This window comes from Chiroxiphia lanceolata, chromosome 2, assembly GCF_009829145.1.
Source record: "Chiroxiphia lanceolata isolate bChiLan1 chromosome 2, bChiLan1.pri, whole genome shotgun sequence".
In the NCBI taxonomy this organism is placed as follows: domain Eukaryota; kingdom Metazoa; phylum Chordata; class Aves; order Passeriformes; family Pipridae; genus Chiroxiphia; species Chiroxiphia lanceolata.
Genome location: NC_045638.1, coordinates 111,693,734 through 112,847,166, shown reverse-complemented (window position 1 = coordinate 112,847,166; position 1,153,433 = coordinate 111,693,734). Strand labels below are relative to the sequence as shown.

Here is a 1,153,433-nt window from a genome sequence, read left to right as displayed (position 1 = left end):
CACCACGTTTCTGTGATAGCGACTACATCATAGCTTTCCTGCTGCACGATGGCTTCCAACTCCTCTTGTTTGTTACCCATGCTGCGTGCATTGGTGTACATGCACTTCAGCTGGGCTGCTGATTTGACTCTTAACTTGGGCTGTCCACCCTTGGGCTCCTTACTGGAGAGCCTGGTTTCAACCCCTTCCCCCTTCAAACCTAGCTTAAAGCCCTCCTTATCAGCCCTGCCAACTTATGGGCTAGAGTCCTTTTGCCCTTGCTAGATAGATGAAGCCCATCTGGTTTAAAGAGACTAGATATGATGGAATTTGCCCCATGGTCAAAAAACCCAAAGTTCCACCGGCGGCACCAATCCCTTAGCCACCTGTTGATAAGATGGGTTTTCCTACTCCTCTCCTCATTCATCCCTTCTACTGCAGGAACTGAGGTGAACACCACCTGTGCTCCTGTCTCATGATCTAATCGACCCAGCACCTTGAAGTCCTTTTTAACTGCCTTGGTACTTCGTCCATTAATGTCATCACTGCCAGCCTGGACTACCAACAGTGGAAAATAATCTGAGGGCTGAATTAGCTGAGGGAGTCTCCTACTAATATCCCTCACCTGGGCCCCAGGAAGGCAGCAGACCTCCCTGTGGGATGAGTCCGGTTGCTATATAGGGCCCTCAGTTCCCCTCAGAAGGGAGTCACCAACTACAACTACCCTTCTTTTTTCTTTGTAGCTGTAGCTGTAATCCGTCTGGTAGACGGGGTGCGAACAGGAGACCTTTCAGACAGATCTTCCTCTGGTCTGTCCTCTGCCTGATTCTCTGAGTCCAGGGCCTCATATCTGTTCTCTAAGGGCAGCTGGGAGGATGGTGGGGGTTGGGAGGGGATTCTTTTACCTCTCCGGTGAGGGACCTGTTTCCATTCCCCCCCATCCACCTGGTTTGCTCCAACTGCCTGATGGCAGCAGGGGCAGGGCTTCTCCATCTCCTTCTGAACTTTTTTTGGGGTCGAAAGGGTGTGACTCCACCATCAATTTCCCTTTCACTGTCCCTAATACTTCTTAGTCTCTCTACCTCTTCCTTGAGCTCTACCACCAGGCATAGCAAGTCATTCACCTGCTCGCATTGCACACAGACCGCACTCATGCTGTCCTCTGGTGCTAACACCAGGCTCAGACAGTCTGCACAGCCAGAGGCCTGAATAGCTGCATCCGTCTTGGTGTCCCTCTTAAGGGGTTCTGTCTGTGTGGACACACCCTTCGTCTTAACAGCAACAGCTTTTGCTTTTTTGGAAACCATTGCTGGCTTAAGCTGAGTTATGACAAAAAAAAAAAAAAAAAAAAAAAAAAAAAAAAAAAAAAAGGCTCCTCCAAGAGAGCTGGGAGGTGGCTGTGCCCCTCCTGTTTGCCCTGCCTGTGCAAACTGCCATGCCACATTCCTGTTTGCCGTGCTCCAGGTCTCTGGCACTCCCAGCAGCCGTTTAAATCCCTCCTGGCCATGCTGGGTTCTGCCCCCTAATCAGCTGATTGGCCTCACCTGAGACCACCAGCAAAAAGACATGTTTCTTTGTATGACATGGAGTTAATGGCTCTCTGAAAAAGGGCTGCAAGGGGCTGTCTGCTTTCAACCAGCAGTTCTTAAGATGGCAAAATATTAAAGCTTTTCACAAAACTAGAAGTTAAGAATACCATAAAGTAAAGGAATAATGAATATTCAAGTATTTCTAAGGTCACACCAGGTAAATGGTATAGAATATTATAAGAAAATTAACATTGATGCCAGCCTGTTCCTCAATCTGCTAATGAAACCTGTAGGTAAGCTCAGACTTATGAAACAGGAGAAAGCCATTTTGCAAGGCCAGCGAAGCTCTTATAGAAGAAGAATATAAATCTTTGTGAATAAAGGAATCAGAATTTTCTGCTCCCATCCCTCAGTTTTAGAGGCATTCCTCTTTCACGGCTTTGATTTCATCTCCTCTGGCTTCCTTCAGACAGTGGCAAGAAGAAAAAGAAATAAACTTAAAGGCCCTCATAGAGCACAGAAACTACTCTTGAGATGGCAGGGAAATGGGAGATAAATACAAGCTGGGATTGACTATAGGAATGGAAGTGTTTGGAAATCCAGAAGAAAGAAGTAGAGGACTGATTTTTGCTCATAACGCTTCATTTGGTATTACATTGGCAGATTTTTGTGGAGGACAAAGGCTTGTTAAATAAATCAGATATATCTAGATGTAGATTCCAAACTACAAACAAGTGCAGAAACAGCAGATCCAGAATTTTGTATCTCAAAGACTCATTTAGTAACATTGCCAAGTGCTGTCTTTGAGGATCAGCACTTGTTACACAGGATTCCTCTGCCAAGAGGTGGTTTTTGGAGCTGAATGGAAAGCAGATTCTTCCAGGCGCCCAGAAAACTATCCCTACCACTGCTCCCCATTTTTTTTTTCTTAAGAAGACATGTGTCCAAATACAGAGGAAACAATAATTTAGCATGCAGTATTCCTCTTTTGGGAAGCAGAGAGAATCACAATAGTGTTTTTTCAACACTTGTGCAACTTTCACAGAATATTCTGAGCTTGAAGGGACCCATAAAGATCATCAAGTCTAGCTCTTAAACGAATGGCCCATACCAGGATCGAACCTAACGTGGATTAGGCGTGAACTGGAGAGTGTATGTTATGGAGGCAGGCTCAGAAAGTTCCTTTTTATAACTCTTGTAGTCAGTAGGCAAATTTATTTCGAGCTTTGCTATAGATATTACAGCTCTTTAAAGTGCAATATTTTTGCAGTGGCGTTTATTCATGAAACTGTATCTTGTAGACCAAACAGTTATGACTAATTTGAAAAACTTTTCTGTGTGCACTTGAAATGTATGAGTTCACCCACTGTCAGCACTTGTCAAATTCCAGGGTGTACTTATCATGTAATGAAGTCTGGCTTTATTAGAAAAATCAGGTTGATGACGTGAACAGGGAAAAAAATTATTGGTACAGAAATCTTCACGGTGGCTAATTTGATACTACAGGGGACCCCAAAAGGTGTTTCCCCTTTACAGTTTCTACCTCTCCCCATTTCTGATGTCCAGAGTATCCACGGGAGGTTCTCATGTCTTCACAGCCTCTATAAATCATTTTTAATTACTTGCACATATGCAGAAACAGCAGTTTGAGTCTCATGAAATCTAATCTGTTGCACCACGTTTAGCTAGTTTGTTGCAATGTTGATATTCCTAATTTATACATGGGTGAGCTCTGAAACAAACACATTTTTTTTGTAGAAAAGGAGATTTTGCAAATAGGAAGAAATTTAGTTCACTACAGTAGTATTTGATGACAATTTGAAAAAGAATGGGTTTGGGTTTTGATTACCATTTATATGTGCATTAATTTGAAATAGTTCAAGAGACACTACTGTCATCAATTGGTATTTTTAAATTTTCATGGCAAAGATCTACACATGAAGTGAAAAAATGTGAGCAAGTCAGGCCTTTAGGTCTCAGAAAAGCACTAAGCTGCAGTATGCATGTATCTAATGTAAGTCTGTTTTAATAATGCTTTAATTACATGTTAATTATTTATTGATTAAATTGTTTATCCTCATATTTCATCAAAAGTCTCAGGTGTCCCTGTCTAGGAGCTGCAGTTCTTTCAGTGGCTGACAAAACTTCTGGCAGTATATGATTACATTTAAGCCAAAGTTGATGAGATAACACTTTTAGGTACAGGAGGAGGTCTTTGGAATTTCCCAGCATCCAAATTTGTCAATTTTAAAATTTCTTTGACACTGTAACTGTAAAGCCAGTACATCTCTAAGCATTAAGTACTGAATTGTAAATATAACACTGCAGTTGTCTTCATCACATCATAGTTAATTTTGAAGTATTCAAAAAAAAGAATGTCTCTCAGAGATATCTCCTCCCCACCCATGGAAGAGTCCTCCTGTTGAATGAACTGGCAGTTTTTCCTGAGTTTTTTTCCTTAATGTATGCAGAGTAAGCTCATCCTCAAAGTTCTCTGGAGTGTTAGAAACAGTGCTGTGCCTCAGCACTGTTAATCAATGGGTTTTGTTCTGAGATTTGGTGAACACCTGAACGTGTGAGGAGTGAGTGGGTTTTATATCATTGACCAAATCAAGCTCTGTTCATTCAGTTGCATTTTCTTTTCCTCTTTCCTGCATTGCTTTCTCTTAAAATTATAATATGCGAAAGATGAGGTGTCACTGTCATTGTAGCTTGCCCTGTTTTTCTGTACAGTCAGCACCTAAACCAGAATATTTCGTAATATCACTAATTCTCAGAGTTTAATACTGTATAATGATTTTACCACTTTTATGGTTAACATACAATATTCAAGCCTTCAGGCTGCCTTTTTTTTATGCAGGTTATTAAGAAAGAAAGACAATAAATGTTGGATACTTTATTCCAAAAGCTACTCTTTTAGAGTTTTCCTCCATTATTACTTATGTTTATTCTCTACCATATCAGGTTCATACAAATCAGAATTGTCACAAAATCTTATACAGCATAAAATAACAAGAAGGCACTTTAGATTATAATCAGGAGTTGAAACTCTTGAAAAGAGTTTTTTGATTCCAGATTTTCAGGGTGGGAAATCCCTGGCAATAAAACCTATTTATTCTGTTGATCAATAGGCAAACAAGCCTTTTCATGAACATGGTGAGAAAATTCCCAGGCATAAGACTGAGAGGTCTTTACACAGCCTGTAAAGAAGCACCTGTGTCTTGCAGAGATCTGGTGGGTCCACAGTAAAACTGTTCATTTATTCTCTACTGGGCCCTCTTACAGATTTAACATTTCCACTGTACCACAGCTACCATTTACTTCCCTTCTCCTTCCGGAAGAGGCCTGAGAGTGATTTTTTTCCATGTTATTAAGCAGACAAATCTTTAAGATGTAGAGATCAGTGCCAGTGAGATTCTGTCCATGTGGGTGTGACTTGTGCTCTGATCCACAGTTTCAGGGACAATTCTGAGCCCCAGGTAAACCGAGCCATCTCTTCTGCATCCTTCCTTGCCAAGATTTGTTTGCAGGCATTCTCCTCATCTCCATTTTAAGATGGACAGATGGATGTTTATGGAAGTTTTCAGATCTGCACAGTTTCTTCTACCTCAAGTTTTATGAGTATCTGCTTAATTGCTTGACAAGCAGGATGTTGTAAACAGCACATATTTTATGCATGTATGAAATGTAATCATGAGTTTTATGATTCTATTGATTGATGGCCTTCAAAACTTGAGCAGAGAGGGTTGGAGGATTTGAGACTTAGCAAGAATGGATGGCTGCTTTGTGATACTTGGTATTTGTGCATTATGCTTTATGTCTCCACCGTGATTTCTGAAAATAAAGGGGTTCTGCTCCTCAATAACCCCTAAGTTGCCAGTGAACATATAAGCAGACTCAACTTTCCAAGATGGGCCTCCTAAGAGAGGTATCAAACAGAGCAAGTTTTCAGCCCCTTTTGCCACGTTTTATCATATGATTATTGTTCTCTATGCTTTTCTTCAGAAGGCTACATACCTACCAAAATTTCATTGACTGCTATGGACTTGACCAGAAGAGTTTTTCCATATCATAGAGGATGGCAAAAATTCAGTCCCAAAAAACACAGTTCCCCAAAGGATCAGATGCAAGTTAATTTTTGCAATGGCCTGCACTGTTTATAAATCACAGGATGGAAGTTCACTTTTTGTATAGATAATTCACAGGCTCTGTATCTGAAAAATCTGATAATTGAGGCTGGTCATATAAACAACTTCATGGAGGCTTAGGATGAGACCTGGTTCGAAATACTTGAAAATTCCATTTATTTTACCCTTTAAAGAGCAAGGTAAAAAAATTACTACCTGTTTTTATACTATGATCAGTTTTGGCAAGTATAGATGGAAGAGGGAGTAAATAGTGTCTTTTCATCTGCTGTTGAGCAAAACCATGCACAGCTCCCTGTTCTTTCTCCCTCCCTCTCTCTCCCTGTCTCCCAGTTAAGTCCTTCCACCTGAGGGAGCCTATAAGAAAGACTGAGAGGGACTATTTACAAGAGCATGTAGTGATGGGACAATGGATTCAAACTAAGAGAAAGTTTAGATTAGATATTAGGAGGATGTTCTTTACTCTGAGGGTGGAGAGGCCCTGGCACAGGTTGCCCAGAGAAGCTGTGGCTGCCCCATCCAAGGCAGTGTCCAAGGCCAGGTTGGAGCAACCTGGTCTAGTGGAAGGTGTCCCTGCCTGCAGGGGGTTGGAACTACATGATCTTTAATGTCTCTTCTAAACCAAACCATTCTATGATTCTATGTTTCTGTGATCCTCTTTTTAATTTCCATGGAGAGGCACATTTGCTTGTGCTGAAAACTGAGGGCCAAGTCCATCTGAAGTTTACCCCAGGGCCTGGTTACTCTGGAAGTATCTTAAATTCCCAAGTGGGCTTTCTGAGGTTGGGTTGTCAGATGGACTGAAATGCAAGAAGTCTGATGGAATCTTTTTGGAAACCTCTCTCAAATGTTCTGACATTTGAGTGGGGGTGTGTATGGGGTGGTTTTGTATTTTTTTTTGTTTGTTTTGTTTTGTTGGATTTTTTTGTTTTTTAACCAGTCCTGTGTAGAACTATTTAATGTTGAATGCAGTTCGTTTTGTGAACTCTATTTTATAAACTGTAGTGAGAGTGCCTACAGGCACTGTGGTTATGCTCCTCTCTTGTAAATAGTGTTGTTCAACTGTTCAAGTGACTCTTCATATTTATATAAATGTATTTCAATAGAGAGGGAAGGAGTGCTGAATTCACTCACCTCAGGGCAACTAAAGAGATGCATTTAGGGTGGCAGAGTGGGTACTACTAATATAGTAGTTGAATCAACATCACATTCTCCTCTCAGCTGAAGTATAACAAGCTGACATTTTTTCCTGGCTAATTACTTTCCTACATTACCTCAACATGTAACCAGAGCAATCATTCTTTTTCAGAGTTTCTAGTTTTGCAGTGGACACGCTTTTTAAAGTGCTTTTACTGGGGGTGGGGCAGAAAGAAAGTTCAAGCTGGCCTATGAGTAAAACTGCTTCCTCAAAAAACGCTTTTATTCTATGGCAAAGCCTATTTTATTGTGAGAGAACTTTACTAACTTCAAAGAGATTTGTGGGGAACTGCAGGTGTTCTTTTTTCACTTTGTCATATATAGAAGGATTCTCATTGCAAAGGAGGCTTATTTATTATTAAGTTGCTTTAGTATTTTCCTATTTAGTACACTTGAAAATAAATAGGAGTGCAAGTGTACCTTCAAGATTAGATGAACAAAAGCAGTGAAAACGGTCTTTAACTGAGTACCTATTTGGCTACTTTGGAATGTAAATGATAGCAGATTAAAAACATTGAGTGCCCTTTTCATTCCATTAAGAACTAATGTGTATAATTATGAAAGGAAATGTGCAGAAGGCAGTCGTGTAAATACCAATACAGGTTTCTTAGTAGCAAAGCTGATTTCATGTAAATAACTCATCTTAATCTGTTTTAATTAAAAAACAAGTCTAATTACAGAGAGCAGCTTATATTGATCAGCATGTTCAAATGAATGCTGGTATAGGTCAGCCAGAAATAAATAAAGGAAATAATCTATATAATGAAATTGAAAAGATAGTGTCAGATAAGAAGAATTGGTTTAGAATGCTGTCACTGAATACATATTTCTGGATTTACCCCAGCTGATTAGAAAGTGATGGATAGTTGAAAATTCTTCAATTAAAAAAAAACCAAATAACAAAACCAAACACAAAACTCCTCCCAAAAATCCCAAAAGGCCTCCCTCCCTCTCTTTCTCCATTCCCTCCCCAAAAGTATCTATCATGTGTTCACATACCTCTTGCCACCGAGAACATTAAGCAAAGGCATAGTCTGGGTAACACAGATTTCCAGATATTTAAAAAAAAATAACAGTGATAAAGTGGTAAATAGTGATTTGATAATTATCTAGAAAAATAATGGAAAAACCTGCATTTTCCTCTTACTCAGACAATAAAAATAAAGTTTCAAAAGAATTGTTACAGTAGAATGGATAAATACAATTTAAGTGAATTTTCTAATTTCTACTCTTATTATAATAATTCAAATATTTTAAAAATATTTTGAAAATCAAAGATTAGCAGAACCATCAACAATAAGGAAAACCAATACAGAATTAATAGATCAAACTAGGTTTTTTTTCTCAGAACATGAACTGAAGTTCACTTAAAACAGATAAGAATTGGGTTTTAAATTTTAAATGGCATGATTTTCCTGCTGTCCTTTGACAATAAGATTTATGTGATCACATTGTTCATCCCCTACTCCAATAAACTTTTGACCTTTCATGTGATTTTAAGTGAAATTCAACAAAGGATTAGAGAACTCAAAGCCTCTATAATATTCTTTAAAAAATTATCAAATAAGGATGGCAAGGAAGAAGGGAGAAGATGATGGTGAGCTATGAATTTGATGCCATTGTTAAACATGAGAAAGAGTCTGATGTGACTATTGACCTTTTTTAACTATACATACTGTAAAGGGAAGAAGAAATAAAAGAGTCTATTCCAAAAAAACACTAAAGCACATATATTTATGGTGTAACTCTATCACAAAACTTTCAAGAAAGTCCATTTAAGAAGGTTTTGGTGCAGCAATTTTTCATATTAGTTTATTCCTATAAAGAAGGAACAACTTCAGCAAATCTAATGAGCTGAAAGCTTCTCAGTGCACTTCTAACTCTCTCAGAGGTGAAAAGGTATAGAATTTTCATGTTCAAATTCCAGCTTTATTTTTGTTTAAATTAGGAATTTTTCCATCATTTCCTAGCTGTCTAGGGTGTCTCATTAGCACCAATGAGCATTTAATTTTCATTGAGGGTAGAATAGTTTGAACGGTAAAGCACAAAACTTCCTCTGTAGCTCCATGAATAGCACATTACAGGGAAGATGTAAATGGAATTGCTGACATAATATCACCAAAGAAAATTGGGCTTTAGCCCAACTTCCTGTGGAAGTTTAGCATTCCACAGGAGAAAGAAATAATTTCCTAAAAACCTGGCAATTCAAAATTCAGCTGTGTGTCAAGACCTACAATCTCTACCAAACCTCAGAGAAGAAAAACAATTGTTGATTTGCACGGTCCAGCAAGAAGTTTTGTTAATGAGTTTTATTTCTCATTAACCTACTCTGATTTGATTGGTAAGAAATTAAATTAATTAATTTATTGTAACCCAAGTTGAGCCTGTTTTGCCCGTGACTGTAACTGGTGAGTGATCTCTCCTTTTTCTTATCTCGACCTATAAGCCTTTTTTTATATTTTCTCTCACCTGTCCAACTGAGGAGGGGAGTGATGGAGTGGCTTTAGTGGGCACCTGGTGTCCAGACAGGGTCACCCCACCACTTCTAGAAGGCCATAACAGAAACTGTGTTGTTCAAATTATTGTCAGTTAGACAGGAAACGAGAAAAAAAAGCTTTCAGTCAAGGCCACTCTTTTAGTGATGGAAGATGAAACAGTTTGCTGTTTTATATCTTTTCCCCAGATATTATTATCTGAAGCCATACATCATTCTGCTATATTTCCACAAAAGGCAATTGATTTAAACATGACTTGGGAGGTAGAGGGATGTTCAGCAGTCATTGCTCTTGTAGAACTGTAGGAGCTGTGGGAAAACATACAACTTGTTAAACATATTATAGATTTAGTCTCTTATGTGCATATGTCACTAGCAGTGACAACTGTGACTTCTGAGTTCAGACATTATTTTCTCTCAAAGATTTCTTCTCCTACCCAAATAGATTCTGATGCATTGGGATTTGTATCTGTGATCAAGTGCATGTGTACCCACAATACTTCCATCCACATGAAAAAAAAAGGTAAGCTTTCTTGTAGTCCCTCTGATTCTGAGAGACAGTTCAGTGGGAGAGATTGAGGGTTAAACTCCACTGCGTGATGTGATCAATTGGTTTTCTTTTTGAAAATGAAGTCATACAAAAGCACAGCAGGGTAGTCCTTCTATACTTCATATTTTGCTTTACTTTCAGCAGAATACTATTTACAGCAAGCAATGGATTGAAAAGATTATCTAGCTGAGATCAGTACTTTCAGTGCTTACTAGCAGACTGGCCTCCTGGCTGATGAATAGAGTACAAGTTTTCCTTAGAGGTTCAATAAGGAGGGCTGAAATTGATGTGGTACCTGCTGGGATGTTCAGCTGAAAAAATACAATATGGCTCCCTATTCTAGAAAGCATACAAACTATACACAGCTGCCACAGCCTTCAGTAGCAGCATTTTATTTATGCAGCTGGAAAGGTTACCAATGTCTTTAAGTGCATCATCTGGAAGAGTAACCACAAATATTTGGAAAACACTGGGAGTTTGCTGAAGAGTTAGACCTAAAATGGTTGGAAGCAATGCTACCCTAAAATTCAGGGTTTATCAGGCTTTTGCTTTTGGAGAGAGGTATAGCTCAAGGAGAGAGAGAGGATGATAGGATAATATTTTATCTCGTTGGCAGAATTGTCCCATCAGCTTTGACCAGAATTCTTCGCAAGAAATGTTGTGTCTTTCTAGAAGTCTTGAGTTAGCAAGTCAGTGTATTGTGGGTCTCAGTGAAATGAGACTTTTGAATAAGGGTGTTAGCTCTTACTTAAAATAGCATCACTGTCATTCCATTGAAGGAGGAAAATAACAACTGAGTCTCAAGAAAAAAGCGAGCCATCAGCAGGTTCTGCAAACGGAGATGAGAAATGTTCATTATAATAACTATAAACATCCTGTGCATATATAGGGTTCCAATACCAGCAAAACAGTGCAAATCTGGTACAGATGAAAAATCTGGTACAGATGAAAAAATCAATCTCAGTTTTCCCCCATGAGGATATTGCTGCACTTAGTGTTGTCTCTGGGCACATATCACCTTTCAGAACTGCTTTGTGTGGGGAATGGCAGATGAGGCACATGCTTTGCCAGTAAGCAGCACATTATGGGTATTTAACGTGCCAAGGATGGGATTTAGCTCATTCATCTGTGGGTAAAAAAGCAATTCTATGTTTATGTTTCACAAATGGGACATTGTAAGAGCTGATAACCACTCGCCCGCCTAAAAAAAACTTTTGGCATTCAGTTTGTTCTCAAAAGTACACAAAAAACAAACTCTTTATGAACAAAACATAGAGAAAAGTATGTTTAAGAGAACATACTTCTGAAAAGTATCACTCTGCTCCAATCCCTGGCACTTTATTATACCATATACACCTGTAAATACATGAGATATACGTAATGATGCAGGACTTTACTGTTTGTGCAAAAAACAATATTTCAGCAACTAGCTGAAACTGAGCAAAAGATATCGATACACCTCTGAGACAAACATATCTCTACCCAAAGGGCTTTTTATGGACCCCAGACACTAGAACATGACCAAGCAGTAAAGGGCTGTGAGTCCCGTACCAACAACTCAAAGTTTTGCCCATATTGAACAAATTTTAAATAAAATCAGATTTAGTCTCCAGTTCTCCCTTTTTAGAAGGTCTATGTACATCTCTTTCCTTTGGAGCTGATCACAGGCTTTATCTGTCTCCTCCTTGATTGATTGAAACTGTCTCTTATCCTGTTGAACTACTAGAGAAATTGATCTTTATTTAAAATCCTGTTCCCTATTTGTTTGCTCTTGCTTTTATATCTATGTATTTGTGCTGGTTTAAAAGTTAACCAGCAGGGGAAATGAACTCAACTCAAAAGAGAGATTATAAGTCAGAATAACAATTTAATAAAATAATACGGTAAGTACGATTATACAGACAAACAATTGGTCTTAACCCGCAAAACCCAAATGTATAACCCAGCACCCTGGGGCATGAACAAAGTGGTGTTCCTTGGGCCCCCCCTGAGTCCAAAGTAAAGGGAGAGGAGAAAAACCTGCTGGTGGGAGAGCTGTTGCAGTCTGGTCAAAAGTAGTGATTGCAGTCCAGTTGAGGGTGGTGGTCTCAGTCTGGTTGAGAGTGGTGAGCTGCAGTCTTCCTCTGGATCCCACGAGTGGTAAAAAGGTTCCGAAACTCCAAGTTTATATATTCTCCAGTTCAGGTAGGAATGCTCAGTCCTTCCCTCAGAGCGGGGAATTCCATAAAAGGGTATGAGGATGCTCAGTCCTTCCCTCAGAGTGGGGAATTCCATAAAAGGGTACAAGGATGCTCAGTCCTTCCCTTAGAGTGGGGAATTCCATAAAAGGGTATGAGGACAGGAACATCCCCCCACCTCGCAGGCCTCTACTGACAACAGTTTCTGGGAAATGGCATGGAAGGCTATAGAATACACAGTTCTGGGCTACACCTATACAGTGATGAATCAGTCCCAGCTGTTATAACTAGGACAGTATTAGAAGGCAGAGGCTTCCCCAAACTCAGACCGGATCTTTTAGACAACCTAAAATTGTGGGAAGCCTATTGTACCGTCAGACATGAAAGTACACCTGTCATCCATTTTTCCAGCACAGAGCAGCACTGCTTTTCCTCTATTCAGAAGAATGTGTTCATTTGAAATTTTAGGGACAAACAGAATGAGAAAAATAAACTTGCCATTGTTCCACAGATGACTTCCAAATATACTGGGTGCTTTATCAGCAAAAATTATGTGTTGACCTTGATTGCCTATGAAGGAAGACTCTTTCAAAAACATAATCCTATGAAAAAAAGAGTTTTCTTGAATTTCCATTCAAACCAGAAAATGGCACTTACTGAATCACCTCTGTCCCACAACTCATTACTCATTGCTATGTTTGATAGTGTTCATTCCTAATTTTAACTCTGGCTTGCAGTTTTCTATCTGCTGTTTGTGAACTTCTATGGTTACAGTCAGGATCATTCTAACAATGTTCCCCAATTTAGGAATAAAAAGAAAGGAATATTTTCCAGAAAATATTATATTGTCATTTGAAGTACAAGGTGACTTCAACTTCAGTTCTGGGTTGTTTTTTTTTCTTCAATAAGATAAAAAAAAAACAACAACAACAACAACAAAAAAACAACCACCAAAAAACTCAACCCGAAGCCCATGTCCTAAGTGCTCTTTCTCAAATTTAGAGAAAAAATGTTTCTAGACTAATGCCTTAGCTATTCTTTTAAATAGGATGTGTAAAACAATAATTTTAAAATAAGGTATATCAAATATAGGGAAGAAATTATGTTTTTTATTAAACCACTGAAGGTGAGTTCAGCTACAGTGTGTGTGTATATACACACATATATATATATATACATACATATATATATATATATATATAAAACTGGCCTGTTTCCTGTAAATTTCCTCTACAATGAATATACAGAAACAAACACTTCCAGAATGTGATGTTTCTGATAATTTTTTGCTTCAAGATAAGATGAATCATGTGTTATAAGCACTGATTTCTCCCCAGTGAGAAAGGGGTATATATATTCTCCGTATAACAAAATAAGGATGAAATATTCAAATACAGATGTCTTCATAGAGCTAAATAGAATACTATTCCCACATGCTTCAAAACCTGAAAAAATATATTTTCCTGTAGCCACGATTGCAAATTTTTAGTATCCACAAGTGTTGCTAGGTTTCAGCACAAGTACAAGCTAAATTTGAGTGTCAAAGTCACATATTTTATAGACTGAATGGGAATGACATGCTCCTCAAAATCTCTGCAGATGCTGAGCCCATCAGAAAACTTAATTGAACTGATACATCTGACAGGTCTGAGAGAAATGTGACTCTTCCACAACACAAAGAACAACTTTAAAGGAACAGCTGTGCTTGTGAAGTGCTGTGCTTGCTCTTGATTATAAATGGACTGATGAGATGAGAATGAATGTCTTGGCTGAGCTCAACAATAAAAGTCTCTGTGTTAACTTGGATGGACAAGTTCTGGCAAGGTTCACTGTCTTGGTTCATTTTAAAAACTTCAGGGGGTTTTCAGCCATGTCCTCAATTGATCATTGTTACGCTATTGAAATCAATGACTTGTCACCAGTTGCTCTGTGGTGATAGATTACTTTTCCTCCATCTCAGTAAAAAAGTATGATTTCTTCTTGTTCAAAATCACTTCAAAAAGGCAATATAATTTATCTGGTTTTATTGCTTAAGCATTTTTTACTCATTTTTTTTTTGGAAAAGCCATGCTGGAAAAAATTCTCTCCTCTCAAAGTGATCCTTCACATTAATCTATGAATGTGTTCCAGTCTTAAGATATGTTTTATATGGGGTCCCTTTTTTAACTGAAGCATGCATCACACAGTAGAATAAAAATCCAAGAGCATGGGGGAAGCAATGAATAAAACCATAAAGGGCTCGTAACCAAGCTGACACAGAAAGGTGGGAATACCAGGATGGTGGGGATCTGAATTTGAAAGTCAATGACTGCTTGAGATTGCTCATTCTTAACCTTTAACATTTATATCTATTTTTCTTCCTGTTCTTGAAAAAGTTCTGCAGCACAACATATCAAAAAGGCATTTTACATTACTTGTGTTATAGATTTAGTCCAGACCTCTCTTTTTCTTCAGGATGTCTGCACTTCATAAAGTGAAACAAATGAAGCATTGACCAGCACCAATCAAATTCTGGTTTGATCTTCTTCTCAATTATTATTAAAATGATGTTAGTTATTAGAAAACAGCATGTAGTATTTACACTTTTCTTTCTGCTTTTACAGACTTTTCCAATCTCTGTTGAAGATTAAGGATATGCATATATCAAAATGTCCTATCAGAAATGCTTTCCATCAAATTTATTTATATAGATCTATCTGACCGGTCATTTTTTTTCTCTAATCTCACCCAGACCTTCCCACAGTTAGAATAATTGTTTTAAAATAGTTATGTGAATCTGAATAGAGGCATCTTCACCACTCCACCTAGATCAGCCTGTGAATGTCTTTTTCAGATGTTTTAGCTGTTAAACTCAGTAATATCAGGTTCTTATTTCTCTCTGAGTTGCTGTGTTTCTTCCAGGCAATCCTGGTTTCACTGGCTTATTCTTGCTACCTTTTGATAGCAACCAAAATGTTGTCCTACAACCCTAAAGAAAACATATCTAAGGAAGAAAACTGTAATTTTTTTTTAGTCTACATTTATTAAATACTGAAAATCCTAACTCTTCATAAAAAGAATAACTATGTGCTAGTAAGACTCCAAGGTGCCAGAGGCCTCTGTTGAAATAAGTGAGGAAATTTCTCTAAATCATCCCTACTGCTAATATTTCACTTATTTCTGGTTGCTACAGTAAATACATGTGGCTTCAGTCCCACTATTTCTACCTGATTTAAATATTTCCAATTCCAATAAAGTGAAAAATGTTGAAAGAATATTTTTCCCAATAAATGTTTATACTTATTTCATGAAACCTTTTGCATCTTTCTCTAAAAGGCAGAGAACTTTACCTTTCTTTTAACGGTTTAATGAACAACTCCAGAATAAAAATTTAGGCTTAATATCTATGGTATTCCTTCTGGTTCATTTAAAGATGCTGTTATGTGAGTGAGATCAGTGAAAGTCTCTCCTTACACTTTGTCAGGAGTAAATCAGCAAGGGCACACATCTGATTTCAAGATGGATTTGCAGAATACCCCAGTGAAGACATTGTCTGCATTCCCAGAAACTCTTTATTTAAAAGCTTAAAGAGGGATGACTGGAATACTCTGTGAACACTTTTGAATAAGACAAAATATATTATATAATTTATCAACATTCTTTGAACTTCTAATGGCTTAAAACAATGTTATACTCAAGTTTTGCAAAAGACTTGTTTCCCCATTCCGAGAGAAAGTCAGAAGTATGTGCCTTATGATCTGTTTTCATAAAGATGTCGTTGTCTTAAGAGAGCGTGGAGAAAAAAACTCCAGGCCAATTTAGTGGATAAGATATGATAAAGAGAGGAGGTCCTTTAATCTCAGGCCTGAGATCCAGGGAATACACATGATATGCACCTCTAGACAGGGGTTCTATGATTTTATAACAGAGTCCATCCAATCCCAGGTCTGTCCATCCCCAGGTTCTGCCCAGTTCTGCCCCCCAACATGCCCCCTTTGCGAATTGGGTTTAGGGTCTTTGGGACCCCTTCTGCCTCATCTTCATCTTCTTTGCAGCACGTATAGTTCTTGGAGCTCCTCCAAAGTTCTGGGCTTGAAGGTTGCTGTGTCTGTGTGATATCTTCTGGTCTAGGCTTTTCTACAATTCTACCTTGAAAAGAAGACTAAACACGCTAATGGAATTTAGAGGGATTGATATGGAATGGGATAATAGAGTTCGGTATGTCTAAACATTATGCTACAGGGTAAGGGATATAATACAGCTACATTAAAATCTACATTCACTACACAACTACTTATAAAATCTACAAAAGTTAAAAAATCCAAAAAGCTCTGAGGCATCAATGTTTCAAAGATCTTTTATAGAGAAGAGTTACTATCTTAATCTGTATTTGGCTAATTAAAAATACCTCAAAATATGTCAGAGAGTTAGTCACAATCTAGCCAAATATAAATATTTAAAATCATTGGTCTGAGTTAGGAGCTCTATGAGATTTGTAAAGATATTCCACTGTACAGTCACACTTTTGCTAAATATTTCACGTGTTTTGTGTGCAGATATGATTGCTTTGGTATCAAGTTAGAGACTGTATTCCCACTCACTGTTTTCTTAGGTATTCCTAACAGTAATGTTTGTTTGTTTCTAATTTATTGTTATTTATTTTAATGCTGCGAAGTGATCAACACTGACTCTGCTATCAAAAGATTTCACTTGTATATGAATGTCTTACTTTTCTTTCTTAAGTTTGATTTATGACTTGCCTTTGAACCTGTTCATTTTATCTTGTACTAAGTGTGGATTTGAGATAGAACTGTACTAAATTGTTATGTTTTGCTACTTGAAGTTTTCTCCTCCATGCTTCCCCTTCATTCATTGGGAAATGTAGATCCTGCAAAGACTCTACCAGCTAATGACACCTAATGGCATCTAATGAATAGATATGTGTGCAAATAAAACTCTTCATCATACCAGATTAAAGCTTACAGGGAATACTGAAATGGGAAGAAATATAAAGACACTTTTAGCAAGTCATGTGCTTACTGGAAACACCATTTGCCAACTTTGTGTGACTGGAAAGACACTCAACACATCTCAGAAGGATTGTGAGAACAAATTCACTCTAAAATCTGTGACTGATTGTTTTTCTTTTATTATTTTTAATGTAAAAATTTATTAGAACTGTTTGAATAGAGTTAAAAATTTGGCCACCCTAAAGCCTTTTCCTGCCATTCACTCAAGAGTTGGACTCGATGATTATTATGGGTTCCTTCCAACGCAGAATATTCTATGTTAATTGGGAAAATCAGCTACTAAGAAATAATTAATACAAAACCACCTGTTTGTCATAGCCCTTTTTATTATATCATAATGTAAATGTAGTCAAAAGTAGATTATTAGTAATTAGTTCAATTAAACAGAAATCTGAGTCTCTAGGCTATGATGTAAAATATTGTTTATATCCTTATGATGTGTTGTAGAGACAGTTACCTTTCTAAACCAAATTTCTTTCAAGAATGTGTTCCAGCCTCTGTCTTCAGCCATTTTAAGCAAGTTTATTGCATTATTTACTTTTTGATTACTTATTTGGTTAGGTTTTCTGTGAGGTTTGTTACTTGGCTAATGAAGATATGAAGTTTAGTCATAGCCAAACGTGAGAACTGGACTGCAAGATTTACCAGGTTCGTATTACCTTCAATTCGTTTAATTCAGCAAGATTTTGCAGAAGTGGGTTTGGAACAATGCATCTTTTATCATCAATTAAATTAAATTTTAAAAAAAAGCTCATTGACATGACCTTATCTTGCCCTAGAAAAGATGTTTGCTCAGGTGTTGGCTTCAGAAGCTGTATTACAGTTTGTTCTGCGGACCTAAATAATCTTTATATATATCCTGGAGAGTGAATGTAGTAAAGGATTGCCAAGAAATAGATGAGCAATGAAAAATAAAAGTGGTCAGAGAGGGATATGAAGGGAAGTAGAAAGTGAGAAATTTTCTAGGATAGAAGGCAGGAGGAAAAAGATTAAAAGACCAAAAATTAGCTGTCAAATCTTTGAAAGCTTTTGTGGAATAAAAAATTAAATGTAACTGAAAGATATTGAAAGCGCTTTTTTTAATTAGGGTACTCTCCTGGTTTTATCTGGGATAGAGTTAATTTTCTTCTTAGTAGATGGTATATGGGCAATTCCATTACTCTGAAACAAATCTTTTGAAATGGACTCTGAACAGAAAATAAGAATTGTTTCATTCATTTAAAAATGAGATATAATTATCAATATTTTATAACTTTGTACTCTGCTATAAAACATTTTCTAGAAATAGAAGTCCTTGAGAAAGCTTTGCATTATAAGCAGATAAGCAATTAAGGGAAAAGAGTTTGTTACCGTAACAGCTTCTTATTGACCCTCTTATTGAACATAAGAATCTCAGAAATACTGTATATTTTAATGATATTTTACGGAGTTATCAAGTGGACGGAGGAAATGCTACATAAAACCGCTTTACATATTTATCTGGGGATACTACACATTTAGTTTCTGAAAAATAGTTTTCATTTTTGCTATATTTAAGGTCTTCTTTACCTCTTTTGAACGCCAGTAAATATTAAAAGAAAATAAAATTAAAGGATATTTATTTACAGCTTCCTGACTGTGTTCCAGATTCCTTCTGGGCTGTATGAAGACAATAAGATGTTCCTGCTGCTGCTGGTCAAAAACCATATTGTGGGCTTTTGGTGAATTCTTCTTGTGTGCTTTCTGTACTTGAAAAGCATGGAGCTCTCTGGTTCTGACTCAGTAACCACATGCTGTTGTCCATCCACTGCTGAAGAACAAACATTTAAAAAAACTCTCAACAAATGATCTTTCAATACTGAATTGTTCAGCACTTCATGGCAGCCTTCTCTGAAGCCTGACAAGGGTGTGCTTTTGGTGCCAGGCACCCCAAGGCAAGAAAGCTGTTTAATTGGGATGGGTTTTGTCCGGGTCTAACACAGACATGCTCGCCATGTGTTTAGCTGAAATAACTGTATTAGGTTATTCAGTTGCACCAGTGAAGCCTTCATGGAGCACAAAGGCATGTGTTTGTTTAGACACAAATTTCCACAAGGTAAGGGAACAAGGCTGATGGGATCTGACAGTGCCTGGTGGGAACAGGGTCAATTCACAAACAGAAGTGGAATTTGAAGTTTAGTCACAGCGTAAGCAAAGACTCTGTCTTAAATCATCTATCTATCACTGTGACAGTTCCCTGGGGATGCTTCCCTTCACCTTTGCTAATTACATGCAAAGGATCAGAGTTAGACAAGCAGATAACCAATCGTTGTTGGCCACAAAATAATGCCTTCAAGGTCTGTGCTGCGGTTGCTTCTCCTGCAAATCTGTTAAGCTTATTATCAGATTCCCTTTATTGGCATGTAGTTCATTGCTGCTATTTGTTGGATTATCCTTTTTTTTTTTTTTCCAATTAAAGCAATCATTAACGCTCTATGTTGGGTTTGAAGGGCATTAGGATATTTTTGCAGCCTGCAAAACATCTGGACAATACTAATTGTGAATGGCTTGGGTGCAGATGAGGATTTCTTTTTTCCTGTTTTAGATTTATCCTCTTTTAATTAATGTCATGTATCTTACACGTCTTGTAAATATGATAGGAAGGCTTCCTATCTGTGCCAGTACTACTGCATCAGGACCACAGTAAAGGAGAGTTTAATGGTGACAGTAACAAGGAAAAGAGATTCTGACCCTTCTCAAAATGTTAGCTGATCTCTCCCTGGTCCTGACAGCCAGTCTGCCCAGAGTAGATTGCAGAGTTGTCTGAGAAAGACACGAGAACCTGATCCTGTTCCACCATTGCCCAAACCTTTACTCTCTTGTGAATAAAACAAGGAGATAGGTTGAATAATATCTAATTCAGGAGAGAGGAAAGGCTGTAACAAAACTAGCATAGGAAAAATGCAAGAAGGACTTTTTACTGAAATCCTCTATCCTGTGATATTTGCCTCCTTAGTGTCTACACATAACACTTGGTTCTGCTGAGGAGTCAAGCATGGGCTGGTTTACCCTTCATGAACACATATTGGGATGCTGGAGGCACATGTATGTGTACAAGGACGCTATAAGAATATTAGCTTAGTATATGAAAGAATATGAATTCTGACAACAGTCTGACAACACAGAGCAAACTTTGTGCTGGATCTTTACTTTTTCTCTATTGAACCAATTCCCTTTTCCTGCACTCTTCCTTCTTGATAGCAGTGCCAAAAATTATGCTGAGCTTCTACTTCCTTTAACTAAGAGGTGACAAACAGGGTATCTCCAAGGAAGACTCAATTTAAAGACCTCATTAGTGTAGAGTCTTTGGCTCCCCCTCTAGCAGGGGTGCTGAGAGAGCAGGAGGGAGGACATGAGGCTGTGCTGAAAAAGCTTTGGGAAGAGGGATGGATGTTTGTACTTGGTGTGCAGATTGGAAGGATCTACACAAGGCCTGTACTAGCGTTGTTCCAGCTTTGGTTCAGCAGATTCATATATTTTGGTGTTCTGTCACTATGGAGAGAGCTCTTATCATCACTGACAAATCTTTAGTCATAACAGCAGTTCTCTCTCCTTAACTATTATTTCAGAAGATGACTTAAGAAAGCACTTAGTAGCCTTAATGAGGACAATAAATGATCCCAATAGAACTGATATGCAAATATTTTTTTTTAGTACCCTGCTGAATCAAGTTTACAAGTCTTATTTCTAACCACAGTGGTAGAACCACACTATTCCTGCTGCTCACCACTTTTCCTCACCAAAGAGATCTCGTTTGGGAACAACTAATGCTTTCCCAATAACCTACAGGGTACTCCAGTTGAACATTTCTGTGTTTAGTAAATATGCTATTCAGTTGCTAAGAAGGGTAATGAATCCTTAAGTGTACATAGGAATGATTTATTGCATAATGTGAATTTACAGCCCATTATGGGAAATAATTACATTCCACTAATTACAAAATTTAATAGTCACTCCAGCTGAGCAAATAGCAGTATGAGCAAACACATCTGCAGCCATGCATTCAGAAGTGTGAACTACATGAGAAGCAGTTAGCTGAAAATAAGTTTACCATTTAACCCCAGCTCATTTCAGAGATCTAATTCATGACAAAGTTGTTTTTCCGTGGTCAGCTTGGAGGAAATGGGATCACTAAAGAGATTGACTAGAAGAATATTAAGAAACTTGCTTCATCAGTCTTCATATTCATCATATTTCTGATGGAGTCCCTCAGGAGGAAAACCTAGACTTTTGGCCATAACGTGGATTTTTTGCTCACACTGAGCAATTCTAGTTTGATAGAATAGCATCTAATAGGAAGTGGAGCACGTTAATTGAAATAGAGAATATGATCCAGCTTGTGTTATACATAGTAAACTGGATATACTGCAAAAAGGAAAAGCCACCCATTAAGTGAAGTGTTTTGTTTAACCTTCAGAGTGGCTCTTGTGGTTTTTAAGAACAACTGCTTGGCAGATGATTTGTTCTGTCTTGGACTCAGGAAAGTAAAACCATCTTTCACTGACCAAAAAAGTTCTGACTTAACAAGATTCAGATGGCAACAGCAAATTGTAAGCAAATCATCAGTCAGTGGGCATATAATGAAAGTGTGTGGCAAAATTGTTATTTTTGGATGCAGGCATGTTCCAGAAGAGATGTTAAATGATAATACTGTCCAAAGCCGATGAATTTTCTTGGAGAACAAGATAACTTCAAGAGCACAATCAGTTACACAAGGACTAATTTAAACACAACTACAACTTTTGCTTCCAGAATTTTACAAATTCACAGCATTGTGATACTGGAAAAGCCAGCAATGGATACCAGATACTCTTCTCATATTCATAGGGTTGAAAATTATGTTCTTGGTCTTATCAAGACATAGGAGAAGTATAGTATTTTTTATAAGTATAGAACATCCAATTATTTTTATGTACTTGGAGTCAGAAGCATTGTGTCAAAATATAAGCCCCTTGACTACTTTCATTGGTTTTGCAAACAAAATGATCTGGGATTAAGATTTTTTTCCTTTTCTTTTCAAATACACTGTAAATTTAAGATTTCACCAAATTTTTATTTGTTTTCCAACCTCAAACTGGAAAAGTAAACGAAATGTTATTCCAGAATGAAAACACATGTCATTAAATAATATAATAGATATAAAATATGTATAAAATACAAAATATGTATAAAAATATAATATGTATAAAAACATCATAGCTCTAGCTAAGCTGGTTGATCTAAATGACTTTCATGGAGGCATATCATCTGCCATCTCAAAGTCTGATAGGCTTCTCTTATTAAAATAAACATTGGCTTTTGGGAAAAAAAACCCAAATTATGCATCTATCATGGTGCAATATTGATTTGTGAATATAAATCTAATACTCTGGATTTACTTCATTTCCATTTGGAACTGTGTGATAAAGCAAGCCGAAGAAAGGTGGGGGTAGGATCACCTTGATTTGCTAAGGAAACAATCAACAGCAGTTCAAGGTTTTTTAAGTTGAGTTTGTTTTTCTGGTACTGCTTTTTTGAACCACACCATGTGGGCATCATTATCCTTTCTTTATGTATCAGAAGGTGCTGTCTTGCTCCTTGAGAAATAAAAAAAAGAGAGAATACCTTTCAAGAAAGTTAACCAAATCTATTTTGTGCAAGTCTATAAACTGCCTGGATGTACTGTAAGAGGATCTGTGAAAGACTGAAAGCAGCAGCAGGTCCACAGTATAAATGTGGGTTAAACTTCCCTCCACAGCCCAGATGTCTTCTGGGAGTCAGCATATTCTTTGATCTTGATTCATCTCTCTCTCTCTCATCTGGTGCTTTCTGAACTTGCTTACCACAAAACTATCTGTTAAGTAGGAATGCAAAAATTATCCACCTCTAATTCTCTGTTAATTAATCCAATTCCATCAGGTCCTAGGATGTACAGATCCTACATGCAAAATGCATTCATTTTGTTTTCTACCTGCTAATCCACATGCAGATAGAGGTAGCTGCACTTTTCTTTCTATGCAGTTTTGGTGTTGGCTAGTTATTTAAAAGACCCTTTAAAAATGAGCAAAGTAAAAAATGGTACATAGAAACCAAGAGGGTATTCAGTTATATGATGGCACTTGAACATCTGCTTTGTAAGTTAAAGTTATCTTTTCCAATACAAATACCTTCCTAGGATTACAAACACAAGGCTGAAGTTGTTTGCAAACTGACTGCCGCAAATTGCAATATGCTTGAATAAATATGTGCACTGTTATTCATTTAAATAAATACTTTCAAAACAAGAAGGTCACATCCTGAGTTTTCTTAAGTAATCAGAGTAAAAATGAGTCCTGGTGGTATGTTCAGCAGTTCAGGACTACTCAACACTTGATATTCACATCACTTGTAGTAACAAGCCTTGTTTCTGTGTCCTAAAGGTAGTCATCTCTTACATCAAGGTTTTTGGCATAAGTGGTTAAATTGGAAGATTGTTACAACATTAGGTAACCTTGCCACCAACTTTCTCTTAAAACTGAAAAATAGCTTTTACTCCAACTCTAGCACAAGCCGCTTACCTTATTGATTGATGCACACAGCCAAACAGTTGGGAAATGATACAGTGAAGGACCATTCAAATGATTCAGCTGATATATGAGCACTGGCCTGAAATTTATGGCTGACAGAAAAAGGACTGACCAGACTCTCAGACAGCTGGGATTTAAACTCATGGTTTGTCTGTACCTATCACTGCACAATGGTGGTAATGTCAGACAAGTCTTCCACTCATGTTCTGTAGCCTTGGTACTCGTGTTTTGGTTTATTTGGGCTTGTTCTTCTCCTATACCATCAGAACTACAGAAATCACATGCCCTAAATATGGTCTTACTTTATTATGTAGACACTATATCTTCTCAGCAAGAGACTTGTCCTTAGAGGCTTTAACTTAATATTCACTTTACCTTATTTTTTACAGATTAACAAATATGAAAACCCAAGGAAACCTCTGTGTGAGTTATAAAAAAAAATGTGTCCTGGAGTAAGCAAAGGGTGTCTTCATTCTTTAAGAAACTTAGTCAGGTTACTGCAACCTGTCTTGCTGACAGCACTGCATAAAGACTACAGAAGTAACCTTTATTTTGGCTTGTCAGACTTTTGAGTATTTCATATTAAACTCCTTGTATTCCTTTTAGTGCACTGTGTAATAAACTCTACTTTCTACACACCCAAATAGAGACACCCAGTATATGTGTACATGTATTTGGGGTTAGAGAGTTAGAGTAATTTGGGCCAGTGAGTTGGCTGGTATAGAGATTTCAGTTTTTAGTATTTATTAGAATACATAAAGGTTTAGCTGTGAAAGACATTAGTATAGTAATTTATTGTAAATCTGTAATAGATTTCAGATGGTCTCTCAACACTTTTAAAGGTAATGGCTCCTGAAAAAAAAAGAAAAATCGTCCTTACACAGCAAGCATCCACAAGTAACCAAGGTTAAAAAAGGAATGTTGGAGCATATGTAATTTACCAAGAAAGGGATTGTAGAGGGGCTTGGAGTTGAGCTCCCTTTCTATTGCTCATAAATTTGTTTGCCCCAAGAACCATCCTGTAACCTCTCCTTATTTATTAAACAATTATTTATTTGAAAATATGCTTTCTGCAAATCTCAGCAGATTTTCTTTTACCCAGTTCCTGAGGTCACAAACTCAATCAAACTGAACCTTCAGCAGACATGAGAAAGCTCATTCGTGGTGCTTCTTCACCCTTACTTTAGGAATGGATGTGAAATTATTAGCTACTTTCATATATATTGCCAGTGGGCAAAGCTTTTTAAAGTTTACTAATGCACATAGTAGCTAACTATGAATAATGATTTACTGGGCTAAATATTAATATGCTCATCACAACCTGATGAAATGCCTGATGAGGATTTACCAGCCAGGCAGTTGTCAGTCAAATAGTGATGTGCCATTATCCTTTGCTTCTGATCCTCTTGTGTTGCTGAATTAACATTTTCTGTGTTCTTGCTTTTTTTTTCTTATAGTTCTGTTTTCACATAAGTATTTTCCTCTTGAATTCTTGAGCTCTTCACTGCACTTGTCTCAAATATTAGATTACTTCTTCATGTTTTCACATGCTTTATCTTGTGTAGCCTCATCACATGTACTTCCTTACAGCTTAATAATAATATTCTCACTAAAAAAGGGCGAAGAATGTACAGCTCCCTTGCATAGCAGCAGATCTTGGATCACAGAGCCTGAACCACTGACTGATGATTTCCTTGCACTAAAGGAGGAGATCTGATGGAAAGCACCTGAAGATCAGTGTATTGCAGTCATTTTAAACCAATCTGTTTTGAAGCAGACAGCTATTTCTCTTGTAAATTGAAGCCCTTACTCTCCAGGATCCAGTATTTAACACAATTCCACACTCTTTATTCATTTAACACAATGTCCTTTACTCTGTTAAAGGAAAAGTGTTCATTTTACTCTGAGATTGAGAGAAATTTACTTATATTTGACACATGTCAACTTATGTGCTGTTAAAACTGCAACTGGATTATTACTTCATAACATTTTCAAATTCTTCCTCCTGTCAGCTGAATCATTCATGTGCCAGACTATTGTGTTTAGATGTCCTTTCCCAGATACCTTGCTCTTGCAGCCTGAAATGTATGTATCCAAGCTATTGATTGTCTCAAAAATCCATTATTACTGGGTAGATCTCAATAGCATTACAGCTGAAGTTGACAAGCAGATGATGGATTGTTCTCATTAAACATTGATTCTGATATTTTAAACAATGTCCCAAACTTTCAAGGATTGAAATTAGGATTCAGAGTTGAAAGAATGGAAGGCATGGCCCAGATAATGACTAAATCATGAATTCTTTACTAACGTTTTTGAAGACTTTGGGGCTCCTTGGTTTCGACTGCTCTAGTAAGGGAAATTCTCAGATGCCTTTATTGTTCTATGAAGTGTGTTTTTTACATATAGCAGCATAGAAGGAACTTATAGTCAGGTGAAAACTTGCAAGGGCAAGTTAACCAAATTCCCTCCTACTCTTGATTAAATTCTCTTACTAGTTGGGCATTTTAATGTTACATTGCAGTTTTATTGTAAATAGATTCCAAATTACCAACAGCAGTTTTTTACAGAAAAGGAAAAAATGGTTCTAACCCTGAATGTAGTTTTGAGGTGTAAACTGATATTTTCCAAAATTCTTCTCACAATGGAAAGTCAGTTATAAGTCATATCCTCATAAAGCTGCCCAGGCAGGAATAATGCTCTGGTAGCACTCTGGGAACTCATGGGAGACAAAATCTAGCTGGAGATCCCAGCTCCCTGGGGTGAGTTTCTTTGTGAAACCCTTCAAATAATACTTTGACTATGCATGACAGTGCCAGGAATTGGACCATAATAGTATCAAGTACCCTGGTTTTTACTGAAAATGTCAGTATTTCATCTGGCATCAAATATTTTTTTTTTTAACAGCTGATAACCTGAGGGCTTTGAAGGGGCTTAATAATTTTAATTTTTTCTTCTTCTGATACCACTTCCTTGCACTGTTTTGCTGCACTGTTCTTGAGGCATTTTTCCAAACTGCTGTAGCTGGACTGAAGACAGAGTAAGTTTTAATGAATGTTTATTTTAGACACAATGCCAAAAGAGGCGAAGAAAAAAGGCAATTTTCTCTCAGTCTTTGGAAAGAAATCCAGTAACTGGTATTTTTTTTTCCCTTTCTGGTTTACTGCTAAATTTAGACCTATGTAAGTCATTATAGGACAGTTCTATTTCAAAAAGCAGACACTCACTGCCGCTTGCCAGCCAGAGGGGCAAATAAGGCTTCTGATGTGGAACAAGAGAGTCTGTGCGCTCTGAGTGGCATGAGCTAAACACTTGCAATGACACATGCCATGGTCCTGAACAGAAAAAGGGTCTGTAAACCACCCAGTGCTGCCAAGGTGTTGATGTTTCAGTGGATGGAAGACCATCTGCACACAGTCTGTGCTTGGAGAACACCTGGGTCATTGTGGAGTGTAATCAACCTGCCCTCGCTGGCTTAAACTGCTCAAGGTTGTTCAGATTCAATCATTGAAGTTATCCCCAGCATGGGTATAAACATGTCCTGATATCCTGACTAATGGAGGGACTGACAGCTCTGTGTTTAGAATCCAGTAAAATCTCTCACTTTATCCTCCTGAACACACCTCGTGAAAGACTTTTCATCTCTGTGCCATTACCTGCCAGGCAAGAAACCATGACATCCCTCTTTTTCCCTTGAGGTTTGTTTTCCTCTTAGAAGGACATGAGGGAAGGGGTTTCAGAGATGTGCTTTAAATGCCACACTTCATAAAGGCATTATTCTTTGATAATCTTTTTTTCCCAGCACCTTTTTCAACTGAAATGGTGCATCAGGCTCCTGTCAGAAAACCTCTCTTCATCACAAGTCCCTCAGCAGGCAGTCCAGCCATGACAAAGAGGAAATAACATCTTGCCACCTATTCAGAGGGAGAGTCACCTTGGAGGATCTGTGCTACCTTTATTCTTCTCCCCTGAAAATACTATTAGTGTACATAAGCCTGTTCATTTAATCAGATTGCTGGATTAAGAGACAAAGTTTCACAAAATATACTAATTTATGACATCAGATAGTTGCTTCACTTTAAAAATTTTGTTTGTTAGAATAAAAAATGAAGTTTAGCAACACATCTTGGATGAACAAAGGAGGAAAAATTGTTTTCTGTCTTAGAGAAAAAGTACTGGTATTTTAATAGTTCTACATGTTACAGAATGGTGAATGTTCATATGCTAGCCTTTCTCTAATTGGTTTTTGCTCCTCTTACCTGCAAGCTGCTGGCCGGGACCCTCTGCGGCCGGGGGCCGTTCCTGCGGCGGCTTGGGCATGTCCCCGCGCCGCGCGGAGCGGAAGCCCCTGCTGGGAGAGGGCTCCCGAGCCTCTAACCTCCTGGCCGGGACCCTCTGCGGCCGGGGGCCGTTCCTGCGGCGGCTTGGGCATGTCCCCGCGCCGCGCGGAGCGGAAGCCCCTGCTGGGAGAGGGCTCCCGAGCCTCTAACCTCCTGGCCGGGACCCTCTGCGGCCGGGGGCCGTTCCTGCGGCGGCTTGGGCATGTCCCCGCGCCGCGCGGAGCGGAAGCCCCTGCTGGGAGAGGGCTCCCGAGCCTCTAACCTCCTGGCCGGGACCCTCTGCGGCCGGGGGCCGTTCCTGCGGCGGCTTGGGCATGTCCCCGCGCCGCGCGGAGCGGAAGCCCCTGCTGGGAGAGGGCTCCCGAGCCTCTAACCTCCTGGCCGGGACCCTCTGCGGCCGGGGGCCGTTCCTGCGGCGGCTTGGGCATGTCCCCGCGCCGCGCGGAGCGGAAGCCCCTGCTGGGAGAGGGCTCCCGAGCCTCTAACCTCCTGGCCGGGACCCTCTGCGGCCGGGGGCCGTTCCTGCGGCGGCTTGGGCATGTCCCCGCGCCGCGCGGAGCGGAAGCCCCTGCTGGGAGAGGGCTCCCGAGCCTCTAACCTCCTGGCCGGGACCCTCTGCGGCCGGGGGCCGTTCCTGCGGCGGCTTGGGCATGTCCCCGCGCCGCGCGGAGCGGAAGCCCCTGCTGGGAGAGGGCTCCCGAGCCTCTAACCTCCTGGCCGGGACCCTCTGCGGCCGGGGGCCGTTCCTGCGGCGGCTTGGGCATGTCCCCGCGCCGCGCGGAGCGGAAGCCCCTGCTGGGAGAGGGCTCCCGAGCCTCTAACCTCCTGGCCGGGACCCTCTGCGGCCGGGGGCCGTTCCTGCGGCGGCTTGGGCATGTCCCCGCGCCGCGCGGAGCGGAAGCCCCTGCTGGGAGAGGGCTCCCGAGCCTCTAACCTCCTGGCCGGGACCCTCTGCGGCCGGGGGCCGTTCCTGCGGCGGCTTGGGCATGTCCCCGCGCCGCGCGGAGCGGAAGCCCCTGCTGGGAGAGGGCTCCCGAGCCTCTAACCTCCTGGCCGGGACCCTCTGCGGCCGGGGGCCGTTCCTGCGGCGGCTTGGGCATGTCCCCGCGCCGCGCGGAGCGGAAGCCCCTGCTGGGAGAGGGCTCCCGAGCCTCTAACCTCCTGGCCGGGACCCTCTGCGGCCGGGGGCCGTTCCTGCGGCGGCTTGGGCATGTCCCCGCGCCGCGCGGAGCGGAAGCCCCTGCTGGGAGAGGGCTCCCGAGCCTCTAACCTCCTGGCCGGGACCCTCTGCGGCCGGGGGCCGTTCCTGCGGCGGCTTGGGCATGTCCCCGCGCCGCGCGGAGCGGAAGCCCCTGCTGGGAGAGGGCTCCCGAGCCTCTAACCTCCTGGCCGGGACCCTCTGCGGCCGGGGGCCGTTCCTGCGGCGGCTTGGGCATGTCCCCGCGCCGCGCGGAGCGGAAGCCCCTGCTGGGAGAGGGCTCCCGAGCCTCTAACCTCCTGGCCGGGACCCTCTGCGGCCGGGGGCCGTTCCTGCGGCGGCTTGGGCATGTCCCCGCGCCGCGCGCGCTACGCGCGCGCGGTTGAGCCCTTGGCCGCAACCTTTGCATGAGAGAGGAGAAACAGGGGGAGCCTTGCCGGCAGGTACTGCACCTCCATGAAAGAGGAGAAGGAAGATTCAGAGCACACAGAGGTTCGGCGTTCCAGGGTTGGGGGGGAGGGGTTGGGGGGGGGGGATTATCGTAGCGTGTCAAGCGGGCCATGGTGGTCCGCCGACTAGCAGGAGGGAGAGTGGCACAATCCCATATGCAATGTCGCAGGTGAGTAGTGTGCCTGAAGATATGTGGAAACACAGTGGGGGTTGGATAAGGTCAGGGTGGATAGTAGGTTCTTTTAGAATAATGGGGGGCCCCGCCAGGCTGGAGCCAATAAAAGGCACCCCTGCCTGGATGGGTACTGGGGTCAGAATGTTTGCTTTGTTTGTTCTGTCTGTCTGATTTTGGTTCTCCTGTGGCTACTGCCCAGGCTCGGCATGTTCTGGATATACTTGCTTTGCTCTGTTACATCCTGAAACGGTGGACAGGACAAAGGGTTGTCCCTGGGTACCTCCTCCAGTTTATTTATAGGTAGGTGATAATAAAGCAGGAAATGAAAGACTTGCTCAAGGTGTTCTAATAGGAACATAGTCTCCGTTCCCCTGTGTGGTTGCAAACTGTATGGTACATGCCTCCAGTAGGGTCGCCCATGCCAGACAGATCAAAACCGTAGGACCAGATTTAATACATTCTTGGGCAGGATGAGCTCTTTAGCCTCCTGGCAGTCATCCTAGGAGAAGGACAACTCCAATCCCAAACCCGGGCAGATGGAGCTCGCTTAGCCCTGTAAGGCCATCCATCTAAGAGAAGGTCACTCTAATCAAACCTACGTCCTGAGGACCTCACTGCCACCGTCCAAGCTCGCTCGGCCCTGGCAGATGAACCTCAGGATTAAAGGGTGGGTTCAGTTCCGCGCACACTGTGTCTCACCTAAAAAATCCACTGCGCAGGCTTGAAGGCTTTACCCACATGCAAAAAGTCCTGTAGCGACGGGCGAGGGTCGAAACGGCAGGTGAAAGGTGCACTGGGAGCCGCAGACCCAACCCTGCATGCAGGCGGTTCAGGATATTGGTCATTTGAGACTGACCGGAGATGACAGTCTCTTGGGGCAGCACCCTGAACGACCAAGCAGCCTTTTCAAGGACAGCACTGCTTGCTCCACTCGGAGAGGGGCCTAGAAAAGGTGGCCTAAACAAAGCTCATCTCCACTTTCACCCGGTTGGTTAACCGCAGACCAACGGGCATCTTCCCCCAATGCGGTTGCACAAAGAGCAAAAGACAAAGGCATGCACCTGCCTCCAAAGGTGTACCTAAATTAACTCTAGCATGTTGGAATATCAGAACCATGCTCGATCATGCGGGTAGCGGACGTCCTGAGCGTCGGTCTGCCCTAATTGCCCATGAGCTGGCTCGTCTCAACATCGACATCGCCGCTCTCAGCGAAGTTCGCCTTCATGAAGAAGGCAGCCTCAGAGAACATGGTACCGGTTACACACTCTTTTGGTCAGGCAAGCCCAGAACCGAAAAACACCTCTCAGGAGTCGGCTTCATGATCAAAAACTCCATTGTCCCTAAACTCGAAAATCTGCCGACAGGTCACTCTGACCGCATTATCTCCCTACGCCTTCCGCTAAACAACAAGCAATATGTTGTCATCTTTAGTATATATGCCCCAACTCTCCAAGCTGACCCTGCTGAAATAGATAAATTTTACACTGACCTGCGCCTCCTTACCCAAAAGGTTCCTGCAGACGATAAGATCATTATCCTTGGTGATTTCAACGCCAGAGTAGGCAAGAATTTTGAAGCCTGGAAAGGAGTATTAGGCAAGCATGGTGTTGGAAACTGCAACGACAGTGGTCGACTTCTGCTAGAATTCTGTGCAGAGCAACAACTCACCATCACTAATACTATCTTTCAGCAGAAAGATAGTCTGAAGACAACCTGGATGCACCCCCGTTCTAAGCATTGGCACCTCATTGATTATGTCTTAGTGCGACAGAGAGATGCCCGCGATGTCCTCCATACCCGCGTGATGCCCAGCGCAGAATGCCAAACAGACCATCGGCTTGTGCGCTGTAAACTCAATTTTAAGCTCAAATTCAAACCAAAGAGGGGCAGCATCCCAAGGAGAAGACTCCAAGTTAACAATCTCCAATCAGCCACAGTAAGAGACAGTTTCCAGGCAAACCTTCAAACTAGGCTCGAAAACATTCCCACAGATTCCTCTCCTGAAACAATCTGGCTTCATATTAAAAACAGCATCCTGCATTCCTCTGAACAATCCTTAGGGTTCTCCCTCAAGAAGAACAAGGACTGGTTTGACGAAAACAACCAAGAAATCCAAGACTTGTTGAGGAAGAAGAGAACCGCCCACCAAGCACACCTTGCACTGCCATCCTGTCACGCAAGAAAAACAGCCTTTCGTCTCGCATGCAGCAAGCTCCAGCAGAAACTCCGCGACATCCAGAACAACTGGTGGATCGATCTAGCTGAAAAAACTCAATTATGCGCAGATACAGGTGATCACAAAGGTTTCTATGAGGCCTTGAAAACAGCATACGGACCTACATACCAGGTCCAAAGCCCTCTACTCAGTGCTGATGGTCAAACCCTTCTAACAGATAAAACCTCCATTCTGAATCGATGGTCTGAACACTTTCAGACTCTTTTCAGTACCAGCCGTGTAGTCCAAGATTCAGCAATTCAGTCCATCACACAACAACCAGTAAAATATGAATTGGATACTGCCCCCACTTTAGAAGAAACCCTCAAGGCCATACAGCAGGTAAAAATCGGCAAGGCAGCTGGGGTTGATGGAATTCCACCTGAAGTCTGGAAACATGGGGGCCTTGCACTCCACACCAAATTTCACGAGTTTGTGGTGCGCTGCTGGGAGCTCGGTGAACTACCATCACACCTTCGTGATGCTGTCATCATCACTTTGTATAAGAAGAAAGGTACTAAATCAGATTGCTCAAACTATCGTGGTATTACTCTGCTCTCCATTGCTGGCAAAATCCTGGCAAGAATACTCTTGAACAGACTAATACCCACTATAGCAGAAGGAATTCTACCTGAAAGTCAATGTGGTTTCAGAACCAACAGGAGCACCACAGACATGGTATTTGTCCTCAGACAACTGCAAGAGAAGTGTAGGGAACAGAACAAAGGTCTCTATGTAACCTTTGTCGACCTCACCAAGGCTTTTGATACTGTGAGCAGAAAAGGTCTGTGGCAGATTTTGGAACGTTTAGGTTGTCCCCCCTAGTTCCTTAAAATGATCATCTCACTCCATGAGGATCAGCACGGCCAAGTCAGATATGGCAACACACTTTCTGAGCCCTTTTTAATTAAGAATGGTGTGAAACAAGGTTGCGTTCTCGCTCCTACCCTATTCACCGTCTTCTTTAGCATGATGCTCCAAAGGGCCACAGCAGACCTCGATGATCAGGACGGTATCTACATTCGATACCGTACTGATGGAAGTCTATTCAATCTAAGGCGACTGAAGGCCCACACCAAGACCTTAAACCATCTTGTCCGGGAGCTGCTTTATGCTGATGATGCTGCCCTTGTTGCCCACACAGAAGCAGCTCTGCAGCGTTTAACATCCTGCTTTGCAGATGCTGCTGAGCTCTTTGGGCTGGAAGTCAGCTTAAAGAAGACAGAGGTCCTCCATCAACCTGCACCTCAGGAAGTCTTCCATCATCCCCACATCACCATTGGCCAATCAGAGCTCAAATCAGTCCAACAGTTTAATTACCTTGGTAGCCTCATCTCCTCAGATGGTAAGATCGACGGAGAGATAGACAACAGGTTAGCTAAGGCATATAATGCTTTTGGAAAACTCCACAAGAGAGTATGGCGTAATAAACACTTAAAGAAAAGCACCAAGATCAGTGTTTACAAAGCCATAGTCTTGTCTACTCTCCTATACGGCTCCGAATCATGGGTCATCTACCGCCACCACCTGCGTCTCCTAGAACGCTTCCATCAGCGCTGCCTCCGTACAATCCTTAACATCCACTGGTCAGATTTTGTGACCAATACATCTGTACTAGAGCAAGCAGCTGTCACAAGTATTGAGGCCATGTTACTGAGAACGCAGCTGCGATGGGCAGGGCACGTCTCAAGGATGAAGGACCACCGCCTCCCTAAGATCCTGCTCTATGGTGAACTTGCCACTGGCTGCCGCATGAGAGGAGCCCCGAAGAAAAGATTCAAGGACTCCCTGAAACAACATCTCAGCCTTGGCCATATTGATCACCATAACTGGTCTACTCTGGCCTCCAATCGGGAGGCCTGGAGACACACCATCTACAACGCAGCTGTCTCCTTTGAGAACTCACGCAGGATCACTCTCGAGGAAAAAAGGCAATGCAGAAAGAACCGTGTCTTGCAAAATACACCATCTAAGGAGTCTTTCTGCTGCGCCTTTTGCAATCGGATATGTCTATCACGTATTGGCCTCATAAGCCACCAGCGTGCCTGCAGCAAATGTGGATAGTGCCTTCCCAAATCTTCGTTCGCGAAGCCTAGCCATGATGATGACATAAGCCTGTTATATTTTTTTTTCCTGAATGGCAGGCAAAGTACAATTTGGTTTTGCTTTACATTTCTGTAAAAAAATGGAAATACTTTGGATGCAAATCTTGACCTTAAATTGACTTGAAATGAGATGAAACAGTAAAAAGAGTATCAGCAAGCACAGAACCCCCCCCAAACAACTAGCCTCTTTTTTTCTTAAAGACTGTCCTATAGTTACATGTGATAATTTATTCATAGTAGTTATTTATATGTTAGTAAACACCATCTTCCATTTATTTAGTGAATTTTTCCATTCTACTTGTGATTTGTATCAAACTTTATCTGAAACTTTGACTTTAATCAGGAAAGCCTAAAAATAGAATTCCAAACTTGCAATTCAAGCTTACAATTTAACAAGGGTCTGTCTGACATTTTTTGTAGGTATAATATTGCTACAGAAAAAAAAAAAAAGTTTATTCTATAAAAAGGAAGTGTAATTTTTAATTAGTGTGTTATCTTTCCAGGGTCCAAATTACCTTGGAATATGGGACTCTTAGATCTTACTCCTCATTTACAGCCATACCATATAAGGAAAACAATTTCCTCAATTTTTCAATACCTCAAAAAATTCTCTCCTTTAAATTAATCTCTGAACTGGAATACTTTAATGAACTGACATAAGGGGAAAAAAAAAATCTGCCTTCAAAGCAAGTCTGTCTGCAAAGAGGATATGGCTGTAAAAAGCTGGTTTTAACTCTTTGGACAGTTTAAACTATGTACTTATATTGGAAACATCTGCTTCTAGTACTTTACTGGTTCAAAAATTTTTAAAGGTCAATGGATACCTCAATTATTTTATTTAAATTTAAATTATTTTATTTAAATTTTAGAAAATACAATGAGTAACGGGTAAGGGGGCAAAGGTTTTATTATTTTTTAAATTATGCTGATACATTTCTCTGAAGTAAAAGAAATTATTTTGTTTAAATTAAAAATCAATTAAAATATTAAATAAATATTTTCTATTAAAACTAAATGTTTCCTTAACAAAGCTTTCTTCAGAAATAGATCCCACATTGCACTTTTCAGATCAATATTGTGCCTTTACATGTTCTCTGTCTCCCAGAAGCTTCATTATTTTCAGCCCAGGGACATCCACTTATAGAGAATTTTGATTTTGAAGGATGATTGATCTTTCCCATGAGAAGAAATCAGTTTATTTAAAATAATAAAACCCCCAAAACTACTACTCTGAATTTAGTCTAAGGGGAGATCAAGGTACAAAAACATCATCTGAGAGTTGCTGAAACTTTTATTCTAAATTCAGATGAACATTAAAATAATAATAATAAAAGGATTAGCATTTCATAATTAAGTAGTAGCATTTTGCAGTGTAACAGTATCATGGCCTCTCTAGTGAATAATTGCTTGGAATGGTGTGTGCACTGGAAAGGTTATGACAATAAAATAAGGAGTCAGGAATTAGTGAGCTCTTCATTATTACCCTTCTAATGTCTCCCTGATGGGCAATGTGCACTAGCAAAAAACCCTCAAACACTCTAAAAAGTAGTTAATATGAACACACTGCTACCTTTCCCTGAAGGTTAATAATCCATCTCTATACACATGAAGTACCGGAAGGCCCTAATCTATGCTAAACTAAGCAATTTCACTTTATATCTTCTTTTCTTTTCAGAAAAACCTCTTGATAAAAACATACTAGCCAAACCCCAGGCTACATTCTTTTCTCACTTGACTCACTATGGTGAGACAAGGAGGAAGAAAAAATCCTAGAGGACTTCCTTGAAGGAGAAAAATATTTAAAGTGAAAATGACAGTCAGAGAAGCAAAGTTTAAAAAAAAAAAAGCCCCAAGGACCAACTTAATTTGTCATGACTGACCACACAACTTTGGCTGTTTGCAAGAACAGTTTAGGACCTTTCTGAGCTCTTCTGCAAGCTTAATTTAACAGCTTCTTTTGTAACTAAGGTGAAGAAAAAGAGGTCACGGATATGCTAAGAAAACTCCCTTGCATTAATTCTGCAGCTTTTGTCTGGTGACATCCCTCTCAGCATTTTAGCCTCATCATCCCTGAGGCCTGCAGGACGCAGGACCATGAGTAAGCTCAAAATAAATGGAATAATTCAATACCCTCAACCTTAAACATTCAAAGAACATGACTTGTCTCCCTCTCCCTGTGCTCTCTGCATAGTGCAAATTAATGATCTTTTTTTTTTAATTTTCTTTTTTTTAAATTTTTTTTAGTGCAGTGATATTTTTTCTGACTGAATACCTGAATCCCTGTGTTTGCTTTGACAGAAACGTGTTTCAAAAATATTCTCTGTGCATTGATCTGGAAACATTTTTTTTAATTAAAAAATACCAGCAGAAATTCTCACAAGCACGTGAGAATTTCGGGAGGCATAGAATAATCTAACTATGAGACACTTTGCCGCATCCTCCCTGGAGCAACTCCTATGTATCCCCTACAGCATCCTGAAACACCTAAGGGTTTGCCTTTATTTTATTTTTCTCTGGAAGTTGTGAGCATCAGGCCAAATGATTCTTGTGCTGAATTCTGAGTGCCTTTTCCCATCTATGGGAATGTGGAGGCTAATTTCTGTCCAGCCTTAGAAGGACTTTACAAGGAAGAAGCTACTTTTACCAGGAATTTTAAAAGCAGGATGAAGATTTAGCCAGCTAAGCTCAGAAGAACATGACAACAACAGAGCAGCTGGTGGTTATCAAAGGATTTATAACAAGATTCAGTAGTAGTACTAAAGGTGTTCAGCACAAATTCCTGTTCCTCCCTCATCTGTCGGGTTTCCCCAGCCCCAGTAACAAGTAGGCAAAAGGTAGAGAATTACATCCTTGCAAAGAAATCCCACAAACCAGGAAAAATATTTAGGATTAATCAGCAAAAAGCAATCTAATTATCTATCAAAAACATTACTTCTCCTGTAACGAATATTGCACACATTTTTATCAGGCCCTTACTTGGTATACTTTGTTATTACTAATGTCCATCATATCAGCAATGGAGCACTTTAAATTTTTTTTAAAGAATTTTGAATTTTAAAATTACCCAAATTTTTATTTAAAGCAATCAAAATGCAATAATTAATTTTCAAAGCTAAAGCAGCTGGGCAGTATATTCACACAGAACTCATGTTTCTTAGAGTTAAAGCATAGTAAGTCCACTAGTAAAACACACAGATAGTGGTAATCTGTTGTTGAGAATCAGGAGATGTGATTTGGAGTCTCCTAAAAATCATAAGAATGGATATTTCAACTTTGTTAGCACTGAAGTTGGAAATTATAGTAGCATGCAGCAACAGTACAATAAAATCCCACACAAGAAGTGACCTCTTTCAACCCCAATAACCAGAGTGATTCCACTTTCATAAGTAGATGTTGGAAACTCTATAAAATATAGATTTTGACCATACCTTTCGAGGAAGCAGTCAACATTTGCTGACATAATCATTCAAAATGTCTTTCTCAGAAACTTACGACAGTTACATTATCCAAACTACAAAAATTCCGAGATCAGAAATAACCCATAGAAACAGGAATAGTGTAAATGTCTCTTAAACTGTTTCTTCTTCAAAAACTCAGTTCTTATTTCTCAGAAGTGTACTGCAGTTTATAAGGTAATAAATTCAGTCTAAGGGACTGACTGATCCTTTCTCTTGCGATGGTTGAAGCCTAAAATGCAGCCATTTCTTTTCTAGTAAGGTGATATCGCTTCATACCACTCATCATAGCTGCACTCATTATGCAGTATAATCAGAAATACAGGTTGGAAATCAGGGTCAATCACATCTGTTCATGTCCTGTTACAAATTCAAAACTTAAGGAAATTTACACCCAGTAGAGCTGCAGCTGAGCGCTCCATAACCTCCTTTCACCTCTAAGGAAAGTTTATTGCTTGAAGGCTCCTGTTCCTTTCTCTCTGCTGGACTTTTCTGAAGAAGAATCCCTTTCTCCTTTCAGGGACTTTTCTATTACTGGTAAATCCTCTCCAAATGTTTCTGCTTTCCACAAATTCATCTCTGTTTTCACCCTTATTTTTTCATCGAGTGTTAGGAAAGGCAGAGGGTCGCAGTTCTTTAATTTTTAGATTGTGTAGAAATGAGATACTATTTTATACATCCTGAAAAGCACCAAATGCTTTTTAGCATTTGATTCACATTCTGTGAATGTTTCTTGAGAGACTGGAAGTACTAAGGAAAGAGGCAGCTATGCAACCTCCTGATGGAACTTGATGGAGGTCCATTCAGTTTCTTTTAAAATGTGTCTGTAGTAACTGGACTAATATTATCTTTTACTCACAAAGCTGTCTAATTTCAGTTTGAAAAACTCTTCTGCGTTTAGGCCTACCAAAAATAAATCTACTGCTTGACTCAGTGGGAGATATCAGGCAAAGACAAAGCTGTCTGCTGATATTTAAAGCTCAGTGGTGAAGAGGAAGGCTTTCTTCAGAGAGAAATAGAAGTTGTAAATAGAAAAATGGCACGTATTTAAAAAAGTATAATATTGAATACAGGAAAAGAACCATGACCATGAGATTTATTATGCTATGGAGCGGTCTCTCCTGGGGCAAGATGTGAAAGCCTCAGTCTTTTAGCACCATTTGAAGCATAGTGAACAGAAGAAGATATATGGAAAAGCCTGACTCTGGCAGGAAGATAAAATGAATGGACTGATAGATCTTTACAACTGCAAATCTATGATTCTCTGACTTGGAGGTCCCTGTTGCTTAATTAGTGCCATTAGTTTCAACTGAATTGTTATGATGTGGTAGTTATTGTGCAAAATAAAATCAATAGATGTACTGTGCTGCACAGTATGGAGGAGGAATTCACAGCAATGTAAAATTGTCATATTAAAAAAAAAGGGAAAATTTCTAAATTTTTAAAACTAGCAAAATATCTCTTGTATGGCAGGTTTATACCAGAGAACATAAACCCCTGCAGTTATGCTATTCAGCAGCACTAAGGCGTGGTATTACTCACTGCAGAGAAATTATAGTTGCAATAGTGGATATGGTAAATAGGACACCAATTGCTGACCACACTTTTCCAGGAAGGAAAATTAGGCAAGTGTATAAACAACTGGGGTTTTAATACAGAATAAACTACTATATAATGTTTCTAATATATATAAATTAATGTATAATGGTTGAGCAAGTTTATTAGTGTGGCAATTGTAGTACAGTAATCTAATGGCTCTGTTTTTAAAAAAGTTAAAGCACCATAGGATAGTAAATATTTATAGGTTTACTGTCAAATAAGAGCAGAATTTATTTACTGGAAAAAAAGACAGTGATATTTTCCTTAAGAAATACAGTATTTAGTCCTATAGTGTAGGAGCAGCTAAACAAGACAATACCAGTCATATGGATGATACAAGAAGAAAATACTAAAGCAAAAATATTGTGATCCTGAGTGAGCCAGATCTAACATTAGTATGTGTGTGAAAAGAATCACAAGGTCAAGCTGGAAAGCCACTTGAAGTGTGGCTGTTCTCTGTGGCTGAAGGCAGCCACGGCAGTGTCTGTGTGGAATGTGTGCAGGTAAGTAAAATCTGGCCTGGCTTGATAGCTCGGACCCTTATTCTGTATATAAATGGATTAATAAAGTTACAAGAGAGTTCTACCTGGACAAAGTCTCTCTCCTGTGAATTCATTCACCAGAAAGGGCATTGAATGAGGGACCTTCACCGCACTGTAGATCTGGAGATCTTGTTTAATATTCTAGACTACCTATTTCATTGCATATGCAATAGTTCTGTTCTTTATGAGCATTGACAGAACAGCTGCATTTTGCTACTTCCACAGAAAGTAAAAGATAGAGAAATCAGTGTTATCTCTATTTTAGCCAAGAGCTGGTTTCTAGTTGGTTTTGTTTTCATGGAACTCTTGGTCAGACTTTGCTTGGTCTTCTGGTAAAGTTAATTTAATGGCTTCTGTGGAGTGATGAGTTTCCCGGACTTTTTCTTGAAAACTACCTAGAATTCTTGCATTAAGAAAATTCAGAGAATTGTGTTATGTTGGTCAATATCGAGGCTTAGTCACCCACTTAGACCTCAGAGTATTTTATGAGGATACCTCAACTGAATTGCAGGTCATAAATTCTTACTCTGCCATGTAATTTGTTTATTGATGCTTGTGTTTAAAAAGGTGACTTAAATAAATAATCCAGTAAGTAACATGAAAAACAAGAAGCAAGCTTTCCTCAGATAACCAATTTTGGTGGTCTTTCTCTTAGGAAACATTTATTTCATTTGAGTCCAAAAAAAATTACTCAGATAAATAATCCAGTAAGTAACATGAAGAGCAAGAAAACTAGCTTTCCTCAGACTACCAATTTTGCTACTCCTTTTCTTGGGAAACATTTATTTTGTTTGCCCATTTGTAAATCAGGATAATAATTGAAAAGTACTTTCAAATTTTTAAAAGTGTCTGTTTAAAGCATGGATTTTCACCTGTGCATTCCTATTCCATTTAACCATTTTATGAATGCAAGTTGTTATTTCTTAATTGCACAGATGATTTTGATGTTTCAAGGCAATATTTGAGCAGCTGTGAAAAAAAATTTGCATGTCCACAGAGGGCAATATTGTATCCAGTACTGGCACCTGCAGAGAAAGCCAGCCCAGCTGAATGTACTTATAGCTCTTCTCAATTAAATAGTGTGTATCTATTCTGCACAAATATGCTATTCCACAAATAACTTTAACAACTTTCCAAGACGGAAGAGTATGGAAAGACATGACCTGTTTGCATATCTTTGGGTTTCATGCCAAAGAGATTTGAATATAGCAAACCATCTGATAACTTTTACAGTGCTTGTAAGAATGCCATCCAATTTGAGCAGTTGTTCGGAGAGAGGTGCCAAATTTTGTCTCAATGACATGAAATACCTTAGCATGGAGAAAGAGCGGCAATAAAACTGAAAGAGAAAGAGATAAACTGAGGCCCATATTCACAGAAAAAGGTGACATCTCTTTCTATGTAAATAAATAGGTGCTATGTTTGACAACACAAACTCTGGAAGATGTTTTTTTTAAGGTTATTTTTTTCTAACCTTAATTAGGTAAGTTCTGGATACATATATTTAATTTCATTAGTATGCCAGGCACAGGCCAGATGTTTTTAACAGGAGACAACATAGAAATATAAAATGAACCACAGCTTTACACTCTCAAGTCTGCTTCTAGCAGGCTGTCCTGCAAAATGAAGGTGCCCTTGATTGAACTGCTGAACAGTTTTAAGTATCAGTGGAGGCTTTTTGTCCAATTCCATTTATCTGAGGTCATGGACATGCATGCCCCACCAGTCACAGAAGGATTTGCTGACAAAGAAGCTGTCAGCCCTCTTTTAGTGAGGAGTTTCCCATTTCTTTCCTTTGTGGTCATCACCACAGCAGATCCAGCAGATTAGCAGTGAGTGCTCTCTATTTCAATTCATATAACCTGCATTAGTTTAAATGATTGACTGAGAAACTTCTGCTAATAATGGCTAATTTCCTATCATCAGCCTAGAAAGGAAGGGGAAGAAAAGGAGGAAGGAAATTCCCTCCTTTTTTCCAGAACTGTACATCCAGAGTAGGTTGCACTGATCCCCAGTGAGGAGCATTCCTAGAGCCACACTATAAATGGAAATATACTTGTGTATTCTAAATATTAAAGTATTAATAAATATTTAAATAATGCCTGCATGCAGCAGTCATCACTAGGTTTTCCTGGACTGTTCCCTTCTGTGCTGGTTCTTTTAGTAATGGCTGCAAATCTTTTGAGAATGGCAAACCCCTATTTTGTAGTTAAATAGTAGGAGAAAAAAAAGATAAAAGAGATGAAATAACCAAAGCGGCATAAGGAGATACAGGTAAATATAGATTTTAAAATTAAATTCCCAGAATCACATCTAAACAGCTCCGCTGTTTGTTGTCGCAGCATTTTTAAACATTCATATCTCTTCACTAGTCAACTTATATGGAGTAAACAAATGTCATTTCCACTGGCATCAAAAACAAGTGACTAGCCCAAGGAAACATAAATGACTTGACCAAAACCACACCCTGTGGCAGGGACAGAGTGACAGTAGGAAAGTACATATTTCACCCCTTTGCTTGTAACATTATTTTTGTTGACTTCAAATTTCATTAAACTTCTGGAAATTATTTCTCACGAACCCTGTTGAGACACAAGCAGTAATTATTTTCAACTACTAATTTTATTTTATTCTTTTAACCAAAAAGTCAGCTTACATTCACTTGCAATAGTTCCAGCTTTGCTCCATTTTTACTACTTCTGTTTTATACAGTTTGACTATGTTTTTTATAACAACAGAATGCCCCCAAATTTTTTGAAGTTAGTCTGGAGATGTATTTGTCTTTATTTTGTTTTAATATTAGAGTTTTGGATTCTGTTAGTTCCTTAATGTTAGTTCATTGTTGAAAGTATGAGGAAATATTTTGAAAACACTATTGAAACACTATTTGAAAACACAAATTCTTAATTGCTATTGTTCTTTCAGTACTTATTATGCAATAATATTTAATAATGGACACTGATTTTTATGATGGGAAACATTTTCCAGAAAGTGGCTTTTCTATTTATCCTTTTAATTTCTTGAGAAAGCAAACTGAAACCTACGTGAAATGGAGACCCAAATTTCAGTGTAAATTCCTTGTGGTCTTTTCCTTGCTAAGAAAGTGAATTACTTTTCTTTCAGAACATCATTTTGAAAAACAACTTTTAAATATTCAACTCATTAAAAATAGAGAATGAAAATAACCTTTACAATCACTGTTGTCTTTACACTTCCCTGTTATATCTCCAAAGATCCTTGGGTTCTTGTGCATTCATCATGTTCTAGACAGAGTATTATTCTGTGTATTTCAGTCTCATTCTGCTAAATAACTCCACCAGTGAAAAAAAAATTAAGATGGTGATTTTGCTACTCATTGGGGTAGTAAGTGTGCTGAAGAATAGAAGCTCTGCCGTTTGACTTTGAGTAAGAGTTCTGTTTGCAGAATGGTGACAACAAAGCCAGAAAGTAGAAATGACATAGCAAATAATGTTAATAAAAATGAATGAAAGTGTGTCCAAGTAAAATTTAGAACTATCATCTAAAGCTTCTTGAAAAAAAAAAAGGCATGCTACACTAATTACACTGGAAGTAGTAATAAAAATATTAATCCTGTGAAATATGACCTCTGAAAATTGTTTTTAGAATGCTGAGACAATACTGGCCACTATGTCAGCAAGTCATTTTATTGTGCAAAGCAGATTAATCAAGCAATTGATCAAGCTGGAAACATTCTGAATCATATTTACTTTCGTATGAAAAAAATTATCATGTATAAATCTGTGTGATACCATGTCCAAAATGCCTTCAATTTTTACCCAATCTTGTACATCTGTATTCTACACTTCAATTTAAAAGATAGATCATCCTTTTGACTCATCCAAACTGGGTTTGTTTATTATCCAGAACTTTGCAAGTTCCAGTTCTTTTTCCAAGACATTTCAGTGACACTACTATAAAGAAAAGAGGAAATAAAATATGTGCACTCATTAACTCTCAGCCTACAAACTAAATTTCTGTCATTTAGAGTTATGTGAAAAACAAAATAAAATTCAAGACTGTAGAGGAAATTAAGAACTTCATCTCCCCTTGACAAACACATTACTGCATGCTTATATGAATTTTTTCATTGTTAGATAGTGTAACAAAGGAACCATTGGAAAAGTTTGCTGTGCTAACAGTTTCAGACTACTTTTTTCTAACTTTAAAAGTTCCATAAAACTTGAGGTATAAATTATAAAGAGGTGGTAAATGATTCAAGGCAGTTAAGGTAATTATTGCTCATGTATCATAGAATAGTTAGTAACACACAACGTTAGTTTGAGTATTATCATGTATCATAATTGCCTAATCTCTTGTACTTTTTCTTTTCCTCCTTTACATAAACTACTTGTGTACTTCCTTGTAAACTCTATCAGCTGACAATTAACACACCATAGGAATATTGACCATATTTTGTGTTAAAGTTCCATTTCCATGAAATTTAATTTCTTATTTCTCATGAAGCAAGTATAACTGTCCACCACGTGGACAGTTATATATGAAATATATTTTTTTATTCCAACCAGCATGATACCTTTGATTACAGGAAGTCAAACACACAGGCTCTACGTCAAAAATTAATAGACCCTTCTCTTTCATTTTCTCAAGAAGTTATTTTGCCTTCAAGTGAATGGGAACTTTGCATATTTGCACAAAGTATAAGAAAGGAAGCAAAGAGAAAAAATAATTCTTTGTATTCAGGCAAAACTTTCATCCAGAAGAGTTGCTCAAATGCCTCTTCAGCATTTACCTTTAAGGAAAACAGATTGGAAATGCCAGCACTGAAGTAAACAGATGGTGTCAATAACGACTGATACCCATTGGAGTTGTATAAACACAGGCACACTCATCTCCTGTCAAGCAGCTCATACTGTAAAAAAATCAACTTGTGCGAGTTACCTGCTGGAATAAAAAGTGGGAAAAGGACCAAGCTGTTTTAGAGGTGGGGTACCTAAAACTGGTCACTTCATTGCACGCTCTTCTAATGTACCTTGTTCTACAGAAGTGAGAGGGACAAGTTGATAGGGATTGTTTTCAATGCTTGTAATAATCTTTTAACAGAAAGGAAGTGTACTAACTGGACATTCTCTGAATATTTGGAAGCCTTTGGAGACCACCCCTTCCAAAGCAGTCATGTGAAATTGATGGACTAGTGGATTAGAAGAAATTATGCATTAGTATTACTGCCTCATACTTAGTCAATATCATGCTTCCAATAAACAGGAGGGTGCTTAAAAAGCACTTGGTGTTGTTTGACCCATTCTCTTTACAGCTCGCTTGCCTCAGACTCCAAATGTCAGATTTTCATATAGAAATCAAGCAGTCTCTTTTAATTGAAACCTTTTAAGACCATGCAATGAGTGAAACTTGGAAAGCCATTCCAGATGATAGTAGTGGAGATAAGTTCATGCCTGTCACTGAAAAAGTGCTCTTTAATAAGGCAGTAGTTATTGAAATTGAAGTTATACAATGCAGTAATTTGAAAGTAGGTTCGGAAGGGCAACTACTGAGTGGAACTAACTTAAAAATTGATCCACTGAGGATGTTTTTAAATATATTATCTCATATCCCTCTGATATATTGACTGATGCAACAAGTTCTGATAGCTAGACAAGATCTCCTCCCCTGTCACAAGCTTGTAGAAAAGCTATATGCTATTTTGATACAATTAATGATTACATGAAAGCCGATTAAAAATAAAGTATGTGCACTGATTTCCATTGTTAACACAATTCTCTACAACTAACATATGCCTGGTTTCCCAGCACCGCAAGCAGTCTTGCTGCTGACTATTTCAGAAAAGTGACCTGTGTCAGCAGACAGACACACAGAGCAGCACAAGATTATGATATATCCTAAGGCAGGATATAGGACAGTGTGTATGTGCACATGCATCTGTTGAAGCTCTACTGCAATCAGGATGTAGCTGAGCTTGGATTTTCATGCAGAAGTAATACAGTGGGATATACCTTGGTAGCACAGTTGGAAGTGGAGACAGAATTTTCTTTGCTAATGGATAATTTCTTACTGTTGAGTGCCTTCTATTTAATAAATGCACAAGCCAGGAGCCTATGGACTAAATCCTTCAGTATTCCTGGCTTTGTGAAAGTCTGAGAAACTCTACAAAATGAAATACTACAAAATGAAACTCAACAGTTAAGTCCTAGTTCCCCTTTTTAAAAGCCATCAATGATTTCACAACAGACCAGACAACAGGATATTTCAGACATTCAGATCAATTTACTTCCACAGTGAATATACAAAGAAGAGTTGAATTTGACACTGTTTGCATTCATGTATTTAAATAAATATTACTTTATTTTGAGCAGGCTCAGTGATTGTATTTGCTGATTGCCAAAATAATCTGATTTATCTTAGAAAAAAAATTGACTAAAATATATTATTGTAAAAACTGTGCTCCTATCTTTTCTTTAACACTTCAGAAATAAAAAGTCTTACTGCTACTTGGTTATATAAACTTTATGCTATATGAATAACTTCATGTTATTTACTTTTATTTGACAGAACACAAGACAGTTCAAATACTATAAAAGTTTTCAAGCTATTTGAACAACATGCTACTCTGGAAAAAAGTTCATTCATTAATAACTGGAATACAAATATGGAGTTTGAAAATGATCAGACCCTTCCTTGTTTTCTTCTCTGCTTCCTGATAGTATGAATTAGGTTTTATATAGAAATTAATCTCCTTTATTTTTTATAGTAATGAAGAATTAAACAGGGAAAATATGCATGTCAATAAATAACAGGTATCCTCTCCCTTATCATTCCTACACATATTTAAACACTATGTTTCTTTGAGGATCTCAAATTCAAAAATTTTCAGAAGTTTTGCTTGTCCTTTTCTAGCATATTCCTCAGTCTTTTTGGGGGAAGGAAGGCAAGTTGGGGAAGGAGGCTTAGAGGCTTGGTTGTATTTATTCACTATTCTCTGCATTGGAATTTAAGCTCTACCCTAAGAACATAAATTCTCAATATTCAGTAAAAACTCCCTGCAGCTAATGAGTCAAGTGTCTGTCAGCTGGAATTTTTAATTCATAGATAATGTGAGTTTTGTCCTTCTGTTTGAACAGAACCTCGTGTCTGTCAGCTGGAATTTTTAATTCATAGATAATGTGAGTTTTGTCCTTCTGTTTGAACAGAACCTCGGGGATTTTATCCTAAGCTTATGACAGTTCGTTCTCAAGTAGCCATTACAGTGATGACTGAAGAACCCAGGTAGCAGAACAGGTGCTGATGAGCTGGGCAAATGTGGGATATGAAGCTGAACACAGGCTTGCAATAGAAATTGATCATTTAAATTTATTTTTCTTAAATTTGACTTTATATTTTTTCTTTATAATATAGTAAAAGGCAGACATTTTTCAGATCTGATGCATTTTCAGTATCAGTGGCACATTGGGTTCTACTTTGATTATCCACTGTACTTCCTTCTTTTTCTTCCAAGGCATAAACAAGAGAATTCAGAATGTATACAATTCCCACCTACGTGTCTAATGTTTTCATTGAATCACAGAATATTAAGTATTTACTGATATGTCATCAGATAGTACTAGATACTCAAAAATGTCATATGTATTCTGGTTTTCTACTCCAGCTAAATGAAATAAGAAAGGAAAAAACCTAAGTAAGTTCTCATGGATATCACTGGAGATTCGATATTTCCCAAAACATAAATTTGGTTTAGTAAACATTAGGAAACAAGGATTTATTTTGAGGATCTCATCAGTAATTGAATAGTCCTTGAGAAGGAAGTAGAATTATCAGTCTCCAATTAAAATAACACAATAGACCAATGCAGTAATAATCTAAAGGACCAAGAAAAATTATTTGGAGTTACTAAATGTATATATTAGTATACACAAAAACTGCAAATGTGACACAGTGATCCACAATACTCTAGAGGTTGACAAGGAATTTGAAAACTGACCCTGCTATCAGGTGTCAGTTAAGTTCAAATGACAGACCAGATATCATGTGAAATGGTGGTTCAGTTAGATAGTCTTAGTCATCTGCACAAAATGATTTGGGCTCAATGCAATCAATGAGGAATCAGAGAACTTGCACACTGAGGTGCTTGTTTCTACTTGTAGCAAGTGCTGCACAGATCACTGAGAATTATAAGCACAAGGTTCATACTTCCTTCAAAATAATTCAATATTAATTCAAGAGAAGTTTCATTACATTTGACATGTCTCTGGCTGGGATGGACCCATCCCGAGTGTTTCTCCTCTTCCCTTTGCTTTCAAGCAAAAGATTGACATTCATCCACTTGGTTAAGATCTTTCTACCCACTACTTTTCTTTCTACTTTTTTTGTCTATGAGACTACCAAAACCTGCCCTAGCAGAGACAGTGGGGCAGCAAGTATTAAATATGCGACACTCTTCTTGCTTTCAAGGTTTTTTCTGTTCCCTGTCACCTTTACCACTGTGAGTGATGACATAATTCATAGCTGTCCTCATGCACTGCCATTTCCTTCCTCCCATACCTTTCCTGATTAACATTTTGGTTTATATATGCCATTGGAAATTAGTGAACTGTGGTTATTAGACCACATTTAATTTGATGCACAGTAAGTGTTACAGCTTTCTTTGTTTTAATACTGGAGTTTGATTGCTTTTATTTTTTCCGTCCAAGCTTTTCACTGTGCACATACTGCACTCTCTTCAGTCCAGAATCTTGAAGAACAATACTTTCATGTTTCATAAGAATTTTCAGAATTTTATTTTGAACCTTGGTATTTGGATAGCTCTGTCAGCAATGACTGTAATAGGATGGTACTCAGGTGTCATGGTTTGAGATAGCCCAAAATCCAATTCTCTAGTTCTATTCCCCCTCCCACATCTCAACCCAATGTGAGATGGGTTCTTCCAGACAAAACACAACCAGACTCAAAGTGGGGGAAAGGAAATATATTACAGTGACTGTACAAATAAATACTACAATACATTATACACAACCTTAGCTATCACTACTATGACATAAGTATTTACAATGGATTAGATCTCTTCTCCCCTCCAGATAAAAGTCCAGGAGGGAAGAAGGAAGAGATCCTTTCAACTCTCAGAAGCAACAATGTCTCTAAGGCAGCAGGCTCTCTCTTCTTTTCTTGCAGCAGCTGATAGCTGGATCTCTGCCAGCACACACGAGGGGGAATCCAAGCCCCTCGCAGCCCCGTCGTCAACCAACCGAGGGGACTTTCGTGGGCTTCGTCACCCCAGACAAGGTCATATCATGACGTCATATCATGAGACACAGGGGGTCTTCGTGACGGTCTGGTATCTTCAGGAGATTCAAGCTCCTTGCAGGGCCTCTGTGCCCTGTCTCAGGCTTAGCCTCTGACAAATTATTACTTTATTTTGTTGCATGCATACACATGCAGAGCACCCCTTTCTTTCTAAAACACAGATGACTAGGTAATTATTAATTAATGTATAATCAAAATAAGATTTAAGCATATTTATAGTTCCTATCTCATGGCAGAAAAATAGTAACATTCCCCAGGTGGCTACAGGTGACCCAAATCCATCTGAAGATCTGAGTGACTTCAAATTAGCTGTATGGAACCAGCTCCTGCAAAAAGAACATCAGATCATATTACCATTATAATTTTCTGTATACTGAGCAGGTAATGCTTTTTTTAAAGTAACCTTTGAACGGGCTTGCAAGTGCCAGAGGACACTGGAAAGTTATTGCTTTGATCATGTTTGACTGGGGCTGTTTTTCTTTTTATCCTTTCTGGAAACTCTCACAGGCTTATTGTATAAAACTGCTTTCCTCTATAGCCTTCCAGGGGAAGCAGGGGTGTCTTCTGCCTATTGTCTTTTTGTCTCAATCCCTCTTCTTAAAGGTTTCTCTCAGTGAAAACCATATCAATAGATGTCTTATTATTTGTCTATCTAATTCAAATCTGACCTGTATTTATGAATCCATGCAAATAAATTGCAAAATCCCTGAGCTAGCAAAAGAGTCAGGAATGGAAAGGATGTGGGAAACAAACAAACAAACAAACAATGCAAACCAAAGTTTATTTGAGATAGCAGTGACCTTCTGTGGTAGTTTGGTCTAGGCCTTCCTTGGTGACCAGTTTGTAGCCAAGGAAGGGCCCAGATTTACCCAGTATTCCCTACGATTTTTACGTAAGCCAGACTATAAGAAGAAAGGAGGAAAGGCCTTTGGTCTCTTTCCCTCTGGCAGCTTGGAGGTGCAGGTTCCCTGTTGTTGAGTCTGCCGTGTTGGGGAGCGAGGCCTGGTAAGGCCTTGTCGACCTTGGGAGGCGGAGGTTGCCAGCAATCGTTCCAGAGCGACTCTTGGTTGTCCCAAGGAGAGTAGTGAGATATTTCTTTGCTAACTCTTTTAGTGGATAGATATTGGGTTACTAATTGGGATATATATATATATATATTTTTTTTTCTTTCGGTTTTGTTCCTTTTCCCTTCCTCCTTCCCTTTTCCCTTGTGAAATTGTATATATTTCAATTGTAACATAAGTGTAAATATATTTATATATATCACTTTAGCTGTCTCTCTCTCGTTTCGGGTTTTCTTAGTTGTTTTTCTCCCTCTTCTCCCTGAGGTTTGGGGGAGGGGAGGACTTCTTGTGGTAAGGTTTGGAGGCTTGGCAGGGAGCCAGCTTCAAACCATATCACCTTCATGTTAAAGAGAAGAAATAAAGTAAGCACTTTCAAAGTGTGTCAGGAATCAAAAGCTCCAGACTGTCATATGAATGAGCAGAAGAGCAGAAACCTGGAGGTTGTTGTGCTGAGGGAAGGGTGAATTCTGCTTCCACCTTCACTATCCCACGCTGTGTGCAAGGCACTGACCCTGTTTCTCTGCTGGCTGAATGCTCTAAAATGAGTAAGTGCAGAGGAGCAGCAGGACAAAATCAAGACTCCCAGACATGCTCCTTGGAAGCTCCTAGAGGACAAATTTGTCTAAAGCTTGTGCCCTGTGTAGGGTAGCACCGGACTGTACGATCTGCCACAACTGAGAGACCCACTTTGGAACAGTGACTTGAGGCAAGTCATCACAGTTTATCTTCAATCTGTAAACTAAGTTGGATAAAATGTCATTGTCTGCAAAACAGTCACAGTTTGGTGACTCCCATCCATTTCTAACAGTAAACACAAGATTAAGAGGCTAATATTTTGAAATTCAGAGGATGCTACATATTTTCTGCAGAGAGTGATGGATGTTAACACGATAACCTTCTGTTTTTTTTCAGCTTCCATGTTGACAAGTCTCTGAATACAAAATAAAGACACACTGTATATTTTTCCATACTTAACAAACACTTGTTTTAGCCCCTGGCTGTCTGTGTGCATGATCCCTATTTCACACAATCTCATTTTTCTTAGCTACTCCTTCATCTAGAACTTCAGGCCTGCTTTAACAGGCTAACCCCTACCTTCTGTGAAGACAGCATCTCCCAGAGGAATTTGAATTACAGGAAGAAGTAAATACTGCTACTTGGAAAACTCTACAGATAAGCAGAGTGATTTTTAAAATAATTACTATTGATATAAAGTGTTGAATAACTGCACTGTTTATCATCTAAATTACTTTTATCATATACTCCAGGTCATTCACGAAGTCTAAATCTAATACTGCTTTGCCTTTTATGTCTCAAACCTGTAACTTCAAGAATGTGGTACTTTAATGTCATTGATCTAACCTGTTCTACCTGTTGAAAGAAGTGGCTTTTATCATAGGAAGTGAGTTTCTTAAAAAGCAAACCAATATTTTGGTTCTTAGACAATTAGACCATTTTCAAACTCCAGTGTCATGATGCTGTGTGCTTGCAATTAGAAATTTTTAATCTGTCTAAACTCTGTGATTCTCAAAATTTCAAGTTTCAAGACATGACCTTCATCAAGTTCAATGTGAATGGAACAGTTTGCGCAATAGTCCTATCAAATATGCACAAGACTTCTGCTTGATAGAGATATGGTACCCCACACACATTTCTGTTCCAATGAAAGTCACTCAATCAGCTGTGCTTGGCAACATTTTCAATGAAAAGAAATCACTTTTTCAAACATAAGCTTTCTCCAATATATTTGCATTTTAAAATGATGAGTTCATCTGAGTTATTATATTTTTACTAATTAGGTTGGTTTATTTCTCCTTACCTTTTAAGAACAACCAGAAGAGAAATGTTCTACTTTTGCTTGTAGTGAGTGCCTCAATCAACAGTGTTATCCTATTCTCATGAAAGGCACCAATCAGGCATTTTTTCTGTGTTGAAGTTAGTTGCTAACAGAACTTTAGTATCTTTTTTCAAGATAGTGGCTTTAAACAGCAGAGAGAGAGTCTGCAAAACAGCAAAAGGCTGTCTTGCCATACAAAGTGACCTTCACGTGTAGGCTGTATGAGTAATTTGGCTGCAGTGTGTTGTGAAACTTTTCTGCTGTACTTGCAAAATCAGTGAATAGAAGGAGATGCAGAAAGTAGATAACCAAAATCTATTTTAAAAATCTTAGCTTAACACTGAAATACCTTTTTCAATTTCATACTAACATAACTAAGTGGGAGAGGAGAGAATGGAAAAAACCAAGATCACAGTGAAGCTGAGAGCATATTGCATGGTAGTTTAAAGCAGTTCCCTGAGCAAGACTAGTTAATAGATCTATTGCTAATAAGAATTTGTAATCAGATTTGATCTCAGAATGTCACATGTGGTGTTTTGTAGGCTCCTGGCTCTTAAAGGTGGACTATCAATAATTTTGTCTAATTAGAGAGTGAAATGACCAACACAGTGATTAAAAGTTTCTTTTCTGTAAACTAAGAATTGCAGTCACTGACTTGTATGCCAACTATGCATATTACTCTCTGTCATTTACCCAAACATATTTTTAAAATAATCTCCTTTTATAAGCATGCATGGTACACAAATTTTAACTCAAATTGCTGTAATTGCATCTAATCTAGCCAAATTCATTTTTATTAAAGTTCACACTGTGAGACTAATGACCCCAAAGTGCTGAAATCATTCTCATCACACACAGATCTGTTAGATCTGTTTACTGAATCTGTATTGTTTCAGGCAGGGGCCCCCTGGTGGTCTAGTGGTTAGGATGCGGCGCTTTCACCGCCACGGCCCGGGTTCGATTCCCAGTCAGGGTAGTCCTCCGGGCAGATGGAGCTCGTCAGCCCTGTAAGGCCATCCATCTAAGAGAAGGTCACTCTAAACAAACCTACGTCCTGAGGACCTCACTGCCACCGTCCAAGCTCGCTCAGCCCCGGCAGATGAACCTTAGTATTAAAGGGTGGGCTCAGCTCAGCGCACGCTGTGTCTCACCTAAAAAATCCACTGCGCAGGCTCGAAGGGTAAAGACCTTTCCCAAATCTTCGTTCGCGAAGGCTGGCCATACATACATTGTTTCAGGCCCAGAAGGTAAAAAAAAAAAAAAGAACAAAAACCCACACCACCAAGATGCAAAACACATCATCTCAATAATTTCCCCTACATGAAATAGTTTTAACTAACTGTGTTTTAACAGATAGGGGAATGTAGGCAATGTTTCCCTTACTGAGTTTTGATTTGAAAGAATGAATGACTGATGAAGAGTGGTTTAAAGGGTAATGAAAGTAGAAGGAGAAAAGTCAGCTGCTGGTGATGGACAGCTCAATGATATAGTTACAGAGCTGACATACTTACAAAACTGATATATCCAGAAGCTTAAGAAATGATACAGTCATTCTATCTGACAGAAAACTGTCCTTTCAGATTTTTTCCCTATCTTGTAGGTGGGAAATTATCTTCTGCATTCACAAGGTTGCTCTCACCCTGTTTGTCCAGTTCCTCCTTCAAAACATGTTCTTCCTCGGCACGTGCAAATAACTGGCCAATAAGAAATAAAAAAGTCTGAGTGAGATGCATATGTGGTAAGGAAAATGGGTGTGTTTTGATCTGTACTAGTCTTCACAACATAATGAACCTGTACTTTGAAGGAATGTCAGATATATTACTAAGTAAAGCAAAATAAAACCACACTTTTTTCCAACACATGAGTTTCATCGTGGTCTCTTTGCTCAAAAGCCCAAGTAAATAGATCTTCCTATGTGATCTTGAAGAAACATTTTGACATTCAGGCAACTGTTTTGCTTTCCACTCCAAAGAAAACAAAGACAGAGTAGACTGCAAAACTGTAAATCACTGTCAAAACACCACCCAATTCCCCAAGCAGGGGTTGCCTATTTACCCCACTTCAGTTCCAGAGTTCTCTCTTAAAAAGGGAGCACAGACAAGACTCAAAGTGCCAGAATTTCCAAATAAAAGCTCCTCCACAGGTAACAAAACATATTTTGACACAAAACCAACAAGAAGTGATTCCTTCATGTGCTAATGACATTTCTGCACCTGGTAAAGGAGGACCTCTTCTCACTCTGTCCTCTTGGTGCCTCCACTACAATATCAATTTTTTTCATGGCTTTAAACTTATGATAAGAGCTACAAAACAGGTTATCTCCTCACCTGCCTGAAGCAAATGGCTTTTATATATCACATTTAAAGTTGAGCAAAATACAGAACTACTTTTCCATCAACATTTTCATCTACTTTTTCTTGGTAGATTTTCAGTTGGTTTTGGCCACTGATTATGGACTATTCATTACATAATTATGGATTATCCAACACAAATTCATTGATAAAGTATTGCAGATGATTCCGTGGTAATGAGAATACAGAAATTCCCTGCTAAATAGTTTATGCAATCAGTTCACCACTTGGGGAATAAAAAACCCAAAAAACAAAGCAACACAAAAACCCCCAAAGCAACATTTGAGGTACTGCAATCTCTATGTTAATTCATTTAAAGTGGAATTTGTTAATGCTGGATGAGATCTTTGACTGCAGTAAATCAATAGAGCCTCCATGGCTCAATGGAATGACACTGAAACTGAAGCAGATGAAAGTCAGTCTGCAGCTTTTTGTAAATAAAGGTTCCTTTGTTATCATTGCAACCATTCTAAATTTACTTAAACACATTTTTTTCTAAAGAAAAGTTTACCTATGTTTGTTTTAAATGTTGAAATATTACACCTCTATTTACAGAATATGAAATAAGAAAGGTTTTGCATAAGCAGTTGTAATTTTTCAGTTTCTCCTTCCTATTTGGTAACAATGGATAAGATAATCATGGTTCTGCTAAACTGATCAGGGAATCCTCTGTTCTCCCAGACAGGGAGATGCTGGATTTCCTTCCCATGGAAACTATGGTGAAGAAGAGTCTTGTAGAGTCAAAAGACTGATTTCAGCTGAGAACACTTGAAGATTTTGCAGCTTATGTGCAACCTTTGTGCTGTGTCAGACCTTCCTACCCCTCTGCCAGTGACAGTACTCAGTGTCACTTGACTTTGTTGCTCTCTTAGTGGTCTCACTTTTGAGAAGTATGAGGCATTTTTTCAGCAGACTGCACATTTTATGTGTTACACACATTTCAGAGCTGCAAGTACAGGCAAGGATATGATTTTGTGAAGTCTCCAAACATGTCAAAACCATTAATCTAATATTCATGGGAGAAGAGTGAGAAAAATAGAACAATTTAGTGAAGACATTAATTTCTTATTTTTTGTAATTAAACCTGAGAGAGACATTGGACGGAAGAAAAGAGCCTGAAGTGTTGTTGCTCAGCTTTCTGCCTCTAACATTGCCATGTGCTAATAAACAACATGTAACTAGAACGTGTTTAGGTAAGAAAAAAGAGTGGTGAATATTTGATTTTAATATTTTTACAAATATTCTGGTTTCAAATACACTGTATCTCAAATTACATCACAGTATACATAGCATAAATAATTAATAACATCCTCCTTTCTTTTTTAGCCTTCTATGTTCTGAGGGCTACAAAACTGCCTTTTGTATGTGTGCTTTCAATTAAAACTTACGGTTTCCAGGTCCAGTGCTTTCTCTCCAAAAGTACAGAAGACAGCCTAAAGCAGGGAGGAATTCCTCCATGGAGTTGGACCTCTGTACTCTTTATGAGCTGGTTGGGAAGCACCTGCTATTCACCAGCTTAGAAAACAACTTGAAATTCAAATAAATCTCAGCAAGAACCTAACAGAGAACATCAGGAATCCAAGCAGCCATCCGATTTCATATGTCTCACCTCTCAAAGTTTTTTTGCACTGATGCTCTCCCCCAGCATCAATTTCTTTTTCTGCTTTTCTTTCTATATTTGAAGTGGAAGTACGTTACTGTTTAAATATCTCCTCTACATTTTCTAAAATGCCTCATAATCACAAAAATTATCTAGCAAAATATGACTTAGGAATAAAAGACCATGTGTCATGGTTTGAGAACCCCAAAATCCAATTTCCTAGTTCAAACCCCCTCCCACATCTCAACCCAGGGTGAAATGGTTTCCAGACACTACACGAGACTCAGAATGGGGGAAAGGGAATATATATTACAATGACTGTACAAAATACATACTACAATACATTATATACAATCTTAATTATCTCTACCATGACATAAGTATTTACAATGGATCAAATCTCTTCTCCCCTCCAAATAAAAGTCCAGGAGGGAAGAAGGAAAGATCCTTTTCTATTTTCAGAGCAGCAATGTCTCTAGGGCAGCAGTTTATCTTCTTCTCATGCAGCAGCTGTAGCTGGATCTCTGCCAGTACCCACGAGGGGGTAACCAAGCCCCCTTGGCCACTCGTCTTCAAGCGAGGGTCTTCTCTCCGTGGGTTGCATAGCAGGGACAAAACTCATGTCACCACGGTCATATCATGGGGTATAAGACCTCCATGAAGGTCCCTTCCTCAGGGGATTCACCCCTGAGTCAAAACATCTTGGGCAGCTTTCAGTTGAAGGCCTTTGCCTCAAGAGTTCTACCAGAGCTCCTGTGCTCTGTCTCAGGCTGCCAGCTTGGCAGCAGTGGCGGGGGGGGCCAAGGTCACCCCCTCTGCATTCCTTTAATCGTCCCGGTCCTGCTTTCCAGGACGCCTGAGCTTTTCAGTTCTTTTCTGCAGTGCTGCTGCAGTTTTAGGACTTCCATTCAGTAGGAGTCCATCCTTTCCACTTAGGAAAGGTCACAAAAGGAGTTTGGGGTTTTTGGTTCAGTTTCTTACCCCAACTCTGTCTGCAAAGCTTAGGTTTGCTCTCTCTACTGCTCTCTCTCTCTCTCGGCTCTCTCTCTCCTTCCAGGACTTCTCTCTGTGTGCTGCATGTCTGTTGTTGCTGCTTGGTCTTATCTCTCCTGGCTCTCTGCCACTGTTTCTTCAGTCAGTGCAGTTCTGCCACCACTTTTCAGTATCTCTTGCTGCGGCTCACAGTGGAGAAACATCCCCTGGCTCAGCTACAGACACTTAGTCCTGTCTTACACTGTTCCAAGTCTCTGCAGCCCCCCAGCTGGGGGCTGAGGGGCCAGAGCCCCCCAGGGGGCTCCTGCTCTCACTCCTCATGGCTTCACAACATGGCTGCTTCTTCTACAACAACTACAACAACATTCTCTTCCGTTCTGCTTGTGATATGTTTATATTTTGCAGAAACGCTCATTGGGTAAAACCTCAAAACTTCAAGGGTCACCACCCCCTAGAGTTTTACCATTTTATAACTGCAGGGGGAAAACTGTTTCACCCCCCCACACCATGTTAATATAGAAAGCCAAACCAGACTTTCTCTCAGAGGAGTAAACACATCAGTGTTAGTGAAAAATTTGTGTGGGTTAAATTAAGTTGAAAACCTGGCCCATGATATAAGAAATCTGAGCACATAATTTCCAGTTTTTCTCAGGTATTTATTGTAGTAACAATATGAATTAACTTCAGTTGTGCAGCAATTTGAGACATGCTTTATAATCATGGTGATCTATCCAGCATTTCTTACTTAGACAATTTTTTGGCCAGTTTACAATTTCTGTTTTCTAACAATAGTGCTCAAGAGAAAGATCAGGTAAATCTGATGAAAATTTATATTTTTTTTGCAATCTCAATTATGGATGTGTTAGAAGAAGGAGAGATGCCGTCTGAGTTCATGAATGTGGATGGAAACCACACTCCACACTGGTTTAGAAACAGTGTTGAGGCAGGCTCAGGTCAAGCATCCTAACAGCCCTGGGTATAAAAGGCAAATATTTTTTCAGGGTCATCTGAGATTTTCATCATTCCTATGGGTAACATGCACACAGTTTCAAACCTTGGGACCTGTCATCCCAAACTAAGTGATCTGATTTTCACTGACACATTTCTGTAGTCAGTGTTAGGTTTTCACACCTTTAAGTCTGGTTTCTTCTTTGGCTGCAAGCAGCACAGCTTGGATACTCTTGGGTTAGCGATGGTTTGAAATGTTTAATTTTTAAGTCAACTTGAAAGTTTACCTGTTACAGGGCTTTTTTTTGGCTCTGGGCTCATAAAAAATAGGAATCTATTCTTTTTCTCCACATCTTTTCATATAGTTGGTTTACGTAAAATTTCCACCTCCTCAGTGCTTTTGTACAGCCTCTACTTCTTGGCTTTCATCATCTTCTTCTACCACAGCAGAACTGAGCGCATGATTCTGTTCTGATGACATGCAGAAATCAAATTAAATGAGACCAGTAATCACAACTATGTGAATATCCATTCAGAAGGAGGTCTAAAGCAATATACTGAAAACACATAAAAGAAGAAAAATAAAATCTGATACTCTGAGTGTAGATTGAAAGGCAGTGGGAAGTTTTGACTTCATGATGTGTACTGATGTGGGAAATTAAATTGGTCAGGGTAGCTCCAGGGAGCAAACAATATTTTTCCTTAAGGGTATGTAAAATGTCATATTTTCATTCAAAAATGCTAATACTTTGCTACTCTCTTTGCATTTTGTATTTAGTATCAGCTTGCAATTCATTGCCGGGGAAAAAAGAAAAAGTGTTTATTTATTTTATTCCAAAAAAGTATACTGCACTCTTTAACACATGCAGAAAATTGAGACTTATGACTATATCTGAATAAACACAGGACTGAACCTCCTTATTGATTGAAATACTGGAGCTACTCCAAATAATCTGAAATTTTCAGACCCTACACTCCCTTCCTTGTTGTAAGGACAGCAGACAACAAGTACAACCACACAGTGGGTCTGCACAGCCACAGTAGGTGACTGTGTGTGATGCAGTTTCAGGACAAGACAAATGTAGGCACAAGCTAGAAAGCATTTTTTCTTAATCCTTTAAATTACAGTTTGTCACCTCAGGTTGTAGGGTTTACCTTAGTCTGACAGATTTGTACTGTGTTCATCCATACAAGACAAAAAACAACTACTGGATTTGAGGTTGGCAGAGAATTTCAACTCCTTATCAGTTTGGACATGCTGGTTATGTGATGTCCTAGTCTGCTTAGGGACATTCAGGGTAATTTCATTAATGTGCTTTCCCAGGAGCACAGAAGAATCATCCTTCCTCTTCTCCTGATGTGCATGACATTTGAAATTTTACTCTTTTGCTACACATTGATTGGGTATTTGGAAGTCTTCTGTGACTTGCAGTGTACCACTGTGCATGAAGTTACTCCTGAATTAGGTGTCTATATATAGCATATAACACATGGCCCCATGTGTTAACAGGCAACCAGAAGCTCCCTGTACTCCAAGTAAATCAGAGCTTTTTGATGTTTTGCATAGTTCTCAGAGCAATCTCAAGGAATGATGAAACAACTCCTACTGCTGTTTCTCAGGTTTTTCTGGTGCCACAGCAACTGCTTATGTTGAATATTTAACCACCTCACTATTACAGATCCCAATTTACTGATGTTCTGACAACTTTATCTCTCACCCTTTTATCGCTCAAGGTGTAAGACACACAAGAGAAAGTGTGGGAACAAAGTCAGTCAGCATGCATTATGAACCCACAGAAGTACAGAATGAAAGAAGAAGGAAAATATGCAAAGAAGCATGCTTGACTCCATGCTGCTGGCATGGAAGCCAGAGTGAAAACAGCCAGAAGTTCTCTAAACTGAATGAGAGAATATATGTGAGGACTGTGGCTGATCGACTGAAAGGGAGGCATTTAGTGAGGTCTTTAGCTAGTGTTACGACCCACTCCAGAAAGGGGGGGGGTAACCTAGGTTCTTACTAATAAGTTCCTTGGGGTGGATTAGAGTGAAACAACACTAATAAATTGATGTTTGAAAACATATATATGTAGGGTTTATTTTAGAACAATTTGTTTCAAAGGTGAACAGGTATGTTGCCATTTTGGGTGTTATCATCTATAAAGATAACCCTTAGGGAAAAATGCATAAGGGAGAGAAAGGAAAGACAGGATAAGGGTAAGGGAGAGGAAGGGAAAGCAAAGATGAGAGTGGAAAGATGTATATAGTCACCGCTCATGGGGTCCAGCGATGGAACTTGGTAGTTGCAGCTTCCATGTCTGTCAGTTGAAGTGGTGGCCTTGATCCATTGGGGGTGGGGGAGGGAAGCCCGCACACTGAAAGAAGTTATGAGTTATTATATCCATGGACAGTGTCCCGGGCCATTCTGAGAGCCTCCAATGTCTCCTGGGCCTGCACAGAGTTCCCGTGAAGGGCACCGGAAAAGGGCTTTTCTCGCCTTTCAGGATTGGGAGGGGAATGGGCTTTGATGGGCCAACAGCTGCCTCTTCCCAGCCTGCAAAAGTCCCCTGGTGACCCTAGAATGCGTAAATCATTAACTGTTTCAGTCTCTGACAGCTAGTTACCCTTATTTTGTGAAAACACCGGTGTATTTTTAAGACCTATTTTCAGTCCACCATTCTGACTGCATAATTGTGTTTTGAACAGATGAAGGAAAGTGCTATTAGAACATCTCTCCTTGAGCCTTACACTGGGACCTTTTCAAACCCCATCCTAGTTTTCTATCACTTCAAGAATTGATGTGGTATCTGCCTTCCTGTATGACCTATGCCTATAAAATCGACATACAATCTCTCAAATTCTTCCCTGTCCCTTTTTCTGCACAGGATCCAGAACCTCCTCCTATTCTTTTGGCCTCTTTGTACTTGTGATGCCTTCCCATCACTACAGTGGCTCAAACAATAGCTCAGAACGTTCTGCTGATGCTCCAGGAGTCAGATTTGCCTGATGAGTGGGAACACAGGGGACAGAAAAGTTATCATGCTCAAGTGAGTCCTTTGAAGCCTTCTCAGTTGAAGCCCCATGATCATGTTGTCTGATGACAGATACCCTGTTTGTCCCATAACTATTTCAAGATCAAATAAGAAGCCTGACACATCACTTGGGACTATAGATCTAAATCCTATTAAAAAACAACACTAAGAAATGCGTATGCCATATCTGCAAACACAATTGTATTTGCACAAAAAAAAACTTGGCTAAAGTTTTGAAATGGGTTTCAGCTGACATAAATTCTTTCCTGGATGTTTTTCCTATTCTTTTTGCTTAAAAAATTCTTTGCAGTTGGGTGAACAAGCCACACACTGGATTAAAAAATGTCACCTCCTTAAGATTCAAATTAGAAGAATTTTTGCAAAGAATTTTCATTTTTTCTTTTCTCACAAGAATAGGTGGAAAGTGGAAGCCCTAGGAAGGTGCTATGTCTTCTTACCTGGAGAATGTCCTTAATGTAAAAGACCTCCTGCCAAGTTTCGTTGAATCGGCAATTACACGGCTCAGTCTTGTTTACTGTGGCTGCAGTGATGACATACATTTCTAGTTTCCACATTCCTCTACCCATTTGACTCAGGACTGCCTGCTACAGCTTTTCATTGTCTAAAGCTTAAAAACAGAGTCACACTTTTTAAATTCACATAGAACACCGAATTAGAAAAACATCCATTTTAAAGAAGACTGAGATGGCTGTAGCACATAATTACTAAATTTAATGAAGTAATTACTTTTCAAATTGATTTCTAATTTCCTCCAAAAAAAAGGTAATCCCATGGTTATTAATGGAATAGGAATAATTAACTGCATCTACAAATTAAAACTACCCGTGCTATTTTGCATTCTTTGAGGTGTTGCATAAATTTGTTTGGTTCTTTGCATGGAAATAGACACTAGTTTGAATAAATCTCAAACTACTTATTCCTTTCTGTAGATTCTATCAGCCTACAACAGTTTATACTGTATTCTACCCTGTGCTTCAGTATTCCAGCTGCCACAACTCTGGAAAAAGAAAAAACCTCTGGGTTGCTGTGGAAAGCACACTGTAAACATCTCTTGACATGCACGGTGATGATTAAAGCATGGAAAATCTTCATTTCAGTAAGGTCAGAACAGATTGCTGGAAATATTCGAGGATCACAGATTGTATTAAGACCGTCAAAACTGTTATAATTCTCTGTGTCAATGCGCAGCCATCATATTGAGAATTGTTTTGTTGAAGTAAGAGTTGTCATATGTCTCAGGATGTGACCTGACTTCACCTATAAGTTTGCATCTAAAATTTGAAGTTTGAGGGAACAGCAATATCCTCACTTCATGCCATTAATAGAATTAGGACAATGAACAAGTTTGTGGGCACTCAAATCTCCTGCAGTGTCAGGTAAAAGTAGTTATGGGACTATGATTTTAGCCAGTTGTTCGAAGATTTTTTTTTCTTTACTATTTGTGCCTAAAGATAAATAATGGAACATAAGACTTAATGACTGCATTTCAGGCAGTTTCCCTTATCTTGTAAATTTTCAGAGTAGGGGAGTACAGGTGCATTTCAAAAGACTGAAAACCATCCAACCTTATTCAAAAAGCACCAATACAACTGCCAAAAACATTTTAAAAGTTAATATTACAATGCATTCTCCAGTTTTCGTTACCATAAACACTGTGCACCATTTTGAAATTAAAAAGAAATAAGCATTTAGACAGCTAAAAGGTGCCTGTTTTTTACATTGACATTGTGAAGAGAAAAGAATATGGCAAGGCAAATGTTTAACATGTAAAGCCATTCCTTCTCCTATTAAGGGTAGACCTCCTGTTTATGCTATTCCTTGAATCGCTTGCAGGCAAAATCATTGTGCATTTCTGATACTGCTGACTAAACTAGGGGGATTGATGTGTGATAGAAAATCCTACAAACTTTGTTTCGCTCCTGGTTTGATTGAGGAAGGACACTTGCGGTAGATTGACAGGATTCTAGCCTCCACTGTGTGAGTTGCATCTCCATCCAGGTACCTCCCTATGCTCAGATCTGTGTCCCATCAACCACAGGTCTTTTTCCTTGTTTCTGTTATGATATTTCATACCACAGGAAAGCCATTCAGGAGCAGTGTCAGACAGTTATTTGTCTGGTTGTGTTGCTGTGGAATAATCTGTGTTCTGTGCTGAAAGCACGTTTATTGGACTTAGAATCTGAAGTCCAGACAAAAAGTGTTTGTTTTTTGTTTTGTTTTGTTTGCTTTGCTTTACTTTGTTTCTTTTAAGCAGAATCCTATGTCAATGGCAAGTCAAGTGCTGTGCAGGACACAACGCTTTCTGTTTCTTCAGAAGGCATCTGAAGCATCTTTCCTGTCCTTGCAATTCCACAACTTTGTGCTACCTCCTTGGCTTCTGTCTGTGTGAAGACTCAACTTTTCCCACCAGCTGACTTTATCCCACTGTTCAGTCATTTGTATCTCAGTGTCATTTCATGCCAGCTGAATTACAGCTCTTTTGTGTCAAACAACAATATCAAACAGGCATAGGCTCCCCAGAAACCATATTCCTCTTCCCACAGTAGGACATTTTCCTCAATGATATAAGAAGCATCCCAATACCCACAACAACATGCTAATATCATGATCTCAGCTTTTATTTTAAAATTAGCTTTTCCTTTTATCTTCATTGACAAAATTTAAATTTAAACCCAGGGGCATCCTAAAGGCTTGGACATTAAAAATTAATTCGATACAATTACTATTTTAAAATGTCAAGAAGTTTTAAGATTAAGAACTTGATGTGCAAATGCTTAGGTTTGGCAATAGTGCAAAAAAAAAAAAGTGGGATTTTTGTGCACATCTTAATTAGAAAGAAACCCCTTTGAAGCCAAAATCTCCCTTCTATTATTTTTTTTTTCTCTGACAAAAAGAGTTACTGGGCCAGTTTCCTTCATTAGCTCAGAAGATGGTATATCATATAGTAACAAGTCATTAAACTAAATATGTTCAAATTAATCACTTCAGGGTTGCTTGATTGACCACACAGTCAATTCCTTGAATAAATCAATACAGGGTTAGAAAGTGTTTGGAGTTAAGCTTTTTGGGGACTATGGGTAGTAATTCAGAGAAAAGAAAGTCACTAGAAGCCACTGCACTAGAAAGAACTGCATTGAGCTTTGTCAGCAAATTAAATGCTTGATATTGCAGACACTTGATAACTCTTGACCTTTCCTATTTTAGGAGAAAAGCACTTGATCTTCAATAAGAAATACTGTTGTCAGCTGCAATGTTTTTCACCACAGCACCTCATTAACTGTAATCTATGAAAATAGGAAATCTCTCCTAAAATGACAGAGAGTTCTGCTGAAGCCTTGATAGCTTTGTGTGTGCAACAAGATCACAAGAGCTTACCCCAAAACCTTGACCCCAGCTCTGGGGACTAGTGAGATTGTAGGCCTGGCTCTTCAGCAACATGTTAACATGAACAATGGACTGACATCAGCCCTACAAGCAAGATCCTGGTGTGGGGCAGAAGCTCCCTCACCTTTATAGGGAAGCTTGGGGTTGTATCAAAGGAAGAAACCACAGTGATGAACTCTTGTTCAGCTTCTTTTATCTCCTGCTCTGAGATAAACTGCTGTAAACGAGTTCAGAGACTACCTCTAGTTTGTAAGGGAAAAATGTTATTTTTTATCATAGTACTTAGAGCTTCTAATCAAGGAGGAAAAGTAGCATATAATGAGGGGTATTTTCCCTCCTTTCAGCTTCACAGCAGCTTCTGAGACAAAGAAAAGTTACTAAAGTGGCAGAATTAAAGCATGCCACTTCATTTAAAGAAGTTTTTATGCAAGTAATCTTTATGAAATCAACATTAAAATCAGCCAGTATGGCTTTGGTGACTCCAAAGAGGTACTGACATGTACACAACTGTCTGGTACCACATTTCTAGCACTAAGAAGTGTTTATTATTTGAGTTGAGTGGGGAGAGTCACTGATGGCCAAAGCCATTCATTTACCTCCTAAAAAATGGTAGGCCATAGTCAAGGGAGTGGAGCATCCAGGGATGTGATCATATTCTGTTAATTCAAGAAAATTCACAGTTGGATTTACTCTTCTCCAAGGCATGGGGACATCATGACATATTGGTATTGCAGATTAAAGTAGCTGTAAGGGAGCCATACTATTGTTCTTCTGCATGAATGTATGTCTGCAGAGCTATGCAAGAAAGCATAACATTTTGACAATTATCAGTCTCTCAGATAAGAAAATAAATATTCGATCACTTTTCCTTCCTAACTGCACTTACTTTCTCTATTTATTTATTCAAGAATAACTCTGGAAGCTTGGTCTGGCCCCTTCGATAAACAAATGGGGCTCTCTTGCCATTTTTAGAAACAAATTATACATTTTGAAAAACCAGGAAGATGCATTTTAGGAGTAAACATACATAGGAGAGTAAAGAGAGCTCCATGAAAAGTCTGTACCTAAGAGTACTAATATTTGATTTGCATATTTGTAAAATCTATGAACAACAAAGAGTGACAAAACCATTTTGCCTTTCTGCCTTCCTGTGTTAGATTCTAGGTCTCAGCACCCTGTGGGGGTTCCTGACTTCCAAAGCATGGGACAAGACTCCTCCTTTCAATTTACTGTCATTGAAATAAAGTCCCTGTGCTTATTCCTTTGCTATCCTGGTATTGAGAACTGAACACTCCCAGGCATCACCAGTAATTTTCAGCTTTCTTGGTATCTTGATTGTTTCCCAAAGATGGATTGCATCTGTTCTTTTGAAAAGCAGAAGTACTTTGTGAAAATGTTTTCAGGAAAAATAATACAACTGAGAAAGAACATGGATTTTGTAAGAAAAACATAACTGGCTAGAAAGAATTCGGTAAGTGGTACTCATGAAGCAGGAGTTCATCTTCAAGATCTCTCTGAAGTCTATGTGATTGCCAGTGACGCAGTGTTAATTAATCTGAACTCCACTTATTTCCACTGCTTTTGCCCACTTAGAGGCCAGGCTGGAAGAGAAGTAGCTAAACATTCCTACAGGAGAGAGCCCATGGAAAGTCCACATCCAAGGTGGTGGAGGGGGGCATGCAAAGGAGAAGAGAAACAAACATTTTTTACATTAAAATGTTATAAAAGCTGCTGAAACTACGTAGGTTTTTCAAAGTGTGGATATAGAATGATTTAAACATTATCAGAATTCAAATAAATGCCTATTTACTATGAAATCCAAATATCTTTAAAAAACTCTAGACTCTACATTTAGGCCTCAACTACGTATGTATATACATGCATATGTACATGTATATGTACATATATGAATGTATATGCTTATTATATATTAGTATGGATGTACATTTACGTCACTAAAAGAAGAGCTTGTGTGTGTGTGTGTATTGTGGGTAATATCTGCAGTTGTCAGGGAACTGCCTGAATTACTCTAATTCAGCTACTTCAGGCACCTTGTATGAAAAAGATTTCTGCAGTTCCAAGATATTGGATAGACAGATCACCCTGTTTCTCAGCAAGAGAGGAAATCATTGTCCAAGGATCTCTGAATTTGTTGGTCGTCTGCCAGGTTACATGAATATCAGAGAAATGGCATTTGTAAGAGAAGCTTAAAGTAAGGGCTCTTCAATGATTAATTATTAGTGCAGATTGTTAGGCTGGATTTCTAATAACTGTAATTTGAAACCATCTGTCAGACATAGTTTGTCCTATCACTAAATTCTTTCTAAAAGTTGTGATGTTCTTCAAAAACCAGATAAAGTGGTAAGCCGATGGGATGGAAGGAAAGCAATGTGTAATGAATCACAGAATCACAGGACATGCCAAGTTGGAAGGGACCCCATGGATCATCCAGTCGAACCCTCAGGCCTGCACAGGACCATCCCCAAGTCACACCGTGTGCCCCAGAGGATCATCCAAATGCTCCTTGAGCTCTGTCAGCTTTGGTGCTGTGCCCACTGCCCTGGGGAGCCTGTTCAGTGCCCAACCACCCCCTGGGGGAAGAATCTTTATCTAATAGTCTACCTAAACCTCCACTGACACAGCTTCAGGCCATTCCCGGGGGTCCTGTCCTGGTCCCCACAGAGCAGAGCTCAGTCCCTGCCCCTCCTCTGCCCCTCCCCAGGAAGCTGGAACTGCAATGAGATCTCCCCTCAGTCTCCTCCAGCTGAACACACCAAATGCCCTCAGCCACTCCTCCCACGGCTTCCCCTCAAGGCCCTTCATCATCTTTGTTGCCTTGTCTGTCTTATGAGGAAAGGCTCAGAGAGCTGGGCCTGTTCAGCCTTGAGAGGATGACTGAGAGGGGATCTCATCAGTGTGTATAAATATCTAAAGGGAGAGTGCCAAGAAGATGGAGCCAGGCTCTTCTTGATGATGCCAGGCAGTAGGACAAGAGGCAAAGAGCAGAAACTGATGCACAGGAAGTTCCACCTGAACATAGAGAAGAACTTATATACTGTGAAGGTAACCACACACTGCAACAGGTTGCTCAGAGGGTGTGGATTCTCCTTCACTGGAGATATTCAAGAACTGTCTGGACACAGTCCTGTGCCATGTGCTCTGGGATGACCCTGTGTGGTGGTTTGAAAAAGGCTTTTTATCAGGAGGTATTGTTTCTTATATGGGACCAATCAAACAGTTTCGTACGCTCGTGCGGAAGTTACATGCTCACAGAAACGGAAGAGAAGGAAGTGGAGATGGTTAGAGGGGAGTCAGCCATGGTCTGAGACTACGAGGAGAGAGAGGGGCCAGGAGCCCTGCTGGGGGCCAAGGCCCCCCAGCTCCCCGGTTGGGGTTGCAGAAACTCGGAAACAGTGTTAAACTGGACCGAGTTCTGTGGCTAAAAAGCTGGGGGAGTTTTCTCCACTGTGAGGGGGTAGCAGAAGACAGAAAAGAGGCGGCAGAGGCAGCGCTGAGTGGAAAGCTATGGCTGAAAGCCAAGAAAATAACCCGCAACTAGCAACATGGCACATAGCCAGGCTGAGGAACACAGAGAGATGTCCTGCAAGGGGAGAGAGCTGGCAACAGAGCAGAGAAAACTCAACAGAGCTGTTTTGGGGTAAGACTGTATTACTTTCCCAAAACCCAGAGATCTCCTGAAGAGGAGGGGTGGACTTCCAAACCCTTAGGGAGTCCTGAAAGGCAGCAGCAGCTAGAGAGAGAGAGAGAAAGGAGCTGAGAAACTCAGAGTCATCCTGAGAGCTGGAACCGGACGGAATGCGGAGGAGGTGGCCTTACCCACCCCGCTTCTGCTGCCATGCTGGCGAGCTGAGACAGAGCAGAGGACCTCTGGTAGGACGCTTTGGGCAAAAACTGAACTGAGAGCTGCCCTAAATGTTCCAACTCAGGAAGAATGAAGGTCTTCAAGGAAATCCCCCGAAGGCTCAGGCTCAGGATTGGAATTTCCACAAAGTAAGACAGAAAATCCTGATTGCAATACTTAAATCTGAAGCCTTAAAAAGTGAAAGACACTAACTAATACCACAGAAACTGAAATGAAGGAACTGTGACCTGAGGAGTGACAGAAAGACTTTTCTCTTTTCTTCTTAGACTCTTGTTGAAGAAAAAGAGAAATTTAATCTGATGTAAATATATTATTTCATTGTAGAAGTAATAGCTAAGTTGCTATGTGTATATATATATATATGTATGTAAATAAACCTTGTATTTTCCCCTTCCCCCCAGTGCTGAGTAGTTGTGTTTTGTCTGAAAACCCTCTCACACTGGGGCAAATTGTGGGAGGGGGGCTTGAACTTAGAAATTGGATTTCTGAGGGTTTCAAACCGCCACACCCTGCTTGAGCAGGGATGTTGATCCAGACTGACCTACTGTGGTCTCTTCCAACCTCACCCGTTCTGTGATTGTGTGATTCTGTGACTGTGTGATTCTATGGCAATGAATTCTGCCTTCAGATATACTCAGTCCTAGGGCTGACTGGGTTATATGCACGCAATATTGAAGTTCTAACTAAACCCTACCTGCAAATCCACAAGCCATGTGTACAAAACTTCATTAATCACTGGTGCAGACTCCTTTTAAGAAAAGAGGAAGGCAATAGTCTTCAAAACAGCAAAGGACTGAAGAGCAGGTACAAAGAAAAATGCTGGGAATAAGAAAACTTATTGACAATTGACAGCTTTCATTGATGCTGAGACACTACTGAAGTAATACCTCAGAATGAAAATTATGAATAGGACAAGGAATAGTATAATAAAAATGTAGGAATTTATACAAACGTACACACAGAGGCTTAGGCACTCCTACACATACAAATAGTTTTGTACAATGTTTTTTAAACGCATCCCTCTTCATTTCAGCTCTTCTCAGTCTTGTGTTTTTTTTTTTTTCCTTGGGTAATCAAAGAATTCACATGTTCACCCTCACTCTTGAATATGCTATAGCAAAAAATACAGAATTGTTATGGCCTTTAGAAGAGTTTTACCTGCAATTAGAAAGCTCTCAAATATATAAGCAAGAGTACAGATATAATTCTGCACATGAAATCATGTCCTTTATACAACTGGAATCAGAAAATTGAAGATAATTTGTTGGTTAAACAACATTTTCCTACTATGTTTGTTGATACATATCACAAACAAAAGAAGTCAGAAATGATAAACTGAACTCAGAACAAGAAAAGCTCTTGTGATACAAATTCCAATAGGCCAGATCCACGTGGGACATGTTCAAGTCAGATGCGTTGAACAGGAGAGTGCTGGAAGCCCATCAGCACTAGTCTTCTAAATTATTTGTCCAACGAGAGTTATACAATCCAGAGAGCAATTTGAACTGAATTTAGGGATGACTCAAAAATCAACCCAAAATTTAGCAATCCAGATGCAAGCTGAATGGCATTTCTGTCCTAACTGAAGATCAAAATTAAAAAACCTGACTCTAAAGCCTGAACCCTGTCAATTGTCTAAACTGAAGTATTAAGGCATTTCACTTTCTCTGTAAGATTTTTCCCCATCAGAAGCAACTCCCTTAAGTGTTTTAAACCAGAACTAAAACATGCGTTTTAAGCATCTTCCAGTGAGTTGAAAAACATTGATTTCAGGGTTTTTTTTTCATGGGCTTTCTTTCCAGACTGCTACTTTCAAAGCAATGTGAGTAGGAGTCTAGTCCAGGCCAGCTGAACTCACAGCTGCATATTGTATACAATAGGCTTTAGTTTCACCTTATTTATGCCACAGAGTCTACTACTAGAAGTTGTTTGCATAATGATAGAGAGCAATATTTGTGGGAGCTCAAACCCAGCTTTCAGCAAAGGAAAACAAGGGCTGACAAAAAACTCGTGATCTGAAGGAGCTGGACCCTTCTCACAAGACCTGTTAAAGTTCTACCTTATGGATTAAGCCAGGTTCCAGCAGAAATCAGAAAGCACTCTTGAGATGATTGTATCAGACCATACCTAAACCCCTTAATCCCTTTCCCCCTATGTAATCTTGGTTGAAGGAAATATTTAACCCATTGGGCAACGGTAGTAAAAACTTGTGTAATTCCCTAATTAACATAGCTCATCCTCTTCATTAACATGTCCAGCCCCAGATGCCTTTAAAATAGTGTTCTCGTGTTCAATAAACTATTCCAGTTCCCCCATACTGGGATCGTGTCTAGCTTTTATTTTTCAGACTGCCACTAATATTAATCTTTGTAGTTATGAATGGTGTGCAGAGGTATTTTTGGATTTGTTTACATGTCTAAAAAGCTCTGTTTTTCACATGGTTAAAATGAAAATCACCTTTATCACTATGGACCCACAGACTAACTATAAAACCTTGCGCCATGGTCATATTAATAGTATATGTATGATCATTAGCTTCTCTCTGATCATGACCTCATGCAGAAGAAGAATTTTCACACTGAATTGATAACATAGTCTGAACCACACCATGCCACTCGCAGATCCCAGTTTCTTTCCTGTTCCGAGATGCTTTACTATGGGTAAGAGTAGAAAGACCAGGGAATTGCATTATCAATCCTCCTCCCAGCTGCACAGCCAGCTCACAGAGTCAACAGAAACTCCACACTGGAGGAAAAACAGCCACATAAAAATATACAGCTATAAATTAAAAAAACCCCCAAAACCAGCAACCCAAACACTCCCTGAAAGGACAACAGAGTAAAATGATGACCTGGACACAGCTGGATGGAGTTAATGCCAGGTGAGGATTTGAGCTACGGACCTCCATGGTTGTTTTGAGACCGTGACAACCTGCTAGAGCAAGGTCTGCATTATCTTCCAGATTTGTATGTAAATATCACTATCCTGGAACTCACTAGGAATGCTTTAAGAAGTTCTAGCCTGAACCACTGCTGTGTTGTGCTGCTGCCAGCACAGGCCGCTGCGCATTTCAATGCCTGTGTTTTTCATTCTTAATTGGTAAACTCCCTTGGGTGTCAAGTTTGCAAACCCTTTTCTCTCTATAAATCTAGCTTAAAAATGCTTCATAATTCCCTTCTCCTATATAATATAAAAGTTGGAGATGCTACTGGGTCCTGTTTTCCATTGCACTACACTCGGTGAATATGCCAGTTTTTGTTTTGCGACTTGTTGCATGGGTACTTTCTCCTGCTGCCTCTTGGAATCTTTCACTTTCTTTCTTTTTAAAGCTTTCCCACAAAAAAATTGCCTGATTGATACTAAAATATTTCAGACAGCCAACAATTTGGACTGCTGTGAACACAGGCTCCTCACCAACTCAGAGCACAGGAAGCTGCTCATCTTTTGCTCTTTACTTTGTGTTGCTTATTCAAAATGAAACCACAGAATGGCCTCTGGTTTTCCTTGTGGGCCTTGTTTGAGGGATGGATGACATAAAAGGTGTGCTGATATTGTGGGACAGTGTGCAAGGACCTTTTGTGGCAGATGAATAAGAAGAATTTCTCTGCCTCACTGGTTTTTAGTAGACTCACATATAATAAGTACAAGATCTCCCAAAAGGGAGATATTGTAGGATGTAGGAATCAATAGTTGAAGCACTGAAAATAGAGTGACAAAGAGTTATTTTGAACTCTTTGGGTTTTTTTCCTTTTTTATCAGGCAAAATGAATAGGGAATTAGATCTGACACTGCTGGGTTGTCTGAACATTACTATTTTCCCATAATGATGCATTTTATTTGGAAACACCTCCAAAAAAGAGTAATTTGTACACCCTGAGGCTACATGCTGTGTCTGGATTGAAGTTTTTCATTTTTCTCCTGTGTTTGGGATTTTATTAGAGTACCCTCCCACCAATTACTGTTTTCTCCTTTCAGAAAGTGTCATAATTGATACCTCAAAGACCTAGTCCTCATTTGTATTAAAGTCCCTTTGACACTTTTACTCTGTTTTGGTAATGATTGTGATTTGGACAATTATGTTTTTTTCACCAGTGGCAAATTATGGACAAGGCTGCAAAGATGACAAAATCCAATTTATAGAGCTCCCTTTCCAGGGCCCTTGAACCAATCCATTACATATACTTACGTAAATACAAATAACTTCCAATGCCATTGTCATCACACCACATTCACATTGTCTCATGGCAAATATTTTAACCCAGAAAGGTTGTTTGATAAGGTTAGGCCCTTAGATGTGCTTAATGATGCACACATGAGCTCAACATTTGCTTAGATGCATATATAAATATGTGCATAAAGTACTTGCAGGATTAGCGCCGAAAGCATACACACACTCAATGTAAATATTATGCATGTGTGCATATGTAAATTCATGTGAATATATACAAACATAATTAATATATGAATCACATGTAAATGAGTATGATTTTTCATAATAAATATTTTAAATAATGGTGATATTACTGTTAAGACAGTCTTCAATAATTAGTATTTATAATCTATATGTTCCTTACCTACACAAGACTGATTTAATTGGGCCAAATTTTATTCCATATATTTTTTTGAAACTATTTTATGCCTATGGAAACCCTTGTAGGAGAAAAACTTAAAAATAATTACAAAGTTTTCAGGGTTATGATATCTGGGGAAATGCAAGTGAAACAGTGCTAGCAGAAAAAGGATTTTTTTTTTTTAAATCAGATTATTGTCGTAGCCAAAACAGGACTTTGTGTTCCATCATGTTATTGAAGCTTGCTCTTTGTGGCTGCTGTTGAGGCACTTAGAAATATATGACAGAGATATTTATAAGTACTCAGAATGCCAAACAATAATTTCATTTAGGCCCTTTTTTTAACTTTCTTCTTACTATCTCGATGCTTCAGAGTTTGAAGCTGCTGTCTCTGCTCTCTCGTTTTCAAGATATCCTTCCTGCATTGCCTGAACAACGTGAAATGACTTATTTCCACATTAAGAACATAAAGTAACAGGACCGGCTTGGCATACGCAGAAAAGTTAAGTTACTCAAACTTTGGTGGAAACTGCCATGAGACATCCACCTTAGTAATATCTGAAATGTCTTTCAAGCCTCTGAGAGTTCAAGAAGCATTTGGACAATGCTTTCAGGCACATAATGTGACTCTTGGGGATGGTCCCGTGCAGGACCAGGAGCTGGACTCAATGATCCTTGTGGGTCCCTTCCAACTCAGCATATTCTGTGATTCTGTGATCCTTTAACTCCACACTACACCATCAGCAAACAAGGCAGAAATGCAACACAGCCAGACAGCTGGCAAGTATGAGCTCACACACATCATTGTGACAATGCAGCACTTAAACCCTGTGTTTTTAAGTCTCCCTTCAATTCATGCTGGAGAATAGTTTAATTGCAACAGAAAGTCTCCTGAAAGAAATTATTTTATTTGTAACAGAAAGTCTCCTAAAAGAAACTCTTCTGGCACTTTACACAGCACATTAGACTACTTATCTCTAAAAGCATTCCTTTTAGCATGGTATACAAATAAATCTTAAAAAAACATCAACAATAAGAATGTGTTTCAAGAGAAATTAAGTGATAAAGGCTTAGAAGGATACATAAAGACACTTCAGCAAGCCCCATTAAGAGAAAACTGTTTCATGAATTAGGAACTTGATGTATTAAAATTTTATTTCTGAGATTCAACTTGTGACACTTCAGGATGTTCCCCAAGGTATGTGTAATTCTATGATCAGTTTTTAAAATTGATGATTTCCACCTACTCTGACAAATAATTCAGCTCTTTTTTTGTATTGCCAATAATAGCTTTATATATACATTCTCCAGAATCCATCTCAAACAAGATCATTGTATCCTATGAGCCATGAAAAGTTGATATGGGAAAAAAGAGGCACAATAGAAGGTATTTTATTTTTTATATTGGCTTGGGATTTTTTTAATAAAGGGGATCACTTATTCACCAGTATATCAAAGATGAAAATGTGCTCACAGAAAGAAGAGATGATTTATAAGTAGGAACTCTTACTTTAGCTTTCAGTACTGCCATTTCATTTCAATGTAAAAATTTGCCTTACATTAGGCAAAGAAATAGAAAAAAAAAAGAAATCTGATTTTTATCTTGACAATTCTTTTGTCACACACTGTAGATTAATAAAGATTATAGTAATGGCAGGATTGCACAGCACCAGTAAAAAGAGATCTCATTCACTGTGCATTTCCATGGTTTCACTAGGGAGGATATCAATGTGGTATGTAAAAAAAAGCCATTTTAATAGTCTTTCTGTAATTTAAATGAGTTTACATTATAAATGCCTTTTAAATAATAATTACAACTTGTTCCTTTTATATACCATAATCTGCTATCCTAACTACCACATGCCAGAAATATTCCATGGGTTTGGTTTTCTTTTTAGATGAAATATTCTATGCATTCAGTTAAAACATATAAGTTTTGAGGATAGCTGGGCTGGGTTTTTTTCAGTTTAACAGGAGAAACCCCAAAGTTTACTGGCCATGACCACTAGCACTGTGTACACCATGTTTAAGAAACATGAGTAATTGTCCTGCCCCTCTCTCCAGGAGCTGTTTGGAGGTGCTTCTCTGAAATTTGGCTATCAGTGTTATCCAGTTCTTGTGCTCTTACAGACCAACAATTGCTGAACACAGGTACACTGGAAGTGGGTCTGGGGAAGGTGCTCAAATCATGGATGCACATTTATCCACATAAAAACTGGTTCGCTGTTTACTATATACAATCCAAAGTATTTATTCCTGTTTTGGGAGGTAACAAGAGACTGTAGGGCAGCTTTTCTGTTGTCACACTGTTAGGCTGGATCTGAAGGGCATCCATGTCGTGTGTTGGGATGTCAAATGCCAGATTGCATCCACTTTGCACATTAGGTGTCACTTGGCACGTAAAGTGGTGTGTCTTATGAGGTTTGGCAAAGCCTCCTAGCAAATCTGCATTAGCATTCTCCTGGCTCATGTTAAATTTCCATAGGGCACACCTATAGAATGGGACCATCTGTCCCTGCAAGTTTATGGGTATAGGTGTGAGTTGGCAACCCATGGGAGCACTGTGTAATGTGGATCTTCCAGATGTGCTCTGGAGACAGCCTAGAGGACATCCTGAAGACAGGGTGCTCCTGAAGTCCCAGAGTTCAAAGTCCCCAAAGGATTTCTAAAGGCTGGATAATTCAGGAAAAGGTTTTGGGCACTGACAGGCAGCACTGCAACAGGCTCCTGCAGTAAGTGGTGAAACTGCTCTACTGCCAGACCTGCCTCAGTGTAATTCCATGTTTTTATTTCCAAATTACTAATATGCAAGAGAGAGGGGAAAGAAATGCAGTCATGTTCAAATGTCAGCACAGCAATATATTGGTGACCTAGCACAGAGTATGACTAAATTTCATGCTTCTATGAATTGCAAATAATGTACAGAGCTATCAGGCCACTGGTTTAATTCTCCTATTAAATTGGCAGTTGTTTCACCCAGAAATTTGCTATTTAGCATGTGAAAAAAATCCCTTCATTACAGGATTTCATAGGTCTTTTTTTTTTTTTTTGCATTTATCCCAAACAATCACGTGATGCAAAAAGTTATAATTTATAATGTGCAATTAAACTTTTAAATGGAAAATTTTATTGCACTCATTATATCTGAAACTTTTTCATTACAAGACTCACATTGCACATTGTAAATGCATTCTATACATATGGAAATAGCATTCTAGTGATCTACTTTGGAATGGATTTAAATAAGCTTGTTTCCCTGTCTCCCCCTAAAAAAACTATGCCAAACCAAAAAAAACCCCAAACAAATCAAAACCAAAACCCCAAACCACCAACCAAAACCAACAAAAACCCTACAACAGAGTAAAAAAGCCAAAAAACCAAACTACAAAATCCCCAAAATACCAAACAAAAAAAAAAACCCACCCAAAAACCCCCAACCAACGAACTACAAAAATGAAAACCAAAAGATATAGGATAGTTCATGAAGAAAAACGCCATCTTACTACTATTGTAAACCCAATAGTCTGAGTTGGTTAGACCAACACTGCGATAAGTTTACAAAATGTAGTAATTTTTAAAAATTTTTTTAGCTTATATTTTGTTTTAATATAGATAAACACAGAGCTATATTTAATATATCAATCAAACACATAATGTTCCAAGAAACTGTGAGACTGTCCCCGGACCTTTCCTTCTGTATGGCAACATCAATAAAATTTAGGTCATCCTTGAGATGCGTGATGCTGTTTTCCTCCTAAATATCTCAAAGGATGGAGACTCCACAACCTCCCTAGAAAACCTACTTTGCTTTTTCACTGTTTTTTCCTTTGAGAGCATTTTTTTCTTTCTGAATGTCTTAATCTCCCTTACCTCCATTTACTTTTGTTCTGCCTCATGTGATTAGAAAGAACGTTCTTTTTTCTCCTTTTTAGTAGTATCTCTTACCAATATAAAACTGAAATGAATGATCTGGTTTTGCAGAAGAACAGGAAATGCCACACATTCATGCATCTTGTTAGAGTCAGGGGAATCTGAAAGTCCTGAAACACGTTAGTCTAGAAAGCCTACAGAGATACTTTTAAAAATTCCAGACAACGTGGGTGAAGAGATATTTAGTAGGTGGGATGGAATGTAGATAAGTTGCTTGGTGTATGTAAAGAAAAAAAAAGCATAACAATAGAGACAGATAAAGAATAAAATAATATAGACCAAATAAAGAATAAAATTACTAAAAGAATGTATTGAACTTAAGTCTCTTGTGGGAGAATTGCTTGAGGCTTCATGATTTGTGACTCATGTCACCGGATTTCAGTGCTGTGCTCAGGGCCTTTCTTCTGAGGAGGAATGACAGCAACAAGGTTCCCAGTTTTCCTTGCTGGATCAGACCAGGTAAGGTGGATTCTTTCAGTACCAAAGTCTTTGAAGTGCAGAAGAGAAACTGAAGACCTGCTATCATCTGCCCTCTGGAATTAGAACAGTAAATATTGCAGCCCTTTCTGGCTCCCCAGGCACTCAGTCAGGTTCTCAACCTGCACTCAGGTCCTCAAGAATGGAGAACACAGATGAGTAGTAGAATAGGGACTGAAAATGAATCTGTTCCCTTCAGGTTAATGGAAAAAAAAGTCAGCAAGCATTGCACTCTCTCACAGTTTTTGCCACCCCATAACCTGTTCTCTTTCAACATGGACATAATTCCCCATGGGTCTGTTTTTCCCAACACTTTGAGGCAAATGATCATTTTATTTAAGTAGTGTCTCCCTTCTGTACGCTGTGAATGCTCACATTTGCCAAGCATCAAGTAAACTTCTACTTGCTTTGAGTGATCTTTAAATCAAAAATGAGTAATATGATGAGTAGGTTTTATTTTTATCTTATTTTTCTTCATGTCAGGCTTGGATACAAATTCCCACTCCCAAGGGTGTCTCAGGAGGGGTTAGAGGAAGAAAACAAAATATCTACAGTATTTTACTGGCAATATCCAGAACAAACATGGTTAAGTGTGATAAGGCAGTAGTAGTAAAACATGTCACAAACATATATTAGAGGATTGGCCACTGCAGGAAGCACTATAAAGGTTAATATCTCTGTCACATTCGCCCTGGATGCACATTATCACCAGTGTCAATCTGATAATGTCATGTAGTACCTTGAAAGTCATTTGGAGCTGCAAATTCAATTAGAGAGATATTTTACAACAAGATTATATATTTTTTTTTTTTAGGCTGGAGCATTGTAAATTTTTATTCCACCATAAAACATTTTAAAATTAAGTAATCAATGCTCAGAACTCTAAAAGACATGCCTTCTGCATGTATTTAATTACATGTGATATAACACATATTAAAATTTAGGAGACAGAAGGGAATGATGCCTGCCAGCAACAATTACATGTGGAATAAAAGCAGTTCAATACTACTCAAATTTCACATCAATGACTTTGTATAAATTCATGGAAAACTGCTAGAGCAAGTAGTTATTACTGCTGCTACAGTACATGATTAAATAGTGGTCAAAGAAAAGAAGCTTTTGACATGGAACTAGCCTGTATAATATGGGGTGATAGGGTTTCATTCAGGTGTCTGTTCTTCATTATACAAAATAAGATGATATAATGAAATATATCAGAATTGGCTATAATTTCTTAGCAGGTGAATAACTACAAAAATATTAAAATTGAAATTAATAGTAGACTAAGTCAAATAGTGCATCCTCTTAGTGCTTCTAGTGGTTTGTCGTTCTGAACTGATGGTTGGTTGTGTTCTCTGCAGAAAGTAGATTAATGCATTTAAAGGATATAGAGGAATAGTGAATTAACTCCTAATTTGTGGGCTGACTTTACCTGCTAAGTTTGCAGACAGGCATGAAAGACTATTGATCACGCCACATTTCTCGGGCCAGGACTGCAAGGAGACTATTTCAAAAAAACTCAGGATGAATTCATAGCAAGAAGGACAGGTACAGAAGCTCCGATCAACACCAAAAAACTGGTAAATCTGCCAAAAAGATGTTTCAGCCTTCAGCTCTGACGTGACAAAAAATTTCCTTGTAGCATTCTCACTGCAAACTGTCCCACTGATTGGGCCAGAGTGAGCAAGTGTAAGTCTGTAATGAATTCAAGGACCCAGGAAGAATGACAGCGGACCTCCTCAGCTTCATGCCACCACAGTTTGATGGACTCAAGATAAAATAGACACTTCCATTATTAAACAGATGGATAAAATTTTGGATGCCTGCATTTGAGGAGTGAGGACCACAGCACAACTCATCTTACTGAATGTCTTTAAGCAGGAGGGTGGAAAGGATCAAGAGTAGGGTGGAAAGGATCAAGAGTAGGGGTTGTGTCTGGCAATGCTCTTAGGAAGGAGCTGTTGCATTTCCTGGATGTCCAGGGTGAGCCAGAGTCTGGGTGAGGAGATGCAGGTCTTCTTCATGCCGGGGAAGATAACTCCATCCTAGCAATACCAACACTATCACTTATCATACCTGCAATGCTTTGCTTTTTCACATTTGGCTCCCTTCTCTGCCCAGCAATTTTTATTGTCAGAGGTCTCATTCCAGGGTTGCCTTGTTTATAGCCAAAGTTCATGCTCCTACAGTACAGACACTCCATCACTGTTACCATTTCCTGGAAACACTGGCCTCACCTAACACAATATAATTGCACATTATAAACCCACAGCTGGGCATCTAGTAGAGTAATCTGAGAACAATTTACTGGTAACATGAGGATAATTCTTCAAGCTATATCTTGTGTTAATGCTTGCAGATCACAGTTGTATGGATCCTCTTTAATGGGTCAGCATTTTCCAACAACAGTATCTGGTTATTCAGAGCTCTCCAGAAAAAAAATTCCATAATTCTAGCAGTCTCTCTTCTTTGCTCCCTTTTGCCTACTTTTGTGATATGGTGTCTACAAGTGCCTTGAAGAAAGCAAAGAGGATGTAATTGCTGTAATCTTTTTTATGTTTCAATTTTTCCTTTGTTCATTTCTCTGTTATATAGAACATGTTTTTCAGGTGACACAGGAGGGTTTGTTAAGTGGGACTCCAACAGCAGATCACATTTTATGCACATTTTCCTGAAGCATGTAAGCATGTAAGGATGCAAGCTTTGCAAATGCCAACACTGAAAATGATACATCTATTTTGTGGTCACTTAAGTTACAGCTCTTTTCAAAAATGAAAAAAAAAAAAAGAAGGTAAAAGGATATCGGATTTGTAGTTAAGATACCAACCAAGGTCAATTTGAACTGGAGAGCTCCAAGTTTTAATCCCATGTATTCTCCAAGTCACTATTAAGTCATGAGGCAGAAACTTTTTGCTTGTAATAGGGGCAGGATTAAGTTGTAACTCAGTTGTGCAAAGGACTGGGCACTCCAAGATCCTCATTGCATTCTGCAGATTTGTATCGGGGCGAAGTTGGGATGTTATTTTTTGGTCTGTGTTTGGCCCTAGCCACCTGCGAAAAGTTTATGTTCTCTCCTGCCAAGTCTGCTGATAAAGCAGTGAATTTGGCCTTGGAGAGAGAGCTTCTGTGTAAACTATTTTAATTGGTCTGTTGTGATTGGCCCATTGCTCTTCAGGGGCAGTTGGAGGACAAAGTGATGATGATGGTGTTGAAGGCCATCCCCCAGACTCAATTGATAAGACCCCCCTCAATTCACTGTGCCTGTGTCAGGGGATTTCCAAGGTGCTCACGCATGTGCAGGAGGGGTGGACTTACATAACAGAAGGGGTGGGATTGAGAGCCCCTGACGGGGCGGTGCTGGCCACACCTCCCCAGGACAGGTGCTCTCAATAAACTTTATAAAGGCAGACTCCTGTCTGGAGAGGGTGTGGTTGGCTCTTCACGATGGATCAAGATGCTTTTAGCGGGGACGCCTGCTGGACGTGGGAGCCTGCCACCCCTCCGGACCACGCAGCTGCCGTAGAGAGACTTCATTACTGGTTAGGATGGGTAAGATTATCTTATAGGTGACACATGGGTGAGTATAGGGTGTTGAGTTATCTTACTGGGGTTTTTGTGCACTTTGTCCTCCTTGGCCCTAATTCTTTTCCCTCAGGCGCCTGTTTTTATTCACCTTTTCCCTGTTTGCCCCTTTTTTCTAATAAATAGCTATTGTTTGCCAACTAGCAACGGTGTTTGGTTTATTCATGTACCAGGATCCCTTCGAACCTGTTTTTCCCTTGGTTTTTCCATCCTTCCCTGTTACAAGATTAGAAGCCAGATTTTCCAAAATATGTCAACATGCTATTCACCTGGAAACCATTTAGGCTTAACCTGTAAATCAGTGATGATGTTTTCATACCTGCTTTGTTCTCAAGAACACATGAACATAAGCTGGCTCTAGTGTGACATGGTCACAAAATATAAACACAGCAAACATTTTTTTCCAAGCCCTCTCTGAATTTATGCTGTTTTCCAGCAACAAAATAAACACAGCTCCAGAGAAAAAATATAATAAAGTGTAAGAATGGCAGTATTTGTATCTGATATGGACTGAACCAAATTTGAGGTTAACAGATGAAAGAACTAATGGAAATGGAATATGACTACATTGGTTCTCCTTTATGCTTTATTTCCCTAGAGTTGAATTTGCATTCAAACTATGTTAGATATCTCCCTGAAAAGATTACACTGTGGAGGACAAATAACTAATTTAAGATAAATGAATCAGACTGTCAGGTATGTCTTTAAAGATTTCACTCTAACAAATAAATCTACTACAATCAGCTCTCTACTTAATATTTAATATATAGTAGGAAATCCATACTGGAATCAAATATTTGACTCAATTTTACTGCTGTCAAAAAACTTAATACACCTTCCCACAGACCATTCCAAAATAAAAATCAACAGTAAATGCAAGTTTACTGTATTTTTTCAATAATGTGAAGAAATAGTATGTGTTTCTTCATGGGAATCATGAAATGTGAATGTGTGAGCAATATTATTTGTACCGGGAGCTCTTGCCCTATATGCCTGCTAGTTTCTAAGTCATATATGACCAGAAAGGTACTTTCAAAAGCTGGGACCCTGTTTTAGCAGACAGGAGGTTCACATCAATGACAATTCTCATTCAGATATGACTTTGTGTTTCTTGCCATGTGCATTTAAGAATAGATATGCTTGATTTTTACATTAAGACAATTAATTGAAAGTGCGGACCCTATCAGCTGTTACTGTGTTATGCAACTACATAAATCCAATAATTAAATACACACAAAAGAGGGATTGGATACAGGATGCTGCTTCAAGATTTCTACAAGGGGATATTTGAGAAGGAGTATATATATCACTGTAAAATTTCCAAAATAAATGGGATGCTTTCAGTCATGTGGCACACCTTGACCAGCTGTGTCCAAGATCCAAATTCATACAAACCATCCATTTTTTAGTAAGACAGATAAGCTGTCTGATTGGTTAATTTTCGCCAGGACCCATCAACCAGGAGGTGGACCAGCATCTCTCAATCCCACTTCTTCAGAGCAGGATGGCTTGCACAATGCTCTAAATATGGTAGACAATTAATTTTTTTTTCCTTGACCTTTGAAGTATTGGAATTTATCACCTCTAAGGGTACCAACTTTTATCATTGCTCAGTATAAAGGAAGAGGGGTTATTTACCTGCAGAGGCAACACACCTTAATATCACAGGATGCTCAAAAAATATGAAAATCCTCCCTCCCTTAAAACGATGCTTGTGGTTGTTCAGAAATATGGATTTTGAAAGTGCCAGAAATGCAAAAATTCGATTACAAAATAGAAATAATGTGGATTATTCAGCACCCTGTAGCACATTACGCAAGTCTTTGTTCAAAAACCCAAAATCCTAGACAAATCTCAAGAAGAAATTTGATTGTAAAGATTTTGGCTGCCAGGAAAAGGTGAGTTGAGGAAACCTTGATAAAGCTCATCCTTTAGGACATGTGGATCATACTGGCTGCAATGAATCTGTGGGCAAATTTGCCTTCATAAAGCCAGTGAGGTCTTCTGAAAGTATAATTGGGACTTAAGAGATGCACTACTATTGTATGCAGGGACCAATTTCACTCGTACACAGTTTGATCGTGTGACCATGGAGAAGAACTCTTTTGTGTCTTAATATGAATCTCCCAGCAAATCTGAAACAGCAAAATGTTATTTTCTTTGTAATGGAAGACACTTCAAAGAAATGGCTTAGAAAACACACAAACCAGTCCACTCGAAGAAAGGCATCTCTCCTGGCTGCAGAGAGAGATCACAGGCAAACAAAATTGCAGGGAGTTTCTGTACCCTCTCACTGATCTCTAAAATGCAGCAGAAACCCTGAGACTTAAAAATAGATTCCAGCAGAAAGGGGGTTGCTCTGGTTTTTCCACCTTAAAAGGCACAAATGAACTAAAGGCTCTAGAATATGCCTTGATATGCTAGTTGAATTTAAATGTACTCAGGGAAGGGTACAGGATCACACAGAATTCTACACTCCTTTTTATGGGTATATTTCATTTGTTTGTTTGTTTATTTTCCACATTCTAGTATTCAGCATGTTGTGAAGTCTTCCTCCCTTTTTATAAGGGAGGTGAATGTAAATTATATATAGTCATGTAAATTATATATAGTCATGTAAATTATACATAGTCATATAAATTATCTTAGTACAAAAGCTATTTGGCCATTCCTTCTCTCTGTATTTAATTCACTCACAAAATGGTGGTATGGGAAAATGGAAAAAACCTCAACTTTCCTGGCCCCACTAGTGTCCAGAAGCTAATTTTACGACATCTTTAACAAATTCAGAAACTGGGGGCATGAGAAGGGAGGAAAGTTATGAGGAAGAAAAAGAAATCTCTCTTACATGGGAGCAGAAGCTACCAAAGCCCAGAACATCCCTGTGAACTATACAATTGTTAAAGGTCAAATCTCCTCAGTTCAGGTGGTTTGAATCAAAATCAGATCAAATGTTTTATTGATTTATTAACAGCACATAAATAACTGGCAATCTGTGACCTGTGTGTCCAGGATCAATACCAGCAATAGAAGAGATTCATCACAGCACTGGACACTTGCAAAATGTTAATTTGCACTCGCAGACGCCACCTCCAAGACACCGTTCCCATGGGCACATAAGCCCCCATTCCATCCTCAGATGCCCAGCCCCAAATAAGTTGCTTTTTCAAGTTGGCTCCCTCTTTGTCCAAAGTCTCTTTATAACCACCAGTTACTGTTTAATCATAAAGCCGATGGTCATATTCCTCAGTTATTCTACCAGTTTTTGGCATAAACCTTCTCAGGCAGATTTTGGGAGTTTAATTAGCAGGTTTATGCTCACATTTTTAGCTATGCAGCTGCTGTTGTCTAGGTCATCTAACCAAAATGAGGGATAGTGCAGGTCCCTGACGTTCACTCTGTCCTTGAGAACTCTGTCAAATTGAGTATCCTACCAGTTGCTGTTATCCAGGACATTTGACCAAGAAGAGGGGCATTTGGGCACCCCCAAGTGTAGCTTAACTCAGCTTTCCATCTGTGTCTGTCAAACTTGCATCTCTCTGAAACAGGCCAACCTTTTACATTTAGACTCATGAAACTATCTCAAAAGCCAGAGCAACATTGTGTAATTTGTTCCAGAATGCATTTTCTGTGCATCAGAATGAGTAGCAATCCTGAGAGTTTTAAATATATAACCTTATAGAAAGGCAGCCAAAACCATGTTTATCATTTGCACTGTGGTAACAAAAATATGAGCTACATTGGAGCTGTAATAAAAATAAATGAGTGCATGACACAAATTATTACTTTTACAATTAGATTTTGAATTTTCTGTTATGCACTATCACTTAAAGATTGTGTGTTTTTTAAGTTACTTTGGTGGGGAAAGAAATGTATGAAGTTCATTTATTAAAAGTTTTTTTAGCACAAGTCATTCCATACTGTAAGAGTCAAAACATGTTATCTAGCTGCATTTCTCACTAAGTATTGTATTTTGGCTAAAACATTTGGATTGTGTTGAAATTTATTATAAAATCTCTCACAATATTCATTGTTTATGTCTCAAAATAACAGTTGCCTTTCTAATGGTTTCCAAATTCAAGCTCATTGGGGCAAATTGTGGGTTGCTTTTTTAAGATTTAGTTGATTCTATAATTTTTTATAAATTTCAGGTTTCATTTTAAGAAAAATGATGTATCCCACTATAAATTTTAATGTAACTAAATGATAGATCTTACAAAATCCACATTAGAAATATAGATGCTGTGGGTTTTGGCCCTCATTCTTTTGAAGTTCTATGATCAGGTTCAATCAGACATTCACCATAATTACTGAATAAAGCAGAATAGCTGAAATGGGGTGTGGGAGCCCAAACCCAGCAAAGGAAAACAAGGGCTGACAAAAAACTCGTGATCTGAAGGAGCTGGACCCTTCTCACAAGACCTGTTAAAGTTCTACCTTATGGATCAAGCCTGGCTCCAGCAGATATCAGAGAAGACTTTTGAGATGATTGTATCAAACCATGTCTAAACCCCTTAATCCTTTCCCCCTATGTAATCTTAGTTGAAGGAAATGTTTAACCCATTGGGCAACGGTAGTAAAAACTTGTGTAATTCCATAATTAACATAGCTCGTCCCCTTCATTAACATGTCCAACCTCAGATACCTTTAAAATAGTGTTCTTGTGTTCAATAAACAATTCCAGTTTCCCCATACTGGGATCGTGTTTAGCTTTTATTTTTCAGACCGCCACTAATGTTGCCACAACCGTGGGGCTGAGAACCTTCTAACATTTAGAAGATTCCTCAGCCATCAGCTGGCTGGACCAAGGGAAGCAGCACTCCTTGTGTTTCGGTGGTGTGTGCGTAGTCAGAACTGAGAGAAAGCGGAAGACGTGCACGGAAACTTGTCCTCAGCAGGTGGGAACTGCTGAGCGAGCTGACTACGAACTCCAGATTGGGTAATTATTTTAAAGACTTTGTAACGATAAGTAGGGTACAATGGGGACTCAAATATCTTCTGAACAAAACCACATTTATTTAATCTTAAAACGCGAGCTTAAGCAGCACAGCGCGAAAATTGACAAACAGCCCTTGCAGAACCTGTTGCTGTGGGCCCAGCGTCACATGTCAGAACTGAAGGTTACCAACCTTCTTGATATGCGCTTGGGGGACTCGGCAACCGCCCGAAAAAACCTCAGCAGCTGCTGCCCGGGACGGGCCCCAGCCGCCGAGCTGAGCGCACAGGCACATTGCAGCCCGACACACGCTGCCCGGAGAGAGCCGTGTGAGACAGAACCATGGCCACCGCCGCTGCAGCCACCCCATGCAGGGTCAGGGTGCGAGCCAGCGCCAGCAAACTGCCGCATTGCCTTGGCAAGTCCCTGTGTCACCGCCCGCTACCGCTCTCAGCAGCAGCAGCCAAGCAGCGGCCATAGGCGCGAGGTCAACACCCCAGAGCAGGTCCCTGAAGAAGGGCCACCACCTCCGGCGCCCCAGCAAACAACGAGATCGAGACACCCGCGCCGGAGGAAGCAGCAGCGGGACCCGAGCGGGAACCACTCAGAAGGCCGGAGGAACCCGGAAACGACAGAGGCACCGGGAAAGACAAACACAAACAGCGCACGAGGTACGCAAAAACCGGGGCTATGGAGCGTGGGCGGCGGAGAGGATCCCACACAGTCCCTGAGAGGCTCCGGGAAAGGTCCGAGGGAGGAAACAGCCCGAGCGGGAGCGTCAGCGAAGGAGGGAGCGAGCGGAAGCCCGGGAGTAACAGCACGAGAGAAACCCAGGAACAGTGACCCCGGAGACAAACGAAGTGGAGCAGACACAAAGCTGCCGACTTCAGCAGTAATCAGAGCAGCAAAAACCCCCTTCCTTGATTTTTTTCCTTTTTCTTTGCAGCCTGAACTAAGAACTGGTCTTTTTTGCAAACACTTTTTGCTTATTAACCTGTTTCAGTTTCATAGTGTAAGGCGAACAAAACGCTACCAATAGATTGTCCCCCCACACCCCGCAAACAAACAAAAAAAAAAAGAAAAAAAATGGGTGGGGAAGGCGGGGAAAGCAAAGAACCCTTGCTGAATGAAGATACCCTTCCATAAGTAATAGCCAAAATAGTTTTTAAATGTATGCATAGCTGTATTTTTGAAATTTTTTAAGTCTTTGCAATAACAATTTTCCCTAAGTCCAAAAGCCAAATTAACACAGAAAGACATATATTTGCCTTAAAAAAAGAAGTATATAATTTATCCTTGAACTATAGGAATGTTTATATGTATTTGAAATTTAAATTGAACATGAAGTAAAATATGATTATGTTTTTACAGGTTATACTATCATCAAAACAGAAAACATAGTTATATTAGTAAGCTAAGGATGAGAAACAAAAAATGCGAATTTCTCAGTTCATAACCAAAAGACACTGTAAAATGAAACCCAAAGGTATGTTTGTATGATGTGTGTTCGATGGCCATCGAGTGTGAATGTGTGAATGTATGCATGCGTGTGAATACATAATAATTAATATGTTCTGATTTATACACAAATGTGCATTACCTCACATATGCACAAACACTCAGATAAAAAACAGAAAACATATCACCCTGAGTTGAATAAAATTTCATTTGCAGAGACATCTTAGGTTAAATAAAAGTTTTCAAAAACAAACACTAAAAAACACTTTCAGTAAAAGTCAGGAGCACACAAACCCTGAAGTCATCAAGTTATTAAGTTTGGTTCAAAATCAATTGCCTATAAGTCAATAGGATCTTTAGAAGATAGCTTAAATAAGATTTTATAAGAGTAATTTCTAATAAGAAATAATGGGAATAAGTTAAGTTGTTTAAACAAGTTTTATATTAATCCAGGGTTATTTAGTTTAGCATTGTTGGGAATTTTTCCTTCTTGCATTTTGTTCCTTGTTTATTTTTCTATATCCAAAAATGTCTGATAGTCTTTTTGATTAGTTAAATGTTCTTAATGCTAAGTTTAAAAAAATAATTTATGTAGCAATATGCAGAATGCCTTAAAACAGCTATGATTCCTTCACATGCCTTTATAGTGCCAAACCTTGTGGCCCAAACTATTCTGTGGCCTTTGCATAATCATACTTTCCATCTCAGGTATGTAAAAGACTGTACATTGCCTTGAAAAAGGAGCCTCCTTGCTAAAATTAATTTCACTTGTGGTATTAAAAGCAAGAATGCAATGTTTCTTGTTAGATCCATTTAAGAACACCTTTGCTTCTAAAATGCAGCTATAGAATTTGTTATTACCTCAGTCTGAACTGATACATCAAAGCATTGATAAGTTGCAGAAAAAATAGTAATCAAAGCTTAGATTTCCATGTTTAGTTAGCATGATAAGTTAAAAGAAAACATTTAAGGTAATATTTGTATTCCTTTGTATTTTTTCTTGCATTGGCAAATGTTTGATCAAAGTTTTTTCTGAGTTTTTTGGTTTTTAGAAAAATAAAAAAAGAAGGGGCAGATGTGGGAGCCCAAACCCAGCTTTCAGCAAAGGAAAACAAGGGCTGACAAAAACCTCGTGGTCTGAAGGAGCTGGACCCTTCTCACAAGACCTGTTAAAGTTCTACCTTATGGATCAAGCCTGGCTCCAGCAGATATCAGAGAAGACTTTTGAGATGATTGTATCAAACCATGTCTAAACCCCTTAATCCTTTCCCCCTATGTAATCTTAGTTGAAGGAAATGTTTAACCCATTGGGCAACGGTAGTAAAAACTTGTGTAATTCCATAATTAACATAGCTCGTCCCCTTCATTAACATGTCCAACCTCAGATACCTTTAAAATAGTGTTCTTGTGTTCAATAAACGATTCCAGTTTCCCCATACTGGGATCGTGTTTAGCTTTTATTTTTCAGACCGCCACTATGGGGCACTTTTTTTCTCACCTCATTTATGACAGACTATCAGTCATGCGACAAAACCAAAGTACCTGCTTTTCTGCCCATTTGGAAGTGGTTATGGCAACATGACCTAAATATTTTCAAAAACTCTATCAATTTAATTTACTTCCACTTCATTCTGACTCTTTTCAAGGTGTCATGGACTTATTTACTCTCACTGTAAAACCAACAAAACAAAGCATTTGCCAGTGGCTGCCCTTCCTTCATCCCCACTCAAATGTTTGAAGGCCTACTATGGTAACAGTGGCAATATCTTAAACAATCTCCACAAAAATGCATAATTTCTAAAATATCAAATGTAATAATAGTGTTCACCATATTGTTGGCATCAAATTTAGCAGAAAAGATAAAAAAAAACTTTTTCAGCAAACTCTTTAATTAGGCCTAAAATAGGAACTTCATGACTTGGGCCCAAGAGTGCTCACTGTTCTTTCTTGCTTAGATTACTCTGGATACTGCAATAGGTGTTTTTACAGGTGAAAATGCAACTTTATTTTAGTTTTTTTTAAGGAATGATTTCTTTTGGCAAATAACAGATAACTGATAGGCAATTATTTAGGAACCGGAGTGCTCCTTCACTATATTTATCTTTGCTCTGACTAATACTTATTAAAAGATTATTTTTCTCCTATAAAACATCCAGAGAGACTGAGTCATCTTTGGAATTCAGGGTTATACATTTAGTAAAAGGAGAAAAATTCTACACATAGGACCTTGTTTCTACCCACAATAATATTTATGCATGCACTTAATTTCCCTCACCTGAGTGCAATTAAGAACTTGCACACACCTTTGCAGAGCTGTGGCCAAAATAATCACAGTTTACACAGACTGTGACAGGGAAGTATTTCATTACCACAATTAATCACTTAGATCATTATGAAATGACCAATTTCTCAGAAAAAAACCAGAATATTTGTTACTAATCAAAGGTAATTTTATCTAATGGTAATAGATGACATTTAATACCATAGGAATACATAATATTTTACGGCTCCATAATCCATGATAATTTTTATTTCACTAATGTTTATTACAAATGGAAAGAAAAGACTGAGAAAGAATTCCCTTATGCTTTCAGAGACATTTGGATTACATTTTTACATTAGGTGGCACTAATTCCCTATTAATTGCTATTAATGTAATATTCAAGAACACTTCAATTTTATGGTGCTAATGTATAACTTTAGAGCTGTTACATTTGACAAAGCATATAGTACAGTACTAAATGCAGCTTGACTTATAACTACCTTACAGTACTTATAATAACCTTCAGATGTTCTTTAGCACCAAGCAAGTCCAATCACGTTTCGAGATGCTGTACAATTTCAGAACCCTGGACCAGTCTCAGATACCCAGTACGTGTCCCTGTCAACTGTCATCATAAGGAATTGGTATTAAATCAGATAATTAACCAATCTTCAGTGGGATAGAGAGTAGAAAAAAATTGCCAAGAGTACTGAGCATTCACATTTGATTATAAAGGAAGTTTTTTTACATACCAGAAGAGTTTCCTATGAATTAAAAATGTGAAACAGTGTGATCTACCACAGGGAGCGATGTGGCACACAAAACCAGCAGTTCAGATGTAAAATCTCAGCAGGCTTTACTGCTGACTGAGTTCACTGCTTTAGGGTAAGCACAGGCTCTGCCATGTCCAGTCACAGAGCTTGGTGAGCCACACTAAACCTGGTGATTTCAGAGAGGTCACACTGGGGTGAGAGGAAGGGGGAAGCAAGAGACAATTTTTTAAAGAAATGTACTTGCACAGCAGTGCAACACAAACTGAACCCTTGCAGGACCAGCTGTTGCATGGGGAGCATATAAAATGTCAAGTTAGTGCTGCCTGCCTTGTACCTGGAGCAGCTCAGCCAAACTCTCAGAGAAAAGCCCAGCCCGAGCACACTGTAAAACCAGGAAGCCTACTGGTTAAGTATGAAATGGAGCATCAGGCTCTAAGCAGTGGAGGTTTGAGTACAAACATCAGTTTATTGATGTAAGGAATTCTGTAAAATAACCATGATTTAAAAGACCTCTATTTGCATACGCTGATCCGCACAGTTTTAAGAAACCCAGTCACAGAGAATTGTGTATGGGCTGTTTGCTATTCCCTATTTAAAAATACACACACATATTACACACATACACAGGCATTGCTGCTTTTCCATGGTGCCCAGAACACAGGAAGGCAGGAGATGGAAGCTTTCTAAATCCATTACTTAAGCGTGTCATCTGCCAGGGGTTCAAAGGAGTCAGGTGTGCTAACCATTTTACAATTACATTTCCATTAGCTGCATTGTACAATCCATCATCTCACAGCTCTCAACTCCGTGGCATTTTGTTCCAGTGCACAGTGTTTGCTATTGATAACTGCCAGGTTAATTGCTCAGGAGAGCCACAAGTTCTACTTGCCAGCACGGACACTGGAAAATAATTGTCACAGCAGAGGGGGCGACTTTTCAAAGGAAAGCTTTTTTAATGGATTCATGAATCAGGAGTGAGAAATCTCAAGAAGGGAGCAGCAAATTAACAGTTGATAAAAATCGGAGAAAATGGGTTTTCTGGAAGGTGAAAGTGCATCTTGGAAAATGTGCAAAATTAATTAGGAGTTAGAAGAATTATTAAGGAAAGAATATGTGAAATTTTCTTTACAACAAAGTCCATGTGGTATAGCTCTTAAGAAAAATACAAATTTATCTTGATTTTTGTTTTCTTTCTTTTTGACATTTAAAAATATGTTGGGTTATTTACTGTTAACTAAAACAGTTTCACAAAGCAACGTATGGCCTCTAGCCAAAAGTAGGTCCCTGCTGGAGACAGTGGTTAGACAACACATGCACAGTACTTTCTAGGGTTTGACCTTGTTTTCTACAGGATCAATTTTTCATTTAAGACTTTAATAATTTTAGTGTCACTTACCTATGGTAGTTCAGAGGGTGTTTATTTTGATGATGGGTAGACATTTGACCAGATCTTCTTACAGTATATTGTAAACTCTTTAGGAGATAACCACACTTACAGAGTTATGAAGTTTTTTATATTTGTGGTGATTTCCATCTCAACTTTCCCATTACCAAAGAGATAATTACTTAGCATTATTTCCAAACAACTTCAGAAAAACCAAGCATGTTAAATTGTTTTCCAAGAATTTTCTGGGTGGTTTGCCAGATTTTTCTGGGACTTGATATAAACTTGGTTATAATATACTATGTAACCACAATAGTATTGAGAGGATCTCCTCCCAAAGAAGTTATTGAAGTGATTTCATGCGGCTGGCCTTAAGAAAAGGAAAATTTGGAAAAGGTTGGGAGAAGGCTACAACATGACATTGTATTCACAGCTCTGTGCAAATTAAGGTTAAAACTAAGCCAAAAGCCTAGATCTGAATTTTAGGATTTAAATTCCAGAGCTTTGAAGAATAACTGAAATTTCCTATATAAATCATCCTAAACTCCTCTTTTGGGTGTTACAGAATGCTGTTGATCTATTCAGGTGAGAGCTTACTAACTGTGAGAAACAAAGATAAATGGGAGGTGCCTGTGGCCACTGAGCCAAACATTTTATCAGGTGAATCATCACCTTTGGAAAGACTTGGGTATAGTTTCTGTAGCTTTCTGTAATGTTTAATCTGTAATAAAAGGAAGGAGGAACCATGATTCAGCTGAGCCTCTCTGTAGCCACAACATTAATAAACATTTAAAATAAAGTCTGCAGTGTTAAAAACTGGAAAATGTTCCAGAATAAAGGAAAAAAAGCAACAACATCCCCTTCAATTTACTTGGGCTTCATTTTTGCTGGAAATCAGAAAAGTAGATTATTGTAATGATTAAGACACTGACCCTCAACTCAATTCCCTGCTCCCCCACGCTTTTCTCACCATCTCAGCAGCACGAAAGGGCACAGAAGTGGATGATAATGTACCAGCAGAGTAACATGAAGGAAAATTAGATTTTTGTACAGTGGGAAAAACAAGTATGAAAGGAGGCTATGGAAACACTTGTAGTGACTGGCCACTTTGCACTCAGGGCTGGGGTGATGCCTGCCTGCTCTTCCAGGGTGGAGCAGAGCAAAGCCCCATACACAGAATCACTCAGCATTCCTACATCCACACTTCAGGATTAGTATCCACGTGAATGAGGATATTATGGAATAGGTTGTACATTATACATTTATGCCCTAAACCACAAATTCCTACATTACCATGTACTAAAATTTTCACTGCCAGGCCTTCAGAGTGCCTGGAAGAGCTGTCCTCAACAAGTGGATATTGGCTGTATATTGACTTCTGTTTTTTTTTTTTGTTTGTTTTGTTTTGTTTTGTTTTTTGTTTGTTTGGTTGATTATTTTGTTTTGGGGTTTTTTTTGTGTTTTTTTTTAATTTTATTTTTGGTTTTATTTGTTTGTTTGGGGGGGTTTAGTTTTTTTGTTAATTTGTGGGTTTTGTTTATTTTGTTTTGTTTTGCTTTAAACTGAAGTGGAGGAAGCAATGTTGAGAAATGTGAGAGGCAGCAAGAGAGAGACTATGACTGCAGTCTCACAGTCAGTCATTGGCAGAAGTCATTAACAACATTTCCATGGATATAAAGTGCATTAAGGAAATTAATCCTTTACATATAACATCCCCAAGACTTAGAGTCTGTAACTGCTCACATTAACACAGTTGACTGCTAACAGTGCAAGGCAACAGGAAAATCAGGAAAAAAAGGTCTGGCCATATTAAAATTCAGTATCCAGTTTATCTTTATATTTATATTCCCAGCAGTGCTAATCTCACAGCAACATCTAAACTGGCCTTACAAGCCAAACCTGAGCACATCAAAGTCCAAGAGCCCTCTCTCAATGCTCAGGTAAAAAGCACAGAACTAACATATCTCCATAGTGAGTGTGTTAAAATCTATGTGGGAAGAGCAATTCATTCCTCATCTTCTCCTGCTGTGGACTTCTCCTGTAGAAAACAGCAGACAAATATTGATTGTTTGCAATGGAACATCATTGAGAAGTACAACTTCACCTTATTACTGCTACAGTAAGTGCAGAAACTCTTGCCTTTTCTCAGGGTTAGCAGTGCCAAATCAATATTCCCCTGCTACAGATCTTGGTGATAGGCTGAGTTACAACATTTTCTTGATTATTTCTTCCTTTTAATCTCTCAGAGGGATGGAAATTACATACATGCAGCAACCTGGACAGTATGCCCTGAATCAAATCTTTCTGCTCTGTATTCTCATTTGATGTGTGAAGTTTTATTTTACTGTTTGGAATTTTTCTCCATGTTTCTGGATAGCTCTGGTGAACTAAGCTACAGGTTAAACTCATATTTGGAATAATAGCAAAGAACAGCTATAGGAATAGCTAAGAGCCGTGGCAGCTAAAAGATATGTTCTGTTCCAGAACAAACAAAATATTTAGGGTCTGCACCCTCTCCTGTTGCAGAGGTAGTCTCATGCCCTCCATGTACTGATTTAGGAGGTGACATGGAAAGCTCTGAACTGAAGGATGTTGGATCTTATATGCCCCCATAAACAGTGCAGTGCTTATGCATTTTCAAATGCATAAAAAATGCAGGCATATTTATTTTAAAAGTGTGGTGAAGGATGGTGTATCATGAATAGCAATTATATCACCAAGGAAACAGGCATATTCATCAGTTCCTATGGTGTCTGCAAGGGCTATACAAATGTTGGGAGGGTTGAAATTACTGTGGTTCAAATACAGATGTATATGGAGTGGATTCATGTATGAGCGCAAATACAGACTGCACACTGTATCAGGAAAATGTGCATTAACAGAAACAGAAGGAAAAAAATAACCTGTAAAGTAATTAAAGCTACAAAGGTAATGCAGGCTGGGAAAAATTAATTACCCAGTTTAGAATCTGAACAGGGCACCTCTGATTAATAAGACTCTCAAGTGAAACCTGCAGTGGGAAAGTTAATCAGAGTTAGGGGCCAGGGTCTGGTTGCTGTGTTACCCTCTGGCAGCCCAGAACACTTGAGCTGAATTTTAGGGATAAAGTGCAGCACTGGTTTGGGCTATGGAGGGGAAGGGAATGATAGCATCAATCACTTATCCAAAAATTCCACTTCCTACAAATGTAATGGGTGTCTCTTATGAGGTGTCCTATCAAATTACTGACAAGGTAAAGGCTGACTTAGCTTGGAAATCATGATGAGATCATAATTCAAGGAGATGTGACAGCAGATTGTCATTTTATGTGTTTTTCATATGGTTTCTGCTCCTTATTGAGTCTGTGCTCATCGTTGCCAACACAACTATATTAGCTGTTGAAAGAATGAGACAGAATCTCTTTATAAGATTGGCTACATTTTCATTACTCTCTGCTGAGAGTAGGAACCCCCTTGAAAAGGAGCTGTTTTGAAAGACAAGGAATCTCTCCAAGGCTGGATCTGAAATAGTAGTGCCATATCCTCCTGCTACAGCTCCACGAACTTGTGCAGCAAGAGCATCTAAAAAAAAAAAGCCATAAAGCCCAAAATATGAATAAAAAAACTTGATTTCATTTTCCATGAAGGACATGGGAACATACCTAGTGATGTCATGACAGAAAATTGCTAAAAATTGGGGGTAAATTGAGACTTTGGTAAGGAGGGCTGGGGAAGGATGAAAGGCAAGGGATCCAGCAGGGTGAATGGGTTGCTGTGGGGTCATAGGCTTTAGAGAGTGTTGGATTTAAAATAGTACCTCTCCTGTAGAAAATACAGCAAGATCACAGCCACAAGGACTTTTCAGTGGAAGCTGCTTCCTAGAGCATAAATTTTAACTTTTCTCTGCCTGAATTTCATCCCAGAGGAAGTACATGTGGCCTTGCCTAGGAGAACATCAGCTCTCTGCCTCAGGTATTTGCAGGAAAACATAGCAAAGCAGAGGGAAGCAGCTGTGTGGGCTGGAAGAAAAAAAATAGGCTTTGTAACCACCAAGATGAAGATCTCCTACCCTGACAAGGTAAGAGCTCATCCCTCCACCCATAGGTGAGGCAGTGGCTTCAAGGCTATGGGTGCAAAGGAGAGATGCCAGGGGAACCCTCAGCCTCAGAAGATAATTTGCTTTCTCAAGGTGTTTCCAGGGAAATATCATCCCTCTGACATGTGCACACAGGACATTTTTGTGTGGTAAGCACAAACTTTTCCAACTTTTCCCTGAAATCAAGTCAAATGTCTGTTTTCCATGCAGATTTTCTGTCCATCCATGAGGTCACCCTGCCAGATGCTCTCTGCCAGCGTATAATTATCACTGTAACTGGGCTGCTGACTTCACAAATATATATTATACATAAATATTTTTCATCTATATACAAGAGAGTTTATCTAATTTGCCCAGTAGAATTAATCCCTATGTATAAAAACATTAATGAAGAAATAAAATCAGAAGTATAGCCCTTTCAAATTCTGCAATCCAAACGTAAATGGCCTGTGTTCCACCAAGCTTGGAGTTTAAGTCTTTTATTCAGTATACCCAGTAATGTAAATATAATGAGAAATGCTATTTTTTTCTTTCCTGTATTATAGTTCACGTACATCTACAATTCCTGTAGTAAATTATAGCTGGAGGAAATGGAGTAAGAAATGACCTCTCAGTCTCTCTGACATTATAAAATGCATTCAGCAGGGAGAGTAGCACAGCAAAAAAAAAAACCCTCTAGACCCAAAAAAACCACCCAAAAGCTACCCACATAATTTTTTTCAAAAATAATATTAAGTTAGAAAAAAATCTGTCAGCAAGGAAATATTTAATTAATTGTCTATTCTGGAATGCAGGTTTGGTTCAAAACAAACAAACAAACAAAGGTAATCTGAAATTTGATATAAGAGCATTTCACAAATTTAGGTAAATTATTTGTGGCACTCATTCATAAACATATTCTAATAAGCTTGGAATCTTTTAGGAAAAGAAAAATACAAACTTTCTGAATGTTCTTTTTGGTGTTTTTTTTTGGTCACTTTAAGCTATCCATACTTTTCCATGCAGTATATTAAAAAACAAAATCACAAGTTGGATTGCCTAGGGAAACAGACTGTGAAAATAGACTGAAAAAACTGGAGTAGGTTATAACTTTTTGCATATATGCCTAACATATAGTGGTGTTAAAAATTGGAGTGTACTGGTAACTGAAGGCTATTCTGCAGTTAAGTAGAGCCAAGCATTGAAAACCCAGAGTAACACTGGTTTGTTTTTAATCTAGTAAAAAGCCCTTAAAATCTAAATTTGCTCCTTTTGGGAATGATGCACCATGTAGTCATCCAATTGCACTCCTTTTATGTACAGTAAATCACAATGCTTTAGTTAATGTGTAGTTCTGTCTGCTGTTTCAGATTAGGCAACCTTTATTTCATCATCCACTCCTGCCTTATGATATTGCTGTTTGTCTGCATTTTGGTGTTACCGAAATCCCAGTTCTTGGACAAACTGAGGTTGTTTTGGGAACTGACCCAGGAGATTCACCGGCGCACATATTATGAACCAATTGCAAATGGGTGTTCAGAACATGCAAGGTTGAATAAATAAAAGCAGAAAAAGCCTGAAATATGGCATCCTCACTGCCATTTCACTCTACAGCTGCATTCTTCTCAGTCTGTGCTACTAAAGAGCACAGCCATTGTGCCCATTTTGGAAATATTCACCACAGGATATGAGACTCAGTAACTGCTGGAAGCAAAACTCCTGTTGAGTTCCTACGGCAAAAATATCCAAACTTTCAAATTTACCACTTCTAGACCACAGGACAAAAGCTATTTCTGAAGGATAGAAGGAAGTAAAATAGTAAGGGATGTGTGAAGCTGTACCTATGTGTATTTGGAGGATTACAGAGTAGGGAGTCAGTGTCAGTGTCAAAACTACTTAACTCTGATGGCCATGGAGTCATGAATTTCAAAGCCAATTGTCCCCACCTGCCACCAGAGCTCTTGGGTGTATTGTCCAGCCAGCTTGAAATCTATGTTACTGCCACTTCACTGCCTGTGGTTTTTGCTTTTATGTAGTAACAGCCGACACATTGCAGAGAGGGTCAAGAGGGTGGTAGGGTGAATGACACAGAGGTACCTGCCTCGGTCCGCAGGGATAGGGGAAATTGGGACCAGGCACTGCGGTTAGGGTTCGGACACAGTTGAGGTCTCGTGATGCAATGCCAGTTTATTCAAGGGAAACAAGGGTTTAAAAAACCGCGGTTTGAGGGGTGGATGCTAAGCAAGAGATTGACAGCTTAGGGAAAGATGTGGTAGGGGGACAGGGGAGAGATGGGTGGAACTCTCGAATATCAGAGAGGGTTGACTAATTGTAGCTCTCTCTGCACTGTGATAGCTACAGCTTATCAGTAACAGAGGCATGGGAAGACAGGGGAGAAGAAGAGATAAGCAGCTTTCAAAAGGGAAGCCTGAGGGAGAAATAGGGACAATATGGAGGTACAGCAGGATCTATAAATTTTGACGATAAACTGGGGTGTACAAGGGTTCATAAGCACACAACAGCAAACTGGGGAAAAACTGCCAGTCTGCTGGGTGGATCATTCAGTGAGTAAAAAGTCCATTCAGACTCCATTAATGCTTTTCCAGGCCACATATCTCTCCCATTCTGTCTTTTCATCCATCGCAGGTACCTTTCTCTGTATTTTAATCTTTGTAATGCCAACGTGTCAGTGAGGCACATTTGTATACAGAGAATGCAAATTTGGTTTCACTTGCAAAAATCACCTTAATTTTAATTTTTAACTGACATTCTATGGAACAGCCCTGGGACCAATACAAACCTTGCTTGCCAGTGATCTTTTATATTTACACAGAGTGGAAAGAACCACTTAAACCAGCAGATGTTGTGATGCAGCTTCACCACGTGAATATTTGTTTTACCCAGTTTAACTGTGGGTGTGAAAGAATTCCTCATGTTGTGTACTCCAGTAAGGATAGACTGGGTTTTACATCAATGAGCTGGAAAGTATTTTCTGTGAAAACAAGGGTCCCCTTTTTCCCTTGCCTTGCAATTGAAGCACTACCTCTTTACACATCTATCCAGGACATAGCTGCAAAGAACATTTTCCTAGTGCAGTTCACTGTCTTTGGCACAGATTTTCCCTTCAACATGAATGAAAGTTTAGGAGTGGGTAGGATATACTACCTTTCCACTCGTGGGTGTAATCCAAGGGTATGATGCAGAGAATGTTCCCATATAAAAGTCAGCTGCTGTTTGAAAAACAAAGCAATATAAAATGTCAAACACTAACATAGCAGAAAAGTATTTAAATGCATTATACACTCTCTAGAGCAGATATGATGTTTGCCCCATGTCTCCTGCTCTGTGGGCCTACTCCTGCCTGCCCTTTGAACTGAACATATCAAGAATTAAAACTTAGGTCAGAGAAATTATCCATTTGGGAGATGCCTAATATATCCATTCAGGCAATAATATGTGGGTTTGAATGTTTTAAAAACTTTCCCATTGCTGCAGCCTTTGAGCCCCATCACTCAGGTGCAGTCCTTTGTACAGCCCAGATCCTGCAGGCAGCCCTGGGGCCTGAGGAGAAAAGTAGTTGGAAAGGTCACTGCAGGGAAATTTCAGCTGGAGCTGAAATTGCGGCTGCAATGACAGCAATGGACATTCATGTCTCAACTGGCAAGAAATTCCTGCTTTATTTTTAATAGTTTCAGTGAATGCTCTTGTTTCTTTAAGAAAATCGTCTCTCCACCAATCTGCTGTTTCTCCACTGTCTTGATCTTTGACAGCAGAAAAAGATGTCATGCCAAGCCACTTCCCTGGGATGAGAGCTCTTACATAATTAGAGCTGACACCATTGAGAGGTTAAGGAATAAATATAAATATAAGAATCACAGAGGTACCTGAATTTTTAATGGACATTAAAAGAATCAAAAATAGTACTGACAGACTGGGTAAATTCCATGATAATCAGTGGGCAGACACTGTCATCCTTTGAAGTCGGGGGAGTTTTGCAAACCTCAGCTTCTTCCTAAGAAGTTATGATTTTTTTACTTCTGAAAGAAATTTCTTTATTTTGATAATTTAATAAAATGTTTCATTTCAAAAGCAATTTTATTTACTACCATACTGAACTCTAATTAAAGATTTATGATTCTATTACAATCTGATCCTGTAGTTAATCCTTAATAATAAAATACATCATAAAAGCTCAGTGTTGCACACAACGCTGAGCAGTTGATGTATTCTGCAAAATATTTGCTGTATTTTCCAAGTGTCAGCAGAGTGCATTGCTACATGTATCCTTCAAATAATAATCTATACAACTGTGGAAGTAGCCTACCAATCTCTAGACATTGCTGTTCTTTCATGACCTATACATTTATGCTGATGTCTAAGGCACACGTTTTTCCACCTGGATTAACCCACAGATAATCCTACTTTATTTCATACAGCTTTTTTGGGATGGTAGTGGCAAAAGCAGGACTGGATTAATCTGGAGCATAGTACCGGTATTACTTATGCAGATTATCCCACAGTAACTCGTTTAATTGTGGAATGAGTGGAAATAGGAAAAAAACCGCCAACCACTATCTTCCAAAAATAAAATAGTGCAACTTTAGCAAATTTAAATGAGACAACTGAATTTATCACAAACGTTTTACTGAAAAACAATATGTGTTTGGTTGCCTTTCTGTTATCATATTTCACATGTCATTGAAATAATTAGAAATTCTGTGATTCAAGACAAATGGTGTCTGTGATTGAAATTTTTTGATTTTTTATACACTTTTTTAATGGAAAAAGCAAACCAGCTCTACGGGCCGTACAAGAATCCAAAGCACTTCTTTTATTTTTTGCTCATGCAAAGCTCTTCTTTGCCTTCAGTTGATGTAATGTTGGTTCAACTCAGCTTTAAAAACTTGTGTTGAAACTCAACAAAAAATGCAAGCAGTGTAGAAGCCAAAAATGTTCCATGTAAGTAGCTGATAGAAATATTGCAAATTATTTGTAACTGCAGCTGGTTATGCAAAATTGTTTTGATCATTATTCTAGATACAAGCCCTTAGGATACATAAAGGGAAACTGTTGCATTTTGTTCAACTCCAGGAAAAGTGGCAACCAAAGCCAATGTTAAATTGTCATAGAGTTACTGGCAACAAAATTGTTGAGTTTACTTGTAAAATCTTTCTTAAACTTTCACTGTGCTTCAAGACAACTCATGCACATCGAATACTTCATAAACCACTTCTCCCTCTTTGCATTTTTGCTGTATTATCAGCGTTCAGTGTGACTTTTCTGTCTGTCCTGTGTCCCATTGCTGGGTTTAGGGAGGTGTGTCCGGGGAATTCTTGCAGCAAAAGCACTGACAGGAACATGAAGAGCCTTTGCACTGTTTTCCTCCCCACTGCTCTCTGAGCTGAAAACCGAAAGCCATTCTCTGGATCCATCCCTTGAGGACTTTCTGCTACCTATTTTAGAATGAGAAAATAAAAGAAGTGTTACCACTGAACTGTGTTTCATCTCACTCAGCAGGACACGGGATCCAAGTGTCAGTGAAAAACAAATGGACACTGCTGCTGGCCCACTGTAGGTGCAATACAGATAAGGTACCTGCCCAGGAACTCAAATGTTTTCTTCCAGCTTACACTCATTATTTGCTATCTCTTCAGAGCAAATGTGAAGTAAAAGTGGTGTCTAAACAGCTGTTCAAAGGAAGCCACTTGAGCAGTGAGGAATGTCACTGTCAATCTCAGCGGGTTATTTTCTTTATGCTATGGAATATGATTTCCAAAGAGATGAAATACTGCTTTGAAGCAGGAAGAGGTACAGCATGTTGCTTTGTGTGAGAAGGGACTTTGCTTTGCTACCTCCTGTCCCAGTGGAGCTCTCCCGGTTGCCCTCTGATGGCTGGCACCTGTAGAAAAAGTAGGCATTGTACAGATGAGTCAACATCTAATTCAGTGTTACAAAGAGTACATATTATAAGGAAGAATTTGCAAATATTTTAGTCTTTTTCTCAGCAGCTGGATGTGTTTCCTTATCTGCAGTAATCTTTCAGCCGTTTTAGGTTTTCTTCCTCATTAACTGTGGAAAGCAGTATTTTTCTTCAGAGGTGTTCAAAGATTGCTTGATTATATTCCCAAGAAATATTTGGAAAGGCAAACCAGTTTTAACTAACATTTTAGCTTAAGATAATTGATCTACAACAAAGCCCCGGCATGATACTTGTCAGTTTAAAGATTATTAGGCCTTCTAAAGCTTCTTAAAAATAGCCCTCCACAAAAACTGAGTTACCAGTTGTGTCAAAATTGTCTCAGGATTCAGGTGGATACACAAATGGATGAAACAGTATGTAAAATATGACATCTGTACATAAGATTGGTATTTATACCTTGACCTGTAGCAAATAGGAACCTTTTCATAAAGCTACGCCAGAAGTGATACAGAGATTGACTTTATCTAGAACCATGTCTAAAATAAAGACTTGGAACATGTTTTCAAAGGGAAATACACAAAACTCTATTTCAAGCAGTTTTTTCATCTTGGGAAATTCTTCTGTCTTCATTTCCATAATGCAAAGGTGCCCACCTAATTCACTTTGAAGTGTTAAAATCTTAATCCACAGAGGTCAGTTTATAATCTCAACTTCCACATAGCTTCTGACAGAGTTTTACCAGGTAATTGTTTTTCATGTAAAAGAATAATTCCTTTTGCTAAATTTAAATTAATTGCTTTTAATTTAATTATATATGCTTATCTAGTATTTTTATAAAACTGAAGTAAAATGACATTTACTGTCATCCCTTTGCATTTTTTTCTCTTCTTTTAGTTTGTGGCTTGATTATATGTATTTTTATTGTTTTTCAATGTAAAATAAATATCAATATTTTGTATTGAAGACTAATTGTTTCTGTAATCCAAAACCCCCATATCCATTCTAAAGGAACAGGACCAGAATTGTACTGTGTACTGTAAGATCCACTGTACCATTTGAATATGATATACAAAGATACAAATATAGATCTCTCATATATTGATTATTCAATTATCCATTCAATTCTTTTGTGGAGTTTGTTGAAATCTTACTCAGTCTTTTCTTTTATGTAATTTTCAAATGTTGACAACCCAGTATTTGTTTCATTATCCACAGTCCTTAAATATTGTGACAATGCTGGGGGTCACTTTCTGAAGAGAAAACATTTGTAATGATGAAATGTTGGCAACTGATTGACTGACATTACTAGTCACCCAGAGCTACTGAACAAGTAATGTTTGAAATGCCCTCTCAAAATTCTGATGGTTCAAAGATTTGGGTAAAAGGATCAACCAAAACTTTAAATATTTACCCCAGAAATTAGAATTTTTTTTTCTGAATAAATCCTCTTTCTCTAATCTCAGCATCTAAAACACTTCAAAGTAAAATAAAAATGGAAAAGAAATTTGTTTCAACAGAGATTAGACTGTAATCAGTTTTGAGGACTACACTTGAATGAAAATTCCTTATATCTTAATTATATTAACACTAATATTAGTAAAAACTTGCTAAAGATAAAAATAAAGCAAATCAGTGACCTATTTAATTATAGGATTATCAATAGCATAGATAGATAGTATTAGCTTGTGATCCCACATCTCTGCTAATATTTAATATTAGTTAACACATGCTCAACTTCCCAGGACTGGGATTACGCAAATATTTTGAAATTTCACCAAATTTCTTCCTGGAGTTCTTGTAAATTCTGACCTCTTCTTGTCCTTTAGCATATCTATAATAAAAACAGATAAATTTTATATATGCAGGATTCACTGAAATAGAACTCACTGAAGTCTTTTAAATCTCTATGAAACAGAGCGCTGAGAACCTGTGTCCAGACATAAAAGACATGTATTTCCGGGTATGAATGTAATAGGAAAGAATCCTTATCTTCTAGATGTTGCCTACCACTTTTTAAAAGACAAATCTGAGTGGCAGATGGCAGAAAAATGTTTACTTTTGAACAAAAAAGTATTTTCCCTGAGTAGTCACTGTACAACATCACATTCTTAAGATATGAGTACAAAGCTTCCATTTAAATCAAGCATTTTTTAATTACAGAAAAAATATTGAAATGTATTAGTTAAAGGATATGGAATGGGGTTTTTAATTTGTTTTTAATTTGCAAATCAGAGCGAGGTCTAAGGCAATCTTGATTTAGTACTGCACACATTAAAAAACTTCACAGACTTGTTCTGTGAGGTATCAACCTCACACAGAGGATAAAGATTCTCAGTCCTCGGAGTAGCTTAAAAAAGTCTTATTATGGGTCATTTTTAGGAAAAAGAAGGCAAGAAAAAACCTGCACCAACTTCTATCTAAAATGAATAATCACTTTACAACTTGTCCTGAAACAAGACATTTTAAAGTTGACTCAGAATGTCATGTCATCATGTTTAATGTCCCTCCTCACTCCATTGATGAAGTGACAATATCCTTGACTGCACACATACATCACAGTTTGAGGTGTGCTGACAACCTGCGATCTCTATTGGAAATCATCATCAAGGGGGAAAGTTGAGGTGGAGTGTTTCCTTTACCACTGAGCCAGGGAGGCCACAAAACATCCCAAAATTCCACCTCAAAAATCATGAGACAGAGCAGTGACCCCACTGCTGTTTATGCCATGAGGGTATCCTCTATAAACAGTGGCTCATCTGCAGTCAGTGCTTCTAGTAACACTGCTGAAGCAACACAGTTGCACTATAAAAGGGATTTTGAATGCTCAGATTAACAAGAGATTAGATTCCTGATCTTCAATGACGACTTCCTGCGACCTGAATTGCTGCCTGATGCTCGACCTGGCACAGAGGCCTCAGAAAAGCCCCCAGAAAGGGAGACACATTTCCAAAACTGAAATATACTTGCTGTATCTAAGCAGATGATCTTTCCCTCTCTCAGATGCTTGTTCCCACAAGAACCTCCCTCCTGGATGGAAACACAGAGGGCAGCCTTTCATCTGGTTTGACATTTTCACACCGTTCCGCTGGATAAGAGTGGCAGGACAATTGGTATGCTGTCACCCAGGGCCTGATATTCCTTGAGATAAATGCACTACAATTTGGATTCCTCCATCACTGAACGGAAATGTCGTCTCTTGGAAAGACAAGAACCATTGCAGTGTTCTCCTGTTTCCAAATTACAGGATGGATTAAAAGATGGTTGTTAATATTTAATTGAAAGTAACTGGGCATCCAAAAGTGATAAAAGAGAATGAGATAGGAAGCAAGGTAGAATTAAAAATGTATATTAGGAAGTAAAATGAATTCCCTATATGGAAATAGAAGTTTGAAAATAAGGTCTATAACTCTTGTTCAATAATGTTAACAAAAATTATTAACCTTGATGAAAATTGCCATCGTGTCAAGCAGTTATGCCTGTATAATTATTTTTTTCTCCAACAAGATTCCTTGCCATTTTACCTCTAAGCTTTCAAACCTCCTGGCATGATAGAGCCATGCAGCTCAATTTCTGTCCAGCTTGTGAACTCTGTGTAGGTGTCACCACATTTCTGGGGTTATGGCACTTCATTTAGAAGCCGTTGAGACTTGATTCTTGTAGTTTTACTTCAAAATGGGTTAAACTAGAGGTGAAGAAAGTCTTTAGGGTTTTTTTAGCTTCAACGGTTCTTAACACTGACTAATGTTAAAAACTATATTTCCAAGGAGAATAACCCTGCTTTGTCGTAACACAGAAAGGGGGAACAAGAGTTTTGACCTGCGTTGGTCAGCTTTGTAGAGGAAGAGGAAAACTCTCTGTTAATTCCTACCATGTTACTTCAGTATTTTACGTATCAGCAAGCTACACATAAAATAAAAATGAATATAAAATGCTCAAATATCCCAACATCTTTTATTTAAAAAATAAATATATTATGAATTTAAACATCTCAGAATATAAAATGCAATTCTCCACTGCAGAGTTTATGAAACTGCATTCTCAATTTTCAAAAAAGAAAGAGACAATTTGCCAACACTGAGGGCAGTATACATGTAATAGTAATAAAAAGTGCTTTGTTTTCTGAGGATTGAATCTACTGGACTGAACAGAGATAATCAGATTTACCCCTGCTTTAGATAAATGTTAGTAGACAAACTGTGTTGGGCAAAATTAGAAGCTGAGGAAGTGCTAATGCCAGGGGAAGGCGACTCCTTTCAGCATTCTCCTTGTCCCCTCAGGGTCCCCAGTGCCCTTCGGGCTGTGCCTAATGAAAGTGAACAGCCACTGAGTGGTCCCAGGGGCAGCTTCAGCCCCCATGGTCCTCAGGAGATACCAGAGACAGGAGGGAAGTCCTTGGTGGCAGCCCTGAGATGGCATGAAAGTCTTTGAAGTGGGAGGATGAGAAAACTGTGGAGCCCCAGCCTGGCAAAATTGTGTCTTAAAGTTTCCTCCCCTTCTCCCCCTACATATGGGGTGATAAGCCTGCTTGTTTCTCCCTTTTCTAGGGCTTGCTGCACACATTTCTTCTCTCTTTACCTTTCCCCCCTCCCTCTCACTCCAGAGGTCTCAGATATTTCATAGCTTTTATTTTGTGCGTTTGATACCTGTGCCTAATTTCCAGTCTTGGATCTCAGAAAGATTGTACTTTCAAAATAAACACAGTGACAGCCAGCCACTGTAATCAAATGAATATTTTTCCTAGCAGGATACATTACAATTCAAGTCTAGAACATTTACTTCTTTTGAACTTGAGCATTGGTAGGAGTCGAATATATGAAACTGTTAAAAGTCCATTTAAATAAAACATTGGCAAGGGTCCCAAACCAAAGTCCAGGGATGTCAATGAGAGACATTTTCTTGGCTTTAGTGCTCTGCATGGCTGGCTTTAGAGAAACAGACTTTTTCCCAGTTATATGAAAGCAATTCAAGGGTCGTTACTTAGTTTTCAATAAAATCAGTCTTGCATGTCTGGTAGCTTAGTTAATACAAAGCTCACAGGTGAGAGCATGGCCCCCCATAGGTTGAAAGAGAAAACAAAGGCCACATGTCAGGCTACTAATGAGTAAAAGTAAAGTGTGCGTCACAATTCATTAAGATACATTACTTACAAAGCAAAAAAAAAAAAAAAGTAAAACAAGTCAACAGTAAAAAGAGAATGTGTCAGAAAATATTTCCAGAGTACACATTACATTAAATGTGGCAATTACAGAAGATGCTTATATGGACATATTGGAGAAATTACATATTTTCGATTTCCTTTCTTGAATTTGGGCAGCAGCACATTAGGAGATAATGTCAAAACAGACCTGTCTTGAACATTCCTCAGTTATTCCTGGTATTCTGTAAATTCAAATACTAGAACCATGGAATCATGGAATGGTTTGGATTGGCAGGGACCTTAAAGACCATTTAGTTCCAACCCCTTGCCATGGACAGGGACACCTTTACCAGATTGCTTAAAGCACCATCCAACCTGCCATTTGAACACTTTCAGAACCTCTCTAGGAAACGTGTTCCAGTGCCTTACTACCCTCTAATTAACAAATTTCTTCCTAATGTCTAATCTAAATCTCTCCTCTTTTAGTTTAAAACCATCCCCTCTTGTCCTGTCATTACCTGCCCACATAAAAAGTCACTGTGAGGTCTCCCTAGGCCTTCTTTTCTCCAGGCTGAGCCTCGCAGGAGCGGTTCTCCATCCCTCTGATTATCTCTGTGGCCCTCCTCTGGACATGCTCCAACATTTCCACATCTTTCTTAGGCTGAGGAATCCAGAGCTGGATGCAACATCCCAGGTGGAGTCACACAAGGGCAGAGTAGAGTGGGAGAATCACCTCCCTCAACCTGCTGCCCACTGTGCTTTGGATGCAGGACCCCCTCAGAAGTCATACTAACATTCTGGCTAAAAAAAAAAACCACACACAACCCAGGTTTGTGTTAAACCTGAGAATGAATCCTAATGTCCTGAAGGCTTTTGACTTACTTATGATGCAGAAAACAACCTTTTCTTGAGTGCAGGATTGTTAGAATTGCCATGAACAAATCACCTGGTACGGTCCTGTTGTGCTGACAGATTAACGCAACCCATGTTCATGTACTTCACAGCCTTTTGTGGGTATTTTGATTTGCAGAATAGACTCATTTGCTCAGGAAGATGAAAATCCTTCACTTTAGGTTACAGATTCCATCCATGCAGCCTCTGCACCCAGCAAGCTTCATAGAAAGGGTTGCCTATGACGGTCTGGAACAGTGTATGCACATGGGAGGGTGGCAAATAATGATGGTACTGTTATCATCTACCTTTATTCATGTGAAAAGAATAAAAGCAAAAGTTATTGTGTTACTGCTTTCAATACAGCCTGCATGTGCAGAAACAGGGTAAATGAAAACCCTTTGTTGGTTGTACTACAAGCCAAAGAATTTTGCATTCTTCCTCATTGTCTCCCGGTGAGAAGACTGTGATAAGAATGAAAATATAGCTGAAAAGGCTGCATTGCCTCAGTGTCAGTTTTTCTGACATGTGCGCAGTGTTTCAAACTTTTCAGACATGAAGGTGAAAACCTTTTCATTACAGCACCTAAAAAGCTTTGCAGGCAGATTTATCCTGCCCCATAATGCTTGACAAGTACTTGTAGCAGGTTATCTCTGTTACTGAGATAAGAACATCCCAAAGGGATGGGAAGTTTAGAAACATTTGGGCTGCTTAATAACTAATTTACAATATAATTTCACTCATGTGGTACATTTTACTGTGAAGGCACTTCCTATGTGTTGGGGACAAATGTTGAAAGCATTTTTCTAAGTATTTCATCTATGGCTTTTGGACAGGTGTTTTGCAGCTTTTACAGTTCCTTCTGAGAGATGAACACTGGTGACTCCTTCCTTGTCTTTCAAAAAGGAAAGTTCTAAAAAAATGGCTTGAAGTTCTCAGGTGCTCCTGGCTGGTTTGTTTTTAGAGCAAAGCAGCTTTGCAAAAGCTGTGTACAGAGTTGATAAACAGTTATAATGATTTACTTGCAATGAATCTTGACTTTATTGTTCCTGAGTATTGAATTCACCCCAAACTTACTATACAAAAATTTTTGCACCATAATACAAACTGTTTGTGAACTATTGACTTTCTAATCCCCAAGGTTTAGTCAGCCCAGGAGAGAGAACACGGCAGTTGTGTTATGCTACACACAATGAAACTGCAGATGCAGATTTGAACATAGATTTCAGTTCCAATATAAAGAGATTTCAGTTTGCCTCTTTAGTGCCCCTTGATGAGCTCTAAGAACAACAGAAGACCTCTTCTCCTTTCCCTTGGCTGATTGCCCAACAAATTTTGCTCACTCACAGCCCTGAAGGCAGTTCTTGATAGTGTTTTGATGTTTCTGCTGACCTATTACTGTATTGACTGTATGACAGCCAAAACACATATTTGTGTTCTCATTTTCCCCCTGCACTCCTTCCACTCAATCAAGCAGGCACACACACTTCCACCAAACAGAAGAATGCTTTTAAGCCATGATGGTGCTCCTGGGAGCAGTGTGGTAAGAAATCTCTTTTCTCTTCACAGAAACATACTCAGCTGACTGCCCAGACTTGCCTTTTTTGCTTTTCTATCCTCTTCCTTTTTTTGCTTATCCCCCACCTCATATTCACCTTGTCATGGAAATTATAACTGTAAAAAAAACATTTCCTCTGTGGCAGCTTCTTCTAACCTATGAAATATTGAGTGAGAATGATGTAAAGTACTAAATTTTTAATTTGGAGGAGGTTGCTGGGGGTGATTTTTTTCACAAGGTATAACTGTCCATTTGAGTTATCAACAGGTGACATTGTTTGTTGCAAAAAATGACAGATCCAAATATGTCTTCAAAGCATTTCTCACCCTGTGGGGCACATACAAAATTAGATCCAAGTTTATCCTGGGTCCCTTACACAGCATTACAATCCCACACTGTCTTACATTTTTAGCACCACAAGATTCCAGTTATGAAACTTGAATTCTTGAGAGATGCTAGGTATCAACAGAATTGCTTCCACTCTGTAAAGACAACTTCATTGTCTTGCCCATGCTTTAGCTCATTTTCCTCTCCATATTTAGAATCATTTGCAATATACCTCAAACTGTACCAAAAGCCCTTTCAGCACCTGCCTTTTCTTCTGTGGGACACATTAACAGCACGAGAGAGTACCTCTGGTGACATATCCATTTGGATAGAGGGACTGATGACATGGGCTGGAGCCCAGACATCTGTGTCAAACACTGGACATCTCAATTCAATTTTCAGCTCTGCTGGTGGTTTCCAGAGTGACCTTGACCAAAAGCACTTAGTCTTTTGGCTTCTCAGTTCTCTGTCTGGACAGCACAGATTAATCCTGTTTTCTGTTCCTGTATTATAATATCAATGTTTTGAGGCAGGTAGAATATGCTGAAAAAAATTCCCAGCTGGCAGGGTCTTTATTACTTGGGTCCTGCCAACTTTGCAAAATCCAATTTTCACTCTGACTTACTCCAATATTGGAAGCAGAACTGGAAGCATTGTCTCACTGAAACCATTATGGTCCTACAGTGTGTTCATCAGTTGGCATTTATGCACAGTTCATTACTGGAAATATTGTTAGACACATCTGCATACATAATGCTCCTAATAAGCATTTATTCCCAATGGCTCTTTATTGAGACAGACAGAGCTGTTTGTACACTTTCCCATGTGAGACATAGCTGGAGGCACAGGACATTGAAGCAGCTCAGCACCAACATCTACTACCACAGCACAAGCTGGCTGTCTGTTCACTGGGATATGATATAATATCAACCTTTTGAGACATCCTCCTAGAAAATGAAACCTGGAGAAGCTGATGGAGAAGCAGTGACATCACACTGCCATAAACCATAAATTGAACCAGAAGTGTATCTACCTTGAAAGGATTCCTAAGTGATGCTCTTCATTTAAAGCTAAGGGAGAACATGAGGACTTCCATATTTTGTCCTAAATCTTGGACCAGATCTGTCTTTTCATTTTAAAGATTTCCTTTTGCATGCCATTCAGGTCCCGACCTAGCATGTTTCAACATTTGTGTAGATCTCTCTTTGCAGGTGTAGATTCCACTGAGAAGAACATCACATAGCTGATCGATGTCGTATTTTGCAACTGAAGCTCCTCAGCGAAACACTCAGTGATAAAATAAGCGCGTCCTTGGTCCTGCTGCATCTACCAAGCTCAGTATAGAGTTCATTCAATTCCTGAAGGCTTCTTGAGAAATCCAGATTATTCTCTTTTCTGAAAGTGGGAAGACAGCTGCTTTATTTTAACTGGTTTTTTAGTTCTTGCTCTGTAGGTTGTCAGTGCTTGGGACAAGGCCTTGGTACAATATCTGGTATAACAAAGTCTCTATGAAAAGACTCTTTGCAGCTATTGCAGCACAAACACCAGCAACACTATAATCAGCACAGAATTAAGCTTTCTAGTTTTAAATTGACAACGTATTTGAGCTTTTTATCTACAAGATTAGCTCATTTTTCCTATACTTTATTACCTATTGGTTAAAATGGGAAGAAATATCTCTAAGATACGACTTTTGTCCATATCACATTTATTCAATTAAAAATAATTTACAAAATATTTTTCAAATATAATTTATTAGTTTGGAGAAAAAAATGCCCAGATGAGGAAGAAAGATGATCTTTTTTCTGCTTAGCAACTGCTAAGTACCTGAAAGCTAAAGTAAAAAATGCTTTAGAGTAGTTTTTCCAGGCTCTTTATCCAGGAAGGTAAATAACTTCTTTTACGTTTTATCAGATATCATGGATGCAGCCAACCTTTTCTCCCAACCTTTGAATTATACAAAACCTGTGACATGACCTATGCCATATCTGGTAAAAACCTTGTTAGAACTACTGAAATGGTCTCAAATCCTACTGATTGCCATTAAATTTTGGGTCCCAAGTAATGTAGTCAAAGTGAACATTGTGTTATAAAAAAAAAAGACCTAGAAAATTATTGTTAAAACAGGAAATTGTTGTTGAAAACACAAGGCTTTGGGAATCAGGATGTCCTCGAGTTAAGTTTGCCTGTGAGTCCCTCTCCGTTTGAATTATGGTGCAAATACTGAATGATGTAGCATCATTTTCCTGTAGACATTTTCACTATGGGCAGCTGGAAGTTTTGCCCTGTTGAAGTGATGGTTCCTGGGTGAGCCCAAACCCACACAAATCAGAGGATGAAATAGGCTACGTAAAGCCAAAATTCCAGGTAATTCAGGCTCCAAACCTGCAAATTGCTGCTGAGTGTGTTTCTCAGGGATATTAATCACAGTCAGATTTGCATGACAAGGCAATAGGTGACCTCCCAGTAATAGAAGAGTTCTAAATAAAAACTAAAGCACCAGATTCTCTTCAGCAAAGTAAGGGATTAATTTTCACTTGGTTACTTGATGCTAAAGAACATATGGTAGATCTTATTTAGAGGATACTTTTGACTTATACGCACACACACACAAACACACACACGTATATCTATGCCCTCACATTATATATCTTCATTAAATGCATTTTATTTGGATGTCCCTCAGACAACTGCACCTTAAAAAGAGGTTCTGCACTGCAGATTTCACTCCCAAGTGCTGAGATGTGCGAAAATTAAAGGCAACTAAAACTGCAGCTTGTGATAAGCATTAGATAGTAAAATAAACAACCAAAACTTACAACAGTAACTTGGCTGATAAGCTAAAGCAGCTTGAGTTTTAGTTATAGAGAGTTTGACTAAAGGTAGAGACATGGTACCTTGTATTACCACATATAGAAATAAGAGGTTTAAATCCTGATGATTAACCAGTTTCTCTCAGACTGATTTTCAAAAGAACTCAACAAGCTTAAAACATGACAAATGTCTACTTTCTTTTGAAATAATATTTTATGAATAGCTTTTTTTTAAAATTCAGTCCAATGCACTGTAACAGTAGCAACTGTAATTTTTAAGTAATAATTGCACTCACAAAAGCAAGATGAAAGAATGTAGGTGCCTGAGCTATTGAGTTGGGTATTATATAATAACTACTTTCCAATCTTTTGAGTTATGGAACAAAAGAACCCAAAACAAAGCAAATAATAAAATACTGTGTCCCTTTTTGACACTAATATTAGGAAGTCAATTTTCACACAAAGATACTTCAGCACAGGCTGACAGACTGATTTGACAGAAAACTTTGTGGCTGCAGAGAGAAATGGTTCTTTTAATGTTTAATATTTGTGACCCTGAATCAGAAAAGTGCTCCTAGGAGTTATAAAGCACAGGCTGATGTCCCCTTCAGGGTGCTCAGAGTCACCTCAGGGCTGGGGTGCATCTGGAACCCACAAAACTCCCCAGACAGGTCTGAGGATAATGCCATTTACAATGCCATCACATGCCATAAAAAGGGGGTCCAGGAAAATCTGTGTGCCCTGCTGAGGTCTCTGCGCTGAAACAGATTTGAAATACTGTAAATGTAAATGCAGTGCTAATATTATTACCTGAGAAATGGGCTCCTTGGCATGCACAAGGCCTAAGGAACCTCAGAAAATATTAGGGCATCATTATATAGCTGACAACCTTTTATTTTAACTTGCATTTGCCTCACAGAGCTGCAAAATTCTCTCCTTGTTACAGAACAGCCAGCTAAACTGGTATTAGTGCTTTGCAATACCCAGGTGACAAATAAAAAAGGAAGCCAAATAATTTTCATGCAATTAGAAGAGACTACAAAATTCAGGACAGCAAAATTATGTGTTTACAGCAAAAAAGAGTGCAGGTATCATTCTCTCTTGTGTCCCAAAGATTACAAGAAACAGTCCTGAGGCAGATAGCTCTAAAATGCTGCATCAACTGAAAAACAGAACCCCCCTCCTCAAACTTTAATTCTTTCAATTTCAGCTAAAAATCTTTAAAAAAAAAAAAAGGCAGCTTGAATTTTAAAACAGAATTAAAAAGAATTGATTTTTAAATTACAGATTGCAATTATCACCATCTAGAAAAATTATGCTAGAAATAAAGTGGTGTTGCTAACATAAAGATTTATGAAATCTCGGTATGACTCCTGTGATGTACTTTGAATGCATTTTCCAAAGAAACTTTCTATGCAATGTTCTTTGTGATGTTATTTCAATATTAAAAAAAATAGATTTAGCATGAGATAATGAAGTTCAAGATACCCAGAATAATTTGTAGCAGTAGTTCTTAATTGTGAACCTGCTGCAGAAATTGTAAAGACAAAGTTTGATCAGCAGCCAGCAACAGAGTCTCCTCCAAATGAGATACAGTATGCAGAAGGACTTGTTTTAATGCCAAATAATATTTTATTATAGGAAAATATATTTGTGAAACATAAATTTTCTGGAAGGAGTCCAAACTTAAGGCCTTCCTCTGCTGGCTCACAAGAAGAAAGTTAGATCGTACCAGAAACACACACCAAACCATGGTTTGACTTACTCTGCCCTCCCTTTTGAAGAAACAACCAAAGCATAAATATTTCAATCTGTTTTCTGAATGATTCTTTTGTGTGATATCCAGTCAGAAGCCATCCATACTCTCAAAACATACTGAGTGCTGAAAAAGAGCTACCAACGGCAGCTTCCTCCTGTCACCTCTCAGTAGCATGAGTCCTGACTGATCCTTAAAACCACAGAACAACTCCCCTCTGCCTTGTGTGCTCCCTCCCTAGGCACAGCTTTGAACTGCTCCAGCTACTGCTCACCAGCAGCTAAATTAGTAGTGGTTCTCCTTTAGAGAGGCTTTACAATTTGCCTTACCTTCTGTATTTCTTCTGACTACCCATTTGCAGTTATTACTTGTGTTCATTAGTTTTTCCTTCTGGCATTTCACCCATTTAAAGTGACTCATGCTGAAGGACTGTGTTATGCAAGGAGCTTAATCTCTCCTTTCCTTCTTATGCATGAGGAAGGTAATATTCTCAACTTCCACGTTAAAAGTAGCCCCACAGGGGTAATATCTCCTGCTGGAAACACACCCCAGTTAAAGCATTCTTAGAGAGATAATGCTCGTGAAAAAAACACGCTGTTATTATAGAAATTTGGTATAGTTTATCAACATTTATGAATGCTTTCTTTCTTGTGTGCAGACACAGTTCTTAAATCTTTCCCAGAAACAGAGTGGCACTGACGAAAAGCTTGAAAAAATTCTTATTCCTTTGGAAAGAGAGTCCTCCATTTTGCCATCTGTCTTCATCAGACTTCTCCTGGCCAGAAGCATTTAAAATAATTTATCTAATAAAGCCTCTTGGGGAAGCCCTGTCTTGGTGTGTGTTTGCCTTTGAAGCCAGTTTGTTGGTGGCATATAGTGAGCCAAAGTAGCAGATGACACCCTGAGGGAAATTCTGCTTGTTTCCTCAAAGGTCAGCTCAGTAAAGATAGTAACATCTTCGTTTGGGCACACAGCGAGTACTCAGAGGTGTCGCAGTGACAACTTCACTGTTGCCGTATGCTCCAACCATCTGGATTGATCCTTCCTGATGGATGTGGCACAGCACTTTTTTTCACTTAGGATTGCTAACTAGAACCATGCACCTTTTTTGTAAAGAAATTTTCATTACTGGAAAAATATATATTTACAATTACAACATAAACCTCATCATATTTATGACAAAAAGAGATATGAAAGACTTTGTGGTTGTTCATTGGGCATTCAGCAACTCAATAGGAATATTGTTAAATGCCCAAAGCAGAAGGTACGGAATGTACCTCTTAAAAGTTCAGCCATTTATAGGATGTGATTCTAGTTGACTTTGTTAGTTCATTAGTAAACTTTGCTTGCTGATGTAAGGATTTAAAATGTTGCCGTGGAACAGAAACAAAATAAAAAATTCAACCTGTCCAGCAGTATGGAAAAGGACACTGATAGTTCAGGTTGGGTCAGCAAACTCTGGGCTTATAGACTTTTGTGGAAGGCTAAGACAACCACCAATATATTGGCAGGTTACTACACAGACAGAAATAAAAAATGCAATAAAGTTTGGGTCTCATGCTAAAGACAGGGGACAAGGTCAGCTGGTTTGTCTTATATATTCATTTTAGTGTGTTTTATAGTTATAAAAAGCCTAATATTTTTAAAAGGATATGCTATCCACAGTTTTTGAGAACATCTGTTTCCTACAGATGACAGTTGGAGTTATGAGAGATTTCAGGTTTAATGAAATGATTGAGAAGGTCTTTTAAATACAACTTTGCCATACTTAGTTTAGGCTGTTTTTTTAAAATAAGCATTTGCATTCTTGACAGGCTATTGGTTTATCATTCCAATCTTGATACTACATATGTTGGAATCTATGAATCTCTCATGAGCATTTTTGGCTCCTCTGGGATTGACAAGGAAACAAGACACTACCCAAAGTATAAAGATAAGAAAAAATAGAATGCAATATATAGAAAGTTAACCACAAATATTGATGGAAATATGAGATTCATAAGACTTAGTTTCTCTATCTCCATAATTTATGCAATCATTCCTCAGTGAGATTTTAGAATCAGTTTTTAATACTTTGATGGGACAGTTTTAATACTTTGAACTTCAAAATGACATCTTCATATTTCACTGTCTTTTTTTTCCCCTCTCCATTTTCATCCATTTTTTTCAGGGATTTACTAATCTGATTTGTTCTATATCTTTAAGAAAATGTTTTGGTAATCTAACTGGAAAAGCTAGAAGAAAATGCACGAACAGAAAAGCCAGGATTTAGATCTTGGCGTCATTAATTTACCATTAATAAAGCATGCATGTATCAAGGCCACAGACAAAATGGAATGTGGTGACCTGGATGAATCACGTTCATCAACTAAAATGTTTTAAACATTATCAATTAATCTAATTTTTGTTTGAAAGTAATTAACAATGCATGCAAATCTATTATTTTCAGAGTTTCTGCAGTTGACATTTATAGGTTTGTAATGTCACCCAAACCAAAGAATGAATGTATGCATTGAAAGAGATCAAGCTCAACCACAGCTGTCACACAGATGGTTTGCATTTTCAAATTATTGCTTGAGGTCCATGCACTTGAGGTTCTGATGAGTAAGGAATAATTATTCCCTGTCTTTTACAATAAAACAACCAAGGAACTTCAAGAGATACTGGAGGATGACAGATTCAAACCAAACAAAAACAGTCTCTTTTTCATACTGTGCACAATCAAGCCATTGAATTCCTTGTCAGGGAATGTGCAGAGGCTGAAAGGCAACTGAGCAAGATGATGGAAAAAATAGAATCTATTGAAGGCTGTTGAATATAAAAGGATACTCCAGTGTTTTCAGAAGTGCCTGAAATTACTAATTATTGAGGCTTCAGAAAATATTTCTGAAAGGAAGTAAACTATTTCCAAGAAAGAGTAAACTAACACTCAGCCTAAGCTTCCACGGGCTCCTGCAACACCCAGAGTTAAAGGGAGGGCTTTAACCTGACCCTGTGCAGCTGCTCTTACAGGACATCTGTGTCCTGATGTTTTATTTCAATCACGTTGTGAGACAGTGCTTCGAAAGCAAGCTTATGCATCATAGACCCCTAGACTCAGGTTCATGAAAGCTGAGATGACTTTTACTAGATTCAAAGCTGCAAAGGTAAAGCCTGGTTTCACAGCCACCGATTTTAAGTGCCTTTATTTCTCAGTTTCTCAAATATAAAATCAACTGTCCCCCACACCCTGCTCCCCCAAGCCTGCTGTGAAGAACTGAAAGAAGAAAATAAATGGATGACTACATGAAATCTAAGAGAATATGAGCTCTCAGTAGACAGATAATAAAATGTAAACTACTCTTACATTTTCAGATCATCAGAAGCTACAGTTAACTAATTGTAGGTTGCTCTGGAGGATTGCTAGCAGTTGATTTAATATACATGAAGATCTTTGTTATTTCCACATTGACATCTCTCTGGAAGAACCACTAATACCATAAGCTGCAATCATTCTTTCCTGAAATAATATAAGTTGGCTTAATAAGGGGTAATAAAACTTCTAAATGAATCTTTGCATGCCAAATGAATGATTAACCCCAGGGGAAACAGAAAGGAAAACATTATACATTTGTTTAAAAACTTCTTTCTTATTAAAAGAACCAAATATATATTGCATGTTTTCTGAAGAAGGAAAAGAGATTTTCCCAAGTAAATAATTCCCTATAACTGTGCAATATTTGATCCTTTATGATTATTTATTTTCAAAATGTATCAGAAATAGTATTGTGCAATTTGTAAATGTCAAAGTAATGTCACATTAATGTCACAAGAGTCAATGTTCCAGTGGGACAAGTGTATATATATATATATAAAATCATAACTATGAAGCAGTTTTAAACACAGTGTTTCTCAGAATTATGCTTAATTATACTTAAATTTGATGACTCACAAAACCTCTATATTCATAGCTCTCATGATTCTCTTGTAAGGAATCTCTTTTGATTCCTTACAAGGGAAGTGCAGTGCAGTCTATCCTACTATGTCATTCAGTGAGCTGTGGAGTAAAGCAGAAGTCAGAGTATCAGGCTGATGAGCTTCTGACTGTTTCGTCTGGAACCCACAGAAATCCACAAAAACCTGAAAGCAGGCTATGCCAAAAAGGAGGCAGAATGCTAAAAGCACTGGAAAGTTAATAAAATCACATCAGTTTGCATATTGCAATTCCTTTGGCTAAAATGCCATGTCAAGTATTCAAGACGGGAAGGAGTTTGTACTTCATTGCCTCTGCCATCAGAAATATGTCATGGAACTTACCATTGCCTTTACAGACAAAAAATTAAGGATCTTACTGGAATTCGCACTATTATAGGCAACTGCACATGCACACAGGTATGATATTTATTAATTGTGCAATCAGCTCTGCCAGCCACAGATTTAAAAAGCCTCCAAGTGAAAGGCAGGTTCAGCTTTTAGACAAAAATTGTGTTCAGTCTACTTAAGAGGTGCATTTAATGTGATGCCCATCAACTTGCTCAGCTTTGAATTTCACTTCAAATATGAGTATATCCATCAAATGTGTAAACTCTCCCAGACTGCTTTGAGTTTGGGAGCCTAAGGGAAGCCTCTCACGATGCGGCAATGGCTCACCTCACCACTATACTGCTTTATTATTCAGTCTGATTTGCTGGAGTCATAAAAACTTTCATTGACCAAAATAACCAATTTATACAGATTGGGTAGCACCAGGGAAGAGAAAAGTCCATTTCATGAAAAATAAATCAGATATGAACATAATGACAGCTCAGTAGGGTTTACAAAGATTCATTTTAACCAGGTGGTTTAACAGAGTGAGTGGGAAATAGGTGGAGAAAGGTTAAAGAGATAAGAGAAAATAAGGGAAATAAAGTACTTGGCTGCCTAAATGGTAACAGGGAAGAAATACCAGCAGCTTCGGAAATAGGATAGGGGACACAAGCTTAATGAACACAGGCAATAGTGGGTATATCTTCCCTCAAAGAAGCTTTAAAGCTCTTTGGTGAAACAAACTCTTTTATAATCATGCCCTTCAGGAACCATTCCTGATGACATATTGCTCAGTGCTTGTTGTGCATGTAACAGATTTCCTTTGCTGCATAGTCTGTGCTCAGCTATCAGTATTCCATGCTTCATACAGTCACCTTGATATTTACCTTTTTTACCTCATGTGAAATGCAGCAACATGATTTCGTAGTTACTGAAATACATCACTGACTGCAATATAAGGAAAAATAGTAGAAGATATAAGGAAAAACAATGAAACCCAAGTGTTCATTTTGGCCTGGAAAGAATCCTGAGAACCTCTGTTTCATGGTCACTGACATAAGTGCCAAAGCACCATGAATTCTGCTGGACCCTGAGCCCTAAAATCTGCTTGATACTAAGCCCAACATTTTTTGTTCCATTTGTTCTGAACAAATGGCTTTTCCTGTCACCCAAAAGTAAAGATTGTCAGTAAGACTCATCTGTGTTCAGTTCCTGAAGTCCATCATCAATAACAATCATATTCATAACAGTTACCTCCCTTTTCTTCCACTGCTGGTCTATTCAAAAGGAAATATCTGAACCCTAAAACCCAGATATGGTGCTTCTGATAAGGAGCTGGAAGAATGGGAAGTTCACCTCAAATGTATTCACATTCTGTTTGAATAGTTGCTAGTTAATAGAAAAAGAATAATACTTTTCCATTTCAGTTCTTCAAACAGAAGAATGTATATCTTGAGTTTTAAAAGAAATCACTCACTTTTAATTTAGAGACCTATTTCAAGTTACTTCACTAATTTATTATCAACCTTAAAGAAAAACAATGAAATCATAATCCTGCAAATTCTAATACAAGTGCCAAAGCTTATGCCTATAGATAGTCCCGTCAGGATACATATATATATCACAAGAAGTGTTTGGAAAAAAAAAATGCTTGTGCAGTATTGACAACTGAGAGAAATATAGATCTTCATTTCTGGTTCTGAATTTGATGCATACAAGATGAGTGTGACTACAGATCAAGAGAAGAGTAGAGATGATATTGAACAGTAAAGCTTTCTTATTTCTCTTTCTAATCTGAATCCTAAACTTAGTATAGTCTCCCTCTTTCTTCCCTGACTCCTAGCCTTTCTCTTTGATTTCCTTCCTTTCCCCTCCTGTCCCCTGCCCTCCCTTCTCCCTGTATTTAATCTTTACTTGACTTTGCTTTCATCACATATACATTTTTGGACACATGAGCAAAAGCATACACCTGATTACTTAAAATCAGAGATTTTAATAGAGGAGAACAGTGCCTTTGGCATCAAAATAAATGAAAAATCAAATGGGAAAGGCATCCATACTGGTCTAGTCAGCAATATATTTCTTTGGCTGACTTTTATAGTCCTGATGAAGAGTGAGATGAGTGGTGGCCTGAAAAACAAAACTAAACACGATTCCAGCATGGGGAAAACTGGAATGCTTCATTGAATGTGAGAACACAATTTTAAAGGCATTGAGGGCTGGACATGTTAATGAAGGGGACAACTTAATTAGGGAGTTACACAAGTTTTTACTGCAATTTCCAAATAGTTAAGTTTTAACAATCATCTCAAAAAGTCCTTTCTTAATTTTGCTTGGAGTCAGGTTTATATCTCAGGGTTGCACATTAACAGGTCTTAGGACAAGGGTCCAAATTTCTTCAGATCATGAGATGTTTGTCAGCTCTCGTTTCCAGGTTTATGATTCAAATTTACCAGGCTTTCTTTTGCTGAGAGTTGTTTTTTGGCTCCTACAGAGATGAGCCTGCTTACATGATTTAAGCAAGCACCTAAGCAGACAACAGAATTCCAAGTCATGCTCATCTGTTTTTAGTACTTACATCTTTGAATATGATGCTATTTGATGTCAGACGAATAACTGGGCCACTCACCCTGGAGAAATCAGCAGCAGGTGGAAGGATTATTGATTTACTGCAGAAGCTTCAGGAGGAGGAATACTGAGGGCTGTAGAGCATTAATGTGTTCAACTCAAGAGCCTGAACCAGGACAATTGTCATTCAAATGGTCATTTGAAGCTCTCCATTTAAATATGTTACATGTACAGTTTTCCTTTTTTGCTGGTTTCCTTGGTTCTGTATTTACCTTTGCAAGGATAAAACCTCACACATCATGTTTTTATGGTTTTAACTGGGTGTGTGTTTTTGTACATGGCGAATCATTTATAAATATTGTCTGTAAATTATACATAAAACATCAATATTGAGGTAGCATGTAAAAAGTTAAAGATTCCCTCTGTTATCTTTGAAGCAGGGCAAGAATTATTGATATGAACAAGAGTATATTATTTAACAAAAGAGACACAAGAGGGGAAATGTAAAATACGTCATGCATTTAACAGAAGTCCGACATCACAGATAAGTTTATATCATGTTATAAAAGTCATGGATTCTGAAGTTTTGCAAACGTAATCCCAATCCATCTGAACTCTCTTCTCCTTGAGGACAAAAACTGTTATCTCTATTTTAAAGATAAACAAACCCAGAGAAAAAATCAAGGGACATAAGTGACTCATGCAAGGCCACAGAGGAATCTGTGTCAGAATACACCAATATCTAGACGGTGCCAAAACACTAAGTAGGTACTGCCAACTTAAAACTTTCCTCTTCCAGAGAGGAAAGAAAAACTGTCCATTGCAAAATGCATCCAGCTCACAGGCTCTAATTTAGTGCTAGTTTAAAGTGTTGGCTGCAGCATTATGATAGCTCTTATTATAAAAACACTGCTGTGCAGAAGGAATCCCAGATATGACATTTGATCAAAGCTGAATGTCACAATGAAGCTCTGTTCATTTTGCACAGCAGAAAGGCATTTGAAACAAGATTTTTTTTGATGGCCACCCAGAGGTTTAACCAAATCATTTCGTTTGAGTCTTCTGTCATGATTTTCACCCTCAGTATCTTAAATCACTTGAACCAGAAGAAATATGTAAACTAGATCAGTGGAATGCCACAGGATAAATTGAAAGGAAAGGTTACTGGAGAAACTTAGGTGCTCTAGTCCGCAGCAAGAGTCTGCTGACAAAAAATATTGTAATAAAAGTATAAGACTATTTACAGATATTCACAAAACAGGTGCAGAGGACAATTAACAATGTTATCTTTTAAAGGAGACTGTGTATTATAGCAAGAGAATAAATGAACAGAGCATTTAAATACTCGTAATTAACTCAGCCCCTAAACTACCACCAGCAAAAGAATTCAGGTTAGTGGAGTCAGCATCCTTGGAGGTGTTCAAGAAACAACTCTGTGCTATGGTCTAGTTGACAAGGTGATGACCAGCCAAAAGTTGGACGTCTTTCTCAATACAAATGATTCTCTGATTCTGTAATTAAAATGTTTATTATTGCACAAGACTACTTCCTGCTCTTTCAGAAAAGCCTAAAGCTATCAGACCATTTTTTACCAGAGCTATTCCTCCCAACTTCTAAGACTCCTCCATCAAAAATATTCCATTAATCTAAATCTGAGCTGGTAACATAACACCTCTATGTACCCATTCTGTGCACATAGTGACCATGCAACAAGAATGGAAGAACAAACAAACTTTTCACCTTCTATCTACTTCCTAGAAATGCAAGATGCAGAAGGGAGAAGAGAGGCTTAATGGATGATCCTGCATGTTTTGGCTAGCAAAGAAAATTGTATATTAAGTTTCTCACCATATGTATATATTACTATATACATCTAAAAATAGCATCAGTAGTTAGAATACATTGTTTTCAAACAGATTCAGGATGTCACTGCTCTTCCTGCTCTGGAGTTTTTGAAACTCAGTTATTCTGCATAATAAGAATTCATAAGCTGAAAAGAAACACTTCAGTGGGACAAATATTAGCCAAGATCTTAAGCCCAAAATGAGGCATTGAATCTAGTTTGACTGAATACCAATCCGGACTTATAAATTATGCACTGCACCATGTCAACAGTAGTGAGAAAATGTACCATGTTGTATGTAGGATACAAAGAGGAGTTTGTGAATGCTGGTCTTTCCTTGCGCTCCAGCCTGACATGGAGTGTTCTTAGTATCATATAGAAATGAAGTACTGCAGAGATAAATCAGGGATGGGCAAGTTATCCAGGTGCTTTACACAAAACATTCACGTTTAACCTTCTCCAGGACTTCCCAGTCCTCTTCTTCACTGAAGAAGCAGTGGGAAAAAATACAACAAATGCCTTTGAACCAGGCTGTGCCTCAGCACAAAACCTAAACAAGCATTTAGGATAACTAAAGGACATACACAAAACCAGGTTCTCATTATGGAGCAATGTGAGATACCTTTTTATACAGCAACATTTTTGTCTCCTATATATATATTTAATAATGTCAGCTGATTCATCTTTGCCCAGATGTCTAGACCTAATGGTTTATTTTCTACTTTCCCCAGCTAGAATGAGCAGCTCAAAGGCCATTCTGCATCCTCTGACCCAAAAGGGACAAAGGCTTTCAAAAGAAGATCATTTTAGCTTCAGGCTGCTGAGCGACATTTGGAAATGGAAGAGCCAAAATCTAACAGTGATAAGTGGAAAGGATGTGCTCCTGTTCTTGAGGCAGCATGGGGTATGCCAGTTTTTTCATTTTTGCTTTTTTGAAAGCTGCAGTAAGAGGTAAATGCTGTAAAAAACCTGTTCTATAAAAGGAAGACTTCCCACATTCAAGTGCAAATTAAACTTTGCTCTGCAGCGGCACTTTTTAGAAAAGGTATAAGGAATGCCCAACAAAATAGGCAATGGACTTTAAGCCCATCACCAAGGGCTTTAAATATGTTTCACAATCTCATATGGTGAGAAAAGCTCTCCTGGCAACGCAAGTGAGAGCCAGATGCTGAAAGAAACAGGTACAGATAGGATGTCTGATCCTGCAGCTCTCAATGGGGAAAACTCCCTTTGAAGTCCAAAGGAATAAGAGCAAGGACTGCAGCTTCTATCACTTTTCTGTCATCCTCTCTCATGCACCTAATTTTAAAGCACAAGTTCCATTTGAGAGGCTAATTCTCATCTTCTGTCCTCTCCTTATTCCATTTTCTCCTTTAGCAGCTATTTTCAGCCTAAATCAGCTGCCTACGTGATGTAGCCAGGTCATTCTGCACCTGTCACTCAACTATCAAAGGGGAATTTAAGCAGAGAGAAATGTTACAATTTAAAGACAGCATTTATACTTCAAAAGTTAAAAGACCCAGACTGACACTGATCTGAAGAACTGCTCTTGAAATCCTGGCAGCCTACACCCCAAAAGATGTGACAGCAAACAGTGCAGGTATCAGAGCTCTCATCTGGGTGCAGATGAGCTCAGATCATGTGGTGGGTCTACCTAAGGGGATGCCAATATGTTGCAGATACCAGCAGAGGACTCGAACCAGTAGAACACATTTTGGGCAAAGACTAGTCCAGTGGGCAGTTCTGAGGATCCCTATCTGATCAGCTCCTCTGATAAGACAGAAAAAGGGACATAACATTTATGGACCTCTACAAATTCAGTGATTAACTTGGTATTGAGCTTTCCAGACTCATCAGGATTTGTGAGAGTGTATTGTGTCACTATTTTTAGCATATCTGTCCAAAAGCAGATTTTCTGCTGTTTTAGAAACTGCAACATTAAATCCTGTAGATGGTTGTGCAGAGTCCAGAGTAGGTGGTAGCAAAGCAGAAATTTTGAACGTTATAAGTGGAAATTTAGGTACCTAATTCCTTTTGTGGATCTACTCTGTCATAAACTAGAGGTCTTCAGGAAACATTATGTTCATTCTACTCTAATTAGTTCATGGAATAAAGGCCAAGGTCCTCAAGCTTGATTATTTCTATCTGTCAGGGTAGAGTTCATGGGATATTTTTAATCCAAATGCTGATAGTGTGTTGATTACATTTAATCAAAGAACAAATAAAAGCACGCTCCTTATTGAATAAAAAAATGCATGTAAAAATATTTACGCCTGTGTGGAAAGCCATTCTTTCTCTACTGTCAATATCAAAAGCAATATTGAAAAGCAATACATACTTCTTAAGACTAAAATTTGAAAGGAAGCCCCCAGAATATCAGATCAGCATTTCTACCTTTCTTCTTCTACAAAACTACAGTGCAGGCTTGTAGAGGGGTGTTTTCCTTTTTTAGTTACTTTCGGCTTTATTATTATTATTGTGGTTGTTAATGTTACTATCACGGTTTGTTTATTTATGTCATGTTTTTAATTTGGCAAAAAATAAATAAAGTCCCTTTATTTTTTTGAGCAATGTTTACCCTTAAGCAACATCCCACTCTGTTGTTTGTAGCCCTCCCCTTGTGCTAAGGGGAAAGATGTTTAATCAACTTTGAAAGGAGAAAATGTGTGTGTATTGAGTATATTTGTAACTTTTTCTGCTCATACTTAAGATTTATTTCCCATAAAATTATCCAGATTTATGGGTGAAACAAAACAGGCAGCAAATGTATTTTGAGTCTCTAATGCTTGACAAAGTGGGGGCTTTTGACTGATATTTTTTTAATTCCCCTTCTAATATAGTTGTATTTTTGAGAAAGGACATAAAATGCTGGTTTTAGATCAAGAAATGTGATATGGTTTGAAGCTGGCTCCCTGCCAAGTCTCCAAACCTTACCACCAGAAGTCCCCCCCCCCGCCCAACCTCAGGGAGAAGAGGGAGAAAAAAAAACCCAACCAACTAAGAAAACCTGAAACGAGAGAAAGACAGCTAAAGTGATATGTATAAATATATTTACACTTATGTTACAATTGAAATATATATACAATTTAAAAATATATAGAATTTCACAAGGGAAGGGGAAGGGGGAAGGGAAAGGGAACAAAACCAAAATAAAATATATATATATATCCCAATCAGTAGCCCGAGATCTAGTAACTAAGAGTTAGCAAAGAAAATATCCCACCACTCTCCTTGGGACAACCGAGAGTCGCTCCGGGACGATCGCCGGCAACCTCCGCCTCCCAAGGTCAACAAGGCCCTACCAGGCCTCTCTCCCCAACACGGCAGACTCAACAGCAGGGAACCTGCACCTCCAAGCTGCCGGAAGGAAAGAGAGCGAAGGCCTCTCCTCCTTTCTTATAATCTGGCTTACGTAAAAATCGTAAGGAATACTGGGTAAATCTGGACCCTTCCTTGGTTACAAACTGGTCACCAAGGAAGGCCTAGCCCAAACCACCACAAAATGCCACTCCAAATAACCAGGTTGTCTGTTTTAGAAAAACACACTTAAAAGAATATGAGGTAAATTTAGCAATTCTGTTAAAATGCCAATCAAACTACTTTTGCCAGGTTATTGTCATACCATAGAAAATAAATATGAATCAGAATCAGCAGATTCCTACTCTAAAAAGAAAAAAATAGAGGATACCTTTACTCTTTGACTAACAGTTGGAATTAACTTCCTAAGGTTCAGAATGTGCTGGAAAATAAATTTGCTAATATTTAATACAATTTAAATAACATTTCAGTATAAAATACAAACAGCATGAGGTCTCAAAAAATCAGCGACCTTGTATTCAAAACCAATATAATTTCCTTTTTCAGTAAAAGCTGTGGTTTTTTTTGAGGGTATCATAGACTATAAAAATAATGCTGAGATCCATTTTCTAACCTTCTTGTTGAAGGTTTTATATTTGACTTATAAGGTGATCATTTAAAGGTTTTGAGAAAATTGCTAAATGTTTCAAACACATTAAATGTTGCCTGATTATTCAAAAATGAAAATTATTTTACTGCTAAAAATTTGACAAGAACCAGAAGCCTTAAGGTGCTGAAAGCTTATCCTATTTGAGCCTGTCATTCTCTACACTGTAATTTCATGTCCTCTTAGAAAAGTACCTTCATGTGACTCTATACTGGGATAAAAATTATAGAAGACCCTCGTTCAGCATTTTCTGCAAGATAAATGGGTCAGAGAGGTACCACATCTGCTGTGAGTAGATGATCCAGCCTGGTTTCTCTTTCCAATAATAATAAAGTATCTTGTCCTTCACAACACTTTTAGTTTAACTTGCAGGATGCTCTGTGTATGGTACATATTTTTCAGTAAAAACAAAAAAGAAGTACAACCAAACAGAAGCTTTCAACCTTCAGGGTTCCTACACAACTTTTAGTAAAATTAGGGAAGGTTCATCCTTACAGGAAACACAGTATGCACTTTGCCAGCTTTCTTCCAGAAGACATATGGCATTTGCAACATGCTGTCACAGTCAGTGAAACATTAAACTTTCCAGTAGTTCTTGTTAAGAGAAGTGGCACAGACAGATGTTATAACGATACTGGCTTAGGAAGAAAGCGTCAGTTTTAGAAGCAATGACTTTATTTTGGTTCATTAGATAGAATCAATGTGCATTGGATCAAAAAGGACCTGGGTCACAGCTAGGTTATAAGAACAGCAGAGTGGAATCTGTTGACTAATTAATACTGTTCAAAATTCATCTCCTCAGCTGGCAGAGAAAAAGTTATGCAGGTTCTGCTTCCACTTCAAACTTCAGAGCTGACTGGGTGAGATAGGAATGGACTGACATTTATTTAGTATAGAAGTCATGGAATAAGGACCCCAGAATAAATTGGAGAGTTGTTATTAAGTCCAAATGACACTTAAATTCAAAATCTTAAAAACCAGTTCCTTTAGGAGTTGGCAGGTCACCCTATTTGGAACCCTTACTCTTGGAATATCCTTACACCAGCCCAAAGCCAGAGCCCTGTAAGGCCCCCAGCCTGAACTGAATGACAATTCTTGACTTTAAAAAGTTAGAAACCATTTGGTCAAGCTTTTTTAATCCCAGTATCATCAAATGGTTTGGGTTGGAAGGGACCATAGAGGTCATCTGGGTCCAATCCCTCTGCCATAGGTAGGAACACCTTCCACTAGACCAGATTGATCCCCATCCAACCTGGCCTTGGACACTTCCAGGGCTGGGGCAGCCACAGCTTCTCTGGGAAACATCTTCCAGTGTCTCACCACTCTCACAGGGAAGAATTTCTTCCTATAATCTAATTTAAACCTAAAGTCTTTCAGTTTAAAGCCACGTACCCTTTACAACATGCCTGGAGTAAATAACTATATGTAAAACACTATCAAGAAGATGACACAAATTCATTCATCAGGTTTTCTATATTAATGACGGGGTCTGCACCTTGAACCTTATTTGATAAACGTGGTAGATACACAGGAGTAATGAAAAAAGCAAAGGATATATTTGTTACCTCACTAATAAAAGAGCTTTTTGTTAGTGTTTTTCTCTTAACAAACGTTTAGTGTTTCCTTGTGTTTTTACTTGTTACAGAAAACAAGAAACAGTGTAGAAAGTAATTGGAACACTCTTTTATGATCAATATTGTTGAACAGAGAATGAGTAACAATGGTATTTATTTCTTAAGTAAAATTAATATTTCCATGACTTTACATGTGTTCCCTCCACAGAGTCCACATCACTACTGAATCACAGCTAAAGGTATACTTTATGTGCAGGTGTTTAATTACATTATAAACTAGATAGAAGACTACACAGAACAGGTAACCTTCTGCAAATGAATCGGGAGATTTTGGGGGGGATTACATTGAGTGCTTCAAAGTTACGTGTGGTTCATCTTTCATGAACAAAACCTGAACATCACTCATAGAATAGTTTTAATTTCTGATTTTTTAATGGCAAAATCTCTGAAATAGTGTAAATGTGTAGCAGTCAAGGGAGTAAGGGAGACATGTATAAGGGAGATATTCCTGTTTTTTTTGTAAAAGTACAACAGACAGTTCAAAATCAGGTTTTGCTTTTCAAACATGTTTTTAACATTATGACCTATATCCATGTCAGAAATATGGACATAGGAAATATGGAAATAGGTTATATTTATGCTATGGATACAGATCTGATATGACCTATATACATATTTCAGGAATATGAACTGAATTGTCTAAAAAAATTATAGTAATTTATTGTGGCATATTGTAATATTAATAAAGGGCACATTGTACAGTTATGGTAATAAACTTAAATTCAAAAAAACTTGTGTCATTAAGGAGACTGTACTACATTATGTAATTGAGCCTTTCTCTGTTACAAAAATTATAAGATAACACAGGTTTATATTAAAGTGAAAGCTCCAATTTGATGAATGCTAAAGGCAAGTATTTATCTTTCATGTTCTATGAAGGGCTAATTTCTCAACAGTAAGCCAAAACTGATAAAGAATCTGCTTCAGCTTTGCTGTCAGAAGACTAGGGAAAGTCAGGGTTAATCTTTTTGATTGTGATTTCATTGTATTTTGAATTCATTTTTTGGTACTTGAATTTCATTTAAATTCATTGATTGTGATTTTGATTTCATTTTACAATCACTCTCACAGCAAAAAAAAAGCGTTTTTCCATCTGATCATTTCACATTGTCACCTGAGAGTCTCTGGGAAATTCCTGAAAGAATTCAAAGATGTTCTGCTTGTGCTGGTGAAGTGGTCCTTGATTTTCAGGAAGATGCAGTGCAAACTATAGTAGTCATGATGCTGTCTGTAACAAGGGATTTCAGAAAGAGCTTTTGTCTTTAAAATAAAGAAAAAATAATTACCAAATAAATCCGAAAACAGAATTTCTGAGCCTGAGTTGGATAAAGGTAAAAATACTTATTTGGATATTTCCAGAGTAAGAAAGAAAGCAGAGAGGTCAAAGTCAAATGTGCCTTTGGTATCTTTTCATAGGAATACAAGAGGGATACAGGACACTTGGGTGCTTCCTTTAGAAACAGCAACAAGGGGAAAAGCAAATTCCCCCTCACCTGTATGTACTGTACTGGGGATTTGCAAACACCATATTAGAAGCCATCTATATGTTACCCTGACCTGTAAAGCTGGAACTGACTCACACTAAAACTTCATCATTGTGGTGATCTGAATATTTTCAGACCAAAATATTCAGAAGATAAGAGCTTGAGTTATGTGTACTCATTGGGGGGTATATATATACACTCCCTTCCCAAATATATGTACATACATATTTATGTATAGACAAGTATAAACAGGTTCAGTAACTATTTCAGAGTTGATGACTGGCAGGAGGTTTGTTGAATCAGGGGATGTATGTGCATTCTTTAAAAACAAATTTTAACTAGTTTTCCATAGCAAGGAGTAGCTAAGTCCATGTGTAACGTTAGTGTTCGTTATTTTAATGAAAATAGTTCAACCTCAAACAAGAAAACAATGTGAATTAAGAGAACAGGTGTATTTTTCATCTGCTCACTAAGTATAAAGCTATCTCATCGAGAAAGTAAGTAGTAATAATAATAATAATAATTATAAAACTAATAAATTAAATGCAATGTGTATCAGTTGGCTGCTCATTTTTAAGGGAATAAAGCCAAGTCTGTACACTTTGTAAAAGACAACTGTAGAGACAGGCCTGTTGTGAAGGTGGTTGGTTCATTTATTCTGCTTAAGAGCCCTAATTTCTGATGAAGCCTGCAGCTATTTGGGGTTAATAGTCTTTTCCTCATTTTATTATGCTTTTGTGAACTGCAAAATTTTTCAAGGTAAGTAGGCTAAGAATTATCCACAGATGTTCTCAGCTGAAGAATATTTCCTCATCTCTTTCCTTGCCACTTTTCTGCAGTGAATAAAAAAAAGGTCTAGAACTGATCTCTGCAGTTTTCAGTTGTTTTCACACTGATCTTCTGACTGTCAAAGAAAATGTAATTGATATAAATTTTCCCATTGATTTAATACATAGATTAGAACAAACTAATTTTCAAGATTAATAGTAAAAATTTACATAAACTGTAAAGCCTGTGGTAATATTCTTATCTGATTTTATTTGTTGTTAGTATGCATTGCCAGCAGTTAATTCATCAATTTGAAAATTTATGTGCTTTTAAACCTATTTGATCCTTTTTGTAAACCATTTGATTTTTTTTATGCTACTTTTTTTTTTCTCCTTTGCAACAATGAAAAATTAAACACTTCTGTGTATCGGAAAAGCAAACTAAAAAGTAAATACAGTGAAGCAGGGAGAATCAAACAAAATTAATAAATTAGGTAGTTTCAACTTTTCTTAGCAGTCCATGTTCAACTTCCTTCTCTGAGGTAAAAATAGCAGCTGAATTTTAGATGTCTCGTTCAATTCTCTTCTTTTTTGGACCAAAATAATATGATATATTTTTGGCCAACTGAAAAAAAATCACTGTTTATTTTAGTAAATAAAGTATGAATAATTATATTTAAATTATTGATTTTTTGTTCTACGTAGGTACTACAGTGCCTCTTACTAAGCACTGTGTAAATGTGAACTGTTCTTTTGATCATGTAAAGAATTTTTTTTAATATTCTAAGGAAAGAATAAAGGACTATTCCTTCTCTGGGCATTTAGAAAATACTGTTGTCAAAAGCTCCATGCAAAATGGTGACTTTTTTTCCACTGGGTCAAGCTTTTTCAAAGCTTAGAGAGCCCTTTTGCCACGTGATTTTATTAGAATTTTAGCTTTACTTTAAAAAGCAATTTTCTAACCTCCAGATGCCAGAGACAAAACTAAGAACTTAAAACCTCAAGATCTTAAAAGATAAATAAAAACCCACTCTAAATTATTACTTTTATCTTCTCCCATGGGTCTGACTCATATTTGAAGACTGATACTACTGAGATGACTTGAAGGACAAAAGAAATAAAGACAATATCCGGTGTAGCTTTTGCAAGAAAAGAACTGTACAGTTCCACAATTCCACTGAGTAACTCCCAGCTATATCATGGCTCTAAAAGACTCAAATTCTTGTCTTGTATGTAGAAAGAAAAACCTTTTGGAGGTTTTTAAATTATTTTTATAAGTAAAAACCAAACAAATCCACCCTCTGGTGGCAAAGCTTTGCAGGAGTCATATTTGATGAGCATAACTGGCAAAACAAAAACCTGAACATCAGTTTTCAGGCTGGTGTGGGCCAGGGATGGACAGACACACATGAAGAGCTGAAATGGGTCTGAAGAAATACTCATTATAAAGCCCTATTAAAGATTCTTCTGGTTACAACTCATTGACCTTGAAGTAATCAGTATTAAATATCACTTAGGGATATTGCTAATCTGTGGTATCTGACACAGTGAAAGATTAAAAGAGGAATTCACTCTGACTCATGTAGCTTTGAACTTTCCTCTCTAAATATCACACAGCTTTCCAATCTAGTAGCAAGTAACCCAAGAGGTGGCCTCTAGCCTGCAGGATAATGGGATGACGAACTGGGCTCCTGCCTTCTTAGCAAATGGGCTTATAAAAAGCTGTCACTGTGCGTAATCATTTCTCTCATTCCAGTTTGGATGAATGGCACTGCTCTCCTACCCGGAATCCTGAGCAATTTAGGTTGCGGCTTCCGAGAATTCAAAAGCCCAAGACCATGTGCTCCAAACTGGCAGGTGGAGCAGCAATGGATGCTGAGGAAGCAGCCAGAAGAGGCTGACTTTGAGAAACAGGCACCATCTCCATCACTGGGCGCATTACAGCGTTCACACCCCTCACACCAAGTGATTTGTGTCATGTTACATGGACTCCAGGACAGCACAGAAGACCTCACCTCACCCGTTAAAGTCAGGACCTCAGATGTGACAAATGGGCATCAGAAAGCAAGCTTACAACCTTATATTTGTAGAAGTTATATGGTAAACACACATATTTTGGCTGACTTTGAATGAGCTAACAACTACTGAAATTAGTTCTGGAGTGATTTTTTCCCCACAGGTTGGTTTGTTTTCATGGTAGCAGCACTAGTGCTGTACCTCGCTCACAAATGACAATTTGCTGGATATGTAAGCTGTTGTGTAAGCTGTTGTGTTTGTTTCTAAAACACTAAAAACCCACTGTTGCCTCTGTGTAAGCATGGCAATACTTCTGCCTGGTGACACTTTTGTCAATATTGCATCACACAGGAAATTCCATTTTATCCTCGAATCACTGAAGTTAAAATCTACTAGAGTGCAATTCCTACATATTATCACAAATAGGTTTCAATAGGCTGCTTTACAGCCTCAGCACCAACAGAAACCAAAACCAGCTTATTCTTTTTTTTTGAGCCACAGGGTCCAACAAAAAAAGCATCTGGTCTATAAAACAGAAAATAACAGTAAAATAGACAGTTCTTTAGAATGTTAAAAAATTGATTTCTGCCACAAAAGGCTCACATGATTTACCACTACCTTGTGTGACTTTATACTCAGAGAACTTTTCAAAGCTTTTTTTGTTTTGGTTTGGGTTTTTTTTAATGTTTTCTTTTCAAGCCAGTTGCATTCCCATCCTTAGGGTGTCTCCTGTCTTGTTACTTTAGGTATTACTGACAAGCAAATGAACCTGTGCTTTACAACCCTACCTCTCCCTAACACCAACACCATTTAGTGGGAGGTGTTTTCCTTGCTGCCTGGCTGGAATCCATTCCTCAATTGGTGGCACTTTTTTTGAGCTCTGTATTCAAATTTTTTCTTGTTGAAAAAGTCTGAAAAGGAGAATATTTGCAGCTTTATTTGTACAAGGGTCTGCAATCAGGCTACTAAAATATATCTGTGGACACTACATCAATTTCTTGAAGGCAGAGCTTTATGGTGGCATTGTTGGGTGTGGTTTTTTGAGGTTTCTTACCTTATTTTAGTGGTATCACTGTAATTCCAAAGTATCTCTTCACAAGTCAATGAAATCATCTAACGAAAAAACACATACACACATGGAATAAAAGGCTCTGAGTCACTGGGATACATCTATGGCTGTTTGACCAAGCTTCAACTAACAAGTGGGCAATGAAAATATTCTTTGGTGTGAGATCAGATCTGTTACAGCTTTTCTTTCCCAAATCCCATATAACATGAATAGACAGCTTTTACCCTTCTGTGATACATTTTATTCTTCGCTCTGTTTGAATTTTTGGATGTTAGAACTTCTTCATAAAGTCTGAGGACAATTCAGACACAGAACTAGTCAAAGAGTTTTGTACTCTCAGTACAATAGATCTTTTGTTGTTACAGGAATGCTGGCTGGAGGTTTTCCTGAGATTACTTTTTGTGTGGGATACACTGATGTGTGTGTCTGTCTATATTTTAGTATTTGTAAGCTGCTCACCTCTATGATGATACTAAACAAAATTTGTTGTTTAATCACCTTCTTTTCATACACTGATTATTTTTTAGAAAAGTTTAGCTATTTTAGACTATTCTGCTACAATGTATCATAATCCACTGGTTAAAATAAAATAGTCAGGCCTAATGTATTTTTATTGGAAGACTGGACTCAGAAAGGAGGTTGCTGAAATTTACTTTTTACACCTATAGATGATGTTGTTTGGCTGTTTTGACATTTGCCATGTTGCAAATTACTTCCCCTACACTCCCTCCCCCAGCTGTGCTTGTCCTTTTACTTCTCATTTTTGCTCATTTATGCACTCATTTATGAGTGCATACCAGAGAAATATCATTTTTATAATACCCCCAAAACCTCAAGTGAGAGTTTCCACACATATTTTGAAAGGAGAAGTTTGCCAAGTTGCCCAGTCTGGCTCTTTTGACCAAAAAAGCCAGCCCTTTAAAATATCTAAATGTGATTCAACAAAGATCCAAAAATTACTCATTTTAGAAAAAGGAATGCCTTTGCTTCATAACCAGTTGAATGTGTGAATTTTCCCTATATTACTACCTTGCTTTCAAGTTTTCTTATGTATTTATTTCATTGTTACATGGTTTTTGTTTCATTTTTACATACCTTTTCCTATATTGTGTTTTCTGGAAGGAGAATTCAGTCTCTTTAATTTATCCCCACTGTGACTTAACGATGATCAGTTATCAGATTAAAAAACAGGAATTCAAAATGGACAGTTCATTTGGTTTAGACAAACAACAGATGGAATACGTCATGTAATTTTCTAGAGAAACAAACAAACAAACAAGCACTCCCGACTCTGAAGAAAGCTCTTCCCAACTCCCAGCTTTTGAAAATTTTACAGGTTAAATGTTGCCTAAACATACCATATGAAAAATACTCTATTTGAATAAATTATATTTGAAATACTTCTGTGAATGCTTTAAAATATTGAAACCATCAAATTTCAGTTTAGAAAGAGAAATATTTTTGTTGTTGGTTTTGTGTTGTGGTTTTTGTTTTGGGGTTTTTTTGTAGCTATATGAATCTTATTACAGCACTGGCTACACTTTGTTTTTCTCAAAAATATTGGCAAAATTTGTTTCTAGCCTCATTATGAAAGTCAATTGAGTTTCTGGTTAGGCTGAACTCTTCATTGCAGAATTTTGTCATGACTGGGGGAAACCCAGAGTAATCTGACAAAGTTTTCTGATTGGGTTTTGTTGTTTTTTCCTGATAAGAAAAACGAAGTGTTATAGCTCTCCTCTGGTCTTGTGGAACTGTGGAAGCTCTTCAGCCTATTTTAAAAGGACTTTCCAGCACTAAATTTTTCTGCTCTGGAATTACCTAGTGTTCCATTTCTTGCTATTGTCAGAAAAAAACACGTGCCCTTTCCATTCACATTTTTATGCTTATCTTGAGGCTACACACTACTCACTCTTTTTGGCCAGGCATAAAATTTACAGCCGGCCTTAATGAGACCTGTTTATATTCAAGAGAATCTGTCATGTTTCAGCCATACATCTTTTGAGTTCTGCAATTGGTTGACACATAATTTGCCAACATGTAATTTGTCCTGGGCTTGAGTGATGTTCTGGGAAAAATATGAGGACTGAAAAGTGTAATAGGCTGTGTCAAAATGTTGTTCTGTGCCCTCTTGCAGTGAAAATGCATTTCAGGTGCACAGCTCACCTGCTTTTGGCCACATGTTCACCTGTGCATGTGCAGAAATAGAGGTGTAAATTCCTGGGCCATCACAATGATGCCCTTCTGCTAATTCTGTATTTTTTGTCATTGTATTTATTAGGGTCTGTCTGATGGTGCATGAATGTGGGATTCCCAGCATATGAAAGGATGTAAGATTTCCTCACTACCATTTTTATTTACATCTTTTTGTTCTGTTTTATTAAAACAGTTATTTTATTATGCCATTTATTGTCAGGCCTTTCTTACTGAGATGTAGGAAGAACTCTGCACCTTCTGTCAACCTCTCCTTCCCCATCTCTCAGTGCAGAACAGAAACCAAATTTAAGGCTAAGTTTTGGGGAAAGGAGTTGGCTTTTTTTCCTCCTTTTCATTCTTTTCACCAGAGTAAGAAACCCACTGTTAGCTTTCAAATTGTTATGCTAAACGGTTTTACACTGAATGTAGCAAAACAGCTGCATGTGGACAATTGCTCTCATATCCTGTCTTCATCCACTATCTCAAACCTTTGGGGGGCTTCACTTTGGGAGTTTCTGTGCAATACTTTCAAACTGACTTTTTACCAAATAATTCTCTCTGTTCTCAATGAAAAGTCTGGGATTATTGGCAGCATAGAGCCTCCTACACACCACAGCATTGTGCTAATCAAGCTTTACAGCCTGGTCATCTAATCGACTTGAAGTCTATGACACAGTTGTTGCCTAAGTGCTTCATTTAAGTCCTCAAAAGGCTTTACAAAAGTTAGGTAAGCGCTAAATGATCCATTTTCATAATATTTTTCCAAGTAATTTAGAAACTGATTTACATCACAACTATGATCTCAACAAAATTACAATGTTGCAGGACCAAAATGATATAATTTTTAATATTGGGGAAGATTTGTGATAATGGCATTCCAAAATGTCTTAAATTATTGGTTACCTTGAACATCTGAATCACTGGTTACTTTGAACATCTGTATTTAAATGATTTAATTAAGCCTAATATAAAAAGAACCTGCCAAATTAATCTCTTTTTGGATGCCAAAATTGAATGTTTTAGAAATAATATTTTTAAATACAGATAATTATGCTTGAAACAAAGTAATTTCACAGTTCATTCATTGTAAAGACCTTTAAATCATTCCATTCTCGAATCTGATTTTAAACTTCCAAGCATTCCCTTCCAATTCAGAATATTCTGTGATTCTTTGATTTTTAAAGTGACTTGAAGTGTTTAATGCAATACCTATGGGATGGTAATGTTTATAACTTCCCTTGGGCTAAGCTGAAAACAAATGGGATTTTGCAATTTGTGCCCATAAGAACAGTACCTTCTCCTAATAACTGAGAATGAGACAAGCCTCAGAGGACTTTTTTTACTTTTATTAAAGCATTTCTGAAACTCATGAGCTTCTAAACGAAATCAGTCTCACTCTGATACCACATTTCTGTTTCAGTATTTATATGAAACACACTGACATTCTTTCAATGATCTTAAGAACTTCAAAGGAAATGGCATAAGCCAAAGAAGAATCAGCTAGACCAGCCTTTGAGAGGTTGCCTATGCACATCCATGTTCTCAAGGTTCAGGAAAACCTTATCAAAAACTATTCCACAGCCATAATATCACACTTTTTCAAGACAGCTGTTTATTTTCAGCTGTTAATTCATCTCTAATCCCTGTGATTAAAAGGGATGAGTATTTGAAAACAAGAAAATCTTCAGCCCTAAAACATTGCTAAGTTTAAGGCTGACAACCAACTGCACTAAGCTTTTGTTCATATTTCTGTTTTGAGATATCTTGTTCAGTGATCATAATGTGCAAATTTCACATACGTATATATTTTCACCCTCCAACCACTACTTAAAAGTATGTGTGATCACAGCTGTAAATGAAATAATAGACAATAACTGTCCGATCCACTGAACAATACTTGTAGCTATCTGATATTACTGACCATCACCCAGGTAGGATTTTCTAACAGAGCCAAGAAAGCTCTTGCTGTCACTGTACCACGGGCACCATCCTAAAACACCTGCTACAGTCCGCACCTTGCTATAGGAAGGAAGATGCACAGCAGCCCGGGTAGCACCTGTGACCACCTTTTCTTTTTATTCCATGCACTACATTCCTTGAGTAGATGTTTACTCATGCTATGGTTACAGAACAGGGTTGCTTGCCAAATTATTCCTTGCTCCAAGCAAGAAAGCAGGGAAAAGAGGCAGGAAAGAACTTGGACTAGGCAAGAAGAGATCTTACATTTGTCCTGTTCATCTCAAACTAGGCACATAAATGGCCATGGGGAGAGAAAACAGGCTGCCTGAGCACTACCACCTGTCCCAGCCTCGTTGTGGATCGGTGGAGGACACAGTTCTATGTCAAATCTCATTTCCTGTTCTACTTTTGCAGTCACCTGAACTACGCAAATACAGCAGATAATACAATGACAATATATCTATACCCCTTTTCAATAGGGCCTGTCTTTGGTAGTTCTTTGCAAAATAAAACAGCTCTCAAAATTCTCTCTCAGTCTGTCCCTGTATTGGAGTGTCACCAACGTGAGAATGAGGGAGCAACCTCCAGATTTTTAGCCTTTTTAACATTGAAATGGAAAGAACTAGGTTAATAAAAGAGCTTTAGACAAAACCTTCTAGTAGTGTTAACTTCCTTTCTTAATCTTTATTATATGCATCGCTCCTACCCTATTCACCGTCTTCTTTAGCATGATGCTCCAAAGGGCCACAGCAGACCTCGATGATCAGGATGGTATCTACATCCGATACCGTACTGATGGAAGTCTATTCAATCTAAGGTGACTGAAGGCCCACACCAAGACCTTAAACCATCTTGTCCGGGAGCTGCTTTATGCTGATGACGCCGCCCTTGTTGCCCACACAGAAGCAGCCCTGCAGCGTTTAACATCCTGCTTTGCAGATGCTGCTGAGCTCTTTGGGCTGGAAGTCAGCTTAAAGAAGACAGAGGTCCTCCATCAACCTGCACCTCAGGAAGTCTTCCATCATCCCCACATCACCATTGGCCAATCAGAGCTCAAATCAGTCCAACAGTTTAACTACCTTGGTAGCCTCATCTCCTCGGATGGTAAGATCGACGGAGAGATAGACAACAGGTTAGCTACGGCATATAGTGCCTTTGGAAAACTCCACAAAAGAGTATGGCGTAATAAACACTTGAAGAAAAGCACCAAGATCAGTGTTTACAAAGCCATAGTGTTGTCTACTCTCCTATATGGTTCTGAATCATGGGTCATCTACCACCACCACCTGCATCTCCTAGAACGCTTCCATCAACGCTGCCTCCGTACAATCCTTAACATCCGCTGGTCAGATTATGTGACCAATACATCTGTACTAGAGCAAGCAGCTGTCACAAGTATTGAGGCCATGTTGATGAGAACACAGCTGCGATGGGCAGGGCACGTCTCAAGGATGAAGGACCACCACCTCCCTAAGATCCTGCTCTATGGTGAACTTGCCACTGGCTGCCGCATGAGAGGAGCCCCGAAGAAAAGATACAAGGACTCCCTGAAACAACATCTCAGCCTTGGCCATATTGATCACCATAACTGGTCTACTCTGGCCTCAAATCGGGAGGCCTGGAGACACACCATCTATAATGCAGCTGTCTCCTTTGAGAACACACGCAGGATCACTCTCGAGGAAAAAAGGCAACGCAGAAAGAACCGTGTCTTGCAGATTACACCATCTAAGGAGTCTTTCTGCTGCGCCTTTTGCAATCGGATATGTCTGTCACGTATTGGCCTCATAAGCCACCAGCATGCCTGTAGCAAAAGTGGATAGTGCCTTCCCAAATCTTCGTTCGTGAAGCCTAGCCATGATGATTTTATATAATTAAATTAACAAAATATGTTTCCCCTTCCCCCACCCCCATCCCCAAATCATTATAAAGCACCTAGAATCTAAACATTTACCTGTAATCACAAAAATTACAGACTACACAGTGCTGTAAAATAAATTGCTTCTGATCTGGACCTAATATGTAACCTAGACCTATCTTCATTTTTGCCATATTTCCTGTGGACATGAATTATTCCTATTTCACTTGCAGCCTTCAATTTAATATAACAGTAACATCTAGAAGCAATCTCTAGTACTTATCTTACTGTGGGTTGTAGATAATCTCCTGCAACTGTATTAGAAGGTACAGTATTTTAATTTTTGAGAAAAACAATTTCTTCTTGCAGCTGAAAATTATTTTCTAATCTCTCTTCTCTCCAGCAGCATGCCAGATTTGGCTGGTGTTTAAAACTTAACACTTTTATTATTGTTTTTCTTTTATTACATCTTTCAAGAGGAATTTGAGTGAGGCCAAAGAATTATACAACTTCACTGGGAAAGTTATAGCTGAGAGGAAGCATTATGAAGCAAACCTGGTGGAGTGTAGTTTGCTGTTTAGTTTTGTGATTCCTACCGAGAAAAACCACTGCACTCCTGCTATAAGAGGATAAGATTCAGTCTCTGCTGCCTCATCGCTTCCCAACAACAAAGAGAGCCCAGGGGAGGCAGAGCTTAAGCAGGAGTCACGTTATAACTGTTTTAAGTGCTTGTGAGACCATTAGTATCAATGCTTTAGCTCTACTACACATTTTGCTTTCAGAGTTGAGAACTCTGTGATGTCTAAGGTTGGAAAGTGTATAAAAGTTCATGGTTTTCACCAAAAAGTAGGATTATGCTTGAGGACTTTCAGAGGACTAAGCCTCTGAGCACTGAGTCTACCTGATATGAATATTGTCTTGACAAAAGAATTATCTTCTGTCAAAGGCTCAAAGATTTATTTATTTTCCTCCCTCCTCTCCTCTCCCCCTTGTTTTTAGCTGTTCCTGGTCTTTGGAAGGTGTTCATTTGCTTCAACACTTCTTTTCTCTGGGCTGACCTCTATGTGACTGCCCATTGCTGGACTTCCGTGCAGGACATTGTTGAGTGAAGGTTCAGCCACTCTCTGTTGGGATTTAGCCCTTCTGCAACAAAAACTGGAACCTAGGCAGAAGACCTTCCCAGGACTCATCATCTCTTTTATACAGTTTGACCCTTAAACATGCCTCTCAAGGTTTTCTTTAATATCAATAATGTAATGTGTAAATGTCCAAAATATTAAGCACAGCTAACTCGGTAATCCAGATTTATTTATCATGACTGTAGTACTAACCTAGACAAATCTGCTTTCTCCTACTGGATTCTGTCTTGTTTTCACATTTCTTTACAGTTTCTTTTGGAAACATCACTCCTTACAAAGCTATTCAATGATGTTAGACCATACTTTTGTACCAAGTTTTCTGAAATATTTATCATTAGAAAGTTATTACTTAGTAATGGGACCTAAAGAGTTTGTTAACTTGCAATTTGAAAATGTAAAAAGTTACTTTTTTTTATTACAGACTTAAAATAACTGAATTACTTGTTAAGTTTTTCGCAGACTTTCAAGGCAATTCATTACTATTAATATATTACTAAAAGTGAATTGCTTCATTACAATGAAGTTAAAAAGAAATGTTTAGTCAAGTCCTCCCTACAGTGATGTGGCTTCCTACTATGTAGATCTATTACCTACGTTAATTCTGCAGAATCTGTTGCAGCAAACCCCTCTTTCCTGGCCTTGTGTATGTCTTAAACTCTGCAGAGAATGTTAATAATCTGTTTAACACAGCTCATGGAACCACAAGTTCTTCACCACAGAAATTAAGAATTTGTGTTTTGGAAAGCTGTGTGCTCTTAAGAAAATCCACTCTGATGAATGCTGGTGGAAAAATGGCTTTCTGTAAGTTTGCTCTGAGTGAGCCACAGCCTATATAAAGCGCTCTGGTTATAAATTATTAATGCAATAAACCAGAAGGCTTAAGAAGAAAAGCCCTGAGCTCCCCCTTCCAGGAGAAGGAAAGAGGCAGTGTGGAAAGGCTTCATTTACATAAATTATCCAGCACCAGTGCATTTTTCACTCAGCATTTTGCTGTGGCAAGTCTGTATTCTGAGCCTCAGTAAGTCTGTACACTGAGGAGTGCTGAGTGATGCTTATGAAGATGCAGAAGGCGGAAAAGACTGGGGAAGACACAGCCTGGGGAAAGTGGTTGCCTTGAGCAAACCCTTAGGTGGGGAAATCAAAGGCAATCAGCAGATCATCTGATGGGCTCCTTCCAGAGGTCCCGTTTTGTTCAGAGATGTCAAACACTCCACAAAGCTGATGCTGCAGGACGAGATGTGTAGTGGCACCTTTGAATGCAATCTGGTGGCAGAGACTTGTCTGAACGTGAGCAGGAGCAACAAGCAAAACCAACCCTGAGGGGATCTTGACTGCTTGAATTTGTGGAAGGGGATTTAAGAAAGTGGTGCTGAGAATCTCAGGAATGAGGAGCTGTGTTTCAGAAAGCCAAACAACTTGTAATTGGAGAAATGTAACATCAGCCATATCTCTGTCAAATTCTTTGAACTGTAGTTGTCTTCGTTCAAATAAAAATTAGACCTTTTTTCACTACCATGAAATCAGTTGCAACTACCCATTCACAAGAATTACTGAGAGACTGCCAGTTGTTAGGGAGAGGTCAGGACAGAGGAATCAAAACCTAAATTCAAAAAATGTATTAACTTTCCAACTGGAAATGGAGCTGCAGTTGCATCTTTATCTCACGCTTTATCTTCCTTGCTCTGCTTTTGAAAGCATACTCACATCAACATCTGGCAGCAGAAAAGATGTATGTTAACCTGCATTTATTCATGCAGTTCTAGATATATAATGAATGAGAAGACATTACTACAGTTCTAACCTAGTTTTCACTTGCTTTCAGTGTCCTGGAGTTTTTGGTGACATCTGGTTGTCAATGATTTCTTCTTTGCTAAGCCATTCCTGGGTGGTCCCAAAATTTGCTTTGTGTTTATTCCATATTTTATCAGGGTCAGAAATGAGACTTTCATCCTCTATATAAATCTGAGTCTTTCCCAATGCTCAAATGCAAGCATGGCATTGTCAGCTCTGTAGATTACATTACAGTTTTTTAGATTTTTTTTTAAGTCAACATTACTTTGCATGAAAAACAAGAGATTAATTTTTAAAATTTTCCAGTTGTTTCTGTTTCCAGTATGTAAATCTGAATATTTGCAGAATTCATTATACTTCCCTAAAGGTTCTGCAAATGTTAAACTAGCATTATTCAATTATGTAAAGCAGCAGGAAAGCTTTTCTTCTTTGTGTCTTGATATCCATAATAACATAAGTCAATATTCATGCTAATATTAATTGGAAAATGAATACCATTTCATTATTGTTATCACAAACAATAAATATAAAGCCCTGATTAAATAGATAGACAACACTCCGGTTTCTCCACTTCACAAGATTATTTTCAGTATTTGTTTAGACTGCAACTAGTCATGGGTCAAAACCAACTGTGCCAGGCCACCTGTATTTAAAGGCTGGGCTAACATTTGGTCTCCTCTTACCCCAAGATGAAAGTACAGTGGGTTCCTCTTCATGTGCAGAACTCCACTTGCATTTTAAAGAACCTGTCCTTCCCATGCCTCAGTGGCTTTTATGGTAGACATCCTAACTGCCATTAAAATATATAGACTGTATCCAAGATATTTCCTGGAGGCTTGAGGCTTTGTGCTTTCTGATAATTATATTTCAAATGAACACCCTTATATCACTCAGACTCTTGTCCAAATTAGATTTAGTCAAAAGGAATATAAATACAATCATAAATCTGAGAACACCAAGGGAACATCACAGACAAAATTTAGGCTCTTGAAGTCTAAGCTAACTAAGTTCTAACTCATTAAAATTAGTTTGAACTATGTAACTTTAGAGAAGTAGTAAATAATGAATAGACATATCCACAGCTCTCTCCATTCTGATTTTAAGCACAAACATGTTCTGTTTAATCCTCAAATTATAGCATGTAAGCTAGGGATTTCTGGCTCTCCACTAGGGAGAATTTCACTGACCTGCGTTATGTTCCTGATTTTCATTATTAAAAGCAGAACTCAAGACCAAGGAATGAGATGAAAGTTACACCTTGGAAAAGAGTGTTAAATGGTGACACCTTGCTTCTTGATATAGATCTTCATTTTCAGTCTTCCTTTTTTTTTTTTTTTAATAACAGAATTCATAAGGACTCTAAAAAACCATAAATGAGATAAAAGCAGATTTACTTCATATTGCTGCAATTTTGTGGTTACAACGAAGGATTATTCAGAAGGCAGTTCCCTCAAAACAAAACATCATGAAATACATCAGTGTGCATAAGTTCTTTTTCTCTTTCTTTCCTTTGATATTTGCTGCACACGTATAATGTTAATTTTGCCCAGTATCTTGGTGATTTCAAATTGCAGCATGACAGGTACACCTTTAATCTTTCTCATAAGAAGGTCCAAAATAGATGCGGGTGGAATATTTTACAGAAAATGTAGCTAGATATCATAAAAACTTTTGTGCTAAATAACTTAGTAACTGGTCACATAAAAGTTGTGTGTGACAAGTAATACAGACCTAATAAAGAATGGTAACAAAGAATGGTAATACAGAATAGGAAATACAGATCCAATACAGACCTAATAAGGAACGCCCATCACTGGGCATGGTGAGATTTGAGAAATTTTCCTTCCCTTAAGCTCCAATACTGAGGTGCTGTGTGCTCTTGGAAAGCTCTTTTCAGTACTGATGGTTTTGCTTTGTTTCCCACTTTCTGATCATTCTTTCTGTATAAAACACATTCTCTTGTTGGACCACCCCTTTGCATGCAATGGCAGAGCACTCGATACTGATGTCCAATCTCTCAGAACCATAAAATATTATTTTAGTATCAGGGGTTTGGATTTCTGTTTGAGAGATTTTTTGTTTCATTTTGTTTTTCTCCCTATTTATTGAACTGAAAACGACAAAAATCATTCAGGGTACTAGAAATTGGTATCCATTATTCCCATGTGCTATTACTTCCCCTCTGAAGGTCACCCACAGGATAAGCAGGATTTTGTAAGACACAGCATGATTAAGAAAGACATCTTTTATAAAGATTGAAATCCAGCAGGAGGCTCTGGCAGAAAAAAAATCCACTGAGAAGATGTCTGTCCAGAGTTTGTAAAGGTCTGCAATAATGCATTTCTATATTATTGTAAAGCTCTATGCTAAATAAATTAAGCATTATTCAAGACTCATCTTTGGATGCACTTGCCTAACTCCAGTTAAGCTCTAACAGCAAAAAATCACACAGGCCCTTTTAACTGAGATGCAAAGTTTACAATACATTTTAGTCCAAGGTAGCCAAGATTTTAATGTTTCACTACTGAGGTTGCAGAAGCTCCAGGAAGCTGTTATTAATGGGTATAAGGAAAGTTACCCTCTGTAATTAACAAGCCTCATCCAAGACTGTTTTCTTCATCACCATGGATTGTGACAGAACATTGCACAAAAGCAAATGTCAGCTCTTTGTGACTCAGAATCCATTAATATTTCCAAAGCCTTTAATAAATCACTGAGTTAAAACAGGAATCTTATCTTTCTTGTTGCTGCCTTAGAAGGAAAGTAAACGAAATAAGAAATCCACATGGCTTTATTAATTAATTAGTGAAAGAACTAAACCTTCTCTCCCTGCCTGTATCCTTTCACTGCAACATAACATGGCAGGGCCTAAATCCATGTCTCAGTGAAGTTAAGAAAAACAGCCCCATGTAGATTTCCTTAATGTCAATTTGTAGTCATCATAAAGAGTGAAATATGCAATTTTTTTCTGGGAATAGTTAAGAGGCTGAATGAGCAGCACCATTTTTAATGGGAAAGCAAAAGAAAACAAAATTCTAGGTAGTGTTCTACTGCCAGCAAGAACCCCACACACGGCCCCAGGTCCTGTTGTTAGGTATGCAATGTCTCTCCTACCAGACAAAAAAAGAATTTCTCTGTAAGAGTCTGATACAACCTTCACTTTATTTCACTGAAAAGCCACAGACCAAAGTATTTTAAGATACAAGGGCCTTGCACAAGTCCCAGAAAAGCTTGGGCTGCAGGAAGAACACAGCTGCATTCCACTGGGAAAGACTAGCTTTGAGCAATATGAATAAAAGCCACTGCACTATCTGACCTGGAGATAGGAGAAGAGTGGGTAGGGATGAGATATAAAAAGGTTTTTTTAATAAACTTTTTATTTTTATATAAATTTTTATATTTATTTTCTATATTTATTTTTTATGTATTATTACTTTTAAATATCTGCGGTTATTATTTATATAAACATACTCATTCTAGTGAGCAAATTTGTGGAGGAAGGTGAGCACTTTTTGGTTTGGAACTGCTTCTCACATGTCCCAGGGCAACAGGCAGTTGCTCTGAAATATTCATTTCTAAATCAGGGAGAACTTTCTGAAGTAAAACAATGCACTAAAAGAACCAAGAACTGCAAATATAAGGGATGTGTCAAGGGGAAAACTAATCCCTCACACACTTTTTTATTCAAAGGTACAATGAAATCTGACAGAAGCTTATGGGCAAGTTTAATGGCCTGCAGTTTCCAGAAGGGGTTAATAGAGTGTTAAAGAAGTATGTTCTGGTATGGAAAAGGGACCTTGGCTTCCCAGAAAAGCAAGGTCATAAGCATTTCAAAGAAATGTTTTCAGCTTGGTGCCTGAACTTCCAGAAGCAGAAAAAAAATGAAAACAGGTCAAAAGACAGCAAAAGGTGGAAGAACATAGTGAAGGTGGATAAACTTAGAAGTCAATATAGATAAGCAAGAAATTCTTCTGGGAAAAAAAGATGAGGTAACTTTGGAAATGCACACTTTAAACTGGATTAGTCTCCCTCTAGACTTTATCTTGAGTCAATCACTTACTACTGTGTGAGTCAAACCCCTATATATCAGTTAAAAATTTGATTAAGTGAAAGTAAGCCTTCTTAATGCTCATGCCAAGGGAATTACAGGGATAGGAGAAAAGCTAGAGAGGCTTCTGTAAAAGTCTATTATAATACATAAATTAAATAGGTCAAACCCCACTCACCTTCCTTCATTTCTTGCACATCTCATCCACTGAGTTAATATTTGTTTGCATTCATTTTCTCATGCTAAACTGAACACACTGGTGGGTGAGGGAGCCTGAGCCTGTGTACGTTGATCTCTGTTCTTCTCACACTGGCCTCAGGATTGCCAGAGACACTGAGAGACCTGCTGGGCTGAACAAAGCCCTTTCACATCAGAGAAGATGAAGTCAACTTCATTCTTGAAGAAGAGGGGTCAACTCAGTGGTTAGCAAGTTTAAAACCTATGGATTTCTTCTGCCTCATACAAAGAGGCATTTTGCATGTTTGCATTTTTGCATGTTTGCATTTTTTTGCTTTTTCAACAAGTTAAAAAAAGTTCAAGGAAGTGACACAGTTTATTGAAGGGCCTAATTGCAGGAATAGAGGGAACAAGAAGTCCCAAAAGTGTTTTAGTGAACAGGACTGAGGAGGGCCAAGAGACCTGTGGAAAAAGGAAGTTCCATGGTAAGGGATATATAAGAGGAAAGCTTGCATGTTTTTACAAGAGGAAACTACTGGATTAAGAAGAAAACTGAACACAGATGTGTGGAAACTAATGTTGGATTCAAAAAGAAAGAGAAACCAATAGTTTATTCGTAGATGTGCTTCCAAGGGTTGGGCAGACTTGAACAGTAATAAGAAAAAATGAGATAACTGACTGGAATTTATCAGCAACTTTGATAAGCCTGTCATTTTTCCTATTTTTATCTAATACCAGGCCTTCACATAAGGCAAGAACTGTCAAAATACAGCCCAGAAGATTAGTGAGACAACTCACTAAAGTGGGGTGGAGGGATAATAGGTTTAAACCAGAAATCTGGTTTTAGTTCTTGTCTCTACTGTGTGAAATCCAACAAAACTTTCTCTCAGGTTTTGTAAAACAGTATTTTTCCAGTGCTATTCCTGTGATCCTCTCTGCTGTCAGCCGAGAGCACTCAGTACAAACAGATGGCCTATTGGCTAAACCAACACCATCTTGTTCAGGAAGAATTCAGAACAGATTTCCTGCCAAAAATTCAGCTCAAAAACATCATCTGCATGTGCAGTTCAGCCTGAAAGCTGCTAGTAATGGTGAGAAAAAAAAGATGAGGAGATGAGGCCATTACAGGGAATGGGTATGCGATAACGTTTTCCAGAAAAAAATCCAGCCCTCAACTCTACATACGAGGAAAAAAACCAGCCTTCAGGTGGCACCACCCTTTCCCTGTACAATCCCAAGCCTCCTCTTGACCTGCTCCTCCTGTTTAACACAGCAGTAGTTACACACTGAGGCTGATTTTTCCTGTCATCATGAACCGGTCATTTGGGTAGACAAAGATGTCTGTTTGATGAGTGGAGAAGAAGGAAGATGAACTCTGGGGAAGGTTACACACCCTGGATTCAGGTGCTGTGTTACGTTCAACTGTTTTCAGGCAACATTTTCAAGAGGTTTGCTCCAGCAAACCCAGTGTCTCTGGGTGGCACGGATGAATTGTGAATTATTACCTCATCTTCTGGAATTAACCAGACCAAACTTCTGCATTTTTTCAATATTCATCCACTATTGCTTCAACCACGAACGACACTTTGTAATGGACATGTTAAATGGCAGGAAGCTGATTCTGATTTCAGTGCAGGGAATAATGTGCTCCCACTTCCACACAGACAAGGAAATTAACAATCGGAAATGAGACGACTTATAATATGTATTTCTCATGAATCACTGACAAAATATTTTATGATCTCCTGTAAGATAAGAGGCAAGACAAAGGGGATATTAGTAGATTTGTTAAAAAGGGGGATGGCTTTGGCAGAATATAATTTTCCCTGTTTCAGAAGTACCCATGGAGAAAGAGTTTCCCTAAGAAAGAGATGGTGCAATTCAGGCAAGACTCTTATGCAGTGTAAGGTCATTAATATACTCATTTAAGGCCCATGAATATAAATATGCTCCATAGAATGGTACTTTGGTATCAGATCAGGCCATTTTATTGCACTATTAAGATAGACGCTAATTCTGAATTTCTCCAAATTATTTCCTTATGTTTATGTATTTAGCTTTATGCTGCTTTGTACTAACAACAGCAGAATAGCAAACAGAAACAAAATGTTACTTTTATGTTGGAAAAAGGATTTATCAGGCTGGGGTGGGGAAGAGGGGCAAAGAAGGGAGATAAAAGCCAGCATAGTGTATATTTTTACTTTTCCAGATAAAAATTAATTTCAGCAAAAGCAGATTATTTTCATGAATGCCATTGATCATTCCGTTGTTACAGAATTCTGAAACTGAAGAAATTTTGTTTCATTTTGATTTCTGAAAATGAGGAAAGAATATTATCTTATTTTCCCCTCCCTCCTGAATTTTTCATGTTCATAATTAGATACAGAAAATACAGAAAGATTCTGCCTTCCCTTCCCAAACCTTCCCTTCCCAAACCTTCCCTTCCCAAACCACCCCAAACCTTCCCTTCCCAAACCACCCCAAACCTTCCCTTCCCAAACCACCCCAAACCTTCCCTTCCCAAACCACCCCAAACCTTCCCTTCCCAAACCACCCCAAACCTTCCCTTCCCAAACCACCCCAAACCTTCCCTTCCCAAACCACCCCAAACCTTCCCTTCCCAAACCACCCCAAACCTTCCCTTCCCAAACCACCCCAAACCTTCCCTTCCCAAACCACCCCAAACCTTCCCTTCCCAAACCACCCCAAACCTTCCCTTCCCAAACCACCCCAAACCTTCCCTTCCCAAACCATCCCAAACCTTCCCTTCCCAAACCATCCCAAACCTTCCCTTCCCAAACCTTCCATTCCCAAACCTTCCCTTCCCTTCCCAAACCTTCCCTTCCCTTCCCAAACCTTCCCTTCCCTTCCCAAACCTTCCCTTCCGTTCCCAAACCTGCCCTTCCCTTCCCAAACCTGCCCTTCCCTTCCCAAACCTGCCCTTCCCAAACCTTCCCAAACTTTCCCTTCCCAAACTTTTCCCTTCCCTTGCCTTGCCTTGCCTTGCCTTCCCTTGCCTTGCCTTTCCTTGCCTTGCCTTTCCTTGCCTTGCCTTCCCTTGCCTTGCCTTCCCTTCCCTTCCCAAACCTTCCCTTCCCAAACCTTCCCTTCCCAAACCTTCCCTTCCCAAACCTTCCCTTCCCAAACTGTTCCTTCCCAAATCTTGATCTCTTCCCCCCCGTGGTGTGGGGTGACCATTTCCATCTGAGGAACCATTTCTGACAGCTTAAGTGGATGGGGGGGGGGAGACTCCAGTGCCAGGGTTTTCTTCGGGTCCTGAGCCTGGAGGGGAGAGGTGCTCTCCCCTCTCTCCACCCACGTGGCCCCATGGCAGGCACAGAGACAGCACACAGGGTGCAGAGAAGAGGCAAGAGAGAGTTTATTGTTGGGGGGGTTACATTTATAGGCTTAGGAGGATTCACAGAGTAACCAATTACAGGTTGCAGGAAGGGGTTAACAGCCAATAGGAAGGGGTTAAAAGGGGCCAATGAGAACACCTTAGGACATCTTCCCAGGACATTCTTGTGTGGAAGACAAGTCCCTCACAGGGGGTGTCAGGAAGAAGGGACAATGACTTTGCAAAAAAGCAAAAGCCATTTTGAAACCTGTTTAAACCACATTAAAAACTTCAGTTTCTATAACATTTGAGCTGTCTTCTTTTTCTTCACTAGTCCATCTCTGACAGGACTTCTTCCATCCTACATATGGCAAATCCATTGCCACACCCTTCCCTTCCCAAACCTTCCCAAACCTTCCCTTCCCAAACCTTCCCAAACCTTCCCTTCCCAAACCTTCCCTTCCCAAACATTCCCAAACCTTCCCTTCCCAAACCTTCCCAAATCCTCCCTTCCCTTTGTTCTGAGATTTCACATTAGAAAAATGAAAATGGAAATTTTGGGAACTGGACAAAATGGTATTGACCATGAATTGACACGGATTGAAAATGGCATTGGCTTGGTTATGATTGGCTTTTTGTGCAAAGAGATAACCATCACTGATTATGATGGTGATGTTGATGAGAAGATAAAAACAAAGTTGACTTTTTAAAGCAAACTGATCCTCTGTTAAAAAAAAGTGTTTCACTTTTCAAAATGTTCAAAATGGAGAAAAATAAATCTCTCTTTTTCAAAATCAGCTTTAAACTTTAAAAGGAAAAAATATTGCAAGTATTGCATCTGGCACATGTGTTAGCTGCCTCACAGCACTTACACTGGGTAAAAAAATGGTTTGAGAATCCTGTTTAGATAACTTAATGTTTCTTTGTGCACTGAATATGTAACAAATTGTTAAAACCCTTAGGCTTTAGGAAAGAAACTTTTTTAGAAGTAGCAGCCAGAAAATGCCCATGTGACACCTATTCTACAGCTATGTCTTGTCTGAAACTGCAGAATTGTGCAGTGTCAAAAATTAAACCAAATGTGTAACGACAGGGCACTGCCCAGGCAAACACCCCAGCCTTCCCCATTTAATAATAGAGACTCAAAGCTGCATCAGGCATAAGTTTTCAAAATCTTCAAGAATTGGTTCTACATGAATTCTTATAGGTTTTGTAATAACCCACAAGGTACTCAAACATTTATCTCCCAGAAAAATCTAGACTCATTCATTTCCGAGCTGTGCTGTGCACTAACCACAACATTCTTCTGCAAAAAACAGATTCAAATTACAAGCAGAGTTCACAGTGTAGTTGAGCAATGTCTTCCTTCACAACCTGCTGGTGAATGGCCAGCTTTGTCGCATTTCAATGGTCAGTGGAATCTCTTTGGCTGATGCACCTACATTTTCTAAAAAGCTTTTATCTGTTATCCATCCTTTGTTCTGGTGTGACAGAACAGATCAATAAAATCCTCTGAAAAGATAGGAAAGAAGGACTGAAAGAAGGGGTCCTTCTTGTGGGGGATGAATGGACAAAAGCCATTTCCTGAGGTGAGAGTTGGACTGCTGCGGGGTAGGAGAGAGTTCTAAAAGTTGTCGTCATCCATAACTTCCCAAAATATCCTGTAATCTCAAAAAATTCACTGAGTTTAATCTTTCACACAGCCATAGTCTGATGCAGCTCTCACTGTTCTCTGCCATCTTTTTCCCATTTGCCCTCATACTCAAAACAGACTCTCACCTGTTCTGGTTTAACAGTTTTTGTTCAGCCCTGTGTTAATCTGCTCTGTGACAGCTCCCTGAAGTAACTGTCACCATACTTGGAGAAACTCAGCACAAAGCTGTACACAAAGCATTACACAAAGCTGTAGGGACATCTGACATGCCACCAGTATCTGGCTAACGCGGCAATGTGGGTTTTGCCGGAAGGAAAGCCATCTGTGACTCAGCCTCTATGCCAGATTATGGGGTTCATTGATAATATTAGCTGCATTCAGACCAGGGGAAGCAGAGCACTTTCCCCTCACAGCCCTGGCTCTCACTGCTTCCTGGCTCTGTCCTGGAGCATGAGTGATGACTCAGGAAAGCATCCTGGGCATGTGGTGTCATGAAGGACACCATGATGGATACAAGTCAGGCCCCTGGTGAACATCTCAAGGACAGCCACAGTGTGTTCCTGTTTCTCAGTCACCCAGCTGCTGTAACAACCACACAAATTCAGGGGTGGCTCACTAACCCAGCTTTGAAAACAAACCTGCCCCGGCTTCTACTGAGGAATACACCCCTAATATGTTTTTTGTGATCTGTGCTGATCTGAGCACACTCTATTGCTAATCATCTGCTGAAGTGGCCTCTGCCCAGCTACTGTTATAAGTGAAGAGTCCCATATTTATCTGCTACCCTATAACTATTTGGTAAGAGAAAACCAAAAAGAAGTCTGTTGGCATTTTTATTATAGAGGAGGCAGTCTAAGGAGAGAGAGATGGGCATAACAAAGGAGAAAAAGAGTTCTGACTGCAGTTGGGTGACTTTCCCTGGGGCTGAAGTGAGCTCACTCACATGGCTCTGCCTCCAGTTGCCAACACATCATAAGATCACCTCACATGTTCCACCAAACATCTAGTGGCTGCAGTTTCCCTCCATTATGTCATCACATCTGTGACTGTGTTAAGTGTAGTATGGTTCTACTACTTTCAGACAACAAACCACAGCAATACCAAACATTTAAAGGATCTCTTAAGGAGTTGTCATGGTTTGAGAGCCCCAAAATCCAATTCCCTAGTCCAAACCCCCTTCCCACATCTCAGCCCAGGGTGAGATGGGTTTTCCAGACACCACACGAGACTCAAAATGGGGGGAAGGGATTATATATTACAATGACTGTACAAAATAAATACTACAATACATTATATACAATCTTAACTATCTCTACCATGACATAAGTATTTACAATGGATCAAATCTCTTCTCCCCTCCAAATAAAAGTCCAGGAGGGAAGAAGGAAAAGATCCTTTCCACTCTCAGAGCAGCAATGTCTCTAAGGCAGCAGGCATCTCTTCTTCTCATGCAGCAGCTGTAGCTGGATCTCTGCCAGTACACACAAGGGGGGTATCCAAGCCCTCGTGGCCCTTCGTCTCCAAGCGAGGGTCTTCTCTTCTGTGGGCTGTGTTTACCCAGATGAGGTTGCCTCACCACGGTCATATCAACAAAGCTCAGGGGTCTTCGTGACAGTCTGTATCTTCAGGGGATTCAAGTTCCCTTTGCAGAGCTCTGTGCTCTGTCTCAAGGCAGCGGAGGGGGCAAGGTCACCCTCTCTGCATTCCTTCTCTGAGCTTTTCAGCTCTTTTCTGCAGTGTTGTAGCACTCCAAGACTCTTTCAAGTAAGAGTTCATCATCCTCCTCTCTCTAGGAGAGGTCTACAAGGAGTTTGGGGGTTTTGGTTTCAGTTCTTACCCCAAAACTCTGTCTCTGTAGAGCTTAGTTCTCTCTCTCTGCTGCTGTCTCTCTTTCTTTCAGACAGTTCTGTGTCTTCCTTGGCTGCATGCTGTTTGCTGCTCCTTATCACTTGTGGCTCTCTGCCACTGTTCCTCCGTCCGGTGTTGTTTTTGCTGCCGCTTCTGCTGCTCACGGTGGAGAAAAAAACCTTCCAGCTTCTCAGTCACAGAGCTCAGTCCAGTTTAACACTGTTTCCGAGATTCTATGACCCCAGCCAGGGGCTGGGGGGCCGTGGCCCCCCAGAGGGGCTCCTGCCCCTTCTCCTCGTGGCTCTACAACATGGCTACTTCTACAACAACTACAACTACCTTCTCTTCCGGTCTGCTTGTGATATGTTTATATTTTGCAGAAGCGCTCATTGGGTAAAACCTCAAGGGTCACCACCCCCTGGGGTTTTACCATTTTATAACTTCAGGGGGAAAACTGTTTCCCCCCACCACAGGAGTAAAAAAAAAATTGCTGCTAAACACAAGTTTTAACATATGAGCTGAAATTTACCTCCCTTTGCTGCTCTTTGATAGACACTTTCTAGGATACTGCAATGCTCCAGACAGCAAAGAAAATTTAGCTGTGTTATTAACTTCTTCTTCTGTCCAAACTCAATGGCACATCCATTTCCTCAAACATTTACCTTATCCTTAACAGATTTGCTGCTCTCCTTTTCAGCTGAACTGATGCTGAAGGGTGAAAACTTCCTTATAAGCATTTAGGAAAGTAGAGAAGGTTGTGATTATTGGGAAGTCTGCCCTGTGCATCTTTTGGTTTGCAGCACTACGAGATAAAACCAAGCATGAAGTAAAAGAGAGCTGAAACTTAACAAGTCCTGTTCCCATTAAAGAACAAAGCTCAAACTTTAGCTCTGAACGTTTTCTTTTCTGAAGAAACACCAGGCCAAATTTTGTCCAGAAAAAAAATATATCCAGAAATGCAACAGAAAAAGGGTTATTAAAACATGATTGTGCTTTCCAGAGTTACTTTGTAGGGAGAGTCAGACAGAGGATGTTAATGAACTCAGACTTACTTGACTTACCATCCAGGAACAGCAAACTTTGTTTATACTAATTAAGACTTTTCAACCATATGCTTTGTTTCTAGTATTAAAATGAACAAAACTTTAGTTTGAGGAGGAAGGCTGTCCAAACCCATGGCTACAGCTCTCAAAAAGAAAGCTGAAGATGAGCTGGCTCAGCCACTTGGTACCGCACTGCAACCCTCAGATATGTCTATTCCACTACCAAAAGTGCAATTGAAGTTCAAGTACACAGGTTAATTTTAAATCTAACTTTAAATTAGTCAGTGCAGTGCAAAGCTCAGCTGGGACACCTGCATATTCACAGAGCCCCTCAGAGAAAGACTGAGCAGCCTGCACTGACCATTGAAAGCTTCCATTTACAGTAGAATCACTAGCTGAACTCTTTTCTGAGCCTGACTCAGATGTATGCAGGCTGTATTCAAAGGACAGAAGAGACATCCTCTAGAGAATAACACCTAAATGAAGTCTTAGACTGAGTAAAGGAAAAAGGAAAACATCAACCTACAGAAACAGAGGAAAAAGCAGAGGGTGTAGTCAGTCCTGTAGCTGTTTCAAACCCTTTTTGGCTGACACATATATGAGAAAGGCTCTGCTTACCAAGTGAGTTCTCAGCCTCGCATACTTAAATACTGTGGACAAGAGTAGTATGAATCGTCTTTCTTTGATATCAGGAGATCAAAGTGTTCCTGCTTTGTCATATTGATATTAGGGGACAGCCAGCTTGTGCATGAAGCTGTGCATAATGAGACAATAAGCTTAAAGACTACCCCTGCATTTCTCTATTTGACCACATCCAGTTATTTTACTTTCCTGATGGTACAAAGCTGTGGCTGTCACAGGGGGCAGTTGGTTTGGGTATCTTGGCACTCTCATCCTTTCATCACATCATTACAATGGCATCGGGTGAAGCATGGCTCACAGGGGAAAAGTGTGGATAAAAGATTCCCTCTGTTCTGACTTCTTTCTTGCTGTATTATTGAGCCATCATCCTTTAAGCTGCTCACTATTTACGATGTGCACAAAATACATAATTAATTGTCCAATTCAAGACTAGCACTGTGGCCTCTGACAGACTTTCATTTATCTAAATGTGTTTTTTTCTTTCTCTGGATTTATGATGTTGCTTAAGAAAATTAATTTGGTTGAATTCCCCCGGAGGTTGAAGGGAGCAAACCACTCCTTCATTTCCACTGAAGTTATTGTTATTGGATTTGAAATTTTCCTTTTAAAAAAGAATTAATTTGCATACATTAGAAGCCAGTCAGTTCTAAAAATCAAGACGCTGGAAAAATACACTGAGACATATTCCAGTGTATTTCTACATTTCTCTGCTTTAGAAATGAGATACAGAGACCCATTCCCTACACTGTGATGGGATTCCCTCCCCTTTCCTGCAGCAATCCACAGAGGCTGGATGCTTTTACTTTACTAGAAGCAATATCCATGTGTAAAATGGAAGGAAGACTGTCTAAGAGTTTGGGCTGTGATTTCAGCTTTCCCAAAGACAAACTATGCAGAATGTACAGCTAATATATATGTGTATACATATCTGGTGAAGGTATATTATGTGTAACACCCTGACAGCATAAATGCTGCTGTCAGTTAAGCAAATTGGCCTGACATGATCTACATTACTTGCCAATTAGCTCAAAAAACCTGCCACTAGGAAGCAGGTTCTGACTGCAACTGCTGTAAGGATGAAAATATACCAAAACCAGAAATAATTTTTATACTTTTGGAGACAAGACAGATATATTTTGTTTCAGATATCATTTCCAAGTGACAGCAGACAGTGTCACAGGTTGTGGCACCACAAATAACAGTAAATAGGTATAGCCAGATATTAGTTATGTCTGCAGTAATACCTTAATTCCTTGTGTGTATTCACTTTCATTAAATAAAATAATGATTTCAGGCTTCTTTTTCCCTGACACTTCTATACTTTCTTTCCCTTGAGTAATTCAGTGATACGCACAAACATAGAACAAATTTTAATTTAAAAGTTTCATACTGGTATTACTCTCGTCAATTCCCTATGGTCTGCAAAGAATTCAAACGATCAACTGCAAAAACTAGATATTTAAAAAGTGGAAACATCTATAATCCACTGTGTACAGTTACCAAACAAAATAGAAATTAATCTCAATAATTTGCATTTGATTATTTTTCTAACAAAGGTTGAAATGTAGCAGTTCCATTACAAATTGGCAGTAGTCAAAATTAACTTTACATTAAACAAAGCCAAGTCTTGCCTTCTTAAATGTTGATAGAGTCTACTGTTTAAAAAAGAAAAGGAAATTTTTTGTAAAAGTAGCAAAAAAATTAGCCAAAATAAAATCTTAACAGTTTAGATAAACTTTTCCTGGAATAGTAACAGCCAGAACTAAGTCCTGCTCTTTATAAATTCAATGACAAACCCAAGTGAATTAAATGGGGACACTGGAACGTATCCCTCAATTTTCAGAGAGCTATTTGTACCGTCTGTATATTAATTCATACCCTCAGGACTTAGGCTACAGCTTGTGAGCAGCTTCAAACAACTGACATTTTATGGTGAAAAATCAACCTAGTAGAGGATATGATTTCTGTTATTCCCTCTAAAATCTGAGCCCAAGATTCTCTTGAACTTTTCACAAGTTACAGCTATTTTTTTGTGAAAAAAAAAAAAAGTGATACAACATGTCTATAAGTAGCACTTTCTGTGTTCTGTATGATTCTAGCCTGATTGAACTTTGCTTGAGATGTAATTAAAATGCAGCTGTAAAATACAGTATTAGTGATCTGCAGTTACAACACAGGATCATTCAGATCTGATCAACTTCATTTTTTATCAAGAAAAGGTGGCACCCAGAAAGCAAGTTATGAAGATGGTTTCCTCAGTGTTTTCAATATATTGGCACTACCAGTAAAAAAACCAGCAGCAGGGCACCTATACAGGTTTTATTTGCACCAGGACACTATAATAATGATGAATATAAGATGGCTACAATCCATTTATCATAGCCACTGTCTGGAGACTGGAGAAATGAGATAGGACTCAACCACTACCCATATAAAACATTACTCTGAAACACAGGGCACTTTGTTCCCATAATGATAGTGCTTGTCAGAAAACATTGATGAAGCTTTAACATTATTGTGCCCTGAAGTGCATTTCGTTGCAGCTACGAAGTTTGAGATGAACAAAGGTCTTGCCTTGCTTTTTAAAGGACCATGCTTGAAACACCAAACCTTTAGCAAATGATTGCTGTACCAAAGTTAGACTATGATATCTGGTCAGACTAGTAATTTTGTACCTTCTAAAATAGCAGCTCATATTCTGCATTTGTTAGGCTCAGGCTTGCCTACTCCTACCCTGCTGTCTACCCTCCGCACCAGCTGAATTAGACTGTTAGAAAAGGCAACAGATGAAGATGCAAACAGGACATCCTCCTTTATCTGTTCAGAGCAGAGCCAGAAATTTTACTAGTGCAACATGAAATCATGATAGAATGTGTGAGAGGAATGATTCCATGGCATGTGATCTCTGGGAGACCAGGAGAAATGTGCTGTGGAAGACTGTCTAGGAGCAATGGAAGGGAAATATAGAAATCTGCGAAGAAATTCTTGGAACACCAGAAGAATGCACCTTTTCTACCTTTGTTTAATGAGTTGGATTGTTAAAATACTTTATACTCATCATTGACGTTAATGTTGAATGTTTGGAATGTTATTGCCTTATAATATCCCTTTGATTGTTAGTTTACCACATGTCCCTCAGTGTTTGGTACCTCAATTCGCACCCTTGTTCCTGATTGGTTCAAAAATGCTGCATTGCAGTATCTAATTCATTAGTAATCCCTTGTTTGAATATCTCTGCCCTTATTCTCCCTCCATTGGTTTGTATTTGCATGCTCCTCCCAAATTCCTCCCCTTTTTCCAGTACCTTCCCTCCTAACCCTATTTAAGTCCAGTTCTCCCCTCAATAAAGGACCATTTTTTACCTCTACTCCGAAGTGGTTGAACCCTCTTTCCTAATTGGTCGTGTCAGTGATCTCTCCTGGGGTAGGGCAGGTTCAAATACTGGGCTTTTCAGGAGTACCCTCCACCAAAGTTATGATAAATGCTATGACTTAGAGGAAAAATTAGGAGAAAAGCAAGTAAGCAAACAATCAAAACTTGTAACACCAAGTTTTTTTATCTTCCTACTTCTGTAACACACTATACTTTAATGCCAATTTGGTGCATTTTGTTTTCTTTCACTACACCACCACTGAAAACTTCAGGGTATTTAGGTGTTCTAAAATCTCATAAAGGAACAAATACAAAGCTGACCACACAAATTTTAAAAATCCACTCCCAAACTCAGTATGTTTTGGATCAGACTCTGTGTAGGAAAAACTTTTTCTTCTCAACATTTAAACTAGCTACCCTTGAGCTTCCACCACATGTAGAATCATAAAGAAGTTCATTTTTCAATCACATCTGCAATACAGAATAACTGAGAATAACTGCCCATCTTTGTTGGTGCAAATGCACGTAATCAGAGCTGACTCTCACGTCCAGCTTCTATGGAAATGGTCAAGTTTTTGCAGTTTTAAGCCTCATTTGCATTATTCAGGAGTTTCTTGATATATTCATACATCACATTTGAATAGACCACAGCTATTTATTGACATAAACAAATAAATATTTGTGATGGATGAAAAGACAGAATGGGAGAGATATGTTGCCTGGAGAAGCATTAATGGAATCTGAATGGACTTTTTACTCACTGAATAATCCACCCAGCAGACTGGCAGTTTTTCCCCAGTTTACTGTTGTGTGCTTATGAATCCTTGTACACCCCGGTTTACTGTCAAAACTTATAGATCCTGCTATACCTCCATATTGTCCCCATTTCTCCCTCAAGCTTCCCCTTTGAAAGCTGTTTATCTCTTCTTCTCCCCTGTTTTCCCGTGCCTCTGTTACTGATTAGCTGTAGCTATCACAGTGCAGAGAGAGCTACCATTAACCAGCTCCCTCAGATACCTGGGAGTGCCACCCATCTTTCCCCTGTCCTCCTATCACATCTTTCCCTGAGCTGTCAATCTTTTGCGCCTCCCCGGCTTAGCATCCACCCCTCAAACCGCGGTTTTTTAAACCCTTGTTTCCCTTGAATAAATTGGCATTGCAGCACGAGACCTCAACTGCGTCCGAACCCTAATTGCAGTGCTCGGTCCAATTTCCCCTATCCCAGCGGACCGTGGCAAATATTTTCTTTAAAATGCAGTCATTCTCTTGATTTATTGTATTCATGAAATTCTATCTGCCTTACAGGGACAGCAGCAAAATCAACACACATCAGTAATATTTTTTAGGAGTGTGTGTTCGTGCATGTGTTGAATCTGACCACTGCTGATGAAGCTGAAGGTGAATAAGCTAATTCATGCTGATATATGATCTTATTTATGCTTTTGATGTTGTCTACCTGTCTAGATAGAAGAGGATGTTATATTAATTCATTTATTCTGACTAAAGTATAATATCTCATGAGGCTGCTCAAACTGCTTCACATAAAATAGGAGAGTAAAAATTTCTGTATTTTTTAACCTTGACTTGGCTGTATCTGATTAACTATACATGCAGTCTCAAAAACATGCCAAAGCCGCTTCCAGGTAGAACTAGTGCTTAACTTAAAAAATATTAAAGAAACGCACTGACATATGCAGGTTATCCTACTTTTTTTTACAGTAACTCGTACTCAGTATTCTCAACCACTGTGGCTGTTTGTTGATTCTATCTGAGTCTTATGGTTAAAGGAGAATTCATTATAGCATAGTAGGTTTACATACTGATAAGAAATCAGAGAGTTTCTGTCCTCAGAAAACATAAGTTTTGAAATAAAATTTAAGGTGAGTAATGAGAAATAAACCTTCACAAGTTACTGAATTTGTGCTGGTCTTGAACTGTTTTAAATGAGTGACAGATGATGAATCACTGTGATGAACTTTCCTCATTATTTTTCACTTATACACCAACAGCTGGATACATTTTTGGAAAACAGAATATGGGTAAAATTCAGAATTTCTTAGCATTTTCCATAAATTTTTAATTGTTACTTTTAGATGCAAAACTTAGCTGCAAAGCAAATACACATCTAGACAGAAAACTTGAGAATCTCTCTGTTTTTCACATGAATGGTTGTTCAGTGAAGCCAAGGTGCACACTTTTTGGTAGATCTGCTTTTGGCAGATTCTAGTCTGTTCAATGTCCACTAATTAATCCCAGTCTGTATTCCTGCTCCTCTCCTTTGCATGATAAATTGAGTTTCCTTTTTGCTGAAGGCACCTGGGTTTTGCTACTGCTCACATCCATGCTACCTGTGTTTTATATGGCCATATGCTTGTGATGACAGCAGAAACTCCTAGGATTGGCTTTACTGCTTTCTGTGGCACTTGCCCAAATCTCCTAAGGAATGAACCTGAAGGAATTCAGAGCCACAGAACTTGGGAGACTCCACAGGCTGGCTGCAGGTACCAGTAAAGTGCAGGGGAGAGCTCAGTGCCAACAAAAATGATGAGCAAAGGTCTTTGATGCGAAGAGAGGAGGCTTCAAGCTCAAAAAAGCTGCAGTCAAAATTCTAGCTAAATCAAATATCTCATATGCAGGAAAGAAACCTAAACACTGGGATATAATGGGAAAAAAGGGAAAGTGAAAGGGAAGACCATATCTGAGCTGATTCTTATCTTTACAGGAAAGAAAAATCCCTTAAGCTTGACATACAAATGGTCTATGTAGGGCAAAGTATAAATAAGACAGAATATTTCTTTGGAGTTTATTACATGTGCTTTTCATTTCTGAAGAAATTGTGTTAAAGCTTATTGGCATCTTTAATCACATCAATACTCATTTCCATCTCTTCATATAGTAACTCTAAAAGATTTTACATAAAAAAAAAAAAAAAAAGGCTCTTTAATAATGAAGTAAAACCCCAAAAGGACACTGGGGATTGAAAAAGGTAAAAGCCTGTCTCTAATCGATTGTGAACTGATGACAAAGTGAAAACTGGAAGATTTGTTTGAACCAGATGTTTGTTCTAGGGCCATTCAACCATCACAAAAAGAATGCCTCCTGAATATTTACCAAATGAGGATTGATGAAGGATCATTAAAGCTGTACCAAACCTTTTACCTCCTCTGCTAAATAAGAGTCCCAGAGCTTCCAGGACTGCCATAATTCATGTTTTGATCACAGGTGTGGGCGTACACATCGAGGAAGAGTAGTGTGTGATCTGGAAAAACCAGGCTTCACAGCTATCAGGCAATTCATGGTTTTCATAGGGCAAAGGTTTAGAAAGCAACTAAATTATAATTCAAGTAGTGTAACAAAAACTGTGCATCAGAAACACAATCCAAACAGTGATCTTCTAGGGCTGGCATTCAGGAAAGCATCAAATACCTCCATACTCTTATGAATGATATGCTCCTTTTAAGTGACTAAAAGCACCTGTCATCTCTGCAGGGAAAAGCTGTGCTTCAGTTTCACGAAAGCAAAGGTTTAGAGGGGTGAAATGCTCTCATTCTATGGTTATTGCAGAGAGAGATTTGGGGGATGTGTAAGATAGTCTTTGAAACAGAAAACAAAAGCAAACTGGGACATAACTTTTAAGAAATCCCCTGATAGGCCTGATTCAAAAGCCAGTTGCAACAAATAGACTATTCAGCATCAAACTTAGAAGCAGTTGTATGAAAACATAAGGTTGGAAGCACATACTAGTAACTAAAATAAACAGAAAAGTTCAAAGTATAACATTTCTGAGCCAATAAATTCTTAACTCTCCAATTTAATGCTGTTACAGGGTGCTGTTATGCATAACATATCAGTAATAGAAATATGAAGGTTATAAAACTTTCATTTTAAAACCCTGTTAACTCAATTTACCCTAAATCTATGCTGTTACACAGAAAAGTAAGGATACATTTCCTTTTTCAGAACAAATATCCCAATTGTATTAAAAGAAAAAAAAGAAAAGGAATCAAAATTATAAAATTATGATTCTGGATTGAGACCTAGTTGGCAGGATGAGGGAACACCATCAGTGACCACAAAGACCTCACCCCTTGCCTTCACACTGTTCTCATCAGCTCTGCTGGAAGGATAGCACCACTACTTGGTCCTGCACCATAATCTTTTCTGATAAATTCAGGCAACTCAAAAATCCACAGACTGGATTTTTTTAGTTAGAGAGACATAAAGAAATAATCTTAATAAATGTTTCATGACAGATGCTCAGTCTATTTATCTGCTGTTTTAATTATTAATGGAATAAGACAAACTGTGTCTTAGTGTCTAGTAATAGTTGGTGTTAAGCTTGAGAGAAAAAACAAACATTGCTGAGGAGGCCAAAAGTCTGGAAGTGTTATTACTTCCAATAAAAACCTAAACCAGTCTCTAGGATGAAATGATTTCCTGAAAATTGGCCAGGAATGGGTGACTACTGCTGAAATAAAGCCCATTCTTCCAGCTCCTGGACAGAATCTATGCCCACTTTCCAGTAACTTAAAACAAGGACAGTCTTCCCAGTAACTGCAATTCTGAGGGAACTGCAGAAGTGCATCACTGGACAGCAATGAAAGGCACAGTCCAGTCACTGCAGCAGTCAAGACAAGAGTCAAATTTCAGTGACTGTAGCCTTCCAAGTACACACAGATGTACATTACAATTCAGAACTTAGTCAGTGTAACCTAAATGGGTTTCGCTTTGAATGCAAATGCGCTTTGGAATGTAATCTTAAAATGGTGTCTTGGGTATACATTTGAAAGTCAAACACAGCCTAAGCACATTATTCATTAGCAATCAAAAATTCTTTTGCTTCACTGTCTTTTCTTTGTATTAAATTCTTTACCAAGTATAATGCATTACACTACAAACTTTAAATGGCAGTGGGATTCTCCTTCCTGAATGCTATACGTGACTGTTATTACCAGACACCATTTATTCATATAGCAGTTTCCAAAGTAATTATATAAGGAAGTAACCATAAGCATTTGATGTGCTGGTAAATGCAAGATGATAGAATTGAGTGTTATAAAGTCTGGGTGTATATTGAAAATATTTGTGATGCCAGACAGTATTTGTACATTTAGAATGAGGGGCTTATTTGCTCCAGTGAACATACAGGGCGTTATGCTTTACTGGCTAGGTCTAGGATTTTGTATTAATTTGTTCAGTAAAAGGCCACAATTCTGTAACACCTGCTGATGCATTTTTAAAGTTATATTTCAAATTTTCCTTATGATGAAGCATCCAAGAGGTTCCTTGCTGAGGTTCCTTCCATTCAAGGTGAAGAGGGTGGCAACCGTCCACCTTGCCTCAGTTTCTCACACTATTTGAAAACACAGCTTTTAAGCTAACTTGGTCCTTTCTCTGTTTAGACTGTGTCCAGCAAGCAGCAATTCACAGAAAAATGATCCAGACATCTCAGTTCTTTGCTCCTTGCCTGAATACAATCAGGTTATGTGTGGTTTGGGATTTTTTGGTGGTGGTTTTTTTTTTTCTTGCTTAGAAATAGCCAGATTTTCTTAAACCTGCATATTGCTTTTCTAAGCATATTTCAATTCTGACCAAAAAATACAGTTAAATATTCAGAATGCAATTTCTATAGGAATAGGATGAATTTTGAAAGCCTCCATTCCCTCCTAAATACATAGCTGAAATGGCTTTTTGACTAGGTGAGAGGCAAAATTTCTGATCTCCAACATACAAAAAGGTACTGCATCTGGGTTGGGGCAATCCTAGACTTGGGGGTTCTCAGAAATGGTCTGGACGCTATTTTTAGGATTACAGAAAATCTCACAACATCTTATAACAAGCCCTAAATGAGTTCACTCTGGAAATCAGGATTCTTTAATGAATATAACTCTAAGAGATGGATTGACTTATCCTATCACCTGAGTAATTTTGGTAACAGGGAACCAGCTGAAATTGTCTGCAGATCTGGAGTTGTGTATCATCAAAGTACATGCTTATATTGGGAGAGACAAGTCTACCTAAAGCAAGTTGAACACACAACAGCTCTCTAGGGTTTTGACATTTATCTCTGACTGAAAAATGTGAAAAATTACTGTCTTGGTTAATAGATTCAGTTTTGTCCACATTATGATAGTTTATTATAATTTCATGCATGTTATGTATTTCCCATTCTTCTTCTCAACATGATGCCCAGACCATTATGAATGATTTGTGTTGATTTGGTATTAATGTATATTGTATGTGATCACTCCACTCCCTCAGGGAATAAAGGTGTAAAGTGCTGGTTATCATTCCTTCAAACATTTTTCATTGCTTCTTTACTGTGCATAATCTTTACTGACCCCTGCACTAATTTCATTTTAGAAACTGCCTGAAGGGAATAGCTAGAGGTGTGAAATAGCTGGAGGAGGATAATGTGACACCTTATTATGAAGTAGGAGTTTGAAAGTTGTCAGCTTGGTCCTTGGTTTTAAAAAGAGTACAGCACTATACATTAGCTGCATTTTGAACAGATGGACCTAGTCATACATACAGCATGAAAGCAAGAGGTAACCCCAGATAGATTTAATACATATGATCTCTCTCTAGACCTATGCATATTATTATCCTTACCACTACCATTTTTATCCTGTTACCGTGGCAGACACAAATATTTGCAGCATAGATAAGCAAATACCAGTCCCAAACATAAACTAGATCTTAATCACACAGAACTGGTTACAAAACATTCGCAACCTGTGAAAGAGAGGAGAAAATAACAAGAGACAGCTACAGACAGACAAGTACAAAGAAACACAAAGAGGCTATTGATCAGTCTGACCAAACAGCTGGTGGTTGATGTACCCACAGCCTGAGTGTGTGCTCAATTCCCCCTGGACAACTAATAGACTGTTGTTAATCAATTGTAGCACAAAACCACATTACAAAGCAATTCTCTTTAGTGGCTGAATATTTCTGAATTAATACCTTGAACTTCCACTCTCAGCACCCAGGGTCTCCAGACCATCTAAATAAAGGATCTTTGCCATAGACATTTAGCATAGCCATGTTACTTTTTCATGTGAAGAAGCTGAATTCCACAAGTTACAAGTGAAAATTAGATGTCCCAAAATTTTGTCTTTAAGTCAGCAGAGTGGGCAGTTTGACTGAAAACTACCATTCCATCTCCTTCCTTTCCTTCCTCCTTCTGTCTCTTACAAGTTGTCCACCCCTGTTTTTTTCTCTCCTTCCACCCCCCCTTCATTCTCTGTTTTGTTATTGTTTCTCTGTGTAGCACACAAGCATTTTCAAGCTGTTTCCCTACTGAGTGCAGTCTACAGCCCTAAGAATGATCCACTTGAGGTTCACACTCTGAACTACAGAATCATGGAATCACTAAGGCTGGAAAAGACCTTTAAAATCATGGAGTTCAACCATTAACCCAGCACTGCCAAGTCCACCAAGAAGTTATGTCTCTAAGCACCACATCTACCATTTCAGCAGCCTCCTAATTTTCCTGTCCTAACCACTAATGTATGTCCAGTCTTCACAAATGAAGATTTGGGAAAGGTCTTTACCCTTCGAGCCTGCGCAGTGGATTTTTAGGTGAGACACAGTTTGCGCTGAGCTGAGCCCACCCTTTAATCCTAAGGTTCATCTGCCGGGGCCGAGCAAGCTTGGACAGTGGTAGTGAGGTCCTCAGGACGTAGGTTTGTTTAGAGTGACCTTCTCTTAGATAGATGGCCTTACAGGGCTGACGAGCTCCATCTGCCTGAGGGAGTTCCCTTGACCGGGAATCGAACTCGGGCCGCAGCGGTAACCACTAACAGTGTTTGAAAGAATTGTCTTTCACAACACAGCAGCTTAGAAATTTTATTCTTGCTTAACTTTACACTGATTTCCATAGTTAGAACAGGAACAAGATTAGCAAGAGATTAGCAAGGGAACGAGATGCACCTCTCACTCCACTCAGAGTATCATTCTGAGCTTTTCTTAACACTGGCTCTGAAAAGTTACAACAGAATTACAACCTCTATTCCTCAAAAGTGAACCCAACCCTCACCTTTTACTCCACCTTTTGGAGCAGAGATTCTGTTTTCCAATGGCTACACTCATCACTGCTGCATCACAGTACATTTGACACAGCAATTTGTATTTCTTTTTCAGAGAAATAACATTTGAGAAATCCTGAAAATTAAAGAATTAAACCCTTAACTAGAAAATATCATTGCAGTCTTGGGGGAAGTAAAAAAAAATAAAACCAACCAAACAAAACCCATGTAACACAAGCACAAATATGGAACAGTAAAAAGGCAATCTAGAGAGAAACTGATATATCTGATTAGGACTTCATGAAAACCAACACAGACAGTGAACTGAATAATAAAGTATTCATAAAGAAAGCGCTTAAGCAAATTATTTCTACTTATGGAAGCAGGGATGTGCTATGAGATACAAAGTCAGAAAAATCCTGGCATATATAGAGAAAACAATTAGATAGTGACAGATTTATTCTTGCCATTCTGAATACAATGGGTGAGTTACTTCTAAACCCAAGTCGTCTATGTAGCCTCTACTCTTTTCTGAATGATAGATGATACATAAATCGTTTTAAGTCATCCATCACTGTAGTATATGACTTCAATGGTAACAAATATCTCTCACTCTGAGGAAGAAAAAGTGAAGAATCAGTGAAATTTAACTAAACTCCTATAACTCTGGTGCACAGCTGATACAAAATAGATACCTATTGACTTCACTAGAGCTGCATCACAAGACGTGATCTGTTCCTGCCTAGAACTTTAGAGTAAGTTGACAGCAAAGAAATTACCATTTAACATGATCTAAGCTTGAGTTTCCTCTCCAATACACAAAAAGCCTAATGTCATGGTTTGAGATAGCCCAAAATCCAATTCTCTAGTTCTATTCCCCCTCCCACATCTCAACCCAATGTGAGATGGGTTCTTCCAGACAAAACACAACCAGACTCAAAGTGGGGGAAAGGGAATATATTACAGTGACTGTACAAATAAATACTACAATACATTATACACAACCTTAGCTATCTCTACTATGACATAAGTATTTACAATGGATCAGATCTCTTCTCCCCTCCAAATAAAACTCCAGGAGGGAAAGAAGGACAGATCCCTTCCAGTCTCTCAGGGCAGCAGCTTCTTCTAAGGCAGCAGGCTCTCTCATGCATGCAGCTGTTGCTGGATCTCTGCCAGCACACACGAGGGGGAATCCAAACTCTCTCTCGGCCCCGTCGCCAACGAGGGGTCTTTCGTGGGCTTCGTAACCCCAGACAAAGGTCGTTTCACCACGTCATATCACGAAGCACAGGGGGTCTTCGTGACGGTCTGGTATCTTCAGGAGATTCAAGCTCCTTGCAGGGCCTCTGTGCCCTGTCTCAGGCTGCGAGCTTCTTTGTAGCTTGCAGCAAGGGAGGGCCCTCAAGGCCAACCTCCCACACTCTGTCCTGGCTGAGCTCTCAGGACGACCGAGCTTCTTAGCTCCTTTACCCATTTAGGACTTCTAATCAGTAAGAGTCCACCCCCTCCATTTTTGGAGGGATCTCCAATGAGGTTTAGGGGAGTTTTGTAGTCCTTACCCCCAAGCTTTCTCTCTGTAGAACTTAGTTCTGTTCTCTGCTACCAGTTCTCTACCTCGGCTTGAGCAGCTCTGAGTCTTCCTTAGCTGCATGCTGTTTCTGCTGCTTCTCTGGTTTAGGTCTTATCAGTTGGCTTTTAGTCATAACCTCTGGACGCTGCCGCCGCTTCTGCTCTGTCTCTGCTCACTCACGATGGAAAACATCCCCCAGCTGACAGCTACAGACACATAGTCCAGCTTAACACTGTTCCAAGTCTCTGTAGCCCCCAGCTGGGGCTGAGGGGGGCAGAGGCCCCCCCCCCAGAGGGCTCCTGCCCTCTCCTCGTGGCTTTCACAACATGGCTACCTCTTCTAACCTAAAACTACAACTCTTCTCTTCCAGTGCTTGTGATATGTTTACATTTTTTGCAGGAGCGCTCATTGGACAGAATTTCAAAACTTCCAGGGATTTCCACCCCTTGGGGTCTACCACTTTTCTTATCCTCTGGGGGAAAACAAAGTCCAAACCACTACACCTGAACAGTGGGAAAGCAGATAGTGTTCCTTCATCTGCCTCATATTGCACTGGCTTTCTTCAGATATCTCACTGTTCTCAAAAAAAAAAACCCAAACTTTCACATTACTTGAACTATAAAGTATTTATTTCAAACACTGGGACAAAAGGAATATTTGAAACCGATGACGCATACACAATTTTAAAACTCATCGTGTTGAGTGGAAAAAGGTATTCATGTTGAATTCATTCATGAAGACATTTATAGAACTGTGGCTGAACATAAATTCTACTTTTTTTAATAAAATCCTCTCCTATTTCATGATTAAAATTTTGTGCAGGGATGTTTCAGAGATTGATTCATACTAATAACTAACTGTGATAACAAGGTAATGCTGAGGTAGCCACATACTTCTGCTACCTGAAAGATCTATGACTGGGAGACTGCCCAGAATCCCAAGAGCTGAACCAAAACAACCAAAGCATGCAAGCAGTGCAGAAAGATTCTGATGCCTTGTACTGGTTCCAGTATTACCCCTCAGCTGGGGAACAGGAGGTCTGCAGACTTCCCCAGAAGAAAACAGAAACACTGCCAAGTCATAGCTGCTTTAAGGTGGGCTGAGCAAGTATTACTGCAGCATCTTTCAAAACAAGCAACAAAAATACTTCTATTTTTACAAAAATAAATCTCTAATGTTGAGAGATTAAAAAAATCAATTAAGACTTTCCAGTAACAGCAAAAGAGTCCTTTAACTATTGGAAGGACACGGGAATGATTTATGCTTGTCACTTGGGCTGCAGAGCCTGCCCTTCTACTGCTGCGTTCCCACATCTCATAGAAGGCAAGACTCTGTGGAAATTTCAGTGACAGGACAGCCTCATAAACAAGAGGTTAAAAATCTAGTGTACAGTTCTCTAGATGGCACTAACCTGTGTGAGGGTAAGAAAGGGTCTTCTCTGCACCTCATTTCAGTCAAAGTGAGAAGGTCAGTGCCAATTTACCCATTGTTCACCTGCTTCATTTCTATAGACTGCAAGCACCTTGGAGTCATGATTTCATTTTAATTAGCACAGCAGGCTCTGATCTGAGGAGTGTGAACTACTGGAATATCAATTAGCTTTTAATGCTGCCATTCAGAAAGGCCTCTGTGCTGCAACTATAGAGCCTCCAGGTGGGGCTGGTCTGGGAAACCAGTGGCTCCAGATAGATGCTTTCAGGGCCTTGATAATTTTTAACACTGACCTGTCTCTTCCCTGTGCTGTCTTCCTCCTGTTGCCATGCTGCCAGCATTTCAGTCCCATAGCAGGGAGTGCATTTCACTTATTAAGATCTCTAAGGAAACAATATGTGCAAACCACTTCTTATAATTTAGCACATCCATCATCTGCTTGTATTTCAGCTCTTTCTTAACTTTACCTTGCAAACACAATCTAAACTACATACAGTATTCAGGAAGGTGAAGACAGGAGGTCATGCAAAACAGTCATCTGTGCTGCTTTAAGCACTACCATTTTCAAATGTTTTCAAAAAAGCAAACCCACCAGAATCACTAATTGGCTGAAAATCAAGAGGGATTTTTCTTGGTTGCTTTTTAAAGCAGTACCTCTGTATCTTATTTCAATTTCTTTGCTTTCAGCTGTGCTGAGGAAGAAAGGAGCTTGGTCCATTTGGAGGTTTTTTCAAAACACTATGTCTAACAGCAGAGATGATCCTATTAAAGCTGATGACTTGATATTAGGAAAATAAATAATAGTAAAGAAATATTCAAAATCAATACAAATACAGCAAATGTTGTACTATTAGAGTACAAATTATTTTGAAAGCATAAAATGTGGTACTGCTTAAAAACTACACCAAACTCATCCCCCCCAGGATCCATAATACACTTGTCTAAACAGCCAAGCAGCCTGAAGCAAGACTTTTTAGGTTTCTTTACTTTCTTCCAATTTCCTATCTTAGTTTAATCATGGCTGTTTTATACTATTTTTTAAGTTGTGCTCACATTTTTCTTTCAAATTAAATAGCTTTTCTTCATTTTATTTACTTTTTTGGGGTAAAAAAGCTTTCATCCCTTCACTATGCCATGTTAAACAAGCTGGATTTGGGTGTTTTTAGAATGCAAACTTCCTCCTTCCTCTAATCTCTTGTCATCTTCCTCTTTACCAGTAACAGCTTCTTACAGTTCAACGTTGGAGTAAATTCATACATGCAACTTATGAGCATCAGTAAAGTAATTCTGATTTCTGTCTGTACCCTACCTTCTATTAATTTCAGTGAACTCTTGGTCAGCCAGAAATCTTCTGGGTTTTAATTTTTTATAACTTATCCCAGTCTTCATTTATTTGCAAAACAGAAAAATATTTTGGCACTACTAACACAATATTTTTACTAGAAGTATTGAATACTTCTGTGACTTAAGCTTGATTAATGCCATTATTTGACAGCCGAAGGTAAGAAGGCTCCACAATACCCATCAGAAACAGAAAAATGTTATAACACCACAAATGATCTTTCAAATATACCAAATTTTAGGCTACCAGTAAATTTGTCACTAATATTTAGAAGACTGAGGAATGAGAATTCTCCCCAGTTGCAGGCACAGACATTCCAGGATAAATACTCAGATCAATGATTATGACAGAACTCATGGATGTCTCTGAGCAAGCCATTTTTTCTGTCTTTTTATCAAATAAAGCTGATTTTCTGCCATCTTTTGCCATTTTAATAACATGATAAGCCTTTAGAGATACTGATCTTCTGCCAGTAGGGATTATTGTAATACGCAATATTAAGGAGCATGTAAAAGGACAGTCACTCTAAAAGGTCCAGTTGGGCACTAAATATTTTCAGTAGGGAAAGATTTCACCAGTTATCAAAGCAGCATGGCACAGCTACAAACCTTCTGCGACAATTCTCTTAGCTCACTATCTTCTTTTAAAGCAAACCCAAACAGACACTTATATTTAAAAACTTCTAAAAGGGATTTTAATGGCATAAAAAGTTGTAAAAAACAAATTCACTGTAGACATGCTTTTGCATACTTGAAATCTAAAAAAGTAGTGGAAAGATACAAGTAAGGTATCAAAATAATTTCTCTTTCTTTCTTCCACCCCTCTATTATAGTTACTCTTTTTTCACTTAATCACTTATATATTTGTAAATCCTGGCATTCCACATGCCTAGACATTGATATACTTTGAATCATGAATCATGAAACAGGTTCCCTTCAAGCACCTGTGTTTCATTTTTCTGAGGCTCCTAACAGAATAGACACTTTTTCAACTGTTGCCACCTTTATCAGCTACCTTGGTAATGATATCTCAGACATCAAAAAATCAAAACCTTTATGTTATTAGAAAAACTGGCAGTGGTTTAAAACAGGATGGAAAACATCTAACCAGGAAGATGAAGTGATACTTGGCACAGCTGAGGAAAAAATATACTGAAAGCAGTGATGTATTAGAAAGAAAAATATACTGTGTTGGTTCTCTCCATCAGGTACAATGTCTCATGTGATACTAATGCCATAAATACCTTTGTACTATCTTCACTTGGCCAACAGACTTCCAAAAAGGCACATAAATTTAATTTGTGCTTCCAAACAACATTTTGGCATGATCAAACTGAATGGTCCTGTTAATCCCTCAGGTCTGTACAGATGTCTCCTTATTAGCTCACTCTTTGATGGAGGGAGATTAATAAAGCCTTTCTATTCTCACGCACTTTAAGACCAGCCAATTGACAGCTCTCTAGAGATTGTTTTTATTCCCAATGTCAAATTTACGTAAAGTAACTGTAGGATGTTATTTTTCTTAGCCAGATGCACAGTGTAACCAAGAATTAAAATTATGTTTATCTCACAAAGCCCATTTTCACAAAGCCACGTGAACTATCATGAGGTGAAAATATGCTGAAAGGGAATATTGCCATTCACTGACAATCAAATGGAGGCTGGAGAAGGAACTAAAATGCATTCAATAGTGATTGCCTACATATACAAATGCAAATGGATCAATTTGAAAAATGACTGCTATGGTATTCACATCTGAAGTCAGAACATGAATACACAAAAACTGACAGTTAGAAGTCCATAATGGCTGAGATTAATTAAACTCAGGACTTAATGTGTATCCCCTGACATATTAGAAGTTTTGTTGCAGATACTTGAAGAATGTGTGAGGATTCTTGTAGAGATTTTATGGATGGGTTTTACAGGGTCTTTGACACAATGGCTTGGTGAAGTAGACTGCATAGAGAATTAGCATAATCTGTTTTCATTTGAACAAAATCCCTTTCTCAGTGGAGAGCTGCATTTTCCGTGGGTTTTACAAAGAAGCATATGTATCGGGCTACTACATGATATTAACAATCACTTTTAAAACAATTTCAGAGGAGATCGTTCACTGAAAACATATCAATTAAAGCTTTTGAAGACATCCAGCACCACTTATTCTTCTTTGAGTCACTGAATTGCTATGCAATTTTCTTCAGTGGAGTTAGACTTCCAACACACCACAGAGAAAAGTCTGGTGCTGCTGGTGTAGTTTGCTGGTGTGGAGTATGGTCACAGAATCACAGAAGAATCACAGAATCAGCTAGGTTGGAAAAGACCTCTGAGATCATCGAGTCTAACCTTTGACTTACCACCCTGACACCCAGACCATGGCACTCTTCTCAAGTCTCTTCTTAAACACCTCCAGGGATGGTGACTCCACCACCTCCCTGGGCAGCCCATTCCAATGTCTGATCACTCTCTCTGTAAAGAACTTCTTCCTAATATTCAACCTAAACCTCCCCTGGAGAGCATAAGTCTGTGGCCTCTTGTCCTACTGCTGGTTGCCTGGGAGAAGAGACCGATGCCCACCTGGCTACACCCTCCTGTCAGGGAGTTCGAGAGAGTGAGGAGGTCTCCCCTGAGCCTCCTCTTCTCCAGGCTGAACAACCCCAGCTCCCTCAGCCTCTCCTCACACCACTTGTGCTCCAGACCCTTCACCAGTCTCCTTGCCCTTCTCTGGACCTGCTCCAGCCCCTCCATGTCCTTCCTGAACTGAGGGGCCCAGAGCTGGACACAGCACTCGAGGGGTGGCCTTGCCAGTGCCGAGTCCAGGGGCAGAATCACTTCCCTGGTCCTGCTGCCACACTGTTCCTGATCCAGGCCAGGATCCATTGGCCTTCTTGGCCACCTGGGCACACTCTGGCTCATGTTCAGCCTCCTGTCAATCCAAACTCCCAGGTCCCTTCCTGCCTGGCTGCTCTCCAGCCACTCTTTCCCCAGCCGGGAGCTGCAGGGGGTTGTTGAGGCCAAAGTGCAGGACTTTGTTGAACCTCATCCCGTTGGAATCAGATCATCTCTCCAGCCTGTCCAGGTCCCTCTGCAGAGCCCTCCTGCCTTCCAGCAGATCAACGCTCCCCCCCATCTTGGTGTCATCTGCAAATTTGCTGATGGTGGACTCAATCCCCTCATCTAAATCATCAATAAAGAGATTAAACAGAACTGGGCCCAACACTGATCCCTGGGGACACCACTGGTGACCGGATCACAACTGGATACAGCCCCGTTCCCCACCACTCTCTGGGTCCGACCATCAGCCAGTTCTTACTCCAGCAGAGTGCACTTGTCCAAGCCATGGGCTGCAGCTTTTCCAGGAGTATGCTCTGGTCTTTTGTGTGTAATATGAAAATTAAAACTGCTATGCTACTCCCCTGCCATGGCCATTCCCAACTTGGATGACAGATTCTAAATGCTAAATTTCAGTAGGTGGCCTCACAAGTGCATGAGTATTAACACTAATAAAGATAAAACAGCAAGGCACAAAGAATCAGTTTTGAGAAGAATTGCACAAATTTTAAATTACCTGTCATTCAGAAAAAAACCTGACTATGGAAATCTTCAAAGGGAAATCCCTCAGCTCCATTTGAACAATCTGTTGATTGTCATCAAATTCTAGATCATCCCATTAAATGTTTAGATTTTGACAAATCAGAAAATTTCAAGCCCAAAAAATACTTATTTGCATACATTTCTTTACTATTTAGGCATCTTCATAAGCTGCAATTTAGAAGCATTTTTTCTGTGCATTTTTTAAACAACTGGGTATCAAACAAAACTTTGAAAACAAGTAAGTGATGTGATTTTACACTGAGAGTAAGGCTTAAAAATTACATAGTAGAAATATGCAGAGATTTGCCTTTCAAGCTTAAAATTATGCCTTCTACCATTAAGTGTTTTAACACATATTAAAAAAGCAAAGTATGAAAATATATTTTTAAAACTTGAATTCTGAAAGTTTCATTATAGGCTATCTTTACTCAAGAATAACTTTAAACAACACTGAAAGCTACTATTGATTGTCAAGCCTTGAGGATGATTGTCACATTTATCAATACACTGCAAGCTACTTTTCACACTTCCTCAGAGCTGTGTTGGTTAACAGAAAATTCTTTCAAAGCATTCTGGACATAAGTATATATATGCATACAGGTATATGTATATATATGTAATGACATAATAAAAAATGCAGACTGTAGTCTTTTACTGTTAATATGAATCCAGTCCAAATTTAGCAGCTACACACAATATTCTACTAAAATTATCAGAATGGAATTGTATCCTTGTTATTGAAAACAGGTATGTCTCTCCTCCTTATTTCCTTTGTGGCTCAAATTCTTGTATCTCAGTCTTTAATGGGAAGAAGTTATTTATATAATTTAGAGAACCCTTTCATTCTTGTCAACGAATACAGATAAATATTTGGCCTAGATAGAAAATAACACACATTGGTATTAAGCTTACAACAGCATGGGGGTCAATTTTTACATTACACAAGTATGCATATGCAAGTATGCAAAATTCTAGTCTTGATTTAGGGCTGATTTAAGTGTTGATTTGGGGGAATTACAGCAAAAAGCATGCTCAGTCTTGCCCTGTTGAAATGAAGTGCAACACTATTTTCCATGATCCTTCTGTGAATGAGAGAAACAAAGCAGGAACTGAGAAAGGACTGAGAAGGGGGCTTAGCACAAGGGAAAAAAATAATTTACCAGATTTACAGTGTCAGTAACTTTTATACCACAATTGTAGACAAGTTTTTAACTTTTTCTATAAAAAAATACAGCATATTCTACTCATATGAATTTTGAGGTAATTTTATGAGGCATTATGTATCAGGGAGAGAGTATGAAATAAAACTCAACTTCTGGTGGAAAATGGACTTTAAAGCTGGCTGGGAATCTGGCTACCAGGCTCTCTTGCCCCTGTACGTAGTTATAAGCACCCTTTTCCGTCTTGTACCAACAAAGGGAATTTGCATTGCAAGGTCAGTTGGGCTTTGCTGCCATTGGGAAGAAATGATATGGCAACTTGTTAAAGAAGATACCTCTTTTAGGTTATTTATGAGTCCTATACTTTCATAAGATTAAAAATAAAAATAAAAAAAATTGTGTGATGGTACCAGTTATGCTCTAAATTGGAAAGCAGGGTGGAAGAAAAATCTCAAGGTGTGAAAGCAGTGGGGTAGAGATGAAAAGGCTTCTGATGTGAAGCAGATTTAAGCACTGCTTAATTGAGCAGTACTGTCTCATCCCTTTCTTCTGCTCCAGAAATGCATCAGAAACAGAGAATTTCAGTACACCCAGATCTAAAAAATTGAAAAGGAGAGGGGAAAGGAAACCGCCATATAAATTTTAGATCACTGGAAATGTCTACCAACATGTTTTAGTTTAAGATTACTGATGAAGGCTAAGTTTGAAATTGAAGGACACCAAAACATGAGAACCGACTATAGTTATACCAATAGTGATAATAAATAATTATTATTCAGTTACTATCAGGAAAAAGTAAGTCATTGGCTTCTGATGCTGGAAGGGCAAACAGTTTCCTGCCTGACTTTACAGTGTTCATTGGCAGCTGTACAAAGGCATCAAGGAGTTGACAAAGACAACAGTAGAGAACAAATCACAGAGCATACAGGTCAGTTTGGCAGACTCATGGCTTACTGCCACCAAAAGAGAAGATCTTTCTCTCCCTCCACCCCGTACAAGCCCTCTCCTTCCATGTCCTCCAGCCAGGAAGTTCTGCAGCTGCTTTCCCCCCTCAGTACTTTCTTCAGGCACTTTGAGATGAGCAGGTACTTTGAGAGCCTCTGGAAGTGGGAAGCATAAGGTAATGATATTTATTGGTAGACCTGCAGAGGATAACTAGGACACAACAAGCATTAATTACCCATCCTGACAAAACATTGGGATAGTCATGGCTGGTGAGGCAGGCATCAGTCAGGAAGGGAAAGGCTGATGTGTGATGCTCACTGGGAAAAACCTGTAAAACTGCTGAGCTGTCATCCCTCATCATCTCTGCACTGCCAACCACATTGACCACCTGGGCTTTCTTCCTGTAAGATTTTATACCTCTCCAGGTTGGAGATTTTGTTCCTGAATACCTGAATTCCTCAATAATCTTTTCTTTGTACAGCACAAGCTTCAGGGAGCAGGAGAAGATCATGGAGAAAGTTACAAATGGCTGTCCCTTGTCTTTGTTCCACATTTCTGAGGCTGATTTAACTCACTGATATGATAAAATGAATGCAAGGCTGCCTTGCTTTCTTAATTTGTCTTTTCTTTCTTCTTTCCTGCTCCCTCCCTGGGTTTCCTTTCACAGTAGTCTGTAGTCCCTGTAAAAATACTGGAGTATATCATGCAAGTGATTCATAAGCACCTTGAAGAAAACAAGACTGGCAGCAGCAAAAATCAGTTTGTCAAACCATATCAAATCACTTTAATTTCCTTCCCTGAAAGAGCTCATAGAGAACTATCAGATGTCTCTCATGTATCTTCTCTTTAGTGAGGTCTTCCTCACAGAACATTCTCACAATCTAAATGCCTGTTAGATAAAATCTACAGTAAGAGTAAAATCATGGTTAGAAATTGTCCTTCAATGCCAAATGAAAGAATGTGTTGTATAGTCATCTTCACCTAGTATTAGCCAGCACTTTTCTTAGGGGCTCACTGAAAGTATGCTTATTAAAGTCACACAAAACCCAACCAGTATAGACCATAAATGTGTTACATTCAGGAAGTGAGAAAATAGTCTTGAAAACCTGGAAAAGAAAGCTCTGCCAAATACCAAAATAAACATTAATTTCTACACTGGAGCAGAAAAAAATAAACTGTATATATTCTTAGTGAGTAATCACTGACTAGGTAGCTGTCAGCTGGTCTTGCTGGAAAGATCTGAAAGTTTTGAAGGATTGTTAACTAGACACAAATGAACACTGTTAGCTGTTGTGAAAAACTATAGCAGGAGGTATAAACACGGCCTACAAAATATGCAGCACAATACTTTCCACTGTATGAAAGATGTGGGTCAGCTGAACACCAGGGGAGAGCAAGAACAAGAGAAAATGTGATTTGACAGAGAGGTTTTGTCTGTGTTGAGAGGACAGTGCTACAGCTTTCAAGCGGTAGAAAGCTGCTGCAAAATTCTCCCTGTCCATGGCAATCAGATAAACAGCTTAAGCTGCATTAAAAGAGATTCAGGTGAGACATGATGATAAATTTGCTAGTGATGGGATAATGAAGCCCACTGGAATAGATTGCCTAGGGATGCATGGGATCTCTGGCATTAGATGCATTTCTATCAGGACTTGGACAGATATTGGGCAAGGGAAGACATTAGATGTCCCCTTGATGTCCTTTTATCCCTGCTCATGGTTGCACTAACAAATCTCATAAGGACCACATTAGGAGCTAAGTATAGTTGTAAACATATTAGGCTACTGTGGGTCTTAACTGTTCACTCCAAGACCACAATGCATTTTGATTTCTGATTAAGCAACCTTCAAATTTCTGACATTCAATAGGAGGAAGGGAGATTCAAGCCTTTGTACAGTATTTCATGTGTCAGTGAGAGGTAAATTCATCACAATGCAAATGGGAATTAAAGCACTGAGATTCTTCTTTAGCTAAAAACTCTTTGTTCAAGACCTATCACTGCACCAAAGCAGCTTTCCTATGTGTTTTCTCAAAGGAATGAATGCTCAGAAAAGTGAATCATGTTTGGAGCAAGGAAAAGGAGCACAACCAGAGAAGTCATTAAAAGCTCTTTTGCTAAAAATGAGTCATTAATGATATTTGTTCAGTGATTCATGATTTAACAATTAATGTTTAAAAAAATAGTCTACAGTGAGAAATACTTATGTGCCATTAACTCAGAGGCTGAAAACAGCAGTAAAAATAAATACTTTAAAATGTATTTTTTGCTTTGGGTATGAGAATTCTGTGACACCAAACCTGATGCTGTAAACTGTTACAATTTGTTCATTTTTGGACTAAAATAGATGCATTTCCCCTACACAAATGTGGGAGTTGTGTGTCACAATTTAAGATGAAACCAAAGATTTGAATGTGTTGGGCAAATCAAAAGCTTTAGAGTGTGTTTTTCCAGTAGAAAAGCACCACAGAAGTTAAGCTGTGTGGTTATTTGCCAATGTTTTTATTATTTAAACTCTACAGAGTTTGTCTAACTATGGTTCTACTTCTACAAAGGCACAGTACTGAATCTCTGACCACATACAGCAAATTACATGTGAATACTCTAAGTAGGCACACAGAGAAAATTACTAATGGGGAAGAAAGAGAAGTTAATGATTTTGAAATACATTTGCAGTTGTTATTAGCTATTTAATTTCTTTTTTTTAAGAATGTAATTATTTTAAAAGTATCACATGTTCATTGTATTTCAGATACCAAAACCCAATCATGCTTAGTGTTCCACCAGTTATCACTGCAATTAAATATAGCATTTAGTGTCACTAGAGAAAGAACAATCTCTCCTTGTAAACAAATGTGCTTCTGAATTTGACCTCTGACTATGTTTTGCAAAATGTTTCACTTCATGATCATCTGCAAACAATTTACTGAAGCTGAATATTTGAAATTCACTGTTTGAACCATTTGACTGGTTACCTAATCCACTGCTGTTTTTCTTGGTGAGTTTCTGTTCTGTAAAGATAAAATTTTTAAACAGAGCCCTCAATTTTCTCAGTAAGAATGAAGGACTGTTTCAGATGAAGCAGCCATAAGTTTCATTGTGATATGAGAAATTACTTCATGGATTTGATTTTGGCTAACATGTCTGCAAGCATTAGATTGGCAATGTGTCCCTCTGCCATTTCCCCAAACTTTCAGTGATTTTACTATCAGCTAGCTGGACTTGGTCTCTAAACCTCTATAAAACTTCTGGTCAACGTACCTGTTACCTGTTTGGGTAAATAAAAATGTCATATTCCAAGAGAAATACACACTTCTTTCAGCTTTCCTTTTGACTGATTCTCTCAAAACCATTCCACTCTCCTCAACCTTGTTGTGACTTTTTGTACCAGATTCAATAAAACATTTCATACTCAATAAGGTGCTTTCTGAGTGTAGCTGAAAATTACTGTGAGAGGAAACTTTACTGGGCAGGAATAGCCTTCTGCTCTTTTGGGCAAAGAGCCCAAAATATAAAGGTGTTTTATTAATAGCTGTAAAATAAATGTTTCAATTACAATAATTTATCACTGAACTTCATTAATTTCCTCATGTTCCTTTTCTGCCTCATGTGGGTTGGACACATGATGATATAACAACTTCCAGAAAGCATCTGTGCCAGGGATTTCAGTGGTGTAACACCTTTGCCACTTGCCAGGTGAGACACAGAGGAATAGTCTCATCTGCTTCCTGCCTTTGAGGCAGGGGAGATGAGAAACACATCTTTTAAAGGACACTCCAGCGGCATTTCCAAACAGAAGTATTTGGGATAATTAGCTTTTTTTTTTAATTAGTTATTAAGAAGGGGGAAGGGAGGGAGAGGAAAAGGGGAAAACAAGCAATCCAAACATTTTTTTCTGAAATCTTTAAATTAAGGCCTTTTTTGCTTTCATGCAAATGTCGATGTATTGTGTAAATACAGCAGGGAAAATAATATTCATTAAGGCCACATTTGAAAAGAAAAGGCACTTGCAGGTCAGGAAATGTTGAGCACACACTGGTTCAGAGAGAAATCTCTGAACTTGTGTCTCTAGTCCTACATGGCTTTGTAGCTTTTAACCCCCTAACTTTGTGGTGAAACTTGCAAATTAAACCCTGAATGTCTTGTAAGAATAAACATGGAAGAGCTTTTACATTCTAGTAGTCCGTAATATGAACTCCCCTAGTTGAAGGACAAAATATTTGTTTCTATTCTTTTGGTACCTGGTTTTGCAGGTAGAGGCACAACACGTAGGCTAAGATTATTCAGAAATAACACATTGAACACTTAGTTCAGAACAAAGAAGAATCAGAGATGATTATCATCTTACATTTGCTTTGGTTCTAGAGGCTAAATTTTAGATTTTGGAGAATTTTTATTAGATGTGACCAAGACAAGTATTTTGCAAAATAATTCTCTAGCTGCTCTTACTCTTTCTCTTCCAGTTTGCACTAAAACTAACAAAGAAAGCTTTTGAATACCCACCTCCAAGTCTGGAAAAATGGGAAAAAACACAAACCAGATTAGAATGAGTGGGAAAGTAGAAACAGTCCTGGAAAAAATTAAAGAAAAAGAAAGATATGCTACAGATACTTACACACTCTGTGTACTTTTTTAACCTCTGAGAAATGTGAAAGTTCACTCGCTTGCTGAGAAAAAACTAAGTTTACTTCAGTTTGTGTCTTACCGCAAGATAATAGCCTCCAAAACAACTATCATCAATTTTTAAAACTGCAAGTCAACTAGTTCTGAACTTTGAAGTCAGTAAGTATGTTTTAATGTGCTAATGAATTTGGATTATTAGTCTGGTAATGAAAAACCAAAACAAACAAAGGAGACTCATAATACCCTGCACATTTTAATGTCAAATGTAATACTGCAAATTTGAACAACTAGCCAAAACTGCTGACTCAGTAGATTTTCTTTTGCATAAAGTGTCTAAGTTCAGTGTAATTTAAAAATCTGTATCTGTAGCTTTAAATGCAAGCTGTGGTCTTGCAGCATAAATTAATTGGATGAGGTACTTAGGGTAGCTAATGCAGGAAGTCAGACTTAATTATCAGCGTGCTCCTGCCTGCCCTTAAAATCTATGAAATGCCAAATAAATACTTTATTAGGAGATCTACTCACAGGCAACATTCCCAGGAGAAGAATCTGGCCTGTGATTTTATGTGTCTATCAATATCTTAAAAAGAAAGGTTTTTCATATACGGTTCATGTCAAGCTAAAGCAAATCTCTGATGTATGGAACGTAAAGGTCAAATGACACAATAAAAATTTCAATACTGGAAAGTGAGGAAATTGATTTATAACTGGCTCCCTCCTATCCAAAAGAATAGGTGGATTTTATGTGCTAAGTGTTTGCCTTAGGAGTTTGATATACCACAAACCCTCCCTTTTACTGGGCTGGACACTCCAGTAAGGAAAACTCGTTAGACACAGAATGGTTTGTGTTCCACAATGAAAAAGATATTTATTTCCAATGTAGACAACCCTTAAGATTAAGCACAATTAACCACACTCTAGCATTTAATCAAGGAAGATCATTTGGATGGATATGTGTTGCCGTGGGATTTAGGTGCTGAAAAAATCTCCTGGAGCAATTAATTAGGAGTGAGATAAGAAAGGGTTTATTTGCCAAGGCAGAAGATGTTACAGGACGCGCGCCCCCGTGCCCGAGAGGTTACATTTTATAATACCATCCATCCAATCCCAGATGTGTCCACCCTGTGGCCTTTACTCTGGACCGCCCCGGGGTCCACCCCCTGAAATGGGTCTGGGGTGCATTTCGGGACCACCTACTTCATCACCTTCACCATCATCAGAGCACAAAGGGTACATAGTTACCTAATTCTTGACTTCATTCTGTGGTTTAGGCCCAGATATGCTGTTCTGTCAACTGTCTAATAGCAGTGGGGGTTTTATTAATATGAAAAAAAGAAAAATAAGCAAATAAAGTTTTTTCTTTCTGAGTATAGTTTTGTGAGAATGGCACGGATGCAGTGAAAGAAGGCCCACAAAATGCCCACATATCCATCCATGCCCAAGTTCTAATATAAACCTGTTGGTTGAGGACTAAACAAAAGAAAAACTTCCACCCACATTCTACTTTAGGCAAGATATTTAAAGAAAAAGGCCACAATATTATCATTTGCCTCACAGAGAAAAGATCTTTTTAAGTCAGATCTTTGTACCCAGCAAGGCTTAAAAATCTTTGAATTTTAAGTTATTGCAGAATTCCAAAAAGTAGTAGCTGTCTCTTGAAAGGAAACACTGCAAAATTGTTTTAAATAATATTTAGAACTATTGTTACTGCATATCTGCCTTGTACATGTTTCTTTCCTCCATTTATAAAAATACGGTTTGATAATCATTTGGCTCATGATTCCAAGCAGAGAAAATTAAATCTCAAGCACCAGAGAAGCTTAGTATATTTTTTTCTGGTTTCTGATGGTAACTTGAATCAGTGTTTCAGGTACCGAACTCTTTAAACCTTAACTAAACCCTGACAGAAGGAAGAGTCAGAACAGTAACTTGCACAAGAGGTAGAAAAGACAGCTGGAATATACTTCTCCTCTCTAAATGCAGTAAATCTCTACTGTGTAGGCACACAGTTGGCAGAACCTATTTACTTGAAAGATCAGTAATCAGAAAGAAAATGGAGCTTACAGGAATTCTCATCTTTTTGTCCATACAAGTTTCAAGGCAAGAGATATCCAGCATTGCAGCATATGCAGAATGAAGAAGTTTAGGGAAAAAAACAAACCTGCATTCCTTATAGAAGTTTGGTTTTGAATAACTGAAAAAAAATGCAAACCCTTTTTTTTCACCATGGTAATTAATTACCCTTCAAGTGGCTTTAGTCAATAGAGAAGCAGAAGAAAATAAGTGATAGATTTTCTGTACTGCCAACACCAGAATATGACAACCATGGTATCTACTTAAAAAATGCCAGCACCAGCTTTCTTGCTGGTGGGCTGATGTCACACTCACACTGTTGCCTACTTGGAGAATAACAGCATATGATCTGTGCTGATACATTTACACATATGCACCCACATCTTTGAAAAAATATAATCACATAATGAATTGCATGTTGAAAATGGTGAAGAGTGAATGTGATTATCAGAGTATCATTGCAGGCAATAACATTTTGTAAATTTTTGTTTGACTGCAAGCATGAAACAGTTACTCAAATGTTTCTGGAAAAATCTTAAAAGAAGAAAAGGAAGGAAAAAAATACTTTTTGAAGGCAAATTCAAAAGAGCAAAAGGTGCAAGAGGGGAGCCAATTAGGACTACTGCACATTTTGAAAACTCATTTTGAGATTAGGAACATCACCTGCAAGATAAAATAATCTCTAATGCCTATAGATATGTGAACAGATGACAGATAACATTTCTCAATTGAATTTTTATGTGAAAATGGAGTACTGAGTACAAAAGAAAGCCTCTGTTTAAACAATGGAACATTTTACAGCTTTCCAGCCTTTTAGTGCTGCCTCCTTCTTTTCCCATTCCTGCCCCTTTACCTAAAATGCAGGAGGTGGTTGCACCTCCTCAGGAACCCTCAGCAATGAACTCAGTACAGTTCAGACAACCTGTTCTCTTCCAGCACTTGTACTCACTTTAGATAAAGGAGCTGAACAGATTGAACAAACTCAAGAGATATTTAATGAAATCCTGTCCACTCCTTCCTTTCAAACCAAAGTTTCTACCTTTTTACTTGTTAGCAATTATATTACAAACATACTGAGGGAACACACTCATAACCCAAAATTCGACAAATGTTCAAGTACATCAGCCAGAAAAGCACCAGAGCACATTTGAAAATTCCAGTTTGGAGGCAGTTTCAGTACTATTAGAGCAGCCAAATATAGTTTCCAGTAATTCTGATACCTAGAATAAACATTACAGCACACCAGTCCTGGAAGAGAACAACTTCTCATTTCTCATACAGGTCTATAACTCTCAGTATTTCTCTTCCTCTGCTTTGCTCCAAGGCAGTGAGAGAAGTAAGCAGGAGCCCATCAGCCTCTACTTGTGAAGGGACTGTTCAATTCTGTGCATTTTACACCTATTTCTATATAGGTTTCTACACTTTTATATATTTCTATATAAGCAAACAGCCAGAGTTGGTGACCTTTCTATCAGCACCCCTAAAATGAGCAATTAACAATACCCACAATTCAGGCACTTTGCCATAATTTATGAAAGCGGAAGAAGCAGTTTGTTTCCAAATGTGACTTTGAGCTGGAAGAGCTGATTATTGGGAAGAAGGTGTTTCTACATTAATTTAATGTGGAATCAGGGATAGCAAATAACCAGTCAACAGGAAGATGATGTTTTTCAGCATGACTTCACTGAAGTTTTGCAAGACTGAGCTTCCCTTCATCATATCAAGACTGAAGCAGGTGAGATACACCAGTCCCTTCACTGAATAAAACAGAACAGAACAGATTGAACGTAGTAGCATATTGTCTACTTTCATCTAAGGGTTCTCAAAAAAGAAACGGATTTCATTGTATGCAGCAGTGTCTTTCAAACTAGACAAAGGCTATTCAGCTTAGTTTTAAGAGTACACACTCCAATTGTGTGTCCTGACAGGATCATTGCCCACACTATGGCTTTATCTCCATAGGCTGCAGTATCAAGTTCTTGCTCACTGTCTCAGAAACTAATAAAATAGAGTATTATTCTCTTTAAATCTTACAGGAAGATTTCATTTACTGTGTGATAAAACACTGGCAAACTTTCATCATCACTGATATAACAGTTTTACACAATCACCCTTTCTCTGGAAAATAAATGTTAAGCTACACATGTAACTTGAATAATGCTACACCTGCAAAACTTGAAATATCCTTTATGCCTAGAAAAAGAAGTTGTAAAATATGCATCCTGTTCTTTGATTAATTACAAAGATTATTTCACGTTCTTTCTGATGCAGTAAGTATTCTTACTTCATAAAGCCTTTGAGAACTTTCAAAAAGTGCTACCTTTGAATAAATAGAAAGAACTGTCTTTCTATTTCCTTACAAAGAAGAGGCCTGTGGCTCATGAGCAGTCTGGGTGCCACCATACCTGGAGCTGCATTTGCTCCTTTTTTTGGCCTAAATCAGCTCCACATTTGAACTGAGGGATCCCTGGGGAGCATGGCAAGTTTTCCAGGAACACTTTTCTCCCTGTGATGTGCCATCTCTGCGCCATATGCAGCTCATGACCACATGAAGAATGGGATGTAGCTTGTAAAATCAGGAATATTTTCCCACTTTGGCATTGCAGAGCAAGGATGCAGCACTCCAACCCAGAAAGCAAGCATGCAATCAGATGTAATTAAGACTTCAGGAGGTTGTCTTTTTCCCAGAGGAACCCCACTAGCTCCCCTCAGGAGGTAACACAATTAATACAGGCTATATTTAATGACACAATCAATGGTGAAATCTATTTTCTTGTGCCAGTGTGACAAATAATGTGAACTCATTCACAAGGACATGCATCTTTCATTGCCTTTTGTGCATAATATGGAATTAATCATGGAATGGATTTACTGAGGATGAAATGACATAAATTGGCACCATTATAATTACAAGGACAGTTATATACTCTTCCTGAATCTTCCTCAACCTTCATTTATGAATGATAGATTGTTTCTCAGATTCCATTTAAACTCATTTTAAAAATGCAGTTATTTGTATAATGCATGCCATTGAAACTCGGATATCTTCTCCCGCAAAATACCGACTGCGACAAGACTGACCTGAGTCTAGAGATCGAAATAGAGAGAGTCATTATTTTTTCTTATATTTGGCTGATAAGAATATTCAAGCTGATTGAAGAAGAGTCTTTGACAAAGCCAGCTAAAATTTTCTCCTCAGATGTTTCAAAAAAATGCAATTTCCTTTTACAGTAGTAGTCTATTTAGTTCTTGATTAATCCAACTTCACTGAGAATTTCATTGTGGCAAATCATCATTTCATGTTTCTAAATCAGTATATAAAGGCACTGACTTCAGGCATTCAAACAAGGAGACCATGATTACCAGGAATTGCTGAGACCAGCAAATTCCAAAGGGAGCCACTAACTCTCTGCAGCATTATCAGGCTGAGTTTGGTTTTATTTAGGACTTTAAATATTGATTTAATTGTTTAACTACCGGTGCCTAAATTGCAACCAATAAATAATTTTAAAATGCTGAACCTAGATGTGAAACAACAGACAATGAGTTCAATGTAGGTGTGTGCATTTTGAGGACAATCTGTAAAGATCCTAAACAAAGGACAAACCCAGCACTCTTTATATTCATATTTAACTGCCTTAGGCAGCTAGTTTTTGTTTCAAAACAGTTTTATATACCTCAAATTCTACTTGCATGATATAGCATTGTAAAATCTAGAAATCTGGTTAATTAATCCAGAAATCTGGTTAAATGTATAGGCACCAGTACAATTAACAAGCAATTATTTTGCAGAGAGATTTAGCAGTATTTAACAGATCTGTAAATAAAGCAGCATATAACTATTTAGAAACTGGTTTAGGACATTAGTATAGGGTGCAAAAATACTGCACAGTCTTGCATTTTATTTCAATAGTGCCATAGACACTCAGGATAATAAATTTCTTAATTTTAGCCATCAAACATTCATGCTACTGTACATTTAATGAATAAAAAAGTGCTGTCTACTTTATTAGCAGCATTGCTATCTGGCCATGTCTGACACTTCAGAGCTATATACAACCAACATTAAGAATACAATAAATTGTGAAATGCAGCCGTGATTTAACTTATATCCAGCCATCTTTATTCCTGTATTTTATGGCTTCATATTTGTTGTCTAGAAAATAAAAGCCACTGGGAGATAACCTGGTCATCACTGGGCTTTCCCTTTCATGGTCACAAGAAAAGCCAGCTCGGTGTTACCTGTGCTCTGATCAAAAGGGTTCATTGAGTGCTCAAATGGTACCTACAAGCCAAAGTGTGCTGATATTAATAAATTATTAAAATACTGACAAAAATAAATTATCAAATATTAATAAAGTGTGGAGAATTCAGAGAGGAATAGAGGGGCAGACACAAGAGGCAGAGAAGTGACTGTGCTGCATGTCCAGCATGAAGTAGGACATGGCAAAAGTCATGAAATGAAACCAGCCTAGGAAGAGCACTGAAACCAAGCTGAACAAAACCTAACCAAATTCTTTATGTGCAGGAGTATCCCACTGCACACAATTACATTCTCTCTTGCCAGGCATTTTTAAAAACAGTTCCCATTGGAAGTGGATGGTAAGACAAAGATAATGGCATATGGCCTTAATTACACAGCATATATTAGAGATAAATGGCACTTTTGTTTTCCAAAGAAAATAATCATAATCACTACAGAGCCTTCAGAACCTTTAATTGCCTTTGAGTAATTATCCATTTCTCCTTACACTATGTTCAATTTAATTTGTGCACCAATTAACAGAAATAAAATGCAAAAATAAAAATAGTCAGGGTTTCTCTTTAATTATTTATTTAAGATTGGGAAGATAAATCATCCCAGATTTTAAAAGCTGTTTTCCTCATACTAGTTATTATATTCCTGATATTTATTTGCATTTACTCTTGTTAGTACAGAATCACCTTGTGAGTTCACATATTAAGAAAGACAGCTATAACCATTTTATTGCTTTTATAAATTAGTAAGGTAATAAACACAAAATAAAAATATTCTACCTCAGTGTGTTCTTCATTAATTTTTATGCTGCTGACACCAGTTTAGTTTTTAATTATGATACTATTTTGTGATGCACTGGTACCATCACTGGAAAATATAATAATGAAATCTTCATAACATGAGATTTTACCATGGTGCTGCACAACAAAACACTCTCTGAGAAGCAAGACAGAAACTGTGTCTGACGGTGAAAAACTGTTTGTTTTAATGTAACGTGGATTAGCCACATTTTGGTGCGCATTTTTTGTTTTTTAAGAAATGGAGTACATTCAGCAGAGTACTAGAGTGCTCTACACAAAATCATCTAGAGCTTTGTGTCTCCATTTCTTTCTCCATAAACAAAACCCATTATAGATTTGGTTTTGTGGAAAGTCAGTTTTACGAACATGGTTTTGTACTGTCATAAAGTGGAAACTGTATTCAGCAGCAGGGGCAGAAACCTTTCAACAGTGTATTACAAAGACTTTTAAACAAAATCATGTTTGGGGTTTTTTTTTTCCCGCTTCTGGAGGTTCAAACAAGATTGAAATCCTTTCCAGTTACACCTCTTGTTCATTTTGCGTGTTTTCTCAAGTTATCATTGTCTCTTATCAATATTCTTTAGGCTCTGTGTGGTGATAGGTGTTTTAAATCAGGCAGATGCTGGTGCAGATCTAAGCAAACACAAGACTGTGACATTCTTGCTCACAAAAGTAGAGCAGAAGGAAGTCATGACAGCAAGCTGCACCCCCATTCCTGGACCACCAACAGATATTTTGTGAGGATAGAAGAGGCCCTTCTGAATATATTCACCTACTGGTATCTTGTTTTTTTTAACTGTTCTTTGAAAGCATCCAATACCAGAATGGAACTCCAAAACAAAATCCAAAAAGGTACAAATGATATTTGTAATAGATCATTTAATTACCTTCTAAATAGCACAGTGTATGGAACATAAAATGTCTATATAACAAAAAAAAAAAAAAAGGAAGTCAAGATTTTCTTTCTATGGAGGAAAGAAACAACCTCTCATCCCTTTACATTATTCAGTAAACTCATGCAAAATTTCTAGGTATTAATGACAACCCAGTGAAATGCTGAACTTTTTAATTAATACCAAGTGAAAATACATCCTAATGATACATCCTGTTAAAATGATTATTTAAGGAAGGTCACACACTGCACATTTGCCATGTCTTACAACAAGGAGGGCCATGACAGTGGCTCCTGGGAGGAACAGCAGTGGCAGGTGGAGCAGAGGTGGATGCCAACAAGAGGATGCATGCTGGTTTTTGATGCAGTGTAAGCTTTCATCTGACATGCTAAAGCAACTTCTCATAACCAAATATAGAAAAAATGTAGCAATTTTTAGTCTGATTCACAAGCTAATGTAGAAGACTATATCTAGCCCTCCTTGATTCTTTAGTAAAATCACATCATATAGCTGTAAAATTAATGTAGGCACCACAGAGATCAATTAGCAAAAACTGTCAGAAACCCTTATGGAAAGTGGCACAAATAAATATGAAAGTCAAGGAATCAAATTCTGAATTCTTATCTATCTTATCAAGCAAGAAGTCACAGATGGCCCACTGAGGAATCAATTATGGATGCAAGATTCATGATCCAAAAGCTCTGTGCCAGTGAGATGAATCTTAAAGGTGTGATAAATGATGATAATGTTGGGAGGGAGATGTAGCACAGGAGAAAAGATAAAGTGAAAATAGCCTATAGGATGGAGCCTCACCCATTTCTCACAGCTGCTACAGAAGACAAAAAAATTCCCTCCTTATCCCCCTCCCCATCACACCTCCCAGCTGCAGTCAGGTCCAGCTTCTACTACATCCTTAAACTCTGCCTCAAGTAGCTGTAATTTGAATATGCTGTTGGATAACATCCATCATGTATTTTTCAGGGAAATTTGGTCAGGCCCAAGCCTGGAACTAAATAAATGCTCTCTGACACAAAATTTCCCTGCATTTTAAAATAACCAGAATTGCAAAAATGTTTGGGTTTTTTTAAGTTATTGACAGCTTAAATTCTCTGTTTGACATGTGTTCTCTGCCACCTGAGCCTCTGTTTGAGTCACAAGTTAAATGCAAAAGCTCATCCAGACTGCAGAGAGTACTGAGAGTACAGGGCTATTACCAGCAAAATTCTATCTATCTTCCCATAGGTGGGACACAAATTTATTATTTACTTTATTATTTATTTAATTTAATTTTTACTTTATTATTTACTTTATTATGCCGGCAGTAATGCAGTATTATCCATCCAGTGAGTAACCAAATACTTGCTGTAGGGACAGCTGTGTCCCATCTCTGAATGCAAAATTTTTTTCTGTAAAGTTTATGGGTTCCTGTAACACAGACCATTATCCAGATATCATCAGAGAATGATGGCAACTTATGCAACAGTAACACTTATGTGGCAGCAAAGCCACAATTTTCTTTTTCTGTGATACAATTTTAAAATGCCAATATTAGTAAAATACACTTGGAAGTAAGTAGAGTCAGCAAGGATGAAACATTAGACGCCTGTCTTCTGCAAAATGGAGAAGAGGGACTGTTAAGAATGTTATTGTATTCTGATTCATCGTTTCCTTTGTGTATTCATAAACTTCTATCTAAATATAGTTACAAATTATCTTTTGAATCAACTTCACCTTTTCCCTTTATAAAACACTCATTCACGACAATCACGTATTTCCATAGACTGGAACAACAATTTCAGCTCTGCAATTTGAACTTTATTAAAAGGCCTCATTCCAAGCCTTTATTGCACTTAGTTTTAAACAGTATGATAAATAACAGAGAGTTGACTTTTATGACTAGAATGTGTCTGGGAACATTAACACTGCCTTTGACATAATGGATGTTTTTTTCCCTATTCAGTAATATCAGTTACCTGATAGTTTCTCCTACTTCAAAAAAAACATTTTGGAATCTTTTGGTGCAATGCCCCCCAATCAGTATTTGCACAAACACTGAGGGCATAGTCCAGGGTCACAGAGAAGACTTTCATTCAAATACCCCTTTCCAAGGCCATCACAAGGTTACGGGGGCTCAATACACACCTACATAGTCTATGCAGAAAGGAAAAGCATCATCAGGAATGAGGACAACTCTTAAAAGTTCTAACATGAACAGAAAGTAAAAAATGAGAAGCAAGACAATTCCAACACATAGTTGGAATTTAATAGTAATAGTTGGAATAGTAATTGCTGTTTCCTTGTTCATTAATTTATATAAACCTAAAGTATAATTTCTGTTTCCTTGTTCATTAATTTATATAAACCCAAAGTAAGATTTCAGAAATGCTGATAACATTGCTTATGAAGGATTCCAGCCAATTTCAGCATTTGCCAATTTTTTCAGGCCTTTTTTACACTGCAGAATGCGTAATTTTCATTCCACCCGAAATTTTAAGTAAATTTACTTTTTAGTAAATTTAGCCTGAGCTGATTATCAATTTTGGCAATTCTGAAATAGCATTTTTCAATAAATAAATTATTTGTTGATTTTTATTTTATTTATACTGCCCACTAAAAGGCACATAGCTCTACTGGTGATGGCTGTGACTGGGGAATAGTGTGGGAGCAGACAGGACTGGAAAATAACAGAAAATAGAATCTTTTTTATGGGAAGCATACTTTCTTATACAATGAAATCTGAGCAGGATTTTCTTCTGGAGAAATTGCCTGAATATCATATTGTTCGTTTTTATCCTCTCTGACAAAGGTAAGCGTGGATGTTTACGGCTCATGAATAGCAACAGCCCAACAGAAAATATTTCGAAGTCTCTGCCACTAATTTCCTTTCAACTAAGAACATGATGTATTGTAAAGCCCCAACATCAGCTGCCATTCAGCACAGGGCAGCAATAGATTATTTCTGCTGCTGCTCAGCAAGAAGAAAAATATGTCATTTCTGCAGCCTTGCAACTTGTTTCTTCTACCACAGAAATCCCACTTGTTCTGCAAAATTCTGAAAGTACTAAAATCTGAGAATACACAGACAGCACTGAACAGGGACCTTCTGTTATTTCTACAAGCCAGAAAACCTTTTAGTGAAAAAGTTTAGGAAACCTCAGGCTGGCAAAACAGGAAATAAGCCCCTGGAGCTTGTAGGAATCATGCAGGCTGATGGCTGCATTCAGCCACAGTTCCACCTCTTCTTTTGTGCAAAAATTAAAGTGAATGTCTCAGGTTCAGCAAGAGGGCTGCTGGAATTCAACTGGTGCTGAGATATTCAGTATAAATAGGAATTAAAAACACTCTGTGGGAAAGCCCTGAGAGAGGTTTAGTCTGCCCACAGCACCTATGCAGAGGGGGTGTAGAAAGGAAGATGGAAATCACAGGCTGCAAGGGAGCAGGCAATACATTCTCCATTTAAAATATCTTGTTGACTCACAGCTGCCTTTGAAGCACTAGTTCAGAGGACAAAAGCGGAACAACTCACTGTAACAGGTATTACAAGTAATGTGGAGATAGAAGCTCTTATACATAAGTTTCTGTCTTCTGAAGTACACGTTTTTGTCCCCGGTCACCCTACGAGAAAGAAAAAAAATCCTAAAATCATAGGACTCTGCTAAGCATCTTGAATTCAATTTATGGGAACATAGTATGAGGCGAGCCCACAGAACTATGGATGTCATATTTTAACCTAAATGTAAATAAACTTAAAAACCATCTAGACAGTTTCCAGTGTAAGAGTTTAACAATTTAATACAAAAAGTTTTACTCTAGGAGTCTGAATGTTAAAATTAAAATATTTAATGAATATTTGTATAGGATATAATAAGTGGTAGGGGGTTTCTTGCATTGAGTAACACCAGCTGTATTAGAAAAAAAGTTAAAAAACAACAACCCCAAGATACATTTGTGTTTTGATCTAGTTTTAGTTTCATAAGATATCTGATTTCATATTATTATGAAAAATGCCAAAAAAAAAAAAGACATATGGGCCAATTTTTTTAGCTGTTTTATTTTTGTGTGATTATTTCTATTCCTTTGGTATGTGTTTTATTGTAAACTTCATTAAAAGGAGTTTGCTATCTCTGGTTTTACTCTTCTTTACTCTCCACACCCCAAGTTCATTGAACATGGCTTTGTTCTTCTCAAGTTCTATCATTCCCTGGGAAAAAAAAGAAAAGCAAAAACATATGCTTCCAATCCTGGAGAGTAATAAGCCCAAAAATACTTAGGCTATCCTTGATGCTAATTCTGACTCAGAGTGACAAGACACATCAGGCCAAAAGAAATCTCAAGCCTAAAATTACATAAGTGAAGTCTGAGCAAGCAGGGAACCAGGAATAAACTGGGGACTGATGTTTTGGATAGTACAGATGCAGCCTTAAATCTATCATCTTCTCAATTCTGAATATATTCCTGTGGCTCTCCTTAATATTTATAAATAACAGAGTACCTGACTTTTTAGGAGTGTTGTGATATTTGCCTCCTCTCAGCAATGGGGAGCTGAGCATCTTAGAGAGGATCTCTTCCTTCCTTGCTCATTTCTAGAAAATTCCATTCAACATCATTCTCTCCTACAGCATCTCTCTCAGCCCTTCCAGTATCTTCTGAGTCTCATCTTAAAGGTGCCTCAGTCAGTGATCCTGCCTGAGCATCACTACCCAAAAAGCAGCAGTAACTGTCTCTCATAACCTATCATATAGTATGGGCAAGATATATTTTGTGCCTGGAAATTAAAGTCTTATAAATGTACTTGTTTCTTTAGGTTTTGTACCAGCCATATGGTCCTCTATGTTCAGTAATATTCTTTTAGAGTCATCTCATATTGTTACATCACCCTTGTGGCCTTATTTATCCTTCCTAGGTGCTTTACACATGCCACACTCTTTAATAGGTAAGTGTAGCCAGATTGGTGGCCATAAATCTTCGTAAGTAAGACTTGTAGCCTATACTGAAAATTATGACACAGACCAAATAGGGGAATGGCTCCATGAAGTAGCCGCATGAGCTATCAGGAAGCAAGCAAGGCTGTAATTTTACAGCATGTCAGCCGCTCTGCTAAAAGCAGTCTCTGTGTGTGCTCTTTCTCTGTGGCGTAGGAGGGTTTGCCCACCTTAATTTCATTTAACTACTTTGCATTTTCCCTGGGATAAAAGCACATACACAGAGTACTGTCAGGTATCTACATCTGTTTCTATATTATCTCAAGTATATATACGGAGTGAATCCCTGTCCTAACTGAACAAGTGTGCTGATCTCTGAACCAGCATTACCATCGAGTTGTTTGGAAGTGACTGAGAGAATATCCAAATTCCAAGAAATGGCGTATAAGGCAAGAATAAATGTATTCTCCGTGTACAGTGATAAGGGGATCATAAGTGCTTGGTATGTTCTTCTAGGCAAAACAACACTGTACCAATAGTGTTGAGAGGCAGACAACCAGGTCACATTTAACTTCAGATGGCAGGACAAATATATATGCCAGATATATTTGCTACCGTGACCTCTCTTCTGTAATGGTAAAATCAAGGTCTGTGTTTCTTGATATAGTTTTACCTTTTGAAGAACCAACCGAATCCAAGCATTTAATTAATATTTTTTTTCCTTCAGCACTTTTAACACCTTAGTAAGATTGAAATGTTCTTCCATTATTTAAGAGGCATTAAACCAACAACCTAAACTACTTTGTTGTCCATCTTCCAAAGTACTTCCAGGAAAACCTCCATGAACAACTGGGTAAGAACAACAGGAGTATTCATTCAGTAGGTTTTCATAAAGCAAAGTGGCACCAAACACTCTGATAAAATTATTTGAATTCCATGCAAAGTGCACTACAAAGAGTGCAGAGCAGGGACTCTGAGAACTCACCTACCAGCACCCAAGCACCCAGCACTTCTGCTGGTGTGAAGGCAGCACAGCCTGGGGCTCAACAAGGTACTTCAGGAGCCTGGCTTACCTGCAGGGCTGCTACATGATTATCATATGCTGCAGATAAGCTTTCTTATCAATGCCAGTGCAGTACCCAACAAAATCAGAAAATAATCTCTCAGTAAACTCCCTCCAGACAAACTATTCCATTTCAGAGCACACCTGTACAGATGCATTTCAAGTGAGATCAGGCCAGGGGACTACTTGGCCTTCTGTGCCTGAAAGAGAGCTGAAGATAGAAACTCTAACAAATTCTGCTTCGGAATTGAGAATAGAAACATTTCTTTTCTCACTGAATACTGCTGGCACGGTATCCTATTACTTTTATATATATATATATATATATAATATCATCGGCAAGAGCAGCTTTGAGTTACAATGCACAAAGCACTACACAAAAGAATAGACTGCCCCAATATTTTAAAGACTACATAAGTCATACAGACAGGAGATGGAACTGCCATGCAAAGGAATGCAGTGTCTTGACTCTGGCAGTCCAGAGTGACCATTATGTCATACCCTGGAGGAAACTGCATTGCCAGATATATTTCAATTACAGATTAAAATACATTGATTGTTTTTTAAACCATACTGAAGGAGTGAGATATCTAAAATTACCCAAGTGATTTTCATGGATTTATTTTTACCCATGGAAAATCAGCAACGTTTGTGTTCCTAATCACTTGTGGGTTTATAACGAACAACAAAGCAAATTCTTCATCCTTCTGCTCATTGACCATTTTTAAGCAGCAAGAAAGACAATACTCCCAGAAAGAAATTATGGGGAAAAAATTAACAATACTTATCCAAAATAATATACTTCTCATTAGCAGTTATCATAGTAGTATCACAATCCCCCTCTTTTTTCCTTTTCAGTTAAGAAACTGAGAAACAGAGAGATGATGTGTTTTTTAAAAAGCCATAAACTGATAAGCAATCTCAGGTCCATGCCTGATACCTATCCATAGAGACAAACCCCCACTGTTCCTTCCTGTAAAGGCTAGAAATGCTTCAGGAAAAGAAAATCAAATTAACACCCTATCTTGGATATCTTTTGCACTGGAAAGTGCACAAGATACTGAATAAAAATAACTTTTTTTTTTCTCCTGCAAACAAGTTTAAATGATTGCATTATTTATTACAACGATCCTGAGCATTTTATTAAAAACTTCATAAGTACTTAAATATTCATCTTTTTTTCCCTGGAAGACTTTTAATGAAAAAATATTGGCAAGAAAGTGGGTGCAGATAAAAGTGCATGAGTCACACTCCCATGACAGAAAAATACACTTTAAGGGACTTTTCTCATGTCTGCTTTTGAGTATATAACTGGCTCAGATGGAGCAATGAATTAACTTACTTTTCACCAGCTGAAGGAGAACCATGAGACTACTCAGTCTTCTGTTATGAGTAATAAGGGTTGAAACCAATAAATTAACATATAAAGTAGCTAATTCTCTTTTATAAACCACAAAAGCCACAGGTTTCTCTATAGCCATTTTTATATTTTACACTATACATTGCACATTTTAAGATTTGCATTAAAGGCTTTATGACATCACTGGGCAGCCAGAAAAACACACAGGAGGCTCATTTCAGGACTGAAATAAGAACTTTATGCCTCTTCTCAGGTAGAAGACTCTCAGAAAACAGGTTCTTTGTAGAGGAAACAGCAGTGTCCTCCTTTTCACCAGCTATAAGGCTCAGTGAAAGTGAACATTCACACCAACAGGGCAGGAGAGGAAAGTTGTTTGGAGATCTTCTAGAAAGGGGAGGAGACTCAATAAGCAGAAATATGGTTTAAACCCACACTGCATTCCCCAGCTTCATTCTTCCGCATTCAGGATTGCCCTGGAAGGGTGGAGGCTGCTCCAGCACATCCCAACAATGGAGAAGGAGATGAGAGGCCACCCATCCCTTGGGTGGCCTCTGGAACACCTTCCAAAGGAAAGAAATCAGGCTATTAATAAAGGTTTTAATGGGGATAGGATAAGGTTTGAAGTAAGACTTCGAAAAAAAGCTTTGAACTGTGGATTTTATGCATGTTGGAAAAGAGAAAATCCAAGTCTTGGCAAAGTCATTACAAGGCATCGATTTATCTCATTTTGGGTCCTCACTCATCCACGCCACCAGGAAAGGATACAATCACATGCATCTTGCACCTATTTTCAGTGTGAAAGCTACAGGTAAGAGAGAAGCATTTGATTTGTTTCTGCTCTCCAGGAGAGTTCTGATGGCAAATAAACTGACTTTGAAACTGCTCTTGGTAAGCCTTGAACAGTGACTTTCACTGCTTCCTCACTTTACTTAAATCTCTTTCGGGAACTAAAGATATTCTGGAAACAAGAAAATTGATGTTACTCACTGGCAATCCAAGGCATATGCCTTGGGTGTTGGGTATTCTGGCTGAATTTTGGCTCTTTCTATGCAGCCATTTGATATCAGATCTCTATGTGGAGATAAAAATAAAGAAATCAATCCATTCAATAGTCTCTTATAGCCCAAAGAAAAAGAAATAAGGTGTGGTATTTAGTCTTTCAAATGCCTGTTTGGGGAATTTCTCTCCATTTTTCTATGCACACAGAGGCAACATCTCTCCCGGTTGTACCATACTTAAAATTTTCAATATAATTATCCTCATAAGACTTAGTAGAGATGGAAAACACAGAAATACTAGTGACTGCTTGAAGTGCAGAAGTGCCATTAATCCAAATTTACCAGTCCTGGGCTAAGGTCAAGTGAGGTTAAATAATTTCCTTCAAAACATGCAGTAAATTGGTAAAATAGTCACTTCAACAAGTGATTTACAACAAGTGATTCAACAAGTGATTTACAACACTTCAAATTTTGCTTGAAAAAGCTATAAACTTGAAAACTAAATGTTCCAGTTCTCAATGAAAATTGTTTCACAGGACCTATGAAGATTATCAGCATTTGACAAAATTTGACATAAATAAATGGGCAGCCGTAATTTTGAATTTATTGGTACATGGTTTAAATTGTTCAAATTTGATATTGGTGAAAAAAAGTTATTTGCATACTTCTATAACCTCTTAAGCCTCTCTGGACACTTTCAATCCTGAAAGATGAACTGATCTTAAGACATACTGATCTCAAGACAATTGTTTCAAATAATAAGCTTCTTACCCTCTTTCAAAAGACTTTTTAACCCCTCCAAGATCTGATTTGTATTTTTTTCACTCTACTAAAGAGAAGAGTCCAAGGATGCCACATTTCCTTCCCAATCTCTGTTGCAAGGGTTGTCAGCAACTAGATGTAGAATTCTAATCCTCATTAGACAGAAGAGATTTGCACATATGTGTTTAAAAGCAAAAGAACTGTATTGGTCTCAGTTGCACATTGTATTAAATTAGCAACATGCTACTGAGAAGGCTTTTTTAATACAAGATTCTATTAGAGCTTGAAATAAAGCCCTCTGAAGTATATGTAGTAGAGAGTCTTTATGGCAATGAATTTTGGGGGAAATTTTAGGAATAACAAGATTTTTCAGATAATAATCTTTGTTAAATTTTTGAGTCCTAACCTTTTCTAAAATTCTGCTTTAACTTAAAAATACCAATTTTTTTCCTCACAGGATATTAAGACTTTGCAGGCAGCTGAGCCATGACACTTTCAAATCACTAAGATTAAGTGGCTCTCACGGCTGAGCTGGGAGCTGAAATTCCTCAAGTCATTGACTTGTTCAGCCTATTTCTATTGTGAAAGTCGGGTACTTGTTCTCCCATCTCTTACTTGCTGGTTGAACGAAGTAAACTTTAACTTATTTCTCACTTCTCAACAGCAACTATGTCCCAGGTACAGTTCAAGTCTGCCCAGGGACACATGACCAACAAAGCAAATGCTGCCTTATTGTGAGAGAATAAAGAAATACAAACAAGAATTAGAGTCATATTAAGCCTAGAAACATCCCCAGGTTCAATGCCAGTTTGTTTCATTAAGCTTATATTTATGGATTTTTTTCTCAACTTCCATTTCAAAGCCTGCTGCAGAACATAATTTCCCTGTATTGGCAATCCTGGTTTTATGTTCTATAGATTAATTTAAAGCTTTATCCTTTTCTCTGCTATTTAGGAAGGTTATTCTATTTTAGTGGAATAATATATTTGAGTGAGTCTGGCATGGCTCTCTTTGCATATTAGTCATTCTACAAGGAGGATAAAAGATAAATGTCAATAATAGAAGAGAAATTTAATGATCTCTGGAAATCTAAGTTGGCTTCAGGTATTGTTGCATTGCTCTTCAAAGGTTTTCTGAAAATACATTCTAGTAAAGTACAACATTGGTTATCTCACACCAGACTTGATCTCCTCTTCTTAAGGACATTATATTTCATTTCTTTCAGCAACACTAATATCTGTGTTAACCTTGTGCTCTACCCAAGCATTTGAATACTACAAAATACATATGTTATCCCTCTGCAAGAGTGCACAGAACTCTTGTTGGGTAGAAAAGACATCAATAATTTCTCACAGTTGGATATTCTGGGTTTCTTTGCCAGTTGTCATTACTATCCTGCCATTAAAACCAGCAAATTATACACATATTACATTTTTTATATAATAGATGCATGAAAGAGAGAAAGGGAGTGAAGAAGCATTGATTCAGTTTTAGTTCTGTAGCATTTTGTGGAGACTCAGAGGCACACAGGGATGCTGAACCATTCCCAAATCCCATGAATGTGAATGAGGATTATGAATGGTTAAACCTCAGAAAAAGCAAAGGATTTTTGGAAGGTGCCACAAACACTGAGGCATCTCCACAGTTCATGCTAATATCAAGGATGTCTTCAGATTCTGTGTCTGAAGATTTTTTTTCTCAATTCTGACTAAAACCTGACACAGCTCTGCTTAGAAATTTCTTTCTGTTAATCTAACTTCAGAAAGCACCCTTCTTATTATCACATTAATACTGGCAATAGACATCTAAATTGGACCTCCAAAATTTGGGACAATCAACATTTTTAGGAATGTCAGCAAAAAGATTTCTACAGTAACAGAAAACCCCCTAACTTTCTAGCTCTAAACAGTTGCACCCTGTAACTTGCATTCTCTAGACACTCTGGATGATTTTTTGGTAGCCCATTCCAAATAATAAGCAGATTATACAAACTTCAGAGCTCTCAGAAGTGACAGACTGAAAACTATGGAAAATAAAAGTTGGAAACATAATACTTTCATTTTAAAAATGCAGTGCTTAGGCTTTTCCATCACAGAGAAAACCATCAGGTTACCTCACCTGAAGGACATTAAATGCTAAATCAGACAAATCAATGCTATTAATATTAATTTAAAGCTGTTTGGATCCTTCTCTGGGTTTTCTCCTTGCTATGTACAGGACTTCATAGTGGCAGCAATTCAGAACAGAGAGGCAAAGCAGTTTCCTTGACAACAGAACTACAACTTGATGCATGAGATATAATTAAAAGGTCCAGAACATCTCCCTTGTAGCCCAGTTCTCTTCTCGTTATAACGCTTCACATCATAGATCACGTGGGTGACCAGGCACCTGGGCTCTCTATACTTGTAGCTTTCCCTAGTCATGTTGAAGAGCAGCAACTAGAAATTGTGTTCTCCTAATTAGGGAGTTCACTCACCTTTCAAATAGCAGCCAAGCTGCTGAGGCAGAATCTGTTGTTACTGAACTGCCTCTAAATAGGAAGGGTGAGAGAAAGCATTACAAGCCAGAGAGAAGCCATAATCAAATATTTCCTTAAGTGTCCTAGCTTTCTGGGAATACAGTCTTTGAAGTACTTTTCTTGATTCTAGAGGCTAAAAAAATACATTATTTTTTCCATCTGCCTCAGCTGCTTCTCATCTTTGCATGAAAAAAAGCCAAGCTGTGCAAGTTCTGCACAGCTGCAATGAGCAAGGTTTGATCAGTAACACATCCCTTTCGATTCCAAAGTTAAAGAATTTGGCTGGATCCTGATGCTCACAGTACAATCCACACAACGTCACCCTGCAAGGATGGCAGACTCTGCCACCCAATGGTTTTTTATGCTTTATGGAACATCTACTACTCTTTCTTAACTGCACAGACTTTTAAATTCATTAAAATTGCATCAATATTAAAAATTATTAAAAATATTAAAAATTACTAATTATTAAAGGCTAAATTCTCACTTCCATTCAACTTCTTCCCCAAGCAATGTAGCTCAAAATAAAAGAAGAAAAAAAAAAGAAAAAGAGGGAACATTACAAACTTCCATTTGGTGCAGCGGAACTTTTCAACTGAGTCAGCTGGAGGTTATCCACCATGTGACATTAAAGTGTGTCCAGAGGAGGGCAACTGATATGGAGAAAGGCCTCAAGGGCAAAACTTACGAGGAGCAGCTAAGTCCACTTGGATTGTTCAGCTTGGAGAGAAGTCTGAGGACTACACTCATCACATCCTACATCCCATTCCCTACAAGGGAAGGGATAGGGGAGGGGGAGGTGACAAAAGGAAATGCATCAGAGGAAGTTCAGATTTGACATCAAGAAAAAGTTCTTCACTGAAAGGGTGGTGAGTTTTATGAGGAGAAGCTGAGGGAATTGGGCTTGTTTAGCCTAGAGAAAAGGAGGTTTTGGGGGTAGACCTTATTGCCCTCTACAACTCCCTGAAAGGAGGGTGTAGCCAGATGGGTGTCAGGCTATTCTCCCACATAATAAGTGATAGGACAAGAGGAAACAGCCTCATGCTGTGCCAGAGGAGGTTTGCTTAAGTATCGAAAAGGTGGTCAAGCTTTGGAACAGGCTGCCGAGGGAAGTGGTAGAATCACCATTCCTGGAAGTGTTCAAAAGATGTGGAGATGGGGTCCTTAGGGACATGGTTTAGGCTCTAGTCACTGCTGCTTATTTTACATGGTTTCCTGGCTAAAATATTTGAGACCTTCTTGATACTGTCATTAAAGACAGTACTTTACTTTTAAAAACATAGACAGGAAGATAGACAAGCTTCATCACTAGACTTATACATTAGGTACACTGATGATGTATATATTTGTTTGGATTTTTTTCTTTGCTCGAGTTTTGCCAGATCCCAGAGCAGTATTCAGTAGCATCATTCTACAAACATGGCACAACACTGAAGGAAGTTATTTTTGCTGAATTAAAAAATAAAAACATTGGATTAACTAAAACAGGTCTCCTAAGGAAGGGCAATATGACCATATTGAAATCAACATATGAATACATAAGTAAACTCCATAAATTTGTTATTTCTTAGCATTCCAGTGCTTCACTTTCCAATCTAAACAATGCTTATGACCACAGCTCTTTACACATATGGGTGGTTTTTTTCTTCCAAAGTAGACTTAAAGGGTCTAAATACCTATTTTAGCACAGCTATACTACTGCTGTTGTTACTGAACTGATTTCAGGGAATGGCAAGGCAGGAGAGAGTGGGTGCTTTCCCTCCCTGCTGTTTTATGAGTCCAGCAGATGCAGCATCATCTGCTGCTTTGCAGAAGATAGCAGAAAATCTGCTCTTTCAAAGGTGTCTCCCAAACTGACTGGATTTCCTCTCTCTGATAGCAAAGGCTTTTTCCAAACACTGCACGGATTAATATTGTTCAAAGAAAAGGTCACACAAATCCTTTCTGATGGGAGAAGCATTAAGTGACTTGGCCGACCAAGCTGATAAACAGCAGCTCCCATAATATTAGTCAGCAGTGGCTGAGGCTTAGTTATTAACAGGACTAAAATATTCTGTGGTATTTTTACTGTGACTTCACCTAGTGCTAAGCAGGGATACCATGATTCCTTACCAGAGGCTGAGCACAGACCTTTACCCTTTCAAAACCTTACTTAGGCTTTAGGGTGGAAATAATGTGTGCTGGATCCTCGAACATCTCTTAGTGCCAGGTTAGTGGGAAGATGTCATGTTCAGTTTTTAAATAAAAATTTCCTGACTTTCCTACTCAAGCACACTGTAGCTCCAAGTTACATTTGTCTTCCTTTTCTATTCATTACAAAGTTTTTCGTTATATTCACTTCCTTAACATGAAGAGGACATATATTCCATTCCTGATTTATCCATATCACCCTGTTAACAGAGAAGCATGAAAGTAACCAAGGGCAAAATCTGGATTATTATGCAGTAAATGCCTTAACTTGTGTCTTGAAAATATGAAAACGTTATCGCAACTATCGTTCTATAGACCATCCTCTTTTGCCCTCACAGATAGCACAGCATATGCAACAGTGAGTTCTCATTAGTAAGATTTCATTACCTTGATAATAGATTACCAACATAGAATAAAATAATATTATAGTGTATATTATAAATAAAATATAAAGTATGTTAAAATTATAATTTTTGTAGTAAAGAAACACTGTGGTGCAGTTACTTTGAATTTTCTTTGTGTCTGTTCATTTATTTGTTAATTTACAAAATTCAATAAACTGCTGTAAGTGTCCAAGTGGGTTGTGAGACTTGGTAAGATTTTAATATACTACAGTGACAGCATTTTTCACTGTGTAATTAAGAAATAAATTAATCAAGCAGTACTTTAAATATATGGTTAAGACCACTTACCAGCTCACAGTTGTCTCAGATAGATTTTTCTTTCCATGTACAAACCATCCTGCATTAGTGCAATGTAAATCTGCTCCTTTAATATCATTTGTAATAATAATGATTTCCGTTTTTAATGTCAAGAGAAAAATCACTGGTTGTTTGCTCCAAAGAGCACTTAATGTCCATTATTGCACATGGCACAAATGACTTTGCAAATTTAAACGGATTTTCAGCAATAGTTATTATCTTCAGTCTATCTAGACAGTGCAGGTATGGTAAGAGCTATTTATTGTATTTTTATTCATAGGCATAAAAGCATTTTAAAGTCTTCAAGGTACCAAGAGTCTTTACATTTTAAAGATTGCAGGGCTATTTAAACATATAAAAAGTGAAAATCCCTTTTATGTACTCTACTTCAACGACCATAAGTTGTGTTGATTTTATATAATTGTCGCCTCCCAATTTAAGGTTGGGAAAAATATTTATATTTTCAGTAGGTTTCCTCTATAGTCTTTCTTCCCCAGAAGACTTTGTTATATTCTGCTTTCTCATTATTCCCATCAAATAATGAATTGAATTTAAATTTAACATTTTGGTGTCAATTTTACCTTCCCAAAGACCTTTCCACTTGATCATTACAGTATCCTTAGCAAAGCTGTGCTTCTTCCAACAGATGAACTTTGGTGTTGTTTTTTATAGCACTATTATGTCCTCCATGCATGAAACATTAAGATTATGACAGGTTGACAGTCTGGAGGCAACAGACTGGTTTAAATGCCTCAGGGGTGCCATGCCAATCAGTTCTCTTGTCTCATTCTTTCTGGTCATAGAAATACATATTAATGAAGGGTGAATAATTAAAGAGAGGGGATGAATTACAAGGGACAAGACAATGTCACAAAAATGGGAATTCAAAAGGAGTTAAAGACCCAGTCTGCTGAAACTAGGTCTCCAAAATGCAGTAACATTCACAGTGTGACACTTGGAACAGCCACATATTTCCTCCTCATCTGACTCATTTTGAAACTTCAAAGCACCTGCGTCTGAAGGTGTCAGGAGCTGATCTGAAGGGCTGCAGAGAGATGAAAACTATTTATCCACACAAGTCCTACAATATTCAGGAGTAATTCTATTTGCTGTTACTGACTTCGCAGCAGAGTAGTCCTCCTAGTTCTTTTAGAAGCATCATACAGGAAAGTACTGTGTGCTCTACAAATGCTGGACTCAAGTTTCTATAGAATGCACATTTCAAGGCTGTAAGAGGAGTACCTCCTTCACCAGTTCAAGTTGCTTTAAGCACACTCTTATCTCAAGGAATACTGGAGAGGAAGGAAATGTCAAAGAAATATTGTCAAGCAGTTTTGGCCTTCAGAAAAGACCAACATCTACCTACTCTCAACTCGGCTGGATTTGTGTTTTGAATGATGTGGCTGAACCTGGAGTATACATCTAGAAAGGATGATAATAATCATCTCTGAGGCAGTCAGCAACCTCAGCAAACCTCAATTTTAGTTATTATTCTTGGTATAGGAATAATAACTATACACCTCTTTCATTAGATATGCTTGATCTCCTTCCCTTTTTATTCTCAGAATCGCACAGTGAAAGGCAAAACAAATTCTGTGATGATTCTCTGCATTTATCCCCATGTTCAGCTCTGGGTTCCTACCTACCACTCTGTCAAGTAATCAAGAAAGCAAATCAACCAATTGTTAGAAGAAGTACTAAATTTTATTCTCTTTTTGAACATAGAAACACCTTTGGCAAAGTCCACAGAGGCTCAACCAGAACTATTGGAATGGTCAGCTTAACACCATCTTTAAGCACAACTCCTTTCCATATTCATGGAGTTGAATTAGGGTATGTCTTATACGTAGTTGCAAGGTAATGCTGTCTCCAAGAGTAAAGGCAATTATGAATAAAGTCAAGGACAATACAAAGTAAAATACAAGGCTAATACAATTACATATTAGGTTCAGATATCAAAACCAGCTTAATAAACCAAGTAGAAACAGCTTGCAGTCCAAACTAAGTCTATATAACTTCTGTACACAAAACCTGTGATGTTTATAACTAGTAATTGCACAGAGTGGAAGAAAAAAAAACTGAATTAGTGTGGAATACTGATTAAAGTAATAATAAAAATGTTTATCCAGTTGACAGCCAAATTATTTTTTTCCACCTACTATGAAAACACAGCATGATATTATAACAGAGAGTTTGAGAAAAAAGTATATTTCTCAGGGGTTTTTTTTGTGATCACATAGGTTGGGACTCTCTATGTATAATAAGTAAAATTCATGTTTATGCCCTGACACAGGACGTTTTATGAATATGGAATACAATGAATGGAGTAGATGAAGCACTTAACAATGGATGCCACTTGCTAGCTGATGACTGCATTGGTGGATAATGGGAAGTGGGATTCAAAAAAGGATAGAAAAAAATGAAAGTATTAAATGTGGTGATTTAAAGTAAGATTAGTTTAGAGCCCACAGAGCTAATATGCTAAGGTATTGTACTCTGGCAGAATGGAAAACAAACTTTACTCATTCTTGAACAAACTAGTTCTTATTTCCAAGAAGTTCCTGAATTAGAGGCCTTTCTTGTGCCATTTCACTTGCTAAAAGGCTAACAGTTTTCTCAACTACTATCCCAAGAGAGCAATATTATACAGAAAATCTTACTGTTTTCTGATGCAGATTTAAATATTCATCTTTAAACAGCAGTTAGTTGCAGGAATCTAAGATAATGGATTATTTCATACACAACCAGGTAGAAGCCAGTAGTCTTTAGTGGATGTTTATTTCCCTATAGATTGTTTTCCAGCATTTGTTTACAATTATATGGCACTGTTAGCAAAGAAGTTATAATTTCCACGGAAACTGAATTTCTCAATAACTGATGAGTTTTAGAGCACTCAAGGGCAGTCAGATTCTGAGTGAAATGCTGTTGAATAGTGAGCAAAATTCCTCCTTTGTGGTTAAAGTATAGCTCATCCAAAAAACTTCAGCCTCTGAAAATGACAGAGCAGTAATCTTACTTTGAACCTTAACATATAGCAACTTGGTTTTGCTTTTAATTTCACTGGCATTTGGAGCAGTGGCTCAGTGACATTTGTTAGATTACTTACCACACATTCCATTGCAATCCCAGAAGGAGAAGCAGCAACATCCTGAAGCTTGATTGCCAGCACTTTGAACATATAGTGAGCCTCTTCCTGAAGACTTTGCAACCATTTGTAAAGTGAAAGGTAGGTCCCAGATACTTTGTATTCCAAAGCACCGCATGCAAGAATATGCCCAAATTCTAAGTTAACAAAATATAATTAAGATCATTATAGTAACCTATAGATCATCCCCATTTTTCTACAAAGTTTTCTCCCTTTCCTCATGGCTTGTTTTGGAGAGTATGTAAGGCATAACACATTTTCTACAGCTGGCCACAGTCAGTAGAAATGCATAACGAAAAACTGAGCACAAAGACGAAAATCCTATTGTAACTACTACCAGCACTACTGTAAGCACTTCCTAGATTAAACCAGAATTACAGCAGAGTTCTGCAGGAATTACCATACCTGCAGAACAGGGCTGTAATCAGATTTAAAGGAACATTATTTTTACCTTCCCGTTTACCAGGCTTCAGACTACTCTGGAGATATGTGGTAATATTGCCTGAGCAAATACTGCTACTGGCTTTACCATCTGAATGCTGATGACCTTCAGCCCTTCCTCTATTCTCCACATATCTTGTTTTCCTTTGTGTTTCTGAATTTGAAAAACAAAACAACCCACAAAAACAAAGAGACAAAACAAAAAACCAACAAAACTCCTCCAAAAACCCCCAAACAAACAAACAAAAACCCCAGTACATTTGGTTATAATTACTTTCAGGCTACCCATTTTCTGTCTTCTGATTTTTCTAGTATCCCACTATTCATAAATACAAATATCTATATGTATATGTATATATCTTTTTTAACCCTCTCAATGCAATCTTGTACTAAACTATGAGTTTAACATTCCATTTGTATTGTTCTTGTCAATTTTACGCATATAACTAAGAATAATTCAAAAGTCTAACTAAGAATATCTGTTAAACTTTTTAATTATTTGCAGTAGATACAGACTATTGGTGTTCAGAGTCTAGTGTCATTTGTAATTCCTATGCATGCCTGCAGAAAAATAAATCAAAAGTTGACCTATTTGTAAAAGGTTATTATTGAACTGCTTTACTTAACATGGTGATCTAATTCAGTAAAGTTGAATCAGGGGGTAAATGTACTTGAAAAGGGTAGTTTTACTTCCTCAGAAGGGAAAAATGAAGGGTAGTGATGTGCTAACAGAAATGATGTTCTTATGTGCAGAAAAAATTGAGAGAAGCACTGTGCTTAAGAGTTTTCCGATTTTACCATTGGCTCTCAAATACAAAGGAAAAATGTAAAACCTTTCCAATGTAGCATAAAGGTAATCCCTGTAAGGAGGTAATGAAGCTGCTAATGTTTGGCTAAGTATCATCCTTAGCCGATACATTGCTGTGTAGGCAAAGGAGAGTAAATGACTTACCTCAGCATCTCACACAACTGGACGTTTATTACTGCAGCAAAGGCCAGTGAGAATATCAGTCAAATTACTCTGCTGAGGGTTGCCCTTACACAAGCCATAGCAGAGCAGAAAACATAAACACTGGTTCTAATTAACAGCAAAGACACTTACCCTACAACTGGTTTTCTGTCTGCTTGACCTTCTTAACTCTCCTCTTAGCCACTTAAAACCATTTTCCTTATTTAGGCTTGATTAGTCATCACCTCATGCCCAACCTTGGCAATGGAATCAATAAATGTATATATGTTTTGAGGAAGTTCCTTGACAAAACAAACTAGAACAAAAACAATGTGGACATCTCAGAGCAAAAATACACACATTGATTCTCTCTTGATTGCTATAAACAGTTACTGCACATTTTGTGGTGATTATTTTGCAGTATTACAAGACAGCAGGGGGCCACATAATGTCAGATATCAGGCAAATGAACTCAAAACGGGTTAGAAAAGGTGGTCACAAAAGAGGAGAGAGTAATACAATTTTTGAGGATAAAAGTGTGAGAGAATGGCAGCAGTAAGTTACATTTCAAAAATTAACGTTATCATAATACAAAGTGCCTAGAAAACCAACTTGGAAAGCTTTAAAGTCTGCTAATCATTTAAATTAAATACTAGAGCAAAACAAACTAAGAAATACTGTTGTGGATATATGATTAGATTAGGTGTGACAAGAAAAGGTTCCTGCGCAGGGAAGAAGGGCGTCTCATTCAGGCTTTTTTCGCAAGTTAGCCCCCTCCTTTTGGAAGTAAATACTTATTCATGTCACAGGTTGGTCCAAAACTACCCCCAGTTACAACTATTAATGAGAAATAACAACTATTTACAGAACCTGACAACTTTCTTAAGGTACTAAGGTAACTCTGAAGTTGGATGACCTGTAATCAATGAATACACTCCTGCAATTCCCCCCGTGATGTTGACACAGAGTCATAGAATGATTTGGGTTGGAAGGGACCTTAAAGATCATAATCATAATTACCATGGTTTCCACGAAGTTAGGTATTAGAACCCCTTTAATAATAATAATAACAATAACTATTAATTATAATAATGTATAATTAAAAATTAGAACCCACTCTGGATTAATAAAATGTCCTACAAAACCTGTTCACCTCTCAAGTGTGATTTGTTAGTGTAAATGAGGATTCTTAATGAAAAAAAGGATCCTCATGTTCAATTCTTCATCCTCTCTCACTGATTTAACAACAGCTTTTACAAACAGAGCAAGACTTGAAAAGAATTACTACACATTTCTTTACCTGCTTCTCAGAAAGTGATTTTTCAAGATGAAATCAGCAAAATACAAAATACCTAATACCCAGGATTATGTTGTCTATTCACTTATTTTAGAAAAAACGAGTAAGGATATGTAAAAAAAAATTAAAAAATTATGCACTTACTTGACAAATAACCTTGAATAAAAAACTTAAACACTGGCTAAAGAGAGAAAAAGAAATGCCAAAGCAAACAACAAAATATCTGTGGTTTTAATTATTTTTAATTAAAATTATATTATTTTTAATTAAAATAATTTACATTTAAACTAATTAAAATTTTAAATTATTTTTTAAAAAATAAATTATATTTTTAATAAAAAATTGCTGCACACTGTGGTGGATAAGTCTTTGAGCAGAGCTACAGGGAAAAAATACTTGTTGCCTTACATTAGAGCAATGTAAACCCTGTATTTCCTAAGTGATATGAGACATTGGAAGCAGTAATGAATAACTTATATCATTAAAGAAGAAGAATGATATAAGCAGAGATAAAAAGGTTCTACTCCTTTCTACTGCAATTGCAAAAGCATCTCTTCTGACCTTGAAAAAAGAAAGTGTTTGGTATGAAAATGTAATGGATTTAAAACATTTGTTTTCTTCATAACTATCTTAATAATTTTCTGCTTTATTTTGAAATTTAAAAGAGAATTATTACCATTTTATTTATTTTCCTGTAGGTGCAAAAATTGGGTACAAGTAACCATCTAAATGACAGCTAATACTATTTAACTAAAAGATTTTAAAAGTATTTCCATGTGATATGATGACTGTCATCATACTTCCGTCTATGGTCAACGTTTTCAACTTCTCAGTTTCAATAAAAAAGTACAACTGAGGTTCAACTTAGAAAGGTCTTTACTCTTTCACTGTATTTCTTAATGAAGTCTGAAGTGAAACAGAGAATTAGATAACAGATATGATAGTGAAATACAATGTTAAGAGTAGCAAGTAGGGACAGGAAACACCTTCCTTAGGAGTTAAAACAGCCTTCCAGGGTTAGAAAGCAAAAATGTAGCTGAGGGAATGTGATAGGCTGGGAAGCTCTGAAACAAAAACTGAAAAAGCCCTGATAAAACTGAAGCACAAAAACATTTGGTGTTGTAGAAAGAGATCAGTTAGTACTGTTTTGATCACCAAAGAGGAAATAGTACTATTTTAAATTTCCACTAGATTGTATGTTTTACATGTATTTAAGCTGATGAATGAAAAAAAACTGGTGTCAGAGGAATCTCATCTGACGGCACTGCATCAGCATCTGTAATTAAAGTAATGTCTGATGACTTTCCCTGTTCTCTGATACAGAAAAACCAACTTTTTTTATTATCATTCCCTGGAGGAGTCAATATGAACGAACTCAATGAATCTCTTTAACTTCTGTAGACTTGGGAAAGAAGAACCCAAGTGTAAATGCTTCACAAAGGATCTCCTGTTCTTCTGAGGAGTATCACACATTGTGTACACCACATCAACATTCATAAAAGCTTGGTGACTGTGATAATGCTTTCACATCTGAGAGCACAGTGTTTCAATACCAGCAAGGCACGTCAGCCCACAGTGGGCACTTATTTTTCCCAGTACACTCAAAGGTCACAGAGTAATTCTGCAGGAGTAAAATAGCCAGGATTGGAGAGAGGGACAAATAAAAGTGTTCCTTCTGCCACAACTACAAAACCAATCAATACAGGTTGGTCTGAATGATCCAGTGAGACAGTCGCTAAAGAACTGCAATGTTTTACCCCTCATTAGGCATATTTATATGAAGAATAAAATCAATAAAATAAGAAAACCCACATAAACACTACTTGTAGCATGGCAAATCTCTTGCCAAGAGGTTTCATTACTAAAACTTACATACAAGTGATTCAGATGAGAAGTACCATCTGGTCTGCATTTTGATGCAGGCATTGTTTTTCTACCACTGAAGACACATGAATGGACTTGTAAGATAATGGAAAGTTCAAATATCTGTCAAAAGTAGGTATGATGTCACACTACTGTGTTTCTTCCCGCTCTTGTCTTAGAATAATGTAGAATTAATTTTTAACCAAAATTTTCTCACTTTGCCAAGTAGCAAGACAACCTTTATTCAAAATAAACAGACAGAATTTTCCTTAACATTCATATTGCAAGATCTATGAGCCACATACAGACATTCCAACACAGGAAATTCCAGTGATATTAGGGGAAAAAAAAAATCACCATGAGGACACATAAACACTGAAACAGATTGTCCAGCAGAGTTTTCAAGTCTCCTTTTGTGTTGATTTTCAAATTTTAACTTGTCAAACAATCTGACCAAAGTTCAGAGTCACCCAGGCTTTCAGTGGGTGTTTGGCTGTTCAGAGTTTTTTTCCAACCACTATACAATTCTATGGAACTCTCAGAAACTATCAGTGTGACAATAAAAAATCTATCAGTGATCCTGTTCTCCTTGCGAAGCACAACTCCAGTTTCAAACGTGAAGTTGTTGAGAAGTCTTTTCTTCCTCTCCATGAGGAAAGAAGTGGTCAATAATGCCAAGGAAGGAAGATATTCCTGCCAGCCATGAGCATTAAAAATCAGTGCCTGCTTCCAACACTTTCTCCTAAATGTCTGAAACCCAGAAACTTTTTATTTCAAATAACAAGCTCCTGGCACCTTATTAAATACCCAGACTTTATCAGGAAGAAACAAAGTATTATCAAGATTGAGTGTACAGAAATTAAGAAAAAAAGATTTGAGACATTCACAAATTTTGGCTGCAAATAAGACAAATACCTAAGAGGATGCCACATAAATAATGTTTCTGGAATTAGAATTGATTTTAAACCTATCTATAGCAGGATATGGCCATTTTATCATGGTCTTCAGGTTCATATATCTGTAATGTTCCCAAAATATAGCATTTCACTCAAAGCTCCTTGAATATATTTAAAAAATCATTTGTAAACATGCTCTAAACAAAAAAAGAACTGCTGCAGGTGGTTATAATTCTTAATTTTGTAATAAATATCTGAATGTGTGTGCACTGCTGTTAGTATTCATATAGCACTTGAAAATCCAATCATCTCCTCAGAAGATGGCATAAGAGACACACTTTTTAATTACTAAAAGTGTTTCAGGCATCAAAAACAACACACAGGTTAGGTCCTTAAATGTAAAAGGTGCATCAAGAGAGCATGGGATGTAAAACTTCTGTTATGAGCCTGCAGTCTAAATGATTTTAATCCAATTAATTAAATGATAGCTAAAACACATTCTAAGTATCTAGAAAGCACTTAGACAACAGAGAGGCTAAAATTACAGAGCTGTTGCTTCTTTGTAAATGGCTCTGCCTTAACCATCATTACATTTCAAGTAATATTTAAGCAAGTGTGCTTACTGCTTAGGTTTTAGGGTGGTTGTTTTTTTAACAAGTATCCAAAATTTGAAAATCTACCCCACTTACTTGTTGAAAAACTTTGGAATTTTCAGATTTCTGAAATTTCCAAAGGGAAGAACTTGAGGCAGTTGAAGACAATTGCTTGGTACTTCCCCTTTGCTTGTCTTCACTGAGCAGTAATTTTTAGGGGTTTGGGTGGGAAACACAGGGTGTCAAGTGCTTTTGAAAATCTGTGTTTCATTTCAGGGCCTCCTCTTATTTAGCAACAATTCTGCTTTGGAATCTTAATCTTAACTTCAGGTACAAAATACAGTTGGATGAGTGGACTGGAATGGGGATAAACCAGAGCAGCAGTGGGGAGAGGTGAAAATATGGGCTTTGGGGGCCTGGCATCTTCAGCAAATTCCTGTTTCCCCTCAGGTATGAAACGACCGAAGAATTCTTCTCAGTTCTGAGGTATATGACCACAATCCCACCCTTCTTCCAGGCCACATATAAAGAGGTAACTTTAGACCTTCCCCTGAGATGTGATTAAATGGTAAATGATCGCTTCCTTCTTTTGTTACTTCTAAAATACACAAGTGCAGTAGGAATGCCATGATGATGCCAACAACTTATTTCAAGGTATTGGGTGTATGGTGTCACTGGCACTTCCTCTTTAATTCCAATTATGGACACCAGCAATGGCTTCCACTCCTGTTGTGCCATGTTGATAATTATTCTTCTCTGCACTGCTCCTACTCTTCAGCTTAGCTGAGCTGCATGACCTGGCAAGAAAAAGCCCTTGCTCTCCTAGCTGGAAAGAAGACTAACATATTTCAAGTGTCAAGATTCCATTTGTTAGTATTGCACCTCTAATGCAGAGGATTTATGCACTGAAATGTTGAAACTTTTAATCAAAGCAAGCAGAGCTTCTGAATATCAGTCTTGGATAGCAAAACTCATCTAATATAGCTACTTTCCTTAACAAAATCTGCTACTTCAATCTTGCATTTGCTAATAAAATTCGAAGGTACAGCAAACAAAAACAAAGCAAGTCAATCAAAGTGACACTGCATATCCAGACTGAAATTTGCACTCAATTGCCCTGTCCTGAATTCCAAGGTTTTGTTCTAAGATCTTGATACCAACTCCCAATAACAGAGCACGTTTGAATGCAGCTTCTTTTACATTATTGTGTCATTTAAGTTAAAACAAAGCATGTTCATTTGTTTGCTTGCCTGAATAAATAAAATAAATAAAACTACCATGAGTGGTAAATAACTTAGAAGGAAATTTAAGGTACATTAATTTTTAATGATTTTCCCACAGTTCATTTTAATTTGGCTCTATGCATCATTTGCCTTCTTAATTTTTCTCTTTAGTGAATTTATATCCAAACAAATCCTCTTTTACAGGGGAGAGATATTGAGTTAGTCCTTCCTTGCACGGAAATCATTGATCATTTATTTACAAGTAGTAGGTAGTGAAAGAGGATTAACACAGAATGCACCCTGTTACATGGAAATACATGATTATTTTTGTCTCTGACAACCTCTCCTTGTTGAAGGTAATTACTTTTCTGTCTACTTTATTAACCATAATTAACAGCTAATGTGTGGGAACATGCATTTTATTTGTAATTAAATGGTATTTACCAAGTCAAAACAAGTTAGTATTTGAAGGAAAAGTTTCCTATTAAATCTGTTATTTTAAGTTTTCAATATTAATCTAATATTGCATTGGCTTTCCAAACTGTTTCTTTTCACAAATTTATGCTAGAGTGAGAAGGTCTGCAGTGGCAGAATAAACAGTTTCGAGGATAAAAACCCTCATACAATAAATATGAAAATTCCTTAAATGTCCTTTTTCCTCTCTAGTGCAAAACAAATAAAAATCAAGCTATCAAGAGCATTTATCCAGTTGTACAAGCATGACTTACAGGAGAACTTCATTCTATTTGAGCCTATTCTTACAAAATTACATCTGGCACTCAGCTGTCAGAATTTCTATTTTGATATCTTGAAGGTACATAATATCCCATTGTTCTCAGTGTGAAAAAGCGTTTTCTAATCAGCAAATTTCACTGTTACACAATCCTGTCTGCACTTGCCAGCTCTTTGCAATCCTTTTAGCCCTTTTACTCTCAGACAGCTGTAGAATAACATTAAATGTTTTGGAGAGAATTAAATCTAAGGGTCTCCAAGAGCCAGAAATGTTGGTTTGGCTGCACATCAAATGATACCTGGGTGGTCCCTTTAGAGGGTTTTTGTCAATGTTATTTTTATTAAAAAGTTCCATCCCCCAAAACAAACCCCATATCCTTCATTCTTCTATCTTTTTTGATCCTGTTCCTAAGTTCCAAAGTGGAACAGATAACGAAAACAGAAAGATCGTTCAGAGCAGTGTTTTGATCTTGTAGCTGACATCTATCAAACTCCTTGAGAGTCCTGTGTCAGCCTGATTTCCCCTCTCTCACTCATGAGTCTCTGTGAAATAATTTCTTGAAGTGTGGTCTTGATAAAATGAGCCATGTACAACAGAGAATAGCAAAAACGTGACACGAGAACCAAAAACGAAACAAAATTCTGTGTCTAATAGGAAAACACTCAAATCTAAAATGTCTGCATTTTATTACACATTCGCTAATTTTTCTTTCACATTCATTAAATTCTGAGGAGGTAATTATTTCCTATTTATTTTAAGGCTGCTATAAGTAAGATGAGCAGTTTCTATACTTTTGGATACCTTTTCCTAAAGGGGGAACATTTGTTAAAGCTGACCTTTTCTTGAGAAAGGTTTTGATTTTGATGAATTGAGTTTACTTTTGGGTTTTTTTTGTTTTGTTTTGTTTTGGGTTTTTTTGTTTGTTTGTTTTTTGTTTGTTTGTTTTTTAACAGACAAATACCTTAAATAAATCTGAACAAGCTCAAAATTAAAGTCTGTCACTGGGAGCATCTCTCCTGTAGGAGCACACAAGCCCAATGCAGTTCTGTAACCCAGACAGAACATGCTCCTCCATGCAGGACACACAGTCACAGAGGATCTGCCCCCATCAAACTCCGTTATCACTGGTGAGAGCTGCACAGGAGTTCAGCTCCACTGAACATTTGGGGATTATTTCTAACCTGCAGATTGATTTGTCATGTTCTGCAACGGCACCTTTGAACTCTGAAGACTGAAAGGAAGGGTAGAATGTAATATTCTCATAAATCTTGAAGGTTACTCCTTTCTTAAAATTTTTCCACTGTGTACACGAAATTCTCTGAATCAAAATACTGAGGGAGCACAGCACTGAACTTTACTGCTCCAGTCTGCTCTGCATGAATAGTCACACAGCATTCATTAAAGTGATTTCTCTACAGTTTTCTTCGAGCATGCAGTTTGCGGCTTGGTTGTAAACTGAAGATTTCACCTAAGCTTGGCTTTCTGACATTTATCCAAATCCAAACTCTAAAAACCTTTAAGGATTTCTTATTTCATAATTTAAACTCTAAAAAATCCATCTTAAGTTATTTCCAAAACCAGATTTGCTATACAAGTTGGCAGAGCCATTGTCAATGTCACTAAACAAAGTATTTCTAAACTAGATTTTCAAGCCAACAAAAATAATTGTCTTCAGAACAACATAATAAAGACCAAATTCTTATGCCTCTAGAAGAAAGTGATATATTACTGAACCTTTTCTACAAGTCGTAGGAAGTACTGTACACTTAAAAATTAAGTGTATTTGAAACAATATTCATTAAAATGCAGCAGTTCAGAAAGATCAGCAAATTACTGATGCATTTTTATGTGGTTCTGCACATATATGTGTTTTACCCACATGTGTTTGTGTGAACATATGGACCTACACATTTATAAGCACGTGTACATGTGACAGATTATCCTGTAGAGCTTAATCAACTTCTCGTTCTTCCCACCTCAACCTCCTCATGCTCCAAGAAACATCTATTATTCCTACATCACACTGTCCAGTGATTTTCATAGAAACATAGAATTGTTAAACTTGGAAAAGACCTCCAAGATCATCAAGTCCAACTGTTGATGCAGTACTGCCAAGTCCACAATTAAACCAGGTCCCCAAGTGCTGCAGCCACACATTTTGGTTCCACCACTTCCTTGGACAGCCTGTTCTAATGCCTGACCACCCATTCAGTGAAGAAATATTTTCCTAATATAAAACTAAACCTCCTCTGGCACCACTTGAGGTCATTTTCTCTTGTCCTGTCACTTGTAACCTAGGAGAAGAGGGTTCACCTGGTACAGCCTCCTTTCAGGGAGTTGTAGAGAAAAACAAAGTCTCGCCTGAGCCTCCTTTTCTCCAGGTTAAACACCCCCAGCTTCCTCGGTCATCCCTTATAAGACTTGTGCTCCCTTAGAGCCCTGGAAGAAAAATATCTCTGGACAGTGTATTTCGATTGTTTTCATCTTCTCCAAAATTGTGTAGGCTTTGGGACCTAAGTGGAGAGCTAAGGTAAAATGCATTATTTCCAGAGCCATCATGTTCACAGCAGAAGATGCTCTTGATGTAGAGTCAATGGTTGGGCTATTAATGTCTGAAAATTAGGAAAACATTTTCTGGTAGCACATTTAAAACCTAAATTCACATTGAATCATACATTGAAAGACATTACAGTTTATAAATGGCTACAAAGTAGCTATTATAAAGTCTTCCATCATTGAGTTCCTAATTAATCTCTCAATTGCAAAGCACAAAATGTGTCAATTAGCTATCAAAGAAAAAAAAATCCCAGCATAATTCTCCCAACAAACTTGTGGGCTATTCAAACAGCTTTGTAATGTGACCCTGTAGGGTGTCAAGGCAGCCTGCTGAAAGTTACTGAGATGTAACAGAGTTATGAGCCCTGGTGCAACCTGATGTACTTTAGGGGATTTCTATGCTGGATTTAGTGCTGCAGACACTTTTATGACTTTACTTACTGATCTCTGTACTGCTGCTGAAATCAAAGATCCAAAAAAGAGGTAGGCGTCGCCCTCTGAACATCCAGCTTTCCAGAGCAGGGTATGCAAGATGTAATTAAGCACTCTCATGAATTTTTCTTCAGCTTGGATGCTTAAATTTGGCTCCTACATCTATACAAGTGACCTATTTTTTAAATATGCTGAGTGCCTGCAATAATCAGCAATTTATGCATTCAATCATCATTAAATTGTATGAAAATACTGATGAAACCCAACTTGCCCACAGGCATTTATTTCTTCTCTTTGTTACTATTAAAGCAAGTAGCATTTATTCTGAGAAACACTCCTGTGTTTAAGGAACAAAAGTGCATTTTTAAATTTTGAAAAGTTGCATACTATTGACTTTGTTTCAGGAGGGAGGAAATATTCTTGTGATACATGACTATAGTGTATCACTGAATAATTAAATGGATCATATCTCCAAAATTTAAAATGGAAAATATATAGGGGAAAATATATAGCAGATTCTTGAAATAAAGTATGACTGCCCTGCTTGGATCAAATTTGGAACAGCAAGACAGATTGTCCCTTATCTTTCTTAACAAACTACTATTACCTTCTCTTCCCAGCATCTTAAGCACACTAAATTTCCCTTCTCCCCTTGGTGAAAGCAACTAGAGAACAGATAGAAATGTGGATCATGGAAATGGCCCAGGTCTTCAGCTGATGGAGAGGAACTGCTTTATAGTAACTCTGTAACACTGCTTAGAATAGGGCCATATTCTGAAACATGACACATTTAAACAAGAGGTTTTGGCCTGAAAATGCGTCTTCTAAAAGGGTGAAGGATACACTCACTCCTATACAAAAGCAAACAGTGTTGCTTCTAAGTTTTCTAATTTTCATACTGTGCTGGTTTTGGTCAGGGTAGAGTTAATTTTCTTCCCAGTAGCTGGGATGGGAATATGTTCTGGATTTTCTGGAAACAGTGTGGATAAATGGGGGATGTTTTGATGAGCAGGGCTTGAACCGCACATCAAAGCCCTTTTCTGCTTCTCACTCCACTCCACCAGCCAGTGGGTTGGGAGGGGGCACAGGAAGCTGGGAGGGGACACAGCCAGGACAGGTGAGCCCAAGTGATCAAAGGGATATCCCACACCATATGGCATCATGCTGGGCATAGAAAACCAGAGGAAGAAGAGGGAAGAGGGGGACATTCAGAGTTTTGGCATTTGTCTTCCCAAGTTACCATTATGGGTGATGGACCCCTGCTGTCCTGGGGATGGCTGAACACCTGTCTGCCCATGGGAAGTGGGAAATTAATTCCTTGTTTTCCCTCACTTAGTACAGCTTTTACTTTGCCTATTAAACTTTAACTCAACCCATGAGCTTTCTCACTTTTACCCTTCTTTTTCTCTCCCCCTTCCCACTGGTGGAGCATGAGCAAACATGGGGCTTTCTTGCTGGTTGGGGTAAAACCATAAAACCCACAAAAACATTTCAATTAAGGAAACAGAAAATTGACACTGGACTTTTTCAGGTCCCTGAGATAGCAGTTCTTCAAAACATGGTATGAATATATTGTGATGTGTGGAGTTTTAGTTATAAGAGCATCCTAACTTTTTATAGACCTGATGAGAGCACATATCCTTGGTGAAGTGAAACACTGACATCCCTGAGACAGCCTGAGCAGCCAAGTGAACTAGGAGGGTTAATGAGAGGTTCAAATGCTCTCCATTCAGGTATCTGAATAGCAGCACATCTTGGTCCTTGTGGATATACTATGAATACAAAAACAAAGTTAATGACATTTATTTACACCTATGCTGACATTTCTCTGTATGCAGAGGAAAATCGTCAACATATTTTCTTAAAGGTCAAAAGCCTTTGCATAATATATTTCACTACATGGAATGGATACCCTCTGATAGAATTCAGTTGCTGTGTTTATCTTGTGTTACCCCTAAAGAAACGAGTCTTTACTCTTTTTAATATAATTGTGTATTTTCTGTATTTTATTTCCCATTTTGGAATTATATTCTTTATTATCTCAGCATATAGCATATGTTTACTGTTCAGTTTGAGTTGAAATATTTTAATTTTTGTGTTTTCCCTATCCAGTTTCTCTATCATCATTTATTACACTGTGATACATATATTTGTGCCTCATATGCCTTCAAAAACAGCAGTATCCTCCCTGCTTCTTCCTGTAAATTTCCTTATACTTTCATATTCTTAGATATTAAAGACACCACCATTTTTTCCTTCATCTGGAGGGAAACAGCACTGAGGTTTTTTTAATTCATACAGCATATTTCTTTAGGGATCCCACTTTTGTGGCTTTGTTTCTGAAAAAGCAGACTGCAGTGAAATGTTCTGTAGTAAGCAGACCATCAGAGGAAAAGATTTGCCTGGTGTATGAGTACAAGGATGGTATTAGATATTTTTATTCTAATCATTTATATTGTGTGGAATGATATTTCCAAATCTGCTCTAATATCTACTCTTCGACCTCTAAGTCTGTCATAATCAGGCCTTGCATACAAAACAATAGGGACAACCTTATTCCAGATGGCTCAGAGCCAAAATTTAGCTGAGGTCAGAATTTAACAGAGGGAGGAAGGGAAGAAAAATGTAGTTGAAATTACACCATTTACAGTATCTGTCACTCTCATCAATTTTAATTTAAAAACAGGACATCAGTTTACAAAAACTTCAAACTTCTTGTTTATCCTTTTTTATTATTAGCTTTTGTTCTTCAATTAATTTAGTTTTCAATTTTTTTTTCATTTAACATCCATTATGTCAGGGGGTTTTAAACATTTTGGTAAGATATGTAATGTAGTATTATTTCATAAGGAGTAAATATTTAATAAAGCTCTTCAGAGCCATTTTTCCAAAGCACACTGAGAACTTTATGGCATATACAGCCCTTTTCTCTTAAAACCTGAGTACAATCAAGCGACATTATTCACTAATTCCTTCCTTCCTCAGCATTTGTGTGACAGTTACGATGGTAATTGCTTGGTATTAAATGACACTGAAAGTAAATGCATTCAATTGATACTATTTATAAGAGCTTAAGTCACCTGGGCCCAGGTAGTGGTTAAACAGATGCTTATTATTGGGACAATATTTACAGAGACTTGAAAGAATGAATGCATTTAGTATGTTAAGTGATTTCTCATCTCACTTCTCATCTAATGGTGTTCCTTGATGAGGAACCACGTAAGAATCAAACTTTTGTCAGAGGGGGAGAGAAAAGATTTAAGGGTGCAATAAGACAGTTTTGTTCTGGAATGGATTTTAGAAACATGCAAACACTGTGTAATCTCCACCAAGCCTGAATAAGCAGAGGAAGAGCAAAGCATTTGAGTTCCTCCATGCCAAGGTGGAGTTAATCTGACAGACAGAGTAGCAGAGGGAATTTTATCAGAGGACTTGCATCTTCCCACTCACAGACACAAGTGACACTACACATTTCTGGAACTGAGTTAGGGTTAGGAGGCACATGAAAACAGGAACAGATCTTTCTCTTTCAAGCAGAAACAAAAGTAGATCTGGGCTTGAACCACCCTTCAGGTTTCTGGACAGTGGTTTGGGTCAACAGAGACCTTTATATAAAAAGAAGGATCATAGGGAGGCGTTACACTCAAAATCTTGCTGTGGCCTAAAAACACACCTCATAGTTAAGTCAAGAATTTGCTGGTACTACACCTGAAATGTTAATAGCTTAAAGAATGAACAATTTTTATTTCACGTCTAATTATTACAGAAACAGAAAATGAGAGAATATGAGGGAAAGTTTTTATTATTATTATTCCTTCATTGCTATTAAATTATCACTCTGATGTATGGGATGGGAGGTGTACAGTGACTCCTCAGTATTCTAAGTCCCCTTCTCTGGGAGGAGTCTGATGTTGATGATTTTTACCTCCTCCACACTCTGGGATGTGCTTGGGGTCATGTCTAGATATATGTTAACACATTTTTACACCTTGATCTTTCTTTGTTGGTGTGCAGGGTGACATTACATCCAAATGTACTATAAAAGGCATTCTTTACATATGTTGGATGGTCACCTTTGCTTTCTTTGTTGTCCTAAAACTCATTGTACTCAGTTCCATGTCTATAATTCTATAACTGACCATTAGTAACTACAGTACCATTACGTTTCCCTTTTCCTAACATCTCATGTCTGGACTCCTTTCAGCTGCATCCTATATACCTACTTGAAAGGAATTGGCTGTAATACCAGGACTGCATTCCTCCACACTACCTCTTTATGATACAATCATAAATATCTCAGTCTACACAGAATAACTACTTATTGCTATTATCTGTGTAAAAATCATGGCTATACCACACTAAGATAAAAAAAGGAAATTGCGAAGTCCTGCACCTTGGGAGGAAGAAGCTCAGCCTACAGAAAACAAGGCTCACTAGGGGATCTTATCAATGTACATAAATATCTAATGAGAAGAATAAAGAGTCAGAGGCAGGCTCTTCTCAGAGGTATCCAGTGAATGGACAAGAGACAATGGAAACCAAATGAAATACATGAAATTCCATTTCAATGTAACCAAAATTTGTTTTTACTGTAAGGGTGATGAAACATTGGAGCAGGTTGCCCACCCAGGATGTGAGGTTTCAGTCCTTGGAGATACTGAAAACTTGACTGGACATTGTCCTCAGCAACCTGCTCCAGCTGACCCTGCTTGAGCAGGGGGTTGGACTAGACAAACTCCACAGGCAGCTTCCAAACTTTATGAGCTCTGATTCTATGAGGAGTAAAACAGATTAGTCATATTCTCCTGTCTGGCAAGCCAAAACAACACCCCAGGGAGTTCAAGGCAAGTTAAGGCAGATTAAGCTTCACAAATTTCAGTTTGGAGGGTCTGCAACTTCAGTATATCTGTTTCTAGTACAGGCTATTGAGGTGTTCTTTTACTGTTTTTAAGAAAAAAAAAAAAGTGTAAGTGAATAATATATGAAACTATTCTATTCTATTGAATTTCCTGTGTATTTCTCTTCACTGTATCTGCAGGATGCTGCACAAAATAACTTTTGCTCCTTTTAATTAATTTTGTCCAATGTCACACGTTTATCCTGTAACTAATTCATTGATCATGAATTATCTGTTTGCATTGAATAAACTCTCCTTGGAACAGCATTAGAAGCATAAAGTATTTGGATATTAACATTTCAGGATTTTTTATTTATAGTTGTCATTTAACATTCAGGCACTGCACTGTTCTGAGGCCTTTTACCCACTTAGCCCAAATCAAACCAAGTTAGACTTCTGAATAAGGAAGAACATTTTGATAATGGAATGCGTCCTCCAAGATGAATTTTTTTCATTCTGTTTTACAGTAAATTACCTTAAAATTATTTAAAACATAAAATATTAACCCCATAGTGCTAAGTTTCACAGTCCTCAAGAATTTCACTCTGGTTTGCATTTCATTTCATTCTGGAAAGCCAGCAATTCTTTTAGTGAATTTAAACTCTGTTTCACTATATGTAAAAGCTTAATCCTACAACGCATTTTTTAATATCTGTCTTCTAAATAGGAAATGATCTAATTAATTCTTTACTCCCAAGTACCCACATTAAATAGCTTTATGAAATCTTCATGTATCCCTTAGAAACTTTAGGTAAACAATCCTGAGATGCATGTAGCAAGTTAACTACAAATTTCCCCTGTGATTAGATGCAAAACAATGTAAAGATGTAATGATATTCACCAGTTTGCTTCTTTTCTCCATCAGACTGAGATAAGGTGATGTGAACTCGTAGATAATGAAAACACCCCTTGCAATTTGTCATTGTTAATGGAACCAATATTCTAAACACACATTATTAAAATTTGTTATTCCTGTACCAACCTTAATTTCCCTTCTTATTATTTTTTCAGTTTTCAGTTTAACCTACGTATCCCCATTAACTGATGCACATACTGCCCATCTAAAAGGGGCTTTAGACTTCCCCCCCTGCCCAGTATTTAATTTACACACAGGGTAAAAAAATGCAAAAGTTAATAGATGTGCACCCACCAAATCTACCTGGGTAAATATGCTGACAGTTCTCTTATAACAATTTAAAATTTGTGTTTGCTTTTTGGTTTGTTTTCTCTTTTTCAGAAATACTGTATGCACCTGATAAGCAGTGTATCATAGAACCTCATACCTTTTATTCCACAAGGATGACACTGGGAGCATAACAGACTTCATGAAGTCCCTATTTCTGACTTAAGTACAGCAGTTCTAGAGGTCATTGAACATTTTTAAATGTGAACTTTTATCTTCTACAAGAGAATTCAGCATATCTAATATGCACCTTCTCTAAATATTCACAGTCACTTCCTAATTATTTTCAGGATATTTTCTGGCATGACAGATCATGCTAACAGCTTCATTAACTCTGCTGTGCACTACCACTGTATGGATAGTATGCACAGCCTAAGCTATTAAAGAAAAACTATGCAAATTCCTAACTTTAAAAGAATAACCATTATTGTCTCTCAGTGTGTTAATGACACTGGAAAACTGTTTCACTTGAAGCCATCAGAACAGTAATACAAACTGTACTGGTTCTCCATACAGTTATTTTTTAGCAGTTGTGTTTGTGCTGTTTCATTAAAGAAGACAGATAATTATGCCCTTGACAGGTTCCTTCATTTACAGATCCCACAATAACAGAGCTCGGTGATCTCTGTTGGTAACCATAAAAATTTCATTCAATTCAAGTTTAGCTGTGAAAGATCTAATTTTTTGAATAAAATTTCACCTAAACACTCACTGAAAGATGTAATAGGTGGCACAGATAAGACAAAAAAAAAAAAAAAGAAAAAAAAGAAATAAAAGAGGGCACATTATTTTCTTCTGGGAATCTCTGAAATCTCAAGTAAGATTCTCTGAAAGCTCATTCATGTAGTGACGCCTTTTCAAAGCTGGAATTTTGTAGCTATGGATTATCACACCAGTAATAGCTGCTGGAAGGAGGCACAGTTATTCTTATGTCTAAAAAAGCCTTATCAACTACTGGTAGAAGGTAATGGAAAGACTACTCCCTGTGATGAAAAGCAATGGATCCTGGACCACAGTCAAACAAAAGAGTTGGAAAATTTATAACAAAAGTTTATAACAGGCTTGCCAACAGCAATACAGAACAGCAATCCCAAACTCCAAATTCTCCCTACCCCTTTAGAGGCACAGGGAATTCTCAATTTCCTTTAGACCATCAGGGAAATTTGTACTGTGAATAAACACTGAGGATCTTCAGTAAAATCTTCAAAATGCATTTCCATTCTCTCAGTACATTAAAAATACTCAATATATACATGGGCTAGAAAAAATGGAAAAAACCCCCCAGATCCTGAGAAAACCAAAGAGATGAGCATTGATGACTCTTTGAGGGCACTCAGGTGTCCATGTTGAAATTCCATAGTCATGCAAAGCAAAGGCTTGGAACAACACATTTACTATTGCATCAGCTCCTTCACTCATCTTCCTGAACCATTACCCCTTCTAGTGAGTTTGTAGAGGACTCAAGATAAATGTGTTTCAGAGTTACTTTTATTTTTACCCATCTTTGAGTGTGGGAAGAAGTCACTGTAAAAGAGTGTACTCCACATCCCTCCAAACCAGTTTTGTGACCAAACACTAGATCCACTAAAAAACCTATAACAATTTCTTGTGAAGTAAAATTAAATGCAGAATTTGCCTCTATTTTTTAAAATGCCAAACACAGAAATTGTGCTTTTCACGTTTATAAACAAAATTCTCCACAGAAAAGCATTCCTGAACCACTAGTTCAGGATATATATCTTCTCTATATCAAAGTGGGATTTGGTACTCTGATTACAAGTTTGAAGAGTTTTCCTCTTTCCTATTTTCATCAGAGAAACTTGTAGCTTCATTTGAGTGTCTTAACTGTTCATGCAGATCTTCCCTTAGGGAATGGGGTGGGCAAGTCTGGCATAACAAATCTGCCCAGTACTGCTTTAATATCAGGAGGAGGAGGGAGAAGGAGGAGATATGGATTCGGAGGGTGACAGTAATGCCATAACAGCATCTTGATCCTTTCAGCTGAACTCAAGAATTGGCAGATTTGTGTCAAGGTGGAGAAATTTTTAAGAGTTGGCCATTGACATAGGCCAAAGTAATAATCCTCATAAATGTATACAAAATAACCCCTTGGCTATGCTAGTTTATTACCATAAACTCAGTATTTCACCTTTTCATGTATCAACACAGTCCAGCAGTCAATCCTGCATGAGCTATTACTCTTCCATTTAGACTGGCCAGAAGTCTAATCTATATTTTTGTATTATTTGTGGCTGCAAAACGAAGGGCATGCAAAATATCACTTGCAATAACAGGTTGATAAAACTTGAGTTTTCCTGAACACACCAGTGTCAGCCCATTTGACTTGTACAACAGACTGCCTGTCCTTCCCTTGCCTCCACTCTTTCCTTCAATACATGACCTAAATTAATTTGCTGGGAATTATTTTGTCTGCAAAATGCCAACAAATAGCAGCAATCTATGAATCTATGTTTCAGGCTTTACTATCATTAGTAGGTGTCCATTTGTATTTAAGTGTTTTAATCCCAGTGGTGAGTTGTAAATGCTCAATAAAATTAGGAATTTAACAAGATTTAAAAAACCCCAGAGACAAAGAATGTAGACATTGCTTTGATAACCTACTTAAAATACAAAATACTAGGGAAAGAGCAACACAAGACAAAGCTCCCCTTTCCTTGAAAAAACACGCATAACTGACCTCAAATATTTCATGCATAGGGTTTAAATTCCCACACCTTTTAAAAGTTGATATCTGAGTTGATCTCTTATCCAAGGCAGGTTTTTTTGATAACTGGTGGCAAAGTGCTGTGTCAGACTTGGTTATCTAGTAAAGTTTACACAACCTTGTCTTGACTTCATTTTGTGTGCGGTCTGTGCATTGATTCATTCCATAATCAAACTGGGACCTTTGTGGCAACCTCAAAGGGGAACCACCTCCTGGCCTAGCTTGAGAGAACTGTGTTCAACTGTCTCCGTCTGAAGTCACAAAGCCAAATTCAGCTGTGGCAGAAACCGGCTGCACTGAATCAATAAGATAATCAAAACCTTATAATTAGATTGATGCAAAAACCAGCAGCAAGCCCTGGCAAAAATCTGCAATGGGCCTAGGTCTAGATATATCCAGGGCTGAGTTTGTCCCAGGAATTTTTCATACCTTTGAAGAGCTGTACTGGGGCAGAAATCCAGAGCATATTTCACTGGTACCTGATACTTCAGCCTTCTCTGTTTGATGAGAAGTAGAGCAACCATGCAGCCCATTTCAAGCCTGAGGAACTCACTGAGTGCAGGATGTACTTTTATTCACAGAGGTAATAAGTACTCGGTAACAGTTTCTGAATTACAAGTTTTTGTGCAGAAATTCTGAAACCTTTTAAGAGGTTTCATAAGTTTTTTTACTTTAGTGATTGGAGGAGAAAGTAAATACTGACAGCACCTGTAGCCTTAGCCTCAGTTTTATTCCCTCAGGAAAAAAAAAATTAAAAAACTAAGAGGGTTTGATTTCAGAAAAGTCTCCACTAGAAAAAGTAGGAAATTGTATAAAGAATTGTACATTCTGCATATCCCATGTTCTCTTTCTGTCAGGAAACATTCTTTGAACTCAAAGGCATCTTCTGCAGAATCAGTCCCATCATGCTGGAACCTATGTATTGGCAGAAATTGCACTTTCCTTGATGTGCAGAACTATGTATGAGCATATTACCTTCCATGGTTATAAAATGACTCAGTGGCCTGTGAATGGATCTGAGATTCACCAGCTGTAACCAAATATGAGTGTCAGATGAAAATATCTCCTGTGCCACAGCACAGTAAGTAGCCTTGAGGGAGTCTATGCATTTGTCCTTAAAACAGAAAGCTTTTCTGTTTTCCAGGTGTGAAAATGTCAGTGCTATTAATGTACTTCTACTCTAATGCCAGGAAGAGACAAAACAGAAAATTAGTCACCTTGAGTAGAAACCTGAATGAGCTCCAGTTATATGATTTTGCTGAGGTACAGCAGAATTTGCAGCTTTCAAGCTATTGGTTTAAGAACTGTTGTGTAAAGGAAATTGAGACTAATGGGCTGCTCTGCCAATACCAGTAAGACAAAAGGAGGTTTTTATTAAACAAGAGTGTTCCACTTAGATCAGGCATTCAGTTAAAGCTGGTCATCTTAACCTACCCATCTAGGAAAAAGGCCACCCTGCTACTTTTCTCAGAAGTGTGGTGATTTGAGCTGTAGCAATTTCTGTACTACAAATGTTCTGAGCTGATTTGGGCCAGCTGCACTGCAACAGAGGCCAAAAGGCATTAACCATTTCACTGCTGCTTCACCAGCCTCTTACACTGTGCACAATTCATCCCAAGTGTGCCACCCCTTGTGACAACACACAGACCCCAGGTGTTAATGCTCCAGTGGAAAACTGGCCTAATCAGCTTTTATATACAAACATCAGTAAAAGCCATCAGAAGTAAAGGCTAATAAGCAGAAGGAAAAAAACACCCCCATGCATTATTCTTCCCCTTTAAACAGAAAAAAAAATATACTTGCAGCTTCTTCAAAGTGCTGAGTTACACACTGAGACATATCAAGCCAAGCCTTTTAGAAGCTTTTAATTTCGGGTGCCTAAGTAATGGTGCACGAGTCACAGTGAGTGACAGCAATTCAGTTCAGTGGGGCTTCTCATATGATTAAGAACTAATCAGTGCGCTCAGCTCTGATCCTTGTTGCATGTTACAGCCAAAGGGATCAAGAGGGCAAGAGGCCACTGTGGCATAATGTATTTGTGGAGCCAGATACTGCTCAGAGATCAGCATGACAGGTCGCCCACAGAGAGGATTATACTCCCGTGCATGAGGGGGCAACAACAGTAAGGCAAGGATAGAGAAAATGAGAAAGGAAGAAAGTTTCTTCCACAAAACGAAAGGCCAGTATGAGAAGCAAGGCTTTTTATTTAGTTGAATAACTTAATATTAAAGGGAGAGAGAGTTAAAGTTTTTAAGAAGGTCTGTATGCGCCCCATTCTTCAATGAGCAGTGAAATGTCTTCCTGCAATCCTACCCCACAAAGCTCTCTCTCTGCTGTCATTCCCAGGCATCATAACATCCCCCAAATACATCTGGAATATGAAGAGACTCGAATATTTTTGCCTTCTGACAAGATCTAAGCTCTTTCTTGAGTGTTATCAGTGGAAAAGGAAACAGGTCATGTGAAGACTGCCTGAGGAATCTAAAAACTTTTAAGAAGCAGCTGGCAAAGGTGTCAGCCAAGGGATTACAACAGATTAACCTCAAAAGATTTCATTCTTCTTAGGTATATCTCTTCATAGTTAGGTATCAGACTGTCTATTAATAGATGTACAGTAAAGCCAGAGAATAGAGCAGTAGTTTTTTTCAAGATATCTGGTTATCCTTAACCACCTAGCTGTGATGAGAATCAATCCCCTTTTTGTACAAACCTTCCTTTCCCGGGAAGATAAGCTTCCCTTTACCCTTTCTTCCCACAGTTAAAAAAAAAAAAAAAAAAAAGAAGAAGAAACACACAGCAAGAAGTCTTTTAGCATATCTGTACACACAAACACAAACCCACAGGCACACAGACACACATTCCCTTCATACTGGATTTCCACGGCATGCATGGAATTCTACTGCCGTAACTGCTACAGCAACCACTGACTATATAATTTAATTCACCCGTATTACTACCCCAAACTTTTGGGAGATTGTCCAGCAGAGCACATCAGCAGATCTGAAACAAAGCTTTTTTAATATTTTTTTTTTCATTAGCAGAAAGAACTTAGTCAGTTATTTCTACAAATGAACCATGGCTATACTTAGAGGTCACATGTAATTCATTTTTTTTTACATATTCAACATTTAAAACCAAACTTGCTTTGACAAGATGCAACATAAGAAGCTCCCGGAGACCTGAAATCCTCCCCCAAACCTGCAGATTAATATTCCTGAACATGGTGACCCTGATGTGCATTTTAACTCATAACCTTAAGTGTTCAGATCCGAATATTTTGCTGAGTGATGACAGAAAAGGAATGCCTTTATTCAAGGAGGTGTTTACGAAATGTGTTCTTGAAATTTTCAAAATATTTCCTTGCATTTGCCAGCTGCATGAATGTTCTTGCCAAAAAAGTCATTCAGTAGACTACTCACTTATAAAAGCTGCATAAATACCAAAGAGGTAAATGTAATTAGAATTTGAAGCAACTGTTTATTATGTTACCTTCAGTCTCTCTGTAATACACATCCTGCTCTTGCTAATATAACCATGAAAAACAATCATGGTAAAGGGAAATGAAACAGCCTTATTAAAGGCTCCAAACAGACCTTTTCAGACAGAGCAATGCCTGACCTCTCCCACACATGTTGCCAATTCTTATAGTGCATCTACAAAACTCTCTTGTACTTGTAGCCCCAGAATTTAACATTTTAAGTTCACTGATACCCTTGTTAAGTTTCACTAGCCAGCAGAATTAAAATCTAAGCCTTTCCTAACAACTGGCACAACATCAACATACGTTTTATTTTAACACACATATTGCATATGCTTGCAAGAAAAGGGGAAAAAGATAAAAATATTCTTCCTCCATTCCCCTCATAGCAGATTGGTTGCCAAAAGAATTTAAAACCCTGTTGAGAGGAATTTATGCATGCAAAAAATACCCCTGTTATGCGCAGTTTAATTAATCACCTACATAAAACTCAAAGGCCATCTGTTCAATATATGGTGAGGAAAAAAAGAGGAGATGAGCTTGCAGAAGGCAATTATTGTGAGAGTACTCAAGTATACTTACTGTGGCAATTGAAATACAAAGGTATTTGGCCAGTACTACTTTGCAGAGCATTTAAGAGAATATTCTCATACCTAAAAGAAAGCCTCACACAGAGCACAAACATTTTTAGGGGAACAAATTCCTAAAGCAATAGTAGGCTCTACTCAGCTGCAAATTTCTGTTTGAAATGCTGGCAAAACTTTGAGAAGGAATTTCAGCTCTACCAGTGATCACTCAACCACTGAACCTGTGCTTGCATTCCAGGACATGGAATGGGTGGGTTTTGCTAGAAACGGTCTTTTGAAACCTGCCTTTTCTTCCAGTTTGACAAATTCTTTGCAAGTATAAAAGCCAAGATGTTACCAGGTAATTCAATCCCACCTGAAGTATTATACTACATGCATTTCACAGAGAAGTAACATTTGGATTATGTAGTTGCTTCCATTTCTTAAGGCCACTGATACCAGCAGCAAGCACAGACATTATCTAACAGATTTTTATTTGTTTGAGGAAAAAAGCTACAGAAAACATAAGGAAACTGAAAATCCAGTCTTATCTTCACTACTTCCAAAATGGTTAATTCATGCCTTGAGTAATAATTGTCATAATAAACTAATTCATCCACCAAGGTTACATTTAGAGACTTTTTACCTAATACAGTTTCCCAAAAATAACTGTATATAGCCAAACTGCTACTCTCATTACACAATTTTATGTTGCAAAGCACACGCTAACCGTTTTTTTCTTTTTTAACACCCCACAAAAAATAGAGTGCTCTGCTACACTTTGCTAGCAAAATTGTGTATATTTTAATGTTATTAACATGTTGAATTGATACTAGCTCATAGATACAGCTCATAGCTGGCAGCTTGCCTAGTGAGGTTTGATTATTTTTCATATCACACAATGGCTTCTCAGAGAATGTTCTTTGTATGCACACTTTTGTTTTGGAAAAACTAACAGCTGGCAGGTTTTTGAAGTTTCCATGATAATTAACGACACTGATTTACATGTCTACAGTACACATGTCAGCCTATGAAGCTGCTGAGTACTTAAAAGCTGTGATTCCTCCATCATTAGTACTGGATTTGCACAGACCAGATAACAACAGCAAATATTTTTACCCAGCTCAGTGACAGAGGGAAGGCAGGCAACGTGACAGACTTTCTACCAAAATATCCTCTGCACATGGCAGGGAATCAGCCAACTTACTGCTTTGACATAATGCCACAAATGCTCTAAGTTTTCTTTTATTCCTTCCAGTTTTCTGAAGGTTTGTTTGTTTGTTTTCAAGTCCTTCCTTGTATCTGACCTTTATTCCTTTCTCCTTTCTAAACAAATGGAATAAACTTGAGACTTACCAAACCAGCCTGACAGACTTTTTTTGCCTTATGACAGTACTGTCCCATCTCACAGCAAATTCATCCCAGAATAGAGTAGCCGTAACCCTCTCTTTGGCTTACATCAGTAACACCTTTTACCTGAAAAGAAAATAGAATGAAAATATGAAAATAAGGCAGTCATCTTCAAGCTTCTATTTTAGAAACAGCTGTCAGAATTGTGTGGAGTTTGTGCTCTCTCCCTCTTCAGTAATGTTCATACATTTTTTATTGCCTAAGAAGTAGCTTAAGAAAAACAGTGTGTATTGGGTAAACCAACCCTGAAGACTTGCATTTCTTCCACACATCTATCCCTTTTAGGAATGCATTTTCTTATCTGCACTATTAACACTGTCTTACTTGGATTGCAAATGATACTGTGAATTATTCACTTTTTAAATATAAATAAATATTTTCAAAGAAATCTTAGGACAACCATGCACTTTAAACATTGCATTTCAAGCGAGAATTTTCCATTCTCACAAATAAAATTTCTCTAAAAGCATGCAAACTAAACCTGGTGGGTGAGTCAAAAAAAGCTTACAAAAGTGTGGTTTTACAGCTTTATAGTTGAGACCAAATTAAACTTGACAGTTGCCTTTAAATTATATTACTAAGTTCGAGATCACAGTATAAATAGTGTGTGATTAAAAATAGCTTTCTTGTTCCTTAGAAATGTTCAGAATTAGGGAAGAGATCTTACTCTTCAGCTGAATGACATAGATCAATGTATTTTCCCTACCTTGGTAAGAAAAGGGGAGCAAAGAAACCCTACTAAATCATCTCTAGTGTAGATCCAAGGACAAGAAGAAAATTACTGACACAGACTCACATAGCAGGATTTCTCACAATCTCCTCCTAAGTAAACACCTGCACAAACTCCTTGGTTAAAGCAAAATCAGTTGAGTTGTGCTTATCTCTCAAATTAATTGCCAATTAATGAGTTCTATGTATTTATAAGCTTCATTATTAGTATGATATTCTTCATCTCTTTCCTAATAATTGTTTGTGTCTGTCTCCAAGACTATTAAAAAGATATCCACAAGAGTAATTATAAGGACATGCCAGTCCCTTTTACCTCAGAAGAGATGAGAGATTTCCACAAAAGTGTCCTGAAGTTCACCATTTCAGAGCTCACAGACTTTGCATTAAAAAAAAATAGAAGTTTTAAGATTCTAAAAACTATAAAACAGGACAGAATAAGGTTCCTATGATGACAACAAATACTGGAAGAGACAACACTTTCAAAACTGAGTATCATGATGACAGGAAAGCTAAAATCAATGGTAAAATTTTTTTTGAGAATGGGATTTGGACTTGCTCCTCTTCAAAGACTGATTAATGTTGGAAGTGAGGGAGGAAATGAAACTATTTTCAACAATTCTCTCAGTTCTAAATCACTTGTCTGAAACCTGGAAAGTGTAATGTGTAATTTTGGTGCTGGAAGGTTCTTTTAATTATAAATTGAGGGGAGGATGGACAGCTCTGAGAGTGAGATGACTTGACTGATCCTTGCTGTCCTGCAATCCCTGAGGGATCTGTGGTACCAAAATCAGATTCTACTGGCTTCCTTCAGGAGATAAATTCTTTCTGCAAGGGGGCTGTTCACAGGATGCAGCTATGAGTGAGTGGTTCCAGTCAATCATCCCTTCCTGCTGGTCATTTGGGGGCATATTCTGTTCTCAGTCTTTTCAGTTAAACCATGGCCTGTCTTCTTGAAATTAGCATTGAAATGTACCCCCCAGAATATGTACTGATTTTTAAAAATATATCACTTTCAGTTTTGTTCCATCAAAAACAACTATACAAGTGACAGCATGAAAACTACATGAATCTGTATAAAAGAGTAATAATGAATATTAGACTAATAAGATACTAACATATCATAGTAAAACAGAGGTAAAAGAGTATCTCAATTACTAAAAGCTTTCCAACCTGTTCATTGACTATTGACCTTATATAATTACAGTGATGTGGTAAGATGTCACAAGGTTGAAAGATCAAATGCTTTAAATAACTGGTCTTCCCTCTATTAACAAATATTTAGAAAATAAAACTCAGGTTTTATATTCAAGAATATTTCTATTTGTACAAGTATTACTAAATAAAGAGACACATAACAAGACAATAAAAGCTATTGTCAGAACTAATTATATTTCTTACTGTAAATCAATTACTGAACCTATTCTATTACCTAGAGATTAGATAAAGAAACAAGTTAAAATTATAATCACATGGCCTGACTAAAGCATGCATGGCTGCCATACACAGGAGAGGTAAACCCATTCTGCCTGTCTGTATCACCTATACATGAGGGTCAAGATTACAACATGGAACAACCCTGTAGCATCTTTCTCCTTCACCTTTTAACTTCTTCCTACCAAATAATCTCATCAAAATATTTCTCTGAACAGTTATTCTCTGATCATTTCTGCTTTCATCCACAAAGAAAGAACAATATAAATAATGTAGAAAACTTCCTTTTTCCTAAAAAAAAAAAAAAAGAGGAAACAAAAAATGCATGTTATTCCTAAGTAAATATGTTCCCTGATTAAAAGCAGAGCAACTCCATCTATGCGTAGTTACAACATTCAGATAGAAGATGTAAAAAACCCATCAATGCTCAGTAAGAGTAGGAGGAATATGATATTATCACAATTTGGCTGAATTTTGTAATTAGGCATAAACAACTTAGTCTAATGACAATAGGAAAGAAAACATTATACTCTTATGAGGTAGTCTTTTTCAGAATGGAAGCACTCACAGCAGAAAGTACAGCTGAACAACAAGAAACTTTGAACTATGCAAACCAGAGCCTGTTCTTCTATTTCAGCAATTTTGTGTTAAAAAATGTGTCCTTATTAACTGAGGAGAAAAGAGGAACAGCTACTCAAGGTCAGCTAACCCAGGAGGACAGCGGGCAAGGACGGTGGAAAATATGATAACCAAACAAAAAGGTGAAATAAAGCAGTAAGAATTCCCACACTGAGTTACTTAATGGTGTCAAAAAATATGGTTTATTCCAGGTACAAAACACTTTATCTGTTTGAGCTGGAAGGAGGGAGATGCTCATGGTTACACCTTTCATCACCACAGGGAGCATGAAAAAAATATGTAACAATGAGATATTTGTCCTAGTGTTGTCTATTCTACATTACACATACAAAATTTCTACTGAAAATATAGGAGGGAAACAAAGAAGTTGGATGCAGCAGAAACCACTGCTTGGCATGTGAAAACAGAAATGCTTAATTCTTGAATGCATGATGTAAAATTCTCTACTGGTTGAATGGTTCCATGAAACCTTGTCTGCTCTGATTTTTTTTATGATCCACTAGGACGATTAACACTATAATTGATATAAACTTCTTGTTCTCAAGCCATCCTTATCAAAATGAGGCTTAAAATATCAAGTACTCTAATTTTAAATAGTTCTCAGTACCTAAAGGCCTCTCTTCCTTTATTTGTAAAAATATTTACAGAGCATTGTACTTGCCCAGTATTGTCACAATATGGTTTAATATGAACATCCTTCGTTCTATATTTCTTTTTTGATAGGGGATATCTTAAAATAGACAAACAGCCATATTAAACTGCACTAACCTCCATTACAGAAAGAAAGAAACCATACTGTTCGTCACCAGCCTTCAAGGACAAATCTTAAAGGCTTCTATCTTTCCTGCTTTGAGCCCTCAACTTATAACTCATAATGAACTTTTCTGCCAACAGGCACAACTGTCAACAGGTGACAAATCATTGTATCGAATGGCAATTTTTCACCTTTGCTGCTCCACTTTCCTTTCTGGCATCCTCTTATAGGATATGTATTTGCCACAGAAATGAATACATTATGTATTACCAGCCTTTCATTTCTCTAAATTCACTTTCCAAATGACAACAATGAACTTTAGATTTTGCTGTTACATGGGCAGATAGTAATAGGACAAGGGGGAATGGTTTTAAACTAAAAGAGAAGCAATTTAGATTAAATGTTGGGAAGAAAATCTTTACTCAGAGGGTAGTGAGGCACTGCAACCAGTTGCCCTATCCCTGGAGGTGTTCATGTGTCTGCTAGTCATTGTATGTTCCCAATCCATGTTAAATCTGTTGACACATTTCCACTTCAACAGAAAGCAGAGTTTCAGAGGGTTTGAGACTTCACAGATATTTTTACAGTTTAACCCTTGCAGTGAATTTCCCAGTACAATACGAGGCACACTGGGAGTACGACTGGTTCTGGGATATAGGAATGCAAAGGGACCAGGGTGCTATGTTGCAGGGGTCCTGGGGAAGAAACTAAGGGAAAAATTGAGTGGAAAGCAAGAAAGATGCACACAAGAATCACAGTTGATAAAAGGTCTAGCTACTTTTCTGTTCACAGAACATGTTTGAAGAGCACCAGTTTTAAGTAAAAAGTTCCACACTTTGTATGGTCTAAAAAAAGCCATACGAAAGCATTGGGAACCAAGCACTATCATGGCCAAGCACATATGCAATCATCCTTTTGTGTCAGGGATTTTCTGGGTGTGTGACCTGAGTGTCATTGTCTTTTGAATTATTTTAGCTGACATTGATCTTGAACAACTGTCATGAATCTTCCCATGTAGTTCCTCATTCTCTGAGTTCCATCAGTAGACCCAAGGGTGTCATAGTTCGAGAGTCCCAGAATCCAATTCCCTAGTCCAAGCCCCCTCCCACATCTCAACCCAATGTGAGAAATGTTTTTTTCCCGACACCACACTACACGCAAATTGGGGGAAAGGGAATATATTACAATGACTGTACAAATAAATACTACAATACATTATATACAATCTTAATTATCTCTACCATGACATAAGTATTTACAATGGATCAAATCTCTTCTCCCCTCCAAATAAAAGTCCAGGAGGGAAGAAGGAGATGATCTTTCCCACTTTCAGAGTAGCAATGTCTCTAAGGCAGCAGGTTCTCTTCCTCTCATGCAGCATCTGGATCTGGATCTCCGCCAATACCCACGAGGGGGTATCCAAGCCCCCTCGGCCACTCGTCTTCAAGCGAGGGTCTTCTCTTCCGTGGGCTGCATAGCAGGGACAAAACTCACGTCACCACGGTCATATCATGGGGTGTAAGAGCCCCATGAAGGTCCCTTCCTCAGGGGATTCACCCCTGAGTCAGAACATCTTGGGCAGCTTTCAGTTGAAAGCCTTTGCCTCAAGAGTTCTACCAGAGCTCCTGTGCTCTGTCTCAGGCTGCCAGCATAGCTTGGCAGCAGCAGCGAGGGGGAGGGAGGAGGCAAGGTCACCCCCCTCTGCATTCCTTCTCCATCCCGGTCCAGCTTTCCAGGACGCTTTGAGCTTCTCAGCTCCTCTCTGTCTGGTGCTACATGTTGCATTTTAGGACTTCCATCCAGAGTCCACCACCCCAACTTAAGAGGGTTCTCAAAAGGGTTTTGGGGGGTCGGGTTCAGTTCTTACCCCCAAACTTTCTCTGTAGAACCCAGTTCTCTCTCTCTGCTGCCGGCTCTCTATCTTGGCTCAAGCAACTCTGAGTCTTCCTTGGCTGCATGCTGTTTACTGTTCCTTCAGTTATCTCTTGACTCTTAGCCACAATCTCTGGACGCTGCTGCCGCTTCTCTTGCTCACGGTGGAGGGAAAAAAAAACTTCTAGCCTCTCAGTCACAGAGCTCAGTTCAGTTTAACACTGTTTCCAAGTTTCTATGACCCCAGTCGGGGGCTGGGGGACCATGGCCCCCCAGAGGGGCTCTTGCCCCTTCTGCTCGTGGCTTTCACAACATGGCTACACCTTCTAACACCAAAATACAACTACCTTCTCTTCCGTTCTGGTTGTGATATGTTTATATTTTGCAGAAGCACTCATTGGATAAAACTTCAAAACTTCAAGGGTCACCACCCCTTGGGGTTTTACCATTTTGTAACTGCAGGGGGAAAACTGTTTTCCCCCCACCACAAAGGGTTACTGGAGAGTCCCAGTGATTTATTCCTAAAGAGCTGTGTTTTATGTTGGGCAGTTGTGCTGTGATTATGGCAGCATTGTTTCAAAATAAATGTTTAAAGAAAAAACGTAAGGGTTTTTTTGGGATATTATCTGTGATCATCCTGGAAGCCAGACCCAGTGGTCCTTCTGTAAGGAACACCAGCATTACTCTTCTCCTGTCCAACCTCACAGTCTTCTCCAGGATTCATTCTTCTGAAGAAAACAACCCTGTGTCTTTTGTGAGCTCTTGAATTAGCTATTTGTCTGCCTGTATAACACATGCCCACTGTATTTGTCTGGTCTGGAAGAAACTGCTTATCTGAGTCTGGGGATAAAATGTAGTTAAGCAATAGAATCACAGAATGGTGTGGCTTGGAAGGGATCTTAAAGAGCATCTTGTTCCAACTCCCTTGCCGTGGGCAGGGTCACCTTCCACTAAACCAGGTTGCTCAAAGTGTCATCCAACCTGGCACATTCATACAGCAAACAAATATCTAAAATGCACATTTTGTCCCCAGAAAGGAACAAAGAAAAGTACACAAGTACCTTTTCATTATGTACCTGATTACAGTTTCCCTTTCCCTTAAACCCTAATTACAAAAACACAGTAACCTACCTGTTCTATCCAGTTCTCTTGCAATTTTTCCAACTTCCTGATACCCCCAACAGAATTTGAGGAAGAAAAACCAAATGGCACAAACATAATTGTAAGAGGTAGGACAAGGGATGCCATCAGCCCAGCATAAAGGTCACATCCAAAACTACTTGTCTGCAAAGATAATAGCATTTAGACAGACTATCTTACACTATCTTGAACGAACAAACCCAGAAGTTCTGGTTGTCTGTGCTTTATTTTTATGTCCTGACATTAATAGTGTTTTTAAGTGGGATTTCTTTGTTGTTGTAAAGATTAATAAATCAAGAAACACAGGTAAGCAGCCTTTAAACACACTGGGCTTGCAGAGAAGACAAATAGGCAAACTGTTTTGGCAGGATAAAACACTAAATTTTCCACACTGAAGGACTTGCTGTTGCCTTGCAATGAAAAGGAGTGAGAGAGCGATGGAGGAATGAATCAGAAGGGAATTCCACATATGATTTACTAACATATTCACAGAGCATTTACAGCCATTAAGGCAATCCTTCCTCCAGAGGCCCCCAAGAGATTTCTCTAATGCTTCCACTGGGATTGTCAAGAGTGAATCCTTGCAGCTTCATGACACTATTATGCTCAGACTGTTTGCATTGTCATCTCTCTCTTCTGCACATAAATGTAACTCTCATTGCAGCTAAAGGGGTGATGTGGAAGCAGCCAAAGGAGAGAAAAATTGCAGAGTGCTGGTCAGTAAAATTAGCTCCTTACTCCACACTAGGCAAAGCCTCATAATTTGCAGTTATTTAGTTACTCAGAAGGTCATATACACTTCAGAAATACCAGCTGTCACCACATGAAGCTGTTGTGCACATTTACTATTGAAAAAAAAAAAAAAAGAAAATTAAAAGGGGAACCACCAGCTGTGGTCCAACTCCACCACTGAGACAGGAAAGGAGAGTAAGGACTATCCCAAAGCCGTGGTGGCACCAGTCTGAGTGACAACAGTGGTACAAAACATTCCATAGGACCTCAGTTGTTTCTCCGTGTCCCTTAAATCACATCAGCCTTCATTACTAATGTAACAGTGTCTCTGTTATATTTCTGGATCCAGAAGTTTCTGACATAAATGCCTAATGCAATGGTAAATAAAGGCCTTTTTTTGTGAGTGCCTGTGTAAAGAAGGGCCTGGCTCACCCACTGATTTCCTGCCTATTTCTGTTACACTGCATACGGATAAACACTATAGTTCAAATAAGTATCTACCCAATTTTACAAACACATTTCATTTTCAAGCAGACTCTCACATTGATCAAATGAAGTACTAAGACACATTCTTACTCACAAGTAAGCCCTTTGAAACAGAGTAAAATGCAAGCTGATATTTAGGGCACATATTCCTCTAGACAGTAAAAAATGAAATGCAGGACTAATAAAGCAAAGCAAATTACTCATTTCTCCCAAGTCCTACTTAAAAACTGCATTTTCCAGGCAAGACAAAGGGTGCACATGGATCACAGATGAATTATTTCTACACACAGAAGTCAGGGGCGTTTTCTGCACACTGTTGTTGGATGGAAAACACATTTTTCAAAATAAAACAAAAAGATGATGTAAAAAAAAATTATAAAAGCAGGCAGAACTTACTTAGGGAAAGATTATAATTGGTCATGGTATGTAGCACTCATTTAGAGACTGTCTTGGGCTTGCTAAATTATATATAAGGCTAACAAGGGATGAAATATGTGAAAAACATAGGGTTTTTTTTTCTCAGAAGCTAAAAAAAAAGAACCTTTTTCACACTCGTCATAGGTTTACTTGTTCTAAAAAACCAAGCAGGAATTTTCCTTTCCCCTGCCCCACTATTAAAGAAAGATGCTGAATGAGGGAGGGCTGTTTGTTTTGGGTAATTGATCTACACAAACGAACTAACTTGCAGGACTGCATTCCAAGCTGATGGCCCCCCTAAGAATTGAGGGGAGGAGCGATGAGGTTTTTTTTTCTTCTCGGCAACGGGACACACTTCATTTTTGCCTTAACTCAGGCAATGTGTGTGTTGGAGAGGCTCCAAGGTAATTTTGTTCTCAGCCTGGTCATCTGGCTGTTTGCTGATTCCAGCTTGCCTTTGTTTCCTGCACCCTGTTCTGCCCCCAGCCCAGACCTGCTTGGACTCCACTGGAGAGGTTTGACCCACCTGCAGAGGAACCTTTTGGAGAGGAGGTCGCTTTTTCCCTCCTCTGCTCCCGTGTTTGGCAGCGGTTTTTGCATATCGACAAAGGGGGGAAAATCCCATCCCTGGCCAATTACAGACTGTGAGTTTTTGTGGGAAGAATTCATTTTTCCCCGTTCCCCTCCTGGGTGGGGTGAATCCCCATTTTCGGCCTCTCCCACACTGAGGCCCCACCGCCAGAGCCCAACAGCACCCCCTGCTGGCTGGGGTTAGAATTGCACCAAAAGGCAGAAAGTACCAAACTCTTTCCTTTTGGAGATTTTTGGGTACAGGATTATTGTTTGGTTGGGTTTTTGTGTTCTTTTGTTGTTCTGCCAATACACATATATTGTTTAATAAAGAGTTGCTATTTTTTTCTTTCTCCATACTTTCCCTCCAGTTCCTCAGCTTTTTAATGCAAAAACTACACATGGCTATACCTTAATCTACATGAGAGTCTACAATTGAAAAGAAGAAAAAAAAAAAAGAGAAAGAAGAATGATTCTGAGGACTTAAACACAAACATGACATACTTCAGTTGCAGAAATCAGTACAATCTGTATGAGACTTAGGGAGGAGACATTGCTAATATTTTGCTTAAACCCAGATCTTCCAGGCAGAGAGTTTTGATGCCATTAGCAGTACAAGATCTAGCACTGAGTGCCATTTGGGATAGACTCGTTCCTGTCCTCGTGGTGTACAGCAGGACAAATGCAATGCACTGGACCTGGCTGGTTAGAAACCATTTATACTTAAAATCCCTAAGAAAATTAAAAGTAGCTGCTGGAGATCAGCAAGAGCTTCGAGAATCTAATTCATCTTTTCTTAGTAGCTCCACTGGTGAACTTCACAAATACTGCAAAACTAGTCTCAGTCTGTGTAAGCTTCCAAAATTTTCTTATGGATTTTTTTCATTGCGTCTACTTTTTGAGGGCATTCCTTTTGAAGGAGCTTATATGATCTTCAGTAAAACATTAAGGAACCTGCAATGCAGTTAAACATTACATCTTATCCACAATGCAAAGCACATGGATCAGGATTTGTTTGGTTTCACTCTAAATAAGACTCTTCTACACACTCATATAAAAGAAAAAAGCAGAGCAATCGCTCCATCCCAGCAGCACCCAATATTGAATAGGAAAACTTCACCATTTAGTTGCCTATGCTAAATCTACTCCTTGTTTTGCTGTTTATTCAGAAACTCAAGCTCCTGGAAAGCTTTGTGCACAAAATGCTTGACATCAATCATTTTCTTCTCCTACCCTACATTTCAGAGATTAATTCCATGACTGAATTAGTATTCATCTCCAGAGCCCCAAACCACACCATTTATTAAAGTCCCTACCTGAAATATCTTGAAATATTTCAGCTCTGAAATATCTTGACTTTAAATTCTGCTTTTCAACAGGGAGGAATTCCTTGCAGTAAAAAGGAAAAAGATTCTAAAAATTCTTTTCCATTCAGAGAAAACACATTTCTCTTCAAGATATAAAAAGCAGTAAAATACATCTGATCAGATGTATTTAAGTTATATCAAAATGCTTAGCATGCTACTTTGTTATATATACCCTGATGTAATTTTATATTCTTTCTGCAAAGAGATTAAATTATTCTGCTGAATGTCTGAAATGTTTAAGAGTAGAATAAATTCCATCATGGCCTCCATTCACATGCCTTTTTTGTTTACTGGTGCCTGTCAGAGATTGCAACAACCTGAAGCAGCTGTTTTGGAAAAATATTTTCCAAAAGTTTGAAGAGATTCAGCTGTGGCTCATTAACTGCGTTTCATATTAACTGGGCTTGATGTGAAATATTTTTGTCACACAGGCACAGGGATCAAAGGTAAGGAAACATATGATTAATCTTTAGCATGTTTAGATTTCATTGCATTGTTTGCAAAGATCGGGGGACTGGTTATTGACCGAAAATTATTACACCGATAATGAAAATTTCATTCTTCTTGTATCAGTGGCAAACTATTTTTTAGCAACTCAACATTTATCAACTCAACATTTATGCATTTTTATCAGCACACAGTCTCCATCCTGAGCTAGCAGGTGCTTTAGTGTCTTCTTCTATAAACTTACACAAATGCAGAAGTTATGTACATTAGAATGTATTAATTCTAACATTAACATTTTTCAAAGTCTAAAGAAAACCCAGAAGGAAAGATTTTTTAAAACTACAATTTATTAGAGCTCCAGCAGTCTAAACATCATTTTAGAACAAAAACATTTCAAGAGCTCTAAACCTTTTGTTGCTGGTAGGAGACCAAATTATGCTTCTGGTTATGCTGCTGTAAACTTAAGAAGACACTGGATTAGATGTAGTTTAAGTAGGTGTTTGCGTCCATGAGAGCAAACCTTAGCATTCCGACTTGGAAAGAAACTAAAGTAATATTACATTTTATTTTTTAATACTAAATTTGATTTCTATGATTTCTCATGCAGGAAAATAGACTCACAAAATGCAGATGAAAGCATTTTACTGTGAAAAGTAATTTTACCTTGATATTAAAAATTACATCAAATAGTAAAATTACAGAAATCTTGTCATCAAAGATTTTCCACACAAGCAGTCAAATTTAGTACAGTACTAATTTCTGACTGCAGAAAAGGATTTCTATCTCAACCTGAAGCATGTATTACTTTCTTATAGCGCTTTTTTTCCCTGTTAATAAAGATGTCCTTACAAAGTGAGCCGAAAGTCCTGAAAAAACCATATGAGTATTTTAAGGCTCTGGAGAACCATAGCTGATCTGTGAGCACACTGTTAGCAGGAGTTGTAATTCAGTTTAGGGATCATGGTTCCTATCTAAAGCACTTCCTCAGGCAGTCAACCTTGAGGGGGTGAAAAACGGGAATAATCTCTTCTGGATAAAGCTGTAGAGCAACAGCAGTAATATAGTCTCAGCCCACTAAATCTCTTTCCCACACCTCCTTCCCTACCCAGGGGAAAAAAGGAAGAAACTCAGATCAAAGCAAATGAAGGACAGGAAAATAACAATTAATGACATCCTAACTGTTGTATTTTGTTTTTCTTATTTTATGAAGCAATTTCTAGAGACTGCCTATCAAAATATCTCCATGAAGTACCAGCAGTACCTTATTTTAATGAATACTTTCTAGGTAGCTCTTGGGAAGCAAGTTTCTTTATATGTACAGTTATGTTGCCCACAGAACTGTATCCATTTGCATAAACACAGCACTGTATCCAATCAAGAAAACAGGTATAAGTCTGATTTGCTTTGGAGGTACCGGATACTCTCTCATACAGCATCCTGACACACTTTTAATGTGCTTGTGTAGCACACAAACATGGTCAAAACTGTCACTGCTTTCATCCTCAAAATATTATTTCCTTGGGACCTTCACATTTAAGGCCACTGCAGAGGAATTCAGAAAATTCAGAGGATATCAGGCTCTCTCAACATGATCAATGTTGAGCTATCAGCTCACAACAATTTCAGATCATTTATTGCCAGCAGACAACATAATAAAAGACAATGGCATGAATAAATTGATTTATATAATTTTTATTCACCAGCCCATTTGTTTTCACCTGATTTTTTTTTAAGCCATATAAAATTTTTCCTCTTCTCTCCAAAAGTAATTTCAATAAAGCACTAGTTGTCCAGTCATTACTTCTACACTTCCACTTCCCCATTGTGTGGCTGAAAAATCAGTGGTCACTAAAAAAAACATGGCCTGTAGCAAACAATGTTAATTTTTTTCTAAGAGAACATGACTAATTCCTATCAAGTAGCTATGGAGTTTCTTTGTAAATATCTATAATGAGTCTGCTACACGTCTCTTGTATTTGAATGTCACATATCCTTGACTGCAATGACATTTTGAACAGAAAATACCCAAGTCCTCAGACTCAGCAGGGCTCTCATCTGGATCACAACTGCAACATCAACCTACTCACAAATATTTTGGCTGTGAGCACCTAAAGTGCAAATGAGGAGACTTCTGCCCTGCCCTGAGAAAACATCTGTGTCTCACAAAGGACAAGCACATCCTGAACCAGACTGTGAAACTGCACCTGCTCTGCACTGAATTCCATCCCAGCTCTGCATCGTGATATAATGCCAGAGGCAGATATTAACATTTTTATTTTAAGAATTAGTATTAGTCCAATTTCCAAACTGCCCCCTGATTGAAAAATTATGGCACACTGTGTACAGAAGGATGTCATCAAGCAAGCAATAATACACTGTGCAAGATCCATTAAAACAAAAGTATAGATATCTACCAGTTGCACATCAGAGCAAGAGCTGTTTCATACTAGATATCTTTCCAGTTTAAACATGAGGAAAAAAATACAGTGAAAAAAAGATGATATCCAGCAAAACATGTTAGTGTGCACACAGTAATAAACAAAGAGAAATAGTAGTGATTCTAAATGAAAGAACTCAATTTGGTAGTCTCTGACATTAAGGTTCAGACTTGCTCTGGACAAATGGTAGTAAACTTTCATAGTATGACTTCATAGGACACCTTAATTCCAACACTAAGTCTTATTTCTAAGTCTCCTGATTGTTAGAATCACATGTTCTTCCACAGATTGTTCCACTTTAGTCCAAAGGATCCAGTGCAAAAGCACAATCATTGAAACACATCCAGTTCTGCGTGCTCAGTATTAAACAACAGAACACCAGGCACAAGAAAATGCTGGTTGTATTAAACTGCCAATGGCAGTGACAATAGCAAGAAATTTTAGGAATAGTTCAAATCAAGGACAATGAATTGTCTCTGTGAAAATCAACATGTAAGTTTGCATCCAGGTGGGCCTCACTGAAGAAAGCACAAAACTAATTCTAAGAGAAACTAAGACCAGCAGGATAATAAAGCACACCACTTAATAAAGCAGCAGAAATGGGTCAGCAAGTATCCATTCTGTGTGGCTGAGCATTACAGGGGAACATTTTCTTGGTGAAAACAAAGTTGTAATGACAGCGCATTTTGTGCATAAGTCATTCTGTAATTCCTTCAGTGGGTGAATAATAGTTATTTCAACTTAGAACCCAGGGACTGACACAGACACCAGAGCAGTGACTATATTAAACAGACACTAGAAACTGCACTTCTTGCCCTTGAAAGTTATTTAGAACTATGACAAAGCATGAAGTAGGAAAGAAATAGGAGAGTTTTCCCCCGGCAGAAAGGACCAAACAGGAGGACACATCAGTATTTCTAAATAATGAATGATGTGGGCTCACTCTGCAAGGCATGTGTGAGACTGGCTCCATTTGTTTCAAGACATTCATCATAGCCACTTCCTTGCAAGTGGAAGAAGGGCATAAAAGCTAAGCAGATCTTCAAAAATAAATCAAGAAAATTCAAGGGATATTCATGCCTTCCTCCCCACCAAAAAAAAAAAAAAGAATAAAGGAAATACAAGGACCTAATTAGAAGGCATTAACAACTGGATAAAGGATAAGATATTGGCAGAAATTTCTTGCATGTTATTTTTCCGTCTCTCACATAACCTTGATACAGTTCTTTTTCCTCATTCTTCTTCTCTGACATAGAAGTTGTGACCGTGATCATCTACCCCCATATTAGACAGGGTGACTAAGAAAAAAGAAAACCTGACTTCAGCATATATACAGAGCCACACAGTTATTTTTAGAAGAAAGGTTCTGCACGTGGAACAGAAGGGGGAGCAGAAATTTAACCGACACCAAAGGAAATCCAGCATTATGTGGGCTGAATTCCAAACAAAGCAAAAAGAAAAATATCCAAAAATGGAAGAAACTTATACGGGGATATCAGACAATAAAACTACAACAAACAAGTTTAAAAAATACAAGAGTAGAAGACAAAAACTGGTTATCTTCAGAACCATTGAAGGCAGATGACTCAGAGACAGAGTCTGCTCTTGGTGCCAAGCAAGAGCATCACTCCATATCAACTGCTCTGTAAAATAGCTGTGTTCAAGGTGTAACAGTCTTCTTGGACATTAGGAAAAGATTCCTCACTGAGAGGGGTCAGTCACTGAGGCTTTCCAGGGTCATGGCACTAAGCCTGTCAGAATTTAAGGTACATCTAGACAATGACTAAATGCATCTACGATTCCTTCTCCAGGCTTTTTTTTTCCCCAAATGATCAACTCAGTCAATGGATGAGCAACAACTACTAATGTTTATCTCAAACCCATGCCTACCTTAAAGCCAAATTCAGGAAAACTGCTAATGCAGCTCTTAACAACATCCAGAACAGACAATTCAATTTACAATTGTTACTTTATTATTAAACATAAAAGGTCTCTCCCCTGTGTATCCAGCTCATTTGATGATACTAGATATTTTCCCAGTACACATTTCCAGAGGGATTGTGTCTTCCTCCTCGCTCTTCAGCTCAGGTTGCATTTACTGTGAAGAAAATTCCCAATAGGAACACCTGAGCTTTTATAAGTCAGCTCCTCCTGGGAGTAATGTAGTTAGAATTAATTTATCCTTAATTCTTTCCCTGCAAAAGTGTCTTGTTTCTAGGCCTAGATCTATACAGGCCTAAAAAGTCTAGGCCTAGAACAACTTTAACTGAAGTATTGTGGATATAAAAACATCAATTTGCTAATACATAAGTTGAAAATAATACTACATACTACTAATAATATAATAATAATACTACATAATGCGACTATATATAAAAATCCAATAATACTATATGTGATAATACTAAATATACTACTATATTTTATATATAATAATAACATATATATAAATACTATATATAATAATACAAAATAATACAATAATAAAAATAATAATAAATAGGTTGAAAATTTACATTCCTTGTCTGAATTACAGGTAAACTACTTTGTCACTCACTTTAACACTCTGATGTGCCAGTCTAACACACGAAGGTTGCAGTCCTGGTTTACCACCTTGCTGCTTCTCTCTGCTTCCCCACTTACCCCTTCCCTACACCTCAAACTCTCCTAACCCTCATTCTTGTTTCTGATACTCATATGGTCTTACTGATTCCAAGCAGTAACTGACAGATAACTACTCCTCAAAAAAAGAAAAAAAAAAGTCACTTCTGAGTGACAATGAGTTGGAATAGCTGATTTTCACATATTTAGGATATAGGATATATAGGATTTTTTCCTGTTGTTTGCTTGGTTGTTTCTTTAAGGCCATCAAAATCAGGTCTGTAGATCTTTTGTAAAAAAGGGAATCCAGTCCTTCTCAGCTTGGACAACTCAAAGCTTCTGACATCTTGTGCTGGACAAGGAATCTACTACACAGCTCCCAGCCAATAAAGAATATATTATTTTCTTCCTATCGAATACCTTTAAAACGAGAAGAGCCAAATAAAGCTTCCTGATAGGAGGAACCTGAAAGTTGATTAAGCCAGATGGCTTCAAAGACTCTTTCTGCAAACTTATTTCTTTGTAGGAAAGAAAGAAAGGGAAAAATCCTACATTAATTCTCCAAAGCTATTAAGGAAACGAAGCTAACATTCTTAAATACTCAGTGGCAATGAGTATCTCTCAAAACATCTCCAATTAAGCAGTTTAATTTTGTGGATCTAGCCATTAGCATCCCACACAAATTTTACTGCAGCTTTTAGAAAATAATCTTTTTTCCTTTTCTAATTAACAATATTATTATAAATTAAAAAGTATGTTGAGTTAAAGGTTAAAAATGTTATGGTCATGTACTGGTTCTGAAGTGCAAGGCAAAACTATTCTTTTCAGCCAACTACAGGCTTTTTATGATCTTCAGCAAGTTAATTAAAGAGCAAACAATAAGAACCTTTAAGTTTTTTCTTTTCACCTTTGTTTTTTTAATCCATATTAAGCTTTTGAGGTCAGAAATTGTTTCTTATTAATTCTACATTTCAAGCTTGATAGGGTAGTCATTCCATTCCCTCTCTTGTATACAATACCTCATTTTACCTCAATACCAACACAAATAGTAGTAATAGAAAAAAATCTCCTAAAAAATTGCCTGCAGGAGAGAACTAAGAGAGAAGAGGAGAGAACTAGGGATATTTAGACAAGTGAAAAAGAAGGATCTTTTAAAAGTTCACCTTGTATTTCATTTATCATATTAAACAATTTTAGTTCATTTAGTAACATTATAGTTCATTAAGTAACATTTTATTTCATTCATCCATGTGAAAGTAGCCTGTTTTAAGTAGAAAAAATCACTGTAAATACAAAGGCTAATGGTTTACTTACTGTGCAAAATTCAATATGTACCTCTGAACAGCCTTTCTTTGTTGAAGACATGGAAGGACATCAACCATCAACCACAAGCTTTTGACTTCAGATGCAAGGTAGGGCCAGGGAGCCACATTCTGCTCCATGAGTCCAGCCAGCAATATTTAACATGCAAAAACATTCCTCTTGGCTAGAATAAAGTGCAGATACGTTCTGCCTTTGTCTGTGGCCTCCTGTTTTCCCCTCCATTTAAGAACATTTGAGCACAACAAAAATGATTAATGAAGAGGGGTAATTCCAAAAGCCCAGAGGGGACTCACGAAGGAGTTGATCTCCACTTTGTTTCTCTCACCTGTAGATATTAGAACCACTCCTTGATGGGGCTGAGAGCATTTTTGCACATTATGGGCTTCTCTCAAGCAGAGGTGACTCTTCCCAGTGAGGTTATTATTCTTGTAGAATTGAAACAAAACATACCTTCTGCTTCCCATTGCATCAGGGAGAGATCAGTCCCAGCTTGCTGTCACTTCTCATTCTTGTTGGCTGCTTGTGCTAAAAATGTCTTCTCCTCACCCCCTTGACAGACCAGCACAGCTTCCACTCCAGTGAGATAAACAAAATAAGGTGCTTGTCTAACATGTGCAAGAATTTTGACATCTTCAGGACAAAATAATGTCTCAAAATGAAAAGCCTATTAACCAGTACTACAATAGGGACAAAACAGCCAAAATAACACTAGCAAAAAAAAAAAAAAAGTCACTGCAGAAAAGAAATATCTGGCAGATAACTCTGAACTTCTGCTAAGCAAACATATTTTGATGAAAGATTATTTGCTTGGCAGTAAAAATGTTCCAAAATAACAAAGAAAAGAAACCCACAACCAAAACCCTAGAAGAGTCACCACTGATATGCCCCTTGAATATACTCCATTAATTCTAGTCTTAGGTAAAAATATTTCCCTCTCACAATCATTTTGTGTTATATTAAATCCATGTATAATTTTAGTCAGAGGTGTAATGAGGAAAAATAACCCCATCACCTTAATCAAAGGCAGGTTATTTCCACAATCTAAAGCTAATCTGAAAGCAGATGGATGGCTCTAAGAAACGTTGCTTTTATCACACAACAGACAGATGTTTCTGAACTGTTTTCTTGGTAATTGCCAGATAACCTTGCACGTCTGGTGTGTGAGCTCTCTCTCAGCTTCCAGTGCTAACTGTTGCCATCCACACCTTGAAAAAAACGAAACTCATGGTTTGAAGATGGCAAAGGCTTTGCACTGAGGAAGCTTCTCTGCAGCCATGAGAAGGAAAAGCAGCTACAGGAAAGGGATATGTATTTATCTGAAGTCAACGTGGGAGTGCTGGAGCTGAAGGAACTGGCTGGATTCAGGTCCCACAAAGCAGCTCAGGCATTGCCCCAGTTCTTTAGGTGGCACACATTCATCCCTAACTAAGTTTTGAACTTTTCTGTTGGTTTTTTTTTTTTTTTTTTTTTTTTTTTGGTTTTTTTTTTCTGCTTGTAAGAGAGACAGAAATATTACTGCTGTAGTAGCAGTCTCAACTTGAGACTTTAAGTACAAACAGAAGATCAAAATTCCAAAGTTAAAAATAAAGTTAGATGCAGCAGACTCTTAGGAAAACAGAAATGTATGTGTACCTTACAGAAATGTGTGAAAACTGGCAGCACACATTCAGATGTCATAAATCTGTAAATGTGGCAAAAAGTAAAGGTAGAGGGAAAAAGCAGATCATTGGCTTAAGTACTGAAATGTAACAATTTACATCAAAAGATCATTCAAAATGCAAAAATTATGAGAAAAAACAGTAAGAAGAATTGAGATGATGGTTCATTTATAAAAATACTAGGTAGTTCCATCAACAATGAAATCAATTAAAAGAATGGAGACTTTTTCTTTAGATGAAGATTTTGAAAGAGTTCACTTAAGTCTAGTCACATGAGTTTTTGAAACATTCAATACTACCATGTATTATTTATTATTCTTCATAATGTGCTTTTAAATATTTGCTTAGTGCACCTCCTGCAGTAGTCTTTATTCTTTCTACATATTCACCATAATACTGTAAAATTATTTAGCTTACTGTACATAATACATATTTAGCAATTATTTCTCATGAAGCTGTGAATGTTAAAATTAGAGTTGCTTCTAGAAACTCACCATTTAATAACCATAAAAACTAATCTATCTGAGAGATTTCAGGGTTTTTTACGATGTAATGAAATCACATTGCCACTATGAATGCTGGCAAATACTAAAGGTAGTATGTATGATTGACTCATCCAGATACCTTCATGGTAAAATAGAAATCTGTATACTCTTACAAAAGAATAAGATCAACACAGTTTTTCCTGGTGAGAAAACAGATAGTGTCAGGTCTTTTTCAGTACTTGATGGAGGTCTCTGTCAGCTTAAATTGCCAAAAATTCAATCTACAGCCATATTCTGAACCACATCAACTCAGATTCCAGCCTGCTGACAACTTTCATAGACTTTATTTACAACCATATTTTTATTTCTTCTTTATGAAAGCTTCAAATTGAAGAGGACTCTGAACAACAACCAGGATACACACACATCCCAATACAGACATTTTTTCCTTATTTAAAAAGATGAAGTCACAGATGCTTAATGAAAATAGTAAAATAGATTTAAACTAACACTTACCTACCTTGCTAATGAAAACTACACACACATATACACATTTAAATGTATTATTTCCTTCAAACATATCTTCTCCTTAAAGACCTTAAAGGCTACAAATCCAACTCAATACCAGAATTATTTCTGAATTCCCAAGATCTATTCAGTTTTAAAACTGTAGCATGAATTAAATAAAGAAGCAATTTGAGACCCTGGTTTTTCTTCAATCCACCCTCCATTTTAAGGTTTAAATGCAGTCAGAAGACTGTTCTCTCTAAAGGGTTTTGGAAATTATGACGAAAAATGAGTCAGATTTATAATGAAAAGAACTCAGACACTGACATGATAATTTTGCTGGTCCTGTAATAGCAGAAGGAACACTGAACGGCCTCTGTCAGCAGCAGTTGTGCATCAATAAAGAGACACATATTGCTCTGAACCTCTTAGATTCTATTGAAATTAATTGTAGTAGTGTTAGACAGAGCAGGAGTTCTGGTTTCAGAACAGGTTTTGAAGTCTATATCATAATTAAGAGCTGCTGGCATGAACATACTGCTCCCTGGGTTTTATTCTTTTTATCCACTCGGTCCAATGGAGGTATTTATACTAAAGTTTGTGGATATTTGATCAGATCTGTGATTCACTTGGTGCAATGGCCAGGTAATTCACTATGTTTACAAGAAACAAAAATTATATGTGCAGAACTTAAAGTTTGTTTCTTTGTGTGTATGTATATTTCTCAATATTTCTTAGAATGGAAAGCTATTAGAAAAAAACAGACTCTCTCTGAACAATAAAGTAATAGTGATTTGGAGAACGCAGAAAACAAAGTAATTATTTCCTGTGAAGAGAAGTTCAATAAATAGATAGGAGTGCAGTAACTGAGATGAAATCAGGCATTTGAAAATTATATTGAGTAGCAAGTTCACAAAGCTCTTATGTGGAGAGTTCTTTCTAGGCTTGTCTACAGCAACAGCTCCAAGGGCCTTTGCTTGGTTTGGTTACCATTTCAAGCAGCAAGTTTTTTTCCTTCCTTAAAGAGTCAGAATTCTTAACTTTGTTTAAGGTTTGCAATGGCAACTAAAATGAAAATTATCAGTTCTCTGTGGTTGCATTACTCCATCTGCAAATGACCCACCTTTGAAATACTGTCGGGTAACACTTCTAATCACCTTGGATCTTCTAGAATCACTATTTTATCTAAGTTTCTCTGCCATCCATGGAGATTTGTCCTTGTGTGTAATGTAATGGAAAGTGGGCATGTATGAAATATATACTTTTCATAGACTTCTCACTAAAGTTGTAATTTTTAATTATTGATTTGAATTGCACCAAGTCAATGAAAACTAAGCCCTTAATTATCTGCTGGATGTTGGAAATTCCCTCTCAGAAAAGCACATCTTTACCTGTAAAAATAAATGTAATGCAGAAACGGGGTCAACAAATTCTTAAACCAAAATAATTCTACAGGTTTCCCATTTCTTTAATAAAATCACACAGATATGAAATTATGTACATTTAGATTAAGGCAGAGTGATAGGACAGAATATAGAAAAATATTTTAAATAACTAGGATGGATGAAAGCTTTAAAAGTAAGGTCTTTTTCCTCACAGGAATATTCATCCTTTAATTTTTTCTAAAATTATACCAGTCCCTACATCATTGTCCTTCTTAATCAAATACAGAAATTAAATCAGAGGCACTGATGAAGAAAATCTCAGCAGAAATGTACTTAAGCTTATCATATAATACTTTCTGATTAGAGACCCAACATCACTTCACAGATTGAGATACATGATTATATTTTCAATTTGGTATGACTGATATGTTTTATTTTCATTTCAATGAATGAAATTCCTGTCTAAAAGTCAGAATGTAAACCAGATCTGAACTGCCCTCCTAGGACTAAAGTTTTGCAGAAAATTATATTGGTACAGTGTTAAATTTTCATGTCTGTGTGTTTCCTATTCAAATATTTCAATTACTTTAAAGGTCTGAATAGATTTTGAGAATTCATGGAGAGAGGATAAAGATGCAGATTTTTCAGACAGTGCAAAATAGCTTTTGGGAAAAAGAACATCTTTGGAAATTACAGGGTCCACCATTTAGTCTTACTCATTATAAATAAAAGTCTCATTTTTAAACACAAAATAATATGCTACAGTGATTTATCTCAGATTGCATTTGATATCTTTCTATAGCTCTATTTGCATCTCATTTTTGAACACCCAAAGAGATCCTCCCAATGAAGGTAAGAGAAAAATGCTCCTATATTTGAAACGTTTATATTTAACTTTTCAAGAAATTGTCAATCATACAACAGACTCTGTTGCTGTGAAAATACAGTATCTTTGTAAGATACTGTTCTACCTTTACAGAGGAAAAATGAAAGGGAATTCCAGGTTAGTTGTGTGGAATATTCATGGCTAAGATTTGGGAAGGGCTCTACCCACACTTGTTACAAGCGCCCTGGAGGCTAAAAAGGCCAATATGAGACAAACAAGTCTGGTTGCAAAAGGCACAGCAGAAAGATGCCTTAGCTGGTATATTCTGCAAGGCACGATTCTTTCTGCATTGTCTTTTCTCCTCAAGGGTGATCCTGTGTGCTTTCTCAAAAGCATCAGCAGTGTTAAAGATAGTGTATCTCCAGACCTCCCCATTGGAGGCCAGAGTAGACCAGTTATGGTGATCAATATGGCCAAGGCTGAGATGTTGTTTCAGAGAGTCCTTGTATCTTCTCTTTGGGGCTCCTCTCTTGTGGCAGCCGGTGGCAAGTTCACCATAAAGCAAGATCTTAGGGAGGCGGTGGTTGGTCCTTCATCCTTGAGACATGCCCTGCCCAGCACAGCTGGATGTTTAGAATTGTTCAGAGGCAGCGTTGATGGAAGCGTTCTAGGAGTCGTAGGTGGTGGCGGTAGATGACCCATGATTCAGATCCATATAAGAGAGTATACAGCTCTGTAAACACTGATCTTGGTACTTTTCTTCAAGTGTTTATTTCGCCAAACTCTTTTATGGAGTTTTCCAAAAGCACTGTATGCCTTTGCTAACCTGTTGTCTTTCTCTCTGTCAATCTTACCATCCGAGGAGATGAGGCTCCCTAGGTAATTAAACTGCTGGACTGATTTGAGCTCTGATTCGCCAATGGTGATATGGGGATGATGGAAGAGTTCCTGAGGTGAAGGTTGATAGACTACTGCCCAGGTACTGCCCAGGTTTGTGTGGAATATATGCAAAAATAAATATATTGCTGGTATGAAGCATGACTTATAAATCCACAGTGTTATGACTGCCTTATTAATCAGTTATTCTAAGAAAGCACTTCTCCTCATTATATCACTGAATAGCTTTATCATAATATGAATACTGCAAAAGAAATCCTTTATGAAAATTAAGTGTTAAATGCTGAGTAGTTAATAGGTTAATTAAGCTTTCTAGTTGATTATCCATTTTATTTTCACGGTGTTTTACCACCAGATCAACCTACAGCATTTCATACCAAGAGAAAATGTATCTCAGAAGAGCCCTCACTATACTGGTTTGATCATTTATCCTCTAGTGAAATGATTTATCCTGCTCATAGGTGTTTCGGGTGCCAGGAAACAGGCTCCAGGTACAGCCATCTGCTGGTGCATTTGGTCCTTACTTGTTCTTTTTCTGGTTTTCAGTCCAGGTCTTGCCTGATGAGAAATATTTCTGACCCTCCCTTCCTCTGGAAGGCTTGGCGTCAGGCACAGAGAAGGAGCACACAGGAATTCATGCAGCTGCTGTCTGGATGGTACTTTATGGGTATCAGGCAAACAGCATGAGGACAGTCCATGAGCATAAAATTAAAATGATCTCTTTGTAGGAGGACTACCAACTAACTCCAGCTACCATTCCAGCTATGTATTCACAGTCTGGCTCCAGTGCTCCCCAACAACAACTCCTTCCCACAACTCCCACACCTCTCCACCACTTGTATGCACAGTGCCATAACTGGCACGTCCTCACCCCTTCCTTTGCCCAAGATTTTTCCTTCAAAGCCAAATCAGTGGGTGCTTATGTACAGGACAGGTTGTCCTCATGTCTGTTGTGACACAGAGCCAAATCTGCCTTTTTCACATCTTTCCAAGCAAGCAAATGAGAGTAGCAGCGAATCCATTGCCATTGCTTCCACTTAGTACAATTAGTTATGGTGACAAAAACACAAAGCATTGCCCAATTGCAAGGGACATTTTCTGTACCTGTGCATCAGATAGCTCCATGGGGAGCCCTGTGCAGCGCTCAGCACAGTACCAGAATTCTTATTTTTTCTCCCAGGTCAGAATTCCTGTATAAAACAGGATATAACAGCATGTATCCAACTTATGTTAAACTCTTAAATTACAAAAAAATGCCCCTCCAGGGCTGCTCCTCTCACTACTTCAAGCACAGCTCCCCCAGGTAAAATTATTTAAAATGGCTTCTTCATAAATTCCTGGGTACATTCTTGTAAAGAGACAATAATGGGACTGGAATAAATTACTTGCAGTCAGGCTAGGATGAAATCAGGCCTTGGCTGTGACTCTGCAAAGGATGACATGCATATGCCATTAAACACTACAGCTCAATTTCATACTGGGGGACCATTCAAAGATTGAAACTTTTGTGAGCTTAGGAATTAAACTGAATAGATAAAAATGGAAGGGACCTATTTGATGCCTCCCTAATAACAATAAATAAATTAAAAAACAGCTAAGCAAAAAACACTGTATGAGAAGGTAAAATTGTCCAGCACATTAAGCACTAAATTGTGCTTGAAGTGTTTTGAATGGTGAATCAAACACTACATGCAGCTCTGATTGTTACATTCTTTTTCATCAAAACAGCTGACCTTTGAAGGTGACCCTTAACATGGCAGGGAAACCTATTGATTCTAAAGCAGGACTACACACAGAGCCACAGAAAGCTGCAAGGTGACTGCTACCCTGCAACACTCAGCTACTTATAGAAGTGTCTGCACACGGAAACAAGCCCAAACCAGTTTTTGCACCCACTTTGCAGGCAAACAGCTTGGCTAGAAGACGAAACTCCTAACAAAAAAAATCTGACATTCCTGGGCGTCAGATTGTGAGTGTAAAATGAGTGACACACAATTATGATGCACTGAAACTGTTTGGGGGGGACTGCAAGGAAAGGGAGAAATGCTCACATGCACAATCCCATCAGTAGAGCTGTCACCTGGGATGCTCTGGGGGTGGATGTGATCCAAAGGACCTCCTGAGGCAAGACAGGGGGCTCAGAGGCACTTTTCCTATGCTGTGCTGCTGCAGCTTCTGCTCCAGAAGGACTTGTAGGATTTTGGAAGTTTTTTAAAAGGATTTTGAATTTTTACCTCAGTGTCATCCACATCAGCCCTCAGAGCCTTTAGATCTGGCCAGAAGGCAGTTGTAACTAGGAAGGATGTGATGGAAGAACACGAAGGCAAAGCTTAACTAACACCCTCACCTATGCACTCTACAGAACATGCATTTCATATTTTTGCTGTGCTTTGCCAGATCATTAAACTCCTCAAATGGTAGGACGGGGAGAGTCCAAGCCTGGAGAGCAGGATAAGTGGAGCCAGGGGGAACTGGAGCTGTGCCCAAGGAGAAACAGGCAACAGAATAAACAGGTCTCCCGGAGAGGCCAGAAATGCAGCAGTTACTCTGTGCACAGCATTTCCCGAACTATGTAAAGCAAAAGAATCACAGGGTCTTGCTGCAATTATTCCTGCTTACCTCCAGGGTGGAGGAATAGTGGAAGAAAGTAAGGAACATTTTCAAGGAGAGGACGACACAAAACATCTCCCAAATCCTCAATCAAATGGGGATACATCCAACAGTACATATGGGACTAGAGAGTACAGTACACAGTGTTTGCAGATCCATACCTTTGAAAATACCCAGTGGCAGCAATTCCAACTGAGGAGATACTGAAGATAACAATTCCCGTCCCATTTTCTTGGTTTTTTTTTTCTTTTGTAAAATATACATTTTCCTCTCATTATGCAAAAAGTATTATTTGAGGCATGTTGTGTATTCTTATTACCAGACTGCCACAGTTTAAAAGTCTTGCTCACCCTTCTGATATATCAGAAATTAAGGTTTTATGAAGATGTCTCTACAAAACAGCATTGCATTATTGGTCTAAATAATGCAAAAGTAGATTACTTTCTTTTTGCCCATTGAAGCTGTCTGTCTCATGCAATAAAGGTACTGTCAATACAGTGGTTAACAGCAATGACTAAAAGATAGCCAAGGATGTTTTCTGATGCTTGGATGGTACTTATTGCCTTCCTAATTCTCCCTGAAAGGAACTCATAAATGACTCTCTTCTGATTACAACCAAATAACAAAAAATCCCCTATGTTAATATGGGTATAATTTGGAAACCATTTTTTGTTTTAACATGGTTCAGTGATAATACCATTTTATACATTCTGCATTTTAAATCCTTTCCAAAGTGCTTACCTACTTTCTGCCTAAAGCATTAGAATACATGGTTCAATAAAAACAAACAAACAAAGCCCAGGGTGATAAACTTGAAAAAACAGGTAATACGCTATTACTAGAGCTGGATTCAGATTTTGTGATAGAATTTATTACTCTGAGGTTTAGATCAGGTATAAAGTACAAACCAGCCTTAATGTACAAAAAAGACAAGATTTTGACTGCATTTGATTTAGTCTGATCTGTATCAGGAAAAAAAACACCAAAAAAACAAAAAACCCCAAACAACTCACCCCAAAGTAGGGTATTGACAGGACAGATCAACAGCAAAAAAAGATTATAGTTACATCTGGAGCATCTGAGAAAAATTTAAGTCTGTGCTGGGAAAGATGCTTAAAAAATGATGTAAAGAACAGTTTTATAGTACAGTATACACTAGTAAGTAGATCAAGATGAAATTGTGATTCAGTTTTTGATGTTCTACAGTGTAAGATCAGACATAAAAGAAAATAAAGTCTCCTTTGCACAGAGCAGAAGGAACTGAGAGGCAGCAGGTTGGCTCTGTCCTGGAGTGACTGAAATGAAAATAAAAGGAAGAGTCCCATATACTGGGGGTGTGGACTCCTTTATGCCAGAAGAAATTGATGAGATTAACTGATGCAAGTGAGCAAAGTATCCCATAAAATAAGACAGGCCTGCAAACCTGACTCAGAAAAGTCTTTACTCAGCTTCCCCAACTCTTAACTGATCCCCTGGGTTACAGCATGCCCCATTTAAACTGGGACATTCAATCCAGACCATGCAACTATTTACTGTCTACCCTAAAATTTCAGTGCTGAGTCTCTTGGTTCCTTTAATATGTTTCATTCTCATTCGAGTTTTGTCTTCTTTCTTTTTAGAATTCCAGCAGAGGCAAGATTATCTGGGTAGTGGTAAGGAAAAGGGAGTACCTGGCAAGGAGCAGCAGTGGAGATCTGCAGGTTCTGCACAAAACAGAAAGGCAGTAAGAAAAGCCATCAGGACTGGGGAAGACACAAAGCCAGGAAATAGCAATATTTCTGCTAAAGTTTTGATAGTTTTCATTCTGAAGGACCATGTGAGACTTAAAAAAAAATAATCTGAAAACTCGCTTTTCTTCAAGGAAAAAAATCTGTTAATGAGTCAACTACCAGCTAAAGCAGAGACTGACTCTGTGACCTACCCCGTTAAATATGCCAGTGGCACACTCTGATGCTGGCATTTCTTAACTTGATTCTTGACTTAAATGCCCTTTTAACGTGCTCATTAGTGAAATTTTCTAATTAAAAAATGCAACAGCTAAAAAGACGCCCTCTCCTACACAAGTCACATGGAACCAACCTGAACACCTACATGGTTCATTAGCTGAACTGGCAATTTCAGATCCCAGAGCAGTTCTCTACCACTTCTGCTAATTGAAAAACTTCTAACAGAAGTAGGCTGTTATCTTTTTTATACACTTGTCACAAAAGGCAAAGCATAATTTATTCTATGGAAATAAAGTCTTTGCCTTCTTGAAAACCTCAGGAATCCAGAGGCTTAGAATAATTTGGCCGTTTTAAAGAATTGTGGAGAAAAGTACTGTTGTAGATTATCTGTCTGCCTCGTTCCAGATAAATTATACCTCCTCCTTTTTTCACCCTTCAACATTGCCATCTGCTGTGGTCCCCAGCACAGGTAGAGTGTCATTTTGCTTCATACCCTGTTCTATCTCACTTTTTTTGTGCCATGTTCTCACCACTCTTTATTTAAATCAGTCTCTTTCTCATCTGTGTCCTTCTCTTTCTGCTCAGGAACGTCAGGATCTTACAGACACCAACACCATTCCCACATGCAAGTTATTTACCTGATCCACAGGCATGATCTGCATTTAAATTCACTACATCTCCCCTCACCTGCTTCACATTTTATTTGTATATGTCCAATAATGTTATTATTCTGTTTGGGTTTTGGGGATTTTGTTGTTGTTGTTTTATTTCTAATTTTTTGTTTGTTCCTAAAGCACCATCGCATCTTTTTTAAGTGATCTGGTTCCAACAGGAGCTCCAATACTGCAGGACAAAACAGATACTGTAACAGCACTTTCTAACTTCTCCATATATTTCTCCATACCAGCAACTCCAGCTTCCTACCCCAGTCTTCTCCTGGCTGCAAAGAATGGAGTTGAATCATTTTACACATATAACTCTCATCTACAGTAAAAAAGCAGCTTCAAACTGCTGCCAGTGTCACAGGACAGCCTCACATCACAAAGCAGGAGCAAGCCATTGGCTCTTCTGGTGATGATGATGATAATAACAACAAATCCTAGTAAAAAACTGAGAAACAAAGTAAGTAGATGAATCAAGTTTAGTCAAAATTTGCATTCACCCTCTACTTGAGCTTGTACCATGGCAATGGGCCAGTGCTTGTGGACAGGCATCAAGTTTTCCCTCTTAATAGCTCCAGGAACCTATTCATATCACTCTTGCATATGTCTTGCATGTCACCCTGGGCTAGTTTTGAGCTAATTTTCTGTGTATTAGCTGGTATGGGGCTTTTTTCTCACCATCCAAATTTATTTTAACTGGCTATTTAAATTAAATCAATTTTTCTCAAGTCAGGTCTGTTTTATCTGTGACAGCAATTTGTCAGTGACCTCCCTGTCCTTACCTCCACCCATGAGCTTTTCCACTTTAATCTCTCAGTCTGTCCTGGCTGAGGAACAAGAATGCAGCTGAGGGGCTCTATTTACTATCCATTCAGCAAAGAGGACAGTATGATATTCAGCTATACATGTTTCAGTTCATGTACAAAATGGTTATTAAAAAAACCAAAACCCAAACCTCTGTATTTCTTGTGATTTAAAATTCAAAGCATTAATGATGCTTTTCTATTTTGAGATGAAGTTTCTCAGCCACTGGAGTTTTGAAAAAACTTCTCCCGCATACAATACAGTGTGGGGCCATTTTATCAGTGCCACTGATTGCTCGACATCTCTTTCTGCAGGTACAAGCCCCACATTTTAAAATAGATGTTGGCTTCCCTAGCCATACCAAGATGCATTTGCTGTGTGGCCTAATGACCGTATTAAGAATGCAAAACCTGATCATTCACCACTAGTAGCCATCTTCTTATTCAAGTTGTCTGATATATTTGAGTGTCAACATTCTTCTGCCCTCTGCCAAAAATAAAGCACTTATCAGATATATAAATGGGTATGTTCTCAAAAAGTTCTTCAAAGACCTTCACATTATCACATTATATCATGTCAAATCATAATATTATTAAATTATATCACATTATTTCTAATCCCACAAGTAACAGTGGCAATCTGTCCTGATAAAGAATTTTTAGTACCTACGGTGCTGACACTTGAACATCCAGAATTCAGGTGCAGAGCAGCCTAAAGCTTGTTAGCAGCAGTTCTTCTCTATGCCAGATATGAAGGGACTATTCAGTTCAAAAAGGTGTTCCTTGCAACTCCTGGCAGCTAAAGAGACCCTAAGCAAACATAGGGATACTCCCGAAATCCTGTCCTCATCTACGGCCTAAACACAGAAACAGGGCAGGGATACTCCTGAAATCCTGCCCTCATCCACAGCCTAAACACAGAGACAGGGCTTCAGGAGAGGCCCAAATTGAGCCATTTTGTCATCACAACCTGAAAAAAAGAAAGTAATCACCACTTAAATAATACCTCACGACAAAAAAACATTTGTCCAGGCACTAGAAGACTGATTCTAGTTTGTGACCAACGTCTTTCTCGGTCTGAAGGAGATTAAAAAAACATCTCCAAGCCTTCTACAAGCATATTTACTGTCAGGCAATGCACAAAGCTGGAAGAGCTACCTATGTTTCTCTCAGTGGAGCTGCAACATAGTGCTAAAAAGAACTGAAGCTGTGTGAAACAGGGAAGTCTGGGAATCTGGTCCCAAGGCTTTTTCTCCAGTTTGTATTTGAGGATAAAGCACAGAAAACCTCCTCTCTCCTCCTTCTGCAGCAATTTTATACAGAGTAACCAGGACTGCACAGTAATGCCTGCACACATTCAGCTCACTGCCAAGCCATCATACCCATAAGGACTCGTCAAGGATCCCTGCAGAGCAGCACATAGCTTCAGATTCCTGATTGGGCTTAAGTGGGATTTAGGTGTTGAGCGGATCAGATGGAAGTAATTACAGACACAAAAAACCTGTAAATGTAGCCGTTTTGAAAACTCTCCCATCAAAAAAAGGACTGCTAATGAACTGAGACTGACTTAAGAGTTCATCCAAAACTGATTGGAGGCTTTCACGAGCCAAAGCTTCAATTATGATTCCATTTTGTCAAATTACACAACCAGATCCTGAGCTAAATCCATGTGTGTCATGCAAAGAAACACAGCAGCAGTTGCTTATTCCCTGATGGCCACGTAACTCCACCAAGGATTAAAGCCATCCACGGGGATGAGTACTTGACTCCCAGTGTATCCTCACAACACTTCTATTTCTTTTAGTGAGATATGTTCAGAAAGCTACTGCAATAATTCCTGTATTCATCCTTGTCCTGCTGCTGTGAAATATAACTCCTCCATGACAGTGACTGTGTTTCTCTATTCTATATGTTAGAGACATTCTCCAGTAAATTAGAAGACATATTTCAAACACAAGAATAGAGCAAGGCTTAGATTAGATAGCAAGTAACTGTCCTTTAGATTATAGTGAGTCTTAGAAAGTTTATGTGATGTTCAATAGGCTATTCTTCAAAGCCCATTGGAAGAAATGGATGAAGGACTCTCCAATAATTGGAAGTACTTTGGGCTCGGCTGTATTTTTGTGCTATTCCCTGCATATACTTTAACTCAAAAACAAGATGTGTGGTTACATAATAAAGGGAAACCAGAATCAGTCTTGCAGGACCCTCTGCTATCATTTCCACCTCAAATCTGTCGAAAATACATGCCGCTTAGATCATCAGAAATGTGACCCTGTTCTTGGACATGATCAAGATAAATGAATATCCATCCAACTTTCAGCTGATAGTTCTATCAGCAAAACAGAAAAAATATTTTCTTCCTATTATTCAACATATTTGTCCTTAAATGAAAATATTAATATGAGAAATATATCTTCTTCTCTGACAATACCCTAGAGACTTCATGAATTAAGATGACCCTGAGTGCCACAGTCAGTAAAGGGTTTAACAGCAACAATACTTCTCACCACAGTTATAAAATTTGAATCACCTGAAAAAGGAAAAGAAACTTTGCTTTTAACCTACCTTCCTACACTTCATTTAGCTGCATTCTGAAAATGAATTCTATTCTCTAATGTGAATTTCCCCTGCCTGTCCAACATTTCAAATCTACATAACTTAATTTATACACTAATGGACTCATAATTTTCTGGGGTAGTCAACCACACAAGACACTAACATACATCATTAAAAGAAGTGGAAAATCTAAACAAAGACATAACAATTAATTCTGTGCAAGCAATAGCTCTACCACAAACCTATGAGAAGATATTTATAGCATTGTTTTTCCAAGCAGGATGTTATTCCAATAGCTAATTCTTCCACCAGTTTATTTTATGACTGTCACATCTTTAATGTTTTAAAGAAACAGTCTCTATATCTGAAAAAGAACAGGAAAGGAGCCTTGTCTGTGAAATCACCTGCACAACATGAATGGCATCAGCAACTCTGTTTTAATGGGATGGAATGAAGGAATACAGTTACAATCCTATGGGAATAAAACTGCTGTCATATCTAAGGCTCAGTGGAAAGCTGGGAGCTTAAAATCACTGTTAAATCATAGAGAATGAACCAGAAGAGTAGCAATACACATAAAATGTGATTTTACATGGAATGGGAAATGTATGTTTGATTAATTGTAACACTCTAAAATAGGCAGTACTAAAATGTCAGGAGTTTTCCACTTACCAGCTAAAATCCCAGAAACAAAAGCACTTCCACTTTAGTGTGGGGGTCTTTTGGGGTTTTTTGTTTGGTTGGTTTCTTTTGTTTTACACAAATATCTTGATTCATCATCTCTGGCTGCTTTGTAACATTCACATTGGCTGAAAAATACTGTATTATCTACTGGTAATCAAGGTTCTTTCTTTCTGATATGCAATTCTAGATAATTCATGAAATGTTAATCCCAGCAAAAGAATGAAATATTTTCTTTTTTTACATTTCTTTGAAGCTGTCATGGTTTAGAAAGTACCACTAGGGCATGTATATCACTTAGCACCAAAGAATCTGGACCGTTTTGTTTTCATTTCCCATAAGCTCAACGTATGTCCTGTATATTTACAGAGGTAAATAACATTCTTCAGGAAGAATAGCATCAATTTCATCAATACAAGACTTCCAGTAGAAGCAGATTGCTTCATGCAATGGTAAATTTGTAAGATAAAGTGTGTTGCCTCAAAAAAAAAAAAAAATCCGAAGTCCTTTTTTTCCCAAGGGAATATTTTCTTCAGTCATTCAAATAAATATATGTGCACATATATTTACACAATTGTTTTGTACGGCATTCCTATTTCTTACTGATGTTTTAATCAGTTTCTCTCATAATTACCTATATGGTCAAAATACATGAAATTAAATGCCAGAAAGTGAATTAGCCTTGTAGTTAAGCAACAGTTTTATTCAGAAATGATTTTTTTGTTGTTCAATGGGTGTAGTTCAGCAAAATATAACAGTAAAGCTGATGGCACTGCTGATTGCCTTCAAACACGTGTTTGTGTGTCTTTCAGCAGGTACCTCCTGGGCTCTACAAGTAAAGACAATTTTTCCACCAAAAAAAAAAAAAATTCACTGAAGCATATAATTGAGTCAGTAAGAAACAAGTGTCCAGGTCTTAAGTCAGTATTAATAGTGTATTCTTTCAGGATTTCACTAAAAATATGATTTCCAAACAGCACTGGGAAAAAGAAAGAATGGGCTGAAATGCAAAACAAAAGTGCTTTTTGTTCCCTTCGGAGTCCTTTCACTCATCTCCTTTGCTAGGGTCCTTTCAGTGCCTGTTAATTAATTGCTGTGATTGAGGTCAAGTTTGAAGATGATATGGGGTTAATTTTAGACTCTCTCGAGTGTAGACTAGGAAACTCATTACTGTTGCTGACGCCAGAATGTCAAGTTGCAAGACCTATAATATCTCAGGCTCTTGAGATATTGACCTTTCTGTAAGGAAGAACTGCCTTGCCCTGTGTCACAGAGGCCTGAGCTCCCAGTACTTTTTAAATTTCTTTGCTTCTGTTACCGGATTATAAATTACAAGTGAGAGCTCAGCTTCTAATTAGTCTGGTGCTCTCAAGGAGGCTGGTGAATATAATGTAGCAACACATGTAACTAACTACCACTCAAAGTGCTTTTAGCAGGAAACCAATTAAAAAGAAAATGAAGAGAGAAAAACTGCTCTGTGCTTACCCCCTGCTTGCTTTCAATTGGCTTACTAGGAATTACATGATTACTCTCTGATTGTGGGCCAGTAAGGACCTTACTGATAGAAGGCAAATTCATACTTGGTAAGGGAAGTGCATGTTTATAATCTGTGTTTGTATGAAGAACATTTCATAGCAAGTCTGAAATGATGACCCACCACATCCACCTTTTACAAAGTGATAGTAAGAACACAACCACGACTGACATCTTTTATACCAGAGTTAGAAAGCAAAGAGCAACAACACAAGTCAGTGACTAAAGCCTGTTGATTCCCTTGAAGATCATAGTCCATTCCTGCGCTGTATGTATTAAAGGAAACATTGGTCTTTATTTCCTCTAGTGGAAATAGAACAATGAGCTGAATTATAGCCATGGAGGGGAGAATGAAGTACCCAAGAAATAAAAATCACATACAGTTTGAAGGAATAGTCGTGGGTTAAGCTGATGTGTCTGAACTGCCTTTAAACCACTAGGCCTGGCTGGCAACAAAGATCTGCAGCTGCTGAGCTCTGCAGAAACCCCACAAGTGTGGAAAACTCAGCAGAGAAACACTAAACTAACTTTAAAACCAGAATTAGCCAGTTGAACCTATTAGGTCTTTTAGGCATTGTTTTGTTTTGGGCTAAAAGTGCTTCAGAAACACTGGGCCCTAGTCTTTCTTTTCTGTGGCCACATCTAGTGAGATATAAAGCACTATAAACAGCCAATTCTGAAAGAAAATAAATGGTGACAATGCAAACTGCAGTTTATACTCTGTTCATGACAGATACTTCAGTACAGTACATGTGCAGGTCAAGTCCTCTGTGGCTTATGTAAAGAAGACGTCTCTTATAATATGAATTTTCAGTGGGCAATCAAGCCACTAGTCCCTAAAATTGTCAGTGACACTCTCTTATTAACCTGAATTTTGGCAAAATTCATGGTTATAAAGGCACCTCCACTGTATTTTCCTAGAAAGTCATCTGAAACAGACAATCCCACTAAATTCCTGTAGGCAGGCTCAGCAAAACACCAAAAAACATGTGCTCAGCATGGAATGTTTTATTCTCACTGAAAAGACTTTTGACATTCCCAGCATAACAGAAATTAAGAAAATCCTTGAACACTTCATTTAATAGGAGTCCAATTTCCTCAGTAAATGTAGCCTCCAACCATAAACAATAAAGGCAAATAATTCAGATTATTCATTCTGAGATAATGAGTTTCTAAAACACTAGGCTATGCACAGAGAATAATTTTTAATCTGGTCAGAGTACAAACACTCAAGAGTAATACTAAGCTTGATTTCAGAAAGATTGATGGTAGAATTTAAAAATCAAATAATCCAAACTCCTCTAGATTTTTTTTTGCTTATTCTAAAGGAATCTAATTCACGAACTCCAATTTTTATTGAGGCTATTTTGGTAATTAATTAAATTAATGACTTCAACAGTGCTTATACACTTGACACTGCTTTCTTCCTCATATATGATGGTTTGGTTGGGCAAACTTGTCTAGTCCGAGTTGGAATATCCTGTCTTTACACATTTATGCCTACATTGGCAACACACAAGCAACTCAAATGTTTATAAAACATCAAAATGAAATGGAATTATTAAATATAATTATTAAATCCTGATCAGTGCTTGTGTTTTTTTTGCCTTAAATTAGAGGATTTCTTAAATAAGAGGATTTCTTAATTTTTCCTTTTCAAACGTGTATGTGTTGAAACAGAAAATACAAACAGGGAACATTTTAAACGGAGGAAGGGAGGAAGGTCATCCTAAAACTGAGTTTCATCATCACTAAGAAATTTATTTCACTGAATGAATTCACTGGATGAATAAATGGGATCCCAAACGCTAGTGACATTTTCTGGAGAAAGAGAGATTCTTGGAAAACAGCCCTTCTCACTATTTAGGATTTATTTCCAAAGGGATGAATTTGCTTGTTTTGCAGAACAAGGGAAGTCTTTTCTTTTTTTTTAGTATTGCCTTAAACTGGCTTCAAACATACCTCTTTGTATTAAAATCAATATATTTTTTCTTTATATTCATGTCCCTCAATGAGGACTCACATTAGAGGGGATTCAAATTGACCTCAGCAAGAGCCAGTGGTTACCTCTGAGTACAGTACATCTGAGGTTTAGGAAAAAATATAATATTACTGATAGTAAAAGAAGTAAACTGAAATTAAACTTGATTCTGGCAGTCTGATTCACACCAGTAACATATCATCCACAGGATAATGAGGCTCCTTTTTTAAAGAACTAACGTTTGGGTAATCAAATACAGAGAAATTATTTATAATTAATACGGTTGTGGTAATCCATTCAATTAAAGCTCCATCATTTCATTGCTGATACAATAGATACATACACTGCAGTGGAGACAGCAAGAGGTATTTGTCACTGGAAAATCAAAACACAGAAGATCCAATATTTATAAACCAAAATGATTTAAAGTCCCCCTACTCCAACATATGCTCTCTACCTCCCCAGAAAGTGCATCCAAAGCAAGCTGTCAATCTGAGATGCAATAAAACAAGGTAAAGATATTCTCTAACTTCATCTTGACTGAATTTACAAACTGTGACATCAGGGCATCATCATTCCTCAACCTGTCCATTTATTAATGCCACACAGGGGACGGGGCCTTCACTGTTGCAGTTGTGACAAAGAGGTTAATAGTTTTTACTTCTATTGTGTGGCAAACAGACAGTATTTCTTTCACAGTTAATCTAGTAGGACATTTCTTCTCTACTCCCAAGCCTGCTTTGCTTTTCTGCCCACTCAAGACCTGCTCTTCTGGCTGGTTTTGCATTTGTAATGTGGTTAAGAGCAGCTGTGTGGGGTTTAATTCCTTGACTTTACTAACCACATGTTCAAAGAATCATAGAATCAACTGGGTTGGAAAAAACCTTTGAGATCATCAAGTCCAACCTTGATCCAACACCACCGTGGTTCCCAGCCCATGGCACTGATGCCACATCCAGCCTCATCTTAAAACCTCCAGGGACGGAGAATCCACCACCTCCCTGGGCAGCCCATTCCAATGGCTGATTACTCTCTCTGGAAAGAATTTCTTCCCAATATCCAACCTAAACCTCCCCTGGCAGAGTGTTACGACCCGCCCCAGGAAAAGAGGGGGGAGAGGGTAACACAGGTTTTATCAATAATTCCTTTGGGGTGTATTAAAGCGAAACTACACTAAATAACTGGTGTCTGAAAACATATATTGACAAGATTTATTTTAACAATTCTGCATCAATAGGTATGTTAACATTTTGGGTGCTGTCATAACCTTTCTGGGGAGGAGAAAAATGCATAGGGGAGAGAAAGACAGGGTAAGAGTAAGGGAGAGCAAGAAAAAAAAGAAGATGAGATAATCACCGCCCACTGGATCCAGCGATGTCTTGATCTGCAGGTGGTGGGGGGAGAAGGAAAAGCAAAAACCCCAAAGTCACCAGTCAAAATCCATATCCTTTGCACCTCCCCTAGGGCGGGGAATTGTTTTCACAGGTTGGTGTCCCCCTTTTTGGCGCAGAGTTAACTCGGCTCTTCCCTCCTTTTCGGGGCTTGCTGCACTGGAGGAGGGGGGGGATGGGCCCAGTTGCCCATCAGAAAGTCAAAAGCCTGCAGAAGTCTCTTAGAATGCATAAATCATTAACTGTTTCAGTCTCTGACACAGAGCTTAGGATCACGCACTTTTGTCCTACTGCTGGTTCCTGGGAGAAGAGACCAACCCCCACCTGGCTCCCCCCTCCTGTCAGGGAGCTGTAGAGAGTGAGGAGGTCTCCTCTGAGCCTCCTCTTCTCCAGGCTGACCAACCCCAGCTCCCTCAGACTCTTCTCACACCACTTGTGCTCCAGACCCTTCCCCAGCCTCGTTGCCCTTCTCTGGACCTGCTCCAACACCTCCATGTCCTTCCTGAACTGAGGGCCCCAGAACTGGACACAGCACTCCAGGTGTGGCTTCACCAGTGCTGAGTACAGGGCAGAATCACTTCCCTGGTCCTGCTGCCACACTGTTCCTGATCCAGGCCAGGATGCCATTGGCCTTCTTGGCCACCTGAGCACACTGCTGGCTCCTGTTCAGCTTTCTGTCAATCCAAACTCCCAGGTCCCTTTCTGCCTGGCTGCTCTCCAGCCACTCTCTCCCCAGCCTGTAGCACTGTATGGGGTTGTTGTGGCCAAAGTGCAGGACCCAGCACTTGGCCTTGTTGAACCTCATCCTGTTGGAATCAGCCCAACCCTCCAACCTATCCAGGTCCCTCTGCAGAGCCCTCCTGCCTTCCAGCAGATCAACATTTTCCCCCCATCTTGGAGTCATCTGCAAATTTGCTGATGGTGGACTCAATCCCCTCATCTAAATCATCAATAAAGACATTAAACAGAACTGGGCCCAACACTGATCCCTGGGGGACACCACTGGTGACCACATTCCAACTGGATGCAGCACCATTCCCCACCACTCTCTGGGCCCGGCCATCAGCCAGTTCCTGACCCAGCACAGAGTGCCCCTGTCCAAGCCATGGGCTGCAGCTTTTGCAGGAGTATGCTGTGGGAGACGGTGTCCAAGGTCCAGATAGACACATCCACAGCCATCCACATCCCCTCCACCACCAGGTGGGTCACTCCTCATAAGAGGAGATCAGGTTGGTCAGACGGGACCTGCCCTTCCTAAACCCATTCTGCTGTTTCAGTTCTTCAGGTAGTTTAGGAGTGTGCCTACTCTCAAACCTGCTTTGACTCCAGAGTCCCATCTGGGGGATGTCTGATCGAGAGAATCAGAGAAAACTTGCTCTAAAATAAACTCTTTTAGGGGTTTTGGGGTTTTAGGGGTCTTCACACAAACCCTCTTAATGTGCCCTGAGACATTAAGGTACATGTAGACAAAATGTTTTAATACACATTTAGGGCATCATTACACAACCTCTATTTGAGAAAGTCACAGGGCGGTCACACAGATGATTTGCCTGGGTGAAGATTACTTTCAGGAGTTAAATTACTTGAGTTTACTATAACTAGCATTCATGAAGATTGCATTTTTATTTAATTACTTTTTAAAATGCTAATTAGCTCCAGCATACAAAGCCACCAGAGAATGGAAAAGTGTCATGCAAGCAGTTTGACAGTCAGAAGGATCAATTTGGATTCCATTGGTTTCAGTTTCAAAAGTAATTATTCTGCAACTTTATTGCAAAATTGCTACTACACAACAACAAAGCTGAACATATGCACTTCTTTTGAAGTGTAGTTGTGAAAACAGAACCGGAGGGGAACTTCACAGCTGCTCAGCTCTTTGTTTTGTTCACCATTTTGAGGGGCAGCGGAAAGTAAAGGATAGTGGATGTTGGAAAGCCCTGAGAAATGTAGCTCAACCTTCAGCCCTGCCACACCTGGCTAAGTGCCCAACTAGTGTGGCTTCTATAGACAAATTTCCATCATCAGACACCTCAACCATCTTCAGGAAGACTCAGACCATCTTATTTAACATATTGGTATTTACATGATGGCATTACAGGTTGCATCTTAGCAGGTATGCTTTCCAGATATTCCTTAGCTCCAGCCAACAGCAAAACACCCAATCTTTCCATATCAGACTGCTTCCCCACTCTAATAACCCAGCAGAGCAAGGAATGGCTTGTCCATCCCGTTTTCACAGGCTGCTACCCTTCCTGAGAAAGATTTATACACCTCTTCCTGACAACAAAATGTTATGTTCCCTGGATGTATTTGTATATTGAATGTAAACACATATATAAAACTGACTCTTCAGGATTCAGATGCAAGATCCCACCTGAAAAAAAAAAAAAACAACAAAAACCAGACAGACCCAGGAACATGAAGGTGGATCCTGTACACTGATAAATTCACTATTATGAGATGTTTCCAAGAGAATTTATATGTATTCAGGCTCTAAATCTACAGCTCACTGACAGCAGATGCACAGCACCCTCTGCTTTTTCAGCATTGCCTCCCATCCCAGAGATATTCCCATGCTGAACAAGTCAGATGATGGTCCAAAGTATGGTTTTAACCTGTTCTTCCTCTCCAACAGAAACACAACCCACCTTTCTTATTTTTTCCTGGAAAAAGTCAGGAAACTGCCTGCAGACTGATTACTTTTTCTTGTAAAAGGAGCTCATTCCCAGTCAATATCTTTACCTGGGATACCTTCCCTTTTGCTGGTAGTTGCTGAGTTTGAACTGATGCTGCTATAAAATGATTGATTTAGCCCTCAACCTGCTCTGAAAAAGGATGCAAACCAGAAGCACTGTCCTGCCATGGATCCCATAGGATGGACATCGCTGCCTGCGAGCAACTACTGCACTAAAGAAATTTGAAATGTGAACTTGAGAGGATCTGAATCTTACAAGACTCAACAAGAAAAAAGACTCTTTTGCAACATATCAAAATGGTCCTATAATCTGCTTCTGTTGCACTTCACATGGAAGTGACTTGATATTTTTGAGAACTATTTTGTAAATTGCCTTAGATATATTATGATTGATAATGCATCTACACAATGATATTTTTTTTAGAGAAGAAAAAATTAAGGCAAAGAAATCACTTCAAATAGAAAAGCCTATAAAACTAATTTTACATAATTTGGTAGAAACCCCAAAAGTTTATGCTCCAACTTAATGAAGGTCTAACTGGGGATGTGATGCACTGAGAATTGCAGCACAAATAGCTTTAATTTTGACATATACATACATGTAGATTACATACTATTACTCGGTTACAAATTACATTCACTGACTTTATAATTTCCAGCCTTCTTGGTAAACTTAATTTTTTCAGTTTGTTGAATTTTTAAACAGAATCTCAAGATGACAATACACCATAGGCAACAGGAACTAATATCACATCCTGTATTCGGAATTAAAACTGTGTAGAGAGTGGTGGTGAAAACTGAATTTAGAACAAAATCAGAAAGTTAGCACAATCACTGTTAATAGCTGCCCACTGTAATAATTTGCCTTCAGCAGAGGACAATCATTCTATTATCTATTATCACAGATAATAGTGTAAGATAATAGTTGCCCAACTATGATCTTAGTTTGTTGTCAGTTGACAAACAAAGGCTACAGAAAGCAGGTGTTCTCACAGAAAAAAAATAATTCATGAACAAGAATTAACTTCAACTGTACTGGAAAATATAGGTAATTTTGAACAATATTTTCTATCAGTGCTGTACAGTCTCATTCTGATTTTTGCATCCTGCAGGAAAACTAATCTTACTGATTTGAGAATGCTGCAGAATGGCTATCATGTCATGGTTTTATACTTAGCTTTCCAAAAGGAAAGGGCTCCTAATGAAAACTGTGAAAAGAAAAACCCATTTTTGTAAGCTGGGATATTTGGGAGATGTAGGGAATGTGATCAGCAATATATTCTTTTGAGTCGCTTCACTATGTTGCTTTTAAAAGTTTGTAAGTCCAGAAACGGCCTCTTTGATGTTAATGTAAACTAGAGGATAGAAAAAGATGTTTCTAATGCTGCTGTATTAAGGTGCTGTGATATACATTTTTCTTGGAATTGTTAAGTTTTGGTTACTTTCTCTCCTTTACATTCCTTTTAGGGTACAAAGGATTCACTGGTGGGTGACAAAAACGATTAGAGGCATGAGAAGGCTTCCCCCTTAAGAAATAAATGTGCTAAGATTTAGTTGTTTATAGATGAGACAAATAAGAGAGGACACACTAGAACTTCACAGAGTAATGAATGTTGTAAAAAAGACAAATGGAGTAAAGGTGCTCCTATTTGTCATGTCTCATAACAGAGGAAGAATGGTTACCTCAATGGCACTGAAATGCAAGAAAAAGACAGAGGAATATTTTCGTCCTTCTTAAACAACAGGTAGGACTCAGGAGGTTAAATTTTATTCTATTAAAATATTTGAAAGGTCAGATTTGAAGTTGAAAATTAAAAACATGAGCTTTCTGAAGTAATAGCTCAGAAAAATTAAATATCGAAAACCTGTTTTCTATTTCCATTTTAATGTAGTGGAAGAAACCCTAAAAGCAAAATTTTAAAACAGAACTTGTTTCTGAGCAAAATTTTACATATTTCACTCAGATGAAACTGCTAAATAACTTTTTAAACCGTTACATTTTCATATATAAAACTCAATGCAGCTGAGTTCTAGGAAAAGTAGTTGCCAACCATTTCCTCTTTGAGCTAGAAAAAACTATTTCCCCTACAGACTATTACGATCAAAAGACGAAATGTGAGAAAAGTGAGATAGTTTTTTGGATTAGTTATAAAAACAGTGGCTCTGGGCCAGAAAACAAGGAGGCTTCTTAAATCTTCTGCAACTGTGTCTGTTAATCAGACTAATTAGAACACTGACCTAAAACTGCAAACTGTTATTTTAGTTTATGCACTACTGAATTCACAGCTCCTACATGTTGTTATTTTCTTCCGCAGAGAATTAGAATTCATTTTATAGTATGGAAAAAGGTGCAGGAGGTAGTTTAAGAGACTACCTGGTGAGAAGAAAAATAAAATATCTTAAGGGTTATTAAAATTCAAGCTATATAACTCATTCACTAAATCTATTTCTTCCTACCTACCTTAAGTTTACCACCAAAATAAGAAAGTAACCTTAAAAACAGAAAATGCAAAATGAGCTATGGCATTATGCTGATTCCCAGTTTTGGATCACCTGAAAATTTTTTACTGTGAGAAATTCTGAACAAAATAATAAATAAAATCTACACTCTCATCTATTTCTCTCATTTAGTAGAAAAACCTAAACTTTTTTAAAGCTGTCCAAGCAAAATACCTTGCTTTTTTCAGTCTGAAAAGTTTACCAAGCTTTCACTGAAGATTATTTTTGAGTGGTCAATAAGAATCAGAATTGTTTTATTTTGTGTAAAAGGAAAACCACTGCCATGGCCAATAAATAATTTTTACCAACTGTTTCAACTGACAACCAAACACAGAAACAAGAACTATGTACCCACAATCTTACACAACAAATTTCTGATGTTCTCCAGCTTGTTTAATGGTGTCATTGACAATATGTTATGCCTGTAACTAAGTGTGGTTCCACTTTGTTTTGACTACCATGCCATTATTAATTCATTTCGAATCTGCTGTGGTAATACTGTCATAAGGAATTCATTTTATATTAATGTGCATGTCATACTCATTATCATGGGGATTCCCACTATAATTTTGCCTGGATGAGAACAAAACCAATTGCAAAAACAATTTGTTTGTTGTGCTAATGCATTAGAAGGGAGTAACCTGCCTTCATTTGTACACAGAGTGTGGGTCTTGCCCACAGCTTTTTCTTGTGCTTTCTAATGTTGCATCAGTGACCTCAATGAAAGAAGAAACAATTCCTTAAACACTCCTGAAATCTTGGCATGTGTTATGGAGAATGTAACCTTACACCTGGCAAACCCATGCTACCACATCTAAGCAAAGGGCAAACACCCACCTGATACCTCATGTATCCTCTCTTCTTCACAAAGAAACCTAGAAAGAGTTTGGTTAGGAGGGATATGTGGAGATCTCCAGACCAACAATATGCTCAAAACTAACTCCAAAGCCTGACCACATCACTCAGCATGTTGCACACTCTGAACTTCACCAAACATGGAGAATCCACATCCTCCCAGGGTTCCTGTTCCAGGGGCTTCACTGTTTGCATTATTCTGGCAAACAAGTCCTGTTCTTACAAACAGGATGGTCATTAGACTTTCATGTACTTTCAGTTTGTACCAAAATTCATCACAAAAACACAGAAAGGCCCATCTCTCTTCAGTCTCCAACTTGCCTTTTTTGGGTTTTGTTTTGCAAAAAGGAAACCTCAGCAGAAATGTTTCCTAAAGTTCAACCACCAGGCCACCATCTAACCTTGGTGGTGTGGAGTTCCACATCGATGCTTAAAACCTCTTTTAGCTAGTAATGGATAAGCTTGGTGTGGTCTAGATTTTCCCTGTCCAAAAACTGTGTGTCTTTCAGATGGTCAGTGCATCCTTCAGCTATTTATTGTAAAGGATTTCTCTGCAGTAACTAACCATGCTGTGAATGTGATTAAGGTCTCAGTACCAGTGGCTTCCCTGGAAAACCTCCCTGAGGAGTCCACAAGAACTGTACTTGGGAACACACAAGACTATCTTTTCAATTGAAAATGTGTTAAAAACTTGAGTCCTTGCAAAGATTCTGCATCTTAGGTTCACGAAAATGGACAATTTTAAACCACAGAGATAAAGAAGTGGTTAGACTTTTAAAAGAGAAGAGATGCACTACAATTTTCAGCCCTGCTTCCTTTAAAAAGGAACAAGGGACAGCTGTCCTCTGCAAGAGATTATTCTTGTGTCAGCTATTTTTGCAATCATTTAAAATGATTTGAAATGATTTGGATTACTGCAATTATTGATCCCCCACAGAGCTTCCATTAGGATGTGACCTCTTCTACATGGAGTTGTTACAACACATAAGCACTGGAAGGATGAATTTACAGATAAACAGAAGCCATTAACATTCAAAATTTTCCGTCAAGATAAAGGTTTCACATCTTGTAATAGAGATTTTCACCACTAGCCCATAGAGAATTAAACACATTGTAGGATCAAATCCCTGTCCAAATTCACTGGAAAAGTTGTAGAAGTTTCCTATCAAAAGTAATGTAAAAATTACAGCAGGGGTGGCCCAATGCGTATGAAAAACCAGATTCTGCTGTTCTGAACACATGGAAATGAGGAGTACACACTCTTTGAATCTAAGAGTTTTGAAGATCAATCAATGTTAATTTTATACAAAAAATAAATCACCAGAAATCAGAAGTGAACTTTAGCAGAGAAAAGGTGATAATGCATTTACAACTGAAATGTAAAAGAAAAGAATCAAGGGCTTTATGGCAGAAAACTGTGTCTTCTCTTTATCCATTGTGTTAGTTTGGGCACCTTTCTTTGTAGAATTTCACTTAGGATGAAAATCATCTCTGTCTCTTACTGCAAGCTTATACTTTTATGAAAGGCTGATTCTTATTTAACCTCTGGCTTAGAAGCCTATTTACTGTCAATGTAATCTCAAAAAAATAGAATTAAAATAATCAAGGAGATGAACAAGTCAGTACCTACTCCAAGCCATCTCCAACAACGCATTTCACACACTACCTAATATATTACTGACATGCTCTCAGCCTCCTTGGCTCTACAGAAAAGGAATTTTTAGTCCCAACATAAACCAGCCTGCACTGCATACAAGCAATTACTCACATTCAAGGGCCTGACCTCTCCTGTACCAGAGCATGCATCTTTCACTGCAATTTTCTTAACTAGTTTAGAACCACCTTAGTATTCAGGAAGCACAAACCGGGGTTGTGTGGAGAAAGACAATTCCACCTCATGGAAGGTTTTGGTGTTTGGTGGTGTTTTTTATGTAGGAAGATGGGCTCAGGTTTGGACAAAGGGCTGCCTTCACTCAGTCTCCTTGTTGAAAGCAGGCCAAAGGTTATAAGAAGAATTAAAAAAGTGTCATTCAAATTCCCTTTAACTCTTCTACAGGACAAGTTACAACCATCCTTAGTTTGGGCTATATCTTGACCTCTGGTGTCACTCAGAATCCTCTGGCTGAGACTTCCTACGTTGATCCTTTCCCAGTGCAAGTCAAGAGCAGCCCTGCAATGAGTTACAGTGATGAGGCTGTTTCTTCAACACAGCCGTTTGTCATTCTCTGATAATTTAATTATTCCCTCCCAGCTCTCAGCTTTTCCATAGCACACCCCACTGCCATTCCCACCAGAAAGGGCAGCTCACACCTACCCAAGAAGGCTGATGTGCCCAGCCTGGGGCTGTTAGTAGGTTTCAGAAGCCTCAAAAAGCTTTGGTAGCCATAAGATTATAAACCCAGGGTCAAGGTTGGGCACTCACCTAAATGCTTATTTCAAAATAATAAACTATGGAAATGAAAATATTTATTATTCCAGAATAAGGTTTCCTTCCATTTCAGAAAACAAGTAACCAAACCGACAAACAAAAAAACTTGAATATTTCAGCACAAAATCTGGGTATTTCAGAACACCAGAGAAGCTTTCTGGTTTCAGGTGGCCCTCACAGCATGGTTCTTCAGAGCTGCACACTCTGCAGCACTGCAATTGTTGGCTGAGGACCTACAAAGAGGACCAGAGGAAAATCAGTCAAGTTACGAAAAGGACTCATGCTGCTGGTGTTCTTCATCCAGGTCCATTTGTATGCTGATCAGACTGTGATAAACTGAGAGCCTTCCTGAGGATGACATTTCAGGGTCTAGACCAATTCAGGTTAAACAACTGCTTCTTTATGTTTTTCCTCCCAAAGGGAGCACCAGTGCTTTAAACCCAGAAGAGACCTCCAAGGCAAGACCCTAAAAGTTCACAGCAGCAAAATACAGTTTGATGCAGCTTGTCAAATATTATGCCTAATTAAAATGTTAGACTGGTTTATTAAAGTTAGTAAGTACCTGGATATCCAACACTTAATATTTGTATCCCACTGAGTTGTGCCACTCTTCTATTTTGTTTTTCAAAACAATGAATGGACGTGTTTTCAAAGGGTAAGTTGAAGTTTTTACTCACAAATAACTGACTCCAATAGAAAGGATGATTGCTCAATTCACAGAGTGACTTTATTTGACTTACATTATGCAGAAGGTCAGACCAAATCTTCAAAGAGGTTTCTTTTTCTCTACAAAAATCAATAATTCTATTGGCCTCCGAGGCAAACAATAAATGTGTCTGAGAAAGGCAAACACCTCTTTAACTTTTGAATGATTTATTTAAAAACATTCTATCTTCAGGTGAATGTCTTTGTGAAGCTTTTAATGTGCAGTTTCTGAAGATGTAGATTAGAAAGAGGAAAAGAAAAAAGAAGCGGTTGGGGAAAACAGCAATTTTGAGATCTTTCACAAGAAAATCCCTAAAATAATAATAATAAAGAAAAAGAACCCTGTGAAAGTGCTTGGATTTTTTTAAGGAGCTAAGAAATTGTTACTCCTCTAATCAACAGTCAAATTTTGATTTAACGCTCAGAGTTGATATCATACGATGCTGCAATACCAGTGTAAAGTCTGTGTTGTATTAATGCCTAGAAGCACAGGTCAAAGTCAGATTTACTGGATTAAGTATCAAAATCAACACAGGCCTACTTTTGTTGCATGTTTAAGGTACTTTTGTTTATGTAGGATACTCAAGGTCTTCTCTTCCTTTTTCCCTAAAAGAAAGGATTGCAGAATTTCCTTCAGCACTACAGAACTTACAATTCAATTTAGATCCAGCTTGTTAAGGAAGGCACAGAGGCATAATTACACCCTACTATTCACTATTGCTTACTGTGCTGTAACTGATGTTGCCTGGATAAATGCATGTCATACAACCTGCAGCAAACCCAATTAACATTCAAAAGAGAGAGCACGAATGTTTAGTCATCAAATACATTCAAAACCAGCCCAGTGCACTAGCTGTGTACTTTTAATGTTCAAATTCCTTTGTTGCCTTCTCTTGTTCTCCTCTCTTATCACTGCGTGTACCAAACCTGTAAGGAAAATGTGGGACAGTCTGATAAATTCTAAAGCTTAAAATATTAAAAATTACTTTTGTCAGCTATATTATAATTTTCAAGTCTTACATAGCAAAGAATGAACACAAGCCCCATAGGAATTCTTTCTGGTGACTGAGGCTGCAGAGATGAGCACACAGCACATCTCATACTCAACCATTCTTTCAGCAGTAGTAAGTGATACAACTGTGATCTGGTTTTTTTTCTGTGATATTCTGAAGTGAAAGTCCTACAGAAAGCTTGTCATGGATAGCATTCAGCAATTCCAGCACAATCCCAGGCTGATCCCAACCTGACATGACTCTCAAAGAGAGACCTCAAATCCCAAAGTTCTGGCCCTTTAGTGTATTCTCAAGAGAGAATTCAGTGAAACTGGTTTGAAATGTTGGGATCTCATTTATTCTTTTCTGAGTTCAAAACTCATTAAGAATGGCAAATCTAGATCAGTAAAAATACAATTTACATTGGCAGAATGACTGTGGGGTTTTTGTGTTTGTTTTTAAAACACACATAGTAACATATATGTCGATATATGGGAAGTTGCACTTTACTCCAGTCCAAGATTTGCATTTTGACTTTTATTTTTTTCAGCAAATCTATTTTTCTATCTGCAGTCAGCCTCCCCTAAATTCCGTGTTTTCCATGGTAGTTTATGATGTCTCCTAATGAAATCAAGAAAACAAACTGTAGTGAGCTTGAGCAGGGACGATATCTGAGCTCAGCCTCTGTTGACTTCAGAACGCTACTCTAATGCTCTCCAATTTCTGTTGTTATGACTGTATGTTCAAATTAATGCTCTCACTTGGCTGTGCTCTTTCTTGCCTCATATTGATCAAAGGAAAAAACAAAGAAAAATAAGAAAAGGGCTCCATCCCACTGAAAACCACAGTGGTGAACACCTCTAATGAAAACAAAGTTCTGTCAGCACTAGATTAGGGAATTTCTGCACTCAGCAGAAGGAGCTTAGCAATCAGTTCTGATAACATTAGGTATTGTAAAAACCGATTTAGAAAAGCAACTGGAAGCTGAGGAAACAGTTGAAGAGAAACAGGGAGGTGAAGGTAAAAGGCCAAGAATCAGGAAGCAGAAGTCATCAGAATTGCTTTAGCTCCATTGGGACAGCTGAAACATTCCACAGAGGAATCCCTGTTCCCCTGGACAATGAATGCTCATACAGATCTGGAGTTCTTGGTAGCACAACAGCAATGGCCAACAAGATGATGGCAGAGGAATTTTCCTTTTTGGAAATTAAACAATATGAAGAATCTTCTGTGTCACATAGGCTGATTTTTTGATTTACAGATTGTCAGAGACTGATTATTCACGTTTCACATCTAGCAAACTTTTAGAGGCTACTCTATAAATATCACTGTGTTAATGTACATTAAGGGTGTTAATAGAAAACAAACAGATTCTGAGTGGCTCAGTTTACAGAGAGGCAATGTATGGCCCTAAATACATGTACAATGAGTTCCTCTTTCAATCCAGCCCTGGGAGTTCATCTGAATCCAGGTAAATCCAGCTAAGCCTCAAGACCTGGGATGAGCAGGTATATGTATATCTCCTCAAAATCTTCAATAAGTAGCTTCTCCTCTTAAGATTTACAGCTCATAAAGGTCTGTCTTCTGGGTGTGATCTGAGTGAGATAAGAATCATTATGTATTATTTTCTATTTCCTTTAATGGAAAGTTTGTGCTAAAACTACTACCCAGTGACTAAGGAATTGAAATCACATACAAACAAAGTGAAACATTCTGTAACTTGTTCCCTTGACAAATAAATTTTCACTATTTTCCACTTCAGTCCACAAATGATTGCCTCGTTCATTCACATTGTACTACAGTTTGATTTTCTAGTGTCTTAAGAACACAGTTAACAGCAAAGTAAATTGAAATATCTTTTATACATTGGTGACTGAGATGTTCTAATGTGATGATGTGAATCCAACTATAAATAATAAGGTTAGGCTTAAGTGAATGACTGGGTCAAATAGCACACTTTATTTTCTATTTTTCCAATAATAATGGAATGGGTTGAGAAAACCTGAAAGAAAGAAATGAAAAAAAAAAAAAGAAGCACACCATGTTAATCATGAAAGCCTTACAGTAATCCCCAGTGCTGGTTAGCTTTCAGTCACTTTCCAAATCATTTGACTTCTTCTAATAAGATTAAGTCAAGCTTTTTTACTTCTCATCATCATTCCAAAGGTCATATTGACTATTCACCTCTCTAACACTATAATTCAACAGGGACTTTAAAAGGGTCACGGAAACAGCTTTAGATAAATCTTACCAACAACATCTGAACATGCACAAGCTGTGAATTATTGCGAACTACATGAGTGGTCACATTACTTGTTAGGACCGATTCTAATCTCTTAGCCATGTGAAATCACTACTCATCTAACTCATGACTGAACATTCATTCTCATGAATGAGAACTGTTATTTTAAATATGCAAAACCTAAAGATTGCTTTCCTCTCCCTTAACCTCATCATACCAAAATGACCAGTGCTTATTTCTGACCAACTCAAACCTTAGGTGTCAGTGACTAGAACTGAGATGGTTTGATAAGATGAAAATCATCCAGGATCTGTGGCTACTGGTTCCTATGACAAAGGTAACTCTGCTGAACATGAGCTTTTACAGACCAGTGACTAGCATTTCTATAAATGTCCCTCTAAATATTTGCAGGATGGTCACTTCACTGGATTGATGTTCATGTTCTTTTTGTTGTGAGATTTTTAGGTGTAGCATATACCTTTTTTCTTCTCTTAAAGTTGGTATGTACTTCTTAATAGCAATAACTAGACTGATACTCCCTAATCCTACCCAACTGGGGTCTTGGAAAGTGAGATATGACTCCCAAAACTAAAGTGATTAAGATTCACTGATAATGCTTCCAAATGAGGTAGTACCACAACCTCAATAAAGGCAAACCCTGAAGGGGAGCAATGGCATCTTGTCAAGGTCTCTAACATGGCAAACATCAGACTCTCCTAGTAAGAGGAGTTATGTGGGAATAGAAGGTGCATGTAGGACACAAACTGTGGCCTGTTTAACATAAAAGCTGTAATTTTTTCAGTAGCCATTGACTAGTAGTAGTTACTGTAGAGTTTTACCAAGAAGTGTATTGAAAATTGCCTTTTTCCATGCTAGTGTAAATTACAGTTACTAAAAAAAGCCAAAAAAACTCTCAAAACAAAACCAAAATTAATCTTCTTTTAGGGCTTTTATACAATCAAATCCCAACCCCCAAACCCATAAGTTTACCTAAAATGATTGAGCAGCAATTGAACGTGCTCAGCAAAAAAACCCCCACAATCCAACACCCCCAAAACTGAGCCCCCACAGGATATGACTCATTAATTGTGAAACATAATTAAAGCTTTCAGGACAGATGATGAACAGCTGTATCAAACAAACAGCTGGACTCCTGTATATCAGCAAAGAAGAATTTCATGTCTTTTAATCTTGCCAGCTATTGCTAGATAAGCACAGGGTGTTAGATTCACCTGTTACTATTTCTGTAATTCATGATGTTATCAAAATTGTTTTCTCCTAGGAAAACACCTGCATGAGGCAGTTTTATATCCCATTTCTGCAGGCTTTTTATTGTTTTATTTTATGTTTTGTCTTGAGCATCTGCTTAGGATATTCATTCACTCGCAAAATAGATATCTCCTCTGCTATTGCTTGGCGTTTCAACACCATTCTTAAGAACAGAAAAGTCAAATTATAGTCTCATTATATCCTACACTAATATTCTTAGTGTATGTCACACTGGGTGCAAAAGAGAAAGGAGAACATTTTGTTTATCACAAATCCATCCTTGAGAAAATAGCTTTGACCTAATGATATCCATTTGATAAGCTGCGAATGAAAAGTAACACAATACACATACAGGCAACAGTACTACCACCACCTGCTTTGCTGTGGTGGGCATCAACTGCCACCTATTTTGACAGCAACAATGACTAATCCTCCTCTCTCCAAGAAACACGCCCCCCCAAAAAAACCCCAAGCAAGCCCACCAAACAAACAACCAAACAAAAAATCAAACCCCCCAAAAAACCAAAAGAACCAAACCAAATGCATTTCTACAATGAGCAAAATGTTCAAAAATGAAGTATCACGGTCCTGTTGAGTACCCATCACTATTTTTAAAAATGCATCAGAATTTTTAAACTTGTGTGACTTCGATAAATATTTTGGCCCCATGTTGTGAAAGGTGCTATTTAATAATGCATTTAAAAAGACATTTTAGAATGTTAACAAGTGCAAAGCAACCACAGCCTTTATTTCTTTCTTGCTCCTGTGATAGGTGATCTAGAGCTGTACACACTGACCTCCAGGATGCCATCCAGACAGCCGCTCTCATCACCTCACGATTTTATTAGAAGAATAACAGATATTTTTAACAGAAGGCCATGGAGACACTGGCATCCACAGCAGATAAAATATATGTATTTTCACATATACATAACATGACCCCATATCGCTGTGGTTATTCTTTGAATGAGAATCTAATCAAAGATTTTCCATTTTAAGCCAGCAACAGAAAATCTGTAGCCACTCTGTAGGCAGCATTCTTTTACTTCACTTTGTAAGACATAAAAATGGTCTTTCACATTCTAATAGTGTTCTGAAGTTCTTATGCCCCCAATCCCAGTAGGGATGTATTCAACAATTATACCATGTATTTGAAAGTGCATCCATTTGTGTGCCTAAGAGTATCACTGCACTATTGTTAACCACAGCTGTGTAAAAATCTCGAGCCTTCTTTTGTTAGTCAAAAGCATTTACTTTATGGTATGCTGGGAATTACACCAGACAGCTTTTTTATTGCTCTTTTTTCACTATTTCTATGAGTGAAATTTCTTAAGTCTGTAGGCTTTGTAGCCTGTAAACTATAGCATGGAAAACCATCAATTAGTTATAAATAGAAATACAAAGTCATATTTAACAAAAGCATGGCAGCTTCTTCCTTTCCCAGTTCCCCCTACTTTCTCTCCCCTCCTTTCTAACCAAGCAGCAGTTTCCTGGCTTCCAGTTTACACCAGTCCTTCATAACCACAATGGGATGAAGCAGGGAACAGATTTTTGCAGAGTATTCTGGAAGGATGATGATAGAAATTGTGTGTCTCTCACACACACAGATGTAAATTAATGATTTAACATTATTACCAGCTGGAAAGTGTAGGTAAGTAGAACATAGCAACTGGAATTGCTGTAGTGTTTATTTTCATGGATACTACACAGTCTTCCCTGTACTTTACAGGAATATATAATACGCAACCACAATAAAATACTACTGCAATATTAGAGCTTCCCAAAGAAGGTCAAGCACAAATGCCTTCTACCCAATACAGAAGGTTTTAATTATTAATCCTTATTCTGTCTTTAATATTTTAAAAACTGTAGAGCTTGAGAAAAGTGTTATCGTATTGGTCTGTGTTCTGCGTTTGGTTTGTTGTTGTTTGGTTTTTTTTTTAATAGCAGAAAAGTAACAGAGCTTTAAAATAGCCATGAATGCTAACACATATGTTACTGCTTCTGGCAGAACATTGGGGGCTTTTGTGTTTGAGACAAAGATGTTGCAGTTTACAAAATTATGGTGGTTTAGCTGCATTTTCTGCCATTTCTTCTCGGTCCAGCGATGGTTTCCTGTCTTGAGCACTTGGCAGAGAGCTCAGTAGCAACCTCCTACCCAGGGGAAGACTTGTCACGCAAAGACTTCAAAAAAAGCTCTTCATTTCTCCTGAGACTGCATCCATTTCCTCAAATTCTGAATGCAAAATAAAGGTGTGATCAGGGCCCTACCAAACTGCCAAGGATGTTTTCAGCTGCATCTCAGGGTGCTGTTAGATAAATGGTCATTATCTGTGACTGAAGGCTTTTTGTAAGTCATGCTTCTGCAACACTGGGCTCTGCTAAAAGCACCTCACCACATCTCACCAAGGCTGCATGGAAAGTAGCACACACACAGTTATCCCACTGGGATTAGAAGTGAAACAACCCTTATCTTCTGTCAGCTAAATTTCACAATGCATCTCATATTTATGGCATCACCAGCAGGAGTAAAAGTTTTGGAGCACAGCCTCAGATTCAAAGCTTTCCTTCCCTGGGAGGTTTAACACCTCGGGAACACAGTTTAATACACCTGTGTTATACATAGCAAGACATCACAGTCTCTTGCTATGTATATAATTAAAATGTTAACAGTAGCCTATCCTACCCACTTTGACTAGTGTAACAAAGTTACAGAGACCCAAAAATCTTCCTCCTCTCTCCTTCATCTCCTCTGCCTCCAAAATGGAGAAGGAAAATGCCTTTTTTCTGCCAGGATGATGTGTGTCCCCACACTTGCTGCCCCCTCCTTTTGTCAGGATGCAGTAAAAATGATGGTCACAGCCTTGTCCTAAGCATATGTTGTACTATGAGGGAAATATAAAGCATTATTTTAACATGCAAATGAGAGAATATAAAGTTCTGCAAAATTAATCAGTGATGATGAAGGGGACAGAAAAGTCACTATGAAACTCAGCATTACACACAAAAGTACAGACAGCTGAAGAATATCACAATTGGAAACCATCACAATTGTTTCAGTACCTGCAGTGATAATTTGTCATGGTAAAGACAGACATTTCAAAGCTGTGTGTTCTCTCTGCTAAGGGGTTTTAAATGCAGAATCTTTACAGGACACAGAACAAATGCCATAGGAAGAGGAAACAGCTAAAAACTGTTTTTAAAAACTTGCTTGTTTTTAGCAAGATTCCATTGAAAACAGAGTCTTTATGACTTTTTTACTTTATTACGTTATTACTCGATGAAACTTGGGGCTCATTAGTTACATTCTGCCAATGTTGATGAAAATATCATCTAATCATTTATTTGGGAAATGAGGAGTAATCTACCAGACACCATCATACCTCTCAGTGAAAGCCTGAGAGAGGCAGGAAGAAAACAGTCCCTAAAAACCACAACTGCAGGTGACAGAGTTATCTCAAAGCCTAAATCTTGTCAGCAGTCAAGGAGATGCTGCAATTACTGCAAAGCAAACAACGACAACTTTTAAGCCATAGACGTTAACATGGCTATAAAAGTCAATATATTTACAAAGGGGAGAAGTAGAAAGAGACATAAAGGAAAGCCAGAGGGCGTATCAAACAAATTACACTTCAATTGTTATCCTGATGGTAATCAGTCACAGTAACACTAGGGTTATTTAAAGCTCTAAATATTGCTGTCACTTCAAATTGCCCTGACACACTCAGATTACATTCAATAAAATATTTTCCATGTCTGAATATTTCATTTTAAGCATGCTGCAACAATTGCAAGGTTAGAACAAGATGCTCTTTGGCTCCATATGCTTTATTTCACTGCAGATTTCTACTGTAGCTCTACATAACATTTTCCCAAACACACTGGCATTACATATTCCAAAAAAGGGACAGAATTAACATGAGAATTCTTTTGTTTCCACTGTGCTAGGGAGAAAAAAAAAAAAAAGGAATTGATGAAAGACTTGTTTATCTAACCCAGCATGACCAGAAAAATTCAACACAAGTAAGCCACCAGAAATTAGGGAAAAGAAATAAAGCTCAATATGAGCCAACCGCACTTTTTTTAAGAGCATTTTTGAAAGCATCCAGATGTCTGAAAAGTTGTAGACATACTTTGATTTAACTATTTTTTTAAATTTTGCTTAAAAACCAAAGCATTAGAAGCTATTTATTTTGAATAGATTAAAATACAGTAACACAAATTTTTATTCCTTTCTCATGGAGCTTTTAGCTTTGGAACTTACTGGCTTCATTAACATGCCTGTTTGATGGGAAAGGGATACCACTTGAGATATGGAAACAGAGCAGCATGGTTTTCAAAATTATCAAATAGTATAATTATAGAAAAGAGAGAGCGTTTAGCAGGTCTTTCTGTGCTTGTTCAGTTCATTCCTATGTGATTTTTGATATTACGATATAAATAACAATTAGACATTTCCCAGGATATGAAGTCTTACTCTTTCCCTCTTTCTTTCTTCTACTCTCTGAGATGTAGTGTTATTTGGTAGAAAATTCTAGAACTATTAAAAAACACACCTGAATGTGCTGATGAATTTCAGTGACATGAAGAAGGCTTATGAGGAGATAAAATATAATTTTCTTATTTGTGGAGGCATTTTCCTACTTCAGCTTTATTAACAACATGTGTGTTCATTTTATGCTTTAACTTCTTTATTTTTTACAACCATGTAAAGCTAAACTATTTGTGGAGCACTTTTTTTACTATTAATTGTGAGGGTTAAATAGAAACTTCTGTCCACATTGGTTGAATTTCATACTCCTTTTGGTTGCACAGGAAACTTTGCACATTGCCTGGGTAGGGAGAAAAACAAAAATCCCTTGTATTTGCTTATCCTTCTTTTGCTGCCTTTCTCCTGACTCATAAGCAGGCAGGGTTTTTTTGGTTTTGGTTTATTTTTTTTTTGGGGGGGGGGGTTGGTTTTGTATTTGGTTTGGTTTTGTTGGGGGTATGTGGCTGAACAAAGGTCTTGTTCTTTCCAACAATGGCCACTGTCTTCAGCATGTTTTGATCCAGCCAAAACCAAAGGTATTTTGCTGTGTTTTGTAAATGTCATAGTGTAGAAGTCTGAAACACCTCTTCTACTAATAATCTATTTCTAACTGAATTCTGCTGACCAGTCAATTGCAATTGTGGATGTCCTGTTAGAGAAAACAACTCTGCAACACCCCAATCCCAAGAAAAGCTGAAGTGCCTCTTCTCATTAGATACCACAGTATCCTCAGGAGAGCCAGACATGACAAATCCCAGCTGCAGAAATTCCTCAGGCAGCACTGAGACACCACAGCCCAACTGTGAGTCAGGAAACAGGATGATTTCCCTTATTTCACTGTGTGCATAAACCACTAGTCCATCAGTTATCTTTATATAGTCACATACATATAGATATAAAAATGAATACTGACTGTATGAATTTTACATATATTATATACTTTGGAGACGCTGACACACTCCTCATTATCTGCTACCTCAGGACATGCTTGTAGAAAAATGGATGCCATAAGATTATTTAGATTTCTGATGATAAGTTGCAGGTCATTTAATGTCTACTTTTGATTATTTTGTTCAAAGAATAACTGAGGAACTCCACGTATGTACATTCACTTTAGGGAAGACTGAGAATGTTTTTTGTTAGCGTTTCTAACAAAGCTGTAAACAGATACAGCTCCAAATTACATATCTGATCATACCAAGTGAGAATTTTCACTCCATAGGTGATAACACAAGCATGTTATTACTGTCTGCGACATGTACTTGTTGGTTAGACTTGTTGACTGTTCAGGGATGTTTTTAAAAAAATAAAGGCAACAGAAAACCATTCTTATCTTCTCTTACCCTCTAGCAGAGAAATTCATACTATTCATGCCTAAAATTGTTACCAGACACCAAAATATGTTGGTAATAAACTGTCAGTATGACTGAAATAATTTAGACAGTGTTACTCTGATAATTGCGATGCTAAATCTTTGTTTTGCACAGGAATGTTTTATCTGTTTTGTTGAAGCAGGAGATTCCAGGCAGCCAGATCTCATGCAGTAAAAGGCATTTACTTTGAACTACAGTTCAAAAGGTTAAGTACTTCAGAACTGAAGTTCATACAAATATACGGGTGACTACACCATAGGACTTTAAATATTTTTCAGGAGGAGGATTGTGTGGCTCTGTCATAGTGAACAATGTATTACTTTAGCAACTCTAATTAAATGTATATCAATCCATGTGTTTTCAAATTAGCTTCCTACCTACGTTATGGCTGAAAAATTAAAAAAACCGTTAGAGCTCATTGCAAGTGACAGCATCTTCTTTTAAAATAAAGATTTCATACTAAATGAGGAGTTATGCCAATTATCATACATGGTTTTGGGGTTGTTTGTTTGTTTTGTTTTTAATCTAGCTTGTCCCTTAACGACACCAACTGGAGATTTTAATTGATGGTTCCATCCTCTAATTATCTTACTTCAATAGAGTCCAGTCTGGACTCCTAATATCATTTCAGTATTTGCTTTTTAATTAGGACAATTATTGGCAATTGACCCCCACTTAACAGCTTCAAAATTAGACGTAGTTGTTGGCGTTGTCAGGCTTATTAGAGAAGAAGCTGCGAGGCTTTTGTTACCTCCTTCCTGCTCATCCCCGTGGCTGCTCAGGGCGGCTCTCCCTGCGCTGCCTCATCCTCCCCGCAGAGGCACAGCTGGAACATCCCCGGGAAAGGCTCCAGTACTTACTAGGGATCGTTTCCCTGTTAATTCTCCCAATCGATTTGTCCAGATCAGAGGGCCCTTTTTGTGAGAGCCCCTCAGAACTGCCCCTGACAGAGTTCGGCTGGGGTTAACTCAAAGACAATGAAAGGGGAAGGCTAAGGATTATCTGCCAGTCGAGAGTGAATGGAAATGCGTTCCACACAATCTTCTTTCAGATTTTTCTAACCCTAAACCCCCCCAACTACTCTCCCCATGACATTTAAATTAACAAAAAAGGTTTCAATTAATTAAATAAATAAAAGACAAATAAATGGGTTTCTAAACCATTTATATCTAGATAGGTGTAAAACTGGCAAGTAAAATCCCAGCAGCCTTCAACCAGCATAAGCTTAGGAAAGATTAAAGGCTATCAATCTCTGATCTGTCAACACTGAAATTTCAAACTCGCCCTTATCAAAATCTTGACAATTATATTTCTTCATGTTGCCAGCACTCTTTGAATGAATGTAGTCACTAACAGGAAATTATGAATTCAACAGACATACAGGAAAAAAGTATTTTATTAACTGGTTAAAGCACATGACCACAGGCATAAAATAAGGCTTTGCCTAACACTTGTATCGATAAAGTCATTCTATTAAATTTGTTGGATTCTGACTAAAGTTACATAAGAGCACAGAAGTCAAAGCATTACATTTTCCTGCAGGTTGGTGATGTGATGCTCTGTTAGTTTAAAAGACCCTAGCAAAATGTCTTTGGAAGATAAGTATTTTCCCCAAAATGTCCTTTTAAAGGAAGTTTCCTACAGAAAGGCAAGTTCTGGAAGCATTTGACCCACAATGTTGTATTGCTGAGTCCTTTCTGCTGTTTATTCTTGAGCTCCAGGCACAAACATCTGCCTTCCACAAAACAGCTGGTTTTGCTGGTTCCCCAACCTCACATTAAATGCTAATTTCTAATTTAGAAAAAGCTGGCAAAAAGGCCAGCTCCTGTACATCAGAGGAAAGTAAATGTCATGTCACAGAGAAGCAGAGGACTCCAGGAAGCTGCTGGCCGATGGGCTTGGATGATTTGGGAAGCACAAAAGGGCAACGTCTTGAAGAACTTTTCATAGCTGGGGGTTAAACAGAGGGAACTGCAAAACCATTTGTGATGGAGTGTAATTTGTTCTGCTGAGCTGAATATCTTCCCATGGTCAGCTGGCACTTTCTGGGAAACCCAGCCCACTGGTCTGGAACTAAAATGAGTTAAAAGCAGCACGACAGGCTGCAGGATTCACAGGCGGAACAGCTCTCCACAATCCACTCAGTGATATAAAGCAAAGAAAGCAGAAATCCAAGGACAGGAAGGAAAGAGAGGTCTTAACTTCTCAGGATGGAAGGTAAAATAGCTTAGAAAAATTATGTTGATAGTTTCTAATACAGATATCCCAACACACTTCAGACTCCACTGTGGTGTGAACTGCAAAATTCAGAAGAAGAAAATCTCCACATATATTGAGATTTTATAACTAAAGCAAACAAAGACAAAAGGCATAGGAAAAATCTCAGACTGTGAAATTCTGTTATTCTGCCATGTATACTATGACTATAACATACATAATAAACACATAAAAGGAAATATAAACATACTTTAAGCTAGCTACCTACTTCCTCATAAAAAAAAGAGACTTCCTAGTAATTCTGGTAGAGAGTAAAAAAATATATTTGATAAATCCTGATGCTGCTTATCATTTCCCCCCAACAATTGCCACTAGAACACAAAATAATAAACAGCCATCACAGTCATCAGTGATAAGAACATTTCCAACACTGTGCATGCTTCTGCAACACTGAGCATTTGCACAGAGGTCACAACTTCATTATATACTAACAGTTTCCTGTGAAGAATTTTTTTTAAAAAATCTGGTCTTTTGCACTGAATTATTGCTTTGCCTGATTTTTTTACACCATGAAAAAAGAAAACAAGAAAGGAAAAAAAAAAGAATAAAAAAATAAGGAGATATCATCTGGTACTGAAAATCATGAGAAAGCCATTTTGGCTCAGTTTCAGTTGACTGGAGCCTGCATAGCCTTTAGGCAGACAAATACATTTTAAAAGTTAATCCTCTATTACTTCTTCATGCTTCGTAATTGCAAAGATTTTGCTAACTGTATCTGCCAAAAACATCCACCTTATACAACAGGATGTAGGTGCACTTCAATATAATGCAGAATAGATAAAGTTATTGCAAGGTACTATTTTGACTGTAGAAATATTCAGAAAATTGAAGAGGGGGGTGTCTCTTTTTTATAAATTAAATTTTTACTAATTATTTCACCTGCTTCTAATTAAAAATTAGAACCAGACCTGATACTGATATTTTTCTTGGAAGCATTCTAACTCACAAAGAAATTTTGCCAGAGACTGAAAATGATAGGGCTCCTTTAAAAATCATAGGACCTAAAGTAAAACAGTTAATGCACCAAACTGTTTTTAACAGGAGGTAAATTTGTGCTTTTATACAGCAACATTCTCATTGGCAAAGTACTGAATATCCCTATTCAAAGAGAATAGTTAAAGGATGGATCTACAGGCAAGCATATGAGTAGTTTGTTTCTTTTTCACTCAAATATCACAAAAATATAACAATTAAATGCTTAAAATCTAGTGCATGCAAAATCAGGGTACTTCTGAAAAGAAAACATATCCATGACAAAATTTAAAAGCCATTTATTTCTTGAGCTGCTCACCTGTAAAACTAAGGATTTCACAATGACAGGATTTCCAACCCTACTAAGTTAATAACAAACCCAAATCCCAGTGCAAATGAAAAAAAGAAATAAAACTGACCTCAGCCATGCAAAGACTTAGAAAGTCCTGCTGAGATATGACTTTGACTTTTGTTATAAATGGGAACTCTAAGGAATCCATTTACAAACGTTTCTGGGATTACACTACAATACATTAGTCATTTCTATGTAGTGGTACTGCTACATAAAATCACAGTAGTCTTTTCTCCTTAGAATGAAATATATAATGTTTCTGTAGCTACTGAGAGAAACCAGAAAAGCCCTTCCAAATATCCTCATGCCTTTTTTCTTCCCTGAAAAACAAAGAAACAACCTCCTGAAAAAGGAGGAAGCAAATTCCCTTAGAAGCCCTATTGAATTTCTGAAAGAAACCTCCACTCTGAGATGCAGCAGAGTTTTCACTAGCAAGAATAAGTCATAAAAGTAGATTTCAATACTTGATGATCAGCAGCTGCTCAGCACAAAGGAGAGACATCCCCTCACACAACATGGGTATGTAAAGTACAGGCTTGGTGCAACAGCAGCCAGCATGTGACAGTGCAGTAATTTTTCTACACAAAACACTTAGATATGGGTGGTACAGCATGGAACTGGTGTCAAAAGGAATTTGCTAAGTGGAAAAATGAATATTTCAAGACTTGATTCAAGAATTAACATAAGCACATGCTTAGGACCCATTAACAAAGATTATCAGAGAAAGCAGCAGGGGCAAGATACTGAATGAGCAATGATGTAGATGTGTCACTAGGACACTTACCTTCATATTATCTTGTCCTAAATTGATTTTATAACACCATCACACCACTGTATGTATGTTCTTTTCCAGCATGTAGTAAACAATAAGTAAATTTGCCACAAGTAGTTTCATCTCTCCATCTCCACAGTAAGTGAAGTTCATCTTTTTAGATGGATGACCTTGGATCAACAACAATGGAGAACCAAATAATAAGTAGACTTGTTCTGAGCACACATTTCTTGTATAACCATGCTAAAAAACAAGAAAAGTAAATCAACACTTTAGTCCACTGGCTGAGAGAGGGAGAAAGGTAGAAAAATAAGTTCCCAGTTTCTGTTGACTTTTAATAGAGGTTTTGTGCCTATTTCTCCACATGCCTTTGAAAAATGTTTCCTTCCGAGAATTTACAAAGTCATATTCAATCAGTTCTGAAACTGTAAAGAAATGGCAACAAAAATTTCTCAAACATTTAATAATATAGCTAATCAATGACATTATAGGCATCTCTGCAGACATTGTACAACATAAAAATGGATACTCAACAACATTATTTTCAGGTCTGAATTCTTTTTAAAAAGTTGGTTCCTTTCCAGTGCACAGTTCAGATTAAATGCCAGGGAAAACTAAAGACCTCAAAGACCTTGTGAACATATGAACAGTTGGACCGCCAGGCATAATTGTTTTCTGATGCATAGCTGGCTGCCATTTAGCACATGCCCTGGTAGAAAAGGTCACTACAAGCAAAAAAATAAAAATAAATTCCTCACGTCTTCCATTAAAGCAAGCAGTCTGCACACTACTCATAGCAACACAGCAACACAGCTCAGTGTTCATGCATTATTTTCTAAAGCAAGCTGCCTTCAGCTTCGCTATGCACAGTTGTTCTTAAAATGTGAAGATATTAATTAACCAGATCATGAGTGACAAGAAAACCAACACCAGAATGAAACAGTTGTAAGTTATCCCTCAACATTAATCAACCACATACTTACTCAATTTCAATAATGGCTGATCAAGTAAAAATGTCAATTTACAAATCATAATGCCATTGTTTAACTTTGCCTCATTTTAAAGCACAGACTAATAGGTAAGAAATTATTTCACTTGGTAACTTTGAAAACTGATGAGTTGAAATTGATTGTGATTTATAAGACAAAATACCACATAAATTTCTCACAGGTTTGGGGAGAGGTTGTAGGTTGCTTATAAAGGAAAAAGTGAGCATCACATCAAGCCTGTTGTCACATAACTGTCCTGGACAAGTCAAGGCTCAGCAATAGCTACATACATAGTGGTTATACACTCCTATCGCAAAGCCTTCTAAGGTAGATACAGATACAAAATGTTAGGTTTATACAAAAAAAAAAAAAAAAAGAAATCTTTACTGAGGGATGGAAGGTTTTGACCTCATTGAAGCAAGAAGTTATTTACTAACCAGTTAAGTGAGAGAGAAAACTCCTAGTAAAATAAAGCAGGACTCACATACTTACAGAAGGGAAACAACCTGTACTTTAGGACAGAGAAAGTCACACTGTCTCGTCTCTGTAAGGACAGAACTTGAAGGACTCTGGTATGAAAAATTAATTTTGCTTCTGCCCAAGTCTGCCTGTAATTTTGTCAAGTACTTTGTTTTGTCTCAGTTAAGTTGAGATCACTGTTTATTGGAAAAACTTGGGATGCTGGAGTCGTCATTTAACAGCAGTAGGTTATTGTGTCTTTGTCGTTGCGGCGAAAGAATGCTCAGGCCACATGCACACTCCGCTGTCACGGAACTCTTTTCTTGATATTCCAGTAACCCTCCAGCTGGTGTCAAGACAACACAGTTTAGGAAGAAGTCAAATGCAAATATAGAGATACTAAAGTGTCTGATACACTTAGAAGCAGAGTAGACAATTTATTACACAAAGTGTGAAAAGCGACACTGATGGTAATCGGAAAAGGGAAACTGGAGGGGAATGTTGTGGTTGGCGCAGGAGTAACTATGCTGGCAAATTGAACAGCACTGGGAACTAGTAGGATAGGGAGGAGATGGTAAGAGAGATGAAGAGCCAGTACTAAAAGACACCATTAAAACCATCCTACCACAAAGTCTGGGCTAAGAAGCTGAGTCAAGATGAGAAAGAAGAGTTAGGTGTAAGAAGAAAGCATGAATAACTAAAAAATAGGGGTAAAAGATGCACAAAATTAAAAGCTGGGGTAGAAAAGATAACTAAGAAGTCTAGGACAAGAGAGTGAATTTTGTACTTGAGAAGTTTAAGAACCTATTTTTTTCACTAGTATTTGCCTACCAGAGCATACTATTTGCTACAACTCAGAGTTTAGCCCATATAACTGACTCTATCTGTCAACAGATAGCTGTTTATACGTTTAATGTGTCTCTTAAAGAATCCCAAACTCCAGTACAATCTCAGGGTCAAGGGCACATTATATGTTCTTTTTCTACACATGATATGCAATAAACTTTTGAGACCCTCCTAAAAAGCAAACATAAAAAATCTACTTATAAAAGCTGTTTAAGAAAGCTTTGAACTATTACAGTTCCACTTTTGTTTTTCTTCCACTTTCTTTTCCTTTCTGTGACCTTTTCTTCCTAAATTCATTCTCACTCCACACTTCTGACACCATGTGATATCCGTCACTTTCCTTAATGACCAAACAGAGATGAGAAGAATAACAATGTGCCTAATGTTCAGCAGGAATTTATAACTACACCATCAAGTCAGTCATGACCTTACAGATTTCCATCAGTAGCTCTCTGGGGCTGGCTCCAAACTATAATAGCAAAACAATTCATATTCAAATACATTGTCCATTAAGTTGTCTCCTTCAAATATTATTGCTACACTTGCTTGACTATTAGAGTTTACTGTTATTTAAGGAGTAAGTAAAAGACTGTGACATTCAATATTGACTCAAAAAGCAGAAGATAAAAATACTATATTTGTCATTTTTTGTGGATATAATTTAGTAGCACCACAACTTTCAAATACTACATCACAGTTGTATTATTCGGATATGGGATTTCTATACAATAGACACTCTCAGTTCCTTCATAACTGAATATGACAAAGGCCTTCTCCTTCCTTTATGTCTGAGCAGAAGAGCCTGGGACAAAGAAGAGCAACCCTGAGTTCAGCAAAATCAGGAGCCAGCCAAAGAACAGCTCATTTAATCCACAGTCACAGTATGGTGAGTGTTCCTTATTTCGCTTCCCATTTCGCCTGGACAGTTAATCTAAAACAAGGACTCAGATGTCACTTCCCAAACAGCAGCAATGCATTCATGGATCCCATTCCCCTTCCCTTTACAAATCCTATAAATATACTCCTCCAAACATCAGCCACCACATGTATGATGCCTGCCAGGTTTGCCAGGTTAGTGAATTAAATCAGCCCTGTCTCAGTTTAATGGCGCTGAAGGGTTGGGCTGAGGGGAGGAGTGGGGAGACCAACAGCGCCCCTGCTGGCCACTACGAGCACTGCAGGCTCTGCTCCTCCAGAACAGCGCCCCCTGCTGGCTGTGCTTAGAATTGCATCAAAAGGCAGAAAGTACCAAACTGGGTTTTTTGAGGGAACTTTGGGTACAGAATTATTCTTCAACTGTTTTTGTGTTCTTTTCTTGTTCTGCCAATACACATATATGCTTTAATAAAGGGCTGTTATCTTTTCTTTCTCCGTTCTTCCTCAATTGGAGCTTCTTAATTTCTTATTTACAACTGCTTGGTCTTCCTCATAACTCACCCTCTTAGCAAAACATTGCAGTCTCATTAAACTGAGACATAATTGGTGCCCAGTGTGGGGCCCAAAGAGAGGAAAGGTGAGAAAGGAATAACTGCACTTGTGTGATTTTCACGCATGTTGAACCTGTAGGCACAATGATGCTTGGGGTTGTTGCTTTCCTCTGGCACATAACCATGCCAAGATATCTGTCCCACCTGTCGATGTGTTTCAGCTCGGATATTAAGACCCTCATTGTGATAGGTACCTTCGAGTTTGTGCATTGGGTTTATGACACAGCAAATTTAGCACCTGTGATTTTCATCCAGAATATGTCCTCAAGGATGCACTGCTGCTCTAGCCTAAGCTGCTTCCTCTGGGGATTTAAGGGTGATGGCACCGATCCCTATGGAGAAAGGCAGGGGGGTATATTTGCCCAGCCCTTCATCCCTTTTCCCTTTGGATCCAATACAATTACCTCTGAGAAGTTTAAATTCTCCTTAGATGTCAGAGATGTTTTACTTTTTGGGCTTTTCGTGCAAGTTTGTGCCATTACAGTATACCTAATATACAAAGACAGGGGCAAGAATTATCGAGAACGTGTTCAGAAGCCTGCCCCAGGGGTGGGAAACCTCGAGTGGCAGGGGTTATGGGAGGATATGGGTAAATTCCTAGAAAGTTGTTCGGCTCCTACAACATGGAAGCTCACCCTTGGACAACTCCTGAACCCTACAAAAATAATGAAAGCCGTGAGGGAGAGAGGTCGTGACAGACCCACAGAGAGGCAGTTGGCAGCTGCACGTGGGGCTTTGGTCATTGTCTACCGGAAGCTGTTCGGTATGGTGCAGCACTTCCAGGGAAAAGGGAAAGACAAAACCAAGATGCCTGATATCACAGTGACTCAGGACAGGGCCAAATCAAAGGGATGGACTAAGCCAATGGTGGTTGCCCCTATCCAAAAGAGGAAATATAAGACCAAATCAGTTTGCTCAGTTGATGATAATGGGGAGGCAGGAGCCTGACAGACGGCTGGTCCAGAGCCAGAAATCATCACTGAGTCTTTATCATGTAACAACCTCTGGAGCTTATGGGCAGACATTATTTGTTGCTCGAATGAGACCATTCTGGCCTGGATGATTTATAGTTTGGGACTCTACAGGTGATGCCATAAACCTTGATGGTGGTGAAGTGAGGTTCTTGAGGTCTGTTGTCCAGGGTGTGGGTATTGAGGAGGCAATCAAAGCCCTTATCTCTCTGGGCATGGCTTTTGGATGGTATGAGGGAGAGGTTCATTTACAGAGATCACTTGCAGACAGACCATTATACAAAGGGCTGGAAGACCACAGAGGAGGGGATCCTACGCCTGAGGGAAATGGTACTGTTGGAGGTACTTTTTGGAAGGGATGGGCAACCCACCAATGATCCTGATAGGGTTAAGTGTACACCACAGATGTGGTGGAGTTTCACACGTATGGGGCCATCTGCACATACCTCTTACCTGACATCATTGCAGGCTGGGGAGAAGTGACAGCCAGTGATGTCTATAATAAATAAACTTCAGTTGTATGACAGTATGATTGAAGGACCACTACAGGCCCTCATCTCCACTGTAGAGGCATTGATTAAGTATGTTAAGACACTAACTACAGAGGTGAAAGATAATCAGGAGAAACTGAAACAGTTTCCATATGGCCCCAGCGAGAACCAGACACCCCCCAGCTAAAGAGAGAGGACAGACCTCACAAACCAAGTTGTGGTATTTCTTAGCTGACCATGGAGAAGGTATGAGATGGTGGGACAGGAAACCTACCTCTGCCCTAGCAACCCAAGCACAAGAGTTGAAAGAGAGAGAAAAAGGGAAGTTCGTGAAAGTGAGTGCCCTGTGGGCAGGGATCTGACCCTCTAGAAGGTACCTCCCATCTCTATTCACAGGAAAAAACCTGTGATTGGCAGAACGAAGACCAGTGTTAGAGGGGCCCTGCTTTTAGCCAGGTAGAGGCACGGGACAACTGTGTCTATTGGACTGTGTGGATCCGATGGCCCGGAACGTCAGATCCACAAGAATACCACGCTTTGGTTGATACTGGTGCTCAGTGTACATTAATGCCCTCAGGACATGTGGGACCAGAGACTATTTCCATTTCTGGGGTGACAGGAGGGTCTCAAGAGTTGACTGTGTTGGAAGCTTAGGTGAGCTTGACCGGGAAGGACTGGCAGAAACATCCCATTGTGATTGGCTCCATGTATTCTGCACATTAACTACCTCAGGAATGGGTATTTCAAAGACCCCAAGGGACATAGATGGGTTTTTGGAATAGCTGCTGTGGACACAGTGGTGGCTAAGCAGTTGGACTCGTTACCTGGTTTCTCGGAGAACCCTTCTGCTGTGGGACTGTTGAAGGCTGAGGAACAGCGAGTGACAATTGCCACCACAATAGTGCATCACCGGCAGTATCGGACGAACCGAGACTCTGTGATTCCCATCCATGAGATGATCCGTGAGCTGGAGAGCCAAGGGATGGTCAGCAAGATCCACCCACCCTTCAACAGCACCCCCTGCTGGCCAACACCGAGCACTGCAGGCTCTGCACCTCCAGAGATCCAACAGCGCCCCCTGCTGGCCATGCTTAGAATTGCGCCAAAAGGCGGAAAGTATTGAACTGGGTTTTTTTGAGGGATCTTTGGGTACAGAATTATTGTTCAGTTGGTTTTGTGTTCTTTTGTTCTTCGACCAATACACATATATCCTTTAATAAAGGGCTGTTATCTTTTCTTTCTCCATACTTCCTCAGTTGAAGCCTCTTAATTTCCGATTTGCCATTGCTTAGAGGGAGGAGCTTGGTCTACCTCATAACATCCTCCTTAGCAAAACACTTCAGTCTCATTAAACTGAGACAAGCTGCAAACAGCAAAGCTGTAATTTATGGACAAATAAATGTACTCCAAACAGCCTATTACTGTGATGAAAATGGAGCAAGTAATTCTACCAAACACAAGAAAACAAAAACCAACAAAATCATCCAAGCAAATAACCAAAAGCAAGGATCCACACACTAGGTCTCAGTTGAGCCTCTTCCTTTAAATCTCTTAGATAATTTCACCTGCCCAAAAGCAGAGCAGGCTGACCAGCAGTCCACCACTGTCATATTGCCCAATTGGTTTCTTTCCAGTAACTATCCTCCAGAGGAAAGCACCAGCTTATTTCAACCAATTTAACTGTCATGTTACGTGCTAGAGGGACTGAACACTTTCTGTCCTTTGCCCTGGGTGACCTTGTGCATATGGCTCAACTTGAAACTTTTTTCCTTCCAAAGATTTCATGGTTTTTCATTCATTAATTAATTCATTCATTAAAATGTGTTAGGACTCCATCCTCCGCAGGAGCAGATACCTTTATTTTGCTTCCTCTAATTCACAGAATCACCATGAGCAAAACTTCTGCTTTCTCCATCAGCAGCCATAGGTGTTTTCTCTCTCTGCATTAGCCCCTTTGCCTTCCCAAACTATGGATCAGTCCAGTGGGGCACTCAGGTGCTTGTGAGGCAAAGGCAAAGGGATGTCACAAATGTCCCCATGCCATGAGGCAGCTCAGTAGGTCTCGGGTGTTTCTACCTCTACACGTTGTACCTTCCAAGTATTTTATGGTATTTGCTCATGAAGAAATCCTGCTGTGAGTGATCTGCAATTAGGCATGGGTAGTTAAACAAAGCTCATTCCATATGAGTGCAGTGGAACTCCCCTGAGTCCATTCTGGCAGACTGGAGATTGTGAAATCAAAGACACGCTGCCACAGTAGCAGGTACACACCCTCATTTAAGGGCAGTGCACAACATGCAGTCACTGTCAGGAAAATATGTCACCAGGGAAGCTGCCACGCTCACTGCCATCTTTAGGTACCTGTAACAGCCTCTGCAAGGTCTGGCCTGGCCTTCACATGACGAGAGTTTGTTTCAGCTCTCCAGAGCTTCCTAAGTGAGGGCTGGTGAAATGCACCCCAGGGGCCTACCGGCGTCCTCTTGGACTTGAGACAACAGGACTCCTTGTGACTATCACTAGGCTTTCTTATTAGTAGGACTTATTAGCAACTTCTCTTTATTCTTTTAGGATGAAAAGTATGTATTTTTGCTAGCTGATACTGGTTCAAAATAATAAAGCACACTCCAAACCCCACACTGAATGATCCTCCAGAGTGGAGGCAAAGACAGCCCAGCTGACCCCAGTGTCCCACGTGGCCAGAAAAACCCAGAGGTGCAGCTCTTTCTTGCTCCTCCTGTTGGCAACCACATCCTCCAGTAAGAAAAGATCAAGGACCTCTCTGCTTCCAGGGAAGCTGCTGAAGACCAGCCCCAGCTCCTTCTCACAGGGCACCATTCTCACTTCAGGTATCTAAACAGTTTCCCTAGAAAGGACAGGATATGGAGGAGGGAGACTAATCCTTCCCTCAAGGGCTGCAAACCCCACCTCGTGACCTGGAACCAAGTTGGACACAAGAGTATGACTGCAAGGACACTGCAGATGGAGCAGAAGTTCTTCAGAGAAATTATCTGGTTTACTTTGAAACTTTCTTTACTTTTTATTCAGCTTCCTTCTCCACCCACTTCCCATTCCAGATACATTTTTTTTTTTTTTTTTTTAAACTTATCTTTTTTGAATTTAAAATATTTCTGATAAAAATCAGAATAGGGAGCTCATTATTGAAAGTTTAGGCTTTCTTAACTCCAACACCTGTCCAGGTCAAAGTCTGTTTCTCCTTAGATAGTTTTTAACTATGTGTACTATTAACACTCTTTTGAATCCTGTCTGTGAATTCAATATAGAAGTAAAAAAGACAATTCTAACAAGTGTCCTTTTTCATGACAGATACAATTTAAAGGGGGCCCTCTGGTGGTCTAGTGGTTAGGATGCGGCGCTTTCACCGCCGCGGCCCGGGTTCGATTCCCAGTCAGAGAAAAAGTCCCCCGGGTAGATGGAGCTCGTTAGCCCTGTAAGGCCATCCATCTAAGAGAAGGTCACTCTAAACAAACCTACGTCCTGAGGACCTCACTGCCACTGTCCAAGCTCGCTCGGCCCCGGCAGATGAACCTCAGGATTAAAGGGTGGGCTCAGCTCAGCGCACACTGTGTCTCACCTAAAAAATCCACTGCGCAGGCTCGAAGGGTAAAGACCCTTCCCAAATCTTCGTTCGCGAAGACTGGCCATACAACAATTTAAAATTGCTATCAAGAGACTTGATATTTCATTGATGGTCTTTAATTAGGGTTTTTAAACTGCAGTATCATAATATAAAAACATTTTATGGAAGATAATAAATATATTATCCCTTCCTTATTTCATCTTTACAGAAAAGTAGCTTGATGATTTTAGCAAATGGGTTTTGTTAGGAAAATTCTAGTGCCCACGAAGTTGTTGCTGAAGAAATTCCAAGCAGAAAAAAATTATTTTTACGTTGCATAGAACCAGAAATGAGATTCCTAGAGCAACTGTCCTATTGCTGTTCTAGGATATCCACTTGCAGGCATTATTTTTAAGTGTATGTCAACAGTTTAAAGATGGAGTTTCCTACTCACACTGTGTGACTTCCTTCCACTGAAGATTCACAAGAAGAGAGATGGGAGATCACAGAACAGCAGTCACACAATGCTTAGAAGACAGGTAAACATTTTTTTTCATTAGTGAGACACTCCATGGAATTTTTTCCCCAGCATTACGGCTCTCTAGGTATAAAGCAGCGCTGAAGAAACTAAAAAGGTCACACTACTTCAAAAGTTTCCTAGCAGTGCAAGTGCACTGAAGTTTCACAGTAACCACAGAGCAAATGTAAGTTTTAAAGCGGTTTAGTGATTTCACAGAATATTCTGAGTTGGAAGGGATCCACAAGGATCATTGAATCCAACTCTTAGGTGAATGGCCCATACAGGGATCAAACTCATAGCTTTGGTGTTACCAGCACAATGCTCTGACCAACTGAGCTAATGGGGTGCAGGGGGAAGGCTGAAGCTGAAAGGATGGCAGTGAAGTGGAAAATAGGGGTTTCCCAATCCCTCAATATTCCAAGTCTTTGCTGCTACCATGGACCACAGCAGCCATCCCCAGACCAGCTACATTCTCAAGGATCCAGTGCAGATACCTCCACTTCCTCCTCACACTCCAAATTCCCCTTGCCTGGTTATGGAAAAATACAGTTATAAAGCTGGCAAAAGTGATCACCTAACCAAGTTCTGACCCTATGAATGCTACCAACTTAATAGTATCAGCTATATCCAGCTAGATAATCTTAGTCAAAAACCTGAAAGAAAAAAGTGTCTAGGAGATTTTTGCATCAAAATAACACAGCATACAGTTTAGCTGACATTCAAAAGTAACAAAGACGTATCTGGAACATCGGCATTAAATTTTTTCCAGAAAGTTCTCTTTTGAAGCATCACATTTAACCTGTTTCCAGTGTGAGTGACAACATTTATACTAAACCATTACTTTTCCCCTGAGGTGCCAAAAAGGACTAATCTTTGATCTCACTTCACCTTAGCCACTCTGTAGAGTCAGTGGTGAAAAGACACCAGGATGGCAGACTGTGACTAAAAAAATCTTCTTTAGGTCCTGCCAAAATATTAGTGAGTATTCACTGATTCAAGCTCAGAAAGGCATAATTTTTAAACTCTCAGGACTTATTAAGTTCCACTGTTCCACATTAAAACATAGCTTTCTCCCCAGTTTTTGTTGTAGTTTTCATGTTATTAGCACTTTCCATCAATGAATATCATCTACCTTGCACATTTTAATTTACATTCAACACACTCTGAGGAGAGTGAGTTTTATTATTCTCACAGAACAAGCAGAAATACAACTAGTAACTTGGCCATTTCCTCCACAGTCTTGGAATCCCCGGCTGTGGCAAGTAGAATGACACACTGACTGCCAGGAATGTGGTTGGATTCTTTTACCTGTTGGCACTGGGAAATGTGTATCATTTTCAGAAAGAGCATAAAAATCCTGTTTCCACTTCTATCATTTCAGAAGTTTTTCTAACTCTTCCAAACCAGATCACAGAACTGCATTTAGGTATGAAACTCCTGAAGGGGAGGGAGAAAAAGAAAACCCAAGAAGTAGCATATTAAATTTTGTGGTTAAAGAAATTTGAATTTAGGCAAGCATGACTGAACCACCATGCACGTGTCACATTATCACCTTACTTCTTCCACAAAGTCTGTTTTTACAGTTATTTTTTAAACAACTGAGCTGCAGAGTTTTACAGTGCACTTGACTTCACGGCCCTTCAAACAAATTGAGTTTCAGCACCTTGAAAGTGAAGTGGTGTTGATCCAATGATGTATTACTAAAAATGTGCAGCCCTCTGAGGGAATCAACAGGGAACCTGTACTTTTTAGATTAGGGGTTTTTTCAGCTTATATAGATTGACAGTATTGACACCTTATCACTGGAGGTAGACTGGGTGTACTTTACTAATAAATTGAATGTTACCTTCAGAATCATTGCCATAGCGGCAGGCTGAGCCTGAGGCACTCAGTCACCTTCTCCTGTACCCTCCATTCACTCCCTCCTTTAATTAACTACAGAGATTTGGTAGCACCACAGATTTGTTTTTTGTTTTATGTATTTCCATCACTGCTATGCATTAACAAAATTACCCCTTAGGAAATAGACAGAAAGGAACCAATAAACAAATACAATACAAACCCAAATGCATTAAAATAGTCTGAATTTTTATAAGTAAGAAAACATTCAAGATTTCATTCAGTCCCTTCATGACCCTGAATAACGATTACTGACCCTCACTTAAATTTTTAATTTTCATTGTCAGAGCATATTAAATGAGTACTTATATATATATAAAATGCTTCAGAGCATATTCTAGTTGTTTCAAAAGGAATTTAGTTTTAGTTTTTCCTTGACCTTTTTTTCTCCCCTCTTTATCTCCCATGAAATGGTTGGGGTTTTTTGGACATAGATGGTTTATCTTGCTCTCACTCATAGACCAAATGAGTCATCACGTTAGAAGGCCATATCAGGATTTGTTCCCACGCTGCAATGTGTATAGATGGGGTGTTTTCCTGCTTTCCTCAGTAATCCAGAGTAAAGTGAACCTCCAGGTTTTATCTGGGCTTCCTCTTACTCCTTAGATCCCTAGTGGTGTATTGGTAGGTCTGCCAGACACTCAGGAGATTAATCTTCCAAAATCCAGAATATGTTGTTTGGATTTGTACACTGCATTTGTTAAAAAATTATAAATACACTGTTTGAAGTAATTAAAAGAACTACTGTATTTTGGGACCTAAATGTAAACAGAAATTACAGAAATGCCTCTCCCGCTCCTGTCACTGGAAACAAATCAGAGAGTTCTGTCCAGTAAGACATTCTGTGGTGAAATACAGCCTCATTCTGGTGAAACATAGATCTCCTTTTTTAAATGGAGTTGCAATGCCATTTAGGTGGGGAGGTGGGGGGCAATAATCAAAAAAGATGGATCTTAATTTAAATGTAAACAGTTGAAGTACATATATTATATATACACCTACTTACAGCAAGAATGAAAAGCTATTTGTAAAACCCAAATCCAGCTTGTCAGATCAAGACAGAGCAGCTCTTTCAACCACTCTGTCTCATAGACAGAATGACAGGGTGGCAGGAGGAAACAATTCTTGCAATATTACTACAGAAATAATGAACTGCTCCAAGTTGGGGGTTTTTTACATTATTTATACTCAATACACTATATTTGTAAGGACGATTAGTGCACCATCTGCCTGGGCTACAAACAGGCATAAAGCAGACAACCTCCTGATTAAAATCTCATTTCTTGTCAACAGAGAGTATGAAACCACTATTCTCTCTGGACATGCAGACCTCCAGTCTCCTAATTAATCTACATCAGTCATTAGATATAGATAGCCTGGCCAGACCTAAAGTTATTTAAATGCATCACTAAGATAAGATGTAACACAGCCAAGCCACAAATACTCAGTTCTGTATCCTCCACACGCTGCATGCAGGATACTGTGCCTCATTAGGTCAGAGCCTCAGAATTAATCATGAGCTCTGAAGCAAGTTTCTAATTTTTATCATCACAAGACTATGACTGATACTGGGATTCATCTGGATAAATGTGAATGTCTGCATGGGAGCCACCCCAGCTTCTTCTGCATTTCAGCAGAGATCTCTTCAGTAGGGAGTCAACAGCTCAGATGCAATTTGTCAAAATTTATTAATCTTAGTATCAATTAGGTATACAAATAAGTTGCTGCCTGAACAGGACTACTTGTCTCCAGAGAAAGCAAAAGAACTAGAAGTGATCCATTCAGAAATAAACACACATGCTTCTGATGCTGAATTAGATAAGATTAATTTCACAATCCTGGCTTACATCACAGTTGGAAAGGGTTGGGGTTACAGGAAATCTGCCATTTCTATTAAATCTATAATGAACGATGCTACTAAAAAAAAATCGAAGTTCATAAAATTAATTTTAATTCACAGTTTTTGATTATAATTACTAACCATGTCCATTCACTAATTTCTATCTTCATTTTGCTCTGCTCCAAAGTTTACAAGTGCTTGAATTAGAATCATCATGCAACAAGTGTCTGTCCAGCCCAGTAGCAGAGCATACGATGCAACAGCCATTAAAACACACACACGTGCTCATCACCATCTTTAGTTTTGCAGTACAAATTAAGGGTAATTTTTTGTTCAACAACTCACATGTGAACCCCTTTGAGGTCTTCTGTCCTGAAAAAACACACATTTATCATTACTGTGTTCATAAACTTGTAAAAATGCAACACCACATTATATATCCATACAATAAATTTAAACAGTCTTTAGGGGAAATGTAGAAATATATTTCCTTGGAGGATTCCAAAGCATTTTGCAAACATTAAATTTCAGAATCTCCCTGTGTGTAAGCCTTATTTGCAGAGTACTTTAAAAACTGATAATCCAAGGCATAAACTGAGGCAAATCTCTCAGCATTGAATTCAGAGTGTTTAATAATCCAGGTGCTGAGACTTGCCTACTATTGTAAACCTCCTTCAGCTGTCAACAAGAGAAAGCCTAATAAATTTACACACTCATAGACTAATTTATGTTGGAAGGACCTCTGGTTGCCACTTGGACCAATGCCCCGCTCAAAAGAGGCAAACTTAAATCAGGCTGCTCAGGGTCTCCTCTCTCACTAACAGGAAATCTGAGCTTTGGCTCTCCAAATTCAGTCTCTCCCTACTGGGGCATTGTCTCCAAACCAAGGGTTGAAATTCTGCAGTTCCCCCTGCTCACTTTACTCATTAGGCATAAATTGCTGTAGCGGAGGCTGTCAGCAGCCTTTGTATCCTGTATTTGGTATTTATGATTAGCAGGCACTACAGAGTTCCTCCAAGCTTCAGCTTGTGAATCACCTTCGTGAAGAAACAGTCCTCAGTCTCCTGAGGAGGATTTAAGCCCCTTCTCACCAGGATGACAAGTCTGTTGGCAGAGATGCTCTTGCCTCACTCTGTCAGATGGATCCCACCCCTGCAGCTGCCCTTCATCATTCAGGGGGTCCCCGAGTTCCAGAAGTCAAAGCTCTGACTGAAACAGCAGCTGCACAATCAGGTGTTCACCCACAGGATGGGCACATATCTACCTAAGCCTTTGCCCCTCCCAGGGACAACTGCAGAGAACACCATCCCACTCCTTCCACCCTCCCCCAGAGCCCTGAACGCACAGCCAGGACTTTGAACCTCCTCTTTGAGGGCATCACTGTAGAAGGAAAAATCTGAGGGCGAGACAACAGTGAGAGAGACATCACTATCTGAATGTAATATTTGGTACAAGATCCTGTGCTTTTAAACAAAAAATGAAGTAGAAACTCAAACATATATAGGTATATACATAAATACATATACACACACGTCTGTATGCATAAATTTAATTTTAAATTCTGAATTTTTACCTACACATCTTTTAGCATTTTTTTTAGAAATACCAGCTTCATTATTGTGTATTAATTAAATTATTACATTAATTAAATTATTACGTAATTTAATTAGATTATTTGGTGTGAAAAATTGCTATCCAGAGGTTTCTTAGTCTGCCCTGGCAGATTTGCTCCAGGAACATTATAGTCAAAGGTTTTAGTATTACTTGATTAAAAGCATATAGCGTGTTATCACTGTGCCTGCCTTAGTTATTCTAAGCTAAAATGCAATTCCTTTTGTGCTGTTACTGTCCATATCTCATTAGTCACCCATGCAACAAGTTCTTGACTACCATACTACAGGATAACACATTTAGTTGAAAGATCTTCAGGTTACTTTTACCTGGAGTTCAAGAGTTATGGAAGACTTAAGTGTGTTTCCTAAATCCAGCTACACAGATTCAAATGTCTGGTTGCCTCTGGATATCACTAAATTTCAAACACTCAAAATGTCAAGAGGATTTTGTATCAACTATACTAACATGCCTGTTCTGGGGCCCGACTTAATTATTAATTATGACTGATATTTTCCCCAACTCCCATTCTTCTTATCAGCTGCAGTATCTACTTACTGTTTGTTAAACTCTCGTTCCAGTAGAGCTCTAGAGGTTCTCAACACAAGTATTTCTTCACAGTGAACCTTGTTCTCCTCACAGAAATTACTTTGCTACAATAAAAATACCGTCTGGCACTGTGTTTTCATTATACACTTTCTTGCTGCTCACACATTAAGTTCTCATTAAGAGAATTTTAAACATTAATATTTTCTAGGAAAAATACACAATTGACATAATTGCAAATTATAACAGCTTTTAATGCTGGCACTCAAGAGAATTTCTGAAACCATCAGGGTAAATTACACAAAAACACAACATTTATAAAACAATAACATAAAAGCCTTCCTTTTCCTTCCCCCCCCCCCAAGTATTAGCACACATAGCTCTGGTTAACATGCACACTGGCACTCAGGAACTAAGGCAATGCAGGAGGAAGCAGGAACATGAATAAAGAAAGAGAAACTGGTTGCTTGGTGGGAGAAGAATTTCTATTCTTTGTTCTATTTTGAACTCAAAACAATAACCATTCTGATAAAAGAACCATACTTTGAACTTACAGTAGAACAAAACATAAAATGGTTTGAAGTGCTGTGCTGATTGTCTTTTTCTCTCCTGGAAATTCAGTGGTTTATTATGGCCAAAGCTGTGCAGCACAGGGTATCTCAAGGGCTGCTTAGTACATTATTAACTAGAGAAAGAACTGCCTATGGAATTGTACCTCACTTGGAATAATGATTTTAAAAAAGAAATCATGATTACAGCAACTTTAGTGCATTAAGTATCTTTCTGGTAGGCAAATGCAGGCACATTTGGCAAAGATTGGTGGTCTGATGTAGACAGAAATTGGTATCACAATTCAGAATATGTTTTATTTAATTGCTGACCTGCTGTAAAACCTTTGGCATACCAGTTAATATCTATGTATGTTCTCTTCCCATTCTTCGCCAGCTAAGAACAAAAAGAAGAAATGCCTTCTACAGAGGAAGGACCTAAAACAATGAAATGAACCTCTATCTTAACTCAAGTCTGCATGCTCTACTACAATAAAAATCAGCAATATAGTTATCACAACTATAGTTATCATTAGATATAGACAGAGAAACTCTAATAGAACTAGTCTAAAAGAAATACAATTTTCATTACATTTTCCATTTTCCACCCTTACTCTATTTTGTAATAAAAGTGAACTGTACTCAGCTTCAAACCCCCAAGTTTCAAAACAAACACTTTTTCTTATTTATAAATTTCCTCCTATATAATGGAAATGCTGTAAAAATAATTCTCCTCCATCCTTAAAAAAATACTGTAGAATTTGCCTTTATGAGGAGTATCTTGCAACTTTTGGTTTTCTAATTGAAATAAGTTAAGTTCTCAAAATCTTTTGAAAACTTATATAGAAGTTTCCATCTTTTATGCATTTTCCACCATTGGTTACGTGGCTGCATCTACAAAGTAACCTTTTCCTCATCCCACTTTTAAAAAATACTGTACCACCTTATACTACAGTCTATATAGTCCTTCTCAGGAAAGGAAGAAGTCAAATATTTTTGCAAATCAATAAGCTAATTCCATGTTTCATATCACACTGCATATGTAAACAAGATGAAGAAACCTAATCCTTAGTTTAAGTCAAGAATAATTCTATTACACTATCTAGATTCTTTTGAATGTGTACAAAAAATACCAGACCTGTAACTTATTTTTCCTGTTCACAAAGATACTTGTGTTAGGTTCTTTCTAGAAACAAGGATATTTCAAATATTTCCTCTTCCTGTCTCTGAATTATGATGATGTTGGGGAGAGATAATTACTGTTTAGAAAAGACAGTTTCTTCCAAATGACACCAATACATTTATGATATATTTACTTTTTATGTCAGAAAGAGAGAAAATAGTATTTACATAAGAAGTGCACCTCTCCCGTGAGGAAAGGCTGAGACAATTGGAATTGTTCGACCCGGAAAAAAGAAGGCTTTGAGGCGACCTAATTGCAGCCTTCTAGTACCGGGAGGGAGCCCACGAGAAAGCTGGAGAGGGGCTATTTACAAGAGCCTGGAGTGACAGGACAAGTGGGAAGGGATTCAAACTGAAAGAGAGCAAGTTTAGATTAGACATTATTAAAAAATGTTTTACTGTGAGGATGGTGAGACAGTGGCAGGGGTTGCCCAGAGAAGCTGTGGACGCCCCATCCCTGGAAGTGTTCAAGACCGGGTTGGATGGAGCTCTGAGCAACCTCCCTTCCAGCTCTAAACTTCCTATGATTCTATGAAATCAGACAAATTTGAGCCTTAGCCCTACCTACAGTAATGAGAATTTAAGCAGAGGGGAAAAAAACCCAGGCAATAAACAAATCAGAAAACCATTATTTGCATAATTGTGGAACAGCATCAAAGAACTTAAGAGAATTACACATGCACTCGGCATTGCATTTTACAATCTGCTACAACTGGAAATAAAAATCAAGATCCATTTGTCTTTAACTACTACTTTAATTGTAAGATTAAACTCTCTTACAAAACAGGAGTAGGGGAGAACAGAAAAGAAGAAAGAAAAAGATATTAACTCTTCTCTGCTGAAGACTGATGACTGTCTAATTTGTGTGTTAGCTGTGCGTCTAACATACAGAAAACATTTACCTGAATATCAGATTCTACACTCATCTGGATGGACTTGGACTTGTAATACTTAAATAAATGAGGTATTACTTAAATGTTCACTTACCCTTCCAAAACCATTAGATTTTCATACATAATGTGAGAAAAAACATCAAAAAACTTATTATTGCTTATTATTTTTCTTCTGCCATATTTTGATTTTTTTTTTTGTGCTATGTGAGCTATTAAACCCCAAGTATTAGATATATTTCAATGATTCCAATATAACAGTTTTCATAGCTGGGGGCTTCAAAGTTTAATGAATATTTCTAAAGCACTTTAAGTTGTTTTATGAATTACTACTGAAGTCAAATAAAATATAATCTCATTAATAAACTGTCTCTCCTGGACACAGATACACCAGCTCCCAGGAGAAAGAAAATCAGCAGTCACTAAGTAATAATAACAAAAGAAAAGTTTTGTGCCAAGCATAGAATTTTGTTTCATTTATCTGTTTCCAGTCCCACTTCCATATAGATTCTCTGCTCACATTGAGATGGTGCAACATTTGAGATGCTGGACAGCTTGTCCCTATTCTTATTTTAGCAGGCAAGGTTTATTTGCCACAGAAGAGGAGGATAAACCGTTTTTCCACTACATTTTTTTAAAAATAACTCCAATTTGACCTTCTAGAATATTACTTACATGCCATTGTTCTGTGGAAAAGAACCTTTGGCAAATCTTGGGCACAACCATCTTTCCATTTCATGTCCAGACTGACACACCAGTTCTGACTGGGACATCCCCTCATTATAGAAGAGCAAACAAGTTTTAACATAAGCATCATTCCAATGCTTTTTCTAAGAAAATATAATTTTCAAACAGAGCATTGATGGTAAAATTAGGCAGAAAATAATTTTTTACACTACTGTTAGCTAAAAATTCCATCACCCTTTCTCAGTAATAGGCTATTGTTAAATCAGAATAGAAGTGGTTTTAATCAGGTTATGGACACATAAATCTGGAAAGAAAATTAAGAAACCTCTGTATACTTCAGCTACTCTGAGAAGCTAAAAGGAGAAGGGAGAATGACACCAAGCTGAAACAATTCCTCCCAACCTCTCTTAACAAGAGAAATTTATTCTTCAACTGGTTTAATGAAAATGTCCTATCATTTCCCTGAAGAATTCTCTCTTGCTGCTTCAGCAGAATTTCCATTCTCCCTTTGCCCTTCAACACGATGTTGTCTCACAAGAGACCATGGCCACTTCTACACTTTATCATCATCAAAATCCCTGGAAGGTCTGTTTCTCAGATATTTGAAGGTTTTCCTGTCTGTTAAATTAGAAAATGATTCAGCACTGTAATGCTCAATATATTTTAAGCTCACAGGAAGCACAGACCTCAGATGAGTAGCCCTTTCTCCAGAGAAATAAGGACCTATTGAATTAAATAAAACTGAGCAGATAAGTAAGAATTTGCAGGATTGAGCCCTTAGTTTATTCAAGAAACTTCTGGAGTTTTAACAAATAGATAAATATTAACAAAATAGAAAGTCAACCTACTACATTTACGAAAAAAATCAATAACAGCATAAACATTAACATGACATACAAAGGCAGCAAATGGTTTCCATACGAGTGTAACTATTATAGTAAAGGGTAAGATTAAAGAAGTTTACACGAGCTCTGAAATTTTTATACAACATTACTATCTATTGATAAATATCTGTCATAAGTACCAAATTTGCAACTCATTTTCCTAATTATCCATGTGAAATGTAGTAAAAACTCAGAGTAAAACTAATATTTGGCCTATTTCATCTAACCAACACCTAGAGAATTCAGATTTATGTCATGTAATACAGGGCAGATAAAAAAAAGTTCTGAAGGAATTAAGTAACTTGTTTCATTTCTTAGTAATATTCAACCACGCACCCATTTTTAATGGTTTGTGTTCTTAGCTATACCATTTTTATGCAAATATCTTTGTATTAAATTTACAAATCTATTACAACTGCAGACAGTTTCTAAAATTCAGAAACACAGAATACAAATTCAAGACAACACAGAATTTAAAACTTATTTTCTGGGCCCTGAGGGTTTTAGTAACAGTAGAACATATGTATATTTTCAAGGGAATAGGTGTCAAAAATTACTTTTAAACTGTAGGGCAACTGCATATTATAAAATTGCATCTTAGACTTATCTCTAATGCTGTTAAAGATGTGGTCAGCTTTTAAAGCAAGGCCAGGAATTAGACAAGACATTACTTCCTTCACCTGCCTGGAAATCAGATGTGGTAGCCAAGGATGCACAGACAAGGAGTAGCGACGCCCTCAGTCAATCTGTATTCCAGGCTGAAATCCAGAGCCAGGTGGAATTCTAGCAGGCATCAAACTTCTACAGATCTGGCAGAACATTTCCAACAAAATTATCTGGCCCAAAACACAGTTTAAAATTGAAGAAAACTAAAGGTTTTTAACATAATGGTGAGGTTGAATAAATTTCATTATAAAATCTCAAAGTATTTCAAGAGAAAAACATGGCAAATGTTAACACTTTGTATTAAAGAGGTTTGTATCTCACTTTCTATCTTCTTCCTGAACTTTCTTTTCTTAATTCCTTGTGAATAGCAATAAACAAAAAATACCTGTATCAGCTATGGATTAATTTTTTAATTTTTTTTTTATTCAGTTGGGAAAATACCGGTAATGGTAAAACTCTACGGACAGGTCCAGTTCAAACAAATGACAGGAGTCTGCATATTCCCATCAAGAACAGAAGGATATCTTTAAATTCTTCCTGCTCCCAAAGAACCACACTGGGGCTATGAGAGGGCAAACAGACCCCACAACAGTCCCACCGAAAGAAAGTTCAATCTCTTTTCCTCAGACTCAATCTTTTGAAAGATTTTTTTCCTTCTTCCAAGACAAACATTTTCCTTCTTCAAGTCCTTCCACTAACAAATCAAACCCACTGGCTTCTTAAATGAAACCTCTGGATCACATATCACAGAGAGATCCAGCTCGGGAAAAGAAATGACAAGGCTTTTCCTGCTACTATATTTTGGTCAAAAATTGCAGAGAAGAATATTCCAATGCATGTAACTGGTTTAATAGCATCTCTAAGAATGCCTATTTTTCATACTGCTAATGCTCTAAAATACAGCAGGTACTTGAGGCTGCAGATGTTCCTCTCTAAAACGCCAAGGGTCCATAAAATCTGTTTGTACATAACAAGAAAGAAATGGACCATTAAGAATTGTATCAGTGTGGATACATGGATGGATGAGGAGGAAAGATTAGCAAGATTCTGACCCCTTGACTCCTTACACAGGGCCTCTTGCTATCAAGCAGAATTAATACTGAATTCTGACAGGGTTTTTTTGAGCATAGGCAGTCTGGACTGTAATTTTAGCTGTTTGAATTTTTTTAAAACACAAAGTACAGTGCAAAAACTCCAGTCTAATATATTTTCGTATCAGTATCTGACAGTACTACATTAAAGAATATTACAATATTTAGATGTTCAGTCTTTGCAGCTATTCAATAAAAGGTAATGGTAGGTATGCCAATTGTATCTTTTTTTTTACTGCAGCATTAATATTTACTGCCTTAGCACTAGGATCTTACATGAATATACTGTGTAAGAGTAAGAAGGATAAAAATTGTAGCAAGATATTAGAGCAGGATGTGGGGTCTTGTTGTCCTCCCCCACCCTCTGCATTCTACAAGAATACTGTGGCACTAGAGAAGTAAAAGAAGGCTCTTACTGGTGTGTTTGTTCATTTAAATATCAGGCAAATTCCACGGGATTAATACACAACTCAACGTGGATTATATACTCCATATTGGTTTCTTCACAGGAATTGTAAATTTATGTATATTAGAAGTATCTTAGAACTTGTATTCCTTATTCTGTCAGTTCTTTAGTTCATAAAATTCTGAAAAATACTATAATCATATGCCTTCTGCAGCTAATCAGGATCTGAAAAAGAAACACTCAAGGCAGCTGTAACAGTGATGCAGATTTAGGGAAATCACAGAAGATTCCTACATTTTTCCCTGTCCACCTGGAAATTAAACATTACCAGGTCACTACTTGCCATTAGAAGCTTCACACCTGGACAATTAACCACAAACACAATGGTGGAGAAACTTAAAATGCTTATAAATTTTATAAATGTTACAATTATATTGTAACATAATTCTAAATAATTTTAAACAAAGTCAAGATTATATTCTCTTCAGTTAAAAAATTAAGGCTGGTCCCTCAGACCTTTGAATACTTTTTTTCAGAGATTGTGTAATAAAAAAATCATGTCAAATACAAATTATTCCATACCATTCTAGTGTACAAAGGAATAATTTGCTGTATCCCTGAAATGAACACTTGAGACATTCCTTCTGCAGGTAGGCAGCAATTTTCCTTGCTGCCAAAGTGCATTTTTCTGTCAATGATTCTTGAAATGTGCACAGCTCTTTCAAGTACTTATCTAAATTGTCTTCACATAAGAGATAGGAAGGAGTAGCCTTGAGAAGGACTACAAGCAGAAAACTCCTAATAGTAAAAGTTTTGAAGGCAGCTGTTGATCAGAGGGAAAGGAAATGAGGAATCACATTATCTGATGCAAATATTTTGTCCTTTATTTAATTATTATCAAGTAACACCTCCAGCAGCTTTCACTGTTTCCTCAGATAAGACTGCTCTGGCAACTGGTGAGATGAGAAGCCTCAGGGTAAACAGTTCCTCTGCTTCTCCTGACTTCAATTCTTCATTTCTAACACAGAAACCTGTGCCAGGCTGGCATTTTTAGGGATAAGGTTGCTTTCAAGGATTGCTGTTCCTGCTTTCTAAAGACCTTGCATTTTCAAAGCCATAACTGATCATTTAACAGGAGTAATTACAGTACCCGATCACAGTCACAAACTTTACATGGAAATGATGACATTTATCCCTCTAATTAATGGTGGACATAGAGCAGCAATGAGCATTTGCAGAAGAACAACCATGTTCAAATAAATGGGCCAGATGATAGGCTACAAAAAAAATGAGCAGCAAAGACGACTCCAAAGACATAAAAATATACAAGTATTTGTACAGAGAGAGTGATTGTGAGTCACAACCACATCCATGATCCATGATTCCACCTACACTTTTAGTACTCCTGCACCTTGGCTGGATTATGTAATGGTTTCTTCCTTTGTTCTCAATCTTTTTTTTGATGCTTTATCACCAATTTTACTTTCTCAAGACCAAAAATGAATTCATTTTCCCTTGTAAAGCAGAATATTTCTGTTTCTTGCCCAGTCACTAGTATTTTCTTAGATCACTTGGGTTGATAACAATGCTGCCACTTTTGACTCTTCCTTCTTCTTTGCCCCTCTCATCCAACATTCCTCAAATCTTAATGATACACCCTCTCAAAGGGTGTATTTCCATTGCAAATATGAATGTCACTTGTGGTTGCAACAAGCCCCTCGAGCTTTAATTTAGTCAGGACTGGTAAGTGACCTCCAGTATCCTTGATATCTTCTTTGTTTACATAAAAATGCACACACGGAACCTGTGTAACCTGTGCAACCTAATATAACTACTGCAATAATTCACATCAGGACTCTACATATTCAAAATTTTTCACTGGTCATATCGTGTTGTGGTTGGAAAGAACATTCTGATAGAACAAGGGCAGGTTGTGCTAAATTTCCTTGCTCCTTCTTTGTTGATTATTTTCAAGTCCCAGATAGCCAGGTGACAATGAAAAATAAGCAATAAGATTTTTTTTTTTTTAAATGTGAAAAGGCAGTGAGGGAATTAGATTTGTACTGCATTAAACTGTGCCAAAACTGAGTAAATGTTATCTAATGCAGATGGTAAAGCATTTTCTTCTGGGTTACTATCCATTTCAGACAACATCAGATTGCCTGGAAGGTGGGGCAGGCATATTCCCAAAACTCAAGCAGTTTTCCTCATTTTTGTTCTAGTCTCTGGTAGTGGTAATTACTGAGTAGCCTCATCTCAAATCTGTGACATTAATGACAAAGATCTCACAAGCTCAACAGACCATGTGCCAAACAGATATCGAGATGGATTCCCACTCTCTGTACTTCACTCAGTGCATCTTTCCTAGCCTTGATATCACTGGGTGTTTTTAAACAAAAAAAAAGGCTCTTTCTTTTCAGCAAATGAGATTGTGTACATCAACATGTGCTGCACAAACACTACTGACTGTAATACTTCAGAGTTTCTCCTTTTGTCTTTATAAATAGCTGCAAAGAGAGGGGAATAAATTCTCTTCATGTCTTCCAAGAGCTTTTTTCGCCTGTGTACAACAGATGTTGTTTCCACAAATTAGTTTCTAATTTCTTTCATAACTCAGTCAGAACAACCCTTCAATTCATAGTCAGGGAATAGATTTAGTGCTGCACATAATTCTTGTAATTATGTAACAAAACTGCACTTTGCTAGGTGAAAAACCTTGGCTATCAATCATTCTGTTTAGTGTATGGGCAACTTAATCTTCTGTTACACCAGCTGTGCACAACCCAACCTCAACACACTCAGGATTTGTCGGATTTCCACAGTAGGAAGAATAAATGATTACTGGGAGAGGTAATAGAGAGGGAGACAGCAAGTGGGCCAGCTCCAGAGTGTTGAACTGCAATATATGAACTCATTAGGAATGCCAAGCACAACTCCCCCCACACCAATCTGCAAACTGAGCAGTATTGAAATGTTTTCCAGTCATCAAAATGCAGTTAGCAACAATAAAGCAAATAAAGTTCCTCCTCTTAAAAACAAAAAACCAAAAAATCTAAAACTTCACTGGTTCAAAACAGAAGATTAAATAAAACTGCTTGCCAGGCTCAGGTGAGCAGCTTGGACACCTGGTGGATCCCTAGCTTTGAAGTTTAGCACAGGAACTGCAAATGTCACACCATAAAATAAAAACTGGCAGAGAGAGCATGAGCAAAATGTCCACTTACACTGTCAAAAGAGACAGTTTGTACAGCTGTTGCACTAGGAATAAAATTATTTTAAATAGCTTGCCCTTTTTTTTTTTTAGAGTATGATTTTCTTGTTAAAATGAAAATCCATTTTCACCTTTATTTAAAAGCATTTACATTGCCAGTCACTAAAGCTGAAGTTGCTGACATATGAACAGATGCAGAATACGGAACACATGGAAATTTCTCCAGGAGGTCACACACAGGTACCCAAAGGCAAGTAAAACTCCAGGGGTTTCTGAAAGGGTTTTAAAGGAGCTGATTAGCCAGCTCTGCTTCCCCATGAAACAGGCTTATTGAATGCCTTTAGTAATCCAGCTGGAATCATTATGCAGGCTCAGGATACACTTAATATAACTTTCATACAAAAATGCTGCAGGGATAAAGGGATTAGAATTTCTGAGAGAACAAGGGGAAGTAATACAATAAAGTCATCATAAAATGCTAGGGTTGTCTCTGCCTTTCCTGTCTTCCCTTATTTTTACTTTTTTTTAATGGGGAATGGGGTGACAAAGTGGTTTGTTCAAGTTCTGAAACAGCTGGATTCTGACACATATCCTATTCATATGTATAAACAGCGGTGAGGGAATGAAGGAGAAGCCAGACTCACTTTAGTGGTGCCCAGTGGCAGGAAAAGAGGGAATAGGCACAAATTAAAACGCTGGAAGTTTCATCTGAATGCAAGAAAACATCTGAGGGTGGCCAAACACAAACAGGATGCCCAGTGTGGTTACTGACTTTCCATCTTTGGAGACTGGACACAATCCTGGACAACCTACTTGAGCAGGGGGCGGATTAGAGAATTCTGTGATTCTTCTTTGCTTTGAGAAAAAAAAGAAACAAGGAAAGGTGATGATCCTCCCACAGATTTTATCCTACACTCCCAGGAAAACAACCAAACAAGCACATCCTTTGGCCTCAAATATGATACCAAAATAACACAACTGAATAAAGCTCTTCTCCTTATACTCCCACTTGATACAACAGGAGGGAAGAAACCAGGAAAATGCTGTGTATTTTGGGTAACATCAAACTCCACACATGGCCCAGTCCTAAACTGCATCTTGACTATATGGATATAAGTTCTCTAAATTACTGAGCCAGCTGGCGAGCACTGAAACAGAATCTCCAAATAGAATCTAAATAATTAAAAACAATTAACATTTACCAGAGAAAAATGGGCACAAGTGCTAAGAATAATTTAATTGACAAAAAGCCCAAATGCTTGGTGAACATCCTTATATTTTCAGTATTGCAAGAAACAGGTTACAGTTAGCTTAGAATGACACAAAATTTGTAGAAGCAGGTTCTGATCCACTCCCTTGACCTTCCCCACATCAGAAAATTTATGTTTGAATATCGTCTAATAATTCTTACCTAATCTGTACATTAAAAAGACCAATATTCTGCTCCTTTGGCTATTTTTTCTTTCTACTGGTGAACTACCTTCTCTCCTCCTGTGAATACCATTGAAATCCAGGTGTAATTTGAATGCAGTATGTGGCTTAGAAACACCAGATTCAAAGAGCAATCTCAGAAAACCCAAATCTTTATTGAAAAGATGAAAAAAAAACCTCAAGGAAAGATCAGAGGTGACAACCCATTCTTACAAAGTTTACCATAGTCTTCCAGGTATCAGTACTTAAAACGTAAAAGACAAGATTTCAGTGATGGCAGTTCGGCTTATTTTTTTGGCCACTAAAAACTAAACACATGAAAAAAGATTTCATCAGGGACATTCCTGCTCCTGCTGCTGCTCAGGCATTCCAGAATTTTTCAACGTCCACACACAGGAAGGCAAGGTTTCCCTTTGCTTACATCTCAGACTTTGTTTTTTTTTTCTGTTGCCTTTTTTTTTCTTACATAAAAGTCTGTAATAAGGAGGAAGGTCAGGAATTAAGGAGGAGAAACATACACAGACAAGTTGTACATGAAAAAAACCCCATGTTGATGTGTGAACTTTGGTCAGACAGGTTTGACTTGTGTATTTTAAAAGCTGAAGGAACAAGTGTCTGAGTCCAGGAGCAAGAGGTGACTTTACACAGCAAAAGGTATTTCATTGCAGCCCCTGAATGAGGTGCTGAGCAGTCACTAATGTCTTCTCAGCTCCCTTCCCTCCATGACTTACCACTTAGAAAAAGAATCCTCCGTGAAATGTGTTTTATACTGAAGTCAGCCTGGTTTCAGTCAAGATGAAATTTAGCCCACTGTTTATGAACCTTCTGTTTTTACACTGTTTAATTAATGACTATTATCTACATTTATGGATTTCCAGAAGTCTAATTACATCATTGTTTAGAAAAAAGAACAACTTAAAAAATAAGGCACACTCTGAAAAATAAATCTTTGTGCTTTCAAAATAGCTCTCACAAGACCCAAAATATTCAGTGTCTGATAACATAATGAATAAAATCCATCTTTTTAATTATTGTTGACATACTAAAACTTTTTCAAGGAAAACTTTCATAAAACCTGTGATTTTATTGCCCTTATCCTTAATGTCCTCATTACTTAAGTTAAAAATTGAAATGCATTATACGGAATAACTACAGGTGGAATCATTACAATCCAGCTGAATCAACTTCAACAAAAGCACACAAAAAATGCGTCAAGAACCACTGTTTCAAAAGGGGAAACTCAGGTAAAGATAGAGAAACTAAAAAGGACTAAGAACTTCAGAGCACAGAGGAGACTCGAATTTCATTAACACAAAAGGTGCAACTCCTTCCTGGAATGGGTGTCTCAAGCAGGTAAAATGGAACACTAACAGAACACTTGGATATGCAGGGGGTTTCTAAAACAACAGAGGAATAACTTACCAAAGAATGTTATGTCTCAAAGATGAAGAAAATTACAAATAGAGCAAAAATTGCACATAGTCAGACTAAGTTAGACACTGCATTAAAAATGAAGCCAAAAAACTATTCAGCCATAAAAGATGCACAGTGGTGAAGCAGCAATAAGTAAAGATAATGTATGGAAACCAAACAATAAAGCACTGCGTACACAGATGATGTTGGACATGGAGGAAATGGGGAGGGGGGAGAAGTATAGAAATAAGTAATTCTAAAACTGATGGGCAAGGAAATATTTAAATCACAACACACTGACCAGATGATTCCAAACCCACAAATTTGGACAAAATAGCATATAACTGCCCAAAACTGCAGACCAATGGGTTTTAATAAATTCAGTGAAACATGGAATCGTCCTTAAATAAAACCAGCAATGCAAAAATGCAGGTAGGAACAGCAAAAGGAGTGCAGGTAAGGCTGGCTGATCTTAAGGAGACCCAAAATCTTTAAAATATAACTTTTGAAGAAGATAACCAGGGGGTGGGGATGAGGTAAAAATAGGACAACACATAAACAGCTTTAAGAACAAAACCTCCGAGAAAAGGTTCATCATTGAAACCAAGATTATATATATTACAACAAGATTTTTGAAGTGAAATTTCATCAAGGTAGAAATGATGACATGCTCCTTTGGAGACTCAAAATGCTGGATACCATCTAGTGAAGTTCCTGAAGTACTTTATGTTATTGAGTACATTCACAATCACCCAGCAACGTGGGACAAGAGCTGCAATGAAATTTCTTGGAAAACAAAGCTGGGAGGAACACTCAAAGGAAAGGACTGGAATTTTAAAAATGAAGGAAATTAAGACTGGAATAATAAAGAATTCTACCTTAAAAAACTAAAATCAAGCAAAGGTACATACAAGGTTACTTGGAGACTGAAAACATGCATTTCTGTTATAAAATCAAACATGAAGAAGAGTATTTGTTTTACTCTAGAGCAAGGTTACTCCATGGCATAAACACACCATGTCTGTGAAAAGGCCAGTGGCATCAATAATGCATAATTTAAATAACACCCAGAAGAGGTAAGGAAATTATTCCCACTGTAATATGTATTGATGTGAACAGTTTTCATACAAGCTCTCAATTTCAGTCATCTGTGCAGAAGGAGGATTTATTCAAGTGGGAAGAGATAAAATAAGATCTACCAGAACTGCAAGAATACAAGCCCCCTTTACAAGTCCACACAAGAAGAATACGTGTTTCCAAAATGAGATTGAGATATCATATTAAGGTATCATTGATAAATGAATTAAAATGAATTAAACCCCACTGGGGACTGCATCTGAAGCAACACAACACATCCACAGGAAAGCAAAAGAATTTTTTACATAGATGAAATCTGGTAATCCTGGGAAGTTAAGAGTTTTATTTTGAAGCATTTCAGTTAAACATGTTTTAAAAGTGTTTCATTCCCATATAAATTTACCTGGTTTAATTATTGATAAGGCAGAAGGACTTCTGAATTACTTTACATTTTTACCCTTAACAGTATCATGCAACACTAAGTTGATGCATTTGCTTATCACTATTAGCACTGAACCGAAAACACAGTTTCATATTTTTTGTTTTACATATTCTACAATGAAATCTAACCCAAATATGAAAGAGCTCTGATATACATTAAATTATGCGAAGTATTTCCCTCCTCTCCCCAGTTTTATTTTCCTCTCATTTTGCATTTCACATGCTCCAGCTTAACATGTATCTCCAGCCTTGGCCAAAACTAATGATCCAAACAATTGCTATAGAAGTACATCTTGAACTAAGAGACTCCAAAATATCAGAGCAGATATGGCATAAAACTCTTCTGATGATGTTTCAGTTGCCTACACCTCTTAAATAAAACCTTACGAGAAGTCTCCATAAAAACACTACTTCCATTTGCCTCATCAGAATGACTTTTCTCTTACAAATTACAACCACATCTCATCCCAGCCTTAATTTCCTTTTCATGCCAGTGCTCCAGAGCAGGAGGATTTGATATCACAACTTGCCACTTGATATAGGGAGCTGATTGAAACAGTTGAAAGGCAGCCCCAGGGAGGAATGGACAGTTGTTGCTTGGTGATCACCCTCGTAATCAATCATACCATGGATAATATTAATTTACTGACAAACACCACTGCTGTGGGTTTTGTGTCAATCATTAGACTCCTAAAGAGCATTCTACTAAAGAAGATGCAAACCCTCATTCTGACATAAAATGGTTGGATAATACTGGCACACCCATCAAGGCAGATACATTTAGACAAAATCATAAGCAAGTTAAGAACAGTAATAGAATAGCACTTCTTTTTAAAAAGTCCTGAATCAGTTCCTTTCGAGAGTGTGCCAGTTACTCACTGAGTGTTGAAAAGATAAAGATGCTTCGTTTGCCTTCCTGTCACAGTAATACTATTTGATTTACATATCATGTTTCTCAAAACAGTAGTAATTTTAATACTGTAGGACAGATACCCAAGTGAGCTTCAGCAGCTGAGTGAACTGACATGGATATGTGAAGCAGAACAGCAGATGGTTACCTTTGCTTCTCAGCAACGGGTTGTGTATTAGCATTTTATGATTGATTTTTTTGATTTTTTAAGTCATCCTCATCACCTCTGTGCCCATATATGTCTGATACTATTTCAGGGACAGGGTCACCAATGCATAACAAATGGAAGTATAATGATTTCTGTTAACAGCAACTTATAAATTATGTTCCACTACAGTTCTTGTGCATCTCAATGGAACTTTTGGTTTTGATTCCTCCCATCTACATTTTTGAATCGGCTTTTTTCCACCACAGGAGAAGGCAAGCATAGGATTTGCAACCTGACCAGGGACACTATTCCCCTGTGTGGAAAAGGGAGGGGAAAGGAGTGACAGACCAAACTTGTGCACAAATCACGATTCAGGCCTGAGGCAGCAGCTACAATTCCCATTAGGCACTAACATAGTATTTCTGTCTAAATATTTCAATTTTCAGCAAAAAAAAAGGCATCTTTCCCCATGGCAAAACAACAAAGAAAAATACCTTTGTAAGAGACTTAGAAAAACGTGTTTACAGTGGGCAAAATATTCAATCAAGTTTTATTTATTTGCTTTCAATACAAATTAGTTTCTTGAACAAACATTTTGACTGAAATGTCAGTAGTGGCATGCAGGTCCTTTTCCTGCATGGTTGAAATCTGTTTAGAACTAGAAATGAGCACAAATACTTGTTTCACTGTAGTAGCCATTAGTCTTGGATGTTGCTTAGTGTGTTGCTTCATATTCAATTACATCGCTTTTGCACACATCTGAGATTCCACAGTCTCCCCATCTCTATTTAAAAAAAAAAAAAAAAAAAGACACATCAAGATAAAGGTTAAACTACCTCACTGTTCCCTCTTTTGTCTGTGATAATCTGATCATGGAAATATCACAACTTTCAGTACACAAAAATTAAATTTTCGAGAGGGCAATGTAACTTTTCTTGCATTCTGAAATACAGGAGGTAACAAGACAAATCAGCTGTGTACCTCAAATTTGGCACTTTGAATATTCCCTGAAAGATGAAGAATTTCAGTCTGGTACTTATAAGCTTATGAACTCTTAAATTTATGAGTTGCCTGAATAGAAAGTTCAGTTCTTTAGTCATTTACAGAAAAAAAATATGTAAATATGATGGTGAAAACTTTTAATAGTTTACAATTTGGGAAATCATTTTAATTTAGAAAACAATCACACCGACTCCTGCAATTAGTAGTAAAAATCAACCCACATGATAAACTATTTTCTGGCAAGTTTTATTCAATCTGCTACAAATATGATGAGGTATGTAAATGACTAAGCATTTCACTGAGGTAAATGGACCTGTCAGCAAGAGTTAACTTTACCCAAATCAAGAATGAAACACTTTATTCAATGTAGCTTTATGAGAATTATATGAATTTTCACATTCAGCCTATTTTTGTTTAACACTTTGAACAATATTAGAAGATTACCACAGAGACAAAGTCTTATCTGCCTGCTCAGATTACACTGTACTTACAGCGAGCCATACAGCATACATGATTAGCCCTAAAAGGTCTCTTTGGTGGTTTTCACTTTTAATGAACTGGTTGGAATTCATTATACAATAATTGCAAGGAGGTCCCACAGATAAGCCTCTGTCTTTAGGGGGCATGGTACTGACACACAGCAATTTTTCTCAAAAAGGAAGAAAATCCACACGCCTTCTCTGCTAAATGAACTGTAGATAGTAATTGAAGCCCTCCATGAACACGGCAAGACACAAACAGCACAAAAGAAAGTACATGACAAGTAGAGAAATGGGCTTCATTCAGCTCCCAGCTTACACTGTTTGGGCCAGGTGAAACACCATCAGTTTTCAACACTGACAAAAATTGCATCCATCAAGATAAAACTTCTGCACTTTTATTTTTGCATTGCAACATTTGAAAATTATAAAACCCAAGTATTTACTATAGACAACAGGTAGTTCTGCAGTTCTGTACGTTTTCCTACTCCCTGGACAGGCACGAGGCTTGGAAAGAAATCAGGTGCTTGAATTCAACTTTGATGCAATAGAACTCAAACCATCATAAAGAAATATTGCAGAAATGAGGAGGTGCCTCAAGATGAAGCTGCTTATCAGACTCAGTGGGCACACAGATCATCAAAAATAAATTGAAACTGGTGCTGAAAAAGCCTAATCAAATTCTTCACATTTGCATTCACTACAGGAGAAGATGGGAGGTCCATGCTCTGAGTCAGTCATTGACAAACAATTAAACTGAGGCTCAATAGAAGTGATTTAAAAAAAAAAAAAACAAATAAAAATACCAAACTGAAACAGGTTTTCAGAAGCAGATGATAATTCAAGCAGGAATCGCAACCCAACTGCAACATCAAGGTGCTAGACTTATAATAGTCAGGTGTCCTATTTGTACCCTGCAAAAAAAGGAATAAGATAAAACTAACACAGTTCTAACCTTTAGGAAGGTTAATACACAAGGTGATTCACAGAACTACAGAGAAGCCTAATTTGTTTCAGGAAAACAGAGCCATTAGAGTAAGATAATCATTAAATATATTTGGAAACAAACATTACTTTTATTCAAACAAACTGCTTCATAAATGTATGTGGATTCTTTGAAAACGTGTACGAGGACAGATGAAAAGGTGTTCAGTTAATTTATTAGCATATTTGCACCTTCAATAAATAAATAACCCCCCAAACAAACAAAACACACAGAAGACACACATTTTCAGTGGTGTCCCTTGAAAGACATCAAGTCTTTCTAGGAAGAACCAGTCTCAGTACAGCAAAGAATAAGACAGCAAAGGTTCTATTAATTATTGCCTACCTAAATTGGAGTGTGCTTGTAAGTGAGATACATCAGGATCTTAGAGACTTGTGGTCTGGACAGGGTGATAACCTGTGTATTATACCAAGTATTGTACAATAATCAAACCTATAACTGACTACAAAGCACAGAAGCACCTCATATGTGATAAAATATCAAATGAAATTCAGCCTTAACAAATGAAAATGGGAAAAATAACAATACATGTAATGATGGATTTGAAATGTACTATTTACATTAGAAAAGAGGCACAGGAGTTGGTGGGGACAGTGGGTATTTAGCATGGGAAGGTGTTTTTTAACAGAAAGTGTCAAATAACAATCCACAGTGTACCTGTATTGTGAATACTTTACAATACTTTTCTCAAAGAGCAGAATTTCTAGGAAAAGGTACAAGTGAGGTGATCACAGTCATCTGTACGACCTCAATTTCTACCTGCTCAGACAGGATCAGAACAGGAAACATGGCTGTGGCCATAGTAAGGCCTACATCATCCTAGTGAGGGATTAGTTTCATAATTAAAGCTTATTAGCTTGGAGGACAGAGTTGTTTCATCCAGCAATATCCTTGTGAAGACTTCTAAACACATCAGGATTAGACTTCTTTAATGGTAGGTACTATATAACATTGAAAAGTAATTTGGGGAGAGGGGGTAAAAAGGTGTTATAATATTTAATGATTTACTTTTATATCAGGCTGTACTTAGATTTTTTTTCTATAAGTGCTCCAATTAACTATTACCCCAAATCCAGCCAAATTCTTAGTTCAAAGCAATGTAATTTTTCAAGACTCCATAATAAAGTTAAGCTACTTGTCCTAGTCATAGTGTAAAGAGCTGTGTATTTGCATGGGTTTTTTCTGGCTATCTATGTTAAGAATATCAATTATTTGGTAGGACTTTGAGGTGGAGAATGTAGCCTGGAGGTGTGAAAAAAACTTATTAGGATACTCATCTATGAGACAGGCTGTGCTTCTCAGAGGACAAAACCTCACTATTGATTTCCCCAGTTTTACACTTCTCCAGAGCTCCTTTTAGTGAACCACGGAAGTAATTCCACCTCACCCTTCTCATGGACAGCTGGCAATTCTTCAGCCTCAAGTTTTACTTTATTAGCCATCTATTCATGGAACTGACTTATTCAGGGGCTTAGATCTTTTATGCTTTTTTTTTTTTACTCTTGAACATCTGATAGTTCACAGACATCTTGATTCTGGGACACTCAACACATTTTGGAAAGATATGATACTAGGTTTCCATAGACCCACTAAATTGCAAACAATTCCTTCACTAACCTTTTTCTCTCTTCTGATAATTTCGTCCTCTTGTATTAGCTTTTAAACTGCAAGAAAGTAAAGTTACTGCATCAGGGCTAGTGTTTAACCAATGCATTCAGCAGGTAAGTCATCTCCAGGAGCCCAAATGCTTTCCATACAATAAAGTTAGATGAAGTTAAACAGAGAGGACAGTGATGTGTGAGCAGATATTTGCACCACACCACACTTACTAAATCAAGGCTTAAAATATATCCAGATATTTAATGATTTCATCTTTGAGACTATTCTGTGAGGATTCAACTCTTCTCTTCAGCCATAAGGAAAAAAAGTTTCTCTGTACTTTCAAGTATATGAAGAGTTGTTCAGTGCAAGCTGAAATCCACACACTTTTCTGGTAAGTGTATGGGTAACTAGAGTTCAATTTAATTTTTAGACTGAAGATACAACATCTTCATTAAGAAGTTCTAGTAAAATATGGTTTATTCATCTGTCAAAAAAGGTCCTCAAACCCCCTGCAGATTCTCCACATGCCAGTAAATATGGGAATATTTGCACTTGTCACATATGTTTAAAATTTTAATCAAAGTATGTCAATGCTTATGCAATGAGAGATTTTTTCCCTGTGGTGAAATGGTCATAATGAAGGTTTCAGAATTACCATATATGTTCAGATGAACTGAAAACTGCCTCTGTCTCTGAGCAGTCGGTCTCTTCTTCCAGACAACCAGCAGCAGGATAAGAGGGCGTGGTCTTAAGCTGTGCCAGGGAAGGTTTAGGTGGGACATTAGGAAGAAGTTCTTTACAGAGAGAGTAATGAGCCGTTGGAATGGGCTGCCCAGGGAGAGGGTGGAGTCTCCATCCCTGGAGCTGTTTAAGAAGAGACTGGATGTGGCATCAGTGCCATGATCTGGGAACCACAGCAGGGTTAGATCAAGGGTTGGACTTGATGATCTCGGAGGTAATTTCCAATCTGGCTGATTCTATGATTCTCTGATTCAGCATTCTCACCCTTGACTAACTGCTTTCCAAAACATGCAAACCAGTAAATTTCATCCTTGATAACTGCCATCACAGGCTACAAAATGCTTATCTATAACTACTGTTTTCATATTTTCAGTCATTTGGATCCCAACTTGCCAAGTCTGAGTCTGAACAAGCAGTGCTGGAACCAAACCCAGGATGAAGTTGGATCCAGAAGCTTGGGCCACCAGCTCACCTCCACCTTCTTACAAATTTCAGACCTCTCTGAAGAGTGACCTTTAGTATAGGGAGCTGCACCATGTCCACAGATCTCTAGGGGCCACAAATCTGAAGTTGTGGATGCCCCATTCCTGGAAGTGTTCAAGGTCAGACTGGATGGGACCCTGGCACCCCTGCCTGGAGCAATGGGTGGGAAGGTTCCTTCCAAGCCTTTCTAGGAGTCTATATTCTTAGAAGCTACATAAACATACGCTTAAGTCTTCCAAACAGTGAACTATTTTGGGAATAAAAGCAAGTTTTCCTCACATTCACTCCAAATTGCTCTTTTTTAGAAACATGACAACTCACATTGATTTAGAGAAGGCAAGTACAGTAGGAGAACATGGAAAGGGACAACATCATCGCCATCTGGATGCAAAGTAGATGACATGATGACATCCAGATACTGGGGAGTAGCCCTAATGACAGGCAATTATAGAAAGGAATAGTCCCAAAGGAAAAGAAATCCATCCTTTCTTTGCACAACCTCCCAGTTATGAGCTGTACGGTGAAAAAGGATGCAAGTACCTCAGGGGTTAAAGAGAATGCTATTTCTCTTTTTGCATTCACTTTTCACTGGATTTTCACATATTTCTTTTTTCTTGTTTATATATGGAATTAATTTGTGCCACATTTATGAATAAACTGTTCTCAAATAGTGAGAAAAATCTAGGACTTACAAACCAAATCTTTCAAAAGCTCCAATCAAATCACCAAATAACTGGGAAATAAAGATGACTTCAAAGAAACACAATAAACGGGAATTGCTATCTATTCTCCAATATTCAATTCACAGAAAGAGAAGTTAAACTGACTGTGATGCATTTGTTTGTACGGAAAATACCATTTTTGACCTAGCATTTATAGACAGGAAATAACATTTACTTTCTAATTATGACACCAATATGACTTTATGTATAAGACAAAGCATAAGAAAGATTTCCAAGAAGACTAATAACTGTAAAAGGGTCACCTATTGCACAGATGAGCATAAAACTTGAGCACTTTCCTTGTATCCCCCACCCTCAATACAACAGAATAGGCCTTTGGAGATGCTAAAAACAAATGCAGAAGTGAAGGCCCTGTTTCAGAATTAACACACTTCCTGCAGTCATGACAGACCTATTTAGGAATATTAAACCATGCCCTACTTTATCCTACTGCTTTTAAGCAATCAGCAAACTTTTAAAAAACTTGATGGGAAACCAACACCACATTTCACAGACAGACAGTTTATAGTTTAAGTGCTTCAGTAAAAACCTTCTCTTATCATTCTTTGTACACACTTGAGAGCCACTTAGTTGAAATAAATCTGTACAAGACAACAGCAAATGACCAGTAAAAAGCCTAATTATTCTGCTTTATATCTATGGTATGAAAGGGGGCTGGAAAAATAAATAAATCTATTGATAAAACCTGGTTTTAAACTAAGTAATGAAGGAGGGTTGGGGAAGAGGACATGATAACTGGGCATAATTCCAGGGCTTAAACAGTACTTCAGGCTTTATGTCCTTTAATACAAGTCAGGTTTTTAACAAAAATCCAAAGGATTTTTGTCCATCACGGAACACCCTTGCTTTTACATAGGTCTAGTTGAGAAACTGAGATGAGAAATCCTCATACAGTACAAGGTGATCAACATTTCAAGATACTGATCTGAAACACTGCCAACCCCCCCGAACTGGGGGCATTGAGTGCAATTCCAGCAACCTGTCTGAGGCTTTACTGACCCCAGAACATCAGGCACTCTCCTGCTGCCCTGTGCTCACTTGATTTCACCCTGAAACTGTGCAACTACATGTAGACAGGCAGGGGTGAATTTACACCCTACGACTGGATTCATTACTCTTCAGCTCTGACCCCTGCAGGAGGTATCTGTTTCTAGGTCAATTCACTTAAATGGAGGGTGTGAATCAGGACCCAGTAGCCTTTTTATTCTGAAGCAGAAGCAGCATTTTTCAAGTGAGAACAGCTGCCATAAGTTTAGTTTGATCATACCAAATAGAAATATCAGAGAGAAAAAGCAGGTGCTATAAACAGAACAACACTAGTAACAAATGAAGAGAGAATAAGTAGTTCACGGCATTTTCTTTCCGAGATGAACTTTAGTTTGTCTGTGAACATAAACATCTGTTTTAGAGTAGAAACTTTGACATTGAAAATTCTGAAAAAAAGTCATATACAATAAGCAATATGCAATATGTAAAAGAAACACAGGTGCTGATCTTGCCTGTTAAATTCATTATCCAGCAGTCCATGTTCTATCTGGTGTTGGCTGAATTTTGTGATAAGGTTTGCTATAGATAAAGTGCAGTCCAATATTTAACACATTTACAAATAAGATTAATAGATTAGCAACCAGACAGCTTTGTACACATCCCCAAGGACAATAAGGATTGTAAGAGAAGTCTAAATTAACATCTTTGGACCAGCCTAAACCTGCAGGAAGGGGGAGTCACTCAAGAAAGGATTGAGACAACGCTCATCACCTAAAATCAGTCTGACTTGCTTCAGGGCACTCCCTGGCCCCAGCTGCCCAGGTCTGAAGCATTTTCCCTTAAACAAGCATGTGATTTTATAGATCAGTGGTGCTCAAGCTCTCCTAAAACTGAAAAGATTTTACTTGCTCTATTACATTGGTTAAAACACTACCCTTACTGAGCTCTAAAAAAACCCAACCAAACAAATGGGACAAAGTCACGAGTGTGCTGTAAATTCACACTCTAGCTCCCTTTGCAGAGATGCTTCTGTATTATTCAGCTTTCCAGTAATGTCATTTATCTGGTGTTCAGAATATTTAAAAATTAAGAATGAAACCAAGCAAGTAAGTACAAGGTATGTTACAGTTTAAAATATTAAAACAACTAAGGACAGACTCTACCAGTTAGTGAAAACATTTAAAAAATAACCCACAGGTACAGCAAGAGGTTAAAAACCAAACAAAACAGAAAACCCACATAACACACACATAAACAGGTTTATACTGTGGACTCCTGTTTTTCCAGTGATCAAACTCTTTGAGAGAGATTTTTCTTTCAACAGCAGGGTACCTGAATTAGGGACTGGCAGTATCTGATCCTTTTTATGTACCTATCCATAAACAAAGCTTTGTTATAGCCACCATCAGTGCTGTCCAATGCCTCCTATGCAATTTACTTTGTGTATTTATTACAAAAAAACCTCATTATAACAAATTGAAACTATACAGCATGTCCCTGGAAGTATTCCCTACAGAATGCTACAAAGTCTTAGTTCTGCTTTAACTTCCCAGTTCCATTCTGGAATAAACATGGGCTACACGTACTAAGCCTCATATTCAGAAATACAATTTATAAGGAATGTCATCTGTCAGTTTGCCTTCAGTAGCCAACATCTCACACATTCTAAGCTACATTATGTTCAGTCACGTCGGACAAAAGAACATGTCTAACTCAAATACTTACACTTAATGGGTAATTGAGAACTGATCCACTAAATGAGCACTTCTAATTACACAGTCCTAGGTGGGGGAGGAAGGGTTTATTATCTCTATAGCTCTAATTTCCTGTATGCCACACATGTCTTTCATGAATTGAAGCAGTGAATGTACATAATTATAAAATTCTTTTTGCAAATTTATATAGTTAAGGCTGAAAATCCAGTAATCAGACCATAATAGTATCTGGCGATCTGGCATTAGACAGCATTTACAGCAGCTAAACTCACTGCGCTCAGGGTTTTTGGCAAGATAACTCTGAGCTGATACAAGAAATTATCAGATACAAGAGGACCAGGAGAGGAAGTGAGATCTTCCTTACTTTTCGTTACCTTTTTTTTTCCCCTGGAAATTAATGCAAATATATCTGCCCTACATTTGAAAGATGTTGAAGTTGAAATAAGGAAGTTTTATTTTGCATCAATGTGGCAACACGTGTTTTTAAATTACTTGCTGTTCTCACTTTTTATCAGGTATTTTGAAAAGTCACATCGTGTTGATTGGCAGAGCAGAGATCGTGCATATAAAAAGGTGGAAACCAGAATACACTGAATATAGAACTGAATTTGAACAATATCAATAACTTTGTTCTTTTTGTATTTTAAAGGGGAGAAAACTTTTTCCAGTACAGATGGCTGATGATCATCCAAAATTCTGCTCTTAGGTCAAAAGGAGGCAAGCCATTGCATCTCCTTTCCTCTGGTACTATTTGACTTTTAGAACTAGTCTGCTTATTTGGCACATAATCACATTTTTAATCTAAAACCACCTTATCTAGACCCCCAAGATTTTGTTTTGCATGCATTTTTCAGGGGACGCTGCTTTACTTCGTTGAGATAATACATTGTTCAATTATAAGCTCTATGCAGCTGTCACTCTTTGCCAAACATTCAGAAACATAAATGAACTCTGACAAGCCATTTATCTGGTAATTCAGTGTCGAAGAGTAATAATATCACTGGGCTTTGGGTATTATCAGTGTTAAAGCAGAACTGGACTTAAAATGCAAATTGAAAGCACCTTTTGTATGTCAGAATAAAAAGTACTATAGTTGGTGCCCATTCTGTTAATCTTTTAGATTCTCAACTAGGTAAGAATAAAAATGTGTGGATAAACCCAAATGTTACACTCATTAAACCAGGAATTAAATGCTTAGTGAATGTAGTGACACCTTTGGCTACTACACTGTCTCTGGGTGTTTAAGAAGCAATACCTACAATTTGTCACACTGCCTCAAATCCCCAGTGAGCTCACATTCCCATCACAGGAGCAGAGAGTGCAACAGAACAAAGTACAGTGTGCAGCAGAATGGAAATTCCAAGCACATCTACTAAACTTTCTAATTTACCAAGTAAAGGCCACCCTGCAATGGATGCCACAATCCTTTCCTCACTCAGTCCTTGCTCAGACACTTGGTCACAAAGCACCTTGTCAGATGTGGGAAAGCAGTGGCTTTTTCTCTGAATGTCCCTTCAGCCAAAGAGTTTGCTTCTTATTTTATCTATTTTTGCTATAAATAAACACCAAAACATGGTGGTTTGGGACATCAAAGTCCAACTCCTGGCCCTGCACAGGATCACCCCAAAAATCACACCATGTGCTTGAGTGTCCAAATGATTCTTGAGCTCTGTCAGCCTTGGGGCTGTGCCCACTGCCCTGGGGAGCCTGGTCAGTGCCCAACCACCCTCTGGGGGAAGAACCTTTTCCTAATATCCAACCTAACCCTGCGCTGACACAGCTTCAGGCCATGTCCCTGGTCCCCCCAGAGCAGAGCTCAGTCCCTGTCCCTCCTCTGCCCCTCCCCAGGAAGGTGGAACTGCAGTGAGCTCTCCCCTCAGTCTCCTCCTGCTGAACACACCAAGTGCCCTCAGTGTCCTCACACGACTTCCATTCCAGACTCTTCACCATCCTCGTGGCCTCCTTTGGACACTCTCTCTCATATCTTTACGTTCTTCATATATTCTGGCACTCAAAAGTATGCACAGTGCTAAAACTCAGCTGGAAAAGGGCCAGTACTGATTTTATTGGGGCTAAACTAGACAGGCTAAAACCTTAAACAAAAGAAAAACAAGAGGACAATAATATGATGCATTTTTCCTGTGATGAAGGGTTTTTTCATGTTAAGTACAAAGCTGAATGCAATCGGATATGTCTGTCACGTATTGGCCTCATAAGCCACCAGCATACCTGTAGCAAAAGTGGATAGTGCCTTCCCAAATCTTCATTCGTGAAGCCTAGCCATGACAAAGTTGAATGAGAGGTCATGTAACAGAATGAGAATCTTTCTCCAGGGAAGCATGAGATAGACAGGATCAAAAAATAAAAAAAAACCAAGCTTTGAGCTATTGGGTTTATATTCTACAGATCAGTCGCCCAGTTTGCAGACAAAGCAAAGTCTTTCCTTGACCCATCCTAATTCTTCTATTATGTATTAGGTATTAAAACAATCAAGCTTTATGCTTTTATTTTTTCTTTTTAACCAGAATCCTGCACAGATATTTTGCTTTGTAATCACTCAAAGAACTTCTGCATGTTAAATCTGGCAATCACTGCTAAGTTCAACAGCTGACACATGGATTATCCTGAGAAGGTGGAGAGAATCTTTTAAAAAGAGAGCATGGAAACAAAATTATTCATTTTAGAAGGGGGAGTTGTCAGAAGAGGATAGTAGTACATGAAATGACATGTAGAGGATGTAAATCAAAGGAGTATTTTTCTCTTCCTATCCTGACACCAAAAAAATGTGGTCTCCTGCGATGGATGAAAAGACAGAATGGGAGAGATATGTGGCCTGGAAAAGCATTAATGGAGTCTGAATGGACTTTTTACTTATGGAATAATCCACCCAGCAGACTGGCAGTTTTTCCCCAGTTTGCTGTTGTGTGCTTATGAACCCTTGTACACCCCAGTTTATTGTAAAAATTTATAGATCCTGCTGTATCCCCATATTGTCCCTATTTCTCCCTCAGGCTTCCCCTTTGAAAGCTGCTTATCTCTTCTTCTCCCCTGTCTTCCCATGCCTCTGTTACTGATAAGCTGTAGCTATCACAGTGCAGAGAGAGCTACAATTAGTCAACCCTCTCTGATATTCGAGAGTTCCACCCATCTCTCCCCTGTCCCCCTACCACATCTTTCCCTAAGCTGTCAATCTCTTGCTTAGCATCCACCCCTCAAACCGCGGTTTTTTAAACCCTTGTTTCCCTTGAATAAACGGGCATTGCATCACGAGACCTCAACTGTGTCCGAACCCTAACCGCAGTGCCTGGTCCCAATTTCCCCTATCCCTGCGGACCGAGGCAGTCTCCCTCCTGATGACACCCCAAAACCGAAGTAAGAAGCACAAGTCAAAAATGAAAGGTAATGCCTTGCTACCAAGTTCTTCCTGTATTTTATTTTCATTCCTTCCTACTTCAGAAACACTTTATAAGTCTATATGTCATCACAACCCCATTTTTTTGTAAAAAAGTCTTAATGGAAACATTAAGTAGAATTTCCTTCCTCTCCTATTCAAGTTTTTTAACAGAGCCCATTGACAACTTTCCTTTAGCTCATTCTTTACCATGCCCAACCAATATCAATCTGCAATTTCTCCAACTCAGATAATTACCATCTGTGCAGTACTTAGCTCCAGACAGTCTGAAATCCCTGAGATTTCCCATGTCTCAAAAAAAAGACGGCTTATCAAAGCCACTTTTTGGGGTCCTTCATAAAGATTTGTGTTCAATAAACTCAGGCAGCTTTTTATCCCTTTTCCATCCTCCTTCAAAAAAAGACACAAGCCTTTTTTGCAACAGTTGACTAATGGCTATAATCACCTGAGGCAATTTCCCAGATCCTTTAAAAAAAATAAAATAAAATAAAAAAACATAGCATCATGTGTTGCCACTTAATTTAGCTCAGAAGAAGAGACAAGTCTTAAGTAGGAAGCAAAACAATGATCCAAGCCTTCCCTTGGAAAGTTTCCATTCCCTGACACTTTCTCCTGCCCCGAGCCAGCAATAATTTCAGCAAGAAGCAAAGCAAAGCCTGGAATATGGTATTGATAAAGATACAAACATGTTTAAGGTCACTTGGAATTGTGAACAGTCATGTAAAATTCACACTAAAATCAGGTTGCTGGTGGCTTTAATTCCAAAAAGGCAGTCCTATCCAAAAACTAAAACTAAGTGCTGACAGTCACTCTTTTGGGAATCCATTATATCTTGATCTTGCTTTTTGTTAGGCCAAGTATCTTCTAATCACCTGGCATGATTTAAATATTTACTAAATGTCTTTATCACACCAAAATTCACATTACACTGGATGGATTTTCTGAACATGCCCATCTTTTCTGTCCTGATGAAACCGTCACCTAAAGCTGCTGTTTTAACTTCTCTATCTGTAGAGAAATCTCAAGACACTGGTGTATTAAAAGAGTTCACTAGAAAGTAAGGACTGTAAATGAAAAAAACCCACATTGGTAAAAATCTTGGAAAGGAAAACAATAACTTTTAAGGCCCCAGGACTCAGAATAAGAACTGTAGTGAAAACAGGCACTGCCAGTTAACTTGACACCAGTCCATCAACAATAACTAAGGGGGTTCTGGAATGGGGATGGCTAAATGACTCCCAAAAGACCACATTGTATTCAGTTTTTTTGTATCATTGAAACACAATAATGTATCAGCTGAAGAGAATTTTTTTGAACATAAGTGTGTGTTCCATTATTTAGGCACTAGAGAAAAGAACACACAGACTCTGCATTTAACTAGTAGTAAAGTAAACATAAGTATAGTAAGGGAAAGTCAGAACACTAGTAGAAAATATGTTCTCACCTTTTTTTTTTTTACCACTTCACACTCACTAGTGCAGAAACATATTTCTCTTGGATTTGTTACATTCCTCAAAACCATTCATAATGTGTCTTAATTGACTAGTCCAAAATTTCTACTCTCTGACTTTCTAATATGAATGAATATTGCAACACACAATTTTTTTAAAAGCTGACATCCTGGTTGCTTTTTGTCCATCATGACCACACATACTGTAGGTACCCAAATCATGACTGTATCTTATTTCAGACCATGAAGACATTTCCGTTTATAATAATCATATCACATAGCACATTTTCTCTCCTTTTAGATCTTAGTTGCATATTTTGAAAGCAAAAATTAAGAATCATGTTCATCAACAACCCCATTATTTCTAATGCACTGAATAATATACAGTGGAGATAATGATGTCTGTAAAGAACAAAGATTTAGAGCCAAAGATAACACACACGACTTCAGAATTTGAAAGTATTAAGTGCAGATCTTTTATTCTATAAGCAAATACCAGGTTTAGGAGTAGGACCAAAACTTTGCAGTTTCAAAAATGTTTATTTTTATTTATCTCCATATCAAACACAGCCATGGCACCTTTTACTAAAACAGCTATTCCCATCCAGCTGTCTCCCCTGTTCAGTACACAAATGGCTTTAGGCTTTAAGTTGTGACTATATTCCCTCAAAATTAAGGCTATTCAGGTATTATCAGTTTCCATTTCTCTGCCTTCCTGAGTCTTCATTGCTTTCTCAAGTTCTTCTCAGAATGAATTAAGAAAATTAATGGAAAGAGGTTTGTGGTTAAAACATTTATTTCCATCCAAGAAGTAGAACTGAGATAATGGAATCCCCATTAAAAAAAAAAATCTCAGGCAATGCATCCCTTTTCTTCTAAGCATGTATCTCCTTCCAGAAGGAGAGGGATGTGGGATGTGCCTTCAGTAACAACAAAGATATTGTAATATTCCAGTACACAAGAACGAATAGGGTTGATCATCTTTCCATAGTAAACAAACAAGGCAGGCAAGCTGAGGAAAACAGTACCACAGCTTTGTGGGGATGGTTGTTTGTAACAAAAAAGACAGAGGAACTTTAATAAATTCCTTCCTGGAATTTCTCCGCTAGCTCTAAGTTTGACTCTTTTAAAGGCCCATGATGACTTCCAAGGTCCCTTCCTCCACCCTCATATACTCCAGAGCAGTGTCCTCAAACTGATGATAAATCTGCTCTTGAAATAAACTTTTTCAAGACTCCTGTGGGACCCCATATCCTGTGAGATGCTGGTATTTTTCTAATTTATTATCACCTCAAATTATTTTATTCCTTCCTCCAGAGAGACAGCATTTTTCTGAACTTTCTTAAAAGGTATTATCCTCCTAGTTTGAAAATACTGCACTCCAGAGGAATAAAAAATATTCTTCAAGCAGTAGTATTACTGCTATTTTACCAAACTTACCATTCTGAACCTCTGCACACAACCAGCAAGAGAAGCACCCACGGGGATGTGTCCGAGGTGAAAACTGATACAAGTGATGTGCCTGACCTGCTCCAGAAACAGAAAGCCAGCGGGTAGAAAGTGACAAGGCATATTTATTTTTACTATAGTATATTAGAAGAATTTGTATTGCTGAAAAAAAAGATTAGAATTGTACAGTCATAGTGAGTTGAGTTCAGAAAACAAGTTCTGTGGAAACACTGTTGGTTGGATCAGATTGTGCAGGTGGATACCATTAAATGTTGGTTACCAATCACAGCGGAACGATCTTCAAACTGAACATAAATGTTTCCCTTTGATGGTAAATTCGTATTTTTTTTCTAAATACAAGGCAGAAAACTGTGTCACATGTACTTTAAGTTACAGCAGTGCACAGTCCCGAGGAACAAGTAAAATGTGGTCAAATAACTCATGGCAGCCACTGAAGAATGGGGTGTGTTTCAGGGCAAAGAAACCTGCAGCAGCAATACCCTGTCAAAACCACTGTTTAGGGGTTTTATACAGCACAAGAAGTCTGGCTTGAAGTGACAATGGGGTGACGGCAAAGTGAGACACAGATGGATTAAAAGATGAAATGCATGAGGTCCAAGGTGAGCATGTTCAGGTGCTCAGAAAGAAAAAAATCTTCAAGTTCACCATCAGGTGGCCTCTTCCAGTGACCCCTCAAAACCCCTGAGGTTTGCAGAAGATACTTGCCAGGGAGGGAGGACATGTTAAATACATCCCAGGCTGCACACGGCATTCTGAAGACACAAGGACACGTAGAAGGTAGGAAGAGACAAATCTCCATATGTTATCCCATGAAGTTTTTATTCAATCAGTTTGTGCAATTAATGTAACTTAAAAATTAGGGAAAGGAGGTGAGCATTCTGACTCTGTAGATGCAGGGGTAAAGATATGACCTGTCTTCAGGTAAGTCTACGTTTTGCTTTTAAAGCATGTTTAAAGCTTTAACAGGTATTCTGGGTGTCTCTTCAGCCAGATAACAAGTTTATTCACAACTCTGCAGAGCATAACACAATGAGAGTCAGCATAGTCCACAAGACCTTAAAGAAACTACCTGACATAAGCTCCAAGCTTCCTGTACCTCCCCTGATATTGATCTCTGAGGTAACAAGTTTAAATGAAATAGCAAGCAACCTTATTCACAATTTGCAAATTGTGTTGTTTCACAATGCGAACACCTCTCAAAACTTCAGTTCCAATCCCACAAGTGAATATTGTGAATTCTCTCTTTACTGATTAAAAGGACACCGCCACAATTAATTGCAGAATTTAAACCACCATTTTTTAAAAGATGCCATAAAGGTATGGGAAAAAGGATTAAAAGAGCAAGTTTGAGTTAAACCAAGCATTTAATGATTTAATTTCTCCAAGGGGTCTAGAATATATACACATTTTGCCTCCTGAATCACACTGGATCTTGATTATAACTTTTTCCTCCTTCCTGTCACTACATTTATTCTAGAAAATCATTTTTGCATGAGCTTGTGGTTTTCATTAATTAAAAAAAGGTAACAAAGGAGCCACACCAATTTTTCTGTCAAACACCCCCAAACTCTATCAGCAGATTCATATGAATAGATACAGTGAATTACCAAGTTTCCTGATTATTTACATGAAATAACCTGCACTACAGCTTCCTAATAAAGGTTCAAATTAGTGCATTTTGGAAATGAACCCACAATTTTAGAAGAGTAGCAACAAAAAAGATTTTTTTCTTTAAGTATTAACTGTAAATGTAATGTAATATATTAACACAATGTGACAAAAATACAGTACCGCACAGTACAACACATGCCTGGACAAATACTTGCAAGAAATGTGGAATAAACTGTATCTTGAATTTGACAAACTGAACTCTGTGTTGATGAAAGATAAGCCTGACAGGAAAGGGACTGAGAAAATCTTTCTAGCTCATTCCCTCCCCCTGTGACTTCCCTGAGGGAGAGCTTTGAACAAAGATACTGGTGAGAAAAGAGTTTGGAGTTCCTGTTTGATGGTGGCAGTGCTCAGGGATACTGTGAGGATTCTCTGTACCGTCTCCACTGGTGAGGCTTTGCCTTTCCAGAGGTTTTGCACTTCATATCTTCATTACAGAAAATGCCACGATGGCAACATTATCTTTTCCTAGTACACAATTATTTCTGCCTGCTATGTCAAAATGTGTAATGCTACAAAAGCTCTCCAGTACTCGTCAAAATAGAAAAGCCACTTCCATAAAGCACAGCATTTAAAAGCTGTGGTCTCCAAAATGCCACTTCAGAGAATATTTAACATATTTAATTCCTATTAGGAGTAATAGGAGCTAAGCATGCATCAAAAGATAATATATCTTCAAGTTTTAACATATATTTGCCATTATGGATGAAGTTACCCATAAGTACTACGTGAAATAACTGTCAGTTCCTAGATTTTTTCCAGAGTATAAATCTTTTCTATTAGTATGTATAAGGCATAGCTAAATGTGGCTGCTTTAACAGAAAAGAACAGGCCTAATCAGAGTGTGATGGTTTCTCATAAAATACAGGGGACAGCCTTTGTTTGGATTTTTCCTGTTATCTAAAACTCAAGATTTTTCTGAAACAGGCAAGATCCAAGCCTATTGTAGACATCACATGCAACTGCTATCTTGGTTTCTTTTCATTGATTTAAAATTTAAACAATAAGCTTTGTTTTTATCCTCACAGTACTTCTAAAAATAATAAGTCAGGATAAGAAAAACAAACAATTTTATCTCCTAAATATTGTTGTTACACAGAAAATAATATGACAATATCCTCTCAAACACTAACAAGGGTTAGGGAACATTAATATATTTTAAAAATTATTTTCAAAGCAGCACAGTGATTCTGAAACCCTCAGTTACCCGACACCAGTTTATTTCCCACATCCTTAATACTTTACTTTAGAGAATGGCATAGGAAACTACAGCAGAGCTTTCCCCCTCACAGGTCATATACGTGTTGCTGTGCCCTCATTATTCCTGTGTACACCTCCAGGAATAAGCATATCCCATGGCTTTTACTGTCTGAGACATTTTGGGATTATTTTTGCTCAGCAATTCAGGTTGTGGGAGAGAAAACTTGCCTTTCCAGGGAATTCACAGCAGCCCAGTGATGTGCCTGACAGGACACACAGAAGGGAGGAGTCTGCCAACAGATAGAGCCATTTTTGGATACCAAGGAGAAAGAAAAACAGGCTTAGATTTTGGCGCTGTCCCATTCTGCTTGTCTACATTTTTCTCAGGGTGTTAATTCCCAGTTTTTTTGGGTTTAATTTTCTTCAGTTTCTGTAACTTCTTCCTCAATCCGACCTGATGGCTCCGTGATACTTCCAGATCTGCTTAGGACATTTTTCACTTAATCAAGTGCTGAGATCTAAATTTCACATAATTTCTTTGAGAGTAAATTATTTTTTCTTTGTGTGTAGCCTCTTCAGCAGTAATTGATTGCTAGATGCAGCAATTTTAATCATCTAAAGACTGCAGTCTAAGTGGTCTCAATTGCACTATAAGAATTGAGGAGATGGGCTCAAAACCTCTATAAGCAAGTTAGTGCATAAATGCAGAAATAAGTGGACTTTATTTTGAAAGAAATGTTTCTATCTGGGGAAGCCTTTTAAAAATACATAAACTTATTACAGAGGAGGCATAGAGTCAGTGAACTGGGAATCAGTGTATTCCATTTCTCCCAATACAATAGTTAGGGAACATTTTATGAATGTCAAGAAGTTAAACCAGAGACTTTCAGTTTCTGTTTTGCTCCCACCTAATATAACACGAGTCCAACAATCCTTTTCTGCTTATATTATAATTAATCTACTGCCTTACAAGTAATCCATTAAAAACTTCCAGGAAACCACATGAGAAAGTAGACAGAATTTCTTTAAATAGAAAAATGTTAAAAACTTGAGCCACTGGAAAATTTTCCAAAAAATGGAAGGTAAAGTTATTAACATGATGACTTTTTACTTGTGTTCTGTTGTCTCAGGGAACATGTTCGCACTGTGCTTCAGCCTGATGTGATCTGAAATTGCTGTGAAATATAACCAAGTTGTATAATTAAAGCAGCAATTAACCTTGCTTTTGAACAGCTTGGGAACTACATTTTGATTTAGAGGCACACAGCAGAACTCTGCTTCCAGTATCTTTTCTTTGCATCAAGGAGATCTTGGAATTTTTGGTAACCTGGTCCTTTCTATTTGGAAGTATCTGCCTGCCTGCTCCTTTGGATCTTTTGGCACTGAACACAGCAGGAATAATGATAAATGTTTTAAGGATGATCAATTCTGAAAAAAGAAATCACAGTCACAAGCACCATTTGTGAGCAGATCATGAAGAGGAACGTGTAGAGGATTCACACTTTGAATGAAAGAAAAAACTAATATGAGGTCTATTCTCAAACCAATCCATGGATCTTTAAAATGAATAAAAAATATAAAAGGAACTAAGAGGAGAACAAGAGAACAGATCTCAGAAGACTTTCTAAACAAATGAAGTGACAAAACCAAGCGGGGAGCAACATTAGATTCCCATCTGCACTGTGATTCATTAAGAACTCGAAACATTATGCAATAAAATGAATTCTTGATTTTATTCCAAACTGAAATAAAATCTCTGCATGGTAAGGATTTGTTTTGGGGCACAGGACTGACTTGTTAATTAAGGGGGGCAGCTAAGCTCTGTGAAAGCTGTTCTGCCACTCTATGAAGGTTTTGCCCTGAAATGGCCTTATTTTGCTCTTCTATATCATGATTGCAGCAATTGCCTGGAAACTACACCCAAATCAGAACTGATGGTCAATAAAGAAGGCTCAGGGGACGGGAAAGACAATGGATTAGACACATCCACAGCCACGTGTTGAATAACTGCCAGTAACGATTCTGGTCACAGAGCTGGACCCACAGTGGAACTGATGGACACAGTGAGCAGATGACATGCACTCAAGCTGCTTTTGCTCCTTTTCCCATCAACCTCTTTCACTGGCATTTTCAGACAGAACCTTTTCACCTTCTCTTACACTACCCAGAACAAAGTTTCTTTTCCACTTAATCCAAAAGGATTACTATCTTGGCCACCTGAAAACACATACTAATAAGAATAACAAACCTCCGAACAGCTTTCAGTCACTGCAAGCTGTAGTGGTTTGGACTTTGTTTTCCCCCAGATGATAAGAAAAGTGGTAGACCCCAAGGGGTGGAAACCCCTGGAAGTTTTGAAATTCTGTCCAATGAGTGCTCCTGCAAAAATGTAAACATATCACAACCAGACCGGAAGAGAAGAGTGGTAGTTTTTAGGTTAGAAGAAGTAGCCATGTTGTGAAAGCCACGAGGAGAGGGCAGGAGCCCTGTGGGGGGGCCTCTGCCCCCCCCAGCCCCAGCTGGGGGCTACAGAGTCTTGGAACAGTGTTAAGCTGGACTATGTGTCTGTAGCTGTGAGCTGGGGGATGTTTTCCATCGTGAGTGAGCAGAGACAGAGCAGAAGCGGTGGCAGCATCCAGAGGTTATGGCTAAAAGCCAACTGATAAGACCTGAACCAGAGAAGCAGCAGAAACAGCATGCAGCCAAGGAAGACTCAGAGTTGCTCAAGCCGAGGTAGAGAACCGGCAGCAGAGAACAGAACTAAGTTTCTACAGAGAGAAAGCTTGGCGGTCAGAACTGCAAAACTCCCCTAAACTTCCTTGGAGATCCCTCCAAAAATGGAGGGGGGTGGACTCTTACTGATTAGAAGTCCTAAATGGGTAAAGGAGCTAAGAAGCTCGGTCGTCCTGAGAGCTCAGCCAGGACGGAGTGTGGGAGGTTGGCCTTGAGGGCCCTCCCTTGCTGCAAGCTACAAAGAAGCTCACAGCCTGAGACAGGGCACAGAGGCCCTGCAAGGAGCTTGAATCTCCTGAAGATACCAGACCGTCACGAAGACCCCCTGCGTCTTCGTGATATGACGTGGTGAAACGACCTTTGTCTGGGGTTACGAAGCCCACGGAAGACCCCTTTGCCTGCGTCAAGGGGCTGAGGAGCTTGGAGGCCTCCCTTGTGAGTGCTGGCAGAGATCCAGCCATCAGCTGCTGCATGAGAAAAGGACAGATGACTGCTGCCTTAGAGACATTGCTGCTCTGAAGAAGAGATCTGTCTCTTCTTTCCTCCTGGACTTTTATTTGGAGGAGAGGAGAGATCTGATCCATTGTAAATACTTACGTCATAGTAGAGATAGCTAATGTTGTATATAATGTATTGTAGTATTTATTTGTACAGTCATTGTAATATATTCCCTTTCCCCCATTCTGAGTCTAATTGTGTTTTGTCTGGAAAAACCCATCTCACATTGGGTTGAGATGTGGGAGGGGAATGGAGCTAGGGAATTGGATTTTGGAGTATCTCAAACCATGACACAAGCTTAAAACTTACTCCCCAAAACATTTGATTTTTGTACAGCACTGTGACAGAATTCAGTGGTCTGAGACTCACACGGTGGATAGCGTGCCAGTAACCAAAGTTAAGAGCTGATGGAGAAGAAAGCTTGTTCCACAGAATTCCTAAGAGCCTGAAAAGCCAAAGTGCAGCCTAAGGTTATCACAGAGGAACAGTGTGCTGCAAGGACGAACAGCTATAAATAACACACAAAGGAAACTGTTTTACATTTGTTTGGTTTTGAGCACACATACAAGAGATGGATTAGAGCTTTTTTCTTGTGCAACACATCAGATTAATTCAACAACCTCTTTGCCAAAGAGTGCTCTTAAGGGACTACATGTTCCTCCACTTCCAGGACTTCAATTTTCTTTGTTCAAACTAAGACTATTTAACAAAAGTTCAGCTTCTGAGATCACACCTCTTGTGTTTGACCCTTGGTAGGGTTCTAGCTGCTCTCTGCAGCATTGTTCTCTCTCTCAAATCAACCCAAACCTCTTTAGTCTTTCCTCCTCTCTACCCCCTGTAGGGCTTCACTCCACAATCCATCCCCTCTGGAGCACAGCACACAACAGATTCTATTCCTTTTATCTTTCTATGCCCTTTCCTTCTCATTTTTCAGCAGCTCCCTCCCCATGCTGTCCTTCATAAAGAACAGGCAATCTTATACCATCAATTGAATTTTAGCTCCACAGCACCAAGCACAACAGTTTCAAGAACAAACCTACAATTTCTGTAGGAAAGTGAAGCATTTAAAAACATCCCACTCAAATTGCAGCCCTGGCTGGAGGGCAAAGAAATGGGGACCAAAGAAATGGGGACCAAATCAGTGCCATTCTTCAGAGGGAACAAGAGCAGCAGCCTGTTTACTGACTGGACTGGACCTGCACCAGCCACCACTTCTGCAAAGTACCTGACCACCAGAAACCTAGGACACCAAGTCCCTGCAGTTTGCCCTCAGCAGAGCTCTATCCTTACACAAACCAGCTCTATGCTCCTGTCTACTTAAACAGTTCAAAACAAATCACATGCAAACAACTTTCTTCCTCCTTGCATATTATTAGTTCAACATTTTAATAGCCTCTGGCCTGTGAGATAAGAAACTAATTCTATTTCTCTTCCCTGGTGATCAGCACCTGTCTTATGGCAACATACCATTTTTAGTACATATTAGTTGGATAATAAAAGGTCATCCATGGCAAAAACTTCACAGAGAAAAAGAATGAGTAAAATCTCAGAATCCTGGCAGAAGAAACCAGCCTTTTTTTCCAGTAATAGCAAAGTTATTTTGCCTACAACACTGCCAAAAAGAAACACAAAAGCAAACAGTAAAGTCTACTCAGGTGTAACTTTGATGTTTTCTGTGGTGCAGCAAATGACAAGTCTAATTGCTAAACCATGATTAAAATTATCTGATCCATGGTATCACCAAAAGATTGAGTTAAAGTTTTTATTAAATTAGAATATACAGGCTGCATACTGTTGGCCATAGTAACTATATTCAAAATTTGTGCATAAGGCAAACTGTTAAGGCTGTTAGAAACTTGTGTTAAAAACACTACCAGGCTAAGTTCAAAACCATTTTAAAAAGTACTCACAATTTGTCCATGTTTTTGAGACAACAGCTATTACATTTGCAAATGTTACACTAGAATATGTTCCATCTCACAACCAGCAGCCTTATGACTGATAAAGGAAAAAAAAAACCCAAACCAACATTTCCATATGAATATATGTTATCTGGATATCTTGTTATCCCAGCTGAAAAGAGGAGCCAAAATCCTAACCAACTATCCATGTGGATATTGGGCATCCCGGGTGAGAAATGTGCGGAGTGCCAGCATTCCCAATATCCAAGGGGCTGCAGGATCTGCCCATATGCTCCCTTTAAACACAACAGATTGATACCAAAGCAAAGTAGTTCAAATGTTTTCGGTGCTCATCCATCAAGGCCAGCAATCTGCAAACACTTTGGAATCACTTTACTTAGTAAGACACTACAAGTGCCGGTTTTAGCTTGAAGCATAAGCTTCCCATTCAGAGGTGAAGAGGCTCCAAAGACCTGAAAATCTTCCCTGCTTTGAGGAAATCTGGGTTGGAATCTGGTTTTGAATTTTTCAGCAACATTTGAGGATGAAGGGTAAAAACCAGGCAGTAATATAGTTGTCTAAAAAAGCAAGTAAAACTGTTGATTGGCCTTTATTTAGGGAAGATATTAAATAAATATTATGTTGGTAATGATGGCAAAAAAAGATTCAACACATTCTGAAGATTAAAAAAATATACTGGTAACTGTTTGGTTTTTTTAAAAAAAAAACAGTACAGCATGACATCTTGAAACTCCAGTTGTTAGTGTATAAGCTGCAATCAAATACCAGACACTCAAAAAACCTGAAACTAAAAAAAAAATCAAAAATCAATGTACATAAGACTCAACTGCAGTAAAATTTTAAAAAGTGTAGTTGGAGAAGAAAAAGAGCTCAAAGACTTCAGATTTAATAAGTTGAGCAAACCTTTCTTTGTCAGAACACTACTAAAACATTTCTCAGGCTGAGGAAGACTTCTTTAATTCAAGCTACAGTCTTGGATTCAGAGCACCTCATCACAAGTTTCATCACAGCAAATATATCCCAAATATATCTCCAACAGGCTTGATCTTACATTGATTTTGGCAATTTTCTGCTCAGCATGGAAGCAACCACTGATCTTGATCTACTCTACTGCAGCTTGTCTGGGTTTGTACATTCATGAACAGACACAAACATTAAATTTCTACTCCAACTACAAAACCAAAGATTCCTGTAGGGACAGAAATATTGTTTGTATGGGTAACTCAGCATTACTCCCAACTCCCAGAATCAAGCCAGGGTGGGACTCAAACATCGAGTCTAAATTTTGGCAATTACATTTTATGTAAGAAAGTTATTTTGCTGTTTTAAAAAGTTATTTATTATTGATAATTTGACAAATGCTTCAGACTTCCCTAGTGCTACACTAGGTCACTTAATGGCCCATAACAGCTATAAAGAAAAAAGGAAGGGTAGTTGTAGTAGGAGAGTCTCTTTTGAGGGGAACTGAAGGCCCTGGACCCATCCTACAGGGAAGTCTACTGCCTTCCTGGGGCCTGGGTGAGGGATATTAGTAGGAGACTTCCTGAGCTAATCCGACCCTCTGATTATTATCCACTGCTTGTGGTCCAGGCTGGCAGTGATGACATTAATAAAAGAGGTACCAGGCTAATTAAAAAGTACTTCAAGGTGCTGGGTTGATTAGTTAATGGGACAGGAGCACAGGTGTTCGCCTCAGTTCCTGCAGTAGCAGGGATTAATGAGGAGAGGAGTAGGAAAACCCATCTTATCAATACATGGCTAAAGGATTGGTGCCACAGGCAGAATTTTGTTTTTTTCAACCATGGGGCAAAGTCTATGGTACCCAGCCTGCTAGAGTCAGATGGGCTTCATCTATCTAGCAAGGGCAAAAGGACTCTAGTCCGTAAGTAGTTGGGGTTGATCAGGAGGGCTCTAAACTAGGTTTGAAGGGGGAAGGGGTTGAAACCAGACTCCGTAGAGATGATGCTAAGAGTGGAAAGCCTGAGTTAGAAGTGATGGCAGCAGCCCAGCTGAAGTGCATGTATACCAATGCAAGTAGCATGGGTAACAAACAAGAGGAGTTGGAAGCCATCGTGCAGCAGGAAAGCTATGCTGTGGTCGCCATCCCGGATACATGGTGGGATAACTTGTGCATGACTGGAGTGCTGCCATGGGTGGCTACAGGCTCTTCAGAAGGGACAGGCAGGGTAAGAGAGGTGGAGAGGTAGCTCTATATGTTAGAGTCCCTTGACTCTGTAGAACTTGAAGTCAGTAACAATAAGGTTGAGTGCCTGTGGATCAAAATCAGGGGGAAGGCCAACAAGGCTGACATCCTGGTGGGAGTCTGTTACAGACCACCCAGCCAGGATGATGAAGGGGATGAATTATTCTACAAGCAGCTGGTAGATGTCTCAAAATGACCAGCCCCTGTTCTTGTGGGTGACTTTAACCTGCTGGGTGTCTGCTGGGAACTCCACAACTCCACACAGCAGAGAAGAGGCAGTCTAGGAGATTCCTAGAGTGTATGGAGGATAATTTCCTGCTCCAGTTGGTAAATGAGCCTACCAGGGATGGGGTCCCACTAGACCTCCTGTTCACAAATAGAGAGGGGCTTGTGGAAAATATGGTGGTTGGTGGACGTCTGGGACACAGTGATCATGAAATAATAGAGTTTTCAATACTCAGGGATGCAAGGAGGGCCATCAATAAGACTTCTACCCTGGACTTCCAGAGGGTAGATTTTGGCCTACTCAGAAGACTGGTTCAGAGGGTACCTTGGGAAACAGCCCTTGGAAACAAAGGGGTCCAGGAGGGATGGACATGCTTCAAGAAGGTAGTCTTGAAGGTACAGGAACAGGCTGTCCCGGTGTGCCGAAAGGCAAGCCGGTGGGGAAGATGACCGGTCTGGCTAAACAGGGAGATTTTGAAGAAAATTAGGGTAAAAAAGAGAGCTTACCAATTATGGGGAAAAGGTCTGGCTACTCATGAAGAGTTTAGGAATATAGTTAGGTCGTGTAGAAAGAAAATTAGAGAGACAATTTGAACTCAGTCTTGCCACTTCTGTCAGGGATAATAAGAAGTGCTTCTACAAATACATCAATAGCAAAAGGAGAGGCAAGGAAAACCTCCATTCTTTGTCAAACATGGGGGGGAACATAGCCACTAAAGATGAGGAAAAGGCTGAAGTACTTAACAACTTCTTTGCCTCAGTTTTCAACAGTAAGACAGGTTGTCCTCAGGACAAGTTGCCTCCAGAGCTGGTAGACAGAGACAGGAAGCTGAACAGCCCCTCTGTAATCCAGAAGGGAACAGTTACCGACCTGCTGAGCCACTTGGATCCTCACGGGTCTGTGGGATCCAGGGTGATGAGGGAGCTGGTGGAAGAGCTCTCCAAGCCGCTCTCCATCATTTACCAACAGTCCTGGCTCACTGGGGAGGTCCCAGATGATTGGAAGTTGGCAAATGTCACGCCCATCCACAAATAGGGCCGCAAGGAGGACCTGGGAACCTCCAGGCCCATCAGCCTGACCTCAATGCTTGGCAAGGTTATGGAGCAGATCATCCTAAGTGCAGTTCCACAGCACCTGCAGGATTGACAAGGGATCAGACCCAGCCAGCACCGGTTTAGGAGGGGCAGGTCCTGTCTGACCAACCTGATCTCCTTTTATGATCGGGTGACCCACCTGGTGGATGAGGGGAAGGCTGTGGATATGGTCTGTCTGGACCTTTGACATTGTCTCCCACAACATACTCTGGAAAAGCCCATGGCTTGGACAGGGGCACTCTGTGTTGGGTTTGGAACTGGCTGATGGCCAGGCCCAGAGAGTGGTGGGGAACGGGGCTGCATCCAGTTGGGATCCGGTCACTGGTGGTGTCCCCAGGGATCAGTGTTGGGCCCAGTTCTGTTTAATGTGTTTATTGATGATCTGGATGAGGGGATTGAGTCCACCATTAGCAAATCTGCAGATGATGTCAAGCTGGGGGAGAGTATCGATCAGCTGGAAGGCAGGAGGGCTCTGCAGAGGGACCTGGACAGACTGGAGAGATGATCTGATTCCAATGGGATGAGGTTCAACCAGGCCAAGTGCCGGGTCCTGCACTTTGGCCACAACAACCCCCTGCAGCTCCCAGCTGGGGACAGAGTGGCTGGAGAGCAGCCAGGCAGGAAGGGACCTGGGAGTTTGGATTGACAGGAGGCTGAACATGAGCCAGAGTGTGCCCAGGTGGCCAAGAAGGCCAATGGATCCTGGCCTGGATCAGGAACAGTGTGGCAGCAGGACCAGGGAAGTGATTCTGCCCCTGTACTCAGAGCTGGTGAGGCCACACCTCGAGTGCTGCGTCCAGTTCTGGGCCCCTCAGTTCAGGAAGGACATGGAGGTGTTGGAGCAGGTCCAGAGAAGAGCAACGAGGCTGGTGAAGGGACTGGAGCACAAGTCCTATGAGGAGAGGCTGAGGGAGCTGGGGTTATTGAGCCTGGAGAGGAGGAGGCTCAGGTGAGTCCTCCTCACTCTCTACAACTCCCTGCCAGGAGGCTGTAGCCAGGTGGGGGTCGGTCTCTTCTCCCAGGCAACCAGCAGTAAGACAAGAGGGCAGGGTCCTAAGCTCTGCCAGGGTAGGTTTAGGTTGGATATTAGGAAGAAATTTTTTGCAGAGGGTAATCAGGCATAGGAATGGGATGCCCAGGGAAGTGGTAGATTCTCCGTCCCTGGAGGTGTTGAAGGTGAGACTTCAACATCAGTGTGGCATCAGTGTGGCATCAGTGCCATGGTCTGGGAACCACAGCAAGGTTGGATCAAAGATTGGACTTGATGATCTTGGAAGTCTTTTCCAACCCAGATGATTTTTTGATTCTATGATTCTAAGATGGAATTACTTATATTTCCATGTATTACAGTAAAACAAATTTAATGAAAATTAACAAAATTGCAATGGTTTTATTTGTCCCCCAAATACAGTAAAGAAATATGTTACAGAACATTTTCCCACAGCTGTTCGGGCAACAACACTCATAAATCACAACCAGCAAGTATAACTGATTGCAGAAATGAATGTATTAACTTCTCCAGGATTTTTCCATACAAGTCTCTCTAGAAACTTTTTGCTTCAAGAGACACATTGTAATTAAAAATCAACAATGAAATCCCAAACAATATAAAGAATTATAGCACCAATTAATTACAGTGCTTTCAAGCTGAAAAAAAGCAATTTGCTAATGAAAATCACTATTGCTTAACAGCAGTGTTAACAACAAAAATTGTTACAATAAATCACCCTTCATAAACATGTATTTATATTTGAAGTCTTCCTACCATTATAAAGTTTCACACATTAAATCTGCAACACAAAAAAGCAGTTTTTTCCTCAGCTACACTATATAAAGCTGACAACAGTAATGGAATATAGGGATTTCTAATTCCAGAAAATGTCAGACCAGTCACCGAAAGCATCAACATTTATATATGATGGCTTGCGTCTTCTGGACATGAGATGTTAACTGGCCTAATATCCCACAGAACACAAGGCATACAAAGTAAATAAAACAACACAAAAAGCTTCAGTGGACAATTATATAGCTACATTTTACAAAATCTTGAATAAGAAAAAGCAATCACATGTTTAGATGCCAAAAATATATGCCAAAAAAAAAAAAAAAGGTATAACCCGTTGGTAATTGAAAGACACCTTTAAACAATTGTGAGGCACAATTCACTTTCCTTCACAAAGAAGAGTTTGTGGGTTTGTTTCTGCTTTTGGTTTCAGTGGGGACTGAGGCAGAGTGTGCTCTGTGGAAAGCAATATATATTTAACACAAAATACATTTTACACAATTCACTTACAAAATAAAGGTGCATAAATGGACTATGTAATAGGCCTCAACTGCAGAGCACTTCTGTAGTTCAATCCTGATCTTGACCTTTTTTAGTCATTTATCTCTTGTGTGTTTATTTTAATTTTGCACTATCTTTTGTCCTCTGTTTCAAAAACAAACATAAAATTTTCTGAAGGACTAACTCTTTCTGATACCAGGCCCATTTTGTGTTCATATCTTCATGTAGTATTTTTACATTCAAAGTTTCAGAAACCGGCTCAAATTCCCATTCTTCCAACTTTGTGAGACTTTACCCAATGATAAAGTAAAAATCATTATTAAGGACTGTTGCACTGTTTTCACTAGTCATGTGTTTGTTCTACATTAAAGAATTAATCTGATTGTCTTGAATGTTTATCAGGTTTATTCCCTCAAAAACTCATGCTACAGATCTCTGAGACAAAACTCATAATATAGATTAGAGCATATTGTTTACAGTCCATAAACACTTTTTATTATGGTTTCATAACGTAATTCCATTCTATGGAGTAAATTAACATATTTTCCAGGGCTCATTAATCCTCATTTAATCAGTCAGTGAACACGAACCAAACCCATTAAAATGAAAATCAAGACATGAACTCTAATTTAAGCCACTATTTTAGGAATTGCATTTATCTTTAGTAAATCCTAATAGATAGTCCTAAAACTAGTTTTCCCCTTCCTTATATTTAGTTTACAAAAAGGCCTTTGAATCTTAACCATCATCTAAAAGCCCTGTTCTCCCTGTTCTTTGATTGTTGTCAGTGCCAGTGGATTTGTACGAGTCAAAGCTGGATTGCTTTGTGTCCAAAAAGTTTATTTTCTCTTGAAACAGCCACAGTGCCTCTGAAAAAGGGTCTTTTTACATTCTCAAAGTATCCAAGTCATAAGCAGGGCTCCACTGTGTAAGTTTTTCATACTATTACGGGGAAATCCTAATAAGAACTTCCAGGAGGCAAAACGGACAACAGGCTCATGCAGACTGATGCACAGGAAACACCAGAAAGGGATATATTGGTGGAGTCACCAGAACATCAGGAATGTCATAACCACTGCCAATTATTTCATGCATCAAAAATAAGGAGGCTGAAGAAGAGCAGAGACAGAGACAGAAAGAGAAGGAATGGGAAGAGCAACTGAAAAGCCACCTGAAGCACAGCAGCTGAAGAGCTGAACTCTCAGGCATCAACATTTGCTCCTGAAGTTGAGCATTCCCCACTCTTGTTTTTCCTTGAGGCACTGGGACAAATTCACAACCATTTTGAAGTCAGCTGCCCCCAAAACCTGAGCAAATATAATGTCCTCTCTAATTTAAAGAGAAAACAGGGAAAGCTGAGCACACCACCTCACCAGAGGCTCACATACATGCTTTCACAAGCTCTGCCCAGCCTGCTTCTATCACAACTCCACTTAAAACCTTTTTCCAGACTTAAAGTTGAAATTTTACAAGAAACAGTAAAACAGAAAACAGGAAGTACAAGTAGTACTAGGAAACTTTTACTGAGTAATACAAAAGACATAGCAAATATTCAGGGACAGAGGACCAAATGCTTCCAGTATTTCCCAAGATACATAAACTATTCCTGTTGAGATCTGGAGGAGGAGAGCACAGGCAACCCAAGATTTCACTTGAATTGTAACCCCTTCCTTACATCCAGAAATCATAGGATGGAAATTGGAGAGATTCAGCAAGATCCCTTTGAGTTTTCCAGCTGCCTGAACAGAGGGCTCTGAGCTGTCCAATTCTGCATCAACTTAAAGACCAGTGATGATACTTCAGATGTCACAAAAATGTGTATAAAGAAACACAGAGTGTTTGCTGCCTGTTTTGGTAATTCTGCAACATCTCAAACACACCAAAGTTGCACAAGTATGTGACTGGTTTCATTTCAAAACAAAAAGGAATCATTAACATCCAGAAATTGGGGACCGTAGCTCTCAGTTAAGAAGGTGCATGTGTGAAGTATTTCAAGAGCTGTTAATTGTAAAATAATAATAATAATAAAAAAAGGGTAAATTCACAAACTGCTTCTGGACAGCAGAAAAGAAAGAGTAAATTAATTAGTTTTTCACATACACATAAAAAATATTTTAGTATTTAATGTTTCTGTACTGTTAAGAGACCGGTACACAAATGGAAAATGAGTGAATTAATTCACTCTCTTCTAGCCAAAGGTAAAAATAAATAACTACCAAATAATAAATTAAATGAGGTCTAAAATGGGATTTATAATTAATGACTTTTCTGCTGACCATTTAAGTGACAGTATCATTTTAAAAGCTATTCTCACAGAATGTCAGCCTCTCAGATAGGATACATTAAGTATGAGGTTAATTGCATGAGTGTATGAATCAACAAGCATTTCTTACCCACAGAAAGGAAGCACTGTACAAACAAAAATTACTAAAATGCCTTCCATATAATGTCAACGTTGTTCTTTCCCATGAGAGTAAGCAACCATTTGCAACCACTGTTTTATAAGTCCAGCGGATCTTTTTGTTTAGAAGGTACAGTTCTTTCTGACAGTATTTTCAAGCAACCCTGTGTCTGCTATCCATGGAAATTAAAGACCTACTAGTACTACCCGCACTCAGGTAAAATGCATTTCCCCACCTAGAGGAACGAGTTTAAAATGGAACACTGAATATACCAGACTACTAAACTCAAAACTGAAACATGAATCATTCAACACTTTCACTGAAAAAGTAACTGGTAAGTTCTTTGGGGAAGAGATCATCTCTGGGTTCAATGTTTATATAACTTTCAACACACTGAACTTCTGAACCCTGGCACTTTAGTTTAAACAATAACAGTCCTTTTAAAAATAGGGCAAAATGTGTTCTCAGCTTACTTATGATCAAAAAAAAAAAAAAATTTCCATCTGAGACTAATCTAAAACATTATTTTCTGGTCTTGGGACTTGACACAAACTGTATAATTTTGTTGTATTTGGTTTGAATATTATGTATCTCCAAAATAAAATAAAAATTAAGCAAAAGCAACAGTGGTTAAGAAAGAATTTCTATTCTTGCCACACTGATCTATTAAACTCAGAACAAATTTATAATATAGTTGCATTACCTGAAATTGCCTTTTGTTTTAATGAAGTTCACTTTGGCCAAATAGTTCTGCTCCACATTGTTAATTATGTATTTTCTGGACATGCTGAAAACCCTCCCAACATTTAGTTTGAGGTTTTGGGTTTGGGTTTTTTTTCTTTTTCCTTATATAGTTCTCAATTTTGGTCTCATCTGAACGTTATTTTTTCAAAATGGGAGTTTTTCAAAATGGGAGTCTTATGTTTGGTGCATCCGAAGTATCACTATGATGGATGAAGTGCACAATCAGAAACTACTTGATCAGTACATTAGAGAAGCATTTTCACTGATCCACATCAGGACTCCAAAGCAGCAGCTTCTACACCACTGTGAAAACAGGAATTCTGGCTAGGAAAGAGAAATTATGCTTCTTTCACTGGATTCAAACCTTTTTCTCTCAGCAGCTTTGAGAGCAGATACAGGAAATTATCTGCCGTGTGAAGTTGCAAAATAACGATTTGGATGGTTTTACTTTCTGCAGGTTGCTTTGCTGAGGTATTCTAAGTGAGCTTCCTCAGACAACTCCTTCTCTTTTAGTACACATTTTTGCATGGCCTGAAGGATCAGAGACAGACTTTATCCAGGGGAAGTAAAATTACTGAATTTCTCTCATGGTGACCCAAAGAAAGGAATGCAAGGAGAGGCCACTTGGCACCTCACAGGAGTTACTCAGCAGTTCACTGCACAACACCGTGTGAAGAAAAAATGATTCAGGATATCTCAGGAGAAAAAAAAACAGTAACATTGGGAAAGGGATCTTAAAAACAAAAAATATTTCAACAATGAAACAATAATAACATATATGAGGCTTCAGAGTGATCAAAATAGCATTTCTGTCCTGTGATGTGGTGCCATAACAGAGACAGAAAATGACTCTGCTCTCATCCTAAGGAGCAAAGGCACAGCAAGACCTATAGGATACAGCATTGGGACTTCTACTGTGTGCCCTGCTGCTTAAATTTGAGCAGTTACACATCACAAGTTAATCTATTCACAACAGCTGGCTTTGAGAAAAATATCAAAGCTGTTAGGACACACTCATCTGTCACTACCTCACCTAATGTCTCCTCAGCAACACAAACAAGCACCATCTACCCGTAAGTGTGAGGTGGAGCAGTAAGAACAAAAATCTGTGGATAATATATTGGTTACTAACGTGCAATGTCCTTGGAGCATAAAAGCTGAAATTAATACTTAATGTCATGAATTATGGATGCTGCTGAAAAGCTGTGCTGGAAGAGAGGCTGAGAAACCACTGTGGGGTTCCACTTTCAGCAGGCTGTGACAAAGCCTTGAAGGACAATGTTTTCTCTCTACACTTAAAAACTTCCTTTGCCGTTATATTCATCATTATTGTGCCTACTTATTTTCAACTAAGTAATTTCTTAAATAAAAGAAGGTTTCTTTTATCTGCTGAACCAGTGAGAAACCTACAGATTTGACAGTGAACAAACCTGTGAAAGTACGAACAAAGAATTTTACATCTCAAGGAAAAAATATCCTAAATAAAAATAAATGTTAAGTATTCTTATGCTTCAAAGACTATAACCAATGCACTGTAACTCCATTACCTATTATTTTTAGTTCACCTTCAGTACTGATTTTCATTTCTAACATTTTCTTCCAGTGTTTAGAGCCCCAATCTGCAATTTTGTCCTGTTATTCCAAGATTACCACTATAACAATTCCTCCAAAATATTAAGCAAAACTCTAATTATTTTTAGTTTATTATTTTTAGCTATTTTTAGTCATTTTTCATTTTACCTTACTCTATCTTTCACTCTCTTCACTCTCTGTGAAGAACCCAAAATAAAGGAACACAAACTCCACATCTTAAAAGTCAGTTAGACCAAGTTGTTTCAACTTTCTTTTCCTCAATTCAGCAAAAATTAAACCAGAACCGAGTCTTTTTCTTATTGTCCAAATTTCAGAGTCTCTGGAGAATGAATTATTCAAGAGGTTTAAATCTTTATATATTCCCTAGACATACACTCAAAGTTTGGATAGGAATTTCCAAAGTACAAAACATTTTAAAAAGCTGAATGTGTGTATGGGATAGCTGGAGGGAGGACCTTAGAGCACTGAATAACTAGGTAGCAAAAGGCAGATAAAATCTAATATAAAAAAAGAGAAGTAAATGCACTTCAGGAAAAAAAATAATCTTAGTTTTGCACAGAAATTAATGGGTTCTACCATACCATGCAGGTAGGGCCTTGGAGGCTTTATGATTATTCCCACTAAATGTCAGCTCAGTGCCCAGCAGTGGTCAAAAAGCAAATGTTAGAAACAACTAGAAAAGAAGTAGACCAAAACAATTATTAAGAAACAAGGTCAGTTGAACACCAAACTGCATTCAAGAGAACCTGATTAAATATTTTCTGGAGTTAAACGTACACATGTGCAGACTGGCAGATATCAGTTGCTACAGACCATGCCCAATAAAGCCAAAATCTCAGCTGTTGTCTGCTAGAATTTAGTGAAAATCTACTTATGAGCAAAACAATATTGATTTTTGAAGACAAAATGGTTCAGAAAAGGTCTATTTTCCCCCCATCCCTGGCACAAAGGACACTGACCCACCTGTACTGTTAAAACAATTGGCAAGTTATTCTTCAACACAGATGAACTCATGCAGTTGGCTTTCACTTGGTCTTGTACTGCTGCTGCAAATGAAAAAATACAGAGTCGGAAACTAATATAAATTACACATCCAACATTAAAATTTCACTTCATTGGTTAAAGCAGAGCGAAGTGATAAGGCACAAAAGGGACAGAGGCACCTCTTATCCTGAGAAACACCAAATAAATTTGCTGATATGTAGCATTACCTACATGTTCGTATATGCAGATGTGGTTTAAGAACATCAAGCCAAAGAGCATCAGAAATCTACTTGTGTATTCATTATGTCTCAATCCTTCCTTAAGCTGTTTTTCCTCAAACTATTTCTCAGATCTCACAAAGTTATGCTGCACATTTCCAGACTCAGGATATTACCCACAGCTCCATAACATTTTCCCAGATACCCACACAAGCATATTCTTTCTCCTAAAATATTCAACATCGGCACTTATCTCACACCACAGTGTGCATGAAAACAAAAGAATGCAGCTCTTTATTAATTCCTGCAGTAGCACTATATTCTCTTTTTGTTCTGTCCCTCTAACTTCTATTAGTGATAGATGAAAACTCCAAATTCTGCATGACTCCACTGGTTCCACTGAACATGTGACAGCTGCTGTCTCATTCTTTTCTAGTTCTCTAAAGTAACTATTTCATTTAAAAAGCAGAATGCTACTGCTTAGAGTGAGAAAAACAGCTATCACTTAACTAAAATTGAGGGTAGTCAATTCCTTGGAAATTTAAAATAGGAAATTAGTTCACCTTTTAAATTAAGAAATTACTTCATCATTTTCAAAGAACTTTGCCTGTTTGTATCAGTTGAAACTTTTGTCTGGAAACTCTGAATTGGAGATAAGATCAAAAGGAAAGAGAAAAAAACCCCAAAACAAATACACTGGCAAAATCAGAACAATGAAAGACATTATCAAAATAGATAAGATTACTTTCATATAAATGAGTCTCATTGTTTTCTGTCAAAATTCAGTATTCTGAAATCATTTTTTTCCTATTCTGAAAGTACAAAACCCAAGACATAATGACTTCTTTTCCCTGCCGTAAAAAGCCACAATACCTCCATAATTGCCACAATTTAATTTTTTTGTTCTGTTTTAGATTGCATATTGTGAAACAAATTTTAGAGTGAGTGAGAGAAGATGCCACTTGTATTTGAAACTTATTAGAACATCATTTCAAGAACAATGAAGCTGGAAAAGACTTTGAAAGCAGAATCTCTCAGCAGAGTCCCAACACATTTCTTGGATATTTTGCAAGAGAAAGCCAGTCTCTACCTCAACAGATTCAGGTTACAAACAACAACACACAGTTATTGCTCCAGCCCTGCCTGCTCCTCATGTTAGAATGAGTTGTGCACATCTTTCACCACCGTTCTGATAATTTCTGTCGGTGCATTCCTCCATCTCCTAAACAATTGACAGTGTCTTTCACCTTCTTTCAGCCACAGTGACACCTTACAGAAGTGACACAGAGCAAAACGATCACCTATTTCCCCCATCTCAAAAATAAATAAAAATCAAACTAGACAAGACAGCTGTAGTTACAAATTATCCTTCCCTTTACACATACATTTGGATTCACTGTTGCCCTCCATCCTGGTGAGCATCTCCCTTTGCTTCCCAAGCAATATTAAGGCTTCTTTCAATGCGTTGTATCAATTAGCAACAAGAACATGGCTATTCCACTGGCTCCTTCCTTTTGGATTAAGGTTTCCTGGACAAATTTACTCTTCACATTTACAGTTTCCTTCTTGTCCTTACTCCAGTTTTTTCCAGCTTTTGAAAAATCAGGGCACTAGTCCCAGCTAAGAAACCCCTCTGAAATCCTCTGCTAAAAGTTGCCTGGGGTTATTCCCAGTGTTCAGACAATCCTATATCCTGAATACATTCCTACCTATCCAGAAGGGATATAATGGTTCTTCATACTGAGCTGGCAGATTGCACTAAATACTCTGGAAAAATGTAAGTGTGCCACACAATCACTCCTACTAAACAGGGATTGCACGGCAGCAAGAAACACACACGTTTACCACATGATACACCCCAATTACATTTGTGTGCTGAAACCATTTTCTGTATGACACAAAATGAATGTTTCATATAGATGTGAGCAGAGTATTTTCAAAGGAATAATTCTGCATTAGCAACAATGACAGTATTTAACAGGGGGTCGAAGGAAACAGACATCTACAATTTGGGCAAGGGCAACTTGTACTGGTCACAGAGCTTGGAAAATTCACCTCACTGGTATTTTGATAGGAAATTTCTGTAGAACAATTTGACACCTTTAAATTAATATGAGTTCAGGTGGAACACCCCATTATTCTCTCCCTGTAGTGCATAAGTAAATGCTTTCAAATTTCATCTGACTTTTCAGTTCACTGATCATGCACCATCTTATCCGAATTCAGAACAGCAAATAAGTATGAACAAAAGACCCAGGAGCCCCAAACTTGACACACTGATTCTTTACTCCACCTAAGTAAACTTAAGTGTGCACTGAAAGTAAACTTGTGAATCAGAGCTTTAGATAGACACTTCAGCAGTTCTTGGGCAACTCTGACATCAACCTGAACACCACCCTTGTGGATACCATGTTCAAGGGTCAGCAGCACAGTTTGCTGTGCTGACTCTCTGCTTTGGCCATTCTCAGACCTGTTTCAGGCAGAGATAAATCTAGTCCCACAGTGTTCATTCTTTTCTGCTCCCCCTGTTTTCTACATCCAGTCAAGTCTAAAGAGAGGAAAAGGGAAGATGGCAAGGCTATCTTTTGGCAGTAGCCAAAAATCAGTCAAAGGGATTAATTGGAGAATCTGCTCCAAGTTTTTCAACAAGATACTACACAAATGTGCTGACAATTTAAATAGAGCAAATTTAAAGAGCGTAAGGAAAAAGAGATGAGTCATCTCTGAGAAGATGAGTCAGCCTGAAGGGAAGAACTGACCCCTAAAGCTCACTCAGTTTTCCCATGTAGAGATAGGCATTCACCGAATAATAAATATCTGTTAGCAAGCCCCCCACCTGAAGAAACAGAATGGCTCATTGCTTGTCACAACTGCCTTTACTGCTGGACAAAAATGACCAATAGAGGAATAAGCTCAATCTATTTTTTTAATGAATAACAGAGGAAAATTTTCAAGTCATGAAAACAATAAAATTATTTAATAGTAACATATTCAGCCTTGAGAATTTACTTTTCTTAAACTAACAACTTTTTAAAATTATAAAATATTTACAATTTCTACATAAAGGAAAAATGGAGGCTCAAATCTGATTTTCTCAAACACACACACACAATTTTATGATTTTTTTTTGAGTTCTAGTCCTAAATCCAACAGGAAAATTTCTTTCTTTGAGGTTCTGACTACATAGTCATGAGAAGTGAGAGCTGACAGAAAGTTGTTTTACCACAGCAAAATCTATGATACAAACTTACATTTTTAAAATTCACCTTAACCCTCCCTTCCTTTGGTGCATCTGAAGGTTTGCACAGGTACCAGTGATGCACAAAAGCAAAGCGTCCTTCTACAAAGGCTCACATAAAACTCTACAGAAAACACATGCACACTTACATCCTAGGGAGGGCGATTTTTAAATTTAAGACAGATTTCAATATCTTTTTCTCTGCAGTATGACACTCAATCCATTTCCATTTATTATTTAATTTGGCATGTATTAGCAACAAAGGACTTCTACTGATCTGAATAATATTTTGTACATTACTATGGTACATAATAGTTTTTCCTGTAATCTGATTTCATTCTTTGTGACTTGCAAATTTAAAAAGAAAAGCTGTCAGCATAGATCATAGTTGGCATGTCACTCTCCAAATACCATTTACGTTTTTCTCTTTACATACATCTTTAATAGTCAATTTCCTTTTTTCTATACATATTTTAGTGCAAAAATGTTTGCCATCAATATTAAAATATGAATTATCTGCATAGCCATGTACATAGCTTAGAGAATTACCTCAAATCCCATCCATTACTCTCATATTTAATAGCCAATATCCCTTTTGCTTTCATATTTTAATACTAAGTTCCTTGCTAAGCTGTGCAGAGAAAGAAATCTTTTTCAGTGCTTTTATATATATCCTAAAGCAGAAATGAAAAGAAGTCTTGGTAAGTTTTGAGGTGTTTAAGTATTGGTAAACTAAAAGTCAAACCCACAGTCTAAGCTGCGAATGTAGCATAGTTACAGTTGCCTGTATTCCAAAATGAAATGTCTTGGAAGGCATTTTAGAAATTCCCCTTAAGTCTATCCCAAATTCTAGAAAGCCACACTTGGAAGTGGCAAACAAACACTTTTGATTCACTATGTACAGATTTACAACTTCTCATTTCCACAGTGCAGCAGAAAATTCACACAAAAGAATGTGTGTTGACCCAAGTTAAAGTTGTTGGTTTTGATTCTGTGTTCTCATGGTTGAATTTGGAACAACAGGACTAACATAGGTGAAAAAAAATCAAGTCTGTCCTTGATGTCCAAGATGAACAAGCTGTCTGTGAGACAATTCCTTTAAGGAGTTAATAAACCACGTCTGTTCAGCCTTACTATCCTACCAGACCATGCACCAGAGCTCTCTTTTCTTCTAATTTTTTGTCACAATGAAATTATACTACATTTTCTATGCCAAGGACTAATGACACTTCACTCTTGTCTTCCCACATGCAGCCCAAGGTAGGAGTCATCACACCCGTGGCTGGGAACACGTGTCCCTACTCTGTCCCTACACATCCACTGCTCCCAGCAACCACTGTTCATGTCAGACCCAGATCTGACAAAGGAATTTAGAGGACAGAACGCTGCTCCAGTATGTGACATTTTAAGCTGAAAGCACTCTGCAGTAGGATTGTACCTAATTCACAGATCGAGCCAGGCACCTGATATGTACTTAAAGAAGGTCACTACACTTGTCAGAGTGGCCTGAGCCAACTTGTAGAAAAATATGAAAAAAGGTTTAAGTAGACTAATATTACACCTTAAATTACTAAGCCTTGAACACCCTGCATTTGAGACATACAGATTGGAGCTTGCCTTGAAGATGGGTGATCAAAAAAATGATTTGGTGAAATGGTGCTGATTGCGTTTTCAAGCTGAACCAGTCATAGTGCTGCTGCCCTTCCTTGTTGGGGTTTTTGTTTGTTGGTTTTTTATTTTGTTTTGGTGTGGGGGTTTTTTTGGTTTTGTTTTTTTTTTTAAATTTAGCAGCTCTCAGCCCAGAAAGTTTTATCCATTTTATAACCCAATGCATACCCAGGCCACTGACTACAACCATCCCCTGGATCAAAGTTTTGAAGCTTCCTGGCATTCAGACTTACGACCACTACATTTTCTTGTATGACCTCGTGGATTTTTTAAAAAATGTATTATGTCTCCAAGAAGAGAGACAGTGAGTGCCTCAGCATCAACCCAAGGTCATTAGTTGGTCCTACAACTGAGTTTACAACAAACCTCAAGCTTTTGTTAGTCAGGGAACCTACACTTTAAATGGTCAGTCTGATGCCTGTGTGGTTATGAGAGTATTTGTGAGGACTTTACACCATGGGATTTACACCAAAAGATTGGACAACAGGCATAAAATTCTTTGAATAAAATTGTTCGCTCTGCCAAGTAATGCAACCTTTTAACCATCATCACTAAAAATTTAAGAAAGGCCCAGTGGCAGACTTAAGGAGAGAAGGGACACATTGAAAGCAAAACTGAAGGAAACAAAAATGCAATGCACAGAAAAGAAGATGGGATAAGCTTAATAGCTATTTTACTCCAGGCAGTACGAAAAAACCTGTCTGCATCTTCATCTCCTTTGGCATTATTAGAACATGGCAAGATAGTACAGGACAGGATCACTTATGGTCATCAAGTCCAACCTCAAAAATACAAAATTACCTGTAACAGATGCCAAGGCCAATAAACTCAGCAGGAATACCACTGCTCTCTGCAGGATTAAACATTTTTCCCATCTACACAAGGCAAAACATTTTCCCCTAACTTTTTCAGGAAACTTAACATCAGTGAAAGAAGAGATCAAAACCCTCCAGAAGCCCTGCATAGGAACAATATGCACCCCTGGGAGAGAGCAGGATGAAACCAATAATACAACTGTTTATTGTGATAAAAGTGACATAATAATGAGTTATTTTTCATATTACTAAGTGATTCTCACTACATTTCATATTTTGATAAACTTGTTGAAGTTTTCTCCAGCTCAGGTGCTTTCTTCAGGCAATTTTAGCTCAACCCACTGCAGGACACAGAAGGCATCTGGTCCAAGTGTTTTTATGTGCCAGCTCATCCAGTGTATATTTAGCATGCACTGGAATTTGCCTAAGCAAACTAAGAAGGAAGGGCCAGAAGTTTAGAGAATTGTTGCTTATGAAGTCAGATTTCACTTCTTTTATTGTAAACAAAGAGTTGTTAAGCATCAGCCTTGATAAAGATTTTAAAGTGAAACTTTCAAAGCCTGAAAAAGAGGCGTAATCTTAAACCTGAGACTTACAATCTTAACTTTGTTCAAATGAATTTGAAAGGCCTAATTATCCACAAACAAACATGAATATCAATATATATGATTTAAAGACGCAAAGAAAGACAATACAGAAAACAGATCAGAAAGTACATTGAAGAAGTTGCAAGTAGAGACATTAGAGAAAACATACAGGAAGATGCAACAAGAATGGCAGGATGACACTGAAAAAATATTAGGGAAGATAAATAATAAGATATATAATATTCATCTTTCATGCCTTTTCAGTGTTTAAACATGTGATTGAAAATGTCTTACTAGATTGGAAAACCTCCAGCTTCTCTGATGGCATGGCCCTCATAACAGCAGGTGGTTTATGGTCCATTGAGTAGAATGAGGGGCAATGCCCTCCTCGATTTCCCTGTATTCAGACTCTGTTTCCTCATTACAAACACATCCAGTCTTGGAGTAGAAGAATTCCACATGCTCCATAAATCTTGAATTAGCTCTTGTACTGGAGGGGCTATTTTATTATCGTTAGAAAGCTCACCACAGAGCTGTCAACAATAGCAGGCCACCAAAATATTTCTTGTTATAAAAAAGACAAGAAAATCTAGAGGCATGACTGGCTGGTAATAATTCTAAGCTGGGGCTGTAAATTGCTCATTTCATTACTCGGAGTTGAAAATTGTACTGACTAGATGAGATCCCAAGAAGGCTCCCACGGAAAAATGGACCATGAAAATCTCATCAGTGACTACCCAGTAACTTCCAGTGCAGGGGGGCTTATATGTGTGTAGATATATATAGAAAAAAAAAAAGTGTAAACACAGGTATATGTGTGCATATTTTGTAATCTTAGGCTGCTGAGCTACCACAAGAATCTTGTTAAAGCAGAGATGGCTCTGCTGACTGCATTCAGATGTCAGATTCACAGCTAACAACCCAGCAGGTATAAATTAATTCAACACAATTCATGCCCTGTCATGTTGTATTTATTAATTATCACAGTACAGTAAGAAAGTCTACTGAAATGTGGGAGAACAATAATTTTTTCTTAATGAAATATGAATGGTCATTTCATATAAAATTTGCTTGTGAGCATTTCCAATGAACTCTACAGATATGCACACAAAAATCCTTTTGATGGACAACTGAGAACTGACAAACTGAGGGCAAAAAGGCTTTGCAGCATCAAACTCAGAACCCCTAAAGCAGCAGAAAACAAAACATTTAATCCACATAGAGAGCAGTAAAGAAGGAAAGCCAAAGATGGTGTCATGCTTATGCAGAAACAGAAAAGTCTGTTTCAAACTGGGAAAAGTCCAAAAAAGATAGGTGACCTCATTTGATAGATTCAAGCAAAGGTACAAATAATTTCATTCCTTATTGGTTTTGGGGCAACTTACCAGGAGCACCTTCAAATCCTCAGCACTGTGTTATTAAAAGAAAAAATAAAATAAAAGACTTCATGGTTCATGTGCACTGTGCAGTGTTCTGCTATAAAATTATAAAATAGCCTACTAATATCACAGGGTGCATAAATGGGAGAGTAGAGAAGAGACAGTGCTACAACAATCTGACTGGTTGTGAACAAGCACTGATGGGCCATGGGGAAGCACCCAGGACCCTGCAGTGCCAAATTCAACAAGAAAAAGATGCCAGGGCTCACAGAGTAGCTGCCAAATTAAGAGCCAAAAAATCCAAAGAAATTTAAGTGTAATAACTTGCTATGAAGAGCAGAAAGCTGAGAATGACAGGGAACCAACAAGTAATATCTGTAGTGTAGAATAAGACATAATCAGAGAGAATTCACTGTCCCAGTGTGCCAAATAAAAAGCAATGAGCCCAATACTTGGGAGATCCCTTCAATCCTGAAAGCAGTATAAGAGGACACAGCGAGCAGCCTGAGAAGCTTTTTTCAGCATTTTCTCTGTGCCCTGTTCAACAGAGGAAAAGGAAGGACAGCAATTTGGGATTTTGAACCTGAAACAAAATGCTAGAGTAGGAGGGGCGGCACAGTACTGCATCTTTGCTCATTATTCAAACATCCATGGCATACAGATTCTGGGAAGTTTGCACATAAAACACTTTATAATGTTTAAAGTAGTACAAGGAGTTAAATAATTTATAAATTTTAAGTCACAAAATGAAAAATGTAGGACAACGCTCTCTTTTGGTTGTCTTTCCCTTGACTTTATTTTTTTCCCAATGGCACAGCTCACTCAAAAGAGGTGGAACATAGAGAAATTCCTTCATTTTCTGCTGAAATTCCCTTTTACCCATTTTTTGCCTACAGAAAAAACATTTAAACTCAAATGTAAACAAGATTATTTATCAGTAAAGTCGCATTACCCATCACAAAGTGTTGAATGCTAATTAGCCTGGGAATCGTCCTAGAGGTTGTTTAGAAAGAGAAATCAAGACTTGAAACATTTTTAAGAATTTTCTGTGCCTGCCATAAATACAAAAAACGCAATAGTCAGGCAAAAAAGATGACAGTGTGTTCCCTCATACATGCAGGAAATCAGGTAAGAAGAACTTCACAACCACCTTCTCTCCCATTTTCAAGCAGTTCTAGAAGCAAAGGATTTGTATTTGAGTCACGAGGATCAGTGACTGCCAGAACTGTGGGGCCAGCTGAGCCCCTGACCAAAACAGCTTTGCATCTCAAAGGGCAAGGCAAGCTGCAGCTGCTGAAAAAGATAATTTTAACTTCCCGGGTGATCAGTGAGTGAGCTCCAGCAATCTCAGACTCAAAGGGCTCAGCAGGATGACATTATCTGGTCTGCTGAGTAATGCCTCTCAAAAATCCTGTAAGATTTTCACACATCATTTTACTAATAATTATGACTATCCCAAAGGAATAGTACATGATGAACTTCTTAGTTTTATTTGGGAGGTGCCTGCAAATATTAAAGTAGATTTGAGAAGACACACCATGATATTATCTAAAGACAGATTGCTTTCAGTTACCTCAAAGCATGGCAACCTGCATACAGCCAGATATTAAGAGTCCAGCTCCTTAGGAAGGAGAAGACTTTCCTCTGTCTTGTATATGTGATCTAAAATTAGGATTAAATTACTTGCCTAAATTCACTGAGACTGGGTCCCCTTAAAAAACTCTGCAACTTTAAACCACTGCAATGTCTTTAAATATAGAAATTATACATGCAAATCAGAAATTCCCTTCATACAATCTAAGGTGCAGTGTGGTCTGAATTTTCAAATCTACAGAACTATAAATTGACCATTACCCATTTTATAAAACACATCATCTTAAGCTCTCTGGTGCTCACATATACAACCCCCCACCCCAAACATTTCCATTTACACTTCACCGTCTGAACATGAGTGCCCTAAATGAAGGTCAGCATTCAAGATGACAATCTTAGTGTTCCACATTTATCCACAGAAATGAATTTAAAAAAAACCCAGCACTTGGGACTTAATTTACTGCAGCCCAACCATCTCCAATCATGTGCTGTTTACAGGCAAGTTCAGGCAACTGCCTTCATTCCATTTCCTGAATTACATTAAATTAGATATTATGTAACTACATTTCTCATCACAGGAATACAAGCTCCTCATTAACATTTCTGTGAGGTTTTTCCCCTCTTTTTTAAACACTTTACATACTTTCACAGAACTAAAATTAGGATCAGGAAAATTTGCCAACAAGTTCAGTGTGAAGATAAAACAGGAACTGCAGAAGTGGACTGGAAAATCATGTCACCTGTATGTGTTCAAATAAATAGTAAATGCTTCAGACACAAATTAATTCCCTATATAAGGAGTCTTTTGAGTCACTGTTCTCCAATTTGAGGTAACGTGGAATTGCAAACATAATTAAAACCACATAAGCAATAGCAGTTATGTCAGTTAATTTACACAGAACAGGAAAGAGGCCATAGAATCTGCAGTTTCATCACCTTATTCCATGAACAAAGCTTTTCTTTTTGGGAGTGACACATTCCTATTCTCTAGGCAGCTATTTTGTAAGTCTGTGAAATCAAAAAAGCAGAAATTATTTTGTTATTGTCTGGTACATTTTTTATGAAAAGAATTAGAATTAAAAAAAAAAAACAACCTAAACAAATAGAGTTTCTTTCCTCTGGAAATCATTGATTCAAATTGAACAATTAAAAAAGCTTTAGCAGAAACCATTATCAGTCTCACTCTGGCAGAAATGTGCTTACCATTGGTTTCAGTTATGCAGATAAATGATGGGCACTGGCTCTGGAATTGAAAAGCTTATGACAAAATGGCCTTGGATATAACAATAAAAAGGATGGTTACAAAGTTGTTAGAATAATCACTGTTGGATCTAAATAAATTTGATGATTGCTACCATCACCATGGCAGTGTGGAAACAACAAGTGTATACAGCACCAGACAACTGATACATCCTCACACCCTGTAAGGTATCAAAAAATACTCCCAACCCTTCTGGGACTTGGAGGTGTTCAGTTTTATATACACACAAACAATGTAAATAACCAATGTAAATAAACCAGAACTCTTACATTTAAATAGTGCTCCTTCTCCTTTATCAGACAATGCACATTCATTTAAATGAAAATTACGTATATTTAGTTCAGTGACATTTCAGCAAGAAACCAAATCCCAAAGGACTTCTATGCATTTACTCATCAACATGCAACAGAGATGATGCTTCAACCCAGTGATATCAGCTCAAAGGTCAGTAGTGTTCTTCCAGCAATAAAGTGGCAGAAGGAGCTTCCTTTACGGAGTTACTCCTGCAAATGTCATCCCTACCTGATCTTAAGAGCATATTTTTCCCCAAACACTTGCTTTTCATGGAAAACTACTATTAATTGGCATACACAAGAGACCCTACTGCCTAGGCCTGATGTTTTTGATACCCTTAACTGAAAATGCATCATTTCTGCTGCCAGGGAAACCTCCTCATCTGTCTAGGGGAGATTTGCATATGGAAATAACTGTTCTCTTTTTATTGAGCTCCTTGTTCATACCAACATGAATCCAAATTATTAACAAGTCTGAGACAGTAATAATGAAGTGACTCAAGATAAGAAAAATAAAACACTGGAAAATCATCTCCTCCAGGAATTTGAGGTTTTAGACTAACACTGGTATTCTCTGCAACGGAGAAAGCACTGACCACATTTTAATCATTACCTGCCAGTTCCTTACTCTCCATTACAATTCCTTGTTAGCTTAACATGAAATGGTGGTAGCTTAGTTATATTTGAACAGAAGACTGTCTAAAAATATCTAGAAGCAAAATAACCTACACTTGCACAGGTTTTCCCTGTATTCAGTTTTACACTGTACCAAAAGCAGCATGCAATATTTTTCCTTCTGTAAAAAAATGAATAAAATGTTCATGTCTCTGAAGATACACTGGTATTTCTTTTAAAATTTTGGTATTCTACAGTAAAATAACAGTAAAATAAGAATGGAAAGATGTGACAGAATGAGTCATCTGGATGTGTCCATGTACACAACCCCTGTGCATAAGAAGATATGTAAATATATGCACATATATATGTTTATGTATTATCTGCTCTTTTCCTACCACTGAATACAAGACAAAGTCTGTATGATCCTTTGCTGCAATTTTGCAATTTATGGAGGAGCCCAATGTAGCTCAACAGCCAAATCCAGCTGGTTCAGACATCAAAGATGTGCCAAATATATCTATTCCCCTTCCTGATGTCATGACCTAATTATATCTCATAATACTCATTTAATCATAACACCTTCTCCATACTCCATTCCTAAAAAAAAGGAATTTGAGAAAAAATAAATCAAAACTCTGAATATTTTGTATTCTAAAAAATTATGTAATTTCAAGCCTAAAAATATAACCAAGGAAACTGTAACATTACTTTTAAAGTTCTTTTACAGGATGTGCTACTAATCTAGCCATTCAAAAGAGCTGGATCAAACTCTTCTTCTGTGCTTAATTTCAAATCAAAAGTAAAACAGTCCACTAACATTTAGGGAAGGTACATAAAACATTTATCCTATCTTTGAGTGTATGTACAACATTCAAAGACTTTTAAAAACAATGAGGAAAAAATTAGTAAATTAGTAACAAAGTTTCCTTATAGGCACATGAGCACATTTGCCTGAGGTTTCATACAAGAAATCTGAACACAGTCCGACGTTCCTGATTACCTCCATTCTTGTTTCTCCCTTCTAAAATACAAAGAATCCCCCCCCAAAAAAAAATCAACAACAAAAAAACCCCAAAAAACCAAACAAAAACCCTTGCAAACACACACATACACACCAAGAAATATATCTGACAAACAGAAAGGATTAAGAGGAAGCAAAACTAAGTGTTTTCACAGACAGAGTCCTGTGAGGAAGCTTCAAATACAAGTCAAGAGTTTAGAAGTCAATTGACTGAAAATTCTTAATTATGGTATTTGTCTGCTTTGAGCAACAACATCCTAATTCTTCTAGGTAGGAAAGGCAGATGGAGGCACTTTCCCAGCTCAGGTTTTCTGCAGCTGTAACTTTGCATTCCAATTAGATCAATGGAGACTCTTAATCAAGATATAGTATAGATAATTTTAATAACATACCACCTCCTTATACAGAAAACTGGAGTTCAGTCAGTGGTTCTTATATGGTACTTCAAGAACATGAACATGTGAGTTGATTTATCAGGGGCTAAGATAAGAACATAATGCAGCAAAAGCAACCTATACCACATGCACACATGATGTTATTTTCTGCTTAGATCACACAAATATTTTCAGCTTTTTTATATAAATTGGTTTCTATTCCAATACACGCAGAGCAACACTTTTCCAAAAGCAATATTCCAATTTGAAGTTTAAAACCACAAGCATTCTCTGAGCATTGGACCTGAAGTAAGACCACTACTCCTGTAAAGGTATTTTTACAAAGTGCTTTCGCATACTGTGGTGGTTTGAAAAACCTTTTCTCTGAGGTAGTAATGGTTTGCCCCACTGATAATACTGGACCAATCAATAGTCCATGTGCGCCCTACAGAAATTACATACCCACAGAAACAGAAGAGAAGGTGGTGAAGATAGTTTTAGAAGGTAGGTAGCCATGATCTGAGCCACAAGGAGGCAGGGGGCCAGTGAGCCCCTCTGGGGGCCAAGGGCCCCCAGCCAAGGCTACAGGAGACCCAGTGTCAGTGCTGGACCGGGTCCCGTAATCAAGAGCTGGAAAAGTTTCCTTACTGTCAGCAGCAGCAGAAGACACTGAAAGTGGCAGCAGAGCAGTCCTGAACAGAGACAGCGATGGCTGAAAGCCAAAAGGTAGCCAGTAGCAACGAGATAACGTGAAGCCGGCTGAAAGACGCAGAGATGTTCCTGCAGGAGGGAGAGCTGGCAACAAAACAGAGGAAAACTCAACAGAGCTGGTTTGGGGTAAGACTGTATTACTTTCCGAAAACCCAGAGACTCTCTGAAGAGGAGGGATGGACTTCCAAACCCTTAGGGAGTCCCGAAATGCAGCAGCAGCTAGAGAGAGGGAGAAAGGAGCTGAAAACCCGGAGTTGTCCTGAGAGCTGAGCCAGGACAGAATATGAAGGAGGTGGCCGTGCCCTCTGCTGCTGCTGTTGCTGTTTCTATCAAGCTGTCGAGCTGAGACAGAGCAAAAGATCTTTGGTAAGACTGAACTGAAAGCTGCCTTCAATGTTCTAACCCAAGAGGAATGAAGATCCACAAGGAAATCCCCCGAAGGCTCGGGCTCAGGGTTGAAATTTCCACAAAGTAAGAATAAAAATCCTGACTGCTATACTTAAATCTGCTGCCTCAGGAAAATGAAGGACACTAACCAGTGCCACAAAAAACTGAAATGAAGGAACTGTGGCCTGAGAAGTGATAGACTTTTCTCTTTTCTTCTTAGACTTTTACTGAAGAAGAGGAGAAATTTAATTTAATGTAAATATATATGTGGGTGTAAATAAACCTTTGAAAATATTTTCCCCTTCCCCCAATAATGAATGGTTGTGTTTTATCTGAAAAATCTCCACATGGGGTGAAAAAGATATCAAGTCCATACCATCACTAAACCCTCTCACAGGGGCAAACTGGGGGGAGGGGGCTTGAACTTAAAAATTAGATTCTTGGGAGTTTCAAACCACCACACATACCTCCATTAAGTTGATAGTATTTCAGTACTGAATATATTAATCCCTCCAAAGAAAAAGTTTACTTGTAAAAATCTGAGGAATAGCCTTAAAATTAACAGCTCAAATGGTCCAACTACAGTGGAAAAACTTCAGTGCCTACTGGTTCTCAGGTTTGCAATGTGTTTGTTAGCAGAACCCTGAAATTCAAAGTAGCAGAGTCAGCATTAGCAGAAAAAAAGTCTGCCTACAAGTTTAATTTCATTTTGCTTTGCAGATTGCCAATTGACTGCAATGGGAAAATAGTAAAGTAAATACTGAGTACTTATAATAAAAAACTGTACTGAATGCCCAGAACCACCTGCAGTGATTATGGTCTGATTAATGAACTGTAAAACGCACAAAGAAAAGCCAACTAATTCCGAAAACTGAAAAAAAAAATAAAATATGAGTAAATATGTGTAACTGAGAAAAATACATATGTAATCAGCTAATTAATAAATTAAATTATTTAATCTAAAATTATTCAAGGCAATGCTCAAGGTATTAGTTGTTGTTTAGATGAATGATCTCCATTACAAAGAGATTACAGGCAGAGGTCAGACAGACTGAGATCAGAAAAGGAAAAACAAATTGGGATTAGTTCAAAAAAGTACAAGTTTCGTGCTTTCCTAAACAAAAGTTTTAGAAGAAAATTAAATGTATATGGAGTATGTGCCCTTCCACCAATTATAGAAAGTGAACCACACATCCAGCTACACACCAGAACTACCTGAGGCTGTACTTGAGACACAGAAAATCAGGTCATTCCACAGAGCCAAGATACTTTTGTGAAAATTTACAGTAGCCCTAATTCAAGACCAGATTTACATATGAAATCCAAGTCCAAAGAAGCCCCCGCATTTTTTGTTTTAAACTTGGTGCTTCCTTGGAAAATCACTTCTCAGTGACTTTCATTAAAACCATCAGTTGCATATTTGCAACATCAATTGTTATCATTTTTCAATACATTGCAGAGCTAAAGTGTGACATTCTTTGCAACCTGTGTAATGTTAATAGGTGCTGGTTATCACAAAGCAACAGGAAAAAAATTGCCAACAGAACCAAAAAAATGGTTTTTTTTACTTTGATTATTCTCATCAGGATGAGAAAGAGCTCTTTAAGGAGATAAATACATCATTAGGAATTTACAACTTCAACTTCTATAAATGGAGACATTTATAAACTGCTTGGGTGGGCTCCAGGAATGAGCAGACTCTCCTGTACTGGTTCAGTTCTTCAGAGTCTTATCTACCAAAAGTTTCCATGAAGTTATAGCAAAATCTAATTATTAGCTACTTACACAAGTTTTAGTTTTCAAGAGACAACTTCAGTAACCAAGTTCTGACTTCTGATTCATAAAGATCAGACTCATTTTTGGTGGTAAACCTCATTAAGCCCAGCTGCTTGAATCCAGAGCTTGCACTCTGCGTCCATGCAGGAATTCCGTAAATATCTTACACAAGGAGGCAGTTTTTCCAATTTGAAATAGACAGCAGCAATATCCACACAAATATTACTTTCTTGCTTTCTCTGGAGGGGTTACTTTCATCCCAGAGTTATAGTGACTGGTCCTTGATGTCAATCAGTTACAAACGCAAGAATAGCATTTTATCTTGGGGAAAAAAAAGAACTGCCAAAAAATGGGCAAATTAAACAAGAAAGAAGGTTAAATATTCAAGAGATCAGTCCAGAAGAGATTTTGAGAGAGTTATATGTATGATAGAATAATAGTAACAACAAAAAAATCTGTTGCTTTCTATTGAACAGAAGAGAAATATCACCATGCAAAAGCTACAACACCAATAACAGGGCATACAGAAAATCCAGGCAGTAAATTAGTTCTCTTAGATTTATGGGTTCCTAAAAGAATCTGTTAGAATACATTGATAAAGGGCAGATAGTATTACTCAATGGAGCTGGAATAAAATTAATAAGTGCTAACATTCCTTACTGAACATTTATTATATATATTTATATGTCCTTCTCACTAAAAATTCTCAACCTCTCTTAAGAAAAGACGTCAGAATTTTTGCAGAGAAAAAAAAGACCACCAAAACCCACAAAAGGACAAGCTCTCCTTCTTTTCTTAAACAATACTAACACAAGGTTGACAGTTAAAATGTACAATTTAGAAGGGAAGAACATAGATTTATAACCCATTCAAGTCTGGCTGCTCAGACAAACACTGAAGTAAAATTGGTATTTATTAAAACAGATGGACTATAAATACATTAACAAATGTTATCCTTAAGAAGAAATATCTTCAATTAATGTAGTAGAATATGGGGTGTTCACGAAATTGCAGCCAGCAAAATATTTGATATCCACAACATACGGCAGCAATTTCTCAACAACCTTTGAACAGCAGTTTTTTATCAGGACCCCTGCATGGAAGGACTGGAGCATTATCATTTACATTCTGCACCACTCAGGGAAGTTGCCATTGTATTTCCACAGCTGAAAAACTTTAGCAAGAAATGGGCAGTTAACTCAAATATTTTTCTATTGTCAGTTCCATTTTGTCAAGACAAACAATGGGTTGGAAAATGACAGCAGGCAGCAGTGTGGTAAAAAACTGCTCTGCAATTATCCATATTGTACATTTTGGTTATCTTTTAAGGCTGCTTTTGACATGAAATTACCATTGGATTTTTTTACGTTTGCTTTGCAAAAAGAGTAAATATTGCATATAAATGAACCTTGGGTTGCCTATCTTGCTTATACAGATGACTTAAAAAGCTCATGCTCTGGATGCAACTAAAAAAACAAAATCAAACCAAATAAACCTGAGTTACTCTGGGAGCTTGAAATTTGAGAAGAGAAGCCCAACACCAACAGGGTAAGGACTTCTTATTGTAGCTAGACTCAAAAATAAATTTAGTGGTGAGGACAATGAGAATGTTCAGATCTGTCATATATTCATTTACCAAAAATACAGAGTCATACATCCTTCTTTTGGGAGAGGAAGATCAGAAAATATCATTGGACAGATGAGATTAAGTTTCAGTGGATCAGGTGCTTACTGTCAATGAACCACAAAAATTATACATTATATAATAATTATATAATGTATAATAATAATTATATAATGTATACAGTTGGTATACCTTAAAAAACTCTAACATTTCTTTTTGCTTCAGGAAGATTTGAAGGCACATCTGATGAAAAAAATAAATAAATAAAACAGATGGTACTGAACAATTTGATAAATGTCTGTGTTAGAAGGAGAGAAGGTTTTTTAATGCTCAACTAAATAGTCATATTTCTAAAAACCTTGACAGAAAAGAAAAGATTCCTACAAAACACATGGCTACAATAGAAGTGGTCATGTAGTTTTTCCAATTTGCAAGAAAATTCTAGCAAGAAACCTCAGCCTTGGAGCTGACGTTATTCCTTTATATAAAAGCCATTTCAAATTATTCATATTACAAATCTGTGTAAGAGGGAGTGCTGAAACTGAGTTTATGTTTTAAATCTGCATATCTCATGTTACCCCCTTTTTTCTTTTCATGAACAGAAATGAAGGATAGAGACATGAAGAATAAAACTACTAATATTAACACAAACATCAGGTATAAAGTCAAGCCACAAGTACTTAACATTCTCTGTGCTAAAAGTCAACTACCAAGATGATTTCAATTAGTGCCCTGAATATTCAGGTGCAACACAAATCTAGCCACAAGTGTCTAATACTGTACAGCACATTCTATGATCAGATGGCAATATCTTGATTTTAACACTTAATTTAGTGGCAAAAACAACGCAGAACCCAATTCTTTAAAATTCCTCTCAAGTTTTTTAAAGCTGGAAATAATTTCATTTCATAATTTAAATCTGCACTTTGACGTGCTGGCCAGTATTTGCAAAACACAAGTGGCAATAGAAAAGGCATAAGCAGGTTCTTGTCTAAGAGGGGAGTTCTGCTCCAGCCTGAGAGAAAACTCAGTTTCATTCACGGATGTGGATATAATTTTGTCATGAGGAAATTGCAACATTCACCTGATTCCTTCTTCTGGAATTTCGTAACTATCTCTAAACCTGTAACATGAATACTTTTTCTTTTTCTAATGCTCTCTAGCACACACAAAGATGTCAACACACAGAGCCAAACTCACCCCAGCTTCAGCCATTCTGTGGGTTTCAAATGTTCGGTTTTGCCGCTACATGTGCTGCAGAAAAATGGGAAGGCTCAGGTTTAATTTACCAGGAAAGCAAGTTCAATCCTTCTGTCATGTTCCTCTCCCCGTCTTTGGCCTTTTAGTCTCATCCTCACACAGCAGAGGGCAAACAGTCTTATTTGGTCATCACAGCTTAGCTCAACTATGAACCCCAAGAAAAAGAGCTTCAGAAGCACCTGGTAGGGCAAAACCTCATTTTCCATTTTGTCCCTTCACTCCACAAAGAAAAAAAACAGGAGGAAAGAAAGTCTGATATTATAAGCAATTGAAAACAGAATTATTACATTAATAAGTGTTTTTAAAAAAAATCTTGACAGTAGGAAATATAATGTTTTATTCTTCTTATATGTATGTATCATATAAGATATCCTGTCATATCTGTCTAAAATCAGTCTTACAAGCTCACATATGCTTGATGGTTATAAAGCCATCAGATTAGTGGCAGCAGTAAAAGACAAAGTGAGAAATTTGAAAATGTGTACTGGAACAAATATAAGGTTACACATGCAGTGCCCATTTTATTCCTTCAGACATGCTTCTTTAATTACATGATTACATCCTTCATTCTTGCAGAATGCATTCAGTTTGCCACTTGAATGTCAGGTAGCGGAAAAAAATACAGGTAATTATCATTTTAATCATCACCCTTCAAGTGATTAACTTTTACTTAGTGAAAGTATTTTTGCAAATCTCTTCCAGACTCCCATTTCATTCCCTACACGTGATCTGCTGTGCCCACTGTGTTCAAATGATCCCTGTGTTATACAGGCATCCTTTCACATTAACATTTTTAACTCTGTACCTAATTTCAGCTAAAACCAAGGCATCTCCTTGCAGGAATGTTCAGGTGATTTGTCTTTATTCCAACTTCATCCACCTAACAAAAATACTGCTCTAAAATAGATTACTGAAATTACAACAGAATGTACCTGAGAAATCAATTTAGGGAACGAATCCATTTATTTTGAAGAAGAGCAACATCAGATAACAGGGTTCTGAGTTTTCTTTGGGATCCCACACATTGATAGGAACTCCAGTTCACTTCTATTAATTTTGCTAAGTGGACAAACCAACCTGAAGCACGAAAGTACCAAGGAATGTTTTCTCCTGACTTAACCAATGGCTGCTCTATTTACTTCTCCAAAGTCAAAACAAGTAATTGATAATAATCCCTACTCCTGATCTTAATCTGCTTTGGTACAGCCACCATCTGGCTTTTCAGAAAAGAACAAAAATGCAGCCACCAAATAAGATAAGCAACTGGTGCTCACTTTCCATAAGGCAGAGAGTTACCATGTATATGATTTAATATGGGAACAATGGCTAATGAAATGTCTCCAGTCCAAATTAAATTAAATCAAATTAATACTTCAATAACTAGCACTCACCCATTGGATTACCATAACCAACACTCTCCTATCAAATTACAATATGACAACAACAACTTTTAAGTTCAAAGCAATTTATTATATTAACCTGATAATTTCTTATGTAGGGAGGGAAAAATACATTAGTGTGTTCTGCTGGCCCCTAAGCAGCATTTCACAATGAAATTAAACTGTACATTTGCATGGTTTGGCAGATTGATTATTTTGACTGATACCTGTCCTGTAATGCTGACAGTTAATCTAGAATATCCCAGTCAGAAAATATTAATTCATAAAACTTGACTAAACATGCTTTCAAAGCAGCAGGATGAAGAAAGCTTTCTATAGTTAGCACTTTTATGTCTCTAAAATCATGAAGATAATCCAAAAAGATTCAATCTATCCAGGCAGCTGACAAGTGTTCTTTGCTTTTCTTTGAGTGGTTTATTTATGAAGTACCAGGAAAGCCAAGTATCCATCTTTACTCCTGAGAGACTGTCGCACAGCACATCCCTCCCAGGGCAGCTCCAGGTTTCATTTACACAGGTGTAAAAGTCCACTTAGGAAACCTCACTTCTGTTCTTTACTAACTTTAATAACAAAATAAAAGAAAGTTTATTATTACTAATAAAAATATAATTAATAAAGAATTACTAATAACATAGTAATAAATTATTACTAATTACAGAAGTACATATTTAAAAATGAAAAGCCAAATTAAAAAAAAACCACAACAACAACAACCGCAAAACAGCAAAAAACCCCAACAGCAACAAAGCCACGGAATCTAAAACTCTGTTTTTTAATTTCCACAAATAAGGTAGAAGTGGCATATCAAGTTTTATTCTTTATGTGCAAATTCTAAACATTCTTTTTACTGACAAAAGACACAATACCAAAAGTTCCACAACACAGAAACAAAAAAATTTCAGTAATGTACTATACATTTCAGTAGTGTACTATACATTTCAGTAGTGTACTATACATTTAACTCTAAGTCTTGACTCTCACCGAAGTTATTTTTTTTCATCTGAGAAAGGTTAAAATACCTTATGTCTACTGATATTATAACATGCATAAAATTCTCATCTCCTGTTTGTTTTTAGGACATTATATGCCTTATAGTATTACACATTTATTTATAAATTTATAGATATATTCCCGCAAATGTTATAGTGGATATTTTAGTTACTGATATAAATATTGACTCACTTTTTAATCTTCCCAAGCTCTTGGTCTATGTGATACCTTGTTGCAATGAGTTCCAAAGGTTATGTGCTACATAAAGATGTATTTGCAAGTGACAGATTTAAAGGTTTTGTTTGAAATTAATTTCAAGTGAACACTATGCGTGCCCTTTCCCCCACAATTAATAATAACTACTCTTATTAGACATCTGCTTTCTCTTTGGACTCAATTAAAACACCTCTGCTTCTTGAGGATTTCTCTATTATTTTCATATTCAATTAGCCTCAATTGGCTACAATAACTATAGAGTTAATTGGCTGCTACATCTAGTATTTCTGGTATTTCTGATCTAATATAAAGGCAAAAGCAATTATATGCAGTAAATAAATTAGAACTTTCAGATACGTTGACCAGTTTCTTAAATACTGAACTGATTTATGATTCTGTTCGATACTGAAAAGTAAAATTCTACGTGGGAAATTAAAAGAAAATTTGTGTAAAAGGGAAAAAAAATCCCTTCTTTAAAAGAAATTAAACAAACTGACCTCCATTTATTGTCATCAAGTAACTGCAGCCAGTAGATAAAAGTTTTGAATTGTAGGGTTCCAGAATTCTTAGGCTCTGTCTGATGTCAGCTGGAAGTTAGAAACCATCTCCTGAAGATGCTTTTCTGAAAACTGTTCTAAATATGTTTTCTTTTAATTCAAAACACTTCACTGACCCAAAGTCACAAAGCCTTTCAAGCATTTTTCTACGGACTAAGTGACTCTGTCCCTGTAAAAGCAAAAGGCATCACCCCCAATCTTTGTTTGCTAAACAAATGGTGTTATTCCCTTCTGGACCCGCAGTAGCTTCAACGCTAAAAAACTCATTTGAGCTTATGATCACTTTTCCTCTTCGTGATTAATCCTCTCATGCAATATGATTCAGTGCAACTGTTAGCTGGCCCCACCACTGATTAAATCATTCATTTGAAGCTCATTTAAAAAAATATTAAAGTAATTTATAACAATTTTTAGAGAGTTGTAAAATTACTTAGAGTCTCTGCTACAGCCTGAGACTGACAGTAAATGATGCTCAGTGATACTGTAAATATGAGCAGTGTTTAAGAGAGGTGTCTGCACTGGTGTTTACTGCTGCTCTTGAAGTATCTGACAAAGCAGTATATAGTGCTGATTAAATGCTGTCTTCAGCTACAGAAGTGAAAAATCAATCGGGCATTTGTAACTGGTAGCATTGTTTCAGAATCACATAGAGCAGATGTGATGATTTTCTTCTTCACACTAACTGCACGAAAACACCAAGCTGAATTCAGTGTGGTTTATTTTCTCGTAACAATAAATAAAATTTAGTGTCTTTCTCATCATGGCAGCTGACAGGCTGCAACTCAAGACTTTTACAAAGCTGGAATCAGAACCTTTATCCCACAGTCACAGTGAAACTTTCCATACTCAAGAGAAAGCTGCTTTGTGAGGACAGAATTTCCTCTTTGTGGTGGGGGGAAACAGTTTTCCCCCTGCAGTTATAAGATGGTAAAACTCTAGGGGGTGGTGACCCTTGAAGTTTCGAGGTTTTATCCAATGAGCGTTTCTGCAAAATATAAACATATCAGAAGTAGAATGGAAGAGAAGGTAGTTAGTTGTAGTTGTTGTAGGAGAAGTAGCCATGTCATAAAGCCACGAGGAGGAAGGGGTAGGAGCCCCTCTGGGGGCCTCTGGCCCCCAGGCCCGGCTGGGCGGCTGCAGGGACTTGGAACACCTGTGGCCGAAAGCTAAAGAAGTTTTCTCCACCGTGAGTGAGCAGAGACAGAGCAGCAGCAGCCTCTAGAGATTGTGGCTGAGAGCCAAGAGATAACTGAAGAAGCAGCAACAAACATGCAGCCAAAGAAGACACAGAGTTGTCTGAGAGAACCAAGAGAGAGCCAGCAGCAGAAAGAACTAAGCTCAAACAGAGACAGAGTTGGGGTAAGAAACTGAACCAAAAACCCCAAACTCCTTTTGTGACCTTTCCTAAGTGGAAAGGATGGACTCCTACTGAATGGAAGTCCTAAAACTGCAGCAGCACTGCAGAAAAGAGCTGAAAAGCTCAGGCGTCCTGGAAAGCGGGACTGGGACGATTAAAGCAATGCAGAGGGGGTGACCTTGGCCCCCCCCCGCCACTGCTGCCAAGCTGGCAGCCTGAGACAGAGCACAGGTAGAACTCTTGAGGCAAAGGCCTTCAACTGAAAGCTGCCCAAGATGTTCTGAGTCAGGGGTGAATCCTCTGAGGAAGGGACCTTCATGGGGGTCTTACACCCCATGATATGACCGTGGTGATGTGAATTTTGTCCCTGCTATGCAGCCCACGGAGAGAAGACCCTCGCTTGAAGACGAGTAGCCAAGGGGGCTTGGATACCCCCTCGTGGGTACTGGCAGAGATCCGGCTACAGCTGCTGCATGAGAAGAAGATAAACTGCTGCCCTAGAGACATTGCTGCTCTGAAAATAGAAAAGGATCTTTCCTTCTTCCCTCCTGGACTTTTATCTGGGGGGGAGAAGAGATTTGATCCATTGTAAATACTTATGTCATGGTAGAGATAATTAAGATTGTATATAACATATTGTAGTATTTATTTTGTACAGTCATTGTAACATATATTCCCTTTTCCCCCATTTTGAGTCTCGTGTAGTGTCTGGAAAAAAACGTCTCACACTGGGTTGAGATGTGGGAGGGGGCTTGGACTAGGGAATTGGATTCTGGGGCTCTCAAACCATGACACTCTTTCAAGGGAAGCTCATGACTGTGCAACAAAACCCAGCTACACCTGAACCTCACTGAAAATATCAGCATTTTGTTTCCTGTAGCATAACTCACTCTCATCCTACCTCTACATCCACAGAATATCAATGCACTAAAATCATGCAAAATCACACAAACTTTGCCCCCCTCGCCTTATGGGACACAGAGGGTGTGGTATCCTCATGGCACATCCCCTGGTGTACTCTGGGAATGGAAATCTCTCATAAATCGTTTCTGAACAAATCTCTGCTTAGGACCTGTGCCTGGAGCCCCATGGACTTAATTCTGCACTCACTCCACAAACTCCAGAGCAGATTTTGGGGGCAGAGGAAATGGCAAAGTAAATGAAACTCTTCCAAGCTCACACAGACTCTAAATAAAAACCTGAGATGATTGCATTTTTTTCGTATCGAATCTGGTGATTACTTTAATGTGATTTTCTGTGGTAACAGAGATTTCATAACAGCATCTGAGCAGTATTGAGAGCTCCTAAATACTCAGTTTACATAAAAAATTAACTCCAGCCTATTTACCAACTCCAGTGTCCATTGTGAAAGTGTGTGATGCTACATAGGCCTAGAAGTCAAGACCTACAGGGTGGTCTGTCTATCTATCTATCTATCTATTTGTCTATGTATCCATCTATCATCTATCTGTCTATCTATCTATCTATCTATCTATCTGTCTTAATTTTAATTCCTATCAGGCTTTTACTCTCATTACTTATCCCAAATTTACCCAAACCGAGGGTTTTTCAGTTACACTTTAAATTAAGTGATTCAGATAAGGAATTAATGGCAATATAATTAGATACTTATAGTCAGTTAAATACTAATTGAAGGCCTTACTTGAGACTAAATGCTACTGATTATTCTAATGAAAAGGCAAACAAAAGAAAAAAATATCAGGCTTGCCTGTTTTTTTAAGCAGCTACTTTTTCCATTGCTCTGTGATCTTCTTGCTGAAAAGAACATTTTATGGTATTTTCTCACGGAATATGTTTACCCAAACAGCACTGTGGACTTAAAGTCACAAAAATTGCCTCTAAGGAAAGTACTTGCCCTGAAGAACTTCATGGCAATTAAACAGTATTACAACTGTGAACGGAAAGAAGAAAAAAGTGCAGTCAAGTTCCTCCAATAAATGACTATATATTATGTAATTTTCTCAGTGGAGCCTTTTTGCTTTACTTTTGTAACCAAGCAGATCCAAAGAAGCATAAGTAGCATTTCAATGGTATTGCACATGCTACCAAAATAAGGACTGAAAATGAAACATTTCACTTGCCTCAGTTTTGCCTTTGTGCAAACCAACTTTTTATAAAATACTTATTCCCAAAATGCACTGTTGTGTGAGAAAGCAGAATCTGAGTCTAGAATGTTTAGTAATTTAAGAGTGCATATCTGTATCTTTTCTTGAAGGTTTCGATTCTTTGCTGGAGTCCCTCAGCTGTGGAGACAGACTGAGAGAGTCTCCTGTTTGGTTTTAAGACACTATATACTTGATATTATGATATATTTATTTATATTTATTTTTATATATATAAATATATAGATATAGATATTCCACCAAATGTTATATAGTGGATATTGTGGATATAGTGGATATTTCAGTTACCAATATAAATACTGAATCCTTTTTTGGGACTGCTCAGTCTGGAGAAGAGAAGGCTCCAGGGAGACCCTAGAGCAGCCTCCAAGAACCTAACGGGATCACAAGAGAGTCGGAGAGGGACTTTTCACCAGGGCATGGAGTGATAGGGCAAGGGAGAATGGCTTCAAACTGAGAGAGGGCAGGTTTGGATTGGATATTGGGAAGAAATTCTTTACTGTGAGGGTGGCCAGGCAACAGAATAGGCTGCCAAGAGAAGTTGTGGATGCATCCATACAGATCCAAGGTATTCTCAGAATTAATCAGCATATTATTCACTAATTTACTTAAACACATTTGAGCTAAAGGCCACTAGATTTATTGGTGTATTGTGCTCCCTAATCCAACAATATACTGACACTCATAAGTCCTTGTTATTTCTCTTGTCTATTTTTAAATTGAAAGCACTTATTCACATTAAGTTTGCAGAACACAGATCTGTATCACAGCAGCATCTCATCTGGGTCAAAGTAATAAAATTCATTGCACTGGTACAGAGTTAATTGGCTGCTGCATCTGGTATTTCTGATCTAATATAAAGGCAAAACCAACTCCTAGACCAGTAGCATGAATAACCAGTTTGTTTCTTTAAAGAAGTCTCCTTCAGTCTTTGATTTTGTGCACACTATTGAACAAAAGACTTATTCCTGCAGAAGGCACCTGGATTGGCTTTTCGGATTTCATAAGCAGGGAACTCCTCCCTGACCCGACATAAATCCATAAGCCTTCAACATTATTTTGTTCAACAAAATAATGTTGAAGGCTTATGGATTTATGTCGGGTCAGGGAGGAGTTCCCTGCTTATGAAATCCATGTACGTAAAATGGAGTAACAATCTGGAGGAGCAGGCATCTGCAGCTGTTAAATTTTTTGTCAAGAATACCTCTGCATCCCTTTCATTACCAGACCACAATGAAATTCTGAAGTTGCATTCTATTTCCCCACTCATAAAAGATACAGACATACCATTAGTCTCAAAAAAACCCACAACAAACAAAACACAAAACAAACAAACAAACAAAACAAACAAAAAGCCCCAAACAAATATTCTTCCTCCATATCAGCAATCTTCAAGTATTTAAAAAAAAATAAATTCCAATTGCAAGGTCACTACCTTGAAAATTTTCTTTCAGGTATGTCCAATATCAAATTAATACAATTTCTATTAGTATAAATTTCTGGTATCTTTTCCATCATAGAAAGACGAGACAGAAAGTGCAATGGAGCAAACATAATACAAAATCCTTCACAGAACACTGCCTTCCAAGAAGCAGTATTTGCATTACTTACATCTTTTAAAAAACAAAGAATAATAAAATTGCCTTTTGCCCTCTTCCCTCCCACAAAGCACTCCAGAAATAACCAAGAGAGACCCCTGAAAATTATATAAAGCCAAACAGAGAGAGAAAACAGCAAACACCTCCAAACACACATTAAAAATCTTCTTGTATTCTCAGAACTGCAGTTGTTGTGTGTCACCTGGATACACCTCCAGTGTCATTTAAAAATCAGTGCCAAGTAAGGAACTGGCAAAACCCACTGTGTTGACTCCTCCTTGCTCCTGACAAATGAACAAGGCAAACAAGGCATTGCCTGCAGGATCCTTTTGTTCCAGGTCACTACATCTGCACATAAACAGAGAAGCCCCAGCAGACTGGAAAACTTCATCAGGAAATCCCAGGGTCAGTCTCTGGTTTTACTCTGTTCTTGTTCAATCAACAGCCTCTAAGAGATAAAGTTTAGGTCTTTAGGATCTGGTTCTATTTGGACTTAAATTTAAATCCTGAAGTCACCCAGACCACAGGTACCTCAGGAACCATCAAAACTCTGCTTCCTTCATCTCTTGTCCCTGTAACTGGGGTTAGGGATCCTTGTAAAGGATTCAAAGCACACTCTACTCTTGTTTTTTACCCTGAACAGGTAACAAAACTATGAAAATCAATCTTAGCTTTCTTTTAAGTTGCCCTCTTACCTCCTTCCAAGGAGAAATTGGAGGAAAAAACTGCTTGTGTTATGACAAAACACTTCGTTCTGTGTTCTGTCAAAGCTCTTTGCAAATTCATGTGAATGTCTGCTTTCAAAATGGTGCAGGAGCCAGAACCAAAGCAGCAGACTATTGTTGGTAGTTTAAAACAGTGCCAAATGCTGCCAGCAATGTACAAACCAGCCTTAAAAACTCAGTTAATTAGTATTAGAATAATAGACCTTTTGCATTCTTGTAACTCGATAACATTTTGATTTTAATATTTATTAAGCATTTTCAAAGGAAGTTACAATGCGGATGTGTTCTCTAAACGATCCTCATCTGTTATGATTTATTGTAGCCTCTCCTTTACACATATGCTTAAAATAAGGCCCATTCCTGGAAAGGTAATAAAAGCAATGCTAAGAAACTTGCTCTCATTCCCTTGTGGTGTTTCTTCTCCCCAGACTACAACACAATGTCTTCAGAAAAACGCAGCCCACTGCTCATTTTGATGTGGTGACTTCTATCATAGTCCTTTTAATGCAATCATGTTATTTACCATCTGTTCTTTGTTTAGTCAAAATAGATTTTCAACCCAGTTCATTTGGACACTTGAGACAAATAAGCTATTTATTCCCATCAGTTTAATGTTTCAGCTACTAGAATTTTGAAAAAAAGAAAATCTTTGCCACAAGAAAATGTGCTCTCAGATATTCTCCAATGTAATATAATTTTGAATAATGGTACCTTGGCTTATTGCCACCTCTTAAAAAATAAATTACTTATGTTCTTTGCTCTTTGTTGAGAACATATACAAGAGTTTTAAAGATGTTTAGCACTGCAATTCAAAATGAATTCTGACAAACAACTTTTCCATATTAATGAGTTTCCTAGATTCACTTATTTGAGAAAAGAAACTGCCCTCACAACTAAGTATTAACCACAGTAAAGGAGAATCAGGGCCCACAATGTACCACCAAAGAAGCTGCAATAGAAAGGTTTTATGTAGTGTATTTGTGATATGTTTGTGGATAGAGCAGCATTTTGGATGAGGGACACCTGATTTAACATTTTCCAATTAAAAGAGATTCAAAACACTAAATCTATGCCTATGTAGTTGAGGCAGCAGCTACACAGCAGGAAGGGAGAAAGAAGGAACACAGCTATGAGGCTTGATAGGAGTATGGTCAGATATATCTGGGGGTTTTTGGTAAAAACTTCAGGACAAGCTTCTCTTAAAGTAGCAGCTAGAAGGGTGACCATTTCAAATAATAAATACAGGTAAAAATAGCAGCAATGGAAAGGACTGACCACAACTGAAAATATTTTTGCTGATTTATCCCTGGATATTTTCATCTCTGGCACTAGATAACTTTGTGTTAAAAGGATATTATTTTTCATCACCACTGATGAAAAAATGTTATACAAAACTGATTTATACATACATTTATCAAATGTATGTCATATTACAGATGTATCATTTCACAGCACACAAAGATGTTTATTAACATCATATATGGAATTCCAAGTATTGGACTAAGTGTAGAAACATCTCGAAAAAGCAATTTCCCTTTTACACATTTAGGTTTTGTCCCAGCCAAGCACGTGTGTTCAATGTGAGTCTTTCTGAAGCTCAGATTGCTGCAATTTTTATCCTGTAACATTCAATCACCTCACTTGTCTAAAGAAACAGATGATACAATGCCATTCATACATACAAAGAAGTTCATTATCACTCCTGTTAACTATTGCATATTAAAATGAGAATTAAAATGCAAGATATGATCAGTTTAAACCTGCATGGCTCAAGAAATATTGACAACACATTGACAGTGTCTCAAATTTATTTGGGTGCCTCCCAGTGTTGAGTAAACAAGAGGCCAGCGGACAACACACATGCATTTCTTTTTAATGACTGCAGTTTTTATAAACCCTGCAGTTTGTTCCCCGTTGTCATTGCCTAATAGTTTTATAACATTAGATAAATGTCAGAGCTTTTTTGCTTTCTGAATCAGAGGCACCCTGAATGGCAGAGGACAAATTCTGAGGCTGAATCTCTGAGAAAGTCTGCAGAGATCTGATACTTGGTCTTACACAAGTGATTCTATTTCACTACACTATTTTATTAATACTGGAAAAAGGCAGAGACTATATAAAATTTCTTGATTTGTGAATCTCTTACCCAATTATTAGAAGCAATATTCACTCAAGACTCATTTTTAGGCTCAGTCTATGGGTTTTGACTTATGGTTTCTTGTGAGTTTTGCTAGAGGTAGTGTTGGAATTATGCTGGATAGACACTCATTTTCCTTCAAAGCCATTTAAGTTGTATTATTAGAGCCATTAACGTAGATATTTAGAAATTACAGTATGAAAATTGTTCTGTTCATTACAGCAGAGAGGTGGTTGAGAAACCAAATTCCATTTCAGTTACACATTTCTTACTCAGTTTCTTAAGCAAATTCCACTAAACATTAAGTTTTTAATTGAACAGTTTACCCCAGATATACAACATTATGTTACTAAGCTAAATTCAGATGAAAAAGAAAATAATCGTCATAAGTTATCCTCATATCTCCTTTACACTTGCCTACTACAGAAAAAAGTCTATTGCCAGAATATACCATCTTTTGCTAATGAAAAACACCAAAACCTAATCAATAAATTATCAATTTTAGACTTGATGATGCAAACAAAAAAATTAAAATATCTCTATTTTCAATTAAATCAAGTGAGGGGTATTAAAGAGTCAGTGGTTTTGGAAATCTTTTTCCCCCTGAGCTGTTTCTCGAAATCTAAAACTTGAAGTTTGTACTAAATTAAATAACATGTCAAAGTTTCCTATTAACTTGAAAATCAGGCAGGTCATCTCAGTCTCTATTTACTCAGATAGACTGAAATCTGGAGTTTAAGGGGCAAAGATGACAGGAAGGGACAAATGCTACTGCCTCTTTCCCCTTCAGGTTTGATCTAAGGGATTGTGGGGGGGGTGGAAGAAACAGAAAAAAAAAAAACCAAAACCAAAAAACCCAGGACAATTAAGAAACCTGGTCTTCTTCAATTTCCTGCAACGACAATAAAGGATGGCTGAGTATGGAGAGAGAAAAAGAAAAGTAATATATATCTGTTATAACTGAGTTTTAGTTGAACTCAAAACCCTACCACAGTCAATGTTCTACCAGTGATCAAGCTGACCAAAAGGTAGATTAGTAAACCACATGTTTCATCACAGAATCCTTAAGGGACCAATATTAAGTTTTGTATCCATTAATTAGTTTATGGTAGAGGAAATTTAACTGATCCTCATAAGAAGACAGAATCTGGGGGGGTAGATGAAAAGGTTGTTTTCCTTGTATAATACTGTGGTAAGTTCATGTGATTTAAATTTCCTGTACTTTGCTAAAATCACAGATTTATCAAGCCCCAAACAGAATAAATGGTCCTTTCAGGCTTTCAAAGAGGAAAAACCTTAAAGTGAGGTGTCAACTTTGTGAGATCTCACAAAGATCAATCTAGTACCAGCTACTGAACTGTTTGTGCTTCTAGGAGAAATACATCCACCTCTACAAAAAGAAACTAAAATTCCCTGAAAATAAACAACTTTGAGGTGATGAGGAAAAAAATAAAAAGAAATGCAATACTTTTTTGAGTTCAGTGTGACTTTAGAAATTGGCAAACATTATGCTCTTGTTCTGTCCACCAAGACCATTTTAATATCTCAGTGACATTTGCCTACTGAAACGTTTTCTATAGCTGACATTTTCTCAAACACCATGAACCTTACCTTGGTGGAGACACAGTTTCTCAGGCATGATTGTAATAGGATGACACAGCTGTTGCCATTTACAGATATAAGTATTATCAACTGTTATAAGGGAGCGTGAGATCTCCAGAGCATGAAAAAAGAAAAGTTTTTAAAAAGAACAGTAATTCCTTTTCAGAGGAACTTTCAATTTCAAGCCTTTGTCACACTTCTACTTCAAATACACAGTGCAGAGTTAAGGCACAGTAAGAAAATAGCATTTAATCCTTCTATGGCTTACTCAGAAATGCAAATAGACTTAACGTGGGTTTTAGCAAACTAAGAAGAAATGTGATTAAAATATATTTCTCAGTTCATGAACTTCAGTTTAAAAACTGAAAAGCCAAATTGCTCACAAGTTAAAATACTGCACTCCCTTGAGGGTTTTCTTTTCCAAGATCTTTCTGCAGTCCTAGTGGTTTGCAGGCAGTTCTAAAACTCTCTGAAGTAGATCATAAGACAAGCCATATGCTTGTGCCTATTCCAAAATTTGGAGGCCATTTGCAATGAGAAATGTTTCAGTGCTGGGCACACAGACACAGCAGAAGACAACTTTCACTCCAAGGAGCTTGTGCTTTTAGCACAAATACAGAGAAAGCAGGTAAAGTAACCACCTAAAGGTAAGGGCTAGGGCATAAAGCTTGAAAGTCTTGAAGAAGGTTCCAGATTAAGCTTTTTAAATTGATCTCAGAGTCATGTAATTCCTTCCAATACCTGCCTCTTCTTACAGGCCAGATTGATTTGGGAATATAGAGTACCTCTCACTCCCCTCCAACATCAATTTTATTTAACTTTCTGCTCAGATTTAAGCAAAAACTTGTGTAGTTTCTCTGCGCAGCTACTGCAAAACCAGACTTGAGCTGGGCGGCAAACAAAGGAAAAATTAAAACAAAGAGCAAGAATTTTAGTTAACTTGAGAAATAATACACACTCACAGCAAAAAAAAAAAAAAAAGACCAACAGCATCAGAGCCTCTGTTACGAAAAGTGTTTCCAGCACATCATCCTTCCCTTCTGCTCCACACTGGTTAGGCCACCCCGGGATACTGGGTCGAGCTCTGAAGTCCCCAGTCCAAGGGAGATACGGGCTTACTGGAGCCCATCCAGTGCAGGACCACAAAGATGAAAGGACTGAAGCATTTTTCACATGAAGAAAAGCTGAAAATGCTGGCACTGTTCAGTCTAAAGAAAATAAAGCTTAAGGAAAATGTGGTGAGGGAAAGAAACTTAGAAGGAGAAGAGTCTTGCCCAATGGGAAGGACACAATGGATGCAAACCCAAACACATAAAGTCCATCTGAACACAAGAAAACACTTCTCTGTTCTGGATCCCTTTCCCCCCGTGGTGTGGGGCAGCCCAGTTCTAGTTCCATTTCCATCTGAGGAACCATTCCGACGTCTTGAAGGCTGGGGAAAGGGAACTCCAGCATCAGGGGTTTCTTCAGGCCCTGAGCCTGGAGGGGAGAGGTGCCCTCCCCTCTCTCCACCCACGTGGCTCCATGGCAGGCACAGAGACAGCACACCGGCGTGGAGAGGAGGCAAGAGAGCCTTTATTGTTGGGGATGTTACATTTATAGGGTTTAGGAGGATTCACAAAGTAACCAATTAGAAGTCTCAAGGGGCTTACAGGAACACCCAATCACAGGAAGGGGTCAAGAAGGTCCAATGAGAACACCTTAGGACATCTTCCCAAGACATTCATGGGAGATAACAGATGTCGCGGGGGGTGTTGGGAAAAAGAAACGTGTTTGCAAAGAGACCACAAAAAGCCATTTTAAGACATGTTTAAACAACACTTTTCCCATATAATGCAGGTTTAGTGCTACACTCTGTGAAGTTAGCCAAGTACTGGGACAGGTTGCCCTGAGGTGTTTGGAGTCTTCATCAAGGAGATATTCGTGGTGCTGAGTAAACAGTTCCAACTGGTGCTACTTGATTAGGAGTTTTAAACTAGATGTTTTCCAGTGGTTCCTTCTAACCTTAAAGACTCTGTGCTTTTATGCTATTAGTATACTGTGGTTATCACCCAACTCACAGATCCAGTCTATGTATTAAGGTCTTGGCAGATACATTTTGATTCACAACAGAACTGCCAGCTGTTTTGCAGTTAGTCATGGGTATGACCATTTTTGTTCTCTTTTAAAGTATTTCCAGCCATACTAATTTTTTTTAATAGCAAAACATAGCAAATGATCTTCCAAAATACTTAAACAATGTAACAAACCATTCTTCAGTGATGCACGGCACCACTCCTGCTTTCTCACAGTTTAACACCCAGAACCCGGTCCCAGTTGCAGCTTTAGATTAACCAAGCACTAAAAGTATATCTTGTGCTAAGAGCTTTGGAAGTTGTGTAATAATTTTTAATTCAACCAGAATTACTCATTTTTCCCTCCTGTTCTGCCTTTTGGTTTTTCATATTCTTTTCCAGTAGAGAAAAGACAGCTAAAAAGTAACTGAGCACACTGCAGTCTGGGGAAGAGAGACTCTCTTCACAGAAGATAACAATCACAGAAATTACATTTTTATACATCTGAAGAATATAGAGAGAAACAGTTACTTGCCCTCCAAAACCTGCACAGACTGTGCTCTTGAGGCCAGAAAGCTTAGATCTTTCCCTTTTTAAGTTTTAGAGCCATCTCTTACTCTCCATCAGGGAAAAGGAACCCAGGCATGTTCACAGAGTCCTTTAGATCCCACCCAACATTCATCTTCAGCTGCAGAAGACTGTTTTGTCTTGTCCCTTGATATTTATGCTTTTTTCGCCCTCTTTCTTAGTCTCTTTACTCATGTCAGAATTCCTACAGTTTCTCCAGCTTCATTTCTCGTTGCTTCTGAACAACGTTCCTACCCATTCTTCCATTTTCTGGATGATTAAGGAGATATGGCAGTTACAGGCAGAGGAGCAGGAAAAAAAATAAAAAGGAAAACCACAAGTATTTATTATTAGCCAGGGAGAAGGATATTAGTTACCTTCTTAATCCTTTCCAGGCTGCAGTAACCTGGGAATTGAAGACCCCCTACAATGACTGTAAGTTTCTAATTAGCAGAGCACATGACTTTTACCAGAACTGAACACAATTATGACCATGCTGAACATCAAAGTTCTACTTCTGAGTATTGAAACCTGCAAAAAATTGCAAAATGTCTATTTAATGTTTCTGAGGTATGAGACACAATGGTGATATAAAGAGAACATCAATGTATTTCAGCACTAGAGAGTGAGCATTAAAATCTGCTGTGTTAATGACAGGGTGCAGAGCACTGCATAAAAGCCACATTGCAAAGCCAAATGCTCATGAGTTAAGAAACATTTTAGTTTACAAGTTTCAATGCCTCTAACTTATTCCTCTGACATACAAGTATGCACCCACACACTACTTACATTTTTTTAACTGTAGGCCTTTTTTCATTCTCTGCATAGGATAGACCCACTTTGCAGATCATCTGGCACTGAGTAAGTTGGTAAATTAATTCTAGAAAACAGAAAATGGATGTGTATTTGCTTCTGAGCATTTCAAATTTATTCCTACCATTACCACAAAATGAAAAAATCAAAACAATGCACTGCCTCTGGTGCTTGTTTTATTAGTCGGCATACAGTACATTCACTCTAACTTTTTGAATTTCACATGTTATTCAGGAAATTAATATTTTAGAATGCTCAGTATTTGAAATCTAGCACATGAGTAGGTGCACACAACACAGAGGCTCTGGCACACAAAGTTCATCTGATCATTAGTCCCTGAAACTTTTTATGTCAAAGAATATATTGTCAGGCTGAAAAAAATTCAGGTACAAACAATGACTGGTTGAGCAGAAAGATGGTGAAAGACAAGAGTTATTTAAGGCAAATGAAAATTAAGGAACCTTCATAACAGGCAACTGTATCTTAAATTTTTAAAATTTGTTAAGTAACTCATTTGGAAACCACTGACCAATTCTGTTATGGGGTGTCATTCTATTTGATGCTGAAAACAGTTTATCTGATGACAATATAATATTAGAGATATCAGAGAAAAACACAAAGAACAAAGACAAAACATTAAGAAAGAAAAATTTTAAAATGTTCTATCACTCCTACCACTCAAATAACATCACTCGTAATTTGAAGAGGTAGATATCAAGTACCTCTGGCTTTCTTGCATTACAGAAGACAAAAAATTCTCACATTTTTGGCACATGTAGTGGAAAGAATATCTTAATATAAAGGTATCAAATAGAAACATTTTTTTTAAAAAATAATCCCCCCAAACTATCTTGCTCAATGCAATTCAGTATTTAGAACAGCATTTTTAGCAATTATTCACCAAGTCTACTGCTTATTCAGAGCAGATGCTTTCTCTTTCACTTTCTCACACCACACCTACAGTTATATAGAGCTTTTGTTCCCTGAAAGTTGCAGAAAAAGATGAAAGGTGATAATTAACTTGCTAAAATAAAGCACAAAGAGCTTCCCCTTCCCTGTGTGCACATATTCCAGAACAATGCCTACATCCACTGCATGCCAACCTTACATAAAACCTGTCCAGTGGAATGGGCTTTGGGCAAATCCCTCCCACCTCCAGAGCTGTTCCCACTCTGCCTCCTGAGGAGCTGTTGCTTCTTTTTGGTGCTGAATTCCACAAGGAATAACGTATGAAAGTATCCAAGAGTTGTACCAATGCTCACAGGGCAGCCCCTCTTCCACAGGCAGCTCTGCTTTGCAGAAGAGAATGAGAAAGAGGAGAACACATGGAATTAGCACAGAGAGACCGGAAAGAAAAATTCAGAAGATGACGAGCACATCTAAGTTGTTCTAAAAATATAGTGGAGCAACAACGATGCTTTAGATAAATCTTTCTCAATCCTTTCAACCAACACTTCATTTCTGTCACCTCTTCATAACCACTGTCTGTTGGGGTTCGAACTAATCCTTCACACTTCACTTGCTATTTATAGAGACTGCAACTGGAGCTTTCCATTTCAGTGAGCTGGCATCTCCATTGCAAACTTTTGTCATTTTTTTGGTTCAGCTAATTGTACAGGGGGGAAATCATTCCAGATGGAAACAAGAAACACATGCACCTAGTTATTCTTGCCAGTATTTGAAACATTTACGCGTGATTAATCTTTGCTCAGCAGTCCTGGTATTTTGTCACAGAATGTTGTTTGACAACAAATTATACCCAAATCTGGAGTTCCAAGTACCAAAAGAAAAACCCTCTTTATGTGGTACAAACCACATGCCTGTTCTAAGCTCAACTCTTGCTCCACACTCTTGTAACCACCACCCAGAAGTCACTTTTCCCCCTCCTAACTAATTTCTTTTCCTTAAGGATAATGGGTAGTTCTTTTATTCTCTGTAGTTCAGAACGGAAATTGGAACATAGCAAAATTTGAAGACAGATAAAAATGACAGCACTGGTGAGAAAATGAAGCTGCTAGTGAACAGGGCAAAAGACCAAGAGAAAGGTACAAAACCTTTTCCTCATGTTCCTGAATTTTATAAGTTTGCCATTGACTAAAGTAATGCCTCTCAGTCAGCAAATTGAGAAAATAGTTACCATTTATGCAATATGTATGTAATTTGTATGCATTAGTGGTTAAAACTGACAGAAAATAGTAAAAACTCTATCCTACAAATATAGCTCAGTGATTTCAAGATATAGAAGAAGTGTAACACCACTTCATTTGCATGAAATGTCTGAATCCTGGAAGTGTTAAGTGGATACTAAAGGAAAACATTCTGCATTTGTGAAATTCCAACTGTTGTCCTTCACCTACTCTGAGTTTTCTCAGTTTTATGTCACTTATCTACTCAATACCACCATTATTACACTCAGGTTTCTAAAAGGTCCGTATTCAAAACTCTAGCAGTGGTCTTATGTTTACTCTTGTATATAGTCCATTTTCACTTGATGAAAAGAAATATGCAGGAACACATAAAAATACACTTTAGAATTAAAAATGTGTTAGTAGTAAAAATCACCATTAGAACTTTTTAGCTTTGATATTAAGAATTTATCTGAATAGATATATATGTATGTTCACATTTCAAACTTTCAGAAGCTCCTAGGACAACAACACTGGTTATTTTGTTACCCCAATGATTTTCCAATATAGCTCTTACTGCACAACTGTCCAATTTTATCTCATATACAGAAAAAACCCACAGAAAATTGCACAAATTCAAAATAATGTACTAAAGATGCTTCTGTCCATTAGGAAGTGAAACCATCTATTAAATATATTATAATGTTACCCAAGTTTCATTATTAGACTGTTATAGCTCAAAAGTAGACACATATTTAGCCAACTTGAAAACAGTTTTAACAGACCTTCCAAATATAAAGAGGTTGATTTCATTCCTGGTAAATATTAGAGGCAACAAGCACAAAACTAAAGTCCTCAGCCTCTTGCAGAGATTATCAGAACTGCTGAAAAGGAATCCTGCAATCTCCAGTCACTGATAACTGATCATCTGGTACAAGAATCCCCTCAAACAAGGCAGTGGTTTGGGTGATTATGAGAATCCTTACCCAGATCCCACATTTTTGACTTGGCAGATGTCTGTAATCCAGCACCTCTTGAAACTAGAAAGATCATATCAGACATCAGGAACACAAGATATATATCATGCAACAGCTTTTCATCTTTTTTGGACACCTAAAAACTTTCAAATTATTCTGCTGTGACAAAGATGCCTTTGCTATGCTTGTTTCTACAGCAAAGACCTGACTTTATTTAGCCTAAGAATGTGTAAAGTCTCGTATCTTTGAGAATTATCCCATATCATGGGTTTTTAACACTGCATACCAGAATCCAGATATTGAATTGCCCTGCTTAGAAATTAAACATTTACCAGCCATAAATTTCAGTCATTTGCAAGAAAAATATCAAGAGAAAAAAAAGATTAACGAACAGGTAGTGCTGTCAGGCAGAAATTGCAGCATCAGAACAACAAAACAGCGAGGAGGAGATCATTTTATTTAATCAGGAGACCTCTTTGGCGTGACACAGGATAGGGAGTACTTGTACACTGGCAATAATTGTTTTTCCTTCATTTAGTGTCAGGGTGAAAAAATTGAAGTCATGGAGGATCCAACACTACATCAGATAATTTACTGACTTGATAAGGTTCTTGACAGCATCCAGTTCTTTCATATTTCATAGTGTTCTTACTGCTACACTTGCATTGAATGGATGTTAAAAAGCTCAATGTAGAAGAATGTGCAGAATTCACAGCAAAGCTCCACAAACATAAGAGAATGGAAGCAAAATTACCTTAAATAATCACTTTCTCAAGCATACCAGAAATTCTTAAAACTAAGCACCCCAAAAAAAAAGAGCAAATTATTGTAATAATGACATTTAAAGAGTGGTAGCTCAGAATTTAAAAACAAACAAACAAAACAACAAAAAACCTAACCAACAAACAAAACAAACAAAACCCCCACAATAAATAAATAATAAACACAGAAATAATCTTCCATGATATTTTAAGAATCTAATTTAAGTAGAATTAACATAATTTTAACCCCTTTTCAACTTACCTTTCATAGAAATCCGGTCTGGTAAGGGTGCTGAACGCTGTCAACTCTAAAGCCTGGGGGAGTCAAAACTATCTCTGCCTTCAGCTCAGGTCCTTCTTTTTGTTCCATGTGATTGACATTTGCTTTTCTTAAGGAGCTCAACCACCTCTTCCCATCCATTTGCCCAGTGACTTTATGCAAACGGCATTAGTTAATTTATTTATTTAGTTGCATATTTATTAAAACATCTGTAAATAGGAACAGTAGTTGAGGCTTCAGTTTCACTTAAAAACGAGCTTTGGGGCCCACCTACTAAATCACCAAAGAGCTTACAGAGTTTGTATAAATCACTCTCAAATAATGTCTTAAAATTTACAGTGCATGCAGGTACCTTTCTGTCCTGTGCCTCCTTCTTGTCTCGTGTCTCCTTTTTCTGTCCTTCTCAAACACCAAGATGGGGTAGTGGCAGTAGCAGTTCCTTACTGAACCCCTCCCTGTGCAGTGTCTACAAAGATTCCTAAAAGTATTTCTACAATTATCAAGGGTTTCTTAACAAAATTATGTGGAAAACAGTCTTTCCCTTTATGCCAAATGAGGTTCAACTGGTGTAGCCCAATAAAGGTATGAGATTCTTTGGAGAACACTTGGCTAATTAAACCAGAGAATCACTAAACATTCTATAAGCAGAAGAAAGAGGCTACACAAACTCTTTGCTCAAAACACAAAAGAATAAAAAGGTGGGGGGAGACAGGAGTAGAGGGAGAGAAGAAAAAAAAAAATCACAGAAAAGAAAATTAACTTATTTCCAGAACCAAAAATCATTCCCTACAATGTACTCCTGACATATTTTTAACCTTGACACTTTCATTAGTCTGTGACATATATTAACTAAGGATGAACAGCAGAACCTGACATGATTAAATACTAGCAATGCAGTATTAAACTCATTAGGTTATACCACTAATACCACCAATGCCACCTTCTGCAAGAACAAACTTGATGAAGATTCACAGATTTGTACATTTTTCTGAAATTCATCAGACCTGAGCTTTAACCCACATCTTAAATATCAACGGAGCAACACCACTTACCAGTTAAGGGCATCAGTGCAAGGCAATGTAGGTGTGCATTGTAAAACTAGGGATACATTAATCAAAAACCCATGTGAAAACAATCTGAATTCTCTATTACAAAGATTAGACCTTCCCATAATTAAAGGAGAACAGGAATGCTAATGGATTAATGGAACACTTGGCAGATGGGCATTGCTACCAGGGAACACCACCAAATGGTATTTACATGCCACTCCGAATGTTTTCAAGCCTTGATTCTTCCACTGTTTTCCATTGCACTGGGAGATATTAAATTCTGAAAGTCACAAAAAGGTGAAACATGACATTTTCTGCTATAACATCAAATCACCTATAACACACCTCAATCCCTCCCCTCTCTTATGAGCAGCCAGAAGAAACAGGAGGTAGAGAAGGAAATAGGTCTTTCCCATTTGCTGGTTCAACTCTGATCCAAACCTCTTTCTGTGCACAGCAAATGTAGGTACCACCAACCTTTTTTTAAAGGAAGTTACCTAGAGAAGAATTATATTTCTTTTCCTTATGTCAAATGGGGCGACAGTAAAACAGCCTGGTAGCAGTAAGAAATCTCCTTTACAGTCCAAAGAAAGCTGGAAGACTGAAGACTACAAAACATAACATATTTAGGAATATCTGTTATCTTTGTTTGTCAGCATCTTATATTTCATTTCACTTTTGTACCTATCCCGCTTCTTCTGGCCCTCATGTAAACAGTATCCAAAGAAGAACCACCTTTAAAAAATATGAAGAAAAATTAGCAGATTTTCTTTACTTTGGTGCTTCAAAAGCAACGCTCTGCTGGTTTCACCAGGGTTCTCTTTTATTCTTTTAAAATCCACAACCATCCTGTCACACATTACGGCTGTTGTTTCAGAATTAAACGTGACATTTGAGATCAGTAAAGTCATACTACCAGCTATCTTGGTCATAGTCATAAAAACTAAGTTTTGTTTCCTTATTTTAAGAGGTGTGTTAGAAGTGGAAAAAAAAGAAGAAAGGTTCTGGAGAAATTTTATTGAATAATAACAATTTATTTTTCAATCTATACTTCAGAAATTGAATTACAGAAGAGAACCAATTTATAATAACTGCAGGTTTTGACTCTGACTATATTCCTTCTTCTCCCTGCACATGATGTCTTTCTGAGAGATGCCAGTAAAATTTGATTCATTCTTCACCATAATATGCTTGCTTTATGTATGCCAGCTTCCTAATGAGCTGGCACATTAGTCAAATGCAATCATGGTAATAACCTAATTCAGGTTTAAAATATTATCAAGATGTTCTACAAATTAGCTCAGTATTTAGCTATTCAACATACATTTATAAAGCACCTTTCATGAGAGAATCACAAGGCATTGTACAGAGACGGGGGAAAAATAATAATCCAGCAACAGGAGAAGAGACTTCACAGTTCTGCCAAGGTGCCAGAAACACCTGACATGCTGGTTGTGTACTCATCTGGCTTTTCAACACATCCACAGAACTGATTTGATCTGCAAATCCAACACCCTGGGCAGAGAATTTCAAACCCTAGAGAACAGATGACATAGGCTCCAGCACCTGACATCCTCAATTTGCATTTGGAGATGATTAATAAATGACAATCTATTAAATATATGGCACAGGATGACGTGTGGAGGAAATGAAAGTTTAGCTCAGCAAGACTAAGATCATGAAAGATCTCAGAGTCCAGAAGTAAAACGGGAAGTGAAAACTTAAGCAGAAACCAATATATTTATGCAGTGACTGAAACATACTCCTCAAGAGGCATCTATTAATGTGTTAGGAGCACTGATACATTTGGTCCTCAAACTATTACAAAAACTACTGATTGCTAAGAGAAATCATTTATCATTTCATGTATACTGAATAAATCCCTTTAACCTAGGAAACAGCTGTTACCTAACTGCCTGTGAAATGAATTGTTGTTCCCCTTGACACTCACAGGGCAAAGTGCATGAAGTGCAGCAAAGATCTACTATGGAGATCATCAGCTGCCACTCTTGTTAATGACTGAAAGTGTATGAAGAGAAAACTCTCTTGCCATTAGAAATGGCCTGTGAGGTTCAATTTTAGGTCCATTAAAAAAAAACCAAAACAACAAACAGCCAAATAAAAAACAAAACAAAACCAAAACAAACAAATTAAAAACCAAACCAAACAAAAAACTCAAACAAAAACATATTTAAGAATCTGGAAATTACCACTCCTTGTAAAGCCAGATGAGTTACACAACTCCAGCCACTCTGATTCAGCTGCCTTTGACACTTCATTTCAAACAATGCCCTCAGGAGTGACGATAAATGTCACCCAAATACAACACTGGATGATGCTGAAAGGCACCCAAGTTTCACTGTGACACCAGGGTTGAGTAAATGTTAATATTATCCTCTGCAGCATTTTCATAGTGTGTTCTCTTTGTGTCAGAGTATAATTTTCCACTTTATTTCTAACTGCAGGATGTAATAGATACCAGACTGCAAAAAATCTATTAAAGGTCTCCATTAAATGACTTATCACATACTATGAGAAAGGTTATATTTGGTCAGGACACTAATGTTGTCCCATCTCTTAATCACAGAGACCATAAACACCTAGTTTAGAAACAAGATATTTAAGACAAGCAAACAACTTCAAAATTCCTGAAGATTGAATTTTATGTCTGTTAAGTAGCTTATTGAGCAGAAAACCAAATGTTGAATCATGCTGAGACAAATAATGTGTCTGCATGTACCACTGGCATGAAGAGAAACAAGTTATTCACTGCAATCACTGCAACCTCCAATGTCTCACTCACCTTTCTTTCCACCGTGTTCTTCCAGGGGATTTTTATAAACCTTTACAAAAATATAAGTCTTTAATGAAGTTACAGAAAATGGGTTTATCTTATGAGACCAAAACATAACTTCTACATATTTTTCCTGTTCATCTGCTTTTTACTCTGTTTCCTATTTTATATAAAATTATTATACACTATAACATTCACAAGTAAGGTAATAATTTAATTGGAAATATTAATGTCAAACTGTGAAGATTTGCAAAGATATATGGCTGTCATAAAACAACAATAAGTTATTCAGGGAATGGGTCAATATCCAATGAATCCAATCAATGACTTCAATTGATTCTCACCAGCTTTGAACCAGATTTTCTGACCTGGAACATTCCTGGCCTCACTTTTATTCTTCTCAATCTGTGTATTTAGTGCTGGCATTGCCTCTGGGGGAACTGCTCTTTGAAGATCTTCCAAATCATGAAGCACTTTGAAGCTTCAATGAAAATTATGGGTTTACAACAAAATAATTAGTCAGGATAACATGCAGAGAGGATTGGAAAAGCAGGAACCCCAAATTTAAAACTTAATTTTCAAGTCTTATCTCCAGAACTAAAATCTAGTATAATAAAACAAGTAATTCTCATAGCTTGGCAGTGGAAATGGATGTCAGATATTATGGGAATTTTCATAATAAATGTTTCAACTAACTTCCTTTCTTTTTGCTGTGTTTTTTTACCAGCAGACATTAGATATGTGAAGAGCCAGTAGCTGTAGTAAAGTAACAACTGAGCAGACAAACCTAGGTACAATACACTAACATGTGCTTTCAGAGACAAGAATGTGGGTCATTCAGCCTAAAAGTGTACTTTTAACTTCCCAAAATAAAGATTCTCTTCCCTTTGCACAAGCAGGCACCACCTTAAGAAATTAATCACCTTAAGCTTAAGAAATTCCATGATACCTTAATGATACCATAATGCAAATAAGCAGCATTTGTAGCATTCTAACACATGCTTGGCTAGTCAAAAATGCAGAATACACCTGTTTAGTAAAAATCAAACAGCACATTGGCCCATTCTGTTTCACTTTCCTGTTATCAACTCTACTGCTAGAAGGGAAAGTTTGAGCAAAATTAGGTTTGTACTTTTAAAGAACTACAAGTTTTGAAGAATTTTGCCCTTGTTCATTTTCAGATGTAATTTCTGTTTGATCTGGTTCTCTTCCCCTGATTTGTTTCTTCATATCCAGTTGTACTATAGAGGAAAATAAATCATGCTTGAATTTAATTTTTTTTTTGGGTTGGGGAGGGGAATAAGAGGATGTGGATTGGGCAGAGGGAAAATACCAAAAGATAGTTGCAAAGATCTTAAGCTATTCCTTAACAGTACACTAAGATATTCATATTCATATTAGTTTATTTACTTTCAAGACCCTTTACTAAATCTAGGCTCAACACTGAGTTGAACTTCGGGAAAACACTAAGCATTTCCATAAGAACATGGAAATATATTTGATAAAATTGAGAATCATGATCTCTTATAAAGCCATGAAAAGTTAAATTTCTCACAGAAGCAACAACAATAAACATTTAAATTTAACAGACCAAGATTCCTACAAGTGCCTAAATATTAGAAATTAACCTCAAAAGGATGATTTTGGAGGAATCTATTTCCTGAGGAAGATCTTGTATTCTTTTATTCCTGTTTTCATTGATGTACTGCATCTGAATGCCCCTTGAAGACATTGACTGAGTGTTGCTGAAGCCCTAAAAATAAAGTTTAAGTCACATACGGCCTTTGCACTGACCTTCCTTTTAGGACTTGATGTAATCTATAAAAGTCAGGCACCAGCTCAACAGTCCACTCAGTCCACTATGAAGTGCAATATTCCAGTTCAGCAACAGCCAAGTTCTCTACACAGAATGATTGAGCTGGTGATGTGGCTTAGAAAGCACTATAAAATAACCTGCTTTAAATCTTTAGCCACTCTCCAAGATGATGAGCATTATCGGACTCTTCAATTTGGATAAGGAACAAAGTCTGGCAGTTTTATAGGGCCCATAACCATATTACACAGCTCAAGACATCGTAAGCCCCAAGTAATGTGACATTTGCTGTGTGTACTATAAAATCCCCTTTTTTGTAAATAACAGTATTGTGAGTCTGGTAAGTAACTATAAAACTAAATTATCAGCTCATTGATAATTATCACTTGCTTGTTGTTCTGTTTGCAGTTAACCACATATGTTCCTTTTTCATTCCCTGTTCTTATATGAATAATGCAGAACTGCAGCACATAAATCCATGTGACAGACTATTTGTCATTGCAGTACCTGTTTTTTGTTTTTTATTTTCAGAGCCAGGGCTCATGACTATATATAAATAGGAAGAAAGCACCTACACAGAGGGATTCAACATTCAGGAATGTAATGCAACGTTGGTTTTCATTCCTTTTCACTTTGCATTGGCATTCATTCAATTCATGAAATGATACTTCAGTAAGAGCTGTAAAGCATTCTTATTTCCACACTATAAAAATATACTTTATATGTGGGGTTTTTTTAGTAAGCACGTTTTACTTAAACTATTTTTCTACACTGGATCTGCCAAAAAGAAACTCCTTTTCTTCCGTCATATGGCATCTTCTCCTCCATTTACCTACAGAATCCCGACTCTGATGAACTCTACCTGTACCAGTTTCTTGTGAAGTGGAGCAAAAAGAGGTAAAGCTTAACAATTTTGTTTCTTAAATACTGGGTAATCTTGTGGTCCATCAACAGACACTTGCTTATTACCTCTATTCTTAATAGCTCTGCTCCCATGAACTTACAGTCTGGCCAAAGACTCTCTCCTTCACCTTTCCCTTTGACAGAAGGTGGATCTGCTCTGGTGCCAAGGACCTGGTTCAGATACACCAGGTTTCACAAGAAACTCTGCTCCATTCAACCTTTTCAGGTTGTTTCTTCAATTGAGTGGCTGTTTAACCTGTTTTTGAGAATTATCCATCCCTGGCATGACAAAACCACAACTCCTGAGGAGTTCAGAGCTGAAATGCATCACTGTCTAAAACTCACCAACCCTAAAGTTACATTACAGTGTTTTCTACACTCCCAAACACAACAGGGCTGAGCCCACGACAAATGTGTGTCCAAGTTTAGCTTGGTGACAGAACAACTCAGGCAAACAGAGTTGGAAAGTCTCCAGGATCCATGAATTCTGATAGACATCACAGACCCAGTTTCAGTGGATTTTACAAATTTCAGAGGTCTGGCTCATTCATAAGAAAGCATCTCTTAACAGATCTTATCCTCTTGTCAAGAAATAATATGTCCTCAACTAGAAGCAACATATCAGGGCTATGCTATAGGGAAGGCCAACACTGAATTTTCTTCTAACAGGTTGGAGAACCTTGATCTCAAAACAGAAGATGAACAAGTGAAACCCAGTACAGGAGGTTGGTTTGCCCTCAGAAATAATGTGGGTTTTATAAAAAAACCCAAATCAAACCACACACACAAACACACACACACACACACACACACACACACACAGATATACACACACACAAACAAACCTGAAAATTCTGGGTTTTTTTCCAGCTGTGAATAAAGAGAAATAATAAAAAATGCATTTATTTTAATGTTTATTTTCCTGCTCCTGTTGAATGCTAAAGTAGAATTGCACTATTGTGTTATTAGTTCAATGTTTAAGTTGTAGCTATGGCTGCATTTCAATAATAATCAAACACTTTGTTCAAGATTAAGGAAAGTCTGTAAAAATGCAAGTATGTCTAAAATGCAGGTGACAAATGAGCAAACAAAAGCAGTACAAATGCCAACTCGATTTTCCATGTGCCTCCTTTTCACGTTGCTGTTAAAGGGGAGGTACAGAAATGGGTCTACAGAAATACAGGACAGACACCAATAATTTGAAGCAAGTGCAATTGAGGGCCAGTAAAATATGAAGGGAGTTGAAGCACTGACCAAGGATCAGTAACAAAGGGAACTGGGATTGTCTGGCCTGGACAAAAAAGTGCCTGAGGAGGGACATGACAGCAGCCTTTCCATCCGTGAGGGCAGGAAGGCATTGGAGCAGCTGCCCACAGAGGTTGTGTGCTCTCTCTCCATCCTTGGACAGTTTTGAGACCCAATGAACTGAGCTGTGATCAGCTCGGTCTGACCTGGAGGCTGGGATGGAAACCTTCCAAGAGAGCCTCCTTCTGCCTGAATTATCTTATACTGTCATTCAAAAAGTTCTAGGAAGTTGAAGGACACCCCAATCACTCATTTGAGGCTTTAGGTCCATTCAAGGTCACAGTTTCAGTGGATGGAATAGAACTTCAGAACAATGGTTTCTCACAAAATTAAGTATTAAACCAAATTATCAAACTTAAGGGCCAGAAGTCATAGTCTTAACTTATCCTCCTTTTTACACACATACTTTAGAGGGTAATATAATTTTTTTAAGTTGTAAAATATCTAGCAGTACATGCAGTTTTGATTCTAATTCCAAATTAGCATACCATCTGAACTTAGGTGAATTTTCAGAATTTCATCACATAAGTCATTCCTCACTAAAGGAAAAAAGGCACTATACCACCAAAACACAGAAAAACAAAACCCAAGACTAGCCCACAACAACAGCTTTACAAATATTTACCATGAGGCAGATTCAGTTTAGAATTAATTCTAAGGCCAAATTCACTTGCTATAAAACATTCTTATCTCGCCTTCCACCTATAAAAATACAAGAGGCAGAACTGGCAGCAGGGTGTTACAACTAACATTATCTTAGAAAACATTTGTCAAGGAAAAAAAGTTTGCTGGTATAATACCAGAAAGAAAAGAAGGACCAAAACAAACTTCTGGGTTTATAATGAAAGTCTTCATTGATTCCTTTTTGTGTTAGAATTAATAGATTAAAAATTCAGTATTTGAAAGACTAAGCCTCTGTCAGATCTTTTTGAGTTCAAAGCATTTCTTTATATTAATTTTTTTTGGCAAAATTGATCAAAAGGAGCGGCAAAATATGCAACTGTTTGATAATGCAAAGAAAATTCAAGGGAGGAGAAGAATATGTTAAGATTTTCTTGGGTATATAAGCATTTTTATTTTTACAGTACTTCTTAGTATTAATTTGTAAATAATTACGTACATATGAAAACACGTTTTTATTTTTCATCAGCAAGTCTTTCCAATTCTTAGTCTGTCAAACCAAAGGCTGATACCGGGGAGAAGAGTCTAAAGGAGACTGGAAGCATCCCCTGCTCTGCTCTCCAGTGTGTGTCACTGCCAGCTCTGCCAGCATCCAGACTCAAGCAACACAACACCAAAGGACAGGGGGCATCATTTCTCTACCCTACAATGTTTTTAAGAAATAAATTTCTACAAGTACTCTGAAGTTTTTGGTTTCACACACTGATCCTTTTTTTTCTCTCTTTTGATGCAAGCAGGGCATCACTTCAGGAATCAGACTCTCTGATTCAATTCTTTAAAAGTAAGCAAAGTAATCAAAGCCCTCCTTCTTGTAGACATATTCCCTCCCACTGAAGAAGATTTTGCACGTCGACTTTGTGATTAATAGCCTGCTACTCTCATTAAACTCATCCCTCCTCCTTAATAATTTTTCTCCGCTGTTTTCAACCCAAGCACAACTTCCTCAAACACCATTCCTGACTGCTTGTTGCTCCACAACCAGTCGTCAGCTGCAGTTGATGGCTGCAGTGATACATCACAGAGCAGAAGCACAGGAAATGAAATACCCCACCCAAACCAGACCAGTACTTTGAGCTACCCTTTCACTGGGATCAGAAATACTGAGGTGGGACTCCTCTTTGCTGAAATCCCCAGACCCACAAGGGTCATGACAGTCATAGCACATTCCATTATAGACTTTTCAGGGTCTTTCCACCTCAGTCCTTGCTGTTGTCAAACTGCAGGTGTATCATCTTGATATCTCTGTCATCTAAAATGCTAATTTTATTTTTTCTTGAGTTTAGTTGAGCTCAAATTTCCTAATGCTCAAATAGTTATGCAGTCACAAGGTAACCATCCACACCAATCCACAATTCATGTGCTCTTCTTTGCTGTTTTCATTACCATTTTACAGAAATTATTCATTACCTTCTATCATAAGTCAACATTTTTGACTTTCAAGTTTTATTCACCCTCACTTCTTTCTGTACAAAACAAGGAATACAAGATAAAATATAAACAGCAATAGTAGCAAGCCATTATTCAGACATCAAAGAAACCCCTCTATCCATTCAACAACTCATCCAACATAACAGGGACAGGCATCCAGCATGCCTGTGAACCAAAGATCACCACTGAGGTCTTAATGAGATGGAATTAACATCCTCAGGGATCCTTTGCCCAGAAAACTCTTCCTTCATGATGCTTTAAACGTATTTACCAAATTTGTAGGTAATATTCAGCCTGTGCTATTCAGAGTACACTGTGTCACTTGCATTTTCAAGTGGGAAAATAAACAACACCAAATGGTTTGTGCCTGCAGTAAGAGAGAATTTCCAACTTGAAAAAATGAATATTCACAGTATACAAAATACAGGAACAGAGTTAGGAGGCAAAAGTACTTAATTAACATTTTTGCATTTGGTTTATTGACAAGTCTGAGAAAGATAAAGCAAAACTCAGTATTAATTATATCTTGACAATCTCTGTCCATGTAATGACTGTGTTTCCAATTTGTAAATGTGTTATTAATTTACATATAAACTACATTGGAAAATCTCAAATATTATTTGCAACTGCCTAATTTTCTCATTCATCAAATAGTATCATCTCAGCCTTTAATTTTTTTTCTGGTATTTAATAATTTTATTGACATGCTTATTATAAAGAACAAGAATACTGTTATTTTCTAATTTACATTAACATAACTACCATTTTAATGGGTTTGAACTGCCTGAAGTAAATGGGATAGCAACACACAAGCTGCTACTTGTCTATCATGGAAATATGCAATGGTTTATTTCAAAATGAATTATCAAGTACGTTTGCAGAGCAGAACATAAAACTGTCCACAAATGGCCCTAATGCAAATATAAGAAAAACTGTAGTACCCAAAATAAATCAAACAGTTGAGGAGAAAAACAAAAATTGGTTTTCCCTTGTGTAACTATGTCCTAATCTTTACACTCTTAATAGCTGCAGAGAAATGAATCAGAATGTATTTCTTACCTTTCGTATTTTCTACGTGAAATTCATTTTGGTTGATAATCAAATCACAGAGAACTAAGAAACAAATTATCATTTGCCTACCTGACCTTTTAGAAGAGTAAAAGGAGTCTTTCACAGGAGCTGTAACACACTTGAATTCAGCCTAAGTTATTACTCACTAATAGTTATTAACATGTGCTGGTGGTCTGGTACCCAGGTAAAGTAACTCAGCAACCTCTGTTAAAATACTGTTTTACCACATATTAAAAAAAAAAAAAAACAAAACCAAACCCAAACAAAACCAAAAACAAACAAAAACCCCAAACAAACACAAAAACCCCCTCTCATTATACCCAGTCTTAGTAGAAATTTTAGGGTTTTTATTTCAAAAACACTAAAAATAGTGGTGAAAATTGAGAAGCCACTCATCTGGTGAACTGACATTTTGCTTCAGCCTCCATTCTGTTTCAAAGGTACGTATTTGGCTACTAACTGGAAAGCAGCTGATGAGCAAAACATTCTAGTCTGAGTATCCTTAAAAAAAATTGAACCCTCTGATTCTCCACCATCCTCAGTTGAAAACACCTATTTCCATTATGGTTTCATCATACAGTGAGTCAAGAGTATCGCACTTTTGACAACCCCCTGCAGATATCAAGCTGTACTGACAACTCCTGACATGATAGATATGGTCCTTTCTAAATATGAAATATTAGATAGATGGCCCTTTCGAAAACATGTGTTCCTAATAAAAACTTCTGTCTACATAGTCAAGCTGTCTAACCTAATTTAGCTAAATGTAGGGTGATTTCAAATTGGCTTCTTGGAGCATTTCTATGCTCATCGAGGAACTGGGTGTGGAGGGCTGTGGCAATTGCTCTAATTGTAAATGGATTACACCACCCTGAACAAAGGTTGTCTTCATTAGATATTTTGACTATGACAGAAGTAGAAATGTACAATTATTAGAAATCAAGTAGTTCAAATACAAAGTCATCCAAGTGCCACATGAAAGAAAGCAACTCAGCAGTAAGGCAAACATCTCTGAATTATCAGCAGTGTTTTCAGTACAAACCCAAAACACAGCTCCATACTGGCCACTGTGAGGAAGATTAGCTCTACCCCAGCCAACCCCAAAACTCAGAGGGACAGTTGAGCACAGATGGTTACTCCTTAATAATTATTTCTATGAATAAATTATCCCTGTGGTATCTCTCCTTTGTTATTTCTCATCACTAGAGGAATAGGACCTGGCAGATCGCTTCAGAAAAAATGAGAGTTGAGGGATTAGGAAAGAGATACTCCTATCAAAAACCTAAATAAAATAGGTGACTCGAATCGTCCTGCAGAGGAACACATTACTGCTCCAGTCACCTAAATTCATCTACAGATATCAAATTTTACATTGACTACCATGGATAACACCCTAATGACCACCTAGTTCTGTTGTATTTAAGGAAATAGCCCCCTTATATCTGCTTTTAGTATCTATATAGAGACAAACTAAGCCATAGGCTGTCCTTGATTTAACAATATTTGAGTAATGTAATTTCTGCTCTACTCCAAAACCAAAATGGAAGCATTCATCTTATACTCTACACTTTCTACACAGAAGTCCCAATACACTTTTAACTTCATTAGAAATCAGCTGCATTTATTATTAGACTGATGATCAAAGCTTTCAGAAACAGAAGAGGCTGTAGCATAATTATCCCCCCTGTAACTAGATGAATACAATTTTGATTTGGCATCCCCTCATGGCTTTAGAGCATGGATTGATTTCTCAGAACTACACCTGAGAAACAAATTACTTTCTCCCATCTCTCTTCCAACTCCTTCCCAGTCTGCCCAACTTGACTGGGAATACTCAAAGCTGATGGAAGTGGAGAGAGGGCAGAGGGGCGGGGAGGGAACAATTAAAAATAAATTGATTTTTATACCTGCTTTTTTGCAGTTTTGAGATTGCTCAGATTCAAGCATCCTGACTCAACAAAAATATTATGAAGCCCAAATTAAAAACAGAATCACTTTTTTGAAACAATTTGTAACAGTTTTCAATTTAGCAACTTGCTTTCTAAAGAGACTATTGTAAGTACTTGTGTTCCAATCTTTTGTTTTACATCTTGTGTGTCTCATTTATTTCTCCTATAAAATTATCTACTCACTAAGCAAAGGTAGTTTTTTCATCTCAAACTTGGGAAATTTAATTTAGTAACTTTTAAATAACATCATTCAGGTTCCTAAGGCTTCAGTCTGTAATTTAAGATTATCTGCCTGCTCAGAAAGCATTAACTACCATCACATTCAAAGTCATATACATCATACCTGATTGTAAATCTATCACACTACTCCTTTGTATATATAAGCTTAATTTTTGTTGACAGGGTTAAATTGGAATTTAACTTGTAGCAGGAGTGCATTTAAATGTAAATTTACTTTTTTCCAGCAACAGATTTTCCAAACTGTGCCTGAGAAACCCGAATTTAATCAAGATATTTGCACATACAATTTCCTGTGAAAAACAATCATGCAAGTACATTTAGCAAGCAAGTTATTTCCATTTGGTTGCAAGTGTCTGTGTACATACAATCTCACTGAGTAAAGCTTTGTACATGCACAAAATCCAAGCGAAAACTGCCTTGAAAACTGACCAAAAGATTAAATGTCAAGAGCTAAAACTGTTGGAAAGATTAGAATACTAAAGAAAATAGTGCTTTAGATCTCAATGTGTTTCTTAATTACCTGATCACACATTTGTATCAGCTTCCACATTAAAAAGCAAGAGCTACTGAGAAAGGAGAAGAGTGAAAAGGGACATAACCAGATTGTCTCCCTTTGTTAAAGATACTGTTGGAGTATTGTCAGTGTGGAAACAAACATCAAAACCAGAGAAAAAGTCACGGAAAAAGCAGCATTGTTTGATTCAAGGGGTCTGCAGAGACATTCCCCCTCTACCAGTTGAAGACTAAATGCTTCTGATTTCAGGTTAGAAACTGGGGTGCCAGTAAAGATTTAAAAGAATTCTAAGGTAAACAACTTCTTGGTAAAGTCTATTAGCAGATGAGATAAAAACCTGTGGAGATTGCTGCAATAACTGTGCTGTAGAAAAAAATGTAGTTGCCATGAAAGTTCTAATATTGGTGTAAACCAACGATCTACTTAGAGATTAAAATAAGGTTCTATTTCATATAGTGTTAATGCTGTAGTAAGAAAATAATTTGGATGGAAAACCAAAGTGGTTTATCTTTAAAATATCTAGAAATCTTTAGAAAGGGGAATTCACTCAATCTTATTGGTGGAACAAATGGATTTTTCAGGGAGTACAGTGTAGAAGTAGTGGTTTCAATAGACAACTGATTTGAGTTTTCTTAAATTTTGGGTGTTTTTTTTTTGTTTTTTTTTGGTTTTTTGTTTGTTTGTTTGTTTGTTTGTTTGTTTGTTTCTGTTTTGGTTTTTAATGTATTATTGTCAAGGAGGTCAGACCCAATTTCCAGAGGCCCTTGGCAGCCCACACCTCACTTCACATCAGCTTCCCAGAAACTGCTGCATGGGCCTTTCAGATACTTAGACACATCAACTATTTCTCTCATGATCTCCATAACAGTTGCTCATAATAAATGAAAAAAAAATAACAACTAAAGTAAAAATGAATTGCTAATGACATTAAGTTTGTTAACAGTTTTCCAGATTTAATTCCCAGGAAGATGATCTTTCTATGGAAAGATTCTGCCTGCCAAATCATTTGCATCCTTTCTTTGCTTTCACTTCTATATGAGGGGTATAAAGGAAGACTCCACTATAAATATTAAGATTTGGAAGACTCAGTGTCTCAGCTTTAACTGAAAATGTGGTTTTAAGGGGTATTATCATCACACCAGGGCCATAAATTATATGGTGGCCTTTCCACCTGGATCTGAGCCTGTAGTTCAGAACAAACAGGTAGGTATCAGCTTGCTACTAAAATAATGTGAGCACAAACCATTCCATACTATCAGATGTAATTAGGGTTTTTTAAGAACTTGGCTTACACTGTTTTGGGGGTGGGTGGGGAGGGGAGTTGTGTCATATTTTAGATATAAATTAAGATACCATGAATTCAAATTTATACTGCACAGCAGCTCATCTCCATATGTACAGATAGTGATCCTATAAATTTTTCCCAGCCTTCAGTGTATATCACTTTGTTTAATTATAATATATCACTTTGTTTAATTATAATATACTGCATATATTCTTTTCTTTTTTGATTTGGCTGCTGAGTTATGGAAAACCACTAAGTGTGAACTGTTATGAATTTTATTCCTTTATAGCCTTTCCTTAGCACCTTCCCTTTGGAGATTTTCTGGTCTAAAAACAAAAACAATGTCCTGGGTTAATAATCTCCTTCATTCCCAACAATAACCAGTGATGCCACTGATTTTACAGTAGAAGTAGACCAACAACATCTGAGACACTGTCATGCGAGTCTGAAGTTTTCATGTTACTCTTACAGCATAACACGTGCTACTTGCAAAAGAAGGAGGTTGAATGCTTTTTCTTTTGGTACAGAAAATAACAATCCCCACATTCCTGTTAGACTAAAAGCTTATGTGCCTGAAAACTTGACCAGTTTCTCCAACCTAAACAGAATGAGTAAGAAGACAGCAGAAGTTCAGATTCAAGGTGCTATGGAGGTCATTAACAACCACAGAGGCAGCAAAACTTTGAGACGGCTTAAGTGTTAGTCATTTGGTGCTGAGCATGCAGCACAAGTAAAATTTAAAAATCCTTCTAATTTTCATTCCTGTGCAGGATTGTTAGTAATACATAGTACAGATAATAATATTAGTACTAAAAAACCCCACTAATTAAGATAAAATTGAATGAACCTTGCTTAGCATGAGATACATATCACCGAGATGTGGCAGCACGTTGCTTGGGAGTGGAGTACCTGCTTCATCTGAACTTCCAAAGCAGGGATAATGCTGGCTGACAATTCCATAGTGAAAAATACAGGATAAATTGAGTCATGTGCAATTCTGTCAACAGAGTGGCCTGAAAAAGAACTGGTAGTAAATAATTTTACAAGGAGGAAAAATAAAATAGTGAATATATGTAGACAAGAGATGAAGATTTATTTTTTTAATCATGTTATTATCACAAAAATAGTCGTACATTTAAAGCAATAACATCATCCCTAAGTGAACAATAGTATTAGAGGCTTATTTATTACACTTTAACCAGTCAGTGTATGAGAGAGTTCAAGCCCTTGAGCACAACTGTTAAACACACTCCTTCAGCCACTACATACTCAAAAGAGAATTCAGAAGCAACCTGATGTTTAAGAACTAGAATATACACAAAGTGAATGAAGATAAATGTAGTATGACCCAATTAAATCTGCAAATTAGACAGCTACAGATCAATTACTCCTTGGAAGGAAGTGGGTAAAAATCAGGACAGCACAGGTTATCAGAAAACTGATCTCAAGGCCTGGAGCTACAATAATACAGCAGAATAAGGACAGATGAGTGCCTTCTGTCTAAATTTGAACTGAGAGTCTGAAATAAGAAATTTCAATGCTTCTGAGAACCAAGACACACAGAGGCAATAAAGGTCCAGTCCTGAATGATGCTGACAAACACAACTGCTACTCTGAGCAACCACCGTCAGTGAGAGTGGCGGTTAAATTTTTCTTCCTTGAAGGGAAGCAAGCCAAAACACTCCACAAAATTAAGTACTTAAAAGCTGTAAAAATTGGACAAACTTGTTAATACTGGCTATCACAGAGTTTGTACATCCCTAATTAGAACAAGTTAGGACAGTAATTGCACAAACTAAAACAAAATACATGTGATAACTGTATCTTACTGCACCTCAGGCTTGAAAATAACACTGTATATTTGGCAAATAAATGGTAACGTCTTGGAGGAATATTGTAATTCTGAATAGTGTTTATTTAGACCGCAGAATACTAGTTACTGAAAAGAAAAATATCCAATCACAGTACGAGAAATTAATTAGATAATGATCTTTTATTACAGTCTCTAAAAATTTAGCAGAAGGGTTATCCTTTGTCAAACACCTCACTTTAGAATAATGAAAATAATCTATTCACTGCAGGAGAGAGAAACACAGTAAATTAGCCACCTTATAAAAATACAATATAAAATTCTACCTTAACAACAGTTATAGGAATTACATCCTACTGATGTATTAGAATTGACTTTCACATAATTTCTCTCTCTGTATTTGCTTTCTCCTGAGTGTATATATCTCCTTAAATACTTTTTCAGCCTTTTTTCCCCCTACAGGCTGCTATTCTCATCGTCTATTTCAGCATTATATTCAATGCATATAAATCTTTACATTCTTGGAACAGGCACTGCTTATTCTACTAACTCTCAAATGGGCTGCTCTCTTTTCTAGGTCAGCATTACCTAAGGGATGACACTTAATTCCCAACAGTATTTACTGGGCAGATGTCCAGTGACAATGCAGGAACAGCATTAACTCAAACTCTATCAGTGTCAGAATAGATTAGGACACAAGTAGTGGTGGTGACCCATGAGGCCTCTTCACTTTGAGGAAGACCCTGAAGTTGTTTTTTCTTTCCTTACCTCACAAATAAGTCTTGAACCAAGATGCCAACTTCTACTGCTCCTCCCTTTCCCCCTTCTTGGTTTCCTGATCCTCACTGCCAGGAGCTGCTTACCCTCAGGCTTACTCCCTTCCACAGTTCTGGCAGCTGGACAAGTAGGCCCTTATGCTTGCTGTCTTACTACTATTTACCTGAAATTTTCTCTTCACTGTCAAAGTACAGATTAAGAGTGTAGGGACCTTTTTTATCGTCAGTAACCTCAGCTACTGACCATGGCAAAACAGCTGTCCATAAATCAGCAGCAATGACATCTCCTTCAGTCTGTGATGGGAGCTGACCTTCCTAGCCCACACATGCTGTGAGGTTCTGCAACGATGCTCCACCTCCAATATTTCTCTGGTCCTATCTTGATTCTAAGCCACTGTTCTTTAATATTACTTGATCTTTTGGTATTGATCATATTTTCCAGATCAGGTCACACTTTCTCTAATTCCAGGCACCTGGAAGCCTAGTGAACCTTTGGGTGTGTAAGCACATCTTGTCACCTGACTTATCTCCATTTCACCTTTTTGTTCCTAGGAGATTTCTTGGAGGCTGATAGCTGCAAGACTTTTACAGTCTGTATATTTATTTTTCCCCTTACCGACAGACCTCAAGTAAGACTTGAAAAGTGTTATAATGAAAATGGTGAGACCCAACAGAAAATATGTTCCCAGACAATATAACATTATCTATAAAACTGTTGCCTGTATGCTAAAATGTAACTCTTGGGTTGTTTAATATACAGGCAACTTTCTATTAGATCTTGCACTGATGGTCTGACAATAGAGTTCTGCTGGTTTAGTCCTAATCTATCCCTGCAGGAAAAACCAAAAGCAAGGGAACACTCAGAAGAGAAATCCCCAACACCCATAGGTAAATCTACACCCATAGGTAACATCCCCAGACAACAACAAAATTATTAGAGCTTAGTTACGAAGCTGTAAGAACAGCTGCTATTTCCACAGCAGATTTACAACCATTCAGATTTGCCCATCCAAAACAGATTTCAACTCAACAGAAAAATATAGAGATATATATATACACATACATACATACCCACTCAAACACATATGGATTGATAGGTATATGTTCCATTCAGGACAGCATTTGCTTTCTCAACCCAAAGAAAGCAGCCAAAGTGTTCATTGCATTTTTTTTCCTCCCTTAGCTGGCTTTTTTCTTCCTGCATTTTTCTCCCTGTCACAGAAAATACCTGAGACTTATACCTGGCAGGTAGGACTGAAGTATAAATGGCCACAGCCTGGACAAGATCCAAACAACTGAAAATAGACTTTTACTATGGCAGGTGCTGAATAGCTTTGTCTGTAGTCAATGACTGTAATGCCACCACCAATAACCATGAAGATGTATTAAGGTTTTAGAAACAAATGGATAAACATTTAGGTGCACTACTATAAAACAGCAGTAAAAATGGTAGGGTGCAAGATCTCTGTTTAAGTACCAGTAATCATGTAAGTAAATGAATGTCACAGCATTAAATTTGGTATTAGTAACATCAAATTTAAGAGTAGTTTTGAAAGAAAATTTTTTATAGTAAATATCTACCCTATAGAATATTGAGTTTATCATAACCAGTTATTTATAACATATACTTTAGCATTACAGAATAAAAATGTTTGAAGATTACACTTCAAAGAGTCTTTTTTCTCTGCAAATTATAGAGCCACATAATAATTTGGGTTGGAAGAGACCTTTGGAGATCATCTATCCAATCTCCCTGCCTTTGGCAGGGACATCTTTCAATAGACCATGTTGCTTAAAGTCCCATCAAACTGAGCTTGAACACTTCCAATGACGAAACATCAACAAATTCTCAGGGAAACCTTTGCCAGTATCCTACACCATCTTTACAGAATTTTTTTTTCCTTATTTGTAACCTAAATTTAACCTTTTTGAGTTATTCAACTATGTAAGGGTGTAATTTAGTTATATTTCTAGATAGCTCAGTGTACTGGAAGACACAAATTTAAATATCTGTATTTTTTGGATTTTTTTTTAAATGTTTTTGCTTATCCTGACCAAATCATGCAATATGTGAAGGGTTAATTTATACTCCTCACTGTACTTATACATAAGGTTTCACATTATTACATAACTTATTGTCATTACATAGTATATTATTATACACTGGTTTTATATATAGAGAGAAGATGTTTTTATGTAACATATTATTGCATCAAGCTAATTAAAATTTAAAGGTCCTCTTGATCTTTTAAGTACTGTGCCTTTCAGTCTAGTGGTAATAAGCCCTTACTGCACTGCTTTACTTCATACAGAAACTTGTTACCTCCACTATAATCAAGTTGATTGAAGTCAATATAACAACAATTATTCATTTTCTCTGTCCAAAGTATTGCTCACGTGATTCCATATCTGGACAACGGTCACCTAATGGATACATCTAATGCAAACCAAAGAGAACACACCAAAACAGGGTGAGTATATGTGATTTATGTGCAAATGAGGTATTTTGATAAAGTAGAATAAGATTAAATATTAATTCTTAGCAGTAGAAGTAGTATTTAGTCAATTCTGTAGTGTTCAAGAAATAAACCTTACAATGTGTCCAACCACAGAGAATTCAGAGCACACCCAGGGCCTGAGTTCCATTATCAACAGCTTTAAGTCAAGGATTAGCAATATTATTTTTCAGACAATATATTAGCAACATATGTGCAGACACACTGAGACTCTTCCCACCCCTTTCCTTTTTTACTGCGGTATTTCAGCTTAAACAACAGTCCCAGTTAAGCCTTTTCAGAAGGAGCTGAAGAAGGAGCACAGAAACCTCTGTGCCTACGGAGTAGACCCAACTTGACTAGTGAGCTGTCCTGAGAGAAGTGACCTCTGCCAAGCAACCAGAAAATCTTACATACTCCAAATTCTTCTGACTACTAAGCACCATCAGTCCATAGAAAATGATGTTCCTTCCTTGGGAAGAAATCACAGAGGTAGTTCTTGATCAAAAAATTCCCTGCTGAAGACCATAGTTCAAGTGTAGCACGATGACATCTCACACTGCTACATCGAAATCAGGGTCTGATTACTCCTGTGTTAATCCTTTCTCAGTATACATGGCGGTTTTTTTCACATTCAGGATCCCTACAAATCAGTTTATTTTTGACCCATTGTTAGATCTTAAAAGGTGCCCCTGCCTACCAAAAGGGTGCTTAGCCCTTTCCAAAAATTAAGCCATTTCAAGACATTTCATTCAGATTATGCAGTGGTGCACAAAAAAACCCCCAAAAACAATCACCAGCATTTGTCTGCTTTCAGGACTAAACATTACAACATTTTTTTTTCCTGAGAGAAGCTACATATAAAAAGTACACTTGATTACTAAGAGGACTGGACAAAGGGGGCAAGTTTTGCCATCCAGTAGAACTAAAAGTCTGTGCTGAAGTTTTTTGGGGTTTCCTGTTTGTTTGTTGATTTTTTTTCCTATTGGAGGCAAAAGGAAAAGGAAACTATTTGCAAGGTTATTCTGGAGACTGTACTTTTAACCCTTTGGGATGGGCACTCTGGCCACTGGGAAACAGAACACACGTGAGTTTGGAAAGATACACCTTTTAATTTTTTCCCCCAAAACCACAATTATCCAAAAATAAAGAACTGCAGGAAAAAGAGATTCACCAACTGGTTACTTCTTACTTAGTCCTTAATCAGAGGCTTCTACCAGTATGAAAAAGATCAGATACAGTTTAGAAAATTGCAGTTAAGAAATGAACATGCACAAACTCTAGTAGTATAGTCTTGATCCAAATCTTTTCTTTTTTTAAGTGTGACTAAACTTTTAGTAGATAGAAAAACATACTTGCATGTCTCAGGAGCATTCACAGAAAAAACCCTATCCATTAAGGACATCCTTAAAAGCTATTTGCAATTTTTTTTCAGTTTACAACATTTTAGTTGTGAATTGGTAAGAAGATACAGTGTTATATGACCAAGAAGAACAATCACACAGCACATAAACAAAGAGTAGCTGATGCCAATGATTTGTGTGGATGTCAAGTGGTCTTTATGCTATTTTAAATAATTAACAAAAACATTAAACTGTGACAACAGATAACATACAATCAGGGAGAGAAGAAAGTATGTTAAATACAGAGCTCACATAGTCTCACAGAAAATGAAGGGAATATCAAAATTATTCCTTCATACAGGAAGAATTCAGATCCCAGAAATTACTAAAGCTCCTTGGCAATCTCAAAGACAAAAGGGTGGAAGCAGGGACAAGTGGTCTGTAAGGAACACTGAGAGATTTTATGAGCAACTAAGGGTCAGGTTAGGAAAGCTAAAGCTAAAGCTTTAATGGAATTAAACTTGGTCAGGAGTGCCAAGGGCAACAACCAAAGCTTCTATAGGTGCACTGGGGATAAAAGGAAGACTAGGAAAAATGTGGGCCCTCTATGGAAAGAGACAGGACACCTGGTTACCCAGGAGGTGGAGAAGCCTGAGTTACTCAATGACTTTTCTGCCTCAGTCCTCACTGGCAAGTGCTGCAGCCACACTGTCTGAGTCACAGAAGGCAAAGGCAGGGACCAGGACAGTGAATAACCACCCTCTGTGAGATGATCAGGTTCAAGACCATTTGATGAACCTGAACGTGCACAAGTCCATGGGACCTGATGATAGGCAGACTGAGCTCTGAGCAACCTGGTCTAGTGGAAGGTGCCCCTGCCCATGGCAGGGAGGTTGGAACTCACTGATCTTTAAGGCCTTGTCCAACCCAAGCCTTCCTAGGATTCTATGATATACAGAGCATTCCTGAAGAAACAAGTTGTGGATGGGACACACAGGTCAAGGATGTGGGGTGATGGGAACAGAAGGGACACAGCAATCAACAGAACAGAGCTGCAGTTAAATCCCTTTGAGTGTGCACGTATAAAGAAGGAAGTGCCAACAGAAAAGCCTTGTGAGAAAAGCTCTAATCTCAGATTTGTACTGGTCCTAGTAAGTCTTTAGCCTCATTAGTCTGGAGGGCAGTAACTCCCAGCTTTAAGCAATACAATGCTAGAGTCAGAAGGCATAAGAAAGAGCAGTAAGAAATGAATGGATCCAGTTGTGAACACTGTTTGCTGATGTTCTTTTATGCTCAAGGAGTCTTGTGTCAAAGGTTATGACTAAAGCCACCTCCCTGGGCTAAACAACATCATAGCAGAGGGGAAAACTAAACAAATGGGAGATTCCATGGCAGCTGTATATTTCTTTTCGTTGTTCGGAAGCAATATACCTGAACAAAAAGGCATTGTATTGAACCTGCAACAGAAAAAAGAAAAACAACAACAGCAACAAAAATACAACAAAACAAAACAAACAAACAAAAGGAAAAAAAAAAAAGAATAAACCAGACAAAACCTGTAAAGATAGATACAGTGCATTGTCATAGTCTAGACAGTTTTGATCCAGCCAAGGCTGCTGAGTGATAATCCCTAAGAGGTATTTATTTAATATTCAAGACAAATAAGCAGGGTGACTAGAGAGTATTAAAAAAAAAAAAGCTTGAAAATGAGAATGCCTCCCTGGGGATAACTGTCAGATTTCATACATCTCTGAACATCTCTGAAATCTCTAAGCAGTAAAGAATAAAAGAAATCTTCCATAAACTTCTTATATGCAGGATGACACCTGTAGTTCATTTGGTTTTGTCTAATTAAAATATCAATTAGTCTTTGCAGTCCTATCAGCCTTCTGAAACACTTTAATCATAATACAAGCCCTGCTGTGATCCAAATTGCTGTTTTTTATAAGATACATATTCTTTGGGTTTTGTCTTTCTGTATCCATTTTTTTTTAGTATCCTGGCATTAATTCTACACACATAGCAGGTCCCAGTGTGCTCTACATTGAGAAAGAAGTGACCTTTGTGTGCTCTCAAAGAACTGTCCTTTAAAGCTGATCAGTTTGCTCCATCACTCACAGGACTGTCACCTGGAAACCCCATGAACTCAGGGTGGAGTGATCATGCCCTGGTCACCATCCTTGTTCATCAAAGATAACTTGATTTGCTCGTGACTGGAGATCAGCAAGAATAAAGGTATCAGGCAGCTGACAATGAAACAAGAAGATGGTTGAGTCTGAAATAAGAAAAGTAACTTATATCTCAAGTTGAGAGACAGCGACATCTTTGATTTGCTTTTCATTTGCTTCAGAGAAAAAAGAAATCCTATTTTCATAGCAAGGAACTGAATTAGCAGAAACATGCTTGTCTGAGGAATTCTTATGTTTCACACTCATCTCTCCAACATTAGTGGGAATTAATCTTCAGCTTCCTGTCATCTTTCTTGGCTGGCCCAAGCTTCACACAGAAGTTACAGAACACCTTCCTGAAATGGTGTTGCTGTAGCCCACAGAGCACATAACCCGTACCAGTTTGGTTGATCTTGGGGATGGTCCTGTGCAGGGCTGAGTTGGACTCCATGGTCCCTGTGGGTCCCTTCCAGCTCAGCATATTCTGCGATTCTGTGATCTGTTGTCCCTGCTCCATCCCTTCCTCAAGTCTTCCAGCCCAGCTCCAGCAATCACAGAATCATGGAATGGGTTGGGTTGGAAGGGACCTTAAAGATCATTTAGTTCCAACCCCACACCACCACTCCCCTCAGGGACGCCACCCATGAGATCAGGTTGCCCAGGGCCCCATCCAACCAGGCCTTAAACACTTTCAGGAATGGGGAACAGGGCATCCACAACTTCTCTGGGCAACCTGTTCCAGGGCCTCACTACCCTGAGTAAGGAATATACTCCTAACATCTAATTTAAGTCTCCCCTCTCTTAGCTTAAAATCATTCCCCCTTTTCCTATCTGTGCATGTAAAGTATCAATCTCTCTCTTTGTTATAAGCCCCAAGCTTTTCATCCACTAGAACCATTAAGTCCTTCTCCATAAGGCTGCTTCCAGCAAGTTCTTCTCCCAGTCTGTCTGGGATTGCCAGGACCCAGGTGCAGCATCTTACACTTGGACTTGCTGAACTGCATGAAGTTCACATGGGCATGAATTTCTCAGGCTTGTCCAGGTGCCCCTGGATGGCATCCCATTCTTCTGTTGTATCAACTCCACCATTCAGAATCCTCCTCACTCAGTTGTCTGTAAACTTGCTGAGGACACTCGCCCACTTCCATGTGCCTTAACATTGTTTCCAGAAATCTCCTCTGTGATCTTCCCATGCACGGAGGTGAGGCTCACCAGTCACCCTCAGCTCATCTTTTCTATCCATTTTAAAAGCAGGAGCTCCTACTGTCAGTATTGGGAGAGTGGACTCTGTTTTGCAGGGAATATTCCTATATTTGTTCAGACTCTGCATTTTAACAGCCTTATCTGACAGACTTCTAAGTGTTAAGAGAAAGGTGGAAAATAAACAAAACAAAAGCAACAATAAAAACAGCTTCACAGCCTGATCTGACAGCAAGAAGGAAAAAATAGTTTCCCAAATGGAACTGGTATCTTCCCTCAGAAGCCCAGCTCTACTCCAAAACAAGGTGCTGAAGAAGACAGAGTGCTCCCTTGCACCAAGTGTCACCCTGGTTAGGTAAAAAATTTATAAGTGCACCAAAAGTCTCAACAATAAACTACTGCAGCATTTCATAAGACTATAAAATGCAGTGCTTGGATATACCCAGTCACCATGGCTGACTCTACAAGGACAAAGGAGGGAAGAAGCTCAGATAGAGCTCCTTCTGCAACCCTCATAAATCTGCTGAGGAAACAGGATGAAGACAACCAAGCTGTTCATACAGGGGCTGTACTTTATTCCTCAGCAAGATACTTACGTCACACAGCCTCAATTAGCAGCTCTTCTGCTTTTCGTGTCTGCACTTGTTATCAGCACCTGTATGAGGAGTTATAGAAACACCAGGGTGTGTCCTTCTGCATCCTGTGTTCTGAAATATGCCCCCTTTGCCATAAGTTTTTCAGATATCATTTTATGGCACCCAGACATCCCTACAGATGGTTTAATAGTATTCCTAGAAGCAATGAATTCCAAAGGAAGTGGGAGGTTTCCAAGAGCCCCCATCAGCATACCTGTGCTTTACATATTGTATTCAAATGAGCCAAACTGAAAGAATAGGGAATATTTTTCAGGCAACAAATTATTACTGCATGGTGGGAGAAGTTTATATGTAGATGTTGATATGGGTACAGTTCAAGTCCACAGCCTTTTTCTGAGGTATTTCACTCCTTTTCTATTATGCCTTGTAAAGTATCAGTAGAAAATGTATTTTTGTTCAGAACAGCTGTACCACAACATCAAAGTTTTCAGTTAACCACTTCTTTATACACCTCTCTCCATTACAGCTGAAGTTTTCAACAAATAAAAGCTGTAGCCATTATCCAAATTTAATTTGAACATTCTTCTCAGCTCTGTACATAACAGAAGACCAACAGAATCTATTCAAGTGGGTACCTTATAAAAGAATGGGTTTGCTAAAAGATTTGGGCCAACAAGTCCCCCATTCTCTGTGAATTTTTATCTAAAGTGCACTACTACATAACCTCACATGTGTCCTGAACTCATTCTTAATGTCAGGATTAACTGTAGGCTGTGATGTTAACCAGGAGCAGCTTCTGTCATGTAAGTGAAGAAAGTGCTGAATGTTTAAGGATGAACCTATTCATTACTTTATCTCCCAAATTTTCACCTTCATGTCACTTCTACCACAGTAATGCCACACCACTGCAAACCAGCTACTCGTTTCACCTTAGCAAAGACCTCAAAGGCAAAAGAATGGAAGGATTGAGCTATGAAAGATATATCTTCAGAGTCACTTGTGGAATATTTTTAGCAAAGCTGTACTGCTCCATGTCTGTCTGCACTCAGAGGGCTAAAGATTCCATAAGCTTTTCCTTTTTATTCTTCTTAGTCACATGAACCAGCCGTAGGAAGCCGGGGAAAGGCTACTGCAGATTTTTCAGCTCTCTTATTTGAGTCCTGCTGTATAAAACATAATACAAGACTTAAACCAAAAAGACCTCACAAAACATTAAACTGCTGTTTATAATGCAATTTATGATTATCTTGTCTTCTTAGCAGCTTTCCATACTGGGAATCCAACAGAAGGTAGAACACAAATCAATAAGAAAACAAAGTGGCTTGTAGCCAATGAAATGTGATTTCTTTGTTTGCTAAATTGTCTATACTGGGTAAAGTTTTGAGAATTGGTGTGTTACCTTTGTGGATTTACTACCTAACTACCTTTGTGTAAATATGGAATAAACAAATCCCTCAGCTCCGTGTGTGAGGTTGGTTTCCTGCACACTGGATGGCGAATCCTTTTTTTAGGGACAACAATATGGGCTGAATAACCAAAAGCAAACTGGTGGGCTTTGCTTTAGCAAAAACTAAACTATGAACTGAGGTAGACTAAAAACCGACCACTACTGAAAGAAAAAGAAGTTCCCACCTTTCCACCATCTCTCTACCACCAACCACTTACCATCCTTTTACTTTCCCCTTCCTGACTCCAAATACCAAATGCCATATCCAATGGATATGATTTGGATAATTGCAGCTATGAAGGAAGAGGACTGTGTTTGCTTTATGATTCCCACTTTCCAAGTAAGAATTCCCTCTTTATCCCCCATTTTTTCCTCTCACTGACAGTATCCTAATAGTTGACTCATTTTCAGGATCATTAATTTACTTATTTTTTATTAATTCTGGTGTTCCACTTTGTCAACTGTTCAAGCTTCCACCTTTCCAAAACATCACTTTATCAACACTTTCAATAGTATTAACTGTGTACAACTTTTCAACACACTTTTTCTCTTCAAAATCCCCTAAGCCTTGGCTGTAAACCCAATGCTTTCTCTTGGAGTATCCTTGAAAATGCCGATGTTTTTACCATGTCAGGTTCCCCTCTCTTTTAAGATCAATGTGACCTGCATTTTCGTTCTCTCAAAAGAAGCTCCTTTGTACTGAAGAAGATCCAAGCACTGCAGGTGCACCAAGTAATACCGTGGGCTTTGGCAGTAGCCCAGGGCTTAAAAGACTCTGTCTCTCTCTGACCTACTTTTCACTCGACATGTAGTTTTCTGTGTCAGGAAGACCAAAAAGACTTACCTGGGTTGAAAGGGAAAGCCTGGTTAAGCCAGGTGAATTCGTGCTCTGGACAAAGCCAGGCACAACACCTATGCCCCAGGTAGAGTTGGTGCAAGGGAAAAAGAAAAGAAAAGAAAATAAAAGAAAAGAAAACAACCTGAACACACACAAAAACTACATGACTGACACGTGGCAATCCTGTGGCTGTCACAGGCCCATCCTGCATCCATCATGATTTCCTTTCCCCATCATAATAGTCCTATCCTGCTGCATTGCTTTTTACCTTTAAAATTAGCCAGTTCTGTGCTTTTCTTTAATAACTTTCAATCAGAAAATCAGATTTGACTGATTTCTGAGCTGTATAATGTTGATGAGTTCACATTACATGGACTATAACACATTTAGATTCCTACAGCTCTGAGAAGACACAATAGCGCCAGGTATAAATAGAACTATATCATCCTGAGTTTTCTTTTGCATTTTGCTCATTCTTTTGATATGAAAAGCTGTTATGATTCATTATCTTGGCAGAAGGCACACTCTGAGGATGAAACAAGTTGTGATTTGAGGCGAGCTAAATTGAGATGGAAATATTTTACTACAGGAAAGCTACAAGGAGTAAAAAAGAGTAATTCTGCTATTAAAAAGTTATTGCCAAAACCAATAACCTTTATGGAGTCATCATGCCTTTGATTTAGCAAAGCATAGAACTGAGGCTTAAGTGTGAGATACCTTTGCAATATTTAACAAAGATAAATGATGCTTTGGATGAGAAGAGGCGTTTCTTATTACTTCACACATCAGCAGCCTTAACTTTTTCCACTTACTTTGGTTTATTAATTTTAAAGATGATGACACTTAGGGGCAACAGTTCTCACAGGTCTAGTTTTGTTTGCTGAATTCTGTAGACCTGAAGGATTTAAAACAAAAGACTGTTAATTCTTATTTTTTGCATAAAAAACCCCACCCACACTGTTTTGAGAATGGCAGATGAATGGTGCCAGTGCTGTGCCCTTACGTTCTTCGTATAAAATGCAAACACAATCTTTTAATATTTGTAATACATACAGCTAAGTGAATTAGCATTGCAGTGTTAGATTATTTTTTCTTGAATACAGGAAAAGGTCAGAAGAATTCTTCTTATTGTACTACTTGATCTTTAATGAATAGATATTTTGTTCCTGTGAGGATCTAGCCCCAGGCTTTGACAAGAATGGAAACATGATGCACCATTTGTTGTCTGAGATAAATACTTAACATTTAATTGGTATTAATTGATACTATGCCAATAGTAAGAAAAAAGTCTCACTCTTCCTTCAGAGACCTGAGAATGCTTGGTGTGTTTTGAATTTGACCTCTATCTTTATAATTAGAAAAGGTTTATAACTGTGGCAACCAAAGTAGCATTTCTTTTGGCAACTCTAACATGCTGTTGGCTTGCCGTTGCTGTCGCGTTACACAGAAAGTCAGTTAAAAAGTTATTACATTACTTTTTCTATCATAATAGTCTTACCCCACCGCACTGCTTTTCACCTTTATTAATTTTGGGGTTTGAATTTGGTCTTGGGTGACATTTACTGCTTTCAGGGAGTTTTCTTTTTTGTATGCTGGATAGGTGCAACCTGAAGTTTCTGAACACCCCTTGTTCGGGATGCCAGTGCCTCAGTGAGCACTGGGCAGGACATCAGAGGAGCAGCAAGAGGAAGAAACACTTGTGATATGATGAATATCCCTTCTGTGATGGATTTTTACTCTGGAATGATGGACACCAGAAACAAAAAGTGACCTGGGTTTATTAATTTATTTTATTCTTGAAAACTACTGTGTCCTTCTCCAATCTTCATTGCCAAGAATGAAGCAGCAATTACTCAACGAGCGGTCACTCTCACAAAAAGGGCAACATGAAAGAATTCTCTTTTATAACTATTTTATAACTTCTCTATAACTATTTTCCCCAAATCTGTAGACCTCCAGGCATTACATACTTTAAAAGACTGTCTCACTTGAAAATCTGTGCTCTCCCTTGGGGGTTGGTGATATTTACAGGGTTACTACCTCGGAAAACAAGGTGAAAACTCCTTTCATTTTGGACAATGAGGAGAGATTCATCTACCATGTGCCAATCCTCATTTGCAAAGCAGCTGGCAGTGAAAAGAATGGCTAAAAGTGATTAATTGCTACCTGTCAGCAACATGCTCTGCCTCCACTGGCTGGAACTCCGTGTTCCTAAATATACCATACAAAGCCACCTTTGAACCACTGAGCTGTTATGCTCTCACTGCATCAACCACACAGATGGTAAACAGGATTTTGAGGTGGATTGCCAACAGACTGCTGAAAGTGCACAAACAGTGGTGGAGGAATCCTAATAACTCCACACAGATTGGCATGAGAAATGCACCAGGTAGACAGCTTTGCAGACTTAGTCCACCAAAGAGAGAGGGCAACAGCTGTGCCATCTTCTCCACACTGCCCCATCACTGCGCTTCACTGCTGACCTGGAGAGCCCACCACCAGAAGCAAAGAAACATTGGAGTTATTTTGGCATCTCTGACGAGGCTGCTAGCAAGGATGCCAATTAGTGCCAGGTTTCATCACATTTGTAAGGTTGAAATGTGTTTACTCAGAACTGGGCTGAGACTACCAAATTAATTTTACACCGACTGCTCAGCCACCGGGTGGTAACAACTTGCAGCTACTAATGATTTGGCTGGATTTGAATCCTAGAGGTAAAAAGTGAAAGGCTGTCTGTCCCACTGCTGGTCCCTTGACATACTCTGACCTCTTATAAAGTTTTATAATGAGGAAGGGAAGCTGTACAGCTGTTAGGCATACCTGCTCTCATGTTACTTCTCTCTTCAAACCCGCTTAGGACCATGTACCACACCACATTTGAGAGGACTGCTGGGAACACTTTACAGTCTTAGAGCTGAAGTAAAATCACTTGTTTGTATAGACCACAAAGACAGCCTTCTGCTAGTCAGTAAGTATTTTTAATGCTGTTCATGATGCACTTTACACTGTTTCACTATCAGGAAAATCTTCTGGAGTAATATTTCCTACCCCAGGCCGTGAGAGGTCCTTATGTTTTATTATACAAGACAAATATTCCAAATGTCTCCCATCACAAATGTGCAAATAGCACAGAAGCATACTCAAAAGAATATTTATTCATCTTAGAGTTGAGAGTTGTACCCAAATTTTATGGGAACTAACACCACTATAACCACTCTTTTCTGTAGTGCAAACATCATTAATTTGAAAAAAAAAATGAAGCATTCTAAAGTCTGTCAATTAAAACCAGCCAAACTCCTTATTAACCATTTTTTTATTTCAAGAAAACAGTCTAACTTCTCATAAATAACTTCAGCAATGCTGTATCTTGTAACCCTCTCAAACACCAGGCCACCAGAAATATATATGTGAGGCACTACAAAATTGCCTGGTGCTATATTTAACTGGGGATCCTTTCTGGCCAGGTTCTTGTTCACAGTGAGTCTTTTTGGGTGCTACTTTTTTTCCTCACAAGGATGTTCAAACTGCTTTTAAAATTACTAGGAACAAATATAAAGTACTTCAGCTCCCATTAGAAGAGAGGTTAGCAGAGCAATCTATTCAGCTGAAGTGTAATGAAGTGCATTTGGAATCTGAAACTTGTAGCCCTATTCTACATTAAAATACACGTTGTCAAGCTCCACAGGCAGATACCATCCTCCAATTTCCATAAGGTTAAGGTAAAAAGAAAGGTCCTGTGCTTCATTTCAGCTAACCACCCAGAAACCTTGCAAACACGTACTTTAGCTCAGCACATTGGGCCAGGGCTGGGACAGGTAAAGACAGGAGTCTGTGCTTTTTCCTTGGGGTAGAATATGCAACACTTAAAAAAAAAAAAAAAGATAGACATAATTCTCTATCTTTCAAAATTAGTTGGAGTTTGGAGAGAAGTTCAGGGTTTCTCCGTGTTCCCCTTAACCCTTTCCCCATGGAAGGGTTTTCTGGAGTCCAATACCATCCAGAGACTGCACTAAACTCTCCTCTCTTCTGGGCAGGATGTTAATGACAGCTTTACCTTCAGGAGGTCTTTTGGTGTCAAGCAAGTCGTGGGCTCACTCTGCAGCTCTTCCATCAGCTGTCAGTGATCCTCCATCACAACCCCTGGGGTCTAACTCAGAGACTTTTACGTCTCTGCGAGCCTGGGGTAAAGTTGTTTGCTCTGTTGGGCTGGTGTGGGCAGGAGAGACACAAAGCACACTAGAAATAGGCAATTGCCTCAACAACCACCTCGAAATCAAGCTCTCTGAAGAGTGACCTTCTTGTTTTCCTTTCTTAAAACACTGGCTGAATTGTGGAACTTTTTCACAAAGTACAAACCTTATAAATATCCAGTGCTGAAGGGGAGATGAATTTATTTGGTCCCCTGGGATAGGCTTATTTTTACTCACTTAATGCTGTCTTCTTTTAAAAACACTTTAGAAATGTTATCAACAACAACTCCACACTTAGCTAAAACAAAACTAGGGAAAAAGATTGGAATTATGTTACTTTACCTTCTGCAGCACTAATTTTTAAAAGGAGCTTAAAAATTGTGTCCTTTAGTGTAAAATTTCAATCATCCAGATTCCGAAAACTTAGCCTTTGCCTGCCATCATCTCCCCACCCCATTGTGTGAATGCCTACCCTTTATTTGACACATAATCCTATTTCTAGAGAAAGAACATAATCCCATTTATGGAGATTTGTTCATGCAAGGGCAATTCAAGACTCACAACAACCACTTTTTCAAACCACCAGCTCTCCATTTGCCACAGTGCTTTTATGTTCACACAACCACAGCAGCAAGTAACCAAACCCCAGTTACATCTCTCATCCTCTCCACTGAATTTAATGCTTTCTTATCAAGGGAGCATTAATTTTTGGTATTGCATTTGAATATCATGTGCCAGTTGTGGACACATGAAGAACTAGAGTGAGGCAAGTGGGAGTAATGCTCTCAGCAAGCTGCCCAGAGCACTGACCTCACAACCTCTTCATCACCTACAGACTAAATCTCCCAGTTGTCTAAAGACAGATTGGGGTTCCCCAAAACATCAGCAGTTGCAAAAGGGCAGGATTTGCAGGCAGGTCCACTTCTTTTGACAGAATTCACTGGGGCCCTTCAATGCTCATCAGGAGACTGACAGACTCAGACTACCACAGTCACCCAGAAACCTGTCCCTGAACTTTTGTGCAGCTCATACACACCATGAAAACCTGCAACTAGACCTCAATCATTAATGAGGGTCAGGCCCCAGGCCCAAAAGGATTTCTCTTACATCCTGCTACAACCGTGGGATGTGCCCAAGACCCAGCATTCACATATTTAAAAGTTCCAGGAAGACTCAGACCAAAGTTTTCCTTAACAAATAAACCTGCCTGGAAGTAAAAACGGCTTTCTTAGAGGGAGGCAGGAAAGAGATTTTCCAATTCCCATTTTTCCTCTCTATGTATCAGGTTATGTTTCCTTTATTGTCAGTAATGCTTTAGTTTTTCTTTCCTAGTTCATATTGACATTTTTCCTTCTGTTTGACTCTTACAGAGCTCCTTTGCCATAAAGTGATATTCTACAGTTTGGAGACAGAGCTTTGTAAAAAGTATTAATGCTCAACTTTATTTCCTGTTTTTCTAGTACAAAAGAAATATTTAAATGATTGCTAAAAGCTGACATTTGGCACAGCTTACGAAAATGCAACTAAATGCTTTCATTTATAATGACCAGAATAGACATCAAAGCAATGACAGATGAAGATATGCAGAATGAATCTAGAATGTTCCAATCTATTCTCAAATACATACACTAAGAAAGTGGCTTTTCTGTGGTAGTTACGTTAGATCTTCAAGAACTATTGGCTACAAACAGAACTTTGAAAGTTTCCCCTTCCAACTCCACTGACTGACCACAAAGGTTAAATTACTTAGAGAGATAAAAGAGAGCTACAAGTTCATGAATTTATTTTTTTTTTTGCAATAACTATTTAGCTCTTATAGATGTGCATGGCAACCCCTGTTATTTTAGCCAGAACTGTCCTCTATCTTGGAACGTCCTCTGCAGGTTTCTTTCAGTTTTCAACAATTTTATTCTCTTTTCTGATTCTTGGTCGCTCATGGTGTCTCTGTTGATGTTCTCCGAATTTGATGAAAGTGCTGATTAACTGCAAGAAGTGCAGCTTTAGACGGGACCTCGTAAATAAGTATCTCCAGGGAGGGGTGAGAGGATGGACCAGGCTCTGCCCAGCAATGGGACAAGAGGAATGGGCAGGAACTGATGCCCAGGAAGTTCCACCGGGACAGGAGGAAGAACTTTGCTGTGCAGTGACCGAGCACTGAACAGGTTGCCCAGAGAGGGTGTGGAGTCCCCCTCACTGGAGATGTTCCAAAGCCATCTGGACACAATCCTGTGCCATGTGCTCTGGGATGGCCCTGCCTGAGCAGGGAGATTGGAGCAAATGACCTACTATGGACCCTTCCAACCCAACCCATCCTGTGTGATTAAGACAGTGCTGAAAACACACCAGTGTTTTGGCTGCTGCCTCTCAGAAGCACTTGGACAGCATCAAGGTTTTGTCTTTTTCCTACACTGTCTCTCCCAGCAAGCAGGTCAGGGGTGAGCAAGAAGCTGTGATGGGACACAAACAAAACCGCTGACTCCAGCTGGCCAAATGGATAATTCTATGCCATATAATGTCATACTCAACAATCAAAACACGAAGCAGAAGCCAGCTTTGGGAGGTACCCATTGCTCAGAGACTGGCTGGATGCCCGTGTGCTCATGGGAGATGGGGATTGCCTTTGCATCACTTTGGGGCTTTTCTTATCTGCTTCTCTTTGTCTTTCCAAAATTTATTAACTATCTTTATCCTGACAATTTTCTCAATTTTGCCTTGTTTTCTCCCTCATATTGCTGAGAGGGGAAAGTGAGTGAGCAACTGGGTGATGGTGTCTTAGCTAATGCCTGGGCTCAACCAACAATCAACTCTAACAGAAAATATTCTTTAAAGCACTATCCAAAGTACCATTCCAGCTATTTCCCTCCAATGAGTAAGGTTAAGGAAGAAATAAGGAAGCTGACATAGCGCAGATAGTGCTGAATTTAGAGTCCAATTTTAATAAAATGCATTATTCAAATTAATGAGATTTAAGACAGTCATTTAAATTCAAGAACAGAAATTTAATAGCAGATGTTATATGAACTCTATTGTTGAAATGAACTTGTGTGAAACAGATTAGATGCACAAGAGGAAAAGTGGGAATGGTGTGGCACACAGGTAGCCTCCAACCTATTCTGGTCCCATATGCCTCTACCAAAATCCCAAAAAGGAGGGTGATCCTAATTATCTTTATATTTAACCCCAAATGCTACTAAAGCAACACCTTCCATAGCAATCCTTGTGCTACTTCCTTGTTTTCAGTAGGCTTGTCAATCATATTATTAAGAGTACTTCAATAACAAAAAAATTAATAACATCTGAGGGTGCTGGGACAGATTATCTTCCAACTAGTGATGATCATCTTCATTTCAAGAAAATACAGGTGTGTTGGGGGGAGGAGGGTAAACATGGAAACCCCACTGTTCTTAACATTGATTTTGCTTTATGTTGTACTCACTCAATGAACACTATTCAGGAAAAAAAAGAAAGATAAATCAGAGCTGACACTGTAAGGGGAAAGGTCAGCTTTTCTGTTTCCTCTTGCACTGCTCATCCACTCAACAGCCCAGCAGGTAGAACACAATCTTTCTTTCTGCCTTGTTACAGTTCTTATCTAAAAAAGAGTAGCTTCTTTCTTTACATATTTTAGAGAAAAAAGGCAAGCAAAAAAGCCACCATGTACTCTCAGGGGAGGGAAGCTTTACCTAAAAACAGCAATGCAAACCATGAAGATGCATTGGAAAGATGGAGATACTAAAATTTTTGACAAGAAGAAGGTCCAAAAAAACCAAACCAGCTAGGAAACCTTTGATTTCATCAAGAAACTAAGTCAAAAGCTACAAGGTAAAAGGAAACAACTGAGAAAAACAGAAAGGAGATCACCAAAGCCATTTAGGAGGAGAAGTGTTTTGCAAATTAGCAAAATTTCACACAGTCCTAACAAGGTCAATGTAACCACTCAGAAAGCTCCAAGTGAAGCACCTCATGGCACAGACACACCAACCAAGTTCCCAGAGAGGAGGAAAGACTACTCAACTCTCATAGATGTTTGCTTCTCTTTGTACCACAGGGAAAAACAAAGAGAGCAATGCCTTTCTAAAGTCTGCCACCAGCAAAATTAATGCACAGAGTAACTTGGCCTCTTTCAATAATCAAACTCATACCCCTGTAATTACTCAAGTTTAAATGAGCAATAATCTGTCTTGAAAGACACAAAAGTCTAAATTTTGTTTCATATATGTAATTTCCAACAATAGCACAAAATAGCAACCAGCACAATGTCAGATACCTACAGAGAGAAACTGAAAAATTGAATTGCAGTACACACAATCACTCTCCCTTTTTCTTCCCTAACTCTTGTTCTTCCTCCTGCCAGCTATACGGGTTTTTTAATCAATAACTTAATTGAAACTTCTATAATAATATTACCACATTCCATGCTAATTTTGCAAGGCCACAACTATATCAAGGGCTGTGTGTAGTTATCATTGGAGTTTATCCAGCCTATGGCATTAATAATAAAGATAAACTTAACCAAGACCCATAATTCCTTCATCCACTGCAATAAAGCAAATGGTGTGTTTACAGTTTGTCTGGAGCATTAATATAGTAAAAATGTCAAGCACAGAGTTTTCTTCCAATTAAACAGACAGAGGAAAGCCTTCTATTTTTAATAACTCTTTCATATCTCTGATTGAAAAGCAGAGCTGGAAATCAGTTCTGGAAACACTATCAGCCTAATAAAAAAAAAACTAAACACCCTTAACAGGCAGTGTCTTCATTCAGTCTCATCATATCCAAACCAGCTTCTCCACCATTTTTCACTCTTACTTTGAATAGCAAAATAGTCCACTGATGAAAGAGGATTTATCCAATTATTATGAGCAAAGTAGCTTTAACTTCCTTTAGATATCCACTAACAAGATGTAAAATGACCCTTCCCGGACACATCACCGGCACAATACGGTCTTTATTGATTTTCATATCATGTTCTTCAGCCTGAGATGACTCTCTCGAGGATTCTGCTTCCCAGTAGGAAAAAAATTGCCTTTTCTGTGTTTGAATTCAATCTATTAATGCATCTCTTGCTGGAGACAGTGTCTTTTTAGTTCTTTCCCTCTGTAGTTGATGTGTCTACATCTTGCTGGCTTGGGGTCCTAATGGATCCCAGGGTTAGAGGTCAAAGTACAAAAGTAAAAAATGAAATTGCTCAGCTTGGCAATCAATAAGAAAGAGACTCTTAATCTTTCTAAGGGTAAAATGTGCAACCAATGAGGCGTGATGAGTGTGCTCAACCTTGTGTCAAAGCTATAAATAGAGTATCAAATCCAAAAGAAGTCACACACCAAGACTAAAGATGAAGAAGCGTTAATACAATTGTTCAGCTTGCATTAGTGCCATCAAGAAACTCGCAGCTGGAGGAATAGATGTTACTCTTTTTATCTGTGATTGTGAAAGTTTCTCTAGTGCAATGCTGACATCATCTCTTTGCTGTACAATTTAAAAGGCTAAAAGACAATCTCAACAGTCAAATTACTTCTGAGAGGTAAGTTTCAGAGATCAGGATAAATTAACTTTGGTCACATGTCTGCATTTACCCATGATTATAAAATTCAATCTGGGAAAAAGAAACAGTGACACGAAGTCTTGGAACTGGCAGGAAGAAATTCCCACAGCCTTCACTTGAATTTGAAAAGTACAGCAGATTAACTGTGTATGTGCAGCCTCTGGCTTGCAGGAAAGCATGAATTTGAAGAAACACTTCAAGTTTACAATATAGAAATAACTATATAAAAATACAACACTTGATGTGTTGTAATGCCTGATATATACTAATATAGTACTTAACAGCCAACATTTACAGAGCTTGGATCACTGGAAGCTGGAAAAGGAAAAGTTAAAAGGCACAAAAATAATTTTATGGCTCGATTTTTACCAATCTATCTTTCTAAAAGACATAAAATACAACTGTGTTACAGTTCTGACAGGAGTTAACTCAGAAAATGAGGAAATCACTTGACAGCTAAAGAAGTACATTCTAATAACAGACACTACACATACTGAAAACAAAACTCTCAAACCTGAACGCTACTACGTTTACCCCTATACAAATCGACTCCTTTGGGCAAGGGTGTAGAAGAAGGTCAACATCTGGACCATGAGGGTTAACTAACCTTCATTTCCCATAAAAAGTGTCTTGCATTTTAAAGGCATGGTGTGCACACAATCTTCATCAGCCCATCTTTCTTGATCCTGGTCTCTAATTCTTCAGGCACATTGCAGCCCCAGGCCATGTACATGTCCCTCCCTGCCAACTGGGGGAAGCTGTAACATCCAAAATCATTTACTGGATCTGCTGCAGCATCCAGAATCATTCATTACAGAGGAGTATCACAGGCTTAACTCTGAGGGGTTAAAGGGAAGCTCACATCCACATGGACATCCAGTGACAGCTCGTATGAATTCACAGGAATGACTGACAGCTCTTTCAGTTCTCTCAGCATTTAATGAGACCAAAAGTCATACAACCAATGGGGAACTGTATGCCTTGTTGTTTGCCCAGTATGTTTTAAAACCAGTGACCAAAACATCAGTTCTTGTCTCCATCCCTGCATCCCTTCCCTGCATTTTTAGAAAGAAAGCAAAACTGGGAGGACTCAAGTGGCCTTGGGGTACAATAAGGAGCACAGTGAGAGGAGTGGACTGGTAATTGGAAGCAGTGTGGATACAATTCATCATTGAGCTGTGAGAATCCTGCACAGAACTCTTAAAACCAGCCTTGCAAAACAAAGACAGTTAAACATGGTCTTTGTGTCTGCACCGCTCTCAAGCAGTGGCCCCCAGCTCAGCATCTCCTCATGGTGTTGTCTTCCTTGCTTGCCTGCCTGTGACCACAAGCAGCCAATTTGGTAGACAGATCTCAACAATGTTTTGTGAACATTCCTGCCTTCCTGGCAAGATTATCAAAGCAGTTAACATACAAACCATCCAAGGAGAAAAATCAACCATTCCCTCATCTGCCTCTCTGACTTGAAGTAACACAGTCACCAAGATCAGCAATAAAAGAAATCTGTCTCAAGGCTTTATCATCCACTTTGTACCTTGACATACATACAGCTGTAGAGCTCTGCTCTCTGGTCCTCAAAAGTCAAGTGCAGCAGGTCATTAAAAAGGGAGTCCTGAACTCATTTATATGAGATTGATTTTGTATTTTCTTGGCAGACCGCGGGCATCTGGCAGATTTCTTTGGGAAACACCTGGTTCCTTAAATAAAATGTTTTCATCTTAAAGGGGCACTGCCTTCCTTATAAACATGTGAACATGGTGCACTGGTCTCTTTACACATAATTCAGTCTGTCTCTGGCCCTGGAGAGCTCCCTTTGACCTCCTCAAAGACCTCCTTAGAGAAATCCCATGCTCTAGGGCTTTAGAAGAGAAGGGGGTCCAAGAGAGCTTCGAAGCATCACTTCCTCCAAGCTCAAGACCACTGTACCCTCATGACCAAGACAACAAGCAAAGGGGGCAGAAGACTTGCATGGATTGACAGGGAGCTTCTAGAAAATCATAAACTGAAAAACTAAGTTTATAGGATGTGGAAAACAGGACAGGCACATGAGGAGGCTACAGGCACATCATCAGAGTTTGCAGGGATATGATGAGGAAGGCCAAGGCTTACTTGGAATTGAGTCTGGCAAGGGATATCAAGGACAACAAGAAGGGTCCCTCCAAGTACATCAACAGCAAAAGGAAGGTTAGGGAAAATATGGGCCTGCTGATGAATGAGATGGGTGTCCTGGGAACAGAACATACAGAGAAGGCAGAATTACTGAATTACTGAAGTCTTTGCCTCAGTCTTTACTGCTGGGGTCAGCCCTCAGGAATCCCAGACCTTGGAGGTAAGACAAGCAGGTTGGAGAAAGGAACACTTTCCCTTGCTCATAGAGAGTTGGGTTAGAGGTTGGTCAGGCAGACGTCAAACCCATAAATCCATGGGGCTCTGGTGGGATGCACCCATGGGTGCTGAGGGAGCTGGCAGATGTTGCTAAACCACCCTCCATCTCCCTAACAATTCTGTGATTCTCTGTAAGCCAGGGAACACTGGCAATCTTAGTAACATAGGCTTCCAATTTAATTATGAAGTGAATTCCTTAGACCAAAAGGAAAGTTTTGTAAGAATTCCCACATGCTCTACAGGGCACAGAACTCATATATATCCACCACCTATGTAACTCACACTGAAACACACAGTCAAGCCTCACAAACCCACATTTCCAGTAACTCACTTGAAGGTCTATTGTGTTATTAGCACCAAATGAGTAATTAATCCTATCCATACATTATATGCCATTAACACTTACTAGGACATCTATGACCTGCTCGAGGGGATATTTGCCATTCAGTTCTGCTGGCAGGAACACCTGCTGAGCAAAGACAATCCCAGTTTTGGCTGGGACGGTGTACAGAATGTGCTCACAGCAGGAACTCTGCAACAATGACTCGGCCAATTGATTAAATCTGAGCTATGACCAGCAGGTGTCCTTTCAGTGTGCTTTGAATGGCTTCCCGGGAAGACCAGTGCCTCACAGGAGCTGAATGCACATCGCTTTGGTCGTACACCAGCATGTCAGGATGTTTTAATGCAAGATGCAAGCATTGCTCACTGGAAGCTTTCAGAAGTAGCAGCTCCCCATATGCCTCAAATTTAGGCATCTCCTCTGGAGAGCTCTCTAAAATTAACAAAATAAAAGACAAGAGGAATGTACTCATTTGAGCCCACTTTGATGAAGCAAATGAAAACCAGTTCGATTTGTGGCTTTTCCTCCCCTTTCTTTCCTGTTTTCCAAGTAAAGGATCAGAGGAGTGCTGCCATACCAGCCAACTCTTAGCTGAAATCTGCCACTGAGCATCTGAAAAACAGACATTTGTTTCTGTTGTACCACTAGCTTTCAGAAAAAAATCAAACTACTAACGAGTACTTCTCTCACATTCTTCTAGTATACGTTTTGTGGGTTTGCTAAAAGGCTCAGGGTAAATACCTGCCCATGGAGAGGACCCATTGCATATCACCTCATATCTGGAGTTTACTGAAGTTCTTCTAGATCCCCATGATACAAACCCCCTATTCAAGTCCATGGAAGACCTTTCAGTAGCACATAAGAGGTACAGACACAGAAAATTTTCTTCATTGAAAGTCCAGGAAATTCAAAAGCACAGCCATTTGTTGTTTGTAGGAGTGCATTATAAAAAAGTAACTTTTAATGTAACATGATTTTAAAAATACCAGCAATATACACACCACCATCCCTATCAGAGTTTGGAATATCTGACTGAAATCACTGTGCATAGAGAGGAGTTATTTAGAATTGGCTTAAAACCAAAAAAAATTACACATCTTGATCTCTGCAACACTTGCTGTAAAAGGAGTCACAGTATTCTCAGTCTCTCCCCTCTTTTCTCAAATGAAGATGATACTCAGGTGTATTTCAGATCTAAATTTTATGCAGCTATTCAGTACTACTGAGGGGAAAAAAAAAAAAGCAACAAAAAAACCCCTAAGCTAGAATTCTTAACCTTGACAGGCATATCAAGGGCTTGTAATCTTCCAAGCAAGTGCTTCTGCTTCCATCTCAGGCAACAAGCACAAGCAGCACTGAACCACAGAGTCTAAAATGCCCATGCCTCAGAAAGCTGAGGGCTTCTGGCACACCTCTTCTTCATGTGATTGTCACCTTCAAGTCTGGCTCTAACTCCAGCTCCCAGTTTGAGATCTGGGCATTCTCACTACTCATTCAAAATAAGTCTGGCTTGCCATGAGTTACACCAAAAAAACACTGGAAAGCACTATCTGGAGTGTCGTTTTAAATACAGCCAGAAGTGTTTCCATCAACATGAAAGGCTGAAAATATCCTTGAGGTTACAGTTTCCATAACCAGCTGAATCACATCAGCAGACTTATTTATAAGTTCGGAAAGGATTTAGAAGTGCTTGACCTTCAGGAGTCTAAGAAAGACGGAGCTGTCCGCGTTACCTCTGAAACTTCACTGCCACTTGCTGAGGCAGATTTAATGCATTCTCCCAACTTATCAGCAGAAATGGTAAATAGTCCACATTAATCAGAACATAACCATCTCATCTCATTCTTTTGGAGATGAAGGTCCATTAGGGAATCCAAAGCAGATAAAGCAGAACTTCAATTACTTGAAGCTTCTACTCTGATTCTGCCTGAATTATCCTTGTGTTCATCATAGAAAAAGGGTGGAGGAAGTGATTTATTTTCTGAGATATTCCCTTTAAAAAACAAGAGCAGCACAATGCACTCCCACTTCCTTATCCAATTTTTTAAAGCACATAAGGGCAGGCAGATGTCAACAGGAGTGACAACTCAGTGTTTCCTGGATTTTCAGCAAGTAAACTCTTTACTCTGCATTTCTAAGATCAGAACAGGTGAAGGTGCTTTTAGGCAAGGTAAGCAAGAAGAGAAAAATATGACGATCACCAGCTTTTACTCTGTGTCTTTTTGAAATAATTTGACAACCACTGTAATTCTCAATTTTCAAAATTAGCTGAAGTTAACAACATAAGCAGCACAGACTGGGATGTACACAAGCCATTATCAAAGGTGTAGTGAGTTCCTCGCATAACAACAGGTTTGAATCTCAGTGACCTTGCTCTGAAGATCAGGGCAAACACTTACAATGCAAACACCTTGTGGTGGGGTTTTTCCCAATTATATGACTTTCAGCATAAATAAGAGTTCATCAACACACAGCTATACTGTTGCAGAAAATTTGGTGCAGGCACACAACACTGATTTAGACAGCCAGGAAACATCTGGAAAACCATGGACTTCAGTTCCTTGTATCACATTCGTTTTCATTTGCAGCAATGCAGTACAATCAGGACTTGCAGAGGACACCTTTTCTCATTAAAAAATCCTTTAATAGATACTTTGGCTTCTCTCCCTGCACCTGAGAACATTCTGCAACTCTTACTCATATTCCTGCCACCTTACTCAAGAAAAGTCCAGATAAGCTCAGCTGAAATCCTTCAGGCTAAGATACTTTTATGGTCCATAATGAACCAGCAAAAGATGGAAGAAAAGACTTAGAAATAAAAAAACTACCTGGATATTTCCTGTAGAACCATACTCTTCCTTTAACCACCACACACTGCTTCCCAGTACTAAGGAACCTGCAAGGAGCCAAATTCTAAAGTGATATTAAGTGACACCATGTAGCCACTCATCATTCAAAGGAGCTGTGTTTTAATTTCTTACATGCAATGAGATGCTCTGAATGCTTGCCATAAGTACTAGGATTTGTTTTTATTAAATCTAAAATAGTAAAGTTAATTTTGACAGCAACTCCTAACAACATATATCACAATCATTGCAATGTTTCTTGATAGGAACAAGATGAATTTTTGTCCCCTCTGTGAGGGGAGGAACAACTCCTGAAAAAAGTCACAGTGTAAGAAATTCTCAAAAAAGGCCTAACAAGCATGTAAGGCTGCTTAGCCAGCAGTTCAGATGCTCTTTCAAAAAGCTGAAATACACCACTTCTAAAATGCTCCTTTTTAACTGATGTTTCTGAACAGCAAGAACAGAGGCCTACTTCTAAAATAAACTAAAAAATAATAATAAATTGCTAGTTCTCTCAGATTGAATCCATTTAGAAGGTGCTGACTTCATGTAAATGTATCCAGAAGACACAGTAAAGTCACATCAAGTAGCACTGTGATCTGATAAAATACTGTGCACGAGTCCACACTGAGAAAGTGTTCCTTTACAAATTCCTTTTTCCTTACAGTGGGACACAACCATGCTCACATCTTGCAAAGTGTTCTGCTTCGCATGGAAAGCATTGATAGTAAAGAAAATGTGTGTATTGGATTGCAAGTTCTGTCATTTAAAAATCAGTTATTCCTGGGGGGGGGGGGGGGGAACCTATTTGAATCTCCAGCTTGTAATGTGTAATTTCAGTTTTCATAGCTAGGCTCTTTATTTAATGATAAGCCTCAAGACTGATCCCACCTGAGAGAGGACCTATCCAATATCGACAGCTTTACTCTACCACGGTGGATCCAGACACTGAGGGGAACTACTCAGGAACATAAGCCTGGGGAAGTAGCATTTCTGGTGCTGCATGCAAAAACAGATGGCACACTGGCAGGGAGCACTTAGAGTGTGACAAATTCAGCCATTTACATTCAGAAATTAAAACTGTCGTTCTTGGAAGAACGCTAAGTTGCTTTGAGCTTCCTTTGTGCATTTGCAGGGCTGTTCCTCAGGTTTTGTTTGCTTATGATTTGATGTTCCTAGACATGGTGCTTTGTACTCCTTATGAAGGTCTTTGCTTTAGAACCTTCATCACCAAGTCTCCTAAGAGATGACCAGGGCCAGGAAAAAAATTATTTATTGAAAGGTATTTCTCTGAAAAATATTGACATTTGCTTCAAACTCCTTTTGGCATTTCATTATTTGACCAGATCCAGACACTGCCCAAATCCAGCAAATAACACTTTCAACATTTTTTTCACAGCTCCCCAGCTCCTGTTTAGGAATAATGACTTTTATTATTTGACCAGCACACCTGTCAAGCAAGTATTTTTTCCCCACCTTCACTGTAGTAGTACTACCAAAGCAGAGGAAGGGGGTCACACAATGGCATTACTGCAGGAGATCCAGGAAGGGCTTTAAACACCAGAATTACTGATGTAGAAGGGTTCTAGTTAAAATGAAGACCACGGGATAAGTTTGATTAACCAAAACATCTCTGCCATCACTCACACAGAACAAAGGAACCGAGTCACTTTTCTCCACTCAAAGACAATGTGCTTGTGTTACAAACAGGGCAGCTTTTCAAAACAGTAAGAACAAACAACTGCAAAAGCAGCAGGTGAATAAAGCATTTGCACCACTATTTTTAACAGTGAGCTTTTCCTGATGTCACAAGGAAATACTATCAGGGTAAACAATAAATAAGCTTTCCACTACAGGTAGCCAAGATCGACTATTGTATACTGCAGAGAAAAAAATTAAAAGTCTAAATATAAAAACTGAAAGCAAACTTACTGGTTTGTATTGTTCTGTGCTTTCACCCCTCCACTACTACAACTCTAATGTAAAGAATAACTGGAAAGGTAGAGAGACACATTTTTCTCGATTGTTACTTCTCACCCCTCCTTGCAACGATGTCAGCAAACATACTGGTGTACCAGCTGCAAACTAAACCTCTCCTTCCTTATACTTTCAAGTTCAGCCCTTTTAGTCTGAGGAATTCTCTTGGCTCACGGGTTTGATGTCAGCCCTTGATTGTGTTTTGATGTTTCTGCAGATCTACGATCGAGTTCAATTCTCAGCAGCCCAAACAGACATTTGTCATCCTGTATGCATCAAATTTCCTGTGGCACGCTGCCCACTTAATCATGCAGGCAAGGGGAGCTCTGACAGAGCAAGGGGCTGCCTGCAAGCCACCCTGACCCAGCATGTGTGGAGTCACATGTAATTACCATTACTTAAAAGGATCACTCCAGGCTTCCTGGTGTTGCTGCACACCAGTTCAACTGCTCCAGAGTGTCTGAGTAAATATTTGCACGCAACGAGGAGCTGTTGAGAGGGTTTTGTCTACAGCCACGGCCCCCAGTGCATGAAATATTCAGCACATTAAATGTCTCCACTGATGCAGAGTGGTGGGTTTTCACTCTGATTTGATTAGCAATGATGATTCTTTCATGAGGTGTGACTGTCCTTATAGATTAGCATCAGCCCAGATTCCATGCAGCAGTCACGGAAAAAAAGGAGATGGGAAAAGGAGAGTCTGACACGTTACAAGGGTTACTGTGCAGGGTCTCTATCAGGTCTGAGATGTCTTCTTTAAAAGAAAATGCTGGAGCCTAAACCCTAATTCATAAAAAACATTACTACATAGAACTCTAAATTTGAACACAAATGCAAAACTCAGATGTCAAAACTAGTAATATTTACCTAGGAAGAAACCTAAAACAAAACAGGTTTAACCGAACGAATGTCTTAACATGCCACAAATGAGACATCAACTCTTTACCAATAAAAAGCATTTCACAGGAAGATGTGCTTCCATATTAAGCCTAATGATCATCTCTTAATAAGCACTGCAGAACTTATTATTTATACTGAATCAACATTTAGTTGCACTGCTTTTAAAAATTTTTCACCTAAATACATCTCATCACCATGCAAGCAACTGGTAATTTTCAATAATGATAATGTGACATTGGTGGCATACTTTTAATATCAACAATTTAAACTATTCCCTTATGGTAACATTCCCATATTATTTCCATACTGTAGCAGTGAAGTGAATGTAGTGGAAGCAAGCAAATTCTGCAGGAAAAGGCAGTTTATTAGACAGACAAAAAAAAGGGCTGCTTCTCACAAAAGCTATTTTTGTTTGCCAATCTGATCAGTTCCCTTTACCAGCGTTGGTTCAGACATAGTTCTGACTTAGACAAATAAGATTTTGAAAAGATTTGAAACTCTGTAGCAAACATGCTGCCTTAATAGGTAAGGCTGAATACATACCCGCTTAAAAAGCAAGGCACTAACCTCCCAAGTTAAGTCTTGGTGTTTATGTTAATACTGGCTGCACAAATGTAAAGTCTCTGCACAAATTCACAGCAAAAGAGAAATTCTGAGGGCTATCAGACAGAGAATTTTCTCAGGATATCAGCAGTTATTTAGCAGATGAAATTTCTGTAATTGTCACTGAGTGGGAGAACTCACAGTATTCAATAGCTCCTGTTCTCTGGTTCCTCTGTGTGGGCTTGTTTTAAAAAAAAAAATTAACCAGAGAAGTGTATCAGTTTTTGAAGCCTTGGTGCCTTCCACGTGAAACAAGTTTACTAACAGGATGTCTCACAATCTACTCCAAACCACTAAAAAAGCTTTTAAACAATTAAAAGCTAGTTTTGAATGTGGAAGACTTCCCTCTCCCTGGGCAAGTTCATCAGCATGGTGCTATAAAAGCAGAAACCAGGAGAGCAATGAGTAGGGCAGAGAGGACCCCACCATGCTACTAAAGGAACTCCTTTTCACCACGCCGCAGTTCCCAGACATGATTCCAGCTTTACTTTTAGCTCCCATTTAAACCTGGGTGACAGGATGATGGGAAACACCCATGAGAGATACTGCAACTGCTTAGTAGTCCAACTAGCAATTTTATTTTCCTAATTAGACCAGCAATGGCAATGGGGAAAATTGAACTACACAGGGCTAAATTAAGAGAATAATGATAGCAGACATCCAGTACTCTGCTTAAAAGCAGTTTAAAACACTATTATTGTCACCAGTGCTAATTGCTGTGCAGTAAACTTCAAGAAAAAGGAGCTGTAGTGTTTCCTGTACTTCCCTAAGTTCCAGTATTACGGTTTATACTCACTGCTGTGCATTCAGTAAGGTTACCTACATACAGACAACTGATGAGAATCCTGTTATGCCACCAAAAGAGAGAATACAGCTACATGCAGATTTTACCACACTCCATATATAAAGTATCATTTACTTCTCTCTGTATTTCCAGCCAATTCTTGCAGGATAGATAAAGCACCAGGAGCCACTATCTACCCTTTCCTCAGACTTCAAAATGATGGAAATTTGGATCAGTGTTTCGATTACACCAAATGAGGTTTCCTTGCCACAAAGGCAGAGCTCATGGAAACATGAAACCTCCTGTGCCAGAACAGAATCTTGACCCTTAATTACCCAAGGCCTGATTTGAAGGTTTACTATAGTAAGTGTTCTATTCTATTCATCAAGGTAAGAGGTGTTATAATTGTAAATCAAATGTTTCTGCCAAGATGAAACCTATGTGTTTAAGCCCACTTTTCTCTAAAGTAGCACCTGTAATCTGTGTTGGTCTGCAGAGCAAGTAAACTGAGTGAATCACCCAGGAAAAAATTCCCAAAGATTTCATGGACTTAAACACACCAGTCACCATAAAAGACTGTGTGAACATTATTGACTTTTTGATAAAAATGTTATCAATATTTATAGGATTTTTGTAAACAATTTCTACCAAACTTGTTCAGTTTTTTAGCTTGGCTAGGAAATACAAAGTACCTGCAGAAACTTCTGAATCCTCATTGCTTAGAGTGCTTTGAAAATTAATTTCTAACTGATAGGCTGAATTTCCAATTTCTGTTGAGGCACATACTGTACCTTGAACAGCTCTTTAATCAAAGTGCAACACTCCAATGATCCTAAATGCTACTAAATCACCTGCATTCCAGCATTAAGTAAACTTCCACGCAGGTTTACATTTTATACACTGAATAGGGTGAGAATATAGATTACAGAAATCTAAGACTCAATATACCAGCAAGTTGATTCTGGCTTTCTTCCCACGCCCTTCACAAAAGCAGAGGTGCAAGTGAACTCAACAGCATTAAAAGCCACAACAGAGAAAATAGCATTTCCTGGAAAGCAACATCTAGATGCTGAAGTACTTAGAAAAAACAACAAAACACCAAAATGAACTACAGCTGGAAAAGACCAAATGCTGTGCTGATTTTGACCAAGTTGCTTTTGTTGTTACTATTTTACCTCAAGTCAAAAATCCAAACTAAATCAAGCAAATAGGTTTATGATCAAATTCACAGATAACACATGTCCCTGAATACAAGGCAAGTGTCATATAATCCTCCTCTGCCATAAAATGTTCTTGAATTTAAAAAAAAATACACACCAAACCACACACACAAAACAAATAATCTCAATGTAAACAATCTTAATGCTCTGGATTTTCAGGCTTGGTGTTTCAAACAACAAAGACAAACAAGCTCATCTCTACTCTCAGCCTCTCTGCCAAGTTTAAAAACCTGACAACCTCTTTTGCCTCTGTGAAATTTCTAATATAAAAATTAATTATCTTGGTATCACGTGAAAATGTTATTAACAGCTTTAAAAATAACTTAAAAACCCCCTAAAATATTTCAAATTAAGTATTTTAAAACAGCATCACTGCTTATATAATACATATAATACAAATACATAACCAAGTGTTTCCAGTGGCATAAGTCCAAATTCAAAGATCCAAGATAGAAAAGGTGATTTTGCCTCGACTCTGTCAAAGCAAAGGGTTTTTTCCGTGTGTGTTCACAAATACTCTGTGTATTTGTTCACAAATACTCTCTGATAACAAGCAATGTGGTTCATCCTTCATCACTAAAGTTATTCTGCAGATTATGCAGACTATAAAATAACCCCTGGAAAAAAACTGTGCATACCCTTTAGCAAATGAGTATTTAGAAAGAGAACAATAAATTAAAATTATTGTTATTAAAAATTGTTATTAAAAATAACGAGGAAAATACAAATATGTTGATCATATTGGTATGCGGGAGCTTCTCTAAGATTCTGTCTGTGTATTACCCCAATAGGATCTTAACTCACTCACAAACTTGTAAATTAAATTATTGGCCAAGGCTGACAACTGTTGAGTCAGGAAAAGTGCAGGGAAAAGGGACTTTGGAAAAGAGGAAGAGTGTGTACTGAGCAACTGCAAAGAACAGCAAGCAAACTGATGCAGTCACTGCAGTCAGCCTGGAAAACTTCGGTTGATCTCTGACAGCAGAGATGAATCATAATTTTCCTTTCTTATGCTGAAATACCTCAATCACTGTAAATCTGTTTTAATTGAAAATACTGAAAAACACAAAAGAAGTGAAGGTTAAGAAGTTGAGTAGAAATTCCAGCATGAGGGATGAAAGAACTGAAAGTCAAAAAATATGACTGAAAACTGAGAGGAACAAAATAAAAAAGAAAACAAAACGAAACAAAAAAACCCTCCAAGTAGTCAACCAAAACTTTGCTGCTACTACTGCAGGAACCTCTCTGTTGGGCCAGCCTAACTCCTGAAGTTTTCTAAACCTTCACAATTAATACAGGCCTAAGAAAGAATGTTACTGTATTTTGCATTGAGCCTTCTCTGGGAATCTTAGCAAATAGAGAAGTACGAAAGCAGTTAAAAGAGAGCATTTCAGCTTAAACCATGTCAAAAATAGTGGTTGAAAACTCAGATAATTCTTGGAACCCTCTGAACATGAAGGGTTTGATGTTTGCAAGATACCAGACACCACAGGGCAGGCCTATTTCCCCAGCAATTTACAGCAAATTTAACCTTATCAGTATTCAGAACCAACTGTAGTATGGAGAAGAAAAATGTCATAGAAATACAAGAAGGGGAGATAAAAGGAGAGCAGCGAGGAAGAAAACATATCATGTCTTAATTGAGCTGAGGATAAGATAGGGAAGGGTGATATGGCCTGCAGCTGTGGGGAAAACACTTCTGATGATCCAGTGTGCCTGCCAAGCAAGGAGGGAGACTCCCCAGTCCCTGTCATTTTTAGAGGACAGGTTTAGGAGCATGCAAAGCACAGGAAGCTGCTGTGTGCTTGTTAAAGCTGAATGAATAATTTTCCACAAACAATACATTTGACAAACTTAGCCTCTCTCTTTCATCATGTTCCTACAATACTGTGAATGGAATTGTGTTATTCAAATGTATCCAGATCTCTCTGGATCATTTCCCTGGGTGGAGTTCATCTGCCAGTACTCAGAGGGTTGCTGAGCTGTATTCAAAAGAGATAATCTGGTATTTTTCCATTTCCTGAATGGATGAACAAACGTAACCTACTTCTGAGAACAGACATGCACAAGTATTTAAAAATTGATTTTCCATGTGTAACTGGCTATGTGAACATTCAATGAGGAAAAAAATGAGATATAGTAAATATAAGTAGGAGTCCCTGCACACCAATAGTTAAAAGTTTACTATACAAATTTAACTACACCAAAGCCAAGACACATTACCATATGCTGAAGGCATATCTTCCTAGTAAAAATCACATTTCCTGGTTGTTCATTATATGCAAAAATTAATAAAAGTTTAAGCAATTAAATTTAAATATTTGAGTTAACAGTTGAGGCTGCTTACATTCATTTCATTGTACAACTCTAATCCAGATCCCACTTGCCTTCCTGAGATTAAGTCTTAAATTGTGTTATCTTCCTTGCTACAACACTAAGTCAGTATACCTACCTAGAAAAAAAAAAAAAAAGCTTCCCTCTCCTTGTCCCCAGGATCTGTTTCTCACATGGTACGGCAACGAGAGCACAATTACTGAATGAAGATCTTGGCAGCCCTCCAGGTGTCAGTAAGAATACAACGGTGTTACTCATCAGTCCTTGTGTCTGTTCTGGGATGGAATCTGTGAGTTCTGAAAGATCTCGGCAGTGCTTGTTCCCTCTTTCTAATGCCAGAGTCTTTTGTAAAATGTTGTAGTCTTAGATTAGCAGAAATGTTATTGATTTTTTTAATTCCCTGTTGGTATTTATTTTCCCCATTCTCTGATGTGTCCCTTTGGGGTGGCCTGCCCCACCACAGAGCCTGGAATACAGCACGTGCATGAGATGAGTACCCAGAATCACTGCCACCTTGAATTAAGCTGAGTGCAACCAGGGCCTGAGAGCCTATCTTTGGCATTTCTTGACCTGTGGGTAATGTGGCGCCTTTTAAAAACCAACCTCTGAGCAATAATTTCAGAAAAACTAAACACGTCCCTTTGGATGGTCCCTTGACTGTAGGTATCAGTTTTGCACTCCCCAAGCTTAGAACAGCGAGGTAAAACCCGGAAGGGCTTTAGAGAAGCTGCCAGACACCAGCTACAGGTGAGTCAGTCAGAAAAAGGCAAATGGAATAAGCATTCTGGTTTTAATTTTATGTGCCTGGTTACTCAAAGGAAGTTCCTTTTCAGTTCCTGAACATGGGGTCATTCCCAAAAGAAACACTTCTATTCCTTTGTAGGTTCTCTTCTATTATGGACATGCTTGGTCACCTACCTTCAACATTCCCAATTCCAAAGTTAAAAACCAACTTAAGTTTCCAAAGCAGAACAAGACTAGCTGATCCACAGCAAGAAAAATCCTCATTTAACAAATGCTTAGGGCACCATAAATACCATCTATATGCATATGGGCCTTACTGTTACCACTGGATACTAGTCATCTGCATTTCTTTTTCTCCTGCGTTCTGACTGGTGAGAACATGGTTAAGCTACACAGGCAAAGGCAGATTTTATCCACTCTTTTGTGATCTTGAAAAAAGCTATGCTGGTAAAATTAGGTCATTTTTAGTGTTGAATATTCTCTTTCAAAGGGCACCAAGATCATCTGTAATTTGAAATGTTAAACCTGGAAAAAAGGGGTCATATGAGCAACAGACTTTTTTGCATGCACAGTTTCATCTGCTGGATCACTTCTCTGGTTTAGTAAATTATTGAGTCCACAAGGCTGGCAGTGCTGCAGCTTTGGATGTTGCAGTAACACCTCTGCACTCTCAGTAGCAGTAATTTTCTGTTTATCTGTATATAGGTACATATTCAGACATTGACTCTTTACAAAGCTGTTGTTTTGCAACAATGTGATATTTTAAATATTATTTGCTTCTTTCACTTGACTGTATATAGAATACAATGACAAAGTGATCCCGCTGTTTATGCTTGGTCTATTCCCTTCAACGTTTAAAACAGCAGAAACTTTAGGGAGAATTGTTTCTAATAATACTACATCCAAAAAACCCCTTGCACTCAATACAGACTCTTAAATAAAGTAGGAGTAAAGTGCCTTAAGTTGGGGCAACTCCTTGTTCTCCAGAATTTTTACAAATATTTACTCCTTGTTTTGAACATTTTTACTAAATAAGTCAAACCAACTAAAACATAAACAAGATTTTGCTACAGCCATTAGAGCCTTACATTAAAGAGAACTCAGTAGAAATTCTGGCAGGACATGCTTATGTCACCTCATGTGCTCTGGCCTCAAAATCCATCTCCTGATCCTTTTTAGTTTCGTCACTTACACTTGTCAATGGCATTCCAGTGCTGACTGGGATAGTGGACAGAGACCACATCAGGCACTGGGATGAAACCTCAAAGGACCCTTGTCAGTTCTGCTTCAGAGTCTGGGCCCACCCCAGGACCTGGCACAGTCCCTCGGCAAAGCTCAGCTCCTCACCCTGCTCATTCATGGATCACAGGATCAGCTAGGTTGGAAAAGACTTCTGAGATCATCAAGTCCAACCTTTGACCAAACACCACCATGTCACTAAGTGCCACATCCATTCTTTCCTCAAACACCTCCAAGGACAGTGACTCCACCACCTCCCTGGGCAGCCCATTCCAATGTTTAATCACCCTTTCTGTGAAGAAATTCCTCCTGACATCCAACCTAAACCTCCTCTGGTGCAGCTTGAGGCCATTTCCTCTCATCCTGTCACTTGTTACTGGGAGAAGAGCCTGACCCCCCCCAGCTACAACCTCCTTTCAAGGAGTTGTGGAGAACAATAAGGTCACCCCTGAGCCTCTTTTCTCCAGGGTAAACAACTCCAGCTCCCTCAGCCATTCTATGCTACACACCCTTCACCAGCTCTGTTGCCCTTCTCTGGACTTGCTGGAACACCTCAATGTCCTTCTTGAACTGAGAGGACAGAGCTCTCAAGGTGCAGCCTCACCAGTACCAAGTACAGGGGAAGATCTCAGAGATCACCGAGTCCACCCTGTGACCGAACATCACCATGTCAACTAGATAGATCATGTGCAGCCTTTCCTTAATCACCCTCAGGGATGGTGACTCCACCACCTCCCTGGGCAGTCAATCCCAATGTCTAATCACCAATGTCTAATCTGCGAAGAAATTCCCCCCAATGAATCCCACCTGAACCTTCCCTGACATCTTCCTGTGTGGGGAAAAAACATTGGCCATTGCCGTGTCCATTACAGGGAAGTCTGGGCAGCTCTTCACTGGAGCCTCCCTTCATTAAACAATTCCCCTGGGCAGTGTTGCTCCACTGCTGTGCTCCTTGCCCTGCCAGCCACCAGCTCCCAGCTGTAAATAATTGGATACAAGTGCCATGCTCAGGAGTGTCCCCCCAGCCCTGAGACAGGCAGCCCATCCCTCCCTGGATGGGGTGCATGTGCCTGCAGAGGGGCAGGGGGCTCAGCACAAGCTCCGGGTGCAGCCCCACGTGGTGCAAGGCATCAAAAAAAAGAGTCATTTATGCTGAGAAAGTTGAGCTGGATGGTGGGCTGACAAAAAACATCATCTCCTGCATCATTAACATGCACAATGCAATCTTGAGCTGGGAAACACAGAGCACCTCGCTGTAATTTAATGGGCTTGGATCTTGATCCACGAAGACAAGCTGGCATTGCTGTAACACAGCACAGCCTACCCAGACTGATGTGTGCTGTTGCTAGTAAAATCCCAGCAGGTATAATGATAAAACAGTTGTAGCCATAACCCCAGCCACTGACAATGGTTCACTAAGACACAATTCCCAACCAAATTCCTTGTGTGTAATAATAAGTCTGATAGTAGCCTACTGATTGCATATAAGGCTGAACGCCTTCCTTGGGAGGATGTTAACGGATAGGCACTGAGCCTTGTAGCTCCCACATGGCTGTGCAAACATCACCTTTTTCATCCTTAAGTTGCCGAGCAGGCTGTATAAGGTTACCTCATTTTACGTTCAACAGCTACAGCAAGCAGATTTGAAAACAAAAAAAATTGTTACTATGCCCAGAACTCAGGAAAGACTTTCAGGGCTGGTACAGATCTCTGTATCTTCTGACATCTATATTGTTTTTAAAGTAAATACCGACTCACTAAACTGGGTTGTCTCAAGTATCTAATGGTACCCAGCTTTACATATTTTGAGATATGGAAAGGTAAAAAAAAAAAAATATAAAAAATTAAGGCTGTATCCCTTTAGAGTGCAAGTTAGCACAGCAAGTTCAAAATCCATCAAAAGCACCACCAAGCTTGTTCTTTTCTACCTTCATAGTAATAAAAATAAAACATGCAAAAAATAATCCATGCAATAAAAACCGTTAAATTGCTTTTACCTTAAAAAATTTCAAGAGAACAGTGTGTTTTTCTCTCACCCATGAAGAAACAATAAACCTACAGGCCAACTCTGTTGCAAAATTCGGTGAGAAACCAGAATACTGCTGTGGTGTTGAATGGGAGCAGGGCTTAGGGTGACACTAATCCCCATACACAGGGGAAAATGGGAATCCCAAGTGAGGTTTCTCCTCAGGAAGGAGCAGTGGACAGCAACAAGTGGCTTCTGCCTGGGGAGCCTGGATCAAAGAGCAAAAGTGCCAATATTACCACTCTGGAGCCTTTCTGAAATGAGCATTTCTGCACTTGCATGTTTTTTAGAGCAGAACAAGGAAAATAGAAGTATACTTCTGAGAAAAAAATTGTCAGTAGAACTGAGACGTTTTCAATCAAATCAGTTTTAAGTGAAAGAAATTCAGTCAGCTCTACTTCAATATACTTTCATCCACATATGCCCCAAGTTATTATTTTCTCATAGAGGAGGAGACCATAACGTTTTGTTATCTTCTTAAACATAAAGTGGAAAGACTGGCCTAAGCCTCTCACTAAAATACAAAAGCAGAAATTTTGGCTCCTGAGAGCCAAACAAAAACTGAGTAATAACTATTCAGTGCAAGAATTACTCATTTGGGGTGCAGCCTGCTTTACCATCCTTCAGTCAAGATCAAGTTCCATTATCACATGCACAATTAACTCCTTGCAGCTGTGATTGATACTTTCTCCAAAGTTTTCCTTGCTACATTGGAATCATTAAGGAAAGTAAGATAACTGATATTTCCAGCTAAATATAAAGACAGTGTAACTGCATAATACACCCTAAAGCTGAGGACGATGGCACTTTAGCAGGCAATTGGGGAACAGAAATTGTGCATGAAATTGCAAGTGGCTTCTGGTCATTCGTTAAGAGAATTACATCTGGAAGGGACCATTTGTGACTTGTGACTTGCCTTCAGCAAGTTTTTGCCTTCAGCATATGAGTTGATCCATTTATGATCTTTTGGACCACAGTTTTGAGGTTTTTATCCGGCACTCAGGGACCTGTGCACTTCAGACTTCACTACTCACACAGATCACTTTAAAGATAACAGATTTTTTAGCCTACAAATCCCAGTTGTGATAACTGAAACTGTTACGTGTCCTTCCCCCCCCCCACCCGGTTTTCTCTTTACAGACTTAGTCAATATACCTGGGATATTCCTTGTCAATGTTCCCGACATGCATTGAAATTATGGAATGAAAGTCATACATAACTAAAAGCCATATTGTCTTCCAGGGGCTGGATTAGCACACAAAATGGCCTTGAAAGGGTTTTCTCTCTGCATCAGTCCTGTAATGGAAAAGCTTTGATCGAGTTTTCCAGGTGACACATTGAGACAGCTTCTTTCCTTTGACCTCAGTAGGCTTCAAAAACACCACATAGATATTGTCCATTCACAAGGATGTGGGTTTAGATGTGAGTTTTCTCAACTAATGAGCTGTCTTTTTGAAGGAGGGAGTGGTGATGATATTGAAGATGTAGGACAAATGGTTTGGTTTATAATTTATTTAGAAGGAAATCTTTGATTGACCAGAAAACATGCTGCACTGACAGCAAGATCAGATATGTTCATATGGCGTTTAGTGTAGCCCAGTGGCAAATTCAGTGTCATAAATAGCAGCCATAGTTTACAGAGCCATTTTTCAGCTTTCCCTGTTCATCTGTAGGTCTAGAGATTTCAGTAGAGTAGGTGCATCAAACTGGAATCACTTGCCAGATGCAAAATTTTCCACTTGCATGTCTAGAGCTCATAAAAATGACACACCCCACTTGAATAAATGATTAGCCTCCAGACAGTTTCTGTGGCCATACCTTCTGGCATACTGGAAATGCTTTACTGTGAGGGACCAAACATGTCTAAATTCACTAAGCAGTAATTCTAGATTAAGAAATAAAATCTGGCAATAGAAATTGGAAGAGGACTGGATAAATAATTTTTTCATAAATGTAGGGATAAATTTACATACATTATTTAACTCGTGGAGATGTTTGCAGGAAATCTATATCAATTACAGCTAGTTTAGTTCTATACAAAAAACCATGGCATGGAGCAATAAGGAAGAGCTGAAGTTTGTTATTCTGACAAGACTAGTCTTTTCTGGAAAAACATCAAGCTGACTATGTGCATATGGTCAAAACCAGACAAGAAGGACTATTAGTACCTTCTACAGGATATTTAGCCTCAGGATCTCATGGTGCTTTGCAAATTTTAATTAATTCTTGCATTATTTTGGCGAGATAGAAAATAAAATATTACCTCCAGATTACCACCTCATCTGTAATTACAATCTCTCATCCAAGGCCACTTAGTAAAACTGTTCCCAAGTGAGGAGCTGAACTCAGGCTTTCTGGGAGTTCCTGCTCTACCAGCCAGCTGAGCCCTCCCAGCAGCAGCAAAGCAAAAAGTCCTGCAGGTGTCTCTGAAAAAGAGCACAGAACCTACAAAAAATGGGACATGAATAAAGTGCTGTCAAGGCTGCTGGCTTCTGCATTTGTAAATTCTACCCCAGACTCCCTTTACCTAACATTTTAAAGTGGTTTAAAACTCTCAACTTTGGCTTGGAATTCCTCTGTATAACACATAAACGTATCTATTTTGTGGGAAGGTGATAAAGAAGATTGCACTGTTTTCACTGTCAGCTACTGCACACTTTCTTAGCTGTGAGATCAGGCTAAAGTTGTGGTTGTTATTTTTATAAATGCTTTCAGAGCTCAAACAAAAAAGAGCAAACCCCTATTAGGATAACAGTGATGGTTTCTGTTTCTTCCACGCACTTTTAAATCACCATGGGCTCAGGCTTGAGAGAGGATTTTCCTTTGAGATTCACTTCTCTGATTAGCATTGACATGATACTCATTATATTTTGAGGCTGAGCTCTGACAGTAGGTGGCCTTAACTAAAGTTATGAGCTTTTTTGTAATGAAGAATTGACTCCAGCTGCAATGTGTGTGAAATATCCGGATCCCTTACTCGGCTAATCAGGAGATGCTTTCACAGAGCTGTGTTTCATGGGACTGAGATGTGGTCTTAGGACACCAGGACCTATAAAGCAAAGCAGTCATGGTGAGGGCCCATATATTTCAGACAAAGGTGACAAAATTTATTCCCTTTTGTTCACAGAAATTCCTGTGCTGATGCCAACCAGCATATAAAGCAATGAAAACTGGCAATTTGGCATTTTTAGTACAGTATGTATGATTTTATAACTTTTTCCTTTCCCTTATTTACAGTAAAGTTTTTTTAATGGATATTATTTTGTACAGGTTTTTTTCCCTTAACTACTTATTGACACAATAACATAAAATCTGTTTTATGAGCTTGATCTAGATCTGATGGATCTGACGGAAACTGGCAAGAAGCCCTGGATTTCAACAGTTTTCTGGGTGCTAATTAGCAATATTTTACCATATAAATCTCAGTCAAATTAACTATTTTTGGCCTGTGGAATTTTTCACAGAAGCTTCCATCATGACATCTGATCTGGCTCTTGTAAATACCAGCATTATAAACTGTTCGGAATTAAGACATCGACCTGATGTATTTCCTGCTATCCTGTGTGCCAAAAGTGTACATTTGTTTGTAACTCTACTGTCCTGCCCCACTTCATCCCCTGCAGGCTCATTTTCTAGAATAATGCCTACAAACATAACCAATTAATAACTTTTATATTTGATTTCTTTTCTCTATCTTCTGTATCAACCTCCACAAACATAGAGGATGAGAGAGAACAGAAAGTAGTCGTACTTCTAGTGGAGCAGAGAAAGACTAAACATCCTCTCTGGATTGACTTTAGATGTCTACCTTATGATTTAAAATCTTCTGTATTGTTTGAAAAAGTGTGGGAAAAAAATGTTTAGCTTCCATTTCTCTCATCCTCTGCTGCCATACCATGAAGAAGTTGTGTGCCCTTTCACAGAACTCATGGTCTTGGTTAACTGTCACTTAAGTAAATTGGTGAAATTAACACAGTCACTCCTCTATCACCTTATTTAAAAAGAAAACTGGTTGTAAGAGGAGGTGCAAAAAGTGTAAGTTCCCTACTCTTTCCAAAGCAGTGAGGGGACCCAGGGTCTCTCTGCTACTCTACAAGAGCTGCTGAAGTTTCACAAATACAACACCAACCTAAGGACCAAAGCAGGTCCTTCCCTAGGACGGCGTTAGTGTCAAAGTCCAGGTGCTGATAGTCTGCAGTTAAAAGCATGTCTTTCTGCAAAAGTTTGGGTTTAAATGTGAAATCTGTAGAATTCAGACCTTTGTGAATGCCCAGGTAAGACAACCTGGCAGCAGCTTCTCTTTTGCATGTCCCACATCTGCTTTCTCTTCAGGTTGACACAGCTTGCAGAGGTTTTGGAAAATATTTAGAACACTGTTGCCATGTGTAGGCAAATGATATTGATTGCTTATACAAAACAATCAAGCAGACAATTAAATTTTTAAATATTTACATGATTTTTGCTTTATCCTCTATTTTAAACCATGAATTCACTCACGGAAGTTGTTGTAATTTTCCTGATTCTGGCAGACACCATGATGTATGTGAGACATTGTCTCCTTTCTGAGAAGCCAATTCTATCTTCATCTTGTCAGTGCTTGATTATTAATTTTCTGATATCATTGAAGTGGAAGGTTCCCTGGAGTGTCAGCAATGTTTCCTCCTATTAGTGACATCAGCTCCCTCTCTTCCTGTGTAAGAATCTATGGTGTATTGTCACCTATTTCTTCCCACTTTCAGCTATGCTGCTTTAGGCAGAACACTTAAAAGTGTGGAGGATGTGCCAGTGGGTTGGCAGAATCAGATATTTGCACAATGTTGTTTTTATGTTAATCTGAAGTCTAACAAATATTCTATTTATATTCAGCAGTGCCTCAGTGTAATAAAATGTGCCTGTACATATGTGCATATTTTTGGCTAAGCAGAGCACAGAATAAAAGTATGATTTATGAATGGTGCCAGATTATTTTTGCATGTAATGTGCAATATTCTATAACTAACAAATATAAACAGTTCCATTATAATGCATTAACCACTGAATATAATACCAGGGGGAGAGGCAGGTACATATATGTGTATTAGATTATAGATACACCCCCCCTGTCTCCTCCATTTCAAGCTTAAAATAAAAATCAGTGGCCAAATTGCAGGCATACAGCAATTGCTGTGCCAAGGCAAAGCAATCAAATGACTCATTCAATGTATGTAGGTGGGTTCAGATGCTGGGAGACAGGTATTAACTTCTACAAGGGACAAATTGCCCAGTTACATAATGTTGAGAATTGGGAAAAGAGAGGACTTTATAGTCTGAAATAACTCCCCTAACTAAACAGTAAAAGTCCCTCTGTGCCTGTTCCTGTTTCACTGTTCCTCCTTGGACCTGTGTCTATTTCTAATTTTTAGTTTCTTTAAGAAAGATAAATGAAGAGAATATTTATGATGAGACTACCATTGATATGATACAACCTTACACAGTTTCACTATTATTATTTTGAATCTGTTCTTCAGTGGTTTCCAGACAGATGAAAGTATCTTGGGATGTTGTAGTCTGCAAGCTGGACCTCTGCAAGAATCCAGATTAAAAGTAAAAATTTAAAACTGCTGTTCAAACTTTTTTATTATTATTTATTCTTTTTTTCTTTAAATCACAATAATTTCTGCAGTTTCACTCACCCTGAAACCCCAAAAGCTCTTGAATGGGAAAAAGAACAAGAGTGACTGGCTGCAAACTATTGGAGGGGCAACTGTAAGTGGAAGGAACACAAAGGGAAGGTGGTTATTAAGCTGAAAAAAACACTGCAAACCCCTGCAAACAAGCTTAATTTCTGATTAAAGTTGTCATGAAACTAAATTATTTATTTGGCTCTGATGGCATCAGGATGATTCCTGGTTTTTCAGTTCAGATCTGTTAAAGAGACACATTACTGCAGATGAAGTGGGAGAAAGAAAGGGGAAGCATCTGAGAAGAGGCAGGTATGGCCAGAATTCCTGATCTTTGGAAGTGCCTGTTCCTTGAGGCTCTTGGGAACAAAAAGAGCAGCCCTAGAGACATTATGATGCCTAGTTCAGTATCAATTATTTGCTGAATGCTGAGATCTTCTTTTGTTACTGGAGGCAATATCAGTGACTTTGTTACTGGATGTTTTTTCCCTTTCGTATTCATCTTGAGGAAGGCAGTGCTCACCTCTTCATCACTGATTTACAAATTAATAAATGGGACAACAATCAGCAAGTGGAAATAGTTGCTTAGACTTCACTGTGCATCTAAATTTAGGTCTGTAAAACACAGAAGTGAGTCTCCTTAAATTAACATGTCAGCTTATTGCTGGGCAAGTGATGCTGATTGAAGCAAGAAATCTGAGAAATGAAACTAAACTCCAGAGGGCTCAGTGAGTGATACTTCCCTACTCATCAGCAGGGATTTGTAACAAACAGAACTTTGCAGAACAAGGGAAAAAGGAAGGCTGTGAAAAACCTGGTAGGCAGTGGAAACTTTCTTTCCCTGGACCTACAGTGTGTTGCCATAATCCCAGGTCAGTCTTCACCCCTTTGACAGATGCTCAGGAGTTAATTAGCTGCCATCTTCTCCCAGCAGCCATCACCTAATCATGATTTGCAGTCCATACTCACAAACCCCAGATTTTAGGCACCTCCAATTTATTATTCCCTAGGGACTCAGAGTTTGTTAACCCTGTTGTACCAGGGCCACAACTCAAGTGCCTCCTCAAGGCTGATGTAGCTGATGACCCCAGCCTTTAGATCTTTTACCCCAGTCATTTGTCAAATACTGTCAGCGCTCCCACTTTCTTTTGGATCACCTCTTTCAAGAGCTCCACCATCATCTTTGGTCTGTTGGACAAAGTCAGTGCATTATAAATTTGCTTTGATGAATATTTTCACTGAGATTCTACCAGCAGGACAGAGGCTTTTTCTCTCCTCTCTTGTGTCATAAAGCTCTGTGCCCTCTCAGTGGTGGTCAGGGTGCTGCTTTCTGCAACATGCACAATGAAAATAGTCCTCTGGAAGATTTGAACATGAATGCAATTGTTAAAGATATCTCAGCTTTAAAAATATATTTGTGAAGTGATTTTTGTTGGGGGAAGTCTTAAAGAAGATGCCCCAGTTCTTACATACACAGTAAGGAATCCTGGCCTCTCTGATCATATCTTCTAGCTGTTCAAAAAGGTAAGTAGCAGAGGAAAGGAAGGAAAGATGAAAAGAGTGTTGAGTGTTCCATGAAAAGGAAGTGCAATGATTAACGTACAGTTAGGCACAGGAAAGGAAGTTGTAGCATAGTCAGGTCATTGTCACAGTTGAGAGACATTCCAGCCTAAAACAGCCCAAAGTTCCCTCCTGTGAGAGGGGAATCACACTAAAAATTGCTGCTACGGCCCAACTTCAGTTCCTGGATGACTTTCTCTACCATCTCTGGTAAAGACATCAGGAAACAGCCTCTTGTACAGATCTGCTCTGATTTTGGTATCACTCTTGTACCTCCTAAACTGGCGTCGTGCGTGTGTTCCTTCCAGTTCTGATCCAGAGACCAGCACACCTCCTTAAATTAGGCTTCCATTTATCTTAGTTATCTTGATTTATGCAGCATTCTGTGGACCATTCATCATACAGCTAATCTTGAGTAACCTTGAGGAATATTTTAATCTTGCTGTCCCTAATTTTAACCCTTTCTTTCCTCAACCTCAGCCTTGAAGACTTCTCTTTCTTGCCTCAAAAAAATACCTTCAAAATCTTCACAGATATCTCATACTTTCCTGCTAGCTTTTGCTCCCAAACTCTCTCCTTCTCCTCAGCAGATCTCTTTCCTCACCATGATTAAAACTGTTGAAAGGTTTGACATGTTTAAAGGAGCAACTCACTGGTGTGATAGTCACTGCCCACAAAACCTTCCAGCAAATTTCACAGCACAAAGTGAAAGTGATAAACTATTGGTTCTTGCTGGGTTTCAACACGTGTTATTTAATTTGGGACTATGGAGATATTTTTATTGGGAGTTTTTGCTTGAAAATATTTAAAACTTTGTTAAATTTTTTGACAAATCTTGTGTGCCTCTAGACCAAATTGCTAACTGAGGCATCAAATACCTCCCAGCCATTCTAGTTCAGATTCTATTCTTCAGGGACTAGGTCTTATTTATTTAAAGTTTAATACATTTTAATCCGCAGTCAAGCCCTCTGTTATTTACACTGATTTACTAGGATAGTACTCTCTAACCTATCCGCAGTTTTGCATTCCTTCCTATATTTCCCTTCTCCTGCCTGTACACACTTATTTTTATTTAGGGAAAAAATGGAACAATGAAAGTAATCGCTCTGTATTCTGTTAGCAAGTTTATGCAACTAAAGCATGAAAAATTCAGAGGCCACAATAAAAATGTATTCTGTAGCTCAATGTAAAATGTGAGGATCTAAAAGGTCTCCAAACAGCAAGTAATTTCACAAACCATACTCTATGCCCAGTAATTCGGTGTGTAGCAAGGACAGAATTGCAGCCTCAATGAGTTCTGTGCTTTAATTTCTGCATAATTTAATGTTTTAATCTGAAAATTAGCCACAGACATCCACATTGTGTAGTTCTTACCATCTCTGTGAAGCCATTTGATGAGAGTTTAGAACAGGACTTGTTGCCTTTGCTTTCTCCAGAGCTCATTTCAGAACACTTAATGAATCCAACTTGAACACAGCAAAGGTGTAGCTTTGTTGCCTCCAATGTTGATGAGTTCCTGCTCTGGGCTTCTGCTGAAAACAAAAGAGGCAGGTAAGTTTTTATTGAGAGATTTCCCACAGGAGTATTTTATGCAGGCTGGGATGTTTGCCAGCACTGCAATATACAACAAATAACAGCCTTTGGTTAAAGGCCTGAATATGTTACTGCTGACTGAATGTTTCTAACATGCAGTGTATGCTCAGGAATGTGCATCAAGCAAAAAGCATGGGTTTGTACCAGTTTTCCAGGAATGTGCCTAGTAAATAAACATATAGATCCTGGGAAACACATCCCCTGCTCAAAATCTAATGAATTCACACATGTCTATAAATTATTTCTGCACATTGCAGCCTTCCAGTACCTAAAGGGGTTACAAGGAAGATGGAGAGGGACTTTTCACAAGGGCATGTGTTGATAGGACAAGGGGAAGAGGGCAGGTTTATGTTAGATATTAGGGAGAAATTCTTTCCTGTGAGGGTGGTGAGGCACAGGAACAGGCTGCCCAGAGAAGCTGGGGATGCCCCATCCTGGGGGTGTTCAAGACCAGGTTGGACGGGGCTCTGAGCAACCTGGTCTAGTGGGAGGTGCCTCCCTGCCCACAGTGAGGGGTTAGAATGAGATGATCTTTAAGGTCCCTTCCAACCCAAACCATCCTATGATTCTATGATTTCAGAAGTTTTCCTAGTGGGAAGCAGGAAACAATGTTCCTGGAGACTTCTGGCAGACATAAAAATCACTGCAGCCCCAAAGTCCTCTTGCTCCAGCAGCAAGCCATTGCACTCACTTGCCTTCCTCTTGATAGCATGGGAATATTAACTATTCCTTTCTTCCAATTGCTTTAGGTAGACTGAGATGCCCATTCAACTGTCAAATTAAATCAAACTGGAAAAAGTAGCTTGCAAGGATTTCCAAGTGCCTGTTGCAAGACACTTGCATTTGTTCACTTTTCCCATCATTTTCCAAATACCTTTTTAAAAAAAAAAAAAAATGTTCTGGTTATCCTAAGTTTTCGGTTTTTGTCCTATTGGAAAGGAACCAAAGAAGATGAACGCACTAGAATTTCCTGTATAAATACTACTTGAGTTTCTCCTGGGATAAAGTAAGCCAACAATAACTCGTTTGTGGACCAAATTTTAGTATATTTTTATGGGATAATTTCTGCTTGAGAAAGGTTAGTTGTTTAAGAAATACACAGGATTTCTCAAGTGTTTTCACCAACAATGTTGTGTCATCTTTTTGGAAAAGTTCTTCCTTTTATATCAGGTAGTTCATAAAGAATATTAAATATTAAGTGAATTTAAATGCCTCTTTAGCAAACACAAAGCTTGAGCAGAAAATATTACCAACCTTATAAATTGGATTAGTTTGAATAAGAAAAAGTAGATTTGTATTCTTTGCAGAAAAGATGAAAGATATTTGAACTGTCCATAAATAATTAAAATAGTACTGAATATGGTAGCACTTTTCCATCTCACTGTGTGGTAGATATGTGGATAAATACACCTTGCTTTCATTGCCTTTTCATCCAGCAAGGGTTCTGCTCTTTGTCTCCAGTAGTCACCACCTGGAACAGAAAGAAAACTTTGCTACAATCATATAACTCCAATGAAGAGCTATCTGACATTCATATCTTCTGAATGTGCCAGAGGGTGGGAACAGCTTCTAGAAGTGAGTAGTTCCATGCTGGGCAAAAGTAAAAGTCTGCTATGCAGTTAAGCAAGAAAATCTCTGAATTATCAGTGAATTATTCAGTCCATTTCCCAATGACAATAGCCCAACACATTGCTAAAAAATACTGAACCTAAATAAATGTATTCATTTATTGTAAACCTAAGAAATATGTATTTAGGTTTGCTGTGAGACTTATGACTTTTCCATGAAATTGAAATTATACAAGTCAAAACATAAATGTATGATATGAAAGTGCAGTAAGTTCTGTACTCTTAAGGGACTTTTTGTTGAGCTGCTGAGGCTGCTCACACACAGTGAGCCAGGGAAAGCGAGATTCTCCCACAGCAGTTTGTGTCACTGTGTGTTATGGGTGTCATGTGGGAGACGGACGGGTTGAAACAGTTACTGACTCAGCTCCATTGATTTTGGCAGGAATCTCCCTGACATGGAGCTGGATATTGAAGGATGCTGAACTCCCTGATTACACCAGGAGATGGGGTCTCAAGAGCTTCACTGGAGACAATTTCTTATTGATTTTCAGTCTGCTGGTTGTCACATGTATCACATTAGTCCTGCAGGATGGAGCCCCAGTAGCCAAAGACTGTAAAAGAGGTACACACAGGCTCCATCTCAGTTCTGTCTTCAGACCCACCATGTGACCTCGTAGCAGTGACTATTTTCTCTCCTCTCTTTCTCTCTTTATTCTTTCTTCTCTTAATCTCCCTTTTTCCCTGTTACTCTTTTCTTCCTCTTGTGGGTAACTTAAAATAGATTGAATGGTATTTCACTTCAGTTGTGGCATTACACTTAGGTTGTGGTTTTGTGTTTGCTGAGTGCAACGAAGGTTCCCCGCTCCACAGCAATGCCTGCTGGCTGATAAATACCTTGGAAGGGTGTAGAAGTAGAGCTCAGAATGCTGTTTGGAGGGAGGCAGGGAAGTCCTTTTTTCTCCTAGTAGCCTACTACCAAGTGTAATGCTTTTGTAAAATATTTTCCTTGGCTGAATGTTGCTCCTGAAAACCCATTTTTGCCAAAATGCCTATTTTCTCACTAAAGTAAAAGAAATCTCTTAGAGAAAAGTGTGTACCTTTTTCTCAGCAGGTGAACTCGAAGTATTGAAGACCTAAGACTCTGGAAAAGTTTCATGTGGGAGTTACTGAGGGTTGAAATTAAAGTGTAACACCTGGTAAAGCTTGAAGCTTCTGATCGGGGCATAACATTGAGTTTTTTGGGTTCACAGCCTGGCTGCACTCGGGAAGGGGGACAAGCCAGGGATTTCTTTGGAAAGATCCCATCTTCTCAGGGACTGGGGGATGAGAGGTGCAGGCTGCATGGCACCCACCACCAGTGGGCCTGACACGTGGCTGTTTATGGACCAGCAACGCACAGTCTGGAAAATAATTGGACATGGAAAAGGAAGATTTCTAACTGTCTTTAGGACTACTACTTTTCTGTGAAGAAACTGGAGTGGAAAAAAGTCTCTATGACTCCAATGTGTTTCCATGGGAAGCAATAATTTGTATCTTTATTCACATTTTATGTCTTTTATATCTTTTTCCCATCAAGCCAATCCCATTTGTTTAGCACATGCATTGGTGTTTCTGTTTATAACCCTCCCAGAATAAGGTAAGTATTTACTAAATAAAGCCTTACTGTATTTATGCAGCCAAATAGTAGTATCTATCATTTTCATTCTGCAATTATTTAGCAACCCCAGGATTATTTATTTAAAAAAAAAAAAAAAGAATTTTATGTTCCTGAGTGCGACTGCAAGTTATCTGCCACACACTTACAATGGATTGTATCTGTCTTTGTGATCATGCATCAGTGCTGCTCTAGGTATTTAAAGCTGGTTTAGATCTCCAGATGGTTTTTCAATGTTCCATTACTTTGGGATTCTAATGCAGTTTCCTGTAAGCACTTCAAGAAAAAAAAAAAAAAGGAAAAGAAAAAAGGAGGAAAAAAAGAAGCTAGCTGAAAAATGAATTCCATTTCAGTCTTCCTTGTTGCTTTAATGTTCGTGGGTGGTAAAAAATTTTGGACCCCACAATGCTGGGCTCACCTTCACCCTGCCAGAGCCCCTCATCAACTGCCTGGGCAACATGGAGAATACCATCAGTTTTTCCCATTGCATCCATGCCACACTTGTTGACACAGCTGGGCGAGCTTGCCACCAAGAGTGGGATCAAAAAGAAAAATAAAGCCCCCCCAAATATTTTTAGCTCTTTTTACTTCCAAGCTTGAAAAATGTCTTCAAGCGTTAAGCTAATGTGGTTAAGAACCATGTGTCTGCTAGAACAATTTGGGTTTTTTTGTTCTGTCCTGAACTTGACTGCACCCTGAGGGAAAAAAGCCCCAGCACTATTTGGTTGTCCCTTCCTGGGACTAGAAGTCCTTGTAAAGTACAGGATCTTTAGGGACTTCCTATTGGGAGCAGCATCCAGCACTGACAGACCTCCTGAGCCTTTTCATCAACATGCCTTTATGACAAGGTGTCTAACATTGCCTTGGAACCATCATCTGCAGAAGGGAGAGAAAAATGGGGAAAAACCAGGTAGAGGGAAATAGGGAACGTTCTCTGACAGCTCATTGTGGCAAAATCCTGTCTTAAATTCTGCCAAATACCTGAGAGGTGCCCAATTCAAACACCCAACTCCATGTTCCCCTGGGAATGGAGCGCCATGTGCTCTTGGAGCAAAGTACTGTGACAGAAAAGATCTGGAAGAAGTTAGTCTCTTCTCACATCAAAGCCAACAAGTCCCAAATCATTCATACTGGAGTCAACTGGAAAAGTCAATCCTGTGCTCCAAAAGAAATCCCAAATAAAGTCCTATCTCCCATGTTACCAAAGAATCAGCCAGGGGTTGATTTGCCCCTTCCACTTCACAATCAAGCTTTCTGCTATAATGGATCTCCTACGTGGGCTTTTCTACCAGGATAAGTTTTTGCTAAGAACAAAAAAGTGATCTGACATTCTCAATTAGATATTAAATGAAGGCAATGGGAAAATAATAATTTTGATATAATAAAAGGAAATTAAAATGACAACTGAACATTTCTTCCTCATAAACTTTCAGCCATGGTAGATTTTCTGAGGAATATTATGTTATGTATCCACTGCAATGTTTAGAAAACCCCTCTTAACCTCACTTAAAAAATATATGTATTTTCTTTATCTAAACAAAAGGAAAACAATTTAACCAAAAGTGCACAGAGTATTATTTGGCAAAAAGGAATATAACCCCCACAGACTAAAATATTTGACTGGCAACACTAACCATGAAGCAAAAGAAGTATTTGGAGGGACTCTGCATCTCTTCTACTGACACTGACACTATCATAGTCCAAAAATATTAACACATTTCATGGGTCTAATTGGAATAAATTATTCTTGCTGGGTGTCTGGGGGATTGGATGTGTTCCAGTTCATCTTGAAGGTTGTTTACTGATTTGATGTGTTAGAACCTTTAATCAGATTAATTATTTATGCCATTAATTGGAGGAAAAAATAATTGTGAGTACTTATGAACTACTGAGCCAGTTTAGAAAAAAAAAAAACCTCAACAAGCTTGGATCAGACAAAAAAAGAAAACCAAAACAATCTATCTCCAAATTCTTCTACATATTTATTAGTGTGCTCAGAAAATTATTTTGTCCAAACTGCTGGTGTACTTCTTTAATTAGATTAAAAGACATGTCACCAAGAACTTGCACCCTCCCAAGTCCTTCATTCTGCTGCTAGAGAACAAACCAACAAACCCATCTGGAAACATTTTCCCATCTCTAACAATATAGGCCATGGTTTTTAGCTAACTTAAAAAAAGAAATAAAAAGCAGATCTTGAACACAAAAGTCCCCACTATCTGCTATATTCTAATTGATTCGCCATGGGTTGAAAACCAAAGGCACTGTCTTCGACAAAAAGGGAAAATCTCTAGTAAATGCTAACAAAATTAGAGCGTCATGGCATTTTATGACTCAAATTTTTGAGCAAGAACAGAATTTCCAAACCCGCTGATCAATTTTGAGCAGGTTTTTTCATGTTTCTCCCTCCCAACAAATGATTTTTGAGGTGTTCTTCATGAAAGAAAAGTGCATTCATCTGAGAGGTTTAAATGTCAACTCATCTAGCCAGATACAAAAACATAAGTCAAAAGAGCACATCATTCTTTAGAGTTTAGACAGACAAAATGAACTTTTTCAGCTAAAAAATTAAAAGCACAAGTAACTTTTTGGTGGAGTGTTGGGAAAATAGGGGGAAAGGTCCTTCCAATTAAACATAACAGACCCCATTGGTTGAATAAAAATGGTACTGGAAATACAGACAGTGCATATTATCACATGCAAATGCAAACTCAAAGAGGAACTGTCAAGACCAGCCAAGTGCTCAGTTCTATCTTTTCCCCTACAATGCAAATTCCACTAAAATATTTTGGACTGTGTTTTTGCAAAGTAAATCAGATTACAGTCAGTGTGTCACATGAGGTGTCCTGCTTGGTCCTCTAGGGGCAACTATCAGCTTAATGGTACAGCAGTGAAAATCCAACCTGTATACTTAATACATTAATTAAACATTCCCTCTGTCCAAAACCTCTTGTAAAATAGTCAGTAAAAATTCCCATATGACAGACCTCAAAGCTACCAAAGCTCCCAGTCCTGTACAGCTCCACTTTAATTTTGTTCCCTTTAACTCTGAGATGGATCAGAGACTAATCTACACCCCAAACTAGGAGATAGAAGAATTATTCCCCACATTATCATTTGGGACTCAGACATGCCCTCCACTTCTGTGCAAGCTACTTTTTTTTTGTACTTTTCTTTAGCTTTGAAAAAGTTATAATATTAATGATTTGGGTTTTTAGTAGATGATCCTGTATGTAAACTGTGTTCCACTGCAGTCTCAGGTCCATTGAAATTAAGTCACCACTGAGACCTCAAATACATAGGCCCTGAATTAGAAGGCCACTAAAAGATTTAAAACACTTGCTATTCCCCGAGGGAGTGGAAATTTTTTTTGGCAATGCTGTAAATTAACCATAAAAAATCAGGTCCTGTAAAAAAACAAAACAAAACAAACAAACAAACAAACAAAAAAACACACTAAAAAAAAACTAAAGAGAGAACTAGTAATATATTAAGTACAAAATAAATGTCCCCCAAGCCAGAAGCCAAGGAGCTCTGGACTGGAATATGGACTAAAACAGTGCAGGAGAATTGTTAATTTGAAAATTAAATTGCTACATTCAATAGGCAAATATATTTCTTTTCCTGACAGAGCACATGGATACAAATTCCAGTTTTGCACAGTAGCTGAGAATAATGTATAAGAGAGGGGCAGTGATACTAATCTTCCAGCTGGGAGGAATGTTATTGCCTGTCCAAATGTGACAGATACTCTTGTGCACAACAGCAAAAATTTTTTGCTATAGGACATCAGCTGTGTTTCCCCCCTTAGCTCAGAAGGCTTGAGATGATGAGACAACAAAATTTGTTTCTTCAAATACATTTTTGACTTCATATGATCTAGGCAGAAATTCTAATTCAGAAAGGCAGATCCTTCCCTAGGTATGAAATGTTTCATCCTGCCTGTAAGTTAATAACAACCCCACAAAAATCAACTCACTGACACAAACCTACTCCTGCCTCAGTTCTCCACACCAAAGTTATATGATAAAAAAAAAAAAAGTGGAAAAGAATGAGGATGAAGATGCCAAACCGAAGCTCTTGGTTGTGCTGGGAAGGAGCTTCCAAAGCTGCTGTGTCACTGTGGCTTCTGCAGGAGGTAGCTGCCAAGAGCACAGAAATTCAACTTTGCAGCCAGTCTTCGAAGTAAACACACAGTGGAATTAATTTTCACTTGTCAGAAAACACACACTGCAGACTACACAATGAAAAACAATGTTTCAAGGATATTAAAAATTGTAATTTAAACTGTAGCTTAGTGCAGCATTGTGTGAGAAAAGGATGCATTCAAAGTCTGATGCTTTTTAAAAATCATTTTAATTACATTATTAAGTCTAAATCCCCCTATTTCTAGGGAATCCATAACTTTTTCTCTCTGAATCTATAGCAGCAATTAAGTATGACTCTGCACTGACATGAATTAGTTATGCTGTTGCACATTAATGTTGTAGAAAAATGAAGCTGTTGGCAATCAAAAGCTGAAGCTGTTGAAAACTTAGGAACTGCTGTGTTAATTTCAGATTAATTCAAAACAAATCTTGTTTACCAAATGAGAACTTAGGACTTTTAAACAAAATAATAGGGATTTGAGGTTTTGTTTGTTTGTTCTCTGAGGTTTTTTCCCCCAAAGAACAAACACTGGTAGTATGAATAAGAAATGTTCTAAATAATGCCTGAATAAATATTCAGACTCAAAACTTTTTTTAGCACTGGGGTCAGAAACAAAGTGACTGGAGTTAAAATGTGGATGTTTCTCCTGTTGCTTTTGCCCTGTTTCTCCGCAAATTTTCAGTGTAGGTTTAAACTTCAGTGACCAAAAACAGAATCTAAACAAAGGATATAACTTTTGACACTGCTAAGTTGTTCTGTGGAGCAGTGCTGAAAGCAGGATCACATCTCTTAGAATGGCCTTCAAACAATACAGTACTTGTTTTCATAATGCTGTTTTCTGCAAAAAATGCCCAAACTTTTGGTGTATGCTGTCCCTACAGGAATGGTCAGGATGAGCTCTCAAGGAATGGTCACTCTGTATGATCTCATCCTCACCCTCTGCTTCCCCTTTCTCTTGGTGAGCATGGTCTTACTTCACGAGAACACGATGGAATTTGATTTCTTCTACTGTCTTCCCTCACTCAGTGCAGCCAAGCTGCAGGAGGCACTCAGTGGCAAAGGTTCTTGGCACTAAGGGTGCATTAAAAACCACTCAGAAAAAGCAAATCCTCTCAGGTTTGTAGTTCCACCCTCAGACTATCACAGCCTGGAGTACCTGGTGCTCAGGATTTTATGAAGACGGTTTTTTTCAGTACAAACCAACACTAGATTTTTCCTCTACTTGCAAAGAAGTTAGTCTTCCTGCAAGAAGTGAAAGTTAATCCAAGCATTGCAGTGTCCAATGGGAGGTTGGCTCACTTACTATCCCATGAGAAAGCTTCTCCCTGTCTCTGCACATGTGTTTGAACACCAAGGAATAGGCTGGACAGAGTGGCTCTCAGGTGAGGTCTAGATCACAGTGCCCAAGAAGAACATACAGCTGAAGACAGAAAACTGACTCTCCAGATAGATAAAAACTAGTTTCTACAGCCTGTTGATTACTGTGTTCATCCTAACTTCCTCTTAACACAGTATCTTTAGCAAAAAGGGGAAATCTCTAATAAATGCTAAAAAAATTAAAGCTTCATGGCCTTTTGGGACTCAAATTATTGACCAAGAACAGAATTTTCAAATCTTGTCCTTTCATGTTTCTCCCTCCCAACAAATGATTTTTGAGGTGTTCTTCATTTTTGAAAAAAAAGTGCATTCACCTGAAATGCTTAAATGCAAACTCATCTAGTCAGATACAAAAGCATAAGTCAAAAGAGCACATCATTCTTTAGAGTTTAGACAGACAAAATGAACTTTTTCAGCTAAAAAATTAAAAGCACAAGTTAACTTTTTGGTGGAGCATTGGGAAAATAGGGGGAAAGGTCTTTCCAATTAAACATAATAAACCCCATTGGTTAAATAAAAATGGCACTGGAAATAGACAGTGCATATCATCACACGCAAATGCAAACTCAAAGAGGAACTGTCAAGACCAGCCAAGTGCTCAGTTCTATCTTTTCCCCTACAATGCAAATTCCACTAATATATTTTGGGCTGTGTTTTTGCCCTCCTCAATTATTTTAGATTTTTGCAAAGTGAATCAGATTACAGTCAATGTGTCATATGAGGTGTCCTGGCCAGTCCTCTACTGGCAACTATGGCTATCAGCTTAATGGTACAGCAGTGAAAATCCAACCTGTCATCATGGCTAGGCTTTGCAAATGAAGATTTGGGAAGGGCTCTACCCACATTTGTTACAGGCGCGCTGGTGGCTAAAGAGGCCAATAAGACATAGACAAGTCTGGTTGCAAAAGGCAAAGCAGAAAGACTCCTTGAATGGTATTGGCAAGATATGATTCTTTCTGCATTGTCTTTTCTCTTCAATGGTGATCCTGTGTGCTTTCTCAAAAGAACCAGCAGCGTTATGGATTGTGTGTCTCCTGACCTCCCGACTGGAGGCCAGGGTAGACCACTTCTGTTGATCAATATGGCCAAGGCTGAGATGTTTCAGGGAGTCCTTGTATCTTCTCTTCGGGGCTCCTCTCTTGCAGCAGCCGGTAGCAAGTTCACCATAAAGCAAGATCTTAGGGAGGCGGTGGTCCTTCATCCTGGAGACGTGCCCTGTCCAACGCAACTGTGTTCTCATCAACATGGCCTCAATACTTGTGACAGCTGCTTGCTCTAGTACAGATGTATTGGTCACATAATCTGACCAGCGGATGTTTAGGATTGTACGGAGGCAGCGTTGATGGAAGCGTTCTAGGAGACGCAGGTGGTGGCGGTAGATGACCCGTGACTCAGATCCGTATAAAAGAGTAGAGAGCACAATGGCTCTGTAAACTGATCTTGGTACTTTTCTTCAGGTGTTTAATTTGCCATACTCTTTTGTGGAGTTTTCCAAAAGCACTATATGCCTTTGCTAACCTGTTGTCTATCTCTCCGTCAATCTTACCATCCGAGGAGATGAGGCTACCTAGGTAATTAAACTGCTGGACTGATTTGAGCTCTGATTGGCCAATGGTGATATGGGGATGATGGAAGACTTCCTGAGGTGCAGGTTGATGGAGAACTTCTGTCTTCTTTGAACTGACTTCCAGCCCAAAGAGCTCAGCAGCATCTGCAAAGCAGGATGTTGAAGGCTGCAGGGTTGCTTCTGTGTGGGCAACAAGGGCGGCGTCATCAGCATAAAGCAGCTCCTGGACAAGATGGTTTAAGGTCTTGGTGTGGGCCTTCAGTCGCCTTAGGTTGAAAAGGCTTCCATCAGTACGGTATCGGATGTAGATACCATCTTCTTCATCAAAGTCTGCCATGGCCCTTTGGACCATAACGCTGAAAAAGATTGCGAATAGGGTGGGTGCAAGAATGTAGCCTTGTTTCACGAAAATCCAGCCTGTATACTTAATAAATAAACACATTATTCCCTAGACTTGGGATCACTGCCGTTTTGCCCGTGTGTCTATGGAGAAAAGACACTCCCAGCTTCCATTCAAAAGCTTACATGTATTTTAGGAACCCTCTATTGCTGACCTTGATCTAAGTAAGGCTGGCTCTTTATTCTCAGCATACAACCAGGCATCTCTAATTATTGCTGTTACATTTCATCTGAGATAATATTTTTCAGCTGGAGGCTGATTTGACAAAGGGAATCAGGAAAAACAGATTTGTTTACACTGTGGGGCTGGTAGCCTGTGGACTGCTTGACTTTTGTTTAAAGAAAAAAGTCACTCCATTAAGAGGTTTACTGCTATCAGGATTCAGAAAGTTAGTCTTTTTACCCATTAAAGAAATGTGGCATTTACAGCTTGGTTGCTGATTTTTTTTTCCCTAGTGTAAGAGTAGCTCTCAGCACATTCTGTAAAAGGAAAACTTGAAACATCCATTAAAAATAATTGAAGCTGGGGAAAAAAAAATCTGAACAGATAAAATTACTAACCTCTTACTTCCACAGAGAAAGGCCAACAAGGACATTGCATGACAACAGCCAAAGGAAGCCTTTTAAACATAAAACTTCTAGAGAGTTTGGGGCAAGTGTCCTGCAGTTCAGCAGATACCAGATCACACACATGAACATTTTTAGTTTGGAGAAACTACAGTTAAGGTCTGTGCTCCAAGTTAGTTTTCTTTGGGATTTTTTATTACTGATTTATATACTTTAAAAATGTATAATGTTGAATATTAGTTCAATTGCCTTGCTGAGTCTTTGTCTTCAGATTACTTCAATTTTTTTTCATATGTCTGTAAATTCAATTACCAATCAAAAAACTCTTCTCAAACACTTATTTGTCCTGTGCATAAAGCATTGCAGTCCAGTAGGTCATATACAGTCTTTTATTGCCATTCTTCCTCCTGTCCCAAGGGACAAGAACTTCCTCCTACACTCCCCATGATTGCCTCCAGGTAGTTGTTTGAGCTCCACATGCCAATTCCTCACCATTCCTGCCTCTACAGATCAATCCCTTTCCATCCCCACCTTCCCCCAGGCACATCCACATCTATCTCTGGCAGCCTCTGACTGCTCCTTCTCCTTCTCAGCTTCGCACCCCTCCTCTTCCATACTCCCCCACGTCTCCCCTCTGAGACCCAGGCCCTGTTTCAAGCCAGGTGACTCCACCAAGAGGGGCTTTGAACCACTTTAAGTTATTTAAACCACTGCTCATGGGGAGAGCCTGGCCCAAGGCAGCAGGCAGGCAGTGCCTGTCCTCTATTCTACTTTTCATGGCACCATGAACATCAAGGGGACTGCAGAGGAGGAAAGAAAGGTAGCAGGACAACGGGATAAAAGAACATCCTCTAGTTGGAAGTGGTTGTTTTTCTTCAGTTTTCCTGCGAATGGAGTGTCCTTCCTGCAAATCCAAGCTGTCTTTTTATTTGCACTGGACATTTCTCCAAGCTCTGGCTTGGAGGTGATTAATTTTTAGTTGTTCATGGGATTTTGTTTCCTAATACTTTGCATGTTTATAGCCAGCTCTGTGAAAGAATCTTAAAGCCCTTTTCAAATGATAAATTAAGGCTCTCAAAAACTGTATGATGTGGAAAACAAAATAATGAGGAGAGAGAAAGCGATTCACTTTACCTCTAGCTGAAGTCAGCCTTCAAAATACCCAAGAGTGGTGGTCACAGCACAGTGTGCAAGGGTTGTGAGCCACAGCACAGGAAGCTGAGTCCAGTACCAGGTGTCCTCAGCAGGGTACGTCATTCCCACCTCCTGTGGGGTCCTTTGAAATGTTCTTTAGCTGGTCTGTTTGCACTGACTCATTTCCCCAGCTGCCATTTCAGAGTCCATTGTTGCAGTGGGTTGACTCTGGTGGGATGCCAGGTACCCACTAAAGCTTCTCTCTCCCTAGCTGGACAGAGGAGAGAAAATACCATGAAGGATTCATGAGTTGAGATAAGAGCTGGGACAGGTCACTTACTGATTACCATTACAGGCTAAACAGACTCCAAGTGGGGATATTAATTAAATTGATTAATAACAGGGTCAGAGAAGAAGAGTGAGAAGCAAAATAATCTTAAAAACATCTCCCCACCCCTTCTTCCTTCCAAGTTCTGCCTCCTCCCCTCCAGCAGTGCAGGGAGACAGGGAATGGGGTTATGGTCAGTTGTTGTTTCTGCCTCTGTTCAGGGAGAGGAGTTGGAGTCCTTCCCCTGCTCTCGTGGGGTCCCTGACATGGGAGACAGTCCTTCATGGACCTCTCCAGCGGGAGTCCATCCCTCAGGCAGCAGTTCTTCCCAAACTGCTGTCCCATGGGTCACTGCTCCATGGGGTCAGTCCCTCATGGATGAGCTGTACCGGCGTGGGTCCCCCACAGGGCCCATGAGTCCTACCCAGGAAAAACCTGCTCCAGCCTGGGCTTCCCTCTCCACAGGCTGCAGGTCCCTGCCAGGACCCTGCCCCATCCTGGGCCTGCCATGGAGTCACAGCCTCCTTCCTGCATCCACCTGCTCCAGCATGGGCTCCTCCATGGGCTGCAGGGGGGTCTCTGCACCCTGATGCTCCCCTATGGGCTGCAGGGGCACAGCTGCCCCACCCTGCTCTGCACCACGGGCTGCAGGGCCTCAGCTCAGGCACCTGGAGCACCTCCTGCCCCTCCTTCTGCACTGACCTTCGGGTCTGCATTGTTCACATGTTCTTACTCCGCTCTTCTCTGGCTGCAACGTTCCTCTGCCCAACAACTTTCCCTTCTTAAATATGTTATCCCAGAGGCATTAACTATCATTCCTAATTGGCTTGGCCTTGGCCAGTGGCGGGTATGTCCTGGAGCCGGCTGGCATTGACTCTACCAGGGGAAGCTTCTGGCAGCTTTTAACTGAAGTCACACCTGCAGCCCCTCCACCACCAAAACCTGGCCACAGAAACCCAATACAATTGTATATTTGGAGGAAGAAAATGCCATGCCAGTGCTGGCATGCACACTTCCCTTGGGAGGGTTGTTACTAGCAAAGCTCCTGGCCGACAAGCAGTGGCTCAAGCACAAATTGCTGCAGCTGAAGTACTAAGCAGGCTACCAGCCCTGGCAGGACCTGTTGCAAGATCAGAAGCATAATCTGATGCTGTCCCAAATGTGACTCCATTGCAGTTGCTTTTACTGTTAACAAGGTTTATTCGTCACTCTGAAAATGCACTCTGTGGCTTAAAACACATGAATCTTTTATGGTGTTTATTCTTAACATTTTGTCACAGTGAAACCTGTGTTTAGCTAAGGGAGAGCAGCAGAAATACAAAAGGGAGAGCAGCAGAAATATAAGGGAAAGTTTCAGGACACCAATAGATCCAACTGATGGAAAGGTATTGGTAGGAAATGACGCTCATGGGAAACACAATGCATGAGCTGTTGAGTATCTGACCATAAGAGCCATGCATAGTAGAGGTATGTTTTCATTTTGTCAGAACAGAAGGGTTTCTGTTGGGTCACAATTAGGTAAAGATCTGCCTCTCAGAGGTTTTAAGCACACAGCAGAACAGAGTCTCTGTGTGTTTGAATTACTGCAAGCCACCAGAGCTGCAGGCTGCTGCACATCACCTGTCATTAGCACTTAGCAGGACTTCATTAACAGGGTGATTTTATTCTGATACTGCAACAGCCATGTGCCAGGAACAATGCTGTTTATCTATAATTGTCCATTTTCTCTTTTTTTTTATCATAGAGCAATACAGGTTTTCATCAAAAGCAGGTGGATGGTTTGTTTGGTCCATGTATGATTTATGACTGAACTGAAGTGGAAAGTGCTTGCTAGTTCCTGGAAATATAAGCCATATTTAACATCTGGTGCCAATCTGACCTTCCTGGTAAGGTATATTCTGTAAGAAATAGAAGCAGAAGTAGCACAGAGTGAAATGGAATTAATGTAATCAGTCAAGCAAAAAAAGCAGATGTTGTGTGTGTTCCTGTCTTCCAGAGTAATGTCTGCAAGTATCATGGATATACTGAGGATATTATTTCTACAGGCCAGAAAGAATCAGCATAAGTTAAGAAATAATGCATATAGAATATAGCCTAAAATGAACCACTGCCTTCCAATACTGAGAGATATATCTAGAAATATTTTGCTAAAATAGTATTTTCTCCTCCTCTGAAGCTCAGCAAACAGTTTGGAGCACTCAGATGTTGGAGGCAGGAGCTCCAAGCTGTGCCACAGAGGAGCTCAGTGTGACCTTGAGCAAGTCCTTCCTCCTTGTCTGACTTCTGTTCCCGTGGGTGTTTTCACTGGCAGTCCTTGGGGACAGGGACTGCCTTTTACTGTGTGATACAAACAGAGGTTTATCAAAACAATCCTCTTCCCTCCCCATGCTCTGCCCCTCCTGTAATCCTACCAGTCCTTAGCTATTATTTGTATCAATATTTCTGTTTCCAGGGGTTTCTTTAGGCTCCACTTAGGTTATTGCAGTGCCTCTTCCTTAGATTTTCTGAAGGAAATGAAAACTTGAATGCAAATTACTATAAAAAGCAGCCAGGCAGGGATCTTTACCAAGATGGATTTATGCAGATTTGTGCTGGCAGAAGGATGCACCTGCAAGTGTAGAGTGCTAATGGGAATTTGGCTCACAGGATAGAAACCCAGAGGAGGTTTGTTTTAACAGTGAGTAGTTCACCCTGCTGGAAGGATGCAATCTGCATGAGGGTGTACATATATATATACTGCTCTTTTTTATGGACTCACATAAAGATACTATTCTAGCAGCTGTTTCAAATAAAAAAAAGTCTCTGGAACTGACATGTTGATAAAGAGAATTTGTAAAGAAAATATCTTACCACACTGTATATTTGTGTCCTACAGAGAACACTTGTCTCAGTTACAAGACTTCTGAACAGAAAGATAGAGAAAATAAGGTATCAAAAATATATTTTCATAAAAGTTTTTTTTTTTGGTGGAAGAACCAAGACAAATTTTTTAGAACAAAAGAAAATAATTCTGAAAACTGGAGGCTTTTATGGGAAACTCTTGATCTTGAAGGCAGAACCATTTGGGGTTTATTTTCCAGATGCAAACTTGGATTTGCATCTTTGTTGCCAGAATGGTATTTTTAGCTCAGAGGCAAGCCAAAAACCAACGACCCAGCTCCACTGAAATTTCATAAAAGCAATCTCTAAGCCTTCTTGAACCTCAAATTTAGTAGAATTCCATTTGCTTAAGGCCACAAACCCTACAAGTTCTTAATGTGTTTTGGTGGGCAGGCAACAGTTGGCGTTTGACAAAGGCATTTGTTCCACGTGCATTTTCCGAAATTCTGGCATTCCTGGTGGGTGCCTTTTCCCTCTCTTCTAGATTATTTGGAAGAAATGCAGACTCCTGTCCTGCTCCTGAAGTTCTAATTTCACCAAGGCTCCTCCTTGTGCACAGAGCAGAACTGGTGGAAGGGGACAGAAAACACTTCATTCTACAGTGAGGTTTTTGACATCTTCATTCAGCCTTTCTGAGCCGAAAATGTTCACAGCCTCTGAACTTTGAATTCCATAAACCACAGGATGACTTGGAAAAATTATTCTGGTTTCAGTATTTATTTTTCAAAAAATGTGGCAGTGAATATTCTACAAAACAAACAGGTTTTTTTTCTCATCATCTACTTTTAAAAGGGGCTGGCAGGAGGTGATATCTGTCCAAGCTACAGCCTGTAATGGGGCTAAAATCACATTAAAAAGGGAGGCATTTTTTCTTGTATTACAAAATGTGAAATACAAGAAATATACTGTCACAACACTGTAAATAGCTTCAACTGAGTTAGTCGACAGTTACCCTGATTTAACTTGAAGCAGAAATGGGAACAGAAGTTGACTTTCCAATTTCTATCAGAAAATTCGTGATGACAACAGAAATATGCAGAAAATTCCCACATAAGTGTGACGAGAAAAAATCCTACCAACTTGTGCTGCATCTATAAGTGTAAACATGTCATGGCAGGGAGACAGAACTGCTTTGATGAGCACAGGTCACCGCTTGTTTCTTCCAAATCCTTTCATTTTTCAGAATCCTGTTGTGCAGATTCAACCCAGTTTGCTACTTCTGTGGGAACAGAGATAGATCCTGCAGCTCTGCAAGAATTTAGTTCTTTTTCAAAACTCTGGGTGTGGGTTGAGGTGATGTTTTCAAGTTTGTCAGTCTGCTTTTCTGAAAAGAATGATTGATAAAGCAGGCTCTGATTCCAGGGGCATGTTTTGCCTATGGGGAATGAGAGTCTGGCCAAATATCTCGGAGAGCAGGTGTGGCAGTTTGAGCCACATTAGAAATCTAAAATCCAGTTTCCAGGCCTCCCCCCACCCTTCACACAATTATCCGAACACCAGAGAGAAACTTTCAGACCAGAGGCTTCTGTAGGGGAAGGGGGAAGTATATACATTTATTTACACAAATAAATACTATACAAACTAAAGGCAACTATATATATATATATATATATATATATATATATATATAACATTACTATCGGTCAGTCCTTTCAAGCCCCTCCTTTAAAGTTAGTCCAGGAGCAGCCTTTAAGGTTGATATGTAACACAGTCTGCCGTGGGACTGTTCTGGGCTCCTGAACACTACCCCCTCACCAAGTTCCAGCAGTTGTTTGTTGCAGTCTCTCCTCACGAAGTCCAAGAAGATAGCTTTGAGTCCTTGCTCTTCTGCTGCTGGTGATTTCTCCCTCTTGGTGTCTCACCTCAGTTCATAGGCTGCTGCAGTGTAGCTTATCAAGTGTCTGTGTCCTGGAATCTTCATTCTTCCATGTCAGTTCTCAGCTGCCCCCGCTCAGCTTCAGCAGGCAATTCCCAAGCTCTTGGCTCATCTCCAATTTCGCCTGGGATTCTTCTCCCGAGCACTGAGCTGATTTATCAGCACGTCCACTTGGCTCTGCTCAAATGCTGAGCCTTAAAATCCAACCCCCAACAGCCTAAATGTAGTGGGGGGGAAAAAGCCCCCTAGCCTTGGCCACAGGCAGCTCAGTTCAGTTATGCACTGTCCCAAGCATCCTGCAGCTGCAGGGGGGGGGGAAAGAAGGCCCAGCCTCCTCCCTCTTACCTCAGGTGCTGTGAAATTCTTCTTTCACAGCACACACTCCAAAAGCTGACTCTAACTCTAGCCAAAGGCTGAGCTGGGGGGTCGCAGGGCTCCCCTCTTCCCCCCGGAGGAGAAGAGAGGGAACCCAGCCAGCCTCTGGCCTTGTCCACCTACACGCAGCAGACACCAACAGCAAAACAACCAAGACAGAACTGCCAACAGCTTCCAGGGCTGTGATATATGATTTTGAGCAGAAGTGAACAACATGAGTGGTGGTTGGCTCTCCAGGGAACACTGTCCTGGCACCCAATCACCTCTGAGCCCCCCCAGCCTCTCAGGGGGGCCAATCTCAACCTGTGACAGCAGGGAAAAAGAGAATATGGGGAAAACAATTGTTCAAGCTCTTTCAAAAGATGTTTGTCATGATTCTGAAAGGCCCATCAAATGCAGCAAGTGTGGATTTATTGCACAAATGTGCCATTCATTGCCTGACAAAGTACTGGTCTTGTGTTTGTGTTGCTCTAGACACTCCCAAAGTATTAGAACTACACTGATTTCTGCACTAGAGCTTGGGTGGCTTAGAAATCAGAAAATAAGGAATAAGCTCCCACTGAATATAATTCATAATTTACTCAAAGATTTAAAAAAATCACAGGTGAGAGAGAGAAACCTCATGGCTTTGGGGTTACAAGCTAAGACCTGTTTTCATTTTTCACTGAGATACAAATATGTTCAGCTAAAACCTCATTTATTTTTGTCAAGTATTACAAATGTTGTTGCAAGCAGCAATGTATGAGTACACAAAGGAAGGGTAAAAGCTGAGAAAAAAGTAATCATTGTCTTGAATAAAAGTCAGTGACAGAGCTTCCTTTTGATGCAGCAAGAGGTAATTCCAGTTCACTGTGTTCTGAGCAATGAAAATCCAGTATAATCCAAACAATCTTCTCTCAAAGTCCACTGGAGCCAGAGGAAAGAACAGTTGATTTCCACTGGTTGTTGGTCAGACACTTCTATTCTCAGACACGAACAGAAGTCACCAGGAAGAAATTTCTATCCAAAGTTTTTTATTAGGACAGAACTTTAGAATATCATCACAGAAAATGATAAAGAAAGATTTTACTGAAGATAATAAAAGTTACAGAAGTGTGGAAAATAAATAGTAGTATAAACAGGTATTTTCACAGAATTTATTCCATGATATTTTCCTGGTTACAGTGAATTTCTACATGCAAATAAGACTTAAATTTTTGGTCCCTTGGGAGTTAAATTATGTTTAGAGGAAAGTTTCTTTCTGTTGTTTTATTATTGCCAAAGGAGAAAAAGAAGTTGTAGTGAATACTGCATGTTGAAGAGAATACAATGAAATAAAAAATAAAAAAAAAAAAAAAAAGAAAAAAAAAAGAAAAGGAAACTTAAGAAACTACATCAGCTACTACTGTGAAGTGAAGCACTGTCCTCTTGGTGCTTTGTCTCCAGAAGCTGGTGAGCTCTCATTGTGGTTTTTTTGTTGATAGGGTGACATTACAGGCAATCTCCCTAAACCCTGGGATAGGCTGAAAGAGAACAACTTGACAGACAGTTCACAAATGCATATTTGTACCAATCTATAAATATGTTTGATATTTGCAGTGGTCACTGACTTCAAAGCAAGGGTACTCTATTGGCACATAAAGTTTAAAATAAGAAAATCCCTTTTGAGCCACAAGAAAGGGCATATTATCATTTCTCTCAGAAATACATGCAGTGCCTGGTTGTACAAGCATTTTCATTAACATAAGACCTTTAATGAACCTCTCTTAATAACAAGAAAACATGCACAGCATGTGGAAGGCTTTTCTCTAACTTAAACATTTCCCCTCCTTTTGTCTCCTGCTTACCCAGAGGTGTGAGCAGCACTGCAAGGGTTACATTTACTTCAGAGCAGCATGAAATCTTCATTAGAACAGCTGCCTGGAGGCAGATCTCAGCAATGCTGCCTTCTCTCTGAAATGTGTGGCAATTCTAGTTAAAAATTGGCAGGAGAGTTGATAAAGCTGGCAAATTAAATCTGAAGGAACATCATCTCCTAACTTTCTAACAGTACAACATGCAGCACCCTCGTGCTGAATTCCACGTGAGGAGCAGCCCCACCTGAAAGGATTTCCCTGCTCAGGTTCACTAAAGCAAAAGGTTCCTTTCTGTGACATAAACTACCAGAAGGACATCATAGCAATTTTCCTTCTGTTTAAAGACAACAAAGAAAACGTGCTCACTCAAAAATGTCCAAACTCTTCTTTGCAGAGGCTGCTGCACTATTTAGAAGTCTGAAGAAACTGAAAAAAACCCAATAGTGATCATATAATTAAAACACGTAACTCAAAAGAGAAAGGTGATAAAAACCCACCCAGTCCAGTCTTGCTCTTTGAAGCACTTGGGCAGAACCTTGTACCTCTCAGCTGGTTTGCAGAAATCGCTGGGTTTAGCTTTACCTTCGTGTCTACTATTATTTTCCTCTCTCATTTCAGGAGCAAAACTGCTTCTCTCTACATATTTTTTGTCACAGATCCTATAATATCTGATTTATAGAACATACAGCTTTTAGATCAAGCACAGTCTAGTGAAAGAATGTGAAATACATGAAAAAATAATGTAAAATTAGATGAAAAGGGTTAAGATTTTAATGGAGGGCTATTTAAAATTCAGGATGAGAATGATTCTTAGGTAATGAAGATGATGGTTGTCTGAATTCCAGTTCTTCCGATTCTGGAGGCTCCTGAGGGACATGAGCAGCCTACAGAAGATGGAAGACCAAAATAAAATCGAATTTTTGGAAGAGGAATCATGACTTTATCCTCAAAACAGATTTATTTTCCTCAGAACAGATGATAAATACTGTTTCAGCCTTTCCTAGCAGTTCCCATAAAAAAGTCACTATTTCCCGACAGGATTCTGAGTTTATTTCCAGTTATAGCATCCAGATCTCCAAGGATAAAGAAGGGAGATTACCAAAATTGCCTTCAGGCTGTGTTTTCCACCAGAAAATACATTGCCTGGCTCTTTTTAGGTGGTTAGCTGCAAAACCTGCTCCCAGTAGTACAATTTCTGCTTTCCACTGTTAAAACCCTGCTCTGACCACCTTTTTTTCTACACTTTTCCCAGTCCTTCTTTTGAACCTTCATAGTTCTGTCTTTGTGACACCTTTCTTGACACCTCTCTTGTATGGCAGATCCAGGGAAACTTCAGCTCATGTCCTCAAACTCATTTTGTTTCATCTGCTTCAGGTTCTGAAGGGGAGTCTGGTGGCTCCTTGCCCTGTGTGTAAGATGTACCCACACCTTTACTCCTAAAAGCTGCAAACTACTAAAAGCTCCAAGGCTGATGTGAATTTCTTACGCTTTTCTCTGTACTTATGGAATGGGTGGGTTGGTTTGAATCAGTAAAAGGAGGGGCAGAAGGCACTTTGACTGATTAACACAACTTTAATTCCCCTTTGGATAAAAAGGTATTGAAGCAAAAAAAAAGGCAAATGCAACCCAGGAAAGAGACTGTGTTTGCAGGGTATCATTAAAGAGCACAAAAAGAAATTTGTCTTTTGGGGAATGATGATGACCTTGAATTGCTCATACCTGGATTTAAACATGTAGGTTCTGATGCCAAAGACCTCAGTAAACAGCAATCAATTCAGTGCCTGTATTCCGTGGGGACAGGGTTCTGCAGGTCTCATAGCAGGCCTATTATCTCATCCCCAAGATGATTTTTCATTAGTGCTTTTATTAATTTAAATCAGAGATGTGCTGTGGAGGAAGCTTTTATAATCCCCCTGCTCTCATAAAGCCGGTTCTCTTACAATCTAAAGAGAGTGCTCAGTTTACAGCCTTGTTAACATGCTAACAGGCAAGATTTTATATTCTACAAGCTCCTTATTAAAGTGGTAAATTAATTAGCTTGCCTGGACGGTAAAGGTCCAAGACCATCAGCTAATAGGAATTTAATTTTGCTTGTGTTTCAAACACAACCACACACACTCCTATGACAAAGCCTTCAAGGTCAGGTCAAGGGGTACCAGGACTGGCTTTCTGCTTGGCCCCTCTTCACAAAAGTACAATTTATCTGCTCAGTAGGAGTAAGAGCTTTGGAAGAATGGCTAAAATATGGGCCTGTGAACTGTTTCTGCTGATGGTCTTAACAGATCATTCGTAGTGTTTATTCTTTTCTTATTACATCCCCTTTTCCTTGATGATTTTTCAGTCTATGTTCATCAGTGTGACTGGCATTGCCATTTCCAGTTGCCATTTACAAGCAAATGACCATCACAACAAGAAACTTCAGCCACCACTGGGGTCATTCTTTGCTGCTATAAAACCACTGGCAAATAATAATTTTCTTCTGTAGGAGAGCAGATTCCTATCAGTATTTACCTCTCAGAAGTCAGTGACTTTATTAATCTTTTATCTACTTCCACTCTTTTTATGTCATTGGAGAGAAAGTTGTCCACCTCTAATGACTGAAATATAAGATTGATTTACATCTTCTATTCCTGTCTGGAATTTCAGAAGTTTATCCTTGCTCCAGATCTACCTGTATCTATTATTGTGTCTATTGTATCTATTATTGTATCTATCTGCCTGTATCTATTATCATGCTTTTCTGGCTACATCCTCCCACCCATTTCCCCACCCAATCTTTTATTTCTTTGTCTCTGCAACTTTTTTTTTCCAAAATCTGTCCTTAGGAACAAAAAAATCGGAGCTCAGCCTGAACCTTGCACTTGCAAACCAAGTCTGTTCATTAACTTCAGGAAAACACATATTTTGTACAACACAGGGAATCCAAGCAGCCACGCAGTCCAAGTTTGGGAATGAGACACAGCTGGATTATTGGCAACTGGCAAACACAGAAGCAAAGGATTATAGAAATTCAATCTATTCTCTGTGAAATAGAGGCATGAAATATTATAACCTCTTAGCACTAGCATCTGAAACATCCATAAAACTGAGAAAACCTATTGGAATTCTGCTCATTCAAAACTTAGTGGTGTTTTCCTGTCTTGCAGATATTGTGCAGATAGATGGGAGTTAAATACATTCTAGGGTTCTGAGTTGTAACATTAGTGAAAACAGACACCAAAATCCAGAAGGGGGTATCATTTTCTAAACGAGGATAAGAGGTAATCAATCCATGTCTTTCTAAAATCTCATTATAAAGTCTAAATACTTGATGGGTAAGAGATTGAGAGAATGCCCAAGTTGGTTAGCAGCTGGAAACACCCCTCAGGTGATGGCTTTGCTAATGGGTTTTCAGCTGCACAGGGTCCAACTGTGGCTACAAATTCTAGAACTTTTTTTGTTTATTCAATGTTTGTTTGTTCAAGAACAGAAATTTTTATTTGTTTGCTTGTTTTTCCCCCTGGAGATCTTAATCTATGGTAGGACATGAAAATTTCTTTCTCAATCTAAAAGGTAGGTACATAAGATGACAAACAGACATTTATTGTTTACAAAGATGCTGGAGCAGGAAAACGCTGACAAGTCCACTTGTTTAGTTGCTAAGGTTTGGTACTAAAAGCTTGCTCAAGCCCTTTCTTACCAAGCCTTAGAATATCCTGCAGGCTCAGCCCAGGAAATCACGTCCTTCAAAAAATATTTAAAAAAAATATTCACTTTTCCCTCAGATTTTTTACATGATAGATCTGTGATATCAATTAATTCATCACTTCTCTACACATTCCTTGAATGACCATTGCAGAGAGGTCAGGATTTGGTGTTACATAGTTCTGCAAACATCTTTGAGTCCAAAGCCTGGAGTTTTAATGTTCTTGTAACCCGTTATTTTTAAATACTTTTTAAAAGTTAATCAAATAATCAGAGAAGACATAAGAACTGGAATGAAAAACAAAATGCAATTAAATGTTGAAATATCTGCCATGTTGTATCTAAATTAGAAAGGATTTATGTTGATTATTCTATTTGTTAAATAAGGTTCAAAATAGATTTTTGCTGTATTAGAAGGAGAAAATTGTAGACTGAGTGGGTGGGAGCTGGATGGGCTTGGGGAGGTGTGGCTTCTGTGAGGCAATAAACACATTTAAATCTTGAATAATGAAAATGAAGGTGCCAAGAGCACATGATTGAAAGATAACACTTGTTCAGCAAATAATTTAGAGGTAGGCTCCAAAAGGGTTGGGAGCACATATCAACATAATTGCAATTATAACATCAGGAAGAGAGGCTTAACTGTAGAATTATCTTTTTTTTTCAGTCAAGAAAATAAAAATCCTGCTTTTAAAGGAAGAATTAGTAATGAAACACTGTACAAGTGAGAAATGAGAAACCAAGGTCATGCCCAATTCTTGCAGCCAGTGCACGTTACCAAGGAAAGCCATTCTTACACATTTTTCAAATCCATCTTTGTCGTCCTTCAATGTCAAGTTAAGTGCTTGTGGTGAGAATTGCAAGGACTAAAATCTCATTTCATCTGAGCTGTCCCTTTGGCTTGTTGGCAGTCTTTCCAATGGGACAGCAGTGTTTTCAGTGGATAATCAGTCTAAATCAGATTAGATTATTTTCCTTCAAAATTTCCAGGGGAATTTAAGTTCCCACCCTTGGGACGTCCCAGTAAAAGTGTATTGTGGTTGTCAGGGGTGGAGCAGCCACTTCCCCTCCATCATCTTTGGCCCAGGCCTCCAGTGAGGAGAGATACCTGGACAACAGCTCAGACCTTGGCTCTGAATTTGAGGAATTCTTGTCAAACCTGAGTCATTCCATAGCAACTATTTTGGCATTGGAGAGCTGATAGTATTTGTTGTGGTTCAGATTTTCTTGTTGAATTTTTCCATAAGCAGAACTGCACAGGAATAATAAATGTGCATGGAACACAGGGCACAAGGAACTGCCACTCCTTCAGAAGCCAAGGTTGAATTCTATCCCTGCTTCAATATTTTAGAAGTATGGTCTGAAAAATCGTATCACAATATTCCAGAAGATCAACTTATTCTATTTAACAGGAAATAACCACCAACACAAATATAATTGACTTAACAGTAGCTCTACGGAAATGGCCCATAATCTACACTAGAGCTAATAATGGAGAGCTGTTGGGAAAAGTTAAAACCAAAAAATATCCTGGAAAATATAACCAGGCCAAGACACAGAGCAGTCAATTTTCCTGCTCAGGGCTAGTGGGACCTTGGTGGGATTCAAGGACAAAAAATCTCACTGTGCACTAGGGCTGGAGTTCCTTCCCTCTATTCCCTCATCTTTCCCAGCCTTTCTTTACTCTTCCTTATTAACAGCAAGATTTATATTTTCTGGAAATTATTTGCCCTATTTTATCAGGTAAGATAGGAAGATTTTATGTACAAAAATGGGAAAGATAATTGATGTTTTATCTGTGGATAATTACCTTTCATGTTGCTTCTTCCCACACAGAAGCTCAGCTGAAAACGCTCTTACTTTTCTAATTGTATTTCTTCTGGAAGACCTTTTGCTTGTTAAAGCTTTTGAAATTGTGGAGTAGGATCTACATAGTAGGTCTAATAAAAAAAGAAAACTCTAATAATCATAATCATAAATCATGGTCAACTCCACTACAGGTATAATCTCTCTCTCAAAAGATAATAAAAGATTGGATCAATCATTTAATATTCTAGTCATTGCAGCATTTTTCTTCTTAGGCCTATTCTCTGAACTGGATATGCTGAATGCCACAAAATATACCCTAAAACATTTATTTGAGAGAAAAAAAATTGAGATTATAATATTTATTTGATGGAAATGATTGCCAAGAAATCTGATTTATTTTTTTGTTTTGTCTTTAATTTATATCACATGCCTTTTGAACTTACAAATGTTGAGATCTTTGAAGGAGATCCTTAACAAAATATCAGATTTGTTCATCTACAAATGTCATCAGGGACACAAATCACAATCAGGGTTCTCTAGAAAGCTTCTGTCTCTGTAATAAAAGTTTTACTGTAGATTTGTTAAACTGTGGCAAAACTAATGCTACATCACTGATGGGCAAGAGTCCAACAAAGGCACCCAGATTTCTGCCTGATTTAAAGTGGAGAAGACAAATCTGGTTATAACATGCTGCATGAATTTACTATTAAAACTATGTATCACAACTTTGCCTTTTAAAATAAAACCCAACAAGCTCATTAATCTAACCTACACCCCCACTGAACCCAATCATCATGGTGTTCTATCATCCTGTTAACTTCTGGGTCAGCAGTTTTGCTTTCCACTAAATAAAAGCTTAACCATTTACGCTGCTCGCTCGGGGAATAAGTTAAAAAATACCATGATTTGGAAGAAGAATCCAATAACAAATCCATCTGGACATTCCATAGAGGTTCTTAACTATGGAGGAAAAAAGAAGCAAGATGAAGGGATCAGTCAGTCCTTAGCAGCACTTAAGCCATGTCGGGAATACTGTGTCCGGTTTTGGTCTCCACAAGCTCAATAGAGACACAGAAAAATTGGAGGTGGTCCAGTGAAGAGTCACCAAGATTATCAGAGGGTTGGAGAAATGGCATTTGAAGATGAGGTGAAGGAGTTGGTTTGGTTCAGCCTGAAGAAGACAAGGCTCAGGGGAGGTGTTGTCACAGGCTTCCACTGTACAATTAAGAACAGTCAAGAGAGATGGTAAATCTACATTTTCCAGCTACTCTGCAGAGCTCTTGGATGAGAGGGAATTTTGCATCTGCTGAAGGAGAAAAAAAAGGAAAGAGAAGAAGGAAGGAGAACAGAGAGGGAAGAGAAGAGTGGGAGAGGAAGCGCAGACTATGGGTTGTCCCCTGTGTGACAAATGAAGAGAGCAGAGCTGTCAGTTGTGCTGCCATGTCATGAGCAAACTGCTGAGCCTGGAAAGCCTTTTATTCCTGCCAACTTTGGTAGGTATTTACAGAAGGACTCTTCTTGCCAATGGAACATACTTGAGGGGTTTCACCAGATTCTCAATGGGAAAAAAATCCTCATCTGTATCTCTCCTATTTCCAACTGGCAACTGGTATCTCTTGGCATCTATCAGCAGGTATCTACCTGGGCAGGCTCCTGCCTGGTTAAAAGAGCCAAGGTAGTATAAATGACTCATTTAATTTCCAATTTCAAACATAAGCTCCTTTATTTTTTTTAGGAGGACCATGGCCTCGGTTTTCAAAGTGGGTACCTGTGTTCTGACTGCTCTAGAGGATTAAATGGAGCAGCCAAAAAACCATGTAAATGTTTTTTTTAAGAATTCGGGCCTACAAATATGTGAATTTATGAAGATGTGTTCATCTCTTCAATGTAATGTACCATGTACCACTGATCTTATTGTGTACATGTCTATGTATGCACATCATCTATTTATTTATACTCAGGACATTTATTTCACTATTTTTACCCACTGACCTTTTGGAATCACCTGCTGGGATGAAGTCAGAAGACATGGATGGATGTCTACATTGCCGTGTAGAGGCAAGAAGTGATATTGTGTGAGAAGAAAGTGAGTTTTACTTCCAATAATCTTGTCCATGGTAGAGCTGTGCTCAACTCCTGATCCAGATCACCAGAGAAAAGGACTGAAGACAAATCATTCTTGTTCACAACATCAGGTAGAAACATTCAGTGTCTCACAATATTCTCATCTATATGTAGACTACAACCAAAATCATTATTGAAGGTATTTATGCCAATTTTGACAATAAGGTTGTATCTAATTGCACTACACAACTTGCTTCTCTATACAATGTCCTACACACTCTTTGAAAAGAAATTGCTTTCTGCTTGGATGATTTTTTTTTTGTGCCAAGTGTTATTTTGTCCTCTTTCATTTCATGTGTACGTCACGCAAAAATTATCATACAAATATGAGGGAATGTTTAAATCTACAATCTCTATACTCTGCAAAATGTGATCTCTGTTTATATATGTTTATGCTGATAGATAGAATTCATCAGTAAGGCTGTATCACTTGCAGAACTCTTTGCCACTGGAGGTGAAAATGGGATTTTTGTCTTCCTTTTATTTAAAACCATTGGTAAACATAGGTGAGTTCTGTTCAGTCCTGTCCCTTCACACATCTTAGTTATCTAAAGGTGCCTGACAATATCTTGATTTGGAGATGCTGAGAAAAACTTGGAAAGTGTTATCTTTGTAAATGAAATTAGTTTCAAAGAGCTGATAATTAAGAAGGCTCCACAAATTTGTGTAGTATTATTTTCTTCAGTTAATCAAAGAGTAATCACAGTTTCATGGGATTCAAATAAAAATAATCTACTGCTGACCCAGCCTCCAGGATAAGGTAGATGCTACAGAAGTTTCTTTCTTGCCTCTAAAACGTCCAAACACTGTGAGAACACAGAGGGTGAAATTAAGTATACAAACACAGCAATTAATAGACCCTTATGAGTTTTGTTGAGGGCTTGGTTTTTTGTTTTTTCTTAATTAGAATGTCCAAAATACTAAATTTGTGAATGAGTATAAGAGATGAAAGCTCTGCCTGTCTTCCACTGCCCTTCTGGAACAGCTCACTGAGACATGGTCTTACTGGCAGTATTAAGGCTGATTTTTCTTTCTCTTTTCAGGCATGCTGATGAATATTAAAGCCTTGTAAAAAGAATGAGCACATAGGTAAAATGCACTGCTGATTGCCTGAAAGCCTTGATTAAAAATTTAGGATTTGTAAAGAATGGTTGTTGGTCCAAACTGGAAGAAGCTCGAGAGCCATTCCAAGCATTTGAGAGGAATTGGACTTTTTTAATTGCCTTAAAACATTGTCACTGTAGCAATACTCATAGACAATAACAACAAAAACAGCTACAATCCCGTTTTCCTTTGGAACCAAATTGTTCTAAAATAACCCAAATATATGTATCTGTAAACAGTGATCATTTTGTATTGATTTACTTTAATTCAGTCCAAGGGATTTATCAATAAAACAAAAGTTACTCCTGCCTGTCAAAACAGGTCATAACAGTACTGTTTCATAGTACTTCATACAGCCATGTAATTAGGTCTATACATATTATAAGCTTCACAATAAGTTATTTTACAGCTGGCAAATCATTATATAAATTTAAGGAAAACTACAGCTTCTGGGCTTCTTACAAACATTTACAAAGAAAAGGGTGATGCAGTAGCTGCAATTACCTTCCCAAAATATTCCACTTTGAATAAACCACTGTGGTTTGTTTGGGAGGTGCTTTTTTGTTTTCTTACTCTTCTTTTCTCTGTATTATTTAAGCTAATTTTTATGGAATATCTGTGGAATATCCAAACAAATTACAAAACAGGCTCTGAGTCAAATTTAACCTCGCTATATCTGTGAATATTGAGAACACAAGTCAAGCACAAGCAGACTTCCAAAAGACCTCAGTCCAGCTCTTCCAGGGTTAGCAGCCTTTGGCTCTGAATTTATACTGCTATAAAGAGACAGTTATAAAGGAAAAGAAGCATTTCCCCCAGGTAATGTGATTACTTTTATGCTACCTTCTCCAAAGGTGTCAGAGGAATACATTTGCCTTCTAAGCAGCCCTACAATTGAAATGGGCAAGTGGCTTTTTATCTCTAGTTTTCAGTTGGGTACCAGTGTGGAGAAAACGTGAAGGATTTGGCCAGGAAGCCTGTGGTAGAAGCACAGCAGAAGCACTGGAATGTGCAGCAGCATCCTGTGTTCTCTGGTGGGATACCCCCATGTTCCAGTCAGCCCCTCAAGGTGACAGCATTGCTGGTTTTAGACTCCACACTTCTTAAACTGCTGCTGCTCCTGTTTACTTAAGCACAGCCAAGGAATCTGTTCTTACCCCTTCTCTAACACTCCCATCCATGTGGGGATCCCATACAGTCGACATGTGAGGATTATAAAGATTAACTTATCAAATTGCAAAACTGCAAGAAGTAGCACTAGGGAGGACCTTCAAAGTATCCCCTTCTCTTCCAAGGGGAGACAGATGCCCAGGTTTGTCCCATTGAAGTGTCTCTGTATGAACTCTCTGGCATGAGGCAGATACCTGAGAAACATGCTTCTCCCTCACAGAAGCCAGAACTTGAACTATTGAACATTACAGGTCAGAATACTAGTACTTCTGACTTCCAAACTGGCACTACCTGTTCATTGATTTCTGGAGTGCATCTACAGAATTCCTTAGCAAATCAATATTTCTTAGTGCATCACCCATTGTGGTTTTGTGCAAATCACATGTTGGAAATTCCTTAACCTGTAGCCCTAGTCAGCAATTCATCTTCTGAATGACAAATTTCTAACTGACACATTTCTTCTATTTTGACATTTTTGCAGGTGTTCCAGTGGAACTTGTAAACATAAGTACAGGGAATCTCTCCCAGATCAATAAATCCTATCAAAATAGGGCTAGAAACCCCCTTAATTCATCCACTGTCTTAGATATACAGAAATAATTCAGGGAGCTAATGAGATCATCAGGTCAGAAATCTCAAATAGAAAAGGCAGCAAAAAAAATCTGTCAGTTGGGATGAAAGACATATTGCCTTCTTTTTCTCTTACTCTGTGCTTCAGCCATTCTTAGATGCAGCCAGGTTGATTCTTAGTCTCTGAGGTCTCATCTGCTGCAGTAAGGCTGTAAGTGCCTCTTCATGAGGGAGTCCACTAAAATTTCACTAAAATTTAACTAAATATAAAGAATTATACTCAACAGAGAGGCTGGAATATGTTGTGGTCTATGTGTGGTTGTAATTACACACATAGGATTTTCTCGTGGTTAGTGAAAATGAACAATAAAGATTAATGCTGGCACCCCAAAGACATTTTGTTTCATGCATATGTGACTTCTTATAGAGCCTCATTACGTCTTTACCCACACAGAAGTGCAATGAATTATTCTTCCATGCTACTTCACCTTCCTCTTTCTGTGCATGATACAGTCACAGGCAATTCTACAGGGTCAGATACTATCAAAATGTAGAAAATATTATATATACAACATGTATTAAATATTTACTCAACATCTGTCCTCCATGCCAGAAGCAGGCTGCCTGCCTGCACACTCTCTGTAGGTAACCTGCAGTCAAACTGCTCTGAGTAACTGACTTTTTCTGAATTTTTCCAAAATCTTGCTCCCCAGTTCCCCAGCTTTTTCAGCACCTTCTCTGAGGACAAAGACTGACATGTTCCTTTAAATATCCCACAGCTCCATGTCCAAGTTAGCCTGCACTGGCTTTGCCCTGGGAGCTTTACCACTGGATTTACAAAGCTTGGCTGAGAAGTGTGGCCGTGGGATAAGAGCAAAGTGAGTAGAGGGTGACAGCTGATTATTTCCTGCCCAAATCAGCTTTGCAAACAGGAGTTTTGTCAAGGAAGGAAGCTCTTTGGTTCACCCTGGAGGAGCCAGGAACCAGCCTGCTCCCTGTGCACAGGGGAAGAGACACAGCCAGGACAAACTCATGCAGCTTCTCCTGCCAGTTGCCTTCAGCCTGGGTTTGTTTGGATCAAGGTTCACCAGTGAGAAATGAAATAACACCACTCAAAGACAAACCATTCCATTCTTATGAGTAACTACTGCTTTTCTGACAAAACTGCAGGGTTATTCCATGAGACTGACACTTATTTCATTCTTATTTCTAGCCATTCCCTCCTAACAAAGTTCTCATTCAAAAGCAACAAACTGAGATTCAGAAAATCCATGGTTTTCAGAAATCACAATGATTCTTCTGCTGAAGTCTTCCTCAAACTTCCTGCTACCTCTAAACTGCTGTTGCAATTCATGGAATCTGTCTGCATAGATATTGGATGTAATATTTTCATGAGAGATGTTTCCTGTCTGGTTTTCTTTATCATTTTTTCTTTTCTTCATTCTAGTTTTCAACTCGGTAGCATTAGAGAAAGGTCTACAGAGAGACTGTGGGGATACTTTGGAGATTGTGAAATATGATGGACAACAAGATGATGGAAATTACCACTGCCTTGGGAACATAAGCAACATAAGATTTTCTCTTTAATAAAACATATTTTTGCAAAAAAAAAATCTTAAAATAGTTTTAAAGCATTCTTGTACTGAAAAATTTAAGCTGGAAATTTCAAGCTTGAAATTTCCTAAAAAGTCAGAGGAAAGTTCAGAATCTTTAGACACTAATGGAAACAGGGATACTCATTAAGTCTAATTACCCACTTTTAATTAAGAAAAGATATTTCATTAGTGGGCTAACCCATCTCTTGGGCATTTCAGGGAAACTTTGAACTTCATATTGATCCCATCCCTGAATTATCCTGAACAGCTATTAACTTTCTGGTATTTCATTTTTATCAACTCTGTGACACTGGAAGAAAGCTGGTTGAGGTTTCCTGGCAGAGGTGAGGTTTCCAGGATGGTGACAGGTATTGCTGAGCTATTATCACGATCCGGTGGTGGGCACAAGAAAGAACCTCAGCCTGATGACAGACGAAAGGCTTCGGCATCCTCCTGGAAGGCAGCGGTGATGAAAACCTCAGTGAGCTGAGTGAAAAGGAGATGAGTCAGTTTGTAATGGTTGAAGAGAATCAGACATCAGTATATCTTAGTTGCAAATTACTGACTGTCAGCTATTTGGTTTATGACTGGGATGTTTCAGTTGCTGCGGACAACTACTCGTTGCTCAAAATTGCATAGAAGTCTTGATATAAAATATGATATAGCAATTTTTTCAAATAATTTCTTTTTTCTCTGGTGATAAATTTATTCAAAGTTGTATAGACATCACTGTATTTTTGATGGCAATATAAGAAGCCCATTTTAACATTGACCTGTTTTCCTCTTTTAGCTATTTTTTTTTCTCTTTTAGGAGGACTTTAAAATTAGCAGAATAACCCTAATACATAATATTCAACTCTAAAATTTCCTTTCCTGTCATATGTTTCCTGTGGAAACAATATCCTCTGAACTGGTTGAATAATTAAATGGCTGTATAATGCAACATGGGAACACAATACCTGATCAGAAGAGTCTGTTTTTAGATCTACTTTCCCCTTTGTGTTTCTATCCTAAAAGCTGCACAGTGTGGAACGTGGGAAATGCCTCTTCCTCTTCCATTTAACCGGGAGGCAGCAGGTGCAGAGCTCCCATGCCCTGACAGATGAAAAAATTTGGCAGCAGGCATAAAAAGCAGTGGTTATCAAGGAAAATAGGTGCTTTTTTTTTTTTTTTAACAGTTGCCCTATCACCTCTGCTCCTCTGCCCTGTTTCTGAGCCTGAGCCCTGCCTTCCCTGTGGGCACTGTTTGGGATCAAGCTCCAGACTAGCAAAGAGTGGAGCTGCTTTTATCTTGTTTTGATATCTGTCTGAGGTATCTATGATCAGCAATAAGTTAAATAGCACAGAAATAAAGTGAGAATTGAAAGGGTTTAGCCCTCTTACTACATAATGTGGCAAGTGGTGTAAATGTGATGTGAGGTGTTCATGCCTGTCTCACTCCCAGGTAATTTGTAACAGCCCCAAGTTCCAATATGAAAAGCACATAGCTGCAGGGATACACGTCAGCTTCCCTTACACTGGCTGTCATTCCCTTGGAAACATAATAATTAAGATGTCTGGTGGAACTGCTTCAGCCAGAAATATTTTTAGATTTCAACCCATTTCAAGAAACTCAGAATATAAGGGAAAAATTATTATATGTTGAATGACATACTGAGGAAAGTATTCCTGATGTCAAGAGAAACACTTGAACAGACACTTAGGCAAAATTCCTTGCCAGTGATGTGAAAACTATCTTTTCCAGAAAAATATATAAATGAAAACAAAATAAAAAATAATAACAATATGAGTATTAACTTGACAGGAAACCAGGGCAGCTGAACCAGAATTGAAATGTTACTGATATGAGAGATCTCCATGTGCTCAGACAGTTTCACGAGTCTGGAGGTGCTGGTTTGTCCTATCAGCTGCCTCCCCAGTGCCCCATGGATTGGCTGATGGATGTGGGTTCTTAGAAACCAGGAGGAGCTCAAGAGCACGTGCTCTCACAGCTGGGGAGTCAGAGGATCTTTCCCACCTGAGAATGGGTGGAGAGAGATGAAACAAGTGCAGTGAGACAGTTACACAGTGTTTAGAGCACTGCTAGGCTGTCAGAAATAGTTAATTCTCATTTAGCGTTAATCAGTGAAATAAGGCTCATTTAAACAAGTTGCAACCAGGATTAACAAGTGACATTAATTTGCTGGTTAGGAAAGGAAGGTTTTTCTGCCCAGTTAGACACTCATGGTGTAGGTTTCCGTCTGTGGAGCTATTCAAGGGGAGATAAGTCTGCTTGTGTTGTGCCCCTGGGCTTTTCTCTGCAAATATCACCTCTAAAAGGCTACTAAATTATAAAGCTCTATCTGCTAATATACATTAAAGGACAGAGAAGAACTCTGACTGCTCGCTCTGGAGGAAAGACCCCTGAGCTGTAAGTGCACAGGCATCCTCTGTTCTGAAGCTGACCAGAGAAAGCATCAATGAAGCAGGGATCTTGCAGGAATCATGGAATTTTTGAATCAATGAGACTGCATTTTACGAACTCCTTTGTTCTGTTACTCAGGGGGTTTGGTGGGTGGACAGGGCTGGGACCTGGAGTAGCCATAGAAACAACATTATTAAATAGCAGACTAGGGAAAAAAGTAAAAAATAGAGGAAAAAAAGGTTAAGAAAGGAGAGGAAAACTGGTAATGCTTTCAGTTGGAACTACCCCAACTATCCATCTTTCCAGGAAGGTGGATACTGAACTCCAGCTGAGGTTAAGGATGTAGTATTAAGTGAAGCAAAATTATTATTTTGTGTTCCTCATGGAGGCAATCCCATTTATGTACATCATCATAACGTTTGTTCTTCTTACAAGAACACGATATTTTTAACTCCTGTTCGCCTACTAATTGTGCTGCTGCTTCTGCAAAATTGGCTCTAAGCCATTGTTACACAGAATAGTTTCTACCCCACACCATCTGTATTGCACTGTGCACTGCTTGGTGCCTTTCTCGACCTCAGCAAAGTCACTCTGAAGATGAATTTTGTGTTTGAAGGATCCCCAGTTCCATCTCATCTACAAATTTAATAAGTATGTTCCACATTCTACTGCCCAAGTCACTCATGAGAATTTCAAGGCCTGTTGAGATCTGTTGGACCTGCTTTTGTGCCTCCCTGCATTCTGACAGCAAACCTCAACGATTCCCTCATTCTGGAATTCCAAATACTTTCACATCGAGCTTACACTTTTTCAAGTTTTATTTATGTCACCCTCTTTGTGTATAAGAATGTCATCTGCAAAATGCCAAAATACTTTATCAGGTTTCTGAAATCGATTTCTTCTCCCTTTTCCAGTGAGCTATGTTTCTGTCTCCGAAGGAAATTAAGTAAGTCTCTGGTGACGTTTTTCTTGATAAATGAATATGGGTTCTTATCTTCTTCTTGTCTTCTGGATGTTAACAAATATTTTGTTGAACCATGAATTTCAGCATCTTTCCAGGAAAGATAGGTCAATCCAGTTAACCTTTATGCTTTAACTCATTCTTCTTCTCCCTTATGAAAAATAGCTGACTTTTTTCTTATTTTTTTTGTCTTCCAGTTTTTTAGTAGAAGAATTCCCTGTGCAACCTCTCCCTATTTTCTAAATAACTATTTCAAGTTTTAAGTGGTTGTCTTAAAGTTTGGCAGCACTTTACGTGCATTCAATACCCTGAAGGATTTTTCTATGAAGAAATATTTATTTTGCAAACATTATAACTCTGGATGGTGGTAAAAGTAGCATGAAATTCTCTAAATTAATAACTCGGTCTTAAAGGTATTATTTTTATTTTTGCTGGTATGGTGAATCACTGATTTTTAAAGCTTTTTTAAAGCTTTTTTTTTTTTAGTAAGTTGTTCTCTGTTAAAGATTCACAAGATAAGTAAGGGGACACAAGCACCAGTCACAGGCTGGTATAAAAAAATGCTTAGGAAAGACAATACTTGGAAAGTTCAATGTTTTCCACTTAGTTGATCCTGAAAGTATTCATGTTAGCATGTTCAGAGAGCTTACTTATGCAATCAGTTATCATAAGTAGCTTGTGAAAAACAAGATATTTGCATCTCCAATGTCTACCTCATGACACATCTGTAGATAATATAGAAAGTTCCTTTTCTGTGTTAAGGATTCAAATGTTTTTTTCCCCTATCAGAAGAAAACCTTGCAGAAGGGAGAGATTTGTGCGCACAGACTCTTGAAAGCTTTAAAACTGCTGACTGTGAAGTCTGGATCAGTCCCTGCAGGGTTACAGAGCCCTATGGAATTGCAACTGGACACAAAGATCCACCCTGAGAAATCCTTGTTATATAGAACCTGAAATACTTGTAAAGATTGAAGACATTTGGATGAGAGGAAGACAAAGCTTTCTCCCACAAGCTGGGTTGCAAAGAGCTTTCCATCTTGCAAGGTAGAAGAAGAAAGAATTCCATTAAGTAGCTACCAGATTTTGTTAGGCTGACAGAATGTTGTGGACCTGCTTCAGTCACAGCTCCCCATAACTAAAACATCTTTTTGAAGTGACTGATGTATTCAGTTTATTTTTGTCCTTAATCTCTCCATCTCTCCATCTACAGAATGTTGGGGTTTTTTTATTTAACCTTCTGTACTCTCATCTACCTTTGTATGATTATTCCAACTGAAAAATTCAATTCTCTGAGCTGCCCATAAATAAATTTTTTGTTGGCTCTATTTTGCAGCTGCCACAAGCTACTGAGCAACAGAGATTCATCTTGGAATTAGTACATCTACATCTCCAACTATCTTGCAATTACTTGGTTCAGATTTAACTCTGAAAGGAATTCCCCAAACTTTGCTATTTAAAACTATATATGCACTAAATTGTATTTCTCTAAAGCTTTGTTTCGGCCATATATTCTGACACACTCTTTTCTTAGTTCTCAAGGTTGCTTAGTTTGTTGGTGATCTAACCTTGTCAAGTTCATGTCCAAAAATGTAATGATTCCCAGAGTATCCTGTATTTTTTTTCCCCTCTGAGTTCTCCTAGCTCTATCAGAGATTCCCAGTCCTGTGAATAATGAATGAATAATTTAAGATTCAATTTCTTAATCTGTTGCCTTCATTCATTTTACAATTACTTTGATGAGAAATGAAGGCACTAACCAGGAATGCAGGAATGAACATATCATTTTAAAGACCAGTTCTCAGAAAAAAACAACCTAGATAGAATTCAAAGTGGTAATTGAAAGTGAAAACCACGGGCATACAGATATTAATTAAATCCCTTTTCTTCCTAACCCCAGTAGATTAAACCTGAGGTTGCAGTTCAGCACAAACCCCAGTGAGTTTCACAGAGTGATAAATTTGAATTTTATCACCCTAACAGTAAAACATCAAGGTATGCAAGGACAACATCAGCCATGTAAACAATTTTCCACTCATTCCACTCCTTGAGGAAATGAATATATTGCAAAACATACTTTAAAAATCTCCTATATATATATATATATATCTCACTTAGAATTCTTCAGTTTAGTTCAAAACAATCTCCTGTACAATATCTTCAGCTACAGAGGCATTTCTTTGTTCTGCTGTCTTGATGATTAAAGAAATGTTAATAGAAAACATAGGAAATTTATTATCTCATTAATAATTAATATTTCAAGGATAAAAATCTCTTAGAAGTTCTTCTTTTAATTCTGTTCTTTGGAGTTTCACAGAAAATATAAAAGAGGATGAGTCAGAGAAGTTATTATTCAGAAATGGTGGACCTGAGGCTCACTGGAATCTAATATTTTTGAATTCTTTAATTAAAAGAGTATGTTTTTATTAACAACAAGTTTATTTCCCACCTTTGTTATAGAGGCCTGCATTTAGGTAAGAAAACTTAGAGAGAGCAAAAGAATTGTGATGGAAGGAAATAGATAAGCAAAATAAATTTGAACATAAAGGAGTAGTTGATTCTAACCCATAAGATACATAAATAGCAAGTCCAGCTTCCTGTAGTTTATAAATTTAAGCTTATTGCTAAAAAGTAGCATGATGTATGAAATCTCCCCTTAATCACAGGAATAATGGATATCTAAATTTCAGTAGGTATCACACAATCTCTTCCTATATTTGAAAGGTGAAAAAGAAGGAAGATTGGCAGTTATTCGCTTGAAAACTTTGCCAATAGCAAATATTTGAAGAAGTTATCACAAAGACATAAAAAAAGCAGCCATGGTTGCTTGAAAAGCATCTCTTGCTTTCCATGGAACAGCCTGCAATCCAATAGTGCCACGTTGGGAAGCCAAAGAGCAATGGCACTATAGAGGGAAAATTTTCCTGCTCTAAGTGCTAAGAACTGAAGGAAGGACTGGTGCATAATTCTGGCTGTGGCAGGACTAGATCTCTGCTGGGAGCCAACACAAGGAGAAACACCTTTTAGGGAGCCCAAACAGTTCTTTCTCTCAAGAGATTTCATGATTGGTGTTGGTTTTGTTAATGTTTCTCCTTTATGTGCCCTCCTGAGAACCAGCAGATCTCAGATATTCCTCATTGGGACCACAAACTGTATAACCAGCAATGAGTGTAAAGGTAGGATCAGGTACTGAGTGTACTTGCATAGGACAACATTTTATTAGTTAGAGGAGGCTTTCCTGACAGGAGTCCTAACTCCTAGAAAAAGAAAGACAGCAAGCATAAAGTGAGCCTAGAGCTGGAGACAGGTATTGATAATGAAACTGCATTGTGGCACAGAAAACAAGAGCAGTGAGATCCCCCTCACACAGGTCTGTGAGGAGAACAACCTGTATTTATCAATCCTGTTGGCAAGATCTCACCAAAGGATAACTGGGTGCCTGTCCAGCTCTCCTAAGCCTCTCTCAGGTTTAGAAAATATGTGTAGTATATTAATCCACTTAATGAGTTTGTGCTATCTGAATCCAGTCACATTCCGAGTATCCTGTGCTTCCTCCTGTCCAAAAATCATCACAATTACTTGTCCTTTCCTTCCCCAAAATGTCCCCTTGGCTACACATAAGCATTACAATTTCCTTGTACTAAACCGGAAGCCTCCATTTCTGATGAGTTAGAAGAAGAGAGCATTTAGCAGCTTCAAAAAATACGGGGACTACGGTCTCTCTCTTCACCAGAGTAAAGAACTGTCCATACACTGTCAAATCTCACACACTTTTCCATCACCTGCTTACCTCTGGGCCTCTTTTTAAGAGCAACACTTAGGCAAGCAATGTGAGCTTTATCCAGCTCAAATGTGAAGCAGTTTTTAAGTGCCAGAGCAGTGATTTGCAGTCTCTTGATCAGGGATTTGTGGACAGACAGACTGTGTGGTCTGCTGAAGGTAACTAGGAAAGCAAGGCTCATTGTGTGTCTCTTCCCTCAACTCCTGCTTTGATTTTGGCTAACCCAGCTCATGCCAAGGCCTGATATGTGCCGGCAGCAGTGTCATTAGGTAAAAGCCAGAGCACCAGGTAGGTAGGTGGCCAGGAGGAGCTGAAAGGCCTTTTTGCAGCCATGGTCACCTGCAAAGTGCTGCCTCCTGCAGCTGTCACCTTTTGTCTGGTGAATTCCTCAGAATTCCCTAACTTATGGAGATGTTATAGACCAAGCTTCCAAGCTGGAGGGTATAAAACATCATTTAAAATCTTTTAAAGCGAATCCAACAGCAAAGAGACTGCTGAGGCTTCCGTGGTTCCCAGTGTGTTCCAGATGATGAAGGAAAAAGAGGGATGAGCAATCTCCCCATCTGCTGGGTAAACAGCTCTTTTCTCTTACTCAGATGTGCACAATATTAAGATTCATTGGTTAAAAGTTATGACTTGAACGGTAAGTGAACTAACCTGATTAGTCTGGGCAAAAGGGGATTGAGCCACTGTTTGTCATGTTTGTTTATTTTAATTCCTAATGAGCTCATGAAATAAAGTTTACATTGTCAATTTGAGACATCCAAATGGCCCTTGACATGCTGTCAGATTTAAATACCTTATATAGGACTCCTTACAGGGAATGTAGAAAAAAAATAAATTTGGAGCCTAGATGAATGTTACTGCTCTGAGGTGTCCTTCTCTTCCCACTTGCAGCAGATCTTGAGCTTTGTTGAGTGGTTTCTGAGTGGTTTTCTTGTCACAGTGATTGCCCTCACTGTTTAGAGAGAGCAAACATTCATTGTTATATAAGTTTCATCTAATTAACTTAACACACATAACATTTTCTAAACCAGCCTTCCAAAACATTAAAAAGCTTCCAGCTTAGTCTTGGCATTTTTGTCCAAATAAGATCCAGCGCCTTGATGACATTTCCTTAAAATATAAGAAAGGCATTCTTACCAGTGCCACAGATTCAGGACTTAGCTCCTTCTCTCATTAAAAGAATAGTATAGTTAAAAAAATGCTGTTCTCCAGAACTGTTTTGAAACATCACCTTAGGAAAAAAATGGTTTATGAACATTGGACTTAAGCAGTGCCTTCTTCTCTACAGTGGTCACACCAGGTTTTTTTTGTCCAAGCATTGCTAAAAATGCCTCAGATTTCAAGTGGAATAATTAATATTTCTAGTGTATGAAATCAGGTGTCAGAGGACAAATAGTTTGAGCATTGCAGATATTTTCCAGAGCTCAGTGTGGCGTTTTCAGATTTTCCATATTCAGAAAAGACTTTTCTTGTTAAGTAGAAAAGACATATTTGATTCATTTACAATATATTCCTCAAGAATTTTGCCCACTTTGCAAAAGAAAACATCAAAGCCAGATGCAAATCAACAAAGAGATTTCCTTCAGGTTCATCATAATTTCCTTGAAAATTCCCAGATCTGTCCTGGTTCCATTTCTACAACCAAAAATTTCAGAATGATTTTTGGCATTTTGACAAAAATGATATTTTGACCAAGATAATATTTTTCTTTCTAACACTGTTGCAAATCTGCTTTCAAAAGACCCATTGCATGAATTGTTTTTTCTTTTATCATTTCTCATAGCCTACTAAACCTCATCACCTCTCACACACCACCAACCCATCATCTCTTTATGATGCTCTTTTGCCAATTCTTCAACAATCCTTTCAATAACCTGGAATGTGACACCTTGAGAGAAGCCATATCTTACTCTTTTTCCTGAAGCTAATCTCTCTATTACATTATTTAAAACAAAAGACCCACCAGACAAAAAAACCTCAAGTGCTGCTCAGAAAAATATCATTGTCAGAAGAGCATCCTGTGAAGGTCCTGGTAAATCATAAATAGGGGGGTTTTATGATTTTCGGTAAATAATAAACAGTTAAATAGTCTATTCACTTTAGTAAGACCATGCCTCATATATTTACCTAAAATAAAGCTCTTGAAAACAATGCCACGTTTCAAAAGCTTAACCCAAACTTTGAACATGTTTGGGGAGAAAAAAGTCCTTGAAAGATTATTTCTATCATTCACTTTTTCCATTCACTTCATTCATGCACTTTTTTCTCAGTATTAACTACTACCACACAAAGAAATGAGGTAATACTAGTAATGGATGTGTTTTTGCACCCAAAAAAAGAATGCAAAATCTGTACTTGTACCTAATCTTAACATATGTGCTCAAAGGAGAAAAAAAAACCCAAATTTTGCAGTGACAGAATTGTACCTCTGTACCTCTTTTATTGTCTATTTCTCCTAACAATTGATAGGTAGACCAGGTTTCAGACCAAGGAGTTGTCCCACAGAAATTACTTTCCAGAAAAAACTAAAATATGGAACTTGCCAAATCTTTTGAATTAAACATTTTCCCATGGATATATTTAACAGCAGGAAGGAAAGGAATTTCTATAAAGATAACAATATACTCACATGATTTTATTGACTTAATTTCATCTGTTTCAGTTGCACTTTCAAGGGCTTAGCCAAAATGATACATTCAATGGTCAGTAAAGTATGTATTACATTCATTCCTGCCAAAATTTGCAGGGATGCATTGTTAAAAAAGGTCTACCAGTATTTTGATTTAGTTAATTCATCTCTGAGCGCAAAGCACTGTAATGGTAAATGATTAAATTAATGTTAAATGTTAAAATGAGCTACTTTTTCCAGCTCAGTTTTAAGATGTCCCAAGTGATGAGACTTTCACCATTTCTCCTTGAGAGTTTATTCTAACAAGTCTTTTTGCTTTGCAATCAACTTATGCTCTAACTTCTCAAAGTTATGCAAATTTGTATTTGCTCAGCTAATACCTGGTTACAGAAAGTACAGCCACTTATTTGCATTTCAGAGATAATAAAAAATCATCAAGTTCCAATTTTAGTTAATTAAAGTTGGTCCCCATGGTCATACCAAAGGAAATCTGAAGGCAAACAGGGTGTTTTGTTGCTATTAAAAATATTTAATGATAGATAGATAGGTAGATTGGATAGATAGAAAATAGATAGATAGACAAATGTGTCACTCAGAAGCGAAAAATCAAAAGCCTCCACCATACCAACCACCCCGTTAAAGGTAAGAGTTTCAAATGGGAGATAAACTGCTGTGAGAAAAGCAGATGCATTGTCAAGATATGTTCAAGAACCTTCTTTGCAGTTTTTCCATCAGTGTTTTACACTGTCCCACTTGGATCGACTTCCCACCTGCAGAACTCTCTCGCTGACAGATTTCATTACCTAAATTCGACAGTGGGGCAACAATTTCTATATTTGGAGCAGATGGATTTACCAGCATGTGTATTTTCATCATGGCAGGAAATAGAAACACTGAAAAGGCAAGTGCTGGGCACATGTTGGTTTCGCATAACTAATTTTTGCCTCTATTTTTCTGGATACTTTGGAAAATGAATGTAAGTATTGTCAAGTCCAAGAAAAGAGCTGGAATAAACCTACCCAGAACTAATTGGTATTCAAATTAATAATTACTGGCTTTTCAAATAGATCTATTCTGATTATTTTGCTGTATTAGTACTGTCACTCCTTTTAAATTTTAACACTGTGTTTAAATCAATCTGTCTTTAGTAATTTATGTGAGCTACACAATTACACAGGTAGCAATTAGAGTGGCTTGGGCATCAAATGCAACTCCTAATAGAACTGTGGATGTGTACATTCATTCATTAGGTGATTATCACTGATAACATCATAACAAATGGACACATTATTTGAGGGGTTTCTTTTCTATAGAATAATTGCTAATTTAAAAACTGTATTTAAAGCAAGAGCTATACCCATTTATGTTCTCTTTAACAAGAGAAAGACCTGCATGGAAAAAACAGTTAAGTCACTTATAAATCTGTCAAATTTTCTAATTCTCATATGAATTATGTAGAGAATAGATATTCAGTTGTTTACACAGCACATATATTTTCCTCCATTACATCATTATGCGAAATTTTACCTTTTCAATGTGATATCTAGTTCACTGCCTACAAGCATTCATATAAGCTGGGATTTTCAACTTCTTGTCTTCCATAAATATTTCTGGAACCTGTGGTGCAGCATAGATTAACACGTGGCAGATACTTGTGACCAAGAAAACAAACATATTTGGCTTGTTTCAAGACAGACACAGCCAAGAGCACTCAGCTCTGCACTCCCACTGCCTTAATTTCCCTCTCAGGAACATCTCTTGCCTACAAAACAGACCCAGATGTACAGGTTACTCCTGTGGTTTAAGCATCCTTAACTCAGCCCTCATTCCACCCTGCCTGTCAATAAGCTGTGTACATGTGACAACATCGTGGCTATAAAATCACTTATTTTTTAAAAGCATGCTACAACATCAGATCTCATGAACAGGAGTGAAAAGTTTCCCACACTCATTTGTAGCAGGATCCATATGTTCCTGAGGGTATCTGCAACCTCAACTGGAGACTGGAGATAATCAACATGCCCAGACATACAACGACTAAGATGTTGCTGTTCTTACTCTCCTGATTGTTTGTTTTCCTCAGGAGTCATTTTTAACCTTGCCTTCACCAAAAGCAATCTCGTGGAGGATAAAACATGTGCCAAGGAGTAGGGACTGGGACAGGTACCAGCCTGGCAGCAGCTTTTTTGGTAAGGGGTTTGCACAAGTCAGCAGATATTCCTGAGCCAGCTGAGTGGGAATTCTCACAGCATTGCCACAGATACCTGAGTACAGAAGGTAGGAATTATAAAATTATTAGTATAAAGCCACCAAATCTCTCTGGAAATTTTATCTCTTGGGGATATTCAAGCATTCTGTGTTTTTCCTGGCCTATTTCCCACTGTACTGTACATACACATGTAGGGAAGATGACTGCACATAACTCTTGGGGCTCTGCAGAAAACATTTTTGAGGGAATAAGCAAGTCCTTAAGTATTAACACTACTTGCCTATTTGTTTTTAGGCTTTATGGGAGAATTCCTACTCGTGACTTGGGCACACAGCATGAGATTCAGCTCATCTGATTTTACGTGTCAGTAGTTGAATATCTCCACGTCTGAGCTGGTCACCTTTAATTCCTTTTATAATTGTTACTGTTTTTTCCAGGATGACATGCATATGTGTCCTGGTTAGAACAGCTGGGACCGATTCATCGCTGGATGGGTGTAGCCCAAAACTCTGTATTCTATAGCCTTCCATACCATTTTCCCAGAAACTCTTGTCAGTAGAGGCCTGCAAGGTGTGGGGGGGGATGTTCCTGAGCACCCTCATACCCTTTTATGGAATTCCCGCTCTGAGGGAAGGACTAAACATCCTTTTATGGAATTCCCCGCTCTGAGGGGAGGACTGAACATTCCTGCCTGAACTGGAGAGTATATAAACCTGGAGTTTCTGAACCTTTTTACCACTCGTGGGATCCAGAGGACGACTGCAGCTCATCACTCTCAGCCAGACTGCAGCTCACCGCTCTTGGCCAAACTGCAGCTCACCACCACCCTCGGCTGGACTACAATCACCACTTTTGGCTGGACTGCAGCAGCTCTCCCACCAGCAGGTTTTTCCCCCTCTCCCTTTGGTTTGGACTCAAGGGGGGGCCCAGGTAGCACTGCTTTGTTTGTGCCCCGGGGTGCTGGGTTGTGCATTTGGGCTTTGTTGGTTAGTGCCTGTTGCTTGTCTGTGTGGTCATACTTATTGTATTATTTTATTAAATTGTTATTCTGACTTGTAATCTCTCTTTGAGTTGGCTTGGTTTCCTCTGCTGGTTAACTTTTAAACCAGCACAATATGTCTTATTCCTGTTTTGTTCTGAATGTTTGAATCAAGGAATCTCACAAGAGCACAGGCCAACATGCAGGATTCCCAATGCTGAACACAACTCCTACTTCCTTGGAGCTCACCAAGGACAAATCCTAAAGCTGAAATGCTGTAAGGGAAAGGTATCATACGTAGGGTTTAGATGTGAACTAGGTGCCCTGGGAGTATAAAAGTGATTTCAAGCAGGCCCATGAGATGAAGATCCTCACAGGACTAGACCAGTGATTTTCTGTATCCTAATTTTAGCCAGAACACAAACTCCTTTTCATTTAGCAAGTGAAATAAGTGTGTTGCAGCAGCAAAGATCCCACTAAGAGTTGAGCACTTCAGGTATTTATGTGCAGCCCACGGTGGGGTTTGAAGTCCTCAGTGATCTGCAGCTGGCTCAGCCATGTTTTTTCTGTATCAAAGTTGAGCCTCCCCTTGTGGACGTGGCCTTCACTCCCTCACAGAAGTACATTATCTGGCCCCAGAATTTAAGACCTGATAAAAAATCCTCTACTTTGTGAACAGGATGAAAATAAATTAAAGTGTTACTGAGACTAGCTCATGTTCTTTTCTGAATCAGAGACAAGTAGCCACATTCAGACCTTCTCATTTAAGAGACAGGAATATAAATTAATCACCAAAATGTGTGGATACCTGCTTATTCCACACTCATCTTCTCCAGTTTTTTACTTAATTCCCATACCCAGCAGCTGTTCTAAACACTCACAAAGAGCAGAGCTCATCTTACCTCAACTGCAGTTGCAGTTTGCACTCACCTTGGGCCCAGCAGAATGGTGGAGCTGCAAATTTGGAACGGTTTTCCCTGTTACTCACACAAATCATGGTAGAATAACCCTTCTTTTTTTCCCCCCTAAACTGGTAATTCTTGTGAAAAGGTGCCTGAGCTTGGAAACCCAAAGTTAAAGTAACACCCACTTGTGCAATTCCAATAAAATCACACATCATACACAAAAGGGCTCTAGCCAGATGTTTATCAAGCCCACAGGCAAGTGAAATCTATTCCCATTTTCACAATTTTTACATACTTTACACAATATTTTGTAACACTGGCTTGATTTAAAATAACCCCCTACTCTTACATCAGAAAAATATGTGACATTACCTAGAAAATTGATAGAATTTTCATGTTGATAGATTAATAATTACTGGGTAGAAAGAAGCACAAAAGACAAAATTATATGACAGGTTCATTTTTAGACAAGACGTGCTGTTTTGTATTAACTATAAACATTTTCCTACTAAGGGTAGTATTAATGAGAAACTTATCGATTTATTCAAACTTCTTTAGTTTTCCTCTAATCCATATTGAACTGCATTTAAACCTCACTGGCTTGTCTATAAATATTTTGCATAGCAATATGCTGATCCATAAAATATGTGGGCTTTTCTGCAAAAAACTTTGCTTTTTGTTTTACTTGAGTGTAGAATGTATGGGTGGTGGTTAAATTGTTTTGGTTTTATTAATGCTTCAGTTTGTAATAGCTGGCCATTTCCGAGAGGATATAATTCTTCAAGTTACCATCAATAACAATTAAACAACAACAACTAAAATCCATTGCAGCAAAGAAAACAATATATTTAACATCATCTAACAGAGAAGCACCTCTTCATCTTAACACTAATAACAACTGTGCCACTATTCGTGACAATCCAGTATAGACAGAAAAATCCTGTGTAAGCCAACAGAATTAGGATAAGTTGAAAAAGAATGGATCCGAAAGAGGTGAACAAAAAATGGGGGGGGGGTGTTCTGATTTGTTTTTTTTAATTGAAAATATTAATTCAGAACACTATCCAGAGGACTGGGAATTTAATACATATGAGGTCACCAAAAAAGTCAACAACATGATTTATATTATCAAAATACCACTTCAAATTGACAAACATATTGAAAAATGTTCTCCTAAAAATTAAACTACTCAAGTTCACACTAAATCTGATGCCAGCCCGCAGCCCATGGGTTCCACAGTACCAAACCAATCTGTTTTCCTGGCTGTGTACAAGAACAGGGATTCAACGTGCCTTGGGTGTGAATCAGAATGTTCCATAAATAGGACAGAGCCTTCAATTTATGATTTTCCTCTCCACTCCTCTACCACTATAATCAAGAAAAATTGGAATACTGTGGGCACAGGGCCACAAAAGCATTTCAGTTCAGGAATTTAGTTCTGGGGAAAAGAAAAAAAAGACTAAAAATGTGCATCCCTGTTTTCCTTTGATCTGTGCTGTGTAGTTGGCACTAAATCAGTCTTCAGTTACATCCTCGGTCACTGTAGTCTGCTCCTAGTGCAGAGGTAGAACTGAGTACTATTTATGATTTGCTCATTCTGGGATATATTTTTACTTGTTTACCTGTAAATACATATTTTTAGATGTTGCTTAGTCTTCCAACCACACTTCCTTTCTTGTAGACCACTTCAAACACAATGTACTGAAAAATGCACCACCAATGCTTTTAAGGGCACAAAGAAAAGCACTGAAATCTGTGTGGGAGGCAGACCTTCACTGCCCATACCCACATCATTACCACAAGGGTATAAAAAAGCGTGTTCACAAACAGCTTAAAGAGAAGTAGGGTCTATTTTTCCGCTTCTGCAGCTCACCCAACAACTTAGATCTGACCGTGGGATCAGCACAAGTCAGTGTGAATGTTTCTACAACCACATCAGCAGCTGCTCAGCACATCGAGCCTATAACTCCACCAGCTCAGAAAGATAATACACAAGGACTCTCAATTAGTTACTATCAAACCCTCTGCTCACACAAGAAGCCCCTGATCAAAATTTCTAGTCAAAAAGAGTCAGCAGAGTAAAGCAGTAAATCTCTTCAGCATCTGTTCCAATGGAGATGGAGTAATGGTTCACAGGCAGGAGCTGGAGTTCTCAATCAGCTTGGTGCAGTTCTGGGAATAATCACTACAGACAGGAGTGTTTCAGGGAAAATAGAGCTCCAGATTAACAAATTGACTGTGAATCATTAAGGGATAGGGCATGAAATGATATTAAGCCATGGCAACAAAGACTTCCAATTATTTATGAAAAAAGTCAACCGAGACAAACTGCTGTAGCATTCATTAAACTAATGAGGGGAAGCACCATGAATTGCAGTTTGAGGATAATACCTTGAGGTCAGAATGCAATTTGATGCAGCTCTAGTTTGATCTCTCTGCCGAGAACTATGACACTGTTCAAAAATTAAATTTTATAAGGATCTGAAATATTAGATGGAGTTACCCTTCCTTTAGAGAACAAAATGGAGAAAACACATGAAAAGTGCCTCTGTGGGGTGAGAATTTTGTAACCTTAAGGACTGCATTTGGGTTGGATATTAATATAATTGAGAAAGAAAAAATGGAAAAAAGATGAAGGGGGTTAAAAAGAAATAAAATTTGAGCCCCAACCACCTGCTAAACAGAAAGAGACAAAACCCTGGCAGAACTAACCTGGCTTTTCATCTGTCCCACAGCACAAGCACAGCAATACTCTCAGACGCTTCAGCCTGACAACGATCCAGTGCTGTCAAGGGCCTCATTTTCCTTGAGGCTTGATGTTCCCACCTTCCAAGAAATCAACTTGTTCCTGTCCTGTTCTAGATTGCTAAAAAAATACCTCCAAGATCTGCCCAGATCACAGGCTGTGACCTCTCCAGCAAGCTGTTGTTGCTGTATATTCAGCCCACTGCGAGGCTGAAGGTCTTTCAGATTCCTGTTTCCATCCCTTCTCCCTTCATCCGTTCTTTGACATCCCTCCATTGAAGAACAGGACCTCTCAGACCCACCAGCTGATCTTCTCCATGATACTCTCTCCATCCCAACGTTGGAGACCAAATTAAAATTAAATTATTTTGCTAATAAGGTCTTTACTAGCCTGACTAATTAAGGATTAACTGTTCAGTGGGGGCAGCATAATTAAGGAGGCAGTAAATTCTAGAAAGAAGGCAGGGATGAGCTGTGAGCCAAACTGAAGAAGGGTTTATCTCCCATTCTTCCACAGCTGACAGGAGTCTGGAAGAGTTCATCTGCTCAACAGTCTAAGAGAATATCCTGGCTAAAATGCAGACATGAGCAGAAGGGCATCCAAAAGTCAAAAGAATAGTCATATTATTCACAATTCTTTGTCTTATTGCTAAGCTTAAGAAACAAATTATCAAGTCAGAACACTAAAATGTGTTTGTGTAAATTCTGGCATCAGATATTCAAAAGTTGGGGTGCAGGGTCTTGATGCCATACACACTGTATGAGTGATTCCAAGCCTGGAAGCCCTGCTTCACACACCACATTTTATCCAAGAGAGGAGCAAGTAGAAAGCTTCCTCTCTGTCTGCAACTCCTTATTTAGAACGTAATTTTCTAATACCAGAAACTTGATGTGAGTGACGCAATTAGACTCAATAACAAGGTCAGAGTGTGGTCTAGACAAAATTAGGTGAAAAACTGAGAACAATTTTATCCAATGCCAAGACTTATAAGCATTGGAATGAAAGTGACAGGCTTGGAAAAGAAAAGGTACATTTTCCAGGGATTGCTTTCATTTTGAAAAACAAACAGAAATAAAACTGAAAGAAGCATGGTTAAGTTCTAACCAAAATTATGTTTTGTTATTGAAATCAGAAGCTTGTATTTCACAGCTTATGCCATGAGGAGATCAGACCAGACAACTTTCATAACCCATTTTGGATTTTCAAATCTTTACACCCACAGGGCAAGGAAATTATCATAACACCTGGCCAAGCCTAGAGCAGGAGTTTGATGAAACATTATGCATATCAGCTCTGGAATCAAGAAGCCTTCTGTCTGACAATGAGCTGTGGCACTGGGATCCCAGACAAGAGGGTTCTCATTCAGCCTCATGTCGCAATCACTTCTGATTTTCTGAAAGTAACAAAGCTGTTATTGTTTCAGACAAGAGAGAAGGAGACAAGATAATTAAGTTTTACAACTACTGCAGAAGCAAAGCAACCCTCCTGGATTCAGGTGAGCCTAAGAAAAATTTTATTCCAACACCAAGACACTGCATTCCTCAAACTTCTGTCGAGGCACAGAAGTGGAGCCGCTTTAACGGGGGTTTGAAATAGATACATGCGCTTTATTGGTTTGGGGTATGACACATAAATACTTGAAGTTTTAACATTAAACCAGTAGATAAATAATACTTATTATGCGCTCAAGCACTGCATAAGTAATAATTCTGCAAAGAAAATGCCAACCCAAACAATTAAAGGTTTCTGAAGTTGTAAGCAACTATAAATTGCTGGAAATACAGAATAAAGAGAGAGTGGGATTTCCACAGTGGTTCATAACATTCATCAGTCAGGTCTGGTGTCCTGTCTCTGTCCTCTCCCATACGCCTCACAAGAGGAAAGTCCTCCAATACATGATGTGTTGTAGACTTTTTCTTTAGAAAGAAATATTCCCCTCAAATGCTTAAAATGAGAAACCAGCCTTGACAAATGAGATTTGATTACTTATGTTTCAGCCTGAAAAACAATCAAATGTCATCACAGGATTATCCATGCACACACAGTCTATTCAGAAATTATATTTGGACCAATTTTCACTACCGATGTATGTTTTATTATCTCCACATGTTATGGTAGTTTTGGATCAGAATTGAGTTTGTCCTTTAAACCTTTAATTTTCTCCTTCATGAGCTCACAATTATAATCTGGCCATGCTGTAAATTATTGAGTTATAATTTGCAAGTAGTCATGTTTTCTGTGCATCCACTGATATCAGTGAAAGATTAAAATAAAGTATGTTGTGCTGCAGCTGAAATATGCTTCAGTGTGCTTGAACAGAGTTGCTTGAAAGAGCACAAAATAGCATTAAAAATGAATATAACTGCTAGCTATTGATTGACAGGATCAGCATTGCAAAAGAAAACGCAGAGAATTGGATCATGCTCCAAAAAGAAATGAAGGGAAGAAATCAACACTACCCAAACAGGGACAAACTGAGAATAAACGTAAATATGATCATGCTTTCCAGAAAACATGATTTGTTACAAACACTGCAAAGTAAAGCAAAACCAAAGCCACAGCAGAATTGTTTGACCATATCCCCCAAAGCGCCCAAGGTAGTGCTACAAGTTGGATTATGATCTCAAATATTCCTGCCGGAGTAGCTGTCCTTCACGTTCTGGGCTTCCAGTCTTCAATCATCTGTTGGAGGGGGGAGCTGCTGCAAATGCAGGGAGAGGATTGGAAGTCTGGCTGTTGGATAGATTTTTTTATTTCTTTGCATTTTCAATAGTCAAAAAAGAAAACCCCTCATCCATCACTTTGATAGAAGTCCAGAGGGCATCCATTTATTCTATTCAGAACACAATCCAATGAGTTCAGATCCTTATTTATGTTCTTTCAATGCTCAGATGTTACATTTTCTTGGTTATTATCTGAGCATTACTATTTATTATTAGTCTGCAATGGAGATCCTATTCTAATGAACTGTGATACACTGACATATTTCACGTTTGCTGGTTATATTAGATTTATTGCAATTACTCTTGAAAGGGATATTGTAATTTGCTGAAATCTCATTGTGGGTAAGGGAATTCCTGTAGGAGGCTCTCACTGAATTTTCTATGAGGCTGTGCTAAGATCTTATATTCCAAGAGCTTGAATGATTGCCAGACAGCCTAAGACTCATGCTTTACATAATAGAAAATTTTAATTAAAAAATGAGCAATAAGTTCGTGATAGATCTCACATCAACAGAAAGAGCACGCAGCTCTAGTATTTTTTTAAGATAAACCATGCGTTAAAATGAAATTCCAAGAAATAAAATGAGGAAAAGGCTTTAAAATAAAACCTTTCTTATGAAACATGGCTATCTATTGAGATGCTTGGTGTTCTGCTTTGAAAGGTTCAGCTGGTTATTGGATCTTCCAGTGGAAACTTCTGAGAGGAGTTCCTTAACCTCAGACCCAGTCTGAAAGCTCAAACAAAGGAGATGGCAGGAGCAGCATGAGGAGGCAGAAGGGTTCATATATTTGCAGTCAGCTCAGGAACTGAGTCCCCAAGGCCTGGTGCAAGTCAAGTGCTGCCCTGTGATCCCACACTGTGTTCCAGGCAAGGGCCGGGAAAAAATAGTTCATGGGTGAAGTCCACAACAGAGATTGCTCCCTAAGGACCACGTGAAAGAGGCCAACCTGTTTTGGTGGCCTGAATTTAGGTCTGTGAACACCAGTCATGAGTGATGAGCCAGAGGGGACCATTTCCCAATGAGTTGACTGGTAGAGTCTGTCATCTGCAAGAGGACCAAAGCTCCTTTCCCAGTTCACCCATGTCTCCCAGTTACTCCCGCCTCCCCCATCATATCACATGAAGCTCTCCCGCTGGAGAAGCTCCTGGAAACAGCCTGGGCATCTCAGCCTCACTCTTCAGCCTTAACAACACACATCCCTGAAGTGGGCCCTTCTGCTGCCCAGGGCACCTTCCTGAGGCCTGCAAGGCTGTGTGTTCCACAGATATCTGACACACATTCCCCAGGGACCGGTCCATTGCCCAGGATGAGCTCTTGGATAAATACTGCAAGATTTCACATCGTTAAAAGAGGTGTTTGGATATTAAAAAATGCATTTGGAAATTAAAGAAAAAAAAATGTTTTCAATCAAAATGATCGTCCAGACACCTTGCAGTGAGTGGTGTAAGCAGTTTTCTTCACTCATTACTGGTATGTTATTGATTTTGTTGATGTTACACTTGGGATGAATTTGGCTGCTTCTTGCTAAAAAAACCATTTGAAGGCTTATTGATAGTAATCAAGTGAGCCTCTCATTATATTATCCCCTGGTTTCTTAACAATAGGAGGGAATAGCCATCAGGGAAGGAGGAAAAGGCTAATCCATAAATTTCTCATTAGATGAAAGAGAGAGAAACATTTGTTTGAGTAATGGAATATGTTTAGCATCACAGCCTGCAGTTAATCATGTTTACTTACCCGTTCTTTTCCAATATTCACAGAATGATACTGCGTGGATTTTAGCACAACAGCACCAGCCACCAATATGCAAACGGTCTGTTCAAAAGAACACCTAAAAATGCACATTTTTAAAGCAGTGAGAGAATACCTGTAATCAGAGTGATAATAAAAGCAAATACATTTGCATATAACACCATTACTCTATTTAAGGATCAGTAATAAGCAAAACTTAGAAATCAAGCTGAAGTGAGTGATTCACAACAAATAATTCAGCCGATTAATTTGCTCTAATGTTTTGCTTGGGAGTGTGTTTATTTATTTTTTTTTAATCTACTCCTTGATTTGAAAAGTTTTGTTTACTGTTACATTTACTAAAATCCAGGTTCTGTCCTTTATTTCTACTGTTTTATAAACTATTCAGAATACAACTGAAAAACTTTGATTAGACAAATCTGGCTCATTACTGGAAACAATTTGTGACATGATCCAAGGATGATTACAGCATTGAAAAATTTTAGATTTATCTATAATATCTCACCTTAATCTTCCTTGCTGCAGGTTAGAACCATCTGCCCTTGTCCTTTTCACCACATGCAGGGAAAACAGGTTGTTCTCCTGCTCTTCATGGAAGAACTTATTTCAATACTGAATTTCTCTTTTCAGTCTTGAAGCTAAATTAAACTAAACCAGAGCTTATCCCTAAGAAAAACCTATTTTTCAAAATCCATGTCCTTTATATGTCAAGATCACCTGAAATCCTAATCCCGCTTGCAAAGTTTCTTACACTCTCTCATCCACCTGAAAACATAAGTAAATTTTAGTAATCAAATTTTCACCTAAAATTAACAAACATATTGAACACTCCTAGATCCAAGAGAAACATAAGTGCAGCTGCATTCAATACAGCCTTTCATGTACATGAATAAGAAGTCATTTACACTCTTCATTTTATTTTTTTTTCCTTCAGTTCCTATTTTATCTCATACTGGACAGGTATCCTGTCATATATTATCCTTTGCAAGAACAGGCACTGCATGGTCACGATGGAAAGCTTCATATAATTTCTGTGATTAGATTTGGATTTCTTGTACTTTTTTTTTTGGCAGTTCTAGCAGAAAAATCAAAGTGAAGCTTAAGTTTTGAAGATGCAGAAATGTGGCTAGCACAGCTTAAGGCTGAGCCCTTTTGTCTTACTGATAGTTGCCTGGGAGAAGAGACGAACCCCCACCTGGCTCCCCCCTCCTGTCAGGGAGTTGTAGAGAGTGATGAGGTCTCCCCTGAGCCTCCTCCTCCCCAGGCTGAACAACCCCAGCTCCCTCAGCCTCTCCTCACACCACTTGTGCTCCAGTCCCTTCCCCAGTCTCCTTGCCCTTCTCTGCACCTGCTCCAGCCCCTCTATGTCCTTCCTGAACTGAGGGGCCCAGAACTGGACACAGCACTCCAGGGGTGGCCTCAACCAGTGCCAAGTCCAGAGGCAGAATCACTTCCCTGCTCCTGCTGCCACAGTATTCCTGATACAGGCCAGGAAGCCATTGGCCTTCTTGGCCACCTGAGCACACTCTGGCTCATGTTCAGCCTCCTGTCAACCCAAACTCCCAGGTCCCTTCCTGCCTGGCTGCTCTCCAGCCACTCTGTCCCCAGCCAGGAGCTGCAGGGGGTTGTTAAGGTCAAAGTGCAGGACCCGGCAATTGGCCTTGTTGAACTTCATCCTGTTGGAATCAGATCATCTCTCCAGTCTGTCCAGGTCCCTCCACAGAAGCCTCCTGCCTTCCAGCAGATCAACACTTCCCCCCACTTTGGTGTCATCTGCAAATTTGCTAATGTTGGACTCAATCCCCTCATCCAGACCATCAATAAAGACATTAAACAGAACTGGGCCCAACACTGATCCCTGGGGGACACCACTGGTGACTGGATCCCAGCTGGATGCAGCACCATTCACCAGCACTCTCTGGGCCCAGCCCTGTCGAGTATATGCTCCCAACAACACAAGGTTAAGACCAAATCAGTCAGTGCCAGTGACATGATCCATCTCCTCAGAACTGAAGCAAGCTGGTTGCTCACCAAAACCAAGACACAGGATGGAAATACACTCAACAAGCATAAATATATCAAGCAACACATGGTTCTCTGGGTCTTCGAAAGCACGTTTCAGATTCCATCATTTTTGTGTACTGAAAAGGTTATTGTTTAAATGGAATAAACTGGCAATGTATTGATTACTGGTGGCCCTTACAATACATTATGTTGTTGGGTTAATGTATTCATTTTTTTAATAGGTTTGTACCAAAATGGTCTCATTGACATGATCTTGCATGAAACCTACTGTATCAGTCTTTTATGGAACTGCAACTAAACAAAATCACAGCTGGTGACATGTTGTTTTACAGAAAAAACCCAAGACCCTCAGGTCCTTTGAATGTGTATGTGACACGTAGAGAGTATCTGTGGATCTAGAATATGGATGTTTTCAGTTAATTTAGGAAGTATTGAACATTACTGAAACTAGTAACTATCAGGGTGGGAACACTACAAATCATGCATTTTAATTTGACCTATTATTTGTACATAATTGGTGAAAACTATTCATTTTCCTTGCCATGCAGACACAGAAAACAAAATCCCCATCTTTCATTCTGTGCCTTCAGTGCTGCATTTCAAAACAGGAAAAACTGGTGATAGTGTAAATGAAAACTAAACAAAGCCAAGATTCTGGTACTGGCAACTAATTGTTGTGTGGTCAAGGCTGAATTGAACCATATTGTCTTTAAGATTTTTTTTTTTATTTAACTTTCACTCTAGCCTTTGCTTTGAAAGTAACAAATACGTGCCAAATATCCACCTCTTTTGATACATGTTATTGAAATAAGATTTTTGCAAGGCAAAGGGAAAACAAACAAACAAACAAATTCCAACTAGAAATGTATTACCTTGGAAAAAGTAGCCTTTCAATACTTTTCTTAACAGAGTTGAGTTATTTGCTAAAGACAATCTGTTCGCAAGAACAGAGACCTGGAATGTACCTCCTGCACAGCAGTCTCCCTGCTCTGCTATTTTAGTGGCTTTACCCTTTTCACGTAATCCCACTTATCAAGTTATCAAAGACTATCTTAAGAAGCGTCAGATTTCTTACCTCCTCCAATATCCACCACATCCACCCAGTTCTATTGGAAAAACATTGCAAAGATTATCCCTTGATTCTTACTGGAGCTGAACAGATCAGGCCCTTGATGGCTCTCTGGGTAAGAGAAGCTCCACTTATCATTCCCACTGCCTCTTCCCTGAATGCAGGTCTGGAGCGAAGCTCATCAGTGCTGGACACAATGTTCCATGTGAAATCTTAGGTCTTAAAAAACAGCAGCAGTTCTAGTTCTGATTCATCCAACATCCCTCCCTCTCCTTCTTTCCTGGCCTCCCCAGCTATTCTGAAAGAAATAATGAAGAATTTTTTCAGTTTGCTTCTATAAGATGACTGAGAAAATGCTGGTAAACCTAAAAATCTCGGTTTACCCTGCTGCACAAGGAAGAATTACTATTTTAGTTGACCAGCTTAGCTGAAAACTTTCAGAATAGCTGAGAAACCCATGCCCATGTGCTAAATCATTGGCCTACGTTTCTGCTGAGCAGTCGGTCACCAGACATCCATCACAGGTTTCACAAATACATGAAGTACATAATGTACTTGGTGTGGGATGCATTTGTCCCTCACACTGAATTGACTTTGTTATATCCATGGCGAGGACTGTTTTTCAAAGCTGGTCTGGCAGTGTTGGAGATGTAAATGAGGTAGCAGGGACCAATAGAACATCATTTATCTAGTATTGCAGAGTAATTGCTTTTAAGACCATCAGTGTTGATTAGTTTACATTTCAGTGATTTTTAACAAGTTGCCTGCTTTGAATCCTAAAGTTGGTAAAGTTTCCGTAAAAACTGAAACATGCTGTCCTAGAGACTGTAATTTTCTTACAGTCTGGCTTTCCACTGTAGTCTGAGCTGCCTGAAAAGAAACCAAGCCTTTAGAGATCACAAACAACCAATTTCACAGTACAAGCAGTTGTAAATAGAGCTAAATTCCCTTTAGTAATAAAGTATTCATCTTTGTGGTTCATTGAGTTCCAAGAAAAGCATTTTTCAGAGTTTAAGCAATTAAGCTTATATTTTATTTTCTCCTCTAGAAAGGAACTTATCACAAAAGCCTGGGATTGAGAAGCCACTGTGGTATTGGAGGTATTCTCTGCCTATGAAATTTCAATTTAGCAAAGCATGTAAAACCCTACAGACAGTTAAGGCCCGATATGCTAAAGTCACTTTGTTTTCACAGTGTATTTATTTTGAATCATCGCTACCCAGTTGATTAGCTACTGAATTAGGATGTCTGAACATTAGAATCATAGGCTGAAAAAGACCTCTAAGATCAAGTTCAACCATTAACCCAGCACTGTCTAGTCCTCCTCTAAACCCCACCCTGAAGTGCCAGGTCTGCAAGTCTTTTTAACACCTTCAGGGATGGTGACACCAACACTTCCCTGGGCAGCTCACAAAGTCTACTCAGATTCAGCCTACAAAGCACCTCTTACCAAAGCAAACTGACAATTAATTGGCGAATTAGCCAGAGTACATATTGAAACACTGTCTATGTAGTACCCTGAAAAGGGAAGCTTCTCTTGCCCTTAAAGGAGTGCTCCTGGCCACTCATCACTGCCTTCCCTCCCTGCCACCCATATGACCTGCAGACCAAGTTGCCTGTGAGATCACCCCAATTTTGTTCCAGCTAGCATGCAATAGAGCACTTAAACAGTCCAAAAGTCTGGTTTTTGCTAAATGAGGCTCATGCTGACCAAACCAAATTAAGGCTGAGAGAATTACAATGCCCTGCAGAGAAAGCAGTAGGTAACCTCTGTACTGCTGCATCGCCTCACATGCTTAGTGCAGACATAGCCCTGGGAGCAAGGCTCAATTCTGCATCATCCAATGACCCTCAAGCTCACCTCATCTTTCAGAGGACTTGTAGTGACAAGAGCCCATTCCACTGGCACAATCGTTGCTTTAGTCTGCTTTTTTTCAGCACAGTCAAGGTACTGTTCAAGTTCCCATGGCTCTCTTTGTAAGTCAAAGATTGTTAATCTCAGTGCCTTGGCAAGGTTCAGCTTCAGGTGGTTCTAGTTCATCAACCTAAACTTGCCATGCAGATCAGACTGAGCTGCTGTGCAGCTGAGCAGTCCCATTGTTTCACTGCTTCTCAGGAGTGCATGAAATGATCTCTGCACATGATTCAAATCCCTTTAAAGTTTCCCTTCAACAGCACAGAGGTAAAACCATCAGTACTACCACCACATAGTTTCATGCTAGATTTGGTGACTTACCTTTTTTACTGGTTCCAGAGTGTTAGAACTGTATTGAGTCTCTCCACAGAACATGTTTTTGCTTGTGTTGAAAAACAAGTTTAAATTATGTCCTGCAGAGGCCAGTTAAAATCCTTTCAGCCCATCTTTAGTCATGTGCTGGTAACTGTTTTCTCTCAGGCTGTAGTAGATGAATTGCAGCTGAGCTACATGCTTTGCATAGACTCATTTGTCTAATTGTGCCCTTTTATCAAGTGGGTGAAACAGCTGAGGCACAACCATGATCTTTTATTTGCTCATGTTATTTGCACATTGATCCAGCAAAATAAACTGAATTAGTAGATTTGGGCACATTTCTCTGTTACAGTTGAATTTTACCATTTAAGCTGTATAGGTTCTCATCACCTACCCAAACTGATGACTACCCAAACTGGGTGAAACAGCACTTCATAAGCAGGAGCAACGACTGGAGAAGTTACTGAGGCAAAGGAGCATTCCCAGGAAGAGCTGAATGAAGACAAAGTGTTGCGATATAGATGTAGCCCTTTGAAAATCCCTTACTTTTAACACAAGCCAGAATTTTGGAAAAAAAATAAGGAAAGAACTGGTGAAGAACATGAGCTTGGTGTTATAAAATCAGTCATGGGATCCCAGCAGCAATTGAAAGGGAGGGTTGTGTTGGTCAGGGAGAAGTCTGTGGAGAAACAAAGCTCCTAACAAGCTAAATATTCTGATGCTAGAATCCAGGCAAGACGTGGGAGCAACCAAACTGGGTCAAAAGGACCTAGATATCAGCCTTGGAAAGGACAGAGAGGGAGACGAGAAATGTGAAAGTCCAAAAAGTCTGGGACAAAAGCCTCTCAGCAGGTAAAAGGACAGACTGAAGGCATCATTTATGTGTTCAAACATGACTTACTTCTGGGGCTCTGAGGTGTAGGGACTTCACTGGGGTCAAGAGCTCAGGAAGTCTGAAACAGCTGTGGAACTTGCAAATCAACTGCATTTGGTACACCACCATATGGGAAAGGGGAAACTGAGGCAGGTGTGCACCTGGGGGGTTTAGAAAATGGATCTTCCTTGTGGGAGCAGTCTGGAAAGACACATGTTGTGAAATGTTTCAATCTGTTCTGGCTGTGTCTTACAAGGAGAAAAAATTGTGTTTGATTTTCATATGCTAGATTTAAAATTAGCTCTGTTCTCCCAGTGAGGAAGCCAGATTTATTCTTTGCTTAGTGAACATATTTCAAGGTTTTTTTGGTCACATCTGTAGCAAGTAGTTACTCCAGCAGACCCAGTGCAAACTCCTCAGCCCATGATCCCCCCTTCTCGCCAGTATGGGGCTGTGCCAGCTGTTCATCCCACCATGGAACCAAAGCTCTTACCTCCCTTCAATGACCTGTGGTGGCTGAGGGTGAGGTGTGGGTAGGATAGCCAGACTTCATATGGCAAATTATCCCCCACCCAAAAAACCCCCATTTTTTAGTGAACCTCTTCTTCTTCCAAATATTCTGCTTTAAGAGTTACCAACACAACTTTAGCCTAAGTGGCCAACTTAAATCTATTTTTAACTTCAAGGTGTTTTCTAAGTGCATTTAACTACAGCTGTGTACAGTCCCATGGGGGTGTTCATATAGTGGTTCAATATTTGCCTTAATCCAAATAAGCAACATGTACTGGGAATTAGTTACACAACAAATGGAGAGCAAGCTGTGGGAGGTCATGGAGTTGCCTGGGACCATGTCCACATTCACGAGACACAACAGAAGCAAGTGTCATATACTTCACTATTGACTCAACCATTGCAGCTTAAATGACTGCTGGAAGCAGATTGAAGAGATCCTGAATAGTCACTTGAAAAGAAAAGAAAATAAGTGTAAAAGTTCTTAATCATAGAGAGGATTTTTCCAAATCTTTTGTCACATTTTAGGAATAAGTAGGAGTGGATGCAGTAATAGATCTCTGGTGGGTGCTAACATATGAAATTACCACAGCCTGCATCACCTTTTAAAACAAATAAATCCATTAGAAGCTTATGTATATTAAAATTTCACCTTTAAAAACAGACCAGTATTAGTCAGACTTAAAAAAAAGAAAAAAACAAACAAGAAACAAATCAAAATTCTTCAGTCTGCTCCGGTACAGATGCTTTGCATTGCTGCACAACTTATAATAGACACACATCCTCACATCTTCCTAATTAAAAAATTTTCTTCCTATTTTAACAGGAAAAAAAATCAAATACTTTAATAATATCCTAAAGATCAAGTTGAATCACAGGTTTGTTTTGCTATACAACCTTTCAACAAAAGTATGTAGGGATATATTTACAAACTCATACAACTGAGGCTCCTTTCTTGTTGCTCTGATTTTATGTGGCATTTTCTTAAACCTCACCTGGATATGTGCCTGTCCCATGTTCCTCCAAACAACCCTGGGGTATTCTTGACTTATTACTTTGTCTTTCTAATAAAATTCTTTTCTTAAATCAAAGTAACCTTTCTAGGTCCAAATAAATCCTAAATTTAGTACAGTAGTTTTGCAAATATTGAAAATAGAAAAACAAGTTACCTCAGGAGTATTATCTTTTGATTCAGAACTCAACAAATAGATATCATTTAGTCTTCCACCCCGTCCTTCCCTTTCCACATATGATGACATGTGAAGAAAAGGTCTGTAAATTTGTTGTTGAACTTCCATAAATCTACTCTTTACTCAAGCCAGAGCAGTTACTTGAGCCTCCAAAGCACTGAAAAAAAATGTATACTGCTTATATGGTATTTTTTGATTTAAAAGATGACAACAATCAAGAAGCCAAAGCCTTATTCAAGTACTGCATGTATCCTAAAGGATAAAATACTGACATCATGGTTAAGATGATTTACTACAGTTAAAGAACATCACATCAGATGTGAATGCCATTCACAGGAGTCCTTTGAGGTACCAGCAACACACAGACCACCTTTTCATCAGTGCTGTACCAAGCACAGTTAAGTCTGGTGTCAATCCCAGATTAACAACCTGGGAACAGTCATTGTTTGTTTCTCTGGGAGGTGGTGGTGGATAAGAACAGCACTATTCCCTCTCTCCTTTTCTATCCCTCACTCCTCAGCACTGTGGCTGAGTTGACATTCTGGTGTAGCAATGGCACTGAAACCCCCCATCATAACCATCGTAGCAACACTAACATTCCCTACTACATTCATTCCAAAAGGCTCATGTAAGCCACTGGCACCTATTCCCCTTTTTGTCCTTACTGCTTCTGGAAAGGATTTTCCTCCCCATAATATAACAGTTTCTTGTCATTACAAGAAAAAACCAGCTCATCCCACTGAAGTGAGGTCAGTTTGCTGAAGGATTTTGACAGGGTCAGCAGAAATACAAATTAAAATTGTATAAAGTTTTAAAATTCTGAATGTACTCTGTGAAGTCTATACAGCTTGATTTTTTAAGCCAGAGCCTGCAGGGAATACCAGAAATTTGTACAAGTTCAGAGGACCAGTGGACAAGTTCTCAGAAGAAAAGTTCACAGAAAACAAGTTCACTTGATTTAAGCACAGAAAAAATATATTTCAGTCTTGAGTCTGGTACTAGTTTTTTCCCTTATGTAAAAGTGTCACATTTAAGTCTTTTTTTTATCTCCTAGTTCAGTAAGCTGGAGGTAGAATCCATAGATGACTAGAAAAGGAAGATGTCCAGCCTTCTTGGTAGGTATAATGCATGTTGCTGCTCCTACATTTCACTTAGACACTGGGTTTAAAATCAGACAGTGATTTAAAGTTTGCATTCAAACCATTTAAAATAATCTATAGCAATCTAAGGGATCAGAAATAGTAAATATATTTAGTTCGTTATGGCTCTTCCCATCTGAAAGCTTCACAACACTTTTTACCTAATAAGTTAAATACTATCATTTCCATTTTTACAAAGACACAACTCAGCCTATCCGGAGCCACCAAATAGGTCATTGTTTTGACCCAAACAGCTGGATTTATGGAAATTGAAAATCACACAGTTTAAAAGGGCAGAGTGACACAAAATTCCTTTTGAGGCAGCTTTAAAACAGAGCTACTCTAATCTTTACCTCTCGCTTTCTCTCCACGCACATCACGGTGTGACAAAATGGAAAGATTCAGGGCAGTCTTTTGGTTGTAATTAACTTTTTAAGCAATGAATAGTTCAATTCTGTCAAATACATGCCAGTAAAAGCTTTATACTGCAATTTCAAGTCTCACATAATTCTACAGCCAAATTAGAGGCCTTCTTTTTGTACATGTACACCAAAATCTGAGGTTTTTGTTCACAAGCAGTGAAATCTATGCATATTCCTAACAGATAAACACTCTGTACCTGAATATATGCACAATATCGATACAGCCTCTTGCTTAGATATAATTACGCCACTGTCAAACTGCTCAGACTGACAAGATATTCCTAGAGCAGGTTCCATTATCCCCCAAAACAGATCAATTTTTTTCTAAAGTGGTTATGCAGCAAAATTAACTGGATTTTTTTCCTAAGGCAAGTCTGAAGGATCTGTGACATTACCTTTTCTTTTGTTTGATCCTCCCAGAGACCTGACAGGGGTAATCTTGGGGATTCTGGTCATCCTTAATAGACTTTCAATTTTACTTTTCACTCATTCCATTTTTCTAGGGAGGAAGGGATATCGTGACAACATAGATTTGTCTTTTTTGTGGAAAGCCATTACAAGGAAAAAAGTGTTATTCTATCCAGTATTCAGAGAAAAACTTTAGGGCTTTCTGTAGGGTAGAGTCACCAAAAATCTGACTACCTTCCAAACTGAAATAAAATAAGGTTTTTTTTCTAAAGTTAAATTGCACCTTCAGGTACCTTTGTTAAAATCCTGTGGGGCTTGCACATGAATAACTGAGTGTAGCCTTGGTGACAAATGCTTCCCTTTTCCAACACTTTGTGTTATCTGTTATCTCTATCTTCTCCACCTTTTTCTAGCACACCTGAATCTTGGGGGACACTGCAGAGCCACGTGTGGCATGTTCTGTTTGTTGCCAGTATCCTTTCTAAAAGATTCAATAACACTGTATCTGTGCTGCTCATCACTGAGGGTAAATGGGGGCTTGTGTCAGTGCTACACCTCAGCCACATTTCTCTTCTCCTCTCTTTGTGGCCAAAGACAAAAGTTGAAAAGGCAAGAAGATAAAAATCCCAGCAGGGCAATACAGGCTGCCCCTACCAAGCTCATCAAAATACAATGATCTATCATAATGCTTAATAAGGGAGAAAAATCTCAGAAGCCAAAATATTACACAATTATACTATTTCCTCTTACACACCCACAAATATTATATACCTCAGGGTCCAGCTCTCCTCCTCCCACTCTGACTCAATATTTCTCCTCAAGAATTATTAAAAAAATAATAACCCCCCCAATATTAAATCAGCAAGCAGATTTTTTTCCATCCAGCCACAGCCAAACTCTCTGTGTCTTCCAGACTTCCAAAGAAAAGAAAAAATATTGGAGTAGAGACCATATGTTACAACGCTAGTATCCTTTTATTTTCTCCTCCTTCCTTTACATAGTCAGCTCCATGCTGACATATTGGCACTGACCACAGAGACACACTTTAAAGTTACTGAGTTTAAGCAAAATGCATTTATGTTCAAACCCCAAAATTTTGCCTTTAGACCATTCAGATGGGAGGTGATGGTCTAATATTTCTCTCACAACACCCAGATTCAAATTGTTTTCAAGTCTTCTTGATGGTTATTCAAAAAAAGTTGAAAATACCATGAGTTTCAGTTATATGAATTCTGGTAAACTCAGTGATAAAACTGTTGTCCTTGCCACAAAAACTATACTTTGCAGTCTCAGAGTCCAGTTTCACTCATCTGCTTTCCACAAGAAGGTAACAGTATTCAATATGGAAGTTACTCTGCAATAAACTAAATTTTGGATTTATTAGGCAACAGTTAACAAGTGGTATGTATAATGCTTGTTAATTATTATTTATATTGACTAACATTAATCCTAAGTGCAATGGGTTCAAGCTGGCTACATATAGGAATCAAGAACTTTCTATTTTATGGACCCTTTCTCTGAATATTTAATAATGAGTTTGTGAAATCCATGCTAGAGATGACTATCCTTAAGGAACCCAACAGTGTCCTCCAAAGTTGTCTTGCCCTGAAAAAAAGCTCTTCCTTTAATACCTTGAATAAAGGACACCTAAAAATCTGACAGCATTGCTAAGAATTTTTAAGAAGCTCAAACCATCTAACCAAACACTCCTGTAAGAAAGAAAATCCCTGTATAAAGTCAATAAGAAAAATAACAAACAAATGAAAAGGAGAAAACAAAACATAATGCCATGCAAAGGAATTTTACCCATAATATTTGCCTCAGATTCAACAGACTTCAACTAACCTAAATTTTTATACCCTGGTGTCCTATTTGTAATCCAAAATCAGAGAATGGACACACCTAAAATAACAGAGGAGGCTGGTTTTGAGGGTCAGTTTACCAGGCTCCTTTATCTGAATGTTTAATATACTTGTTTTGAGTTGTCTTTTTTTTTTTTCTCTCCTGCTCTCCTTTTTTATAAGAGGAAGGTACGATCCTTTTAGCAAGTTATTTAGCTGCAGTGAACCATCCATGACCAGATCACAACCACCACCACAGCTTAAGCTTTTAAATGAAATAGATTACTACAAGTTTTTCTTTTTTCTATGTTCTATTTTTCTTCAAACACATATCAACTCCTCCAAATCCAAGCTTTCTGTTTTCAGACCATTTAAAACTATTACAGCTTTGAATCACTGTACTGTCATTAGTGGCCCAGCTGCCAGTCACATATTGCTGTACCACCCTGTCTGAAAGGCATAAGATCTCTAGTTAGCTTTCTGAAACCACGATGTTTTTGTTTGAAGGAAGTTTCTCAAACAATTGTGTGTAGTTGCAGTGTAAAAATAAACACAAGGAACTGCTGGAAACAAATTGCTGTAAAATACTGACAGTGAACAGGGCCTTTTGAAAAGAAGAAATCTGGATATGGTAGTTACTGTCAGCATTATCCTTCCTTTATCAGAGGAATTCAAAAGCAGCCATTGACACAGTTACACCATTTAGAGCAAAACCTACTAGTCCATGAAATCAGGAGCTGTAAGAAAGGAATGGTTTTTTATTGTACTAAACCAGCAGAGAATAGAGTTTGGCTCTTGCAGCTCCTAGAGAGCCTCGAAGCCTTGATTGAACCATGGATCTGTTTAATAAGCAGCTCTAATTTTGTGGTAAGTACAAACAAGAAGGCAAAAAACCTCTTTGAATTGGTTTGGAATTCCTTGACGATGCAAGAGCCTGAGCAACCTCCACCTGTGGTAGCTGCAAGCAGCTTGCTTGGAACAGATTTAGGCCTGCCTCTGTTTTCTATCTTCTGCTAAACAGGAAAATCAGCCTTCAGTAGGAATTAAATGAAGGAAAGTCTATGACATGCAGGAAAAAGTCACATGTACCTTTTAATTTCATCTGCTTTAATTTTTTATACTACACTTACTCTCACAGAATGAGAACAGGGAAATGATAGAACCGAGCCATAGGAAATTCAAACATCTCCTCCCACCCATTACAAACTAACTAAAAAACCACTGCACTGTATTTATTTGTAATCAAATGAATAACAAGCAAAACTTAGTGTAAGATCCAGTCTTTGGAGATTACAATTTGAGGCAGAGATTGAGGCCTTACACCTTAAAAGATTTCTTCAATATTTAGTTCCCATGAGATTAAGTTTCTGAAGCGGGAAGAAACAAATAAGTTGTTCTGAAGTTAAAAGTACTGTCAATATTTTCACAGGCTCTTCAACAAAAAACCTGTTTATATTTAGATATGGAACAATAATTTATCTCAGGAATATTTGCCCAGTGACTGCAGAAGGACTACAGCAAACATTTAGAAAACTACCTGCTTTTAAATTGAAGGCTACATGGAATCTGAGCTTTTTCATTTTTCTCATCCCTATGGAAATGAATTTTAACTAGACTGAAAAAAAAAAGGAAAAAAAGGAAGCTAAAAACCATATTATTAAAGAATGCAGTGAAGTTGCTTTTTAACACATAGTATTCAAAACTTGCATGCTAAGACTAGTTTAATAGGATTGTAAATGAACCACTGGTCTTTGCAAGCTGTTTTGTTCCCAAATTTCACAAGAGCAAGCTTGTGAATAGTAAATAGTAAAACAAGTGCTATTTGAAATGCTCTTACCCAATTTGAGGTAGTGAATAGAATTACATGAAAAATACATAAGATGATCTATTGCAGCTGCTCTCAGCTATATTTGCTGTATTCTGCCTCCTTTAGAAATAAATTCTGGCTCTGTGGTAGAGAAGATACTCAGAACCTAAATTTGTTTGAGGTAGGAAGAAATACTTCTAATAATCACTGCCTGTCAAAAATAGACTTCAACCTCGCATACCTTTCTTTAGATGAATACATTAGTAAACCACCCAAAGTGTGAAAAGTACACATTGTCACATGTCCTTCATTTGAGAGTTGACTAAGTTTTCATATAGCTTAAAGAAATACCAGGTTAGATACAGATTTCCCTGATGCAAGTCACATGAAAAACTGTTTACTGATACTTTACAAGCTGCAAAAACCTGTTAATTGTCGTATTTTATCACCTAATACAATTTTTTAATGCAGATACTTTTCAATAGCTTTATAAGACCAAGGATGAGCTATTTTAGAATAAAGATAATTAAATAAAAGATTTGTTACCAGTAGAGAGGCATATTCTTTTAAACAGTGCATGTTAAAATTATTGTGCAACAGAGGCAAAATAAATATGTTTTGCTCTTCTTGTTGTAAATGGTGAACACCAAAGAGGCCCAGAAATCTGTTATTAATCATTAAAAGCTCATTGTACTTTACCAACGCTGCTTTGGTCTGCTTCTGGAGCTCTGAGATCTGCATGAGACCCACTTGATAATCTCAACTCACAAAAATAGTTTGAAGCAGGGAGAGCACTCTTAAGGACTGAGAATGTTTATCAAATTTTGATGACATATCAGGGCTCAGAAGATTTGTATGTGATCCATTAAGCCTCACTTAGTTTACAGAACATTTACAGGAATATAGTTTGCATATTGACAGCTTCTGTAAACTATAAGCATTTATAATCATTAAAATTAATTACTATTTGTAAAAACAAATTTATAATGGGTGATCAAATGCCTGTTCACAGACAAGAAAAACCTGGGGACCTGTCTTCGAAATTGGAAGAATATTATATTTGCACCCTGCTATACGAAACATGCATGGATGAAGTACTGAAATGCAGTAAGACTAGACGCTCTTTTTTTCTCTTATTCTATGTAAAAAATTTCATATTTAGTACATATTTGAGTTTTCCAGACTTATTGTTTAAAAGTTGTATTTTAATTAGAATGCTTTGTATAACTTTCACGCAGAAAAAAAAAAACAAACACAACTATTGTCTGGTGGAAATACTCTGCAATTGGTGGTTCTTTGTGTGTTTCTGTCCTTCTAGAACTATAGCCTAAAGTATTACTTCATACATCCATAGCCCCAACAAAAATATGTCTAAAACACACAAAGACTTTGAAGAATATATTTTAGGAGAACTATTATCATATCTTGCCAGATAAGTTTGGCAAGAGTGGTTTATAGTATCTTAAAGAACACTGTTAATCAAGGTGATTTTTTCTATAGGAACATTCTTTTTTTGCCCCCTGAAGGTGGGATTGAAGACCAGGATGAGAAATACCCTGGTTCATGACACAGCAATAACCCCACTCTGAGGAAAAAAAAACTCTCTTCTTGTCCCTTGGTTAAAACTCTTACCCCCTCAGTATAAACACAAGTGTGGGGGTTTGCCACTTTAATAACAGGGGGGATGTTTAGATGTGTGTGCTGTGGGGTTTTTTGTTAGATTTATATGGCATGACGTTAATATTCTTCACATAGCTGGTACCAGGCTGTGTTTCGGATTTGTGCTTGCAAAGAGTGTTGATAATTCAGGGCTGGTTTGTTCCTCTGCGGACGGAGCTCACACGAGAGCCAAGGCCTCCTCTGCTTCTCACTGCACCCCACCAGGCTGTGGGGCACAAGGAGCTGGGAGGGGACACAGCCAGGACACATGATCCCAGCTGGCTGTGAGATATTCCAGGCTATATGGAATTGTGCTCAGCATATGAGGGCTGGGGGAAAAGGAAAGAAGCAGGAGGAGGATGCTCAGAGTGATGGTGTTGTCTTTTCCCCCAGTCCCAGTTACATGGGATGGATCCCTGCTCTCCTGTAGATGGAACACCTGCCTGCCCATGGGAAGTGGGCAATGAATTCCTTGTTTCATTTTGCTTTTGTTTTATCTCAACACACAAGTTTTCTCACTTGTACCCTTCCACTTTGTACCTATCCCACTGGGGGGCAAAGGGATGAACAGCTCCATGGGGCTAAACCACAACAGTGTGTCAGCAAATGCAGCTCTGTTTTGGGGTGGTTTATAAAAATAAAAGTTACTTGTTTGAGACAGTAAGTAGATTTACCATCTTGAACAGCTCCTTCCCCAGGCAGGAGTTTGAACAAAGTTCTGCACCAAAGACTGGATTTTTGCTCCCATTCTCCATTCTATACCAAGGCATAGTCCCCAGTCCCCCTGGAGCTAACAGCTGTCTTTAGGTCTGAAGATTCTGACTTAGGTGCAAAAACAAATTTAAATCTGACATTACATAAATTACACACATCCTGGTGACTTGAACCTTCTCCCCAGAGACTCTGCCCCCACCACCGCAGCTGCTGCTACTCTGAGGTGATACTGGCACTTTTGGAAGAAGATACAGGTATCTCAGAACAAAGGAGAGGGAAAAACCAAACGGGAGTGACTTTTAAACCTGCTAACATTTGCAAAAAAGAATTCCAGTTGATCTGAAGGTAAAACAGAAACAAGACCTTTAAGATGGATTTTTTCAGCATATGGCATTTTACATGCCGGAAACCGTAAGCCCTTTTATGCTGACAGAAATTGATTAAATGAGAAGTTGGATGGTTTTGCTATTAGGCTGATTACTGAGTTCTGTACAAAACAGTGATAAGGAATCAAGACATTTTGTTCCTTCTCAATTTAGTGGGACATTGACATTTTGATCCCCCAGGCAGCTCCAAAAGTCTGTTTTAATGCTCATGTCTAGCACACACTTCAGAAACGCATTTCAACCTTTGGACCTGCTTTGCACTACAGGCACAATGCTAAGTTACCAGAAAAATAAAAAAGCTACTAATGTATTTCTCTATAGAACTTACTGAGTCGCAGGAAAGAAAAAAACAACAGATATTGGTCCAATCTAACATGAAAGGGTTTTTACAGCACACTGGCAGATTGGGCAGACAAAGGAAGACAGTGGGAATATAATTTATCTGGATTTAGCAGTATCTTTATCCCAGAACCACAGAGAAATCTCAGAAAACTGGCAAGGAAAGAACATACTATAAATAAGGGGGGAGATGGTGATGGAGAGCAACACCAATTACTACAAATGATGTCACATAAGAAGATGAAAAGGTATCCTATGAAACTATATTCTCCTTGCTACCTAGACCAGTATTATTCAATATGCCAACACAAGACCTGGGGGAATATTTCATCTCAGTAGCATTTTCAAGGCAGCAGGAGAAATCTATAAAGTTGAACGTGGATTTATTTTCCTAATCTTGTGTTTTTACTGAGAATTTTGTGAAATGCTTGTCTAATAAAAATGGGGGGGGAAATAAGGTATCAGTTCAGAGTAAAGACAGGAATTCGAAGATGACCACCATATGTCACTGTCTTTAGCCATAGGACTTCTGGTATACTTTTAAATAAAGGAAACACAGTCTTTGTGGTTAGTTGTTGATGGTAAACAAGTATGAGGTGACTATGCAGTAGAAACAGACCTGTGGAAGAATTGAATATTAGGAAGAAATTCTTTACTGGGGGCGTTGAGGCTCTTGAACTGGTTGTCAACAAAGATGTGGCTGCCCCATTCCTGGAAGTGTCCAAGGCCAGGTTGGATGGGGCTTTGAGCAACCTGGTCTGGTGGAAGGTGTCCCTGCCCATGGCAGGGGGGTTGGAACAAGATGATTTTTAAGGTGCCTTCCAATCCAAGCCATTCAATGAAATACTAACTCAACAAGCAGCTTATTAGCTGATGTATTTAGTAACTTTTTGCTGACACACAGAGATCATTTAGAGCTTGCAGTCAGATCAGTTTTGTAGATAACAATCTTAGTCCTGACCTGCACTTCAGGAGAGCAGCTTGGTGCATGCACACACAGCTAAATTAACTTCAGAGTTAACAGTCTCACCCACTGAAGTTAAAAAAAAAATAGTTAGATGTCGTTAGAAGAAATAAAAATAAACAAAACAAAAATTAAACCTATGAAGATAAATGCTACATGAAAATCTTACTTCTCAAATGAGGTCTGAATATACACACAGATTTACATTAACAGTGAAAATAATATCAAGTGTGGAAGAGGAGGCAAAAAACCGCCAGATACTGACACCAAAAAGTAATGAAATTATACTTCCTCCTCCCCAATATTCATATATTCTCATTGTACTGTAATCTTCAATACTAGAGGGAAGCTTCTAAGTGCCCAGTAAGTATACAGTGCTCAGTAAGTATCCAGCTGTAAGGCTCTTAATGTACCACTATTTTAAAAGTGATTTATTATTAAAAAAAATATAAACTGAGGAAACAGCTTTCTTTGTAAATCTATTTTCTTGGCAAGCACTGGATGAAAAAAAGATAATGTGGATGAAGGCAGAGAGCAAGCTCAAAGCTCAGGCAGCCACTCCTCAGTAGTACTCAGTAAAGAGTTTCCCATTCTCCAACAAGAGTTACTCATTGCAAATTAGGTGAACCTATTTCTATTAAACATGTTTTAAATAAGTCACCAACAACAAATGAAAAACAGACCTTTTTTGCTTCTCTGGTCTTTTTTTCCTTTGTCTATTGCTACCTCATATCTTATCATTTACAGAAGTATTTTTTGGTCAGCCTATAACACAGTCTGAGGAGCACATACACTTTTGTTTTGGGAAGTGGTGCCTCAATGAACATGATCTGGAGAATAACATCACCTTATACTCTAAAAATACTCTATAATACTTAGCTGCTCTGAGAGATGGTTCATTTTTAGCCCTTAATGCTTTAGCCTGTTTAAAGGCGATAAAAATCCAAGGGGAAAAAAAGCCAATAGCAGCAATTTTTATTAGTACTGTTTTTCAGAGTTTGAAAAGTGGAAAAACATCTTAACTATTAGGAAAACTATTTTGACAATCAGATTTATTAATTCACAACTCCTGCAGAATTTTAGTCAAGACTTCATCTAAAAGTGGAGAGGAAAGAAAAAGATAATGGCGGGAGCGAAGCATATCATAATGCACATGATTTTACATTTTTCCAGCAGAACTTTATGCTCTTGAGACTTTCCCAAGTCTTACGGATAGGTTAAAAAAAAACAAACCACAAACTAAAGTTATTTATTTTCAGAATTATATTTAAGGTAAATTCCCTTTCTATTCTGTTTTTAAATATTATATTGCATATTGAAAATTTAGAATATGTGACTGAGTTTCACTGCAAATGTATATCTTCCATAAAATGTGAATCCGAGTCTGAACCATGAACTTATGTTTACAGCACATTTCTTGGGCTATAATGAAGAGCTATCAGATCTTGAAACATCATATTGGTGCCAGTAAACTGTCTGATATGTCACCAAACACAAAGAAATTTTTATTAAAATACTTACCAAAAAAACCTCTGAAGAAATCATAGAAAAACAATTAAACAGGATACAAAGGAACACATTTTTAAAAAAGCATTAAAAACTACGACATCTCCAAGATATATGGTTGATTTGATTTAAGGATGCTATTTAAATGTAAAATGAAGTAAGTCAGTATTTGTTTACCCTGAAAAGTTTCAAAAGCTCTGCTGGCCACTGAGATCCCTCTCACAGGACCATGATTTGATAGACATAAGAAACCTTTATGATCATCTAATCTGATGATTTGGCTTTTGCCCCATGATCTAATTCAAAGTATAAGAAATAGGTTAGACTTATGCACGACTTTTTTTCTGTTGATAATTTCAATATTCCAATGAAGATCTCATAGACTATACATGCAGTAAGTACTTTTGAGTTTAATTAAGGTCAGATGTAGGATACTTCATTTTAATTTCAAGGTTTAATAACATAAACTCAACCGCTACCCACTCAGGTTTCTTGTAATTCTGTGTGAAATATCCAAATTTAACAACATTATTGCATTTGTTTTAAAGATAGGAAGCTCTTCAATAAGTTGAATAGAGCACATTTCTGCAGACTCATTATGAAAAGCTCATATCCCACCTCTTCAAATGCAATGTTAGTTTATTTTAGTAGCTTGCCTTTTTACATGGCCCAGTATTTTCCCTTTGCCCATTGATTGTTAGTTTTTTTCCTTCAAGACCTAGGGTGGATTAATCTCAATACAGATTTGTCAATAGTGCTCAAACTTCTTTCTCACTTCTTTACTGGAAGATAATTAGTGATCACAGAATCAATTAGGTTGGAAAAGACCTCTGAAGTCATCAAGTCCAACCCAACACCATCTCACCTACTAGACCACAGCACTCAATGCCACATCCAGTCTCTCCTTAAACACCTCCAGGGACAGGGACTCCAGCACTTCCTGGGCAGCCCGTTCCAGTGTCTGATCACTCTCTCTGTAAAGAACTTCTCCTTAATGTCTAACCTAAACCTCCCCTGGCACATCTTAAGTCCATGTCCTCTTGTCCTGCTGCTGGTTCCTGGGAGAGGAGACCAAACCCCAGCTGGCTCCCCCCTCCTGTCAGGGAGTTGTAGAGAGTGAGAAGGTCTCCCCTGAGTCTCCTCCTCTCCAGGCTAAACGCTACCAACTGCTCCTCATAGGACTTGTGCCCCAGACCCTTCATCAACCTCCTTACCCTTCTCTGGACCGGCTCCAGCCCCTCTATGTCCTTCCTGAACTGAGGGGCCCAGAACTGGACACAGCACTCCAGGTGTGGCCTCACCAGTGCTGAGTCCAGGGGAAGAATCACTTCCCTGGTCCTGCTGACCACACTGTTCCTGATACAGGCCAGGATCCATTGGCCTTCTTGGCCACCTGGGCACACTCTGGCTCATGTTCAGCTTCCTGTCAGTCCAAACTCCCAGGTCCCTTCCTGCCTGGCTGCTCTCCAGCCACTCTGTCCCCAGCCAGGAGCTGCAGGGGGTTGTTGTGGTTAGAGTGCAGGACCCGGCACTTGGCCTGGTTGATGCTTCAAACTTTCTGATTCAGCCACTCATCTGTACAGGCCACATTCTGTGTTCTGAAATGCCTTAATATTGCCTTGTGTAAGCTGAGTTATGGGTGACAAACCCTGGAATTATATCCTGCTGTATTAGTGATCTGACTCACCCGTTTTCATTGACAGCAGTACCACTGGCTCAGAATTTTTTCTGAAGTGGCCTCAGAGCTCTGGCTGTTGACACCGCATGATTTACACCTATTTTTGACATTTGTCAGTTTTAAAGCTTGCAATCCAGGTAGTGTTTATTTTGCTTATTCTGCATAATAAAAACATTTGTTAAAAACAAAATGCAGTTGGACTAATTCAGCTTTCTTGTTTCAGCTCTACTACATCAATAGATGTCTTTTTATCAGCCACGTCTCTGGTTTTAATCAAAACTAGGTGTGTGATGAGTCTAAAATTCTTCATATTGAACCAAGTGTAGCAACATTACCACCTCCTTCAGAGTTCCCTTTTTTCACAAATTATTATTATATTTAACCACAAATAGTGAAACACACTTTTGATCTTCACATCACAGGAAGGAATGTAGAAGATTAACGCGTCCAAGAGAAAACATAACAGTTTACTAATCTTCTGACAGCTCAATTGTTATTTTGCAAACTCTCAAAATTCTGATTTATTTTTTAAACCACTTACTCCACTGGGATCTCTGAGAAAATTAAAAGGAGGTCTTCCTAGTGATGACTTGTCCACACCATGATAAGGAAAAACATGGGCAGAACAAAAAAAATTCCATTTAAGGAGAGCTTAGGGTGTTTTTTTTTCTCCTCTCTCCCATTGACTTCATACGGAAAATACCTGATTATTTCAGAGAATTATACAAGAATCAAATTCAACTTATTTTAATTCTGCTCCAGGCTAACCCTGTCAAAATTGTAAGTGATTATACAATATGCCCAGAACTAAAAAGTTCTGCTTTCAGTCTACAAATTAGGGCTCTTTTCAGCACACACAGCAGTTTTTTAAAAACCAGGAACAGACGTGCAAGTACTTTTGTGCTCTCCAGCATATGATTAGTGAAATGATGAAATGGGGACTTTCAATGAATATTGGTATGTTTATATGAACTCCTCTTCTTGATTTTCCCCAAAACACCTCTCAGCACATAGCATAAAAAGAAAGAAAGAATGAGAGAAATACCCTTAGTTTTTGCTTTATCTTTGAATTTTTTTCCTGCAGGAATATATTTTTAAAGCTTGAACAGGAAGCCTGCACACAGCTTGCTCCCCTTTTCACTTTTATAAGGTGATTCCATACGCACATAACTCACCCCCTAATACTGGGGTTACTTACTTCTTGCTAATGGTAATACAGAAAAAACAGTGCATAATACATTCCAAGAATTTAGGAGAGATATCCATAGTGTTGTATGCAATTTCCATAACCAAAATCTTAGAGAAGCCCAAAGGCAAACATTCAACAAAACTCATTGTGCAATCTGTATTTCTCTTTCTGGACTATTGATTGACTTACATTGAATAAGATCCAATTTTAAAACTTATATTAAGGTATTTTTTGCTGATTTTGGTTTGGTTTTAAAAGCATTTCCCTCCAATCCAAGGTACAATGGACACAACTATCTCTGGTTCTCCATTATTATGCAGGAATACAGTCTGCAATCTGACCTGAAGTTAATTAAATTCTGCAAAAGCAAAAAAAATATGTACCCACGTAGGTTTGGGGTACAGGGGTACAACTAATTAGGAGAACATCTGAAAACTCTTATACATCATCTGTAAGCAGTAGAGATATATCTCAGTAAAGACTTGTATTTCACTTGAGGTGATCAGATCATGCCTTAAAGCACAGAGTATCTGCATTTTACAGATAGGAAGATGGAAATAATAAGACAGAATAATTTGATCAAAACTACCAATCAGACAAATGACAAACCCTCGGGAACCAGTGCTCTTTCCATGAAGAAATCCATCCTTCATAGAGGGTTCTCCTTTGGTTCACTGTCACTGAGTTCCCCTGCAGCTGATAGGGCTTCCCAGAGAAAGGTGGGCTTATCAAAACTGCACCCCAAAACCCCACCTTACCTGCCCTGCACTCAGAGCTCCAGGCACCACAGCTTTTAAACAACCTTAGCCTTTTGTTTTCTGCCCACTGACTCTTAAGAGTGAGCTCAAAGATGAGGACTATGCAGGAAGCATTTTAGAAGCATCTTCTACCTTTACACCATTAGAACTTCACCTTAAACCCCTGCAGTGACCTCACTTGGGGCAGTAGTGCAAAGGTAAGGTCATGGAGAGAGGACTGAAAATTGTCATTCCTTCAGGAGAATACATAGAGAGAGGGAAGACTTTATATAATACATATTAATCAAGCCAAACTGTTGTTGGGTCTCAGCCTCCAAATACCCACTATACCACTTCTTCATTATCAAGGGTGCCATATCTTGCAGCTTCACTAAGCATCATGTCTTAATGTTCACTGTTAAAATTTCCCCACTCAGAGCCATTCTAAAGTCAAAATCAGAATAGTATTTTCATTAAAAAAATTAAAGGGCTGAAATAAGAGCAACTAATTATAGTTTAAAAAAATAGTCATAAAGATCCCAGTTTTATAGCCTTTAAGATTTAAGATTAATATTTAGGACTAGTGTGCTGGAACAGATAAATAAATTTCAAATGGACTTCTGTGCAAAATGGTTTGTACTGGTTTTGATTGAGATGGCAGGAAGTTTTATTTGAGCTGAACTGGCAGAAACAGTGCTAAAAGTTATCCTCCAAACAGCCAGATGTTCTTGCAATTAACTGACAGGGATGGGTGGATTATTGGATGACCCATGTATCCACGTTACTGAGCCTCATTGCCAGCAAATACAGGAGTCCAGGAAGGCAGCAGGGACACAAAAATTGCATGGAAGGGAGTGTGGAGTGGACAACATCTCTGCAGATCATAGCTATTTGCATTCTAGATGCCAGCAATATCTTTCATGGCATTTATCTGGCTGAAAAAAGTCATATTTTAATCTGTATTGATGTGCCCAGAGCAAGCCTTGCTTTATCCTGAATCGATCCCAGCTCAGAGCAACATTATCATTTATCAAGCTATAGACAGATGAAAGCTGTTTATGGACCCAAAGCCTGTTCACAGGCAACAGAAGGACTTTTCCCCACTGGTTCAGCACTCAGTAAAATTCTTATGATCCAGGATTTGTTATAAACACACATAGAGGGAGACTTGATTTATAAAATAAGTCACTGTAAGGGAAGTCTGCAATAACTTCAGAATGTTATGTATACAAAACCTTACAAGCCAGTTTCCATTTTTTATCCCTCGTACATAAAAACCAATGAAAATACATGTTTTCAGGGGAAAACAAAGTCCTTTCCTCTGTTTTTCTGTAAAAGAGGTAAAGAATGTCTTACTGCCACTTTGGTAACATTTTTCAACCAAGCTTCTCAAAGTCTTCTCTAGAACAGTAGACCATTAATGACTCCTCACAAATGGAGAAACTGAGCTTTCATGTGCTGGAGATCTGAGGACTCCAAGTACAATTTAGAACAGGTCAGACAGAAGTTTTCTTAGCTATGATCATAGTGAGAGAACATTTGAGCATCACTTCCCCCTCTCTTCTTCTGTTATCTGTCAAGTGATTTCAAAGACTCAAGCTATATAGTGTTTCAGAAGGGAAAAACAAACCCAAAAAACTCCACTCCTCATAAGTTGTGGTGAAAGGGAGACAGAGGTTTTTACTCTTTAACAAACAGGAACAGAAGAGATTGGAGCAAGAACAGGACAGGGTGGAAAGGCAGGAGGGAAATGCTGTTGGCTTGTCTGAAGCATTAAAACTTGCTAAGGCTTGGTTGGAAAGACTAAGAAACTATGGGAACTTAAAGTTTTGTCACCTGTGTTTTCTGTCAGAAAAAGCTTGCCAAGCCGTGTGAGAACATTCAATTTATTCACATTGTAAGTCTCAGAAGATCCAGAGAAGAATGTTGGTACCAAAGTTTGGTACCAGTTAATACCTGACTCCAGCTACTTTTAGTGGAAATCAAGCCTTTATCCAGGGGCTTGATTTATATCCAACTACTCCAGCTAATAAAACTTTCCCAAGAAACAAATATTGGTCAGACTAAACTTCTCTGAGCTGGCCTTCATCCCTGGATGTAGCCAGAGTGCCTAGCAAACCTAAACCAGTGTTAAGTTCCAGTTTCACTGCTAAATCACAGGTGGGCAGCCCTTTCAAATGAGTGAAATGTTCATGGAGAGATCTGCCCACAGCAGGGGCAGCCAAAGGGAAAGGAGCCGGGATTTTGAGCAGAGGGCCTCTTCTGTGGAAATGGAACCTCACAGAGCTCTTTCATGGGGAAATGTATTTAAGAGGGGGCGATAAAAGCACTGACTGATCAAAACCTCCACAGAGCAACTGTTGGTGCATCAGTACTCAAACACTTCTCTCTTACAAATGAAGGAGAAGTTTCCCTCCTACTTGTCAGCTTATAAGTGAGGGAGAATTTTCCCTCCCACTTGTCAGCTTCAAGTGTTCCTTCCCACATCCAGCAGTCACTTGGAGCAGCACACACCACACAACTCTTACAACAAGCCCGTGTTTCAAAATTCTCAGCAAGAGCTAATGGAAATAAATGCATTTTTAACACAACTCTTCCCAGTTTCAGCTTAATTTTGTTGTCTACATGACAATTCCAGTAAGTAAATAATTTCAAATGGAAAATCAGGGATGGATTAGTGTAAACTTATTGATTGTCAAGGTAAAAATTCTGAGACACAGAAATCTGAGACCTCTTGACCAGAAGGGAAATAGAAAATACATCTTAGAGAAGAAGGCTTTTATGGAAAGATAATTTAGAGGCTTCAGGGCAGTAAAGACAAGTTTGAGAGTAGTTACAATCCATTTTTAGATTATATTACCTCTCAGTCCTTTTTCCTGAAATAACCTGCTTCTCTACCTCCCTCTGCTGCAATCTTCCTTCTTTCCTTGCCTTTCTTCAGAGCAGCAAGAGAATGAACATTATGAATTATTGATGTGAGAAATACAGAAATCTCATCAGGAGACTTCTTTTTTCCCTGCAAAAGCTCAGGAGAAAGTTTGGGCAGGAGCAGAAAACCTACTCAGCACAGGAAGGCATGTGCATAACCATCTGTAGCAGCTCTACACTTCCCACTGCCTTTCAAAAAAAACAGACACAAGTAGCATAAGCATTCTAGAATAGACAAATACCATCAGAAAAAACAAACAAACAAACCCCATAAACCAAAAAAAAAAATACATTCCCTATGCTCCCCACCCCAAAAACCCCCTCAAACAATGAACCTCCCCCAGCTCAGCACCACATCCAGAATATTCCTCACAGGCATTTGACTGGATGTTACACTGATCAAGACTCTTGGGACCCAGTCAGATCCAGCTGAGAGTGGCAGTGAAACAATCTCCATTCTTTCAAGTTACATATCAGCATCAGAAATATTCTTACCAATCTTTCTTTGGAGTTTCATATTAGCAGGGGAATCTGCTCCTTGTATTCTTACAAGAAGAAAGAGTTTTTGTTCACCTTTCTTTCCTTCAGTGACCCAGCCTGCATCAAGCACCCAAGGCTTAGTGCCTCAAGGCTTTCACATTTCTTTTCTGTCTCACAAAGTGACAGCTACAAATGGCCATGTATGTAAGCTGAGGCCATGGCTGTATCCAAAAGGACATTCAGAAGGCCAGGATACTCAAGGGTGCAATGTAGAAGAGCTTGTTACACTAATATATGTGCCTGTCAAATACCTACAAAACTCTATAGAAAGAAATTGGTTACTGCTCTGCACTGGAAGACCCCAGATCCACACTTCCTTTGATACTTTTGGGCAAGTACCTGAAAACAGACTGAAACAGGTTTGCTGTTATCTCTGTCCCAGAATTCCTGTGCAGAGAATAAGACAGCACAAGATTCATTTAATATTTGGAGGCATAGGGTCAAATGTGTTGTCTGAGTACTATGTTTACTCTTTTGAATATACATTTCTGGGACAGCATTTTGGGGATTATCAGAAAAATGTATCTCTTCAGTCTTTAACTTTCCCCTTGCTCCACTAAAGGATCAATCATGCCAAAGGTTCACTGCCAAAGCAGGCGTCAATAACCTGCATCTCACTTCACATCTACCTTTTACAGGAAAGAGAAAAAAAAGCAAAAGGGATCAACTATGCAAATCAAAGCCTGCAGACTGACTGCTCAAACTGCTCAAGCTGATTTGTTGTTATGGTTCCAATACCACTCAGTTTTCCCTCTCACTGTTCCAGACATGTCTGCCTTCACCAAATGTCTTTGCTTCCTTTCCCTAAACTAGTGAAAAGTGCATCCTCTTTTCTTACTTTTCTCTCCCTGTCTCTCACATCTTCCACTGATGTTTTTACGTAGGTTTATGATGTCAGGCTTAGTCTCCTTATCCTCAACAATTGTTTAATCTCAAATTCTACTTTCATAAACTATGAGTAGAAACCCCTGGCTCTTGTCTGGAAGATCCACGGGTGGTTTCAATCTTAATTTTTACATATTCTGCTCTTGATGGTTATTTCTTCTCCATAACTGCTCTCTCACCTCAACAAAAAACCTTCCTCTCACTATCTCCTGTTCTCCTTTACTATATTGTTTTCTATTCCAAGACTATGTCTGTGTTTTGTTCTTAATTTTCAGAGCTATTTAAGGGTAACTCCTACTTTCTATTTGTGAAGTGCTATGTAACTTTACAGCTATATCAGTTATTTTTAGTGCTAAAATCAATTATTAGGATGCTCCATTTTACAAGGCTATAAACTGGTTTCCACTTAAAATGGAAATGAGTAAAATCTTCAACATATATCAGTAGAACTTGTTTGTAAAGTTTCATGCTCTAATAAGTTCCATCTTTATTGAGGCTGGAGAAATCAGTCCCATGTGTCACATTTAGAGAAACACTGGCAGAAATGGCCCTGAAGACATCATAACCCACTAGCCCAAATAATTTGCACTTTAAATGTAAATTTCTATCTTTCAAACTCCTGAAGTTTCATCTCCCAAAAACACCTCTGCAGGTTTATCATCTGTATTCAAACATAAATATTTTCCATAACTATTTTATTTATATATTGTCATTACTTTAATGACTAACTTTTACTAACTGATTGCTTGACTTTCCAGCCCTACAGAGTTACTGTAGGAGCTCTGGTGACATTATTTCTATAAATCCTATATATTGTACATTTAAAAGAGAGTATTCTATATAGCCTGTAAATTTCTACATGTTAGAAATGCAAAGCAGTATTGCACATGCAGTTTAGAGTCAGAAAGAGTAATAGAGAGATCATTTACATAATTAAGTAAACTCCTGAAAACTGCTAGTCAAGTATATTAAAACATACCTTACAAAGATTTCATGATCTGGGAACTGTGAAAGAATACTTTGTTTTAAATAAATCAGAGAAGATGAAGCTTACTGTATAAAAACCTAGTTTATTTTTTTAAAACAGCATAACAAGCAAGACAGACTATACATAGCTCACAAATGTTGTCTCAACTCAAAACTAATCCTTCCCTCAATCTCAGACTAGATTTGCAGAGATATATGAAGACATCAAGGCACCTCAAGAGAAATGTTGATCTACCCCATTTCCGTTTCACATTTCGTCAGAAGCGTGATTTAATCATCCTTCTCACCTGTCATTCAAGAAGAGAGTACTTGATTTTTGGATCAAAATCTACTTTTAATTAAAGATGTACTGTTGTAACTTACTCTATGCAAGGCACAGAACAAACTCACATGGTTGTAAATATACCAGTGGCTACTGGAATGCAAGAATCAAAAAGCATTCTCCTGATGAAAGGAAGTTAAAAATGCTGCTTCCTCCTGGATCAGATGAAGGTGGAATTATCTTTTAAATACCAGGCTACTACTGAACAATTACAAATCATTTCAAGCAGTGATTATTTCACCTATGCCTACAGAGCAGATATCTAAATTATTCCAACCTTCTTCATCCCACCCTAACTCTGGTATTGAAGAAGAAAATCTAGATGTTGTTGATATTAAAGCCTGTGGGGCTGGAACTGTAACACAGAGAAACTTCCCATTGTAAGTAGACCTGTGGAAACGAAAAAAACCCCACAAGTCAGATGCTAAGCAAGAAAGCTGTGGAAATTAAGGAAGCGCATAAAAGATGTTGAAAAGCAAATTGCATTGGGAGAGTTTGAAATTATGAGTGAATTGAAACACTACAAGTTTGCACAGCTTTGATTATTGGAAATATTTAACAACTCAAAGGAATGAGTAAATAAAATGATTGTCTATATATACACACATTGTATATGTAGTTTTCAAATGAAAAACTTTTAGCCTGTTACATTCTGTTCTCCTACATACCTGCTATTAAAGTTAACGGAAAATTAATGAAATTTTCAATAAAAGATGATCTAGTGCAAAGACATTAGGAGTCTGACTTAGAATGTGAAACTTCCTATTCTCCCATCTGCACAATTTTCCTACTTAATTTATGTAACGAATGAATTCCACTCACAGATTAAAATATTTCAGGCTCTCTGCTCTGATTATATTTGATCATGAAGAATTACCTAGTGCACTGACATTTTAGGAAAATCAGGTTTTTGTACCTTTCATAGGTTATTTCCTTTCATAATGTTTCAAAGCAAGAAATATTAACAAAATAACTATATATACTCACAATGACTCATGGTCTGGAACTCTGGATCTAGGACAGAATTTTAAATAAAAAATTTTAAAAAAACTAACTATATACTTCTGTTAGCATGACATCTACAGTTTTACGTAACTTAAAATATTAAGGCAGGTGATATTTCCACAGAGTTGAGGTCTCCTTATGCAAAATGCCCAAAGGGGGGTGTAATTAATATCAAAAATAGCTCCACTGATACCCAGAGTAGCATCTGCCTGTTCCAGATTATGCTTGAGCATGCAAAGAAACTAAATTCAAAGCACAATCCGAACACTGCTTTCAACCACACAAGGAGTGCCTAATGAGAGTTTAATTCAGAGCAGCTCTCCCTGTAAGCAGAGTATATCACAAATAAAGGAAACTGTCTGTTAAATACATGTAAGCAAGGCAGGCACCACTCAACACCTCCCTTGCTTTAATATTTGCTGTTCAGAATATTTGGGGAAGTGTCATTATGTTCAATCATTTCATATTTATAACAGAAAAGGTGAATTGTGAGGAAAAAGTGATAAAATAGTCCCCAAGCTGTCATTGGGTTTGTTTTAGTCATATTCTCTGTCTTATTCCTTTAATACAGTATATGGATTATGAAATCCAATAAGGAAAGGGAAGATGAAACTCTGACAAATAAACTGAAGAAGTTCTTTCAAGGGCCAAGTTTTGGCAAAATCCTGTCCATGTTATGCAGCAATGTTGAGGGAGGCAGCCAAAAAAGAAAAACACACCTGTTATCACCAGGGTTTTGAAAAAGAAGGGTAAAGGTTTTAGTCAGGTGGAATGACATTTGGGTCCAACAATCTTGGATATTCAGTCAAGCCACTTCCTTGAAATAAAAAAAAAAAAAAAAAAAAAAGAGTTTACACAAGGTGCTGTAGAAGAGCAACTACTGGCATCCTGCTACAGGGCTGGCATTACAGCCTTGGGGATTTGGGGTTGTTCCTCTCTAATGCATGGGGGTTTTTTCTTTTGTTTTTAAAGAAGAGTTACAGAAAGACCTCTTTTTACCAAAAAAAAAAAGATATGTAAAAGAGCTGAAGCCATGGAACAACAGAAAGAAAGGAAGTCTTGCTCTACTGAAACAAACCAAGTGCTGGAAAAGCAATATAATGTACTAACCTAAGCTAATTTCCTGATGTAAACCAGCAAGAAACAAGTGTAATAGCAGATTCTGGAATCTGAGCAAGTATTACAGCAACAGTTGTATTTCTAAAGCAAGTTGAACTAATAGAGCCAGGCTACTAAAATTGAAAAGCATGCTCTGCTTCTGACATTATCTTTTTTAAGACTGGTTTTTTTTCCTCTGCTCTGCTAAAGGCTTGGTCATTGTGCTTGCCATGGGGATAAAATAAGCACACAGAAAAGAAGATGGTGTGGATCTATGTCATAGCAGGTGAATAACTCTTGTCTCATAACCAGTATTAAGTGTCTTCCAGATGAACCAAAAAAAATATCTGGAAGTAAAGTTCCTAGTAGAGCCTGTAGCCTGATTTCAGATCTAACAGGGTGTAACCAAGAAGTTATTTTTCTTGTAGGATCAGTCTAAACTAAGCACATTCCTAAACAAACTTGCAACTCTCTTCTGTTGGAATTATTTCACATTATTCCATAGGAGAAGCTTAACACAGTCCTTATTCAGGCCTCTCTGTATTGTTTTATTGTCAACCACAGTCTGATCATGAGCCTTGAAGGGGTTTCATGAGCCACCATCAGCTCACAGGCTCTCCCATCATCACCTGGAATTGTCAGATACATTAAATATTAAGTACCTTTATCAGGCTTGCAGTTTCAACAAGAAAAAAAACACCATCATCTTCAGAAAAATAACTTATTAAAACCCTTCCTCACAGCAAGGAAATGAAACAAAAGCACTAAAATAAGCTCTTAAGGAGTTATATTGGGACACATTTCCACAGAACAGGAAAAAAAATATAGACTGCCAGTATAAAAGGTTCAACAGCAGGAAAATAATAAAAGAGTACTTAGGCACAGAAAGTAAGGAACAAGTAATTAACTAAAAAAAAAATAACTACTTAAAAAGCATTAAGTCATAAATACAGAAATACAAAGTTTCTGCTGCATTTTTTTCAAGCCTCTTTGTAGAGACTGTTGTTACAAGGGTTCTCCAACTGAATGGGTAAATTTACAGGGACATCTGTATATACAGAAGGTTGCAATGACAGGCTTATGGCAGCATTTGTAACCAAATGCTCTTCTGAGGAGCTTAATTGTTATTTAACATAATTTTTAGTTCATCATCTGAAAAGGAGATTCGTTTGATGCTACCACACCAACAGGGTGAGGAAAAAACATCTGTGTTCTCTGCTACAGTCTACATTTCAAAACCAGGTCTTAAATTAGGTGAGAGCTACAATGAAGGTGAGAAACCTGGGAAGAAGTCAGAGAATAACACTGTGGTCTTTTGATTAGAGGGGTCCCACACAGTCCCTGCACTTTTGTGCTGCGCAGTATGGTTGGACAATGGCAGAAACAGCCTCTCCTCTCTTTTATCCCAGTAAGTGTCTGCTGGCCAAAGTACCTGAAGATCAGTCAGACACCAGATGTTGGGGTGGTTCTCATTCACAGACATTACAAACCTAGGGAAGCATATGAAAAACCTTTCCAGCTTTGCATGTGTTACCAAAACCAGGCTGGAAAACACAGCACAAGTCACTGGGACACCTACAGCCAACTCTTGGTATGTCACGGTACAAAAAGTAATCAGCACTTACATATGGGTGCAAGGAACTTAGAACCTTGTATATACTTCACCCAAAGTAAAAAGGTTACTCTAGGCCACAGTTACATTTCACAGAAAACATCCTGTCTGCTAATATTGAGAAAAAGTGAAAGCAAGTTTAAAATTCCAAGTTATCAGGAGGCTTACTGCAATCCAGAATCCATCTTGAGCCAATCTTGTTCTGTCAAAGCCCATTGCCATCAACAAAAAAAGCAAGAAAATCTTTAAGTGGCTAATCTTTTCCTTTCTGTTTAGATTAACTGTATTGCATTTCCCTGAAAAGATGCAGATTTCATGGTCTGATCCCTGATTTTGAAAGGCAAGAGCTGACACTCCTATTGAAATCCCAGGGTGGGTTGGTGGCAGAATTATGCACATTCTATTCCTCCTACAAGAAAGCGGACAAAAAGTTTTGGCATGCATGTTTATGGTGTATTAACAGCAAGGGAAAAGAAAAATGGAGGGAAAGTACATCAAGTTTGATGTGTAGTGCTTCACATTCACATATTCCCAGGAGAAGTCAGAATTTGCAAGTGTCTACCCAGAAGATTTATGTTCTAGTACCACGCCCAGGTTTAAACCTGACATTCAAGCAATCAAAAATAAGTCAAACATTTGTATGGTAAGTTTGGTAAGCTAAATTGTCGCATCAAGAAAACTCCAGAATATGTACAGGTTTATCAAGCCTGTGAAGTGTCAGCCAATGGAAACATTTCTATGCATAGCAAGGAAAATGCACATTACATTAGCAAGGATTGCAATCAGAATGTTAGGGGGGAAAAAAAAAATAAAGTACACAATTTCCACAGAAAATCAGCAGCATCTTAGCACAGTTTAGCAACCAAATCAGTTGCGTGCTGTTCATGCATTGCTTTGAAAAACAACTACCTGAAAATGAAAGTCATGCTGAGTTGAAACGCATTTTTCCACACTCTTATTTTAGGGAAACAGTCATCACTGAATCACCACAGAGATATTCCAGAATGAAAACATGAATGACCAGACATTTCCACAGTTTTGAGGTTCTGTTGCACAAGAATTATATTTGAAGAGGGGGAATTGTTGAATGGAACTCTTGCTTTTATAATAATTTGTAGCATAAATATAGTAGAAGGTGTCTTCACTCATGTCATTAAGCTGCATTATTTGCTTATGATTTCAGGATAATGACTAAGGGAAATAATGGAAACCTCTGAAGACCACCCTGAAATTATCAGTACATTCAGTGCTTCTTGCCACAATCCATATCCTTTCATTCAGAGAGCTGGTAATTTTAGCTTTTAGCCATATTGCTGCATCAAATCAGAATGAGGCAGCAAGTGCTAGAGATCATTTCACAGAAAAAAGAAAGAAAACACTTTTAAATCAGAGTTCAGACTTTAAAAAAAACATTGTTGTCTGGCAGACTTTGGATGGTAAGACTGCTTAGTTGAAGAAGTTTCCGTGTGTGATCCTCCTGGTTAGTTTTAATAGTTTTAAGTCAAGAACATGACATTTAAAATAGGAGGTATACTGATACTCTCTAATTTATGTCAAATCTTTAATGTGTTTTGCATGGAAACGCTACTACATAATTACTTGGCTCAGTGCCCAAGGTAATAACACTCCTTATCCTGCTACCTTGACTTGCTGCCAAAACTGGCAAAGTAGGCATTTCCCTCAGACAACGCTGCTAATGAAAACTGTCAAAGTCCTTTCAACACTCCTTATTTTGTTACACTTAAAGTTGTCATCTCAATTGTGTGGCTTGCTAGACTTCTGCTCTCAACAATGTGTTTCTCAGCAACATGCCTGTGCCTTAACACTGGATTGTTTCCCCTTCGTTGAAAACAGAGCTCTGAATAAAAAGAAGCTTCCTCTCTTTGGTTTTAAAAAAAATCATATAGAAACAACAAACAAAACCCCAAAACTGAAACTTGCCTCCAAGATAATAATGAAAAACAATTCTTTCACTAACATAAGAAGATGCAGGTAGATGAAATATCATCTCTCACCCAGAAAAAAATCGGGCTGGGAAGGCCATGTCAAGGGAGTTCTAACACTTCTGTTATCAGGGGCCTGGTTAACACAGCATGGCCAGTCTTCTTCAGCCAGCACAAGATGCAGCAGCAGATTAAAATATCCCCATTTTCATTTCCTTATCAGAAATGGAGAGGCACAAAGGGAAGGTAAAAAAAAAAAACACCCCAAAAATCAAGCTCAGCAGCACACAGTGATGAAGCAGCACACCCTCCTTCAGCCCTGTAGGATTGGAGGAACAAAGGGATCTCTGACTAATCCTGTTTGTGGACTCTGCTTAATACATGACACAGCTCTCCCTTTCCAGGGAAGAAGGTAAATTTTTCAGGTAATAACTTCTACATGTGCCCCTCTTAACAGTGTGAGCTACAACAGGAGGCCCTGAAACAAATCTGTGAGGTGATGATGCGGAGAGATGGTCAGCAAACACAAGGGGACACAACTCAGAGGATCCAAAACCTTTTGCTTCATTCTCTGTAAATTCTTCAGTCCTGCCTCCCTTAGAAGCTTGAGTTTGCATTCCTCTCTGTGTGGCTGAAAACACCTGCCCTCCAGTGGGAGCATTTCCTGAGGACCTCACAACCTGAATGCTGTAAAAGCTGCTCTTGTTCAAGGAACTATCTACAGCTTTTCCATGACAAGGAAGCATTTGGCCTTAGTTTGATTGCAAGTATTTCTGAATCAGCTAAAAGAAATATCAGATGACATCTGTAGCCTCTGCTTCCCTGGAGGAATGAGATATGGTACAATTCCGGTGCACTGTGAGGAAGTCATCGCTTCTCCTGACATCTGGATAAAAAGACAACTCTGTTTACTAGAGCAACCAAGTGCACCACTCACACAAAGAGTGTTTGTCAGATTGTCTTGTGGAGAAAAAGCATTACTGTGCTCATATTCAATCAAATTGGAGGCATGAAAGCCACAGGAGGATGGTGGCTAGAGGCTGAGCATCTGTCTCACACATAATCTGAACACCGAAGAAAAAAGGAAAGGGGAAAAGAGAAGAAAAGCAAAAGAAAAACATCCTTCTGACTTGAAAGCTGCATCAGAAACAGAGCACTACAATAATTTCCTCCCAATCCATCCTGTCACTAGCAAACGTTATCATTCTGCCTTTTTCTGTGTCTGCAGAACGAATCAAGTGCAGCTATTTCATGCCACTCTTTGGTGCCCAAGGTTTTTACAAGCTCACATCTGCTAATGTGCACCAAAAAGAGGGACAAGCATAAATCTGAGACACGATACACAAGAGCCTCCCTTCAGCTGCCCAGAGTTCCTTGTCAATTTTCTACCAGTTTTCCAGACAGGAACTTCTGACTGCAGAAGTTGATTGTATTGATAAATCAAAAAAAAAATCATTTTTTTAAAAATAATCTGACTGATTTCAGAGCTACCCACTACAGGGAAGAGGCCATGGCTGCTAAGAGTTATTTTAACTAAAAAATATTTGGAACAGAACATTTGAAAAGAATAATAAAACTCCTGGGACACATTCAGATCATTATTGGATTAGATTCTGATTTACATTTCACGTAAAACAGCACAGGAAAAAATAAAAATTAAGCATGCTGATGAATAAACTTTCCTTCCTATGGCCACACAGACTCTCACTGGAACATGACTTGAGAACATTTTATGTGCTTAAACCACAGAAAGAGATAAAGAGTGAAATGGGATAAGTTAAGAATCACACAATCTGATTTTGTTTTTATCCCATTAGAAAAATCAGTACAGAGCAGGAACAGGTAACATTAAGAACTGCCACAAATTTTAGAAAGTTGCTGCACACAGAACTAGATCACATCAAGTTAATTTATACAGACTGCCCAGTGAAACATAAATTGTCCTCCAACCCTCATCATATACCAAGGGTATGTTTTCAGAAGAAGACAGTTAACTCCTTTCTCTATCAAAATAAAGTTAGCACTGGAAAAAATTCTTATTTTGTCACCAGTGAGTGAAAGAAAGCAAGATGATGTAACCAAGGCAATCGTTACAGTGCTGCAGGTGGTATCACCACCTCAACCTACTCACCACATTTCATCACTTCACTTCCAAATCCATGGTCTCAAAAAGAAATAACTATTATACATCACTATTTCTGTTTTTACACCAGTGAAGAAACATCAAATTATGGATCCACTTTTCCAGTATTTTTCTCAGGGGTGTCAAGGTGCACTCAGTTTTCCTGTTAATTTATGCTTTTTCTGTTTCTCTGTTCAGATGCACCCTAACACTCTGGATGCAGTTTGCCGGTCTAAAAGTGGTGTTTGCGTAGCCTGACACTGCTGCAAGTCTTAGATTTCACACTGGAAGAAAGGAAAAGCTCTCCAAGCACCCCAGAGCTGAAAGAGAAAAGGAATTCTGAACTAGTCCATTTACTGCTTTTATAATCTTTTCAAAACCAAAAGGAAAATAAGAGAAACACAGGCTGCAATTTCCAATCTCTCAATTTATACATTCCTTTAGTTGTCACCCTCTCTCTGAAGAAAGAAGACAATTAAAGTAATCTGAAAAATAAACAGAAGTACTAAGAGAATATCTGTATGAAGGACATTCAAAGAAATTTAATCAAGCAAGTGCAATACCCCTCCTTCCTTTAAAAATATTCCACATGAAGAAAGATGCAAGTCTGTAAAAATTAGTACTTAAGCGAGCTGAAAAGATGACTTAAGCAACTTGATAGCTGACAAATATCAACTATCTGTTAAGAACAAAGTGCTGGCATAGTATAAAAAATTTAGGGATCTTAACATTAGACACTCAGCTTTGGAAACTGCTTTGTTTTAGTAGCAAAAGAACCCCAATGTAATTTGCTTCCCAATTTAAGACTAATTCTATCAAGATCTTATCAAAACTACCTGCCATCTCTGTGTTATGCTGGCAAGATATCTGAACATTAAGAGAACATATTCCTGCTCTTGTTGGCAAGCTGGTTATCAGCATTCAGCCCTTGTGTAGTCCAAACCCACGTAACCAGGAACAGTTAACAATAACATTTTTAAATATGCTTTAAATTATTCGTAGTGCACACATTTACACTCCCAAATATTGGCATATGTAGTTTTCCAGAAGGCACCCTGTGGAGAACCCTACCTTCCCTTGGTTCACATTTAGAAGGCTCTTATTTTCAATTCCATAAGCTGAACTTCAAACTTGCACTTGAGAAAAAACACTGGAAAAAAAAATGTAGTTAAGGAATATTCACCGTGCCATACAAAAAATCTTCTTCCTTTTTATGTCCTCACTTCATTCCTAACTTCCTTCATTGGGTATTTATATATTTTTTGAAAATTCTTTGTTTAAAACCATCTCTTATAGACACCTTCACCTCTAAACTCAGAGCTCTTTCTGCAGCTTTCTTGGATACAACTTTTGTCTCATCCCAGAGATCACATCCACCTAGGAAGTCAAAAGCTTCGGACAGCAGTCACCTGAGATGGGGGATGTTCTGGCAGTGTGCTTCCATGTGTCAGCAATCTCAGTTAATTATCTTGTTTGAGCACTTATCCTGACTGTCCCATATTTACCTTGGGCTAAAATGACTGTAGAGAGGGAGAAGTGCTGATTGTGATCTGCAATTGGAAGAACCTTTCTCTGGATGAATAAAGTAAATTCCTATTGCAAGCAAGTTTCCCCCTCTAGTGCTTGCTTTTACCCAGTGATGTCTAGTTATTTATTTGAGTATCTGCCTTGGTGAGGTGATTTATTGCCATAAAGCTTGGGGGTGCTTCATGCTCTAATAGAGACCAACTGCTTGTAACTGAGGCCTTTTTTAGTCATGCAGGGTGTTACAATGCAATCTGTATTTCTAAGGCAATAACAAGACGAAAAACCCTTTAATATCCCCCTCTTTTAGCACCATCCTATGTATAGCACATGGTAAAAGACTGTTAGTGGAAGTAAGAGGGAGAAATAAGTTTTCCAAGTAGTTATTGCACTGCCACATCCATGTGCCTTTTCGTGGTAAAGTCAATTATATGTAGGAGAACTTCTTTGGAGATCAGATCTCCATCACAAGCATCAGAGGGGAGGAAGTTTATAGGAGTTTTCTTTAATCAATAGTAACATTTGTAGAGAAGTTTTGGATTGGGCTGTTCCAAGGCTGTTGTGTATCAAAATTTCCTATTGTAGAAAGAAATGGAGAGCTGTTCTACAGGATATGATGACATATGTCATCATATGTCATGTCATCATTTAACTGGAAAGTTCTCTCTTTTAAAAGAGAGAACTTTTTAAATTAAAATACACTTTTAATGTTTTACAGCTGCTTTAAACCTATACTTGCTACTTTCTTCTGGATGGGCAACCTAAGAAGAACTTCTTGTAGCTTTATAATTATCTTTACATTCCTGAGGAAATCGTACCCTATTTTTTTTTTCTTGAACAGCTTTCACTGCCCAAGCCTACTCCCAGCTTTTTCAGGGATACAGAAATATTCCTGTAATACATAAAAAACCCTTTAGATGCTTCTTATAGAAACCAATTAGAAATAAGTTATGAAATATGTAACTATTAATTTTATACCTGAAAATGGAGAAAATCTAAGAAATGTTTGAGCCAAGTTCACACAGTTTTCTGAGTGTCTCAGATCTCAAAAGATTTTGTGATTTATACACCAGGGCACTAAAGTGAATTTTGAAAACGGAGTCTGGATTGATTTAAAAAAAAGTGAACACTAAAAATCTGTCACATAATTCTTTTAAAAATGTTGTTCTGCTTGAATTGCATCATCACATGTACTATTATCCCAAGAAACATTAAAGAACTTCCAGAAACCTTCTTATGTGTGTTCTTTGTAATTTTTTTGACTTAATTCCCACTTTTAGCTTATGCATCAATTTATGCTTGAACATCCCTGTGTAAGAATGGGGTATAGTTCCCACTTTTCAGGATGACTGCAGCAAATAGAGAAAGCTCATCTATTACATTTTATGGTTGGTCACGTGGTAGCAATGGTTATTTAGAAAAAAAGGAAGTTTTTATTCTGCTGTTAAGATAGAACTGCTACTAGAATAGGGGTGAGATTTTTTTTCTTTGATACTTCAATAAAAGTTAACTATCAATAATTTAGGAATGTAAGGTGAATTGTTTAGGATAACGCACTTTTCAGTGTTTTTTGAATGATGACCCCAGAAAATTTGCACTGTGGCTTGGATTGTATAATTTCTTCTGTTGGTATGTCTTCAGAAAAGAATAGGAAGAATTTCTAATAATGAATAACAATTTGAAATGAAAAGAATATTTTTACTTTTATAGGTGTCACTGAAATACCATGTAATGGCATGCAAAACAGGACTATTTAATAATTACTATAAATTAGTATCAGAGTTATCTCCTACTTCTTACAGAGCTACTCAGGAGAATAACCTGGTTTTTACCAGGTTATTTTACTAAAATAGTAGATGAATACAAACTTCTTAAACAGCCTTTTCTAAGACTATACTCAAAACTGCAGAGTGTTTAATGAAGGGGAGAGGAGAGACAGTTTTGATCTCCACAAGCCTTACCCAACTCACATTGTGTGCAACTCCTATTGATTTCTAAAAGCATCATTAGGTTGGGCTGTGGACTTCAGCTGCTTCACAGATGATTGTGTGCTCACTTGAACTTTATGGCAGCTGGGAATTGTGGAGCTTCTAGTTCTGACTGACACAAGTTAATAGGTCCCCAATAGACAGGTTATGGCATCACAGTCACGAGGCCATTTAGCCCTGGGCAGCACAGAGCAGGGGCAGGGACAAGCAGGGTCTGCCAGAGCACAGGCAGAGCAGGATTGAGGCTGCCTGCTAAATATCATGGTGACGTGGAAGTTGAATGGGAAACCAGCAAATTGCCTGCAAAGTAGAGCACACCTCCATGTCCTTGTGTTCAGTTCTGGAGGAGAAAGGATGGCAGGAGTTTAATCTCATGTTGTCACAGGTGAGAGTGGAAGGCTTAGGACAAAATATATTAAAAAAGCCCTGTTGAGTCCTGAGGTGCAGAAAGGACTTCCTTGCTTTCTAAACCCCTTTTCAGAGAGGAGTCTGGGCACAGCTGAATCCAGTCTTAGCCTGGGATTATGTCAAGGACTTAAATTTAAGGAATTACAGAGGTATGATTGAACCACTTTTGACCCACGGGTTTTAATTGTTTGCAAAATGAGAATATTTATATAAAATGAATCATTTATTATTACAAATGATCAGATAAAAGATCTTACTCAGAATTACTTACTCTACAGTGTAAAAGCTAAAAATCTACTAGTAGGGTATTATATAAGAAAGTAATATAGTGCACTATAACAATACAATTATGTTAAAGCGATTGTATTAAAGCTGGCAAAAGAAACAATCGTTAAGTAGAGATTGATATAACTCACCATAAGACAGATCTCTCTCTTTCCCTTAAGAGTAACCATGAAGAGGCATCCCTACTTCATGGGAGAAGCTCCACACTTCAAGGAAGTATGTGGAAGAATCTGCCATATGGAAGTGTGGACTGGGCTTTTACAGTTATCAAGTGATGGAGTGGTAGTCACAGATTTACAAGCTCAAAGGGTAGTTTATCTGTCAAATCCTGTTTCAAAAAAAGGATGTGTACTGGAAATCTGGTGAACCAGGATGGTCTTCGCATAATTTCACACCACAACAGCACCTTGGCCCCAGGAGTAGAACTGGTATGGTAGTTGGCATGCCCCTTGCACAGTCTGCATTACTGGGCTGTAGGGCTGTTCAGGGTGGGCTATCCTGCCACATGTGTCGTAGCAAACCACATTGTACAGAGCCAGGGGTTCACTGTTATCTGTTACCTGACTAGATCTTCTGGCCTGATGGCGAGGAATGTGGTGCTTGAGGGCTTAGTGGTGGACTTGACGGTGCTGGATTAATGGTTGGACTGAATGATCTTACAGTGTTTTTCCAAACAAAGTCATTCTATTAATTTATTCTTGATTATGGAGCAAATTTTGGTGAAGTTATGAGAAAACGTGAACTGTTCTGCATGCTGTAAACCCAACAGTGAAATGAAGCTCAGCCTCCTGCACTAGAAAGGAGGTTGTATTGCTCTTCCTCAGCTGAATGGACACCATGAGCTGTGCTATTGTCTGGCAAGGTTTTATTTATTTTATTTTCCTTAATGCCATAGCCTGAAACAATGAGAGAGAGAGCGAGAGCCTTAGAAGAAAGTGTGTATATGCTTTTCAAGCAGCTACAATAAAATAGTTTGATTTCCCTTTAGCCCCTGGAAAATATGAAATAGTCAGAAAATCTTAGTGATGATCAAGTCCCAGACTTTGTAGAATGAGGTGCAAAAAGATCTATCCAAAGGCTCTATGCCAGAAACTTTTTCTGGTTTTTTGTCTGTCTAGTGTATTACAGGGATAAAATAATAAGGTGGCACATGAAAATAGGAACAGGGTTTTTTTCTCTAAATATAGTATAGAAATATTGAAACTTAATAGCACAATTATTTTTGTGTGACATGGATGGATATTCTATTAGACGCAACCACAAGAGGAAGTGGCTTATTTTTGAAGGATTTCTTGATTTTAAATTATCTGTAATATTGTCCACCTGCTCCAAGCTGGCTGATGAAGTCTATAAGCTCCTCAGCCTTCAGTGGCTAATTTTTTGTCTTCCTTACACCAGTAGGATTTAAGTGGTGCAAAGGCTCAAGAATTGGTTAGGATTGGGCTCTGAGGTCTTTTCGACCTTCTGAAACACTGCAGAAACCTCGAAGTATTTCAGTGATTTTGTGTGATAATGTTTTGTATGTGCTTATGTTATAGTTTGCTAGTTGGAAAGAATGCCTCTTGGGAAGTGTTACATTGTTTTTCTTCTTTTTCCAAATAAGTAATTCTTATTTTTCAAAGAATGAATTTGTTAGGGAAGCAGTAACTATCTTATATTATGTCTGCACAGTATATTCTTGGCAGGAAAGCCTCAGATTTTAGAAAGTCTATGAGCCACACGGATCAGTTTTATTAGTTTCAGATTGATTCTGTGGATCAGATTAGATTCCATGAGCAAGGATCTCTGTGAAAAAAACCAAACTTTGCTCCTAAGCAAGTTAAAGGAGGAGCTACAGGTCTTGTATCAATGGTGATGGATCTAAACTAGGAACATTCAAAAAATAAATCAGGAGTTAACTTGGGAGCGGTACAGTGACTACTCAGCTTTGGGTGTGGAGTGAGGGGGCACACACTAGTTGCTTTGGGGGGTTTTATGACACTCTTTAATGCAAGTTTGATGTTCAGCTTGCAGAATTGAAAATAACAGCCTTCTAAATGCAACCAGAGTGAACACAAGGGTCTCTCTGGGGAGTTTAGAGCAGCAGTAGAAAAGGAAGATACGACTTGACCTCATTGTTTAAGCTTAACAATGGCAAGATCGTGGGCTTCCATTGCACACCAAGGCATAGGAATCATGCCCCTAAATGGCTTCTGGTTTTAATGTTAACTTATTAACTAACATTAGTGGAATTTGGGAACAGCGTATTGCAAAGTGAACCATGGTGTGTTCTCCCAGACAGCACCACTGATCCTTTCCTGCATAGTAACTTATACCAGTCAGCACATTTGACTCCTGTATTCTGAGATTAATGCCTTCCCATCAAAAAATGCAATCTGCTTTATTAAGTAAGCAAAGCAATAAGTTAAACTGCAGCTTTTTGATGCTCTATCTCATTCAGAAGCAATTTATCCAAAAGAATGAATCACCAACACTTAACTGTTCCTCTCCATTACGCATTTTTAAGTAACAAAATGATTAAACACTTGTACAAAGGCCACCAAACTCAACTTCCAGCATAATACCACAGTTCAAAAGGTTCACAATAAAGGACTTTCACTTTTTGTTTCTATAAACCATGCCAAAGGGTGCTTAAATATATGTGTTCATTTCGGCTTTAGCTGTCTGTAATGTATTATTTTTAGCAGCAAATGCATTGAAATTAAGTAAATGAATAGCCAGGAAAAGTCCAGCCACTCTTAAAGATGAGCTAGTGAATAAACTACCTTCCTTATTGGATTTACCCACAAACCCTGAAAAATGCAGAGGCAAAAAATACTAAACAGTGCAAATTCCTTAAGATGCATATTGGTATCAAGAAACATATAATGAAAAACGAGATAGTATAAGCCCTTTCTAATTTCAAATGAGTAGTTTGGGAATACCACCCATTAGGAGAGAGAATGGGTTTTGGTTTTGGGAACAGTTTTAGGCCAGAACAATCAAGACTAAAAATTTTATACAAACTTTATTTAGGTCTATTTATGTCTATTAGCTATAAAGTAGAAGCACAGGGTATTAACACCCTAGACATGAAAAGCTCTTAGCCCATTAGCAGTCATCTCAGTATTTTAAATTACTCAATATAATAGTAATTTAAAATTCTGTCATGGCTAAAACCTTAGAAAATTATTTAGGTAATTCAATACTAGTTCACCAGACCCGCCTCAGGCTCATTTCAAACACAGAGAGGAGGAAAGGGCTTCCTTTGAATCAGTCACCATCCTTTAAATCAATGCACAAAGGCAACTCTTGAAACAGCATATACAAGTTTTAGGGATTATGACATTATATTTTCATAACTAACTATAAATCTGATAAAACATTACATTTGAGCTATCTTAGTTTAATCCAGTCAGCACAAATATTCTTTCTCTCCTGCTTTTAGACTGTTCCCATAGTAGATTCCACCCTTCTTGCTTTTCCCTTGTTGGTTGAACTGTTTAAAAGGAAATATAACAAATAGACAACATCACACAGCATTTTCTGTAGGATTCTTCACCCAAACAAATATGGTGGCCCACCCTCTAGTACTCTCTATACTAAAATGAAATTAGGTAAGTCACTATATATAGCTCACCAGATCATGACCAAGATTTTGTAGTCCTAGCATCCAATTCACCAAAAAGTAGAATAGATTAGTATTGAATAGAGACAAAAAATCCAGGTATGGTATTTTTTTGCACGGAACATAGGGATTAGCCCTACACATGCTTAGATCTTGAACATTTAGAATTTAAAAGGATTTTTTTTCAGAAGCATCCTTTCTACCTCCATCCACGCTTTCCAAAAAACTAAACACAAAGACTAAGCCCCTGAAAAAACTGAGACACCATGTATTTATTTTTTTTATCAAATAAAGGCGCAAAACTCAAACTTCAGGAAAACAAAACAGATTTCCTAAGGAATCTAGGACCCTGTTTTCCAGTCAAACTTTTGTGTCCAAAATTACAGAGAAATTTAAGACAACTGACAGTGTTTGCAAAGAGAACAAAAGACGTTTCAGACTCTAAATCTCAACTCTCTGTGCCTTGTATCTATCCAGGTCTGTCCAAGCTCATTTTCTGCAGAAGACAGAAGCAAGGAATCTGTTTCCCAGCTCAGATCTGCCTCAAAGTGTTGTCTCACAATGCTGCTTTCAAAATGACGAAAAGTACACCTGTGACAATTGTAAATACAAGTTAAAGGTGTCAAAAGACACATGATCACAAGTTCTCCTTCCTTATTTCCCAAATCAACCAATTATTTTAACAAATTAAATTCAGAACTCAGTGTTTCAAAGACCATCCTAGACAGAGGTACCACTGAATGATTAAAGGATGTACAAATAAAAAGGCTACAGAGCAGTTTAGTCTATTAGAACTAAAGGTTTTTAACTTGATGAACTTCACCTTTTTGGAGGTCATATGAAGACAGTGCTTCATTCTCAATCAGAAGGTTAAAGCTGCATATAAAAACCAGTCAGTGTGATACTGTTTGTAGATTCCTTCTTTTGATTGTTGTGGTTTGGCTAAAATTCCCAATCTACATTTCAATGAAAGAGCATGCAAGGCATTCCTCCCAGCTGAGGATTATCTACCACCGTCTCTTCAGCTGGAGAAATCAACTGCAACCATTATTTTGGAATAGTTTTATTTTGGTTTTCGAATCAAGCTCACATGGCCTTTAACAAAAAAAAAATTCCTTAATTTGTTCTCTCTGTCATTTTAAAAGAGGCTGAAGTTTTCCATTGTATGTTCTGAGGGGAATGATGTTAATGTATGGCTGGAGTGCCAGGCTGCTCAGATAAAAGCAGGGTATGAGATGAGCCTCTGATTTATGCTTACACAGTGTTCCAGTTCAACAGTTCTTGATGGAAAGAACACTTTGTGTTTTGAGAACTCCAGGCTTACACTGGAAGAGTACAAACTAGATGTTCTTTCACATTTGTCTTCCAATGCATCACCCAGAAAGAAAAATGCTGAATAGATCCAAGAACTTGGTACATGGCACCAGTAATTATGTGGAAGACAAAAGGGTTCAAATCCAGACTGTCAGTCCTACATCAAATTTTTCCACAAAGTTCTTGGAGGACTTTTCAGAATGTCATGAAAATAGAGCAGTCCCAGGAAAGTGCCGTTTGGTACCACAGAGCATTCTCCCTCTATTTGCAAAGAAATATCACAGGAACAGCCTGTTCTCATAGTGGGTTGGGAACTGAACCTCTCCATAACATTTTCAGTGCCAAGCAGCCAGTCCCCCATCTGTCTGCCAGCAGGAGAGACAGAAAACAAATGAAAAACGGAAAGGAGAAGCAACCAGAATTTGGACATAGGAGAGAAACATCTGCTAATGGGACAAAAAAAAAAGAGATGAGGATAATCAGGCAAAGAATCATAAAAGCAGGTAACACAATAAACCTGTGTTCCCAAAAAAAGAGAAAGAGAGGAGAGAAAAGGTGGTGAGCATAAAAATAAAGGGAATTTTTGGGGAAACGTAATGCCAGATGTGCTGTAGGTACTTACCTGTATTAATAACAAGAGATTTGATGAACAGAATGACTGAATAGCAATGAGTTTTGATTTCTTTCATGTATGGGTTTATTCATTGGCTTTGATCTTAGTTTTTCACCTTTTGAAATCCCTGCCATAAAAAAAAACAAGTTAAAGATCATTGTATGAAAGTTATTTTCCACATTGTGAGAGAAAAAAGAATCAGCCACTTAAATGCAAACTTCCTGAGTTTTCTGATTATTCCAATACAAGCAGATGTGCATTCCTGTGTACCTGGGTGAGAAATGTGAGTAAAATTTAGGAAAATAATAATAAAAAAAATGAAATGGAGTTAAGTACAAAATCCTTACTCTTATTGTAGATACACACAAGTAGCTGCCCCAGATGGGATGACCTAGCAAGAAGATATAATGAGAGTGGTATGATGTCAGTCCTGAACAATTCAGAATCAGAAACTGGGCTTTTTAGAATTACGATATTGCCTTTAAAACAGTCAGACATTAAAAATGTAGAGAACATCTGATTTAGTTTTTTTTTGAGACAGCTCCACTTTGACCATCTAAATGTCATTCTTTGCAGTGTTGTCTCTAATTTTTAACTATTTTTTTTAATGTAGCAAATATAAGGCTTTTCTTCTGTATACAAAGTCAGTAGATGGAAGTTCCATAAAAATCCTGTGTGCAGAAAGGTGGGAAATGACTGTAACACACAAATTTGGTGAGCAGGAGAGCAAGGAAGCTCTTGGAGCTGTTGTATGTCTGAAACCTTGTCTTGTCTTCCGGTTTAAGTGTGACTGGCACAGGAAGGATGAGCTTTCACAAGCAGTTTGGAGCTGCACATTACAGAAACGGGGGCTTCACTGTTCCTTGTCCAAAGATTCATAGGAAAAATAGGGACAGTTATTGCCCTCAACAGTCAGGATGCTCTCATTTGTCACCCAAAAGACAAGGCAGCTCCCAGGCGGGTCCAGGTGTCTGAAGATTTTAAACCATCTCTCAGCAATGAGAAAAATGACCAGGACAGCTGTCTGGACACACATGATTCAAGAGGAAATTCATGTTTGAATTTAATGTCTTCTGTGTCACTGCTCTGTCTGCTACCCTTCAGTGATGGTGTATGTACAGTCCATCACCTCTGTCAACCAGGAAAATGGGGGTTTGGAACAGCTTTGCTGGCAGTTAAACCACATCTTTTTTTGACTTTCTATCTTAGTCTTACTAAAACCAAAGCAACACAGCATGCTACTTCATGGTTACTTCATGCCTGTTGTCACAAGAATGATAAACCTGATCGCCTCCAAAGGCCTTGCAAAGGAAAAGCATCATTCAGCTGCTCTAGGTTCTCATTACTGAGACACAAACCTAACAGACAACAGTCAAGAAATTAGATTATCATGTAGTATATTCCTACTAATACTCCTTATTCTGGGCAACTAATTTGGTGACTGTGTAAGTCTCATTCCTGAGAAGTGTTTATCTTAGCTACTACAGCATTATTTTTTTGTTTGTTTCTATATTATTGAAATCCTAAACTCTTAATAAAACCCTAAGATGCAAAGGCAGCTCCTAGTGCTCTTAGCAGCTCCTGGTACTTCTTAGCAATTTCTCACAGCTGTGCATTTTAATATTAAAAGTGCTCCCAACTTTTCATCAGTCTTGGACAAGCATAAATGGATCAAATGTTTAGAAAAGGAGAAGCAAAAAAATTAGATACAGATTTCCTTCTACACCTTGATCTTTCATGTTTTGTTGTCTCATGCAAAATATTTTACCTCTCAGTGATGCTTTCCTGGGGGTTTATTAGAGATAATTCACAGAAGGAAAATATTCTTGTCTGAAAATATAGCAAAAGCATTTCAAAAAATATTTCTATACATGTATAACCTTTGATGTTTATGAGTCTCACTGCATATTTAAAATTCAAATCAAGGGATCAGAAAACCCTTGAGAGAAATGCATAATTCATATTTTCTATTTAGTATACTCATGGTATGTATTACTTTAATTTTTCTTGATTTCGGTTTATGAAATATTTGCCAAAATAATAACATTATCAATATTATTATATTTTCTAACCTTTTATCTCATGAATTTCTTCAGAGCTGATCTCTAAAGAGATGACATTAATGCCATTATTTATTCACCTTAATTTGTGATATAGTAGTTATTTTACAGATCAGTAGATTACATAGGATTATGGGACTTTTACAATCACACATCAAAATATTTGCCCAATTTTTAAGGATGTCTTTCCTACTCACTGTAAGTAAAGCTGACAATTTTTTCTTCCTGAACAACAGCATCACATATCAATAGGAGATGGGGTTTTGCCATTCACTTCTGCTCTAAGAAAACTGTTTAATGAAGAGCCAGATGACTTCAGCAATTTTACTGTGTTTTGGTTCTCTTCCATTTACCCCATATTCCCTTCTTACTGCTCTCTCATATGTTTAGTATTTGAGGGTTTTAGCTGTTTGATTTTAATCCTTGAAATATAGGAAGTTATTGTTATTATAGATTTGTCTGTGTGTTTTGTTCTCCTGTCATTGTCACTATTTGGTGTGGCACTTTCCATTTAGATGCTTCTACAACTGATGAAAAAATATTTAGCAAGAAAGTACTGTCAGCATGACTGAATCAGATACTCTGCCCCTCTAACAGATTACACTGCAGGTAGAGGGTGTTATAGGAAAATCAAATTGCAGATGATTTGAAAGGAGTAAAAAAGTGGACTAAAAAGGGAAGTCATGTTTCAGAAAGTCACATTTCTAAAGGTCTTCTCAGGGAAAAAATAATAAATCCATGTATAAACCTAAAAATAAGAAAAGAACTTCAACCTGTACCAACAGGACATCGGCAGAATCTCTTCTGTGGTTCAAAGCCAGCATGACAGAGCTCACTTGTATTAGATTTATGGAGCTTTAGACTATACACTATTATAATAATAAAATTTTACTAATTATGAAGTAACCTTTACTTAATCAGATGAATAAAAGACTTAATACAAAGACACCATTTTAGGAAGTCTGATGGAATTAGAATTGGGTTGTCAACCAAAATCTTCCTGCTTTTCCACTGGAGAATACATGAGAATCTGTTTTCAGACAAAATTTGGAATCTTAATTTCTGAAATTTATACAAGATCACAGTTCGAGTTTCTTATGCCCCCATTACACTTCTACCCTTGATTTTTGAGGTATGACAACGCATTCTCTATTCCTATAAGAATTAGAGATAATTGTGAGTCGTAACTCTGGTCTGATGGAAGACTGTGGCCTGTAGGAAGTGAGATACATGAGCTGAAGAACGTGGACTTTCAGCTGAGTCATGGAAATTTAAAGAAAAAATCTAAAGAAAATCAAAATCACCTAAGAATAGGACACTTCTCAATCATCCTAACTAACTATTAAATATGATTTAAGTCATGCTTAAATCAGTGTTTGCTGAGAGAACATTAGGCAAGGAAGCAGCAGCTACTCCTTTCATGTTATGTCTTGGATTATAAGGATACTACTGCTGACCAGTTCCCAATTTTTGTGTTGTAGAGCATCTAAAAATTTAGAAAACCCTGAAGCATAATTATTTCCTCCCATGAAAATAACAAAAAGCAGTCCTTTTTTTTTTTTCATGGTAGTGTATCTATATATGCCTTTATATGGAAGGGAGAGAGGTGGAGGGAGACGGACTGTATTTTCAATGTTTTGAACTTAAGGGAAAACAACTTTACAATGAGTTAATTTTGTTTCACATTGTACATTCTACTTGTGAGTTAAGATTATAGAATCTATTTTTCTGTGGTATAACTTGATAGAAGATACCAGGCCTACTGGATACAGGATTTAAACTTAGTTCAGTCATAACTTCTAGGGTTGAGATAAAATGGAAGATAAAATGTAATAAGATTTTCATATGATTTCAGCAATCCACAATAAAACTCCTCAGTCTTCTGTCAAATCAGTTCTCAAAAATGGCCACTGCAAGAAAATTAAAAGGAGTATCTAAGAAAAAAAATTCTTTGAACTGCACTTTTATACATTTGACCTTATACGATTATACATTTTATACTTTGACCTTATAACATCTGTTCTTTTAAGATGCAACCACGTGTTAGAGTAATTGATGATTTTAGCATTTCATGTTTAGGGAAACAAATGTCCAGTGAAGAGTGAAGTGCTGGAGCTCAGTCTTACCTTGCACACCAAAAATTCAAGTGGGTTTTTCTACTTGGTCTCTGCAAAGCAGCTTAACGGGGATTGTTTTTGTAGCTGCACTTGTCCAAAACCAGCCCTGACTCAACGGGTCCAGCTCTGAGATCCAGCAGAGCAAACTAAAAGTCTTTTTGATGGAAGTCTCTGCCACGGTAAAGAAGAACATCAGTAAACATTTTGTGCAGTTATCTCTATATACTGTGTTTGCTGAGAGACATGAGGATGTTATTTCCCTCATAAAATTCCTCATTACTAACGGTTTACTTGTCTTCTGCAAGCCATTCCCATCAATTTCCATACAAGCAACTGCAGGATTTTAGAAGACTTTAATTATATAATCTTGCCAATTTTTAAACAAGAGCATTTTCAGTAGACATGGATAAAATGGTAGTGTCTGTATTGACATAAATTTAGTCTAAAAAAAAAAAAAAGCTCATTTCAAATCTTAGCCAGCTTATTTATCACACTCAAGCTGCCAAGAATCGCTGTACAAAATCTGTCAGTTTTTAAATTCTAGTTGCTGCATATTCAAAAGATATTTCCTTGAGTTACATCACATGCAACCACTCACAGCTGCCCACGTCCTGCCTACACGTTCAAATAATTCAGGTAGCAGGGTGACATAAGAACATTAACCTATCACATCTGAACAGTTATTTAGGGGTGTTTTTTTGATTATTTTTTTTTTAAGACAAAATTAGAACAAAAGACCTTCTCCTTTTTCAACATTAGCTTTCCAAATATATATATACTCTCTTGGAGACTACTTCCATAATAAAGAGTGCTGGCTGCTAGGGGCCCTTTAGGTAATGACTTCTGCAGGAAGTCTTGGGGAACAAAAATTTCACTGAAATAAGTTAGCAATCTCACCCACCAAAACTCCATGTTGTGAATTTTTGTACAGCATAATTCCAGCAAGGATTTCATTCTGCCACTTCAGCTCCATACAGCAGTACTTGGCTCAAGAGGAACAGCTCCCTGTAGTTGAAGGGATTTAGTATAGGCAGGGAAGGATTATCCACCCTGAGTCAGAATGGCAGAATTTGGGCAGAGGAGCCAGGACAACCTTTGCAATGTCGAGTCAACACATTATTTTAAAACAGCCAGGAAATGGGTATTCCTGAAACAAAAGGGGCTACAAAGAAAGAACAAACACAGCCTTAATTCAAGCAGGGATGCTGTTTTTAATTCATCTAATTGTGTTAAACTGCTAATAGGCTAATTTGAAGAGCCCGGCACATTGAAGAGGCTGGTATTTAATTAACAAAAATCATGCTTCACAGGATGCCAGACAAGGGGTCAATCCTTCAGTGAGGAGTTCCCTTGAGGGGGAACAGCATGATTAACGCTGCAGAAATTCCTTATTCGTTCTTCTGTTGTCTTCTGTCATTGATTGGGAAGGAGGCTATTGTTTCCTAGTCACTCTGTTTGGCATAGCTTTCCCTCTTTTGCTGTGCCAGCTTGTCTCTTTATCTGACCCCTGCATCCCCCCTCTAGATTTGGACCTGGAGCTGGCTTTGTGCACTTGTGGTTGTATTTATAAACTCAAGTGGGGCTGGACTCTGACAGTGTTATCCATGCAGACTTCTGCCATGGGGGAGGGAGTTGCACTGATGCCATTTTAGTGTCCCTTTAGAAGTTCCAGCTCCTGCTTCTTCTGGCTTTAAAGGATTTTACGTGTTCTTAATAGTGCTGGGAAAACCTCATGGGATTCATACAAATGCCTCAAAAATCAACCACTTTCCTAGTCAACCTGAGCTTCAGGATAACCTTGTAAGAGTTAATACCTCAATTCAGTTCTACTTCAAGGGTTTGCCCAGAATGAATAAGGTACAGAATCCAGCCCCCACTAGGACCCAAAACTTAAGCAGTGAAAAGCTACAGAGAATGCTGATGAACAAGGAAGATTATTTCAACAAAAGACATTTTCATGAGCAAAGAGAGACTACTTGGTGACCATATTCAAGACTCCTGGCAGGTGTGATTACATAGGTAGAATTCAGAGGAATTTTCAGTCGGGTGGGTTTCTTCCTTGCTCCTAAATGAAGGCAGTTAAAGTCCAAGTTTACTGTTGCTCAGCTGAGGCAAAATTCAAGATATCTACATCTGTAAAGAGCTGTGAGGATCTTTGAAGGTAGTTTTTGTCAGTGGCAAGATGCTTTCACTCCTTGCAATTAGAAATCTACACCTGGGGCTGTATCAAGCACAAGAGCTTTTCCTCACCAGTCACACCTCGTAATTAGCAACAAGAGTTGCTTCTGGCTCAGTACTTCCCATAACTAATATTGTGCTTGTTATCCTCAAGTATTTTAAGTTAAATACTTCTAATACATTTGTGACCTTCTTCTATTTATTACATGGCGGTCATTTCATGTTGACAAAGGCTTCAAAGAGCAAGTTTGTTTAAATGTACGTGAACATACATTCATAAATTTTAGGAAGAAAGTTTATATTTATATTGCATGCAAAGACTGCAGCCTTCTCTTTTTGGCGTTTCTAGTTCTAATTTCAGTCTATGGACAATGTTAATGAATTATAAAGGACAACACTTTTCTATTTTAAAGAAAATGGCACATTTCCACAACATATGTGAAATATATGATTCCTCCCTGCAATTCAATCTGTACAAAATACTTGAGCAAAAGATCAAGCAAAACATTTTTTGAAAGAAATATAGTTAAGAACCAACCTAAAAAAAAAAGTGGGAAGGCAAAGGTGAATGCGTGGCCAGGCTCTGTTAATAATCTAAGGAAAAGGTTGATAAAAGATATTCATTGGAAACAACCTAATTCCTTGTAGGTTTCAGTAATAACTAGCAATATGTTCTCCTCACTTCACAACCAAAATAACTGCTTTCATTACTTCACAGGTCTGGAAACCACTACCTTGAAAAATGTCACTTCTGTTCTCTTTTGCCCATTGTATGTGCACGATTCATCAGGAATGCTCAGCAGCTTTAGGCATAGTCAGAACTTTGGTTGCAGTGGTACAATTATAGAAAAAGCAGTTTTATGCTATATGTTGGGGGGGTAGCATTTTATTATGAATACGGGCATGATTTGCCTTAGATACATCTATGAACTGTGAGAACTGTGAAAATTCTTTACCCTCGTTTGGGAATTGTTATGTCAGAATTAACCAGTAGAAATAAATTCATTGTTATGGAAATAACTTCGTGTGGAATTTTCAGTTAATCATTTTAGAATATTCACATGCTCCCAAAATAAATCTTTTACAATCCTGTACACCCTTAATATATTTAAATAGAACAAAGATTTCAATCAGAAGATAAATTCTTTTCTATAGGTGAGCAAGACCAAAGACTAGACATTTTAAACTAAAATGAAGCCTTCCACATCTGTTCCACCCTCTGACAGTCCTTAAAGTCCACATTTCTCTATAAGGAAAAAAAAAAAGAGTAATTACAGAAGCAAATAAAATACATGTTTTACTTTATTCCCTGGAGGAATATAGTCTTGCAAATGTGGGATTGAAGCTTATAAGACTCTATTTAGGCATTTAAATTTAAAGACCATCTCGATTTTTTTTTAATTTTTTTTTTAATGATAGTGATCAGTGAGCTCCAAATTCAGAGTAAATGTCTCATATTTAAGGTCTGAAAACTTAGAAAACAACGGGCACAGAGTTTTAGCTCCCAGTCTTAGTCTGAGCTGTGCAGTTCCACCATTTACACTGGAATTACCAGTGCTCAGCACATTCCAAATCTGCAACTCCTTGTTTTTGTAATGAAAACTCACTGAAACTTTACAGTCCACAGGTTCTATGTGGAAATATCTTGGTCCTTTCAATATATTTCTCGCCCTAATTTATCTTATTTGTCTATCATCTTGTTTTCTACGTGTAGCTACAGAGGCAAGAGTTTCCTAATAATCTTCAAGTCCTAAATGTGTTGCTATTCTTACACTTTTGCAGCCAGTCAATGGTCTCTGTTAAATAATTCAGACAAAAATTTCCTTAGAGAGTGTGCTTGTGGTTCCTAACAGAATCTGGAGCCAGCAGTGGGTGAAAACTGTGATCACAGAGGGGAAAAAAGTTCTTTTTATGAATCAGATTGTAGAGATTTTTTTTAAGATAAGACCTACTGAATAAAAATCCAGAACTAGTGAAAACTAAAGAAATTAAGAATATAAACTCACATCTACTTCATTTGGAAGCATTTCAGAAGAAAACTTAGTTGGAAAAGAGAGAGCATGGGGCAAACTGAGGATTAGTTCCATATTAGTTATGCTGGTTACTTTAAAAACATACTCTGAAGTGACTAATATACTTAATTTTTTTAATTTGAATGTCCAAGGAATGACCCTTAATCCAAAAGGTTTTGTTTTATTGGTTTTGGTTTTTTGTTTGTTTGTTTGTTTGTTTGTTTTGCAAATCTCCCTTCATCTCCTTCTCCCTCCTCATGGTTTATTGTACCTTCCAGAACAAACACCCCAGGGCAACTTCTCTGTCTCCTTTGCTTGCAAATCCACAACAGCTTTTTTGTAGCAATCCTTTCCAAACTGCAGGACAGAAATCTTGACCAAAAACATTTTGACCATTTAACACTTTGAAATTTCTTCAAATACTGCAGTAACAAAACCAGAAATAAATTCTTAAGATGGGACTCAAGTCATCAAGAGATTCGAGATGGATTTGTCTTGGGTTTTTTTCTCATATTTTGTATTTTGTAAAGAGTGACAAGTCTTTTAAACTCAGCAGTCAAGTTTGACTAGTCTACAAGCTTTTATTTTTTTGCTGAGAAAATGTCAGAGAAGAAAAATAGCTGTGTGAGAATCTGAAAGAGGCAGTTTATCATTGGCCAAATCTAAAATGAAAGGCACAAAGTACTCTGGTTTAAATGAGACAGAACATTTGGCAGAGTATCTCTGGGGCTAATTCTTTTATGTACATAGGATATTGCAAGGGCAAGAGGACCAAGAGCATCACAAGTCTTCTAAAACTACAGAAGAACAATTCTTCTATATGTATTTGTGCTAAAGTTGTTAGACAAAAATAAAGTTGAGAGGACTCACATGTAGGATGTGAAATAGAAACACACACTATAGTGGAGGCATAATTGACTTTCAGGATTACAGGCAATGGCCTGAAGTATTGAGATACTCTTTAAATTAATTCGGTCACTTGTTTGTAAGTAAGATTTGGCTTGCAGAGTAGGGTGGTCCAGCCAAACCTGTAGTACAGAGTTCTCCTTGAGCCAGTAATTTCATTTTATATATGATATTATAATTTTCAGGACCTTCATTCCTTTGCTTCTCTTGCCACTGACCCCAGTTAAGAGGATTGAATGTCCCTTAGGTCTCTTGATCAGGTGCCAGAGGAGTGCTTCTCACCTGCCATGGTACCTGATAATGAGGCTGACAGAGAACTTCCAGCACTCCAGCTCAGTGCAGGGGACCTACACTTGTTTTTCCAATCCAGTATCCTCATCCTGAGCCTACTAATGACCAATTTCATGTTTTCCATGCCAGCCTGTGAGTATAATACAGCAGCCTCCATTGGAGGCTCACTATTTTTTCTTTAAGGAAGAAAGAAGGAATATTTTTGTAAGCACTTTTGTGGCAAAGTCCTGCATTATCTTGTTACAAAAACCTAGTGCCAAAATCTATTGTAAAGCTTAACCCTACATTTTATAAATCTTGGAAAATAAATACATTGGTCATATCAATAACCTGAAACACTTCTATTTCTTTAATTCAGAATGATAGCACCTCAAGAACAGAGTAATTAAATGCTCTCACTCTTATCAAGCACCACTTCTCTAAGTGTGAATAGTTTGGAATAGAATTGTACTTCTAAATCATTGTAAGTCTTCCATGAGATATAGAAGTTATAGTTCATTTAGCTGATTTATATGTATGTTTAATATGATCTGTTTTCACTATTTCATGTAAACCTACTATTAAAATGTCTACTTTATCCTAAATTGGCATTTTTGGGTCATAAATATATTTTGCCCATAGTTAGGAATAATTCTTTTCCTGTAGTCACAGCAGTCCTTGTTCACACCACTTGGAAGGTTATCTGAAAACAGAAAAAAAAGATTCAGTGGATTTTTGTAAGAACCAGTGTTTTCCAAATTCTTGATGAAGTGTGAAATTGGGGATTGGAGTAATAAACAAGATTCCTTAATTCAGCCTGAAATGAATGTATCCTGCATCCCTGCACGACCTCACTAGAATATGTATGAATAGCTGTCATCTCAAAGGCATAGTTTGTTCCAATTCTGTAAATTCTGTATAGCACACGAGTGGCGGTCTGAAAAATAAAAGCTAAACACGATCCCAGTATGGGGAAACTGGAATAGTTTATTGAACAAGAGAACACTATTTTAAAGGCATCTGGGGCTGGACATGTTAATGAAGGGGACAAGCTATGTTAATTAGGGAATTACACAAGTTTTTACTACCGTTGCCCAATGGGTTAAACATTTCCTTCAACTAAGATTACATAGGGGGAAAGGATTAAGGGGTTTAGACATGGTTTGATACAATCATCTCAAAAGTCCTTTCTGATTTCTGCTGGAGCCAGGCTTGATCCATAAGGTAGAACTTTAACAGGTCTTGTGAGAAGGGTCCAGCTCCTTCAGATCACGAGGTTTTTGTCAGCCCCTGTTTTCCTTTGCTGAAAGCTGGGTTTGGGCTCCCACACACAAGCAAAAAAATTAGTTCCTTGATGCATGCCACAGAATTGCATTTTTACCTCTGATTTTTGATATGCTTCAGGTGTTTTTTTGCTGTTCAACAGAACCAGAGACATAAAAGAGGTAGGTTTATGCTTTAGAAAGATATTATATATATTTAGTTTCCTGAAAGTCCTGATGCACAATGTTGAAACTTATTACTTCACATAATTTCACATGACTTTCATTTTATTCCTTCTTTAGATGTTAGAGCATCCTAAGAAAAAGAAAAGAAAATAAATATAAATATCCATAAGGAGATATGCATATGTGGGCAAACACACAAGTACTCATTTTCATATATTGTGATTTAATTCAAAGGGCCATTAAATGCTGAGAATTTTAACTGATTCTCAGCAGAGATTCTCAGCATGCAATTCAGATTATTACAGAAGTAATAAAGTCACCGAACTCTGAGGCTGTACTTCACGACCGTAAACTCTCACAGGTCAATTAAGTGGCTGGCCTATGGAAATTAGTGACAACAGACCCACACTCTTCCTTTACCTTTCTTGCCCTACTTTATCTCCTAGTTTCTATTGTTGCTGTCAACATTTAAATATTATTTAAATAAAAATCTTTAAATAAAAACAAAATTACACTGCAAACCATCAGCATTCTTGCAATATGTTCCATTGTTGTCTAAACCATCAACTCTCATTACAAGCTCACAAAAAACCCCAACCAAAATAAAAGTCAAACTAATATCCAAAAATAGACTGAAAGACCCTAAAAGCCCTAGACATGATATATCTGTTAAACAGAGTTTTTATATTAATATAAAATTATATATTTTATTCATACACAACCATCTTGTTTGTAAAGATTTTCAGCATATTAAGGATTTTAGCTACTTCCTCACAAAGAAAAATCTCGTATTAAAAACATGCCCTTAATATAAAGAAAGGAAACTCTGCCTCCAGCTAATCTGCCAAAGCAGAAAAAGCTCTCAGCATAAGTATTTCAGCACAAAAAAAAGCAAAAGATTGGCTTCTTAGAAAAGCATCTCCTTCTATGCCCAGGTCGGAGCTCATGGAGTGTTCTCACTCCTACTCTTTACATTACCAGCCACAGGAGACAGGGAATTTAAACTGTAGCACTTAAGTTGCTCAGAGAAACTCCTCCATTGCCCAAAGATGTGAGAGTTTTAGATACTCTTTTTCACAAATACTTTGAGATTGGGCCTCTCATATTTATAGTTTACTTTATTGCCTCTTTAGACAAAAGCAGAGATTAAAGTCATGACATCTGTAAATAACTGATCAGGATTCAGTGGAAAAGGTTGGATCTGGATGACAAGGGAAAGCCTGGAGCTTAGGAGGGTGTCCGTGGGGTGCTTTAGTATTTATGAGATGCAGCCACAACAGGTACCCAAGTGACAGAACTAAAACACAAATGACTGGTGGCTGACGAGTGAATATTCTTCTGGCTTCAACCAGCTTCATTATTCAAAAAACACTTTTTTCCGTCTCTTCATTTCCTTTCCATGGAAATCTGCTGATGTTCTAATGAGGGACACTGGACATTAACAAATGAGTTTAGCATGTCACAGTTATTCAGTATCTACACTTCTCACATTACTCAGAGCAAATCATAACATCAACACAGGCATCAGAAACAATATCCTTTGCTACACATTCAGCTTTAGACATAATTTCCCAACATCATTCTAACAGGCTTGGCAGTGCTTCCTGTGTCTTCAATCCTATGACTACTGTATTTGAGTTGTTTAAAGCTGCCTTTCAGTACTCTATTAGAATCATTTCAGATTTTCAGTTGCCATCACTGCAATGAATCGAGGGGTTTTTAATTATTAGGTTCTCCAAAGCAAGAGGAATTAGTGAGCTCAGCAAACTACATGGGTTAGTGTGTCAAGTTCCCAGAAATGCAGACAAAACATGTCGTCTGCCTCTAAAGAAATTGGAACACAATTTTATGGGAGAAAATGCTTCTCGGCATGATGTCCCTGACACAGCAGGTGGATGACAGTTCAGCAAAAACTTAACAGATAATAAACTTGGTTACCTCCTGTTTTGATGTCCAGTCAGCAGCACCTCGCAGAGCTTTGCATCTTTGTGGGGAATAGTTTCCAGGACAGGGGTCAACAGCTGTGACAAAAAGATTTCTATTTAGATGGACAAGACATTCTTTCCTTGCAAGCTAATTCCAAGGAATCATAATGTAGGCAGTAGGCTATCCTGAGCAAAGGAGCAGTAATATTCCTCAGAGAGCTAAATCTACTAATGTCCGGAACAAAAAAGGGCCTTGAAGAAAGCCTATAAGTCACGTGCAAGGCTAAAAACAATGATTTAACTCTTAGACTCTTTACTTGAAGCCCAAATTTTTAAGAATTGTTCCAGCTCCCTATTTTAACCCCATAATGCTCAATATTTAGCTTAGGATATAGAGTGTTCTAGTAAAGACTGGCACAATAAGGAAACTGGACCCCATTTGTAAACAATTTTGTAATTGCTTTTATTCTGGCCTTTGGAACACACACTTTGCCACTTCTAAATGGCATCTTTACCTTCCCTCTGCTGGAACACTCATGAAAATTTACTTCCTCTGTTAATCTTGGGTGTTTTGAGACTAACTAGAGATGTTATGCTTATACAGAAACAGATAAAGGAATAGCCAGAATCTCACAGAAGCCTCCTGACCCTGCATTTCATTTCTAAATAAGACACTTGGGACACTCAGGCCAGGGGAACAATTGGCAAGACTGTTTTCCAACCGAAGTAGGATGACATTCTGTAACTGCACATGAAATCCTCATTCTGCTCAATCAAGACAATTGGGATGCATGGAAGTTGTTAAAAACTGAATTCAAATTAATTGTCTTTGAGGGCAAGAGGTGAAAAGAGACTTTTCATGCATGTATTTTTTCCTGAGAAACACTGGGTATTGTGATACAAATTTGTACAGGGGGGAGAAACTTAGTGTCTTTTTAACTCTCTTTATCCAAGACAGAAAGTAGATTGAGAGAGCTGGATGAAGCCAAGAAGGGCTGGAAGCTGAAACTCTGTTAGCAAAGCTCTAGCTCTGAAAAAAATATGCTTTCTTTCCAAGAACAATGAGCTGTGTGGGTTCGTGTTGAAGAAGGAGCATTTCACAGAAAATAGTGTCACCCAGAGAAAATTAAATATCTTAATGCACCACCTAACCAGTGACAATGACCTTTTTTTTCTTTTTACTCCTTTTGGATAAATCTTTCGTTTTGTTGTTTTCTCCAAAACAGTATCCTTATTCGGTTGAGCCCTTGGCCGCAGCCGTTGCAGGAGAGAGGAGAAACAGGGGGAGCCTTGCCGGCAGGTACTGCGCCTCCACGAAAGAGGAGAAGGAAGATTCGGAGCACACAGAGGTTTGGCGTTCCAGGGTTGGGGGGGAGGGGTTGGGGGGGGGGGATTACCATAGTGTGTCAAGTGGGCCGTGATGGTCCGCCGACCAGCAGGAGGGAGAGTGGCACAATCCCGTATGAAATGTTGCAGTAGTGTGCCTGAAGATATGTGGAAACACAGTGGGGGAAGGATAAGGTCAGGGTGGATAGTAGGTTCTTTTAGAATAATGGGGGGCCCCACCAGGCTGGGGCCAATAAAAGGCACCCTCGCCTGGATGGGTACTGGGGTCAGAATGTTTGTTTTGTTTGTTCTGTCTGTCTGGTTTTGGTTCTCCTGTGGCTACTGCCCAGGTTCGGCATGTACTGGATATACTTGCTTTGCTCTGTTACATCCTAAAACAGTGGACAGGACAAAGGGTTGTCCCTGGGTACCTCCTCCAGTTTATCTATAGGTAGGTGATAATAAAGCAGGAAATGAAAGACCTGCCCAAGGCGTTTAATAGGAACATAGTCTCCGTTCCCCCGTGTGGTTGCAAGCTATATGGTACATACCTCCAGTAGGGTCGCCCATGCCAGTCAGATCAAAACCGTAGGACCAGATTTAATACATTCTTGGGCAGGATGAGCTCTTTAGCCTCCTGGCAGTCATCCTAGGAGAAGGACAACTCCAATCCCAAACCCGGGCAGATGGAGCTCGCTTAGCCCTGTAAGGCCATCCATCTAAGAGAAGGTCACTCTAATCAAACCTACGTCCTGAGGACCTCACTGCCACTGTCCAAGCTCGCTCGGCCCTGGCAGATGAACCTCAGGATTAAAGGGTGGGTTCAGTTCCGCGCACACTGTGTCTCACCTAAAAAATCAATTGCGCAGGCTTGAAACGCTTCCATCAGCGCTGCCTCCGTACAATCCTTAACATCCGCTGGTCAGATTATGTGACCAATACATCTGTACTAGAGCAAGCAGCTGTCACAAGTATTGAGGCCATGTTGATGAGAACGCAGCTGCGATGGGCAGGGCACGTCTCAAGGATGAAGGACCACCGCCTCCCTAAGATCCTGCTCTATGGTGAACTTGCCACTGGCTGCCGCATGAGAGGAGCCCCGAAGAAAAGATACAAGGACTCCCTGAAACAACATCTCAGCCTTGGCCATATTGATCACCATAACTGGTCTACTCTGGCCTCAAATCGGGAGGCCTGGAGACACACCATCTATAACGCAGCTGTCTCCTTTGAGAACTCACGCAGGATCACTCTCGAGGAAAAAAGGCAACGCAGAAAGAACCGTATCTTGCAAAATACACCATCTAAGGAGTCTTTCTGCTGCGCCTTTTGCAATCGGATATGTCTGTCACGTATTGGCCTCATAAGCCACCAGCGTGCCTGCAGCAAATGTGGATAGTGCCTTCCCAAATCTTCGTTCGCGAAGCCTAGCCATGATCCTTATTCATAGTTATTCAAGCACAGAGAAAAGCCAGTGATCTTGAATATCCAACTTCAAGTCACTGATTTTTGGTCTGCATTCAGGAGGAACTCCATCACATACAATTTTTTTAATCCTGGAGATGGAGAGAAGAGTTTAGGATTACCAATTCACAGCTTTTAATGCCTTTCATGAGAAGTGATTTAATGGACTGACCTTTTATGAGACACTCACAACAAAGTGATGAGAAAGAAAACAGCTTAGAAATTTCTCTATGAACCCAAGTCTTCCACAAGGCTTGTGAAATACTGACATCATTGAAAATGGTTTAAATACCATAAATTAATTTGTTTTCACTCTTCCAAAAGTGAATGTCACTAGGAAAATTGTATGCAAACCATACATCATGGCTAGGCTTCATGAACGAAGATTTGGGAAAGGCTCTATCCACATTTCTTACAGGCACGCTGGTGGCTAATGATGCCAATATGAGATAGACACGTCCGATTGCAAAAGGCACAGCAGAAAGATTCCTTAGATGGTGTATTCTGCAAGGCACGATTCTTTCTGTGTTGTCTTTTCTCCTCAAGAGTAATCCTGTGTGTGTTCTCAAAGGAAGCAGCAGTGTTATAGATGGTGTGTCTCCAGGTCTGCCAATTTGAGGTCAGAGTAGACCAGTTATGGTGATCAATATGGCCAAGGCTGAGATGTTGTTTCAGGGAGTCCTTGTATCTTCTCTTCGGGGCTCCTCTCTTGCAGCAACCGGTGGCAAGTTCACCATAAAGCAAGATCTTAGGGAGGTGGTGGTTGGTCCTTCATCCTGGAGACGTGCCCTGCCCAGCACAGCTGTGTTCTCAGTAACATGGCCTCAATACTTGTGACTGCTGCTTGCTCTAGTACAGATGTATTGGTCACATGATCTGACCAGTGGATGTTTAGGATTGTTCAGAGGCAGCGTTGATGGAAGCGTTCAAGGAGACGCAGGTGGTGGCGGTAGATGACCCATGATTCAGATCCGCAGAGAGCAGACAGCACAATGGCTCTGTAAACACTGATCTTGGTACTTTTCTTCAGGTGTTTATTATGCCAAACTCTTTTATGGAGCTTTCCAAAAGCACTATATGCCTTAGCTAACCTGTTGTCTATCTCCCCATCAATCTTACTGTCCGAGGAGATGAGGCTACCAAGGTAATTAAACTGCTGGACTGATTTGAGCTCTGATTGGCCAATGGTGATGTGGGGATGATGGGGAACTTCCTGAGGTGCAGGTTGATAGAGAACTTCTGTCTTCTTCAAGCTGACTTCCAGCCCAAAGAGCTCAGCAGCATCTGCAAAGCAGGATGTTAAACACTGCAGAGCTGCTTCTGTGTGGGCAACAAGGGCGGCATCATCAGCATAAAGCAGCTCCTGGACAAGATGGTTTAAGGTCTTGGTGTGGGCCTTCAGTCGCCTTAGATTGAATAGACTTCCATCAGTACGGTATCGGATGTAGATACCGTCCTGATCATTGAGGTCTGCTGTGGCCCTTTGGAGCATCATGCTGAAAAAGATTGTGAATAGGGTTGGTGCAAGAACGCAGCCTTGTTTCATACCATTAGTTATTAGAAAGAGCTCAGAAAGTGCATTGACATATCTAACTTGGCCGTGCTGATCCTCATGAAGTGAGATGATCATTTTAAGGAACTTGGGGGGACAACCTAAACGTTCCAAAATCTGCCAGAGACCTTTTCTGCTCACAGTATCGAAAGCCTTGGTGAGGTCGACAAAGATTACATAGAGACCTTTGTTCTGTTCCCTACACTTCTCTTGCAGTTGTCTGAGAACAAATACCATGTCTGTGGTGCTCCTGTTGGCTCTGAAACCACACTGACTTTCAGATAGAATTCCTTCTGCTATAGCGGGAATTAATCTGTTCAAAAGTATTCTTGCCAGGATTTTGCCAGCAATGGAGAGCAGAGTAATTAGTAAACCATACAAACTACATATAAAGGACAAATCATAAAATATACAAACAGGTGTTGACTCAGAGTTTTCCAGCTCTGGTTAAAATAAATATTGACCAGTGTTGGTAGGACAGTGAATTAGAGCTCTTTTTTTTTCTTAACATGCAAAACAGCTTCACCACCTGTGTACTGTAAAGAAAAAAAACCAAACCAGCAAAAGAGTTTTTCCTCATGATCAGGTTTACAAACCAGTAGTTGCTTGCAAGTCCCACACTGGGCAGAGGGAAAAAGGGCGGCTTTATTGCTGGCAGCAAATGTGGCTGCAAAGGGTGTGCAGGTTTAGCACCCACAAGATGACTGTCTGTGGTTGCTTCTGATCAGGCCTGGAACACTCTCAAGCAGAGTGAAAATCTGTTCTTTAACAAGGCTTTACAGCTGTGTTCCTGCCTGGGAAGCTCTTCAGAGAATCCCCAAATCACCTCTTCTCCCTTCAGAGGTTTCTTTCTCAGAATCTTCCTTTATGTTTGATGAATCCCAAGAAAAGAAATCCTAAATTCCTCCCCAAAGTTTTGTGAGTTTCTTCTCTTCCTTTCTGCAAGTTTCTTTTTTTACCTAAACTATCTCACTGTTAGAGATATCAAATATCTTTTTGGATTATCAAAAATTACACTATCATATTTGAATTGCATATAAATATACAATTACATCTATACACACTGTGTACACTGCAGGACTGAAGCCAAAAAGCACAAGTTGACAATAGAGTGGAGAGGCATAAACACTTCTCTAAACAATATTTTTATCCTCAAACCACTTTCCCTCCATTTTAAAGTAATACATACAGGAGGAGCCAATATTGTACTAAAATCTTTGTGCTTTTTATTGCAGTGGTTTCTTAGAACTGTTATTTGAAAGTCAACTGCTGAAATCTGGTACTGAGAGCTGTCATCTGCTGCCTGCCTACAAGTTGCCAATAGATTTTCATTCCTATTGCCATGGAAACACAGGTTGGCATGAGTCAAAGAAAAAGAGAAAAAAAAAAAGTGTTTTAAGCAGTCAGAGTTTTCATACTTTGACCCAAGATGGAATTTGCCTTTCTTAGCCATGAAGGTCGCACTGAGAGAGCCAGCAGGAACAGTGTGTGGCATTGTCCCTTGTTCCCATCTTCCAGCTGTCAAAGCTGTGAACCTGGCTGGATTATGCCATGGATATCTTCCCACCAAGGCAGCTGCCTTCCCAAGGCAATCAGGAGTGGGAAGCGAATATCTGAGATTTGTCTCCCCTGGCAGCAGTACAGAGCTGATGAACAGGCCACGTGTGGGAACCTGCACAGGACTTGACAAGCACCACAGTGACTTCAGGCCCTGCCTAAACACTCGCATATTTCATCCAGAAAATGCATTAAACTGCATGAGCTGCATTTCAGATAAAGCATTTCTGAACTGTCAGATAAAGAAGCTCTTTCAATGTCTGTTATATATCTTTACACAATACTTCCATTACAGTATTGTAATAAAAGAATCATTGAATAGGAGTCAAAACTTACCCAGCCTTAAGGTGGAACATCCCCCACCCAAATTTAACAGCCATTTCCTAAGTCTGTCAGGTACTGAAACACTCAAGTAGCTGCTTTTACTCTACCTGACAGTGACAGCTTAGAAATGTAGCTGCTATAAACATTTGTCAGCTTTCTTTCATCCAGTTTTTCTCTCTGATATTTTGACTTCATTTGTCACCAGGTTTGTCATTAACTGTGGAAGTTATCCCAACTTTTCCACTTGTTTTCCCAATTATCATTCATGGTTGTGAGCAAGCATTTAACTTTTAAAATTAGCACAAGCAAAACTACACCTTAATTAATTTTAATTAATTAATTACATTTTAATGCACTATTGATGGCAGTTTAGTTAGCTGGTATATATATGGACACTTTAGTAGCAGAATTTAAAGGTGTCTTGCTATTGAGCGCTTGACCCCTCTGTCCACAATAGCTCCATGTGCAGTTTTTCACAGTCCTATCTGATGCACTTTGGTTTTTTCCGTTTCTTTACCACATATGAGTTTTATTTCTTGCCTTCTACTTGAAGAACACTAAGAGGACCTGGTGGTGTCTCTCCTTGATCAGGGAAGTGTCCCCTGTGCCCCCCTGCTAAGCCAGACTCTGTAAGCCAGAGGCTTAAACACGTGGAAGCTTCTCCAACACTCCTTTTCTTCAGTTAGTACATCATCTCCTGGGATCACACAGAGGAAACAGATTCTGTGTGCAGGGATTGTGCCTGCATCCTCAAAAGATCTCAAAAGTCTACTGCCCTAAGCACAGACTGTCGGATAAAGTGGAAAATGGACAACAAGCATATTCTTTCATCTCTTTCACTGTCACCAAAAGACTGCAGAAACTTGGTTCTAACCCACAGCATCTTGCATTGTGCTGCTGCAGGGTACTTTTAATTTGAGTTAGGAAAAAGAAACACTGTCCAGATGCTTGTCATGGTTTATTTTGTTCTTAAATATGTTTAAAAGTTGAAAAAAATTGGTAAAATAGAGCATTGTAAGGACAAAAAAAAGTGAGAGTCTTGCCCTTCCATGACACAGGTATCCCTACACACCTACCTGATTCCTGCTTTAAAGTATTCAAGGACTAAAATCACAGATATTATAGTTTAACATGTTGTTTCCAGATCAATATGGTGGAGCACTAGCAATCAGGGTAAGCAAAGGGTCATCACAGCTATTATTTCAGGTTTTTAGCAGCAGCTTTTCATAATAGTGGACATCTCTTTTCCCTCCATACTACCTTTTATTTCATTTTATGTTTAAAAGAAGTTTACTCTAGCCTATATCACAGCTGGATGAAAAGTCATGGTACTTAAAAATAAGTCTGATCTTAATTTGGTGTTTGGTATTAGAAACCTTAGGATTGTATTTCCATTCTTCTAATTATACATGTAAATGGTAGCAATGGCTTTCTGGAAATTAATGACACCAAGTGGTCACATAATCGTGTCATCACTTGCACGTGGGAAATGAAAAGCAAAACAGGAAACAACGGGACTCACAGGGAAGAACAAAAGCTGACAGGTGACAGTGTCACTACTCTACCAGCTCATAGGACTTGGGGAAGCAATTGGGGTCTGATGACCTGCAGACAGTTACTCTGTCTTTATATCTCCTTTCAAAGTGAGCCTAAGAAAAGTTCTTTGAGATGAAACAGCTCCATTCTGCTTTGACAGTGTTCCTGAGCACCTCCTGTGACCGGGAAAAGGATCTCAAGGGGATTCAGGGACTCTGAGAAGACAAGAAAATTAAGGAAGGGAGGTCAGGAATGATGAAGGTGGAGACAGCAAACAGAGGCAAAGGCAGAAGTGACATTCAAAGAATTAAGTGAAAGAAAAAGCATTCAGGGTAAACAGAGGTGAAGAAAGACATGCTATCTTTTGCCCAGTGGAAGCAACTGTGTTTAAAAAAATGTCAAGATGCTGCTAAAAAGTGGGAACAAGGACATAAAAAGGAAGTTTAAGGAAAAGAATTAATTCATGAAGCTGCCACACAAATACCCCTCATGAATTATAGGCTAAAATTTTGTCTTTGCACAGCTACTGCAGTGACTGAGATCCAAAACCATTGGCCCTTGCACTTTCATTAGATTATTTACTTGCAGTGGTTGTCAGGGCATTCTAAAGCCTAAACCTGTCTTCTCTCCCAAATCTAGTAAGTCATGTTTAGGGCTATTTATTTCAAAGATTATAATCTCAGATTTCTTTGGCAGCACTTGAAATACTAAGCATTAGCCAGTTTTCAGTTTCTTAAGTTACTACTTTCTATACTTTTACAGTACCTCTGAAAGTTTAAGTCTTCTTAAAAAAAAAAAAAAAAAGGAAAGAGAAAAAAAAAGAAAAAGAAAAACTTTATTTCCTACTTTTTTATTATTATTATTATTTAATGGTTTGGTCAAATATCAAGCTACAGAGTTTTTTTATTACAGTTATATTAGAAAAGAGGCTTGTTTGTAGGTGAATGGGTTTTGAGCTGGACTGAATATAGCAGCAGAGAGGGGCATCATAAAGGCATCACAACTGACAATATCAGATAGGACATACACACACAGAGCAGGAATGGACTGAAGCATCATTTGATGCTCCTGATTGATTCATTTCTCAAGACCAAAGGTTCCAAACTCAGAAACCTACTGAAAAAAAGTATAAGGATATATTGAAACCTCTACCTGACATACCCGGGAAAGTCAAAGCCTCATTACTTTTCTGAGCATTTCTGAAGGCCTTTTCTGCAACTCTGGACTCCAGTTCTGGGGAGTTCTTGCTGGACTTAAGAGTCTGTAGCTGAAGAGAACTCAGAAACCAGGCACTGTGAAAATCCACTGAGGACTCAGTGCACAGGACTTCTGGACCTGTCTCCAAACAGAATAACTGTTGACTAAGCTTTGCAATTCAGTAAGATTTTTTGGGTTTTTTTTCAGTTATTTCAAAGCTTGTCAGGGCTACTGGAAAACCTGTCACTTCTCAAAGGCCTGATAAGCCCTGCCAGCACACATTAACCTCCCTTCTCTGAGTCAAGCACTTCAAAATAATTCTCCCACAATTCTGTCAGTCTCTTTTCCTCTGAACTTGCAGAGCCAGTTATATGAAGTGACAATTAGAGGGAGGAATCGTCTTTGGCGAGGGTTCCTGGAGTCGCTTTGGCATGTCACGTACTGGCAGGGAGATCACTCCATGTGCAGTTGTCCTCCCAGAACTTGACAGTTACTTATATTCTGTCCTTTTGAAAAAAATATGTCTGATTTCATTATTACAGGCACCGTTTATCCCAGAGAATTTTATCCCTGAGTAGCACCACAGGCACAAAACTTCTCTCAAAGATTTTTCGGAAACTACTTTGGTACCAGCATGGTCACACCATACCTTGTATTTAGAGGTTGCTGAAGCACGAATGATTTTTGCTCCTTGGAGGATTCCACACATGGAATTGCTGCTTGACAAAGCCCGATGCAGCAGCGTCTGTTCTCTAGTGAGCATCTCTTGGAGTACCAGTGACAGTTCTCTCATCAGTGCTTTGTCTCAAAAGAAACATGTAACTAAACTTGACACATTAGGGGTTTTTTTGCCATGGTGAAAAGTGGGACAGAATTCTCCATTTAAAAGGAAATGCAATTATTTTCTCAAGAGGAGTTAATTAAAAGAAAGAGGAATATTTTGCTCTAGCAAAGGGTTCAAACTAAATGGACTTGAGGGGAGTGTCACTGGCAAGAAGTAAAGAACAACAAACATCCTTCCACAGTGGTGAGTTTTGCAGTAGTGGTAATGAAAGTCAAGGATGATCCCAAAAGTATTGTTGAAAGGTAGTATTAAGGCTTCCTTTTTGTATATTAGTCTATTTATCATTGGTGGTCTGCAAAACCACCCTAATTGCAGTCATGCAGTTTTTATAAGCTGGACTGCCAATCAAGTTAAAAACCGCAAAAAGTTTCTGATGAAAGATTAATAATTTTTAAAGTATTATGCAATCATTTCTGTGGAACGTTTACCAGACTAAAGAATATTTTATCTTTTTGTTACAAAATATATAAATCAGTGTTTTCAACATACTGAGGAAACTTGGTAAGGGAACATAAAATATTTCCATTCTCGAAAATATATAGGCAACCAGGCAAATAAATGTTAGAAAGGTAAGTGCATTAGCACTTAAAGTGCCCAGAACAAGAGAAGTTAAGGTAAAAATCTACGATATTAGACAGAAAATATTATCTTACCAATGCTTTTACACAGAATTTTAATTGGCTGCATAGTGAGTGCAAATTACCATTTGTGATTTGTTGCCACAACTACAATGTTTCATTACAGTAGTTTTCGAAAAATAACAGAACAGATCTGCTTCATTTTCTATATCCTAGTGCAGAAGCTCCATGACAAATAGTAATTGCTGCATCAAAATGTCTGGCGAATTCTCAGTGTTCCACATTCACGCTGATAGGCCACACCAAAAAATCAGTAAAGCGACTGTTTTACAGTATTGCATTGAAAAATAACAGATAAAGACCTCATTCTGATTTCTCACTGGCAGAGACAGGAGAAGTCTTATAGAAGTCTTATAGGCCTCTTTTCCAAAAGCCTTACTTCTCCAACTTTCACAAAGCCATGTGGTCAAGACTCTGGGTTCTTGGTTACTCTGTAGCAAGTACCACCCTAATTCTTCCTTGGTATCAACAGCAGCAGCTTAGCAAGGGATTTGAAACACATCAGTTTTAAACTGAGAATGGAAATGTTTTATATTCTCTTACCATTTCTTCAGTATGTTGAAAACACTAATTTATATAAGCTCTAACAGATAGATAAAATACTCTTTAGTCTGATAAACGTTCCACAGAAATGATTGCATAATACTTTAAAAATTATTAATCTTTCATCAGAAACTTTTTGCAGTTTTTAACTTGATCGGCAGTCCAGCTTATAAAAAATGCATGACTGGAATTGGGGTGGTTTTGCAGACCACCAATGATAAATAGACTAATATACAAAAAGGAAGCCTTAATACTACCTTTCAACAATACTTTTGGGATCATCCTTGACTTTCATTACCACTACTGCAAAACTCACTACTGTGGAAGGATGTTTGTTGTTCTTTACTTCTTACCAGTGACACTCCCCTCAAGTCCATTTAGTTTGAACCCTTTGCTAGAGCAAAATATTCCTCTTTCTTTTAATTAACCTTTGAAGTTGTGTATGGTCTACTACAGTCTTTCTAACGTTTATTTGCCTGTTTGCCAAAATCTACTGGCGACCAAAGGGTCAGAGAGCCACAGACTCTGTCCGAGAGGGAGTTTGGTCTGACTGTGCAGATTACTTTGCCACAGAACACAAACAGTGGTTAACATGCCCCAAAAGATTGGTTCACAGGATGAGAGAAAGATTCTTTCAGTACATCTAGGACACACACACCTAATGTATCATTGTATCCACTTAAACAGTCCCTATAAAAGAGCAAACAAAAAGGTATCATCGTCGTAAGAATGTTGAGCTTCCAAACTGAATGGTATTGAGGGAAAGAATCTATCTGAAAACAAAACCTTTCTTTTTCTAGCAGGCAAAAAAGTGCACTGAAGTTTGCCTGCTTTGCCTAAAGCTCTTTAAAACATCCCTTTGTACAGCATTCATGTACCTGAACCTTGCTATCCCCTCACCTCCCTCTGTTCATCATCAGCCACCATTAAGCTCCTTGGAATTCTAAAGGTTAATTACAACTTAATTGTTCTCTTTAGCATGACAGATACGTGGACATACCTGGTTTTGCCTTTTTAGTAACAAATAAATAAATAACTAAATACATTGAATTCAACTATTCCTATTTATGATCTGTTGAGAAAGAACATATTTGAATATTGATAAGCAATTACTTTGCCAATAAACCCCAACCAGTAACTATAACATTTACATAAAGCAGTGGGGTGCACTGGAAAATGGATTTAAAGGAATTGTGGGAAGGAAGATAAACTTTGTTACTCACACAAGTACACTCAGTTTTAATCTTGAGTGGAGTTACCACTCTGCTCATCTGCATATCAGTCAGATATGGAAAAGTGCAAGGAAATTATAACGGAAAGAGGAAAACACCCCCTTAGGCATGTCTTCAGGATTTCAGACCTTGGATTTTGTTCTCTGGCTTTAGGTTTACTTTTCTAATACAACATATGACAGATTCAGAAGATTTCGGTAGATCAGCATTACAAACACATAGACCACTTTTTGGAGACAGACTAACCTTTATGTTTATATATAGTTTAAAATGTTAATTATTTCATTATAATACTTAGCAGTTTTATTATATTTGTGCTTTATTTTCATTATAATATTATATTCAATATAATACAGTATATTTCCATTCTCACAAAGGACCAATTTGACTTTTAGTCTAAACAGAGGCTGTTCTCTGACAAAAATGAGTTTTCTTACAGAGACACTGCATAATATTTATTCTCTTTGGGCAATGAATATCTAAGAAGAAACAATTTTGAATCAGGCAAGTTTAATTTCATAGCTTTATAGTTTGGTTTAATAACAAAGTCAACTCGATAAATGCCAACAGATGCTATAGGAACAAACCCAAATATTTCTAATCTCAAGCTGCTGAGCATAAACTTTGTTTAAAGTTGTATTCTTCACTTGGTGACTGCACTCTAAAGCAAGGATTGAATGAATATGAGGGAGGATAGAGGAAGAAGAAGAAATCATTATAAAGGTAGGGAAGCTTAAAATTCAACGGAAGGGAAAAAAAAAAGAAAAGAAACAGAAACAAGGATCTTCTGAGGAACCACAAAACATCTGAACCAAAGCAAAGGCAAAAAGAGAGATAAATATACAATGTTCATGCACAATCCTAGAAAGGCCGTGTGATAGGAGACTTGAAGACGCTGGTGGACAACATCCAGTAAGATCAGATGATTAACATGGCAGGGAGCAGGACTCATGCTTTGTATAGCCCAATATATATTTTTGGTCTCTTAAAATCAAATAATCATATTAAAACAGAGTTTGAGATTCAATGGCAATGTGAACATATAGTCAAAATCCATTGGTGGGGAAAAAAGTGATGAGTATGTGAGGCAGTGAGAACAAAATAAGTGTCACTGGTAAGTTAGTGGGAGACAGTATAAAGAGCTCCTGTGTATTAATCTGAGATGCTCTAATCTGAGTAGTCACTAGAGAGGGAGTTGTTGGTGACAAATGAGAAAAAAGTGTGAATAATAGCACCCATTTTACAGAATTTATGTGTATTCCACATGCAATAAGAGAAAATCTGATGATAGGAGGCACAAGAGTTAGAAAAGCAACAGGAAAGAGACAGGTGAGGGGAAAATGGAAGGCAGGAATGTGAGACATAAATGTGTATAGTAGGTTGGAAAGAGAAAAAAGCGAAGGTCACAATACAAAGAAGCTGAACAACTGCACAGAAAAGAGACATCACAATGCAGAGCGAGATTGTTGAGAAAGGCGTGGGTGAGCACAGTACAGATAATGGGTGTAAAACATGGTGCCCCAAAGAAAAGGAATAAAAGAGACATCTCTTAAAGAAGTGGAGAGGGAAAAGGAGGGAGAGGTTTTGAGGAAAAAACGTTTGTATTGTCAGCAAACATTTTCATATTTGGTAAGTCTGAATTAGCTTAGATTCATTGGAACCAATTTTGGGGAGTTAAATTTCCATTGGAGATTCAAAATGTATGAAAATCAATTGATGGATGAAGTTCAAGCTGTGAGTGTTTAGATTCAAGTTCATGGCACAGGTCAGATTTGTGTGCCCACAGTACTTTTAGAAAGACGTTCAAAAGTCTCACTAATGTTACAAAAGATGCAGGAAAATACAGACGAAAGCAAAAATAAAAATCATTCAGTTACAGGAAAGAAAAGAAATTGGAACATGTTGTTCCCACTCTCTTTTGAAGAGCCTTCATCAGTGGTATAATCGTTTTCTCATTCACCTCTCAAATAGGAACAACTTTTGAGCAGCCATTTCGTGCCATATATTTGAAGATCTGATGAAAATAATGCTCCATTTCTGGAGAAAGCTTATCTTCATCTCTCAAACTGTTTTCAAAATAAGCATAAAGTTTGCTTCTGCAAAACTCAGGCAAAAGTGTTCTGTGTTACACTGCCAAATCCAGCATATTGTTTGATTTAATTAATAAACAAGTTTTCTTATTGGCATAACACTCCCTCAGGAATTTTAATAAACAATTTTGTTGGGTATCTATTAAATCTTCTGACTGTTTAAAATTATTTTCTCTTATGGCAATGTGTGTCAAGCATCAAAAATAAAAATATTACCTGTTTATTTCCCACATCAGTCTGGCCAGATGTGGAAATTTTCATTTTCTGTTTACCCTCCCCAAGATGAAAATACAGAGTAAGAGTGGTAGAGAAATTTAACACTAATTGGTAACAAAAACAGCATCATCATTTAAAATCACACCATGTCATTAAACTCTGTTATATAAACTACTAGTTTCATTTAGCTTGTAAATCATTTAGACCTTTCACATTAGATGAAGAAATGACAAAGGTAGAGTTCATGCAATCAGGTAGTAATACATAAAATTAACTAGTCACCAGCTGCTCCACCATAATTAATGGCAATGTGGAATACAGATTTCTTCTTGAGCAAAATAAGATTATACACTTGGGAATATGTTTAATCTCCCTAGGACAAGGTGGTACAATTAAAATAATAAAGTGTAAAGTGATTGGAAAATCCAAAAGGTACTTATAGGCAAGCATGGACACACACAATTTTCGAAAGCCTACATTTCTTCCATCACCATTACAATGTTTTATAAGATTTTCCTACATTAACTGAGAAATTCTCCAGATTTCTTGCTAGGGACTTCTCTTCAAAAAGGAGGGATATGAAAATTCAGTTCAAATCCCTATTCAGTTACCAGCTGCAATCAAACTCCCTCCAAGTCATCCCACCTTAGCTAGAAAAAAGAGCACAAGACTGAACTATTGATGGCTGGTGACAGACCACACAATGAGAGCTCAGAAAACAATGGCTTATTATAACTGGGCATATACAATCACCTCAGAAAAAACAATTATTCAAAATACACAATTCAATAAACCAACAACTCCTACCAACCTTTCACTCCCCCATTTCATTTGGAACAGTTCAATATGTGCAAAAGCCATGGTCTGCAGCATTTACTAATGTTTCATTAAGGTATCTATGAAAATGAACAGCTTTTTCAGAAACATTAACAAACAGGTACAGATGCTTCACTACGGCTTTCTCATTATAACAAATGATTTTACAGGGCTTCCTTTAGCACTACACAGATGTCCCAGTCACTGTGAGAGGGAATAAACACTCTGGTTTTTAGATGCACCTGAAAGGAAGCCAGCCCGAGAAGACCAGGAGAATAATCTTAGTGACCTCACTACAAGTGATACTCTCTAATGGGTCAAACAAAAAGACATTCTGTAATAATGTTGGCACAGTGAATTTAGTTCAGTGACCGTTTCACTGCTTTTAGCACAAGCACTTTGAGAACTACTGTGGGATCTCAGAACCATAATTGACTGTAAATGTTGGTAAAACCATCCTCAGGTTCTGAGAACTACTAATGATTTTACAAAAGCAAGCTGCCATTTTCAAAAAAAGATCTGTCACAGAGTAGTTATGTCCAATGAAGAGTGAACAATTAAGCTGAACTCCATATAACAATGTTCTAGGTGAACTCAGAGCTCTCTGCCAGAAGTGTCAGGGCCCTGTTGACACTAGTTGTCTTTACTGTCCTCACCGAGCCTGATCCTGACCCAGCACAGGCTCAGAGGTGCCCAGGTCTGGAACTGTCCCTGCCTTGCTCCCTGGCTGGGGGCAGTGGGACAGGCCCTGGTTCTCTCCATGGGGGCCCTCACACCACTCCTGGCCCATGTGGAGCTGCTGGGCCTCCCTGCACACCAACAGAGATAATGTCTTCTTCTCCAACCTTCCCCTCTTCTCCTGCCTGCACACAGGGAACATTGAAGTTCCGTGGCATGCTTAGTCCAGCTTGATTTCTTGTTGCTAAAAAGACTTATCTATCAGATCCTGCAATCAGTATAATCAACGCTACACTTATTACTTTCTAAGCACATCTTGCAGTTGCAATTGTTAGGATAACAAATGGAAGAAAGGGACAGTAAACCCCTCTCCTTGTTGTTTTCAGTATTTATCCATTTCACTGCAGTATTTTTAGCTTGATGTTTACTATGATTCCTTTATTCCCTGTCAAAGCTTTCAAGAACTGTGGGTGAAAAATTACTTTCAAGACCTTCAGTTGGGTACAACGACAACTATGGCTCTGCCTTTCTCTTGCAAAACACCTCTCAGGACAAGCACAATGTATTTGTAACAATTCAAATTGTTCTGTGCCATGCAGTAATTTGTTTTATTATTGTATGAAACATCATTTTCTGTACCCTTCAAAAAGACCTCAAAATACAATTCACTACAATAATATTATTCACAATGTATCCATTCTTCTTTTTCATTTACATTTGAAAGTCCTGCTCCTTGACTTGACTACAGAACAGTATTCACAAGATTAAGTACTTCTGTCCATTGAAAGGATACCTTTGAGAATGTGAAAACTTGGTTCTAATTGAAGAGAACTTAATTTCTTCAACATGCCCTGTTATCTGCCTTTATAAACTCTTCCTGACTGCCCTGATTAGTTACCTTTTTTATCTAGATTTTCTTTACTGAGTGATTACAAGACAAGTCACTCAGGGGATACATCATGTAGGAAAAAACCCAAAACGTTTAGGCTTGGGAATAAGTGTCGCTGTACAACTGTGGAGTTCAAAAAGAATGACAAAACCACTATGTTTAGAGACAAAAGAATGATGTGTGGAAGTTGGCTAAATCAATAACTAAATGTAAAGTATGCAGCCAGTCCTAGAGCTGATCCAATAATTGAAATCTACGCTGGTCACCTGAGTCCTGTTTAGCAGGGTCAGCTCATAATTCAGTGACTTTAGCACTTGTCATTGATTTTATTTAGGAGCTGATTTGTGGTTCAGATAAGACTATTCATTTCCCAGCACTGATTCAGACTCAATGAGAGTAATTACATCTGATTAAATATGCTTGTATTTAATCTTTAAAAACTTGCAAATAGAAAGCTTTTTTTGACAAGAAACAAACCTTTGTGCACATAAAACCTACTAGTTTTGTTTTCGTCTTTAAGCTCAAAACATTCATATAAATTGTATTAGAATCATAGAATACTCTGAATTGGAATATCTTAGTTATCAGGCAGTTGGAGCATTAAGAGATGCAGGTAAAAACAGAGAAAATCTTTACAAATTAGAGAAGTTGTTTCAATTACAGAAGAAAAATTACTATCAACTTGTCTTTTTTTTTTTAATCGGAAACAATCCTGCGTTTCTATAAATCAGAGCAGGAAACTTTTTCACGGCAGTTATGAATCTTCAAATTTTCTAGTGTATTCTTGTTTCCTATGCAGTACAAAAAGCATGAGACAGCTGGAATAACCCTGTCATATCTGTGGCTCAACCACATTTGGTCAACAGGTCTAAGTCAAACTGTGTCAGCTTAAGATAAACCTCAACAAGATGTGATCTCCCGGGTCAGCCTTTATAGGCAAGTGTAGTCCCAGAATCATGCACACTAGCAAAAACTGTTATTTTTGCAGTGTGTCATGCTGTTTCCTCACTGCAAAGAAATATGTTTACTCTTTTTTTAGCAAATTTGACAACTCTATTTTATATTACATGAACTGAAGGGACAAAATAATAAGGGAGATACTGTCTTCAGGAGTCATCCTCACTGAACAGCAGTGGGACAGTAGATCTCTGCAGTGCTTCACTGTATCTGATACAGAGACTGTGGAGAAAATTATTAACAGGATTTACATGCACTTTTTGTACAAAAAATATATTTCACTTTTCATTCTTATGATGAGAATGTATTTCAGTCTTGACTCATGTGAAATTGTTCAGTGGTGTCACCTGATGATCCCTTTCTCTGTCCCTATACTTTCCATTTCCACACCTTCAACTATTAAAGCTTTATTTCCTTTTGATTTTGATTTTGTTTGTCTGCACACACATGGCTTAGTTTGGCCTAGTATAGTGTTGGACTTGACTCCTGTTTGTAGCTGTGTATCCCAGGAAAGGACAGTGTCATGCCTGGGAATTCAGATACCACTGTTCAGTTTTGCACAGGGGTTCACGACAGAATCTCAATTGCTTTTGCCATTTGAGCTGACATGAGAAAATAAATTCAACTCACAGAGATTTTTTGGTATGAGTCTGTGGAGTGTCAGGTCGGATCCTTTCCCTATGTCCTCATCACAATTGCTATGTTTCACAGCTCACTCAAGCAACATTTAGTACCTGTGTTGTATATTCTCAAAGAACTACCAGGTACTCATTCATTAGGTGGGGATACAGGAAAAAGCAGAAGTAGATCCTTCAGATGTGCAGACAATGTGTCTTCCAGCACAGGCAGGTTCTTTTTGCCTTTTTTTTTTTCCTGGAGTCATCCAGAAAGGAGCCAATATTGAAGGAGCTGTGTGTGGAAACACCTGCAACAGCCAGTGGGAGGTGAGGAATCAGGATGCTGAGGCACAGACAGCAAAGATCAGAGACAGAAACAAAAAACTGGGTTCCAACTCTTGGGCTGCCAGAACTTCTCCTTGGGAGTCCTGGCAGTCCAACACAAGAAATAAAAACCAAAGTGGCAATAAAGTTGTAGTCTGACACAGAATCAAGCCAATCACCAGGAGAGATTACAGCAACAGAAAACTTCAGACACCTTTCAGCCCTGTGGCATGTGCAGTTCAGGCAAATGAAAATATTTGAACCAAGGGTGGTGATTTTTTTTTTTTTTACCCTGCTCTAAAAACCTGCATAATGTTCTGCTAGTATTTTGCTAGCATTTGCAGCAGGTATTTTTTTGGTTTACTCTCCCCTCCATTATTTCAGGCTGAAGGTTTCTGTAATGCTCTGATGCAGCTCCTCATTCACTACATAGAATGTGCAACAGAGGGAAAAGGAGAGGAATATCTACTAGTTCTGCTTGTTGCAGACTTGCAGAAGCTTGTGGTGCCATTGTAAGCATTGTGGGTGATGGGTAACTAAGCAAATGATACCAAATTTGTGAGATTTTGGTTTAGAAGCAAAACTAAACTGTCTGTCATCCTAAACAGTTGTTTGGCAAATGCTGTTTTAACCCCTTCACTATTTAATTTCTAGCATGAATTCATAGCCAACTTGATAAACTGGTATACTCGATCAACTTTTAAAATAAAAACCCTCAGGTATCAGACACTCTGTGTGTACTAAAAATATCAGAAGGAACTGAGAAAAATTTTGTTTTACAGGAACACAGTCACAGTTTTCTTTGCTTTCAGCAATTTATTTATGAGGAGATGCTTAAAGTAATATTTAGCCATCCCAGTTCTCCCATGTATGTCAAGAATACCGCCATTAAACCTTTTTTCAATATTCCTTCATTTCTGGGACAAGAACCGAGGGATTTAAAAGCCATCTTTAGTAGTTTGTCTGCTATTAACCAGAAGTAAGCTGCAAAATACAGACTACTTCCCCACCATCTACTCTTTTTTTTTCTTGATTTCAGTTTGGTTTGAAGTCTTACTTCCACTCCTCTCCATCCCAAATAACTTGGACCTTCCTGCTCTTTTCTTGTCTACTTCTAACACAGACAAGGATGGATATTTTTGCAGTTTAGACAATTTATACAGAAGCCTTCCCCTAAGTCAATTTTTAACTGAATTGCCCCCTTCTGTGAATGAATCTGGAATAAACAATGCACTACAATAATCATATATTAGTAACTTGCTTATTCACCTGAGCAAGTTATTATAGAGAACCTATTGTAGAGAACTCCAATAAAAGCACCATTTGTATTCTGTCTCATTTGAACCAAACAGAAAATCTATTGCTAGGCCTGAAGAAAAGCAGCTTCCTAGTTAATATAGAGAGCAGATTATGAAACCTAGTCCTGTGTCCTGACTAGAATCTGTTGAACAGCGGGAAAAAAAAAGCCCAGATATTTGATTCTCAAGTAAGCAGAACATTAAAACTAAAATAAATCCTATTTCTGTTGCATATAGCAGTTCTAACACAATTTCTATTCACACCAGCTGGCAAGTGCCCTTTGACTCCTACCTAACACACAGTGCAGGAATTCTATAGGAAAAATTGCACTGTAACAGGTAAATTACAGAGAACAGTTCAGAATTATGCTGAGCTAAAAGAAAAAAATGAGATACCAAAAAAAAAAAAGCTCAGCAAGCTTTAGCATATTGCAGGCCTGCTGCCAAACCTCTGAGCTCTGCAAATGTGAGAGGTTCGAGGCATTACTGTAGGAAGCACAAATGTTCCCTCCAAATAATTTGCAGAAAGTGTTGCACCTATGTAATCATGGTTAAATATGCCACTTTCCATGAATGTAAGATCTTTGTTAAACTACATTTTGAGCTAAACAAACTGGGTTAATACCCTAGAATTGCTTTGCTTCGGGACTTTTAGGTCAAAGTCTGTCACAGTAATTGGTGCTAATAATAAGTGGCATTACAGCTGCATCTGTACAAACAACTTTACTTACTCTAAACCCCCAATAGATGTTTTAGAATGGTTTGTTCCCATGAAGGAAGGCTCTTAGTTCACATAAAACTTAATTTCAATGCTTAGACATTAACACCCTCTGGGATATCACACTATGCAGCTGTGAAAATACCCAGGTCTCAAATCCTGAGCTGGGGAGCCTTTAGACAATGCTTTTCTACACATAAAATCAATCATGTCACTTCTGCAGTGACCTCTGCTTCTTCAAAACAGTTATTTTAAATACTTTTAATTTTCACCTTTCCCAATCTGTACTGAGGCATAGTGCTGGCACTTTCACAGAGGACCATTTCACAACAAGTGAAAAATCCTCCCTGTTTTGAATAGTGCTTCAGAATAACTGGTTTTTTTCCGAAGGAGTGTTACTTTAAAATAATTTTTACATTTACGGTCTCCTCTACTTCTGAAAGCATTTGGAAAGACCAGTAGAAAGGCTTATCAGCAATTTACTCTGGAGGTAGAAGGAGCAGAAAAAGGTGATTGTTAATTTAGAAAATCCCCTGACATCTGGGCTTGCTTGATGAAACCACAGATGCAAGGCTTGGGTGCAGACCTGTTGTACTTGATTTCATGCTAAGGCAAGAGCTTAGACTTGGAATACCAGCCAATACCCTGGTAATATTTTCTATCTGTCAAAATACTCTACAGAATTAACCATTATATATATTTTAAGTAAAAAAAACCAAACCCTGAGAATATTTAACTGTCAGGCATTCAAACTCACTCTGCACACTTATTCTAAGTAAATCCAGTATATCTCTATCACCAAATTATACCCCGAGTTACATCTAAGAGATCTGATGTTTGAAAATGGTCTGTAGGCAAAGCATGTTGCTCTATCCGTACCATACTCTTACCAATAACGTGTGGAGAAAGAATCAGCCATACTTCTGTTTTAGCTTATCTTCTTAAGGATAAAAATCCTAAAAACAGGGTATGAAGGAAAACCTTACTTGTTTCTAAAAACCTAACAAAAAATCTCTTATAACCAGACAAAAAAATGCTATGGAATTGCATTTAAGAACACAAGACACTTTTCACATTGCTTTGTGCAACTGTAGTTCCAGTGCTTGAAATTATTATGCAACAACTTGGTGCTTTTCATTGTTAGTCCTGAAGATCTGATATGAAAGTTTCAATTAATGTTTGCAAGAGTCAAACTGCATATAGATGGCTTTCTGATTTACCTGCAAGTTTCTGTCAGAGTCTACAGAATATATCAAATGATGGTTCTACGTTAACTATTTTCTACTTATCAGTGGAATTTCTTTTTCAAACTCCCAGGCTGCAATATACTTTCCTTAATATATTAAGACCATTCAGGCTGTTTTCCCTTACTTTTGATTTCTAAAAGCACAAATGCTAAAACTTAGAGGAGAAATAGGTAGAACTCCCCCAGCATTTGAGGCAGTTGAGATGGCCAAATAAGGAAAAGTATTGCAATTACTAATCCTGTGAATCACTGAAGAACAAATGAATGGAAATTTGCTGTTTGCTGCTTGGACCCGTTTTTCTACCAGCTTTGAGAGATTTCCTTTATAGGGCTGTTTATATTGCAAGTGGGTTTGGAGAAGAGTGATATAATTAAAAACAAAGTGTTAGTTAAATTGCACTGCAAACATCTGCAGTTTTCACCACATAGTCTTCATTAGCACAACAACAGTCTTGGAAATACAGCTTAAGCTAAAAGCTCTTCTAAATTTTCTGTGACCTTTGAGTCTTTTCCTGTCTTGCAGTCTAATAACTCAGCCTCTGAAGGTCCCATAACTTAGACCTAGAGATGCAATTGAGTACTGAGAAACACTGCTCACACTACAGTGAGGAAACAAAATAATCAAATATTGAAGGTAAAAAAAGATTTTATACAAATTAAAAGCTATTTGTTTCAATTCCCAGCTAAGAATAAAAGATAATGATGTGTTTAGGCACTGCTGTGTTAATACCTCTAGTTAAATGACAATTTTACATACCTTGAGAAGTAATGAAAACAAGATGGCATGTGACTTTAAATTCACATTAGATGCTTCATTTAACAGTTCTAATCAACTCCTATGCAAGACTTATCTACAGAATAAAGCATAGATATTTTAAAGGATATTTTAAGGAAAGTTTATTAAGATGTTAAAGCATTAATGCAGAGTTCAGAAAAAAGCTTTAAAATACAGAAATAATGTAGGCATGAAGCAGTCAGATAATTAAAAACTACATACGAAATGCAAGAGAAATAAAACAAAAGTGTATACAGTCACATAATTATAGCAACATTTTATCTCATTGGTGAAACAATGAACAATAATTATTACTAATACAATGTTATTTTGACTGATAACCTAAGGTTACAAAAAAGAATCATCTTGGCTCATCTTTTAAAAAATCACTGTAGAATTGGCAACAACAATCAGAAGTCATGCTGCCAGGCATGGGACATGTTCGATGTAAATCTGTGACCCTTTTTTAGAGATGGTGCACAAGGCCAAAGGTGGTAGTGTTTGTAAATCGGTACCTGTGAAGTAGGAGCTTTATAAAATAATTAAATATATCATGCATCACCGCAGAGTTGTTTGCTCGTTCTAAAGAAAACAAATTCCTCTAATTATTTATGTATGTCAGTGTATTGCTGATTCGCAGCTTCTCTAATTTCAGCTGTGCTTGGCATTGTGCCCTGGACTTGCTTCGGATCTCTGTCATTTGTCTTTGCTGTGGAGTAATCGTTTCCTTGGCAAAAGATGTGACGCTTTATTGTGAGATACTAAGTAGCCAAGCAGTTGTTTCTTTAAAGACAGTGGGAAAGTATGTTTTGAATAAAGAAGCTTTTAAACTAAATAGAGTAAGTGTCAGGGGTTTAAGATGTATATTCCATTTCACTGAGGGCTGATACTGCACCATTTGTTTTCTGTGAATATGAAGCAGTCCAAGTTGTTTTTTTTTCCCACAGTACAATAATGAATACTTGTTGGGATTTAATCTGCTAGATGACAGCAAGTCTGACAAGGAGACTAAACAAAAGAAGAGGGAAGAAAGAGTCTTGAAATAAAATGAAGCTTTTAAAATAAAGGCCAGTGGGACAGCTTAATTAGGGCCATCATAGATGATTATCAGTTACTGATATTCTGAATTCAAGGCTGGCTGCCATTTCTGAGAATATTCTCTTCCTAAACCAGAAGTCTTGCTGCATGGAAAACCCACTGGTCTTGCTCATTGGTAACTGGATGAAATTCTACAGCTATGGTGGTAAACCATGTTTTCATCAAAGAAAAAACAATCAGATTTGAATAACTGCATTATGTGAGATTTCTGCAGAGATGTCTAGGGCATGTAGTAATGTATATAACAGGAATGTATATAATGTAATGTATAGCTTAACATACACTTTCCAATGTTGCCTAAATACTATGCTAGCCCAGTTCTCTTACTTTCTTTGCTCTGAACTATTATAAGTTTGAGGTTGTTATAGCTGAGCTCTGTTCCACGCACTTTTGCTATTTTAATTTGTCCACAACAGCCTTTTTACCCATATCTACCAGCAGGTATTTAAAAAGCAAGGTATTCCATGAATTATGCTTTATGCATGTTAGAGACAAACCCTAGAACTGCTGTAAACAATGGGAAAAAACAAACAAACAAACAAACAAACAAAAAAAGGAGCTTGCTTTCTAACGCATTGCATGAGGCTGGGGTTTAGAGGCAGGAATAAACATATGAACACAGAAATGACAGGCCAAGCCTCAGATATGGAAAGCCGTGGAGCCTGTGTAATTCTAGACAAACTGTTACAAGTAGAAGAACTGTGAGCCAGTCAGTTTAAAAAAAAAATAGCCAGAATATTTGTAGTATGCTGCTTATTTCCAATACTTATCAGAGGAGATAAGTATTGTCTGGTACCTTCTCCTAAGAATAATGAGAGAAAAAGGGTAATTATTCCTTTGATATTCATTATAATTTATAAGTTATTGTGATAAAAACAGCCAGCAATAATTTAATAAAAAATTTTAAAACCATTTAGCTGCTATTAACAACAAAATACCATCACATATTTAAATACTTATTTGCCTTTTTATCTCTTTTTTACTCCTTCCCTGCGGTGGCCAGAGGTTCCCTGGGGCTGCACCTGATGAGGAGCAGCAGGGTGGGTGACAGGCACCCAGGAGTGGCCTTTCCCAGGGTTAGGGTTAGTCCAGGACCCCATGTCAGCCCCTGGGGACTGTCAACCCCTCTCCCAGCGATGCCACAGAAGGGCTGGTCTCTGGGTCCCCACATGCCAGGCCCTGTGCCCAGGGAGGTGCCCAATGCCTGGGGCTGGGGCTGCCCCGGTGCCAAGGTGCCAGGATATTCAAGCCTGGGTTGTGGCATTCAAGCCTTTTAGTCTCTGGGCATTGTACTAAAACAACCCTCTCTACCAGTGCTTGAAATTTTAGTCAGAATTTAGGAGGTGCTTCTGGTACCCAGTAACCCTCAAAACACACACGGAATGCTCGCATCCAAATCCAGTGTTTGCCCCTCCTCAGAGCTAATGCTAAACAGAGCTAATGCCAAACCAACCTAATGCCTACATGATTTCAGGATAATTGTTGCTTGCGTGCACTTTAAGTTCAGGAGAAGGTGGTTCACTCTGCTTACAGGTTCCCTTCACCATCAGCATATGCAGGGGCAAGGCAGGCATTTCCCACAGAGCTGGGGAGCTGGAAACCTGTCAGGGTCCTTGGCTCCCGCTCCTTTTGCTAGCCCTGAGTCAGCACACAGGCACCAAAGGAGCTCCCAGTGCTTGGAGCTATCCAGCTTTTTGTGTAGCTCCTGGATGAAGAAATATAACTCTGACTCCCTCTCCCTCCCAGAGTAATTTGCACGCATAGACTAAGTGTCAGGATGAAAGAAACGGCACTTTAAATCATGTCACAGCCACAGCAAGGAGAATGAAACTACAGCTTAGCATTTTTCTTCACCACTAATTAGTCACTGTAAATATATTCCAGCAATTCTGCTTCAGTGTGTAGAGAGTAAATGACTTTTTTTCTCATGGGAGCCATAGAGCTATGGAACAATTTTGTAGTGTGAGATAAACCTCTGACACACCAGTCATAGAAGGGGTTCTGACATTTAAGCACTTCCCTGGCTTCTGGGTATTATGTTAAATAGAATACATTTGCTCTCTTGAAACAGGCCTGTAAGACAGAAACATGTTGCAGGTTGTATAAACAGGAAGGATTAAGTTTTTCATGTTTTGCTGCCTTGTAAGAAGGGAGAGATGTGACTGCCCAGACTTCTGTGGCACAAGCTGGGAGAAAACATCCAGACATTTTACCTTTTCTTCTCTGACTACTTCATTCCTATTGGTACATTACATCTCACAAATCTGGTCTTTTAAAATCTTTTACTTTAAGTGGTTGTAACTGCTTCCTTTTCCACACAGTCTATGTGGATGAGCAGCATCCAGACCTATGACAAAGTTAATACTTGTTAATATTTACTAATATTTCCCTTTTGGTGGGGTTACAGATCACTCTGTAGTTAGTAAATGCATACAACACTGTCCAAGAAGCATAGCAAGAGTTTTGGGGAACTATACTAAGATGCTTGTTGGTTCTTTTGAAGTTCAGAATAGTGGAAGCCTAGACAAAAATCTTCAAATTGATGTTCATTTATAATATGATTATTTGACACTCAGCCCTCCACATTAGTTGCTCATAGGCATAGCTGAATGACAATACATTAGTGTTAAAAAATAACAAGTCCAGTAAATTCAAACCAGTGTACTAGTTGGGATTAACTAGTCTTGAAACCATCACAAGAATTAACAGGAGTAAAAAACCAACGCCTTGCTGTAGCTAGTTCCTGGTTACATGTAAGCTTTCTTAGCTGTATTTGACAAAAGACACAGCACACGCTTGAGAAATGGCAAGTTTCTTACATGTTAAAGACCACTAATTTATTTTTTTTAAAATTTTCCAAGATATTTATTGTGATCTACTTACAGAAACTTATTTCTACCACATGAGGAAAAATAATATTCTTGCCGAGAAGATATTTGTATTTTAGTTCTGTAGATCATGGCTCTTGCTCAACTTTTTGCTCAGCTCAAGTCACTTGTAATAAAACAGCCCACCATTTAAGCTTTGATAAAATGATTCCTGATTTGGAGTGTCACTGCTGTCAGACTGCACTAGAGGTGATACATCCTGGGTGCTGCAACCACTGGCCTGGTTCCTGGTGGCACATCTTTGGTACTGTGTATACTTGAAAGACCAATTCTGATTACAGAAGGACAAAAACAAAACCCTACACTAAAGCTTTGCTGCAGTAAAAACATCTATGAAGAAGAATTTGGCCTTTTTTTTATTTTTTATTACTGTCATAACCATAAAGCCCCTAAAATACAAACATCTGCCTTAAGTGACATAAAGTCGCATAGAAAAAATCCTCTTCCTGGAGCATCTTCTTGTAATCCACATGACCATCACTATCCTTATTTACTCCTGACAGTAGATATTAACCACATTAATCTCACAGGACCTTCCTCCAGACATACTAGTTCCCCCCAGACATACAGAAGCATCACTTTTGAAAAGATGTGCATTTTGAGTTTCTCAAGCTGTGAGCTCCAGATGACTTCTCTCTGTGGTCCTACTGAGCTTTTTATCTTCTCTTTCTCAATCCTCTTTCAGTACTCCTAACCTAGTGACTAGTTTAACCCTTGTATTGCTATGAGGAGCTTTAAACCTAGTTATATTTTTGGAAATGGTGGGCTGTAGCTTGGCAAATATGGCATATTAGTTCCAACAGCAGCAAATTGGTGAAAACAAGCCCTTAGTATCGATTCTAACCATGAACTCTTCCAGCACTGCTGCAGTAGAAGCAAAGCAGAACCAAAAGCTGTGAAAAGGTGTGTGGGTTTAATACCTGTAGGTGCTAAACCTTCTTTGGTTTCACAGCTCCCAGCCAGTCTGAGAACACTGTATGGCTTGTTCACTGGAGGTGTTATCAGACATTGCTTTTGCCTTTATCCTTTTTGTAGTTTCACCAGATTTGGCTGTCTTGGCTGTCATGAAAAGCTGCAATACTTGTCCTAGCGAAAAAAATCAACTGGCAGCATGCAGCTGCAAAAAAAATGTCACTTTGTCAAAGTAACAAAACAACGAAAGTTTTACATTTCAGTTCCCACTCAATTTAAGCAGAAAAAATATCTTTTTAAATGAAGTTATTAAAACTTCATTTTATTGGTATAAGAAAATGCTAAAATAAACTACTTTTGTGACCTTGATAAAAAAAAAATAATTAATTCTCCCAATTGAAACACTACTGAATCAATTCAGGTCAATACTTATTCTAGTAAAAACATTGAAATTTATATTACAGTAATTAAAAATAGCCTCAGTGGAAGTTATCTGATCTTTCTACTGCTACCTTTGGGATAGAATTTTTGTAGAGATAGAGTTCTTGCAGAGTGTCTAGGGAGTGTCTGCCCAAAACATTATGGCAGGTCTAAAAACTTGAAGTATTGCATTAGGAATGAATCTGGAATTGTGGACTTTGCCAAAATTTATTTTTTTCCACAGATTCACTTCTTGAGTCACTGTTTTTGGCATGTTTTATTGTGCAACTGTGCAAGATGCAGCCATGCCCAACATTCTGAGAAAGCCTTTCAAGGATGTTGGGTGTTTTCAGAAGCTTCTGTGCTACCAGTGGTGGTTGGAGTTCACTACGTTCTGTCTGAGGCCAAGTTCTGCTCGTGGGTGGATGGTGATGTTCTATTTCAATCCTTCAGAACTTTTCAGGGAAAACAATATTAGCTTATTGAGATGTAGAATTAATATCCGGCCTGTGGATCCTGAAGTCCTTGAAGCAGTTCCTACAAACAGTTTTCCTGAGTTCCCAATTTGCCCCACTTTGACTTCAGCTGACTGTTTATGCTTTGCAATTGAGACAAAACTGAACATATATCAGAACAACTGTAATATAGTCCCTTTCAACCCCATTTCTTTAAAAAAAATATGGAATATAGACTGTGGAACAAAGAGATTTCTGTTAAATGGGTTTTAAATGAATAATAAAGATGAACTACTCAGCACCACTTAAAACTCTTAGACAATAATTATATCTCTGTTAATCAAAAGTCAGCTAAACTGCAAAAGCAGAGAGTATCATTATTCTTGTAACCAAAAAAATCTTTGCTCACAGAAACAAAAGAGAAAACAACTTTAATCATGCAACATATTTTATATTAAGACAGGCCTTTTTAGAGGGTTTTTTCCCACTGCTTTTGCCAATAATTGCTCTGTATGGCACAGATAGTTCTTTAGAAGCCATTTTGTATAATAAATGTTACTTGTTTTGTTTTTCTTTATTCCAATTAATTAATGCTAATTCTATTTTTTCTTCTGTTTTCTGTCAGTCTAATGATTGTTTGTGATTTTCTGGAAAAAAATTTATTTGAATACCAGAAGGCCAAATGTAAGTGAAATTCCACAAGGATCCATCTACATCTATGGGAAGCAGACAGAAGGAAACTGCTTCTTTAAATTTCATTTGGCATTGTAGAAGCTAACGATGTCCATCCAGATGGAATTGAGATTCTCTAAAGGTTTTGTGTTGTGACTTTTCTAGTCAGTCCTTTCAGAGGGATATATTATTGTGTGGAGTGGCACAGCTTGAAGCTGTAGAAGAAAAAAAGGTGGTAAACTACTGCTATAAACTCAAAAGGGGATAAATGTTCTTAAAAGTTGTGTATAAATAAAATTTATCCTTTCAATTTGATGGTAAAATTTGCAGGTATGTAGGTCTTGCTTCATGTACTGTCTGAAAAAAAATTAAACAAGTTCTTAATTTGTGTTTCAAAGATTAGACACATTTCTCCTGAGATTTTTAATCTCTGCACATCTCCATTTTACCGAGGATGAACATTTATTTATTGTGGTTCATTTGCATGAAATTTAAGAAGAGGAACAAGTTTGCAGTTGACTAAATATGCAACATAACCATTGTAAAGTAAAATATACTTTAGAACAAGAATATGTATTAAGCCTGAACCTGTAATGAATTTTGTGAGACTTTTCAGCTACCTGACACAGGTGTAGATAGAAATCTTTTATATTTTTGAGGGAGCATAAGACTTCATTAGGTATCTTTTTTAGGAATGTTCATGTAGGAAACCTTGATTTTTTTTTAAGAAAAAAGAATCTACTTTCCTTAGGGCAGAGGTAGGAAGAAAATGGAACTCTGTGTTGCAGCGTGAGTCTGCCACAACCACAAACTCTCTTTGGAAGGAACACTATAGGAATGAAATTAACTGCTTTCTAGAAATGTTTTCTCTTTGTTATGCAAAAAGATAAAGTATTACCAAATTTAATACTCTGTTCCAGTTTTTATCTGCTTATTTTTTCAATTCTTTCCTATATTGGTTAAAGTCTTCTTCACATCACAGCGCCTTTATTGGCTTTAACTTTCTTATGCTGATTTCCATCTTTGATGGGAAGTTAGATACATCCATGTATCAAATTACTTTCTAAACACATAGAAAAAAAAGAGAAAAAATCTCTTCTTTCTGATTTGATATTTCAGTACTAAGACAAAGATTTCACAGAACAACCCCTGTGAATAAGCAGCATCAGGGTCTGGCCAAAGCTTTTCACTTTTGTGGTATAACGTAACATGGTGGTGAGGAGAGGTGTAAACACAGGAGAAACACATTGAACAGATGCCTTTATTGTCATAAATGTCTGGAAGAAAATGTTAGCATAGGTGGGGTGAGAGACAGTGTATGAGACAAAAAAGCAGCACTTGTTTTGTAGTGATTGGGGGAGTTAAATGGGCCTTATCCTTTATCCTTTCTCACAAAGACGGCAACTGAAAATCTTTTATCATGGAAAGAGTTCAGGGTAACTTGGGCTCAGGGAAGTTAAGGAAGCACTAGAATGTGTATGTGGATGTCTACAATATGAAATAGTAGACACATTGATATGCAATAATAGTATGCACATTGCTATACTTATGTACTTTTTCATGCTTCTAAGAGGTTTTCCTGAAATATCTTCCCATGGTTTGCCTTTGAAGACTCCAAATGGAAATACTGCAAACCCAAACTTCTCAGTCATCCCTAGGATTTGGTGTACTGCTGATTGTCTCCTTCTCCCTCCAGACCAAAATTATAGTTGAAAGAGTGGTAGATAGATACCATAAGATTAAGTACAACTTTCCCATCTTCCCCGTTAAGCAAAAGCTCTTCTTTTGGTGTTCAAAAGGAAGTTCATTTGATCAAGTGCTGAAATTATATTCTGGTCTTTTAATTTGCATCAAAGCATTTCACAAAATATACTTCCCATAAGGAAGTTAGTCAGGATAAGTTTATTTTGTGTCTGCAGTTTGGGGGGATGAATCAATATCTGGATAATAAATCACAATAAATTGGCTAAACTTGCATGAAAATATCTTTACTCAGACTTTTGTAATGCTGTTTGCTGTTTGCTCTTTTTATTCTTCTCATCAAGAAATGGTGAAACCTGATGGGGGCAATTGGGAGAATAGTGTTGTACAGATAATTCAAAGACTTTTAAACTTTGCTCTTTTCCAACTCACCATTTTATTTTTATTTTTACTGGATGTCTGTTCATGACAGGCAAAGCTGAGGTACAATGGAATGGAGGAGATGCAGTGCAGTGAATGCTGGAAACTCGAAAATTGGGGAAGTAACCTGGTGAAAGTGGAGTACAGTGACTGCTTTTGTGAAGTAATGCCTGTGAGGTGAAAAGCAGAAGAGGTACTTCTAAATGGTAAATTATCTTTAGATTTAATGCTTTTCCTCAATATGTTTTGGAAGATATCTTACCTGGTTTACATGGGGTTTTTTCCTACTTTCATAGGTACTATTACAAAATTATTGTTGAATGGACTGTGTTTAATGATGACTGTAGTATACCAAGAATATTTGAATTCCTGTAAGGAATTGCTATCTTTCACTTCCTTTTTCTTTTTGAGACATGAGCTGGTTTTTTTGTATTCATGAAGTAGCTGCATTCCACCTTTAGAGGATGGAAAATCCTCTGCTGCAATAATTCCCTGAATGATTTTACAAACTAGAAATGGATTTTCTTCCAGTTTTGCTGTGTAACTCAAGTCCTGGTTTTGTACGTTTTTACTTACATGAAAGGGTAGTAGTAAATACAGCCTATCATTGGAAAGTGAACAACAATTCAGATTTGTGTCCTATGATTGAAAATTACCAGATGAAACAGTAACACAGGCGGTAACACAGAACTTCTGGGGAGATACAGAGCTGGCTTTGGTTTGCATCTTTTTGTTGTCTATAAAAATACAACCATGAATAACACACAGATTTCTCCAGATCAGCCTCTTGTGCATTCCTTCTGCCTATCACCAAAACTTCTAGATTAAAAATCTATAGCTCATTAAACAAGCAGGGAGGAGTATATCATCTTAGAAATATTGCAGTCTGTCAGGACTGCCTCGTCCCAGAGCGGAGACTTATCTGTAAAACCTGCACACAATTACTTTTTAGTGATTTTATCCTGGCTCATTAGGAGAGCAGCTACCACTGAGACTTAAGAGTAATCATGCAGCTGTACCAGTGATACAGCTCCCATGCATCTTGGAGAGGCACATCAACATTTACTGGACTAGCTTTGAAACCTAGAAATTAGATAGAAAAGAGATAACACAAAGCTTGCAAATGTCCAGGATATTGCATATGGTAACAACACCCATTTCCCTGATGGAATTTGGTTGCCATTTACTCTGTATAATTTATTGAAGAAATTTGTTGGAGGCTGGTTAGAACAGTACACTTTAAAAATGTTGGATTTGAAGTGTATTGTAAGCTTGTGCTTGCTTTAAAAAGGATCATAATGAGTTACAGCTTTGCTGAATGTACCTGGAGTTCCATCTTGCTTTCACTTTACCCCACTCAGAACACAAGTTACACGTTTCCAATCACCCATGAAAACCTGGTTTCACTCAGCTGGCCTGACCAAAGAGAAAATTCTGGCATTTCTGGTGAGATAAGGCAATTGCATATACATAATTTATAACTAGGGAATTCTCCCTCTGGTGATTGAGGACAAGGAGATGTTTTTCATTACCTGCCCTGTAGCTGGCAGGTGCCTTAATCGTGCTCGACCTGCAGGGTCTTGCCAGACCCATAATCATGCTCTGTTTGAAGAGTTGTTGCATTTTGAGGTACCTTGAATCATCTCTGGCTGCAACAGAAGAAAACTTGTTACAAATTTCACCTTCTTAGAGAAAGTTAATTTACTATGTGAACTGTGTTTTGCAGTTCACATCAGTACAAGCTTCTGTAGGAACATGAAAAACTCACACACAGAGAAAACATTGAGAGCAATTTCACAAATAGGGAGAAGTGGAATGAAGGATATTACCCCACATATTAAAAATTGAAGCCCAAATCCTTGGAAAGAAATTAAAACTTCAAAGTGACTTTTTTTTTTCCATGATACTGCATTTTGAACCTCTACGTTTTAGATTTTGTTTGTCACTGGGAGAAGCAGAAGCATCTTTAAAAAGACTTTATTAAGTCTTTTTGGAAGGAAAAACAGCAATAAAGAATAAAAAAAATGCAAGAATGAAAAGATATTAACTAGTTTTAAAAATTTTCTTGTTGCTTTCTTTCTATTTAAAAGAAAGAATTTATTTAAAAAGAAAACAGTCATAATTTTATCCTTAAGTGACTGAAACTGCAAATCAAAATGCTTTGAGGAAACCAATGCAATTATACTTGTAACTTTTCCTAAGCACACAATTAATCTGGTTCTACAACGTGTTAACTACACACTGAAAGATGGGGAAATTTGAGACTGCTTTATACACTAGACACTAAATAGTTGTAATGAATATTACTCTTTACTAAGGTGTTACAGATTTAAAACTATTAATACCTAAACCCCAGATGTTATATAAGCGAGAATGATAATTTGTTTCTGCTGTAATGAGATGACCAGACTAATGGATGGGGGAGGGAAAGGAGTTTTCCCTACAAACAATTCATGTCTGTTCCTAACAGGGGAAGGAATACACTTAATGACTTCAGCTGCCTCAGCTTTAAGTTAAGCATTTAATTTGGCTGTTGTCTCTAACTCTTAATATTCAGTGCAACAGGAATGTGTTGTAGATGCAGTAGAAGTGTGTTAGATCCTTGCTGAAAATCATTTTACAGACAGTTTGTTTTCCTTCTGCAAGTAAACCTTTAGCAGAAACAAACTCTTTCCTGTGACTTGAATGCCTATGGATAAATGTGATCAACGAAATAAAGTCATTCTTCTTAGATTTCCTAAATATGACTTACATTTAAGGAGGTGTTTAGTGGTGAACAAATGCATTCACCTTACTCCCTTGTCCTTTCAACCAAGTAGCAATCAAACCTTATGTTTGTTTTGTTGGTACTTTATATATATTTATACGTGGCATTTTAAACACCATATAATACTATACTGTACTGTATCAAATGTTACAGAATGCTTCATTCTTAGACTGCTATTAGTAATACATTCAATGCAGAGTTTACTATTTCTCTGCCAAATCTTTGTACAGCTCATAATGTTAAAGTGAAACACAAATTAAGAGAACTGTAGCACTTTCCTGTAATTTGGTCCCCCATTGTTCATGTTTTTATATATAGCATTAAGATTTAACTCAGCAAGTGTTACATTTTGATTTGAAAACATTCAAAATAATATTGATTTGAAAACTGTATTTAAAATTTCTCTTCAGTCAGAGAACTGCACTTTGGACAGTAGCAACTACTCAGAACAATAGTGGACAATTTATCCTAAACCAAGAGGTTGCTGTAAAGTTGTATCTGTCTTTCCACTGAGAGTGGTTTCCTCACTGGCACTGCACAGCTCTGCTGACTCCACAGGGCTCTGGAGAGTCAGTTTATCTGCCTGTAGATATATCACTGCCCTGGTGGCTTCAGCACCTCTCCAGGGTAGAATATCAGTTGTACAGAAGGTTTCAGTCCTTTTTTTCCATCTTATCTGTTAAAGAAGATCTATCAAAAAAGATAATATATTTAGATAAAAAGATAGTGTCTGGCAACTAAGATATTCTTGGGGCCTTTATCTCCCAGTCCTCACAGACACTGCTTCTGGATTCTTTCTTATTTAAATTCATGTTGTGTTTTTGTTTCATGTGTCTGATGGACTTTTTTGGCAACCACATTATGGCTTTGAGAATCTGTGCCGATCCAAATACTCCCTTCAAATAATTTGTCTACATTGACTAGATCAAAAGGTATGGACTAGACAACAGAGGCTGAGGCAGAAAGGGACATGCAAGATCCACCACAGCCATGGGACCTAAGCCTGTGAGAGGAGAGAGCTCAGTGCCTGCCCCGGTTCTTCCAGAAGGAGGCACAAATGCAGCTTTCCCAGGCTAAGCATTCTGGAAAACAGCCTGACAACACACAGGTGTTACCAGCTCTGGTCATCCCTGTTTGGGGAGGGATTGAGATGTGCAAAATGCAAAACCAACATTATCATAGAATCATAGAATCACAGAATGGTTTGGGTTGGAATGGACCTTAAAGATCATCCAGTTCCAAACCCCCTGCCCAGGGCAGGGACACCTTCCACTAGCCCAGGCTGAGCAATCGCAGATTGGTATCAGGAGTGCACAGACAACACTATCAAATTATCTCTTTCAAACTGTACTTGAGAATATACTTCAAGTGTTACAAAACTTAGATTTGTTCTTACAAACTTATCAGTCAAATGATGTGCTGCTTTATTCAATGTGCCACGCTGCAATGAAGACAGATTTTAAGGCACGAAATTCTAGTGCATAGATGAACAAATTTTAGAAAGAGACATGAAGGAAATATTTCCTTCTCCAAAACACATGGGGAAAAAATCCATTAGGATTAAAAAAACCTGAAAAAATTTATTAAAATAAAGGTCTAACTAGCAATAATTGGAGGCAGATAGCATTATCAGAGAGGGTGGAGCAGCTCTGAGGGAGGTGATAATGGCTCAACACTGCTTTAGCTGGCAATGTTTCCATTTGTGCCAGCGCTGGGACCTGCTATAAGATAATCAGAATAGAACAATGACAACTGGATTCCAAATAGGCTCTAGAGACATACCTGACAATATTATTGATTTTAAAAATAGTCATTCAGAACTGAGCCTTGTAATATCCAGCCTATCTAAAAGCAACAAAGAGGAAGATCAATTAAAATCTCTGGAGGCTATAAACAGATACATTTTTTTCCCAAATATTCATGTTCATGGCTAGGCTTCGCGAACGAAGATTTGGGAAGGCACTATCCACATTTGCTACAGGCACGCTGGTGGCTTATGAGGCCAATACGTGACAGACATATCCGATTGCAAAAGGCGCAGCAGAAAGACTCCTTAGATGGTGTAATCTGCAAGACACGGTTCTTTCTGCGTTGCCTTTTTTCCTCGAGAGTGATCCTACGTGAGTTCTCGAAGGAGACAGCTGCGTTATAGATGGTGTGTCTCCAGGCCTCCCGATTTGAGGCCAGAGTAGACCAGTTATGGTGATCAATATGGCCAAGGCTGAGATGTTGTTTCAGGGAGTCCTTGAATCTTTTCTTCGGGGCTCCTCTCATGCGGCAGCCAGTGGCAAGTTCACCATAGAGCAGGATCTTAGGGAGGCGGTGGTCCTTCATCCTTGAGACGTGCCCTGCCCATCGCAGCTGTGTTCTCATCAACATGGCCTCAATACTTGTGACAGCTGCTTGCTCTAGTACAGATGTATTGGTCACATAATCTGACCAGCAGATGTTGAGGATTGTACGGAGGCAGCGTTGATGGAAGCGTTCAAGGAGACGCAGGTGGTGGCAGTAGATGACCCATGATTCGGAGCCGTATAGGAGAGTAGACAGCACTATGGCTTTGTAAACACCGATCTTGGTGCTTTTCTTCAAATGTTTATTACGCCATACTCTTTTGTGGAGTTTTCCAAAAACACTATATGCCTTTGCTAACCTGTTGTCTATCTCTCCGTCGATCTTACCATCCGAGGAGACGAGGCTACCAAGGTAATTAAACTGTTGGACTGATTTGAGCTCTGATTGGCCAATGGTGATGTGGGGATGAAGGAAGACTTCCTGAGGTGCAGGTTGATGGAGGACCTCTGTCTTTAAGCTGATTTCCAGCCCAAAGAGCTCAGCAGCATCTGCAAAGCAGGATGTTAAACGCTGTAGAGCTGCTTCTGTGTGGGCAACAAGGGCGGCGTCATCAGCATAAAGCAGCTCCCGGACAAGGTGGTTTAAGGTCTTGGTGTGGGCCTTCAGTCACCTTAGATTGAATAGACTTCCATCAGTACGGTATCGGATGTAGATACCGTCCTGATCATCGAGGTCTGCTGTGGCCCTTTGGAGCATCATGCTAAAGAAGACGGTGAATAGGGTAGGAGCGAGAACGCAGCCTTGTTTCACACCATTCTTAATTAAAAAGGGCTCAGAAAGTGCATTGCCATATCTGACTTGGCCGTGCTGATCCTCATGAAGTGAGATGATCATTTTAAGGAACTTGGGGGGACAACCTAAACGTTCCAAAATCTGCCAGAGACCTTTTCTGCTCACAGTATCAAAAGCCTTGGTGAGGTCGACAAAGATTACATAAAGACCTTTGTTCTGTTCCCTACAATTCTCTTGCAGTTGTCTGAGAACAAATACCATGTCTGTGGTGCTCCTGTTGGCTCTGAAACCACACTGACTTTCAGGTAGAATTCCTTCTGCTATAGTCTGTTCAAGAGTATTCTTGCCAGGATTTTGCCAGCAATGGAGAGCAGAGTAATACCACAATAGTTTGAGCAATCTGATTTAATACCTTTCTTCTTATACAAAGTGATGATGACTGCATCACGAAGGTCTGATGGTAGTTCACCGAGCTCCCAACAGCACGCCACAAACTCGTGAAATTTGGTGTGGAGTGCAAGGCCCCCATGTTTCCAGACTTCAGGTGGAATTCCATCAACCCCAGCTGCCTTGCCGATTTTCACCTGCTGTATGGCCTTGAGGGTTTCTCCTAAAGTGGGTGCAGTATCCAATTCATACTTTACTGGTTGTCGTGTGATGGACTGGATTGCTGAGTCTTGGACTACACGGTTGGTACTGAAAAGAGTCTGAAAGTGTTCAGACCATCGATTCAGAATGGAGGTTTTATCTGTCAGAAGCGTTTGACCATCAGCGCTGAGTAGAGGGCTTTGTACCTGGTATGTGGGCCCGTATGCCGTTTTCAAGGCCTCATAGAAACCTTTGTGATCACCTGTATCTGCGCATAATTGAGTTTTTTCAGCTAGATCGATCCACCACTTGTTCTGGATGTCACGGAGTTTCTGTTGGAGCCTGCTGCATGCGAGACAAAAGGCTGTTTTTCTTGCGTAACAGGATGGCAGTGCAAGGTGTGCTTGGTGGGCGGTTCTCTTCTTCCTCAACAAGTCTTGGATTTCTTGGTTGTTTTCGTCAAACCAGTCCTTCCTTGTTCTTCTTGAGGGAGAACCCTAAGGATTCTTCAGAGGATTGCAGGATGCTGTTTTTAATATGGTACCAGATTGTTTCAGGAGAGGAATCTGCAGAAGCTGTGGGAATGTTTTTGAGCCTGGTTTGAAGGTTTGCCTGGAAACTATCTCTTACTGTGGCTGATTGGAGATTGTTAACTAATTATATTTTCCCAAATATAACACACAGAAAAACCCACAATGTGTTAAAAGTCACAGTGGTAGAATACAAAAGAAAAAAGAGATTAAAATTCTGGTGGGAAAATCGAGAACTTATGTATCTTTTGAAGAAGGGGAAATTTGTTTTCCAGAGAAAAATAATAATGATTAAAAAAAAAAAACAAGCAAAAAAAAACAAAGGGAAGGTTAGACACCCCCTTTTATAAAAAAATGGTGGTTGGCTATTTTTGATCTGAGAATAAACATTGCCTTTCAAATTTCAGAGTTTTGAAGTACTTGACACCCTTATTCCAATGGACCTTGGTACATTTAAGAGCTTAATATGATACTTGAAACTAAGGTGCAGGTTGTGTATTCAAAGTTAGGGAGGAATTGAGTTAACAGAGGTTCATGTCCAAGGACAGTTTATCTTGTCTTCTGTTTACTGTGACCACCAACCTGAGAAAATCCTCATATTATGTAGAATCATAATATAATGATAAAAATATCATAATCTCAAGACTTTGTTTCTTTAATGTGTGGTGAAAGGCTTCAAGTTCAAACACACCTCATAGAATGGCCTGTTCAAGGCCATATATACTTGAAATAACAGCTCTGTGTTTGGAGTCAAACACTTTCTCCCATGGAAAAAGACACAGAAAAACCTTGCCCTCTAGTGGCTGGAAAACCAGGAAGCATAAATCCTATTTTCACTAGTTGGTATCCACTTTAGATTTGCCTGTAGCTTAAATAGTTTGGCTGGTTTGAAAATTGAAGTTTTCCTTAGTTTCAGATCTGCAAGAAGAAAGACAACAACTAAGTTACTTAGTATTTGAACTCATTTTTCATTGAAAGGAAGAAAGAAGTGTCCATACAGTACTTGAAAGTAAATGGAAATTGAGGTTTAGAACAAGCTGAAACTGGTTGTACTTTGAATAATAGGAATATCTTGCTGTGATGTACAGCAGCTTTATTTTCCAAATTTTTTATTCTGGAAAGGCAGGATGAAGACATCATTTCATAGACAGCATAATCCACTTGGTAATTATTAAGGAATATCCGACTCTATCTGGTGTAAATCTATTGTCTTCCATTTCAAACTAAATTACTTATTAAATAAAACAAAACAGCATTAAGAGATAGCCATTTAAAGAGCACTAGCCCAGCATTTATAGAAATAATTCATCTTCTTGGTATCCAATCTGTGAATATCAGGGAAGGAATTGTGATGTTCATTCCTGCTCGTTACACTCCTGTAATCCGTTGGCTTTCCAGGTGGTTATTCTGCCTTGGCCCAGTTTAAATGGAGAATCAGGGCATGTCAGACATCTCTCAAACACGAGAATTAAGTACTGAACCAAACATAAGATTGGGAGCAGCATAGCTAAGTGCATTCTAAAAAGCATGTCAAAAAACTCTTGCCTGTAAATTGTCAGTTAAATTTTGTGTCCAAGAGAGGGGTTATCTTTGTGAGAACAAGGTTTTCACTTTTTTCCCCCATGGAATGGGTTGTTATGCCAGAACACCATCCCTGGCTGATGCTGAACAGCCCATATGGGTGAGCAGGAGTCCAAGTTTGGATTGTTCTAGTCTGTTGGTTTATTTTTCCAAAGAATGCAGAATTTTTGTTTCATTGGCCAAATCTTATTTGCCTTACCTAGAAAATTTTGTTTCATAAAGTTTAATGGAACTAACCTTAATAAAGGAATACTTTCAATGTTTGATTGGAAAGGATCCAAGTTTGGTTTGTCATGGTTTCACAAAGACTGAAAAAGCAAAGAAAGATTACTGTTATTTTTTGCAACAGATCTTGAAAAAGCAATCACACATTCTCATTTTGGAATAGAATTTTTTATTAGCTCATGCAAATTGTACACTGATTTTCACAGGAGGGCTAACCACTGCAGTCAGTTACTGCTATGTAAATAAAACAGTCAATTAAATGACAATTGGTTTAGACCATAATTAAAATTTCTGACACATTATGACAAATCAAATGGTAAGTATACAAAGTGTTCTGGTTTTGGAATGCCAATGATTTCATTGTCTCAATTAAAAACCTCTTAGACCTGTTAACTTCCTGACTTTTTGCTCACTCCAATACTTTCCTTTCTTATATTATAGTAGAATTCCTTTAGATCTTTCTACAAGTCACTGGGGAATTTCATGTAACCAATAATATCAACGTTCAATAAATTGGATTGTTTTCCCTGGATTGTAGGAAATTTGACAGAATATTCCAATTTACAATTTCAGGCTAAATAAATAATTCAAGGTAGAATGTTCAACTGACTTAAATAATTTACAGTCTGAAAATGGTGTAATAGGAAATCTCTAATGGAAAAAATAAAATATTGCAGCGTATCTTGAATACTTAATCGTGGTGTATTTAAGAAATCAAAGTCTGTTATCAAACTGTGCTCATACACATTATTATTTCAGCAATTGATTTTGTTTTTTAAAAGATAATAAACTACAGTTTATCTTGAGAGAATTCTGCTTTTCAGAAATTAGGAAGTATATTTATTACAGAAGGAAATGGCAACTTTTCAAGTTAACATTAAGTCCTATATAAATCATATAAAGTCTGCATGTGAAATATAACACTGAGAATATATGGCTGTATATTTTCATTACCTTTGAACCTCACAGTAGTTTTTGGGAAATTTTGAAGATATTTTATGAATTAGTATAAGGTAGTAATGCTAATAAAATAATGCATAAATGTAATTGTCCACATTTAAAACAAATGTGTTTAAAATAGATGTGTTGGGGAAAAAAATGTCTATATGCATGGCAGATGATAGATATTACCATGAAATGAATTGAGTGGAGTTTTAAGAAGGAATAATTTTGACTGATATCATATATACCACGTGTGTCTGTGGAAAAGTACATCGAGTTCCGTTGTGAGACGATGTAATTAAAATTGAAAATTCTCGTTGCAGGAGTTAAGCAACCTGTGCTCGAAGAAATGAAGCTTAACATGGTCCATTTTTAAGACACAAAAACGTGGATTTTTTTTTCCCCTAAAGGCTCTTTCAAGGCTCTTTAGTTACAAGCAGAAGTTCAAGGAGTTTCATAATGTTAATAATTCTGTTCCCTTCAGTTATATTGGCTTTTCCCATTGCAACACATGAGATGTTCTGGTTTACATTTGCAAACCTTGGAAATTTGAGAAAAATCTCAGCATTTGACATAGTTCTTGCAGATCAAAAAATATTCCTCAGTGTATTAGCTGCAAATAAACCCTTATTTTTCTTTGTAGAATTTCATGTGCAACTTCTTAAAGAGACAAAACCTGATGTGGATGGTGGGAATAGCTAAAAGAGGAGACAAAATATTCTCCATATACTCCACCCCCTCTTAGACTCGATCCATAGGAATCAGAACACAACATAAACATCCAGGAATGGAAATTCCTTATTTAGATCATCTGAAAAAAACAAACTAACACAAAACCAAAACCAAAACAACCCCCTCCCATTAAACAAAAACAAACAAAAAAATCCAAAGAAAAACCCAAACCAAAACAAAAAAACACTTTATGTTTTACACCACCTTCTGTTTTACATCAGCAGAAAAAAAACCCTCCCAACTCAACAAAAATAAAATCAAGGAAAATATGTTCCTTGTTCATTACACAATAAAGAAACAATGGGAATTATTCAAGAGACAAGCAACCCTAATTACAGGCATAGGGAGCAGGTTTTTTATTTGCAAAGCAAAACACAAACCTTGCCCTGCCTTCCAACCCACTCCACAGACCTATGGCATCAAGATTCTTAAATTCTAGCTGAAAAAAATGGCATTTTAGAAGTTAAGAATTTCTGATCATTTCCTCTTGCTGGTTCAGACATCTCCTGGTGAGTTGGTTGTTGTGAATTCCATTCTGAAGCCTGTCATTATTCCTATATGCATTGGAGAAAACAGAAGTGTGTAAATCAAGACTAAACTCCACTACAGGATCCAGTCTCTAAAAGTTTTATGCTCAAATACCAAAGTCATAACTCAGTGCTCAAGCTTCTGGATGTATTTTATGCTCTGGAATAAAAATTGGCTACAGGAGCCGGTATTAACAGCAAATCATGTCTCTGATGTCACAGAGGAAGCAAATGAGGTCTGCAAAAGAGACTCTCTGGGGGTCAAAGTTGAAATGCTGTTGTGCCCCGGAGTTTTGATTACTGGATGTTTCCTGGAACAGCAGCAGCTGAGCAACATTCCAGGCAAGTGGTCCCCTGTGGCTTGGAAGGCTGGAGTTGATGTCTCTGTGTATCCCATGGAGGATTAATGACGGTTCTGTCTTTGTCTGTCTCTCACTTGGTGGAGAATGTCTTGATAAGCATTGCTAGAGATGCCTCAAGGCACAGGGAACTCACAACTAGGGAGTTTCCACAAAGGAAAAGTATAATGGAAGGAGTTCTCTGTCAAAAATGGCAGGATTGAATAAATAACTTGAACAGTAAGAGCCCTAAAAAATGACATTTGTAATGTAGATCAATAAATTTCCTATTTATTGTCTATAAAACTGATGCTTGAGACTTAGGTCAAAAGATGGGAAGATACTGGAAAACACCCAACAACAGAATATTGGAGTAAGTCTTGGCAACACCTGAAAGGTGAAGACAGTACAAACACAGTTCCATGTGACCTTTTGATGTGCACTGACACATTATAACAAATCAAATGGCAAATATGCAGAGTTTTCTGGTTTTGGAATGCCAATGATTTCATTGTCTCAATTAAAAATCTCTTAGACCTGTTAACTTCCTGACTTTTTTGCTTTTTCTTTTCTTGTACTACAGTAGAGTTCCTTTAGTGCACTTCAGTGCACTGTACTGTAAAAGGAAAGATCCTTTCAAACAAATGCTTCTTCCAGCATTTGGTTTTTCCAAATTCCATGGTTTTTTGTAAGAGGGATGCAATTCCAGGAATGCTTAGGAATATCCAATTTAATTAAAAAAATTATTCCCCCAATGGATGCTTGGTTTCTTTTGTATAGTAAGAAAGCTTTCATATTAACAAGTCAGGGTCAGAAAAGTGCTCAAAGGTCTTAAGCACAACTAGAGCTAATAAAGAATATATTTGGAAAGAGAAGGACATTTTTCACGTGGAGAATTAGCAAAGTAAATTAAAGTTTACTAACAGTGGAATGGCCATGCCACAAAAGACTTCAGAAAAGAGAATTTTTTCAGAAAAGAGAATTTAGATTATGTAAGAGTACCCTTACATTATTAGGTCAAGAAATTTTTAGATTTTCTCAGCTGAAATCTTTCAACATCACCTTCAGAAGCCTGTGCCATATATAAACTGTTCTTGGCAGGATTAGAGTTAAAATCTAAGGTAAAATCCTTATGGAGGCAAGTAATTTGGAACACAAGTTCTGGTTTTAGAAACCTCACTAGTAAAATCCTGAATTACCTGATTAAAACACTGTAAAACTAATTTCTTTGCATTTCATCTGCTACTTTTATTAGAGAATTATTTTTTTTTTTAATTTTAGAAGACTAAATATCTGGTACTGGTACTGAAATTTCTTCTCCAGCAGATTTCTCCATGAACAGAAAAGAAAACGGGGAGGGAGTCAGGGAGAGAGACAATGTGAGAGTATTTAAATTCTCAGGTGGAGGAAGTGCTGTGTGCTCTTAAATTCCTGATGTCAAAAAGATGTTCTGATATTACAATTCCTGTTAAATGCTGATGCTTGTAAAAGTCGGTATTTACTGATTTTATTATCTAAAAGACAGAAGCTAAGGCTGTTCAAAGTTTGACCTACCTGGCTAAGTCACCATTTTTGTCTTGGTTTCATATGTTGTGATCTGTCTGAATTTTAACCTCTACAGAAATTTTAAAAACAATAAATGGGGGATAAATTGAACTACTTCTCTTACATTTTTCACTTTTCCCACTCTACACTTCTTTAGTAACAGTGCCTTTTTAGAGTGTGTCACATGATGGGGAAAAATTATTCCCATTTAATACACTTAAAAATGTAAATATTATTAATTATAGATTTCCACTAAACCCACTAATTATGAAAGCCCTCTATTCTTAATTTCACGTCATTTTTAACACAACAAAATTAAGGTTGGACTAATAGCTCTACCACACAAACTTTAGCAACTCCCTAAGAGTTAAAGTTGTCCAGTACTATCTTTTGCTTTTCCTAGTTGTCTAATGAGGTAAATTTTACTTTAGATGTCCAAATAATTTCCTTTCCTTTCCTTTCCTTTCCTTTCCTTTCCTTTCCTTTCCTTTCCTTTCCTTTCCTTTCCTTTCCTTTCCTTTCCTTTCCTTTCCTTTCCTTTCCTTTCCTTTCCTTTCCTTTCCTTTCCTTTCCTTTCCTTTCCTTTCCTTTCCTTTCCTTTCCTTTCCTTTCCTTTCCTTTCCTTTCCTTTCCTTTCCTTTCCTTTCCTTTCCTTTCCTTTCCTTTCCTTTCCTTTCCTTTCCTTTCCTGAAATTTCCTTTCCTGAAATTTCCTTTCCTGAAATTTCCTTTCCTTTCCTGAAATTTCCTTTCCTTTCCTTTCCTTTCCTTTCCTTTCCTTTCCTTTCCTTTCCTTTCCTTTCCTGAAATTTCCTTTCCTTTCCTTTCCTTTCCTTTCCTTTCCTTTCCTTTCCTTTCCTTTCCTGAAATTTCCTTTCCTTTCCTGAAATTTCCTTTCCTTTCCTTTCCTTTCCTTTCCTTTCCTTTCCTGAAATTTCCTTTCCTTTCCTGAAATTTCCTTTCCTTTCCTTTCCTGAAATTTCCTTTCCTTTCCTTTCCTTTCCTTTCCTTTCCTTTCCTTTCCTTTCCTTTCCTGAAATTTCCTTTCCTTTCCTTTCCTGAAATTTCCTTTCCTGAAATTTCCTTTCCTTTCCTTTCCTGAAATTTCCTGAAATTTCCTTTCCAGAAATTTCCTTTCCTTTCCTTTCCTTTCCTTTCCTTTCCTTTCCTGAAATTTCCTTTCATTTCCTTTCCTTTCCTTTCCTGAATTTCCTTTCCTTTCCTTTCCTTTCCTTTCCTTTCCTTTCCTGAAATTTCCTTCCTTTCCTTTCTTTCCTTTCCATTTCCTTTCCTTACCTGAAAGTTCCCTTTCCTGAAATTTCCTTTCCTTTCCTTTCCTTTCCTTTCCTGAAATTTCCTTTCCTTTCCTTCCTTTCCTTTCCTTTCCTGAAATTTCCTTTCCTGAAATTTCCTTTCCTTTCCTTTCCTTTCCTTTCCTTTCCTGAAATTTCCTTTCCTTTCCTTTCCTGAACTTTCCTTTCCTTTCCTTTCCTGAACTTTCCTTTCCTTTCCTTTCCTTTCCTTTCCTTTCCTTTCCTTTCCTTTCCTTTCCTTTCCTTCCTTTCCTTTCCTTTCCTTTCCTTTCCTTTCCTTTCCTTTCCTGAAATTTCCTTTCCTTTCCTTTCCTTTCCTGAAATTTCCTTTCCTTTCCTTTCCTTTCCTGAAATTTCCTTTCCTGAAATTTCCTTTCCTTTCCTGAAATTTCCTTTCCTTTCCTTTCCTGAAATTTCCTTTCCTTTCCTTTCCTTTCCTTTCCTTTCCTTTCCTTTCCTTTCCTTTCCTTTCCTTTCCTTTCCTTTCCTTTCCTTTCCTTTCCTTTCCTTTCCTTTCCTTTCCTTTCCTTTCCTTTCCTTTCCTTTCCTTTCCTTTCCTTTCCTGAAATTTCCTTTCCTTTCCTTTCCTGAAATTTCCTTTCCTTTCCTTTCCTTTCCTTTCCTTTCCTTTCCTTTCCTTTCCTTTCCTGAAATTTCCTTTCCTTTCCTTTCCTTTCCTGAAATTTCCTTTCCTTTCCTTTCCTTTCCTTTCCTTTCCTGAAATTTCCTTTCCTTTCCTTTCCTTTCCTTTCCTTTCCTTTCCTGAAATTTCCTTTCCTGAAATTTCCTTTCCTGAAATTTCCTTTCCTTTCCTTTCCTTTCCTTTCCTGAAATTTCCTTTCCTTTCCTTTCCTTTCCTTTCCTTTCCTGAAATTTCCTTTCCTTTCCTTTCCTTTCCTTTCCTTTCCTTTCCTGAAATTTCCTGAAATTTCCTTTCCTGAAATTTTTTCCTTTCCTTTCCTTTCTTTTTTCCTTCCTGAAATTTTCCTTTCCTTTCCTGAAATTTCCTTCCTTTCCTTTCCTTTCCTGAAATTTCCTTTCCTGAAATTTCCTTTCCTTTCCTGAAATTCCTTTCCTTTCCTTTCCTGAAATTTCCTTTCCTTCTTTCCTTTCCTTCCTTCCTTTCCTTTCCTTTCCTTTCCTTTCCTTTCCTTTCCTTCCTTCTTCCTCCTTTCCTTTTCCTTTCCTTTCCTTTCCTTTCCTGAAATCCTTTCCTTTCTTTATTTCTGTCCTTTCCCTTTCCTTTCCTGAAATTTCCTTTCCTTTCCTTTCCTGAAATTTCCTTTCCTGAAATTTCCTTTCCTTTCCTTTCCTTTCCTTTCCTTTCCTTTCCTTTCCTTTCCTTTCCTGAAATTTCCTTTCCTTTCCTGAAATTTCCTTTCCTTTCCTGAAATTTCCTTTCCTGAAATTTCCTTTCCTTTCCTTTCCTGAAATTTCCTTTCCTGAAATTTCCTTTCCTGAAATTTCCTTTCCTGAAATTTCCTTTCCTGAAATTTCCTGAAATTTCCTGAAATTTCCTGAAATTTCCTTTCCTGAAATTTCCTTTCCTGTCCTTGTCCTTGTCCTTGTCCTTGTCCTTGTCCTTGTCATTCCGGGAATTACTGCACTGAATAGCAAAAGAGCCCTTTAAGTGACTTGAAAAGGAGCTTTTTATAGGGTAAGTTTTCTAGGTAGAAAAGGAAAGAGGGAAAAGTGGTACATGGGGACACACACCGTGACAGGTGAGATCAGTCTGGTCAGCAGAGATCTGTTTGCTCTTTGAACTGCTGTTTCCTGGCAGATGAGTTTATTAAACATTATTTAAATAGTACAGCACTGCACACTTCCAATGCTTGTAGAACTTGGCTGCAAGCTTTCCCAGCATGGATTTGGAATTTACAGTGCACAGCTGCTGAACATTAGAGTCACTTGGAATTATGTGGAATCTGAACACTTTTTCTCTGCACAGGATACATATGCAGAGTCACTGCTTCTGTCTGCACTCCAAAATGTGCAGTAGATATTCTAAAAACAATCCTTCTCTTCACAAGGAACTATTTTAATAAGTGATTTTTTAATATATTATTTTAATACAGTCCAGATTTAGTTAAGAAGTGAGTTTCTCCTGATAGTATTCTTATGCCAGGGCTTCTTAGTTCATCCTTACCTGGTCACTCTCAAATGTCTGGATTTAGTTAAGATATAAGTTTGTATTAATAATATTCTTATACCTGGTGTTCTTATTTAGTTCATCCTTACCTGGTCACTCTCAAATTATTGTTTTCATACTCTTTTTTGATTCTTATCATTAGATCCAAAACCAGAAAGTGTAATAGCATAGAAATATTACAAGACATTGTTGGTTTAAGTAACTTTTCAGGAAATACATATATCCCTCCTGCCTTGGAATTTTGACAAATATATATATATATATATATTTAGACCTGTCATTTAATCCTCTTTTAGTAAATCCAGCTATTAGTAGCTAGAACAAGATAATATAAAGAAGAATATATGATAACAGAGTAGGAGTTCAGCACAGTAAGCAGCTACTACAGGCTGCAAAGTCAACTTATCTTTCCAGGTTGAGTGTGTGTTACACACTAAGGAAGTACATGAGGTGCAAGTAAAGGTGAGTGATAACTTTTTATGGACCAAAAGGTGAGAAGAAACCACCTGAGTTCCCAGTAGCCAACAAATATATGTTTTTGTACTCAGATTAGGGTACACAGTCATATCCAATTACATTATATTCATTAAATATTTGGGGGGTTGATTGTGTGCCATGCCTGCATTCCTCTGTCCTTTAACCAATTTTAATCGAGAGATTCCCATTTCCAGACGTTTAGGATTTTCCTGTGCTTTCATTGGTACATCCCACAACAGCTACCTCCCTAAAACTGCCCTGCCAGGGAACTGGCAGTCATTTTTTACTCCTGATTATAAATGTCTGTCTTCTTTGAAGTTTGGTTTTATAATCTCTGCATTCAAGTAATCACCACAGCACAGAACTTGCCGTGTTTTGTTCTTCAGCAGAGGTGACTGGAATCTCCTTGAGGGAAAGCTTTACTTGTGCTGTTGATGTAATCAAAATGTTCTACACTGAGTTTGACAGGATTTTCTTTTTCACTGTTTTTGTTTTCAAGTATGATAAAGTGAGTAATCTTCTTTAATGGTCTGCTGTCGAATTTGCAGTTCTCCTTACAAGAATTAACAGAAAAGCCACACACACACACAAAATGTTTGATCTGTTCTTATGTATTTCATGGGCAAAAGATAATTTAAATAAAAATGGGGTAAAAAATATGCAGGGGAGATATCAATATAAAATCAAACTTTTATTCAAACTAGAAGTATTTTTTTCTGAGTTCTCTTGATCCATTTTAAGAAGCACATCCTTCTTAAGCTAATAATGTTTTGTAGATTGATTTTAATATTTTCTCTACTGTAATATTTCACCCTCCCACTAATATGAAAAAATATATCAAGTTTTTACCATTTGATTCAGCCTGAAAATAAGAACATGTTCTCTAAAGACATTAGATGGAACACATTTCTGTGCAATACTTTCAAATTTGAGTTGGAAAGTTTTAAAGGTGGGGTTTTTTCTGCCAAAAATATTTTTCTAGATATAATAAACACAGCTTGCATTACGAGAGAGGTAGTAGAAACAGATAATGGTCCTTTCTGCTTTCAATTATATCCAACAATTTCAGGAGCATGAAATTATCATTATCTTAGATGCCTCAACTCATTTGTGTCGGGAATTTCAGAACAGTGATTTTAACTGTTAAATTTTGTAAGTTCTAGAACTACAGTCAAATTTCAATTGATTATATCCCTTCAATGACAAAAGGAAACAGCCACGCTTCATTTTCTGCTCGCTAATATAAATTGTCTGGAATAAACATGAATCCAACTTCCAATGTATTTTAACCACACTTTAAGTTTTACAGCAGGCAATCACACAAATATCTTTTTGTGATAGTTTGGATGCAGACTTTCCTGTCAATTTATTTCATACTTATAGCAACGCAATGTTTCTCTCCTTGGAGTAATGTTGTATATTTTTCTACCTGAGATAGATGTGTAGAAAAACTTGAAAGGACAAAAGTATCTTTTTACTGCAGTTCAAATGTTCATTTTATAAATGCAAGGTGGAAAATCCCTTGTCCCATTTTAGCAGCACACTTATGTGAATCACTATAAAAACTTCTCAAAATTCATCTGGAAATTCTTCAATCCTTTCACCTCCTGGAATATTTATTGTCTTTATATAGGAGGTTTCTCCCTGGACTATGCACTGTTTTACATCACCTCATTTGCACAGAAACAAATGAACTCTTCCAATTGCACAAACCAAAATTTTAATCAAGGGGAGTGAAAATAACTTTAAAGGCACTTAAATCACACTCAGAAATCAAAACAGTCTGGTTTTAGCTATGTGACATAGATAAAGATGGTTTTTAGGATATCAGTATTGCAAACAAAAAAAATTAAGATGCTTTCAAGACACAGATTGAAAGGCAGAGTTCTTTTTAGGTGTGATTAAAAAAATCTAAGTATAACCAATTTTTATTAATACTTCCATTTTTGCTAATAAATTATCTACAATTCTTTCTGATGCCCATGCACATTACTCCTGACTGTACAAGTCCCTCTAGTGGCACCACTTATGCAACAGATAGCCATAAAAACTTTGTTCTGTTCCTCATTCTTTATCTATAAAATACCTAAAAGGTTTCAGTTGAACAATTAGAACAATATTAAGCTTTCAACTCATTTGATGGTCCCAGTAACAGTTCAACTTGTGTTCATGTTATTCACACCATGTATGCTGATGATTAATTTGTTTTCCTGGAAAATTAGCATTGTTGATATCAGTGGCCTTTCAGACTTAGAAAATAAGATCTGGAGTATGATATGTCAAGTTGGTTGTTAGCTATGAAATATTAAGAATTAAGAACTCTATATTCTCACCTGTTCTGTGGCTTCTGACTATAAAATAATTTCAAATGCTTTTGTATTCTGCATTTGGAAAATACTCTTCCTTGTTTAAAATAGTTATAAATGATACAATTTTTAAAGTCAGAGGCACTATTTTATTTGATCTTTCTCATTTGCATGAGAACAACATTTACCTTAACACTTCCTAGGGCAAAACCCACTAACTTCTGCCTACTGTTTACCTCCAATATAGAATCAAGTAATCATTTCAGAATTACCAGCAATCCACCTTGAAAGGATGTTTTAGAAATTTAGGCTTAGATATTAACAACATCTGCACCAGGATATTTCAAATTCCTGCTTGAGTTGTTATGAGTGACTGATTATCCCGAAATCAGGGGTTCAAATGGATTTGTTCTCTTTCAAAGGCTTTTTTTTTCTTGGAAATAGGTCCATTTCTAAATTGAAATGTCTAGTTGTATATTTAATTGCTGTTTATTGCTTTTTATGTCCAGTGACTATATATGTCTTTCAAAATCTGGAATTAAGCATCACAGATCAAAAGATGAAATGATTCATACTGTATAATGTTAAATAATAATGTAAGATTCAGGCTACTAATTCAGTTGCTAGGTTTCCAGATATACCATCTACTCTTTATTATTGTAGTTTTCTCCTATTACATCAGTAGTTGGTGACTACAACAAATATATTTAGTTCTTTGTATTTACAGAAATATCTTATTCTTCCAAAAAGTGATGGTGGCCTTTTAAAGTTATTTGTGGAGGTCATCATAATTTATATTCAGTCTTACATTATCTAATAATTATTAACAAAGCTGACAAAGTGTTTAAGGTGATCCAAATGAAGAGATTTCAGGAATCGAAGTGGAACCTTTTTTGGTTTATATGAGGTTTTTTAGGGAGGTGTTAATCATCTTTTAAAGATGAAAAGCATAATCTTAACTGACAGATTGTGAGTTTCCACTAATTTCACTGGACAGGATGATCCCGATAGGAGTCTTGGGGACTGGAGATAAAATATATGGAATAAAATATTGGCAACACTTGTTCCTCAAAGCCTTTAAAGAACATTATTTCTTTACCCTCAGTCACTCTAAGCCTGGATGGGATTTTTTTTAAACAGCCAATGCACGTTGGTGGTTTTCATATAACTTACACAGCACCACAATAAATTATACTGTGAATAAACCCTGCTGAATAGAACCAACCATGCATCTAGAAAGTAGGTGTTCAGATCCTGTTCCACATTATTAGAAAACACTGCAAGGATTAGTAAAAGGCAGCCAGATAAAATTGTGGCAGGAAAGGATCTGAGCTGGCAAAGTCAGGCAGAAGTTCTAGAGAAATATCGAATCATAGCAAAGACAGAGCAACAGACACCTGTGCAGAGTGTCTTTCACTGCAAGCAGAGAAAGTTTCCAAGTTTAAAGTAAGCCCTCCAAGGGGTTTGCCAAGTTCAATTATCAGATTGTGTCTGCATTCCAAGGCGCCTTTTTCATCTTTAAGGGCAAAGCAAAGGTTGCCTGAGAGATCCAAATTTACTGAAGTCACTGTGCCTGTCTACTTCTATATGTCAGTGTGAGTGTGTGCTGAGGACAGATGTTTTCAGGCCTGGAATAGCCTGTTTGATGCTAATACTTATTCAATATTAGTTACAGTTGTATCTTGTGTAAAACTTAAGACTAAATTCAGCAGATTTGTTCAGTAGTGGTATCAAGGACCTTTGCATATGACTTAAAATATTTTGCCTCATCATTTCCAGGAGTAGTTAAAATTATATCATCCATGTCTCACACATGATGTACTTATTACATCCTATTGCTAGTTTTACATGGGAACAACTGCTTCTTGTAGAGGTTAACTCGATCTGATGTGCAGAAATGGATACATCACATCGCACCAGCTGCTAAAATAATGCAAACATGTATAGGAGTTCCTGCTCAAACAGAACATTAATCTGTGGTAGTGGTAAACACGTCTGCTCCAGTGCCTGGAGCAATTCCTGCATTACGCTGTGGTTGTAAAAGGGCAAAATGATACGTCTTTATAATAAGTCTGGTTGTTTGCCTTTATTGTTATTTGTACTGAGCCAACCTCAATGTTTTCTCATTTTCATCTACAAGGCAGCAGCACCAAAAGGGAAAAACAATCAGGAAGATTCAAATCTTTATGTAGATACCATGCTAGTTCAAGTAAAATAGGATATAGCCACAGGGTTTGATTTCAGAAGCAATATATGCTAAAGCATGTGAAAATGTTTCCATTTTTCTCAAGTATTATAAATCTCAAGTAGAGTATTTAGATACAGACAGCTCCAATTTGTCCATTTGAAAGCAAAACTCCAGTTTTATCAAAACCTACAATAGGAATGAATGATTCTGAACTTACTTTTGGTTTCACCATTTATATGGGCACAGTGTAAGACTTAAGTTCTTGCCTCCTCATGAAAGGGTCCAAATTTTAAATTAAAAGTCTCTTTTAATGTTGTAAATATGGATTTTTTTAAAGTTTCAGCAATAATATTTCAATGGCAATTTGAGTGTAGGTCATTAAAACTGGGCATGTAATCTTTTTAATGTAACCCAGAATGTTTCTATCATTGTCATTTTACATTGTTATGGCAATATTTACTTTTGGTTCTAATTGCTAAAGAAACATCCTCCTGCAATCATTAATTGTTTCTACATATTCTCAGGAAAGAACCCAAGAAGATTTATGTGCTATTAAGGGTGGAAGTCTTCTAACTTGCAGGAGATAAACAGTTTAGACACAGCCTTGATAAATGGCCCCACTTCATCCCTCACAGTTATGCCACAAGGACTATTTGGGTACTGTGAGCAGAATTTGGTTCACTCTCTAACAACTACAAGGTTTTTGCCTCTTTTTTTCCAAGTATTTTTTTTGGTAATAAAATTATTTTATCATGTCGAGACTCAACTCAATTTGTAATTAATTCAGCTGGAATTATTTTATTTACTGAGATGGATAAAACCCTTATATAAAAGCTTACTTGTCTTGGACTCCAAAGTTTGATTAGCGTGTAATTCTGCTTGCTCTTGCATTTTAATTCAGATGCTTTCCTAAACCACATTCACACTCACCTCTCTGACAATACTATGAGGAAAAGTTTGGCTCCTTCATTGCCAGTGAGGCCACAATATTTATTTTTTGTGGTCTAGATGTTCCATTCCTCTCCTCCAGGATCTGTGATTTAATTAATTCAGCTGTTTTTATCTGGAATCCCTTTGCTCCGCTGCAGCAAGACTGCACTCACTAAATTTAAATATTGAAAATGTTCACTGCCAACCAATTTGTTATTCTTGAAAGATTTCCAGGACAATTCTATTACTATTAAACCTTCTTGCAAAACATAAATATCTTAGACTGTATCTTCTACTTTTCTTATTAATCCAAATAATTCAATTTATTTTAAGAAACTGCAAGTGAAAAAACACAGAAACTAACTTTCCAGTATCACCACTTTAAAATTTGGATATTTTATTTATTTTATAAATTAATATGGAAAGGCAAAAGAAAATACTGGAAATTAAGAAAGAGTTGTGATGTGGGCTCTTCTGTAACATCAGTGTGTAAACTATGAAAAATACTAACATTTTACAATCTTGTACATCATTATAATTTTCTAATCATGATTCTGTACTTTAGTGAAAAAATAAATTGAAGGAAAAAAGTTTTTGCGTGTAACAGGATGGGGATGAAACCACTGTAGAGCACATTTTACCAGTAATTTCCCTAAAATATTGCTTAGGTTCATTTTTGCTTAATTAACTTGCACCTTCTTTCACAGTGCAGAGGATTAGAATTAGCATGCTCAGTAATACGTCGGAATAGGTCCATACCATACACAACCCAACTGAAAAGAAAAACATAATCTAGTGACAAAACTTTCATAATTAACAGTCAAGACTTGGCAAATGACTTTCCTGGATCCTCAAAGTGTAGGAATCATGGTGTATACCAAAGTGGAATCATTGCCTATAACAAAGGGTTCTGCAGGACAGTGAATTCCTGACTGAAGTGTTGAAGTTAGTTCCGTAATTCCAACAATATTTTTAATGTCAGAATTCAATTACCTATTGAGCCTGCTGTTAGTACTCTCGTCTTTCTAGAAGATTTGTTTGAATATACAATTTTCTTTATGATTATTATCTTTTGTTATCTTTTCTTTGTATCCATAAGAGAAAAGGTGATAAACCTGAAATCTTATAAAAGTAATTTTTTTCTCCCCTTTATGTGTGTGGAGCAGTGGAGTTTTTAAACACAGAAAATTTTCAAAATCTGAAAATACTTAAAAAACTTCATGTGAATTGCTGTACATGCCATAAGCATATTTGGGGACTATGGTAGGAAGAAGTATCAGTAGTGATCTAACATTAGCCTGTCATTAAATACACTGAAAAGTAAAGAAGTTGGTAAACTAAAAGGCCTGTTCATTAAAAAAAAAAAAAAAAAAAAAAAAAGGTGTACAATTCTACAGAAACAAGAATATAATGTATAACAAAGCGGAACTAATTTTTGATTTTATGGGAAAGATGCAATTTATAACCCTGAATAAGAGAGATATTATTAGAAGGTTCATTTCTGGTTACACTGCCAAATCAGCAGTGTATTCTATTCACTAAAAAAGGTATTGTCTCAGACTTTAGGAGATCAATAATACATTGTGGTTTTCTTAGGATACATGTTGTAGTTAAGGTCAGTATGTGTGAGTGTTACCCTCCTAAAAAATCCTAATGCGGGTGTCTTGCTCCAAACATTACAGTATTTTTAAGACTAGTGAATCCTGAGTGCTGCAGGAAAAGGTGTTTTAAGTTTATTGCAAATCTATTCTTGGTCAGTGTCTTAATTAAAATGTTTGCTTTGGTCACATTAAACAACATACAGTAGTGAATAATGGTTCAAAGGACTAACATATTAATGAAAAAGTAATGGCTTTTTCTTTTAAAGGAAGTCACAGTTTTACTATAATTAACACTATCATGATACATTAAAGATAAATCATGTATAGGTAACTACACAAAGAAGAAAGGACAACCTATTTTGTGTAATTCTATTTCTATGCTATATTTCCTTCCTTGTTTGTTTTTTATTAACAGAAAGATGATCCCTTTATTTAAGAAAACAACAATAAAAGCAGAATAGATATTTTTGTGTTCATAGGGCGGATCACATTGTGGTTTGTTTTAAGAATGGGAATAAAAAGAATTCCTTGCTTCTCCAAAAACTTTCTCTCTAGAAATCTGAGTATGAAGGTACTCAAACTGTGTCTCCTCTTCTTTATCTGACCTGATGCAATTATCCCTTTCAAAACTTATTACTTCAGTGTTTACTATACTAAGTGGCTTTACATTTCAGGAGGGAGGGAAAGTGGGTATACAAATAGGACTCTACTTTTTATATGTAATATTTTTACCATCCTCTATTATGTTGAGCATGTCTACATACATCTGAAAAATTTAAGCACAGTGGTTAAGATTTTATTTGGAGTTCACTATAATACACAAGTTTATAAAAATTTAATCTGCATGTAGATGAACGAGCACTGTTTTTTCAAAGTTGTTCCCCAGGAAACTCCGTAGCCAATTAAAAGCTGGTGAAGGGACACTTCAGATGGAATGTCACCCATCCTTTTTAGCAGTTTGGTTCCCTCACAGTTTCCTGTGGCTTGTGGAGTCCAAGGAGAGCAGGAGGCAAAGCTGTGCTTTGCATGTGGGAGGAAACACTCACAGATTTTGTCTGTACTCCTGTCACATCTCTCACTGCCTCCTCTTTGTATTCAGCTCTAGTCTGACAGGACATGTAAAAGCAACAGAAGTGGTAAGTCAGACCTTCCAAGCTCCTTGAGGAAGGGATTGGGTTTTGTTAATGGCAACTAAGGATGTATAATGTGCAGTGTGGCCACTTGATGTGTCATCTTAACCTGTGGGACCTTTATCTATGATGTCCTGCACTAGTATTTCATGGCAGGTAGGTTAGGAAGCATCTCACTACTGAATCAAGACTTGGAATTCAAGTCTGAATTCTCACCTATTACCCCAAAAATCTAACCTTGCAATTAGCACTTCTTTCTTTTTCACCTTGTTAATTCCAAAACAGAACAGTATTGAGACTCATGGAATCAGAGCAGTTTGGGTTCTCCTTTTGTCTCCCCTGGAACTTAAGGCAAAATACTACTCACTATTTCACTATTTTGAAATGTATCCTGAAGCTTTTCCTTATGACCTTCTTTTTGGAAAAAGGTTTTCCTTATAAGATGTTAATACAGCCAAATACGGGAAATATTGCAATGTTGTAGGCTCTCTGTAATCTGAAAAGATCCTGCTAAATAACCGCAAATACTTACTTCTGTGTTGGCTTTGCTCGTTGAACAACTCCTTCGGAAATAATCCTTAAATTAATAATTTTAAAAACAGTCTTTATTCTCACATTACAAAGTAGGTGTTTTCGTACAAAGCCTTTCTGAACATCCATTTAGGCACCTCAGCGGGAACTCTGGTGTTCTCTCGTTCGGAATCTTGTACTACCCATTGACTTCAATGGGATTTTTGAACCCTGAGAAGCCATGGCAATCCTTTTTTTTTTTTTTTTCTCTCCCACGTGTGGATTTAGACACCTGATTTGAGGAATTCACATGCAGAAATACTGATATGAGTATGGGGGGGGGGTTCCCTGTCTTTTTAGAAATCAAAAAATTGAATAGTTCGATGGATTAAAGAAAAACAACAACAACAACAACAACAAAACCACAGAGGGCCGTGGCTGGGGTGTGCTGTGAGCGCGGCACTTCCACAGGTGCGACACCTGGCAGGGGTGGGGTGGCTGAGGACGGCAGATGTGACCAGCTTACACACCACACCCACGCCCCCGAGGAGGCGGCTTCCCTATCCTTACCCACGCTCCTGGTATCTGGCGAAGGAATTAATTTAAAAAAAAAAAGAAAGAGAGAGAGAGAAGAAAAAGAGTAAATGTTGCGGGGATGCCCGGACCGGCTCACACCTGCTTGTCTCTTGTATCCCCTTGCCGTAACTTTAAGAAGCGATGCCAGCGGCATCCCAGTGGCCGCCGGGGCGGGCCCCGCTCTCCTGCGAGACGGAGGAGACGCGTTTAAAGGCCCGCACCCCCCTTAGACCGCGGCCCTTCCCGATCGGAGCGCACCCCTCGGGATGCGATTTTTCCCTTGCCTTGTCGACTAACCCCCTCTAGCGCCGAGCCCGCCGCACTCGCCCCGCGGGCCGCCGGCACCGGGCGAGGCGAGGGGGCGCTTCCCTCGCCCGCCTCACGCCCCGCGCCCCGCGTTCCCCTCGGGCGGGCGGGCGGGCGAGGAGGGGCGGCCGCTCCTTCGCTCTCCATCCCTCCCTCCATCCCTCCGTCCCTCCCCGCTGCCCCCGCTGGCTGGCGGGGCTCGGTGCCGGAGCGCCCCCGGCGCGGGGCCGCGCTGGCTCCCGGCGGACCCGGCCCCCGCCGCGCTGGGTGCAGCGGGGCGGCCCCGCGGCCGCGCCGGAGGAGGAGGAGGAGAGGAGGAGAAGAGGACGAGAGCGCTCCCGCGGGCGGCAGCGGAGCGGCGGCACCAAAAAACTGCGGCACGCAAATCAGGAGGGAGCAGCGAGCATCACACCAGAGCCGCCCGGTTTCTGATTGCTCCGCGGCAGGAGCGGGGAGAGACGCACACACACACTGAGAGAGAGAGGGGCGAGCGGTGGAGACGGGGGGGACGGCGACGGGAGAAGGTTTCGGCGATGCCGCCCTGCAAGTTTTTCTTGATGCGTTCGGGAGCGTGAAGGAGGTTCACCGGCGCTTCTCGCCCTCCTGCCCCGGGAGCTCGGCGGGGCGGGGGCGAGACACTCCAAGCCTGAGAAGCTGAAGCCCCTCGGCGCTGCCTCCGGCCGGGGATGCAGGGCACCGTGCGGCGTGGCCGGGGGAGAAGGCTGCTCCCGCCGACGAGGCTGCTGAGGCTGCCAGGGGCGCTCCTGCGGGGCTGAAGGTGCCACCGGGCAGAACAGCGGGAGGGAGCGGGGCGCGACCCCCGAGTCCTCGCCACCACCGCCTCGAAGTTGCCGGAGCTCTCCCGGTTCCCAGGGCGGCTGCCGTGCCCCGGGACCCCGCCGGTGGATGCTCCCGCCCCGGCCCGGGCAGCCCCCGGTGGCATCGCGGGCAGTGCGGGCAGCGCATCCCGCGTCCCCCCCGCGCCGGCCTGAAGGAGGACGGGTAGCCCCCGCGGGCCGAGGGCGCGGGGGGCACCAGCCATGGGGTGTTGTGAGATGAAGGGGTTATTGCTCTGGAGAGTCGGCCTCTTCCTCCCCCTGGTGACAGCGCGCCCCGCCGCCGCCGGGCACGTCGCCAGCAACCACGGTAAGTGAGGACGGCCGAGGGAGAGTGCGGGTCCGGGATCCCCGCAACTTTGCGGCGGGGTGCGGGGACGGAGGGAGTGGATCTCCCTCTGCTCGGTGCCCATCCTCTCCCGGCCCCTGATGGGGGCGCAGGGATGCAGGACGCGGTGCCGCCCGGAGGCCACCGCTCCCTGCCGCCTGTGCCCCGCACAAGTTGTGTGTTTGGGGACAGTGGGGCTCTGCTGCCCATCCCGCCCCGCCAGGGCGAGGTGCTGTCCCCGCTCAGCGGGATAACGCCCCAGAGCTCCCCACAGTCAGCCCGGTCATCGCCGGCCTCAGTGGTTTGGGAGGAGCAGCATGTCACTCGAACTTGCCTCCCGGTGTGACAGAGCGGTAGCATCCTTTCACTTGAAATGTGGTTTTAAGGTTTACCTTAAAAAGGTTTACCCTAGAAAGGTTTACCTTAAAAAGGTTTACCCTAGAAAGGTTTACCTTAGAAAGCTTTACCTTGCCCAACGCAGAGCACCTCCAGCATGGGTTTTGGAGAGCTCACTGCGCGTTAAGGGAAATCGCTGCTCGTCCGAGAACTGCCCAAAGGCGTCTGACTGTCCTTAACATCCAATTTTTGCGTGCTACGGTCTGATTGTCCGGAAAAAAATCCCGTTTAAAATCTCTGTAAGAGGTGCGTGCTCATCAGGTCTTGCCGAAGACGGTGTTTTAATTCGTGTTGTAAGGTGTGCGTGTAAGAAAAATGCCTCCCAATTAAGAAGGGAATAATTCTGTTTGTAAAAATGAAAATGCATAGCACACTCAGAGGATATAAAATATGATTCGGAAGGACTGAAGAAGCCCAGACCTGATTGTGAAACATGTTACATATTATCAAACACCTGGTAGAGCAGAGTATTTCCTTAACTGCTTGGTTTCTGTACATCTCTCTATTTAAGTTATAGAGGATACACCTAGTCCTAAATTTTGAGAGTCTTACGTACTTTTAATATTGGTTTTGTACAGTTTTGCTTTTTTGAGGCTTTAGTGTGATGCGACTGAAATATGGGAATTGAAGAGTATTGAATGAAGCAACAGAGTGTTGCTTCTGCCTGAAATTATTTTACCTGATGTACTGAAAGGGGTTCTGAAAATGGTTGTGGTGGAAATGATGGTGAGAGAAAACAAACTGGGCTTAGCCATGGAGTGCTATCAAATATACAGTTAATGTATTTTCACATTTTTGTTCTACAGTCTATTTTCAGGGTTCATTTTTTCCACCTGAGTAACAGTGAAAAAAGGGAATAAAATACCTAGAAAACAGGAAGGTACGATAGTATGGCCACAAATACCCTGTACCATCAGCGTGAGTTATGGCAGGGACATTCCAAGTTACTATTATTCCTCTGCATCTTCTATGCTGAATGTGATTAATAATTCCAGTTTATAATAGTATAGGATAGAGTCATATCAATGCTATATTAGATTTTGCCCTTTCCCATGGCTTGGGAGACATCAGACTCTCACAGTAATACAACACAGTTTTCCTTTTATGTCACAGACATTAGTGCATTCCCATATCTGCTACATTACCGCAAGGCCTGACAAGACACATGAATGCAGTTTGAAAAATAATCTATTCAAGGCATATGCATCAAAGGCAAAGAATTTTTAGCAAGTTAGGTGAGGTTTTAAACTAATATTTGATATTCTAGGATTAAATTTTAATTAGTGTTTTAAAAGGAAAGTGAAAAATGGGGAAAATAGTTGCCAAAACAATTTAGCCTGGAGAAAAGTCTGCCAAGGATGAAGTGGGTTTTTGATGTTGACATAACTTTTCCCAACAAGTTCTGCATAGAGTACTGGGGAGTTACCTGACTTCTGAATAACTTCCCTTTCTTGCTTCAAAATTTCAAATAAAAGGAGCAACCTCTTATCTTTGGTATGGTCACTGTACCATACAAGTCAAACAATAAGTTTAACTCAAAAAAATCCAGGTGAACTGAAAACTGACTGAATTAATACAGGTGTTTTAATATGCACAAGCCTGTCTGATTAATAAAATTCTAGCAAGAAGAGTCTCCTTTTAATGATGACTTTCTCTAAATCCAGGAATTGAATGAAAGAATACTACAATAAAAAAGTTGCCTCACTGTTGAAGCACTTCAATGTGTAAGTTTAAAATGCTATTTACTAACATTTGGAATCTCATCTGTAGAGGATTTTTTTAAATCTTGTGAGGAAATATAATCTCTTAAATTTTCATCATGCACCTCTTGGAAACATGTTTGCAATAATTGCTGTTGGGTTTTCACTAGTAATTATAATATTGATATATTAACTCGGTTTTATTATCTAGTATATTTGGTCTTCTATTTTGTATTTAGAAACATATCAGCATTGATAATAAAGTACAAAGGAATGTTTTGTTTGCGTTTCTTGATTGTTTGTGGGGAAAGGATGGAAAGGCAATAGGTTTATTAATCTGACTTGGTAAACAGACAGCCCTTCCACTTCACTCTTACTGGTTTATTTCCTGTTATTAAAGAGGGATTTTCAAAAAATGAATATAATCTCATTTTATAAATTGGCATTATAACTATGTTGGGATTAATCTTTCTGTTTTCATCAAACAGAAAGAAATACATACTTTGTTTTGTATGGTTCCAAGGCTCTTAGGTTGCCTTTCTTCACCCAATAAATCAATGTGTGGTGTCTTACAGTATCTGTAACAAGGCAGACACAAACAATACTGTTGACAGGAAAGCAAAATTACTCATTCATCTTAATGGAGTGGTAAGTTCAAAACCAAATTATGACCATGCCAAGGGCAAGTTTTTACTGCTAAGAAAAACCCTGCATGTGTTCTGTGTAACAAAACTGCCTGAAACATAAGGCTCAATTAGTGGAGTTAGTTGAGTGCTTGCACGTCCGGGTTAAATTTCCAAGAGTTGTCTGTGACATCCAGTATGAACAAGTTGCATTACTAGGCAAGATTTCTGCCTGTGTTGTAGCTTTGCTCTTTGATTGAAGAACACAATGAATTGGGCAATTGCTCTAAAACCTAAATTTACAGATAACAGCCTCTGTAGACCCATGCAGTTCTTTGTGCAGGACATGTAGGAGCTTTCCAGATAAAGGTCATGTCAGGTAACAGCTTGATGATACCCTGTGCTCTCTGTGCACACTTATATGTTTCTTTTATACAAACCAGAAGGAATTTTTGCACCATGGCTTCTTTCAGGTTCTATCTGCCATTATGTATCATCACACAATTAATTTCTGAAGTAAACTATAGAATTTGCAGAGTTTATAACACATTATGTCTGTCAGTGAACTCTAAAAGGAAGCTGTTGCTTTTTCAGTTACCAGGTACTGTTACATCTTGTCAGGTTATGCAAGGTTGGTCTCTTTATACATACCTCTAAAAGGCATCTACATTCATTCTCTTCTTCTTACAAAAATGTGGAGGTAAGAAATAATGTCATCAAGTGTCACTTCTCAAATTCACATAGCCTTCGTTTTTACAACACCTACACTTGATGTAAATTGGACAGCTCAAAGTAAAGTTATTTGATTCTGGTATTAAAATATCAGACAGATTACTAATGACCTTAAGTCATTCAACAGTTGAAAGGAGTTGGCTTCTTTTTATTCACATATTTGGTTTTTTAGAAGTGCAATCCCCCACAGATAAGTGCTCTTTCTGAATCCAGCTCTCAGAATTTTTCTGTAGCAATAAGGAGACCAAGGACTAAGTGTTTGGAGTGACTGAACTTTTCTCTGAATGAAATTGATGTTTTTCCGCTAGAGGATATTTCTCATTTTGAGGACTTAAAGCAGTGTAAAGAAGGCTGTACTGCTGCCTGCATTGTGTTCATCTTGCTGTTCAGTTGTCCAGCTAATATTTTTTATAAACAGCCTTGCAGAAAAATTAGCAAATTAAATAAACAAAGCTTTTAGATGTCCCACATCATTATAGACTTGAGTGCTGGTGAAGACTTTGGAACCTCTGCAGTTGTAGACATGCATGAAGTGACCTGTCATTCAAAAGCCTTGATTTGTATGCCATGAGATGAACAGATTTAAGACTCGTGCTTCTTGATATATTCCTGGTGGTGTGCTTGGCAGTACTGAGTGCTGTTTGGGTATTTTGCTAATTGGACAAATGGGAATGATTGGTATGGAAATATTAAATATTAAAAACAATGCATAGCTTAAGCAGATATAATTTAAAACCAAATCAGTACAGTAGTTTTCATGTAATTTGCAGGTGTGGAAACACCACAGAGGAACTGAAGGGTTTCCTAAAGTCTACAACTTGGCCTTGTTGAGAAACGAGGCAAGTCAAAATTTACGCTAAATATCTTAAGGTTTGATACAGAATGACCATTCTTATCATTCTACAAATTTAACCCCTTGGTCAGATAGCACTTTTTTTTTTTTTCAAATGGTTTACAAAGGAAAAAGAGGGAAGGAAAGAACATGTAGTAAATTCAGTTTTTCTTAGGAAAATCTCCTCTTCGTTTCCAGATATATATTTTTAGATCTGAACTCTACTTAAGGGTTTGTTTAGGATATTTGAGGTTGGACTTTTCACTTGAGAATTTTAGAAAAGTCTAAAAGTTCAGTAAATTTTTTGTCATTGAGACAAAGAGCAAGTCTATATCCATTTTTTTTGGCTATTTTTTAAATTAAAAGTGTAACAGCTTTTAAAGGCTATTTTTTTAATTAAAAGTGTAACAGCTTTAAAATCTCCTTTAACTGATTAGAGATAGAAAATTATCAATATATGCAATAGGAGAAGCATTTTATTGTTATTATATTGAAATATAACATAGCTATGTTAGGATATATTCTTGTTCCAGCTGTGCATAATTTCATTAGGATCCCTGGATTTCTCTACCTTGGCATTGGCACAAAGAAGAGACTGGCCTTTTGCTTGACAAGCCTGTTAACATCTGACCTCTGTGACAGAGAGAATGGTAAATAGTATGGGAACAGACAAGTAGGTAAATAAATTATTTGCCCAAAATCTATCCTGAACTCTGGGAACCACATTATCATGCAGAAGAGGCCGACAAAAACTATCTGTTGCAAATAAGTACATCTTCAGAAGCTGGTTTTGAACCTGCAAATGATATGTCAAGGTGCTGGAACTGAGAATTACTACTGAAAAGATTTCTCTTACCTGATAAAAACATGAAACTCTGTGCAGGATTTCTTTCTGGACCTTACAAAAGCAGGACAAATTTAAGTGACATTAGCTGATTCGTTTCCCTTATTTAGTCTTCCAGGCTAACACTTATTCCAGCTCTCCTTATACAAGTTCCAGGGATGCTTCCATTATCCATCTTGCACCACCTTTTGTGTAGGTAGGCTATTGATCATTCCCACATCTAAGAACAAGTCTTTTCAAAATAGTCATTAAAGAGAAGTCAGTTCAATTAATTTGGCAGCCATTTGTAATCTGAGTACTAATTTCACTGTGTTACAGCACAAAGCTTAGAGGCCAATCTTGGCTTTAAATCAACTGCATGTTGTATATGGATGTCTGAAACCGGCTAATCCATTTTATCAAAAACACCCAAACCAAACCAAAACTGTCCTGACAAAATTAAAAACAAAACCCCTAAAGATTTTCCTAGTCTTTAGGAAAGTTTTGCTGATTCAATTGTCTCACCCACACAACATCATATTTCTTTCTATTAGCATTTCTATCACTTATCGTCTTGGATATCTGTGTTTGGACTAAATCCCATCATCCTGTAAAAAAAAATAAAATGTGCTGAACGGATTGCTAATGGTGTTAATTATTAATTAGAGGTGAATTTTAATAAATGAAGGTATTTTTATAATGTTGTAGATACTTTTATAGATAATAAACAACCACTGGCCAAACAATGTATGGATGGTTTCCCCCCCTCCAGTTTATGATACTGTACAAGTAGTTCTCTGTTCTTTAAAGAATAATTTCAATCTTTAAGCCAGCAGCCACTGCAACTTTCTTTAATTAATCTATTCCCATTCTAGACATATAAAGCTTCGATAATTATTTAATGCTTTTAAAGTAGGGGTATTTTGATCTTTAAAGTAAGACTAGATTAAAAATTTCTCTAAGATATTGACTGACATCTCTTTTGAGAGCTCAGTAGACTTAGTTTTTTTAAGTTCAAAAACATTTATTTTATGCAGAGATTATACCTAGATTGAAAATAAAATGTCCTTTCTGTAGAATAATCTGAAGATTTAAAATCTGTTTTTTCTCTAGGTAGAGACAGAAGTTCTTGGTTTATGTTTAGGTAGATTTCTAAGAAGCTGATAGATTTTTTTTTCCTCTTGAGAGGTGGTTTTATTTGTTCTGGGTTGACTGAGTTCCAGACACTCTTTGAAGGTGTCTGGTGTTTGCTGACAGGTTCTCCAAAAGAGCAGTATCCAATTAAGTACCCGGTGTTTGAGGGTTAACTGCGCAGCAGTTCCTGGGAGGTCAGTGGAGCTCTGTGGGACAGGATAAGCAATACCCATGTGAGAAGCACAAACTTAAGCAAAGCAGAGTGAACATTTTAATATACATTTTAATATGTTAACTGCATTGGTAATGCAGCATTCCTTCATGGCAATGTGGTTTTGAAATTACACAGATTTTAGCTTAGAATAAAGTCAGTGCTGTGTCACTTCTGTACAAAAGGAAAGGTGGGCAGGAAGCACCACCTGTACCAAAGCACTGTGGAGGAACACTCAGAAGGAGGACACAGTTAAAAGGTGTATTTACTGGGAGCTCTCCTGTCTAAATCCATTTAATGGCTTCTGCACCTAGAACAAAAGGGGAAAAGTCACATATAGCAAACAGTATCATTGATGCATGTAATGAGTGATTTGTTTTGGCTGGGGACCCTTGGTTAGAGAGCATTTGCTGCTGTAATTTGTATTCTCTGACTGCTGGTTGCTTCTTAGCTTAAAATAAAGGAATAAAAGAATGAGTTAGAAAGCATTCCATAAAATAATGCACTAGCATTTTAATCTTGCTACAAGTGGTTATCTTTCTGAATTTCCCCAGGCTAGTTTTCTCTTTGGGTTCCAACCACTGATTTAAAATCAAATTCTACCAGAAAAAAAAACTACTAAAATTTAGAATTGTTCAAATGTATTTTGGACATCTTAAAAAAAAATAAATCAAGGGAGACCTTGCCATTTTTTCCCATAGTGCTTCCAGTATTTCTGGCTCAAAATCGATTTCATGGAAAGCATTTGGATGAGGGATTCATATTTCAAAATGTGTTTTGAATCCAGCAATTTCTGCTAAACCAAATGGGGCCATATAAAAATGCAGAGTCCTTCACGTTCTGTTATATGTGGCCGCTGAAGACCTTTGAAAAGGAAGGTGAGGGAAATGTAAAACCTTTGTCTCTGTTAGATTACCTTTGTTTGTATTGCGGAGTTTGCTAAACATTTACATGCCGGAATGATACAATAGAAACACCCACTTAGAAGGTTATTTTAGATTTAATCATTTAGTTTAGTGGACTTTCTTAGAGGGACATTTAATTTAGGTAAATATGAATACTGTTAGTATTTGGGAATGAAGAAACATGATGGGAGAGCTGTGGCAAATAGGAGCTTCTCAGCCAAACTCTCTTTCAGATGCAATGGAAACCCAAACTCTGTTGCTGGTGAGACAACAGTAAGAATGTTTACCCTCTGATTTTGGTATATGATAAAAAAGTCATTAAATTGCATATTTCTAGACCCAGAATTTCAGAAAAAATTGCCATTAATGGCTCCTCTTGATGCAGCTGAATATAATGATTTTATCATAAACTCCACTTCTCTATAGACTACCTAAAGGGCATCTCATCTAGTGCAGAGAATGGATGGTGGTGGTTGGAAGGAATCCAGCACTTCTTGGGGCTGTTGTTTAATACCTGTCTCTGTGCAAACATTAGACTGCACACACAGTTATTTTTTTCGCTGTTGAATCTCTTCAAAACTACTATTTTGCTCAATATTCTTTTGAGTAAGCCTTGTGTGTCTTTACAGCCACTGTTCTGAGGAGAAGAGTTAAAGGCCAGTGCTTTTGGTTTAGTTGGACAGGTTGTGACACCCAGCACATGTTCCAAGGAATTAGCTTTTTTGTGCTCAGAGGTGGGTGGCAAAGGTAGATACAGCATCTTGGTTTTCAGTGTAGTCTTCAGTGAAACTCAGGGTTCTTTTTTCTTCCTGTGCATAACCATGTTGGTCTCTGCTAGCAACATTGTCTTCCCATTTTAAAAGTTCATAATACACCAAAACTCAGTTTGTAAAAATGTTGACTGCAGATGAAGTGGATTTGTACCACACAAATGAAAGAACTGAAGCTTTTTTTGCCATTTTGTGTACCTGGTCTCTAAACAGCCTTCCTGAAGCCAAAGCCTCAACCTCCCAGCAGAAACCTTGGCCAGCTGGTCCCGGGAGCTGTTTTATTCCCACTGCCCATGAGAACCAGCTGTCTTTGATGTAGCTTGTGAGCCATTGGGACTTCAGTTCTGGTAGTCCCTGACTTCTGTGTGTGGGATTTGCTAATCCCAACAGTGTGAAAATGTAGGTAATATGAACTTTCCTTTCCTACTGCAGATTTTATGTTTTAAAAAGTTCATTTTTTCTTTCCCTCTTCACATATCATTCACATAGAGTGCTTTATTTAGATACAGAGTGTAAGCCTCCAGTAAATCATCTGAATTCCTTAACACAGGAGAAATGCCATCTTCCATGGGGTAAGCATTAGATGGTAATGAAGGCATGTACCTTGCCAGGAGATTATGTTAAGCAGCAGAGGAATTTTGAAACTTGCATTTGAAATAGGCTCATTTTCAGGTAACACACTAGGTTCCCATTCTGTGGCTCTGTCACTTCATTTGGCCTTGCCTTTCTTTCCTCTTTTTACTTTTCTTAACCTTACTCTTCTACTAGCTGTTTTCTGTCCATCAATGTCCACAATTTCCTTTTTATTTCTGTTTTTCACGGCTCTGTTCCTCATTTTGTTGCATTTGATTTTTGGGTGTTTCTCTTCCTTGTCCTTCCACTCTCTGAGTGCTGAATGAGGTGAGACAATGGAGGTGGAAGCATTCTGTACTTGTTGACTTGGAAGGAACAAGATAAAATGAAAGGAGTATCTTGTGCAAATTGATACACAGAGTCTGTTAAGGGTGGAATGCTCTAAGTTTTGGCAGTGCCAAAATTTCCAGTTGCTGTAGAGAACATGTGCAGCTTGGGTAAATGTAAGTTTGTAGCAGAAGACATCAGCAAATGTCTGTCAAAATACTCCAGATCACAGAAATGCTAGTCTTTAAGATGCAAAACACATTTTCCCTTCTCTCACTCTTGGAAATGTTTGAATTTTTTTGCAGAAGTCCACTTCAAACATAGGGTTTGAAACAGAATATTTTAGTTTGAAAAATGATGGAAAGGCAAAAAATTATGTTATAATTTCACAGTTATGCAACAAGAGCCACAACCATAGAGAAGGTCACATAACCATAATGGAGGTCACTTGTAGCTACTTGCCCACTTTATTCCTTTCTCATGGCATACCTGTTATTGCCACAGTACGTTAAAAGTTCCACTTATGCTTAGCCTATTCACTTTACTACTAATAATTTTCCTTACCGATTTTGTATTAAGTAGTTTTGATTTTAAGTAATGTACTGATGCCTTAGCATTAGTGGATTTCCACTATATTAGAGCAAATTAGGAAATTATTTTTAATAGCTATAGTCCAATAGATGTATTTTATACTTGAGAGATATGCCTCGAGAAATAAAAGCTGATAGATATTTGTGTCACAGATGAATATTTTGCAAACAAAAAAGAAGATCAATAATAGATAGGCTTGATTAGATGTTGACATTTAGAGCTGCACAGGCTTATGTTAAATCTAGTGACAACAGGCAGTCTTCTTCCTGTTTTGCATTTGTACCTCCATTCTTGGTTCAGCTGGATCATGGAACATCCAATTGCAAAGGTTAATGACACATTACGTCCAGCTCATTGGATGGTTCAGGCTTCAGTCTGGAGGGTCTGAATATTTTATAATCCAGGTTTGCCTTATGTAGAATATCAATTGTTTAATTTTTTTTCTATGAAATTCTGAATTGCTTGAGTGTTTAGTTAAGTCCAGAATAATTTAAGGACTCAATTTACACCTTACCTTCCTTCATACACTTTGTTTAACTCCACTGCAATCTAAGCATAGTTGCACCTGACTTGCATTCTTTTTAAGGGAGAAGAGAGTGAGAATTATGATCTTTAGTTACTTCCTTTCCATTTAATAATATAATCAAAAAGTGATCCTAACAGAAAGTATTGCTTCATCTTGGTATGTAGGCTTTTCCAACAACATCTAGCTGTTTATTCTTATTTCAGTTTTTCCTCCTGGTCAGTTTTAATGCAAAACAATACTTTTCCCTCCCTCAGCAGGGTTACCCAATTGATCTTTCACCCAATTGCCCTTTGCAAAAGCGTAAGCTTTTCCCAGTCCATAACTAAAAGTGACTGAGAAGTCCAAGAGGTTTGTTAACGTTGCGTTTCTGCCTTTCAATTTCCAGCCAATACCGTTTTCTTATACAAACAGTAGTTCGATAGTTGGTGGGAGCTGCAGGATGAGCTCAGGGGGCAAGAGGCCCTGAACTGCTGATCCTCTGCATAAATCAAAGGGCACCTGTGGCACGGCCAGGTGGGCACTGGGACTGTGAGGGGATAAAAGCCATGGGGTTCCCTGGTTCGGCTTCCTTGCTTGAGGCACCACCTTGAGCTGTTACTGTGCTGTGAATAAATGGCTTTATGGAAGGAGGCATCTGAGACTCTGCTAAGGGAAAACCAGGATCAAACTGATGAGGAAACATGGTCTGACTGTGATTGGGGCGTGCAGGGAGTCAAAGAGGGCACCTGCCGGGTCACCGGAGCCGCCGCTGGGAAGGACTTTGGTCCCAGTAGTGAAGGTCTCAGGTATTGGGAATGTGAATGGTCAGTTTGGGAAGTTTCCTTAACATTAGTTAATAACATTACAGCTTTTGAGTTCTGAGAAAAATCACTAAATCACAGTGTGGTTGCACTGGTATAGATCCTGCTCTGGTGTTTGCTTTCTCTCCCTGGCTGTCAGTCTTGTTTCCGTGTTATTTGAATAAAAGTGCAATGTGACCCTTTGAGGAAAAATGTAATTCTGAGAACCCTGCTGAGGTGTCTGGCCTGAGTATCTTCACTTGTACCATAGCTCAGAACAGGAATTTCAATGTGTTCTGTTACATTAGTGTTTTATAGCCTGTACAGCTTTCCCTACCAATTCCGAGTGTCGTTAGTAACCACGTATGTCAGTATGGCTGGAATCAGATTATTTCATTTATGTAAAGCACTCAACCTATGAAATTGGAAGGTTCCAGTAATTCACTTGACATTCCAGAAGTAGGAGTGAGTTAAAAAATCCCCAAATAGCCAGATATTTTCACTGCACAAAGATAATGTACTGTATGCCCATTTACAAACAAGGATGGCTGAAGTGAGTCATCTGGAACTGCACTCCGCTGTGTAAATAAAATTGAGGATACACTGTAATTTCAAGGTGCAGCGTTTGGTTTATATAAAAGGAATGGGTAGAATTGGAGTTACTGTGTCACAGAAGTCAGGTCCAAGCACCAGACATTTCCCAGGCCATGCTGGTGTTGTGGAGTGTGAATGATACCAGTGTCAGCATGTGGCAAAGCTGGGAATGCAAGAGAAAGACAGCAGAGCAGAACTGTCTGTTTGGATTTATTGCTGTTAAGCAGAAGCTTGTTCGTTCTTTTCCTCTTTCTACTGTAGAAATTTTATCTTGCCTTTGAAACAGTAAAATTTGGATAAAATGAATATTGGGGTTTGGTAAGGTGTTCTGATGTGTTGTGTAAGGAGAAACGTCTGCAGGTGACAGGTTAGTGTGTCTTGCTCAGATTCCTGGAGGAAAACCAATTGCCACCATCTGGGCAGACAAGAATTTTCTGCCTCTCCAGGACAGATGAGACTGCAAAAGCCATTTGTGGTTTGAGATTTTTTTCTTTGCTGTAGCATGTATTAAAATTACCAGGTTCATAAGGACTGTATCTTAAAAAAAGAAGTCCTGCTGTGGACAGGTTCTTCATTCTTCACTTAAACATCTGCTTAGTTAATAGTCTTCTTTTTTATAGTGTGTGTAGGAAAGTTAGTGAGCTGATGTCAATCTGTGCAAAGAGTGATTGAAGAGCTGTTAAATCGGTTGCACTAGTGTATTTTATCTTTTAATTGTGATTATGGGTGCTTGAGTTTCTGACCTAAGTGATTCTTTTCTGGTATCTGGTGTTCTTATATCCACATGAGATGGGATTGCACCAAATTCAGTGAATAAATGACCTGGTTATTTGAGCTGCCAAGTAGTAGCTCAGGTTGACTTCACAGTAATTCAGCATGCACAGAAAAAATTACTTTGAATGTTTGGGGCCTTTGTTGCATGAAAACATGTGTTAAAAGATTTTTGATCTGCTTTGAACTAAGAGAAAACTGGGGAAAGAAATTAAGAAATAGTCTTGATATGAAAGTCTTTATGAATAAAGGAAAATTCTTGTTAGTGAGCTTCATGGAGGTAGTATTTTTGAGCAGACAAACATTTATGCAGCTGTAAGGAACACCAGTATAACTTTCATTACAGTAAAGTGACAAAATTTATGACTAAAGCTCCTAAAATAGCACTGAGCTATTCTTTTTTTTCAGATATTGATGTGAAAAAGTAGGGTTTTGATAAGGAAGGGGAGAAGAAAATAGGAAGAAGGAAGAGAAAATAAAAAAATCTGGTTCTCCTGACTTTCTCACACGAATATTCTAATTTGCAAAATTTTGGGTTTAGTCTGGTGCCAAAAAAGTATTTATTCAATAATATGTCATCTTTAGCCATAAGCATAGAGATTTGTAGACTCCAAGCAGGTTCTACTGCTTTTTTAAAAGTCCATAATTTAAACAAATAAAAAATAAATTCATTCCAACGTAGAGTAGGAAAGAAATGTTATCAACTCGAGTCCATTGATTCTATTTTTATTGCTCCAAACAGCTACAGTTCATAAAATGCAGTTTTACAGGCTATTAGTCTGTAATATGGATTATGTCCTTTGGAGAGTTATGTTAAAGATAAATGCAGTAGTTCAGAGAGATCTATATTGAAATTCTGGGAAGAGGGTTAAGAATTATTTAAGTTCTTTTTATTATGATCCAAAAGCAAATGGGTTGGAGGGGAGAGGTCGCCACCAGCTTACAAGACAGGAAATGAAATTAGCAGTAAAAGAGTCAGTTTATCATTCAGCAAGTAGCTTAATTTCCTTGGAGGTGAGAAAAATGTGTTCCTGTAGCATTACTGGCATTGAAAGTGGTTTTTAATTGTTCTTGAGAGAAAGAATAGTATCTGCATTTTAGTGGTACCTGCCAAGAGTGTTTACGCTGCATTGAGGGGCTCTGTTGACTGTAACTGTAACACAGGATGGGGAAAGAGCTTTGTTACCAAAATCAAATGCCTATGATGCTCTATAAAAAGTGATTAATTTTCATCCTAAATTCAGTTAAGCCATGTTCCCTCTTTGCTCCTATTGGAAGGTTGTTCTGAACTCCAGTGCTATGAAATTCAAATGCATTTATGGACTGCATTTATTAATGAATGTTGTTTATTCGTTTATGCTTGTGCTGGTGTTGTCCCAAAGCTTAAGAACATGTTTCCATTCTCATTTTTTCTCCATCTCACTATTGTAGGAGGAGTGCTCTTTTTGGGGTTTTGTTGTGTGGTTTCATTTTTCATTCAAGAAATTCCAGATCACTGTGACAGTTACAGTTGCCTTTGCTTGCTCTTCATCCTGTTTAATTCACTCTTTCTTGAGCAAAGGTGGCCAGAACCATGTAGAGCTTTGCTGGTGAGATTTTACTGGTACTTTGTGCAACAGTAGTTCTTTAATTAGAAATACTGGCCACTTTCTGTGATGGCATTTGTCTCCTTCATTCCCATGTTGTTCCAATGATCCTTGGTTCGCTTATCATGAGTTATACATGGACATCTTATCTTCTGTCTGCTGCCAGACTTCATAAAAGAAATTATCCTTGGCTTTCATTGGATTGTCTGATATTTTATATTTAATGTCCTTCCTTCTCTGTTATCCCAGATATGGAGGATGATTCCTTCTCTCCTCACAGCCCCCCCCCATACTCTTTCAGCCTTTAGTTGAGATGGCAATGCCTCTCTACTTTTCTGTGAAAGAATCTCATTAGGACAAGCCTATTTTGGCTGAGAACATTACTTAAATAATAAATAAAATAGTCTCTCGACTTATCTTTGAGTAATTGCACTGCAAGTTGCACAGTTAAACACTACCTGTCTCAAAAGCATGCCTTTTATGAACTTGCTCACCTCTTTTGCTCCCTATATAAAGTGGCTTAAAACTCTTTTACAACTTGTTTTAGTTTCCTAACCCAGTTTTATTTCTGACATTTATACAATGAAATGTACATTATAAGCTAGAATGTTCACTACCAATACGGTATTGCCACACAAATAAGAATTTCATGATATCTTAATAAGAAAACACAAATAATATCTGTGGATTCAAAACATTTTTCTGTTTGTATCATTCTGAAATAAGGCTAAAAGAAGCACTGCTTTCTTGAAGTCAATTTGAATGAAATTATCCTCAAATTCAGCTGTAATTTTACCTTAATGCATTATTATTCAGATGTCAGCTTTTTCTTCCGTAATTTGATTCTGCTTGGCTATTAGGACTGCTCAGTGCTTACTCTGTTTTATTGCTCTTAGATGAAATAAATTAAGCTGTATAGCAATATAAAAGATAATATTCATTGTTATAAATTTGGCATTTACATGAATGAAACATCTTAAATTCCCCCTTCATCTGTTTTAAATTAAGTATGAGATTTAAATCACTTGATCTGATTGAGAGCAAGCACTGGAAATGAAGAGACTGTGGACAATCAAAAAAGCACACTGAGATTCTGATCAAGGTATTCATTACTGTTGGTGGGAAACAGTGTTAAACAATAATTGATTGCATTCTGGAGAGGGTAGAGAAACCTGCCATGAGAGAGTATTATATTCATTGTCTGGGAATGATTTTGAACAGGTGGCAAAGTGTGAGTAGTAAGTGATTCAAATTGCTCAAGTATGGTGGTGTAGTAAACGAGGCTTTACATCAATATATTCAATTTTAGATACTATCTCCTTTTATAGTTGCTTTTTAAAGCAGGGAGGTACTTGTATACTTAATTTTAACCATAAAATATTTCCTTTTAACACTGACTTTCTTTATCTCACTCCTTATTTAACTCTCATTATAACCTCATTAATCCTTTTTATAGGCAAAAGAAAAAAAGATGGGCAAGTAAAAAAAAATGTTTGGTCTGAAACTCCTCATAGACTCAACAGTCTTAATTTAAAGTATGTTATCAAAGATATTGTTTACTGCAGAATAACTCTGTCATTAATGAAAATTAAACCTTACTTCTTGCAGACAGGCTTCTCTCATTCAGCCTGAAAGGAGAAGGGAAGACAGCTTCACTTGCTATAGTTTTAGTATGTCTTGTAAATAACTGCATTTTGGAAGACCGTGATTTGGAATTTTAGACAAAGGAGTTACTGATGATACATTTTGGATTCTAGATACAATTGTGGCGACAAGTTGTTCTCATGGAAGCAAATATGTGCCAAACCTGTTAGCTGCCTCTGCTTTCCAACTTGTGCGTCATTCCTGATGTACAAAGAGTAATAACGTTTCTTTTTCACAGAGTCAGTGTTCATGGGGTTCCTGTACAGCCCCTAAATACATTACCATTTTCAGTACCTATCCTGACTGTGTAGTATTTTCCAATCCATGTTTTCCTACAGCTCCAGTTCTGTCTTCTGTTGTGAATTTTTTTGCTTTGCAATGTAACATCTCTCTGTCTCTCCATCTGTCTTCCCCCTTTTCTTCCTCTCTCCTCTTTTTCTCTGTTATGATGTTCCCTAAGGGGAAGGGAGCACCCAAGATCTGTAAATCCTTATGGTCAAAAGAAACAGCAGGAGTCAGAGAGTACCCAAAACCTCAGTTTTATCAGTAAATTCAACACTTGGCATGGATATTGGTATGTCAGTCTCTGACCTACTGTATAAGAACATGGCAGTGGATTTTGGATAAAGGGGTAAGGGGGAAAGGCAGAAAGAAAGAAATGAATTAGAGGAAGGGAGGGAGGAAAGAAGGAAGGAAGGAAGGAAGAAAGGAAGGAAGGAAGGAAGGAAGGAAGGAAGGAAGGAAGGAAAGTTCTTTGGCCTCTCTGAAACTCTACTCCTATCTCCATAAGACTGCATTTCCTTTTAGCCTCATCAATTCACATTATACTCTTGAAAATTCATTGTCTGACTGCTCTGAATTTACCCACTGAATCCATTCTCTGCTCTGCAGGCCCTGTTAGTCTGTTGGCCCTTCAGCAAACTGCTGTCCTTCATTAAAGTGCTGTTCCTGCAGCATTCCACTTTCATTGGCTTTTCCTTTGGCTGTCAAATGCACTCATTCAGTCTTTGGGTAAAAACCACTCCTTAACCAGCTGAGCTTTGGGCTTAAGGCTTGTTGATCTCAGTGGCTCTTGGCCTTGCCACAGAATAACTGATTTGCTGCCCCTCCACAGGGGTACTTCCTTCTTGCAAACAGCAAAGTAGCATCTTCTACACTGAGTAACAGTGCTCTATTTCTCCAGCTTTACTTTCAAATCCCTTATAGTCCCAACAAGATTCTATAGTCCCAAAAAGACTGACTCTGCAGTTAGAGAACCTACCCCTTAAAATCAGGGAAGAACCATTTTTAGGCAAGGCAAAGCCATTGAATTATCTGCCATGTAAAACTTACGTGAGACCTGCAGTGAAGTAAATCTGGGAGTGGGTGATTAGCCAGTTCTTCTCCCATCTGTCTTGTTTGTGACATTTAGGGCAGCTGGTCCCATAGAGGCACTCCAGCAAACCAGCTTACTGACTCCAAGGGCTCCTGTTCCACAGGAGGAGCGGGGAGATGAGGAAGCTGGGTTAAGGCTCTGTCCTTACCCATACAATAATCAGGCATGTACCCATGCTATAGCAGATTCCTTTTAAATGAAACTAGAATAGAAAATCACGCAGTTTTGGAAGGCTTCATTAGCAGAATTTAGGTCACTCTGCAACCCAGTTTTCTCTGTGCTTTAATTACATCTGGTAAAATGCTCAATGAAAGGTGAAAAGATTTCTGTGGAATTGTGTATGTTGGGGCTTTAAAAGGAGTCAGGTGTATGAACTACAGAATTCACTAAAGGAGGAGCATAAAATACATTCTTCATATGCTTTTCAAAGTACTTGTATATGACAGACTTTCTTGGTAACAAGTACAGGGGCAATAGTAATTTTTCAGGCTTGGTCCTTATTGTGTTGGTAAAACATATTTCACACTAGATCATAGATGTATGTACTGAATACAGAGATATGTAGATAGATGTAAACCTCATGACAGTCAACAAGGCCAAGTGCAAGGTCAGGGCAGTCCTCAACCTCAGTATAGACCGGGGAAAAGGGTAGATTTTGACTTAATATAAGGAAGAAATTCTTCACTGTGAGGGTGCTGAGGCATAGGAAAAGGTTGCCCAGAGAAGATGTGGATGCCTCATCCCTGAAAGTGTTTATGGCCAGGTTGGATGGTACCCTGAGCAACCCGGTCTAGTGAAAGATGTCCCTGCCCATGGACTTGATAATCTATAGAGGACCCCTCTAACCCGAAATATTCTGTAATTCTGTGATATACTGGAAAGCCTTCCCACACAAATTGAGCATTTTCATTATGTTGTAGTCTTCAGATAGGAGGAAAGAATAATTTTTTTAATTACTGCCTATTTTTCCTTTAATAGAGTAATTAATCTCCACAGTTGTGGTGCTATTTGTCCCCTTGTGTTTGCTGTGCTCGGAGGTTTCAGGCAGAAAAAATGTTTTGAAGAAAAATGGTATAAAGCACATTTTAATTCAAACATTTCCTTTGTGGCAGTCATTCAGATCTAAAGGTTCCTGTATCCTGCAGTAACAGTGTGCATGGATTATTATATTGTCTATATTTGGCACTGCCTTCCAAATCCCTGGGCAGCGCTCCAGCGATCCTCAGTGACATTCCTCTTGCATCACTGCGTTGTGTAACAGGCACTTAAGTCTCAAGTAGCCCTTGGAAGTGGTGCTTTGAAGTAAGTCAGGGAGTGCTCTGCCTTTCCAGGAGCTGTCTTTACTGATGCAATGCTGTACCTGCCACATCAGTGTTCATTCAGGTCAGTTAAAGTCTCACAAACACCATGACAACCCCTTATTACCAAGAAGACTCTTTTCAGTCCTATGAGGAGTGATTGTTTTTACTTTCCACAGTTTTAGCAGCAAGGTTTTTTTGCTGTTTAATTATTTTAGAAAATGTATTAGTACTATGTTGTTAAGTTCCAAAGTTTTTCTTTCTTCTGTTGATGTTTAAAGAGCTGTGGACTAGGAAGAGAGGATATTCAAAAATGTTCCCTGCAGCATATCCAGGTCACCCCTTGCACTACACAAAATTTGAAAAAAATTCTAAAGTAATATGGAATAGCAGCCTTTTTTAGTTTCACTTCTTAATATGAAATCAGAAAAAATAGGTTTTCTCCAATTTAGTCCCAAAAGAAAGAAGAGGGTAACTGTGTGGTGTTGATTATGAGAGCAGTTACTCAGCAGATCAGGCACAATAGTTTACTGTGTCAATGATGGCATTCTCAGATCTATTTTATGATCTTCAATTATCTTTAAAATTTAAATCTTCCTGAATGTGCATTAGAAGTATACCATTCAGAGCTCAAACTCTGTGTACGGTAGAGGTGAGTACTTCATGCTGTCCAATATGTTTAAAGCAATTTGTCAAAACTTATCTCCTGACAAGTAGGTGACAAGATATTTATTTGTTGATAATGTTAAAATTATTGCAAACCTGATTAATTAGTAAAAACAATCATCTTAATGTAGATAAAAAGACCAAGATTTTCAAAGCCACTGATTATTAGCATGTACTTTAGGTTGACAGCCTGACCTAGCACCTGTAAAATGTTCATGCTGTGAAAACTTGGTGCTTGACACCATAAATTATAAATGAAGAGCTAGTGGAAAAGTGACAGACAGACTCAGTGAAAGAGAGAATTACAAAGCTCAAAATATTAAACTGACTGGCTGTGTGGATATTTAATCAAAGGAGATAGCATTTTAGCACCATGAATATAAACCTTGCATGTCTCTGGGAATATTTGTCAGGAGCATAACAACTCTGCTTTCTAATAAGTTGCATTTATTTTGGTATATTTTTGAGGTTCTGCATTAAAAAAAAAAAGAAAGCCTGCAATATAGCCAAATGTTAACCTCATGTTTTCTGAGTTGCCTTTGTGTTCCTTCCTGGAATTATTTTTCATATGACTTCTGCTAAACTCTTTTTCTGTACATCATGGGCACTTTCAGACAACAGCAGTAAGGCTGACTACATTAAATATTTTACTTCTCAGGCAGATAACTTATTAAGCAAATGAGATACCACTTCAAGAACCAAAGGAGAAAAACTAATCAGTTTACTTGAGAGTCTTGACACATTTGACATAACTGCTTCTGCTCTGATATGCCCACAGCTTGTGGCTCTACCGATGACTTGCCTTATCTGCTGACAGCTAAAGTCATTACTAACCACATTAACAAGCAGAAAAAATACAAATGTTAGCTTAATAGCCCTCCCCTGTCCTTTGTATCTCGCTTGTTTTCTTACGTGTCACTGTTTAACCCCAGGCAACAACTAAGTACCAGGCATCCCCTTGCTCACTTCCCCACCCCGTGGTGGGATGATAAAAAAGTAAAAGCTTGTTGATTGATATAAGGTCAGTTTAATAACTGAAACAGAGTAAAATGTAATAATAGCAGGTGGAATGAAAAGGAGAGAGAGAAAAAGGAAAGCAGGTGATGCACAACACAGTTGCTCACCACTCACTGACCAACACCCAGCCCATTCCCGAGAAGGGGTCAGCCCCTTCCAGCCAACCCCCTTCAGGTTATACTCTGAGCATGATGTTCTAGGGTACAGAATATAATTTTGGCCAGTTTGGACCAGTTGTCCTCCCACCCAGCTTCTGGTGCACCTGCTCACTGGCAGCACGAGACACTGCAGAGTCCTTGATTTGGGGTGAAGCACTACTGAGCAACAACCAAAACATCGGTGTGTTACCCACATTGTTCTCATACTAAATCCAAACCACAGCACTGCACCAGCTGCTAAGAAGAAAATTAACTCTATCCGAGCCAAACCCAGGGTATTAGGTCAGTGGGGAGATCAAGGAGCATGTCCTTTTATTTGAGTATGAATTAATAACTTCATCCTGCTTACATGGTGCTGGCATAGGTCTGTAATGGATCATAATAAATGTCCTGTCACTTCTGAAGACTCATTTATATGTCTTGTGAATAAATTCTGAGTGGAAGTTCAGGCTGCAGTTATGCAACATATGGGGATTGAACAGCTGTGCTTTTCCACCCTCTGTACCACTTCATACAGGCAAGGTTACATTACTGTTGGCTTGTGAGAACAGGATAAGCAAGATCTTCTATTGATGGGCTCTATGCGCTCTTTGCTTTATGTATTTTAGCTTTTCTGCCTGCAGAACAGGAATGTACCTATTTCATTTTTATGATGTAAAGATATGGAATGAATGTAAGTAAATTCTTATTTATCTCCCTGCAGTTAAGAAGTTCAGCTGAACTGTGGAAGTGGTAGAAGACAGTGAGAGAGTAGTAAAGAATGCTTGGCTTCAGTGGATGGGTCTATGCTCTCCAGAAGTGCCTGCCTTTATGTTTTGTGTCTGGAACTTCCCTGACTGTTGTTCCCATGTCCCATTTGCCTGTATGTCAGAGTTTCAGTCTCCCAGTTCTTCCTCCCAGCCTGTCTGAAGCAGTTCTGCAGCTCTGGCTGCACCTGTGAGAACACCCCACCCTCAAAGGTTTTGCCAAAAATCCTGGACTGGTCCCTCGCCTCAGTTCATGAGCTAGAGATTCTCCAGCAGCTCTTCATGGGGCTGTGCTGCTACTCAAATGCAAACTCTCTTTAGTTGCTTCAGCCTTTGTACCTCTCCTGACATCTGTCTGTTCTGTCCCTCGGAGTCACCAAACTGCTAATTTTTCATGATGGTTATTAAGTAACTACCTGAGGAAGCAGTGCCCACCTGCCTTCCCAGCCCCTGTTTGTCACGTTATCAGCTGCTCTCTTCAAAACTTCTTTCCTTAAAGGGTCTGCTGCAGAAAAGATCAGTATTGATTCTGGTTCTCACTCCACTTGAAAAGAGACCCAATCAGCTTGAATCTTCTGTATCAACCTCCCGAGTTATTCCTGGGGAAAAGGTAACAAACCTTTGCAGTGCCATTTCATCCTTCCCTATTAGAGAGGCTGGGTATTTAGATCAGACCTGTGTAAGAAAAAATGGGTGCCTAGGGTGGGTTTCATTATGCCCATGAACTCCTAATGGAAGTTTCTAACCCCCTTGAAGAGGAAATACTAAGAAAGGTGGAGTATAGGAACAATAGCTATGAAGTTATTAACCTAGTAATTAGTCTGGCTGGCAGTCATTAAGTGTTATTATACTTTTCCAAAAGCTTTTGTATGGCTTTTTCACTTATGGATGTTGTGGCATTAACTTTTTGTTAATTTTATCACCACTCAAAAAACTACCATAGTAAAAGACATAAAAGCAAATGCTTGTAAGAATGCAGAATAGAAAAGGTAAACAGGAAAGTGAAGATTATTAAATTTAGCATTGGTCCCAATCTACACAAGTCATTTGTAGTTTGCCAGTGCAAGGAATGATAAATCCATTTGTCAGAATTTCACTTGTTTCTAATTTCCCTAATAAAGATACACTCAGGTTAATAAACAGGGCTGACAAAACTGTCAGGTATATGTGTTCATTTAAAAAGGCTGCCCAATAATCTGCTTGACATGAACATGATGGTGAATTGAATATCAATTAGTATTTTCAAGGCTGAATGAAAATTATTACAGAGGGCAGCTGGGCTCCTCTCATCATTTTGTGATTCCTATTTTTATCAGGGTTAGCTTTTGAGCTCCTTGTATGCCACATGTGAAACCAAAGCTTAGAAAAATAATAAAGCTATTATTATGTCACTAACAGTGACATAAAGCAGCTCTGGTGTTTGCTGGACCTGTGAACAGTGTTAATTTATCTCACTTCATTTCAGCAGCAATCTCTGCTGTAAAGGAGTATCTTAGAAATGAAAGCAGAGTCCATGGTTAAGAACACATTGTTTCCCTGGACCCAAAAGCCCTTTTTGCCCATCTCATTCTTTGTGAGGAGCCCATTAAATAGAGTGATGCCTCCACCTGGCAGGACTTACTGCTCAGCTCTGTGCTCCCTGCCTGTCCTGCAGGGCTCCCATTGCAGTGCTCATTCCCTGCTGGTGCATTACAAAGGTAGGGATTCATCCCTTCTGGCTGAGCCGTGGATTTCAGAACCTTCTCCTGCCTTCCTTTCCTTCTGGAAGTGCAACAATGATCAACTAAACCACTTTGAAATCACTTTGACACTGTTCTTGGGGGAAAAGCTCTGTTACAGGCTAGGAGAGGCCTCATTCTCCACTCCACAATTACCTGAGGAAAACTTAGGGGCTCATCTGTTTCTGAGGTAAACCCATTTATTTTAGATGTGAATATGCTTTCTTTTTACCTCAGCAATTTTTTTGTTCTTGTGCTTATGAATGAAACTCACATTGGAGAATCAAGTGCCTATGTTAGACCTCAAAATACATAATATTTAAGCTGTCTTAGAGCAAACAACCTGCGAGTGACCAGAATAGGTAGTTAAGGTCTAACCTTAAATTTGAATTGTAAGTTTATTCAGTCTTCATCCCATCACAATTTCATTGCATCATCAATGAAACAATTTCAGTGCAGAAATTGTCATGTGTTTCTGCACTGACAGGTACATTTTCTATATCCGTGGTTCATTTGGTGCCACTGAGTGTATCAAGTTGATTCCCAAGGCTCCGCTTGGTATTCATAAAATGAATACCTTACTGGGAAGAACTGTCTTTTACTGACTTGTGTTACGTGCCATTGACTGATAAATTGTTTAATTTTTCCCCTTTCTTTGGTATATTTGTCTGTGTTTTACACATATATATATATATATGTAAAACACAGACGATATATATATATATAGGAATTAGTGTTGTGTGCTAAGACAGCACTATGATATAGAAAAAAGGAAGTAAAAATGGATTTGTGTTTTCTGAAAATAACTCTGTCCTTCTTAGCTTTGGTGGTTTTTTAATCTTACTATGTCTTAAACTCCAACATTATAAAACAGATACTTAAATTTGTCCAGAATATTCAAATATTTCCCGATCCTAAAATGAAAAAGATGTAAATATCAAGCACATAATTAAAAGTACAGGTATGACAAGATATGGGTGTGTTCAATGAGCTGTGCACATTCTATATTGCAAACTACCATAATTGCTTATCAGAGCATTTTGATAGGTGTTAAAGTATTGCAGTTGTTATTGAAATGACACAGAAGGAGTAGTGTCTGCTGTCCTCTAAATATGAAAGCCAAAGGCTTTCTCCAGAAGGGCAGTTTTATGTTTATCTGTCAAAATTTGCAGTGTTAATGTCAACAGTCATTTCTAGAAAGAGAAAGTTTAGACATGAAGCAGACAATTTACAAAGTCTTAGAAGATGTTAGTAAAAGACAAGTGCCTTAATTCCTTAGTTCTACAGAAGCCATAAAATTAATTAGGCCTCCTTGTAGAGCTTTAAGTGTCATGTATTGCTGGGTTTAATTCAGATTTAACTTTATTCATAGAGACTTGGGAGTTGCTGAAATGCACATTAGATTATTTGTTTATAATGTAAGGTTTTTTTCATCCTACCATGACTTCATGCCTTGTCATTTGGAAAAAATTGGAAAATTGCATTTTTGTTCATGCAAATATAAGTTGATGTTCATATAAATGTGAGTGGGTGTTCATATAACTCCCTATTCCACAGATATAATCCTGTATGATGGTCTTGCCTTGTTCTTCCAAAGCAATGTGATGATACAATTACACAGCATGAATAATGAATACAAAAACCTGAAGTGGTTTGTGAAACAAGTGGCTTCTTTCTTCCTTCCACCTTCGTAAATGCTGATTGCTGAAAAGCAAATGGAGTTGAAAACGTAAATATTTGGCAAATGAATTGCAAACAGAAAGAAACACATAAACTTGTAAAACTAATATGTAACATGAAGACCAAAACTTTGGTCTTCAATACGTCTTACCCACTCAATTGTTCAAATGAAATCCTGTATCATTCCAAGATTCCATAGTTGTTACTTCCATTTCACTGCCTTCAGGGGTCTGACAGTATTTGGAATTATGGTACTGAAGATACAACTGAAATCAATTGCCTCTGCCTCCATCAGTTCTCCCAGTGGGTACAAGAATTACTCTTTCATTTTAAATAATTACATAAATTAGATCGCTCAGTGTGTTGTGTGATGAGTAGCAAGAATGAAGTAGGGAATTTGGTTTATTTATCTTGCTGACTTGCATGGCACAGCCACATAAAAATATGTATTTCATAATCCAAATTCAATATAGTCTTCCACAAAGACCTAAAACCAAACCAAACCAAAAAAACCACAAGAAGCTTCATCTCCCTTTTTTATTTAACACTTAATCCAGTGAGGCTGCTCTGATGTGACTGAAGGGTCTGCAGTGGTTGGCTGATAATACAACATGAGAATAAGGGGATTCATGTTGATTTTTCAAGTGAGAGTGGGAGAAAGGCAGTGTGAAAAAAAGGATAATGTAAAACTGAAGCTTTGGGTATGGAAATGTTGGCTTCCATTCCAGGGAGAGATGAAGCAGAAGGATTACAGGAGCCTTCTACTCTAAGGAGAACATCCAGGCATGGAAAGGATAATTATATTGGCTCTGAAACAGCATTATGAAGGTGTGGGAAAGCATTAAAAAATATACTAAATTTTAATTTAATTTAAAAAATCATCTTGCTAAGAAACACGTAATAAGGTGTTCTAGGAAAAAAAGGTTGAATATGAAAGGTGGGTGGTGGCATTTTTTTTGCAAAAGAAACATTGTTTCTTTTAATCTTGTTATCTCAGAGCCACAGGATTTCAAATTATATCTATCCAGGAAGTAGTAGGGAACAGTAAAACTGAACCAGAAAACTGATTCAAATGAGAAAATAGGGTTATTCCTTAAGTATGTGTATGGAAAGAAAAATGGTGCTGTGGGGGAATTAGTTTTAGAAGATGCTCACTGGAGACCCCGTGTAATGGAGTAAAGCACCAGCAAGATGAAGACAGGCATTTATCCAACATAACCCCATCTAATAACAGTGCAAACTTCTCAGGACTGAGAAGGTGAATGTATCAGGAATGGGATGATGGGTTTTGTCCATGAAAAATTACTCTGACCAGTTCTCATTCATTTGAAGAGAATTCTAAATGTCTCTGTGTGAGTGTGTAAATGGGAAATAAAAAAGGTGAAAGTGGAAATTCCTTTTTAAAGTTCTTGATTAGGAAATCTTTGATCACTTAAAAAAGGCCAGTTTTGGATAACAGTTTAACCTACACTGGAAAGCAGAAAGTAGAAATATGAACATTTCTAATAATTAATGGCAAAGAGAGGATACATGTGGAAATTAATACATATTAGAAAATAATTAGTGTGGAAAACTGAAGATGAAAAGGAAGTGTGCGAGGTAAAAGCCCAAGTCTCACAACACTCAGGATAATGGGAATTTCTCTATTGCATTATGAATAAAAATGTTTGTGTGAATGGTATTATACTATTTTTAGAAAGAGGCAGAAAATAATTTGTTTGAAATTGGGAAAATTAAAAATCAGTGTTTTTTTTCACATAATGTGAAGAATATGAAGTACTACCCATCTGGTGTAAACAGTTCTTTCCAAGAGTCCTGAAAAAATTGGCTGAGGACATCTCTGGGCTACTGACGGTAAATTTAATGAGTTTGGGGACTCAGGGAATTCAGGAATATTGGAAAGCGTAGGTGTTGGAGTCCTGGTTTGAAAAGAAAAGGGAAGCACCATTAACCAGGTAACTAGATTTTTATAAAACTCGCAGCATTGGAGAGGATTCCAGAGGTCGTTTATCTCCCTCACTCTGCCCCAAGGCAACAGGAGATTATGTAGGAACCAGGTCTGACAGTGTTTGAGGTGTGTTAAAAGCCTCCTGCAGAGGAGATTCCCCAGCTTCCCAATTAGTCACAGCTATCCCTCTCCTTCACAACTGGAGGGTAGGAAGGATTTTCCTGAAGTCTAACATAAAGAAATGTTGAAGGGAGGAGAAGGATTACTCCATATATCTTGCTGGCTATAATCCTGCTTATCTCAGGCAAACAGCATAGTCAACACTTTGTTTACCATATGATTTGCTATGATTCCTAGGTATTTTCCCAACAGAATTTCCATCTAGACAGGTGCTCCTCATCCTTTGTTACTGCATCTCATTAATCTTGCCTAAACCAGAGAGCTGCTGCATGCAAAATAATGAAAATTATGAAAAAGGATTCCATTGATACGTGTATAATGAATGCCAGTTTATTTGTTTAATGGAAAACAGGCCTGGTCATAAAACCCAAGCATTCAAATAATTTTTCCCAGTTGATTACACATTAATTGCCAAAGGTACCTTGCATATTGCTAATCTCCTTCTTTGTGTCTTCCTCAGGCAGACAAGCCACAGAAGTAATATATTTAGATTTTTTCTATTAGAACAAAATCTCACAAAGACAGTAAAAATCTTACCTTTTTTTTTTTTTTAACAAACTGAGGTCTAAGAAACACTGAAGTAGTTTCAGGGACTGTTAAGTCACAGAATTTGAGGTATTCATTGTACACCATTCATAATTCTAACTGGTCACCATTTTTCATTAGTAACATGAAAATAAATATAAACGTAATACCTGACAAAAGGGTAGTAAGTAAAGAAAGAAAGAGGATGTGCAGACGGGTAAGAGAATCAGAGAGAGAATATCACTTAGAAAAGGTCAGCCCTTGAAAATGAAACTCGTTTTAATATAAGCAAATGGATCTTTGTCCATTCAAGAGCAAAAATGTGACCCAAACTGAAAATATAATGATGAAAAGAAGTGATTCTGTGAAGGGCAGTGGTCTTGGTAGAGTCATAACTGCCTGTGAGTGCAATGCTGAAGGAAAAAATAGGCTAATGTACCTTGGATATAGAAACAAATTATAAAATAGCCAGGGCTCTTAATATATATTGTTAGAAGGAATGATTTCAGAACATTGCATGTGATCCTCTTCCTAAACATGAAAAATACCATAAAACCTGAAAAAAAAGGACAGACACTTCAGAAGAGAGCAACAACTCTCTTGAGGGCTGCAAGTGAGAGACTTCAAAAGCTCAGTGTGTTTGTCCTAAATATAAACTGTTTGCAGTCAATAAGTAAGCTCTCAGGGATAAAAAAAGGTGCCAGTTTTGCCCATTTCTGGGTGTCATGTGTAATGATTGCCTACCCTGCTGGAAGACACTGAAACTTTCCATTTTTTTATCTTTTTTTGTGCAAAATATTGGTCTACAAAGAACAAGAAATGAGGCTGGGTGATCCTACAGCCTGTTCTGATATCGGACTGTGATTCCATGAAGCTGGCCAAAATCCTTTATTAGTTTAAAACTGTTAGGTCAGACTGCCTGGAGAAGTGTAAAGAAATAGAAGAGAAAAGAAACTGGTGAAATGAAGGTTTAGAAAGCTTTTTCTTTGGCTGTACAGACACAATTGCAGAGTTCATCTTCAGAAGAGTATTTTGGAATCAGAATTAAAATTCCACACTGTCAGTCCTTGGGAGCTCTGTTCGTCATAATTTTAAATCAAACAGTTCCCTGGGGACCAGGTAAAACCAGGCAAAAAAAATTAATTTCAGTTGTAAAGTCTAATAATAGCAGTGTAAGATATGTTCCAAAAAAAAAAAAAAAAAGAAACTGAAGCTCAATATGGCATAATGAGTTATAATAGTGTAATTTCTATTAAAGTATGTACTGGAAAACAAAGCTAAATACTTCTAAATGAACAGGGCACTTAACTAAAACAATAGGTTTACAGGTGTATGTTTGAATATGTATATTATTGTTGGGCAAGTGGCAGTGTCCCTGGCTCAGTTATTGAAGGAAGGATATTCAAGTCTAAATCTTTTTGTCCAAAGAGGTATTTTGAGGGATCTTTTGAGTTCTTTTTGACTCTTTACATGACTTTGTAATGGCAGACCTGCTCTCTTTCACTCCTGTTCAGCTCAGCAGGTTTTACACTCCATGTCACCTCAGAAAAGTGGCTGCCCCACGTGGAGTGGGTGCAGAAATGTCAGTACCATTGCTTAGTTGCAACTGATGTCCTTAGAACTCATCATCAATATTAACTGCAGTAGTTCCAGACACTTTTGTTTATGCTGGCTTGTCCAGAATGGCCACTTTGCCTAAAGCCCCATTTAAGAGGAATGAGACCTTTTATGGTCTATAAAAACAATTAGCTCAGTTGGTTAGAGCATGGTGCTGATAATGTCAAGGTTGTGGGATCATTCCCCTTATGGGCCATTCACTAGAGAGTTGGACTGGATGATCTTCGTGAGTCTCTTCCAACTCAGCAAGGGGTGAATTCATTAGAATCCATTAAATAAAATTATAAAGAAGGTAATACAGGGACAAGGGTCAGTAAATATGCCTTCCTGGTTCCATTAACTTTTTAGGGATTTCCTCGCTTTGAGCATCATCCACCATGTCCTTTTAATCTCTTTGCATGCAGATTTCCAGTTCTTTTGAAACTTCTGCTCTCCTGCACTCAGAGGGGAAGCTCATCCCTGCCTGTAATTCAGGTGCATACATTCCTCTTAGTCTGGATCTCTTTGGCAGCCGGAATTTTCTGCGAGTTGCAGCTCACAGAAGCTTTTTGGCAGCGCAGCTTTGTCTGCCATCAGGTCTGTGCTGCTGGGGATAGACTGCTTCTTAATTACCTCATTTCGAGAGAGCTTGGGTACCTCTGCCCCACACTGAAGTCTATCATGCAGACATCTCCAAATCACTCAGCTGTGTGAGGGTTTTATTACTCTATCCATGTCCTCATTTCTATGTCAGGCCCTGTTGATTTCACAGCTTTACTGGAGTTTGGATTTCTGTGGCATAAACATAATATTTACTTGATGTGCCAGTACTTACATGTTTTTGATTGATAACTTTTTAGCACCTTGTAATACAAGTACTGTTGCAAAGACAGTCTCTTAAATTTTACAATTTTCATTTGGGACTCTGAAGGTGATGCCAGTTTAATCCTGATTGGGAGTTGTTTGGTTATTTGAATTCTCCAGTTTGAGGTTTTTCAGAGCTATAAGTGAACTTATATGAGCATTCAAGAGGCTTAGTATGTAAAATGCATCAAAAACTGTATTTTAACAAAATTTAATTATTTGTTGGGGATCATTTATAAATATGTATAAGAAATATTAGATCATGGTTCAACTAAATCTAAACTTAATATACTTTCAGTGATGAATTTACTCTAGTTCTTAATTTTTTTAACGTATAGCTTTAAGTTTTCAAGTAGTACTTGATTAATTCAGGCAAGGAATTAATTCAGGCTCCATTGAAGAAATGAATTAGTTTTCCTTCCTGTGTTTTAGGGCTTGTTCCATGGAAGTATTACTTTTGAATACCTGGGCAATATTTATTAAACTTTGGTCCTGCTACCACAAAAATTGCAAAACTGAAATGATACTTTAAACCCTGATGCTGTTTGTAGAAAGAATTTGTTTCTGCCTTCAGATCCACAGGTTTGGCTGTAACATATAGTGTATTTAATTTGATTATTTGTTTAATCCAATATTAAAGAATTATCATCAGAATAGCACTTGATAAGGAGGAAGATATAACTTGAAACTCAGCTGAAAACAAAGTGTATAACAAATAGTTTATGTTTTTTGGGTGGAGAGAGAAGTGGAGGAGAGATGAAGAAAACAAACACATAAAATGAACTTAAATATTCCCAGAAACCAGCTGAGCATTTGGTCTTCTCTATGGAAAGGAAATATCTAAACCCAGTATCTTAATTTTTTTGGAGCCAACAGATTCCCAGTACTTTACACAGGAAACTGCTGCATCACGTGTCAAATGGGAAGACGCTTTTCTTGATTCTTTAACAAGAGTCTCCCGACACAAATAGGATGTGAGTGCTGTAAATCAGCTTTTTAAGTAAGCAGAAGCCAGCAAGTCTCAGTGGTGATAGTGATCCCATTTTTTTGGAAGTAGAACAGGGATTGTAAAAAAAATGGTTAATTTATCCTCAAATTATTCCCAAAGCTTCATAAAGTGATGACGTGGTGAAGTGGAGGGCAGAATACTCCCCCTTTGTGGAATACCATTTTTAAATGTCATTAGTTTCTTCAAACAAATCATTAAACTTTTATTTGGTTAATGCTGAGCTCCTTGGTTGCTTATAAGTCTGCTGATGAGACAGCAAACTTCTGCTTCAGGTTAAAAGTCAACATACATTGAAATGAAGAGGAACTTTAATTGTCACTGATACAAAAGAGAAAGGAAGATGCTGGGTCGAGGTTCCTCTAATGAGCTGGAAAGTTCCATGTCCATGCCAGGGTGCCTTTTCCATAGGGCAAGAAAGCATGACCTGGCTGCTGCTGCTGCTGAACCATGTTAAAGAAACACATTACAGGCAGCTGTACTTTGATTATTTGGACAGATAAGAGGTGGAAGATAGTGCACAACAATATAAAACCCACAAATGTATGCATAGAGTAGTCATGTTCCAAACATACAGCTTCATTTTTTTCTCCATCATTTAACCAGTAGAACTGGAGTTTGTGGGCTGTGAGAAGGAAGAGAGTGTTCAAAACACACCAATGTGATAAATAAAGTAAACTGCCCTATGCAATACTTAATTTTGTTTAAATTGTAATTTAGCTTTATGAAATAGAGGGTTGGATGAAACAATTCCATTAGAGGGCAGTAGTACATGTGGGTAGAATGTCTCACGTGCTGCATATTTTGTTAATCATTAGCTTCATTTTTCTCTTCCATTCACTAATGTAATTTAACATATTAAAATAATTCAGAAACATTTTAGTGTATAAATACAATAATGCACATTCTCTTATGTCAAAATAAATATTACAGAACTGATGCAAAATATTGTAGCAGCTTTCAACACTGATATTCCAGCTAAAATAGAAACTGAAGTTGCTTGTCTTTCTGTGTTCCGAGTTACACAACTTGTATATTGTATAACTTTATTTCTCTGAAGTTTATGGCTGTTTAAAAAAAAAAAAATCTTAATTTTGAAACTCTGTGTATCTTTATTTTTAGCTTTAATGCTTAAGTCCATGTGCAGAACTTCTAGATTCCCAGGCAGGGGTTTGCAGAAATGAGCATGTTTATGCAGACACCTTCTAATGGTTAAATATCAGTAGTGTGTTGTGATTTGACAATGATTTCTGCAAAAGATTTAGGATGTGGGATTTTTTCCAGGTATATGTGTTGAGAAATTTAGTAGGTAATGAAATGCAAGCCATGAAAGCCGAAATGTACCTGGTTAATATGGCAAATTCAGTCTATGGGGATTTAATAATTTACTATGTCTAATAATTGTGTTTGTCTTATCCAAGCAATACCACAAACACACCATTTCTTTTTCCATTTTCAGTTGTGTTACTTGATACCACAGCTGCTCTTGGAGAACTGGGGTGGAAAACGTTCCCTTTGAATGGGGTAAGTCTCACCAGTTTGGTTTTTGGAGGCATTCTGACACTCTGGAAGTGAGTGGCTTTGATACCTGTGTGGATATTCTTGCAACACAGATTTGTCAGAAAGATTTAAGTTGTTCTCAGGGTTGTGAGTGTGAATATGCAAAAATTACATGAGTATACATTATTATGCCCTTCTCTTACTTTCCTAAGAATTTATCTTGCTTTAAATCCAATTCTGACTGTTACATATCGTAAAGCTTCATATCAAAAATTCCTGCGCTGGAGGAACGTGTTATGACTACATTTTTTGAGAACTAAAAGGAAAAATAATTTTCAGTTTTATTAAATTGGGAGAAAAACCTAATGATTTAAGTCATAATTAATATGGACTTCAGTATCTGCTAAAATGGTATCACATTAGCTAAATCAGAAAAAACATTAGAAGTATGTTAATGTCATGAAGCCAGTTTAAACATCAAGAGAAATATTTAATAGGTTGTTGGGGTTTTTTTCTGCACTGGCCATTCTGGTTTAAAGTTTGCTATTCCAGTTTAATGGCTTACATTTCACTTTATTGTCAGTACAGTTTGCACTGCGCATACTGTATATCACTATTTTTAAATTAGTTTGCATTATCTCTTGATTTTTGTACATGAGGCATATAATTATTTGCTTCTCTGACATGAGCTCAGAAAATACTGTTTTTCTGAGTGAAACATCTTGTTTCATTTTCAGTCATTTTATTTTCTGTGATTTGTTCCAGAAGGAAGTAGAAATTGTCTATCCTCAGCACCTTAATAATCCATTTTTATAAAATGCCTTCTGTGTCTCTCCCCTCAGGGATTTCAAGCAATGTGACATTTCTTAATTTCAGCCTGTTTCCAACTTTTTGGATTACCCTTTTTCAGAGTTCTCCAGTTCTTTACCTTCTTAGACATTTTTCTGTCTCTTACAGATATTTCTGTGTTTTACATTTTGTATGCAGACTCACACAGTCTGAGTTATAATTCTGAAGTTTTATTTCCTTCAAAAATCCCAGAAAAAGCAAATATTTTCATACACTACAATGACAAAATGCAGAGAGGAATTTTTGCTTTCAAAAATCAGATACTGTCACATACCACAATGAGGAATTTTGGGGGGTTCAGGAAGGCTGGCATTTGGAAAGTACACAAGATATAATTTCAGTTATTCTGTACATTCTTAAAAGCTTTAGGTACTTCAGCAGCAATAACCGTAGTATACAAGCACAAAAAAGATGATTTAAAACATAGCTATTACAACATATATTGGTTGGTCATACATACATTAACCATTAGTTTTGTAGCATATTGAGGTTTTGGGTGTGTTAGGACCTTTGCTGTGTTTTGAGAATTGGCAGCTACTAGAATACAAGGAGTTTACATTGGAATCAGGAGTTGGGATTCAATCATTAGAGAATTTCCCAAATATGCACAAAGTGGTTTTTAAAAACCAAACAAGTAAATATGGGTGAGAAGAGTGATTTGTAGCATAAAGTCATAGAATCATTTAGGTTGGAAAAGACCTCTATCATCGAGTCCAACCATAACCCACCACTAAACCATGTCCCTAAGTGCCACATTTACACGTTTTAAACACCTCCAGGGGTGGTGACTCCACCACTTCCCTGGGCAGCCTGTTCCAATTCCTGACTATCCTTTTGGTGGAGAAATTTTGTCTAATATCCAATCTAAACCTCCCCTGGAACAGCTGGAGGCCATTTCTTCTCATCCTGTCACTTGTTCCCTGGGAGAAGAGCCTGACTCCCACCTGGCCCCCCTCCTGTCAGGGAGCTGTAGAGTGAGGAGGTCACCCTGAGCCTCCTCTTGTCCAGGATAAACACCTCCAGCTCCCCCAGCTGCTCCTCATCAGACCTGGGTTCCAGTCCCTTCCGCAGCTTCATCGCCCTTCTATGGACACACTCTAGCACCTCAATGTCTTTCTTGGAGTGAGGAGCCAAAAATTAACACAGGATTTGAGGTGTGGCCTCACCAGTGCTAAGGGGGATGATCCCCAGGGCCCACCAGCTGGATGTAACTTCATTCACCAGCACTCTCTGGGCTTTCCAACATGAAGAAAACATACTGAAAAAGGCTTCCTGGGATATAAAATAGGCAGAAGAGGTAAAAATGAGAGAAACTGGATTAATTAAGTTTGGAGAGAGAGTTAATAAAAGCATGTGTGACCTGTTAACTCGGGCAAAAAATATGTCCAAGCTGTTGATAAATTATTCTAGTCCATAAATGGGATAAAGATTCATGTGCACCGCAACAGCGAAGTTTTTGAACAAACTTTTTGGGAAGTTGTAGAGATGAGAATACATGACTTGGAGAAGAACAATCCATTTAAGAAGCTGTAAGACATTGTCACAAGCAGCAGAAGGTGACTGGATATGCAGACAAACAAGGTCCTCGATTTCTTACAGTGGAATGAAAGTCAACATTCCAGGACAGGCTGCTGTGAGCTGTAGGACCTGGTGGCATTGGTGCCTAAAAGAGTGAAAAAGCTAAATAAACCCCAAAATAAATAGTGGAGTCAATTATGAAATTAGTTATTTCTTTTGCTCACTGAGAATTATGTTGAACTGCTGGTTAAAATCTGTGTTTGCTGATTTTTCAGATTTAGCGTCATTCTGACAAACTTCATTAAAATATACCAAAGGTACATTTTGGTATAGATATTTGAACATACTGAAATGCACAAAGCTATTAAAACACAAAACTTTAATTACTTTATCTAATAAAATATTAAAGATACTGAAGTTAAAAATTACATTGTAATGTATTTCTAAACTGTTTGTATTGATTTTAGGATCCTGTACCTTCCACAAATTAAGAAGAAAATTGAGTTTACAAGTGCTCATGTAATGAACTGAATATGACATTTGTGTGCTTCTTCATGTTTCTTATATGCACTCTCTGAACAAAAGACTAGTGTTCATGTTAATTATTACTTGATTCTTTTTAAAATGGAAGGTAAAACAGTGCTTTTGGGGTAGGTTAATAGCTCCTGTTAGACTTACTGATTTAGTAATGAACATTACTAAACATTACATTTCTAAATCTTGCACAACCATCAGAGAGTCTGTTTATGTCCACAGTGCTTTCTAGTCTGAATTACTAATCTGCCCTAATATAACTCTGAATATGGTAGAATTTGGTGTGATTGAAATTAGCACTGCAGAAATAAGAACCTGTTTTGTTCCACGATGGGCACATCAGCATTTTCTTATTTCCTGGAGGAGAGTGACAGATTTTGAATGGTTTGTGGTTTTGATGGAGATTTTTGTTCAGATACTGTGCAAAGCTTGTTACTTTAATCAAGCTTGAGGTTTTGTAAGTGTATGTGTGTGTTGGGTAAGAAAAATGTCCTTAACATACAGTTATGGCTGATGGATATTTTTGAGTTAGGAGGATGGGATGAGAGATTTTATTGAGATTTTGACACTAACAAAACTCATTAATTTGCTGCCATACTCAGTCACCAAGAATGTTTCCATTAAATTAAAGAGCAATTGAAATAATAATACTTGGGATTTGGGTAATATTGAGTAAGCCTCAGAGATTTTAAATTTACAGGCTGGGGTGAAGTAGGAGGAAAAATCAGGAGGTATTCTTTGGAACTTGCAGAACTTTAACCTTCACCTCCCAAGTTTTTATTTATAGTAGATTTATAACATAATTTCTGTAAGCTTTCAGCAGTTTTGGTAACCTCTAGAGGCAGCTACTCAAGGAAGTAAAGATACAACATAGTAGTTTGTGTGTGGCATTTGTATGCAAATCATTTAGCTGCAAAGATGAGTCAGGCACAACAGTGTTATCCATTTCTCAGTAACATAATATGTGATTTTTTTTTTTAATTTTCTTCCAAATTATTTGTGTTACCTTCCTGGAGCATGAGAATACAATAGTTTTTCTTACAACTGTGTTTTCTTTATTTGCCTGTCAGAATTTTTTTGCTTGCATTTTGAGCAGGTAATAAATTTAGTGCTTAGAGCTACAAAAATGCAGCATAAAACATTAATATCTTTGAGGTCAATAGCATCAACTTTTGTTGATTGAGTTCCAATTTAGATTCTCAGTGATGGGATGTCTAAAATTTCTACTTTAATAATGGACACATTTGATACTTCCTCTGTTCTTTGGGCTATGGTTCAAAATGACTGATTGATTTATGAGAAGCATGCACTATGGAATGAAAGGAGATCTTTACTCAACGAACTGTCACTCCATAACCTTGAAAATGCAGAGCAGGCATTTTTTTGATTGGTACAAAAAATGGGAAGGCACAACTTCATATATTTCACAAGAGGATGTGAATATGACTCCAGTGAAGTGCATGTGAACCATTATCCAAATTCCAACCAAAGTCACTTTGCTGACCTTGGGGACACAGTTATATTTTTTTTTTTTAGCCTGTGCTTCTCTAATTGCTAGAAGGGCAGGGTTTTTTTCTAGGAGGTTAAGCACATTTTATGCAGTGAACAAGGTTTTGAAAATTAGGGAAGAAAGGAAAAAACCCTGAAATGTAGTGGTCTGCAACCTCCATTTACCCATTAGCAGTAATACTAATAAAATTACATACCTTGGACAACTCCCGTTTTTGAGATTTTTTCCTTCTGTCTTCCATCTAACTCTTTAAAAAATTATGATTTATGTCCCATTGCGTTAAGCAATTGAACACGGTTTTATGAGCAAAGTTGGTTCGTGAGCTTTGGTTTGGAGATTATTGTCATAAGGGCCTCTCTAGCCCTGACAAATTATAGATTGGTTTGGGTGGGAACACAGCTCAGAGATTGTCTAGTTCCAACCCCCCTGCCATGGCCTGGGATGCCACTATCCCAGGTTGCTCAAAGCCTTATTCAACCTGGCCTTGAGCTCTTCCAGGGATGGGGCAGCCACAGCTTCTCTGGGCAACCTGTGCCAGGACCTCCCCCCACCACGAGGTGAGGGATATCTAATCTAAACCTACTCTCTTTCAGTTTAAAGCCATTACCCCTCATCCTATTACTCTATGTCCTTCTAAAAAGTCCTCTCCATCTTCCCTGTAGGCCCCCTTTAGGTATGGAAGGTGCATCACATTTCCCTTAATGATTGGGGTGTTGTATTTTGGGGGGAAAACAATCGAGAAGGAACATTGCAAGAACAGGCTATCATGAGGAGAAGAGGTTTTCCACCTTCCATCCTGAAACCTTCAAACACAGTTTTTTAAAAATATCCCATCCTAGGATATTTTATATCCTAGGATAATTTTTATATATATTAATATATATATATATATTATATAGCCTATCCTAGTTGAAGTTAGAGCACCTATTTTCAGGTCCATAAAGGTACACACAGGTAGGACATTGACCTGTTGGAACAAGTCCAGAGGAGGTCCCCAAATGGATTAGGGGACTGGAACACCTCTGCTGTGAGGAAAGGCTGAGAGAATTGGGTGGGGGAGAGGGTGGATAGGTGAGGAACACCAAGTTCTTCCCAAATCTCTCTGTAGCACAGCTCCAGTTTAACCTTTCCTTGCATTTTTACTGGAAAATCGAGCCCTGTGATCATCTTCCTGGGCTCCCCTGGCCTTGCTCCAACAGATCCATGTCCTTGTTATGCTGGGGACCCCAGAGCTGGATGCAGCATTCCAGGTGTGGTGTCAGGAGAGCGGAGCAGAGGAGGATAATCCCCTCCTCTCCCTGCAGGCCAGGCTTCTTTTGATGCAGCCCAGGGTGTTCTTGGCCTTCTGGGCTGGCAGTGCACGTGGCCAGGTCATGTTCACTCCAAGTCTTTCTCCTCAAGGCTGCTTTCAAGGGTTACCATAAACATGCTGACTTAATGCTGAGAATGCTCTATTTTGCATGAATTGAATCTATTTTGCAGCTCATAATTTGGAATAAAATGTTCCTATTTGAAGAAAAAAATTCATCATGAAAAAGTATTCTGCCTTTAACGTTAGTCTAAATTTTAACATGTGTGTAGCCGCTTCACAAACTCAAAAAATCAGTATAGAAGAAGGGCAAGGTGACTCAAAGCTGTGAGAAATTTAAATGTGGAAGAGACTTGTACAAGCTACCTTGACTTGTCATAGTGGGCAAAATGTACAGCCCGAGCAGTAAAGAACCTACTAGAAGTTCTCTAAATTATTTGACAGCTGTGTGAGTGATGAAACTACTTTAATCTTAGTTCCTTCAGTTATTTGAACAGTTTCCTTGTCAATTGGTAATTTTCCTGTTGATTTATCTATGGAAGTGATCCTGGTTTGAATATCTTTTGCTTTGGGGGATCTTTTAAATTTTTTAATAACTCTCACTAATATACAGTGTTATGATTTTTCCTGTTATGAATTTTTTGACTGATCTTGTCAAAGTACTGATTTTTTTTTTCCCCTACCAGACTGATTATTTTACCCTTTCTGTTAAAATAATGGTTTTACAGTAAATGCATCAGTCAACAATTCATTTTTTTAGCTGCTTCTTAGCTGATTAGAAGATGTTCCTGTAGTTTATGGTAACAGAGTTTTGAATGGCTTGGTGCTGTTGAGCACAGGTGATACTGAGGTTTTCCTGAAAATGTTTCTTTCAGTGTAGCTGAATCCATCTTCACCTTTGTCTTTTAAGTTATATCTCAGAAGGTGTCTTTATAAATATAGCTTAAGGTCACAATTTGTTGGGTGAATAAGATACCTGAGGGTATTTAAAACCAGAATTAAGAAGTCTAATTGCATTTCTCAGTCCCTGGGCTGCTCTTTGGCTCAGTGACCAAGGCATCGTGGTACAAAGACATCCTCTTCTTCTGAACATGGCATCATGTGGAGGGTTGGCCTCAGCCACTGCCCAGGCACTTGCTACTCCCACCCCATGGAATGGGGAGAAAATCAGAAGGGTAAAAGCCTGTGGGGCAAGATAAAGACAGTCCTAGTAAGGAGGGGTGTGTAAAAGATTCAAAGCCACTTCCTCACCACTCCCCACCTCAAGCCATGCAGTCTCCAAGCTGAGGCTACTTTGGAAGAACTACCACGTCCACTGTTCCCAGCCGATTGCTGAGCATGAAATTATATGGAATATCCCTTTGGTCAGTCTGTGCCCCCTCCCATCCCCTGCCCTAGAGAGGCCAAAGTGAGAAACAGAGAAGGCCTTGATGCTGTGCCAGCACCATCACCATGCTGTGTTTTCAGCACTGGTTTTGGTTGCCAGTATAAATAGGGAATCATATGGGCAGCTGGGAAGAATATTAACTCTATACCAGACAGACACAGTAAACGGAATTGAAATTAAAGTTGTGTGAAAGTCAACAGGAAAAAATGGCAACACAAGAAAAACACTTCTATCTGGCAGGATTTCACTTTTCTTCCAAATAAATTATAGAATCAATCTGATTGGAAAAGACCTTTCACATCACTGAGTCCAAACACAAACCTAACACTGCCAAGTCCACCCCAAGCCTTGTCCAATATCTCCAGGGTTGGAGACTCAACTACATCCCTGGACAGCCTGTTCCAATGTTTGATAACCTTTTCTGTGGAAAAAGAAAAAAAATAATCTTAATATCAAATCTAGATCTCCCCAGGCACGTCTTTATGCTATTTTCTGTCATCCTGTCACTGTTTCCTGGGAGAAGTACCCAGAAGCAAGGTTCTAAGAACTGGGGTCATTTCTCGAGGAAAAAAAGCATCCAAAAGTCTTAAGTTCTTTCTATTACAGCAGTTCAGCTGTAAAAACTATGTACTTACAGCCATGAAAGCTCACCAGCAGGATTTCAGACGTGTCACAGAGGCTGTGGTTTTAATAACGAGTTAATAGGAGGGAGGGATTTATCTGTCAGAACATTTAACAGGGATGAAGGAACAGGAAGGGAACTAATCAGATTTTCACACAATATGGGGAATTTACAGAGATGACATGAAGAAAAATATTGGAAGTCACATATTTGGGCTGTAATTTGGGCATAATCAGACACCATCCTCTGCAATGCCATATTTAAAATCCTTTTTGACAGTCAAGGTGTTATTTCAGGAAAAAGGTAAGCTGAGGGGTAGGATTTTCTGAGATTAATTTCCATCTGCAGGGGTTAAACAATTAGACATATCCAAGATCTTGTTAAATGTCTAGGAAAGCTTTTTTAGATGAGTTGCTGCTGCTAATATGAGATGACTTGCCTGTGGGAATTGAGTGTCCATGTTCCTTTTCAGAGCATCTCTTGGAATATAAAAGGTTTTCTTGAAAACTCTACATCCCAGTAACTGTCAATGTCTAGGTAAATTGGTGCGTGCCTGAAATTTTTTTTGGCCTGTATTTCCCGGTAGAACAGCAAAAATCTTAATTTGCAACCTGAAAAGCCTGGAGCCACAGAATTAGTTGTGGCTGTGCTGGGAATTTGAAAATCTATTGGATGGGCGCAGACTTATGGGAGAATGATCCATCAGAAATAGTTAAATTCCCAAAATGTGCAAGGCACACTCATTTTTTTTTGTACATACATTTGGGCAGTATCCTAATTATATTTGTGTGAAAAACCTAATTACAGATTCCACAGAGGATTGTTAGTGGCAAAATACACTGTCATGTTCTTATTTGGATATTTGGGCCCATTTGTGCTCTCCACTGTGTGTTCACAGATCTAAACCATTCATGGTCTAAACAATGACATATCATTTTCTGTAAATTAAAAACAACACCAAAAAAAAGCCCTCCACAAACCACTTGCAGAAAAGCAGGTATAATGAAGGAGGATCATAAGCTCTAGACTTACACAGTAATCAGTAATAGGAAGGCACTAAAAGTAGTCTCTAAACTGCTGAACTAAATGAAATTTGTTGGGTTTAGTGTATTAAGTGGTAAATCTGAAGTTTGTGTTAGTAATGTTGCATACACTTTTAACATTCTGTTTCCATTCCTGTTTAATTTAAATGGTATTGTATACATAATAAAGGCAAAATTTCTTCTATGTAACTGGAACTATCTCTGAAGCAGAAGCATTTTTTCCCTGGATTTGTAGTAGGATGACCTCTCACTAGGTTGTTGAGCTGGGAACTCCCTGGCTATTCAAAGATTTAACTTAAAACATACCAGTGGGGGTAAAATCCATGTTGAAGCCACACTGATGAAATTCCAGTGTATCAACTTAATTTATGACCCTTAATGAGTCGGGCTTTTCTTGACCAAGATCAACTTCCCTGATTTCCTCCTCACCAGATACTCTTTACTTCCTTATGAAGAGAAGCAATATTTAAAATACCAACCTTCTTTTTCCTGTGTATCTTGTATATTACATATACCTTAATTATAATGCACACAGAAAATTGATTATTTTTCAATGTATGTTGTATATGATGTAGCAAAGAGTAGCAGTGTTTATATTTGCTTTGTTTCTCATTTTAGATGTGAGAAATATTAAAACTAGTGGAACAGAGTAAACATTAACTTTTTTTGTTGTGCAGTCCAACAAAATGCTAAGTTCTGTATTGTTTTTTTCAGGAACACACTGGTTAGAAATTAAAATAAGTAAGAGTACCATCCATGGGGTGTGCACCTATGTCTCAGTGTAAAAAACAGCTTTCAGGTCCTCTTGGTTGCACATTCACAGTTTGTATCCAGAAGTTTACAATATCTTGGCTTACCAAAAAGGGTAGTAAAAAAAAAAAAATGAAAAGAAAATAATTTAGTGAAAATTAACACATTCTTGCCTTTTTTTCTGTAGAAAAAGAATTGTATTTTGAGAAGGAAGATATACTGGGTTAAAGAAGGAAGAATGATTCATTCAAGTTCCGTGGGTGTATTCTCAGCAGTGTAGTATATAGAATTTTTATGGTTCTTGTCAGCATGTAAATACTCTGAAATCAAAAAAACTCACTCATACACATTCCCAATTAAATCTAATTTTCTGATACAATTCAGCCTTCATTTTGCACACATATGGAGCCAGAAGGAATGCCAAACTGAGTGTTGCCTTCAGTACAAATAGAAGGAAAAGAAAGGACAAAGCAAAGTGGAAGAAAAGCAATATTTATGTAAATACCAGGTGCATACTGAGCATTTCTTTATCTGAACCACTATATTTTCAGAGAATTAAGAACTAATATTGTACTTCTGGGAAATACCCCTTGAAATTCCTGTCTGGTTAGGAAATGGTCTCATAAATGCTAAAGCAGATGAAAAATATCTAGGTATTCTGAAAAGAAATCTCTTTGGATTGTTCAAAAGCCATAATTTAATTTTTTTCCAAGAGAAAGGTAAAAGTGGCAGCACCAAAAGATGCTTCACTATCTCATGACCAGTTGTTGCTTTTTATTCATATACTGTGTTCAGAATTAAGAGAAACTCTACCAAACTTCTGCTTTCTTAATATCATTTTTAGTTACAGGAATAATTTCTTTTCTAAAAGTAGATCTCTTATGTATGATGAAAAATGAAAGAACAAATAGGTTCTTAAGGATTTGCAGTAGCCCGACCTTATATTGGAAGCCTTTACTTAGACTTATCAGAACGGAAAGCTAAAAACCCCAAAACAACACCATCCCAACTTTACCTTTCAGCATTTTACAGATATTTAAATACATTGAACGAATTTTTAAAGTAGCAAAGACCCCTTTGCAAATTGCAGCAAATCATTTATGTTCTGATGGTGCTTTAAATGATGGGATTATAGGATGCATATGGGTACCAAGAGTTTGAACAGCTGCAGGGATGAAAAGACAGTGTACTAGTAGTTTTTCTGCTCCACTGGAACTGTCACTCAGTTTGGGGCAGAATTAAATCCTGCTCTATTGCTCAGAATTTTACCCTTTGTGGTGTTGAGACAGACCTTTCCATTTCTTTTTGAGAAAGAATGGAACAAGGATTTTATCTGTACCATTTAACAAACATTGTCTGCAACCATCCTGTTCATTGCAGTCTTCAAGGACTTAATACTTTCGGTTTTCTTCCTCGTAGGCAGAGACAGAGATTTTGCCCTGCTTTTACTTTCTCCATTTGTTTGTATTTCATCTTCTGTGGAAAGGTCCCTGTTTTACCAGCTTCCTCAGTGACCTGTCCTTCCCTGTCCATGGGTTCCTGCTGGAAACTTAGGTAGACATACGGGGTATGACTCTTGCAATAGATGGCCAGGGAGGAGGAGTAGTGTTGGATTGTGCAACCTCCTCCTTCTTGCTGTTTTGCAGTGATCCTACTTGAGCCTTCCATGAACTCAGGGCTGAGATGAGATCCTGACCCTCATATGTATGTTGGAGTATAAAATTAAGCCTGAAAGTATTAAAAAAAACAACTCTCCAGTTGGACTGAAAGTGTGGTGTCAAAGAAATTCTTCTCTGCTTTACCCTCTCTGCCAGTACAGATCTGTCTACAAACTTGCAGTACAAGGTTTGAGCTTGAAAACTCTTCTCTGAAGAACAGTTAACATTTAAAGTGTGCAGCAATTGCTACTCCAAACTATAGAGAATTGTAAACTTCAGATTTAAGATGAGACACTTCACACATCCGTTTTCACAGGTGATTTATTGTGCTTTCCCTGCAAAGGGATCCAAGTGAGTAGAGAGGTGGAAAATAGATAGTTTGTATGTATGATTGGCTGCTGCTAAGGAAACAATTATTTTTAATATTCACAATTCTGGGGAGAACAAAATAAAACAAAATCCAGGCATTTATGAATAATAATTTATAACTGCATTTCAGATTGAAGAGGATAATCCTCTGCTCTCGTATTTAATCAAAAGAATCCTCTCCTAGGACTTTCAAACATAATACATGACTTGCAGAAATAAATGGAAAGATCGCAACTGTTGTTGAGATGTAGAACCACATTTGAAGAATGCAGGTGTTGTAGCTGACTTTTTGTTTTTCTGGTAAGAAAAGAATATAATTTTAAAATTAACAGAAATGGATGGTCTCACTTGGTAATCTGAGACTTCAGTTAGTGTTTCTGGAGGCTTGATGATCCTGTGGGATTTTTTAGAGACAACCAAGTTTTCTAGTGGAGACAATGAGACAAGGTGCCTCTGGATATTTTAATGTTGGGGAAGAGTCCTGCAGACTACATCTGTTTAGAAAATGAAACCAATGAAGTCTGTCACTAAATGGAACAAATACATATGAATTCAACTAGCAACAGTTCTTTTAAGAAGTCTATTAATGTTTCTTGTAGATTGTCTAGTAGTGTTAAAAACTGGACATATTTTAGAGCAAGTAATATAAATAAAAGAAAGTTTAATTAACAGACATAGCAGCTAATAATGTGATGATATGCTCAACATGACCTTGTTCAGTGATTTCTCTACATTTCTGTTAGTACTTTCATCAGCTTTCCATACTGAATATAGGGAATACTCCTGATTTTGTTTTCCTCTCAACTAATGGATTCATAGATACTCTTGCTCTGTGCTTACAACTAGTAGGTCATGTAATGAGCATTAGGTATGTAATTTATACCATAAAATGTGGGTAGTAATGCTCAGCTTACTGTACCACAGATTTTACTGCATACTCATGTTGGGTCAGGAGAATGCTGCTAATAATTTTATATCAAAAGAGTTTAAAAGTTTGATCAAGTTCATTATTAACACCAGCATAACTAAGGAGATTGCTTTGGTTCCCTTTTGCATGTAGGTTACTAAAGGGATTGACTTTAGCTCCCTGATTCTTACCATGATGATTAAGGGGATTTGTTTAAACACCCCATTTTATGTTGTACAGCTACTGTAAAAGGATTAGTTTTGGATTCCATTTTCACATGGGAAGCTAAGGGGATTAGCTTTAGCTTTTCATTCCATGACAAAATAACTAAGGGCAATTGCTTTTGCTGCCCATGTGGTTGCATCAAGATTTTTCTTGCTTTTTCTGTTCTTGTTTCAGTTTCTTTTCCTCTGTTTTTACTGCCCAAAAGTCATTTTACTTCAAGCCTTCTGCCCTGTAAATAGAAGGCCCATGGCCCATACTAAACTTTTTATCCATTAAGGAAAATGAATGAAAAGGAATGAAATTCCATATGTTTTATTCTCTCCCTCATTGAAATTCAAACATTAGAATTTCTTTGGGTAAAATCACGGGTGGGAATTACTAAATCTACACCAACAGGCACTCTGTAAGGGTGGACTTTGTTAGCCAGGGAGCAAAAACCTAAACTTGAGAGCTATCAGAAACTCTCCTGTTCTTGCACAGCATTGCTTCTGTGAATATACCAGTCCCAGAAGAGAAAGCTCTGAGGTCTCTGTAACAAATTGCATTGTGCAGCGAGAACAAATTAATATTTTCAAACCACTTAAAAGCAAATGAGATGTCTACATGTAAATTCCAAACAGGTACTTCATGCACAGCTAATGAATTTATGTCTGTGCTATTAAATAAAGCAGGATCTGTGCCCTGGCTTTGAAGATGGGTGTCTCCAAAAAAGCCATTTGAAATACTTGCTCTAATCTGAATGTCTGTCTAGGGAATGAGCAGGTTTCAGCCTATAAATCCAGAAACTAATGAGATTTGTTCTTTGACACCCTATTTTTATGTCTCTCGATCGTTATTTGTGTAATAGAAGTGCTTGAAAATTTAGCTCTTTACTTACAAACCCACTTTAACGTGTCGATCTTTATATGTATTTCTTTTGGTGTGCTTAATATTAAAAATGGTGTTAAATTCTGTGAAGAATTGGTCTGGTATATCCATTTTGTGTCAGAATACATATGCAAGCAATCAGAAAAAACTCCAGATGTTGGCTTTGAGTTTAATAACCATTAGCTCACTACAGGCCTCATCCATGCTGGAAGCACTCCCTGCCTGATGTGCTCAATCCTGCTGCCCAAGCCCATCCACTTTATTATTTCAGACACAGCCTTAGGGACAGTATTCCTAAGAGAATACTTGCAAAAACACATGCTGTTTTCCACTTTCAGTCCTCCCCAAAAGCAGAAGTATTTTAGCAGCTGCTGTTATGAGCTGTCAGCTCAAAAGTTGGTTATTTCTACTATGTGTGCAGCCATTTGAGTCTTATATATGGAGTCAGGAGTGTGTATGAACATGTGAGAGGTGCACTTATAGACATTCCTCTAGGATTGCACGTGCTTAGATCTGGCCCACTGAGTTGTACAATTACCTATTTTGAGCTCATAGCACATTCTGAAATATTCTTCACCCTTTGTACAGCTCAGTAGAACTCAGTGTTTGAATTTGTCCCTTCAGTGCCCTAACTCAGCTTTAAATTTCCAAGGCTATTTTGCTGTGACATTTTTTCCCTTTGCCTTTAAAAATAAAATGCAACAAAACGATTAGAAAAGAAATCTGATTTTCTGTTAAATTTTACAGATTTCTTGAAGGGAAAAAAAAGAAAAGCAATATACTAAGTCAAGACAAACATGCAGCAAACCACCTCAGGTAAAAAATGTAATTCTCTGTAATGTATTTGAGGTAGCAGTGCTGTGAGAAATTTGACTTTTGCTCTAGTGCAGCTGATTTACCCACAGTATACCATCAGCATCTGATGGAGAAGAAAACAACTTAATCAAACTTTTTTTTTCCATTTGGGTCAGTACAGGAAATTCCTGAGGGAAAATTGTTTGTTCTTCATAATTATTTTGGTTTATATACTGAGGATTGTTTATAGGGTTGAGGATTTCCTTCTTACTGCTACAGAAGAGCCAGGGTAACAGGGTAAGAGTTACTGCAAGGGCTTTAATCTGAATATCCTTCCTCATGGGAATCATCATGAATCTACAACCTGGTTGCCTGAGCTAGAGATCATTTATAAGCTCTGATTATTAAATTTTATATTTCTAGACTCCCTTGGAGTAATGTTGCTTCCTGCATGTATTTTAAAATTATGAATATACAATAAATATGGTACTAGGAGATCAAATTAATCACAAGCAATGAAACAAATTTTGTGTAAGAGTAAAGCTTGACTCTTTATAGAGTGTTGAGATGGGTTTTTACTGCTATCATATTTATGTCTTTTATCACTGTTGTATATAGTATTAAAATTTCATCACATATGTTTTTTGTCCACAGAGTTCAGGTTAGTCACAAAAAAAAAAAAGAAAAAAACTTCAGTGAAGACAAATTTAGACACAGGAACATTTAATCAGAGTAAATAATTGTAGGCTTTTAACAAAATGTCAAAAATAGGATAATAGCAGTAACTGTAAACATGGTGCTATCTCTCTGTATATACACACTGCACTTTGTTATACAGAGAAGGAAGCCTACAAAGCTAATTTGGCCTTCAGCCCCACAAAATATTCACTTGCCCATTGAAAAGGTTTTTTTTCTTTTCAATATTTCTCTTTTTATTTTCTCTTTACAGAGTAAATCAAATATTAGTGAACAAATTACCAGTAAGCAAAAAACCCAACCTTATTGTGCTCACCATTGTTCACTTGCCACCCACTGATGCAAAGTTTCTCAACAGAAATTTAAACTGAGATGATATTTTTTGAGAGAGGCACAAGAAACATTTAATATTAATAATATTAATATTTTTAATTTCCTAGAATTTGAAAGTTCTGTGAACTGAAACTTTTTCATTGTGGGCAACCTTTAACCCTTTTACACAGGTTGCATAGAGTTTTAAAATATTCAATTATATATGCTGCCTAAACAGGATTTTTAAAATTTGTGTTCTTGTAATATTTTGAAAAATATATTATTAAGATTTTGTGTTAAACTCGAGTAGGAAATGCTTTGAAAACTTCTAAATTTTAGCTAAAAGAAATGGTTGCATTTGAAGTTACATTTCTGGTTCCTTTTTTAGAGTTGTAATTTTAAATAAGACTGCTTTAGGTGTTATGTAGAATTGAATTTTTGTCAAAGCAAGGTGCAGTAAAGTGTTAAACCACTTTTTAAGATGTATTATACTTTGCTGAAACCACTCCTTTCTGTGATTTTACTGAAAATGAAATGGATAAGCTACTAAATTGTGGTTTAAGAATAAGGTCAAGGATACCAAACACACACAAAAAAATTTCTGAAGATTAGTGAAAAATTGTTTCTATGCAATTCTGTGGTTTTATTCAGTTTCCAGTTACTTTTGTGTAGATTTTTTTTTTTTTACTTTTTCCCTTATGTTTTGACTTCTGCAAATTTCACTTCATTGCAAGAGTTAAATGTTCATTCCTAATTTTGGATCTGCTTAATTTGCACTCATACATCAAAGCTGGTTTGTATAAATTTTAGGAATGCTGATAAATAACTCCAGTAATTTCTTGGCACAGGACATGTAAAAAACATCGGGCAGTGTCATAAAAGAAGTTCTGCATTGAATACATCCCACCTGAATTCCTTGGAAGTGGAATTCAACAATTTTTAGATAGTGTGTGGCTCATATTGAAAAGGAAACACAGCCCTGTAAAACTCATAATCTTTTGTGATTTGTGATTACCTTTCATTACCCTTGGGAGGTGGCACTAGAAGAATTATACTTTTATTCAAAACCTTAGTTTGTCTAAAATAATGCCACAGCTAATGCTGACTGACACGATATTTGAGATTTTTAAAAATCCTTTTAAAGAGTAAAGTACATTTTGAGACCTTAAATTAAAGGCAAATGTAAAGTTCTTACCATTCATGGATTTCCTGGCTCTTTTTTCACTTATGAAAGAAAACAGGGAACTGAATTTTACCACTTGCAGGTGAATGCAGAAGGAAATGGGAGCCTGGCCACAATCTGAAAGTGGAGTATTTTCATATCTACACATTGATATAAGTGCAGATGGCATCTGGCACACCTGATGGAACTCCTTGATCTAAAAATGCATAGGTTAACAGCTACATATCTTTTGTATCTGTTAAAGTCACAGACCTGGGTGATAGGAACATTGTGTGACTCAAAAATGAGTGAAACCCTAAGAACCCTGCAAAAGCAAAAATCTCCAAAGCGCTGGTGTATAGAGGAGGTTTACATTAGATGCATTAATTACCTGAACATGAGCCAGCATGTGCCCAGGTGGCCAAGAAGGCCAATGGTTCCTGGCTTGGATCAGGAACAGCATGGTAGCAGGAGCAGGGAAGTGATTCCTCCCCTGTACTGAGCATTGGTGAGACCATCCCTGGAGTGCTGTGTCCAGCTCTGGGCCCCTCAGTTCAGGGAGGACATGGAGGGGCTGGAGCAGGTGCAGAGAAGGGCAATGGAGCTGGGGAAGGGTCTGGAGCAGAAGTCCTATGAGGAGAGGCTGAGGGAGCTGGGGCTGTTCAGCCTGGAGAAGAGGAGGCTCAGGGGAGACCTCCTCACTCTCTACAACTCCCTGAGAGGAGGGGGGAGCCAGGTGGGTGTCAGGTTCTTCTCCCACACAACCAGCAGTAGGACAAGAGGCCACAGTCTTAAGCTGTGCCTGGAGAGGTTTAGGTTGGACATTAGAAGAAATTCTTTCCAGAGAGAGCGATCAGTCATTGGAATGGGCCTGCCCAGGGAGGTGGTGGAGTCCCCGTCCCTGGAGGTGTTTAAGCAGAGCCTGGATGTGGCATCAGTGCATGGTCTGGGTGACAAGGTGGGTCGGGTCACAGGTTGGACTCAATGATCTCAGAGGTCTTTTCCAACCCAGCTGATTCTGTGATTCTGTACAATGAGAGTGGAGGCAGGACAATGATTACAAAAGCAAATATTACAGTGAACTGCCTCTGGAATTGGCAAGTGCAAATATTTCGGCTTGTGTTTATGGACTAAATATCCTCTCACCTGGGACCACACTCAGCATTTGGCTTCGTCTGTAGGTTTGCACAAGGGACTTGCTGATTTTTGTTCAGAGATGGAAGCACACCATAACAGGGGGTTTATGCAGGTTAAAAAATCAGTGTCTTTAACTTCACACGTCTCTTCTAGTGCAGTCTGCATCTGTGGATCTGACTTTCCATTTACCTTGGATGGGACCTGCAACAGGATACTTTATCATAAATTTATAGCATTGCACAACAGTTAGTCAAGTGTTGCTTAGAGTACAACTGGGAGGATGAACATTTTAAGGACAAGGAAATTCAATAGAAAGTTGTAGCTGAAAATTAACTTCCATCTCTGTAAAATTTTAAATAAAATTAAATACTAAGGATTTTCTTCTTAAGCGAATTGATGGATTAACATATCTTATGAAAAGGAAGCTCAATCTAATTTTAAAGACCCTAAAGACAGCTCACATAATAACATCATCTTTTCTTGGAATCTGATTCTAACTTGCGAATATGAAGGGAGTCTTCTTGTCAATCGTAGAAATATTGTGCATTCTTTTCATCCAAGTGACTGGGAAATTAATCTTCAATCTATGTGACAATATATTTTACATATCTGGTATCATACCTTGTTGTTGAATAGTTTAGACTTCAGCGAGCTAAGAGAAAAAATAACACCACGCTAAAGTACTAAAGGAACTTCGCTGTGTGACTCCTGGAATTAGGGAAGAACAAAGGAGTGATGAACATATGCCACATTTTTACTCTGATTTTCTTTGTAGACAGATAATGAAATACATTTTCCAGCAGAAAATTCACAGTATTTTAGGTAACTCTGACTATTTTCAGTTTAAATTAATTACAATTCTGTATTAAGTGCAGAGGTGTAGATCATCCTCTGTGATCATGTCTTGGGCTGTGCTGCATTTTAGAAATGACTATTCCATCCCAATTGTTGTGAGCCTGGCTTTTTCCACCCTGCTGTCTCACGAGTTTTCTGGCTGCATCCGTCAGTTCATTTGGTTCCTTCTCCTCCTTCCCAGTCTGTCAGCAGGCTTGCAACATTTTCGTTTCTGGTAGCTGCATTTCTTAGATTCCCCTCAGTGTTCAATCTGTTCTGCATCCATTTTGCCATGTTCTGTGCTGAATTTGTAATTGTGTCTACAAATAGTAACCGACAGTTGGTCAGTTGGAAAACAGGACAACAAAGAAATTATGTTGACATCAGTTTAATGTACTTTAAACAAAAGAGATGAGTGATATCTAGCATAATTTAATATTAAAGTGTTTCACTTATTACCAGAGTATTGAATTTTCTGAGTAAATTGTGAAAATCTGATTTTTGTAAAATATTGATAACTTGCAAATTTCAAATTGCAATCTCTGTCTTTAAACTTGTGCCAGCATCTGTAAAATATCACAGCTACATCCAGCCTGAGATATCATGATCCGAGTATCTAACACTGAGTGTGGGTTTGCTCCAGTCTCCCATGTCCACATCATCAAAATTAGGCTTTTTATTGCCAGTGTATGTTTATATTGCTCTATCACTTGAAGATGGTTTGGGACTTGCACGTCAGCTCAGCATATCCTGTCATCAGTGTGTTATCTTAGTGCAGGATTGAAGTATCATGCTACTCTGAGCACTGGAGTTCTTTTTGTGATGCTCATATTCATAATATCAAAGTTTTAAACTTGCACGGTATGTAACAGTTCATATCTTCAAAGCATTTTAGATACCGTAAAAAAATTAATTTCTGCTTTCAAAACAATACCAGTTTTGTATTTCAAACAATACCAAGCTGACCAGCCCCTGAAACAGAACTTCTTGGCCTTCCTCTGTGCAAGTACATACTGAAAACAAATATGCTCTTTTCCAAACAGCAGCAATTTGGAAAGAGAGATGTTTGTCTGTTTAGCACAGTGACACTGTAGGATGGCATCTCCTTTTGCAGTCTGAAGTGCTTTTTATTACAACTCTGCATTTGTGTTAAGAATTGCCAGCAAATAATACTAAAGTGTTCCCTTGGAAATTTTCTTTAAAAAAAAAAAAGAAAAGGATATGCTCAGATTGTTAGTTAGGAAGACTTTTTGCATGAAAGCTGGAAATGCTCATCAGAGCAGCCGCTTTAAGAAATAGGACTTAGTAAGAGTGAATCCCTTTTTTAGGTCATGTTAACCAGGTCATATTACATGTGTCAGTCAGGAGCCATTAGGAACAACTAGTTTTGGACAGAGGATGAAGAACTGAAATAAGGAACTACAGATGTTGGCAACTAGTCTGGCACTGCTCTAGTTTAAAGATGAAGTCTGCACTGAAGGGGACAGTACAGGGATTTTGAAAATGCCATCATTTCAAGAGAAAAAGGGATTCTTTTCAACAGATAAATGATTTCTTTAAAGTTTGTGAATGATGAGGTCATCTCATCTCAGTGTATATTGCTGTTACTTTTTTATGTTATGTATGACTTCATTGCCAAATATAGTCATGCATCAGGATTCTAGTTTTTATTCTGATGGGTGAAGCAGATAAAACACATTGTGCAAATGTTTCTCAGGTGTCCCTAGTGCTCAGAAGAACTGCATCCATAATATAGCTAAACTGCCAGAAAAGCCACTAAAGATAATCACTGTAAGTGATACAAAAGTGCATGGAAGTGACATAGGACAATTGGTAAAATTGATGCAATATAGATTAGACTGTTATTAGTCATAGTATTTTAGCTTACAGTGGAATATACTGGTATGAAAAGTACACAAGCGTGTTTTGCTGCAATATTAATTTCAACAAAGCTTAGTAGCTGAGTACATTTTCAATATAAATTCGATAGACCAGTTGTTATTTGGGACACAGTTTGCATAGAAAAATCAATAAAGAATGATGGCAAAGGTTTAGTGCAGTATTGCCTCAGATAGATTAGGTGATAAAATACACAGTAGAAATCTTTCAGATCAGTACAATGGATCATATGACAGGGAACTCCAGTTGATTTTGGCAGAGTGCAGTTAGTTTAAAGTTTGGAAGTTTGGTCCACTGGTAAATTTAAGAGATTATGCAATTATTAGAACAAATGTTAGAAATGCAAATGCGTGTCCTTTCTCCTAACATGAAAAACCATCCAATATTCCCATGCTGAGGGATATGATAAAAAAGACTATCAATTTGCATGAGATAAGTTGCAGGTACCTTGAAGGCAGGATCTTGACAAACAGCCTTTTTCTGTCACAAAACATTTCTTATGAGAGGCTGTTGAGATAAAAAGTTGAATCAATGGATGGACTTGAGAATGATGAAACTTTACATTTGTTCTGCTCATTGACAGCACAGGAAGGAAAGGGAAGAGAATGAGGGCAATTTTTGGAAGCAATCTTCATCTGTTAGACAGAAAATTCTTAATATATTATTTATAAAAGTTTTCCCTTTATAAGGAGATGTGGGGTTATGGTCAGTTAAACTGTGTAGTTAGGTCAAAAAGTATGACAAGAAACTACTTTTAAGTAGTAGATGTATGTTCAGGTGCATAGTTTGCATACATGAACACAAGCAGTCACTTTGCTGATATAAATTGTGCCTCACTACTGGCTTTGCAAATGTAACTCTGTCAATAGAGTTTTACCAATAAAGACGTCAAAGGACAGCTCTTCAGACTACAGTTGTGATGTTTAGTATTGTGTATGTATATATATATATCCTTGAAATGTATAAATTCTGTAATAGAATGCTTATATTTTGCAGGTGGTTTGTTTAAGTTGCAATCTCTCCCTGACCCACAGAAAATGAATTGTTCACACTGAGCCTGCAAATAATTCTGATGCTGTTATGAAAAGAAACAAGACGATGAGAAATGGGATACAATCACTGCGTACCCCATTTAATTTAAAAGCCAGTAGAAGTTCCCAGTGTTCACACTAACTCTGCTTTCACCTTCAGAAAATTTACTCTCAGTGCTTCACCACCTTTACCTACAACAGATGAAATACAGCAGAATTTTTAATAGGGTTTTACCATATGTGTTTTATGGAGTTCAGGAAGAGCTATTAAATAATAAAATGAGTGGACACTTACTGTAAAGAAACAAAACCACCACATTTGTTTTTGTTGCAGCATGGAATTGTACCAGCTGTATGTTTGTTGAGACAGGAAAACAAGAAATCTACCTTGGAAAAAGTGTGCATAAAGGACACGATTTAATAGAAGTAAAGGGAAAGGACATTTATAATTAGCTTTTGCAGTGAAAGGCAGCTCCAGTGGCCAAATCCAGAAGATTGACATTAATAGAAACATGACCAGAAAGGTCATATACATGTGTTATCTCTTTCATTGGTATGGATTACACACCTAAGGAAACCTTTAAAGCACATATTAGTAATTTCAATATCTTATAACTGTAAAAAGTTTGATATAGTGATGGTTGGTCTTTGCTGGAGTACTAGAATTTGTTTCTGTTCAAGTTTTCCACTTGCTTTTAGATGTCTCCTACAAGAAAGTTAATTCTCTGTGCTGAAGAGATGTAAGTGAACTAAGATGCAACAAAGATTTTATTTGGTTTCACAGATTACAGTTAACCCATTTTTCATATTGTCCTTCCAACTATCATTTGTCACCTTATAAGTGAAATGGCAAAAATGAGTTATGAGAAGTGACTTAAGTGCTAGATAACCTAAATATTTGTGGAGACATACAACAGTAGACACACTAATAGGGAAAGATGTGCAGAGTTCTGATATGATTTAAACAAAGAAATAATAATAATAAAAAGATGTTTAGATAGCAATGACATGATCAGAACAAGAGGCAGTTAATTGCAAAAGGCTTTAAACAGTCATTTTGCATAGTGTCATAGGTTTACTTGTAAAAACCAAGCAGGGAATTTTTCTTTCCCCTGCATCGCTGTAAAACAAAGATGTTGAACGAGGGAGGGGGAGGGTGGTTGGCTTAGGGTGATTGACACATACCAAAGAAGTAGCAGCCTTACAGTCCAAGATAATGGGCCTCAGAAGACTGGAGAAGGGTGGGGTATTTTTTTCTCTCCTCAGGAAATGGCAGGGACTTCACTTTTGCCCTGACTCAGGGAGGGGGGTGTGTGGAGGGGTTCCAAGGTTCATTTTGGTTTTGGCCTGGTCACCTGGCTGCTTCTGGCCCCGGTATGCCTCCGTTTTCCTGCGCCCTGTTCTGCCCCAGCTCGGACCTGCTCGGACTTCATCGGAGAGGTTTGACCCACTGCAGAGGAACCTTTGAGGGAAGAGGCCGCCCCTTCCCTCCTCCGCTCCCGTGCTGGCAGCAGCTTGTGTCCGTCAATGAAAGGGGGCAAATCGCGGCCACAGCCAGCTGCAAACAGCGTGAGTCCATAGGAAGAACCCCCTTTTCCCCTTTTCCCCTTCCCCTTCTCAGTGGGGGTGAATCCCCATTTTCGGCCCCACAGCCAGAGCCGACAGCGCCCCCTGCTGGCCAACACCGAGCACTGCAGGCTCCCGGCATCCAACAGCGCCCCCTGCTGGCCGTGGTTAGAATTGCGGCAAAGGCAGAAAGAACCAAACTGGGGTTTTTTGGAGGGAACTTTGGGTGCAGGATTATTGTTCAGTTGGTTTTGGTTCTTTTGTTGTTCTGCCAATGCACACATATCCTTTAATAAAGGGCTGTTATCTTTTTCTTTCTCCATACTTCCTCAGTTGAAGCCTCTTAATTTGGGATTTGCCATTGCTTGGAGAGAGGAGCTTGGTCTTTCTCATGACTCATCCTCCTTAGCAAAACACTTCAGTCTCATTAAACTGAGACAACAGACTGAAATGGGCTGGTAGAACTGAGAATAACCCCTCCTAAGAGACGAGTTTCAAAAGTCAGGAGAGAAAGGATCATGTCCATGATCTATAGGGAAGAGAATATGGTCAGATGATTCCTGAGTGACAGATCCTTTCACTGTTAAGAGGAAATGGCATATTCTGTTTTGACAGTGCTAAGATTTGTGAAGGCAGTGCCAGTAGGTCAAGCAAGAAAACTCACAAAATCATAAAACCATAGAATAATTTAGGTTAGAAGGGAGTTTTGGGAGTCCAACCTCTTGCTCAAGCAAAGCTGTTTTTAAAGGTAGACCAGATAACTCTGGGGGTTTTTCCCAGGAAAATTTGGAAGATATTTTCAAGGAAGGAGATTCCTCGGTCTCTGGGCAGCCTAGCTCTGCACTTGACTCTCTTCTTTGTGAACTTTTTTGTTTCCTTTACACGTGACCAGAGTTTTCATTGATTCAAGCTAAGGAAGTTTTCTTGTGTCCTTTCATTGTGTGCACAGCAGTCTGGCTGTGACTTTTCTGTGACCAGATTAGCTGCAAACATCATGGGAGGTACCCCCCTGAAGTGTTCTTTTCTCAGGCTGAACTCAGCTTCTCCTTACACCTTATGTGCTCCATTCCCTTCACAATCTGTCATAGGTTGAGATTGGCCAATCTCAACCTATGACAAATCTCACTGAATCTCTGTTAGAATTACCCCAGTGTCATGGTTTGAGATAGCCCAAATTCCAATTCCCTAGCTCCATCCCCCCTCCCACATCTCAACCCAATGTGAGATGGGTTTTTTCCAGACAAAACACAACCAGACTCAAAGTGGGGAAAAGGGAATATATTACAATGACTATACAAATAAATACTACAATACATTATACACACGACTACAACTATCTCTACCATGACATAAGTATTTACAATGGATCAGATCTCTTCTCCCCTCCAAATAAAAGTCCAGGAGGGAAAGAAGGACAGATCCCTTCCAGTCTCTCAGGGCAGCAGCTTCTTCAGAGTAGCAGTCACTAAGCAGCAGCATCTTCTAAGGCAGTAGGTTCTCTCTCTCTCTCTCTTCTTTTCTTGCAGCAGCTGATAGCTGGATCTCTGCCAGCACACACGAGGGGGGTATCCCCCTCGGCCACTCGTCTCTCCAAACGAGTGGTCTTCCGTGGGCTTCGTCACCCCAGACAAAGGTCGTATCACCACGTCATATCACGAAGACGCAGGGGGGTCTTCGTGACGGTCTGGTATCTTCAGGAGATTCAAGCTCCTTGCAGGGCCTCTGTGCCCTGTCTCAGGCTGCAAGCTTTTTTGTAGCTTGCAGCAAGGGAGGGCCCTCAAGGCCAACCTCCCCCACTCCGTTCTGGCTGAGCTCTCAGGACGACCGAGCCTCTCAGCTCCTCTCTGCAGTGCATGTTGCACTTCAAGGCTCTTTCAAGTAAGAGTCTATCAACTTCCTCCTTCCAGGAGGTCTCAAAGGAGTTTTGGGGGGTCTGGTATCAGTTCTTACCCCCAAGAACTCTGTAGAACTCAGCTGCTGACTCTCTCTTCCTTGGCTCTCCTTCCAGGAGTTCTTTCTCTGGTGCTGCATGTTGTTTCTGCTGCTCTTCTGGTTCAGGTCTTATCTGTCCTGGCTCTTAACCAGAGTCTCCGGACGCTGCGTCTGCCACTACTCCTGCCCACGATGGAGAGAAAACATCTCCCGGCATAACTACAGGCACCTAGCCCAGCTTTATGCTGTTCCAGGTCCCTGCAGGTCCCCGTTGGGGCTGGGGGCCAAAGCCCCCCTGTGGGGCTCAGAGCCCCTTCCTCGTGGCTCACAACATGGCCACCTTCTTCTCCCCAAACTACAACTCTTCTCTTCCGTTTCGTTGTGGTATGTTTACATTTTTGCAGGAGCGCTCATTGGACAGAATTTCAAAACTTCTAGGGGTTTCCACCCCTTGGGGTCTACCACTTTTCTTATCCTCTGGGGGAAAACAAAGGTCCAAACCACTACACCCAGCAAGTCAATATTGTTTTTCACTGGCAAGTCACATTCAACCTGTTGTCCACCAAGACTCTCCATCCTTTCTGAAGGTAGTTTCCTGGCCAGTCAAGCCCCAGCTTTTACCACCACATGGTCATGCAAGATTTGACTCTTGTCTTTGTTGAACTTGCAGAAGTTTTTGTTGGTCCATTTCTCAAAATCTCTCTGAATTAGAGCTCTGCACTCCATATTATCATCCTATCCCTCTAAATGAGTGTCATATGCAAAATAGCCAAGAGTTTATCCTAATCTATCCATAGATACAATGGCAAACCATGACAAAATCCTCAATAAAGTCAAGGCAAATTATGACCACTGCTCTACCATCGATCAGGTGAAATTTGCCCTTGGTAGATCTGTGTTCTCAGTCACATACTTCTCCTTCATGAATCTTCTTCTGAGAAATCAGAAGACCTGCCCCAAAATTTCACTCAGGGCAGTGAACAAAAAATGCCAAAACCTACCACAATTATATTTCCAAACACTGGAAGTCTCATGAGGCCTTTAAAATCCTAATATCCTAAACAAGTGAAAGAGACTTTCAGTGTTATTATTGTTGCTAATAGTAGTATACATGTGAATAGAAAACCAAATATTTATGGAAATTAATATATTGTGGTTAATACAAAGATATAAATATGGATATTGCTATGATGGCAACATTTCTGGAGAAAACCTTGGCAATCTTAATGACCTTAGTCCAACATGCTTTCAGTTGGAGAGTCTTTGAGGATTCGGGATCTTAATAACCTCTGTTATGATAATTTTTTTTTTTAAATATTGGGATTTTAGAGGTTTTGATAGGTTTTATTTTATTAGATTTTTTATATTTGTGATTTTAGTTATGTTAATTTATAGAAGACAAAATTATTCTGCTTTGTATTACAAAATACATAGGTTAAATAAATTGTATAAGTGCAATGGATTTTGTAGTTATTTTGTAGGGCAAGCATAACAAAAATCATATGATGAGTATCTTTTTTTCATTCTACCCATGATTATGCCACAAGTCAAAAGCTATTTTGACATACTTTTCATTTCATATCCTTCTGTTCTTTGTATTTAATGAGAGTCTTGCGTGTTATTCCCCGCATGTGAATTCCGAAAGATGAAAGGATCAATGCTTTCCACATCAGTAGGTAACTGAATCTACTCAGGAAATCAAAATAGAATTATTTTTATCTATGAAATGCTTGTGCTCTGTATTATGATTCAGGTTTACTCATGTGGTTTGCTCCTCAGTCATTAGAAGCCATGAAACGATTAGTGGCATTTATCAAACCAGTCACACTCCACTGGAAACACCAGTGTACCTGGAGGGAACAAGGAGCCTCTCTGCGAATTATTCTGTGAGGGACTGCAAAAAAAAAAAGGGAATCAACAAATGAAACATCATCTGAGACCTTCAATATGAAAAAAAAGTAATTCCCAGGTGCTCTAAAAACGTGGCCTTGAGAAAAACAGCAAGTTCTTTTTTGGATGAATGCTGATTAGCTGGGTGCTTCAGAAGAAAGACAGTATCTTTTGTTTCCTGATTATATCCTCATCCAAAGAAACTCTCCTTTGAAAAGAAAAGTGACTTCATTAAAGAAGTAATTAACTTCTGTATTAACTATATGCTTTCTACCAGGAAACGAAATTTTGATCAGTTCACTCTGTTAGGGAAACAAATGCTGACATTAAGAACTGTTCAGACAGCTAAATATTACCCACTTGAATTTTATGGTCAAGGAATAAAAGTAATCTAACTAAAATTACTATTTTGAGGATATGGATACTGAAACTTCATTTTACTAAAAATGCATTGGGACACTTGGAGATGCTGGGGTTTTTTTTCCAGTAAAGGAGTAAGTTATATGTAAAATATGACATATATGTTGGTGTCATTAACATACAAATAAGACCTGAAAACTAGAATACTCAATTTCAGTTAATCTGAAGTTTTTTCCATGGCCAATGTCAGGACATTGACATGACCTGTTCAGTCCCCTCTCCCTGCTATTTTCAATTCTTTGGTGTCTAGTGAGACACTGGCATATGGATTTCCGAAACAAATAAAAAGACATTTTAGTTCAGCTTTAATATGTATTCCTGCAGGCATAAACAATTTTACTGAGGAAGATTTAGGGAATGGGATAGAAATAAAGACCTTATGGATCTATAAGGTCTTAAGACCTATAGATCTTATAAACCTTTTAAGATCTAATAAAGATCCAACTGGAAGTTGGATCTAAGGCTGTTGTACAAAATGCTGAAGCTTTAGGTTATGTAAACCAAAACTAAAATGTGGGGTCATTGTGGCCATTAATCCCTTTCTCCTACCTGAAGTATTTTTTGTACTTGATGAGCAGTTTCCAAATAAAAGTTCATTGAGCCATAATGTTAAATGAATCTGTGTAAGCTCTTGTAAAATTTATGGGGTTTATAGTCAACACTGAGTTAGTACATGATTTGAACTGTAGTACCTAGAGGAATTTTAAATTTAGGTAGAAGTTTGTGACTTCCTATGTGGAGACTGAAGTGAGGTTTAAACTGCAATGTGAGTTACTTCACAGTCTGTCCAATCGGTGTAAGAGAGAAAACAAAACAGGTATTGATGAATTTGAAGTTCTAGTAGCATTTCAGAAAAGAAAAGTTGGATTTTTTTAGTTTCTCTGTGTTGGTTTTGGTATCCCCACAGTGGATCTGCATCCAGCGTGGGACATTATAGTCTAGAGGATTTGTTGGCCTCAGAGGACTCTACGTAACAAACCCCAGAGCTGTATGTTTTGAATTTACTGTTGATCCTGCTTTGAGCTAAACCTGGGACTAGATCACTTCCCAAAGTCTCTTCCACCTCGGATAATTCTTTAATTCATATATTAGAGACAAAAATACTTCTACCTGCACTAATCATTTTGATTTAAGGCCATGTCATTAAATTTATATGATGCCATGACATGTACTGTTCAAAGTTTTGCAGATACCTGAATGAATACATAAAATAATTGAAACATATTTTGACCCAGGGGTTTAACAGCATTCAGGAACAAGCAGCTCATTTAAAAAATATGATATATGACAAGTTGCTTATTTTTCCTATCTTTGTAAAACATTTTCTAGCTAACATCACTGACCTGTTCGGGCTTTTTCTTATCAAAATGACTTGATGTAAAGCTTGTATTCATTATCTTTCATAAAAAGGAATGCAAAAGATGCAAAGTTGGAGCATTAAAAAAAGCAAAACCTGACACTTAAAGTTTTTTTCTGCACTACAAATCCACAGTACTGAAGCACAGCTGTAATGTAAGTTGCTGCCTTGATCAAGTTAAGATGCTTTTGGTATTTTGATTGTAAATAGCGTCATAAAAGGAAATTCCTGAGAAGAATGAATCTCAGATGAAGTGAATTTTTCTCTATTTTCTATAATCTCACAAGACTGATTTTTTTTTTTTCTGCAACATAATCTCAAGTTTGAGGCTGTGATACATCTCCTGTGAGCTTTGACTGTGTATTAGAGCATCAGTTAGGAAGATTTGCTGTGGGTTTATTATCACCTTTATTGAGTTACTAAATTTCTCAGTTGGTTCTCTAGAGCAGAGGAAAATCTTAGTGCACCTACAGCAGCATAGCTCATTGTCTTGGGAGATACATTCCCCTCCTGCCTTCCATGGATTTCTCCTCTGTGACTCCAAAGGGTTCAGCACACCTGATATTTCCTTAAAGCAAGCAGGGTTTAACCTTTCAGGCTTCCTGAGGTGAAGATAGTACTGGTGATATAATGCCAAATTCTTCCCATGAAAAAGATCAAGTCTTAGTCCTGAAATGCAATAAAAAAGAAGTGGCTTATCTCACTCAAGCTACCTCAGGGTCAGCCAGTAGCAGATCCACATTTGGAATTAAGAAGCTCTTAAATCTCGGCAAAGCTTTTTCTTTCTCTTCCTCTCACACCATTACACTGTGTACAACGATCTGCCTTTCTACAAGTGAATTTTCTGATATCACACTCAGGTTTCTAACGTGACATTTTAAAAACAATATTTATTATATGTGAGGAACTTTTCCTTAAAGGAAAGCTTTATGGCAAACCTGGTTTCACTGCAAGAGATTAGTAAATTTAATAAAAATATCTGATCTATCACAATAGAGCCTTTTCTCCATAACTTAAACCTTTTGAGCAGTGGCACATGGAAAGTTCTCTATTTCGCAGGATCACACAAGTTATTTTTTTCCCCCTACTTCAACCTTACTTTCAAGTCCAAAGTGCTGTTTCAGACAGCAATCAGCAACACTTTGTTTTGTCCGGGGCCAAAGGAAGATCTGCAGTAGGTGCCAAGTGTGACCACAGGCATTCCAGGGGAGGATGCAAAGAGCACAGCACTTGTAGCTCAGAACTGTGGCATTCAGAAAAAGACTTTCAGGAATATGGTGTCAAGAGTGAAACATTCATCTCACAGCTTTAAATTACAGCAGCTGCTTTCAGATTTTCTTCAGCCACAGCAAATAGTCACATCTTTACTTGCAGGAACTCATTGGTAGTGAAAGGTGTTGAATAAATTTGAATTCTGTTAAGTAAAGATTTCCCCTCTTCATCTGATTTGAGATACACTTTTGAGTCCAAACATATTTAATATGAGCACATGAGGAAAATGTGATTGTTTTCCAGTGGGTCTCTTCAAAACAAATGTTTCACATTAATATTTCTGACAGAAAGAAAATGTGAAAGTAATTTGGCCCAGGTAGAAAAATTGAGATTTCAACTTACTTCCCAAAATTATAACAAAAATGTTCAAATTTATGAGAAATAGTGCTCCAGCATGCCTATGTAACAATTTTTTTTAGCAGATTTAATGCTTTTGGGTGGAATAGATAGATTAGAAATGTAATGTGTGTTGCTATATTCTAATATTTTCATTTTATTCCCATTTTTTATTTTCAGATATTATAAGGAATGAAAAATGAGATATACACCTAAATGGGAAAAAGGCTTTATTAAAAGCTTATTATTCTGCAAAGAACAGTGTGTTTAAAACTTTTGGGTTTTTTATAGATTATGACCCAGATCTTCCCAAGTTAGGCTTCCTAGTGAGTTGTGTGAGTTCAGTAAAGGACAAAGCTTCCTAAGAGGCTGAAGATTATTGAGGACCTATGAAAATTTAAATTGTGTTTAAGCAGAGCTTCTCTGCTGCCTTTGATGTTGCTGTTTCCTGGCCCATTGAAGGGAGGGTTAACACCGGATTTGTTCACTTACATAATGAATGTCTTTTGTATTGAGAAAACCATTGGCATTGCAGGTAAAATAATGAACTTTTTTTTTTCACTGTGATTTAATGTATCATGTCCTTAACAATGTAATTTACACAAATCTTAACAAGTGGAGCATGCAAAAAACCTCATTCATTCAAAATACAGAGTTCACTGAAAAGCTCCCAACTGCACAGGCCTAAGTGGGGCTGTTTCTGCTTTCAGATATCACCTCTAATCATGTCATTTTGCTCTCAGATTTTGGGATTATAGGATGTCTATTGAGAGAATGCTGCAGGAAAAACTGCTGCTAAGAGAAGCATTATCACTCCGTATAAGTGAACAAGTATAATTCTGTTATTAAGGTGATGGTGCTTGTGGACATAAATAAGACAAAGTTTATAGGTGGAGGGGATGTAATTCATTAAACTACTTCAGCACACAATCTTTCATGCACAAAAGCTTTCCTTCTGCTCTGCTTGAGATAGACTAGAAAATTTATCTGCTTTTTCCATTAATTAATTAGTACAAGCTATAACCTCCACTCCACAAATGTTTTGTTGTCCATGGAATAAGTTTGGTTCAACATGTAAAATTGCAATCATGTAAATACAATCTAAACAGCATGAAAAATTTTAATTCTTTAAAATCAAACCACAAGTATTGCAAATCCTTAAAATACAATAACTACTGAAATGCTATTTGTCTAGAAGAATTAGTTAAGCACTGCATGATTAAGAGCACATTAGGAATATTGTTTCTGATAGTATTTTTATTCAGCATTTAATACAGTCTTTCAAATTTGCATACTTTGGTGGGAGTAAACAAAAATACAAGTTTCAACATGTGCAATTGAATGCATAAAATGCACATTTATAATAAAAAATCCAGAGCTCTGTGGGAATAACTAGGCCTGCATTGTAGATAATTGAATCTTTAGCCTAAGTTCATTTAAATATGTGAAGGATTTATAAGAATAACTACACTTAAGATATTCCTGTAAACAAGTTTTAGTAAATAACTGGTTGCGATATGAAGGATTAAAAAAGATTATATATTTCTAGAGAAACTGAGTTGGACTCTGAATATTCTGTATAGCTTAGGGCAGTGTGAGATCAGCAACAGTTTTACATTTCCACTCAATTCAGTGAAAACTGAGCCCATGAAATTGTGGAAACATCAGGACCATATATAAAAAGTTTTGAGCAACTATCCCCTTATTTCCTATTCTGTTAAGAGAGCTTGGGAGAAAATGATATAATTTAACAAATGTGTATTGGACCCAATGAAATCATTGATATAGACCCTAAGCAGACACAGAAAAAGAACCAAGGAAGGAGATGAAGATATTTTTGAAAAGTATGTGGACAGCCCTTAATAAAGAGCAGAGTTTCGTTCAAATTTCTATGCTACTTCTACCAGTATTTCTGTGATGTTTTACTAATACTACTCTTATCTCAATGCAAGGGATGGTCGTTAGTCCTCTCAGTGATAATAAATGAATATTATGTATCTCTGATGTATAGGCTGACTACAGTGCTTTAATCTGTAAAGTAAAATATGTGAAGCCATTCTGTAACACAGCAATTTTGTGACAATGCAGGAACCTTGGACATCTCCAGTAATATTGCTCCTCTTCAGGTGCTTTTTTTTGCATAGTAGTTTAGTCCCTGTTTGCTTATAAATGCAGACTTCTGTGGCTCAGTTTTGTAAATGGAAATGTCTCTGACCATCATAGCAAAGACTGCAGCAGTTCTGACTGATTTCTAATGGAAGTCAGTAGGAAGAGATGAAAAAAAAATGTCTGTGCTCTCTAGCACGACCTCAGTACCCAGGCTGTAGTTATTAAGTAGGAAATTTATATTCAGAATAGCACAAGTGTTTAGTCTCTATTTCTAAAATTAATGATATTTCATTAAAAAAAAAAAAAGCTAAAAAAGCTACAGTATATAGTCAGCTTAGTGCAATTAGTTTGAGAAGAGTGCAGTCACAGCCACAGCATTTCTTCAAAACTTGCTCCCAAAAAGAAAAAGTGAAAATCCTGACAGCAACCTTCAATCTAATGCCTAAATGTAGCTGGAACATCACTCCAGGGAAGTGCCCAGCAGTGGAACTCCAAAGCTGGCTTTGAGTTTTCTTCATGTCAGTGTTACCTTTGTGTCATGTCACACACAAAATCAGGAGTAAGTGCCTTTAATGACACTGTTTTCTTTTCCACATAAGGAAAATATCTTTCTTATTTGTCCTTGGAACACTCCATGGCACAAAGAAATCACTTCCTTAGTGCCATTCCAGTTCACTGATAAAATGAGGCCATGTAATCAACTATACTTTGGGAAAAAATGAAAACACATAAGGCATCTCAACAGACTGTCTTGTAACCTGTTCTACTTAGCTGTGATGACAAATATCTTTTGCCACAACAGTGTATTGTTAATCTCTCATATCAACGCTTCCTATGCAGTAAAGCTTCCATCAGAGATCTAATCCTGCTCTTATTTAGGTCAGAAAGAAAAATAGAATAGGTTTGAGGCCAGAATATGCAGAGAACTATGTAATCTCTGTAAATAAACAGGCATTCTACTTGTAATCAATCACAGGGCAAGGAGCAGCAACTATTAGGAAAAAACATACAGATCATTTTCTTCTATTACTATATTAAGCCTCTGATTTTACTGGTTTAAGTCTTTTAGTACATAATAGGAGATAATGCTGAAGTAAATACTGTAAGGACAGAAAATTGATTATTTTATTTTGCAATGCTGCATGTCCCTGAAGAACAGAATGTGGTAAGAAACCCCCCTAGGGTTTGTGTTCAATCCAATACCCAGCCAGTAACTACACACACTATTTATTTATTTCTCTGATAACTTGGAATATCTATTCTGGTTTGACTCCTAAAAAATTGAAAATATTTTGAAGCATTTTCTTTCTCATCAGTAGCACCTCAAGGAAGACAAGAACATAATAGCGAATTCACACTGCTGTGGCTCAAATCTCATTTTGGCTGTTTGTGATTCTGTCCTGGTATTTAGAATATTAAGCCTGGTTTTAAAATATTAGTGTATTGCAAATGGTTAAATCTGCTGATAGAGTGTCACAAGACTTGTGGTAAATGGCACCTTAACTGACACATGTTGGTGTTGTGTGGTACAAAACATACCACTTCCCAGGGAAGATGGACACTTTGTCACTACAGAGGCATCATGTTTCTGAGGCAGGTGGCTTGTAACTGCTGTTGATACTGTCTTTTTCCAGGCTGAGTAAATGTGTCACAAGAGATACAATGTGGTTGTGTTTACCCTTGGCATGAGTGGAAATGACAGATTGCATGTGGACTGAGAGGACCATCTCATCAGCTGTGCCCAGGGAAATAGGCTGGGATGGATTGCTGCTCACACAAATTACTTAATTTTCCTGGTTTTGTGCCTTTAATACAGAAGGCGGTGGTCCTTTCCTGCCTCAAAAAGATATTTTAAAGATGAATACACTGGAAAGCACAAGGTGGTGTGAAGGGGACAAAAAACAGTTCTCAGCAAAAGGAAACTTGATAAATCTGAATCACAAACCTTGGAAAACAAGGGCTGACAAAAACCTCGTGATCTGAAGGAGCTGGACCCTTCTCACAAGACCTGTTAAAGTTCTACCTTATGGATCAAGCCTGGCTCCAGCAGATATCAGAAAAGACTTTTGAGATGATTGTATCAAACCATGTCTAAACCCCTTAATCCTTTCCCCCTATGTAATCTTAGTTGAAGGAAATGTTTAACCCATTGGGCAACGGTAGTAAAAACTTGTGTAATTCCCTAATTAACATAGCTCGTCCCCTTCATTAACATGTCCAACCTCAGATACCTTTAAAATAGTGTTCTCGTGTTCAATAAACTATTCCAGTTCCCCCATACTGGGATCGTGTCTAGCTTTTGTTTTTCAGACCGCCACTGTGGTGGGAAAGGACTGATTAAATATGAGCTTTATAGCAGCTCAGCCCCATACATGAAAATGTTTTAACAGCACTAAAACCATTTCTAACTGACTTAGAAACTCAAGTGAGGGTTTCCAATGTGGTAGCGAGTTTGGTGTTTACTGGGAGGGGTTAGTTGGGTTTTGGGGAAAAAAAAGGTTGTCTGTGGAGGTCTGTGTGCATAAGATCATTTCAGTAAGAGAGCTTAAATAACAGGTATAAATAGTTCTTCAGAAAAGCTAATGAGTTAGAAAGTTAAATGGATTTTTTCTCAGCAATTAACTGACTTCCCTTTCATGTATTTTTATGGGGTTTTAACATTAAGTGTGAAAAATAAAATGTGAGATCATGTCTTGGTACACAGTTCTTTGACAACACTGTAATTTCGTTATTCACAGGCACAGATGGGATATTTATAAATTACAGCAAAACTACCTAATGAAGGTACTTTTTTTACAGAACTGGATTAGAGAAATATTGAAGTGGGTAATGGTGAATATGCATTTATTTCCAAAATGAGGAAGAATGTGTTAATTCTGTGTACAGCAATAAGCTCTTTGTTTTTTTCTTTCTCTTAGATGCTAAGATTCTGGGCCAAACATTTAAAAGAATAGTTCCCAGCACAAGCTGGTCAGAATGCACATTCTTTCAAGAGCACAGATGTGTAAAAGTGATATTTACATCTTGCCTTCCTGGAAACAGGGGAAAAAAATTCTGTAGGAAGATGCAAAGCACAATTTACAGGATGAGTAGCTCAGGCTTTGGGTGCTTCTCATTTTGTCCACAGCACTTTGAGAAATGTGGTATTTTAGTGGAGAATTCAAGTATACATTCTAATGTAGAGCATTCTATGTAGTGTATTAAATTGAGCCCTTTTTTAAATATACCATCAAATACATTACACACCAAAAGGAAGACAGGAACACAGTAATAGGAAAAGGGTACCTTGTTTAATGTAAGTTGATCTATGAGACACATTAACAGCAATCCCAACTTGTCTGTAAATCTGTGTCCTACAACTCCATTTCATCCCACTTCCTGTGAACCTGCAGCACAGGAGTTTGGTGCTGGAATTAACCACAGCCCAGGCAAGAAAAAACCTGTGCTGTCACTGGTTCCAGTCACATCCAGTTCTCTGCCAGCCAGCATTCAGAAGAGACCAAACAGCAGAGGTGCTCTCTTGATCTTTCCTTCATTTGGGTCACTCTTTTCATGCTCTGATTCTCACAAAAAATTCAGAGCTGGTGTAGCATGGAGATTTTCTGTGAGCTTAGCTAAGCACCATTTATTAATGGAAGGAATTACAGGCAGGCAGCAGTCACAGAAACCTCATTTCTTCAGGAGGTCAGCTGTCTCCTTTCATGTATTAGTTGCCTTCAAGTCTTTTTCCTTCTTTAAAGTCTCACATTCCTTTTTTTTTTTTTCCTCAGTAAAGGGCAAATGAGACTCTGCCTTTAAAATCCTATTGCAGAAGCTGAGTCAAAGTCATTTCAATGCCTGTGAAATGCTGATGTGAGGTGGCAGAGCCATCAATAAAGTCACTTGCACACAGTTTAATGGAGCAAAGGTACTGAGTCCCAAAGGTGGCCTTGGACAGGAAGGAATAAAAAAAATTATGAAAGTACTAGAAGAAAAAAAAAGGGCCAAGTGATAGTGTAACACAAGTGGGAGTGGGAGTAAATTTTGAGCCCTCCAGATGTTTAGGTGAAATACAGGATTTTTTTTCATATATTTTCAGTGATTTCTGTGAATCATGTCTGTAAAGAATAAAACATGCATGAAAGTATAAAACAATAAATGTATACTTAAACATTTTAATATATAGTGGACTTTCATCTCTCTCTTTCTAGACAGATGAATTTTTTGCTTCATCTATGGTAATTGATATCGAACCCAGAATGTCTGTTCAGCTCTCAGAATATGATGATTAATTTATTCTTTAGTACAATTTCATATTGATGATCCTTTGTACCCTCAACAAGTTATTTTAGACTATTCAACATCAGTTTATCCTCAGACTGTTCTATTTCCTCTACCAGTAATTACACAGAATGTACCAGTTCAGAGAAGCCAGTATTAGTTTCTTTCACATCTTCTTTAACAAATCAAATGGATTTGTTACATATTGGCAATTTATCTTCAAATATGTACTTTAAAGAAGGTTAGACAAATGGTTCTCTGTTTGTAAATGCTGTAATTAGAAATAACAATCACAACATCTTTTTTAAACAGCAATTGCTTCAGTAGTTTGCCATATGTAAATTACTAAGAATTTCTTTGACATCTCGAAGACTCTTTTCTTCTGTGACCTTAACATCTGTGACAAGTCTAATGAAATTAAAAATACAGCTTGATGGAAGAGAACGTTTAGGAGACTCTTTTCACTCTGTGGTGCCTCACAGAGGGATTGTCATAGAATCTTTCATAAACTACTAATTATAAGTAAAACAATCAATAAGATTGATTAGATTACATCAATTAATTAGGTTTAGAGAATAACTTGGTTTATAGTTTGTATTTAATATGTACAAAGACGTATTTTCTGTCAAATGAATCTTAGGAGTACTATATTTAATTTATCCCCGCAAAAAGGGGTTCTGACATGTTGTCCTTAGAGTCATAATAAAAAACCCTCTTACAAGATAAGCAGTGTAAGTGGTACCCAGCACAGCATTCCAAATAAAATACTGAGCCTCCACAGCATTCCAAGGTCTGCACCAGGATTGTATTGGAAGGTAATCTGATAAATCCTATTGGAAAACCTGAGTGGGGAAGAGGTTGTTTCAGGAATTTTCTCCTCACAGTAAAAAAATACTCATATTACAGTGCGTATGGTGGTAGGAAGTGCCATGGTGGTGGATTATATTAAGTCATGGAGATAAGATTTATGTGCCCTACTTAAATAAATAACAACAAAATAGCAGTCCCTGCTATTTTAAATTCACACAGATGTATAGGCTATAGTTACTGTTGTTGTGTTGAGGCAATACCTTCCTTTTAAGCAGTTAAATGCTTTTTCTACATGGATTCAAGTTCAGATTCAGATAGAATACCTTGAAAAGTATTTATCTTCAATATCCAAGCTGAACAGCACAACTACAACCTTTTATTTTAATAACACACATAAGCAAAAAACCTGGAAGAACACTTGTCGTATTTACTCTGGATTAAGCCTGAATAATGTCCCAGATAAAAACGCTGCTAACTTGCTGTTAATGTTACTCTGAAATATATCTTCATAGGGATTTTATTTTCCTGCATCAACTGTATTTCCCAAGAAGTGCCATGTCTGTGTAATATGTAGATCTTTGTAGCTTACTATCTTTCTGGTATTCTTTAGCAAAAGTAGTGAGAAACAGCCCTTGCTCATGAAACATTTAATTTGAATTTATGCAGGAGATAGCGCTGCTCAGTCTCAGCACTGCTCTACCCATGTTTAGCAGCATTTCAGCATCTGAAGCTGCACTTGTCCTTTTGTAAGACATGGAGTATTTGATGGCTTATCCCACAGGAATGGCTGATCCATCCCACCCCCTTCCCAACTCTGTACTCTTCCATCTTTTATAATGAACCACCCTCATGACTGACCTCCCCATTGTAACAATCCATGTGTTATCAAACACATTTGATGAAAACATCTAATTATAATCACAGAATCACAGAATATGCTGAGTTGGAAGGGACCCATAAGAATCATCGAGTCCAACCCTCAGCCCTGCACAGGATCATCCACAAGAGTCACACCATGTGCCCCAGAGAATCATCCAAATGCTCCTTGAGCTCTGTCAGCCTTGAGGCTGTGCCCACTGCCCTGGGGAGCCTGGTCAGTGCCCAACTACCCCCTGGGGGAAGAACCTTCTCCTAATATCCAACCTAACCCTGCCCTGACACAACTTCAGGCCATTCCCTGGGTCCTGTCCCTGGTCCCCACAGAGCAGAGCTCAGTCCCTGCCCCTCCTCTGCCCTCCCCAAGGAGTTGGAACTGCAGTGAGGTCTCCCCTCAGTCTCCTCCAGGTGAACACACCAACTGCCCTCAGTGTCCTCACATGGCTTCAAATCAAGGCCCTTCCCCATCTTCGTTGCCCTCCTTTGGACATTCTCTAATGCTTCATATCTTTCTTACATTGTGGTGACCAAAACCACCACAATGTACAAGGTGAGGCCTCACCAGTGCCCTAAGATGAGCTCAGTTGGTCAGACCATGGTGCTGGTAACACCAAGGTCATGGCTTTGATTCCTGTACAGGCCATTCACTTAAGAGTTGGACTCCACGATCCTTGTGGTCCCTTCCAGCTCAGAATATTCTATGAAATCTGTAACTAGGACAAGTATAAGTCTTTTCAATGAGATCAGATATAGTGACAGACAACTACTTAAAGCAACAATGAAGCTGGGGTTAAAAATCCCCAAAATTTCTCCTTTGCAAGGACAATAAAGCAGTTTTAAAAGCTGGCTGTTTGAAGAAATCTGTTGCTTTGGGGGAACATGCTGTTTCAGGTAACAAAGCAAAACCTTTTCTCATATCCTTTCATGGTCAATGTGGGCAGAGTCCTCGTTACAGAAATTCCAATGTTCCCTTGCACAAACAGAAACACAGCAATAAAATACATTTTCTACTCCTTAACATCTGTTCTTATCCTGCCAGCATTCACACGAGATATAAATAAAGGGAAAATGTGCATTAAAGTGCATTACAGTGTTGATTTATAGTGGCTGGTAGTTCTCATTCTGTAAGCTGTCATCCTGCTTGACGCAAAATGGATGCAGGCTTTTTTCTCTTCTTTTTCAAATTCTGTAACTTAGATGAAAGCTACTGGATGTATTTTTAATTCAGAAAGTACCTTTTTGAAGTCGTGTCTGTGTTTCTCTTTAATCTCTTTTTATATGATTTTGTCTGATTTTTCTATTTAAAATGTAAGTAAAAGTGAGGCAATGTAGCTCTTCTGTACTCTTACATGTTTCCAGCCCCTTTCCTCACAGCTGTCTTTTCTGCTACATTGATCAGGAATTTTTTTCTTTATCTATCCACATTTCTGCTCTTTTTTAATCCTTGGATGTGTCAGGATAACTCTTTTTTATCTTCAAATATTCTGCTCTTGCCCTAATGCCAGCAAGTTGGGCTCCTCTCAGTGTCTTGCTCGTTCTTTAAATAGTTCATTTCAAAATTTCTGTTCCGATTTGATTCCTCACAGTTTTTAGCCTAAATAATCTATCACATAGGACTTTTAACTAAAACTTTTCTACAAATGATGTGAACTGTGCTCTGTATACAGATGTTACATATTTCAGTGGTTACTGGTTACTTCAGTAATAGAGTACAAAAACTTTTGCTGACCAGATCTGCCTGTGTGATCTACATTTCAAACCGGGGCTGCTGTAGTTCACATGAGTTTTTTTCCTTTCTTCCACAAAATAACTTTAGCTTTGAATTTTTTTCATACCACCTGTACAAATCTTTCCTTTTGGCTTAGTAGCCAAGATAAAATGTACAGTGTGGCTTAACTTTTTTATGCTTCTTAAATACCCAAAATGTCACTGCCTTAAATTAAAAAAAAAATAAAAATCATTATGTAGTCTTATATTTAAATCAGTATCTTTGCTTCAGCAACCTTGAACTTGGCTGGAGTAGCTATCACTGCCAATGGGCAATGTTGCACTGCCATTATTAAATGAAAAAGTAATTTATTTAATAGGAAATGGTTTAGCACAAATACCATTTGTTTTTGTCTATTGCTCTGCAGTAAAAAGTTACTCTTGAAAATGTGGAGGGCGTCTGAGCACCAAAGTGTTTGCAGCTTCCTGCAATTTTACAATCGTGCAGGCCTTCCATTGACACTAAACATTAAAAGTAAATATATATAAATATATATAAATATACAGCTCCTTTTTCTTTTTAGTAGGCAATTATAAATAGAACATTTTAATTTTCCATATCCTGTGTATAAGGTTGTACACTAATTTAATTCACTAAAACCTAGAATCACCACACTTATTAACACCCCAGTTGATGCTTGATTTGGTTAAGGTAGAACTGTGAAATACCAACTGAAGATGCCAACTTATTACAGAGAGGAGAGTGTGGGGATAGTTTACTATCAGTCAGAGGAGATTGGTGTCTGCCTGGGAGAGTTCTTGGTGGGAACATTTGAGAGGAAAAAAACCAATTTAATAACTATCTTCCTCCCTTGTCAAAAAATACTATGTTCAAGTTTGGGTAACTGTGCACCTCTTATGAACCTTACCTTTCGTGACATTTTTAACAGATGCATTATCCCAGGATATGAGTAGAGGGAGAATTTAAAGAGTAAAGAATCGTAGAATTGTAGAAGCACTTGGGTAGAAAGGGACATTTAAAGATCATCTCGTTGAACCCCTCTGCAACACACAGGGACATCTTCAACCTGACCAGGTTGCTCAGAGCTCCATCCAGCCCCATCCAACCTTGAATGTTTCCAGGGATGGAGCATCAACAACCTCTCTGGGCAACTTCCTCCAGGGTTTTAACACCCCCATTGTCAAAAATTTTTTCCTCAGATCGAGTCTATATCTGCCTTCTTTTAGTTTAAAACCATTACCCCTTGTCCTTTCTAAACAGGCCCTACTGAAAAGTCTGTCCCTATCTTTCTTATAAGCCCTTTTTTAGTATTGAAAGTATTTTCTGGCCAAAAATAAATAAATAAATAAATAAATAAACAAATAAATAAATGTCTCCAATTCTAAGAAGCTACAGCTTCTTTTCTCTTTGTTGACAGCGACTTGTGAGGTGATGCTTCCCTTGTGACTGACTAAAAAAATGAGGAAGTTTCTCAATGAAAAGGCAAAAATGAAGATACAAAGTGGCTTAAAATAAATGGTAACAATGGTTTTAATCAAGATAACAATACACAGTCTGACCAGTGGCTTTGCTCAAAGCAAACCAGATAATTTTAAAATCCAGCTAAAAAAATGAACAAATGAGTGAATGAATTGAGTATTCAAGTAAACAATATTGAATGAATTTGAGTATTCAAAAAACAAAAGCTGTCTTACTGCCCAGTTCTAAGGGATGCAGATACCTGGGAGTAGGGATGTCTTCTCTGTCTTGTGTTGGATTTTTTTCTTGGTTCCTTGGAGTAGAGAGCTCTGTCCATATGATGGATTTTTTAATGCTCTGTAAAATAGCTTGTTCTCCTGTTCCTTTCTCTTTGGATTGCCCTTGGATTTAAGGTAGTTAAAATAAATGCCCCTGTTTTGCCAACAACTTTGGCAGAACAAGTAGGGAATGTTTTGTCCATCTTAATAAACAAAGGACACATTAGGTTTGTAAAGTACAGGCAAATTGCCAGTGTCTGGGAGTTCCCCCTCAATTGCCCTCTTGCAGATTAGGCTCTATGAAAAATTTCAGAGGCCGAAATGATTTATTTATGAAAATGAAGTCAAATGGATTGTTTGGGCAGATACAACAGTGATTTAAAAACAAAATATGGTCCATCAGCATAATCAGTTTATAAGAGATGGTGCAGCAAAAATGTCTCTGTTTCCTCCTCCCACATTTACCTTGTTTGACTTGCTAATTTAATCACTAGCACTGAGGATATAGCTCAAATTGTCAGTGGAAGAGATGAGTGTTTCCCAGTGATGATGTTAGTTAAAATTTCTGTCTGATTTGAATGTAAATTATGAAAAAAAAAAAGTGACCAACCAAACAGAAATGGTCGGGGGCACTCGGGGAAGGTGTTATCACATGTATGAATTTAATGAAGAGCTGCTGCAATAGGAGCCCCTGAAACAAAGTTCTGGCTTTCACTGACTAAATAGGAGTGTTTTACCACTAAGTCATGCATGATTTTGTAACTTGCACAATTATCTCAACACAAAAACACTGTGGCATCCTTCACACTTGTCTTATGCTAAACCGTCTTCAATTTGACTTGCAGGAAATTTTATTTGTCTTGTATTCCCTCTGTGTTTACTCCAGAATAAAATTATTTTGAAGAGTGAAAACAAGGTGTTGGATGACTGTAGGCAGCAGACACTGTTGAACAGCACTGCCTGAACTGATATCCACATTAAATATTTTCTTGCTTGTTCTGTTGCCAATTCAGAGATGAAAAACATGTATCACTTGGCTGGAGTTATTTGCTAATAAACATAATAAAGCCTTGAAGAAGTTCTGAATTCATAGCACAAACCAGCATTAATTTTGTTATTCATCAGTGTAGGAAGGAGTATTGAAATGACTGGCATGGACTACACTTATAAATATGATTTTGGTTAGTAAAGGGAGGTATGTAGATGATGGGAAGTGAATTACTTCCATGCAGAGAAATCATATTTTGCCTTGAACTAAGAGAATCAACAACCCACCATCCTCCTACACTGTTCAGAAGTGCAAAGAAAGCTTATTGTTAGTCACTGAATTATTTTATCTTTAGAACTTCTATTTGATTCTAGTGTTTTCTCAGGACTCAGAAAGATGTCGTTTGTTAAACATATTGGTCAGGATTTCTTATAAAGTCAGATATGCAAAGTACATTAAAGTTTTAAGAAGCTGGCATAGAAAAAGGAGCCTGTGATCTGTCAACATTGTTAATTCCAGGTCTTCTTAAAATACTCTCTTGGGAATCTCTCTGGACTTTTCTTTTTCAGAATTGAAATGTGAAAACTCTATATATTTGAAATATTTGATAGGCTATATTGACCCTGTCTACTATGCAAGTAGAGTGAACCTCCATATACCTAATTTCTTAGTGCTTTTTTCCAAGGATTAACAGATATGCAATGAAGCTTCCTAATGGATAATTTAGGCCTTTTAGCATACCATATGTATGACATAATGAATGGACTTTTCTTAGTCATACTGTGAATGATATACATTTCCCTGATGTTCACAGTGGCACTAATTCCAAAATTTCATGCTAGGAAATGAATTTTAATTATACAATAACTCTTAAGATGGTAGTCTTGTTACTACTGTCCCAGCTTTTCTTTCTCTCTTCTCTTCTCTCTCTGTATTAATAAAAAAAAAAAAAAAAAAGAGAGAGAGAAAATTATATAAGACAATATAGTTTATATAGTTCTATGTTGTTTAGGCATTTATATTTATATGTTGTTTATAGCATCATTATATATACATTTATATGATGCTTAGGCAAAACTTTCAATTCTATTTCTCTTCTTATTTATTCCATCTATTCAACTTATTAGTAACATATTAAATAATACATCTTGCTGATTAGCTTTGCCACATGTTGGCTTCATTGTTTCACTATTATTCCTGCAGATTTTTATTTCAAATCATTATGAAAACTGTTTAACAAGGGTGAATCTTGTCCTATTCTAGTAGCTAAATGGTATTCTTCCTGTAAAATATAGCTCCTGCAAGCTTTAAAGGTAAAACCAAGACCAAATAGTGTTTGGTTATATTTTTATATATGTATATAGATAACCAAAATTAGCCACAAAGGAGCAGGGTCTTCAACTCCCTCCAGCACACATTCACCAATGAGATGGTGCCATCACATGTGTTGGCTGCATTGCAAACTGAGATTTCACCAGATCAATGTGCTCCAGTTTTCTCTGGGAATGCAGAATTTGGTGGTTGCCACATTTGATTTGCCTTTGGGGTCAAGTAGAAAAAGGAACCATGGGAGAGGGGCCTCAGCCTTGAGCTACAGACCCCAGGGGATTACAGTCTTCCTGGGAGAGAGTGTCCAAGTGCTTCCATTTGACAAATGCCGTGGCCTTGTGAATCCTGGGTGGTGACCCCTTCCCCCCAAAAAAAATCTGGAACTCACTGCTTTAGAGGCAAATTGCTGCCACAAATAATTGTTATCAGAGTTTGCAGAACAAGATCCACTAGCAATGCCTTGAGCTGTCAGGCTCAAGGAGGCCAGAATTAGCTCCAGAATTGCTCTTTGTTGCATCAAAAGCTTTGCCTTTCTGGTGCCTTTGCTAATAAAGTGTTTAGTAGTCGTTCCACTGCCCTCCCACTGACTACATCTCTACCTTCCCAGTAAGGAAACAGAGTTGCCCACCAAGTTAAAACATCCTTCTCACACAGCTTCAATACTGTTGCTTTAACCTGTGCCAATGGTTCTTACTGTCTTATGAGACATTTTTCATTTCTGCCTGAAAATCTGACAGTGTTTTCCAAGGGGTCCCCAAAAATGTAATAACCAAAGCAACTAGAATGAAGTTCTGTGTGACCCTAGCTTTTTTTTGTAACCCAGAATCAGTACAATTTATTCATATTTCTCTTGATAGAGTAATACTGTGCTTTAAAGCTTCACAGAGCAGGGAGAAAGGAGCAGTCTTCTAATTCTCAGTGTATACCTCTTGCACCTAAAGAGTGAGATAAGCTGATGGCTTTGTTTGCAAAACTTCTTGATTTTGTTTTTTCACCTTCACTAGTTCTCTCCATTTTTATTTTTACTCTCTTCATTTTTCTTTCAGCTCTCTTCACTTTGCTGCTTCAAGCAGCAATATTCGTTTTCATTCATTTGGACACTGTAATCTGGATACTACTCCCAGTGAGCCCTAAAAATTCCTTATTTTTTAAGACAACATTGGAAATACAGCAGTTCTGACTGCCTCACTCCCTAAGCACCTGGATGAGCTTTGCTTGCTGTCACAAGTCAAACATGCACTTTTCCTGCCTGACCAGCTTGGACTTCATATACTTGCTCATGAATCTTCCAGGCTTTTCTGGGGTTTATGAACACAGAGAAAAAATGTTGGTTTACATTCTTAGTTTGCATTATTTGGCAGGTCCATGTCAAAAGGAAAAAAAAGCCTCAAAGACCCTGTGCATCTCCTAAAAACTGAGGCTTGCAGAGGAGGGAGAAAAGCAGGATTTTAGCAGCAGGGGCACAGCTGCAGTTGCACCTCCCCAATTTGCAGGTGTGACTTGTTGCCCCATCAGGATCCTCACTTTCAGCTGGCTATGCTGGAAGGGCAGAAATGAAGGAACAAAGGAGAGGGAAGAAGCATGTTTAATTCAGGGAGAAGTGTTGATGTAGCTGGGGGTGGATTTAGAATGTAATTTTTATAAGAAGCAAGGCTGAACTGTTCTTGGAGACTTTCTTAAATCTAGATAAGTCCAATCAATGTTATAAAGAAAATGTTTTCGCAGGTATTTTTCTCATATTTTTCTCACACATTTTCTCTGTGCTTTAGGTTTTTTGAGTGAGTAGCTTCCCATTCTCTGTTTTTCAAGATGCTTATATGAATTTTAATCTCAGTTTAACTACATGACCTGTTTGTGAGTCACTTGAACACTTTGCTGATAAGTCTGGCTGAAGATCAGCTGCCTTTGGGATTTATATGTTTTTATGTTCTGTGAAGATATATTAGCACTATTATAAATCCTTCCTGTCCTACTGTTGTTTTTATTAAGATTGTAGTAGTGGCTCTACACTGCAGTTCAGTAGATAAGAGTCTGGATTCATCCTAAATAAGCTCCTAGTAAGGTTCAGTCCTTGCTTCATAGAGTTTACAGTCTACTTCTGGCATAATACTACTATCCACAGAGAAAATCTTTTCTCAACCCCTTAATGACTGGGAGTTGACCTTTTTTGATGTGAAAAGCTGAATTCCTGAAGCTTGGCTTTGCTTTGAAGCCCTTGCTTTGCCTGGTAGGCTGTATGGAGTTCAGATAGGAACAATTGATCTACTTGTGTGAGTACAAGCAGGCAATACCTCTGCTGCTGAAGTTCCTGAAATGATATTAATACCTCTCTTTAATTGGTGCCCTCTGACAGTTTTGCCTGTGTAACTTGCTTTTCCTAGCTACTCTTTCCCTTGGCTATTGTCAAATAGCTTTTAGCTGGAGCCAAAACTGCAGCAAAATCATTCCAGCTCACTTTGCACTATTTATATTGGCTCTGCTCCCTTGAGCACAGATGGCAGCATTCAGTTCCTAAACTCTATACTCCACCTAATGCTACCTTTTTATTTTGTAAGCAAATATATTTTGATATTTAAACGGTACTGCACTATCTAGTTCTTCCTGCAGTGTATGGGTGCAACTTATCAACTCCCTTCTGGCCAAACAACCCCAGCAGATTTTAATAGACAAAAAAAGCTTTGTAAAAGCACCTCTGTACACATCTCTTGCCCCTCAAAAAAGCCCATTTCTCTCTTAAGAATGAGTACATTATAACAAGTCTATTACTAAAATATCCTCTGTACAGTGTAACCAAGGTAAGGGGTTTGCCTTTTTTGAGAGAAGGAGTAGAAATACTAAGGTTTTTTTTGTGTAAGAGATGGTGTTGGACTGCCTTGAAGGCTCATCTGAAGCATCTGTTCAAAGCATGAGAAGTTCCCATTTAAGTGCTCAACAAAAATTCTCAATGCTGTGATGTGCAGACAGGACAATAAATGTAGGAGAGAGTTTCTTTCAATGAGCTTACAACTGTGCTGTGAGTTCTCATGGAGTACATGACTGTGTTCTGCTAAGGTGAAGATGCAGCCTGAAAATGTTAATTTACGGAATTGGAGCCAGTGCAGCCTGGAAGAGGTGGAACAAGACCATGTTTCTGCCTTCTCAATCTCTCCAGAGATCTCTGGGTCTCTTTCATCCACAACACGGGGCTGAGATGCTTATTGGAGATAGGTGGCATACAGTATTTACTAACTAACTAAGAGAAATCTTTCACATCAGAATAAAATATCATGACTTTACTTATTTCTGTGTGAAGAAAAGCACTAATGAAATTGGCTTCATCAGAACATTTATGTAGGTTCTTCTGTTTTCTGAAAACTGCCTGAACTTTAGAATACTTGTAAAATTTTGGCTTGCCAGAGTAGTAAATATTTTGGTTTTTAAAATCCCATCACCAGCTGTCCCCCCACCCCCCTGAAGAAGCCCAGATGGGGAAATTGGAAAAATCAGTCCTGTTTTGTGAACTCTGTTTCAACAAGCTGATTCTTTGGGAAGAAGTAATGAATTGCCAGAGCAATGATAACTGCTGAGTGTTTTCCCTTTTTGCAAAGACCCTTGTGATTTACTGATTTAAAAGTTCTAACAGGGGTGAAGATACTGCTATTTGTCATGGTGGCAACTGAAAAATTTAATTAATGTAAAATTTTTTATGTCTTGCTATAACACTTGGATAGCTCAAGTGAATAAGGAATAGCTGGATAATTGACAGAAAATGATGCAAGTAATCTAAATCTCACTCTAGTCTTGAAGTCTGCCTGTAGAGATGTTTAAAAAGTAGAATTCATGACCTGTGGGAAATTCAAATAGTTGAGCTACTGAGCATATTAAAATTCTATAAAGGATTAAAAGACTAAGCAATTAATATTTTCACATAATGAAAAGTTTCCAGAAGTGTGTAGCAAAAACCTCTTTGCATTTATGTGTTTTAAATATTTAAGTAATTCTGCATATTAACATAACTGCATTTTCAAATTAAAATTATTCTTCATGTTCTTCTAATTTAGTTTCTCAGAATCAACCTAAGTAAAAAGGTTTGAATTAAATCATATTTTATGAAAGTAACTTTATTTTCGTTAAGAATTGTAATTGTCCTCTTTCTATCCTTATTTTAACATACAGTCCCAAGAGTTCCTTCTGGTAATGTCCCGGTAATTATAACATATGTTTCTGTGTGAAACTTGAAGATACTCAAAAAAAACAAAAAACAAACCACTTCTTACAATTGTAGGGTAAAATCATATCAGAGTTATGTCTTTGCCTGTCTCAAAAATTGATTTTTGTTGTTGTTTTTAGATTTAAATATGTATGTAAAGGCATAAAGAAGTTGGGTGGGGCACAAAACCTTCAAAATTCTGTAAGTTTTGAAGACTTTTAAGATTCAAGGGGACTCTATATTGAATAATGAGAAATATTTACTCTTGAATACTGTTAGATTTCCAGTAGTACTATTAATAAATATCCTTTGTGCAAAACTACTCTTAGTTTCTTCTTGTCAAATGTCACATGAGATGTAGGGAACAATCCAAGCATATAGCATTTAAGAGGGCTCTAAATTCAAAAAAATGAAGGGAAGAATAGGATGGGTTGTTTTAATTCACCATTCATTTCACAGTGAACAGAATATTCTTGTGTCACTTGACAAAATCTGTGTGCGTATATTTTTTTATTATTTTATTTGTTAACAAACAGAAACAATCTTATTTTACTTCAGTTTTACTCCTCATGTGGTCACTAAATGACAAAATAACTACTTGGCTCTGGGATGCACTGCCATAATAATCAGAGATGACTGGTTTTGTTGGTAAAACAGGCAACAGCTTATGAATATCTTGAAGAGATTACCCAAAAGCTTCATAGATTTGCAAGTCTAGAATTTCACATTTGGTCCATTTGAAGGAGGTCCATATGAAGACTTAAGTCCAATCTGAAAAGCACATTTTGGGGCAAATTTTTGTGCTGTGGAAGTTATGAGAAAGTTTACATTTATTCTGTTGGTATGAGGAACACTTTCAGACTCTTTTCAGTACCAACCGTGTAGTCCAAGACTCAGCAATCCAGTCCATCACACGACAACCAGTAAAGTATGAATTGGATACTGCCCCCACTTTAGGAGAAACCCTCAAGGCCATACAGCAGGTGAAAATCGGCAAGGCAGCTGGGGTTGATGGAATTCCACCTGAAGTCTGGAAACATGGTGGCCTTGCACTCCACACCAAATTTCACGAGTTTGTGGTGCGCTGTTGGGAACTCGGTGAACTACCATCAGACCTTCGTGATGCAGTCATCATCACTTTGTATAAGAAGAAAGGTATTAAATCAGATTGCTCAAACTATCGTGGTATTACTCTGCTCTCCATTGCTGGCAAAATCCTGGCAAGAATACTCTTGAACAGACTAATACCCACTATAGCAGAAGGAATTCTACCTGAAAGTCAGTGTGGTTTCAGAGCCAACAGGAGCACCACAGACATGGTATTTGTTCTCAGACAACTGCAAGAGAATTGTAGGGAACAGAACAAATCTCTCTATGTAATCTTTGTCGACCTCACCAAGGCTTTTGATACTGTGAGCAGGAAAGGTCTCTGGCAGATTTTGGAACGTTTAGGTTGTCCCCCCAAGTTCCTTAAAATGATCATCTCACTCCATGAGGATCAGCACGGCCAAGTCAGATATGGCAATGCACTTTCTGAGCCCTTTTTAATTAAGAATGGTGTGAAACAAGGCTGCGTTCTCGCTCCTACCCTATTCACAGTCTTCTTTAGCATGATGCTCCAAAGGGCCACAGCAGACCTCGATGATCAGGACGGTATCTACATCCGATACCGTACTGATGGAAGTCTATTCAATCTAAGGCAACTGAAGGCCCACACCAAGACCTTAAACCATCTTGTCCAGGAGCTGCTTTATGCTGATGACGCCGCCCTTGTTACCCACACAGAAGCAGCCCTGCAGTGTTTAACATCCTGCTTTGCAGATGCTGCTGAGCTCTTTGGGCTGGAAGTCAGCTTAAAGAAGACAGAGGTCCTCCATCAACCTGCACCTCAGGAAGTCTTCCTTCATCCCCACATCACCATTGGCCAATCAGAGCTCAAATCAGTCCAACAGTTTAATTACCTTGGTAGCCTCATCTCCTCAGATGGTAAGATCGACGGAGAGATAGATAACAGGTTAGCTAAGGCATATAGTGCTTTTGGAAAACTCCACAAAAGAATATGGTGTAATAAACACTTGAAGAAAAGCACCAAGATCAATGTTTACAAAGCCATAGTGCTGTCTACTCTCTTATATGGTTCCGAATCATGGGTCATCTGCTGCCAATACCTGCGTCTCCTAGAACGCTTCCATCAACGCTGCCTCTGAACAATCCTTAACATCCGCTGGTCAGATTATGTGACCAATACATCTGTACTAGAGCAAGCAGCAGTCACAAGTATTGAGGCCATGTTACTGAGAACGCAGCTGCGATGGGCAGGGCACGTCTCAAGGATGAAGGACCACCGCCTTCCTAAGATCCTGCTCTATGGTGAACTTGCCACTGGCTGCCGCATGAGAGGAGCCCCGAAGAAAAGATACAAGGACTCCCTGAAACAACATCTCAGCCTTGGCCATATTGATCACCATAACTGGTCTACTCTGGCCTCAAATCGGGAGGCCTGGAGACACACCATCTATAACGCAGCTGTCTCCTTTGAGAACACACACAGGATCACTCTCGAAGTAAAAAGGCAACGCAGAAAGAACCGTATCTTGCAAAATACACCATCTAAGGAGTCTTTCTGTTTTGCCTTTTGCAATCAGATATGTCTGTCACGTATTGGCCTAATAAGCCACCAGCGTGCCTGTAGCAAATGTGGATAGTGCCTTCCCAAATCTTCGTTCGTGAAGCCCAGCCATGATGATGAGGATGTGCTATTTCATCTAGAATTTTGGAGATCTTATTACAGAAGCATGATAACTCGTGTTTCAAATAAACTTCAACAGATGGATTTAATATCAGACTAATAAGAAAATAAATAATTTCCTAGGTGTTTCTGACAGTGAAAATTGGCTCAGCATTCAGTCTTTCCAGTCAGGAGTTTACATTTTTTACCCTCAGTGTTGGTCCTGTGACTGTATCCCCATGCAGTAGAAAGAGGTCAGTACTTTATTTGGCATTTAGCACATCCCAGGGGTTAAACTCCTGTCCTGTGCATCAATTACCTCATCTCTGTATATCAATTACTACACAGTAAACTCCTTAAGAAGTGTGAAAAAGCATGAGGGGCCATGAAGATGTGGTGCCATTCTTTCTGCCCAAAGTTGTTAAGGCCACGAAATTATCCCCGTAAAAATATATCTGATACAGATTTCCTGTGGTTTTCCACACCCACTTCCAACACTGCACGAAAGGGGGAAAAGAGGATCTTGAGAAGAATGTCCACATCCAATCCTGCTCCTGCTGCTGTTCCAGTGGAGTCAGCTTTGATACCTCGCCAAGAAGTTGACAATGTGGTGCTTTGGGTTGTTACTTGTGTTGAGGTTTTTATGTTAGTTTTATTTTCTACCCAAATATTCTGTCTGGGATACTTTTCCACAGTGTTTTACTACTATTTTACTACAGAATTACACCAGTGGTGTTTCCAAATATTACCAACTTATTCCACGTCAGGCTTCAATATTGTTTAGACATACTGAATATGAAAACTAATTTAGAATTGGATCCCAAAAGGCAATTAGTTCTAAAATTGACTTGTTGCATTCCTATATTTGCATTTGAGTGAATTGGGAGAGCTAAATCTTCTCTGTCCAGGAGCTAAATGACAATGGCACTTGTTTGTCAGCTGCAGCAGTTCAATGGGGGATGTAAATGTTTCTGATGTGCAGTTTGGTGGTCTCTTACTACGACTGGAAGAGTTTTGTGCTGTGTATTTGTCAGCAGCTCCAGCCACCCTGTCTAATAACCAGCATTTCACCTCTCTGTTGGATAATGGCTAGGAGGAGGATTTCTGTAGCAGCTGGCAGGCATTAGGCACCAATCCTTCTTACACTTCAATGAGGCTTCCATGCTCTCCTGGCTGTGACTTCCTTTAAGTCCAGCCTCTGTTGCCAAGATTACCAGAGGAGGAGACAAAACTGGTGTGGGCAGCAGCATCATCTGCTGTTCATCACTGGGACAACACTACCTGGGAGACTAGATCTGGATGAAAGAAGGTATCCTTATTACATGTTTTATTATGCTCTGAGCTGCTGCTCAGGTTTATCTGGGTTGCTGGACATCTGTTGTAATTGAAGGGGGTGAGAGGTACATTGATTTGCAACACAGCTGATTTGATATTCTGGTTTGGTCCTTTTCTGATGTTGCAACCTGCCCATTGTACCATTTGGGTCTCTGTTGGGTTGTGCCCCTGCTTGCTGTGGCCTGACCATCTCCCTTGGGCTCCAAGCTACGGTTTCGTTTCGGGTCCTTTCACTGCAGCACATCCCGTTGCCACTATAGAGCACCACGTCCGTTCCCCTAAAGCTTTTTATTGTATTAAAAATTTTAAACATGGAGAACTTGAGCTGCCATTTATGGATGAGCCATTTAGAGCTTATTGAATTTAAGTAATAAAGGATTCATAGCTTAATAAATTTCCATTTGCCTTATACTTCATGGTATGACATAAAGACAAGCTGGGAAGATGTACTGAACTCCTCAGATCAATGGGGATTAAATGTAACAGAGTGATTCATCGATTCACAATGTCAGTTCATTGCCACCCAATAAACTTTAATTTGCTTTTCTGTTGTTTTGTCTGCAAATGGTCAATATTTAGAATATCAGTGCAACCGTGCAGCTTAGAAGATACGTGTTTCCTTAAGGGATTCAAACTTTTTGTGTAGTTTTTTTGTCATATTGTTCATTAACCATTTGATTTGGTCTGTCTATTTAACGCCTGTAATTATCAGTTAAATATGCATAATGATTTCTAAAGATACCTGAAGAACTGTTAAGCTCCTCTGGGAGACTGTTGTGGAAAAGAAGCAATAAACTAGGGAAAAGGGGCCCAAAACGTCAATCCTTTGCTCCCAGCAAGCAAATATCAAAGCATTCTTTATGTTCTAGGGCTGTTTATGAAATATGTTTTTCAATTTCTTTTAAACATATCTCTTTGTTTTATCTTTTAGGATAATATTTGGGGTTTAAGTTTCTGGTTGTCTTCAAAATACGAAATTGGCTTTTTGTGTTGCCATATTCTATCAAAACTTTTTCTCCCAAATGAGATAACATATAGTTCTAAATTCCTTGGCTTTTTTATTATGACAAATAAAAGAATGATTTTGAAGGACTTTTTTAAACACTAGCAATAACCTTCCTTGTGACTTATTTGACTATAAACTTTGATTTTAAATATTTTTCTGTAAAATAATTAAAATTAAAATAGACCTTTAGGGGAGAGTACTTACTGTTAATTATTTCTTAGATGTTTTGATTCTAAATGTACAAGTATCTCAGTAAAATGAAAATTCTATAGAAAGAGTTGAAATGTAAAGAAATAAAATCTTGTATGAGTGTGTTGCTTCTGGATTAATTGCATTTTAATCAGTAGTAATATTACACATGTTTCAGGAAAACTTTTTAAAATAAAAGTGCATCTTAATCAATATTCAGAGCTGTAGTAACTGTAAAGGAATGAAAAATCTGACTCAAATATTTTATTTGTGATTATATTCTTCCTTCTAAATTTGTGACCTATAAGGAAGGCTTTTCCATGTCAGATACCTTAATGTGAACATTTTAACTGTAGTTGATTGGTAAAATAATGTTAAAAAGTTACCTTTTTAGCTAGAGACTAGTTACAGTCTAGTCTCAGGTAGAGAGTTTATTTTTATTATCAGTATTTATTTTTATTAACTGGAAAAAAAATTGATTTATTGCTAATAGAAGTCATAGTAGGTATTAAGGAGGAAGAAGTACCACCTAAAATTTCTCTTGGGTATACTTTTAATTACTCTTGATTTGTGTCCTGGTATTTGCATTTTTAAGTTTCTCATGATGAAACTTCAAAAAGGGAAGGGATCCTCCAACACACAGAACTTGAGAATAGTCTTTTAAACCAGGATCTCCTGTTAACTGTGTTTTCTTTGTGCATTTACTATTCGTGCCATGTTCTTACCACAGCTCTTTGTAGAGTCTTATTCCCTCCCCCACACCCCCACCCCATTTAGTTTGCAAAACCACTACAGAAAGAGAGATTGCAGCAAAAGATAGGGTTTTGTTATTCCTGCATGATGTATTGAGGAGCAGCAGTTCTGCAGGGAAGCACATTCCCTGGTGGATATGGCAAAGGGCAGAAGTGATGCTGAGTTACTCTTAGCAGGATTGTCTGCTCTTCCCTAGTGCAATTCGCCTGGGCACAGATACAGATTGTTGTGGATGTTGCACAATTGATGAGAGAAAAGGAGTATCTTTATTCTTGGTTATCACAAAACATCAGCTATGAATGTGTGTTTAATATTAACCAGAGAGACAAGCACGGGCTTTGGTGAAGTCCCTCAGAGATAATGGAAGCATAGGAGACATCAGTATCAGTAAATTAAACATTCTTGGGGATGTTGATTGGAGTAACTTGCAGCTATTTTGAAGCCTCTCAGCCTCCAGAAGAGGGTCACAGTGCACAAACTGCATATTAAAAAGGGCCTGTGGAAAGGCTTGATTTTTAATTCTGAAAACTGTGCCTAGGGAATTGTTCAGATATGGAATCGTAGAATATCCTGAGCTGGAAGAGACCCACAGGGACCATGGAAGTCCAGCTTCTGGCCATGCACAGGACACCCCAAGAATCCCACCCTGTGCCTGAGAGCATTGTTCAGACACTTCTTGAACTCTGGCAGGCTTGTGCAAAATGTACAAGGGACCATTCCCTTACTATATAATAGTACAATATAATATTGTCTAATAGAAACCATTAATAGAAAATAACAATTAATCATGTGCCAGTGTCTGGCCATTTTCCTCTACACTTCATTTACCACTTTAGTAGCTTTCTTAGATACTGGAATGATGAACTACATTTAAGCTTTTTTTGAAGAGGATAATTCTATTTATGGGTTGATAAGTGGAATGTTTGCTTTACTGGAAATTCCATGTTACAGACAGCTATTAGTCCAGCTGAAAGGCACTAAGAAAAGAGGTTGAAGCGTATGATGTGTAAGGAGCTGCTGGGGAGTGGAGTGGGGCTTGTGCAGCTGCCCTTCCTGGAGAGGAGAAGGCTCAGGGGACCCAACTGCAGCAGGAAAGTGGCAATGGTCCCAGCCCATGAGAGTGCAACTTTAATTGGACAAGAGTTTTTCACTGTTGAACTCTAAAGCAGGTGCCAAGGGGAGGGAGTTCATCCCCAGGGATGAGCTGAGAGAGGCCCCAGACACCATCTTTTATATTTGTTGTATATTTGCTTCTATATCTGCTGGGTAGACAAGATAGGAGCAGGTGACCTCTAGATGTCCCTTTTTTTTTATTTTTCCTTTTCCTTCATGGAGCCATCCATGCTACCACTGCTTTTGTGCAGCATGGGGAACTTTCTAAGAAACAGTGGGAAAACTATTACTCCCTATACTGCTGGTAGGTTGTAGAGGGGGGATAACTCTATTATATTAAAAAGTACAATTTGGTGTGATAAATAACCTGCTTGAGACTTGCTGAACTCAGGCTTAGTAAGGCCTTTTAAGCAAGCAAAAGCAGCATTTAGTTTGCATAATGTGTAAAACTAGTTAGTGTTGTACACACTCCATGCTAGACTGCAGACTTATATATGTGTGCAAAGCTAGATCCCAGTGCATTAAACTGAAAATTTCAGTGAGGGAAAGATATTTTGCAACCTTTTTGTTTTGAAGCACTAATTCTGGATTGCGAGTAACAAGGTGATGGCACCAGAATCTGAGAATGAGGGAAAGGTCTTTCTGTAGCTTTGACTAAAGTGCTTTGCTTAATCAGCTGTTTGCTTGGGGTTACTGTTATTTAATGCAAAGAAAATAATCATAAGGCAATGCTAATTGTTCTTTTTTTAATTCCATTACATTTATAAAGCGCATCTTGAAATAACTTCTGTAAGTAATAATGAAATAATTAAATAAAATTCATATCTGTAAAGTATATTGGATGTGTTTCTTTAGGGATGTGCCTTTAGTCAAGTATCTACCCAATCAATTCCTCAGTGTCTAACAAGCAGAAGAGATTTGGTTTTTATTTTCACTTATTTTGAGTCAGTATGCTTTCAAACCATAAACTTCAGCTGCCTCTTTTATCACAGATGTTTACTTTTAAGGTGTTACCAGAATAAATCATCATTTAGTTCTGAACTATATTTCATATTGAGGGATACATAACTCCTTTGTAAATACCACACACTTCTAAAAAAGCACTTCTGGTTTGCTTCGGGGGGGTAGGGGGTTTGTTTTTTTTGTGTTTGGATTTTTTTGGTGGGGGGGATATCCAGATGCTTCCAGCAAGGGTGTGACACAGCAAATATTTGGATTAAAAGTATATTTCACACATCCATTCCTATCCTGGATTACTTCCTCTGTTAACTCCTACTAAGGCCTTCATAAAGTTTCTTCACTTTTGCAATATTTCTGTTTGATATTATTCTTTCTACACCGATGAATAACTATTTACTTGTAACAAGACTGAAAACTCTTTAAGTAAGATTTAAATAACTGAAAGGAAATGATTCTAGATTTACTTCCTAAGGGCCTCCCTTGTACTGTGGATTTGCCTATACTGGGGAATAAGAAATGCGAATTATAGATTTCTTTAATCATTTTACAATTTGACTGGCATTGCTAAAGGTATATTTTGGTTTTCATTACTTATAATATTTCTATAATCAGAGGAAGTAATTACAGAATCAGTAGCTCTCTGTCAGCAGCAGCATCTGAAGGTGATTCCTGGGAAGTGCAGACATGTGAAAAGGTGCAGGGAAATTCAAATAGCCATTGAGGAATCCTAGTGGTGGCTCATTTTGTCTTCTAGATTCTTTTCAGGAACATTTACTTTAAATACCGAAGTGGTACAAACATTCTGTCATTTTTCAGGGCCGTGGTTTATGCCTTGCTTTGTAATATAAAGCCTGTATTAAATGGACCTTGGAGATGCTATTTGCGTTTCACCACTGGAAAGTACTGTTTGAATGAACTAAAAATAAATAAGTAGCTGACACCTGAAAGTGTGTGTCTGGTTAAAATGAACAATATGCACTTTTACTAGAAAAAATAGACTTACTCCTAATACTTCTAGCAGTGATATGGGAGGGAAGAGACAGGCTCTGATCAGCAAGTGAAATAAAATCTTTATTTTTGAAGAGCAAGGCACTGTTGTGAACTCTACCTCTGCAAAAGTTGAAAAGTATCCCTTTTAAAAAAAAACCAAAAAAACCAACAAGGACAATTGTTATTAAGGGTTGTAATCTTTGTCTGACTGTGTGAGGATTGAATCTGGAAACTGAGCATGAGTTGGCAACGCTGCTTTTTGTTAACACAGTAACAAAACTAGTAGAAGAGTAGTTTTTATCCAAGGCAGGAATACATGTTCTGTATGGGACTGAAGACAGAATTCTGGGATAAGTGTGACTTGAATGAACGCTAGGAAACTATTGCTCCATGAAAAAATTCTGGTTTGTTATTTTGTTGTTCTTTTTTCCACTTGAGTGGTAGAAAAATCAATGGGCCCATTTGGTTTTTATCCACTTGGTATGTTACAGCAGCTTCAAAGCTACTTTGAATATCGGTTTTCTTTCTAATTGAGACCAAAACCTACAGAATACTGAAAAATGAGGTTTTGTCTCATACTATCAAAGCAGCAAGAGTTTGGTTTGCAGAGGGACTTGAAACCTCTTTGCTTGAGCAAATTCCTCTCAGTTTTTGACTTGAGCTTCATGGCCCTTTTGAGACCTTCATGTGGACTCTTCCGAAAAGTTCTCCACAAGTATGAATAGGAGCCCATTATAATATAAGAATTTAGTACACTGATGTTATTGTGTGCATTTTAGTAGTTTTATGCACAAAAGTATATTTTGAGTATACACTCAAAAATAATGGTTTATTTAAACCACATGCTGTACCTTTTTCTGCTAACTTCTGTCCCAGCAGTTCCATCAGCATCTCATCAATTCTGTTCTCATTTTCTAACCAAATGCCCCAATTTCTGGGGGCAGAGTGTACTAAACTACATCTGCTTCTCTTACCCAGTTCATTTAGCCTGTAGATGTGAAGAATTTAATTATAAAACTAAACTAGACTATGAGGAAAAAAAATTGAGAATATTATCAAATTTTAATAATAACATTAAATTTACAATATCTTAACATAAATATTTGATCATCTGTGTTGCATAACTTGCTGCATTAAGGAAGTCATTAGTGTCAGGTTGTGAATGCAGATGAAACACCCAATTCTGTAAAAGGCTTTATTAATCAGTAAGACACATTCCAAATTAATTGAATTGTTAGATCATCGCATATTAGCCAGCTCTACAAAGCAGCCTTATCTTTGTGGTTGTGAGAAATGCAGAATATTCTTCACTAAGGCTAATAAAACAGGGTCCAGAATTTGAATAGGAAATAAATTAACATAAGGCAAAGTCTAATGAATCTTTCTTCAGAAAATAAAGGGAGAATAGACTTTCAGAAATGAAAGGCAAACTAAGGTGGTGTTGGCTTTGAGGTGTCTTCATTTGGGGAGACATGTGCACACCATTAGAAGAAGACAGAGACCAAAGAACTGGAGGTACAGAAGGACATGTTTATCTGTAGTGATTAAGTGCAGGTCCTGAATTCAGAACAATTCTTACCCTCACATTCTCAGATTTGTTGTTTGGTTTTGTACTATCTATGTTTAAGAAAAATTAAACCTACTATATTAGATATCCATAAGTCTGAAATGCCTCGATATACCAAGATTTCTTGGAAAAACTCCACACATCATTGCTTGGTTTTTTCTTGCCCTCCTGTTACTATTCTACTTGTCACTGTCTATCTGATGGTTTAGATTTACGGCCTTAATGGTACATCTCTGTACTTGCAGACTGATGACCTGAAACATTCAGCTAAGGGAGAACTAGAACACAAAGAGGTTAAATATATTGCCCAGTTGTTGCAGAGAAATTTGGCAGCACAAGTGGCACTATCTGTATTTCCTAAACAGCAGCTGAGCTCTTCAATCCCAAATGATTCTTCTGGCTTTCAACAGGTTGTTGTTGTCCTGTTGCCACATCACTTAGATAAAGAATGAGAGCCCATGGCACAAATCTGTCTTTTAGGAAGGTGGTTTGAGATTTCTATTACTTAAAACCCTCATGTCTGAAGACTCCATCTTTCTCTCCCAGAAAATTTGAGCAAGGGCATTTTATTTTTTTTAAGTACTGAAAAGGTTTACACTGTAAGAATGGTATGAGAACTAACATTAATTTCCATGTTTTAGTATAAATTTTAAACATTTCTTACAACTGCTAATTATAATCTTTGTATTGCTGCAATGTGGAGTACAACCTAATTTTTGAATGGGGGTAAAAATGTAGATGGAAATCCAGGTAGATTTCTATGGGTCTTGAACTTTAAAGAAAGTTTCTATGTATTCAGTTTTGAAAGACATATTTCTTGCAGTGATCAGGGTAGCTGTAGGTATGCACGGACAGCCCCTTCCCCAGGCAAATCCATGACAAACAAGAATGGTAAATACTCATTTTTAACAGTAAGATGATTTTTTTGTTTCTCAGTATGTTTAACAAATGAATAAATGAGAATTTTCACTAAATGAAAAGATTGAACTGAAAAATATAACTTTTATTGAGAAGTAGCTTTTGCTTTTCCTCAGTCCGCAGCAGAGTATTGATGCCTCAGTTTAATTTCATTATGCAGAATATCAATTGCAGTTTTCTTACACTGTCAGAATTTAAATTGCCAGAGGTCTGCAATATTAGTCCTGCCTGGTGTGCTGAAGTTAAGCATGCTCCATTTCGATGCTCTGCCTTAAATTTACATTTTTATAGGCACGCTTTTGTTATGGAGAGTAAATAATGTTAATTTCTAAGAAAAAAATAAAAAAAGGTGTAATCTGATAATAAAACCTGTGATTCAGCTTGTGGAGCTGAGGGTTGAATGACACACAACCTCAAACCAGATCTGCAACCCCCTCCGAGCTCACCTTCCTGCTCACCTTCACAGATGGAGCTCAGCAAGTTAAACCCCCAAAACTTTATTACCCGTGCCCAGCAGACTAAAGGTTGTTTTTCTTTCTCTGGCACTATTAATGACTTTCAGCTGACTGCATTTTAATTAAAAACACCAGGTAGCCTCTTGGCTGAGCACAGGGGAATGCTGGTGTTGGGAATGCAGGGCATTACCTGTGCATCTCCACACGGCCTGTGCAGCCACGCAAGGTCCTTTGTGCAAGGAAGCACTTCCTTCTCCTTGCTTTTTTTTTTGGGGGGGGGGATGGGAGGGTGATGTCAGACACCACAGGGAGGCTGTCATGGAGATGAATCCCTGAGCTTTTTAAAATCTGAAGGCAGCAAATGAGCAAGTATTTATTGCTGAAACAAGCGCTGCCTTCTAGTCCGTGCAAGTTGAAAATTCTCGTCCACGTGTTTGCTCACAAAAGTCACACTTCTGTGTACAAATGCTTCTGGTTTTCACTCTCATCAAAAGCAAAATGCCACAGAAAAATACCATTCATCGTTTGATGTAGCTGTTCTAAGAAACTTAAAGCTGTTAATCAAGAAACTCTAACGTTCTCTCTCTAACTGTGAAAAGTTCTCTGTAACACACAAGCAGGATGTTAAGGTAAAGCTGTGTGGTTGCAAAATATGTTACAGAAAGGGAAGGCAAAAGCAGCAGTTACGCTATTCTGAAAATGTTTATTAGTTCTGCACAACTTATGTGCTGTTTCAGCCACATCTAGCCAGGAACTTGCATATGAGAATATTTTAAGACAAAAATAAGATAGAGCATGGTTTGTTTTGCTCAGAAGACAGAATGGATCAAACTTGCTTTTACTTCCCACTATGCCTGGGAAACAGCTCTGAATTAGAACATCCATTTTGGTTGCATTTGCTGTTTTACAAAGCTGGAAACTATGCCATGAAAGTGGAGTTGGAAAGTGGTTATCTGTAAGCAGCTGCTGTCATCCTGAAGTCATCTGGCAGATCATCAGTTCCTCTGTTTTCTTTCCAAATATCAGAGTGACACTTGAGAATGTTTACTCAGAAAAGTCGGCCCCAGTAATTGTTCAGATTTTGAGTAATTACACTCTAGAATGCATACAACACTTTGTTTCCTGTGTTCACAGATTCTTTTCTCCTCCAGAATATTTTAGTCAACATAGGGTGTTTTAAATCTAGTGCAATATCTCCCAAACTATTACTCCTTGCAAAAGATTTTTGTATCTCTGACAGGATTTGTCAGGTTTGTGATCTATAGTATCATAAACTATTGGGTTCCTGCTGGGATGAGAAATGCACTCATAATGAGACCTTGTGTTATAAGCCATATTTTGACAATAAGTAGTATTCATTTACTTGAAGTTTTTAATCTTAGTTCTTGTGGACGTCAAGCTTCTATTACATGTTCCCATATAAAGTGATATTAAGATGAAAATAATTAGATTAAAAAACCCTCTAAGATTAAAATACTGTTGCGTACACACTTTATATTTGGAGTAAAAAACATTAAATGGTATAAGCACACTTATGAAAAAGGTTAAAAATGCAAGGGCTGCCTAGAATTTTCTTTTTATTGCTCCTGTGATTTTCTTAAGACTTCATTGGGAGTGAAGTCTGTGTTATCAATATTATCAAAGATTATTGGAGCACCTTGCTTCTTTTAAGCATAATATCCATTTCAAAACATACTGTTTCAAGTAAGCAAAAACTGACTTTATAAAGTAAAAGAGCAGGCTTCGGGTCTTAGTTTGTATTAAATATTGCATGCAGGGCTATAGACTTGTGACACTTTACAGCATAATTGTTGGTATTCTGGCAGAGCATTTCAGTAGAACAACAATTTTAAAGGCCAAATATTCAGTGGGAAGATATATTGCTGGAAAAAGCAAGAACCTATGCAGTTTCTAACATAACTTTATTTGAAAGCACTATTTAAAATAGCATACCATTACAAAGGAACATCACTTGGTTCTAAGTACCTACTAATTTCAACAAGGAAGGTCCTGTCAACAGAACAAGCCCACCAAAATTTCTGTGCAGCAGAACTCTGAAGATCACTTTCTTTGGGACCTGCTAAAATCTAAATGATGTTTCATAAATGTGGTGGGAGACAAAAAAGTTCTTGATTTCAAAGATGCCCAAAGTCCTAATTAAATGCTTTTTTCTCACTTTTTTAGGTGTTCTTTTTAAGCTTCCAGTGAGAGCCTCTGAATCACCTGAGCTGATTTATCAAGAAACAATGGGTTTTTTAATTATTTCTCCTCAATCATAAGCTGTGTATGTATATTTACAGTGTATATATCTATTTATACTATCACTCCGTGATTTCTTGACATCTTTGAAGCAAAATGGTGGAAAAATCTTTGAGTACGGCAAATAGTTCCCCCCTATCACTGAAAAGCTGCTTAAAGTGACTTTCATCTGAAAATTTTAGTAATTTTTTTCTTTTCCCTTCTAATCCTAGCTTTGAGTGTCCCTCTTGAATATGCAAAGTTTATGCAGGAATACTCATTCAGGGTAAAGAATTGGGAAATACGTGAAGTTACAGTGGAGCTTTGTGTCAATTTTAAGTAAATATTTTCTATGGAAAGTTGATATAGAAATCCCAATTCACAGGAAAAATATTATTTTTTTTCAGCTATGAAGAGAAAAAAATATTAGACCCTACACCTGAGAACTTTTTAATCCATTCATGTGTTTATTATTTTGTCAGCTTGAGGTTGTAGTATCATTTTCTTTTTTCTGCTTCCATACCACAAATGCTACATCAAACCTGAAAGTTCCTTCTGTGTCTGTCTTTTCTTTTGGTTAATCACCTCCTACTTTTATATTTACAAGGCTAAGATCAAGAATTTCTAGCTGTGGCCAAACCAACAAGCAATGCAACAAGTCATAAAAGAAAGTGAATATTGACAACCTTCTTACTCTTTCCCATCAAAATCCCATGTTACCCCCAAAATTTCATCTGATGTTTTTAATCTGCAGCAACTCTAAAAAGGTGAACTTTAGCATACCTGGGTTACCTGAAGTATGTGACTAACCAGCTAATTGGCCTTTCTGAAAAGTAATCTGGTTATTTTCAGAAACCTTTATTTAATAGTGGAACTGAAATAAAAGCTTAGATTGTTATTAAGTGCTGTTACTTGCTCTGTTATAGGCATTTTATTGCTTTCCTGTTGGTAGTGGCAAAGATTAATGAAACTTTTATAAAGTTGGATAGAAACAAGGAGGGAAGTATATTAAAGTACCCCAGCTTGCTGCACACTAATTATTGTGTCAGATCTCATTAGAAAACAGATGCACACACAAGACTGTGCTTGCTTATTTTAACACATCTGCTTTGGGGAGGGACTGTGCAAATGTGAGAAGAGATTGCAGGTGAATATTCTACATAAATCAATTCACCAAAAACATTGTTCCTTTTTACTGTCCTCCATCTCATGTTTCAGCAGAGGTGCAGAATAAGAAGAATTAGGGAAAAACTTTGTACTGTGTTTGGGTCAGTGGTGGGAGGGAAAGGACTCCAGTTCAGCACAATGTGTTCAGAGAAAGTTCTTGTTTTCATGGGCATGTAATTTCAACAAAAATGATTATGTGACTAGGATTAGCAGATGATATAATTTCATGGGGTTTTTTTAACTTACACTTCATATGCAGGACTCTCAAATCTGATAAAAAAGGACAAATCTTGAGATGGGTGTTCTCTTTGTATTGGAAGTGGTGTATGTAAGAAGAATGTGCACTTCGTGGCTGTATATAACAAAAGCACTGCAGCAAAAATAATATATCTTTTTACATAATGTTGATAGAAAGAGCTTATTTCAATTAATCATACATACATAATTGTCTGTCTACTCTCATCTACATGGTTGTGACTGATGAAGGGGACAAATATGTGCTGTGAAGGAATGACAGGTTGATGTCTGTGAGTTATACGGTTCCTTTCTGCCTCCTCTGGGTTGTGGGGACTTCCTGGGCAGTCTCAGTCCCTTGCTCCTTTATATGAGAAGACTTCTGTGGATTTTTTGTTTCTTAGAGGGTCTGTAATAATCAGGGTTTGTAGGAAGATGGTGTGTTCTGAGGTCTTGTCCCAAATACAGAAATGTGAAAGAGTTGGGAAGTTTTGAAGGTTTTAAGGTCATGTGTATAAAAACGGAAAAATGTTGCTTATTGTTACTTTTGCATTCTCTCCCTATAAGGGAGTTGCAGAACTCAGATTTCTGATTTGATCATAGGCTAGTAAGGACATTGTTTTTACTTTTTGTTATTGCAGAATATTAACCATGTTAGCAAAAAATGTATGAATGTCAGAAAACTACTAACCAATTATCTTATGTTCGATCATTTGATGACAAGAGTTTATGAGTGCAATAGGTATTTTGCCTATAAAAAAATTTAGTTTCATATAGTCAAATGTCTTTCTTTAATAATGATTAGCTTACATTCTGAAGTGCTCTATTTAAAAATGCCATCAAGAGCCAGACTTTTGTAAAGCTCCTGAAGAGCCTCTCTTGGACTGTCACAGACTGCAGTGCAGATGTAGTCACTGCTGTGGTCCCTAGGACAGTTCCTGGAGTGAGAGAGGAGCAGGAATTAAAAAAATGAATAAAGAGTTGTCTCTTCCTCCCTCTCCCCTGGAGTTCTGGTTCTTGTGGAACGTAAACAGGAGGGACTTTCTCTTTGTAACTCTGAAAGCTGAATTGTCCTGCTTTCTTCCCCCAGCCCTGTGTACATTCTAGAAAACTGGAAGAACAGTTAAAAGTATAATCTTAATAACAAACATCCCTAAATAATAGTTGTTTCATAGCAAAAACGTAGCTCAGACGACAAAGAAGTTAAAGATTTTTAATGATGTGCTGTAACTGCTGCCTGCTTTTGATGTGCATTCTTTCAGTGGTATTAATCTAACTCTTATGAAATCTTTTCTGTGTTTCTGAATTAGATAGTCATGGAGCTATTTTAAATAAATGATATGTGAAGACCTTCACTGGCATAGCATGGTTTAGATTTTTAAAAAAAAAAAACCTTCTAATGTCCTTCATGAAAAACAATACCCTGTGAAGACATGGGAAAAAAAATCTGTTCCTTCTTTTGGCTGCTCAGAAATTACATCCATGAACGGGTTTTACTTTAAAAGGACCTCATGCTGACAGGCAATATACGAAGTAGGGACACTGGACTAAAATCTCAACCATTGTGTTCAACTATAACTGAATAAAGCTTTGCTCTCTTAGGGCAAAGTTGGTTGTGAAAACAGAGAGTTCTCAAAGAAAAATGTGCAAAATATAATCCTTCTTTCTGTAAATTATAAAAGAACCTGCCATCTAATTTGACCTCTAGTTGACATTCCATGACCCCCCCCTCCCTCCTGCAGTGATTTTTTTTTGTTTGTTTTTATGAGCTTGGAGCTGCTCAATGGATCTGCAAACCAAGTTATCTACAGCAGGTTCAAAATACACCTCTAAGTTTCAGTTAAGTGAAAAAAAGTCTTATTGTACTTAAATACTAAAGTCAATTGCTACCCTTGCAATTGCAGTGTCTGGAAAATTTAAGGATAATTATTATCAATTCTAAAAGGTAAGAAAAAAATTAAGCTAGTAATAAGTTAACCTAAAAATTATCAGCATATGTTTAGGTATCTCCTAGAGTTAAAGGCAAATGAAAATATATCATGCTTAAATATCTTTGCCCTAAATTGTGTGCTTTTAAAATGAAAATTGCAGCTCAACCTTGTTATCCTGTGTCAAATAAGGAGTTGCTCTTGAACTCAAGCACTCAGAATTTCACTGAATTGCCTAAGTATTGTAGTAATTTTTAGGAGGTTTTTAAGAGCCTGTTATTGCTACATGTTTGTTGTTTGTTGTTTTTTTTTACAATCTTCTCTTTGACTTGCAATTTTCAGCCTTGTAAATTCCTTTGTGAATATTGTACCAGACAAAGCCACGACCCAGCCATATGGTGTGTGCTCACAGAAAGGTCAGGAAACACCCTGTGGGGGGAACTGCAAGGTGGTCAAAAGTTGCTGACTTTGTCAACACTAACCTGGGACAGCTGGAAATACTTCAGCTCAGTTTCTAGTTTTATCATGGTGTAGAACATACACTGAAACAGATATTTACCAGTTGAAGGTTGGGACATTTGATGCTATTTTAGCTAGGAAGGGATCATTTCTGCAGGACAATAAGTCTCTGGAGAAGCTTCAAAATCTCTGCCACAAAAGAGTAAGAGCACAGCGAAGGCATCACATGAGGTATCACATTCAGTGGAGGTAAGTCATCTGTTACACTGCAACATTTCTACCTTTTATTGTCAGTTCTGTGCTCAACCCATCCCTTCAAAAGGATAAAAGATGGAGACATAAGCATCCTTTATCCGTCACTGAGGAATGGTTTCCTGGAAACTGCAGCTGACCTGATCAGGACATGCTGCTATCACAGAGTGCCCACATGGGGAATGTTGCCTCATGTCATGAAGAGGGTCCCTCTGGAAAGCTAGAGCTTGTTCTACATATTCGGGGGGGAGGTGGGGGGAGGGGGGAGGGGGAATTATGTATCATTCTAAGAAAATTGTGAATTAAAAATAGAGCAAGTAAATGGATAAATCTCTCCACAACTCCATAGTTGGGTTTTTTTCCCTTCAGAAATCAGAATGATAGACCTGTGGAAAAATGTACTTTACTGAAGCTCTCCATTTTTTTGTCATAGGAAGTTCTTTGCTAAGAACTTTTAGCTGTTTTCTCATTTGGATGAACCTAAAGAGATTGCAAACTGAATCCGAAAAATCGGTCCAAGAAACTGCTCAGAGACTTTTTTTATCTTTAAGCAGCAAGGTATTTGTTTATTCAACATTGGGAGCAAGCCAGCTCACGCTGGACAAACTTGCTCGAAGGCTTCACACAAAATCAGCATTTTTATACAATCTTCAGATGTGATTAAATGCATAGTCAAGTGATTGCAACATCTATCTATGCATATTAATAATAGGTGGAGTATAGGTGGAGCTCAGGTGGGGCTTGGGGCGGTGCTTCTCTTGGCCCTCAATTTTGGTGGGTCTGGGGGCTTAAACTCATCTTCCTCAGCTTGACCTTCCTTCTCTTCCATTGTTCTTGACCCGCTCACTGAAGCTTGGAAGAAGCCCTGGCTCCAGGCCTATTTCTCCTATTCAAATGTCTACCTGATCCTGTTATATTTCTAATTTATTGCTTCTAGGCCTATTACATGTTCCTGTACTACTCGCTTAAGCTTTGGTCTAGTGAGTAGAAGAGAACGAGCACAGATTGTCTTGGATGTTGGTAGCTTGTTCGCAGGCCCAAATTTCTTAGTTAACTCTTTTGGGCGTAGCCTCCTGTTTCAAAACCTACCTAAGAAGATAAACTGGCCTTCTCTGCCAAATCTGTAGACATGAACAAAACAGGGTTTAATATGTACCCATGTAACTCCAAGTTGTGCATGCAACACAAAGAATAGAGATATGGAGATAGAACATTACACAGAGCGAGTTGAGCTATACAAAATGTTATTCTGTCTAGCAAAGTAAACTGAAATATAGTAAAATGAAATTTCCTCCTTTTTTCTCATTAACCTTGCCAGAAGTTGATTTACAAAGTACTTTTTTTTTTTAATGTAACTAAAAATATGGGTAATGAGACGGGGGAGGCTGAAAGAACATAGGAGTTATCCAGCTATGTCTGAAGAATGCAGGATAGCGTAGAAAAGAGATGTCTGAGAGGTTACTCTGATGATACTTTCCTCAACTGTATTACATGGAGCGTTTTCAATGCCAGCTTATTTATAGTATAGAATAATCAAGAGATTGATGTTTCCCCCATTTGTACACTCAGAAATGGGATGAGAGGAAGGAGCACTGGGGAAGGGGAGCAAGTTGTTTTCTTCTGGTACATTTTAACGAGCAGGATGGAGCGTGGGCTCCCTGAGGAGACAGTGCTGCTTTACAAATTCTCAGTAAATAAGTAATTACATAGGAAGTATGAACAAATTGATTTGCTGGAAAACGCTGGCAATTGTTTTCTTTTCCTTTCCCTTCCCTTTTTGTTTTCCTCTGTTCCTGCCTTGCAGCTCACAGACTATATGTGGAAGGTTCATATGGATAGCATTTTTTTTCTTTTAAAAATGCTACAGACTTCTGAATTTTATGTATTTGTTTCTCCACATATATTTGGACACTTTGTTAAAGATATTTGCAATATGTAATGAAACTTATTCTGTAGAATTTTTATGCACCACTCTGCTTCAACCTAGAAAATGAGTAAAGTTATCGTGCAGGTAGCTGGAATACACAAATAAACTTAGGAATTTACATGCAAATAAACTGCTACTTATGTTCTTCAGCTTGCTCCACTTCTAATAATTGGTTCTTCTGTTCACATCTTGAATTTTATTTCCAGAAGTTTTGAGGTCAATTAAATGGCAGGATATAATAGCATTGCTTCTGGCTTTCACTTGAGTATATCAATATCATCCCTTTCAAGCCAGTAAATACAAGCTTTACCTGTAATTATTCACATAACTCAAGTCTTGCTTCTCCTCCCTTCTGATCCTCTGCCTAGAAGGGATAAGTAGCTTGCAAAAAAAATGAAGTGATGAATCATGTTATTTGTAGCTGGTGATAACACTTGTTAGGATGATGGTGGAAGGCCTGAGGTGATTCATGAGAGATGCAAGTCTTCAGTTCTCCACCAGCAGTGTGGTAACAGGTATCTCAGCCAGATGTGCAGCAGGAATGGGCTCTGTTCCACCTGGTGGCACAACAGCTGGAGAGGAATGAAGGGTGGTTGTGAAGAAGCCCATCAGTAACATCCTTAGAGGAATTCTGTTGTGCCCTGGGGAGTTCTGCAGTGTCATCACCCCCGTTCATGTGGGTATGTGTGGTGTCACATGAAGGCACCCACACTGATGCTGCTCCTGTAACATACAGTGAGTGCTGGTAAAAATCACTGATCTGTCACTTAACCTTCCTCTCATTAGCTTTAGTTTTGCTTCTTTGGTTTTATGTCTTAGTTTGAATTAATGTGTTACTGTTTGTAAAGTGCTCTGAAGATGAAAAAGCCTTACATAGGTGCTTTGTAGAATTATTGTTTTAAATTGTTTCTGTTTGGTATAGCTTCAATTAAAAACACTGACTAGTACTACTTCAATAACAAATAGAAAAGGCGGGGTTCGTTTTTTTTAGAAAAAGTAGACTTTAGGAAAGAATTGGGCAGAGATAGGAAGAAGGAATGGATAGATACTCTTCTGGCTTTCACTTCATCCATATTAACCTCATTGACTGCTTGCTAATTGCAGTAATTTAAATATGCCAATGCCCACATAAAAATAGACTCTGAGATCCACTGCTTTTCAGAGGGAAAACCTGGAGCTTGAAAAGTTATTTATACAATTTCTGCTGTCAGTGGTACTGAAATGCTTTTTGTGAATGATTAGTCAGGAAATGAAAATGGGAAAGTCTGAGTCACAGCCCCCTTTCTGGGGGTGCATAGTCAGGACTGCTGTTTTCCCCTGATTTCGTGGTGTTTGCTTAAAGCTTGACGTGGTAAAGGCAAAAAAATCTTCTTGCTGCTGAAGGGTAATTTCAAATATCAGAATGGTAGATTCAAAGCTGGTAAAGCTAGTAAAAGGGAACTAATATTTGGAAATTTGTGCATTTAAGGCAGGTTTGTGACATGATGCAATGCAGAGTTTTTGAAGGGCTTAACTGGTAAAAGCAGTCATTTGCCTCAGTACATGCATTAAATCATAGGGCAGACAAGGTCAGCTTTCAAACTGAGGGCTGAGAAAACCTTCTACCAAGTCTCTCTCCCTGCCCCAATGTTATTCTGCCTTCTCAGCAGGCCAAACCAAATTGCAGGGTTGAAGTGCAGGTATTGGCAGCAGGGGAGTCTAAAAAGCAGCTCTGATATCACAGAGCCTGTTGAGTCTGAGCCAGTGCAGGGCTGACACCACTGCACAGAACAGTTCACAAAGAGCTGAACAGATTAATAGATGACCTCTGAATCTGTAGACATTTCTAAACTAGAAATGTAGAGATTGCTCATGGTTTGTTGTTTAGGGTTTGGGGTTTTTTTCAAAGCTTCCTCCAGAATGTTTTTCTGTGTTTCTAATTATCTGAGGGCACACAAACATTTACTGTAACATTGTCTGTGCTATTTTGAAGATCTAGCAGGGTCCCCCAGGCCACAAAACTGATGCAGACAGCTATTGTGCAGCATTGCCAAAGCACCCAGCACATTGGCTTCACTGAGCAGTGTTGTAACATTCTGCTCTAGTTACTCTGATTTTACTAGGTGGGAAGGGCAGAGTCAGGATTGCTCCAGCTCCCCACACTCAGGAAATGAAGAAACACAACAGCAAATATGTATTCTACTATTAAACAGCTCACACATGTTGGAGCCTGACTGAACTATTCCTGCAGTGTAATTTAGTTATTTTTTAGTTTTAATTTATTTCTCAGTCCTTGTTTTTCTGTCCCAATTATAAAGAAGTATAAGCAATTACACTTATGTATTTTAAGTCATGATATATCTCACTTACTAATGATATTTAGTAATTTACTACTATATTTCACAAGGTGGTGATAGGACAAGGGGAAATGACTTTAAACAGAAAGAGAGTAGGTTTAGATTAGTTCTTAGAAGGAAATTCTTTACTGTGAGGGTGGTGAGGTATGGGAATAGGTTGCCCAGAGAAGCTGTGGATGCCCCAGCCCTGGAAGTGTCCAAGGCCAGACTGGATGGGGCTCTGAGCAACCTGGTCAGTGGAAGGTGTCCCTGCCTGTGACAAGGGTTTTGCAACTGGATGATCTCTAAGGTCCCTTCCAACCCAAGCCATTCTATGATTCCAACGAGTGACAAAATTTGCTTCTGACACACGTCTGTTATTCCACAACAGCCCCATGTATTTCAACACACATGTATTGATGTTCAGAGCTCTCACATTCTGCAGTTATTCTTAGTTAATCACATAAATCTCATTCAGCCAAGTGAGGATTTCTAGCATCTTATTCTCCATACCCTGCCATCATTATTCTGTGTTTTGTAATAGCAGGGGGACTCTACAGCCTAGTATTCAACTATTATGGTTAGCTAGACCAAACTCTATTCTAGTAGCAGATAGCTGTAAACCACAGGTTTATGTACCTGGTTTTCAATAAAACAGAGGTCAGTAAGCTCTGGTGCAGGTCCCAGGGACAGTGCATAGGCAGATTTTGAAGGGCACACAGCAGGGTTCAGTGTTCTGAGCTATAGTACCATGAAAAGGTGTAGACTTTCTGCTCTCAATTTCTATTCAATTCCAAATCCATCGGAAGTGTTGCATTACAAAGGGATAAGATGCCCATGGAAAGGTGATCAGCAGCAATTTTCACCACTGAATTGTGGCATCTGTCACTACCTGCTGAGGCTTTACTAACATGTCTCATTTTAAAAGAAAATTACAGTAGGGCACACTACCCTGCAGATCCTTGATGCAAGTCATCGAGTCTTTTATAGACTACACACACTGAGGGAAACAATGGCTTTTTTCCAGAGTGCTGGACAGAATAGCATTTTATATGGTAGTGCTTGGTTTCAGTTGTATTTCACTTTATAATAAACACCCTTCATATGTATGCATATATGTGTGAATTATGTCTGCGTTTTTCTTTTTGAGTGTACTCAGCTTTTTCATGATCTAGAATAGAAGGAAAGATGTACTATTTTCTCTGGCTTCTGTTTTATACTTTCTCTGCCGTGTCCAAACATCATTCCATGGGTAACTTTTTCACTGGTGCATTATCATACTCCTGTCTAGATTCTGGTCAGTCAAATAAATTGACTGCCTCACAGATTATATATTTCTAGATTTAAATGTTTCTTGTAATCTTGATCTTTTCTAGTATATATGTAAAGGTCCATGTTCAAGACCTCTGCCCTTCTGAAACAATTCACTTCACAAAGCTAGAGCAGGGCGGCTGTCTCTTTTTGATCCCAAAGTCCTGTGCTGGCTAATCCCCAAGTGAGAATCAATTGTTTCTTATATCTGAAGTTGGTCTCGCTTGAATTCCAGGGTTCATCCCCCAAATCTCACCAAATCCGAGTCTTGCTTGCCTGTAGAAAACATTCATACAACAGGAGCAGTTTTCAGGGCAGAGTGAAGTTCCATCACCTGGAGCAGCTCATTTCACAGTTGTTCACTACTCAGTGCTTCATGTAAATAACAGAAAAGGGATTCACTGGTTTGGATTTTCAATTTTGAGAGCATTAACAACTTTCTGAATCATCCTGGCCACTTTAGACGTGCAGCAGCTGTTCCATAGCCTGAGCCTTATTAACACTTGCCTTTGGAGAACACAGAGTAATCTGCCACTTTACTTCCTGTATTCTCTTGTTTACGTTGCCCTAATTATTCATTCTTTATTTATTTAATTCTGATTTTTTTTCTGTTTCCTTTTAAATACATCTACTTCTGCAGACTTCAGGAGGGGTTTGCCCTCAACTGCCATAGTCTGTGCCTGTGTGCTGCTGCCTGTGTGGAAAACAGTTGTCTCATTTTCTCTAAACTTGTGTTGACATTGTCATTATAATTCCACAGAGCTAATAAAAGGTGTGCTACTTATTTCTATGCATTCCCTAAACAATTTTTAATCATGAATGTAAAACACAAGTAGTTTAATTGCTGGTTTTATTTTGCTGGCTATGTCAGGTTATGCTTGCTGGGACATACACGAATACCAGCGGAATTTGGTCTGTTTGTTTTTTCTTTTTTTAAATAGATGCATTACATGATGAGTTCAGTCTACCACCTCTCTTACTGGGCTTCAGAGGGCTGAGCATTTTCACATCCAGAATTGTAGATCTTGGAAAAAGGGAAGAAAAATGAGTTAGAGGGAATGAGGGGAAATATTAACTCAATACCTTTAATTTACAGCAATTCTGTAGTTCTTTTAAATATTCTTTAGTCTTGCTGGTTTTGATGTCATTTTAAATGCCAACTGTGCCTTAGAATTGTTCACTTTCTAAGCATGTTAATGTGAAGGAAGTTTTTTTTTTCCTGCAGTTGTGTTATGTAGCATGGCTGGTTCTGCTTGAATGTCATTACAGCAGTGAGATGTTTCAATGTGCCCTGTCAGGTGGCAGCCCGCAGCTGTGCATGCCAAGTGCAGCTCCTTCTCTATTGTTTCCTGGCTTAGACCTTTCTGATATCATTTCTATGGAGATCATCTCACTGGAGAGAGTAAAAGGGAATTTATAAAACTTTTAAAACTCTCTTTATTTTTACCATTCAGCTTGTTTCCATGGAAATGAGATCTATAAGATTGTCAGTAGCAAAGAGCTGAAAGTGAGAATTCACTTGTAGATTTTATTAGGTGACTCCCATCTGAGATCTGCAAATACTGGAGACCAAAATAAGGAATAAACCACTTAGGAAAAGAAAAAAGGACAAATTAAAATATTTGAAAAAACACTATCTGCTTTGTTTTTATCCTCATTGGACGTGATAAATAAGGAAATGCTTATTTAACTGTTCTTGGGCGTGTGAGTTGCGTGGACACACTTGCAACTTTCTTCAGACTGTTTTTTAGGATAGCAGCAGTTCTATATAATAAATATAGTCCATCCCTATTATAGGATGGGCTTTTTGACAGAGACCTGACCATTTCAATGGATGTCTGTGTGCAGTGAGGGATATGTGTCAGCAAATTGCATTGCTGCAGTTCAGGTTCAGTGAATTTTCAAATGTCAGCTTATGTTTTTGTGTAAGAAGTAGTTGACAGCTCCATTTCTGAAATTACCTACCTTGCTGAAAGGAACTGGTTTAGCAAACCAGTAAACCAGATCTGTGTGGCATGAACCTTACATATTTTGTTGCTCACTTTAGAATGGAAATCTTTCTTCTGCTGGCAGATAAGAAATAAGACTCCTCACCACTGAGGATTTGCCTTAACAGATGTATCCTCTCAGCAGGCAGTAAAATGCAGGATAGCTGAAGTCAACAGATTTTGCTCCCCAATCTCATATCCCATACTCTTTCTTTCAGTTCTCTACATGGAAATCCAGTCTTTATCCCTTTGTGTTTTACTCAACAACAAACGATTTGTGCAGAATATTTTACCCAAGGGTCCCATGGTGTGCTCGATATCCAAATGTGTTGAAGTCTGCCACAACCTTTTCTTACTCGAGTGAGCTAAGATCCAGTGGCTAGGTGGAGTAAGTGCATAACCCTTAAGTTTTAGAGAATTATGCCTTGAGTAAAAAGGCAAGCAGAAAACAGGGAGGGAAATTTCTAGCTTAGGATAAAAATGCAGCAAAATTTTTAAGAGCAGATGGTCTCTTCCCTAAACTGCTGAGTGAGGGCCTGGACCTAAGTAACCAGCGCCTCAGTCCTTTGTGTTCTGCTAAATCCTGTGTTGTGTGTGGCCAATACTGAGCAAATCATGCCAATCATGAATTTACCATCTCTCTTCTTCAAACAGCACAATATGACCTCAAAAAGGGATTACTTAAGAGACTGAGCATAGTTTAGAGATAAGTCAAGGTTCAGGATTTGTTGAAATAACTGGTGTCTTCAGGGAAATTATGACAGTTTTCGTCAAGCTGAAAGTGGCCCATTGTATGTTCTTTTCTGTAGCATGGTGTCACCAAGATGTTTTATCATCAGACAGCGATGTGTTTAAAAAAACCCATGAAATACATTAATGTCTTCTTATGGTATTTATAATGCCCTTGGTGATACAACCTACTGGATTTTAATAACTAGCTCATTCTGATTTTGTAAATCTGCAGGGTTTTGGTTTAAAATAACAAAGTGGGGAACATTGAAAGAAAATTTCAGTGTTATATAGCCAGTTCAAGATTTAAATTAGATAATTAACTCTTTATAATGTTCTCTGTACAGCAGTTAAATATTAGTAAAGTCCAAAAATGAAACAAAGAGGTTGTAAAGTAGCTTGTAGAGATATGAAAACAGCTGAGACTTTATCTAACTAAAATCTCAGTGTGATTTGTAGCCTAATCTCATATTTTGTGCTTGGATGTGACAAGTAATCTTGGAATCTTCTTTCTACCAATCTTCAAGTTGTATGTTCTTCTATTTAAAAGACTCCTCCTTTATGATACATGTAAAATGTAACCTCTTATTCACACTGTTGTTGTTACAGTATTAAACTAGTACTTTTAAGTCTTTCTTCCCAAGCATGTTTCATGCATTTCTTCTTCATAAGTTCTGGAACTCCATATGTAAGCATCTCCAATGAGATGCTTCTGTTCGTTTGGTTTTGAGGTTTCAGGGAATAATAGTTTCTCACAACTAAAATGTTTAGAAATACTTATAATTTAATTCACTAGGAACTTTAATATGAAACACACCCTAAAGAAAACTAGCATGTGTTTGATAATTGTTTGGCTTTTTGTTGTCTGCACTGAATTTAACTATTGCTTCTCTTGACTGTTTTTACCAGAAGAGAAATGCAATACTTAGGTAAACTTAAAAGCAGATTGTATTTCACACAGGAACAATGTGCCCTTGTCAGAGACTGTCACAGACTGAGTTCTGTCACAGACTTTTCTATGGCATTAAAGTGGCATTTTGGGATGGTGGAGTTCTTGTTTGCACTCAATATCTGGCACTAGTAATAAAGAGCATAAGCCAACAGACTCACAGCTGTATTTACAACCATGTCCCTCTGCAATGGCTGCAGAGAAACATTCCACGGTAAGCCTTTTTGAAATATTTTAGAGGTATAATGTTTAGGCTACTATTTCTATTAAATAAAATGTTTGTCTTGCCAGTGGATGAATTCCTACAAATTGGGCTATCTGGGACCAAAATGGAAAGGTACAGGCATGAAGCATGTGAGCTCTGCTTTGAACCAACTAAAGCACCATCCATGTTTGATCAATCCATCTTGTTTTACTCTTTGAAACCAGTTATTGAAGCCCTGAGCCTTTACTTTCCTACAGAAGTAGTAGATTTGTATTATTAACTACACAGCTAAGAACTAACTTTAGGGCTTTAATTTCTAAGTTCAGATTGAGATATTGATTCAGAGTGAATATATAAATATTTCTGATGAGAATCTCATGGCAAGGGTAGGATCTACTGGATATGTTTTCTTCCTTAATATGTTTAAGAGACAGTAGTATGTTGAGGCTCTTTTGTTTTAAGCTAGTTTAGGCCAGTTTTGAAGACTCTTCTATATTTTATAAATTACATTGTTTTTAAACCACCCACTTACTCTTTTAATTCTGGGCTTGCTGTGGTGGGGTGTTGTTTGGGTGATTTGGTGTTTGAATTTTTTTTTTTGGTATTTTTTTTTTTTTTTTTGGTATTTGGGGAATTTTTGTTCTTTTTGAGACGTCTCTGTAGCATGTAACATATCTTCCGCTTAATATGACTTGCTGCACAAATAAATGTAGAAAACCTTTTGGCTTCTGTTTGCTTATTCTCCCAATTTACATTGTGGCTATATTTGTGTATAACACCGATTTGTATAATAATGATTAAATGTAACAAGAGGAATCATCAAAAGCAAGGGCCTGGAAAGGCCTTCACTTCCCTTATCTTTCTGCATAGCTCCCAGCTGGGTACTGTAGTGACCAGGAATTCCAGTCCTCTGACTGCAAGTGGCAGCACTTGGAATTATTTTTTTCAGTGTGAATTCCAATAACTGTTTGAATTCAGAGTTTTCAGACCAATGAAGCCACAGGTTCCACAGGTTGGAGTGGTATTTTTTTTGTTGTTTGTGGGATTTGTTTTGTTGTTGTTGTTTTCTGCTACTTCTGCCGTGATGGATCAGCACATCTAAAAGATGCACTAAAACTTCTGGTCGGGCAAAACATTTTTGGATGCAGAACTGTAACTAGTCCTGTGTTTTGATATGAAAACATCTCTATCTAATGCTGCATTGATATTTTGTGTGCCTAGTGGAAAGTTGAGTATATTGAAGCTATTTTGGGGATGTTTGTAATCTTTTGGAGTAGCTGATTATGTAATAAATTAGGCATTTGATATGAAATATATGGATAATATTTCAATTTATTTTTTTTTTTGAGAACCTCTATGCAGGAATTTCCCCCAGAATGTGAGAACGTTTGGTGAAGTTGATGTAAGGAAAACCTGGAGGGGAAACGGGGAAGGGAAAAAAGCTCCTCCTTCACCTTCAAACTCCAAGAGAATTTGTAAAGGCAACAACAGAACGATGCCTGTGACAGTTGGGTTTTGGTTTGTTGTTTCGTTTGGTTGGTTTTCGTTTGGGGGAAATAAATGTAATACAGGTCCTATGGAGCTAGAAATGAAACATTTCTATATAAGGTTACATGTTTTTAGGGTAATTGTGTAAACCAGTGAGTGCCATGGGCCTGAGCTGTGGAAGTTGCTTGGAAGACTGCTGGAGAGCCAGCCCCCTGGCACACCAACCAGGAATGGTCTAGAAGACTTTATCTGCATAGGTGATTGTGTGACATACCCAGGAACCTTCTCAACCTTAATAAATTTGCTAATACAATCATGGCCAGTATTTGCTTCTTTGCTGAGCCCCAGTAATTTATGTTTCTATTAATAGAAATTTATCTTGGAGCTTCTGAAATAATTCATGTTCTGTTCTGTAGTTGGATCTGCTTTTAACTACTGTCTTTCCATTAAACTTGAAGTAAATAATTATTCTTAGTTTAGCCATAGATGCATATACATGGGGCGTGTGTGTGTGTATGAATGGGCTCTCTGGGTATGCATATGCACAATAAATATTTTTCTTTTCTTTTCAGTGGGATGCCATAACTGAAATGGATGAACACAACCGTCCCATTCACACTTACCAGGTGTGCAACGTGATGGAACCAAACCAAAACAACTGGCTTCAAACCAACTGGATCTCCCGGGATGCTGCACAGAAAATCTACGTGGAGATGAAGTTCACCCTGAGAGACTGCAACAGCATTCCCTGGGTACTGGGAACCTGCAAGGAAACTTTCAATCTCTACTACATGGAGTCAGATGAGTCTCATGGAGTAAAATTCAAGCCAAACCAGTACAGTAAGATTGATACTATTGCAGCTGATGAGAGCTTTACCCAGATGGATTTGGGCGACCGCATCCTTAAACTTAACACGGAAGTCCGTGAGGTTGGGCCAATAAACAAGAAAGGGTTTTATCTTGCTTTTCAGGACATTGGAGCCTGCATTGCTTTGGTTTCAGTCCGTGTTTATTACAAGAAGTGCCCTTTCACTGTCCGGAATTTGGCCATGTTTCCTGACACGATCCCAAGGGTGGATTCTTCCTCTCTGGTGGAGGTTCGGGGCTCCTGCGTGAAGAGCGCTGAGGAACGGGACACCCCAAAACTGTACTGTGGGGCAGATGGGGATTGGCTCGTGCCTCTGGGACGGTGCATCTGCACCGTGGGATATGAAGAACTGGAGGGCTCCTGCCATGGTAGGAAAACATTGGTGGATTTTTATTTTCTTTCTTGTTTTTAATTTAAAAAAATAGTCTTATAATGTCATGTGTACCTTGCATGTTCTGCTGCTCAGAATAATTTCACAATGACTCGAGGATAAGACGCTCTCTTCTGTAGTAATAATTATAAAGAAAGCCTCAGAAACCACTGAGATGTGAGTCTGCTGTGATTTACATTTGCTTTTTAGCAAAAAGGGAGAGAAAGAGTCCATATCCATAAGTTACGTAAATGACATTGCTGTTTTGCTGCAGAGTTTCTCAGATTCTATGGTATTAGGCAAAGAGCCGAGCAATCTTAGATAATGCAGAGCATTAAAAGCACTGTGCATTGTAATCAGAAAACGAAAGTCACTTTGTTGTCTGGTCTTGCTGGCATTAATTATCAAAACATACTCATTGCAAAGATACAATGTTGACAATGCCATTACTGGAAGCAAGCATCATTTTCTACATGAGGTCAAAAGGTTCTCTCTTAATGGGGTAAGGATTTTCTTTGAGACTTTAATGCTGAATGAATTTCTGTCCATTATGGGAGTGAGTCATACTCTGGATCTCTACATGAGCAGTACAGCCAGCAGAGTTCACCAAAAATGTTTTCTGCTGTACACTGTCTCCTCTGGTTTGTTCAATTTGTCCAGTTTGCTGCTGAACAGGTACCTTCTAAATGAAATAGAGTTTCCAAAGCCACAAATGTTTGCATATTCTTATTTGTTTGCCCCAAGAGTAACAAATTACTATTTTAGAAAATTATAATCTAATAGAACTTCCATATCTTTTGAAATCATTTTCACTGGTATCTGATGTTGTCCATTCGCTCTTCTTCGGTATATTTCAATACTAGTGCTACTTTTTTCTGACAGCTTTTCAAGCTGTATTTGTCTTGCATTGCTTCATGAACATCTTGCCTAAGGCAAACCCAAATGCAGAAGATGCTTTATTAATTAAAGAGCAACAATTAATTTTTCACTAGTGCCCACTCTCCAGTGTCTAAGGGCGGGCACATTTCTCTTTGTGCCAAAGCTGGTGGTGGAGATGCCACTTGGACAGCTGGGAATGCATTTTTACACTATGACTGTTGTGAACTGAAGTGAGATTGAGAGCAACCTTTCAAATAGCCAGAATGTCTTATTTTGAGACTTTCCTTCTTGGCTCAGACGTGAATCAAAAATTTAGTTTAAAAGACTTGTTATGTCCGTGAGACCTTAACTAACTCTTTAATACCCATCAAATCATTAAATACCTGAATGTGACTTACTCTCTAAGAGAAAATTTGAAATATTTACATTTAGCTTATTTTCATAGAAGCGGGGTTGTGGGGACTAGGTGGCAGAAGAGTAGAAACCATTCTAGTCTGATAAGAAGACCTGAGATATATTAACACAATTTTCATGTCTTCTAGGTCCTTTCTGCAAATCCCAACCCCAAACCCTTTTGTCCTTCCCATTCCCTTGCTGGAATTACGAATATGAGTCAAACCCTTTTGTCCTTCCCATTCCCTTGCTGGAATTACGAATATGAGTCTTGAAAGTATTTTACATCGTTGTGTTGGGGCTTCTTCGTAGTCATGCTCTGTGAAATATTCAAAAGAGAGAATTATTTCTTTCCTCTACATGAAAATAATAGCCAAAATAATAATTTTGCATTTTGAAATCTGTGCTGACAACTAATTTGGTGGCAGGCAATACTTGCTAATAGTTGAATGTTTTCTCCTACTTGTAAATGTTGTCAAACTTATAATACACCGTCATGTGGCTCAGTGGAGGAATAAGCACTTCATGGTATATAGGGCTTATCCGTCACAGAATTTAAAAAATAAATTTCTATTTTGATATTTGTGGAGACAAGCAGTCTCTATTCAGGAAGTATTAAGTGGCATAAGGAAAGACATTCTGCCTTTGTCATTGCTCATAGTTTTGCAAAGCAGCAAGAATGGGAATAAAAACAGTCTTTGATCAGTTTTACTACTGCTGTTAAAATCATAGGTCATTTTTAACCGCCAAAATCTAGTTTATTTGCTTCCCTGACTGGCAACATTTCAGTTATTTCAATATATGTGGGTTTTATGTGTATCTCTCTTTGTCTGTGAATCCATCAGTATTCCCTATCCATCCTATTTCCTTTTAAAAGCATAAATGTGTGTGAGAAGAATTCCCAACCCGTTTAAAATATCCATACTTATTAAATGTATGCCCCAATGTGTCTAGTCAGTTCAGAGGCAGATTGATGGGGAGTTTTTCATTAATTTGGAACTGTCTTCCTTTTCTGAGCTCAGTGGGGAAAAATCCCATTGATTGCAAGATGTTCACAGGTATTTGTACATTTCTTAAGGGGATAACCTGAAAAAATACCATCTTCTCTAAACTTACTGTGTAAACAATCTATCATCTTCGGTTTCAACCTACTTTCAAGACTGTCCCCTCAAAATCCTGAAATAACAGCCACATTCACATGTTCTTCTGTTTCTGTAGGCATTAATAAATAAATTAATACCAATAATTTGGTGATATTAATCATAAATGGCTCTAATTGAACTGCTTTGCTAAACTATTGATGCCAGCCCCATTAACAAGTTACATCTTAAAAAGGATTCTAATAAACATCAATTAAAAGTAGCAAGTTCACCTTAAAGTTCAATGTCATATATTTCCTGAATGTCAGCCCGAGACAAGACTTGTACTAAATTTAACAAATGTATAATATATAAAGGTCATATCAGGACTTTGTTTATGGTTTATTTTATGGTTTATTTGTATTTTATTTTATGGTGTTTGTGGTTTATTTTACACAAGAACAAACAAGGAACATTATAAACTCAATTGTAATAGCTCTGTTTGGGCATGATATAGAAATAATTGGATTATTGTTAACTGAATTTTAATTCTGTAATGATTTACCAAAAATTATCTGAATTATCAAGGTTAGCAATTAATGACAGAGAAAAACTGAATTGTATATAGCAATTAATAATTATTATAGTAATTGCAGAATTTATTTTAGTCTTAACCAGTCAAACGCAATGCAGAAATGTATTTTACTAACCATAAAAATTGATTCTTCTTGAGGAACATTCTCAGGAACCCAGCACCCCCAAAGGATGTTATGTGGTATAGTTGAAGAAATTTTAAAAATGTAAAACAACAAGCATTGACAAACTCACTTGGTTTATTTTAATTACAACAAATACAGTAAAAGTGGGAATAAAACATTCAAATTCTATGACCTTGAGCTGACTGAATAATGCTTCCTAGGGATATGAATGCCTGAACACATTGAGTTTTTAGTTGAACAAACACTTCTTTTCCTTATTCATTACTTGAATTTGTGGAATATTTCAATGTTAGGACCTTGGCTTTATCTTCTTAAGCCATTTCATCTGATTCAATTAGAAAAATTTTTCATTTTGCAAATATGAACTAATACCTCCCTCATACATGTACCTGTAGTATGTCTTTGTTTTTGGGAAAGCAAGCTTTAGTTACCTGTATGTTGGCAGCAAAACAGGAAAAGTGGGGGGAAATGTAAATTGGAACTACACGTTTAATACTTACAGGTAGAGGACTGTAAAGCTCCTTTTGATTTTTCTTCCATATGTTTATTTACTCATGAGATCCAATCTTCACCAGGCACTGAAAGAAGATCGGTAAAGGAAAAGCAGAGTAAGATTTAAACTACAAAAAAAAAAAAAAAGAGAGAGGGGAAAAATAAAATTAAATTTAAAATTTTGGAAGACTTCAAATTATCTTTTTAAGACAAAACTCTACCACCATGGAAAGCCCCTCCTGCAGCAGAGCTGGGACCATTCCCTTGTTCCCCAAGATACAGAGCGTAAAATTTCAAATTTTTGTTTCCTGCCAACACTTTTTGGACAACCAAAGATAGGAATTTGTCAAAGAGGATGAACAATTGGAGATTAAGATCCACTGACTATTTTTTCTCTGTCACAGAATATGACAACTGCAGGAGGTCTCCTGGGACTACCTGCAGCTCCTGGCTGTATTAGCTGACACGTTCTGTCTCCCAGACCACTGCAGATAGATCTTGCTTCAGGCCTCTTAAATACCCTTTTGCTTTCAAAATAGAAGGCAGTCAAGTAGATTGATATCAAAAATTCTCAATTTTGTATAAAATAAGTCTAATTGAAGCCTCATTTCCCCCGGAAATCGAAGCCTTTCGATTTTCTTCTGATTTCAATTTCCTCCTTTCAACTGAAGCCTCAAGTGAAAGCTCACAGGGATCTTCCCTCAAGGATCATCACTGTCAGAAAGGAGTCACTTTGAGAAGGGTCAGGAGGGGACAGAGGTGAGGGCACATGTAGAGCAACATCAGAGGTGGCCTGAAGAATGGTAGGAGTGGTTGGATATGGTTATTTACCCATCAGGATCAACTCTGTGGTTGTTCTCTACTATCCTTTTTTCCCTCTGCACTATTCCATGGTGGTTTTTGTTTAGCAAGAACCCCCTGACAGTGCTCCAGAGAGCAGGGAGGATGGGGAGCCTACAAAATTTACCGAAATCTTCCTTCTTGAGTGTCAGGGAGAGCAGTTGTATATAACAATCTTCTCTGCACTGATCTCTTAGGGATATAATTAAAATAGTTGTTTTTTAATTAGTTGAGGGGTTTTTAATAATGAAATAATTAAATAGTTGCACTATTTTTTGCAAATAGTCATATAATTTATTGACATTTATAGGACTTCTTAAATGTATGACTGCTCTGAAAGAGGTTCACCCTTTTTCCTGTGCTTAAGCAATGACAGTTTATTTTACATAATTTTTGTGAGTCTGAAGAGCTTTAGAATTCACCATTTCAATGGCAGTGCTCAAGACCTTTCTGATTATTGGTGATACCTGTTTTTCCCTGAAAAACCTACTCTTTAGCCTATGTAAGGCTACAGGACACCTGTGAACACTCAAAACGTATTATAACTTAGAAATCTGAATATGGGTAAGATGGAATCGTGATTTTACAATTCCAAATTCAATTTTTAGGTCAAACTGCTAAATAGATGTTTTCAGCACGATCCAAGAACGTGCATTGGAAAAATAGGAGTTGTGGGTAATAGGTCTGTAGGTAACAGTACAGAAAAACAAATGATAATGACCTGATCAAAGCACCTGAATATATTCAACCACATATAACTTAACATACAGAAAAAATCTGACCTTAGGAACTGTGTACATTAGAAAAAAGTCTGTGTTTACAGTAGATGAAAATTTAAATTACTATCTCTTGTGAAGGGACACTGCTGATGCTACTGGCAGCACTTTCATGTTCATATATACTGGTTTTAACTTCTAAATGGCAGGTCATGTACCAAGCTGTTTTACACTGTATCTCTCTTTCATTTTTACTTTTTCCACTTGCTCAGAGAGAACCATTTTTCCTTAAGGCTTTTAATTAGTGTGAATTAAAAATAACATTGTTGCTTAGCTGAAGTAGGAGGAAAATGCTGTATGGTGGACTGGGTGAAATGCAGGGGATATTAGTTACTTTCAGAAAGATGAATTTTTAGTGAGTTATACCAATTTGAAGAGGTCTGACTTACCTATATTCATTCACTTTGCCTTTTTCTCAACAATTTTAGGTTCATTTGACGGCTTCTATGCTTCTTTAAAGTTACATGTTTCTGCCTTCTCTTTTCAGTGTCTTAAAACTGTAGATGTTTAAGTTTATTACTGATTTTTTGTTTGTTTGTTTGTTTGCTTGTGGTTTTGTTGGGATTTTTTTTACTGTAACAAAGTGTTAGGAATTAAATAAGTCCCTAAGGGTACCTGTCTTCTGTGACTGCCTGATTTAGCAGCCAGAAAAATCTCAATACTTCACAAATTCCCACTGTAACTCACACCCAGTCCTTTTTATTTAATCTGCAGCCATCTGCAGATTTGGATACATTGTAACACAAAAAATCTGATAAAACAGCTGGAAAGGAGTACTGCTTCAGAAGTGAGGATTTAAAGAAGAAATAAAAACTTCTTATTTGATTTTATGTAGTAAGGAAACAACAGTGATACTAAATGAAGTTGTTTACACACTTGTCATGTCATACTTACTTGCATTATTTTGAGCAAACAAAGAACCTTACAATAGGCGCTGCAACTTGGTTTCCAGAATATGTCACTGTAAAAATTCAAATTAAAGCCTTAATTTTTCTGAATAAATTACTCACAAATAGAAAACTTAATGGTTGCAAACCGAATTAATTCTTGGAAATGACTGGGTTTCACTTTGATACTGAAATGTGCATTAAATGGAAACCTACTCTGAGGGTGGAACAAGAAAGCCAGCTCAGGTTAAATAGCGAGTTTCAAGCTGAAAAACTTCAATATTCTCTGTTTGTACACAAAGACATGAAACTTAGAAACCAAAGCATTGCTGTTAACTCAGATATGACTTGCCTCGGGTTTTGTGTTGGTGTGTACAGTTGGATATTGATCCTACCAGCTATCCCTAATAAACAGTAAACAAAAATTGTCCAAGGGACAGCAGGGATTGATTTCTGTTGTTGTTGTGTATGACTTGGTACCACAGCTGCATGATTTGACATCAGCAACAGCTCCTAGCCAATTTATTTATTTGTTCTTGTTATGCTGAAGGAAGTAACTGCAGTGATGGTCACATGCTAAACTTGTAGTACTGATGGAAACAAATAGTTTAACTTCTGTAAAGTGCACATATAATGCAAATACATTCGTTTATCTAATCAAGTGTGCATAAATACACATATTTGTGTATCCAGTCAACTGTGCATCTATTCAACTGTGCATAAGTACATTGTAAAACTATTGTTTGATTTGTTATTGTCATTTTGTAACATGCTGAGCAGACTTCTCAGTTCCATTGATTTCTCCCCCATTCTGCTCACTTGTGTCCTGTCTCCTCACTGTAGGATGGGTAGTGAGGCCATGTCCCAGGATTGCAACAGGGGATAAAAACAGTTTGGCTGCCCAGACTGTGGTGCTGTGGGTGTGGAGGGACTGTCACAAATAGCCTGGGAACGGGGGCTCGTGCTGTGCTCCGTGTGTGAGGGGCCAGAGTGGCAAACAAGGACAGTCTTTAGGTCTCATTCCCAAATCTCTTGTTACTAGATTGTGTGCAGCTGGACGTCCCTATATAGGATGAGATGCTGTCTTTGAACGATAGCAGCCTAGTCACCATTTAATTCTTGGTCAAGCCTTATACTTTGTTTTCCTGCCCAAACCAGACTTTAAATGAAATCTGGTATTAAATTCAAAGACATATATTTGTCAGAAATAAACAGCTGCATCCAAGACACAAATGGTAAAAATGTGAGCAACAAAAACTGATAGATTGGATCCTATAGCATGAGAGGAAGTGAAGAAAGCATGCTCTGATTCTGCATTATTGTCCTGTGTTCCTCACTGTCTCAGGATTTGTCCTCGTGTGTCACATCCTAGAGAGACTTAACAGAAACAGTGCCTCCCCATTCTTAGGCAATGCAGCTTTTTCTTGCCTGCCACATTGTTTTTGTTCTTGTTCTGGGAGTCAGGAGCTAAAGCTTGAGCTCAAACATTTCAGATTAATTTGACTTGGGAAATGTTCACTGCATTTTACACATGATCAACCTGAACTGTTTCAGCAGTCAAATATATTGAATGTGGGCGAGTTTTGTTTGAGTGAAACCCTTGGCCTGCTGCATTTAATGACTGTAACATTTCAGCATTGGTTGTTTTTATCTCTTAACAGCTGTAGGAGGCTTTTCTCCAGCTGGAAGAGAAGTGGGATGGGGTTTTCTTGTGGATGAGTATATTCTCCTCAGTAAGCAGGTTTCTTCACTGTGCTGAAAATGGACACCTTTAGGAGTTCAGAAGAGGTCTCTTGCAACAAGCACATGGAGGAGAGTAAAACCATAGTGGTTCAAGACTTAATAGCACTTGGTGAATACAAAATGCCTTGTGATACTCATGGAACTCATTGAAAGTTGTGAAAGAGAAATGCTTTGTGAGGAAGCTGTGAGACACAACTGGCCACCAGCTGGACAAAGGGACACAGTTTGTGCGGTACAACTATGGAAAAATCATGTTTTAAGGACTTCCAGAACCACGCGTTGCAATAAAGTAACAGTTCTGACATAATATTTACCTTTGAAAATACCTTTGAAAATTCAATTGCTAGGATGTTTGTTATACATTGAGTTTTTGTCGTGGAGCCCTGAAAAGCAAAAATACATAATAGCTCAGAAAAAATTTTAGTCATGGTGCTCAGTGAAAATTTACCAAGTTTTTACACTACAGTAGACTGTGGATTTTTTTTCAATAATGATAAGAAATCTGACTTAAATCTTAAAACTCTTTATGTAAGAATGTATAGTGTTCAGAGATTATATTTATAAATATAATGGCTAAGAAATTGTCAGAATTAGATTTTTCTTTTTTAAAAGTGACTTTTTTTTTTTAGGCTGCTGCTGAGCACAAGGACTTAAATTTATGCCTTGAAATAATTGAAACCTTTTAGAATGTTGTTATTATTTCAATATAGATTATGTCTCCTTTGAGGACTCAACATAAAGTTGAGCTCCAGAATCTGAAGATAATCACCAGTACTTCCTCCAAGGCAGGTTATTAATCAGTAACACATTCACAAATAAACCATAAAACACATTCTGTAATGAAACTGTTCCCACAGAGGCTTCCAATCATTTCATTCAGTCAATTATTAAAGCATTTATGCTGAGAAATGTAATTTCAAAAGCGATCAATAACGGGTTTCCTCTTGAATAGTGTGGCCAAAGAATCACAAGCACAAAGAGATTTCTGAGAAGGTTTGTCTTGAAAACAAGAAAATATGTACAGTTATTTAAAAACAGGAACTACATTTGCCTTTTGTAACTCTTAGTAATAATGCAAGTAAGACAAAATTTGCTTTAGCCAACAGACATATCCTTTTCTTCCTAAAACTTAGGGTGGAAATAGTGTCAAAAGCAGTTGTTTCACACAGGAAAACTAATGTAGACTATAAAATTCTGTATTGTGAGCTAACATAGACTGTGAGGGCAATGGAATTCAAGAGATTCTCAGAAATCACACCAAACAAAATTTGTGTCATGTCAGAGACATTGTTTGAGCATTATTTTGGAGGGTACTCACGAGCTTAAGATCTTGTCAGATGAAAGAAAAAAAGCTACCAAAAATGATTGGATGGTAAATGCAATATTATTAATGGTAAGGTTCTCTGGAATTTTTTTTGTTGTTTGGATTAGCTTCCACCCCACTTAATTTTACTTTTCAGAGTCCCATCAAATCCCAGAGGAAGAATCTTGAGTTCCTGAGAGGTGGCTGACCTGGAGATGGTGGCCTTTTGAACAGTGAATCTTCCCATCCTGCAAAGTAAATATCTCAGCAAAGGAAGCGATCCTTGGGAACTAACCTGCTTGTGCTGTTCTAGGGATATGTCTGCTCATGGTAGAATAAATTATGTAAAATAGGTCTCCTACCTACTAGTGAAACATCTCCCAGAGTCAAGGACTGCACTTGAAATGTCTCTCTTTAAAGAAGCCTTGTTTCAAAGGGAGACTGATCAAAGCATGAGTAAATTCCCAAAGGACATGAAAATGTATGCACAGAAAGATTATACTCCAAATGCTAACAATGAATGTTTAGTTATTTGGTATCTGGCTATTATATAATAATAGTTATGTATGTGAAATGTCTTAATTTTGCTGTGACAGCTTGATAGTATTCCCAGATGTTAAATATTTCAAAGCTTATCTTACATATATTCATAAACAAGATGAAAGTGTTAATTCTAATTAAAATGATGCACAGTTCAGGAGCAGCCCTAATAAAGTCCCTGTGGAACAGTAAATTTAATAGCAGCCTATCTTTTATGCAGAGTCAAAATGTAGATTTCAATTTTAGTGTAAACTAATCTTCAAGGGAAAAACTGAGTAGTCAAGATAGAAGAAATGAAAAATCATATTCAAAAGTTATTTTAAGATGTGCAGTATTTTATATACCAATGTCCGTGTAGGATAGACAAAAAAATGAGGTGGGGCTTGGGCAGACAACAACCCCCATCCCAAATTCAATGAATATTCCAGTGTTCTGAAGTATTTATTTCACTTGGTGAATACAATCTTATAGGCTGTGCATGCTGGAATATTCCTCATCATATTTGCCTGTTGTAATTTTTATTGGACTTTTTTTAAAGCAATATTTGAAAACCAATATTTTAATGCAATTTAACAGGAAACTATTTTATTCTGGAGAAGTCTCATACATGTTTATGTTCAAGATGCCTTCATAAGGATAGCAAGAACTTAAATGTTGAATTGTTGGAATATCAGAGATTGCAATAACAGTTAAAGATGTAAAAGTATTTTTTATTTCTCACTCAGAATAAATTTTCCACCATATTTAGCAGAAAAAAACCAAGAATCTACAGAGTCACGTTGAGTCAGGAGATGGTAAAGACCTTGAGGAGAAAATTAGGGGAGTGCCTGAAGACGGGGTTTGTTTGTAGCATTTAGGATGCCAGGAAAGGCAAATCCCAGAGTAGGAGGATAGGAACATTTTTCTTTTCAAAAATCAGAATAGGGATTCTGTGACTAATAATGAATAATGCATTTGATTATTTCTGCATGTATTTCTCTTTGTAAACTATGAATTAGTATCATTTTGCCTATTTATCTCAGTTGTTTCAAATTACACACCCAATTACTGTAATTAACAGGTCATGGCAAACCATATCAGTAAGAAATGATGTGTTTGGACGGAATTGATTTTGCAAAAAATCTTTTTGAATTCTCATTAAAGACTTCAATTCTTCTCAAAAGCAAGTTCTGGGAGAAAATTTAGATTGATTAAAAGATTTACTTTTTTTCCTTCTACATTCTTAAGAAACATGAAGTATACTGATGTTGTAAAACGTGAAAAAAATTATAGATTATTAGTGCAGTATAGAGAATTCAAAACTCACTTTTAAATGGCCTTTGGATATCTTGATGTTGTTGGATTTTTATTTTTTTTTTAGCTATATCAAGACTATGCAAGATGTTTAACTTTTGTCAGAAAATCATATTCTAATCTCAAGTGGTTACTATTTGGTTTTTGATGTGTTTCTTTTTTTTCTTTGAGTGTTTTACTTATAGTGATTTGGATTGTGGGAGCTATTTGGTTTTTGTAACTTGCTCAGGTGACTGAAATTTTGAACTAAAATTTCATATTTGAGAGTTTTTAGTGTTTGCTGAAAATCCAAATATTTAGTGAAAAGTCCCCACATAAACTACAGTGTTTAACCGAAAAACAGCTAAACAAGTCTAGCAGAAGGGAATAAGGTCTGTAGATATCATTAATATCCCAAAGGAAATGGCCACCATATTGATAAAGTCCCATCACAGAGATTGTTTTGAACTTGTAGAGGTCTCTGGACAGCTCTTGGTCGGTCTGTGGGACAGTGGCTGTGCTTCTCCTGTTGAACTTCCTTAGGCTTTCCCTATGAATGGCTCAGATTAGCTGGAAAAAGTCATTTTCACCCTTCTCCTCTGTGCAACTATTGTGTCAGTGATTTGTTAGCTCTTTGCCCCAATCTGTTCACCGCTACCACTGAAATTTGCAGTCACGGCTCAGTTGGTATTAACAATTTTAGAATAAAAAATGCATGAAGAGGGAAGAAATTATGCAAAGTTGTGATTGTTTTGGATGAGTCTGATACTCAGAGAACTCCCCAAAATATTCCTCTTCAGTAAAGAGTTTTCACTCGAACCTGAATCATAGAATCATAGAATCAGCTGGGTTGGAAGGGACCTCCGAGATCATCAAGTCCAACCCTTGATCCACTACCACCACAGTTGCTAGACCATGGTACTGATGCCACATCCAGTCTCATCTTAAAACCTCCAGGGACGGAGAATCCACCACTTCCCTGGGCAGCCCATTCCAGTGGCTGATCACTCTCTCTGGAAAGAAATTCTTTCTAATATCCAACCTAAACCTCCCCTGGCACAGCTTAAGACCCAGCCCTCTTGTCTTGCTGAGAGTTACCTGGGAGAAGAGACCAACCCCCACCTGGCTCCCCCCTCCTGTCAGGGAGTTGTAGAGAGTTTTCCTGCCTAGGAAAACTTCCCCAGTTATTTACTTTCAGAAGTTTGGAACTGGGAGAAAATTTGCTAAAAAAAATTCTGCAAAGCTGCAACTCTCACTACGGACAGCAGAGAACACTAAAACAGCTAAAAGAATGCAAACTTCTCTCCTAGATACACACGAGAGCATAACAGAGTAGAGGCAACAGCAGTAGTAAATGGTGGAATGAAATGATATAAGGTAAAACTTGTGTTGGTTGTTTGCAGCTGAAAATGATCCAAGAAATACTTTGTTGAAAGGTGGTTTCTGAGCAGGGAAAACGCTTCCTCTCTTTCCTGTTTTGTGTGGTGCTGGTTGGCAAAAACAGGACTTTTAGAGCTTTCCACAGCAAATAATTCCGGTGCAAACATTGGTTATTGATAAATGGGGACTGAGAGCTCAGCTTTAACCTGATAAGCAGGAGTGAGGTGGTTTAGAGCCATGTGAAGCAAACTGTGCTTTTCTTTCAAGTTAGATGTGTCAGACTTGTAAACAGTTACTGAAATACACTTATTCTGGTCAGTGGATTTTTAAGGAGTGGTTTTGAAATTTTAGTGATAAATTGAAAACAAAGCCAATCCATCTTCCAGAGTTTCTCCAAAATATTTCTTTTGAACAATGGTCATGAGCTGGAGACTGTTCAGTACATGGGAAACCTGCAACATCCAATATGAATGAAGCTGGAATTAGAAGGAACTATACATTGTCATGTTTGCTGGACATCTCAACACACATACAGTCAAGAACAAACACAGATAACAGTGTTCAGACTCCCTTTAATAAGTGTTTTAGAGGGTTTTTTTTGTTGGCAAGAATGTGTCCTGTCCAGTTCTCTCTAATCAGGCTGGCAGAGACTTCGTTTTGTTGTACCCTGTTCTTGTAACTGTTTTTCTAATACAATAATTACAGTTAACCCAAGGATAAACTGACATCACTTAGCTAGGGGTCCTTTCCTATTCAAACTTCTAAAACACCTTGCTTGTTCTCTACCATTTATGTCAGAGTTCAGGGCTCTGTTTTGGATCCTACAGTGCTGATTTGTGCTCATGAACATACTACACACTAAAGTCAGAATTTTCAATATCAGGCTGTTTAATCATTAGCAGCTCTGGGTTATGATTTTTTTGGTTATTTTGGAGATGGGGTGATGACAACATTTAGAGAGGATGAGTGAAAGCTTTGTAATTTCCAAAAGAAATTAGTGACTAATTTCTATTAAAGTCATGCAAATCAGAATGAAGTCAGAGGTTGACTAAACAATTGTTAATACATGTGTGCAAACAATCAGGAACAAAAATCTAGTCATCAACTTTATAGTTATTAAGCACTTTTATAGACTCAGATAGATGGAGGACAGCACTTACAGGGATCAGCAGGCACAACCACCTTCATCCTTCTCCATTATGATTTCATACTTCTGCAGCAGCTCTCCAGACAGATTGTTCGGTGTTTTGATTTGAGTTTTTTAAGTATAAATGTGCAATAGATGAAGCAAAGTTGTAGGAGAAAATCTATTCTACAAATTCAGGGGGTTTTATGCCTGTGATCTTACACTTACATGCAGATGTATTATTGTGACATTTTAAAACTTAGAAATAACTTTGTGATGTGTTTAGATCTAAAAATGCCACGACACAAACTCCTGTGAATAGAAAAAAGCTTGCTTAAACTGAATTCTTCCTCTAAAGGAGGAGGTGGCCTGACTAAATGAGAATAAATTTTAAAACAACTTGTGTTCCAGGTAGCTGTAACAAAAGAAATAATGACAACATAAATTAAAATAACCTGCAAATAATTGTGAGATTGCTCTCAGTGGCCATATTTTATTAGTTTAAAAATATAGGTCATGCTACTCACCAGAGCCTACTAAGAGTAAGAGAGAAGTAATCTTTTTTTTTTTAAAACTGTAAATGTAAAAATGTGTGCAAGGTGTCTACTGATGAAATGATAAGCCTTCATAATATACATTGCCTGGTCTAATGATCCAAAACTAACCACATCATTCTTAAAAGGCAGCATTGAGATTGATCTGATCCCAGGAGTGTGGAATTGGAATAAATTTTCCTGTGGCAGGAAAAAGATCCAAAAATGAAATACTCTTCCTAATCATACCACACTTGTACCAGTGGATGGTACTAGTTTTGTTACTTCTCTGTATCTAAAAAGTACTGCATTGTAAATGTATTGTGAAAGCCGCAATTTCCTGATCAGAAAGAAGCAATTTATCCACAGCATGAAAGTTCTCATTTAAAATGTTCAAAGGTTTTTTTGATTCCTTGTGGGTTCTGTTTTTTTGGTGTTTTTTTTTTCCTGAAATAGTATCCAGTCTTATTAACAATAAAAATAATATAATTTGTAAGAAATAACAAGCAGTGGTGGAATCTACTGGACAGTTACATTTACAGTTGGCAGAAAAGGAATTGTATAATATAAAAAGGATTTTCTTTCATGAGAAACCTGTAAAACTGTTACCTTTGTTTCTGATTTATGGACTTTCCCACTCTTCAGGAATAAATTAGGTAAACCTGAAAGAAATGAAGGCACAGTAGCTATAAAACAACCTATTGATTTTTGACTAAATCTCTGTCTTCAGTAGTTTTTGCAGTTGCCTGCATCCAAAAAAACCCACAGCTACTACGGAAGTAATTTAAGTAATTGATGTTTGATTGGTTCTTTATCCCTGTACCTTATCTCTCTTTACCTAATTGTTAATAGCATGAGCACAGCAATTTAACCTGAAAATCAAGGACTGGAGCACAGTGAAACTCTACTATTACTTTAGAAATGAGTGGTAGTAATAGTAAAGATATCCACGTGGTGTTTATTTGTTGCTTTAACTTCCAGAATATCAGTACTTTTACTTTTCACATATATTCTCTTGAGTCTTTCTGCAGCTGCTTTGTTTTCCGTTTCTGAAGGGAGTGAAATTGCACTTTCTTATTGGCTTTTGGGGTTTTTTTTGTTTGTTTGGGGGGTTATTTTTTTTTCAATAGGTCTATGGAGATATAGAACAATTCTATATTTGAGGAACGATCAAACGGTGGCAATATCTGTAGTTCCTGAGAAAACTCCATGATAAAGCTACTAAAATAATAATATGTAGCTCTTTTTCTCAGAAAGGACTCGTAACTGAGAGAAATGCATGATCTCAATTCTGCTGTGAGCAATTAGCTGTGGCAAGTATCTTGAAAAAGGTGTAACTTGAAAAAAACTTCAGTATTTTTCCTCTGCTTTAGACTTTTGTGCTAATGACAGTTGGAAAAGGAATAAATCCTTAAAAAATATAAAAAATTGGTACACTGTGCAGTTTGAGTATATTGAGTATAATGGAGTATAGTGGTGTTGTTTGAGCTTTATCATTTTAGTGATCTTGCTTAATGTCCTGTTTAAACCATCAGCTTAAAATAATTTAACCCTTTCTACATTTCTTAAAGTAATTTTTATTGGCTCTGAAGTGTTACTACACTGCTGTACTCTGACCTTCTTGGAGCATTCATTCTGCATTCAAACTGTAATGGGGTGGAAAAGAGAAAATCCTGGTTTTTCACTTGTGGAAAAGAGGTCGAGTGCATTTGAAAACTGTTCCAGCTTCAGTGCAGAGTTACAGCAGCACTTTCATATTTGAGGCTACTTGTGAGATTTAAAAAAAAAAAAAAAAAAAAAAAGGCACAAATGAGTGAATGGATTTTATTTATTACGAGATATACTCTTTTATTCTCTACACTTAAACATAGTCGAGATGTTACATTTCAAAACAGAATTCACTGGGGGAAAGTGTTGGGGTAGAACTTGCCATAGTCAGTGTTCATAATGCACCTGCCAAGGGGTGTTTATTCTCTTCTCCATCAGGCTGTGATGCTCTTCTGCTGAGGGGATGTCTGTCTGCTGGTCAGTGTATTTATCATTCTTTCAGAACAAGCATTTGCATATCAAAGGCCTGATATGAGTAAACACACTTTATACTTCCATCTGTCCTTCTCTTCCCACTGAGACACAAAATAAGAATGGTGTGGCAAGCAAGAAGTTTTTTTTTTCTCCTGTAATTCTATACCCTTTTGCTTTGAATTATGAAGGATTCCTAGACAGAGTTTTCTCTAGCTGTGTTTCTTTCCATTAAGGTCTCCTGACTGAAGCTATCCTAAAAATAAAATCAGTACTCTTTGAAAAGGGGAGACAAAAAAATAATACCTTTGTTCTTCATTTCCTAACTCTATGTTTTCTAATATTTAAAAAGGAACAAAAAAAAAATAATTTCAGAATGTCTTGTCTTTCTTCTTTAATAAAACTTGAGCTCTACAAGTCTTTATCTTCTTGCAAATTAAATTTTCTTAATACTGTTTTCTAAAGCAAGCATAATTCCTTGGTATGTACAGAAAATGAGAACAGGTTTTAATTCTATTTCTCACTTCTCTTGAACTAGTTCTCAATAGAATTATTTTTTTTGTAATTTCAAGGAATGAGTTTGCTCAAAAACTGGTGTTAAGACTGTGTTAGAGATTGCTGGCAAACATCAAATTGCCATTATTCTCAGTGTGTGTGTTCAAGTTTATTTTGAAGACTGAACTCATTCATTTAGGCAGAGTTTAGGGGAGCATCCAGCTCCCCTCTCCATCCAGCACAAACCAGTCAGGTGCCAGCAGGGTGTCACTGCTCTGAGCAGCAGCTTCACGAGGATCCAAAGGGAACAGCAGTTCCTCTGGTTATTATTTCCATGATGATCTCCACAGGCTCAGTAGGGAAAATACTTGTGGTCCTATGCTCTCTCCCATCTCCACGTGCGTTTCCACTGAATCAACCTTCCCCCCCTTCAGCCTGCATCACAGGATTTACAGGAGGAAAAATGCAGATTCAGTGAAGAGTTTCTGGTCCCTCTTCCCTTTTTATTATTTCTGAAACTCTGCTGTTTGTGACTTGGTGGGACTTCACTGAGAGACCAAACAGAAGATCAGCTGAAGTTTCTTTTTATTTCAGTTTGAAGCCAAATCTCGATTTACTACCAGAGAGTTAAATTATCTTTCATAGAGAAGATGAGTTCACAAACCCTTCGGAGCTTGGATCTCATATTTTCACTTACACTTGTATGATACTGAGCCCAGTAAGGTCACAAGCTCAACTGGGGTCTGTGAGCAGTATTTTAAAGCTATGAGCTTCTAACACATTTGCTCAGCAGTTGAGAATACTGGAGGCAGTCAAAGGCCTCCCTCTCTGTTGTCCTTAGAAGCCCTCTTTTTGACAAAGGTTAGTGCAGAAGAAAAAGATTCAACTAAATGTCATCAATCAACTCGTGTGTCCATTCTACCAAAAAAACAAAATAAAAGCTGCTGAGATAGGTGTGTGAATGAAGCTGGAAATTTTCCTTTTCCCCTTGATTAAGATTTCATAGGATAAATTAAGCTGGCAAGAACCACTGTGCAACTGCATGGCCTTAGTAGCTACTGAACTAAATGATCTTTTGTCATGTGGGGATGCAATCCAGCAAAGTTATTTTTTGGCAAATATGTCAAAGATATCTCTAATATGCCAGGATTCACACAAGGAGCATCTGCATATCTTAGACAATTTTACAGATTTCCTTCATCATTTTGCTTATGCTTCTCATTCCCCAGCAGCAGCAGCACTGAAATGATTAGATGACTATGTCCAATTGGTGGCATTTCTTTTCTCAGGCTTTGGTTTGTATAACTTTCTTCTGAGGGACCTGTTCACGGTGGGAGTTTGAAATCGAGTTTTTTGTAAGGGGATGATTGTTAAAAAAGTAGATGCCTGTATTTCCTAAGGAAAGAAACTTGTTTCATAACTGGCCTTTTTGGTCTTGAATACCATAAGTTGAACTTTGTCCTCTGTGTTGCTCGAAGGGGACCCAATATGGAGATTGCTTCACTTAAATCGCTGAGTAAATTAGGACAGTGATGTAAAGTGGCATCCATACAAGAACTTAATAGAGGATATGAAGCACAGGACTGCTATTGTCAGCATCACCTCAAGCATGAAGAAAAGGGAGGTAGAATCACTCCCTACTAACCACAGCATAGATATTATAAAGTTGTATTAATATGCAGACATTGTGAATTTCAGTGACCCGTGCTGGAGGCTGACAACATATTGGGTGATTTTATGTCCTACTTTTCATCTGGAAAGGTTTCCTAAGAGCAGGAGATAAAATAAGACCACTTGAAAAACTCATTATAATTAAAACAGAGTTAAAAAAAAGATAAAAATACTTCAACAAGTCCCTGAATTTTTATCATGACAAAGAGTCTAGTAGACTTTTCATAAGAGAGACAGAAAGCTTGGTTAGCCCATCAAGGGTGTTGTCCCTTTCAGTGAAAATTTGCTTATATGTAGCTTTTCTTTTATTTCAGTTGGTTTCTTTTCACTTTGGAAGCCACAAATTATGGTGAAACAAAAACATGTTAAATCTTACTTTCTGGTTGATGCTATGAAGAATGAGTGAAAACCACTCTGATGCTTGGACCATCTCGTTTTTCTTTGTAGTGGTCATGACTCTTTTTCAAATGGCACTTCGGATATAAAGCCCCTTAGCATTATAAAGGTTTTTACCTGCAACTTCCCAATTAAAAAGACATATATCATTGACACTTTTCAGAAGTAAATATTTGGCAGTTGGACTAGGTGGTTGTTGTAGGTCCCATCCAACTAAACTGTTCTAATTAGCAATGTTTGAATAGGCCATTCAGATAAGCATTCATTATTAATTCTGAACTGCATGTTTAAAGATAGTGATGGCAAGTTTATATTTCATATTTTTAAAAAAGAGAACAAAATCCGCCACACACAAAAAACCCCAAGAAAGAAACAAAACAAAAAAAATCTCAAGACTACCTTGAAAGAAACTTAAGCACTTCATTCATAAAACTCCTTGCCATTCTATTCATTAGTAGTGTTTAGAAATATTAAAGGGGAAATGATGCTTTGCAAAGTCTAAGTATGTAGGTAGACATTTTTCAGTTCCACGTGATTTCAAGTCTTTTTTTGGCCTAGTGAAATAAATGTGCATGTCAGTCTCCTGACACATTCTTTTTCCTTTTATTTTCCTTCACAAAACATTTTAAGATTTTTGTCTGGATTAGTTTAGAAATCACCCATTTCTTTTAGTTTCAGGTAATGATGCAAATTAGGACCAAAATAGTTAAACTGGGTTTTCATTCTGTGTTTTGCTGCAGGTGGCAGCAAAGCCAGGAAACATTATGCAAACAGACACATTGTCTGTGTATCAGTACTCTTCATTTGTTCCTACTACTGCTAAACTGGTATTAAACACTATGTCACTAATATTTCTTTCAGTCTCTGCAAGAAAACAACTTCAGGACTGATTCCAATAAACTATAATGGCATATAAATGTTTCCAAAGTGATTGGTAAGTTAAACAAACTACTCTGAGGCAGAAAAATGGGTCTTTTTTTGTATATTTGCTAAATTTTATCAATTTTATCAATTTTATCAAACATCTTGTTGGTAATGGAAAAGTTTTGGTTTGGTTTTTTTTTTTTCTTTTTAATTTCACCTAGATTGGATTAAAATGCAGTGTTGCCAATTTTATGTTGTAGGGTAAGATTTGGCAAAAATATTTCTGTACATACCTCTATATATCAGCAGGGTAGCCCACAGAGTCTCTGGGAAGACTAGAATCCTAATTAAAGGAGTTCCATATTTTACATTAAAAAGTCTTTCATAGTCATAGCTCCTTCAAAAAAATTAAAATGGTATTGTAGCAATAAGTAAAAAGGATCTGCCTGAATTATTCAAACAATGAAACTGTTCAAAGTGATCTTATCCATTGTGGCTGAATTTATCTTAAGAGAAATTGTTAGCTCAGAGGTCATTGAGGGAAGATCATAGGATAGCCCCAGGAATCTCAAGCTTTGCAAGGTCAACAGTGTTGTGGGACTGGGCTCAGCAAGAAGGAATCTAAGCTGGCTTAAGCTGCCTGCATTTGTTTGGACAGTTGCAGGGTTGAAAGTGAGAAGTGCATCTATTAGAGTATTGATTCAACCAGCAGCTGAAGGCAAAAAAAGGACTGAAAATTTCAAATTTAACAGGAGGTTTCTTCGAGAAGGTACTCAAATAATACAAACTGATGACTGTTGGTGGAATGATGGCTTGTGTGTTTGCTTGGTGGAGTAATCATATCAAAAGTGAGAAGCTTTGGGTCAGGAAAAGAAGTGATATTCTTTAGAGATAGATCGATACTAAAAAAATACCACATTTTGTCATTGTGTTACTTTTATTAACCAAGGGCTGTAGTGTTGGAACAGAAACCTGCTTATATAAGTGCTGTTTAAAAGTTGCCACAGAACTTCCCTAAAAATACGGTTCCGGCCTGTTTTGCTCCCGTAAGGGAATTACAGAGTCAATGAGTTGTCACATGTCTACAGTCTGAGCTGAGAATTAGCTTTTTTAATGCTGATGGAAAGTGAGGGAGCTTTCCTCTAGGAATTATGAATTATTCTCCAGGTATTTATGAAGCAGGGAAGCACAGACAGGCCCAGCTGGGAAGGTGGCGGGGTGGAGGTGAGGGTTGGTGTCTGAAGCCAACTAGAGACAACTGGAATTGGTTGGATGCTGAGATAAGTGGCCACAAGCAGCTTTCATGAAGATGATGCTATAAAGAGGGAAGAAGGAGGGAAAAGATGGGATGCAAAGACGTGAGAGCAAAATGTGTTATCAGGGCAAGAGAGAGGGAGTTACAGTAATTCAATCTTAATGAATTAATTCAAATGTCTTGGGGATGTAATAAAAGAGCACAGCCAACATCTATCTCAGTGGAGGAGAAAGGAGGAATCAGATTGTGGTCCAGTCACTTAACCTACCACATAAGTGTCCAGAAACAATATTTATAAAGCTTTACTTGAATTAAACTGACCTAAGTCCATTTGGAAAGAAACACTTCATAGCCTTCAGCCTATTTATCAATAAATTCTTCCTTAGAACATCCGAAAAATGGTGATTGTTTACCCTTAATTAACAGGAGTAAGTGGCAAACAGAACATTTTGTATATCTTGAATAATTTATGTAAAAGCATGAGTTTCCATAAAGAGGGACTTACAACCTTAGAAACATTGTGTATAATTGAAGTAATATATTTGAAGTTCTCTAAATATCACTCCAAAGAAAGATGAATTTTATGCTTTGCTGGTTTACCTTACTATTTATTACCTTTACCTTATTATTGATTTTACAACATACTATAGAAACCCATGACTATACATCATTGTTTAATATTTTCCTTTATACAGACACATATTTGTGGGTATTTTGATCCTCTGGAAGTATATTAAAAAGACATTCCCCACAGATAAACACACACTCTTTCTCACGTACTGAGCCTCTTCCTTATTTTTTTCTGGAATTACTTTTCTGGGATGCAGTTGCTGAATTCCTTCACAGATGGACCATTCATGTTCTTCCAGTATCTGAGAATAATTATCACGGCAATTAGATAAAGAGATTGGGTTCCTTTTCTCAGGGGACACTGTATGATTTAGATTGATCAAGTAAGAACTGGCATGGTTTTGAGCCTGGCCCTTGGGTTTTGGGGCCTTTTTTTGCATAATTATATTTTCAAATATTTGTGGAATCTCTGCCAAAACATTCTCATTGTTTAATGCTCTCAGAACATATGCTTGTAGTCCCCAGTGCTTTCCAAATAACTCCAGCTTTGTCATTTTGTCTTAAGTCCAAGCTGTTCATTTGGACAAATGTCCTGTAAATTTTGGACAATATTAAACATTGTTGTAGTCCCAATTATTTTAAGTTATTTCAGTTGAACCTGTTGCTTTTTGTGCGTATAAAATTTGTGTTTGCTTTCATAAGGCTTCAAATTAAGGCAAAAAGGGAAATATTTTCAATTACTCTACTAGAAATTATTTTATTTTAAAATATTGTATTTAATATACATTTTGATTATTTTTTATTAGGATTCCACATATGTTTTTACCCAGGAAGATTAATTTCCTTCAAAAATGACAGGTTTTTTATCTGTTCTGCAGGATGAGGTAGAGCCATTGTTGTACACAAATGTTATTTGGATTGAGAGCTCAATGCTCATGAACATTACTTAAAAAAAAAAATCTAACAGCAAAAAAAATACTATTTCCCATTCTAGTTTTACTATATAGGACTTGACCTTTTATTTGAGATTGTATGTTTTTCTAGGAATAAGATGCATGCTATCAGGGGTCTTAATTTGTTTTGTCATCTGCTTCTATCCACACCTCCAAGAACATCTTGTTATTTGCTGGGTTTAAATCTCAGTGTGAGGCTTGTTCCTGGAATGTGGTAGAATTCCCTTTTTGACCTAAGGCATTAATTTTTCACCTTGTCTGTGTGCAGCAATAATGTGTGCTGTGGTAAAATTCCTTGGGTATATTCCAAGGCTGGATCACCCTGCTGTGATGTTTTATGGGTGCGTGGTCTATGTCCTGCTGATATGAAATGAAGTCTTTGCTCTCACGTCACTAGTGATGATATTGGGACCTAAAAATGCACACATGGGGTCCCTTTTAACAGAGGATTTCTATATGCTGCTCTTTGTTTTTCTCAAGACAGTCTGTAAATACACAAACTTAATCCCTTGAGGGAACATTGGGGGACCACATAAGAGAGTTTGTAGAGTGTTATTTACCCTGAGTCCAGCTGTAAGTGGTGAATGTAGACTATTCTAGTCACTAGCATTTGTTTTATAATAAGAAGTCATTGGTTTTGGCAAAAATGCAAAGAAAGCTTTTTTAAAAAGTGCTTTTTAAAAGATCAGCATGTGTGGGTGATGACTGATGCCATACATACCTCTTCTCTCTACAGCTTAGAGTTATGTATGTGTCTTAGTGTTTTGTACTGTTACTAATCATCTAGTATCTCAACACCTTCCATTTTTAAATCATTATGTCCTGATGATCTTCCTGGAAATGGAATTTGGCTGCTTAATTTGGAAAGCTTTGATTTTAAAGTGCAATCTTCAGCAGAATTACCTGTTGCCAGTCAAGTGTGAAGGGGAGAGCAGATCTAACACAGCCTTGTCTTGGTTTTATGACAATACTTAACTAAATTGCAAAGTTTGGCCCTCCCAAGCTTACCCAAACTAGTGCTGTTATAAACATCAATCCAAAGGACTTGGACATATAAATACTGGCACCAAGCTGCTGGAACCTCCTCAACTTCTTCTACTGACTGTCAAAGTTAATCCAGTGCATCATACAAGGGAAGCATTTTTCAGTATCCTCAGAGGAAGGCACACCTGCTGCTCCACTTTTTGTTTCCTCAATGTGGCCTGGAAAAGTCTAATTTGAGTCTGCCAGAGTTTTGCTTTGGTACTTGGCTTCCTCTTGGATCCATCCATCCAGTCCATAACACAGCTATAAATATGCAAGCTCCCAAAGCAGTATCCGGGACACTTTTGCTCTGTGTTCTTACCTCTTTTTTTTTTTTCATCTATTTTTTTTTCCCCTGTGTGGTTCTGTTTCTGTTCACTCAACTCCTCTGTTTAGCCTGATCAGGGCTCTGGAGCTAATCATGGCATCACCTCCATCACACTCAGCCTGTGGGTGAGCAGGGCTGGCCATGGTTATGAACCTATAAACTTACTTGTTTTACCTTCTTAAGGTTTTTCACATTGTCCACTTCTAAACAGGTACTTGAGATCCAAAACAAAACAGAAAATCAAAGCAGTGACATCCTTAAGGTAGTGCTGTGAACTAAATAATTTAAAGACCCTCATTGTCCCCAAAAAACCCTGTACACCTGGATCTTGACTGAAGGCGTTAGCTCTCAAAATGTCTCACATCATTAAACCCTTTAATACTTGGAAGCTTTAAGTGACGTGTTCCGGGGAATTGTATCCCACATATCTTGTACTGCAAACACTGCAGAAACACTGAGACTGCCTTTACCAAAAGTTGCCTTTCTGTAGCTGGTGTGAAGTGAAGGAGGGAAGCTACATGCTGGATACAGCCTAAGAATATTTGAGTGTTGTCCTTTTGAAATATTTTACGGGATAAATCACCTGGAGGTGATTAGGGGATCACCCGGAACAGGGATGAGAGAGGAAAGGAAAGGGACAATGAGGTGAGAGACCTCTTTGTCAGAAGGCTGATGTGACTTGTTCTCACAGGACTTCTGGAAAAGCAGTGTGTGTTTGGAGACACAGCATTTCCATGTTTTCCCTGGGATAATCTGACTCAGAACTCCCCCTAGTATAGAGTAAGGTGTTAGGAATATCTTTAAGGGTTTCTTCCAAAATGTCGGATGAATGGAGCTTGCTGCAAAGCACCAGCTGGAATGGTACTAATATGTCAAGCTAAGCACAAAATCTATAATTAATTTGAACCCTAATTTGAGTAACACTTGTGAAAAAGTCATCTATATATGCATTAATTGAAGCATCATGTGGACCATCCTGATCAGTCCATAATCGGACATATAACAGTCAATACGAGGAAATCAAAAAGTAAACTAATGAGGTACTTAGTGGTTTGAATTCCTAGGATCAGATGGGTTAGACAGAATATTATTGGTATTGGAACTTGTACATACTGCAGTTTTCTTCTTTGCTAATTTTGAAAATTACATTATCCCTGATCGATTCTAATTTATTTTAACCAATTTGTAGTGATCCAGATACACAGTTTCTTCTGTTAGGCTGTCACTGGAGTGAGAATAATTTCATCCTAATTGTATTTGTCAGATCCTGCAGTGGCAATATCATAATTTGTCACCTAATACTAGAAGAATGAGGTAATTCTTTACCATGAAGAATAAGAAATTGTAATTGAATTAACTGCTGATGAACATCTTGTAAATGTTTTGTTTTCCACGGGTGTTATACTTCCCAGTATTGCTATCTGTATTCTATTAGGCTAAAATGAGAGATGCTGAGGGTTAAAATAGGGAAAACTACAAATAAAACTTGTGCTGACCAGATGCACTCAGATTTAAGACGTGCTGTGCTCTTCTGATTCTGTTTTAATTCTACTTTATACAGAGCTAAGAAAATGTGTTCATACATTTTGGTGATGGCCTCACCTCATCCACCTGGCTCCTAATTCTTTAAGTGTTGAACTAGTCACATACACTGTACTAGGTTTCAGTCATTAAACAGCTTTACTTGTTAAAATTTTATCAGCTGACATGGTTTTTGTTCCTAAATTGCCAGTGTGACATGAAGGAACATAAAATGCAAGGTTTAGCTTTACATATGCACTCCGTGTCACTGACTGAGGTTGACTTCCTTTGACTTGGGTTTTTAGCAGCAAAAAGGGATATTGTGGTTCAAGAATGAAGACCTGTTGACCTCATTGCTGCCCCAGCTTCTCCTCCAAAATAGCTGTGATACAGACCCACTAGAGGATTGTAAATGAAGTGCAGTGTTTATTAATGTCCTTAAGTGGCTTAGCACCCCTTTGATGACAGACAGCAGCTGTGAACCCCACTTACTGTCATTGTACTGTGGTTACTGTTTGTGAGTACTGAGGATGCCTCTAAATTATTTCCCAAATTTTTTGTTACTCTTTTCGAGTTTTGTAGTGCTCCTATGTAAATTAATTAGTTGTTAGAAAGTAATTATAAAATATACACTAAAAACTATATTTAAAAGAGAGTTAAAAGCATAGACTAGTATTTTAGTGGAGAAATGCAAAAATACTATTATTAAAACAATCAAAACTGCTCAGAGAATATTTAGAGTTATGATCATGCCTGAAGATTGTAAAGGACATTAGAGAAACTTCATATTTGCAGTGTCTTGAACTACTTCCCTAACACCAAAGATTTTTATTTTGTACTTACCATCTCCACTTCCACATGTTTCCTGGGGGAAGGAATCTGTAACAGCCAGGGCAGTGTGTATTTAGGGCTACACAACGATCTTGACTCATGAACTTCAAGGAATTGCTGAGACAACAGTGTGTGATCATCATTATAAGTATGTGCATAGTGTAGTATATAATGATGTGCCAAAGTTTTTTCATTATTTCTCATTTATTTTTGATGATTTCATTACTTATTTTCAAAATGGACTTTCTAAATATGGGTGAAATTAATCTTCATAATTAAGAATACCAGTGTGTATTTAAATGCACGTCTATGTGTGTCTGTGTCTATATAAACATACATAAACATGCCCTTTTGTGTGTACACTCACACTTGCATTGCTCTTGTGTTCTCAAGAAGAAATATTTAATACAACCAGAGAGCAATTTAAAAGATTTATACTTCATAGGATAATCATTATCTCTGTTCTAGGCTTGAAGTATTTTTATTATATTGGAACCAAAAATTTTACATCAGTGGGATTTTATCAGATGTGTTCCAGAAGTTTTATTAATCTCAAATTTTATGATACATGCAGTGATATATTTTTTATCATTACTTCTACTGATTTGATTTTCTTCTGACTATTAATATTGTTCTCTTTAAAGCAAGGGAAGGATGCTTTTGACAGTGTTGCTTATTATTTACTTATTTTTCTGAACTTCATCCACTAAAAGGCTTTATTTCGTTATAATATATATTTGCCATAAGTCTTGCTAGCTTTCTGTAGCATTAGGATAATATTATTGCACTTCATAGAATCATACAATGGTTTGGGTAGGAAGGGACCTTAATGATCATAAAGTTCCACCCCCTGCCATGGGCAGGGACACCTTTCAGTAGCCCAGGTTGATCCAAGCCCCATCCAACCTGGCCTTGGACACTTCCAGGGATGGGGCATTCACAGCATCTCTTGGCAACCTTTTCCAGGGCCTCACCATCCTTAAAGAAAAGATTCCCTTCATAATATGCATAATTTCCTTCAATAAAGCAGCCCTCTCTCAGTTTAAAGCCATTACCCCTTGTCCTACTACTACATGCCCTTGTAAAAATATCCCTCTCCAGTTTTCTTGTGGTATAGATTGGAACAGATTTTCAGAACCATGCCAAAATGTAAAAAAGAAAAAAGATTTTTCATCTTTCTTCGCTCTTTCATGTATACTGAACACAACCTACTGCTGCATGTTTCAAATCCATAGTTCATTGAATGGTTGCAAACTACCCATGTAAAAATATTTCATTAAAATATTCATAAAAATATTATGAAGTTAAAATGCTACTTTAGCTTGCTAAATACAAAAGGCTTTGATATCTAAAGGAAAGGAATTTTTTAGCTTGAAAAAAAAAGGGAAAAAGGAAAAGAAATCTTGATTTCATTTTGCTGTTTCAGAAATGTAAATGAGGTGATCGTGTCACTTGAATTCCCACTGTGTTATGGAAAAATCTCCCCTTTGCTGTGCAACATCCAAACACATATTCCCCTTCTCAGCTCTATGTAGGTGTTTTCAACAATGTCTTATGGCTGTTGAAAACAAACTATTTTGCTGTAGCACTTAAGCTCTTGTCACTATTTTATACCAGTAAAGGTTTATCAGATTGTGCATCCAATCCTCATCTCCCATGGAATTTATGAAAAATTTGTTCAACATCAAAACTGCTTTAATTCCAAATGGTTCTGTGTGGCTCAAAACAATAGGAACATGGAGGGAGCTTACACCCTGACCACACATAGTGCTGAGCCATTAACTTGTTCCATGGCTTAGTTTTGGACCTCAACAAGCTCAGTCCAAAATAAATCCTGTGTAATATATGCATGCTAAAGCCAGGAAGAGCCATCAGGTATTAGAACTGCTTTTCCTCAGCAGAATGTAACCAAGGATACTAGAGGAGTAGGCTGCTCCCAGTTTAGATGCAGTTTTTTGTGTTGTCCAGTTCCACGTTTTATTCTCTGTAGGAATGAACTAAAAGGTGAGTTCAGGAGATGGAACACGTCTCATTTAAAGCAGAAAACAACATATCATGAGAGGGCATATGGGAGCAAAAATTAGAGCATTTTTATGAATAACATGCATTAATGATTCATAAGATATAGAAGAGATGTCATAACTTTGTTAGAATGTCTTCCTAGCAAAGCAACTAAGAAAGGATCTCTGAAATAAAACAGATTCTGATTTTTCTGTACTTTCCTAGCTTTTGAATGACCAGATTATAGAAAATAAAGGGTAACATACTTAAGAGCATCAGGCCCTCCACCTCAAAATTGAGTTTCCTTTCAAAAAATCTGAAATGTCTCTCTGAAACTTCAATTCTCTGACAACATTAATTAACTATTGAGCATATTCTTTGAGAGTGGGTAGAAAAATGAGAGTATGTTTTTATCAAAATCTTGTTAGAAGGATGATTCAGTGAACATTTAAGTAGAAACCTGCTGTCCTAGATATAGAAAAATTACCATTAGGATTGCATTGATTATTCACCACTTTGCTTCAGTTCCAATTTCTATTTGAGAGTTAAACTACAGCAGGAGAGAGCATAGATTTTTATTATATCTTTTAATTTTTATCTTGCCCAAGACTAACAGTGTTATAAGCCTGCTGGGGAACAAGTTTTAAAATCTTATTACTTTGTAACAGTGGGAAAGGTGTAAAAGTCTCTTGTGACATTGAGGGTTGTGTATAATTTTCATCAGAGAGATACTTTTATACCTAATTATTTCATAGGAGCTATTTATGTTAAATTCCCTTCCTGTGGCTATATAATAATTAAAAAAGCAAACAAATAAGATGCAAATAATGCTGGGTACCTGTTGCTATCATACAGATTGTCATTTTATAACTTTGCCAAACTTAGTCTCTTTTCTGTACAAATTCAGTGCTGCCTCTCAACAGGGAATGACAGGGAGGCAGACATGGGTGTTTGCTAAATCTATCTTCTGCCTCAAATTAAAATATCTACTTTATGACATTTCTCAAAAAATTAAACCCAGCATTACTAGTTCTCCCATACCAGTACTTAGCCACTATTTTGTTTTTTTTTCCTTATTACATATTTATATCATTGTTATTCTCTTCATTGTGGTCAACATCTTTATCTTGGACTTTTCTCATCTTCCTGCCATAGGTAAGTCTTAGATAGTCTCTTGACCTGAAACCTCTGTGAGGAAGTTGATTCTGTCCTTAGGGATAAGTAACTCCCTCTTCAGCTGTCTTCCAAAGTCACTGCAACTCATTTACTGCACCTTTGGACAACAGAAGCTTCTCTGCTCAGAGACACACTGATGTTGCAGAGCCAAGACCTGTGGCCCAGTATTTGGCCATATTGTCATTGCAGTGTTGTTGTGTCTTATGTATCTTAAAATAAAAACACCCCCCCCCCCCAAACTGCTTTCACCTATGAAGATCTTCAGGTTCTATCTGCACTGCACTTGTGCTTTCTTGTGCCATGGAAGGGTGGCTTTGAATGTCCCATAATGCCAGCTCTCCTTGCCACATTTTCAACTCAATGCCTGGAGTTTTCCCTCCTTCAAACTCTGCCTACAGCCCAGCCTGCCTGTGCACACATATATATTTTTTTCCATGATGTTTTGGAGGGAACAGCTAAGGTCAGGTGTCCTGTTTTGTGGTGCATTTTGGCCTGAAGCTGGGACACCTGGGCACTGTTACAGTACAGCTTGTAATGGTAATAACAGAGAAGATAAGCTCTGAATAGACAGGCTGCCTCAACAAAGTAAGCACATATAGGAGAAGAACTGAAAAGGAAAAAAAAAATAAGTTCTTTGAGATGAAATCTACTGTGAGCTCAATGAATTCAGGGTTGGAGAAGTATTATCTCTCTAATTAGGTTATGCAGTCTTATCTAAAAGTGAAAGATTATCTTTTTGTTCTCTTTATAACCAGTGCTCTGTGAGCACTTTGGAATTTAAAAATACCAGAATCAGTCAGTAGGATTCGTAGTTCCCAAAACTTCCATTTGTTCTGTACAACTGCTGGAAGAGGCTACTGAAATTCTCCCCTGACCCAAAGCTTGACTGTTCTCTAACATTCCCGTAAAATTAATCTCTCTCAGCTTATAGTAGGAATTTCCTTCAGTGACTTGCACAGAAGTAGCAATGAAAGAAGAGTAGATACTATTATTTGTACAGTTGAACCTACTGACTTAGTTTGAATGCACATTTTTTTAATTTTTAATTCTCTCTAACTTCTAAGGAATAAACATCAGCTTTTATAACTACTTAAAAAAATATAGCTAGGCTGAGAAGCTTTTTCTTTCTCGTTTTGCCAGGAATTCCCTGCTACAGCTAATGCAGAAGACCTTAGAGATACATCAACAATTAGTGATTTTGCAGTAGATGCACAGATGATGCTTTTAGAAACAGCTAATGCATTTGAATTTGATAGTCAGATATCAATTAATATCCACAAGCTCAAGTATCTTGTTTATAGAAAGACTTTTTCATTGGGTCACTCAGTTTTAGAAAGATTTGTAATCTTCCAGGAATCTGATTCCACTGTTAAATCACTGGGGGACTCCTCACCTCTACTTGAATATACCTGAATTATGATGGCAGGAAGTAAAGATGAGATAATTGCATTTTTGGCTCAAGTATTGAGGCGGATATTACTTGGGGGTTTCTGCTCTCAACAACTGAAGCATCCCCCAAAAGTTTTCCATAAGAAATAATTATTTTGAAACTGTTTTCTCCTTTGGGAATGTGAAAGTAATCTTTTCATAGTTGCCTAAGTAACTCCAAGTTATGCTTCTCTTAGCCCTACAATTGGTGCTCTTTATCAAGAATTAGAAGCTCAATATATAATGTAATAATGTAATGTTCTTGTAAGAGCTTTCTGAACTTATGAATACACACAGTCCTAGAAAATTATTCCAATTATCCTACTTTTAGGTACAATAACTCCTGTTTCAAAGTGGGGAAAAAGCTAAAATTTAACTGCATGAAGGAATTGGTTAGAAATGTCTCTGATAAGCTTCCAGCTGCCTTATGAGCCAGGCTGTGCAGGCAGGGGGAGATACCCTAAGATTTCTGTGTTTTCTTCTCTAAGACAGAACTCCCCCCCCGGGTAAAATAAGCCTTTGGAGGCTCTTGTTTTAAAGATCTTTTAATCTTCACAATTCAACATTTTAGTTAACTAAGTTAAAAAGTTCAGAGAATAACTATTGAATTAAATTAAGTAAACCTACACCTATTTCTTTTGCCTTCTGTGCTTTTAATAATTAAATAATAGTGTTCTAAGGTGATGAGAGATTTTCTTCCTAAAGTAGGTCAGACCTAAGACGTGATATCTGTTTAGCCTTCTGTAAATTGGATTGTCTTTATTATAAATTGCAATATTGGCACCCTGCTAGTGTGGAACCAATCTCAAAATTAAAATTTTAATATCACTTCAACACTTGAAAACAGTTTGGTTCTGCAATAAAATGTTTGAGTCGTTTGGTTTAAAAAGGAGGGAGACCCTTTGTTCTGAAATTTCTTAGCAATTTTTGCAATGAAAAAAGAATATTTAACATTTTTAAATTTGCCAAAGCAACAGTTCTGATTCTTATGATCTGTGGGGTTTTGGATCACAGTAACCCAGATTATGAGACTGCAGAATTTGAAACTGAAGCACAGGTCTGATGCTTTCTAAAATGGCTGAAAGAGCTCAGGGCTTCCCCTACTAAAAGGACTTCAAAGGTAACCCCCCCATTAGTGGAGCAAGAAGAGCTCCTCTGGAGACTGGCTTGTCAGGCACAGAAAAGTAGTAAGTCATCACTTGTGAAGGAGCAAGATTCAGGATGGGAACAGTTCCAGGCGTGGAGAAAAGCATACAGCAATTGGCAGGACTTTATTATATGGACCTTACAGTTATCATATGGACTTTACTGTTATTATGTGGTTTCATTGCATTCACACTACACAGTGCACAGCCTGGACACGGCCAGGCTTGCCAAGAGTTTGCCTGCTCCCTGCTTCCCCCACTCCTCCCCCTTTTGCCCGTGTCCCTATCCTGGTTTGTCCCCCTGCTTCTCTGTCTCATGCTCCGCCCTATGTTCTGCCCCTTTCCCCTCCCGAGCTGATAAAAGACAGTGTGCACGTGAATAGGGCATTCTACGTGCGCCCTTCCTCGTGTCCCCTTCCGTGTTCGGACCGCGGCAATCACTTAGAAACAGGTAAAGGTTGTAAAATACAGAGCTAAATGTGTCCAAGTGTGGTTGGATTGACTGCATGAAGTAACTGCTTTTATTTATTTTTTTTTCTTTAAATCACGTTGCAGAAACGTTACAGCAAATAGCCCAATGTAAAACTCACCACATCAGTCTCCCAAATGTTTACTGGGTGCATTTGATACTGCACTGGCCAAAATGATGAAAACTTAATAGGAGAGAAAACGTAGAAAATTTGGAGCTGGGTTCTGCATTTTGGCCTCTCAGTGGTCCTTCCAGGGAGCCCACTGCTCTCTAGACTGAGTTATTTCGAGATCGTTCCAGGCTCAAATGCAAAGTGATTCACAGGGAACAAATGGCAGAACTTCCAGTAGCAAATATTAGTGATGTTGAGTTTGTCACATAGTGACTGTAATCAGAGAATACATGTTTTAAAATCAGTACCCCAAGCACCCCTGTGCTGTGTGAGGCACACAGGATGACAAAATGTGAGGTTCTTTTCTTGTTATTTTTACTGGGCAGGAAACAAACTTTTCTGGTGGTGAATAGAATGTTCTTGAGTAGAGAGATAACTCTTTTTTTTCTGATAAAGGATGCACAGAACAAGTTAGAAAATATATTAAAATGCTTCATATTAGTTACTTTCTTAGTGTGAATGGACTTGTAATTGTTTTAACTGGCTATGTTTTATTGATGCTACATGAATGCTGTGAATGACAAAAGACCATATGAAAATTTTGTTACAGTGCAGTAAATGTGTACAATGACTAAGGAAACCATTGGCAGGCATTTGTATAGACAATTTTGAACAAACCTTCTGGTCAACAACAACAACAAAAAAATCTGCTTTTTAAAGATAATTTCTGGCTCAGTTAAACAGGAGAACTGTTAAGGAGTTCACACTCAGTGCCCTGTGTTCCTTTTTTACTAATAAAATGAGAAAGATTACCAGCAGTTCTGCACTCTGGCAAATGTGTTTTAATAATCACAGTAGCTTTCATAAATCGCTCTATAATTAAACTTAACCAAAACGCCTCCTTAATAAATAAATAATCTGAGGTAATTTGAAGATGTCACTTTTATAATGGTCACCTCTTTCCTAATAACATGCTTCAACACTGTGATGTCTCAGGCACAGGCAAAGTTGAAAATATTGGTAGAATCTTGTGAATTCAAATGGTTTGGTTCAGAAGAAAAATATGATGGATAATTTTTATAGGATTTAATTCTGTGGAAAGCTTTGCATTATTAGAGTAGTAGTAAATGATGTGTCTGATAATTTTTTTAAGGTTTACATCCATTTAGTCAAATCCTAAACAAGAAAGTCACTGCTACTATTTCTTGATTAAGTTGAAAGGACTGATCCTAGAGGAAATCATGTCAGCTGGGAAAAAAGAGGTGTAGGAAGGCAAACAGCTGTTTCTCTTTTCCATATTTTCCTCTTTTATGCAGTTATCATTTCAAAACAAAAATCAGTAGAAAAGTTCTACATAGAACAGTTAAGGGAAGAGAGATGGAGAAGGATGACATTTCTGTAGAATCAGTATTTCCCAGATTTCTAGGAAAAAAACAACAAAAAAGCCAAACCAATCAACCAACCAACAAACAAAAACCCAAAGACAACAAACACCACCACCCCCAACAAAACACTACCCAGGTTTTACATAGACCTTGGGGGGGAAAATGCAAGTGCAAAAAATAAAAGAAGGTCATGAAATACTGAAAGGAAAATTAAAATTAAAGTCAGGCGTATCATCCTACTGTTGGAAAAGAAACAAGGTAAAAGCACACACAGAAGAAAGATATAATATATCCGTATATTCACACTAGGAGCAGATCTACTGCTGACAATGCACTGAGAGCAGCATCAGGTCCCACATAAGCGGAAAGAAAACTTTAGTGTAAAACTTTCTTGCGTTTTAAGAGGAGTCAGATCCATACTCCAGGTTCACTCAGACCTGATATAAACCTCAAGGCCTTAATCTGAGCCTATTGTACAAATTGTCTGGGATTTGATTTCAGTGGCTTCAATTTAAGTTGTCTTTAGCGATTCATCTCACGCTTTTTAAGTTAAGTGCTTTTACCTTATTAAAATCTTCTGTAGCTTTTTTTACTTACTGTGACACTGTAGGTTTGTGCAATCACAGAGAACAAAAGAATAAATAAAAGCTGGTGTCACTTGGAGCACTCAATTAAACTGCAAAGGAGCCTAAAATTAGACCAGCCTCAGAGTAACACATTTAAACTGTTGAAGCTTCAGTCGGAAAGTTATATCACTTGGAGAACTCCTTGTGCACTCATTGAGGGATGGATCATAACAATAGAAATGTTGGAATTTTACACATTTGCAGTGTCTTACTTCCATTATATTATTAACTTGTAAACTTTCTACATAACTAAAAGCTAGAATGGAAAAAGTGTTTTGTTAACATAAATTCCAGCTACTGCTAGAATTTGGGAATTAATCCCATCAGAAATACATTTTCGTTGCTTTACTAGTACTCTACACTAAATCTAAATTGTGACACTGTTTATTACATTGCATAGCCAGTGCTTGTCAAATTAAGTAATGCCAGATTTTCCAAAAAGCTTGAACTGAAGATTTCATGGAATATATGGTGACTGTACCTGCCTTTGCCAGTTTTCTCTTTTGACAGTGGTAATGGACTTGCACTGAATATTCTTGTGTTTTGGAGGTAGTGGATTTGATCTGGATTGTTGGAGGTAGTCCCTTTAAGAAAGCAATTTAAAAGAAATTATTAAAAAAACCCCACCATTACCTTGTTTCATTGCTAAATTTAAAAACAAATGGAACAGTCCTAAAGAAATGCTTTCAATAAATAGATGTGCTTAATGAAAAAGTGGGATGAAAAAGTCTTATTTTAGATTGCAGCTGGGTATCTTACACTTGAAATTTGCTGACAGCTGCAGAGGTTTTGTGTTTTCTCTGACACTATTTTCTCATCATTCCTTCATTCTGAAGTACTAAACACCAACAGGGGATCTTAAAAAACTGCAGCCTCAGGCATATTCAATGCCACACCCATCAAATTACCCCAAAATCAGGACAGTCCAACAGTGCACTGCCAGAAAGTGTGTGAAGCAAATGCCAACTTGTTCCCGGGCGTTGTTTTATGTAAAATGAGGATGCAAACCCAGACCCAGCCTACTTCCACTTTCCAGAAGTGGTGCCTGAAGTCCTTTCCCTGGTTTATGCAACGTTAGGTTTTATAGCAGAGCAATCTGCTGGAGCAGATTGGCAGAGCAGGGACTGGGCTGGGAAACGACGGGGGGGAGCAGAGGAGTCGTAAAGTTCAGCGGGTGTTTAGATGATGTTCAGAAGATGTTAGCAGATGTTTTTTGAGCAGTTTAGCAAATTCTTGCAGAAAGGCTGTTTAATTCTGAGAAAATAGAGCTAAATCTTGCTCAGAAGCTTTAGGAGGTAATCCTAGCCAGAAAGGAAGTATTAATTTTATACAAACCATCATGTTATTTTCATTCCTTCATTTTCAGAAGCGTTTCATTATAACACAATTCTGAAAGCATCTGAACTACTTTTGCAGGACCATGCCTTGGTATTAATAATAACAACTTTAGTTATCAAATTTCAAAACCCCTTCCAATAAGGGAAAAAAAAGTTTAGTTGAGTGTATTTGTGTGTTTTTCTTCCCAAGATTATTTACACAGTAGTAGCTGTAAGTAGAATATGTCAGTGTCTGAGGGAGTCATGCTGTGCCTGTGTAATCCCTACCTCATCCTTTCTCCTTAAATGTATCAGCAAGAGAACAGTAGCTTTGACACTTCTGAAAAGTGTAACTACTAACTAATCTTGTAAAAGAAATATGAAGTGATATTTTGATAAGCACAGCCTTGTCCTGAACTCTTGACAGGTTTCTGAAGGAAAGTTTGAGTGCCTGGAAGCCCTTAGAGAAGAGCAGTGATTCACTCCTCTCCTGTTTTTTCAGCCCTGCAACATATCGTGTCTCATCCTCCCAGTCCTTGGCACTATTGGGAGTGAAGTATCTTTATCTTGTGCCATTCAGTCATTTTAGGAGGTGTCCCTGGCTGTGATGGTGTTACACACCATCCTCTTCCAGAGGTACTTCACTGGACATGACTAGGAGGCCTGAGATACCTGAAGTGGGACACATTTTGCCAGTGTTTCCTCTTCTTGGGGCACGGATCTTCCACAGCTGTTTCACAGCAAAATTTCTCTTTCCTTTTTACAACTGACTTTTATAAAGAAAGGGGCCTCAATTATTGTAGAGGTGCTACTTTGCTACCTTCTCCCCTCGCACACCAGGTATTACATGTATAATGTAACAAAATAGTTTCAAATATGCAAGGCACTCTCATAATAAAAATTTTACAAAAGCATAAAGCATGCATAAAATGTAATATTTCTCACACATCTGTTGTCTTTGATGGAGAAGTAGGAAGGTGAGGCTGAGCTGATATGGATTTGTCAGGTTTTTGGGTTTGGGGTGTTTGTTTTTTTTTTTAAGTATCAGCATGGCATCAGAAACTAGTATTGATTATTTAAACTGTGCACTGTCCAGGTGATGTTTGTCCTTCCAGGTATGTCAGGCTGTATGGTTTAAATTACAGGTTTTAAAAAGAAGCCCTTAGCACCAGCTATAGGATGTTCTGTGTCTTTCCTGCTACTTTGGTCTTTGGATTCCATTTTGTATCTCAGCTCATATTTAAACATAATTATTCATCAATGCTATGTGTTGCAATAACTGATGACATTGAAGGAGTAGCTAAGTTAGAACACTAACAATGTTTTGCTGTGAAGTACCACACTTGCATACTGCTGAATGTACAAAATAGATCACTGGAAAAATAGCTTGTAATACAAATCTGTAATGAACTGTAAGTCTTATTAATCATCCATAATTGTGCTCAGAAGGGAAAAGGGCAGTGGTTAATACTGATACTGCAAATGGCAGAATCTTGATTAAATATGAATATGCACGGAAATGAATCAGCAGAGCAGTATCAGGCAAAAGATATTTTGAGTCTGCTGCTACTTGTCTTGTTCATGAAGTGGAAAGAAAATAGCTCAATAAGGACAGGCATCTTTGAAGAAGAGGGGAGAAGAGTGAACAGAGTAGTTGAACTGCATTTTTCAAAATTGCTTACATGTAACTGCATTTTCATTTAAAAGTTTGTCTGGGATGTGTTCATAATATAGAGAAAAGTATCTTTGTTATATAAACACAGTTTAGTAAAAGTGACTCTGTGGTACCATTGTTTCTCTAACAAGAGAAATTAACTTGAACCCCCTGAAATTTGTGGTCACTGAGTCAAGGATGAAAGAGGTTTAAGTGTTTTTTCTGGGACCTTTTTGTTGCTTTAAAATAACTATATTTAAATACCAAATTTTGAGTGTTTCCTGAATTTTAATTGCTACACATGTATCAAATAGTTTATTATTACCTAGTAAGATGGAGCTTACAGCATTTTTAGCATTTTTGGCACTGCTTCTCCTGTAATGAAGTTCTTTATTGTTTCAAAGGAATGTTTGTGTGCATCCAGGTGTTCATTCCAGCAAGTCACTTCTGTGACATCTTTTGCTCAGTTGTCTTTTATTTGGTCTCTGTTTAAATGGCTGAACACTTGCACACAAAGAGGAAAACCTGCTTCACAAGAAGAATGTCTTTCTGGAATTCATTATTGCCTCAGTACAGCACTCACAGCTTTTTACTTTAAATTTGTCTTTTCTGGCTATAAATTTTATTTTAAATAAGTTAGATCTAAGGACAAGTGGTCATGCATTCAGGATCTGTAAAGTAAAATTCTTTACCCAGAAATATGGTCTTTTATCTCTGTTCTCTGATGTTTAGTACATCACCAGTACCATTTGAGGTTTTTTATGCTGTGTCTAAAGCTCTGTCACATCCTTTAAATTTTATTTAACATCTCCTAGCAGGTTCTTCAGGGTAGTTGGTCACATGGACCTTAAAATACATCAGAATTTCACCCAGAAAGAGAGGTTTTGTACCTGTTCTGGGCTTATAGGCTTGAAGTGCTTCCAACCCTTCTTCATCTTGCAGGTGTCTGGAGTGTTCCACAGTACAGCACATAGTTTCTACCAAATGATAGATCCTTTATTTTTCCCTGTGGGTTACAGACAAACAGCTCCCTTCCCCCTGTGCTGCTGGTAATGCTCTTGTGCACAGGGCTGGGCTTAAGGGAAATGTGGTGCCCTGAGTTACACCTAAATATCCTCTGGCTCCCAGTGATGTAAAGATTTAGGTGTAGTGGGGAACTAATATCCAAGGTTGTAAATACAGAAATATAAATGAGCTAAAAGATACATGAAAAAGCTTTCAGAACAGTCTAATATTCTTTTGGCTTGTTATGAAATGTAGGGTAAACTTTCTATCCAATTCTGTATCAAATTTGGCAGCCTATTTACTGATTTTGGCACTAGTGCACTGGGACAAACAGCCTGAGAATGTAGGTATATATGTATTTATATTCTCCCTCCCTCTGGCAGAGGGAACTGGAAAAGCAGTGCTGGGACAACACCAGAAATGATTCATGTTTCTCCAACAGCTGACTTGTAAAATGATGTGGCAGAAAGGATGCACGCTTGTCATTTAACGTTATTTCAAAGTGGAGCTGCTGTGATGCACTGCTTTTCAGATGTGACTTAACTTTGAGAAGTGACTTCCAAAAGAAGGTCACTGGGTGCTCTGTACACACTGCTCCAGAGAATTCTCAACTAAACCAGCTGGAGGGCTCCATCCTTTGGAGACAAACCACACCAAAACAACAGCGAGGACCCTTCGGTCTTCCTGCTGCATGCAGGCTTTGCTTCCTTCTGTCAAAAAGCAGCTTGACTGATAGGGCTGAAAATATTTGACAGAGTGCCCAAGCGATTATAACCTTCTGGGTCATAAAATTTACATCAGACTTGGAGTAATGCTGCTATAAGCGTAAAGTGACACACCACATTGCTAACGCTCCTGCAGGAAGATTCTCTAATGGAATGACTGAGTCTGACCTTCCTTTAGGCAAGCTGCTTGGGAGGGAGGGCTGAAAAATACTCTGTGGCTCTTGTGATATATGGCTTGTGTTAGAGGAACGTGACGTTGGCCTGTCAGCAGCCTAAGACTGCAAAAATCCGGAGGTTCAAGTTTTGCCTTGTGAGATAAAAATTAAATATGGAGAGAGGAATTCTGGATGCTTCCAAAATGAAAATAGCCAGAGTGAGGTAATACTTTGTAAACATAACATAAAAATATTTAATCTATGTCGATATTGGCGTGCTGTTGATATATTTTATAATACAAATAGGTGCTATAGCACTAACTCAGCAGGGTGATATGAACTCAGCCGTGCCTGTGGTGTGTGTTATGCTTATTTTGTCTGACAGGCACTTCCTTTTCTATTAGTTCATATATGTTTGTGTGAAACTTGGAAGTGTGAACACAGCCCTAAAGATCCTTTGGATATCTCTGTACGGCCATATGCTCATGTTGCTGTATACACACCATGTTTATATGCAGAAAGATGTCAGACTTACTTATTCTCCCTTCCACTCACACAAGCACATTTTGAAGAGGGCAAAGTGTTGGATATCTGAGAAGATACGCTGTGCTCCTGATAGTGATGTTTTAAAACATAAAATAGGTGATGATACTCTTGTCTGTGTTTTGTTTTAAGGATTATCTGCTCATCTGTGCATAAAAATAACTTTTATCTATTTGAAAGGGAACAAGTATGTGGATTTATTTACCAGACAAAATACAGGTCAAACTTTAACATTTATTTAGGTCACTTCCTACTTGTCTTAGAGCAGGCAGCTTCTGCAGTGAATGGAAACTGCATATGCCAAGAAGTTCCACAGATGGTGCTTCATAATACAGAATTATTTTAATGACTTAGAAAACTATTACCAAACCAACTTTTAAGTTTTGAAATCACATTTATAGACAAGTTTAAAAAGGAAGTTTTTTTCCTGTCAAATGAAGATTAAGTGCTATCATTTGTTTTCCTTAGCAACTTTTCCCTATGCCTAATATTTTTCTAGAATAATATTTTCCCAATAACTGGTCTACATTTCCACTGATGAAGGTTCAGCCTACTTCTGTTTCTCTCCTAAAAACCCTAGTGCAAATAAAATGCTTTCCTCTCTACAGGAAACCTGTTACGTATTTGTAGGTGTTTAATTTGTTGTTCTTCTTTCTTTTTCTTGTCTGACCATATCTCATTCACTTAATTTTTCTTTGCTCTAGTTCCCGTACCTCATTCTTGAATTGCCAGTGGTCATCTTATTCGTTAATTTATTCAAAAAACTCACATCAAACTGGACACAACCTCAAAACCACCCACATTCAAAAAGCTTTTTATGGTTATATCTGCTACTTTGATTTGGTTTACATTAATGAAGCGTCTCATTTTCCTTATTGTAACCTTCGTGACAACTTTTTTAGTAGAGACTTCTCAAGTTGTATACTCTGAGCTAGGCAAAGCTGCTTTTTACTTTGGGAATTTTGTGTGGGAAAAGATTTTGGGATAGCTTTATCTTTTGTAAAACCTGTGTAGGAACAGTAAAAGCTGAGCTTTTCCAAATTGACTCCTGGGGGTGTTGTTGTTTTGTTTGTTTTAATTTTCTGTATAGATTTTTTTTGGTCTTCATACGGTTCTATTAACATGATTCCTCTGTCCAAGAGACATAAAGTGAAGAGCAAAACTAGTTCTGTTCATATGTGTCTTTTAAAAGCACAATGTGTGTTCTTGGCAATATGTAGAAAAGCACCACAGATCTAGAGGACTGTAAATAAACTCTGGAAGTCATTCAGATCATGTCCCTGACACAACTGGGTTACTGATACCTGTAGCCTTCCTAATAGCTATTTATGTGGATGATTCAGTGATGGATACATAAAATAAATCCTCATGCTTCACTCTCTTTTCTATTAAATGTCCTTTCAACCTCATGTCTTCCTTGTTCTACTTGCTATAGATATAAAGTACAGGTCATCCTATAATCATTAAAGTGGCCTTCTGACACAGCTGAAAACTCTTATCATGACTTCACTCTTCATTTTATGCAGTTAAATAAATCCATGATATTGAAGCTTTCTATAAAATCATGTTTCCTACATTCTATAAGCTCATTGCTCTCTTCTTGATTTTCGTGAGGTGGTTCAGATCCTTCCTGAAAGTGGCACCTTGGAGTGGCCAAAAGAAAGTGGAGAAAACCTGATGCCTTTCCAAAGCTGAATGGAAGGACAGCCTCTTTTTTCCCTCTCCTTTTTTTTTTCCCTTTTACATCAGCATGATATTTTTGTGGTGACCCACTTAGCAATCTCAGATCACCTGATTGTTTTCTGCAGTCCCATAAGGATCATTCAGACCTTCTCCTTGCTCCTTGCTGGACTACCTAAAAAACTATATGACTCAGAATGTCATCCAGAATGTTGGTCCTTGCTCTTTCTCACACTGGAATACATATTTTTTATTTCTTTCACTTTTGAATTTTTAAAGAATCCTTTGAAATTTAGTCTTGTCCTCAAATATTCATCATTCCCTTTTTGCTGTCATTTAATAAACAGAGTTCATACTCATCACAGATTTTTGTTTGTTTGTTTGTGAAAGATTCTTAAAATGGTGTTGGCACTTAACTGTTGACTGTTACCAATATCAGAAAACCTTATGGATTTTTCTCCTAGATATATAGTCACTTTAATTCAAATGTCATATCTAAATATGCTCATGTGCACTGTCAGGTTGCAAGAATGGCAATAATATGCAGTTGTTTAGGACAAAAGAGTATCTTCTCTGAACATGTTTGGAAACCATGTGTTGGTTAACACTGTTTCTAGTTTATTTTTTAGATTATTAATAAATATAGTGTTGGCAAGGCTTGCTGCTATCCAAGTTTTAATAAAAAAGGCAATAAACAGTCCTGGGCTATGAGACCTGCAGCTTTCTTTCATTTCAATGTAAGTGGGATGATTTCATTTTTATTTTAGTGAGAACACGGTCAGCTGAATTAATTATGTCCTGGAGTAAGAGTGTTTTAAGTGCCCTTATTTATTCTGTACCTTTCAAACAATGAGCTTCAGAAGTAAGCAGGTTTAGTTTATATTCAACTGCACAAACACTCCAGCTCTACAAGATGAAATTTGCCCTGCCTTCCCTTCTCTTTGCAGAGCTGTTTCTCAAAGGCTCTTTCTGGCTCTAGCTACCACTGTAATCTTTTCAGTCTCCTTTATTTGCACTAAATGGGCCTTCTGCATCAATTCTTTTTTCCTGATTGAAAAAAACAGACCTTATAATCACTCCTTGTAACAAATGTGCGACAGAACTATCGATTGCTGGACGAGAAGCTATTACTGCTTGTGCATAAAGGAGGCTTGGTAAATAAATGCAGCTATGCATGAAAACTATGCTCATTCAGCAGCACAGGCTGATAAATTCCTGATTGACTGTGCATGTCCTGCAGCCATCTCAGGCTGGAGGGCCCCAAGTAAAGCTTATTTTATATTTCTTCACATTGGAAGGACAGCACCACAGTGAAATTCTGCAAATCCAGTGTCAGATAGTACCACTGATGATATCACACTTCAGTCTGTGTTACTTGGATTTAACTGTAGGTTACAGAGTTAACGCTTCCGTGGCTACTTTTTTGTCAATTTTCCACTCTCTGCAAGAACGTTATAGGTGTTGGCTGTGACCTAAATCCAAGATTTACCTTTTTTCCTGCCCTGCAGGGAATTTTGTAACTGGAACATGAGGTGGGATTAATAACATATTCTGATGTGTTACCTGCAGTGATCATAGAGCTGATGGAAACGTGAGGTGAGGAGGGACCTCCAGAGGTTATTCAATTCAGCTGCTGGCAATGATGCAGGATGGGCTGTGCTTTGTGCCAGCCCTGAAAGGCACTGTGTCTAAGGTGTTGAAAAATTTCACTGAGGGAGGCAACCAACTTCCTGTTGTTGCCTTTAATCACCATAAGATTGGGAGAGCTTCCTCTGTTCTTTACCTTAATTCCCTTTGTTGCAGCTTAAGCTGTTTTTTGTTTTGTGCATCATCATCTGTTGGAGAGCATCGTCTTTATCATGACACAGAAGGATGGGGGTTTTATCCCTCTTCAGTCTCTCTCTTTTTTCTATCATACTAAACCCATTCCTTCAATTCCTCATTATATTTATTGAATTTCATCTCATTCCTCTTACCTCCTTTCGTGTTGTTTTTTGTGGTTTTTTTTTTTTTAACATACTTTTAGAAAGGTAGATTTATATATTCTGTCTTCTTTTGAATTTAGTTCAATCACCTTATGTTTTATTCCAGTTCCTGCACAGGCAAATAAAGAACTTGAGTTAAAAATGTGCAGTGAATGCTGTTGTCAAATAGTATTACCCCAACGATAACATTCTAGAGATATGGTCACTTTCTTTTTCTTTTTTTTTTTTTATTTTAATGAACTTGGATTTGAAAGATACCCACATACATAAGATATTAAAATTAGGTTTATTAATGGCTTGTTTTATTTTGGAGATATATATATATATATATATAAAGGTTTTGTTTAATGGCATAGCCTTCAACTGTATAATTCATGAGTAACTATAGACATTTACCACATAAAAATATGTCTTGGCAAGCTAATGGTATCTGGTTGACTTTATTGTTTATTTTAAGAATATTTGTGTTAAGATATTGTGTGTGTGCATGCATGTCTGTATAAAATTATTTAAATTGTATCCACATTTTGCAATCTAGAATGAGTTGTACATCCTCCTGAAAGAAGTTATTGCACAGCTGACCTAGTTTAAGGGACTAGATTTGGTTAAAAAAAGTAAGGTTTGGTCTAGAATATTTTTTTTTTCAGTTTGTCATATAATCATAGAATATCCTGAGCTGGAAGGGATCCATGAGGATCATCAAAGTCCAGCTCCTGGCCCTGCACAGAAAAGCCCCAGTAATCACACCATGTGCCTGAGAGCATTGTCCGCCTCTTGAGCTTTGTCAGCCTTGGGGCTGTTCCCTGGGGAGCCTGTTCAGTGCCCAACCACCCTCTGGGTGAAAAACCTTTTCATTTGAAAGCCTGAACTAATTAAATAGTTATAACAAAAAATTTCAAAAGTAGTAGTGGTTTGACCTGAGTTAAAGCTTTGTCACTATACTGAAAAATCATGATCTTTTCTGATCAGCTTAAGATCAAATGATTGTACCTGGCCAGTTAGCCAAAGCCACATTCTCCCAGCTCATTTCAGGTTACCAAGTGCAAAATTGCATTTTGTAAACCTGAGACTTGAACAAACTCCAGTGATGCTCTCTCTCCCTTGCTCCTCTCTCTCTTCCTACCCTGTTATCCTCACAGGGTCCCAGTTCCCCACAAGATTTATTCTTTTGACCTGTTACCCCTAGAATTTTTCAGAGAGAGGACAGTGATGCTATTCCCTGTCTGTACCCTGATTATGCCAATCAACCAGAATTCCCTTGGAGGCCTGTTAGGGCTGTGGTGGTAGAGGGCAGAAGTTGAATGTGATACATAGAAGAAACAACAGATAAAAGTTTAATATTCCTTAAAATGCCTTTATGTGCTGCAACCCTTAAAAGCACAGGTCTGCAAGTACTCCATTAGAAAAGGAGTAGGAGCTGTAAATCAGCTTGAAACCGCCATGTGGTTAATGCTGCTGTAATCTTTAAAGAAGGCCAGTGTGACCAGCTCATGGTTTGGCCTCAGAAGGTCTTTCTTAAGTGGAAGGTGACTGCCAAGTATGGCAATGGTTATTTTATGACACAAGCTTATGAATACACAGGTGTTTAGCAATTATTTAAATAGCTGATTTCGTAACATAGATAAACATTGGGTTCCTATTTGCCTCACTAGACCAGCAAATATTTACTCTATTAATCATTAATGAGCAGATTTGAAATGACTTGTGGAATTCACAATGCTGATGGTAAATACCTGGTCAGAGACCTCTTCCAGAGGTAGGTATTGATCATGTTTATAATTGTGGTCCCTCTTGTCAAACCAAGATGGGGCCATATTGTACTGGGGGCCACACAAATCTGTGTACAGGTAAATATTTGGTGCCCTGCAGTGCTTGTCACCTGAATGCAGACAGAGGATGGGAGAGGGACTGGCTTAAACTTTGCACAGTGGTGTTCAGGCCATGGGCTGTCTAAAAGTAAATCGATAACAGTAAATACATCAGCTTGGTTCAGAGCTGCCTCTTCCTTAGTTCCTTTGGGTAGAACTTTATTTACCTTTTTGTGTTCTTACGGGTTTACATTGTCAGGCAAATTTGCCATTTTATGCAGCTTCTTGTGTTCATGCAGGTGATGTACATTAGGTGGTAGTAGAACTACTTCCCTTATTTCTGGATTTCTGTCAGTGCAGCCATTCTCAGGGATGATGGTTGAAGCTTTTTTCCCCACATTGCTTTTAGTTTATTCTCTTCAAGAGGTCTCTCATCACTCCCAGCTCTAAGCACTTCAAGCCACACTCATTGCTCAGAGATTCTCTCTCAGGAAGACCTCATGTTCTGCATCATCTGTCAGTACAATTTCATAGATCAATAAGGATAATGTTGGTTTGGTTTGGGTTTGTACCAAATAGCTGGATTTTATAAATGCTAAAGTGTATTTTCCTGTTATACGTGTACAAACAGCCCAACTAAATTCTCCCTGGGTACTGCATGCTGAAGTATTTCTAATGCTTGAGTCAATCAGTAATAAAGCCTAGTCAAAAGTTTGTTTACTCAATTTGATTCTATCAGCTATTTTAATTGTGTTAAATATCTTTAATGATGAGAGATCATTAAAGCCATAAAGTTAGGTGGCAGATATCTTTTGTTCACGGTCTCATAAGTATATGCATTAAAATAAGTTACTTGAGTCTTTTGGGAAGAAGTCCAAATTGTAATGTTTTAGCATTTATGTCACCTCCGGTAGTACTTATTCTACTTAGATGATGATAGTGCCCATTAAAATGAGAGCACAGCACACAGGAAAAGAAAATATTCTCTACCATTTACTGTTTTGAATGAAGAGGAGAGCAATAAAAATTATACTGAAATTTGGCCTGTTTTTAATCGCCATGCAGTGCACAGCAATTGATAGCTAAAGTGCTAATTATTTTTAATGTAATTACATTTAATTATCATAATTGCTACTCATATCTCCTGTCCTAATAGAGAGATGTTAAGGGCCTTATTCACAGGACTGTTATGTTCCCATTGTGCAGGGGAAAAATGAATAGGGAATGAACTGCAGATTTTGAGACAAACTGTTCTAGTGATTGCTTCTTTTGGAGACTACAATTTGCAATGGATGCCCATCACAGTGTGACACTGAGAGGCAGCTTTTCAGAGCTCTGCCCGTGGCTTTTCCTCTTGGCTCACGCAAATGAAAATCCAAAAACTGGGAGCAGACACCAGATATTCCTGTTTCTGGTCTCAAATTTTATCTGAAAAAGTAATCCCTCCCCCTTAAGACCTTCAGAAAAGAATCAGCAATTACACTCATGATTGCAATTACAGCAGTGATTACATATGAACTGTGCTGATTGACTTGTAACATTCACAAAGATTTTTGCTAAATCAGTATCAGGGATCTTGCAGTTAGGAAATACTGTTCAGTATTTCTGATGTTAGAGCAGATGTTCTACATTTTGTCACGAAACCTATCAAACTGAGATGTATATCAACGATGCTCATGCTCCATGTTGCAAATACTATATAAGGAACTTTGTTTTCTTTTTGAAAAGCACTAACAACTCAATATTCAGAAGTAGTCGCTGGATTTTTGCTTACTTTTAGACGTAAATAAATTATTTCCTCTCATAAACTTAAAGCTAATGGAAGGTCATGTTGTTTTTTGTGCCTGAAATTCAGCACTGGAGCATTATTCACAGTCTTTTGTACTTTGATCTTCGTGATAGCTAAATAATAGGTACAGTATTCTTCAGAAGGGAACAAAATCTTTTAGGGATAGACTGAAAACTATAAAATCAAGTGGATAATGACATATAACATTAAAACTTCAAAAAACTTTAAAATAAATCCAATTAAAAAAAAAAGAGTGTGCATAGCTGAGTGACAGATGGAAATAAGCTGTGCAAAAGCAAGACAGCACATACACAGCTGCCTTTTGTTGTGGACAGAAGTGGTGCTTGTGCTCCACTGTGCTTCTGATCTATATGAAATGTAAGAAAGTGTGCAAGTATATTAATCTCCTTTTCAACTCTTTCTTCCATTAAGTGAACCAACTAACTTCCTGCTTTGCTGTTAGTACTTCATCAGTAACTAGAATGGGTGAGATTTATTTCATTTGTTCAGGCCCTCACATTGACTAACTGTTGTGGATTGAAGAAACATCAAAAAAGAACAGTTGTGGTTTAAACCCAGAGCACCAAATCTGTGCAAGGGGAACATGGCCAATGTGCAGTGAGGGAACTGGCCACAACTGATACAGAAAGTGTCATTTTGTATTTGTTGGTGTGTTGATGAGATGTATAGCAGTGTGATGCGAGATGTTGTTTCTGGATTTATAATTGTGCTTGAAATATTTACTGAACTTCCAAACTGTTCAAACTGATTTTATGTGCAGTACCAAAATCTAATTTATGTTTGTGTGCATAAAATTGTGTATATCACTCAATAGTAACTTACATTCTTCAATTAAGGCACTGTAAGATTATGCTTCTTTGTAAGGCATAATTGCTACATATTGCATACCTGTAGCTATAATTGCTCTCTGTGGCTTTATGTTTATCTGTCATTGTTACACAGTGCAATTCCTGAAGTGTTCAAACCACGGTATTTTAGGAAGCCAATTTTATTTTAGTAGGATGCATTTTTTGTGATAAAGTGCTTACGGGCTGACAAGGTATTTCTTGCGTAGTCTCGAGATCCTTAAAAGGGAAAGAACTGAGGAAAAGACTGAGAATGGGAGCAGAATATATGTGAAAATGGGTGACATGCTGTGAACAGAAGGAAAAGGGTTGCAGGACACACTGTGTTTTCAAGGAAGGGAATTTTGAGATGCAGGACTACCCAAAAGGTAGTACACAAGCTGCAGAAATGCTTATGAGGGTTTAATGTCTATTTACTTAGGTGTTATACCAGTATTATAAAATTGATACTTAATTTCTTCTTGGTGTTCTCTTATTACAACTGGAAGGTGCACAAGCTCTGAGTTTCTGATTATAGCATCGCAGGGAACTGTCTCCTCAGTAAGTTATACAAACACAGGTATCAAATTATGTTTTACCAAATGTTTCATTTTATCCTGAAGCTTTTATTCACCAATCTTGTATTATTTTTCCTTCGTTCTCCAGTAAGGCAGCCTTGGGCTGGGCAAGGAGAGACAGTTCAGTCTTGGATTGTGTTTGAGCTTCTGTCACCAAAACAGACTCTTGATACTCACTGTGAACTTCCAACTGACTGCATGTTCATCCTCTGTAGTCCTTGTATGATTTTTTAAGTACCTTTTCTGTTCAGCAGTGTCTCTTCCAGTTCAAATTACTGGCAATTCAGTTAAATTTCTTTTTCCTGATTCTACAAGAGACCTGAGAGTTCCTGGTGGTACAAGAGAAATTGAAGTTGGGTTTAACCCTTTTGAAACAGCTATGGGTTTTTCCAATTTCTTGTTTATTTTCTAACCTTTGGGCAGAAGTATCTGCACATTCTCATCCTGGAGTTCTATACATTATAGATATGTCTGTAATGGTCCTCTGCACAGTGTAGTCCATGTCTGGTTGATCTTCCATGTGCATCCAATGGGTCTTCCAGCCCATCTTACCTCCATCACTGTGTTCTTAGGTAGAATAAAATCTGCTCTGATACCTAGGACTTGCAGTCCTGCCAAGGAGAGAAGTTGCTCAGACTTGTATTTTAGCAGTTACAGATGTTTCATCGCATAAAACTCGAGTGTAGGGTTGTTTGTAGGTGACATTTCAGCTGTGATTCTGCAAAGGTGTTTCTTGCCAAAGGGAAATCTCTGACAGGGAAGAGACAAAATAATTGGAACCTGAGAAGGTGGGGAACAGTTTTCTGAGCACTGCACGTTTTATTTTCTGGGCATTCAGTAGTTTATTGGCAGTGGTATGTGTCTATTTGAGATTGAAGATGTGGTTCTGAAAGTTCTTAGGCTGAAATTGGAAATATTTTCCTTTTTTTAATCAGAGTTAATCCTGCATGTTTTCCTGTACAAGTACAGATCAAGATTAAGCTGGGACAGGGCAATATTTAGTAGGCAAGGTTGCAATACTTGGAGCAGTGCTGATGCCTGGCCAACTTGCCATAAATGCTGCAGCTGCAGTAGTGCAGGACTGTGCCAGGAATCTGTATCCTCTCTACCCACTGCGTTGCATTGAGAAATATAAATGTGGTAAAAACATATTGGTACAGGACAGGCTGCTCTGCCAGCACATCCAGCAAAGTCTGGTCTGTGCTCTTCTGGCAGTACCATCACAAAATGTTATTACATCTGAAATAAGACAAGTTAGTGCATGTTTTTAGTATTCCTTGTATTTCACTGTTGAATTTCACCTCGGTTTAATTAAATTCTCACTGAAATGAGTTTTCCGAATTCTAATGAGCAGTCCCTAATTCACACTTTTTTTTTTTTTTTTTTTTAAGCGGCAGATTTAACATTGGTCAAAAAAAAACCCTCATAGATAAAAAGATAAAAGGCTAAAGTTTTAATAGAGATTAGATTTCTCTAAGTCTCTGGGAATAATTAGAGATCTAGTTGACCTATGAATATTTATAAATGTGGTTAATTAAGGGATGTATGAGTGAATCCACCTTACTGAGTCCATAATCATTAACCCTGGCAACTCCCAGATGTTCACTGTATCGGTGGTAAGGACAACCTACAATCCAGCTGTATTTTACCAGGTTGAGGAGGTCTTCCCAAAGTATTCAAACCTCTGGTTACCAAAGTTTGTAGCACAGGCTCAAGAAATCTGCAGTGCCAAAGTACCATATCTGTGGCTTCAGTGTTTTCACCAATGTAGCTGCATGATGTTGACAATGCCTTGAAGAAACAAAGGGCTTTTCAAAATTGTATTTCTCAGTTATTTTATTTAGTGGACTTGATTCTGTAATTTTATGCTTATTTTTAAAAATGTCCAACTAGTGATAAATGGAGTGTTAATAAGGGAGAGGTGTACTGTGTCTGTTTCTCAATATTAATTAAAAAACACCCGACATTTTGTGCATTATTGTTCTGAAATTGCTCTATTAGTAGCTTCTAGTATCTTAATGATCTAAGACACTTTTTCACAATGTAGCTCTTGGTACACCGAACCACTCCTTTGTGGGCAGACTTGGCTGTAGCATCCTTGTTAGGTCGTACATTACAAAGGGGCACATTACCAAGAAAGGGAAATGAAGTCAATTCAAAAATTTAAATATTGTTTTCTTACTCTGAATCGATTTTGAAAGAGTTTTTTCACCCTCTTTCTGGAGGAAGGACGTTATCTGCTGTATCTCTCAAGAAAGCCAGAGCTAAAGGCACCCTCTGTGAACACTGACCAGTTCGGTCTGGTGCTCTCCACAACATTTCCTGGTACAGTTTGCCCTATATAAAGCCAAGTCATGGGTGTTTGATTGAAGTATATGTTGTGTTTGGCTGACACAAGTCTCCTTGAACTGCATTCACTCTGTACCAGGGAGATATTGGGGGTTAAGAAACCCTCTCTGGTTTGTCTTAGTGGTTAATATACTGTTAAATGCACACTGTTTTTAACACTGTTAAACTCCCCTCAGTCTGGGCTGAATACATCTAGCCTTTTCTGGCACAAGTTCTGTTTTACTTATGCTTTTTTGTTTTGTGCTGTCCTTACTTCCTCCCAAATATCAAAAAGCTTTTTAATATCTGTAATTTCTTCCTTTGAAAATCATGTATTTTGTAATTAAGTCACTATTAACTCCTGTGTGTGATAGATAAATAAATCAATAGATTCAGCTCATTAAGAGACTGACCAGGGGATGCTTTCTCCAGACTTTAGGTGGGTTTTCTGGCTTTTTTTCTCCACTCTTCCTAGCTTTTCAGCCACCTTTCACAATGTGATCCTCAAGTCAGGATAGAGAGTTAGTAGTAAGACTCACTCACCAAGGGCTGCATTAGGCTTTTCTTATTCTGGCTCCTCAATACTGAGCCTGTTAACTGTGACTTTGGACCTATTCTAGGGTCAGTGATTTGTATGATGTGTGTCCCACTCTTCTGCCAAAGGACACATTGGAAGATATTTGCTGGGGAAAAGGAGAGTGGGGGAAGGAAGAGTTTTCAAAAACTGGTCCTGACATTTTTTTTTTTTCTGTACCAAGGTATAACACTGATTGTGTTATTTTTTTGCATTAATTGCAGTTTTAGTCTGATCTTAGAAAACAGCTGTGGCAATGGTGAAAGGTGATAACTGTTTTCTATTATTTAATAAAAGTTAGTAAAGTATATGTGAGTCTTCCCCATTGCACAACAATTCTGAATTAAAAGAAACTAACATTAGAATATAGCAATTTTTCAAAATTTTTTTTTTGTTCACATTAGATTCATTTTAAGAAAAGTTTTAACTGTAAAAGTATTCAGGACATCTTAGAACAGTGGTAATCTAGCCTCAGGCTATGTGGAAATAATGGACAGCAGAGGTTAAATAAGTATTCTAATTACACCATTTTGCATATCATCAGTGGTATGAAAAGTTGCTTTCTGTGTGTGTAAATTCTGGATCTAAATTAGTTTAAACAGCACATGGCTGACTTCTGAGATGCCAGCATGAAAAAATAACATTGAATGTTGCCTCTCCAGACCTGGGACTTTGGCCCCAGTGTAATGGCAGATGTGCTGACTCCCAACGAGGGGGTGTCCCAGCTGCTGCAGGTCAAGTTACAGCACCTGCCTTTCCTGCCAGATGCTCAACAGGGCTTTCAGAGACTCCTCCAAACACCTGTGGCCTTTGCAGAGCAGCTGGACAGGGCTAATGAAGACACCGCGTTTATTTAAGCGACCTCCACTGTGTCTTGCCAGATTTGGGGGCCCAGGTGGCTCCCAGGGGATGGAGAGTGGTGGGAATCCCAAAGGTTGAGGGCTGTGGTGGAGGGTTGTTGCTTTTGGTTGTTAGTCCTTACAAGGAATTTCTCTTTTCTTCCTGGACTGCGGCGTTTTCCCCCCCCTCCATCTTTTCCAAGTCTCTCCAAGGAGCAGGGCCATCTGTGGCCAGTTGTCCACAGGCTCCCCACAGGAGAAGGGGGTGGAGCAGGGCAGCTGGGGGGTGCTGTAGGGTCTTTCCACAGCTCTGGTGGAGCTGGCTGGGAGGGGGGAATGCTGCAGTAAGGCTGAGACCCCTCTGAACGAGGGCCTGGATGGGGGAGCTGAAACAAGCACTCAGTGCTTTGTGTGTCTTTTAGAGAACAGACCACAGGACCCTTCCAGTAAAGTACCAAATACAACTTATTTCCCTCGAGTATTTTCCTGAAACAACATATTTCTCAATTTTTGGCGTTTTTTTCCTTTACATTTGGCATTCTATAACTCGTGCCAAATTGAAATTAGGAGATTTATTTAAATTGAAGTTCCTTGATTAAACTACCCTTCATTCAGTGCTCACTGACATAGCGTTACCCCACCAGATTCCTGTTTTCCTGAGAAGGTTTAGTTGAAGGTAGATTTAAAGCAATAAAGACTTGCTCTGTCAAAGAGATCTACTAGTACTTAAATTTTATTAGGTTTTATCAAAATTAAGTACAGCTGGACTTGTTTTGGTAACTTACCTATGTATGGCAATCTAGGACTTTCCCTAGGCTGATGAAAATATTGAAGTTCATAATCAACTGTTTTCCTTAAAGGGCATAAACAATTTAAAGGCTTTACACTGATGTTTAAATGTCAGGCTAATTATCCCACTGTGGCCATGCTCCCAAAGGAGAATGATTTTCTGCAGGGCAAAACCCCAAGTTTTTATTTCCATACTAATATTCTTTCCATAAAATTTGTCTTGCAATAAGCTTTATTTTTTGGGTTAACAGATATTCTAATATGAATATTTCAAAAATAGAAGTTTCAAGTATATCTTTGGCTGTAACCACATCTTCTCTTTGTTTAAATTTAAAGCTTTTAAGTGTATTAGGTTTTGGTCTTTCTTAAGTTATACTCCTCTAACAATGTGGGCATGGTGTGAAATTTAATTTCAAAATACTTATATTTTTAATTAAAACCTTCATTTGTTTAAAAATTATAATTAATGGAAAATTACATACAGAATAATGGTAGAGCTCTGAGAATTTCCATTTTTTATTTACATTTATATTTATTTCCTAGATCACAGTTTATAGTGAGCTTTTTACATTTCAGAAAATATGCTTCTGAGTATAAACACCGTGATTCTAAGTTTACTTCCAATGAAAACAATTGAAACTTATTTCAGGAAAAGCACATAATACACCCTTTATCTTTTCTCTGAAGATCTGATAGAGAATAAAACTACCTCAAACTGAGAGGAAGAGATCAACAAAAGGCGAATTAGTAGCTAATAACACTTAGTGCTGGCCAAATACTTTACTTGTTTTTTAAATGTGTGGGATTTTTTGTTCCGTCATTATCGTTAGAGCTAAACACATTTTAACAAAATAGCCTTCTTGGGTGTATCTCTGTTTGTTTATTTAAAGGTATCACTGGAAGAACTGCATGGCAAACTAGACCAGGATTTTAGTGTGGTTAGAATATTTAGGAAACTAATAATCAAGTAAAAATATAATGGACTGTGTGCAGCTTGTTAAGATGCAGCGTATCAGAGTCAGAGATGCCAGGCTGTTTTCACTCAAAGCATAAGAATGCAACAAAGAAATAGCAGTAAAAAGAACAAAAAAACAACCTTAAAACAGCAGGGCTGTGCAAAGCAAATTCCTGTCCCAGCAGTGCAGCACTTGCTCAGGTTGGGGTCGCTCAGAACTTCCATTGTTCACCAAGTTCATGGTGGTGATGTTGGTTTAAACTTTGCTCTTAGTATGTCTTTTTCTTGTCTCATCTGTACACTCAAAACTTGATATATGAGTTTTGCTTCTTGGTTACTGGAATATTTTATAGCTAACCATGTAATAGAAAGATCAACAGTTTTGCACAAGGATCATGGTTGGCAGGAAAGGGTGGAGGGGGAGCACTTTTTGGAAGGTACCCAGTGACCTGCTACACAGATTACTGGTTGCTGAGTTCTTGATGTGTAATGTACAGAAATTATTCCAGTGAATTGAAAGCCAAAGTCATCATGTATGATCATTAATTCAGAATAAACTTCAATATTGTTAATATTTGTTGAGATATAACACCACCATACTGCCTTCCCATTTGCCAGAATAACATATTTAATTTTGGGAATGTTTCTTAGAATAAACTTTATTCTACTAACCCTAAATTTAGGACTTTCAGATGAAGGCAATTTTCTGAACTAACAGGTCTTTTTAAAGCATTTTGCACTAACAGTAGGAATAGTGACATTAAATTTGTTTTTGTAAAAGGTTGTGTTTATATTTCAGTCAGTGTAATGGGCAACTGAAAATAGTTAGAATATTTTAAAATTACTGTAAACATACAATATGTTTACTCCTTTATAAACTGCTCTCCTTTGTAATTCTGTTGCACAGCTCATGAAATAACATCTTTTCCCATATCAATGTCCTATATGTTTGTTTATGACAAGTTTTTATTCAGCTTCGTTGTTAATGAGTTGTCATTAAGGAATCCAAAGTCAAGGCTGTGCCTTTAGCTCAGATTTAATTCAAATGTGCCTGTGAGAAACTGCAGCAAATGTATTTTCTCATTAGAATGAAGCTCTTTATGTTAGAGGTGTACAGGCTGAATTGTCATTTACACTTACTAATAAAATTGCAGTTACCAATAAATTTAATGATCGCAGGCAGTTTAGAAGCTGAAGTATTAAAATGATTTCTGAAATTCAGTCTATCTAAAATATGATATAAATATCTCTATATCTATTTAGATAGGTATAAAATCTATGTAAAATATTGTTCTGATTCTCTTAAATTTAGCCAGGATATTATTTCTCTAGGTTAAACCTAGTCTGATGGCCAAGCTTGTATCTGATTTTTTAAATACACATTATTCTTAAGCATGGGATGATAAATTTCTTCTGAACTCTGTATTTAGCCTTTCTTAGCCTATCATAGCTATTAGATTTATTTTTTTTCATTTGCTTTTGAGATAAGCAGCAAGAGGTGAGTAGAATGAGGGAGATCACCCACTTTCAGCATTTCTCATCACTTTGTAATAACATGGATTTCTCCTCTGGCTGCAAGCTGAGCTGCAGCTTGATTTAATAAACAGAGAAATGAAACCACTACAATTACTAAATTACTGACATGAAAAGAGTCACTCTGGTGACTCACAGAGGGCACTCACAGTGCCCTACCAGCCAAATGAATCCCACAGTTAATTCCCAGCCTGGTTTTGTGCCACCTGCTCCCAGCTCTGCCCTTCCTTTGCCCCACACAGGGTGTCCATGCTGATGGAGTTGCAGATACCTCAGCGTCCTGCTGGAGAGTGTGTAGGACTTGGAAAATCACAGCTTAGCCAGCATCTGCACTATTTTTCTCTTAAAAAAAAAATAGTGTCTCAGGGAAAATATTTGAAATGCAAAGCTCAAGGTTGCATCGGACTGCACCAGCTGCTCCTTTTTGTCACTTAGTAGCTTCTAAGCAGGGCTGCAGCAGCTGTAATTGGTGAACTTGAAGCTCCTGCAGTCTTAAATCAAGAACCTGAACTATTTCGTATCTTCTCTAGAGAGTAATAAAGTTGCTTTAAAATTCTGTAAGTCGTTGGGATTTTCTCCTGAAGATTACATCTCCTTTAGTGAAAAAGTAGCATTATATTACACCTGGGTAACTAATGTTATCTTAATTATAAATACAAAAAACACACTGAACTTGTGTAAGTTGTAGAAAACTTGATTTTTGAAGCTCAGCATTTTATTTTAAAGGGTAGGAAGTTTTTTCATTTAACAAAAAGGCATTTTCAGGAAATATACCCTTTTTTGTTAGTGAGATTTGCAAAAGATTAATCTCTCAGTGGCAACTATAGTAGACAAACATTTAATTGTTTATTTATTAGATGAAACTCTTAGAGTATTAAAACTTTCCCCTTGAGTATCCCTGTTTCCTGTTTTAGCTGTGAGGGGGGACAAGTGGTTTAGGAGTCATTAAAAATTTTGAATTTCCTTGTTTTATTCACATAACTATTTTTAATTTAATGTAAGAAGTAAGACCCTCAGGGGCAGAAATCAGCAGCTCTCCCTTCATGGGTAGATGTAAAATCAGTCTTTCCTGCCTTGTCACTTCTCTGAGTCAGACAAATCTTCCAACAATTTCTCAACCTATAGGCCATAAGATATTACTTGGTAGTCAATGAAAGTACTGGAAAGAATGAAAAAAATGAAGTGCCAATTAAAATTAAAATTTAGCCATTGGTTCTTCTGCAAGTAAGGAAATGGTAACAGTTATAAACAGTCAAAGTTTAGCTCTATATCTGCTTTAGGTTGTTTCTGACAATTTTAATGCCTTAAAGTTTTTCTTAGCTATAATTGTTAATATTTAGGTGATCTGCCAAATTGGCTGCAAAACAATGTTCTTCCTCAGCAGATGCATAAAGTCACCAACCTTACCACTCAGATCCTAGATAACCTGGAATCATCTGGTGTAGGCTACATCCATTGTGTTTAATGTAACGTGTTTTGCTCCTGGGAACAAGGAGAGGATTGGAGGAGCAGCATGGGGGAAGATTTCTGCATTCTGGAGTTCCTGGAGAAGAGGTTTTCATCCATTTTGTGCATCTGGCAGCCTGCTGGGATAAAAAGACAGATGGAGAGTATCCTGCACAGTATTCGTGCACATAAATCAAAACGCTGCTGTACTTTCTTCCTGTTTCTATTGCCTTTTAAATGGGAACTAAATGTCTGAGAAAAACTTGTGCTATAAAAGCAGAGATCAGAAAATATGAAGGTTTCTTTATTAAAGGAATTGCAACTCCTGAGTCCCAGCTTTGTCTCTGTCTCCTGGTGACTGCCTTTGGAATGGGACTTCACGTGTCTCCTGTAGCATATTAGTGACCACTCCATGGCTCTGCTTCCTGCAACGGCTCTATCACTGTCACATATTTTAAGATAACTCAGCTTTTTAAAGAATTATTTAGAGTTATAACCTGTTTGTTAAATCCCTCTGCAGATTCTCTTGGGTGAGTTTGTATGATGTTCAGTACGAATCCATGTGTTGGGATGGCAGTGACTTCATAACTTTCCTCATGCTGCTCCCATTCCTCTGGTGCTGAGGGGAGGGTTTGTTTCCTAAAATAAAACAGCAAACTGATTGCTGAGAGGACCTTAAATTCAAAATCTGGAAGGCAGGGAACAGATTGCATATCAAACAATGTTTTCTCTGTCAGTGAAAAATAGTAACAGAAGGATTTTCAGTTGGAGAAAATCGTATGAGTAATATAAGTAGGATCTAAAATTGCCTGCTATTTAAAACAGAAAGAAAATTGCAAGTGCAGTTGGCAGAGCCCTCTCTGGCAGCACTATTTCAGTAAAAAGGCCCAAAGAGGCAGATGTATAATGGTATATATATATCATTATATATCAGCTGCAAAAGAGACCACTTTTTTTTGCTCTGCTTCTCTACATTTAAATTTCAGAAAAATCTTTGTCATTAAAAACTAGTTCACAAATATTCAGCAAATGGGCCAGAATTCCCCATATAAATAATTTGTTCATTAAGAAAAGGGTTTAGATTTTGAAATTCTTGAAATGGAAAATACTGACATAACATGATTAATAACTTGACTCATTCTAACTAATCCTTTTTGAAGGACAGTTTCCCTTTTTTCTTTTTTGAGTGATTGATTTGGGGACTATTTTTTGCCTACTTCTACAATTTAAAAGAGTAGCAATTTTATTATATACAGTATATTTACTAGGGAAATCTATGATTCTGCTGTGCTCAGGAGACTTCTCAATACCTAACCAGTGATCTAAAAGGTCAGTTTTCCATGGCTACCTTTGTGAATTACAGCACTTAACACATACAAATTAATACCAACAAACCAAGATGGGACTCATTGGAATAAGCCTTTTTCTGTCACTGTTTTCAGAAGTTTGATCTGTTCCCACAAACTCTCAAAGTACCAGGCCCTTGCTGCAAATTTATGATCCAGAAGAATCTGCAGTTGCTATCAAAGGGCTGCCTTAGTATCTCTAGAATTAGATGATGTTGAGAGTAACAAAGCATCCTGACAGCACATAATTTCTGTTCCTGTGGACAATCTCCCTGAAGAGAAGCTGCTCCTGCTGGCAGCCTCTCATGTAGGTGTCCCTGCTGTTCTAGTTCCCGGGCTGCTTCACTTCTCAGGGAATTACAAGTGGAATAAATGCGGTGTTGGTTGTTGCAGATCCACCTCACGTTAAAGCAGCTCAAAGCTGGGAGAGATGCTGGCTGGGACATCCTTTCCAACATCCTGGTGTCTTTGGCTGGTGCCAGGCTCTGTGTGGGGGAAGGATTGTGCGTATGAACATCCTGAGGGGCCATCAGGGGAATATAATGGGGAATATAATAGATTTGGAGACTGTGAGGACCCCCTGGGTTTTGATGGTGCCCAGCTGGTGATTCACAGCAGTTTGGAAAATTGGGACTCACATGCTCTCAGATCCCATTAATTTAATAGGACTGAGGTTCTGATTAAAAATGCAGTTATTCCAGTTTCTGAAGCTAAAATAATTTTCAGCCTCTGTGTGCTATGCCATGTATGTGCAACTGAGCCACAAATTATAAGGATAGGTATAAAAAAAAAATCAAGGGAATTTACTATGACTTCAGCTTTTAGCCTAATAAACATTGTGCGCTATCGAAGTATCAATTTTTATGCCAAATAGATGGTGACAGGAAGGAAGCAGCACACCAGGCATGTTATCATCTACTGGTAAATTGCAAGGTGGAAAGATGGGCAGGCAGCTTTTGGGCATCTGGGTCACTGTAATATTAATATTACTGAAATATTAGGCCTTTAAAATATTTTCCCCAGGAAGAAAATATTTTTTCCCTATATGACTTTAAATATTATTGTTATTTTTGTCTAATACTGTAATATTTACATCATAGGACTTTATTTAAGAAATCAGTCATTTTGTTGCTGTAAGTGAAGCATCATATTGGCAGAAAGTCAGTACGTGTTTTAAAAGGACTGACCTCTTACAAAGCTGAAGACTTTTCTGTCCAAATGATGCATTTTCTGTCCTACTGTGCCTTAAAGTACCTCCTAGTCATTTTGATTTATTAGATTAGGAGTTGTTAACTGGAGATGTATTCATGCAAGGACAAAAATTCAGCTTGTGTTCCTTTTCTCTCACTATTTCCCTATACGTTTTATTTGTTCATATTGCTCATTATAAGAGGTCTCTTACTTTAGTAGTCCTTCAGTGCATGAGCTTATGTAGCGGAAATAAAAGTAAATTTAATTGGAATATATGTTTGTTCAGTGAAATGTAATAAAACACTCCTGAAATTTCATTACTGTCTAGGAATGAATATCACTTTAAATTCTGTCCTACTTCTTAAACATTAAAAAAAAAAAAAAGACTGACAATGTTACCAATAATATTTTGAAACATTTACTGAAGTGCCCTGAGATGTGGAGCTGACATCTCTCCTGCGCTCAGATCTTGTCACAGATACCCCTGGTGACAATTGCACAGCTGTCCTGCTCACCAAGGAAAGCTCTGTTTTACAGCCTTGCCAGCTGAAAAAGAAATTCTTCTACTCTTTCAGTGACAGGTGTCTCATCCTGCACTGCAGTTTCAGATCACTGAGATCCTCCTCCACTCACTCTGCAGCTGGGCTCTGGCAGCAGCCACACAGTTACCCTTAGTTAAGTGTTACTTAGTGCCAAGTGACACTCATCAGGCCACAGGGAGCAGCCAGTATATTCTCTGGAGTGATTTTTCACCCCTAGAAGAAAAATTCCATCTATTAGAAATCAAACTTTGTTTTATTGAGAAAGCAAGTACACAAAAATAAAATAGACAATTAATTCAGTTTTATCTCTGCTTATGAAGCACTTTCCTTATGACTGGCTGAGATTGAAGTTTTTTGGGCAAAGCTCACATTTTCTGTTGCCATTAAGGGCAGCTTAAGACTGGCTCTCATCATCTAAAGCACTTTTTTCATTTTAGGTAAAAGGAAAATTGTTTAGGCTTAGAAAATCTCAAGTTACCCAGCAGATAGAAATTTTTAAGTAAGCTTCAATCCCTGGCAAGTCACCAGGAATGGGGAGTGATGAAAATCTGCATTTCCAGTCACACAACTTCTGAATCACAAGTGAGGCACTCAGGGAAGGCATATCCTAAAAGCTCACTGTCAGCCCTGTCCTTCTGGTAGTTCTCAGCATGATCACATGTACAAATGTGGTCTTGCACTGTTTATTCCCTTGGATCAATGTTCTTAGAGGTTCCCTCCTCCCTGAGGAAAGCCTGGATCTGCTGCTTCTTCAGAACTCAAGGTTAAAACAGAGTCTGTTCAAAGAGTAGGCAGATGGCTGGAAGGGCATCCCACAGGGATCTGCACCTCACTTGCTCTGGCTGTGGCTGAGGAGACATGTCTTGGCTCTTTCCCCACCCCAAAAAAGGCTTCCCTGCTCTCTATAGAAGATACAGAGCGGGAAACTCCTGGTCCAGGTCACAGCACCTCTGTGTATCACTGTTCGGAGCAGAAAGATTGTTCTCAGATACTTCTCTTTTCCTGTGATCCTTCCTCCTCACCAGCAGTCCTTCCCACTGGTCCAGAAAGTCACATCCCTCATCCATCTTTCTTTATTTGCTGCTTCTCCAAAGTCCCCAGATGCTCAAGCTGAGGAGCAGGAGATATGGGAGCCCTGGAAGGAGGACAGCAGCAGAGCTCTGCCAGGTATCCAGGAGGAAAGACAGTAGATCCCCCTGTCCCTGCTTAAATCTCTGGAAAACCCCACCTCTCAGCTAAGAGGGCTGATTCATTTACAGCAGCTGTATAGGCAAGACAGTGTGGGAGACCAGTTGTGTGACTAGATGGAAAAGTGGAAAATGGAAGAAAGTAGCTGTAGAGAGAAATTGGAACTGAACGTTGAGGCAGAAAAAATAACATTATGAGCTAATTGCCTGTAAAAGTTCATCTTTTAAATATTATGTCAGTGTTTTGTTTAAACATGTATATGAAATTTTAAATATGCATACATAGCTAAAAGCCATAATATTCAAAACAATAAAGGAAAAAATAAATGATGTCTTTTTTTCTCTTATGGTGAATTTCAGCCCTGAGAGGATTTCACTATGAAATTATAAATCATTGGTACATTACTGTTATAAAATAAATATGAGTCGTAATTTGAAATGCAGCTTCTGAAGGAAGTGGATGATCTTAAAATATTTTTGTGTTCACAAACAGACAAACAGAACAATCTGTTATGGTATTGGCCAACTAATTTTTCAGGACTTAGCTTTTCCTATTTGTTTTAGAAGTAGCTCTGATGCACACAATTTGGCTTCCATCTCCTAAAGAGAGTGTTGTTTGATGAGCATGCATTATTCTCAAATGGGTTTTGAATACCTTTGTTTTCAAGAATAGATTTTCAATGCAGCTGTTGTTTGCTGTTGTATACCTTGAGCAGAGAAACTTTCATTTAGATTCAGGATCCTATACTGTCTTCTAAGCAAAAATAAAGATTCTGCCCATTACTCTCAGTAATAAATATGATCAGTGAGCCGATGACTTAGTAAACTTGGTGATTAAAAACATCCTTAAGTGTATGTGGGCAGGGTGGTCAAAACCTGCCCCGACAGCTTTCCAGCCTCACCTGTGTAAGGTAGCCAGGGGAGATCTAAACCTGGCCTAATTTTTTTTTATTTTCCCTAACTCCCAGCAGTTGCTTTTGAAAAAATTGGTTTGGACCCTTGAAAGCCAGGCCCTCAGAAGCTAAATTGTGTTTTAAGGGGAGATATCCACAACAACAAAGGTTTTGTCAGTGTTGATAGGTGTGAATCCAAAGGAAGTGACCAACAAATACTAAAAATCAGAAGGATTCTAACAAAAACAGCCAAAAAAGGAGAACTAGTACATCACTGGAGTTGAAACTGAAGTTTTAAATGTTAGCTGACACAGTGTGAATTCAGCACACTGACACTGGACAATGACACTGGACAGATTGCAAAATTTTATACAAACGACCCTTAAAAGTCAGCGTTTCCCCCAGAGAGAGAGATTCCTTTGCTCCTCCCACAGAGGCAGTTTACAGAGTCTTTTTTCTCTAATCTTGAGGACCAGTCTCCTCACATCACACTGTTAGATGTTAAGCCCCCTTGAAAAATCAACTAACAATGCAGAAACTTGACATCAAAACACTATTTCTTAAGGGGGGGGGGCAAATTGTATTTGAAATCTGAATGTTTCTGTTTAATTTGTGTAAGCATATATAAATAAAATATTTTATAAATATGAATTTATAACTATATATATTTACAGCAAGTCTGATTTAATTTCTCTTTACCTGCTGTGCAACAAGAACCCACCTTAACTGAGTGTAGGTTACTTCCTTTTATGGTAAATACATATAATTTCTTATATTATATGTGTACCACATCAAATTTACGAATGGATCAAAATGAAGAACTTCTTGCAAAGAATAAGCATAAATATATATAATTATAAAAATATTTTATAGAGGATGAGAAAATTCTGTGTCATTAAAAATAGCTGGTTTTTTCCTATTAGATACAATTACCATTTTCATTTAGGATATTATTTGCAAAAGGAACAGACTGGTTCTTATATAGTAAGGTGAGTTACTTTATGCAAATATTGGTAATACATTGTACCTTGATATATGAATATATATTTAGTGTTATTCCAGAACACTCAATCGTGGTTCAGTGTCGGGACAAATTCTTCTCAAGCAGTTTTTGATCTTACTATGATTGTGTGTGTATCTCTACAAAACACAGAACAGAAACAGGGATCTTTGGAAAGCAGGGCACCTCCTGTCCTGCTGATGGTTCTGAGTCAGTCAGGCCAGGGAGTGAGTGTGCTGATACAGCAAAGTGAGGGAATTGTTATTATACACCAGAATACTTCCCAAAAGTGTAAAACTCAACGTAACCTAGTAGCAATAAAATTATAAAATCTTCTCAGGATACAAGGCTGAATATGTCTACATAAAGAAACCGACGACAACAACAAGAAAACCCACCTTTGGTCAATAACTACAGCACTGTAACTTTTATTCCCACTCCCTCTCCTTTTGGATTGAGGTTTTTTTGGTTTCTTTTAAATACAAAATAGGAGCAATTAATGGGCTTTAGAATCACTCCTCAGTAATGAATGGATGATTAATGAAAATTTTGTTATTGCTAGCAGTATATTCTAACTAAAGTCTGCAAGTGAGCCTAGTGTCAGGTTGGTTTTCTTCTGTAGTTGCAAGAGGATGCTAAACAACTGCATCAGATAAAAAAACCCCCAAAGAATCTGCAGTAGCAGTCTGTGGTATTTGCAGGTGCCCCTTGGCTATGTCCTCTTTCCATGCTCAGCATTTAAAAGGTGAACACTGAAGGACAACAAAATGATTGCCAAAGAAAGAATACAAACTATTTTGAAATAATAAGCTTTTAAAAATTAATTAATTTCATTGCTGCATTTATATACTCGTGGCCAGTGAGCCATCAAAAGTACCTTCACACTTCTAGTGAGCTTTATAGCGCTTGTTGTCATTGGTGTCAGGAATTAGCCAAAGTATTGGTCTGTATTGCACAGACCTCCAGTTTTCCTTCACCCTTAAGCCAACTACCACGGCAGATCAGCAGTTTGAAACATCCATTTAATGTCTTTATTTGTGACTGATAAATATATGTATATATATTTATATGTATATGTATTTATCTGTTTATAAAATAAGATATGTATGAGCTCGTGTGTGGAGGGACTATGAACACACAATTGCAGTTGGTGTCTTATGCCAGTAGGGATGGATGAACCTTCCTGCCTTCTTCTCCTGTGTCCTGTCCAGGATGGTTATTTTTTAAACCTATCAAATCCATGTCAGAAACAGAGGGGTATTGCTTTGGTGGAGAGGACCAACATCATTTTAGGTTTGGCCAGACACAGCAGCCAAGGGGAGGACAGCCATCAGTAGTGGTGGGCAGTAAGAGTGGGTTTGGCTGGGGTACAGGAGGATAAATTTAAAAAGTGGACAGAATGAGTATTAGAGAAGCCACAGCTCATAGGAAGTGGTCTGAGGGAAGAAAATGTGGAAGTCCCAAGAAGAAGTTTTGATTTCGGAGTGTGAAGCCTCTAAGCACCCATACCTTCAAGGAGAAGGCACTTCTAGGAAAAGGGAGGGTGGAGAAACCTTGGGGTAGAAAATTTTTATGAAATGCAGACTTGGGGGTAGTGAAAAAATACCAGGGAACTCAGTGGCAGAAAATGCTTTAGGATTTCAGCTGTGAGGTGAGGGACTGGAGAGTCAGTGGAGACAGCCCAGACCTGGCACGTCTGACTTGGCTTTCAGGTAAGAACTCAGACAGTACCACTGATACCTCGCACCTCTTAGAAAACAACAACAACAAGCAATATAAATGCTGTAGCCTTACCTAATGTGTCCTTATTTTGACAGAAGGTTACCATGTTTTTTCTGTTTTATATATGACTCATGCTTTTGGGGCATTTTCAGCTATGTGGAGGTCAGAAGGGAAGTGGGGATGTGGTGGGAACACTGTGCTACCTTTCCCCAGCTTGCAGTGTGCTATTTTGCAATAGCGCAGTGTGCAAGAACAGGAGGTGGTGCTACTGTGGGATGAGCGTGCAGATAAAGTTAAAACTTCCTGCTAAAAGTTTTCTCATTCCGCAGAGTTGTCTTTGTAGCAGCGTATGTGGAGGAGAGGAGGGCAGGCAATTTGGTTTTCCTTGTTGATGTTTGTCAAGTTCTAACCACAAAATCGTCCTTGTTTCCCTTCTGGTTCCTTTTTAGGTTCTTATTTAAATCTATGCTCTGTTCAGTTCCTTTTATGTTGTAAAATTCTTCACAAAGATGAGTCTTCTCTTCCCTGCATCGTGTTCCCTTCCTCTCTTCCATAGTCTCTTCCAGGCTTCGTTAATTCAGAGTTTCACCCACACAGTTGGCAAATTTGGCTCTATAGATTTGCCATGGAGTTTTCGTTATCTTTTTTTTTTGCATCTTTTCTATACTTTCCTTCACAACTGATTCATCTCTTCCTTTCTATAAGTAAGTACCATTTTTCTCTGTTTTTTAAGGTGTTGTTAGCTCTTTCCTGCTTCTCACATCCACAGGCTTCACAATGTCCTTCAACTTGATTTGCTCTCTTACTCAGTTATCAGGTTTCTTGTTGCCATATAGCACTAAACAATTGGTTTCCTTGTGCTTTCACCTCTCTCAAATTAAATTCCTTTCACCTCTCTCAAATTCAATTCTCTGTATCTACTCATATTTTATTACTTATTTTGCAATAGCCATTATAAGGTTAGTAAGCAACTAAATTTCTGGCCTTAAAAATATAAAACTCAAACTTTCTCCATTTAAATAATTGTAACGGATTTTTTTTTCATTACGCTTTACAGTTTATCAGAACATGAAGATATTTATTGGTTCTAACTGGGTAGCATCTTTCTAGTCCCTAAAACAGAACCCTAAACCCGAAGCATTGCAGTTATTTAATGGGTGCTCTATTGCTCCAAAAGCTGTGCAAGAATGGGAATTCTTTATAATTACCATTACAAACCACTGCAATGTGGTTTTCTAAAATAATAATGAATGATAACAAAATCCTACATTTTTATTTGCATAAATATTCCAAAGACTCATCGGTGGTTTTCATCCTTGCTTCATTAAATTGTCAAAATAGCAACATATTTCTTTTACAGTCTACAAAGCAATACTTTCAAAGCTTCAAGATGTTATTTTTCAAGATGCAGAAAATAAACCCCTCAAGTTGTCATTGACTAAATAACTTGAATCACAAAAATAGTGACAGCCTGGTTTTCACACTGATATGCAATTGTAACCTGCCATTTGTATTTATAAATTTAAAAACAGAAAGCAAGACTCAACTCAGATATTTAGTCAGAACTCTTCGCAGCCTTGTTTTAAAAAAGAAGTTGTTCAGTATATACATCAATGATAAATAACATTTTCAGTGTTATCAACTGTAAGAAGTTGTTCAGTATATACATCAATGATAAATAACATTTTCAGTGTTATCAACTGTAAGAAGAATATAAAATATCTGAAGCCAACTGACGGGAGCATTCCAGTCATTTTAGGTTGCTAAGCTGTGTAAACTGCATCCAATGAAGTGCAAACCAAGAAGTGAAAATTAATTAAGCTGAAAGATCCCTATTTGAATGGAAGTTTTATATTACTCTGTTTATCAAAATGCAGAAATAAAATTAATTTGACCTTAAGAATAAAATAAATAGCCTGCATGAGATCTATTTAGGCCTCTTAGAATACGATAAGACAGCTATGTTGGGTTGTGAAGTTGGATCCACTGGGGCAGTACAACCTTAACCTACTTAGTCTACTTTATTTCATTGCCTTTATTTTCTCAATTTTGTTGCATTTTCTTCTCTGTTAATACTTAGCTGAAAAATAATGTTCATGACCCACAGAATGTTTTTCATAAAATGGTCTTGACTAATAAGTGTCAATTCCAGATAATGATTGAATCCTGATTCTGGACAGTATCAATTCATAAATAATCATCACCTTCTGCAGTACCAGTTCATCCTTGAATTGCTCTTGCATTGAGTATTAATTATATTTAAAAATAATAATAAAAAGGAAGTAACTTGAGTTTCAATCTATTTACTAGAATACATTTTGACTTTCTCTCAAGTTTGAACTGAATAACCAATGAATTCACTCTCAATTCTCCCTCTTACTTTTATTCGTTTTTCTATAACCTTAATTTCAGTATTTTTATAAAACATAAAAACTAAATATGAATGTAAAGAATCTTTTAAAGATATGTGATGCAACATTCAAGATATTTTCTTTCAGAATGACAGACAGAAAGGCAGTGCACATTCAACTAGATCATGAAGTTGATTCTGATGGTCATTTAGATCTAGGTCTTCACTTAGCACAAATCAGACTTCCTACTAAATATATGAGACTACTCCAATTGTTCTGCATATTTGTCCATGATATTTAACTTTGCTATGAATATATTCACTCCTTCCAGTAAGGAATTCATAAATATATTACAATGTTACAACTGACAGTTTAGTAGAATAAAGTTTGAACATTTCTTCCCAATAATTATACCAGGGTTTGAATCCAAAATGGAATTCATGAATAAAAACATGCAAATGGGAAACCATCTGTGTCTGTTAACTGCTGAACACTTTGATTCACTTGGAGATTGATTGCTACCTCACTAAAATAGTCACATATTTCATTTCTCAAACTATTGGGTGACATGATACAAAGTTTAGCAAATTACTTTCAGTCTGCGTTTTCTTTTATCCTTTCACACAGTGGAAGCTCACTACAGAGTCTCTGTAGGTGCTGCCACAAGAATATGAACTTTTCTTTTACAGTGGTCCTTTCCACAGCTGTTGTGGCCCAGCAAGTGCAGGAGTTCCTGAACAGCAGCCACTGCTTTGGGATTCTCACAGCCCTTTCTGTCGTTTCTGCCTCCCTCTGCCCTCAGGTTTAAATCTCTGAACTCTGCTGTGCATCCGACTTCCACTGGCTTTGGAAGACTCTTTGAGTTGAGTCACGTAAGGGTTGTTTAGACCCCTGCTAGCTAGTACAAAAACACAAGAGTTTCACCCTGTCTGAGCCCATCCCTTGGAAAATTCTCATTTATTATTGGATTCTGCCATCCAGGAGACAAAGGTTTAAGTCACTGCAGGTGAAGGAATGTGTCTTAGGTGAATGAAACTTCAGTAACATCAATGAATTCTTGAGCTTCCTATCTAACGGCTGTTTTCCTTTTTTTGCTTTTTTCTTTCTCACTTATTTGAAGATTTGATGCATCTTCTTTGGATTGCTCTCTGTTTGCCAGCCTCCCACCCCATGCTGACTGAACAAAAGGAAGAGTAGAAAAACAGTTTATATAGTTTGAAACTATACAGGTCCTCGAGGCAGCTTTATTTGGAATTAACACTGAAGAAGGAGACCATTCCTCAGAAACTTAATTGTATGGAAAGAGAACAGGAATCCCAAAGACGATTGGAAACAAGAACATGTCGACTGCTTGTGAAAGGGAAAACTGAGCTTTATCACTAATCGAATTCTGCTCTGGTTGCACAACCTTCAACCAAAATAAACTAAGAACAAACAAGAAAGTTCCCATCTACTACTTGGGCTGTTCTCCAGCAGTTGAAAGAAACTTTAAGATGATGTTGCTATAATGAAAGGCAACAGGAAATAATGTGGAATTGTGTTTATTGGTAAACAGGTATCTCCTGAGCTATTACATTTGAATACTGAATAGATGCCCCGTTGTAACGCTGCAGTAAATCTTCTCTTAGTTTTAGGTTGCAGCTTTTAAACTCTTCCAAATGTACCCATTGCTTAAGGACACTGGAAGTTTTCTAAAGGACAGGATGTTTTCTTAATTATGTTAAGTATGAAATCAACTATCCCCTGTATTAGCTGAGGTACAGTATAACACTACTGTAAAATGGAACATTAGATTTAAAAAAATAAGAGGAAGTGCATTCTAAACTTTATCAACTGGACAAGGAACGATATACAGCATTTTTTTAAGAGTATATAACAAACTTTTAGAAATGCATTCATGCGTTGTATAGAAAACCAATTTATTTGAGTTGTTTCTAATCAGGTTGTATAGATCTGTTAAATTCAGGCTTTTTAACAGAGTTTTCATAACAATAAATAATTTAGTTGAGACACCTTATGGCTTTGACCAGTATTCTGAGATTGACATTCAGAGATGTGAATGTATTTGGGAATGAAAATTTCCTCCTTCAAATATTGTATGATATATGTAGATGCACACTGATTAGCTGTCCTTGAAAATACAGGCAGGAAAACCCCACATTATTTGTGCACCAACCCTTCAAGTTGCTTTGTTCATAAACCTTCAGTGTAAATGCTTGCACTGTGTTATTATAGTTCTTCAAGATTTTGAAGTTACAGATGAATATGAAGCATTGAAATGCTTAAATTTCAAATTCTGTGTTTCTTCTGACATCAGTGTTCAGCACTGCTTTGTTTCATTTTTTGTCATCAAGAAATTAAATTTTAGTTTGTAACAACTGCGTTACAATATTATTAGAATAAGATTAAAAATTCTATACCCTTGCATACATTCTTTTTCTCATAGATCTCCTTTCAGGTGTATCAATTTGCAGCAGCTTAAAACGTGTGGTGTCATTTGAATTTCATCATATTTTAAAATAAAAAGCCTCCCAGTGAAAAATTAAATAAGTGAAAATCCCAAACCTCATTTATAACCTACAGACTAACTTTTTGATTAAAGTCAGATGATCTTGTAGTCAGGTTGTAAAACATTTTACTGCTCTTTGTAATTTATGTGACTGAAATTTTCCATATTAGTAGCAGCATATTTGTTTTGTGCTGAAGATTTCTGAGGGTTTTTTTAGTGCTCTATTGCTTTTCATGTTAAGCAGATTATATCCATTATATGCATCATTCATTTTCTACTTGCATAGCAAGGATTAAACTTCACTTTTTACGTGCAGGTAATAATTTATCTGACTTCTGAGTGTTCAGAGTTCCTCTTTCCTCCTGCTGAGGTAAATGTGTGATGCCTGAGTTTCATTTATTTTCTCTTCTGATGGGTTGGCAATCTGGAACTCAGCTAAAATGCTTCAACAGTCAGACACAATGCACTAAACATATCCATCTGCATTTTGAGGGCTGTTACTAAATGGAATTGTTATTAAAGAAAAATCAGGTGCAATACTGATTTCTGGCATGCTCTGTTTTGCACAGCATATGGCATGTAAAGAAAACAGTATGTACCACCATGAGGACTGATGGCAAGAGAGTTCGTTTTGAGAAGCAAAACCATATTGTGATTGTTTATGGTCTTTCTTGACTTAACAGGCTCTTTTCCCTGTGCTATCAAGAATTAATTAGAGTTGATAATCCATAAGTGATGCTGTGTTTTGCAGAGAGGACAATGCTCCTGAGCACAGAGCTCAGTGACACATTTTAGCACAGGTGAAGGCTCCATTTTTAGACCTCAGGGCTTTTCAGAGGAGGAGAAAACTTCTTGCCTTTCCCACAGACTCTTAACAGGTGGATCCCCTCCTGATACTCAGCTGAGAGCTTTAGGGAGGCTTCCCTTCCACATTTACATTTGAGTAGTTTTTTGGAAATCTGGAGTTGTGTGTCTGGTTGCAGTGAGTTCTGTGCTTCCCTATCAGGTGGGTTAAAAGTTTTTCTAAAACCTGCCCATCTTTAACAAATAGATGGAACAAAGAATAACTTTAATAGTTGAGGGCCTCATCAAACTAAATGCTGAAGCTGTGAAATGTGAGGAGTGCATTATGCTTTCAGCACTGCAATCTCCTTAATAGACTTCAGTAAATTACCCTTATTCAGTCTCCACAAGCCCTGGTGACGTTCCTGTTCACTGCTCCAGGCAGCTCAGGATAAAATCTATGGATTTTTTTATTTTTATTTTTTTATATGCAAATTAATAACTAAGAGGAGTTATTTTGTATCTCGAACCATTCTGTGAGGAACTGGGAAGAGTAACCTTTTTTTTTTTTTTAATCCAAAAGAATCAAAACCATCTGGTATAATTTGCATTGTGAAAATCAATACTGTGAAGTTTGAGAGAGAGGGGGGAAAGTTCTTTGCACAGTAAATGCTACAATTAGTGTTTTTTCAGAGTACTAGTGACTAATAAAAATGTCAGGAATAAAAACTAAATACTTGTAAGGGTCTGTTAATGAAAAAAACCAATTAATTTTTTTTGCAGGGGGAAATCTAAGCCTTAAATTTCTTCCATTTTTTCCAGTGGATGACTGTCTTAGCTCTCATGTAAATGTACCAGTGACAGTTCTCAGTGTTTTCATGAGAAATTGAAATCTTTAATACATTCATTGATTTTAGTACATTCATTGATTTTAGAAACACCTGTGTATTTTAGTGAAAAACTGTCTTTAGCTATAATAAGATTTAACTTATTTGATTTTTATATTGCAGGGCATGTCTTCTCTTAGTAGCTGTGTCACAAAATTTCATTGAATAGGAAAATAGAAGTTGCCATGTTGATTCTGACAACTTCCAGCTGCTGCAACCTCCTTTTCTTTAATAAAGCCAATACCAAACACTTCAGAGGCAAGCTGAAGATCTCCACAGATGTGGCATCAACAGCCATACAGTAGCTGTTTTATGGGTATCTAAGAATTGAATTGCTGTAAACTTATGTGAGCGTGAAATTATATATCTCAACATTTTTATCAATTATTCTGAAAATTCTAGATATAAAAATATTTTCTTTGAAATATCACTAAATTCTCAATTTTGGATCTCACAACAGCGAGCATCACCTACATACCACACAAGGTTTGGAAAAAATATATCTCAACTTTTATATTCACTTTGTGTCCAGTATTCATTGACTGTTACAAAATAGGTTACAAAATAGGAACAAACTAAATTTCCAAGATCTCTTGCCTCTTAGCGTTCCTTACGTCATTCATTTTTATCATATCTTTACTATAGTCTTCTGCATTTGACTTGAATACTGCACAAAATTTTGATTAAAGAACTGGAGCAATCCTGTGAGATATATATATATATAGGCTCTCAGGAACAAAGACTGACTTTGATAAGCTAATGCTGTGATATTAGTGAAGATTTCTTTTGATTACAGTTTAAATCCAAGTTCAGTATATAATTTCTAATTAATCCAAGATATAAAGCATTTGATTTTTGCACTTTTGACACACCTCATTGTATATTTTGATAAGGAATAGCAATAAATCCCATTGTTATTTTATATCTACATATGTATAGCACTTTAGTGCACTGTGGGTGTAAAACTTACAGCCATGGTTAACTGTGAAAAGCCAAATATCGGTTAGCAGGTTGTTACATTTTAGAAGTTAATCAGTTTGAATGAAAGATCCCTTAGCATTTGGAATTTGTATTTTTAAATTATAATAACTTACAAAAATATTATTGCTGGATTTGCAATTTCACAGCACATATCATGAAAAGTTACTGTATGTATCATTCAGAGAGAAAAATAACAAATCTGTATGAACCAGGTAGTTGGCATAGGGAGCAGATTATGGAATTTCTGGGGTGTAAAAATTGGCATCAGAGTAAAATCGACAAAAGCACATCAGTTTAATTTTTAAAAGCTGATTTGATGTACATAAATGTCTTTCTGAAAGCCTTCAGGAAGGAGTGATTGAGTAGCCAGATTTTCAGAGGTACAAATTGATACTTAACACAATTTCCAGAAGCACCAGGAGAAGCTGAACTTTCTGTGAAAACCTGCAGGTTTATATTTTCAGCACATGCAGCTGGTGCATTTGCCATGCTCAGAATTTTCAAGGCTAATTATTACAGCAACCTGTTCCTTCTTCCCATCTGTGTGTTTACCTCTGAGCACCTGAAAAGATGAAGACTGTGCAGGCACGCACAATCCTGGGCAGATTATTTACAAAAAAACCCCCATGTGTCTGTTACAGGTAGCAAATCCCATTATTGAGATAATTACAAGATGTTTATGAAGCACTTTGGAGATGTTGTAGTTGAGATGACAAGGTCATTTGGCTGAAGCCACCTGCAGAAAGGAGACTCTGAAGCCAGTTGCCCTGGAGCTCAGCATTAGACAAAATGGCCAGCGCAGGTTTTCCAGTATTTTATAGCAAAAGGCAGGTTACAGCAAAGTATTTTTCCTCATAATGTGTGTGCTTTAAGAATGCACACACACAAATTAAGGTTCGAGTGCTTAGTAAATTAGTGTGAATAAATGTTGCATGAACCTGAGCATTTTTAATCAAAACTCAAATTCAGAGGGAAAAAAGCCTTCAGAAAAATCTCTTCTGAACACATCTTTGATATCACCAGGCTTCTCTGCAGTTTTGTACACCTGGGTTGTTATGGTAGAATTTGCAGCTGCACAACTGAATCAACACAGAGCCCATATGGGCATGAACTTTAAAATAAGTCTCAGCCTTATGGATTTTGGAATAATAATAATAAAAAAAAAGCCAGTTGTAAATATCTTTTCTTATTTCCTTGCTCTTCTTTAGCATTAATTTCATTAATTCCTGCAAACAGCTAAAAAGGTACAGGGTTTATTATAGTTACAGTATCATCATAACTAGTCTTTTAAATGAGTAAAAGTGAGAAAATTGTTTTCCAAAAAATTAAGATCTCTGTCTTAAGCATTCTCTTGCATCTAATACTTATACTAAACCCAAAATCTTCTATTTAAAGTTTAAATCTAACACCTTTTCATGCTCCCTGCTTCTTTTGTCTGGCTTGCTGTCATGGTTTGAGATAACCCCAAAATCCAGTTCTCTAGCTCCATTCCCCTCCCACATCTCAACTCAATGTGAGATGGGTTTTTCCAGACAAAACACAACCAGACTCAGAATGGGGGAAAGGGAATATATTACAATGACTGTACAAATAAATATCATAATACATTATACACACGATTACAACTATCTCTACCATGACATACAGTATTTACAATGGATCAGATCTCTTCTCCCCCCAAATAAAAGTCCAGGAGGAAAAGAAGACAGATCCCCTCCAGTCTCTCAGGGCAGCAGCTTCTTCTAAGGCAGCAGGTTCTCTTCATCTCATGCATGCAGCTGTTGCTGGATCTCTGCCAGCACTCACGAGGGAGGTATCCAAACTCCCTCAGCCCCATCGCCAACTAACCAAGGGGTCTTCCGTGGGCTTCGTCACCCCAGACAAAGGTCGTTCCACCACAGTCATATCATGAAGACACAGGGGGTCTTCGTGACGGTCTGGTATCTCCAGGAGATTCAAGCTCCTTGCAGGGCCTCTGTGCCTGTCTCAGGCTGTGAGCTTCTTTGTAGCTTGCCAGCAAGGGAGGGGCCCCCAAGGCCAACCTCCCACACTCGTCCTGGCTGAGCTCTCAGGACGACCGAGCTTCTTAGCTCCTTTACTCCATTGAGGACTTCTAATCAGTAAGAGTCCACCCCCTCCATCTTGGAGGGATCTCAAAGAAAGTTTAGGGGAGTTTGCAGTTCTTACCCCCAAACTCTCTCCCTGTAGAACTTAGTTCTGTTCTCTGCTGCTGTTCTTTCTCTCTCAGTTTGCAGAAGTTCTGCCTGCTTTGCTACGGTGGTTGTTTTGCTGCTCTCTTATCTTTTGGCTCCGTGCCCCTACTTTTTCTCCGGTCAGTGCTGGCTGCCGTGGCTTTCAGTATCTCTGGTTGCTGCTCACAGTGAAGAACCATTCCCCAGTTCATAGCTACAGATACACAGTCCAGCTTAACACTGTTCCACGTCCCTGTAGCCCCCAACCGGGGCTGGGGGGGGCCCAGAGGCCCCGAGGGGCTCAGAGCCCCTTCCTTGTAGCTCTACAACATGGCTACCTCTTCTAACCTAAACTACAACTCTTCTCTTCCGGTGCTTGTGATATGTTTGCATTTTTGCAGGAGCGCCTATTGGGCAGAATTTCAAAACTTCCAGGGGTTTCCACCCCTTGGGGGCTACCACTTTCTTAGCCTCTGGGGGAAAACAAAATCCAAACCACTACACTTGCCCAGCCAGTGGGTTCACTTAGGGGACTATGCCAAAGCTAATACAAAATCAATTGAAGGACTCCCTTTGACTTCAGTAGGCTTTAGATCAGTCTGAGGTGTGCTGTGTTATAAACCCGATGCTTATAGTCCAGAGGACTAATTTTGGAAAAGTGTTATAGCTGAAGAGAGGTAATTCCTGCACTGCACACATCTGACTGTGGGTATTCCTGCTGCTCCATGGGCTGCACCAGGGATGGTTCCAGGGGCCCTGCAGAGCTTCCCTGCAGAGCAAATTCCCTGTGGCTTGCTGGATTCTCCACAGTTTGAAGGTGTTGCTGGATTTAAATGGTTCAAGCAGCTGGCAAAGGCCTGCTGATCTTTTTTCCCATTACTTTCTGGATTTGTTTGGGTGTTGTCACAGGTGGGAGTGGAAGACTTAGAAAATTTATTAGAAAAAGCCCTACCGCTGATTCACGAGGTGCAGAAAGGACTCCCTTGCTTTCTAAACCTCTTCTCAGAGAGGAGTTTGGGTGCAGCTGAATCCAGTCTTAGCCTGGGATTCTGTCAGTGGTTTAAATTTAAGGAATTACAGAGGTATGATTGAACCACTTTTGGTCCCGTAGGTTTTAATGATTGGCAAAATGAGAATTTTTTATATGAAACAAATCATTTATTATTACAAATGATCAGGCAAAAGATCTTAATCAGAATTATTTACTACACAATATAAAGGCTAAAACTGCTAGTACTATAAACCACCTTTGAGATCTGGAGCATATCTACTCCTTTTCAAGTACAGCATGGCAGCCACTCCTTCCTCTGGCCTTACAAACATCAACTGTGAGAGAAGAATGTGCATATTGGAAAACTAACCTGCTGACTGTGAAAAGCAAGGTGGATATAATGAACTGCACTGCTTCCTGCTGTTCAGAAACAGAATTAGGAATGATCCCTGCTATAGTTTTTGGCATGTGATAAGAAGATATATTGACCTAGTGTTTGGGGGGTTTTAATTCTCATAGCCACTTATACTATAGTATAAGGCAGGATAGTGCACTATATCGAAGAAATTATTAAAGCAATTATATTAAAGCTAGCAAAAAGAAATAATTATTAAGTAGAGATTTGATGTAACTCACCCAGAGCAGTGCTCACAGGGAAATCTCTTTCTCTCAACCTCAAGGAATATCTTTGGAGGGTGTCCCCACCCAAGGGAGGAATCTCCACACATACACCCCAAGAAGAGTTATGTTAGAAGAACCTGACTGGACTTTTATAGCGTAAAATGACTGACTGCTAGTCACAAATTTAGAGGCCAGCAATGAAATCCTGCCTCAAAAACAGGATGTGTATTTGAAGTCTGGAGAGTGTATGGGGTACAGCGTATTTCCCCCCTTATGCACAGAGGAGACCAATAAACCCATTTGGTGTTCTGTTAGGTTTGTGTAACTAGAAACATTATGTGTACAAAGTGTTCTGGATCCTTAGCTTTCGTACTTTGGCAGTCACACTTTGCTTGATGATGTTTCAGACAGTATTTAAAATAAACGTGAAACCTCCCATTTATGTTGGCTTTCCTATTGACGAGCATAGCTTGTTAGAAGTATTTTGTCTGGCTGGCTGTGGAATTTGATTTCATCTGACAAAATGAGAGAACATTTGGCTACATTTATACAAGGAAATTTGATTTTTTTTCCGCTTACTGATTTTCTAATCTTTAGTTGTATGTATTTTTATCATAATGCAGAGTCATATTAATAGATAATGCCTATTTATTCTTCAATTTAAATTTCTATCAATATATGGGAGAAAAACTTTTATACTTAAAAATAAAGTTAACTAGTTAATGGAAGTTTAGATTACATAAGAAAAATATCACTGTGAAGCTCATTATCTAACCTTACAGGTATATAAAAGGCACAATAAGCAGTCAGATTGTCTCACCATTAACGATCAGTTGTTCTTATAATCAGAAATACAAGCAGAATAAATAATTTTATATATTTATTCATTCTGTTAATTCTCAGTGAATCTCACCAGCTCATAGTCCTATTGCTATTTAAGTTTATTCCTTATTGATTTCTATGTACACCCTAGAGGAGGCTGATTTTAGGGGAAAGCAAATTCAGAGGAGCAAAATGCCCGTCTGGTTGTTGGAGTTTCTGATGTCACCAAGACCTGGTGTCACCTCCTGTCTCAGCTCTTCTCCATTCTCTCTCCACCTCCTCTTTGAGTGAGGGAGAGCAGTAGGAGTTGCCCTTCTCTGCTGGATATTCTGCTGAAATGAAAGGGAGCAATTCAGTGATTTCCACCAGTTAAAACAGGAGGCTTTGGATTTCTGAATGGCGTTGTAATGTTTGTGGATAAGTAGGTGCACATTCCTTATTCCCTCTCCACTTCTCCTGCTGGCTTGATCTGCCACCATCCTGCTCTTGCAGCTGAGGCCTTGCTGCAGTCCTTGTCTCCCTTCATTCCCAAACCCAGTCTCCCTGTATCAGCTCCCAGGGTCTGTCTCCCGTCTCAGGTTGCACTGTTTGGTCCATGTGCACCTTCACACACTCCAGCAGCCTCCTCCTCTGCCTCCCTTCAGAGTTCCTTTCCTTGCACATAAGCCCTACATGCTTTGTTGCTGCATTCCTTTCTCACTGCTTCCCAGCCATAGGCACTTTTTCCAAAATTGTTATTCGGCCACATTCTCCCCCATTTCTGTCTGTTGGGGTTTTTTTTGTTTGCTTTTTTTTTGCTTTGAGTCTTAACAGTGCCCTCTCTACTTCAGCTGCACATTGGATCCCACCTCCACAAATATCCTGGATAGGATTTCCCAACTGCTTGCTCTTATTTCAGATATTTGTCACAAACATAGCCAGGTGCAGCCAGTACAAGGAGGGTCTGGCTTCAGGGTTGTACCCCAGGTCTTAATCATGTTGATGTGTTCTCTGGGGACGATACCTGTGGTACCTCATGCACAGGAGCTGTATAATTAAAAAAAAAATTCAAGGTGCACTTCCTGGTGCCCTTGTGCCAGTCCAGCTGTGTGCCTGTCCAAAGCCATGGCCTGTCTCATCAGCCACATGCTCCTGTCCCAGCTTCCCAACCATCTGTATTAGGAATTTGGCAACCATACAGTGAACAAGATCAGCTCTGTCATGTGCTGACAGAAAATGAACTTGTCAAAACCCCTAGTTTTCTCTTAACTCTTCTGACTGATCCAACTCTTCTGCAGGGCAGGAGTCTGCTCAAAGTGGCCGAGTTGAGAGGGGGAAAGAAGAGAAACACAGGATATCTGTTTTTGGGAGCAGTCTACCTTGCATATCCACTCTGCAAGCACTTGGAGTGCTGAAAATGCCATCAGCCTTGCATATGATTGTTCTATATCCATATGCAACATCGTTTTCTTCCAGAAAATCCAGAATTTTCTAGCACTTTTCTTGTGCCATTAGAATAACTTGGCAAAACAAAATAAAAACAAACCAACCCAACCAACCAAACAGTCCCCCCCAAATACTCCAGCTTGTATTTTCAAACCAGTTTTTTCCTTTTCCATTTTCAAGTGTTTTAGAAATAATTATTTGTTTTCTCATCAAACTGAACAATCCTTTTTCTGTCCTTTCCCAGTAGCCTAGGAAGAGCCATGATACTTTGTTCAAGGCATCTTGCAACACATGCTTTTAACTCTCTGTTTCTTCTCCACTTTCCTTTTTTTTTTTTTCTTTTTTCTTCATAATCAATTAAGTCAGCAACAGAGGTTCTTGCAATTTTTTTATTCTATGAACTTTGTTTTTCATTTATTAGTTCAGTACTTTGGGCATGGAGATGGTACTCAGAAGAAAACAAATTATCTTTTCCATAATTGCTTTGCACACACACACAGAAAATGCTGAAGGGTCTTAGGGGAAGGATTTTTATCTAGGTAATCATAACCTGAAATTGAAGCCATAACACGGAAAAGAGACAGATAAGTAGGAATGAAATTAGTACTTATTCAGGGTAGCTCATCCTTATCATCATTCTGCACACTTCATTATGAGCTATAGATCTGAAAAATGCTTTTCAAACTACATTTTCTAATGTACTAAAACACACTTTATCATCAGCTCCTCTTCTGACTTGTATACAAGGATAAATGAAACAAGTCGTTCTGCCACCTTTTTTACCGTGGGAATGAGAAAAAAATATACACTTCTCAATCCAGACTTACTGATGAATGGAGCAGAGTCCTCTCAGCTCCACAGTTTTCCAGCTGTGTAATGGATAGCACTGAGCATCAAAGAACATATATTTATTGAAGTAGGTTTGCAAGGATGAGCAAGGAAACAAGTTTGGCTGCTGAAGGGTTTCCTGCTGCAGGGTGTCAGCTTTGCAGACACACAGAGCACTGTGGGGTCTACCTGTATTATGATGGAATTTGAAAATAGGATGCTACTGTGAGGGAAATCAGATACATTATTCTCTCACTATAAATATTAAGACACTGCAGTAAATTATTCTGGCCCTTAAACAACAGACATGATCCTTTAGTCACTAATTATTTGGATTATGAGTGATATCTGTGATTCTGTAATAGTCATTTGACAGTGAGGTGAACAGAATGACTGGTTGGTCTATATTGAATCACATGAAACAACTTTCCCTCATTGCCTAGAAAAGGTGTTTAAAAGTGACTAAGACTAGTTCAAGTCAAGATGAAAGTGCCCAACATCAGAAGCTTGTAAAAGCAAGAAGTGAAAGGCTTGCAGGGAACAAGCATAGGAAGAAAACACCTTCAGTGTGTTTTCCTGATATAGAACATGAATCTGGAAAAGCTTTTATGATGGACATACCGATATACAACCCTTTATTAACAATTATGATCGTACAAAAAGGTGCAATTCTGTTGGTCTGAATTTTCTACTGTATGTAGAGAGAGGAAACCAAGTGATCTCCTGGCTTTTTATACAGAAGTAATACTTGAAATGTGGAATCATACCTGCAAAAATTTTGAACTTTTGAAATTCTTCAGAAGATTTAACCTATAAGAGAAGATGTGCTGTTTGACATGTATCTAATAGGTTCTGTTAGCTGTGAAGGATCTAAAGAGCCTTATTATTTGTCAAATTGTTAATCTCCTTAAAAAAACCCAAACAAACCAACAAAAACCACATAAAACTTATTAAGCTCTGGGTATCAATTATGTCCTTAGGCATAAAAGTGTTAGATGTCACTGATTTTCAAAAAGCTCTCTTAGCCTTCCTTTTTTATTGTGTCATTTGGCTGGCTTAGCTTAATTGCTACAGACTAGGCAGAGCAGACATTTTCCTGTAGCTTGCTTTGTTTTGCTAATCCTTTATAAGTACTAAAGTCATTAGTTTTATTGGAAAACACAGGAAAAGTTACCAACATGTCCTGAAAGGACTTCCCAATGTGGGCTGCTGCCGGGTCTCCAGCCTGTGCTCCCTCGCTCACTGAGAACAAAATTTAAACTCTTGTGGTATCCTCAGGTGTCAAGTCAGGTGTCAAGACTTAGTTTTGCTAAGCCTTAGATTTAATTAAGTGCAAGTTCTTATCAGTTTCTCTGAAAAGCAAACAAACAAGCAAAGAGATTGAAAAGCAAATACAAAGAAAAGAAGAGTATTCTGGGTTGGGTGGTTTGGTTTTTTTTTCCTTTCTTTTTCCCCAGTAAATTTTATTCTCATTAAGAAATTTAGATGGGAGGTGTGAAATTTTCCTTAAGAAATCTGGGCTGGGGAGGTCTTTTGAGAGCTTTTTAGAGCTAGAATTTGCTACCTTTGCTTTTCCAATGCAGACACTCCTAACTAGTTTTTCAGTTCTAAATGCTTCTAAAAGCAGCTTCAGGACTAAGCTGAGAATACTTTCTCCGTTGTGCTCTAGATTTAGTTGTTCCATTGAAATACAATTTAACAATGCTTTTTTCTTCATTCTGTAGTGATATTTAACGAGGTTGTATGTAGCTAGAAGTAATTGTTTTCTTTTCAGCAGACCTCTTTGCTTTTTCGCCCTCCACTTAACGTTGTGCACAGCACTGATGAAAGCCTTCAAATTTAAGAAGGGATTTGGTTGGAGAACTCTCAGTAACTGCAAGGGGAAAGTATGTGATTTCTTGGTAGGGAAAATGAGCCTACACAGAAGATTCTGTAAGTTCTTTGCTTCAGTTTGTAGGTGGCTGCCAATGTGTTTGTACTCTATTGACCTGCTCTTGTGTGATTCTGCACTGTTCTTTCCATCGAGATGGAATAGTTTCTATTTTACAGAATAGTTTCACCTTGCTTGTGTTTCTGAAGCAAAACAAAAACAACTATTGCCCAGCTATGCAACTTTCTTCTGCAATACTTTCATTTATTAGAAAAATATGAGCTTTGGAAAAGTTTATGTTTAAATATTCCAGACCGTGAGTCTTCTACATTCTTCTCACCAAATAAATATAACAAGCTAAAGAAAACTGTTTCTGTGATAAGACCCTAACAAAATAAAAAGTGGAAGGGGAACAGAATGTCAGCCTGTAATAAACCTTTGTACTTTATCAGCTTTAACATACTGTGCTGAACACAAGTCAGTAGTTTTTTTCACTGGGATTAATATACTAAAGGAACTTTTCTCTCAGCAATAAACATTCATAATTCTATTTATTAATGATAGGGAATTATGTACAGAGACTTTTAGACTAGAAGTATGAAGTAAGTATGAGGAAAGAAGTTGCTACAACCCCAAAGTCATGCAGAGGAGATGACAAATCCTATCAACTGCATTGATCCTAAGGGCTAAGGGCTTTTCTTATGGCTGTAATTTCAGTCTGTTAAGTACAGAAAGTGGTAGCAAAGGTACTGAAAATGTTTCTTTTCAACAGATTTACTGGAGACAGCAATGATTATTCGGAAAAACAAAGGAAAATATGTACTGTCAGTCATTCTAAATCACTCATGGTGAGAAATTTCCTTTGCCATATGTGATTCATTTTCTTGTGTTTTAGGATTTCAAGATTGAGATTTGCTGTCATGAAATAGGTAGATGATTTTTCTTTGATCTGGGTCAGGAACGTGCCTTTGCTGCTGCAGGGTTTGTGTTTTTCTCAACAGGAAAAGAACTCACAGCAGTTAATAGCACCTCCTTCAAAATCTGTAACCGCAACCATTTATGGAAAGTTGAATGACAACTAAAAATATTCTATAGTGAAGGTGATCAAGACCACCTAAAACCTAATTTTTTCTCAGTATCTAGACTTTAACTTGTTGACTTTAGTGATCTACAAATCAGTTTTGTTCCTACTTCCAGTGGAAACATGTATGTGATTAATATTGCAGGCAAGGGATCATAGTATTTATTTTCTAAGCACTTAACTAATGTGCAAATGCTCCAAAATCAAGGTAAAAAAAAAAAAGAACTTGCTATACTAAAAAAGTCGTGCTGGAATAAACCCCCCACTTATGGATTAGCTGAAAAACTTATCTGATGCCAACTTGGAAGGCATAAATACCTCATTTCTTGGACTAAATCTATCCCTGATGTTGCTATTTTAATGACACTATGCAGTAATATACATTTATAAGCCTTTAGGGGCATAAAAAAACCAGTTTCCCAAGATAAGGATCCCTGGTTTTCCCCCTTGGAAGAGGAAAGCATAAGACTGTTTCCTCCAGTATTAACATTTTGCCTCAGGGCAAGTGGCAACATAATCCCTATCATTTTTACCTCCTGTTGCTCCACTGGGAAAACAAAATGCAACCAGGCATGTGTTTGTGGCTCTGCCTTTCATTCCTGTTTCCTGTTGTGCCTGTGCTAAAACAGGACAACAGCAGGTGCTAAAACAGGACAGCAGCAGGTGGCATAAATAAAGGAGAAATGTGGCAGAAAACTATAGGCAGCCTCTGAGACTTCCAATTTAACTGTGTTTTGGAGTGCCATCATCTCTAGGAGAAGGGAACAGTTGTTTTTTGTCTGAACTCTGCTTTCAGTGCAGCAAGGATCGACTCCCCACCCTTTATCAGGAAGCAAACATAAAAGTAATGTTTTTACTGCTCCTGAGAACATCATCTCATGATCAAATGGTGTTTGTGACTGTGTTTTCCACTGCTGTCAAGCTTCGAAACTGCTTTAAAATGAAATTCAAACTCACTGTGAGTGAATGGGAAAGGAAGGACTTCTCCACTATCCCTGTATTTGAAATACTGTTCTTCCACTTGTTACCCATGGAAAGGCTTCACTGGTTCCCACAAAAGAAAAGAATGATTTTAGCTTCAGGTCTTATGGTGGTTGATTAAAATAGATTCCCATTAAGGAAAGAGAATTCCTTTTATCATCAAACCAGAGGGCTGAGGATGCACCGTGCCCAGCAACCTGATATGTACATTTTCTGTGTCAGAGAATAGTTTGGCATTGCTTTTCTTTCCATAGCAGAACAAAAGCATTTATTGTCCAGCTATCCTAGGACAGCTGCAAAACATTAATTTAAGAGGACAATAAAAATAAAAGTTTGATCTTTTTTTTCTTTTATGCATGCATATTAAATTTGTGACATTTCATGACTGCATACTAACAGGGAAAAAATGTATTAGAATCAAATGACTTGTAATTTTATGGAACACTTTAAATAATTTCAAATTAGTATCTCTCATTTTAGCTTACCTCATACTTGTCTTTTATACTTAGTTGATTTTCTGACTCAGAGTTTTTCATGTCTTGTTAACTTTGATGTTTTATTTAGAACATCTCATGTATCATAACAGAATGTATTTCAATACATAGGTCAACAATTTATACACAAGATTTCAATTTGTTTTGAAAAATGTGGCTTAAAGCATCTAAGGTTTTTCTAGAGTTTTCACTGCCAACAGTATTGCTTCCCATGTTTATTTATAACTCTGAAAGGTACTGATATAAATTTTAATTGCATCCCTGAATTTGCTTTGCACTGTAAATAAAGAGTAGCTTTCAGGACAGTGAATCTGTCTTTGGGTGGCAACTAGTTACCTGTGCTTTACCAGTGGTAATAATTTGACTTGAAATTTGTAGGAATAAGTGTAAAATTTGCTGAAAAAAGTGAAGCCACTGAAATTAAATCTAAATAAGTGACAAAAAAAGAAAAAAATGCATTGCAACCACAGATGCACCCACATAAATCTCAAGTGTATTGAGTGCTTCAGTTACTTCAGTAAGTTGATAACAGAAGACAATATATAACACTTAGAGGAGTAAAATTGAAGTGACACCTATTGCTTTGACAAAATATGGCCACAAATAATTACAGTGAAGAATGAAGCTGTTGTAGTCTCTTGAAACTTCACGGGCATTAGGAAAACTGGGTAATAAAAAATTTTCTGCTTTGCATCCTACAGAAGATTGCTCTTGTTCAATGAGCAGAGAATTAGTCACTTAAATGTGGAGCATAAACAGACTGATGTTGATGATTTTCAGCAAGATTAGACAAAGAAACTCAACCATAGAAAATCATATGTTCCTTAACTCAATGTACAGAGCAGAAAATTAACAGATTGGATAAGGAGATTTCTCTGGCCTCTCTTTTGCTTAGAGTGAAACAAATTATTGAAAAACTTCACTCAGAGATTCTTCAACTTGGCATGTGTGATATACTTCACAGTGCTTACGAATAATGCCACATATCAAGGAGTTTCTGAGCATCCAAACAGATGAGGAGAGAGGTTTTGAGCTGCTTCTGTTGCCAGGATAGAGGGTAGGATGGGACCAAAATATTTATAGTCAAAACTGTTTCAAAAAGTACAAGTTTTCAAGAAAACAAACAAACTGATTTCTGTTAGACTGTTTTGCAGTGTTTGTTTAGGTAACAAATTATACACGTGATAAGGTGTCACTTTGAATGATGGAAGAGACTGACTTTTTACCATTCAGAGTGAATGGGAAAGGAGTGAAAAAAATGCAGCAGTGAAAAAAAAAATGCAGCAGTGATAAACCATTGAAGGTACCTAGGAAGCATTAGTATAAGTCAGAGGGACATCTGGAAGTCAAATGGAAGAGGAAGTTGGAAACATAATTATAAGATAAAAATGAAAAAGAATAATGCCAGGTTTTTATTTTGCTGGTCTTAACTGACAAGATTTACTCTTTAGACTCCAAAGTCCCTGAGCATCAATGGGAATGAAGCATCATCCATAGTATTGGAAAATGGAGCCTGGGAGCACTAGATATAGATATAGACTAGCCCATGGGAGCAGAGGGAGTGCACTCAAGGGTGCTGAGGGAGCTGGGCAACGTCCTTGTGAAGCTGCTGACACCTTTTAAAGGTCAAAGTCCTCTGTGGAGGTTCCTGACGACTGGAAGAAAGGAAATGGCACACCAGTCATCAAGGGAGGCAGGGTCAAGAGGATCCACTCCAGTGTCGCTTCAATCACCAGGAAGATTGTGGAGCAAATCCTCCTGGAAACCATATCTAGACACATGAGGACAAGAAACTGATTGGTAGAACCACCATGAATTTATGAGGGGCAGATTGCATCTGACCAACCTGGTTGATGGGTGTCTACAACTATATGTGATGCTGAGCAGACAAGCTGGAGAGCAGGGGATGCTCTTTGACTTCAGCAAGGCCTTTTCTGTGGTCTGCCCTGTGATGGTATCCCTACACACCGGATGGGTGGAAAACTGCCTTGGCTGCTGGGCATAGAGATCAGCAATTTCGAGTCCTGAGTTGGTTCTCAGTGACTCACCTCAACTGTTGATATTAAAATCAAGACCATTCAGGATTTGTATTAACCATGGAAATTTGTATTAACCCATGGAAGATGGAGTGAAGTGTGCATTCAGAACCTCATGACCATAAGAGAAGATGCAATAGGCTCAAGTTGCAACATGGGAAATTTGTTCAGAAATAGAGAAATCGTTTCCCTGATGGTTTTGAGAGGGGTGAAGTTCCTACAGCAGGTACCTGGAAGGGTTGAGGAATCTCCATGACTGCAGAAATTTAAAACTTGTCCAAAGAGTCCCTGGGCAACTGATCTGCCTGAGCATTGGGAGTAAGACAGAGGCTCTACAGATTCCTTTCAACTTGAATTATTTTGGGAATTTTTGTTTGTTTTTTTTTTATTATTTCAATTATTGACAGGTAATACTGAATTGAATCCTCCTCCTCAAATGACAAAATTAAAAATATATTGTTAAAGCTGAACACAGTCTCTTCATGACAATATAAAAGGGCAGAGAGTAAGAGAGGTTTTTATATTCCTTTGACTCTTTTGATATATTAAATTTTATTTCAGATAATGAGTTTCTGGAGAATGTGGAACTAAAAAAGTTTTAACAGTGTTCAGCTCTGGGGGTGGGATGTCTGAGCTTAAGTTCTTCTTCTCCTCTGTCCACATAACTAATAATCTTTGAGATCTGGAGCACATCTGCTCCTTTTCAAAGTACAGCAGAGCAACCATTCTTTACTCTGGCCTTACAAACATCAACTGTGGTAGAAGAATGAGCATATTGGAAAACTAACCTGCTGACTGTGAAAAACAAGGTGGATATAATGAACTGCACTGCTTCCTGCTGTTCAGAAACAGAATTAGGAATGATTCCTGCTATGATTTCTGACATATAATAAGAAGGTATATTGACTTAGTGTTTGGGGATTTTTAATTCTCATAGTAAAAAAAGATATAATCTACAGACTTTTCTCAGTATCTAATACAGATCTATGTTATTATAGGAAAGATATGCATTGTTTATTTCAGATTTCTTATTGAGAATAAGTATTACAATTGCTTTTGTAGAGTATTTTAAAACATCTCCAAACATAGTTCTGTTGATTTTCCTACAAGATCTGGTTCTCTAACAGCATTTGATTCTGTCGGATATAAGTGGCAAGACTCAGTTAACTAAACATAATGTCTAGTGCTGTTTTAAACCTTCTGCAGGATTCTCTCTGTTTTCCAGCTACTTCCGCAAAAGGGCACAGGTATCTCACAACTCCTGTGCTGTATTTGCTAATGCTGTGCACACACCTGCACACAGGAAAACAATTCCTACTGGAGCAGCACTAAGCAGGTTTATCTTATCAGATGGATCAGTTAATGTGACGGCCACTGTCCTGTACAGGTGTTATAAGACAGTGGAGTTTTGTTTCTTGGTTGTGGCCTTTCCCAGTTTCTGACGCTGTCCCTCCTTCCAACCAGGATATCTGAAGGAAGCCAGAAGGAAAACCACTGGGTGTAGATCCAAAAGCCTCGGTCATCTTTCTCAAAAGTTACTTCTTTTCTTCTTGCTGCTGCTTGCTGGTTGTCACTGCTCAGAGTCCACCAGACCCTTTTTTAATTTCTGAGCCCTAATCATCCAATTGTGCTTGAATCCACCAAGAGGATTGCTCTGCCCCCATCTGCCACCTTCCTTAGTGCCATTCTGGGGGAGTGGCATCTCTTTTTCTATACATGGTGTTGTGTGTATATGTGAGTCTCATTCCTCAGTCTTGGAGAAAATGGATGAGTATTATGTCAGTCAGGGCAAATAAAACTCTACTTCCTGTGTCTCTTGGAACTCTGATTTTTGTATTTGTCAGGCTTGTGCATTAGCTTTTCATTTGCATCTCTATACTTCCTTAATATGACTTTTTTTTTGTTGTTGGTACAAACTCATTTATTATTTGATGTATAATAGTGTCCAATAAGAAGTTTCTTCTTCTCTTGTGTATATCTTAATCACAATAAGTATATCTCCCTCCTACTAGACCATATACATGTTAGGAATTAAAACTATCAACCTCTGCTATACTTTCATTGTCAGTAAGAGGACAAGGATTTTCAAATGTGGCTTTAGTTTTATTTTAATGCATATCCCATATGCATTAATTATATAACTTTAAATTACAAAGCAGCCATAATTTTTATTGTACAAAATGTTTATTTATCCTCAACATTGTACTTGCTTTTTTGGACAGTGACATTTTCATTCTAGCTGAGGCAGAATTCCATGAATCAGCCAGGGTTTCTGTGAGAAGGTGGAGAACTATTAGAGGAGTTTGTCTGTATACAAGAGATTGTACAAGGTAATTTGTTTCTTTGGAATACTCCATTACATATCCCTGCACAGAAGAGATTAGCAGGGTTTTCCCTGGTTCTCCAGGGTGGAACTGATCATTGCATTCTCTTCAAGGGGAAAACCACATTAACCAGTCCATCTTATTTTGCTTTATGCTCTTTTTTACTCTTCTTTTCCCCATCACCTTAAACATTGTAATTTCTTCAACAATTAAATATCTTTAAATGGAAAGCCTAAAAAAACTCTATTGTTTTGTTCTGCGTAAGTCAGATTCTGGGCTTGAGAACAGGTGATTATCTGTAGACTTCCTTAGGTATGTGGGCATTTGCATATTTGTATAGAAAGGTTGGACTTATTACAGTTATTTTTATGTTCTAGTGAAGATTTACTACTTGTGACAGCACTTGAGAGTGTGAAGTATCTGCCTACTTTATTTTAAAAATTTAATCGTGCTGAAGTGGTTGGAAATCAATTTAAAAGTGTGGGTTGAAAATGAGGAATGTTCATCCAATATTTTCGTGATAAGTAGGGAATAATTCAATTCAGCACAATCACACTTGAAATATAAACCCATTTAAAACCTATTATTGTAATTGCATCAACTAATTCGACAGAACTAGTCAGATTGATTCTGAAGAGTATATATTGAAGTTGCTAATTTCTGCTGGAAGAAAATTTGTTGACCACTTCTACTGCAAACTGTGTATTAAATTTAAATATTTGAAGTTTTAATTCTTTGTTATGCTTCAGCTTTAGTTTCCAGACTGTTTTTTTCATGATGCTGAGAATATAACAGGTGAAGGAATCTAGGATAATAGCAGGACTCAGTTTTCACATTGGGATGGAAATTAAGAGATATAACATTATTTGAGTCACTGTTCTTTGAAAGGTAAGATAATGTTATATCTCTGTCAAACACAAAATGTAGCAGAGTGATAAATGGCTTTTTTGAACAAATGGGGGAGTCTTGTGTGTTCTCATGTTAATAACCTGTGCTGAGTCAGATTTAGTGTTCAAAGAGGCATAGAAGTTTATATTAATACAGCACCTACTATTTAATTTCTCAGTTACAGTGTTTACCTTCTTGTTGATGGCTCTGGGATTCACCAAGTTTGAAGGCAACTAAATAAAACACAGCTTGTGTCCGATATTACTACATCAGTGGAATTTACTGGATGTTTCATGGTTGTTCAGTGTTGGAGTGCTGATACCACTCTGCGTTGCTGTGGCAGGTGTGCAAAAGGCTCAGTCTTGCATCAAGTTTGTGTCATTTGAGATCCTTTAGAGATATCCAGAAAGAACAGCTCCTGCACCACAGAGCTTGAGATGTAAATCTCTGGGCTTGGAAATATTTAGAATTTGGCCTGACTATCAGTTTTAACTGTCTTCACATTAAGGTAGATTTTCACTGAAAAGGACAATATATTTTAAATTGAATCCAGATTGGGAAGGGCAATTGACTTTAAACCCAGTTGAAAGATGCTTCGAATGTGTCACATTTCCAACCTGTAGCTGTCCTAATAAAAGAAAAAAAAAACAAACACAAAAAAACCCAAATAAATGGAGGTAGAAAAGTAACAGATAGCTTTTAAATATTTTTAATTAGTTCAAAATAATTTCAGATATTTTACCAACCTTCTTATCACTACTGATCCTATGAATAAGCTCTCTGCTTTTTGTTTTATTTCTCCTCATTTTACTTGATTCGTGCAAATTTATTTGTGTGTGCACATCTAGAAGAAATACTGTAACAGCAAGAGCTGCACTTTCTGTAGTTCTGGTAATCAGTATCTGAGCTGGCTGTCTGTAAAGAATAGACTCATCACTCTCTTCCTGGATATGCTGATAACCAGTTCCATAGTGTAACCAAACACATTTCTAGTTTCATAGAATGAAGGATATTTACATTTTTATTGCACAGGCAGTATACCATTCATAGCTTTGACCTTGGGTTATTTCTGTTGAGACTGAAACTTCATGGCCAGTGAATATCTGTAAGTATTTCCTCAAGACTCACATTATTACTTACCTAGATTTTCTGGGCTTTGTCATTTTCCATAATTTCACGTGTCATGTACCTCTACAAACATATTAAGTTTTCCTTGAATTTGACTTGTCTAGTGTGCTCTTGTAGTGGTTTGGACTTTGTTTTCCCCCAGAGGATAAGAAAAGTGGTAGACCCCAAGGGGTGGAAACCCCTGGAAGTTTTGAAATCCTGTCCAATGAGCGCTCCTGCAAAAATGTAAACATATCACAACCAAACGGAAGAGAAGAGTTGTAGTTGGGGGGTTAGAAGAAGCAGCCATGTTGTGAAAGCCACGAGAGGAAGGGGCTCGGAGCCCCTTGGGGCCTCTGGGCCCCCCCCAGCCCCAGCTGGGGGCTGCAGAGACTTGGAACAGTGTTAAGCTGGACTATGTGTCTGTAGCTATGAGCTGGAGGATGTTTTCCATCGTGAGTGAGCAGAGACAGAGCAGAAGCAGTGGCAGCGTCCAGAGGTTATGGCTAAAAGCCAACTGATAAGACCTGAACCAGAGAAGCAGCAGAAACAGCATGCAGCCAAGGAAGACTCAGAGCTGCTCAAGCTGAGGTAGAGAACCGGCAGCAGAGAACAGAACTAAGTTTCTACAGAGAGAAAGCTTGGGGGTAAGGACTGCAAAACTCCCCTAAACTTCCTTGGAGATCCCTCCAAAAATGGAGGGGGTGGACTCTTACTGATTAGAAATCCTTAATGGGTAAAGGAGCTAAGAAGCTCGGTCGTCCTGAGAGCTCAGCCAGGACGGAGTGTGGGAGGTTGGCCTTGAGGGCCCTCCCTTGCTGCAAGTTACAGAGAAGCTCACAGCCTGAGACAGGGCACAGAGGCCCTGCAAGGAGCTTGAATCTCCTGAAGATACCAGACCGTCACGAAGACCGCCTGTGCTTCGTGATATGACGTGGTGAAACGACTTTGTCTGGGGTGAACGCAGCCCACGGAAGACCCCTTTGCCTGCGTCAAGGGGCCGAGAGGAGCTTGGAGGCCTCCCTTGTGAGTGCTGGCAGAGATCCAGCCATCAGCTGCTACATGAGAAAAGGACAGATGACTGCTGCTCTGAAGAAGCTGCTGCCCTGAGAGACTGGAAGGGATCTGTCCTTCTTTCCCTCCTGGACTTTTATTTGGAGGGGAGAAGAGATCTGATCCATTGTAAATACTTATGTCATAGTAGAGATAGCTAAGGTTGTATATAATGTATTGTAGTATTTATTTGTACAGTCATTGTAATATATTCCCTTTCCCCCATTCTGAGTCTGGTGTGTTTTGTCTGGAAAAACCCATCTCACATTGGGTTGAGATGTGGGAGGGGGAATGGAGCTAGGAAATTGGATTCTGGGCTATCTCAAAGCATGACAGCTCTTTACCCATGTTCATGTTTTCAGTAATAGACTAAACCTTTATGGAATGGAAAATATGAAAAGTTCACTTATCAAGGTGCTCTTGTCTCAATAGCGATGCATTCTTTGTTGCTCTGTGTTTTCATTAAACAGTGTTCTCAGCTGCTGGCGTGGCATGAGAATGTTTTACTTCAGACTGTTCACTTGGCCACCCAAGAGACTGCCCTTTGAATTTTGGCACTATTAGCATGTTGTGGCATGAGAAGATATTAATTTTTTTAAAATATACTGCATGGTTATTATATATTATATGGAGAGTACAAATATTAGATATAATAAGAACAAACCAAGTCCTAAAGCTATAGTTGGACCCTGAGTAAGGCAAACAGCTTTTTGTGGGTGGAAGTTGTCTAGAGTCTTATCCCCTCATTTTCACATTTTCTAGTTTAATTTTTGGAAGAGAAAATCCATATCCTTGCTAATTTTCCCCTACAATTCTTTCTGCATCTCCACACATCCTCTTTGTTCCAGTGGAAAAAAAGTTCAGTAAAGACTGCAAGGAATTCCTGAAACCCATTTAAACAGAAACTTACATTTCCAATCCAGTGCATGGGACTCTTTATCAGTAATTAAAAAACATAGAAACTATTTGTATGTATTAAATTCTCTGCTCATATGGCTGGAATGGTGGATGTTTGGAATATGCTTTTCAGCTACTGCAACTACAGATTTTTGGGGAATACTTCGAGCAGCCAAAGCCTGGCAGTGTCCAGGCTTCTGTTCACCTTTTCCTCGGGAAGCCCCTGATAAAGCTTAAGTCCATCACGTATTGCTGGATTTTCCTCCTTTTCTCATTCTGTTTTGTCAAGGTTTACTAATGCTACTATGCTTTTGTTTTCAAGTGTTGATGCAGCTTACAGACAACATCTCTGAGTGTTGCAGAAGGCCAAACTGAGCAATCACTAATGTTGTAGATGACTGATGTTCAGTTTTCCGAATGGGAGACTTCTTCCCTCAACAGTAATATTGACTTTCCCATATACTTTGCTTATTTTAATTTTATGCTGGTAACATGGAACCTCAGTCTGGTGCAGTCCACAGAGCAAATTCAAACTGCTCCCAGCTTCTCTAAGTTGTGACAAGATACCTCTGTCCTCAGTTAGCCTGTTGGGGCTGAAGTTGTTTAAAATCTGGGATCCCCAAGTTCTTCAGGACAGCTTGAAGGAAAACAGGCAGGTTGTTACAGATTTGTTACAACTTTTCTTTTTTTTTTTTTTTGGCTGAGAGCAAAAGCTGGGAGCTTTTGCTGTTGTGGCATGGAGGCATCTCATGGAGAAACTAATCCTTAGTTAGAACTTGTCCTAATTTTATTTGTAATAAGAGTAGAAGCTATTCTCCTAATTTTACTCTTCACAGTAAATAGGAGATTAAATACAGAATGGCTTTATGCACTAGTATTAGTAGATGGAAGACAAAGAGAGTAGATCTGTTATTTTAAGGCTATACATTTTTAAATATGAGACCTTTTTTCGAACAGGTCACATTTCTGTTTAGAGTCATGTTTTAACCAATCTGCCACACTGGAAATCCTGAATATTTTAAATCATGTGTGATTTTCTCATTTGACAGTGTTACCAGCTTAGTCTTGCAGCACAGCGTATCAAAATCCTGTCTCCTCAGCACTGTGAATGTGTTCACATTCTAAAACTTCATTTTTTATTAAATTACCAAATCAATAGCTAAAAGGATCGATGGATTTGGTAGCAGCTGGCTTAATCTCAGCAGAAATGGATTGCTGCCAACCTCCATGTTGCTGTTTAAATTGATGCAGCCAAACATCTTTTGCTCAAAAAGTCAATTGTGGTGAAAGAAATGCATTTTGTTTAAAAATTGTGTATAAAATCGGTGGTCCTTTGTGCCTGTGTGCACATGAACACACCCCCACCCCTTCTTTTTTTAAGAGGCGCTAGGAAAGAGAAATTGCTTTACTGAAGACACCATCTTGTGGGTCATTTTTTCAAAGTTGGCACTGCTGTTTATAAAAATGAAAATGCTTTTTTTTTCCCATTTATGTGTAGTTGGTTTTCTGCTCTGCATCTCTAAGCATTTGATATTGCTTTGTATTTTCTCAGTCATTCAGTGTATACATACAATACAGATGATTTTCTTCTTTTGTAGCTGAATGTCAACTGAAAGATAGCTCAGTACATAGCAGGTATTTTCCAATCCTTATCACAGACCATTAGACACTAATGTACTATAATAATGATCTTGATAATTGCTCTCTCACCTCACAGCACACCTGCAACTCAGTTCATACATTTTAGACGTTTCTCTTTTATATAAATCAAATATCCTTATCAGTGTTATATAAAGAAAATTCTGTTAATAGTGAATGGTGAGCATGTAAAGTACCATAGGCCAAACTGTGATTTAAATGGGTATGAAACATTAAAAATTCCATCTGTTTCTCCACTGTCCAGGTATTCTGGTCATTTCCTTGATTTCAAATCCAATATTGGGATCTCTTCACAAAGGCTTCTGTATCTTGCTGAGCATTATAAGGCAAACTGGTAGCTTGACCCCAACTCAGATAATTATAGAGAATAAAACAGAGTTGTTGAGCTAACCCTGGAAGCACAACGGGCAGCTGCCTGGCACAAAGCTAGTTCCTCAAGGGTTGCCCAAAGGCTGTTGGATTTCTCCCTGCCCAGACCTGGATTTCTTTTCCTGTTCTTCCTCATGCTCTCTAATTTTGGCAGTATGAAGTTAAACAAGCTCAGAGCTTGGACTGTGCCAGAGTCAGGCTCCTGAGAGGAGAGTAAGACATTATGCTCTTTATTTTTCCTGCTGCTGTGGATCAGCAGTTACCACACTTTTACCTGACAAGCACACCTACCTCCTCAAATCCTCTTCCTTTGAAGAGCTGAGAGGCATTAAGTGGACTTCATTTTGATTTGAAGGTTGACATTTCAAACCTCACTTCAGAACACCCTTGCTTGAAGATACATCTCACAGCTCACACGGAGCAGCATGAGCACAGAAAACCTCTGTTCCACCTGGTGACAAGCCAGCAGATATCAGAGACTGACTGGGGAGCAAGTCAGGTTGATGGAGGATAGGCAGGCTTCTTATGAAAATATCCTGAAACCCCTGGAAATCTCCCAGTCTCATGAATGACTACCTTTCCATGAGAGTCTTAGGATCTTTTGAGGTGGATCTCGGAGATCTCAGAAGTATCAAGTAACAGCTCCACTGCTCTGGGAGTTTTGACTCACTTCTAATCATCTCCCTTCGTGACAGTGTGCTGTACAACAAAGGTTCTCTTTTCTGTTTCACCTCGACACCTTCACTTTTTTTGGACAAGTTGTCATAGTAGCATAGTACCTGAGGCCAGGCTGGATCATGGCCACTGGTATTATAGGAAAGCCTGACTCAATTTATACCTACACTGCCAGCCTAGCCCCTCTTCCCATCCCTTTTCAGCCACCACTCTCCAGAAAAGCTCTGCTCTTATGGCTTTAGATGTTTTCATTAAGTTTGGGGGGGTGGGCTGGTATCAAATTAAAGAGATCTTACTATGACTACTTCCTAAGGAATGGGAATGCAGGATTGACACTTGTCTTCAGAGAGCTGAATGTCTGTATGTGCGGGTTTAAGATAGTAATTGCAATGCCCAGCTTGCACGTAGTCACATTGTGATTCCAGCTTTTTCATAGGAAGAGTTCAAATATGCTTTAGTCTATTAACATTTTCAGAACATATTCCCGCCCCTTTCACCCAGACTTTTGTAGATTAAATGGGCTAGATCTCTTCCCATCCATTGACTGCTAACTAGTTTGCATGCAGCTCCATGGAAAGCATGTAGGGCTCCATTTAATCTGCTTTCACTCTCCAATTCCCTCTTAGTATTTTGGTCTTAGAATACAGACCTGAAAATTCACCAGAACTTGGGGTAGGGATGCCCGCAGTGTCAATGTACATATGAACAACACATCTTGAGGTGGCTGCAGTGACTAATGGCTTGTATTCCCTTCACTATAAGCCAGCTGTGTTCTGGGGACAGGCAGGGCATGGTGTGTTTCCTTCACCTCCTTGTTGGAATTGTCATTACTAGCACCTAGCAATTCCTTTCTGTCACCCCAATCCATCACAATATTTCAGTGGGATGGAGAGTGGCAGGCAATAAACTGTCTCCTGGAATATAAATCGGCTCCTAATTTGGTTTTCTCTAAGCCATTATTTCTTGTGCTGGGTCTTCTCCCGGGTGTTTTAGGCCTGTCAATCAGTTGTTGCAGACACTTGTTTTGCTTTCCAGGTTGTGCTATCTCTGGACCTGGCAGTAACAAAGTGAAACACCCAGCCGCTGTAATGCCATGTCAAACCCAAGCAAAATGCAAAGCTTGTCACAAACAAAATCCAAACACAAACTTCATTGCCAGAAGGACAAAGTGTTCCACACCAGGATCTAGTTCAGTTCCCTGGATGTTGATGAAAGAGTGCTCTGAGCTTCCTGATCACGGGTGGAAAATTAGTTGCTGTGAGACACTGACTGATGGAATAAGAATGTCTGTGCTCTCCATGGCATAGCAGAGTGTTTTGGGACAGTAACAAGAACTTCTGTGCTCCAGTGCTCTCTGTGTCTGCATTACAGATATTTGCCTCATAGATGTGCTTTCTGGGCTACTTTTGCTGGGAGTTACATTTACTATTTGCTCATGTCCTGAAGGCTGACAGAACAAACTCCCTGGCTGATTGATTTCCAGGTAATCAGCTTGTCCAAGAGGGATGGATTAGTTCTGCCTCGTTTGTGAGTGGGTCTCAGAAGATACTTTTCTTAACAACACGAGCGCACTCAGCAAGCCACCAATGCCCTTTGCACTGAATTCAGTCATGGGGAATTCTGTGATATCACTGGCCGTCTAATTATCAAATTGAATTGGACAGAACTGGAATGTAGTGCTTAAAAAAAAAAAAAAGAGTAAAAAAAGAAAAACCCTACTAGCTTGTGTAATAATAAATAAAATAAAAATACTGGTATCTGGTATACAGTGAAGAAAAATTATCTAGTTGCTAATTTACCATACTAAGTTTAAGTTGGCTGTTTTCTTAGCATTGCCTAGTTAATATTCTGTGGAAGGCCTTACAGGAGGTGTCAGAGACCTTACAGGTCTCTGACTATATTGACAACACCAAATCATCTCTCTCCTTCTACTGCTTCCACTGTCCTTTGTTACAGAAGGCTCCATCAACTGGACCCTCCTTTCTGACCATAAATGCCTTACCCACCGGATGCATTTTCTGCAAGTTCAAAATAAATTAACAATCGTTAAGAAGACTAGTGAAAACAGATTCTACTCTTTGTTGGCAGGTTTCAACCTGGTTGCAAAACTAAGGTTTTAGGGTTTGTTAAGGGTTAGGGTGAATGTATTATTATATATTTATTATTATTTATACTTACTGTTTGATATATAGTGCATCACCATCTGAACAGACCTCCAGCAGTTCGACAGCTGGGCATTCTAATGTGCATAGAGTGGTCCTATAAATTGTCTCATACAAAGGAAATGCTGGCAGTGGCCAGGTGTTTTTTCCCCAGTTAGAGGTACTAACAGACTCCATTTCTTTCTATTCTGGGTAAAGTCAGTCTGCAGTCAGTTAAAGGCTGCATTTTTCCTGTAACACCTTCTTGCCTTTCAAGCCCAAGAGAAAACATCAGTCATGTGTTCAGGTCAGTTCTATTTTTGTGTGCTTTGCTTGAACTTAATGTGGGAAAGTAGTAGAGAGAAAAAAAACTCCATGTCCTTTGGATTATTTTAGAGGACTGAGATGAATGAAGGTAAACCACGGCACATTGCACCTGATGAAATAATGTTCAATTTTTTACAGCATATTAAATCCTGGCCACTACACTACTAACATTGAAACTGAGGGTACCCATGCCAGATTTGCCCTGCCACTAGGAGGAGGGTATTATCTGCTGGCAGCATTGGTTTCATTCCATATTTCTGGTTAGTGCATAAAAGGCCTGCCCAGTAGAATGGCAATTTGGCAGTTTAGCTAAAATCACTTGCTTTGGCAGTGAGTTGTTGGGTATTAAGTAATAGAGGATATATTGCATAAAATACAATACTTAATAAAACAAAACCCAGCCCTAGCTTATCCAAAAATTAGTCCAAATAATAGTTAGAAAGCAACAGCCCACTCCTTTGATCATTAGCTCTCCATCATTGCTTTGAATGTGTGGGCATCATATTTTTTATTTAAACAATGTGCCAACAGCAGGCTGTGCTAAAATGCGTAACCAGCAGTTGCAACAGCTTGTCTGGCAGGTTATGTATAAATCTTAGTAATTCCAGCTGCTTTCTTACTCCACTGTGTATCAAACACCTCACCTTTGCTTCTGTATGTTTTATACAAAAGATGAGAGACAGATGATAGACACTGTTAGTAGTTGTTGAAAGATGACAAACAGACAGCCCTGCCTCGGGGATTGTCTTGTGGGGATTGTTCTTGCTAGAATCTTGCATTATCTGTGTGGAAATTTAACACAAAAAAAAACAAAAACAAAAACAAAACCAAAAAAAAGTATCTCTTCATCTTTTTGCGGTTTAGGGGTGTTTTTAGAACTCTGGGCAAACTGGAATATGTAAACTCAAGGAGACCTAAAGGGATTAGTGTTGTTAATTGTGTGAAGAGAGTTCCTTCTTTCTGTCTGTTTTTGAAAAGTCCAGTTACCTTTTTAATTCTAGCACTTTGTTACTGGTTACAAGAATGGATAATCCGAGAATCTCGAGGATTCCCCACGTTTGCCTCAGCAGTGGTGTGGTGTTTCCCCAGCTTCCTCCTGGGCTCCTTGACAGTTATTGAAGTGGGTGGGAAAGGCATCTTTACATGTCTGTCACCTCTCTCAGGTGTATTATTAGCTGGCTAAGTCACACTGGACTGAACAGTGCTCTCATCTTCATGGCCACAGTACTGTACCACATCAAAGTGAGCTCTTACAAATTCAGATGAGGTCTCTTCCATCTTTCTGGAGATGAGTTGTGACTGCTATTCATCAGGATTCAGGGACAATATGTGTGCCTTTCCCCAATATCCTGAAGTGTCCATGTACCTGATGAGCATTAGCATCAAGGATGGGGATGTTGCTGCAGCTCTAGTGCAATGTCAGCACAACCTTAAACTCCAGTTTTTCACTGCCAACAGAGGAGTCTTTCTCCTGCCTTGCTGCAACACTGAGAGCTGTTAGAAAATCTCTTCTAAAAGCTCCTGCAGAAAGATTTTCTTTCTGAATTAAGAATTGAGTTTAAATTTCCTCCTGACTTTGACTTTGACCAGATGAGTTTCAAGTGGTTTTGATTACTGAGCTCTTGTGGGCTTCTCATGAAATCATGCAACTCCCATTTTCAACTAAGCCCTTGGGAAAATACAGCTCTGGCTTCAGCCTGTAGGGCTGGGATACTGAAAGCAGTGCCAGCAACACAAGTGAGACCACTAGAGAACACAAATGTTGCTGAGGTGGCTTTCCTAGTGTGACCAGGATGAACTTCTGGTATTTACATTAATGTTTACAATTAATTTTTGCTTAACCTCCTGCTGAGCCCTTCAGTGGAAATGCCGACGTTGCAATCTGGAAGCTGATATGGCAAGGTTTGATTAGATTATAGAGAAAGGAGATTTTTCATCTTCCCACACCTCTTGCCAATTAAGATTAAGGGTCTCATAGTTGATTCAAATCTCATTATTCCATAGACTTTGTTAAGATAGCATGTACTTCAGTTTTACAGTAAAAAGGAGCCTATAAAGGAGCAGCTGTAACATTATGAATTAAATTTTAAAGGCTTAATTGAGATAATGAAGGAAATACTAGAAGTATTAGGAAGGCTGATGCTTTATGTACCACTGAACAGAGGTTGCTTCCAGTTTTATATTTCAGCAAGATTGTAACATGTAGAACTCACGGACATCATCTTTCTATTGAATTTTCCTCTTCTTATGCTTTTTAATTGCAGTCTTGAGTCCTTTTTCTGTTAAACAAAAACAAAAACAAGGTCTGAGATCATTGTTTTCTTCCAAGTATTAACAAGTGACTGGGAATATAACTGAGAGGCCTCTTTGTGTGATGTTTGTACGCCTTGAATGCTTTGCTGTTCTATATGAAAGAGACTTATGAGGATCCATTCTGCAAGTACAGTATTTATAATATAGGATGGAAAAAAGGGGGAGGAGGATAGAAAGCTTGTAGTTAATTATAAATTATAGATCTGTAGCCTGAGCTGATATTAAGCATAATATGAGAGATGATGTATATGTTTTCCTAGACCAATACTACCTCTAAATGAAATTATCTGTAACTCCAGTCCTGTGTCTTGTTTAATTGGACTGCCACTCAAGCTCTTCTTTATCAGCTCTGATAGATTTGAAATGTATACATGAAAATTTATAACTGAGATGAGACATACTAATTTCATATCTATTTCCATTTTTGACCTAAATTGCTTCCTCTGTTGAACCCTAAAACATTTATTATTGTAAGAATTACAAATTTAAAAGATTGTTATTTACAATCCTTAGGTAATACAAGATAATCTTTTCAGTTTAAATAATGTTTGTATTTCGTAACAAAACAAGTTCTTGATTCACATAAATGGCATTAAGCATCATCTCCCTTTTGTCCTTTGCTTTCTCTGAGTTATCAAATTAAACTTATTTCAGAAAATGTATCCAAATTGTGAGGAGCAGAAACAGTCCCTGTCTTTAGTATGTGTGGCATGATGAAGATTCCAGTTTCTACCAGGACATCAGATACTGCAAAATGCAAATTCACCCTGTGATGGAGTGGGATCAAAATCTGTTCTATTTTATAATTCCCTGGAAACAAAGCACTATCTTCTTTTGAATCCCCTGTCACCATACTGAGATGCACATGTTTTCACTGAGTAATCACATAATTTACTTGTTTTTCTTTTTTTCTAATAAAAATATGGAGAACAGCTGGTGTTTTATGGGACCTTTTCAAATTGGGAACTCAGGGTCCTAGACTTAAACAGCGCTGATAATAATTCATAGTACATAGAATACTGCTACAAGACATTGAAAAGAAAGGCAGAAAATGTACAAGATGATATTTTGAAACAAAGCAATGGGAGAACACAGAGTCAAAGAATCATTAGGGCTGGAAAAGACCTCCAAGACCTTCAACTCCAACCTTTGACTGAACACCACCATGTCAACTAAACTATAGCACCAAGTGCCACATCCAGTTGTTTTTTGAACACTTCCAGGGATGTGACTGTGGCACTTCCCTGGGCAGCCCATTCCAATGATTAACCACTTTTTTGGTGAAGAAATTGTACCTGATGTCCAACCTGAAGAGAGCTTCCAAAGGAGGGCAATGAGGATGGGGAAGGACCTTGATTTGAAGCCATGTGAGGACACTGAGGGCACTTGGTGTGTTCAGCTGGAGGAGACTGAGGGGAGACCTCACTGCAGTTCCAGCTCCTTGGGGAGGGGCAGAGGAGGGGCAGGGACTGAGCTCTGCTCTGGGAGGACCAGGGACAGGACCCAGGGAATGGCCTGAAGCTGTGTCAGGGGAGGTTTAGGTTGGATATTAAAGTTTCTTTCCCTAGGGGGTGGTTGGGCACTGACCAGGCTCCCCAGGGCAGTGGGCACAGCCCCAAGGCTGACAGAGCTCAAGGAGCATTTGGATGATCCTCTGGGGCAGAGGGTGTGACTTGGGGATGGTCCTGTGCAGGGCTGAGGGTTGGACTCGATGATTCTCATGGGTCCCTTCCAACTTGCCATATTCTGTGATTCTGAACCTCCCCTGGCACAGCTTGAGGCCATTTCCTCTCATCCTGTCCCTTGTTACCTGGGAGAAGAGACCAAACCCCATCTGGCTGCAGCCTCCTTTCAGGTAGTTGTAAAGAGTGATAAGATCACCTCAAGCCTCCTTTTCTCCAGGCTAAACAACTCCAGCTCCCTGAGCTTACTCTCTAGACAAATTCCCAAATACAATTAATGTATTTTTGTGCATTCATTACAAAATTTCAGTACAGAATATGTGTGGGATATTATGCCCCAATACTCATAAAAACAGAATGAGTAGATAAGAAAAGCAGATTCTGGAATATCTGCAGAAGGAAAGGCCGGGAAAACCAGCTTGGGAGGTGAGTAAGATCACGATGGTAAAGAAAAATTTCCGATTCTTAGAATGAAACCAGTAAGGAAGCAAATAAACCTAATGATCCATGTGTCACTCTAATATATATGATATTTGAAATAGATCTGGAAATTGTTAAGCAAAACCAAAAAAATCTATTATGCAGGAAAACAATGATCGTAATGATAGTTACCAATGACTGTACAGTGAAATTAAAATAACTAAAATACTGTCTAAATGCTCTGCCAAGAGGGTGACAAATACTTATCTATTTTTCTAAAACTAAACATGCAGATGTGAGATTTTATATTGTAGGGGGAAAGTAGATGACAAGTATAGTTATGTTATTGTAGCTGATTTTAACAGAGCTGGCTATTTGTCTCTCCAGCTTTCTTTTTAAAAATTATTCTATAAAGTAAGAAGTGTATAGTGTAAAAAAATATATGCCCAATGGTACAGTCCATTGTTATTATTTTGATAAATGCAGATTACTGCGTTTTACAGTTCAAAATACTGAAAGGTGGCAACAGTGTCTCATTTGCTGTCAGAATTGTAGACCCTGACCTTTGTCTCCAGTCATTTTGTTCACAGTATGATAAACGTGAATGTAAGTGGGAAAAAAAGGTGAAAATTGACCAAATACAAGCAATCTGCCACCCCCAGTTGTGAAATAAATGTGATGGTAACTGCTGTAAGACTAAGACACAACCAGAGTCCACAGTTCAGTGAGTGACCCTCTTGCTTTTTGTCATGTGGCTACATAGATATATATGAACTCAAACCCCAGCTGTTCTACATGCTTCTTAATTAGTGTCTAAAAACTGAAATGGAGTTAAACTTTACTAGAATTGAATTCACAATCTGTTGAGAAATGGGGATGCAACATCAGTAGTTGTTATTTTTGTAGATTATGTAATCCTAACTTTGAATTTATTTTTCTTTTGTCTGATCATCTGTTAAATGTTTGAAGTTATATATATAAAATTTGTTGCGTTTTTAGAAATGTCTGGTTACCCTGAAATGTTACCAACAACACATACACCTATTAAAAAATTTAAACATTATGCTTTCAGAATTAAAAGCATAATCATTTAAATAGGTACAGCCCTACGTGGCCTGTGACTTGTGAGGGCCTTGCACTAGGATAATCAGCTGTGTGACCTTGGCTCTGCTAGAAGATCTTGAGTAAGTCCCATTTACCTCTCTAAGTTTAAGGTTTTGGTTGGGCTTTTTTGAGGATGTAGATAATGATATTTTCTTCCTTTAGAAAGTACTTAATGCTGTAGCGTGCATCAAGTATAGCTGAAAACTAGAAATAAGCCTCTCTGATATTTCTTCAGCAAACCTAGGAAGCACTCAGATTTTATGCAGAATTTATATGTTTTTATGGTAGTACTCACCTGTGTTCTTAAGCTCAAATTTCTCTATCAATACTAGAAGTCTTACTGGAAAGAGCATTTTTCATATCAACTTGGTTATTCGAGAATTCATATTAAATTCATGGTTCATCTCTGTGAGATTCCTATTAAATATCAGTGTGTTCAGTAGAAATATTTAACTCTGATACTTGTCATCAATCATGTGAAACATTCCAGACACGAGGACTGAAGATATATCCCACAGAACAGCTTTGGTGAAACACAAATTAGAAACCCTCTTCTGCTAAAGGGCACCTTCATGATTTCTGCTTTATTAAAATGGGGTTGGATTTGCACCATCAGAGGATTTATTCCTGTTTTACCAGTCATTCATTGATAGGACAAGTCACTGGTTGTAATTAAGGAATAATGTTCTGAAAGATGGACAGTAATATTTGATAACACAAAAATAAAGACCTTTTGTGTTGAAATCACTGGCAGCCTGAGCAGTGAAGTTTCTGAGAGCAGAATCTATCTATAAAAATATGTATTTTACAGGCAGACACCACAACCTACAGTTCTTTTAGTCTAAAATATCATCTGCTTGTACTAGATATGGCCATAAACTGGATATTTAAATGGATGGAGAAATTATAGTAGCATTATAATAATATATGCTTTATTATTTATATTATAATATAATTGCAGTATAAATATATAAATTAAAATAGTATCATGGAGGAACTGCAAGTTGGTGAGCTTTATTTAAATCATGTGATGCATTAACAACCACTTTGAATACTGAGCATGTTGCTGAGATGAATCAGAGAATCACAGAATCATCAAGGTTGAATTTGGCTTTATTGAAAAATACCACATTGTGTTACTCTGTATCTTACAATAATGGTAGAATAGAATTATATAGTATTTAATACAGTAATGTAGAAATACAAAGATGGGTTTGAAACAATTTTTAACAGTCAAGAAGATTATTTTCCTGTAAGCCTGGGAACATAATACAAAAGAAAATAGTGTTTGGTTCTCATAGAAGAGTGAGAACTTCATTTTCATTGTTATTGAATATGGTAAATCAGAACTGGGTTTCGTTTGGGAGCCACTAATCATGTTTGGTGTGTTTGAAAATCAGGCTTGTGAGTTTTTCTACTAACACATCTAAAAGCATTCTGTTTCAAAGGCCAAATGCCTGATTTTGTGAGACCATTTCAGTATTTTTTGCCTCAGGAATTTCACACCTATACAGTTACCTATCTAGTTTGGGCATTTATATGTTCCCCATAATTACAGTAATTTTGTCTTTGTGCCCAAATTCCTGACTTGTATATGAAGATAAATAATTAACTAAATAAATCACACATACAACTCTATAGTTGAATGTGTGATCTTGGTAATCATAATGAAAAATGTAAGCATAATTCTAATCTTTTCTTTTAAATATTGAATTATTTAAAGTATTTATTAAAGTGGGTTATATTGTATTCTCCGTGCTATTATTTCTTGCTAATTATAATAGTGTAAGAGAGACAGTTACCCAGAGACAAAATATAAACAGAATTGCACAGCTTTAGCTGATCTGTTATAAAAGCAGTTGGCCTTGTGAAAGCAGCGAACCTAAAAAATCTTAGATTGAGATCTTTAATCATTAAAAACTACAGGGTTATAGTGAGGCCAGAACGAGAAACTATATCCTTGTAAATAGTAACTGCACTTTTCTTCAGATTTTTATTGTTAATAACTGCCTGTAAGAATATTACATTCCTTCAAGATGTGCCTTCTCTGGAAAGCTGCTCTGCACTTCTGTAATAAAGTAGTAAGTCATGTCAGAGGGAGCTTTAGTAGGCTTTCAGTATACACCTCGAGTGTGTTTGGAAGCATGAAGCCAAGTGCCATTAATTATTTGGGAATTGTTCTGGTAACTTCTTATTCTTACACAGAAAATCAGTCTGACATAATGCCAGCAAAAAAAAAAAATGTCATTCAAACAACCAGCAGGCTGGGAGCTTTGGCCTTTTTCAAAAATTAAAAATCTGACAGCTTCAGAAAAACTGCTCCCAAAAAACCCCACCTGTGAAACAAATTAAATAATTGCTCTCATAGGAATTAATCAACCCAGGCTAGCAGGTTTATTTGTTATGGAGAGAAGTGCATCTGCAGATTCAAATGGTCTGTTCTTTTGCATGAAAAAGAGAAATCTATAATTATCTACTCAACTACTTATGGAGTTGAGAACAGAAAGGTTTCACATACTGGGAGGGGCAAGATGGAAGGAAAAATTGGGAGAGGGATAAGAGAGAAACATAAGCTTATGGCATCAGTAGAAGGGACAGAGAGGAAGAATCACAGGTGTGTAATAACATTTGATAAAGTATATAATATGATTGACAAACTGCCCTCTATAGATCAGCAATTTTTGTACCTATATCTGATAAGAAAGCACTTTATATATTGTATATATATCTGGTAGGAGGCACTTTGAATCTTTCTAATAGTAGGAGGTAATATTCTAGCATTCAGTTATTATGTTCAGACCAAGAGATGATGATTTCATAACTGTTATCACTACTCTAAGAGAGCTCTTTTTTAACATTCCAGTAGAAAAAAAATCTTTTTGGAAATCAGCACTATATTGGCCACTACCTGTATGTATTTATGATACTGGGGAAAAACCTTACAAACACTATAACAGATACTTACTTCAACTGGACAACAAAGCTAACCGTGCAATTCTGAAATGGGAGATCCATAATTTTACAATTATTATCATAAAAGGTGGAAAAAAGGAAGAAAAAGAGGAGGCCATATCTTGAATGGCCTTGACCATTTATTCAGTCCCTGTGGCAGCTCCATTGTCTGCTCATGACAGAGAGAAAAGGCACCTCCTTATAGAAATACAGAAATGCTGATTTCACATTAATGATTTAGAGTAAGGTAATGTGCAACAGGAATTAGCCATAAAGTGGATGCAGGACATTTTTTCCTCTTGCAGAAAGAAATATTTGGTGTGGTCTAATGCCTGTTCACAGTGCCTTCTGATGAGTTAATCTTCAATTATACAGGAGCATATATATTATATATATATATGTATATATGTATACTTATATATATAAGAGCATAAATGATTCTGTGAAAAGAGAAGCCTTCATGGCCTTTCAAGTTGGACACTAATTCCTCTTGAAATCATAGAGGGAAATTGCAGCAAACACAGGTTCCTTCTGCAGTTATAATAAATTATGTTTCTTATTACTGCATTCGCTACAGTGTTGAGAAACTTATCACACTCCTGCCTTATCCCTTCCCCCCAAAAACTCCTTCCAGCTACAACTGTAGCCTAATCACTATTTCAGCTGTCCTTTATGGAAATAATTTGATATGCTGAATAGCCCCCAGCAATGTTAACTGAACTACTCCCTATGTGTGTTATGATATGATGTCCCTGGTCTAGCAGTTTTTCTTGATTCCCACACTGCTTTAGTCTGAGGGCTACAGCAGCAAGTTTCCTTCTTTAAGCTCTGGAAAAGTAAAGAACCATACAGAGCAATGTGTCCTTTTCAAAATTGCAAGGAAGGATGTGCCTCCCCAGCCTGCAGCAGGTAGAGCAGACAGTGCACACATTCTTCCCTTTGACCTTGCCTTGCATTTACAGTGAAGTAAATATGTTAAACAGAACTTTAATGAAAGTTTACCTGGAGTTTCAAGCTTTCTCTCCACTACTCTGAGGTGTGCCAGTAAGCTTTCCTGACTAGTGCTGGCTACTGAAGTGTGCTCCTCCTTTTCTGGTCCTTTGTGTTGCCAGTTGCCAAACAAGAAAGGACATCTGAGTAGAAAAATACTTCATCCACCCTAGAGAAACCCTGCAGGGGAGATGCTGAGGTGTTGACTACTGCAGCTGATTATCTAGTGTTCCAGCTTTCAGGATTTGCACAGGAGCAGAATGTTCCTTGGCATTGCCCTTGTCCCAGGTTACTTTTTAGTGGACAGTGCTGAAGGAATTAAGAAAGCATTTTCTTAAAAAGAAAGCTTTGCAATAACAAAAAAATAATTTAAAAAAAAAAAAAGAAAAAGAAAAGAAAAAGCATTATTAATATTTTAAAATAAAGTGTAATATTAATGTCCAGCTACTGGGGACAGATTTTGGGACTAAAGCAGTAACTTCTTCTGTTTATTCCAGTGCTGCATTGTCCTGAAGTGTTCCCAGGGTTACATTTCTTTTTTTCCAGTTAAAGGTGATTACTGGAGATGCTGGAGATGGTAACTTGGAGCTGCCATGATCTTTTCTTTCCATTAGTTTCCTGCAGACCTTCCTGATCCCAGGAGTATGCACTAGTATATTGCAGGAAATTACTTCTTCTCTTTTTCACTGCTGTCACATTCCTTGATTACCATTTCTATTGTGTGCCTTAATTAGCCTGGCTCATTTCTTTTGTTCACTATCTTCCTTTAAAAATTAGGCAGTGTAGAAAATACCGTTTATATCCTCTCCTTGAATGATTTATGAAATCTCTCCAGTTGTGGATTTTCTATGGTGTCTGTCCATAAAATATCAACAGAAATAAAGACTAATTTGGCTGTGGAGCAGTGCATTTGAGTATGTCCACCTCAAACAATATTAGATTTCAGAGATTCCCACAACACTCTCAGCAGCACAAGTCAGTGAGAAATAGTTGCTTGCCTCTTCCAGGAGGTGCATCCTGTTGCTTTTTGTCTCTCTTCTTCCATCACTAACAAAGTACCCATTTTCCGTTGATTTTATGAGGTGTTTTGACTTCTTGTTCTTCCTGATTCTACAAATATAATGTAGTGTATTTTTCATCATAGTGACAGCTGCCTATTTTTGGCATTATTGGTGCTTTGCACATCACAGAGACCACTTCAAGACAGTGTGCCAGGTGAGGACCTTCCAGCATCAGTACCCCTGCCAGAAGTTGCCAACAGGTATCAGCAACAGCTACAGAAACTGGGGGCTGGATTCTGCCTTTACCCCCTTTACCAATTAACAAGAGGTCTTTAGGGCCATGTACAGGAAATACTTTTATATTTAGGAACACAGGTTTTTATTTCATGGAGGAAATAGTGAAATTTGGTGGCCCAGCTTGAAAATGTTGAGCGAAAGTTTACAAATGTCACCTGTGGGGTTTTTAATGGTGATCCCTGGTGATGATGCCAGGAATGAAGGGCAGCAGTGGTGCGGTAGTGCAGTCTCTGAGCAGTTAAAAACTGGAATTTTGCCATTCTGTTAGCATCTGTTTTTTACCTAGGCAACCTTTTTATTGACACAGATGCCAAAGCCAAGTATGATCCTCTTTGCTTTGTTTAACCACATTAAATCATGTGTTAAATCACTGACACACCTTTACTCATCAGAAGATAATAACTAATTTCTCCCAGACTTATCTAAGTGACACAAAAGCTGCTTTTATTTTCATTTTAGCCTGGGTTAGTTTTTCACTGGCATATATGAAAGGACCAAAAAAAATGAAACTGTACAACCTTTTCTAAAAAAAATAATTCTTTTGACTCATCAGTACAGTTTATAAAACATGTTTAAGGACTAATTTTAAAAGGTTGCAGATGCTTTGTGTACAGCACTGTATTCTGTGTTGTGAATAGCTTTTTTTTTTTTTAATACAGTCTTCATCTGTAATTTCAGTTCTTGATATTTCCAATCAAATGAACCTATTTTTACCTGCTTTTAATTTTGCTAATTTTGTATTCATTCGTGCTGGAACATTCTTACCTGCCATCTACCTGTCGTAGTAGTAAATTTAATTTACTATGTTAGTTTGGGGAAAAAATAATTCAGCCCCCCAAAAATTTCATCTAGTTCTAAGAATTAAGTGCAAACAATTTTATCAGTATTGAAAATATTTTCCATCTCTTTTCTTTTAGTAGTACCTATGCATTTAGAATCATATTTTTGAATTCTAGTCAACATATGGAAGTATTTAGGATGGGGGGTTTATAATGGTTTATTGGGGGAGGTTTGAGTCCTTAGTCAAGGTAGTTTTAAAAAAAAGTTAATAATATAGAATATAAACCTACAGGAAAAATCCATAAATAGGGGGCAAATACAATGGGTACAACTTGTGAAAGTGCTTAACAAAATAAAGGAGCACAAGTTACTTGTATTATTCCTGCACTGTCACTTGGCTCTGTCTTGTTGTAGATTAAGGGCAAACCAGAATACAGATTAACAATCTTCCTCCTAGATCTTTGAGAATCCTTCTATTACTGGGCTTTGAAAGTCTCCAGCAGCAATATGAAAAGCTGCTTGAGTCACTGAGTAATTATTGCTCTGTATGGGAAAAGGACAGTTTAATTAGATGTATACTTTCACAACACAAAAGATATTTGAGTCACCGCAGTGGCAAACAAGGTGTTTCCCTTTGTTGTTATCAGAAGCCTTTAGCTGCCAACTTAAAAGTTGTTGAGAAGCAGCTGACAGAGCACCTTTAGAAGTGCAGAACAGTGTTCATCTGTGCTGTGTGGGACAGACCCAGCTCTTTGATGTGCTATTGAATTGTAACCAGTGTGACAGGCAGTGGTAAAATTATTATCACTGACTGTCTGTCTTCTCTGTATGTATTTTTTTTTATAAACCTCATATTCTTTAAAAACATGCTGTGTGACCTGAATAATTGCTCAATAATTGCATTGAAACTAGTGTTTTATACAGAAAAAAATGCAGAGATGTGAACTGAAAATACTGTTTGATATGTGCCAATTATCTCCATTGTCATTTCTTCTAATCGTTTTCACAAACAACCTCAATAGAATATTGAAATATGGGAATGACAGAAAATAAGTCACTGGGGGGAAAGAAGGAGTTAACACAAAGAGGAAGAACATTTAATTTCATTTACCTATCTTCATTATGTAGTTATATTTGAAGAAGCAGCCTTATACCTGCCCCTTTTTATCTCCTCACCCTTGTTCCTCTCCAAAGTCAAGGGTATGAGTAATGTTCCTGTCTGTTCTCCAAATTAAAGAACAGAAATATTAAAGAGCAGAGATACTGGTAAGAGAAGAGATTGGCTGGAGCATACGAACACAGTTGCATTTAAGTGCATATCAAAACACCCAGAAAAAAAATTCATCAAATTTAGAGCAAACAGAAAAGGAAAATCAGTCCATTGTCCTCCAAAAGTGGGATCCTTTAGTCTGTAGGAACTAAATCAAGCAAGAGCCTTGCTTTCTCAATATAGGATGTCTTTTATTATTGTGGTTTCAACAAACCATTGTTAACACTATTTCTAATCTGTGGTGGCTGGAGTTCTTCATGATGCCTCATAGTTCTGGCAGTTCATCCTGCGTAGTCTCACTATTGGTTTGAACATGACCCAAAGTGAATCCCCTCTTACATTCCATTCATGACCTGAATAAAACAAGAACATGTGGGAAAGGAGACCTGAGATTATTTATTCAGATAGTACTCACAATAAAAAGTTGTTTTCTTACCTTTATTGTCCTAATTCTGTAATATCCTAATCTTGACTTTGAGATAGTATTCTGCCTTTTGTAATATACAATGTGCATATTTTGTTATATTTTGTTACATTCTGTTCTCTTGTTCTTTTCTAGATACTACTTTGTTCTTTTCTAGGCACTTTTACTCAAATATAAATTGGTTAAAGTAGTATCATAGTTCCTTGTTTCTGCACAGTGGTAGAAGACAACAGACCTTATTAGATTGTCCTTTCCATGTACTGATCAGATATCAGAGGGGTGAGAGAACTTTAAGATTAAAATCATTATATATTGTCAGAATATAGCAAATATGAAAGATATCAGTCTCATAGTGCTTTGGTGAGATTCAGTAAGCAATTTTCAAAGAATATATGAGGTGGAAAAGCATAACAAATTATGCAATCCAGGTGGATTAAAACACCTCTCCCACAGCTACTTATGGTTGCCATTCATTGTAAATGACAACAGAGTCTTCTCTGTTTTAATTTGATTGATGAGTTCTCAGCAAGCTATAAAAAATCCATTTTCATGAGAAATGTCTTCCCACACACAGACCAACAGTGTCAGACACACCTAAAATTGCTCCTGGGTTTCCTTTGGACTCCCTCCACTTTAACTGACTCTGTAGTGGTCAGTTTGGATGTGGAACAGCTGAAAACTGGAAGCAGCTTCTTTCTTTCACAGTGAAGTGCTCCCACAGAGCAGGAAAAATTCTAGTGGTTTTTTGGTTTGTTTTTTTTTTTTTTTTTTTTTTTTGCAACAAAATTTATGACCACTAAGATGGTTTGCATTTTCTGGATTTTGTGTCTCTACATTGTACACCTCCAAGGTTTGGGAAGAACTTAATGGCTGTAACAGCCTCAAGCAGTAAAGATTCTTCTACAAGAGAGGCCAGGGCTGCATTTTGTAGCAATCAACTTATTTACTGGACTAGGCACTTCAAAAGATCCTTGAAAATGAACAAACAAAACTCAATGCCATATATTAAACTTTAAATAAGGAAAATTAATTACAAAATTTCTACAGTTTGAAAACCTCGTAGTTGAATCCTGACAAAGCTGCAGCAAAGCACGTTCATGGACGTGTTATCTTTTATGAAGCCTATTAAATTATCAGTGCTTCTCTGCATGATCTCTTGTATGTCATTGGAGAAAACTTTAGTGTCTTCCAATTGTTCACTCAGATACCCTGCTAATTACTTAGCCATTAAGACAATATATTATCTTCCCCCAGGCTTTACAAAAGTCAAATTTCATACAGTTCCTATAATTAGTAGCTCACAAAGTCACTTCTGTTAGATAACATTAGGGAAAATCAGATGCCTGGCAGTGATTTGGAAGGTAGGGAAAAATACTGTGTGGTAACACAGATAAAAACAAACTTTAGGGTTTTTTGAGTAGTCATCATTAGAAACTTTTTCAGATGACAGCTTTTCATAGTTTAAATTTTAGTTTACATTAAGATATGCACAAAGAACTTGTGAAAATGACAGATGCAAAACTATTTGCTGAGTGAAAAAAATGTTATGAGAAATGCTTCGAAAATACTGATTCATCAACCCATGCAAAACTAAACTTTCTGCACACAAAAACATGTGGAACAAACTTTTAACCGGCAATACATTTACATAGGAAACAATTTTACATGGAAAAGATGGTTATTTTTCCTTCTTCAAATACAAAAATGCAACCCATTTATAACTAAAAGGTTTTGACTTTCTCCTTTGCTCATGAGGCAGTTTGTGCACTAAATAATTTTGTGTTGCTGAAACTGCCACAGGAGAATAAACAATGGAAATACCAAAGAACTGGGCAAAGTCAGAGGAACTTGGTTAACATCAAGTATGTAAGTAAATTTATTGATAATCCCTTTATAGAGCCATATCTGAATCCTTATTGTGACTTTAGGACTCTGAAGTTGAATACATCTAGTGCTTGTGTATGGTTTGATATTTCAGTGATTTAGATGCAGTAATGCAATCTCATAGCAAAACGTGTACAAACGTACAAAATGTCACGAATAAATGAGAAATTACAATGCTTGTACCACTCTTTATGCAATTTTCCTGTTCTGATTGGAATTGATGGAAGATACAGTTGGCTTACAGTGGTTTTATACAGCCTTAACTTCCACAAAGACACATAAAGGCTGAGGGAACAGAGAAATTCTTTTTCTTTTCTTCAGAGGGACATGTATTTCAGTTAAGGCATTTGCTAAATGAGCTTTTGAAAACCTGTGTAGTAGCTCTGGTCTCTGCAAATTTTCTATGAAAAATGGTAAATTTAGCAATTATTTTGGTTAATTGTGCCACTGAAACAGAATAATTGTTACCAGAGTGTAAGCTTAGGTATGCACAGCAGCTGAAGTGCTGTATGTCAGAATTGTGCTGCATATTCATTGATTTGGATAGAGTAACAGTTTCTTTTCTTTCAATGAATTATCCAGAGAGGTGAGTTGTCCCAAAGTTGTGATCATTTGGGGACTTTCATCTTGTCTTATTGTATCTTTTTTATGAAGTGCTGGTTTTTATTTGCAGGTACCCAATAATCCTGATTGTGTGATGCTACCTTTGAATGGGGAGTGGGTTGCCAATAGCTTTGAAAACATCTGTTGAAAAGCTTCTCTGATATCTCCCCCTGCCACAGAATTTGTAGTACATACTTGGCTTAAAACATAAGTGTACTTGAGTTGACTTCCAAAGAAATAAAATTATCTATTTTTTAATCCACTATTTCCCCCCCTACCTTCTCTATGTGTATATATGTGCTTTCTTTGAAGAGACTTACCATGTCAAAAACATAATTGCTTTAAATACAATAGAGAATACCATTTCAGAATAAAACATTTGCTTTCTTAAATTGGAATAGAGTCTTATCCTTGAGTTTTATTTTGTAATAGTGAATGACTTGAAATTTAGACAAAATACTGCCCTTGAAAAAGAATGCTGTTTCTTTTGATCCAAAGTGACATGTCATTTGGGGGACAGAAAGGAAGAAAGATTTCAGAACAGGAAGATGTGAATTTTAGAAGTAATAAGGATTTTAAAGAGCACTCATTTTGCTTTAACTGCAGCTGTAGCCTGGAATTGCCAACTCTTTAGTCACAAACTTCTTTGTATTGCACATTATGTCTGAAAGGTAGTTATTAAGAGCAAGAATTTAATATTCACCAGGGCAGATTTGGGTATGAGAAAACAGGAAGGGAGCAAGAACAAGCCTAACATCATTCCTTTTTTTCTGCTTTACCTCCTCTCTTCCTTTCTTCCATCAAAACTGAAGAGGAATCAGTGCCTACAGCCTGTGTCTGCAGTGCTGCCTCCTTCCATGCACCAAACCTACTGTCTTTCCAATCAGTGGAAAATTACCACTCACTATAATCACAGTTGTATCAGACCAGTAGCCTACTTTCAAGGGGAAAATCCCTGCTGTCCTCACCCCTCTTATCTTTAACACCAGAAATGCTTCCTTTTTTTTTTTCTTTTTTTTTTTTTTAAGTCAGTGACAGCAGGGCAGGATTCCTCCCTAATGTCTATTCAGCAAAGTCAGAACAACACACTGGGAGAACTGCTGAAATTGTTGGGTCAAAATTAAGCTCTTAAAATGACATTTCAAAAATTGGCTCTTGAGTTCTGAGAGGAAATCAAGAGCTATCTTCTTCAGTGTCATCTCACCTCATTCAGCTACGAGTGAAACTGCTTTTATATCAAGAGAGGCCTTTGGAATCGGAAGAAAAACTAATCAGTGTATATGTAATCTATGAGTTAATACTTTTTAACTACTCTATTAATATGAACTGGCACTGCACCCATCAAATGCATATTTTGGAGCACTGATTAAAAACATGTAATTTTAAATTTTTTCTGTGTCTTATTACAAGAGAAGGAAATACTACCTCGTTCCTCTAAGGATGTAAAGAAAATTGCCTTGAATATGTTAAACTGAGAAAAAACCATATGGAAAAAACCATACAGCAATGGTTTCTATTGTACTGCTGGAGGAGTCAGAAGGAATAGGAGTCTGTACAATCTGTACATGTTGGAGTTGTATCGATGGAAGGGAACGGACAGAGTGCTCTAGGATCAATGTGATCAGGCAAATGTCGGATTTATTAGGAGAAAGACAGATTATGTAGTGCTCATGACGCTTAGTTTCTTGTTCACACAACATTGGTTACATAAGGAAAACATACTCTGCTGTCCACTGCTAATTGGACCACAACAGGTGGTCATAGGAGATGAGAAAACTTTATTCACTTGCCAAAACTCTTCCTTGGCATCTGGCATAAATCCACTTTTGTTCTAACCTCAGGTCCTGTAGCCATCTTAGTGGCGCAGTAATTTTTACTATCAGCATTCAGCTATGCCAAGGTGAAACACACAGAAATGCAAGAGAAATTGTTCACACAATTTCTATCTTACAACAGAGTTGCTCTTTCATTTGTTCTGTTCTCACATTGGGAAGCCACAAGGCAGTAACTGCAATACGTGCTGGCAATGTGTGGGTGTGGGAGCTGGCAGGAGAAAGAAAGAAATCTGTTTAAATGTGTGTGATGAAGTCTGAGGATGGTTTAAAAACAATATTTCAGAAGGCACGCCTGGCTGGTTTATGATAAGATTTGCTTGAATGACTCATTTCTGTTTTAAAGGCCAGCAAAGAAGGGACATGAGGTTGTGCTCTCCCTATAGAAGGGTGTCATCCTTGTCCCCTCAAGGTGTTGTGAGGGTAAATATACAAAGTGTCTATTACTTGAATAAGGAAGGCATATAAATAGTTCTGTCAGATAAGAAGTTATCTCACTCTTCCTTGTTACCACATGGAACCTACATAAAACATAGGTAATGCTCTTTTGTTAAGTGATATTAGTGAAGTTGTCTGAGTACAATTTCAAGCAACAATGAGGACTATCTAAATTGTGAAGCAGTCTCTTTTAATGATTCCCCATTATATATATACCAAGAACAGATTTAACTTTTTAAGTCCATACACCAAAATAAAACCCAATGAAGAATTGTATGAACAAAATAAAAACCATGAAGATTTGTATGAACAAAATAACATATATATGGAGATTGGCAAGGAAGGAAGGAGCTTTATAATTGCATGGAGCAGATTTTACTAATGACCAAAACTTGCTTCTATTAATGAAACTTATTTTCTTTGCAGCTTGCAGGCCTGGATTCTATAAAGCTTTTGCTGGAAACGTGAAGTGTTCCAAATGTCCTCCACATAGTTTGACCCATGTAGAAGCAACTTCTGTCTGTCAGTGTGAAAAAGGTTATTTCAGAGCTGAAAAGGACCCACCAACCATGGCATGTACCAGTAAGTCTGATCAGTACCAGTGTCTGCAATTCTCTTCTTCTGTTGCCTCATTTATTTCATTTTTTATTTAAAAAAATGACAACTTTGTACATTTTGTGAAGAATTCCATTCAAGTTAACCAAAAGAGATTTTTTTTTTAATCAAAATTCAAACAACATATTTCTGTTTAGTCTAGAGAACCTTTAAAATAGCCATGTTTCTTAGTTTGACAACTTTTTTACTGGTAATTCTGAGATATAAAACAAGGAGAGTAATTGCTGTCATACGGATAACAATGTGGTGTTTCAAGATAGGTATCTTAAATGCTTGAAAATATACTAGTACAAAAGCTTTCAAAAAACTGGAGTCATGTAAAGAAAAAAACTGCTATGACATGCTCTGCTGTCTCAGATTTAAGTGAAGAGTATAAGAACAATATTGATATTTTATTCAACAAAATTGAGTAAAAATTAAACTTTCTAGAAAAGACAAGAAAATAATTTCTTTTAAAAAGGAAAAAAGATGTATCTAATCAGAAGGTATATAATTAAAACTATTCCATATCACCTTTTTTTAATCTTCTTATGCAACTGTGATAATGAAAATTTTTGATAAAATACATAATTTTGTGGTTCTTGACTAACCTAAAACTGTCATCAAGATAAAACTGCTGCCTACCAATCTATGGACAGAAATCCTGAGAACAGATTTTTATTACTTTGATCAGTGTTCTTATGTCTAGAAACAAAAAACATAAGTTTTCTTTTTACCTAATAAAATATTTCTGATAGATTTCCATTCATGGTTCATTACTCATTCATTTATTGGTTGTTAGCAACTATATCTGTTTAATCTCAAAACTGAGAACAAACAGCAGCATTTAAAAATCTGTGGGTGAAATACTATATTTACACGTAGTAGGCAATTAAAATTGCCTGTTTAGCAAAGGAATTTTAAGACTGCAAAATTCCCTAAGATGCCCAGTTTTCTGTATAGCACTTTGTCAGCTCTTTAGGTGGATTTGATCTCAGTACATTTTGTGCCACGGCTAAGAAAATTCTAAAAAAAAAAATAATATGTTAAATGGATGAAGTATTTCAGCAGAATTTTAAGTACGAAAAGTTTGAGAGATAAACCCACAAAAACAAAGTGATGCTGCAAAAGCCATCAGTGTGGAGCCATAACTTTGCTATGTTTACACTGAGTGAAAAAATAACAGAGCTGACAGAATTGTACTACTCCCTGTGCTCAGGATAGTCTTTCCAAATGACACTGTACTGGGTAACTTGGGAATATACCAGGTAATTTGGATCTGATGTACAAAGTCAGAGGCATTATGCAATCCTGAGGTCCTTACACAGACCAAGACATTGTCCAGCCACTAAATGGGGGGGATGGTCATTAAAATTGCATTTCTCAGATTGAAGGCACTAAGCAGAAAATTGTCTCATCCAACAGTAGGGTTTTTAGAGGGTAAAGGTAAATCCCACTCTCCACCTAAGGGATTTAGGGCTCAGACAGACACCCCAATCACCTTCACAGAACCTGCTCTCAGCTCAGTCTGGAACAAGGAACACAGGCCTAAAATTTTGCATAAAATATGTGAGGGAATAAACAATGTTTTCCAGACTTCCCCCAGGAAAAATGGTGATTACAAATAATCCCACTCAAATCAATGCCTCAAGAACAGGCCATTAAAAACTTACTCACAGAACTAACACATCCCAGACATTCTTGACAGTCTCATGCTTAGAGAGACAGTTTCACTTATCCATTATGCAGATGAAGTTCCGTATTATTTATAAGTCATTGGTTTTTCATCTCTGAAAGACAGTTCTTTGAAAAAATTGCTCATACATAGTATTAAGATTCCATAATTATCTTTCAAAGCACAATTTTAAGCCCTGATACCCACCAGTATTGATAAGGTCGGGAGGAGCACGAGAGCCCTGTGGCATCAGGGAGCAGGTTCTACAACACCCTGGTGCTTTCTCAACAAAAGTTGAGTTCAGAGAGATGTTTTGGCTGGCAACTCTCAGGGAAAACTTGCTGCCAACCCTCTCCAAATATCAGCCAAAGCAGCTGAGAGTGTGGAGGCAGAGAAGAAATGAACCACAGCAGAGGTTGAGCAGTGCCCCATCTCACCTCAGCTTGTGAGACAGAAGAAATAAAGGAGACAGTGAACCACACTCTAATTTCTGCCTTGCTGTTGCTTCAGTGCCACCAGGCATTGTCTCCCACTTGGCCCAGACTCCAAGGTGCCAGTTCTCCACTGACTGTCACAGCAGATGTATTTGTCTTATACCTACAACGATGATTATTTCACTAATTGTCAGTTCAGCAAATGACACTGGCAGACTGTGTTCTTGTCTTCTTGCTCATCATCAGTAATGAAGAGTCTGCAGGCCAAATTATTCCCTAAGTGATAGCTTTAGCCCCACTGCTTTCAAATTATGCTCTCAGTTATTAAAATTATGTTTCTGTCATAAACACAACCTCACTGCTTTTGGTGGATCTGTGCAGATGCGGCTAATCTAAATTTAATAAACAAAGGTACAGGTATGAGTGGAATTTAGAGTGTTCCTTCCAAACTGCCATGCTTCACTGTAATAAAAGGAGTTGAAAAGTTAGAAAAAAAATGAAGATACTTGGCTAAATAGAGAGAAAAGGCTGTGCAATAAGAAAAGGCCCTTTCTACATATCCCCTTTTGGGGCAGATCTGCATTTTTGGTATTCGTTTTCAAATTGGTATCTTCGCATATGAGATGTGGTATAAGAAATAGACATTTTTCTTGGGACTTTCATTTTTAAAATGAGAGTTATTTTTAAATTAAACGCAGAGTGAATAGTGGATTCCACTTGCAAATGTCTTTATATTCAAACATTTTGACTGACTCTATTGATGCCTATTTTATTTGCTTCCCCATTTCCTGCAAAGCAATATGCCTAAGATAGGTAGATACTTTGTTCTCTCTCTCTTTTCGTTCCAGTATAGCGTTGGGCAGTATTCCTTACTCCAGAACGTTTCCTCAGTACTGGGAAACTTGCATATACAGCATTATGGGAAAAACAAACAAACAAACAAAACCCGAAAACAAACCTTGATTTCAGAGACTATGAAGTTAAGAGTTTAGCTTCCAGCATCCACTTTTTACAAGATGAGCTTCAAACCCACTTGGATTAATTCTGTGAAAGTGCAAAGTGTCTGCTTTTCCAAAATTGTACAGTTTCCATTTTCACTTCCCGTGGCTGCATTTTGTGAAAGAAGAGTGTGCACTTTGCAAAAAACAGTAACACAAATCTATTTTCAATAAGAGAAATGAAAATTACATTAGAATATATTGTTAATCCCTTTCTCTGAGGCTCTTTTCATTTGATTGACATTTCTTTATCAATCTCTTGCTGCTACTCTTTCTTCTTATTGTATTTCTTTGCCATATGCAAGTACTCTATCAGTGATCTCTCTGCATACACAGTGAGCAACAAATAGCATCATGTCTAATCCCCTGTCTGATTACTCTGTACATAAAGTCTAACATTTCCCACCATAAAGTAATTGGATGAATTGATCCATCTTTTCAAGGTCAGGCAGGCTTATATTGGTTGTCTGAGTCTGAATGCATCTCTTTTCATGTTACGCTTAAACAACTTGAACCCAACAAACTTGTGCTCTGTTCAATAACCTCTACCACAAACTGTGTCCTCTACTTTTAAGAATCAACACAGTATTTCAGCAGAAAAATCAAGCAACATACTTGAAGTCTTTAACTCTACTACCTCTACTGTTATATATATAGATATTATATATATATATGTTTATATATTTGTTTGCAATCCATCATTATACTCAGTCCTGGAATGTTGGTTTGCAGTCACTGGCTTCCTTTTCCTGCTGGTCTCACGGGAAAAGTATAACTGATTCTGGAAAAGGAAAAATGTAGTTCTACATCAAGTGACACAACTTATTTATGCCACATGTATATATGTATGTCAAAAAGCAATTATGAACTCAAGGGGCACAGCCAGGTGCTGATTCCAAGTATATTCTAAGGCAATGCTTAATTTTTGCTCTTCTACTGTAAATTCGGTTGTCAAATAACACGAATTTCTAAGAGTCTAATAATGGACAGTTTTCACTTAAAATGTAACAGGTTTTTTCTAGACACTCATCACTCATTAGTGTATAAAATAATGCCTTTCCCTCACTAGACTTCTGCAGAGTTGGGTTTGCTCCTCTCTCCTTCCAAAACCAGCAAAATTCACTTTGCCTTCGCAGAGGAAGAGAATAAACTCGGCTCTGTTGCTTTCAGAGCAGGCCTGGTTCTCCCTAAGACATTGATGTCGGTCTCCTCCACAGAGAGTGTAGAAATATTTCTTACATTGTAGTTTGTAAATGAAGCAAAAGACATTGCTCACACTCTGGCTGAGTTCCATCTTAGCAGACGAGCTGCATGGTTTTTTAATGCTCATCCATCTGAACTGCATTTTATTCTTTTGCATAAAATCCAGAGTCGTGAATTCTGCTGTGAGAAAAGGCTCCCTTGTTTTCACCAATATACTTGTTTTCCTTAAAAATCAATATGAGGAAATCCCTGAGTGCTTTGCACACAGATGTCTGCAGAAGGGTTATTGCTGCCAGGTTTTTCCAATATGTCAAATAATCTTTGTATAATTTATAAATGATAACAAAGCAATCAGGCCACATTCATAAAAGCCCAGTGACACATAATTTAGTTGAATCTGAGGATTAGAATGAATTGTCTCTCTTTGTTCCAAGTTCTAAATCTTAGTAAATGATTCACTGCATGTCATTATGGCTTAATATTTGCATGAAATCACAGTTTAACTGGCATAATTTAACAGCAATTAAAAAGCTATTTAATCGTCATGCAAATTGGCATGAGGGGCCTTGAGTAGGAAGTGTGTTTGAGGCTTTTTTTTGCATTTGCAAGCAGACAGTCACATACTTTCAGACACCTCTAACATAATTGATGGTGGTTTTCCTTTTCACTGAAATGTGAATGTACAATAGTATGTACAATAGTATGTGTTTGCTCTTACAATTGAGGATTAAGTCCCAAATCATGACTCTAAAAACTTTCACTCTCTAGTACAAATAAAAATATTTTTTTAAAATGTATTTTATTTACTGTATTGGTCCATCTACAGATGTCCTCTACATATAGTACAACAAAAATCTGATAGGAAATAAAAATTCAAAAAGCCAGACAAAACTTGGCTGTTGCCCAGATTCACATTAACTCCTGTTTTGGTGTACCAAAATTGATGAAATAACGTAAAAACCCCTACTGAGCTGTGATGACCCATTGTCATAATATCTATAGTTATGTAAGATATAAGTAAGTTATGTATCTATAGTATGTAAGATTAAGCTTGTTTTAAAACCTTGACTCCAGTCCTTCAAGCAATTACACACATGCTTAGTTTTAAGTGCTTGAGTATTACCAATTATTTCAAGGGGATTACTGATCCACTCAAAGTTATGCAGATATGTAAACGTGATTAAGGCTCATCCTCCATATTCCTAAAACTCCTCATTGGTTTTAACAGTGGGAATTTGTTAAGACCAGTCATTGTTTAATTCTCACAGCATGGCTTTAGAGGAAACATAATTATTCTGAATAATTAGTCTTCTGAACATAAATAATAAGAACTGAAGCTGAAGTCATCTGTGCTGGTTTTAGCTTGTTCCAATCTCAGGACTCTTTTCTGGAGTAGCCAGAACCATCAGCCTTGCAGTGGTTTTATAGGAGTTTAGTGATTTCTGAGTCTGAGACACTCTAAGCTTGTAGGAGCTTTTGAACCACGGCAGCATTTTCAAGGCTATCTCTTACCTCTGTTTTCCACACCACTGGATAATGAAGTATCAATATAATGAGCCTTTGTTAACAAGTTGCATTTACAAGAGCTTACCTATTAAAGTATTTAAAATGCTTCAGTTTACACTTATCACAAGGTCACAAAGACCAGGAAGGAAAAATAAAGGAGGAGCATTGATATTTTTGTTTTCCTCCCTAAAGCAAAGGTTTGACCATCTTTTAGGCACAAGGTCTTGTCCTCATGCTACAAGTTGTAGAGCTGGAATTTACAAGAGTGTTGATTAATATTTTTGGTTGGTTTGTTTGTTTAGAAAGTTTATTATATTTTAATCCTCTGACTCTCTCATCTGTACTGTGCCACTCCATTTGTTGAGTGAAATACACTCTGTGTAAGAATTAGCTGATGTCATTTGCAAATGTTTCTTGTACTTTTTCAGTCTGCTTAAGAGACCCTGAAGTAATGAAGAGCTTACTCAAAGTTTGACCAGTGTCTCAATCAAAACTTTATGTTTAAGTCCTGTTGGTATAAATGATCAAAAACTGCAAAGCAAGCTGAAACTTTTCAAAGCTCTGATAAACCAAGCAATGCATGTGCCCTCTGATTTTGTTGAGAGCTGGGAATATATGTTTATTCAACTCATTCAGCTCAAAAAACCCAGAGGTCAGCAGTTGAGTTTTCCACAGTCCTTTCACACATATCAAAATCTAGAGTATAAGGCCTTGCATTTTTCCAAATCTGTGGGTTTTTACATAATTTTTATGGGCACATTTTGGGATTCTCTCTCTGTGAAGAAATTCTTCCTGGTGTCCAACCCAAACCTCTCTTGGCACAGCTTGAGGCCGTTTCCTCTCATCCTGTCACTTGTCACCTGGGAGAAGAGGCCAAATCCCACCCAGCTACAACCTCTTTTCAGGGAGTTGTAGAGGGCAATAAGGTCACCCCTGAGCCTCCTTTTCTCCAGGATAAACACCCCCCAGCTCCCTCAGCCTCTCCTCATCAGCCCCGTGCTCCAGACCCTTCCCCAGCTCCACTGCCCTTCTCTGGACACGCTCCAGCACCTCGATGTCTTTCCTGGAGTGAGGGGCCAGAACTGGACACAGCACTTGAGGTGTGACCTCACCAGTGCCAAGTACAGGGGGAACAGGGGGACAATCACTATATGTAAAGCCCCGGGTATTTTTTATGTGATCCCACACAGTAAGTTAGCAAACAGCTTATAACTTGTTGGACATACCTGGACTCTTGTGGAATCCATGGGAAATGGATCACTTGTGGTTCATCTGACAGTACACAGGCAGCTTTACCACCTGCTTGTTAGATGAGAGATTTCCTGTACTCTGCCTGCTGCAACTAGCTTTGTATTTCTCCCCAGTCTTAAAAAATTACTTTTTCTCCTGCTTTTTGGTCACGCTTTTAGACATTTAACTTGCAAGGTTGATGTCTTCACTGTTATACTGGTGCTGACGAGGTACCAGGTGGGAAGGAAAAAAAACTTGTAAACTGTCTCTTGTGCCTGATAGTCTTGGCCTATTGCCACCTAACTCTGTTAATGAACAGCAGCAAAGAAATCCCTGGGGATAAGCAGTGAAGGGTAAAAAAAAAATAATCTGGCAGTGTAATAAAAACAGTTTTACCTCTTGTAGTTATTCCAAAGTGGTTATTTATTTATTATTTAATTTGTCTCTTATAAAACAACAAATATTTTAAGTCTCAGAAAAGCCTACATTACTAGATATAAAATAAGGATATGAATTTTGTGGTTAAAGCTCTAGCCCAGTAAACCACACCATCAAGAGATATTTAGTGCAAATTTGTGTTATCAAGTGTAGTTTTGACATTCCCAATTCATTTTTTCATTGCCTTAAATGATTTCTGAATTAATTCTAATTTACTTAGATTATTCAGCTTTTTGTGATCTTACCCATTTATTATGTCTGCTTAATTTTCAAGGGTTGTATTCAGATAACTCTTATTTTTTACTTTGAATTTGTTATAGAACCATAACTCTTATGTCTTTTATTTGCAAATAATTGCCTTTAAATGATTTTTTTTTGTTGTTTAACTTTTTTCTCCAAAGGGGCCTAACAGGTTTTCCCCTCCTTCTCTGCAGGGCCACCTTCTGCTCCGAGGAATGTGGTTTTTAACATTAACGAAACAGCTCTGATGTTGGAGTGGAGCCCCCCGAGCGATACTGGAGGGAGAAAGGATCTCACTTACAGTGTCATCTGTAAGAAATGTGGGTCGGATGCCAGCCAGTGTGAGATCTGTGGAGGAGGCATCCGCTTCATCCCCAGGCACACGGGGCTCATCAACTCCTCAGTGACGGTGCTCGACTTCGTGTCGCACGTGAACTACACCTTCGAAATCGAAGCCACCAACGGGGTCTCGGAGCTGAGCTTCTCTCCCAAGCAGTTCACAGCCATCACGGTGACCACAGACCAAGATGGTAAGTCCCAGCATGGTCCCAGCATGTCTGTTCCTGTGCCCCTGACACCTACGGAGATGCTTTTGTTTCTTAGAAGTCTGGCTCAGCAAGTTAGGATGTTTTGCAGGTTGCTAAATGTTTTTAAGCGCTTTCTGTGAGGACTTTCAGCCCCTGCTGATGAGGGCATTAAATGCTTTTGGCAGTTGGCCCTTGACCCCATTACACAGGAACCCAAAATCATAGCTTTCTGTTTAAGTACAATCTTTAGCTACCTGAGAGTAACTATATCTATCAGTGGTTCATCAGAACAGGAGTCTGTCTGGTGCTTTTGAGATTTCGGTTTTGCAAGAGTAAAACACCAGAGGTTATCCATTACAATTGCACAACTCAAAGGAAAAGTGGAAGTGAACTCACTACCTTTAGTATCTGTTTCACAGTACTAATACAGCATTTCTCGCTGTAAAGGTATTTCAACATCTGTATGAGCCATTTCCTACTAGATTTTTTTTGATCCTTTAATTTTAAACTTTGCATTATTGTTTTGAGCTTTTTTCCCCCCTATTTCAGTTTGAATTCATGCCCAAGATGAATCTTCACCAGAAACATGGGAAACTAGAAGAGCTCTCTGTTTTTGTTTATTTCTACAGCTTTTTCTTGTTCAATCTTTAGAAGTGCTTACTGTGCCGGGAAACGGCATCACGGCTTACCAACAATGCAAACTATATAGCAGTGTCCTCTTCTGGCTTTTGTCACTGTAGACAAGACAAGAAGGTTATTTCAAAATTATCCCTTGCTGACATTTGTTCCAGAAATGTTTTTCACCTACTGTGCAGTGACATTGCAACTGTAGCTGACGTGTTTAATGTAGAGCAGGAACTGAACTGGCAAAACTACCGCTTTGAGCAAAAAACACGTGATAATATGATTCTATTTAGTAAAAGTGCTAATGTTCAGGAGGATCCTGTTATGTTCCACTTGTAGGAAGGCTCGAGGTTTTTTTCGCTGATCAGCCTAGCAAAAATCTGCTTACCTGTGTATCTGGGAGGAGTAGTTTTGTTGATGAGTAGGTAATGACTTGTTTACCTTTGGGCATACAAAAAATTAACAGCTTGCTGTGATCATGATGATGATGATGACAATGGTGGTAATACGAATAATATTCATGAAAATGGATTAGAAAAGGCACAAAAACTACTCACCATTCAGGTGATGATGATAACAGCAGAGCTAATCATTTACGATGCCTAATGATATATAGGCCTTGCAGTGAGGGTTGCCTTAAGCACTTAAGCTGTGTATCACCTTCATATCCCTTTTCGTTTCTCACTAAGGGAAAAATGGTGTTAGAAAGTAGCCCTAAGTGTACTTACTTTTGGATATTTTGCTAAATGGCATTAAATGCAAGTCACCAAGCATGCGCAGGTGGAGGTCATCAGAGATATGGTTTATTTTTAAGCTGCGTAACAGCTGTGTGAACACAGCTCGTGATGTGCATTTAACTGGTGGCCTTTTAAAAAATAGTATCTTTTGCTGTTGTCTGTCCTGCTTTAAGGATAGAGATTTTCACTGCAGTTTACTCAAAACAGGGAAAATATTCTGATAATTTGTGACACACTGGCAGTAAACTCTGGAGTATAGAGTGCTTGTATTCCCTATAATAATTCTTACATTACTAAAATTGCTATGGAAGGGCTTCAGAGAATTTAAGACCAGATTTTCAGAATTCTTTGTCAGTTTATTTGGATATAAAAAGACAGCATAGCAGGAGTCATCTATAAAATGTAGTTATAAAGATAAAAGCATTTCTGTAGGATTACCGGCTGTTCAGTTGTGTAAAACCATAAGCATGGTAATTATATATTTAGAGGTAAAAGAAAAAAATATAATGTTGGATGAAGTGTGGAAGAAAGTTAATGGAGTTTTTGTTGATGGAAATTAATCAACATTTTTTGTGAGTAACTTTTAGTCATAAATAAGAAGTGGTATGGAGAAAGTTGCAGTATTTCACCTCAGAAATGTAACCTGTAGAATTAGAGCTTCAGAACATTGCAGGGATTTTTCTTATAAACTCACTGTTACAATCTTCCCTTATAATCTTAATTATACTGAAATGGACAGTACTTATTGCACACTGCTGCAGGTTTGTGCATACATTCATAGAAAGCAAAGATCCAGGATTAAACATATCACATGACAAGAAATGAAAAATGTATAAATTTGTACAAGGACTGGATCACTAGAATTGGTTTAAAACAATTTGTTTTACTTTTGATGTGTTTAATATCTAGATCTATAATTAATCATACCTACACAACATATTTATCCCATGTTCAACTACCTTTTTATATGTAATCTTTTCATACCTACACTTTTAATGTTTTTGGTATATGCTTTGCATGAAGTGCTAAACCTCCTTATAAATATATAGATTGTTTTCTTCCACTGTCATATCTTTATTAAGAATATAGAACCATATCTGCAGCTGTTGTAAATCCAGACCATTCTGTTAGCTGCAGTAATTTACAGTGGCTGAAGACCTAACATTTTATTTTCTTTGAACATATTGGATTTACTTCCCTCTAGTGGCCTTTTCTTTTTGATGGTTTATGTGAAATTAGCAGATTCTTCTTTAAACATGCAAAACTATTAGCTTGTTCTTCAGGGGAGTTTCTCTCTTATTGGAGAACAATATTGCTGTTAGCACTTAGCTGAATAAATAACAGTGAAGAGTACTGTGGACATCCATAGAAAGTGAGGAATTGTGTCCTGTCACATAAGTGAATGGAGTAGTCTGAGAGCATCAAAGAGGGAGAATATATGCTGACAGGAGAAGTGAACTAATTCAAAAGTGATTAAAGCTCATCTTTATGCACAGAGTTCTACCACAACTGATATTAAAATCTTAACTGCCTCTTCATGCAACCACAAGTATCAACAAAATTAAGTACACTGCTCAGCTTTAACAGTGACAAGAAGCAGACTAAAGGAAAGTAACACTTAAAAAAGGCTGTGCAAACTGCACTCAAACCTCTCTGCAATTAGGTGAATAAAGCATTACCAGACCTGATCAAATACTGAAAACATTACATTAATGCAAGTAAGTCAGGTAAAATGAACTTGGCAATACTCATGACCTTTTTCCTTGATTTTATACAAGTACTCCCAAATTGGATACCCGCGGTTTTGGGTTTTTCCCCTTGGCTTCATAAGGAAACAGAATTTCTGTGGTCACATTATCTGTCAGGCACTGTGAACCCAGAAGCCAACATGGGTTTGATAACAGTGAAAAAGAGTCAACAGAATTGTGAAAACTGATCACTTGGAGTCACCAAGGTGTTGGTTGGGTCTGCAAGTTGAAAAGCAATGTGAAGCTTCCTTTCTGGACTAGAGACCCCAGCTAACTGACCACTTGGCCTGTCTGCTGACTAGTCAGTAAAGAAAGAATATATTTAAACCTGTGCAATCACAGCATGTGTTGTGTCCTGTCCAGCAAGCGTGGCAAACAAGGATGGTGTAGGGGGGTGTGTTAGGGAGTGTAGATATTGCAGATGGGGAGATGAGGAAAGTGTGGCTTTTTTTCAAAATGATTTGAGATACCAAAATAATCCCTACTTTAAACGCAGATAAATGGACAGATAAGTATACAACGAGATCCTGCTCAGAAAAGCACTTAAGCAAAGTTCCCGTTCAAGGAGGAACATTAGCACATATTAAGCGCTTTCCTAAATCACTGCTAAAGTAGTTTGTAAACAACTGAAAGATAAAACATATTTTCACAAAAAGCCTCGTCAAAAAAATGTTTCACATACTATTTTTCAGAGAAGTGCCTGGATGCCTTTTCTTTATGGGAGAAAGTTTTATGCAGCAGTAAATATGCTGAGTACAAAGTAATTGTACTCAATCGACTTTAAATCATTGTGTGAAGAAGCAGAGAATTACATGCTGAATTGTAATTTATGTTTCTCTTATGACTAATGGAAGGAAGAGACACCTCACTATATAGCTTTCTGAGCATGCCACAGAGTCTGCATTGCCTAAGGAAAATTCAGAGGTACTTGAGTTTTTTCATACATAATTAAAGTAGTAAATAATGAATAATTAAGCAAAACAGAACTTAAAAAGTAGTTCCTATTTCCAAATAACAGTCCATATTCACATTTACTCAGCGTGCACTCACATGTTCTATTCCTTGAGAACAGAGAGGAAAAGAGTACGCTATAGAAATAGTCCTTCTGCCTTTGCATCCTGGAAAGCTCTTCTCCTTTATCAGTTTGTGGGTGACTCTGGTCTCTGTGACACCAAAGACCTGCTACCAGTCAACAGAATCTGAGGCACAAGAGATCACAATCTGTGGGCACACACCCTGTGACTGTATTAAACCTCTGGCTCACTGTTCTGTGTCTGTCTAGTGTTGGCAGCTGAGATTTTCAGGTAGACTCTGAAACTGCAATTCTGTCAGGATTCCTTTGTCTAATATATCTTATTTTACATGAGCCATTGGCAGATACATCCAAGGTGATGTTTCCTAATCCAATGGTAAAATCTTACCAGTGTTTGAAAGGGATTACTTTTCATCTAATTCCTTTTCCCAAATAAGTTATTCCTGGTGCAGGTGGCTCCTCAGACATATTTGTAGTCCAGTGCAGATGGTCTCTAGAAAGAGCAACCATTTGTCACTCTTTTAGAGCTGTGGGAACAGAGGAATTCATGGCCGGGTTTCAATGTCTCTTCCAGGAATAAACGTGACCATATCACCACAAATTAATGGCATATAGCATTATAATCACAATGCAGATGGGGGAAGTGGTTAAGAGGTTCATCTGACTGTCATTCTGAGCTTGGTAGCACCAGCAGGACAGTTTATCAGGATTAATCCTTCTGACTGATGACAGAATAGTTTCAGGATCCTCATTGGGGTGACAGGGGAATTGCCTGTTTACTCATCCTAAGTTGCTTCCCATAGCAGCATCTCACTTTCACCCTAAACAAAAGTCAGCTTTCCTTATTTTACCCCTGAGACTCAAATCTCTACAGATGTGATTGTCCTCTGTAACTTTAAAGTCGAGAAGTCTTCTCTTTTCATAATGACATGATGAAGCCCTTTGAACCATCTTTTAAATTGTTTATGTTAATGGCTTATAAATCCAAGGGAACAGCTATTTCTAATCACTGATTATTGGAATAGCAAATTGCATAAAAGCCTGTTATGAAACAGTCACAAAACAACCTCCATCAAACATTGCTGGAGCTCAAGCCACATGAAAGAAAGAACGTGAAATTATCATTGATGACAATAAATAAGAAATTTATGGCATTTGTTCACTTCACAACTACAGCTGAACTGAAGTTCTACCAGACACTCTACTGTTATCAGCACTGCTGCTTCTATTTGTGTGAAAAATTTGAAGAGAAATATCAATCTGTTGCTAACTGGCTAAGGACAGTTTGTAAATGTCTATAATGAATGTGATGTGAAGACAGGAAAGAGGGATTACTATTTTTAAAAAAAGTTTGAGATGTGCACTCTCTATTTTAAGTCACTTCTGAACAATACATTTAAACAATACATTTTAAAAGGGAATTCAGCATTATGCAGTTATCCACAGATTTTTCATCTGCTGGTCTCCTCTGCACAGTTACACAACTTTTTACGGATGTTTCTTTATAATACACCTGATTACTATGCAGTAATAATAGGGGAGAAATTACTTTTAACTCAATTTTTAGTTATATCCTGAAGATTTTTTTTTAATGCTTGTAAATTTTTTTAACAAATATGTTCTTTTTTTCTGCTGGAAAATATTGATGGTCAACCATTTCTTTAATGCAGCAAAAGTCAACCTCATTCCATTTACTTTCATCTCTCATAGACACAGTATTAGACATAAGCGAGTCAGATATGTAAGAAAAGTTTCTCTGAGTTACATAATATGAGTAGGAGAAAATTAAATTCTAAGAAGAGGTTAATGAATACTGTATTTTCCCCACAATTTACTTACCAATGTGGTCTTTCAGTTTTTGTAATATTTTCTTTCCTTGCAGAACACACTATTGATTATAGCCATTGGCAGTTTGTCTGTGACGTGTTTTCAGCGAGTTTCTGATTTAAGTTGTAGCCACTGAAATGCAATGTCCAAGTGCTGTGACAATTTTATATTTAATAATAATAGTTTGTTTCAATTTATGGAAAAACTTGTAAAATAATCATTACAAATAAATTGGTAGGCACACCACACTGAGATAAGAAATACGTCTTTATTTTGTTGGTTTCTATTGTAGTCAGTAGCTGCGAGGGGCATTCAACACATGATAAAACCCCTAAGAATGAGATGTGTATTCATGGACTGCTGCTTTCAAACTAGAATGTAAAATAACCTTATTGGTGCTATCTCCACAGCACTCTGCTAAGAACTATGTTAGGATAATTAAGCACACCTCAGTTATCTGGGACCTCTTACAGTGAATGATACATAGTGAGAAGAATCACTGTTGAATATTCTAGTCAGGGTAGAGTACAAGATAATTCAGATATAATCTAGTGAATTAGAAACTTCTGCCACAAACGTGGATCAACCAGCTTGGGACAATCTTCAGTCTTACGTTAAGAACCTTCTGTTTTCGAAGTTTACTTAAACATTTTTGAAAGATGTTTCATTTAAAAAAAAAGCCAAATCCAACCAAATCAAGCAAAGAACATTGACAACAACAAACCAAATGCAAACAAACCTCTGGCGTTGCCATTATGTGACAAGGGAAATGAAGACTTCTGTTGCATTCTTGGCAAAAGGAGTGATTTTGGTCAAGGGTAGCAAAGAAAGACATTGATCACAACTGGTTAATCTGGAACAAATTGTGGGTTTAGATGTCGTGGCTTTCAAGTGAATCTTTATGAGAGCATGTTCAAAATAAAGGACATGAGAAATTACAAACCAATTCTGATAATGTTTGCTGTGGGGTCTTGATAGCAGGTTGCTCTGATTCATTTGCTTCTCAAAAGTAGTTTCTTTGTTACACTCAACAACTCCTTCCACTTCTGTGACTCTTCCACATGCGTTTGCCTTGGGCTCACAGTTTGGAGATAGCTTTAATTTATTTACAATAGTGGCATTAAGTTGCTCCCACTGGAATAAGGTTGAGAGCAGACTCAAATTTACATAGTTTCCTAAGCTTAAGAAGTTTATTTATTTTACATCTTTGTTAGCTTCAAGTTAATATTTCTAATAACCCGCTTTTACCTTTTTCTTCCCAAACAATGAGAGGTGTCTGTTTACTATCTTCAATCTGTGTTACATATTTAAATGTTTCCCTACTGAGTTAAAATTTATGCTCTCCTATGAACAAAAAATAAAGATTGCTCCTCTGAAAAGATTATAGTAGCCAGGATATGCACAGTTAATATAAGTGAGACTTCATATTTGAGCCTGAATCTAAGTCTGATAGGGATGAGACGGGGTGACAACCAATGCCAAGACTAGGTGGTGCAAAGAAGGAAAAAAAAGACACTCTTAATATGCTAAGCCTTATTTCCATTTAGCATGCAGTCTCTGGTTTTCATTGAGGAGTGATTTTTGCATATTAAATATGCATAGTTTTCTTTATTTATCTTCTTTTAAGATTTCCCTTAGACCCTTCAGTTAAGCAGGAATATTATCAGATATTCAGGATGTGGCTACAGGTTCTAAAGTGGACTTTTTCAATAAAATCATTTGAAATCAGTTTCATTTTGTGACCCTCTGGAGCAAGTACAACTAATTCTGTGAAGGGTCAGCTGTTCAGAAGATTTTGCCTCTGTTGTTTGCACTTACTAAAGTGACATACATTGATAAAACAAGTGGTTTATTTTGCTGTCTACATGTAGAGTCCTGATAGCCAAAAGGAGAAGGAAGATGACACAGAGAACCTGTCCCAAGGCAAATCAGAGTGATGAAAGTCTTTTGAATAAAGTGATTTCTAATATAAAAAAATAAACTAAACCAAAAATTGATAAATTTCTAAAACACATGAATTCAGCAAATTAAACTTATTTCATCATCATATTTTCTCCTTGAAATGACAATAACATCTTGTACATTAAACCACCCAGTATTTTGAAAGTGAAGTCTTAAAGCAAATATTTACAAAGAATCTCTAATCACAAATTGTATCTAATGTCCCAAAACTGTTTCCCTACTAGTCAGTGAGAGATGTCCCACAGGATAAAAATACAAGATAGGCCTAGGTCAGCTCATGTTTCCTGAACATTCCTGTTATCTCCTCTACTTTAGCCTTCATCCACAGTACTTAAAAATCTAGTCACAACTTTTATGCTGAAGTCAATGGCAAACCCTACTAATTGCAGATGTTAATTAAATCTCATTCTTCTTTGAATTCTTTGAATTAACTTACATTTGCAAGAATTTTATTTCTTTTTCTGTCTGAATATGAAGTTATATTTTTTAAATTGTGTTTTCCAGATTATTTTAAACACCTCCTGCAACAGCTTCTAAAACATATCTTTATCTATAATTGCGTTGAAGTGTTTAGAGATTAATGAACAATATCTGACTTATAAATTCTAACTTGTTATACATCTCAAACAGCTGATGTATGTTCCTGTAAACTACTGACAAGTTGTTCATCCAGTTTCCAATACTGTATTTTACAGTTTAGAAATAAGTTAACATTACATTATATTAACTCAAATTTGTCTGGAAAACAAATTGGCTGATTCCAGTGACTGGTTCCTATCTACGTAATATTGAACTCCAGGTTCCATTTTTCTCCTGAATTAGATTGTTCTCCTAATATTATCTAACAATTCTTTCTTTTATCCTGTAATTCAAGATCAATGAGGAATGAAAAAAAATTTACAGGGTAATGGAGTAATGGGATTCAGGAAATTCAGTTTATAATTCAAGGATGATGGGCTATAGTCTATCAACAATAGAGAAAATACACGTTTGTCTTTTCCCTCAACTCATACATTTTTCTGTCAAGCTAGAAATATCATTTACTAATTAGATGTGAGGTGAATTTTTGGTATCTCATTGCCATATATTCATAGATATGATTCATTCTAAAGGGAAAAATATTTTAACTGATACTTAGCATCGCTCTTTGCCATTTTACAGAAAGTATTGATTTCAGTTTATAAATAATGCAACTCTGACTAGAATATGAAATCTTCAGAGAGAGGAAATAGAGAAAATCACATTTTTTTAGTGTGGTGTTAAATGCTATTTATCTTTTAAAATGCTTGCTCGTAATTGGAAGTGAATTTTATGTGGTCAAAGAAGCAAATTGACAGCATGGAAGTTTAAAACCTGGAGCAAACACACCACTGAGGCATTAACATGAACTGTGATGTTTTTATGTCACATTCCATAGTAGGTGTCCGTGTAATTCTCTACAGATTTGAGGACACATTGCAGGACATCTTTATCTGGTTTGCATGTTCTCTAATATCACATTTACTTCAGTATCTTCTCCTTCTATAATTTTTGCTTTTCTGTTGACACAGGTTCCTAAAAATACCTTGACATTTCTAGGTAAGAGTCAGAGATTTCAGCAGCAATAGTAGTGAACAATTCCAAAAGGCATGAAAAATCAGTTCAGATCTTATTTTTCCCTATTCATATCTCTAGCATCATTCTGGATAAACTTGCTAGATAACCTTTACATTCTCATAAACATAACAAGTCTAAGCTTTTCTAAGCAACACTGTGAATAATTTTTTTCATTCTAGGAGGATGGTTATGTTGTCAAACCTTAAAAATGTTGCTTTCTCATGCAGTTTTAGGGAGAATAAAGCTAATATCTTCAAAAACAATTCCAGTGGGTGGAATATGTGTCAGTTTTTATGAGCAAGTCACTATTACTGTCTCAGTTGACAGAGATTAACATTAGTTAAAATATCAATCTGGAATTCCTTGTATAATTAAAGATACTTAAAGGATAAAAAATGCATAATATTTACTAAATATATATGCATATATACCATATATTATAAAAAATATTTCAATATATAAATAAGATTAATTGTTATTAAAATAATAATGATTTGCCACTGATTTTCTAGTTTAGCTAATACTAAATACAAGTTAATGTGCTAACATCTTTCTGTTTGTTGTAAGAAAACACCATTTAACTTTACTGAAATATTTTGATATTTTTTAAATATCTTCATGTTTGCCAGATTTTTGCATGAGCTGCGTTTCAATGTAACACTAAAATTACATTTTTACTGCAACTATCCGAGACTTTCAAAAAAGTTCGTAGATGAGATGCACTCCTTTCCTTACTCTCTCTATTAGTTTATATTTAAACTGTCTTCAAATACTGAAACTTTCTGGGTCAGTATTTGCAGAGACAGGTGGGCATTTTAAGTACCTGATATAGGTACAACCTATTATTTAAACACAGGGAGCTACATGAGCTCTTCTCACTCCTAAGGATGAAACACCTGAAATGATGAGCTTTATAATTGTAACCCTAGTACTAAATGGCCACTGTGTCGACCATTTTTTTCCCTAAAGCTTAAAAAAAATCAACTTATAAATACTGAGTTTGGGGGTATTTTTGGTTCTTTTTTCTACTTAGAAATTTCTGCTTATCTATTGAGTTTGTTTAGATACCTTTACGATAATTAAAGATGTAATAAGGGTGAATGTTATTACAGTATACTGTTTGGACTTTAAAGCATTACAAATTCCATTCTTCTGAGTTACAGCAATACATGATAATCCTTGTAAAATTGTTATATTTGCAATGGGAAACAAGAATAGCACAGATTTGTTTGCAGTAATACAAATAGTCCAGATTTTAATAATAAAGATTATTTTATTTCTGGTGAATTTCACAGCCATTTCTATGCAAAACAGTGTATTCATTTCTTTGAGAAACTGTTTTTATGTAGCTATTCATACACTGAAATTGCTACCAAAGTCTTCTTTAGAAAAAATAAGGTTCCAAATTAAATCACTGGGAAGTTTTTTCAAGAAACTTTAATTCAGACTCCTTTTTTATGTTTTTACTGTCCAGTCTAATGGCCTGAACATTTTTGTTCAAGCCTCCATGATAACAGGAAAATGTTATTCCACATTGTCCTCATCTGTCAGTGTAGATCATCCATTTATCCCTCATTTAGCCTGATTTCTCAAAGCCATATTTTATATTTCTGCTGCATTCATATGCTGTAGCATTTGGTTGCTTTTGCAAACATTAAGTTAGTGATCCTTGAAGGCTAGTAAGTAGAATTACTCACATTTCAGAAGGTAAGAATAAGTCTGTACATGTAAAACTATGTAGGGCATAACATCCATGAGGGCTCCCTCGGGATGCAGGTATCCTACTTTTCAGACCTGGGAAAATTCAGAGCGCTCTGTAAATTCCACTGGCAGTGAAATCATCGTTTACACACACAAAAAAAATGAAAAACCCAAGAAGAAAAATGTCCACTAGTAGCCCAGTAATTCAGTGGATTTATTTTGAAAATTCATATTTTCTGTTTACCAGGAAAAATGTAGGTGACCGATCCTCTAATTAGCAATGCTTTGCTACATGGGTTTTTTTTCTTGAAGCTTAATTCTTCTGTGGGAGATTTCCTTACAAAGTGCAGCAGCTCCTTTTGGCTGCTTCACTGAATGATGAATTGGGAAGGCAACCAACTCAGAGTAGTAAGGTAGGGGTAGATAATCCTGTCAATTCAAGGAGCTAAAGAGAGACTCATGAGAGAGAGAGAATTGCCCTGAAATCATCTTTGGCTATTTTACAGCTAAAATGTGGCAAAAGCTTCAGTGTTTGGATTGCGCTAATGGTCTCAAACCGAAAAATATTGATTCACCAGAGGATTATTAATGATTTAAAAAATTGTAACAGCGTCTTTCGAGATGGAAAATTGCGGACAAGGAAAAACTAGTTAGAAAATTAAACAAAACAAAAAATTCCCCCCAAATATCCAAATGAACTCTTTTTTTAACATTCTAAAATTGTTTCCTGGAACAAGATTGATACTTTGTTACTTATTCTGTAATACAGAGTAATATGGAATAATATGTGGACTTCTGTTTCTCTCCTTCACTCTCTATTTTTCTGACATGGGTGGGTGAGTGTTTTTATGACACCACTCTACACAGACGTATGTGGATGTCTCTATTCAGTCTTTATTTCTGAAAACAATTATTTATTTTAGTGCATCTGTTAGCAGGTAATAATAGCATAAAAATATGTACCTATCTATTTAACTTTTTAAAGGGACATAAAAGATTTCCAATTCAAATTAACTGCTTATTGTGATATATAGGACCAAATGATCGCTTTCAAAGAGGTTCAGAAACATAACTGACCTTTATTTTCACAGTAAATTTATATAAAGTGTGTTCTTCTCTTTTATTAATTTCTCTTAAGCCTTTGCTATTAACTTTCAACAGTGAAATGTCATAGTATCAGTTGTCTTAACAGAGAAAATATTCACAATCAACAACGGAACAGTCCAGGGACAGACATTTGGATAATAGTGCACATTTCTTTAGGTTGATGCACTCACCTTTACTTGCTTTGAAATATTTCCTGAGAACACAACACTTCTGTCCAGCAAACAGTGGCTTACTGCTGCAATAAAAAGTTATTCTGAGTGTTTAAGTGGCAAAGGAACTGTTTGAAACATTAAATTCTTTCTGTCAGGCAACTGGGACTTAGCTGGAGCACACTTAGTTATAAAACAGGTTTTCATTGATCTGAGCGGTTGAATTCTTAACTGTAGTTTATTTTCCCTTTGATTTTGAAATCCATAAATGCCAGTCATAGCTTTAAGAAGGAAAATCATTGGCATGGGAGTTTAAATTAAAAGTGATAAATTGAGACTGCGAGTGACCACTGCCTCAGCCAGACACAAATGCCGACTGTAGCTCTAAACATCACTGCATGCTTCATTTTAAATTAGGTGTGACAAATAAGGCAGGAATTTAATTGCTAGCTTGGAATAAAAACGATGATGCTGATTGGAAAAGTCATCATAAAACAATTTTTTTTGGCTTTGCAGCCATCCCATCTGACATACCAAAACCAAATAAATACTAACAAAAATTAGTCTGATTGTGAAAATGGGCATTTGCTGTGGATATATCCGTGGCAGCAGCTGTGTGTATGTGAAGGTGACTTTCCTTTGAGAACACATTTGCCAGCTTAAAAATGTAAGAGCAAATTGAAAGATGCATGAGACATTCTCCTTTCTCGGTTGTAGGTTGTTGGGGGTTAGATCCATATATCTCTATCACTGCTGACTAGATATTAGAGTTGCTATCAACTGTTCTAGTAGCAGCAAGTGCCAGGATGAACAATTACTTATTAAGAGACTGTGACCTTAAGAACTGAGCAAAGTTGTAAATCTTAAGTAGTCTCTCATTTGTTTTACTTCACATCCACTATGCACAGATATAAAAGCAGACACAATATTCAGGGATTCACTGGACAACAGTTTCCCTTTTCTACAGTTCCACATTTAATCCTAGTTTCAGTATAAGTGGGACTATTTCCCAGGTAATCAGTTTTTTGTTCTTTCTAGCAATGCATTACTTCCTTATTAGTAGCATGAAAAGGATAGTACATAAATCAGTGAAATATTTATCTGTTTGCCTCAGGTGAAAAAACTTTTTGAAGAAAAACTACAAATGCTGCATCAGTGCAAACGAGTCTACCTCCTAAACCAAAGACATAAGTATTTGAAGTTGAAAATTTAAGAACAAGAGTTAAAATTTAGTAAACTGTTAAAATAATCGTGTTAGGCTGGTACCATGACAAGAGAAGTCTTGTAAGTTTGGAAACCTTTCATTGCACAACTAAAACTCCTCTCACAGCAGAACAAATGTTGCAAGATACTAAATAGTGAAAACAGAAAAACTGATACACAAGAAATGAATGCTTAAAAGAGACAGAGTACTAAAAGATGAAAAAACAGCCCTGAATATGAGTCGCATAGAAAGCTACAACTTCTGACTGGATTTTGGAGGGACAGCTTTCTGCTGTGTTTAAACTCTGATGTTTTGTAATAGCTGCCTATATATTGTAGGTACTTTCTGAACCCCAATTTTAGGGCTGGAACAAGGGAGGTTCAGACTTTGAAATGCAGTTTGCAACCCTCATGCAGTTCACAGAAACTCACCCAGCTGTGCAGGAGCTCACCAGAGACATACCTGGAATTATTGGTGCCAGTTTGTTGTCTCGTTCATCTGGCAACTCTTTGAAATTTCCACTGTTGAGACTGAAGATAGACTTTATACTTTGCCACTAATAATGTAAAATGTTTAATGCTTTTTACAGCATTTCTCTTTAGAAGAAGCCTGGCTAGGTATGGTCAGCATGACCTTAAATTCAATAGTCCATCCTTTGCCCAGTTTAATATAACTTTTTTGAAATATATTTTTAGTAGAGCTATTAAAGTTTTATAACTTTATTACTGAGATAAAATCTGCTAATAACTCATTATGTATTTTGGGAACAGTGGAAACTGTGTGTTCCCCATGGTGGCAGCATCTACTGGCTACGGGCATACGCCTGACTAGAGATTTACAATTACCTGAAAAAGAGCGTGGTCTAGTGAGTGTCTGAATATAAAACAGAAAATATTGTGTTCAACAGCAGAAAATATTCTCACAAGCTCACTCAGCCAAACGAGCTCAGTGTGCAGCCTCTCAGTCCCTTGGCAGTACAGCGGGTGAAGGGCCCTGGTTTGATCTGCAGAGGAGTCACTGATGCATCACATGGACACATTCAGGACTCTGGCACTGTAAAACCTCCTGTCCTGCACTTATCTCAGTCAGCAATTAATTTACTTTAATCCCTTTAACTCACATCTGAGAATGTGAAAAGGGCAGTTTGTATATATTGCAGTATATATTGCAGTTCAAAAGTGTTTAATTGATGTTTAAAACAGTTGGTTTCGGGCATTTGCTGCTTGTATTGCTTCTCCTGATATGCCTGAGTAGTTTTATATAAATCATTAAGTTTTGGAAGAAATATGTTTAGGAATAGATTATTTTGACATACTCAGAAGTTGTCACAGATTCTGCTGTGGCTTTTTCAGTGAAGGTCTGTGTGTAAGTATTTATTGGCTTGCTTTTTAACAAAGATATTGAACTACTCTGAATTCATTTAGAAATGAGGCATCAGCTTCATGTCATGTCTTTTTAAGATATAGCACTGATGTCCAAATCATAATGTTCTCTTTTTTGTTTGTTTGCTTTTTTGTTTGTTTGTTTTTTACTGGTAACTGGAGTCTCCTCTCAGTTCTAAAAACTATGAGGTTTCTTAATAAAATTGGTTCTACTTAATTTATCCCTGGAAATTTTAATCACCTTTGTACCATCTCTTCATAAATACAGGCCTTTAATTTGAACTTTTTTAATTTATTAAGTTCTACTTTTCTTTTGTAGAAAGTTTAAAAAACTACATTTTCTCATATCCAGTGATATCACTGTCTGAATATAGGAAAGAAATAGATAAAGCCTTTATTCAAAGTCATACCTTGCTAATTTCAGCCTTTCACTTCTTAATAGCTGAAATCTTTATGTTTTTATGAAAATACTCTCTTTTAAGACATATGTAGTATAAGTAGCAAGACTGGTATAATTTCATTTCTATCAAATTTGTGCTTAGAGCAGCTTCCTATATTTCCTACTGGTTTGGCTGGAATATTGGCAGTAATTGCTGCAACTAGTTTACAGTTAAACATTTATTTTTTTACCTGTCTCCATGCAGATATTGATTGTCATGAAAGTTGTAGAAATAGATCTTCTGGACTTCTCTAAGTTTGTCTGAAATTTTCCAGTTTGCTTCAAAATTGTTTGTGAAGAACTAGCGAAAAGATGGGCAGGAGGGAAATTTTGTTTCATTTTAAAAAGCAACATTTCATTTTACTTTTGTTTTGTTTTGTTTTGTTTGATTAAGACAGGCATTGACAAAGCCAGAATAAATTCATTACAGTTTTTCACTCTTGTCAGGCCTGCATTTTTCTCTGCACAAACACACATATGGACATATGTATAAATATATATGCATGAATGTGTGCATATTTATGCAGAGATAGAGAGGAAGAACGAAGTTAAAAATAAGTTTGACACCTTTCAACTCATTTTGAATGCTATTACAGGCAACACTTGGCCACTACCGGCTTTGTTCTCTGAACTGTGGCTTAGTGCCGTTCCACATCTCCTTGCTGCACCTTGGCTATTTTTAAAGTCGAGCATAGGAAATAGAGACATTTCTTTGGAGAATAAGCTCTTTGCTGTAGTACATTGCATCTCATCATGACAAGCTCAGAACAGCAGTATCACAAAATAAGCAGTGAGCCATGTTCTCCCTGAGCTGTCCAACAGAGCCACAGCAAGACAATAAGAGCAGGAGTTTGAGCCTAAAATTGAGTGAAGGGGCCGAGCTCCAGCTTTTGTTGCAGCTCTGCGTTGGGGTGCATGGACAGCTGGCCCGGGGGTGGCTGCTGGTGCTTGCTGCCAGCTGATGCTTTTCTGTGCATCCTCAGAAGCATCCCTGATGCCACCTCTCACTCCTTCCTGGGACAGACCAGCTTCTGACATAGATTTTTGTCTCATGTTTGACACGTTTGATTCTTGGAGGAATTGTGAAAGCTTTTACGAATCGAGTTTTGCTTTTCAATCACTGTTAAATCAGCATCACAGTGAACCTACTGTCATGCCTCACAGTCCTGTAGGTGACAGAGCTGTCATGTCATGTCAAACCTCTGGGAAAATGGGAAGGGAGAGACCCTCCCTTGCACACTTGCTGTTCTGGAAAGGGTTGTGTATTGATCTGGAATCCAAGATTTCTGCATACCCTCTGACCTTTATCAGTCAAAGCCTTATATTAATGTTCTCCGGGCAGCAACTATTATTTTACTCCGAAGTCACCTGAAAAATTGGACAAGGTCATTTCTGGAATAGCTGGATCTTCAATATAACCTTTGTTGTGCCAAAATTAAGTTTCGTCTGATATTCATGGCTTAATGTGTAAATTAACTTGGCTTGCACTAACTTAAGTTAGGGCTTAGTTAATTAGGAATTGGTTTAAATTCAGTTGAAATAAGTCATTTGTAATCTAAAAAAACCTCAAAATCTTCATTATATTTGCTATCCTTTCAGAAAAGTCTATTTAAAAGTGATTTAAGCTAAACCAAGAGTACATTTCTCTTCCAGCGAGGATCTCAGTTTCTGCTCTCATAAACAAATACTTTCTTATGCTTGTCACCAGTTGAAAACCAAGGTGAAATCCCACAACTACATAGGTCCTGAACAGTAAGTCCTCAGGACTGGGCTATTGCTTGAGAACATACTAATGCAAAGAGGGAAATCTTACCTTCTGTTCTACAGCAAATACACAGACAACCTCATGAAGCAGAGCTGGCAAGACAGTCCCTATGCCCACCATGAAATCCATGCCTTTGTTAAGTTATGAAGCTTTCTGTATATGCAAATTATGTGTGATTATACTGATTAAATTACTAGACCCAAAAGCTATCAGCTTCAAAATTATCAGAGCCCATTTTCTGTACTCTTTAATTACACAGGAGTCACTCGGTTGGGCACCTTGAAGCTCTGGAAACAATGCTGTGAGCATGGATGCAGCCAGAAAAGACAATAAATGACATCTTTATATTCCTGAACACAGAGCAGAAATAGAAATACTCCAAACAACAAAGAGCTTCATATATTTTGGTTTTTGCATATGTTACACAGTGGAGATTGTGACAGTTCTGACAGTCTTGACATTTTCCTGTTGATTTCCAGACCCATAATGTTCAAATCACTTTTGAGTAAGCTCTCCAATTTATGGTCCAATAGCAAAAGCCTCAGGAGTCAGAATGCACCGCATCAGTTCCTATTTTGTTAATTATCTCTACTTCTACTAGAAGTAATACTGTTATTTTAAGTATTATCATCCCTCCTATGGTCCTTATCAACAGTCAGGCACTAACTTGTTAAAGGATAGAGAGGAATTCTTAGTTGCATCCCATCAGGCTGCAATGTACCAATCTTATTTTTGATGGAATTCTTCAGTTCAGGTCAGGAATTCAACTTCCACTTCAAATCAGGGTTTAAAAAGAACACTTTTATTGCAGTAGCTAAATTCTAGTTTGGGAATGTGTCATACAGGCATTTATTTAGTTATTTGCTGAGCTAATTACTTCTATCAGCCTATATACTTTAGAAGGATTACAGGGTAGTTCACTTCAGAAAGAGACCTTTGCTTGCCTGGAAGACACAATTTTGGTTGCTAGAACAGATTGTTACCATTTTCATATGTTCTGCATTAATGCTCACTAGCACTCATTCAATTTTTATTTAAAATTTTAATTGCCTCACCAATGAAAGGGCAAAAAAAAAAAAGCAATTGGGGATAAGAAAACTAATCCTGTACAAATTGCTGCCTCTATAGTTCTTCAGAAGTACTTTGTTTTGTTTGGGCACAACATGCTCAATATGTCCTAAATGTAAGACACATTTCTTGCTGCAAGAATCTTGTAAGAAGCAGCTTTTCCTGTTGGTTTTACTGTTCCAGCTGCTGTATACTGTAGATAAATTTACACAGCAGTTTACTAGTTTCTGCTGAGCAAACTGAAAATGTATTATTATCTGAAAATCTGCTATATTTTTTTACTAGTAAATTTGCCTGCAGCAGTTCTCTTCTGAAGTCCCAGTCGTGACTTTCATATATAAGACAAACTTCATTCACTAAGTGGCAGTTCTTTGGTGGGAGGTGGTTGTGTGTGTGCCTTCTGAAGGATGCCTTCAAAGCTCTGGGATGAAATCAGGTGCTGGACAAGCAATGGAATCTGCTGGTGCTGCTGGTGTCCACACAAGGAGATGGAGGTTTTATCTCTCTTCTACTCCCTCAAAACTGGTGAGATCCTCCTCACCAGTCACCCTCTCGCCAGTGTCTTCGTGGTTTTTGGTTTGCAGGGGTGGTGAGAAGTCCTTCCTTCCGGTCACAAAGCAACAGCTCTGGGATTCTCCTACAGACAGTGTTCCTGTCCCTTGCCACTGTGTTTGGAAGTGGGGCAAACAATATTTGGGTGTCATTTTTCAAATGAACACTTTCTAGACCATCAAATGAGCTGTTCAGACTACCCTTAAATGCAATAGTTTTGCCTTAAGTGCTTCTGTCTGTGACCTGAGCATGCACAAAACTCACAGAATCACAGAATGGTTTGGGTTGGAAAGGATCTTTAAGATCATCCAATCTCGACACCCCTGCCTTGAATAGGGACACCTTCCACTATCCCAGGTTGTTCAGAGCCCCATCCAACCTGGCCTTGGACACTTCCAGGGATGGGGTATCCACAGCTTCCCTGGGCCTCTTCCAGTGCCTCATCACCCTCAAAGTGAATAATTTCTTCCTAATAGCTCATCTGTTGCGTGCTAGTGCAGCATAAAATCCCCAGTGACAGGCTGTCATGTAACTGCTTTCTGCTGGGACCTCAGCAGTGTTTGAGTGATGCTGGGATATTGGGAATGTAATTTAGCCACAGTGCTTTAGATTTTTTGTTCACATCTGCAATGAGATATTTCAAAAATGTGTTTGCTTCCAAGCTTAAATAATTCTAGAGATATCTGAAAAAATGTCAGACATTTGAAGCATTTCCTGTCCTAAGAAATGGCTTTTCTGTTTTCAGTAAAATATGATATTCAAGCCTGGAGTTCAATTACAGAATTTGCTGTTGAGTGTTTCTTGCAATTGGAGAACAAATAAAATAATATGAAGATAACACATCTTTATTGTAAATTTTAAATGGTCAGCTCTCTGGCTAATAAAGCACTGTGATTGGTTGGGCTTCATCACTTTCAGTGGAGTGTATTTAATTAAGGTCCTGTGTGCCTAAAAGGGAAAGCATTGAGGTTTGAAGGATGGAATGTAGTGACTGGAGACATGTACTTCTATTGACATTTGCAACATAACTGGTCAGAAATGAGCTCGGAAACATGATTGATTCAGACAAATGTGCTGGTACAGGAAATTTTAGGTACAAGCTTTCTTCCTCCTATATACCAGCTCGGTTTTTCCATAAAGCAATGGAGGGTACAATTGATTTCCTTTAGGCTTTTTATGCTTACATGTTATTTTCTAAAGGGCTATAACAGATCCACGTGCCAAAATGCACACTTTGGAAAATCATCATAGAATCAGAGAATGGCTTGGGTTGGAAGGGGCCTTAAAGATCCTCTAATTCCAAACCCCCTGCCATGGGCAGGGACAAAAAGCAGGGAGCTGTGGGCTGGGAAAGGCAGCAAACTTGAACAGTGAACTGTTGGAACCACAGAAGATTTTAGAAGTGTGTAGTTATAGGAAATAGGATATAGAAATCAGAAAATAGTCAAGCTTTAAATAATAAACAATAAAACCAATCATTTTGAGAGGATATGCAAGTTCAGAATAGGTCTCTCAACCCAAATAAATATGGAAGGCCTTCAAAGTTTCTGCCTGTGGAAACTACAACATTTTCATGGTTTTTCATGATTTCCCAGCTCATCACAGCTTAAGTTTCCTGAGCAAAGCTGTGTGACTAATTGAATTTTCATCTCACTGGCCATAATGAATATTGAAAAAAATTGTACTAATTGAGTATTAAATAAAATTCTAAACCACAGATTTAACTTAAGCATGCATGTAGGGGACAAAGCTTTATTTTTTTCTCCAAATGCAGTCACTTTTTGAACTTTTTAACTTCACCACACTTCATACTAGTTGTTTATCTTTCTTGCCTGGCAAAACCACTTAGACAAGATAATTAAGTGTTAGAACACGATGGAAGGTCCGTTTAAAATTGCAGTTTTTTAAAATGACAGGTCTGAGAAGCTGTGTGTTCTGTAGCCGTGATTCTGTCAAATGTCAATACCAGGGACTCAGAATTCAGTCTGATAAATAAATTGCTGGATGTATTTGCTGTTAAAATAAACTAATGCAACATTAGCCAAAGCTATACCTTGTCATGGTGCTTTGTTTATAGAGATTTTGCATCATTCCCTAATAAAGGATTCGCATTTTTACCAATTATGAAATCTTTTAGTGTCAGTCATTAACTAAGCAAAAGATACAACATGATTGATGTATGCTAGTTTGCAGGGGTATTTTTTCTTTTTAATATTATGTATTGATTCTCAAAGAGTAAATTTGGAAATGGTTTTGGAAATACAGAAAAGAAAAAGATAACTAAGAACATACAATGAAACGTTATGGTTCCAGTCACTGCTGAAGTCAGGGAGGTTTTTGCCTTTTGCTTGCCTTGAAGTTTGGTCCCAGAATTTCTGGGTTTTTTACAGTTTTCTGTGGCTTTAGGTCATGTCTATACTGAGAAATGAAGAAACCTTTATTTCATTCTGGAAATTTCTCCTGATAAATGTACTGTGTATAAAGGATTTAAAAAGGCAAATGTCTCATGACAATAAATATGCTGTACAAAGATAATTGTATTTATAATCATTCCTCTTCTAAAAGTTCCAAACTTCTTGACTTCAAGGACCTTCCTGATTGACAGTGGAGATAACTGGCTATGATGATAACAATCATTGTAACAATACAATAAAACTACAATGTAAAAACTACAATGATAATAATTATTGTAAGAATAATGATTATAATTTTTACCTTTTTTTTCAATGTAGTGTGGAAAATGTCCTATACCAGATTAGATCAATTATCCCCTTAATCCAGTAATTATTTTTTTCTGAAAATTATCAATATCATAGAATTCAGAATAAAATTCAAGAACTCTTTGCTAGTTACAAGATCATCATCACCTGAAGTGATATGTCATGTATTTCACAGTATTTGTTAGATTTTATCCCTTTCAAATTATTTATTTGCTTTACAAATCTTCTTCTTGTTTCTATATCCAGCCTATTTGAGATGTAGTTGGTTAAGCATTTACCCTTAGCAAGTGACAATTTATGAGAGACGGAATTCAATTGCTATTATTTCACATGGCCACATAGAACTATTAAAAGTGAAAAAAAAAGAAATCCAACTCATGTCATTAACTTGACAATTATATTGAGGATTTTTGCTGTCTCAGGGATTAAGTTCTGTAACTTGCTGCAGGAATATTTAGGAAGAAAGCATCAACCAGTTACTCCTGTCTGTAGCAATTTCAGAGGGGTTTTAGATCCCTTTGGAAGCTCATGGAAGCTGTGTGGACACATATCTATTGTTAGAAAACACTACAAAATCCTCACTGCCACAGAAACAAAACTTTATACTTTCATTCTAGAAAGACAAATATTCCTCTGTTCTATAAAGATCTTTGCACTGCCCTCTATTATTTGCAGTAAACCTTAAAAAAACAAAAGTAATAACATTTATGATTCTCAGAAGTTTAACCAGGAGTCTGCTCACTGTCATAAAAATTCCATATAAAGCTTTAAGCCTTTGGAGACTGAAGGTGTGTGTGACTTCCAGAGCTGGAGACAGTTTGTTGGGAATGTCTTGCCTTTGTCTGGAACAGTTTGAACCCAGAAAATTAAAGGGGTGTCTGCACATGTAATGGAAACTACTGCACGGTGATACAGTGAAACACAAAATTCTCCATAAAGTTTTAAGATCATTTTGCCCAGCTTTTTGCCTAAACAGCAGGGCTGTGCTTTTTGATTGGTTTCTTGCTTATTTAAGCATTTTTTATTTCTACTTTTCTAACTCCTTCACCACCTCTTTACCTATCATGCCTTATTCCTCTTCCTTTTACTGTTTCTTTTTAATTTTGAACTTTTTAATTATATTCTATCGAGACATATCTACCTGATCTGCTGAAAAAGGTTTGGGTTTTGTTGGTATTATTTTTAATTTATTTTGATGGTTCTTCTATTTTTTTTGAGTGCTGATACACACCATAAAAGGAACACAACTGCCCGAGATGCCAGTTCCTCACAGTGAGGTAGAAACAGCCCATGGTGGTAGGGTACTTTGCAGTGACAAGAAAAAGAGTGGGAAATCTCAAAATTACTTTATTTTATAAGTGATTTCTCAAGTCATAAGACAAGTAGTCTATCACTATTTGATTTTTGTGCAAATAGTTTCTGGAATAAGAAATTCTTCCCTTGCCTAAGAATAATGCAAATGTTTTTACTTCATCCTGTGATTTTAACTATTTAAATATATTCTGTACTGTTTTGTGCATTTTTATCTGTTCTGTCTGCAGTTAGGGGTTTTCTGATGATACTGTACTGAGTCAATTTAAATGTCAACCTGATAAATGTAGCAATAATAGATTAGTCAAGTGTTTTATACCATAGTTGTGAATATCTACTCTTACTCTTAGCATCCAGCAGCTCAGAATGAGAATAAAAGTTCCTACACATGAGGCACAACAGCAGCAAATTAAGAGAGTCCTTGGTAAATAGCAGGTTCCACCATTTAGGGTCTGAAAGATGAGACAAGCAAGTAATTAAAGAATTATAAAACGGAGAAAGGGAAAGCCAACAAGTGAATTTGTATGAGCCACTAAGGCTGTTACCAACCCACCATTTACCCTGATTTCGCTTTTGGGACATTTCATTGTGGAAAGATGGTGGGTAAGGTCTGTATTTCTTAGCTCAAAAGGACAAATGATGGAGAAGAACAGCAGAATAATTAAATCTAATAGGCAGTCTAACTATTTTAGCTTTGCTTTGTGTCTTCTGAGTAAAAAAATGAGAATGAAATAGAAACAACTTCCTTGGGATAAGGAACTTCCAAAGTAATTACACACTGGTTGGTAAATCATACTGTTTGTATAACTGTAAAATAATGACATCATTACATCAACATATTTGTTGGAAAATATTTGGTGTTGTACCTTCCTGACAGAAAGACTTCTTATAGTAGACTTTGTAAGTATGGAAAGAGCTAGAAGTCACAAAAAAAGTTGCAGTTTCTAAACTGGAATTAAATCCACAAAAGTTCAGTTGAAATGCCCTAATGAAATTGAGGCTTTAAAATTAATTTCAGCTATGTAAAACAAAAAGTGTTGATAAGTGAGGTAACACTATCAGGAATTCTGTAGAATAAACCTAAATTCACACATCAAAATAATTTCTAAACATCAGTGAAACTGGCAGCATTAATGCCTTAATAGTAAGTTGGTAATTATTAATACCTGGCTTGTTATTGCCACCCAGTAAACAAATTGCAGGAATATAACAGCTTAATGCAAAAATAAGCCATAATTAGAATATAAACAAATTCAAAAGAGTAACAAAAGATATGAGGGAAGTCAGAAAAATGAAAAAGACTGGCTGAAGTTTTCTCTACATTATTTATTTATGAGGGTTCAAGGGAGCCCTGTCTGCCCATGCAAAATTCCTTTGCCTGCCAGGGCCCTGAGCCTGCTCAGGCAGCATCCTATGGACAATATCAATCTGACAGAGGATAAACTTTGTGTTAGGCAGAAAGTGAAACTGGTTTTCAGAGATCTGAGATGTCTTGGGCCAAACATAATTTCCCAGGACTTCTTGTGCTTCCCTGGCATAGGCTCTGTGCTGTGGGAGGAAGGTGCGTTGGTGTGGAGCCCTGTAATCCATCCCAAAGGCAATAATTCTGATGAGGAAGAACAGAAGAGGTTCTGACAGTTTTGTTGTTCTTATTTTAAATGCTCTGTCCTGTAGTGTTTTCTGGGTAACTGTCACTGCAGAGATATTATCCCAAATGTGGACAGAAAAGGATATACTGACACATGATTCAAAACTTTTGAGTGCTAATTAGGAAGTAGGTGTTTCACTCCATGTATTACTGTTTTAACATGGAAGTTATCTCTCTCTCATATAGGTAGCTGGCTTCCTTTAGGCCACAGGAACCTCACTCATGATTTATTGGTGTTCCCTTACTGGTTCCATACGTACAAACCATTAGCTGGCTTTTATTTTTCCACTTTGTTGGAATGTGGAGAATGTATTCCTCAACAAAGACCGTTTTGCTGGCCTTTACTCTTCTTTATAAAGAAAAAATCATAAAGAATCATACTGATTATCCAATTTGTATGCACACTGAGCAGAAGTAAAAAAAGCAATGGCAGCAGCGAGGCAGATAAAAAAGAACTCAAAGGAGAAAAACTGATCTCTGGAAAACAAAGTTTCCTGTTCCCACAGAACAAAAAGACTCGTTAACTATAAAATGTCTGTAAGAATAAATGTGCTACATTTCAGCATTCCTTATTTTATTTGTGCTAGCTTAGAGCATTCCTTATGTTATTTAATGGCTTTTTTATGGCAAATTTCATTCCTGACGTTGGATTTTCTTTTTTTTTCTGTTGTTTTTTTAAACTTTGTGCTGTGAAGATCCTTGTTTAGTGAAACTCCAAAGGGTTTATTTGACAGGTTGAGGTTTCTCTGTGGTGTTGCCTTTAGCACTACAGTGGAGTGAAAATATCACTAGATGGTTTCCTTCTTGTGACCAAACTGTTCTTGCAGTAGCCACCTCCCCTTAATTCCTCAGTGAGCCTCCCAGGGAGGTGACACAGAAAGAGGACAAGTGACAACAGCAAGGCTTTTGTCATAATTTCTGTCTCCATGTGAGGTAAATACCAGAGCAAACTGCAAATATAGAAAACTTCCTCAGCTCCAACAGGCAGAGTAGTTGTTGACTGTTCTTGATGTCAATCATTGTGTTATCAGGGCTGGCAGTGGTTTATCCCATGGATATCAGTGTTAGCTGTCCTGGGACTGACAGCAGATGAGAGGAAAAGTTGCTGTTGAACATCAAACTGACAAACTCTCACGCACAGAAGCTCCCAAGACGAGTATCTGTAACACTGACAAGGGCTACAAAAGACTCTCAGAGGTTCTGCCTCAGAAATGCCTGATATTGCAGAATGCATGTTAAAAGTGCTTGATTTTTATTCTTTATTTAATTTTGAAATAATATTTCAAAGCTCATGCACAACTTTTTAAGTATCATATATATCAATATATTTCTTCTCCATGTATGCTTACGGCTGATTACAAGAAAGAAAGAAGCAGACTGCTTTGTTTTCTCTATAAACAACTACCTTTTCTATAAATACCTAAATATTATGCTTCAACTGCTGTATTTATTGTGAAACAAAAAATAGCTCTTAACAGGGGATCACCATATAAACATCAGTGAGTAAAGACAGAGAAATACAGAATCAATAACTACAATTCATAGCAGAAGTAATATTTTTCCCAATCCAGAATTAGATGATAGAATTATAAATAACAAAATAATGGGTAAAAGACAAGATAGGTCTATCTGTGGAAATATTTGAATTGGTTTTAGTGCACTGTCCATCAGATTTATGGGGACAAGATTGTTAGGCAGAAAGGATTAAAAAATGAAATCATAAATTCAGAAGCATGTATTTACTCAGCTGTATTACAGGAAAAAAACTGTCAATCCCCTTGTCTCCTCTGACATTAAAGTTAGAAAATTGACATATGAATATGAAAATCACAGTAGGTAAAACCATCCAAACCGAAAATATATGAGAAATGCAATGCATGCTTGAAATGCTGATTTCTAAATAATTTTCTCTTCAGGCAAATTAAATCACTTTTACTATCACTTTCAAGGGAAGACTCGATTTTCTGCTACTTATGAAAATATGCAGCTTTTCTTAGTGCACATTTTCTAAACCCTGTACTCCTTTTAAATGTGATATGTCAGACTCAGGCTCTGTGGTTCTGTCCTTGTGCATGATTTGGACATGCACAGCTAATGTGGCCTGTTCCATGCCCTACCTGTGGGAATTTCTGTGAGAAAATATCCTGTGAGGTGATGTAGGAATTGGAGGGAGAGAGTTTGGCTGTCTCATGAATAAGAATCTCTTTTTCCAGAGTAACTTCCCTAATAATATTCTTCTCATGGCTTCATACCATGAGAAAATAAGTAGGCAGGTAGTAGGAAGGACAACATGGACTTAGCAGAGATGCTTTCGCTCTCCTTGTTTAGGGATGAGGGTTCTGTAAGAAAGAGGACATTTGGCTCAGGGTAAGAGGGAAATTAAAATGTGCTCAGTAATCTGTGGCAAAATTAAGATGAATTTGTAGTAATTGAGAGCTCTGCTAGAGCAGAAGTTCATAATCTGCTTCACAGTTGCTCAGTGTAGCACTGTGGAAAAGCACCAACAACCTTTTATATACTATTTTTATCTGTTTGGATACCAAGCTACTGTATTCTTACCATATTTTCTTTGCTAGTTAACATCCTACAGTATGAAAGGCTTAGAGGAAAATATTGCTTGCTCGCTTTTTCTTAAGCATTATTCCGTGTAAAGTAGCAAATATTATTTGCATTTTCTTTCCGTTTATAAGGAAGTCTCTTGGTAACAAATGGAACCTTCAATACAATAAAATTTACGTGAAACAAGCTGTCATTGGAGAGCTATGTGGTTGGAATGTTGCCAGTCAATAATATATTGCACATCTCTGGTTATTTATTAGCCACCTGTTCCAGAATCCATTACAAGAGCACATTAAGATGCTACCAGGTTGGGTAGTATTAGGAGCTCCAGGCCTTTGAGGATGTTTTTCATGTAAAAAGTTATGCTAGTAGAAAGGAAAAAGGGGAATATTCCATAGGTTGCAATTTCTGCTTCCATCCTCTTTGAGAAATAACAGGGTTTTATGGAAACTTTTTCTCAATTAAAATGGAAGCTAAGAAAGAAAACTTAATAATGCAGACAGAGATTGCAAACGTTTGTGCAGCTGACACAAGGGAATACCACAAAATTATGAGGTATTGTGGGCTAATTTGTTTACTGCCTTTCAGGAGAGAGAAAGAGCCATTTTCCATATTCATAATTCAGTAATTCCGAGCTTAATTTTTCATAACCTGGCTCCTCAGAGTGTATCAGTGTCACATGCACAGTTATAAAGTAGAGTTACAAAATCAGAAGCTAAGAAAGTAGTAAAATGGAGAAGTACATTGGGAGATTGCCAGAGGAATAGTGATTTTAAAGAATATGCACAAATAGAAAAAGATGTGTCCCTTCTGTATGCTCATTCAGCACCATGTACTGTCCATACACAAATGAGACAACCAGAAAACACAGGTTTGCTCTCAATACTGAGAAGTAATACTATTATACTTAACAATGGGGATCTCATGAGAAAGATCCTAAAGCAAGTCAAAGTTAATGCAGCAAGGCCCTGGTAGGAACTATCCCATAACTGTTTTCAGAAAATAAAGGAGACAGAGAACAGCAGCAGTGAGAATAACATACATTCTCAAATTAAATGAATTTTGAATAATACTACCAGAAAATATTTATGTGAACTGAGCAGCTCTCAGTGATCAGAAGCTTGGATATGTACCTCAGTTGTAAGAAACAGCACATAGTAACTTTAGCATTGATTCAGCACTGATTAGAGTAGTAACTACTGAGCAATCAGAAAGACATTTCTTCAGTATCTGAATTTGTTATAGAGGTATCTTATTCGGATTCTTACTGCCCTCAAATGACAAGAAAATAGCCAGAGGGGTATTGCTGTAGACATGAAGGTAAAGAGAGAAGAGAAAAGCTGAGGGTAAAAAACCCTAATTCAGTATCTTATCAAAAGGATTTTCAGAAAAAAACCCACGTGTGACTGATGTGGTATAGCACAATTATCAGAATTACCACAATTGATTGTTTAATCTTAGATGAGACAGCAAAAGTTTTCATGACCTGTCAGCCTTCTAAGTGGTAGCCACAATTAAGAAGTTTTTAACTGTATGAATTAAGAAGTTTTTAGCTTAGTGCTGAAGGAAGAACACAAATTTAAGACAGGAATATGTATTCTTGAAACAGCCTTACTGCTACCACTTATTTCTAAGATGGAGTTGCTAAAAATGTCATTTTGGGTAGTTTAATCCATCTCTAATGTTGTTGCTGGATATTCTCAATTGATGGGGAATGATTCAGGGTCTGTACTTACGGCTACGCTTGGTTTCAGCCAGAAGGAAAAGTAGCAATAAAACACGTGGAAATTAGGGTGTGATCCTTTGCTACTTTTTATCTTCTGCAGACGTGTATGGTTTTGAAAAGAGAAAGGAAAATACTGTTATTCTGAGCTGATATCTTTTAGCTCTCATACTGCATGAATGAAAGTACTTACAGAAGATACATTGCAATACTGAATAAGACTCAATATCTCCTCAAGGAACAGCCTCACTAATGTGCCATTCTTAAAAATAATACCTGATAAAGGCTCTGTGAAGTCCTACATATTTCTCCAAGTCATCCATGCTTCCATTCAAACAAACTAATGCTGAGAAGTGCAAAGTAAGTAGATTTTTTTAGGAGTGACAGCATGGAGCAGGATCCTGGGTGGATCATGGTGTTATAGTTCAGAGCATTTATTAGGGCCCTCAAAAGTGACATCTTGGTTGCCTTTGTTGTAGGGTTTATAACTCAAATGACCAACACAGGTGGCATCTCTGTCAAATATAAATATGATCTGACTGATTACTCTCATTCCTTTTCTCCCTTTTGTTGCAGTATGGTGGAAACAGAACAACTCCTCTGGGAATCTCCTTTTTATTAAGGTGCTTCCTCCTGGAAGCCCTGTGACCACACTGTTCCCTGGCTGGACAGACACACTGAGCAGGCACAGGGGATTTGAGCCTGAACAGCTTCTGTGGTTGCTCTGAGCTGCACTGGGGACCAAACATCCCAACCCCAGACTGCCTCAGTGTCATTAAGCCCATCTTTTCCTTCTAGGTTATGTGCTGTCTGATGTTTGAGAGGAGGAGAAAAAATTCAGTAAGACCAAGCAATTTTAAAAATTGCTCAAAATTCAGTGTGTGTATTTTCATGTTCTTTGTAATTTTCGTGCTATTTTATTCCATAATTTTAAACCATTATTAAAGTGGCACCTGTCTTGCAAATGATTGTTCATTTTTGACATAGTAAGTAGTTACATTGAACATGTAAGTACTAAAATCAGAACAAAAGATTAAAAGATCACTACTGAGTTATTTTTATGAAAACATCCCATAATTCCTACTGGATTCGAAATTAAACTAAATTAATTTTAAAGTGGTAATACTGTACTGTTCCTTCTGCTGAACTCTCACTAAAATCAGTGGAGAAAAGCCTAGTTCAGAAAAATCATCAGGTCAAAAAATTTGTATTTCAGATTCTGAAAAGAACTAAGTTCTATCTCACTGTTCATTATAAAGTGTGCTACTGTCATCACCATCAAGCAATATGTAGGCCTGGACAAATATAAGTCTGGACAAATTCAGGGGGTTTTGAAAATTTATCTGACCTTAATATCTGTGAGCATTGGATAGAAAGGGAATGATTTGAAGTTGGCTTATGAGAAAAGTGCATTTTCTGGCTTTTAAAAAGCAGTTATAAGTAGAAGGCTTGTTAAGCAAGTCCTATCCTTTAAGCTGGATGGACTCTTTAACTGTGAAATTTCCACCATAGCTGTTAGGAAGAGTAACTTTCTCATTGTGAACAGAAAAAATTGTAATGTTTGTGTCTCTTCAACAGATAGGTCTGCTCTGAACAATTATTCAGAATTGTTTGAGGCTAGAAAGTGGCAAATGAAAATATAGTTACTGAGAAACTTTCTAGTAGTGAGAACCTTGGGGAAGTCTGGCATAGAAAAGGCAGCTAGAAGAGACATTTAAAATGAAGAAAAGGTTGAATAGCAAAGAAACCCCTGTTTGGAGGGAGGATGAAGAACTGCATCAACAGGACATTTTGCTGAACACTTCCAGTGCAGTGGACCAGGCAGACTTTGACAAGAAAGATAAAGGCTTTCACAGAACTGTAGATCTCTTGGTAAGTGTCTGGTGCCTCTAGTCAGATTTGATATGAATAGTTTTTCATATTCCATTTAAATTGCATAGAAATTAACTCTACCTGTGAAAAAATATTCTGATTATTTCCGTGAAGACAAGCTTCCCTCTCCCACTGTTCCTGATCAGGAGTACCTTTCCTCTGAGGACAGTGGTTGTTAGTCCAACCTCAGGAGCAAGTTTGCATTTCAGCTGTGAGTCCAAAGAGGTGAGAGGAGGTTTGAAGCGAAGTGAAACACTCTGAATTCACTTAGTGGATAAAACCCTCACTGGCAGAATAGGAAGTGCTAGTGTTCACCACCAAGAGTGGAGCCTCTATTCTAGAGACACCGGTTTGTTAAGTGCCTTTATGGACATCACATAAAATGGGTGAAAATACAACTGAATAGCCCTGAAATACAGCAGCAGTGTAACAGAGTTAACAGAGTACAGTCTAGTGCCTAAAAATAGAGGATATCACAGCAGGCCTGACTTTATTCTGGGACCACAAGGCTCCTCAGAGCTCCTCTGACTCAGCAGCTGAAGGGCAATGTGGGATCATTACCACACTGACATCTCATTGTAGAGCAAAATCAGGAGACTGTAGTCTCAGAGTGCTTGATCTCATCTTGCTCTCCTTCTCCTTTCTCTCCGTGTAGCTGGTGATCATTGCATCCCTTCAAAAACATAGGAAACATGGATTGTAAAAGACTGTGAGATCCACAGAAAAATATTGACAATTGGCACAGGATGTAGAATTAGACCTGTGAAACCCTTCTCTTGCTGTTCAGGACATCACAGGACAAGCTCTATTGCCCAGGGGAATCTACGAGCACACAGGAGGTTGCTGTGCTCCCTACCTTCTGCTGGCTGAAGAAACCCAAAATATAATCCAGGCTGACATTATCTTCTTAGAGCAATCTTTAGCCAGCAGGTTTTCTTCTCTACCTCTGAAATTTTTGTAATGTTGTCATTACGCAAGATGAGTGCGTGTGCATCATGAATGGAACATGACAGATTGATGCGTGTTGGGACAAAAATGAAAATTGTGTGGAGGTGTAAATGGTGAAAAAGAAGGAGGAAGATGAGGGGAGAAGGTAAGGGACTTACTGTAGGCTGAGAATCATGAGGAAGAAGGGGGATGCATTTTGTTAGTGAGAGGTTTCATGTGTACTTTGCATTAGCCAGTAGGCTTAGGTCTATCATTACAGCCACCACTGGGAAAACCTCTTGCATTTGATTTTCCAGTATTATGAAGATGTGCCTGAAACATGTAAATTTTACAAAACTGCTGAGGGAAGATATATAAACTTATCCATATTTATAATTTTATTTTAGTTGCTTTTATATGAATGCATTTCCTACTTGAAGCTTTTGCTAGAGTAATCTTTTAATTATATGAATTAAAAGCCTCACACAGCGGGATGCTGATAATATTATATAATCATTAGTCCAGAAGTCAGAACTCTTTGAATATTAAATGTTGTATTTCCATTAAATTTCATACACGTATTCATTTAGACTCAGCTCAAGGAAATCTGTGATTCAAAAGAATTGTTACTTGTTTAAATGCTTACTATGGCCCTGTGTCTATGTGTTACAAATTTCCACAGTCCACTTTACCAAGTAAGTGCAGATGCTCTGCTCCTGTAATAGAAAAATAACAGTAATAACCTGTACCTTTATAAGTACTGAAAGCAGCATGTTCTCTCCTTCTATTTAGGCTCAAATTATCCTACATTTCAGGTCTGACTGTTTATAATCTTTGCAGAAAAGCTAAGGGTGGGAAAATTTCCCTTTGTTTGCCAAAACCCCAGCTGGTGTCTCTCCTGTGCTGAAATCCTTTTGATGTATCATCTGGCCAACTAAATAATCAGCGCTGGGCAACAATTCCCTGTTGTTCCCAAATCTGGTGAAGTGTCAGGGCATGATCAGAGTTAAGGGGATACATGCTGTCTTTTGAGCTGGCAAAGCAATGAGAAGTGCAGAATATTTGAAAGAATCTGCCGGTTAATGTGCAGTAAACAAGCTCTTGCAAAACGCTGCCATGGATAATGATGTACTTCAGAGAGCTCAGAGAGTTGGCATTGCAAGAAACTCTTCAAGTTGACAAATCCTTCTCAGGTGAAGCAACAAATGAGCAGTTCACAGGAAGGAAAGAAGTGACAGGACAAAAAGCAACTCCCTGCAAGGCTTAAGGAGCAGCTTCCTTCCTCTCCTCCCTCACAAGATGCAAGTTACATAAATATTCAAAATAAACATCTGCCTTGAAGGTTGTACCCAACACTGACTATAATTTAAAAATAATTAAAAAAAAAAAAGAGAACACAGCTAGTAGGGAGTAAAGGGCCCATACAACACAGCTGGCACCTTTTACTTAAACTGAGTAAATGTTTGCCTTCTTGAGGTATCCTTTTCCCTAAGCTTTGCTTTTGACCTCTGTGAAAGCAGCAGGTTACAAAGCCCCTGAAAGCAAGTGGTCCAGGGAGATCCATGGCATTTATTCCATCCCTTGCTATGAGGGTTATTCAGTTACAAGATTCTTCAGATTTCCTTGTGAGTGACTCAGGAAGGTTCGGGAGAGAAGCAAGATGTGTCCTCATCCTCCTGAAGGGAAGAACATGTAATAGCTTGTCTGCATCTGGAAATTATCTGAATGGCTATTGCCCAAGAAATTATTCCACAGTAGCTGTCTTTATACACACATTATTGTGAAATATTTACTGCATTTTCTGACTAATTTTTCAAAGAAAAAGTAATTTTTCTGAGATAGAACAACCCCACAGGGAGTTAAAACAGCTAAGTCTTTAATAATTCCTCTTGGGAGGTGACTTAGGTAGACAGCTTCTTATCAATATTACAAGTGAAGAAAAATGTTTCACTTTTACCACTAGTTGTGAAAAGGACACACTAAGTTATACTGACCCAGTAAAGGGCAGTATCAGTATTCCTAATCACTTAGTGATCCCACACACTGTATTAGATTTAATTTCTGTAACAATCCAAGGAAATAAATATGTTTTGTGATCACTGTCACTGAGTTACTCAGAATAAAATATAAATGGAAGCCACACGTGTGAACTATTTGTGGATGTTCAGTGAATAGATCATAGGCATCCTATTTGATTATGTTATTAATTCTGTCTTTTCCTTTCCAGCACCAGTTTCTGGATGGGAGGAAAGAAAGACAGTAGTACCTTGCTTCAGAATTGCACACCAGCCAGTTTTGTTCTGGTTTACATGGGCAATACTGATGGAATTAATCGAGCTGCAGCTTGTAATGGAGATAGAATTTTCCTCTCCCTGTGTTTACTTTCCAGTTAACCTATACTTCTCATTTTTTAGTATTTTAGTTCAAAATCCATGTCCCTGCTTCTTTTCTATTCATAGTAATGAATTAGATTTCTTGCAAGCAAAATTCTTTCAAGTTTAATCGTGTTGCCGTTTGAACTTATTTCTCTTTTGTGAACTAAAATGTGAGGCTTTAAAAACACATTTGGGAAATGAGTGGGGGCCAAATGAGTCGTCAGAACTCATTCTGGCTCTCATTTAGTGCTCTGTTCTCCTCGGGATGCAGTATAATGATGCTTAAATTATTATCTGCGTTTGCTAAGTTAAGATAGGCTGTTCTGTAGGATGAAAAATAAATGCAGATTTAAAATACCTGAAGGGAGGATGCAAAGAAGACTGAGCCAGACTCTTTTCAGGGGTGCCCAGGGACAGGACAAGAGTTGATGGGCACACACTGGAACACAAGAGGTGCTGTCTGAACATTACAGAGCACTTTTGTCCCTGTGAGTCTGACCAAGGTCTGGCACAGGTTGCCCAGACAAGTGGAATCTCCACCCTTGGAGATACAAGCAGGGAGCCAGCTGAGGATGCAGAGGGTTTCTCTGGCCACCTGAGTTCCCTGCTGACAAAATGTTTAGCTTTCAGGAATAATTCCTAATATGTGGCAAGTGTGAGGTTTATTTATTAGTTTTCATAAGGCAGCAGCTTGCCATGTAACCAGAGTTTGCTTTTCTCACTGTCTCTGGTTAATTTTCACCCTCTGTAGCAGGAGCTGATTTGCAGTTTCCCTTTGAGCATTAAAAGTCAGCCCTATAATCAGACCCAGGCAAAGTCAGGAAATTGTTGAACAGAAGCTCCTCCCCAGGAGAGAAAAAATGTAAATCCACAGTTTGAAAGTACTTGGAATCTCCTCCAGAACGAATCTTCTGTTTTCATAGGCTCAGGTTTTTTAACAGGTGAAACTGTACCATGTAAATACAAAAACATATTTATGATAGGAAAAAAAGTAGACTTTTTGAATTTTCCTCCTTGCCATATCAATTTATGGTCTCTATCCACTTCAAGGATGTAAAGGAGCATAAATTCTGATAGGATTTAGTCTGATTTGAAGTTCTACCTTTCCCATTTCATTTTCACTTCGTATGTAAACAGGTTTGTTTCCTGAAATCCTTTACAAGGAACTATTCAAGTTGAATTAAGATTAAATTCCAACTAAAAGAGCCTTGTCCTTGCACCAACTTTGATGGAGAGTCTTCTTTTAAGCAATGAAAAAGTGATGCTGCTCTCATTGAAAAAAAAAAAAAAAGATTAATTCGCATTTCATGTTTCTTCAACATAGTAGCTGAATAATTGCTGATATCTCTATTCAGATTAAAACTGGGTTAGCTGGTGATGCCAGGAGAAAAAAAGTAATTTAATTCATACTTGACTGTTTGACCCAGCTCAGTGTGCCTATATCTGCCATAAAAGATATCTGTCATAAAAGACAGCTAATGATCTTTGAAAATTTGGACATATTCACAGTGCTGCAGCAACTAAAGTGAGCAGTGTTTCAACTGTATGCTCCAGTAGGAATGTAGAGTGGCACAACAAGCAAAGGCCAGGCCAGTCCACAAAGAAAGATTTGTGTGGTGCCAATCCCAGAGCATGTCTGATACCATTAAAAGTTATTACTTTGTGTGAAGTTATTCATGCCATTTTAAAAGGTGCTGTGGGTTATGGACCAGCCTGTGTGAAGATAAAAATTTTCTACTTTATAAAAGATGAGGACTACTGGGCTGCAGCTTTAGTGTGTCACGAGCAGATGAGCAATTCTATGTTACTTGACCTTGAATAATATGTTTTTATAGGCAAGAGACAGAACTGGGGCTGACATGAGCTCCTGTTTTTGCAGTCTGCATGAAAATCTGCCCATATTTAACCTGCATAAATATACAGGTACCTCGGAGTGCCCCAGCACTTACAAAAAGCTGTTTATTTAGGGGACAGCATGAACTCCAAAGGAAAAAAAACCCACCTGTAAACCACACTTTGAGACACAGACTTCAATTATTTAGTTTTAAAATTGTCAGAGTCTGTTTCTAGACCTGTGGAACCAAAAAGAAGATTTTGTGCTTTGTTTTCTGCCCAGCTCCCCAGAGAAGGCACATGCAGCGAGTGCGGTGTGGTTGATATGGCCCCTGTTATCCACTGATTAGTCTTCATTCACTTCTGAATTTTTGTGTTGCAAACTGTGCTTGTCTCAGGTTTACAGATCAATAGAAAAGCCAAGGCACAGAGGCATGAGACTAGTGAGATTTCACTTGCAGTGACACCACAAACCTCAAGAAACCTGTTTAAAATCTGACCTTGCAACAGGCTCCCTTCCCCCTCTCCAGCAACTAAGGCTGCACTGAAAGCTTTTAGTGTAGCAGGTAATATTAAGACTCTATAAAGTACATGTTAAAAAGTATTTAAAACAGTTAACAACTAACGAGTCTGAATATTTTCTATAATATATATGCATTTTAGGACTTCAGTAATAAAAAAAATAAAATTAAAAAAAGCCCACTTTGCATTAACCTAGAAAGAGAGAACAGAAAGTAGTCACAAATGTGTGCAACATGGATTGAACTGCTACTTTAGTGTTGCCTTAAAGAAATAAAACCTGATAAATAAGGCTGCAATAACACCCATATTTCTTTTTACTTGAGTAATAAAGGGGACGAAGATATCAGATTAACTACAGGAAGGAACTTCTGTAAAGGAATTTTACTGTGAAAGGCTCTGGCCAAACCCACTATTCCTGTTCAGGATTTTTATTCTACTGAACAAATTTATTCCTGCCAAACTCCAATACTGATGTCAGTGGGTAGCCTGACAAAGCAAAAGCATGGGTGTACTTTGAAAGGCTTATGACATTCATTATAATGTGGCTTGTATATTTTTTTCCTCTGTCACGGACGACACAAATAAGGCTAATAGGGTGGATTTTGCTGGTGATGAATGGCCTTTACTTTTATAAACATTTCAGTGCTGTTTTAGTAATCAGTAGCAGAGGCAAGTTATTGTTTTATATATTGCTTCACTGTTAAAGCTGTTCCCCAGACAATTTCTCAAGTAGTTCTGATTAAGTAAAAGTCAAAATACTCTTTGCTGCCATGCCCACAGAATGACACTTACTGAAGGCACAGAGCAAAAATAATGAGCAAAATGGCAAGAGCTAAATTGCCTAAGACAGAAGTCTAAACTGATAGAGTTTTTATGCTATGCCTCAACCACTTGAACAGAATTTCTAGTTTATGCCTTTAAATGCTTCAGGAGGTAGATATGGGGGCTTTTTTTGGTTATTTAAGTGCAGGATGATTGTCTTCAAGCATTACCTTGACTTTCAGATGTTTATTTTGATATGCTGTTAGTCAATACTGCAATCATGACATTTTATGCTGGAAGCTGGTATGCCAATAAACCCCTTATTCTCTACAGGCAGTGCAGTGGCATTTGCTAACATTTTGTGTAAGATTTTCATTGAGCTGTTGCAGAGTGAATGTCACTAACTGAAGCAAACTTATTAAAAAAAGAAAGGAAAATACTCATGTTTTTACTACCACAATGTGTAATTTGAGATATCTCTGATTTCTGTGGATTATTTTCTTGATGCAATCTTCTCCTTCAAAAGATGCTCTTAATTAAATGCATATCAAATGCCATGAAAAGGTGAGATCCATGTAGGGCCATATCCTCTTTGACTTGCAAACCATTTTCTTCTATCTCTGGGACTTGTACTATCTGAAGAATACGTTTTGCTATCTTGAATTATGCAGTCTTAATCTTTGTTTAATACTTGAAGCAAAAGAAATGTTTAAGTGTTTTTTTTAATCTAGATCCTATTCTGACATGCCATCAAAATAGCAGGGTTTATCCTTTTCATCCTGTAGTTTTCAACTGATAAAAAAACTCCCATCTTCAGATGCCTTCAAGCCTCTTTTTTCAAACCAGCCAGTGCACCTTCTCCACACCCTCCCCCTCAGCTGGACCCACTGCTGTGTGCTTTCTCTGCTTGTTGTCTTCTGCTAATTTTCTCTTTGTCTGGAGTTTCACTGCTCTTCCTCTTTCATCTCAGCAGGTGGTGTGTCAGCATTTCATGCTTTTTAGCCCCAAAGCTCCTTTCACACGCAGTAGCTAAATCATCAGAGAATAATACGTGCTGTGGCTGAATTTCTGTTTGGGCGTCTTTTATTAGATCAGTGCTTCTGAATGCTGTGTATGTCTGTTTTAACAAAGGAAGGGGATTATTAAGGAGTGCAAGTGAGTATGTAAAAGCAGGGTATTCTGTTGTAATTCCCAATATCCAATGTTCCTAGTTTAAGTCCACCAGTTTTGTCAAGAATGAATTAAGGCACAAAATAAGGCTCTGGTGTTCAGCTGGCATTTTCAGAAGCTAAGAAGAATGAGTGATATGTGGTTTAGTATGGCATAAACTCATGGGTTATGATTTTTTTTCTGCTGCGTTGTGCAATGGACACTTACAGTGCCCCCTACCACAATCTAGATTTTACTATGCAAAGGACATAGTGAAAAAACATACACACATTTCAAATAATATGAGTTTTAAGTCATTGCCTTTTTTTTTTTTCAGTTAAATGTAGAAAGTAAGACTAATTCACCTCACAAAGAGAATTTCGACACTATATTATGGTATTACATTTACAGGTTCCTATAATGGGAACATGGCTTTTTAGAGCCACAGCAAATATGATCTGGGACCATGTTGGTTCAAGATAAGAAATCGAATTGTTTCCCATCCTCTGAATATGATTTGTCCCATTCAGTAACTGAGGTGGTGGAATTATGGATTCATGTATGTAATTAGGAATGGTATCATGATTTAAATGCATAGCCTTTAATTTGTTGATGGCCAGCCATAATTTTAAACTGTTCTAAATTTTGAATGCTTTACTCTGCAATCTCACCTTCAAAACATAATTTAATGTGTGGTTACCCATGATAGCAATACATGTATAACATTACCAAAGTTTTATCTCTAAACCATCCTATTTGGTACTTACAGTCAGCAAAAACATCTCTCCTGAGCCATCCCAGTGTTCAGGAGCTCTTTCCCCTCCAGTGTATCAAGCACTCCCACAGATTTGGTACTGACCACATATTTTCTGAGAGTTTATTCCATCCATTGTCTAAATTGTTAATGAAGACATCAAGTCAAATTGTCCCCAGTCAGGTGGCATCTTAGGTGTGTTAGCTATCTTTTTTTCTTTTTTCTTTTCCCCCGGTTTTTTTACCCCTTCTTTTTTAATTAAAGCCTCTAGAACTGGTTTTACTCAGCTCCAAAATTTGCTTTCCATTGAAGATGGTAACTGATGATTACTGAGTTGCTCATAGCCAGCACATTTGGAGATAAAAGTTAGTGCAAAAAACTTACCTTTATCAGTGACCACAGATTACACCAAAGCCCAGCAGTGCTGCATAAAAAATTTGCATTTGTTTTTTACAGAACTGCAGGATCCTTAGTCAGCCTCTTTTTCCAGAGAGTTGATTTGTGATTTCTTGAATGAGAGGTTTAGCAGGGCTTAATTCACTTATTCAACTGGGCTGTCGTGCACCTGGCAAATTTTAAGACTGAATTAAACATGGTTGAATGGAAGATCTGAAGAGAAATGGGCCTTTAGATCAGTTATTTTTCTTACTGAGACTAAGATTTCTGATAATCCAAATTGTTTAAATACTTTTCTTTCCACTGAGAAATAGAATAAACGAGTCATGGTCAGAGCCCAGCTCCAGATCACATGGAAGGACTACACCTCATAGTTTGAATTGCTTAGCTGTTGTGAAACTTGTTTTCTGTGTGTACAGTGATGGAAAACTTTGACTCATTAAACATGAGTCTGTAGTTTAGTTTCATTCACAATCAATTAATCATTTACCTGTGCATTTATTAGATTAACATAATTTAGCAGACACACTTAAAGGGATGCTTTAGTGTTGATGTATTATTATTATAACTGGCTGTGATGTAGATTTTAGAAAGTTTTTTTGGGTTTTTGTGTGGTTTTGTCCTGCAGCAGAACCCCTAGTTCTGAAAACAATAAACCAGTGAAGCCCCATGTGCTGTAGTTTTGAGTCTCAGACACTCCCATATGGACTGCCTGGTGTTCCAAAAGGCCTGAAAGCAGCCTTTGATTCAGTGGAAGAGGTTAAGAAAAGCTTTCTACTCTGCTGAAATACTTAATACTCATGGAAACTTGACACATTGAAGACTTCTATCCTATCTTTGGAAATATTCAAAACTTGACTGGGGAAAGCCCTGAAAAACTGATCTGTTTGGGCCCTGTTTTGAGCAAAAGTTGGACCAGGTGCCCTCCAATGTCCTTTCTGTCCCAAATTATTCCCAGTTTCCGTGTCCAGAGTGATTGGAACTGCCTATCAGGTCAGAAGTTTCTGAGGAGATGCTGACAAGCATATATATGGCAGAACATGGAGGTCTTTTTTTCTAAAATCCTAAGCTAACAATAAACAGTACTTTAAATTTAGATAGAAGTAGGAAGCCTCTGCAAGACATATTTTTATAATAAAACAAAAAACCCCACCCTATTTGGATGAGCTTTTTTGCTTGCATTTCAGTTTTGTCTCATGTAAATAGCACTTGCAATTTGATTTTGCAGACCAGTGATGAAATGTTAAAATATGCAATAAAATGTATGGACTGATAAACAGAAATTTTTTCACAAACATCTGGTGCATGCTTATACTACAGGATTAAAAGGATCCCAAAACATACTAGTCCATAAGCAAAATAGGAACAAATAGTTTTTTGCAGCAAGAATTCTAAAGTTTTCTGCTTTCAAACTCATGTGTAAATGAGTTTAAATGGGGAAGTTAAGATTTCTAAGTGAGTCAGATGTAAACCTAAAAAAAATCTTGTAAGTTACAGTGAGCTCCATACCTGAAAATTGTTCATGCTGTAAATACAGGAGCTCTGTATCCTTTATAAGGCTGTACAGGAGAGAAACTTGTAACTGAGGTTGTTGAAAACATCACTTTTCCAGGATTGGCATGGGGCCATGGAATTGTTTTGACATTTTGAGTTTTCACACATCTCTCTCTCCTGTCTTGTCCCCAGGTACAATTAACTAACTAGTTTTCATTTGGGAACAAAGTAAATAATTACTAGCAGAGGGATGCTGTCTCATTTTAATGGTTTGAGATTTTTTTCCCCATACGCATCAGAAAAATAAACACTGGTAGAATTTTACCCACATTTCTGTTGGGCAACAGTTTGGGTTTTTTTTCCCAGGAGGGATCTCTGCTACATGGAGCAGGACTGTTAAGGACAAGGCTGAGACCCCTTTCCTTGACTTCCTTTAACACCAGCTTGGAGAACGTATACTGTGTTCTTTATAGCATTCTTTTCAGGATTTGGTTGATAAAGAGGGTTTCCTTTCTTTGACAGGAAAAAAAATCATGCAAGCAAGCATAACATGATTTTAAGGGATTCTTCTGAGCTCTCTGGAAGAAGGCAACATTTCCTCTCCTTGGTCACTTTGTGATTTCTAAGCATCAGTTAATTTTCAAGACTGAATTCCCTCTAAACAGTAAAGAGCATGGACCTAAATTATGTATTTTCTTCTGCATTGCACTGTCTTCATAAATTTTTATCATGTGGATGTCATAGATCACAGTCACATTACTGAATTTAAGCTTTTTTGAATAAAGCAGCTCATATTTGCTTTTCTGTATATGGACTAATGGCAGAAAGAGAAACTGGGGTGTTTCTCCAGCTTCTTCAAAGGCATGTTTTTGAAGGTATTGCCTTGGCAGAAGATGAGACTTTGAAGAACCTATGTAACCATCAGTTCAAAAAAACCCAGTTATTATCCTATTTACCTTTATTGACCATATTCAGTTAAGTAAGCTTGCTACCAGATTTGCAGAAACAGCAATCATCAGTCATGCTCTGAAATGCTCTTGTCTGTTTAGTAATTACAGAGAGAACTGACACAGGCTGGTGTAGTTCAACACCACAATTAACATTAGTTCTACAGTGGGTGGTTGAGTGAAAAATCTCATTTCGAAGGCTAGCTGATTCTTTTTTCTAGTCGTAAAAAAGTCTTAAAAAGGAAAAACTGCTTTTTACATAATGTACTCATATCCTTCAAAGTAAGGCTTTCCCCTCACTTTAAACAGCAGTAGAAGATAATAAATATTGTAGGAAACGTTATAGGAAAACTTAACAGGAACGCTTCACAGACAGCTTTCTTTTACTAGCGCTAACTGTATTTTATAGATTGAGTCTCCATTTTTTTTCTCCATCTTAAAGCTCTAAAACAGATTAGGCTGTAAAAAATATGATGCTATACAGTCCTAGAAGGACTAGAGAGGTTTTGACATGGTAGTATGAATGAATGCCATTAATCTTTAGAGACTAGTCTCTAAGATCAGTCATTATAAATCTGGTTTCTAATATCAGCTCAAACCTCTTTGCTCTGAAATGTCTTTTTTTTTCTCTATGTATAAGTAAACATTCTTCCCCACTGATGAGACAAAAAAATTTTAGAAAAGGAGCAAAATCTTCTCTCTTCTCAGTCGCCTCTAAAAGAATCACCCAGAAGCAATCCAGTTTCACCATACTTTTGTTTTGCCTTGATGTGTAAGTAGTGCTGTATTAAAAACGGTTCTGCTGATATTCGATGTCTAGGCTATATTTTAACTGAGAAGCTTTTAAACCTAAATAAAACCAATGATTATAGGTAATAGAAAAATCATTATATTCCCTAGAACAATAAGGGGTTTCCCACTTGATGATTTTCCTTATTACTTATTGTTCATTACCTGTCAGTATTCAGGAATTTCCTGTGGCTGGTCCATGGGCAATCCCAGCTCCTGAGCCCTCTTCCCCAGTGTGTTGGCAATCACATCATCACACTGGTTGTATTTGGACCTATAAAACTGCACTAGGGTGGAGTGAAAGCTGCCTCTGTACATGCAGAGCACCAAATGTAAAAGGCATGAGTTCATGTCACCTCACTATAAATATGGCTGAGACCCAGACTAATAATGAAATTAGTCAAAAATAATGAAAAGTTCCATTTTAGAAATGAATTCAGAAAAAAATTCATGTTTAATACATGAAGGAAAGTTAAATGCCCTAGATCTACTTCTTAAGCATGCACACTGAAATACAATATGGGAAATATTCATTTTGTCTGCTTTTGCACATCTCTGTTACAACAGCCAGCTTCAGTGCCCACCTTCAGCTACCCACACACCCTGGGAGTGGGGGGCATGCACTTCTTCAAAACATGCCAAGTTAGGTAGTGGGAGAGCCCCTGTAGTACTACCGAGTATTCTTATGCCACAGCTATGGGTTTCATGGGAAAATATTGGGATTTGTCACAAAAGGCTTAGCAGCTGGCTCAGGACACATTTCAAAAGCAGTGATGATTTCTAAGCTTTTTTTTTCCTCCTCTGATTAAAGATTTCAGTTACCTGGCAGGAAAAATATACCAAATTCAAAGGAAAATTCATGTAATGTGAAATGCTGAGGATAATGTTGGTGAACTAATCTCAAGTATGCAAAAGAAACTTTTTTGGAAATGTGCCATTTTATTATGCCTCTGCACCAGTCTCTAAAAACAAGATGTGTAATAATTTTATTGTTAAGAAGGAGTTCAGACTTGAAAATTAACCTCCAGTGTCTTTCAGGTATTGTACGCTTTGAAAATACTACAATTAAAAAGGCATGGGTGGCCTGGCATTGGCAGTACAGTATGACTGACCTCACACTGCTTCATCTGCACAGCTATTGATTTTTCCTTTTCTCTTCATTTTGACATTTCACATGATTAAATCCAAGATTCATCATTTTGGAAATGTCAAGTTTAAGGTACGGGGTTTTTTTATTGTTTGAAAAGAGTAATCTCTGAAAGAGTTTGCTACTTATCTTTTTTCAGACAGTCAGCCAAGCACTTCAGCACTGAATCAACTCAGAATTGAGTGTACTTTTTTTCTTTCACAGCATATTCCAATGTGCCTTTTTGCTGAGCAGCTAATTGTATCAAAGTCAAAGATAGCAGCAGTGTTTTGGATAGATTTCCAGCATCTCAGCACATTTCATGAGAAAAAGCTCTCTGGGGATAAAAACCTTTATGCAACATCACACTTTGTGATAGGAAAGCAATAGAAAGCAATCATGGAACATACTGATGCAGGATATATTACAGAAATAACAGATAGCATTTCTTGACATTTATTCAGCACCTAATAATTAGAGTTGCATGGGGCACAAGAGCAGTGGGAACCTGAATGGAAAGTGACTGTGTGAGCTGCACAGACAAATGCGAGCAGCACTCGGAACTTGAACTTGCTGATATGTAGCTGGTGCAACTCCTGGTTCCGCTTCACTCATGTTTGCTCCCCAGATACAACACTTGACTGAAAGCCAAAGGGTTTCCAAAACACAGTGCAACCTTGAATGTCCTTCTAATGGGTGTGCATCACACATTTGAAGTGCTGAATGGCTGCTGAAAATAAAACTTATATTTGTTCACTACCTCAGAGTCCCATCAAACCCTCAGAGCCACACACCAAACTGTGTGACCGACCAGGGTAAGTCGTGTGCCAGACAGCAGGGAGGAGTGGACCACCAGGAGATCACAGAGGGTCTCTCCAGGTTTAGGATTTCATTCTGACACAGGACTGGAATCAGATGATGTTTGGTTCCCAGGACAACCCAAGGGAATTGCCTGTTGCTCTCGCACTTTCTCCCCTTGCTGTGGGTCCATGTGGTCGCCCTGCTCCACTGTCAGGCAGGAGACCATGAGGCAGCTGCTTTCTTGCCTTCTGCAAAGGCCTCAGAGCTCAGGGCTGATCATTTCTCTGGAAACCCACTTGTGCCTCGGTGCTGCTCCAGTTGCAGCAGGCCCTGGCTGATCTCTGGCCCATGGAAATTTTCTCTCTCTACAGATCTGATCCGAAAAGTGCTTTTCATTTCCAGACCATGCCACTCACTTTCTCATCTCTTTTTACTGACTTTTCTCCATCTGTCAGAATTAACTTGTTTAATCTGCTTTCTCTTTACATCACAGTTCCCTGTAGTACACACCATGTGTTTGTCATACCCTACCTGGAGATGAGACTGGCTACTGCCTGTTACCTTCAGCATTTACTGAAATTCTCATCCCTCACTGTCCTTCCCAGTGTGTTACTCCCTAATGGGTGACATTATCTTGACATTACTTGAAAACTTTCCCGTCAGGGTTTGTGAGGGAGGAGAGATATGTCTCATGCAGAGCAATCCTGAGTTTTAAATGTCTTGGTGGAATGTATGTAGGCAATATGATAAACAGGGTATGGGTAATGTCTTTTGCAACAGTGTGGTTTACTTGTGCTGTGGGGTTGTTGAAATTAAGGTGATGATTTTTGCAAGCAGAAGCTGTCGAAAAAACCAAGATAAAACATTCTGAAAGAAGGTAATATCTCAGTGGAATGAAGGTTGATTAATTAATTTTTGAAAAGCTTCTCTGTTCTTTGTCTGTTATGTATTTAGCATTACCTAGGCACAGTAGTAGCTGCATAAAGCTTTATCCTATTCCTATGTTCTCATCATCTTATTATTCAATACACTTGCTAGGATCCAATCTTCTTCAGTGCTGGTAATTCAAAATTTCTTCTATTAACTCCTACTAACATTCTTATGACATTATAGAGATGCCCCTAAGCAAATAAGAATTCAATATTCTGTAAAAGAAGTTAATCTAAATTTGAAATACAAGACTTTATGAACTGCTGGTTCCAGTAGACCTAACATTCAGCCCTTTGCTGAGATTATTTCGTTTCTTACCTTGAGGTTTCACCAGTGTGGAGAGTGATGTGTTTCTCTAGTCTTTGTAAAAAGACTTTCATTATACTCAAGAGTTGCATCAGGTTTTGTTAAGCTACATAGATGTTTATTTGATGATTATCCATATAGAAATACCTGTGCTAATGTTCCATTAATTGGTGGCATCCTCTAAGTACTCTGTGGGTTAAAGTGGAAACAAAGTTATGGCTGGCTGAATAACCTGCATAAAACTTCAAAGCAAAAAAAATATGAACAATTCAGTAGCTAGTGGTACCACTGCATTAGTAAAGGTTTTTTTGTAAAAACCCAGAAAATCCTTTCCCATCCCACTCCTATAACTAGATGGCAGGTAAGTCCATTCAAAGACAGACCCAGAACACGATTTATTTTTTCATAAACTATTGATGTATTCGTGAGGTGGAACTGACATAGCAAAGTGCAAATTCGAAAGCATTATGAAAACTAATCAGTAACCAGTAAAAATAATATCTCATTTATTCACTCTCAAATGTGGTACAGTTTTCCCTTTGTAAAAATTTAGTGGCTCTATTTCTTTGGTAAGATTACAGGTAGCAGAATTTGAGGCTGAACTCATAGTAAGGTGGAAAACCAGGGCAGTACAAGAGCTAGTACTTCTAGTTCTGACTGATCAGTCAGCACAGTTTGACTCCAATGCCAGTGGACCATTTCAAAAAGTGTTTTGCCTTCATCCATAGCACTCCACCTAATGTAGTGGAAAATGTCCCTGGGTAGGAAATAGATAACTTTAAAGGTCCCCCAACCCAAACCATTCTGTGGTTCTATGATTTATGGCAGAACTGCTACTTTACTAGTAGCACTTAGGGTGTCTGTCTATTAAAATTAAATTACAGTACTGACATCTAATATTTTTATTGTTAGTTTAATATTTGCAATAATTACTTTCTTTTAGTCTGAGAAAAGTTTAATGACTTTTTGTGAAGTACATGGGGAGCACTCTCTGAAAAACAAAACAAAACAAAGCAGAAGTTTTTGTGTCTTGCTAAACGATTTTAAATCTTGCATGTACAGGAACCCTAACAATGCTCATATATTCCAAATATTTCTCATTCAAATGGTTTCTTCTTGCAGTTATTTACATTACTACTGTTTCTAGCCATTTCTTGAGCAGAGTGCTTCTTACAAACCAAAAGATGTAGTGGTGCTGTGAGAGACACAGGAATGGACGTTTTTGAAACAGTAGGTAGGTTGGGGAGGGGGAAAGGAAGCACTTTGGCACTCTGAAATTAGTATTTTTCAGAAAAGCGTTACTGTTAGAAACTGTATTTGTCAGCTACAAAAACTAGGTGTTGCAAGTCAGAGATAAACAATGACAAAGAATGTGGGTAGAAAAACAAAACAAGGCTGAATTTGTCCGGCACTGAGGAGCTCTTATCAATTTTGGCAGCCACTTGGTCCGTGCATTGTGTGACATTTTAAAAAACAATAAAACCCCCAGTGAGTGTATCTGTTGACTGATTGATACCCCTAAAGGGTACCCATGGCACTTGAATTTAGTAAAGGTAGGTCAACCCAGTGATGTGCACAGCACACCAAGACAAATAGTTTGTTAAATCAACACGTTATCTCAGCACTTTAGATTGTAAGAAACAGTCCTTATCGTGAGATTTATAGGTGGTCACTCATAAATAAATGTATTTTATGCCAAATCTTGAAGAAACAGGAAGACAAGAAAACGAGCAAGAGAGGTTTAGTCTGCTCTGCGTAATTACTGCAACCATTCAGTATAGGTGTTACCAGTTACATTATTAAATGTACCCAGTAAATCATTTTCTTACACATTCTGTTTTGCATTTTTAGGTAAAAAAACTTGTATTTTTTTCAAATTTTCCAGGACAATTAATGTCCATGTTTGCAAGCTATGTGAAGATATTTCAAAGTAGAGCTACTTTAATCAATTATCTTGAATTATCCCTGAAAAAATGGTTGGTATTCTCTGCTGATAGTTTGGAAACAGCAACATTGCTACTGATCTCCAGTTCAACTTTATCTTTTTCATTCCATGGCATTTAGTAGATTATCAGTTTTGAGGCTGTAGATGGAAGCTGATATGAATAGGAGTCATAGTTTTTCTATATGTAAATATGATATTTATTCTGTTCCTTTATCAGCATCTTTACACCCAATTCCAGCACAAAAATACACAGTGGAGGGCCATAATATACCTATTTTCTGAGATTTTTCTAGACCAGTACAGTTAAATATAGCTAATATTTTTATTAAACATATTTGGGTTTACAGTTCATTAAATATTAATAACTATTTCAAATTATAGAAATTAATATTTAGTTAAAATGTATTCCTTATTAAATGAGTTAAATGTATTATTAAATATAAATCTTAACTCAAGTCCTGGGATTTCGGTTTTGGTCTTTTTTTTTTTTCCTTTCACATTTCCTGGGATTTCACATTTGTCTTCTTTAACTCTTTTCACATTTACTGTTCAACATGATGTTCACTCTTCTTCAGAGAAATAGGAAAGACTTTTTCACATTCTTGTTTGAAGAATTGTTTCTATGGCTGTGAGCAGCTAAAATTTTTCTTGCTGTTGTCTTGTACCCCACCACAGCACACATTTGTTAAACAAGAAACTCTTGCTGTGCAGAGAATTGTCTGAAATGCCTCTGAGAGGCTTTGCTTCACAAGTTTTCCCCAGAAGGAAGCCTCGGATTTGGAAAGGGAGCATGAGGCTGTCAGGAAGACATCCTCTGAAGGGATGGACAGGACATGGAACCCCTTCCTCCTTGTAGGAATTCCATGAGCAGACTGCCATGGGTGCAAGGCAGCCCTGCAGAGCCTGCTATTCCTCATTGTTGGCACTTTCTCCTGCTTGAGGCAGGTATTCCTTCCATAGGAATTCCGACTTGCCATTAAATGGAATTGGAAGCAGTCCTGGAGCGAGCATTTCTTAATGACTGCCTGGTGAACTCCATCTCACCCAAACATACATCTCTCCTATGTGGGGAGGGCAATGCTTCCCCTCCAGCTCACTGGGAAATCACTTGAGAAGTGTAAAGGTTGTGGTGGTGGCTCTCTGGGAGACAGCAGTCAATAAAGAAAAGATCAGGAACTATCTCCAATAAAATATTGCTGATTCCCAGAAGAATTAACAGAGTTGTGCTCCAGTTAACTGCCTCCATCTCATACTTGCCTCTGTTTGAATGCCAGCACAGACAAATAATAATAAGAAAATTCCAGCGCTGCCAAACCCTATAAACTGTTGAGCACATGATAGGGGGTTTTGACAAATTTTGTCAGACTGTAATTCAATGAGGAGCAATGAAAGCAAAAGATAAATGAAAATGGAACGCAAATGTGATTTAAAACTAAACAAGGCATCTGTCTTTCATCACTCTGACAAATGGGGCAGAAACAGAGATCTGGGAACATACAAACACATTGTGTGCAATTTCTAGCAATCACCTTTCCTACAATGAGTGGAAGCAGCAGTAACATGCTGCCCATATTCCATTAGACGTGGCAATTGAGTCATCGTAACTTAAGGCAGCAGGTTCTAATTGGGAAATGTTATTGGTAAGGAAAACAAAGATGGCCTTTGGGATGAACCTGAAAGATGAGGTGTCACAGAAAGAGCTCCATCCTGGCATATACTGCAGTTTCTCCTCAAGGGTGGTAATTTGAAGTAATGAGTAGTCCTTGCAGAATGACCTTGTACATCTGCTGTACAGCCTATTCAATCTGTAACTCGCTTTCCATCAACTGCACTTTTAGTAAAATTAAATGTGCCATCGTAAAGCCCTGAAAACGAACAGCACAGTCTCTGCATATGTTCACAGCTATTTAGCTTGGGACTGGGAGGGTGGCAGGAGTCCATCTTAAACCTTTTGTTTGCGCCAAAGTGCAATTTGTTGATTGACAGATGCTTGGGTGATGGAGCTGGAGGAGAATGGCAGGGTTTGTTTAGCATGCACGTGAGCACACACAAAACCATTCGAGATTGGAATGGCTGCTTGAGCCAACTTGCTGCTAATAGGCCACCTGGATGGTGGCATGAAGAACAAACTGTCCTTTCCCTCCCCACCACCCCATCCCAGGCAATTTAAAGTCCTTTACAAAACATGAACAAACATGCACTGCCATTTTGACAACAGGCATTTTGACAAAACTGCCTGTTTTGTCAGAATAATGATAGCAAGGTAAGAATATTGTCAACAGTGGTTAGTTTTTTGCCTCCCAAGAATCCCATTAATCCCAATTTCCCTCTGAACAATCCCCATTTGCCTTCTCAAATCCCCAATTTCCCTCTCAGAAAATCCCATTTTTTTTTCCCTACCTCCCCATTTTCCTCCGCAGATCCCCCATTTCCCTCCCAGAAAACCCCATTTTCCCCCCAGAAAATACCCCATTTCCCCCTGAATTCCCCATTTTCCTCCCAAAAAACCCACTCCCCTCTTAAAAGAAATCCTCATTTCCTTTCTGGAAAAGCCCGTTTTTTTCCCCTGGCCTCCCATCCCCCCCAAAACTGTAACTGAGTAACTGAGTGTTTCTGCTCATTGCAGTGTACAGTGAAGAACTGTATTTTAAAAAATCCTTTAAAATATCTTGCCCTTTGCTGTGTTTTAATGTAGTTTGATAAACTTGAAACTGTTCATTTACAGGATAGATTGTTGTTGTTGTTGTTGATATTTACTCACAGCATAAAAACAAAATTTTTGTGTCCATATAATTTTCTTCATCGTGGTGGGAGAACAGGAAGATTTTAAGTACTAAAAAAAGGATCTATTACAAACCATCTTCCAGAAGAATGGTCCCAATCCATTCTACTGAAAGGCAGTTTCACTGCAGTGTGCAGAGGGCCAATATCCAGCTGATCCTGGTGACAGCAATGTTTCTGAATCTGAGTTAGTTTCTAAAATGATTCCAACAGTAACCAGCACTGCTTATACATTATTTAGGATACAGATGGTCTCAGATAATTTCAAGTAATTTTATTAATTTTGTTACATATTCCAAACACTGGGATAGCCTGCTAGAAGTGACAGGGAAACACAATTTATGTCCTCGCTTAGAAAATCACCTCTTACTTTCCCTTCTGTTTTTAATCCTTCATCTCTGATGTTCAAGCCTTTGAGAAGGGGACCTTTTCCTCCTACCCATACTTTTCTTGCTAGATCATAAATAATGTATCATAATCGAGCACTTTGAAGTACTTTTATTGGCTGCTGGTGTCATCTTCAGTATTTATCTTGTCTATGCTTTACTTTGGTGTTTCCAAATGCAGTAAATCTAAGTCTTGGGCCTGATAACACCTTAATCTTTATGATTTCATTGACTAAGAATTCAGGTGTACAATCCCACTTTTTCCTTAAGAGCTTTCACCGTGTCCTAAGTTGTGCAAGACTAGATTTGTTCTGCCTCCTTATTTTAGTCTTACTTTGAAAATTCCCCTCACTCCTCAAATTTCTCATTTGCACTGCCTGTGGTGAAGCCAACCCATGGAGTTGTGGGATTGATTTGCATTCAGCAGGCTGGCTGACATCAGCCAGCCCTGACCACTGTGGGGTGTGGATTCTGTACAATTTTGTACATCATTTGGATTGGAGGGTTTTTTGATTATTTCAAAAATGCACTCTGCCTGTGTCTCAAATATATATTCCCAAAAGGCCTGTGTGCTCCAGAATGAACCTATGTGTTCACTAGCATCCAAGTCTTGTCATTTCGACAGTTAAATATGTAAGTGAGAAAACTTACAGATATAAATATAGTCCAACTGGTTAAAGTTTTTCCTTTGAAATTATCATTTTAACTATACAAAGTACATTTGCATTGGGAAGTTATTGCTTTCAGAAACAGAGAGGGGGTTTTTTTTATTTTTTTTTAAATTCATCATTTTTTCAGGAAAAAATGTTTCAAGGGGTAATGGATATGAATTTCCAAAAGTGTTAGGGATAGATATGCTTATAATAAAAAATTAACTTCTGTAAATGAAAGAAAAAGCTGAAAAAGAAACTACTATGGTGCTGCAAAGAGAAGTAAAAATATATTCTTAACATGAACCACGAGAATGATCTCTCTAAAAACCTGGAGAGGTTTATTTTTTTTGTGAGAAGACTGTTTTTCATCTTGTGTTGTTTTCTTATATCACTGTGGTTGCTTCACATCTCCTAAGTAATGCATAGACTTTCACTAGAATGCAGTGTGCTTCAACTTCAAAATATGCATGTTCTCTGTCTAAAAACTTTTCAGTAAATCATAAAACTTGACTGAAGCCATCTGGCATATCTCTGTTTTCACACTGTTGTAAAACACAGTTTAAACTTCCAAAGAAGTTTGTATTTTTCTCGATTTTTCATTGCATGATAGTAGTGGAATCATGAATAGAAAATGTGGGAGCAGAAGGGGTGTTTTGGTTTGGTTTTTTTACCTGCTGAGGCACCTCTCCTTTCCAAAACTAGTCTGCAATAAATGTACATGTGGATGTGGTGACAAAAAAGGTGATGCAGCCACCCAGGAGCTGCCTGGTTTTGTCCATATTTAAGTTCACATGCCAGGCAGACCTAAAACCAATCCCTGTAGAGCCTTGCTTTGTGGGCAGTTTAGACAAAAAGTCAGTTCCTAAGAGGGTGATCCACTGGAGTGGTGTGGGCACAGCATATAAATGGCTGTGGGCAATGACAGCCATCATCATGAGTGACAGCCTGACATGCCACCCTTGTCCCTCAGCCTGCAGATGTTTTTCCACCTGCAGCTAAAGAGACTGTGGGTGGCCTGCATTGCACAGGCAGGGCAGGACTCGAGCTCGTGGCTCTGATTCAGATGCCACACGCCTCAGCCCCTTTGCTACCAGGACACAGATGAGGCAGCTTCAATCTCTACATATTTCTACTTTGATCAGTAGCCAAAATTCACTTGTTGTTTCTTGACCTGCAGAAGGGGACTAGATATTCCCTCTTTTATGTACTGCAGGATACAGACAATGAACATCCAAGGTTTTGTGAATTACATCCAGAAGAAATGTGCTATGCAAACTTTATTAAGTAATAAATCTTTTCACGTGAGCTTTTTCATCCAGTCCCATCTTTACTGAATTAAATGGTTGCTGTTTTGATAGTGATGACACTTAAAACAGCGCTGAGTTCTTAAAACAAGAGATTCATGTTCAGGAGTATAGCTCATGCTTTAAAGAAATTAATATATCAGCCACTCTGAGGCTTATGAAAAAAGATCAGTCTGGTGGTGTATGAATTTCAGCCCCTACTTTGCATGATTATAAAAATCCACAGGCAATGCAGATGTCTCTTGGATAATCCACTCACAGATGGGCTGGTGTTTCAGCTTACCCCTTTTTTGGTACAACTAACTCCCTGTAGACATTACATTGCAGTGCTTCCCTCCATAGGATCTTTTCCTTCTTTGCTGCTGCAGTAGTCTTGATGTCTTAAAGTCTCTTTGTTCCTGCATTTCCCTTTACTCAATGCACATCCTGCAGTCTTCACTCATCCTCTATCCCAAAACACTGGTAACAAATAAGTGAAAGTGTGCTACATTTTAGGTTTACTTCTGTATTTCACTCCTGTGACTTCATGCATGGTTAGCACTTTGCCAATTTATGATAAACTGTCTCCCTCCTTACAAAACAGTTGCTGAATATGTGCAGGTGGACTCGATGATGAATGAATCTCATGCATCTGAGATACACCAGTGGTGCCACGGACTGTGCAGATCCTCTATAAAGAAAAAGGACTACTAAGGAGCTACTAAGTACAAAAACATGCAGCAACCCTGCTCTCCTCTTACATTCATTTTCTGTTCCTGTTGATTATAGAAAAGAGCAGCTGTATTGGATCACACCATTGATTCATCTGGCTTCATCTGCTCTCTCTGTCTGTAACCAAAAACTGAAGATTAGAGCTGAGTCAGAACAGAAGTTTACAAGATGCATTTCCTGAGTACTCACCCAGTTTCTGGGTTGTACTTTGGGGACATCCTTGCCCAGTGGTAGTTCAACAATTTATTATTAAATACATGTTTAAAAAGGAATCTATGGCATCCCTTGACAAGGAATTCAGCAGCCTAATTTCACATTTTGTTAAGAATCACATCCTTTTGACTTCACTCAATATGTCCAGTTTTTATGCTGCAAGAAGCATAAATCACTCCTCACATTCCTCATATCATTCATGCTTCCATTGCATTCTCCTTTTCAGCTTGGAAAGCCCACATCTTTTCTGGAGTTACCTGTGTGTAAGCCATCCCACAACTTTGATGAACTACCTACTGCAGCTGTTTCCTGTTCTGACAGACAATTTTTGAGGCGAGAGGACCAAATTTACACACAGTATTCAAAATGTGTTTAAAATGGCGACATATGCCATGGCATTATGAAGTTCTGTATGGTTCTCTTTTCCTTTGTAATCCCTAACTTTTCATCTAATCTTTTTTATTACAGTTGAGCACAGAGCTGGCATTTTCATAGATTTATTTATTAGAACTCAAAAATCTTGCTCATGGGTGGGAATGGTCAGGTCAGAGCTCATTTTGCTTATGAACTTAGGGTTTTCCATGTGCATCACTCTCTTTTGAATTTCATCTGCCATTTTATTATCCAGTCAGTTGATCTCATGAAGTCCTTCCACAGTTCCTCACAGTTCTCCCTTTTTACTCACCTGATAAGCTTACAAAACTTATCATGCACTCAGTGACTAAAGCACTGCAGCCTTGCCAGGCTGCCCATCAGCAGAGGTGGTGGCATGGGAGGCTGCAGGACTTGGCAGGTCTTTACATGTAAATATGTGTTATTCAGAGAGAAAAATTATTGCATTCACTCTTTAACTAATGAGAGAACAATTTTATAAAGCTTTAAATTTGTGAATTGATTATTTGCGATGTGGATGTTTCAGACACTGAGAACAGTCTGTATGTGACCCTTGAAACAGAATTACAGGAGCTGAATATTTCAGTTATGTATTTATCATAACAACAATTGCATTTTACAAATTATTATTCTGAATTATAAACTGTCTAGAAATCATTCTTAAAGAGATGAAATTTCCTTAATTATTTCATCAACGTGTTTAAACACTGAAATATGCCAGCTATTGTCTTCCTTGCGAGTTCCAATTACTTGAGAATGCTAATAAATGTCTCCTATCAGCTGTTTTGCATTACTTTTGTATTCAGGATTGTGGGCTTAGAAAAACATCATGGAATAGTGATTATTGTTATCTTGGAATCTGAAGCACCATGCTTGTATTTCTACCTATTTTAAAAGGAAGTAAGCAACATCTTTGAACTTGGCATATAAATGTAGTAGCAGAATTATACCTGAATACCTGATGGGAGGTTCTGATGCAGATTGCATTATGAAGTGTTTAATGAATTGTTTTAAATATATTACACCAAAGTTTATAGGATACAGTAGGCTTACAGTGATTGTTTTCTTAAAAAAAAACCAGTAAGGTGGTTTGTGAGTGTAGATTAAAGGTGAGACATTTTCACTGGCTGAGGAAGGAGAACTCAGTGTTTTATGGGCTTTTCCATCTTTGTATAATTTTATGAGCAAAATTCATTAGCTTTTATGTCAGTGCAGTTATTTGTATGTAGATATATTTGTGTGGGAGACATAGCTTAGAGATAAAATGCATGCATGAATATAGACATAGAGAGTATATTTTAAATATACAATTGCACACATCATAACTACATTCCTCTCCCTGTTCTGTTGTGCAGCTCCACTGACCACAGTGCTTGAGGGACAAATTAGGATCACACAGTACAGGAGATGCTTCCAGCTGAAGAGGTGCATTAGCAGAGATTCAGGGTATGTTTGAGAAGGCACTCTGCGATCAACAGGCCCAAGCTGGGGGCAGAACAACATTTGTCTTGCTTGTTCCTATCTCTGCAAAAAAAAACTGGGATGAACCTTGAACCTCAGCTCTGTATTTCCAGTCTAGGCACTGAGAAGAAATGCAGAGCATGGACCAGACAGGCTGAGGTCATAACACTTTTAAGATGTGCCATTTTATAAGCTTTAGAAGGAATGTAATTGCTACATTTCCTCTGTGAAATGGGCTTTTGTTGTGTTATCTAAGGTCTTGTTTCACTGTTTGAAAAGTCAGTGTTGCAGGATTTTTTTTTTGTTTGGAGGACAGGAAAATCAGCTGTCTCTGAGCAAGCAGCACTAAAAGACAAAATCCCACAGCCCCTGGGGAATGTTTGTGAGCCTGAGTTACTTGTGGAACACCAGAGGAGGTGTAGGGTGGTCAGTAACTTTAGACACCTAAGCTGTGTGCTCTGCATCTCCATCTGGATGCCCTCTCTGTTCACACTATTTATACACAGTCCTAATACTCCTAATTTTAGGTGTTCCTGTGGAATTAGATGACTAAAGTAACTGAGAGTAGATGAATACCCGGGTGTAAATATAACGGGAACTGACCAGCAAGTGAGGATTCATAATAAACACTGACAAACTCAAAGTCGTAGCAGTTAGAGGAGTTCATTCTCAGAGCAGCTCAATCCTCTCGTCAGCCAGAACCAATGAATTAATTATCAAAATTTCCTGTCTTCCTCAAGATTTTATGCATTCAGTCAAAGTGGAATTTTTTGGAAGGACATTTCAGGGGAAGATCAACTTGAATAACATAAGCATTTGCAAACCTGATCGCAATATATCGTACCAACCATGTCATGACTAACTAAGTCAATACTACAACTAATTTGTGATCGTGATCATTAATGAAACATAGAAAATTCTGGTTTATTGCAGGGTTAGCTTGATGGCTCAGCAAATCAATGTCATGGATGTGGGAACCTTTAAAATTATAACAAGTATATTTTAGGACAAAAAATTGCAATAAAAAATAGTCCATTTTTTTCATTTATTATTTTCCCTATGTTTATTGGCACAGAATTATTCTGTGCAAACAGAATAATATTTTCTAGAAAACTATTATAAAGTTAATCTGTATTATTTTATTTTGTTTTGTTGATATTTTTAAACCTTTCTTTTGATCACATTTTAATAACCCTCATTTTCTGAACAGTATATATAATATTTATGTATTTCTCTCTGAATAACACATTTTATATGTAAAGAAGTAGAAAATCTATTAAATCTCAATTTGTCAGGACCCTTTCATAACCATGCTAGGTTAGTATCCTCCAGGTGGCATTCAAGGAATTCCTTCATGTGTGGAGGAGATTTTTTTTCCCTGTATCAAAGATTTCCTTAGTAGTTGCTGTGTTTTCATGTTTTTTTGCCCAAGTTTCACCATATTTTGTACTGTTTGAGTACAGAGGTACTTGAGATGATTGCCTGTTGTAGAAATTGTAAGCTGAAGGTGACAGAAACAGAGATCATTGCCAATTACTGAGACATGGGTCTGAATTAGGGGATCTTACTGTTTGATCTTGTTTATTTGTATGCCAAAGAACTTTAAATATGCTGTGTGTACACACTGGTTTTCTTTCCAGACTCACAAGTGAATCACAAAACAAAGTGTGATATTGGACAGAGATAATTATTTTAAATATTTTAAAAGGATTCAAAAAAGGAAGATTTACTTAGTGATAAAAGAGGATGAACAATATTTTGCTCATGAGATCATTATTTCGTGAGTTATTCCAATGTAACAATAACAGTTGCTTGTAAGCAATAGTGCAATACTAATGTCTGACCCTGGTGTTTAACATGAGCTGTCAAAATGAAATTTGTCTACATTCTCAAGTTCTGCTTTTGTGCATGCTCTGGATTTCCTTTGCTTTTGACAGTGTTAAAGGGGCTTGGTCACAGAGCATAATTTAACTCTAAATCTCATTCTGAAGATCAGGCACTTCAAAGTGAGACCCCAAAGCACTCAGCTCCACATCACAAATGTACTGTGTGGACAGGAGCCATTAGTCCTTACAAGCACCTACTGAAGCTGCATAGCTGGGTGTTTTCTTTCTGTAAAATTTCTGCAGTGCAAGAGACTGTTTAGGGATAGATAAAAGCTTATCCCAGAATCAAGCTGTATGTATTCAGTAGCGTGTTATTTAATAAGGCATGTTTTCTCTGTTTCTTGCCTCAATGTTTGTCAACTTCCTAAGTTTTTGGAGGCCACAGAATTTTGATGGTTCTCTTTAGAAAATGACCAGTGCAAAGTCTGCACGTGTCAGCAGGTTGCCTAGACTTTGTTCCTTGGACAAGAACACATTGTGAAGGACAGCAGTGCTCAGCTTTCCTCCTCAAACCTTCCTGTTTGTTTTTTTTTTCCTGTACGAAACCTTTGTTGTGTCGCTGTGGCATAGAGATAGGAGATGAGGAACAGACTTGGAAAAGAGCTAGAAGGGCAAAGTTCAGCACACAGAATGTTGAAGAACACAAAAACTGAGTAAGGCAGGGCCAAGAAAAAAAACTGAAACACCTAAGTGGCGTAATGGAAGAGTTCTGAGAATTCAGAGGGTCTTGCTAGGAGGGCAGTCATAGGATAATTAATTTCTTGGAAATAAAAGACAGGCTCCTTAAGCTAAGGGATGCATTGACCTGGAAGGATGAATGCTCAGGTTTCTTTCTCACATAAATCTCTGTCAGAAGGTTGCCTACCCATGAGGATGGATATGCCTAGTAACTATTAAACCACAAGCTTCAGGGCATGACCTAACTAGTAGCAAATAGTTGAAGAAGCTTCCCTTTTGAAAGGTTATTCCATAATTGCCCAGGCTTCCACAAACCTTCCTTTGAAACATATTTTACTGCCTATAATCCAATCAATTTCCAGGCTGCTCATCTTTCTAGGTGTTTTAATTTTTATACAAGTCAGAAAGGTGAAAACTCTTTAGATCCCAGTGGTTTTTCAGCTCTGCAGTTTTGTGTTTGTGAATTAAAGCAACTCAATCTTCTTGAAAGAGGAAAACACAAAAAAGACATTTATCTTTCAAATTTAATATTAGTGTGATATGTTTTCAGAATATGAGTACAGTAGTCCAGAAAGAGCCACTGACCTCTTCTGAACCTCAGGTCCCAGACATAACAGAAATTAGAGGCTGGTGGCTCTTTGCTTTTAGGGTTGATTTTCCCCAATGCCTCCAAGTGTCATTGCTTTTATCCATCACCTTGAGAGCCTGCCCTCAGTCTCAGAGCTGTGCAAACATCCCCATGATCTAACTAAAAGGAGACATAAATGATCATTTACTTCAGAGCCTGTACCTCTGTATTTTGTGTATGGTTTCCTGATGACTTGACCGTGCTACTTCTGTTCATAAATTCTCTCCTTCTGCCATTCACAGAAAGCAGGAGGTAATTACTTCAGCTTACCTTTAGACTGCTATTATTTGCACATAAGCAGAGTGCACCATCTTTCCTTGATCTCATTCATGAGTGTCCTATTAACTGTTCTTTTCCAGTTCTTTATATCTTTCCTTTGTATTTCCAGCACACTCAATATCTTCTCCAAAGAGTTAATGGGGTTGAGCCGATAGAGTTTCAGTACTCCAGCAAACTGGCTAATCCAGATATGTCCCTGTGACACTGTGTTGCATCATATAGATATACCCAACTGAAAAAAAAAAAAAAAAACCCAACCAAAAACCAAACAACAAACCACTATATTTAGGATGTTGACATCTCTAAAATTGTTCTTGCCTTACTCTAGAGGTCACTTTTAAAAGAAGATTCACAGCTGATTTTGTAATAAGTTTCTGAGCTAATGGCGGTGATACATATATTGAATGCTGTGGCTAAAACTAGGGGATACATTTGATTAACTGGCACCCCATGCAAGTTCAGCATCAAATCTTCCAGCTACAGAGGGATTTGAGACCACTTGCCAAAACTAAGTTTTTTAATTATTTGATTCAAGTCAAATTCTACCCTACTGGAGTAGAAATTAAGCACCTAATATACATTTCACAGCAGCAGTGCTTTTCAGTGATTCATGGGCATCAAGCACAAACCATTGACTTACTGGCCTTCTAGAAGTGTTTCTTGTCTATATGCCAAGGTTTTAAAGGGTGTGCTTTTCTGTACGTCTACAAATTAAAGATTTAAAAGATACTTGACCCTATGTAAAACAGAAATAGACTAAACCTTTTGAATCTTTTTAGCATTTAGGTAGCATATAATATATTACATAATTTTGTTTGTATCATCACTGGAGGAATTAATTTATGAAGGTACATTTTTTTAGCATCACTAGGATTTATAAAATGCTTTGTCAAAATCAACATGTGTGTGGAAATTGTTCAAGGATGTACATTTTAAGTCAGTGTCCACTGTTTTTCCATGCACTTACACATATTCACTCAAAATCCTCTTTCAGACCTGTAAAGTACTGTTTGACAAAAAATTACTTACAATCTGACAAAAAATTACTTACAATCTGATCTAGTCTCATATTTTGGTATAAACACGAGCAGGAAAGATTTGCTGAAATGAGTGTACATTTTATGTTTGCCTTTGTTACATCACAGGACGAGTAGCAATTAATGGACTGAAAAGATTGCAGATTTCCTAGTGCTTTTTAACCTGCTTAATTCATTTTCAAGCTTCTGAGATCGATTTAGCAGCAGGAAGTTCTGCAGAGCAATTTGGTTCCAGTTGACCCTGAAGGGGTTGTTGCTGAATGAGACTTAGTTACAGCTCTGTTTCCATAATGACACCTTGCTGCAATAAATGACACCTTCTTAACCTCAAGTTGTATTTCAAATAAATTCGTAGCAATTCCCAAGTTACATCAGGAGGCTGAAAACAGAGTTCTCTGGAGAAATGTATCCCCACAGGTTGTCCCCATATCACAGGGCACCTACCAATGCTGGCATGATATTTTTAACTTATGTTGGCTGGAACACATCTTTCTTCACGCTGATTAACATAGTTATAGTAGCAATCTGAGTCTGCTGATAAGCTAATTTCTCCCTTCTCCTTCTCTTTTAGCATAGGTTTTCTAAAAGAGGAAACCTTATAAGCCACTCTGCCTTCTTTCCTAGAGGAATCCTGCATGTCAGGAACAGTATCCCAGGAGGGCACGCGCAGCAACAATCAGTGACTTGCCCAATGTCTGAGCCAGGAGGAGCAGTGAACAGCACAACACGTAACATTTGAGCTCATGAAAGCAGCAAATCTGATGTTTAAGGACATAGTATTCTGTTACTTCTGCTGTAGGTACCACATCAGGGTTTATAACTGTCATAAGAGGTCATAGGAAGGGGAGTGACTTGCCTCTTGCACCCTCCCCTGTGCCATCAAACAGCCTGTTACTTGATCCAGAAAAAATTCCTGACAGAAGAAAAAGAAGTGAAGGGCTTTTTTTTCTCCAGTTACTGTGTTCTTGCTGTGCCTTTCAGCCCCATAGGTTGTTGAAACCTGGTATAAGATGATAATACCAATCCCACACAACCTTAATGGTGTCTTTTGCCAAACAAGGAGAGAGAAGCTCTGCGTTTTGGAGAACTGTTCCGTCAGGAATCTCAGTGACCTGTTAGATCTTTAAGTCCCTCATTGTCTTCTGCTGCTCCAGCCATAAAAGGCAATGGAATGGAGCCAAGAATCTGCTTAGTCTGATCAAAATCCCGTTGGTTGTCAGAGGCTGTTGATTTGACATTATTTCCATTTATGTACAGGCAACTCTTTTTTGCCTATTGTCCTTTTCTGAACTGAATTTATTCCTCTTCCTTCAGCAATACAGAACATATGAAGTAATTTCTTAAAAAATACATTTATGTAAAGCATTTATGTGATTTTTAAAGTGCTGTAATTTGAAGAAACCTTGTAATTAAAATATTTTGAATTGTTCACTATGTAATAAATTATGTCAAGTATCTCACAATACTTTTTACCTTTGAGGGTTTTGCACTTCAGAGAGAGCAGAACATTCACACAGTCTGACTGACAGCTGATATTTTATACAATTATTTTAAATATCTTCTACTAAAATCCACTTTGAAGAATCAGAAACTGAGTAGGTCCTGTAAGAAGTAAAGATCCGATAGTACTTCTGTCTCAATCTTGCAAAATGAAGAATGGCAGCACATTCTGTAAGTAAAAGAAGATCTGTAGTGTTGCAAAATAGCGTGGATGAATAATTACTGTCTTCTTACATAGGATCAACAATAGATGAAAGAGAAATTAAGCAGCAAGGAAGAGAGAATTGCATTATGGAACATAGTAAGAAAAAGGTTATGTTGATGAATCTACATTTACCCTGGAGGAAATTTGGGGGTTGCCTCTGTCATGACCTTTAGCCCACAGCACTGTAGGAGAATCCATTTTTTGACAAGGTTGTTGGGGTCAGTTGGCTTCCTTCCACCATTTCTGAGCAAGCAAAGAAAATCTGCAAGGGGAGAGAATTTAGGATGGAGGGAGACATGATAATTATAACTTGCTGGAGGCCTATTTTCAGTAGATGAAGTGCTTCAAAAGAAGAACTACTATGCTGTCTTTTGAATGCAAACCTTTAGGGAACTAGTGTAAGAAAATGAAATAAAAAACATTTTTTTTCACTCTAAACTTGTTAATTTGCTGGCTCTAATGCCTTGTCAGGGAAACACCATGCTCAACTTTGAACTCCAAGGTTAGTGCCACTAATAGTCTCCCCTCCAAGCATTGTAACTGTGAGTTACCACTGAAATGATTAAACAGATAAGAGACTCTATTATGTGAAGAATCAAATATCTTATCTGGTCATTGTGCTAATTGAAAGCAAACTTGTATGGTAAGAAAACAAATTCTTACTGAATTCAGAATAAACCCAAAGATGTTTCATCCATGTGGACACCTTTAATATGCAGAAAGATGGGTTATGAACCAGGGTATTTTATAAAAGTTTAATTTCTGTTCATATTTCTGTGATTTTTCCATGTAAACTTGTGCTTAGTTTTTAGTCTTTTATATTCACAAGCCCACACTTCTAACAAGACAGTGCCCATGTACTGCAAATAATGGAAGTTACTGACATTCACATTGTGTGTTAGGATAGCTCAGTCAAAAGATTAAAGAAAATCTCTAGAGCACAACCAGAAAAGAATATAAACATGGACCTCCTGGATCCCTATCACATTGCCTGCTCATTAAAGAGTCTGGCTTCCCTTATCCTACAAAGATAGCAACAGAAAGATGAACAAACAAACACAAAAGAAAGAAAGGATGAACTGATCTCTGCTGGTGGACTAATAATCACCTAGCAGGAATAAAGAGTGCTCTGGATGATGGGCAGCACAACCACACCCCTGCCAGCTGACCCATCAGATGTGTCATGGGTGGCATTAGGAACAATCACTGATCAGGAAATGTTGCTTCATTACTTCCAGTTCTGTTATTGGAGTAAAATGTCTCCTCTGAGGAAGCATCTTTTTACTGCTTATTACCTTCCTAATAGATTTTCTAGAATCAGAAGTAAAATCAATATTTTTCTTGCTGTGCCCTGAAATAACATTCTTTTTCAAGTGTGGGATCGTAAATAAAATCTCAGTCTTCTTTTTATTGCTACGTATAATATAAAATCATACTCAGGATCCAATAGTATAGGAATTCTAATATAGTTACAGAACTTAGGCTGGTGAAACACTGTATAAATACAATAGCACTTTCTGGTATAGAAAAAGTGCAAAGAGTGGTTTTACCATCTAGAAAAACACTTGAAAATTGGACCATGGTACATCTCTATTCTGTTTCATTAACCTCCTAACATTTTTGTTCAATAGGTGTGGGATTATTAGATAACCATAACTTCTACAATGTTAAGCAGAGTTTACAATGTGGTTTAATTTGTGCCATTAACCTGTGATATAAGCTTGAAAAAGTCCTTTCCTCCTAATGAACAAGAAAACAAGTTTTCTCTTGTTTTCTGACAAACACAGACATGAAACCGAAGTCAACATAAATTAGTCCTTACAGCATTAATATCTCTTCCACCCTCAACTGTCAGAAAACATGTGGTAAACCCCTAAATTTTGGTGAGTATGGTCTTTCCTGGACCTTGAAGCAGGTAGAGGTCTCAAGGAAAGAATATCCTGTAATTATGCAATTCACATTATTATTGGTAATGGTAGAGGTATAGAAACATCTTTGGTTTCTCTTCACCAAAGAAATAAGATTTGAAATGAGGTAACAAGGCAGGGAGTATTCCATGCACGGACAGGTGTCAGGTGAGCTTTGGTTGTCACCTGCCGTTGGGTCCGAAGCTTCTTCATCATGAATGGGCATCATATAAAAGTTGTTCAGTCCTGGAAAAGGGAGACAAATGCTGGCAGTTCTTTGCCTGCTTTAACCAGTATGAAAAAAGAAATAAGACAGTTAGAAAATGCTCTAAAGAAAAAAAGCTTCAGAAGCCCTACAGATCATCTATTTTGAAATCAGACACTTAGAGATAATGGAAGTCGTCTTTAGAAAAAGAGAAAGTTTCTACAGAAAAGACTCTGTAATCCAGTCATCATTTAAAGTACACATTTTCTGTCCTGTATATAGCATATGAGAAAAAAAGAATTCTGATAGAGAGAAGGCAAATACATTTAGAATAAAATAGAATAAAATAGGAATAAAATAAAATAATAAAATAAGGAATGAACTTTCATTATTCATTAAAAATTTAAAAAGACTGAGAAACTTTTCAGACTGAATTAAGTGAGGAGCTCACCTCATTGAAGATGACTCGTTGTAATTCAAGAAATTTATAACAGTACAGAAGAAAACAGAGAGCAGATGGTGCGAAGAATCCTCAGTGCAAAACACAGATCAGGGCTGAGCTCAGAAACCACCCTTCAGCCTAGGACCAATAGCAAGAAAATGCTGCCATTAAAGTGATTAAAAGCCATGCTGAGCTTCTAAGCATTTATTTTTTTTCAAATGGTTTCATTGGGAACCAAATTAAAGTTCTCCTGCAGCTACTGGATTTGAAACAACTAATTAAAAGAACTTCCCATTGATTCGTCATGGGAACATTAGAGTAGTCTTTAGAAATAGGAAAATAGGATTTACCTATGTTACAATTGTCTGGTTAAAAAGAGCTTTAGCAATAAATGGATAGGATCTTTAGGGTCTAATTGACTTCTGCTCTGGTGAGCAACAGTTATAAGAGGCTGAAACTTCTCCATAGAAAGCAGTGCCTTTAGTAGCACTTCACAACAAAAGAAATAGAAACTGAGCTGGCTGCAGCTTTTAATTACTTGGTTTTATTCATCTCTTCCTACAATAAATTTCTGGCTGGAATCCTGTATGACAAATGCAGGAGCATCCTTCTGCACAGGTAAGAAATGGACAGTGGTGGCTCTTTTGTGTCTTTTTGTTAAAAAGTACTTTTTTTTTTTTTACCAGTACCCTAATACAAACACAAATGCTTCTCATAGTCACAGCCTTATCTGAACACCTCTGCACTTTGATTCAGAGAATTCAGTGCTGGCACAGTGCTACGGGTGTGATGTGAGCCTTCCTGGGGGGTGGGGTTTCAGTTACAAGTGCAGGTCAAGCACAGCTGGTTTAGAAGAGCTCCCAAATAATTTACTTGCCTTAATTTGCTCCTGAGTTGTTTCCCAGAGAGCAGACTTGGGTTCTTTCTTATACTGAACTTCTGAGAGGACCTTCTGATGTGCCAGGACTGTGCTTTGACATGCAGTTCCTCAAATGGAAGAGTTACTGCCATGAGCTCAGGCTGAAAACATGCAGAAATTGCTGAATACATTTGGAAGTCAGAACATAAAGAAAAATCCCAGTCTTGAGTACATATGAAAAGCTTATAGAGGTTGGGTCATAATTTGAAGACATGTTATATCAGCAATCTGTACTTTAAAATCCTAGGAGGGCCAAGAATACCCTTTTATCTACAGCTTAACCTGGTATTTTCTGTAATCGATCTTAATCACTTCGCAAGGTTTGGGTTGTCCACTAGGGAACCCCCAAATGCAGTGAGATGAAGCCACAATGTGCTGGGAAGGTGTTCCTGTTGAGATCCGTCACCCAGGAGCAGGCACACAGGGTGCATCAGATGTATCTGGAAGGTTACTACAGCTCCCTCAGACCCACCTGTAAATCCCAGCTCAATACTGATGAATGACTCAAAATAGCAAGAAGTAAACAAGTTTAAGTGAGCAATGCCCTCCTAGGCCCTTGATCAGTGTTTAGCAAATACAAATCCATGTTTGCTACCTCCTGTTTTCCTTTAAACAGACCTTTCTTTGTATCTTGCTTGGAGTAGCTGGTTTTACCCCACAGAAATATTACAAGAGCTCAGCTTCACCCTCAGTTTCAAGAGTAAAAATTTCATGTCAACTGAGGGAGCGGTTATACATACCCAGGGATCACGTTGTGGTCCAAATCCCATGAATGCTTTTCATTTATTTGTTTGTATTTTATTCTGTTCAGTTACTTACATTATGCTTTTTAAGGACTTCCTGAAAACTAGGTTAATCCTTTATTCAGCATGCCAGAAAATCTTTTTTTTTCTCTGATACCCTCACATCAGACCTGTGGTTGAAATGGCATTAAGTACAAGGGTAGAACAGTTTCCTGTATAAGCTCTGTGTTGTCCACTTAGCACTTTGGTAGGTTTTTTTCATTTGGTACTACATGTTGAGTTGGGGTTTTTTTCACATCAGAGAGGACTGGACTATTATCCCACAGAATAGTTATCCAAAGGGAGGAGAGACAGTGGATGGAAGTTTGTTTTCTCTCTCAGATAGTGTATTATCACAGAGAAAGATGTGCATGTCTGTGTGTAGAGTTTCCCTTTTTTTGAAGCCAAACAACCAGTTTTGCTTTCTTCAGCATTTGTTTGCATTCTAGAATGTATTTATTGTTTTCATTTCTTAAACTTCCTGAAATATTTACAGGAAAGAAAACTGAAGCGTGAAATTTTGTGCTTAGAAGCAGATTCTTATTTCTAGGGAGACTCTTTCATTCAAAAGATGAAACCCGAAGCCATAAAAATGTGTTATTTTTAGGAGAATGCTCCCTGGAAACCTAGAAGAAGTTAAGTAAGATTCATAATAGAGAGGAATGGGGGAGGGGGTATAATAAACTGGTATTTTTTAGTGGAAAGACAGATAATGAAAGCTGTGAGCAAGTTATGGTAACTGGTTTGTTCAGCTTACTCAGTTGTGTTCAAGACTGTTGAACAACATGAGTGGTTTTCCTGTAATATTTGGGAAAGCTGCACGTCAATACTGTCAAAACAACATCAGTATCTGGAGATTATTAGACCTCCTTTGACATGCCTGACTAGATTAATAAAATAAGCAAAGATCATTTTCTAGAATGCGATTTTTCACCATTTTGAAGTTACTGCATAGATAACTCTGTATCTTCAGTCCTAAAAGGGCAGAAAAACTATTTCTTAAAATTGGTTAACTCCGTAGTGAGATAATTTTGGCTCTTGAGCGCATCCATTCCATGCGTGTTGGATCCCAGAAGCTGCTGGAGGCAGTTCCTCCTCACTGTGCTGCTGCAGACCTGCAGCATCAATTATGGCAGGTGGGTTTGGGGGCACCTTTGCCCCCACAGTTTGCCCACAGCTCAGTCCCTGCCAAGGTGGCTCTTCCATGCGGACAGACACCTCACCAAAGGGCTGAATTCCCTGCTGCTGCCAGCCCAACTCGCAGAAATACCCCAAAGAGTAAACTTTGAATGTACATTGTACACATTGGAATTATACCATTTAATGAAGATTAACCTGAATGTAGAATTTATTGTCTCTGAAATGTGGTTCTGCTCTGGACACGATGCCCTCGGAGCCAGCAGTGCCACCTGGTTGTGCCCAACCAGTGGTAGGGACCAGCACAGGCATTTCTTTTTGTATTTTTGCATAGAGCCATTTTTCAGGAGCTGCTCTGCACTTCCACAAAGGAGTTACTAGTGTGTACTTGAGACATTAATTCCAGGTTATATGGTTTCCCTGAGAATTGCCATCTGTCATACTTTGCTGTCTGGAGGTCACTCAAAGTCACCTCGGGTTGGTGTCCTCAGACAGTAGGTTGAAAGGATAAACCGTGTGCTTTGTCTTTAACCCTTAGTTATCCTTTTCCCTTGCAGCACCCACCTTGATAGGTATGGTAAGGAAGGACTGGGCTTCCCAAAACAGCATTGCCCTCTCCTGGCAAGAGCCGGACTTTCCCCATGGAGCAATTCTGGACTACGAGATCAAGTACTATGAGAAAGTAGGTCTCACTTACAGCATCACCCAAACTCAGATCCTAAAGAGCAATGTGTTTTTTATTTTTAACAGTATTTTTTAAAAATACTTTAAACTTTTCACTTGATCCCACACGCAATGCTATGTATGCTAAAGTAGATGTTTTATTTTGTACTGAATTTTTTTGTTGTTTTACTTCTAACTTGTTTATGACTGTCTTGTTTCACATCAGAATCAAGTAGAACAGCAAGCAGACCGTACATATACTTGTCAAATAGTAGACACATTTACAAACGTGGGTAAATGGATCATATGCTTGAACATATTTTGTTTTATGGACTCTAAAAACGTCACATTAGAATGACACTGAAGCAGCAGAATTAGGGCAAATGGGAACATGATTTCATTTGCTAAATAAAGCAATAACCTGTGCTTAAAGGACAGAAATACAGGCCAAGTCATGAAAGAAAGATTTGGGGATGTTAGGCTCTGTAAGTAACTGAGGATTTTCTTCCTTGGTTGCACTTCTCTATTGGGATTGTGCAGCTTTAATGATGCGGAAAAAAAGGGTAAACTGGAAAAGAAATCCAAACAATTTCAATAGCAGTGTTAGAGGGAGAAGGCAGATTGCTTAGAATATTTGGTAGCCAAAGCAAGGAAACCCTGCTTTCCTATACTAGAGGAAGCCTTCCAGGTTTTAATCCATTACCATCGTAAGCCACAGTATGACTTGAACTTCCTTTATTTTATTTGTTGATATTGAACATGAGAAATTGTGAGATTTTATTCAGTTAAGGAGGAACAGTTCCAAAGACCCATAACCATTCATATGGATGTTAAATTATAAAGCTTCTCTATATTTTTATTAAAATCCTTTATCAATAGATTATCTGCCAGTACCTGCCGTGGTTGAGTGACATGGCAAACAGCTTTCCTTAGAGATCTAGATATTACTTAGCCTTGATCTTTGTGCAGCAAGACTACATACACAGGCTTTGTGGCCCTTTGTTATATACAGTTATATAAACAACTCCTATCTGTTTTTACAAAGCATTTTCTGTTTCCACCTTTTTAAAATACAGAAGGAGTATGTTCTAACTACTTCTCTTCCCTCTTAGGTGTGGGGAGATAAAAGCACTACTGGCTTCTTCCAGTTCTTCTTCACCTTGGAGCTCTGTGTGTTAAATAGCACAGTTTGTGTCTTGTCAGGGGTACACACAGCAAGCGAAGCTGTAGTCTCTCAGGCTTCCCAGTAACCCTCAAAGAGGGGAATATTGGCATTCATGTTTTCAGCAGAAGTGACAAAATAGGGATGTTGTTGCATACCCACAAGAAATATGATGAAAGTGAAATAATTGTCTGCTGGATTTAGTATGAATTTGCCACAAAGGCATCCCTGTAGTAGAGAGTAAAAAATGCTGCTAAAGTTGAAGACCATGTTAAATGTGATAAGGTCAGAAATTTTGTTAACGTCTTAGGGAGGCAAGAAAAATGCAGAAACCAGTAGCCTTCGGTACTAATAAACACACTAGGTAGAAAAATGGAACAACTTTTGCAGTCCTGTTTTTATCCCTTTTTACCTGTCATTTGTGTTTAATAAAGCAAAGAGGGTTTGTTCTGATATACAATGTAAGAAATTGAACGTCTCCAGCAAATACAAACACTCAATCCCCCAAATTCATCTGATTATATCGATTTATTAACTTTGTGAAACTTTGAAGAATTATGCAGGATTCTAAAGTTTTACAAGTATTTACTGCTATTTCTTTTAAAATACCTTGTTGACATTTGAAAAATTGTCAGTATATCACTGGGCAGTACATTAAGGGACCATGTCTGCTTTTAATTATAACCGGTAGGAATTTTGTGGGTCATAAATGGAAGTTATATCTTGCCATGGGCTCCTGGAGTTTCCTGAAAGATATGTAAACTTCAGAAATTGAATAGCTGTCAAATAAACTGTAAGCAGTCCCCAAAATGGGGCAGTTTCCAACAATGTCATAAGACAAATTAGAGATGGTGAATGCAGAACACAGAGATGCATCTTTCCGTGCATATCCAGAACAATATTCAGTGAATTGCTGTAGAACACTCAGGATCATAACCAAATATTGCTTGGCTTTCTGTTTGTCTGTAAAGTTAAAATCCTGTGACAATAACAAAATTCCATTGCGAGCTAGTTCTGTATGGACTGTACAGGTTTTTAGTTTCTTGTTTATGAATAGACTGGTACATTTTTATGTTGTTGTGTGACAAGAGGTCAGTTCATTCTGCAGCTTTTGGGTCACAAATGCAGTGAACATAAACTAGCCTAGGACATAATTAGAGAGCTGGTTTGACCTGTGAGGAGAACAAAAATTCCTAGACATTCAGTCCAAGGTGCTATGAGTTCTGTCACAGTAAAGGGAAAAGGTTTTCCATTGCTTGAATAGTTGTGTGATATAACCAGAGAGAGAATATGATGATCCCGAAATAATACTTTGTGTTGATGCCTGGTAGTCGAAATACTTTATTTCAGGTAGATTATGAATAATTCTGAAACCTATACAGTTGGCAACATTTGTCACCTTAAATGATAAGCGAACCTTTACAGTAACACACAGAGACTCAGTTAAATGTTTACCCTTTGAGATTTGAGATGTACTTATAAAAGCATTTTTTCGTAGACCTTCTTTGGACTGTTCAGATAGTAAACATTGCAAATTATCTCTGTTGATACAGGATGTCTGCCCCATTCTGCATTCTGTTGTCTATACATTATATTTTATAATCCCTTGATATCATCCACAAACTGCCCACAATTTCTAAAAGAAAAAATCTCTCATGGGCAGTATTGTCTTTTCCTTTAAAAATCAAACTCCATACATCATTATAATCTGTTTCATTGCTAACAGCAGTTAACTTTTATACTTCAGAACTGTCACTCAGACAGTGACCAAAGTTTGTACTATTTGCAAGATTCCAGGGCATCATAATCTCTTTACCTCTCATCAAAAAGGTTGCATGTTTGAGACAGATGAAGGAGTGGGATAAGATATGGCCTTGTTAGAGGCTTGTAATGACACTGAGTCCTTCTGTAGGAATTCCCTCCTGGGAAAGGAAACACAGAACACAGTGGATATAAACCATATCAGCTGCACTTCAGGTTGTGCAGCTGAAGTGGAAAATGCTTATTCCTCCCCTTTTCCCCCCAGCCCCATGAAGTTAATCATCAAAAATTAATGCTCCCTGAGAGCTGTATCAAGCATACCAAGCTGTATAGGTATCAGCAACTGTATAGTTTGTTCTCTCATGTGGCCCAAACACACCAGCTGGATTATACTTTCTATTACACACAAGATAATATATAATTAGCTAAGGGAGCCTGTCTATAGAGAAGAGATTTTAATGGAATGTAACCCAGCATATCCAAGGCATTGCAATACCTCTAAATAGAGAAAGTAGAGAATATCTTTTGAATCAAGATGTTGGGGGGGGTGGGGCTGGCTGATATTTCTTTGCTTCCTTGTCATTTGATTAAATATACACTAAAGCCAAATCCCTTTGGCAAAATACTTCATTTTGTTGGGAGACTCAATTTGCAGATCATAGGCTATTTTCACATTAAAGATTTAACCCACCTCCATAGGACAATGAGTGGACAGGATATGTGGGATGTCAGATATCACTTTTCCTCCATTCCAGTATGATTTAGAGTTGAATTAATAAATAAAAATGAGAAAATAACCATGCAGTGGAGGCAAGGGGGAAATTAGTTTTCCAATGAGATTTGAAAAAGAGATGAAGAGCTGATGAGGCAGAGAGATAGAGCAAAGTACCAGATTTAAAGAATTAGAAAGCAGTATGACCTTGTTAATTTTTCTATCAGTCTACAGCTGTATTTACTTAACTTACATGAGAAATGATGCTCCTTAAAATCTAATATTAAAACAAAAACCCCTATTTATTTGAATAATCATTAATGTGAATTAAAATGAGTCCTCCTGAATCTGAGTAATTGAACTTAAGGTACATGACATGATGGGAATAATGCAAAGATTTAGGACTATCAGTGCATAATGTTTTGACTGGCAGAAATATTTTTACAAAAATTAATACGGAACATTATAAACAAGAAAGTAATTTTGTCTTTTAGAGCTGTTTGCCTGTAGTATCCTGTAGTTTAAAGCAAATCTACCTGTTCTAGAAATATGTGCACAATATTATTTCAAAGCCTTAGGAGTGTAGATATATAACAGATTACACACTCTGTGCTTTGAAGGTAAAAAGATGTACAGAGCTATGAACTGATATTCTTGTCACTTTTTTTTCTTCATTTTTTGAGGAACAGATAATCTCGTGCTGTGCTCAGTCCTGGGAACACACCAGGCTCCCTGTCACATCAGTGCCCAAGCTGTTTTATTCTATTTTTTATTCCCATGTGACCTGGCAGTGTAAGGTGTGTGACTCATCATGGTTTAGGACAGCAGATGTTCCTCTGTGTCTTCTCCAGCGAAGGAGATATTTCATTGTGATCTTCTCGGGTTAATTAACCTAATCCCACATGAGCATTGTCTGGAATCCGACTTCAGTGAACAGGAACCACACATGTTCTTATTAGACAAGATATGGATATTTCTTTCAAGAAGCCACATCATGTAGATCAGATAATATGCTGAATTTCTGTGTGACATTTTGGAAACGAGAAGTAAAATTAGTAATTTCTCCTCTGTGCCTTTCTGTAAGGTCTATATGACATCTTTGAGGTTCATTGACTTCCTACTACTTAAATAGCCAAGCCTCTCCAATCTTCCAACTCTTTAATTACAACCTTGCATAATGTTTAAACGAGTCAGAAGAAACACGTTTTTTTCAGCCACAACTATGTTACAGCTTCCCTATTTCCTTGAAGTACCAATTATTACATTCTTGGTTCAGATTTTGCTTTTATGTTAGGTTTTTAAATCATGAAGAATAATATACGCCCCAGCTCCAATTTTCAGGAGGCTGAAGGGGGCCTGCAGGCTGTGTGACATAACTCATGGGCAGATGTAGTTCGTTTGGTGCTGTTGTGGCTGGATTGTTAGTATGTACTAGTTCTTCCTCCAGGCATGTTCTTTTATTGCTTGATAACCTTTCAAGCTTCCTGACTAAATTTGAAAGTCAACATCAGTGACAAGATTGGGGAACAAGAAAAGGCTTCCAACAGTATGCTTATCCCTATAAGCATAGGAGCACTTCATGTGCCTAGTCAGTCAGTGAGTATATTCAGGATAAAATGCTGAATGATTAGCTGGGTAATTTCCAGCTAATAATTATTTTTTTTTAATGAACACTTTCCTGTTGTAGTATTTTTCAAATTATTCAAATTGTTTGAGGCTTACATAACAATTTGCTCCCTACAAGTCTCTGGAATCAAGAAACACGGGATTCATGCAAAGATACATTTCCATTACACTTTCCACACATTCTCATCAAAACAAGATTATTGCATGTTTGGGATATATAAGAGCTTTTGCATAATAGTATTAAGCAGACCTTAGTATTTGTTCATAGCTGCAGGATCAGCTCAGCATGTCACAGTGGGGCACCAGGGCTCCAAGGAGTGCCTCTGGCATTCTTGGCCGTTCAGAGCTCCTGGGAAATGAACCATGTCTGGTGAATGTTTTGAAAAAATAATCACTACAAATGTGCTTTGGGATATAATCATTAAAATTAAAATCTCTGAGCTTATTTTAGCATAGTAAGTGATGTTAAACAAGCCTCTCAGTTTTTCTGTTCTGCTGTTATTAACCTAGTTTCCCAGGAGAAAAACTGTAAAAGCCTTGGATTCTAAAAAAAGAAAAAAATAGGTCTCAGAACCATTGAAAATGAGAGTGAACGATTACAAGACTCTCTGACCAGATATAATTTTTGCCTGCAGGAAAGAATCTAAGCACCTTGCAGTAACCATTATTAATGACCCTGATATAATTACTATTAGGAGAAAAGGAAATCTGGCATCTAAATATCAATTCCATGCAGCAAAGGGTTTTTCACAGAAGTTCTGAGCTAGGCCTTCTCTATTAGATGCCTTTGTCTCCTAATCATTGTCATCAGTTATCTGGAGATAGCTTTTAAATTTTGTATTTAATATTAAAGCAGCCTACAGGGCTATGACTGTTGTTACTCTCTCAATGAGAAATATAATGCTGTTTAAGCAAGCCTAGTAGATTTGATTAAGAAAACCCCAACCAACCAAATTTAAGTCTCTGCTGCTCTTCTGTTCTTGTCTGTACCTAATACTATTTTCTCCAAGGAAAATTACATGTACAATTCTTATTCCAGTAACTGCTAGAAGAGCTACACAAATGTAGTAAAAGTGTATTAATGGTTTTGGGTAAATGATTTTCAAATATTTTCAAGGGTGTAGGAAAAGCATAGGAGGTATGCAAACTGTTACAAGACAACAAACACAGCTAGTTCCATATCTCAAATATAGCTAAGATAGCAAGGGTTAGTTACTAATAAAAAGAATTATTAAATACTTTGCTAGACTTTCAACATTTGAACCTCAAGAAAAAATGTTTTAAAAATTGTTTACTGACACAGCAATAATAATAATAATAATGTTAAGTGCAGGAATCAGCTGTTCATCATAAGCATGTGTTTAGGTGGGGTCAAAAATCAGAAGCAGCTATTTTATAGTGCAGTGAGTTTCAGCTCTCTCCTGAGGACAAACTTTAGATGGTTTTGATGCACATGTTGTGAAAAAGAAATATTGTCTCTTCAGAGAGGATATATCAGTTGCATAAAAGGAAGTGGTGTGGAGTTTAACATGTTTAATCCTGACTTAACAAAATAGTATCCTCCCAAAGCATTTTATTATTGTTGTTTCTGTTGTTATCAACCAGTTGCAGTGTGCTTATCTCTGAGTTTAGTTCCAGTAAGTTTCAGTTGAGTATGAGAATAGAGTTGGAGTTCCCTCAGGTACCTTAACACAAACTCAAGGGTCCAACTTTGGGTTTGACAGTTTGACAAATTCTTACGAAAAAGAATGGCCAGTTTGTGAGCAATGACCTGAATATAACCAGTGTCCCTGTCAAAAGATGACCATCTGAGTGGTTTCCTTATTTATAAATTAAATACAATATCTAGGTCTCAGTCTCTCTAAAACCTGACAGAATGTTTCCTTTAGATCCTCTTAAAAGAAGAACTAGATTTTAAAGTTCTTTAAAAATCTTCACCTACGTGCCTAAACTATTTTAAAAACTGAAGCTTGCACAGCGTTTTCATAATACACAAATGACTTACTGTTCATAAATTGTTGTTTTGCAACCATAAAGGTGTATTCACAGATTAAATCAAGATGTACCTTGAGAGTCGTGAGTTTATATCTTTGCCTAAATGAAGGAATGTTCCAATATGAGATATCCTTTAATTTAAAGTTTCTTCCTGCAATCCTCGATGCAGTCAGGAGATAATTGGGGAGATACAAAGACATGTATCGTTTTGGAGGGTAAAACCAGAGAAAGTTCCTTTTTTCTCTCTTTTTCCAAGACTGCATTGCAACTGTACCCTAATAATAGAAAAGGACAGATTATTAGTTTTCCACTTTGAACATTTTTTTTTTCACATTAAATGAAGATGAAGCTGCTGACTGCATAATATCAGCAACCTCTTTCTTATAAAGTAGCAATGTCCCCAAAGCAGTCATTCTGGGAGAAAGAAATAAAATCCAGAGGGAAAGAAGAAGCTTGTTTAAGGAGAGGCATTCAATTCTAATACATGAAAGCATACTACTTTCATGTTTAATATTAGTGTATCATTTTACCATGTATTAAATAAAAGCTGTGGGTTTGGTGTGGGGACATGGTTGTTGGAATGAAAAATGCACATTAGAGGAATTTTTCATTCCAGGTAGCAGCTCTGTTAACCAATTTGAATTCATAGAAAGGGTATCTTATTCAGTACTTCCCATGCAGTTTTGTTAGTTTTGTACCCTAATAAAATCACAAATGTTTATTTTAATGATTCAAAGAGACGTAGTGTTAAAATACTCCCTTTGTCTTTTACAGTGTTGTAATGTGTTAGTATTAATAGTTTCAAAGTGCCCTTTCTTGATGTGCTTGGGATGGCTGAGTTAACAACCCATTATTATGTACTCCTTACCGAGCTGTTAATGGCTTTAGAGTCTTTTGCAGGAATTCACCTGCTGCTCATAAACACATTTATGTTGCTGTAGGAACTTCCCCAGGTTGATGCATCTTGTATTTGCGGTGACCTTGCACAAACTATCTGGTTTTCTTGCATATACTGCAAGTACTCATATTATACTCGCATAATTCTTTAGAGACTGAGGGAGCTCTTTTAAAAAAGATATTGACAGTAATCTGTAACATTTTTTCAGACTTTTTGTTGTTGTTGCTGTTGTTGTTACCACCTTCAAAAATAATATTTCTGCTAAAGTTAGCTCCACTAGAAATGGGCTCTTCCCAAAAAACCTTGAAGAAAACTTGCTTTGTCAGTGTAAAATCAGCATTTTAATTTACTCATTAGATTGTTTACTTTGCCCTTGAAATTCATACTAAACTAATTGAAAAAAAAATTTCTGATTTTGCTTTACATTCCATTAGCTCACTGAGGTGTTTGAAGAAAACATAAATTTAAATAAGATGCTGTATTTATTGTTAATGTAATGTCGGGTTCTGCAATATAAGTCATGACACCACAGGTGAATTCAGCCCTTTGCAAGATAGATGTTTGCTGTCTGCCTGCACTGAGACACAAAAAGATGCACATACACACTCACAAATACACAAAAAATGTGATATTTCACTGGCTTTTCAATAGTTCTTCTGAATTTATATCTGAAGAGCCTTGCATAATGAAAAACACTGTGCAATCTTTATATAGAGATCAGCAGCTTCCCTCTTGCCTCTGATTTATTATTTGCACTGGAGTGATTAAAGTCAAACATTAGTTAGTGTCAGACTTTCTTTTTTAGAGCCAAAATACTTCCTTCAAAATGGACTTTTGTTGGGTAGTTGAAATCTATATTAATATTGTCAACATTATTCTATACTTTTAAATCCTAATTTTCTTCCAAAAGGAAAGTATTTGTCCCAAAGAAACATATACACAGTTAGCATATGAAAGACTTGTTATCATGGAACATTCATGTAGTCTGAAATGAATCCTAATGACTGCAGTCATTTCTTTATTCCAGAACCAGAATAGCAATCTGAATCAATTCAATCTACAAGAGTAGGTATTTTGCTTAGGTAAATAAAAGGGATAGTTTTATTAATACCACTGTAATAGCTCTCTTATGTGTGAATATGAGCCAAGTAAACAAGTATGGGTAGTTTTGCTTTAAGTATGCCTTGTTTTCAAGCTGCTGTACATCAATAAGGATCTTTTCGGTGTTTGGCAGGTAGAAAATATTCTGTAGCAAGTGAAAACATTACTCTTCTAATATAAAAAGTATTTATGCAGAAGATTCAAACTAGTCTTAAACTAATCTTAAAATAAGCCTGGTCACTCTACCTGTCCTAACATCCTAAAAGGCTGAAACATATTTTAGAAAAGCCTTGGAAAGGGTGTTTCCACAAGAGGTTTTTCATACAGTATGTAGTTTTCACAAGGGTGTTTTCAAAGCTGCATATATCACACATAGCAGTTAAAATTTTCCAGCAAGGTGTTACAAACCTGACAAAACCGCCAGCACTGAAAGGAACCCTAATCAAAATCCTGGCATTTTTGGATTGGTAGGATCACTTGATTTTTGTGGCTTTGAAAATAGGTTGTGCTTTTTTTTTTTTGGGGGGGGGGGGCAAGAGAGGGAGGGGGTTTGTTTGGGGTTTTTTTGGGGGGTAGGGAGGTGGTTTATTTTTGTCAAAATAGAGCACTGGCCACTCTGTACTGTAGCAAGTCACCATCACTGTAGAAGTCTTGTGAAGAATTGGACAATTGCTCTTGCATTGAAATTCCACTTCAATTGTAAGATGCTTCTTTACATCAAAAATATCTTCATACTTCAATATTAAGTAGGGTCACCACAATTTTGAGCCCTGCCAGGAAGGAATAGAGCAGTTTGCTGTGTACAGCTGTGATGTTACCCATGCTGATCACGTTAGGTGAGAAGATTGCCTACCATATGTCTCAACAACTTTAGAGACCTTCAGGTGTTTGGACTGTGAGTTTTACACTGCAGGTTTTTTGCATCAAATGAGTTGTCCCTTTTTGTTATCTTTCCTCCAGGGTCTGGCATTTTCAATTTAAAAACTTCATTATCCAGTGACCTACTTCCCATCTGTAGCTAGAAGTACTGTTCCTACGGTATACACAGATATTTTGGAATTGACTGAACATATCACTGATATTCATGATTATTCACTATTTCTTATAGACAAGAAACTGGAATATATACAATAAAATCATCAGGAAGCAGATTTTTTTAAAAAATCCCCACAGTATTTTTTAAACACAGTTTGTAATTAAACTTGTTGCCTAGGGATGTTTTGGAAGCTACAAGCAAAATTGGTTCAAAGAATAATTAAGCAAATTCATGGACGAAAAGTCCATGAGCTGTAAAACATAATGAAGCAAATTCAGTTAATTTAGAAACCCACTAATCTGCAGATTGCTGGACTCTGGGGGAGTGTTAAAGGTGAGCTTGGGGACAAAGAACTTGTACTGCCTGTGTTGATCTCCAGTCTGCAGTGGCATCAGGACCTCATTCAGAAATTTGAACTATGAATATCATACACCAAATGAGTGACTTGGGAATCAGCCCACTGGCTGTGTATACAGACTTCCCTGGGCTTGTTTCACGGCAAAGAGAGTCACAGAAGGCTTCCAATCCTCAAATTTTCAGGACTGCTCCTGTTTCCTGTTGCACTCTGTTTGCCAGCAGGTTTATTATATCATTATGAAGTAAACCTTCGTGTTAGGTATCTCAGAAGAAGCTGTTCTGTTCAAAGCTTTACTGTTCAAAGGTGACAGCAAAACTTTTGAATAATACTTGAGCTGATTTTTACCATTAGTAATCTAGTTTATGCTTGCAGTAGCTTCCTGCTACTTTCCAAGTGGAAAAGACAGTGCAGGGGAAAAGAAAATTAAAATGAGAACAAAAATAAGAATAATCTTTGAGGCAACTGGAGAGGCTGGCATATATGCTCCAGTTGGAAAGACTCCTGGAGATCCTGGTGCAGAAGTTTACACTGGTAAATATTTTTTAATTAACAAACAAGCGTTATCAGAGCAGCTCATAACTGACAGAAAAATGGAATTTAATATTTGCACTTATCTGCAAATTCAAGCCGTGTTTGCCAGCTCCCTTTATTATATGCTGAATGGCACCCTGTTTCATCACTAGCTTAAGGCATAGACTTGTGTTTATTCCTTTCAATTTAATCTCTTTGCCAGTACAATAAGCAGTGTCCTATCTGATGCCTTCACACCTGGCAGTCTCATTTAGCCCACCACGTTAACCACAGCTCTTGTGCTGCCCACCCCTCACCTCCTTGTGCTGGTGAGAATTTTAACACTGTTTTAGAATCTCCCTGCCCTCATCTCTCCTCACTTAATTTTCTGCTTTTCATGGTTCACCTCACATCAACTCATTTCTGCCTTTCCGAGTGTATAATCCAATTAAAATGAAGTTTGTCTGTGTTTTGACCTTTCTGTATTTTCTTTATGATTGGTTATCTTGTTATTGGTTCTGGTCCTTTCCTTGTTGACAGCTTCACTTCATATAGGGAGAAAGTGATGAGCTGACTGACAGGCAATCAAAACATAAAATATTGAATGGCCAAACAGGTAAAGCACACTTTAGTATTTCAGCTTCCCAAACTGTTACATCTCAGATTAATCACAAGAGAGGTCAAGAAGGGAGGGGAGATTATAGCCTGAAGTGGCTGATATCTTTAAGTGCTGCAGATTTCTTCTCTGAAGCAAATACTAGAGCCATTGGCAATTTTCCCTATGGCTCTGTTTTTTCTTGTCAGAGTTTCCAACTTAGTTCAGGCTACTCTTCAGATCTTTGTACTCACTTTTCTAAATTTACTTTAAATTTTTTGTTCAGCTGGTAACCAAAGGTACAAGGTTTTTAGGAAGCAGGTTTATTTTAAGAATATGAATGGTATCTTTTACTATTAGTTCTATTATTGTAATTTTTCTTATGACTCTATATTACAATCAGAATTTATCTAATCCTGCTGATCAGATTGTAAACAGATAGTAATTAATGTTAGAAGCACTTTTTTGAACATATGAGTCTTTTCTTTACTATCTTTCAAACATTACCACCAGCATTCCTGTTAATTTGACTGCAAGTCAAAATACTCCTCAAAGAGAAAATCAAGCACAAAATTAATGAATATAAAGAAGCTCTCAAAGATGGACTTTGGATTAATAAAATTAACTACAGGTGTAGTTAATTTTGATGATTTGAATGTAACTACTCCTCATCTACTACAATCTATGTAAGATGAGAAACAAGTGTGATGAGGCAAGAGGAATTCAGAATTCATATTATGAAAATATTTTATTGTAAAGGAAGAAAATACTTTTTGAGAATTAGTTGAGACAGGAATATAGGCGGTATAAATAAGAGGCAATACCCATAAATTAGAGCTGGGGGGGCTCTGTTTTTACTGGAGATCATAGACAGTTGGTACAAAGCCCACAGTTAGCTTTTATTTGTCTTTACTAGATTCTATTTGAACTGATCAATCACATACTTACTATACCTAGGAAATAACTACTGTTTTATTCTAATGTGTATCACAGAATTAAAGTTCAAGTGACTATGGAGTGCCATCATAGCTGATTCCATGGGAAAAGTAAGGAAGAATTTAAAGATTTCATTTCACAATGGACTACAGCTTTGATTAATAAAAATTGCTATCTTCAGAATTGTGGTCATTCCTTCAAAAGAATGAACCTTCCTCTGTAGGTCACATTGTGTATATCCTTCAAACTGCTGTATCTAGGAAAGAGGGAAGATGTGACCAAATGGTCTCATTAAAAAAAAAAATTATTATTGGTGCTTTTATTTAAACTTTTATAGTGTGAGAATCATGAAACTCCAAATCTTCTTTACTTTAATGTGGTACCTATTCAGCTTTGACATTGTGCTGTACTGTACAGGATAAAGACCTGGTCCCTTGGTATATAGATTTAATATCTATTAGTATTTCTTTCTGTTAAATAATAATGCTCTGAAGAGGTCAAGCAGGAGGATCATATGGCTTAAGTATAGAATTTTCATGTTGGAGGACAACAGATATAAACTGAAAAATTATCTCAGTGCCTGGCAAGGTTATGGAGCAGATCATCCTAAGTGCAGTCCTCCAGCACCCATAGGATGGACAAGGGATCAGACCCAGCCAGCATGGGTTTAGGAAGGGCAGGTCCTGTCTGACCAACCTGATCTCCTTTTATGATAAGGTGACCCACCTGGTGGATGAGGGGAAGGCTGTGGATGTGTCTCTCTGGACTTCAGCAAAGCCTTTGACACCATCTCCCACAGCATTCTCCTGAAAAAGCTGCAGCCCATGGCTTGGACAGGGGCACTCTGTGCTGGGTCAGGAACTGGCTGATGGCCGGACCCAGAGAGTGCTGGGGAACGGGGCTGCATCCGGTTGGGATCCGGTCACTGGTGGTGTCCCCCAGGGATCAGTGTTGGGCCCAGTTCTGTTTAATGTCTTTATTGATGATCTGGATGAAGGGATTGAGTCCACCATTAGCAATTTGCAGATGACACTAAGCTGGGGGGGGGAGTGTCGACCTGCTGGAAGGCAGGAGGGTTCTGCAGAGGGACCTGGACAGGCTGGAGAGATGATCTGATTCCAACGGGATGAGGTTCAACAGGGTCAAGTCCCGGGTCCTGCACTTTGGCAACAACCCCATACAGTGCTACGGGCTGGGGAGAGAGTGGCTGGAGAGCAGCCAGGCAGGAAGGGACCTGGGAGTTTGGATTGACAGGAGGCTGAACATGAGCCAGAGTGTGCCCAGATGGCCAAAAAGGCCAATGGATCCTGGCGTGGATCAGGAACAGTGTGACAGCAGCACCAGGGAAGTGATTCTGCCCCTGTACTCAGAGCTGGTGAGGCCACACCTCGAGTACTGTGTCCAGTTCTGGGCCCCTCAGTTCGGGAAGGACATGGAGGGGCTGGAGCAGGTCCAGAGAAGAGCAACAAGGCTGGTGAAGGGACTGGAGCACAAGTGGTATGAGGAGAGGCTGAGGGAGCTGGGACTGTTCAGCCTGGAGAAGAGGAGGCTCAGGGGACACCTCCTCACTCTCTACAACTCCCTGACAGGAGGGTGTAGCCAGGTGGGGGTTGGTCTCTTCTCCTGGGCAACCAGCAGTAGGACAAGAGGGCTCGGTCTTAAGCTCTGCCTGGGGAGGTTTAGGTTGGGTATTGGGAAGAAATTCTTTACAGAGAGGGTGATCAGATGCTAGAATGGGCTGCCCAGGAAAGTGGTGGATTCTCTGTCCCTGGAGATGAGACTGGATGTGGCATCAGTGCCATGATCTGGTAACCACGGTGGTAGTGGACCAAGGGTTGGACTTGATGATCTCAGAGGTCCTTTCCAGCCCGACTGATTCTATGGTTCTATGTATTTGCAAGCAGTTGATAGTAGACTCAGTTACTCTCCCTAGATTCTTTCTGCACACATACATTTGGAAGTTGTTGGTACACACTAAGCCTCTTTTTAGCTGGCAGAACCCTTTGGAGACTCTTTCCCTAGTGTCAGTTTAAGACTTTTCAGTTACTCAATGAACCGAATACCTTGATTATCATTCAGAAAATTAGCCAGACTTGGAGTGTATTGCAAGACAATGGCAATTCCTGGAACTCCCATTATATATTCTAAATGACAGAAAATTATATTTGGGGTTTCTTTTTCAGCTGCTAAAGTAAGGACTGATAGTGTTTTGATAAAAACCATGTTTCTCTTTCCCACTCAAATATTAACAAATCTTGTACACCTGAAAGTACCTGGATTTCTATCAGTACTTTACTGGTAAGGTTAATCTTTAAAAGGTTATTTGAGCACTATAAGCAAAATTCTGCATTTCAGCTTTTATTTCTATTATTTTTTTTTGCACTAGAGATTTCAGTTATATATCCTTTTTCTCATCTATAACATCAGAGTGTAAACTCTTTTCTTGCCATATGAGTCTAAAGTGATAAAATGTCATCACGTTTTGTTTAGTCTTTATCAATATTTTACATGTGTGCACAAAGTCTTCATTTCTGTGCTTTTTCCCACTGTAGTAAGGCAGGGGAAGGTTCAACATGTTCACACAGGTATGGCATGTGAAAATGTATCTGTTTGTTTGCAAGGCCTAATGTTATCAGAGGGAAACCCCTTTCTTTGGAGTACATGAGAAAAATGGTGAGAATAACTACAATAATAGAACATCTGGGTATTGAATGAATATGACATTAATGAAGTAGCTACTTTCACTGAGTGAAGAACTACAGTTCAATCTGATGGTGTTATAGAGTGGAAACATTTCATCACAGCATATGTTGATGGGACAGATCCAGCTACTCTGTTGCATTGCAAAAGCAGAAAGCTTTTCATTAACTTTTATCCTCTGTTCCTGGTACTCCATTAAATTAGGCTGTCTAGTCTTAGTCCATTGGCACCATTGTAACTTCCATTCAGTCAATCTGTTCCTTGAGATATGAAAAAAAATACCTTGACTATAAAGCCAAGTATAAAATTAGGATAGATCCAGATTGAGATACTCACACAGAGGTGGCTGCAGGAAAGAGTTTCATTCTGAAAGGTGTTCCTGTTCATGCACAGATCAACACTGTCTCTTATAATCAAAACTGAATCCATTGACAAGAAGAATCACCCAAACAATAAGAAAAATACAATTTCCTTAGAAATAGAGATAACATTTTCAAAGTTCATCCTATAATCCTGTTGAACTTGGATATCTAGTCACAGATTCAGTATTACATTGTGTGATAACATTGACATCACTTGCATTTGGATTATATATATGTTTTAATTATAGATTTTCACCAAGATAAATTTGCAGTAGGCCATGGAAGAGATCTAATGAATTTCCTCGTATCAGATTCTGTCTGGTAGTTCTATGAGTATATTATATTTAACTTCAACTTATGTTTAACCCCTTGGCCACCATGTTCTCAGAACTGCTTCTTGTGAGTCCTGTGCCATCTTAAGATCACAAATGCTGCTCTGATACTACTGTAAAGGGTCAGAGCATTTCTTGTACCCTCTCTTTTCTATGAACACTGGGCCATAACTGAGAACTGGGCCAACAGTTCTGTTAGTCCTTCTATATCATGGGAAATACAACCATATCAGTGAAACTTTTATTTTATTTTGCAGATTTTTAGTAGTCCTCTGTAGTTATCAAGAAATACTGAATAAATATAGTCCCACTGATCCTGGTCCTGTCACCGTTCAGGTCAGAGATCTATCACAGACCATACTGTGGCTCCTTCTAGCACTCAAAGCTTCCTTTTGATGGAAAATAGGGTGTATAGTAATTGGGTTGATATATATCTACATTTTGCCACAACATAAAAGCAAGGTCTGGGAGAAGCAGGCACTAACATCCAGGAAGTACATCTAAGTCCTTCAGTTTAAAATTCACTTTTTGAACCCGGAATCCCTGCTAAAGTAGGGCATGTGATCTGTAGCAAGAATAAAACAAGGCATCCCACATTTCTCTGCAGACTAGAATTGTATTTTTTTTAGTCTGAGGCTGTCTTTAGCCTTCCTGCAAAAGATCAAGGCAGAAGGAGTGGCCAACCTTGAGAGCCACCCCCATCAAGCTCAAATTGTCTCTCTCTATGGAAAGCTTTGGCTTTCCAGCTGGGCTGCAGATCTTGTCATTCTCAAGAGAATAGAATAATGGCAAAGCATCCACTCTTTGGAGAATTGTCTCATGTACGAATCCAGTCCAAAAAGACTGAATTCTGTGTGCAAAACATTCCAGCCATATGAAGTCTCCAGCTATGAATCATTTTGTCTTAAATATGAGAAACTTGCTCCTCAGATACACACTCCTGAAGCTTGTTCTTCTCAAACACCCCAAGGTGACAGGTTTTCTTCCTGCTGTTTCACATGGAATACCAAATCATACCCCCTTTCCCATATGATAGCACTATTACTTTTAAGACTGTGTACTCCTAGACATTGTTTTTCTGTGGGATGGATGGCATAAGAGGCTGCAGAAAGGAGAATGGGCATGAAGAAGGGACCCTTCAGGGCCCAGGGAGGTGGAGAGGGAGAAACAAGCCAGGCAACCCTCAGAGGTAACTAAAATACCTTCCACTGCCCAGAAGGGACAGGCAGAGGTGGCTGCCCCTCAGGAGGTTGCTGTTAGATACAGAGGGATCCATTTTGTTCATTAAAGGTTACCATCACACCCTTGTCACACTAATTGCCTTTTATTAACAACAAATAATGAATTATACTTGATGACTGTCTGTCCACGCCCCTGATTACAGAGCCCCTGTATCCCAAATGCTGTGTTTTACACAAGCAGTAATTAGCCTGTAATAACATACAACAGATATAGCTCAGATTGGTTTTTTTCAGAAGTCATTCCCACTTCTTTGCTACCACTGGCCTTGTTCTAACAGACTTCAAGGAGAAAATCTTGTATCTTGGAGAATCTCCACCGATTTTTTGACGAAATTTCCATTTCCGTCCTCCTCTGAAGGATCCTTTGTCTTTTTACAGTTCCATGAAATTTTTTCTGCAGTCTCTCCAGCAGGTCAGAAAAAACAGTGTGTTGTTAAATGCTTTGAACTTGATTTCAGGCAGTAAGATAGTCGGGGGGGGGGGGGGGGAAGCAACTATTACATTGTACGGTGAAATCCCTTAGCCACTGGTCTGTTCTGTAGCTTACAGAGTCTAACTGAAAATTTCCAGAGCATTCCAGAGTGTAAAGTCTCTGCACATCTGTGGGCCATGATGGGCCATTTTTTTTGTCTAAGTCTCTTTGGGCAGTAATGTGCACACTATGGTCAGCAGCTTCATTACCAAATAAGCTCAAGCCTCGTGTTCTCCAAGTTTGCATACCCTTGCCAAGTTAAATGTCAAGTTGTATGTCCCCTCTATACATGGAAGTCCCTGGAAGTTGCACATATAACAAGGCTGTGGAATAGAAATTAGTTATTCGTGACACACTGAATGTTCGTGAAATGTCCATGAATTAGTATGGAAATTCCTCTCTATTTCCTTACAAAGCTGAGTATTAACCTATTATACCTTTTTTTTGCTCAGATATGTGATATTTTTCAAGTTGAAGTAAGCTTAATCACACACACAAAAAAATCTATCACTCTAACAAGTAGGCTTTCTGTCAGAAGAAAATAGGTATTTTCTGAAATGCCTAAAAAAAGTGTGTCTAAAATCCACTAATTTTTTCAAACTGAAGTTATAGGATTTCAAGTAATTGGGAGAAATCTGATAATCAAAGAAGTGATTAATTATAGCTAATAGTATCTTAATTATAGTCTCTATCCATAAGATTACATGTACACTGTATCTTATTATTTCAATTTAAATACACGCTCCTCACAGCTTCAAAATTTGGTAAGAGCCTGTAGAACAAATCAACGCTTCCTCTTACTACAGTTTTTCAAATGATTTCCGCTACTTGAAGTGAACATTGAATGCAGTTATTTTATATACTGGTCATTGTTGCCTTCCTTCTGCTCCTTCACTTAACAGAATCATTAAGTTGCTTTTGTGTGTTTGTTTTTTTAATCTGGTTTTCCCAGCCATCTCCCTGTAGGCCCAGTTGGGGAGTTCTGCCCTGTGCTAATGTGACTTTCTTACACATGACTGAAGTCAACTCAGCATGTTTTATATAGAACTGTTTGTTTTATACAAAAAATTTGTGGTGAATGTTTCTCACAAGAGGTTAAGAGTCCAACAGAATCCAACTGTAACCTATTCTTCTCCTGGTTATATCTCTTCTGTGAACCAGATTGTTTCCTTCTTAGTGGGTTGGAATTACCCTTTGAATAACTTATACATACTCTAATACTCCTGCATGGTATAATAAATGTATATGGTGCCCTATGGGTGTCACAGTTGGATTGTTAAGCATATGCCAAGGACATTTCTGCTCATTTGTCAGTTTGGAGACAAATCCTGCTCCACTGAAGTAAAGCTGGCCTTAAGGCAGCACATAAAATATTACAGATTACTGATTTATCAAGTGACAGTAACTAATGACAGGGAACAAATGTTCTCCTTCCAAGTCAGTCAGTCTTCCCTCGTATAAAAACATCGTCAGCGACCTGTCTAGCAAAGCAGCTCTTAGTTTTTGCCCAGCAATCGATGTGGCTGGTCTCTGTACTGCAGCAGCTGGTCTGCACTGGTAATTCCCAAGGATCTCTGCACACCATAATTCTCAGTGATCTCTGTGAGAGCCAGGAATTCCCAGCAGCTGCCCAGGATCAACTGCTAGGAGATTAACGGGGGACTTCAGAGAGAGTGTTCCTCCTTACAGAGCTTGAAAGTGAATTTCATGTCCAACTACACTACAGCTACCTGGAAAGAAAAATTTAGTTCAGCAGCAGTGAAGGAGTTGAGCTGTGCTAGAACTTTACAGGCTTTAAAGAAAAAGTTAATTTTTATTTTCTTTTACCCACAGGTCTACCCACGGATAGCGCCGGCATTTTGGCACTACCTGCGGGTAGAAGTGAGTAGCGGGTATTTGAATACTCCCACGTCTTTACTTTACAGCTTACTAGTATTTCCCGACCTCCTAGTTTTGTCCATTGTGCAGAAATAATTAGCTGCCATTCTAGTTGCCATTTTTTCTGTGAATGTAGTCTTGTACTAATTCCATATTGGTTTGACTACGGTGTAATTACTAACCCAAGTCCCAAAGATGTGTCAATATGCAAGATTAAAGAAAAAAAACTGAAATGTGAAAGTCAAGGCCATATCATACATTATGACTATAGCACAGAATCAAAGTATGCAAATCCATACCTGCACCTCCTTTTATAGACACATTTTACACTCATGAGAAGAATATGGAGCTTCAGTTCTGTTATATCATTTTTGCAAAGTTTGTTCAACTCAACTTGATATCATTTCTTCCCTCTTTTGTCCCTCAGGAGCATGAGCAGCTCAGCTATTCCTCCACAAGGTCCAAGGCTCCAAGTGTTATCATCACAGGTCTCAAGCCAGCCACCAAGTATATATTTCATATCAGAGTCAGGACGGCAGCAGGATACAGCGGCTATAGCCAGAAGTTTGAATTTGAAACTGGAGATGAAAGTAAGTTTCATTGAAGGGAAAAAAAAATACAATAGAAGTAGCATCTAATTCTAAAACAGTGAGACATTGGGAGTTTGAATGGCTGAACCCACACCATTTGCTTATCACAAAATGACCACTGCTGTGTGACAAAAAACAAGTAGACCTCAGACTCACACTTCTGGATTTATAAGAAAAAACAGAAATTTTAGCCCAACGTTGCAGCTGAAGGAATGTTCTCTTCCATAAAATTTCCTTATGGGTCCCTTCAACCTGAGATATTCTAGGATTCTGTGATCATTTCTTTCCTTATAGCAGGCCTTCCTTTTGACATCTAGAAATACCTTTAGTCAGGCTTTGCTAAGTCCAGCAGCCTCATGCAAGCTCCCACAACAGTGATGGACTCTTTCCTCTGCAGTTTTTAGTGCTCTCAGACTCTACAAATAAAAAAAAATGGAAATTTTTATATGTATTTCCATCAACCACTGATTTGCCAGTAAGAAGCAAGAAGCCTACATATTCCTTCAAAATGTGCAAAAAGGCTTGATGTATGATGTTCATGAGCTGGACAATTTTATATTTAAGTCATTTATTGTCCCCCATATTCAAAGAAACCTAAAACAAGGTATTTACATGTATTTGAGGTAAAATTAGTGTAGTAGATAGAACACTAAAACAGTCACTAATTAAATTACTTTAATTAACCAATTATGTATACCATGTTTTTCATTAGTGTTTTGGAATTCAAGTTGCTTAAGCTAAAATACAGACTCAAAACTAAATAAGTGCTTCCAAGAGCACCAAGGGATTTGTGTTCCAATTTCACTTCTTCTTAACTTTTGTTTCAAAAATCAATCTGGGATGGATTTCCAAGTGCCTAATGCCAAATTGCACTTCTTAAAATTTTCTGGGTACTTAAGCCAATTGATTTGAAAAGGAGTTGAGCACTTGTGTGCTTTCAAGAATTTCAGTAGATCTTGGTGCAACAAATATCTGATGTTGGGCACCCAGGGATATAATTCATATAAAAATTAAACAATATTTAAACTTCTATGAGTCTAGTTGTGTTTGTGAAAATGTCACTTGCCCATCTGAATCAGGAAGACTGTGGTTCCAGTGGCGTTTCTCTCATTGGTACTGCTGATAGAAATATCTCCTGGGAGTGGGAATCCACTCACTCCATCGCAGCCCCATCTCTTCTTCTCAGTTCACTAGTACAACTGGCTCTTGAGCTCAGCTGAAAGTTTTGTGATTTTTTAATGTACATTCTTCTCAATTATTCTGAAAGATACCAAATAGTATTAGACCAGGGCAGACTACTGCAGCTCCCTCAATCTCTACCAATTAGGAACAAGTTACTTGGTTAAAATTAGAAACAAGTTACTTTTGCAATTAATTTTTGTGGACTTTCGGTTAGCCAGATTTTAATTAATTTAAAACTAATATTTTCATTAAAAGACTGGGAAAAATAGAATCTTTTAAAAGTCTGTGCTGTTGACAGAAAATTTATCAACCAACAATCTCATAAAAAAATCATTCTCAATTGGCATTAGCTTGTAACATCCTTCAGCTCTCTGCTAATTGTACATGTTACACAAGAGAAGAATTCCAGGACGAGTTGTAGGTAAACATCCAAGGTTATTCCATTTACCCTGTTTGAATATTGACATGAATTGTGGATAGATAATGAGAAAGAGAGCAATTCAAAATGAGCATTTAAGAAAACTTAAAATTAACAGACTAGTTATAAAAAATTATTGGCTCATCAGCTATGAGATGTGTATATCAATGTCCTAAAACATTCTGTCCTTGGCAGGACAGTGCTGTCATGCCTTCTCCCATTTACTGGGTGAAACACTATCTGTGTCAGTTCAGTTATATAGGATAAAATTAGATACATCATTACTGGGAAAACTGAGACATTTTGGTGTGATTATTAATGGTGATGCATGAGGGAGAAAGAAGACCAACCCTGCAGCAGTAATGACAAAAGTTAGTTAATAATGCTGATGTGTTTTTGGGGGGAAACACCCTGGCTTATTGACCCCCAGGCTGAGACAGCCACTGCTTGGGGAGCATGTTGTTGTTGAACTCTTCTCCTTGATGCAAAGACAAATAACTGAAGCTTTCCAAAGAGTAAAATTTGTACTTTCTTTGTGATAGCAGATGCAGTTACCTAGAATAGTCAGAAAAATTCTCTTCAAGGAAGCAGGGATGCATGAGTGGATGCTGTCAGGCATTTCTTCCCCTGTTTAAAGCTAAGAGGCTGCTGGGATATGTAATACCTTTACAGAGCATGGTAACTACTGCTTTTGACCATTTTATTAGTCCCTCTGTTTCAGCACCTTATGGGCAAAACACTTGTAGTAAAGATGGCAGGGTTTCATACACTCTGGACACACACAGGTACCACTGCTGTGGCTGTAAGTTGAGGTATAATCTCACTTTTATCTATCGGAAGTAACAGCTACCTGAATCACCACAAAAAAGCTCTGGTCCTTCCTAACATAGAAGAAAATGCATTCTGAGAATAAAACCCCATTTGTCCTAGGGCAAATATGCTTTTATCTGTAACTGTAGCCCTCTCTATTTTTTTTTTCTCTCTCTCTTCTAACTTGCTCTTTATGGAAGACTTTTTTTGTTGGTGGTGGTGGTGGGTTTGGATTTTTTTTAAAATGAATGGTTCAAAGCTTTTTTTTTTTTCTCTTTTCTAGAGAGGTGGTTTTTACTGCAGTACCTTAGTGCCTGGAGGAATTTGTAAAATATTGAATAATTTACAGCTGTTAGGCAGTGAAGTGTTTTCATGCTGTAGCTCTCCTGTGCACGGCTTGTTCTAAAACCAAGGGTATTTTCCATGTCAGCCTTTCCATCACCAGGAGAAAATAACCTGAAAGCAAAATGGTTGGCTTGTTCCAGAAGGGACTTAAGGAACAAACTAGCATTTATGCAATGTGGACTAGTGCTTGGGCTGAACAGAGTGATAACTGTAAACACATGATGATATTTAATCCAAAAGCAAAGTAGACTTTCATATGCTTTAAGTCAGCCATACTAACAATAAAAAAATAAACATTTCAGAAATGTTACAAGAATACCTGATTAGGTATTTTATAAAATTGAAGACTATGAAAAAACAATTGGCCTGAAACCCTGATCTTGATGAAACTTTAACTTCCTTACTGTAAGCATAGATGGTGACTTCCTTTTATTTCCAGATTCCCACATTCTTCCCCCTCTTCCCACATTCAAAAAATCTACCTTTAACTTTTCAAGCTCAAAACATGCTGTTTTGGATTTCCCATTGGATTTGATTGAGACCCTTGAGCTCCATTCTTTCCAGAACTCCAACGATCAAGAGAAGGGTCCAGAATCATGGATTCCAATAGAGGTCCAATACTGGTTTAAGCACATGCTTTAATTTATGACTTGACAGAGAAGCCATCCCTAGGATTTTTAGAAATACATTGAATTACCAATGAAAAATGGAGATTATGCTTTTACTTTTTAGAATGCTTGATGTTTTGACAATAGTAAATTGAATTTCTTGTTGAAATAAACAAATCAGATGGCGCATATGTCATATTTAGAAACTGTCTTGTTGGGTCTCTCTCCATGTCTGCTTAGCCCTAGTGTTCAATATCAGTCATCACTGGATGTCTCATTTTAATCTTGAAGTATTTCCTTGCTGTGTTTTATATTTTCAGTTGTTCTTCACATTTGGGTTTGGTCTATCTAATTGCTCTACTGTACATATCCAGAAGCCCTAGAGACCTCACTTTTCCTCTGCATTTCCTAAACAAGAGAGACATCCTTGTTCAGATCTCAAACTGCTTGCACAGGCTCTCCATTAATCCACTGGTCAGGAAGTGAATGCTGGGGGAAACACTTGAAAGAAAGCTTTTCAAGTGAACATATACCAAAAAGTTTTACACCCTTATGCTAGTGACAGCATTGTCTTTTGGTCCTAAACATCCTTTTTAAGATCACCTTTCCTTTGCCTTCTCCCTTTCCCACATTTCCCCTTTGACTGGAGCCCATCAGTTCCTTGTAAACTTAAAGATTACCCTAATGAGACTCTGTTTTACTCATCTGTTGTTCTTAAGCACTGTTGTTTACAATGCTTTCCAAAGCCATCTGACAGCCAGTTTCTGTCTACTAGAGCTCCACTTCTCACCGTCCACACTTACCTATCTTACAGCTGCTCACTGTTATCTGTCTAGCTGTCTTTCTTGTCACTTTTTTAAGTCTGCTGGAAGGTCTGCTGCCTGATAGATGTCAAGTTGAAATAACTAAAGGATGTAGCTAAGAGACAGGAGTAAGCTGTCATTAGGCCTTCCAGGTCTTTTATACCAAATACACAAACTTTTAAAATATTGTGGAGAAATTTGCTCAAAGAAAAGAAAGAGCAGAGCTGAAAGATTCTCTCTGTCTGTCACCCTCTTGTACCATGACTAAAACGTCTGCACTATTTCTTCCAGTCTGTCCAGTGAGGAAACGGAGAAGCTTTAGGATATTTCCCTTCAGCCCAGTGAGGAGGGAAAGTGCAGCTCCTCCTCCACACATTCAGATGAAGAACCCAGAGAGGAGTCGAGACAGGGTGTGGATGTAAAGAGTAACTTGTAGGCACAGAACAGGATGCAGGAGGGATATCTGGGCATGCTGTCAAGTAAGGAAGCTGGAACCATGCAATTAGACACTTTAAATGTTATTTCAGGCATATAACCTGACTTTAGCATGAGGTTTAAGGGAAGTGAAGAGTTTATCTGGTTAATAATGTGTTATATACCTGCTGCAGTTTTAAAATGAAGTCATCACCTTGACTAATCACATTAGTTGCAGGTACAATGTGTTTGAAGTGTTTTGACACCCAAACATTACAGAATACTATTGAATCATCTGCTGGGATAAGTAACAAATTCTCCCTTTTCCTTGTCTTAGGCAACTCATTTTTTAAAGTACATTTTCTGTCAAAATGAACTTATTGGCTTATGTATTCCTGTTGCACCAGTGCTTCCTCATCCCCTTGTCTATCAACTTCAACAAATGGAGTATGGCCCCATACATGGTACAGCCACATTCATCCCTGTGCTCACAGAGCTACTAATCATCCAGCACTGGATGGATTTGGATGGTGCAGAGTTGGCAGATATGAGACTGTGCACTGGACAGCATAGAGACAACAAAATATTGATTTTAGCTGTATGAGTACTGACAGTGTTGTCTAAAAATGAGAATCTGGGAGAAAAATGCTGTGTGCTTCTGTGATTAAATGCAGTAGTCTAATATGTACACACAAAGACATGAAATAAGGTTGCAGGAACTTGCTTGACTTTGCAACCTGTCATAATTGTTTTTTAAACTGAGTTTTTCTGTCTTGAATAATCAAACTAGTTCTGAGGAGAAACACAGGGTCATATACCAATATGCACAGGAAAAATAAGGAAGAAAACCAAGGAAATTACAAAAAAGATTCAAGAACATGCAGACCAGAAGCAATTAAAGCTCTTAGTATTTAAAACTTGAACTTTACCTTAAGAGAAGGCTGGAGAAATGAGAAAAGAACAGAGAGATTGAGAGACACATTGAATTTAATCTAGAATGGAAAAATGCTGTAAGAAAAAAAAAAGTGTTGAGTGTCCCTGATTACTGTCTTCTCACTGCCTAAATAAGGTTTTATGGAACCTTTTACCTGCGTGTGATAAGTCTGTGTATGTGCATACACATGTGCTTGTATGTGTGATGTTCATTGCACTGTACCTTTATTGATTTTATTGAAGGATCACTTCAAGCAAAAATAAGTATTTCCATCATTTTACTTTACCTGCCTCTCTGACAGTTTTTAAGAAATCCACATTTTCCAATTATACTTGTCTGTCATTTGACTTTTTTATCTGACAAGTAAATTAAGGTCATCTGGAAGTTTCAGGTTTGAAAGCTCCTTGCAGTGATTTGGCTACTTGAGAAAAAGAAATCCTAATATATTGGACTCTGACATCTCTGCCAACACAGTAAAATACAAACAAGAGAACCGGAATGGTCACTTGTTAAGTACTTACAGTCTCAGCTAAAACTCATACTGCTTAGAGGTGGAAAGAACTAAAGCCAGGCTAGAATTTCTCCCCTTCATTCCTGTGACTTTGGTTCCTGATAGAAAATATATGTTATTAAATGGATAGATTGGATTCTGTTTTAGCTAGAACTCCAGGAAATAGCGTCTCCATCCAGGAGAAATGATCCAGGACACACAACTTTCTCTATCTCCATAGCTGCAGGTGCTGCTTCAGACCACAGAGGCGGTCCCTACATTTGCACCAAGAAAGGCCCTGAGTTGTTACCTTGGCAATGACTGTCTCTTGAAGGAAACCACAGCTAATTTATCTGAGCTCGTGGTTTGCTTTTCCTCTGCTGAATTCACTGGTTTTTCACCCATCTTTCTCCTATTAAAAACAAAAAAAGAGAGCTGCAGGCTGTTCCTTCGCTTCCATCGCAGAGATGAGCAAGAAAGACTTCTCTGAAACCTTCTCCACTCACAGCTTCCAGACGTGCCTGGCTGTAACAATCTCTGCAACATTTAGCACGACTCCCACTAGTCTGAAAATATTCAGCTTTTTATTTGGAGAGTCTGTTATTATTTGCCTTGTTACTTGTGGGGCATGATATTTGTTATGTTGTATTTTTCCAACTAAATGTGACTCTGTGGAACATAACACAGCACAGAGCAAGAAATTCATCCACTCCCATAACATCACTAAATATCATTTTGGAGATTAGCTATTCACTGAGTATTTGCTACATCATTTATTGGAAAATGTGTATATTTAACTTGTCTACAGAAAGCTTATGACCACAGATACTGAGCGCCTTGTAATTTACTGCCTGTGCATGATTCCATAAAATTATATGGAGGGAAACCTAATGGCAGAAATTTAACAAGTTGCTTTTTTGCTGAAAATTTTACATAAACTACTGTTGTTTTTATTTGCTTTACTACTATTACAAAGCCAGTTTATACCGCTAGTTTCACACAAATATTATTTAGAAGCCAAATGTTTTTCTTGGAAACAGCATTTTGTGGGGCTTTGGATGCAATGTGTGCATTGTATTGGGCGTCATCAACTGCAAAGTGAGAGAATATAGCCTGCTGAGATTTCTAGCCAGCAGCCTTGGTGACTTCCCTAAGCTTTAATCAACTGGTGCCAAAAGAAAGCTGAAGATTTGGCTTATTGAACAGTCTGCAAGTTTAAAATATCAAAGTTGCTTTCCTGACAAAAGTAAAAATTATTTTCTTTTCTTTGTTACTACTCTTGTCAGAGGTCATTGAATAGAATTATTTATTCTCCTTTCAAAACAATGTTTTATTTCCCATGGAAATAGAAAGTAAGAATTGGGTAAATGTCATGTGGTGAAAATGTTCAAGTGTAACTGAGTTCAACAAATAAAACTCTGAAGTCACAAGGCAGGAGACAGAGAAAAAAACAAGCCTAATTCTTTTTCTACTCATGTAGTACTTGGACAGTGAGGACCAATCTCACTGTAAGTAGGTGCTTTGTCAATGTAAAAATTTAATATTATACACAATTCATTAATAAAAAGAGCAAGTGTCTGGAGACCAGATAATTTCAGGTGATCTTTTTTAACTCCTAAACATCCTACAAAAAGCAGAGAGAAAAACACGAGGCATAAGAAAACAAATTTTATTTTTTTTCAGCTGCAGTGTTGACAATCCCCAAAGCATATTGTAGTAAAACTCTATGCATTTTGTGTCAGTAAAAATAAACACCAGACATGCTGAAGTGTCTGTGAAGCTCCACATTTTTCTTTTTCTGCTTTGCTTCATCCTGAAGCTGGTTTAGCATCTCTTACATGCACAGCTCTGCTGATGACTTCATGGGCCAGGTGGATGGAGAGAAGTTCTGAATTAGATGCAGGATTAAGATAAATAAAGCTACAGATGAAAATGCAGTTTCGTGTCCAAAATCCTGTCATATTCAAACTTAAGTAAACTACAAGTTTCTGATAATGCCAACTCCTCATTTTAAAAGCCTGTAAACACCTTCTCCCCTTCCTCCTGCTTGGGACATGGATTATGGTTTCTCACTTCACAGACATTCTCATCTGATGACCTTGCTAAGCAGGGGGAAACTATTACAAACGATTTGTAACTTTTGACTACTGAAATGTTTTCACCCATCCTTCAAAACCCCTGGGGGATGGAGCATTAACCTCTTTTCTTTGTGCTTCTCTTTCAGCTTCTGATATGGCTGCGGAGCAGGGGCAGATTCTTGTCATTGCCACTGCTGCTGTTGGCGGATTCACTCTCCTGGTCATCCTCACTTTGTTCTTCCTGATCACTGGGAGGTAATTAGAGCTACAGTGTTCTCATTTAGGCAGGGTTGGAACCATCTAAAGCTAAGAATTTAAGAATAATAGTTATTTTAAACCACATTTTCAGTGCTGATATAAAGAGTAAACATAGTGGGGTGAATGGCTTATTTGGGTCATACTCACAGTTCTCTTGTGAGTGTTGTTTTCCATAAGGACTCAGTTTGAGCAGATAAGCAATTTTGTGAAATCAGGAAATAGCTTGGATATTTTAAAAATAAGTTTCTGGACCTCTTGCCTCCAGAGCGAAAATTTAAAAATACATTGTACCTGCTGCACCTTCAAGGCTCTGACATTACGAGGAAAAAAAAAAGAAAAAATTCCTACAATATATTTTATAAAATCTCATAACTGTAAATTGCAAAGCTTTGGGGGGTGCAACCCCAGAATTTTTGATGTCTTGGAATTGGCAATGTAGCTTGATAAATACACTTGAATGGACCAATTTTTATTACTTTCACTATATTAAATTTGTAGGAAAAGTCATACAAAATTACGCACTTATTTTTTATGCACATTTCTGCATCTCTTAAGATAAAAAGCAGGAATTATATTATGAAATTAAACTAAGGAAAACTATACCCCGAAACACTAGAATGATTCTTCTGCTTGTGGTATCACTGGCAAACAGAAAATAGTTTCCCAAAGGTCCTGTTTTATTGCTTTCTGGCTTTTTTTTTTTAAATCTCTGTTGCAGCAGTACTGCTGCACTGGCAGGGGAATTCACCAATTTTTATAACTGGCCAATTCTTGTGCTTACAATTCTTTCAATGCAGTGCTCTTTGTCCACCTTTCTTCAGTCGATGTGTTGATTAGGATCAAATAATGACATTATGCAAATTGGATGAGGAAGCATTTTGGGTTGAGTGGCCAGATGCCATGCTGAATTGCACAGTGAAGGTTTTAGGGGAACTCACAAATTCTAACTGGATATGCTGAAAAAGACATTTGTAGGTAGGAACACCAGTCTTTACTGGAGCTCAGATTCTCACAGGCACAATTGCTTCCAGGGTGCCTTTTTTCCTTTGTCACTGAGCCTTGGGGTTTTCCTTCGTGATTTCAAGACTTCACCTACTTCCACCTGGAAGCAAAACAAAATTTAAAGGGACAAAGACATTATGATCCCATCTCCTCTGTGAGACCTTGGAGTTTGTGTGGGCTCTGACCCCTCTCTATCCTTTTCCGCTTTCTCTCCTTCAGACACACAAAAAGAGATGCTGGAAGAGCCTCCATGTGAGTAGGATTCTCTGTGGAGTTTCCTTCTTACCTGGCTTGGGGACAGAAAAAATCCAGAGTTAGGAAAGGATTCTGCACTCCCACTGTCCTGGTTTAGGGCCTGTGTTTACACTGCCAGAAAAGATGTTACACTTAAATCTTCTGAATGTGATAATGGTCATCAGAGGCAGGGCTGATATTAATGGACTGTGTGGCACTTTTAAATTTGTAATTATATTTCTGTTTTGTTGGTATAGCATTACCTCTAACTTGAAAAGAAAGTGAAGTTCAACCAGTGTAGGCCAGAGGTTTTATTTGCAATACCTCAGCAACCACAGTAGCTACCATTATGTGAATTAATGTTATTTCTGCTAAATAATAAAACCAATTAAGTCTAACTTTCTGTTGAACTTGATGAGAATAGTTAACCTTGGAACATACTATGACCTTAAATAATCTTAGAAGCTAAGTAAATATTCCTACCATTACTACAGAAGTTGACAAACAGCAAGGTCTTTCAGAAGAGAGAGGAATTATTTAGACAAACTTCTGGAGAAAATAACTGTGTGGAATCCTTATGTGAAATCTTGAAGCATAACTGAAACACTTCCTTTAGAAAAAAACACCTCACTAAACTCAGGAATGAAAAAAAAAATATGGAAATGGGTTTCTTTTGGTTTATTCCTCCTGTTTGCTGGCGTTAAGGATATCAGAGATTCTCTTAGCTTTCTAATGCCTTACTCAAAGGGACCATTTCAATTATGTAAGATATGAATTCATTTTGAAGTGCTGCTTAAATGCAGTGATAAGAGCGTATTCCACAGAAGACAGAGCAAGAAAATTTTGAATAAATACTCAATTTACTCTAGGACTGGAGGCAAATTTCAGCATGAAAAATGCGACTGGTATCCTACAGATGTGCTCTGCTCCAGTGTTTAGAATTAACAATTTGATGAGCTGTCGAGTCTCAGGGCTGCTGATGAGTCTATTCATAGTGGAGAGGCTGGGTTAAATGAGCACCTGGCTCTGCACTTTGCTGAGTGATTATCCACCCAGAGCAAGCAGGAAGCACGACTGTAAGTCCTAGAGAGAAAAATGAAAGCAGCAGAGACTTGGAGGCACAGGACAGGGGGTCTTGGCTTAATTCCAGGAAATGTGATGTTAAAGCTCAGTATGATTTAGTCTTATCATTACAGAAATTATTCCTCTCCGATTGTTCTGTAGCCAACACGAACAGAGAATGAGGAGACTCCTCTGCTGGTGATCAATCACTGGCCACTGTAGTCACACTTTGGGGCCACGTGCATACTTGGGAGGATTGGATAGGGTTAAAATCTTTCCATTTGACTGTTCCCTTGGGCAGACACTTGAAGTATAAGAACTCGTATTTAGTGTTCCTGGCACTTGGCACCCTACAGACCAGTTGTTCAGGTCCTAAACATGGCTCTGTCATCCTTAGTGGTCACAGCAACTGGTTTCCAATCTCCAGGCTTACACAGAATCTGAGAATCCACTGATTTGCATTTCCCTCCACAAGGGTACAGAATTTTCTGCCCACTCATCATCACCTGTGTAGCAGTGAATGAATTTGTGAGTGTTCCTACTGTGTTTCAGCAGTTTAAACTAACCATTGAAATGAGGTGGGAGTGTTCACCTATTTCTCATATCTACATTGTTTGCGTGGATATACTGCCTTTAGTTAATGTTTATTTAATTTTATGAGGCTGGTAATGTACATAGAGAGGACAGTCATTTTTTTCCAAGCTGCTTTTGGAACTGTATGTCTGCACACCAAATAACATGTCCACAGGCACTGCTGTTCTCCACTGGGTCCAGTGCCTCAACAGCCCTTAGACCAAAAGATTTCCCTCTAAATAATAATTCTTAGGCTGTTCAGTGAGTGAGAGAGAGCTTTAAGACCAAGATCAAATATTTTGGCTTTTTCTTGACTGAGACAGTTACTGCTACCATGTGACCCTCTAAATCAGCATTAACAGGTTGGCAACATTCAGGCTGGGGGAGATTTCATTACCAGGAACCCAAAAACTTGCCATGTGGCAGTTTTCTCCGACATATACCCATGCATTGTCAGATATGTTTGCTGACAATTCACGAACTTCCACAGAGTTTTGGGTTGTTTGCCAAGGATTTGCAATTTTATAGCAATCATAGAGGCATATGCTAAAACCTAATGTTTATCCTGTATGATATTTGCTATCTTAGAAGAAATAATAAATCAGTACCTGGCTCACAGTGCACAGAGCCACTCAGCAAAATAAAAGAAAAAAAGTGATCCTGATGTGAAAAAACATTTCTTTTTTCATGAAATGTGGTGAAGTCATTACTATTCAATTAGGAAGAAAATGTGAGCTTTTTTCACCCACTGTATATGAAAGTTAATAGGGTAAGGTTTAATTACCACCACCTTACATATGCAAACAGGAATGCAGGGAAGTGATAATTTATTAAAGTATCAGAATTCTTTGAAGGAGTCAAACTTGAAATAAAGTTTTGAATGAAATTTAAAGTCAAGTAATCACTTCCATGCTAATAATTCAACTCTGATCTATTTTTCTTTGTATGTAATCTATTTGTAGTTCTTCAGATTTCCCTCTTTAGATTCATAGCTAAATATGTATTCCAAATGCAAAGATTCTGACTTTCATAAAAGGACAGATAAAACTTAATGTACATTTATTTTATCCATGGCAAGTATTTTATTTAAAACCTCACTTGTTTTTCTTGAAAGATGCCAGTGGTACATAAAGGCCAAAATGAAATCTGAGGAGAAAAGAAGGGCTCATTTGCAAAATGGACATTGTAAGTAGTTCAACACTGTGTTACATAATATCTATATCACATTTTAAATGAAGAATGTTCATTGTTTCCTGGACAGCTTTTTCCGCTGATATTTTAATCTGGTCATTTGAGTAGTTCCTTACTGTCTGCATCATCAAAGGTGGGGGGGATTATGTCCTCTTGAACAATTTCACTAAATTCACTCTAGTTATTATGGGGTTTTTTTCATTCAATTATTAATATTTAATCAGTTTTTCATGTATATTTCTGTGACATCTCAATTGTTCTTGACGTTAAATTTCTGCCTCAAAGTTCCTCTCTTGGTGACTATGTGACTTATTTGTATCTAGTTCTCTTTGGATTTAGGGATCTACACTTCCAGCCACCCAAGAAATAAGAAGTGGAATGGGTTGTCTTCCCTGATGTTCCTGCTCACTGATCAGTGCAGTGAAAGAAAATCCTGCCAGTCTCTCACAGGCAGTACATTGGTTTATATAGTTTAGTTTAGCCACCTAGTTTAAATTAGTTACCTTACTGGTTTGTTTTTTTATTCAAAGGGTATTATACAAAAGATATAAAATTTTATTTTTTCATTATTTTGATAACACCCCTGGAAATACTGTGATCAACACAGAAGTTAAGTCACCAGAAGTAAAATCTTTTTACAGGTGACATCACTATATCTAGCCAAGTGCCTCTTTCTGTCAAGGAAAAGGGCACATTTCCCCATAAAGTATACTTCCTAGAAATATTTGTTTGTCATTTGTTTCCAAGCATGGTCAGAAATGAAAGAGGACAAAAGCCTCCCAGCAGGAGAATTTGATTTATGCCTCTGAGTCTGTGACTGAATTTGAAAGAAAGCCTCACTCAGTGTCTTTCAGGCTGGGGTAAATGGTACCTGTATTTCATGTTGACACAGCTTCATCTCAGAAGCTTCTCAGTCATTTGCAGTTATCTCAGCATCACACCGGAGGGGCCAAATCTCTGCTCGTGTATGTGCTCCATAGAACCAAGGATAAAGTGGAATTATTGTGATTTACCCCAGCAGCCAAGACTGTACTGCCAACAATATTCCCTCCTTTACACAAAACAGCACCTGCACAAATACCTCCTCCACGCAGCAACCTTTGCCTGGCTGCTGGCTGCCTATGGATTTGGGATCCAGCATCTCAACCTGAAACAACGCGTGGGACTGTGCAATCGCTCCCAGGACCAGCACAAGGGTGACCACTCCCAGACTGGCTGAAGCTCATCAGATAATGAACTGCTTTAGACTCAGCTATTAAGTGATAAGAGGAATGGCTGAGAAGTGCTGAATTCTTTTTAAAGGGATTCTCTGGACCTAGCTGCAGTAGCCTCCTTTTATCCCTATAAGTTGATGCATTATTTACATCAACTTCTGTTAATGGATTGAAAGTTTTCCAGAACTTAATCATCACATGGCAGCAGCCTGAAAAGGATTTCCATCCAGACAGTCCAAGAGAAACAACAATAAGTTCTTGAACACACGATACTCAGGAACACAAGGGATATCGGGTGTGCCAGAAAATGATGGCTTGCCTGAGCCTTCCAAAGCCATCTGGCACCATCCCACTCTTGCCACGGCCATCTCCAAGGAGACAGACAGGAATTATCAAAGCCTTGGAAATGGATTTGGATAGTTTTGTTCTCATCTTGCACCTGGCTCTCTGGTTGTTCCAGCTGACCAGAGGAGGACAAAGCAGCACAGTCCTCCAGGACTCATCCTTAGAGGAAAGGATCTCAATTTGTCCTGTTTGGCAAAAGGAATGTTCAGCCATCCACTCCTAAATGAAAGGAGTGAATTAGGAACCGGTGTTTTCAAAGTAAAGGACAGGTTGCCTAAATTGCCCAAGGAGCAGCAAAGGGGCATATAAGCTGCCTTGGCTGTTAGTCTTGAGGCTCTGCTTTTCCCATATCATTGAGCCCTCACTTGGTGTCACTCTAGGCAGCCCTTCAAGTGACCAGTTCATATTTTTTCATGACTTGCTGCATTTTCCAAATTTACCAGCTGTACTTGAAGCGTTCTTTAAGGATATAAGCTAAGTACTGAGACTCCAAGAAGCCTCTTCAGACTAAAATATTAAACAGAATTCAGAAAGGAAATGCTTACAATTTAAAAAAAAAAAAAAAAAAAAAAAAAGAAGAAGAAGAAGAATGTAATTTAACATACCCAAAATCAAAATTGCATTTTCCTTACAATTTAACTAGGGCTGATATTTTGTCCTAGGAAGAATTTTCCAAAAACTTTATTGTCCTCTTAATTTTCCTACCTGAAGTGCTGTTTCTCAGGAGATGCTTGTTTTCATCTGGAACAGAGACAAAACAGCATAAGAATTCCACACTGTCTTATCAAGTTAAATACCAAAAACTGAATTTTCTTAAGGCCTTTGACATTTTCTTCCCATGGGACAGAATAAACTCTGGGACTCATGTAACTGGCAAACTTGACAGTAACTAGAGTTATAAATAACCTTCAGAAAAACTAATACTGGTATTTTCTCCATTCTATGTGCCAACACTGGTTATCAGTCATCATTGCAAGCTGGAAGGATGTTTGTTGTAACAATGCACCAATCCTGAAGAAGTATCCATGCTTTCAGTCACCCAGAACACCTCAGAAGATTTGAGCAGGGCCCAGCAGGACCATTTTACACTTTCAGTCACTACTTTGGGATGCTTTTGCTAGTGTTGGGTTGTCAGAGAATTATTCTCTGTCTATGGAGCTGTAAGAACCAGCTCATTAGTGTCTCAGAAGCCTCACCTAAATAAGCCACTTGAAGGATAAGAGGAAATGTTTAAGCCTGTGCTCAGTCTTTGATGGCCCAAATGGGGACAACTCGTGCATTCTGCACTTGGTTCTGTGAAATCAGTAGCAAGCATTAGTAACTTGGGATCATTATCCTCTTCTATTGGGTTCTGGAACTTTAAATGTGGAAGATTTAATAAATTATTTCCAATCCTTTCAGTTGTCTAGTTTAAAAGTAAATAAATAAACAGATCTTGTTACAGTGCACAATGTCAAAGTTCTTGATTCCTGTTATTCTCTCTTTCTTTGCAGTGCGTTTCCCAGGACTCAAAACATACATTGATCCAGACACGTATGAAGACCCATCTCTTGCTGTCCATGAGTTTGCAAAGGAGATAGATCCTTCAAGAATTCGTATTGAAAGAGTTATTGGGGCAGGTAAAACTATACCCACTTTAAAAAGAAATGTCCAGGCCTGGCAAGGCTGCTTTTCTTGAGTCACCAGAATAATACAAGTGGTCAAGTATAGCAGAAAATGTGGGTGTATTTCTCTGACAGTCCTCTCTAAAGTGTAGTGTATCTGAGATATTGTATCCAACTCATGCTCCAAATATGTTCATATTTAAATCAGGAGTTCTCTAAAGGGAGATTCTACAAAACAATGTTTTATCCTAAATGTTTTTTAAGGCTTTATAATTTTTTTGGGTAGGGTTGGTTTTTTTGTCCTGTTTGTTAGGGGTTTGTGTCTTTTTTCCAAATGCACTCAAAACATTCTTGCACTCAGCATTTGCCATAGTTATTGTCATGTGTTCTCGGTCACTGAGCGTGAAATTAGATCAGAATTTCATTCTGTGGGGAGATAAGTTCAGAATGTAGAAGACTGAGAAAAAGTTATCCTCAAATAAAAAACAGGAGGAGGATGAGGGGAGGGAAAGGAGAGGCTGGCTTAGGAGAGGCTTTCCTGTGTGGAGAAGGATCATCAGCAGAGGGAAAAGAGGAAATTCTGATAAGGAGGTGGAGACAGTATGAAAGGTGATGGGGACTTAAAAAGCAGGATGAATGGAAAAATAGCTTCATGATCTCCTCCTATATCCCTGTTTGTCCAAGTGTGTGGTGGAGACAGAAAGGAATTACATCTGATCAACTGTTTTAGACTCTGTTCTCAGCTATGGAGCATTTACCTTCAGTTGAGAACATCTCACTGGGGGTATAGGCCACTTCACAGCTGTTTGATAATGTTTCAGAAGTTCCTTCATCCCGTATGTACATTGTTCTTTTTTTCTAGGGGAGATAACGTGCCCCTTGTGTTTTCGGGGATCCTACTTTTGCTGATGTGCAATGCCTACTCCATGCATTAAGTATTATCCTCTTGTCTGAGGTTTGGTTTAATTGTCAGGTTTTTCTGCTCAGGAAAATGATGTGCAAGTGTTCCCGCACATTCACTTCTGGAAAGTCTTTGTAGGGTTAAAGGCTCATGGCTGCTTTCTAGAGTTCACTACAGGTCCTGATGGTGGTGTCACCAGCTCAATGGTGACAGAAAACACACCCTTGAGGTTAACACAACAAAAGTGAAATACTTGTAAAAAACAATCTTGTAAAACCATTTCTTGTGTTCTATGTGGGGCAGAAAGCATTTCATTGTTGTCCAGAGCCTGAGATTGTTTCTGTGTTTTACCCAGTTCATGGTTTACTGTGGACTTAGAGAGATAAGACCAGAAAAAGGCCTTATAAACTCACCTAACTAGTGGATCTCAATGCACAGCTTATGACCAACATGCCATTCAGAAGGCCCACCAACGTTTCTTATAGTTATAACAAATTAAAACAAAAAACAGACTGACAAGGAGAGTCTGGAGTTCCTGTGGTACTTTACATCCTCTGTGTTGTTACCCTATAATGGCTGAGGAGAATTAATCATTTCTCAGCCCCAACAGAAGGGGAAGGTGGGAGAGCTGAAAGTCTGTGTCAGAAATTTTGATGAATGTAGGAACAGAATCCAGCTCTGAAATATAATTTCTTCCTGCAAAGGAGATTAACACTCTCGGTCTTCATATTACACAATATGGATATTTCTCTGTGTCCTCAAGATATTAAAAGTGACTAAATTTTGTAAATTGTTGTGTTAAAGGTGCTTACAATACCAACTGCACAGATGTTCACTTCAATGTAATTTTATTTAGTATGTTCCATGCTCCAGTGCCCATCCTTGAGCTACTGGGCTTTCTTTAACAATGCTGTTTTATTACTTACTTACTTTGACCTTATTTACTTTCTTAAACTCTAATGTCATGAAGGAAAAAAGTGAAATCATTCACAATACAACAGAATTAAAAAATCAGTTACATCTTGTAAAAGTGGACAGAAAACCTCATTTTAAGTTACTCTTAGTGAACCCACCAAAGAACTCATGCTAGCAAATATTGTCAGGAAAATTACTGTCAGAAGACATAATGCACTGTGATCCTTCTTTTTTATCTCTCTTTCATATATCTTAGTCATTCTAGAAAGGAGGAATATTTTTCCCTTAAGATCCCTCATTTAATGATACGTTACTACACTGACAAGAGCAGAAGTAGCTTCAGTGTTGCTCAAAAGTGCTTTATGCACTAGAAAAGGTGATGTAAATAATATAACAGAAATGAAATCATGTCTGTTAACAAACAGGGGAGAAAAGTATTGACCTGAAAGTAAGAGGGACAGTTCTGTTTTCCAATGCAATCTATATCTCTGGAGTACTTCAGTCCACCTGATTGCTTAAGCCAGATAATATGTAGTTCTGTGCACCTTTGGAATTATGAGCTTGAGAGAGCCCCCAGAGGGCTGATTTCTGCAGAAAACATTCTATCTGATTTTTTTTATTTCTGTCTTTTCTTCAGACATACTATAGATGTTGATGTCTTGGATTATAAAGCATTTTGAACTCCATTAATACTAACAGTAATGTAACTACTGATTTCCAAGCAGTTGAATACGATAGACAAGGACTGGGTTTATTGATTTTAGTTCAGATTAAAATTGTGTCCTTACTCTCAATTGATTCATGAAAATTCTTTACTCAGCTTCTTTCTCCCTTTTCTTTTATGTGGGGGAGTGTATACTTTGACATTTTATTTTTATGGGTTTTATTTTTCTAAAATTACTTGGGCAATTTGCCATCTTCAAAAATATTCACCTGCTAGGACTTGCAAACTGCTTGAAATGAAATTTAAACCTATTTCTATGCAGGCAAGAAACAGGTTAAATACCATGGCTGAGGTACAGAGACTACAGATTCTTACACAGTTCTTTAATAGCTACCAAGGGACATAACATATCAGCATAATTCACAACAGTCCTCAAACTTTCTCTATGAATTCTCTTTAATTCCATATTAAACATTTCAACTGGATATAAAATGCATTTCTAATCACAGGAGAATTACTTATAAAGATACTTAAATTTTCACCTAAGTGAAACCAAAAATCAACATCTTTTACAAAATGAAACATCAATATCTTTTAAGAAGATATTGATGCATTTCTTACATATGTTCTGTTTTAACAATTTATTTTGGTCAATGATTTTTGTTTTTAATTTCTGTAACTTTAATCTTTCAAACAACAATTATTTCTATTCGAGAACTAAAAGTTTTCATTTTCAGTTTTTAAAAACTTATCCTATTAACCATGTTACACAGACAATTGGGTCTGATCTTTGGTGTCAAGTACATAAAGGTAGTATTATACGATATTAAAAAAAGAGGAAAATGTCTAAATTTCTTGCTTACACATTGACTGCTCCAGATAATGATGATTTTCCATCAGATACTAAAAAAAGGTTCAGAGAAGGTGGCAAAAAATGGTCAAATTGAAAAAGTAGCAAGAACTGCAAGCAGAAACAGCAGATTGGAAAATAGCCTTTAGTGGTCACAAAGATCAAGATGACACTTGGCCAGCAACAGTCAAAGATTTCCTAGCCAAAATAAAAAGGTAATGTCTCTACATTTATTTGTAGATTTAATAAATATTACTATTGCAAGTTCATCTCATTAGGCAGGTAAGAATAAGAAAGGCAAAGCAGCAACAATTTAAGAGAGGATACTGAGTTTGTGAGATTACTTCAAGAAGAAAATGAATTGGTGCAACCTCTGTTAAAATCCTTTTCCAGGTCCTCCTGGTTGACTTTTATTGAGCTGATGTTTTTGAAGTCAACCACAATGTTCTGTGGAGACTGTTAATTGAAACTTTGATCTCAGCTCTCTCAGTCTCCCCCTCTGGCACGCTTTTGGTGTTCCGGTACATCTGCAAACACTCTGAATTACTGTCCTTTTTTCTGATGCTTTGGTCAAAATAAGGCAAAGTGAACTACATAACTTGCAAAGTCCTCTCTAAATTATTCAGGCTTTACTTACTCCAGGTGTAGACACAAAATATCTGCATTAAAGCAACAACATCTGCCCATAAATACAGATTCAAGATGGATATGTAGACAGATTACTTCCCCTGAGCAGCTTCCCATCATCTCCTACCTTACATCTGGTTCATCTGAGCCAAAAAAACTACTGTTTTATAGACCTTTTGATTGAATGAGAAATTATCCAAGTTAATAGCTGTTAATGGTCTTTTTTTCTATTCTTCGAATATCTTCTCCTCTGTCTTGGTTCAAACAGGAGGGTAAAGGCAGTAGGGGAAACAGTTTACAACCAAAATGGAATTTGCAGTTTGATAAAATATTCAAAATAACAAGCAGATTACAATCCAAAAAGCAAAACAGGACCTATTTGTGTTACCTGCTTAGTTTGTGATAACACCAACCAAATAAATATGTATTAATAAAGTTCGCATTCTAGCAATAGTTACAATGGTTATTGCTTAAATGGTGCAATTCCCTTTTATTTTATCTACTCTTTATGACCAAGTTTTAGTATTGTTTAATATTGTATTGCATATTCTTGGATTCAAAACTCTTGGCTGATTTTTTTTAATCACTAATATTAAATAATCCATCAGATCTCATATTGGTTTATTCCAAAGATCACTCTGTGCCTTTTTGCCAGTTCCCAAAATTTGCCATCAATTCATTATTGTAGATTTTCTTCAGATGGTCCCTTTCAGCAACTCTCATATTGAGCTTGCTGCACCTACTGACATTTTATCATATTATTTGTTTCTGTCTTGCCCATGACACTTTTTTCTGCCCCCCTCACTTCTTGCTATTTGGTTTAAGGCTTCAGCACCTCTTCAGAGAAGGAATTCCCAGAGGTACTTTGTCAAGTCTGTTTTATCAGTTAAAATTAGCTTCTTATTTTCTTTGTTATAATATTGAAACTCAAGGAAGAGACCAACTCCTCAATTTTTCACAGAGAGTAGACTATATTCTTTTTATAATCTCAATCTCCTGCTAGTTGTCCCACAGGTGTAATGACTAAAATGGGAAAATGAGCCGAGCTGTATTTGGTGCTGTGACCTTTCAGTTGTATCAACAGCAACTGTCTGTGCTGCAAGACATTTGTTTTGATCCCATGTAGTAATGCCAGACTGCACATCACACTTTTAAGGGGCTGGCTATTCCTATTTCACTTTAAATAACACATATACTCTGACTGAGTGAGAAAAGGGACAAGTGGTTTGCACAGGGTAAATTTCTAGACTGCTCAATCAGCTTCTTTGTGTGTAACACACAGTAAGATGTATGAGGTTTAGATCATTAAACCAGGGATTATTTAAATTTTATTAAAACTAAACAGACATTGAACTCTATTTTTTCCTCTAGTTATCATCAGCCTTTTCCCTGGAGCAAGGAAAGCTGTCGACTTCATTGACATCTGGCTCTCAGCTTCCACTTATTACACATGCAGTCATGGACCTTTACTGCTGCAGGGTCAACATTTATCTTGTTTATCATCAAACCTGAGCAATGAGACTTAGATTCTTAGATTTAAAAAATCCCTTTTGTTGAGCATATTCCCCCTTGACTTTAAAAACATTGAAAACGCTTTATCTGAAGAAAAGAGCAGAAAAGTTACTGTGGGATGAAATCTTGTCAAACTCTCCATGTAAATAACACAATGCTTTAAATCATATCATTGATCTCCATCTAGTCTAAAACAGAATTAGAAGTTATTATACACACTTTAGGTTTCTAAATGTAGGAACTGTGTGTTCTGGGAGCTGATGATCACTTACTGTCTGTTTGACGTCATGTCACAAAAAACCTGCTGTTAGTCTTTATGTTCAGCAGTTTATCAATCCTAATATCCGAGGGCAGTGAAATTCCTTTCCAACTTTACAAATCATGCATCCAAAAAAGGTAAAAGGAACAGGTCAGGGAGAAGACACAATATTCCTTCTCCTGCTTTAGGTGTTGCAAAGATAATAAATCTTGGGATTGTAAGCCCTTCTCCTGCCTCTTTCAGTTTAATTTATTTAAAAACACTTGGTGAACAGCCTTTTACAGTCCCTGAGGGATGAAATTCTGAAGTTGTAGTACTCTTGTATAATCTTGTGTTAGCAAAACCATTTATTCTATAACCTATGCTTTCGAAATTATTCTCAAAAATGAGATTTTGCAGTTCTATAGATTTATTGATCACAAAATTTCTTTTAAAATCTGGATATTAAGGCTCTAGTATTTTTACTTTTCACTGTTTCATCAAGAGAAAGAAATTGGAAATTTTTCTCATTTTAGGCATTTAATTTGGAATAAAAACAGTAAAATACAATAAGGTCATGGGTTTGGAGATGTGTTTTGGCTGTGCTGGACATAACACAGAAGATTAATATAGCATTTTCCTTCAAAGCATTCAGGTTTCATGACTTTCTTTTACGGTAGGACTTTACAAGTCCAAATTAGCTACTACTTTTTCAGTAGTCAGGCAAGCAAACTTTTAAGGAGAGCCTTCTAAAGGGGAAAAATTATATAGGAAAATCCTTCCACAACTTCCACCTTTGTCAAAAGATTCCCAGAGCATTAGTCACACCTGGTGTGACTCTTGGGGATGGTCTTGTGCAGGGATAAGGGTTGGACTCCATGATCCTTGTGGGTCCCTTCCAGCTCAGCAGATTCTGTGATTCTGTGACATGTATTTTCACATATCTTATATTTGCACACATCTGCAGGGAAGCACATGCTTTAATTTATTTTTGAAAATTAAGTAGAAATAAAACAACTTGGGAGAAGGGGAGGAGAGGGGGGATTTTTGGAAAGGAGACCTGGGACACTTTTTTTTTAATCTGTTTAAGAAGCTGATAATTTATTCAGAGATTATGCTCAGCATCTGTTAATTGTACTCTTGCACTTGTTGATACCTCTGTCTTTGAAGTGAAAGACAAGCTATGAAACTGTTCTTTTAATCCCTCCACTCTTCCTGGATCTTATTGACTAATAAAACTTTGTTTTCTTTTAGTGGAAACGACAGAACCTAATAAAATAAAAGCTGTATGACAATATCCATTCTAATCCTGCAACATCAAATTTTCTGAGGTGAAGCTTCTGCCTTTAAGGTCTCTCTCTTCTAGACTTGGTTCATATCTGAAGGCACACTATTACATGATGGAGCTTTCCTATTTTCTTTTCTTCTGTCCTCAAAGTTTAAGGAAAACTAATTCAGACAACACTTGAAGGAGGGGTTAACAATATATTTCCTCCAGTTGGACATATGTATCTGTTCATTATTCATTTTTTGGTTTTTAGCAGTTCTGATTCCCAAATGACTGGGGTAGAAAATTTGGTTTCCTATGGAATTTCCCTGCACTGGGTAGTGCTTTGACATATTTCTGTGAATGTTGCTTTTCATTTACTGAATTATGACGGATTGAAAAGTGACCTGAAGGCATCCAGAGTATATTTGGTAGGGGCTTTAAATAGCTTCTGAGTGACTTCAAGATCAAAGGAAAGTTGTGATTTCCGTACAAACTCGATTAGTAAATGTGTAAAGGGAGTGCAGGGAGAAGTGTTCCTCACAGGCCATAATGTACACAGGAGAACATCGGGGGAAAAGGCTCTGACACTCCTCTCGTTATGCAACTCAGTCCAGATTTGCTGCATCTGTTGGCCTTTGGGTGTCTGAACAGGGAAATGCATAATTAATTTCAAGTATGTGTGTAAGTCTATTTAAATAAATCATGTGCAAGCGCTTTTCTGGGACAACATAGCACAAAGTACTTTTTAAATACTTTCTACGGTTGGAGGATAGTCAAGTATTCTGATGGTCTCAGAGCTTTTCTTATCATATAGGTCTCAGTGCATTTCACCCCTAGAGATAAATATTGCTATAAATAGATATTTTAGATAGATATTTTGTCATCACTGGAATAAAAATCTCAAGTGTCCTTACATTCCTTCCTCCTGGCATTCTCAGTTATATATCACACACATATTGACATCAAAATTCAGTCTCAAAATCTGAGATACAGGTCCCCATGATCTCGCAGTGTGGCACAAAGGAAAGGTGACTGTTGTGAAGCACTGCTGAATATTTTGGTTTTCAGGGATGCGATGAAACTCAGGAACTTGCCCACTTCTGAGAGCTGTATGGGTTTCTTGAATATTTTTGTGTAGAGGCACTGTGAGTGATCTAACCAATGTTTTATCTATTTAAGGTGAGTTTGGAGAAGTGTGCAGTGGACGTCTGAAGACACCAGGAAAAAGAGAGATCCCTGTTGCAATTAAAACTCTAAAAGGTGGCTATATGGACAGGCAAAGGAGAGATTTCCTGAGGGAGGCCAGTATCATGGGACAATTTGATCACCCGAATATAATTCGCCTCGAAGGAGTTGTTACAAAAAGTAAGTCACTAACATCTTTAGTTAAGACTGTTATGGTGGTTTTCCCATTCTATGTCATTTAATATCAAAATTAAGCATCTATGTCCACATTCAATATGGATTACAGTTCTCAGAAATTTTCCAAATCGTGAAGTGACAGTTGATACTGCAAAGTTTGGCACCATAGTAGGAAATGCACAGCCTATCTGTTTTCAATTAGGAATGTTTTATTTTTTAATAACAATCATCCTCATTTGAGTGATGTCTTTACAGGTTCTTTTGAAATAGACTGGAGAGGTTGCTTATAGGCAAGTGGAGAAAACCATAAAAGTAACTGAGTTGACAATGAAGTCAAATTGTCTTAAAAAATATCAGTTATACTCTTCTTTTTGCAGAAGTATTTATTATTTATTTGGTGGAGACTTGTTGATTTTGGTACCAGAAGAGATAAATTTCCTATTTTAAAGAAATAAAATGTAACTTTGTAACTTATTGTGCACTTTACTAAAATTCCAGAATAATCTACAAAATGTCTTACTCTACGTAACTGTTGCAGCTGCCATGAATATCCCTTGCCTCTGAAACTGAGAATTTTTAGTGGTATTCTGGACTTTTCTGAAATGCTGAAATATCTAGTGCTCACTTAAGTATCAAGTAAAAAGACATTAACATGCATGTAATTTCTTTAATGCCATCTTTTTTCCAGTAATGAATTAAAAAACTGGAATTAAAAAAGCTATTTTCTTTTCAAAACTGACTTGTCTCAACTAAGCCATGTTGCTTGCTAATTTGCAGTACTTATATTTTTCTTGTAAAGGGAAGTGTTGTGTGTATAAAACAATAATATCCTCTTACCTTCACAGTAAATACAGTAAATATGTTATGAATATTTCCTGTTTTCACCTTGTTACAACATCAGAAGCTGTGTTTGGAAAACACAAAGTACTAGACCAAAGAAGGAAGCATAGCTCCTGAACTCGTGCTGTTGGAATGCAATTTCAACAGGTTTATGGAATGACCCACCCATGTGCAAATCTGTCTCCCTGTGGTTCTAAATTAAGAAGAAGAGGATCTTTTTCTTTCTTAACACAGTATTGCAAGGATAAATTTATTATTATTTGGGTATGTTTGGTTACTAGGCTAACAAAATCCATGGCATTGCAGAAAAGATGCAGCTTTAGTCTCACCATTGCTCTGCTTCGCTGACAGCAAACAAGAACACAACTTAACCCAGGCTGAGCAGCACTGGGGACCTTTGTCAAGAGATGTAAATATGTAGGAACTTAATTGAATTTAGCTCCCTGCTTCATACTGAAGAGTAGCATAGCAGCAATTAAATTCCACCAGTCTTCCCCAATAGCAGTATCACAGGTATGACCAGGATCCATGTGGTGGATCTAGGAGGGTGTTTCTCATCCCTGAAAAATGCAAATGGCTGTGATTTATGAACATTGTTGGAATCCAGTTAAATGGTGCACACAGAATACAGTATAATGTACTTGGCCATGGCACAATTGTTTAATCTTTGCCCCGTTTATAAATTTTCTTTCCGTAATGACTCATCATCAGCCCAGAGAGAAATCAAGATTGCATTCAGAAAGCAAAATCAAACAGATAAATCAGTGCTCCAGCATTAGAGTATTTGTTAATGTTCTATAGGAAAGGTGATTATAGACACCTGTAAGCCAAAAAGTCATCATTAGCAGATCTGCTTTTCCCTAATCTACCAACAAACTTTATTATTGTTTTGTAATGTTTGTTTAAAGGTAGTATAAAAATAGTAGGTGCTACTGTTATAGTCACACTGTCCTAAAAAATTATGCATTTCTCAGATATAAAATAGTACTGAAAGTTTGAAAGAAAATATTTTTGGGTCAGGCAGGTTTATAACAAACAAACAAACAATTATAAACCCACAGTTATAGAATGAAAAAAGACTACATGAATTATCAACAAATTTCACCCCAAGGCATATAAAGTCCAAGTTATATAAAGTGTGAAGGACAAGGTTGTGCAGCTCTGCTCTGCTGCAGGAAGAAGCCAGAAGGAAGCTGAGCAATGGACACATCCACCCTGCTCTCCTTCCCTCTTTCCAGTTTATCCTTAGGATGGTGCCTTGCATTTACACGACCCCAGCCGTGGTATTTAGGAAACAACATGACTTCAGCTGGGAGAAGAACAGTTGTCTTGCACTTCACTAAATCCTAAGTGTAGAACTGCAGAATCCACCATGAGACAGAAATTTCCTGTAACGAAAACATGTGCTGTAAAAGTCAGACAGAACTTTGTCCTAGCAGAGTTATTTATGTAATGATAGTGTGATTAAAAGGTGTTCTGTGCTGAAACTAAGATTAATAACAGCAAAAACTATTTATCTGATGTACATTACAGTTCCACTAACCTATAAAGGCACATCAGATGCAGTAAATGTGATTAATAGATGTGTAATGCTGTTCTTAGCACATGCTTTCCTCTTTGTAACCATTAGTCATTAACTTCTAGCTGTTGCTGGTATATATTGCACCAGTTTATAAGCAGTACCTTCCATTCCAGTGTCATTGACTATTGAACAAAAAAGAAAAAGGGTTTGGTTATAATAAGCAGAAGTGCTCTACCAAGTCAATAGGTATCGACTGGGGCAATAACAAATTCTCCTGTTCATTACAAATGAGAGCTTTTATCTGGTGCTACCAGCTAAGCAGATGTTAACTTTTAAATTATGCTGTTTTCAAAATTGCTGTGTAATATGTACTGTACAGGATGAAAAAAATGTTAAACTAAGCCTGCTCAAAAGTAGGTCTGAAACAGAGGTTTAATTCCCTTTTCTTATTGCTTCATTTCTCATTTGTCCTAACCACAGTCCCTAATCACAGAGAGCAGTAGGCAGAGCAGTTGCTGTAGCACAAGCTCTCTGTTAACAGAGAGTTCATTTCAAGGGCAATTTGCTGGGCCAAAGGCAGATACACCATAGCAGAGAATCTGGATCTGATCACTCACTTATATTGCTGATCAGAAGTCACAGGGAAAACTTTATTCCTGTTAGGTTTCTTTTAGCAACACCATTCCAAGGTTTGCCATAAGAGGGCTGCTCGTTGCCTTGCAAATTTATCATAGATGCTTAGGCACTTTATGAAAACATCCATAAATGTTAGTGTTTATGGATTTAATACAGTGATAATTTTTTGATCTCTTCTTGGGGGTTTCAGGACATGCTCTGATCAGTTTTATGTCCTTGGCCAAGCTGCTGCTATTTCAATAAAGAGTATAGGAAAAATAACTTCTTTCTCCAGTACAAACATGTGTGACCATCATTGAAAGCTGAGCTATACAGAAAATGTCTTCCACTTCTTCTACATCCTGTTAAAGCCTGTGTTGCAGATTTCCTATTAAAAGTCTGTAAAATAAATTAAATCAAACATCTGACAACTATATCTACAAAAGACATGAAAAATGGTCTCTGACTATTGTAGCTGTATTAGAGAAAATCCAGCCTGGAATCTATAGTTAGTTTAGCCTGATGGTATCTTACATAGCAGTTTAAAGCACAGCCTAATCAGTGCTGTGTAATACTGTGTCAATATGAAATATCAAGGTATGAGAGGGCTTTATTACATTCATAACTTGTTTGTTCCCCTTCCCCTCAAACTTTACCCTAAATAACTTTCAGTTGTTAAAAATGATTTATGAGGAATTGTTTCTGTTTCCAAATTTTGACTGCTGGAGGATTTGCACCTGTCACACATACAGCAGTAATCTTTTTAAGACGTTCATTTTCTTTACCACCAATATGTATATTGATAATCTTCAGAAGAATTTTCAGAAGAGTCCCAAAAGGAGGCTAAATGAAGGCAGCACCTAGGCTTTTGGTTCTGTGTACGCTCACATCCTCAAACACTGAGCTTGGGTTTGGAATGACGCTTCCAACTCCCTTATTGTCTCCTCACTGTTTTGATTTGTGGCTTTCAAATTGTGAATGTGATTCCAGTTCTGAAATCTTTAGTCAGTCATCTAGTAGGTTGAATTCAAAGCTTTAATCGTTAAGTTTCTTTTTAAATTATTGTATATAACCTGTTCAGTACAACAAAAACCCTAAAATCAGTGCACCTGACCTTGTCCACAAGGAATGCAAAGCATCAGCATGATCCTTTTTCACTACAATTTACTGTATGTAGCTCTTCATATCTGACCCCTTTTTCATTTTTCAAAAATGCAGGACATAATTAATTAATTTTTTTCAGCCAAGACCTTGTGCTCTAGGCCTCTGAGCCCTTAGTGTAATGAATCTAATGTTGCCCTTTTCTCCAACCTGTTAACAGGTTGCAACTATTAAGTGGAGTTCAGAATTCCTTTGAGAAGGTGAAACATTTTCCAGTACATGTGCTTGTTATACACGTAATTTGGGTTTTATACAAAAGGACTAAAGAACATTTGTAGCAGTATTTGAGATATCCTTGCCTTGGTCATGGGTGTTGAAATTGTACTCCAAGGAAGTGTGATTCTGCAAAGTTTAAATGCTGACCTTTTAAGAGCCAAGTTGTGACTATTTGACACAGGCTAGACCATGATAGCTTGGAAAATATGATTATGATTATACACAAAAATACAGGACCTGCATTGCAGTATTTATCGTGCAATTCTGAAAAGTAAAACCTTTTGGACCAGCAGAAAACACATGATGTTAACAAATTCCATGTTAGCATTATAGAGTTGTTTATAACCCACAGTGTAACCTATTTCAAATCTTACATTTCCATCTGTCAGTAATCTCAGCACACCACTGAAACACCGAGAGCATCTCCAGGCACAGATGTGCTTGCTGGAGGCCAAAACGTCTTCAAATCCACTCCTTGAACCCATGTCAGGCACTTGCACCTCCCTTATGCAACACAGGAGGGTAGGAATATATTATTCATCCACAGATATCTTCCATTCTGATTGGGGACAATCCACTGTGACACAAAGCAGGGGTGACACTATGTGTGTGTCATATTAGCCAGTGGGCTTTACATAAAGCTGAATTTGTCTGATGAACCATATTGTAGTTATGCACATAATGATAGACAAAACAGCAGGATTTCAGTTGTATCACAAATTTTTCAGTAAGTGGAGCTGTAAATTTCAATTTGGCTCACTCCCTTTATTTTCCTTTGTGTCCTATTTCATGGATAAATATCACAACACATTACTGAATTCAATGTTGCTGTGGTGAGCAAATTAACACAAAACCTGCATTGTTAGCCAAGTTTAGGAGATCAGTTTATTAGAATATTATCCAAAACACAGAGCTGAAAGTTAGAGCTCTGCACATGATTGCCATTAACACAGACAAAACTCAGTGTCTGTAGCCTTCTTGCCAAATAGGTTACCCTTCATGACTGGTACTCAAAGAACATAATTAATGTTGATAGTACCGAGCTATTTTTACACATGCATCCATGTGTGTGAACATTTCAAATAGCACTGGCAAACTACCATGCATCCATTTGTTGAAGGGTGCTGGCAAAAATTAAGAATGCACAATGCTTGTTCTCCTGAATGACACATGCTTAGAAGAAATTGGCTTTTAAACCTCAGGAAAAATTAAATTTGTCTTTCAGGTATTGCATTCTGAGAAATTTTTTCCACAAAAATCAAAGGGCCATTACTGTTTCCTGCAGTTCAGATCAGTCACATTTCTGTGTTCTGCTTTTCTCTTTTGCAGTTAGGAAGCTATACATTATACCTGCCAATTCTGCTGCAACATCTTTCACAGGACGATAAGCAGTGAAGAACAAGCATATTGTCAGACAGTAAAACAAGCCAACATCTTGTTATCAGCAGCTTAATCTGCCCATGATACACTATCTAATATGCTGAACTTCTATAATTCTGCTTTTTTAGGTTACATCTGAGAAACAGGATTTCACTTTCTTCAGGATCCTTTACCTATAGATGTCTGTACTCAGACATGCAGGACCTGGCTTTCAAAGATATTTAGATGCTTTCATGGGAGATGTGGTTCTAGTAGAAAAACATATGGCAAAAATTGTTCCTACTAACAGCCATAAAAAGATAAAGCCCTGTAGATATGTCCAGACTAATTTTTTTCTTTTCTTTTAAAGGAAATGCATAGTCATGAATTTCCATAATTAGCATCATTATTAACCACAAATGATTGCATTTCCATACGTCTACTGAATAAAATATGCAGTTTCTTCCTCCACCATGAAAGTAGAGAAGAATATGGTACAAAAAGTTAAAGGGCAGGAGTGTGTAGGAGACATTTGAAGGGTTGGGGCTTTTTTAGCAACTGCAACCAGAAGATTCAGTGAATAACAGGGGGAGACCAGATTGCACTCTGCTGACAGATTTGCTACATGCCATGGCTGATCTGTTGCCTGTGAAGGAAGACCATATATGCAATGATGAGAGAAATTATAAATGACAATGGCAATTGCAGCTGACAGTTAAAGGAGTGAGGGGGTTAAAGAGTGTGTATAAAGCAACCTATAAATCCCAATTCACAAGTTGTACTTGGTTGATTTATTTTGATAACTGTACATTTATTTCTTCTTCTGTATAGAGGCAAAAACATGCTAGTAAATATACATGTAATTGAGCACTGGTAAAGACCTGTTGCAACTTTGTTTTTGCTAAATCTTCGCTGGGAATGAGGTGTTCTCACTGAATTAATACCAAGACATGCTGAGTTTGAGAGTAATTACTAATGATGGCTAAGAGGGGTTCTGCTGTATTTTAGAGCCCAGCAAAGTCAGATTATATCAGAAGCATTATTTGGTAAACTTCAACCTAATTGTTAAATATTACATTATGCTCAAAATTGAAGCATGGTTGTGTTCTTTTAAAAGGCAAATTAAATAAACTTTGCACCATTTTTCAACAATAAATCATTCTCTTGTAATTCACGGAATATTCGGCATTGAGCTGTGAAGGATACTGAGAGGTCACCTGGTCCATCTTCCTGCCCCAAGGCACAATCAATTACATTTAAACTAGTCTGGATAGACTTGCCTATCCTATTCTCTGAAACCTTTCCTGGTGAAGATTCCATAGCCTCCCTGGACAAAGTTGAGTGTTTAACTGTTCTCATATTTCACCTTCCTAGTGTTAAATTGAATTATTTTTCTTACTGCACCTTAAAGCCATTAACTCTTTTCCTGTCTGTGGTGGAACAGTTTGTGCCTTTCCTCTTTGCAGCAATATTTTACATTTGCAGACCATTATAATGTCTTTACTGTCTTCAGCAAGTCAACCAGATTCTGTAAGGTTTTTCTTCATGGTGTATGTTTGCGTGACCTTTGGTCATTCTTAATGCTTTCCTTTGGACTCTTTCCAGTCAATTAATATCTTGTCTGAAGTATGGGTAAAGCATGGCTTTCAAGAGTGCATACAGCTGATGCTGAACCTTACCTTCCACTAACAAGCAGGAAATAACTGTTTTAAATGTAAACTTTGTTACTCATGTCTAAATACATGTGGTTTTCAATAGCAACCATAATTGGGTTTTATTTTGATTTATTATTACCCATGGATCCTCCTCTGTGATACAGCTGGCTGGCAGTCTTTCCTCCAGGATGTATTTTTCTGGTTCTTTGCTGCCATCTCAACTGACCTGCTTTGTCTTCCAGAATTTTGTTCTGTGTTTTCTCACACATTTCCTTTGCATACCAAGGAATTTTGTTGTCTTTTCAAATTTAGAAACACACTCTTAGTTCCAGCATTGCAGTCATTAAGGAGAAACCAGCACAGTGCCCAAAGTTCTGGACTATACTATTTGTATCCTTCCAGGCTGATGGGGAACCACTGAGGGCAGTTTCCCAGCTGTTATTACCCTGATTGTGCTGCAGTTTCACCAGAAATTTCCCGGGGAAATCTGAGGAAAGTACTAAGGAAAAAGAATTAAATCACCAAGTACAATTTACAATATGAAAAATTATGTGATGTAATATAGTCAGGACTGACGTCTCATTGCCTCAGACTAATTTACTTACTACGTTTCTTTCTTCTGTGCTGCCATTAGTCTCTTAGTTTCTGGTTGTACTTGTACTAAAAAGAATGAAAGAGTGGCACTAAAGCTACTGTAGGCTGCAGTGAAGTTAAGACAAAGTCCCAGGAAGGCTATCACAGGTAGGGGAATGCATATCTATATTTTTGTGGATTAGAGTTGATTCTTAAAAAGAAGCTGAGATGTGTCTTGGTTAGGATAGAAGCCTTGTCACACCAAGTTTTACCTGTTTCATGATCATTTGAGTTAATATGTTATACTCAGACTGCATTTGTATGGGATAAATCTAGATTAGAGATTAGATATCAAAATATTAGAGATAATTCAGTGGGTTTGTCCCATGGTAGATGCTGGGTGTAGGTCCATTCGTGATACCAAGGAACACAGATTCCCCTTGAGGTGACAAGATGAAAGATGGGAGACCTAATCATGGTGACTGTTAAGTCCCCATTGTTTCTTTTTTTAGGAGAAACTGCTGTCATTTTTACCAGCTTAACTAAATTCAAACTTACATGAGTGTATCAAAATAATAATGTATCCCTGGTGCTTTTGATTTGCTGCAGTTATTCTCAGTGTATTATCTTAATGCTACCTAAAGTTTGCTTGTGCATGAAGAGTTCTTTTTCTCCCTCACAGTATTGTTTGTATTTGTCTGATGCTTTGGATAAGCCTTACGTGTGTGAACAGGGGTTATTGTGGGGATTTACATGTTTCTTTATCATAGAATCACAGAATAATTTAGGTTGGAAAAGACGTTTCTGATCATAAAATCCAAACGTATTTATGAAGTGTTTAGAAACCCAGGAGGCAAAATGCTATTGAACCCATAATCATTACAACTGAAGAATTTAATAATGCTGAAATCTTATTACAGAAGAGTTGTCAAATGCAGTGAGTGTTATAAAAAATATTTATCTTCTGTAGTCCATTGGATTTCAGGTTTCTGAGAATGGAAGTATGTATCTTGGTACTTCTGCAAAACCCAGATATGCATGTTTTGTTAAACAGGTACAAAATAGCAATTAGATTTTTATTGATAAAATCCTTAACTTTTAAAAACTAATGTAAAAGTCTGTGCCAATCCTGAAAATAGAGCACAATTATCTGTTGTTTCTCATTTAGGATATTCTGACAATCTTTATGGACCAACAGTATTGGTGTTAGCACTTTAAACCATGTAATGATTCCAGGTTCTAGTTACCAGCTCTCTGAGTTACAGCCTTCACAAAATAAATGAGAGAATACAATGTGTAAACATACCTCAATTCACCTAATATGTAAGGTTAAATAGACCAGCTTTTATGCTTGAAATTTAACTGGATGAATGTTCAAGTCATAAAAACTGTTCCAGAAAAGCTGTGCCCCTTCTCTGGTTCACATTTCTTTAAATTTTACATTTGTTTGCAAGTGTGTGAATTAAGAAATGAAATGAGTAGGTTTTTCTTGTTCTATGTTGTTTAGGGCTATCAGTTCACTTTGCCAAATTTGTGATGAAACAGAACATTCCAGACCAACACCGGTAATTAGCTGAAAGGGCAGTGCTAGCAACACTCTGCAAGCTAATATGTAAGAACAAGTTATGGTCCATCTATTTACCTAAATGAGAGCAAAATCACCAATGTGATCAATCTCCTGTCACCCCAAAATAGAGAGGCCACCAGTCCCAGGAAAATGCAAGTTCCTCAGGTAATTATGGGAGTGATTGCGCAGATGTGGCACATGGTCTGTCATATAAAACTCTACCTCAAAAGTTTGTATTGTGGTATTTATTACAACTTAAGGGCTCACACGTCAATGTCTAATGGAGGGCAGCAAGCCTGACATATCTTTATTCATATGAAGAAGAAGAATTGAAATACAGATTGGTAATTTTCTCATATACATTATCTGATGTTGTATTTTGTAGAAACATGAGAGTTAGGTGTGAGAAAAATAAATCCCTTTGGTTATTTGCAACATCATCATCATCATCTTTCTAGTGCAAGGACTGCTATAAACAACTGTAGCTGTGATGCTTTGGATGGGACAGAAAGAGAGCAGAAGCTTCTCTTCATCTCAAACCTGACACATCCTCCTCACACAGGGAACAAAGCACTTGAATGGAATATTGTTAGCTGGGACATGATTCCGACATACAGATTCATCTTCCAGCATACAGAATAAAAACTGATGAAAATAACCATTTTCAGTGATTAGCCAGAAATCCTTGAAATTTGGAAGTTGAACAGTCATATTATGCAGTGAAAATCTGTTCAGACTTGTTTAAGTCATGGTCTGTTGAAAAGTTACATGTATTTTCTGTGTTGTGCTCTGGAGAACAAGTGGGAACTTTAATGACATAGATTTGTACCAGCCCACTTTGCTTCCTGATCTCACCCAGCATTGCAGCTCCAGCCAAGGCAGATAAATTATTTCTGCTCTCACCATTCTTCCATCACTGTCACCAACATCCACACAAAATAATGCCATCATTTAAACAGTTTTCATCTCTCAAATTGTTTATTCAGAATCTATTAACTGAGCCCATCACTATCTTCTTCTCCAAATACCTTTTTTTACTTCCTCTCTACTGAGTCTTGCTGTATCCATTTAACTGACTATAATTATCTTTCTGATTCTTAATACATACATAGTTCAGGTTCCAGAGGAGTAAACAACTTGGATGCAAACTGCTTGGGATCCTTTCCAGACTCCTGAAGTTTTGGTTGGAAAATCAGTTTGTAAAAATACCACTCCTTAAATTCTTCATTTCTTCACAGATAAACACAGTGCTTATAAATCAGGAGTAGATGATCAAGCTGTTAAGGGAGGCACAATTGAAAGAAAGAAGCAATGTGGAAAAAAAAGTATATTTTTTTAAACACCTTAATAGATGGTGTGAAGTTACAGAGTATTCAGTTTAAATATGTTCTTAATATAAGCACAAAACACTAATGACAATCCTGCAAACAGATTTTAAGAGGTAAATGTATTCAGTCAGACATTCTGGAATAGATTCATGACTGCATGAATTGGTAAATATTGTCATTTTTTCTGCTAAACTTTAACAAGGTAATTTCTGCTGAATAAAATTTGAAAGTAAATAAGTTTAGCTGATGATGACTTTATTTCAATATTTCATCTAGAGAAGCATAGTATAGAATTTTCATAATAGTAGAAATCTGAAACAAACCATTGTACTGCTGCTAGAATTCACATAATTTATTTCCTTTCTTCCTGAAACAACTTGTTAATATCTCCCTAGAATGACAATAATTTAGCCACTTTGGAAATTAGTCTCCCCTCTTTCCCTTTTCTGCTTTTTTCCTCTCAGCTGTAGTTGAGTACATTCTTCAGGATACAAATGCTGTTTTACTGGTTTAGATATGATTGGCAATTTGCTTCTAATTTTCAATGAAAGCCTTTATAAGCATTGAAAAATGTGACTTCATAGACTTTCTAAACAATTACTGCCCAGCATCCATTTTACCAGAATGGCTGTTGCCAAAACTGCCACATGGAAGATGAGAGAGGTTTTACCGTGTGGCATCCCCACTGAACACCAAGTGGTCTTTGAGCTTGAGAGAAAATCCTCTGAATAACAAGCACAGCTAATTCTCTTTGGTCAGTAGCATTTTCCAAAAAAAAGAGAGCAGAATTCCTCTCCATGTTCCTCAGCCCATCAGAGAGATGCAGGAGCTGCCTACAGCCTGGCTTCTACCCTGGTTCATCAGATGTGGTCTGGGACACCCTCATTAGCAAAGAGGGTTTTTTATGTGACACACAGATTTGTAAGTGTAAACCAGCATATAATGCACTTCTAATCAAAGAATTCACCCAAGGTCACAACTGTGGTAATGACAATGATCTTTCCACTTCTAACCTTGCCATCACTCGTTTGAGGGAGTCACTTGGTGTTTGTAACCAAAAAGAAAATCAAAGATGTGTGCTTAATTTCATTGATATTGCTGAACTGTGAATTGTGAATGGTTCATATGTGAATAGAAAGGAATCCTCACCCACAATTTAGATTTTTTTAACAAAAAAATCCCTTTTTGTCAGTTGACTCTCTAGAACCTTAGCCCCAGGTGTTTTTCTTTACTGAAAACTGAAAACTCTTTTTCAATGATACTAATTGCTGTCTAAAAGTGGAGAGCTTTTATCTCCTACCCCTTGTTCATACTCTTACAGAATAGCAAGGCTAAAAGAGTAGATAATCAGAGCTTTCATTGCAGAACTCAGGCTGCATGAATACGTTCTTCTTCAGATGTCATCCATGAAAAGCTCTTTCACTCATTAAATTAAAAGTTAAGGCAATTTTTAAACATGAAGTACAAAATTAAAACTCAGTCTCTCTCTTTTTATGGAAATGCCATGAAAATAGATACCTGAAAATTTAAAAGCCCCTGGAACTTCTTAACCACCCCATTTGTAAGATCCCATCAGCATTTCACATAGGAGGTTTCTGTCTTAAAGGATGAAGAATTCCATATGATAACAATACTTAGACTTTACTCCGCATTTTTCCTTCCAAAATCACAAAAAATGGGTGATCAAAAGACGACTGAAATGGAATTCATAATGTTAATTATTAATGATTAATAATTCCCTAAAATCATGATGAATACAAAATGAATCACAAAGATTTTGGCTAATATTGCAGGCTTTGTTTTTCATGTATTCTATAATTAAAACTGTAATTTTAAAGTATTTTTTTCCCAGCTAACTTGATAATCCATGCATGATAATGAAATCCAAATGTACATCATATAACGCTTGTAACAGTGTTCTGGGTATCATACAAAACTATAAATACATGAAGATTTCAGAGTTCTTGTTTAGCATTGTGCTAAAGCTATTTTCGGTCTAGCACTGACTGAAAAACACTTATTTAGTAGACAGCTTAAGCATACTGTAGTTGTTTTATCCCATAAAAACACAGTATTTCCAATTACTATTCCATTAAGACTACAAAGATGATTCAACACAGCAGCTGTTATTGCTGTTAAAAGCCTTAATCATATTAATGTTGTCACACCAGTCTTCTCAGCAAACCAGGACTTCAGTGTGCGTTGACATTTAACACATCCCAAAATAAATGGCTATAGTGTTTGGAGAACTCTTTTCAAGCAATTCCCTCATTTTTTTCCCCCCAGATCTCCTGTTTGTATAGAAGCAGTGAGGGAAATTAAATTAGATGTTAATATTCTCCCCAGATATTCTGGAACTTACATCAGTTCCTCCTTAGGAATTGCAAGCTTCTCTCAGCATTTGCTTTTTGTCCCGGAGAAGTCGTAAGTAAAGCCAAAATTTTTTATAATTGAGGGTTTCTAAAATAGTCTCATTCTATGTAAATATTCCTAACTCTGGGTTTATTACCATCTGCCAGTCAAGGAATGAGAGAACTCCTGCACTTCAGGTTTGTAGGAAAGCACTGTCTTTCACAAGGATCTCAAGGTTAAACTCACCAGGATTGGAGACCTGAACAGCAGCTTTGCCCTGCTTATCTTTGCCCTGTTTATCTTTTCCATGTTCCCAGATAGACCCCATAAATTTAAATCTGGAGCAGAGATTAGGGGACCTGACACAGAAAAGCAGGTCTTTCAAAATGTTTTCACCAAGAGCTAGGTTATAATGGTCTGCTCCTCCGAAATGCGGCCAAAACATGTGAATTATTTATTATTTCCAAACCAATACAATGAAGGAAATTCAGAGTTAAAATCAAGCTGAAGAGTAAACCCAAAAAGCATGAAAATAAATAATCCAGACACCTAAATTACTTACTGTGGTGTCATGCAAAACATTGCTCAGCCAAAGGCAGTCAAACACCTGTGAGTTCTCAAAAGTTCTTTGAGGAATGACAGAACTATTTGTGACTGCACAGGCATGATGTCATTTACTCTGGTGGAATCTGGGGAAACCAAACTAGACCACCCTTTGAAAATTCCCTGCTGAACATGAGAGTATAAATTTCCTTCTGCACAGCATGATGCATTACATCCAGGTTTGGTTTTACCAGCTTAAGAACCCTAGATCAGAATGTAGCCTTCAAAAGTGTTCATTGTGCTGTTTGCAAGGTAATGTGGATATTTTCACGTGATTCAGTTGGACTGGAGGGACTCCAGAGGTCCTTTCCAACATCAACCATTCTGTGTTCAGGGATTGCAACAGGGGTAAGCACAGTCATTTTTGTTAATTGTTATTATGCTCTAATATTTTATGATGTATATTGCAAAAATTGTTTAGTGATCTTCAAAATTAGATTTTCCTAAAACATATAAATTATGTGGGTAAAAATTTAGGCACACTAATCTGTCACCTTTGCTTGCATGTGTCAAAAAGCTCAAAAATAAAATAAAAACATATTCTAAATCTCCAGATTAGTTCATTCAAAATGGTTAAAATTAACTGTATAGATTCATGTTTCTTGAATGTACTGAAAACATGATCCAACAAATTCATAAGGGATAATTTTTAGCCCTGCTTCTGATCTTCTTTTTTTTTTCCATTTCAAGACAAGCCTTTTGAATGCTTTAGAAATTGTATTCTAACTTCATAATTTCAAGGTTTTATAAAGCCATTCCTTGTAAAAACCTTCCATATGTTCCCCCTCCTTATAAAAACCCTCCGTATGTTCCCCCATAAAAGATTATGAACTAATGTGCATTTCCTGGCGGTCTAGGAAGGATAAATCAATAAAATCATGTGAGAGGAAAGTTGACTGGTTTTCAGCAGTTTCCATAATGGATATATTACAAATAATTTTAGAAAAAAATGCTCTAACCCTTCTTCTGGCTTCCCTGAGGAAACACTAGCAACAAAAAACCCCAGGCTTTATTTTAGAATGGAAGGTGCCTGTAACAGAAGTCAGCCTTCTCCCAGACATTAAGTGATAAAATTGGATAATTCCTCTATGCAGAAGCAGGAAAACTCTTTCTGCATTCTGTCCTCCAGTATTTCATTACTAAACGTTCAGTCCCACCTGCACGAGAATGCAATGTAGGAGTGAAAACAGCCAGTTGCTTCCTGCCAAACAATGTAAAAGTTCATTATAGCCCATGACTCACTTCCCCAAAGCCTTTATCTGCAGAGTTCCTAAGAATTTTCTTTTAGTTGGGTTTTACAATCCCTGCATGAAAAGCATCAAGATAACAGACTACATAGAAAAAAATACCAGTGCATTTTTTTACATCAAATACACTATCTATTTTTATTCTTTTCCCAACTCTAAACAAAATCTATGAGAAAAGAATGAAAGACTAAAGTTTTCTTTTCATAGTACTAGTAAAGAGATGGTACTAGTAAAATGAAATAACTGACAGTAATTTTGACCTCTCTAGAACTTCTCATTTCAGTTTATTAATTTAAGCAGCCAAAAGAGCTACTTTTGAATTTGAAGCTGTCAGATGCTGAAAAGTCCACAGCAGCTGAAATGGTCAGTTCCACCTGCAGAAAGTGTTGAATCAGTTCCAAGTGTAATAGATAAGAAAAAACAGCAATTACAAAGAACAGGGCTGAAGGGCAGTCTGCATCTTCAGGACGTTTTCTAATAACCTACTGTAGCCATGTCATTAGACATAATGCAGACTCTAGAAACATTCTCCTTTTTAAAAGCAAATCTTCACAAGCTGCACTAAGATCCCATGGTACAATTTGCTATAGTGGGGAAAAAAAAAAAAATTAGTTTGCTCCCAGGGAAGCTCAGGGACTGTGGCACAAACAGAACAAACTGATGGCCCGGTCTGTCTGTACCTGCACAACTTAGCAGCTTCAGATGCCATCCCAGTTAGTCCTGTGGGCCCAGAGACTGCCATGGCATCCAGTCAAGCTCTGCTGATGGTAGAGGGCCAAAGAAGCCAGCAGCTGGTGAGGAGGACAGGGTGGCACGTGGGCCTCTGAGAACAGCCAGTGCTGTGCTGGCACTATATGGGTGCGAAACTCATGGGAATTGGTGAGAAAGTTCCTCAGCAGCAAAAATAATGGGTCAGTTTAAGATTTCTTTGCTTACTCAGTCCCTGAGAGTTTTAAAGCACAAATTGGTTGCTTTTAAATGCTTTTACTGTAGCCCACAAGGGCCCCTCCACCCTCTGTTCAAACATTCGCTCTAGTCCACTGTGTTCCCACCAGTGTTGCACCAGGAGTGTTTGGTACCATTCTCTCCATCCATCCATCCATCCACCCACCCATCCATCTGTCCAAAGGCAGAACTCTCCCTCCATTGTAGATCCAGGACTCTCCAGCACAGCTGTCACCGGCCCAAGGCTGTAGGCTGTGCCTGTGGGGTGAGGGGACATGGCTGTTTCTCCTGGTTGGCCACGCTGTCACCACGCCGTGCTAATAAATGGGTGTGAGTTAATGTATGTGCTCTGGAGCTGAACTGAGCATATGGATTTCCTTTACCCAGCCATCTTTACTCCTGCCCTTCTGCTCAGTGTGATAATATGCTACTAAAACCATGTCTGTTCAGGATGCTGTACCAGTGATTTCCCTATCAAATTCTAACAATTGGTGGGATGATATTCCCCTTGGAACAACAGCTGAAGGTGGAAGGCAGGCTAATTGATTCAGGACTCCCCCACTGCCTCTGAGCACAAGCACTTAGCTGTAATTATTGTGAAACAGAAGAATTTACACTGAGTTATAAATTGGTGTCACAGGACTCAGTAAACGGTGTACACTTCACGAAGTGTCAGCTATTCAGAGTATTGCCACGTATTTTTACAGTTTCAGTGCACTTTTCCAACTAATATCTGTAACTAATGCAGTTTCCCACGTTAAGGTGGCATTATGTTCATACATATTGTGTAACTATGGAGCAGGTTGGGGTTTTATCCTCAAAATGTCCATGGCTGTAAGCTGCTAAATTGGACCAGGGAAGTGATTCTTGCCCTAGACTCAGCACTGGTGAGGCCACACATCGAGTGCTGTGTCCAGTTCTGGGCCCCTCAGTTCAGGAAGGATATTGAGGGGCTGGAGCAGGTCCAGGGAAGGGCAACGAGACTGGGGAAGGGACTGGAGCACAAGTGGTGTGAGGAGAGGCTGAGGGAGCTGGGGCTGTTCAGCCTGGAGAGGAGGAGGCTCAGGGGAGACCATCTCACTCTCTGCAACTTCCTGACAGGAGGGGGGAGCCAGGTGGGGGTTGGTCTCTTCTCCCAGGAACCGGCAGTAGGACAAGAGGGCTCGGTCTTAAGCTGTGCCAGGGGAGGTTTAGGTTGGATATTAGGAAGAAATTCTTTACAGAGCAGGTGATCAGACACTGGAATGGGCTGCCCAGGGAAGTGGTGGAGTCATCATCCCTGGAGGTGTTGAAGGTGAGACTGGATGTAGCATCAGTGCCATGGTCTGGGAACCAAGGTGGGGTTGGATCAAGGGTTGGACTTGATGATCTCAGAGGTTGTTCCAACCTGGTTGTTTCTATGATTCTATGAAATAACAACTGTATTTCAGGGCACTGAGGAATCATGGCTTAATATTAATTTCTCCTTTTCTCACTTTAAAACCAGTAAGACCTAACACTGAAAGGTGTTCCCATTAGTGTAAGAGCACCCACTGCAAAAATGAGTGTGAATTTTTACACAAAACAACAGAACGGGTGTAAAGCACTAATCTGTGTGTGTGATGTGCACTGGCAGAATGGCATTTCTCAAGAAAGATGATTAACTAGGAGACCTCCAGTAGTCCCTTCCACCCTTAACCGTTCTGTGATTCTTTCAAAAATTTCATGAATGTTTATGCAAACAAGTAAAAATTTGAGTAAGCTTTGAAACTACGATAAATGCCCAAATCTCTTACCAAGCCTCTGCCTTTCTGGTGGTGATTGATGTGGCTTAACAAGAATTAATTTTCTTCACCTGAAGTGGTAATCAACTTCCTCATATGTAATTGAGTGCCAAACTCCTCATGTAATTGAGTGTCAAACCCTACCCACATTATCCAGGTGATAAAACCAAAAGAATCCATCTGTCCATTCTGGGGCATATGATGTATTTTAATTTAGGACCATTAAGATGGATGAACTTTCAACCTCTCATTTTTCTGCAGTTTTTTGTTGGTGGATACTGATCAGGGCTGAATGTTATCAACCTTGTCCTTTTCCCAAGCTGTTTGTGGACTTCTGGAAGAGACCAAATGAGGTCTTGTTCTTCTAACTCTGTGTTCTACTTAATCAGAGACATTTCTGAGGTGATAGGAGACTGTTTGGGTGGGATTCAGTTGTCTAAAATGACCCTAAGTGCCTACTCTTAGATACTCAACTGCTGCTTTGCCTCTCACTGCCACTTTCAAAGAGTGTAAATCATGTGAAGTCACATTAACTGTGAATGTCTCAGATTTTCTAGAGAATCTCAAATGGCACAAAGCATTTACACCTAAGCAACTGAATCCTAACTTAAAAGTGTGAAAAACATTATTTATATGTATTCCTTTAGTTATTTGCTGCTTATAAAACCTCAATAATTTTAGGCCTCTAGCTCTAGTATTAACAGATTTAATTGCTTTAAAATTTGTTGTTCCTTGGTTTTATTTCTGAATATTTATAATAAGTGAAATAAATTTTGGGTTGTCTTCATTACTTCCTATGACAAAGTTACTTATTGTAAGACTGCTAGGAAGCTTGAGTTACTTGCAATTCAACAGCATTTAAATAAAGGAAAATGTCAATTCTGAAGCTCAAGCTGTTAGGGTTTTCGGAAGGTCTGTACATATGGCATGTGACTCGCAGTGGCTGTACTTTATGGTTGTTATAATTTATATTTTGAAACAGTGAAGCTGTTTTATATGGGAAGTCTTTGTATGTTCATTTTTTAGACTTTATGTTTTAAGATGCTGTTTAGTACTGAACATCTTAGAGTTAATGGAACAATTTTCCATTTTAAAATTGGATTTCTGTGTATTGCATTCTGTACTGTCTATCTATGATCACTTCTGCAAATATTTTAAAATTGAAGTAATGGAATTTAGAAACACGTTTACAAGAATGCCAAAGACTTTTCTGGAGTAGCCAGAGGGAAAACTTTTATGCCTTATCTTTAGCCACCAGATATAGAAGTACTTCATCTAGAACACTAATTAAATGAATTCTTTTTCCACATACTGCAGCAAGTCTAATTATCAAATTGAAAGGAAAAGTGTATTGAGGAGAAACAATAGAACTCTAGCTTGAAAATAAAAGTAAAAAATTCAAAGCTCTCTTAGGCTACTTTGAGTTCAGCAAATACATGTGTGTTTTGAGGGTAAATTTTCCTCGCTCTTACTAGTTAAAAAAAAATCCCAATGGTTGAGGGCCACTTATTTTTCTCATTGTGTATAAAGATCAAGGTGTTTTCAGTCTCTTAGAAGAACAACTCTGGAATACCCACAAGATGATGAGATCAAACTTGCCCTTGCCTAAACTTTTGGATGAGTGCTTACAAGATGCACTTGCAAAAATACACAGATTATTCTGTCAATTTAAATTTATTGCCAAGTGGGAAAATCTTGACTCTCTGCCTTTAACTAAGATGTAGAGCTCTCATTCGGGAGGCCTGGAGACACACCATCTATAACGCAGCTGTCTCCTTTGAGAACTCACGCAGGATCACTCTCGAGGAAAAAAGGCAACGCAGAAAGAACCGTGTCTTACAGAATACGCCATCTAAGGAGTCTTTCTGCTGTGCCTTTTGCAATCGGATATGTCTGTCACGTATTGGCCTCATAAGCCACCAGCGTGCCTGTAGCAAAAGTGGATAGTGCCTTCCTAAATCTTCGTTCGCGAAGCCAAGCCATGACATGACATGACAGAGCTCTCATTTCAGATCCACCCTCGATGCTCATTCACTGAGCACTAACGTGAACCAGTTGAAATGATGTCTCCCGATCACTGTATATGTGCTAGAAGCTGGAACAGTGGATCAATGCTAAAGACTCTTTGTGCTTTTAGGCAATGAGAAGAATACACAGTTAATTACACTGAAAACTTAAAACGTGTTAATCTTCAGTGAGAGCAAAGCAGAAAGAGGCCATGTCTGTACTGCTGTTTTTTGCCTGTATCAATATATTGACAGGTGTTGGGAGATGTGACAGAAGCTCTGACTGATGTAGCTACCCTAACACAAGGCAGCTGCAAATTCTGTTTCCCTTTTCCCCTTGTTTGACATGACTTTTGTCAAGTGTGGCTTTAGAATACTAGTATAACTAACACAATGGCTTTGCAGGTACAACTTCACCTCTACTGGTCTGCCTTTGATTTATGCACACAGCTGTCAAATGCCTCCATGGTAGAGTCATTGGGAATGCATTAGGTGTAATTTGCTGTTGAAATACCAAATTTTTCTGCTCCTCACAGAAGTGCTGGAATTCTCTATTTTCACAGTATGCAGAAAACCTTATTCTGGTTAAAGTCGTGTATTGTATGACTTGGTTAAAAAGCAAACAAAGACTTTTAACTGCTTTTTATGAAATCTGTTCCAGTGAAACCACTGTTAACTGCAGAGTTTTGATTGTTCTTTCTTTAAACAGTCAACTTCTTTTGTCAGCCAAAGAACAAGTCATTTAATTAATGATCATTTTTATCTCTTTGAAAGGATCCTTTCCGACCATTGGGGTGAAGTCTCTTTCGAGATTCCTGAGGGCGGGATTTTTAAATAGCATCCTGGCCTCACATCCAGTGTCAGGAGGTGGATCTTTACCCCCCAGCATTTCCTCTGGTAGGTATTCCAGCCTATTCCCCACATCGATTTTTTTCTTTCACCTTCTGCCCCATCTCTCCACACATCTTAGGGAAATAAAATTTGCTATTGGTCAAACAGGGAGACTAAATGTCTGTTCCAATAAAAAGCCAGACCAAAAGGAAATGGAAGAAATTATTACTTTTTGGGAACTAGCCATTTTCCTGAATCAATGTGAAGGAGAAATTGTGAGGGAAACTAATTTGTAGTGAAGTGGCCAACCTAAATATTGGAAGAGCAGGCCTGGTACCCTCTAATCATACATTTCATGAAGCATGTCCATATGCACCAAAAAAAGATAACTTTAAAAATGCCACTGTAAAATCTCAGCATTTATGTGACTCTGTGACTCTTGCCTAAAAATTTACATTCCCTTGCTAATACATGGAAGCAAAACGAATTTGGAAAGGGATAACTCAATTGTGTGATAATACAACGTTTGACTCCTTGGTAGGCTTTTGTAGTTTCAACTTCTATCTCCAGCCACTTCATGATGGCACGAGGGAGCTCAGATGGTTGGCATAAGGTTGAGTGTAGGCCAGGAATGATAACCTCATTCCAGGTAAACAGGCTGCTGTCAGATACTGGCCTGAAACAGGATAGAAGGACAGATTAGAGGCATCCATCCCAAGAAAGGATGTGTTATCCATTCTCTTCTGGAACCATTAAACACCATCTTTCATCAAAAGAATAAATACATGTATCTCAATTATAGCTATAACTGGATCAGAGTTCACTTCTGTTCCTTTCCAAACTATATATTTCTATGTAAAATGAATCTGTACATGGGCTAAATGTCACACTTGTATCTTTTCAAAACACCTCACCTTTAATGTTAAAGTTTTTCTTAAAGAAGAAAAATCTGTTATGGTAAAAGTAGGGAGAAGATTGAAAAACTGCATAATGTTATTGACTTGCTATACAAAAGAAACAATTTTACTTCTCTATGCCCCATTTTATCTATTGCAATAACTTTAGGCCTCACTAATACAAGATGACTATTTTCTTTTTTTTTTTCAATTGCTATTATTTCTTTGTTTACTTTCTTTCTTTGAATAGAAGCTTCTCAGCAGCTTTGATGTCTTTTCTAATGACTGTTTGGGTTTCTTTTGTCGACAGTTTTCAAAACTCTTTCCGTATTTGTTTCTCCATGGGATATTTCTGAGTGTTTAATGGCCCTTAGCTATTTTGCAGGTATCTGTAACCATACATCAGTGTCAAAGAGGAAATACTGGATGCCCCATAAAATTCTCTGTTTTGAACATAGTGTTGTGTAGAGCATCCCACTTGATTCTATTAAATTAGAAATGGCCTAACTGCACTCATGAACTGGTTTCTCAACTACATACCTACCTACAAGTTTATTTTATAAGGCTCTCAGGACTGTTGTTTTCTGAGTGCTTGCAAAGCTTTCTATCACATTTATTGAACTTAAATCAAAACTCTTACATGTGGTTTGTTTAGTAAAACTCATTCATAATGTCTTGCTGTTCAATGTCTTTTACTAATAATTTTGATTCTGTCTTATGAAACACTGAAAACAGGAAAAAATGGAAATGCTACTACAGGATGTGTAACCTGTATCTAGCAAGCTAATGGAGATAAATGTTATTGTTTGATCATAACAACAACAAAAAAAGAAAACAAACAAAAAAAACCCGAGCCAAGCAGCAACTCCATAGAAAGGGAGAGACTCCCACCTTCTGGAAAGTGAGGATTGTCACGTAGTTGAAAGCCAGTAAAGAACTGGGATAAATCCAATGGATGAGGTGTGTTTCTACGCATGGTGGGGGATTAGGCGGCATCAAACTCTGCAATGCAAGTCAGAAATTGTTCTTAACAGGTGTATCTTATCTGTAGTGTTGCTGTTTAACTCTTCTTTTTTACTTCATCATACTTGTATCTACATTAAGCACAATCTTAATTCTGAATTGCCTCTCTTGTATCAGATGACCAGAGGAAGACTTTGCCATATTGTGATAACTCTCTAGAGTGCTAAAACCAGCTTTGCTTCACCTGTGGGCAAAAAACATTCACTGCATTTTTTGAAAACAAAACCAAAACCACAAACAAACAAACAAACAAAAACCCACACCAAAACCAAACAAACAAAGAAAAAAAACCCAAACCAACTCAAGTCTGCACAAGAGGGTACTGATGTGGGATGTAAGAGAGTCAGAATTGAATCTCTTACTGCGGGTAATTTGGTGGAAAATATGTGTTCATCACCGAATCCTTAATCACTTAAGTACAGAGAAAGAAAGGGTGTATTCTTTGTTCCTTTGTGTTGAAAAACACTGCACTGAGCACCTGACCTCTTCTCTGGAACAGAGACATCCAAAGCAACAGTGCTCCCGGAAGGGATTTAAGCAGTGATATCTGTGTTAACATGGGTAAGAGAGATAGTTAAGGATCTGGCTCTTAAAAGGGTTAAGGATTAAGGGTTTGGCTCTTAAAACAGCAGCAGGCAGGCAAAATCAGCTGCCCATCGCAGTGCTGATGCTGTCTCAGGCTGTCCCTCTCTCATTAAAAGTGAGAGGATGTGTTTGTGTGTCAGTTCTGGAAGGCAGCACACCAGAGTGCTGCCTTTGATGATGCAGTGACCCCACCCCCATTATCTGAGATGAGGGGCTCATGCTGGACTGTAGGTTTCATAGCCTAATAGGAGTACTTAACATTTAACAACTGCTGCATTAGAACCTAATGGCATCAATGTGTAAGATTTCAGTTAATTTAACTACACGGGAGACTTAAAATGCCGGCATTATTCTGCTATTAGGGTCGTTGGGAACAAAGATAATGAGATGCTTTTTATTTACCAAAACTTTTAACTCAAGCTAAGTGGCAGATTGCCTTCCAAATACTCAGAAAACTTATTCCTTACTACAGACAAAATGCTTTTACATCTTTTTTTCTGCAAAATTCACCACAGAGGTTTCAATGAAACACAGAACTACACTGGAAAGCTGATATAATTATCTTGAAAACAGCTTGGCAGGGCAATGCAGCTATTGGTTTCATTTTTTCCCTTTCTCCTTCTTACTCAGTAGTTGAGGGGAGTGTATTTCTTTTACCATTGCACTGACAGCTCATGTTCAGTTTTATGTGGTTTGGTGTCTGCAGAGGTTCTCTTATGCAAAAAGAGAACTTAAAGATTAGCCAGTTTAAGGATTAATTTATGCTGCTAGGATGGGGCATTACATCTTCCTGCATAAATAGATTGCCTTGAATGGAGGTTTTTTTAAGCCTAGACATAACTGCTAAAGCAATAGTGCTTCTATTTGATAGTTACATCGAAAGTCTGTCACTGCTATACAGCTGTTTCACTAGAAGCAAAGCTTTCAGCAGGCCTCCAAAATACATCCTGGATCTTTATAAAAACAAGCCCATTTCCAGACAATAGCTTCCTTTTGATTTACCCATCTTTTCTGTCACAAATTACTTAGTTTCTAGTTATTCCACCTGTTAGCAGTACAAATTCACATGACAGTTGATGCAGGTCTACAATGACAGACGGATAACAAGTACTCCTTTGTCAAGTGATAACCTTGAATATATTAAATAGAATTCTTAAACCACTTAGCAGGTTACACTCATCATCATAAATACACTGGCATAAGCTATGAAAGCTTAGCCCTTCCTTCATAATTGCACACACACGCAAACATATGTTGTGAAAACCCAAATAATAAATCACCAATGCTGCATCTATTTCCTCAAATTCCAGCTCAGCACAGTGTTCTCAGCTCCATTTTGAGGAAATTCTTAGGTTACTACTCTTGCTGTGTACTCCTGCAGCTCTTGATTAAAGTGATGTGGAAAGGGTTTGTTGTGTAAATGCCTGCCCATGTTGCCTGGCAGAAGTTACAGACAGAAAACTTTGCGGTGTGCTGCTGTCTTTGAAGAGCCAGACAGGTTGTTAAGCTTGCTGAGCTGGAAAGAAAGGAAGGGACAGCAAATACTTCTCTTACTGTTCCTTTCAAGCTAAACTCCTTTCCTGAGTTTGGTTTTTTTTTTTTTATTATTGACAAGAACCAGAGGTGGGTGTCAGGCTCATAGTTAAAAACTATGGAAATGTTCCTGTTACGGAAACCTCCCAGATCCCTTCATGCTGTTCAGCATTCAAACTGCATTGGCAGGAAAGGGGGGAAAACCATCAAAATTAGTCTTGCCATATTCATGACCATCATTGCTTGCTCTGATTTCGCCATGGTCAGCAGCTGGACCCTTGTTCCCTGTTTCATTCACAGAGCACCTCTCTGAATCTTCTGTGAAAGTATCCTGAAGTGACCTTTTTAATGAAGTATGAGCATCAGTTATTTCCTACCACTTAATTTTCAATGGTTAATTATCCAGGAAAAATGGAAGCAAAAAAAAAATAGCCTTGATAAAACAATCCACCCCTGTGAACCTAAAAAAATATATTGCATGCAAGAAATGAGGGTGCACTTACTTTCCAGAAATGTAAAAGTGATACAGAACAGTTTATTCACTCCTGTCTTGGACTAGATAATAACAGGACTTCTCATAAAGTACATTATACAGAGGATATTCCTTTTTCGGTACTTTACTGCCTGGTTATTTGTGGTTTATTGTATAACATAGATAGTAATGTTTGCATTTATTCCAGAGATAACTGTAGAGTACTAAACCAGATGATTATGAGTTTTGTCCAAAATTAATGTTTTATTACAATTTCCAGGTGCACCTGAGTGAGCCCATTATTCTTGATATTGTATAAACTGACATTTGAAAGAATTGTATTGACAGACTCTTATTGAATGAAATTACTCAACAAGAACCATCAAGGAGCAATTGTACATGGTGAAATTCAACTATAATTATGATACTCCAATAATGAAAAAAGAAACTTTTTTTCCAGTTAATGCATTTTTCCCCTACTCTGAATTCTACACTGCTGTATTTGTCGTTAAATGAAAATTGCTAATCCTTTCTCAGTGACTAACAAATGGATTCTTCTATTGCATATGCATTTTCTAGGATATCTGAACCAAATGGCTCTTTCAGTTTATTCTTCTCTCCTCCCTGCTATTTCACTGGCATGTCCAGCCTATAAACCCTACAGCTAACGCATAATCATAGAATCATAGAATCAGCTGGGTTGGAAGGGACCTCAGAGATCATTAAGTCCAACTCTTGATCCACTACTGCTGCAGTTGCTAGACCATGGCACTGATGCCACATCCAGTCTCATCTTGAAACCTCCAGGGATGGAGAATCCACCACTTCCCTGGGCAGCCCATTCCAGTGGCTGATTACCCTCTCTGGAAAGAAATTCTTTCTAATATCCAACCTAAACCTCCCCTGGCACAGCTTAAGACCGAGCCCTCTTGTCTTGCTGATGGTTGCCTGGGAAAACAGACCAACCACCACCTCGCTACACCCTCCTGTCAGGGAGTTGTAGAGAGTGAGGAGGTGTCCCCTGAGCCTCCTCTTCTCCAGGCTGAACAGCCCCAGCTCCCTCAGCCTCTCCTCATAGGACTTGTGCTTGAGTCCCTTCACCAGCCTTTTTGCTCTTCTCTGGACCTGCTCCAGCCCCTCCATGTCCTTCCCGAACTGAGGGGCCCAGAACTGGACACAGCACTCGATCTGTGGCCTCACCAGAGCTGAGTCCAGGGGAAGAATCACATCCTTGGTCCTGCTGTCACACTGTTCCTGATCCACGCCAGGATCCATTAGCCTTCTTGGCCACCTGGGCACACTCTGGCTCATGTTCAGCTTCTTGTCAATCCAAACTCCCAGGTCCCTCTCTGTCTGGCTGCTCTCCAGCCACTCTGTCCCCAGCCCGTAACACTGTATGGGGTTATTGTGACCAAAGTGCAGGACCCGGCACTTGACCCTGTTGAACCTCATCCTGTTGGAATCAGCCCAACTCTCCAACCTATCCAGGTCCCTCTGCAGAGCCCTCCTGCCTTCCAGCTGATCGACACTCCCCCCCCAGCTTGGTGTCATCTGCAAATTTTCTGATGGTGGACTCAATCCCCTCATCTAAATCATCAATAAAGACATTAAACAGAACTGGGCCCAACACTGATCCCTGGGGGACACCATTAGTGACCGGATCCCAACTGGATGCAGCCCCGTTCACCACCACTCTCTGGGCCCAGCCCTCCAGCCAGTTCCTAATAATGGCATATATTTTCTGAGAGTAGAAGTCCAAATGTACGTGGACTTTTCCATTAGGCAGGCAGGAAGTACTTCAGAACCAAAGTAAGGATAAGCAGTAAGTAGAAACATTTTTTGTGCTGGTCAATTAGGGTTTGGCTTGAACTGGAGAACTGGGATTAAGCTCTAGTGCAGGACGTGATAAGGGGAGGTTTTTCATTCTCCACCCTTGCTAAATAGCTCATTTCATGTTCAGATGGTCATCCCAACAATTCCAAACATTTAAGTCCTAGAAGTTCAGAAAAAATCATTTGCGTATGTGGACATTTTTACATAATATATACTACTGTCACATGTTTTTAAAAGTCCAGCAACAGAAAATGTGGCAATTTATTGTAGGAAGCACGTGAATTGAAGCAAGCTGCTGTTCATTACTAACAGGACCAGAAAGATTTGAAGAGAAGAGCAGGAGGAGCAGGATGGATACGCAAAGAAATGTATTTGTAAATAAGCTACACACAGTTATTCTTTGTTTCAAAATGAAAGAAAAAAAAAAAATGTACTCCCTTTTTAGTCCAGCGGTAAAGCATTGGATGTAAAAACAGAATCAGAATTGGTTTAGTCTTTGTGAAATGGGAGACAGGAGTTATGGGAGTTAAGCTATGGGAGATGAATGCTTTTAGTTTCATTCATCATGTGTCAGTGAGTTTCCATATTTTTCTTATTTCTTCATAATGTGTATGCTTGTCTAAAAACCTCTCCGTCTAAAGTTTGCTCCTTGACCCATCTTCGTTGTAACTCTTGACTTTTGTTGATGGTCAAAATCAAAGTTTGAAGGGAGAAGCTTGAGAATGTGTGCCTTCATGTCCTGAAGGTACAAACCCTCAAAGAAGGATGAAAAAACAACCCATGAGATCACAAAAATGTCCCAACATTAGGTCCAGTGCATAATGTTATTTGTTGGAGTCCTAACTCATGATGATTTCTTTTCTTAATTTTGGATTTAGCAACCCACACATTATTACAACCAAAGCTTCCCTTGTGGGTTTCAAAAACTTCAGAGGTGTGGATATGTGGCTTTCACTACTCCTGGAAATGAGAAATGATGCTTTTCTCATGAAGGAAGAGTGGTGGATCATCAGTTTTGTACAGCTCAGAAGGATCTTACAAGTTTAATCATCATGTAGACTAAAGGGAAATAGGACAAGACATGTGTGTTGAAATATTAAATGGAAAAAATACTCAAAGGATATCCTGAAGTGCACGACATGTCAGAATCTTATAAAGTTCATAAACAGGCACAATATCGAATAAACAAAAAACTGACACCTAAGAATAGGATTAAAGTAATACTTTAACTGTAATACTATTAAAACACAAAAGCACCGTAACATTATGTATGCTTTTTTAAAATTCCGCTCATTTTCAAATTTATGTTTTAGGTTATAACTTCTAAATACAACACACTTATGATAATATGAAAATTCATAATAGAAATTAAGTAAGATTAGTTTCTTATGCTCTCTAAGTATCTGTTATGTATCATGAAGTGCAGAAGCTCCTAATACACAGAATTCACATTGTTTGAATTCCTTTACACGCTCTGGGGTCAACAGGGCAAGTAATCATTGATGCAGTTACACTCTGTGTTTAATTTTGACCCAAAGAACATCCCTTCCTTTTTTCACAAGAGGATGTAGATTGGTATGAACACTGAGTAACTTAAGGGTGAAATGTCATTAGATTAAGTGAAATATGCTGAGATTCAGTAATAAAAAAAGTGAGGTTAATCCAACTGGGCAAAAGTATCTTTCTTAGACTGCACCTGAAAAGAATTTACTATTTATTATTAATTTTTTTTCTTATTCTCTGCCTCAGTGCTAAAGCAAAAGTGCCAGAATTTTTGGAGTTCTAAGTCAAATTTCAAGCAACATAAAGCTTATGCCAGAATCAGTTTGATTGAAAAGTTGGGTGTTTTCTTCCTCCAGAGCATAATTAATTTAAAACTGAGTGGCCAAATTTTTTTGTGGCTGGTCATAAACAAACTGCCTATTCTTGTAAAGAAACTGATCCATCTCCTCCCTCCTGCTTATCCAGTGATAAATGCTGCCTTTAGCGTTGTGACTTCTTCATTTAAAACATGATGAAATAACTGAGAGTTTGAGATGGGATGGTCAAAAATGCAATGCTTGAGCGCTGTTCATTCTTCTGACTTGTGATTTTGTCATCTCTTAAGACCTCTTTCAAGTCAGTGCAGAGTGGTCTCTATAAGGTGTGGAGATGACTGGCTGGTTCCAGGGAACCAGAGTACCACGACCAAGATTTTGAAGCAAACATCACCTGTTGTGACGATCTGTGGAAGTTGCTGGGCAACTGTTATAATTCAGTTTATATTTTAAAGTACATCAGTTTATCCTGAGGGCCCAGGCTGGCACAGTGCCCTCAAAGGATCAGAGGAGCTTGGAGGTAATGGCAAGGCCTCTTTGTGCACCCTGTTTGCAGACATGGTGGTTCCCACAGCTTTTCTTTGCAGCCTGAGGACTTGTGTTTTGTGATACCTCAGCCAAGTCACTTCATCTTCTCTTTTCACCATACCTAGCATGGATTTTTCTGTTTATAAGTTATTTATTTATTTATTTATATTCAGTTAGCTATTTTTCCATTTTTTTATTGAAAAATAGTGTAAGGCTCTCAAAAGAGGTGCATTAGATGCGCTTGCAATAGTTAATGTGGCAGCTTTTAGAACTCGGCTGCAACACACCAGCTCTTGTTCTCCTCCATCTGTACTGCTGAATTCTGAAAAGACACCTCACCCTGATGATTAAGGTGTTTGTTTTTTTTTTATTTCTGCTTGTAGTATTCACAAGCAGCAGGAATGAAATGGAACTTTCTTCATCCATATTGTGTTTGTATATTTATTAATATGCAGAAGGAGATAATTCAGATAAACAACCCAACAAATGGAAAGTCGGAGTAATCAACTTTTTTTTTCAAAGATATATGTTTCTAAACTATAAATGCAGGGGGAAAAATTATACCAGTTTTTGTTTTCTATAATATAATATATATTTCTATAACATAATTTTAGCCATTATTTCTCTCTCGTGTACCCAACCTCCGGCTACTGACAAAAAACTCTTTCTTCTGGTTTTACCCTCTACTGCATTCCATTTGCTTCTCTCATGGAAAGACAAGAATCAGAAAATAAATCATGGGAACAACACAATTGCTTTCTCCTTGCAGTTCCACTTTTCTTTCCTCAAAATTTTCCAGAATATCTTTTGCAAGCCCACTGGAGAATTTATGTGAATTAAGGGTTGCAGGAACAACATGACAGAGGCTGATAAAAATTCTGTTGTCCAAAGCACATTCTTCTTTTGTCATGTGAGAAACCAGGAGAACCACTCACAGTGTTGGTTGCAGCAGGAGAGGAGGGCCAGAACATTTGAGAAGGTATTTTATAAGTATACACACAGACTCTTCCTGGATTCCAAAACACACCAACAGGCATGAATTCTTACCAGTGGGTTAAAGGGAAAAGTATTTAATATATAATTACAGAAAACAATAAAAAATATATAATAAATAATCTATAATAAACAGTAATATATCATTAAAAAACTGGAGAACAAGATTTTCAACAATATTGTGTTGATAGAATACATTCTCTTCAGTTGGCAGTGACAGCTGTATGGCCATACTTTACTGAAAACTAGACAGCACCTTATGGTCATTCGTGTATTTTGTGTTATTTATTGATTTTGCAAAAGTATCTTCCCTTTACTGAACTAACTTTAATGATAAGTGGTGTATAGACACAGGAAAATAGAAAGAGCACTAACAGCAAGATAGGGAAGCTTTAACTATGTGATTTCCCATAGCAGCAGGATGTATGTATGTTAGTATCCTTTTTACTCTTCTGGCTCCTGGAGTCTCAAGAAGGAGGTTGGAACTGCAATTTTTATTTTCTGAGGCTGCTTAGTCAGGGACCCTGTGCGATGTAAGTCCATAGTGCAAGTGGATGGCTTGCAGCAAAAGTCCCGTTGGCTTCATGTGTGTTGGTGTGGACTAACAATGTAAAACACAGCAGAATTTTTTTCAATTGCTTTTTGCATAGTCTTTAGTTTTCTTGCTTTCTTTCTTCCTCCATCAGTTTTGTATTATGGGATTTATTTTTTTCTTTAATTCATTGGAATTAATTCTCCTCTGCTGCATATCGATGCATTAGTAGTAGCAGCAGGAGAGAAGAAGCTGCAGTGCCATGGCAAGTGGTTCTCTTATTTGAAGAGATATGCAGTGAACAAAACCAGTGGGAGATCCAGGAATGTCTTCCAAGCCCTGGGCATTCCAGTGGGGACAGAGTTTCCCTGTGGGTGCTCTGTCTGCTGTCCAAGTGCTGAAAGGCACAGGACTAAGAGTGTGCCCCTGTGTTTGGGTCTGTCTTATCTCTCCAGCTTTAGCAGGAGATAAGTTAGTGGGGAACCAGAAGCAGAACATGGCTTTGGAATGAAAAGATACCTGATAAGCAGGTGATTTTTCTGAGACACATGAATTCTGATCTGCAGAAATAATGGAGCAGTATTTTCTTATAGGAACTAGAGAACAGTTCTTTGCTATTTTAAGTGGAAGAATAAATATCCTGTGTTTATGTTAACAGGTCTACTCCCATAATTGGCATTAAAGATTTCATTATGAGACTGCAGAAAAGAAACATGTGCTAACTACTCTTTTTGGAGGATTAATCTTACATAAAAAATTCATTAAAGGAGGCTCTGCTGCATTATTTAAAATGACAACAGGAGACAACAAGCTGAATATTTTGTCATTGATATGACACTTTAAATTCTCCTCCTTATTCATCAGTCTAGCACTCAATTAAATTACATGCTATCAAAATTTTTTGTTGTGAGAAAAAATGCATAAATAAAAAATATGATGTGAGTTTTAGATATTATCGGTATTTTACATTATTCTGCAATGTACGACTTTCTTTTTTTTTCTTTTTTGCATTCCTGCTTATTAAAAAAATGTCAAGCAGATTGATGAATGGAAAATACAAGATTGAAACATGTTCTGAGGTGGCATGACATCAATACAGATTGTTTGTCATTTACACTGGCTTTATTCGAATGGCATTGCTGGGCGGGAGGATTCTAGTGAAGAACTTTGCAAGGGAAAGTTGTCAAAACCAGTCAGCCTCTTGTCACAAGGTAGTAGTTGCATCAAAACAATGAATAACCCCCCACACACACCTTCTACAAATTCAGCTAAGTTCTGAGAAATTTAATTCATGTCTTTTCCTGCATCACGCCAGGCACTGATATTGCTCTTGCATGTTCAGTCTGGCTTTCTGAGATAGCAGGACTCAAATGGATCTGCCAGAGCCACAGTCACTCCCTGTGCAAGGAGGGGAAGCTGCTTTAGACAATATCACACATGTCTGGGGTGGGAATATTTATAGTTTCACAAAAAAAATGAAAGCAGTGAATGTGGCTGTGGTGTCAGTGTGTGTCATGATTATAATTTCATATTGTTGAGTCTGTAGTAAAATTATAACTCTGTTACACTAATGTGCTGCAAATTGTGAATGTGATATACATAGTATGTAAAATCCATATTTGGGGTTAAGACCTATTGCCTCAGAACACTTTGTAATTCCTCTGCTTTATAACTGGTTTTTCTCACAATACTCCCTTTCAGGTATCTAAAACTGCTGCAGGACTGGTTTGTTTGACTGATTTGATTGTTGAATCCACCTTCAAATATTTTTTATTTTGTCCTCCCCCAGTTCAAACAAGAAGTTCTGTGCTCTCCTCCAGCAACATCTGCAGTTTTTAGCTCCTTGATTCCAAGTCCTCAGCTGACACTTTTCTCAGAGTCCTCTTTCCACACCTCCTCTTATGTGGATCTGGACACTGATGTTCTTCCTATTGTTGTCCCGACTCCCATCTGCATCCCAGTGCTGTTTGTTCTTAAACCTGTTTAACTTGTCTTTGTTTTGTGTGTGTAAGCAATCCTAGGATAATAATTCAATGCCTTCCAGCATTGCATTAGCCTACCCCTGGATAAAATAATCAAAGATTGCTTCTCTGTCTCAGAGACTTCTTTGACCTCCTCTCATTTATTCATTCCTGTTCTCATTTTGAGGATGAAGAATTCATCTTTCTCAGTACACTGAGAACAACATGAATTTTTATAATCTAAGTAATAGTCCTTTTGTCTTTTCTCTTTGTCTAGAGACAAACATTACAGTAGTTCAGAAATCTCCCAGTATTATTTTTCAAAGTCGATTTTGTAGTCCTCTTTAAAACAAAAGCAGTATTTTATGTTTGTAGGGAGCTTTACCACAGACAAATTTTTCTGGACTCAAATCATACCTTGGTATAAAGGATGATATCTGCTCTTTGCAGTTAAAATTAAAGTAACATCAGCCAATGTCATCCATAGCCTACTATTTCTTCAAGCAACCATAACAACAGCTGAGACATTTCTGATGTTCAAGTCCTCCAAAGACAAACACTGTGCTGACTGAAAGTCTCACTGTATAGACTGTCACAATCCAGCTTGTAATACACAAACAGCTTCAGTGATACATTAAACTTGCAGTCAAAATAGGGTGGCTTTTATCAAGTGCTGTCACACTAAAAGAAGATTATTCGAGAAGTCAGTGTTCAGATCCAGATTTAAGACTTTTGCTTGAGCTAATCAAGTGATGGAGCTGGTTTTTGAAATTTAGGAAGGGTGTTGAGTGATACAGACTGAGTCAGTGGGGAGCTATCACCTAAGAGACTAAATGTATTGATGATATGCTCATCTTCTGATATACAGCAACATGTTTGAAGAAAAATGCTACTTATTCTGGTGTATTTAGTGAATCCTGCCATTCCTGTGCTACCATGTGGAAGAGCTGGTTTTGTGTTAAGGCACATCAAGTCATTCAAGGACCACATTGAGTAGTTTAAAAACTCATAAGCATCATCCAGTGAAAAATACTGAAGTCTCTTTATTTAAATCCACAGGTAAATGCATATGCATACATTTCATAGTTACTTTAACCTAGAAGTTTACAGGAGCATAGGGTGTGAGGAAAAAGGAAATACAGTAGGAATTTTTTTGGAGGGCAAATATGTTGTGAGAAAATGTAGTTACATTTAAAAATAAGTGTGAAAATAAGTTGTGTTGAAGGATATGAATCTAAGGAGCATTAAAGCCGTAATGAGAGCCCATAAAGCTTTAGAAAACCTTACAGAAGAGCTTCTGGAAAGCCTGGAGTGCCAAAGGTTAACCCACAGGAAACTAAGGGCACTGTTTTGAAGCTCAGTAGCTCCATTTGTTATTCTCTTTAAACGTAAGTTTTCCATACAGGTGTTCTAGTCGTTGATTTATCCAGAAAGAGAAATTTTTGGCTAACTTATACCTGGCCAAATATACCATCTGAAAGCCAGCTTTACATCCCTATTTATTGAAAAATGCCATTATCTGCAACAATGTAGAAATTACTACTTGCTTGAGAGAGTTCTGCATGTAGTAAGATCCTGTAAGATCAGGCTGCCCTTGGTTTACTTCTCTAGATTATAGGATATTCCTTCCACGTGGAGGTGTCAGCTCCTTGACAATAAGAAAATGATAAAGGTAAAGGAATGTAGGTCATTCATGTGCTTGCAACTAAAGAGAATGGGCTATCCAGCTAGTCATCATTAGCAAGCTGAAGCAAAAAAAACATAAATTTTTAAAATGCTGTGATCTCTAAGAGCTTGAAAGTGATGTATCGTTTAAGCTTATAGTGCAAAACCAGGGTATAACCAATGGATGCAGATGAATATAATTGATTTGGTGGCAGGTGCTCCTCTGAAGCTGAGACTAAACATTCAGTTAAAGTAAAAAGAAGCTGGTAACTCTTCACACTTCTCAAAGGTTATCCAAGAAGACTGCTAAGGCATCTGGAAATTTTCACACAGAAAAAATATGTGCCAACACTATGAAGCACTGTTTTATTCATTGAGGACCTAAACATGAGGCCTAACACAGAAATAATCACAACTTTTAGTAGAGGAAATGAGAAAAGATTGTGAAGAACTACAGAAAGACTAGACTAAAGTATGTGAATGAGCATCACTGGGGTTCCTGGAACTACAAGTCGACCTACTGGGATGAACACAGAAATGAATTGTTCCCTTTTTTAAATTGAAAGTTAGGTGTAACACCTCAGGAGAAATATCTGGCTGTGGCTTATTGTATATATTGTGGACAGTTTAATAAACATCTTCACTATTAACCAAACTGAACAACAATGGACAGTTGGGCTGGAACAATCAAAATGCCCTTCTACGCTTTATCAGCCTGAACACTGTGTTTGTTTCTCATCCCCCTCATCCAAATAAAACACAAACATAATTTGAGAGGCAGAGGGGAAAAAAAGCGATTAAAGAGTCTTTTGGATTTGAAAGTTATTGGCACAGCTAGTGTTGAACAGAGGAAGTGAAATGGCAGACTCACGGTGTCACCCCTGGTTTCCCACAAGCCCCAAAGAGACAGGCATTCTCAGGGAAAGAAAAATTTGCCATCTTTAGATTTTTAACTTTAAGACTTTTTATCTCCTTCCCAATCTGACTAACATACCTCTTCATTACATTAGGTTTTTGTGTATTAGAATGGTTCCTTTGTAATATTCATTCTAAAAAACTTGTTGCTCTACAGCCTCGTTGGCAGGGTAATTGGCCCTTTACTGTCAAGCAGTTCTAAAGTGGTAGTTTATTCAAGGGCAACAGTGAAATGTTATTTAGTTCAGTACCCAGCTTAAAAGTTTATTTTCAGGTTTTGATACCCTTTTAGGAAATAAATTTAAGGTGTTATTCTACTTCAATATGGATATGGTGCCACCCTGGAACTGTAGGATTTCTTAGAGTCTGAGCAAAAGGAAATACAGGTGAGATTTTTTTTGGAGGGGGAAATATTTTGTGAGAGAATATAGGAGAATTAATAGTTGTATTTAAAAATAAGTGTGAAAATAAGTTGTTGGATACAAATAAGTTGAAGGATATGAATCTAAGGAGCATAAAAGCTGTAATGAGATCCTCTGCACCTCTAGAGAACCGTACAGAAGAGTTTCTGGAAAGCTTGGAGTACCAAAGGATTACCCACAGGAAAGTAGGGGCACTGTTTTGAAGCTCAGTAGCTCTGTTTGTTATTCCCTTGAAATGTAAATTTTCATTCATAAATGTTCACAGGAAAACTGAGCTAGTCGAGCAAAACCTTGATTGGAGTAACATTCTGTATATTTTATGTATTTACAAACAGATGAATTCAGAGTTTTGCTGGGTTATACACATCCAACACACACCCAATCTAGGAGAGCTTTTTTTGTGACATTTCCTTCTATCTATCTTCTATGTCCTAAGTCAGTGAGATATTTTGAGAGGAGAATTATGACATTGAGTTTGTAATTACTTGGACATGGGTTATGTATAATTGGGTTTTGCCTTAAATATATTCCAAAAATATGTGTTATTTGGAGACAGCAGGCTGTTCTTTGATCATTTTTAAGGGAGGATACATTGGAGCGAATAATGAACATTCAGCTAATCCAGCACCAAAAAAAACTCCCAAAAAGATAGGAAATAATTCTTAGAGAGTAAGGGAATTGTGTTATTGTGTTTGTGGTATAAATGGGGATTTTGAAAATACATAACATATTTAACTACTGTGAATAATCTGCGCATAACAGATGAAATTATAAAAGCTCCATAATATGTTCATAATCTTAATGTGTTTCTTTGCTGTTTTGCAGGCAGACCAGTAATGATTGTAGTTGAATACATGGAGAATGGATCCCTTGACTCCTTTCTGCGGGTGAGGTGCCATTTTCTGATGACATTTGAATAAGACACCATTCTAGGTTAAGATTTAAATCATTTATCACAAATTAATTTCTACATAATGTTATTCATGGATTTTTAGTGAAGAATAGAAGCTTTCTCCCCAGGGTACATTTCTGAGGTACAGTGATATATTAGAGCATGGCTGGGAAAGAAGAAGATTTAAACTTAGGAATATAATTGATTTCTTCTACAAAAGTAGTCCCTGACTTTAGCAAAATGTATTTCAAAAAGTGTTTTTGTGAAAGAAAAGATAAATTGAAGGATAAATGCCTGGTCTTATGGAGGTGGTTCATTTTTCTCAATCACCTTCAAAAATACTCTGTTATGACTTTTTTGGTTGGTGCAGTGTAGAATACACTCAGTAATTGATTTATAATTGTTCATGGTTACTTGCATTTAACAAATTGAATTAGAAAATAGTTCATGGGTGAAATGTCCCGGTATTAATTAGCCCCCAAAGGTCACTAATAAACATTAAAGAAGGGCTACAGAAAATGTGAGTAATATGTTGGCACGATTATATTTAATTTTTCCTAGAAAAACAGAAGGAAAGGATGACCTCCCCTTTAAGCTAAACTTATCCTAAAGTGGTCTCTTTTTTTAACAGAACCCCTGGAAATGCCCCAGAGACCCACTGTCATAAGACCTTGTGGGAATAATTTTAAAGTCAAGTATTTCAAACTTGTCATACAAAGTAAACAGCAGCCCTCACTTGCCCACTGCCCTGCCACTGCCATCCTGCAGAATGGTAAATTTGGGGGGGTGGGCAAGCTCAGGGCAGGGGATCAGGGGCCTGTGGGTCTGTGAACTTGTTTGAAAGGGTCTTCCAAAGGAGAGACCTTAAACAAGGAGCTGTGGAAACACCTGCATGAAAATCTAAGTGGTGGTGATAGAAGGATGATTTGGGAGCAGGAAGAAGGAACTGGTAAGAGATAAGAGTGAATAAGCAGGAGGGAAAAACAGCCAACATTTTAGGAAGAAAAATCATCAGAGAGAGGGAGAGGAAGTCATACAGACAGTACTTGTTTGACAGCTGGTTGAGAAAAGGGGTAGCAACAAGAGAAGAGCATCTGGAACAGAGGAGACTACATCAGAGCCATTATCTTAGATATTTCTAGACACTGGTTCTCACTTCCTTTTTGTTTTGATTATTACATAGTGGTTTTTCTCTTACATTTCTTGTCCTCTTCACTGGCTTTCCAAATAGTTTTTTATTTTTCATTATCAAGACGCACAACAGACATCTGTTATGATGTCAGAGACATGCCAGCACCACAGTTTTTGGTAAGAATCTGCTGATTTCTCAAAATCAAGTTATTTTTATGGAGCATTTGATCTCATCCATGTCTTACAAAACGGGTAGTCTTTAAAAATCAGCCTCCTTGCCTTTCTGGCTCATCTCTCTATCCATCTGCAGCAGATAGATTGCCATTGATTTGAGTACCTGCAGCTTCCATGGTCTCTAATTTTTCAGCAGTGCCCCAGAAAGACTTGCCTGGGCCTGAAATATTGCCCTATGCCTCTGTGTGTGTGTGTGCGCAGAATTTCACAAAGTGAATTAAACCAAGTACTGAAATAATTCATGAAGGAGAATTACCTCTCTCTGAACTGCTCTGGTGTGATATCTATATCCCAGTTTTCCTTCACATGCATCCATTTATCAGAATAGTTACCACTTATTAGGATACTTTAATAGAAACTGAGATCAGCAAAATGATGATGTTACTGTGAAGCAATATTTCTCACATTGCATGGGATATACTTGGAAGCAAATCTGCTGGGGGGAAATGTGAGCTAATAATTTCTGCAGCTGTTTTCCGTGTATATTATTTTACAGTTTCAATTCACAATTCAGATACGGGTTATTCTTCTAAAATGCTTTTAAAATGTACTTTAGATAGTATTCAACATCCCAAAGCACTGTAGATATGTCAGCATTTCTGTTAGTAATTAGCAGAGCAAATGGCTGCAAAGTAACGTATTTAAAAAGAAATCCAGCTGCTTCATTAATAATAGTTGTGTCCTGCAGATATAAGTACACACTTTTAAAAGCTTTTGTGAAGATACAAAGAAACAGAAAGGCTTTATCTTTAGCAATCCTAATGAAAAGCATTCAGTGAATATAACAAATGTTGTGAGATTTGGAAGGGCTTATAAGATAGTCTATCTTTCTTATTATTTAAAGGATCACTTGTAACAGTGCAGTGTTTTTACACAGAGGGTGGAAACAATCCATTTCTCACCAGAAGAAATATTTCCCCGCATACCACAACCTGCAAAAATTCACTGGCATATTCACTGTCTTCCTCCAAAAGCCTGCAAAAATGGATCAGTCTTACAAATTCGAAGTGAGATTCTGTGATGAACCACGTGAGGATGTTCCAGAAGAACTCCATTTGCCATCCTCCTTCTCACAGCCTTGGTGGGATATTTGCTTTCGTGACAGCACAGGTTGCACCATGAATCACAAGCTCCAAGTAAAGCTTCCCTCCCCACCTTGATCCCTAACTGCTAAAATCTTAATAGCTTTTAATTCCCTGATTAGATAGCAGTGCCTACTTTCTGCTATTAGTATGAATTTAACAGCAAGCTCAGCTAAATTATGTCTTCCCCACCTCGCAAAATATCTGTATGCTGGCTGCTAACTTTCAGCTTTTGGGTGAAAAAAAATTGGCGTGGATTTGCAATATGAAGATGCTTCAGATATATTCTTAGTGGAAAGGCATCAGCTACTTAGAACTAATTCTGTAAGATGATGGCAATTAATTACAGTGATTGTGCATCATCAGACATCCTAAATTGCTGAAGACACTTGACACCGAATTTTCCTCAGAAATACTGCATTATTTTTACAGTGATATAAAACTCATTTCCAAAAGACGAAACTCAGTTATCTTTTCTTTTTTTTTTTCCCCTCTAAAAATATAAGATTGAGGCTTGTGAGTTAATCATCCCACAAAAGTACACCTGAAATTTTCTATCAATAAAATGGTTCTTTGACCAGAAATAAGGTTCATGTGGGTTCATTTCTGGTAACACTTAGAGAGATTTCTCTGAAAAAGGATGTGGGCTTCCAGCTTAGTATTTCCTCAGGGGCTAGAAGCTCACTCCTCTTTCAATACTACTCCAACAGCTGCCAGATAGAAGTAATCTGTGCTTGGAAAGAAAGTGGCTAATACTGGGAAATTGAGGAGATCCAGGTACAATTTCTTGTTACCAGTTTCACACACAGACTTTGGATGGGACGTATTTAATTCACCTGCCTGTGTCATGGAGATTTTAGCAACCACTTACTCTGCAAGCACATGAGGAGAGTAATAAAGACAAGAAGGGTTGAAAGGGCAGCTGTCTGTATTGATAGAAAGATGTGGTTAGTAATTAGGATAGGAGTAGTCAGATATGTTTGCTCAGGATTGTTGATAGAGACTATAGAAGATACAACAAGAAAGACAACCAAGGGAGATGCATAATAACAAAAAACAAACAAACAACAACCACACAGAAAATTAGACATTAAAAACAAGCAAACAAACAAAACCACCACAAAACCTTTATAGTGAGCATTTTGGCAGTTTGCAACTGCTGTTGTTGGAGTTGTCTGTCCTCTGAGCATGGCCATGACAAGGTAAATCACACGGGTTTGAACCACTGCTTGGTGACCTTGCAGTCTTCATACATGACACAAATGCAGTCTCATTTTGTGGAGGGGAAATGGTGATGAGTGCCGCGTTGGACTGAAACCTATGCAGCACTTCAGAGGGTGATCCAGTGATAGAACCCAGGTCCAAATCCCAGTTTCACTCCCTCTCTGTTTGTGCTGGACACCACAACATTTTCCTCAGCCTTGCCCCGTCAGATGATTGCAATAATTCCTACAAAAGTCCTTTCCCTGAGGTTTTTCTTTTCACCCTGACACACCCTCACTTATCCCATTCTCTAAATCTATGGTTCACAGATTTAAAGAGTTTACTCTGAGTTAAATATCATCTGCTGTTTTCACAGATCCATTTAAAGGGCCATTCTTTCCTAAAGTAATTGGATTTAGCCACTCATGGACAAGAGCAGGGTGATTAGGAGCCCAGGTGGCTTATGTGCTTGGGGGGGGCTACTGCTTGTTGGATTCAGTTGACAGGAATGATACTTGCAGAGCTTTATGTTGCCTCTGGTCTGCACTCACCCTCCTTGTGCATCACGAAGTGTGGACACAGATTTAAACCACAGAAAAGGAACACATCTAGAAGCTGCCTTTTGAGGATGTTTGTGGCTGGCTACATAGCATCACGTAAAATGGACAAAAAAACCCCTATCACCAGGGTACTGAACTTCTTTCAGTATTTTTCTGCAGCTGCAGACCACCAGAAACTGTCAGTGCTTTGTTCCTGCTCAGTGTCCAAGCTGTGCTGACAATAGTCGTGCAGTGAGGGGAGAACCAGGGCCACAGCAATATTAATCAGATGAGAACTCGTGGTATTGCAGCAGGTTCTGTGGCAGCCTGACACTAAAATAATCCATCAGGCCTATCCACTGCACTGTACTTGTTCACCTTCTTCATAAGGAAGGGAATTCACTCCCCAGGGATCAGTGTGGGAAAGAAAGCTCCTCAGGTTCTACAGCATTTTTGCTGAATAGAAAGATGTTTAGGTTTGAAAGATGCTCCAGGCTTGCCCAGTTTTGGGAACCTCAGAGCTGGTGGAGGAAGGGATGCATTTACCTGGTGTAATCACATCCTGCCTTCTTCACTGTTACTATTTGCCACTGTAATGCTCCTTTTCCCGCCTGAAAACTTGTGACTGACACATTTCCATTCACTTCAGAGAACTAAAATACTTGTTAAAAAAAAGTTAGATTTATTTACAGGCGTGCATAGTAGGTGAAAATCATGTATTTTGTTTTTTCAAAGAGTTTATAAGAAATGTGCATAGTTCCCTGAGAGCACTAACTGCAACAGACTGTACAGCAAATGAAAGCCTGGGATCCAGCCCAAAATTTTAATTCCTTGAGGCAGGTCTAGCAGAGGCTAAGATAAGTGTTACTAGATGGAGAAAATATTATGATATATTGCTGTTTCTTGCAGTAATCGTTATGAAGTTATTCTCAGAGCGGTTTTGCTATCAGGCTCACCTTTTTTTCAACTACAGTTTAGCTGCTACAGCAGACACCTCCATTTAGCAAGTTTGGGGGAAAGGAAGAAAAGAGAAAAATTAAGACTTTTAGCAAGCTCCACAAAATGATGTTGTAAAGTACATGTTGTATATCCATCTAAAATGGCCTCACTAGACAGTCAGCTTTGGAGAAAAGAAGCCAGATGGCTTTCCCTAACTTTAATGGTTCCTGTTATTATTTATCTGCATTCAGAGAGGCAGCAACATTAGAGCTCATAACTAATATTCCTTCTTCTGCCTTCACACTCAGCATTCGTGTGCACTTTTATTTATTGGAGGCACGTTCCTTCCTGGCAGGAAAAAGAGGGCACTTTGCTTTCAAAAGTGACTCTGTAAAGAAGAAAACCTGCACTGGAAACTGCTGATATAATTCTTTTTTTTCCTGAACCAAAATCAGATTGAGCAATTAGAAAGTAAATTTGAAATAATACATTACCTTAACAGTGAAATTGTAAGCAATGTGTGATCTAAGATTACCCTGAGAAGCTGTTGCTGATGCTACAGAGCCAATATTTGTTCTCAAGCAGTATTTTACCCTGCTAAAGAGAGGCAGAAAACAGTATTTCTGATGCTGCTGTGAGAATTTCATTCATAAATACCTATTTTAAATATGTAGATATTTTTACTTAGGCATTAAATATTGTAGATATTCTTACTACCAAGCAACAAGAAGTTTATTAAAAACTGTCTTGTATTTGAAGGCAAAAATAATTTTATAGGTAATGTGAACTCTTTCAGTGTGCTCTTTATCTTTGTGAATTTGCCAAGAATACATAAGAAAGCAGAGGATCAGAACAGAGCCAGTGTCATTAATGTCTTTTAAAAGAAGGGAAAAGAGAAGCCAAGAAATTACAGGCCAGTCAGCTTAATGTCAACTGCTGAAAGATTTTTGGAACAAATTATCAGAAAAGTATTTATAAGCACCTTAGAGATAACAGAGAGATAAGTATGAGCCAACATGGATTTGTCAAGAACTAATTCTGTCAAACAATCTGGTTTCCTTTTGTACCAGGGTGCAGGCTTTGTGAGGATGGGAGAGACAGCTGATCTCCTAAACCTTGACTTCAGTAAGGCTGTAAAACTCTCTCATGAGATCCTGATGAGAAGCTGGAGAAATATGGTCTTCATGAAATTTCTGCTGGTGGACACTGTATTGGCAACGTTCTGTATGGAGGGAATGGAATTAGGATGGAAAGAAATATGGGGTGGGGCTGTTCTGCAGTCTATGTTTTCCCATATTTTTATTAAACTTCTGGATCCTTTGAAATTTTCAGGCAATACAAAGCTGAGTAGAAACTCAGGCAGACAGCAGGATAGAGCTAGAATTTAAAATCATCACAACAAATTTAAGAAATAATTTAGTAACTAATTAGCTTAAAAGTAACTAGAAATAAGTAAGGACAATGGCACAGTTATTCCACTGTGGCTGGAATAATCAGCTCTAGAGTAGAGAACAGAGAATAACTGTTCAGACAGAAGTCTGCTGAAACAAATTACTCTGGAATTTGCAGTAGGTCAGGGACATTTGCATTGCTGTGACAAATGCAAATGGCACCATGGAAACTAGAAATAAGAGTATCCCCTGCAAGGTCTGTAAAGTAAATTTTTCTCTCCCTTTACATTGGTGAGGGCTCAGAGTACTCTCTTGTTTGCACCTTAATTCTTCAGGAAATGTGTGGAGGAGGTGGACAAAGAGTCCATAACAAAATCAAAAAGCATAATTGCCAAGAAGATGAGATGAGTGGACTGACCTAGTGTGAAGCCCAAAGAAAAGGGCAAGAGAGATATTTGGTCTTCATGGGCATGTGAAAGAGCTGCAAAGAGGAATTGCAATCTGTGCCAGTCAAAGCCCCATGCTCAAGGGGGGCATTTTATTCAAGATATGGTATAGGATAAGAACTAATGGCCCTGATAGTCTTTAAGTGCAGGTTAGAAAAGCATGTCAGGAATGACACAGAGTGAAGAGATGATTTATTCCCTGTTCAAAGTCCCTTCCACTTCTGTGACTCTGTGTCAGCTGAATCGCAGTGCACCAGTGTGGGCAGAGACACCTGATTATTCCGGGGCATCCCTTCCTTGTTGCTGTAGCTGAGTGAGGAAAGCAAGACCACAGGTTACAAGGCTGCTACTGCTGTGCTGTCCAGAATAGAGGGCAGTTATTGCATCTCATAATAAACTTTAGAAGGGGTTCATCTTGCAAACATTTTGAATAATATAAAGATTTCCTGTGTTTTTAATGGTTGAAGAGTCAATTAAGATCACTTATTAGCAATTAAAATGAACTAGAGTAATTATATTTAATTGAATTAATGGAACCTATTAATAATAATTAATTAAATCTGCATGGAACTCTGTTAACTGTTGACTAAAGAAGACATTATCAGTTGCCCTCATTCCATGACGATAATATAAACCTGACTGTGCTACATGTGATAGAATGAAACATGGGTTATACTGCCAAGCAATACCAAGTTGCAACTGGAATTTTGGAAGATTTAAGCTGATAAAGTTCTACAATTTACTTTGCATGGTAGAACAGTAAGAAGAAATGCATAGCAAAAACTACATCTTTCACATAGTGACCAGTAGGATCTGCCACTGGTGGGTATGATATAAGTTAGTCACAGACACATCATTTTCAATGCTATTCTCCATGTGAAATAGGATGTAAATAACCTGCAGTAAAATATTTAGACCTATAGCAAATCCTACACATTTCTTAGAGCATAAGGGCATAAAAGTGCTCTGAATTATATGTCAAATAAAAAAGTGGACTTTGGAATGGATGAAAGTCCAGAAACAATACAGAAAAATCCAGTGACCTTCAAAGGGTTACTGGAGAGTAAAATAGAAAAAATACCTTCTCTAGAAGAAAAATTCCGTGGGCTTGTAGAAAAGCACTGAACTGGTGCACACTGGAGCTGGAAACTAGAAGGCAAAAAGGAATGAGAGAAACTTTGGGTATCATCCTTCCTCCCCTGCAGGAGCTGCTCAGCCCATTATATGTCAGTGCTCTTGAAAGGTCTGTAACAGGAGGAGAATATTTCACTTACATAAGGTTTTCAAAAGCCAACTGTAGCTGAATGAAAAAGCTTTTTTTCAGGGCATTTGCACCGCTGCATAAATGCAATGGCAACTACTCAGACATTGCATCTATACTCAGCTGTTGAGAAAAGTTTATTTAGCAAAGCCATTAAAGCCTGATTAAAATTTAATGGAATGATAGGATAAATGTGGTGAGTCCACTGAGGTCTGAATGGCTGCCAGTATTGATTAACACCCTTAAGAACCCAGTGGGAATCCTATCAAAAGCATATTTCAAATCTAAGCTATGGGAATCAGAATAAAACCCTGGGTAAAATCCACCCTATCATTCAGATGAGTGTTTTATGTCCCTAAACAACAAGCAAATGAAAAAAGATAATGGAAAGTTGCCAAAGGATTGTACCTGGGGATTTACACACACTGAAGATACGAGGCCAGATTTGTACTTGCAATAATTTCATCAAACTAGCTGAATTTTCCAAGGGTTAAGTATGGCCGCAGTCTGTATCCAGATCAAATATTTGGATATATTGAAGGGTAACAGTTTATAGATTGTGCAGGGACACAACTGGCATGGAAACAGATGCAGAAGTGATTAAAAAGAGACTTGAGAGAGAAGACTTTTGCTGGTGGGAAAAATGTAGTTGTTCCCATGGCAAGGCTGGCAGTGAAACAATATAAAACCAAGCATGAGGAAAACAGATGCAGTAGAGGATGTGGAGAAATATACAGAGGGAGAAGGAGGACAGAATAAAATTGCAAGTGGTATGTTAGCAGGTCTGTCATTTCTTCAAAGGTGAAGATAATAAGTTTGAACTTTTTTTGTCAAGGCAGAAGCGGAAAGAAATTTGAAAGGAGGGAGAGAATGGCAAAAGCATGAGATTGTTTTAAACTCAGGCATTACTGCTATACTGGTAAGGCAAATACTGAGATTTGGAAAGAGTAGGAAAAGGTTATGTTTTATGAAAAATTAATCAAGCATGGTCTAGGTTTGAAAGAGCAGAAATTAAAAAAAGAAGGAATGAATGCTTGTGATGCGAGAGGACAAAAGGTTAAGGGAGGTGTTGCAGATGAATCTGAGGTTTGTTGAAAGAATGGAGCTGTTAAGGAAGATAAGCAGGAGGTGAAATCTAGAGGTTTGGGGGCTGGGTTTTTTGGTATTTTGTTGTGGAGGTGGGAGGGACTTGATTCATCATTTTGCAAAGTCGGGTGCTGGCACTTTGTTCCAAATCCTAATTCTACAGTTAGCTAAAAAAAAGTTATCCATACACGGTGTGAAGAGTATTAACTGTGGCAGCCAGCTTCATAATTTTTAAACCAATTGAACATTTAGAAGTATTAAATGAAAAGCAAAACCCAAATCCTGTGTGGCTTCATTACATAAAGCATTGGGTAAGTCCATTTCCTTGCTTTATTGAAGAGGCTTAAAGTATTTAAGAATATTATCTTAATTGCTAGATGGAATGTTTTTGTTTAAAATATCTGTCACTGATATGTTTTGGACTCTGAAATAACCCTTATTCTTGTGGTAGGGTCCTGTGATAGGGAATGTCATAGGCTCATAAGAGGGGACGGCCTTCTGTAAAATGTCTGGTTATCACACTTGTGTCTTGAGGCTGTGAGGTCTTCTAGCTGACAAAGTGTGTTGGTATTTTCCTTTTACCATTTTCTTTCTGGATTTCTTTTATTTATTCTTTAAATATTTATATCCTGATGAGCTGGATACAGGTCCCGAACCATTGAATCATTATGGAAATGCTGAAATACTTTGCTGACCAGGGATAAAGTTAAGCATATCTCTACAGTTCAGCCCGTTGCTTTGGTGAATCTAATTAATTTATTGTACTTACTGTAAGCCTCTCCCCTACAAAAAATCATCTTGCTTAAATGTATCAGCTAAGCAGTAGAAATGTCCTGAATGCTGATCAGAACACTGCTACTTCTCTGTTGCCCAATGCTAAAGGTGCTGGAGGAGAAAATGAAAAGTTAACTTGCTTGCAGGAGTGAGTTGTTTGGTTTTGTTTGGCTGTTCCTCCTAACATAAAAGCCTGGCTCACTGAATAATCCATGAGAAGCTAAATGTCTGCCAGCTGAGGTCACAAAAATAATCCTGTAAGCAGTCTGCTGTAAATGGTAGACAGGGCAGACCTAAAAAAGGCAAAGCGCCCATAATCACATTTCTATACATGTACTCACTTGGTTCCCACTGCTACATAATTCATGAGCTGTCTGATGTAGGACATAAAGAAATGTTAACTTTAATGCTGCAGATGGGGAAACTGAGGCCCAGAAAGACTGACCAGTTGGACAAGTGTGGTTAATGACACAACTCTTATTTACATGTTCAACACCAATAGGAGTTAAGCAGCTTAATGCATTCATGGGGCTGAGCTTAAGGGCTTTCTTCCAGGAAGACTTTGGAAAAGCTTTGGAACAACCCCTGAATTTCAGCCCAAATCTCCTTTTTAATCTAGTGTTCAGAGATTATATGGTGTTAGGTGCAGAATAAACATGAGATAAAGCTCCAGACTTTTTCCGGGCTGTTCTTGGATTTTTTTTTTTTTTAAACAAAGAAGCTCTCCCCAAAAAAGGCAAAAAAAGTGAGGTAGCACCAGTGCCTCAGTGCAGACAATCAAGGCTGAGATCGTAAAAAGAGGGTTCTTTGTTTCCTGAGGCCAGGGAGTAAAAAATGAAGAGAGGATTTTTGTGTGCTTTCTCATTCTTGTACTAAAAAACAGTGTTTGGGGAAGGTGTTCTTAGTAACCTATTATAAAAGATGTTAAATTTTGTCAGTAGGAAGACTGTGGAATGTGTGAAAATATGGAAGAAAATGGGGATAAACTGCACAATGGGAGATGAGATGGCATGCACTGCAGACCAAGTCAAATAAGCATGTTGGCTGGCTGGGTTACAAATGTGGTTTAAATAAAAGCTGTAGTTAGTATCACTAGAATAAAATTAATGTGTTCTTTGAACTTGCACCTTTCCTTGCAGAAGCACGACGGCCACTTCACAGTCATCCAGCTGGTTGGAATGCTGAGGGGGATTGCCTCTGGCATGAAGTACCTCTCAGACATGGGGTACGTGCACCGGGACCTGGCAGCACGGAACATCCTGGTCAACAGCAACCTCATGTGCAAAGTCTCCGATTTTGGTCTGTCACGAGTGCTGGAGGATGACCCTGAAGCTGCTTACACGACAAGTGTGAGTTTGCCTTATCTAATTTGAACAGCTGAGTGCCTCGTGCCCCTTTTATTCCAGTTTCAGGTTTGTTTATGCCACAGGAACAGCAGTTTGAGGTGGCTTGGCTCCGTTCCCAGTCATGTGATTCAATAAACACATTGGCAGTGCTGAGGGAAATTTGTTTTGATTTTTGGCGAATAAACTTTGGCAAACATTTATTTTAAGCAAATGTGCAAGTATAAGAGGGGGACCTTTTTTCCTTCTTCTTGGGTTTGGTTTTGTTGGCTATAGAGGGTTTTTTCCTCCACATTGTTACCTCTTCTGTTAGTTTGTGTTCATTTACAAAGAGATGTTTCTAAAAGAGAGGGATGGAGGAGGAGACGGTCTCACCAGTTTCACTGTTGGAAGCTTGGTGTTAAGCCTTGCGTTCATAAACAAAAATTTTCATTTTATTTCACTTCAGCTTACCTTCTAGCAAGACCTTTCTTGGATGGTTTAACTCTCGGTTCATTAATACTTAAATTCCTTATGTGATGCAATTAAATTGTTATAATGGAAAATGGGGTTTGGGTGGGATTTTTTCAGGGGAAAGTTTTTTCTGTTTGTGTCCACTGAAGTAAAAAGTTCTTGAACATGAAGAAACTTGTTCAGTTTTGACTTAGATAAAAAACCTAAATTGTACCTGCAGTATGAAGAAAGTAAGGAAAAGAGTGTGTTGGTTGTTGCCAATAAAATGACAAGCTCTGATGCATCATTTTTTTGCCATACCAAAATGTCTAGTTACAATCTTGTTACAGTTATTATCACGACATTAAGAATTTTGGCTAATTATAAGCTGATTTCAAGTAACTTTCTATCACTGAAACTAAAACTATTTCAGAGTCAGAGTAGTCTGAAATAGTACTCTCATTAGTACTCTCACAAAATGCACAGAATTTGTATGTTCCCATAGTAGGGCACAATAACAGAATTCTAATAAGAGATGATAAATTTTTTTTCTATGTCACTTTAAAAAGTGATGTATGGCCAAAATAAGGAACTCATCTAATTTAACTGTATTGGAATAAGTACTCTGGTGTAGCTGCTGAATTCAACATAGATATTATAAGGAGATTATAGATCTTATATATTTATATATGCATAGTATATGTTTACTTTTAGTTTAGGCCTAAGATAGAAGTGTTCTGATAATTTTACTGTAACTTCCACTTCTTAGAAGAAGTTCTGTACAGAACTGCAAGCTGATTAGTCTTCACTCACAAATCTCTTTGCAAGGTTTTCTATCAGGATCCATATGCAAGCTGAGGGGGGAAAAAAAATAAGCTCCAAGTTTTTACTTTACAGCACAGATTTCCTTCATTTATTTCTCGAAACCTCTTTTGCTTCACACTGCTTCTTAGTGTGAGGCTTGAAAGGAAAAATAAACATTACTGCAGCTTAACAAGTTATCACACGTTGGCTGAGCCTTGCTAATTGTCCTTGTGAGTGTGCTCAGCTGGCAGCAAGTGCCCCCAGTGACAGGCAAGTGAAGTTACACTGATCCTGGGCTAATCAGCCCAGCTGGTGGAAGGCCCTGGAAGTGGCCAAGCAGCCTCTCTCCCAGTTAGGTTCAGAAAAAATACCAAATGACAACGGGAGGCTTTCAGCTATTTTTTATCCTGTAATTTTCTGCTGGATACCAATACAGAACAATTAGTTTTTCAGATTAGTTAGAGCCTGCCTTGTTCATCATAGCTGGAGCTGCTTTTAATCAGGAAATGTTTTGTTGGGGAAAAAAAAAAAGAAAAAGGAATATTTCATGGTGATGTATCTGTGTTGAAGGACTTCCTTGAAACACAGGACAGGCTTTGATGAAGTGCTCACCCTGTGTCAGACATTTAAGGTGAATCTGTTTCGACCTTGAATTCCACAAAGATAAACAAGCTTTGAAACTAAGGTGGGAAAATGCTCTGTATCATTCTGATATGGATAAAAATCTTTGTAAATACGAAGAATTCAAAGCAACAGTCAGGTATAATAGAAATTAATAGCATTTTAAATCACTCATTCCTTCAACTCCAGCCTCCCCTGCCCTCACACCCAGACTGTTTCAGTCACTGTGGCTGAGTCTGCCCAATTCTATTCTGTTACCTCTGTTCCCTGGGAAATGTCCTCCCCTCATTCCTTGGGGCAGACTGACTGCTACATTCCCTGTTCCACGTTACACTCATTCTGGATGAGCTGGGATAGCCAAGTTTGCTGTGGGATGCTCTCACCTGCCATATGCTCCATCCCCTGGCTCTTGCCCCCCTTGAGCAAGTCCAGTAGATGTTCTCTGTAGGAATGCTCAGCAGGAAGTCAAACAGCACAACTATGACCAAAATGGGATGGGGACAGAAATATTTGTCACAGTGGCTGTGGAGGACTTGGTGAAGTCTTTCCCCCTTTAAGCAGCCTTTCCTGGTAACAGAGTGGAATGAACCCCTGGAATGAACGGGCTGTCCTGCCCTCTTGCAGCTCTCAGTGCCCATAGCTGTGCCATTGACCTTTCTGCTCATCATGAACATCTCCCCAGCAGCAGGCCCTGTGTATTACTAGAGGGTTTTATAGCACCTCTTTAGTTCCACACTGTGCTTTTGCCATGTGAAGGTTAAACCCTCTGTGTTCTCTCAAAGATTCTGGTGCTTTTAGAATTCATCTTTCCTCTCCACAGAGATTTTTACTGATAACAGCCCAGTACCTGTAGCTGCAAGAAATCTATGGAGTGGGTCTGCATATTGAATAGTGGTATTTTTAGGCTCACATCTCCCAGTACAGCACTGTCAGTGCTCAGAGGAAACTCTGATTACTTTTTATTCCCATTTCTGTCTTTGTCCTGGTGTCAGAAATTGAATGGTACAATTTGATGTTTTCTTTGGAAATAAACTACAAGATAGTCTAAGCCAAAAAATAGAATTTTTATCTGTGATGCAGTGGTCAATATTTTGTCAATATTTGCATTTGCAGACACAAAAATGTAAATAGTTGCAAAAGGCAAACTGTGGCAAAACAGGAAAGGCCCTTGTACCTTGTGAATTTACCACATCTGAGCAGGCACTGCCTTGAAGTCAGAGATCTCAGAAAACAGCTGACTTCCATGAAGGCTCTTCCTTTTTTTTTGTCTTCCAGTCTACTGAGACAAAGGATGTAAATATATTTTTGCAAAGAGTATTGTTTTGGTAAGAGTATTGATTTCTGTTTGCTATTAGGAATCACAACATTTACAGCAAGATACAATTTTAGAATAGGAAGGAGGAAATAAGGGGTAGGAACATTTGACTGCAAATCTTTGTGTTTCAGATTGATTAGAAAATTTAAACTTTGGGGCAACTGAATAGTATTTGGGGTTTTTTCTATGGAGACAAAGCTTTCATGTTTAATAGTAGTTTCTAAGGTGACAGTTACCTATAAAAAGACATTTCTAGTATATAAACAAGCATTTCTCAATACAGAGGGTATCCAGGCTCTTGGATTCCTGCTTTTAGATAGACTGTGTTATATGTTGTAGATTCATTTAGTTTAAAACACAGTCAGGGTTTGCATGTATTTCAAAAAGAACTATGTGCCTTCAGAGAAACTCTTTACATGGAGCAAAATATATATAATCAGAACTGAATCTGGGGCACTAAAAAGGACTAAAGTTGTATTTCTGTTAAAGGTAACACCTTAATAGTCTGCATTAAATCTGATTTTTAGTGAGTCAAAAAGCTGCTACAAAAGGAATTATATGACACATAGAAGTATTCTAGATTTCTTTTGTCAGCTCTATTTCTGAATTCAGCATTAATATATAAAATATTTGCTTATTTCCCTAATAGTAGTTAGAGAATTAATTCATTGCATTGCATTTCCTGAATCACTTTGTAAACTTTATGAGTCTCGCTCTTCTCAAGCCACTTGGATGAAACACCCCATCCAGGAAGATTTCAGTCTTATTTGATTGATTAGAGGAACAAAGAAGATTGATGCTAGCAATCTATATAAATACTATGAAGCAGCAAAATTTGGGGGGATCAGGATGAAGACTTTGTGATTTTTCACTTCATTACATAATTTCCACATTGCAAGACGTTTTCAGTTTTCTCTTGCTTTTACACAAACAACGGGTTTGGGGAGAGAAGGTTTAATTTGCTAGAAAGTAAAACAAGATGCAAATGATTTTCCAGTTAATTTGGGATGTTAACCAATAGTTTCTGAACAACTCCAGTGCTATGACAAGCATAATTTCCAGACATTTACTTTAAGATTCAAATTAATCATAGATCATGGAGTAAATTGGTTATTGGCAACCATTCAGAAAAAGAAGCTGTCTAACTGTAAAGGTCTGCATTAACCTGTTTTCTTGAAAACTAATTGATGAATAAAGTTGAGCACAGCTGTTGTCAACTGGTTAACTCTGAGTGTAACATGACAGGAAGGGGCTGGAGCACGAGTCTGATGAGGAGTGGAGGAGGGAGCTGGGAGTGTTTAGTCTGGAGAAAAAGAGGTTCAGGGGTGACCTTGTTGCCCTCTACAACTGCCTGAAAGGAGGTTGTACCAGGTGGGATTTGGTCTCTTCTCCCGGGTAGCAAGCAACAGGATGAGAGGAAATGATTTCAAGCTGTGCCAGGGTAGGTTTGGGTTGGATATTAGAAAAAATATCCTTCCAGGGCCACTACGTGAGATTGTAATATTGTCAGCCAGACTAGAGATGCAGCCCTCAATCAGATCCCAAAGGGCTTGTTGCATAAGTCAATTGGTGTCATTTTGCCTCATCAGGATTATTGTGTCCCTTTGCAGGAATCCAGCTGCTGGCAGCTGCTCCCAATGTCCAGATGCTGCCTGTCCCTGCTCTTAGCTGGGCTCCAGCCTGCTGAGTGCCATGGGATGCTTTTAACTGCAATATAACAGCAGGAATGACTCTAGTGGGACACTGCTACTAACATAAAGTAAATATTTTAAAGCAATTACTATCTCAGAATGTGGGCAAGAAGTCAAGGAGCAAGTTAATAAGAGTTGTGTTAATGTGCTCAGCCTGCACCAGGATGTGAGAGGTGCAGTGGTTAGTTTTAAAGTATGTGATGGAATTCGTGTCAAGTGGTGGTGAGACAAACCCCCTTCCCATGACTTGCCAGCTTCAGCTGGATCCATCCCCTGCTTGGGGTTGCAGACCCTGCATGTGCCCTCTTCAAGCCTCTGTCATCTGTTGTGCTGACCTGGACAAACAAAGAACATGCTCAGGTTGTGCTCAAGGACAAACAGCCAACTGGTAAAGGAGAAGCCAAAGGAAGGAGTGCCTTGGAAAAAAAGACTTGTTGCCTTTGGGGCTCTAACAGTGTGAGGTGTGATGGCTTTTAATAAGTAATTGTATGTTTAAAAGGAACAGAAATCCCAAACTTACTCGTTCAGGGTAGGGAAGGTGCTTGTTATTTACTTGGGCTGTTTATAGTAGACCCTGAAGAAGGAAATATGTGTCCTTGACAAAATTTAAATATTTTAGTACATTCAACATCTTAAATATTCTCCTCTGCTTTTATTCAACTTTGATCCCAAGTTATTTAAGAGGTTTTCTGATTTAACCCTCCTTAAAATTAGTGATAGAAATGTTAAGAGGATATAACACAGACCACAGCAAAAGCAGACCCTTAGGAGGAAGGTCCAAGGACAGGAATGGGACATAAATATAAACTCTCTCTCCATATTTTCCCAAACTTTCTAGTTCTGTGAGTACTCTCTTTCCCCACTGTAACAGTTGTCATTTGAGTTCTGAGAACATATGGAAAAAAGCATGAAAATTTGCATTTAGTTACACAGAATCAAAAGGAACTTAATGGTTTAATTTAATTGTAAAACTATGTAATATTACATTATTACCTCTCTCATCCCTGCTTTTGCTCTCCCCACAACACCCCCCTAAGCAGGAACTCCAAATACAGATTTGGCAGAGAAACATAGTTGGAAATTTGCATTTCACTTTTTCATTCTCAAAATCATTATGTTGATGAATTCAATGCAAGAATAAATTGTAGTGTAATCATAAACATTTGCCTTTCTTTTAGCTTGGATTTCAGCTTTTTGTTTCTCTGACTCCTCCCAGTTTCATATTAATAAGTTTGAGTATTGAATTCTATACGTATGTGCTTCTGCTCTTTCTCAGATTGGTTCTCTGGTCACCTCTAAGTGTGTTTATGAAAAATAGAGGCATGCATTTACAAATGACTTATAGGGTAGGATTGAGAATGATCTACTTATAGATCTAAACTGTCAGTGCTGTTGAAGATCTTTGTATCTAAGGAATAACTGATGAATGTTTGTGACATTTAAAACTGATAGTGATTGCATTGATTACTTTTCAGTACAGTGTTGTCTGGGAACAGTAAAGCAGATTTTGGTGCAGTGGTTGTCAACTGTTCTCCATGCATGGATTCCTGAAGTTTATCCAGTGGAAATGCAAACTTTGTTAGAAATTTCCAATGTGTGGGTTTTTGCACTGTGGTATCTTCCACAGATCTCTTTAAAGTATTCCTCCTGCTCTCAGGGCTTGAAGTCATGGTAGCAAGAAAAGACACAGGGATTAGGGTTATGAGAGGTATCCCATGACTCAGAAAGGATCTGTCTAGTGGTATTCACAGTCAGAGCTAAAACCAGCCACTGCTACAGAGGGTTGACAGGAAAACATAGACCCTACTTCAGAGATGTGAAGTGTAATGCAGAAAATTCACAGCAGTGAGTCTCTTACCCAGACCAAAAATTTGGCTCAAATCATCACTGGAAAAATCACTGTGTTGAATAATGACAGGTCTAGATCAGGAGTGTGCACTCCTGCTTCATAAAGTACAAAAATAAGGGTACGTTCACTTAGGTTAAGTGATGGAAAATTCAAAACTGTTTTAAAGATTGCAAATAGTTTTATAGCACAGTGTGTAATTAAGCACAGGACTGCTTGCTACAGAAACCCATCTGGGCCAAGATTTCAACAAGCTGGTGTTTGTTTGGTGTAAAAAGGGCTCAATATTACCAGGGAGAAATAATATCCTAGTACTACAGTCAATAACAATTTTAAAGAGAGATGAAATCTCATATTTCAGCCTGGAGAAGGAAAGAGGGAGGACAGGAAGAAATGTGAAATAAGTAACAAAGTCTGGATTATTTTCAAGCTTTCATGCCTTCCTCTGAAACATCTGATATGGTTACTGCTGCAGGTTACAGAATTTGGATTTGTGCTGGAAACACAGTGTTGATAATACTGGGATGTTTTCCTTACTGCTGAGCAGCACTTGCACAGCATCAAGGAATTTTGTGCCTTTGACCCCAACCCACCAGTGAGGAGGCTGAGGGGGGGCACAAGAAGCTGGGAGGGGACACAACCAGGACAGTTGACCCCAACACACAATTAGCCATAGGAACTCCTTTAGGTAAAATGACTGGTGCAAAAACTTCCTTGTTTAGAAAAAAAAAAAGTAAGAAAAAGACACTGGAGTCACAGATCAGGTTAAATAACAGAAGATTGTGGAATTGAGGAGAAAACCAGCCTATGAAAATACACCTGTAATTTTACTCTAGTCTGGCTATGATTAAAAGTAAGCAGTAACAGAGCAAATGAAAAACAGCAGGCCAAGAGTTTTTCTGAGCCAACATACAAAATATTTCATATGTTCTTCAGCTAGACCTTAACTATTAGGATGCTGATCTGAAAAAGTATTTTAATTTAATTAGTTTCTGTTTTGTTACTTCACTTCAGAGTACAGTGACATGATTCACCTTTCCTAATAAAATTAATCTCTAGTTTACTTTCTAAAGCAAAAAAAACCTATTTTTCATTTTTATATTTTTCTGCAGTGTTGAGTTTCTGATTTCACTTTGTAGCTGTCACACTACATTAGGGGATAACTACCTGGCTTTTTTTTTAATTCACATATGAAAAAACATTAAACAAAATATGCATCGCCAAAGACTAGATGAGGGTTTATGGGACCATTGTATTTTATTTTATTCTTCTTTATTGTTAGGATCCAGAGACAACTGTAGAAAACTATCAGTATAATTTTGTGTGTCCTGTAAAAGAAATAAAATAAAACCCTAGTTTCTAATTTGTAGTTTAATCACAATTTTAATCTGTTTAAACCTGCAATTGCCCCTGCTTTGGGAAATTAAATTTTCATTAACAGAAGATACGTGTTGGTTCAATGGGTTTGAAGTGTACCTCTTTTTTTGAGAGCACATGGCCAGCCAAAGACATGAAGCAGCTACACCTGTGTTTTGGTTTTCTCCAGACAACTTATACTTTGAAATGTTTGGATGTAACATATTGTCTTTCTTTTCAGAACTGTAATTGCCATTGCTTCTGGGGAGCTAATGATCCGATTAGTACATTGGAAAAGGCAGAGACAGGGTCAGTTTTCCCTGCAGGGCTTAAGTAATACCTTTCATTGCCTAAGAAAAAAACCCTATAAATATGTTTTTCTTCTACTATAGCCTAGAATGAAGGATTATACATCAAATATGTCAAAGCACTGACTGATTTTAACATCACCAGAGTTGGTGTTATATAATTAGCTGGTAGAATATCTAGAAACTTATTTGGGGGGAAAATGATCTTTCTTGACTTGTGGTTATACAGCTAGTGGGAAAAAAAGGGCTCTCTTTTCCCCCCTCACAGACAGTGTTACCTCACAGTCACAACTGTGAAGACTGGCTTTGGTGTAAGATCCAAAACTTGCCAGTATTGAATCCATAAAAATAGGCAACGTTACATCTCTGAGCAAATCTTAAGTAGTTATGCAAGGACAGAGGAGGGGGAAAAAGGCAATGCACGTGCAAGTAATTTCTGAAATAACAGTTAAATGAGGACTATGAATCTCTGAAAGCTACAGGTGATGTTTTCAGAAACATTACAGATTTACCAAGGCACCAAAGTTATTGACCTCTCAGCTGGACATGGGAATCTTGGAAAATTCTCTCTGTGCACACTATTCACCTTGGAAACCAAGTCCAATAAAGTTAAGCATATATGTGTATACATGCACTGTGTCCTATAAACAGTCAATGTATTTTATTGTTAGTTCTTCATACTGCTAATAGATTTTTTTTAAGTTAGCAGTTATCAGAATATTAGTCTAATTTCAAACACAGCTGAGGTTTTAGTCCCATATGGATTTAATTGCATGCATTTATAATTTTAAATCAGAATTGCCACTTTCAAACTATAATTGAAGGAGCTATTGTAAACATGCAGAACATGCCTATACATTTTTAGTGATACCTTTTTCACTCAGAGCAATACCATGCACACTTAAGATTAAAAATGTAGGTGTACTGACACAAAATCCAAGTTGTTGCTTTGTTGCTAGTTCTGTGAATGAATGTAATCCTGAATGCCTCTTTTGTTAGACTAACTAATAATGGACCACAGTTCACTTAGTATTTTAATATTCAATGTATTGCCAAGGTGCAGTGTATCATAAAATATCTTTACTGTGTTGGAACATACCTGCAGTCTCACTAAAGGCTATTGGTACCTTGCAAAGATGGATTAAGAAAACTAAATTTGTTTACTGTGTGCTGTTGAAGCTAAAAGAGTTAAGCAATTAATTGGGAAAAGAACCATTCAGCTCCAGTGATCCAAACAGCTCAGCTCTAACTGTATCATTTAGCTAAAGATCTGAGATATGGGTGCACCTGTTTTTTTACCTGGAAGTTTTTTTGCCTGGTTCCTGAAGAATTGTCCTGTGTTATATTTGCATGTGACTGGCTAGACCTGTGTTTCATAAGGAATTTCATCAATTTGAAATTAATCAAATTAGAAAGAGGCATTAAAATTTCAGAAGCACTATTTAACTTTTTTTTTCATGAAAGCAAATGGTGACATAGAAAACAAGTTCTGTTCATTTAGCAAGGGTTTGACCTAATTGATTTTAGCCTGGAATTCTGATATCCAGTCTTCAAAACACAAATCTGGGGAAAACTGAGATTCCTTGTCTTTTTTCTTACTTATGTGAGGACTTTTTGGGTGTTTAGCCTGTTTGTGGTTTGGTTTTGGTTTGTTTTCTTGTTTTTTTAAATGAGGATCAATAGTAATATATACAGTCACCAAAAGGAGGTAATAAAGAGAGGAGGGAGCAGAGCATTTGCAGGAATACCAAGGAGGAAAGCCTGATACTTCTGAAAGTAGGGAGAGTCAGGATTGTTTTGATTTTGTTACAACCTAATGTTTGCTTAATATAATCATTCACAAAGGGGGGGGGGAAATATCAGTGTTATGGAGATGCTGAAGTCCAGTCTGTACAACTTTATAAAAATGGATGAGGCAAATAAGTTTGGATGCAGAACCCTTTGGAACACTGAGGAAAATCTGAGGCTCTTCTCCCAGGGAACAAGTAACAGAACAAGAGGAAACAGCCTCAAATTCCACCAAGGGAGCTTTAGATTGGGTGTTAGGAAAAAATTCTTCACAGAAATGGTTATCAAGCCTTGGAACAGGCTGCCCAGGGAAATGGTTGTCGCCATCCCTGAAGGTGTTTAAAAGGCGTGTAGTTGTGGTGCTTTGGGACATGGTTTAGTGATGAACACAGTAGTTATGGGTCAACGGGTGGACTCAATGATTTTAGAGGTCTTTTCCAACCTAAATGATTATGTGATTCCATTTTCTTCTCTGAGTAATACTACACATTAGGAAGGTCTAGGATACATTAATGACAGAAGAGTTTGCAGGTGAAAAAGGAGTATATTTTCATATTCTTTAACTACTCTGTATAGAAAGAATTTTGCAAAGGGTAGACCCAGATAAATGTGAAAGGGTGGAGTTTTTGCTTGGTATGATTTTTACTTTTGTGTCTAGATGTGCAATACTCATGTTTCATCATCTCTCCTTTGCCCTTAAGGGGGAAACTATGGTCTGATTGCTGTTGTTTTGATATTCACTTCACCCAGAAGAAGGAAGTCAAAACCACGCACGTCTCTCATGCTTATGAATTTTTCTGCTCACTTTGATACTAATTCTAATCTTTCTCCTGTACATGATATCAAAATTGTTGTAAATGTGACTCTATAATTACAGAAGGTAGTTTCTGAAGCAAGATAGGCACATATGTTAATCTACTTTCATATCTCTGTAACTGAAATGTTAACTTCCAAATGAGACTGACCTAGTTTTTCATCTAAATTAATCCCTGGTGAAATCAGCTACAGGAATTTTCACTGACCAGGTAGGAATTGTGATTTGCCCTAAATCAGAAGGATAACTACAGAAAGAAATTATTAATTGTTTTCTTACAAGAATGAAAGCCAAACTATTTTCAGTCATACACAAGCTCTTGGGGATCTCACTTGTGCCCTTTTCTGTGTTTATCAGATTACCAAAGCCTTGCAATGGTAAATTTTTAGTCTCCTGGATTCTTTCTAATCTTGCTCTTTGGTAGACTTTCAAGTTAGCAGCTCCTTGTCCAGCTGAGAGTTCTTCCCTCCACTGTATACATGGGGAGGGATGATTCATGATTATATCATGGGGGATGATACATAGTTTACTGTTATTGTGTTTTCCTTTAAACAGAATGTCACAGGAATATTGTGGCACAGTGGTTGTCTGGCTCAAAAACGTGTTAGATTTGTGTGACTGATAAATCTGGGTCAAACATCATAGTCAGTGCTCACTACTTATTCAGGCAAAACTCCTGTTGAGGCCAATGGGAGATTTGCCTGACTAAGCACTGTGGGATTTTGCCCTTTCTATCTAAAATATTTGGTCTGTTCCTTGCGCTCTGGAGGCAAATCTTATGTCTTGTCCTTGACTGCCCCACTGTGGCTGTATCATCAGCACCTTGAAAGGTGGCAGAATCTCGAGCCTCCTGACATAAAGCACATCTTCATTGACAGCATATTAAAAAAACCGCATGTGCACAACTTGGTATTTTTTATATGTAAAGTAATTCCAAAAATCTATGTGCAGTAACTGTGTGTGCATTACTGCATGAAAAGGAAATGAGTTATTCATATTCTAGATTCCTCGTTCCCTTTTTTTCTACTGTAGAGCTTCAGCTTTTTGTTTTCAGTTGTAGGGGCTTTTAGGAAAAAAAAAAAAAAAGAAGTCTCATGTCTTTTTGTTCTCTCCTACAAACTGTTTCACGTGTTCAAATCACTGCCTATTCCATAGGAGGCTTTTGGTTCACAGTTCAGATGTCAGGAACTTATTCAATGAGGGTTAGGGCCAGTTTTGCAGAGTAATAGGTGAGGCAAATTGAGTCATCAATCAACTCAAATTTCACTGCTATCTTAAAATAATTGTCCTTGCAAGTGAAGCATTAGATGAACCTGCTGCCTTGATCTCACAAAGAAATGTGTGGTATTGGGAAATAAAGGCATGTGGAGGCTTGAAACGATGTGGGGAAACTATTTTCTTCTTAGTAATGTGGCCATGGTTACTGCTTTGATTTTACATCATTTTTGTAAAATTAGTTCAAGTGCATTTTGAGATGAGACTTGTCACCCTCTGCTGTAACACCACATCACTAACTGCGCTTTCGTTTCTGCCCTAATTTCTATCTGCTTCTGTCTTCGCTCTCAGTGCATTACCTGTTACTGCTTCCTCTATTTTCTCTTTTCACTGCAACTTGTATTATATCAGACCCTCTGACTGGAACTATCACTTTTATTTTTCCATCAAGCACTCTACTTTTCATTTAAATTTCCTCTTGAAGGTCCACATCTGAGGTTTTTAATGCAAACTCTTTCAAATAAAAATACAGTCAACTTATTCCTTATTTAAAAAAAAAAAAAGCTCTAGGTAAATCTCATAATAAATGTGTTGCACATCTCCTTAAAAGCCTGCTTATCCTTACTCAGGCTGAATAACTCCCAAATCTTCAGAGCTTCCAGTGAAATAAATACTCCTAGGTGTGGATAAGCTGTTATTCAACATGAACAATCACCTTGAGAGTGTTGGCTCTTTCTCCCACTGTAGCTCTCATGGCCAGTACAGAACACCTGGGACACAGCCAGTTGTAGTCTAAGAAAAATGCTTCTCCAAAATAAGGAAGCTGGTAACAATTATGAAATATTTACCCCTCTTTACTCAGACTCCCTTTAAATTCATTCTGATAACACACATAGGGAACTCCAAGGATGTATTAGTTTTATGCCCAAATCCTGCAAGTCAGCCATGACATTTAGCTGTTCTTCTTATTTCAGACTCTTTAGCAATGTCATGGTTATGATTAATTTATTGTATTTTTAAACACAGGCAGACATTCTCTGTTCATAGCCATCTCTTCCAGGAGAAGCCTGGAATATCCAGCAGTCTGGCCCTGGTTTCATTCTGCATCAATGAATAAACATTATACAATCATTGTAATGTCATTTTTGTATTATTTGTACTTATTTAAAACATATTTCTCTGAATTGATCATTGAATTTTCAGCAAATTAATAATTAAATCATTAGCTTCATCAAGTATCTAGTGTGACTCTCTTCAGCTGACTCTCCTCAGCCTTTTCTCTAAGAAATTAGAATAATTAATTCAAGTTGCTAAATAATTATATGTAACAACATCTTTAAGTAAATGTTATTGATATAAAGTTTAATTTGGTCTTTGTTCCCTTGGTTCAATTTTTGGTATAATTTTCTCAGAAACATCTCCCTGGCTAATCTGTTCCTTATAAGTTTAGTATGGTTCATTACAGGAATTTAAGTAATTCAAATGTGTTTTAAAAGTAAACAGCTCTTGTGCTGGGGCTATGGTTTATTCGGGATACTTACTTTTCCAATGTGCAGATGTTGATTATGGATGGAAACATATTCCCAGAAGTTGAGAGAGCCTGTGTGTAACTGCCTTGAGTAACAATTGCTTTAGTAGTACTGTTCTAAATTAAAAGAATATATGATATACTGCTCGACCTTTACTAAGTTAGTTATTTCTAAACATTTGAAGTTGCAAAAAGGTGGGACATGAAAAGTCTATCCTACAGCATCCAGGCATGTCACAGAAGCCTATTACAGCATTTTTTATTAACAGTGTAACTGCATTTAATTCTATCCTTTATTAATTTTCCACTGCTCAGCTGTGTAGCTTTAAAATTTTGTTTTACAGAACTTTCTTCTCAAGAGCTCGTCTCTGCACTGCATTCCTTTGTGCTGGAGACATGCTGGGCTAAAATAGGAAGGCTTTATCCCATACAAATGAATTATTTGTTATAAGCAACACATTTCCTGGACTAGTTGTTTGGGTTTTTTTATCAAAAAGATTGAAAAACTTTCTGGGATTCCTTCAGTCTCTTGATCAAATAGTCTGTTTTTTCATGGTACAGCAATGTTACAGTAAGAGGAGGTACAGGAAAAAGAGAGCAAATAGAAAGATACACCCAACAGCTGTGACTAACAAAAGAACTATATTTCATTGCATAGTATTGCTTCTGAAATTTACTCAGTTCATAGAATAAAGGAGGGGAAAAAAACCCACACCACAATACACTGTAAATTATTCAGTGAAATGAATGCACACTGTGTGTGCAGACTTTCTTTTCAAAGTCTTTTCTAAACAGGAGCTGCAAAAGGTTCATGAAACTGTCATGCTCATAAATTGTTTAGCAGATCTGCTACACTCTTCTTGAAAGAAATACACTGGAATCCATAACTTTAGTTGTAATTTGTTGAGTTTTTAATATGTTTGCTTCTCTCAGATTGCATGTAGAACATTTGGCCTCCACCAGAAATAAAACTATAAGTAATATCTGCTTTTTAATTAGGAAAGGATGATGGAGGGGGTTGTATATATTTTTAGCATTAACTATCCCCCACAGAATAGTAATATCACATTGACATGTGGAGGTGACAGAACAATCTACAGAGTAATTTGACATGCAAGGATACCACCTTTCCATGGTTAAATATTCTAATGTCAGCAGACATCCTTTCAGAATTCCCCTCTCTCTGGGCTTTAAGTCCCTGTTGGAAACTGAGAAGAAAAGGTTTGTGACAGGACCCTGAGTCAGCCAGAATTTTGGGCAAACATGCAGATCTCACTTGCAGGCCAGGCTTAGTCAGTGCCTTTATGAATTATACCAACTGCTTCTCATCTCTGGGAATTTCCTCTTTTCCTCCCTAAGGTTTGGCTGAGTGCTCCTCAGGACACATCTTTCCAGAGTAGCATGAACTTCTCAAGCTCTCCTGCCTGCCACATCTTACCCTCTCCCAACATGTCTTTCCCTGAGCAGAGTCAGCAGCACGCCAAGCAAGGGGGCCTCCATCAGAAGTAAAATCATAGGTACCACACCACCTTGTCCCAGGGCTTTCACCTTTAGCACAAGAAAAAATTATAAACAAAAAAACCAAACAAAAACAACAACAAAAAAAACCCAAAAACAAACAGAAGAAACAAAACAAAAGAAAAACCAAAAACAAAAACAATGAAAAAACCTCTCACACACACACAGAGAAAGGAAAACCCAAAATATCCATCTTACAGGTTTGCTGCCTTTTTCCTGTTCTAAAGACCTATCATTGCTCTGATTCCTGACTGAAGGGCTAGAAAAATGCCTAGAGAGCACAACAGGGAAACTATAGATCTTCCTTCAGGGAAGCTATAGATCTTCCTTTAAGCATGCTTTTTTTTCAACTTATACTTGAAGGCAGAGCCAAGCTCTTATTAAAAGTATATTGTAGGTGCAGCTGTGGGAACTTACTCATTTTAATACACATTTTATTATAATTGAGATAGCAAAATTATATAAGAAATTGCTTACTGGCTTCTTTGACGAGCTTTTTCGTCTGTGGGAAGGTTTGCCACAGTGCAGGTCTCAGAGAGGATGGCAGAAGCCTGTTTGAATTTCTGTGGTGTTCATACCTTTTTGGAGTCTGCTATTCCAACCACCTTCCATTAACATATTTTTTCCCTTGATCTACATACCCAGTCACATTAGAAATCCTGTTTCACTGCTGCAGATATTATGTTGTGGGAAAACGTACTTTCTTTCCCCCCAGATAAGGTACACAATGAGAATGTTTGATGCATGGACAGCTCCTACCCAAGTGTGTGTTGTGTCCCAATTAAAGTCCTCAGTTTCTTCCAGTTTCCCAGTTCTAAGAGGGCAGGGACTGTTTTTTGTTTGTAATCATTTTTGTCCTTTTGCATGTGATTTTTTTGCTTTGTTTCCTTTTTATTTGGTATCCCTACCAGTGCCAGTGTGATACCCCAGGGCAAAGGCAGCAAGCTCTAGATGCTTCTTGCCAGCACAACTAGATAAGGTTCCTTTAACTGCTTCCTCTGGAATACTCTCTCCATTACAACACAGTTGCATTGTGTTTGATACCTTTTTCTCTTTTTAATAAATCCAGGCAACTATCAGTTCAGCCCTGCCTTGTGAGCAGGTGTTCTGAAATAAAGGGATATGACAGAATCCCTGATCTCCTCAGAGTTGTGGATATTGTAATTTTTTTTAACATGGACTTGAGCTTTTCCTTTTAGGTTTCCTCCTGTGGTGTGGTGTATTGTCCTGGGCTTTTTGCACAGGCTTATTTATAACCAATAGTAAAAGGTATTTGTATTAACTATATATCAAGTGATCTTCTTTGCTAATCTATGCAGTAAAAAAGAAATGTATAAAGCATATACAAAATTACAAGTAAAGATTGATGTGATGCACCAAAGACTCATCAAAATAAAGATGACTACCTCAGGCTTTGAAAGTTCTGTTCAGAAGGTCTACTCCATTAAGAGAAATGGCAACATTGCAATCTTCAATTTGTGTGCAAATTTAATTACAGCAGATGCACAGGCTGGGCTCCACAAACTGCTGCCATCTCACTCACCAGCATGTCTGATATTACTCTGAGTTGTCTTTCTTTGAGAAGAATCAACTCCTGGAATAATCATGGGATTTAAATAATCGTGCATTTCTTTTTTTTTTTTTTTCCCTAGTTCTTGTAAATTGAAAAACCTTAAAAAGATCTAAAAGTACTAAAAGTACTTCTTGAAAGTATAGTGAACTTTTGCCATTTGGGTCATAATTTTTTCGTGGAAGATAAGGCTGAGACAAGCATTTATGTGGAACCTGCCTCTCTACACCCAAGATCTTTTCTATTATTAGAAAGGTGTGTTTTGACAATTTTCTGTGGGAAATATAGTTAATATATGCACACAGCTCTTCCTGGTGGCTGTGTAACACCAGTTTTATAGTCCATGTGAACAGCACCTCAAAGCTGTTAAGTGTTCCTCTAGGTTTCATTAGCATCCCACAGTTTTATTTGCAGTGGCTGTGTTGGAAGCATCTCCATGGGCCTGGCTGTTTATTGCTCATGAACAATTGCTTCATGTATGCACACGTGTTGTTTTCTTTATGTCAGAGTGCTTCCAAATACCAAATCCCAATTTTCTGTCCTATTAAGTTTTTATAGGCCAATATCTTGCAGTAACATAACAGAAGTTGATAAGACCTCGTGAGGATTCTGGAAGGGTTGTTCCCACACTTATGAGCCATCACAATCATCTCATTTCCACCCAGCTACTAAATATAATTTCACAGTTTTTTCTGCGTCTGAGCATAACTATTTCTACCTGCCTCATTGTTTGTAAGAAAATATTGAAAGGGGCCACATCATGATAGTCTCAATCTTGCATGAGGCATGAAAATCACACGGATTTTTCCCTTTTCCCTAATTTTGCCTTTTTCACTTTTGCTTCCTCCTTTGTGTCAGGTTTTAAAAAGTATTGACAGAGCAGACGAGGGCACTTAATTGATCTTACTGTTTACTTTTACAGGGTTGTGACATTGTGGATTAAGTAAACTATGATGTTTATTTTAGAAATGGGCCAAATGCTGCATGTTCATTGGAACATCTGTGAATTTGGCTTGATGACAATTCCCAGAGCAACAAAATAAAACCAACATTTTGCTCCTGCAGCTTAGTAGTGCTCATGTGCATTTAATCAAATTAATGGTAAGAGGAATGAGATTTAATAGAAAATAAATAAATAAAAAACCCACAAATGCAAGCCTAAAACATGGCACTGAATTTTCATTATGAAAGTTAGTGTACAAGTTAAATAGCGGAAAAGAGAAGTTATTATTAGCTTACTTTCTAATCTTTTGAGCTAAACTGAGTAAAGCAAATGGAACAGATTGTGTGTTCTTAGAGGTTAAATATCTGCGGGTGTTTGTGTTTACAAAATCAGAGATAGGAGATCAACATCGTTCTGTTTTGGGAAACGTGTCCCAGTGTTGCACTGAGAGAAAAGTTTGATTTAGTAAAGTGAACATAATTCATCATTAAGAGTGTAGAGATTCATATATGTTACCGTGGCTTAATAACTTTAGCAACATTTCTCAGTTGTATGTGGAATATCATAAGGACTGGTAGGTATTATAAAGATTCCTCCAAGGTGGAATTCTTAAAGTTTGCATCACATAGTTTATCCTTTCCTGGTGAGGTGCATACTGAGAGTAATTTTGAGTTTTCTGTACCACATTAGAACTGGTTCTGTTTTTCTTATTAATATTTCATTCTGTAAAATCTGTATGGTTTTTTACTTAAGTGAACACACTGTGAAGGCAAAAGGTGTCCACATAAACGTTCATTGGAGTTGACCATTAATTTGTTCTTTTATTTTTATGAGTACAAAATCTATCATAAAGCTCTCTCCACTGTGAGATGGAGGTACAGCCCAGGAAGCCAGAAACTGCATAAGCTGGACCTTTATTTCTTGCTGTTCTACCTTGCACTTTTACTCATATAAATCATTTACAGCCCATTTTTAGTAACAATGAGCATGTAGAAATCCAGTTACTGCCAGTGGCAGTTACAGGTATTCCATGTATTTGATGGCCCTCAACCTCTGTTTTTCCTACTGTTAAATGGAGACAGAAGATTCTTCAGAGGGTTGCCATGAGAGTAATTAGTTATGAGCTGTAAAACTGAAGAGCAAAATGGTTAAACAGTTCTATTGCACCCTTTCCATGTTTAACAAATTTCAGCAAAATCACCTCTTGTTTTTGGAAATATTTATAAAGTACAAAGTGTGAAAATCAACTTTCCTTAATTTGGTTACAGTGCTTGGAAAAATCATTATTGGCCAGTGTACCTCAAATAAATGCTTTATCGTCTTTTATGGAATTATGAAGATGATGAGCAACGATAAAAACCAAAATTGTTTTTCTGACCCCAGATTTTTGTATGGTGCATTTGCTGTGATTATCATGTGTCTAAAGAAGGCAGTTTCAGCACTGAGCTTTTTCAACCCTCAGATGCCAAAATAAACAGAACTATTTAAGCATGTTCATGCTTATTTTTGTTATAGATTTTTAATGAAGCTGCAATTGCCTGTATCCCATTGCTGAAAATCTTAAACAACTGAAAGATTTTGAAGCACTTAAAAAAGACCCAGTATGCCATAAAATACCATGGCATTAGTCCATGGACACACTGTGTTATATTGCAAAAAAGCAATGCACATAAACACTGATCAGTTCACTGCTTCCATTGACTCTACAGAGCTGAGAGAAGTTGAAGACTTATATTTCCCCTGTTCTTGGGTTTCGTTTGTTTATTTGAGTTCCAAACTGTTGATGGAAAGGGGAGGGAGAGTTTGAAAGACTAAGAGAATGTTGTCAACAACTTCATTTAGACAATTAAGACCCTGATCACTTCAGCATCCCAGAGGGAACCTGGAGTAGAAAACATGAGCTTCATAAAAAGAGAGTTTAGGTAAAACAAGGGAACATCTATTCACGTGGGGATGACTAGGAAACCACCTGCAATTGCATTTTCTTTGTAAACAGAGAAAGGAAAAAGAAGTGAGTGAGATACTGCCTCTAAGAATAATGCCTAAAACCACGGAACAAGAGGTAAAGATGTTGGATTGAATCCTATGACCCCAGACAGAGTAAGACTGGAGTTCTACTTTCTTTTTTTCAGCCTAGATAAATCGGCAGAAGCAATAGTGGACACATTTAAAAGCTAAAGATCTGTAGCATCCACTTGCATTCTAGAAACAGCAGAAGTTACCAAATTAATGATCACTTGCAGCCCATCATAACAAAACCGAGGCTTGGCTGTGAAGAGAAAAACTCTTAAATGAGGCACTAAAATGTGAGGGCCCAATGAACAACTCAAGTATGTAGACTCAACTGAATAAAACTGTGCATTTGTTGGTCTGATTTTTCCTTATAATGGGGTGTGTGTGTTATGTTATGTTATAGGTGATTGTGTGATTGGGGATGGAGGGTATGACTTTGTTTTTTTTAAGTTAGGCTGAGTTATGCCAAAAGTGCAGCCTAATCTCCCTTCCATTATTTAAAAGAATACATGCTGCAGAGATATTGATGCTCTAGTTGTGGGGAAAGTTTCAGAGTATGCCAGAAGGTGTGGGAATTTGTTAAGGAGGATAGATGGCTCATCTAGATCAATTTGCCAGAGCACAATCTTAGGGTTGTAATTAGTCAGCTCTCTTGTACCTGGAATAAATCAAGCAGTTCTGGAAATTGCTGATAAGGGATGGTGGCTTCTTTTGATTGTTGTTTTCGGTGGTGTTAAATCACTGAACACAGAGTTTGCCTGACAAGTTTTTCATCTTGATACAACTGCTTTACTGGGTGCAAGTGTGATATCCAGCCTTTGAAGGATTCGAGTTCTTTCACTGGAATTAAAGAGACCCTGTGGGTTGTTGGGAATTACTGAGAATGATCACCAGGCTGCTCTAGGAATTTTCCAGTCTACACCAGAACAAGCAATGGAGTAATGCGTGTGTTATAAAATAAACCCTACTTTGCTGTGAATGAGAAGGTAGGTGGCTTTGATTAGCATTCTGGCTCTTGAAATGATACGAATTTCTGGGTTTGAAGATAAGCTTGAACTTTAGCACTTTACATAAAAAAACCTTAAAAATAAGGAATCAAAAGTATGCATTAGTATTTCACGACTTCATATTTTGTTGATATCAAAGCCAGTTGGTTTTAATTTCCTTAAGTATAGGTCATAATCCAGAAATCAAAGAGAAGGAAGGGAGTAAATTGGTATCTATCTATAGACAAAGGAGAAAAATGCTTTTTCCTAAAATGTCACTAAGTTCTGCTGAATGTTTTTCATTTATTCTGTCCTCCCCAGTGCTATTATCTGAAAGAGTTTACCTTCACATGCTGCAGGCACAGCTGTGCTGGAGCTGCCTGTTGGAATGAATATCACTTTCTTTGTCCACCACAGATTTGGAAATCCATTTCCTATCTATATATGAATATATGTATATATTCATTTTTGAGTACCTAAATGTAACTCAGATGATTGGGAAAAAAAAAAGAAAATGTCAGTGCATATGATTTTTATAGCACAAAAAACCACTTCCTGCAGGAGTTGCACCCATATATTTTGCAAGCTTGCCACATAAGCACGTGACTGCCATGCACCTGTGCCTGAAGGCAGGAGTTTAGCCAGCTTTGGCATAAATGAATGCTAAAAGTTATTTAAATGGCTATCTCTCAATGAATTTGTGGTTTAAGTGGCTTTGTTATTTGATGACCTACCTCTGATAAATTAACATTTCTCAATAAAATAAAAAATAAAAATAAAAAATAATTAAAAAAAATAAAAAAAAAAATGAAAACTCCCTGTTTTCCATGATTTTGAACTAGATAGTTTTTTTGATTTGTTTTTTTTTAGTGAAACGAACACACTGGGTGTGGGTTTTTATCTAAAAGGTCAAAACAGTTTTCAGGTACTTTGATGAAGTTTTTCGTGAACTTATGAAGGTCATGCAAAAGTTACCACTTTAAAAAGTTACCACTGCTTAGAGGGTGCACAGAAATTCATGGAAATTACCATTCCAAGATAAACCACAGCTGGTCTAGCACCAGTGGCAAGTCTGATGTCAGAGAACAGTCATGGAATCACTGAATGTTTGGGGTTGGAAGGGGCCTTAGAGATCACATGGTTCCAACCCTCCTGCCATGGGCAGGGACAACTTCAACTATCCCAGGTTGCTCCAAGCCCCATCCAGCCTGGCCTTGGACACCTCCAGGGATGGGGCAGCCACAGCTTCTCTGGGCAACCTGTGCCAGGGCCTCACCACCCTCACAGTAAAGAGTTTCTTCAGTATATCTGATCTAAATCTCTCATCTTTTCATTTAAAACAGTTTTCCTTTGCACTATGACTATCTAGAAGTGCAAGAAGTCCCTCTCCCTCTTTTTTTATAAGCCCCCTTCAAGCCCTGGAAGGCCTCAGTGAGGTCTCCCTGGAGCTGAAGAAATTTTTCCCAACATTCAAGTATCCAAGTGTAAAATCTGCAGTATCCAAGTAATTTCTACAATATCCAAGTGCTACTTCATCAAAATGTTTCCTTCTGATGATGTCTTACTGTAAGATGTCATGGAAGTGACAACTAATATATTACATGATAAAGTAAAATACCCCCTGAGCAAGGTAGAGAGATGATAAATTATGTTAATATGTTATTCCCATTTTATTATCATCAGTCAGATGACAATTTAGTGTGATGCATCATCAGAAAAACATAATCTAGTAGGGTATTATTCAAAGTGTTTTGCCATCTGGGGATTACAAGGAGCAAATTTAACTGACTTAGAGGACAAAAGGTATCCCAGTGCTGCAATTCACGAACATCCTAAACTAAAATATATCAAGGTATAGGAAAGAAGTACAAAAGTCTGGGAAATGTTGCTATTGTAAAGGTCAGAAGCAGATTCACCATGTTTGTAAACCAATATTATGCTTGTATAAACACTGTATATTAAATTGGCCTTGCCATTAGTGTGACTGGAGCTGCATCAGTCATTGCTTTGTTCTGCTAAGTCACTGATGATGGTGAGGTAGAAACTACCTTGATGTTCAGGACCCTTTATTCAAACAGTTGCCAGCTGTTGATGTAGTTGAATATGGATATCTGCAGGAAGGCTCCATCACATTCCTGTGCCAAAGTATTCATCATCAAACAGTTGGTTATCCTATCATTCAACAATTTGCATGCTGCCATGCTGCAGTGATCTATGGACAATACCAGCATGTCACTAAACCAAATAGAAATCTCAGAGAAACTCTGTGGTAAAACAGCCCTAACTTGGACTGAGAACTACTCTCGTGTGTTCATTACTCTGAAATTTTTTGGTCATATGCTTCATCTGTGTTTGTGTCACAGTATGATAATGCTGAGTTGTACCTTCTACTGCAACTGGATGCATTCCCTGGTAAGAGAATAAGGAAAAATTTCTTTCACCAGAAGCTAAGTAATTATACCCTCTGTCCTAGGGCTCCATTACAGATATCAACTGCATTTTCATGCTACAGTTATTCTAGTTCTCAGGCCGTCTTCTGCAACCCCAACAGTGTAACTTCTGGTCTTCTCAGAATCTCCCCATGGCACCTTCACAGTACCTCCAGCTTCTTGCTGTGCTCCACCAGTTCCTCTTCCCTGGTAAAGCTTTGGTCCCTTCCATGTCCCTGTGGCCTCATACGATATCAAATCACTTATAAGTCTTCAACATCCATATACCTGTCTCCCTAGCAGTCCAAATGTTGGCGAGCTGGGCAACTTGTGTTGTGCCTGAAATTGTGCAACCTGATCGGCCCTGGAGCTGCTGCCCAACCCAGAAGTGTGGTAGCATATTGAGCTCTTCCATCAGGAGAAATACTGTGATCTCTGCTTTGCTTTGGTTATGGCTCTCATTAAATATGTGGGAAATACATGAGGGACCAGCTGCCCATGTGTAGAGGTCCAGTTCATTCTGGGATACCACGGGCAAACAGATCTCTGCAGAGAACTGGCAGACACGACACAGTGAGGGACCTGCATTTTCTTTAAGTGCCAGCTAGTGAGCAAGTGACAGTGCCTAAAGGGACACCAGACCCATGTTTAGGTGATTTGATATAGCCTTTGATGTCTTTCCTGTCTCTGCCTTTCCACCATTCATGTCTCTTGAAACTGCCATTGGTTCAGAGGTGCCAGCGTGGGGGTTGGCTGGCACACGGACGTGCTGGGGGTGCAGCTGTGACTTGTATACCTCATTTCCTTGGAAAACCAGCAGGGTGGCACTGGGAGCATTTTGGCTTATTGATATGGTTTGAAGCTGGCTCCCTGCCAAGTCTCCAAACCTTACCACCAGAAGTCCCACCCCCCCCCAAACCTCAGGGAGAAGAGGGAGAAAAACAACCAACTAAGAAAACCCAAAACGAGAGAGACAGCTAAAGTGATATATAAAAATATATTTACACTTATGTTACAATTGAAATATATACAATTTAAAATATATACAATTTCACAAGGGAAGGGGAAGGGGGAAGGAAAAGGGAACAAAACCAAAATAAAATATATATGTATATATGTATATATCCCAATCTAAGCCCGAGATCTAGTAACTAAGAGTTAGCAAAGAAAATATCCCACCACTCTCCTTGGGACAACCGAGAGTCGCTCCGGGACGATCGCCGGCAACCTCCGCCTCCCAAGGTCGACAAGGCCCTACCAGGCCTCGCTCCCCAACACGGCAGACTCAACAGCAGGGAACCTGCACCTCCAAGCCACCAGAAGGAAAGAGAGCGAAGGCCTTTCCTCCTTTCTTCTTATAGTCTGGCTTACGTAAAAATCGTAGGGAATACTGGGTAAATCTGGGCCCTTCCTTGGTTACAAACTGGTCACCAAGGAAGGCCTAGACCAAACCACCACACTTATTGTGGGAGAAAGAGCTGGTTACCATCCTCTTCTCTGATGAGCCTCACTGCCCATCCTGACCTTGGCAAGCCATCGCTCATCTTTGTCTCTCTCCATCCCCAGATGGGAGGGCAGGATGGTGCCCAGCATTTGACAGGTCCCTGGCCCCTGTCATGCTTCTTGATCCATGGCCCTGGACTCAGCTGCTTCACCTTCATCAGCATCTGTTCTCCCATCTCCCCTACAATATATAAACCATATTTTTGTACAGTGTGGGCTCACTTAGAGACATGAAACCTGCATGCTTTCCAACAGTCTGGGAGTGCTTTTATTCCTTTTTTTTCTCTTTTTTTTCCTAATGAAATTATTTATTGCTGATGAAAGATATGATACCCAAATCTTTACAAGACACTGTCATGTCTCTAGGGAGTATACATAAGACTTCCATGTGCTCATCCAGCAGCCAGCCCCCAGCATCTCAAGGCAATACTTCTACAGATTCTTCTCCTTAGTACCTGGTCCTTTTTCCTTTGCTAAAACTTACTAACAGTAGAACTGTTTATTTTCTTTTATCAAAGGATACCCATAAACATGGATAGAGACACAGAAATGTAGAGATAGAATCAACAACAAAAAAAAGATGTCTTGTGATCTTTCAGATAGCCATCTACAGTCACACTGTTTCACATCAAAGAACACCTCAGTTTGGGTGACTTCCTTTAAAGTTAACTTTTTAATGTTTTTAAATTTCCTTTTCCCCAAAATGCTGTTGACGTGCATCACCCACTTTTTTTCCAGTTGCACTGTTAACCATGTGTTTATATTTTAACTGCAAATAAATAGAAATCATAGGAAGAGAATAACAGCCTGACTCAGACAGCCACAGCGCTGGTGAGCTCTGAAGCTTGTCTCCAAAAGGCAAAGAAATAGCCAATACCACGCAGGACCATAATAAGAGAGTGCACATGCTGTGCACGTGATGCATTCTTAGTTTGGGTTATTGAGCTTTTAGTGGTCTGTGGCTCAAAGACTTCTTTAAATCAGAGGGAGGTCTTTATGTGTAATATCTTTCATGAACATTTCTTCTGTAAGTTTACCAAGTTGCTTTTGGAGATGTTTGTATTTTTAGAGTCCATGACATCCCATAGCAATGTTTCTTTTAAAAAATGGTTTTGTTAACATTTTTAACCTGCTATTTGCCATTTATGTTTGATGTACCCTGGTTCTCTGCTCTGCATCTATTATCTGATCCATTTATTCAGGATTGTGTGGACCATTTTTACTTTTTTTTTATTCTGTACTTTTTATCACCCGTCCTGTCTTTTTCTACAGATCTGTCAGTATTCGTTGTGAGAGGAAGAGGAGGGGCAGGCACTGATCTCTTCTCTGTGATGACCAGTGACAGGACCTGAGGGAATGGCCTGAAGTTGTGTCAAGTGAGGTTTAGGTTGGATATTAGGAAAAGTTTCTTCACCCAGAGGATGGTTGGGCACTGAACAGGCTCCCCAGGGCAGTGGGCACAGCACCAAGCCTGACAGAGTTCTAAAAGCATTTGGACACCACTCTCAGGCACATGGTGTGACACTTGGGGATGGTCCTGTGCAGTGATTAGGGTTGGACTCCATGATTCTTGAGGGTGTCTTCTATATTCTGTGTTTCAATGTATCCTTGTGGGATCAGCAAGCAGTATGCAGGAATATCCTAGGTTTCAAAAGTGCCACGCTTTTTTCTTTTCCTCATTATTTTTATAATTTCATTCCATTTTTTCCCTTTAGTCTGCTTTTGAGAAGGCAATTGATAGTGTTACAGGGCCACCTCTCTGTGTTATAACCACAAGATCTGTCTTGAACAGTGATAGCTCAGTACGGAGCCATGTTATTTGTTATGTAAAGTTAGGAGCATTTTATTATGTGTGCATCACTATGACACTGAATTTTGTGGCATTTTATCAGTTTTCAACTCAGTATCCTAGGATTCTTTGGCCAGTTTTTGTGGTCAATCATCATCATCTTTACTACCATGGATACCTTTGGATTGCCAGCACAATCTTATGTGTTCACAGTCCTGCCTGTATTACGAATTCTATGTACATTGCCAGCAGGACATGAGCATCAATCTCTGGGGGATGCCACTCTAAAAACTGACCTTTTCTTTCTGACTGTTTGTTTCCTATCTTTTGACCAGCTACTTATCCATGAATTGACAGCAAACTCCTTCAGGATGAAATGAAAAGTGACCTAACAAAAATGTGAGCAGAAAACTTAATCCATCAGTTACTAAGATATTAATTCTCCTCTGCACTTCCTGAAGCAGCTGGGGTGAAAACTAAAGCAGTGATACTTGCAGAGTAGCTCAGCCTCATAATAATTCTGATCATCATCTTTGTGTGGCACTGTAACTCTTAGAAGAAAAGCCTAATTTTTGTGGTGTTTCCAACCTGTTTCTAGCATGAATTTTGAAGAAACCTTAGATAAATAAAATCTCGTGTACTCCAGAACAATCTGTATATGAATTCAGTATATACATTCCTACATTCTCTCTAGTATAGCATCCCAAATAATGGGCTACGAAAATGTTTGGAGACAATACTACAGCCTATATGGTGTCAATTTTACATTTCAATACATTTCACTATGGTCTCAATTTTCAAGTTTCCATATGCTTCTGAGTTTTTATTGGTCACTTCAAATTGTATGATGTGAAAGGAATTATGGCAAGGGGGTTTGGGGGCAAGGCAGCAGAGTATGAATGATCTGGGCATTATGGCAGCACAGAGAGGGGCCACTTGATTCCTGAAGCATGGGAACTGTTTGCTGTGCGTGTCAGCTGGATGTGAGTGTGGGAATCACTAGCTGTGAAATTCTTAATGACAGATAATGACACGAAGTGTTCAAGCAGAGCATGGTAACATCTTATTTCTGATCCAATAATAAACACTTCATGAAACTTTGGGCAAGTCGGGGGCATCATTTCAGAGACAAGCCTTCCATGGTGCTTTTAGGAAAGGACAGTGCCCAGTAACAACATTTTTTTTCCTCAACTTAAACTACTTGGAAATATTACAGAGAAATAGTTGTGTTTGCTAACTCAGTTCTGCTGGAAGAATGGACCTTGTAGCAAATTCCTTTGTTACAGAGTTGTGCAACGTAAGGCAACCTTCAAATAAGCATCTCAGAACAAATCCTTTTCACCTTTTCCATTGACTTGGATAGCAGCACTACTTGTGTAAGCAAAGTGGATGGGGCTGGATGTGCAGATTGAAGGACTCTGTAGGAGTAACTTGGAAGAAATTGGTTCTGGCTGTAATGTGAGCTGTGCTGACACAGCTGGCAGATAGCTTGGAATTGATGCTCTTGGAAAGAGATAGATCTTTGCCAGAAATATTAGTCTCAAGAAAAATGACATTTTTTTCCTATCATTGCTGTCAAATAGTGCTATAGTTTCTAAAGTGGATTTGGTAGAGATGCATGTTTCTGATATTTAATTTCAGAGAAGTAAAGGGTTTCTCAGTGACTGGGGGCCCAGCACACAATACTGGAAAATTCACTGGTGCATTCTTAATCCTAAAGAAATGTAAAGTCCCACTCTCTAAAACATTATGCAACTCCTTGGCCCCACCTACCTCTTACCTTTCAAAAGACCAGCCTCAAAGAGATTTTGCAAATACTTGTGTTTATCTGTCTTTGTACACTTGTCTGGTCCTCACCAGGGCTCTGAGGACACCACCTGTCCTTACTGGCCTGCCTGGCCTCCACTAGGAATTCCCCCCACAGGCACAGGACCCACCCCAGCCTGGAGCCATCAATCCCTGTTCCAGCAACACAGCATCTGGCCAGCCCCAGCCCCGTTGGATTGAAGCTGTTTGGATTTGCTGGATTCACCTTGGCTTTGGTCTGATCTCTGGAACAAATTACTTTGTTCGTTTAAAAACCAAACCAATATTTTAAAACTAATATTTCAAAACTAATATTTCTGGCAAAAAAATCAATCTGTTTTCAATGAGCCCCATGTAGATAAAGGCATCATGTCTGACAAGAAAAGGTGTGCACAGTCCAGTTCGTTACACAAACCAGAGGCAATGGCATTAACCACTTCTATTTGCCATACCTTTGTCATTCTATAGAGTTTTTTAAATTGCGCTGTCAAGAAAATACGAATGCAGGACAGGTGTAAGTGGTCAGAAATATTCACTACCATTTCACTTATGTGGATTTTGAGGGTCAAAGCTATGCATTTTTATCAGCCTTCTTATGATCTCTCAGCCCAAGTGAAGATCAATGCCTCAGAACAGGCAAGGGAGTGCATGCTGAAGTGTGTTGTTTCAAAGGAAATGGATGCTGCTGTTACTGCTAATGAGAATCTCTACTGGTGTAGAGAGTGTTCTTGATTTCATAATTCTTTGATTTTTAGCAAAGAAATTTAATATTTTAATTCTTTAATTTTTTTATCTAAGATATTATAGGATAGGGTATATCTTGTCTTTCTAGAGGTTTGCATGTGTGTACCCCACTACTCAATTCATCCATCTGATGGCCTTTAGGGACACAAAATGACAGGTTGAGGTGGAGTATTTTGGAGAAGCATCCTGATTCACCTCTGATATTAATGCTGGTCAATGTGAAGTGTTTTTGATGATCTGTGGATAGACATTTTATCTTGTCTGTTTTACTTCTGCCAGTATCTCAGGTGCTGATGCTTTCCATCCATCAACAGCTTTTCCTCTTTTGGAGGACACAAATAGATGTGCAGTATAGGGGTTGGTATTCACTAAAATTGATGTATTCTCAAAATCAAAAATAACTTGTTCTGAAAATTCAGATAGCTAACTTAGGAAGAAAAAATCAAGTTCCACATATTTAACTTCAGCATTGTTAATCAAGATGTTTGAAAGAAAATTAATATTTCCCCAGAAATTAAAAGCAAATCCAGTCTTTTTGAAAATCAGGGGGTTTTATTCATTTCAATTCCAAGGGACATGAAAGACTGGTAGAACTGACTGGAATTGGGCATAATGAGCACAAATTCTGAAATGCCTTTTCAGAGCAGTTTTGTTATCTTGCCATGTAGTTTCTCTGATATTTCAATAGACACTAGAGAAGACTGTCAATAATTCTGAATACTTCTAAATTATGATTTGAGGATGTTAAATTCTGACTATTTGCAGCTTTGCACATGAAAAAATTGAGCATCAAATAAAAGCATTGCTCCAGTAAAGTGGCAGAAGGTTTTTGTACAGAATGATGAATTATGTCCAATATTTAAAACTAATCTCTTTCATTACATTTGTCTCTCTTCACTTTGAAGTTCTTTTTTTTTTTCCCTCATGTTTCTGTCATTTTGGGGTAGAGAAAAAGACAGATACTATACTTGTGTCATAGAAAATTATTGCATGATTCAGTAACACCATACATAAAGGAACAGTAACTGACAGATGCATAGGAATTTCTGTGCCAGATCAGACTAATGGTGCACATAATTCAGTACCTTTTCTCCCAGGATTAGACAGTTCTAGATGTCTGTGCATCTGGAACTGATGGGTTTGGTCCTCAGCATTTAGGAAACCTGCTGCCAGCTCTGTGACAGTCGCTCTGCAGTGTCTGTCATTCAAGGAAAACACAGAACAGGCTTTTCAACAGAAACAGGCATTTATTTCACATTGCTGCTGGTTCTGGGACATGATGAGCCTGATGCACTCACTCTGCCCCTGACTGCTCCTGTGTACATGGAGCAGGAGCACACCCACCTTACCTTCAGCTTTGTAAGGTTCTCAGGGGGATCACTCCTCACTTTAATTAGCTAGCAGGGCATGCCAAAAGTTCTGGGCATCTAAAAGGCTTCTTTCTTTGCTTCTGTGCCCTCTCTGTCATTCTTCACATCAGGCATTTTGAGTTTGCTGATATATCCCAACCTTTGTTGCGCAGGATAATGGGCCACAGCTGCCAGGCACACTGTTCTGCTGGAGCTTTGAAATATGTTTAGATTTTTAATTAAAGGCACTGTTAATACCTCCTGTTTTCAGAAAGATGTCTAACGTGTAAAATAAGAAAAAAAATCAAATGGGAGGGGGCAAAAATGCAGTTGTGTCCTGTGGGACTCAGTCTCATTTGTCTCCCTGTAGTTTTTCCACATAACAGATGACAAGCACTTTTTGGTGTTGTCAGCTCAGAGAAGAGATGGCATTTTGTGAAGGCTGTCATTCTTTCATGCATAGTTTGAGGTAAAGAATGAGGTGTTTTGCAACACGTAGTCCCAATTTTGCCTTTAAATGTGTGCCAGACTGTGCTGTTGCCAATTCTGTAGAGAAAGTGAGCATGTGTAGGTGTGGGTGAGGGGGCAAATTTCATTTCAAGGGCTGGTCTCTGAGCAGTTTTCCAAGCTAAGCAATGTGAGCCTAATATTCTAATCCCAAGGGAATGCTTGACACTGCACGGTAAAATTGCTTATTAAATTACAATCAAGAAAAAAAATCAGGAGATAGACACTGTTCAGCTGGCAGCATGGAGGGGGAAAAAAGGCTGAATTCTAATTATTTGAATAGCAGGGTTAGTGCTATTTCACTACGTGGAAATAAAATTACATTGTCACTGATACCATTATTAATGTATGAGAAGATGCAGAAAAACAATTTGGTTCCTAACACCCCTTCTGCCCCTCCTACCCACCCCCAAAAAGAGAGAGAATAAAATACAAGCAAAATGGACTTGCATAGGGGCTTTCTAATATGGGCTGCTGTGACAGATTTCATTGCTGTAGTAGTACAGTGTAGATGATTTATAAATTACCTTAATTTGAAGGCGAGGCGTTGTGTAAACAGTATTGCATTTATTATTTTCTCAGTTAGATCAAAATGTAAAAAGGCATATCCAATATCAGTAGCACTGTTTATTACTCTAATCAGAAACAGGAAATATATTCTCAGCTACTCTAAACCTTATGTGTTCTTTTATTATGCATGAGCAGCTATTACTGCTGTTCAGTCATATATATCTCTTAAGGTAGTCACATTGCAAGTTCTGCCTTTTGAATGGCTTTCCAACAAATAAAACAACCTTTTTGCATAAAAAGGTATTCTGCAAACATAATTAAGTACTGAAATCTACATTTTTATGAACATAACATCTTCATACACAAGATGAATCCATTGGAAAAATTTTAGAGGTTTTGCTTCACTTTGTCATTAGAGCCAGCACAAAAGTATTTTATTTTACATTACAACACTGAACACATCTTGTGCCCTTGAATGTGAACTGCCTTGAATTTGGTTAAGATTCTGTTCTCCATTCTCATTTTCACACTCAATGAGCCACTACTGTTTCAGCCCAAAAGGGATCAGTCAGTAAAGCTGCATCATGAAACTGGTTGTAGAGTCTGATCAGATTTTTTAAAACTCATTTATATTTAGCCAGTAGTCACAAAGCTAGCTTCAAATGCTGCTCAAGATATGCCTTCCCTTTTGAGTATAATTTGGGAATACAAGATCAGATTTATGAAAAGGATACGGTTTAAAGACAGTTTTCCTCTTATGTTATTCATACTATGTTATAAACATTAAAAGAAAAATCTATAAATATCCAAATAACTCTTATTTTCATTTATAATTTGTGTTTTCCCTACAAGTAGGTATTTAATTATTAACATAAGAATTTTCATGAAAATTAAAAAAATAATGAATTATTAATAAAACTCTCCAGATTAGGAATCTGGCACATAGAAAATTTGTTGATTTATTAGTTTGTCTTGGTGAACAAAGTCTTACAGTAACTTAACCACCTAAGCTGGTAGACATTTTTTTAACCTGTCATCCTCTGAGATCTGATAAGATCTGAGACAAGGAAAGTATGGAAATTTTTTCTTCTGCATCCTCACTCAAATACTGGTGCTACACTCCAGGAAGTGTTTTAAATGGGGATAAAGCAAAAGGCACCAAGGGGGATTGCTTGGTAAGACAAGGTTCAGATGGTGAACTCCTGTGTTGGAACAAGTGCTGCTGATGAGGGAGGGTGTTAGGATTGTCAGGGCAGTGTCTTTTGTGATGTGGATCACCATGATTTTTGTTTAACTTTTAAAAACTGCATGTATCAGGTCCAAAGAAGGAGTTAAAATGCCTACCATGATCATGTGGCAGGCCAGGAAAATAATGTCCCCAAATACCTGCAGAAGCCAGGAAACTAAGGATAGAATTATATAAGTTAGAAATAAAGGACTAAACCCAAGCCAGTAAAAAGGATAAGGCCCATAACTTTCTGTTGTGAGGAGATCCTTTGAACTATACTCTGCAGTTAGACCCTAAAACTGTCTGTTTCTCAGAGGACACATCCTTTTGGTTGGACATTCCAGTGTAAGGTGTACATTTGGGGCATTGAATAGCTAATTTTTCCACTCCCTCAGGAAGCCTGTGTAGTGGTTTGGACTTTGTTTTCCCCCAGAGGATAAGAAAAGTGGTAGACCCCAAGGGGTGGAAACCCTTCGAAGTTTTGAAATTCTGTCCAATGAGCGCTCCTGCAAAAATGTAAACATACCACAACCAAACGGAAGAGAAGAGTTGTAGTTTGTGGTTAGAAGAAGTAGCCATGTTGTGAGCCACGAGAGGAAGGGGCTCTGAGCCCCTCGGGGCCTCTGGGCAACCCCCCAGCCCCAGCTGGGGCTACAGAGACTTGGAACAGTGTTAAGCTGGACTATGTGTCTGTAGCTGTGAGCTGGGGGATGTTTTCCATTGTGAGTGAGCAGAGACAGAGCAGAAGCGGCGGCAGCGTCCAGAGGTTATGGCTAAAAGCCAACTGATAAGACCTGAACCAGAGAAGCAACAGAAACAGCATGCAGCCAAGGAAGACTCAGAGCTGCGCAAGCCGAGGTAGAGAACCGGCAGCAGAGAACAGAACTAAGTTCTACAGAGAGAAAGCTTGGGGGTAAGGACTGCAAAACTCCCCTAAACCTCATTGGAGATCCCTCCAAAAATGGAGGGAGATGGACTCTTACTGATTAGAAGTCCTAAATGGGTAAAGGAACTAAGAAGCTCGGTCGTCCTGAGAGCTCAGCCAGGACAGAGTGTGGGAGGTTGCCCTTGAGGGCCCTCCCTTGCTGCAAGCTACAAAGAAGCTCGCAGCCTGAGACAGGGCACAGAGGCCCTGCAAGGAGCTTGAATCTCCTGGAGATACCAGACCATCACGAAGACCCCCTGTGTCTTCGTGATATGACGTGGTGAAACGACCTTGTCTGGGGTGACGAAGGCCACGGAAGACCCCTCGTTGGCGACGGGGCCGAGAGAGAGTTTGGATACCTCTCTTGTGAGTGCTGGCAGAGATCCAGCCATCAGCTGCTGCATGAGAAAAGGACAGATGACTGCTGCTCTGAAGAAGCTGCTGCCCTGAGAGACTGGAAGAGATCTGTCCTTCTTTCCCTCCTGGACTTTTATTTGGAGGGGAGAAGAGATCTGATCCATTGTAAATACTTATGTCATAGTAGAGATAGCTAAGGTTGTATATAATGTATTGTAGTATTTATTTGTACAGTCATTGTAATATATTCCCTTTCCCCCATTCTGAGTCTGGTTGTGTTTTGTCTGGAAGAACCCATCTCACATTGGGTTGAGATGTGGGAGGGGGATGGAGCTGGGGAATTGGATTTTGGGCTATCTCAAACCATGACTCGCATATCCAACCAAAACACCACTGCAACCAGACCACGAGATCAAATATCAAGTGTTCTTACCCAATTTCTTTAGAAGATATAAGCATTTCCTGGGGAAGAAACAAGAAATTAGCCTCGTCTTTCCTTGAGGAATGTCTTACCATGGCTCTCCTTTGTCACCCTGTTTCTTCATGCTAGTACCCAAAAAGCATTTGTAATTGCTTCCCAAGTAGAACAGCTGCACCAGGAAGGGACAAAGAGCATCACACCCTGATAAGGGCAGGCTCAGAGGTGGCAGCAGGGGTGGCATAAAGCCTTTTGCACCTCTGACCTGCCACAGGAGTGATCTGACCACCAGGTTAATGCATTAGGAAAAGGTGGGTAGTGGAGGTACTCAGGCAAAAAATACAGAATTACATTTACCTTCCTACTGCTAAAGTCAGTTTACCACAAGTGAGGAAGCAGAGGCTTTCAAAAAGCGGCTGCAAAAAAATGTAACATGGTACAAAGGACATCTTGGCTACTGTGATACAACATAAATGTTAACCATGCATTTTTTTGTCAGCAAGTGAGAGTCAAAGAGGAGCAGTTGGCTTAGTGACACATCACCACAGACACAGAGCTTGGCCTTTGAACAATTTATTGGTACAACAAACAGCTTCTCAGTCAGCCAGAGAGAGGCCTTAACAATTCAAGGACAATTTTTTATATATTCAAAGCAAATTGACAGAGATTTACATACTTGTTTTTAACTTTGGCTTCTCTTCAATTGCCAGACGTATGTTCTAGTTCGTTTCTTCTTTTGTTTCTGTCAGAAATACAATTATAACGCTGAGCAGAATCTGTTACTGCTTGTTGAAAGCAACTGCTGCTGAGCGAGCTCAGCTCTACTGACTGCCTCCTTCTACCATCTAGTGGCACTTTCAGCACACTGCTCTCACCCTCTGCTTGTTTTAAAGAGTTCAATGAGAATGATATTAAACATATACTTTTGAAAAGGGCAATGTTTCTGGAGAGGAAATACCTTTCTCTGAAATGGGAATGTAGTTTTCATACATAAATTATTACCGGAGAATAGAAGAGATTCAATGGTCTAAAGAATTCATGTCAGAGAAAAGGTGATTGATTTCCAGTCTGGTTTTTTTTTGAGATAGCACTTGGTTTTTTAGTTGAAAGCTGCAGAATGAAACCATTGAATATTCTAAAGAAACGCCTATTAGAAACCCAGTTGGTTTGCTATTTAGCTGGATATTTAAAGGGCACAGCAAGAATTAGAAGACATCACCAAATGTAAAGCTTAATAGAAAGCCTATTGTTTCCTATTTGATTACATAATATTATTAAGATCTTTCCACACACTTGGTTTGCTATTTAGCTGGATATTTGAAGGGCACAACAAGAATTAGAAAACATTTTCAAATGTAAAGCTTAATAGAAAGCCTATAGTTTCCTTTCTGATTACATAATAGTATTAAATCTTTCAGTGTTCCATTTTGCAGCAGATGCTTCTGTTTCATTCAAGGTAAAATTTTAAATGTCAATGAACTAGGAATTTCAGGCTTGGATGTTTTCAATAAAGAGTGAGTTCTGACTAATTATATGACTGAACAAACATGAATTATCTCAAATGCATTCTATTCTTTGAACTGAGGCTTGGTTTCTTTCACAAAATGCTGGTTTGGGTGAATTAGACTACAAATGAAACTAAATTTTTATCCGATTCTGAAAGAAGTTTATTTCTTCCTTTCCACTTGCAGCAAATTGACAAGGCAAATTGATAGAAGTCAGAACGTAGAATCTCAGCATCCAGGATATTTTTTTTTTTATTTTATTTTAAACATGACCCTATTCTGGTCACATTGACAAGCTTTCAACACGTTTTCCAGGGTGGAAAGATCCCCATAAGGTGGACTGCTCCTGAAGCCATAGCTTACCGCAAGTTCTCTTCGGCGAGCGACGCATGGAGCTACGGGATTGTCATGTGGGAGGTGATGTCCTACGGGGAGAGACCGTACTGGGAGATGTCAAACCAGGATGTAAGTAATGCCCAGAATCAATCTGCAAGTTGTTGAAATGTTCCTTGAAAGTTATTGTCGCTCCCTGAGCTGCTTTGCCGCCTCGTTCCCTTTCTGAGCTGGAATCTCAGCTTATTTAAGTCACCAATGTTCTGTCAGCTTCAATGAGACAGTTCATTTATGCAGCCTGAAGACTTGGCCCTCTCTAACTAAAAGCTTGACTAGCTTCCTACCATGGATTAAACACAGATTATGAAGAGTCATAGCCAACTTGCCAGGCTCTAATGCTGGTTATGTGTGGCTTTCATCCGAATCCCTGGGAATCTGCATCAGACAGGCAGGTTGATGTACTTTTCAGGTAAGCTGTAAATCAAAACTTAGGGGAACACTGGAACTATTCTGATGATGATGGTCCATTATGACCAGTACAGTCTGACAGTATCCTTCAATGGGTACACATAGTTAAATTCTAAAAGAACTAAGCTGCCATGAGAAATGTATTTGCCAATTCTCCTTTCTAAGAATTCAGCACATTCTTTTCACCTTAAGTCTACATATAGGCTTACAGTGCAGGACAACAGTCCTACTTCATATCTAAGTTATGTTTTCCTCTGACTTTTTTTTTCCAAAAGTGGTGGCCAAATAAGCCTTCACAATTAAAACAAAACAAAACAAAACAAGACATATTTATTTCTAGTAAAATTGAAGGCTTGTTCTAGAAAAAGAAGCATGAGAAAAGGGAAATGGTGGGGGGGTGTTCTCTACCACAGTTTAAATTTTCACAGATTCTCTTTTGTGATGGATCCCCATGACAAACTGGTATACTCAGTCTTCACACCAGCCATCAATCTCTGTGTCAAAATGAGTAATATCAGCCAACCCACCTTAACCTGTCTTACATATGTGTCTGGAATACCTCTGCATTGGTTCTGAAGAATTGACAAGCCTTTTCCCAGATGGCTGTTTTTATAATTCTTGCTAAGTTATTCAGCTCTGCAAGTCTGGTTGCTTGTTAAGGCTGATCAGTCATTTGGGGATAAGGATCTGAGAGAGATTTTCATTTAAAAAAATTAAGCCAGAGTGTGTTTCAGGAACAAAAGAAAAAAAAAACAACTGAACCCATCCAAAACAGAAAAAAACTAGCAGCCATGCAATAGCAGAGGGTGTTCTTCCTGAGGTGATCTTCCATCAGAAACAAAGCTGAACACAGCCATGGCTATATCAGCCCATTCATCAATAGTGTGCTGCTGCAAAACCTGATTACTCTGCATTGCATAGAGTGCACTTTGCGTCAAAATGCACACACAGCCTCAAATTTTGTGCCTTCCCTAACTAAGAGATGCAATGTTTCACTGGGAGCCTTCTTTTAATGGAAGACTGAACAAAACAAGAAGCTGGGAAAAGGAAATCACACAACAGCTGAGGTTGAGGGGCCCTTTGAGATGGCCAAGTCCAGCCCCTCTGCTCAAACAGGGTCAGCTGAAGCAGTTTGCTCAGGGCCATTTGTGACCAGATTTTGAGCATCTTCAGGGAAGAAGCCCATGAAACCAGAGATATTTCTGAGCAAAGTTGGCCCTTCCATAGTGCCTGGCTTCTGTGCAATGCCAGTGCTTCCAAACTGCAAGGTCACCTCTCCCTAACTCTGCCAGTCTGTTTTTCCAGCCACAGGTGATGGGCAGCTGGGAGTGGCTGCAGCTTGAGGAGGAGATAGGGAAGAAGATGCTTTGGTTTGAGTGGCCTGGTTTTGGTAGTGGGTTGGCTTCTCTGAGAAGCTGACAGAAGCATCCCCCATCTCCAGTGGAGTCAATGTCAGCTGGCTCCAAGGCAATCCACTGCTGGCCAAGGCTGAGCCCATCAGCAATGGTGGTAACACCCCTGGGATAACATATTTAAGAAGGGGATAAAGAAAACTGTGCTACTGCAGCCAAAGAGAGGAGTGAGAATACGAGAGAGGAACAGCTCTGCAATCACCAAGGTCAGTGCAGAAAGAGGGTCTGGAGCAGAGATTCCCCTGCAGCCCATGATGGAGACCGTGTTGAGGCAGCCTGTCGAGGCTCACCATGCAGCATAAATCTATCTGCAGCCTGTGCAGCACCCCATGCCAGACCAGGTGGATGCCCCAAGGAGGCTGTGACCTTGTAGGAAGCCCTCCCTAGAGCAGGCTTCTGGTAGGACCTGTGGCCCTTTGGAGAGATGAGCTCATGCTGGTGCAATTTTGCTGTCAGGACCTGTGACCCCACGGGGGACCCAGACTGCAGCAGGGGAAGAGCATGAAGAGTCCTCCCTCTGTGGAGGGAAGAGTGGCAGAAACATGTGATGAACTGACAAAACTCCCCTCTCCCTGTCCCCCAGTGCCGCTGGGGAGGAGGAGGCAGAGAAAATCAGGAGTAAAGTTAAGTCAGGGAAGAAGGGAGTGGTAGGGAGATGATGTTTTTAAGACATAGTTTTATTTCTCATTACCCTACTCTGATTTGATTGGCAACTACAAATTAAATCAGTTTTTCCCCAAGTTAAGTCTAGTTTGCCCATGAAGGTGACTGCTGAGTGATCCCTCCCTGCCCTTGTCTTGATCCACAAGCCTTTTGTTGTATTTCCTCTTCCTTGGACAGCTGAGGAGGGTGAGGGACAAAGCTGCTTTGGTGGGCACCTGGCATCCAGCAGGGTCAACCCCCCACAGGCATTGTATCCTCTTGACACCTGATCTTGTGCTGTAAACGGGGAATTTCAGTCTCTCTTCCAGTTGTGAGTGATTTAATCTGGTGTTGGGTCAACTCTCAGCAAGGAACCCAACTGCCATCACCTCTTTTATTTCTTTGTAATGGTAATCCTTCTCCTCACACCAGCACACCTCTTGGCTGTTACCACTAACTAGGAATGGGGGCAGAGGGAGACTTTCTGTCAAGTCTATTCATCCCCACTATTCACCTGCTGAGAAGAGGGTTGGAATGACTGGTAGGACCCTCATATAAAGTCCAAGTCACCAGGGACGAATAGTGCATAACACTGACCTTCATTCCAGCTGCCTCTCCCTTTCTTGGAAGCTGGCTTCAGCCTGTCTTCTTCCCCTCTATCAAACCCTATGATGTATTCAAGGCCATGCCAGCAGTGAGAATTCATAAAGTAAACTCTCAATTTAGAATATATTAAATAATCAGCTACAGTGTGAAGATAGCAACATTTAATTACTCCTACATCCAAAATAGAAGTATCTGCTAAAACAGAATAATGCTGCAGGCCCTGTGGATGCAGCTCATGCTAATGATGCCCACTCCTAGGGGCTTTCCCTGCAGTTCAGCAATTCCCAGCACAAAGGACTCCTTTCCTCCAGAGCCCTACCCACAGGCTTTTAGTGCCAGAATGTTAGCACAAAGGACTCCTTTCCTCCAGAGCCCTACCCACAGGCTTTTAGTGCCAGAATGTTAACAGTGGGCACCTGTGACCTTCTACATACATTTAGTGACTTAAAGTGTCATTAGGAAATTTCAAGTTATTAGACATACTGTAAAGCTTATTTTGCTGGATACTGGGACATTTCTTTTAGCACAATAAATTATCCTGAATTCACAGGAGCTTATTTTGCAGAAATAACAGGACTTTCAAAGGTCAGTGATACTGTACAGGTGGCAGGGAAAGTAACAGAGAGGGGCAAGCACTAAATGGATTCATAAAAGGCACAGTATGCAAACCGCAGTCAATAAGGTCTTGCATGAGTATAGTTCTGTTACCACAAAATGTCTGGTAACATTAAGATTACAACACCTACTGAGACTTGATCATAATAAAATTCTTACTTAGATAGCAATAAAATATTAATTGAATTGGGTGGGGGTTTGTAAATTAACAAAAGTTTTCCAAGTATGAACTCTGCAGAGCTGGGTCTGGTTTTCTGGGGGATTTTTTTTCACATACCATCTTACAAATCGCTGACCCTTCAGTCACAGCAATAAAATGGGGGGAGCCAGCCCAGGCAGCACAGAGCTCAAGCTGATATGAGGAGTGTTAAACTGATACCTGCCACCTAAATAAACCCAGTCTGATGCTCTGACACTGCAGTTGCTCACAGGTGTCCACTGGGTCCGTGCCAGCCAGAGCGACTCCACACCCTTGCAAATCCAGTGTTCTCCATTTACATTCCTCAGCAAGGATTTGGAAGCCGAACTTAAGGAAACTGAGTTGGAAAATGCTGCTCATAAAATTTTTAGTACCTCACACGGTGTAATGCAGAGGCTTAAAAACGTGACTAAGCTTGAGAAATGTTCTCGTGTAAGTAAATAACCATTTTATTATTGTGGTAAGTCACTTCTGACCTGTGTTGGTGCTGATTAATGCACTTCTTAGATGTGTGGCAGGCACCAGAGGTGTCCATTAATTAGGGCTGCTGCACAGTCTGTCGTGTCTTATTGCTTAATTAATAAACATTAGCCAAGATATTGAACTTTCCAATGAAACTAGTGTACTGATGAACAGATTGTGCTAAGAGCCTGGCTTGCTAATGCTTGTGTGAGGGAAGGAAGATTTATATTCCATGCATTTGGTTTGTAGAACAGCTGTGAGTGAAGTCTCCTGGGACACCTGTTAGAGCCACTCTATAAATCAGTGCATGTTGCAGAGCTACAGTATTCAAAAAGAAAAGGAAAAAAAAAGAATATTTAATGGATTGCAGTTGGTATGCAAGAAAACTACTGTAGCAAGAAGAATAAAACTCCTTACACGCCTGAAAGTTTCTCATAATAGTAAAAAAAAAAAAGCCTTACTCTAATATAATTCTTTCAACTTACAGATATCAAAACACTTGGCAGGTGCCTGGGATTGGCTCTGTACCATGAGGCAGGAGCAGCTGCCTCTCCCTTCTGGTAGATTTTTCAGATGTCACAGGACACAGGGACAATGTCCCTATGGATTCTCTTCTGTCTCAGTCTCATTAAAAAATCTGTCAGTTAACTTTTGAAAGCAAGAATCTATGTTACTGTTAATAATGAAAATATCAGGAAGATTACAGCTTTATTTTCAGGTGTCATTTTTGCCAATTTCCAATTATTTTGAAATTAAACATGCATAATTTTTCTGTAGAAGTCCATAAAATATTGTTCAAACTGTTTTGGATTTATGTCATATTTTTTATATTGTTCAGACAATCATAATTAACATTAAATATTAACTCTGTGGTCAAGCTTCACAACAATGTCTAACATCAAAAAAAATGATAAGAGGTATTGAACAGGCTCCAGTGTTTAATATCATCTGTATACAAAAATATTTAAAAAATGGTCCCCTTTATAGAAACAAAAGCCTAAGCATGAAAAAGCATGGAAATAATTAGCTACTTTAACCATAAAAAATACTCCCTTTCCTTAATAGTTGCTATTCCTCCCTTTGATACCCATCAAGTGTTTGCCACAAAACCAGAGCCAGAGAGCAGTGATCAGCGTTTTTGTTGTCAGAAACCAAGTTCCCGTTCCTGTTCTTCCATGTTGAAATAGGTGGGGCACTGATTTGCCATTGTGGAAAGGGTCACACCCATTGCTAAAGCTGCTGCTGTGTCCTCCTTGTAGATGCAGTTGTTTAGACCATGTCATGATTAATGTGGTGTTTCATCAATTTTAAATTAGCAAGGAAAAAACTCATTTCAAATGAGTGAACATGTATTGTCTTTAGATGTTATATAATATATAATGTTATATTACCAAGAAAAATTTAGTATTTCTTCCCTTTTAGATATGTGGATATCTAATTCTTCTGTTCAGAAAGATAGGTGCAGAGCAGAAGCTAAAATAAATATATAAAAACACAAATAAGGAACTAAAAAAATCTTCTTTTGAGACTTGATTCCCATTGCAGTACTATACAGTTATCACATCTTTACTCTGGCTTCTTAGACTCTAAAAATAATACTTGCCTCACAAGAGATACTAATGAGGCAATATTTGCAGTTTATTTTTTAAATGTGCTGCTATTAATGAGAAATTATAATTATCCCAGAACCAGCTGGCATTTCTCTTCATACTGAAATGTTCCTTTAGAACAAGAGAGGAAACAAAATGCACTGTAACTTCATTTTCAAAGATATGTTATAATAAAGTGTGTCAGAGAAAATATGCCTGGAAAATGATAGTTGGGTTTGGGTTTTTCCTGAATTATTTCAGAAAAAAAACTCATCAGCCCTCTATTGTTGTTTCCAGTAAATGCAATATGTCTCATAAAAGTAGAGCAGGTTTCCTGTTGCCTTAAAAACAACATACATTTCATAAATTCATCATTTGCAACAGGCACAGTTAAATGTAAAGGCATTTCTGGGCTGCCAAAGATTACTTCTTTAGTGACAAGTGTCAGCTCGGCTGTGTCCCTCACTGTCATGAGTACCTGTGTTTTATGAGGCCACTTTTGACAAACTGCTTGAGACACACTAATAATAAATGTAAAAATAAATGTGAATAAAATTTCATGCACGTGGGGTTGAATTTCACCCACCCCGAGTCTACAGGAGCATATTTGTCATTGGCAGGCAAGGTTTTGAGGCAAATATTTCCCTGGCAATCTGGTGGCACTGTTCCAGATTTTGGACAGTTGAAATAAATCCCAACAAGTAGCCAGAGAGGCAGATGGAAGGATCAGCGTATTGACACACCATTTACTGCTTGGTGTCACTTCTGGGGGTGCAAAGCCAGCCCTGCCTGCATGGATGTGACCTGTCAACACCCACAGGTGAAGCAAATTCAGAGATCCCTACAGCAAGAAATGCTGCCTTTGGAGTAGCCCGGACTTCCCAATGGGTCTAAAACTCACCCTGTGCAAATCCACGTTGCAAACACTTGTTTTTCATGCATAGGTGTTTTACAAGAGGGCTAAACACTACACAGGATCAAATCACCTAATTTTATAAAAGTCAAACAGCCAGCTGTGCACAGCCACAAAAGCCTTGTTCCATTATCTGCCATGCCATGGAGGGGAGCTAAGGTCCTAACATAGCTTCATTACTCTTATTTTATTTGCATAACGCTTGCAGCATAAGCATTAGGCATGGCTAAGCAGAGCCAACAGCATTAATTCAGAATTCAAGCAGAGAACGAGTATATATTCCAGGAAAATAAGATTGAATATATTGAAGCCAGAGCTAGTGCTGTAAAACATTGATTTGCTGTAAACAGTTTAATGTACCCCCTTCCAGCTGCATTAATATGTCTGCAGCATGTACATACATCTGTGTGGAAATGATGGATGTCTCCTTACAGCAGAGTGGGTATAAATGCAGTAGGTCTACTTCTCCTAAGTGCAGTGCCTTATTAGAAATATTTTGTACAATCATTTGTACATTAGAAAACATTTAGCATGGGTTGGAAGGGTTATGGATTGGTCTTATTCCTAGCTCTGTTTTTGGTCAACCACTTAGTAGCTTCCCATTCTTTTTTTATGCAAAAAATCCTGACTATGTAATTTGTATCATCATCCCCACTGCTACCACCACTCATTGCAGAATCTAGGGACCTTTTCTGTTGGTTTTTAAATCTTAAATGGAATGAATCCATGTAAGCTTTTATGAATCCATGAATTTTTCCATGGATCTTACCTACTTTTGCTACTTCCTGTCAGGCAGGGCTGCTACTCTTCTTTTCAGACAATGTGTTTTGCTACTTTAGTGTTCAGTGTTACTAAAAACAACCCTTCCTTCAACTCTGATCAATTGCAATTTTTCATACATGTGATTTTTCTGTGATATTAGACCCGTTTCCTTCCAAATCCTGACCAAACATGTTCCCTGCATCTGCTGAATCTGAATACCTTAAGGTATGCATTAATACCATAATTTTAGTAACTTTTGTTGAGTCATAAACACCTTGCACAACCCAGGTTTCTGAGGGAAGCTGTGCAAAATAATGTCGCTGTTAACTCGGTGTGTGGGACATTGCTTGAATTAATCAGACTTTAAGGGTCAGCAGAAACATGTCATCACCAAGTAAATTTGTCAGGTGTTTTAGTGCTTGATTGTATTGTGACATTGCCAGACACCAGCACTTTGTCAGGATGCAAATATTAGACCATGGTGGTAGCAGTGGCCACACCAGGTTAGTTTGTGGCCCTGTGACTCCCTTCAGTACAAAGTCAACCTGAAGTGGATGAAAATTATCTATTTGTTAGTTCTTTATTCTCCTCCTCCTTTTTTAGCTGTTTGAAGAGGGTGCCCAGAGAGCCTAAAAAAGTGCCTACTGTATTTCATATGCCTACAAAACATTTCGTGTCTGCTCTGGTCATGTTCCTGCCAGTCCTGATTCCCCAAGCGAGGCTCCAGCAATGCACAAAGTGAAGGTGGCTGTGCCATTAATTATTTATCATCACTGGTTTCTAATTGTCAGCTTCCCACTGTCCTTTCAGTATTTAATACTCAGTAATCACATGCACTGTATTTCTTTAGGTTATCCTGTCTATTGAAGAAGGCTACAGGCTTCCAGCTCCCATGGGTTGCCCAGCTTCTCTTCACCAACTAATGCTTCACTGCTGGCAAAAGGAGAGGAACCACCGTCCAAAATTCAGTGACATTGTCAGCTTCCTGGACAAATTGATCCGCAACCCAAGCACCCTTCACACCCTAGTGGAGGATGTACTTGTGTAAGACTCTTTTTGGTACCTTTTTATATATATATATATATATATATACCACAAGTGGCTATCATTATATGTTTTAGGTGGGAGAAAGCCACAAAGCCCTGGATTCACAAAGTTATAACTTTAAGTGCCTTTTAATGTTTGCATTATTGTTAATACACCATAAAGGGACTTTTTTTCTCAAGTCATGCAGATTATATTAGGTTTTGGGTTTTTTTATCTCTGTTTGTACACTGTCTATATCCATAATCTTTGTGAATCTCTTTGTTCCTGGTTTTTTTCTTTTTTTTTTGGTGTTTCTCCTATGTGCTTGCTTCCTCTTTGTAATTTTTTTTCTCTATTCAACAGCCTGTCTCTCCACCTAACAGTGCTCAAGCAATTTCTGAACTGCCTTGGAGTAATATCCTGCAGAAAGTAGTTGTGTCTTAGCTTGCTAAATCTTTATTTATCTGCAGAAGAATGGCAACAGTGACCAAATAAGAAATTGTGCTATTACTATTCCACAACAAATTTTTGATAGGGACTTGTTGGATTTAATGTCCATCCACTAGAGTTAGTGGCCTCTATGTGTATGAGCATATATATATATACATATATATGTATGACTTGCTACCTGTACCTGGGTCACTTTATTTAGCATCAGAGTAATGTATTTTTATCTCTTTTTATTTTACAACATTACTCGAGATCTAAAAAACGTATGCCTTATTGAACTATTATTGAGTTCAACTGCTTGGGAAGTCAAGGTTTTTTCCAGTAATTTGAGAATGCTTGATGCAGTCAATCTGAGTGATTATTGTGTTATGGGTAAATTAGAAGGTCAGCAGTTATTCTACAGAATTATACATAGAGTAATTCAGATTGGAAGGGATCTTGGTAGGTCTTTAATTGCAGTTTGTACCTAACAGTGTTCTCCTGTCCTTCAGTTTCTCCCTCTATCATTTTGATAGTACAAATGACAATCAGTGTACTTAATGTATTTGAATATGTGTGAGTGAAACTTGGGATGTTAAGACATTAGGCTCTCTTGCTTCCTACATTACACATAAGTCCTCTTCCATCAGTTAATGTTGGCTGGCTTTTTCTGTCTAAAATTTCGTTTTAAATAAATGCTATCTTTCTCCTAAAGGCTAACATGAAGCTTTTATAAACAGCAGTGTGCCTGTTTTCTGCATTATGTTCATACAGCTTCTCTACACAAAATGTAGGAAGTCTGTTGAAGTTGTGAAGTTGTACCAACTGTGGTACACAACAGAAGAATAGAAATAAATGCCCCAAAACTGGAATCCTTATTTTTTCCCCCATCTTTCTATTTCTGTTTATTGCAGATAAATATATGCCAGATATATGGAAAATATTAGGGGAAAGAACTCCAACAGAAATGTGACTAAATTAGCTCCTTCATTTTTTACTTGCTACTCTATATAATTCTGTGTAAAAGCAAAGATATAACATTTTGTTCTTTTTGCTGCTTTTAGGGTGAGTTTGAGCTTTTGAATGCTGTAATCAAAGTGTTCCTGTAGCATAATGGTATCACACTAAGGAGCCATTCGGGGGGGGGTGGGGTGGGGTGTGTAGATAAATGTAAAAATCCTCTCATGGTGTTCTAATTTTTTAAATTGCACTTCATGTTAAATTCTCCTTGTCCTCTACTTTGACGACTGCATTAACAAATTACTATAATCCTGAACACAGTGATGTGTAAAGAAACATTCTGTGGAAACAAAAATAAGAGCAGTGGGAGAGGCCTTTTCCTCAGCTTGTTACTGAGCTGCAGTTCTTTAACAAAATGTTCTGTTTAAGTAGTGTGACTTGGCAGACTGACATGATTTATAAGTTTTAGACAACAGGTTAAAGAAATCTTCAGTTCATATCTGACCTTTACAGCTCAGGCTCCTCTCTCATTCCTTCTGCCTTTCAGTAAAAACAATGTCTACCAGAGGAAATTGGGTGTCATATTTTGTACTGCTTTGGTAACCTTTGCGTTTTGTTTTTTACAGAATGCCAGATTCACCTGGTGAAGTTCCAGAATATCCTTTGTTTGTGTCAGTCAGTGACTGGCTGGACTCCATAAAAATGGGTCAGTATAAAAATAACTTCATGGCAGCAGGTTTCACAACTTTGGATATGGTCTCAAGAATGAATATTGAGTAAGTATGTAATCTATTATCCCTACAGTGACTAATCAATCTGAATTTGTTTGGATGCTGCAGTGACATAATTATTGTGAAGTATGGAGCAGGGCTTTCATTTCATTTCCTACCTCAACTAACAAAAGACAAATACAGATTTGTACCAAAACAACACAAGAGAAATATATGATGAAGAGACCCAGAACTAATAATTTCATTCTGTGACAACACCAAACATAACCAAAGGCCAGGCAGTGAGTGTGTTTCTTGGGGAATCAGTTTTGATCTAGATCACTGAAGTCAATGGCAAAAATCATTTCTTACTTTGTTATGGTTATCATCAAGTCCACGTCAGTCCTCATGAGGAAGTTGTTCCACACCTTGAGGCCCTTTTTCTACCATCTCTGATACCACTCAATTGTTTCTTTAATGAAAACCCTGCACCCACTATATAAGTGTTTGGGCAAACTATGGATTAATATGGTAGCATGCTGATAGGATCTATTTTACTTTCTATTCCCTTCGCATTAATTCCTAATCTTTTATTTGATGCTGGGACACTCTATATTAGTAATGGGGTCAGTTAAGATTCACCAGTTGTCCATGGGAGGTAAGGACTGGTTTTCTCCCGTGTGTGTCACTTCACATTCACCTACAGTGAATTTCAGCTGCTGCTTTATGGCACAGTCATTGTCTTCTAAGATCCTTCTAAAACTCTTCACAGGCAGTCCTTTCCCTTCCTACCCTGAACAATTTAGTCTCACCAGATGACTTTTCCACCTCTGTGCTCACCTGTTTTTCCAGACCATTTACTGATTTGTTGAACAATAATGTTCAACATTATCCCAGCATAGGTGCCTACAGATTTCTATCAATAACAATGTTGTAACACCTGACAATTTACTCCTAACCTCCTGTCTTTAAACCTGTAATTTAGTCACACACAGACTACCTTATACTACGTATTTTGCTACACCTTGGGTTACATAATTGCCCCTTATTTTCATTATAAAGCTTTTATGAGGAATCTTCTCTAAAGCTTTTGGAAAGCCAAGTGAGGTGTATCAAATGAATCACCTTCATCCATACATATGCTCCACTGGAAACAGGTAATTTTCTAAAACAGGACTTTTCTTTGCAAATGCCATGGTGAGTCAGGTAGATCATTTATCCAAGCATCCAATAATTCCATGCTTTACTGTAATTTCTGTTATGCCCTGTCATGAGTGCAGACTCGCAGGTCTGTGGCTCCACAGATCTTCCCTGGAAACACTCTGTCTGGCACCACACTCCCTGTCTCAGGCACCAAGAAATTTTTAAGCATGTGGAACACAGCTGATAAACTCCTGCTCTCACATCCCTGTTAGTGATTGCACTATTTCATCCTTGTTCCACTATTCCATCTTTCAGAACTCTTGGCTAAATATAGTCTCATTTTGGAGGTGGGTTGTTGCTTGTTTTTCAGTTTGTCCTATAACCTCTCCTCAACTTCAGACAGATACTCTGGCAAGTCCCCCAGAAAGGGTCTGGCAGAGGAGTCACTTCAATTTTTTCTGCTGTGAATGCCAACACAAATAAATGGTTTAGTCTTCCAACAGTGGCCAGTCTTTCAGAGCTCTTTTATACTCAAATCGTCATTAGATTCTACAAACTTTCTGGCAGGTCTCTGGTACCCAGTGAGTCTGCAAAAATATTTATTATGATTTTTATTTTTGGTATTATTTCATTTGTTGGGGGTTTTTTTCTGTTTGTTCCTGAAGTTCTCTTTTAGCCTGCCTTACTGTGCTTTTACAGATAATCTAAGGTTATCATCCTTTCTACTTTCTTTCTTTAGATACCAGTTCAATCTCTTGAAAGATCCCTTCTTTCTTCAAATAACCTTCATTACCCAAGACCTGCTGGCTTCTTTCTGTGCTTTATCAGGCCTTCCTTGATAAGTGCTAAGCATTGGTCTTGCATTTCTAATACTACTCTCCACCGCAAAGCTTTATTCTTTTAGCTGACTGCTTTTAGCTTCTCAGATTCTCAGTATTTTTGCCCAGCCCCTGCTGACCTCAAGTGTTGTGTATCATCCCCCGCGTGGACATTAAGCCTAAGTACATAATAGTTGCCAGTTATCCATTGGGTCTTCGTCTGGAGGATACAGAGGCAGGTGTCTTGAACTGAAAATCTGAAGCTCATAAAGGTCATGCCTCACCCCATGAGCTCCTTTACCAGCTGTATGCCCAAACATTTAGGATATCTAAACAAGCACTGTCTATGTATGTCACAGCATGGGATTTGCACAATTGACAAGGCGTATCTGAAGTTTCCTGCCTTCATCACCTCTGTGGTCTTTTCTCAGCATCTTGCAGCTGGGGATGTTTATAGAACAACTAAACTAGTGGATTGTGGTGAACTCTAAGGGTTCTTGACTTCATTCCTGACAAAGCTCTGTGGGTGAGCTCCCACCTCTGGGGCACAGGTCTAGATGAGATGAAGGGAAACTGGGAGGGAAGTCTGGGTCAGGCTGGAAGATTCACTGCTGTTTTGACTTTAGACCATCTCTCATTACCATTCTCCAAACGTCAGAAGCACAACCTCTGTCTGTTATTTCTGTCTCAGGACTGCAATAGTGAGTGTATCAGACCTAATGTTTTGCAAATATGAGTAGGAAACATTTGCTACTACAACAATACTAAAAGTGAGCTATTAGAACCCACCTCCCAGGTTATTCCTCAAGACTTAGAAAAATTACTTGACGGCTACTATCACAAAAGCCCCAGTGTTCTAACTGCATTTTTTTTTATTAGATTCTTTTTCTTAAATTACTGTCTTTAAAAAATTGAAATTGGCAGGTCGAGAAAACTTGAACATTTGCAGCTTTCTTATATAACCCAGTCAGGAAGGTAAAAAAAGAACAGTTCATCATACATTTATATTATGTACAACAGGCTTTACTATACTTGCATCCAAGATGAAACTTTCTATCTTGCAGTGACATTAGAAGAATTGGAGTTGTACTCATTGGACACCAGAGACGAATAGTCAGCAGTTTACAGACTTTGCGGTTACACATGATGCACATACAGGAGAAAGGATTTCATGTATGAAAGTACTAGAACCAACTGTGTTTTGTGCCTCAGCATTTCTAAAGTGGAAAAATATTCTCATTCTTTCCTTCTGCTCTTCCCAACTTCGAGGACTGCAGTCTCCTGTTCAGACTATACAAGTACTTCAATGATAATGCTTCCAAACTGGAGTTTTTGATAACACTGCACAGCTCCTCCACCAGTTATCTGCCGATAAAATCCTGGCCTACGGCAAGACTCTTGCTACACATTGATGAATAACTCAGCATGGATGTGTAACTTTGTATAACAGTATTTGGGAAACTTTCATGAACTTACTTGAAAGTAGTAATCTATTTGGCCTGGTGTGGCTTCTTTATCGATGTATTTAGAGTTTGCTGGTAGATCAAAAAAGTATTTGACTTATTTCATGTTCTGTGACCATGTAACTTCCAATACGAAATGTGCAATCAAAAAGAAGTTTAACATAAATATTTATTTTATCTCTTAATTAAATCCAAATGTATGGGTCCTATCATTATATTACTTTATAACAGTTTGAAAGCTGGTAAGATGGTGCCTCAAAATATTACTATTGTTTGCAGAAACGACTGATGATTTTATGTAGCGAGTTTTCATTGTGTGAATAATTGGAAGGATAATGAGAGTAATCTGTTTGAAATCTTAAGGAAGGTCTTTGATTTTTAATTACTTCAGCACTCGACACTTTTTATGCTTTAAATTTTTATTGGAAAACATGTTCATCCCTGGGATTCCTCACCATCCTTCGTTGTTTTTTTTTTTTTAATGTAATACTCAGCATTTGCTTCTACTACATGGCAAATATTCACCAGAAAACTGATTGTAACGTTTCCATGACCACATGTAAAACACAATTGTCAGCTGCATTGCGGCCACATAGACTTAAGAAAGCTTTCTGTTCCAGAAATGCAAGTCTCTGCTGCTTGGACTTGGGCTTAATTCCCACCAGCAGTAGCAGACCTTAGAGGGCCAGCCATCAGAGGGGTGATGTGGTTATTCCCGTGGGAGCAGGCCAGCAGTGTCCTCCTCCAGTTGCGGGCAGCGGTACAACCACCCGCTGATGCTGGAAGTTACACGCTGCAGGATTCAGTTATCTTGTACATGGGCAGGAAAGGAGATGTAGGACAGCAGTGTGGCAACATGTTGCCTTGACTCTGCTTCTGACTGCTTTTAGAAGTGAAAAAGCAGATTCTATGGAGGTCTGGCCACTACAGGCTGGATCTTCATTTAATACAAATATCTAAAGGACATCCATGATAATTACCTTTAGAACCCTTCAATAGCCATATTTACATGCAAGAAAACGTCTGCAAAGGCCTGACATAATATTTGTACCTCTCTTAAGACTTACAGCTTTCATGTTTTATTCAGACAACTCACAGGGACGTGCTGGGCTACACTTCCAAATTTTTGCATGGGATATGCACTACTGGGAAGAGGGGAACGACCGCATGTCTGTGTGCTGTGAAACCACACACAGATCTACAATGCATGTCACATGTAACCTGGCTGCAGATGCTTTTTGTTGACTTATACGTGGTTTGGAGGATATTTTTGAGTTATGTGGCATTCCAGTATACTCAAGCCTTACAACTCTTCTGTTGAAACGTGCATCTTGGGTAATTAGTATAATATGTGTGTATATCAAAATGAGCTGACTACTTTATGTAATCATAACGATATTTACCGCTTAATTTGCAGCTTGTAAATGTATTTCCTAACTCTTGGAAAAGGCTGCCATTGCATATCAGTGGCAAAGAACAAAAATCAGAAAGTAAAAAAGATAATGCTTCCAACCAGATCACAGAGTAAGACACTCTAGGTCTGATTCCTGTTGTCACTTTATGTTGGAATAACTGCATTAATTTAGAAGAGATAACAACAGTGCACTAAGTAAACTTTCCTTTCTTTCATTTAAAACAAACAAAAAAAAGGCAGATTTAACTGAGGAGCAAGTTTCATAAAGATCAAGATTCACCGGGGTGTTCCACAAGGCCAGTTGGATGAGCTTGTTGAAAGCAGGGCAGCTCCAGTCCTGTTCTAGCTACAAAGGTAATTTTGGCAGCATGAGCAGTCCCCCTTAACTCAGTTGGACTGCACAAGCATGTGTGTTTTGCAGGATCACAGGCCTTCAGTGGGGGGAAAAAAAGTGTCTGTTCTTTCCTGTGACTGTCACTTGAAAAATTCCACCCCGATTCCACATCTGAATAATTTTTTGGTAAAGGTTCTCTTATGGAAAGAAAGTCATACTTACCTGAAGCCGAGAGTAATTTGAAAGCTGATTTTCCTTTATCATTTAATTATCCATTTTGCTTGCCATTGCTTCCATGGGCCAACAATGGGACATGTGTGGAAGAAGACTCTCCCACAATTAAATACATTACTGATGAGGTACGAGTCTGCTATTTGTTAATGGGGTTTCAAAACCATCCATAACTGATCCAAACCATGTATGTATGTGCACTTTCAGATTGTCTTTTGCAAGATTTTTCATTCCTGGTAGTGAGGATTGGCAGAATGACATTGTTACATGCACACAACCTGGATATATTTCATGAAAATATATTTCTAAATTTATCACACTACTGAAAATATATTTTCAATAGAAAAAATATAACAATATTAAAACATTTATTAATCAGATATATTTTTTATATAACCAGTGTTTGGGTAACCAGAAAGGAAAGAACAAGGGATTCTTTGAGTGAGGACATTTATTAATAACATTGTAAATCCAGGATTTTGTGAGTTTATACAGTTTGTTTTTCTGTTGTTGTTGTGGTGCAGTATGACACTTCTATAATAGTTATCTTGATCAAATTTACATTTTCCTCATTTTGGAAACATTTTATTTGCTCTTGTGCTGAGTCCAAGTCTACTCTTGGTTTGGGTTTTTTTCCTAATTTTTCATTTAAAAACAAACAAAAAACCTAACAGGTGTTATTTTTCAAATGTGAACTTAATTCTGTGCAGGCCACAAATGTATATGTGAAATTAGACTAGCTGTCTTTGTTACAGTGGACACTTTCTTCAGGTGAAAATTAGCTCTAATTATCCTGCATATTGCAGTATGCAGTTGGAGTTTAAATTTCACAAATTTAAGCAAATTTAGTAGGCTGTTTCTGAGAACCTGGCCCACATTACTGAGTGCATCATGACTAAAAGCAGTCATTGAAAGTTCACAAAATAAAGCATGTGTGATATGCAAGCAACAGCAAAAAAGGCATTAAAATGTGGGCATCATAAAGACACAATTCCAAGTTATTTATAAGTAATATTCACGTGTAGATTTTTCTCACCGCTCTGATTTCATTGATCTAGAATAAAATCATCTATGGGCACTATTACCACCCAGTGATACTTGTGTATCACTTAAGCCTCCAAGACAGCTTAAGTGAGGGCCTTGACTGCTGAGCAGGACCAGGGCAGTGTCTCTTGGCTGGTACATGCACCCCATCCCTTTCCATTGTGTGGCCAATCCCAGTGCTTCCAAAGCTGACTGACAACCCACCTGGACATGCAGCCAAGTGGGGTGGCCATCTAACCTAGAAACCATATCAGTCGTCCTTACTACCCCCACTTGTCAGTCAGAGGCCTGAGACCTCCTGGGAGGAATCCTTCTGACCTAATTTTGGAGGTCTGCATTTAAGCTGGTCACCCGAGGCTCCCTTTTAATCAGCAAAGTGGGCTCCTGTAAGATGTGAGTCATCTGAAAATTCTATCTATCTATCTATCTATCTATCTATCTATCTATCTATCTATCTATCTATCTTTAAATAAAACTATCTACTTCTGGGTTAGATGAATTGTGCTAAAGAAGCATCTGTTTCTCTGCATTCAGTGATAGCTCATATCCAGCCATCTGTGCTCAGTCAGATGAATCTCATGCCATAATTGTATCCAGTCCTCATGCTGAACCTGTGAAAAAGAGAGGAGCTTGTTCATAATGCTGATGTTAAAATTGAAAAAATCATAGCAGAAGGTTTAGTAGATTTTAGTCATGAGGTGTTTCCACACTGGAATTACTGAGAAGCAATAGGATGTCATGAGGTGAAAGGAAGAGAATTGGGTGATGTAACTTAAATTATTTTTTAAACAAAAGTTATCCTTTTTGTTTCCCAGCAACATAAATCCAGTGTCTGTCCAAAAAAAGCTTAGACACATGCTATGCTTTAGGACATCAGCCAAGACTTTTCAGCATAAGGCAATCCTTTAATTTCAATCAGTGCACTCAACAACTAATTCAAATAAATTAGTTGCTCTGGACAAACATTCTTCTCCAAAATTGTGCTAGGTGTTAGCTGGATTATTCTGGCACAGAACTCATAGACTGCAGTACTTTGATTTTTACATCATTTAAGACTGACTATCCATTTGCCATTTTTTTTTACATAATGAGCCTAACATGGGCTTCAATAATTTCTTTTGCAGTTCAGATTCCTACAGGATCCAAAGGTGGGTCATAAGTAATATACAGACACCCTTTATCCAGGTGCAGTTGAGATTTACCATGTGCAGTAGCTGGGACTGTGAAGGTGCCCACTGATACTCTATTAATCTCAGCAATTTCCATGTCAGAATGACCCCATGGGACTGTATCAGCACAGAGAACTCGCTTCTAATCCAGTCCAACACATCTTTAGTTATGGTCATAATAAAAAGTCTGTCTTCCATTGCATCTTCTAGGGAAAGTACTACACATAGAGATACTTATGGTATTTGCACATGGTTAAGAGCACTGTATTTATTCTGTTAAATAGTTTTCTTCCAGAATACCCTTGTTTACCAGTTGTAATTGATCTTCCTTGAATAAATGGCAAAGATAATTTTTTTTTTCTTTTTTATAATAGTACTCTTTCTTTTTTTTTTGAGGGTGAGGAAAAGACACGTTGGGCTGGGCTAATTCTTAGTAGGACAACGATCTTGAAATCTCCTGGGGAGACAAATGAATCAGTACTGAAAAGGAAAAAAGAATCCCTGAAGTCTACAATAAAGTAAAAAGGGAAGAACTGTCCATGTTGTGCCAAGGAGCTCTAACAAAACCACAAAGGAGTTGTATAAGAGAGTTGCAGGTAGTTACAGCTCACACACATCTTCTACCATCAAATACTGTATTTAGTGGTGCACACTGCTCATCCATGAGTGCTATGGTTGTATATAGTTCCTCAGATTATGAACCTGGATAAGGCAAACACATTAGGGTTATAAAACATTTGTCTATATGTACATAAAGAACTGTAAATATAACGTATATCATCATGTCTGAGGTTTTTCAAGCCTACAAATTAATTACCTATTACCAATAACAATAATGGGGTTGATCAGCTCCACTGGCTTTTAAAATGTTTAATGGCATGCATTGTATGTGTGTAGCTCTTCCCAAACTTCCTTGGCTTGTTATCTGAAAAGGGACAGCCTCTCTTTTCCTCCACTGGCAGAAAAAAAAAGATTTTCAAACTGGCTTACAGAAAGCTGATTACCCTTCTACTGCCACCTCACCCAACCCCTTCCTACTGGTTCCCTTCCAGAGAACAACCAATTACTGTAGAAATCAGTGATCACACAGAGAAGGCATTATTATTATAATAATAATTATTACAATAAGATGTAGTCCATGCTATAAAAAGTTTGGGCTCCTATGCTGAAGTCACCGAAGATGTTTAAGCAGTATATAAATTATTTTCTTTTAAGTAGCCATTTTTAGACACTTTGGAGGTTAAAATGAGGGAATATGGGAGTATGAGTAAGGATACGCCAGCATATAGTAGGAAAAGATGTACTGCATTTTAGAAAGGAAAACTAACAAAAATGATGAAAAAAATAAGGTTGAAAAATGAATGAGTTAAAATATATTTCCATATTTTATATGTGAAATAATGTAATGCCAGTTCAGTGAAATCTATTTGTGTGTATGTTCCTTTAAATATCTTACATGAGTATCTCTTACCTTTATTTCCCAAAAGAGATTTCTCAAGTACCTCTCTCTTCCACAAAAGTCTAGCATATTATCTGACTTTTCATACCTGTGTAATTAAACCGGAATAAAAAATGCAAGTTCTGACACTGAAGACACAGGGGAAAAAATACATTTAAAAGATCAGTCTCAAAGTAATTTGAGGTTTTCACACGTGTTCTTCTCTCTTCCTGTCCAAAATTTTGACCTATATCAAACTATCTGAGCACTTTGAATAGTAGTTGATTGCACACATGTATCAGGAGTAATCTAAGTGCTCAGAAACTCCTGAATCTGTAAACACTTATGTGTTTCTGCAGCTTATTTCATATAAGAAGGCTGATTTGAAATGAAACCATATACATGAGCAGGACTTGCAAATCAAAATTCCTATAAAATATTTTTAGAGCAGCATGAGAGAACAGATTTTGTCATTCTTTTAAACTTCAGTACCATATATAGTTTCCTTGAGGAGTCCAGTATATTCACTGATCCCATCACAAAATCTCCTGCATATATTCTTGATATACAAGTAGATATTGTTAAAATTTGAGAATAAACCATAATATTATACTAGTACGTCTTCATTACTGAAAATTCAATGAAGAACTGTTAAGCAGCAGCATGTATGTTGAGCATGGTAGGTAAGCCAAACCCCTGGGACTTAAAACTCACAAATCAAAGAGAAATCTAGCTCTCTGTGTTCTGAACTATGTGATGACTGGGGCCTTGACTGTGTAGAATTGACCTTGTATCTGGAATCCGAAAAATAAGATTTTGGACAAATCTGCTTTGGAATCTAAATATTCATTTCTGTTTGTGGATGATGAAAAAGTTCCCATTGAAACAGTCTGGGGAGTATTTTCACAATATCATCACTGCATAACACTCTGAGTGATAGGAAAAAAAATCTACTTGCTGAGTTTCCAGGATCCAGTGTATGACAAAAAAAACCCAGGTACAGTTGTCATTATTTAGATTAGAATGTCCAGCAGATGCAGTTCTGTAACCCATGAATACTTGTCCTTATTGTTGCATACTGACTTTTTTGAGAGGAACCTAAATAAACAGTGAAGAATAGAACTATCCAGTTAAGAGTGGCTTACAAACTGAGTTTCAGGCCAAGCTTGACTTGAAAATGATTAAGAAGCAAAAAGGAAAAGCATAATAGTATTCTTTTTTTCTTTAGGAAGTTGAATGCTCTGAGCTGTAAAACTTACCATCACAGTCTCTATATATACACTAGATTAGCTGAAAAAGACAAAGGGCAGCCAGTGTTCCAAATTATTTCAGTTACTAAATGTCAAACTCACAAGTTCCGTTTTTGTCTTGGGAAAGTTCTGCTCTAAAACACCCTGTATTTCCAAATCCTGCTGAGTGATTTTAATAACCTTCTTGATAGAGTAATTCCTGGGACAGTGATCTAACTGTGAGGAATTAAATGTTTCTGTGTCAACAGGCAATGTGCTTGCTGTGATCAAAATCCACGGGAGTTTGCTACTGACTTCTGTGGCAGTGGGGTGAAGCCCTATGTCATACACACTGTGTGTAAGCTTCAACTCTCCAAACAGACTCTCCTTCACCCCACTACTGCCAAGGCTGATTTGCTGTTGGTGAACCAGCACTTATTAGGACAGGTGCTGTCTGGTCACTCAAATGGATTGCCAGAACTTTTTGCTAGTTTCAGTTTCTCTGTTGAAGTGTTTCAGGTTCTTCAGGGCATGACCCAAAGTCAGTTATATCCGTAAGAAGATGTCAATAGACTGAAACAGGTTTTGAATCAAACGTTTTTACAGATTTGTGTGGAATGGATGGCCTCATTTAACGGGGGAGAAGAGAGTGAACTGAGCCTAAAAGACAAGGCCACTACCTCAGGGATGTGATCAAATAGGCCATGGTTGCCTTCAACATGGCAAAGATAAACTGCAAGGTGCAAAAGGTGGTTGCTGCACTGTTGTTTTATCTGGAATGGTCAACTCTGACTTTGGAACAAGTAATTAAAATTATCTCCACATCTAATAGAGTATCTAACATGAATGGTTTGGGTTTGTGGGTTTTTTTCCCCCAGATAATTCCCCAGACTTCTGGATTTAAATTCAGGATAAAATAACCACCCCCGTCAAACAAACAGAAGCTAGAAAACAAATAGGATTTGTCTATTTTTCTTCTTTCCTAATCTTAAACCATTATGCAATATGATCTCCCCCTCACAATGGAAGTCCTAGCTGAGCATTTGCCTCTTTGAACAAGCTGCTTCATACTCCTAGTGCATTGCAGTCTAAGTTTTGAGATTTTCCAGTTAATGAAAGGCACAGTAGCAAATAAAATAACTAATGCCCTCTTAGTGGATCTGTTGATTGGATTCTTTCATTAATTCTCTATCTCAAGAAAACCATCCTACTCCAAGATTCCCATCAAGTAAACCTGTAGGCATTTTAAAGCTTATGGCCGTGATTTCCTATCTGCCTGTCCCCAAGAAACAGTTAATTTGAACTGGTAGTGTAGCATTTTTATCAGCATTTCTTCGCAGCAATTTCTTCTCTCAACTTTTCTAAGTAAGGTAAAGAGGTTTATTTCACATTAAAAGTGGGAGAAGGTGTTTGTTAACTCTGGTGAAGGGACTGGATTCAGAGTATGTTGCTCTCACGTAGAGCCTTCCATCTGGCTTCTGTTAAGGCCAATGTCAAAATTCTCTGCTGGTATCAGTTACACCATGCACAGCAATGTGTGACTGAAAACTCAGAGACTCACAAAAAGGGCTTGTTCTTTGGTGCAGTATAACTCCTACTGACTTCAGTAACTTCTCTGCACTTCTCAGGATTGCACCTGTAGTTTAGCAAGGAAAAAAAAATAAATCTTTAAAGGATCATGTGAAACCCTATTGACTGAAAGGCAATAGTTTATTTTGTAGAAAAGCAGCATTCATTGATCGAGTTAGAATTAACTGTTTTCATTTTGTCATCACTTTTTTTAGAAAAAACAGACCACTTTTACTCATAGAAAAAAAAAATACAAGAAAAATATTTTACTGCCTTCCAAAAATAAGCTTTGATTTACTCTTGGAAGATAACGTGGTTGGTATGCTTTCTCAGGATAGCCTCTATCTAATTCTGTGTGTTGGTTTTAAACGTATCTGAATTAAAAGGGGTTTTAATCTCTGTCTCTTCTGTGAAATTAGATTGTACACAACTAAATATGACTGCTCTTCATAGTTTGCTGTTCTAGCATAGCCATAAAATGTATCAATGTATGTGTATATATGAATAAATATTTGATAACAGACACTTTAGATTATATATTTAAGCAGCCATGTCAAAACTTTAAAGGTAGATGGCTTCAAAAGCAATGGTATAATCATAATACTCGCCAACTATTTTACAAACAAACCGTGGCCTCAGCACTGATCTCATATCCTTACCAGTAGTCTGAAACTCACCTTTTCTTTAAAGACCCCTTGTTTTGCCACTGCTTCTTTTCCTCTTACCGAGGCTTGTTTGAATAAACACAGCTCCCTGTGGCTCAGTCTTCACCACTCATCTCACAGCCAAGCAGCCTTGGTACTGCAGTACCGGGGGTTCTGCACCTCTGAGCTGCATCTCCACCAGTTCTGAACTCGTGTAGCCTTGCACAGCACAGAAAGGATCTGCTCGTTCTGGGAGACTGAACATTTCACAGCCGGTGTCGTTGGTTTCCCCCTGGGACTGCTTCCCTCCTCAAAATTACTTTCCTTCTCTTATATATCTCCCATACACATTCCCACTGCAATTTCTTTCTGCCTTTTTGCCTGTTTATAACAGTACTGTAGGAATATCTGTGAAATAAAAAGCTCACTGTACTGATTTGCAGTCCCAAGGGGAATTTACATTAGACGTGAAGTTGTTATTATTTACTGAAAAGTTGGTGTTATCTTCTTTTTTTTAAATTATTATTCTATTCCTACAATAATATGATGTTCCATGTAAATTTTCATGTGCTGGCATGCCTACAAGTTAATAGTGTAATAGAATGCTCAGCTCTCAACATTAGAGTGTTTTTAAGGTGAATTGCATTACATATGCCATCTCTTTACAGCAAGAATATGGGGTTTGGCAAAACTACCTGCTGAGCAACATAATGAGATTTTTGTACAAAGTACAAGTTATTGATTATTATTGTATTTTATTTTTCTATGATTTCCTAAGAGGCATTATCAGGTCTTACAGATGGGGTAAGCCTGTTTATTAAGATATTTATTAGCAAATAAAAGTTACAGTACTGGTGGTTATTTTTGAGTTAATGGTGTTTGTTTTGCCTTAAGTTACTAATATAATGATACACAGTGAAGCCTGTCATACATGATCATGCAAAAAACAACCCAGCTGCTTAAATAGGGTGGTGTACTAATAAAGATGGACCAGCAATATGTTCTAACACTTGAGATGCTTCAAGGTGATGGTGTTTTTTTTCAGCTAAAGAATGCTTAATCATAGAGGCCTCTTCTGTGCTTACCACTGAACATTTTTGCCCTGATAAGCGTCTTGTCAAAATGCACATACGGCTCACAGACATCAGGACAAGGCTGTACACATTAAAAGTTCTCCTTGGGAAACACTGTGAATGAATTTTAAATGGGTTTTAATTTGCTATTAAGATTCTGCAGTACTGGTTCACCCTCCTTATGGAGAGCCATGCAACTCCTTCTCTAGTGGTTTTCAAAGCTTTCACTGACAGAAGCGGCTTTAAAACTGATAGTATTATGTAAATAATGCCAGGGCAATACACAACGATTCACAAAGAAGTGAATGCCATATACAATAACCAGACCCTGCATCAAAAAGTTCAAAGTTATAATTACCCTTTCATTGCAAATCATCACAGGCATGCCATGCAAAACTGAACAGCAGTATGTGTGGATTAATAGGAAATGAATGTCAGATGCCTACAGTCCATTAAGTCCTGCATATTTTACAGGGGAAGAGTTTTCTCCCTAAGGACTGTCAGGTTTAACATAGTGTAATGGAGGATGAATATTTTATTTTATATATGGTTACAGAAATGCCTTCACCATTCTGTGTTCTCCATTGAATTCAGAATTAATTCTTAAGTATGGACTGATTTCAAAAGAGAGGATACCCTCCTCTACCACACAGATACCCCACAACCTGATTAGCTTTTAGAAAGTGTTTCCTCCCATAATTTCACTCTGGGATTTATTCTACTGTCTTTGCCTTTAATGGCTCATAATGCCACTACGAGGGAATCTCACCTTTTGGTCAGAACCTTCCTATTATAGGGAAATCATGAAATCATTATTGTAATTTACCTCAAACCTTTACTAATGATGAAAGCAACAATAAGAATTCAAAAGCCAAACAAGAGGCAAAATATTTGTAGTATTTTTGAGCTTTGCAAGTCAATGGGAGCTTCTGACAAGATTTTTAGCAAAAAGGACTGTCCACTATCAAACAGTTGTTTCCTCTGCTCTCCCTCCTCTCTTCAGGGCAGAAGTTGAGACTGTAGTTGGAAAGTTGCATTCAGCATATGTGAAACTTGAATAAATTCGAGTTTTTCAAAATGAAGGGGCAGAGCTTGGTGAAGGGGAAGTTGCTTCTTCCCTTCAAGGAGCAGTACGGACTTCTGGGAAGAAAAGAGATTGGGATTTGGTTTGCACGTGCTCCCCTTCGGAACTCATCGTGATTTTTTTTTTTTGTTTGTTTGCATTTTACATTTTAAATTTTTTGGGTTTGCATCTGTGGAGCACACCTAGAACCAGTCTGACGGGACTGTGCTACGCGGCGACAAAAAAAAATTCTAAAGTGTATTTGTAGGCTCTGTGCCCGGCCTGGACAAGTTGCTTTTCTTCCCAAAGCTCAAGTGACAGGTGAATTTCAGATTTTCCGTACTCCGCCAAACCGAACGAGAGGCGCTGCGGACACCAGGATGGTGCGGTTCTTATTAGGCGTGTCTTCCTATTCCAATGGCGATTCCCAAAGGGACTGAATTTTTAATTTTATTTATTTATTTATTTATTTATTTATTTATTTATTTGGGCGCTATTGCCGCAGCTGTGCAAAAAAGAGGAAGCAGTGGTTGGGAAAAAAACCCCAAAATTCCACAGGCGCTGGACACGAAGGACTAAGTTTACACCGCTCGACCCCCTCACTCCCCTCAGCCCCCTCACAGGCCCCCGTCAGCGTGGGGGCGTGGCTTTGGCAGCGCCGGCCCCCGCGATTGGCCGGAAAGGGCGGGCCGGGATTGGCGGGGGTGGTGACGGGCTGCCGTTTCCTTGGCAACGGCGCGCGCGGGCCCGGCCGGCGCGTCGCGGGCCCAGGTCGGTGCTGCGGGAGCGGGGGAAGCAAAGCTCGGGGTCTCTGCCCGCTGCCACCCCTGGCCCCGCCATCCCCGGGCCGAGCCTGTGCCGCCCTGCGACAGGGGGCTGGCGGCCACTGCCGGGGCGGCTCGGGGCCTTGGTGAGGGAGCGCGGCGCTGCTGGGGAGAGAGATACTTGAGGGAGGGAGGGATGCTGCAGGGAGGGAAGCCCGGTCCTGGCAGCTGCTGATGGTACTGACCATCCCCCCAGGTGTTGTCCCGAAATAGGTTCTCTCGCCCCGTGTGCAAGAGGCCAATCCTTACGCGCAGAGTGGAGGTATTTGGCTTATTTACGGTTTATTTACAGTTTATTTACAGTTCTGCGCAGAAAGGGGCGCCGGGCGGCAAATCCACACTACTACCAAAGCTTTTCGCTCTTTATACGTTTTAGCAAACGAAGGCGTTGATGTTCTTCGGCTGCAAGGTACTCAGTTCTCTTACTAATTAGTATTCTATCTCCTACTGGTCAGTGATTCCCTCGCTTCTCATACTAATTAGTTCATGATTAGTCTTTCTCTTCTTTTGGGTTGTCTTGGGTTTGGGAGTTGGTGGTTGTGATCTCCCCCTGCCAGAATTACCTTTTATCCAGTTGGAGCTGATTTCAGCACAGTTGCTGAGTTGTCTTCATTAGTTTCTTCTCTTTATTAGTTTCTTCTTTATCTTGGGGGTTCTGCCAAAGGCCCTTGCACCCAGTAAATTCTGCATTTTTTGTGCCTGCTATCAGTGGTACATCCTTCTCCCCTTAGGTCTGAAGTCAGTGAAATATGTTGGGTCTTAAACCTGAACAAGGCAATTCTGACAAGTACATTTTTTTCTAACACCTGGACACCACTTAGAGCTTGTTTGTTAGCTGCTTCAGGTTAAGTCTCCTTTCTTGTTGGTTAGGCTTGAAAGTGTACAAAGCTCAAACATCAAAGAACATCCTTTCTTAAGAAAATTTTTATGTATTCCACATTTTGCAACCCAGGATGTTCCCAGCTCTGGCCTGCATGTGGAGGGGGGTCTTGAAAACAAACAAAAACGAGTGGGACATAAAGGGAGTTAGGCTGAGGGAATTACTGTAACTAATGTTGGGCTTGTTTAACCTGGTGGCAACTCTATGTAGTTGTAATGCAGAGAGCCACTCTATAGATCACTGCCAGTCTTGAATCAAAATGCAAAGCTCTGAAAAGGATCTGTATTTAAAAAGTTCCTGTAAACAAAGATAGTGGTTTCTGTGACTTTATTAAATGCAAAGTTTTAAAATTATTTCTATTAAAAAGTGGTTAATCATTTTTTTATAATTAGCTAGTGAAGAAGTGAAACCAAAGACTTGTTATTAAGCTTGCAACCTGAGTCATCCAGTGCTACCTGTTTATTTTTTATTAAGAGAAAAAACAGCCTTCACCACTCCAGAAAATTCCTCTGGCATTAATTAAATGCTTTATTACTGAAGGCATCTCAAATATTTCAGTTGTCTGACTGCTGGAATTATTTCTGGTGGAATTCTTTCAGGGTAGACAAGGGTTATCCCCTTTGCCAAGTGTGCTCAGCCAGGTGTTGCAAGGGCACACGTGATGGAAGCTCCTTTGCCAGGTAGCTGCAGACAGTGCCTGGGCAGCAGCAGGGGTTTGGCACCTACCAGATGTGTGGGTGAATGTTATGGTGTGTGGCTTCTGTTGGATCTATTTCAATCAGCTTCTATTTGTAGGGAATGAGGACTTCCTAGTTTGTGCATGTCAGTATTGGCTAAACCTGTCAGAATTAGAGTTTGAATTGAATTAACAGAGGGTACTTTATTTACTTTTTTTTTTGACCTAATGTACCGAACCCTGAAGTAAATAACGTAGCAGGTGCTAAAGAAGGGTGTTCCCTTCTCCACAGTAAAAAATGCTGTTTTACTTTGTTGTCTGGATTATGGACTACTGACAATTTGAGGTGAAGTGCAATAGTCCTCCTCTTTTTTGTTGTTCAGTGTGGTGGAAGGGCAGGAGGCGGTGGTGGTGCTCTTGTTGGGGCTGCCCAGCGAATCAAGGGCATTGTGTGACATGGACAGGCTATAAACAGCCAGTCTACTTTGGAATCGAGGCCTCTGGGCAGTAATCAGCTTACCCTGCCCATGCTTAGTGTGCCGCAGTGTTTGTGTATTCACTTCCTCACAGCAGCCTTTGGAAAGTGGCAGGGCTGCTCAGGACATGCCCACCTGCCCTGTGCCTGCAGAGCTTTGCCAACAGCCATTTCCTGCTCTGATTCCCTGAACAACAGGTGATCCCTGTGCATCCGAGCCACAGCCATGGGATTGTTTGACAAGCTGGCGGGATGGCTTGGGCTGAAGAAGAAGGAGGTTCATGTTCTGTGCCTTGGCCTGGACAACAGCGGCAAAACGACCATCATAAATAAACTGAAACCCTCAAATGTGAGTAACCTCCTCAGTTCACTGCTGATGTGTGTTTAAAACTGGGCTTGCGTGCTGTTAGACTAGATGTGACCGCAGAAAAGAAAATTAAAAATCACTTTTTGATTTAGTGCGGTGGAAAAAATACATTTTAAGAGTTTCCAACTAAAACTATGGGTGAGCATCCACATGGACATTGTGGAAACTTTTCCCAAAAAAGTCACTGTTAATGTGGCACTTTTTTTTTTTTAATAAGGAAGGGTTTATGATGGCTGAAATCAGGATCTGAAATAGTTTTCTTAAGTCACTTAAATAATTGCTACAGGATTGCAGTGATGTCGAACATTTGCAGTACATTAGAAGTGATGTCAAACGTTTACAATTAATATAATTAATAATAACTTGTCTACCTTTATCATGCTTATTTTAGTCTCAACCTGAAAAATAGTAAGTGCATAATAATTACTAAACCAAGAAATAATAAAATAGGAAATAATGCAAAGATGCACATTTAAGGAGAACTTCACTATTTTTAAAGCAAAATTATTTTCAAAATAAGTAGCATTAATTCTTGCAATTCATTCATCCAGTGAAAAGTGTTTCAGGCCCCTAGGATGGCATAGTGTTCTGAGCAAAAATGAAAGTAGGGGGACCTTCTTTCCATGTAAGTTTATGGAATATAAATAGATGAATTTTGGTAGGCATGTTCAAAGCCAAAGGCTTGTGCATCTTGGTTTATTTTCACTTATTATTTTATGTGCATCTGGGAAACTGTGATTTTGCTGTTTACATCAGGACACAGATTTTATTTTTTTTTTTTAAATTTTTGTTTAACTTTTCTTGAGGAGAAACACTGGACATTGTTTAAAAAAACATGACGTGGTGAAGAGTCTGCTACTCTTCCATTCCTGGCAATTATTCTTCCACTGAAAATTGAATAGATTTATAAACAAAGACTATAAACTACTTACTATCTGCTGCCAGTTGTTTTGGGGAAATGCTACAATTTATACCAGGCAAATTGCATATTTATGTAATGTTTGAGACCTTTATCATAGTGGGTTGTTGTGTCATGCCTTCAGCAGTAATGGATTCCTAACTAGAGTTGAACACAGACTTCAAGATTGATCCCAATAATAGGCATTAGAGAAGATCTAATTATGCAAGGGAATTTTGCAAGTAGAATAAATACAATTTGTTTGCTTTACTGTAAATCAAATAATGAGAATTTACTTCTAAATGCTTTCATTTAACATGTTGCTTTAGGAGGGTGGCTTTGCATACAACCTGTATGAGTCCTGCCTTTGCAAGACATGGCAGAACCGTTAGCATGCAACAAATGCCATTAGATCAGACTTGATAAAATTGTTTATATTTGGTAAGTTCAATGGGTGGGTGATTCTGAGCTCTGGATCAACCCAGCCTTCTTAAGAAGAACTGCTGCTTTCCCCCAGGAGCAATGTATTATGTGTCTGGCAAACACAAGTGTTTCTCCATTTGTTTCCAGTGATTTCTTCTGGTCCTGATAAATACCTTTGAAACAAATGTTGAAGAAATAACACCCACTCTGCACAAGTTCTCCCGTGGTGACAGGAGCTGTTGACTGCACTGTTTATGGCGGTGGGGTTGCCATTTTCCCAGGGAAGCCGCAGGTGGATAAGCTGAGCTTCCTTCACTTGAATGCAAGGGGTCAACTGCTTATAGCCAGTGGTTTTAATAAGGGGCTCTAGAAGGTCTATAAAAGGATTGCATCTCACTTTCTCAGACAGCTCTGTGATCTAAGGGATGTGACCTTTGTTCCTGCTCAATATCGATGCTTCTTAAAGGAGCTATTCTTTTCTCCCAACTTAGCTGAGAGGTTCCTTGGCCAGCTCAGTAGTAAACCTGTTTATCAGATGTATCTATTAATATTGCTTTAGGTCACTGCCCATCCCTCTGTGGTAAGTCCTGATTTCTTCCAGTGGCATTATGATTTGGGTAGAACCATGATCAGGTCAGTGAGTAATGTCTGCTGTGTCATTCCCAAGGTCAGATAGACTCCTCCAGCATTGAGAAGCTCTCAATCTGGCCAACCTAATATCTTGATAGGCATGTACCCTCCTTTAGCTAATAGGCTTGGGGTATTGTGCAGACTTGTTTGGGTTCACACTGTGGTTTCCAAAGTTCACAAACTCTGACCTGAGTCATAACCTCCAAGCTGTTGTCTTCCATCTTAACCTCTCTCCTGTTTATTTCCTAAGTAATAGCCACACATACATGTACAACTAGACTAATGTAAAGGGTGGAATCTCACCCTCAAGGCTAAAATGTCTTCAGTGCTGTTGTCCAGTAGTGTTCACTGTATTTCCTAGAAAATACAAAATCTTGGGTTTGAATTACTTTATTTTTCTAAGAACTTTTTAAATATAAAGTATCTGGATTTGTAGAAATTTTTTTCTATTGTACAGTTTGGGTAAAAATAGATCTGTAATGTATTCACGTTTCAAATACATTTCAATATTTACATTTTCTAACTTGCCTGTAAAATTTGGACTTTCTTTCTCTTAAAGGCTCAAACTCAGGACATCGTCCCAACAATAGGATTCAGTATAGAGAAATTCAAGACTTCAAGGTAGTACTTTTCTTCCTTTCTCTCCACTTAGCAGTAGTGATTATTATACAACAGTTGAACTTAATTAGCTCTTTTAGTGGGCTATAACTTAATTAGAACACGCTGAAATGTTGTAGTACCCACGAATCCTAATCATGATCTTGGACTGAGTGTGTTTTGTGCTGCTATAAAACTAGGTGTATGTATAAATATTTTTAAATGGAAGAAGTTTTTAGTTTTTTGCAATAGTGTGTATAAGCATCTGATTCCTGTCTGTTAAGAATTCCCAAATAGGGCACTGTTCCAGACTTGAGGAGAGACAGTAGCTTAGGGGGTGGTCTGTATTCCACTCTCAATCTGATAACCTGTGTTAAGGACTCTCACTGGAATTACTCTGAACAGAGTGCAGTGTAATCCCATTAAATGGAAAATTAAATGATGGCTACAGCATTAGCCATGTAAAGATGGCAGGAGCAAAGGCCAGGGAACAGAGGAAGAAGTCATTAGTTAAATGAAGACTAAGATAAGGAATGTCATGACACAAAGGTATTTCAAGGAGGGAACATAATTTTGTTCTTGTGTAGCCTTCTCTGAATATTTTTAATGTGAGCAGTTAGTCTTCAAACCAGGCAGCCTCACTGGGTGAAAGATCTGCAAGAAAATTGTTTATTCCTTGAGCTCAGGTGTGGGACCCATAGGTTTCACATTTCTGTAGGAGCCTCAGCAACTGTGTTCTGTCTCAGCAAAACACATCACACAGGTTTGGGATTTGGCTGTCTGAGAATAAATTGACTTAAATTGCTTTCCTTTATTCTGATCCTGTGGTGGGAGAGATAATGACCTGTAAACACACTGTGTAGAATGATACTTTATTTAAAAAAAGCCAAAACAAACCTAAAAAAAAAAACCACCTAAACGCCTGACAAACCCACAGCTCTCGAATCAGCTGATGCCTGGACATAGAGCTGAAAGGATGTGTCAAACTTGCAAAGACTGCTCTTTGTATCTTGGTCATCTGAGCTTACCTGTTATTACCAGAATGTGATTTTGGTTGTTTTTTTTTTCTGAAGGTGGATGGGTTTTTTTAATCCTTTTATTTTGCATACATTTGTGCCTCTCTAGGGACACAATTTGAGACAGGCTGTGGATTTTAAGTCGTAGTTCATCTGAATTTCATTTATTCATTATAAACAATATTTGATATGATAGAAACAGAGACTGAATGGGAGCTTATTTTGTGCTTGATGTAACTTTAAATAATTGGCTCAGTTCTTTTATTCAGATAATAAAGAAACACATTTTCCATTGTGAAATATTTCTATAATAATACTGCAAAACTGAATAGGATCATTTGAAGGCAGAGAGCTTAAGCAGAGTTCCTTTGGGAATTTTTCTCAGTTGATTAGGATTCAAGTTGATCTGGCTTTTTTCTGTCAGGGTAGCAAAGAAAATAGTTTGGGTGTGGGTTTTGTTCTTTATTTCTGTGCCTCATGCACTTCTTTCCTTTTCAGTTTGTCTTTCACAGTGTTTGATATGTCAGGTCAAGGGAAATACAGAGACCTCTGGGAGCATTACTACAAGTAAGCCCATCATTTATTTTAAAGTACTGCTGTTCATAGTAACTGTTGTGTATGTTATTTAAACAGAAGTATGACCATATCTAGTGCTTAGAAATGATTCAGAGAAGACTTATACCTGGTGTTTGACAGAAGGTCATTCTGGATAAATACAACTTTTCTTTCTGTTCTTAAGACATAACAGTTTTTCTCTGCTGTTATTGGGGACATCTTGTTGGCTTCAAGACTGGGGGAACATACCGGAGATGGGATTTAAATGTTGAAACCTGAAAACCAATCCTGGTAGAAAGCTCAAGATGAGTTAGGTTTCCAACTTTTCAGTTTTCCTGTAGGTAGGTGACTTAAAACCTAAAAGATACTGGCTGATGGGTGAGATTTTTAGAGGTGAGGGAAATTAACCTCAGAGAAAAAGGCACGTGTACCTCAGAACCTGAACAAACATTCGTACATGTTATTTATTGAGCAGGATATTCACTGTACTACATAACACTGTGGTATTGCCTTACTGGTAATAGAAACAGAAAATGGTATATTTTCTGTTTTTCTAGCTTCTCATGAAACTTGAATCTTTACTTATGTTGTCTCACTGCTATTACTTGATCCTAATCTAAATAAGGTGAACAGTAGTAAACCATACAGAAGTAGCTTGGAGAAAAATAGAATGGAGAAATTCTGAAGATTATAATATTAATTAAATATTAATATTTAATGTGATAGAGCTTTAAGTATTTTTTAATTGCCTCTTCCTCCTGTGCAAAATATGTTAGCAATTTGAAAACATGTGGCTAGGAGATCTTCATTGTTCAGGAGTGTGAGATGTATGTCTCCCAAATCTTTTGCATTTCAGTAACTGGTGCCTTTAGGCTACTCTCAAAATGCAAGGAGAGTGCTTCATAAGCAAATAATTTCTGTGATTGCTGTATTTAATGCAGTAACTTATCCCTTGTGTGGCAAAAATGGCTTTTTCATCTCAACAGTAAGGGAGTTTTTTAGGCTATGCTGACAGTGAAACGTGCACTTGTATCCACCTCTATTCCTGATCCAGTGCAGTAGGCACATATTTATCTTCTAAGAATAATATTAAAATAATGTTTAAATTTTTATTAATAAAATAATAATAATAATATAATTATGTGCTGTTCAGTTTGTAAAGTTAAGCAAGATTTAATTTTCTAAGAATTGCAAAGTGGAAATCAAATCTGATCAAGTGTCAAAGTAATTGCCTTGGGGTACTTCTCTTTGGCTTGAAACTGTACTCTGGGACATCCTCTAAGTACACTTATCTTAAATATACATACAGTCACATTGTATACTTATTACTTTGTGAAGTTATTTTTTGGTAGTAAATACATTGTACTTCTCTTGACTCCTTTAGAAAAAGTACTCTATGGTCATAAAAATTACTTAGGCATTTTCAACTAGTATAGGAAAGCTTTGTTTACTTTTAAAGTTCTTCTCTACACCAGAAAAGAATAGGCCTTTTCATGCAATCTTAGGCTGGTCAAATTATTTCTGCTTTTCAGTAGGTCTGGGGCTGTTTCTTATCAAAATACGAAGGTAGGTGGTGCTGGAGGGTAAAGAATGTACCATGATTGCCTCTCAGAGAAGTGTAAAATGAAACAGGAGTGAATATTACATTAAAATTTTAAATAAATTTATTTTTGTGAGTGTTTATAACTGATCCGGTGAATTATGAGTTGGTGAGACTTTATTTGGTTTTCAAAATAAGTTTCAATAAGTGGAACATCAATATCATAAAATATCAGTAATATCCTGAAATAATGAGTTGAATAGTTGTATACAGTTGTCACTGTGGTCATACTGCCAGCAAAATGTTTTAATGGTTTGAAATAGTTGAGAGTTTTTTACCTGTTATTCGAAACAAAAGCAAGATCCTGTTTATGCAGACTTCAGTAAAAGTTAAAATAACCTGCATATGCCCAATTGTTAAACAGCCGTGGACACAGGTTTTTTTCTGAAATGGTAATTGACCTTTATCTAAATTGACTTTAGTGTAGGAAATAAAGAATTTCTGTAAAAATCTGTCTTTGTCTGTTTTCTTTGTCTGCCTGACCATACTGTTAAAATAGCAGTTGGTTACATTTTCAGAGCTCATTTTTCAGCCTCAGGAGTAAAATCAAGCTTTTCTAAAAGGTCTTTGTAGACTGAAGCTTGTATGAGTCACTCAGATAACAACCTCATGTCTCAAAAAATGATGCATGTTACCAAAAGATTGAATTTCAGAAATAAGGCTCGATTCAAATGTTGATGGTAAATAACAATGACAAAAATTTAGAGGAAAAATCAGTTTGTTTGGACTTTTTCTGGTGTTTCTTCTGAAGCCTTTTCTTATTCACAGTTTAAGAGAACCTATAATTTGCCTCTTTGCTCTTTTTATGTTATGCAGAGAAGGCCAAGCCATTATTTTTGTCATTGATAGCAGTGACAAATTAAGAATGGTTGTGGCCAAAGAAGAACTTGACACCCTTCTGAATCATCCAGGTGAGGAGGCTTTTTTCCCCTTCTGTGTCCATATTTGTTGTTGTCTTAAGAAAACCCCTTATCTGACACATTTTGTATTCTGAGTACTTTGCAAATATTTTAGCCATTCATGAATACTAGAATAATAATAGCCCTCAATAACTTTGGGGGGGTTTTTTACCTATTCACATTTACAAATTGATCATGCTTTTGTTGTCTGCACTGAGTTGGATTAGTCTCTTATTAATCAGTATTGATCAGAAGTTGCATTGTTTTGAGGAAGAATAGGACCTGTTGGAAGCTGGAGAGCCTTTGTGTGATGACCAACATATACAAAAATATCTCCCTGTCTGTTTTTTCCATGAAGACAGCCAATTCCTTTAATGTAATGCTTAACTTCTTTTTTCATCTTCCCTGTATTTTTTTATGCTTTAGACAGAAATAAGAAGGGATAATTGTATCAGTCAATTACTTATAAAAGGATACATGGGATGGAAGAGGATATGAGATGACAGATGATGAGGAGCTTGGTTTTAAGAGTTTGCTTTGGTTTTTTACATGAGACTACATCTTATTAAGTTATCAGATTGGCCAGTTCTTCACCTTTCCATATAGCCAACATTACTCTAATATTTTTGTAAGCAATATGCAGTTTTTGCTTCCAGCACTTTAGGTAGTTGCTTTGCCTAACCAGATCATAAAACTACATGTAGGAATTTTAAATGTCAAATAATCCTGGAATTCCTTATTTGTAGAGCCTTAACTTGTGGGGTTACCATGCTGAAAGTAAGAAAGGAGAAGCTGACTTGAATTTCTAACCAAGAAAAGTAGTATTTGATAGGGACAATTATGTTACCATGACTTTATTTTCCATGAATACAATACACTAGTTCATCAGCAAAGATACTGGAGTTGACTGAGCCTCCTTAATTTCACATTCAAATGTGAAATGCAGGCACTAACAAGACAGTGTTGCAGAAGTCAAAGGGGAGGATGAGATGAACCAAACACTCCAGATGTTCCAAAGCAGGAATTACCCCTGGCAGTAAAGGTGATTCTGTGGGTGAAATGGAACTGCATAGGACCAAGGGTGAGAGGTAAAGTGTTACTGGTTTACTAGAGGGCAAAAGAGGGCAAATGGCATTAATAGGTCATTAATGCTGACAGCAGGTCAGTCCTGCTCAGTTGTTTATGAATTTGTGTCTTCTAGTTACAAAATACCACGGCTGTGGCCATCTGGGATGTTCCCTAGAACCAGGAAAGGACAGTTGTGTTTTTCTGCCTTGGAGTATCTCAGCTCAAGTACAGCAACAGTGTTGCTGCCTTATCAGATTTTGATATATCACAACTAAAAGAATCAAGGAACTTGGAGTTCCTCTAGTAGTAATGTTTAATAAAAGTAGCTGTTAGCTCAATCAATATATAAGTGGTTCACTATAGCAATATTTGTATTTGTATTGCTGTTGTGCCTTTCTTCCTGCATACCCTACTTTCTCCCCATCGATGCTTCTGTCTTTATGATCTTCTTGGAGTGGTTTAAATGTATGTGTTTCCTTAAGTTTGAAATGGAATTGAGTCAATTCCTGTCTCTGAAAATCTTAGCAATCCCTCAGGAAAGCGGTTCCCTGTCTTTTTGCCAGACTTTTCCTGAGGTTGTCAGGTGAAAGGGAATGTGTGCTATGAAGCATTAATGGGGTTAGAAGTTGTACTAGATGGGACTGTTTTGTGAATCTATGAATTATTTTTCCTTACATAAATGGACAATGCACTCTACAAATAACTGCTTGTTCAATGATCACTGTATCATATTATTCTTCAGCTCTTTGAAAGGTGGTAGTCTCTAGATTACTTATTTTAGATACTGACTCTTGGGTCACTTGACCTCCAGCACATGCTTCTAAAATAAGCTGAAATTCTTGTAAATTTGAAATTCTTTGTGTAAAATTACACATCAGTGTCTGGCATATTTTTAATGTGTTAATTCACAATTACTTGCAACTAGACCATGTTAGCTTTCCATTAGTAACTGTGAAAAGTGTGTGAGGAAAATACTGCACATTAGGAAATAATGTAAATTGCTGTGACCACCACTTTATTTAGCAAATATCTTTGATTGTACATTTGTGAGTGTGTGGGCAGGTTGTACCCCTTTTTAATTGCTTTTAAAAAAACAGTGAAAATTCCTTGTTTAACTTGTCTCTTTGCATATGTGATGTCAGGTAGTTTCTGTGGTTTTGATTTACCCATAACCTGCAGCCTGTGGGTAATAGGGTTCGTTTACTTATATTGTAAATTAATCTCAGAATTTCAGTTGGGAGACACAAAAGCCGTTCAACTATGGAATCAAAATAGGGATTTAATGATACTCTGGGCTTGTATTTTGAGGCCTTTGATTTGTGTGAACAGATACCAGAGGAAAAAAAGAGCGCCAGGGAGGGTAAATAGTTTGTGAAAATCATCAGCATTTTGATCAGCACTGACAATCTCTGAATGAATGTGGGTAGGTAGTGTTATCTCCACTGATACTGTGGAAAGGTTTAGTAGGGAGTTCGAAAAGAACATAATTAGGAAGGCTCAAACCACCTCAGCCCCCACAGTTTGTTGGGCTTTTGGGTTTTTTTATCATCCCCTTCCCCATCAGCAGGTGCAGCTGGCTTATGTTCAAAGTTTTAAAATAAATCGTTGGCTTGTTTCCTGTGTGAAATACCTTTTTTTTTTTTTTACTGTTTAAAAAAAGCCTATGTAGCAGTTTTCTTCAGTAGGGAGATGGTGATGATGTGTGTTTTAAGTTCTTTTCCTGTCAAGGGTTGACAGACTCAAATATAGATTTTTTTTTTTCCTAACCCTGTAAATCATCTTCTGTATAAATAATACGAAAAAAATCTTAGAGTTAGTCTTGGTGCTGGTAATTTTTTGGCAGTTTTACATCTCTAAGTTTGAAGACAGTATATTTAGTTTCCTTCCAGTGACTCTAGTCTTTTGGGGTGATCAGTGAGGTTTAAGCTTGTCTGTGTGTAAGTACCCCAGAAAATGCCAGTGTGTGTGGTTTGGTCTGTAGTTCTCACTGCTAGCTGAGAGGAGCTTCTGGAAAAAAAACCCTTCAAGGGAAGGTAGGATAAAGGATGTCCAGACACGTGGATTTTTTTCCAATTGTATAAATTCCGTGAAGTCATGGATGCACTCCAGGATACTAAAGGATACTTCAGACTACCCTTATGCAACTATCGTTGTGATGTTATGGATGAACACGAATCATTTTTCTGTCATTTTTTACATCCAGTCCTCTCTAAGCAGAGATGTGCAGTATTTGTAGGCAGTTGTTTCATCTCCTGTTCCTCAGCTTCACCAGCAGTTCATACCCACAGCTTTAAGTGTGGGTATAAGGTAGGGGGAGAGGGGGTGCAAGATTCCAAAGCCTGCCAGAGAGTTTGTGAGCATTCTTGAAGCATGAACCAGAGGCCATGTGACCCAACAGTGTGCTCCTGGGTAGGATACAGCCTTCAGAGAATTGCAGTTACAGGTGAGCAAAATACCTTGCTGTATTGTCTGTAGCTTATCACATGTAGAGATTAATAAGTGTTTCACAATGTCATGATAGTTTATTTCTGCTCATGCCCAGATATCAAGCACCGTCGACTGCCTATTCTCTTCTTTGCTAACAAGATGGACCTCAGGGATGCAGTGTCATCTGTGAAAGTATCTCAATTACTGTCACTAGAAAACATCAAAGACAAGCCCTGGCATATCTGGTAAATCCCTCTTTTTCTACACTTTTATTGGTATTACTTTGTGCGTTCATATTTTAGCTCTGTCATGACACTCATTACTATATAACATAAATTAAATCAAGCAGGTAAAAGACTCTGCTGCCACATGTGGAACAGTAGTAATATTAAAACACTTACTATGAAACTTGTTTTAAATGCATAATGCAATCATGTAGACTGTGCCTTAAAAAGTTTTCACAGTAGAACTGTTACCCAAATAATGAAATGAAGGACTTCTGGTGAAATCAGAAAGCAGTGTTCTTATCAGAAGAATAGCTGCCATTATTTTTTGCTGGGAAATTGAGCAGAATTGTTATCTGAATGCTGCTGCTAGTTTGACTTGCAGCTTTCAGAATATCAACAACAAAAAAAAAAATCTGGAGTTTTTTGCACCCTGCAGATGCTTTATTAAGCTACTGTTGAAAGGCCATCTAATAAACTGTTCTCATCTGAATTCAGAGGGACACTGTATTTTTGTACTCTAATGTTTAAGGAGATATTTAGTTGTAGAAGCTAGTGTCTTTTCTTTCTGAAGGATGTAAGCTTTCATATAAATAGAAGGACTTTGTGCTAGTCTTCACAAGGAAAAACTTTCCTTTTATCAGAAGTGTTTTATAGAAGTTAGTTGTTTGCCTTATTGCAGTACCCAGATATTATAAATAAAAGTGAAATCAGCAGCTAAATGCTGCTGAAAACTACAATTCTCGTTTTAGGCTCTTTATTATTTAACTTGATTACCTGGACATTGTTTTGGGGTCAGTGCTTTTTGTCTCGGAAATCACACTGATGAATTCCCAAGCTTCTTGGAAGAACAGTAGCAGTCCAGATTCACTGCTCTGCTGGTTTTCATGAGCTGCAGGATGAGGGCCATTTAAAGAGTTATCTCCCAGTGATTCAAAAGGTAGATTTACACTGTTCTCAGTGTAGTTTAATAGTTTTATATATTAACAGACACTCCAAGGGCTGCTGTTACAGTGAAGTGTGTACACTCTATACTCCCTCCCTCCAGTACTCCAGCATTCTCACTCTGTGATGGAACTGTGTGGGAGGACAGTTGGACTTGATCATCCTAAAGGTCTTTTCCAACCTAAATGATTCTGTGATTCAGTGTTGCTCTTGTAGGTAGCAAACATCTTTTTTATAACATCACTTGAGGCAGGAGTTATCTAAGTAGAGGTGTTCTAGGAATTATTCCTCCACCTTGAAACGGGAATTAAAATAAATCGCATCATGAAAAGGTGTTTCTATGTGGGGAAGGTACTCTATATCATTTAAGAAGCAGTCTTCTCCGTGTGAAGAAAACTTAAGTAAACTGTACTTGATGCTGCTTTGCAATTCTGTAAATTGTAAGTATAGGGATGGTTCAACTAAAACTGATATTTTTACAATGCTTTCATTATTTCATTTGTTTCTTTCAGTGCCAGTGATGCTCTTAAAGGAGAAGGATTACAAGAAGGTGTGGATTGGCTCCAAGGTATATCATACATAATTAATTCTCTTGCTCTATTTTCATTCTGTTAAACTTTTTCATTTTGTAAGGTTTTTTCTTTATTATCTCCTTTGTTTTCTTTCTGTCCAATTCTGCTGTCAGATCAAATTACACAGTGAGTACTAATGCTCTATCTCATATTTGCCTTTCATTTACCTCCTTAATGTACACAAAAGATCTGACAAAAGTGTGTATTATGAAATATTAATGCACACTCCTGCAAACAGTGTAACACTTTAATTTAAACAATACCAGCTCCCACACTTCAATTTATTATTGTGGTAGTTGAGTTTGTTCTTTAATTTATTCTTACTATCCTGTCCTGGTTTTACATAACTTAATGTTATGTATCAGGAAATGGTGAATAAGCAGACTACAAAAATAAGCCAAGTACACAAACAAATACACTAGTTTTGCTTATTCAACTTCAATTCTTTAATCTAGAGCCAAAGTAAGAACAGCTTACCTTATAACCCTCATAGCACATGCAGACACTCATAACTACATGGAAAATATGAGATCTGGCTTAGATGATGTGTTACATACAACTTCTTTAATTACATTATGGATGATGTATATCCTGTATGTTGGTCAGGATCTGGTCTCTTTTGTCCTCCTGTGTACTGCTGAATGCATAGATTAGCCAAGTGTGGCCTTGTTTGGGTAGACTCCTCCTAATTTTAGCTCCGTGGTTTGCGTTGTCTGTGCTGTGAGTGCATTGGGATCCCCTGAACCTGCCGTGCCGGGTGTGCTGTGCTGCAGCGGCCACGCGGTGTCAGCGCTGTTCCAGGGACAAAGCCATTTCACTCCCTCCAAATCCAGCTGGATAGTAGCCTTGTCCCCGGTTTAATTTATCTTCTTTGCTCTGCAGACACCAGATTGTCCTTTCTACTCAGTATCCTCACAGCTGAATAGAGAGAGATGGTTTATTTTGCTGTGCTGTTAGAGACTACAAAAACATTTGGTCATGTTTTCAGAGGGAGGGATCCTCGCCAAAAATAGTCTTTGCAAAGAGATTTACTGCCCCATGGGAGAACAGTAATGTGTCCTCCACCAGCTAAAAGAGTTTTGTGGTGGGGAAGTGATGTCTCTTCCACCAGCTAAAAGAATTCTGTGGTGGGGAGCCAGGATCTTAACACTGAGCTTCCTTCACTGCTTTGTCCATTTATCATAGAGGCAGATTCCGAGTCATGTACTTTTTCCTAATGTCAGGCATAGTTCTGGTTTAGTAATGTCTTCCTGTGATTTTTCAGAGTCTCTGCTTATCTCTGAGGAACCCTTTAAGTTTCAATCCAAATTTTGAGTTGATGGTTTTGTACGTAGCTTCAAGCTGCTTAAACGGATCTGAAATGCTTGTCTTAATATTTTTCTGACAAAATATTTGTGTATGTAGATTTTTAAGCACACCAAGCAGATGCTTCTGCTGTCACTCACATAGCTCTTCATAGCTATTCACTTCTCATGGATTGTTAAACTTCTTAATTTTGTGAGCTGAAATTCTTCACGGATTTATCTAAACATTTCCTTTAACTCACTGGTTCATTGTCCCCAGAAGCTTAAGAGGGTTTAAACAGTACTGGTACCTAAGCACGTGCAGTTTGCAAGTCATACTTTTAATGGGTGAAGGCTTTGATATTTCAAGAACAAATTTTTACTCTGATTCTCCTCATTGCTAGAGCACTAGATGGGAATATTTGGAACAACTCTTTAGTTAGAGCAGTCCCTAAATCACAGCCATAAAGTTCAGTGGAGGAAATGACACCTGGTGAATGAATGCAGAGTTCTCCTCGTCAGCAGCAGTGCTTTCCTTAGGTATCCTTTGCAGTCCCATTACAGGGAGCTCAGAGTTGGGGTGACAGGAGCAGGAAGTTTTGCCTTTCTTTTTTTTTCCTAATGAGGGCTGAGTTTGCTATTTCCCTGTTTTGTAACAACCCATCAGCAGTAGGGTAAAACAAACCTGTTTCACAGCAGTCTAAACCCAGGTCCCATTCCCTGTCAGTGGGGGAAATTGTGCTGAGTTCCACGTTTTGCAGTGGGCATACAGAACATTTATGCTAACTAAGGAGACATTTGAAGTGAGATATTTGCTGAGAGCAAAGAAGTTTTCATGTGAGTTATTCAAAAGCAAACTTTAAATATTTTGCTGTTCACGTTCAGTTATGTGGACACTGATGTGTGTACACAGAGTTGAAATGCACGCTTTGACAAGAATAAGGCCTGGGAGTTTATTTTATGAAGCCCAAAGAAGATAAAAATTGAATTAGATGAAAGAGTCTTCCTGTTTAATTAGCAACATTTGGGGAAAACAACTTGGCTGTGCAGGAATTTCAGAAGTGGATGGGAGAGCATGTTGAAAAGAACTCTGTCCCTCATTCTTGTAACTACACCAAAATATGTATTAGTTATGTTTTCAAGAAAAACAGCAGGAGTTTATCTTTTGTTAAGACTGGCTGTTTCTTTTTATTAACAGATCAGATGCAAGCAATGAAGACATGAGAGATAAATAAAAGATGTGTGGCGTTCTTTTGCACCCTTTTTCAGTAGGTGTACAAGTTCCTTGAAAAGGAAGAACGATTTAAAGATGAACGGATCAGCTAAAAGATACTGTATTGGCTCGTTTCAATTTAGTACCTCTTCCAGGAAAACTGAATGTAGGCAATATAGCACCTCAGGTATGCACACTAATGAATTAAATTGAATCTTGTGACTGGAGAGTGTATTTTAAAAAAAAAAGAGATTTGTGTTAACAATAAACATCTGCATTCATTTGAGTTTTAGGGGATAATTAGCCATCAGGAAATGCCCCTCTGTTTTTTGGGGGGACACCTTCTGAGGAAATGGGAATATTTATTTTCTTGAGAAAGAATAATCAGCACTTCCTGAAATAAAGCAGCATGAGATACCTACTGATTTATGTGCCCATTTTTAGGTATTTCTGCAAATTTTTTTAATTTAAAGTTTGACATTAGCTTTTTAGTAACTATCTATAATAGGCTTCTAGAAGAATATTTTGATTAAAGATACAAATATCCAGTGTATTTGTTACAGATGATTGCAGATGTTTTTAAGGAATAGCTTTTAATGAAGTGTTATAAATTGGTTTTGTGATATGCCATGATTATATTTGCATTCTCATCAATAAAACTTCAAATGTACAACATGACACGGTTGGGTTTCTTAACCTAAATATGCTCTTGGATGGTCTTTATGTCTTAAGACATGTTGGTTTTTCTGTTAGTTTCATTTGGAATTTGTTTATCCATTTTCCAGTGGATATAGCATTGTATACTGTAATAAAATGGTATCTCTGTTGCCAAGCTTTTTTAATTAATTGCATGTATTTTTTACACTTCCTAATAAACTGGGCTGCTCTGCCAGATATTTAAGGAGCACATGATTCACGGAATCACAGAATGGGTCAGGTTGGGAGGAACCACAGTGAGTCCTCTGGTCCAGCCTCCCTGCTTGAGCAGGGTCATCCCAGAGCACATGGCACAAAATTGTGTCCACAAGGTTCTGGAATATGTCCAGGGAGGGAGACTCCACACTCTCCCTGGACAGTCTGTCCCAGTGTGTGATCACCCACACAGTAAAAAAATTCTTCCTCATGTTCAGGTGGAACTTCTGTGCATCAGTTTCCTAAAAGTTGTATTTTGAAAACAGTGAAGGGACAGTTCACTGGTTTATTAGGTCACTAGTATGAAATGTGTTACATACTTCTGTTGTGTATAAAAAATGCTTCACTTTAGAAAATAATAAACTCTCTGACTTCAAGTAGTACCATAGGTAGCAAATTAAGGCAATAAGAACTTTATTTTCACAATGTCACTTCTTCCCCTTTAATCCCTTCTTCCTTGTTCCGGGAAGAGGCAGGAGGAATACTGAAGGCTGTATTTAACTGGGTGATGACCTGATTCCTCTGGGAGATTTAATATGGAGCTCTTGCAAAAACTTCCTCCCCACACCCATTAACATATAAAACACACACATGTTATGTCAGCATGCCTTTTAGGGCTCACTGAATAGAGGAATATTTGGAGAAAAGGACCCCATCTGAAATGGTAGACCAGTTTCACGTATTTTCAGTTATTGAATAATTAAAATTAACTCCCATGCTTTGCTAGGGAGAGCTAAGTCTTATTATAAGAAAAATCTTTCTTACAGGATGCTGTAGTTCTGACAGTTGGGTTTATCATGGAAGGTATTTACCTTTCATGTCTCTTTTTGTGACACCTTTGGCCTTTTGTTAACTCTGAATCTAAATATCTGTACAAAAACCAAAGGATGAAAGATTATGTATAATCCTGAGAAGTTTTCCTCTGAATTGTGCGCAGATAATTTTCTGGTTTACTTTGTATGGATAATACAGTAATGAAAATAATAATAGAATCATAGAATGGATTTGGGTTGGAAGGGAAGATCATTGAGTTCCAAGCCCCCCTGCCCTGGGCAGGGACACCTTCCACTATCCCAGGTTGCTCCAAGCCCCATCCAACCTGGCCTTGGGCACTTCCAGGGATGGGGCAGCCACAGCTTCTCTGGGCAACCTGTGCCAAGGCCTCACCGCCCTCACAGTAAAGAATTTCTTCCTAATAACTAATCTACACCTACTCTTTTGAAAATAATACTTGTAAAGCTCTTTTGCTCTGTATAAGTATTTTGTAATTATTTTGGTTTGCTTGTATGTCTTATTTAAACACAGCATTTGATTTTTTTTTTCCACCAAAGAAAATTTAAGTTCTTACATAAAAATCTATCTGCATTTCTGACTTTCCTGAATAATCTTGATCTTTATGGGTTTCTGTTTATTTTTGTTTGCTTATTTTGAACTGCATAAAGTATTATGTTTATCTTATGGATTGCCTTTACTGTCATGGGAAGCTGTTTGAACCTCCTGCTTTGTTCTTGCATCCACAAATCTGAGGGAAGTACTCTTAATATCTTATACTACTACCACTATTAATGTGGTTAATAAGCCCTTATTGAAAACAGCAGGTAATTATTTCTTTTGATTATTATTTGCCTTCTTGGTTTTTTGGTGTTTTATTTCTTCTGCAGCAGCTCTTCCTGTTCCTCTCCTACCAGGACACTGGTCTGAATGAAGGCCTGTTGGAAGGAGTGGGAATGGGGACAGTCCCATTTGTGAAATGCTTGATTTTTTAATTTTTTTTCCCCTATTACTGCATCAGCCATTAGTTATCTCTTGTTTATAGAATATTTGTGATCATTCTGTGAACATCAAACCTGCTGTATGTTCACCTCTCCTTCCCACCTTGGTGCACAGGCACAGGTCCCTCACACACACAGTTGCTACAGCCCTGAGTTGCTCTAGGAACATTGAATTTGGTATCATATATTGCACAAAATACTGATGCATCTGTGCAAAAAGGCTTCTTTGGAGTTGTTTTCTCAGGACCTAGTGGCTGTCAGCCTTCAATCCTGTTCTCCCATTACATTTAGAATGTTAAAATAATTAATGAGTTCTACCTAGCTGCTCCAAGACAAGTTCATTGTGGCTTAGGAACAAAGCAGAGAAGTTCCTTCGGAGGTTTAAATGAGATTTGTGGAGTATTCCCTTTTTTTTTTATTCCATGTAGGTCTGTGCATTAAGTGGTGCCTTGAAAGGCAATAGAGTGACTGAAAGAGACCCAGAGAATTTGGTGTTTACACACCACACTGACTTCCTACGTATTTATTCATTTCTCTTCAATATGCCTGGTAGTGCTCAAGACTACAGCATTTTCAGCTGAAATGTGATGAGTTGTTCTCACATACAGTGACTCCTAATTCTTTCTAGCACTCAGGACATAAATCCATGGGAACCTTGAGTTTAAGCTGTAGCTGCTCCTTGCAGCTGTGCTGAGAGCCTGCATGGCCTGGAGGCTCCTGGGCCATTTTGTGCTGAGCAAGTGCAGTTGTAAGTGTTTGTATGTAAATGTAATGGATCCTTCCTGTAATCTCAACCCTCTAACTGTAATATGCTTGGGGGTTTTTTTATTTACTTGTAAGAAGGATAAGCTGCTGTAAAAGACTAGACATAACAGCTCAGTTGTCTACAGGCAGGCATTCTGATATAATATGTGGAATGGTAACGTTTCATTTCAGTGCTTCTGTAAAACAAAACAGCTGTGCAACAGCTCATCTCTTAGAAGCTCTAACTAGGAAATATCATGTTGTTAGTAATAAGAAATAAAATTGATGTTGATCCAAAATGCTCGTCCTTAAAAGCAAGCGTTTCTTAAGCCAAGAAATACAGTTTAATCTCAAAAGGGGTGGTGGGAGGGGGAGAGTTTTCATTCGTTTGTTTGGTTTGGGGGGGTTGTGTGTGTTTGCTCTAAGTTTTACTTGTTTGGAAAATCACTCTTCTTATGAGTAATTTCTGTCATCCATTTATTTAGTTCTTTCTGGCCTGCCTTGTCTCTGGTTCACAGAAATCCTTACGAATCTTGTTCCTGTATTTTCTGCTCTGCTTCTTTTAACTTTTGCTGAGTACTCTACGAGTGAAACTTTGCAGCTCCCTTCCCTGTTGTTTTGGGTTTGGGTGATTTTTTTTTTTTTTTTTGAGAATCAAAATAGATAATGAGAGAAGGTCACAGAAGACAGGACTAAAAAAGGCAAAAAAGGAGACTGCTGAGAGAGTCTTCAACCCTTCTCTGTCAGAAAGGTCAAGAAAGTTTGCTTTGAAATGTTAACTTGATATGCATAGATCCATTTTTATTATTGTTCACAACCCATACCTGACTGCTTAAATTTAAAAATGCAGTTACTATGCAAAATTAATATTATGTGTACTAGCTAATAGGAATTCAAAACTTAAAACTCTCTTACAACAAATGCCAAGTGTTTTTAGTAATATTTTGTAACCATACTTTAGTTCAAGGCTCTGTAGCTCCTGTCACACTGAGGGACATCATGAAAGCATCTGTGTTGGTGTGAACCAGCACTTTACAGTTAATTTACCACTGTTCAGTCAGTTGGATTACTGCTTAATTGGTAGAATTTTTCTAGCCATATGAAATTCTTACTCTCAGAAATACAGCATGTACGTGACAATGTGCTGTTCTCTGTCAGTGGATGTCAGGGTCTCGCCGTGCAAATCAGCCCTGCTTACTTTTTCCAGTCTCCTAATGATGGCATGAAACCCCCTCCCACTACTCTTTTTTCAAAATCAATCCTTGAAATGCAAGCTAGGCTGTTAAGGTCTCTGGTCTGCCATTAAATGATCTTATTCTTTCCAAATTGTTTACCAGAAGATGAACTTCGTGGTATTACAATCATTGTTACCCAGGTACCAACTCGCAAGGGGATGTGTGTAATTCCTCTGGGATTCAGGGGGCACCTTTGAGGATCAGGTTAACTTTTACTGTAAAAGAAGTTTAAATTTAGAAACTTCATGTTGGGCAGTCTTTCTCCAAGTAATTTTGTCTTTGAAGATCAGTAAGCAGATTGTAGGCCTAACAAAATAGTTACTGAACCAAATTCAGTTTGCTGAAGAGTTGCCTAACAGTTGTAAGTAAAAGGAAGAAAAGACAATGAGGAAAGGATTTAAAAATCAAGGAAATTGGTATGTGTGGAGGAAGTTTCTTTGGGCTGAAGTAGAGTCATGCTAATGAATATTAAAGAAACCTAAGCTTCTTGAGGCTCAGTGAAGTAACCATGATAAATGATTGAAGTGGATGCAATGCAGGCTCCCTCCTGAGGAGAGCAGCCTCATCAAACTGCTTTTGCAGAGCAAGAGAGTTGGTGCTGAGAACCTGATGTCCCTCCCAGGCTGTGTGGCTTGAGTTTCCTCCAGCCTGCTCCTTTCTGAGTGCCTCCGCCGCGGCCCGGGTTCGGGTCCCGGTCAGAGGAGTCCCCCGGGCAGATGGAGCTCGTTAGCCCTGTAAGGCCATCCATCTAAGAGAAGGTCACTCTAAACAAACCTACGTCCTGAGGACCTCACTGCCACCGTCCAAGCTCGCTCGGCCCCGGCAGATGAACCTTAGGATTAAAGGGTGGGCTCAGCTCAGCGCACACTGTGTCTCACCTAAAAAAATCCACTGCGCAGGCTCGAAGGGCAAAGACCCTTCCCAAATCTTCGTTCGCGAAGACTGGCCATACTTACTCACTGGAGCACGTTGAGTGCTCTCTCAACTTTCCAGTGCAGTTTCATCCAGAAAGAATTCAGTTTGTGTGCTCCCAGCCTACTTTCTGATGTAAAGAAAAGCACGGTTAGTGAGGATTATCTTTGAAATACCCTTGTGATCTGAACAAATGCACTAGTGTAGGCATGCCCGTACAAAGTTAAGAAGGAAACAATCCCTAAGTTTTAAAACCATGGAGCTGAAACCATGTAAAAGAGCAGCAGAACTTGGCAAGAGGTCTCCAGATGCCAAGGTTCCCCAGGAATGATTCCAGTGAAATATTTAGTAAAAATACAGGTTTGGTCCAGTGGGAACTGGGAAAATTTATTCCCCTAATAAAGGATATAACCTTTGGACAGAGATTAAGTAGTAACGCTTCCAGTTGGGAGGAGATGGCAATGATAATAATTTTTTTTCATCATTTCTTATATCATCAATGGATTACATGAAAGCAACGTGGTCCCAGTTTAACATTTTTGTCTATGATGTTGTTAGCCAGTCATTACATTCTTGTTTTAGAGGAGTAAGGATTGTTGAAGGGTTTCTTTTCAAGGCTAGAATGTTTTTGCTGGGAAAAGTGATGCTTTTCTCTTGGAATACTTGTTTTTATTTCACTGCCCTCCTTTTGTTAGGTGTTCTTTACATTCTTAAGGTAGTTTTCAACAGGAAAGTGTGACTGTGTTTCGAGGTGCCTAGAACCCATGGATAATTGTCCAACTCCTCTAGTGAAGTTTAAATTAAGAGCAAGTTAATGCTCTAAAATTTTTTTGGCAGCAGTTTCAAAGCAGGCTGAATTGATCTGTAAGCTAATTCAACCTAGTGGCTAGAAAACTTTGCTGCATTTTGCAGTTAAGGGTTGAGCCTTACTATTTCTTTAATTGGTACCATTATAAAATAAGATCAGTCACTATTATCTTAGAAAACAATTGTAGAATAGCCACTTCGGTGCTGACTTACCACTATTATCATATGTACAGACCTGTCATGTTGTAGCTTTACAGTTTCTGGAAATTAAGAGGCATTTATGCAAAATCAAGTTGTTTAGGTTGTAGGAATATTTTTGAGTGCCAAATTTCCTTTTCACCCATTTCATAACTGTTAAACTACTACTTAGTTCTCTGTCTACTCTGATATGTCATGCAATGGTTAAAAAAATTTTAGAAAAACCCTTTGTGTATGATAAGTCTCATGCTTTCCTTGAGGTGTGTGTGTTCTGTCCTCACCTGACGTGATGCATTTTAGTAAGTCAGTGATTTACGTGGGATACAAAATATCTATGTGCTTTCTTGAAGGCAATGCCTAAGTAGTTAAGTGAATGATAGCTGATCTGATCTTGGCATCCTACTAAGTAGGAATATTTCCACCAGTTCCTATTATAAAGAAAAACAGCTTTATTCAGGGAGTCAATTTAACATAGAGATTAAGTGAACCTTCATTTTCAGCAGCAGTTCAGCATACCCTGAACAAAATTTGCAAAAACTACTGTGCACCTAATACGTATGAGGTACAGTAAGTGCACCCTATAAAATGTTATCTTTCATTGCAGAGAAACCTCTTTAGTCTTATTACTTGTATTTTATTGGATCAAAGCAGTGCATTACATACAGAAAATATTTCTAAAGAGCAACATCAGATAAAAAGACTGAGTTTCAGGCTTATATCCCCCTTAGCCAGACATTTCCTTGTGATGGTGTTTGCTGAAAAAGCTTTTCTGCTCTGACTTCACTAACAATGAATGCTTGCGTGAGCAAACATGGATTACTCAGAATTTTTGTTCTTGGGTATTAAGAGAAATCTTCTTTTCCCTACTCAAGGCTCTGTTGTGTTGGGCTTAAAGGAAAAAAAAACAAACAACAAAATCAAACACAAACCAAATGATTGGGGGGGGGGTCAGTTATGCTGTTACTTATCCAGCTAACCAGGCATAGTCTAATCAATGGTCATTTGCATTCTTACAAACTTGGCCTTTAAGATTTCTTTCTTATCCCTTTTCTGTACACTATAAATACTGCTTACTGTAATGTGAAACTTGTATGCCAAGAATTACACTCTGTTTTTTTGTTTGTTCTGTAATAAGATTGAAGTATTTTCTGCCTGTTTGGAGTAGCTTATGGATATAATTTGTATACATAAGAAAAGGTCTCTTCTTTGTTTTTTCTTTCCTTTTTTTTCTAATTTCTTACTGGAAGCTTAAATGGAGAGGAAAATAACTTGTTCCCTGAAACCAGATGGGATTCTGCAACATTTACAGCCAAAAGCTTTTATGATCCTGTTTGGCTCAATCCATAAGAATTCTGCTTGTTAGAGACTGGTGTACTTACAGTCATTTTTACTTACAGAATATTTTGCAGTGTATTTCTCCAGACATTAAAGATGATTCTTCCTTTTGGAATATGCTAATACCCTTGCTTAATGTGACTGTGGTATGGGGTTACTTTATATATACATACATACATACATATATATATGTTCTAATTTTCAAACCTTTTTTACTAACAGTCTATAAATGGCTCAGGACATTGGATTAAAAACTATTCTATATTGTGAAATCCAGCAGAATAGAGAAAAGGTGGCATTGGTGTGTCTCTGACAGTGGTTTGCAGTCAGTGGTTCTAGGAAGCCTTGGGGTCCAAGGAATAGTTTTAGGAAATCTTTGAAAGGTGACTAAAAAAGGCAGGTCTGCTCTCCAGAGGCTTAAGTTTACTGTACATAGGCTTGTACCACAATTTAAAATTGCTTAGTAATCTGCAAACTTTAAAAAGTACTTTCATATACATGCATGGAAATATGGTGAGACTATTAGAATAGTAATTTGATTTTATATTTGAAAGTGTGTAGATTTGTACAGAAAGGTGTGTATTCATTTTTAACCACAAATCTGATATTCAAAAGATATTCTAGGTGGAAAAGTGTTAAATGAATTACAGTGTAAAAGTTGCTGGTTATGTATTTCATGGATTTCCTTCATTTGCATGTAAGACACCTCTTTTTGAAAGCTCTTGCGTTCTTCTGAGCAGTAAATTTTTTGTGCTGCTTTTTACTGTACATACAATATATGTTAGAATTCAGATGAAATCAGCTTACTGAAGCATTTTGTTTAACCATAATTTTTCAAGGAAGGATGGTGGTGAGTAGACAGATTGTCTTAGAAAGGAAGCAGACTCATCATATGAAGTGCAGATTTTCTTGCTCCAGTTAGGGTAGAGTGGTTTTTGATTAACACTGGTAAGAGGACAAGTGAGTTTAATCTTTTGTATTCACACAAGTTTAATTGATATGGGGTGCTGTCAAAAATGTCTTGGAAGCGTTCCAGACAAGCTGTGTCAATCAGCTGAAAGTTGTCAAATCTTTTGGAATTAACAGTAAAGGATGTTGGTCCTTATCTCGAGTAGTTGGGTGCAGACATACCACCACATTATGAAGCTTCTGAGTGCTTTTTGCTCCATGCCCAGGTGCAGGAAAATCTGTTTTAAAAAGGTTCTGTAGGTGGGTTGGTCATTTCTTATTTTGTACTTTACAATTAGTTTTCCATTTTAGCACTTTTGCTGCTGGCTAAATGTAAATGTCACAAGTTATAGAGCGGAAAACAAACAGAAGAGGCTTTCCAAGAAGTCGATGTAAACATTTTAATTACTAGGCTGAACTTTAGCCATAGGTAGCACTGTGTATAAATCTTATCAAAAATAATAAATAACACAGTTATGGGTCTCAGAAGCTGCAGTGAAAGCCGTGAGTAATTTCCAGCTGTCTTCTCCAGACATGGAGGCATTTGAACAATAGCAGCTGACCATGGGGCTGCCTTTTAAACCATTTTCAGTAAATCAAATGCAGGAACTGTGTGTTTACAGCTAAAGGATGAGGATTGCTGGAAGCTGCGCAGCACGAACTGTACAGCAGGAGGTCATGGCTAGATAGAAAATAATCCTAGAAATCCTTACTAACCTGCTTCATCTCTGTAATAACATATCCAAGACCGAAATCTTCAACTCTGTTGTTCGCCTTTGTTTTAGAGTAAATACAGATTAAAGATTTTAGAGTCAGCAGTGTTTGTTTCAACATCTGGACTGCTAAAATTGTGAAAAACGGCTAAGAGACGTGATGACTTCATTATGTGCATTTTAATTCATGGTCTCATGCCACCTATTAGAAACCTTGCCATAATATATTATACACTGGAAAGGAAAATGTTAGGTAAGGGACTGTTTGTTATTAAAATACTGTTGCTGTTTGTGCCACATCTACCTGTAACAGCCTGGAAAATGGGGCTGCTTAACAAGAAAAAGTAGCTGAGACCTATCAAATATTTCTATAGATAAATGTATTAGACATGCATGAAATGGAAAACTGAAGTATGCTTTTGTTTAGGAGACTTGTATCTTAAAACATAAGACCACTTCTTATTGTAGCGATCCAATAATGGAAACAGTTTGAGAACGTTGTTTTCATTTAGCAGTTGTGCTAAAATGTGCTTGCAGGCAAAATGTTTAGCTTGGAGGTTTTAAGACTACATTTCTCCCCTAGTTATGACTTCAGTGTATCAGGAAAGTTCTAAAACTGTGTGTAAGAGGAGGGCTCCTCCTAAACCAGCATGGTGGAAACTTGCTTTCCTTTTCAGTATCCAAACAAAACAAAAGATTTGACTCAAGATTTTAGAGACCTATAAAAAGGAGGAAATGGAGAAAGCACAATTAAAATTTCACCATCTGCTCACTCTAAATCAGCAAGGACAAGGGGGAGGTTTCCCTTCTGCACAACCATTATAATCAGAACTGCAGTAGAAAATTTAAGTGGATATGGAATAGGCAGAGCACCCTCCCCTCTCTTATTCAACCTTCGAGTGAAACTCTGGGCAGGATGAACTAGGAAAAAAATTGTATTTTCCTCTTCTGTGCAAATCCGTCTGCAACTGTGTTTTAGTGGTTTCTCACCGCCTTTGGAGATGCCATATTACCTCATATGGGCCACATGTGAGTGCTCTAATCTGAGGCGGAAAGGAACCTGTTTCCCCCATCTGTTTTGGCTCGCATGTGTTGGTGCTGCTGTTAGTGCTGACAGCTGTGTTAACATGTGAAGCCACCTGCCACTTGGTAGATACCGAATCTTTGGGTAAAAGCTGATCTTTCCCCCCTTTGCAGGAGGTGTAGGTGGCTGAATCTGGGTTCCTGTTGGCAACCCTGCTGGCAGTTCCCCTTTTATTATTTTAAATGTGTCAAAATTATTTGCTCGTAAGTCATGTCGATTACTCCAGGACACACAAAAATAAAGAGATTATCTAAGACGGGCCATGTTCACCTTTTATATTGATATAGTTTTAGTATTTTGATTCGTTTTCTTATTTTCATTATTTGCCTCTGACAGAACTGTCATTTGGTATGTCTCTGTATTTTCTGCTTTTAGATGCAGTGGGGAAAGGAGGAACAGATTTGAGCACAAAATGTTACTGTTTGGGATTTGCATTTCTGATTAGGTTGGCTCTTTGTTCTTGGACAAGCACAACCCTGGTAATGCTTCATGCTGCCCTGTGGTGCCCCTCCAGGCATCTCACTGGGAGAGTGTGGACAGAGATTTTGGATGCAGCTAGGTGTTTTGACTGCCTCTGTCTCTGTGTGCAAACCACTCACCATATTATATTTAACTACATCCTGAGGTGATTATGAGGATTAATTAATGTTTAAATCCTTTGAAGATACTGGATGCTTTATAAATGCTAATTATTATATTCAGGTTTGCTACAGCTTAGGGATTAGATCTTACTTAAGCAATAGGTAGGGAAGCTGTGAGATGTATGTGGCCAAGAAGAATTAAAAGTAATAAACAGTCACTGAGAGCCTAAGCCTCCCTGCAGCCTGTTTGTGCAGTCTTAATAAATTGCCACTCTTCTAATTTGGTTTTGGAGCCTAATTACTTCTATTTTGAATGTCAGAGGGAGTGTCTCCTCTGTAATGTTCCTTAGAGGCTGCTGTTATGTTTTTCAGTTTTAACCCTGATTGCCATTTCCCTGAGAATTGGCACCTATGTGTAGCTACTCTCAAAATGCGGTTTCTTTTTTTGCCTCCAAACTGTTCTGGAATTAAAAATTTCATGGGTTTTTTGCAAGGTTTGGGTCATCTGTATCACTGAGACAATTGTCTGCTCCTTGTCTGGACTGAAAACTGGACAGAACCTTGTTGTGTACTAAAGTGCTGGTTTCCTTGAACAAGGTTTGTGAGTGGTAACTAGTCCATGAGAAAGCTACTTTTTGCAACCTGTGAAACAACAAGCTAGTCCCAACTCAGACTGGCTGGTAAAAAATCAAGTGCATGTCCATTATCCACCTGTGTCTGTGTTTTTAAGATCCCCATCAAAGCTATATGAGACTTGGTCAATACAAAGCAGAGCTGTCTGCACATTTTTTAAAGATTTGTTCATAGCTGAAGCAGGGGAAAGCAGACAGAAAAGCAGACAGTAGGGTTTTTTCAGGCTGTTTTATTGCTGCTGCTCTGCAGATGGACCTCAAGTACCAACTTCATATCTGGCCCCCACTATGGCACAGTGGTAAAGAATATGAGCAAAGAGGCCTTGGGTAAAGTGACCAAATGAAAAAAAAAATGTTATAGAAAAGAGGTGATCCCTGGCACAGGTTATCCAGAGAGATCCTGGAGTTGGAGATACTCAAAAGCCATCAGACAATCTGCTCTGGGTGTCTCTGCTTGAGCAGGGGGATGAGACCCCCTAAGGTCTCATCCAACCTTAGCCATTCCACTATTCCGTGAGATGGCACAAAGAAAAAAGGAGCTGATAGAAAGGTGTAAGGTATAGGCAGTCACAAGGAACAGCAGGGATGCTCAGCGTGATGAGAAAGTGTGGTTCTGAATTTAAGATCCTTATGCCAGGGTTAGTTTATTTTACAAGTAGTCATTAAGCGATTCATTAAGGTTTTGACCATCAACTCTATCTGTAAAATGAGGATAGCATTTGTCACTGTGTTGTTGCAATGGCAATATCGTCTCTGTTGGTTAGGTATAGTTTGATATTAACTCAAGGGAAGCCACAGCTTTCGGTAGAGAGATGAAAGGTTTGGTATTAAAAAGCCCAAACCCAAAACCAAACAAAAACCCCAAACAAACAAACTCCCTTCTAGGAAGGCGACTTTTTAAAAGGCAGGAGAACCCCCTTACTTCAAGTCACTTCATCAGCAGGAGTGACACAGGAAGGCGAGAGATGAAAGCCCCGGGTATTGCTGCTGTGTGCCTCGTTGGATGCCAGTGTCTCCCGGCGCTGGCAGCAGGCACAGATGTTGTGTGGCAGCCAGGCGGTGCTCGGCCCGGGACAGCGCGGATCCAGTGTGTGCCTCTGCACGGACAGACGGGCGCAGTATCTCCCAGCTGGCAGGACTCACAAAGCGCTGGGCTTGGCGTTCGCAGCCAGTCAGGCGTGTAAATTCTCAGGGCTGCCCGTCCTTTTCCTTACCCAGTTTTTTACTTCACCTCTGATCTTTTCTCTTTGTTCGCGCTAATTATGGTCCATTAACTTAAGAAAAACCAACAAAAACGACAACAATCAAACCAAAACCCATCGCACCACCGCTGCTGGCGCGGCGGTGCCTCCCCCTGCGCGGGCATCGCTCCCCTCTCGCTCGGCAGCGCAGGGAGCGGGTCCCTGCCCGGCTGCCCACAGGAGGGACACGGATGACACTCAAACACCTCCTGCCACTCCAACCTTCCCCGCTCCGCCTCCCCGAGCGCTCTGCTCCCCTTCCTGCCCGCCGCGGGCGGCGGCTCCTCCCCGGGGGCGGAGGGAGGGAGGTGTTCGCCGCCGCCTCCTCCCGACGCCGGGACTCGGTGTCGGGCGGCTGTTGGCGGCGCCTCCCGTCCCGTGCCCGTCCTGTCCCGTCCCGGCGATGTCCGGCGGGGGCAGCCGGCGGCGGGCCGGCCCCTCCTGGCACAGCACTTTCTCCCGCTTCTTCTCCCGGAGCCCACCCGGCGAGGGGGCGGCGAGCAGGTAACGCGGCCGCTGCCACCTCTGCCCCGACCCACCTGCCCCCGCCGGGGGCGGGCGAGGAGCGGGAGCAGCGGGTGTTCACCGCGGCGGGGCTGGGGCTGGGGCTGGGGACGGGAGCGGCTCCTGGTGGAGCGGCGGCACAGGAGGGAGTTGAGGAGCGGGCTGGGGTGTTGGGCTGACAGCTGACATCGCCGGGGCTGGCGGGCTCGGGGCTGGCTGTTTAGTGTCCTGTGGCAGTGCTGCGGTGCCGGGCAGGGCTCCTGCGGGCTGGGAGCTCAGGGCTTTCCCTGGGAGGCGGGTTGAGCACCGGCGGAGTCCCGCCTGGAACACGCGTTTGGTGGGAGCAGCCCATCCCGGGGCTTCTCCTTCGGTGTCCCTCGGGTTGCAACCCCTTCCTTGGAACTATCCCTTCCTGCAGGGCGCAGAGGTCTGTGTGGGGGTCTGAGTTTGTTTGTTTGTTTATTTTTTCCTTTTCAGTTTTTACGCTTGAAAGTTTTCTTTTGGACTGGTGTAAATCAGGCGTTAATACAACATAAATATTACTGATGTGTTTAAGTCTCGATGCAAAATTTGTGGTTTATGGAGACGTTGTTATTAATAATTTTTTTAGTGCAAGGAGACTTTACAGGATGAAAAGGGTTGGAAACTTCTTGTGTATTTGTTCCTCTTCCTTTTTTTTCTTCTTTTTATTTTTTTTTCTGGTGGTTGATTTCTATGTGTAGGAAGGAAAGAAGCACAGATAGTTCCCTTCAGTTTCTCAGGCAGCCTTATTATTGGCCCTAGTTAATAAGGATATTTTTGTGGCAAAAAGTTGCCAGCTGGCTAGGCCTTATTTCCTCGGGTGTAGTATTTACTTTTTGCTTTTAACATGGTTTTAATCGTTGAGTCATACTTGATACTACATAGGTTTGTGTTCAAACTGTCAGACCAGCAAATACAGTTTAATCAGATAGATAGTGGCTATCACAGTGGTTCTTTCAGTGATTCTTTCAGGATCTTGCATTGCACAGTCTCAGCAATCATGGAAAATAGCAGACCCTATTGCTGTCTTACACTGACCATCTCTACCTGTCTTGTAAATGCACCATGAGGATTTTTAACTTTGGGGGTTTTGCTTTACTGTGAGCATTTGGCATGCTACTACACCACCAAGGATCCACATGAAGCACTGCTTTTTATTTCCCCTCCAAAAAAAAGAAAGCCAGAGCAAGGCTGCTGAATCAAGGGCATCTTTACAGTGGCTCTTATGTCTGACAGAAGTGGTTAAGATATAGGAGAAGGAGAAGGTTTGGATCTGGCTGGGGACCTGAAGAGGCACTAGGAGATGTTTCATCGGATGACTCCTTGCCAGCTCCCTGCAGCTGTGGTTGGGATTAACAAAAAAGCCTAGCGGTCACCCCGGTAAGGAGGAGAGTGATGCTCCTTCAGTGGTTTGGCCACTAAATAGCCTATCTGTAGGTAGCACTCACGGTAGACCTGCTCCACTTAACTTTGGGCTGGAGCCTAATCTTTATCTCAATCACAGTTTCATTTCCTGCGGCCAAGAGCCTTTCCTTTATTAGGAAGTTGGGATGGTCCACAGAGATACGAAAAGGCTCCAGCCTCTTGGCCTTGCTCTTGAACTCCTCACGGCGTTTAGCTGGAGGGTGGTAGCCGCGATTCCTTCCTGCAGCAGAAGCGAGCACAAACCCTCCCGATCCGAGAAGTCCCATTTGGTATGTTAAGGAGCTTTTTTTTCTTGTCGTGCCGGGTTGCAGCGTGGCACGTTAGTCAGGAATGCTGACGTTCCCGTATTTGGTTTCCACTGGCAGCCTTCTTCGCAGATTAGCGTAATTGCATACATTACCCGGCGCTGGGATGAGTGCCGCAGGTTGGCTCCTCATGTTTATTTAGTGAGCTTGGTGGTGTAGAAAAATGGATCGCTGAACAAAGCATGTGTGTGGGGAGGGGGAACCGAGGCTGCTTTGCATGTTTATTGTTAAGGTGTGGAGCGCGTGGGCGAGTTGGGGAATGCAGCCTTTGTGAGGTGCTGTGAGAAATGTATACACCGGGATGGTTTCCCGTTCCAATTATCGGGAGGATATACGTTGGAACCGGACCAGATCTGAAGTATATGGGAAGAAACTTTTGTGCGGAGGCAAGCGAAACACCCGAGTAAAGTGGGCAGGAGAGGGAGCAGTGTGATACACAGGGCCACGGTGTGCCAGCACTGACCCACTGGAGACACGCATCACACTTGATGCCTGTGCAGAACCTGATGGTTTCCTGTGTTTTAAAAGCATGCAAAAGTGAGCCCATGTATGTCCAAAAGTGGTTTTCCATCTGCTTCTGCAAATTAGGAACAGTGGGTGGATGGAAGCTCCCAGTTTTCCTTCCCCCAGCTGTTTAGCTCAGCTTGGTGGGGTTTGGAGCTCTTGCCCTCTCTTGCTCCAGACACCATGTTCAGATTTAGCTGTAAAAAAACAAAAGCCAAAACCCAAACCTACAGTGGCCTTGGTTTAAAGCAGGAGGAAGGGGATGGGGGGAATGACACAGTTTATTAATCAGTGTCTTAGACTCTTCTAAGAACCCCATTTGACGAAGAGCTTATGTTAATAACTTGCCCTTACAGCGATTTGTAGCTCTGATGAACATGAGACTTGCTGGAGGCTTGCTTGCTTTTGGAAAAAATAAGCTGTGCAGATTAGTTGCAAGTTTCGTGGCAGCAAAAAACACAGCACATGCCTTAAGAGCTTACTTGGGTTTTTACATAAAAGGCAGCCAAATGTAAGGTATCTCCCACCGAGTGCTTGCCTGCATAAGTGTGTTCTTCAGAGCTGGGGCTGCTTTGAGCAACAACTCCAGTGCCTTTATCCCAGTTCTTTATCATTACCTTCCATCAAAGGTGGTCATTATGCTCTACTCGACTATTTGCTATTTCCAATGATACACAATTGGTATTAGTTACCACAGTGTTTGTCCTGGAGCAGTCTAAATCCCCAGGGTGAAAAAATCCACTTGCATTTTCACTGTTCTAGTGGGGAGCCTGATTTTTCTTTTATTTTTCTTTTTTTTAATACTTGTATCTTTAGTCCATCTGGATGAAGACACAGCTCTTACAGTGTAAGTCAATCCACTGCAAATTCTTTGAGAGATATATAACTTCTGTGGATGAGCAGTTTTTCTTTTGCGAATAAATGTGACCTTTCAAGTCACATTAGAAGCTGCTATTGAGGTGTAACACTTTTCACTGAGCTACCATCAAAATGTCCTTTAAACTATGGGTGTATTTTATAAGTTATCCCATATGGTGTTTAGCAAGTTCATTTCAGATTTATCTTTTTCTCTCCAAGTGCTGTTGGTTGGTCACATAACTACCAGTGCAAGTTGGCCTTGGGTTTATCAGGATATTTCTTCTGCATGGCTGAAGTGTTCCAGGGACATCAAACAGGGAAGAGCGATCTTTTATCTGGTTTGAGAGGGGCTTTGGGAGTCCGTTTATTAGAGGGTTTTTTCAGGCTGAGGTTGTTGTTCCATTCATCCATTAGTTTCTAACTAAGAGCTTTCAGAGATGAAGAACTTTGTTTATTCTGCCTGAGGAGAGATTAGAGAGCCTTTTTCTTCCTTTGGGACTGCCAGTCATTGTTCTTGTTTACAAAGAACATGTATTTTTGTAGTTGTAAAAACTGCATTTGGGGGACTGCTGGAAATTGATTGAAAAGGGAGTAATAAATTTCAAACTTAGTTCTTCTGAAATTACTACCTCCTGGCTGGTTTTGATTCAGATACCATTAGCATCTTTGAAGAAATCCATTGTCTGCTGGAAAAATCAACCTCTGCTTTCTAATAAAGAATCTTTTTCTTTCGAAAACCAGAGCAGAATTCTTTGTGTTGTTGTTAAAATTTAATTTATATATATGAGTGTACATGAGGGATTATGGTTTGTGGAACCAGCAAGGGGAATACTCCAACTGTATAGAAGAATCCAAATTACACTTGTCTAAGTAAGATGCATTATGAAAATTTTCTGCACATTTGGTAATTTGGGGATTATTGTTTGTTTGGTTTTTTTTCTTTTTGCATCTTATATTTTTCCTATTATGACTTTCATTGCAGGGTAATTCAAAATATTATGAAAAGCCCTGATTCAGCAGGGTACCAAAGCAGTTACCTTTAATTAAACAGATAAATAGTTCTGTGCACTATAGTGGGACTATTTGCTTGATTAGAATGAAGCACATACCTGGATGTCTTGTGGGACTGAGACCAGGAGGAGCAAGGCCAGCAGCTGGCCCTGTGTGTGAGAGACATTTCCTGAAGGAAATGTTACTTGAGTTACTCGTGTTTTAATTATAATAGAAGGGCTCCTTGGAAGAAACAAAGCAACATTTTTTCCACTATTTTAAATGTTAACAGCGTTGTTTCCTTTCCAGTTATTGGTGTAAGTGCCAGAGTTAATGCAGAAATATTTCCAAAACAGCTACAAGTCTGTGGTTTTAAGGAACAGTTTTGCAAAGATGAAAAGTCCTCGGTCGTCTCCTCTATTTAACAAAAGGCTCACAGGTGGAAAAAGATTAAGATTCAGAAACATATTGCTGTGGGGATTGTATTTCTAATTATCGTAACTTCTTAAAAGGATGGAAACCCAATTACTGCTTTCAATTTCTGAGGGGCTTTTGGATTTCATATGATTCAGTTAGTATATACTATTATCCTTGCAGACAGTAGCACAGAACTGTGTTTCTTGAGCTTTTCAGGGGATGGTAATACCTTGATTCTTCTGGTATATTAATTTTAATTTCTAATACAATTTTTATCTTTTCTAAATGACTTTACGGTATCACTTTTGAAGACATAAGGTCAGGAATGTTTGTTTCCTTAGTCACTTCACTTTCTCATGTCAGTTTTGAGACATGAAGTAGAGTCTCAATGTAGCCTCTATTTGTGTTGCGTTAATGCATTTTCGTGACTTGCCTTGTTTTGAAATAGAGCCTTGGTTTTCTAAATGTTCCACTGTTTCTTAAGTTGCCAAAATATTTTACTGAAGGCAGTGTATCTGCTTAAGCAGCTTGGAGGTCTTTGGGCCTAAGTGTGTGAACGCTGTGTGGATCTGCACTTCACCTGTGGACAGTCTTGCGTTGGGAAAAAGTGTAGGAAGAAGTATTTCTTGTGAGCTCACGAAGAGGAGAGGCAGAAAGAATTGCTGTGACAACATACTTTGTTTTTAATCATCAGTTACAGGCTGCAAATTTAGCCATAAAATTTGTTTTGGTTGAATGGAAAACACATGCTCTCAAAACAAAAGAGGGAACTTTGATAATGACTGGAAAGTGTCTGTAGGATGCTTCCTGATGTATATTTTGTGAGTAAAAGATGGGAGTTCTGAGGAGTATTTTCTTGTGTTGAGGTAATAACCCTGTGTGCCTCTACCAAGAGTTTTTCTACTCCAGCCTGACTGGAAGAGCTTGCTGCATTTTACTGGTGACACCAGTCTCTCTTGCTTGTTTTTTCTTAATGACATCTTTTTGAAATTCTCTTATGCTCTGTTTATCAGGACAGCAGTTGCTGCTGCTTTAAAGCTTTCCTGGATTAATTTTTTTTTTTTAATATCTCCTATTTTCATACCGTTTTCTAAGTACCACCGTTGATCCCCAACCCTGCAAACATGCCATTTGAAAACAGTTCTATTTTCTATTATTTTAACCTTAATAAATAATATGTGAATCTGTTCCTAATACTACACCAAGCTTATGTGTTAGTGACTAGTAACATATTTCTTTCATAGGAATGCTGGAAACTTTATCTAACCAATCAGACTGGCAAATAGGGAGCAGATTCTGCGTTAATGTTGGTTACTATGGTTGACAGATGCCAGAAGAAAAACCTTGATGTAATCTGGTATAATCGTGCTGCCCAATACTGGAGTAAGCTCTGCTCAGGAACATTTATATTTCTTTTCTCTGGCCTTTGTAGGGCTATTCAGTTCCCTCACATGCAAAACGGATTAAGTTATTTAGCAAGGGTGATTGTTGCCCATCATACTTAATTTCACTTAGTTCTAGCCCTTAAACTTAAAGGCACATGTTCAGTGTAAAGACGTGGTTTGGTTCTTGCAATTTTTAATGTAAATTTTCGTAGTAAAATGTGGCTTGTGTGATTTTATAGTATCTTCGTTTTCCATGATATTTTTAGTTGCTTACTTTAGTCTTCATTTAATAATAACACACTTTGTATAGCTCACAGAAACTATGTGACACAGCACTGCTAATGCAGAACATGAAGCTGACCCAGCTTTGCTGCACAAGCAAAGAACAGTATGTAAATAAGTGGGATAAACAGGTCTGAGAGGAAAAATTGTTTCAGTTAAAACAATCTAAATTGCTCAATGCTGTCTGTAATCAAACCAGTTTCAAAGTAGGGTGGTTTAGTTGAATATAATACATTTTGTGCTATTTCAACACTTAAATTAATCAGTGATTGTAATACTTTTGCCTAAGTTCCTGCCTTCGCTTCCTCCTGGTTCCATTTTTTCCTCCTTTACCTTTCTCTGCTTTCTGTTTCTTTTCCTCTACTTCCCTTCTTATTTGTTTTCAAAGAAATAGCACCTTTGCTTTCTTTTGACCCTCTAATTTCAAACTGCTGTGAAAAGCCTGTTATTAAAAACTAACTGGTTTTGTAATTTCCATTTGTCTTAATATGTTCACTTCTCTCCTGTGTGTGTGGCCTAAGCTTAGGGACAGAAACAGGAGCCAGAAACTTCACATTCAAATTTCTGTGCAAACACTCCCTCTCTCTTGAAGACAAGCCCCAACAGCCTTGCCAGAGACTAGAGGCAGACTTTGTCACTGCTGCTATTTGGTTTCCCAGGAACACTGTTAGCCTCGGGAATCTTGCTGAAATTTTTCATTTTGAAACTTTTCAAAAAGGGCAATATTCTGGTTTTGGGGGAAGAGGAATGGAGGAAAGAGGTTTTAATTAAGTTCATTTTTTTGTGTTAAAATGCTGGCAGTTTTCTGTTAAATACTAACGTATTTTAACTGTCACTTGATGCACAACGCAGGTTTTTTGAATTCATTGGTTTCCTCACGTCTTGTTGCCACTGAGCTTCACAGTAACATTTTCCTTTCAATTAATTTAAAAAATGGTTCCTGTACCCTCACTCCTGTTGCTCAATACGTGCCAGAAGTTTGACTCTTAAAAAATTGACTTATCTTTGTATTTAAGTTCTGGTAGTTCTCCTGGCTTCACAGGTGTGACATCAGTGTCTAGAGTAAGGTGTTTCCCTTAAAAATCTCTTGCCTTTAGTTAGATTAAAGGGGAAGGATAGAACAGTTGACTTTCCAATGCTCCTGGGTGACCTGAGAAGTTAATAAACATGGCATTGATCCTAACATCACCGGTCAGATTATGTGACCAATACATCTGTTCTTGAGCAAGCAGCAGTCACAAGTATTGAGGCCATGTTGATGAGAACACAGCTGCGATGGGCAGGGCACGTCTCAAGGATGAAGGACCACCGCCTCCCTAAGATCTTGCTCTATGGTGAACTTGCCACTGGCTGCCGCAAGAGAGGAGCCCCGAAGAAAAGATTCAAGGACTCCCTGAAACAACATCTCAGCCTTGGCCATATTGATCACCATAACTGGTCTACTCTGGCCTCAAATCGGGAGGCCTGGAGACACAGCATCTATAACGCAGCTGTCTCCTTTGAGAACACACGCAGGATCCCTGTAATGTGCTGAAACTTCGTGGGGGTCTTGTCCTTCGTGGGGGTCTTTGATAGTGTTATTAGACTTGTGGTTTTCCACTCATTTACATTCTTCAGGGAGACTCTTGCATAGATGGATTTTAAAGTGCTAGGTAATGAGATCCTGTTTAGCAATCTCTGTTTCTCCATTGAAATATCCTTCTGGAAGGTCAGCAGTGAACGTGTAACTGTTGGCACTAAGTAAAATTGAAAAGAAGTCATGACATCAAAACCAAACAAGGTACTTTCCAGAGAGGGGTGTTAGGTTTGTTCCAAAAGAAAGAAAAGGCAGGGGTTAGGAACTGGCATTACGCCCCAAAATGCTGAAATAAAGAAAATAGCTAGAAAGCAAACCTAAAAAGGACAGTGAAGACTCCAGCGGAGAGTGAATTTTATCAGCAATTCAAAAAAAAAGAAATCTTCAGGAAAACTGTTTAAAAGTATTGGGAAGAAGATGTCACAAGTGAGGTCATGAAACCTGGATAGGCAGCTGTATGTATAGGTCAGGCTTAGTTTGTTAGCATTTTGTCACCAAAGCCACCCTGGAGCATCTCTCAGGTTAGGCATTGCTTACTCTCTTAACATTGCAAGTCACCACATTAAAGGTTTCTGAGTTAATCTGAAGAGAAGAACAGTTAAAAGCAAATAATGGCAGCCATCCAGGTGTGGTGACAAAGAGGGTTTGACAACTCAGGGAGTCATCTGCCCCTGAAGAGAGGGAAAGAGAAGTGGCAAAATGCTGGAGCACTCTCCTGTCTGGTCATAGCTGGACTGTGGGAGAAGTAAATGCTGGAGCTGCTGCATTGGAAGAGACTTTGCTGCAAAGCTGTGGGAGAAGGAGGGTGGATCAACACCCAAAAGTGCTGTCCCATAGTACTGCCGAGGTGAGCTTTAGCCAGCTGACCCTGTTTCCTTAAGGGAGTGCCCATTAATTTCCCCCTTCTCAAAAAGCAACGGGCAGCCTGTACCTTCTCCTCCTAAAAGGAACCTAAAATGTCACAGCAGTTAACTCAGTTTGGAGAACCCTGCATCTGGTCAGTCTAATAAAAACTTGTGTGTTTGTGCTTTATTACACTTGTGTGTTTCCTGCAGGTTATTTTTTTTTTATCTACCACAACACTGACAATCTGCTGCGTGCATAATGTGGGTGGGGTGGATTAATAAAGGAAGAAGGGGATGGGCTTTTAATTTGCAAGTTCTGAGGGATTGTTATGAAGGACGAGGATGGAGGAAACAAACTTCTTGCACCATAGAGAGGTGCTCTGAGGGCCTTTTGAAGATGTGATTGTTTGTAATTGTCTTGGTCTGTTTTTAGAGCCAGTTGGAAAAGATCTTGCAAACTGTGTGCTTAAATTTTCCCCATTAAATTTTTTTTTCTTGACTATAATCCCTCAGGTAATCTCTTTGTGTGTGAGCAACAATGTAGAATGTGAACTAGTCTCCTCCATAAGAATCTCTAACCTCTCCTTCCAAAGTGTAATGATTAAAAACTTGGCCCACAAACCTGCTTCTGATTCAGACACCACCTGTCCAAGTATTACAGAAAGGTCAAAACAGATTTTCAGCTGCAGAGAAACAAAAAGCAATAAAAAAATGACACAAAGAAAGGTTTGTTCAGAACATATCTTTTGTAGCTTAAGTTTAATCTTGATTATTTAGAGAATAAGAGTGATGCTAATCAGGGTAGGCATGCAGGCAAGGCAGTAGAAAGAGCAGCCAGACAACTGAGGAGAAGAAATCCCTCTAACCTTCCTCTAAACCTTCACTTAAGATTAACCCATCCATATTGGATGCACTAATACATAAGGGAAAAGGGAATGTCTGGCAGAAATAGCAACAGAAGGGCAGTAGATTACTTATCTGAGAGTTGAGAGGCTTGGTTTCTAGTCTCAATTGTGACAGTTTCTTTACTCTGAGTGTTATTTAATCTATAAAATGAAAGTACTATCTGTCTAAATATGTAAGCAGCTGGTGGTGACAATTTGTAAATGACTGCCTGTATAATTAAGAAGTCCATGGAAGCAAGTTGGTGTGGCAGAGGTGTTTTCTGTCTTCTTGGGGTCATGCTTTGCCCTTTCACATCTTAAAAGCAAGTACAAAATAGATTCAAAACTTGGGCTAATGGATACCTGTTGCTGAGTATATAGTGTAACAGCAGTAGCTTATGAAGCACAGAGTTGAAGGCTCATTCATCTTCCTAATTTGGCCAGTGTGAAATGCCCTCTGAGAGGTGTCTGGCTGATTGGGCAAAGCCAGGTTTAAGCACAAACCTAAAGTTAGATGTGCTGAACTGGAGATAGCATTCTTGGTAAAGCATTTAAAAAAGGCTGGAAAAGCTTAAAGCAAGGATGAAACTCTGTGGAGGCAAACTTTAAAAACACAGATGTAGTCCAAATGGGAGGTGGAATTCCTAGTTCACAGTGAGCCTGTGTGTATTACCAGTCTGTTGTTTTCAGGTCTTAGCAAAAGCATAAGAATTTGATGGTGGGATATCATACAACTACCAGTTCAGTGTTTGTAACAATATTTAGTTGCAGAGATTGTTTTGTAGAAAAAAAAACCAACCAAACAAAAACCAGCCCCTTAGAATACAGTCTCTGGAAATATAACATCTAGCTAGTAGGGTAGCATGGGTTTATAAAAAAAATAAAGAATGGATAATTTTTAGCATAAATACAAAATGTCATACATATTTCCCAAGAATTACTTTCAAGTGTGAATGTCATATCTTAATAGCTGTGTTCACTCATCTCTGAATATAGAATTGTATCATAGGCTTGAGTTGGAATGGACCTTAAAGATCATCTATTCCAATCCCCCTGCCATGGGCAGGGACACCTTTCACTAGACCAGGTTGCTCAGAGCCCCATCCAACCTTGGACACTTCCAGGGATGGGGCTCAATGCCTTCATTCCCCAGCCTGCGTTGATACTGGGGGGGTTGCCCCAACCCAGGTGGAGCACCTTGCACTTGGTCTTGTTAAACCCCGTGAGGTTCCCATGGGCCCACTTCTCCAGCTTGTCCAGGTCCCTCTGGATATCATCCTGTCCTTCAGGTGTGGCAAGAGCACCACTCAGCTTGGTGTCATCTGCAAATTTACCGAGAGTGCACTTGATCCCTTCATCTGTATCATTAATGAAGAGATTAAATAACACTAGTGTGGACCCCTCAGGGACACCACTCGTCACTGATGTCCGTGGGGAGCTGAGCTGTTGACCACGGCCCTCTGGATGTGTCTGTCCAACCACTTTCTCATCCATCTAACAGCCCACCTATTGAATCCATCTCTCCCTGATTTGGAGAAAAGGATGTTGTAGTGGACCATGTCAAAGGCTTTGCAGAAGCCCAGGTAAATGACATCTGTAGCCTTTCCCTTGTCCACTGGTGCAGTCACTCCATCACAGAAGGCCACTGGGTTGGCCAGGTAGGACTTGCCCTCGGTGAAGCTCTGCTGGCTGTATCACCTCCCTGTCCTCCATGTGCCTTAGCACAGTTTCTAGGAGGATTTGCTCCATCTTCCCAGGCACAGAGGTGAGGCTGACAGGTTGGTAGTTCCCAGGGCCCTTCTTTCTACCCTTTTTAAAGCTGGGTACAGTGTTTCCCTTTTTCCAGTCACTTGGGACTTCACCTGACTCTTCAAATAGTGTGCACCTTGGCAGCTCCATCAGCCAATTCCCTCAGGACTCTAAGTTGCATCTGATTGAGTCCCACAGACTTATGTACATTCAGGTTCCTCAGGTGGCCATGAACCTCATCTTTATTTACAGTGGGAGGGATTTTGCTCCCCAAGTTCACATCCTGCTGTCCCTTGACTTGAGAGGTGTGGGAAGAGAGGTTGCCATTGAAGATTGAAGAAAAAAGTTCTCCTCATTCATTGTTTTTCAGCATTGTTTATCAGGAGGATATACCTTTGACCTCCCTTATCTTGTTGACATACCTGTAGAAGCCCTTCTTGTTGTTCTTTGTGTCCCTTGCCAGGTTCAGTTCCAGCTTCACCTTTGCCTTCCTCACCTCACCACAACTGGACTTCATCTCTTTACTCTTCCCAGGTGACCTGTCCTTGTTTCCATTACCTGTGCATTTCCTTCTTTCCCTTCAGTCTGACCAGCAGGTCCTTACTCAGCCTTCCAGCTCTGATTCTTACTCTGATTCCTTGCTCCTGGGGATTGCTGGCTCTTGTGCTCTAGGGAAGACTTCCTTAAAGACATGCCAACTCTGATCCGCTCCCTCGTCCCGGAGGGCAGTCCCCAGGGCATCCTATTGACTGTCTCACTGAAGAGCTGGAAGGTAGCTTTCCTTAAGTTCAGGGGCCTAACCTTACTCCTTGTGTGATCCATATCTCTCAGGACAGCAGATTCCACCAGTGTGTGATCACGGGTGGACAGTGTGGGTTTGCATTGCAACATGTACAAATATGTGAATATGTGTGGCATAATTACATTAGTCTCACACGTTTCGTGTTTGTTGTTTGGGTTTTTTTGAATAGGGAGTGTAGGTTTGTGTGTGGGCCTACGAACTTTACTGTTTTATTTTTCTCTGCAGAGAATTTGTGGGGAAAATACTGTGCAGTGTTTCAAAACTTGTGATTAGTGATTGACTCAACGATGAGAAGGGGGAAAGCCATAAAAATTGTTTGAGTGGAAAGTGATAAGTTGCATCACATGAGCCAAATGAACAGCAGCCAGCCAGGCTGTTCCCCAGTCTCAAGGACTGAGTGTGTCACCAGCTCCTGTGTCTGTGGTGTTGAGGCTGTAGAAGGTAATCTTGACTCTTTGGGGGAAAAAAAAAAACACAACAGTTTTATCCTAAACAATCCAAGAGGCCTGTGTCCAGCAAAGCAAGCTTTTGTGCTGTAAACTTCATTCATCCAGCATGAGTCATTTGGTTTCTGTCAGAGATCCATTTGAAGCTGGGCCCTGGCTAAGGGTAGAAGAGGTTCACAAAAAGTCTCCTCAGAGGTGGAGTGAGCTGCAGTGCTCCCTGCTTGCTTGTTCCTGCCTCTGGAGTGTCATTCATTGCCCTTTCATTTGTGTTGCACTGTAAACTGAATCACAGGCTGGATTTTTCCTGATGGAAGCTTCTACTCCTCCCTTGATTTTATCCAAAACCGTGACCCTACTGAGAGCCCTTCTCAGCTGAGTTAAGGGTGCAAGGAGATAACTGAGGTTGAGGAGGAAGGAGTGGAAATTTCTAAAGCTGGTTCTGCTGACAAAGTCAGCATGTTGAGGAAGTACACCCTAAAGCAAAAGGTTAAGGAATGTGGAAACACTAGAATATAAACCATGAAAGGGTGTGGGGAATTGCTTCCAGGTTTAGGGTTATTTTATGTTGGAAAATAAAGTTTTGATATTTCTTTTTTTTTTTTTTCCCCTTACTTGTTGGTTTTAAGATGCTTATCTGCTGAATTGCATTCTTCCAGTTTTGGTATGTATGCTATGGAATTTCATAGCAATCTGTCCAAGCCTGGCTAGAGAGAAGAAAGTAATACAGACATATATTTCAAATATAAACAAGAAGTAGGAAAACAAAAAAAAGTTTTTGGGAAAAAAACATGATGTGCAGGGAAGAATATGAGCAAAACAAAGTGATGAAAGAATGGGACACTAGTAATCTGTGCTGGTAATACTTAACAAGAACAAGGGTCTCATTTGTGATCTGCAGACCAGTTTCATAGAGAGTGATATCATGAAGTCAGGAAGAATGTCTGGAGGAGATCTGCATCATTTTTCTGTTCTTAAATACAGGGAATTCCTGTTCATGTCAAGTGTATAAGCATCAGGAAAAGCTATGCAGATCTGAGAAGAATGGCTTGTTTTTTTTGATTTTGTGGTTGGTTTTTTTTGAGTGAGTGGGAGAGAGGTAGTTGACTTTTTAATTTTTATTTTTTCAAGCCAACAAAACAAAAACTAGGAGGGAGAATATAGGTTATGTACAGAGAAACGCTTTTATTATTAGTGTGCCGGATTGCCCAGAGTGATTGTGACATCTCCTTCATGAAACACATTAACAGCAGAAGAAATTAATAGGTTAGAATATTAATTCACCTGCTCTGTCTTCAAGGGGAAGCAAAGAAGAGCCAAGACTTTCTGTTTGACGGTCTCCCTGAAAAAAGCATCTTTGTGTTTATGAATGCATTATGAAAGATTTCCTAAGGTGGTGTGAAAGTACATGGTTTTCAACTTGAAGAGGATCTATGAAAGGGAGGAAGAAGCTTTTCTTTAGATTTATCTGAAAAGATGTGAAATATCTTGAAAAACCTAATTGCATGAGAGTTCTATTCTTATTTTTATTCAGGGAATCCTGTCTCTGAGCAGCTGAGAAGAAAACTAATATTTAGTCATACAGGCTTTTGTATTTTGTGTGTATATAAGTATGTTGATTGCAGATGCCTAATCCACAACAGGAAGAAAACCTTTCTTTAGGAAGTCTTACTGAGATACACTTACCTGTGGTTTACAGTCAGTAGCAGTAGGAGTACCCGTGCTTCTAAATTCTTTCTCCAGATCCTGGCAGAATTTCACCAAAATGCAAATAGTTGGGTTTTGTTTGTATTTAAGCATCTTTCAGAAGTAAGGGCTTGTGTATTTGTCATTAGCAATTGATAAATTCCTGAGATTGATGAAGAAATGTTTTTGAAGTGAATACGTATTAATTGGAATACTCTCTCACATGATATGTTGGTACAAAGTTAATTTTCTTCATGTTGTGACAATGCAGGAACTGATGTGTATCGTTAACATAATCTAATGTTTTCCTTGATTCATTTTTGCTTCTAAATTGCATGTAGCTTGAAGGTTTTGATTCAAATGTTCTCTGCTGGGTTGTGTTTAAGGATTGTTTTAAGAATTGGGGTTGATGCAGGAGATGATTCCCTCAGATGGGCTCTGAGGAAAATGTTGACCAAGATGAATTGGCAGTAAGGACATATGTGACTTTGGATTTCTGACTTTTAAAATGGAACAGTGGGTGTTTCCTTGGTAATAACAACATGCCTCTTGTCCCCTTTTTAACATTTCTTCTGCATTTGCTGGCAAAGCCACATTAGGCATGTTCATTTAAATGTGGTGGCTGTGATTTGTGATGATTCCATCTGCCATGAGTACATTCCACTTGCTCACAGTCCTCAGAATGGGGTGCCCCTTCCAGCTGCCAGGTGTGCCAGATAATCCTGTGGCAATGAATCCTGCTGTAGTAGATGATTGATCAACTATGGTATCATTTTTCCCACAGAAAATAATACAAAATAACAAACAAAAATACAAACAAAATAGAAAATGAATTTTGTTCCTTTTTCAGGTGGAAGAGTCAAAATGCAGTGTGCCATTTCTGAATGCTTGAGTTTGAAAACCTCTGTGTGAGGATAAACGGGCATTTTGGTTCTATCTTCAGATTTTTGGGGCATGGCTTTTTGAATTACAATATGTGCAGGGTTTTTTCCAATCACAAGATGAGCAGAGTATGTGCTACAGTTTGGAAAATACTTCTGTCTGTCCCTTTAACACTCTTTAGTGTTTAAATCGAACGATACTGTGTTGGCTCTTGAGTGGACATGAATATTGCAAGTACTCAGTGTTGCAAAATATTTTTGTTTTTCAGTTCTGAAAACAAAGGGAGTGAAGCCATAAATTTAAAGAGCAACCAAAAGGAAAGCACAACTCTGCCTGCACTTTTGAAGGTATGATTTTTATTGACTCTCATTTATTTGAGGTAAAACCTGCCACCTCTGCTTTTGACTACTTGTTAGAGTTCTGATGTTGGATGTATTCCTGCACTGTGAGTTAGCACCTGACTTTCCATATCCAGTATTTCCATCTTCTAGCTTAGGGTCCATTATGCCAGGGTTCTAATATACCTGCAGAAGACAGAAAAACTACCTTGTGCTTCAGGTTTTTAAAATAAAATTCACGTATTTACTTACATGAAAGAGCTGAGACTTCAGTGCTAATTCCATATGCAGTTAGCCAGCAAAGAAGAAAGCTGGTGGTTTTTATCAAACTGTGCTTTCAGGCATTCCTCTAAAGCACCATTTCTATATAATTTATGAATATCTAAGCAGCAAGTCCTTGCTTGCCTGAAGGTCTGCTGGTTGCCAGCTAAAGCACTGTAAGGTCTTCCTGCTGGAATTCGTATGCACGTCGGCTGTTCCTCGCCGGTTACCCGTGTTAATCATGCTTGTCTTGTCCTGTAAGCATTGTACTGCAGAAAAAGGACATGCTCCACTGTGATCAGGGCTTCCTCCTGTGTCACCTGACACAGCTATGAAGTTGTGTTTAGGTTTAGTCAAATACCATGGATAATGATGTGCAGGACAGGCGCTGGTGATAACAGCTGCCTTCACTTGCTGTTGCGTCCTGCCCCACACAGAGCCATTTGAGTGATCCATTCATTAAGCAGTTTTGCTTGATTTTTTTTGTTCCTTTTCTAAGTTGTTTTAGTTTAACCCAGATAATATGGTGGCTGCTTCTCCAGAAGGGGCCAGATTTATTTGGGCTGCAGTAGGATTCTTACCACACTGGATCTAAGATTTCTATCCTGTGTTGCATTTATTGAGCACTGATGGTCCTGGGAGAAGGAAGTGGCCTGCAGTCCCTGTGTTCCTACATCCCTGTGTTCCTGCATCCTCTGTGTCTAGGGACTCTTTGTTTGGGCTTCACTAAAGGTGAAGAGACATTGCAGTTGCCTCTACAAAGACCCCAACAGGGTCATTAGCTCAAGAATGATTTCATGTTGGCTGTGGTTTGTCTACATCAAGGCGAAAAACAATGTGGGGATATTTGTTCAGAAGCCCTGTGGATTCAAGCCAGCTCTGTCAGTTCAGAACTCTTTAAAGTGCCACTGTATTCCCATAAATCACAGATTATTGGGTTTGTGCCTTGAAGTGATAGGATTATGATAAACAAGAGGAGATTCTACTACAATAGAAGAAAAATTTTGGCATTTCAGAAAAAAAATCCCATTTTTCTTTGCTAGATCAGTGAAAACTTCTAAAACAGATTTTCCTTTTGAGGAAGGTTTGGACTGAGGAAGGGGAAACATTTAGCATGCATGCACAGGACTTCTACACCAGGAATTGCTTAAAAGGAAGTATGAACTAGGGCTAGGGCTAGGGCTTCAGGAATAAGCGTGGGAGGAGCAAAGCGGGCATAGCAGGTTTAAGTTACCTAAGAGTGTTTTTTTCTTGCCAGAAACTAAATCTCCTTTTTTTTTTTTTTAATTTAAAAAGTTCCAAATTCAGAATTTTTCCTGCTGAATCGAAATTCCTTGCAGTAAAGTTTTGTACTCAGAGCTTCTGCTTTTGTAATGTTGTACTAAAAGTTGGTGCCAATATTAGTGCTCTAAAGTTTTGTTCCAAGTATCTGATCTCTTCTTTTTGTCTTACCATAACTTTTTATTTAATTATATTGTCTTTGACCCATGTTTTAAAGTCTAAAATGTTACATTCTCTTTGAAATAATACCTGGTGTTTGTATAAGCTTTAGGAAAAAGGTGTGGTTTTCATATTACTAGAATGTGCTGACTATTGAGCTGTACTGAGCTTCCTGTCTAACTTAGTTCTCTCTTTCTTGAGCCGATCAAAAACCTTGTGATACACTTGAATAGCTCCGTATGCATAGTAATGAATACTTTTTGAACTATAATTTGTGTGCACTGAAATTACATGTAGATAGTAAAAACTTAGAGAAGGTGGAGAAAGTATTTATTTTCTATCCCTCCACCCCCCATTTTTTAAAGAAAATATTTTTCTGGTTTTTCTTCCCGCTTCTCTCTCCAACACACACTTGCATTTTGGTAACACCACATGGTCTGTTGCCTGACATTGGCCAAAATAAGCTGTCTTCTGCAAAGATCACAAGAATGCAGTTGGAGGGAACTGAGACTGTCTTATTTGTGGTCTTGGCAGTGCTGAGATGATCTTAGAGGTCGTTTCCAACCTAAATGACTCTGTGATTCTATGAAAGGTATAATCTACGGTATGAAAAGACATTCCATTTTTTTTTAGCGAATCATCAAGGTTACTATGGACTAAAAGACAAATAGTGGGAATTATGGGAAGTGTACTTTGTGAAGAATGTCTAAATCCATATGCCTGCCTGGATGGGCTTTGGGCAGGTTTCCACACGTGCCCATGTTTCTGAACAGTTCTTCTGCCCAGTCCTCTCAGGAGGATGGTGACTAAAAGTGAAACCGTGTTGTACCTGTGTTAACTGTCACCAGGTTAATGAACCATTATACTTCTGATGGACTTTGTATATATGCAGTGATTTTGTATATTCTCCAGCCCCCTCAGCTGGAGGCCAGGGGCAAAACAGTGGGGGAACTGTGAGTCTCTGATTTAGGAGCAAAGGTTGAACTTCTGAATTATAACTGACTGGGTGAGTGGAGCTGGGAAATGTGCTGAGCTATGGCAGGTATCTCTTTGACTCTTCTAAGCCCTTTAGACACCAGTTCTGTACTTTACCCCTGTTATTTTTTCCCTACAATTAAATATTTACCTCATAGAGGGAGGAAAAGATATTTTAATACTTTTTGAAAACGTGAATTCTAATTTCGCTGTGCCAAGGGGACTTTAACAGTCATCACCTGATCACTTTCAAGAAAATATTACTGAAATATATTTACCAAGTCTGTTAATTCATTGCACCCCCTCCCACTATTTATTTACAGATTTTGTTTTGCTTCTGTTTCTTTGAATAAGAGCAGTAAATAAACAGTGTCCTTTCTGAGTAACGGCTTCATTTGAGCGATGTGATTGTTGAACAGATGGCTGTGTGGATGTAAACTGTTCTTGAACTTCATGTTTAGTGTACTAAGTATCTGCCTTACATAGCGTCCAGTACATATTAGTGTATCATTAACCTCACTTTTAGTGCTACAGGGACTTTGTTTTCAAAGGGAATATTGCAACAGTGCTTCCTGCAGAAGTGTGCTTTTGCTTTCACATGCTTTTGGTAGTGCCCTTAAAGGAGAGATTTGCAGCTGGGATGTAAGTATTACTTGGATTGTGTGGAGCAGCTGTTAAATAAAGTAGCACAGATACTGTAGTGAGCCACGTGCTGGAGAATGTCAAGATGATACAGTTCTGAAGAAATCCCCCAAAACTCTTCTTCGATGTGCTTGTTTCACAAGTCTGACCTGTTTCCTATTTGTACTAAATATAGCACATTCTCCCATAACTGATTAGGAAGGAATTTCTAAGCATCTCAGCACGGGAACCACTGTGTGAGCTCTGTCAGGCAAACCCAAAAGTTTGAAAAAAGGAAGTACAAATATGATGTACCAAATGTATCATTTAGTATTTCAGTTGCATTAAATATGATGTACCAAATGTATCATTGCGGTATTTCAGTAGCATTAAATATTCTATAATTTGGCCCACAGGCTCAAACCTGGGTGCTTGTCACCTGAATTAACCACAGACAGTCTCAACCTTCATAGAAAACTCAGGGGCAGAAAGTACAGCAAAGATTATCTAGTCTGCTCCTCTGGCCCAAGGTGAGATCTCTGTATCTCTGTCATACCTGATAGAAGTTTGTCTGACTTGTTCTCAAAGACCTCCAGGGATGGAGATCTCTTAAGATCTCTGCAGCCTCACCAGACAACTGTTCTCCCAATTTCATAAAGCTTATAATTAAAAAGTCTTTCTCTTAACATGCCATCTAGAGCTTCTGTGCTACAAATTAAATTGTCCCCTGCCAAGTACTGCTGTGTACTGTGAACATGGAGAAGAGATTATTGTGTAGCCCTGCTTTCTCACATGAATTTCAGTTCAAGGTAGCATAAATGGCTGTATTTAAACAGTAGACATGGTATTAAATTTTGATGGCAAGGACTGCAATTATGTGATAAGATGGAGCCAGGATCTTTTTGGAGTCGCAGCAAATAGGACAAGAGGCAACGGGTGCAAGTCGGAACATGGGAAATTCCAGTCACCTGTGAGAATTCTTTTCTTTCTTGCTTTGTTTGCTTTTTGGTTTGTTTGTTTGTTTGTTTGTTTGTTTTGATATCAGAACAGGTTGCCCAAGTAAGTTGCAAAATCTTTATTCTTGGAACTACACAAAGCACAGCTGGATGAAGCCCTGCTCTAACTGGAGCTGCTTTGAGCAGGAGCACAGACTGCATGACCTCCCCAGCCACATTCCTTTCAGCCTAATTTGTGCTGTAGTTCTCTGCAACATAATTTTTCATCCAGTGTGTGCATTCACAGAAGTTTTTTTCAAAATCCCATTAACTTGCTGAATATAGGTAGCTGTTCTTACTGAATGTCCCTCTTAAAATTAAAAAATTTTAAGTTTTATTTTTACTTTAATCAAAATTAAACCTAGTGTCTTAGTTAATGATGTGCTTTTCTATATAGCATGGGGGTTTTTTATATTGTCATGGTTTTATTTTACATTGACTTCATTTCCTATGTATGTTATATAAGTAATGTCTGCTCAGCCTGTGTGTGAATTCCTGCTGAATACGTGTCTTAGAAATCAGAGAGAGGGACTCTTTGTCTTTTGAGAGTCAAGGGAGATGGATTCCTACTGCCAACAATGAATTTTTGAAAAACCTGAGTAACTTTTAAAAACTGTTGCAGTTGCTGCCTGTAGCAACAAATGAAAGGCAAAACAGAAATGGGTTTGGAATTTGTATAAACAAGATTTCTCCTGTGGAACCTGAAGATGGGTCTTTTTCTCTTCAGCAATGATGTAGAATTTTGTTGAAATGGAATTTTATAGGTCAGTGCCTGGCACCTTCTGGTTTCCCAGGACCCATTGTTCAATTGATGGTGTTAAGAGCTGTATGTGTTGTGGAAAGTATTTCAGGATCATCCTCTCTGAGGTCCTGGTGAATTCCATTGTCATCCTGAAGATTTTTAGAAAGGATGATCCTGAAACATTGCTTCCCTCTCTACTACTTTAGTTCTTCAGAGGAGGGATCTTGAGCAGGGAACTTTGTTTCAGGATGGGTGAAGAAAAAAAAACAACAGGGCTTTTAAACCTTGCTTTTTTTGACTCAGAAACCCAGCAAGGAGACAGATGAGAAGCAGAAGTGTGATGCCAGATGCTACAACCTGCCAATAGAATATAAGTTAAGGTGGAAATCCCACTCTGTCATCCCATTCCCAGTGTGTTGTCTGCTTTTGCACACCTTCTGCATCAAAAGGGTGAATTTCACCTTTATTTTAAAATTTTTTTTCATATTTGGAGGAATTGACAAGTAAAAGAGAATAAAAATTATTTCATGTGTGTGAAAATATTTTCACTAAAAGACAATGGATGTGTAGTACTTTAGAGAAAAGAAGAGTAATACGACAGTTAAATTCTGTTCTCTTTGGCTCCATACTAGACCTTGTAGTAATAAGTGATGGCTGCATACTGAGAAGTGAGTACCAATTTTTATTCTTTAATCAGAGCTTTACGATAATTCCAGGAGAAAATTCAGAAGGGAGAATTTTTGAATTAACTCTGCAAATGGTGTGAAGAGAATTTTTTTAATTATTAAGTCGATTTTGTCATTCTAGAGACTTTCACCAAGTTTACAATTCCCTGTAAAGGTGACCTAGCAGAAACTTTATTTCAAATTATACCTCTATGTCTGTCTGTACTGTCTCCTTTGAAGTGTTCACCCTTGCACCTTGTCTGTTGTTCTTTTGTTATGAAAGGCGACTCTGGATACTTCCCAGATTTTAGGAGAACACTAGAGTTTCAGAGAATGTTTGTTTTATCTTTTCTTTCTTCATCTGACAAATTAAATATACATTAATGACTCCTTGGTTTTTCAAGAATTTAAATGGATAAACAAATTTTTAAAGTCCCAGTGCTGAACTTCCAACAGAGGCAGTTGTCTTTCCAAATGTTAAATAGTCATTGACTTTAAATAGGTTTATTTTTTAAAATGCAAACCTGATACAGTTTAACTAAAAGTCCCTTCCTGTTGTTTAACTTTTAGTCCTGATTATGAAGATGCCATGATTTCATTAGTTTTCTAGTTACTCTTGTCTTCCGGGGTTGTCATGACCTGATTTTTTTTCATGTCAAAACAAGCAGAGAAAAAGGAGGATGTGGAACGAAAACAGAGCATTAAAAAGCCAAAATATTCAGAGATTAATTGGTTATTTGTAGAGATACTGAGCTCACCTTAAACTCCCCCCAAGCCTGTCTTTGTTAATCTGTGGTGGTTTTTGATTTTTCTGATTAGTTAAAAGTTAGTTAAGACTAATCAGTTTTTTACAATGATGGCCCTCCCTTGTGTTATTTCCATCACTGCTTTTAATTACTCGGTTAAGTAGGAAAACCTCACTTAGACTATGTGTTTTTTAAATCCATTTGTCTCATGAACACCAGCAACACTGGACTTTTAGGGGGGTTCTGCTGGTCATGTATTTCATTGTCTGATAGTACTTTTACCTGAATTTTTCTTAGTGCTATGCTGGTTTCCTTAGACAAGCCTTGTTCATAACCTCTGTCTCACTAATCTAGTACTGTTTCATTAGGTTTCCAGATGTATAGCCTCCTGTTGGTTGAGTCATTTTCCTCAAAGTATTTGAAAAAACAAAAGCTTATTTCACACATGGATTTAATGCACCTCAGTGTGTCCCACTCACTGCAAACAGGTGAGAGATTACACCAGAGATGCTTTAGCCTCACTGAGAAGGGAAATCAGCTGGAATACATGCACATGCTCACTGTGGGGATGAACTAGCCTGCCAGGTATTTCACTGTGGATTTTGCTTAGCATTCAAAATGTACTATATCACTGTTCAGATTGAATGAGATGCTCATAATTGTTAAATGAAATGCAGCTGCCTTAGTTGTGTTGAAAGGTCAAAGCTAAGGCTGGGAACACAAATAATTTTCCAGAACTAGAGGTAGCAATGCCTAAATGTGCTCCTTTGTGCATCCAACACTTTAATCTGAAACTCTGAAATGATTTCTACAAAGCTAGCAAACAGAAATCCAGGAATAGTGCTGTAACTGTTTCTCGGATGAATAAATCGGGATACTGGGGTTTAACGGCTTGTTGAAAGTCCCTGGGGGTGAATCAGTGACGATCCTAAAATTCTGGTGGCAGGTCATCTTCTCTCACAGCTGCAGGTGGGATGAGGTGATTGAAGTGCACGAGTGTATCCGTGCCACATGCAGATTGTTCTCCATCAGCAGCTCCCAGTGCAGCAGGACGGGCGGTCTGGGAGAGGTCTCCACGCGTCTGTCTGCAGTTTCTGCTTTGTAATGAGCATTCATTCATGGGCAGAGAGATCTGAAATGTCTGGCAGTCGTGGCTGGAAGCTAATTCTTTGTTCACGGAGATCTGTGTTTTAATGCTGTTAATGTTTTCATTTCGTTCACTTGTTAGGGCAATAAAAGAGATTTCATTCTTGGCAGACAGACGTAACCCTCACTGAATGAGAACCTCTGGCAGTCTAAACTTTAGGCACCCAACTGCTGAGAGACGGTGGCTGTTCCCAGCTGGTGTGAGGCAAACCAGGGAAGAAGGCAATCCCTGCTCAGGGTGCTGTTGTGGCACTGTCTGTGCTCCAGGGGGTTATTCACACTGGGAGCCAGCCCTGTGCCTGACTGTGTAGGTGCAGTTAGGCTACAGGCAGGAGCAAATTACAGCCTGGAGAACATAGCTAGTCTACCACTGAATAAATTAGCAGAGATAAGAATCATGCCTGAGCCATGGCATCGTGGGCTTGTCTCCTGGGTCCCGACTGCCAGGCTGCTCTGCTGCGGCTGCTCCGGCGAAGTGAGACCGCACAATGGGCACAGCTCCAGTTATCACTGCAGCCTCCTCAGTCACCTGATTCAAGTCATAATCCTGTCTCACACTCTGCCAGACTTCCCCTCCACACCAGCCTCGTTGCATATGAGGGCACAAGTCCATAGGATAATTCAGGTTGAAGGGACCCCGGGATGTCATCTAGTCCAACCTCCCGCTTAAAGCAGGTTCGGCGATGAGGTCAGGCCAGGTTACCCAGTGAAACTTGGAGTAACGAGTTGCTAAAGGAATAAAAGCTAATTAAAGCTTCATGAACATGTCACAGGCAGGAGAACTCACAGAGAGTGGGAAAGGGGAGGAAAGGGGAAATCTGTTCGCAGTTTGTTACAAAAGGAGCAGAAAGACAATACTACAGCTGGAAACCTTTTTTTGCTTGCATCAGCAAGGATCTCAAAGGGGATCTGGCAGGTAGGTTTCTATCCAGAAACTGTTGTTTGCTTGGTAAGCCTAAGAAACTATTCAGACTGCTGTGACACTGTAAGAGGATTTTTTTTTTTTTTTTAACTGGTGACATGAAGTGTAGCTAATACAGAGTCACTGGTATTCCTTCAGTGTGGTGAATAACACACTACTCAGGCCTAATTGTTGCACAGAATCAACTGTGCTTTGTTGAGGTCAGCTAAAGACCGGGACTGTTGAAAACTGGTGGGATATACCAGGGAAAGGATTACTTTATATGTATCCTATGCCCTTGCCTTTTTTTTTTTTCTTGAGTGTTTGCTGGGGACTTCTGTCAGAGACAGGCTCAGAGAGAGGTGAAAGTTACTGTGATAGTGGCTCGTGGAATTACCATCTTACTGCTGTTCTCACCAGGCACTTGTGCCTGAAGGCTCCTGCTGTATTAAAGGCTTACTGGCTCTACAGTAAGATCATGTGCTTTTGTCTCAGTGATTTGAATATGGCATCATCTTAAAATACAAACTTCAAAATCTGCAGCAGGAACAGTACTGCTTGTGTAATGCCTAAGCAGTAGCTCAGACTCTGAATTGGGATTTTGTGTGCAAATGATAAAACACCAATAGCTCTTGCTGTCTGTTATGGCAAAGTGGAGCAGGAAGGAAAATATATGGAGAGTAAGATTGATTATATTGAAGAGAAGAAAGAAGGATTTGCATAGTTTCTGTGTTAGGACTTAATATCCACATATATCTTCAAATAAGCACATTGTAAATGTTCTCTGGGGCTTTTTCCTATGCAAGACGCTATTTATGGTTAAAGGTATGGAAGGACCCTTTCATATTAAAACTTCCTGTTCTTTTGAGTTACCAAAAGTTAAGTAAAGAAAGGAAGATTAAAGAGGAAGGAAAGTCTAAATAGATTTCTGTTTCTGGAAGCAGAGACTACAAAACAGCTTTTCAAGCAGGGCATAAATTATGCTTACAAATAAGCAGCACAGTCTTTACAAGTCTTGTGTCTCAGAGCTGCTCAGAGAAGAATTTTGCATGTAGAGATTTAGTTATATTTGAAGTCTCAATTCCTAATAGGAAAATACCCCCAAGCCACTAGTTCCTGCATACAGATGGTTTTAAAAAAATGGGCAAAAACCCAACCAGCAAAACAACAATAAACAAAAAAACCTCCCATAATACAAAACTGTTGACACATTTTGAATGTAATAATTTCTTTTTTAATTAATACTGCATTTAGTTAACTTCATAGGTATTGTAATACTTAATATAAATGTTTATAGCTTATAAGGGTTATTATATGTGCAGAGAAAAGAATAAGATTTGTGTGCGTTTTCTGCTCTGAGATAGTCTTTTAAATCAGACAAATACGTGTGACTGATACTACTCACAGAACAAGGGAGAAACACCCTCCCTCACTTAAAGTTGAATCAAAAACTGGTATTGAAGAATGCCGAGGTGTAAGTCAAAGGGAAAGAAGTAACTGTGACAGTAGAACTTAGAAGTTGACGTGGTGAATCATTCATTTATTATCAAATTTTGGAAATAATTTTTTTTTCTTGCTTCTGTTTTGTATTTCCTTGCTCAAAGTACTCAGATCCTGTGAGATAAAATTAATTGTCAGGAGATTCACTCCGGGCTTGCATGTTACTTGATAGTTTGTCTAGTATTGAAAACAGCAGCCAGAATTGTGGTGCGTCTGTGAGCTGGACTGTTATCACCTTCATTCAGAAGATGGAATTTGTCACAGGGGGATGAAAAAAGACTAGAGTTTGACTTAGCCCACTTTTGAAAGTTTCCTTAGAAGTTTGGTGTGGTTGGTTAAGTGTCTTTTCTATATGAAGAAAATAGAGGTTGTGTGGATTTCTCAAGGACAGATTAGTGCCATTCAGTTTCTGTCCTCACATAAACCATTTTCAGCACACACATCTATCTGATCACTTGATATTAAGCAATTGTACTTAAAAAGTGAAAAAGGATTGCTTGCAGTTTAAAGATCACTGCTTCAGTATCACTAAGTGTAACTTGAAAGTTTTTAAGAAATTGCTGTTCCCTGAGGATTAAACTGTGTTCATTAAAAGACCTTTTTCCTCAAGAACATGATCCTAGAAGGACTGTTAACTAGTAAACCTACCTGCTTATTTTAGGTTACTAGAAACAAATATATCTTCAAGTTGAAATAGGAATAGCGACCTAATGAAAATAGTAGCTTTCTGCATAGATAGGTGTTACCCAATTTAAAACAATTACTCTTATCCAAATGCGTTGTTGACACAGCTAAAATTTGCATAGGACTTTTTGTTCTTGTTCTCCTTTCCCACTCCTGTTGAGCAGGATAGATTTCCTACTCCAAGAAAAGCTGGAGTAACTTTATTCTGTTTTAATAAACCGGGTTGCATCAGGAATTGAAATTACAAAGATTGTACTGTAAAAGATAAACTAGGTAGCAATAGTATCTGGCAACCACTGAGAAGGGTGAGATGGGGGGCAGGTGTTTCCCAGAAAATTTTAGTCCAGGGAAGAAGCATTTGCAGATTGTGAAGCCGAAAATGTGCTTACATTAAAATGTGTTTGAGAAGCCTTACGGTGAAGTTGCATCATCTTTTTGGGCAGATGGTCTTGGCACAAGTAACAGGAGCTTGGACAGCGGTCCTTGGGTCTCTGAGAGGAGCTGACACCAAGGAAATTCAAGGGCAGAAAGTGGGCAGGAAAAGAGCTTGCCTTGCCTCTGGGCTCAGATGTTCAGCTGAGCTGAGGGAAGAAAGGAACATGTGGCTGGAGTGAGGTGAAGCCCTGCCTTGGTGCTGATTCATTTCAATTTGAGGGTAGAGCTGACGGAGTTCAGAAGGTCATGGTGCAGGGCTGGTGGTGTGTAGGACCTTGGCTGTATGGAAAACTGGGCAGTTTGAGCATGGTGGACTGTGGGGCTGTGGGAGATGACAAATCCATTGGAATTGGAGCTGTGCCTTTGAAGGAAGGCTTGCCAAAGAGGGCAGTGTAGGGTTGCTAAGGATAGGATTAATCTCTGGGATGTGAGTTGAGTTCGCTTTATCCAAATTCTGTTCTTGATTCTCCTGGGGTTTTTTGGAAGTGCACATTGAGGGCTGTGATGTGTTCGTGTTCTGCTCTGGTGTTCTTGCCTAGGTTTGCAGGCTGAAAACTGCTCATCTCACAAGCACAAATAGGTTGGTTTGTGAAGCTGTGCTTTTTGAGGGCTTTAGTCTGAAGTGTGGAATATTGTTCCTTGCTTCTTCCTCGTGTTTCTTCTGCCAGTTGAAGCAATTGTTGCCATCTGTCCTGGATTTATTTCCACAGCAGCTGCTTTGGGAATGTTTGAGCCTGTGTAGTCCTGTGGCTTTTTGTAGAATAGGGATCTTTTTACTACAACAAGAGAAGAGAGCAAGCACTGGGCTTTAATCTTAAAATGAACCTTTGAAAACAACAGATCTCGTGAAAGGAATACAATGCCTAGGTGCAAATTAAAATTAAGGAATTTGAGAATGAAAGGAAACATTTTCTTTATGTGCTTTTTGTATTCATCATAGGCTTGTCAAAATGAAGAGAAGAACCATTCCACAGAAGAACTTCGCAAGTCTGAAATCCAGGAGGAACTGAAAAAGGCAAATAGCCTTCCTAGTCTGACTCCTGGAACCAAAACAGCAGATAAAGACAAGCAACCCCGAGAAGGTTTTTTTCATTTCCTTGGAAGCTTATTTAATATTGCAACAAAGTCTTCTCTGGTGGAATCTAAATCCTCTACCTTCCAAGATGGACCCAACAGATGTGAAAAGGATTTACGGAACACAAATACTTTTCCAAAGGATGTGCAGCCAAAGCCTCCGAAAATTGAGGAGTCTCTCTGTTCTACAGCCGGGATAAAAGAAGATTTTGTAAATAAAGGGACTGCCACCTTAAACAATATTGGGAAAGATATCTCACAGGATCTGCAAGGAGGCTGGAAACAAGCTGCAGATACACAGAAGTAAGTTTTGTAATTTGTTATTGTAATATAATTATATTATTATGTTTGTGTGTGTGCACACAGAACTACATTGTCTAAGTTCCACTGACTGTATGACAAATGTCTGTCATTTCTAAGGATGGTTGGAGTGTCTCTGGCTTGACTTCATGCAAAACTTTAGTAGCAACTATCCTAAATAGACTTGGTGATTTTTACTTTTGTGGTTTTTTCCCCCTTGTTCTTTGGGATTTTCCTGTGATGTAAAGAGCGTTATGTAATTCACTCAATTAGCCCAAATATGGAGCATTCTTAACAGTCCTGTAATATTTCAAAATAAGCTTTAAAAAACCCCCAACAATTGGTGCCAAGGGCACTGTTGTGTTTCAGAGTAGCAAAGTGCAAACATTGGCTGTGGTCTGCGCTGTAAGTTACGAAATCTCTTCTGTCATAAAAATAGGCGTTTGTTTTCCAAAAACATTTTGTAGCTGTTATGTTGAAAATTAGACTACATGTGGGGCAGCACCACATAGGTTTGGAGTTAGTTATGAACGTACACCCATGGTGCCTGTCCAGTTTTTGGTAGGTTGTTCGTGGGCAGTGGATCTGTAAGTTACGTTTACTCAGATTTTCAATATGACCCAGAACATTTATTTAAAATTTAAGCCCAAAATAACAATTAGGGGTAACCAATAAGTCTGTCACAGTGCCCCTGCTTGTACTGCAGGATGGGAGGATGTACTGAGAAGAAACAGCTTTTTTTCTCTGAAGTTTTTAAACTAATTTGAGTTGTGCTCGGTGTATTTATCAGTGTCATGTGAAGTGTTTGTTTCATCTCCATATAGGAGGTCAGAGATACCTGAAATAGCTGCTTATTGAATTCCACTTCCATACTGGGGATGTCTCCAGCACTATTCAGCAGAATAATTCGAGGCATTTGTCATTCACCTTCATAATATAAATGTAATGGCTGATCAGGATAGGGGATACAGCACCTATTTAGGTGAAATTAAAACTGCATTTCCACCAGCACCCTCCGGTGCTGTTTGTAATTACTAACAACAGTGGTTGTGTTCTCACGAGCTGGTTTGGTCTGTGACGTGGTCGGCTGGGTTTTATTACAGGCTCTTATCGTAGTCACACATCCGACTGTGCTTTTTCCAAACCACACGTTGCAGCTCAGCCACCACCACTGCTTTGATCAATACAGAAGCAAATTTCTCCCCTCAGCTGTTATCTGCAGAGGCCCAGCAGCATTGTGTTATTTGGTCTAGTTCTCAAAAACCTGTTGGACAGGCCGTGTTGCTGCATCAATCTCTTGCTGCTGTTTGCCCAGTTTGCAGCATCTTTGTTTGCTTCTCGTGAACTCTTCAGGGTAATGTAGATTAATAAATTTGACATCAATAAAACTTTACAGTGTTTGAAAGGTGTGGGTGTGAACTCACTGAGGTGAGCTCTCTGCTCTGTGCAAGCGTTTTTGGGTCATTTTTGTTTTCTTGAAGTCGAAGTTGTAGTTGGGCATTTTCAACTGACCATGTTCTGACATTGTCCTGTATTGTTAGATATATCTGCCTAATCCATCTAGATTCTTCTCATGTCTCATGGCCAAGCAAGCATAAAAAAATGTATGTTGCTAGTTTGGAGGCAAGAGTAAGTTGGCCTATGTATAGAATGAAGTTTTTCTGTGGAAAATGACTTTTTTAAATCGGAAAAAAAAATTATATTTTTTTCATTGAAGCTGTTGCAAGTTACAGCAAACATGAAATCAGTCTTTTTTCAAAAGTACGGTGTACATTCTGCCCTTTTTGGCTCAGAGTACTAACAAGTTTGACAATCTCTGTGTAACTTCTGTTATGTTTTTCTCTGCCTGACCACACAGTGTGAACTGTTTTTCTGAAGCAAATGGTGAAGACAAATTGAAATGACAATGCAAAAGTATAGGTTTGCACTCATTACCTTTTTAAAGTGTTTGAATCAAGGATACCTCTTTTTTTTCTTTATAGGTTTGCTCTCTTTTAGTTTATAAATAAAGTTAAAGGCATGTAGAGCAGTTTTTTCTTTTCAGTACTAGCTGGCTTCTTTACTAAATATTAACTAACTGGTATTCATTTAACAAAGTTAAACTGTAAAAGCGCTCCTGATTGCTGCTGGTTTGCCAGAGAGTCTTGTAGGAAGTACCAAGTAGTTGGAAGTGGGTACTGAAAGCACATGACTAAGGATGAGGAGAAGGGGGAAAATGTAGCGCAAAGGAACAGGAAAGTGTGGATACCATGAAGGGAACAGATGATGTGAACCTAATTGCTTGAAGATTGAGTCCTAAAAGACATATGAGACATGCTAGTGAGCCATATAAAGTCAGAGGCACTCTTGATTCCATTGATTGTTATGTTAAACTGCAATTTTAGTGTTTAATGTAGAAGCAGAATGAAGCAGAGGGCTTTACAAATCCTTGAGACCACTGCATTATTAATCTTACAACAGTTTCCTTGGCCATGAGGAACATGTAAATGAATTTGTTAATTCTAAGCTGCTGTGAAATATTACATTAGAGATTATCTGTGGTTAGCAAGGAGGTTGCAAAAAGTGAAAGAGGGATGTTGTTAGGTTGCACAATCCCCACTGAGTTGTTAAAAAAAAAAATCCCAAACCAAACAACCTTTCAGATCTAAAATACCCACCAAATAGTCTCAGATGCCTCTATTCAGACAATCTTATTGACCTCTTATCCTTAAAACAATATTTTACAAAATACAGGGAAATCAGACTGCTCTGACCTGTCAACTGAGGTTAATTTTAGCCTCAGTGGGAGGCCTGGCACTTGGTAAAGATTCAAGTTTCCAGGCCTTGAGCCAAGGAAAGGGGAATTCATGAGCTCAGTCTGTGGAGTACGTGTTTGTGAGGGACAAAATGTGTAGGTCACGTTATTCCTCCGTCACTCTGGCTGGTTGGCTCAGAGGTAATTTGTACCCTAAAGGCTTCTGCTCCTTTAATCTCCACAGTGGTAAGTGGTAAAGGAGCAGCACAGAGGACAAAACCATGATAAATTTGGCAAAGTCTCTAGACAACAATTGCTGTGGACAGTAACATCATAATTGCAGCACTGAAGGTGGGTGAGGAGAGTTGGGTTGGCTAAGTCTCCACTAACTGCATCCCTTAGTCTTATATTTCTTGAAGATTTCCTTGCCTTGAAGAAGCAAAGAAGTGAAGTGAAGCAAGCAGTAGCCTTGCAGTGCTCTGTGAAAGGTTAATGATGGAGGGGTAAGGCTGGTAAAAGATAAAATACAGTTTTAAAGTAATGCTTATTTGGCTTTCAGTGGAAAGAAAAATGCAAAGGAAGGTATTTGCTACTAAGTGGAGAAAAATCTCTTACTTAGGTAAGATGGCAGCTTCTGTGCAGAATAGTCCCCTGTGGCAGACTGGTAAGGGGAAAAGTGAAAAGTTCATGTTTAGTCTTAGCCTTTGCACTCCTTAATGATGTTAAAACCATACCTTTGACTGATGAAATAAGCCCTGAATATAAAACTGTGGAACAGTGGGGATGCACTTCACTTAATCTCTTATTGCTGAAAGTTTACATGAGAGAGAACAAGATTTCATAAAGTAGGTGACAAATATAAAACACGGATTTGCCCCTGTTATCTTTCTTTCCTATAATGTAAAATTCTTTCACTTACACATCACTAACAAGCAACAATTTGGCTTCAAAATTGAGACTGTTTCTCTAAGACTCCTGAGAATGGACTTTCTGCAGTACCTCCCTCTGAACCCCACAACTGCAAGGATTTTCTAAGTGTAGGTAGAAGAGGGGAGGGGGTGATTTCTAAAGCAAGTGCTCAAACCATCCTGTTTTTACCAGGAGCCAGGTACTAGTAATAGTTTAGTGATATCATTGCAAGCAGTTTAATTCAGAAGGGAGGTAGCCTTGAGGAGAAACAAATTTCAATCTATTGACAGTTTTCCTATGCTATACATTACTGACCTTTGTGAGAGGATAGGGGGGTTTTATTTATTTTGAAGTCTAGTAAACCTGTTGCTACATATCTAGTTGATGTATATTAGCAATTAGTATTTCCCACCTTGGTACTGTCAAAATATCCTACCCTTTTATTTTCCTCTGTTAGGAACACATCTGATAAAATCATTGGTGTTTACATAGTTCTGGTTAACAGGTCTGTTCCAGAGCTTGTCGTTCTCCTTTGTGTTACTGGTCAGATGCAGGCTCGTGGTGATAAAGAAACACAGCCCTTAATTTGTCTGATGGATTGTGTATTGTGGTTTTGACTCCCTCGGTAGTAGCAGTGTTCATCTTTCCCTATAGATGGCTTTGGCAGAAAATCAAGAGCAAATGAGTGGAAATTAAATCACTTAATTCCAAGCAAGGTCATTCCTGAGGAACAGTGGGGAAGCTGCTGCTCCTGCATTTGTTGAAGTCAAATCCATCTTGTGGTCAGAGCTGTGTCCTTCTCTGTAATTGCCTACTCAGAACCTGTTGTACATATGAGACCTGAACTTTTAAAACCATAGATGTCTATCCATCTTTGGAAGAGTCTGTTGGGTGACAACAGTAAGAGGAAAAAAAGAGCACTCTGTTGATTGCTTCCATTATAGTAATACCTGTGAAAAGGTCCCCATTGTGAAGACAAATATATGTGGTTATCTAGAGACAGGAGAGACAGGTGCTTCCCCTTGTGGTAAGAGATTGCCTTGGTGGTGCCTCTGGGGAACCCCAGGACAGCTGTGAGTCCTGGTGCCTACAAGCACTACTGTTTATAGTAATTAACTAGATCAGTTAATTTTGGTCTTAATTCCCTGATTCAGTGTGCTACACAGACACTGGAAGCAGCACCAGGAGGAGTGGGAGGCAGAGGTACACCCACCTTGGGGTGGGGAAGTAGGGATGGAGGAGAGGGAGGCAGTAATTCATCTTTCGATGGTTTTCTGGCTTCTGCCTTCAGAAACTGACCATGGAAATACAGTGTTGTCAAGTTGCTGGTGCTCAGATGGGCTGGGAGTCATTGCAGAGAGTGACCTGCTTCTGCTTGAGAGGGATATAAACTCTGTGGGTAGTTCCACCCTTCTAGGACAGCCAAATACAGCCCAAAATTGATTTAGAAGGCTCTCCTGAGGAAAGGGTCAGGGTTATCCTGCCCCTAATTCCGTGGAGGAAAGCCTTCATCAGTGATTGCAGGGGTTTACCCCAACGCCCATAGAAGGATTTAGTGTTAGGTCTCTGAATCAGAGGGTTTCATTATTCAAAAATCTTTTCTTTCAGACACATCTCTATGCACACCTTGATTTGAACAAACTACCCTTCATAACAGTACTCACAGACTCTCAGATTTTGATGAGAGCCCAAGCCTGTGTGAATCAACAGAGACCGTGTCAAGACAGGTGCTGTGCTGAGACTTAGAGCCCCATTCCAGCAGTGGGGTGGTGAATTCCAGGGCTGTGCTGTAGGAGAAATGCAGGCCCAGAAGCATTTCTCTGCCTGCCAGAGAGGGTTACCTGCCCAGGGCTGGGATGTGGCCCAAAGGAAAGGTTCTGATTGGCACCAAAGCAAAGTTTTTTGCGTTTCTGAAGAATGAAAGTTCGTATTTTAAGAGTAATTCTTAGCAGATGCGTGATGCAAAGTTGAGCTAAATTAATTAGGCTTAACATTAATTCACTGGATTGTTTCTTTTCCACTGAACTTTTTCTTTTGTAGGATTGTTCAGCCATGCAGTGGATTCAGTTGAGAGACTTTTACTTAGAAACTGCATTTTACAGTGTGATTTTAAAGTTACAGAGCTACCTGCAGTGTAACTGTTCAGGACTTCTGGGCCTTTACTTGTCAGTAGGAGCCTAATCCTCACACCTTCCTCTTTACTGTTGGTAATCAAGAAGTACTACCCTAAAGGGCAAGGGGAAGGAAATCATTCCTTCCAAGGTCACAGAGACTGTGTTTGCTTTTATTAAAATTGTCATTGGCTCTTAATTGTCCTTCTTGAACATTAACTTTGAAATTTCCTGCAGAATCAACTGTGTGCAAATCACTTTGTTCAACCAAACTTTTGACCTTTTCAAATACACATTGTGAAGTCCCAGGACGCTGAGTATTTCAGACTGCAGATTTAAAGCATGAAGATATCCCTTCTGGCAAAAAAAAAAAATGTTTTCTTTCATCTAAGTTGCATATAGCCACTATTCAGTTAGCCCACAGTGTTTTAGTTTTCAGTATGTCTTTAATTTTTCCCATTTATGAATGTCTTACATGAGAGCAGAAACCAGCTGGCTGGCTAAGTTGGATTCCACTAGAAGATTTTTTCAAAGTTACTTTAAGACAGGTGTTTCTAGACAAAGTACCTTAACATAATTTTTAAAAATGTTGTCAGTTAAGTATTCAGTGGAATAAAAGCTAAGTGGAGAAAAATTAAAATAAACAACAGCGTAATTTAAAAATAGTCAGAGAGGGCAGACAGGAACCACAAGAGACATGCTGATGCAGATCAGTGGTTTTCAGCCTGTAGCCTGCAGATCTCTCTGGTAGTTACTTCTGTGGGGTCAGTGAGAAGAGACTGGGGGAATCATGCACATCTATGCTTGTAAAAGCAGGAAAGTGCTGGACTGGGGAGAAGATGCCTGGAAGAGTAAGGTATGAGTTAAAAATGGTCATTTCATGCACTGGGAGAGCCACTGTGACACTGCTGAGCCTGAGCTGCTGAGCCCAGAGCTGTGCAGTGCTGGTGGTTTAAGGGTTGCTGGATGACATGTTGTGCAAATGAAGCTGTGCTGCCTGGGGACTGAGATGCTGTATCAGGCTTTATGGTCTTCATCTTTCTTCTTTCTTTCACCATTATTGTATGGTACCAATGTGAGGATTGGAGGGGTTGCCATCTTGGTGGCATACACTTGGAGAAGATGCAAACAATGGATGCACTGAGATGAGGCATCGAAGGTGGTGTGTTTGGTCCTGCTTCAGGGCTTCAGAATCAACAAGACTGTTTTATAACTAGTGCCACTTTTGGGCAAGTTACTCAAGATGTCTGTCACATGAGATGTCAGAAGATGTTCCCCTCCCCTCCTTGAATTAGTCCCCCTTTAACT

The 1,153,433-nt window shown here is 38.2% G+C and overlaps 3 protein-coding genes and 3 long non-coding RNA genes across 14 annotated transcripts in view; 4 read left to right on the top strand and 2 right to left on the bottom strand.

Moving 5' to 3' along the window:
• Positions 1-108,955: 108,955 nt before the first annotated feature.
• LOC116782881 lies at positions 108,956-114,748 on the top strand. The gene is made up of 3 exons (XR_004355391.1): positions 108,956-109,040; positions 111,635-111,749; positions 114,610-114,748. It is a non-coding gene; the product is annotated as an uncharacterized LOC116782881 (long non-coding RNA).
• A 515,648-nt stretch (positions 114,749-630,396) lies between these two features.
• On the top strand, positions 630,397-1,086,029 carry EPHA6 (EPH receptor A6). 7 transcript variants are annotated; one of them, XM_032678073.1, is made up of 19 exons: positions 630,397-631,275; positions 663,047-663,111; positions 741,077-741,740; positions 857,109-857,264; positions 865,195-865,530; positions 933,375-933,499; positions 953,111-953,158; positions 953,583-953,745; positions 961,974-962,082; positions 966,071-966,141; positions 969,200-969,325; positions 977,467-977,652; positions 998,176-998,298; positions 1,014,233-1,014,294; positions 1,025,525-1,025,734; positions 1,061,862-1,062,011; positions 1,070,398-1,070,591; positions 1,072,589-1,072,738; positions 1,075,698-1,086,029. In XM_032678073.1, exons 1-19 carry the CDS (start codon positions 631,170-631,172, stop codon positions 1,075,810-1,075,812), a joined length of 3,159 nt encoding a protein of 1,052 aa, XP_032533964.1. In that variant the 5' UTR covers positions 630,397-631,169; the 3' UTR covers positions 1,075,813-1,086,029. The 7 variants fall into 7 exon arrangements, 6 of the variants coding, with proteins under 6 accessions (XP_032533964.1, XP_032533965.1, XP_032533966.1 ...); XM_032678074.1 differs by lacking the exon at positions 953,111-953,158; XM_032678075.1 differs by lacking the exon at positions 998,176-998,298.
• Positions 660,497-680,149, bottom strand: LOC116782047. Its single transcript, XR_004355103.1, has 3 exons — positions 679,992-680,149; positions 661,474-661,481; positions 660,497-660,509 (listed from the first exon to the last, which is right to left on the bottom strand). It is a non-coding gene; the product is annotated as an uncharacterized LOC116782047 (long non-coding RNA).
• Positions 681,616-686,140, bottom strand: LOC116782048. The gene is made up of 4 exons (XR_004355104.1): positions 685,857-686,140; positions 684,598-684,693; positions 683,918-683,977; positions 681,616-681,891 (listed from the first exon to the last, which is right to left on the bottom strand). It is a non-coding gene; the product is annotated as an uncharacterized LOC116782048 (long non-coding RNA).
• A 1,966-nt stretch (positions 1,086,030-1,087,995) lies between the features above and the next one.
• Positions 1,087,996-1,105,722, top strand: ARL6 (ADP ribosylation factor like GTPase 6). Of its 3 annotated transcripts, none has more exons than XM_032680566.1 (9): positions 1,087,996-1,088,075; positions 1,088,421-1,088,537; positions 1,090,358-1,090,508; positions 1,093,037-1,093,098; positions 1,094,589-1,094,657; positions 1,097,062-1,097,156; positions 1,100,755-1,100,884; positions 1,102,321-1,102,376; positions 1,104,862-1,105,722. In XM_032680566.1, exons 3-9 carry the CDS (start codon positions 1,090,386-1,090,388, stop codon positions 1,104,885-1,104,887), a joined length of 561 nt encoding a protein of 186 aa, XP_032536457.1. In that variant the 5' UTR covers positions 1,087,996-1,088,075; positions 1,088,421-1,088,537; positions 1,090,358-1,090,385; the 3' UTR covers positions 1,104,888-1,105,722. The 3 variants fall into 3 exon arrangements, with proteins under 3 accessions (XP_032536457.1, XP_032536458.1, XP_032536459.1); XM_032680567.1 differs by lacking the exon at positions 1,087,996-1,088,075 and adding an exon at positions 1,088,154-1,088,214; XM_032680568.1 differs by lacking the exon at positions 1,087,996-1,088,075 and adding an exon at positions 1,088,312-1,088,390 and having other exon boundaries at positions 1,088,505-1,088,537.
• A 12,626-nt stretch (positions 1,105,723-1,118,348) lies between these two features.
• Positions 1,118,349-1,153,433, top strand: part of CRYBG3 (crystallin beta-gamma domain containing 3) — an 84,774-nt gene continuing 49,689 nt past the window's right edge. Inside the window, 3 exon segments of the mRNA XM_032678435.1 lie at positions 1,118,349-1,118,494; positions 1,133,817-1,133,895; positions 1,145,938-1,146,374. Of these exon segments, the coding sequence (XP_032534326.1) occupies positions 1,118,394-1,118,494; positions 1,133,817-1,133,895; positions 1,145,938-1,146,374 (617 nt within the window). The 5' untranslated portion in view covers positions 1,118,349-1,118,393.

What these genes read in the sequence shown, in the direction of transcription:
- EPHA6 (XM_032678073.1), top strand. Translation starts at nt 631,170, where the DNA reads ATGGGGTGTTGTGAGATGAAGGGGTTATTGCTCTGGAGAGTCGGCCTC. An exon ending in TGAAAGAGTTATTGGGGCAG is followed by an intron (nt 969,326 to 977,466) that starts GTAAAACTATAC and finishes TATCTATTTAAG; the next exon opens with GTGAGTTTGGAGAAGTGTGC. An exon ending in ACCCCCCAGCATTTCCTCTG is followed by an intron (nt 998,299 to 1,014,232) that starts GTAGGTATTCCA and finishes GCTGTTTTGCAG; the next exon opens with GCAGACCAGTAATGATTGTA.
- ARL6 (XM_032680566.1), top strand. Translation starts at nt 1,090,386, where the DNA reads ATGGGATTGTTTGACAAGCTGGCGGGATGGCTTGGGCTGAAGAAGAAG. An exon ending in CACCCTTCTGAATCATCCAG is followed by an intron (nt 1,097,157 to 1,100,754) that starts GTGAGGAGGCTT and finishes GCTCATGCCCAG; the next exon opens with ATATCAAGCACCGTCGACTG. An exon ending in AGGTGTGGATTGGCTCCAAG is followed by an intron (nt 1,102,377 to 1,104,861) that starts GTATATCATACA and finishes TTTTATTAACAG; the next exon opens with ATCAGATGCAAGCAATGAAG.